This window comes from Typopeltis vanoorti, chromosome 7 (assembly GCF_054136105.1).
Source record: "Typopeltis vanoorti isolate ZY-2024b chromosome 7, IOZ_Tvanoo_1.0, whole genome shotgun sequence".
NCBI lineage: Eukaryota > Metazoa > Arthropoda > Arachnida > Uropygi > Thelyphonidae > Typopeltis > Typopeltis vanoorti.
The window spans coordinates 117,263,147-118,207,216 of NC_143555.1; the positions used below are offsets into that span (position 1 = coordinate 117,263,147).

Below are 944,070 nucleotides of genomic sequence, written 5' to 3' on the forward strand. Positions count from 1 at the left end.
AACGTTCTTGTTCAGGAATACCCAAATCATAGACAACTTGTCCCATAGCTATAATGAAAAAAAAAAAAAAAAAAAAAAACATTTAATATTTCATATAATATGTTAATTTTATTAAAATTTTACATTCTTCCAATATTCTTGCAGTAAGAATTGTTATGCTTTTTAAAAATAGTAAAAATAGTTTTTATATTTCAGTCTCATTACTTACTCGCCACACAATGCATAGCAATGAAAACAAATTTATTACCAACATTTATGCAATAAATTTTGTAATATGCCATACCGATTTCCAAATTGTTCTCTCTTTCATTGCAGGTAAAAATACATAAAATTTATTTTACTTACCTTTCACCTTTAAAGTTGCTGTTGACATTGCTTCCCCTTTCTGATTAGTAGCTTTACACATATAAACACCTGAGTCCTCTGCTCTTAAGTATGAAATGTTTAATGCCACATATCCAAAGCTGAAAGTTGTGCTAATTCTAGTTCCTGGAAGGAAAATTTAAGACCACACAGTCAGTAATTCATTAAAATATATTTTAGATATATTTTATCTAAATTTATATATTTTAGATATATATTTAGATATATTAAATCGACAGAAATTTAAAATTCTGATAAATATGCTTGCGACAATATTTCTATTTGTTATTGTTCACAATAATATTGTACTAACCATATATGAAAAATGCTATTCCTTCATCCATTCTTATTCTCTGATTAAGTTCTTTATCGTATTTACCATCTGAAGTTAAGAGACTTTCCAAACAGTTAAACTTATTTGTTTATTTTTTCTGCATTCATTGCAATTTAGGAACATCTCTATATTTTGTGATTATCATATTCTCTTTTTGTAGTTTAATTTTACTCGCCTTTCAGCATTTTATTTTTTAAAGCCACATCATCAAAATAATTAACCATTCAAAATACCATTCTTTCTACAATCACTCCCAGGAACTCTTCTATCTGAACACAATTTATTATTATCATTATATGGTATCTCCAATGAATCCAGAGACTCATTTTGGGAGACCTAAACTAACTATTATACACCCAAAACATATCATACCTTTTCTTAAACTCATTCACTGTCAGGGAACTCATGACTAATTCTGACAATCCATTCCACTCATTCGCCACCCTCCATGCAAAAAAAAAAAAAAAAACTGGTGCACACCCCTGCTAACTACACTCTTACAAAACTTCCACAAAGGCTGCTAGTTCACTGACTATTTGTCATATATTGCAAAATTTCCTTTTCATCAATTTTGTAAATCCCCTTTAAAAGTTTCTATCATGTCCCCTTTTCCCCAACTATCAACTAAACTTTGTAATCCACAAACCTTTGGCTTATTCCCATAGGGCAAAGGGTGCATTCCAACAGACCTATCACCAACTTAGTCACTTGTCTCTGAATTTTTCTACCACCTCCTGGTACTCTCCAAAAATTGCTGATATCAGTGAAACTTGGTTAACTGAGGTGGATGCTTGAAGGGTCTAGTGTATTTTGGCAGGATAGAGAAGGTAAATGTAGTGGTGGAGTGTTAATCATGATAAGAGATGGACTGTGCCCTCTCAGGGTTGAGAATCACAGTGGAAATAATCACAGTGACTTTTAGAGTATGTAGTGTGATACAGATGTTTATAAGACAAGATATTTAGTGGAATGATGCTATAAACCAGGGAAGACAGATGGTGATGAGCAGGAAATGTTTAAGCAAATTAGTCTGATGAATGCAAAGTGAGTAACATTATGGGGTACTTCAACTATAGCAATATAAACTGGACAGAGGAGGAGGCATTCACTACTAAGGGAACTGAAGTTTTGGATTTCTTGAGGGAGAATGGCTGTCTTAGGAAACAGGTGGCAGAGGGATCACTACAATCAACAGTATTGGACAGAGTCATAGTATTAGAGGATATGATTGTGACTGAGATATCATACTTGTTCCCAGTTGGTGAGAATAGCCACCTAATCTTGACTTGGAGGATGAATAGGCATGTGGAGTTATCAAGGCAGAAAGAATTTATGTGGAATTATAAAGCAAGCAACTATCATAGACTTTGAAACTAGCATGCATCAGTTCAATGGATGAAAGAAATTTAAAGGAAGAGGGATCAGTAGCACATGGGGGGGGGATACTTATGAAAAAATTGTTGACAGTAATGGCTGATTGTATAACTCGAATGAAGAGATTAGAGCAATATGGAGTTGAATGGATGATGAGAAATAAAAGAGGAATTACAGATGTAAAAGAGATTACAGAAGACATAAAGGTAGAGGTGGAGAACAGTTGCATGAGAAATATAAGGCTCAGGCTAGAAAGTAACTAGTATTATAAGGGAGAAATTAGAATATCAAAAGAAATCAATACTACAATCCAAGGAGAATCCCTATGAGTTTTTTTTTTCTGTATTTGGTAAGTAGGAGGGAAAATGATAGTGGATGGAGATGAGACTTAGGTGATCAATGCAGATGACATAGTATTTGATGATCACTTTATTTTTAGTGTCACATTCTGGTACAGCTTTATTTCTAAAGGGATAAGGAGTGGTGAAGTGTGTTAGAAGTGAATGAAGAGGATGTATTCTAAATAGTGATATGCTAAATGTTAGTAAGGAAGGGGAGACTTGATGAAAATTTACAATGTGTTTTAAGGGAATGTACTGTGGAACTAACCATGGCATTATTAACTTTCTGTTTAACGAAAGTCTAGCAAAGGAGCTTGGTTCCTGGAGAATGCCATTGTGTAAGGATGATGGTAGAATGAGGTATCAAACTATAGGCCTGTTTATATTTCTTCTGTAGTCATTAAGATTTTGGAGAAATTGGTAAGAACTCATACAGAATTGGGTAGATGAGGGCAATTTTATTTATGCAGGCCAGCATGGATTTGTTAAAGGATGCTCTTGTTTTACTTTTTACAATAGAGTAACAAGAGCAGTGGATGGAGGTAAGTTATACACTGTCATTTTTTGGAATTTCCAATGGCATTTAATAGGGTTTGTGGTATCCTATCAAACCTTTTAACTTGGTTTTTAAGTTGCAACATATGGGTTTGGATATCAGGTTAATGGACTGGATTGGTGACTAGCTTTAGGATAGATATCACAGAGTTGTATATAGGGGAGCAGTATCTGGGAATAAGAAGGTTACAAGTGGAGTTCCACAGGGTTCAGTACTGAGACCATTACTGTTCAATCATTATGTCAATGATATTGTCAGTACTACAGGGAGACATTCAGCTGTTTGCAGATGATGTGAAACTTGGGATGGTTATTAGTAACAGTGTTGATGTTTTGACTCCTCAAGAAGAATTGAATAAGTGAAAAGGAGGGAAATGAATGGGGATGCCAGTTTAATGCAAACTAAATGTAAGGTTACATAGGCAAAGTGGATACTAGATCCAACATTATTTCAAAGCCGCACGTTTGTAGAAAATATGAAAGTTTCATAAGTTGATCTGAGGGTGTATGAGAATACAATCCTTGGCATCTCCAAGTTGCCTTAGCTTGCACTACTTAAAAGACACAGGCACTGTCCAAGCATTCATACATTTGCTTTTTATTAGTGCATTTGATAAAGGTTTCACTGGCCTGACATCTGTTTCAAACTGGTTGATTCTCTTCAGGGACCAGGATAAGGCATACTGAATGAGAGATTTTGCTCTATTAAGGTTTCTGCCTGGTCTCTGTTGCAGTACTTTCATGGCTAACTAAGACAAATCTTCCATTAGATCTGATGAAGCCAATTCTCCACATATCATGTACATCCCAGTTTTGGAACGAGCATCTTATGAGTTATTTACTAATCTAAATTGAGAATGGACAATGCTGATAGGAATAAAGATGCAAATGGCATACTGATAACAAATTTTAGTAAGATGTGGAAACATTAATATTTTTTAACTTCAGAATAGAAGTAATGAATATGAATATATTTTTAACCCATTTAGTAGATTATTAAAATGTTTTAAAAAGTACAACTTAATATTATTAAGTCATTGATGATATCAATGACTTAATAATAATTAGTCATTGATATCATCAAGCTAGTATTCAAAAATACTATTATTTGAACTCAATGAGATATATGCTAGAAATCTTGTGAAAAGGAATATATCAGGAATGTTAATTATAATCTTGTAAATAGCCACTGCTTATTATTTTTTGTTTATATTGACGTATATGCAGGTAGTACACATTAAGTTCACATCTAGTTTTTCTCTATTTTACTAACCTGCAGTTAGTGCACGTCCATTAAAGAACCATTCTACTTTCATAGTTGGATCATTTACTGGAGTTATTTGGGCCTCAAAATGTGCAAAACCTCCTTCCTGAAGATTTTCAAGATTATTCAATGGTCTTATAAAATTTGGCTTTTGAACAGAAACAATTTCCTCTACTGATTCTTGTCGCCTATAACGTTCCCAGTCTTCAAGATGTTGAATTGCTTCTAAACTTTCTGGATGTTGTGAAACTCTTTCAATCTTTGCAAGAGCTAGAAAAAAAAGTTTAAACTATGAAACAATGCACTTCAAAGAGGAATGTAAATCTTTTGATAGTGGCAATTCATTAAAATTATTAAAGTTTTCTCCACAGTATTTATATTTATAAATACACACACACACACATATCAGAATATTACAATATCTTTCCAATACAGTCATAAAACTGCTCTTTTTTTCTAATTACTAAATTATTAAATGTAATATACTGGAAATCATAACTCATCATTACACACACAAAAATTAATCTCTATAAAACTACCATAGGTTGACAGCAAAGGTTGGTTGATTGGTAGAGTCTCTGCTACTAACGGCTCAAGCAAAAAGTTAAGCAAGTCTGAGTGCAGTTAGTAGTTGGAAGGGTTCAATCGTTTGATGCTCGGCACTCTGCTGAGGACTGGCCATTCTCACAGAGTTAACTTCGGCCTGTAAACTGATATATGTCAGACTTCTGTGCCCTCGGGACATATGGGGATGTGACAATGATAAAATAAAACTACCATTCAGGTCATATTTATATGACTCCTAGGCTTTATTATTATTATTATTATTATCCTGGGCAACTCCAAGGAGTCGACAGACTCATCGAGGGAGGCCCTAACATCATGTCAAGAGCAACTATTCGACATTCACACAGTATCTATCATACCTCACCTTGAATTCATTCATGGTCATAACACCCACAACAGGCTCTGGCAGCTAATTCCACTCATTCACCACTCTCCAAGTAAAAAACCTAGCTCTAACACCCTTGCTAACCACATTCTTGCCCAGCTTCCACGTATGGCCCCTAGTCCTCCACCACCAGTCCTATTCTCAAAAATATCTTCTGGATTAATCTTATAGAAACCCTTCAGTAATTTGAATGTCTCAATCATATCACCCCTTTTCTGCCTATCAAAAAATCTTTGCAACCCACAAATCTTCAACCTCTGTTCTCATAAGGTTCATTCCACAGACCTGGTATCATCTTGGTCACTCTTCTCTGGATCCTCTCCACCTCCTCCCTATCAAGAAGAAACCCTGGCACCCATATCTGGGCACAGTAGTCTAGATGGGATCTTATCAAGGCTCGATACAGAGGAACAATAACTTGTTTGTCTCTGCTTGTTAAAGTATTTTTGAGAAGCCAAGTGATTTGATGAGCTGATTTAGCCACTTTTGCGATGTGCCCCCTAAACTTTAACTTCCAATCCACCAACACTCCCAAATCCCTGGCCTCATCAGTCTCCTGGAGTATAGTTCCACCAATGTGATATATTGCTGCTAATGTTTTCACCCCAAAATGCATAACCTTACACTTTGCCACATTAAACTGACATCCATTTTCCTTAGCCCAGTCCTCCAAACTATCGAAATCATCTTGCAAAGTTTTGACATCCTGTGCACTCACAACTGCTCTACCCAACTTTGCATCATCAGCAAACAAGTGAACACGTCCTCTCAGATCATTTCCTATATCGTTAATGAACAAATTGAATAGTAGTGATCCAAGAACAGAACCCTGCGGCACACCACTAGTCACAAGCCGTCTTTTGGATACAACTCCTGAATAAACCACTCTCTGGTATCTTTCCATCAACCACTCTCCTATCCATCTCACCAACCCTATATCCAAACCCATCTGCTCCAGTTTACTGATTACAGTTCCATGTGGTATCCTGTCAAAGGCCTTCACAAGGTCCAGTAGAATCACTGTAAACCCATTACCGTTATCCAGTTCAGCCGTCACTGTGTTATAAAATGTGAGCAAGTTACTGAGGCATGATGTACCCTTCACAAAACCATGTTGTCCCCCATACAGTATCCCATTTTCATCTATCCAATCCTGTTTTCTTCTCTTGACTAATTTCTCCAAGACCTTGAGAACTATTCCTGATATGCTAATCGGTTGGTAATTTACAACAGCAGTCTTTGAACCTCCTTTATGCAGTGGAACTATTTTACCCTCTTTCCACTCCCTTGGGACTATCCCAGACCTGAGACTCAAATTAAACAAAATGGTCAAAGGCACTGACAATTCTTTAGCCACTTCTCGTACGACACGAGCCATCCAATTCAGCTGATGAATTGACATTGAGGTTTTGTAATAGACTATTCATCTCCACTTCATTCACCACAATTCCCGTATAAGCTGTTGGTTCTTCCATTTCTGCAATGTCACCACCTGGATGATATACTCTTGTAAAGTGCTCACTCAGTAATTCTACTATATCAACTGATTTGGTTACCTCCCTACCATCGGCATTCTTTAAAATCATTCTGCCATACACATTTTTTCTTTTACTTGCAACATATCGAAAAAACTGTTCGGGATTCTCTTTAGTCTGCACGGCCAATGTTCTTTCATAATCCTTTTTTGCTTTTCTTACCACATTTGTTACCCTTCTGGCCTGCGCTTTATACCATTCATGTGCCTGCCAGTCACCTTTCTTCTTAAATTCCCTCCATAGTTGTTTCTTTTTTTGCAGCTCAAGCTTAATGGTGTTATTCAATCCATTTAACCCCTACTTGATTTATTATTCGGACTCTAGGTATACAGTCAGCCATTGTTTTATGCAAACACTTCTTAACTGCCTCCCATGCATTATCAACTTCTAGCCCTTGCAGTTGTACATGCCATGGCACTGAACCAATCAAACTCCTAAGCTTGTCATACTTACCAGCCCGATAATTCCACATGTATGCTGTCTTAATTGTAAATTCCACACCTTTAGCCACCTCCGAAGTCAAGATCACCCTATGATCACTCTCACCAATTGGTGGCAACGTGGTCATATTCGTTACAACCAAATTCTCAGATGCAATTACTAGGTCAAGCACTCACTGACTCCTAGTATTTTCCATTACATGCTGTCGCAGATAGTTATCCCTTAATAACCGTATAAAATCCAATTCCTTCCTCCCATGTGTCCTCTCCTCCTTCCAATTAATGTTACCATAGTTGAAATCTCCCATAATAATTACCCTCCTTCCACTCATTTCTTGTATTTGCTTATGCATACTATCTCCACCATCTATTTCATCACCTGGTCTATAGCAGCAACCAACTGTATATTTTGTTCTGCTAGTTTCAATCTCACATTTTTCACTTTGCAATTAATATTATCATTAGCTTTGGAACAAACATGCCTTTGATGAAAATTAAGTTGTAAATGGCAAAACCATTCCCCCCAATAGTATCACCCTTGAAGAATACCAATGAAAACTAATAACAGAAACAATTAAGAAACATAAATCATCTGAGGAGGTTGGGATACCTTAGACATGAGCATACTAATGTTCAGTATTCTTGATCTCTTCTTCTTGTTTTTTCCTATGGCTCTACAGCCCAAATCACAGCTCTGCAGCCTTGGTCTTTTAGATTTGTTGCCTCCAACTCTGTCTATCCATAATTGTACTTCTCATTTAGACTTGCAATATGATATTGCTATATTGACTACTGGTATCTATAAATTCTGTTCTTGGTTTTCCTTTTCTTAACGCTGTCATTTTCATTCAAAAAACATATCTTGCCCACTACCACTATTTGAGCTTCATTACACTAGATATAATAGGTTCTTTATAGAATTGATAACTAATGATTGTATCTGACCTTCTAGTGACTATTCTCATTCATTGGCCAAATATTTTTCTAAGGATTTTACTTTCAAAAGCTAATATCAGATCCTCCACTCCCACTGTAAATATCCAAGTTTCACATTTACATATAACAGAATTGGATGAATCATCAATTTATATATTTGTACTTTAGTCTACCAATGGTATATCTTTTGACCTGAATACACATGAAAGAGAGAGAGAGAGAATCTATCTATCCCAATGGTTTTAACAGGCCTTTAAGGCCCACAACCTTCCAAGCATGCTTGGATTTCGTAACCGAAATACGAGGATAGAATGGTCACTCCTATGCCTCAAGGTATTCTTGGCTGTATCCCTGTGTGTTCACGGGGCCGGTTTGCCTGCTTGCGGAATGAAAAACACCAGATAAACTGGCGGAAAAAAAAACCAACTGCCAGCGCCCAAGACCGGCTAACTTGGCTATGGCTGAGGAAGATCCTTCAGCTCCTCACGTCTCTGACGGGAATCGAACCTAGGACACTCCTTCCCCAGGCATATGGTTGCGAAGCGCAAAGCCACTAGGCTAACCGCGTGGACGAGAGAGAGAGAATGAAAGGTCTAATTATCCCCTCTATATTCAATTCTGCACTTCTATCATCTCATTTGGTTAGCCTTTAATCATCATATCTAAATATTTTAAGTTTCATTTTCTCTTTTAAATTAAGGTTCCCAATTTTCGTGCATATCAGTTATCTGATTCTGCCTAGTATTAATCATTATTCTGATTATTTGTTGATTAATTTTTAGTGCTGTTAGCTAATTTATATAATTCCAAATATATTTCTTCTGCTTTCTATTTGGTTCTTGACATTATATTAATGTCATCTGCATATGTTACAATCTACACTGATTTATTTTAATGAGTGCTTTTAGTATTTAGTGATGACAATATATTTTCCAGAGCTAAGTAAACAAGTATTGAAACTAGACTATCATTGTTGAAAGTTTATTTTTCACTTGGTTAGACTATAATAAATTTAGTTTAATCCTTTATCCAAGTGTGAGGAAACAAAGTTTGCACCTGAGAGTATCTTCAGGACTGGGGTAAGGTAGTACAACACCAGCAACTCGTTGCAAAGGTGGAGCAAGATTACATCACTCCTATCTCAGTATCTCCCATAATGCAAAACACATCTCCTTGCAGATATGTATAATGTTATGCATTAAGGGGAGGGGCCACTACCTAGACTAGTTTCAACCTTATGTATAGGAGAAGCAGGCTCTAAAAATAAGACGATCCTGAAAGATCGCCCAACCCAGCGTTGTTCCACTCAGTGACAGGCTCACCCTATCACCAAGAAGAACTTCTCAGCATTGGCTCTAACCAGTGGTAGCCTCACCCCACCAGAAAGCAGAACCATAATGTCAGCAGTGGCCCCACACAGAGACAGGCAAAAACCTACCTTCAAGCGGAGCCTTTCAAAGCCAGATCTGCCCCGCACTGGTTTCAACCTTTATTGAGGTCTCATCAGTGAGTAGGTAGACCTCAATAAAGGTTGAAACTAGTCTGGGCCACTACCCAGACTAGTTTCGACCTTTATTGAAGTCGCTTCAGTGGGAGCCAGCCCTAGACATGGAGACACCAGGCAGAAGCAACAGCAAGGTCATCTCCACCTATAGGAGTTGCCAAAAGGTGTGCCACCTTTTTATTAAATTACTCTGGATTAGAGAAAGATGTTGAAAGTTTATTCACTTGGTTAGACTATAATAAATTTAGTTTAATTCTTTATCAAAATGTGAGTAAACAAAGTTTGCGCCTGAAAGTCTTCAGGACAGGGGTAAGGTAATACAACACCGGGCAACTCATTGCAAAGGTGGAGCAAGCTAACATCACTCCTATCTCAGTATCTCCCATAATGCAAAACACATCTCCTTGTGGATATATATAATGTTATGCATTAAGGGGAGGGTCACTACCCAGACTAGTTTCAACCTTTATTGAGGTCTCTTCAGTGGGAGCCAGGCCCAGACGTGGAGATTTCTCTAAATCCAGAGTAATTTATTAAAAAGGTGGCACACCTTTTGGCAACTCCTATAGGTGAAGATGACCTTGCTATTGCTTCTGCTTGGTATCTCCACGTCTGGGCCCGACTCCCACTGAAGAGACCTCAATAAAGGTCGAAACTAGTCTGGATAGTGGCCCTCCCCTTAATTCATAACATTATATATATCTGCAAGGAGATGTGTTTTGCATTATGGGAGATACTGAGATAGGAGTGATGTTAGCTTGCTCCACCTTTGTAATGAGTTGCCTGGTGTTGTACTACCTTACCCCAGTCCTGAAGATACTTTCGGATAGGAGTGATGTTAGCTTGCTCCACCTTTGCAATGAGTTGCCCAGTGTTGTAATACCTTACCCTAGTCCTGAAGATACTTTCAGGCATAAACTTTGTTTGCTCACACTTGGATAAAGGATTAAACTAAATTATAGACTATCATTGTTTTAATCTCTGAGATATTGGAAAGGGATATATTAAATTATTTTATATTTTAACATGTGTTTCTGAATTTTCCATTGCTAATTATTATTATTATCCAAGACCCCACTGAGTCAAAGACTCATCTAGGAGGTCCTTTTATCATATATATAGCTCATCATACCACGCTTTAAACACACTCAAATTCTCTGCAGACACCACAGTCTCAGGCCAAACATTCCAATCATTCAGAACTCTGCTTGAAAAAAACCTGCTTCTCACTCCCCTATTCAGACCCTCTTTATACAGTTTCCAGTGATAACATCTGGTTCTCGCACTGTTTTCTGTAGAACCTTTCCAACATTGATCCTATAACAACCCCCCTTACTAACTTGTACACCTGTGTAGGTCTCTATCATATCTTGTACACTGGTGTAGGTCTCTATCATCCCCCCCCCCTTCCTCCTATCCACCAGATACTGCAAATTGCAGCTTCTCAATCATTCCTCATATTTGACTTTCCAAAGGTTAGAAACTACCTTAGTCAGTCGCCTCTATATACCCTTTCCAACATCCTTCTGAAAACCAGGTGACCAAATCCGGGCACAGTAGTCCACGTGTGGCCTAATCAAAGCCTTATACAATGGAACAAGAATCTCCCTACTTCTACAAGTCAGTGTCCTCCACATCATTCCCAGAAGCCTTTGTGTTGTCTTCACCATTTTGGCAATGTGTCCCCTAAATTTCAGATCCTTATCCACTATCGCTCCAAGATCTCTTATTTACTCCACCTCTGACAATATATCCTCACCAGAAAGCATAAATTCTGCATCTCATTTTTGTTTCCCAAATTTTAAAACCTTACATTTTGCAACATTGAACTCACATCCCCACTCCCATGCCCAATCACTCAATTTATTCAAGTCGTCTTGTAAGGCCACAACATCTCTACTTTTCGTGGTTCGTCCAACCACGTCCAACTTGGCATCATCTACAAACAACTGAATATCTCCATTCGAATCTTCACAACATTATTAATATACAAGTTAAACAGTCATCTTCTTCTTCTTCTTTTTCTGCAGCTTCTCCCACTTAAGTGGGGTCACTGTTGATGACGTGTCTCCTCCACATTCTCCTGTCTTGGGATGTCACCACATCCAAGTTCATCCTCAAGTCCTCTTCTACCAGCTCCCTCCATCTCTTCTTTGGCTGCCCACACTTCCTCCTTCCTTGCACATCCATCTGCATGACCCTTCTTCCCACATATTCGTCCTCTCTCCTCATCACATGACCAACCCATCTCAACCTTGCCTCCTGTATCTTCGCTCCTAAGTTCGTAACTTTCACCGTTCCTTACATAGTCATTTCTCAGGCGATCCTTTCTGGTCACACCGCACATCCATCTAAGCATTCTCATCTCTGCTACTTCCATCCTGCTGATGTTAATTTTCCTCAGGGCCACAGTTTCTATAGCATATATGTCATAGCTGGCCTCACTACTGTCCTATAGATACAAGTTAAATAGTAATGACCTTAAAACAGACCACTGAGACACACCACTAGTGACTTTACTTTTTGTGGATATGGCTCCCCCATACACAACTTGTTGATACCTATCAGATAGCCAGTCTCCACTCCAATGCACTAATCTAATATACAACCCCATCTGCTCTAGTTTGACAATCAACTTATCATTCAGTAACCTATCAAAAGCATATGCAAAATCTATGTATATTATGTGTATCCTTTCCTCTGCCCAAGGAAGCATTTACCTTGTTGTAATAAGTAAGTAGATTACTAAACCATGACCTCCCTTTAGCAAATCCATGCTGTCTATCAAAGATAATACCATTGTTGTCAACTCAATTCTGGATCCTAGTTCTCGCAAGTTTCTCCAACAACTTAACCACAACACCTGACACACAGATAGGCCTATAGTTTGATGCTTGAGTTCTATCATCTCCCTTATGAAGCAGCAGAATTTTGCTCTCCTTCCACTCCTTAGGAACTTGACCCAGTGCAAGACTCATATTAAAAAAATATGTCAAGGCAAGTGTCAACTCCCTGGCACATTCCTTCAGAATACAAGGTGATATATTATCAAGTCAAACGGCTTTATTTACATCTAGTTTGCTCAACTCCCCATACATCTCTTATTCACTTACAGTCAGTCTCCCCTCCCCCATTATCAACTGCTCTCAATCTCTCCATTGAGATTCAGATTCACATTCACAAGATTGAAAGACCTTTATGAACTGCTCATTGAGTATCTCCAACAAAACTTCCAAAACTTCAATGTCATCCTTCCATAATCATTCTTTCTTTTGCTGGCTACATATCAAAAAAACTCCTCAGGATTCTTTTTGGCTTTATTAGTAACTGTTCATACCTCACTTTTGCTACCCTTACCAACCAATCACCCGCATTGCCTAGTCTTTGTAATCCTCATGGAATTGGTTGTTACCACTTCTTAATTCATCAATTTCACACCACCTTATTTAACCTTCTGACCCTTGGAATACATTTAAACATTGCCTCTACTAGATAGTTCTTGAAAATCCTCCAAGTTGCATTAATCTCTTTTCCAGCTAATTCCTCATTCCATGCCACACCTGCAAGCTGTCTCCTGAGCTCTTCATAATCCCCCCCCCCATAGTTCTATTCTGTATACAAGAAGCATGTACCCTTTTCTCACAGAGGTCCTGACACTGCTGGCAAACCCAGGTAATCACCTGATAGTCACTCTCACCAATTGGTGGATGATTTGATACTTCATTTAGAATTACATCCTCTGATGAGATGACCAAATCCAAGACCCTCAGTCCTTGTGTGCCCTCTGTTACATACTGTCTGAGGTAGTTATCCCTCAAAAACTCAAGAAACTCATTTTCTTTACTTCCAGTTGCTATCTCATCATTCCAGTCTTTATTGCCATAAATAAAAACACCCATAATGATCATTCTTTTCTTATTTGCTTTGTTAATTTGATTATACATTTCATAGTCACTACCATCCATATTACCAGGTCTGTAACAACATCCAACCAAGTATTTCATTCTATTCACCTCTATCTCACACTATACTGCCTCAAAACCACTGGCACTATTTCCCTCTTGCATCTCTACTTTGTATGGACATAACTCTTCTCTATTGTCAATATCATCCCCCCCCTCCCTTTTCACCCCTTCTATCTTCAATGAACCATATCATAATTTTGTAAGTTTTGCTAGCTTTGGTATTCCAAAGTGCTTCATGATCTCATATAATTTTTTCTATTAATGCTGTCATTATGTTTGTTTGAAATCAACAAAAATCTGAATATTTATATTAAATTCCCAAAATTTTTCTAATAACTGTTATGTATGTATGTATTTGATCCATTTATAGATTTGCATTTTCTGAAACTGGTTGGTAGACACTACTTATCGTATCCATAAATGGATTTAATTTGTGCTGTAAAACAGAAGTAAATACTTTTCATGTTGTACATAACAGAGAAATATCTCTATAATTTTCACAAACCATTTTCTCATTCTTTTTATATACTGGGCAAATTAGACTCCTCTGTTCTTTAGCATTTGCACTTTCTTCCATATAGTTAAAATAAATGCATATTCTTGCTCTCTACAGACTAATAAATGGAAGCAGCAGAAGAGGAAGACCAAGAAAGCAGATCAAATTGTGTACAAGTTATCAGGCATTGATAAAGCCTCATATGGATTATTATGCACAAATTTGGTCCCCTGCTCAATAGCAGGAGGAAAAGGGATATGACCGAGATGTTTAAGTTGTTATAGGGTTGTTATCCAGGTTAATGTGGGAGAAAGTTTTCATAGAATGGGAGAAGGGAGTAGAATGTGGGACCATTTCTGGAAACTGTATAAGAGGATGTGAACAAGGGTATAAAAAGCAGGTTCTCTTCAAGGAGAGTGGTTGTTTTGGAATTTATTGCCTGATAGATAGTGTGGTGAATGCAGATAGAATAAAAGAGTTTATAGCACGGTTTGGTGGGCTTTATGTGTAACAGTGCGCACCTCCCATGATGAGTTGTTTGACTCATCACGGGAGGTACTCTTGCATATTCTGATAATACATGGCCAATATCCCATGGATGTATTCATATTAAGATTATGCAATATAGTAAGAACATCCAGTTCATCTGCCTCTATCTATATGTCAATTCTTTTTACAGTCAGTGCAGTACTTTTACCAGGAAGATACATCTGCACAATGTAATCACACCTTAACTTGACTATTTCTTGAGTTTCTGTCATCCTTTTACTATCAGAATTCATTCAAGTTATTCTTGCATAGTCATTCTTTCTTTTAATGCCACACTGTGCAAGAAGTCTTTGGAATTTTATTTGGCATGTTTAGCTCATTTTCTCTTGCAATTTGATTTTGCCTTCCTTACTATGCTGGTCATCCTTCTTGCCTGTTTTTTTACTGCTCATAGCTTGTCGTCACCTTTCTTTTCATATACCCTCCCTCCTTTTTTTTTTTTTAGCTTATGCTTATTGATGCTACTCATCCACTAAAGTTTCTTTCTTATTTATCATCGTGACCCTGGGTATAAATCTGATATATGATACATCTATCTGATACTACTTCAAGTAGTGATTTGACCATCTCCCATTCTTCTGCCATGCCACTGCTTTAAGTTGCCTGCAAGTTTGTAAAATCACTTTCTGTAGTTAAACATATTCCATTCTTAACTGAAAACACCACATTTGGCAACTTCCCAGTTGTCAAGATTGCATTATCACTCTCCAATCAGAGGTAATGTGGCTACCTTGGTTAAGGATAAATTTTCTCTGATGCTATCACCAGATCCAGCACTCTCAAACCTTAAGACCCTGAATAAGATGTTGTTTTAGGTAATCATCTCTTAACAGATGTCTAAATTTAATTTCCTTCTCTCCATGTGAATTTTTTAAATATTAAATCTTTTAAATATGTCTAATCATTGCTGATATCCTCCATAAGAATTACTTGCTGTACATTCAGTGTGCTAATTTGCTGATGCATGCCATTCCCATCTTACTTGACACAACTGGCCTATAGCAGTAATCAACTATATATTTTCTCCTGTTAATCTCTTTATCATGCTGGTCAGCTTTAAACATAGTTCTTCCTGCATTTTTGCTTCCTTGCCAAACTCCTATTTTTGTTAGCTGCAGTCATTATGTTATCATTAGCCATACCCATCCTCCTTTTCTCTGTCCTCTCTAAATGCATTCTATTTCTATGGCTATATCAGGTTCTGTCAACTGTCTTACAATGCTTATAACTTTTGGATGAGTTGAATTTAATTGAATTGGACTATCAACACAAGATGCAAGGGTAGTTGTGAGGCAAAGGGGATAATGCAGTTTATGAATACTAATGGTAGAGGCATCTGGAATAAGAAGGAAGTTTTTGGCATTGGTAAATGTCCTCTCTAAATGCATTCTATTTCTATGGCTATATCAGGTTCTGTCAACTGTCTTACAATGCTTATAACTTTTGGACGAGTTGAATTTACCAATGCCAAAAACTTCCTTCTTATTCCAGATGCCTCTACCATTAGTATTCATAAACTGCATTATCCCCTTTGCCTCACAACTACCCTTGCATCTTGTGTTGATAGTCCAATTCAAATTCCAGACCTAGGTAACCAAATTTAGTATTTATTTGAGCATTCTTGAGGTAAGTGAGTGTGCCAACACAATACTCTCACCTGCATCTCCCACTACTCAGTTGCTCTAGTTTCCCTAATATTGCATTTCCAAACTTTTTTCCTCCAGACACCTAATTCTGGTTGATTATATTATATATATATCCCAGCTGTCTTTTCACATTTCAGGTTACTGATGGCTTTTCTAGATCAAGTATTGATATGTACTTCTGATTGCATACTCTTCAATATTTTATCTTCAATATTCTGATCAAAATCTTTCCATAATTTAGCTGTTTCTGCAGACAGCTTAGCTTTCTTACATGTTACTTTGTAGTCGCTCAGAGTACTTACTAGCCAGTAACTTTCAGTATGATATTTTTCTTTACCAGGACTACCTTTCATTTCTTGAGTGCACCAAGAAGTTTTGATTTTTCAATTCTTGCAAAAAAAAAAAAAAAAAAACCTACATATCCTTTCCTATCAGAATCCACTAAGTCAATGTTTCCTTCAGATTTTGCTGCAGACTTAGGTTTGGTTCTTATTCTTAAACTCTTTCATTTTTCTTTCTCTAATAATATTTGTATATTTCACTCTACAGTTCATCTCTAAAAGCTGCTCAAGTTGTGTCATTTTTAAAACTTTCATATATGTTTTTTTTTTTAATATGATATACAATTTTATCCTGCTTAAAATTAAACGGTGATCACTTCTACTTCAAATCCCTTATATTCTCTTGTATCTTGAACTAGTCTGAAGATATTATTTTCAATAAGACTTTTTTATTTCTTCTGTGTTCTTTCCATTCAAATTTATGCACACTTTTATACTGGAACATGATATTAGTAATGACACTAGTCCATGTCTTGAATAGAAATCCAGCAGGTACTTTCAACTATTATTAGCTATTATTAGCACTACTCCTTTATCCAAGAAACTTCTGTTTGTTTGCTTGGTGTTCATTTACTACTCTGCTATTCAGATCGTCAACAAGATCTGGTTTTTATTTTTCTTTATGTTATCTGCCTTTTCTGATGGCTTGAAAAATTCTTTTAATTTTTTTTACCAGAACTGTTGGGATCATAAACCTGATTCAGAAATTTGTCCACATCACTCTACTTGAAACTGTCTACCAGTCAAGAAGCTTACCTTTCTTATTTACTGTCAAATACTGTATAATAAATTTATTTTAATCCTTTATCCAAGTGTGAGCAAACAAAGTTTGCGCCTGAAAGTATCTTCAGGACTGGGGTAAGGTGATACAACACCAGGGCAACTCCTTGCAAAGATGTAGCAAGCTACCAGCATCCTGTCTCAGTATCTCCTTTAATGCAAAACACATCTCCTTGCGGATATGGCTAATGTTATGCATTAAGGGAAGGGCCACTACCCAGACTAGTTTTGACCTTTATTAACCTTTATTTGCGCCTGAAGATACTTTCAGGTGCAAACTTTGTTTGCTCACACTTGGATAAAGGATTAAACTAAATTTATTATACTCTAACCAAGTGAAAAATAAACTTTCAACATCTTTCTCTAAATCCAGAGTAATTTATTAAAAAAAAGGGTGGCACACCATTTGGCAACTCCTATAGGTAGAGATGACCTGCGAATGCTTCTGCCTGGTATCTCAGCTTGGGCCTGGCTCCCACTGAAGAGACAAGTCCCAGATCCCAGATTTAGCGGCCCCGAGAGAAAGCTCCATGTTCCAGCTCTGCAGTGAAAGTATCCCAGCCTTGGATTCCAGTTTCCAGACCCCGAGAGAGAGCTCCTATTACAGTCCTGCTGCCTTGGTAAGAACCCTTTGTCTTTTTTTTCTTCTTTGGTTCTTTGTGTTCCCCCTGTACCTAAGTTTAACAGGTTTTTCTTATCTGCAAACAGGGAAAGCTTGGCCTTTTCTAGAGGTCTGTCTTTTTGTGGACTTGGATCGTACAAGGGTCTACTCTTCCCTTTTTTTTTTTGAAGTATGTCTTCGGCTCTACCGAGAGTAAGAACCCTTGGGTTCGAAATCGATGCAAGTGTACACAAGAGGACGTTTGCGAAAGCGCTAATTGACTGCGTAGGGGCAGATAATATTTCTGGCTTTACCCCCTATGGGGGTGGCACATATCAAGTAGTTTGTAAAAATACAACAATTGTAAAAATACAACAACAAGGGAGAAATTACTCAAAGGGGTTGAGTGTGAAGGGAAACTTTGCCATCCTTTTGTCGTTGGTAGCATCTCTAAAAAGATGAGAATAGAGCGATTCCCTCTGGAATACCTAGAAGGAGGCAACGACATAATTAATCAAGTCTTTTCGAAATGGGGAACCGTATGAGATGTCCAAGTAGGCAAAGACGCTGACTACCCTGAATGGATGTCGGGGGGAAGTCACGTTCTCGTTAACGATGAAAACGGAAGTTCCGAATTTTGTAATGATCGGATCGGCCAGGGTAATGGTGAGTTACCAGAGAGTAAAGAGGCAATGTTTTAAATGTGGAGCCCTGACTCATCTCGGGGCCCAGTGCCCGAAGTTAAAGTGTAAGAACTGCCTAATAGCGGGTCATACACCAGCACAGTGCCAATCGGCATGCCAATCGGGAGGCACTATTATGCCCAACACGGAAACAACAGTCCAAAATGTTATTGGCGCAGAACCGAATGATTTCCCCACCCTGAAGGCCGTGCATGAGGGAACAACAAAGAATCATGCCGCCACCTCCGAAACACTGCCAAGTACACCAGTGGAGAAGCCTGCAACCAGGAGAGATGAAGGGCAGGAGGAACTGGCCACCGATCAAACCGCTACTACAGACGTAGCAACCGAAAATAACCAGCAGCACCAACAAAACGGAACTATCACTGCAGTCACAATAGACGAGGACACGGAGGCAGTAGATATGGAAATCAACAATTCAGAAACCACACAAAAGAGGCCAGCCAGCCCTGAAGAAGTAAATATTAAAAAATCGAAACAAGGAAGTCCAGCACAAGTTTGAAATATAAAGTCAACTTCAGAACCCACAAAGTTCCCTCACGCAAAGGCCAATGCACCTATATTGCATCTCTTAAAAGATTTCCCCGAGGAGGAGGCGAGACTACGAAAAGCAATAGAAACATTCGGAGACATTCAACTGATTCTCACAGGACAAAACAGGCCAAGAGTCGTCAGTGCAGAATGGAACGACGTGTTTGTCGATAATATAGATGAAATCACTCCTGAAAAGATCATTGGTCTTATCGATGCAGAGGACAACGTGGGACTAGCACTGCACAGAGGCCTCTACATGCTAAACCACGTCCGTAGAGACAAATTAGCAGATCTCATCATTAAAACCCACAACAATAGACAGCAGGAGGATTTAAACCTCGCCTAACAAGTCAGTCGACTCCTAGTATCGATCTGCCAGAGAGAGAGAAAAAAAAAAAAAATTCTGGTTTGTTTTTTCTTCTTTTTGTCCTCTTTCAGATTAGAATTTTTGTTGTAAAAAAGGTCTATGTCTAATCCACACAGGAGGGGGTATCCTGAGAACCTGGGCTGCGAAGGCTTACACCGAGGTGGTGCAGCTCCTTGTGGGCTGCATCACCCAAGCCAGGCTCTGTCCCCGCTCTTCTCAGTATTAAACTGATCATTCAGGTTGAAATTTCAGAATTTACCTAGTTTCTTACAAATTGTTATATGTAATTTTTAATGTTATTTACTAGTTCCTCTTTTTCATGTGGTGCTTCTTTCATTTGTTTTTCCCCACTTTCCTCGGGCAGACACCTGAAGAGGTGACTGACCGGGGAAAGCTGAAAAGAACGGATGGAGGGAGATAATGTCAGAGATCTGCTTGGTGCTGACATTTAAGTCAGGCCAAGTAGATCGACTGAGGCCTCTTTTAACTATCTACTACTATCCACTCTATCTTTTCTCCTCCTCTCTCACTATCAAGCTGACTCTCAGCACAATTTTTTTTTAAATCTAAAGAGGCCAGTGATGAAAGGCATGAACTCCCATTCGACCTCAATAAAGGTCGAAACTAGTCTGGGTAGTGGCATAACATTAGACATATCCGCAAGGAGATGTGTTTTGCATTAAAGGAGATACTGAGACAGGAGTGCTGGTAGCTTGCTACACCTTTGCAAGGAGTTGCCCTAGTGTTGGATCACCTTACCCCAGTCCTGAAGATACTTTCAGGTGCAAACTTTGTTTGCTCACACTTGGATAAAGGATTAAACTAAATTTATTATACTCTAACCAAGTGAAAAATAAACTTTCAACTGTCAAATACTGTAGTTACCCTCTATATAAATTTGTTTACTATAGTATGATTTTTTTCTTTACCAGGACTACCTTTCATTTCTTGAATCCACCAAGAGGTTTTGATTTTTCAATTCTTGCAAAAAAAAAACCACAAAAACACATACGACGATGTTTGTCCAGTTGAGTGAGACCTCCTATAATATGCTTACTGATTATATGGGGATCTAATGATCCGAATAATAACATGCATTTTCATGCCTCTTCAGGCTTCACCGCCTGCAAAACAGAAGTGCACATGTCCCTTTTAGGTGGAAGATGATAATGAAAAGTCATCTTCCACCTGCAGCAATGCTAAGTTAAGTCTCTATAAAAGTCAGATGGTAATAAAAATAATGTGATGGCAATAAATAATCATCTGTTTTCAGTTTTGTCTTTCTGGAGAGGAAACTGAGGGAATGAAAATAGGAGGAATCATAGAAAATGAACAAATAACAAAATGAGTAAATGAAAAAAGACTAGATTTTTTTGATTTGAGACACTTAAATGAATTTAAGATGTGATATGCACTAATCTTATGGCTTCATGATCATATGCTGAATGATGATGATGATAATAATAATAATGCTAACAAACTATAGTAAGTGCAAAAGAAAACTTACAACTGCATTTGAGAGTTGCAGTGGTCGTTGCTTCTCCTGCTTCATTTAATGCTCTACACATATAAACACCAGAATCTTCAGGATAGATATGGAGAAGAGTTAAAGCAACATAGCCAAAACGATATGTTGTCATTACACGTGAACCTGGAATAAAACACACAAGTAATTTATTTATAAGGCAACAAGGATACATTAGCTTTAGCTACCAAGCCCAATCTAGATTAAGATATTTCCCTAATTTAAGAAAATTATTTAAAAAAAAAACAACTGAAAAATTATTTTTTGTAACTTACTTGCTTCTAAAGGTTTGCCATTGACATACCACTCTACGATCATTGTGGGATCTCCAATAGGAATTAACCTAGCATCGAAATTAGCTCTATCACCTTCTTGAAGGACAATGTCTTGTAAATGAGTGGTAAAAGCAGGTTTTTGAGGAGGACGGGGCTCTTCTTCTCTTGTGGGTCTGGGAGGTGCTCTTTCAACGGGCCTTAGCCAAATAGTTTCTCTGGGTGGAGAACCTCTGCAATAATGTTATATAACACAATAATAATTATTCTAATTAAATAAGCAAAAAAAAATTATTCAATGCTATTTTCAGTGGCATGCACATCTCATAGTGACACATTGAATAAATCCATTCTATATAAGACTAATCATAGAAGTAAATTTTAGCTTAAATTTGCTAGCTTTTTTTTTTTTTTAATTTTCTTTTCTTTGTATATTTTTGTCTCTTTAAAAATATCTACTAAAAACCAAAATTATCATAAATACTAATAAGGAATCATGAGAGCAATGATTCCCAAACATTCCATTCTGTATATTAATTTGCTTAGTCTTCTTTTTCAGGTACATTATTTGTACATTTGAATTTGAACAAATTGCTTTATTAATTTCAGAACTAAAGCAAGACAAAATCTCAGCATGTGCAACACACACACACACACACACGCACGCACACACACACGCACTATAAAGCATTTGCATAATATAATGTTTTGAAAGTAATAGGATATAAAAGATTTGGATAATAAGATATAATGATAAACATATAAAAATGGTGAAAAGACACATACTCTGGTGCGATAACTTTCTGAGGTCTGGGAAGATGAAGCCTCCATGGTTCAGGAAGAGGGGATGATTCAGCTGCAATAAAAAAATATACAATATTACTTTTACTGTACACATCATACTGCTTTTTTCAAATACTGCATATGAAATGTATTATCAAAGCCTAAGTTATTCTATTTTAGATTGAACAACATTCTGAAACTAAATTTTTATATGTTCCTGTAACGATGTATACATTGTTTTAGAATGAAACTGATATTTTTGAAATTAATTCAGAGATATAAAATCAGGATGATGTAAAATCTGTTATCCACTATAGAAAGGGAAATGAAAGGGAAAGAACAAGGAACCCTCCCTGAAAGTTATGTTAAATGAGCAAGGTAAGAAGAAGGTAAGCAAAGGAGTGAAAAATAACTTTTTTTTGCAATGAGTGTGGTAGATGCATGGAATGCATTGCCTGAGACAAAGCAGACAGCACGTCAATTTATTTAATGGTATTTTTTCACACCACAGATTAATAAGAAAATAATGAATATTTATTTAACTTATTTGTTGATATTTTGGTGGAACTAGTTTAAAAAAAATTGTAATGGACAACACAAGGAACTAAAGTCCTAATTGGTGGCATCTATTGTTGAATAACAAGGAAAAAAAATCAGTATTAATTTGATCTTAAAATGATTGTCTCCCAGATTTTTGATAAATTGATACAGTCATACTTGTTGAGGTTTGGAGAATGATTTAAAGATGCTGCTGATTCCAAAAACAATCTCTCTGATTTATAATGACTTCAGTGTACCACTTTTGTTATCTTCCATTTAATCCTGTGTGAAAGGGGGGGGAGTCTCCAAGACATGGTCTGCTAGTCCTGACTTGCCATAACAATAGTGCTGAATGTATTTTTTATGTTCTCCAAGACAGATGTCAACAGTTCTTACTGTCTGCCCATAGTAAGCCAAGTCACAAGTACAGGGCAGGCATTTCATATACTCCTGGATGTGATAAAGGAGAGAAATATACTAAATTTAGTTTAATCCTTTATCCAAGTGTAAGCAAACAAAGTTTGCACCTGAAAATATCTTCAGGACTGGGGTAAGGTAGTGCAACTCCGAGCAAAGGTGGATCGAGCTCACATCACTCCTTGTCTCAATATCTCCCATAATGCAAAGCACATTTCCTTGTGGACATGTATACTGCTATGCATTTAAGGGAAGGGCCACTACCCAGACCGGGTTCAACCTTTATTGAGGTCTCGTCAGTGGGAGGCAGACCCAACCATGGAGATACTAAGGCAGAAGCAATAGGAGAGGTCATATTTACCTATAGAAGTTGCCAACAGGTGTACCACCTTATTATTGAATTACTATGGATTTAGAGAAAGATGTTGGAAGTTTATTTTTCACTTGGTTAGACTATAATAAATTTAGTTTAATCCTTTATCCAAGTGTAAGCAAACAAAGTTTGCACCTGAAAATATCTTCAGGACTGGGGTAATTAGACTTACCCTACCTTACCCCATTCTGCGACCTTCATTTATGCATTGATGGATACATTCATTTTTTTTTTTTAATGATACAAGGTAGGGTAAGTTTAGGGATCCCAGATACATTGGAAAAAAATACGGGACACTTATGACTGAGGATGAAAGTTTAGTATGCGCATCCATCATATTTAGCATGCGCATCCAGTCTTATACAATGATTCTAACTTTCCAAGTATGTGCGTGGTAAGGTTTACTATGCACACACTATACTAAGTATAAGTAAACAAATAGTAAATCCAATTGTTAGGCTGCATATTTTCATTAAGCCACTTTAAGTTGCCTTCAAGTGTTTTTTTGCTTACTATTATAGATACAAAATAGATTGTTAATACAGTAATGATCTTCTCACCTGACAATATTCTTATTAATCAATCAGTCTTGCTCACTCTTGCAATACTTTTCTGAAGAATGAATTCTGAAGAAAGAATTTTAGGTCATTATCAAAAAACGGGACGATCCCGTATTTTACGGAATGTCTGGGATTCCTAGGTAAGTTACAAGGTGAGGAGAATGTTCTAATGAAAGGTTTCTTAAATAAGATGGAAATTAGACTGGAAATAATGCAAAAGAGAGATACATTCTGCATTATGAATAGCATATCACATTATTACTATCACCAGACATGCAGGGAGTCACACTCATCATGAAAGGTCCCACTGTCACACACACAAAACTCATCATATTGTGCCTTAAATGCATTCACCATCTCTGCACTCACTGTGCCCTCAGGCAATCACTTACCACTCTTCATGCAAAAAACTACTTCTCACATTCACTCTCTAGGGATAGTACTTGTTCTCCCCATCTCTACCCCATTCTATAAAAATCTCATCCATATTAATCTGGTAATAATCCCTTACCAACTTATGTCTTAATCAGATCTCCCTTCCATCTCCTCCCACCTACTAGAATAATGTCTGCAAACTTCAATCCATTAATGTGTCTTCATATTCAACATTCCAGAGACCAGAAACCACCTTAGATAATCATCTCTAGACCCTTTAAAATATCTCTTCATTCTTATGAAAATCAGGTGAGCATATATGTGCACAGTAATCCATATGCAGCCTAATCAAGCTTTATACAATGGAAACCATAACATCCTTATTTGTCTGTGTCCTCAACATCATTGCCATAATCCTTCGTGCTATCTCATTTTAGGAATGCATCTCCAAAATTTTAAGTCCTTCACCACCTCCCAGATCCCTCATCCCTTCCATCTACTCTAAGTTAGCCCTTCTAATTGTATACTCTACATTTCATCTTTGCTCCTGAATTTTAAAACCTTACACTTTGCAACATTAAACTGCTAACCCCACTTTCCCATTTATCTAGTCAATTCAAGTCCTCTTGCAAAACCACAACATCTGTTCTATTCCTCATAGTTCTTCCCAACTTTGTATCATCTGAAAACAAATTCAGATCATTGAAACCCAATATCATTAAAATACAAGTTTAGCTGCAATAGCCCCAAAAAAGATCCTTTGGGCACAGCATGCCACTAATGACTTCTTCTAGGTTACTGCTCCCCCATATACAACTTACTGATACTTAGCAGAGAACCAATCTCCAGTCTAGCACACTAATTTGCTATCCACTCCATCTGTTTTAATTTAATAACTAGCTTGTCATGTCATAGTCTATCAAAGGCCTTAAAATCTAAATATACCACAGCATATCAGGGGCGAATGCTGGTCTTGAAATTCGCATTTGCTCTTGTTATCATTCAGGGAGTGAGAGGTGTGATTGAAGTCTGATTTAGCAGAATAATGAATTACCAACCATTTAAAGGTATATATTTAGAAATTTATGTACATTTAATCATAAAAATAGAACATTTATTTTACAAATGATATTCTATCTTTTCAATTTAGCTACTCGAATACAAATTATACCCTACGGTTCTTCTTTATGAACTGGTCAATAACATCGTCATAAAAAGTTGGTTGTAACTTAATTTTCCCAAGCAACATGCACACTTGTAAAGGCTGGCTGAAGCTCACTGGCTAGAGCTATGTTGACTGCGTATGGCCTGTGTTTAAGCAACAGAGTGAGACGACGTGAGATGGCTATGTACACGCATGAAATCACAGAGCTGCTGCGAGGACCTGTAAACTCCTACAACTGAGCAAGCCAAGGTAGCATTGACTAGACGAGCAAGCATAGGCCTTCAATACACAACGCAAAGCTCAATTATTGCTGTCAAGCTTAAGACGTCTTCTGTCTACAAAAATAAAAGCCTAAATGGAATGCTTATAAATGCATGCATTTATTAACAAATAAATATTACTTCTTTCTCAATTAATGAGCTTGCACAATAAGCATGGAGAATTCGCCCCTGCAGCATATGCATTTCCCATGTCCAATGCATTTGTCACTTTATAATAAATAAGTTTATTTATTTCATATCTAAACATAAGTGGTACAGTAGTAAGTGGTACAATATTATTTACAACAAATTAGGATACATTACAAACGAGAACAACTTACATTTGGTAGATGAATTATACAGGGAATAATAATTAAATATGAAAAAAAGGAAACTATACATAACTTATATACAATAAATATGGTCAGATGTTCCTCCAGTATCTTGCACAATCCACTGCTCTTTCAGTGATATAAGGTCCTCTTTTGTGCAAGGTGATGGAAGAAAGGGACAAGAAAGAAGGTGTTCCATGGACTGGGTTGTTCCACACTCACAATTATCTGGGTGCCAGTAAGGTAGCCCCATTTGATGAGGTTTTGTTTGCAGCGTCCTGTCGTTCAAAGTCTGTTGAGGCTTTTCCAAGTATTCCAGTCCAAGTGGACACCATGTGGAAGATGTTTGGCTGTTGGAATACCAGTATTATTTTCAGGATATAGTGCAAGCTATTGCTGAAGTTTTGTCTCTGGGAGGTTTTTAGGTGGTTCAACAGTTGCCAGGAAGCTATGTTGGGATCTTAGTCTTTGGGCACTGGGGTCTGGCTGAAGAGTGGGTGGTGTTCATCATTCATTTGTCTAGTTCTTTTGTCAGCTGAGAATGCAGATCTTCGAATTGAAGGAGGGGGGTACAATATCAGCTAAAGTATACAGGTCTTTTAGCGGTGTTGGTTTCCAGGCATCCTGTAATTAAGCGGTAGCTTTCATTCAATGCTGGATCAAGTTTTTCAGCATGGCAGGATCCGGACCATACTGGGCAGGCATATTCAGCAGAAGAATAGCAAAGGGCCAAGGCAGAGAGCTCAGTGTGCTAAGGTCTGCACCCCATTTGGAGGAGGGAAGCTTTCTTAGTATATTGTTTCTTGAATTCACTTTTGCCTTTGTTTTTTCTATGTGTGTTTTATATAAGAGAGTGCGATCGAAAGTCACACCGAGGTAGATTGGGTTCCAGGAATGTTCTAAGTTCTAATTAGAGCCTTCCCAAGAAATCTGTAGCTTCCTGCTGGCTTCTTTATTGTTAAGGTGGAAAAGGCTGGTCTGGGTTTTCAAGGGGGTTTGGTTTTAGTTGATTGCTGCTATAATATGTGGTTAGACTATTTAAGACAAGTGATAGAGTAGTTTCAATGGACGTGAAATTTTTTGATTGAGTAGCTATGGCAAGGTCATCAGCATAGATAAAATTTCTAGTTCCTGGAAAGATAGGGAGATACATTGACATAGATGTTGAAAAATAATGGTGATAACACACTTCCCTGGGGGAGGCCATTTTTTGGAGGTGCCAGCAGCTTCCCCCCCTCCCCAAGGTCCACATAAAAGCGTCTGTTTTCCAAGAGTGATTGGATCAGAGGATAAGGCAATAGTTTCTAGTTATTCTGTATATTTTATTTCTGAGTGTGAGATGGTTTATGGTATCTTATGCTGCAGTTAGGTCTACAAAGACTGCTCCTGTGGCTAGTTTTTGCTCATAACCATTTTCTATATATTGAGTGAGGTTAAGAATTTGTAAAATGCAGGATTTGCCTGGTCTAAAACAAGCCTGCTCAGCAATAAGATAGGGTTCAATTAGGGGTTGTAGCATATTCAAAATTAATCATTTGTAGAGTTTAAAGAGGTGGCTGAGTAGTGATATAGGTCTGTAATTTTTTGCTTCTGTTGGCGTTTTCCCTGGTTTCAGAAAGGCAACCACTTTGGCATGCCTCCTGAATTGGTATCCTTAGGATTCTGAGGCAAGTGTTGTATAGGTTTAATAACCACTCTTTAGTCCTGTTCCAAAATGTTTAATCTGTTCAAGGTTTATGGCAGCATTGAGTTCAGTTATGGTGAAATCTGAGTTAATCACATTTTGTTCCTCACTTGGGTTCTAAGTATCTTATTTTTTGGGTGCTTCTTAGGGAATTTTCCATTTAGCAGCAGCATTGAGCAATTTGATTAGCTGTTACCTGCAGATGCTCATATGGCTTTGTGAAATCCTTCCTAATTCTGTTGATAAAGTTCCATGCCTTTCTGCTACTATGGGTCATAACAAGGGCTTCTATTTTTTTTCCATGAGGAACACCTTTCCTCTGCCATCTTGGAGCATAATTTTTCTCCTGACTGGACAGTCTCTTCTGAAAAGGGGTTGGTGTTGTAAAGTTGTACATAATCAGCATACTGGGCTTGTATGTCATCGGAAAGTGACATACAGGTGCCTGGAATGTAGTTTGTGCAGCATCCTCAGGGGGGGGATGCATTTGGTGGAGATTTTTGTCAGTATTTTTATGAATTCAGGATACTCTTGAGGATTTGGAAAACTTGTTCTATGGAGTAGTCGAGATCTTCCATGAAACCCTTCCAATTAGCTTTTTGGAAATTAAATCTGTAAGGGACTGTATTAGGCATAATGGTTGGGTTGAATTGAAGCATTATAGGTCTATGTTGAGTATGTGAAACGGGATTTAAAACCTTTTTAACACACAAGATTGCTAACACACAACCTTCCATTTTGCAAACCCATGCTATTCATCAACAAAGAATGCTGCTGTTGCTAGTACAATTCTGAATCTTGGTCCTCGCTAACCTATCTGATGTTTGAACTACAATCCTAGACACAAAGAGTGGCATATAATTCAAAGTCCTAGTCTTATCACTTCCCTTATGAAGTGGAATAATTTCGCACTCCTTCCACTCATTGCAAATTGATCCAATCTAACACTCATGCTAAAAGGCATATCAATGCTGTTGATAACTTTCTGGAAGTTTCCCTCAAAACATGCAATGATATATCATGAAGGCCAACAGTCTTATTAGCATTGAGGCTACTGAATTGCTTATATACTTCCTCCTCACTCACCATCAGTGCCTTCTCCTACTCCCTTCCTGCTGCACTCAAGTTGCATATGATATAACATTAAAGAGGATAAATACCTTTATGAATTACTCATTTAATATCTCACCTATATCTTCCATTAGTGGTTATCATTCTGTGACCTTCATCAAACAATATTCTTTCATAATCAATTTTCCTATTGTCCATGTATCCAAACAATATTCTTTCATAATCAATTTTTTTATTGTCCATGTATCAAACAAACTTCCTATCATTTTTTTTTTTTTGACATTTTGAATTTTGCACTGAAAAAAAAATTGTAGGAACTGCAGACTACAATGCACTAAAAGAAGATGATGAGACAAGTAAATTCATTGTGACATAAACAAGGAAATGTTGAGGACATAACTGAAATCAGTAGTAAATACAGAAAAGAAAATTATGGCAACAATGTTAAGAAAGATGCTGACATATAACTGGAATGATGTCCATTCTTTGTGCAGAATTAATTTCAGAAAGTCAGATAAAATGAAGGGATTAGCTTACTTTTTATCTGACTTTCTGTATGTGTGTGTCAGTCTTGGCTCTGGTTGGATAGATTGTAAGTATTTAGAATCCTCATGGAATTTCTTAAACAATTTCAAGAGAGCAAACTATTTTGAAATGATACAAAGTAATAATAACTATTTCATGAAACCTGATATTTATGATGTCACTAAAATTTGTTTCAAGAAAACTTCATTTTGATTTTATTTAAAATATTTTATTGGAAAAATTTGGCAGAACAATTCAAAATGAGATTAAAAATTCAGGCCTACATGCTGCATAACATTTACTGAAATTTGTATTTAGTATACTCACTAAAGTTTGTGAGTAATCTCAATTTTGATTTCAGCTGTCACATTTTGTTATTATTATTATAATTATAATAATAAATAAATTTCGTGTGATGATACTGCGTTTCCCCTTTTTACAGGAGTTCATAGTACCATCTAGTCCCCCCCCAAATTTTATCTGGGCTCTGGAACGGCATAGGCTGACGAATCAGACCTATGGCTGGGTCAGTATTCCTGACTGTAATCCATGTGTCCTCAGACCAGTTTGCCTGCTTTGCGGGATGAAAAACGCCAGATAAACTGGCGGAAAAAACCCTGCTGTCCACGCCCAAGACCGGCTAACTTGGCTATAGCTGAGGAAGATCCTTAAGCTCCTCACGTCGTTGACAGGAATTGAACCTAGGACACTCCTTCCCCAGGCATATGGTTGTGAAACGCAAAGCCACTAGGCTAGCCGTGCGGACATTATAATAATAATTATTATTAACATCTGACCTCCATGGTGTCAAAGGACTCATCATGAAAGATTCATACTCTCTCATGCAAAAAGATCATTGAACCATAACTTAAACTCAATTCACAGTTTCTGCACTCACCACACCCCCATGCAATGCATTCCAATCACCAATTACTCTCCGTGCAAAGAACCTGCTTCTCACTCTGTTGCTCACACCTTCCTTATATAGCTTTCAGGAATGGCCTCTCGTTCTACCCTTGTCTCCCTCTACTCTATGAAAAATCTCCTAAACATTAATCTGGTAACAACCCCACACCAACTTATATGTCTCAGTTATATCCCCTCTCCTTCTTCTATTCACGGGAATGAAACTCTGAGGGGAATGCAACTTTTCAAGTTGCATTTGATCCTACCAACATAATATAATTGCTCATACTTCCAGCATATTCAAATCATTCTGTAAATGCTGTATATCAGTAGCACCTCTGATTGCTTACCTATCTTTGCATCATCAGCAAACAACTAAAGATCTTCTGTTAGTCCCCTTCCAGTATCATTAATGTTCAAGGACTGATCCATGGTGCACACCACTGGTAACCTTGAATCAGGCAGTTCACCCCCCCCCATATACCACTTTCCCAGAACTGTCTGTTAGCCACTCACTTATCCAGCCAATAGTTTATATTCTAATATATATACTATTATATTATATTCTAATATACACTATTATTTATATTCCAATATAAACTATTGGATATATAAAATAACTAGAGAATATATCCTGTGTTCTCTAGTTTATGCAATAGCCTTTCATCTGGTATCCTATCAAATGCCTTAGCCAAATCCATAGAATCATAGTGTATCCACTCCCTTTATTCAATTCAGCCATAACGTTATTATAAAATATGAGAAAATTGCTCAGACATGACTCCCTTTAGTAAATCCATGCTGTTTCTTACAAAGTATATCTTGTTTGTCCACCTATATGTGAGTTCTTGCCGACTTCTCTAAAAGTTTTTAGAGAAGTTGGTGTTGATCCAACTTAGCTTACTGTACAATACTCGTGATTTTTCTGACCTGAGCTTTATATATAACTCCTCTTACTCTTATTTTCATGATATTCCTTCCAGATCATCTTCTTCTTATGGATCTATTCCATTCCTGGGGAATCTAAAGATCCCCCAGGAATGGAAAGACTCAAATGATACAAATATGTCAAAGATCTAGCCAGTTTGGCTGAACATTCATTTAGCACATGTGCTGATCTCCCATCTGTCCCAATTGCTGAATTCTTATCTAGGTTATGCAACAGCTCTAGAACCTCCTTCTCATGCAACTTTATCTCTTCATTCATTGTAGTGGTAGCACTATGTCACATACACCAGGTTGATGGATCTTGATGAAGTGAGCATTCATTATTTGAATTACCTCATCTGTTTCTGATACAAATGTACTATCTGCATTCAATAAAGTTATTCTTCTGTATTCGTTCTTTCTTTTACTTGCAGCATAATAATAAAATTCTTTTGGATTGCCTTTATCCTATGCAGCCAATTTCTTTTCACATTCCAACTTCTGTACAATGTTGGAATGAGTACAATACTCATATCTATTCTAGCCTCAGCTTTATATATTTTATAATTTCACTCACTCTTATTCTCATAATATTCCTTCCCTATCATCTTCTTCTTATGGATTTCTTGTTTAATGAGATTGTAAATCCATTTCATTCGCATTCTATCTGCTCTTCAAACTCTAGGGACACATTCAGATACTTTATAAGCATATTTTCAATGCTTCCCATGCACTGCTGATATCCTTCCCATTCAACAAGTGATACCATGGAAGCAAAGATAGTATTCTCCTGAAGTTGTCATAATTTCCAGATTTGTAGTTCAGCATATAACCTGTCCTGATTGGAACATCCATATAGTTGGTTACTTCCCAGGTCAGTACAGTATTGTATGGTCACTGCTGCCAAATGGTAGCATAGTCACATCCTTAACCCTTTAACTGCTACGGTCGAGTTAACTCGAGCGCGGAAAAAATTGTCGACATTGCTATGATCGAGTTAACTCAATTGAAGTTTATTTGACTTGGGTTTCTGTCCTTGTATGACATCTAAAGAGACAAATTTGAACTGATGCAACTAATCATATTAAGCACCTCCGTAGTGCAATTGGAAGAACGAAGGTACATTGCACCCTTCGATTGGAAAAGGCCTAAGTTCGATTCTCGTCGTGATGGGAGGAATCTTTATATATGGACTTTTCAATCGAAGATAAGTTAGCTGATCTCATATGGAGGTAGCAGGGTGTTTTCTCCCAGAAACTTGGGTTTTTCATCCCTCATACAGACAAATCGGCGCTTCAGAATACATGCAATTTACAGACAAAAAAATACTAGTTGTAGTGGAGGGCGGTAGATGGCATGAATTGTGTACTTCAGATGAAGAAGATCCTGGTGATTCTACATAAATTAATGTGTGTAATTTACTTAATCAAGTGGACATCCCTCAAGTGGACACCCCTTGATTATGCAAATTTTATAAAACTCTATTATTGCCATTTTTGTGAGTGAACAAGTATATATCAAGAATGTATGATGCTGTCCGGACTTCTTACTTCAGTAAGAATTTTAATTGATTTTATTTATAATTTTTTTGCAAAATTAATTCAGCACATGGGACAATGTCAGTAGAATATAAAATCAGCAGTTAAAGGGTTAAATAAGACATCTTCTGATGCTATGATCAAATCTAACAGTCTTTGTCCTCGAGTTGCTTCTTTCACATGTTGCTTGAGAAAATTGTCATGCAACAGCTCAATAAATTCTCCTTTGTTCTGATCATTAGTTTTTTTTTCTGCTATCCAATCAATATTCAGATAATTTAAGTCATCCATAATAATTACTTCTTTAGTACTCATCAGGGTAGTTTGGCAATGCATTTCTTCCTCTCAGCAAATGAACTGCCAGGTCTGTAGCAACACCCACCATATATCTCATCTTCTTAGTCTCCACTTCACACCATATGGTCTCAAACTTAGTGCTACACAGGACATCACTATAATTATTGTTCTAATGTGTTTCTGCCTTCACTGGGCTCAAGTAATCTGACATCATTAGTAGTAAAATCCCCTCTTCTGTCATTCCTAAAAATACTATATCCTTTGCACTCGATTCCAGTTACAACATTTGACTTTGAGAGCCAGGTTTCACTAATGCTAACAATTTTAGACCACAATGTATTCACCAAAGCAACAAACTCAACCACTTTGTTTCTTTGTGTATAGACATAAGTTATCTCCTTGCTTTTTCTCATTTGCTTAAATTTACAGTCTGCTTGACCCAGGTGGCTAACCTTCTCTTTTCTTTTGGACAACTCAAAGTGTGGTCCATCAATTCAGCAGATTCATAACTGTGCTCAATGGCATTTGTATCACTATTATGTCTACCCATCCTAGCTGAACTTATATACATACATCCTGAGCCTTCTTCCGAAGATGATTTAGTTCCCCTGACATTAGGTCTCATCCCATTAAATAATTTCTCTAGGAACCTGATGCCAAATCCATTCAAGTCCAGGCCATCCCTCTTATACAAATATTTTCAATGATCAAACTCACTCCATACATGCAACTTACATTCATTTTTCTATATAGTCTGCACATTGAATCATTTGTTATCATTCAATCCTTTCTTCTTAATTCATTACTACCTGTAATAAACTAAGCATTTTTACTTTTTCACCTTTCTTTCTTACTTCTTCCATCAAGCCTTTTATATCCTCTCTCACATACTATATTTGGACTTGAATGGATTTGGCATCAGGTTCCTAGAGAAATTATTTAATGGGATGAGACCTAATGTCAGGGGAACTAGATCATCTTGGGAAGAAGGCTCAGTCACTACTTAAATCATTACTTCTAACTAATACTACCATCTCTTTTACTTTTCTTTTTGGTTTTTCTATTACCTTTGTTAGATCCATTATTACTTTATTATTATTATTTTAATAAAGTCAAAGATTCATCATGAAAAGCACTTACTATCAAACACATTGCACATGCAACTGTTCCTTAAACCTATTTGACTTCCACACTTGCAGGCAATGCATTTCATTCTCCTACTACTCTACACACAGAAAACTTTCTCTTCACTCACTTGCACACAAATCCTTCTTATAAAACTTATGGGGATGACTTCATGATCTGCCTTTGTTTTCCATCACAATATTAATCCCTTCAGTATTAATCTCATACAAACTTCTTACCAGCATATAAGTTTCATTCATATCCTCCTCCTATTCCAGAATCCACAGATAGCATTCCCTTAATCTACACCCCAACATCTCAGCTATTCAATACCACCTTAATTAGATGGGATGAAAATATTTTGGAAAGGGCTCCAGAGAAGAGAACCCTTTCCAAAATATCTTCACTCTCAAAGATCTTCTTCTTCTTCCTCATTTTCCACCTTTAGTCTTAGACCTGCTGTAACAATGTTCATTTCAATCCATCGTTCCACTTTTTTCATGGTTTTCCAACTGGTTTTCTGGAACTTGGTTTCAAGTTTTCTATTTAATTATTCTATCTATTTTGTGTTCTGTGGACATCCGCCTCAGTGACACACAAAAATATATCTGGCACTTTGTTATGGCAAGTCGGGTTTAGCAGACCATGCTTTGGATACCCCCCCGCACACAGGATCAATTGAAAAAAAAAAAAAAAGTGCTGCACAGAAGCTTTTACAAGTCAGAGAGGTTGTTCCTAGAATCAACAGAAACCTTGAACTATACTCCAAACCTCAACAAGTATGGCTGCATAAATCTACCAAAGATTTGGGAGACAGTCATCCTAAGATCAAATTGCTTCCTTTCCCTCTCATTTTTTTTCCCCCAACTTAGATGGCGCCTAATTAGGACTTTAGTCTTTGTGTTGCATGCTATAATTGCTCATACTAGTCTCACTGTTACACCGGATTGCGGTTGTCTCGCTACTGTAACAAACTTTCTTTATGTGCTCTGAAGATGCTGGATAGAATACCAGCGAAATATTAGCAATTAAGTCAATAAATAGTTATTTTCTTATCAATCTATGTTCGCATCTATACTGCTAAAATCCAATCAACATGTGACGAACACATAAGCCTTTCAACACGTTGAGAATCCTTCACGGAGACAATATCGTACGCAAGGCATTACAATATGGTAAGTGGAAGGTAAAATTGGAGCGGCAACTGAACAGGTTAGCCTTCTTAGAAAGGTGATGAGACGCCAATTTAATACCAAAGTGTGTAAAAATTAAGAGCAAGTTTCACTTGGCCAAAGCCCAACGTATTTACAAATGAGTGAGTTTAGCACTATTACGGGAACAGTTATATGCTACTCGCCGAGAATTATCTAAAATAAATTCTTCCATCAATGCACTACATGATATACTATCTAACATTTTGAACCAGGAGCTATGGGATATTCTGGATAGCATCTCCGACTCTACAGCCAACAAAGAATTTGCCAAAGTTAAAAACCGGCACCAGAAGAAATTTGAAATCCTCCAACAATGCATTGCTATGCAGTGGCAGCAATTACACTAAGATGGTGTCGTTGTAAACTTATCATTGGTAACCTTAACCAAAGAAGCCATGCGTGCATTAATTATGCACACATGGTGGGATCTCAATCTATACCAAATTATAGATTGGGATCCCACTAACTCACAAAAGAATAAGGTGTGCAAATTATTGAATAAAGTCACTTCCTGGCCTAAAGAAACAGTCAATAAAGCCCTTCCATGTTAAAACATCCAGGATATATGGAGCTCCAAAAATTCACAAACAAGGTATACCTTTACACCCTATTGTAGATAATATAAACTTGCTAAACATTTAGCCAAACTACTAGCCACTTTCACAAACAATTCTCCCTCTTTTGTTAAAAATTCTACCCACCTAAAGAGTATTTTAGAGAATCACACCTTAAAAAGTTCAGACTTAATGGTGAGTTTTGATATCACCTCACTATTCACAAATGTACCATTAACTGAAACCCTTAATTTACTAAATTCACAATTTCCCCCTGATATATTTCAGCTATTTAAATTCACAGTACATGGAAAGGGAAAATATACAAACAATTAGATGGGACAGCTATGGGATCCCCCCCCCCCTTAGCCAACTTCTACATAGAATATCTGGAAAAGCTAGCTATCAATGCAGCCACTCTCAAACCTAGTCTGTGGCTACGCTTTGTTGATGATGATGATGTTTGCTATTTGGCCACATGGCACGCAAACTTTGTTTGTCTGCTCTGAAGATGCTGGATAGGATACCAGTGAAATATTAGTAATTAAGTAAATAAATAGTTATTTTCTTATCAATCTGTGTTTGCATCTATACCATTAAAATCCAATCAACATAGTTCGGGTTCTGTCAATATGCCTTTGTTATTCCTTTTTTCCTGTTTATTACCCATTTGTTTATTGGTTGCAAAGCACACTTTTTGTATATTTTTTCATTTTTGATGTTACTGAATTTTGTTTTTCTTCACAATTTACTTGAGAGGACTGAATGCAAAACTGGCAATAAATTTAAGATGTTATGATGGATGATACAGTATTAAATTGTACTCCCCAAATTATATATGAAATTAAAATTGTCCTAAGTAATGAACTATGTCTCAATCACTATAGTTCTTTTGCTCATGATTAACAACTACTTTAAACAAACAAAAAGGTTTATCAAAAATTTACCTCTTATCATCTTTATAGCTTTCCTGACTTTTAAAGATCAGTAAAGTGCTAAAGATGACAGTTTTAATTTTAAACTACTCGAAAATAATTATAAAGAATGGAGTGAATTCAGGGATTTCCCAAGTTTAATACAAAATTGTACTTTTATATAATTCAAAAACAGCCCTTTAGGTAAGAGAAGCATAATTTAGTAACAAATGATTATATCATATTTTCTTTATTATCACCAAACAACTAAAGAAAAAAAAAATCATTAGTCAAACCTTTTGACATCATAGGTTTTCATATGTCATTAACATGTTAACTGGCAGTTAACTACTGCAGGATTCCATCAAAATAGATAACTATCACCATATTACTCACTCAGTGATGGATGTTACACTGTGTATTACAGAACGGTTTATAACCAATTGCATATAGAGGTGATGTGATTCACAGTATTTAGGCTTCCAATATAAACATGCTTTCAAAGGGTCCACTTTGCAAATATCTTTAACATTATACGAGTCAATAAGTTGAAAATTTCAACACAGATACCATGATTAAAAGTCCTCAAATTAAAGTCATTCCACAACACCAAAAATAGTATGTTTCATATATGTATATACTTACAGTCAACATAAAGACGAGCTCTAGTAGCAGTGCTGCCTGCTTGGTTCTGAGCTGTACACTGATACCAAGCAGAATCAAGAATTGTGACTCTGTTGAAATACAGTGTGGAACTTCCTTCAACACTTTCTATTAAACAATGATAAAAAAAAAAGAAGAAATTTTAAATGATTATGCTTAATCTGTTCATTTTTCAAAAAAAGATTGACAAAACAGAATGTTTTAAGGAAATCAGATATATCAATTAAAGCACCAAACATTATTAATTTCACATTAATTATGATATAAATTAAAATCAATTTAACTATATCATCATTGTTTTTGAAGTATGCATATCTTCACAGATAAGTGACTCAGTGTCTATTAGTTGCCTAGGAAAGGGACTGCAGTTTAGTTCCCAGCAAAGATAGAACCTTTAAGGCCTTGTTAGTAGGGAATTAGTTGCACAAAGATAGTAGGATTATACTTTTCGCAATCCAGGTTTTTGCTTGTATGAAACAAATACAGATTAATGAACGAAAATGGTTAGGAAGTGACAGAAACAGAAAGGCAGAAGAATTTCTGATCCAGGTAGAGATAATGAATCATGGCTAATATGACAGGGATTGATTTGAAAATAATGGCAGATTGAAACTGAGGTCCTTAGTATACTATATAATTTCAGTGTGAATACAGTCATGGGATTTAGATGGGAATACTGGCCCACATGTTATAAGAAAATGGAAAAGAAATGGTGATAACGCTGATCAATATGTGCTTGATTTAAGTCTCTGAGTATCTGGCAGAGCCCAAAGGGAGCGAAAAGGGGTACAATACATAAAGAAGACTCAACAGAGAAGAATCAAATTATAAAACAGTATGTATCTTAGGAATGATAATAAATGATAATCAGAAAAGCTTGTTAAAGCTAGAATTTAGGAAATGAGTAGGACAACACAGACATGTTTAGCATGTCTTAGTAATTCACCCAATTTCTATAATAATAAACTGACAGTTATTATAGAAAGTGGATAAATTATTATGATACTACTGGATTTTGCAAAGGCATATGCCAGGATACCACAGAGAAATATATTATAAAATGGAGCAAATGGGAATGGATATAAAGTTGATGATATGAATAAGAGAATGGATAATAGACAAATATCAAACAGAAGAAATATGTGATGGAGTAGAATCTTGAAGGCAAGTGGTGCTGTGACAATTCTTGTTAATCACCTACTGCTGCTGCTGCTGTTTAGTTTGAGAATTAATGATATCTGAAATTATTCAGAGAGAGAGAGTATCCAGTTTTTTGCTGATGATAAAAAATCAGGAATAGCAATAGTTAATTAAACCTAAGTCTTTTATAACTGAAAAGCACACTTTCCAATCATTCTTCCAACTGTGCTATCGAAATGCCTCACAGAAAATTTTCAATATCACAGGGAAAGAGAGAAAGAACATGGGAGATACTTATGGAAGGTACATTTTGAGTGTGATTAGCAAGGATTTCAGAACTAAATTTTTTGCTTGGAGAATGATTACTGCATTGAATTATTTGTCAGAAATGTGAATGCATTGCACAATGTGAAAAATGATTAGAAATGATCCTAGTACAGAACACTGACCATTACTCTTTAATTTGCATATCAATGATATAGGGAAAGATTTAAGGGGGATAGATGTTTACTGATGATGCAAAACTGAGGGAGGACAATAGTTTATAAAAGTGAAGTACATATCTTCAAGGAGGATTTAAATAAAAATTGGCATTCTGGACAATTATATTATTATTTTTATTATTATTATTAAACAAGACCTCATGGAGTCAAAGACTCATCTAGGAGGTGCTTTTATCTCACACGCATCTCATCATACCGCGTCTTAAACACATTCAAACTCCTTGCAGACACCACACTCTCAAGCAAGACATTCCAATCACTCACAACTCTGCACGAAAAAAAACTGCCTCTCACTCCCCTACTCACACCCTCTTTATACAGTTTCCAGGGATGACCTCTGGTTCTCCCCTGATCTCCCACTATTCTCTGTAGAACTTCTCCACCATTGATCCTATAACAACCCCTTACCAACTTGTAGGTCTCTATCATATCTCTCCTCTTCCTTCTCTCCACTAGACTCTGCAAATTACATCTTTTCAATCTTTCCTCATACTTGACATTCCAGAGGTCAGAAACTACCTTAGTCAGTCGCCTTTGGACCCTTTCCAACATCTCTTCATCCTTCTGAAAACCAGGTGACCAAATCTGGGCACAATGTGTGGCCTAATCAAAGCCTTATACAATGGAACAAGAATCTCCCCTTCTACACGTCAGTGTCCTCCGCATCATTCCCAGAAGTCTTTGTGTTGTCTTCACAATTTTGGCGATGTGTCCCCTAAATTTTAGATCCTTATCCACACCCCCAGATCTCTTATTTCCTCTACTTCCAACAATATATTCTCACCAAGCATAAATTCTGCATCTCATCTTTGTTTTCCAAATTTTAAAACCTTACATTTTGCAACATTGAACTCACATCCCCATTTGCTTGCCCAATCACTCAATTTATTCAAGTTTTCTTGCAAGGCCACAACATCTTCACTACTCTTTATGGTTCGTCCCAACTTTGCATCATCTGCAAACAACTGAATATATTCATCCAAATCTTCGCCAATATCATTAATATACAAGTTAAATAGTAATGGCCCTAAAACAGACCCCTGAGGCACTCCACTAGTGACTTTCCTTTTCCTTGATATTGCACCCCCATACACAACTTGTTGATGCCTATCAGATAGCCAGTCTCCAATCCAATGCTCTAATCTAATATCCAACCCCATCTGCTCTAGTTTGACAGTCAACTTATCATGAGGTACTCTATCAAAAGCTTTTGCTTATTGTCAATTTAATGTCAATTTAATGTTGTAAAATGTAAGGTTATGCACTTTGGGTTGAATAGTTTACATACTGTGTATCACATGGTACTAGATTGCAGGAAGGCTAGGGACTTCAGGATAATGGCAGACAGTGAGTTGAAGTTCAGAGGGCATACTGCAAAAGTTGTAAAATAGCTCAAAGTCTTCTTGTTATCTTTAGAAATTATTATCCCTCTTTATAAGACTATGATTCAGCCGCATCTTGACCTGTGCACAGATTTGGTCACCTGGGTATATTATTATTATTATCCCAAGATCTCATGGAGTCAAAGACTCATCTGGGGGGGTCCTTTTATCACACACACATACACCGCTCATCATACTGTGTCTTAAACACACTCAAACTCCTTGCCTGAGAGTGTAAAACATATTTTACACTCTCAGGCAAGGCATTCCAATCATTTACAACTCTGCATGAAAAAAACCTGCTTCTCACTCCCCTACTCACACCCTCTTTATACAGTTTTCAGGAACCTCTGTTTCTCCCCTGATCTCCCATTATTTTCTGTAGAACTTCTCTAGTATTGATTCTATAACAACCCCTTACTAACTTATAGGTCTCTAACATACCTCCCCTCCCTCCTGTCCACGAGACCTTGCAAATTACATCTTCTCAGTCTTTCCTCATACTCGACATTCCAGAGGTTCAAAACTACCTTAGTCTTTGGACTAAGGTAGTTTCAAAGGCTATGACTACCTTAGCCTTTGGACCCTTTCCAACATCTCTTCGTCCTTCTGAAAACCAGGTGACCAAATCTGGGAACAATAGTCCATGTGTTGCCTAATCAAAGCCTTCTACAATGGAACTCTTGTTCCGTTGTATAATGATCTCCCTACTTTTACAAATCAGTGTCCTCCGCATCATTCCCAGAAGCCTTTGTGTTGTCTTCACAATTTTGGCAATGTGTCCCCTGAGTTTCAGATCCTTATCCACTATCACCCCCAGATCTCTTATTTCCTCCACCTCCAACAATATATCCTCACCAAGCATAAATTCTGCATCCCATCTTTGTTTTCCAAATTTTAAAACTTTACATTTTGCAACATTGAACTCACATCCCCATTTCCGTGCCCAATCACGCAATTTATTCAAGTCTTCTTGTAAGGTCTTCTTGGGCCTTCTCTACTCTTCATGGTTCATCCCAACTTTGCATCATCTGCAAACAATTAATATCACCATCAAAATCTTCACCAATATCATTAATATACAAGTTAAACAGTAATGGTCCTAAAACAGACCCCTCAGGCACTCCACTAGTGACTTTCCTTTTCCTGGATATCGCTCTCCCCCCATACACAACTTGTTAATACCTATTAGATAGCCAGTCTCCAATCCTATGTACTTATCTAATATCCAACCAGTGGCAGCCCGTACATAAGCACTGCGACACAGCAGCACCCCCAAGGAAAAAATGAAAAAATTAAATTTTGTTTGTCTTTATTAATAATAATAATGCTTACAACATTATATAAATGCAGTACAACATATTAAAGGTTACAGCTTATGTTTTGACACTGATTGAATAGTTAATAATTGGAATTGTTCGATTAATGCTTTAAATTATGAAACAAATGCAATGTGATCTAACGCCGATATTCGTTTGCTCTTGTCATTGCACGTTACATAATTCCCAACTGTAACTGCTCAAACGATAGTGTATTATTAGTAAGCTTACGTGCCTTATTTCTGTGAGATATGAAACATTTATTATTGGTGCATGTGCCTGGTGAACTATTTTTTGTAAATCTTATTTTATTTTGTTAAAATAACATAATTATTTATTTATTATAGATACAAGGCTAAATTATGACGAGTGTCACCGTTGAAAATATGAAAAGAATAATAATTTTTCAATTATCATTACACGATACAAATACACTGCAATCTAACGCCGATATTCGTTTGCTGTCATTGCATGTTACGTCATTAGATACATTGCAGCTTGGGCAGTATATCTTATGTTTGCGCTCGTTATTTCTGTGAGATATGAAACGTTTATTATTGGCGCGTGTTTGTGGTGAACTATTTTTTTGTAAATCTTATTTTATTACGAGTGTCACTGTTGAAAATATGAAAAGAATAATAATTTTTCAATTATCGTTACATGAAACAAATGCATTGTGATCTAACGCCGATATTTGTTTGCAGTTATTGGTGTTTGTTCGTGGTGAGGATGAAATATTTTTAATAAAGCAATTTTTAATTAAATTTATTTATTAATAAATTCGTTACTGATTAGGAAAAAAAAAGTTTTTTTTTTTTTTTTGTATATGCAGGCACTCCCGCTTAAAATTTTCACTAGCCGCCACTGTATCCAACCCCATCTGCTCTAGTCTGACTGTCAACTTATCATGAGGAAATCTATCAAAAGCCTTTGTGAAATCCAAGTATATTACTGTGTATCCTTCTGCTCTATCCAAGGAAGAAGTCACTTTATTGTAATACGGAAGTAGATTACTAAAACATGACCTCGCTTTAGCAAATCCATGCTGTCCATCAAAGATAATACCATTGTTGTCAACCACTCAATTTATTCAAGTCTTCTCGTAAGGCCACAACATCTTCTCTACTCTTCATGGTTCATCCCAACTTCCAATTCTGGATCCTAGTTCTCACAAGCTTCTCCAACAACTTAACCTCAACACCTGACACACAGATAGGCTTATATTGGAAGTTTATTTTGCACTTGGTTAGACTATAATAAATTTAGTTTAATCCTTTATCCAAGTATGAGCAAACAAAGTATGCACCTGAAAATATCTTCAGGACTGAGGCAAGGTGGTGTCTCTGTTGGTATCTCCCATAATGCAACCTCAATAAAGCTCGAAACCGGTCTGGGTAGTGGCCTTTTCCTTAATGCATAGCATTATACATGTCCGCAAGGAAATATGCTTTGCTTTATGGGAGATACTTAGACAAGGAGTGATGAGAGCTTGATTCACCTTTGCTACAAGTTGCCAACAGAGACACCACCTTGCCTCAGTCATGAAGATATGTTCATGTGCAAACTTTGTTTTCTCACACGTGGATAAAGGATTAAACTAAATTTATTATAGACAGGCCTATAGTTTGATGCTTGAGTTCGATCACCTCTTTCATGAAGTGGCACAATCTTGCCCTCCTTCAACTCCTTAGGAACTTGACCGAGTGCAAGACTCATATTAAAAAAATATGTCAAGGCAGGTGTCAACTCCCTGGCACATTCCTTCAGAATACGTGGTGATATATTATCCAGTCCCACAGCCTTATCAACATCTAGTTTGCTCAACTCCCCATACACCTCTTGCTCACTTACAGTCAGTCTCTCCTCCCCATCATCAACTGCCCTCAATCTCTCCATGAAGTCACATTCACAAGATTGAAACACCTTTATGAATACTGCTCATTAAGTATCTCCACTACACCTTCTGCAACAGCTGTCATTATACCATTTTCTCCAATCAATGCCATCCTTCAGTAATCATTCTTTCTTTTGCTGGCTACATATCGAAAGAATTCCTTACAATTCTTTTTGGTTTCATTACTAACTGCTGTTCATACCTCACTTTAGCTACCTTTACCAACCAAGTCAACCTCCTTGCCTGGTCTTTGTGAACCACTTGGAATTGGTTATTTCCACTTCTCTTATGCTGCCTCCACAATGCCCTCTTTCTCTGTCACATGCTTAATCTCTTTATTCATTCATTTCACACCTACCTTATTTAACCTTCTCACTCTTGGAATACATTTAGACATTGCATCTACCAGATAGTTTTTGAAAATCCCACAAGCTGCATTGATCTCTTTTCCAGCTAACTCCTCATTCCATGCTACAGCTGCAAGCTGTCTCCTGAGCTCTTCATAATCATCCCCCTTGTTGTTTCACAAATACCCTTTTCTCACAGAGGTCCTCACTCTGCTGACAACCACCCAGGTAATTACCTCATATATTAGGGATCATTAGTGGTAGAGAGAGAATTCAGAGAGACAAGTAACTAAGATGGTGACAGGTCTGTGCAATGCTCCCTATGAGAATAGACTGAAGGTGTGTGGATTACAAAGTTCAGTTGATAGGCAGAAAAGAGAGGGAAACATTAAAGAAACTTATAAGATATTAAATGGGTTTTATAAAATTGATGCAAAGGAAAAATGTTCAATATATGAACATTCATCATTGAAAGTAGTGTAAGAGTGTGGTTAGTAAGGGTGTGCAGACTAGATTTTTTTTGTTTTTGTTTTTTTTTTTTTGTATAGAGAGTGGTGAATGAGTGGAATAGATTGCCAGAATTAGTTTTATTTGCAGATTTAGTTTGGGTCACTCGTGATGAGTCTCCATGGATATACAATATACTACTACTAATAATAATAATTAAATAAGTTTTTCATAATGTGTTTGTTGTAGTGGGAATCAACTTTACTGTAGTCTATACAGAGTAAGGATCTTCCCCAGAGAGAGAGAGAGAGAGAGAGAGAGAGAGAGAGAGAGAGAGAGAGAGAGACCTTATAGGTTAAAGACTTTAAGGGTACTCCACCTTCTGGACTAATACTAATATCTTCCTGTTTTGCACAAAGTAGGCAAACAATATTTGTGCTTTGAAGTTAGCAGTTTTAAAATTGATCAAGAATCATGAAGTTGCAAACATCATCTAAAAAGGCATGAACTCTTAAAAAAAAATGAAAAAAAACCTTGCATATTTTATTTTATTAGTTTTTTGATCTAAAATTTCAATGATATGAGAGCAGTTTCAAAATGCTGGTCTCTCATAAGCAGTACTGTCAACAGGGTGTAGCACAGAGGCAGCCTGCCTCACAGTGTGGCTTAATAAGGGCGCTCATTCAGCCATATTGCAGTAGGTGCCGCCATAAGCTAACAGGAATTGTTAGCAAGTGCGGAAAGAAGTTTTTCCAAGCTTAAACTGATTAAAAATTATTTGTGAACAGCAATGACCCAAGAAAGATTGGTTGGTCTAGCCACTATATTGATAAAGGTGGACATAGCTTATAATTTAAATTTAGAAGAGCTTAAACAGTTTTATTGTGTAGAAATTGTGCGATATCCCTGTAGGCAAACATTTAATTAATATGATTATCATTTTGCATTAATGTTTCTCTTGTAATAAAAACAAAATAGCAATTGGAGATTTTCTTATATGTTTGTTTGATAATTCATCAGGAGCGACATTTAATTGTTTGCCTCAGGGCGTGATCTAATCTGGCAACTGTCCTGCTCATAAATGAATGTTGTTTGCAAAAGCATGCCAAGCTCCTATTTTTGTGCAAAATGTCATTTATGACCTATTATTTTTTCTAACAGATCTGTTTTCCATGCATTTATTAAAGATGATTTCTTTTATTATTATTATTATTATTACATAACACCTCCAGGCAGTCCAAAGACTCATAGAGAGAGAGGTCACCTACTGTTCGTCTCCACCACTCATTTCACCAACCTCAACTATCTTCATCATCTACTGCTGACCACCACCACTGGTATTTTCACTGACAATCACAAACATACATGCCCATGGCGGGATTCGGACCCGCAGCCGTTTGGTTGGAGAGCAGATACGCTAACTACTCGGCCAACCAGGCCAGCATTATTATTATTATTATTATGTGATACCTCCAAGGAGTCCAAGACTTACTGTGGGAGGACATCTGCTCCACACAACTCATGACCTTCACTACTTAAATCTCCATGTACCCATAACACCACAATCTAAACATTGTCACAACTAACTAATCACAAAAGACATTCTACTACCATTAATGGCACTTTTTTGATGGCAAATTGCATGTTTACTAAGGTAGATTTGCCAGTATGCATGGGGGTGAAAAGCCTGAGTTTCTTTCTGAGCAAAGAAACCCTGCTACCTCTGCATGAGATCAGCGAACTCACCTTCAATTAAAAAAGCTGATACACAGATTCCTCTTGTCACAACAATTCTTGTTGTGACAAGATTGAAGGGTGCAATGTCCAATTATTCTTCCAAATGTTACAGAGGCATTTCACATGCAATATAGGAAGGTAACATAAGAACTTATACTGGATGCTTTAAAAGTTTATTTCTATTATTACTGTGCCCTAATTTAAAATTCATATGAAATGATTCTCATTCTTCTAAAATGTGATAAAATATTAACCAATAATAACTGAAAAACTTATAGTGGTACATACCAATTATTATATCCGGTGGTTGGGAATGAATCTGAACACCATCCTTCTGCCAAGTAATTGCTGGGACAGGAGTGCCAACAGCTCTACAGTGCAAACTAGCAGGTTCACCCTCTTTCACATGCATACTTTGGAATCGCTCAACAAATTTTGGTGGGACTACTTGCTCCTTTTCTATAATATATTAAAAATTATTAATCGATCCTGCATCTGAAATATTATTTATTTTTTAAATTTGAATCTTCATCAGAAAGACAAAAATTACAATTTTTGGCAGAAAAAGACAAAATTTTCATATTAGTCTTATATAAATAAAACGAATATGATAAATAAAATAAATAATGTGATTAAGTAGTAAGCAATACAATATTCCAGCACAAATATTGCCTCTCAGATACAAATTTACTGATTTTTACAAAATTTACTTGTTATGTGGATTCTTCTCCTCCTTTCCTATGACCATGTAAATTCTACAGATGTGATGCTGTTGTTCATTACATTTACACTGATTAAAATAATTATTTAAAAAATTACCTTTCTCAGGAACTGTATTATACTAATTTCTGTCCTCTGCCATTTATAATTGTAAAATGTATACCTGAGAATAACTAATTGAAGGACAAGTATACTTCATCTAAAAAAGTAGCTTCAAAAATAAAGAAATTAGATAAATTATATAAACTGTTATTATCTATACATTGAAATGAAAATATGAAAATTCCATAATGGAATGAATTATGGATACCTGTAACAAGACAGCCTCAAGAACACAGTTTTGTTCCCATTTAGATATACAAATACTTAGTAAATCTGAAATCTGATCACATTATGAAACTAACTCAGTATGCTGAAAATATATAATTTCATATAATATGTAGGTCAATCATGGAAGCTGGAACAGTTCAGAAATGAATTATAAAGTCTCTAAAAAGTTAATGCTCAAAGGAAAAATAATGTATTGGTTATTAAACATAATAGTTTTCTTTGGAGTCGCTTAAGGGTAAAAACCAAATAACTGGGAGACCACCACATTGCCTTTAAGGAATGTAGAGAGCTGAATGGGGCTTCTGATCTAATGTCCAATCTTCACCTTCACTTGGTGCACCCTGTTAGTAGGTATCCACTGGGTACTGAATAAACAAGGATTGGGCAATTTGGGACTTAGCTGACCAAATTGTACTCTCTATTAGCTTAAACCACAAATAATATGATGATGCAATATAGTGAGATTTTATGCTAGCTGGGGTGTTGCTCAATTAAACAAGGCCCCCTGCTGTTTTTGTTAGGGAAACCATGGCAAGCAGTGAAAATGTTTTCACTGCTGACTAGGTATCCGACAGAACTATCCCTGATATCTAACAAGCTTACCATGAATGGATTTCCTCGAAGGCTTGTCCACAAGATACTTTTCTCTGACCCCCCACAAAGACAACAAGATCACATACATTATATTTCTACCATCGTCATTCCATACTTAAGGACAGTTTCGAATAAGATTGCAAGACTCCTTAGACCACATAAAATAAGAGTTGCCTTTAAACCTACAGAAACGATTAGGCAATTCTTAAGATTTCCAAAAGATAGCCATCCTTTCTTCAAATATGCTAGAGTTTACAACATACTCTGCTTGTGCGGATTGAATTACATCGGCCAGACTTCAAGGAGCCTTGAAATTAGGCAAAAAAGAACACATTGGTGATATCAATAATAACAGAGAAGAAAAATCGTGGTTAGCTTTTCATTTCTCAAGAACGAACCATATCATAGAGTGGGATAGAAGCACAATTCCATACATAGAGGAGGACTTCTGCTCCCAAATTATTAAAGAAGCCACAGTAGTTGCCCGCTGTATACAAAACCTTAACAGCAGCCAAGGCCTAATCTTGCCCATGATCTGGAAGACCTTTATTAGATCTCTTAACTCACCAGAACTGAATTACAGTACCAACTATAGAACATTCCTAAATAACAACAAGTGAGATCATGCATGCTCTATGATAAATTTAGTTTAATCCTTTATCCAAGTGTGAGCAAACAAAGTTTGCGCCTGAAAGTATCTTCAGGACTGGGGTAAGGTGGTACAATATTGGGCAATTCATTGCAAAGGTTGCTCAGTATCTCCCATAATGCAAAACACATCTCCTTGCAGATATGTATAATGTTATGCATTAAGGGAAGCACCACATAACACATAATGCATAACATTATACATATCTGCAAGGAGATGTGTTTTGCATTATGGGAGATACTGAGATAGGAGTGATCTTAGCTTGCTCCACCTTTGCAATGATTTGCCCGGTGTTGTACTACCTTAACCCCAGTCCTGAAGATACTTTCAGGTGCAAACTTTGTTTGCTCACACTTGGATAAAGGATTAAACTAAATTTATTATAGTCTAACCAAGTGAAAAATAAACTTTCAAAATGCATGCTCTATGCATGTATTGTACATGCTCTGTTCTTTGTCTAATATAATTGGAATCGGTTGATTATAGTTTGTAACAGTTTTTAACTTTTTAGTGCCTTACATCAGTTATGTACCCTGAAGATGCCGACAGCCTTAGTTGGTGAAACTAGTTGGTATAACATAGTTGTTTCTTATATGTACTTGATCAATATATAGTCCCATTAGAAGTCATTCCATAGCTTTTGTGGTCAAGAAAATTAAACGTTTTTTAACATGCAAATCTATAGTTTTCAGAAAAGCAGAGTGGGCTTTAACTCAATCCTTATTAGAGACATAATGCACCTGGTCAGCAACATCTCTCATGAATACTGTCAATAGATTTAAACTAAACATTTGATGTTGTGAGACAAGAGTACCTTCAGCATATCTTAAAGTCATATAATATAGGAGCCCTATTTACGAGGGTCATCATCATCAAAATCTACAAAAGAGTGCCAACAAAAGTTTTAGTTAATGGTTTCCTATCTGATCCCATCTTATGTGCAGAGAAGTCAGACTGAGATAATATCCTCTGAGTTCCCTGCTCTTTGCTTTTGCAGTATATTCAGAACCCTTTACAGAAGATTCAAGCATGAACAGCTATTAGAGAATCAATGTTCCTTTATGCCACACCAGACTAAAATCATCATATATACTGATGACATAGTTTTAATATGAAGGGATCTAGACTCTGCATATTGTTTCTATAAGCTACCTAACAGAAGAATTTAGCAACATCAGTGGCATGTGTTAATCCTGAAAAGACTAAACTTAGAACTGTCAGAACATTCGAATCAATGGCCCACGCCTGTGGAAACTGTGCTTTGCTAATTTTTTATAAAGTTAATATACCACTAATACTTACTTCTCACTCCCTTAAGAATTCATTTGATGAAATGTTTTTTCAAGAGCTGGCAAGCAATTCTCTACAGATATTAGCACAATGTTGAACTTTTTTTTCTGGTGTTATTATTATTATTATTATTTAGGCCTCCATGGAGTCAAAAGACTCATCGTGGGAGGTCCTTCCTAAGAACATAAAGTCTGTCAAGACTCATTGAGGGGAGGTCTCCCCCCCCCAAGAAACACAAAGTCTATCATACCACTCCTTAAACTCATTGACCGTTCTCGCTCCCACCACTCCATCAGGCAATGCATTCCACAGTTCAACCGCCCTCCACACAAAGAAACCACTCCTTACCCTCTTGCTCACAGTTTCCTTTCGTAACTTCCAGGGATGGCCTCTTTTCATCACTCCTTCCCGCTGTTCAACCAAGCGAAAGAACTCCCCAGTGTCAACCCTGTAACCACCTCTCAACAGTTTAAAAGTCTCAATCATATCACCTCTCCTTCTTCTATCCACCAAACTCTGCAGTCCACATTCCCTCAGCCAATCCTCATAACTATGCTTGTACAGTCCTGAAACCATCTTTGTCATCCGTCTTTGTATCCTTTCCACAGTTAATTTATCCCCTTCAAATCCTGGGGACCAAATCTGAGAACAACAGTCTAAGTGTGATCTGATCATGGTCTTATACAGAGGAATGATAACTGTTTTATCTCTGCAGGTCAGTGTCCTTCTCATAATTGCAGCAATCCTCTGTGTTACCTTCACCACTTTTGCAATATGTCCCCTAAACTTCAGGTTTCTATCAATCATCAACCCCCAGATCTGTGTTCATAGAACAAACTTAGTAGAACCTGTCACACATTATGACTGGTTCAGCTGATCCTGTAAAAAATGAGGAACTGTCATCACATACTGTACTTTTCCTTGGAATAACAAGTTTTGCAGACAATCTATGCATATCATGGTTAGTCTTCAGGAGTGATTTGGAAAACATTTTTGAACCTGGACAATGCAGATCTTCTTCAGAGCATTCTGGACTTTCACTTTTCAAATATTTGAACAGTTTTGGTTACAGTATACCCAAGTTCAAATGATAAAATAAAGGACAAATTAGATAATTTTGGTCAATCATTCTAAACAATCACAACAAAAAAATACCCTTAATCATTTAGAAACTTCAAGTCATGTATATATATATATATATATATATATATATATATATATATATATATATATACACACACATGAAATGCACAGAAAGTTAATATCTCTTTATTAAAACATATTTCAATCTGAATATAACATATTATCTTCGGCAAACTGATAATTCAAACAAGTAGAATAACAACAATGGATTTCAAATGATATGAGTTACATGTGCTAGTGAATTGCTAAATGTGACTGATAAGAATAGACTTATGCAAATTTTAAGTAAAGAAATACAATCATTATGGTTCAGGATGAGGAAATGTAGTAGCAGTAGTATCTCAGCCCCCTCTGTGAACAAATTCTCACTGAAGCAGCAATGGTATAGTAAGTGAGTTTTAAACCAGAAGACTAATAAGCCTGAAAATCTGGTTTAGCACAGCATGGAGTTGGTGCTAACCACAGAATCTTCTGGTCTAAAACTTGTCTATTACACTATTGCTAAATCAGATTTAAGAATTTGTTCATAGAAAGTGCTGAAGTGCTACTACCTCAACCATAAAGACTGTCTTTCTTTACCTAAAATTTGGGAGCACCTATTTTAGTAATAAGTAGTAGTTGTTTTGTTTTCTTTTAATCACATTTAGCAATCTGCTGTACTGTGTTCTGGCATGTGGCTTGTATTATTTGAAATCCAATGTTGTTATTCTACCTTGTTTGAATTGCCTCTTCACTTAAGACAATCTACTATATTTGAACTGAAATATCTGATTTGTTAAAGTATTTATTAACTTTTTGTGTCTACATGTTTCAGTATTTGTTTTCTAGGACATGCTTAATGTACTGTTGCTTCTTTATAAACTTTTATTTTGCATTCTTAAAACAATTTTAGCATTATCAAAGATTATTTGAATATCTTTAAAAATACAGTAATTAAAAAACAAACAAACATAATATGCAAACTTTAGGTCAAAATATTTACTTACCTATAACAGTTAGATTGACAGTAAACTTAACTTCTCCACTCTTGTTTTTAGCCACACAAGTATATACACCAGAATCTGTTCTACTTGCTACAGTGATCATCAGGGAATGAACACCACCTTCATTCACTAACAGTTTATGGGTAGCATCATCAACCACTCTTACACCATTGTGAAACCACAGTACTTCTGGAAAGGGGCGACCACTTACACGACAGTCAAATCGAACCATTTTTCCTTCTGTAACTTCTTTGTCTGTTGGAACCTTTGCAAAACTTGGTTTCAAAGTTCGGGCACTTCCAGTATCTACATCGTTTTCCACTGCTGTCCTCACTGGCTTGGCTTGAACAGGTTCACTATGGTAGGAGGGAAAAGAGGGTGGAATGTGACAAGCATATGAATCATGCGGAGAAGGTGGAGTCTGTGTAGTCTGTAATGATGAATACTGAGTTTGGGTAGCATATTGGGAAGCTTGTGATATTTGGGAAGATTGTATAGTATGTTCAGTTTCAGAAGTGTATGAAGCCTGTGAAATAGTTTGGGTTGAAATATTTTCACTGTATGGGATGTATTGAGATTTTATTGTATCTTGAGTATATGAGGGTAATGGAGGAGGTGGGCTATATGGAGTTGGTACATAAGGGTTTATACTGTTTGATAACGTGCAGGTAGGCAAAAAATAAAATAATATAATAATAAGCATATTAAGCTCACTTTACCAAAAAATAAAAAACGAATTTTTTGAAGAAAAAGAAAAAAAAACTCATTACTGGCAAAAAAAAAAAAAGTGTCAAAAACAGCAAAAAACTTTCAAATGTATAGATACATTACAAATAATAAATTAATATTTAACACTCAAATTCAAGATATCTGATATATTCAATAACACTGCAAATATATATATATATATATATATATATATATGCACATACATACATAAAAATTTAATAAAAAAATATTCTATAAACTGTTCAAAAATCTTACTTCAAATAATTTGTAAAAAATGGCAGATTTCAGTAAATGATCTGAAAAATTGGTTCAAGCAGAGATGGCGAGTATTTTAGAAATATAAAGGTTATTGGTTTCTGTAATGAAGGAAGAATAATGTATATGTAAATTAATTTAATGCAAGAGTGACGCATGTCAATTTGACAAAAAAAAGAAAATTTAATTAGACTTGAAAAGCAATTGAGAAAATATGAAAAAAAAAAGTACACATAAAGCTATCATTCTAAATTATGTTATTTTAAATAAAGTTATTTAAAATGACTTTAGGCTGTCAGTGCCTGGTTGGCTGAGTAGATATCATTTCTGCACACAAGTCTCTGCTGTCTGTTAGTGTGAATTTTCTATGTTTGTAAGTGCATTTAGGTGGCAGATGAGTTTCATCACCTAGTGTGAATCCACAACTGGTTTACTAGTAGACTGAAGTTCAGGGTTTCCAGATTATTTAGCTCTCTGTCAACCTTTATCTAGTATAATATTAAACAGTCTATGAAGGTTAACCTTTATCCAGTCATATCTGTTGGGATTTAAATATCAACCTATCATGTGAGAATTTATCAAAGATCTTTGAAAAATCTATATATTGTATATGAATCTAACACTTTTTTGCCTAATAGTTTGTCACCTTCTTGTAATAAATGAGTAAACTAATAAAAACATGACCAACCTTCTTAACAAACGAATATTCTCACACAAAATCCTGCTGCTATTATTATACTCATGCTAATTCCGGATCTTTACCAACTTTTCCTAACAACTTCATCGCAACTGTATAGCGATTCACAGACTGTTTGTAAAATTTAAGCCTCAGTCTTGGCAGCCACTTTGTACAGTGGAACAATTTTACTTTTATTCAAATCCATCAGAGCTGACATGTTACAAGGCTTTTTAACAAAAAATAAGTGCTTTCATGGAACACCCCTTGTTTTGAGTCATTGTATTATCACCTTATCAAGTTCGGTTAATTCTTCATATACTTCTAACTAAATTGTTAGTAGTCCTTCCATCGTTCTCTCTTCACTCAAGATCTGTATGATATTACACTTATGAGAATGAAATACTTTCATGAAATGCTCATTAACCCATTCAACTATATATGTTGCAATGATCATCCTGATCATGCATACTATAATCCAGAAAATGAAACATCCTTGAAAAATTAATGATGCTCATTCTCGTTTGTTCTCACTTTCAATTTTCATGCTTTCTGAGAAGACATGAGTCTCATACATTCTAGTACACTTTTTTTTTAATGAAATCATTAAATACTATATAGCATTTTAATTCTCTTTCTTTTTTTTAGCATCAAAACAATATATCCCAGGTAAATATTACTTTTCTTTTTTATTATTTTCCATAATTTCCAACATCTCTTCATCCTTCTGAAAACCAGGTGACCAAATCTGGGCACAATAGTCCATGTGTGGCCTAATCAAAGCCTTATACAACGGAACAAGAATCTTCCTACTTTTACAAGTCAGTGTCCTCGGCATCATTCCCAGAAACCTTTGTGTTGTCTTCACCATTTTGGCTATGTGTCCCTTAAATTTTAGATCCTTATCCACAATCACCCCCCAGATCTCTTATTTCCTCCACCTCCAACAAATCCTCACCAAGCATAAATTCTGCATCTTATCTTTGTTTTCCAAATTTTAAAAACTTACATTTTGCAACATTGAATTCACATCCCCCATTTCCGTGCCCAATCACTCAATTTATTCATGTCTTCTTGCAAGGCCACTACATCTTTACTACTCTTCATGGCTCATCCCAACTTTGCATCATCTAAAAACAACTGAATATCTTCATTCAAATCGTCACCAATATCATTAATATATCTAATGTCTATTCATTAAACTTCATATTTTATGTTGTTTTTATGCTGCATATATTTATTAAAATTGGAATGAAGTAATTTTTAATCATAAAATTATTCAAAGCAGAGAAATTATTATTATTGCATGAGAAACTCCACAGAGTCTGAAGACTTATCATGGGAAACACTATCCACACTGTTCTATCATGCCTCTGCTTGAATGCACTGACCAAACAAAGCATTCAAAACAAACTCTTGCAATCCATTCCATTCATTCATTCACCATTCTCCAAGCAATAAATATAGTCCTCACTGCTTACGACACTCTTACTCAATTTCCAGGGATGACCTCTTGTTCTTTCCCCCCACTCTCTAGTCAAGTGCTGAAAATGTTTCCTCTGCATCAGTCCTATAAAACCCTTTCAGTAACTTAAATGTTGCTCTCATATTCCTCTAGTCTGCCTATTCAATTGACTTTTGCACCCCATGGATCCTCAGCTATCATCATAAGGAGCATTCCACAGATCACTCACCATATGACTTCCTCATCCCCAAAAAACCCCAGGTGACCAAGACCATATAAAGAGTAATGATAACTTCCTTATCTCTGCTTTTTAGGTTGTTCTTCAATAACCAAGTAATCCTATCAGCTACCCTTGATGCCCTGGCAATATGCCTGCTGAACTTCAACTCTCTATCCACCAACAACTCCAAGTCTCTAGAGCCTCCCCAAGTCCTCTTAGTTTCCTGGAATACAGTTCCATCAGTGTGGTACACCTTGTAATCTTTTCATTCTGGAATGCATAACCACTTTTCAGCATTAAACTTGGCTCCCATTATCATTCGTTCATACTGTCAGCTTATTTAAATCATCCTGCAAGCTCAGTATTGCTTTAATTAATTATTTGTCTACCCTTTTTGCATAATCAGAAAACAAACACCTGAATGTTTACCTTCAAATCATTCCTGTATCATTATTTTATATGCAAATATGTACAAATTAAATAGATAAATATATATACAAATTAAACACAGTCAAAACAGCAGTCAGAGCCTTCCAATATATGGGAAATCATCTGCTTTTTCCTGGCTTCTGTTCTTCAATGTACTACTCTTTGGTATCTGTCCATCAGCCATCCTTGTATCCATATCACCAGCTTGATATCCATCCTCATTAGGTCTGATTTGTGCAAAAGAGTTCCATGAGGTATATTGTTAAATACCTTTGCAAAATTCAGAAGTTATGTCATGTAGTCATTCCCTTTATCTTACTCATCATCACTCTATTATAAAAAGTGGGTAAATTACAAAGCATGACCTACCCCTCACAAAGCTATGCTGCCCAGAACAGAGTATCATATTCTTATCCCCCATTTATGAATTCTAATTGCATGTCATATTTGCACTGAAATTCTGCAATATCCCAAGTACTCTAAATTCATCAACTACTATTCTCACATCAGTTCCTGTCACATCTCTCACAGCAATATCTTCACTTGGATGACAGACTTCAATATCTTCACTTGGATGACCTTGTAAAATGGTCACTCAGTTATTCAACTATTCTGTCTGTTTCTGACATCACATTGCCATCAACACTTTTTAAAGTTATCCTTCCACAGTTATTCTTCCTTTTACTTTTTTTTTATGTGACTCCCATCCACAAAAGGCTTTTGTAAACTTGAAGCATATTCATATGTTGGATGTCTAACGATTTTTTTTTCATGCATTTATGCATTGTTTGCATTTTGAATAATTCTTGTGGATGAGTTTAATGTCTTCTATAATTGCTGCATGAGCTCAACACATGGAATAACCACAATTATGTAATAATTAGATAGTTAACAATACATCTCTTACAAAAGGAAATAAAACATATTGCATTGCCTTTCCATTGTTGATAAACGATTTCACATTATATTTCTGGAACAATCTTAAGTAATTAAAATGTGAAAGCCATAAAGCTATTTGAAATCAGCATAAAATCATCCCTCAAAAATGACACTAAACATAAACTGAATAAAAAAACCGATGTCTGAAAACTGCATGAAACATTCAAAATATGAGAAAATTGATTGTATTCAAGACTTCTCATCAAATTCAGGTTGTTTTATAATAGAAATATACACTATCTACCAATAATTATTCAGACACCCCTGTTAATTGAAGTTATGTAACATTCCAGGTTTGTTAATAACAAAAACCGCTGTACAGGATAGTAGGAAGTAGTATTTCATCGTAGCAGTTGAATACAGGTGGTATGGCAACATGATGTAAACTCAGTGATTTTGAGAGAGGTGTCATCGTGGGCTGTCACATTGGTAGCATGTCCATATGTGTCGTTGACACTGAATTAGAGCATCCAAATTAACAGTTGGAGAAGTGATCAGCAAATGGAGAATCTTGCATCACTAGTGCAGGAAAACACCCAGGCAGGCTGTCTAAAATGACTGACAGGGATATGAGGGTGTTAAAACGGGTGGCACACAAAATCTGGCTAAAATTGGCACAGGCATTCTGTGATGAGTTCCAGAGTGCCAGTAACACCATGGTGAGCACTAATGCTGTATGAAAAAAAACTCCATTTACTGGGTTTCCACGGAAGTAGAGCAGTACACAAGCCAAATGTCAATCACAACAGTGAACAAGGCAGCTCATCTGGCCTAGTGCAAAGAGTGTGTGAACTGGACAATCGACCAGTGGAAAACGGTACTCTTGAGCGATGAAGCAAGGTTCACCTGTTTCCAGTCTGATAGCAGGCTGTGGGTATGGAGGCAGGTGAACACTTGTTATTATAGTGTGTTGTACCTGCAGTAAAGTTTGGTGGCTATTCTACATAGGAAGAGTAATGGTGTGGGGAATGCATTCAGCTGGTAAGGAATGGAACCAGTGGTCGTTGTCCGTGGTTCCATGAAGGCAGCTCAGTACCTTGATATTCTGGATAATGAGTTGGAGTTTTTGTGAAACGGGCCGATGTTACTATCAAGACGACAATGCCCCATGGCACAAAGCTGCAGCAGTTATGGAATGGTATGAAGAGATGGGTGTTAAATGACTGCCCTGGTCTGTGCAGAGTCCTTACCTAAACCCCATCAAACACCTGTGAGATGAAGTGGAGTGGCAATTGAGTTCCAGAGCAGCATGTTCTTGATCTGTCGCTGAACTCAGTGCTGCTTTGATAGAGGAATGGATACAAATTCCACCTGATGTCTGCTACACACTGGTGGAAAGCATCCCTCAAAGGGTGCAAGAGGTGATCAAAGCCAAAGGTGGACATACCCAATATTAAGGTTCACCTACTGGGATCAATCGTAAATTGCTAGTGTCCAGATAATTATTGGTAGATAGCATATTTATCATATTTATTCATTAAGTAATTTAAAATCTTACTTGAAAACAATAGCCTCTGATTTATTTTGTAAAAACATGTTTTTACAAAATGAAAAGAGAATGATCAAACAGTCAATCAATTTATTTGATTATCTGTCACAACTTTAAGGAGAGTTATGATAATAACTTTCCTAAGAACTTAAGTGAAGAACTAGTTATAAAGCAAGAAAACAAGTTCAAACTTCAAAGATTATATCAGCAACTAAAAGAGAAGGTTTTTTTAAGCTAACTAATGGATAACTTTTACTTTAGTACTTGAAGTTAATTTTAAATATTTTAAGTGTTTTCATTTTATGATATGAAATTTCTATACATTATTACACTAATATACACTAATACATATAACATATTCATAATATATTATATTGTATAGTCCACATTACAATTTTAAAAATTATTGTTATAAATAGTTTACCCTTTCTGTGTAGCTGCTGTTTCCATCCTTTGTACACTTGTATATCTGGTATCACTAATAACACCAACAGCCTCGATAACAAGATGAGCAGAACAAGCAATACGACCTGAATTATTTTCAACTAAAAGAGTGTAATATCCAGCATCTTCTGGTAATGCCATATGTATATGAAGTGTTGCAACATTATCTACATAGGAAACTTTATATCGCTGGGAAGGAATAATTTTTTGTCCATTCTTAAACCAGGTTATCTGTAATTAAAGGCAAGTTAGACTTTAATGTGAAAAGAGCATAAAAAAATAAAGGGCAAGAGTAAAATAAAAATTAAAAAAAAATCATTCACTTTAAACAAGAGAGCAAAGGTATTACTTTAATGTGAAAAATTCTGGAAATATATTATTAGAATTACTGATATTGTTACTTGATTTTTAACTTGAGCTCTCACAAGGTCCACACTGTTATACCTTTCCATAAATTCAACCAGCATAAGTGAGAATGCGTATTTTCTCCAACAAGGTATTTATTTGACAATCTTTCTGTGCAAAAATTCCATTCTTTACAAATATTCTTAGTATTTCCTCTCGTTTTTTCCCCTCCTTTCCCTGTTACCTTATGCAAAATCTCCCCCTATATGGATCCAGTAAGCAACTCATATATCCCCAACCTTCCACATATATTTTTTTATCAAATTCTGTAACTTACATTTCCTTAGTTTATCAACAAAGATTGTACTGTGGTGTGTACTGAATAATACTGTGGGTTGTGCTTCAGAAAGTGAAGCAAGAAAGAGATCTGAAATTATACTATGTAGGCCATTGAAGATTAGAGAGAGCACTGTGCAAAAGGTGAAGCTGATGTAGAGCTGCTATCTTGTAAGGATACCAACAAATAGGAATAAAGAAGTAAGTTCATATGTATAAGGTATTAATTAGACTACTTGCTGGCTACTGTATGTAGATCCGGATGTCAAAAATTTGAGAGTGGGGAAACTGAATACAGAAAATGAAAAGGGTTCAGAGGTCAAAAATAAGAGTAATATCAGAGATGTAGCATGTCAACAGTGAGAAGAATGAAAGAGTGCATAATAATAGTGAATAATAATAGTGGTGACTAAGTTCATATAAGCTGTTGAAATCTGTAGTTTCCCAGAACAACTTTTCAAATAAGAGATAGGAAGGAAACAAGTATGTAATATTAGAGATGATATTACATACTTGTTTCATTTTTGATTTTCTGGAAACTGTAGAAAAGGTGTAATAAATAGGAGATTTAATTTTATTATATATATATATATATATATATACACACATACAGGAATACCTTGTATAGCACGGTTAATTGGTTCCAAGAAGCATCCGCGCTATGCAAAACCGATATTGTCTCTTGTTCGAGGCCTATTTATAAAGGTTTTCAATTTAATTTGTTTATTACAAAAATTTAGGATAATAAAAATGTTTAAAAATGAAAAAAAATTGTTATTTTTTATTAACTAAATAACAAATAAAATCCTTTTAAATTGATATAAAAGTTGTAGAAAACAAAACAAATATTGCAGCAATTTTAGCATACAGTAATTTACATTTTACTAAAGTAGTCTTATAGTGTTCGTTGAACCATCCTTGTCTTCTTTGTCTCTTCAAGTACTAGATCTCTGTAGCATTTGAGGCATTATTGAGACTTTGTTTCACTTTGATGCTTCTTTCCAAATTCGGGTCGGCATTTATGAGAAAGTCGGAAGCTTCATCGATTTTTCTCACAAAAGTTGAAAGGTCAGCAAAGGAAAATTCTTCAACCATGACATCAGTGGGGGTCATCTTCGTCTTATTCTGCTTCATAGGCTCGTTGTTGTTCTAACTCCAAAAGGATTTCATCATCCAGATCATTTGAATGAGAATCAATCATTCATTCACATTGTTACAATCTAAACTCGTAAAACCAAGACCTTTTCCCATCTGCACAATTTCTGTTGAGATTTCCTCTTTCTGTGTTGCAAAGGCAACAATCCTTTGAACAATTCGGCAAGATATTATGCCATACTCTCATGTTGCATTGAGTCACCTCTTGCCAAGATTCATAAATATAAATATTTTGAATGGCATCTTTTATGTTAAATTTCTTCAAAAATTCGCTCAAAGTCCAAGAATCTTCTTCTGCTGTAGCTTTAATAACATGAGCAAAAGATCATCTTAAATAGTAAGCCTTGAAAGTGGAGATAATGCCTTGATCCATCGGCTGCAGAATTTATGTTGTGTTTGGAGGGGAAAAATGAATCTTGACATTTTCATCTGTCAGTCAATAGAGTTGGATGGCCTGGCGCATTGTCTAATAAAAGCAAAATTTTGAAAGGAATATCATTCTTTTTTACAATAGCTTTTAACTTCCGGGCAAAAACAAGTTTTAAAGCAGTCTTCGAAAATTGAACGAGTCGCCCATGCTTTTTTATTCGAACGCCAATGAACAGGTAAATTGTTCTTTGTAAAGCCCTTAAGAGCTCCTGAGTTTTCCGCTCTGTACACTAACAGTGGCTTCAATTTTAAATGACCTGATGCATTACCTTCTAGTAAAGGTGTCAATCGGTCTTTTGACACTTTATACCCAGCTTGTGTTTTTTTTCTTCTCTGCTAGAAATGTGAACGATGGCATTCTTTTCTAGAACAAGCCAGTGTTGTCAGCGTTAAAAATTTTATCATCTGTGTAACCTTCCTTCTCAATAAGCTCTTTCAATTCATTGGGAAATAATTCTGCAGTTTTAGTGTCAGCACTTGCCTTTCACCATGGATCACTGGCACACCTGGGGGGGCCAAGGGGCCCTGGCTCCCCCCAAAAGAAAAAGGAAAAAAAAAAGACTAGAAAATTTTCCAAAAATCTTTTTCTAATGAAATGTATTATTATTATTATTATTTCTATTGTGTCGTGTCTTCTATTTCTATACTACTGTACTTATGAATTAGCGGTCGCATAAGGTGGGAATACCCTCTGGCTCTCGGGAATCACGGCCGTTGTGAACGCAAAGCAAACGAAACAGTGCTCGAGCGATACTTTGTTTGCACGAGCCGGGCCAGAGATCACAGGTATCACGAATTGGCGATCACTGCAGGTGCTTAGTCATAGGTCGTATGCAATGCGTAGCATGTATTCTCAAATCGTTTACTCAACTCGCCCCCCCCCCCTCCCCAAGATTAAGTTATGAGTACTCGGCCCCCTCCAAGATTAAATCCTGAGTGCACCACTGCCATGGATTCTTAAGTCATGGAGTTCAATACACTTTTTGAAATGGTAGAACCACCCGCGACTTGCTATAAAAGTTTCAATGGTTGTACCTCCTTCATTTTTGCTTTCATTTTATTTTATTTTGTCATATAGACTGGTTGCTTTTGCCTGGATTATGATATGACTCAAAGGAATCTTTTTCTGATTACACAACTTCAATCCAGATCATTAGAAAGCATTCCATATTTTCCATTGTAGAAGATCGATTTCAACTTTTGGCATTTAAGAAGCGGTACTCATTCCATGTTGTTTAATCTTTTCTTTGCTCTGAATAATTGTTTGTACAGATGATTCATTCATTGAATTCTCACGTGCTAATTTAGCAAATGAAGCACCATTCTCGTGACATTTTATAATTTCAAGTTTCTTCTCTAATGTTAATCACTTCCGGGTTTTTGTTACTCCAACAGTGTCTTCTTTGTTTATCTCTTTTCACTCATACTTAAATAACAAAAAAATATTAACGTAAATAATAAAATGCCACGGGGAAATAACGTGTCTACGTGAGAGCCAATCGAATAACTGCATAAACGTGGCTCTCGACTGTCACTTGCGGCGCCCGGGAGTTGCCAATCAGTGTTGACAATGTTAGTGTAATAATAAAAACCCACGTTGTTCAAACTGCGCTATACAAGGTATTCCTGTATATGTAATTAATTTTTTAACTTGGGGATACTGTATATTAGGGTTACCTAGTAATTTTATAAGCTTGGTTATTTAACTCCTAATCCCAAGTAAGCAAACAGCTAAGTTTGCACCTGAAACATAGAGTTGAAACATTGAGTTGCTCTGGTGTTGTACCATCTTTAGACTTGAACTATGTTTCAGGTGCAAACTTAACTGTTTGCTTACTTGGGATTAGGAGTTAAATAACCAAGCTTATAAAATTACTTGGTAACCCTAATATATATATATATATATATATATATATATATATATGTGTGTGTGTGTGTGTGTGTAATGAAATTTAGCAACTTCTATAGGTAAAGTTGATAAGGCTTTGTATTACTAAACCTTGGTATTTAGGGTCTAGCTACTCACTGAGGAGACCTCAAAAAAGGTTGAAACCGGTCTAGGTAGTGACCCCACCCATAATGTATTGCAGTATGCATATTTTAGTGAGATGTACTTTACATTATGGGAAAATACTAAGAATAGTGATCAGATCTTTACCCACCTTTACAATGAGTTGCCCTGGTATTGTACCATCTTTAGACTTGAACTATGTTTCAGGCGCAACCTTAATTGTTTGCATACTTGGGATTAGGAGTTAAATAACCAAGCTTATAAAATTACTTGGTAACCCTAATATATATATATATCTGATATCAGATCTCATATGCATGCATGTGCAAAATAATACAACTAGAGTTTGTTCTTTTTTTTTGAAACTGTAAGCTGTAATCTCTACAGTTTGTTTGATATGTCTCTTAGCTTTGTTTTTTAAAATATCGGTTCCTTTTCATTTTTGATGGTATTTATTGGTTATAAATACCATCTTACCTGAAGAAGTCTAGTCTTAGGCAAAACTAGTGGTGCAAATAAAGTTTTTATTTTAACCTCGGTTAAAGTCAATCAATATCATTATATATATATATATATATATATATATATATATATATATATATATATATATATATATATATATATATATATATAAATTAAAGATGCCAAAAAATTATATTACCAAGAATATAACTTCTTGGCATCTTTTGCACATAGCAATATAAACTGAAGCCTAGTCATACCGGTAACATTAATTCAGTAAAACATCATTCATCATTGAGCCATACAAAACCTAGACATCATAATCTTAAATATTCTGGTGTTTACCAAATCTGGTGAAACTGTGACATACCTTACTTTGGCCAAATGGAGAATTCAATTGAGGTACGCATTGAGGAGCACAAGAGAGACGTCACTTACAAGAGAACACGAGCCAGGGCTTTGTCTAGTCATGTTCTAGTCTCAGCCAATTCAAATGAAGAAAACTCTGGCCTATACAGTCCTATGGGACAAGTCTAATAACATTTTCCATTGCCATGATGAAGTATAAAGGAAGATAACAGAATCAAAGGAAATCATTCTCAACCCCCTACATCTCAACAACAACCTGAGTTATAACCTTTCAGACTGTATGTAATTCTGCTGTGGTCAAATACTGGCATTCACGAGATGCTATATGCATACATACGCCCAACAATGAAGCCAACAAGGGAACAATTTTTAATGCGCAGACTTCAATGTTTTAACATTGAAATATATATACACTAATTTTCCGTGCTGTTTACAGTTATTTCCTCCATGTATTTTTTACTGGTAATTTCTTTTTTTTTTTAATGTGCATCTGATGAAGGCCGATACAAGCTGAAACTAGTTGTGTCGTACTAATAAACTTTGTTTGAATTTCTCTCGGTTCTAGTCATTAAATCTTTATATATATATGCATATATTATATATTATATATAGAATATATAATATATATTCTACTTTTACCATGAGTTGCCTTGGTCTTGCACTACGTGCAGGGTCAGTTAGACTTGCAACACTTGCAGGCGCAAACTTGACTTGTTTGTCTGTTTGCTTACTTGGGAAATGGAGTAAAACCAGGTTTAAAATTGCTTGGTATCTTTAACATATTTATACCCAAGGTAAAAATACTTTCTACATATATATATATATATATATATATATATATATGAAAGAATGATCATTGACTTGGTTAAAAAAAATATATATATATATATATATATATATATATTGGAGAAAGTGATGATGAATTGAATGCACACTGCCTGAAAATGTAAGGAACATGAAAGAGACAATTCATTTTAAGGTACAGCAGGGAGATATTGTGGCAGTTAGAGTGGACCTCTTGTGATGAGTATTTTCACTCTATGAAATATAATAATAATATGAATGAACATACCCTTGGTCGGGGGTTTCCAGAGATCTTTGCTTGGAATGTAGCATCAGAACCTTCAAGTAATTTACTATTTCGTGGACGTGTTTGGATTTGAGGAGCACTTGGAGGTTGTGTTGTGTCTAAAGCTGCTTCAGGTTCTGGTGGTGGCTCACCAGCTTGCCTTCTAGTTACAGTTTCTCGGAATTCAATTTCTCGTAATAAGCGATATTCGAATGTATCTACACGGAATCCCTGTTCAAAAAAATTTCAAGATCACATAAAAAACATATTCACTATCAATTTTTAAATATGTCAATCATTATTCACATACATAAATCATGAGTTCAACTATGTAATGATAGCAATTATTACATACACTGAGTGGCCACTTTATTAGGAACAGAATTTAATAACAAATAAGATCCTCATTTGCCTTAAGAATAGCCTGTATTCTCTGTGGCATTGATTCAACTAAGCATTGAAAATGTTCATTTGGGATATTTGTCCATGCTGCACTATGGTATTTCCCCAAATGTTGAGGATTGGATGGTGGCATGTTGCTGCTTCAAACTGCTCATTCTACCTCATCCTAGATGTGTTCTATTGGGTTGAGGTCTCAGGACTGAGTTGGCCATGACAGTGAGTTTCCTTTACTATAATGCACATTGTAGCATGGTGCATTATCTTACTGGAAGTACCCATTTGACAATGGGTAAACTGCAGCATGAATAAGTGAGCATGATCAACAATGATGTTAATGTGTGCCAAGCAAACCATTACATCCCCCCCCCCCCTCTGCCACCAGCCTGAGCTGTTGCTACTTGGCAGGAAGGGTCCATGGCATTGTTGCTGCCATATGCTGGTTCTGCTATGAGCATAATATAGCACAAACCAGGACTCATCAGACGTGATGATATTTATCCTCACAATGCTGCCGATTCTTCTCAATTGACAGCATTGTGACCAGGGATGGTTGCCAGCTCCTGTACCCATAAGTGACATTACATAATTGAGTGTAATTATACTAATTATTACATTATGGAAAGAATTTGCTTAACATAAATCAGAAGTTTAGCTATGTAATAATAATAATAATAATAATAGTAATCTAGTAAAAGATTTAAAAATGTGGAATCATTATATATCATAGTTTTGGTAATTATGAGAATTTTTATATAGCAATGGAAAAGTTCCTGAAAATAAGTTGTAAAAGAATAAAAGATAAATCAAGCAATCTATGACAAATACTAATATCTTTTAAAAAAGGAGATTTGAAATATTAATGGCATAACCAATAAGAGACAAAATTCATATATAATATTAAAAAAAAGCTTGCTACCTCTCTCTCTCTCTCAGAAAGCCTGTATAGCCCTATGAAAATACCATTTGCTTCCATAGTGATAAGTTACCTAAAGAAAGACTGTTATGCTTGATTCTAATTGCCAAATAGAGGAATTTTTTCTAAACCTTTCTTCGACCCAGTTTCTTGAGTTAGTTGATCTCTGGCATAAACAAGTAGGATTTTTCTTCCAGAAACGTTTTGGGTTTTTTAATCCTATAACTCAAAAAAAAAAAAAAATAGCCATAGAACTCACATTATTTCAGACAATAATATATAGTGTTAAGTTTAAGGACAAAAAGATGGTGAGAGTTCTTTGGTATTCTCCTGCCTAGATGCTTATTAAAATCACTGATAGCCTTAGGCCAGCTGCCAGTGATTGGTTAAGGGAGGAGAAATGACTGCCCACCAGTCTTCAAAAATGTAAGTTAAGGCTAAATGGATTGCCTACTGTCTACTGGGAATAAAAATGTTAATAGATTTTATTTTTATATTTTACTTCTCTCTTAAAGAATCAGTGTAAATGAAATGAAATACTGTAATTATTATTATATCAAGATATTTTAAGAAGCAAAATCACATTATGATTTCAAAACAATTATTAACTTTTCAACTTAATTTTTTCCATTGATTTTCTATTTAAAAATAGATATCTACTTACTCCAGCACCACTATAGTACAAAGGACTGCCAGGTTCACCATCATAGTCAGATGATGTTGTGCGCTGGTAAACACCATCTACGTGCCGTTCAACATGAGACTGTACATATGTTCCCATTACTCTTTGTTGAGCAGTTAAGTCTGTTTTACGTACACCTACTTGCTCAGTTTTATAAGTTCCTTGTGAGATCATTTGACCTAAAAGACAGAAAGGAAGTCTCCTCAATAATTTCTTATTTCTTTTGTAGCAGTTGTGTTTAAAAAAAAAATTACATCATTATTATTAACGTAGCATGGCTTTGTGAATCAGACTGAAATAATAATAAAAAAATAAATAAATAAACATTTTTGTTCCATTTTAAAAATTTATATATTGTTCTTGTTTCTGTATATTGTCTGCATTAAATGCATTATGTAATATTTAGATCATACAAAAAATATAAATGTCCAGAAAAACAAAAATTACTGAAAAAAATAATAAATAAATAAAAAGCACTAATAAAATTACTAGTTTTTTGGCTTATATTATGAGCTATCTAATTAAGATTAAAGAGTTAATATTCATCAAATTTATTTAATTTATTTAAACTGCTTAGTCATTTTATAGCATGGTTTCCTCACAGCAATTTTTATCACAGCACAAACATTATTCTAAATTATAGTAAATAAAATTTATCTCTATAATAAAACAGTTTAGCTTGTTAAGTAGGTGTCATGTAATGCATCTAGGTGTCTATGACATCCTTCACTGGGATGACAACTATCCCAACAAAGATAGTCACAGGACCTACCTGTGACTATCTTTTCAGCAATACATTGTCTAGAATAAAAGAGGCAAGTCATCTGTGTGTGTGCTGACATTTTCAATTCTTTCTTTCTTTCCCATGTTTGACTATTGTATCAATTAGCATGTAGTAGAGTCAACTCCAATGCTGTCCATAAGCAGTGGGTTAGTGTATGAAATAATCATACACTCAAGCACTGCTTATGGACAGTATTGGAGTTAACTCTAATTACTATTTTGCTATTCTGTACTATTTGGTACTATTTTGCCTTCTTTCAACTCCTTTGGAACATTTCAACTGCAAGACTTTCATTAAATAAGCAGGTCAAGGACACAGTTAAATCTTTTGCACATTCCTTCCAAATGCAGGGCATCATGGCATCCATTTTTGCAGTGCTATTAGCATTTAACCTAAGCAACACCTGATATACCTCTAATCCCTTATCATTTACCTCTATTCTAGATGTTGTGCAGCATCATTTACACCAGTTTGATATACTGCCAGTAAACCAGTATATCAAACTGTTGTAAATTATGCTGCACAACATCCAGAATGGAAGTAAATGATAAGAGTTAAAGGTATATCAGGTGGTGCTTAGGTCAGATGCCAATAGCACTACAAAAATGGAATACCTTGCAGTCAATAATATTAAAAATGCAATCCCATTCATTTGCTCAAGCTAGATGTCTATTCAGATCTTCCTGAAGGGAATTAATGTCAGTGATGCTCTTTATCATTCTCCCCAACTCTAAATCATCAGTAAATGATTGAAGATCCCCAATCAATCCACATGAAGTGTCATTAACAAATAACATTAACATTTTCATTATCTAATGTGAAACCATTATACTACACTAAAAAAAGAAGATGATGGAAGGAATATTCAATGAAATAAGTGAACTCATAAACATATAAAGAATATGCAAGAAGAGTAATCACTAAGATAAGGAAGCAAAATCAGACTAACAGAATAAAATGGCGAATCAAAATTTCAGAGAATTCTTTGGTAATGTGGCAAGTAAAATGAAGAATGCTTATGGTAGAAACTTTAATGAGTGCAGATACTGGGAAGGAGATAAAAGCAGTTGAAAAAAAAACAGCTAAACTACTGAATGATTACTTTAGGTTGAGATAATGCAATAAGTGAATGACTAATATATGAAAAGAGGTAGATAAATGTGGGGTAATTAGAAGAAACACATGTATAAACCACAGTGAAAATTATTTAATTGTAAATATTTCATCCTAAGTATCTTAGGACATCATCAGTACAGTATTTAAACAAAAATTAGGAATAACATACAGTTAGGGTGCATGATTACAGTAGAATCTCATGAAAACGTGCATAACGTGCTAAAGTAGTACAAAAAAAAAAAAAAAAACGTTAATTATTTAACACAGTTTTGTATGATAATTTCCCATACTTTAGGAATAGTAAGAACGTCGTTGCGGTTTAGGTTTGGTCTGTGGTTTATATGTGTGTTTCTTCTAATTATGAAATTGTGTTAAATAATTAACGTTTTTTTTTTTTTTTGTACTACTTTAGCACGTTATGCACGTTTTCATGAGATTCTATTGTAATCATGCGCCCTAACTGTATGTTATTCCTAATTTTTGTTTAAATACTGTACTGATGATGTCCTAAGATACTTAGGATGAAATATTTACAATTAAATAATTTTCACTGTGGTTTATACGTGTGTTTCTTCTAATTATGAACGCACCACAGGTTTCGTTATTTAAAATAAAAAAAAATGTGGGGTATATCAGAATATTATAAATTGCTGATGTGAACCCGATGCAGAGGAACACCTTTAAAAAAGATGGAATTGAGTCTGGAACAGACCACTTGGCCTATAAGCCTAGAAAGGAAAGGAAGAAGAAGAATTTGCAATGGGATTAGAAGGATATCCATCTGCATATATGATGAGAAAGTGGAAGAAAATTGCCAATGTCTCTAATAAGATTTTAATTTAGTCTCAGCACTAGAAGAGGATGCAGGAATAGGACAAGTTAGTTCTATTAAATAAACAAGATTCCAGGGCAGAAATAATAAATTACAGACTTGTCAATATCTGGTGAGTTGTGGTTAATGTAACAGAAAGATTGGTTAAGGGCAGAATTCAAGTAGACAGAAATATGATACTTGGGAGAAGCATGGCTCTAAGGGGAGGTCTTGCCTTACTAATTTGCTAGCTTTTGGTAATAAAGTAACCACTGAGATGGATGAGAGGGAATGCTACAGCATGATACCTCTGAATGTTACATTTGTAACATTCAGAACAAGAACAGAGACCAGAAATCTGTTATACAAATTGGAGCAAATGAGGATGAATATGAAGCTAATGACATGGATAAGAGGATGGCTGATAGAAACAGCCATCCTATTATCAAGGAGATGACAGGGGACTACTGGTGTGCCATAGGTCTCTATGCTTGTATTGCTCTCCTGTTTAATTTGTGCATTAATTAGACCAGGATGATCTGGGGATTAATATCCAGTTTGCTTGCTGATGATGCTAAACTGGGGAAGAGTAATAGTAAATAAATGATGTAGAGATACTACAGGATGATTTGAATAGATTGACATTATGGACAAAATGCAAAGTAGTTGTTTGTAGTAGTGTGTTCTATGCATTTGAAATGAGGAAATTACAAGCTGTGTATTGCATGCAAATGCAAGAAACTCCTAAAGCTATGGATTTGGGAGTGGTGGCAGTGCAGAAGAAGTTGAAATCTAGGGGAAATATTCAAAAGTGGTCAAAATAACATAAAGGAGCAGATGTTGAAAACACATTATTCTGCAAAATCATTATCTTTAAAAAATTTCTTGGATCACATATAACAAAAAATATGCAGAATTTTATTTAATAACTCCAATATATTTCATCCAATGTTATGTGGGCATCATCACGGAAACAGACCATTAACTACATTAAGAACATGAATTACAATAATGACTCCTAAAGCATGTGTATGATAGCGTGTCTCAGTCATAGATGAAGTGTATGATTATGCTATTAGAGTTCAAAGAATAATTTGTAAAAGTTGCATAGATAAAAATAATTTAAAATAAAAGAAAATATAAAAATATAACAAAATAATAATAAAAAAAATTATGAACAATTAATAGTGGTCACTTCCCAAAACTTAGAGACTGGCATGCACAAAGCTTTTTCATTCCAGCAAGTTCAAATTTGATTGGCTTTCCTTGAAACATGTAAAATACTATAAAATCATATATATATAGTAGGTGTCCTCCCGCGATGAGTCTTTGGACTCCTTGGAGGTGTCACAAATAATAATAATAATAATAATAATAATCTGAACCTCAACCACTCTGGTTGCATTCCAATCTCGAAGTTTTGGGAAGTGATCACTATTAATTGTTCATAATTTTATTTATTTTTTTTTTATTTTATTTTTTTTAAATTAATAGTTTTTTAAATTATTTTTATCTATGCAACTTTTACAATTCTTCTTTTAAACTTTTCGTATATTAGTCTGTCTCCCCAATAATGTCCATGTAATGTTGGATGAAATATATTGGAGTTACTGAATAAAATTCTATATATGTATTTTTTGTTGCATGTGTAAGCTGTGAAAGTTTTTTTAAATGTGTCCAGTACATAAGTTCCATTAAAACTATTTATTACGAACCCATCATCATCATCATCTTGGCAATGATGAGTTTGTGGAATGGAAAAGTTGGTTGATAAGTGGTAAAAAGGGGATATGATATAAACATATAAGTAAAAAAGTTAGTATACAATAGATATAGAGAAATTTTTCTATATATGGCAGGAGGGGAGAGAACAAAATGTCAACCATGGAAGCTGAGTAAGACTGAATTTATTAAGGATATGAGGACTAGAGTTTTTGTTTGGAGAGTGGTGAACAAATGGAATGGGGAGGTACAGTATATGTGAGTGCACTATTAATGAATGAATATAAGAATTATGAGAGGTATGTTATGAATGATATGAGTAGTGTTGGACTCCATTGTTGAATCTTAGGACTTTAAGGGGATGTTTAGATAATAATAATAATAATAATAATGATAAATGACATGGAATATGATATCATCATGATATTCCTCCAATTTAGATGTTCAATCTCCTTGTCCAACCAATGAATGATGAACCAATGGTCCACATACAATAAGTATGGAATTTTGTAGGTATCAGTTTGCTGCAAGTTATCCATTGTTAACAACATGTAAAAGAAAACTCAAGGTCCTATGTGTTAATTTTAAAACAGTAAGGTAAAATAATATTAATAATAAAAATGGGAAAGTACAATAAAATAACAAAAACATAATGAGTTTGTTAGCAATTTATGTGATTAGCAATCTGGAATGCTGTTTATTTATATTGTTCATCCAACTAAACTAGCTATCAAATTCAGTTTTATTTTATTCTGCTACTTAGATGCTGTATTAGATGCAGCATATGTGTTATATTCATTTGTTTAAACATAATAGGAAATACCAAAATTATTTACCTGAGAGTTCCCTCTGAATAGTAACAGTAAGGGAGGCTTCTCCAGCACAGTTAACAGCTGTACACGTATAATCACCATCATCATCTACAGTAAGGCTTTTGATATGAAAAGTACATATCCCTGTCTCTGGACTATATGACACTTGACGTCTACAGAATAAACAGAAATTAAAACCAAGGATTGCTAATAGGTTCTGTTATGCTATCAAAAAAAAAAAAAACTTTATCAACATTTTCTGCTATTAAAATATACCCCCCCCCTTAATTATTATTATTATTATAATGGCCGAGCGGTTAGTGTACCTGCTCTACAGCCAAAAGGCTACAGGTTCGAATCACACCATTGGCATGGATGTTGTGATTGTCTGTGGAAATACTAGTAGTGGTGGAGGGCAGTAGATGGCATTGGTGTAGGCACGGTTAGTTATAGTTGGTGGAGATAGAGAGATGTAGAGTAGGTGTGCTCCCGTGATGAGTCTTTGGACTCCCTGGAGTTGTCACGTAATAATAATAATAATAATATTAATAAGAAAAATTATTAATAATAATAATAATTATTATTAATAATATTATTACCCTAAGACCCCCATGGAGTCAAAGACTTATCTCGGAGGTCCTTTTCTCATACACGCAGCTCATCATACTGTGCCTTAAATACACTCAAATTCTTTGCTGACACTACACTCTCAGGCAAGCCATTCCAATCATTCACAAATCTGCATGCAAAGAATTTGCTTCTCACTCCCTTGCTCACACCTTCCTTATACAGCTTTCAGGGATGACCACTGGTTCTCCCCTGATTTCCCACCATTTTCTGTATAACCTCTTCAACATTGATCCTATAACAACCCTTAACTAACCTGTAGGTCTCTATCATATCACCCCTCTTCCTCATATTCACTAGACTCTGTAAATGACATCTTCTCAACCTTTCCTCATATTTGACATTCCAGAGATCTGATTACAAACAAATCATCAAATTTAAAACACTTGAGTATATTTATTTAAAAATTACATATTACACAGGTTTCAACATAGACATTTTATTGTTTTCCTTTATTTCTATCATGCAATCAAAATGCATGAAAACAAAGTAGTTAATCATCATTCAGTTTATCTGTAATGGGGAGGGAGGAAATGTAATTGAGAATATTTTATAGCAAATATAAATTTTAAATTAATTTGTATGTTTTTTTTATGTTGCTCCCACCCATGAAAGGTTATTTGTAAACTTAATTGTACATTTTATATAGTGGGTGGGCTAAAGATTTTTTTCTATTTTTATTAATTTTGTATTTCTTAAATTTATTTTTTACAAATTTGGAAACCCTGATCTAGAGATCAAACATAGAGCTTTTTGGCCTCCAATAAGTGGATTAGTGGGAGATAAATTTCTATAATAAATTTCTAAAAAAATAAATATACAATGGAACAAGAATCTCCTTACTTCTCCAAATCAGTGTCCTCCATATCATTCCCAGAATTTGTTGTATTGTCCTCACAATTTTGGCAATGTATCCTCTAAATTTTAGATCCTTATCCACTATCATCCCAAGATCTCTTATTTCTTCCACCTCTAACAATATATCCATGTGAAGCGTAAATTCTACATCCTATCCTTGTTTCCCAAATTTTAAAACATTACATTTTGCAACACTGAATTAAACCTGTACTCATTCACTTAATCTCAAGTCTTCTTGTAAAGCCACAACATCTTCTTTACTCTTCACAGTTCATCCCAACTTTGCATCATCTGCAAACAACTGAATATTCCATCCAAACCTTTGCCAATATCATTAACATACAGGTTAAACAGCAATGGCCCTAAAACAGACCCCTGAGGAACACCACTAATGACTTGCCTCTTCTGGGATATTGCTCCCCATACACAACTTGTTGATATTTGTTAGACAACCAGTCTCTGATCCAATGCAGTAGTCTTATATCCAACCCCATCTGCTCTAGTTTGACTAGCAACTTATCATGTGGTACTCTATCAAAAGCCTTTGCAAAACTAAGTATACTACTGTGTATCCCTCTCCTCTGTCCAATGAAGCCATCACCTTATTGTAAAAAGTAAGAAGATTCTGAATCTTGGCTCTCACCAGCCTCTCCAACACTTTAACAACAACATCTGACACACAAATAGGCCTATAATTTATACTTGAGTTCTATCACCTCCCTTATGAAGTAGCACAATCTTGTTCTCCTTCCACTCCTTTGGAACTTGACCAGTGCAAGACTCATATTAAAGAAATATGTCAAGGCAGATGTCAACTCCCTGGCACATTCCTTCAAAATACATGTTGATTTATTATCATGTCCCACAGCCTTATTAACATCAGGTTTGCTCAATTATAATTGCCCTATCTGTAATACACATAAATAATGCTACTATTTTGATTAAATCAAACAGTTATTTTTTTCAAATAAGGATTTTTTTCAGTAAATTTTTTATATTAAACATGACATTTGAAAAAACTGAAAGTGAAAATTCAATCCATAGAGTATCATTTAAATAAGTGAGCCTGAGATTCAGTGGATTCTTCTTGACTTGAAAGGACTAAATCTGTTCAAAGAAAAGATTACTACACTTAGAAATTTGACTTCAGGGTACATAGTGGTAGAAAAAATCTGCCATCATATGGTCTCTTTTCCAGCAATGCAGTTTACATTTCTTCAACTGCTCTCCATTACCAACATTCCAGAGTAATAATATTGACTTAGTAAGTCATCTTTAGACTCTCTAGAGATCTCTCATCAATGGTAATCAGATCTGTGAACAGAAGTCTATGTCTAGTGAGCTAATCAAAATCGTGAGCTGTATGAGCTAATCTCCAAGCAGTCGCTTGGAAAGACTGTTGCTGAAAGGTAGAGAAGTGAGTACAGAGAATGAATCAGATCAAGTGGGAAGTGATGTGGAAGAGCAGGAAAGTAAGACAGGATAGATTGAAGAGGTGGTTATGAATGAGGAAGTGAGTGGTATGAGTATAGAAAATAAGAGAATGGGTGTGCAAGAGGAGCAGGGAAACGGGGAGGCTCAGGGTAGAGTATACACAGCGTGAGAAAGGTGGATGCTTTGAGAGGAGGTGAGAGCACTTGTAGACAGGAAAGGAATGGGATATCCTGGGATCAAGAGGAAACAGTTGGAATTGAAAAGCGTTTTAAAATGAATAAGCAGAAAGGGAAATGGCCCCAGTCAAGCATGGAGAGATCACATGGAATGAGTGTTATCAGTGGAACTAGCTGTAGATCCAGAAATGAGCTGTTGTGTTTGTATACAAATGCTAGAAGTATAAGAAACAAGGCAGATGAAATGGTTACACTCATTGCATCTGTTCACCCAAAGATTGTCAGATTAAGTCAGATATGGTTGGAAGAGGACGACATCCTGATAGGAATAGAGATGGAAGGATATGATGTGTTTCGTGAGGATAGAAGAGGTAAAAAGGGAGGGGGTTGCTATTGATGATATAGAAAGAGTTATATCCATAAAAAGTAGAGATTCAAGAGGGAAATAGTGCCAGTGGTTTTCAGGCAGTATGGTGTGCGATAGAGGTGAATGAAATGAAATACTTGGTTGGATGTTGAAAGTTTATTTTTCACTTGGTTAGAGTATAATAAGTTTAGTTTAATCCTTTATCCAAGTGTGAGCAAACAAAGTTTGCGCCTGAAAGTATCTTCAGGACTGGGGAAAGGTGGAACAACACCAGGGCAACTCGTTGCAAAGGTGGCACAAGATACCAACACTCCTGTCTCAGTATCTCCTATAATGCAAAACACATCTCCTTGCGGATATGTTTAATGTTATGCATTAAGGGAAGGGCCACTACCCAGACTAGTTTCGACCTTTATTGAGGTCTCTTCAGTGGGAGCCAGGTCCAAGCTGAGATACCAGGCAGAAGCATTCGCAGGTCATCTCTACCTATAGGAGTTGCCAAATGGTGGGCCTGGCTCCCACTGAAGAGACCTCAATAAAGGTCGAAACTAGTCTGGGTAGTGGCCCTTCCCTTCCCTGTACCACCTTACCCCAGTCCTGAAGATACTTTCAGGAGCAAACTTTGTTTGCTCACACTTGGATAAAGGATTAAACTAATTTTATTATACTCTAACCAAGTGAAAAATAAACTTTCAACATCTTTCTCTAAATCCAGAGTAATTTATTAAAAAAAGGGTGGCACACCATTTGGCAACTCCTATAGGTAGAGATGACCTGCGAATGTTTCTGCCTGGTATCTCAGCTTGGGCCTGGCTCCCACTGAAGGGACCTCAATAAAGGTCGAAACTAGTCTGGGTAGTGGCCCTTCCCTTAATGCATAACATTAAACATATCCGCAAGGAGATGTGTTTTGTATTATAGGCGATACTGAGACAGGAGTGTTGGTAACTTGCTCCACCTTTGCAACGAGTTGTCCTAGTGTTGTACCACCTTACCCCAGTCCTGAAGATACTTTCAGGTGCTCTAGTGTTGTACCACCTTACCCCAGTCCTGAAGATACTTTCAGGTGCAAACTTTGTTTGCTCACACTTGGATAAAGGATTAAACTAAACTTATTATATTGGTTGGATGTTGTTATAGACCTGGTAATATGGATGGTAGTGACTATGAAATGTATAATCAAATTAGCCAAGCAAATAAGAAAAGAGTGATCATTATGGGCGATTTTAATTATGGCAATATAGACTGGAATGATGAGATAGCAACTGGAAGTAAAGAAAATGAGTTTCTTGAGTTTTTGAGCAATAACTACCTCAGACAGTATGTAAGAGAGGGCACACAAGGACTGAGGATCTTGGATTTGGTCATTTCATCAGAGGATGTAATTCTAAATGAAGTATCAAATCATCCACCAATTGGTGAGAGTGACTATCAGGTGATTACCTGGGTGGCTGCCAGCAGTGTGAGGACCTCTGTAAGAAAACAGTATATGTGGAATTACAAGAGGGGGTGATTATGAAGAGCTCAGGAGACAGCTTGCAGGTGTAGCATGGAATGAGGAGTTAGCTGGAAAAGAGATCAATGCAGCTTGGGGAATTTTCAAAAACTATCTAGTAGATGCAATGCCTAAATGTATTCCAAGGGTGAGAAGGTTAAAGAAGGCAGATGTGAAATGGATGAATAAAAAGATTAAGCATGTGATATACAGAGAAAAAAGGCATTATGGAGGCAGCATAAGAGAAGTGGAAATAATCAATTCCATGAGGACTACAAACACCAGACAAGGAGGGTGACTTGGTTGGTGAGATTAGCTAAAGAGAGGTATGAACAGCAGTTAGTAATGAAACCAAAAAGAATTGTAAGGAATTCTTTCGATATGTAGCCAGCAAAAGAAAGAATGATTACTGAAGGATGGCATTGATTGGAGAAAATGGTATAATGACAGCTGTTGCAGAAGGTGTGGTGGAGATACTTAATGAGCAATTCATAAAGGTGTTTCAATCTTGTGAATGTGACTTCATGGAGAGATTGAGAACAGTTGATGATGGGGAAGAGAGACTGACTGTAAGTGAACAAGAAGTGTATTGGGAGTTGAGCAAACTAGATGTAAATAAGGCTGTGGGACTTGATAATATATCACCATGTATTCTGAAGGAATGTGCCAGATAGTTGACGCCACCCTTGACATATTTTTTAATATGAGTCTTACACTGGATCAAGTTCCTAAGGAGTGGAAGGAGAGCAAGATTGTGCCACTTCATAAAGGAGGTGATCAAACTCAAGCATCAAACTATAGGTCTATCTGTGTGTCAGGTGTTGTAGTTAAGTTGTTGGAGAAGCTTGTGAGAACTAGGATTCAGAATTGGGTTGACAACAATGGTATTATCTTTCATGGACAGCATGTATTTGATAAAGGGAGGTCATATTTTAGTAACGACTGCTTCCATGGACAGAGGAGAAGGATACACAGTAATATACTTAGATTTTGCAAAGGCTTTTGATAGATTACCACATGATAAGTTGATAGTCAAACTAGAGTGGATAGGGTTGGATATTAGATTGGTATATTGGATTGGAGACTGGCTATCTGATAGGTATCAACAAGTGGTGTATGGGGGGTGCGATATCCAGGAAAAGGAAAGTCACTAGTGGAGTGTCAGGGATCTGTTTTAGGGACATTGCTGTTTAACTTGTATATTAATGATATTGGTGAATATTTGGGTGGATATATTCAGTTGTTTGCAGACGATGCAGAGGTGGGACAACCATGAAGAGTAGAGATGTTGTGGCCTTCCAAGAAGACTTGAATAAATTGAGTGATTGTGCAGGAGAATGGGATGCAAGTTCAATGTTGCAAAATGTAAGATTTTAAAATTTGGAAAACAAAAATGGAATGCAGAATTTATGTTTGGTAAGGATATATTGTAGGAGGTGGAAAAAATAAGAGATCTGGGGGTGATAGTGGATAAGGATCTGAAATTTAGGAAACGCATAGCCAAATTTGTGAAGACAACACAAAGGCTTCTGGGAATGATGCCAAGGACATGGACTTGTAGAATTAGGGAGATTCTTGTTCCATTGTATAAGGCTTTGATTAGGCCACACATGGACTATTGTGCCCAGATTTGGTCACTTGGTTTTCAGAAGGATGAAGAGATGGTGGAAAGGGTCCAGAGTCGACTGACTAAGGTAGTTTCTAACCTCTGGAATGTTGAGTATGAGGAAAGATTGAGAAAATACAACTTACAGAGTCTGGTGGATTAGAGGAGGAGGGGAAATATGATAGAGACCTACAAGTTATTAAGGGGTTGTTATAGTATCAATGCTGGATAGGTTCTACAGAAAATAGTGGGAGATCAGGGGAGAACCAGAGGGTCATCCCTGGAAGCTGTAGAAGGACGGTGTTAGTAGGGGAGTGAGAAGTAGGGTTTTTTTAATGCAGAGTTGTGAATCATTGGAATATCTTGCCTGAGAGTGTGGGGTCTGCAGAGAATATGAGTGTGTTTAAAGCACAGCATGATGAGCTGGGGGGGGGGGTGTATATGTTTATGTGTTTGATAAAAGGACCTCCTAGATGAGTCTTTGACTCCATGGGGCTTGGGTAATATTAATAATAATAATAATAATAATAATAATAATAAAGCCTTATACAGTGAACTAACCATATACTTATCTCTACTTGTCAGTGTACCCCGTTATCATAACAGTTTTTGCAATATTTGCAATATATTCTCTGAACTTCAGGCCTATACTGACCTATTGTGATACTGGTCACCACCTGGAATATAGTTCCATAAATACAGCCAGTGTGACATCATCCACTTTGCACTGCAAGTGATATATTTTTTTGAAAAATATGTAGTCATCTCTTCAAAATTTGTGTGTTGCTTTGAAGGATTCTATTGGATTTGAAATAAGATTACTAAGGTTGTATATAAGTCATGCTTTAAAATTACATTTTAAACGTGTTTAAGGCTTGATGATCACTTAGTTTTTAGGACATATAAAGAACTCAGTTAGGGAGCACTTATCAGAAGCACATTAATCAAGGTTTGATTCTCATTTATATTCTCAGATATAACATCAATTTTTGCACTTTTTTTTCTTTCTTACTAAGCAAAAAAAATTAATTATTAATTCTATTAGGAATTGCCTTTCACATAAATAATCTAAATTTAGAACAATGTAAATGCATTCCTAATGAGATATATATATACTAGTTTTTGATTACCAGAGATAACTAATGTTTCAAGGTCAAGGTCATTTCTGATTCACACTTTTTAAGTTTTAAAAAAACTTTAAAATTATATTCATCCCACAATTATGATTAGATGCCACCATTTAACCAACAATTATTGTTAAAAATTAATTTGCTCATACCACTGTAATTAGAAAATGGACAAGGGCTCTTAGATGAAAACTGTTATTTTTCTGTTATTAAAAATCTATCATTTTTTATAATAGATACACTTTATATTTTTTATAACAGATACAGTTTTTTATTATATTCATTATATGAGGGTGATAGCATTTACAGGATATTTAGCTTTTGTCAATGCATATTTTCAGAGAAATAAATAAATAAGTCACTCTATTATTACTATTATTGCACGAGTATCACCTTAAGTCCTAAGGCTCATCTTGGGATGAGTGTTAGAACTATCTATTGTATCTTTCCTTTGAAACCATTAACAGACTCAAAAATGACTCAATCCATTCCATTCATTCACAACTCTCTAAGTAAAATATCTAGTTCTCAAGCCCTTGCCAACCACACTCTTACCCAACTTCCAGTGATGATTTCTTGTTCTTCCCCACTAGCAAAGTGCAGAAACATTTCCCCCTGCATCAATTCTATAAAATCCTTTAAGTAACTTAAATGTTTCTATCTCATATCCCTCCTTTTTCAACTATCAGCTGACTTTTACAATCCGTAAACCCTCAATTTACCCTCATAGGGAGCATTCCGCAGACCACACACACACACACACACTATCTTGGTCGCTCGCCTCTGGATTCTTCCCACCACTTCCTCATCCCCAAGAAATCCAAGTGACCGGTCTGGTCACTTGGGTTTCTTGGACTATCTATCGTACCTTTGAATTACTGAGCACAGTAATCCAGATGTGGTTGTAGCAAAGCTTTATAAAGAGGAATAATAACTCCCTTATCTCTGTTTGTTAGTGTATTCTTCAATAACTAAGTAATCCTGTGAGCTACCCTTGCTACTTTAGCAATGTGCCCTCTAAACTTCAAAATTTCAACTCTCTATCTACCACTACTACCCCCAAACCCCAAGCTTCATCAATTTTTCTGGAGTACAGTTCCCTCAATGTGGTACACACTTTGTAATCTTTACATCATAAAATGCATACCTTTACACTTTTCCACATTTAATCGACATCCATTATGCTTTCCCCATACTGTCAGCCTATTCAAATTGTCCTGCAAGGTCTCTACATCATCTTGATTAACTATTACCCTACCTAACTTTGCATCATCAGCAAACAACTGAATATCTCCCTTCAAATTATTTCCCATATTATTCATGTACAAATTAAATACCAGTGGTCCAAGCACAGAGCCCTGTAGCACACCACTAGTCACTAGTTTTCTCCTGGATTCTGCTCCTCCATATACAACTTTTTGGTATGTGTCCAGCCACTCTTTTATCCATATTACATTAGCTGCAGCTTGCATAATAGAGTTCCATGTGGTATCCTGTCAAATGCATTTGAAAAATCCAGCATCATTATACAGCCAATCCCTTTATCCAACTCAGCTGTCACCCTATTACAAAAAAGTTAATGGATAGATGAGAGATCTAGGATTGATGGCGGACAAGGAAATGAAATTCAGGGGCCACATTGCACAAGTTGTGAAGACATCACATCGAATAATGGCAATGATGCAGAAATAGAGAGGTTATGATTTCATTGTATAAGGCCTTGATCAGGCCTCATATGGATTATTGTGCACAGATTTGGTCGCCAGGTTTTCATGGTGATGAGGATATGTTGGAAAGGGTACAGAGAGGATTCACAAAGGTAGTCAGTGGTCATTGAAATGTGGAGTATGAGGACAGATTGAGAGAATGTAAGTTGCAGACCCTCGTGAATAGGAGGAAAGGGGGGGGGATATGATTGAGACATATAAGCTGGTCAGGGGTTGTTATCAGGTAGACATGGAAGAGATTTTTCATAGAATGGGAGAGGGGAGTTGAACAAGAGGCCATTGCTGGACACTGTATAAGGAGGGTGTGAGCAAAGGAGTGAGAAGCAAGTTCTTTGCATGGGGGGTGGTTGGTGAGTGGAATGCATTACCCAAGTGTGTTGTGGATGTGGACACACTGAATAAGTTTAAGAAGTGGTTGAATGAGCATTGTATGCAATAGTGAGTACCTCCCATGATGAGTCTCTGACTCCATGGAGGTCAAATGTTGATAATAATAATAATAATAATAATAATAATAATAATAATAATAATTATTATTATTATTATTATTATTATTATTATTATTATTAAGACATGACCTATCCTTCACAAAGCCATGCTGCTCCCTCATAGAGTAGTTATGGACAAGTATTTTGATCCTATAATAAGATCCAATACTCTCGCACTCCTAGTCCCCTCATGACATCCTGCGTCAAGTAATTATTTCTCGATAAATATAATGAATTCCATTTCTTTCCATGTAATCTTTCCTCCTTCCAATCTATGTCTCCTATAATAAATACTTGACTAAAATCCTAACAATAACTTCACTGCAGGATGATGAAAAGAAACCATTATGGGTGTAGGTTGGTTTTCTGCAAATGGAAATTACTAGTCATTTGATGTACCCATAATTATTATTATTATTATTATTGTTCCGGGAAACTCCAAGGAGTCGACAGACTCATCGAGGGAGGCCCTAACATCATGTCTGGAACAACTATTCAACATTCACACAGTATCTATCATATCTTGCCTTGAACTCATTCACGGTCGTAGCACCCACAACAGACTCTGGAAGCTTATTCCACTCATTCACCACTCTCCAAGTAAAAAACCTAGCTCTAACACCCTTGTCAACCACGCTCTTGCCCAGCTTCCATGCATGGCCCCTAGTCCTCCCACCACCAGTCATATTTTCAAAACTATCTTCTGGATCAATCTTATAAAAACCCTTCAGTAATTTGAATGTCTCAATCATATCACCCCTCCTTCACCTATCGTCCAATTTCTGCAACCCAAAAATCCTCAACCTATTCTCATAAGGTTCATTCCACAGACCTGCTATCATCTTGGTCACTCATCTCTGGACCCTCTCCACTTCCTCCCCATCACGAAGAAACCCTGGTGCCCATAACTGAGCACAGAAGTCCAGATGGGGTCTTATCAAGGCTCGATACAGAGGAACAACAACTTGCTTCTCTCTGCATGTTAAAGTATTTTTCATAAGCCAAGTGATTTGGTGAGCTGTTTTAGTTACTTTTGCAATGTGCCCCCTAAACTTCAACTCCCTATCCACCAGCACTCCCAAATCCCTGGCCTCATCAATCTCCTGGAGTACGGTTCCACCTATGCGATATACTGCTGCTATTCTTTTCACCCCAAAGTGCATAACCTTACACTTTGCCACATTAAACTGACATCCATTTTTCCTAGCTCAGTCCTCCAAACTATCCAAATCATCCTGTAAAATTTTGACATCCTGTGCACTCACAATTGCTCTACCCAACTTTGCATCATCAGCAAACAAGTGAACACTTCCTCTCAAAATCCTTTCCAATATCATTGATGAACAAATTAAAAAGCAGTGGTCCAAGAACAGAGCCCTGCGGCACTCCACTAGTCACAAGACGTCTTTTTGACTCCACTCCTGAATAAACCACACTCTGGTATCTCTCCTTCATGCACCCTCCTATCCATCTTACCAACGCTATATCTATCCCCATCTGCTCCAGTTTACTGATTAGAGTTCCATGTGGTATCCTGTCAAAGGCCTTGGCAAGGTCCAGTAGTATCACTGTAAACCCATTACCCCCTATCCAGTTCAGCTGTCACTGTGTTATAAAATGTGAGCAAGTTACTGAGGCATGATCTACCCTTCACAAAACCATGTTGTCCTCCATACAATATCCCATTTTCATCTATCCAATCCTGTATTGTTTTCTTGACTAATTTCTCTAAGACCTTGACAATGATTCCTGATATGCTAATCGGTCAGTAATTTACAACAGCGGTCTTGGAACCACCTTTATGCAGTGGAACTATTTTCCCCTCCTTCCATCCGCTCGGGACTAACCCAGACCCGAGACTCAAATTAAACAAAATGGTCAAGGGTACTGACAAATCATTAGCTGCTTCTCGTACTACACGAGCTGGTATACCATCCAACCCCACAGATGTATTGACATTGAGGTTATGCAATAGACTACTCACCTCCACTTCATTCACCACAATTCCCGCATAATCTACTGGTTTATTCGTTTCTACAATGTCACCACCTGGATGATATATTCTTGCAAAGTGCTCACTCAGTAACTCAACTATCTCAACTGATTCAGTTACCTCCCTACCATCGGCATTCTTTAAAATCATTCTGCCATGTACATTTTTCCTTTTACTTGCTACATATCTAAAAAACTGTTTAGGATTCTCTTTAGCCCGCATGGTCAATGTTCTTTCGTAATCCTTTTTGCTTTTCTTACCACACTCGTCACCCTTCTGGCCTGCGCTTTATACCGTTCATGTGCCTGCCGGTCACCTTTCTCCTTAAATTCTCTCCATAGTTGTTTCTTTTTTTGCAACTCAAGCTTAATGGTGTTATTCATCCATTTAACCCCTACTTGATTTATTATTCGGACTCTAGGTATACAGTCAGCCATTGCTTCATGCAAGCACTTCTTAACTACCTCCCATGCACTATCAACTTCTAGTCCTTGTAGTTGTACATGCCATGGCACTGAGCCAATCATACTCCTAAGCTTGTCATACTTTCCAGTCCGATAATTCCACATGTACCCTGTCTTAATTGAAAATTCTACACCTTTAGCCACCTCTCAAGTCAAGACCCTATGATCACTCTCACCGATTGGTGGCAATGTGGTCATATTTGTTACAGCCAAATCCTCCGATGTAATTACTAGGTCAAGCACTCTCTGACCCCTAGTATTTTCCATTACATGCTGTCGCAGATAGTTATCCCTTAATAACCGCATAAAATCCAATTCCTTCCTCCCGTGTGTCCTCTCCTCAATCCAATCAATGCGACCATAGTTGAAATCTCCCATAATAATCACCCTCCTTCCACTCATTTCTTCTATTTGCTTGTGCATACTGTCACCACCATCTTTTCCATCACCTGGTCTATAGCAGCACCCAATTGTATATTTAGTTCTGCTAGCCACAATCTTACACCAAATGGCCTCAAATGTGCTCTTTTCTCTATCCTGCAATTCAACTTCTATTCTCCTTGGCTGTAGCTCATCAGCTATCATCAACAATACTCCTCCCCCCATTTTATTCTCTCTGTCATTCCTGAACACACTATACCCATCACATTCAATCCCACTAGCTATATCATCTACAGTCAGCCATGTTTCACTAATACCAATAATCTGTGGTCTGGAAGTGCCAACCATGACCATAAACTCTTCCTTCTTGTTCGTAATACTCCTAGTATTAGTGTACATGAATTTAAGACCCCAATTAGCCCCAACCCTACCTTGATGCCTTATATTAATTATCCCACTCTGGTTTGTTGTCCTTATTTGCTCTAGCATATTATATTCATTCTTACATTCAACTGCCTCCCTAAGGAATGTGTATCTACTCCCCCCCCCTAATCAAAACACTTTTTTTGGAACAAGATACAAATGAAATTTCTAAACTGATGTATGTGATAAAATCAATTTCAAAATACTTCAAAGCAATATGCATATTTGAATCAAAGAAATAAAATAATATGTTCAATGATTTAATATTGAAATACCTTTGATCATTTTTTATAGGCATTCCTCTTCTAGACCACACAACCTCAGGTGGAGGATTGCCTCGCACACGACACTCAAAGTGCGCATCTCCACCCTCAATGAATCGCCCTCCAACAGGGGGCTTTTCAAATGTGGGTGGAGTGGCATTAAGAGGTCGGCGGGTCGAAGGGTACCTAAAAATAACAGATTCATAAACTTCAGGAAATACAGATATACAGATTACACTATTTCAAAAACATGTCTCAAAAAATTAAAACACAATAAAATATAAGATATATATGATTAAATGATGTCACATTTCTTTATAGATGCTAGTAGGTCTGTTTGAAAATGTTTCACCAATGTAGTTATATTTTATGTTGTGGGAAATCTGTTTAGATGAGGGAGTTGCATGAGCTATTCTTTTAAATTTTCTTTTTTATTTTTTTGAAAAGAAGTCAGCAATTCAAAGGCAGTACTGTTATTATTTTTAGAACAGCAAAATATTGCTATCATTAATTAAACTTTTGTTTATTATCACAACCCATATATTTGTCATTTGTTTAAATCTTCCAATCTTCTATTCATCTTATGGTTAATGGTTTCAAGCTCAAGAGAATGAAAGATTATAAAGTATCTCTTATTAATAAAATATTAAACAATTATTTGCCTAAGCAATCTTCTAATATATAACAGAATCAGATAATTGTTCCATATGTTAAAAAATGTTTCTGAAAAAGTTACTTGTATCTTTAAAAAATCCTGTTGTCTATTTCCTTCTCTCTGTTCAAAGGCTCTGTTCTTTTTAGCCTTCTGTAAAATACAATGTATATCTCTATTATTCTCTGCATTCCTTGCAAATGTGGCCACAACTACTTATGGTTTTCAGTGGGTGTTCTGCTAAAGTCAGGCATGAAAACCTTGGTAAAGTCTGGATTGGTGAACCATGACATTAACGCTGATCACTAAATTAAACATGATATAATGCTTCTTCACTGCAGTTCATTTAAGTCTGCATGATTATTCAAAGAATCTGTGAAAACTATTCATTCACTCAATAATAACAATTACCCCCCCTCACACACACACACACACAGTAGGTCACCTATTATCCAACTTATGATTAACTGTCCAGTCCTAATAATCACCTATCTAGTTAAATATACTTTTGTATGATGGGCATTGTGTGAATAATGGCTAGTGTAGGTCTCCCATGATAAGTTTTGAGGCTCCATGGAAATGAGTGGTTAATGACAATGATGATAATGATGATGATAATAATAATAATAATAAACAACTGTTGTTGTTATTGTTTATAATGTAGATTAATAGAAAAATAGAAAAAAGAAAAACTGTCAGTAACAAATTTTGCACATTTTTTACTAACTGACTAACAAAATTTGTTGTTTTATTTTAAAGAAATATCAGTTTAAAAAATTTTGAGTTGAACAGAAGAATCATCAAAAAGACAATTAAAGCCATGAGACATTGTTGATTATAACTGTCAACTTCATGTGTCACTTATCCTTAAGCTGGTTCTGTGGGAGGAAAATATTTCAGCTGCTAAGAGGGGAAAAAAATCCCATCACTCTCCACGATGTACATACTTTACACATAATTAAAACGTATTTATTTAAAATGTATTTTCCATTTTGTTTATTATTCTTTTTGGAAATTCTTTAATGTGAAGAGAGAGAGAGAGAGAGAGAGAGAGAGAGAGAGAGAGAGAGATCTATTTGGATCTCTTTCTCTCTCTTTCAACACTCACAATTCTTTAAAGAGAATATTATTGTTATTCAACAACAACACAATTCATCCCAGAAATGTATTTTTGTCTCTTATATGAAAGGCATGATGAGAAGCAGAGGAGAATATGAAGTAAAATGAGTTATTAGTGTGGCTGATATGTGGACACTAAAGTGTACTTTGTATTATCAATATTACTGGCACCAATAATATCCACCATAACATATTCAATATTCTGAAAGATGCAAAGACTCCCAAAAGGAATCAATCTTATGTAGAATTTGTTGTTTTGAAGAAGCTACACCAGAAAGAATATCATTATCACCAAAGCAGATAAAGGCAATAGTATGGTAATCCTTGATTGATTTGAATATGATCAAAAAATATCCATCTTACTCAGAAACTGATCACTTTAATTGATTCAGATCTCATCCATATACCAAAAAAAAAAAAAAAAAAAGTGCTCCTCAAATTACTAGACAAGATTATATGCTTGTCACTAGAAACTATTCAAAAACTGACACTATATAATCTTATGTCCCTCCAGATTTATGGATTGTCAAAGATACATAAAAATACATAGTCTAAGTACACATTTCAGGCCCATAGTTGACGGTATTGGGGAAAAAATCATATCACTCGTCACGATGTTCTTCCATTTATAAACTGATCAAATACTTAACCCAAGAGTTACCTCAGTCTCTCATTAATGGCCACACTTCCTCCTATGTTAAAAGCGCTGTATATTTCAAATGCTGTTTGACAGATATACTCCTGAAAGGTAATTATTTCAATATGCCAACCTGGATGGCTGAGTGGATAGTGTATCTGCCCTCCAGCCAAAAGGCTGCGGGTTCAAATCCCGCTGTGGGCATGGATGTTTGTGATTGTCTGTGGAAATACCAGTGGTGGGCGTCAGTAGATGGCATTGGTGTAGTTGGGATCTGTTGGTGATTGAGTGTGGAGATGGAGTTGTAGAGCAGGTGCCCTCCCTCGATGAGTCCTTGGACTCCCTAGTCATATAGCTGCCTTATTCATCCTTGCCATGCATTTTGGTTATATGCCATGAAAAACTTATAAACAGATTGAAAAGACAGCTATGGACTCCCCTTCTCTCCTTCCTATCAATTGTATTACGAAAATTACATAAGAATATTGCATTTAAACTCACAATACAGCAACATTGATGATGATCATGCGGCTTAGATATGCTAGAAATATTTTAGCTGTCAAATTCCTAGGATTCGTTTTACCATTGATTAAAAAAAAAAAAAAGCTGCCTTTTCTTGACACCCTAGCTACTCATCGACTCAAAGGATCTTTTTCCTTTTTGATCTGCAGAAAATCTACCCAGTCACACTATTAACTATCCCCAAACAATAATGGGTTTTAAAAACTTTATAGGATAATACTGCCTTAAAGCCAGAACTATTTGTTTAGACCACACCAACCTCTTCTCTACAGAAATTAATTACATCCATAACATTTTTTTTAGCCAATCGCTTCCATTTTCTCTCAAACCATATCTTCTCCAAAACTCAGATCACAAAAAATCCATCACCATCCCTTATGTCTGGGATACCTAAGAAAAAAAAATCACATGTGCTCTTAAAAGATGTAATATTCTGACTTCCTCCAAGAGCCTTGCAAAAACTGGCTACCCTTATCTGTTCACCAAAAGATTCTCTCCATGCCTAAATTTTCTAGGCATGGCGAAAATATTCCTTGCTCTTGAAAATTAGTATATTTTGATCAAACTGGAAGACCAGCCAATATTTGGTTATATGGACATGCAAAATATGTCCAACATCTGCATTAGAGTTACTTTGTGGTAGCAGACCATGTCAATGACACAGATTATTGGTATCTGTGTTAGTAGTTGGAAGGGGGCCAATCGATCGATGCTGTCAGCACACTCTCCCTCGATGAGTCTTTGGACTCCCTGGAGGTGTCAAAATAATAATAATAATAATAATCTGTGTGTGGGGGGGGGATCTCTCAGTGTACAGATATATAGATGTAAATACAAATATGAGAGAATGTTTTTGGAATCTGCCATAACTCTACAACACTCAACTAATCTAAACATATTTGGCTGCCATACTCTACAAAAATTCTGGAAGACTATTATCATTCATGAGAATGCTAGCTGAAACATTAAGATCCCCTCATTGTATCCATAGCAAGTACCAGTTAGGAGATTAGGTTTGCATTATTTTCAATCTTGCCTTCCTATAGCTGTGCCTACATGTCTGTCCATATCATATCCCTGTGCCTATGAAAATGGCTTGATGTCAAAGCAAAATATTTGTTATTAATTTATTAAGAAGATATTTAATTATCACTCCTAGATATGTTTTTCTTCTTTGAAGAAAAAATAGAAGTAAACCTATTAATTATACAGCTAAGTTACTGAACAAGAGTACATTTCAAAGATTATCACTACTAGATTACAGAAAATACTTTGATCAAAATAAAGATAAATCACTTTACGTCAGGATAAAGATAAAACTGCTTTCAGTCAGGACAAAGACAAAACTGATAAGTCAGGACCAGATAAAGGGAATGTGAAGGGAGCACCTTACAGTGGCAAGGTTCCAAGAAAAAGAACAAGAACAAGGAAAAAAAGTTAACTAGCAGAATAGTATCATTGTTAAGCCACGTGTTAGAACAGAGCAAGCACATAACTGACCAATTTGTGTTTCAAATATGGTCATCAAGGTCACAAAATAAATTAATGACTGATCAATTGATTAATGGTAAATTCTATGCTGCATTAAGAGCAGTCAGATCTATATAAAGAAGTTTACAAATCTGTTAATAGAATACTTCCTTTGGCATTCTTTAAATATTTTATGATCAGATGACAAGCAAAAACATATAAAGAAATAGCAACTGATTAGCTTTCATTTAATCCTCCATACTCAAGTGGCCATCTGCTTACTATAACTAATAGTCAGTTATTTCAAAAATAGTCACTTACTGCCGTTCACTTATGACAGTGCATTAACTAACTGTTGTTGAAATAACTGACTATTGGTTATAGTAAGTCAATGGTCACATGCTGGGATTGAACACTATGGTGAGTCTTGAACTTATGTGTACCTTACTGTAGTAGTATGGTTCAAGATTCAAAATTGGCATGTTTTTAAAAGAATTTGAAACTTATTATTTTTATTGTTTTTAACTGGATCACTGCTATAATCTAAAACAGCAACAACATAATCAAAATGATTTTGTGAACTTAAACTTAAAGTCCTTAACTGTTTGTAGAAACAGATAGCAGATATAAGAAGAAAGAAGAAAACATATTACTTTAGCAAATGAAAAATAAGTAGTACTGAGTATCTAAAATATTGAAAACAGTAATAAAATGTACACATCTTGAAAAGTGACTGAATGGAAGTGAAAGAAAAACTCATTGAAGTAAAACACTGAAAAAGATTTTATGTCATGTTTACCATTCTGAAACCTGTTTACCATTTTTATATGACACATCAATATATGAATTAACAAAAATTATGATGGAAATGAAAAATTGAATGTAGTATATTATCACTCACTCACTCTCTCTCTCTCTCTCTCTCTCTCACACACACACACACACACACACATGGCGTGACTCAAAAGTCTTTATAATTGTCATTTTTCTTGGTTCAGTTTAATTTCAACAGGATTTCAAGAAAACCCAATACTAAAAGAAAGAGTTGCAATAATATTCATATATGTAAGTCGTTAAAGAATCTTGTATATCTACTGAAGAAAAATATAAATCAGTTGCACTTAGAGATGTGCATCAGTCATGTGAATATCATGAGATTACATGTAAATGGTGGAATATTTCAGAATGAGAACTAATTTTTTTTCTTTTATGTAACTCTAACCCATGAAAGGTTGTAAACTTTTGTACATTAGTAGTATTAGGTAGGCTAAGGATTTTTTCCTAGTTTTATTAATTTTATATATTTTTTGTATTTTATTTATTTTTATATAATTCAAAAACCTTGGTCTAGAAACCAAAAACAACTGCTTCAAGCCACTTCAGGACTCCAATAAGTGGGGAAATGGCCTAAAATTGAGAAAGGAATTTCATCATCACATAAACACATGATGAAATTAATTTCCCTAATGACAATCACAAACATTCCATGTCCATGGTGGGATACAAACCTGCAGCCTGTTGGTTGGAGAGTAGATATGCTAACCACTTGGTCAACTGTAACAATAACCATTTGTCACCATTTAAAAATAAATATTCTTGTTTTAACTTAATAATGAAATTATTTATCAAGCTATTACATTTCATCTATGATACATGACTTTTGGCACATCCTGCATAAGTCATCACCATAGAATTCATTACCTTATTATGATAGAGAATGATCTAGAGTGTGATCAACTATCGTACTACCTTTCCTTATAAAACACGTGCTCATGCTTTAAAAGAATTCAACCTCTCCTCTCAAGTCCCAAACTGTTTATTAACTGCTTCTGATATAAAGCAAAATAACATGTTTTTCCAGTAATATTCCAACAATATATTCACTTTCTTTAATTCATGTTTATATATATATATATATATATATGAGTACACATCTGTACCTCTTAAAAGAAAATAAAAATAAAAAATAAATGAGAGAGAGAAAGAGATTCAGTGCTGTGATGAATAATATAACTATGTTCATGTGGAAACAAGGGCTAAGTATATCGGCCTGTTTAAAAATAGCCACAAGAACATGTACTGCTGTAGTCAGCAGTTCATTCAGTTGTCATCCTTACTTTCCTAAGGATAAAAAAAAAACAAGCTCATTCTATGTCCTACTTTTAAAAGTGTTGATATAACAGAATGAAAATGCTTAAACAACGAGGGAAAAAACCCTATTTATTAATTGGCTATCTTCAGTTTCATTTTGATTAGTTGATTATATCCTATGCATTTCATTATTTAGTATGATTTTGTGATTTTCTCCAGTGAGATATCTGCAAAATATTGTGTGTAAAATTTAATTCTTAAATCTAATAAAAAAACTAAAATATATTGTGAAAACAATCCAGTACCAAAGGAGAAGGTTTGGTAAACAACAGCAAAACCATTACATATGAATGCTTATAGAAATATGAAAATATGCAACAAAAATGCAAAAAAGCAATAATAAAATAGAATAGATGCCATAAAAAGTTACAGATATCCATTTAACTTTATCAGTAATATTTCCAATTTCTATGAGATGAAAACATTTATTTTCTAATTCATTATGTCAAAATATCATAAAGTTGAAACAAAATAAAAACTGCTGATATTCAAGTTTTTCTTCAAACAAGAAATTAAAATTTAATATTTCACAACAAGCACAAATCTGCTGAAATATAAATTATCTCTTATTTGAGATGACACTGATTTATATATCATAAGGCATTATTTAATCAGGACAGATTCATGTAACATTTGGAGAAAAACAAAAATGACAAAAACTTGGGCATTAAAATAATTAGAAATACCATCCACAGAGAATTTGGTTCAATGCAAAATCACAACAAGAAATGAAGACGGTTGAATATCTTTTCAAAATATGAAATAATTACTGGAAAAAAATAGGTTAAATAGTAAGAACATCCAATAAAATATTTGGAGATTTAGTAACACTCCCACCACTCCCTGGTGGTTGGCCGAGTGGTTAGCGTATCCACTCTCCAGCCAAAAGGCTGCGGGTTCGAATCCCGCCATGTGCATGGATGTTTGTGATTGTCTGTGGAAATACTAGTGGTGGTTGGCGGTAGATGGCGTATATGTATATGCCATTTTCCTGCATAACTTGAAAGTTATGCAAGAAATCTAATTGAGGGGTCAGCTATGAAGTACATTATCTACATTCTGAATAGCTGTTGGAACTCGCTGACTAAATGAAAGAACAACTATCGTTTTTTGTTGTTAGAGGTTGGAACCAGTAATGTGCTATGGGCATTACTGCGCTTACCATGAAGTCGCAGTAAAAACATACGAGCGGTTTTATCAAAATCTGCTTTACAGCAGAAAGAGAAGAAAAATGCAAATCAACTCTGACTCAGGTCGACTTAGTACCTGTTAACAGCTCCAAAAATTCTCGAGTTGGTTTATGCACAGTTTGTTTCACATTATTAATATCCAGTTTGCTATGAAACTAAAGGATATAGGAGGTACTATCCCAGGCTTTCTGAAAAAGAAAGTATAAATTTGGTTACAGATCGTTGCTGATCGCTTCAAATCGATCCCCTTGAATATTTATACAATGAGTCCAGCGTTTCAAGCAGGAGTAGTTTTACTCCTGTCTGCAGTCCTCGTCCCAAATGTCTTCAATTCTCTGTTCTTGTACAATTTCATCTCGAAAGGAAAAAAAAGTCGGAGCCAGGGAGTATGGAGGGTGCGAAGTCTGGACTATGAAAGAGTGAAGGACCAGGATCATGCGTTCTTGGTCAAAAATAGTTGCACAGTATGCGCTGGTGTGTGTGTGTGTGTGTGCGTGTGTGCCACTTTAATGGTAGTTAGGGGGGGGGGAACATTAATGCCTTACGTCAAAATATTAATTGTGATAAAAAGTTTGACCATTCGGAATGAACTCCTGATAAACAGCTCCTTCACAGTGAAGAATAACTACCACACATACTTGATGTTCGAAGGGACATCTGTCTGACCTTCTTTAGCAATGCTGAATGGCTGTTGTAAGCAATATTTAAGATATCTCTGGAACATTTTAAAATGAATTGTAAACAAAATTTGATCTAAACAGATGTCCCTCCGAACATCAAGAGTGTGGTAGTTATTCTTCACTGTGTTGTCATTTTTATTTGCGTTGTTTTCGATATCATTCATATTGAAAACAACACAAATTAAAATGACAACATTTAACAGACTAATTCACAGTAAAGTAATAAAACAGTGTTCGGCGGTAAGTCTTGCTGACAGCCTTCCTTAAGGTCAGTGCATCCAGTTCGGATAAAGTGCCTCCGTAGGATAGTTTGTAAAGGAAGGCATGCCATTCGCCCTTCGGTTAGAGAGCCGTTAGTTTAGGACGTGAAGAATCCAGTGAATAAAAATTCGGACGGAAAACACAATTAACAATATGATATTGTAGTCTATAGATTTAGTTTTTTCGACCATAATTCTTATTTACTCAACATAACCCAGCCAGTTCTGGAATTTGCAGTCTTTCAAGAAGAAAATAAGACATTCCCAAATAATAAAATTTAGCTATAATCCGAGAATCGTTAAAAGAGATTTAAAAAATCCTTAAACTTTGCTTACTAATCCTGATTTAAAATAATAAAACTGTTCAATTTTAGCCAAAACCTGAATAGTGACAATCCAGATGGGAGATAAATTTAGTCAATTGCTTTGAGAACATGATCCCACTTACTGGATGGCTGAAGTGGCTAGGGGAAAAGGTTCCCTGTTGGTTCTAGAGCAGGGTTTCTCCGTTAATATAACTCTTACTCCACTTACCGTAATGATTGTAGGATTGATTTACACCCTTTGGCGGGCGGGATTCACATTAAAAATTGGTATACATTCCAAAGATCAAATTACTTCTAAATTTCTACAGATGAATCTCTAGAGATGAATTTTATTATAGCTGTATAGATAAAAAATTAGGGGAAAATCTTGAAGTCTGCGAAACACCTTGAAAAAACAGCAATTGTTAAAAGCCCATCACTTTTGTTAATCCATATTAAAACGGGGATGGTATAGGAAGACCCATGAAACATAGTCCGGTATAGTATATTTTGAAATTCGTCCTCGATTACTAGACTAAAATGAATAGGTATAGTAATGATCCGAAAAATCACATAAAGATGTTTTTTTTTTCATCGGCATTCTTAAATAGATAACGGCATCCATTGTCACAACAAATTAACCTAAAGTAGGTTTTTAGTTTTAGATAACTCAATATATTTTCCTATCTCAATATCGAAAAAGTCTTTCTATTTCATATTATCTCCTAAGAAACATAATATATTTTTTTCTACGCCTCTTCCGAATTTTTTTAATTTACCGAATTCTTGAGTTTTAATGTATCCCATTCTACGCAATTCGACAGAAGTGTCTGAATAGAGGAAATTTAATTATGATAATCCTTAAGTTTTGGTAAATATCGGAAACGACTGAAAGATATGTTAAATGCTTTATTAAAACTTTCTAAATAATTCAAATGAATATCATAACACTGTGTGTCTGAGATCAAATAATTGTACTTTGAATGTAAAAGATATTCTTTCACTATTAATTTTTCAATTATTGTTTTAAGTAGTGTATGAAGAAAAATGCCTTCGTAATACTCATTTGATCCCCCTGTATATGTATTTTCTCTGCACTACACACAAACATTACGAACGTTATGGCATAAAAAAAAAAAGAGAGAGCTAAAATGAAATAAAAAAAAAATAGTTAATAAGTGCTAAGGTTAGTAACATTTCAGATTTTATTGTTCTTTTAGGGTTTATTAATTAATTAATTACAAGTTATTCAACATCAGTGCATAATGGAAAATATCACGCAGTCCCTCATCATTATTAAATAAATGCACTTTGTGAGAATATATGTTTTAGGGGAAGATATAACAACAGTTCTTTCTCTATTCTAGGTTAAATGGGACTGCTGCTACATAAATCACTAAGCTACTAAGTGAAAAGTGAATAAAGCCACATAAAACTCGAAGTCACTGCTCTAGGTGAAATGTGAATACAACTATATAAATCACAAAGTAGACACAAAACATAAGGAGATTTAAAAATTATTCGTAGCTGTGAACCTTGGAGGTGGATTACGTAGTGTGTGTGTGTGTGTGTGTGTGTGTGTGTGTGTGTGTGTGTGTGTGTGTGTGTGTGTGTGTATATATATATATATACATATATATACGCACACGCACAACACACAGATACATAATTTCTCAATATAACCTCCCTAACTTCGAATTCATGCCAACAATACATGAGCTTTTCTTTGCCTGAAAAAAAAAATGCATCTGGGCGGGCAAGCTTTGTACAGTCTAGATGCACATTTTAATTCACCTTCTCTACCTGTTGTTTGCTAGAAAAATACCCCAAATGGTGGAGGGTTGTCATTAGATGACACACGTCTAAACCACGGGATCTCAAACCGTAATGCCTAAAATCTTTTCACAGATTTGTTCTCAGTATGGAGAGCAACCGTAGTTCTGTCTGTAACGACGATGGTCTGTGACTGAAAAGATGTAAGGGTAATTCCCTTTTATTGCATACCAAGAATATTTATAAGGGATTTTCAGTTGAAGGTGACTTAGACTGTGCGAGGATTGGTCCTTGTGATTCTATAAAGTGCTAGTGTCCCTTTTTTCGCTGAAGAGTTTGAATTCAACTTTTTCTTGAAAAGGTAATCGCTCTGATCTTGGTGGATACATGTCATCATCATCACGTCAGGTTTGCCTATGTAAGTTTATTGGGGACCTATTTTGTACAAAATTTTATAGAAGTCTGTCTGGAATGAATCACTACATAGGAAGAATCATGACTACTCAGCAGTTGCCATTTCACTGATAGTCACCATAGTGTTGTGCGAGGCTCTTTCCTGATCTGATTGATTTTTATTAGTAACATTAGTTCAGCAGTTTATGAAGATGGTCCACTTGTATGCGCTACGCTGAAGCAAAATGCTGTTGCTGTAATGCGCTATAAGTCTTCAATGAATTTCTGCATCCTGTTAAACCTTAATCCCCACAGAATCACTTCACTCCGCAGTATCACTACATGCTATTCTTTTTTCTGAGGTATGCAATTATGAAGAGGCCATAATCACGTAGATAATTCAGCATTCAAGCGATTAATCAACGTAACAGTTTTCCCTATTACGATTTTGCCTGTATTCAACAGTGAGGCTCAATCGAAAAATAAATAAATAAAACATTACAGATATTTCCTTGCTTTAGACCTCCATTGTCATATTGACTTCGCAATCTAAAAATACGATAGCATTTTTCCCATAATGCACATGCGCAGATGTACAGAAGCAAACAATAATGTTTACATTCATTGAAATTTACAAAATTAAAAAGATCTAATAAATAAATTTAAAAAAAATACCATATTGGAGATAAAATTGAAATACAGTATGACTTATTGCAAGCTTTTTATCAAAATGCTATCAGCCTGTTTTTTTTCTAAGGAATGCGATATTAATAAATATACTTAATATAATAAATTACATTCAGTGTAATATCAATATCACAACCTAATTTGTTTGGTCACACACACACAAACCGCTGTTTCTCACTTCTGATTCAGTGGATTTTTATGATTTTAATAAATACCAGATAGACTACATATTTTTATGTTACTATGACCTACGAAATGTAAACTTATAGTACATTAGTAACGTGGGTAGGTTAAGAATTATTTCAATTTTTTTGGATTTCATATATTTTTTACATAATCCAGGCACCTTGCTTTAATGATGAAACATGGAATTTTTAAAAACTACTTCAGGCCTCCAATAAGCAGGGAGAAGTTTACACAGCGGACAATGAAGTTCATCTCCCACCTAAAGACACTTATCCATATCCACGGCGGGATTCGAACCCGGAGCTGTGGGTTCGAGAGTGGCTGCCCTAATCACTCAGTCAACTAAGTCGGTCATCTTTTTAATACTTATGAAGTACGATTAAGCTTTTCTAAACAGTTAACTAATATAGCCTGGAGAATAACTTAAGGAAATGAATATAGATATTCCAGAGGTTTAAGTATTTTTGAAATTTGATTAAAAGTATGTAGCGTTCGACGATAGAAAACTAAGAAGTGATAAGTTAACTAAAGGTCACTGATACAGAGAAATAAAAGTGAAACTGAAACTTGAAATCCATAAGCGTTGATCGGCAAATTATTAAAGAACCATCTAACCATAATTGCTAACTATATAACTAGCAATCAAAAGAAAACTGATCATACAATTGCAAAAAGGCAGAAGTGAATCTCAGTGGAGAGGGATTTCGCTATATGTCACATGCCTGAGAACAACAACAACAAAGTTCAAATTCCACCGGCGAGGAAAGAAGTTTTATCAAGCCTTTTACATTCAGATAGGGGTCACCCCCCGGCCTTAGGTAGAAATGGAGGTTTCCACCCTCCAGTAACTATTGTTTTTTTCCCTACCCTTCCGGAAATAATGACAACCAAACCTAAACATAAGCTGAAATCTAACAGGATTAGCAAAACTTTCAAAATACAAATTCAATTTATAAAAACAAAGTTATTTATCCGGAAACATCCATTATGTAAACCGTGAATAGAAACCGAGATGGGCCAATAAATCATCGATGACAGATTTCTAAGTAATACAGTTAATGAAGTTAATGAATTTGAGAAATCCTTATGAAGGACTTCTTCAAGTAAAATTTAGTTCCTCAAAACAATGGAGAGACTTGAGCCTCTTTCCTCTGGAGCGTTTCGCAAAATTGTGTTCAATATTAATGAAAGCTACGATTACAAATGTTAGAAGTACTATCCATCTCAACTTTAATCACCGCAGTATTCACCAAATGCTTTCATTCACATTCCATTTAAAAGCAAAATAACTGGTTAGTGTAAATGTGAAACGTTTATTGGAAAGGGATACTTCTATCGTTTTTCTTTTGTTTAAAAAAAGAAGCTGAGACAGAATATTTCAACAATGAAAATAAAATATCACTGTTGAAATTCAAAACTCAATGGAATTGTATCTTCACAAATAATTTTTAAACCACATATGACCACGAGGTTAATTTGATAAAATTGCACACTTTTATTTTATTTTTCCTTAATGAAAGCAAAATCGCCCAGGAAAGTAAATAGTTATTGGGATCCTTGAAGAGGATTACTCTCTCCCCCCACCCAAGGAGAAAGGACGTACAAAGTTCGGCCTCGGGACAAACGACCAAAGAAACAGCTATGCTATTATTGCAACTTTAGCAGGGTTCGTCATACTGTCATCTTCCCAATGTGAACGCATTATATCTTTTTTCTTCTCTTCCTTTTTCCCACTAATCTGCGGCATGTTTGAAACTTGGCTGCGGCCCAAAGATTTTGCCATTCTTTGTCTGGCAAGCGTCTTACGAGACAATTGGCAACTCTTTTCTGCAACTGCTTTCATACAGAACAGTTTTTCCGTATCACTCTAGCGTACATAATAAGAATGCTTGGTTTCACTTTTTGGCTGGTTATTATTTACTGTAACAGTGCTCTCATTACTTACTTATACCAACCCAGGAAGAACAGTATCTTTTCCTGGGTTAGTGGCATTACATTAGTAGGTAAGAAAAAAAAAACATAGATACGTATTATGTCCCTTGGCTGAAATGCGATCCACCTGCAAGAAAAGTAAAGTGAACGTGCTGGTTGAAAACAAATCCAGATGTTTATACAGAGTCCTTGTGAAGTTCCTTTCTTACTTTTTTGAGGAATGACACGTCCAAGTGCGATACTATCTATTTGATGCTCATTTACAGTTAAGAAGCTTATACAAAAAAAACGATATAATAAAATTTTATTTTATTTATTAAATATGTATAAAAATGTTATACATATTTTATACAAAAAAAATTCCACATTAGCTGTAGAGGAATCAAATCATAATAAACAAACGTGCTAGAGTTTAGTTAGATACGAATGTCTATCGAAATATTTCGTGGCTGGGCTTTTCTCCATCTCTCTTTCGAAAAAAAAAAAAAAAAACGATACGCCAATCTCGTTTTTTTCCTAATGCGCTGAATATTTAGCAGAACGTAAAAAATGAAGACAAGGAATGAATTCTTGCGAATGAAAAAAAAAATGCATCACACTCGAAATATTCAAGGGAATATTAAGAGATAGCAAATACTTTTATTTCAGTCCATGCAACGGTTTTGTTTTCGAGTAATTTAAGCATTAACAAAGAATGGAATAGTCTGAATATGATATTAGATTTTTGATTCAGAATGCATTGTTCATTAGGAGTTTATTCAGGAATGATAGAGTGACTGGAAAATGTGTCACAGCTGGAACGTCCGAGAAATTTCATCCAAAAGTATTAGTAATTGGAGGTTTTAAAGGAACACGTGTACTAGACATATTGTTAAACACTTACACGCATAACATAGGGTGAAAAATATAGAATTTAAAAATCCAACATATTTCATTTAATGTAACATGAACATCATCAGGGAGAGATGATAACTGACCTTCTCTTCCTGATGATGTCCCCATGTTATATTGAATGAAATATATTGAAGTTTTTAATAAATTCTATATTTTCAATGTACGTAGTCAAATTCAGTGTCATATGATTACAATATTCTCAGCAGATAGTCTTCCAAAACACCTATTTCTCAACAATATTTCGAAATCTAAGTTGAATTAAAAAAAATGTGAGCTGAAGAGAAGGATTTCAAAGGCGACTCAATTTTATTTCCAAAAAATTCAGCAGGTCTTTACAAAATACAATATGTTTGCATTTCTAGTGAAACAGTACTGTCATTTATTTTGGGGGGGATCATTCTTGAATATGTGCCCAGCAAACATATTAAACTACTCTTGATATGTTTCTCATATTGAATTTCGAAGTAAAGAATGTATTTACAACCTTTTGGTTTACATTCATGATGCAGACTGATATGGTCTATGTACAAGTCTCTCGCGACGAGAGACTTGTGCAGTGAACATATGTCTGCATTGATGAATGTCTCTTAAATACCAGCCTTCACTACGTGGAATCGGCTCGAATAAAGTGCGAAAGGATATTTCGTGTATTTTTAGAAGTAAACGAGTTTAACATTGGCAAGTGGAAACGGTCACTTTGAGATAAAATCTTTTGTTCTCTAAACTAACACTCATAAAACAAACATACATATACACACACGAAAAACGTCCGTTTTGTTGTGTATGTGTGTGTGTGTTAATGTTGAGTTCGTACATTTCCTTTGTCATATTTATTGTCTCTGTCGATGTAAAAAAAAAAGAAGCTTGATCTTGATCTTGGACTTTTGGCTTCCCCAATTTGGAAGAAGTCACCCAAAAGAATTTTCAAACTGCAGTTGATAAGCGATTGTCATCATTGATAGATTACAGACGGTTTGGCAATGTTAAAAATATTTCCAACTTGTCACATAATTAGACTTTAAATACCAGATAAAAGCAAACGCAAAAGTTTGCTGAATTTCCCTCCAGCACTAGTAATGATATAATTTTCCTCTGATTTATGGTTGTAAGAATCACAAATGGAATTAAATCCCACATTGTTAAAAGAAATCCTCTCTGGAGCTATATACTCAAATAAAGAATATGTAGGAAAAAGTGACAGTGATTTTACGAGTATCTATTTCTTTCAAGCAAGAAGTAAACAACTTAAACTCAAAAAACAGCAATTTTAAAAGCAAATGTTCAAGGATCTAAAACTGTGAAGCACCGCCAGTACGGATATGAGTAATGAGTCCATAAACAGCATGTCTGAAGGAGCCTGCAGAATTCCTGTAGATACCATGAATCACAGATGAGATCACACGAAGAAAGTGAATATCTGCTTACTTCGCCATGAGCTATACCATAATGCGTGTTACTCTTGAGCGGTTATGCCTTTATGGCTTTTGGCTACGAGAACTGGTGACTGATTTTTGTGGGGTTGATTTTACACGTTGCCAATGTGCAAATCGGAATGTCTTTTTGATAGCTATATATAGTTAACCCTCTTCATACAGCTGTACAAAATTCTTAACCACGATTTAGTAGTCTAAGATTAAATAATCACATTAAACGCCACTATTTTTGTATTAAAAATAGTTGCATTTTAATGGATTGAATTTACGAATATAACATGGAATGGGAAGAGTTTCTGTTATTTCTTTGTAATTTCTATCAAAATTCACATAGAGGTATTATTAATTTACCTTCAAATGTACTTTAATGCATCTCGTTTTAAAGTAATAACGTCTGTTGTTGCATATGAAAAAAAATGAAAGAAATTTCTGTTTGCCGATTTCGAGAAACTGATGTTGATCTAATTATCTCTGTATTACTAAGTAAACACGACAAACCAGTAATTACGCATAGCAGCATTATGACGTAAGGATACAAAAATATCAGTGCTGTAAATAGGATGTTGTAAATCCATGTAGTGCACTATTTTTCTTAAAAATAGAAGGCATTACGTAGTTTCCGGATTCTTCTTGAGTTTCCGTGTCTGAAGGGTTTCATCACTTGCCTGGGAAAAGACCGATCTAAGCACACTTTATCGCGTACTTGATCGCAAGAATTTTTTTTTTCTAATAGAAGCAAGACTGTGAGCATTTTCATGGTATTTCTGATCTTAAAACCAGCAAAAAAGATTTGTAATGGATTCTGTTTAACAAAATAAATGTGCATTTTGACAACGTCTGGATATGTCACTCGTTACAGTAAATTTGTTTACAGACTTGATCTTCACTGTCAGCTTAGGTTAAACTACATACAGTACATGTATATAGCCACTAATATGATATTTATTATATAATATTATATTTATTATTTCGCACGTCCATTCTTTTAAATAAAGTAATCACTGCATAAGTAAAAACGTAAATGATTCAACAGCCGTGATCCACCCAGCGGAAAAGAAGCCTGAGAATCACGTGTCACGATAGAGCATAGGAGGTCTGAAGTGATATATTCCAGCTGACATAAAATCCTACGTTGAAAAAGGATTTTGTCATAATAAAATGAATTATAATCGTGCTGAGTTCAAATACAGTACGATGCAATATTTAACGATATATTCAGAATCCATTACATAAAGTTGTAGTGTATTATTTCTTAATACATATATTTGTAATTTTAGCTATTCTTCAATATAATATGAGAGAGAGAGAGAGATAGTTCAAGACGTTCTCTTATTAAAAAATACTGAATTTCGAGAAAAGTAGTTTTTCTCCTCCCTTTTTTTCATAAACTAAATAAACAGTTGTAATTATCATAAAACTTTATTTATTACTATGGCACGAAATTGCTTCCTCCATACTGGTCAAGAAATTTGAACTTTGGCAAGAAAGACTCGAATTCCCATCCTATCTATGACGCTGGGAAGCTCTGAAAAATGTTTCAACTGAAGATGAACAGTCTCTAATGAACGGAGTAGAGATTTTGTTCAAAGAAAGTCGACGTAAAAATGCAGAAAAATTGGCTGACAGAACCCTAACCAACTTGTGTTCTAGATAGTACTTTTGTCTTACGTCATATCAACGATTGCCCTCACCTCAGTCCTTTCGAAAATAATGGAAAGGGTCATTAACTGTCAAATTTTCCAGAACGTGAAAGCCTCCAGTACGAATTCTGCTATTCTATCCGCAACTGATCTCCATGCTGCATAAGCCATCAGGACCGTACCATGGAAAAGGTCCACACAACCTTGTTCTTTCTTTCAACATAAGCATACACTTAATGGTAATGCAACTTAGTCGCTGTCGATGCTACTAAAAGAAGGTCCTCTCTTCTTTCTCGCAAAAATATCTTAGTTTACCTCCTCTGTTACCTTTGATAATACTCAATTCGCAAAAGGGGATGAAATAACTTCTTTCGCTAACATACAGTATATCTCTAACCTTTCTTAACATAAATGTAATCACATCCGAAGCCTCCTCGGTTCCAACAGACGTTCCAACCTCGGTTCCAACAAACTTCACGTCATTTTCTGCGCAAAGCATTACTTTGACATGTCCAGATACTATTTCTGTACAAATACAAATCGATTCTGTCTTGAATTGATGTTTTCACATTTGGAATAGCGCACAAAAATCTTTCTAAAAATTCCTGATATTCCACAAGAGGATATTTCGGTTAATCAATGAACCTACTCTCACAGACTCACTTCAGCCTCGGTCTCAAAAATGGTGTGTTTCTGCTTTATTGCCATTTCTTCAAGCGCTCTCATAAGTGCTGGTCCACTGTAGGGGCATTCGTTGGCTCTGCTTTCCACTACAATCGACTAAAACATCAACAGCAACTGCCTAACATTCATTTATTCAACAGCTAACCTACATAACCTGTTTTCTCCGCTCCTCTTTCATTCTATCTATCGCTATTCTCTGCTTTCTTCATGACGTATTTCTTAAGAATTACTTACTACTTCCAACTGTTTCAAATTGATTTTTCTTAATCATTGTAAAAACACGTGGTTAACAAACAATATAATTACACTTTTGATAGAACAGTCATCATTTCGACGAATGAAAGTAAAGTATGTCAGCATTCCGATATCCAAATTAGCCAATAAGTTGCTATCTTTTGAAGATATCTTCAAAAGATAACGAATGGCTTTCGTAACCGAAGATTTAGGATACATACAGTCTTATGATTAAATTGCATATGTTTTCCTGGTTGGTCTGTATGATTGCAGTATGAAAAAACTGTTTCCGGAAGATAAAGTATTGACATCTGCATATGAGATTGGCTAACTCACCTTCAATTGAAAAGCTCCGATAAAGGTTCTTCGCCTCCTAGACGGAATTCATACCCAGGTCATTCCAACTAAAGGATTTCGTCGAAACCTACTTAAATACAAGGGTTTCACTACCCTCAATAAAAATATGAAATAACATCAGAGGTGAGGCCCAGATATTTCGCTCGGTATAGTCATGATAACGATGTAAGATTTTCGAATCATTCGACAGAACTTGATGTCTTCTTTCACTTGAGGTATTATGCGAAATTATAGGAAGATAATACGCGTTAAAACTGAGCTGTGGCCTCATCTCTGCATGCTATAGCTCTTTCTATGCTCCTCGATGCGCTGCTCAATAGAAAATGAGTAAACACGGTATTACTATTCTACTCCTTAAGACTTTTACGTAGTTTTATTGAAATAGAGTCAATATAGAGAAGAGAAGTAGAACTTGTTTAACTTCCTCATCATCAGGGATATATTGAGTTCGCTGGCTGGCAAGGAATCTACAGATGGTATTTATGATAACCATTCTGTAGGTGTATGAGCGCTCGCATGTGACTAGGCGTTATGGGAGCGCTGTTGCTGCTGTGATGTTAGACAGTCAGAAGAAGACCGATAAGTTCGATTCTACGCGCTGTCCAGAGGATTTTTTTCTTGGCCTTTGTAGACAGTTTTTGAGTTCGTCGGTCTCTGGCAAAGCAAGTAGGCTTTCCTTCCTTCAGGAAACTCAGGGTTTTAACCTAGCATCTCAGATAAGAAAAGAAAAAGGGACTGCTTTTTGTTGTCTTTATTTCCGAATTAAAAGGCTGAATCAACAGACTAGCAAGTCAGTATGTTATGTCTGTAAATTGCTTGTCTTCTGGTTGCAATACGTGATGAAAAAAACCCAAGTTTCTGGAAGGAAAGCCCTACTGCTGCTATATGATACCGGCTAACTTACCTTCAGCTGAAAAGTCCTTATAAAGGTTCTTTGTATTCCGGACGGGATTAGAACAGGGCTTTCTAAATAGCGGCCACCATCATCCGACTGAGAGCCGCAGAAGAAGTTGAAACATTTTGTGATTAATGGATCGTCTGAGTGATGAAAAAAGAATGATTACCTCATTCTTTCTTTCTGGAGCCTGTGTAGCTCAGTGGATGTGGCGTTTGCACACCACCGACTACAGGAAATTTTTCTAAGCCTTTTTTCGACCGGTTCCCGAGTTAGTCGATCTCTGGCACGGGCAAGCAGGTTTTTCCTCCCGGAAACTCGGGTTTTTCGTCCTGTAAACTCAAGAAAATCGACCGTAGAACCCACATTATTTCGGACATTAAATATATTGTGTTAGGGTTAGGGACAACGAGATGGCGGCACATTTGAGCCGTCTCTCTTCACTGCGTACCGCTTAATTAGTGATAGCTTTGGGCCATCTGTCTCTGATTGGGTACTAGTGGAGATTGAACTGCCCACTCAGTCTCCAAAAGTTAGATAGGGCTAAATGGCCTCGCCTACTCCCGTATATGGGAATAAAAAAGGCGTTAGCTGATTTTTTTTATTTCTTTCTTTTTTTTTTCAGAGAGTTGTGGATTTTTAAAAATTTTTCAGGAGTGATTAGTATTAAGACATCCAACTTTAGGAGGCGTCGTGTTATTATGTTAACGAACTGTGTTATGTTCATCGAACGGTTTATTTGTTTTTCTGTAGAAAAAGCCAAAATTTTCAGAAGGAAAAAAGTGATAGTCACTACATTCTGTGACTATTACTCTGTTTCGGTTGACAGGAATATCCTTGACAAGATATTACCGCTGGTCTTTTCAGCAGGATGAAAAATGTTCTTATTCCAACTAGGATACCGACGTCTCGTTTCAGCCTACACTCTTCCAGATGACGAAACAGTATTTCTATAAATACAACAGATTTAGGATTCATGGAATCAATATTTGCTCAAAATAAACGTAAAGGTTTGAGTGGAAGAGGAAATTTAACTTCTTAAGTAAAAAAAAAAAGCTAAAGTGCGATATATCTAAGTTACGAAAAGAGATGTTGATGTTCTGCCTTCTTTTAAGGATATGACACATCCATTTCAGTTTGAGCATCCTCTCTTTCCACATATAACAGTTGAAAAACAGGATGCTATTTGACATTTAAATAATCAGTTGGAAGCTGATTACATAAAAGATAAAAAGTACAGAAACAACCAACTATGAAATACACTATAAATATGGATTGTCAAAAGTGAAGAACTGTTATATTGAATTCATCAATTAGTAAGAAAAGGGCACCATCGATCGACTATGATACACACATTTCATGACATATGTACTCGTATAGAATGTGCAAATGCCAAGTAATCAGAGACAGATAACAATCCGCCAGGTTCGTTGAACATTCAACGAATGTTCAACATTCCACCTTGTTGTGGGTGCCTTTGGCACCTATAATAAGCTCTTTAATACAATAAGCCCAATTAAGCTTCCAAACAAAGATTAATAACAGCTGAAATGAAGTTTATGAGAAAAACTGCAAAATAGACTCTATTCGATCAAAAAAGAAATGAATAAAATAAGAAAGAATTAAACCAGGAATCAGTAATAGAAAAAATTTAAAAATATAAATGGATGGAACACGTTGAAAGAATGAAAATAGAAAGATTACCAAAACAAGGCTTAAATTATAAACCATTAGGAAAAAGAAAACCAGGACGCCCTCTAAAGAGATTCAACAATGACTTCTAAGGTCGGAACAGGCCACTATAGGACTAAATTCTTGAAAAGCATGATGATGATGATGACAATAAGCCCTTTACTGCACCTAAAGATTCTTAGTTTTTTTCCATTGTGATCAACACTATTGACGATTACTGACCAGCAGCATAAATAGTTGCCTAGAACACGTGGTGACGCACATAACTAAGTATTTTGCATATACGCTGCGTAAGTGACATTTACATATATCTGCATAAAGGTTTTTAATTCAGTGCCCGGTATGTGTAGATTATTATGCAAAACAAATATGTAATAATCTTATGATTTTTACTGGTCGTTGCTTGATGCTGATGTTTTCTGTTTCTTGAACAAGAAGATAGTTAGATTGATAGCACTAAATTTAGCCACAAACTTTTCACGTATCATGAAATTCTATGACAATAGTTCAGCTACAATTGCAATACCACTTTTAGAAATCAGAGTTTATACAAGAAATGTTTCTTAATTTTTTTTAAATATCCATTTAAAGTTATTTCAAGAATTTGATATGTTTTAAATTTCCCTTAACTCTGAAATACATTATTACTCGTTGTCGCCATAAATGATAACGGCTTATAATATAATATAACAATATCTACAGTACTATGCGCACAAATCTAAAAACTGACAACAGTTTTAGTTATTGTATAACTGACGACAATAACCAGACCAGTTAGGGACAACAGTCAGCGGTAGTGCAAGTATAGAGAATTACATGTTGGAGGAGAGAAGAAAAGTTTATGTAGCGTTTACTTCAACGGAAAATACAAAAAAAAAGAAAAAGAAAAAAAAGAGAGAATGCATTTTTGAAAATGAAAAGAGAAACAAAATACTTCATTTATGCGGTTGTCTATGTTTGGAATAACGGCCGAAGAAAAGGCTATGAGATGAGAAGAAAAGTATATTATGTCTGTTAACTGTGTGTTCTTCTGGTGGGTTTGTTCTGTTTTGTGAGATGAAAAACCAGAGTTTCAAAGAGAAGATCCTTCTAACTTCCGTATAAGCTCGGCCAACTTTACTCATGTGAATTCTAGTATATATATTACATATCTAGTAAAGAGAAAACTATTTTATTAGCTACAGATTTTTGAACCCTTTCGTATACAGTAGTATATGAAAGAGGATCGGAAAGAGAGAGAGAGATTTACTACACTCAGACTAACTGAAATGGAATCATAAAAATAAAAATAATTTAATAATAAACGATGGTATCATATTAAAAAGTACTGTTACGTCTAAATTCCCAATGTGCAACCGGTGTGTGATTGATATTTTTGATGAAAGAGGACTAGACTTGATGAAGGATAATTCCTTGATTTTTGTTACATAGGGCAAATGTGTATAACATTTCGGAAGCCTCTTTATTTTTTTTTACAAAAGCGTATCATTAGTACCACGATTTATGTTTTCTTTTCTTTTCACCATATTTTAACATGTTGGTATATCTTTCCGAATCGGGCTGTTTGCCTCACATGATATATTGCAAGAAGAGTGGATTTTATAAATCTTGCCTTTTTTAAAGAGGAGAACGGAAGCTATGGAGGATGCAGACATCTTGCTGATCTTGCATAGACGGGCGAGGGCTATTTTTATGTCTTGTTCTCTAAGCAACGTAATTTTTTTTTGTCCGTTACATGTTGAATGTATAGAAGAATTACTATTCTTTTGTATGGTTTTTCTGGTCAGGTACTGGCGGTTTACTCGGGAGGTTGTTATAGAATTACCATTATCGTTTTATGATTACATCCGTTTTGAAACAGGATAAGACTGTATTTACATTCGGTTCATCTGTGTTACTACTAAAGGACAAAATAACTAAAATATTTAGACAACAAAACATAAAAGTAGTCTTCATTCATGTATGCAAGATCTCAAGATTTTTACATCCTCCCAAGGCAATCTCATTTTCCCCTTAAAAAAATTGAAGAAAAAAGAAAACACAAATCTGGACTGTCCTTCCTTCATCTGGTCTGGTCCTCGTTCATCAAAAATCTCAAGCCTAAGATATGAATGATATCATGCACATTATTCATTTACAGTACCACTTGAATATGATACTACGCACCTATTATTGAGTTATTTTCTACTATTGATTCCATTGCAGTTAGCTAAAGTGTAGTAAAAGATTTTTGACATCCTACTTATCTATTGTAACTCGCCTGAAGAAGTATACACCAAAGTAGTCAAGAATTCGTATCTAATAAAAAGGTTTTCGCTAGAGTATAATATACTATGGTATGGTATAGAGTTATATCCGAACTATTGAAGGCTCAGTAGTAAAACAATTCTTTACTTCTAAAAATAGAAAAAAACTATATTCAGATTCAGTTTATTAACTGATAACTAGTCAATTAAGAATGTACATCAAAACTGTGATAAAGATTCTAATTACATACATATAATCGAATGTCTATCATGTGCGTTGCTCTTTTTCCATATGACTTCGGAATCAATTTTTTCAATCCATATTTATCTTCCATTTCCATTCCAAATTCCCACTGCATTTATCTAAACTGATATTAAATCAAGAAATCATTCCAGCTATTACAATCCATTAAGTTCAACTAATATTTATCCAATATGTGTTCCACTTTCAAAAAGCAGAAAAAAATCTTGTCTCAATATTCTTCACTTTACTCAAATCTTTGTACACCCGCATCATAATCCCAAAGTCGTTTCTATTTTAATGTCTGCATATTACATTTTTCCCATTTAAATCACTTAATTTTCATTTTAAGTTATGCCATGAGTTCTAATTACTGATCCTATCGTTTCTTTTTTACCCTTCCAAGCAAGTCAATGCCCTTGTTGTACCAGTCCAGAGCACAATACAAGTGCGAAAGCTTTGCTTAATAAAAGCACTTCTTATTTCTCTCAAGACGAAAAAATATGTATTATCATTAATCACAAGACATCGACAGTTTGGCGATGTCTTGCGATTAATGTCAAGTTTCTGCAGATTTTGTGCGCTGCATATTAAATTCCTAGTTAGATTACGAAATAATTTTCAATGTAAACCCACTCAGCTCAATTTAGTTCTTAATCTATTGATTTTGGCACATCTTTATTAGTGCTGTTACTTAAATGCAGTATATCCAAACAATTAACCACATCGTTAGTGATGGTGCTACAATAACTACGATTCTTAAAATAAAATCCTGTGAAAATAGTCGCTTACATTAATATTTCTAAGGGATTTCTATAAATGTTGCTATGGCTGTTTCTAAATTGAATGTCTCGATAATTTTTCCTGTTATTAACCATGTTACGCTTATTACTTTTTCTATCATAAACTTGAATGATCTTTATTTTCTTCTAATTCGTTGATACAATTTTTAATTCATAAAAATTGTTTACAGATGAATACTCGGCCGGTTTACCTATTTTGAAGGATGAAAAACCATAACTTCCCAAAAGGAAAATCTATGCTATCTCCATATGAGACTGGTTAATTAACTTTCAGTTGAAAAGTCCCACGTAAAGGTTACTCGCGTCTTAGAAGCGATTCAAATTCGGATATTTTCAACAGAAGGGTAATGTTGTGTAGTCTACGTGAATGCGTTAAACAGATGACCTACTGATCGATGCACTTCATTGAGATTTTGAAAATATGCTGTATATTCTCGAGGATTGGTTCAATTTATTTGTGTTAGTTAATTTCCATTGCTATCTATTTCCATCGTTGTCATCTACAGGTAATCGCACTCATTGCCTTTCTAAATGTAAAGTGCTCATTGAGAATTTCTGCCTTCGTAGCATTTCTTGGTTCATAATATAAGTATGTTTTATTTATATTGGATATATTAAATTTTTCCTACTCCTGTCAATATGTTGTGTAGATGAGGAGGACTATTTTGTGGGAGATCAAGGGGGCGCACGTCCTAGTAGATTTTTTTTTTAATTCTAAACTAAAGAAGGAATAAAAGATTTGCATTTCTACTCATAATCTCTAGGCGCTATTTACCGGTCTGGTAAATCGAAATATCATTATCCTGTATGAGACTACCTTCTTGCTTATTGGAGATCTGAAGTGACTTGGAAGAATTCCTATCTGGCCTCTGTCGCAGAGGTTCCAGATTATATAAAAATAAATAAAAATATTTATTAAAAATAAGAGAAAAAAAATAAAACCTCAGCCAATCAGCGATACTAGTGGACTATAAGTGTACAATCTGTCGTGGGCGGGAGTCACAAAAATGTCTTTTACCAACCAACAATGAACTGTATAATGCCAAATGCTAAACAGATTAACAAAAACATGCTAATCTTTAATGAAACAAAATGAGTATTTTTGATAATCAAAGACAAATTATTAAACAGTAGAACAAAAAATCTTCTAATCATCCATTTCCCTTTGCTTTATGATGCGTCACTATTCAAATGTGCTCCACCTACCAAAGGAAATGTGCATCACTTTTTTTTTTCTTTCCTGTTTTTTTTTTTTTTTTCCTTTTAACTGGATATTGAATCTGCGCCAAAACTAGAGTAAGTAATGGCGACCGACATTCCACAAAAAAAGTCTATTCATTAGGATGCAGGGGCGGATAGCGAAGAAGCCAAAAGTTTCTTAGATTACAAGATGTAGTTAGCAACCGGTATTATTTAAATGTAGCATTCTTTTTAAGAACAATAATCATTCTATTTAGGTGACTACTCCTGACATAATATGATATTGAAATCAAACAATTATTGTCACTGATCATGGTTTTTTTTTTTTTTGTTGTTGTTTTTGTTCTACGTTTATGTTCAAGAGAATGGAAATTTGTGAGCTTTTGCAGAATTCGGGTACACCAAACTAAATTAGAAAAGTTCTCAGTTCTTTCTACAAAGTTTATCAATTATTAAGTATAAAATAAAACAGAGTGTGAAAAACTTACGTCGTAGGCGGTTGGATTACCATTCCCTGGTCTAAAATAAAAGAAATAACAAACAATCAAATTTTCTTATTAGGTGTAATACGTCATTAGTATGAATAAAATTTATCTTAGTCTAATAAGAACAAACCAGTGGCAGATCCAGAGAGAAATGATCTCCCATTCTGTAAAAAATGAAAGTGCGCATTTTTAGCCAAAAAAAAAAAAACTAACCTATTCATATTTTTGTAATTATAATACAGATTCAAATTTGAAAAAAAAATGCTGAAACAAGAAATGTAAAAAAATCCAAAGTATTTTTATATATGAAGTAAAAAATCTATTTCCCCCTCCCGGGTCAAAAAAAAATCGAAAGTCTAGCTCCACCGCTGATAGGAACTAGATGATCTTTTAAATAGCGACATTAAGATAAAACAATAATATTGTCTTTTTTGTATTTAAAATCATAGCCTTTAAATTTAATTTCCATTGTTTAAAATTTAATTAAACTGAATTCAATTTATACTATTTAAAATTCGTATAAAAGTTAAGTTATGTAAATTATACAGTGTGCCATTAAGATATTAAAGTTGAGACAGAATTCACACTTATATATATATATATGTATATATATATAACATTGAAATTATTTTAAAAAATATCATATGATTATTCACGATGAAGTATATTTTGAAATATATCTCAGCATAAATGTCATCTGATAAAAAATTTAATAATTCTAAAACTAGATGCATGTGTGAATATATGCATTTAATTATCATAATGAGATACTATATTATGCAATATATGATATAATATAAATACCTTATTTCAAATATGCACATTTTAAGGTAAATGCATATTTAAATGCATATTTTCATTTAAAGATAATTAATAATTTTAATTTATACTGAAAGCTACAATGTTGATAAATTTTCAAAAGAACTTTAGTTTATAAATAAATTAATACTTAATATGCTTAGTTTATGATTACCTTCGATTTATGGGAAAATAATAACATTTTAAAATAATATATGGATATTAGGGGAAATTCTTCATTAGTTTTCAGTTTAAGCAGGTAGATTTAAGAAACTGTACATTTGTATAAAAATATATAGCTTCTGTTAATTTTGATTCTATTTTCTATGCAACGAAGCGTGAATGAATAAAATGAGGATTGCACACATTTTAAATGTCAAAATAACTTTATTGTCTTAAGGTAATCTCAAAATGTAAAAAATGAACTTTTCAGCAGCTTTATTTTCTATTTTTTATTTTTTGTAGTTTCCAGTTAAGCAGCAGGAGAAGCAGCAGCGTAGTTTGTAGTATCCCTAACTTTCAGCAAGGAACATTACATTTTCTCCCGATTTTTTGGCGATAAAAAGCAAAATACAGGCCGAGTGCTTAATTATACTTCTGGACATCAAACAATAAGCTATTTTTTGTTTAAAAAATCCGACTTACCGGTTTACTTTGCATAGGCCTGGAGATTCGAACTAAAGCTATCTATGCGCAGCAAGACGAGCGTGGTTCCATACCAAAATCCAACTAACAGAAGGATATATGTCTGCAGGGCATGCGCAATTAACGAGCCAACACCAATCTGTCCCAAACAGGCACAACTATTTTTAGTGTCTTGACTTGGACGTGGTTATAGATCGGTTTACAAGAGCCCATTTTTGGAGCACGATCCCTCCCATCACAACCCACCCCCCCTCACAGAAACTGAGTCTATGCATCCACTTCCCTAATCTCTCCTACACTCTTGTTAACATCACTTTCAGTCAGTGGGAAGATAACACTGAAATACCCATCTTAGTAACTTTTTAAACATTTGTCTGTGACAACCTACACTTAAAAAATAAATGTATTTGTACAATTACAACAATCCCTGTTTCTTTCATCATTATTTTCTATACACGAAAGTTAAATTCATGATTCATTTAATTCTTTTTAAATGTTTTGATTCTAATACTGTGGAATCGCCATACTGTTGATTCAGACCCCAACTTTAGCTGCAAGTCTAAGTTGGAGTAAGGATGCTGTCGTGTGCAGTGATGAGAAAACTGAGCATCTGAGAATCTGGCACCTTAGAAACAGCACACAGCATAGTGTAGCTGCCAAAAAATCGGTGAGCGGAAAAACAAAGTATTTTGTACATATTTTGCCGTCTAACAAAGGAAATTTCCACGTGTGATGTCTGAATGTTTGCTTCTTGTGACTTTCTACATTATTTTTAGAAAGTTATAAATAATTACATTAAAAACTTATTGCCATTAAAATGTCATATAAGCAAATGAATCATATCTGTAGTTAATGTGATAACTAAATTACACAGCAAATTAACTCGTACTTACATAAATACTATTTTTACTGCATCGAAGTAAAAAGGATTTTATAAGGATAAGGAATAAAATCAACATATTATTCCAAAAAGATTCTAATCTATCGGCTATAAATTGTTACTCCATTGATTAAATAAAATTCTGTTTTTAAGAGACATTTAGAGAAACTCAATATCTTAATAAGTGCATAATCTGCATAAGAACTAGGACAATGATCTCGGCTTTGGGCAGTTGAATGTAGTTCGCATTAGCATGTTGTCCTTGAACTTCAATTCAAGTATACGGTTTGAAAGGGTTGGATGCACTCCTCTGAATGTAGCCAAGGTGACAAAAAGACTGGCTCTTTTTCTAGAGCTTCAGTCCTGAAAATTTTAGGAAGACAAAGAAAATGCGTATTATATACTTTAATAAATACTTTTTTAAAAGTGGTAATGAGTTAAAACTGCTATTTTAAATTGGGTGAATATTTTATTTATTTATGAATAAATAAAAGTTATAATTCTTAGTTATTTTAGAATAATCGAAAGAAATATTTTATTTATTCATATGTTTATATATTTCGGTGCATGTAAATTTTCTTTTTTGCAAAACCAAGAATTAAATAATAAATAATACATAAAATAATAAATAAATACGGTTATTACATCATATGATGCGATGACAATCAACTAAAACTGTTAGCAACAGGTTGAACAAAATTCGCCTAAAGCAGATTTACTAGCAGCTATACACATCATATATTATAATAAATTTGCGAGCAGTTCGAAAAAATTATCATGCTGAAATAGTTTATTGTAAATAAGCTTTAGTAAGAATATTTCTTTTATTTGAAATTTCTAAAATACGCACTTTGCTATTTTAAGGAGCATTTTTGCAAAAGCAGATCTACCAGCCAATAATAACTACCCCAAAACACAATTTTGAAATACTGCGTGTAAGATATTAATAAAAGGGAGCAACAAGTAATGTAAATTTATTCCTATAAGTCATTCCAGAAAAAACAAAATTACTTTCGCAAGTGTAGTCAGTTGTCACAAATAGCAAAGTGTAGTCAGTTGTCACACTTCGTCAGTACCTAAAATGGACATTGCGCATCAAATGGAGCGTTTACTAAGTAAAAACTTGGGAAACTGCGTCAGAAAATGGTTTCTCAGGACAGCACGGGAATGACAGACTACGAATATTTCTTTTTCGTTCCGTTAGTTGGCAGCATTGAGAAAGCAGCCAGATTCCTGCATTTAGTTACCGGGTTGTATGGTGCAGACGATACGTGCTACTCATTGTTAATTCACTTAGATTCATAATATCACTGGAATATTTTAATCTGTTTCCAGGTGAAAGAGACAGCGGAATTTGCCAACAGAGGGCGTTAAAGCAATATCATTACAGCAAGTGTCATTTATGAAAGGTTTTTATAATATATTTTTATATTTAAATAAACAAATATTTTAAATATTTATTTATCAAATATTTCATATTATTATTAGTCAGTTAATATTAAAAATGAATATATATATATATTAAATGTACTTCAATATTTTATATATTAAAAATATATTTAAATATATTTTACATTCTTTGTTTATTTATTTTCATAACTTATTTTTAATGAAGTTGAGCCATGAACCATTTCATGTACCATATATTAAAACATATAAATGGGTACGACTGGAAGATAGAAGTGGAGTTCGCAAAAATGCAATGTTTCTAACAGTAATATAAATTTATATATATATATATATATTTTTTTATATTATATTTATAATATATATATATATATATATATTATTATTATTATAAAAACCTCCATCAAGACAAAGACTCATCGTGGGAGGTCCACTGTTATACACACAGTTTATCATACTGTGCCTTAAATATATTCACTGTCTCTGCACACACCACTCTCATTGCAAAGCATTCCAATCACTCACCACTCTCCGTGCAAAAAACCTGCTCCTCACTCCCTTGCTCACACCCTCCTTATACAGCTTCCAGGAATGACCTCTTGTTCTCCTGCTATCCTAACCAATTCTGTGCAAACCCTCCCCGACGTTAATCTGGTAATAACCACTTAACAGCTTATATGTCTCAATCATATCCCCCCCCTCCTCCTTCTATCCACCAATTTCTGCAAATTCCATTTTGTCGATCTGACTTCATACTCTACATTCCAGAGACCAGAAACCATCTTAGTCAATCGCCTCTGAACTTTTTCCAACGCAATTTCATCTTTTAGAAAACCAGGTGACCAGATCTGTACGCAGTAATCCATATGGGGCCTGATCAAAGCCTTATACAAAGGAACCATAACATCCTTACTTCTACAAGTCAATGTCCTCCGCATCATTCCAATTATCCGCTGTGTTGTCTTCACTATTTTAGTAACATGTCCCCGTAATTTTAGGTCCTTGTCTACAATCACTCCCAGATCTCTCATTTCCTCTACCTCTTCCAAGATATTCGCACCGATTGTGTACTTTACATCCCATCTCTGCTTCCCAAATTTCAAAACCTTACACTTTGAAACATTGAATTGACATCCCCACTTATTTATCCATTTAGACAGTGTATTCAAGTCCTCTTGCAAAGCTACAGCATCCACACTACTCCTGATAGCTCTGCCCAACTTTGCATCATCTGTAAACAACTGCACATCACCATTCAGACCTCTCCAGATATCATTTACATACCAATTAAACAGAAATGGACCCAAAACAAACCCTTGAGGTACACCACTAGTAACTTTCCTCTTCTGAGATATCGCTTCTCCATAGACAACTCGCTGATACCTATCAGACAACCAATCTCCAATCCAATGAACCAATCTACTGTTCAGCCCCATCCGTTCCAATTTAATTATTAGCTTGTCATTTGGCAATTTATCAAACGCCTTTGCAAAATCTAAATATACCACTGTATATGCAATACCTTTATCCAACGCATTTGTCACTTTATTATAAAAAGTAAGCAGGTTGCTAAAGCACGATCTTCCTTTAGTAAATCCATGCTGGCCACCAGAGTATTTTTCTGTTGTCAACCCAATTCTGAATCTTAGTCCTAACTAACTTCTCTAATACCTTGACTACAACTCCAGACACACAGACTGGTCTATAATTCAAAGCCTTACTCTTATCACCTCCCTTATGAATTTGAACAATTTTACCCTCTTTCCACTCTTTTGGAACTTGACCCAGTGAGAGACTCATGTTGAAAAGATATACAAAAGCTGTTGTTAACTCTCTGGCACATTCCCTCAAGACACGTGGTGAAATAGCATCAAGTCCCACAGCCTTATTTACATCAAGTCTATTCAATTCCTAATATACCTCCTGTTCACTTACTAACAGCTCCTCCTCCTCCTTTCCCACTGCTTTCAAGTTCTGCATGATATCACATTCACAAGAATGAAATACCTTTAGAAATTGCTCACTAAATATCTCAACTATATCCTCCGCAGCGGTTATCATTCCTCCGTTTTCACCAATCAATCCCATTCTACCATAATCATTCTTTCTTCTACTGGAGACATATCGAAAAATCTCCTTATGATTTTTTGGCCGCTTTGCTAACTGCTGCTCATACTGCATTTTTGCTACCCTTATCAAGCTTCCTCGCCTACTCTTTGTACTTCTCATGCAACTGGTTGTTATAAATACTCATTTTGTGTTTCTTCCATAATACCTTCTTCTTCCATATTGCATACCTTATCTCTTGATTCATCCATTTTACACCCACTCCATTTACCCTCTTGACCCTTGGAATACACTCTGATATTGCCTCCACCAAATAGTTCTTGAGTATGGCCCAAGCAGCATTGATATTCTTTCCATCCAGTTCCTCTTTCCAATTTATTATCGCAAGCTGTTTCCTGAGCTTTTCGTAATTACCAGTCTTATAATTCCACATATATCCCTTTCTAACAGACGTCTTCGAATGACTGGTCACCCTGCACGTGATCACCTCGTGGCCACTCTCACCAACTGGTGGAAGATTTGACACCTCATTTATAATAACATCATCTGATGAGATGATCAAATCCAATACTCTTGATCCTCGTGTACCCTCCGTTACGTGCTGCCTAAGGTAATTATCTTTCGAAAACTCCAAAAAGTCATTTTCTTTACCCCCAGATGCAGTCTCTTGCTTCCAGTCTATATTACCATAATTAAAGTCGCCCATAATGATAACTCGTTTCTTGCTAGCTAGGCCAATTTGCCTATACATTTCCCTCTCATTATCCTCCATATTACCAGGTCTATAGCAACACCCAACTAAATATTTCATCCTGTTTACTTCTACCTCACACCATACCGCCTCAAAACCGTGACCACTATTTGCACCTTGCAATTCCACCTTAGATGGGCACAACTCATCTGCTACCATTAAGAGTACTCCTCCTCCCTTTCTATCTTCACGAAAAATATCATATCAGTTCATCTCTATTCCTGTCAGGATGTCATCGTTATCTAACCACGTCTCACTTATACCAACAATTTTGGGGCGAACAGACTCGAGCAAAGTAACAATTTCGTTTCCCTTATTTCGAATACTTCTAGCATTAGTCAATAAACATAAGAAATCATTACTGCTTCTACAAGTCCTAAGAACGTCAGTCCTACGATGTGACTCTTCAATACCTTCCCCAGTCACTTCCTCTATATTATCACCAATTCTACAACTTTCTTCACGCCTAAACTCTTTCCACCCATCCCATGCCATCTCAATCTGTGTTTGTCCGCTTACACATTCACCTCTGAATTCAGCACCCGCATGTTTCATAAAGTTTCTCCCCGTCCACCCTGACTCCCCTCCCCCCCGTTTCTCTGTTCGTGTTGTACCTCCACTCTCTCATTTACTTCATTCATAATATTCACCTCCCCATTTGCAAGTGAACAAATACCTCTCCCTACCTTACTTTTTTGCTCTTTTATATCACTTCGCACCACCTCAGATATATTCATTACAGTCATTACTTCTGCCAGTAACAATCTCTCCAGCAGACTCGCACCAAAACTATTTAAATGCAGCCCATCTTCTTTATACAATTCCATCCGTCCCTCAAATTCCTCCCGCACATTCACAAAATGCACTCTATTCTCCTCACATAACTGCGCTAACATATCATTCATAATCTTTGCCCGCCTCCTCAATTCATTACTATCATACCTTGGCAACACCCTGACTACCTTTCCTACCACACTGGTATCTTTTACTCTCCTTAATAATCTCCTTATATCCAATCTGGCATTTTCCTTGTTCCCATTCAAATCATTTGTTCCTACTACAACCACCAACTCTTGTGTTCTCTTGTTCCTGATGTCCAACGCTTCAATCACTCTCTCCATTCTACCATCAGGAAAACAAACCTTATGCATCTTCTCATTCACCACACCTCTAATAATGGAATCTCCATAGAGAACCAATCTCTAATCATTCGATATATCTTTCGCATGGCCATCTTTCCTTCTGCTCTTATTCACACTTCCATGTATGTCTCTAATTCTTTTCATCTCATTTCGCATGCAGTTCATATCTTGCTTCATCATCATCAACTCTGCTTTCATGTCCACATCCAATATATATTCCTGTCTGTCATTTTCATGTAGTTTCATATTACGTATTTGGATATTTTTGGTCGCGCAGCATCTACATCAGTCCTCATAATGATGTTCTGACGAGGATACAAGGATAATTAACTGACCCATCTTCCTTCTCTTGAGCAACATTCTGATCCTGTAATGGAAGCTGCTGATCATGTATTTTAGGAATGTTTGGCATAACAGCAGTAGGCCTGGATGTATCCCAAGACTTCATCATCATCATGGATCTACTGTCTTGATGTGAAGAACTGGCACAAGGTGAAACTGCAGCTCCAGGTAATAAGAGTGAGACACCAGGTTCGATATCCTTTTATCATACTTTGTGCAACTTGAAGAGAAGTAGATAATTCAGGTGATACAGAACAAGGAACTAATATTTGGATATCTGTACTTAGCACTGATTCTATGTTATTTGAGTGAGTTTCAATTAACTCAACAGTATTAAGAATAGGCATCGTATTTATTACTGGGATTGACAATGAATCTTGGAGCAAACTGTCAAAAGATGTTGTCAACGCCTGTGATTCCTCAATTTCTATTATCGTATCTTCACTATTATTCAATATATATATATATATATATTAAGAAAATTTAGACATGTAGCATTCAACATATTGTTAAAATCTTAAACATCATTATTTAAAAAATGCAAAACATATACGGAATAAACATAATCCAGTCACTGATTTAATTTATGGTTTCAGTAGTAGTATTAGAATTATTATATCCACACTGCCGATTCAAAACAAAAAGACAAAAGACGAAGCATTCGCAACCACCTCTGGCAATGCATTCCATACATTCACCACTCTCCAAGCAAAAAATCTAGCACCCTTGTTAACCACACTCTTGCACAATCTCTAGGGATAACCCCTCGTTCTCTCCCTTCCTGCACTGTTCAAAAAAAGTCATCAGTGGAAATCCTATAAAACCCCTTCAAATAACTTAAATGCTTCTATCATATCTTCTCTCATACGTCTATCAGCTAGTTTTCGGAGCCTATAGACTTTCAATCTCATAGGAAACATTCCACAGACCACAACAGTCTTTATAACTTGTCTCTGAATCCTCTCAACCTTTTCTTTACTACCATGAAATCCAGGTGATCAGATCTGTGATCAATAGTCCAGATGTGGTCTTATTAATGACTTATAAAGTGGAACAACTTCCCTATCCCTATTCGTCAGTGTGTTCCTCAACAACAATTTAATTGTGATATTTTGACAACCTTTGCAGTACACCCTCTAAACTTAAGTTCTCTGTCCACAATAACCCCCCAAGTCCCTAGCCTCGTCATCTTCTTGCAGTTGTTTCATTAATATAGAATGCACACCATGTGATCTCATCCTCCCATAGTGCATTACCTTACACTTAGCTACGCTAAAGTGACAGCCATTTACCTTAGCTCATACTGCCAGCCTATTTAAGTCATCCTGCAAGATATCTGCATCATTTTAATTGACTATCGCTCTTCCTAGTTTTGCATCATCAACAAACAAATGGATATTTCCTTTCAAATTATTTCCAATACCATTAATGTGCAAATTAAACAACAGAGGACCAAGTACCGAGCCCTGTGGTACACCACTACTTACCTGCCTTCTACTGGACTCAGTTCCACCATAAACCACTAGTTGATATCTGTCCATTAGCCACCCTCTAATCCAAATCAACAGCTTCGGATCCATACCCATTTGCTCCAATTTATGTAACAGAGATCCGTGTGGAATCCTGTCAAATGCCTTCGCAAAGCCCAGCAGTATCACTGAGTAAGGATTTCCTTTATCCAACCCTACTCTTACTTCATTATAGAAAGCAAGCAAGCTACTAAGCCAAGACCCTTCACAAAACCATGTTGCCCATTATAAAGAATCATCTGTCCACCCAGTCCTAAATTCTAATTTTTATCAATTTCTCCAAAACCTTAACCATACTCCTGATATACTGATCGGCCTATAATTTACTACTTTATAATTTACTGTCTTGGAGCCTCCTGGAATTATTTCCCCCCCCTCCTTAGAAATAAATAAATAAAAATACCTAAAATTGATATAATTTACGAGTGTTCACTAAAATGTCAACGAACGTGAGTTTTCATTGTTTTCATCATTGTGAGAACCCTACTCTTACTTTATTATAGTATTATTTCAGTATTATCAGTGTATTTATTTCTGATTGCGGTGCTCTGTACTGTCAATGATATTTACGCTAACAACATTTAAATTAAATTAAATTTTAATTTTAATCAAATTAATTAAGAATTTTTATTTTATGTTTAATTCTTTTATTCTGTTTTAATTTATGTGTTCAGTAGATGTAGAGTATAGACGGTTCACAATACAGAAAAAACATCCTCTCTTCTGGAGAAGGCAAAATATGCCTTTCACTGTGATGTGTTTTTAACAATTTACTGATCTTAGAAGCTTTCGAAAGTTTCCAATCCTGAAATGTTTCGCATTTCAGCACGATCCAGGTAAATGTTGGCCTATAATGCAGAATGGTCAGGAGACCCACTCTCTAACCAACAGATTATGGATGTGAATCCCACTATGGACATGGATGCTTATGAGTGCCTTCGAGAGGAATGAAATTTCATCGCCCGGTGTGAGACAGCCATTCTGTTTATTAGAGGTCTGAATAAGTTCAATATTTAGTCTCTAGAGAAGCGTTTCAAAATTATTTCATCCTTAGACTAACCATGGTATTCAGGTAGTATAGGTTTGCAACCTTTCATAGATGGTACCGCCACGGGAGGGGGGGGGTAAGAATACGTATGCTACAAATTGGATATCTAATTGTAAATCTTATGTAAGACATGATAAAAGGGTTTTACCTAACAAATATTATTTAGTAGTATATTAAAGCGAGATATAAAATCTACATTTTTTTCATTCAGAGGCAAAAACGCCTAGCAAAAGTTTGCGGGGGGGGGAAGTATCCTAACTTCTGTAATAGCGTCTGTGAACTTACTAAATAATAAATAAAAACTAAGAAACATCCATTTTTAAATAGCATTTACAAAATATCAAACATATTAAATCATATTTCATCACATTTCGCGCTTTCGGAAATACTGAAAGAGAGAGAGAGAGAGAGAGAGAGAGAGACTGGTATGTGTATATTCCCTTAATCACATTCACTTTGTATTCCAAAAAGATTAAAATTTTGCTTTTATGAATACGTGGGCTGGGTTGTTATTCTCACATTATTTCATCGACTACTTCCAGTGGGAAAATCAGCAACAACAGAAAATAAATACTAAATGACATACGAAAAGGACAATAATAACGCAAAAATCTCAGCACTTTACGATGGATTTTCTCTGTTTCCATGCTAAAAGAAAAAAGCAGATAGATTTGCAGTTTTTTTCTATGCTGATGGAGCTACATTACTTACTTTTGCGACTTACACTGCTACATACTGCACAACGAAAAATATTCCATGACTCCAAGCCCTTCTTACAAAAAAATTCATTATTTATGAGACAATTCTGCTATTTCTACAGTTATAACCTTTTGGATAGACACTGCAGCTCTTCAGAGGACTGCTAACTAGCACATATTGAATAAGTCATTCTGTGAGTAACATGTAGTATGACAAACTCGAAGGAGGAAGAAATATTAAGATAATGGGAACCTCAACCATTGTATGCTGATTTCATTCAAGTGGAAAGGTGGAGCTGATTTTCCCACAAGAAGTAGTCGATGAAATAATGTGAGAATAACAACCCAGCCCACGTATTCATAAAAGCAAAACTTTAATCTTTTTGGAATACAAAGTGAATGTGATTAAGGGAATATACACATACCAGACACTGAATTATAAATCTTTGCTCAGATATATGTAGACGTCACTTACGCAGCTTATATGCAAAAAATTTAGTCACGTGTGACGTCACCATGTGTGACGCACGTGGTCAGTAATTGTCAATAGTGTTGATCACAATGGGGAAAAACAAAGGAACTTTTAGAGTCGATAAAGGGTTTATTGTGGGTGCCCTTCTGGCTGGAACCAAGATTTTGAAAAGAGCTGAGCTGACTCGTTTAAAGTGGAAAAATAACCCACACTGCTTGCAGTTATTTGTGGGTTATAAGAGAGTCGGTCAGGAAAGATGATCGCCATCGTCTGAGGTTTGTACGGATAAACAGAACTTCCTGCGTGCATCAGTTGATCGAAGCATTTAATTAAGGCTGTTCCTGACCCATATTTCACCGAAGTATGCTCAGGGGATTGAAGAGGACGGGTATTGGCAGTTGCATGACTATACGGAAACCACTGATTTTTGCGAAATAAATAAAAGTATTTAATTCAGTGGTCGGTATGTGTAAAAGTGGCCTAATGAGAATCCCCTTCAAAAATCTCCTATCAAATTGATCGTCTGATATTGTGATTTATTTAGAATTAATTTACATAATATAAAAAATAGCAAAAATTAATTTAAATAGCTTATTTAATATCGAGAAGCATATGCCACGAGAAGAGTGTATCATGATGTGTCGTAAACCGGTGGTGGGCCTTTGCTTTTGGGGAGGAAGGAAAATAAACTTTGTAATATGAAACTAACTTAGCTTCAGCAGCAAAATATTGGAGATTCTATCGAAACATTATTTTAGTCAAAAGAGCACGTGATCAATTGATCGATATATATATTGTCCAGCCAACGTAGTCTTGATTTCAACTGGACCAGTTTCATTGATAAGAGGGGATCGAAATGATAGCATTAAATCTTCTCTGAGTGAATAGAATTTAATGACGATTCCACCCACAAGAGGTCATAAACCGAAAGCAAATATATACAGGGTGTTCGGGATAAATTTGACAGTTTCGTAAGGAAAAAGAAAATCTTCTTTGTATCTATTAAATTTAATGAATTGACAAAAAAACATTACAGGCAGAGTTAATTACAATACTATCAACAAGATTTACTCAAAATAACCACCATTAGCATCGATCACAGCTTCAATTCTGCTTCGGAACCTCGAACAAGCTGATGCTACAGTCTCCCTGGGAAGGGCCGCAAAAACTGTTTTAATTTTATCCATTAACTGGGCTTTTGTATTACTGGAAGTGCGATTGGTGTCTTTTTCAACTGCGCCCCATACAAAATAATCCATGGGGTTAAGGTCTGGGGAGTTTGGAGGCCAAACATTTGGACTGGTGAAGTCGTAGAAATTTTCAGACAACCATTTTTGACTTTTCCCAGAGGTGTGGCAAGGGGCCGAATCCTGCTGCCATACATACGGCCTACCATTGGCTACCCTTGTTATCCAGGGCTTGACTACAGTTAGCAACTCCACGAACAAAGCCCGAATTCCAATGCCAGGGTTCTTCAACACCTGTTCCTGCAGATTTGCGAGGAATTCTGCTGTACGAACGCAATCAGATCGTCTGCTAGGGATCTTTCTTCTTGCTACGTCCTCGTAGTCACCATTGCAAGTCTCTAGTTCATGCCTGATTGTTTTTACTGTATTCAGGGAGCATTGGGCAGCAGTCGTAATATCCTTATTTTGATGGCGGGCACGAATCATCATGATACAAGTTATTCTCTTCCATGATTCAGGTGGGTTCCAGCTATCCATCCTTTCTGACATCTTGTATATGAATGAAGAAGGGTCCAAACTTTTAAATGAAGAGAAGTGTGTGTTAATACATGTAACTTACGGAAAAATATAATTAATTATAAATATGTCAAATTTATCCCGAACACCCTGTATATATATATATATAGTCCGGAAATCCTGCTCTAGAGACCAAACATGGAAGCAGACTTTAGCCACTTCAGGCCTCCAATAAGCGGGGCGGTGTCTCATACCAGACTACGCTAACCACTCGGCCAACCAGGCCAGCGAAGCGAATGTAGATATAAATGAAGTGGATGACAACGGCAAAATACTGTATTCATGTTTTAGAGATCAAATATGAAGAAATACCGCTTAAAACACTTTTTCAAAAACCATTTAGTTATATATATATATATATATATATATATATAAAGCATTTTTAAACGAGTTCAGTCCTACAATAAGGATGAAAATCATCCACCACCTAAAGACATTCACAAATAATCGGTCACAGAGAGAGAGAGAGAGAGAGAGAGAGATGCGAACCCCACAGTGTGTGGACTGGAAACGCTGTTCTCTCGCTCAAATTTCGAGTCACTAGAAATGCAGTAGCAACTTTACTTAAATCTATCAGACTTTGTCGAGATATCATAATTTTCCTTTCAATCGGATCATTTTTAGTGACAAATGAGAGAAGCACAGTTGTATGTCTACACAATAATGGCTGCTGACTTCAATTGTGATAATGAATGATATCTCTATACAAGAAATGCTGTTATGAAATACACCTTTTATGCCTGTCTAAAAGCATATTGTCAGAAGTTGAATGCTATTGGCAACTTAAAAGTGAAATTAAAAAGACGTATAGCCAGTGCTTTTGTCTTCCATGAACCGAAATACTATGAGGAAAAAAAATCTACTTTAGGGCCAAAACCTCTGCCCATTCCCTTCAGCGAAATAAGGCGTTAAAGGATTTCTCCTTTTGAAAGGATTATGAGCATTTCATGTGATACATTTCTGCTATTTTCAGCTTTTTTGGCGATGGATTTCTACTACTTATCAAAGACGTTCAGAGTAATTAAGATTCAATGAGGGAGGTTGTAAAGCCAGCATCATGCCCTGAACTGTTCCTGGAAGACATATAACAAATCATGCGTGTTATTCTGTGAAACTGCAAGATAGGTTAGAAAAACCTAAGACCATCACTCCATGGCAACCGCCTGGCATTATAATCAAGAATGATCGGGGGTCCATGTCTTCGTACTATTGTTGTCATCCTCTTACACTTCCGTTTGCATGAAATAAGAACTAGAATTCATCACTCAGTTAAATGTTTTCTCTAATATGTAATGCTGATGTTTATTCGTCAGCTGTCTATTTTGTTAGGAGTGTTCATTCCCTTAGTTGTTAACTGTTACATCTATTTGATTGCTAGCGAACAGCAGTTGCTGAATGATGCGAGTGATATAATGCAGTGTGTACTGTCAATTTTTTATTTTATTTTATTTTTACAAACTGTGACTGGGATGCACTCCTGTATTGCTTTTTACTACAGTGCTACATCGAGTGTGTTGAGATACGTTTTCTCGCAGTATCAGTGTATTACCAGTTATTTGAACGAATGGTAGTAAGACTATTGGCCCTTTGAGATCCTGTCGATCCTTTCTTGTCTTTTTACATTGATCAGTTATTTCTAATAATCTACACAAAGCTGACTTGATATTTATTGTTTATCATATCATTTTCTGTATACTCAAGATTGATGCACATCACCATCTTGGTATGCCATATTTAGAGAAAGACCTCGGTTCGAATGCCGTCTAGGATGAGAAGAATCTTTATAAGAACGTTTCATTTGAAGATGAAGAAACCGGTCTCACAAGGTGGTGTGACAGAGCTCCTTCACTTTTGGAAGTTCTGTTTTTTCATTCCACAAAATAGACTAACATGCTAGCGAACACAAGCAATTAACAAAAAAAGAAAAAAAGATGGCTACATATTCTTGGTTGCTTTGAATAATCCCTTAAACAAGAACAAAACCAAAATAACAACCGACTGACTGCCATTGTCTGTGACGTCATCAGTGACGTGTTACTAGTGGGATTCTTTTACTAAACTGATTTACTTATAAATTAAAATTAATAATATAAAATAATTTATTTTATCAAAATTTTATTGAATAAATACAGACATCCTCGTGTCGCTAATATTTTGGACACTGTGCGTTATATCATTCTTATGGTGGTGCTCCTACACTTCTTAACTTGCACTCCACCCTGCTCCCACCATCACACCACGTTCATAATTTGCTTAGGTTGCTTCTGATAGTACTGATTTTTTGCCACAGAGTGACAAGAAACACAGAACGCTGCTGTGTTCATCTGTATATTTATTAACTTTAGTGAAAAATTAGCTTTCGTATTTTGTTATTTGAGTCGTGCGTTATCAGTGTATTACAAAATTATTGTTAAAGGCAATTACTCTGATTCTTACGTGTGAATGCTAATTTGGTAAAAAACAAATTTCGCGAAATTCGGGTGGTGTTTGTTTTGGAAGCACTTCTCCTTGTTGTTGGCAAATTTCCACTTCTTGTTTGAATTCGGACATTTTTAGAATTCCGCTTTAAAATATTATTGTGTAGCTCTTTTATGGCAGTTGCAATCCTCAGTTTTAAAGAATTAATTAAAATCAATTTTGGTTGTGAAAATATTTCATGCTCTATTTTAATACTTTCGCCCTCGATTTTAGCTTATCTCTTAATTCATGAGTAATCCACAGTGTTTAATATTGATTTTTTTTAGTTGAATAATAACATTCTGGGACTCTATGGAGAGTTTAGAAGGAAAAAGCTACAGTTTATGTAACTTTTTGTGTAACAATACCCAATGTTATACGCACAATTACTTAGCTATTAGCTGGTACTACATAGTTTACTGAGTATAATTCATGATTAGGGTATTATTGGGGTATTCGATGAGTCCAATGACTCCTTGGAGTTGCCCGTAATAATAGTAATAGTAATAATAATAATAATTATTCTTCTTTGGCTTTCGCAATATTCCTACTTCTGAGTCTGACTAGTGAACTGGGACTGCAAATTATGAAAGTGATATAATGCAGTTTGTACGGTTAAATTCTACTTTTTTAATATAATCAAGACACGCTTCTCTATTGCTTACTAGTCTAGGTGGCACACTATTATGAGACCCGAATTTGTCATAAGAGTACTAAGATATCACATTCGTTAGACAACAGGGGATCCGCATTTTCAGCTAGCAAGGATTACATTTCGAATGTTGACATGTATCAGTAATATATTTAACTCTGATACAAATTCAATGAAAATTATATGATTGATATGTTACTTGGTTATTAAGTTTTTTAATTATTTAAATATTTGTTTTTGCATGATGTTTTTCTTTTCCAGAATAATTTGCTCGAGTTGTAATCCCCCCTCCCTTAGTTAACAAAGTCTTAATTTATTACCTATTTACTCTTCTTTTATCTGTACCCAGTTAACATTACAGCATACAAGTTATCTTCAGTAGCAATAAACCCTTCTATTCTCATTTCTTCTCGATGCTTATTTCTATTCTCATTTCTTCTCAAATATTCAACATACTCGTATATCCAAGTAAATGGTTATCGATGTGCAACATATAGCCTTTCAGAGTCAACTGTAATCCCCCCCCTTCCCTTAGTTCACAAAGTCTTAATTTATTACCTATTTACTCTTCTTTTATCTGTACCCAGTTAACATTACAGCATACAAGTTATCTTCAGTAGCAATAAACCTTTCTATTCTCATTTCTTCTCAATGCTTATTTCTATTCTCATTTCTTCTCAAATATTCAACATACTCGTATATCCAAGTAAATGGTTATCGATGTGCAACATATAGCCTTTCAGAGTCAACTCCCACCTTCTCGAGGTAAGCCGGTCAGAAACTCCAGAGCCCCATAAATGGGGCTGTGGAGCATCTGACGAGTGTCTTTGCTGCCAAGGCATACTTTCCATAGAAAGAGGAAATGCCAACTAGACCTATATGTGGTAAATACCTTCTCATCGCCCACCTTTCTTACTTAGGGGTGATGTGATAGAAATATGTAAACTTCTGATAGGACGTTATAGGATATCGGTTGATGAAATTTTTCATTATATGGAGGGTGGGGAGAGAACACGGGGATATTTGTGGAAGCTAAGTTTGTGTGCGGTTAAGAAAGGGATGAGAGCTAGATTTTATTCTCACAGAACTGTGAGTGAGTGGAACAGTTCGCATGTTGAAGTAGTGAGTTCATTTAGTGTGAATGATTTTAAGAGAAGATATGATAGCAAGTGTGGGTAATGTGTGGCCTCCATGGATCAGTGTTTGATTCCCTATGGCTGATAATAGTGGTAATAATAAGAATATATAGAGAAGAAAAGATTCAGAGAAATACAAACATAAATACACAATAATTGTCGTCATTACATCAGGAAAGGATTGCAGTTGTTCAAAACTGTATATAGATGTTGGCATTTTTAAACTGGACAACGCATCCACAGAATTCTTTATTTTTTATTACTGCCAGACAATAGAGGTCACAAAGCCTATAGCGACTCAATGCTGCGTATGGATCAAGGGGGAGGGGGGATCAATGCAAAAAGAGTAATCCATTGATATTCGTTTTGAAGAGCTGGAGGTTGTAGTCTTCGGGGAATGCTTCGCGGGGAAGACTATTCTACACAATAGAGGTGGACGGAATAAAAGATGAATAGAAGTAGTAGGTTCAATGAGTCAGCAATTCAACTGCAAATGGATACTGGGCAGCTGTTGCTTATGTTATTGTAGGTTTGGCAGAAATTGGGGGGGGGACGCATAATAAATGCCACTTCTGTAGAGCAGCGCCTATGAAAATATCTAAAGAAGAAACATGTCTGGAGAGAGAGAGAGAGAGAGATGGGGGGTGTTGTCATTTAGCCGAACTGTTTTTTTCCGTACAGTATCAGGAATTTTTAGAGCGATTTTAGGATCACCCCAAATGTAAGAGCAATATTCCAAGGTTGGGAGGATTTGGGATTTGTACAGAATTAGCTGAAAAGTTAAGGCGGAAAGGAATGAATAACTACAGATTATGATATCTCTCTTTGCCTTTCAATTTTCGTGATAACATCGGTATAAGATTTGAGGGTTTCCATCTAACTTCGTTTTTTTTTAAACTGGTCGTCGTTTGAGCTATACTTGTCCAGTTAGAGCTGAGGTACTAGATCTCTTAAAAAGTGAGGTTTGCAACGAGTTCTTTATACGCTATTCTATAGCTTTTTTTCCCCCTGTATTTTAATATGGAATATTGTAATTATACCAAAGTCGATGAAAGTTCACCGGGATAATTTAGAGGCCATGTTTAGATTTCTTAGATTGAAGTAAATCATAGTGTGGCCAGAAGTCTAAATATGGTTCTGAGAAAGTCCCAAGTTTTTTTTTTCTAGCATCCTTTGGTTAATTCTGCTTCTTCAGCATTAATGAGTAGGGGGATCGGGTTTCCTTGATGTTATATAATCATTAGCTTTTAGGATTATAATGCTGGAGGACTGATTTTTATTTCAAAGAAGGAATCAGAATGGGGTCCAGAAAGGTTTTATAATTTGACTGTAAAGTTGATTATTTTGGGATGCTGGTTGTCTAGGAGAGTATTTTTGGTAATAATTTTTTTATTAAAAAAAAAAAGCATTTATCAGTGTGCTCTTTCCTTGGTTGTAGATGGCACGTGCTTGGCTCTTTCTTTAACTACTTCCTTATATATATATATTTTTTTTTTCTGCACAGCATTGGCTTCTTAGATTATAGTATCATATTTGTCTCTAATTATTCCACAAGATACAGTTTTTTTCCATAAACTTTTGGAGTATTTTGCCCAGGCATCTAACATTTTGAAATGCTGGATCTAATTCAATTTAGCATTTGTGGGATGAATCTGAAAGCTACATTCATCATTCTGCCTTCTGGCAACTATGTTGAAGGATTTGCCAACTTTAGTGATAATTGAATGGCATATAATTCTTCGAAACATCTGTCAACATCTTGTAAACGCTATGTCACGTCTTGTCAGAGTATAAAAAGTCAGTCTAAAATTGATGCCCATGATTCTAATAAAGGTTCGGTTAAATTCAGTTCATCAGCTAACAGTTCAAATAAAGTGGTTAGGCAGCCCACACACACACACACACACACACACACAGCATTTCAACAACTGTTCATGAATAATGTCGTTACAGAACATGTCAATCTTTACTTTCTTCCTGTTAGAAATAAATCAAAGACATCCACATCTAACACAATTTGAATATTGTGTTAGATGTGTTAGACTCTAAAATAAGTTTCGTATAATGCAAAACTATACTTCTAATTGCGAAAATTTACAATTATTTTCATTTCTTTTGTGTCGTTTTTTTTTTTCTCGAAGAAGAAACCGCTATAATATTAAAAGGGAGCAACGTATGTAGTATTTTACAAAGCGGTTGAACTTCTTTCTCGTTTACTCGAAAGTGCGCATTTATTTTTCTTAGGATGAGACCTGATATATTTATTTGAAAACACGTGAGCTCCACTATTTCTGGCAACCTTCCGGAAACACTGAGACAGTGTTGCCTGTGGCCTTAGATAGAAAAATATTGTATGACAAAGCTACAGAAAAAAAAAATCTTACGGAAATCAAAGTTAAATTTGAAATTTAAAAAAAAAAACTTTATTATATTATTACTGATTCTTTTTAATGTTGCACCTACCCAAGAAAGGTTATCTGTAAACCTATAGTACATTTTGTAACGTGGACGAGCTAAGAATATATTTTTTCTATTTTTATCAATTTTACACACACACACACACACACACACACACACACACACACACACACACACACACACACACACATATATATATACATATATATATATATATATATATATATATATATATATATATATATATATATATATATATATATATATATATATATTATATTCTTTTTTTTGTATTTTTAATTTATTTTTACACAGTCCGGAAACCCTACTCTAGAGACCAAAAATAGAACTTTTTCAAGCCACTTCAGTCCTCCAGTAAGCGGTGCGGTGGCCTCACTCCAGTCGATGACATTTATCTCACACCCAAAGACAATTACAGCCATCCATGCCCACGGTGGTATTCGAAGCCGCAGCCTGTTGGTCACAGAGCGGGGATGCTAATCACAGGGCCAACCAGGCCGGCATTTAATGTGGCTGATAAGAATAAAATATAACTAGGATACATTTGAGAAAAATATGCTTATACTACTTTATTACACACTTTCGCATTAAGAGTCCGCATCCCAAAATTCAGCCCCCATTTCCCCCCACACACACACGAGAGAGAGAGAAAGAGAGAGATTTGTGTGCAGGTAACACGCCCCCCAGTTTGGTAGGTAAGCTTACACTTAACAGCGTGTTGTGAAAATGGGAGAAGTTTAAACTTGAATGGTCAACAATAAAGGAGTTCGTGTTAACTTTATAAGGAAAGTATATATCTCAGCAAACCTGGATATCTTCTGAAACTATGAAAAACCTTATTGTATGAAACGATTATGGAAAAAAGTTTTTTATGAAACAAAGCAACTTCCGTGTTATGAAAAATTATAAAAAAAACAAAAAGATATTTTATGAGACAACTAAAGCACGCACCTTTCGTGTAAACTAAAAGAAAACTGTATAGTAAGTACAGTACAGTCGAAGGACTCCTCTCCCCTTTTTTTTTCACTCTATTTGTGTGATCCTCTACCGAAAATTAACAGATTTCTTTCTTAGATTTCTTGTATCTTTAGTGCTGATATATTTAGAGTTGTCCAGCCCTAACGTTTCCTATCTCTAATATCATACCATGATGTAGAAGCTAACTCACCAAACTAGTTAAGTTATATTTTTATGTCCTCTTCCCTGCACGTACAGCGTATTTCACTATAAACAAGTCATTCTATTTATAAACTATTTAACTTCTTTCGATACTGACGGTTTTATAGTTCTTTGTCGTTCCTGGAATACTATTAATAATGGACATCTTATAACATCTGGCTATTACAGTAGCACACTCTAGACTGATTAATGTTTTCAATGTCATTATAAACAGCTTATAATGCTGTCTTGACGATACAAACCATGTGTCAATTGTTCACATGCAGTCAAAACTGAACACATGATTTATATGTAAGGGTAGTGGTATTAAAAAACCAAAAAAAAATATCATTCTTTTTCGCTCCTGCTACGTATAACTCCGTTTGGTCTTGGAACGATATCATATTTTTGGTGGTTCACCTGGGGCCCGAACTCATAGACCTCTGTCGGCAGAATGCCTTTCTCTTGACATGCCTGCAGACGATATTGTTTTCATGCGCGTAGAAGTGATGTAAAAATCGACTTGTGTTTCACTAATAATAACTGCATTCACAAACGAGAAAATACTGTGTCTGTTTATTTGAATGCAAAGTAATTAATTGAACAGTCAGTTTATATACTGTGGATATGAGGATCATACTATCGCATGCGGAAATGTGCAATCACTGATAAAAACAGCAAATCTTATAGAAAGTGCGTTGCAATGCACAGAGAATTTTAATCAGCAGGTATAAGATTCCTTTATATTTGAAAGTCCTGTGTCTGTAAAAAACATTTTCTCCTGAAACCTGTGAAGCGATGATTATTAAATCTAACTGTTTCAAAGAAATATTTTTTAAAAGAAAATTGATTTTAAATAGAATGATGTTGAAAGTTCATATATTCTTTAAACAAATACGAAAGAAAACAACAAGAAAAAATGTTAGTAAGCTTCTTCTGGCGTCTGTCATATTGAAAACCATTTTACCAAGAAGCACCACCTCACTACGTATTACTTACGACGTCAATTTCTAAAAGATTTGAATTCAATACTATGAGCGAGATGTTGAGTTGCAAATAGTTATAGTACTTGCTTGTCAAACAGACCGCGGTTCTAATCTCACTGTTACAAAAGATGTTTGTGAATATCTTTACGTAGAAGATGAATTTCCTGGCCTGGTTTGAGATCACCGCCCGGCTGAAGTGGCTTGAAAAAGTTCTATATTTGGTCTCTGGAGTAGAGTTTACAGACTATCTAAAAATATTTTTAGTTTGGTTTGCCTGGTTGGCGGAGTGGCTAGAGTATCTGCTCTCCAACCAAGAGGCCTCGGATTCGAAGCCTCTTGGATGTCTGTGATTGAATATTGTGGACATGTAAAAATTTTTAATAAAAAAAAAAAATATATATATATATATATATATATATATCCTTAGTCCACACATGGTACAAATGTGTTACAGGTTTTCAAATAACCTTCAGTGGGCGAGAACCACACACACACACACACACACACACATACACACAAACACACACAAACATATATATATATATATATATATATTATAATATAAAAATTATCTTTATTTTACAAATATATAAACACGTGTCTTGCTATATACAAGAAATACCTGACCCTCGCTGCACTACGGAACTAGACTTTGTTTGTCTAGTTAAGTTTTTTTTTTTTTATTTTAATTTAAATTGATTACAAAATGTGCTACAATTAAATCCTGAATTCAAAACGAGAAACTGGCCGTTTTGCTATTCTCCAGAACAAAAAAAAAAAAAAAAAAAAAAAAAAAACTTGGATATTTTGAATACCAAAGAAAATGAAATTATATCGTTTAGATAAAATGCATTGGACTGATTGCTAATTTTCTTGATTTTAACAAGTTTTACACGATATTCGCAAAATATTGGAACATGCAATTATTATTATTATTGTTATTATTATTTTTATTATTTGACGTTTCCAATATCCAGCGATATTTCAGATATGGCAATGAACATATAATAACACTGTAAGAAAGACAGAAAATAAAAAAACCAAATAGACGGAAGGATGAAGATCGGTAGCACATAAAAACTCAACGCTGAGAAGACTGGAGGAATTTTGGGGAGCCAACTGTCTACAAGTCGACAGAAAATTGGCTGATAAGAAGAGAATAAACAAAGTAAAAAAGTCTTTTTTTTTCAGGCTTTGCAGATCATGTTGCTTATCTACTCCCTCATCTATTCAAAAGTCTAGAAAGCACAGATGGCGCTAGAGACTTAATTTCTAAAATTGTAGCACTGGGAATGTTACGCTAGTTAAAAAAAAAGCGAATTTTGGCATTCTGTACATGCGCATAGCGCTTAAAAGAACTGGCTCAGCAAACCGTTTTTCCACCCTTCTTACTTTCTTCTTTGTCGGCGTCACGTTTTATTGTGACTTCAAAAATGCGTTTTGTATATTTGTCTCCTATAAATTAATTTGCGAGCTCTTAATACGATTAATACAGTTCCTTTCTATTTTACATGCACCATGATGTACAATATTAGGTAGTTATGTTTCAAAAATCATTTCAGTAAATTTGAACTTCATGTAAATTCTACTATTTCTGTTATTCCCACAATAGTTTTATGCCGTAGTTTCTAGCAGAATCTAAATTCTCTCTAAATTAAGTGCTAATTTTTCTTAAATCTTATTCTAGCTCAAAGGATCAGAAGTGTTAACTGCACACTCAACAGAATAGAATTTCAAATGGCTACCTTACTGCATACATCAGCCAAACTTTACTCAGCAGAATGAAATCTCAAGTACCTCCTTTGCAGCAGTTCGTCAGCCAAACCCGATGTCTTTTACCACGCGGATGCCATCACCATGTGAAAGTTACTTTTATTACAGAGGAAAAGCATAGTGAGTATTCACGTTTTTTTTGTTCAACACATTTTTTCTACTTAGATGCTGTTCCTATGACCTATTCCTTTATCCATACTACTGTTATATCTTAATTAGTAAGATTCCATTTTCAGATATGATCAAAAATAGTCCAATTTATGTTTCTTAAACACTGTTAATATTTCATAATGAGAATATTAAATACCCGTGATCATTTTAAAAGCAAATAAATGAAACAAAGTTTCGATTTTTACAGGAGAGTTTATGAGAATAAACCTTCGGGTATAGAAGCTGTACTACTTGATTTTAGCTTTCTTTTCAACATTCTTTTTTAATCTGATTTCTGTATAATTCAATATACTGTACTGAATCAACCTTTCATAGGTTGTAATGCATGTTATGCACTATTATTATTACATTTTTTTAAAAGTTTTATGATTTCTTTTAAAAATAAGATTTTGTAACCGACAGACAAATGAACATACAGTATCCCAGCTTTCTATTCTTTGCTGATTAAAACTAAAAATGAAAGAGGGGAAAATAGGCAAACAACAAAAATATATATCTACAAAGTAAGCAATTCTTGTAATATAACTTCAAAACACAAAAATTGGATTATTGCTAATTTGTAGCTTTTACAGTTAGTTTTCCCCACCTTTTTTTTCTGATTGTTAATTCTACTGTAATAATAGCATGCATTGTTTTCTTTCTAAAAACGTTGCACAGAAATTAACGTCATCAACTAGAAAAAAAGATCTTTAGATGCGCAGAGTCCTTACAATGTGTTACAGTTTTACATCTTTTTTTTATACTGTTCAATAGTTGCCCAGCGACTATATATATATATATGCGCAAAATATATTTTCGAAATCACTATGAAAAACTTTTTACCGTGATGTGCCACTTAATGTTGTAGGAACAAACAAATTTTCCCTGAGAACGTCCTCAATACCTAAACACAGCGTCGTAACTAAAAATGATAAAATCTACCTATTAATGCTAATAATAAGAAACTTTCATTAAAGAAATATAAACCTTTTGTGTACCTCGCAACGAACAATACGTGTAAAACGCCACTTTTAACTGTAAAAGGAAAAGGTCTTAATTACATATTCACTCACAAGGAAATAACAGAATCCTTCCTTTGGGAAACTTACGTTTTAAACTTTCTTATTATATTATTATCATCATTCTTATTCATATTATTATTATTATCCTGGCCTTCCACCAGGAAACATAAAAATGGCATGGAACAGCAAGAATTATCCAAATATATTTGCACCTGATGTACACGTAAAAAAAAAAAAAAAAAAAAAGAAAAGCGGCTAAAACACTACAATGCCAAAGCATAAGTACACTTACTTCATAGATGCCTTGTCATAAAACACTCAAATCCAAGAATAGTATAAAAAATTGACTCAGACTTCCGGGGAAAATATTTTGGGGGAAAAAAAGGCACCCTTTTCCTCATCAATTAATGCTGTAATTTACGTTATATTATTAGATATTCTCCAATCATTCAGTTATAATAAAAGGAAATTAAAATAAGTGGTGCCATAACAGCGACATGACCTTTTATTATCACTAATTCTACTGTTTCTCAATTACTGAATTTTTTATTGTTTTTCTACTACAGTAGTTTCGCCTTCACACACCTCTTTCCCCGTTTGCGAGAAGTAAACAAACTGGTAATCCTTGCATAAAAGAGTTTTAAATACTGATATTGTTAATTTTAAAACTTTTTTTTAAACAAACAGAAAATAGAATGCATGCCTTAAAAGGTTCCATATGTTATATATTTATTTAGAGTTTTTCATTTCATTTTAAAGATGTAGTTGTGCTTTTTCTGCGTGGTTTCCTTTCATATTATGACACGGTACTATGAATACACATTTTCTAACCAAAAGCAATATTTAGTTAGGAAAAACTTTCAACATTACAAATATTCGCTAGACGGAAAAGCAATATTATGGTTTAAAGGAACAATCAGAAAAAAGTGTTTGCTACCAACTGTGGCATCAAACGATCTCTTGCCCCTTATAGGACCAAGACACTGGCATTTTACCTCCCCTTAGCTATTAATAGTTTATTGCCTGCTAAGTTTATTGCTCCTTGCTCTTCCAGACATAATTTCAGTTTCCCGTTCAAGAGCATATTTAGCTCCTTCGCCGTGACCTTAAAGTGCAACCCGAACTTCTCTTCATCTGTTGTCCAACGATATATGTAGTATTACGCATTCCTCCACCCACCACCTGATATTTGTGCTCGAAATGTTTCCATTCTGATTAATATGAGAATGAATCTTTGACCATATAAACTGCTAATAAAAGCCATCGGCATTAATTTGCCATTTGGATTATCAATTATTTAAATCCATTTTACATCTTCATTAATCCTTTGATTAACAACTTTTTAATTAGTTAAAAGTAAAAAATGAAGTTTATTTTTTAGCAAGATTCTTGGATAATTGGAAATTTTCTGGAGAACTGATTACCATTGAGGGACATTTTTAATTAGAAAAAATATTAAATGGATAACGTGGCTTGAGCTCCTTTCAGACAGGTTTTTCCTCTTTCGTGAAAAAGAAAAGCCATTAGTCCATTCCAGGAATAATATGTACTTGCATAAATTAAAAATTTTTCTTGAGGCTCAAGTTATATTATTCTTTGAAAGTACCTATGTTAGTTGAACTGGTTTTATGGAAATACATCTTATATTACCAGTTACTTTTATTCGACCTTTAATTAATATATTAATAAAGCCTTTTATCACTATAGCAATAGTGATAAAAGCAATAGGCAAGAAATAGAAACTCAAGTTTTGTAGTGAATGTCGGGATTTTGCTATAAAGCAAGTAGAGAATAGTAATTTTTGTACAAGTTTCTTAGAATAGTTGGAGAAGAGACTGTAATTCTTCCCTCAGTTTTTTTCTTCATGTCTTGTGATAGAGCCCACCCATTTTTGAGCGAATGTACACAGTGGCGTGGACAGCTAACGGGGAAAAACTTACTGGGCCCTCTGAAGTGGAAAAAGAAGTGGAATATTGTAATTTATTGTTGTTTTCATTTATAAAGAAAAAAAACTTTTTAAAAATCGAAGACCAGGGGAATCTGACTCTCCATTCAACTTTTTTTTGGGGAGGAGGGAATTAGAGGGTGAGGAACTAAGATGTAAGGAACGTTTATAAGGACTGTTGAAATGGAGGTGAGTTAGTTGGTCTTATAGGGAGCATCAGAGATTTTCCTAACGGAAATTAGAGTTTTTCATTCCACAAAGCAGACAAGCTGGAGAACAAGCGCATTTTGTATAAATATATGAATTCCACCCACCGAAGGCTGAAAACCTATCGTACATTACGTCCGCGTAAAGTAAGGGTTACATAATTATAAGGTTTAAGGTAACAAGTAGTGTACCACGAGGATCAGTGCTTGGGCCACTGTTATTCAATCTGTACATGAATAATATTGGGAAGGATTTGACAAGTGACATACAGTTATTTGCTGATGATGCAAAGATAGGTAGGGTAATCAGGAATGCTGCTGATATGCAGTCTTTCCAGAATGATTTGAATAGGCTGGAATTGCGGGCATGGAAAATGGGTGTCAGTTCAATGTCAGTAAATGTAAAGTCATTCACTTCAGCATGATTAGATATCCAATGTCGTATTATATTGGTGGGATTAGGCTAGAAGAAACTGATGAGGCTAGGGATTTTGGAGTGTTAATAGATAGGAAGTTGAAGTTTAGGGGCCATGTGGCAAAGATTGCAAATACAACTCAAAACATAATTACAACGCTGAAACGAACATTCACATGTAAAGATAAGGATGTTATTTTGTCTCCTTACAAGGCCTTGATAAGACTTCACTTGGACTATTGTGCGCAAGTCTGGTCTCCTGGTTTCCGTTGTGATTCTAATATAGAGAGAGTACAAAGGAGAGTGTTAAAAATAATATCAGGATTGTGGAATACCGATTATGAAGACAGATTGAGAATTTGTAGATTGCAGACGCTAGCAAACAGGAGAAAGAGGGGTGATATGATTGAGACTTACAAACTTCTGAAAAGGTCATACAGGAATTCAATTGATTTTTCAATTTATGGAAGGTGGGGAAAGGACGAGAGGGCATCTTAAACAACAGTGATGGGGGAAAATGTCTAGAACTTGATAAACAAGCCAACAAACACTATGAAATGAACACTGCGTGTAGATCTAGTGGCAGAAGCACCTTGCTCTGCAGTTACAGTTACAATATGAACCAATGTGAATTGTAAGTTCACAATATTTTACCCGTTCTTTAGAGATTATATGGGAGTCTATAAAGGTCTATATGTCAGTCCTTAAAGTAGGTATCATGTCACGTTGATCAATGAATTAATGAAATTCTACGCTTTACATCTGTAAAAAAAACAAGTTATATGATTCTGCGTACACTTCTTCGGTCTTGTCATTTACAAAAACACTCTGTTAGTCTTCTCTTACTTAGTTTAAAGAATCCTTTCTTTTTTGTTGCATCCAGCGTGATGCATATTGTGTATTAGGAAGGATATTTTTGTTTAAGTATCCGGACAAAGACACCTAAATAAAGCGATTAACTTTCGGATATTCTTAATTATGTTAATACTTCGTTGCCGTAGACGAATTACACTATTGTATCCAGCTTTAATGAAGTCGGCTATTACTTGAAGAAACTAGTACAAAATTAATACAAACATGAAATAATTCCATCGTATAAATAATTTCATCGTGAAGACATTTTAGCAAGTATCTTTAATACTAAATTTCATTTAATTATTGCTTTGTAGTTCGTTTGGTAAATTCTTTCCTTCTGCAAGGAAGTTTGAAATTTTAAAATTGAGGATTTAATCGATATGGACAGTAAAAGATTTTCTCCAAACAATATACTGCAACAAGAATTATATTACAAATGCAAGAAAATAAAGGAGAAAAAAAAAAAACACTGAAGGCGAGTTAGCCAGTCTCATACAAAGGTGGAAGAAAACACACGTGCTTAACCGACATAATATACTGGCCTCGTAGGCTTAGCTGCTTCGCCTGTAATCTCCCAACCAAACAAATCAAATCAGACGAAAATTAGCTCGATACTTTTTCTATGTTAATTTTGTCGTATAAAAATATAAAACTGCTAGTATAAAATTATAATAAAATATAAAATTCTATGAGTAAGTATTAGCTGAAAAGAATGAGAAAGTCATCACTATGTTAAGAAGAAAAGCCAAACGGCTATTTCTAGGTCTAGCTACTCACTGATGAGACCTCAAAAAAGTTTGAAACCGGTCTGGGTAGTGACCTCTCCTCATAATGTAAAGCAGTATTATATCTCCTAGGAGCTGTGTGTTTTTACATTATGAGAAAATATCAAGAATAATGAGGGCGCTTGCTCCACCTTTGCATCGAGTTGCCTTGGTGTGGTACTACCAAGTGGTCACTTACGCTTGGATTCGCCGATAGTTCGTCGGCACGAAACGCTCAGATCGTAGTTTTCGATCTTAGAGTTTCGCATACTGGCTGAAAAACAATAAGGGATTTTTATCCCCTTAATTTAAAGTCACTATGTTATTATGCCTTATATGCAGATTCCTCATCCCTCAGCAGACGTAAAATAGTTTGAAATTCTATTGCAGTTTGTTCACCGATCTAATCAAAACAATCTAAATGGTGACTACAGAAATATCCTAATGCAGCTAATCCCTGCACGTTACGATATTACTTTTTTTTGTTGTTGTTTTATTGGTATTCAAATCTTTCGCTGTTGATATCCAAAATTTTAAAGTCCTTGCAGCAAATAACTGTCATCATTCTTTTCTTCAACCCTTGTATATAGACAACCAAGGCAAACCACCTCTCAGTACACAAAGAACATCTCAGTGCATGCCTCCTCTGGTCTTTCGCCAGAAAGTCATCAGAATTCTTAATAGCTTGGATGCCAAGTCTTCTGGTCCTTATGATACCACCCCCCCTCCCAACTCTGCTCCAGAATCAACCCCCATCTATATCGTCTTGACAATATTTCATACTCGTTTGTCATCTACTCTACAGTAAGTAAACGTGCCTTTTTTTTCACCCCCCCCCAAATAGACAGAAAAGAGTCAAATATTGTCCTACTACCTTTACTTTTCTCAAAAACAATGAAGCCCCCGTTAACAGCCAACTTCATTACATGGAAGCCTACCAATTAGTCAGCGACTAGTGATATGGATTCCGCCACTTTAACTCCACAGTAAATCCTTAGCCGACAATATGCATTGTTAGACGCAAATCATGCAAACGTCTGGGAAAACTCGCGTTTCCCTCTCTGATTATTCATTCTAGTGACATAATGGAGGACTTCATTTCTTCAAATTTCTTTACTCAATGCCGGAGTACTCCAGTGCTTTGTGCTTTCACCAATGACCTTCCCTAACCACAAATACTATTCCATAGTTTTCTTAATTATAATAAACAGCATTTCTTTTATTTACATATTTTGTACCATTCTCGTGTTCCAATCTACAAGCTCCTCCATAGGGCCTAAAACATTAATTTTGATATTTTCCAGAGGCCGGTGGATAACCTGTTAACTTCAATGCTACAAAAGTATGGTCTTTCTTGACTTATTTCTTATAAGAAATATCTCACTTCATTTCTCCTTCAATAATACTCAGATCAAGCAAGATCCGATTTCTCTTCTTGGACAACCTTATTCCTCTACCATTTCCTGGCACAAACACATCAATAACCTCCTTAACTAAAAGGGAAAAAATGATGTCCTCCTATACTGATGACAGCTGTTTCTCAACTGCACAAATGCTAACAATATATAAATCCCAAATTTTATTCAACTTAGAGCACTCTTGAGATAGTACATCAAACTTCCCTAAAACGCTTGACGTTATCCAGAAGAAGAAAATCAAGTTAACAGATTACCCTCCTTTTTTGCACAGAGTTAACTTCAGTCACTTTCTCATATGTCAAGTGTAAATTCTCATATGGAAAGAATGTTGATTTAAAAAAGATCTTTCACGACTCGGTTTAACATTGTAACCAACCCGTGCTTAAATTAAAACTGCTATTACTCCTAAATAAATCAATATATAGTAATTCCCGAAGTAGCAAACAGCACTTTCACATAACATGAGAATGCAATCATGAATTTCAAAGAAAATTCACAATTCAAAGTAGCCGAAAAAACTTATGCCAGCTGATAATGAGAACCTTTATAAGGAAGATAGGCGTATCCTCTTTCTATTATACGCTTATTCTATGGCTAACACTGGCCTCGTATAGGCAAAGATGTTCTCAAGACTTGAGTATGAATTACGTTGGATATTTTCGGCACCATTCAAGGGGGGGAGGGGAGCTGATCTGGAAGTTCAACTCACTACATAACATGAGATTACCGTTCATGCAGACCTAAAAACCAACTAATCTGTCCTTTGCAGGGGGGGGGGGGGGGGGCTATGCGTTAAAAGAAGCATAGCTCTTTCTCTCTAAGAGTAAGATTAATTTTCATAATTTAATTTTCGATAGGAAAATAAATGGACTTTCTAATAGAGATTAACACGACTAACTGTGTATGCAGCAAAATTGTTTTTTATGTTTTTCTTATTCAAGGGAAATGTATAAAGATGCGTTTCTCAATAGTATTTCTATGCGACTATTCGTTAAAAGTAATTTTAAGGTTCAGCTCTAGTGTGAGACCATTATTCTGCTTATCAAAGACCTGAGTGGCTTGTAAAAATAGAATGTTGAATCTCTAAAGCTAAATTTCGGGATTATAATATTTAATCTCCCCATAGTACTAATGAACTATAGATTTACAAACTTCATTGGGTGGGATTATAATTCAAAAACTAAAAAAAAAAAAAAAAAAAGAATTTACTGTTGTCTTTTTACTACAGAATCTTTTTCTGCTTTGTTATAAATTAATTTGTGTCGTCGTTTTATCCCATTTTCCCCCTATTAAACAGGAATAACAATGAATAATATCGGTTCAGCCAAAGCAGTTATCATATGGGAGAACAAAACAAATTATGGCACTATGTACTATGCATTATGTTTAAATGCGTATATCTAAAACGTAACTCTATTATAATACTAAACCAAAATTTCCAGAGAATGCAGGTAACAATCTCTCTCTCTTACACACACATCGTATTAACTCGCTGTGACGCCGCAATCACGATCCTACAGGTGTTAGAAAAGGTTGGCCACATGTGAACGTTTGCAACATTGCCCTCACTAGCCAGTTCGTGTTATAGACAGTTTTCGTGTTCAAAGAACTCACTACGGAGGTGCGCAAGCGATGCAATAAATACTGTATTGTAATGAGAATTTTATAATTAGAGAGTTTTTGAATTAAAAACACTTAGCACAGGCATAACAGCAAGTGAGAAATTCTTATTTACTTCCTGGAATTACTATTGATGTTAATTTAAAAACTAAGTTAAACATTTTGTTTAACTTAGTTTAAAGTTTAATTTAAAAACTAAGTTAAACATTTTGTACCAATACGCATCATTGTCAGCAAAGGTTGGTCGATTGGTAGAGCCACTGCTACTAATGGCTCGTAAAAACTTTTGAGCAAGTTTGAGCGCGGTTAGTAGCTACAAGGGGACCAATCGTGTGATGCTGTTGGCACACTCTCCCTCGATGAGTCTTTGGACTCCCTGGAGGTGTCACATAATAATAATTCCGAGTCACTATGCTGTGATCTATCCTGACTACTATTTATTTCTATATACTGCAGTTTAGCTCTCATCATATGATTAATGGAAATTAACAATATCACTTTGCGTACCAAATGTATTCCATATTTTGAATAACCTGAATATGATATATATATGCATATATATTAAAATGTATTATTATGACTCAAAGAAAAAAATTAAATATAATATAACAGTTTTATTTTCAGCTTTTTTCCCCTATTACAGGTTTTATCGAGTATCGAACGAATTGGATCTGCTCAAATTATGGAAATTGCCACTCCTCCTTGATCAGCTCATAAAGTACTTCTAATCACGTCAACTTTTTGTGATAATCCCACGAAATGTACGAAAGGTATCATACATTAGTTTAGGGTGGGTTAAAGGTAAATAATTCGGAAAGCTAATCTAGAAATCAAACGCGGTGCTTTTACAAAAAATTTCGGACTCCAATAAGCAATATCATATTGGACTATACGATTTTTCTTTCATCTAAGGCCCTTTACAAACAACCATCCCATAGTCAGGGTAGTCTCTGGCTGTCGAATGGACATGCTTTCCATTCGACCAACCAAAGATGAATATATATATTTATAATACAAATAAATAGATGAATGAATACTTAAAAACAAACAAATAAATAATAAAAGGCATTCGCATTAAATTGCAATAATAGTGTGTGTGTGTGTGTGTGTGTGTGTGTGTGTGTGTGTGTGTGTGTGTGTGTGTGTATATATTACGCTATATGTATTCCTACGATCCCTCGCGTAAACGAACGTAAAATGAACATGATTTTCCATAAATACATATAAAGTGTGGGAGATGCGTTCAACCACCTCGTGACATCTATAAATGACACACCATATGACTCTTGTTTTGGTCTATTTAATTATATCACACATACATAATAAACAATTATTACGTCAACTTTTTTGGTTAAAAAGTTTATGTAATTTTTAGATGTCTGAGTGTAGGATCCCTCACAGAGGCATGATCTTCTTCTTCTTCACCTATGAACTTCTAATTCAACGAGGAGTGATGATGACGAATCATCTTTATGCGACTTGCGATGGATGGGATTCTTACTTTTCTGAAGTAGGTAGTGCAGAAGTGGATGCTTGCAAGAATTCCAGAGTTGTTTGAGTTTGTGACTTCCTCTTCTCACGAAGAATTTCTTGTCCTTTCGTGTACTACTGGAGAATTTCTTTCCATGCAATCTTGATTAACTAAAGATGCTCTTTCGGTAATCAAAGTTTCATGGAAGTAAGATCTTCTTGCATGGTTGCATGGAAAGAAGATTACAGAATCTTCCAAAATTCCCTCGAAGAAACATTCAAAATCATCCAGAACTCGCATTAAATTCTCTTACTTCGCTTCTTCTGTTCTTAAATTTTCATAGTTTTCGCCTTTATTGATACTAATCTGAGATTAATTGGAATATTTTATCTATCCTAGTGACGTAGCTATTTTGCCAGCAAGTTTTCCATCCATTCCATTAGGATACTACGCGTGCATGTAGAATTAAAATCACGTAACGGTGTACCCTATTTTTCCTTATTGTCCTGATGGTGCGTGAGGTGCTTTCTCTTAAACTCAACAGCCTCTTCGTCGTGGCAGTCAAGTATTTTGTTCTTGAACTTGTTGGCACGTTTCTTCTGAACTGCCAGTAGCACTATTACTTGTTGCATACTTTAAGGCTATTATTAGTTCATTAAATTTATTTTATATTAATAAATTTACATTACAATATTCTCAATTCAATTAAGCACTGATGTCTAAAAGCAATGTTAATCAGCACGCACACACGCACACACATCACGATGTTAATTTACATATAAGAAAACAAATTGAAGTTACAGTAAAGAAAATCATATGAGTGTCAGCTAAAATAAAGTATGAAATCAATTTAGCATGAATTTAAATTAAAAATTTAAATTAATTATTTAAATATTAATTTGCATATGGTTTAAATTAGTTTCATGGATCGGTTAACGATACGTTGAAAATAAATGAATCTTCTCTGTACTGCTCCTCGGATTGCCGGGAAAGGTACTTTCCAACAGCATTCCGAACATAAAGCTGTTTTTGTATAATAGTATCAAAATAATCAGCGGAGCTTCCGTAGATCAGTCTGCAAAGATGAATTCTTTGATCCTAAAGACCTAGGTTCGATTTCCGTCTCTGGCGCAAGGAACCTTTATTAGATCTTTTCGACTAAAGGCGAGTTGACCAGTCTCATACGAAGGGGGAGAGTTTTTCTCCCAGAAAGTTGGGGTAATCAATGTCATACTGGACCAATAAATAAAATAATCAACGTCATACGGGAATTCCAGCTAAGATAAAGAAAGTAGAAAAAAAGTGTATTATGGATAATGTGCATTCAGAATTTTATAGCAGACTGCGCTTGAATGATTTGTCTAATTTGTAGTTCATTTACGTATCAAATACACAATGTCCATTTTACTACTACTACTAATAATGATTGTTATATATGAAGTAGAGAAGAAAAGGAATCAAGGGATATGAAATGAATTATCCCTTTTAAATAGAATATCCGTATATCGAAACACCAGCACACCAAATCGGTAGACGGATTTATCACTGCTTCAAATACCTAGCTTTAAATTGCCATGTTTCGACGAGTTCAGAAATAAATCAAGCAAATGATAAGCATAATAAAGTAGCCAATCTAGTTATATACAATTACAATTATTAAAATAAACAAAGTAAGAGAGTCTATATACCAAAATGGTCAGTACAGTACATGCAAAAGCACGTGCACACAGACACACTTACTCACCTGAATTCTGTGACCTATATTCTGGAATATATCCGGAAACGTAAACATATTGAGGCGTCTAAAATGATTTCCTCATTAGCAAACTTAAAAAAAAAATACTTTTGTTGGAAAGAAAAACAAAGAAAACTTTTGTAAACAAGACAGAAAAAACATCCAAAAGGTACCAAAAGTCAAGAGTGATTCCATCATGCCCAACGGCAGCATACTATATATATACTCGCATATAGTATGAGCAACAGTGTTTTGGCAAATGTATTGGCAAATTTCCAAACAAAACTGACGTCATTTTATCCAGATGTGCAGAAATTATGCTACATATTCGATCTAAATATGCAAAAATTGTATAATTTATAAGTTTAAACTCGAAAAATCATCTATGTGTTGATGTTGGACAATGCCAGTCTCAAAAAAACACACAAAGAGTTAAGCAAAGCTACAGTTTACTAATAAAACAGAAATAAGTTGATAAAGGAAAAATATCACTTACGTGATAGTACAAAAAGATCCTCGTTGAAAGGTAAGTGACACAGCAAAGTGCGCAGACCCTGATGTTAGTGTTTTGTTTTTATAATATTGTTTATTTCAAGTTACTCAATCTGTTTTTTTAGCAAACATCGGCAATTCAAGTGTTAATCAATTTCTATGTAATGATATAGCAGACGTACACCGGTGGTTTTTGTGCTGTTCACATTCTTTTATGCAACTAAAGCTATAAGGGCCATTGCTTGTTTTGAGGGATGAAAGGGAAAAAAAAAAACAGCAACTCTTCTTTCATCGTATGAGACGAGGTAACTCACCTTCAGCTGAAATGTCCTTACAAAGGTACCTTGCATCCTAGGATTCCAACTCAGGTTTTTCGAACCAAATAGGATTCTCGTTATTCAGTGAAATATGGAGGATCTGGGTGGGAAGAATCGCTGTTGCAATTCTTCCTCCATTCAGTTCGTTCTGTCCTAGTCGTCTAATGTTCTTACAGGTCAACATAGCGCTTCCTCTTCTTCGTTTCTCCGGAAACTCCACATTCATAACTGTTAAGCTTACATACTTCTCTCTCTCTCTCTCTCTCTCTCTCTCTCCCTCTCTCTCTCCTTTTCTTCAATAAATGCCCATATCACTACAATCTAGTTGTTTGGGCTTTCTTTGAAACATCCAATAGTTGAATTGCCCTTTTTATTCATCATCCCTAATTGTATCTTTCCTCTTAACACAACAAATGCATCTCAACATTTTCATTCCTCAAAGTTTATTTAATACTCCATTCTTTTTTTTTTTATTGGCTCTCAGTGATGTACAGTATTGCTGATTTCTTATTGCAGTCTCATAGGCTGTGGTTTATCGCAAACGTACACCAGACGATTTCCTCGGGTTATTCCATCCAGTGTGCACTGTGTGGTTCACCTCACCTTTCAGATCCTCCAACGCCGAGCACAAATATTTAAATCTCCTTAATCTTTTGATGGTTTTTATTGTGAAGAAACCCTATCGATTGGATTTTATGTCTCTCCCTTACAGCATATTCTCTGTTTTAGCTGTGCTTAATTTCAGTCCTGTATCCTTATTAGTACAACTGGTCTTTAATTTCTGTTTCACTTTATAGCATTTATTTTAAAGTTCTTATTGTATTACTAGGTGAAGTTCCTGAAATAATTTTTCACGGGGAATAAATTTGTAATCGCAAGTCAGAAAATCTCTTGGCCGTTTTCAATCGTTTAGCGTTTGCTTGGGTTGTTTTGCGCCCGAAACAGCTAAGGCTACGAGGCCAGTGCATTACGATCCTTCTGGCCTGTTTGGGGGGATGAAAAACCCGAGTTTCAGGCAGAAAGCACCTGCAACCTCCGTACTGAATGGCTAATTTACTTTCAACTGAAAAATCCTTATGCAGGTCTTCGTATTCTAGAAGATACTGGAATCCAGGTTTTTTTTCATCTGTTGGATGAAAAGATAGGGAAATTTGACCGAGAAATATATTCTGGGTCAAATTCGAATCTTATCCAGGATTCGAATCTGCAAAACGGCCTATGAACACATGTAATTAATAGACATTATAAACTGGCTCATATCCTTTGCGTCCGATGCGATTTCAAAACAACTAACTGCTAAATTATTACCGAATAAACTCAATATTGTTGCATACATAATAAAAATCAAATACGGACGAATCCTTGCTTACCAGTTTGCACAAATGCATACCAAGTTTTAGAAACAAAATATTGTTTAATTGACGCAAACTGTCATCCATAAGTTTTGAATAAAAATGTTAGGGAAGAATATTATCTTTTTATCTGAATTTCGTAGACAGGAGGCAACTAGAGACCCAACAAGCATTTTAAAGGACATTTAAAACAAACTTTAAAAATAGGAACGGAAATCAAAAGCTTAGCAAATTTCCATTTTGCGTATCATATACAATAAACCGAGTTAAATTTATACTGTATAAATCTTTTCCATATCTGACCTCGAAAAGCATTTTTCTTTTTATACTATTAAATTAGATCATTCGAACATCGAATGCATTTTACATAAATGAATAACAATATGAGAGTAACTAAACTATAGTGCTACGATGTTCTACGATTAATCAGAAAATGTGCGCAAAAATACACAGACTCCGACTACGTAATTAGGACATATGCAAATTATCCTGAAAAAACGGCTATGGAAAAAATTTCGGGTTATGAAATTTTAACTTAAAATGACTGTGTTACTCATTGCTACCTAACAGCGGGCTTTCGCAAGGAAGATAATCCCAACTAATTAATGAAGATTTTGAAAATAGTTCAAAATCTTCCATTCAGAAGTGACTGGACATTAAAAGTTGTCTTATGACTTATCACTACCCCCCCCCCCCCCACACACACAAAATCTAGGTGTGATGATGGATTGAAATTCAACGGGCATGTTTCAAAGGTTGTAGGGATAAATTGGTAACTATTCCGTTGTATAAGGCCCTAATCAGGCAACTGTGCTCGAATCTGGTAGCGGTGTTTGAAAGGATGCAGAAATGGTTGGAGAAAATGATTTCAGAACTATAGAATGTTATCTCTGAGGGTATATTGAAGTCACGTAATCTGCAGAGCTAGGCAGATAGAAGGCAAGCGAAAAGATGATATAATATAATTAATATAATTACGGCTATTATAGCCTGCTTTTGTTTAGGAGTGTCCCTTATTTTAATACATTGGCTAACATTACTCAAAAAAAGGAGTATAAATATTTAAGGACATTATGGGTGAGTATAGAAGGCAATTATGGCAGAATAAAAGAGGTGGAAAAATTTTGTACATACCTTGTTTTTGGTTCTATGATGCCTTCCAATTCCAAGATCCTGCTGAAGGTTGTTTTTAAACGGGGGGAAGAGGGGGGAATGAACATGGGGGTGTGTTTTGACGCGGGAAATAAGTTTGGAAACCCGGGTTACTATTAATAATATATATATATATATATATATTTTGTTTAGGGCCGCATTTTTTGTGGATGGAGTAGTGTTATTTATTTTCCAGAATAGGTCGTCCGTTATATGTTCGGGAACATCAAAACCCACAAAGACGGTTATCCGATATACGACCCATAGTCTCCTACAAGAACACCACCACAGCTCCTTTATCAAAATTTGTTGCCAAACTCATGAAACCACTACTAACAACGTCTATCTGTATGATCAAAAATACGGACGACCTATTCTGGAAAATAAATAACACTACTCCATCCCATGATGACATCCTCACCTCACTAGATGCAACTTCATTATACACCAACGTGGATGTCCCCAGAACATTAGACATCGTACACACACTACTCACTGAGGACCACACCCTACACACACGCACAAAATTAACACCAAATGACATCATTAGTTGATCAAGCTCACAATTTCCGCCAACTTCTTTAAATTCAACAACTCCTTATATGTTCAAATTTTCGGTCTCCCAATGGGCCAAACATCAGTGGACAACTAGCAGAATTATTCCTGGCACACACTGAATCGCTTCTACTCCACCCTTCCCTCCCCCTGGCATCACCTTTTATGGCAGATACGTAGACGATATTCTATGCATTGGCAAACCCTCACACATCCCCGCCTTACAAACATCCCTCAACGATTATAGCAACAGACTACAATTCACCATGGAAACAGAACAGAACAAATCCATCAATTTCTTAAACCTGACATTAATCAGAAGCCATGACAGGATAGCTACGAAGATATTCCACAAACCCACACATTTCGGAAACTACCTCCATTTCAATTCATACCATCCATATTCCGTTAAAAAATCAGTCATCCTATCACAATTTATCAATGCTTACAAATTCTCAACCAACAGCAATTATCTTAACACGGAACTAAAGTATTTAACACAGGTTTTCAAAAATCGCAACTACTCCCACACATCTAATAAATTACGCGAACAATGCGGCAAAATCCCGTCTTAACAATAATACAACCAAAGCAAACTTACCGACAAGCATGGTCATCAAATTGCCATACATCCATAACACATACAAAGCCTACAAATACATTTTCAAAAACACGGACTATAAGCTAGTATTCACCACGAACCAAAAATTAGCAACTCTCCTAAAACCTACTAAATCTCTCACTCACAAAGAAATATTCGAACACCACAATGTAGTCTACAAATTTCCTTGTCAAAAAGACTGCGACGTCACCTACACTGGCTAAACTATTAGGTCCTTATGGACTAGACTACAAGAGCACTTCAGGGATTGCAATATTCCCATTCCGGAATATCTGAACACAAAAAAACATCGCAACATCAAAAAGAAAAACAAAACACAGAGTACAGGGAAGACAGAAATTGCAGCTTACGCCCTTGAACTAAAACATATCCCCCAAATTGACAAGGCAATAATCATAGACAAACAAGACAACGAAACAATGCTTAGAATATCCGAAACTATTGCCATAAAATGCGATGAAAATTCTATCAAATCCACCGCCCCTACCTAATTTCCAAATGTTGGACGATCCAGAACTTACAAATTAAGCCACGCCTCCGGCCATGTACCGACCACAAATGCCCTAATTTGGCAGATGCAACTTGCAGCCTTGACATAGCCCTACACTCATTCCGACAAAGTTCCGATGATGGTCAGACGACGACCGAAACGGTCCACACCCCGTTAACTCCTGTCCCAGTTTCCACATAAGGATACCCTTCCCCTTCGTCCTCCTCTCTTCCCCCTCCACAAAAATGCGGCCCTAAACAAAATAATATATATATATATATATATATATATATATATATATATATATATATATATATATATATATATATACTTGCAACACTTGCAGGCGCAAACTTGACTTGTTTGTCTGTTTGTTTACTTGGGAAATGGAGTAAAACCAGGTTTAAAATAGCTTGGTATCTTTAACACTTATTATACCCAAGGTAAAATACTTTCTACATATATATATTTATATATATATATATTGTTAATAGTAACCCGGGTTTCCAACTTATTTCCCGCGTCAAAATACCCCCCCCCATGTTCCTCCGCCCCCCCCCCCCGTTTAAAAACAACCTTCAGCAGGATCTTGGAATGGGAAGGCATCATAGAACCAAAAACAAGGTATGTACAAAATTTTTCCACTTCTTTTATTCTGCCATAATTGCCTTCTATACTCACCCATAATGTCCTAAAATATTTATACCCCTTTTTTGAGTAATGTTAGCCAATGTATTAAAATAAGGGATACTCCTAAACAAAAACAGGCTATAATAGCCGTAATTATATTAATAGTGTTTAAGAGGAGTAACATGAGAATTTTCCCAGAAACTATACTTGATATAATATAAGCTGTTGAGATGTATTTACCGGACAGCTACTGTGCGAGATAGATTTTTCAGATGATGAAATAAAAGGAAGGGACAAAGAACTACAGGACGTCCTTGGAAACTGAGCAATTGAATGATGAACAAGAGAGTGAGGTTTTATTTTTATTAATTACGTGGTGAGTGGAATGCGTTGCTTCAATGCGTTGTGAATGAGATCAAGATTCAATATGATAGATATGCTGCAAGCAGTACCGATTTTACGTGATAATCCTGTGGACCTTTGTAATATTGCATAAAATTAATCCATGAGTATGTGACTCAAGGAAGAGTTAATGTAATAATAGTAATAATAATAATAATAATTTGTTAAACGAAAAAACACGAAGAAATTTCATTTTGTGTGTGGACAGAAATAGTAACTAAATACTCTTGGAACAACAAAACTTATGAAAAATGAAGAGATGAAAAAAATTACAGATTCCAACTAAATATTCTTTTCCCCTTGTTCTCCTTGAATTGACCTTTTTACAGCAAGCAGCTTGAAAAGTCGTTTTGGTGATACTCCAAGAGTAGGTGGAGGATTTGATTCGTACTCAAATTTAGTACGTCAAATACCAGGATGTAGAACTAAATCAGTAATTAAAAGTCATTTGCTCATATTAATCACTACTTTATCAAGCAATCAACAAATATACTTCATTAATAACGCATTTTACAGTTATCATGAATGTCAGCTATAAATGAATATTTAAACAAACTCAACTTATAACAAACAGCTATTTGTAGAAAAACCGAAAACATTAAGATCACACAAAATTCAAGGAAGATCGCTATGAAACGCAAGACCAATCCTCTCTTACCTCGAAGATAATATTCTTAATCACTATTCGATTAGAAACAACTAGATGTTTCCACACCTAAAACCATTACACTTTATATCTGAATATCACAAGTGGCCATAACTGTGCTTGCTGAGAGTTCGACTAAAAATGCTGTGCTACATCAAAAACGTTATATCTTGAAGACGGATCGCAGAAGTAGAGGCTGCCACTGATGCTTATCTCTGACGACACTGATGTTATCTCCGCTGCTACACAATTCGATATTTCTTCCTTGCAATTAACTTGCCATGATGCCAAACTTTATATGAACACAGTCAATTCAAATTCAGTTTTCGATTAGTTAAAAGTAATATTAGTTACTTTCGTAAACGAAATGTACTAAATTACACATTCATTTCAAAACTATTTTTAGTAGGTGATAACAGCAGACAAGATTAGAAACAAATCACTATAAAAACACCTGCACTAAGTGATGTGGCCAGGTTTGGCAGTAGTGTGTGTGTGTATATATATATATATATATATATAAAGGGATAGGGATATATATTAAAATAATTATAGTTAGGTGGCTCTGATGTAGCACTTCAAGGCAATAAAAAATCTACAAAAAACAACAACAAAAAAGCTTGAAAATAGCAAGAAATATCTTGTAGGCTACCTCGAGAGCCTCAAGTCTTAGAATTCATGATAAGGAACTGCTGGTAACAAAAAGCTTTATTTTTTTTTCATAACCTATGGTATAAATCAATTCGAGCGAGATCAAAAATTCAATCTGATGCCACGATTGCAAAACAGTCTCGTTTTGAAGTGCAAAATGGTCAAAGGTAATCTTTTAATTTCATTTCTGTGGATGTCACGATCGTTATTGGGTTCAAATTGCATGCCAAGAAATTATTGATTTCTTATTGTTCAAATGAAAGCGCTTATTATTTCTCTATAACTCTTTGCTAAAACCCATTAATTATGTCCATTAATAGACATGAAATATTTTATGCAGGCAATACATACCTGCAAACGAAATACTCCATTTTAAGTTTTACTTTAAGTTAGCTCCAACACTTACATTCTGAATTCTTATGTTCTATACAGAATTAATAACTGTTCAAAATTATTATTACTGTTATGCATGATAACTGTCATATCACAGTAGTGCGCATGAGCGAACCAGTACCACAAATAGGGTCCTCACTTTTAGCCAACTGTAGTCTTACAAAACTTGCTGATATGGCGTATAAAAAAAAAAAGTAGCTAACTGAAAGGCTATCTTCCTTCCGATTAGTGGTTCCGAAATAAGAATGCTACATCGCATATAAACGTGCTATTAGTTGACGAAAACTAAACTCCGATAGGCAGGCATGTGAAGCAAATCACGTGGCCTGCATCATCGAAAGTGACGTAATTAGTTGTTTACCATAATGTTTACGCAGGTATTTTTTGATGTTAGGAATAGAATGAACTTTGAGCATCAATGTATGTTTTCCGTAGTTCTTAGTACTACACTGATATCCAAAAACCTAAGGGAAAACACTATTTCTAAAGATTACAACTGCAAATTCAGACGAATCAGCTAGTGGCAATTTGTATAACTGACGATTTCGAGTAGAACGCGAGTACACATTCACATTTTCGAATCGCACCCAGAGCAGTCATATGGTGGCACTCAACGGGATAAAAGGCAAAAGGCTGCGCTAAGCGAATTGTGGGGACTGGGTCTTGTTTACGAGTATACTGTGATAGCTCGAAGAGGTTATTCGTAGTGTTATCAGAAGAAAAAACAGTAAATTCTCAGGTAAGCCAATAAATATGAGTGAAATTGATCCAGACGATTTGATTGAAACATTAGATAAGAAACTGGCATTAAAACTGCTGAAAAAGTTATTAAAAATTAGAAGTCGAGTGGCCGGGTTTCCTGAATCTGTATTCCATGACAGGGAATGAAACGAAAGGAGAAGACACAACTACAGGGGAAGAAAAATTAGACTTGGTGATTTCCTCACCCTCAGATTATAAAGAGGTGCATGTGCGCAAGAAGCTCAAAACAGCAGAAACTCACAGGGACGATGGGATGCAGGAAGACGTCCCCCATTACGGACTCCCCTACCTCTCCCAAAGAGAAGGTACCTCCGATTATAATGCGGAAAAAGCACAAATGGACGACTCTAAGGTTCACTGTGACAATTCTGCAGATAACCTATGCGGGGGCAAAAAGTGTGGACGATGGCATAAAGATCTAGACTGCCGTAAACTACTAAAATGATGGATGGCCTGGGTATGCAATACCACAAATTCTCCCTCAGCTCCGACAAAAATCTAAAGGTGGTGCTCCGAGGTGTGTCATAGGACATCACAACGGAAGAGATAGCAGCAGATCTCTGTTACCCTGCCACTAGTTCTTGTAGAGATACAAAACTACTACAAAAAATATTTACGATATAACATCAATCTGTGGGCTCAGGATCATACCTGAACCTCTGAGGAAAAAAATTTCATCTGGTCAGTGTCACAGAGGGCAGAAATATCGGCATGCTCAAAAGCTTTGTAAAGCTGACTACAAATATCTAAAATGTGGTGAAGATCATCCCACTAACACCTGCACAGGCCAAATGCAGTGGTTCCACACCCATCCACTATAGAGGATGTATTTGCTATCCAAAAAAAAAAAAAGGATAGTTTCAAACAATCAGTCCACCTCTCTTTCTCAAATTCAGGTATCGGAGTCTTCGGTTCCCCAGTCTCACGAAACTCAACACAAGAAAGCAGAATCTCTGCTTTCTTTAGAGATTTTTAAGAGCGTTAATAACCACCGTCAGGGTGGTTATTCATCTATCTAAATTATCTACAGTACTTCCTCAATGTTGATAATAGCAATAACAAATCTCACAAATCAAATCAATAAAGCTCTAGCAGCGGTCACCAAAACTACAGCTGCCCTCGAGCCCAATCATCTTCCAGAAGATATCATGGATTTAATAAGAGAGAAAAACAAAGCAAGGAAAAAATATTATAACACACGCGCTCCTCAAGACAAAAAAAAAAAATCCTTAATAAACTGAATAGTTCAGTCAGAGACGCTCTCAAAAATCATAGAAATCAATTATGGGAAAATAAGTTCATCTATCACCCGCTGCCAATCATTCCATCTGGAAAAACTCTTGAGGAATCTCAGAAACAAGAGTACTCTTCCCCCTCTCCAATCGGATCTGGGCGTTGCACACGCGGATGCTGAAAAAGCAGAAGACATAGCAAGGAATTTGGAAAAGCAGTGTAAACCAGTATATGAAAACTTAATCAACCATGTATATATATACAGAATGTATCATCATGTTAGATGCCCACTAAAACAATCGAACATAATTCCAGCCTGATCACGCCTACTTCACCAGCGGAAATAACTGACATCATAAAGTACCTCAAGAATAAAAAAAAGCTCCAGGTCCTGATGGCACCACAAACAAAGTTATCAAATTATTATTCCGTAAAGCTATTGTACATCTCACTAACATAATATCATCCCATTAGCTTACTTTCAAATCTAGGAAAAATTGCTGAAAAATTCATTATCTCCAGACTCCAAGATTCAGTAGACAAACTAAAAATTATTCCACAAGAACAATTTGGATTTCGTAGACATCACAGCACGTCCAACAAATTCACAAAATAATCGAATTCATCACCCCATGATACAACTGGAGACAAACACCGGTGCTGTATTCCTAGGCATCGCGAAAGCTTTTGACAAAATTTGGCACCATGGGCTGCTGTATAAACTAATTATTTCTAACATGTCATTGAAAAAAGAAAAATCAGCTAATGCCTTTATATATATATATAATATATATATATATATATATATATGAAAAAATTACATCATTACTAACTTCCTATCTACAATTTTCCTCCAAATCAGTCTGTTACTTGTCAAGACTCCAACATTATCAGATCTTATATTTCTATCGTCTAAGGCACTTTGTACCGTATCAATCCACCTATATCTTGGTCTTCCTCTGGGTCGTTTTCCTGCCAACCTGGCAGAGAACACTTGTTTTGCTAATCTTTCCTCTCCCATTCTATTTAAGTGACCATACCATCTGAGATGAGCTCTGCTAACGCATTCCTGGATGCTGACAATGTCAAATTCTTTCCTAATATCCTCATTTTTAATATGATATTGCCATTGATGCCATCTGTTCACGCCTCTAATCTTTCTCAGGACTCTCATATCTGCGGTCTCTAGTCTTTGGTCAAGTGTTTTACTTCTGACCAAGCTCTCAGATCCATAAGTTAAAATTGGTTTGAACAGGGGGTGCTTAAGGGTCAAAGCTGTATAACTGAGAGGAGACCTCCACATAGCCTTTAAAGGAATGCGGAGAACCGACCAGGGCTTCTGACCTAATGTCCAATCCTCACCTTCTCGTGGTGCACCCTGTTGGGTATCTACTTTGATACTAAACGAACGAGGATGGGCTGGCAATTTGGGATTTAGCCGACCAAATTGTATTCTTATTGGTTAAACCAAAATAAAAAATGATGGTACAAAATAGGCGAGGCCGTTTTTAGCCCTATCTAACTTTTGAAGTCTGAGTGGGCAGTTCAATATCCACTGGTACCCAATTATCACTAATTAAGCCAATCATATTTCATGAACAGAACAGTGCAGGTCAAGATAAACAGAATTTCAACCCAATGCGGTATTTTGGCTGGGGTTCCGCAAGAATCCTTACTGGCCCCGATTCTATTATCAGTCTATATGGCAGATATCCCACATAACCCTATGTCTTCCATTATGGCTCTTTATGCAGATGTCATGGCTGTATTAGCTAGATCACTTTATCCACCTTATAACCAAAAAACTTCAAGAAAACATTCTAAAACTAGAACAACAGTTATCTGACTGGAGATTGCAAGTTAACCCTCAGAAAAGCATAGCTATATTCATGACTAGAAGATTAACATCTCCCAAAGGGGACATCTTTCTGTTTAATACCAAACTTCCATGGCAAACAGAAGCTAAATACCGCGGACTACTATTAGACAAAAGACTAAGCTTCTTAAGTGGGCTTTGCACATATTAGGAACATATGTGCAAAGCATCTAAAGCCATCGCCCAACTCTACTCCTTGATTAATAGACACAGCAAATTAAACACAAAAAAACAAACAAACTGCTTCTCTACCAGATGGTGATTCGTCCTATAATTACATATGCTTCTCTAGCTTGGAGCCATATCTCCAATGCTAATATTCTTAAATTACAACGAGTGCAAAACAAATGTTTACGAATGATACTAAATTCTCCATGGTTCGTCAGAAATATTCAGATTCATTGGGACACAAATATCCCATATATCTCCTCTTTCTTACACTCTCTAGCAGAAAAGTTCTTCTTGAAAACAACTACCCACTCTAACGATGTGGTACAACAAGCTGCAAAGTACAATGAAACAGACCTCTACAAACATAAAAGACCTAAAGCCATCTTCATATCAAATGAAGATATATAACCCCCGTGCCCTCACAGGGCGAGCTAATGGCTCATAATTTTTCCCCCTTCATTGTTTCCTAGGTATCCGACAACGGAAAATATAAAAAGCATCTTGCTTCACCCTATGAAACAGTAATGTGCTGAGTTCTGAAGCGAAATGTGTTTGAAGGAAGCTTTTTCGTGAAGATTGAAGTTGCAAAGTTGGATCTTGTAATGTCTCAAAGACACAATCTCGACTGGGCGGATTCCGCATCCCAGTGCCTGGATTTTTGGTTATAACAGCATAATGTATTCGACGCACCACAGCAGGTTAGCTTGCAAGCACAAGTACGCGGATATATCGATAACTGTGGCAAGACGTCTGCGACAAGTAGGCCTGGCACGCTCGTAGGTGTAGTCCGCATCCCTTTATCCACAACTCATGGCAGAGCACGTTTTCAGTGTTGTATCCATAAAAATTGAACAAGACACCACTGAAAACTCTTGAAAGGGATAGATACGGCAGTGCTGAGGTCATGGTGTGGGAAAGCATTGTGCTTAATAGACGCACCGTGCTACGAGTGCTGGAAAAAGCAACTATCACTAGTGTTGTGTCGGAAAAAGTGATGAGTCATCCCTTTTTCCCACCCAACGTTACGTTACCTCAGAAGGAAGGGATAAGATGCTTATGCCTCCTGATGGGAAATGTACCGAATAAGGTCCCAGGAAAATGTAAATGACCAGATGTGTAAATTCTAAACATTGTTAAGATAGCCCATAAGTTTATTAAGATAACAATTGTGAATGAATTAAAGTAGAAAGTTATGTAATATTAACAAGTAAATATGTATAAGCTAAGTACAAGTTTTAAGACATGTGAAGACAGTTCGTAGCCACGGCGTCCAATCGGCTGCTACCGTATGTGTGACGACACCGCCGAGTGAGGGAGCTGTTTCGGAGTATAAACGTATCGGCGGGAGTTCGAATCGATCTCTTATCTCTTATCTCCGATCTCTTGTGTCTTGTCTCCGAGGCTCGTCGGCGCCTAGTTTCCCGTAGGAGAGCTATGTAGAGCTTGCCGCCACGTGTAGCAAGGATCTCCCCTTGCTATGCATGTTACATCGGTCAAAGCTGCAACTACAATGTGTTCAAACACATTAGGAGAAAGAGCCGCTGATGAAATCCACGTCAGCGTACAGATCTGTGCATGAGTGTTTTCGGCTCGTGTAGAACAAAGGAACAAAGCCCGCCATCAGAGGAGGTACAGTGAACAGATCAGAATACCTAGTCAAAGCAAGAACGGTAAGCGAAGATTTTCTTATATTAATGTTGAATTAAAGTAGCCGTGGAGTAAAGAAACAAAAGTTAAGGAAACATGCTATCTACGTGTTGTGGTATAGGAATAGTCTGCAACTTGGACACTTTTGTCTACTGTTAAGGAGAAAGCATATTAGGCTCCAGCCAAGCAGGAGGCCGGGCTCCGGACTGTTTAAGTGATTTAAGAAAAGTAATGTCATATGATCAGAAAGTAGTTAAGTGCTAACAGATATTTTGGGGGAGAGAATTAAGTACTATTGTCATAGAGAATTACATGTCAGATTTATTGAATTGTCTAGTGTTTATATGTAATGTTCATGTATGATATTATCAGGTAACTTAATTGTGAGAGTCTGAGGATAGATATATGTATAGAAGTGAGGAATTTATGCCCAGTAAGAGATCATAGTGCAGAAGTTTAAATGTGTTTAATTAAGTAAGGGGAACCCAGACTCTTTTAAGGTTAAGAATTTAAATAACATGTATACTTGTCTTGGTGAAATAATAAATGTGTTTCTTTTTACATAATCAATTGAGTTTGTCATATCTTCTGCGGATTTGAATTACTGTTTGGAAAATTTCGTACCATGCATTTAAAGGGGAAACCAATAGTGATGTGAGAATAGGGACCATGACTGCATATATCTTGATCCCTACAATTTTCTTTTAGTATTACTGGATAATGTATCAGAATTTAGTTGCCGGCTGGTGCAGTCTTATATCTATACAAATTTGTCGGCAACCGAATATCTGATAGCAAGAGATACAAACTTAAAGCTAAAGAAAGTAAAGGCAATTAAAGATAAAACCACAAAAAGAATGGGGATATAACACTAGTGAACAATATTCTTCAACCTCAAGTTTGATTTTTCCGTTGTGCTGTAGGCGAAGAATTCATTTTTATGGATCACGATGCCATACCACACTTTATGTGGCACTGGAGATACTTCTGGAGACCGAGGATATTAATCGAATCAAGTGGCCAGCAGGCTCCCCAGATCTCAACTCCATAGAACAATTTTGGATGGAAAGAGTGCACTACTACTCGAAATTGCCCTCTAGAAAACAAACATTATTATTTTCCTTTCTAAAGGAGTGGAGTAGTTTGCCTCAAGAACTCCAGGATTAGGTGGTGATAAGTATGGTATGACATTTTGCGAGCTGCATCACAGTTTGGGGTGGACATATTCCATATTAAAATGTCTCTCCGTATAGTTTTCTGTAAGCACTGTACATTAATTCCTCAACTAGGTCTTTAGGATATTTGTAACTTTTGCCATACACTTACTGCAATTTAATTTTTACAAAATTTATAACACGTTTGTGTAATATAATTTATTAGTATGCTGGCAATCAATTTATGTCCACATTTGGCTGTAATCACAAAAATGTTTTGAGTAAAAATGCAGTTCATCCTTAGCTTTTGGGCACCAGTGTATAACATTTATGGTATTGTTCTCTGCATTTTCATGCCCAAAGGTATATGATTCCACAGCTTAAGTCAGTGCAAAGACTTTATGGTTGTTGTTCTTCTTGATACTTGCATTTATGTTTTTGTGACTGATACAGCTGTGGATGTACCTTGATTTTACTGAGTTCAAAAAGTCAAGTCAGATTAGCTTTAGAGAGCTGCAGGCTAGAGGTATTTAGTAGTATATTGTTGGCTCTTGATACCCATGTTTCTGGTAGTGGCATAGAAGGTATTTTTTTGTTTTGTTTTTGAAGAAGTGATATGTTAATTTCACTGACTTTAAAGGCCAGAGTAGCAGTTATTGTTTTCATTTCAGATGTGTTTGGTAGAGGGTATTGTTTGTTCTTGGTAACAGTAGTTGTAGTCTTTTTTATTAGATACGTTTTGGTGTAATTTTGAGGTTTATCGTTTCATGTGTTAGTCAACTAATGCCTTTTAATTCCCTATAGGGTGAAATGTCCATATTTGGCAGTAGCCATGAAAGTGTTTTGAGTAAAAATGCAGTTCATCCTTAGCTTTTGGACACCAGTGTATAACGTTTATGGTATTGTTCTCTGCACTTTCATGCCCGGAGGTATGATATGATTCCACTGCTTGAGTCAGTGCTCGTGTCCAAAGAGGTGATATATCAAGTCACTGGTATTATGCTTACCAAGACTTTATGGTTGTTTTTTTCTTGCTACTTGTGGGCAAGACCATTTTAGCCCCATCTAACTTTTGGAGACTGATGGGGAAGCTTAACCTCTACCGGTAGCCAATCAGAGATAGTTGGTCCAAGACTATCACTAATTATACATGGCACCAGAGAAGAGATGTGGCTGACAAGCAGGTACTGCCATCTCGTGAATCCTAATACTGTTTAACATGTTCATTGCTAATAAAGCGATATCGCGTGATGCGAGTTCTCACCAAACGGCCGATCACGCATTATCGTGTGGGCGTCGCTAACTAAATAAAAAAATATAAAAAATTTGGCCACCACACGAAATTCAAATTTTCAGCTTGGCAATGAAAGTGTTAACTGTTTGAAATTAGTGTTAGTTCTACAGTGGATTTTCTAGAAGAAAAGATCCGTTTGTCCATGCCAGAGGTTGACTAAATCGGGAAGCAGTTGAAAAGAAGACATAGTAAAAGTTCCTCGAATCATCAACCAGAATTGAACTTGCGATGTTGTTTCTTTGGGCAGTTTAGCACTGTAGACAACACACGCCACTTACACTGAGCTACACAGGCTCCATATCTGTTAATTATATTTTGTTAAAAAAAATCAGCTAATGCCTTCTATTTCCTTAAGTTTTAGTACTGTCTAACTTTCTGAGACTGAGTGGGATTCAATCTCCACTGGTAGCCATTCAGAGATAGCTGGTCCAAGACTATGACTAACTTTAAGTGGAATTCCAGTTAATAAGTGACAATAAGATAATAAAAAGATCATAAGTAATACCACCTCATATAGCCTAATATAATATGTTATTGTCTGAAATAGTGTGGTTTCTACATTCAGTTTTCTTTAGTTTATGGGATAAAAAACCTACTTGCCTGTGCTAGAGATCAACTAGCTCAGGAACCAATCGTAGAAAGGTTTAGAAACAGTTCCTCTAGTTGCAGTCTAGAATTTAAGTATTTCTTCAGGCAGCATAGTACTGTGGATACAAATGCAACTTCTGCTGAGCTGCACAGGTCTTACATTTTGCACTGCTTGTTAATTTTATTTTTCTGTTGTAACTGACAATAATTATTTGTGTGAATAACAGTTCGAAAAAATTCATGTTTATCCATTCTGATACACAAATGCAGATTATGTTACAATCTGCGTGTGCTGTGTTTTTCTTACATTTGTCACCATAGTTACCATCTGATAGCATCAGTAGTGTTTCCTCATTTTACATGGATGATTGCCAGCAGTGTGAAGATTTCTGTGAGGAAAGGGTATGTTTGGAACTACAAGGCTACTGCTTGCAGGGGAAGCATGGAATGAGGAGTTGGACGAAAAGCAGATCAGTGCTACTTGGATGATATTCAAGAACTATCTAGTAGAAGCAATGCCCAAATGTATTTCAATGGTCAGAAGGTTAAATAAGGTAGGTGTTAAATGGATAGATGAATGAATGAAAGATTAAGTATACAATACAGAGGAAAAAGGTATTATGGAAGCAACATAAGATGAGTGGTAATAATCAATTGCATGAGGAGTACAAAGAACAGGCAAGAAATATGACTCAGTTGGTAAGGGTAGCATGTGTTCAATATGAGCAGCAGTTAGCTAATGAACAACAACAACAAAAAAATTCTCAGGGGGGTTCTTTCAATGTGTAGGCAACAAAAAAAAAAAAAAAAAAAGAAAAAGAAAGAAAGAATGATTATGGAAGGATGACATTGATTGGAAAAAATGGTATAAGGATAACTGAGCTGAGGATACAGTCAAGATATTTAATGAGCAGTTCCTAAAGGTCTTTCATTCTTGTGAATGTGAAATCATGGAGAGTTTGATAGCAGCGGATGATGAGCAGGAGAGACTTGGAAGAATGTGCCAGGATGTTAACATCTGCTTTGACATATTTGTTTAATATGAGTCTGACAATAGGTCAAGTTCCAAAGGAGTGAAAGGAAGGCAAGATTGTGCTGCTTCATAAGGGAGATGATGAAATTCAAGCATCAAACTATAGGCCTATCTGTGTGTCAGGTGTTGTAATTAAGTTGTTGGAGAAGCTTGTGAGAACCAGGATCCAGAATTGGGTTGATAATAACGGTATTATCTTTGATGGACAGCATGGATTTGCTAAAGGAAGGTCATGTTTTAGTAATCACTTACTTATTACAATAAGGTGATTACTTCCATGGACAGAGAAGAAGGATACACAGTAGTATACTTATATTTTGCAAAGGCTTTTGATCGATTAACGCATGATACGTTGACAGTCAAACTAGAGTGGTTAGGGTTTGGATATTAGATTAGGGCATTGTATTGGAGATTGGCTGTCTGATAGGTGTCAGCAAAATGTGTATGGAGGAGCAATATCTTGGAAGAGGAAAGTCATTAGTGGTGTGCTTTGGGGGTCTGTTTTAGGGTCTTTGCTATTTAAATTAACTTGTACATTAATGATATTGGGGAAGAGCTGGAAGGGAATATATAGTTGTTTGCAGATGATGCAAAGTTGGAACGACCCATGAGGAGCAGAGCAGATGTTCTAGGCTTACAAGAAGACTTGAACAGATTGAGTGAATGTGCATGGGAGTGGAGATGGCAGTTGAATGTTCCAAAACGTAAGGTTTTAAAATTTGGAAAACAAAGATGGAGTGTAGAATTTACTTTTGGTGTGAATATATTGTTGGAGGGGGAGGATATAAGAGCTCTTGAGGTGCACAGATTTGATCACTGGTTTTCAAAAGGACATCTCTTTGTCCTTTTGAAAACCAGTGATCAAATCTGTGCATAGTAGTTCATATGTGGTCTAATCAGAGCCTTATACAGTGGAATCAGAATCTCCTCACTTCTACAAATCAGTGTCATCTGCATCATTGCCAGAATTTGTTGAGTTGTCCTCACAATTTTGGCAATATGTCTTCTAAATTTTATATCCTTATCCACCATCACCCCAAGAGCTCTTATATCCTCCCCCTCCAACAATATATTCACACCAAGAGTAAATTCTACACTCCATCTTTGGAAAGGGTCCAGAGGAGATTGGCTAAGGTAGTTTCTGATCACTGAAATGTTGAATATGAAGAAAAGTTGAGAATATGCAATTTACAGAGTCTAGTGGATAGGAGGAAGAGGGGTGATATGATAGAGATGTACAAATTGGTAATGGATTGCTAAAAAGAGGTTTTTCGTAAAATGGTGGAAGATCATGGGGAGAACAAGAGGTCATTCCTGGAAGTTGTATAAGGAGAGTGTTTGAGAAGCAGGTTTTTTTTTTTTTTGCATTGAGAGTTGTAAATGATTGGAATGCATTGTCTGAGAGTATGGTGTCTATAGAGAATTTCATTGTGTTTAAGACCAGGTATGATGAGCTGTGTATGACAAAAGGACCTCTAGATGAGTGTTTGACTCCATGTCTTAGGATAATAATAATAAGTGAATTTCTGATGGATTTTTTGGAACATCTGAAGAAAGGGAAGTATTAATAATAATTAAGGCCATATTTTTATTATTAATAAACTGCAATAATATCTGCCAACAAAAAAATTAATTCTTTTTATCTCCTCCTAACACAGAGAACAATTGAAATGCACTCTAAATGTGATATGTACCCTTTGTTTGGAAAAGAACTAGATTTGATTCTTTTCAATGAGGTGAGCAGTGCATAATATCTTCCAGAAAAAAAATCTGGAATGCACGAGCTACATGAGGATCCCAAAATCCTTATGTAGTCTCCGCATTCCAGATTTTTTTTCTGGAAGATGGGGGACAAACAGAAATTCTCCGTGAATAAAAAAAAAGTATAATTATGGATGTATGGTGCAGTTATATGAATGGAGCAGTTTTGTTTTGGACTGCAGGAAACTTAGTATTGTCATTTTGCAAACTGGCAAATTGTCTAGAAAACATGTAATAAGGAGTAACTATGAACACTGAGGAATAAAATGAATCCATCAATAAGAGCTAAGTGTAAGGGTCTATTGTGAGGTATGGGGAGTTGGGATCCAGATCTAGGGTTGCTTAGAAATGTGAAACTTGGATTAGATGCTAATGAAATAGGAATATTGATTTTTAGCGTGAACAATAAGACCTATATATCTGGGGGGGGGGGTATCCAAGGGTTATACATACTATTAATCACACATTCATAGTACCAGTGTAGGTAAGACTGTTATAAAAAAATAAATACATTCACTCGAGAGGGAAAAAAAATCATATTGTTTATATGATGTAAAATACAGCATCTCTCCTCCAACACATGCAAAATTTTCATGAGCCATCTTTCATGAGAGAGAGAGAGAGAGAGAAATTTTATTTCTCCTCTTTTGAGAAATAAAATCTCTTAAAAGACTTCATCTGTGTAATGCTCCTATACAGTTTTGTGGCATGATCTGTCATATGTTCTTGCATCCAAAGGATCTTTTTGGTATTCTGCCTATGTATGAAATATGTTCCTTTGAACAACTTCAATTTCCAGTCCACTTCTATTCGCAAATCTGTAGCCTTATCTATTTTATATGTCCTATAAAGATATATTTGCATGTATACAAATGCTCTTTGTGTCCTATTTAAGTAGAACACAAAGGATTTATATTATTTAAGTAGCTCTATGGATACATAGAGCTACTTAAATATCCTGAAATAAATATCCTGAATAATCAACATACTCACAGTGCTGCCAACTGAAAAGATGTTGCCTAAATAACAATAGTAACCATATCCAAAAGTGGGAATAGCTTGTAGGTACTATTTTGCACATGACTATAAATAGGTTAAGCACTGGAGACGGGTGTGAAGCTGGTAATGTAGATAAGAGGGTGGATTATAGACAAACATCAGATATTAGCATATGGTGGAAAAGAATCAAGAAGATTGCAGGTGGGCAGATATAGAAAGAGTATAGTATAGAGAACCCAAAGGGCTTTGTACTTGATTTGCTGTACTTTTTTTTTTAATGCATTGATGCTGTTGGGACTGATCTGATGGGAATATCCAATCATTTGTTGATGACTGGATATTCATCAGCAAATGGTGATGTAGAGATCCTGCAGAATCACTATATCACATCACTTTTAATCACTCCACTGTCTGTCAGATGTATTTAAATGATCATCAAAATATAGATGCAAATTGCCCACTGAAATTCAAATAACACTGTAAATTCAATGTGGCAGAGTGTAACATTATGCACATTGGAAACAAAAGAGGTTATAAGCTGTATATTACACTGATGGAAATGGCCTGCAGTAGATTGATGAGGCTAGAGATTTGGGAGTGATAGTGGATAGGGAGGTAAAGTTAGGAGATATTGCAGAAGTGGACAAGTTTTCAGAGAGGATCACTGGGATGAATAAAAAAACACAAGAAGTAGAAATAAGAAAGTTATTATCCCTCTTTGACGGTAAGGAAATGGTGTAGAATATCCAGAACTGCATGAATAAAATAGTTACAGGCACAATACAAGGATAGAGTGACATATTTTTGAGTTGCGGAATTTGGTAAAAAAGAGAAGATTATGATAGAAACACATGGTAAAAACATGTTTTATAGGATCGAAGTAGGAGAAATTTTCAATGCACAGAAGAAAAGAAGAGAACAAGGATGTAAATTGAATAAGTGAGAAATCAGCATGTGAAATCTGGATTCCTTGCTTGAACAGTGGGGAATGAGTGACGAATTGCACAGGGAGTTGTGTGGGCAATGTCTATGAATAATTATAATGAAAAGTATGATAGGCTTTGTGTAAGTAATGATTATTGTGAATCTCCTGCAATTGGTTTTAGGACGTGATATCGTATGCATCCTTTGGCCTTTGGTTGCAGTGTTAGAAAGCCCCCCCCCCCCTAGTTATTAAAAACTGTGGTAATGCCGTTCCCACAGCTCAAAATTCAGAAAGGAACATACTGGTAATATTAACAAACTTAGAATGTTTCAGATTCTGTAGATTTTCAAAATCACAGTAAATATAAGGGTGTACGATACTATCCAAGATTCAGCTTGGCAAAAGATTCATAATTCTCTCTATGTCACTTTTTCTAGTCTTCTTTTTATATTTCTTTTGTAATTGGTTAATTTTGTAACTATCACTTCATGAATGGTATCCAACTGGGATGGATACCATTCCTCCATACACAACGTCCTATATGTTCCCATCCGTTTCAATTAAGTTACCAGCTTGTCATGCGGTAGTCTATAAAAGGCCTTTTAAAAATCCTCGTATACAACTGTATGTATGTATGCATTCCTTTATTCAGTGAATTTGTCACCTTGTTGTAATACATAAGAAGATTGCTAAAACACGACCTCCCCCTTAACAAACTCATGCTGACCATCATAAATACTGCTATTATCAACCCATTTCTGAATCCTAGTCCTCACTAACTTCTCTAACACCTTAACAACAACTCCAGACACATTTTGGAACTATTATTTCACACAGTGGAACAATTTTATTTACCTTCCATTGATTCAAGACTTATTTTGTTGCAAAGAATCATGTTAAACAGGTGTGCCAAAGGTGCTGTTAATTCCCTAGAGCATTCCTTCAAGATATGTGGTGATATATTGTCAAGTCCTACCGCCTTATTAACATGAAGTTTACATTATTCCTCATATACCTCCTGCTAATTCATAATCAGTCCCTGCGTTTACCATATCTTCTACTCCAGCTTCTCATGATGTCACCCTCATGAGGATGAAATACACTGATAAACTACTGGAATACTTTGACTATATTTCTTTGTATCAGTTACCATTCTGATAATGTCATTAGCTAGCATCAACCTCCCATAGTCATTTTTTTTTCTACTTGACACATATCAAAAGAACTTACTATGTTTTTTCTTAGCTTGACTGGCTGATTTCTTCTCACACTGCACTTTTGCTGTCTTCAATAACTAAGTCACTATCTTAGCTTTCCATTTGCAACAAATTATTACAAATATTCATCTTGTGCTGCCTCCATGATGCCTTTTTCTTCTTCTTCCATATTTCATGCTTAATTTCTTCATTCATCTATTTTACTCCTAACTTATTTAGCCTCCCCCCCCCTTTGGAACACACTCACACATTGCTACTGTTAAATAGATCTTGATCAATGCCCAAGCACCATGTCTCCTTTTCACTCAACTTCTCTTTCCATGCTATAGCTTCCAGTTGTCTCCTAAGCTTTTCATAATCACCAGCCTTGCAGTACCACATATACAATGGGTGATCAAATTATTAGCACCACCTCCATAAATTACAGTAACAATTTTACACTTCAACCAGTTATAATAAATGAAAACCTGGTTATATGGAGTTCTTTATTTTTTTTATTAAATAATTATGTTTACTGATTTTAAATATAGAGTTGACAATACTGTACTGTTGGTTTCATAACCTGTCATATGGATGCAATTTTGTGTTTAGATTCTCAGCCACCTGCTTGACAGCCATCTTGTTTGATTGTGTTTGTTTATAAATTATTGAGGTTATTCAAGCATTTTAATTACTTTTGGAGTGTTCTTATAATATTTTGATGGTAAATAGTTTATTTCAAGATTTGCATATGGTTTATAAGTGTTGTATTGTGTTATTTTATGATTTTTTATTCTTTTCTTGACAGAGTGTATTTTTACCATGGTCAAAGCTAAAGATCTTTCTCCACTGAAAATTTTAGAAATAAAAATGCTCTTAATGAATACTGAACATTCTCAAAGGAAGATAGCATTAATTGCTAATGTTTCATGAGCATCAATGGCAGAACAAAAAAAAAAAAATGGATGCAAATATTGAATTAATACCGAAGCGTTTGAAGAAATGTGGCTGAAAAAAAAATTACCACCCCCCCCCCACAGGATGAAAGAAAAATTAGAGATATTTGTGTGGAAAACAGGAAGGCACCTCAGAGGGTTCTTACAAAAATGATGCAGGATGCTGGCATTAAGATATCTTCAATAACAGCTCGTCGACACATCAAGGACTTGGGCTTGAACAATGAAGCATGATCAATACATCAAGGTACTGGAGACCAAGATGCTACAAAAAAGTAACAAATGACAAAAAAAAGTCAAGGTTCTTGACTGGCCTGGAAATTCACTGGATCTCAACCTCATCGAGAACTTTTGGGAAACTGGTGAGGTGGGAAATTTCCAAGGAACCTGTCACCAACAAAAGCCAATTAATAGAGCATTTGATTGATGTGTGGCACAGGAATAAATCAATAAAATTAAACTGTGCCAAATGCATAGAAAGTATGCCCAAAAGAATTGAAGTAGTAATTGCAGCAAAAGGCGGTGTTATCATATATTAACCTCATAATTATTTCTATATATATTTTTCTTTAATTATATAAGCATGCTTCATCATCATCATCATCATCATCATCATCATCAAATTCCTGCCATGTACCCTCAAGGGGTGTACAGGATATAACAGTACTACATGAAAAAATTACATCATTACTGACTTCCTATCTACAATTTTCCTCCAAATCAGTCTGTTACTTGTCAAGACTCCAACATTATCAGATCTTATATTTCTATCGTCTAAGGCACTTTGTACCGTATCAATCCACCTATATCTTGGTCTTCCTCTGGGTCATTTTCCTGCCAACCTGGCAGAGAACACTTGTTTTGCTAATCTTTCCTCTCCCATTCTATTTAAGTGACCATACCACCTGAGATTAGCTCTGTTAATGCATTCCTGGATGCTGACAATGTCAAGTTCTTTCCTAATATCCTCGTTTTTAATATGATATTGCCATTGATGCCATCTGTTCACGCCTCTAATCTTTCTCAGGACTCTCATATCTGCGGTCTCTAGTCTTTGGTCAAGTGTTTTACTTCTGACCCAGCTCTCAGATCCATAAGTTAAAACTGGTTTGAACACTGTCTTGTATACAGCTAATTTAGTGTTCCGACTAATTTCTCTCTTATTCCATATGAATTTATTCAATTGACTTCCCACCATACCAGCTTTGTTGATTCTGTTGTCTATTTCTATATTTAATTTACCATTTTCAGTAAAAATTGTGCCTAAGTAGCTGAAATGTTTTACTTGTTCCACAGGTTCTCCATTCACAACACAGTTGACATTTTCAATGATTCTGCCTATTTTCATTGTCTTTGTCTTTTTATTGCTGACCTTCATACCATATCTATTACAACAGCTATTCAATTTAGACAGAGAATCTTGCAGACTTGTAGCGGATTTATTTAGAAGTATAACATCATCTGCATAAAGCAAAGAGCTGACATTAACATCTCCAATTTTGATATCAGGTTTAATACCACTTTCCTTCATAATGTGATCCATATAGATAATGAATAACAGAGGGGATAATGTACATCCTTGTCTCACACCAGATTTAACATTAAACCATCTTCCTGTACTTCCTTCAATTCTAACTGCTGACTTACAACTCAAATAAAGACTAAGTACTGCTTGATACAATGCCCCATTGACACCATATAACTGCAGCGTATTGAATAGCTTCTCTCTTGGCACCTTGTCATATGCCTTTTCCAAATCGACAAAACTTAAATACAGATCTTTGTTATATTCCCATGCTTTCTCGACTATTTGTCGTAAAGTGAAGATCTGATCCTGACAGCCTCTATTTGGCCTGAATCCAGCTTGTTCTTCACCAAGCTTTTCTTCCACAATTCTTCTCAACCGTTTCTCAAGTATACTTGCATAGATCTTGCCAGGAACACTCAGTAGGGAAATACCTCTGTAATTCTCACATTCAGTTTTATTTCCCTTTTTATATATGGGTACTATGAGAGCTCTACTCCAATCATCGGGAATTCGTCCCTCTGTCCAGTCTTTCTGAACTATGCAGTGCAGCCACTGTAAGACTTTTATACCACCATACTTCAGCATTTCTGGTCGAATATCATCTACTCCTGCTGCCTTTCCACATTTCAAGCCATTGATGGCTTTTTCTACTTCAGGTATGGATATGTATTCCTGACTGCATGCCTGGTCAGTGTTTTTTATCACTATGCTGTCATCACTGCTTGTTTCATTTAGCAGTTTTTCAAAGTAATTACTCCATACTTCAAGGATATCTTTTTCTCCTGTTTTCATGTCACCTTTATCAACTCTAACTCCTTTTACAGCACTCTTTCCTCCATTCCTAAGCATACTTTAAGTGTGTCATTAGAGGACTAATTTTAATAAAATCAATTTGATATAAAAACATTGACAATGTGGTTTTATTTCTACCTGAAACTCACAAAATACCTTTTTTGCATGTGGCTCTAATAATTTGATCACTCATTGTATCCCTTCTTCACAGAGGTTCTTATATGACCAGTTACAACCAAGATGATAACTTCATGGCCATTCTCACCAACCGGGGAAGATTAGCTACTCTTTCTCACTTATGCTGTGGTGCCTTCAAGAAGAAGTGTTACAGAAAATTTTTGAAGATACCATACACTACACACACACACATGACAAATGATGCCGTTAGGAAGAAAATCTGCTCCATCGCCAGAACACAAGAAAATATCATCAGTAAACTATGTTGAAACCAGCTCCAGTTGGATCTGAGAGTTTACTTGAAATAGCACTAGAAGATTTGACTTTGGTAAAAAAACATTGGGGGTGACCTAGAATCACTTGTATAGATAATATTAGAAAATGAACTGATTCTTTGTTCTCTGCCCTGTTAAGGACATCCCTGGATAGAAACAACTCGAGAGACTATATCAAGATTGTCACTTTTACAGTGCACTAATAATCTATATAGACACTAGAAGAAGAAAAATTCTGATTAAGCTTTTTTGGGGGGAATTAAACTAGGATATATTTCTGAGTATTCACCTAGTAAAGACTCAAGTTCTCATTTAATGGCCTGATTCTTTATGTAGACTAAGGTATGCAATAGGCCAATTATGTTATTTGTATAGTAATCTGGTTATATTTATAACTAGGGTGGTCATCCATCCTGTTTTGAATGGGACAGTCTCATATTCGTAAACAACTGTTCCTACTTCCACAGACATGCTTTCAAGATGCCATCCCATATTTCAATATCTCTGATTTCCAAGATGAAATGTTTTCATTAAGCAAACAATTGTTGCAGAAATAAAAAAATATTATTATTATTATTATATTCTGATAAACTGTAAGTCACATATAAATTTATTTCAGTTATCAAAATGTCAAGGCTTTTATTTCTCTTCTTTAAGGGTAAGAGCCAACAGCAAAGAGTTAACAGTGATATTTCTCTTACAAAGACAAAACTAGAGTGCAGTACAATGGAACCATTTACTGTCACAAAATTTAAATTTTCCATTAAAATCAATAGCCATGGCCAAAAGAAGATGTAATTTTAGTTAATCAATGAAGGAAGAATGTGCTTTCTTTTTTTCACACGAAAAAGAGTCACAAACATAATGATGTTTCAGTGCAACATATGTAATGAACAATTTTTTTATCAGCCATCGTGGAAGATATTCCGATGTTTTGCTATTATTATTACTATTCAGGACATCTATGCAGTCACAAGCCTCATCGTGGGATTTTTTGTAACATATCAAAACAAAGAAATACCCATAAAAACAACAACAACAAACAAAATTTCAAGTGAAACAGACAAAGAAAAAATAATTTACTTATTTCTGATCAATGGATTGCACAACCACAATAATAAAAAACTATATGACAAAGTTTTCTTGCTCCCAAATTCCCACACCAAAACATAAGCAATAATTGGGAATGTTCTCTTCCTTGGTGTCATTGGAACCAGTAATTACAGATTTAAATCATGATAAATTTTTCACCCTGTAGTTGACAGCTCCAAACATTACCTGAACATAAAATTAGTACCAATTTTCATTATTATTTACTCTTTTAAGAATACTTTTATTTGGAAAGTATTGTAGTTTACTAATTTATCTGGAGAAACATCTGATTTAATCAATCATATTTTAAATCTTCTGGATAAATTCAAGCTATTGGAAAAAAGTTATTGCCTTCTCAGTGAATAACACTGAGAAAACAAAAAATGAAAGAAGAATATGTTTATAAAAATTTGTGAATCCACAATATCATTAGAATGAGATGAGCAGCAAACCATCATATAAATTGATACATCAAAATCATACATCATGCATGCAGAGTGTCGTGTCACAGATTCTTTGCTAATATATTTTCAAGTATTTTTGTGAGATTTATCACTGATTTCAATAAAGAATGAGCTTTTTATTGATAAAATTAAAATGAAACAAAATGAAGAATATTTTCCTTCCATTGTTGAAGAGTTATTGCAGGATTTGATAGGTGTCAGCAGACTGTGTATGGAGGAAGTGATATCCCAAAAGAGGAAAGTTACTAGAGGCATGCCCAATGTTTTTTTTTGGTGGGGGGGGGGGGGGGGCAGCTGTTATTTAATTATACTGGGAAAGAGCTTGAATGATGATATACAGCTGTTTGTAGATGATGTGAAGTTGGGAAGAAGTATGAGCAGAACAGATATTGTAGCCTTGCAATGAGGATTTGAATAGACTGGGTAAATGGGTGAAGGGCTGCCAGTTCACTGGAGCAAAGTGCAAGATTTTAAAATTTTGGAAGCAAAGATGGAATCCAGAGTATAAGATTAGTGGAGGATACGAAGGATATGGGATCTTGGGGATATTTTGTTAAAATTAAGGGAAGCACAGAGGATTATGACAATGATGCAGAGGAAACTGATGTATAGAAGTAAGGATGTCATGACTCCATGGAAGTGTTAGTTTTTATTTACATCTACAAAATTACAAAAATCATTTTTTAATTCTGTAGATGTAACTAAAAAGATTTTTAGATGCAATATAAAAACTGTATTATGATCAGGATACAGAAAATCATGTCAGTTAACTTTATTGCCTGCTTTGCAAAGAGCAAATAGACTGTTTTAACACCCCAACCAGCCATGACGTCTATAGACGTCAAGCTAAATCTGGATACGAATCTGTAACACCTGTTGAATAGCATGGATAAGAAGTGCAATTTGGTCTCACTATTTCATCCACTTCGCCAGTAGAGAGGTTAGAAGACTTAAATTATATTTTTCTTTCATTGATAAATGTACAACCATATTAATATATATATATATATATATATATTCACTTATATTGATACATTTCCTTACGCAACTTAAACTCTTTCATCTTTAATTTAATGAATTAAAAAACAAGATGCATCAAGATTTGAAGTAAGAACTCAGATTGAAATCTTTATGGACAAAATTAAAATGACAAAACAAAATGAAGAATATTTTCTTCCCATTGTTGAAGAGTTATTGCATGATTTGATTAATGAATGTTTTCTTCTTCTTATTATTATTATTCAGGCCTCCAGGGAGTCAAAAGACTCCACGTGAGAGGTCCTTCTTAGGAAACACAAGTCTATCAACACTCACTGTGGGAGGTCCCTCCTAGGAAACACAAAGTCCATCATATCACTCCTTAAACTCATTGATCGTTCTCACTCTCATCACTCTATCAGGCAATGCATTCCACAGTTCAACCACCATCCATGCAAAGAAACCACTCCTCACCCTCTTGCTCACAGTTTCCTTTCGGAACTTCCAGGGATGGCCTCTTGTCATCACTCCTTCCTGCTGTTCAACCAAGCAAAAGAAATCCCCAGTGTCAACCCTATAACTACCTCTCAACAGTTTAAAAGTCTCAATCATATCACCTCTCCTTCTTCTATCCACCAAACTCTGCAGTCCACACTCCCTCAACTGATCCTCATAACTATCATTGTACAGACCTGAAACCATCTTTGTTGTCCTCCTTTGTATCATTTCCACAGTTAATTTATCCCCTTCAAATCCTGGGGACCAAATCTGAGAACAATAAAGTGTGGTCTGATCAGGGTCTTATAGAACAGAATGATAACTCTTTTATCTCTGCAGGTCAGCGTACTTCTCATTATTGCAGCAATCATCTGTGTTACCTTCACCACCTTTGCAATATTTCCTCTGAATTTCAGGTTTCTATCAATCATCAACCCCAGATCTTTTGTCTCCCGTACTTCCTCCAGTATAGCACCTCCAATACAGTATGCAGCGTCCCATCGATGTGTCCCAAAGCTCAAGACCTTATATTTTGATGCATTAAACTGATACCCCCCCTCCATTCATTTGCTCATCTATCTAGCTTATTCAAATCCTCTTGCAGGGCTACCACATCTGCACTATTACTAATAACCTTTCCCAGCTTTGCATTATCCGCAAACAACTGAATATCCCCTTGCAATCCACGGACAATGTCATTGATATAAAGGTTAAACAATATAGGTCCCAGTACTGAGCCCTGTGGAACCCCACTTGTAACCTTCTGCCTCTTTGATATTGCTCCACCATACACAACTCCCTGACACCTATCGGACAGCCAATCCTGAATCCAGTTGACCAATCTGACATCCAGACCCATGTGCTGCAACTTGAATATCAGCTTATCATGTGGCACCCTTTCAAATGCCTTTGCTAAGTCTAGGAAAATGGCAGTATATGCCTTTCCCTCATCTAATGCTCTTGTAACTTTATTATAAAAGGCTAGCATATTACTAAAACAAGAGCACCCCCCCCCCATAAATCCATGTTGACTCTCATAGATAACATTATCTGCCCAATGCTGTATACGGTCCCTAACTAATTTCTCCAAGATCTTAACAACTACTGATGACACACAAACTGGCTTATAATTAGACACTTCCAGTCTACTACCACCCTTATGCAATGGCACTATCTTACCTTACTTCCATTCCACGGGCACCTTTCCAGCAGCCATACTTACATTGAAAAGCTAGGTCAAAGGCACTGTCAGTTCCCTAGCACATTCTCTCAAAACTCGTGGTGAAATACCATCCAGTCCCACAGCTTTACTGACATCCAGAGTACTCAGTATTTGAAACACACTCTCCTCCTGCACCTCTAAACCTCAAACCTGTCCTATCCTCTAGTATTAAAATTTACTCCTCCAGGATGAAATACACCAATAAAGTGTTCATTGAACAATTCCACTATGTCCTCTGCATCAGTCACTCTATTCCCATTTTTATCCCACAATGTCATTCTTTCACAATCATTTCTCCTCCTACTGCCCACAAAGCTAAAAAATTCCCTAGGGTTTTCTTTGGATCTTAGGGCCAATCTCTACTCATATTCCAGTTTCGCCTTCCTTACCATACTAGTCACTCTCTTGGCCTGTGTCTTATATTCTTCATGCATCTGCTCTTCACCTGTCTCCTTATATCTCTTCCATAGCCTCTTTTTCACATGCAGTTCCTATTTAATATTATTTGTCATCCACTTCACTCCAAATTGTGTCCTCTTGTTCACTCATGGTATACAACTTACCATTGCTGCTAACAAATATTCTTTCATAATTTCCCACGCACTAATGATATCCCGGCCTTCCAATTCCTCCCTCCACGAAACTTCACCAAGTTGATGTCTAAGACTATTAATCACTGCTTTATAATTCCACATACGTTCCCGTCTCTTTGATACTCCTGCATGTCTATTCATTTTCCAAGTCAAAACCATATCGTCACTCTCTCCAACTGGTGAGAGAGATGTCATCTCAGTTATTATCAACTCTTCTGATTCTATAACCAAATCCAAAACTCTTGAACCTCTTGTTCCCTCTATTACATGTTGCCTAAAACATTTGTTCCCTCACGAATTCTATAAATTCCATTCCCTTATTGCTACATGCATCTTCCTCTCCCCAATTAATACTGCTGTAGTTAAAATCTCCCATAACAATCATTCTTCTTGCATTTGCCAAGCTCAACTGTCTAAACATCTCCTGGTCCACACCCTCTGTGCTGCTTGAATTGTAGCAACACCCGCACTAAATATCCCGTCTTTCCCATCTTTACCTCACACCATATGCTTTCAAAATCATTAGTGTCACTGCCTTCGAAGGCCTCCACTCTTAGAGGACATAAGTCATCACTTATCATAAGCAGTACTCCACCACCACGCTTTCCCTTCCTATCCTGCCAAAAAATGCTGTACCCTGCTACTTCTATTCCTGTTATTATATCCTCTTCTGTCAATCACGTCTCAGTTATCCCAATAATCGTTGCTCAGGCTGATGCTATCAGTGCCACCAATTTCTCTCCTTTAATCCGGATACTCCTGGCATTAGTATAAAGCATAAAAATGCCACTGTTTCTATACCCAGCATTATCCCCTCTAGACTCCACTGGGCTCAACATTACCTGATGTCGTTCCCCCTTCACCCAAGTACCCATTCCCACAAGAGGCCACCCCTGTTATTATCATCCACCTTGGGCATTTTAGTTTCCCTGCATCGACACACTGACTCGTTCAGAACAGCAATTTCTCCAGATGCCTACGCCCTTCCTCATTCAAATGCAATCGGTCTCTCGCATACAATTCCTCTTTGTTCTAAATGCCCTCCAAGCATCCACATATTCCAATCCTCTCTTCTGACACATTCTAGCTATTATGTTATTCAATATTACTGCTCTTCTTCTCAGCTCACCACTATCATACCTAGGCAACACGCACACTATCTTTCCTCTCTGCATCTTCTGCATCAAATTATTATTACAATGTGACACCTCTAAAGGAATCCAAGGACTAATCGCAGGGAGGGCACTCTAATCTACTCAGCTATGCATCTCACAATCTTCCCTACCACTCCAATTACAACACACCTACCACCAAAAACAGTATTTTTTGTTTGTAAATTTCATGTGTTTTCATGGCCAATTTGCCTTACATAGGATTGAAAAAAAAACCGAGTTTCTGGGAGAAAAACCTTGCTACCGCCATATGAGATCGACAAACTCAACTTCAAATGAAAAAAAGATAAAAATTCCTCACATCATGATGAGAATCGAAAGCAGGTCTTTTCCAACTGAAGGAAACAATGTTCTGCTGTTCTTTCAATTGCGTTACAGAGACAATTAAAATCCCAAAGTGCATTATCTTACATTTTACAACATTAAATTAATAACCATTGTTCTTTGCCTACACCTCCAATTTATTTAAATCATCCTGTAAGATATCTACATCACCTTTATCAACTATTTCCCTCCCCAGTTTTGCATCATCAGCAAACAACTGAATATCCATCCCCCTAAAATCTTCCATAATATCATATTAATGTACAAATTAAAGAATAGTGGTCCTAATACCGAGCCATGGGACGCTTCACTAGTCACCCTCAGTTGCCTAGATTCCACTTATTATTACTTATTATTATTATTATTATTACCATAAAAAAACATGGAGTAAATAGACTCATTGTGGGAGGCCCACTCAATCAGCAACATGTCCATCATGATGAACTTTGAAATTATTTATACTCTCTGCATTGACAATGCATTCATGCAATGTATTCCACTCACCAACAACTCTTCATGTAAAAAACTACTCACACATCAACCCTTTTTATAATTCCTTCTGTATTAATCTGGTAGAATCCCTTAACTAACTTGTAGGATTCTATCATATTTCCTCTTTTCTTCCTATCCACCAAACTCTGAAATCTATATTCTCTCAACTGCTCTACATAATCAATGCTCCAGAGTTCCAATATCACTTTAGTCATTCATCTTTGGATCATCCCTCTAGTGTTTCTACATCACAATGAAAACTAGGTGACCAAATTTGAGCACAAGAATAGTCTGTGTGCATGTGTGGCTAAACCAATGCCTTCTTTGTTTTTCTAACACATTCAAAGGTTATATTATTATTATTATTATTCTAAGACCCCATGGTGTCAAAGATTCATCTAGGAGGTCCTTTTGTCATACACACAACTCATCATAAGGCACCTCAAACACACTTAAATTCTCTGCAGACACTAGGCTCTCAGGCAAAAAATTCCAATCAATCACAACTCTGTATGCAAAAAACCTGCTTCTCACTCCCCTGCTCACACCCTCCCTATAGAGTTTCCAGGGATGACCTCTGGTTCTCCCCTGATCTCCCACCATTTTCTGTAAAAACCACTTCAATATTGACCCTATAACAATCCCTTACCAACTTGTAGGTCACTATCATATCAGCACCTTTTCCTCCTATATACTAGAGTGTACATTGCATCTTTTCAACCTTTCCTCATATTCGACACCAGAGGTTAGAAACTACATTGGTCAGGCACCTCTGGATAATTTCCAACATCTCTTCATCCTTTTGAAAACCAGGTGACCAAATCTGTGCACAATAGTCCATGTGTGGCCTAATCAAAGCTTTATACAATGGAACAAGAATCTCTTTATTTCTACAAGTCAGTATCCTCTGCATCATTCCCAGAATTCATTGTGTTGTCCTCAGAATTTTGGCAATGTGTTCCCTAAATTTCAGACCCTTATCTACTATCACCCCACAACCTCTTATTTCCTCTACCTCCAGCAATATATCCCCACCAAGCGTAACTTCTACATCACATCTGTTTCCCAAACCTTACATTTTGCAACATTGAATCAGCATCCAAATTCCTGTGCCCTTTCACTCAATCTATTCAAGTCCTCTTGTAAAGCCACAACATCTGCTCTACTCTTCATAGTTCATCCCAACTTTGTATAATCTGCAAACAACTGAATATCTCCATCCAAATCTTTGCCAATATCATTAACGTACAACTTAACATAAACAGCAATGGTCCTAAAACAGACCCCTGAGGCACACCACTAGTAACTTTCCCCTTCTGGGATATTGCTTCCCCATACAAAACTTTCCGATAACTATTAGATTGCCAGTCTTCGATCAATGCACTAATCCAAACCCATCTGCTCTAGTTTGACTATCAACTTATCATGTGGTAATCTATCAAAAGCCTTTGCAAAATCTAAGTGTACTATTGTGTGTCCATCTCCTTTGTCCAATGAAGCCATTACCTAATTGTAATAAGTAAGTAGATTACTTAAACATGACCTCCTTTAGCAAATCCACATTGTCCATCAAAGATAATACCATTGCTGTCAACTCAATTCTGGATCCTAGTTTTAACCAGCTTCTCCAACACCTTAACCACACCATATGATACACAGATAGGTGTATAATTTTATTATTATTGTTATTATTATTATTTGACACCTCCAGGGAGTCCATATGAAGGTATAATCTTGCCCTCCCTCCACTCCTTTGGAACTTGACCCATTGCAAGACTCATATTAAAAAAATATGTCAAGGCAGATGCCAACTCCCTGGCATATTCCTTCAACATATGTGGTGATATATTATCAAGTCCCACAGCCTTATTAACATCAAGTTTGCTCAATTTCCCCATATACCTGTTGCTCACTTACAGTTCGTCTCTCCTCCTCATCATCAACTGCTCTCAAACTCTCCATGATGTCACATTCACAAGAATGAAAGACCTTTAGGAACTGCAATTAAATATCTCCACTATATCTTCCACAGCAGTTGTCCATATACCATTTTCTCAATCAATGTCATCTTTCTATAATCATTCTTTTTTTTTTGCTGGCTACATAAAGAAAGAACTTCCTATGATTCTTTTTGCCTTCATTAGCTAACTGCTGCTCATACCTCTCATACTTTTGCTACCCTTACCAACCAAGTTACCTGCCTTGCATGTTCTTTGTAATCGTCATGGAATTGATTATTACCACTTCTCTTATGCTGCCTCCATAATGCCTTTTTCCTCTGTATTACATGCTTAATCTCTTCTTTCATATATTTCACACCTACCTTATTTAATCTTCTGACCCTTGGAATACATTTAGACATTGCTTTTACTAGATGGTTCTTGAATATCACCCAAGTAATATTGATCTTCTTTTCACCCAACTCCTCATTCCATGCCACACCTACAAGCAGTCTCCTGAGCTTCTTATAATCACCAGCCTTGTAGTTCCACATATACCCTTTTCTCACAGAGGTCCTCACACTGTTGACAACTACCCAAGTAATCACTCTCACCAACTGGAGGGTGATTTGACACTTCATTTATAATTATGTCCCGTGATGAGATGATCAAATCCAAGACCCTCTATCCTCTTGTACCCTCTGTTATATACTGTCTGAGTAGTAGATGTCCCTCAAAGACTCGAGAAATTCATTTTCTTTACTTCCAGTTTTTATCTCATCATCCCAGTCTATATTGCCGTAATTAAAATTGCCCATTATGATCAGCATTTTTTTATTTGCTTGGCTAATTTGATTATATATTCTATAGTCACTACCATCAACATTACCAGGTCTATAACAACATCCTGCTAAGTATGTCATTCTGTTCACCTCTATCTCACACCATACTGCTTCAAACCACTGGCACTATTTCCTTCTTGCATCTCTACTTTTTATGGACATAATTTTTTTTCTATCATCAATAGCATTTCTGCTCCCTTTTTACCCTTTCTATCTTCATAAAACATATCATATAATAAATTTAGTTTAATCCTTTATCCAAGTGTGGGCAAACAAAGTTTGCACCTGAAAATATCTTCAGGACTGGGGTAAGGTAGTACAACACCGGGCAACTAGTAGCAAAGATGGACCAGGCTAACATCACTCCTATCTCAGTATCTTCCATAATGCAAAACACATCTCCTTGCCGATATGTATAATGTTATGCATTAAGGGAAGGGCTACTACCCAGACTAGTTTCGACCTTTATTGAGGTCTCTTCAGTGGGCGATCCAGAGTAATTTAATAAAAAGTGGCACACCTTTTGGCAACTCCTATAGGTAAAGATGACCTTGCCATTGCTTCTGCCTGGTATCTCCACTTCTGGGCCTGGCTCCCACTGAAGAGACCTCAATAAAGGTAGGAACTGGTCTGGGTAGTAGCTCTTCCCTTAATGCATAACATTATACATTTCCGCAAGCAGATGTGTTTTGCATTATGGGAGATACTGAGATAGGAGTGATGTTAGCCTGGTTCACCTTTTCTACGAGTTGCCCGGTGTTGTACTCCCTTACCCCAGTCCTGAAGATATTTTCAGGTGCAAAATTTGTTTGCTCATACTTGGATAAAGGATTAAACTAAATTTATTATAGTCTAACCAAGTGAAAAATAAACTTTCAACATCAAAACATATCATACCCTTCCATATCTATTCCTGTTAGGATGTCATTCTCATCCAACCATGTATCACTTATTACAACAAGGCATGTCTCACATATTCAAACAAGGCAAATTAAAACTGCAGGGTGGAAAAATATCATCACTAGCTTAACACTATAAATTCAGCATTTACAGTAGCAAAGGTCATGGACCAAGGTTGTTTATTTAATGAATTCTATATCTGAAAATTTATACTGAAGGAAAAATTATGCTTTGAAATTATTGTCAGGCTTCTGTAACTGATAGCTGGAAATAAATTTTCCAACACTTTCATCATGGAAAGATTTCTTTTGGGAATATGAAAATTACTTGAATTTATTTTGATATCACATAGTTCAACTGTTTCAGTAGAAAGCGTTTTCTCTTTAAGGAATTTATTTTATAGCAAGGAGAAAAATCGACTGCATAGTGTGACACAGTAAAATCAATGATAATTATAACTTATTTCAAAGAAATGAAATACAATGATTTTCACAAGTTTGTGCATAAAATAAAGACAGTATTAAAAATGATACATCTGAAAGTATGTAAGAGACAAGAATATGCCAACTACATTACTACAGCAAAACTCCAAGAAACAGAAATTGCTGGGACTTCACTTGCAACATTTCTCTTTCTTATTATTAAAAATTAATGTCAATTAAATTTTTATGTTTTATTTATGATTTGCTAATTTATCCCTTAATTACTTATTAATTAATTAGCTACAGCAAAGGCAGTTAATTTACATTAAAATATCATAACAGTGGCAATGGAATAATCAATGGTACCTTTTTAAATACAATACTTAATTTTGTTCCACTTCATTTGCATTAACAATTTTTGTAGTCAAAATAGTGAATTTTAGATCATCAAAAATATTTCTCATTTTTTTGAGAAAATCTTGAACAACAGTTGATGTGCTTTTTTTTTTTTTTTTTTGTAGATACAAATTTATAACAAAGGTAGCTTTAATAATGTCTGCAGTCTGACATAATCCCAATAAACGTTATCATATTAAAATAAATATTACTTTATGCAAATGCATCTTAACTACTTGTAACAATAAGCAGTGGCCAAGTGGATACCTGCCTTTTAATCAACAGCCTCTGGGTTCACGTCCACAGTAGAATGGGGAAGAGACAATTTTTGTTCCTCCAGACCACCATTCTACTTCTTGGTTGTGCAAAGTGGTTTCAAAAGATGCCATGTTTGATCTGTAAAGCAGACTTTTTCAGATTATCTGTGTCATAGGTTTATGGCCATTTCTAAGGGGGGGGGGAATTCACTTAAGAAAAATTTCAAAAGTGTTCTGTCATAATCACCTGTATTATCGTCACCATCATCCTCAGTCCTTATTAATTTGAAACTTTAGAATAGCCTTTCTAAGATGATGCAAGAACTTTTGTCAGTAACTTTTCTTTGCTATGCAGTTTCCTTGCAAAGTTAGCAATTCCATCAAATTAATGCAATTCTGGTCCAAGCTTTGGTCATTATACTTATTATGGTATCCATTAAGTATGTCTTTTTTTCACATCTTTGGCCTTTGAGCAATATTCCAAGCACACTGCCACTTAGCAGCTTTTATTGTGCCAGTATCATGTATTAATTCTACATATATATCCCAACATCTACATCCCTTCTTATTTCTAAAGTAATGACCCATATAATCATCTCACCACCTTCTGAGATAAAAATCCAACAATTCATTCACAACCATATTATTTTGATAATATTATTAACCAGGTACGTCCTTGGAGTCCTAAGACTTATTGTGGTCATCCATATTAACCATTATATACACAATGCCTACACTGCTCTCCTTAACTCCATTCACTGAAAAATATGCTGACAGCTACAAGAAGTAGCTGTTAGCATGTTTTCAGTGAATGGAAATAAAATCTCTGAGAGAAAATAATCTCAAAAAAAAATCCAATCCAGCTCTTACATTTTTGTGGTTACTTACTCAACAGTCAAGGCTGACTTCTTTGTTATTTCTTCTCATGTCATGTACTGAAAATTTTTTTCAATGCATTTCTTCTATAAAAGCACTTTAGTAACTTATATGTTTCTATCATATCCCATCACTTCTGCTTATCAAACAATTTTTGTAACCCAAAGACATTTGATTTATCTTCACAGGAACATTCCATAAACTTGTCATCATACTGGTCATCTATCTTTGAATTCTCTTCACCACATCCTCATCACCAAGATGCAATGTGATCACCAAATCTGATATAGGTTACGTAAGTGTGATTAAAATGAAGACAATGGGAGATGCAAAGTGAATGCTACTATATCAGTATCTCAGGTTATAGTAGTAGCAAATGTGATGTGTTGAAATCAATAAATATCAGCAGAGATATGAGTAACATAACTGAAGGTAAAGTGTCAATGGATTTAACTTTAGATAGTATGGCTGGAGATACAGAAGTTTTGATGGATGGCAATTACTATGTTGATGAACACTGAGTGAAGGGGATGTTTGGAGAGAGAGAGAGAGAGAGAGAGAGAGAAAGAAAAATAAAGGTGATGAGAGAAGGCAAGAGAATGGGAGAAGTGGAAAAACAGAGGAAGTTGAGGGAGGGAGAGGGAAGAGCAGCATGGAACTGAGAGGTCAGAGAAGAAGGAAAGAGTGAGGAGGAAGGAATGCACATCTGAGAGGAGTGTGATGTTGGGGGATTCAGTGATTCATTGTGTGCAGAATAGAATGTTAGAGGAGTGCTTGCCTGGAGGAACAAGAGAGAGAGAGAGAGAGAGAAAGAGAGAGTGACTATGGTGATGAAGCAAGGTGAAAATGAGGATGAGATAACAGTGATAGTAAGTAAAAATGATCTGAAAATATCTCTGTGTGTGACTTGGTGAAGAGGGTTTGGATAGGTAGATGCTTGGAGTATATTTGATGATAGAAGAGATGGGTTGCATTTGGACATGGAAGGACATAGGCATTAGGGGAGAGTGCTGTGCTTGGGCAAGTGAGAGTGATATGTCTGATAAACTAGAGTTTTTTCTGACATATCACTCTGGCACAAGGGTGAAAGGTAGTAGCAGGTGGCCTCAAGTAAGGATAGTGGCTTGGAGGATGTATGGTATAGTAATCTTATAGTTATAGGGGGATCATGGAGGTGAGTGGAGTCCAGGGAGAATACTAATAGGTACAGGAATAGTGATAGTGCACTGGTGTTCACTATACAAAAGCAATAAATATCAGAAGAAAAAAAATCAGTCTGCAGCACGGTTAGCTTCAACCATTCCAGGATTACTGGGATCAGTGAAATACAGCTGAGAGAAGATGATGTTGTTGTAAGGAAAAGAAGTAGAAGAGTTTAGCATATTTCAGCAGGATATGAAGAATAAATGGGATGGTGGTTATTTATAAGCCATATTAGGGTAGAGAATTTAGAAAGAAGAAAAGAAATTGCATTGATGGTTTTGAGAGTGTATGGTACAAGTTGGAGGTGGGCAGAGCAGAATATTTAGTGAGATGCTGTTATGTAGCCTCCCATCTGTGAATCCCAAATAGCATATACCCTAAAGGTGGAACTATGCTGGAGGAGATATAGGAGGCAAGAGTTCTTGGGATAAGGGTTGAAAGAAGCAAAGTAGGTCAGGAAATACATTGTAAAGGTAATGAAGGCAACCCATTATTGTTGCCTTCGGAAATACCTGACCAGCAGAGGAGTGGTGTCTTTGTTATATAAAGCCTTGGTCAGACTACATCTGAATTATTGTGCTCCTTTCTGGTTATAGGGGGAATCAAACAACATTGAAGAGGGTACACAAGCAGGTAAGAAAAAATGATATCAAGATTGTATGGTGCTCAATTTATCCTCATAAGAGGATAAATTGAGGGCATACAAACTGCAGAGTTTAATGGATAGAAGATGAAGGTGTGATATATTGAGACATTTAAGCTGTTGAGAGACATTTACCCCTCCACAGCTTAAATGCTGAGCAGTAAAGACACTGGGGGGGGGGGTTTGTATGGTAGAAAGATAAGGGGCTACCTGGAAGAGGAAAGGAAGTGGTGAGTAAAGGATGAGTGTATCTTTTTTTTTTTTTTGTATGAAGAGTGGTTAGACTATAGAATGGATTCTCTAAGAGGACGGTGAGAGTGTAACAGTAAATGAGTTTAAGGAATGGTATGAAAGCCATTCATATGATGGATTGTATGTCTTAAGACCATATGGCCCATCTTAGGCAACACAAAGACTTTGTGTAGAACTTCCTGCAATGAGTCTTGTGACTCCATGGTTATAGGTCCTTGTGGGAAGTCCTGAATAATAATAATTATTATTATTCAGTCTATGTCCCCATAAATGAAGTTCCCCATAAGGATTGCTCACCATGTGTTCATTAAGCTAATTTCTCAAAGCATGCCATCTACATTTTCCTTTTGTCAGGCCTGTAGGAAACTATATATATTATCCAGCTGGCTTTTACCTCACACAGGTAAGGCTGCTGGTTTCCTGATAGGTATAAATGTTTTGTTTCAGTCATAATTTTGTAGAATTTTATTCTTCTGAGAGTCCTCATAAAAAATGGTACAGCAATACCTCGCATAGTCCGGGTAATCGGTTCCACCAATATCCCAGACTGTTTGAAACCAGACTAATCGAGGAACTAAATACATACAAAAAAAATATTCTCCCTGTTTTTCAATAAATACAACAAGATTAATAAATTCAATTGTCTTTATCAAAAATAATGAAACAAAAAATACATGTTTTTCGTAATTCATTTTTTATTCTCTAAAAATTGCAATATTAATGTCTGCACATTTTTCTTGTTTGGTTTTTTTCTCTTCATACATTTCTTTGTAGCAACGAATTGCATTGTTTATTGTTCGGTGAATTGTAAGGCTACGTTCAATATCGGGATCAGCTTCCATAATATGCTCTGACAAGGTATCAACCATTCCAATAATTTTCGATAGTTGTTCAGCTGTTAATTCTCGTGTAGGTACTTCAACACAGTTGTCGTTGTCTAATTTGTCCTCCTGCTCTTCATAAGCTCGTTGTTCATCCATGTTAATAAGTGTTTCATTATCCAGTTCATTAGTGTTCGATTCAATGCACTCAATTACGTAATCTAACAGAATCTAACTCTTTGAAACCAAGTTGCTGTCCAATTTCCTCTATGTTATTAGTGATCAGCAAAATGAGTTTCAAAACCAATGAAATAATTTGCACAATTTGGTATGATATGTTTCCATACTGCTCTCATATTGCTTGCCGTTAATTCATGCCATGCTTCGCCTAGATTTTTGATAACGTTTCTGATGTTGTAGCTCTTTCAAATTTCCGTTAAAGTAGGCACATTTTCTCCTGTTGTAGCTTTTATGGCTTGTGAAAAAGTGCGGCGCAAATAATAGGCCTTAAATGTCGCAATGACACCATGATCCATTGGTTGGATCACAAACGTCGTATTTGGTGGAAGAAAATTTATTTGTACATTTTCATTTAAATCACAAAGACCAGTCGGAAGACCGAGGGCATTATCTAAGATCAATAAAATCTTAAAATCTAATCCTTTTTCTCTGCAATAACATTCTGTTGTAGAGCAAAAATAGTTGGCGAACCAATCTTCAAATAAAACTCTTGTGACCCATGCTTTCTTATTTGAACGCCACAACACTGGGAGATTATTTTTTGATACATTTTTAAGAGCTCTAGGATTTTCTGCACGGTACACAAGCATTGGTTTTAATTTGAAATCCCCTGCTGCATTTCCACCTAATAACAGTATGAGACACTCTTTTTGAAATTTTATATCCAGTGCATGATGTTTCATTGGCTGCTATAAAAGTGCATGATGGCAACTTTTTTCCAGAATAATCCCGTTTCATCAAAGTTAAATATTTGTTCATCTTTGTAGCCACCTTTTTGTATGATTTCACTCAATTCCTTCGGATATCTTAAAGCAGCCTCTTTATCTGCACTGGCAGATTTGCCAACAATACGAACATTGTGAATTACCAGTTCATTGCTTAAAATGAAAAAACACGCACAACTTGCCATGAAATTTTCACTAGTTCCCTCACCTTCGTTTTCTATATCATCAATAGTCTTCAAGTCATTGTAAAGACTTAATGATTTGGCTTGAATTTCCATTTGACTAAGCAGAATTCACTTTTGATCTTCGATCCATATGGATAATAGCTGCTCCATATTTAGCATTCAAGTGCTTCTGGTTTTAGTCACTAATTTTGATAAATAAGAAGCCGTAGCCATACCTTGGTATGGCTACGGCTTCTTATTTATCAACCTGTATTGATCTTAAAAAAGATCAATACAAATTGGCATAGCGATTTGTATTGATTTTTTTTTTTTTTTTGATAAGTTTTCGAACTGATGATTCGTCCATTCCTTTTTCATGGCCTATTTTAGTAAAGGATGCACCTTCTTCATGAAGCTTGATTATATCGAGCTTTTGTTCTTAAGTAAGCCATTTACATTTCTTGGTGACAGAATCACTTTCACATTTTCTTTTTGCACTCATTATGTAGTTTTTTTAAATGGGATTAAAATTTAATTATCACAAATTCAACATTCAAGTTCACAAACGTCCACTACTTACTTGTACTATACATAGCTTACATATTAAGACGTTCAGCATAATGCTGCATTTACATTCTCGCTGAGTCTAGGTACATACATATACAATGGGGAACCCTTGAAAAAATTTAAATATCATATCGCATAACTTTAAGATTGCACAAAAAGAGACGTGACTGTATAAAGGGAAAAAACCGAACATTTATGTATTAAAAAAAAATTTTGTGTACTAATTTTTTAGGATTTAAAACCGGACTATGCAAGGTATTGCTGTATTTATCATTATCTCTTGATGTATTATTTATTTGTATTATTTAATCATTATATATAAATTCATTTTTTTTTTTTTTATATTTTATCAGTTTATATTTTTGTGGGAAGTAGTGTTTTTTTTTTTTTTTTTTTCCTTACTCAAGAGCACTGGGGACAAAGCTTAAAGACAATGTCTTGTTGTTCCTTACCATCTTGATGCCTCTAGTAGTATAATAGCAGTAGGAATAGATTTTTTTTTTTTCAATACGAGTCTCACATCAAAGAGGTGGCAGAACTTGCATTACATTAGTTCACTGTGTAGGCAGAAGTTAGGAGAAAAGGAACCTATTATATTATCTTTAAATAGCTGAGATTAGCGAAATTCTACAGGATATTAGACTATTCGGTCATATATTGACTGAACAAGTCAATATATTGACTTGTTCAGTTTTTAGTCACATATATTGACTGACTTGTTCAGTCAATATATGTGACTAAATTAAGCTTAGAGTCAGTTTAACAATCCTAACCTAAACAAAAACAATTGCCTTAAACTTTCTCAATTTTGGGAAGTTATCCTAAATACCTTATTATTATGATTAATAAAAATTGAAATTCATTGATTATTTAAATTTGAAATTTTATTTTTATTTTATTCCTTAAAATCTAATAATGTAGATGGAGTTATCCTGTTGTTTATAAGTGCATATAATATAATATCATGTGCTTTCAATTTAACAGTTGTTCATTTTTATGTTTATCTCTTCTCATTGTATTAAAAACGGGCAGGGGCACGGCAAAGGTATTTGCCGCCCGGGTGCAAACTTTTATTGGCCGCCCCTAATACAAATTAGATATTAGCTACATAAAATGCCACCCTATCAATGTTGCCCCCCCAGGTGCAGTGCACCCTTGGGTTGGCGCGGCCCTGAAAATGGGCATGAAACATAGCCAAAAATTCTACAAAATTAATAATAAAGTATAAATTAAAGCTCCCAAGAAATTATATACTCAGTTTAATCCTTTATCCAAGTGTAAGCAAACAGGTTTGCACTTGAACTATTTTCAGGACTGGGGCAACTCGTAAAAAGAAGCTAATGACTTCACATCACTTGCCTTAGTATCCCATAATGAGACCTCAATAAAGGTTAAAACCGGTCTGGGTAGTGACCCTTCCCATCATGCATAGCATTATACATGTCTGTAAGGAGATGTGCTTTGCATTATGGGATACTAAGGAAAGTGATGTGACGTCATTAGCTTCTTTTTACAAGTTGCTCCAGTCCTGAAAATAGTCCAGGTACAAACTTGTTTGCTTACACTTGGATAAAAGATTTATAGTATAACAAAGTGGAAAAACTTCCAATAAATAATAAATTAATATAAGTGGCATCCATATTTACTTATTGTTATTCTAAAACTTTCCTATAGTACTAATGCACTATCTTGTATTGCAAGATATACATCCTTTTGTGGGTGAGAGTAGTAGTACGAGTCTTTTATCATGTAATCTAAAAAGAATCCTGTACTTTTCTGAATACAAATATTAAATCCAACATAATTTTGGTGCCCTTTAAAATAGACTTATAGTATGAGATCATTGTTTGTTTTTATTCATAATGCATGGTTTTCCATATGCTTTACTATTCTTTAATAATTGTGAGATATTAATATTTCTCTTTGTTAATTCCATAAATTTATAGATTAGTATGTAAAGAATGTTCCATGTTGAAGCTGTGACCTTGAAACACATCTAGTTATCTCTTTTTTTTTTTTTTTTTTTAATGAAATAACATAATTTAAATAGTGATGATAACTCACACCCAATCAAATTAGAATATCTTTCTTTTGGTTAAGAGAAGTAGACACTTGCAAAAGAAAAACAAAATCATTAAAGATATAAAATCTCCTCTATCAATATAAAAAGAGAAATTCAGTGTTGCTTTTCACTGAAAACTTGTAGTGATATTGCAAACTGAAAATAATAACATGAATAAGAAATTTTCTTCTTAATAATAAGAAGAACAATTAACATGTTTTAGTTTTCCTCATATCTTAGAATATCTAATTTATGTTCAATTTTTGTGTCATCAAAAAGAAGCTGCCTCTGCATTTTTAGGACTGTATAATTCATATTATTTCAAAAAAAAAAATCATGCTTTCTGTAAAATAGAAATTAATAATAATAATAAAAAAAAACAGAGAGAGAGAGAGAGAGAGAGAACACAATCTCTTAAAAGTAACCATTCTCTGAGAGCCACTGTCTTAATAGAGGGCTACAATTTTGAATAGCTTGTAAACATCAAATTTCTTGCATATTTCATGTCTGCAGTTTTGTTTCCATGCATTTTCTTTTACATAACATCTGATAATATACATATATACAATAAATAAAGTTTAATAAAATGCGCAGTAAAACACATTATGATAAACCTTATCTTCAAGTTGGCCATGATATGACAGATGTTATGAAAATGGATCATAAGAGAAGTCATATCACAGGAAGATGCAGACTGTCTGAGGAATACTGAAGAGCCCATTGATCTATATCACTGTTATGAAATGTGTCTCTTTTAATTACTTAAAATGTCCTTTGCATGTAATTATGTGCTTTCTCTTCAGAAAATGTCATTCACAAAATAAAGGAAAAATCTTTAGAAAGTAGGTTAAACACTGCTTGATTTTAATGCAGTAGGATGAATCACTGCAATATGGAAAAAAAGAATTGTCACAAAACAGATTATTCTATTCTAGCTAATTCATGCAAAATTTCTAATTTATGTAATTATATTTTTAATTTAAATTATGCTGTATTAAAAATTAACAGGTATTAAATCATATTTTGTGTTTAATTGCTAACTGTATTATATTAAATCAGTATGCAAAAATTATCTGGAAATGCATATTCATAATCATTTTTTCAAAACAATATAATACTTTTTGTATAAACAACACTGTACTTGCTTTATGTAAATCTAAATGTATTGAAGTGCAGCAAAAGGAATCAGAACAAGAAGGAAGTAAAGAACAGTGAAATAATAAAAAAGAATGAAGAAAACTATTAGGGTGAAAAGAGGTGAATATTGGCATCCATGAAATAATGCCTATGAGAATAGGAATGACCAAAGAATGCTGCATGTAGTAACTCAGGTCACTGATTAGAATGCTTTAAAATAATTTCAATTATGGGCAAACAAGTAAGGTTTTGAAGACAGTATAATATATTATAATCATGTGTGTTTTAATGGCTTAAACTTGGTTAGTGAAAAAACCAGGTTCCTGGTGGGGGGGAACCTTACACCTCCATATGAGACCACTTGAACTGCATGAATTGAAAAGTTTCATAAAAGTTCCTTGCATCCTGGGTGATGGGCATGGCACGATTATATTAAAAGATTCAAGTGACCAAGAAGATATTACAATGTATCTATAGTAATGGCTGTCACATCTAAAATAAAGAAAAAGGAATTTTGGGTAGTGGTCCATTCAACTTGGCCAAAAATTATAGGTGTTACTGTGACATGTTGATGACAGAAAATACAGTAACAGAGATAGAAAAATAAGGGATATTGTATTTTTAGGATGTGAAACAAAAAAACTGGATAAGATGTGTGAGTGTGTGGGAAGGAGTGTATACTGATTATGATAACAAAAGAGCTATATCCAGTAAGAGTCAAGTTCAGTAGAAAGCAAGTACACATTCGAATTTTTGAATCGCACAACAAGGGGTCATGTGGCAGCACTCAACAGGATAAAAGGCAAAAAGGCTGCACTACATGAATTGTGTTTGAAGGAAGCTCTTTTTGTGAAGGAATAAAGTTGCAAACTTGGATGTCTTGTAATATCTCAAAAACATCATCCAGATGATTTCGTGTGGGAAAGAATTATTGGAAAGCTCGAAGAAGGCCACAGAATTACCGATATTGTTAGAGAATTTGGAATCTCACACAACAAATGACACTGCACTGAAAATATCATTCACATCCAGGCTCTGGGCAATGGAATTTCAAGCCAATGGAATGTGTTCCAGACATTTGCTAACAAATCGCCCTCGCTTTGCCATGGAGCACGAAGACAGATTTTTGATTATAATAGTAAAATGTATTCAACGTACCATGGCAGTCCAGCTTGCAAGTCAACTGAATTCAAGTATAGGTATGCAGATATCTCAACAAACTGTGGCAAGACATCTGAGACAAGTAGACCTATAAGCCTGAAGGCATGTAGTCTGCATCCTTTTATCCACAGCTCATCATAGAGCACATTTTCAGTGGTGTTGTATCCATAAAAATTGGATAAGACATCAATGGGCTAATGTACTCTTTACAGTTAAGAGTTGTTTTAGTCTTTCCTCTGATTCTGGATGACACATGATATTTGGTGTGAAAGTGGTACTGATTACTATTGTGAGAATTGTGAGAATATGTTCTCACATCGATGAGGCATTATGCTTAATGGATACACCGAGCTACAATTGCTGGAAAAAGGAAATATGACTGGTGAACAATATTGCAATAAAGTTATTCAACATGTTCAATTGTTACATGGTGCTGTAGGCAAAGAATTCATTTTTATGGATGACAATGCCACACCACATCATACGTGAGCAGTGGAGAATGAGGATATTAATCAAATTGAGTGGACAGCACACACACACACACACACACACTCTCCAGATCTCAACCCCATAGAACATGTTTTGAATGCAATAGGGAGACATGCTGCTGCTTGGAATTTCCTTCCAGAAAACAAACAAGGTGTTATCCTTGCTCTTAAGAAGGAGTGAGCCAGTTTGCTTCAAAAAGTCCCGAATCACTTGGTGCTAAGCATGGTACAGATTGTGAGAGCTTCATCACAGTTTGGGAGCAGACATATTCCATATTGAAATGTCTCTCCACAGAGTTTTCAGTAAGCACTGTACATTAATTCCTTAACTAGGTCCTTAGGAAATTTGTAACTTTTGCCAAAGACTTATTGCAATTTAATGTTTATTTTGTACAAAATTTATAACACAATTTTTGTGTAATATAATTTATTAGTATGCTGGTAATAAACTTATCTGCACATTTGGCTGTAGTGAAGAAAATGTTTTCATATACAGGTAAAATGTAGTTCATTCTTAGCTTTTGGACATCAGTGTATGAGATAGAGGCAAAAAGAAAAAAAAAATGTATTGCTACCTGCTGTTATAGATCTGGGGGGGGGGGGAAGACTGAAAGAAAGATGTAGCTGGAATGCATTGGCAAATTAACTTGATTAGCACCAACTGAGTAACGCTTATAGACACAGGGTCAGAAGGGGGGGAGGCACATGAGAGATGAGGATATGCAGTTAATGCAGCTATTGAAAAATAACAACATAAAATATCACAATGAGGGAACTCTGATTTTGGGAGTGCAGGATCTGTCAAAGCATTAGAATATTTTCTCATAACCAAGGCAGAGACACACTCTGCTACTGATTTTTTTTTTTTTTTTTATTTTTTTATTTTTTATGGAGAGTGTTATGCAGTCTTTATCTGGAGGGTAGAACAAAAAGGCAGAAAAGAAAATTATGACAAACCAAAAAAGTAAAAAGTGGGCTGGACAGCATCTTGGGAAGAAATCACATACTAAACATATGAACAGTGCATGCGAAATGATGAAGGAGTGTTTTCAATGTAAGCAGTATAAAAATGTAAAACCAGAATTAGGAATAAATCTAGTAGGAGTTCAAGAGATGAGACAGGACTCTATATCTGTATTTAGCTTTAGGATGATGATGAGAATGATCAGCAATGGGAAAGGGATGGCCTGAGGTGTAAGGGACATGGTTATGTTTGAGGAAAATGGGTAAGATGTGATAAAGGCAACTTAGGTTGTTGGGTTAGGTATCACAAATAAGTGGCATGGGGAGGAGTGGTTATATATATATAGCAGCAATTGTTTTGAGTCAGTATGGTGTAAGGTGGGGATTATATATGGTGTGAGGTGGGAACTATACTGAGAATGTCAGATGTTTTAAAAAGATAGCAATCCACATACATGGTCCCTCCACTCTCGGTGAGAGAGGAGTGGTATATTTTCTTTGCATGTGTGTGTGTATGTGTGTGCGTGTGTACATATGTATGTATGTGTGCATGCAAAAGAGAGAGAGAGAGAGAGAAAGAGAAGGAGAGAGTGTTGCTAAAGTGTCCAGACAATCGGGGAACTGTTTCAGCATTATGTCTTTTTTATGGGTATTTTTATAGACACTTCTCCACTGAACTGGCCACTATCATTCCTCCGCTTCTGCATAAACATACAAAACAAGAGCAACTGCTAGTCAACATCCACACACAAGTTTAGCTTCAATCTTATTGAACTAACTTTTCATCCTCCTCTTTCATTCCATCTGCCTTTGATTTCTGGACCAGCCATACACATACTATTTTTCCCAAGTACTATAATATTCAGCTATTCAAGAAATACAATAACAGTCCCAACAGTTCCTTCTTTCCCCCTAATCATCTGACCACATACATATAATGCAGCATTGCTATACTGTAGTTTTTTTTTGTGAACTCTCATGTGTGGGTGTATAAGATATGATATTTAAAAGAGAAAGAGAAATATATATAGAGAGAGATGTTGAACCATTGTACAATTTCTTATCTAGTAAATGAAGACAGGTAAAAAAAAAGTGAAATAAAAAATCATATCAACAATGGCTAGAGGTTCAAAAAAAAGGTGCCCTAATATGTGATATAAAATAATGAATATTCTTACACAGTGTGTCCATTAAATAACAAAACAAAATTCATATAAAAATAAAGAGCAACTACAAGAATAATTATTTATTTATTTTCAATATAATTTCTCCTTAACCCAATACAATGTTAACATTGTTCATACCCATTTTCAAGACACTGCTGATAGGCATGTAAAAGATAGCATTGAGCTTGGTAGTCACATGTTTCTGGATAACCCCCACTGAGTCAAACCAACATCCTCTGAATTTTGCAGAATTTCAGAAACAAAAGTCCACCAGTGCCAAATCAAGTGAACAAATAGGGTGAATGTTTGAGCACTGCGGAGGATTTGGAAGCAAGAAATTCTTTCATATTTAATGTAAAATATAGATGCATTGTTGTACAGCAAGAGCCAGCTGCTTGTTCAATACTGTTCCCCTCTTGATCATCTCACGAATTGATTCAGGTGTTGCACAACAATGAGAAAAGTACTGACTGTTAACTGTTCAGTCCCTATGGAACAAATACCTTATGAACAATTCCAAGAATATTGAAGAAAACAATCATCATTGTGTTGATATGAGATTGCCATCTTAGAGATGTCAGCAATCACTATTCCCTTCTTTGCCATTTTGTTTTTGGGCATACCAGAAACACTGCAAGTATGCCATTTTAAAAATTTAAAATGGTATGACCTTCATAAATAATTTCAATTAAATTTTCACAGAAAGCAATATAATGTTCTCTCTCTCTCTCTCTTTCCTTCTCTTCCCTCAAGTTTTCCAGCAAAATTTGAAGGAAAAGAGAGAGAGAGAGAGTAGTTTGCTTGAAATTCACAGGTTGCATCCTTCTGATATTTAATTTCAATCATCCAAGTGGTGATATGATGCCTGCAGCTAACAAACGCATGAATTTCATCAGCCCAAACCTGGACAGGCCTTCTGTGTCACGGATGATCTTCCACTGAATCTCTACCATCTCAAAATCATAGATCACTCAAAAACACGTGCACGTGATGTGCAGTCATTCCCATACACTGTTTTTGGATTATTAAATGTTTCTGTGGAGGACCTGCCTGATTTAAAATAAAATTATAACACCAACTGTTGTTTCCTTTTCATATTTTTGACTAATGAAGCTGTCACAATGTGCATATACTCATTGGAAAGAGCACACTCTAGCAGCTCAAATGATATTCTATTTATAGTATGCCCATGAAAAAAATGTCTCATAATTTAATAGGCACAATGTTAATATTCAAATAATAGCCTCTAATATGGTGCCTCCATAGCAGAATTGCAATCACAGTGGAACATTACAACCTTCGATTGATAAAGACTTGGGTTCAATTCTTGTCATGATGAGGGAATCCTTATATGAGTTTTTTCAATTTAAGATGAGTTAACCGATCTCATACAGAGTTAGAAGGATTTTTTCTTATGGTAACTTGGTTTTTTTTTATTCTGCCTACAGACAAATAGGCCTTCAGAATACACATAATTTATATACAAAAAATACTGTTAATGTTGATGATGGGTAGTAGATGGCATTGATGGTAGTATTAGTGCCATAGTAGGAGAATTAAGTAGTAGTGGAGAGGGTGAGATGTATTTAGTAAGGCAGAGTAGAGTGGCCTCCCACGATGTAGTCAAAGTAGTCACTTTATTAAAAGGCAATCATATTGCTAAAGCAAGAGCACCCCTTAACAAATCCATGTTGATTCTCACAGATAACATTAACCTCATCTGCCCAACACTGTATATGGTCTCTCACTAATTTCTCCAAGACCTTAGCAATTACTGATGATACACAAACTGGCCTATAATTAGACACTTCCAGTATGTTACCGCCCTTATGCAATGGCACTATCTTACCTTCCTACCATTCCCTGGGTACCTTTGCCATAGCCAGACTTTCATTGGCCAGGTCAATGGAGCTGTCAGTTCTTTAGCACATTCTCTCAAAATCTGTGGTGAAATACCATCCAGTCCCACAGCTTTACTGACATCCAGAGTATACTCAGTATTTGGAATACACTCTTCTAGCACCTCGAACCTGTCCTATCCTCTAGTATTAAAATTTACTCCTCCAGGATGAAATACACCAATAAAGTGTTCATTGAACAATTCTACTATGTCCTCTGCATCAGTCACTCTATTCCCATTTTTATCCCACAATGTCATTCTTTCACAATCATTTCTCCTCCTACAGGTCACATAGCTACAAAATTCCCTAGGATTTTCTTTGGATCTTAATGCCAATCTTTCCTCATATTCCAGTTTTGCCTTTCTCGCCAGGTTAGGTCTCCTGGCCTGAGTGTTATATTCCTTGTGCATCTGCTCTCCATCCCTCTCCTTACATCTCTTCTATAATCTCTTTTCAACTGCAGTTCCTGTTTGATATTGTTTGTCATTCATTTCATACCAAATTGTGTTCTCTTCTTCTCTCATGGAATACAGCTTACTATTGCTGCTAACAAATATTCCTTCACAATTTCCCAAGCACTAATGATATCCTGGCCTTCCAATTCTGCCCTCCATGGAACTTCCCCTAGTTGATACCTAAGACTATTATAATCACCCGCCTTATAATTTCACATACGTTCCCTTTTCTTTGGTACTCCTACATGTCTATTCATCTTCCAAATCAAAACCACATGGTCACTCTCTCCAACTGGGGGGTAGAAAAATTTCATCTCAGTTATTATCAGCTCTTTTGATGCTATGACCAAATCCAAAACTGTTGAATCTCTTGTTCCCTCTATTACATATTGCCTAAGACATTTGCCGATCAAGAATTCTAGAAATTCCATTCCCTTATTACTACATGCATATTCCTCTTTCCAGCTTATAGCAGCTAAAATCTCCCATAATAATCATTCTTCTTGCACTTGCCAAGTTCAACTGCCTAAACATCTCCTGCTCCCCACCCTCTGTGTTCCTTGGCTTGTAGCAACACCCCACTAAATATCCTGTCTCACCCACCTCAACTTCATGCCATATGCTTTCAAACCATTAATGTCACTGCCTTCCAAAGCCTCCACTCTAAGAGGACATATGTCATCACTTATCATAAGCAGTACTCCAACACCGTGTTTTCCCTTCCTGTCCTGCCGAAAAATGTTGTACCCTGCTACTTCTATTCCTGTTATTATATCATCTTCCATCAACCACACTTCAGAGATCCTAATAATCTTTGGCCAGGCTGATGCTATCATTGCCACCAATTCTTCTCCTTTGGATGGTAGTATTAGTGTCACAGTAGGAGAATTAAGTAGTAGTTGAGAGGGTGACATGTATTTAGTAAGGCAGAGTAGAGTGGTCTCCCATGATGAGTCCTTGAACTCTCTGAAGATGTCATGTAATAATAATAATAATAATTTTTTTAAAGGATGAGTTTGGAAAAGTGATAATTTGGAATACTTAAAACCATTTTTTCCATAACTTTCTGATTATTATAAATTAGAATTATATTCTTCATGAAGAATGCAAAACAAAAAACAAAAAAAAAAATAAAGGCAAAAAATTGCAAATTAAATTAAATTAAAAATGCCAAGAAATTATATTCTTGGTTAATCCTTTATGAAAGTGTAAATAAACAAAGTTTGCACGTGAAGTAACTTCACAACTAGGCTACTTGTATATAATTTTGTTTCACGGGAATAGCCTTTGCCATGTTCTTTAATTTTCGTTTTCTTTTTTTTTTTAACAAGGTGGTGACTGGTATTATCTTTAGCTGATTCAAAATGAATCCGATATGTATGGCATTTTAAAACTTATTGAGGTACTCTCCCTTGATAAGTCTTTGGACTCCTTGGAGGTGTCACATAATAAAAATAATAATAAATGTTCATTATGATAAATGAATACATAGACAAAAACCAGAGATTACTATATAATGATCCACTAATTATATTACAGCAGTCATTTATTTGTTGTTATGAGATTTTTGTTCATACAAAAATTAGCTACAATTAAAACTTATCAGAATATTTAAAAATGTATGACTTCTATGAAAAATGATAAGGTATGATATTAATTTCTACCTAAATGTCAGAGAAAAAAATTATGAGGATCAAAAGAAGACAGACAGCCATTATGGAAGAAAATGAAAGAAAATTATTCGGACTGTTAAGCAAATTTCTAGAAAAAATAGATAGAATGCAAAAAAAAACAAAAAACGAAAAGACTTGGAGGTATTATTATTATTATGACACCTCCAAGAAGTGCAAGGACTCATCGAGGGAGGGCACCTACTCTACGCCTCTCTGTCTCCACCAACTACAACAAACCGCAACTACACAAACATCATTAGTTTCAGCAGAATGTAGCATGGATGGAACAGGATGTGAATTTACTTTCTACCTCCATGTCAATGATAACTAATGAATTTCAAGAAAAACTAGAAGATAAAACATGAGTAATCTATAAGACGGAAAGTACTTTCTATCGGTTCGGGTATATATGGCCTATATAGCCACATAATTTATTGTGAAATTTCCATAATTATAAAAATTATCCACCTCAAGTAAAAAACTAACTTTCCAAAAGACAATACAAGTGTAGAGAGGTTTTCAGAAACTAACTGCATGCAAATTCTTCTAAATGGCAAAACAAAATAACACCCTAGTCACTTTATTGTACCTCCAAGGATTCTGTATTTTTGCCTATATTGCAATCTCTTTATGGATGGAAAAAATCAACTTAAGAATGGGTGCAAAGATTTATGATGTATTCTTAGTAAAGAGGGAAAAAATATATGCACATCAACAGTAAAATTTGATGTAAAACAGAAAAAAAAAACCTCTAGAAATTTTTATGCAGACGGATATAAATGTCACTTATCAAGCGTTATATATAAAATACTTGGTCACATGCATCACCACGTGTTCAAGGCAACTATTTGAGAATTTTGTTGGTCAGTAATCACCAATAGTGTTGTTCACAATGGGAAAAACAAAGAATCTTTCAGAGTTCAATAAGGGGCTTATTGTGGGTGCCCTTCTGGTTGGAGCCATGATTTTAAAACAACAGATCTGACTGGTTTAAATTTCTCAAAAGGTGAGCTATCTTGGGTGTTTCATGAGTGGAAAAATAACTCAAATTGCTTGTTTAAAAGGTGTAACTGTGCTTGAGACAGTCTATCACGAGTGAGATTGCTGTCAACTTAAGAGAGAATCAGAGATTCTCTCTGAAGCATTTAATGAAGGCGGTTCCCAATCCATGGCTTACTGAATTATATGCAAGGAATTAAAGAGGATCACTATTGGCAGTTGCATGCCTATTCAGAAACCACTGATTTCTGCAACGTTTCTAATTATTAGGAGGCAAGTATTGGAAGAATTGGAAGTGGAAAGAAGCCAAATAGTAAGTGCTTGACCAGGAGTGGAAAGAAGCCAAATAGTAACTGCTCCAAAAGCATAGTTCTAAGACAGAAGTCTCAAGTATAGGCTAGTCTGTATAACTGTGGTTGTGGTCATGGTGTTGGAGACATTGGTAAGGAATAGAAACAGGATTGGGTTGATGGACATAGCATTCTTTATGATGGTCAGCATGAATTTGTAAAGGGTAGGTTCTGTTTTAGTAATTTACTTGCATTATATGATAAGGTAACAAGTGTGTTAGATAAGGGAGAATCACATACAGTGATATTTTGGATTTTGCAAAAGCGTTAGATAGATTACCACCTGAAAAGTTGGTGTACAAGCTGCAGAGAATAGATAGCATATTGGTTAGATGGATCAGAGATTCTCTCTGAATGTTATCGGCAAGTTGTGTATGATGGAGCAGTGTCTCAAACAAGGATGGTAACCAGTAGCAAGCCCCAGAGTTATGTTCTTGGGACCCTGCTGTTTAAGTTCTTTGTAAATGATATATCATGTGGACTGACTGGTGATCTTCAGTTGTTTGCTGATGATGCAAAGTTGGGGAAAATTATTAGTAGCAATGCTGATGTCATTTCCCTTCAGGAAGATTTGAATAGACTTTTGACTTGGACAAAAGAGCAGGGGGTTGTAGTTTAATATTAATAAGTGCAAGGTGTTGCATTTTGCAGTGCAGAAATATAAGGCTGTGTATAATGACAATACTGTACTGTACTGCAGGAGGTGGATGAGATTCAGGATCTGGGAGTGATGATTGATAGTAAACTGAAGTTTAGAGGTCATGTTGCAAAGATGCTGCTATGATGGGCAAAAGGATTTATACAAGATGGATGGCCTGCATTTGAATGGATTTGGTGTGCGGTGACTGGAAAAAGTGTTGTTGAATGAAGTGAAAATGGATGTGCAGAACCACGGAAACTAGAACTACCAAGGAGAGGGGGGGGGGAGAGTGGATATGCGGACATCAGTGAGACAGTTGAGTGTAAGAATGTATATAATGTACCCGAGCCAGGACTAAGGACAAAAAATCGGAATGGGATAGTTAGAATAACGCATCAAGATAGGGATGGGACAAAGGGACCACTGCATTTCATGTATACTAATGCCAGGAGTATTAGGAACAAGAAGGAAGAATTTTTGGCCTTGATTGGCTCTTCCTGGCCGCAGGTTGTTGGCATTAGTGAAACATGGCTGACAGAAGATGATATAGATAGTGGGATAGAATGTATAGGTTATAGTGTGTTTAACAGGGACAGAGAGAATAAAATGGGGGGAGGTGGTGTTATTGATGATAGCTGATGAACTGCAGCCAAGGAGAATTGAAGTTGTATCGCAGGATAGTGAAAAGAGCACATTTGAGGCTATTTGGTGTGAGACTGAGGCTGGCAGAACAAAATATACAGTTGGGTGCTGCTATATATGATGGAATAGATGGTGGAGATAGTATGCATAAACAAATTGATGAAATGAGTGGAAGGAGGGTAATTATTATTGGGGGGGGATTTCAACTATGGTAACATTGATTGGAAGGAGGAGAAGACACATGTGAGGAAGGAAACGGATTTTATTCAATTATTAAGGGATAACTATCTGAGACAGCATTTAATTGAAAATACTAGGGGTGTGAGAGTGCTTGACCTGGTAATAGCATCTGAGAATTTGACTGTAATGAATATGACCATGTTGCCACCTAATGGTGAGAGTGATCATAAGGTCTTGACCTGGGAGGTGGCTAAAGGTGTGGAATTTTCGATTAAGACAGGGTATATGTGGAATTACTGTGCTGGTAAGTATGACAAGCTTAGGAGATTGCTTGGATCAGTGCCATGGCATGTACAACTGCAAGGGCTGGATGTCGATAGAGCATGGGAAGTGGTCAAGGAGCATTTGCAGGAGGTTATGGCTGAAACCATAACCTCCTGTAAATACCTAGAGTCCGAATAGTAAAACAAGTAGGGTTTAAATGGATAAATAACACCATTAAGCTTGAGCTCCAAAAAAAGAAACAACTGTGGAGGGATTAAAGAAAGAGGTGACCTGCAGGCACACGAATGGTATAAAGTGCAGGCCAGAAGGGTAACAAGTGTGGTAAAAAAAACAAAAAGTGGATTATGAAAGGAGACTAGCTATGCAAGCAAAAGAGAATCCCAAACAGTTCTTTCAATATGCTGCAAGCAAGGAAAAAAACTGTACATGGCAAAATGATTTTAAGGAATGACGATGGTAAGGAGGTCACTGTATCAGTCGATATAGTGGAGTTACTGAGTGAGCACTTTGCAAAAGTATATCATCCAGGTGGTGACATTGAAAAAATGAAGGAACCATTAGTTTATACGGGAATTGTAATGAATGAAGTGGAGGTGAATAGTCTATTACAGAACCTTAACGTGAATACATCTATGGGATTGGATGGTATAACGGCATGGGTCTTGCGTGAAGTAGCTAAAGAATTATCAGCGCCCTTGACCATGTTGTTTAATCTGAGTCTCAAGTCTGGTTTAGTCCCGAAGGTGTGGAAAGAGGGGAAACTAGTTCCACTGCATAAAGGAGGATCCCAGACTACGGTTGCAAATTACCAACCGATCAGCATATCAGGAGTCGTTGTCAAGGTCTTGGAGAAAGTAGTCAAGGGAAAAATACAGGAATGGATTGATGAAAATGAGATACTGTATGGGAGACAGCATGGCTTTGTGAAGGGTAGATAATGCCTCAGTAACTTGCTCAAGTTTTATAATATGGTGACGGCTGAACTGGATAAGGTTAATGGATTTGCAGTGATACTGCTGGACCTGGCTAAGGCATTTGACAGGATACCACATGATATTCTAATCCATAAACTACAACATATGGGAATGGATATAGGGTTAGTGAGATGGATAAGTGGGTGGTTGATGGAGCGATATCAAAGAGTAGTTTATTCAGGAGTAGAGTCCAAAAGACGTCACTGCGGCACATCACTAGTCCAAAAGACTAGTGGTGTGCCGCAGGGTTCTGTTCTTGGACCACTGCTGTTTAATTTGTTCATTAACGATATAGGAAAGGATCTAAGAGGAACAGTTCATTTGTTTACTGATGATGCAAAGTTGGGTAGGGCAATAGTGAATGCAGAAGATGTCAAAATCTTGCAGGACGACTTGGATAGATTGGAGTTCTGGGCTATGGAGAATGGATGTCAATTTAATGTGACAAAATGTAAGGTTATGAATTTTGGGGTGAAAAGATTAGCAGCAGTATACCACATTGGTGGAACTGTACTCCAGGAGATTGATGAGGCCAGGGACTTGGGAGTGTTGGTGGATTAGGGAGGTGAAGTTTAGGGGACACATTGCATAAGTAGTTAAATCATCTCATCAACTCACTTAGTTGTTGAAAAATACCTTGACGAGCAGAGACAAGCAAATTATTGTACCTCTGTACCGAGCCTTGATAAGACCTCATCTCGACTACTGTGCCCAGATTTGGTCACCTAGGTTCCTTCTTGATGGGGAGGAGGTGGAGAGGATCCAGAGGCGAGTGACTAAGATGATAGCAGGTCTATGGAATGAACCATATGAGAACAGGTTGAAGATTTGTTGGTTGCAGAAATTAGTTGATAGGCAGAAAAGGGGAGATATGATTGAGACATTCAAATTGCTAAAGGGTTTCTATAGGATTAATTCAGAGGATCTTTTTGAGATCAGGACTGGTGGTGGGAGAACTTGGGGACACCTTTGGAAGCTGGGCAAGAGTGTGGTTAGGAGGGGTGTTAGAGCTGGGTTCTTTACTTTTAGAGTGGTAAATGAGTGGAATAAGCTGCAAGAGTCTGTTGTGGGTATTTTTGAGATGACAGTGAGTGAGTTCAAGGCAAGGTATGATAGATACTGTGAGAATGTCGTATAGTTGTGTGGATATGATGTTTACAGCCTTCCTCGATGAGTCTAAGGACTCCCTGGAGTCGCCTGTCATAATAGTAATGATAAGAAGTACTCTAACAAGTAGGGATAAGGAAATAGTTCTGCCACTGTATAATACACTGGCCAGACCAGACTTGGACTATTGTGCCCAAATTTAGTCACCTGGTTTTCAGTGTGATGTGGAAACAATGGACAGGGTCCAGAGACAAATGACTAAAACAATATGAGGACTTTAGAATTCTGACTTTGGAGAGAGGTTGCAAAGTTTGGCGGATAGGAGGAAAACAGATGATATGATAGAGACATTTAAGTTAGTGAGAATATTTTATCAGATTAATACAGATAAAATTGTAAAAGGAGTAGAAGACAAGAGGAGAGAACCAGAGGCCATCCCTGAACGTTTTGTAAGAATGTGGTAAAGAGGGGTGTGAGGAGTAGATTTTTTACATGGAGAATTGTCAGTGAATGGAACATATTATCAGAATATGTTGTTAATGCAAGGGGAGTGTTAAGGATTTTAAGATTCTTTATGATAAATATTTTTATTTTTTATTACTATTTGTCACCTACAGGGAGTCCAAAGCCTCATCGAGGGAAGGCATTCACTCTACAACTCTGCTTCCATCACCACTCACAATCAACCAACTGACCGCAACTACACCAATGCCATCTACTGCCGACCACCACTACTAGTATTTCCACAGACAATCACAAACATCCATGCCCGTGGCAGGATTCGAGCCTGCAGCCTCTTGACTGGAGAGCGGACATGCTAACCACTCGGCCAGCCTGGCTGGCCGAGTGGTTAGAGTAAAATTAATATTAATAATAAATATGTTGTCAGTTAAATTAGCCTCCCAAGATGAGTCTGCTGACCCTATAGAGAGAGTGCAATAATAATTATAATAAATTTGAAAGCTTCAAATTCTTTGCATATTAACAAAACGTCACTGAACGCTTAGTTAGTGGTAGTATGCAATGCTCTTTTTGAAACTGTTACCAAAATGATACAGGATCTAAAATTCAATGTGCATACTTTCAACGACCTTGAAAGTATAAAATGGATTAAGAAATTCTTCAAGCAAAAATTAAATAATGATTATATAAATCAAGTGGATATTAAATCCAGCATTATTTCAAAGCCGAATGCAGAAACTATGAAAGTTTCACACAAAATTTGACCAGAGAGCTTATGGAATACACTCGTCGGCTTTTATGAGTTGCCCTAGCGTGGACCTTATAGAAAACATGATCGCTTGCCCAAGCGTCCATATATTCGCCTCCTATTGGTCCATTTTCATAAGGTTTTACTGGCCTGACAGCCGTTTCAAACTGCTTGGCTCTCCTCAGAGACCAGGTAGAAACCTTAAGAGAGCAAAATCTCATTCAGTACTAAGGAACTCAAAGTTTCGGAGAGGTGTATTTTTTGTAAGCGAACTCTCAGTTGGTACATAAAGTATTTACTAAAATAAAGAGCCAGCATTTACGAAATAGAAAGGCTTAATAGAATAACAGCATAATAGAAAGGCTTCAGTTCGGCGATGCAAAATTATATAAATGAAGTGGATATTAAATCCAGCATCTTGCTCTCTTAAGGTTTCTGCCTGGTCTCTGAGGAGAACCAAGCAGTTTGAAACAGCAGTCAGGCCAGTGAAACCTTATCAAAATGGACCAATAGAAGGTGAATATATGGATGCTTGGGTGAGCATCATGTTTTCTATAAGGTCCGCGCTAGGGCAACTCGTAAATGCTGGCGAGTGTATTCCTATAAGCTCTCTGGTGAAATTTCGTACAAAACTTTCATAGTTTCTACATTCGGATTTGAATAATGCTGGATTTAATATCCACTTGATTGATATAAATTTGCATCACCAAACTGAAGCCTTTTGGCTCTTTATTTTCGAAAAGTTAAATAATGATGTTTATGAAAAATATATTATGGATGCTAAAAAATTGTGAGTTTCTTGACACTGATGCTAACTTTTCTTTCTTGACTAATGTCATGATCCATCATCTTCCATGTAGAAAATACAGTAGTACTCCATCATACGATGCGCCACTTTATGATGATCTGCTTATATGAAGGCTTTCAGTTATGATCAATGCCTTGATCATAACTCATATATAAAATTCACTCATATGACAATTTCAGTGGCATGACACTACTCTGAATCAACTGATGTGTAGTTTTTGTGAACTGTTTACAACATCATTGCTTGCTACATCTCTGTGTTATGGTGTTACTAAGAATTATAAACTGTCTATAACTGTTATTTTATTTTATTGCTGCTAATAATAGCAGATAAAATTCAAAGTAAGGGTGCTGTTGCTCCAGTGTAAAGAAGACATAAGATACTAAGATTAAAATTATTAAATTTAGTGATGATGATGATGATGCATCAGAGAGGCCACAGGCTAGGCTTAACCAAAGATATAACAGTGCTAACTAGTTAATACTATAGTAATCCATAAATGTGACAATCTTATTGCTGAAATGGAAAACTTTTAATTGTATAGAATGATTACCAAACTGGTTGTTGTTTTTATTAAAGCCATGCTGTTCAGAATAACTTTTTCTTTTGCAAAAATTATTCTAAAATTTTCGTTTGTATATTTGATGTAAACCTTTCTTTATTATTTATTATTATCTGAGATTTACATCATTTACACACGTATATGACTAGTTAAAAACATTATTAAACTATTACATGTGTCTATAATGAAAGATAAATAAATTGTGAGTCTCTCGACACTGATGCTAACATTTCTTTCTTGACTAATGTGAATTGATCCTCACACTGATGCAACTGTTTTCCACATATAAAATAGAGTAATATCTCACCTTAAAAAAACAATGCCAACAACACCAACAATAAAAAAAATTAATAAATAACAAAACAGTGATTTGCTATATGGCAATAGTCTGGAATCGAACATGTTGTATGACTGAGGTATTCCTGTATTTGAAAAATGAGGGATAAGACTTCTTTTGATTGCATATTCCAAAATTCACCATCTGTAGTCCAAAACTAAATTTCAAAATCAATTTCTAATTGTTATATTCAGTCTATGCTGGAATATAACAATATCATAGCCTTTTCTAGATGATTCATTTGAAGAATTATGATGAATGTGAACTACTGCAATTATGTAAAAATTTACCATTACAATTAACTGATAACATAGTAAGGAATGCAATACTGATAAGACATCAATGTATGGAGAACTAAAATCCTTACATTGTTTTCTAAACTCTAGTATAACTCCCACTTGACTTATCATCTAGAGTCGGGATGATAAGTCAGTTGGGGTTAAATGGATGAACAGTATTATTAAACAGGAGATAAAAAAATATATTATAGCAAGCAAGAAAAATTGGAATATGAGAAGAGATTGGCTCTGAGATCCAAAGAAAATCCTAAGGAATTTTTTTTGCTATGTGGCCAGTAGGAGGAGAAATGATTGTGGAAGAATGACTTTGTTAGATAAAAATGGGAATAGAGTAACTGATGCAAAGGACCATAATGAAAATGTTCAATGAATACTTTATTGGGGTATTTCATTTTGTTGTAGTTGTAGGTTTTAATACGAGAGGGATAAGGCAGGTTTGAGGTTTAGAAGCGCAAGAAGAGAGTATGTTTCAAATACTGAGTACTCAGGATGTCAATAAAGCAGTGGGACTGGATGGAATTTCATCATGGGTTTTGAGAGACTGTGCTAAAGAACTGACAGTTCCATTTTTACCTGGCTTTTCAATGAAAGTCTGGCCAAGGGAAAGGTACCCAAGGAGTGGGAGGATAAGATAGTGCCATTGCATAAGGGTGGTAGAAGACTAGAAGTGTATAGACCAGTTTGAGTTTCACCAGTAATTGTTAAGATCTTGGAGAAATTAGTGAGGGACCATATATATATACAGCTTCGGGCAGTACCGTTAAAAGGGTGTAGCATAGAGGCAGCCTGCCTCATGGCGTGGCTTAATAAGGGCGCTTGTTCAGCCATATTGTGGTAGGAGCCGTCACTGCTAACAATTCCTGTTAGTGGAAATAAGTTTTGCCAAACTTAAACTGATTAAAAATTATTTGCGAACAGCAATGACCCAAGAAAGATTGGTTGGTCTAGCAACTATATCGATAGAGGTGGACATAGCTTATAATTTAAATTTAGAAGAGCTCATAAACAGTTTTATTGTGTGATATCCCCATAGAGCAAACATTTAATTAATATTATTATGTAATCATTTTGCATTAATGTTTCTTTTGTAATAAAAACAAAATAGCAATTGGAGATTTTCTTATATTTTTGTCTTGTAATCCATCAGGGGCAATATTTAATTGTTTGCCTCAGGGCACGATCTACTCTGGCAATGGCCCTGGATGAGGGTAATGTTATCTGTGAGAGAGTCAACATGGATTTGTTAAGGGGAACTCTTGCTTTAGTAATATGACTGCCTTTTATAATAAAATGACAAGAGTGGTTGATGAGGGAAAGGCATATTCTGCCATTTTTTTGGATTTTTCAAAGTTATTTGACAGGGTACCACATGATAAGCTGATATTTAAGTTGCAGCAAATGGGTTTAGGTGTCAGGTTAATGATTCGGGGTTAGCTGTCTGATAGCATCAGAGAGTTATGCATGAGGGAGCAGTATCAAGGAGGCAGAAGTTACAAGTGGGGGTCCCACAGGGCTCAGTACTGGGACCTGTATTGTTTAACCTTTATATCAATGATACTGCAGGGAGGATATTAATTTTTGCAGATGGTGTGAAGCCAGGAAGGGTTATTAGTAATAGTGCAGATGTGGGCCTTGCAAGCAGATTTGAACAAACTGGAAAGATGGGATAATGAATGGGAGGTATCAGTTTAATTCAGATAAATGTAGTGTTGAAGTTTGGGATACATCCATGGGAAGTTGCATACTCTATTGGAGGAACTGTACTGGGGGGAGTAGGAGACACAAGGGATCTGGGGATGATGATTGATAGAAACCTGAAATTCAGGGAACATACTGCAAAAATGATGAAGGTAACCCAGAGGACTGCTGCAATACTGAGAAGAACGCTGACCTGCAAAGATAAAATAGTTGTCATTCCATTGTATAAAGCATTGATCAGACTATACCCTGAACTATTTGTGCTCAAATTTAGTTCCCAGGATTTGAAGGGGATAAATTAACCACGGAAATAGTGCAGAGTCAAATAACAAAGATGGTATTAGGACTGTACAATCTTAGTTATGAAGATACACTGAGGGAATGTGAACTACAGAGTTTTGTAGATAGAAGAAGGAGAGGTGATCCTTCTGTTGAGAGGTAGTTACAGGGTTGACATTGGGGAGTTGTTTCATTTGGTCAAACATGGGGAAGAAATGAGGACAAGGGATGATCACTGGAAGTTACGAAAGGAAGTTGTGGGTAAGAGGGTGAGGAGTAGTTTCCTTGCATGGAATACACTGCCTGATAGAGTTGTGAAAGCATGAAGGGTCAATGAGTTCAAGGAGTGGTATGATAAACTTTGTGTTTTCTAGGGTGGCTGTTCCGTGATGAGTCTTGTGACTTCATGGAGGCCTGAATCATAGTATAATAAATATAATAATATATGGAAAAATATAGGGATCAAGCTCATGAAAAAGTACAAACAAAAAGAGTTATCAGCATGGTAAGGAAGTCAAAATCAGAGATTAAGAGAGGAGATTAGTTATGCATACTAAAGGAAATCGTAAAGAGTTCTTTTATGTGGCCTGTGAAAGACAGAAGAATTATAGAAAGATTGCTTTAATAGCAACTGACCAAAAAGGTGATAAAAGAAGAAGAAATAGTTAAATTAGTAAGTGATCATTTTATCAGGTATATCATCCAGATAAGGATCATGTGGCAACTGATATGAGCAGCTCTACTAGGTCATACTGCAAATACTGCCATAAGAGTACACAGAGTATCTTCGTGTCGATATTTTCACTATTATGAAATAGCGCAAGAGAATTGGTATAGCCTCTCTACTGGTCATTTATGTTTCTCTTAATAGGTCCAGATCTCAGCAGTGGTACATTAATAAGGGAACAGAAGAAGGCAAGATCGTTACATTATGTAAAATAGGCTGAAAGAAATTTAACAAATTATATGTGTCAGTGACTCAAGAGCAGAAGTTCAGATTTTGGAAAAATTTGTTAAGGCCAGAAGTTAGAAATGAGTGAACAGGGAAATGAAACCTTATGGAAAATACATAATTTTGTGAAAGAGAGGTTTTTCCCTTTACTATATTTTTATAATAAAAGGTGCAGGTGAGCTGGATAGAGGAAAGAATTACATCATTATATTGCTGGATATCAGGGTGCATGTGAAGCTAGTAAAATAAGGTGGTGATGAATAAGGTGGTTGACAGAGATTGGTATCAAAGAGTAGCATATGATAGCACAGAATCCAGAAGAAGACACATGACTATTGATGTGTTCACAGGGTTTCACTATTGGACTACTGCTTATTTTGTATACTAATGATAATGACTATGATTTGATGTGTCATAACTATGATCTAGTTGTTTGCTGACACAGCTAAATTGGGGAGGACAACAATAAATAAACATGATAGAGATCCAATAGACTAACATTTTGGGTAAAGGATAAGCTATCATTTCAAGCTGGTGAAATCCAAGGTTTAGGCTAAATAGATTATGTTTTGTTTTGTAATGGGATGGGAGTACACTACAAGAAATTGATGATGCTAGGGATTTAGGGATGGATGGTAAACATTGCAGAAATGGGCAAAATGGTGCATAGAATCATAGGGATATTAAAACAATGCACTGAAAAGAAGGAATAATTAAGTTATTGATTCTCTTTACAAAACTTTGATATGAATACACCTGGTTTTGCTTGTCTGGAGTTTTAGGTCAGGAAGTGGTGTAAAAAGTTCAGAGATGCAAGATGTTGACAAGTCTAAGGAATGTTACTATAAAAATGGATTTAAAGTTTGTAGGTTGCAAAATTTTACTGATAGGTGGAAAAGAGTGAATATGACATCACAATATAAGTTTTAAAAGAGTAATATAAGTCTATTCTGTAAAACCAACTAAGCAGGTTTTATATGACAGACATAGAAAAGATTTTTTTCTTGGCAGAAGGGAAGAAAAGAAAGAGTTTCCATTGGAAATTAAATAAGAATGTGATTAATAAGGGAGGACTACATATTTTGCTTGAAGAGTTGTTTGAAGAGGACCCATTCCTCATTTATTAATGCGTGGAATGGGTCCCCAAGGGTAGTTGTGAGTAAACGGTGGGGGAATGAGCTTAAGGAGTGTATGTTAGGTAAGTGTGGTCTCTCATGATGAGTGATGGAACTCCATGGAGACAATGTTCAGATAATAACAATAAGAATATTCTCTGTTTCACTGCAATCTGTTCTTCATATATTACAGCCACAAATTTTATCCTTTATGATCTAATTAATATTTGTAACTAATAAACAAATACGCAAAACTAAGACACTGCTTACATATTTTCAAGGAAAATGCACAGATCATGACAACATGATTGTTGCAAAATATAAATCAACTTGCCAGAGCAATCTGCATCATCCAATATTCCAAGTCTCCAAGAGAAGCAAAGTCAGAGATAACACATAGAATATGAAAATAGTGCAACTATGACAACATGCTGTGCTTTAGAATTCCTGAAGTCATTTCTTGATAACTCACGAAATGACTGAATTAAATACTGCAGTCATTATTTATATAATATAATCTTACCTGATGGTTCAATCTTTAAGTATCCTGAAGTGGCTTTGCTACCTCCAATATTAGTTGCAGTACAGGTATATTTTCCTGCATCCTCTGGATATGCTTCAGGTATGGTTAATTGGCATTTTCCATCATCATAAGTAATCTGATAATCGGCAGATGCAAATATCTGGACATGATCTCGAAACCATCGAATGGAAGGGATTGGCATGCCTTCAACATGGCATTCAAAGGTCGCACACTCATGCTCCTTAACTGTAATGTCAGTCAGGGACTGTATGGGATTTAAACAATATTTCTATTTATTATTTTTAATATTATTAGAAAAACTAATTTGCAAACATTGTTATATTTTTTATAAAGTTTTATACATTCATTATTCAAACTTAAAGCAAACATTTTTGCTTATCAACCCAGAAAAACAGAAACAATAAATAAATCATTAATAGTAAATTTAGTTTAATCCTTTATCCAAGTGTAGGCAAACAAAGTTTGCGCCAGAAGTATCTTCAGGACTGAGGCAACTCATGGTAAAGGTGGACCAAGCTCTCATCATTACTTGTCTTAGTATCTCCCATAATGCAAAGCACACCTCCTCGGACTCAGAGCGAAATGATTCTCGGTGAGAAATGACTCAGGGCAAACTTTGTTTGTGGCGAGTAATTTAATAATAAGGTGAGACACCGTTTGGCAGCTCATATAGGTAAATATGACTTCTCCATTACTTCCACCTTAGTATCGCCACTCTGGGTCTGGCTCCCACTGATGAGACCACAATAAAGATCGAAACCAGTCTGGGCAGTGACTCTTCCCTTAATGCATAGCATTATACATGTCTGCAAGGAGATGTGCTTTGCATTATGGGAGATACTAAGACAAGTAGTGACGAGAGCTTGGTCCACCTTTACCACGAATTGCCTCAGTCCTGAAGATACTTCAGGTGCAAACTTTGTTTGCTTACACTTGGATAAAGGATTAAACTAAATTTATTATAGTCTAACCAAGTGGGAAAAAACTTCCAAAATCATTTATAGAATATGTTATCTTTAAACTGGTAGATATCATATGAGATTTTATATGTTCTCAATATTGAATCATATGTCTGTATAGCTGACAAAACAGAGATGTCAAATTACTAGTTTGTTTATATTTGTCTGCTTGCCTTTTATTGGTTTTAGTGGTTAAGATTTTCATGAAGTTAATATCCTTGTCTCCTCATTGACTATCATGATTATCTATAAAATTCAAGATGGAAATTAAAACTTATGTGGAATTAAATAGACACAAATATCAATGTCATTTGTCAGAATAAGGTTTGTTTGTTTGTTCAAAATTTGCTCACATATTATAACAGGTTGACAACTGTTCTGGAAAATGGTAATGTATATTTTGTGATATTTGTAAATTTTGCAAATGATTTACAAAATACTAACATGATAATTTAGCTATATTTACTGTATCAGAAAGATGATTGGAGAAATGGTCAAATGGAAAAAAAAAACTATCTCAAAAGTATTAAAATATATAGTAAATTATTTATGATTGAGTCTGTGAATAACTAGTTATCTAGCTCTCAATGTGATGACTTCATGGTTTGAACCAAAGGCTCAAAACTGGAAGAGGAAAACTAAAACAGAGGTTGAGAATTTGAAAATATACTTATTAATATGGAGTCAAAAGACCCATTGCAGATTGATCGATTTGGATTTATAGCTGAGGCAATTCATGCCACGAGACCAGTGTATTACACCCTCTGTCCAAAAAGAAACTGAACTTTTCAAAAATAGAAGAAACTAGTGGTGCCACCTGTTGTATCTTTTTGTTGTTGAAAGCGGCAACCTTCATTAGTGTTGTGTCAACTGTTTATGACATTTGTTTCATTAGAAGCTGAGTTATGCCAAGAGTGACAGTGTCTTTTGACAAGCGGTCAGAAAATTATTATTATTATTATTACATCACACCTCCAGGGAGTCCAAAAACTCATTGAGGTAGGGCATCTACTCTACAATGCTTTGTCTCACTACTCCACCAATCTTCATCATCTAACACCAATGCCATCTACTGCTGACTACCACCACTAGTATTTTCACAGACAATCACAAACATCCATGCCCACGCAGAGATTCGAACCCGCAGCCTTTTGGCTGGCGAGCGGATATGCTGACCACTCGGCCAGCAGAATGAGTTTCAAACAGAGACCAGCGATTGACTTTTGTGTTAAACTTGGTAAACGTTTTACTGAAATGCATAAAAATGCTTCAAAAAGCATACGGTGATGAATGCTTATCCCGTACTCAAGTGTACGAGTGGTTTAAGCGATTTCAAAGTGGTCGTGAGATGCGTGAAGAGGATGAAAGCCAAGCCATCCAAAAACTAAACTGAGCGAAGTTAACATCTAAAAAAAGTGTGTAATTTCATCAAAGAAAACCCGAAATCGTCTGTGAGATTGATTGATTGAAGATGAATTGACCGAGAGTTTGGGCCTTTGTGAATTGAATTCGCGATTTGTTCCTCACAATTTGACCGACGACCAAAAAATGTATCGAATTGAACACTGCAAGGACCTCATTAAAACCGCACGAAGACTCAAACTTCCTTGAAACGATCGTTACGTTTTGAGTATGAGCCCATATCAAAGCGTCAGAGTGCTGAGTGGAGACCACCAGAAGAGGGGCATCCGAAAAAGAGTCGCTTGGAGAAGTCAAAAGTAAAGACAATGATGATTTGTTTCTACGATTCCAAGGGCATTATCCACAAAGAATTCGTTCCGCCTGGCCAAACGGTCAATAATGTGTTTTATCTCGAAGTTTTGAAGCGATTGATAGCGAGAATTTGTCGCGTATGGCATGAATATCGTGACGACCGATCGTTCATCAAAACACACTGTCACTCTTGGCACTATAACTCGGCTTCTAATGAAACAAATGTCATAAACAGTTGACACAACACTAATGAAGGTTGCCGCTTTCGACAACAAAAAGATACAACAGGTAACGCCACTAGTTTCTTCTATTTTCAAAAAGTTCGGTTTCTTTTTGGACAGATGGTGAATGTCTGTTAATTGCATGTGTTCTGATGACTGCAGGGTGGGTTGTGCATAGGCACTGCGGAACTGTGCCCCCAATTTTTCTCGATATATAAATAAATTTATTAATTTATTTATATTTGCTTGTAATATTTAATTTTATCATCAACAATCGTATACAATTCTCTTATTTTGTGTAAAAAATAATAAAACTGCTTCTTGAACACTTAGGAGGGTGAAGGACACTAGCAGTACTGTGTTTACCATAGTGTCATATTGCTACGCGTGCAAGCATATGCACGTTATGGTGAGATGCGAGTTATTAGCATAATGTGGCACTGTCCATCTCGCAGTTCCACTGTTGTTTATATGCAGTTTGCACCAGTAGTAGAGTGTTTGTAGTGCTCATCGTGTTTACTCCATCTCTTTAAATATTTGGACATTACAATTAAAGGATTTAATTGTAATGTCCAAAAATTTTAAATCCATTCCTTTAATTACAATTAAAGGAATGGATTTTATTTTTAAGTAATTTTGAATTATACTAAACTGTATAATTTTATCGATAATAAACAACATATTTTCATGTTTAATTTTTTAAAAATTTTTACCGTAATTTTGATATTTTATCCAAACACGTATACACTGTACTTACAGTCTCTATGTATATTTCGAAAGTTGCAGCACCCCCCCACGATTTCAAGCCACCACTGGATGACTGGTCTGCCTGGATGAAAAATCTGAGTTTCTGGGAGGTAAAATCCTGTCATTTCCATATCAGACCAGCTAACTCACCTTTAGTTGGAATGCCCTAATAAAGGTTCTTCACATCCTAGATGGGATTTGAACTCAGGTCTTTCCAACCAAAGGGAATTGGTAAAACTGGCTGAGCTATGGAGGTGCCTCATCATGGATGACCCATGCTCACCATTATTCAAACAATACCTATTATATCTCTCCTTAGATAAACTCACACACTATCGGAATGCTATAAACTACTTCTGGCAATTCATTCCACTCATTCACCACTCTATAAGCAAAAAATCTAGTCCAAATATAGTGTGCATACTCTTAGTAACCACACTCTTAAGCAACTTCCAGGGTGACCTTGTTCTCTCCCTACTCATCATGTATTGAAAAATTTCTTTTTTGTGAATCTTATAGAATCCCTTTAGTAATTTATAAGTTTCCATCTTTCCTCTACCTAAACTAAACACAATATGAACTTTTAAATATGAATAAAGATTATTATTATTATTATTATTATTATTATTATTATTATTATTATTATTATTATTATTTCAATAAGAGAAAAAAAAATAAACACTGAAAAAAATGAGAACTGCTTTTTCAGTGTTTATTTAAAGCACTGAAAACCCCCTTCCCCGCTCTCTGTAATCCACCCAATATTTCTCTACAAAATCAGGTAGTGATAATCATAACATTTTACAATCACCACAAAAAAAACTGTTAAATAATGTCTATCTTGATTAATGCTTTGATAGACCAGCTAATATGTACATATGTCTGTCTATGTTATGTATTCTATGGCTAGTTTACTCATCTTATGGGATGTAAAACACAGACACCTCCTGGAGCAGAATGTCACAGTTATATATGGAGGCAGCATCCCAGAAAAGGAAGGTAACCAGTGGCATGCCATCGGGTTTTGTTCTTGGGCTCTCCACTGCATAATTTTTTTTATGTCACTCTCATCAATGAAAAGTTGTAAACATATAGGATATAGTGCTGTGCTTGGGCTAAGATATTTTCTATTTTTTATTAATTTTATATATTTTTTTTTGTATTTTTATTTATTTTTATTCATGTTTTACATAATACAGAAACTCTGCTCTAGATACATACTAAATGTGGAACTCTTTCAAACCACTTTAGGCTTGCAATAAGCAAGCTGGTGGTTTCACACTGAGTGATGAAATTCATCAACCATCTAAAGATGATTCTTCTTTCTCTCTCCAGTAATACTTAATGGACTGTTGGTCACTCATGGCTGAGCCATGAATGTTTACTGGGCAGTGAATCAAGACAGATGTATCCTGTATGTTCACGGGGTACTGTGTGCCTGTTTGTGGGATGAAAACCCCTAGGATAAACTGGGGGGAAAAAAACCTGCTGTCCACGCCCAAGACTGGCTAACTTGGTTATGGCAGAGGAAGATCCTTCAGCGCCTCACGTCTCTGATGGGAATCGAACCTAAGACACTCCTTCCCCAGGCATATGGTTGCGAAGTGCACAGCCACTAGGCTAACTGCGCAGACCTAAAGATGATTAAAACATCTATACCTACAGTAGGATTCAAACTCACAATTGCTGTTTGGCTGGAGAGTATGCTAACTCCAACCTGAAGTTAGGATTATTTAGTTGCTTTCTGATGATAATTTGGAAAGCATTATTATTATTATTTTTTTTTTGACACCTCTAGGGAGTCCAAAGACTCATCGAGGGAGGGCACCTGCTCTACAAACTCTGTCTCAACCACTCAATCCACCAACTGACCGCAACTACACCAATGCCATCTACCACCAACCGCCACTAGTATTTCCACAGACAAGCACAAACATCCATGCCCATGATGGGATTTGAACCCACAGTCTTTTGGCTGGAGAGCGGATACGCTAACCACTAGGCCAACCTGGCTGGCAATCATATCAGGATGTTGATGCTAAGTTCCTTCAAGGATCTTAAAGTAGGGTTTTTAGCATGGATGAATAAATGGGGTTACATTTTAATGTTAACAAGTACAAGATACTGCCCTTTGGAGTGCAAAAGTGCAGGCTGGGAATCAAATTGATGGTACTGTTTATTTAGGAGATGGATGAGATTCAGATTCTGAGGGTGATGATCCACAGAGACCTAATGTTCAGAATGCATATTGCAAATGTTGCAATGACTACAAAGTGCATTGCTGCAATGGTAAGGATGTACTGACAAGCAGAGATCATGAGGTTGTTGTACTACTGTACAAGTTATTACTTAGACCACTAGGAATTCAATAAAGGAATTTTAAACAAATTATTATTTGAACTGCTATAAATTCAACCTCATCAACTGCCAAATATTTTTAAAATATCAATAATTTCTTTCACCTGAATTGTAATTAGTTAAATCTTGACCCTCCAGCAGCATTTCCTCTTTTAAATGACTAGTATTCACATATACACTTCAAAATACTTTAAAAATTTTCTTCTGCAATTTACAGGTGAACCATTCAAAATTGCTTTAGATTAACTGATTATGCTTAATTAATTTATATTATTCTTATTACTTTTTTTACATATCTGTAAAAGCCTTTTGGATAAATCTCAGTGTTCCTAGCTAGTCATAATTCAAATTTTAATTAATAATTTAATGTTGCTGCTTCCTTTTTCCTTACACAGTGTTTATCAGGTGCCTGACTTCTGCAATCAGTATTACTCTGGAGAAATTGGCCAATCAGCTAAGGTTAGAATTAAAGAACACAAAGGTTAATCAAATATTTAAAATCCAGTGAATCTGCCCTCACATCCATGTCATCAACACTAAGCTTAGAGTTCAGTGGAACTCTATATACTCCATGCCAGGGGTTCCCAACCTTTTTGTTTCCTAGAGCACATTCTAAAATACCGGTAGGGCGACGGGCACCATCTACTTTTTCATGCAAATTTTTTGAATTCATTTGTTAAATGAATACATACAAAGTTTACATTATAATCCAATGTTTTATTACATAAAAGTTTACATTATATAAAAATTTAAATATATATATATGTAAGTTAGTGTGATCTTTGGCATTGCATTTCATTGGCCAGTGCTTCATAATTAGGAGTATATAATGATGTTCCAGTTCTTAAACTGGAATGAACAACTTCGAATGCGCGTCTACCTTTACATTGTGTGCGTTTAATACTCGTCATGTGTCATTAACGCATGCGTCATACAGCATGCCATGAATTGTTGCATGATTATTTCAAACTATACGGCACACAGTTGAACAGTGGCGGGCACACACAAATTGGTCGACGGGTACCATGGTGCCTGCGGGCATAGGGTTGGGAACCCCTGCTCTATGCAAACAAAGATACTTCACAAAAATCAGGTTCAAATTTAATAATATTTTCAAGGCAACCTGTGAAACACCACTCATCCAAATCTGAATTATTTAGACCATATGCAATCTCAAAGTTTTGGAAGTGATTACCATAAACTGTCACTTTGTTATATATTATTATAATATACATCATTTCCTTATTTGAACTCACATATATAGCCGTGACTGAGACTACTGGAATTGTAAACATGTGACATATGTCATCTTTTACATTCTGAAGATGCCATTACAAATAGCAGAGGAGAGCCAATAAATGTGTTAAGCTATTATTCAAAATTTCACTATGTGATGTTTATATGTTGCACATTACACTTCTCCTTATATCCCCTCCACAACACTTTCCTTTCCCCCATAGCTTTTATTCATCCATTTAATCCCCTCTAATTTATCCTCCTAATCCTGGGTATGCAAGTCTGATAATGTCCTCAAACATCCCTTGAACCATTTCCTCTAAGATAGTCAATGAGTCAGTTATTCACTTCAACTATTCTCTCACAGACAGCCTGTTTGTTTTGGCAGTATTCTCTCTTTTCAACTCTTATAGAGGTACTTTCATAGGTTCCTCTCCATAGAACTATCAATTTTAATTTTCTTCTTTTTTCTATTCTCCATTTTCCACTATGCTTGTTAAAAACATGAGCAGCATCTGTCCATTTTAATTTTACAGTCCCAATCTGAAATCCACTGAACCTCTTCTCTTCTTCTTTTATTCCATATCATGCTATTTCCTGAAACAGCATTTTCCTGACAAAGTGTTTCACTGAAAACCTTTGCGGCCTCTCATATGTTGGAGTGATAATACACACACACACACAGTAGTGAACAAATTAATCCAAACAGGACAAATTTTCATAGTGTTTGGTTTGGTTTTTGTTTCAGTTCACAATAATTTTGGTTTTGGTTTTAGTCCACTATTTTGGTGGAGTGCTGCATGCTTTAACAGTTTCTGTAATGTTTATTAATAGTATTCTGTATTTTTAATAGAGTAAATAAGTTGACATTTGTAGTATCTTATTCATTGTGTATAGCTATAAAATGGATACATATGCAGGAAGGCATTCAAAAATATGTACTCTTTCTCAGCACACATCCACAACTCAAAGACAAATTGTCAACATGTGTGGTGTTGGTATGGGTACGATATGGGTAATGTGATTTTAAAGAGGTTTAAGGAGACAGGTAAATTTTCTCCTGATAGAAAAGGAAAATGTGGGTGAAAAAGGAAAACTACACTTACTCAAGATCATTTACTATTTAGGAAAAGCAAAATGAATCCAAGATTGTCAGCTGTAGACTTAAATAGACACTTGGCAGCTAGTGGGATTAATGTTTCTAACATGACAGTCCATCGAAGCTTGTTGGAAGCAGGGAGGACTGCCCACAGACCAAAAAAGAAACAACTGTTGATGAAGGCTATGCAGAAAATGGGGTTCCAGAAGGAAAAAGTGTACAAAGATCGGACTCTGAGAAGTGGAAAAAAGTCATATTCTCAGATAATAGTCATTTCTTTGTCCAAGGAGAATGAGTATCCTGTGTTAGCATATCAGCATCTGAGAAGATTTCTCCTACTCACCTTCAACAAGCTCCTAAACACCCATCTAAAAGATGTTCTGGGGTTGTTTTACATGAGTTCAGGATCACTTGTGCTTGTTGACGGTATGATGAAAAGTGACAAATACATAAAAATATAGGAGAAAAGAGTGGTCCCACAGATCCAGAAAGAACTCATTATTATTATTATTATTATTATTACGGGTATCTCCATGGAGTCAGTAGACTCATCGCGGGAGACCCAAACTAGCAAAACAATATCTGTCATATCTCTTCTTGAATTCATTTACAGACGAAGAGCTCACAACTACGTCAGGCAATGAATTCCACTCATTCACCACCCTCCAGGCAAAAAACCTTGTTCTGACACCTTTGTTAACCACACTCTTCTTTAATTTCCAGAGATGACTTCTTGTTCTTCCATTACTATCACACAGCTGAAACATTTCCCCTGCATCAATCCTATAAAAATCTTTTAGTAATTTGAATGTTTCTATCATATCCCCTCTTCTTCGCCTATCAACCAATCTCTGCAATCCACAAGCTCTCAATCTATCAATGTAGGGAGCATTTTTTATATCACTCACCAACTTGGTCACTCTTCTCTGAACCCTCTCCACAGCCTCCTCAACTCCAAGGAATCCAGGTGACCAGACCTGAGCACAGTAATCCAAATGTGGAAGTATCAATGCTTTATAAAGGGGAATAATAACCTCTTTATCTCTGGATGTCAGTGTGTTCCTCAACAACCAAGTAATCCTATGTGCAATCTTAGACACCTTAGCAATGTGTCCTCTGAACTTCATCTCCCTATCTACCAATACCCCTAAGTCCCTAGCCTCATCAATCTCTTGGAGTACCTTTCCATCGATGTAGTACACAGCTGGTAATCTTTTAATCCCAAAATGCATGACTTTACACTTTTCCACATTGAACTGACATCCATTTTCTTTTGCCCATTTTACCAGCTTATTTAAATCCTCCTGCAAACTTTCAACATCAGCTTGATTTTTTATTGCACTACACAACTTTGCATCATCAGCAAACAACTGAATATCTCCCTTTAAGCCGTTTCCTATATCATTTATATACAAATTAAACAACATTGGCCCAAGCACAGAGCCCTGAGGCACACCACTGGTTACCTGCCTCATTCTGGACTCGGCTCCTCCATACACCACCTTATGGTATCTCTCCCTGAGCCATTCTCCTATCCATATCACCAATTTAATATCCATTCCCATCTGCTCCAATTTGCGTAACAGTGTTCTATGGGGTATCCTGTCAAAAGCCTTAGCAAAATCCAGAAGTACCACTGTGTAGCCAGTTCCTTTGTCCAACTCAGATGTTATTCTATTATGAATAGTTAATAGATTGCTAAGGCAGGATCTACCTTTAACAAAACCATGTTGGCCTCTATAGAGTATCATATCCTGATCCACCCATTCTTGAATTTTGTCTTTAACCAACTTTTCCAATACGTTTACCACTACTCCTGAGATGGTGATTGGTCTGTAATTCAATACCGCAGTTTTAGAGCCACCCTTATGCAAAGGAACCACTTTGCCTAACTTCCACTCCCTAGGGACCATACCAGAGTTCAAACTTAAATTAAATATCCAGGTAAGAGGGGTTGACAATTCATTTGCACATTCACGCAACACCCGAGCTGATATTCCATCTAAGCCTACCGCAGTGTTTGCATTTAAGTTTTGCAATATATTTAATACCTCTGATTCTTTAGCTTCAATTCTCACATTAGGTATTGCTATAGGTATTTTTGAAAAGTGATCACTCAGTAACTCAACTATTACATCTGATTTTGTCACCTCAATACCATCAGCACCCACTAAGGTTATCCTTCCGAAGTCATTCTTCCTCTTACTTGCCACATAGCGGAAGAACTCTTTGGGATTACCCTTGATCTCTTTGGCTAAGGTCTTCTCATAATCTGATTTAGCTTTTCTTACTATGCTGGTAACCTTCCTAGCTTGAGCCTTGTACTGCTCATGGGTGTCCTGATCGCCTTTCTCCTTGTAAATTCTCCATAACATTTTCTTTTTTTGCAGTTCAAGCTTGATACTACTGCTCATCCATCTAATGCCTGCCTTGTTTGACCTCCTGACCATGGGGACACAATCTGATATTGCTTTCCTCAGATACCTGCTGATTTTATCCCAAGCACTGCTAACATCTTTCCCTTGCAATATGTTCTGCCATGGGATGGCTGCAAGCTCACTCCGAAGCTTGTTATAATTGCCTAACCTGTAGTTCCGTACATACCCCTTCTTAATAGAAAAATCCACAGATTTTGCAACCTCCCAAGTCAATACCACATGATCGCTTTCACCAACTGGAGGTAACGAGGACACCTTACTTATGCATATAACCTCTGAACCAATAACCAGGTCCAACACTCTCACACCACGTGTCCCTTCAGTTACGTGCTGTTTCAAGTAATTATCTCGTAGAAGATGTATGAACTCCATTTCCTTTTTGCTATGTGATATTTCCTCCTTCCAATTGATATCACCATAATTAAAATCCCCCATAATAATCACTAAGCCTTCACTCATTGCACTAAGTTGCTGATGCATGAATTCAATATCTCCCCCCGTACTCCCTGGCCTACAACTGCCTTTTTCCTTCAAACACACTCCAAACATCAACAAACTCCAGACCTCTTTTTCTGCACATTCTTGCCATCATGTCATTCATTATCATTGCTCGTCTACTTAACTCGTAATTGTCAAAACGAGGCAGCACACACACTATTCTCCCATTGACACTTTTCCTCTTCACAATATCTAATAATGTTCTTAAATCTTTTCCTACCCGATTTATACTACCTCTCAGGTCATTCGTACCCACCATAACTATCATCTTGTCTGCTTCATGCCCTCTCTTTATTGCTAAAGCCACTCTTTCTATTGTCCCATCAGCCAAGCACTCCTCATGCATACCACTCTCCATACCCTTAATCATAGAATCACCATATATTTTACCACTCTTAACTTCATTCAAGTCCACACTCATGGACTCATTCTCTACACTATTCAGCATGACTCTCCCAGCTTCATTACTCAACTCTCTATTACTTACCCCCCCCACTCTCACTACATCTCATTTCTTCTAGGCCACTTGTGGTTTTATTATGTTGACTCCCAATCACTCCCATACTATTTATTACTGAATCATTCACCAAAGACTCACCCATATGTAATCCTGTTCTAGTTACTTCAGCTAAAGTAATCTCTATAGTCCTAATTTCTCTGTTTAACACATTAAACTCAGCTTTAACTTCCAGTATCTCCTTACCGATCACTTCCACTTCCTCATGAAGAAGATGAAGGTCATTTTTCATTTTCACAAACTCCTGCCGAAGTTCTTCCGCTACGGTCCCGATGTCAGCTTCCATTCTTTTTTTATTTTTTAAACTCATCAGATGAAGTGTGCAGGATCTTACTCCATGCCACATTTCAAAAAAAGTGAAAGAGTTCTCAAAAATCACAACATCTAATTGCTTCAGTGGCCAGGTAATAACTCTCCTGACATTAACCCAATAGAAAGTTTGTGGGTCATAGTGAAAAAGTGACTTGGAAAGCTAAATTGTGATACAAAGGATAACTTAATACAATCCATTATACAAGTATGGTTTCAAGATGCAGAAATAAGAAAAATGTGTTTTACATTGGTAGAGTCCATGCTTAAGTGAATTAATGAACTTATTAAGAACAGAGGAGAATATATAAATTATTAGGTAAAGTTGGAGTTTAATTTTTGTACTTATTTTCTTGAAAAATTAATTTGTTTTTTTAAATGTGAGTGTTCAGATTAATTTCGTTTGCTCCTGTATATATTTGCACAATGCTTGTGACACTTCTCTTTAAACTCATTCACACTCATAATACCTCTGGCAACTGCTAACCTTGTTCAAATCAAACTCATCAGAGGGACATAGTTAAAAGTCCATTTGCGTTAAATTCATATCTTCCACTTTAACTGTAGTCTCAAACAAACAAAAAAAGTATAGCCCTCATATTCATGATAACAATACTTTTAATCACCTTCCAGGAAGGACTCATGGTTTGCTTTCCTCTCATGTATTGAAAAATTTCCTCTGCATCTGTCCTATAAAATCCTATCAATAACTTATTACTATTAAATCCATTAGTAATATACACAGTTTGCCCATTAAGTAATAAGACAACAATTATTATATCAAAATAAAGAACTATATTGGGAACTGTCAATTACACAGATTTAAAATAATCTCCCTCCAACTCCACACAATGTTTACATCTGTCATACAAGTGTTCAAAATGCAAGGTGGAAGTCCTGAATGGAAACCTTCAGTCTCTGGGTCACACTAGATTGGATGTTTCCAAATGTTACTGAAGCACTCCCCCTTCAGGGCACACTTCATCTTTGGGAAAAGGAAAAAAGTCTGCGGGAGCCAAATCTAATGAATAGGAGGGATGTTCAATCACACAGATTGACTTCAAATCCACAGCATACAGTGAGCGGGTGCACTGTTGTACAGCAGAAACTAATTGTTGTGGAACAGTTCTTTTCTGATACTGCCAGGTATATACAGATGTTGCATTACTCCTAAATAATACTGACATTGACTGCTGTGCTCTCAGGAGCATTTTTATTTGTCCTTGCAGAAAACTGGCCATTCCACAGCATGGTTCATCCTCCAGGGACCTCTCCCTGCAGAGGTCCCTGGAGGATGAACATAAATTTTCCAACTGTTATACAAGCAAAATATTTACCACATTAAGAACTAGAATTTTCATAAAAGAAAAGCTAATTTTCTGACATATAATAATAAACACTCATCCCACAAAACACATTGATTACCCCTAATATCAGAATGGATTCTCCTTTTTTTGACATGCACAGAAGTGTCGAAGGGTCTCGCATCTGTGGGCGCACAGTAACTATTATTTTTCCAGAAATTACAATGTATACTCAATATTAATTTAATAACTTCACTTAATATTTCCTATATATTTTGGCAAAGTTACATTGCCATCATGGGGGATCACAGAACAATGATATGTGCAAGCCTAACAGTGGGTAAATGAGGCTGAAGAAAGGCACCACCAAAGTCAGGCATAGAGTCCTAAATGGCACCTCTAGTGGGCTAAAGTTGGTGGTCTTGGCCATTGAGCTGAAGATCTGAGGATGAGTGGTTCCCAAATTTAGGGCAGTTCCACACAGCCAAATTTGTTGAGGTTTGGAAGTTTCTCAAGACTGAGGCAGATTCCAAGAATAGCCTCGCATATTTGTATTTGCTGTGGTGCAATAGAGTCCTTCTTCCAGCGTATCCTGTGGTGAGTGTCCAAAGCATGGTCAGCAAATCCACAGTGGCTGTAATGGTGAAAACAGATATACTCCATCTGCTCAGAAATTCTGATATTGGCCATCCTGCCATTTTGGTTAGTAAGACAGTTAACTGCAAGGGACCTGATAGACACCTAGTAGGTCTAAGGAATGTACGGTTTATATGGTTTGTAACGTTGTATTTCCTTGGGATTTTTTGTTACTTTTTTGAATGTGACCATGGATGTATGAAATAATGGTTATAGATTTTATGAATCTTGAAGGGGGAGGGATTACAGTTATAGGGTTTTAATATTTTGTGGGAGGTGTAGCGATTGGATAAGAAAGTGTTCAGAAAATGGTCAAGTTCAGTGGTAAGATTATTACTATTAGAACTGATTAACTCTGCCCTGTTATATAGGGTTTTTATAATCCCATATTGCTGTGTGTGGGTGGGGGGGGGAGTGATTTTCTGTAAATGGAGAATGCCGGAATCGATCAGGCTGGCATGTAATCAGAGGATCTAGGAAGGAGAAACTGTTGTTGTTTTCCTTTTCTAAGGTAAACTGGATCCTGGGATGATGACTGTTTGACGTGTTAAGAAAATGTTGAGTGTATCCAGGCCATGTGGCTAAATGGAGAACACATTATCTACATAACATAGCCATACAGTGGGTTTATGTGGGACAGAGTTTAAGGCTTTTTCTTCAAAGGTCTCCATGAAAATGTTTAGATAGAGATACTAGAGATGTAGTGATCAGATTTTCACTTTAAGACAAATAGTTGAAAAATCATGGAAATCTAAGGTAAGTGAGGAATAAGGACACTGAAGTAAGGAGATTCTGGTTCCATTGTATAAGGGATCAGATTCTGAGGCAGACTCTGTTTAGGCCGCATATGGAAAACTGCGCACAGATTTGGTAACCTGGTTTTCAAAAGAATGAAGAGATGTGGAAGAGGATCCAGAGTCAATTGACTAAAATAGTTTCTGATCTCTAGAATGTTGAATATAAAGAGAGGTTGAGACGATGCAATTTGCTGTCTGGTGGATAGGAGGAAGAGAGCTGATATGATATAGATGTACAAGTTGGAAAGAGATTGTTATAGGATTAATGTTGAAGAGGTTTTTCATAAAATGGTGGAAGATGGAGGGAGAACATGTTATCTCTGGAAGCTATACAAGTAGGATTTGAGCAAGAGAGTGAGAAGCAGATTTTTTGCATGAAGAGGTTATTAATGATTGGAATGCATTGCCTGAGAGCTTGGTGTCTGCAGAGAATTTGAATGTGTTTAAGGCATGGTATGATGAGCTGTGTATGATAAAAGGGACCTCCTAGATGAGTCTGTGACCCCATGGGCCTGGATAATAATAATAATAACAAGCATCTATATTTAAGTTTTGTAAATCTTGAAAAGGCATATGACAAGGTGCAAAAAGGAAAGCTATTCAAAATGCTATAGTTATGTGGTATAAATGGGACATTATATCAAGCAATACCTAGTCTTTACTTGAATTGCAGGTCAGCAGTTAGAATTGAAGTAGGTACAAGAAGATGGTTGCTGTTAAATCAGATGTGGGGCAAGGGTGCACATTATTTCCACTGTTATTCATCATGTTTTTTGATCACTTCAACATGATTCTGTCATATCCTATCTCTTCTGATGAGTCAAATTCTTCAATCCAGAATTCTTTAATGTGTTCTCATAGGGAGCATTCCACAGAACTTAATTCTTCCCATCACTTCCTCATCCTCCAATCCGAGTGATCAAATCTAAGCACAATGGTCCAGATGTGCAGTTGTATCAAGGCCTTATAAAGAAGAACAATTACTTCTTTATCCTTACTCAACAGTGTACTTTCAACATCAAGTGATTCTTTGGTTATTTTGCAATATGTCTGAAAACTTGAGCTATCTATTCCTTTTATTTCCAGATCCATTTCATCAATTTCTTGCAGTACAGTCCATTAATATGATGTACACTTTTGCTATCTCATTATCTAACATGAAAAACTTCACACTTTTGCAATATAAAGGTGACAACATCACAAGCATTATCGTTTGATTGTAATATTAATTTATTCAAATAATGCTGCAGGATTCTGCATTAGCTTCATTTTGCTAACCTGGTTGGCTGAGTGGGCAGGGTCTTAGCTCTCCAACCAACAGACTGATTCTGCAATCTGTTGGTTGGAGAGCTATTTCAGAAGAGCTATTACTATTTCAGAAGCTGGAAATAGTAATCACGGTCTACTGGTGGAGATATGTTTCAGGAAGGGGGATAAGATTTGGGATCTTGGAGTGATGGTAGACAGTGAACTGAAGTTCTGAGGGCACATCACAAGTGTTGTAAAGACTGCATATCGTATTGCTGCTATGATAAAAAGTACATTGACATGTAGGAATACGGAAGTGGTGGTGGTGGTGGTACCTCTTTATAAGGCATTAGTCAGACCATATATGGACTATTGTGCTCAGATTTGTTCATCTGGTTTTCATTGTGATGTGGAAACACTAGAGAGGGTCCAAAGACAAATGACCAAAGGGATACAGGACTCTGGAGTGTTGGTTATGAACAGCATTTGAGAAAATGTGAATTATAGAGGTTGATGGATAGGAGGAAAAGAGGAGATATGATAGAGACTTTTCAAGTTAGTTAATGGAGTCTATCAGATTAATACATATGGAATTATATAAAAAAAGTGAATGTTAAGATGAGAAGAATGGGAGGCCTTCCCTAGAAGTTGTATAAAGATGTGGTGCAGAAGGGTGTAAGGAGTAGATTTTTTGTATGGAGAGTTGTTGGTGAGTGGAATGCATTGCTGGAGTACACTATGAATGCAGGTGGTGTAAATAACTTCAGAGCTGATTATGATAGATATGTTGCTGGTTGAGTGGGCCTCCCATGATAAGTCTGTTGATCCCTTGAAGGTTACCAAAAAATAATAATAATAATAATTTCTTTCACAACGTTTTTCCTTTTTATGCAACTTCCATTTATTGAAGCTATTCATCTTCCATGTAATTTATCCTTCTAACTCTGAGAATGCCATCCAATTATTGTTTCTCTTCAAACACTTCTTGACTACTTTCCAATTACTTGACATGCACTGTTAATATATATATATATTTATTATTATTGTTGGACCTCCAGGGAGTCCAAAGACTCATCGAGAGAGGACACTTACTCTACAGCTATCTGTCTCCACCAACTACAACTAACCGCAACTACACCAACACCGTGTACCGGCCATCACCACCACCACCACTAGTATTTCCACACTCAGCCAACCAGGCCGGCAACATAGCATCATTCACTTGCTAATGCAGTTTGATGTCACAGCAGAACTTTAAGTTGCTTTCTAAGTTAGATGTGATTATCTACTCAGCAGTTATACATCACTTTTTAATGGAAACTTACTTGGCCACTTATCAAGTTAAAACTGTGATTACTATTTCCAGCTGGTGGGGGGGAGTGGCAGGGGCAGAGAAAGCAGATATTATTATTATTATTATCATCATCACCCAAGACCCCATGAAGTCAAAGACTCATCTAGGAGGTCCTTTTATGATACACACACAGCTCATCATACCATGCTTTAAACACACTCAAATATTCTCTGCAGACGCCACACTTTCAGGCAAGGCATTCCGATCATTCACAACTCCCCATGCAAAAAACCTGCTTCTCGCTCCCCTACTCACATCCTCTTTATACAGTTTCAAGGGATGACCTCTGGTTCTCCCCTGATCTCCAACTGTTTTCTGTAAACCTCTCCAACATCGATCCTATAACAACCCCTTACTAACTTGTAGGTCTCTATCATATCTCCCCTCTTCCTCCTATCCACTAGACTCTGTAAATTGCATCTTCTCAATCTTTCCTCATATTCAATATTCCAGAGATCAAAAACTACCTTAGTCAGTCACCTCTGAACCTTTCCAACACCTTTTCGTCCTTTTGTATTGTCTTCACAATTTTCACAATGTGTCACCTAAATTTCAGATCCTTATCCACTCTCACCCCAAGATCTCTTATTTCCTCTACCTCTGACAACATATCCCCAATAAGCATAAATTGTGCATCCCATCTTTGTTTCCCAAATTTTAAAACCTTACATTTTGCAACATTGAACTCACATACCCATTCCCATGCCCAATCACTCAATTTATTCAAGCCTTCTTGTAGAGTCATAACATCTCTACTCTTCATAGTTCTTCCCAAACAACTGAATATCCCCATCAAAATCTTTGCCAATATCATTAATATACAAGTTAAACAGTAATGGCCCTAAAATGAGGGCGCTAGTGGGTCACGTGCTACGGATGTGTTTTGAAGAGCTCCTGATTCAGATAAGTTTTACTAGGAATAATTAAGTATATATGCGTAATTGTTTAAGTAAGAGCGGCTGTAAATGTTGTATGCTACCGATATTATTAGTGTGGGGTTTTTTTTCTTGCCTAAACTAAATTCGAAATCGTTATTATTAGACCTAGTGACCTGCAGAGAAAAAAAAAAAAAAAATGGCGGCGGCATTGTCATTTCATGATTTTAATTTAGATTTCAGTCGTTTCGTTAAGTGTGAGGTCTGTTATATGTATTCCTTCGATTACATAAATGATTTGTGGATGTTTAGTGCGGATGGAAGAAGGGTGTGTGCGAAATGTGACCTGAACGAGGAATGGATGAATGCGAATATGAAATTGATGACAGAAAGTACTAGTACCGATTGTGTCGCGAGTACACGTTTGAAAGAGAAGGATGGTGAGATTGACAGGAAAAAAAATGTTAAAAAATCAGGAAAAAAGAAAAAGAGCGATTTGACAACCGTAACAGATGTTAAAAGGGACGAAAGTGAGGCGGAAAGAAACGAAATTGAGAGAACGAATGAAAGTAGAAATGGCATGATGCAGAAATCGCAAGTAAAAAATTCGAAAGAATGAATGATAGCGAAAAAAGAATGAATGATGCCGAAAGTTGGACGCATGTTGGAACGAAAGTACTGAACCAAAGAAAGATGAATGACAGTAAAAGTGAGAAGAATGATAGCGAAAGTTGGACGCATGTTAGTCCGAAAGTACGGAAACAAAGAAAGATATGTGAGAGTGAAAGTGAGAAGAATGATAGTGAAAGTTGGACGTATGTTGGACCGAAAGTACGGAAACAAAGAAGGATGAATGAGAGGGAAAGTGAGAAGAGGGGGTCGAGAGTTAGAAAGTTAGAAAGATTTAATGATAGAGAGAATGTGTCACGAGGTTCGGAAGGTGAATTGGATTGGATGAAGCAAGAAATGAAATGGATGCGGAATGAAATTAAGAGAATTCAGGTCAAAACTATTAAAATAAATCATGATGGCATGAAAGAGTTAACGAAAGATGAGCGAGTGGCGTTGTATGGCAACTCCATTATTAAAGGTTTGCTAGAGGATAAAATGCACAAGGTATGTTTTCCAGGCGGTAAAATGAGTAGAGTGATTGAGGCATTGAATAGGAGGCGGGAACGAGCAAAAGAGTTAATTGTATTAATTGGTACAAATGATTTGAGAGAGAACAAAGAGCATGTCAAAATGAATGTCAGGAGACTGCTTGGAAAGATAAAAGAGAATAGTGTGACAGGAAGGGTAGTCAGTGTGTTGCCTAGGTATGATTGTGGTGAAATGAAGCGGAGAGCAAGGATTATGAATGATATTCTGGCTGAAATGTGTGAGGAGATGGGAGTACAGTTTGTTAATGTGTGGAATGAGTTTGAGGGACGAAGTGAGCAGTATGGGAGCGATGGACTGCATTTGAGTGGTTATGGTGTGAGTCGCTTGGAGAGACTGCTGCTGGAAAGTGGAGAAGTGAATAGAGAGAATGAATCAGATCGAGAGGGGAGTGATGTGGAAGAGCAGGAGAGATTGAAGAAGTGGAAATGAATGGGGAAGTGAGTGGTATGAGTATAGAAAATGAGAGAATGGGTGTGCAAGAGGAGCAGGGAAACGGGGAGGCTCAGGGTGGACAGGGATACACATCGTGAGAAAGGTGGATGCTCCAAGAGGAGGTGAGAGCGTGTGTAGGCAGGAAAGTAATGGGATGATCAGGGATCAAAAGGAAACAGATGGAATTGCAAAGGTTTCTAAAATGAAGAAGCAGAAAGGGAAATGGCCCCGGTCCAGCATGGAGAGATCACATCGAGTGAGTGGTATCAGTGTAACTAGCTGTAGATCCAGAAATGAGTTGTTGTGTTTGTATACCAATGCTAGAAGTATAAGAAACAAGGCAGATGAAATGGTTGCACTAATTGCATCTGTGCACCCAGAGATTGTTGGAATAAGTGAGACATGGTTAGATGAGGATGACATCCTGACAGGAATAGAGATGGAAAGGTATGATGTGTTTCGTGAGGATAGAAGGGATAAAAAGGGAGGGGGAGTGCTATTGATGATAGAGAAAGAGTTATGTCCATACAAGGTAGAGATGCAAGAGGGAAATGGGACCAGTGGTTTTGAGGCAGTATGGTGTGAGATAGAGGTGAATAGAATCAATTACTTGGTGGGATGTTGTTATAGACCTGGTAATGTGGATGGTGGTGATAGTGAAATGTATAGTCAAATAAGCCAAGCAAATAAGAAAAGGGTGATCATTATGGGATTTTAATTATGGTAATATAGACTGGAATGAAGAGATAGCAACTGGAAGTAAAGAAAATGAGTTTCTTGAGTTTTTGAGGGATAACTACCTCAGACAGTATGTAACAGAGGGCACAAGAGGATTAAGGGTCTTGGATTTGGTCATCTCACCGGAGGATGTAATTATGAATGAGGTATCAAATCATCCACCAATTGGTGAAAGTGACCATGAGGTGATTACTTGGGTGGTTGCCAGCAGTGCAAGGACCCCTGTGAAAAAAGGGTATATGTGGAACTACAAGGGGGGGGGTGATTATGAAGAGCTCAAGAGACAGCTTGCAGGTGTAGCATGGAATGAGGAGTTAGCTGGAAAAGAGATCAATGCAGCTTGGGGGATTTTCAAAAAATATTTAGTAGATGCAATGTCTAAATGTATACCATGGGTGAGAAGGTTAAATAAGGTAGGTGTGAGATGGATGAATAAAGAGATTAAGCATGCAATACAGAGAAAAAGGGTATTGTGGAGGCAGCATAAGAAAAGCGGAAGTAACCAATTTCATGAGGTCTACAAAGACCAGGCAAGGAGGGTGACTTGGTTGGTGAGAGTAGCTAAAGAGAGGTATGAACAGCAGTTAGCTAATGAAGCCAAAAAGAATCCTAGGGAGTTCTTTCGATATGTAGCCAGCAAAAGAAAGAATGATTATGGAAGGATGACATTGATTGGAGGACATGGTATAAAGACAGCTGTTGCAGAATGTGTGGTGGAGATACTTAATGAGCAGTTCATAAAGATCTTTCAATCTTGTGAATGTGACTTCATGGAGAGATTAAGAGCAGTTGATGATGGGGAGGAGAGACTGACTGTAAGTGAGCAAGAGATGTTTGGGGAGTTGAGTAAACTAGATGTAAATAAGGCTGTGGGATTTGATAATATATCACCGCGTATTCTGAAGGAATGTGCCAGAGAGTTGACACCTGCCTTGACATATTTTTTTAATACGAGTCTTGCACTTGGTCAAGTCCCTAAAGAGTGGAAGGAGGGCAAGATTGTGCCACTTCATAAAGGAGGTGATCGAACTCAAGCATCAAACTATAGGCCTATCTGTGTGTCAGGTGTTGTGGTTAAGTTGTTGGAGAAGCTTGTGAGAACTAGGATCCAGAGTTGGGTTGACAACAATGGTATAATCTTTGATGGACAGCATGGATTTGCTAAAGGGAGGTCATGTTTTAGTAATCTACTTACTTATTACAATAAAGTGACTGTTTTTTCCTTGGACAGAGGAGAAGGATACATAGTAATATACTTGGATTTTGCAAAAGCTTTTGATAGAGTACCTCATGATAAGTAGACAGTCAAACTAGAGCAGATGGGGTTGGATATTAGATTAGTGCATTGGATTGGAGACTGGCTATCTGATAGGTATCAACAAGTTGTGTATGGGGGTGCAATATCCAGGAAAAGGAAAGTCACTAGTGGAGTGCCTCAGGGATCTGTTTTAGGGCCATTACTATTTAACTTGTATATTAATGATATTGGCGAAGACTTGGATGGAGATATTCAGTTGTTTGCAGATGATGCAAAGTTGGGACAAACCATAAAGAGTAGTGAAGATGTTGTGGCCTTGCAAGAAGACTTGAATAAATTGAGTGATTGGGCAAGCAAATGGGGATGTGAGTTCAATGTTGCAAAATGTAAGGTTTTAAAATTTGGAAAACAAAGATGGGATGCAGAATTTATGCTTGGTGAGAATATATTGTTGGAAGTAGAGGAAATAAGAGATCTGGGGGTGATAGTGGATAAGGATCTAAAATTTAGGGGACACATTGCCAAAATTGTGAAGACAACACAAAGACTTCTGAGAATGATGCGGAGGACACTGACGTGTAGAAGTAGGGAGATTCTTGTTCCATTGTATAAGGCTTTGATTAGTCCACACATGGACTATTGTGCCCAGATTTGGTCACCTGGTTTTCAGAAGGATGAAGAGATGTTGGAAAGGGTCCAAAGGCGACTGACTAAGGTAGTTTCTGACCTCTGGAATGTCGAGTATGAGGAAAGATTGAAAAGATGTAACTTGCAGAGTCTAGTGGAGAGAAGGAAGAGGGGAGATATGATAGAGACCTACAAGTTGGTAAGGGGTTGTTATAGGATCAATGGTGGAGAAGTTCTACAGAGAATAGCGGGAGATCAGGGGAGAACCAGAGGTCACCTGGAAACTGTATAAAGAGGGTGTGAGTAGGGGAGTGAGAGGCAGGTTTTTTTCGTGCAGAGTTGTGAGTGATTGGAATGCCTTGCCTGAGAGTGTGGTGTCTGCAAGGAGTTTGAATGTGTTTAAGACACGGTATGATGAGATGTGTGTGTGAGATAAAAGGACCTCCTAGATGAGTCTTTGACTCCATGAGGTCTTGTTTGATAATAATAATAATAATAATAAATAGACCCCTGAGGCACACCACTTGTGACCTTCCTTTTCCAGGAAATTGCTCCTCCATAAACAACTTGCTGATACCTATCAGATAGCCAGTCTCCAATACAATGCACTAATCTAATATCCAACCCCATCTGCTCTGGTTTGACTATCAGCTTATCATGCAGTAATCTATCAAAAGCCTTTGCAAAATCTAAAGTATATTACTGTGTATCCCTCTCCTTTGTCCATGGAAGCAGTCACCTTATTGTAATAAGTAAGCAGATTACTAACACATGACCTCCCTTTAGCAAATCCATGCTATCCATCAAAGATAATACCATTGTTGTCAACCCAATTCTGGATCCTAGTTCTCACAAGCTTCAACAACAACTTAACCACAACACACCTGGTAATATCTTGGTTATGATATAAAGAAAAGCTGGAGTATTGATGATTATTCATAGTATTGCTTCAAGGTATAAACAGCATCAGAGGAAAAAAATAAACGAATTGCAATATTTCTGAAAACCAATTTCATGTGGTTCCAATAGGCTAAACATGCATGTTTAGCCTTTGCATGTTATAAACATGCAGAGATCCTACCTAATTAAATCATACTTGACAAGAGAACATTGCTTACACTTGGATAAAGGATTAAATAAGAATATAATTTCCTGTCAAAAATACTTTATTTTGTAACCAAGTGAAAAAACTGTCTATATCCTACCTAATCTCACCCACATGCAATTAAAGAAGATTAATTATTCCCTCTTATTCTCAAACCCATCAAATTTCAGTTAATGTCTAATTTTATGAGCACTGTGGCAAGTTCTTAGCTAGTTTTTACCCTCTGTGTTCTGTTGAAAAATCTACTGAAATAACTAGCACCCTGTCATTCATACTGGTGGCATGTCATGTATACAATGGATTTTTTTTTAGTTCTTAGACTTTTTTTTTTTAATTCGTACTCTTTTTTAAATCATAGCATTTTTTTTTTAAATTTGTGTTTTATTCCTATTATTTTACATTTATTGGTTCATCTATGTACATTAATTAGTTCTTCACCTTTAGCATTTTCCAGTCTCATACTAATTTCCACTCCATTAATTTCAGAAATAAAGAATAAGAAAAAAAATTTTGACGTACTTAAACTTTTGACAAATATGGCAATCATCTTTATCTTCAAGAATTTTCAGGTTATGTTTTCTTGTTAGTATTATTTCTAATTTTAAGTTTTAATCAGTAAATAAACAATTAATTTGTACCCTTTTGGATTGGCTATACAGGATCAGGTCCATTTTCATTAAGCTTTTCTATTATATATGGTTATAAATATTATTTATTAATTTACTAATGTTTGACTGGATTTCGACACAGCATCTCAGAAAACAAGCATATACTTATAGTTGCAGAAATGTAAATGAAAAAGGAACTCATCCTCTCATGGAATCCTACACGGCCAGATTAGCCTACTATGGAGAATAGTATCTGTTAGCATTTGCCTTGAAGACCATAAAAATAACATTTGTTATCTTGATTCAATACTGGCAAACAATGCTCTTGATACCCTGTCATAGAGGTATAAATGGAAAAAAAAAAAAAAAAATTGATGTACAGCATAGAAGTCACTACTAGTATGAAAGAATATTTTTAGAATCCGCATGGCTATGAAGCACTTCATTATCCTCGATAAGTATGGTTACATTAATTTACCAGCGATTTGGGATACATTCATTTTAAGACTGTATTTACTGTATCTTCTCTTCGTTTTATCTAGTCCTGGAGGTTGCTATGAGAGGACATTAATTCCTTTTTCAGTTAAAACTAGAATTGTTTCCACAGCTACCACTTTGAGTACTTTGCATTATGTAACAAGTATATGTTTGCACTTTGAAAATGCTGGTTTGAAATCCAACTTTGGTGTTGTCGATATAAGGAAACACTACTATATCTTTGGTTATGAGCAAAATTCCTGAAGCATGCAACAGATCCGGCACTCTCAATTATCATGTGTTCTCCCTCAATAGCTACAAAATTCCATTTTCTTCCCTCTACTTTACTTTGCCTCCTTCTGATCTATGTCCCTCGTAATGATTGCCTGTCTCTGTACTCGTTGAGCTGAATTCCACCAATACATATCCATCTAAATTTTCCTTTATACTCTGAAGTCTACACAGCTACAAACTAATTTAAGCCAGTTGTCTAAAACTTTCACTTAATAATTACAAATGATGCCTATCCTGATCATGCTATTTTCATCCTACATACCTTCAACTCTCATTGGTGCAACTCTTTTGCCATCATTTGTAATATCCCTGCCAGTGGCGGCTTGAAATCGTGGGAGGTGCTGCAACTTTCGAAATATACATACACACTGTAAGTACAGTGTATACGTGTGTTGGATAAAATATCAAAATTATGGTAAAAATTTAAAAAAAAATTAAGCATGAAAAAATATTGTTTATTATTGGTAAAATTCTACAGTTTGGCATAATTCAAAATTACTTAAAAATAAAATATATTCTTCTTGTTTTGTTTCATGAAAAAATATTGTTTATTATCGATATAATTATACAGTTTAGTATAATTCAAAATTACTTAAAAATAAAATCCATTCCTTCAATTGTAATTAAAGGAATGGATTTACAATTTTTGGACATTGCAATTAAAGGATTTAATTGTAATGTCCAAATATTTAAAGAGATGGAGTAAACACGATAAGCACTACACTCTACTACTGATGCGAACTGTATATGAACAACAGTGGAACTGTGTGATGGACAGTGCTGCATTATGCTAATAGCTCACATCTCACTATGATGTGCATATGCTTGCGCGCGTAGCAATATGACACTGTGGTAAATACAGTGCTGCTTGCGTCCTTCGTCCTCCTAAGTACTACAAGATAGATTTTTATTATTTTTCATACAAAATAAGAGAATTGTACAGTTGGATTATTGATGATAAAATTAAATATTACAAGCAAATATAAATAAATTAATAAATATATTTATTTATCGAGAAAAATTGAGGGTGCTGCAGTTCCGTAGTGCCTATGCACGAGCCACCCCCTAATCCCTGCCATCTGTTCTTTCTGTCCTCCTAAGTCCTTGCATGAATGTACATTCCCTAGATGCAAAAGATCATCTACATCTGATTTCTTTCATATGGAGGTGATGGAAGGGTTTTTTCCTTCTGGAAACTTGGGTTTTTCACAAAACAGAGACAAACTGGCCAGAAGAAAATATGCAGTTATTTATCTATCTATCCTTAGATGGGCTGAGCCCCTAATTAGAAGTTTAAGGCAAATTAATGCAGCTGGCTTGCTAATCCTCTGCTGCATCCCTCTAAGGATAAGTAATTTTTTAATGTCTCAGTTTCTGGGAGGGAAAGGCTTCCATCTCCATATAAAACCAACTAACTCATCTTCAGTTGAAAAGTCCCAATAAAGGTTCCTCATGTCCTACAGGAGATTTAATTCCAGGTCTTTCCAATACGAGAGCTTTGTCTATACCAAATGAACTATGCAGGCTATATATAGAGTTAACCAGCATAATACACTGATCTCATAGCCTCAGTTGCTTAGCTGCCAAACAACAACAACAACATCTTTATGGGCATATGCTTGTTTATATGAAAATTAATTGATTGGGTATAGCAATCTAGAAATTCTTTATCTTTAAGAATCACTAAGTTACTTTCATATTATTATTATATTATAAAAATTCTATGTGGAGAGACTCATTGTGGGAGGTCCTCACTCTCCTCTTCACTACACTTTAACATAACTTCCAGGAATGGCCTCTTGTCCCCCCTTTTACCTTCTATACTTAAGTAGAAGGTGGGGGGAATTATATAACCCCCAACCTCTTCCCATAACCAAACTTTCAGTCCTGATATTGTCTTAGTTACTCAGCTCAGCACTTTCTCTAGACTTTCCTTTTTTTACAATGGAAATTAGGCTACGAATCAATCAATAGTGGCAATACTACGACTCTGCATCACAACTGTAATATTTGCAACAGTTGCAAAATGCCATCTTGACTTAAAACCTGTTGAATATCACCTCCAGGTCTCAAATATCCCACCTCCAAAGCACAGTCGAACAATATAGTACAATGCAAATGTAGAATATTTATTTATTTTATATTTTTTTTATGTGGCTCCCACATACAAAAGATATTTTGTAAACCTATAGTACATTTGGACTATGAATAGTATACTTTCACCTCCAACATTATTTCAAAGCCGAATGCAGAAACTATAAAGTTTCATGTGAATTTGACCAGAGAGCTTAACGGGAATGCACTCACCGCCATCTTACGAGTTGCCCTAGCTGAATCTAATAGGTGACATGAACGCTAGCGTCCATATATTCATTTCCTATTGGTCCATTTGAATAAGGTTTCACTGGCCTGACAGCTGTTTCAAACTCATTGGTTATCGTCAGAGACCAGGCAGAAACCTATGAGAGCAAAAACCCTCAGTACTAAGGAACTCGAAGCGTCATTAGCCACTCGAGTGCATTCCCATTAAGCTCTCTGGTCATATTTCGCACAAAACTTTTATAGTTTTTATATTCGGCTTTGAAATAATGTTGGATTTAATATCCAATTAATTTATATAATTTAAGTTGTTTATTTCTAAATGGTATATATTAGAACACAGAAAAATAAGTAAATAATTAATTTATTAACTTATTGCTGATATTTCGCTGGTGATATAACCAGCATCTTCAGAGCACAACACACAGTTTGTCACAATACGCGAGACTATAACAACATGGTGTAATCAATGGGCTAGTTAAACAAAATTGTAGCAGCAACACAAAGACTAGAGTCCTGATTTTGGCGCCCTATATCTGAAAAAAAAAAAATTGCACACATAAGACTAGACTCCTAAACTGAGAAAAAACCAATACTAGTTTTTTTTTTAAGATCACTGTCTCCAGATTTTAGGCAAATTTATACAGCCATATTTATTGAGATTTGGAGTGTTTCAGGGCTTCTGTTGCCTCTAAGAACAATCTCTCTGACTTGTAAGAGCTTCTGTGCAGTACTTTTGTGTTCTTCCAGTTGATCCTGTGTGCAGGGTATCCAGAGCATGGTCTGCTAGGTCCGACTTGCCATAGTGATAATGCTGGACGTATCTTTTGTGTTCATTGATGTGGATGCTCACAGTTCTTCCTGTTTGACCATAGTAGGCTTGATTACATGAGCAGGGTACTTCGTAGACTCCTGAATGTGCTAGCGGGGGAATGCTGTCCTTGGGTGAGCAGATAAGGGTTGCTAATTTGCCACAAGGTATGAATGTGGTGCGTAGTTCATGTTTATTAAGAATTCTTGCAATCTTTTCGGATGTGCCTTTAATGTATGGGATGGTGTTGTAGTTCTCTGTAGTGGGAGGGGTTTCTTAGGGGCGTTTAGTATTTTGTTTATCTTATGGGGATTATAGCCATTGGCCAAGAAGGTGTGGCATAAGTGAGCCAGTTCAGCAGCAAGAGCATTGTCATTGGAACAGATGGCTCCTGCTCTGTGGGTTAGCGTTTTGAAAATGCCATATTGTTGAGAAGGGTGATGATGTGATTGTTTGTGTAAATATCTCCCTGTATGTGTGGGTTTTCTAAAAACTGAAAATGATAAGGAACCATCTGGAAGAATCGTGATAAGAGTAGCCAGGAAGGGCAGACAGTTATTAGCTTCCAGTTCCATTGTAAAGTGGATTTTTGGATGTTGGCTATTTAAATGCGCTAAGAATGTTTCCAATGTCTCTAGGCCATGTGGCCAAATAGCAAGCACGTCGTCAACATAGCGTAGCCAAAGTGTTGGTTTGAGAGTAGCTGTATTGATTGCTAGTTTTTCCAGGTGTTTTATGTAAAAGTTGGCTGGGGGGGGGGGTGGCAGCCCATGGCTGTCCCATGTATTTGTTTGTATATTTTTCCTTTCCATGTGAAATATCCTGCATGTATTGTGAATTTGAATAGTTCAAATATATCGGGGGGGGGAGTGTGACTTCAGTAGATTGAAGATTTCTATTAGTGGTACATTTGTGAATAGTGAGGTGATATCAAAGTTTACTATTAAGTCTGAGTTTTTTAGGGTATGGTGTTGTAAGATGCTTTTTAGGTCGGCTGAATTTTTGACATAGGAGGGAGAATTGCTTGTGAGAGCGGCTAGTAGCTTAGCTAAATGTCTAGCCAGTTTGTATGTGGGACTATTTATACTGTCCACAATTGGGCTTAAGGGTGTACCTTGTTTGTGAATTTTTGGTGCTCCATAAATCCTGGGTGTTTTAACATGGAAGGGCTTGAGTTTGTTTACTGTGTCTTTGAGCCAGGAAGTGACTTTTTACAATAATTTACGTGCCTTATTCTTTTGTGTGTTGGTGGGATTCTGATCTGTAATTTTGTATGTTGACTGATCTTGTAACAGTGTGTGCATTTTGTTTTCATATTCTGTTGTGTCCATCACCACAGTTGCATTCCCTTTGTCTGCTTTTGTTATGATAATCTGGCTATTATTCTGTAGCTCTTTTACAGCAATGATTTCCTTATGTGGGATATTATTTTTGGGAGGCTTAGACTAGGATGTTGGCCACATCTAAACGTATGTTGTTGGCTATTGATGGCGGTAGGTCGTATATTCCCCATTCGATGGACGCCATTATTTCGGCTTTTGGAACTTGCTTGGGAGTCACGGCAAAATTGTGCCCTCGACTTAAAGCAGTAGTGGCTTCTTTGCTTAAGGTGAGCAATGATAAATTCATGATGATGAGGTCTTGTCGTAATTGCGGTCGTTGTATAGTGTTGCATTGTTGGAGATTTTCAAACTTATTTTGCTGCCGGTTTTTGACTATGTTGAATTCTTTTTTAGCCATTGCATCGGTGATGTTATCTAGGATCTCCCATAGTTCCGTATTCAGAATATTATATAGTGATTCACGTAGTGTGTTGATGGTTGAATTTGATTTCGCTAATTCCAGACGAGTAGCATTAATCTGTTCATGTAATAGCGCTACACATACGCTTGTTTGTAAATGCATTGGGCTTTGGCCGAGTGGAACTTGTTTGTGATTTTAACACAGTTCGGTATTAAATTGGTGTCTCGGAACCTCTTTAAGAAGGCTAACCTGTTCAGTTGCTGCGCCAATTTTAACTTCCATTTACCATATCATCGTGTCATACGTATGATATCGTCTCCGTGAAGAATCCTTAAACGAGTGGACAGACTTATGGCGTCCATCGAACGGAGAATATACGACCTACCGCCATCAATAGCCAACAACATACGTTTAGGTATGGCCAACATCCTAATCAAGTCTAAGCCTCCCAAAAATAATATCCCGCATAAGGAAATTATTGCCAGAATAATAGCCAGATTATCATAACAAAAGCAGACAAAGAGAATGCAACCGTGGTGATGGACACAATAGAATATGAAAACAAAATGCATGCACACACTGTTACAAGATCAGTCAACATACAAAATTATAGATCGCAATCCCACCAACACACAAAAGAATAAGGCACGTAAATTATTGTAAAAAGTCACTTCCTGGCTCAAAGACACAGTAAACAAACTCAAGCCCTTCCATGTTAAAACACCCAGGATTTATGGAGCACCAAAAATTCACAAACAAGGTACACCCTTAAGCCCAATTGTGGACAGTATAAATAGTCCCACATACAAACTGGCTAGACATTTAGCTAAGCTACTAGCCGCTCTCACAAGCAATTCTCCCTCCTATGTCAAAAATTCAGCCGACCTAAAAAGCATCTTACAACACCATACCCTAAAAAACTCAGACTTAATAGTAAACTTTGATATCACCTCACTATTCACAAATGTACCACTAATAGAAATCTTCAATCTACTGAAGTCACACTCCCCCCCCCCCGATATATTTGAACTATTCAAATTCACAATACATGCAGGATATTTCACATGGAAAGGAAAAATATACAAACAAATACATGGGACAGCCATGGGCTGCCACCCCCCCCCCAGCCAACTTTTACATAAAACACCTGGAAAAACTAGCAATCAATACAGCTACTCTCAAACCAACACTTTGGCTACGCTATGTTGACGACGTGCTTGCTATTTGGCCACATGGCCTAGAGACATTGGAAACATTCTTAGCGCATTTAAATAGCCAACATCCAAAAATCCACTTTACAATGGAACTGGAAGCTAATAACTGTCTGCCCTTCCTGGCTACTCTTATCACGATTCTTCCAGATGGTTCCTTATCATTTTCAGTTTTTAGAAAACCCACACATACAGGGAGATATTTACACAAACAATCACATCATCACCCTTCTCAACAATATGGCATTTTCAAAACGCTAACCCACAGAGCAGGAGCCATCTGTTCCAATGACAATGCTCTTGCTGCTGAACTGGCTCACTTATGCCACACCTTCTTGGCCAATGGCTATAATCCCCATAAGATAAACAAAATACTAAACGCCCCTAAGAAACCCCTCCCACTACAGAGAACTACAACACCATCCCATACATTAAAGGCACATCCGAAAAGATTGCAAGAATTCTTAATAAACATGAACTACGCACCACATTCATACCTTGTGGCAAATTAGCAACCCTTATCTGCTCACCCAAGGACAGCATTCCCCCTCTAGCACATTCAGGAGTCTACGAAGTACCCTGCTCATGTAATCAAGCCTACTATGGTCAAACAGGAAGAACTGTGAACATCCGCATCAGCGAACCCAAAAGATACGTCCAGCATTATCACTATGGCAAGTCGGGCCTAGCAGACCATGCTCTGGATACCCCTGCACACAGGATCAACTGGAAGAACACAAAAGTACTGCACAGAAGCTCTTACAAGTCAGAGCGATTGTTCTTAGAGGCAACAGAAGCCCTGAAACACAAAACACACTCCAAATCTCAACAAATATGGCTGTATAAATTTGCCTAAAATCTGGGAGAAGTCATCTTAAGAAGAAAAAACTAGCACTGGTTTTTTCTCAGTTTAGTAGTCTAGTCTTATGTGATAGCTGCAAATTTTTTTTTTCAGATAGAGGGCACCAAAATCAGGACTCTAGTCTTTGTGTTGCTGCTACAATTTTGTTTAACTAGCCCGTTGATTACACCATGTTGTTATAGTCTTGCATATTGTGACAAACTGTGTTTTGTGCTCTGAAGATGCTGGTTATATCACCAGCGAAATATCAGCAATAAGTTAATAAATTAATTATTTACTTATTTTTCTGTGTTCTAATATATACTGTTAAGAAATAAACAACATGTACAATGAACACATAAGTCTGTCCACTCGTTTATATAATTTATATTTATATAATTTAATTATTAATATTATTTATATTAATTTATATTTTGCATCGCCAAAGCGAAGCCTTTATTATCTTTATTTTAATAAATACTTTACTCACTGACCGAGAGTTCGCTTACGGAAAATACACCTCTCCGACATTTCGAATTCCTTAGTACTGAAAGTTTTTGCTCTCTTAGGTTTCTTCAGGAATTTTCCTCATGGTAAGGGGTTGAATTTCAGCAGGGATTTGCCTGAGAGAGCTTTTTGAGTCTCCAGGGAGGGTACTTTCCAGGGTGGGCTGTGTCGGTGAGTTCTTTTCCCTGGAATATGAGCAGTTCTGCTAAATGGTGAGGTGAGACTGTCATTGAGTGGAACCAATGCTGAGTTGGACAACCTTTCGGTCATTCGTTTTGAGTGGTCTGGGGAATCGCCTGATTTTTAGAAAGACCTTTACTTATACAGTGTCTCTGACGATAACCAATGAGTTTGAAATAGCTGTCAGGCCAGTGAAACCTTATTAAAATGGACCAATAGAAGACTAGTTTGACTACCAACTGATCATGCGGTAATCTATCAAAAGCCTTTGCCAAATCTGAGTATATTATGTGTATCCCTCTCCTCTGTCCATGGAAGCAGTCACCTTATTATAATAAGTAAGTAGATTACTAAAACATGACCTCCCTTTAGCAAATCCATGCTGTCCATCAAAGATAATGCCACTGTTGTCAACCCAATTCTGGATCCTAGTTCTCACAAGCTTCTCCAATAACTTAACCACAACACCTGACACATAGATATGCCTATAATTTGATGCTTGAGTTCTATCACCTCCCTTATGAAGTGGCACAATCTTGCCCTCCTTCCACTCCTTAGGAACTTGACCCAGTGCAAGACTCATATTAAAAAAATATGTCAAGGTAGATGTCAGCTGCCTGGCACATTCCTTTAGAATACGTGGTGATATATTATCAAATTCCACAGCCTTATTAACATCTAGTTTGCTCAACTCCCCATACACCTCTTGCTTACTTATATTCAGTCTCTCCTCCCCATCATCAACTGCTCTCAATCTCTCCATGAAGTCACATTCACAAGATTGAAAGACCTTTACGAACTGTTCATTAAGTATCTCCACTATATCATCTGCAACAGCTGTCTTTATACCATTTACTCCAATCAATGTCATCCTTCCATAATCATTCTTATTTTTTTTTTTTTTGCTTGCTATATATTGAAAGAACTCCCTAGGATTCTTTTTGACTTCATTAGCTAACTGCTGCTCATGCCTTACTTTTGCTACCCTTACCAACCAAGTCACCTGCCTTGCCTGGTCTTTGTAATCCTCATGGAATTGGTTATTACCACTTCTCTTATGCTGATATTGCTTCTACTAGATAGTTCTTGAAAATCCCCCAAGCTGCATTGATCTCTTTTCTAGCTAACTCCTCATTCCAAGCTACACCTGCAAGCTGTCTCCCGAGCTCTTCATAATCACCCCCCCCCTTTGTAGTTCCACATATATCCTTTTCTCACAGAGGTCTTCACACTGCTGGGAACCACCCAGGTAATCACTTCACGGTCGCTCCCACCAGTTGGTGGGTGTTTGGACACCTCATTTATAATTACATCCTTTGATGAGATGATCAAATCCAAGACCCTCAATCCTCATGTGCCCTCTGTTACATACTGTCTGAGGTAATTGTCCCTCTAAAACTCAACAAACTGATTTTCTTTACTTCCAGTTGCTATCTCATCAACCCAGTCTATACCATAATTAAAATTGCCCATAATGAGCATCCTTTTCTTATTTGCTTGGCTAATTTGATTATACATTTCATAGTCACTAGCATCCACATTATGATGTCTATATGAACATCCAACCAATCATGTGATTTCTCTATGCTCAGCTGAATACATTTCCCTTTCTGCTTATTCATTTTAGAAACCTATTCAAATCCAACTGTTTCCTCTTGATCCCAGGTAATCCCCTTCCTTTCCTGAGTACACATTCATTCACATCCTCTTGGAGCATCCACCTTTCTCAAGCTGTGTTCCTCTGTCCACCCAGAGTCTCCCCATTTCCCTGTCCATCTTGCACACTCATTCTTTCATTCTCTATAGTAATGCCACTCACTTCCTCATTCATAACCACCTCTTCAATCTCTCCTGTCTTACTCTCCCACTCTTCCACATTGCTTCCCACTTGATCAGATTCATTCTCTGTACTCACTTCTCTACCTTCCAGCAGCAGCCTCTCCAAGCGACTCACACCAAAGCCACTCTTATATAGTTCATTTTGTCCTTCAAACTCATGCCACACATTAATAAACTGCATCCTTTCTCCTCACACATTTCAGTTAAGATATCATTCACAATCCTTGTTCTCTGCCTCATCTCACCGTTGTCATACCTAGGCAACACACTTACTACCTTTCCTAACACACTGTAACAATTGAAGTCTAATGAGTAATTGTAATATTTTTATTCTATATAGCGGTGTGCTTTTGCTTTCATAACCTTTCTTACTTATTCTATTGCATACTATGTTTATCCACCTTTCGCATTTACTAGTCGTATGCCTATGAACTCTGGAAAATTTATTTGTTAAGACTGTGCCACCAGTATTTCTATATCGGCATAAGGCTTAGAAATACATCCTGCAGATCTCTCTCTCTCTCTCTTACTAGCATAAATTCCTTCAATAAAGTTTACATAAACAGTCGTGGTTCTGAAACACTTTTAATGCCTTAGTTGTTTCCCACTCACTGATCAGAAGTTATTTAAGAACAGTGCATTGTAAAATAAAAGATCAGGTGGCACTCTATTGACATATAATTAAAACACATTTATTTACATTAATAACAAATACATTAATTAAGCGATAGGGAGGTTACTCTCTCTACTTATCCATTAGACTTTTAGTATAAAGAAACAAACTTTCCCTTTTCAATACTAAATAACTATACAATATAATTACTCAATTGCTTCTCTGCTTATTAAATCAAATTATTGAAACTCTAATTTGCTGACAAAGAGGTTAGCTAGCTATGCCAAGTTATCTCACAAATTATATTCCAATTAATAACAAATCAAAGGACTCTCTTATAGACACTTCTTAATACTATTTCTTATCAGTCCATCTATAACGTATCTCCTAGATTACAAAAGGAATGTACAACAAAAGATGGAACAAACTTACAGAGGCTCTGTGTCGCACACTCATCCAAAGGTCCTGCACTAAAGTCCCTATGCTTTTCCTTTCATCTCAGGCCTTAGGCTTCCGTCTGGAGAGTTTTGCTTCAAGGGGCATTTCGTCGGGATATTGGCGGGCTTTGGACTGCAATTTTCGGGTACTCAAAAAAAAGCTCAGGCAAAAGGTTTCAGCATACAGGTTTGAAGATCGCTCTGCGGCTTTTGGCTTTGGTTGACCTCCCGCAGCAAAAGGACATCCGACGATACTGCCTCAGGTTTTTACATCGGCTGTTCTCTCGTCATTCCCATTCTTCTCCTCTGGCATGGGTTTGCCGTAACATCCGGTCCTCTGGATCCTACTTCTGGAACTTCTACCTCTAACTGCCGATATTTCTGCCTCTAACTGTAAACTCTGATAACTCTGACTGCCGACGACTCTAACTGCTGACTCCCTGGTTCTTTGCCGACCATGATGTTCGGCTCTGTCCCTTTTTATTTCACATTCTTTGGGACCATGCACGAAGGGTTGTAACCCCCTAAAGAATTCGGCATGATTCCTAGATCTTCTGTTAAGACCGACCCGTTCTTTCTTCTCCTCCGTGCACTCCTGTAATCCTATCCTATCGGGCAGCAGAAACTTGTACTTTCCCGATCTCTTAGACACTGACTTTGAAGGTGTTTATACACAGAGCTCATAAGCAACTTTCTCATACACCTAAATCATAAACAGCTTTCTTATGCCCTTATACATAGCTATTATACAAAGTTCTGGTGGCAAAGTATTGCCTTTGTTTTTGACATTCTAGAAATTTTTGTTAAAGCAGTAAGTACATTCAATTCCCATAGGGTTATTTACATTAATATTTAGCATAAAATATATAGAGACAAACAAGGTTATTTTTGTAACAATCTCATGAGATGTGACCTCTGTAAAAATCAATGTATAGCACTTTGGTACTTCCAAGCTACATCGAGTTTTACAACACTATTCTCTTTTATCCATATAAGCAACCTCCTGATATCCAATCTAACATGCTCTTTGTTCTCAGTCAAGTCATTTGTACCTATTAAAACTATGAACTCTTTTGCTCGCTTCCCTCTCATATCCAATGCCTCAATCACCCTACTCATTTTACCTCCAGTAAAACATACTTTGTGCATCCTCTTATCCATAATGATAGAACTAGAATGCAAGATGTACAAGGAAATAGGGGGAAGAGAGTCAGGTGAACAGGGAGACAGTATTAAGAAAGTAGATGTTGGAAGTAGTAGTGAATATGTATGAGGATGCAGTATGGGAATGGGATGGCTTGGGATGTATGGGTGTAGTTGAGTCTGAAGAGATAATAGAGTAAGTGGTATAAAGGCAGTTGAGAATGGTTAGGTGTGGGGAAATCACAACCTACAAGTGGCATGGGCAGGAATAGTTATAGGCCTAAAAGTAAATTGCTGTGTTTATTTACAAATGCCACGAGCATCAGAAATAAGGGAGATGAAATAGTTTTTCTTGACTGAGTTTATTTGCCCAAACATTGTAGGAATAAGTGAAACATGGTTGGATAAGGATGATATCCTGAGGGGAATAGAAATGGAATGGTATGATGTTTGACATGAGGATAGAAAGGACAAGAAGACAGGGCGGGGGTACTATTGATGATAGCAGGCTGTCAACACAAAGTGGAGATGAGACATGTAAATAGTGGTAACAGTTTTGAGTCAGTATGGTGTAAGGTGGAGGTTGACAGAAAGAGATATTTAGTCTGATATTACTATACACCAGGATATGTGGTGATGAAGAAATGTATAAGCAACTCTGGTTAGTGAACAAGAGAAGGGTGATTATTTTGAGTGATTTTAATTATGTCAATATAGACTGGAATGAAGAGATAGCATTTGGGAATAAGCAAAATGAATTTCTCCAGTTCTTGAGAGACTACTATCTTAAGCAGTATGGAGGGCACACGAGATCAAGAGTTTTAAATTGATCATTTCATTAGAGGATATGATTGTGAGTGTGGTTTTGCACTTTCCTCCAGTTGGTGAAAGTGATCATGAAGTGATCACTCTCACCAACTGATTCAATGTGAATGTAGATACGTTGAATCAGTTTAAGGCACAGCTGGATGAATTTTGTGTATGATAGTGTGTACCTTCCACAATGAGGCTCTTGCTCCATGGAGATCAGATGTTAATAATAATAATAAAATTAAAATACCCCATTGTAATAATGCTGTCTGCTTTTATAGCAAAGTGTATAAGTATCACAGTGATTTTATAATACCTTAATATCCAAGTGGCTGTTATTGGAAATATTCCTTCTTTATAAGTTCACATTAAGCTAATATAATGATGCCATATTAGGATTTAATTTTTTTTTTATATTTGTGTTTGTTCAGATTGCTTTTCTTTTTTATGATAATTCCACTCACAAAACATTGGACATCCACAGTGTACATTCCTACGATTGGTGAACTAAACATTATGTATATGTAGTCCATGAACTTCCTGCTCTTTAAAACAAACAGGCTTTTTCATGCCACTTTCAGGCTTCCAATAAGCAAAATGTTAGCCAGGCATTAAAGGTCATCCACCATCTATTCAATTTTCATTATAAATGAAATGAAAATATGAACATGTTACAAAAAAAAAAAAAAAATCACAAATATATCAGTATATTTGTGACTTTTAGAATTAAAAAACTCAGACTTTTGAAGGCATATAATGTTATAGTTAGATTGGATGATATCTTCTGTCGAAAGGTAATTTGGCATATTACACAGGGTCAAGAAAAAATTAATTTAACACTAATTCTAATTTGCTATATGTATCATAGCATTAGCACCGATGATGCAATATGATACATATATTGAAATATCTGTATTAAATGAAACTTTTTTATTGACTATGAGCAGATTTTAGACTAAGACTATAGTTTATTGTTAAATATTAAACAGTTTCTTATTACTTAACATGCTGCATATTTTCCACTTGTTCTTCAGATGACATCATCGTCTCCTTCTTCAACCTCATTTCTATCCACTGCTAGATATAGGTCCTCACCCCCATAAATTTCTGTCCTTAGCTTATGTTCACTATGTTATCCCTTCTCTTGGTATCCACTCAGTACTTAATTCTGTCATATTCTTGTCTATTAATTGGCTAGCCCATCTCTATTTGCATATTTTACAATACTTCCCAATATCCTCTACTCTAGTTATCACTCTAATTCTATCCATTTTTTTTTTATGTGGAGCATTCTTTTCTCCAAGACTCTTTGGAACCAAAAGCAACTCTTTTTCTGTTTTTCAGTTGTTTCCCATGTCCTTCCAGAGGTAAACACTATAATAGTGTACATATTAAATAGCTTTCTTTTTAAACTTACAGGCAAATATCCTAACAGAAAATCCTTATACAGCCGAAAAGCTTTGTTTCCATGTGTGATTCTTCTATTAATTTCTTTATCATGTTTTTTCCTTAAAGATAACAGATTGTCTTAAGTCATCCACAATTTCAATAGGATTAGTTGCTAATTTTAGTTCAGTCTGATCTAAATTTTCTCAATTTTGCTTTAGTTATGCTAATCTTTAAACATTTTTCTCTTCTCTAACAAAACGAAGTTATCTGTAAAACATAATTATTTAGATTTCTTCCATTGATGTTAATTTTCATAGTTTTTTCATGATATTCCTTCATAAAGACCTCTAATGTAGAAGAAAACAATTTGGGTGATACTGGATCACCTTGCCTCAATAGTCTTTCAATGCCAAATCCCTTCCCTTGGTGGTCTAACTTTATACTGGTTGTTAGTTTATGCTGACCATATTTCCTTGAGACAAAAACGGGACATTGGGATGGAAAAAACGGGATGGGGTTTATGTAATATTCTGTGTTCATGAAAAAGTAAGACGATAAAAAAAAAGTTTTACTTTGACTAATATGTATGGTGATAAAACGATAATTATTGCTTCTGATTTGGTACGTGCCGAAAAAAATTTTGGTTCATAAATTTTATTGATCAATGCCAACAAGCAGTCATTTGTGCAAAAACTTTGGCCGCATACTGTGACTCACAGTATGATAAGCAACAAGAGCTTCACTTGCTGCAATTTTATCACTTTCACTATCACCATCACATCTCTTGTTTTCTCACAAAAAAAGATCTCATTTCTTCTCCACTTACTTTTGATAATGTTCAAATCAACATTCAAAACATTCTTGATTAATTGATTAATGACACATCTCTCACAGACTGTCTTTGGGCACTGTTCAGCAGAACTAGCATCCACTGGGCCTCACATTTCTGACAGATCTACAGGAACTTGGGCAACAGCTGTTCAAGGTCCCTTTACATAAGAACTGCATACTCACCAAACCTGATACTCTCAGTCATCTTTCATTCCTTTCACTTTGGTTCTGTGGAAAAGCCTCACCCACGAATGTCTCACAGACTGTCTTTGGGCACTGTTCAGCAGAACTAGAATCCACTGTGCCCTGTGCCTCACATTTCTGACAGATCTACAGGAACTTGGACAACAGCTGTTCAAGGTCCCTTTACAGAAGAACTGCATATTCACCAAACCTGCTACTTCCAGTCATCTTTCATTCCTTTCACTTCAGTTCTGTGGAAAAGCCTCACCCATGGAGCATTTTCAAAGGAAACCTTCAGCTGTTTAAAAAAAAATATCAATAGATTAGTCTGTTCCTGTTACCTGTCCACACATGGCATTTATTTGCTATAGCTGCCCTCTCAAGTGTGGGATTAATATAAAAAAAGAAAAAAAAATTAGAGAGCCTTTTCAATTGAAAGTGAATTAGTTGGAGGTAGTAGGTTCTTCTTCCCAGGTAAAAAATTCTCAAACTGGTAAAATCAATTTGACAATGCAAATTGATTTTACAAATAACAGACAAAAATGTACTTAATAGGTGATGTGCACTCAGGTGGATTATGGCACATGACTTGCTGCAATGAATTCCAAGAGGATTTCACTAGTTATCATTGATTCAGGTCATGAGTGATGAGACTCATTTCCTTGAAGAGTCACTTTTAATGGTAGAAATTAGGTATAGTCTCTACATAATATTTCCTTTCTGCCAAATATGTCTCTAGAGACTTTACCTAATTTCTAACATTAGAACAGTGATGGCCCGTACATAAGCACTGCGACACTGCAGCACCCCCCCCCCAAGGAAAAAATGAAAAAATTTAATTTTGTTTGTGTTTATAAATAATAACAATGCTTACAACATTATATAAATGCAATACAACATGTTAAAAGTTACAGCTTATGTTTCGACATTGATCAAATAGTTAATAATTGGAATTGTTCGATTAACGCTTTAGATTACGAAACAAATACACTGCGGTCTAATGCAGTGTCCATATTATCACATTCAACTAATTGCAGCCAGACTTGCCGATATTCGTTTACGCTTCTCATTGCATGTAACTAGTGAATCTGACACTGCTCTTTGGGCAGTGTATAGTATGCTTGCGCATGTTATTTCTGTGCGATACAAAAGGGTGAACTATTTTTTGCAAATCTCATTTTATTTAATATATAATCATAACATATAATTATTTATTTATTATAGATACAAGGCTGAATTATGATGAATGTCACTGTTGAAAATATGAAAAGAATTATATTTTTTCAATTATGGTTACACAAAACAAATACACTGCGATTTAACGCAGTGTGAGAATGATCGCGCCAATTGTAGGTAGACTCGCTGATATTTATTTACGCTTGACACTGCTCTTTGGGCAGTGTATAGTATGCTTGCGTTCATTATTTCTGGGAATACGAAACTTTTATTATTGGTGTTTGTTCGTGGTAAGGATGAAATATTTTTAATAAAGCAATTTTTTAACATGTAAATTTATTTATTAATAAATTGGTTACTGATTAAAAAAAAAACAATTTTTTAAATTTTATTTTGTATATGCAGCACCCCCACTTAAAATTTTCACCGGCTGCTACTGCATTAGAAGTAACTTCTTCAAGGAAAATGTCTCATCACTCATGACTCAATGTAAAATTTGCATTTCTCATCTATTTTGCTTAGCTTTTCCATATATATTTTGCTTTCAAAAACATTAATGGAGAAGTACTAGCTTTATAGCATACAGATACATCAGAAATTAAGTATAACAATTTTCATTTGAATAATTCCCAATATTCATATCAGAAAAATAAAATAATTTGTAAATGGCAGTGATGTTCTTAAGATTTTTTTCCCTATAAAATTGAATAATTCAGATTGGTATACTTAAATAGTATTTTACTTGGAGTGACTGACATGTTCAATCTAACTGATTACAGGGAAGATTAGTTTGTATTATAGAAAGGGAAATTTGTTGATAATAATAATAATAATAATAATACTATTAAGTTTAATTTTAAAATTTTAGTAATTTTATTTTGCTGGATGAACATTTCAGGAATAGACAAAAAGAGGCACATATCTCTAAACTTTTAATATTTCACAGAATCCAAATCATAATATACGAGTTCACAAAAAAAACAAACATAATTTCCCAACTTGATAAAATTATGAAATTTCAAATCAACACTAATAGTTTTTATATTAACTTCAGGATACATCAAACAGAAAAAAAATTTTACAAAAGTAAGAAAAATTCAAAAGTATGAAAAATGTAAACTTATCTCAATGGAGATCTTTAGTGACTCAAAAGTTATTAAACAAACAACTGCATTGACATTACATATAAATTACTGTATAACATATAAAAGTATAAATAGGAGTATTAAAAGCAATTGCTGAGATTTTTTTTAAAAAAAGTCATCACACACACACAAAAAAATATTTTTTTTTTGACTTCTGATAATGTGCAATAAGATATTAAATCTTTATATCTGTTTTGTGAACTGCAGTGGTTGAACTGTGGAGGAGGGGAAAGAAGAGAAAATGGGATTATAACCTTGCAGGTAGCCCATGGTTACAATTTAATATGGACATTCCCAGCTTATAGAGGTGTTCTGTTAATCCAGGTCCAAAAGAGAACTCAGTTATTTGGTAAAATGCTGAAAAATTAATAGTTTACCTTGGATAACCCATTATGGCAATAAATTTCTGGGCACATCAAAAGTAAGAAAATTAACAATATTGTCAAGATTACATTACTTGTCACATATAAAATGGCTTTCAAGGTAAAAAATTCCAACACTGAATGAGCTAGGAAAGACATTATTTGCAACAACTCCACTCTCATTAATTTTTCCATATTTTGCCAAATAACCAATATGGAAACAGACTCATTCATTGAAGTATACACACTCTCTTTAAGGTTCAATGAATTCTTTGTGGGAATACAATAATGTAGCTTTCAAAAGAGAAAAATAATAACATTCCCGTATCCTCTGCTAATTAAACCACTCAGGTCTGCATAAATGCTGCCTTTAGAGGTACATATGACTGGCCATATCAAAACTCTGTGATATTAAATGCTCATAATCAATAAAAAAAATAAAAAAAAATTATTTATTGAATGAACTGATACTACAAGCATGGAATTTATCTGTAATAACAAAGAATAGTCTAGTTGCTATCATTTTATCAGCTTATAAAATTTCAGAGCATCATACTAAAAAAAAAAAATGAATTGCATCTCAGAACATTATCGGATATGTTTTCATAATTTGAATTCTTTTAAGATAAGGCTTAAAAGAAGAAATTGGGTCAGGCTGGATCTCCCATGACAAATCAGTAGACTCCACAGAATCATATACCCTATGAATAATAATAATTACATGTACCCTTATTGTTAATAGTATTATCATTATTAAGTACCACTTATTAATTAATGCAATATACATATACAGAATGTCAAAGCTTCTGCGTAACCTGCTTAATAAATGTTCAATTCAAAATAATCTAAGCAACAAATTATTTTAATAGGAAGTTTATCTTAAACAATGGAATGAATAATCACACTCTCTGGAAATGCACTCATCACTTTCCAAGGAAAAAGACTTGCTCTTCACACCTTTAATATGCCTTTATGCAATTTATAGGAATGGACTCTTGTTTTCAACCAAACTCTCTACCTTTGTTAAGTTCTCTCAATGATTTATATGTCTTAATCACATCATCTCTTATCCTCTTCCAATATGCCAGTCATTTCTTTCATCTCCCTTAATGCAATATTACTGATGTTACTTGTTACCTTCCTCCACATCTCCTTTCCACTCTCTGTCTCTCTCTCCCCCCCCCCCCCCCATACACATGCACGTACACGTACACACACAGTGAAAAGAATCCAAAAGAATACACAGTCCAGATTCAGTCTGATCAATGTTATATTTAGATGGCAGACAGCTTTCATTGCTGTTGTAATGCCACTGTCCTGCTTACTAAAGCCCTCAAGTGACTGGAACAATGTTGATCTATAGAGCAGGGTTTCCAGATTATCGATTTCTTAGCCTACAGCACTAATTCTACAGGTTCCAACCTCTCATGATTGGGAATAGAACAAAATATGCATATATAAGGAAATAATTTGCAAACACTTATCAATGTTTTCCACACTACATCCTCAACTTATATCATCTTTGCCCTGCAGTCTGTTCTGACCTCTGAATATACCACCCAAAGATGCAGTCCTACCAATATGGTTGGCCAAGTAGATAGTGTGTCTGTTCTCCAAACCTATGGGTTAAAGTCCTGCAGTGGCATGGAATGTTTGTGATATCTTTAAGTGGCAGAAATGTTTCATGTTTGATCTTTAGAGCATTACTTATGAAGAAAGAGAAAAAGCTTAATATATCAAAATGAAAAATACTAAATAAAAAGTGATTATTTTTTTTCAGATAAAGACATGCCAAAACACAGATTAATTAATATTTTGAATGGAATCAACACTATGGTAAAAATTACTCAAGTCTAAAATTAACAGGATTTTGGTTTCTGATCCTAATTTGTTCTCAGTTCTAGAATATTATAATTTGAAAAATATCTTTTCTCTTTGCATCATTACATAACAACTAAAATAATATAAAACAGAATTACACATAAGCTTACAACTTCAAAAAAATAAATAAAAATAAATAGAAACATTCTTTTTATATTTATGGTGAATACTTATAAAAAATTTAATCTCTGTCTTTCTCATGCACACATGCACACTTTATATAAATTGTCTTTTGCAAGAACAAAAACCATACTTCAAAATCATACCTTATCTGTTGTAAAGTGTTAAATATGTTATGATTATAATTAATGTGAATGATGTGAAATCATATCAATAAACATGGCTAATATATAATTTAATGCTATAACTCTGGAGTGGAAGCTGGGAGAATTTTGAGAAATGTCAATTCTTTTGAGTGCTCATAATAGATGTCAATTTAATGTGGAAAAGCGTAAAGTTATGCATTTAGGAATACAAAGATTACAAGCTGTACCACATTGAGAGAACTGTACTGCAGAAAATTAATGAAGCCAGGAACTTGGGAATAGTCATAGATAGAGAGTTGAGAGGGCATACTGCTAAAGTAGCCAGAGTAGCTCAGAAGTTAACTTGATTATTGAAGAACACACTAACAAGCAGAGATAAAGGAGTTTATCCTTTTCTTCATGCTTACACATGATCAGAATACATCATGAAAATTATGGAAACAACTACCATATTAGAGTAAAACTTTAGTTTAATATAAATATAATAATAACAGGACTCTAGCTTTGATGTAGTAAGGGTTTTTTTTGTTTTATTTTTCACCAGAGGTCAGGCCAATAATTTTAACAATTGATCAGTAACTTTAGCATACCATCTAGATTGTAGTACAGCTTGTTTCATTGTATATATGTGTACACTCCAGATGATGACTTCAATGTGAAGGTTGAAACAAAACATCGAGTGTTTATTTTGATTTATATTAAACTAAAGTTTTACTCTAACATGGTAGTTGTTTCCATAATTTTCATGACGTATAAGGTAGTTATCATTGCTCTTTATAAAACCTTGATACAACCACATCTGGATTAATGTGCTCAGGTGTAGTCACCCGGGTTTCTAGGGAATGAGGAAGTGGTGGAATGGATCCAGAACTAGTATCTAAGATGGTGAGTGGTCTGTGGAATGCTCCCTATGAAGATTGAAGGTTTGTCCAAAAGTTGTCTGATAGGCAAAAAAAGGGGGATATGATAAAAATATTAATTTACTTAAAGAGTTTTATAGGACTGATGCAGGGTAAATCTTTCAGCATTTGGCTAGAGGGTAGCAGAACAAGAGGTCATCATTGGAAGTTGGGCAAGAGTGTGGGTAGCAAGGGTACGAGGACTAGGTTTTTTGCTTGGAGAGTGGTGAATGAATGGAATGGGTTGCCGAGTCAGTTGTAAGTGTTTTGTCTGCTAATTGTTTCAAGGAGAGGTATGATAGCTATTGTGTTCATAGTTTGGGTCTCGTGATGAGTCTTATGACTCCATAGAGTTGCCCATTTAATAATAACAATAATAATAATAATAATAATAATGTAAAATATGCCAATGGGGTAGCTTCAGCAAAATGATATACATTTGAATTAAGTTAATAAGAAGATTACTGAAAGAAAATATGCAGCATGGGAATGTATGCATTCTACAGATTACATTATTCTTTCCATTGTAAATAGCATGTAGATTCAGTTCAACAGATAAATGCATGCTTCTCCATCCACATCACATCATAATATGATGTGGATGGAGAAAAAACAGGAAATAGAGTACTCACCATGATTGTAGCCATATGATGGCCTCTGAGAAAACAATATATATAAACTACAAAGTAGATATTGTGGAAACTTCAGTTTGTTTTCTGCTTTTATGCTATTACTCCACAGGAATTAGGAAGTAGGTGGAAATGAGATCAATTGCACATGGGGGGGGGTAGGTAAGAAACAATTAACATATTATTTAGTCAGTGAAGCCAAGGAAATTCTGGGAGTTTTTTAATAAGTGGCCAGTAGAAGAAAATAAGGATTATTATTATTATTATTATTATTCAAGTTTCCATGGAGTCAAAAGACTCATCGTGGGAGGTCCTTCCTAAGAAACACAAAGTCTATCAAGACTCATCGAGGAGAGGTCCCTCCCCCCCCTAAGAAACACAAAGTCTATCATACCACTCCTTAAACTCATTGACCGTTCTCGCTCTCACCACTCTATCAGGCAATGCATTCCATGGTTCAACCATCCCCCATGCAAAGAAACCACTCCTCACCCTCTTGATCACAGTTTCCTTTCATAACTTCCAGGGATGGCCTCTTGTCATCACTCTTTCCAGCTGTTCAACCAAGCGAAAGAACTCCCCAGTGTCAACCCTGTAACCACCTCTCAACAGTTTAAAAGTCTCAATCATATCACCTCTCCTTCTTCTATCCACCAACCTCTGTAATCCACATTCCCTCAGCCAATCCTCATAACTATCATTGTACAGTCCTGAAACCATCCTTGTTATCTGCATTTGTACCCTTTCCACAGTTAATTTATCCCCTTCAAATCCTGGGGACCAAATCTGAGAACAATAGTCCAAGTATGGTCTGATCAGGGTCTTATACAATGGAATGATAACTGTTTTATCTCTGTAGGTCAGCATCCTTCTCATTATTGCAGCAATCTTATGTGTTACCTTCATCACCTTTGCAATATGTCCCCTAAATTTCAGGTTTCTATCAATCATCAACCCCAGATCTATTGTCTCCTATACTTCCTCCAGCATAACTCTCCCACAGAGTATGCAGTGTCCCATCGATGTTTCCCAAACCTCAAGACCCTACATTTTGCTGCATTAAACTGACATTCCCCCATTCATTTGCCCATCTATCTAGCTTATTCAAATTCTCTTGCAGGACTACCACATCTGCACTATTACTAATAATCCTTCCCAGCTTCGCATCATCCGCAAACAACTGAATATCCCCTTGCAATGTCATTGATATAAAGGTTAAACAATATAGGTCCTAGTACTGAGCCCTGTGGGACCCCACTTGTAACCCTCTGCTTACTTGAAACTGCCCCACCATACACAACTCTTTGATACCTATCGGACAGCCAATCCTGAATCCAGTTGACCAATCTGACATCCAGACCCATGTGCTGCAACTTAAATATCAGCTTATCATGTAGCATCCTGTCAAATGCCTTCTCTAAGTCTAAGAAAATTGCAGTATATCCCTTTCCCTCATCTAATGCTCTTGTAACTTTATCACAAAAGGCTAGCATATTGCTAAAACAAGAGCCCCCTTCACAAATCCATGTTGATGCTTACAGATAACATTACTCTCATCTGCCCAATGATGTATACGGTCCTTCACTACTTTCTCCAAGATCTTACTAACTACTGATGACACATAAACTGGCCTATAATTAGACACTTCCAGTCTGCTACTGCCCTTATGCAATGGCACTATCTTACCTTCCTTCCATTCCATGGGCACCTTTCCTGCAGCCAGACTTTCACTGAAAAGCCAGGTCAAAGGCACTGTCAGTTCCCTAGCACATTCTCTCAAAACTCATGGTGAAAAAGCATCCAGTCCCACAGCTTTACTGACATCCAGAGTACTCAGTATTTGAAACACGCACTCCTCCTGTACCTCTAAACCTTGAACCTGCCCAATCCATCTAGCATTAAAACTGACTCTCCAGGATGAAATACTCCAATAAAGTGTTCATTGAACAATGATGATTTAAACAATGGAAATCAAGGTTGTTTTCCAGGAATGATGATGATAGGCAAAGAGATTGACGCTTTGGATTTAAGAAGTAAATGAGCACATTTTGGATGTAGAAATGAATGAATGAACGACTTGAATGGAAAGAAGGAGAATGTGAAGATGAACATCGGATGATTATTGAGGAGGGAAATAGAAAGAAAATAGTAGAATGATAACTACCATGGAGGATTTAGCTGGGATATTAAATGAAAAATTCTTAAAGGTATTTCATCCTTGTGAATGTGAAGACATTGCATGAAATAAGTAAATGTAAGTTTAATAAGGCAGTGGCTATTGATGATATACAGTATATCATTGCATGCTTTGAGAGAATGTTCCAGGAAGTTAATAGCATGTTAAAGAAGCACATCAAGGCAGTTAACATACTTGATCAACATGAGACTTACAATGGGTAAAGTTCCACAGGAGAGGGCAACATTATTCTATTTTATAATGAATTTAATAAAACTGAGGCATTGAATTATATGCTAACCTATATGTCTGGAGTTGTGATTAGTGTGCTGGAGAGGTTAGTGAGGACCAAGATCCAGACCTGGGGTAATTATGGGAGCATTCTCTTTAATGGACAGCATAAGTAAAGAAGGATTGTATTCTAGCAATCTACTTACTCATTGCAACAAGAGGACAAATACATTATTATTATTATTATTATACAGGGCACCACCATGGAGACCAAAGACTCACCACAGGAGGCCCAATCTATCCACACAATCTATCATATCTCTCCTTGAATCCATTAACAGACAAAGCACTCATAAATGACCCATTCCACTCATTCACAACTCTCCAAGCAAAAAATATAGTCCTCACATCCCTACTAATCACACCTTTATTCAACTTCCAGGGATGACCCCTTGTTCTGATCCCTATAGCCAAGTGCTGAAACATTTTCCCCTGCATCTATACTATAAAACCCCCTTTAAGCAACTTAAATGTCTCCATCATATTCCCTCTTTTTCTCCTATCAACTAACTCCTGCAATCAACACACCCTCGATATATCCTTATAGGAAAAAACATTCCATAGGCTACTCACCATCTTGGTCACTTGCCTCTGAATCCTCTCCACCACTTTCTCATCACCAACTTCCTTATTTCTACTTGTTAATGTGTTTTTAAATAGCCACGTAATCTTATGGGCTACCTTAGTAACATCCGTCTTATCAAACCTCACAAATCTGGCCTTGCACAATGCATCATATGTGGAAATGAAAATGCTAACCACAGGATCCATTGGCAAAATGCTAAGCTACTACATAGATCCATATATAAACATGAATGTTTATTCAAAGAAAGTATTGAAGTCTTACTTCATAGACTTAATCTTAATTGGAATGACTGTCTCACTATTCCAAAAGTCTAGGAAATTGTTATCCTCAATTGTATTAAATAATTTATCTGTTATATTTTTATTTAATTTAATTAATTTTAATTTCAGCCAAGTAGTTTTAATCTGTGAACATGCAACTGTATATGTAGAGGGATTCCAATTTAAGCATGCATGCTATTTTTTGAATTCAATTTCTCTTGTTCAATAATTGTACTGATGATGTCTTATGATACATAAGATGAAATATTTACATAAGAAAAAAGTTATTTACTGTGACATATGTGTTATTCTATAGTTATAGAAAAGATGTTGACAGTACATGGAAATTCATAAGGCACTATCTGACAAGCATTGTATAGGCTTGTGTCAGATACCAAGGGTTAAACGAATAAATAGTGTAGGAGTGAAATGGACAAAGAGTGAAATCAAGAAAGCTGTGTTAAAGAAGAAAATGCTATGGAAGAGGCACAAAGCAGTTGGTGGCAACTGGATTCATGAAGAGTATAAGTGCAGGATTATTATTATTATTATTATTATTCCTGATACCTCCAAGGAGTCCGAAGACTCATCGCGGGAGAACACCTACAACTGTCCCAACCAATACACCAAACCTCTACTATGAATCATCTCCATCAACACCATCTACCGCCCACCTCCTCCACCACCACACCTAGTATTTTTTGTCTGTAAATTGCGTGTGTTCTGAAGAGCCGATTTGTCTATATGCGGGATGAAAAACCCCAGTTTCTGGGAGAATAAACCCTGCTACCTACATATGAGATCGGCTAACTCACCTTTGATTGAAATCGTCCAGATAAAGATTCCTCCCATCGCGATGAGAATCGAACTTAGGCCTATTCCAATCGAAGGGTGCAATGTACCGTCGTTCTTCCAATTGTGCTACGGAGGCGCTTAGGATAGGAAAGTGATGAGCACAGTAAAGAAAGAAAAAGTGCAGTATAAGAGGAGATTGGCTGATCAAACCAAGGTTAATTCAAGGGAATTCTTCCGATTTATGGCAAGCAAGAAGAAAAATAATTATGGCAGGTTGACAGTGGTGTGTAGTCATGGCACCAGAATGTCCATTACAAAGGATATCGTGGAATTAGTAAATTAACATTTTATCAGCATATATCATACTGGTGTAAATGATGCCATTCAACATAAAGAAGGAACACAAGTATTAGGAGGTTTGAAAGTGAAAGAATCAGATATGTATCAAGTATTGATTAAGTTAGATGTTAATAAGGTTGTGGGAATGGATGACATATCACCAGTATTCTTAAGGAATGTGCAAAACAGTTAGCTATGCCTTTGACCTGATTATTTAATAAATGTCTTGCAGTGGGTAAGGTTCCTAAGGAGTGGAAAAAATGCAAAATAGTACCACTCCACAAGCATGGTTCTAGAACAGAATTTTCCAATTATAAACCAGTCTGTATAACTACAGTTTTAGTCAAGGTGTTGGAGAGATTGGTTAGAAATAGAATACATGATTAGATTAATGGACATAATACAGTATACTTCATGATGGTCAGCATTGATTTGTAAAGAGTAGGTCTTGTTTTAACAATTTACTTGCATTTTATAACAAGGTGATGAGTGTGTTGGATAAGGGAGAATCATATACAGTGATAGAACTGAAGTTTAGAGGGCATATTGCAATTGTTGCAAACACTGCACATTGTAGTGCAACTATGATATAAAGTACTCTAACATGTATGGATAAGGAGGTGATTGTGCCACTGGTCACTGGTAAAAAAGCACTGGTCAAACCACACTTGGACTACTGTGCTCTGATTTGGCTACTGGTTTTCAACATAACGTGAAAACATTGTAGAGGGTCCAGAGAAGAGCGACTAAGACAATATCAGGACTCTGGAATATTGGCTATCGAGAGAGAGAGAGAGAGAAGCTGAAAAAAAAATGAAGATTGCAGATTGCAGAGTTTGGTGGATAGGAGGAAAAGAGGTGATATGATTTAAATTAGTGCAGAGATTTTATTGGATTAATTTAGATGGAATTATAACAAGAGTAGAAGGTGAAAGGGGAAGAATCAAAGGCTTTCCTGGATGTGGTGAAGAGGGGTATCAAGAGTAGTTTTACATGGAGGATTGTCAGTGAATGGAATGCATTACCAGAATATGTTGTTAATGCAGGGAGTGTTAAGCATTTTAAGATTTAGTATGATAGATTTGTTGTCAGTTGAATAAACCTCCCATGATGAGTTTGCCGGCTTCATTGAGGATGTAATAATAATAATAATTATAGCAATAATATACAGTGGTACATTCAGATTTTGCATAGGCTTGAGACTGCCACATAACAAGTTGGTAATTAAATTGGAATGAATGAATGAATGTATTGCATAACAGATGTTCATGCTATTAAGTAAATTGGAGCAAATAATGATAGAAATGAATCTAATGACATGGTAATAGAGTGACTGAAGAAACATCAAAGGACAGTATGGCAGAGAACAATTTAAGAGAAGGCAGGTTTCCAATAGTGCACTATAAAGCATAATATAATATCTCATGCAGAAATACCTATGTAGTTTCTATAATTAAGATATCACATGTGCTACAGTAGAAATATTTATAAAATAAATATAATGGCCAAAAATTATTGCGATCACTGAGACGTGGTTGACAGAAGAGGATATAAAAACAGGAATAGAAGTCGCTGGGTATAGCATTTTTCGTCAGGATAGGAGGGGAAAGCGTGGTGGTGGGGTGCTGCTTATGATAAGTGATGACCTATGTCCTCTAAGAGTGGAGAATTTGGAAGGAAGTGAGACAAATGATTTTGAGAGCGTATGGTGTGAGCTAGAGGTAGGCAAGACAGGATATTTAGTGGGGTGTTGCTACAGACCCAGGAGCACAGAGGATGGGGACCAGGAGATGTTTAGACAGCTAAGTTTGGCAAGTGCAAGAAGAATAATTGTTATGGGAGATTTTAACTTCAGTAGTATAAATTGGAGAGAGGAACATGCATGTAACAATAGGGGAATGGAATTTCTAGAATTCTTGAGGGACAAATGTCTTAGGCAACATGTAACAGAGGGAACAAGAGGTTCAAAAATTTTGGATTTGGTTATAGCATCAGAAGAGTTGATAATAACTGAGTTGACGTCTCTCCCACCAGTTGGAGAGAGTGACCATATGGTGTTGACATGGAAAATGAATAGACATGCAGGAGTATCAAAGAGACGGGAACTTATGTGGAATTATAAGGCAGGTGATTATAATAGTCTTAGACGTCAACTTCGGGAAGTTTCATGGAGGGAGGAATTGGACGGCCGGGATATCACAAGTGTGTGGGAAATTGTGAAAGAATATTTGTTATCAGCAATGGTAAGTTGTATACCACGAGTGAAGAAGAGGACGCAATTTGGAGTAAAGTGGATGACAAACAATATTAAACAGGAATTGCATGCGAAAAAGAGGCTATGGAAGAGATATAAGGAGACAGGTGAAGAGAGGATGGGTGAAGAATATAAGACACAGGTCAGAAGAGTGACTCGTGTGGTAAGGAAAGCGAAACTGGAATATGAGAGGAGATTGGCCCTAAGATCCAAAGAAAATCCTAGGGAATTTTTTAGCTATGTGGCCAGTAGGAGGAGAAATGACTGTGGAAGAATGATATTGTGGGATAAAAATGGGAATAGAGTGACTGATGCAGAGGACATAGTGGAATTGTTCAATGAACACTTTATTGGAGTATTTCATCCTAGAGGAGTCAGTTTTAATGCTAGAGGGATAGGACTGGTACGAGGTCTGGAGGTACAGGAGGAGAGTGTGTTTCAGATACTGAGTACTCTGGATGTCAGTAAAGCTGTGGGACTGGATGGTATTTCGCCACGAGTTTTGAGAGAATGTGCTAGCGAATTGACAATACTTTTAACGTGGCTTTACAACGAAAGTCTGGCTTTGGCAAAGGTGCCCAGGGAATGGAAGGAAGGTAAGATAGTGCCATTGCATAAGGGTGGTAACAGACTGGAAGTGTCTAATTATAGGCCAGTCTGTGTGTCATCAGTAGTTGTTAAGATCTTGGAGAAAGTAGTGAGGGACCGTGTACAGCATTGGGCAGATGAGGGTAATGTTATCTGTGAGAATCAACATGGATTTGTGAAAGGACGCTCTTGTTTTAGCAATATACTAGCCTTTTATAATAAAGTTACAAGAGCATTAGATGAGGGAAAGGCATATACTGCAATCAATTTTCTTAGACTTGGCGAAGGCATTTGACAGGGTGCCACATGATAAGCTGATATTTAAGTTGCAGCACATGGGTCTGGATGTCAGATTGGTCAACTGGATTCAGGATTGGCTGTCTGATAGGTATCAGAGAGTTGTGTATGGTGGAGCAGTTTCCAGGAGGCAGAGGGTTACAAGTGGTGTCCCACAGGGCTCAGTACTAGGACCTATATTGTTTAACCTTTATATCAATGACATAGCCAGTGGATTGCAGGGGGATATTCAGTTGTTTGCGGATGATGCGAAGCTGGGAAGGATTATTAGTAATAGCGCAGATGTTGTAGCCCTGCAAGAGGATTTAAATAAGCTAGATAGATGGGCAAATGAATGGGGTGTCAGTTTAATGCAGCAAAATGTAAGGTCTTGAGGTTTGGGAAACATCGATGGGATGCTGCATACTCTATGGGAGGAGTTATACTGGAGGAAGTAGGGGAGACAAGAGATCTGGGGTTGATGATTGATAGAAACCTGAAGTTTAGGGGATATATTGCAAAGGTGGTGAAGGTAACACAGAGGATTGCTGCTATTATGAGAAGGACACTGACCTGCAGAGATAAGAGGGTTATCATTCCGTTGTATAAGTCTCTGATCAGACCACACTTGGACTATTGTTCTCAGATTTGGTCCCCAGGATTTGAAGGGGATAAATTAACTGTGGAAAGGATACAAAGACGGATGACAAAGATGGTTTCAGGACTGTACAATGATAGTTATGAGGATCGGCTGAGAGAATGTGGACTGCAGAGTTTGGCGGATAGAAGAAGGAGAGGTGATATGATTGAGACTTTTAAATTGTTGAGAGGTGGTTACAGGGTTGACACTGGGGAGTTCTTTCGCTTGGTTGATCAGCGGGAAGGAGTGATGACAAGAGGCCATCCCTGGAAGTTACGAAAGGAAACTGTGAGCAAGATTGTAAGGAGTGGTTTCTTTGTGTGGAGGGTGGTTGAGCCGTGGAATGCATTGCCTGATGGAGTGGTGGGAGCGAGAACGGTCAGTGACTTTAAAGAGTGGTATGATAAACTTTGTGTTTCTCAGGGGGGGACCTCCCCTCGATGAGTCTTGACAGACTTTATGTCTTAGGAAGGACCTCCCTCGATGAGTCTTTTGACTCCTTGGAGGCCTGAATAATAATAATAATAATAATAATCTACTGTGGTGCACACATGATTATTTACTTAAGATATACTATGTACTTGAGCCATTGCTATTTAATTTTTATATTAAATAGCAATAGCAAACCCTACCTAGTTTATCCTAACCATAATTTTAGCATAAGGTGGTTAGTTTTATATCTAAATATATACTTTTGTGTAAATTTTATGTACTGTTTGCCTATCTGTATTAAAAAAACTCAAGTTTCTGTGAGGAAAAAACCCTGTCACTTCTGGATAAGACTGACTAACTCATCTTCAAATTGAAATACCTGATAAAGGTTCTTCATATGCTAGGTTTTTTTAACTAAGGTCTTTATTGAAACTGTGAAATATTAAGGCACTTGTGCACTTTGGCATCAAATTTTTTTAAATTTTTTTTATTTTTTTTGTGAGCAAGTATTAGACTGGATGCCAAGAGACTGATGAAGCTAAGGATTTGTGGTTGATGATGGATAGGTATTTGAAGTTCAGAGGGCACATTGCAAAAGTGGACAAAAAATCTCAAAAGATTACTTGGGCAGTGAAGAAGACACTGAAGAGTGGAGATAAGGAGGTGGTTATTATTATTATTATTACAATATAGGTATCCCCCCATGTAGTCAAAAGACACATCATAGAAGATCCATTATTCACACACAACGGCTGTCATACTTAATTCTCTGATGAAGTATTCACAATCAGATGGAAACCAATTCTGCCCATTCACCACCCTCCATGCAAAAAAAAAAACAATTAGTTGGAACACCCTTGCTAATCACATTCTTATACAATTTCCAGGGGCAAGGTGATCTTGTGTTCGTTCCCCCTTCCTTCCTGTCCTCTATTTCTTCTTTTCCTGTTTAATTTTCATTCATCTTATTCTTTCAGTCCAATCGGGTAGCCTAATAGCTGTGCGCTTCGCAACCATATGCCTGGGGAATTGAGGAGAGGAGCTGAAGGATCTTCCTCAGCCATAGCCAAGTTAGTCGGTCTTAGGCATGGACAGTAGGGTTTTTTTCCCCAGTTTATCCTGGGGTTTTTCATCCCGCAAAGAGGTAAACCGACCTTGAGAACTCAACACAAAAACAGAAAACGAACATAAGATACACTGGGGCATATGGATGACCACCTTATCCTGTGAACAGTTTGAGGTCTGATGATGAATAAACCCTCGACACCACAAGATAAAATAGGGTAAAAGGAAAATTAGAGATGAAATCAACTTATTCTTTCATTCTTACTTTATTCTTCTTCACACAGATTTTGTTCAATGGGTTTTTTGGGGGATATGGAATTGTTGAGGAGGATCCAGTAGATAGTAGCCAAAACAGAAAATGGTAGAGTGCTCTCAGTGAGAATAGAGTGAAGGTTTGTGGATTTAAGGTTTATATGTAAAATATATATATGCATATATATATGATAGAAACATATCATACTAAAAATGTTTTATAGAATAAATGCTGAAAAATTTTTTAATATTTTTTCATAGCAGGAGAGAACAAGAAGCTGCTCCTGGAAATTGTACATGAGGATAGTTAACAAGAGGAGAAGAATAGATTTTTTTGTTTGATAGTGGCAATGAGTGAAATTGGATAGAGGAACTCATGAATAGTTAAATAAGATAGAGGAACTCATGAATGCTTTGTTAGTTAATGAGTTTAAGAAAAGATATGATGGATATTGTGTGAATAATAGTCAGTGTGGGCCTCCTGCGATGAGTGTTCAGACTCATGGAGATTTCCAAATACTGCTACTATGAATAATAATAATAATAATAATAATAATAATAATAATAAAGCAGTGAACTAATCATTTCAATTGGTTTTGTCATAGGTACTGGCATTTTACACTAAATCATTTCCATAAACAGTGCCAATGTCTGATAAAAAAAAAAAAGTCTAATTAAATTGTGATAGTGCTTAGTTCTTAACATTTAATTGTTGCTATTCCATTAAGAATTATCTTTGCAAACTATATAGCATTTCATGCAATTTCTGTATCAAAAATACAATTGCAACGTTAGCAGTATAAGTCAATTTTTTTCACCATTTGTGAAGTTGTACAATTAATATCCATAGCACATTTTATGATCCTCCCCATACAAGGGTTAAATATAACAAAAATTAATCATATGACTGAAATAACATATTTTAATTTTAATCTGTTTCTGACAAATCTGTTTCTCCTTTTTGAAGGAGGCAGAGGAGATGAAAGACCTAGAAGTGATGGTGGATAGAAACTTGAATTTAATGGTCACACTGTTAAATTTAAAAACAAAATTTTTAAATTTTGTTAAAATTGCTAAATTGTAAGAACATCCTAATGGATTATGGCAATAATGAGAAGGGCACTGACATGCAGAAACAAAGAGGTTAGAGTTCCCTCTTGTATAATGCATCGTGGAATGCATTGCCTGATGGAGTGGTGAGAGTAAGAATGGTCAATGAGTTTAAGGAGTGGTATGATAGACTTTGTGTTTCTTAGGGGGGGGGGGGAAACCTCCCCTTGATGAGTCTTGACAGACTTTATGTTCTTAGGAAGGACCTCCCACGATGAGTCTTTTGACTTTATGGAGGCCTGAATAATAATAATAATAATAATAAGGCAGTGGTGAGACCAACATATGGACCACTGTGCACATATTTGGTAATCTTGTTTTCAAGGGGGGGGGGGGGGGAAGGATGTGTTGGAGAGGATCCAGAGAAGGTTTACTAAGTTAGTGTCAGATCTATGGAATGTCAAATACAAGCAGAGATTGAGGAAATGCAACTTACAAAGTCTTGTGAATAAAAGGTGAAGAGGGGACATGATTGAGACATATATGTTGGTGAGGAGTTGTTACCAGATTAATGTGGAGGAGATATTTCATAAAGTAGAGGGAGGCAAGAGTAGAACTAGAGTATATCCCTGGAAGCTGTATAAGGAGGAATGTGAGCCAGGAAGTGAGAAGAAGGTTCTTTTCATGGAAAGTGATTAGTAAGTGGAATGCACTGCCTGAAAGTGTGGTGAATGCAGAAACTGTGAATGGGTTTTAAGGCACTGTTTGATGATCTTTTTGCATGAGAGAGTATAGAACCCCAGCAATGAGTCCTCTGACGCCATGGAGGTCAGACAATAATAATAATAATTATTATTATTATTATTATATTACATGACACCTCCAAGGAGTCCAAAGACACATCGAGGGAGGGTACCAACTCTACAACTCTGTCTCCACCACTCAGTCCACCAACTACACCAATGGCATCTACTGCCCACAACCACCACTAGTAATTTTCATAGACAATCACAAACATCCATGCCCACGATGGGATTCGAACACACAGCCTTTTGGCTGGAAAGTGGATATGCTAATTACTCTGCCAACCAGGCAGGCATATAATAATAATAACAATCTGTTGTAAAGCAGTATGTGACTCATTAACATTCATTTTACAGTTTACAAATTTGGACTTCAGGATGGATGTAACATTACTATGATGACCATCATCACAATCTATATGGCATATGCTGACTGAGGAGAACAAGCCTAACCCAAATTAGAATTCACTTTTAATCAAGTAGTTATATCTTTTCCATCTACCTTCCAATCATATTTAATAAATAATGAATCATGCATATTAATTAATAAATGATAAAGATAATTTGATATGGTGCTTTAATTATTAATATTCAGTATACAGTAAATTCTAATGATTTAAGTTTATGAATGAAATGTGCATTTAAGTATTAAGGATGGATATATATATATATATATATATAGGTGTGTGTGTGGGGGGGGTACTGTGGTGTGTATAGGTGTCGAGTAAAGGGTTTTATCTAGTAATTATTATCTAAAGAATGCAGATAAATTTCCATGATTGTTTTTAGTAGATATTAATTAGAAATACTAATATCAAAACAAATAAATAAAAATATTAAATATCTTCCAAGGGACAAGGCTTATATTCATTTCACATTCAGTCATGCACTTACACTTCTTGGATCACATAAACTAGGCATACAACAGATTTCAAATGTTCTAGACGTATATCATGAATACCAGTAGTTTAACAGATATGACAACATTACAAAAAATTATGTAATTACAAATATACGGAGGAAGGAATAATTTAAACGAGATTCAAATTTCTATTTAGATTAAGGTGCAGAAGAAAACTAAATCTCTTCTTGAGTTCTTTAACATCCCAACCGGCCAGGCAATATATATACGTCCAGATAAATAATGGATACGATTCTGTAACACCTATTGAATAACAAAGAAGTGCAAGTTGGTCTCACTATTTCATCCACCTCGGCCGGTAGAGAGGTTAAAGTTAACCTTAGACAAACTCTCATTTGAAGCATAATAAGAATTATAATCAGATTTCATTTCATCAAACAAATAAGGAATTTTAAAGAAATTATATTTATTTGTATTTTGATGCTTTGCTGAATGTTTTTATTATATAATGGAAAAAATGCTATCTAGCAAAGAAACTAATTTTATAAAAGTGATCAACATTTAACCTGATCTCAGAGTAGTTCAAATTAATTCTAGTTTGGAGGTATCTGAATGAAGAATACAATACAGCAAGTTGTTGAACAAACCTGAAGCACATTAATATAGATTGGCTCATAAACAATGGCATTTTAACTGATAGTTGGGCAACACAAGTCCTGTATTTCACTTTATATCTAGTATTTCAAGGACTAATAATAAATTAAATAGAATGCACCATAGAGAATTAGTCCTATGAGCTGGCTAAAATTATACCATTAAACTACTTAAAGCAAAACAAATGAATAGTGCACATGCTTAGTACTGATTTTAACATTTTCAACTGTTAGGTACTTTGATAAATCATATCTTAAGTCTAGATTTATATGTTGTTAAGCAAAGCAATCTAAAATGTTATTGATAAGCACAGCATCATTCCCATTCAGGCCATATCTTATATTCTGAATGATCACAACTTCTGTTGTTGTTGCTTTTTTTTTTTTCTCTTTCTTTTTGTTGCCACACAGCATGGTCAATGAGACTGACTTCTCTTTTCTGTGATGAGTAGAAGATAATCAGTCTCTAACATATGTGCTATTATTTGAATACTATTTATACAAATAGGGGTTATCACTTTATACAGCTAATTGCAGTAAACACAGCTAATCATATATTGTACTTCCACCAAAATTACAGTCACTGTTATTATGAAATGGAACAGAAAATAATAGGCATAACAGTGAGGACACAAATAGTTGCTTTCATTGGGACATCATTTCTGAGTTCTACTGGTTACTTGGAATTAACCAAGATCATGAGGCAAGTTTTGTTTGTGTAAGAATAAAACTTGTACCCTCGAACTGAGACTGGCTAAACTGAGCTTCAGTTGTATGTAAATTCCAGTCAAAAAAGGCTGTAAACCTAATATAAAAATAGTGCAACCGATGATCAGTTAAAAATAGTCTAGTGATCACACAAGGTACTTTTTCAAACCACTTCAACTGTCCAATAAGTAGAGTGAGATCACATACTGCGTGATGAAAAATCACTTGCCAGCCTGTTTGGCAAAGTGGAGAACATATCTGCTATTCATCCAACAAGTTGTAACTTCAAATTCTACCATGAGAATGGATGTTTGGTCACAGATGAATTTCACTATTCTTGTTGAGAGGCTTATACGCTGGTTAGACATAATAACTAATATTTAAGGAATTGACAGCGTATACTGGAAATATAGATTAAATAAACTTTAATATACACTTTCCGATATTTCGGCGAACGTCACGTTGCCATCTTCTTGGGAACTTACTAAAAAGACACGTGCACACAAGTACTAATACAACAAATGAGACTGAGGCTAGGACGCTAGCGTTTTCCTAAAGTCCTGATGGTGCCCCCTGGCGGGCTATATTGGTAGTTCTTGGCCTTTGGGCTGAAGTTCTTTTGATAAAAGTTTCCCAAATTTGGGGCAGTTTCATGCATCCAAATTTGTTGAGGTTTGGCATGTTCCTAAGGGCCGAGGCTGATTCCATGAATAGTCTTTCATACTTGAACTTGCTGCGGTGTATTACTGTGGCTTTCTTCCATCTTATTCTGTGGCGAGTATCCAGAGCGTGGTCTGCAAGCCCAGAGTGGCTGTACTGGTGAAATCGGATGTAATCCTTGTGTTCTGAGATTCTGATATTTGCTGTCCTGCCTGTTTGGCCAAAGTAGGACAGTTTACAGCTGCAAGGGACCTGGTATACACCAGGTAGGTCTAGGGGAAGTGGTTGGTCTTTGGTGGAGCGGATAAGGGATGCCAGTTTTCTATGTGGTCTGTAACAGGTGGTCAAGTCATGTTTTTTTAAGATTTTTTTGATTTTTTCTGAGGTGCCTCTGATGTAGGGAATAGTGGCCCTTAGGAACATGCCAAACCTCAACAAATTTGGATGCATGAAACTGCCCCAAATTTGGGAAACTTTTATCAAAAGAACTTCAGCCCAAAGGCCAAGAACTACCAATATAGCCCGCCAGGGGGCACCATCAGGACTTTAGGAAAACGCTAGCGTCCTAGCCTCAGTCTCATTTGTTGTATTAGTACTTGTGTGCACGTGTCTTTTTAGAAAGTTCTCAAGAAGATGGCAACGTGACGTTCGCCGAAATATCGGAAAGTGTATATTAAAGTTTATTTAATCTATATTTCCAGTATACGCTGTCAATTCCTTAAATATTAGTTATTATGAATTTCACTGTCTGGTGTGAGAATAATGCCTTGCTTATTTGAGGTCTAAAGCGATTTTGTGTTTGGTATCTAGAGCAGTGCTCCAGATTATATAACAAAAATAAACAAAAAAAAACCCTTGCTCACCCATGATATTAATACACTACATGTTCCCAACCTTTTAGAGGTGAGAGACACATAAAAAAATAAAAAAGAACCCTCTAAATACTGTCACAAACTTCCAAATAATAGTGGCATACAAAACACAGCAAGTTGGCTAGAGTACAGAGCCAGTGGTGAGCTATGGAAATTTTAACAAAGGGCTCACCATCATTAGAGCAAAAAAAAAAAAAAAAAAAAAAAAAAAAAAAAAAAAAAAAAAAAAAAATCCAGCCTTGATACTATAACAACCCCTTACCAACTTGTAGGTCTCTATCATATCTCCCCTCTTCTTTCTCTCCACCAGACTCTGCAAATTACATCTTCTCAATCTTTCCTCATACTCAACATTCCAGAAGTCAGAACTACCTTAGTCAGTCGCCTTTGGACCATTTCCAACATCTCTTCATCCTTCTGAAAACCCAGTGACCAAATCTGGGCACAATAGTCCATGTGTGGCCTAATCAAAACTTTATACAATGGAACAAGAATCTCCCTACTTCTACACGTCAGTGTCCTCCGTATCATGCCCAGAAGCCTTTGTGTTGTCTTCACAATTTTGGCAATGTGTCCCATAAATTTTAGATTCTTATCCACTATCACCCCCAGGTCTCTTATTTCCTCTACTTCCAACAATATATTCTCACCAAGCATAAATTCTGAATCCCATCTTTGTTTTCCAAATTTTAAAACCTTACATTTTGCAACATTGAACTCACATGGCAATTCCGTGCCCAATCACTCAACTTATTCAAGTCTTCCTGTAAGGCCACAACATCTTCACTACACTTAATGGTTCATCCCAACTTTGCATCATCTGCAAACAACTGAATATCTCCATCCTTCACCTCTATCATTAATATACAAGTTAAACAGTAATGGACCTGAAACAGACCCCCCCCCCCCCCCGAGGCACTCCACTAGTGACTTTCCTTTTCCTGGATATCGCTTCCCCATACACAACTTGTTGATACCTATCAGATAGCCAGTCTCCAATCCAATCCACCAATTTAATATCCAACCCCATCTGCTCTAGTCTGACTGTCAACCTATCATGAGGTACTCTATCAAAAGCCTTTGCGAAATCCAAGTATATCACTGTGTATCCTTATCCTTTGTCCAAGGAAGCAATCACTTTATTGTAATAAGTAAGTAGATTACTAAAACATGACCTCCCTTTAGCAAATCCATGCTGTCCATCAAAGATAATACCATTGTTATCAACCCAATTCTGGATCCTATTTTTCACAAGCTTCTCCAACAACTTAACCACAACACCTGACACACAGATAGGTTTGAGTTCGATCACCTCCTTTATGAAGTGGCACAATCTTGCCCTCCTTCCACTCCTTAGGAACTTGACTGAGTGCAAGATTCATATTTAAAAAAATGTCAAGGCAGGTGTCAACTCCCTGGCACATTCTTTCAGAATATGTGGTGATATATTATCAAGTCCCACAGCCTTATTAACATCTAGTTTACTCAACTCCCCATACACCTCTTGCTCACCTACAGTCAGTCTCTCCTCCCCATCATCAACTGCTCTCAATCTCTCCATGAAGTCACATTCACAAGATTGAAAGATCTTTATGAACTGCTCATTAAGTATCTCCACCACACATTCTGTATCAGCTGTCTTTATACCATTTTCTCCAATCAATGTCATCCTTCCATAATTATTCTTACTTTTGCTGGCTACATATTGAAAGAACTCCTTAGGATTCTTTTTGGCTTCATTAGCCAAGTGCTGTTCATACCTCTCTTTAGCTACCCTCACCAACCAAGTCACCCTTCTTGCCTGGTCTTTGTAGACCTCATGAAATTGGTTACTTCCGCTTTTCTTATGCTGCCTCCACAATACCCTTTTTCTCTGTATTGCATGCTTAATCTCTTTATTCATCCATCTCACACCTACTTTATTTAACCTTCTCACCCTTGGAATACATTTAGACATTGCATCTACTAAACAGTTTTTGAAAATCCCCGACAAGCTGCATTGATCTCTTTTCCAGCTAACCCCTCATTCCACGCTACACCCGCAAGCTGTCTCCTGAGCTCTTCATAATCACCCCCCCCCCTTGTAGTTCCACATATACCCTTTTCTCACAGAGGTCCTCGCACTGTGGCAACCACCCAGGTAATCACCTCATGGTCACTCTCACCAGTTGGTGGATGATGATTTGACACCTCATGTATTATGAGAAGTTCCACGAGAATGGCAGTAAACTTGACTAAGCTTTAAGCCTCAGTAGACAAAGTAAATAGGAGTGAAAAGAGGACATAAAAATAGTTCTTACATAAAGGAGTCTCAAAGGCACACACACACACACACACAGCAAATAATACACCGATCAGTATTTCAGAAGTAGTGGTTACGATATTGAGAAAGTTGGTTATGAGCCGAATTAAGGAATGAGTGGATACTAATATGGGGGACAAAACATGGATTTGTGAACAGTAGGTCAAACGCTTGTAATATATTCACTTTTGATAAGAAAGTTACAGAAAAGGATAAAAGAAATGTCTAACTAGGATACCTCTCACATTGCAAAGGCATTTGAGAGAATATTGCTTGAAACCCTTATTATTATTATTATTATTATTATTATTATTATTATTATTATTATCCTAAGACCCCATGGAGTCAAAGACTCATCTAGGAGGTCCTTTTGTCATACACACACAGCTCATCATACCATGCCTTAAACACACAAATTCTCTGCAGAACACCACCCTCTCAGGCATTCCAATCATTCACAACTCTGCATGCAAAAAAACCTTCTTCTTGCTCCCCTGCTCACACCCTCCTTATACAGCTTCTAGGTAAATACCAGAATGCATCATTCCCAGAAGTCTTTTTTCTTCACAATTTTGGCAATGTGTCCCCTAACTTTCAGATCCTTATCCACGATCACCCCAAGATCTCTTATTTCCTTTACTTCCGACAGTATATCTCCACCAAGCATAAATTCGGCATCCCATCTTTCTTTCCCAAATTTTAAAACCTTACATTTTGCAACATTGAACTTGTATCCCTATTCCCCTGCCCATTCGCTCAATCTATTCAAGTCTTTCTTATATAAAGAAACCTGTGGAATATCCATAACTATAAATTCACACATATGCCCAATTACAGCCTAACAGTTTTTAGTCCTTAAACATGCTACTGTATACATAGAGGGATTCCAATGTAAGCATGCGCACTAATGTATTTTTTTAATGTAATTCCTATTGTTGTTTATATATAGTGATGATATCTATAGTGATGATGTCTTATGATACTTAAGATGAAATGTTTACATTAAAAGTTAATTACTGTGGCATACGTGTGAATTTATTTATAGTTATTCAAGACTTCTTGTAAGGCCACAACATCTTCACTACTTTTTCATAGTTTGTCTCAGCTTTGCATCATCTGCAAACAACTGAATATCCCCATCCAAATCTTTGTCAATATCATTAACATACAGGTTAAACAGCAATGGCCCTAAAATAGACTCCTAAGGCACACCACTAGTGACTTTCCTCTTCTGGGATATTGCTCCCCCCATACACAACTTGCTCATACCTATCAGATAGCTAGTCTCCGACCCAATGCACTAATCTAATATCCAACCCCATCTGCTCTAGTTTGACTATCAACTTATTATGCAGTAATCTATCAAAAGATTTTGCAAAATCTAAGTATATTACTGTGCATCCCTCTCCTCTGTCCAATGAAGCCATCACCTTATTGTAATAAGTAAGTAGATTACTAAAACATGACCTCCCTTTAGGTCTATATTGTACTAACTGGAGCAAATCATAATGGATATGAAGCTGGTAACATGTATAAGAGTGTGACTGCTGGGAGGCATCAAAAAGTAGTATATAATGGAATAGAATCAAGAAAATGGCAGGTGACAAGCACCATCATACAGGACTCTTGGATCACCAAATTTTAATTTGACTGGAAAGTACAATTGCTAATAAATGTCATGTATAGATCCTAGAGGAATATTTAATAGAGTGGAAGTGCAGGTAAGGATAATGGTTCTAAGTTGAATGTTGCAAAGCATATATTTAATTTACTCTGGAATTAAAAGATATTATAAGCTTATAATGAGTGAGCTGGGCTGCAAGAAATTAATGAGGATTAATGAGGACAGATTTAGCAGTGATGGTGGATATGGTGTAGAAGTTTACAGGGATGACATATTGTAAAGGCAAACAAGGTAGCACAATGAATCACTTGTATTTAGAAAAATACATGAACAAATAGAAATATGGAAGTTATTATCTCTATTTATAGGGCTCTGGTATGATAATATTAGGACTACTGCACATCTGCAAAGAGATGTGCTATGCATTATGGGATACTAAGACAAGTGATGCGAAGTCATTAGCTTCTTTATATGGGTTGCGCCAGTCCTGAAAATAGTTCAGGTGCAAACTTGTTTGCTTACACTTGGATCAAGGATTAAACCAAGTGTATAATTTCTTGGTATCTTTAATTTATATAACAGACTTGGTCAACTAGATTTCCTGGAGATGACAATGTGGGATAGAGGATCTGTAGGTAGGTGTGGAATGCTCCCATGAGGAAGGATTAAATTCAGCACAAACTGTTAATTTAACCATAAGGATACATTAAACGTTTGTGGCTAATTTTACCAAAAAGTAAAATTAGGGAGTGCGAACAGATGCTATCAATGGCAGAATCATATCATATCATCAATGAAGATATTAGAAAGGAATATGACATTGTTAACATTTATAAATGTGTGAACAGAGTGAAAGGTCAGCAGAACAGATTTATGATGCCAGAATGGAGAAAAAAAATGATTCAGAGGAGAATGAAGACAAAGATCCTGTTAGATTTGTCAAGCTTGAAGACCTGATGAATAGCAGAATCATATGGAAGAAAATAACATAGTACCATCATAATATTATACACACCCCTTGAGGATAAATGGCAAGAAATGATGACAACTGATATCACTGTATAATTAAAATTGCTACTTTAGATGAAAAAAAAATGTAAATGTAAAGTCCTAATAATTAATGCATTTTTTACATTATTATCTATGGTGCATTATCAACTAGCAAAAAATTAAAAAAAATCAATATAAACATTAACATTTCCAAAATAATGCTGCAACAAATTATTACTTTATTGAAATTGTGTTACATAAAAAACTTAACATCGAATTCACATCAAAAACAAATTATGTGCAATTGCAGATTCTCTTTTTGTTTTTTATTTATTCGTTTTTAATTATATTATCTATTTTATTCAAATTACTAAAGTTCATAGTGAAGTACTTTGATTTAAATAAACTTTTAGAGTTTAAATTAACTTTAATAAAGTTTAAGTGAACTCTTTTAAAGTTTATTTAAACACTTATACAGGTTCTTATTTGGTGACTGTCGAAGTCTCACAAAAAAAAAGGCTGTGTACTATATTTATGGTGCCGTACTGTAGGAAGTGGATGAGATTAGAAATCTGGGAGTAATGGTTAACAGTAGACTGAAGTTTAGAGGGCATATTACTAGTGTTGCAAAGGCTGCACATCATAGTGCTGCTATGATAAGAAGTACTCTAACATGCAAGGATAAGGAAGTGGTTGTGCCACTGTATAAGGCACTGGTCAAACCACAATTGGACTATTGTGCTCAGAGCTGGTTACCTGGTTTTCAATGTGATTTGGAGACATTGGAGAGGATCCAGAGATGAGTAACTAAAACAATATCAAGAGTTTGGAATGCTGGCTATGAAGAGAGGTTGAAGAAATGTGGATTGCAGAGTTTGGTGAACAGGAGGAAGAGAGGTGATATGATAGAGGCATTCAAGTTAGTGAGAAGATTTTATCAGATTAATCTAAAGGGGATTATAAAAAGAGTAGAAGGTGAGAGGGGAAGAACCAGCCGTCATTCCTGGAAGTTATGTAAAAGTGTGGTGAAGAAGGGTGTGAGGATAGATTTTTTACATAGAGAATGAATGGTCTGTGAATGGAATGTATTACTAGAATGTGTTGTTAATGCAAAGAGTGTTAAGGATTTTAAGATTCTATATGATAAATATGTTGTTAGTTGAATAAACCTCCCAGGATGAGTCTGTCGACTCCATGGAATGGAGTGTGTAATAATAATAATAATAATAATAAATGAAATAAAATAAAAAATAAAAAAATCTTAGATAAAGTTAGTGGTGCATTAAAAGACTGTAATTTAAAATATGCCAAGCATGAAGAGCTGACAAATAACACACACACACATATATATATATATATATATATATATATATATATATATATATATATATATATATATATATATCCCTTCTTTCCCTACTGAAATGCATTAAATATTATGAACAAAGAAACTGTATCAAAATCTGACTTTATATACTTTTGCTAATTTTGTGCTAAACACTAAGATAGTTCTAGTTCTGCCTATTAGAAATAAGTTTTTCACAACTATTCCCACTAAAGGTTGTAAACCTCCAGCACATTAACATTATGGGTAGGATTAGAGAATGAGAACCTTGCTCTAGAGAATAAACATAGTATTTTCTTTTTCAAGCCGAGCCTAGGCCACCAATAAGCAGTGTGCTGGTCTCACACATCTGGGCCACCTAAAAATGATTCACAAATATTCATGCTGGAGTAGGTTTGACTGAACGTAACACCTGGGTGAAGAACAAAGAACAATCCTCTCAACAAATTAGATCTACAAGCAAGTCAACTAATAAATCACTTAAAGTTAACTGCATCAAGTAAGCTTTCATTCCTATTTAAAAAGCATAATTATTCAGTTTAATTCCTATTTTAATTTACTCATAAAAACTACAAAATCTCAATTTAAAAATAAAGTAACAAGAATAAAGCACACTTTGTACAACATTATTTGCTTTGTAACAACTGTTTACACAAAAATTTCATGCTGGTGTTTATGAAATAAATATGTTTTCTACATACTGTGAACAAGATTCAGAATGTTTTGATCAAGCTTGGTCATTCTGCTTATGTCTCAAGCATATGGCATGAATCTCAAAATACTCAAGGGATTCCATATGAGTGATACAAAAAAACAGAAATTAGCAAATGAAAATTCAAAATGAGTTTAGACGATTAATTAATGAGCCAATTAAATTGGTCTGGTTGGCTGAATGGATAGTATTCTCACTTTCCAACTAACAGGTTGTACATACAAATTCCAATGCAGGCATAAATATTTGTGAATGTAGATGAATTTCATTACCTGGCACAAGATAATCAGACTTCGCTTATTGAGTTGCAAGTTGGTTTCTAGACAGTGTTCCTAAATTACTTAAGCTATAGCTCCAGGTACTAACTAATGTACAATAGGTTTTACAATATTTTATGATTGGAATACACATCTAAAAAATAAAATTATATAAAACTATGTCTTCTTTAAATTCAGTGATTAACTTTACCACCTTTCCAGGACAGACACAAATAAGATTTTCTGCTGAGGAAATGATTCTTATACCTGACACAGATTATATTCATGTTTCCATATCTATCTTCTTACAAAATAAGCATATAATAATGGTTTGTTCATGAAGTAACTTATAAAGTTACTTCATGAGCAAACTTTTTTTTTTTTTTTTGGTATACTAAGAGCATCAGGCTTCATAAGTTGCTCTAAATATATCCAGTATTAGTAAAAATATGCATAATATAAAAGTACAATGCAATATATTCATAATATAAATGTATAACATAAAACAAACCAAATACAGTTCTTTCCTCAGTAGGAAAACAGACTTGGAGAGATAACATGAGTTAACTCAATGGCAATTCAGTATACAAAAAAATGCTATCATCATAATTTAACTGTACTTGAGAACTTAGCTAAAACAAGTTTCATGAGTTGAGTAGAATATTATAATTGACAAGAAATTATAATCATGATTTTATCCATATATTTTATCCATATTTTATCCATATTATTTAACATAAGCAACAATAATGAAAAAAAAAAAGTTAGCTTTATGAAAACATGGCTACCAATATAATATTCACCTTGTTTTCTAAAACTATATGTTACCTTAGTCACTTCATCAAAGGGGTCTTCAATGCAGGTTGAACAAGAATAAAAATTGATTAACAATGTAGTGCTATAATGTACAACAATAGACACTTAGTCTAACAGATAAGCTTAGGTGTTGACGGTTATTCATGACTTAATTTCTTAACGGTATTAACAACATCAAACAATTTAATTAAAAGATGTTTTATTAACTGCTTATATTTCGCTGAATTTCAAATCAGCATCATCAGAGCACAACACACTTGTGCACACAACAATGAGTAAGTAAAACAATAAAATTGCAGTGTACAAAAGATCTAAAGTCCTATTTATGGTGCCCTCTAATGTTGGGGAAAAAAAAATCATTACAGCTATGTGAGAGTTGCTCTTTGGATGACAGTCTCACAGATGTTTGGCAAATAAATGAAACCATACTTGTGCAGGTTAGGAGAATTCTTCAAAGTCATTGCTGACTTTGAAGAATTCTCCTAACCTGCACAAAAAATAATCTTTCAGATCTGTAAACAACTCCTAAATAGCACATCTGTTTTCTTCCATCTAATCCTTTGGACACTCCTGTGAAGGAGTGTCCAAAGCATGGTCTGCCAGTCCTGACTTGCCATAGTAATAGTAGCGAATGTATTTTTTATGTTCTTCCAGGCAGATGTTAACTGATCTTCCTGTTTGTCCATAGTAGGCCAAGTCACAGTCACAGGGAACTTCATACACTCCTGGGTGTGCTAAAGGGTGAAGTTTATCCTTAGGCGAGCAGATCAGAGTTGCTAGCTTTACATGCAGTTTGAGAGTGGTGCGAAGGCCATGTTTCTTCAGTACTTTGGCTATCTTTTCTGATGTACCTCTGATATAGGGAATAGAGATGGTCATGTTGTGTTCCTGTACAAGCCACTAGTTTGGTTACACTATGTAGATGATGTGTTTGCCATTTGGCCTCATGGACAAGACACTTTGGATGCATTTGTCACCTACTTAAGTGGTCAACACCCCAAAATCCACTTCACAGTAGAAAAAAAATCTAATAACTGTTTACCATTTCTTGACACATTAGTCACCCGCCTTTCAGATGGATCACTATCTTTCTCCATTTACAGAAAGCCAATACACACAAGTCACAGTCACTTCCCTGTGACTGTGACTTGGCCTACTATGGACAAACAGGAAGATCAGTTAACATCTGCCTGGAAAAATACAAAAGATACCTACATAAACAATCACATCATCATCCAGTCCAATAGTATGGCATTTTCAAGATACTCAGATACAGAGCCAGAGACATTTATTCTAACGATACAGCTCTGACCACAGAACTCAAATATCTGCACCTTACATTCTTAGCCAATGGCTACAATCCCTACAAAATAGATAAAATACTACACAACCCCATTTACTCCTCCCTCCCATAATACACAGGAATATAATAACACGACCACTCTATTCCCTATATCAGAGGTACATCAGAAAAGATAGCCAAAGTACTGATGAAACATGGCCTTTGCACCACTTTCAAACCGCATGTAAAGCTAGCAACTCTGATCGCTTGCCTAAAGATAAATTTCACCCTTTAGCACAGCCATGAGTGTATGAAGTTCCCTGTGACTTGGCCTACTATGGACAAACAGGAAGATCAGTTAACATCTGCCTGGAAGAACATAAAAAATACATTTGCTACTATTACTATGGCAGGTCAGGACTGGCAGACCATGCTTTGGACACTCCATCACACAGGATTAGATGAAAGAAAACGGATGTGCTATTTAGGAGTTGTTACAGATCTGAAAGATTATTTTTTAAGTCAGCAATGACTTGGAAGAATTCTCCTAACCTGAACAAGTATGGTTGCATTAATTTGCCAAAAATTTGGGAGACTGTCATCCTAAGAGCAACTCCCACATAGCTGTAATGATTTTTTCCCCCCAACATTAGAGGGAACCATAAATAGGACTTTAGATCTTTTGTACACTACAATTTTATTGTTTTACTTACTCATTGTCGTGTGTACAAGTGTGTTGTGCTCTGATGATGCTGATTTGAAATTCAGCGAAATATAAGCAGTCAAGTATACTACAAAAAAAAAAAAAAAAAAAAAAAAAAAAAAAAGGTCGTGAAGTTACTTCATGAGCAAAATTTTATTGTTATTGTTTGGGTATGCTAAGATAAAAGCTGAATTATAATAAGAATATAATTCCTTCTCAATTATACTATATACTATTCAACTAAAAAAAAAAAAAATCTGTAAGCCTGAAAATTCAGAATACTTAGTAATAAAAAATGACTTCTACAGATGTGATTCTTAACAAGGCAATAATATTACTGCAGTAAAAGAAACTGTTAGTAATTGGATATTTTGTCGTTAATATTTTACTTTACATACTGAGATAGCATAAAATTAGTATAAAGTAGTGCTGTAATGTTTTATGTTTATTTAAAATAAAATTAAGAATACATATTTCAAGATAAGTGAATTACTGAGTCTTGTAAGCTAATTTAAGAGTTAATTCTAAATTAATTTAACTTTTGATGTCTTGATAACAAATTTCCTAACATATATATTAACATTACATTTTTTTTTTTCTAGGGCCAATCTATTTGTTCTTGGATTCAAAGGAACTGATGATTGTTATAGACATTTAATCTTTAACCTTTCTTATAAAAAATATTCAGTTTTCAAAGCACAATATTTGGATGTAGTATAGAACACTTTAAATTTTGAAATCTGTAGATATGCATCAACTAAGGACACTTTTGTCTGCTATTATTGTATATAGTCTTATATTTTTGAAATGATTGTTCAACTCAACAGTAAAAAAAAAAAAAGCTCCAGAACAGTTTTAGTATTAAGAAAGCTAAAAAGAATTAACAAACGTTATAGTTTAATAATTATATTAATACTGACTAGCAAGAGACCTTGTACTCAAAACAACCTACACTTGTTTATCAAAATATATGGCTAGTATCAAATTAACTTTATAGTTTTCTCTCTCTCTCACACACACAAACACACTCTCTCTCTCTCTCTCTTGCTCTCTCTCAGTATGTAGAGATCTCCATAAAAATGTTTCAAGAACAATGATAAATAAATATATTATTGTTATAAAGTGAAATTTTAAATTATCACATTATCAATTTCTTTCATAAAGAAATTTCACCAAATACCTCTACATAAACAAAACTTTTTAACCTGTAACATTATTTAAGAAAATGACAAGAAAAATATTTATTTTTTGTCAACACTCTTCTTTTTAACTCACAAAGCTCTTCTGCAAGATATAAAGCTCCTCACCTTTGAAAATACTGGTGGATGAACTTCAGCACCAACAACTGGACACTCTTCAATTATAACTTCCTTTTTCGATTTTGGCTTTGTTTGCTGTTCTTTAGGAGTAGTTTCACCAGAAGGTTCTTTTTTAATAATTGGTTTAGGAAGTGGTTTCGGGGCAACTTTGGTTTCTGGCTGTGAATGGACAACACTGATATCTTTTTTTTCTGTTACCTGGGTCATTTTCTGAATTTCTTTTACTGATTCTGAAAAAGTGCCTTCAGAAGGTTGACTAGATTCTGTAGAAATAAGAGGAGGAGATACACTATATAAAGAACAGAGTAAAGAATCTGATGGTACTGACTGTTTGGGATGAATTAAAGAAGGAGGATGCACTGATTTCCAAACAGGCTTTTCAACTGCTGGTACTTCTCCACCAGGTTTCCACACCGAAGGTAGAAAGAGTGGCTCAGCTTTGCTGAACTCCTGCTCTGATGTAGTAATAAAACTAGTAGATGTTGTGACTGTTTTTGTATACTTAACAGACTGCTCCTTAAGATGACTAGCACTAGATATAGATGGAATAGATGATTTTATGAGATCAGGACTCTGGTCACTTATAGGAGATTGGGTGGATTTAACTTCTGATTTAGAAACAAAAACCTCTTCTGTCTTGTGTAAAGGCTCTTTCTCAGGAATTTTTTCAGGTTTTTGTGTAGAAACTTTAAATTCAGATGTATCTTCTTTTAGAGGAAGGGGAGTGACTTCTGAAAATGTGTGGACTGATTTCTTTTCCAGACTTTCCATTTCAGAAACTACTGAAGTTTGCAAGGGTTGAGACAAGCAACTAGCTTCCTCAATATCTTCTAAAGGAAGAATTTCTGCAACTGTTGGTTGCGTTTGGGGTGGAGGCATAAGCTCTGGTTTACGTGAGCTCCACACCTTTACCTGTACTGGCTCAACAGCCTCAGGTGAAGGAGAGGATGGAATGTTTGATAACTGAGACATACAGACGTCTGAAGGTTCAGGTGCAGAAGGTATATCATAAGGTTCAGGACAAACAGTTTTGGAGATGGATACCTTAGTAAACAACTGTAATAAAAATAAAACATAGCATGAATGTCACATAATTTAAATTATTATTAGTCCTAGTATTATGAGTATTATTTACAGGCCTTCATGAAATCAGAAAATTCAAATTCATTGCAGGAGGCCTATCTCTTACTACCCCAATACATATTATACCTACCTTGAAAACATTCAGTGCTGGAACAGAGACCACCCACTCTGGTAATGCAGTCCACTTATTCACCTCTTGCCATGCAAAAAAAAAAAAAAAACAGTTTCATTTTCTAATTCACATCACCCTTGTGATGTGAATTAGAAAATTTCAGGAGATGATCTCTTGCGCTCCCAGAATTTGTAACTCTATGCAATATCTCCCTATATCTACTGATAGGCTCCTCTTACTAACATACAGTATGTCATAATCTGTTCTCCTTCTCCTTTCTACCAAGCTCTGAAAAGTAAGCATTCCTTTAATTTATTCTCATACTCAACATTTCAGTTTCCATACTGAACGTCTTCATAATGAGAAGTTCAGTATGCCTTTCTCATTATGGAAGCAATTTTAATGGTAACAATTATTATTATTATTATTACGTGACACCTCCAGGGAGTCCAAAGAATCGTCGAGGGAGGGCACCTACTCTACAACTCTCTGTCTCCACCATGCAATCCACTAACTACAATGAAACCGCAATTACACCAATGCCATCTACCTCCCACCACCACCACCACTAGTATTTTAACAGACAATCACAAACATCCATACCCATGGCAGGATTCAAACCCACAGCCTTTTGGCTGGAGAGTGGATATGATAACCATTCGGCCGACTTTTACAATGTGTCTCCTGAACTTCAGCTTTTAGCTCTCCATCTATTGATACACTCTGATCCCTAACCCTCATCTGTGTCATGAAGCAAAGTTTCTCCAATACATAACATCTCATTCTAGCTTTAGTGGCAAAAGTGCATGACATTACAAATAGCAACCCTGAACTTATATTTCCATTCATCTACCCAATTATTAAGTTTTAAAATAAGTATACCGTGAGTAGACATATCGATACAAAATTAATAATGGAAAAAACTCACGTACAAAGATTATTTAATAGTATAATTTTCACCTGTGTGTCACAGGCATCTTCAGTACATTAAGCTCAAATTAAACAATAACTGACAATTCCAAAAAGCGCCACCTAAGTAGATGGTGTAAGATAACTAAAAAGGTCAATAAATTTCCTAAAAAAAAATCAATACAATAAAAAGTTAGGAAAGATTAGCTGATTTGTAAAGTACTATCTCCCATAAAGGGGATAGTACTTTACAAATCAGCTAATCTTTCCTAACTTTTTATTGTATTGATTTTTTTTTTTTATTGACCTTTTTAGTTACACCAGCTACTTAGGTGGTGTTTTTTTGGAATTGTCAGTTATTGTTTAATTTAAGCTTAATGTACTGAAGATGCCTGTGACACACAGGCGAAAATTATACTATTAAATAATCTTTGTATGTGAGTTTTTTCCGTTATTAATTTTGTATCGATACCCAATTATTGTTATTGTTCTTGTTATTATTATTATTCTTCATGGGCTCACTTTAGTGAGTATGGGCATGGCAAACCCGAGGTACCTGATGCTGGACCATGCCTTACTTCATGTAATATACATCTGTTATATTATCTGTAGACTGGTCCTTCCCCTTCTTTCTTTGCTTCTTCCTTCTCTTCTTGTTCCCTACCCCCCAATGCTATTAGAGTATTCGAGGGCTAGGGGTGAATCTTTCCTATCTTGCTATGTCATTTTGCCTATTGCAGCCACCAAAGGGAGCAAGCTAGCCCCAATAGGTGCCAGTCCCAAGTCCGGATAAATGGTGAGGGTTGATGTCAGGAAAGGTATCTGGTCGTAAAACTTCACTGCCAGCTCTAGCTATGATCAAATGAACTGAAAAGAAAAGTGATACAAGGGCTATGGCATACCCCTTAAGCAATGAGCAGTCACATCATCCTACAGTTATGAGAAGTGGATAAGGACTATTGCATCAAGGGCAGGTGCGGTTAAAGAAGTGAGTCTAGCAAGTGGAGAGAATGTTGTGAGTGGGAATGTTGAATGTTGAAAGCATGACTGGAAGGGGAAGAGAGGTGGCAGACATGATGAAGAAGAGGAAGTTGGACATTTCATGCATGCAGGAGACAAGGTGGAAGGGGGGAAAGGCGAAGGGACTAGGAGATGGGTATAAATTGTTCTACTCTAAAGTGAATAAAGAGAAAAGAAAGAAATGGTGTCAGAATTGTGGAGTGTGGCAGAATGAAAGGTGAAGTACTGGAAGTTGGTAGGGGGGCGACAGGATCATGCAAATGAAACTGGGTCTTGGAGAAGAGCAACTGGTCATCTTATGTGTATATGCCCAACAAGTCGGCTGTACAGCAGAAAAGAAAGATGAATTCTGGAAAGTGCTAGATGAAGAAATGAGGGAAGTGGAAGAAAATGAGATGGCGATTGTCGGAGGAGACTTGAACGGACACATAGGGACTGTAAAAGGGTGCATGGTGGTGGAGCAGGAATGATGAACCAAGAAGGAGAGAGGATTTTGGACTTTGCAGTAGCATTTGATCTGGCAATTGTGAATTCTTTCTGTAAGAGGGAAGAGCATTTGATAATATTTAGAAGTGGCAACAACAGTTCACAGATTGACTACATTTTGACTAGAAGAAAACATCTTAAGGTAATCCAAACAGATCAAGTGGCGCAGCAACACCGGCTGCTGTGCGCAGACTTTAAATAAAGTCGAAGATAAGAACCTTTGGAAGCCATGGGAGGAAGACATTTAAGTGGTTTTGTGTAAAAGAAGAGAGTATGAGGAACCGTTTTAGGGAGAAGGTGTTAGAGAGGATTTTGGATGGATTGGAAAGTGTACAAGATTCGTGAAGACATAATTCAAATGAAATTCTAAGCTGTGCAATTGAGGTGCTTGGTGAAACATCCGGAAAGATTAAAGAGCAGAAGGAGGGTTGGTGATGGAATAATAATGTACAAGAAGCAGTGACAGCTAAGAGGAAGGCAAAGCAGAAGTTGGACGAGTCAAGAGTGGAAGAGGACAGAGAGGTGTACAGAGAGAAAAAAAGCGAGAAGCCAATAGAGTTGTTGCACATGGGAAGACCATGGCATATCAAGACCTTCATGATCAATTAGAAACAAAGGAAGGACAGAGAAAAATTTATCGATTGGTAAAATGTAGAAATAAGGCATCAAAGGACATCATACATGTGAGGCAGATCAAAGACTCTGGAGGAAGGGTATTAGTGAGGGATGTGGAAATAAGAAACAGATGGAGAATATATTTTGAAGGGCTTTTGAATGAAGAAAATGCAAGGACTCACACAGAAGATGAAGATGGGGGAGCCTCATTAGGGGATGGTGTAGAACATTAGTAGAGTGGAAGTGAAGGAGGCCATAAAGAGGATGAAGAATGGAAAATCGGTGGGCCCTGACAGGATCCCAGTGGAGGCATGGAAGGCACTGGGTGAACAGGGAATTGACCTGCTGTGTCACCTGTTAATAAAAGTTTGTCAACAGGAAAATATTATTATTATTATTATTATTATTATTATGGGCAGCTTCAAGGAGTCCTTAGACTCATCGAGGGAGGCCCAACATCATGTCAAGAACAACTATTCGACATTCACACAAAATCTATCATACTTCACCTTGAACTCATTTACAGTCATGGCACCCACAACAGACTCTGGCAGCTTATTTCACTCATTCACCACTCTCCAAGTAAAAACCTAGCTCTAATACCCTTCCTAACCACACTCCAACCAAGCTTCCATGGATGGCCCCCTAGTCCTCCCACTACCAGTCCTATTCTCAAAAATATCTTCTGAATTAATCTTACAGAAACCCTTCAGTAATTTGAATGTCTCAATCATGTCACCCCTTTTCCACCTATCAACCAATTTCTGCAACCCACAAATCTTCGACCTGTTCCCATAAGGATCATTACATAGACCTGCTATTATCTTGGTCACTTGTCTCTGGATCCTCTCCACCTCCTCCCCATCAAGAAGAAACCCTGGCACACATATCTGGGTATAGTAGTCTAGATGAGGTCTTATCAAGGCTCAATACAGAGGAACAATAACCTGTTTGTCTCTGCTCATTAAAGTGTTTTTCGGCAACCAAGTTATTTGATGTGCTGATTTTGCCACTTTTGTGATGTGTCCCCTAAACTTCAACTGCCTATCCGCCAACACTCCCAAATCCCTGGCCTCGTCAATCTCCTGGAGTACAGTTCCACTAATGTGATATCTGGCTGCTAATCTTTTCGCTCTAAAATGCAAAACCTTAAATTTTTTCACATTAAATTGACATCCATTCCCCGTAGCCCAGTCCTCCAAACTATCCAAATCATCCTGCAAAATTTTGACATCCTGAGCATTCACTATTGCTCTAACTACCTTTGCATCATCCACAAACAGATGCACAGTTCCTCTCAGATCCTTTCCAATATTGTTAAGAGAATCACTGTAAACCCATTACCCTTATCCAGTTCAGCCGTCACTGTGTTATAGAACGTGAGCAAGTTACTGAGGTATGATCTACCCTTCACAAAACCATGCTGTCCCCAATACAGTATCCCATTTTCATCTATCCAATCTTGCATTTTCCACTTGACTATTTTCTCCAAGACCTTGACAACAATTCCTGATATGCTGATCGGCAGGTAATTTTCAACAGCAGTCTTGGAACCTCCTTTATGCAGTGGAACTATTTTACCCTCTTTCCACCCCCTTGGGACTAACCCAGACCTGAGACTCAAATTAAACAAAATGGTCAAAGGCACTGACAATTCTTTAGCCACTTCTCATACGACACGAGCTGGTATACCATCCAATCGAGGTTTTGTAATAGACTATTCGCCTCCACTTCATTCACCACAATTCCCGTATAACCTGTTGGTTCTTCCATTTCTGCAATGTCACCACCTGGATGATATACTCTTGTAAAGTGCTCACTCAGTAATTCTACCATATCAACTGATTTGGTTACCTCCCTACCATCGGAATTCTTTAAAATCAATCTGCCATATACATTTTTTCTTTTACTTGTAACATATCGAAAAAACTGTTTGGGATTCTCTTTAGTCTGCATGGCTAATGTTCTTTCATAATCCACTTTTGCTTTTCTTACCACACTTGTTACCCTTCTGGCCTGGGCTTTTATACCATTCATGTGCCTGCAGGTCACCTTTCTCCTTAAATTCTCTCCACAGTTGTTTCTTTTTTTCCAGCTCAAGCTTAATGGTGTCATTCATCCATTTAATCCCTACTTGATTTATTATTCGGACTCTAGGTATACAGTCAGCCATTGTCTCCTGCAAACACTTGTTAACCACCTCCCATGCACTATCAACATCCAGCCCTTGCAGTTTTACATACTATGGTACTGAACCAATCAAACTCCTAAGCTTGTCATACTTTCCAGCCCGATAATTCCACATGTACCCTGTCTTAATTGTAAATTCCACACCTTTAGCCACCTCTCAAGTCAAGACCCTATGATCACTCTCACCAATTGGCGGCAATGTGGTCATATTCGTTACAGCCAAATCCTCAGATGCAATTACTAGGTCAAACACTCTCTGATCCCTAGTATTTTGCATTACATGCTACCGCAGATAGTTATCCCATAATAACCGAATATAATCCAATTCCTTCCTCCCATGTGTCCTCTCCTCCCTCCAATCAATGCTTCCATAGTTAAAACCTCCCATAATAATTACCCTCCTTCCACTCATTTCTTCTATTTGCTTATGCATACTATCTCCACCATCTTTTCCATCACCTGATCTATAGCAGCACCCAATTGGGTATTTTGTTCTGCTAGCCTCAATCTCACACCAAATGGCCTCAAATGTGCTGTTTTCTCTATCCTGCAATTCAACTTCTATTCTCCTTGGCTGCAGCTCATCAGCAATCATCAATAATACCCCTTCCCCCATTTTATTCTCCCTGTTATTCCTGAACACCCACTATATCCCTCACATTCAATCCCACTAGCTATATCATCTTTAGTCAGCCATGTTTCACTAATGCCAATAACCTGTGGTCTGGAAGTGCCAACCAAGGCCAAAAATTCTTCCTTCTTGTTCCTAATACTCCTAGCATTAGTATACATGTATTGCAGACCCCCATTAGCCCCATCCCTACCTTAATGCCTTATATCAATTATCACATTCTGATTTGTTGTCCTTCTTATTCGCTCGGACATATTAAACTCAATGATACACTGAACTGCCTCCCTAAGGTCTGCATATCTACTTCCCCTTCCCTCCCTTAATAAATCTAGTTTCCTTGATTCTGCACATCCACTTCATTGAAACACTTTTTCAAGTCTCCTTACACCGAATCCATTCAAATGAAAACCATCCATCTTATATAGATCCTTTTGCCTATCGAACTCACTCCACACGTCCACAAATTCAACACCATTCATCCTGCATAACCCATGCATAAAGTCATTTGCAAATATGGCCCTCCTAAATTCTTCACTGTCATACCGCGGAAAAAGACTAATCATCCTAACTCTCTCACTCTTCTCTTTTGCTACCTCAAACAATTCCTTCAGGTCCTCTATCAATATACCCAAGGAATGGAGGGAAAGTAGTCTTGTCCCCATCTACAAGAGTAAAAGGGATGCACAAGACTGTAAGAATTACAGAGGAATAAAGTTGATGTCCCGCACAATGAAAAAGCTAGATAGGGTTCTTGATGGAAGACTGAGGAAGGAGGTGGAGATTGCAAAGGAGCAATTTGGCTTCATGATCAAGAGAAGAAATGGCAGCTAAACTGGAAAGTTGGAGGAAAGTACTGGAAGAGAGAGGTATGAGACTGAGCAGAAGGTAAGACAGAGTATATGTGTTGCAAAGTGGATGGCAGCCAGGAGACAGATCTGGAGCTGGAAGGAAATGTTATCAGGAAGGTCAGTGGTTTTAGATACTTAGGTTCAACAATGAAAGAAAATGGTGAGGCTGAGAAGGAAGTGGGATGCAGGATACAAGCATGATGGAGGAACTGGAGAGAGATGGCTGAAGTGCTATGCGATAAGAAGGTGCCGATCAATCTAAAAGGCAAAATCTACAGGACAGTAGTGAGACCAGTTATGACATATGCTATGGAAACTGTAGCCCCGAGGAAAAATAACATTAGCAGGATGGAGGTAGCAGAGATGAGAACGCTTAGATGGATGTGCGGTATGACCAGAAAGGATCATCTGAGAAATGACTATGTAAGGAGAATGTTGAAAGTTACAAACTTAGGAGCAAAGATACAGGAGGCAAGGTTGAGATAGTTTGGTCATGTGATGAGGAGGGAGGAAGAGTATGTGGGAAGAAAGGTCATGCAGATGGATGTGCAGGGAAGGAGGAAGTGCAGGTGGCCAAAGAAGAGATGGAGGGAGATGGTGGAGGAGGACTTCAGAATGAAGAACTTGGATGTGGCTACAGCCCAAGACAGGAGGTTGTGGAGGCAGTGGCATAGCTAGAGCTATTGCCGCCTGGGGCAGTCCCTGAGTTTGCCGCCCCTTCTCAATACACACCAAAAATATTATAAAAAGTTAAAACCACGTAGGGAAAGAAATTAAAACACGGTGTTTATGTTTATTTTAGTTACAAGTATAGTTGTTGAAAACTAATTATTAATTAAGTAATAAAATTACTAAGTTAACATAACTTAGTAGGTCGGACTGCTCCCTCCACAACCCCCTAGCTACACCACTGTTTGGAGGAGACTCACTACAAACAGCGATCCTACTTAAGTAGGAAAAGCTGCAGAAGAAGAAGGTGATTATTATTATTATTATTACCACCAGAAAAACATAAAGTCATCATGGGAAGTACATGCTATCACGTACAAAATTCATCACAAAACCCTGCTTTAAATACTTTGTAGCCAAGTGAAAATACTTTCTACAACTATCCTTGAGTATTTTAATTATATGGTGATACACAATTTTGTTATTTGTACTGTATATCTTGTATATGAAAAATATATCACTTCTGCATTGATTTCATTTTGATGTCTCCTGAGTCTAGTTCTTACTGATAAAACTTCAATAAATGTTGATACCAGTCTGGGTAGTGACCCTTTCCATAATATGCAACAATATACATGTTCTGAAAGGAAATATGCTGTGGATTAAGGGGTAATACTGAGGCAACTGATGTGAAATCAACAGTCTCTGTATAAAAGTGGATGAGTCATGAAGACAATTAATTCAAAAAATTTGTTTGCTTACACTTCGGTAAAGGATTAAAATGATAATGTAATTTTTTACTGAGTATAATTAACTTTTTAACCAAGAGAAAAAAATTTTCTACAACTTATATGCCTAAATCATATCAATCTCTTTTTCGCAAGACTGTGAATAAGAGGAGGAGAGTGTATGAAGACAGTTTGAGGGGTTGCAAATTGCATTCCATCAATCTGTCTTCATAACTCACATTCCAAAGATTAGATATTCTTAATCAATCTTCTTTGGATCCCTTTCTAATATATCCTCATTCCCATTAAAACTATATGGCCAAATCTGCACATAATAATGAAGGAATGCAAATTGCATTTCCTCAATCTGTCTTCATACTTTGTGATATCAGTGTGTGCTTTTCTCATTATGGAGGCAATTTTAATGGTAACTATTACAACTTTTACAATCTAAACTGGTCTCTCACAACCACAGACCAGTCAATCTTCTTTGGATACTTTCTAATATAATCTGAAAACCCTGTGAGCACCATGTGGCCAAATGTTCACACAATATTCCATATGAGGCCTAATAAAGCCCTTTAAGGGATAATACTCAAAATATCAAAGTCCTTAACTTCATTGCCATAATCTAATTTAATAGCACCACTCACAGATCTCTCTCTCTCTCTCTCATCTTCTCTGCCTCTGTCAACATTTTGCAACTAAGTATATACTTTGCATCCAATTCTTACCTAGCAAATTTCAGAACCTTAAGTGTAAGGTTCTGAAATTTGGTAGGCAATACTGAACTAGTAGGTCAATTCACTTCCCACTCATTTGGTATATTCAAATCCTCCTGCACAGCCACAACAGTTGTGTGATTCATTGTTCTTCCCAATTTTTGCAGGCATGGTTGGCTGAGTGGTTAGCGTATCTGCTCTACAGCCAAAAGGCTGTAGGTTCAAATCCCGCTATTGGCATGGATGGTTGTAATTGTCTATGAAAATACTAGTGGTGGTGGGCAGTAGATGGCACTGGTGTATATGATGATTGTAGTTGTAGTTGGTGAATTGAGTGGTGTAGACAGAGAATTGTAGAGTAGGTGACCTCCCTCGATGAGTCATTGGACTCCCTGGAGGTGTCATGTAATAATAATAATAATTTTGGATCAAATGGAAACAATTGCACGTCTCCAGTTAAAGTCATCCCAATATCATTCATATACAAGTTAAACAGCTCCAAAAGAGATCCCTACTGCACACCACTAGTGACATTCATTTTCTTCTTTTTTTTGGGGGGGGGGGGGTATTATGCCCCATATACACAAATTACTAATAATTATTTAACAGCGACTCACCTATCTAACTCACTAATTTAGAATTTTACTCCATCTGTTCAAATTTAGTTATAAACTTGTCATGTGGAAATCTATGAAAGCCTTGTAAAATCTAAGTATAACACCATATACATATCTCCTTGTCCAGTTCATTCACCTTGTTATAGTACCTAAATAAATTGGCAAAACATGACCTCTCTTTTACAAACCCATGCTGACTATCACAGTAATACTGTTATCAACCCAATTCTGTATCCAAGCTCCCACCAATTTTCCCACAACTCAGCTAAAACTCCAGATATCCAATCAATATTCTTAAACAGGTATACCAAAGTTGCCATTAAATTTCTAGAACATTCCTTAAGAAAATAAGTGATATGTCATCAAGTCCTGTTGTCTTATTGACATCATTTATTTAATTTCTCATGTAGGAGGTCATTTGTCATATACACAGCTAATCATACTATGCCATAAAGAAATTCAAATTCTCTGCAGACAACATGCTCTCAGGCAATGCATTCCATTATTCACAAGACTCCATGCAAAAAAAAAAAAAAAAAAAAAAAATCTGCTTCTCACTACCACCCTACTTATATAGATTTCAGAGATTACATCTTGTTGCTCATCCATCTACTACCATTTTATGAAAAACCTCTTCAACATTAATCCTGTAATGGCCTCCTTCAAACTTGTACATCTCTTTCATATCAACCCTTTTCCACCTGTCCACTGAATGGTAAATTGCATCTACTCAAACTTTCTTAATATTCAACATTGCAGAGATCAGAAACTACTTTAGTCAATTGCCTCTAGACTTTATCCAACATCTCCTCATTTTTTTGAAAACCAGGTAACCAAATCTATGTACAGTAATCCATGTGTGGCCTAATGAAGGCCTTCTACAATGGCACAAGAATCTCCTTACTTCTACAAGTCAGAATCGTCCATTGTGTTGTGTTGTCCTCACAATATCGGAAATGTTTCCTCTACATTTTAGATCCTTATCCACAATAACTCCAAGATCTCTTATTTCCTCTAACTCCAACAATATATTCCCACCAAGAATAAATTCTATATCCCATCTTCATTTTTAAAATTTTAAAAACTTACATTTTGCAACATTGAACTGGAATTCCCACTCCCATACCTATTCACTGAGCCTGTTCAAGTCACCTTGTAAGGCCACATCTGCTATATTTCTCATAGTCTGTCCCAATTTTGCATTGTTAATATAATATCATTATGTTAATTAACATAATATCCTTTAACTAATATCATTAAGATACACGTTAAACAGCAATGGCAGTTAAACTCACCCTTGAGGCACACCACAAGCTATGTTCCTCTTCCGGGATATTGCAACCCCATACACAACTTGCTGACATCTATCAGATAGCCAATCTCCAATCCAATGCACTAGTCTAATATCCAACTACACCTGCTCTGTTTTGACTATCAAATTAACATGTGGTAGCCTATCAAAAGTCTTTGCAAAATATAAGAATACTACTGTGTACTTATATTTTGCATTCAAATAATTTTGAATGAATTTTGCATGAATATTGGTTGTATGAATTGGTTGCACAACATCTCCCTCATCCAATGCAGCCAAACCCTTATTGTAATAATAAGTAGATTATTAAAACTTGACCTACCTTTAGCAAATCTGTGCTGTCCATCAAAGATAATATCAGTGTATGGGAGATATGGGGTTCATATTAGTGTATATCAGTGTATGGGGCCCTCGTTCATTAGAGGTGTGATTACTAATAAAGTCGACAAAACGTGCTTTCCTGATGGAACAATAAAGCAAATAACTGATACGTTGCAGAAAAGGAAATACCAGGTGTCAAAATGGTAGTCATGGGCACAAATGACTTAGTTGGGGAGAAGCAGAAGAATGTTGATAGAAACTTGACAAAGTTGTTGCAGCAGGTAAAGAAGAATAGTGTTGTTGGGAAAGTCGTAGGCATATTGCCCAGATATGATAAGAGAACTGAGAAGGAGAGCAGAGATAATGAATAGTAAGATGGCTGAGTTGTGTGAGGTGGTTCAATTTGTAAATCTGTAGAGTGAATTTGAAGGGAAGTTCAAATGGTATAAAGCTAATGGATTACATTTGAATGGGTTTGCTGTTTGGCATTTAGAAAAGCTATTGTTTTCTGAGAAGGCACAGAGTCAAGAAATTAATGTAGCAAATGATCAGAGTCTACCTGAGAAACAGGATAGCACAAATCAACAGAATGTACAGCAGGAGGAAGATGAATGTGAGGTTGAAGATGTGGTTGCAGCAGAAATCACAGTAAGAATGGAAATCACAGTCAGGATCAGGGAAACAGGAGTGATCAAAAGAGAGGTGTAGTATAGCAGCTAGAATAGAGAATGTTGGTGCTGGTAGAATGGCCTCAAACACACAGCAATTGCTATGTTTATACACAAATGTAAGGCGCACATTCAAAACAAGAAAGCTGCGTTTGTGGCATTGATTGAGACTGTATGCCCAAAAGTAATTGGAATAAGTGAAACTTGGTTGTCTGAGGAAGATGGGATGTCAGGAATAGAATTAGAAGGATATATGATTTTCCAGAAGGATTGAGATGCAAAAAGAGGAGGGGGAGTGCTGTTGATGATTGTAGAGGAATTGTGTCCACAACATGTAGAAGTTGATAGTGCATGCACAGATTTTGAATCTGTGTGGTGCGAAGTTGAAATAAACAGGTTAGTATATCTGATAGGATTTATAGTCAGGGAATCCAGAGAATACTGATAGTGAACAAGACCACACTTGGACTATTGTACTAAGATCTGGTCACCTGGTTTTCAATGTGATGTGGAGACATTGTAGGAGAGGATCCAGAGATGAGTGACTAAGACAATATCGGAGTTTGAAATGCTGGCTATGGAGAGAGGTTGAAGAAATGTGGATGGGAGGTAAAGAGGTGATATGATAGAGATGTTTAAGATAGTGAGAGGATTCTATCAGATGAATCCAGGTGGGGATTATAAAAAGAGTAAAAGGTGAGAGGGGAAGAACCTGAGGTTATGTAAACATAACTTCCAGGTCTCACCTGGAAGTTATGTAAAAGTGTGGTGAAGAAGGGTGTGAAGAGTAAATTTTTTACATGGAGAATTGTCAGTGAATGGAATGCATTACCAGAATGTGTTGTTCATGCAAGGAGTGTTATGAATTTTAAGATTATATATGATAAATATGTTGTCAGTTGAATGAACCTTCAATGATGAGTCTGTCAATTCCATGGAGGGTGTAATAATAATAATAATAATACCACTGTTGTCAACCCAATTTCAGATCCTAGTTCTCACCAGCCTAACACACAGATTGGCCTATAATTTAATGCTTGATTTCTGTCACCTCTCTTATGAAGAGATACAATCTTGCCTTCCTTAGACTCCTTTGGAACTTGATCCAGTGTAAGACTCGGATTAAACAAATATGTCATTCCTTCAAAATATGTGATGATATATCATCAAGTCTGATAGCCTAATTTAACATAAATTTTGCTCAATTCCCTATATACCTCTTGCTCACTCAGTCTTTCCTCCTGTTTATCCACTGCTCTCTCTAACTTCATGATGTCATTCACAACAATGAAAGAACTTTATGTACTGTTCATTAAATATCTCAACTATATCATCTGCAACATTGTCCTTTTACTATTTTCTCTGACCATAATCATTCTTATTTTTTTTGCTGACTATATATCAAAAGAACTCCTTTGAATTTCTTTAGGCTTCATTAGCTAACTGCTGCTCATACTGCACTTTTTGCTACTGTTCCAACAGAGTCACCCTCCTTGTCTGTTCTTTGTAAGCATCATGGAATTGATTATTACATTATTACTGCTCCTCCTATGTTGCCTTCATAATGCCTTTTTCCTCTATATCGCATGTTTAATCTCTTCATTCATCCATTTCATACTCACCTGATTTCACATTCTGATTCTTGGAATACAATTAGGCATTGGTTCTACCAGCTAGTTCTTAAATATACCAAAGTTCTTAAATATCATGTTTGATCTCCTTTCTGCTCAACTCCTCATTCCATGCTACGGCTGCAAGTTGTCACTTGAGTTTCTCATAATCACCAGACTTGTAGTTTCACATATACTCTTTCCATGGGTGGCAAGCAACCACCCATGGAAATCATGAAGTAATTACTTGGATGGCTAGCAACCACCCAGGTAAATACTTCATGGTCACTGTTATCAACTGGATTGAAATTTGTCACCTCATTTATAATAACATCCTCTGATGAGATGATCAATCCAAGACCCTCATAACTTGTACGCCCTGTATTACATACTGCCTGAGGTAGTTGTCCCCTCAAAAACTCAAGAAACTCATTTTCTTTACTTCAGGTTGCTATCTGTTCATTCCAAACTATATTGCCATAATTAAAATCATCTATAATGATCACCCTTTTCCCATTTGCTTGGCTAATATGATTATATATTTCCAGGTCACTACCGTCCACATTACCTGGTCCACAGAAACATACACCTAAGTATTTCAATCTATTCACTTCTATCTGACACCATACTGCCTCAAAACCATTGCCACTATTTCACCATTGCATCTCCACCTTTAATGGACATACCTCTTTTTCTATCATCAACAGCCTCCACCTCCCATTTCACTTCCCTTTCTATCTTCACTATTAAACTCACTGAATGAGTTTAAACCACGGTTTGATAGGCTTTGTGCGTAACATTGTGTGCCTTCCACGGTGAGTCTTTTGACTCCATGGAGGTCTATGTTAATAATAATAATAATTTATCATTGTTCATAAAGCAGTTGTTAAAACTCAAAATACCAATATATTTGAAGCTTTTTGTGTAATTGTTTTTCATGTGAATCATCATGCAAATCTTATGTATAAAGAGGAAAAATGAAATGAATTTAATATTAAAGTGCTCTGTTTTTTAATTTCCATCTATTAAAAATCTTAATCTCAATGTACGTTGAATACTGAAATTACTGTATTACAATTACAACTCCAAGAACTAAGAAATAAAATATAAATAAAATAAATACAAAGGAAAAAACAAAACAAAACATGAGTTACAAAATAATCCTTCATTCTAATTAGTAGGACAGAGGTTTATATACATGTATCAATACCTCACCTCTTTCTTCTGTTCCACTAAAGATATTTCCTTATAAGTTATGGTTTTTTCTTCTTCAGGAGACTCATCCTCAACAATGAGATCAGCAATACTATGTGCTTCTCCAGCAACATTAACTGCTTTTACCATGAATTTTCCAGAATCATCTGGAAACACTTCAGGAATAACAACTGTATACTTATTGTCAGAAGAACTAATGCGAAAATCTGGAGAATTTTGCATTATTATGTTATTACGATACCACTTAACAGATGGAATCGGAACACCTGTTACTTCTACTTCTAGTTTAAGACAATCTCCTGACTTCACAACAGAAGGCTGCAGGCTTTTAACAAACTTTGGAGCTACACGATGGGCTATTTTAATAAAACAAAATGTACATAAGATATGCTAATATGTTCTAATTGTTATATAATACATTTCAAAAATATAAACCAAGATTTTTTTTATTTACTATTTATATGGGTGCTCCATGGAGTCAAAAGACTCATCACAAGAGACCCACACTATCCATTACCATAATACATATTATACATCTCCTTAAATGTATTCACTATTGAGGTACTTACAACCACTTCTGGCAATTCATTCCACTCATTCATCACGTTCCAAGTAAAGAACCTCGTCCAAACAACACTCTTAAACAACTTCCAATTGTGAACACCTGCTTCTTCCCCTCCCCCACTCCCCATGTATTGAAAATTTTTTTGTGTCAATCTTATAGAATCCCTTTAGTAACTTATCCATTTCTATTATATCCTTCTTCTCCTCCACCTGTCAGCTAAACACTGCAATCCACACATGTCCAATCAATCCTCACAGGGAACACACACCTGTCACAAGCTTGGTCACTTGTCACTGAATCTTCTCCACCATCTTAGATCCCCAAGAAACAGAGGTGACCAAATATGTGCACAGTAATTAACATGTGAACGAATCACAGCCATATAAAGAGGGATAATAACCTCCCTATCTTAACTTGACAATGTGTTCTTAAACATCCAAGTAATCCTTGTGATTTTTCCAACTCTTCCAATATATCCTCTGAATTTCAAATCTCTATCCAGCATCATCCCAGATCACTAGCCTCATCAATTTCCTGTAAATTGGTACCATCAATATGATACAAAGTATCATATTGATGTAGCCAGAGTAGCCATAGAATTATTATTATTATTATTATTATTATTCAGGCCTCCAAGGAGTCAACAGACTCATCGAGGGAGGTCCTTTCTAAGACAAAGTCTGTCAAGACTCATCGAGGGGAGGTCCCCCCCCTGAGAAACACAAAGTTCACCACACCACTACTCAAACCCACCGACCGTTCTCGCTCCCACCACTCCATCAGGCAATGCATTCCACGGCTCAACCACCCTCCACACAAAGAAACCACTCCTCACCCTCCTGCTCACAGTTTCCTTTCGCAACTTCCAGGGATGGCCTCTTGTCATCACTCCTTCCCGCTGATCAACCAATCGAAAGAACTCCCCAGTGTCAACCCTGTAACCACCTCTCAACAGTTTAAAAGTCTCAATCATATCATCTCTCCTTCTTCTATCCACCAAACTCTGCAGTCCACATTCTCTCAGCCGATCCTCATAACTATCCTTGTACAGTCCTGAAACCATCTTTGTCATCCGTCTTTGTATCCTTTCCACAGTTAATTTATCCCCTTCAAATCCTGGGGACCAAATCTGAGAACAATAGTCCAAGTGTGGTCTGATCAGAGACTTATACAACGGAATGATAACCCTCTTATCTCTGCAGGTCAGCGTCCTTCTCATAATAGCAGCAATCCTCTGTGTTACCTTCACCACCTTTGCAATATGTCCCCTAAACTTCAGGTTTCTATCAATCATCAACCCCAGATCTCTTGTCTCCCCTACTTCCTCCAGTATAACTCCTCCCATAGAGTATGCAGCATCCCATCGATGTTTCCCAAACCTCAAGACCTTACATTTTGCTGCATTAAACTGACACCCCATTCATTTGCCCATCTATCTAGCTTATTTAAATCCTCTTGCAGGACTACCACATCTGCACTATTACTAATAATCCTTCCCAGCTTCGCATCATCCGCAAACAACTGAATATCCCCCTGCAATCCACTGGCTATGTCATTGATATAAAGGTTAAACAATATAGGTCCTAGTACTGAGCCCTGTGGGACCCCACTTGTAACCCTCTGCCTCCTGGAAACTGCTCCACCATACACAACTCTCTGATACCTATCAGACAGCCAATCCTGAATCCAGTTGACCAATCTGACATCCAGACCCTTTGCTGCAACTTAAATATCAGCTTATCATGTGGCACCCTGTCAAATGCCTTCGCCAAGTCTAAGAAAATTGCAGTATATGCCTTTCCCTCATCTAATGCTCTTGTAACTTTATTATAAAAGGCTAGCATATTGCTAAAAGAAGATCGTCCTTTCACAAATCCATGTTGATTCTCACAGATAACATTACCCTCATCTGCCCAATGCTGTACACGGTCCCTCACTACTTTCTCCAAGATCTTAATAACTACTGATGACACACAGACTGGCCTATAATTAGACACTTCCAGTCTGTTACCACCCTTATGCAATGGCACTATCTTACCTTCCTTCCATTCCCTGGGCACCTTTGCCAAAGCCAGACTTTCATTGAAAAGCCATGTTAAAAGGTATTGTCAATTCCCTAGCACATTCTCTCAAAACTCGTGGCGAAATACCATCCAGTCCCACAGCTTTACTGACATCCAGAGTACTCAGTATCTGAAACACACTCACCTCCTGTACCTCCAGACCTCGTACCAGTCCTATCCCTCTAGCATTAAAACTGACTCCTCTAGGATGAAATACTCCAATAAAGTGTTCATTGAACAATTCCACTATGTCCTCTGCATCAGTCACTCTATTCCCATTTTTATCCCACAATATCATTCTTCCACAGTCATTTCTCCTCCTACTGGCCACATAGCTAAAAAATTCCCTAGGATTTTCTTTCTAGGTATTCAACACAAAATATGAGGCTAATCTTCTTGAATGGCAGTCAGTCTCAAGTAGAGTAATGTGGGCAAATATGAGAATGGGGAACTGGACAATGAGACTTATTTGTGCCTATGGTCCCACAGAAGGTTCTACTAAGGTAGAAGTGGAGGAATTTTTTGACGCTTTAGAAAAAGCAACTGACACAATGAAAAAGGAAAAGTTGGTCCTTGTAGGGGATCTAAATAGCAGAGTAGGAAATGATTGTGAGACATACAAAAATATTCTGGGAAAATTTGGAGAAAAGAGCAAAGCTAATAACAATGGCAAATATCTGTTGGATTTCTGCTCAGGACACGGATTGGTTATTACTAACACCATGTTCCAACATAAAAATGTGCACAAATTCACATGGAGAGAAGAGGCTAGGAATAAGAAAAGTCTCATTGACTATGTTATTGTTGATAGTGATGTTTTCTCCCTGGGGCAGGACACCAGAGTGTACAGAGGATTTGAAATTGGAAGTGATCACTATTTAGTCTTGAGCAGGATAAAATTGAATTTCATATTGAAAAGAATAACATGTAAGAAAGTTTTAAAGCGAATAAAAGTTGAGCAGCTCTCAGATGTGAACTGCAGACTAAAATACAGAAAGATTATTGAAAAGAAAATGAAAGAGTTTGAGAACAGGAATCAAACCTTGGAGATTCAGTGGCAAACTCTGAAGAAAACATTGATTGATTCTGCCAGAGAGGCATGTGGTGAGGTTGTGTGCAAGGATAAAAAAATCAGAACTCCCTGGTGGACACAGGAAGTTAAAGAGGCAGTGAAGGAAAAGAAGAAAGAATATCAAAAGTTCCTGGCAAATAAGTCAGCTTTTACTCTTACAGAATACAGAGACAAATGTAAGAAAGCTAAACAGTGTAAAACTAGCTAAACAAAAGTCATGGGAGGACTTTGGCAAGAATATAGAAAATAAATATCAAGAAGGTGGCAAAATATTCTGGAGGTTGTTGAAGAAGCTTAGGAATGGAGGAAAGAGTGCTGTAAAAGGAGTTAGAGATGATAAAGGTGACATGAAAACAGGAGAAAAAGATATCTTTGAAGTATGGAGTGATTACTTTGAAAAACTGCTAAATGAAACAAGCAGTGATGACAGCACAGTGATAAAAAACACTGACCAGGCATGCAGTCAGGAATACATATCCATACTTGAAGTAGAAAAAGCCATCAAGGGCTTGAAATGTGGAAAGGCAGCAGGAGTAGATGATATTCGACCAGAAATGCTGAAGTATGGTGGTATAAAAGTCTTACAGTGGCTGCACTGCATAGTTCAGAAAGCCTGGACAGAGGGACGAATTCCCGATGATTGGAGTAGAGCTCTCATAGTACCCATATATAAAAAGGGAAATAAAACTGAATGTGAGAATTACAGAGGTATTTCCCTACTGAGTGTTCCTGGCAAGATCTATGCAAGTATACTTGAGAAACGGTCGAGAAGAATTGTGGAAGAAAAGCTTGGTGAAGAACAAGCTGGATTCAGGCCAAATAGAGGCTGTCAGGATCAGATCTTCACTTTACGACAAATAGTCGAGAAAGCATGGGAATATAACAAAGATCTGTATTTAAGTTTTGTCGATTTGGAAAAGGCATATGACAAGGTGCCAAGAGAGAAGCTATTCAATACGCTGCAGTTATATGGTGTCAATGGGGCATTATATCAAGCAATACTTAGTCTTTATTTGAGTTGTAAGTCAGCAGTTAGAATTGAAGGAAGTACAGGAAGATGGTTTAATGTTAAATCTGGTGTGAGACAAGGATGTACATTATCCCCTCTGTTATTCATTATCTATATGGATCACATTATGAAGGAAAGTGGTATTAAACCTGATATCAAAATTGGAGATGTTAATGTCAGCTCTTTGCTTTATGCGGATGATGTTATACTTCTAAATAAATCCACTACAAGTCTGCAAGATTCTCTGTCTAAATTGAATAGCTGTTGTAATAGATATGGTATGAAGGTCAGCAATAAAAAGACAAAGACAATGAAAATAGGCAGAATCATTGAAAATGTCAGCTGTGTTGTGAATGGAGAACCTGTGGAACAAGTAAAACCTTTCAGCTACTTAGGCACAATTTTTACTGAAGATGGTAAATTAAATATAGAAATAGAGAACAGAATCAGCAAAGCTGGTATGGTGGAAAGTCAAATGAATAAATTCATATGGAATAAGAGAGAAATATGTCGGAACACTAAATTAGCTGTATATAAGACAGTGTTCAAACCAGTTTTAACTTATGGATCTGAGAGCTGGGTCAGAAGTAAAACACTTGACCAAAGACTAGAGACCGCAGATATGTGAGTCCTGAGAAAGATTATAGGCATGAACAGATGGCATCAATGGCAATATCATATTAAAAATGAGGATATTAGGAAAGAACTTGACATTATCAGCATCCAGGAATGCGTTAGCAGAGCTAATCTCAGGTGGTATGGTCACTTAAATAGAATGAGAGAGGAAAGATTAGCAAAACAAGTGTTCTCTGCCAGGTTGGCAGGAAAACGACCCAGAGGAAGACCAAGATATAGGTGGATTGATACGGAACAACGTGCCTTAGACGATAGAAATATAAGATCTGATAATGTTGGAGTCTTGACAAGTAACAGACTGATTTGGAGGAAAATTGTAGATAGGAAGTTAGTAATGATGTAATTTTTTCATGTAGTACTGTCATATCCTGTACACCCCTTGAGGGTACATGGCAGGAATTTTATGATGATGATGATATGATACAAAGTGTGTGTAAGTTTTCATCCTGAAGTGCATTACCATACGTTTTACAACACTGAACTGGTAACCAATGTCCTTTGCCCAGACACACTGCCAATGTATTTAAGTCATTCTGCAAGATATCTATATTACCTTTGTCAACTATTGTCCTCACTAGTTTTGCATCATTGGCAAGCCACTGAATATCCCCTTTCAAATTTTCTGCTATATCATTAATGAACAAATTAAAGAGCAGTGGTCCAAGTACCTCCCTTATGAATTGGAACAATTTTACCCTCTTTCCACTCTTTTGGAACTAGACCCAGTGAGAGACTCATGTTGAAAAGATATACAAAAGCTGTTGTTAACTCTCTGGCACATTCCCTCAAGACACGTGGTGAAATAGCATCAAGTCCCACAGCCTTATTTACATCAAATCTATTCAATTCCTCATATACCTCCTGTTCACTTACTAACAGTTCCTTCTCCTCTTCTCCCACTACTTTCAAGTTCTGCATGATGTCACATTCGTAAGAATGAAATACCTTTAGAAATTGCTCATTAAATATCTCAACTATATCCTCCGCAGCGGTTATCACCAATCAATTTTTCACCGTTTTCACCAATCAATCCCATTCTACCATAATCATTGTTTCTTCTACTGGCGACATATCGAAAAAACTCCTTAGGGTTTTTTTTGGCCGCTTTAGCTAACTGCTGCTCATACTGCATTTTTGCTACCCTTATCAAGCTAGTCACCTTCCTCGCCTGCTCTTTGTACTTCTCATGCAACTGGTTGTTATATATACTCATTTTGTGTTTCTTCCATAATACCTTCTTCTTCCATATTGCATACCTTATCTCTTGATTCATCCATTTTACACCCACTCTGTTTACCCTCTTGACCCTTGGAATACACTCTGATATTGCCTCCACCAAATAGTTCTTGATTATGGCCCAAGCAGCATTGATATCCTTTCCATCCAGTTCCTCTTTCCAATTTATTATCGCAAGCTGTTTCCTGAGCTTTTCGTAATTACCAGTCTTATAATTCCACATATATCCCTTTCTAACAGACGTCCTCGAATGACTGGCCAGCCTGCACGTGATCACCTCGTGGTCACTCTCACCAACTGGTGGAAGATTTGACACCTCATTTATAATAACATCATCTGATGAGATGATCAAATCCAATACTCTTGATCCTCGTGTACCCTCCGTTACGTACTGCCTAAGGTAATTATCTTTCAAAAACTCCAAAAATTCATTTTCTTTATCCCCAGATGCAGTCTCTTGCTTCCAGTCTATATCACCATAATTAAAGTTGCCCATAATGATAACTCGTTTCTTGCTAGCTAGGCCAATTTGCCTATACATTTCCTTCTCATTACCCTCCATATTACCAGGTCTATAGCAACACCCAACTAAATATTTCCTCCTGTTAACTTCTACCTCACACCATACGGCCTCAAAACCGTGACCACTATTTGCTCCTTGCAATTCCACCTTAGATGGGCACAACTCATCTGCTACCATTAACAGTACTCCTCCTCCCTTTCTTCCCTGTCTATCTTCATGAAAAATATCATATCCGTTCATCTCTATTCTTGTCAGGATGTCATCGTCATCTAACCATGTCTCACTTATACCAACAATTTTGGGGCGAACAGACTCGAGCAAAGCAACAATTTCGTTCCCCTTATTTCGAATACTTCTAGCATTAGTGAATAAACATAATAAATCATTAATGCTTCTACAAGTCCTAAGAACATCACTCCTGCGATGTGACTCTTCAATACCTTCCCCTGTTACTTCCTCTATATTACCACCAATTCGACAACTTTCTTCACACCTAAACTCTTTCCACCCATCCCAGGCCATCTCAATTTGTGTTTGTCCGCTTATACATTGACTTCTGAATTCAACACCCGCATGTTTCATAAAGTTTCTTCCCGTCCACCCTGACTCCCCCCATTTCCCTGTTCGTGTTGTACCTCCACTCTCTCATTTACTTCATTCATAATACTCACTTCCCCATTTTCCTGAACAAATACCTCTCCCTACCTTACTTTTTTGCTCTTTCATATCACTTCCCACCACCTTAGATATATTCATTACAGTCATTACTTCTCCTGCCAGTAACAATCTCTCCAGCAGACTCACACCAAAACCATTTAAATGCAGCCCATCTTCTTTATACAATTCCATCCGTCCCTCAAATTCCTCCCACACATTCACAAAATGCACTCCATTCTCCTCACATAACTGCGCTAACATATCATTCATAATCTTTGCCCGCCTCCAAAATTCATCACTATCATACCTTGGCAACACACTGACTACCTTTCCTACCACACTGTTATCTTTTACTCTCCTTAATAATCTCCTTATATCCAATCTGGCATTTTCCTTGTTCCCATCCAAATCATTTGTTCCTACTACAACCACCAACTCTTGTGCTCTCTTACTCCTCATGTCCAACGCTTCAATCACTCTCTCCATTCTACGACCAGGAAAACAAACCTTGTGCATCTTCTCATTCACCACACCTCTAATAATGGAATCTCCATAGAGAGCCACTCTCGAATCATTCGATATATCTTTCGCATGCCCATCTTTCCTTCTGTTCTTATTCGTTCTTCCATGTATGTCTCTAATTCTTTTCATCTCATTTCTCATGCAGTTCATATCTTGCTTCATCATCATCAACTCTGCTTTCATGTCGAAATCAAAGCTTAGTGAAAAGAACTTACATACCTTCACTATACGAATGCCATAAAGGTGTGCTTATATTTTGTAATTACAATGAAAAGCCAAACGGCTAGTTTTCTGGCAACTTAATAGATATTAAAGGGATAAAAATCCTATGTTGTTATATAAGCCAGTAAGTGAAGCTCAAGCTCGAGAACTACGATCTATGAGTTTCAATGCCGAAAAACTACCGGCGAAGGCAATTCGAAGCAAAGGTGGAGCAAGATCCCTCACTATTCTTGGTATTCTCTCATAATGTAAAACACAGCTCCTAGGAGATGTAATACTGTCATTACATTATGAGGAGAGGTCACTACCCAGACCGGTTTCAACCTTTTTCTCGATCTTGAGTTTCACTTACTGGCTATATAACAACATAGGATTTTTATCCCTTTAATATCTATTAAGTTGCCAGAAAACACTAGCCATCTGGCTTTTCATTGTAATTATTACAAAATATAAGCACACCTTTATGGCATTCGTATAGTGAAGGTATGTAAGTTCTTTTCACTAAGCTTTGATATCTTCCAGGTCTACCTACTCACTGATGAAACCTCAAAAAAGGTTGAAACCGGTCTGAGTAGTGACCTCTCCTCATAATGTAATGACAGTATTACATCTCCTAGGAGCTGTGTTTTACATTATGAGAGAATATCAAGAATAGTGAGGGATCTTGCTCCACCTTTGCTTCGAATTGCCTTCGCCGATAGTTTTTCGGCATTGAAACTCATAGATCGTAGTTCTTGATCTTGAGTTTCACTTACTGGCTATATAACAACATAGGATTTTTATCCCTTTAATATTACAAGTACCCTTTACCCTTAATCATTAGCTACATTAACTTCTTAACTTTTGTGCGTTCTCAGAAAATAAAATCCTATCTAAATGCCCAACAACAGATCCATTCAAATGAAATCAATCATCTTTAAACCATTTCAACTTTCCTTCAAATTCATCCACAGTTTTACAAATTGAACCTCCTTTGCCTCAAACAACTCAGCCATCTTACTATTCATTATCTCTACTCTCCTTCTGAATTCGCTGTTGTCAAATCTAGGCAACATGTCTATGATTTTCTAACAATACTATTTTTCTTTACATGCTGCAATAACTTCCTCAAGACTCTATCAATACTCTTTTTTCCTCCAACTAAGTCATTTATTTCCACAGCTACTACTAATTTTGATGCCCGGTCTTTCCTTTTCTGCAAAACATCATTTATTTGCTTCACCAGAAAAGCATGTTTTGTGCACTTTATTAGTCATCATACCTCTAATGATTGAGTCCCGATACAATGATATACGACTATCCTTTGACTCTTTCTTCACAAGACTAACTTCCTCCTTCTCATTATCATCAGCCAATCTCTTCTTCAGATGTTTAATATCTTCTCCCAGATGTTTCATTCCACTTTTCATTCTCCTAACTCTTGTCAAAACTCTTCTACCACAGTCCTGACACTTGCATCCATTTCTAATCATTGTATTCTATCAGGACACTTTTAATGGTTTCCTTCTTCTAATTTATCCAAACAGTCCTCAAATCTTTCCCATTTTTCGGTGCATACATATAGCAAATTTCGCAATGCATCCACTGCGAAAAATCCAAGGCAGAGTTAGATATCTTTGCACCAAAGCCTCACATGCCGTCTTTATGGATGCCATTTTTAGAAACAGAAGCAGTATGAACAAGTAGAAAAACACAATATAAACAACAAAAAATTCCAACAACAACACTATTGTATCCAAACTGAAAAAAATGCAGCACAATTTGCAATAAAAAGCCACACTATACACTAATTAAAAATATTTTTGTTTCAATAAGGAATTACCATGAGTAAGCATATTTAAATAATTATAATACCGGAATTAACTCATGTAAAATATTATTTATTATTACTATAATTTTCACCTGAGTATCAGAGGCATCAGAGATCTTTTTTAGTTATCTTACATTAGCTACTTAGGTGGTGCCTTTTGGAATTGTCAGTTATTGTTCTATCAGCTTTGTACTGAAGATGCCTCTGATACTCGGGCGAAAATTATACTAATAAATAATATTTCACGTGAGTTAATTCCAGTATTATAATTATTTAAAAATACTTTTTAGTACAGCTCAAATCTACTGCTATGTACATTCATGACACTAGTGATACTTATGTACTACAGGAAGACCAGACTTTCACTCTGACCTCTTTTTGTTAATTCTGTTTATTTACAGATAACAACATAATTGTTAATTCAGCTATGCATAGTCTCTTTGATTTATTACAATTATTGAAAGAGACAAAAGTCAGCATTTTCCACACCATATTTCAACTAATTTAATAGCACACCATAGAATAACGAAAAACTATTTGCATGTTGCCATTCAGAAAATGCTCTGCAATGTTCCCCTAAGAGCTTTCTAAATTAACGACTTTTGTTGTTTAAAGATGAGAATGCAAGTGGTGATCTTTATCTTTCAAACACTCTCATGTGTGTCAAGCCAAGGAATTAAGCAAAACATCAATAATGGATAATTTATACATACTACATGTTATACAAAAAAGACTATTATTATTATTATTATTATTATTAAGAGAGACCTCAAGGGAGTCAGGGACTCATCGAGGGAGGCCACATACTACATGCAGCAGCTATCATACTTATTCATGTTAGAGGTTTAATGGAATATTAACAGCACTGAGAAAGAATTAAAACTAATTTTAATACTTGCAATATTTCGTCTCCGTCACAGAGACATCTTCGAGGATTACAAAAACTTTTTGTAACAACACCTACACAAATACAACACACACAAAAATACAATAAACTTGCTACCCTTATCAGCTCCACTAAAGACCAGCTCCCTCCTCGTTCAGTGCCTGGTGTATATAGAGTGCCTTGTTCCTGTAAACTTGCCTACTTTGGACAAACAGGCAGGTCAGCATCCATTCGGTTAGAAGAACACAGTCTTACATCTGCAAACACGATTATGGTCAATCTGGTCTTGCAGACCATGTTTTGGATACATCCCACAGGATCTCCTGGAATAATATTTCATGCTCCACCATAGTAAATTCAAAAAAGAAAGACTATTCTTTGAATCTGCATCTGCACTCAGGAATCAACCTAATTTAAACAAATACGGTTGCATTAAACTTTAATTATCAGAGTTCCTCTTTACATCCCAGGCTACCTGCAAATGCCCATAGAGGGCATACCACCTAGATAGGACTTTAGTTTTACTTTGTATTGTATTTGTGTGTGTGTGTTGTTACAAAAAGTTTTTGTAATCCTCGAAGATGTCTCTGTGACGGAGACGAAATATTAAAAGTATTAAAATTAGTTTAAATCCTTTCTCAGTGCTGTTAGTATTCCATTAAACCTTTAACATGAATTCTTCACAGCACTTAAGCCTCAACACACGTATCATACTTATTCTTGAATTCATTCACACTGCTTGCACTTACAACATCCAATGGCAATTCATTCCAATCATGTACCACCCTGTGAGAGAAAAATCTAGCTCTCACTCCTTTTAGTAGCATTCATTCTTAGCTTCCAAGGATATAGAGAGAATTGTAGATGTCCTCCCACGACGAGTCTTCGGACTCCTTGGAGGTATCAGGAATAATAATAATAATAATAATAATAATAATAATAATATCCATTTGTCCTTTCTCCACCCTCCGTAAATTAAAAATTCCATCAATTGAAATCCTGTATGACCTTTCCAGAAGTTTGTAAGTCTCAATCATATCACCCCTCTTTCTCCTGTTTGCTAGTGTCTACACTCTACAAATTCTCAATCTATCTTCATAATGTATTCCACAAAACTGATATCATTTTTAACACTCTCCATTGCACTCTCTCTCTCCAGTATATCAGAATCGCAATGGAAGCCAGGAGACCAGACCTGTGCGCAATAGTCCAAATGAGGTCTTATCAAGGCTTTGTAAAGAGACAAAATGATATCCTTATCTTTATATGTGAATATTTGTTTCAGCATTGCAGTCTTTGCTACCTGGCCCCTGAACTTCAAATTATTGAGAAGTTGTTAGACGTTTTTCCACTTGCTTATACTATAAATTAAAGATACTAAGAAATTATATTCTTGGATTAATCCTTTATCCAAGTATAAGCAAACAAAGTTTGCACCTGAAGTATTTTTAGGACTGGGGCAACTCATATATAGAAGCTAATGACTTCACATCACTTGCCTTAGTATTCCATAATGCAAAGCACATATCCTTACGGACATGTATAATGCTATACATTATGGGAAGGGTCACTACCAAGACCAGTTTTGACCTTTATCGCAGCTATCTCTAATCCAGAGTATTTTAATAATAAGGTGTGACATCTTTTGGCTACTCATATATGAAAATATGACTTCTGCATTATTTCAACCTTAGTATCACTTGTGAGTGTGGCTCCCACTGATGAGACTTCAATAAAGGTCAAAACTGGTCTGGATAGTGACCCCTTCCCATAACGCATAGCATTATACATGTCTGTAAGATATGTGCTTTGCATTATGGGATACTAAGGCAAGTGATGTGAAGTCATTAGCCGCTATATACGAGTTGCCACAGTCCTGAAAATACTTCAGGAGCAAACTTTGTTTGATTATACTTGGATAAAGGATTTATCCAAGAATATAATTTCTTGGTATCTTTAATTCATAGTGTAACCAAATGGAAAAACGTCTAACAACTTCTCAATAATTTGAAGTTCAGGGGCCAGATAACAAAGACTGCAAATACAACTCAGAAGATAATTACAATGCTGAAACAAATTCACATGTAAAGATGAGGATGTCATTTTGCCTCTTTACAAGGCCTTGATAAGACCTCACTTGGACTAAACTCTTTAACTTTGCCAGCTGACTCCATTTCGAAAGATCTTCTGCCAAAAATGTATTCTAATTTTTGCTTGCAGCATAATAGATGGATTAATACTATAAGTATTTCTACTTAAGCTACAGAACAATGCAATAAAATATGCTACTGAACTTAATGTTTAATTTTTTTTTACAATGCTATTAAGCAATTTATCTAGAAGATTATATAAACTTACGTTTGACAACAACTTCGGCAGTACTAGAAGATGTTCCTGAGATATTAGATGCCCTACAGGTATATTTCCCAGTATCTTTTTCGGTTGCCTTGCTAATAAATAAAGTTGCTTTTCCACCAGAAAAAGAAATAGACAAACCAGGTTTACTGCTGAGGTCAATGCCATTTTTGAGCCATTTCACAGCTGGTACAGGTTCACCTGTCCATAAAAGAATCTGATTAATTTCCACTTAGTAGGAAGTAACAGAAAAATTTATCTTTTGGATAAATAGAAAAATTTATCTTAATCATAAAATATAGATTACTACTGTTTAAAAATAAATGAAATAAATAGTCTAATGACCATTTTCCAAAAAAAGTTTGAACTAAAAGACAAACTTTAAACTGATGAAAGTGTGCAAGAGAATAGAATGAAAGAAAAATGAGTAAAAGAGGTGACAAGTGATTCCAGGATAGCAGTGCATGGAGATTCCATAGTTAGAGGATTAGTTAATGAGAGAGTCCATAAGGTCTGTTATCCAGGAAGGAGAATGAGTTGGATAATTCAGGCATTGGACATGAGGAAGAAACAAGCAAGAGAGTTAGTAGTGATTGTGGGGACAAATGATCTAAGTGGACATAAGGAGCATGTGAGGACAAATGTCAGGAGGTTATTGAGAAGAGCGAAAGATAACAGTGTAGTGAGAAAGGCTGTCAGTGTGTTGTTAGGGTATGGCAATGACGAGGTGAAACGGAGAGCCAAAATCATGAACGGTATGCTAGTGGAGTTTTGTAAGAAGAAAGGAGTACAGTTTGTGGAAGTATGGCATGTTTGGGGAAAGAATAAAATTATATAGATGTGATGGGTTGCGTTTAAATTGCTTTGGAGTGAGTGCACTGGAGAAAGTGTTGTTGGATGGAAGTACAGTGTATGATGCATGCAAGAGATGAAGTGAAAAATCAGGAGGGTGGTACTGAAGAGACAAAAGTGCTTGGCAATGAAAACAGTAGTAGTATGAGAGATGAAGAGCAAACAGGAATGTAAGAACTGGAAAGGGGGGGGGAGAGCCTGGGTGATACAGGGAGACACAGCTTAGGAAGAGTGGATGTTGAAATTGGCACTGAATGTGTGTGAAGATGGAGTATATTGCGATGTGGGTTGGGAAGTTGAGACTGAGCACAGATATATGTGGTAAGTGGTGATAAAGGTGATTGGGCAGGTGAGGTGGGGAAATCACAACCAACAAGTGGCTTGGATAGGACTGGTTATAGACTTAAAAATGAATTACTGTGTTTGTACACAAATGCCATAGCTGAAGATCCCCCAGTCAGTCCACATGATATATCATTTACAAACAAGTTAAACAAAAGGGATCCACAAACAGAACCCTGGGGCATGCCACTGGTTAAAATTCTTTAGGGTGACATTGCTCCATCACACCCAACTTGCTGGTATCATTCACAGAGTCAATCACCGATCTATCTAACTAATATTATTATTATTACGGGCAACTCCAAGGAGTCCTTAGACTCATCGAGGGAGGCCCTACATCATGTCAAGAACAACTATTCGACATTCACACAGTATCTATCATACCTCGCCTTGAACTCATTCACAGTCATGGCACCCACAACAGACTCTGGCAGCTTATTCCACTCATTCACCACTCTCCAAGTAAAAAACCTAGCTCTAATACCCTTGCCCAGCTTCCATGTATGGGCCCTAGTCCTCCCACCACCAGTCCTATTCTCAAAAATATCTTCTGAATTAATCTTATAGAAACCCTTCAGTAATTTCAATGTCTCAATCATATCACTCCTTTTCTGCCTATCAACTAATTTCTGCAACCCACAAATCTTCAACCTATTCTCATAAGGTTCATTCCACAGACCTGCTATCATCTTGGTCACTCGTCCCTGGATCCTCTCCACTTCCTCCCCATCAAGAAGAAACCCTGGCACCCAAATCTGGGTACGGTAGTCTAGATGGGGTCTAATCAAGGCTCGATACAGAGGAACAATAACCTGTTTGTCTCTGCTTCTTAAAGTATTTTTCAGCAACCAAGTGATCTGATGAGCTGATTTAGCCACTTTTGCGATGTGCCCCCTAAACTTCAACTCCCTATCCACCAACACTCCCAAATACCTGGCCTCGTCATTCTCCTGGAGCAAGGTCCAGTAGAATCACTGTAAACCCATTACCCTTATCCAGTTCAGCCATCACTGTGTTATAAAACGTGAGCAAGTTACTGAGGCATGATCTACCCTTCACAAACCATGCTGTCCCCCCCCTCCCCCATACAGTATCCCATTTTCATCTATCCAATCCTGTATTTTTCTCTTGAGTATTTTCTCCAAGACCTTGACAATGATTCCTCATATGCTGATCGGTCGGTAATTTACAACAGCAGTCTTGGAACCTCCTTTATGCAGTGGAACTATTTTCCCCTCTTTCCACCCCCTTGGCACTAACCCAGACCCGAGACTCAAATTAAACAAAATGGTCAAGGGCACTGACAATTCTTTAGCCGCTTCACGAACGACACGAGCTGGTATACCATCCAATCCCACAGATGTATTGACATTGAGGTTTTGTAATAGACTATTCACCTCCACTTCATTAACCACCATTCCTGTATAAGCTATTGGTTCATTCATTCCTGCAATGTCATCACCAGGAGTCACACAGTAATATACTACGTGTTCCCATCCTCTGCAGTTTGTCCACCAACTTATCATGAGGTAATCTATCAAACACTTTTAAAAAGTCCAAGAATATCACTGCATGCAAATCTCCGTTATCTAACACACTCATTGCCTGATCGTAAAATGCAAACTAAGTGTTAAGATCTACTTTATTCTTTACAAATCCATGCTGACATCATAAAGAATCCTGTCCATCAACTCAATCTTGTATTCTATTCCTAACCAATCTCTAACATTGTGACTATAACTGCAGTTATACATACTGCTCTATAATTGGAAACTTCTGTCCTAGAACCATTCTTGTAGTGTGGCCCCCAAAACTTTCATTAGATAACCAGGTCAAAGGCATAACTAACTGTTGTGCACATTTCTTAAAATTATATGGTGATATGTCATCCATTCCCATAACCTTATTAATATCTAACCCAATCAACACCTGATCCACCTCTGTCCTTTCACTTCCGATTCTCCCAATACGTGCTTACCTTCTACAAATTGAATAACATCATTTAACACAGTATGATTATATGCTGCTAAAGTGCTCATTCAAGAATTCCACTATATCCTTTTACAACGGCCATTTTGCTACCATAACTATCAACCAGTTCAGTTATTTTTCCCTCTTCCTTGCCATATAGCAGAAAAATTTCCTTTAGTTAACCTTGGCCTGACCAGCCAATAGTCTCAATGGCATCTCTCCTATTGTACTCAAACATTGTGCTCCAGAGCTAACATCTGTCCTCTGTTGTCTCTTCAATCTTCTATACTTAGTTGGCACCTATCCCATCTCAAGGAAACTAACATATATCCAACCCATTGCAAAAATGAGACAAAAGCTTGCCATCCAACTACTGACCAAATGATATCATCTGAATCCTCTCCAATTGGTCATCTTCTTCAATATCTAGAAGCTCACTAGTTAATCAGTGACTATCAGTATGGATTCTGCCGATTAAGATCCATGGCTGATATCTTAGCCTACATCACTCACCACTGGACACATGCAATGGAACAATTAAAAAAAATGTGGGCTGTTACCCTTGCCATTTCCAAGGCTTTAATCTTATTTGGCATAAGGACCTGCTTTGGAAACTGCCTTCCTGTGGTCTACCTGCCACCCTCTCTAACTGGATAGCCAGCTTTTTCTCCAGTCTTTCACTGCATGTCATGGTGGATGACACTCTCTTTTTGAGCTTTGCCACCAATGAAGGAGTGCCTCAGGGCTCTGCTCTTTCACCTACATGAATGCCAGAATGCCTATTAACTCTCTTGGTTGCTTCTTTCTTTTATACATAAATGACCTACTCTCAATCACTAGAAATCCTATCCATATTTTTATCCAAGATAACATTCTCCATTCATTCTTCTCCTTTGACAAACCATGTTGTTCTCAGACATCCCTTACATCAAGATCATCTACAACCAGTGCCTTAAACACTGATCTCCATACATCCTTCTGCAGGACAAGAATAACCTAGCCACCTTCAATGGTTCCTGCCTTTTCTTTGCAAATGAGCTCTCAGCTCACCTTCCCTCATCCTCAATAATACACTTTACCAGATAGGATGATCTATCTCTCCTTAAACTGACCTTTACCTCAATTGTCTCTTGGAACAAACACATCACATAAATAGCTTCCTCAGCTTCTAAAAAACTAAGCATTCTTTTCTGCTCAAGAATCTACACCGACCCACTCACTCAGCTACTAATCCTATATAAATCCCAAGTCCATCCATCCTTAGAATAAATGTACACACACACATTTGGGGTAGTGCACCTAAAACCATTCTGTCTAGAGCACGAGGAATCCTTACATGGACTTTTCAATTGAAGTTAGTTGGTCTTATATATGGAGGCTCATGGATTTTCCTATCGGAAACCAGGCTTTTCATCCACAAAAACAAGCAATGCCAGAAAAACAGATGCACTTCTTCATGTATATAATACGCTTCTTTGCCTTATAGGCTTCAGCCGTAATTTCAAATACAATCCAATTAATAGTAATATAATATGTTGATAAGTGTTTTTTCTTTGAAGGAGAGGGAACAACTACATACTAATTCCATACTGCCCATATGTGTTAGTAAACAGGATGAGGAGCATATCCACTGACTAAAGCATAGGTGTTCCTAAGCAAAGTAAACTTTAAAAAAAATTAATAAAGCTATATTAATAGCTATCTTTGCCTCACTACATAGTGTGCAGTATTTTATCTTATAGAAATTGGTTATACTACACTTTCGCTTAGTACGTTGTAAAAGTTATATCAATAAAGAATGCATATTTGAAAATCTCATTAGGTTTTAAAGCAGTTATATTTTCTAAAGCAAGCTAGAAAAAGGAACGAATTAATATGGTTCGCAACCAGTGTTTTATAGGAATGAGTCATTTGCATTATTTGCAGACCTACTGAGTGGTCAATCTAGTTTTATTGCATACTCAGATTTAAATGCCTGTTATTATCAAATATTTACCTTATGAGATAATGGTAAAAATAAAATATTCATGAAAACATTAAAAAAAAAAGATCTGTTAACACCTATAATTCCCCTTATACGGAGCAGGGAGAGGTCGTTTAGCTCTGTCTAACTTTTGGAGACTGAGGGGGCAGGTTCAATCTTTTGTTCTGTTAATTTTGTCAATGAGTGTTGAGGAAGAGTGATGAATGGGCAAGCAAGAAAGCAGGATTAACAAATCGATGTTTCAAAGTGTGATGTTTTAAAATTCAGAAAACAAAGATGGGGTGCAGAGTATATAGTTAGTGGGGGATATTTTAGAGGAAGTGCAGGGGTTTAGTGATCTCGAGTGATGCTGAATAAAATTTAGGGAACACATTACAAAACTTGTGAGGACATCACATCACATCACATCAGATGATAGCAATGATAGGTGAATGAGTGCATAGAACATAGTTGGATGTTATGGAAATCTAAGGATGTTATGGTTCCATATAAGAAGACTGATAATGCCGCAAATATATTATTGAGCACAAATGTGGTCTTCAAAAGTCTTGGTCTTGGTCCTGGTTTTCATAAGGATGAAGAGATATTAGATAGGGTCCAGAGATGATTTATTAAGATGATTTCTGGTCTTTGGAATGTTAAGTACAAAGACAAATTGAGGAAATCAATTTGAAGTCTAGTGAATAGGAGAGGAATATGATTGAGACATATAGGTTGGTAAGGGTTTATTACCACATTAACGTGGATGAGATTTTTCATAGAGAAGATGGATAAAAAGGAAGAACAAGCAGCAATCTCTGAAAAATGTATAAAGAGGAGAGGAGCTTTCTTTTTTTTTCAGTCGTGGGTGATTAGAATGCATTTCTTGTGAATTTCGAGTGCATTGAAGGCACAGTATGATGCACTATGTGTGTGACATTGGGACCTCCCACGACAAGTCTTTTGACTCTGTGGAGATCTGATAATTTTTATGATGGTATTTATTATGGATCTGTGCCTGTGTAGCTCAGTGGAAGTGGTGTCTGCATCCTTTACACTAGGGTGCTCGGAGATAGAATAAACTTCAAATCTAGTCACCTGAGGAACTTTTTCTAAGCCTTTCATCAACCAGTTCTTGAGTTAGGTAATCTCTGGCACAGCCAAGTGGATTTTTTCTCTCAGAAACTTGGGTTTTTCATCCCATAAACTCAAGAAAATTGACAGTAGAACCCACACTATTTCAAACAAGAACATATCCTATTAGGGTTAGGTGCCAAAAGGTGGCACTTGTTTGCCCATCTCTCCATCAGATGGTGCTTATAATTAGTGATAGCATTAGGCCAGCTATCTTTGATTGGCTACTGGTGGAGAAAATTAACTGCCCACTCAGTCTCCAAAAACTAGATAGGGTTAAAGGCCTCACCTACTCCCTATAAAGAAATAAAAGGTGCCAGCTGATTATTATGAATCTTTATTGTACTTTCTTTTAATAATAGAAGAGATGCAAACAGTTAAACATACATTTAGCTTAAAAAAATATATTTTTAAAACTTTTGAATGTTTACATTGTGGTTGTTGTCTTTAAATTTGAGGCTCCTACTTGATATTATTATTATTATTATTATTCCGGGCAACTCCAAGGAGTCGACAGACTCATCGAAGGAGGCCCTAACATCATGTCAAGAACAACTATTCGACATTCACACAGTATCTGTCATACCTTGCCTAGAACTCATTCACGGGCATAGCACCCACAACAGACTCTGGCAGCTTATTCCACTCATTCACCACTCTAAAAGTAAAAAACCCAGCTCTAACACCCTTGTCAACCACATTCTTGCCCAGCTTCCATGCATGGCCCCTAGTCCTCCCACCACCAGTCCTATTTCCAAATATATCTTCTGGATTAATCTTATAGAAACCCTTCAGTAATGTGAATGTCTCAATCATATCACCCCTTTTCCGCCTATCGACCAATTTCTGCAACTCACAGATCTTCAACCTATTCTCATAAGGTTCATTCCACAGACCTGCTATCATCTTGGTCACTTGTCTCTGGATCCTCTCCACTTCCTCCCCATCACGAAGAAATATATATATACGTTTCTATATATAACATATATAGAAACGTATACTACGCGCTGTCACTCGCGACAGCGCATAGTATACGTTTGTTTGGAACTGAAGCTCGCATTTTGTTTTCAAACATGCTACTGTTTTTTTGTACTTGTTCTGTTATTACAATTTTAAGTCTCTGTAATTCTTTATATACTTTTTTGATTGTGATACCTGATGATGTTGATCAATTCAACGAAACTAGTAAACTAGTAGTATCTTTTCAAATATATCATGTCATCTTTTTATCTCTCAGTATTAGTCATTAAAGGTTTTTCATAATATTCCAACCGAGTAAAAATGAATTCTGAAAAAAAAAAAAAAAAAAAATATATATATATATATATATATATATATAAATTCATGTACATATCTTAAGAAGAGAAACAAAACTATAAAATGATGGAACTGTTTTGAGTGAGACAATGGCTGTTATATAAAGTAATTTTATAAGAAAATTTGTATATGAAATATTTATAAAAATTATATAGAATTTTATAAGGATGGTATGAAATTTATAAAAATTATTAATTCATTCAATTCACACTTTATACATAACCATAAGCTAACATAGCTTATTTCATTCATAATTAACTTTAAGAGAACACATACACACATGAACATACCATCTATTTGTCCTTCTAGTAAAATTTTTTCTCCTTCTTCTACAAGTACACTAGGTACAGTTTTCATAAATTTTAGAAAAGGCTTTGTTGGTTGTTGACTTAATACATCTATTTTTTCAACAGTAGCTGGAATCATAGGTATGATTATTCTGTCTTGTACACGTGGCAGAGGAAATGATGGTACTGATATAGGTTCTCTTGTCTCACCATTGATCTTAAAAAACGCAAGAAAATAAGAGGATATATTTAGTTTTCCCTTATCACATTTTATTAGATTATTAAATTTTATTAAATGAAATTTTAATCAATGAGCATAATAACTGAAAAAGGAACTTACAAAACTAACCAATATTCACACAATGCATATCACACCTCTCCTTTAAGCCATTCATGACAAAACACTCATAGCTACCTCTTGTGATCCATTCCAATATTTACTACTCTCCAAGCAAAAAAACAAATAAAATAAAATAAAAAATAGTCACTTGCATGCTAACCATATTTTTGCAAGTCTATATCTATCATAAAAAACAATTGTAGAAACTTCTTTCTATTATATATCTATCTATTGACCAAATTGTATAAGCCACAAACTTTCATTCGTTTTCTTCTTCTTATTATTATTATTATTGTTATTGGCTACTTCACGGAGTCCTTAGACTATCAAAGGAGGTCTTAAATATCATGACAAGCACTACGCAACATTTGCACAATATCTACCATATTTAGCTTTGAACTCATTCAAAGTCATGGCACAACAGATTCTGGCAACCCATTCCACTCATTTACCACTCTCTAAGTGAAAATTCTAGTCCTGACACCCCTGCTAACTACACTCTTACTCAGTTTCCAAGGATGGCCCCCTAGCTCTCCCACCACCAGACCTGTTCTGAAAAATTTCCTGCGTATTAATCTTCTAAAAACCCATCAGTAATCTGTATGTCTCAATCCAAAAACATATTGCCAGGATCATTTGGAACAAGGGGTAAGAGTTTTTGTTATTGGTTAATTCATCCAAGCCAAAGGTTATTGGCATTAGTGAGACATGCCTGGCAGAAGATGATATAGTTAGTGGTAGAATATGAAGGTTATAGAGCATTCAGGGAGGATAGAGAAGAAAGAATAGAAGGAGGGGGAATGTTATTGATATAGCCAATGAACTGCAACCAAAGAGAGTAAAGTTAAACTGCAGGACAGTGAAAATAGCACATTTAAGGCTATCTGATGTGAGATAGAGGCCAGCAGAACAATATATATATACAGTTGGATGCTTTTATAGACCAGGGGATGGAAAACATGATGGGGAAAGTATGCATCAGCAAATGAGCTCAATGACTGGAGGGTGGGTAATTATTATGGGGAATTTCAACTATGGAAACATTGATGTAAGGAGAAGAGGACACATGGAATGAAGGAAATGTAATTTATACAGTTACTAAGGAATAATGACCTGAGACAGCATGTGATGGAATATACTAGAGATTTAAGAGTACTAGATCTAGTAATTGCATCAGGGAATGTGCCTATAACCAATATGACCACATTGCCGCCAATAGTGAGAGTGATCATATGGTCTTGAATTGGGAGGTGGCGCTAAACGTATGAAATTTTCACTTAAGAAGGAGTATATGTGAAATTACAGAGCTGGCAAGTATGACATGCTTAGGGGATTGCTTGGATCAGTGCCATGGCATGTGAAACTACAAGGGTTGAATGTTGATAGTGCATGGGAAGGGGTAGAGGAGTGTTTCAGGGAAGTAATGGCAGACTGCTTATCTAGAGGCAGGAGAGTAAATCAAGTGGAAGTTAAATGGATGAATACCATCATCAAGCTGGAGCTACAAAAAAAAAAAAAAAAAAAATTGTCGAGCAAATTCAAGGAGAAAGGTGACCAGCAGGTATATGAACAGTACAAAGCACAGACCAAAAGGGTGACCAGTGTAGTAAGAAAGTCAAAATCAATTTCCTTCCGTAATCTAATTTTGCCTTTCTTACCATCCAGGTTTTACCATGTGCTTTGTACTGCTCATAAGCTTGCCTATCACATTTCTTAACATTGCATTCCTTGCACAATATTTTACTTTTTTTATCCTCATGCAGCTGCTGTATAATGATGTTCATCCATTTTACTCATCCACAAAAATTTGTATTCTGGTGGAAGTAAAACAGGTACAAAATTTGGTCACCCTTATTCCTGATGCTTCTGTCACTAGTATATATTTGTTACATGACACTTCCTAGGAGTCCAAAGACTCAGCGAGGGAGGATACTCCACTCTACAACCCTCCATCTCCACCACTCAATCCACCAACCACACAGAACACTGCATCATCAACACACAGAATGCCATTTACTGCCCACCACTAGTATTTTTTGTCTGTAAACTGTGTGTTTTCATGGCTAATTTGTCTGCATGCAGGATGAAAAACCCCATGTTTCTGAGTGAAAAACCTTGCTACTTCCATATGAGATTGTCTAACTCACCTTCAATTGAAAAATCCATATAAAGAAAGATTCTACTCATCATTGACCTTGGTATTTTCAGGAAGAGAAAGGATTGATCCATGAGAAATTAACACTAAAACCAAGACCTTTTTTTTTTTTTTGAAAAATTTTTTTATTTAATAAAAAATAATCTCTTTTATCCCGTCTATAGCTACCCACCAGCTGGCAAATTCTATTCACCAAGAGCAATCATATTTCAGTGTATTTAGTATATCCACCAATCAAGATAATTTCTTTTCTTTCTTTTTTTTTTTTCATCTAAAGTGGACTTCATCATGTAAGGTCCAGCATAGACAAAAAAAATAAAAAAATAAAATAAATAACTCACTTTCTTATACAAAATTATGCAGATTCAAACCCCTTATGATTTTACTTGGAATGACCTGAAAGATAAACAGAAGGAAAGACGATTAACAGGATGCAGTATTTGGTGAGTTCTTGCTAGCAACATGGAATGTTGAAGAGGAGTCCGAGTTAGGTGGATTTTCATTTTAAATATCAGACCTGATATATATATATATATATAAAAGACTTATATGTGTAGGCAGGAGTTAGGAGACAAAGAATTTATAATTTTTTTTTTTTTTTAACAGATGAAGATAGTAGTCTTAGCAGGAATGCTTCATGAGGAAAGTTGTTTGAGAGCAATAAAAGTACTAAATACAAGAGGTATGGAAGAAAGAAGTTTGGTGGATTGAAATGTAAATGAATGTTGCAGCTGCTGCTGATGATGTAATGATAGGGAGAAGAACTATGGAAATGAGATATGGGTACTTTCATGGGTATTGACTCACAAAGTCAGTACCCATAAGAAAGCACAAAGTAAAAAACAAACTATAAAGTGAGTTTGCTTGTATCAATATCAATTATAAGCTTGTCTGTCCATAAAGTATCTTCACAATTAAGATATTTGCATATAGTGGCTGATGACTTCACATCAACTGTCTTAGTATCCCATAATGCAAAGCACACTTCCTTTCAGACATGCATAATGCTATACATTAAGGAGGGGTCACTATCCAGACTAGTTTTGGACTTTATTCAAGATTTCAGTGGTTCAATATCCTTGGGATTCCAAAAACTCAGGCATGACATAAAAAAAGGTCACCCTCTCATGTAGCTCAGAAAACTCTCAAAAATAAAAAATAAAAATAAGCTCTCAAATAGTCTCTTTGCACCTTCCAAAGCACTCAGCCCAAAGAGCCAAGTTTGTTGCTATGACAAGGCTCAGATGTGTGCAGAGCTAGCGCTTAATACATGCCAAGCATCAGCTTCTCATGGTAGCAGACAAGCCTACCACTTGGCCAGAGAATAGGAAGATCATTTTTCCAGGGCAGTTCCTAGACCAACACATAAATGTCACCAATGGGAACCAGGTCCATGAACCAGATTAATGGAGAAGACATATATAAGTAGAAAAAGATGTATCCCATTATCGATAAAATAATCTGGATCAGAGCATTAAAGTATACTTGCCAAGAAATTATAGTCTTGTTTAATTCTTTATCCAAGTGTAAGCAAGCAAAGTTTGAACATGAAGAACCTTCACAACTAGGCTACTTGCATATAAAAACTGATGATTTCACATCTTTGAAATACCTTCTGCATTAATTTGACCTTGGTATCTTCCTGGGTCTGGCTTCCATTGATGAAACTTCAATAAAGATCAAAACCAATCTAGGTAGTGACTCTCTTCATTCTTAGCATTATGCATATCTGAACAGAAGTCTGCTTTGTGTTAAACAGTTTCAACCAGGATGAAAAATGAGTATCATATTGAAAAAAGAAATATATGTTTGAAAGTTTTGAAAATAATCAGAATTGAGCAGCTTTCAGAAGCGAACTGTAAAGTTATTTCTGATACAAATATTTGGAGGAGAGTGGCCTTCTTCCAGTGTATCCTGTTGTGGGTGTTCAAAGCATAGTCAGTAAGTCCTGAGTGACTGTAGTGGTGGAACCAGATGTAGTCCATGTGTTCAGCAATTGTGATATGGTCTGTCTGGCCTGTTTGACCAAAGTAGGACAGTTTGCAACTGCAAAGAATCTGGTAAACATCTGGCAAGTATAGGAATATGACTAGTCACTGGTAGAGCAGATGTTTGATGTCAATTTATTATATGGTCAGTAAGTGGCTGTAGGCTCATTGCATTGAAGATGCAATGAGCTATGTCAGGGGAACAGTGAAAGTTACGAACTTAGGAGCGAAAATACAGGAGGCAAGGTTGAGATGGTTTGGTCATGTGATGAGGAGGGAGGACAAATATGTGGGAAGAAGGGTCATGCAGATGGATGTGCAAGGAAGGTGGAAGCGTGGGTGGCCAAAGAAGAGATGGAGGGAGCTGGTAGAAGAGGACTTGAAGATGAAGAACTTGGATGTGCTGACAGCCCAAGACAGGAAGGTGTGGAGGAGACTCATAACAAACAGTGACCCCACTTAAGTGGAAGAAGCTGTAGAAGAAGAAGAAGAAGAAGATCTTATTTTTTATTTATTTTTTTATCACTAGAGGTCAGGCTAAGAAAAAGATTAATTAACAGCATAGATTTAATTTACCTTTACAGACTGCAAGTGCATATAGCTTGGTTTCCTATACACATGTATCCTTCTGATGATGACCTTAATACAGGGGTCGAAATGTCAAGTGTTATTTTATTAATAATAAGTAAAATAATCATTTCAACACGTGTTTTGTGTTCCTAAATTCGGAAATATGAATGCTGATCACACTAACCTTAAAAGAAAGATAAGGCTATAAGATAACTGACTGACATATGTCACAAAATATATGAAAATGGATACCTGCCAAAAGATTTTAAGCCAATACCTAAAAAATCGAAGACAATGAAATGTGAAGAATACAGAACAATCACTCTGATCAGTCAGATAGCAAAAGTTATGTTATATATCATCCTAGAAAGAAATAAACATAAAATCAAAATGGAAATTAATGAAACACAATCTGGTTTCCAGGAAAATAAAGGAACTAGAGAAGAGCTCTTCAACATTAGAGCTATTATAGAAAGATATCTGGAGAAGAAGAAAGAAATCTACTTATGTTTTATTGACTACACTTTGAAAATATACAACATGAACAACTAATCAAATGCATCAAAAATTTAGGAGTAGATGGTAAAGATACCAGATTATTGATAAATCTATATTGGGAGCAAACTGCCTCAATAAAAATATCAGGAGAAATCTAGGAGGAATTCCCAGTGAAGAAGAGTGTCAGACAAGGTTGTGTTCTTTCTCCTATATTGTTTAACCTCTATACTGAAAATATCTTCCAGCAATTAGAAGAATTTAAAGGAGTCAGCAGAGGAGGCAGGAATATAAACAACTTAAGATATTCAGATGATACAGTACTGCTAGCTGAAAATAAAAAAGATCTTCAAAACTTACTAGAAGAGAAGCTGAAGCTAAGTGAAAAATATGGACTTAATTTCAACTTCAAAAAAACCAAAACCATGCTGGTAACAAGAGGAAAAAGGGAAAATACCCGATATAAATATTAAGATCAGAGGAAATACTTTAGATCAAGTAGAGAGTTATATATATTTGGGTCAACTAATTACAGAGAATAGAAAGTGTGATAAGGAAATATTAAGAAGAATAGAAATTGTTAGATCAACCTTCATTAGCATGAAAAACATTCTGACCTCAAGGGAAATTCACACAAAAACAAGAATTAGGCAGTCCAAGTGCTACATATGGTCAACACTGCTATATGGTGCAGAAACCTGGACAATATCAAAATATTGTGAAAATAAACTAAAAGCCTTTGAGATGTGGATCCTCAGAAAAATTCTTAGAGTCCCATGGACTGCCAAATATACTAATTTAGAAATATTAGAGATGATTGGAGAAGATAGGAATCTGTTAAAAACCATTAAGAAAAGGAAAGCCACCTACCTTGGTCACATACCAAGGCATGAATCCCTACAAAAAACACTTTTGGAAGGAATGATACAAGGAAAAAGAAGAAGAGGAAGACAAATAACAGATGGGAAATATTAAGGGCTGGGCCTTTTTGTCCTATGAAGAATGCAAAAGAGAAGCACAAAACTGTACATGGTGGAAGCTCACGATAGTCAACCTCCTGGAAGGAGGATGACGTCTGACAAGACAAGTGGCTGTAAGGTTGTATTTCCTTAGGATTTTTGTTAATTTTTCAGATATGCCTCAAATATATGAAATGGTAATACATTTTGTCTGGTCTCTGTTCTGGAGGGGGGGGGTGATTTTGGGGTTTAAGTCAACTAAAGAATATTTTTTGGATTTGGTAGGGATTATTGCAATTGGTTAAGAAAGTGTTGAGAATGTGGTTAAGTTCAGTGATTAGGTCACTGCTATCAGAACTGATTAATTTTGCCCTGTTATATATAGGGTTTTTATAATCTCATATTGGTGGGAGGGAGTGGTGGTGTGGCTGTTTGTGAATGTATCTACTATTGTGTATGGGTTTTCTGTAAATGGGAAAATGCCAGGGATCCATCAGGCTGGTATGTAATAAAGTGTCTAGGAATGGGAGACTGTTATTGTTTTCCTTTTCTAAGGTGAACTAGACCCTGGGATGTTGGTTTTTTTTAGATATTTTAAGAAAATGTGGAGAGCATCCAGGCCATGTGACTAAATGGAGAACACGTCTTGGCTAGGGAGGGAGAAGAAGTGGAATCACGGCTGTCCTCCTCTGTCTGTTTATAGAATTTTCCTTGCCAAATGAAATACATTGCTGAAGTATTAATTAAGGTTGTTGTAATTAATTATTATTATTATTATTATAACGGCGTCTCCATGGAGTCAAAACTCATCACGAGAGACCCTACATTGATACACTAACCATTATTTACACAATACCTATCATACTTCTCCTCTTAAATTCATTCACAGACAAAGCATTCACAACCACCTCTGGCAATGCATTTCACCCCCTTCACAACCCTCCAAGTAAAAAATCTAGTCCTAACACCCTTGTTAACCACACTCTTAAATAATCTCCAGGGATGGCCCCTCATTCTCTCCCTTCCTGAGCTGGTCTTAAAAATGTCATCAGTATCAATCCTGTAAAATCCCTTTAATAATTTATATGCCTCTATCATACTCCTCTCTTATGTCTATCAGCTAGTTTTTGGAGCCCACAGATCTTCAATCTATCCAGGTAGGGAACATCCCACAGACCTGCAACGATCTTTGTAACTCGCCTCTGAATCCTCTCTACCATTTCTTCATCACTAAGAAATCCAGGTGACCATATCTGTTGCACAATAGTTCAAATGACATCTTATTAATGCCTTATCCCTGATGGTCAGTGTGTTCTTCAACAACCATGTAATTTGATGTGATGTTTTGGCAATCTTTGCAATATGCCCTTTAAACTTAAGTTCTCTGTCCACAATGACTCCCAAGTCCCTAGCCTCGTCAACTTCTTGCAGTTTAGTTCCATTAATATAGTAGACAGCATGTGATCTCATCCTCCCGAAGTGCATCATCTTACACTTAGCCATGTTAAACTGACAGCTATTTACTTTAGTCCATACCATCGCCTATTTAAGTCATCCTGCAAGATATCTACATCATCTGAATTGACTATCACTCTTCCTAATTTTGCATCATCAGCAAATAAATGGATATTTCCTTTCAAAGTATTCCCAATATCATTGATGTACAAATTAAACAATAGAGGACCAAGCGTTGAGCCTTGAGGTACACCACTAGTCACTTGCCTTCTCCTGGACTCAGCTCCTCCGTATACCACTCTTTGATATCTATCCACCAGCCATTCCCTAATCCAAATCACCAGCTTCGGATCCATACCCATTTGCTCTAATTTATGCAACAGAGTTCCATGTGGAATCTTGTCGAATGCCTTTGCAAAGTCCAGCAGTATCACTGAGTAAGGATTTCCTTTATCCAACTTTACTGTTACTTTATTATAGAAAGTAAGCAAGTTACTGGCTTTCACAAAAGACCTAGCTTTCACAAAACCATGTTGTCCCTTATAAAGTATCATACTGCTGTCCACCCATCCTGAATTCTAATTTTTACCAATTTCTCCAAAACCTTAACCACCACTCCAGATATATTGATCGGTCTATAATTTGCAACTTCAGTCTTGGAGCCTCCCTTGTGCAGTGGAATTATTTTCCCCTCTTTCCACTCTATTGGTACTTTACAAGAACTCAGGCTTAAATTAAACAGCCTGGTTAGAGGAGGTGCTAATTCTCTTGCACATTCTCCTAACACATGGACCGATATGCCATCTAACCCAATGGCAGTGTTAGCATTAAGGTTCCGTAATATATTAAGCACCTCTATTTCGTCTATCTCTAGACTCTCGCCAGTCAATGACACATTTGACACTGCACTATCACAACCAAGATGGTACACTTTTGCAAAATGATCACTAAGCAACTCAACTATTTGATTTGCTTCTGTTATTTCTCTACCATCAACACTTTTTAAAGTAATCTTTCCATGGTTATTCTTCCTTTTACTTGCCACATAGTGAAAGAACTCCTTAGGGTTTCTTTTGGATTCATCAGCTAGCTTCCTCTCATAATTAGCTTTGGCTTTCCTTACCATACAGGTTACTCTCTTTGCTTGTACCTTGTACTGCTCATGGGAATGCTCATCACCCTTTTCTTTATACTTCCTCCACAACCTTTTCTTTATCTGCAACTCTTGCTTAATAATATTATTCATCCATCTTACTCCTACTTGATTTATCCTTCTGACTCTGGGAATACACTCTGATACAGCTTTCTTTAAATACTCCTTGACAATCTCCCACGCACCATCAACATTTCTCCCCTTCAAATTCTCATGCCATAGCACTGCTGAACGCTGACTTCTCAGCTTGTCATAATCACCAGGCTTGTAATTCCTCATATACCCCTTCTTAACAGAATATTCAGCACATCTTACAATCTCCCAGGTCAAAACCACATGATTGCATTCCCCAAGTGGAAACAGTGTAATTAAATTATTTACTGATATGTTCTCCGATGTTATGACCAGATCTAACACTCTAGAATCTCTTGTCCCTTCCATTACTTGCTGTCTCAGGTAGTTATCTCTTAACAACTGCATAAACTCCATTTCCTTTGTTCCTTGTGACCATTCTTTCTCCCAATCTATGTCCCCAAAGTTAAAATCCCCCATAATAATTACTCGACCTTCACTCATCGTGCTAATTTGCCAATACATAATATCTACATTCTCCCTTATACTCCTTGGATTATAGCAACAACCAATTATATATATATTTCACCTTGTTGATCTCTATCTCACACCAAACAGCCTCGAATGAACTGCCCTCTGAATACCTGTCACACTTCTATCTTTTTTGGCTTTAACGCTTCGTCTATCATTAGTAAAACTCCCCCCCCCCATTCTGTGATCTCTGTCATGCCTGTTTGGGAATGACTAGAATGGATTGCCAGAAGTAGTTGTGAGTACTCTGACATTGGGTGAGTTTAAGGAGAGGTATGATAGTTATTGTGTGAATAATGGTTAGGATGAGCTTACCACAATGGTTCTTTAGACTCCCATGAAGATGGCCCCTCCCAATAATATTTGCTTTATCATTATCATACAAATAGTCTACTTGTATACAGAGGCTGTTGATTTTATAATGAGAAAACATAATGAGAAGGGTCATTACCTAGACTGCTTTTGATCTTTATTGAGGTCTCATCTGGTCTGGATTGTGCCTCTTACCATAATGTTTATGCATTATTGGACACTAAGTCAACTAAAGTAGACTAATCATTAAGTTACTTCAAACTGATGCTTATGATTGGGAATAGTATTACATAAAGAATTTCATTTTCTTGTCAACTATTTACACTATAGCATCATATTTCAACATTATGGTGAAATGTATAACAAAAATCATGAATAATTCTATAAAAACAGTAATTTTCAATTAAGCCTTCAGTTATCAAGATTAATACCTGATGAACTTCTGATTTTTCAAATGAATGAAATTCTGTTGCTGGTTTCTCTCCCTCAAAGCTATCTTTTTTATATGCTGTTACTTCACGAAGTTCACAGGTTCCATTCTCTTGAACTTCTGCCATATGACTAATTGTGCTAGTTTTCATTACTGTCTTCTTAGTCATTACCATTGAATGTGCTCTTGAAAAGATAAAGATTAAATTAAAATCATGATATACTGAAGTATTTTGTTTCATAATTAAATAAAAAAGAAACTGGTTAGAAAATTTGAGAATTCAGTTTGAATAATTCTCATAAACAATTTACAAATTAGTTTTCACTGTGATATTAAGGAAGGGATATTATATTTCTGGTAGCATAAAAGATGTTGGTATTTCCATAACATATCAGGATTCTTTGAGGAATATTCATATGGCAGAGTGGGAAGGAGGATAATGCAACAAGTCAGGAAGGCCCAAAATGCTTGTCCATGCTAATATTCAAGTAGATGTGAGAATCAATTTTGTAATAAAATCATGTGACAATAATTGCTAGACACCTAACCACACATGAAAATCTGTCATTGAAGTGCTGATGCTTCACTGCTTAATAGTTTCAAATCTTATATTCTCATACTAGTGGAAAATTCATGCTATTTATTCAGTGCAAAATGAATTAGTGCTGCTAACATATGTCACTCCTAATATTGAAAAGTTTTCAAGAACTGAACCATCACTATTTTGCTATAATCAAGTAACCACAAATATTAGTTTGTAAAAAAAAAACAGGTATGTCAGGTGTACCTTCATCACTGATCACTATCATCATCATCCTTGATGAGTCAGGGACTCATTGAGGTCACACACACACACACACACACACACACACACACACACACACACACACACACACACACACACACACACACACACCACCTTTCATACTTGTTCTTGAATTCATTCATATTGCTCGCACACAAAACATACAATGGCAATCCATTCCAATCATGCAACACTCTATGAGAGAAAAACCTAGCCCTCATCCCCTTCTTAGCAGCATTCATTCTCAGCTTCCAAAGATGTCCGCTTGTCCTTCCCCCCCCCCCCCCGCCCACGCTCCATAAAATGAAAAATTCCATCAACCAAAATCCTGATATCATTTTTAACACTCTTCTTGCACTCTCTCCAGTATATCAGAATCACAACGGAAGCCAGGAGATCAGATCTGTGCACAATAGTCCAAGTGAGGGTCTTATCAAAGCCTTGTAAAGAGGCAAAATGACATCCTTATATTTACATGCGAACATTCGCTTCAGCACTGCAATTATCTTTTGAGTTGTATTTGCAATCTTTGCTACATGGCTCCTGAACTTCAACTTTCTATCTACTAACACTCCAAGATCCCTAGCCTGGTCACTTTCTTCTAGCATAATTCCACCAATATAATATGATATTGGATATCAAATCACACCAAAGTGCATGATTTTACATTTACTGACATTTTTCAAGAGTATATCATGCAAGTAAAGATATTGTTATGACAGAGGTGACAGGGACTGATGTGAGAACAGAAGTTGAATAATAGAAGGTACTTAGTATATTAGAGAATTTGAATGCAAACACAGCTTTGAGATTTGTGAGATTGGATGGGATATTGGCTTGTGTTTTATGAAAATGTGCAGGAGAACTGGCTATGTCTTTCACTAGTATGCTGAATTTAAGTCTCAACTCTGGCAAAGTCCCAAGAGAGTGGAAGGAGAGCTAACTAATTCTTTTGCATAAAGGGGGGATTTAAGTCTGTGGTAGCAAATTATAAGACCAATTAGTATCTCAGGAGTGTTGGTTAAAATACTAGAAAAGTTGCTCAACAAGAGAATTCAGGAATCGAATTCAAAATAAGAATATGATACTCTATGAGGGGCAGAATGACTTTGTGAAGGGTCAATCATCACTTAGTAATCTGATAACTTTTTAAAATAAGGTGACAACTGAGTTGGATGAATGGAATGGCTACACAATGATACTGCTGAATTTTGCAAATGATACCATATATAACTCTATTACACAAATTATTTTTATCGATAGTTATTTTCTTAACCATCTGTGTTCTTATTATACCGTGAAACCTATTACAACATGTCTGATGAACACATAAGCCTATCCACGCATCTATTACACAAACTGCAACAAATGGGGATGGAGATAGGAAACTTGGTGATATGGATAAAAGGGTGGTTGATGAACAGATACTAAAACATAGTATATAGAGAAGCAGTACCCAGGAGAAGATTGGTGACTAGTGTTGTGCCACAGGGCTGTGTGCTTGGATCACTGCTACAGTTTAATTTGTGCATACTGTATATGATAGAGGAAATAATTTGAAGGGAGATATTAAATTGTTTGCTGATGATGCAAAGTTGGGCAGGGTAAGAGTTAATCAAGGTGATGTAGACAGCTTGCAAGATGATTTGAATAAGCTGACAGTATGCAAAAAACATAATGAATGTCAAATTAATGTGGAAAAGTGTAAATGTGTATGTATTTTGGGATACAAAGTAAAAAGACAGCTGTAGTAAAGAAGACAGCTATATGCAAGAGAACCTTCCATGTTCACATGCAGGTTGCATCTGAAAATGGAAGGTCATAAGCAATTGAAGAAGTTACTGTTTTCCGAATAAGTTGAAGTAATGGGCAGGGAAACTAAAATTGAAAAGGTTGAGTGTAAGAGGGAGAAACTTATGCAGTGAATGTATATTTGTTGATCCCTATTCACAGACCAAATTGGATAAAACTCGGCATTGGGACTACTGACATGTATAACAGTTCTAAAGCTGGTACACGAACTAAAGGGAATCTGCAATTTTTGTATACAGATGCAAGAAGCATTCGAAATAAGAGGGAAGAATTTTTGGCATTAGTCAGTGCAGTCTCACCAAAAGTTGTAGGCATTAGTGAAACTTGGCTGTCAACAGAAGATGTGGTTACTGGAATTGAATGTGATGGATACAGTATTTTCAGGGAGGATAGAGAAGATAGAATGGGGGGAGGAGTACTGCTGATGATAGCTGATAAGTTGCAGTCAAAGAAAGTAGTATATCACGATGATAGACATGCGAATGATAGTTCATTTGAGGTAGTCTGGTGTGAAATAGTGATCAACATGAGCAGTACAAGGCTCAAGCTAGGAAGGTTACCAGCATGGTATGAAAAGCTAAATCAAATTATGAGAAGACCTTAGCCAAGGAGATCAAGAGTAATCCCAAAGAGTTCTTCCGGTATGTGGCAAGTAAAAGGAAGAATGACTTTAACATGTTCACTGCCACGCTACTTTGGCACAGTCTGTTCCCATACACCGAGCAATTTCACTTCTTCAAGGTCAGTACGGTAATCTCGTTGCCGGCGGTACAAGTATACTCGTAGTTGGCTTGTGCAGAGCATATACCATCTATGAGAATACACAGTTTTGATGCTAGCTCCACAAGCCAAGCATTTTCACTTCTTCAAGGTCAGTACAGTAATCTCGTTGCCGACAGTAAGCGTCATACGAGTATACTCGTAGCTGGCTTGTGTGGCTGGTTTACCAACTACGAGTATACTCGTAGTTGGCAGCGAATGTGTTAAAAGGATAACCTTAGAAGATGCTGATGGTATTGAGGTGACCAATTCAGATGTAACAGAAGAATTACTGAGTGATCACTTTTCAAAAGTCTATCACCCAAGTGAGGATATCTCTGTGCCTGTAGCAATAACTAATGTGAGAATTGAAGTTAAGAAATCAGAGTTACTTAGTATATTGCAGAATTTAAAAGCAAACACTGCTGTAGGTTTAGATGAAATATCAGCTTGGGTGTTGCGTGAATGTGGAAAGGAATTGTCAAAGCTCTTACTTGGTTATTTAACTTAAATTTGAACTCTGGTATGGTCCCTAGGGAGTGGAAGGAAGGCAAAAAAGTTACTTTGCATCAAGGTGGTCCAAGACTGCAGTAGCTAATTACAGACCAATCACCATATCGGGTGTGGTGGTAAAAGTAGTGAAAAATTTGGTTTCAAGAATGGGTGGATCAGAATATGGTACTCGATAGGGGCCAACATGGTTTTGTTAAAGGTCGATTCTGCCTTAGCAATCTATTAACTTTTTATAATAGAATGGCATCTGAGTTGGACAAGGGAAATGGCTACACAGTGATACTACTGGATTTTGCTAAGGCTTTTGAGAGGATACCCCATGGAATACTGTTGTGCAAATTGTAACAGATGGGAATGGATACTAAACTGGTGATATGGATAGGAGAATGGCTCAGGGAGAGATACCAGAAGGTGGTGTATGGAGGAGCAGAGTCCAGGATGAGACAGGTGACCAGTGGTGTGCCTCAGGGCTCTGTGCTTGGGCCATTGTTGTTTAATTTGTATATAAATGATATAGGAAATGGCTTAAAGGGAGATATTCAGTTGTTTGCTGATGATGTAAAGTTGGGTAGTGCAATTAAAAATCAAGCTGATGTTGAAAGTTTGCAGGATGATTTAAATAAGCTGGTAGAATGGGCAAAAGGTAATGGATGTCAGTTCAATGTGGAAAAGTGTAAAGTTATGCATTTTGGAATTAAAAGATTACCAGCTGTGTACTACATTGATGAAATGGTACTCCAAGAGATTGATGGCTAGGGACTTGGGGGAGTTGGTGGATAGGAGGAAGAAGTTCAGAGGACACATTGTATGAGGACACATAGGATTACCTGGTTATTGAACACACTAACATCCAGAGATAAAGAGGTTATTACTCCCCTTTCTAAGGCACTGATATTTTCACATTTGGATTACTGTGCTCAAGTCTGGTCACCTGGATTCCTTGGGGATGAGGAGGGTTGTGGAGAGGGTTCAGAGGAGAGTGACTAAGTTGGTGATGTAAAAAATGCTCCCTAACATTGATAGATTGAGAGCTTGTGGATTGCAGAGGTTGGTGGATAGGCAGAGAAGAGGGGATATGATAGAAACATTTAAATTAATAAAAGGTTTTTATTAATTTAAATGTTTTTAAATTAATAAAATGTTTTTAAATTTATAAGTGGAAATATTTCAACTGTGTGATAGTGATGGAAGAACAAGAGGTCATCCCTGGAAGTTGAGGAAAAGTGTGGTTAATAAGGGTGTGAGAACGAGGTTTTTCACCTGGAGGGTAGTGAATGAGTGGAATGCATTGCCTGACTCAGTTGTGAGTTCTTTGTCTGCAAATGAATTCAAGAAGTGATATGATAGATATTGTTTTGATAGTTTGGGTTTCCAAGGATGAGTCTACTGACTCCACGGAGATACCCGCAATAATAATAATAAGATTACAAGCTGTGTATCACATTGAAGGAACTGTATTTCAGTTCCCTCAATGATGAAATCAGGAAATAGATGATGCCAGGGATATGGGGGTAGTAGTAGTAGTAGATAGAGAGCAGAAGTTTAGAGGACATATTGCTAAAGTATCCAGGGTAGCTCACAAGATTACTGTTATTGAAAAACACACTAACAAGCATAGATAAGGGAGTAATCATTTCTCTTTATAGAGCCTTGATACAACTACATCTAGATTACTGAGTTCAGCTCTGGTCACCTGAGTTTCTTGGGAATGAGGAAATGGTGGAAAGAATTCAGAGGTGAGTGACAAAAATGGTGAATGGTCTGTGGAATGCTCCCTATGAGGATAGACTGAGGGTTTGTGGATTTCAAAAGTTGTTTGATAGGTGAAAAAATGGAAGAAATGATAGAAACATTTAAGTTACTTAAAGGCTTTTATAACATTGATGCCACCGAAATGTTTCAGCACTTGGCTAGAGGGAGCAGAACAAGAGGAGGTCATTCCTAGACGTTGAGTAAGAGTGAGGTTAGCAAGGGCGTGAGGACTACATTTTTCACTTGGAGAGTGGTAAATGAATAGAATGGGTTGCCTGAGTATATTGTGAGTAATTTGTCTGTTAATGGTTTCAAGGAGAGGTACGATAGATATTGTGATGATAGTTTGGGCCACCCACAATATGTCTTAGGACTTCGTGGAGGTGCCATGCAGTAATAATAATAATGATAATAATATATACCATGTTATATACATTGTCATAGTACTTTATGTTCAGTGTTTGTTATGTTATGTGCTTCTGCATGATTTATGTTTTTTTCTTTCTTTTCTCCATGTCTTTGATGTGTGTTCTGACATGTATCTTTCCTGACTAGCCTGTCTGTTTCTGTTCTACATAGCAGATTCCACACACGTGTAAGTGATCTTGTAAACTGCTGGTTTCTTACATGGGAAATAGGGCAGTTTTAGGGGGGGTGGGGTCTAAGGAGACTTGAAATGCCCTTTGGAGGTAAAAATGCAACTTTTATCCCTTGTTGACAATATTTTTGATATTTATTTGATATTTAGCCAGCCTTGTTGGCCGAGTGGTTAGCATATCTGCTCTCCAGCCAAAAGGCTGCAGGTTCGAATCCCGCTGTGGGCATGGATGTTTGTGCTTATCTGTGAAAATACTAGTGGGGATGGTTGGCAGTAGATAGCATTGGTGTAGATGATGAAAGTAGTAGTAGTTAGTGGATTGAGTGGTGGAGAGTTGTAAAGTAGGTGCCCTTCCTCAATGAGTCTTTGGACTCCCTGGAGGTGTCATGTAATAATAATAATAATAAGAAGAAGAAAATATCTTGACCAGGAAAGTACTGCTCCTTTGTACTGCTGTTTTCCCCAGTACATTTTGTGGTGTAGGGCAGTGTTTCCTACACTGTGTTCTGTAAAAAATCATAATTACTAATTAAAAAAAGAAAATAATTTTAAGATATAATCAAGTTTAATGCTTTTCAGCATTATACACAGTGCATTTTTTCTGGTGGTACGCAACAGTATGCAGTACCAGCACCTTTTTTCTTACGTTTTAAAAATTTGCGATTTATTGACAGCAAAATGTATTATAAATATTCCAGTAGATGGTACTGTGTTCACGAATTGAATTTTCAGTTTTGATTACTTGAAAGTTGGTACTCTGCTTTCCTGTTTCATATGTTGGTATGCAACCGGAAACAGGAAGTTGTGTTCACTTCCGATTGCTTCCAATATCAGTTTATCAGTTCTATATTCACTCTGCAACAGGCAGGTGTTCACGTGAGTTTTGAATTAATCTAAGTTAAATCAGTGCAATTGTTGTTCTTAATGAGTACAATAAGTAGTTACTTTATGCTAATGAGTAAAAAAAGGAATGCTGAAGAAGCAAAATTATTGAATCTACTTGTGATCCTGTAAAACAGAAAACTAGCACTGAAAATAGACTTGGTGAAGAGGATCACGAAACCAAGACTGAAGATCAAAAGGAAGAAGATTCTGATAATGATTGGCCCGAATGTTGTTGGACACTTTTGCAGAAAAATGACTTCTGCGAGAGAAACAAGTGGCTGTATGTCAAGAATAAAATGTTGGGCTGTAAAGCGTGTCGTGATATCGGAAGTCTTGCCATCGATAAACACATGGGAATGCGAAAATTTCAGCGGAGTTGGCAAATGGTAAAATTTGTCATTTGGGAGAATCTCGCCAACAACAGTTAATGTCATCAAGAAAAAATATTTACTATCATAAGGAGAGTGCAGCACACAAAGCGTGCCAAAAAATAAAATCTGAAGCAAAAAAACGAAACATTAGAGAACGTTTTGCTAAATACTTTGTCCCATAAAAAAGACGTAACAGGAAAAGTGTTTCGAACTGCTTACAAAGTTATGAGGAGAAATCAATCATTTAACAACTTTGAAGATGAAATAAATTTACAGGAACTTGATGGCCTAGACATGGGATACATTCTTCATTCTGCAAATGCTTGCATTAACATTGTGAGCCATATCGCAAATGAAATGGGAAAAACATTAAGTGAACTCCAAGAACAAAATATCGTTACTTGTTTATGAATCGACAACTGTGAGTAATGCAACAACACTGATTGTTATTGTTCTTGTAGTTCTTCCTGAACTTTCAGCTCCTGTGAGTCTTTTCCTAGATTTGATCGAATTATCAGATGTAACTGCTAGAGGAATTCTAAATTCTTTAATTAGTCGTCTTGAATGTTTAGGATTATCTGAAGATTACTTAAAGGAGTATTTATTGTCTGTAACTTCTGATGGTGTAGCCGTGTTGTTTGGTGTGCATAATGGTGTAAGGAGGCCAATGCAAGAGAAGTCTCCTAGTGTTATTTTCCGGCATTGTGCTAGCCATCGCATTGAATTGTCTGTTGGTGACACAAAGAACAATGTGGAAGGAGTGAATCGCTTTAAGAGTTTCATGGACAAACTTATGTGACTTATAATGCTTCACCTAAGAATGCTAAGGAACTGCAGGAATGTGCAGCGACTCTAGAACTTCAAATTCTTAAAATTGGCAGAATTTTAAGCACTCATTGGATTGCATCTAGCTTTTGCACTGTTTCTGCAGTGTGGCATGACTTTGAAGCTCTCGTCCATCACTTTCTGGAGGCAAATGAAGACAGTAGAAGAAGCAAAAACAGATCGCTTTCTTTATGATGGCCTTTTAAGAAAAATAACGTCATGTGAGTTTGTGTTTGATTTGGGCCCTATGTGTGATGTTCTCTAAGAACTTAGTTCAAGAAGTCTAGCTTTACAAGAGAGAAATACTGACTTGTACAAAGCAGACAGGAAGATAAAGAATACAGTTCAACTTTTTGAAGAAAGAATTGAAAATCCTGGTCTGTACTACAGTACATCTCTTCAAAGTCAGAAGAATATGAAGTTCGAAGGGATTGATCTCCACATAAATGAAAGACACGGTCCTGCAATTAGTTCATCTGCTTTCTATAAAAGTCTAAAAGAAGCTCTTGGAAAGTGTCTGCTTGAAGGAGATGATGCTGATTTGCCTGAATGTGCTAAGATTTTAGATTCCAAGTATTGGCCAGAAAATCCTGGGAAGCATCTGACATTTGGTGAAGCTAAAATTAAAACGTTAGCACGCAAATGTTGCTTAAATGAAAGAGAAGTAGTTTGGTTTCTGTGAATATCTTCAAGAAAATAAAGTTCCAGGACATACTACTTCCTCTAAAGCACACTTTGGGCACAATTGCAATATCTTCCAGTGAATGTGAAAGGGGTTTCTCTCAGAAGAATCTTATAGTAATTTCATCTAGGTCATCTCTGCTTGTACGGACAACTTCTGCACTGATGTTCATCAGGATAGTAGGACCTCCTCTTACTCATTTCAACCATAGCAAATATTTGGATTCATGGCTGCTCCGAGATCATCATTCTGCAGTTGATATCAAAAGCAAGAAGTGATCTAGAGACGGCGAGGGTATATCGGAGGATATGTTACAAGTGTGGAAGTTGTAATAACATCTTCACGTGAGTACCGGCACCTTTTTTCCAGAAAAAAAAAGCACTGATTATACCTAATATTAAGTGAATTTGTGATTCAAAGACACAGAAATGCCAATTCAATTAAAATGTAATTATTTTTCTTTTAAAATTCATAATTCATATTGTTTTGGGATGTATGTATGAATGGATACAACTTTCCTCATGTAGAATAAATACAGCTTTAATTTTCAAACTGATTTTATAATTTTTATACATATATTTTTATTTTGTTTTTGCCCTGATGAAGGAAAACCAAAAACAGAAACTGAAGAATTCTATGAAATGCTACAGAAAATTGTAAACATTGTCAGCTGAATTAATAATACTGGAAAGAGACTTAAATGTAAGGATTGGAAATAGTGTAATACCAGGCACATGTCAAAGATTCAATGAAACAACTCAAAACTGATATGGAATAAGATTGCTTCAGTTTGGTACAGATAATGAATTTAGAATAAATAATAACTTGTTTAATCACTAGATTCAACACAAAATAATATGGGGAAATAACAGAGGACAGATGTCTACCATAGATTAATTATTATTATTATTATTATTCAGGCCTCCATGGAGTCAAAAGACTCTTTGCGGGAGGTACTTCCTAAGAAACACAGAGTCTATCAAGACGCATCGTGGGCGGTGCCTCCTAGGAAACACAAAGTCTATCATACCACTCCTTAAACTCACTGACTGTTCTCGCTCTCACCACTCTATCAGGAAATGCATTCCATGGTTCAACCACTCTCCATGCAAAGAAACCACTCTTGCAACCACTCTCCATGCAAAGAAACCACTCTTGCAACCACTCTCCATGCAAAGAAACCACTCCTCACCCTCTTGCTCACATGAGCAAGAGGGTGAGGAGTGGTTTTATGGAAGTTATGACAGTTTCCTTTCATAACTTCCAGGGATGGCCCCTTGTCATCACCCCTTCCCTCTGTTCAACCAGGCGAAAGAACTCCCCAGTGTCAACCCTGTAACCACCTTTCAACAGTTTAAAAGTCTCAATCATATCACCTCTCCTTCTTCTAAAACTCTGCAGTCCACATTCCCTCAGCCGATCCTCATAACTAACATTGTACAGTCCTGAAACTATCTTTGTTATCTGCCTTTGTACCCTTTCCACAGTTAATTTATCCCCTTCAAATCCTTGGGACCAAATCTGAAAACAATAGTCTAAGTGTGGTCTAATCAGAGTCTTCTACAATGGAATGATAACTCTTTTATCTCTGCAGGTCAGTGTCCTTCTCATTATTGCAGCAATCCTCTGTGTTACCTTAACCACTGTTGCAATATGTCCCCTAAATTTCAGGTTTCTATCAATCATCAACCCCAGATCTCTTGTCTCCCCCTACTTCCTCCAGTATAGCTCCTCCCATAGAGTATGCAGTGTCCCAAACCTCAAGACTCTACATTTTGCTCCATTAAACCGACACCCCCCCATTTATCTGTCCATCTGTCTAGCTTATTCAAATCCTATTGCAGGGGCTACCACATCTGCACTATTACTAATAACCCTTCCAAGCTTCACATCATCTGCAAACAACTGAATATCCCCCTGGAATCACTGACAATGTCATTGATATAAAAGCTAAACAATATAGGTCCCAGTACTGAGCCCTGTGGGAGACCCCAGTTGTAACCCTCTGCCTCCTTGAAACTGTCCCATTATACACAACTCGCTGATACCTATTGGACAGTCAATCCTGAATCCAGTTGACCAACCTGACATCCAGACCCATTTGCTGCAACTTAAATATCAGCTTATCATGTGGCACCCTGTCAAATGCCTTTGCTAAGTCCAAGAAAATGGCAGTATATGCCTTTCCCTCATCTACTGCTCTTTAACCTTATAATAACAAATAGAACAGTAAAAGCAGATGAAATATTGGATATAAAAGTTCCAGCATCTTCAGACATTAGAAGTGATTATGGACTACTGATGGGAAAAGTTAGATTCAACAAAATATAAATAAAGTAGAAAGCAAAAGAAAGAAATACAAGAAAGTAAATTTAAGGTTGAATTATTATGAGAAGACAGTATAAAAATACTTTACAAAAATGGACTAAAAAACAATTTCAAAAAAATGTTCTCAGTAATGAAGAAGATTTAGATTCCCATTGGGAAAAATTCAAAATGAATATTAAACAAGCATTAAGTGCTTGTTTAATATTCATTTTGAATTTTGGGACAGAAAAAAACTTGGAAATTATAAAACAAGATAGACTACTTGATATACTGAAGAGATAAAATCATTATCAACAGAGTCGGCGCTACGGTCTTTGCTGCCCGCATCCAATTTCTATCTAAGCGTCCCTGTAACGATCCAGGCGTGTATGGTTCTTTTATGATAATCTTCTTCTTTCGCTACGTTATTCCCGCTTCATGCTGCATGTTACTTAGATGCGACTTCATGTTAGTACCATTCCCAACCAACCGGTTGCCTAGTCTGCAGCTTGGGGGGAGGGGGATATATTTTTGACTGCAGAAGCATATGTTCACGCGACCGGTTTGCCTGCTTGCGGGATGAAAAACGCCAGATAAACTGGTGGTAAAAAACCCTACTTCCCGTGCCCAAGACCGGCTAACTTGGCTATGCCTGAGGAAGATCCTCAAAATTCCTCACGTTTTCGACGGGAATCGAACCTGGGACACTACTTCCCCAGGCATATGATTGCGAAGCGCAAAGTCACTAGGCTAACCACGCAGACTGGTTCTTTAATGATAATAAAAATTTAAATTATTTGAAATTTCTTAAATAAATTTTGACAGAACAGCCACACGTTGGTTCGCTAAATGTAATGAACCAGGAGTGTTGACTAGGTAGGATAATCGTTAAAAACCCGAATATTCAAAAAATTCTCAGAAGTTTTGATAAAGCCACTTCACTTTAATCGTTGAATATAATGATACAGGGATTATTGCCTTCTCACCAACCCGAATCACTAAAAAAATTAAAATGAATTTTAATTAAAGTTAAAATTTATTTCAACTAAAGTTTAAAAAATTCCTGCATTTTACAAGTTACTAAATTCTTAGTAACTTGTAAAAATTGTTTAATTTTTATAAATGGAACTATCTTTTAGAAAAATAAAAGAAACTCAAGATAGATGAGAAAATAATTCAGAAATAATTAGAACATTTAATATAAGTATTCAAAAAATAACACCTTTACAGAATAACAGAAAATAAATCAAATTGCATAAATATACTTGAAATTTTTTTTAATTAAAATTTTAGGGTTTTTGATTTCATATTCACAAAATTAGAAATAATGATCTTAACGTCTAATTCCGCATATCATTTTCAATAGCTATTAACACCAAACTAACAAGTTTTTTTGTGAAACCATTAAAAACCTACTTAAGAACATACTTGTTCTTAAGTAGGTTTTAATCAATTTCAACTTGGGAAAAGGAATGTTCACTGCTCGCTACACTAAACAGGTAAGGTTAATAGTATTTTTAAAGCAATTGAAAAGTTAGGGAAAGATAAATTATTGGACACAATAAAATTAAGAATATCGAAAGGGTTTTGAATATTTAAATTTTCCTTCCGAAAAATATCCCGGAAAGCACATAACTCGTCATATAGTTTTACTGCATTTACACCTTTATTGTCGCAGTCCTTCAAGAGAATCTCTAAATTGTCACAATTTTTTCGTAAATCTTCATTATTAATTTGTAGTAATCTATACAAGAAATTGAAATTATCATAATATGTTCTTATTTGTTCAAAACGTTCTATTAATGAACACATTGCAATGTCTAGAAGAGTATAAAATACATTCACTCTATATTTATCTTCTGGCGATTGTGGCGTTTCATCATGATACTCTTAGTCAAATTGTCGTGTCTTCTTTCGTCGTTGAACTTCCGTACCAGTTTTAAATTCTTGTTCTCCATCCATCTTTCCACTCAGTTGTTTTGCCATTTTTAGACCTTTAAAATTGGTATCTGATCGATACTCTTGTAAGAATATTTTTAAGTTTTCGATAGATTCTAAAGCAAATGTAATGTTCATATTTTTGCCTTGAAGCATTTTACTCACAGGGTTTATTCTGTTAAGTAAATTATGCCAAGTTATAAGAGAGCAAATAAATTTATAGTCCTTTATTTTAGCACATGATGTTTGTGCTTCATGCTGAGTTTCTTTATTAAAATTTTCATTATTTAAAATTTCAAAGAATGCATTGTAAATTTCTCCTAACTGATATCGTAGAGGGCGGATTGCATTAATTTTACTTTCCCATCGCGTTTCTGATGGCTGTTTCAATGTTAAATTTTTTACAAACTTTAAAAGGATTGCCCAATGTTTGTGAGAGAATGAAAAGAAATTGTATATTTCTTGAATAATTGCAAAGAAACTAATTGTATCTGCATTCACTTTGGCTGCATCGTTAATGAATGATTAAATTTAGAGTATGAGCAGCACATGGCATGTAAAAAGCTTTATGTCAAGGATTTTTGTTCAAAAGCTAATTTTGGAGTCCATATTTTTTCCCTTTCATATTTTCCCCATTGTCATACCCTTGACCTAGCATGTCTTCAATGAGAATGTTCCATTTTTCCAGTTGTTCTATTATTGTTGCACATAAACCACGTCCTATGGAATCTGATATATCTGCAAAACCTGAAACGTTTTCCCTGATCTTGACAATTCCATTGTCACAGGAAACAAAGCAAATAATAATGGTCATTTGTTCTGTTTTACTTGCATCAGGTGTGGTCTAAAATTATGGAATAATATTTAGATTTTCGAATTGATAATAAAATTGTATCCCTGATTGCATTACTTAAAGTTTCCAATATTTCATAAGACTATTACACTTTTTTTTATACAATCTTTGTCAAGTAGCTTTATTTTACCCTCCTACATGTTTCTCCAATCTTTTTCTATTGGCATCCTCAGGGAATACAAACTAGTAAGCTAAAATGAAGGTTACAGACTAGGTTATAACTGATGGTTCTAATTCATACAAAAAATTGGTATTGTGCGTGTCTCGTTAACGTGATTTATTCGTTATGGCTCATGACGTAATTGTTATGAAAGTTCATTTCTTTGATGTTTAATGATCTGATAAAAGTTTTCCAAATTTCTGGTAAAATTAGACCTTGATTCTTGTTTAGGTTTTCAGTTTTACGGGCGACTGTAGCTGCTTTTTTAAAGGTTCTTGAATGGTAGTTATCTTCTATGTATGGTTTAAGGCTCTTATCGCACTCAATGTGATGGTTAGTAGAGGCAAAGTGGCATGAAAGGCCTGAAATATCTTGTCTGTTATTTCTGACATATCCTATGTGTTCTTTCTTTCTCGTTTCAAAGCTTCTAGAGGTCTGACCTACGTAACTAATACCACATGAGCAAGGTATATTATATACTCCAGAGTACTTGTAGAATGGGTGAGGATCTTTCGGTGATCTTAAAAATTTCCTATAACTGGCCTATAGAAATTATAAAAAAACTAAAATCTATGCACCTACTTACTCCTAGATTGTATGGCCTTCCAAAAATTCATAAAGAAGGTATACCATTATGTCCAATAGTTGATGGAATCTATTCTACCACTTACCAACTGTCCAAGTATCTTGCGAAGATTTTACAACAACACATTCACGTCTCGGATACTTATATTAAAAATTCAAAACATTTTATAGATAAAATAAAAAACATCCCTATTTTTGAAGAGGATATACTAGCAAGCTTGGACATTATATCTCTGTTTACTAACATTCCAGTGGTTGAAGTCATCAACATCTTAGACAACTTGTTCCCAAGAAACATCACTACTTTGTTCAATCACTGTTTAACTTCTAACTATTTTATTTGGCAAAAAACGATCTACAAACAACTCACTGGATTAGCTATGGGTAGCCCCCTCTCACCTCCTTGTGCTGACTTATTCATGGAAGATCTAGAGAAAAAAATCTTAACCCAGATCATTCCAAAACCGAAAATTTGGTACAGATATGTAGATGACATCTTTATCATTTGGGATCATACGAAAGAAGAACTAATGAATTACCTCAACCAAATCAATAGTTTCCACAATACCATCAAATTCACATTAGAAATGGAAAAAGATAAAAAACTGCCATTCCTTGACATTTTAATAAAGAAATAATCCAATAATAGTATCTACCTATCTTTATACAGAAAACCTACAAATACTGGATGTTACCTCCATTTCAACTCAGCTCATCACATAGCTCAGAAACTTAGCATTACCCATAGTCTCAAGAAAAGAGCTATACAGTATACGACAGACAAGGATGACCTACTAACGGAATTAACCACAATATCCAGAGAACTTTCTTTAAATGGTTACCCAAAAAGACTCTATAACAAGATTCTCTTTACTGATATACCACATCGACAATGTGATGACGTCCAATACATCAGTACAATTACGATTCCTTTTGTCAGCAACCTTTCTAAAAAATTAGCTAACATTTTAAAATCACATAAGATCAGAATGGCATTCAAACCAATCAACACTATTCGGAAATTTTTAAGATCACCGAAAGATCCTCACCCATTCTACAAGTACTCTGGAGTATATAATATACCTTGCTCATGTGGTATTAGTTACGTAGGTCAGACCTCTAGAAGCTTTGAAACGAGAAAGAAAGAACACATAGGATATGTCAGAAATAACAGACGAGATATTTCAGGCCTTTCATGCCACTTTGCCTCTACTAACCATCACATTGAGTGTGATAAGAGCCTTAAACCATACATAGAAGATAACTACCATTCAAGAACCTTTAAAAAAGCAGCTACAGTCGCCCGTAAAACTGAAAACCTAAACAAGAATTAAGGTCTAATTTTACCAGAAATTTGGAAAACTTTTATCAGATCATTAAACATCAAAGAAATGAACTTTCATAACAATTACGTCATGAGCCATAACGAATAAATCACGTTAATGAGACACGCACAATACCAATTTTTTGTATGAATTAGAACCATCAGTTATAACCTAGTCTGTAACCTTCATTTTAGCTTACTAGTTTGTATTCCCTGAGGATGCCAATAGAAAAAGATTGGCGAAACATGTAGGAGGATAAAATAAAACTACTTGACAAAGATTGTATAAAAAAAGTGTAATAGTCTTATGAATAATTGTCAAGAAAAAATTCAACATAATTTCCAATATTTCATTTTGACTATCTTGATTCAAATAGTGTATACTATTGTTTCATTGTAGGGCCCTTTCAACATGAATTTCCATAAGAGGATCAAACTTCGCAAATGGTTCGACTCATTTTAAAAAAATTGGCGTTATTCCTTTCATATAATTTATCAGATGATCCACAAACAGCTAAATTTTGGCTACCAAGGGATTTTATAATTACAATCAAGCATTCTAAAACACTCGTCCAATGTTTCTATTCCATTTCATACATGCTTTGAGTTTGGCAATGAATAGTAGTTTTGTTTTTTTAAATTTTTATCAAGTTCCTTCCATTTTAAGAAATTTTTCATGTGAGTTAAACTAGTCTCATGTCTATGCAAAGTTGTACTTACATTTCTCCAATCGTTATAACCTTCTACAAGACTACTTGATTCAGTAGGTGCAAAAAGTTTGCAACAAAAACAAAAAACAGAATTTAAAATTTCGGAATAAATGAGCCATATTCTTGACACAAGCTCCCCGTTTTCCATTTTTCTATTATAATACGTGTCGCCAAATTTACGACCATATGTATCTCTGGGATATATTATATTTTACTTTTGAACAGGCCCCATTTCAATTAAAACAACTCGTAATTTTTCATCAATATTTCCCCATTCACCTGGATATTCTAAATTTACTGTTAGTTTCATGGTCAACTACAACTAAATCTTCTCCTAACTGTTTTTCACTTAAATCATGTGTCTTATTATCTTGTTCAATAGTTGCAATAGTATTTTATGCAAACTGGATGATGTGCATGGTTCTTCCACTCTGATTTCTGATGTATCGAGTTGGTTACAATCTGCATCAGAATATTTTAACAAATTTATTGAGCCCCAGTTTGTTTCTTAATATCATGCTTCTTTAGCAGCATGAGGCTTACGATTTTGTGCACAGGATAACTTTTTTTAATTTTTGATTCCATTTCTATTTTATACCCACAAGAAATTATTACACAATACGACACAGAGACAAAATAATAGTCCGCACTGTGCTACTGTCAGTAGCCTACCGAGATGCATACCATATGACTGGTTAACTAGCAACAAATGTTTTGTACGAAAATTCGTTTCTGTGCATAAAAACCGTTCACCGTTTCACTTTAGGTAGACTGCAGTAGACACAATATTCTGCAGCAAACATTCTTTGTGTCTTAAGACACAATAAACAGCTGGCTGATCAAAGAGGCGGCAATATACAATTTTTTAAAATTTTTATTTGGTGTATCCAGCCTTATTTATTTTAATATTGATCATTCTAAGAATTTTTTGTTTTTATGATAAAAATTTTGTTTCTTAAAAATGAACCTATGAACCATGCTCCAGTGGCGGCGCCCTCTTCATAGCGGTGCCTGGATGCACCGCTTCCGCCAGCCCTGACTATCAAAAACCAAGAAAACCACATTAAATAAACATTTACAAGATAAAACTAATTCAGCCAAATATGAAGAATATAAAATAAATAAGAAATAAAATAAATAACAAAATACGATTCAAAAAGCAAAAATATTGAGAAGGCTATTCTCGACAACTGGAATATGACTTTTACAGAACACAGAAACAAGCATGGAGAATGATCTGAACAAAGAAGAAAAGAAATATGTGAATACATAAATATACCAATCATAGAAAGAGAACAATGGAAAACTATTTTACCTAATTATACAAAGGCAAAGAAGAAATAAAAATGCCTGAAATACCACAGCCAGAAAACATTTATTATAGGAAGAAATTGAAACAAGTAATGGGTTGAAAATGAATCTCTACTTTGCAATAAACAGCATGGGTTTAATAAGGGAAGACCAGGTTTTAGCAACTTGCTCACATACTATAATAATGTTACCACTGAACTAGACAAGGGGAATGGATACACCATGATACTTTTGGATTTGCTAAGGCTTTTGACAGAATACAGCATGGAAGACTGTTGAATAAACTGGAGAAATATATGTTTGGATTATAAAATATTAACATGATTAAGAGGATGGTTGATTGACAGATATCAAAAAGTGGTATACAGGGTATGTGAGTCTGCAAGATTTAAAATAATTAGGGTGTACCACAGAGCCTCTGTGGTACACCTTTATACCAACTGAGCTATAAAGATTTATAGCTCAGTTGGTATAGACGAAGCCCTTTGGTTGAAAAGACCTGGGTTCGATTCCTATCCAAGACATGAGGAACCTTTATCTGATCACTTTCGACTAAAAGTGAGTTAACCAGTCTCATACAGAGGTAGGAGGTTTTTTTTTACCCAGAAACTCAGGTTTTTCGTTCCCCCAGAACAGGCAAACTAGCCTTGTGAACACACACACACATCTACAGAGACATAGGACACACTGGGAGGCATAAGGCCAACCAACTTATCCTCGAGACAGTCGCTGTTTTGAAGTCCACAGCTAAAGAACCTCAATGGTTTGTGAAAAGCTTAAGACAAGTGGTGTACCACAAGGATCAATGCTTCGTCCACTGTTATTCAATCTGTACATTAATGATATTGGGAAGGATTTGACAGGCGACATACAGCTATTTGCTGATGATGCAAAGAGGAAGGTAATCAAGAATGCTGCTGATATGCAATACTTGCAGAAAGATTTGAATAGGCTGGAATTGTGGGCATGGGAAAATGGATATCAGTCCAATGTCAGTAAATGCAAAGTCATGCACTTTGGTGTGATAAGATATCCAATGTCGTATTATATTGGTGAGAATATGCTAGAAGAAACTGATCAGACTACGGATCATGGAGTGTTAGTGAACAGGAGGTTAAAGTTCAGGGCCATGTAGCAAAGATTGCAAATACAACTCAAAAGATAATTGCAATGCCTTAACATGTAAAGATAAGGATGTCATTTTGCCTTTTTACAAGGCCTTGATAAGACCTCACTTGGACTATTGTGCAGGGGTCTGGTCTCCTTGTTTCTGTTGTGATTCTGATATATTGGAGAGAGTGCAAAGAGTGTTAAAACTGATATCAGGATTATGGGATACTGATTATGAAGACAGATTGAGAATTTGTAGACTGCAGACACTAGCAAACAGGAGAAAGAGGGATGATATGATTGAGACTTACAAACTTGAAAGGGTCATACAGGATTTCAGTTGATAGAATTTTTCAATTTATGGAGGGTGGTGAAAGGACAAGAGGGCATTCTTGAAAGCTGCACTGTGTTTTGCATTATAAGAGATACTGAGATAGGAGTGATGTATGTTAGCTTGGTCCACCTTTGCTACGAGTTGCTCAGTGTTGTACTACCTTACCCCAGTCCTGAAGATATTTTCAGGTGCAAACTTTGTTTGCTCACACTTGGATAAAGGATTAAACTAAATTTATTATAGTCTAACCAAGTGAAAAACAAACAAACTTTCAACATCTTTCTCTAAATCCAGAATAGGTAGAGATGACCTTGCCATTGCTTCTGCCTGGTATTTCCACTTCTGGGCCTGGCTCCCACTGAAGAGACCGCAATAAAGGTCGAAACTAGACACTAGTTTCGCAAGATGTTTTTTGCATTATGCGAGATACTGAGATAGGAGTGATGTTAGCTTGGTCCACCTTTGCTATGAATTGCTCGGTGTTGTACTACCTTACCCCAGTCTTGAGGATATTTTCAGGCACAAACTTTGTTTGCTCACACTTAGATAAAGGATTAAACTAAATTTATTATACTGCCCTCTTGTCCTTTCTCTAATAGAGTGGTGCATGATTGAAATGGATTGCAACTGGATGTTGTGAATGTGCAAGCAGTGTGAATGAATTCAAGAAGAAGTATGATAAGTGATGTGTGCAGTATGTGGCCTCCCTCGATGAGTCCCTGACTCCCTGGAGATCTCTCTTAATAATAATAATAATAATAATAATAATAATAATAATAATAATAATAATAATTTAATATAAACATCATCTCAAAATTGAAAAACTGAAAATCATCTGGAAGAACTGATGGAATTTATAATGAAAGGCTAAAATATGAGAGTAAAAAATGACTGAAAATATGAGAGTAAAAAATGACTGAAAATATGAGAGTAAAAAATGACTGAAAATATGAGAATTTTAATGAAAGATAACTTCAAGAAAAGATTCCCAATGAATGGAGAATGAATATTATACTATCAGTATTTAAAAAAAAAAGGAGAACAAAATCTGAACCCAAGAAATATCAAGGAATAAACTTATTGTGCACCATTCTAAAAATATGTACAAGAATTCCCAAAGAAGAATTAGAATCAAGGCTAAATTATAATGATGAAAAACAAAGAAGATCATGTACTGATTCTATACTTGTTATAAAGCAAATAACAGAAAATGCAACAGAATTTAACAAATCAATATTTATCTTTTTCATTGACTTAGAGAAGGCTCTCAATAGAATATTATTATTATTATTAAACAAGACCTCATGGAGTCAAAGACTCATCTAGGAGGTCCTTTTATCTCACACACATCTCATCATACCGGGTCTTAAACACATTCAAACTCCTTGCAGACACCACACTCTCAGGCAAGGCATTCCAATCATTCACAACTCTGCACGAAAAAAACCTGCCTCTCACTCCCCTACTCACACCCTCTTTATACAGTTTCCAGGGATGACCTCTGGTTCTCCCCTGATCTCCCACTATTCTCTGTAGAACTTCTCCACCATTGATCCTATAACAACCCCTTACCAACTTGTAGGTCTCTATCATATCTCCCCTCTTCCTTCTCTCCACTAGACTCTGCAAATTACATCTTTTCAATCTTTCCTCATACTCGACATTCCAGAGGTCATATACTACCTTAGTCAGTTGCCTTTGGACCCTTTCCAGCATCTCTTCATCCTTCTGAAAACCAGGTGACCAAATCTGGGAACAATAGTCCATGTGTGGCCTAATCAAAGCCTTATACAATGGAACAAGAATCTCCCTACTTCTACACGTCAGTGTCCTCCTCATCATTCCCAGAGGTCTTTGTGTTGTCTTCACAATTTTGGCGATATGTCCCCTAAATTTTAGATCCTTATCCACTATCACTCCCAGATCTCTTATTTCCTCTACTTCCAACAATATATTCTCACCAAGCATAAATTCTGCATCCCATCTTTGTTTTCCAAATTTTAAAACTTTACATTTTGCAACATTGAACTCACATCCCCATTTGCTTGCCCAATCACTCAATTTATTCAAGTCTTCTTGCAAGGCCACAACATCTTCACTACTCTTCATGGTTCGTCCCAACTTTGCATCATCTGCAAACAACTAAATATCTCCATCCAAATCTTCACCAATATCATTAATATAACACAGAATGAAGTAAAAGAACAATTCCTGAAGACTAATAAAATATCATGATGTCTAAATACAACTACTATATGGAAAAATAAAGATTTAACAAACAAAAAAAAAGCAAGCACATATATATATATATATATATATATATATATATATATATAAATCACTCTGACTGGTATTGACATATGCATGTGAAACAAGAATAGAAATATCAAAAAATACAACAGATAAATACAACATGCAAATGAAAACAATAAGAACAGTACTTAACAAAACAAAATTTGATAGAGTAAAAAATGAAAAGATTTATTAAGAAATATCAACTAGAACTCATAAATGCATGGATAAAAATGAGATAATTTGAATGGAATTAACATGTTAATAGGATGTACCCAAAAAAGTATGGTTAAATAAACAAGAGACTGGAAAGCAAATACAAAACAAAACTGTTGGTTGGTCAGACTGCCTGCATCAAAGTATTGGAGATGACAAGCTGAAGAAGCAAGAAGAGATGTTGTTTTTGAAAATAAAATGCATTCTGAGCATTAATTATATGTTTTTTTTTTTATATTTTAAAACCAAGAACCACAAAAGAATATAAGTGTTTTCTTAACAGGGCCATACTTATGCACAGGCACACAAGGCTCTAGCTGGGGGTCCCAAAAAATTAGGGCGAATTTAAGGGCTCCAAATCAAAGATGAAAGGGCGCTGGTGCATTTTAGCACCTCGGAGCACTGCCCATCATGGGAAAAATGTAAATACAGTCCATCTATAAATATATTATGAGATGAAAAAGTGTTCCATAAATATACTGTGAGATGAAATGTGTTTTGTGACTAAAAATATTAGAGAAACACAGGTCTAGGGGGCTATTTTAGAATTTTATCAACTAGATTTTTGTTATAACCATTTTTTTGAAGGAAGAAACTGCACATATTTTAATTCTTGATTTTCCAATTGCATGCTGTGGGAGATTCTGTAAGCTCTGTCTCGAAGGATTCTTATTATTATTGTTATCAACATTTGATCTTCATGGAGTCAGAGACTCATTATGGGAAGTACACACTATTGCACACAATGCTCATCCAACCTGCCTTAAACTGATTCAATGTGTCTACACCCACAACACACTCAGGCAATGCATTCCACTCAGCAACCACTCTCCATGCAAAAAATCTACTCCTTACTCCTCTGCTCACACCCTACTTATACAGTTTCCAGGGATGACCTCTTGTCCTACTCCCTTCTCCCATTCTATGAAAAATCTTCTCCATATCAATGTGATAACAACCCCTGACTAGCTTATATGTCTCAATTATATCTCCTCTCTTCCTCCTTTTCATGAGGCTATGCAATTTGCATTCTCTCAATCTGTAATCATACTATACATTACAAAAATCACTGACCACCTTTGTGAATCTTCTCCAGATCCTTTCCAACATATCCTCGCCACCATGAAAACCAGGTGACCAAATCTATGCACAATAATCCATATGAGACCTCATCGAGGCTTATAATATGGCATCATAACCTCCCTATTTCTGCATGTCAGGGTCCTCCTTGTAATTGCCATTATTTGATTTGACGTCTTCACAACTTGTGCAATGTAGTCCCTGAATTTCAGGTCTTTGTCCACTGTTACTCTTAGATCTCTCATCTCCTCTACTTCCATTAAAGTTTCCCCACCAAGTGTATACTTTGCATCCCATTGTTGCTTACCAAATCTCAAACTTTACAGTTTGCAACATTGAACTGATAGTTCCATTTACCTGCCCCATGCAATCTATACAATTCCTGTTGTAAAGCCATAATATCCGATTGACTCTGCATTGCTCTCCCCAGTTTTGCATCATCTGCAAACAGCTGCATATCACTAGTTAAATCCATCCTAATATCATTAACATACAAATTGAACAACAATGGCCCCAAAACTAACCCTTGCAGCACACCACTAGTGACCTTTCTCTTTCCGGATATCGCACCCCCATATACAACTTTCTGAAACCTATCCAACAGACAGTCATTGATCCAACTCAGAAGTCTGTTATCCAATCCCATCTGTTTCAATTTATTTAAGAGCTTGTCGTGTTGGCAGTCTATTCTATCAAAAGCCTTTGTAAAATCTAAGTACACCACTGTATATGCATCTCTCCTATTTAAGGTATTTGTCACCTGGATATAGTACATAAGTAAATTAGTGAAACATGATCTCCCTTAACAAACCCATGCTGATAACTACAGAGAATACTACTGTTATCAACCCATTTCTGTATCCTACTTCTCACCAATCTCTCCAGTACCCTCACCACAACTTCAGATATACAGATTGGCCTATAATTTCAAACTACAGCCTTATCACCACCTTTATGCAGTGGAATAATTTTCCCTCCTTCCACTCCTTTGAAACCTGTGCTGTTGCAAGAATTTTATTAAACAGGCTGCCAGTGCTAATGCCTATTCCCTGGAACATTGCCTTAAGATGTGAGATGATATATCATCAAATCCTATCGACTTATTGACATCAGGTTTATTTATTTCCTCAAATACCTCCTACTCACTCACAATTAAGCCATCCTCTCCTATGTCCTTTATGCTTAAGTTCCTCATAAATCCACCCTGATCAGGATAAAACACCCTTACAAATTGATCACTGAAAACTCTAATAATGTCTTCTGCAGTAGTTACCATTCTGCCACTTTAACCCTACCATTATCATTCTTTCTTCTGCTTGACACTCTAAAAAACTCTCTAGGGTTTTTCTTTGCCTGATTTACCAATTTCTGCTCATACTCGACTATTGTTTTCCTTACTGAGTCACTCGCCTTGTTATTTATACTCTTTGTGTGACTGATTATTACTATTATTCATCTTGTATTTCCTCCAAAGTATTTTCCTTTTCCAAATTTCATGCTTAAGAGCCACATTCATCCATTTTACACCTACCTTATTCAGCATTTTGGCCTTTCAGAATACATTCACACATTGATGCTGTTATGTATTTTTTTGTCAGTTCCCATGCAGCATTTATTTCCTTACCACTCAACTCCTCGTTCCATGTTATAGCTCCAAGCTGTCTCCTAAGCTTGTCCTAATCACCAGTCTTATAATTCCACATATATCCTTTCCTCACAAAAGTCTGCATGTGACTAGCCACAACTTAGGTGATCGCTTCATGATCACTCTCACCAACTGGAGGAAAGTGTGAAATCCCTCTCAAAATACATTCTCTGATGAAATGATTAGATCTAGAACTCTCTATCCTCGGGTGCCCTCTTTTACATGCTGCCTGAGATAGATATCTCTCAAGAACTCGAGAAATTAATTTTCCTTATTCCCAAATACTATCTCTTCATTTTAATCTATACCCCCATAATTAAAATCACCCATAAAAATTACCCTTACTTTTTTCACTAATCCAAGTTGTATATACATTTCTTCCTGACCACCCTCCACATTCCCAGGCCTATAACAACATCAACTAAATATGTCTTTCTCCCAACCTCCAAGTTACACCACACTGCCTCATAACTATTGCCACTATTTTCCCCTTTCATGTCTATTTTATGTGGACTTAATTCCTCTGCTACCATCAGTAGCACCCCCCCCCCTTCCCATCTATCTTGCCTTCTATCCTTGCAAAAAATATTGCATCCTTCCATTTCTATTCCCATTACAATATCATCTTCATTCAACCATGTTTCACTTATTCCAAAATCAATTTTGGAATAAGTTTTGAAAATTGATTTTGGGGTGAATAAACTTAATCACTGAATCCATTTCATCCTCCTTATTTCTGATACTTTCGGCATTTGTAAACAAACTTAGCAGTTCATTTTTACGTTTATAGCCAGTCCTATCCAAGCCATGTGTTAGTTGTGATTTCTCCACCACACCTGCCCAATCATCTTTATTACCACTTATCACATATATCTGCTCAGTCTCGACCTCCCCACCCACATCACAATATACTTCATCTTCATACACACATTAACTGCCACTTTCAACATCCACTCTTCCTGTGCCATGTATCCCTGTATACCTGAACTCCCCCAGTTTCCCTGTTCCTCTTGCATTCCTGTTCTCTCTTCATTTCTCATACTACTATTGTATCCACTGCCAAGAACTTCTGTCTCTTCAGTACCACTCTCCTGATTTTTCCCTTTGTCTCTTTCTTCTGATTTCTTACACGAATCTCTTCTGATATCTCTTGTTTACAATGCCAGTCTTTCCTGAAAGATGGTAATGGGACTTTACATGTAGGTATCTCTCTCTGTGTGTGTATGTGTGTATTTGTATGGAGACTTCCAGGAGAGTGTCTATAAATGGACACTGTATCAAAAGCCTTTGTCAGTTCTCTAAATTTCTTAAAGGCTTCTGTGTATAAATCTCTTATCCTTTAACTAATTTTGACTATTAGGTGACTCAATAAGTATGTAGAAACACTGACTTTTCTAGAACTCAAATGATGCACTCTGCAGCTGACTTTCTTTCAAACTGACCTACAGTAATTTTACAGGGAGTACTTAATGAAAGTATGACAAAAACGAAACGTGTTTCCCGGGAGCAAAAATTCACAATATTAGCCATGCCATCCGGATGCCAAAAGGTAAGTCGAAGGAAATGATTGTCTTGGTTGGTACCAATGATTTGAGAGGCGAGAAGTATTCTATGAAGAATATAAAGGAGTTGTTAGAATAGGCAAAACTGAAGAGCGAGAAGGTGAAGATTGTAAGTCTCCTACCACATTATGATAGAGGTGAACTGAGGAGGGGGGGCATTGATAGCCAATGAGTCTATATGTAGACTGTGCAAAAGGAATGATGTAGAATCTGTGGTCTCTGTTTGAAGGAAAGAAGAATTTGTACAATGAAGATGACTGCATCTGAATGATTTTAGTGTTAGGTGTCTGGAGAGAGCTTTGTTCACCAAGCATGCTGACATGCAAATTCAGGGAAACTTAAGCAATTAGGGTGGAAGCAAGTGAGTCTGAGAATGACCAAGTGATGAATTTAGTCTCTCAAGCAAAAATATTGATTAGGGTAGTCACTTCAGAAAGTAAAGGTGGGTGGGAATAAAGGGATTTTGCCATTTCTATATACTAATGCCAGAAGTATCAGGAACAAGAGGGATTTTTTGGCATTGGATAGTGCAACCTTGCCAAAAGCTATAGGCATTAGTGAGACTTGGCTAACAGTGGATGATGTAGTTACAGGGAGTGAATATGAAGGGTTTAGTATTTTTAGGGAAGATAGAGAAGATAGGATTGGGGGAGGAGTATTGCTGATGAAGGTAGATGAATTGCAACCAAAAAGAATCGAAGACAGGCGGAAGGGCAGCTGTTCATTTGAAGGCAATCTGGTGCAAGATTAAGACCAATAAAACAAAATATACAGTTGGCTGTTGTTATAGGCCAAGGAGTTCCACAGATGATCTGGAAGACATGCATCATCAAATTATTACAATGAGTACAGGCTGAGTGATTATTATGGGGACTTCAACTATGGAGATATAGACTGGAAGAAAGGAAGAAAGATCACATGGCAGGAAGGAAACAGAATTTATACACCTTCTGAGAGATAATTATTTAAGGCAGCATGTGATAGAGGGGACTAGGGGTGGGAGAGTATTGAACTTGGTCAGGAGAGCTATCCATAACCAAGGTGACAACATTGCCTCCAATTGGTGAAAGTGACCATGTGGTCTTGACTTGGGAGATTGTAAAACATGAGGAATATTCTATCAAGAAGAGATATTTGTGGAACTACAAGGCAGGTGATTATGACATGCTTAGGAAAAAACTTAAATCTGTACTATGGCATAAAACTGCAGGATAAGGTTGTTAGTAGTGCATGGGATATAGTTAAGGTCATCCAGAGGAAGCAGTATTAAGTTGTATACCTAGGGTAAGGAGGGTTAATCAGGTAGAAGTTAGATGGATGAATAATATCATTAAGCACAAGATACAGAAGAAGGAAATGCTGTGGAGGGTATATAAACAGAAAGGTGACCAGCAAACTCATGAACAGTACAAGGCTAAGGCAAGAAAGATGACCAGCATGGCAAGGAAGGAAAAATCAGATTATGAGAAGAATTTATGAAATGAAAGAGTTCTTTCATTATCCGGCAAGTAAGAGGAAGAATAACTATGGAAGATTAACCTTAGTGAGTGATGATGGTCACGAGGAGACAGAATCAGATTAAATAGTTGAATTACTGAGTGACCACTTTGCAAGCATACATTGTCCTAGTGAGGTTACTGCTTTAACCTTGACAGATACTAATATGGGAACAGAGGTGGATGAATTGGAGGTTCTTAGTATATTTCAGAATCTCAATGTAAATACAGCTGTAGGAATAGATGGGATATCAGCAAGGGTTTTGCAAGAATGTGCAAGGGAATTAAACAGCTTGGTCGAAGGCAATGCCTTTGACTAAGCTGTTTAATTTAAGTTACAGCTCTGGTAGAGTTCCAAGGGAGTGGAAAGAGGGCAAAATTATTCCTTCGTATAAGGAAGGTTCTAAGACTACAGCAGTAGCAAATTATAGACCAATCGATATCTCAAGCAGAGTGGTAAAAGTACTAGAAAAATTGGTAAAAAAGATAATTCAAGAATGGGTAGATAAAAACATGATATTGTATGAAGGTCAAATGGCATTGTGAAATCAGCTATGCCTTAGTAATTTACTAACTTTTTATAATAGAGTAACAGCTGAGTTGGATAAAGAAAATGACTACATGATGATTTTGCTGGATATTGCAAAGGCATTTGACAGAATACCACATGGAACACTTCTACACAAATTAGAACAAATGGGGATGGATACAACAGTGGTTAAGTGGATGGCTGCTGGATGGATATCAAAAATTGGTATATGAAGGGGCAGAATCCAGGGGAAAACAGGTGATGACTAGTGGTGTGCCACAACTGGTAGATCTGCTTTTATTTGGCTAGAAGAACACAAGTTTTATATTAAATACCATGAACCTGAAACAGTCTGGACTTGCAGAGCATGCTATCAAGATTAAACATAGAGTTTACTGGAACAAGACAGGAGTTGTTCATAAAAGTCATTTCCTCATAGAATGACTTTCTAAACATGTAAAACTTCACATGTTTGTCCACATCAGTCCCCTTTGCAGGAGATGGTACTTTTTAAATAACTAATATTTTCTAACTCTATTTTGTATGTATATATATATATATATATATATATAATTTTTTAAATAAGTTAGGAAATTATTGACTTTTTATAGTTATCTTTACATTAGCTACTTAGGTGTCATTTTATTAAACTTAATGTTTAATTGCCATTCTGTGATCTTGTAATGATGATGATGATGCCTTAATATTTAGGCAAAACTTCTACACTAATAAAGTTTTTTAGGTGAATTTTCCTCCAGTTTTATAGTTCTTTTCAGTATACCAACTCACAGTATTCCATTATTAAAATGATATTGCTTGGAGATTTGGGTATTATCAAAGGGAAGAAGTGAGTTCTTTCTTGTGAGAAATAAAACAGGTTTACGTTTTGGCAAATCTAACATTCATTATGCTGTCTTCACCCCACTAGAGAATTATTAAGAGATTAGTGTTTAAAAACATGGTTTTTTAAGATCTGGGTTTCTGAACTCCTCTGTATATCAGAAAAGTTGTTCAAAAACAGCATATTCTAGATTTGGCATTTTCAGATCTTATTAAAGCATAAGTGCCAATCTTCTGACAGAAAGAACAATACAGAGTGAAATTTGGACAGTTTAATTGTGCAATTTAAGGTAGAGTGTGGTTATTGTAGCTACAATTTAAAATTCAATCAAAATGAAGGGGATCAGGTTTAGATATCAATAAATAATGGTATCAATAAATGCAGGAGTATCAAAGAGACGGCAACTTATGTGGAATTATAAGGCAGGTGATTATAATAGTCTTAGACGTCAACTTCGGGAAGTTTCATGGAGGCAGGAATTGGAAAGCTGGGATATCACTAGTGCGTGGGAAATTGTGAAAGAATATTTGTTATCAGCAATGGTAAGTTGTATACCACGAGTGAAGAAGAGGACGCAATTTGGAGTAAAGTGAATGACAAACAATATTAAACAGGAATTGCATGCGAAAAAGAGGCTATGGAAGAGATATAAGGAGACAGGTGAAGAGATGCATGAGGAATATAAGACACAGGCCAGAAGAGTGACTAGTGTGGTAAGGAAAGCAAAACTGGAATATGAGAGGAGATTGGCCCTAAGATCCAAAGAAAATCGTAGGGAATTTTTTAGCTATCTGGCCAATAGGAGGAGAAATGACTGTGGAAGAATGATATTGTGGGATAAAAATGGAAATAGAGTGACTGATGCAGAGGACATAGTGGAATTGTTCAATGAACACTTTATTTGAGTATTTCATCCTAGAGGAGTCAGTTTTAATGGTAGAGGGATAGGACTGGTTCGAGGTCTGGAGGTACAGGAGGAGAGTGTGTTTCAGATACTGAGTACTCTGGATGTCAGTAAAGCTGTGGGACTGGATGGTATTTCACCACGAGTTTTGAGAGAATGTGCTAGGGAATTGACAGTGCCTTTAACATGGCTTTTCAATGAAAGTCTGGCTTTGGCAAAGGTGCCCAGGGAATGGAAGGAAGGTAAGATAGTGCCATTGCATAAGGGTGGTAACAGACTGGAAGTGTCTAATTATAGACCAGTCTGTGTGTCATCAGTAGTTGTTAAGATCTTGGAGAAAGTAGTGAGGGACCGTATACAGCACTGGGCAGATGAGGGTAATGTTATCTGTGAGAGTCAACATGGATTTGTGAAAGGGCGCTCTTGTTTTAGCAATATGCTAGCCTTTTATAATAAAGTTACAAGACCATTAGATGAGGGAAAGGCATATACTGCAATTTTCTTAGACTTAGCAAAGGCATTTGACAGGGTGCCACATGATAAGCTGATATTTAAGTTGCAACACATGGGTGTGGATGTCAGATTGGTCAACTGGATTCAGGATTGGCTGTCTGATAGGTATCAGAGAGTTGTGTATGGTGGAGCAGTTTCAAGGAGACAGAAGGTTACAAGTGGGGTCCCACAGGGCTCAGTACTAGGACCTATATTGTTTAACCTTTATATCAATGACATTGCCAGTGGATTGCAAGGGGATATTCAGTTGTTTGCAGATGATGCGAAGCTGGGAAGAATTATTAGTAATAGTGCAGATGTGGTAGCCCTGCAAGAGGATTTGAATGAGCTAGACAAATGGGCAAATGAATGGGGATGTCAGTTTAATGCAGCAAAATGTAAGGTCTTGAGGTTTGGGAAACATCGATGGGATGCTGCATACTCTATGGGAGGAGCTATACTGGAGGAAGTAGGGTAGACGAGAGATCTGGGGGTTGATGATTGATAGAAACCTGAAATTTAGAGGACATATTGGAAAGATTGTGAAGGTAACACAGAGGATTGCTGCAATAATGAGAAGGACGCTGATCTGCAGAGATAAAACAGTTATCATTCCGTTATATAAGATCCTGATCAGACCACACACATAGACTATTGTTCTCAGATTTGGTCCCCAGGATTTGAAGGGGATAAATTAACTGTGGAAAGGATACAAAGACGGATGACAAAGATGGTTTCAGGACTGTACAAGGATAGTTATGAGGATCGGCTGAGAGAATGTTGACTGCAGAGTTTGGTGGATAGAAGAAGGAGAGGCGATATGATTGAGACTTTTAAACTGTTGAGAGGTGGTTACAGGGTTGACACTGGGGAGTTCTTTCGCTTGGTTGAACAGCGCGAAGGAGTGATGATAAGAGGCCATCCCTGGAAGTTATGAAAGGAAACTGTGAGCAAGAGGTTAAGGAGTGGTTTCTTCGTGTGGAGGGTGGTTGAGCCATGGAATGCATTGCCTGATGGAGTGGTGGGAGCAAGAACGGTCAGTGAGTTTAAAGAGTGGTATGATAGACTTTGTGTTTCTCAGGGGGGGGACCTCCCCTCGATGAGTCTTGACAGACTTTATGTCTTAGGAAGGACCTCCCTCGATGAGTATTTTGACTCCTTGGAGGCCTGAATAATAATAATAATAATAATGATGATATGATATATGTCATTTATTACTTTTTTTTAAAGGCAATAACGATAGTGAAATGGATGCTAAAATTATTTTTATATTTTATTTTTTTATTTTTTTATTATTTTTTTTTAATATTTTCTGTATTTTTTTTCTGGTAGGATTTTGGTATTGTCTGTATTTTTTTTTAGTTAGGAATTTTTATTTATTTTATGTCTGTGTGGAGTAAGTTTTTTTAATTCACAGTGTGATAATATAGCATATTTTTTTCATAGTTGGCATTTGTGAAGAGTCGAACAGAGATGAACACACACTGAGATGAGAGACTCTGAGACATGTGACCTACAGAGACCATTTAGTCTTCTTGTAATAACATGGCCTCAACAGTTCTCTCCCTACACACACCCACCCTCTTCAGACTCTGGGCACAATTTTTGGCAGAGTAAGTGGCAGAGTAATTATGTACTATATGATCAGGAAGCCTCCTGATGTATTACCATAAGTCTCAGTCCCATGTACCACTATAGCCTGCAGAACAATTTTACAAAATAGAAGAAAATTTTCTCTCTATTTCTCTCTCTCTTCAAGTGTGCAAGTCATGCTCTTGAAGTGTATCCTCAGTTGCACTGCAAGAAAAAATACGGGGGGGGGGGGGTGAATAAACCTCTGCTCTGGAGAACAATACATTGTTACATTGTCTGCTTCAGACTTGATACAGGCGGTGACAGTGCACCTAGGTGATGAAGGTCAATGACCACCTAGTGGATTTATTTGGCATTTCTTCCAACTAGAAGAATATCCTTTTATTGTAAGGATACTCACGAGATTCACCCACAATCCCTTTTGTTGGAAGTCACATCACAGAAAGGCAGAATGGCATATAAGACTTTAAGAGAAGTCAAGTGTAACAAAAAGACTGCATTTCTTGTTAGGGTATGTAACATAAAGGTATGAGAGAGAGAGAGAGAGAGAAAGAGAGAGAGAAACTAGGAGGAGGAATTATTTTCTACTCAGAGGTGATGGAGGGGAATTAAAGTAAATGAACTACCATGATTAGTGCAATTAGAAGAATGACAGAATGTTACACCCTTTCATTGGACAACACTTAATTTGATTCTCATTGTGATGGGATAACTCTTTATATGGGTTTTTATAATTTAAGAAGAGTAAGCTGATCTCATATGGAGATAGCAGGATTCCCCCCCCCCAAGAAACTAGGTTTTTCATCCTTATATAGGCAAATCAGCCCCAATACATATGTAATTTACAAACAAGGCATACTATTAGTGGGGTAGATGGCATTGTGGTGGAGATGGTGGGTTGTGTGAAGTGTCCTCCCAGGAAGAGTCTTTGGATGTGTCATGTAATAATAATAATATTAATAATAGTAATAATAACAGTTGGAGATACAGGACTGAATTCTTCTTAAACAGACAGAGGCTTATGAGCATGCACACACACACACACACACACACACACACACACAAAGACTGCATTGAATCTCCAAAAATGGATCTGTGCATATTACAGAAATTTTAAGCAAAATAATAATAATTATTATTCAATTACCTTTGCTCTTGTAATTCATCTGCAATATAATGCTGAAAAGGTTCTATCAAAAAACAAGTCAATATATTAGTAACAAGTATTTATGAAATTGTTTATAAATAATTCAGTAACTATAGTTGAACTGAAATACCATGAGAATCTATCAGTATAGTTTCCATTGCTGAACTTTAAATACAACAAATACCTATTCTTAAAAGTCAGATAAGAATCTCCTGTTCATAAAATATTTCTGATACTACTAATTGATAAGTTGTTTTTGGGAAATCAATGTGATGTATTTTAGAAAAGTGTACTTTTAAGTTGCAGGTGAATTTTATTACCCAGCATGAGACTACCACCATGAATAATAAGAAAGATAGGTTGCACCCTTTGTCTAACACTAGATTTAACACGTTCGCTGCCAACTACGAGTATACTCGTATGTCGATTTACCGACCTCCTATGCCAAACACGAGTTATCCCTTTGTATAATTACCTTAATAGTATATAGTATAATATAGTATATTGTGTATATGCCTCAGATGCTGACTATGAGTATACTCGTAGTTCGTATATGAGCTTCACAAGCCAACTACGAGTATACTCGTATGTTGATTACCAACCTCCTATGCCAAGCGCGAGTTAATCCGTAGTATAACACGTAATTTGTAAATCAATTTAAAACTAGTAAAATCAATAAAAATAAAAACCAATCAATGAAATAAAAAAGCACTCAGTAAAATAAAAAAAAAAATTTATTCAAATTGTTTCTGTTAGAGCTACAGAATTATAAAAATTGTCCATATGCAATACATAACCCCTGTCTAAATATTCTTCCATCAAGTGGAATACAACATCATGTGCGTGACCCATTTTCGGTAAAGAGGATTCAGATTTACCTGTATGAATTTTTATTCTTATCACCAATCCATTTGATTTACACAGTTCATAGAATTTCACGCCATATTTATGTTTTTTTTTTTTTTATGTATTGCCGAAATGCCAGTCTACTGCGCCACAACACCATTGACTCATCAATACATAAGTTTCTGTCTGGTGCATAGCAATTTCGCATTACACTATTAAAATGATCTAGGACTGGTCTTAATTTGTGCAATTTATCATTAGCTGCTTGGGAATTATCTGCAAAATGCAAATGACGCAATAAAATTTGAAATCGATTTCGGCTCATTTTAGAGCGCCAAAATGGCAAATTGTAAAGTTGATTTGTACTCCAATAATGCTCAATAAACGGTAAATTACAAGGACCCATATGAAGTAAAAGTCCAAGAAATAATTTAATTTCAGGTATGTCTGTTGCTTTCCAGTTGGAAATTCCTCGACTTTTTTTCAACTGCAGTCGGCTTTCCTCAATATTTTGTAAAGCATATAAATTGGTTTGTTCTACTAAAATTGTGAGAAAATCTTCAGAAAAGAAAAGTTCAACTAACCTTTTGATACTGAAATTTCCAGTGTCAATTTTAAAACCTGCAGTTTCAACAAAGTCAAATTGTGGGGACTCTTCTTCTGAATTTTCCCAATAAGTTGATGTATTTGGCTGGTTGCTAACTTCATCTTCAAAAGTTTCTTCATCATCGGAGTCACCGCTAGAGTCGTCTGTAGGATCATCTTCAGAATCGGAACCAAATATTTCATGAAATTCATGATCGCTCATATTAGCATAAGCTTCTACTTCTATATCAGTAAGTTTTCTTTTACTGGCCATACCGAAATTGAAGGTTCTTAGAGACTAGAAACTAAAACTGAACTAGACGCAATAAACACTGGCGTCAGCACATGTAATATATAGATGGAAGTGATAGGAGATTACTCGTAGTTGGCGTATGAAATAAAATTCTATCTGATAAACCGGCTACGAGATTACTCGTAGTGACCTTGAAGATGCGAAAGCGCTTGGCGTGCGGGAACAAACTATGACTGAGTAGCATAGCAGCAAACGTGTTAACAACAAACTATCTTCCTGTGCATCATTCAATTCTAACTACTAATTTTCAACTTAAGTATATAGGCTATATATTGCTCTATACAATGTCACATTTCAACACATAGGTAGATCATGTTTTAGACTGAAGTTGTCACAATAAAGTGACAGCTGAATTGGACAAAGGAGATGGATACACAGAAGTATACTTAGATTTTGCAAAGGCTTTTAATAGATTGCCAAAGTTGATAGTAAAACTAGAGTGGATGGGGCTAGATATTAGACTAGTACATTCGATTGGAGATTGGCTATCTGATAGATGTCAGTAAGTTGTGTTTGGAGGAGCAGTATTGAAGAAGAGGAAAGTCCTAGTGGTGTACCTAAAAGGGGGTTTTGCTGTTTAACTTCTATGTTAATGATATTGAGGATGATTTGAATAGGGATATTCAGTTGTTTCCAAATGATGCAAAGTTGAGATGAAATATGAGAAGTAAAGGAGATGCTGTAGCTTCACAAGAAGACTTGATGAATGAATGGGCATGGGATAGCAGAGGCCAGCTGAACATTGCAAAATGTCAGGTTTTTAAAATTTATAAAACAAAGATGGGATGTACAATTTATGCTTTGTGTGGATATGTATTGTTGGAGGTGGAGGAAATAAGACATCTCAGGGTAATGCTGGATAAAATTTCAAATTCAGAGGACACATTGCCAAAATACTGAGGAAAACAAAACAAATTCTGGCAATGCTGTGGAGGACACTGATTTATAGAAGTAAGGGGTTTCTGGTTCCATTATATAAGGCTTTGCTTAAGCGACATATGGACTACTGTGCACAAATGTGGTCATTTAGTTTTCAAAAGGATGAAGAAATGTTGGAAAGGGTCCAGAGGTGATTGATTAAGGTAGTTATTGATCTCCGAAATGCTAAATATGAAGAAAGGTTGAGAATATATCAATTACAGAGTCTAGTGAATAGGAGGAAGAGGGGGGTGATATGATTGAGACGTACAAGTTGGTAAGGGGTTGCTTTAGGATTAACATTGAAGAAGTTTTTCATAAAATGGTGGAATGTGTATAAAGAGGGTGTGAACAAGAGAGTGAGAAGAAGGTTTTTTGCAAGGAGAATTGTGAATGATAGAATGCATTGCATGACAATATGGTGACAATTGGTGTGATGAGTGGTAGGTATGAAAAAGGGACCTCAAAGATGAGTCTCGGAGGTCCAAAGACTCCATAGAATCTTGAGATAATAATAATAATAACAGTATTAAAATTATAACCTCCCTTCTTAGCCCATGCTACAAATACTATTCTAATTTTCCTGAAGGGTTCAGCAGTGCTTCTTATAACTTTGCATCATCAACAAAGAACTGAAGTCCCTCAGTCAATGCACATGAAATAATAATAATAATATTATTATTATTATTATAACTATTATTCAGGCCCCCATGAAGTCAAAAGACTCATCATGGGAGGTCCTTCCTAGAAATCCATCAAGACTAATCGTGGGAGGTCCCTCTTAGGAAACACAGTCTATCATACAACTCCTTAAACTCATTTACCATTCTTGCTCTCACCACTCTATCAGGCAATGCATTCCATGGTTCAACCACCCTCCATGCAAAGAAACCACTCCTCACCCTCTTGCTCACAGTTTTCTTTCGTAACTTCCAGGGATTGCCACTTGTCATCACTCCCTCCTGCTGTTCAACCAAGCGAAAGAACTCTCCAGTGTCAACCTTGTAACCATCTCTCAACAGTTTAAAAGTCTCAATCATATCACCTCTCCTTCTTCTATCCATCAAACTCTGCACTGCACATTCCCTGAGCCAATTCTCATAACTAACATTGTACAGTCTTGAAACCATCTTTGTAATCTGCCCTTGTACCCTTTCTACAGTTAATTTATCCCCTTCAAATCCTGGGGACCAAATCTGAGAACAATAGTCTATGTGTGTGGTCTGATCAGGATCTTATATAACGGAATGATAACTGTTTTATCTTTGCAGATCAGTGTCCTTCTCATTATTGCAGCAATCCTCTGTGTTACCTTCACAACCTTTCCAATATGTCTTCTAAATTTCAGGTTTCTATCAATCATCAACCCCCAGATCTCTTGTCTACCCTACTTCCTCCAGTATAGCTCCTCCCATAGAGTATGCAATGTCCCATCGATGTGTCCCAAACCTCAAGACCTTACATTTTGCTGCATTAAACTGACATCCCCCCATTCATTTCCCCATCTGTCTAGTTTATTCAAATCCTATTGCAGGACTACCACATCTGCACTATTACTAATAACCCTTCCCAGCTTCGCATCATCTGCAAACAACTGAATATCCCACTGCAATCTACTGACAATGTCATTGATATAAAGATTAAACAATATAGGTCCCAGTACTGAGCCCTATGGGACCACACTTGTAACCCTCTGCCTCCTTGAAACTGTCCCACTATACACAACTCTCTGATACCTATCGGACAGCCGATCCTGAATCCAGTTGACAAATGCCTTCGCTAAATCCAAGAAAATGGCAGTATATGCCTTTCCCCTCATCGACTACTCTTGTAACTTTATTATAAAAGGCTAGCATATTACTAAAACAAGATCGCACCTTCACAAATCCATGTTGACTCTCACAGATAACATTACCCTCATCTGCCCAATGCTCTATATGGTCCCTCACTAATTTCTCCAAGATCTTAACTACTGATGATGCACAAAATGGCCTATAATTAGACACTTCCAGTCTGCTTCTGCTCTTATGCAATGGCACTATCTTACCTTCCTTCCATTTCATGGGCACCTTTCCTGCAGCCAGACTTCCATTGAAAAGCCAGGTCAAAGGCACTGTCAGTTCCTTAGCACATTCTCTCAAAACTTGTGGTGAAATACCATCCACTCCTACTGACATCCAGAGTACTCAGTATTTGAAACACACTCTCCTCCTGTACCTCTAAACCTCGAACCTGCCCAATCCCTCTAGCATTAAAACTGACTCCTCTAGGATGAAATACTCAAATAAAGTGTTCATTGAACAATTCCACTATGTCCTCTGCATCAGTCACTCCATTCCCATTTTTATCCCACAATATCATTCTTCCACAGTCATTTCTTCATCTATTGGCCACATATCTAACAAATTCCCTAGGATTTTCTTTGGATCTTAGGGCCAATCTTTTCTCATATTCCAGTTTCGCCTTCCTTACCATACTAGTCACTCTCCTGGCCTGTGTCTTATATTCTTCATGCATCTGCTCTTCACCTGTCTCCTTATATCTCTTCCAGCCTCTTTTTTGTATGCAGTTTCTGTTTAATATTGTTTGTCATCCACTTTACACCAAATTGTGTCCTCTTCTTCACTAGTGGAATATACCTTACTATTGCTGCTAACAAATATTCCTTCACAATTTCCCAAGCACACTAATGATATCTCGGCCTTCCAATTCTTCCCTCCATGAAACTTCCCCAAGTTTACATTCTAAGACTATTATAATCACTTATCTTATAATTCCACATATGTTCCTATCTCTTTGATACTACTGTATTCATCTTCCAAGTTAAAACCACATGGTCACTTTTTTAACATTTTTATTATTTTTAACAAATAAGTTAAACAGAATGGGCTCATGAACTAAATCCTGAAGCACACCACTGGTTATCTTACTTTTTTTTTTTTGAGACACCACTTCATCATACACAATTTGCTGGTATTGTTCAGAGTGCCTATCTCCAATCTATCTAACCAATCTATTGTATTGTTTTAGCAATCAACTGCAAATTCATTAATAACAAGACCCACCTTTTACAAACGCATGCTGGTCATCATAAAGAATCCTCTTTCCGTCAACCCAGTCTTTTATTGCATTCCTAACCAATCTCTCCATACCTTGAATAGTTGCATATACAGTATATAGTCTAGTCTATTATTGGAAACTTCTGTTGTATAATCATGTTGATGTATTGATAGTGCTTTCCTTCAACTCCTTCGGCATCTTATTATTATTATTATTATTCAGGTCTCCATGGAGTCAAAATACTCATTTTGGGAAGTCCTTCCTAGGAAACACAAAGTCTACCATACCACTCCTTGAATTCATTGACCATTTTTGCTCTCACCACTCTATCAGGCAATGCATTCCATGGTTCAACCACCCTCCATACAAAGAAACTGCTCCTCACCCTCCTGCTCACAGCTTCCTTTTGCAACTTCCAGGGATAACACCTTGTCATCACAGACTTGAATTAAATAACCAGCTCAAGGGTATACTAACTGTTTTGCACATTCCTTAAAACAATATTTAATGGAACATTTTTTTCTCTAATTCTAATATTTCATTCCTTTTTACATGTTGCACAGCACCATTTAAAGCAGTATGATATACAATGATAAAATGCTTACTAAAGAGCTCCACTACATTCTTTGCAATGGTTACTCTGCCACCATAACTATCCACTAATGTCACAATGCCATAGTTATTCTTCCTCCTGCTTGCCATATAGAAGAATTCCCTTGAAATAACCTTGGTCATACTGGCCAATTTCCTCTCATACATGATTTCTTTACCATGCTTTTCACCTTTCTAAGTGAAAGATTTTCTAGATGAATTTTTTATCTCCTCATGCATCTAATTGCTACAAATTGTCTTGTACCTATTGCATAACATTTTCTATTGTAATACTGCTTACTTGATTTCGCTATTCATCTATTTTGCACCTACTCTGTTTATTCATTTAACTCCTGGTATGTAGGTATACATTGCATGTGTCAGATATTGCTTTATCAATTCCCATGCATTGTCAATATCTTTTCTATACAGCTCATTAAAAACCAATGTATTGATGCTAATTGACTATGGAGCTTCTCAAAATTGTCCATCTTGTAATTCTCCACATATCCCTTTCTGAAGTAACCTTGTCTTCTTTCACCACTTCCAAAACCAGTACCTCATGATCACTCTCACCAACCAGCAGAAGTGTTGATACTTCATTAACAACCATATCCTGTGAGGATATCATCAATCCAAAACTGTAAAACTTCAAGTTCCTTTTGCTGCATGCTGCTTATGGTAGTAAGCAGCATGCAGCATATTTGTCATTATCCCTCTGAAATGTGACAAATTCCCTTTCTTTGTTATCATACACTAACTCTTATTTCTGATCCACATTCCTATAATTAAAATATCCTATTAGGATCATGTTGTTTCTGCATGCCTATCCAGTTTGTCTAAATAGATTTCTATCATTTTAGACTGCTATTTCAGTTTTTCCTTTGTACTTTGTATCCTGTTTTTCTTTTTGTTGTTGCGTTTTTTATTGTTTAAATGTTGCATTTTTTTATTGTTTAAATGGCAAATAAGTCAGCTTTTACTCTTACAGAATACAGAGACAAATGTAAGAAAGCTAAACACTGTGTAAAACTAGCTAAACAAAAGTCATGGGAGGACTTTGGGGCAAGAATATAGAAAATAAATATCAAGAAGGTGGCAAAATATTCTGGAGGTTGTTGAAGAAGCTTAGGAATGGAGGAAAGAGTGCTGTAAAAGGAATTAGAGATGATAAAGGTGAAATGAAAACAGGAGAAAAAGATATCCTTGAAGTATGGAGTAATTACTTTGAAAAACTGCTAAATGAAACAAGCAGTGATGACAGCACAGTGATAAAAAACACTGACCAGGCATGCAGTCAGGAATACATATCTATACTTGAAGTAGAAAAAGCCATCAAAGGCTTGAAATGTGGAAAGGCAGCAGGAGTAGATGATATTCGACCAGAAATGCTGAAGTATGGTGGTATAAGAGTCTTACAGTAGTTGCACTGCATAGTTCAGAAAGCCTGGACAGAGGGACGAATTCCCGATGATTGGAGTAGAGCTCTCATAGTACCCATATATAAAAAGGGAAATAAAACTGAATGTGAGAATTACAGAGGTATTTCCCTACTGAGTGTTCCTGGCAAGATCTATGCAAGTATACTTGAGAAACGGTTGAGAAGAATTGTGGAAGAAAAGCTTGGTGAAGAACAAGCTGGATTCAGGCCAAATAGAGGCTGTCAGGATCAGATCTTCACTTTACGACAAATAGTCGAGAAAGCATGGGAATATAACAAAGATCTGTATTTAAGTTTTGTCGATTTGGAAAAGGCATATGACAAGGTGCCAATTGAGAATCTATTCAATACGCTGCAGTTATATGGTGTCAATGGGGCATTATATCAAGCAATACTTAGTCTTTATTTGAGTTGTGAGTCAGCAGTTAGAATTGAAGGAAGTACAGGAAGATGGTTTAATGTTAAATCTGGTGTGAGACAAGGATGTACATTATCCCCTCTGTTATTCATTATCTATATGGATCACATTATGAAGGAATGTGGTATTAAACCTGATATCAAAATTGGAGATGTTAATGTCAGCTCTTTGCTTTATGCGGATGATGTTATACTTCTAAATAAATCCGCTACAAGTCTGCAAGATTCTCTGACTAAATTGAATAGCTGTTGTAATAGATATGGTATGAAGGTCAGCAATAAAAAGACAAAGACAATGAAAATAGGCAGAATCATTGAAAATGTCAACTGTGTTGTGAATGGAGAACCTGTGGAACAAGTAAAACATTTCAGCTACTTAGGCACAATTTTTACTGAAGATGGTAAACTAAATATAGAAATAGACAACAGAATCAGCAAAGCTGGTATCGTGGGAAGTCAATTGAATAAATTCATATGGAATAAGAAAGAAATTAGTCGGAACACTAAATTAGCTGTATACAAGACTGTGTTCAAACCAATTTTAACTTATGGATCTGAGAGCTGGGTCAGAAGTAAAACACTTGACCAAAGACTAGAGACCGCAGATATGAGAGTCCTGAGAAAGATTAGAGGCGTGAACAGATGGCATCAATGGCAATATCATATTAAAAATGAGGATATTAGGAAAGAACTTGACATTGTCAGCATCCAGGAATGCGTTAGCAGAGCTAATCTCAGATGGTATGGTCACTTAAATAGAATGGGAGAGGAAAGATTAGCAAAACAAGTGTTCTCTGCCAGGTTGGCAGGAAAACGACCCAGAGGAAGACCAAGATATAGGTGGATTGATACGGTACAAAGTGCCTTAGACGATAGAAATATAAGATCTGATAATGTTGGAGTCTTGACAAGTAACAGACTGATTTGGAGGAAAATTGTAGATAGGAAGTTAGTAATGATGTAATTTTTTCATGTAGTACTGTCATATCCTGTACACCCCTTGAGGGTACATGGCAGGAATTTGATGATGATGATGATGATGATGTTCAAGACTACAAGAACACTTCCATGATTGTAGGTGACATCACAGTCTTTTTGGCAAGGAAATTTGTCAACAATGTTGTGGTGTTCTAATATTTCCTTGTGTGTATGTGAGATTTTGTAGGTTTGCGAAGTGTCACCAATTTTTGGTTTGTGGTGAACACCAGTTTATAGTCAGTGTGTTTGAAAATGTATTTGTAGGCTTTGGATGAGTTCTGTATGTATGGCAGTTTGATAATTTTTGTGTTGGGAAGTTTGTTTTGGTTGTTGGATTGTTTTACCTGTTTTTTTGCTGTTTTGTTGGCATAATTTATTAATTGTGTTGGATAATTCCAATTTTGGAAAATTTGTGTTAATTTCTTTATTTCTGTGTTGAGATAATTATGGTTAGTTGAAAACTTGTAAGCATTTGTGAATTGTGTTAGGATGACTGATTTTTTAATCGAATAAGGATGGTATGAGTTAAAATGGAGGTAGTTTCCGATATGTGTGGGTTTGTGGAATATTTTCATGGCTATTTTGTTGTTTGTTCTGACTAATGTCAGGTTTAGGAAATTAATGGATTTGACCTGTTCAGTAACTTCTAGGGATGGCCCCTTGTCATCGCTCCTTCCTGCATGTCAACAGTTTAAAAGTTTAGATCATATCACTTCTCCTTCTTCTATCAACCAAACTCTGCAGTCTACATTCCCTCAGTCGATCCTCATAACTATCATTGTACAGTCCTGAAACCATCTTTGTTATCTGCCCTTGTACCCTTTCTGCAGTTAATTTATCCCCTTCAAATCCTGGGGACCAAATCTCAAAACAATAGCCCTAGTATGGTCTGATCAGAGTCTTATACAACAGAATGATAACTCTTTTATCTCTGCAGGTCAGCATCCTTCTCAGTATTGCAGCAATCCCCTGGGTTACCTTCACCACCTGTGCAATATGCACCTGAATTTCAGTTTTCTATTAATCATCACCCCCCAGATCTCTTGTCTCCCCTACTTCCTCCAGGTATAGCTCCTCCAATTGAGTATGCATCCTCCCATCGAGCGATCCCAAACTTCAAGAGTTTATATTTTGCTGCATTAAACTGATAACCTCATTCATTTGCCCATCTGTCTAGTTTATTCAAATCCTCTTGCAGGGCTGCCACATCTGCGTTATTACTGATAATCCTTCCCAGCTTCACATTATCTGCAAACAACTAAATATCTCCTTGTAATCCATTGATAATGTCATTGATATAAAAAGGTTGAACAATACAGGTCCCAGTACTCAGGGCCGTCGAGAGGGGATGACATCTGAGACTTTTGACACGGGCTCAGCATCGAACAGGGCACGACCGCCGGGCCCCGACTTGTCACATAACTGTGTTTATAATGCATGGTTTTAATTCTCGTAATAATACAACAATGATAAAGGATAATGTGACAGTCCGGAAGACACTGATTCTCTCGGTGCAGATTGCTTTAGTTATAGCAGGTGATGACGTCAATAGGCGTTCGTGCAAGGTTGTTGCAGTTGGCTGCGCTAGCGCTAGCTAGTAATTGCATTCACAGTAAAGATTAAACGGCCTAGCTTTGCTATCAATAGAACATGACCTGGCATTGAAAATTGATTATGACGAGATGATTAAAGATTTTGCTAACCATAAAGTGAGGAAGTGTATGAGATAGATGAGGCAATAAAAATTTAAAAATTCTCTTTTTATTTAATGTTTGTATTTTGTATGGTATGTAATGTATCAAATTTTGAATTTATTGTACACTTTTTTAAATAAATGTTTAATGTTTCATATGGCTTTTTTTATTAAACAAAAGTGATGCACTTTTTTAAGTGGCGCCTGGACCACAGACTTGTCACGGGCCCAAAAATTTCTCTCAGTGGCCCTGCCAATACTGAGCCCTGTGGAACCCCCACTTGTAACCTTTTGCTTCCTTGATATTGCCCCACTATATACAACTCTCTGATACCTATCAGACAGCCAATCCTGAATCTATTTGACAAACTAGACATTTAAACCCATGTGATGCAATTTAAATATCGGTTTATCATGCGGCACCCCTCAAATGCCTTTGCAAAATCCAAAAAATGGCAGCATAGCCATTTTTTTGGATTTTGGAAAAGGCAGTAATATTACTAAAACAAGAGCATCCCTTAACAAATCCATGTTGATTCTCACAGATAACGTTACCTCCATCTGCCCAATGCTGTATATAGTCCCTCACTAATTTCTCCACGATCTTAACAACTACTGATGACACACAAACTAGCCTATAATTAAACACTTCCAGTCTGCTACCGCCCTCGTGCAGGGGCACTATCCTACCTTCCTTCCATTCCTTGGGTACCTTTCCCACAGCCAGACTTTTATTGAAGAGCCAGGTCAAGGAGCTGTCAGTTCTTTAGCACATTTTGTCAAAACCTGTGTTGAAATACTATCTAGTCCCACAGCTTTACTGATATCCAGAGTACTCAATATTTGGAACACACTCTCCTCTTGCACCTCTAAACCCTGAACCCTATCCCTCTAATATTAAAACCTTCTTCTCCAGGATGAAATACTCCAATAAAGTGCTCATTGAACAACTCCACTATGTCCTCTGCATCAGTCACTCTATTCCTATTTTTATCCCAGAGTGTCATTCTTCCAAAATCATTTCTCCTCCTAGCGACCACATAGCTAAAAAATTCCCTAGGATTTTCTTTGAATCTTAGTGCCAATCTCTTCTCATATTCCAGTTTTGCCTTCTCACCATACTAGTCACTCTCCTGACCTGAGTCTTATATTCTTCGTGTATTTGCCCTCCACCCCTCTTCTTATATCTCTTCCATAATCATTTTTTCAACTGCAGTTCCTGTTTGTTATTGTTTGTCATCCATATTACACCAAATTGCGTCTGCTTCTTCACTCATGGAATACAGCTTACTATTGCTGCTAACAAATATTCCTTCACAATTTCCCAAGCACTAATGACAACCTGGCCTTCCAATTCTGCCCACCATGGAACTTCCCCTAGTTGATACCTAAGACTAGTATAATCACCTGCCTTATAATTCCACATATGTTCCCTTTTCTTTGATACGCCTGCATGTCTATTCCTCTTCCAAGTCAAAACCACATGGTCACTCTCTCTAACTGGTGGGAGAGATGTCATCTCACTTATTATGAGCTCTTCTAACACTATGACCAAATCCAAAACTCTTGAACCTCTTGTTCCTCTATTACATGTTGCCTAAGTCTTCAGCAAATAATAGTTTCACTTATTGTCCAAGATCAAACCCATTCAAATGCAGTCAATCAACCTTAAATTGTCCTGACTTCCTTTCTAGTTTTCCCTATAGATTTACAATTTTGACATTCTTTTCCTTGTGCAACTCAGTCATCTTGTGATTCGTTATCTCTACTCTCCTCAACTTACTGGTATCATATATGGACAACACACTTGAATAATTCAAATAACGTTATTTTCATTGTCTCCTACAATTACTTTCTCAAATCCTTACCACATTACTTTTATCATACCCAGCATTTGTGTCCACAACTACCACTAAATGTGGTTCCCATTTCTTGCTTCCAATGCAAGCATCAGTTATTTATATTCATCTTATCAGTTATTCAATGTTTGACCTGGAAAACAAGTTTATGTACCTTGTTATTCGCAACACCTCTAATGATTGAATATCCATATAATCCTATAAAATTATGCTTTGACACATACTTCATAACTTCCTCCTTCTCATATACATCAGCCCAATCTCTTCTTTAGATGTTCAATCTCATCCTCCAGATGCTCCATTTCACTCTTAACTTTTATGAACTTTTGCTCAAGAGTTCTTGCACTCCATTTCCTAAGCTATCATTACTAGCACTTTCATCCATTTTCTGACTGCTCCCAGTGACAACAGCCCACTTTTTGAAATGATCTAACCTATCAGTGGACCTCATATACATTAGCACTTTCCTTCTTTTTGTTCACCCTAACAGTCCACAAACCTTTTACATCTTTTGATGCCTACATAAAATAATTTTTGCAGTGAATCCACTGAAAAAAATCTGGAGCAAAACTCAATATTCAGTCTGATGGATTCTTGCCACTGATGGGTGCTTCCTTATGGACGCTATTTTCAGAATGTCTAACACTAATGATTAAACGTGCAGCAAGAAAACAAACCAACAAAATTAAGCTAAAAAAACACTGAAGAACACCTGTATCTAGTCTAAAAAGAATGAAGCACTATTATAAAGAAAAAGCTACACTAAACAATTTAAAACACTATTTTTCTAGCACAGTTCAAGACCACCAGTACATTCACTTGCAACACTACTGAGTGAAGTTTCTCTTTATATATATATATATATAGATTTCTGAATAATACACTTCCATAAGGCCATATATCAGAAGATTATGATGATGATGACGGTGACAAAGTGGAGTGACTTAAGAATAATCAAAGATAACCAGATAGCCAGATATCCAGGAGGAGACCTTCACATAGCTTGCAAGAAAAGCTCAGAACAACAGGATGTTTGATGATATGTCCAATGCCACTTTTTAACAGTGCATCCTGTTTACTAAGTATCCACCTGGATAATGAAAGAATGAGAATGGGAAGGCAACTAAAGTCTATTATGCATTGGATTAACCACTAATGCATGTACATAAATATGGTGATGATACAAAATAATCACATAACATGATGGCTGGAGAGTAAATGGCTAAGCAGAGACCAGAGCATTCTCATTACGAAATGAGGACCAACAAGGAAAGAGTTAATTACTGAAACAATTTCAAGCTCAACAGAGTTGAAGTTAGGCACAATAAATATTTGAAGCATCAAATAGATGGAGATAGATGGATAAAATAGATAGAGCTCACAGAGGAATTACAGAAATACAATGCTGATGTAATTATCATTACTGAGACCAAGAAGCCAAAAAGCAGATTAACACAGTATTCCATATTAAATTATATTGGAGAGGGTGCTAGTGAGCCAAGCACTGTAGATGTGTCTAAGTAGAGCTCCTGATTGAGATAAGTTATCATAGGAATAATTAAGTATATTAAGTATTACATAGTATTGTTTCCTTTAGTAGTTTAACGTGTCTGGGTGATTTTTGTATGTTTTTTGAATATTTTAACAGTAAACTGATAGATCGCTTATCTGTGCTCATGGCTCCCATAAAGAGGAACATAAAGATGGCATCCAGGTCACCATATTTGTCAGAAAATCTTAATTTAAAAGACTTGATTCAGTGTTCCATTTGCAAAATGTATGCATCGAGTAGAGCGTTCGGAGTCTGGTTAAACAATGATTGTGGAGTGAAGGTGTGCAAAAAGTGTAAAGAATGTTTCAGGTCATGTGAGTGATATTTGTCGAAAGTGAGAATCTAGATAACAGCGATATTTGAGGTATGAACGAGGATGTTTGCAAGGTAGTACCTGATAGCTGTGAGATTGGCGTTGATAGAGTGAATGAAGTTAAGCATACAGAACGATTGAATGAATCATCGGAAAATAAAAATTACGACACTGACGCAATGAGTGAAATAGCTCTATTACGCAGAATGAGTTTTGCTGGTTTACACAGTGTAAACCAGCAACTGGAACATTGGCAACAATCTTTAACAAGTGTACCAACTATAATTGGCAAAAGTATGATAGAAAAAATAAGGGTAGGATAGTGAGTGTAAACAAAATGAAAGAGCGTGTGTATTGTATGGAGATTCCATAGTAAGAGGTGTGTTAGTTGAGAGTTTAACAAAATCGTACCAACCCGGTGCGACCATAAAGAATGTAAGTGAGTCAATTAGGATGCAAAAACAGCGGGTGAAGGAATTGATAGTGGTGGTGGGTACAAATGATTTGAAAGGAAATAAAAAGGCTATGAGTGACAATATGAAGGAATTGCTTGAGGTAGCAAAAGAAAAGAGTGAGAGAGAGTTAGGATGGTGAGTCTGTTGCTAGCATGACAGTGAAGAGTATAGAAGGAGGGCCATAATTGCTAATGACTTTATGGTAAATTATGTTTGATGAGTAGTGTGGAATTTGTGGATGTGTGGAATGAGTTCGATGGGCGAAAGGATTTATATAAAATGGATGGATTACATCTGAATGGATTTGGTGTGGGGAGACTTGAAAAGGTGTTGTCGAATGTGGTGGAAGTGAAGTTACAGAACCAGGGAAACTAGAGTTATTAGGGGGGGGGGTAGATTTGCAGATTTTAGGGAGACAGTTGAGTGTGTGAATGTGTGTAATATGCCCAAGCGAGTAGAAAAAAACACGAATAAGAATTGGATAGTTAGAAAAAGGCATTAAAATAGGGAATGGGACAAATCGGCTTCTTCAATTCATGTATAGAAATGCCAGAGGTATTAGGAACAAGAGGGAAGAATTTTTGGCCTTGGTTGGCACTTCCAGACTACAGGTTATTTGCATTAGTGAAACATGGCTGACAGATGATGACATAGCTAGTGGGATTGAATGTGAGGGGTATGGTGTGTTCAGGAGTGACAGGGAGAATAAAATGGGGGAGAGGAGTGTTATTGATGATAGCTGATGAGCTACAGCCAAGAAGAATAGAAGTGGAACTGCAGGATAGAGAAAAGAGCACATTTGAGGTTATTTGGTGTGAGATTGAAATTAGCAGAACTAAATATACAGTTGGGTGCGGCTATAGACCAGGTGATGGAATAGATGGTGGAGATAGTATACATAAGCAAGTAGAAGAAATGAGTGGAAGGAGGGTAATTATTATGGGAGATTTCAACTATGGTAACATTAATTGGAAGGAGGAGAGGAAACATGGGAAGAAGGAATTGGATTTTATGCAGTTATCAAGGGATAACTATCTGTAACAGCATGTAATGGAAAATACTAGGGGTCAGAGAGTGCTTGATCTGGTAATTGCATCTGAGAATTTGACTTGTAACGAATAATTGGTGACCACGTTGCCATCAACTGGTGAGAGTGATCATAGGGTCTTGACTTAGGAGATGGCGAAAGGTGTGTATTTTACAATTAAGACGGGGTACATGTGGAATTATTGGGCTGGTAAGTATGACAAGCTTAGGAGATTGATTGGTTCACTGCCATGGCATGTACAACTGCAAGGGCTAGAAGTTCATAGTGCATGGGGGGCGATAAAGAAGTGTTTGCATGAAGCAATGGCTGACTGTATACCTAGAGTCTAATAAATCAAGTAGGGGTTAAATGGATGAATAACACCATTAAGCTTGAGCTGCAAAAAAAGAAACAACTATGGAGGGAATTCAAGGAGAAAGGTGACCTGCAGGCACATGAACGGTATAAAGAGCAGGCCCGAAGGGTAACGAGTGTGGTAAGAAAAGCCAAAAAGGATTATGAAAGAACATTGGCCATGTAGGCTAAAGAGAATCCTAAACAGTTTTTTCGATATGTTGCAAGAAAAAGAAAAAAAATGTATATGGCAGAATGATTTTAAAGAATGCCGATGGTAGGGAGGTAACCGAATCAGCTGATATAGTTGAATTACTGAGCGAGCACTTTGCAAGAATATATATCTTCCAGGTCGTGACATTGCAGAAATGAATGAACCAATAGATTATATGGAAATTGTGGTGAATGAAGTGGAGGTGAGTAATCTATTGCAAAACCTCAATGTCAATACATCTGTGGGAGTGGATGGTATACCAGCTCGTGTCGTACATGAAGCGGCTAAAGAATTGTCAGAACCCTTGACCATTTTGTTTAATTTGAGTTTCGGATCTGTGTTAGTTCTGAGTGGGTGGAAAGAGGGGGAAAATAGTCCCACTGCATAAAGGAGGTTCCAAGACTACTGTTGTAAATTACCGACCGATTATCATATCAGGAATCGTTGTCAAGATCTTGGAGAAATTAGTCAAGAGAAGAATACAGGATTGGATAGATGAAAAGGATACTGTATGGGGGACAACATGGTTTTGCGAAGGGTAGATCATGCCTCAGTAACTTGCTCACGTTTTATAACACAGTGATGGCTGAACTGGATAAGGGTAATGGGTTTACAGTGAATCTACTAGACCTTGCCAAGGCCTCTGATAGGATACCACATGTTACTCTAATCAGTAAACTGGAGCAGATGGGGATGGATATAGGGTTAGTGAGATGGATAGGAGGGTGGTTGATGGAGAGATACCAGAGAGTGGTTTATTCAGGAGTGGGAGTCCAAAAGATGGCTTGTGACTAGTGGTGTGCTGCAGGGTTCTGTTCTTGGACCACTACTTTTCAATTTGTTCAATAAAGATATAGGAAAGGATCTGAGAGGAATTTTGCTGATGATGCAAAGTTGGGTAGAGCAATTGTGAGTGCACAGGATGTCAAAATTTTGCAGGATGATTTGGATAGTTTGGAGGACTGGGCTAGGGAAAATGGATGTCAATTTAATGTGGCAAAGTGTAAGGTTATGCATTTTGTAGTGAAAAGATTAGCAGAAGTATATCACATTGGTGGAACTGTACTCCAGGAGATTGATGAGGCCAGGGATTTGGGAGTGTTGGTGGATAGGGAGTTGAAGTTTAGGGGGCACATTTCAAAAGTGGCCAAAACAGCTCATCAAATCACTTGGTTGCTGAAAAATAGTTTAACAAGCAGAGACAAACAAGTTATTGTTCCTCTATATCGAGCCTTGATAAGACCCCATCTAGCTACTGTGCCTAGATATGGGCACCAGTGTTTCTTCTTGATGGGGAGGAGGTGGAGAGGGTCCAGAGATGAATGACCAAGATGACAGAAGGTCTGTGGAATGAACCTTATGAGAACAGGTTGAAAATTTGTGGGTTGCAAAAATTGGTTGATAGGTGGAAAAGGGGTGATATGATTGAGGCATTCAAATTACTGAAGGGTTTCCATAAGATTAATCCGGAAGATATTTTTGAGAATAGGACTGGTGGTGGAGGACTAGGGACCATACATGGAAGCTGGGCAAGAGTGTAGTTAGCAGGAGTGTTAGAGCTAGGTTCTTTACTTGGAGAATGGTGAATGAGTGGAATAAGCTGCCAGAGTCTGTTGTGGGTGCTATGACCGTGAATGAGTTCAATGCGAGGTATGATAGATACTGTGTGAATGTCGAATAGTTGCTCTTGACATGATGTTAGGGCCTCCCTCGATGAGTCTGTCGACTCCTTGGAGTTGCCCAGGATAATAATAATAATAATAATATTATTATTATTCAACACTAAACAAGAAGACAGATTTCTTGAATAGCAAGAAATTTCATGTACAGTAATGTGAGCAACTTTCAAAATGGAAAATTGGACAATGACACCTGTCTCCCAGAGAAGGTTCTGGTAAGGAAGAAGTAGAGGAATTTTTCAAATCAAAGTTAATTCTTGTAGAAATATATATAGTAATATAGGAAATGAATCCTAGACATACAGAAATGTTGTAAGAAAATCTGAAGAAAAGAGCCAAACTAATAAATCTAGCAAAAAATACCCACTGGATTTCTCTTAATGCACCAACTAGTCATTATTAATGTCATGTTCAAATATACACACAAGATATGAAAAGTGAAACCGATTTATGATTGTTGATAGCACTGTCTTTGCTCTGTCAGGTCACAAGAGCATGAGAGTATACAGGTGATTTGAAAAAGGAAGTTATCAACAATTAATTTGGAAACATAAAAATAAGTTATACTGAAAAGAAAAACATCTACAAAAGTTTTACCAATGAACCAGAGTTCAGAAGCTTTAAGAACTGAACTATAAATTCAAATATACAAATATTATGGCAGAAAAATGAAAGAATTTGATAACAAAAACCACATTTAGAGATTCAGTGCCAAAATATGAAGAAAATATTGATGATTCAGTCAGGGGAATATGTGGGAAGTGTTAAAAAGGATAGAAAAATCAAAAATTCATGCAGACTCAAGAAGTTAAAGAGGCAGACCTAAAATGTAGAAATCATATGTAAAAGTTTCTTTCAAATACATATAAAAATTTAAGAAAGTTATGTGTAAAATTAACTAAACAACACCTTGGAAGACATTGGTAAGAATATAGAAGTTAAATATTAAGAAAGCAGCAATGTTCTGGAAGCTATTGAAAAGGTTTAGAAATAGATGAGTGGGTACTGAGGAATTATAGGTGATAAAAGTGTCATAAAAATGGGGATAAGGATATTCTGGATGGCTGGAGTAACTGATTTAAAAAATTATTAAATGAAATAACAGTAACAAACACAAAGGCAGAAAATTAGTTGTACAATAGGTGTCCTCCCACAATGAGTCTTCGGACTCCTTGGAGGTGTCACGAATAAAATAATAATAATAATAATAATAATAATAAAATGCAGTCACAAGTACATCTCGGTATTGAAAATATGTTAGAAATCTGAAAATAAATACATAAAAAGTACCAGAGTAGATTAGATTTGACCACAAAGCTGAATATGAAGGTATAAACATGGTTACTCTGGATGGATTAGTGGACATTGTACCCCCCCCCCTTCTCCAGCCAACAGGCTGTGAGTTTGAATTCCATAGTGGCATTCATGTGTGTGTGTGTGTGTGTGTGTGTGTGTGTCGATGTATTTGGATGGTAGATAGATTTTTAATGCCTGGTGTGAGACCACCACCATCCTGTTTATCAGATGGCTAAAGTGGCCTAAAATGTAACATATTTAATCCCAAAAGCATAGGAACCAGATTATTTAGCAAGTAGTTCAACATGGTACTACCATATTTTAACAGCCTTTCATAGGTGGGATTGTTGTAAAAAATAATAAAAATAAAAGTTTTACACTGGACATTATGGCATGTTGTAGTGATGAATGAACAAGGGACTGAGTACTCCAAGGATGAGTGATATGTTCAGGAGTCTTTTATTCTCCTACTGCATCCCACCTCTGTAATTAACTTTATGACATCAAATCAATGAGAGACCCCAATGAGCTCCACAGCATACTTGAATCTAAATCAGACTTGTTATTCCTCACAGACATTAGTTTAACATGCACTGTGTGTTAGCTATTCAAAATACATTAAAATGATTCCCTCTACACAAGTCCTGCCCTTCTTATAGAAGGGCAGGACTTGTGTATTTATTAGATAGGACATTCCAAGCCAGAACTTACTAAACTTAGATTTCCTCTTTATGATCTGCTCTAGCTCAAAATTTTCTTGCACATTTTGCAGCTTTTATTTGCTGTCTGCACTGCTCTCCTAACTCCTAACCTCTCTGAAGGTTGATTTTATGGAGCCTACTCACCCAAGCAGTGAAGTCATTTCAACTGAATGTTTATAATTCAACCTGGTTTCCCTTCTCTAACTTCACAGATCGACCTGGAAGAGATATGAAAGTATTTCCTATTAGCAATGGTCTACTATAAATTATCCATCTACCAACACCGAAATACCTGATAATCCTCATCATTCTTCCAGCAATGTGCCCTTTTCCCAACAAACATTGTGAACATAGTGATTTGAGTTACAATGTTCAAATGCCATTTACCCTGCCATATGATATGGCAGGGTTATAAAAACACTATATAACAGGGTTAATCTGCTCAGATTACAAGGCACTAACCACTGAACTAAACCACACCCTCCACACTTTCTTAGCCAATGGCTATAACCCCCCAAAAATACTAAAACCAGTAAACCACAACCCCCCCTCCCCCCTCCACAATAAAGATTACACCAAATCTATCACCATCCCCTATATCCAGGGCACCTCTGAGAAAATAACCAATATCCTCAAAAAATATGACCTTACTTCTTGTTACAGACCATATAAAAAGTTGGCATCCCTTATCCGCTCTACCAAAGACCAACCACTTCCTCTAGACCTACCTGGTGTATACTAGGTCCCTTGCAGCTGCAAATTGTCCTACTTTGGCCAAACAGGCAGGACAGCAAATATCAGGATTTCAGAACACAAAGACTACATCTGGTTTCACCAGTACAGCCACTCTGGGCTGGCAGACCATGCCTTAGAAGAAAACTAAAATAATACACCACAGCAGGTTTAAGTATGAAAGATTATTCAAGGAATCATCAGCAGCTCTAAAAAACATTCCAAACCTCAACAAATTTGGGTGCATGAAACTACCTCAAATTTGGGAGACTTACATTATGAGAACTTCAGCCCAATGGCCAAGACAACCAAATTAGCCCACCAGAGGGCACCATTAGGACTTTAGGAACAATATTAGTTTCTTGCCTTCTTCCTCATTTGCTTTTGTTAGTGCCTGCGTGCACATACCATATTTTTATGTTCCTGAAGATGGCAACATGATGTTGACGAAATATAGAAGTTATTCATTAAAGTTGCCTTTAATTATTATCCTTTATATGCATTGTTAATTCCATAAACTAATTACCAGTTATGTATGACCAACGTATAAGCCTTGCTACTAGAACCAGTCCTGCCATATCAGTTTTATGTAATTCAACACTACAGTGGTACCAAATGAAATGATTTCTACACTTTCTTTCCAGGATCTGATTACTGTTTCCATCACCAACTCTTTGCAAGAATGACGGACTTCCTCCCCCCCCCAAAAAACGCTCTTTTTGCATACACTTGTTAAGTGTATGCAAAAGCAGTCCATGATAAAAATTCAGCATATCTCAAAGAGTTTGATTTCAGCTATTTACTATTCATCTACAGTACATACAATCAATAATATCTTTAAAAAAAAAAGATATTAAGAAATTCAATTCTAACTTTGAAAAGTCCAAATGCAAAAACTTCCTCTTGTTTAAATGGAATTAAACCTTCTGACTAAGGCTATTATGTGGAAACCTCTGCTCTTCTACCTCTCTCTCTCTCTCTCTCTTTCATAGTAAGAGTATCATTTGCAGCAGCAGTAGCACATTACCCAAAGAAAAGACTGATCTTCAGTCATAAGTCCTTCTGTCAGTGGCTAAATCAATTTGAAAACACAAGCACAAGTTCTTGTCTGATCACTGAAGTTAAACAAATCTGAACCCAGTTAGTACTTGGGAGAGTGACCACCTGAGAACACTGGGTGCTGCTAGCATGACAATTTCTGTTTATTCACCTGTATAAGGATTTGATCAAACCACATATGGACTACTCTGCACAAATTTGATCACCTGGTTTCCAGGGGGATGAGGATGAATTGGAGAAGGTCCAGAGAAGGTTTACTAAGTTGGTATCAGGTCTATGGAATGTTGTCAAATATGAGGAGAGATTGAGGGAATGCAACTTACAGAGCCTTGTGAATAGAAGAAGAAGAAGAGGGAATATAATATATTAATGTAGACAAGATATTTCATGAAGTAGAGACAGGCAAGGGTAGAACCAGAGGCCATTCATGGAAGCTGCATAAGGAAGGTGTGTGAGTAGGGGAATGAGAAGCAGGTTCTCTGTAGAATGCATTGCCTGAAAGTGTGATGAGTGTGGAAACTGTGAATGGGTTCAAGGCATGGCTCAATGATCTTTTGGTATTAGAGAATACAGACTTCCTGCAGTTAGTCCTTTGAGTCCATGGAGGTCAGATATTAATAATATTAATAATAACAATAATAATAATAATAAAGTCATCTCTGCAAACTCATGTACGGACAATAAAGTCAAGTCACCTCTCAACTATACCAAGAATACCTCAATACATAACGCTGATCATTTGGTAGAAAGACATCAAAAGAACTCTTAACAACTTGGATAGCAATTGACATAAAAATTTGTATTTTTTTTTATTTATCTTTTTATTTTTTATTTATCCTATATCACTTATATAAGCAGGCACACTGATCTGACATCTATCCAACAGCACAAAAGCAAGCATATATTTAGTCCATCCGATAAAAAAGGGAGATAAAAATTTGACAAACTATTGTCCTAGTTAAAAGCAGCAGCAGAGAAAATTATTAACAGCTAACTTCTTCATTACCTGGAAACCCACTGATTAATCAGTGATCACATATCCATCCTGGCAACTCTAGTTTTCCCTGACTTAATATTCTCACTTGCTCTGAGAACAACAATCTCTCCAGCTGTCTATGCCCTTCCATGTTCAAATGCAGATTTCTTCTGTCCTCCAAAGCATTCCAAGCAACCACATATTCCAGACTGCTCTTGCCGCTCTCCTCATTAATTCTGCATTACCATATCTGGGTAAAATGCTCATCTGTCTTCTTTCTCACACTTTTCCGCAGCACAATTACCTCAAATCTCTCGTTGCCTGATTCACAATAGTGTGAATCAGGCAGTGAGAGATTTGAGGTAATTGTTGCCATATACATGTTCTCTATCATTCTTCCAGGCAAGTACTCCTCCAATATTCTATTCCCTATACCACAAATCATTGAATCTCCATACATCATTCCACTCACAAATCCATTCATTCTCTTCTAACCTGCGGTCCTCACTCACTCTCTACCCTCTCCAACATGCAATGAGAGAGAATTCTCTCTCATTGCTCTCCCACTTAGCATCTTGTCTTCCTCTCATCTAGTTTTCCATTGTTCCTGTAATCTCTCTACTTTCTCTCTTTCCTTCCTTCATCCATCCTCTCTCTCCTTCTCTCATTCCCATAACTTTCTTCTATTCATCTCGCATCACTCAGCCTTTTAAGACTTCTAATTCTCCCTCACAAGTCAATTCAGTCATGCTACTTGTATTATCTCCTGGAAACACTCATTGCTATCACATCACTATTGCTGCTACTGTAACTGGAGATAATGACTTTCAAATCTCTCAGGTAGTTATTAAACTACTTATCTGAATGTACGTGTAAAAAGCAAAGTTATGAGCTCAGCAGAGGACACTAATGGTTTCTCTTAATGATCTTGATGATAAATTCATAATAGTGCAATCCCAACGTAGTTCTGGCCAGTGAGCTGTATGATGTTGGAAATTTTTGATATGATACTTTTTTATATAAACAAAATCCAAAAATCTAGTGCTATATTACTTATAGTGGTAGAGTTGATAATTATAACAGTAATAAGAGAGATAAGTGGTGCAAAATAAATTATCACACTTTCAAGGATCATGAAATCCAAGAACATGGAGACAGTGGAGTAGCTAAGGGGGTGTGGAGGGGGGGGGGGGTCCGCCCCGGGCGGCACTTTGAACCTTTTTGAACTTTTGCAGTTAATTCTAAAATACAGTCTTGAGAACTCAGTTCCAAATATTGTAATACTACTGCGAATTTCCTCACAATTGCTGTAAGTATTGCTAGTTGTGAGAGGAGTTTTTCTAAATAAAATTTGATTAACAATTACCTACGTTACTATGAAATAGACTTTGCAAATGTCGTCGACGATTTTGCTAACAGAAAAGCAAGTAAAATAACATTTTAGAATGTTGAAATTAAAGTTTTACTTCAAAAAAACTAAACATAGTGTTTTAATTTATTTCCCTATATGTTGTGTTGACTTTTTGTAGTATTTTTGGTGTGTATTGAGAGGGGCAGCAATTGAATGAGAAAAAGAGAGACCGAGAGAAAAAAAGAGAGAGTGTGTGCTGGGATGAGATAAGAAAAAGAGATGCTTGAAAAAATAAATAAATAAAGAGAAAGTACCAATCTACAAACTGAGATATTGATGGAATACTGCAGTTAGGATTTTCTTAGAAAACAAAAGCATAAGAGCCAATCAAATTACAGACTAATCTGGGAAAAGTTGACAAAAAATAGCAACGAAATCTTTACAATATTACATCATTACAGTTTCTTGTATATCCTTTCAGGTATGTACCAGAAGTAAAAATGATTTGTTTCACCTTTTCTATGTCACATAATTTTACAGTCTTCCATGGTGCGATGAGTTATTCATAGAAGAGAAATATGACCACCACTATTTCTAATAATATTAACTATAAATAATAACTGATGGAAAATTCAAAATTAAGGTATTTAAAATTCACCTTTGACAGTAAGAAGTGCAGAACATGTTGCCTTTCCTGAGTTGTTCTCAGCAGTGACAGAATATCTTCCGGCATGTTGTAATGTAGCTTCAGGAATAATTAAGGTATATCTATCTTTCTCCTCTAAAATATTATGTTCCTTATCACAATTCAATGGCCACCCCTTGAAAGACCAGATGATCTAGAAGAGAAAATATAATGAAGTATTTATAAATGAAGTGATGGTGTTTCATATTTATATTTTTAATATTTTGTGGAGTGCCTCAGGGGTCTGTTTTAGGGCCATTACTGTTTAACTTGTATATTAATGATATTGGCAAAGATTTGGATGGAGATATTCAGTTGTTTGGAGATGATGCAAAGTTGGGATGAACCATAAAGAGTAGTGAAGATGTTGTGGCCTTGCAAGAAGACTTGAATAAATTGAGTGATTGGGCAGGGAAATGGAGATGCGAGTTCAATGTTGCAAAATGTAAGGTTTTAAAATTTGGAAAACAAAGATGGGATGCAGAATTTATGCTTGGTGAGAATATATTGTTGGAGGTAGAGAAAATAAGAGATCTGGGGGGTGATAGTGGATAAGGATCTAAAATTTAGGGGACACATCACCAAAAGACAACACAAAGGCTTCTGGGAATGATGTGGAGGACACTGACGTGTAGACGTAGGGAGATTCTTGTTCCGTTGTATAAGGCTTTGATTAGGCCACACATGGACTATTGTGCCCAGATTTGGTCACCTGGTTTTCAGAAGGATGAAGAGATGCTGGAAAGGGTCCAAAGGCGACTGACTAAGGTAGTTTCTGTCCTCTGGAATGGCAAGTATGAGGAAAGATTGAAAAGATGTAATTTGCAGAGTCTGGTGGAGAGGAGGAAGAGGGGAGATATGATAGAGACCTACAAGTTGGTAAGGGGTTGTTATAAGATCAGTTCTACAGAGAATAGTGGGAGATCGGGGGAGAACCAGAGGTCATCCCTGGAAACTGTATAAAGAGGGTGTGAGCAGGGGAGTGAGAGGTAGGTTTTTTTTTGTGCAGAGTTGTGAATGATTGGAATGCCTTGCCTGAGAGTGTGGTGTCTGCAAGGAGTTTGAGTGTGTTTAAGGCACAGTATGATGAGATGTGTGTGTGTGTGTGTGTGTGTGATAAAGGGACCTCCCAGATGAGTCTTTGACCCCATGAGGTCTTGGGGTAATAATAATAATAGTAATTTTAGAACACAATGAAAATGGTAGAGAGCTCATTGAATGAGGAAGTTGATTACAGCAAACTCCAAGAAAAAAAAACAGGATAAGTAGTAATGCTCTGAAATTTTGAAACTCACATTACTCCTATATTTGAGAATACACAGAGAAAGCAAAGCTATTTTTGGCAATGGAGCAGCCATTTTTTAAGAATTCTCCAACTAGATTATAGAGATGCTAAACAAATGGGATTATCAATTTGACATACGTGTATTAATTTTTGAAGGTAAGAATGACCAGGAATTGATTAGACTTTGGTATGCAATTAGGAGGTGTTGAAGATGAAGAAGCTATAATCTGAGCTAAAACGAAGAATTTTAAAGAAATGAAAATAAAGAATAAAAAGGAAGGTAAAACATATTATATATGCAGCAAGCCAAAAACGTTGATGGTTGCTGGCCATTTCATTATAAAATGTCATCAGATGTGGAACAGAGATATCTAACTGCCAGCTCACCATGTGGTTTAATGAAATTATGTATTAAGAGGAGTTAAGTTTGGGTTGAGAGTACTGGGAAGTTTAACTGGTTCAATAGCATCAAATATTTGGTATAATTTGAGAGCTGTGGAGAGTAATTTATTTTATTTAATTGCCATGAGGAAGAAAATATATAGGGTACTTTTATGTTTATGACATATTGGATGGTTCTTATCACTAATGATTCAGAGCAACTCAAGTTGATTTTGTTTTCTTGGAAATAATAGTGACCTTCTCAATCTCAGGGGCATGTTTGGATTGTTCTGCATGTAAGGATATCTCAATGGCAGGATTTTTTGTTGTTGCTATGGCATTTTTGTTTGTATTTTCTTTTAGTGGTGATAAGAAGGCTACGATATACTTAATGTTGGTAAAGAGTTCTCGAAAAGATAAGTGCTATTTTATGTAACAGATGGTGATATTGCTTGCATTTTAATATACTTTTGTTTATTTTTGATAATTTAATGTGTCTGCATGATTTTTGGCCTTCTGGATTTGTTATTGAGTTTTTTGATTGAATTTTTGAATCAAGCCTTGAATAGAACACAAAGATGGTATGTATGAGGCATAGGTGAGTGGCACAACTCAAGAGTATAGTGTTTCTCGTTAGGATAGAAAAGAAAGAAAAGAGAGGTGAGTGCAGCCGATGATAGCAGGGGGATTATGTCCACATAAGGTAGACATGAAAGAGGGAAATGACAATGGAATTGAGGTGGAGATTGTCAGAAAGAGATATTTATATGGATGTTGTTATAGGCCAGAGAATGTGGAGGGTGGTGATGAAGAAATATAAGCAAATTCAGTTAGTGAATAAGGAAAGGGTGATTATTATAGGTGATTTTAATTATGGTGGCATAGACTGGAATGAAGAGATACCATTTGGGAATAAGGTAAATGAATTTCTTGAGATACAACTATCTAAAACAGTAATGTATGTAAATGAGGGCATGTGAGGATCAAGAGTTTAAAATCTGACCATTTCATTGGATGATATAATTGTGAGTAGGGTTTCATACTTCCCTCCAGTTGGTGAGAGTAATCATGAAGTGATCACATGGGTTGTGGCTAGACATATGAAAACTTCTGTAAGGAAAGCATATATGTGGAAGTACAAGGCTGGTAATTAGTACAAGCTGAGGACACAGTTTGAAGCTAGAGCACGGAATGAGGAATTGAGCAGTAAGGAAGTAAATGCTGTTTGGGAACTGACAAAGAAATACATTAACAGCATTAATGTATTCCAAAGGTCAAAAGTTGAATAAGGTAAGAGTAAAATGGATGAACAAAGGGATTAAGCATGAAATTTGGAAGAAGAGGATATTGTGAAGGGATCCCAAGATGAACAATGGTGAGGACAAAAAAAGCGCAATATGAACAGAACTTAGCCAATCAGGCCAAGAAAAACTCTTCTGAGTTTTCTTGATATGTGGCAAGTAGAAAAAAAAATGATAATGGTAAAATGCTGTTCATGGACAGAAGAGGGAGATTGATAACTACTACAGAAGACATAGGCAAGTTGTTCAGTGAGCTGTTCATCTGGGTGTTTCATCCTCAGAGTGAAATCAGAAGCTCAAGTGTAGAGAATAAACTAAGAGAAGACCTAAAGTTGTCTTTGTTTTCTGCCAGGAAAGTGCATTAAAAATCATAAGTGTATTAATCTCAAGCTGAGCATTTTATTTTCTGATGAGTTACATACAATATGTAATGCTTTTTTATATAAAAATTTTATTTTAATAGTTATGGCCACTCAGAGGGCTTTTGCGATATGGTTGAAAATGAAATTAGTGAATTAATTGATGGGGAAATAAATTTAAATTAGGAGGAACCGGTACAATTAACAGATGATGTTGAACCAAATGGCGGGGGATAGTTCTGCCGAAGATTCTGATTACGATGAATCCATTAAAGAATTCAGTTTAAAGAAATTTGAAGAAGGATTGAACTTGGCAAGAAAGTTATTTTATGGATAATGATCTCTCAATGGAGCGCCGGAGCCGGAAAATTCATGAGACTGGATATTTGTTTAGCTCCATATTATGAACTTAATAATAAAAAATTGCAGCATAGTGGTAAGCAAGGTCTTATTACTGACTTCTTGATAACTAAACCAGCCAAAGTATGCAATGAGAATTATACAAATGATGTCCAAGAGATTTCAAGTGATGATGATGTCCAGCCACTCATAAATAAAGAACATCTATGGAATGTTTGTTTTGGAGACAGTGATGACGATTAAATTATGCATTTTATTTTATTTTGCCTAAAGCATTTTATGCATTATAAGCAATGAAATTTAATGAAATTAATTTAATAAATTAATGAAATAAAATTAATGAAATAAATTACAATTTATATTTTTATACATTTACACTATGTATTTTGTTTCATAGTTTATATGTTTTCTTAACTTACCTGAATTAAATGAAAATATTTTTTGTTGGATATGTCATTGTTGTTTATATAATTAAAAAAAAAAACGTTTCAGAACATAACCCTACTTTTTCTATGTGATCTAAGTCTCACATAACGTGATTATCTGTTACCTGTATTAGGGTTACCTTAATATGGTTACCTGTATATGAGGGGTTAAGTAAGTAAGATGTCAATAAGGCAAGAAGTTGAAAATATATCACCATGTGATATATAATTTCTGCAGATAATGCAAAACTGGGGAGAATGAAGAGGAATCAAGCAGATGTTGTGGCCATAATATCTGCTTGATTTGGTTATATGAGTAGGAAACAATCATTCAATGTTGCCTACTTCAATGGAACAGTCAATTCAATGTTGCCAAGTGTAATGTTCAGAAATTTGGTAAGCAACATTGGAATGCAAAGTATGTACTTGACTGGGAAATTATAGAAGATGTTCAGGAGATAAGAGAACTTGGAGTGGCAGTTTGCCTCTGAAGTTCAGAGGTGACACTGCATAAGTTGTGAAGATATTCCATCAGATTATGGCAATGATGTGGAAGAACCATAACTTGTAGAAATAAAGAGGTTCTGATTCCAAGGCCTTGATCAGGTATCATATGGATTATTGCACACAGATGTGGTCCCCAGGTTTTCATGGTGATTAGGATATTTTGGAAAGGGTCCAGAAAAGACTGACTAAGGTCTTTTCTGGTGTTTGGGATGTGGAATATGAAGACAGATTAAGTGAGTGCAGTTTTCAAAACCTTGTGAACAAGAGGAAGAGAGGAGGATACATTTGAGACATTTAAGTTGGTATAGGGTTGTTCCAGGTTAATGTGGAAGAAATTTCATAGAATGGAGAAGGGAGATAAAATAAGGGAACATACCTGGAAGTTGTGCAAGGAGGGTGTGAGCATAAGAAGTAGGTTCTTTGCATGGATAGTGGCTGGTTAGTGGAATGCTTCACCTGAAATTGTGCTGGATGTAGATACATTAAATGAGTTTAAAGCACTTTTATTTGATGGGCTTCATGTGTAACATCATTTGCCTCCAGTGATGAGTGTTTTGGCTCCATGGAGGTTTGGTATTAATAATAAGTTTGGTATTAATTAATAAAAGTAAGTAGTCTGGTATGGGAATATTGCAATCTTGATAATGTTTAATTAGGCTTTACAGAACATGACTTTATAGAATGAATGTAATAAATAGAATAAATACAATTTAACAAATAATGCATCCTGATTAGCAGTTAAACTTATAAAACATTTGCCATAACAACATGTTGGTATGAGCTATTGTGGTTCTGTGTTTTAATAAATTTTGCTGTTTGTTACTGGAAGTGAAGGCAATTTTGTAATTTAAATATTTGGAGATTTGTTTGGTTATTTAAGTGCTTAGATAGTGTATTTTTTTTTTCAAAGTGAATGTGAGTGTGTCAGAACTAGCATTTAAAAAGAATATTATTATTATTATTACTCATGCCTCCAAGGAGTCCAAAGACTCGAGGGAGGGCACCTACTCTACAACTCTTCATCTTCACCACTTCATCCACCAACTACACCAATCTGCTACCACCATCATCATCTGGTAACACAGAGGATTGCTGCAATAACGAGAAGGACACTGACCTGCAGAGAAAAAAGGGTTATCATTCCGTTGTATAAGTCTCTGATCAGACCACACTTAGATTATTGTTCTCAGATTTGGTCCCCAGGATTTGAAGGGGATAAATTAACTGTGGAAAGGGTACAAAGGCAGATAACAAAGATGGTTTCAGGACTGTACCACGTTAGTTATGAGGATCTGCCAAGGGAATGTGGACTGCAAAGTTTGGTGGATAGAAGAAGGAGAGGTGATATGATTGAGACTTTTAAATTGTTGAGAGGTGGTTACAGGGTTGACACTGGGGAGTTCTTTTGCTTGGTTGAACAGTGGGAAGGAGTGATGACAAGAGGCCATCCCTGGAAGTTACGAAAGGAAACTATTTGCAAGAGGGTGAGGAGTGGTTTCTTTGCATGGAGGGTGGTTGAACCATGGAATGCATTGCTTGATGGAGTGGTGAGAGCGAGAATGGTCAATGAGTTTTAAGGAGTGGTATGATAAACTTTGTCTTTCTCAGGAGGGGACCTCCCCTTGATGAGTCTTGATAGACTTTGTGTTTCTTAGGAAGGACCTCCCACGATGAGTCTTTTGACTCCATGGAGGCCTGAATAATAATAATAATAATAATAAATCCCAGCCCCACAGCGGGATTTGAACTCGCAGCCTTTTGGCTAGAGAGTGGATATGCTAACCATTTAGCAAACAGGGTCGGCTTGTGGAAGAAATTAAATTCCAGTGAAGTAAGAGAGCACTCTGTGCTCTCTTACTTCACTGGCATTTACCTTACTATTACCTTACTTCAGGACAACTGGAGGAATGCTGTCAGGGCCAGGGTATTTTTTGGTATCTAATTTGGATAGGATTTTTCTGATCACTTCCTTGGCACATCTGGAGAACCATACTTAGGGGATGGGAATTGAATGTGGAATGGGAAATATGTGCTTCCATTATGGGAAGGATTACTTCAGTGATGCATTTAGTTTGTAAGCTTGTGTTAGAAGGATGAAAGATATAATCCAACTATTGGAAATGAGGCATAGAAATCTTGGAGGTCATTCCATGTGGCATCATTCTTATAATGTCAGATGACTCTTGGTTGAGAATGGCTCTGTGGGAATTGCTCGATGGGGAAGAGATAAGCACAAGGTTGTGGTCTGAATTACCTAAGGGAGATACAACCTTCCCAGTAGGTTTCACTAGTGAGGAAGATGGTAGCTGAGTCCATAAAGCTATTATAATGAGTGCTGTTTGCCATTTGGTTGCATTGAAAGAAAGATTATTTTAGCATTGGCTATCACTGTTAATCATACTCTCTGTTTCAATGAGTTTGTAGAGTTTTTCAACCCGAAGTTTACAAACTTCTGAATGAAACTTTGGGATTTTACTTCTCTCCAAGCATTAGAAAGTTCTAATGAAGAAATGTTTGGCCATATACTAACTGGGATCAGAGGCTCTGTGCCAGACATTGCAGTATTTCAAATTTTTTTTTTTTTTTTTTTTGAACCACCTATAATGACTTTTCAATTATCTTGGCCTTGAACAACTAAACCTTCAGTTATTCCTGGAATGGTACTATGTAACTATTCATTCATTTAATCATACTCTCTGTTAATGGACCAGCAAATCAATTTCTTCAGTGTGATTAGACAACTGTGAGATCACTGTATGTATAATAACTACTTTAGGACATCGCACATTACTGTGTTAAAAGTCATAAGCATGCTACCATAACAGTGGCATAAAGTAGACATGCAGAATTGTATGAACATTAATGAAGATCTAAAAGCTATGCACTAAAATAAGTGGACCTAATCCACACCTTCTGGAAACTTGTGTTTTTTCATCTCAATAGGCAACTTTCTATTAGAACACAAGCAATAAACAAGCATAACATGCTGGTCTTGTAGCCTGAGTTGCTTTGGCCATAAATCCAAATCAATCAACCAACCTAATCAATACCACAAGGAATAATCCCCACATCACTGTTCTGACAAATGCAGACTCTATCAATGTGACAATACACTGAATTAAAAAGTATTTTTGAGGTAGGATTTATCCAGGTACCCAAACACATCCATCAAACTGGAAGAGCATGTAGGAAGACTAATTGCTCTAGAGTGCAGATTTCCATTTCTTCATGTCTAGATTCTGTGTGTTTTAACCCAAGCCAATAGATGATGTGTATTTGTTGTCGTTATTAAGAAAGATTTGTGAAATGCAACTCTACCATGAAAATTCATAGGATGCAGCTCTATACATGTCATAGAAACACTCATGGGATTAATTGTAGCTGCTCACATTTCCTAACACTCACACATATTCCCTAGAGATCAATTGTGAGATAAGATAACTTGTCTTCTCATGAGAACAAAGGCTTTGTGATTTTGTTGCCCTATTCGTACTCATTATGGTGTTAATGAGATGAAGAAGACTAAAACACGTAAGATCCTGATAAATAATAAATAAAGGTTGCTATATTGGGACAATAATGATCAGGAAATGGAAACTAAAAAAAACAACAGCAACAAAAACTAAAGTTATGTAGATAACTTTCAAAATCAGGAATTGGACAATGAAACTTATTTGACACCATTCTCACAGATGGTTCTACTAAAGAAAAATATAAATTTTTTGAGTCATTAGAGAAGCAGCTGATGTGGAGAATACAAAACAGCTGGTCTTTGTTGTAGATCTAAACAAATAGCATAGGAAATGAATACTGAACATACAAATATTTTCAAAAATCTGGAGAAAATGACACACCTAATGATAATGGTAAGTGGCTGACAAGTAAGACAGCAGATGAACTAAGGGAATACAGGGAAAAATGTAAGAAAGTGAACCTATGTATAAAAATAGCTAAACAAATGCCATGAGATTAGTTTGGTAAGAATATAGGAGATAAACTGTGTAGCTCAGTGGAAGTCGCATTTGCACTCCACGTCGCTTGATCATCCAATGGAAGACCTAGGTTCAAATCTAGTTGCTGACTAGAACATTTTTGCTGGCCTGGTTGCCGAATGGTTAGCATATCTGCTCTCCAGCCAAAAGGCTGCGGGTTTGAATCCCACCATAGGCATGGATGTTTGTGATTGGCTGTGAAAATACTAGTGATGATGGTCGGCAGTAGATGGCATTGGTGTAGATGATGAAGGTAGTTCCAGTGACTGCAGTGGTGGAGACGGAGAGTTGTACAGTAGGTGCCCCTCCCTCGATGAGTCTTTGGACTCCCTGGAGGTGTTACATAATAATAATAATAATAATAATAATAATAATAATAAATCTGGAAGATAGCAAAGTATTCTAGAGACTATTCAAAAACTTAGAGGAAAAAGTAGAGTAAAAGGAATAAGAAATAATAAAGGTGATGAAAATTGAAGATAAAGATATTCTAGATATATTGAATGATTACTTTGAAAGACTGTTAAATGAAACAAGAAGTGGCAGAACACAGCTAGAAAGTATTTCGAGAAATGCAATCAGGAATAGATATCAATACTTAAGAGGGTAAAAAAAAAAACTATCCAACCTGAAATGCAGAAAGGCAGCTGAGTAGATGATATTTGACCTGATATGCTCCAATATGGAGGTATATGGATTCATCTCTCCAGATTTCTCTATCAGTTGATTGGATTTTAATGGTATGATGCAAACACAGATTGATAAGAAAATAACTATTTACTGACTTAATTGCTAATATTTCACTGGTATTCTATCCAGCATCTTCAGAGCACACAAACAAAGTTTGTTACAGTAGTGAGACAACCACAATCCGGTGTAACTGTGGGACTAGTATGAGCAATTGTAGCGTTCAACACAAAGACTAAAGTCCTAATTAGGACTTTATTAGTCATACTCATGCTAGTCATACTATACATTACTCATACTAGGCCCACTGTTACACTGGATTGTGGTTGTCTCACTACTGTAACAAACTTTGTTTGTGTGCTCTGAAGATGCTGGAGAGAATACCAGCGAAATATTAGCAATTAAGTCAATAAATAGTTATTTTCTTATCAATCTGTGTTCGCATCTATACCATTAAAATGCAGTCAACATGTACAACGAACACATAAGCCTTTCCACATAGTTGAGAATTATCTATCAGTGTTCGAGTATCCTAGGATTCTGTACTCTCACTGGAATGAGAGCCTTCATCCCCCCCCCCCAACCTGTACCAAATGTGACTCTGCAGTGCATGATAAAAATTCAGCATATGCCCAATGGCCCAAATCAAAAACTCCAGCTTTTCGTTCAACACTTCAGCCCAAAACAAGTGTAAAAAACGTTATTAACAATTCCAAAACAGAGTTCATCAAAACGAAAGGTTACCTCTGCTCAACTGACAGAGCTCAAGCCTTCTGGTCCTTTGTTAAGGCTATCAGGTGTAACTTCTGCTCTTTCTTGTTCCCATTTCTCTCTCCTGATCTCATCCTGATGATACCATGGTAATCTCATGTAAGGATAAAGGAAATCTAACTCAAGGAAAATACTGATTCCTCTTGGAATCAGTATTTTCCTCCAATTCTAGTTTACACAACCAAGGCAAACCATCTCTTGCACTACCACAAACTATCCATTGCATGCTTTCTCTGATCTTTCACCAGAAAGACATCAGGAAAATCCTGATTAATCTTGATACTAATAAGGCTTCTGTTCCAGATGGCATTCCTCCATTTGTACTCAAAACTTGTGCCCCAAAATTAACACCCATTCTGTATCACCTATAAAGGCAATCATATTCATCTGACATATCCAGCCTGTACCTAAACTGGGAGACAAATCAGCCATCGAAACTATCATCTCATTGCACTCACCTTGGCACTCTCAAAAGACGATGGCGAAGGTAAACAACCAGCATCTTCACTATGTGGAGACTAATCAGTTCATTAGTGATCAACAATATAGATTCTACCATTATTGTTGTATAGCTGACCTCCTAGCTAATATCACCGCCTTTGGGCACAGGCCATGGAAATATTTGGAGATTCCCATGTAATTGCTCTCGATATTTCAAAGGCATTTGATTGCATTTGGCATCAAGGCCTCCTGAACAAGCAAATCATCACTTAAGAAGCTGGATTGCCAGCTTCTTGAGTGGTGGTTTGTTGCATGTTATGGTGAATGGCTTCATCTAATGAAATTTCTCTATCAATGCTGAAGTACTCCATAGTTCTGTACTCTTATCCACTTTTCCTCCTTTACATCAATGATCTTCTCTCTCTCTCTGATTTGAAATCTTATTCATATTTTTGCTGATGAGAGTACAAAGCCTCAAGATCTTCCATAACTTGTGATTTAAATACTGATCTCCTCACAATCCTTAAATGGAGTGAAGACAACTTAGTGAATTTCAATGCTATAAAAACCCAGGCCTGTTTCATCACAGCTGATTATTTGAATGCTCTTGAGTAAAAGCAGTGTGGAGCATTTCAGTTTGTTACCATTCTAAAATCATTCCTTGTTTTTTGTTACACTGTCCTGTCCTGTCCTGTCAGGTGTCTTCTCCCTCCAGGAGATTGACTACCATGTGTCTCCACCATGTCCTATTCTGTGCCTCTCTGCTGCATTTCTCATATGAGAGATAGGTCCAGTCTTCTATATTTTTCATCCACGCCAGTCTTTGTCTTCCTCTCTTTCTCTTTCCCTCAACAGTTCCTTTCTAGGCAGTTATATCTCAGAATATGTCCAAAATATCTGACTTTTCTCTTTTTAATTTCTTTCATCATGCTCCTGTTGATGCCTGCCATCTCTAATATACCTCTTCATTTGTCTTTTTTTCTTTCCATGATATTCTCATAATTCTTTGCAGCATCCAAATTTCAAAGGCCTCCAGTTTTTTCACTCAGATTGGAGAGTTACACTGTAGATGATGGCAATAAACTGAAATCCTCCACACCACTTTTACCCAAGAGCATTCAAAGAATCAGTTGAAATTATGAATTATTCTCTACAGTGAACTTTTACAAATGTGTCTCTAAAAGACTCGGTGTTCTTTTTCATTCAAAACATTACTTCTCTTCTTTGTCATTCCCATCCCTGTATAAATCTGAGATCCAACCAACATAGGAATATTGTTTGAAAATTTAAGGTAGTGTATCCAAGACCGCTCTAAGAATTCTTAATGTTATACAGAAGAGGGCAATCCACTTAATAGGTGGCTTCACTCTCTCACAGACTTCATTCAATTGCTTTTCCATAGGAACTCTGTTTCTGCACTATGCCTTTCTAATAGGTATTTTTAGGGGCACTGTTCCACTGAACTGGCCATTCCTCCACTTTCTTACAACCATGTAAGAACTCAAGAAACCACTGATCAACATCCATACACAAACTTCTCATTACCTTCCTTCAGTCCACCCATCCATCCATCTGTTCTTTGGAAACATCTTCCCCATATAGTTTTTTTTTTCACTGAATATACTATAATATCAAATCTTTAAGAAACACATCAATAGATTACTTCTTTCTCCTTAATCACTTACTTATGCACGTTGCATAGGTAAGTAATTAAGGAGAAATGGATTTGTGATTAAGGAAAACTGGATTTGCTTAGAACTACAAACTCATCTGCATAAAGCAGACAGCTAAGTTTGATATCTCCATTTCTTATATCAGGTTCATTGCTACTTTTCAGGATGTGATCAACATAGAGAGAGAGAGAGAGAGTGTCATTGTCTTGCACCTGATTTTACATCAAACCACCTTCCTGTACTTCCTTCCTTTCTAACTGCTAATTTACTGCTTAAATATAGATTATGCATCGCTCTGTATAATGTTCCATTTTACCCCATATTATTGAAGCTTTCTCAATAGCTTTTCTCTTGGCACCTTGTCATATGCTGCTTCCAGATTTATAAAACTTAACACAACTTTTCAGTTGTCTTGTAAAGTGAAAGTCTGATCCTGACATCCTCTATTTGACCTGAACATTGTTTTCTTGAAGTTTCTCTTTCACAATTTTTCTTATCCTCTTTCCAAGTATGTTTACATAAATCTTACATGGAACACTTAGTAGAGAAAATCCTCTGTAATTCTCAAATTCAGTTTTATTTCCCTTTTTTACAGATGGAAGCTAGGCATTCAACTGTCCAGAATTCAATCTTTGATAAGGCCTCTTCTGAATTATGCAGTATGGCCACTGGAAAACTTTTATTTTATTCTATTTTTTTTATAATGCCACACACACACATGAAAGGGGGCACTGTGTGAACAAAGCTAATCTAAGGTGGTTTGGTTACTTAAACAAAATGGCATAGGAAGATTAGAGTAGGATTTTGATGCTAAAATGGAAAGGGGGGGGGGAACCTAGAGGAAGAGTATGAGCAGGGTGGAATTATACAGTTAGATGTTCCTCAGAAGACAGAAATCTCAGATATGACTATATTGGAGTGCTGACATGTGATAGGCTATTTTGAAGGAAAATTATTGACAGGAGATTAGTAAATATGCAATCCATTTATTTGGTATTGTCAATTTATTATACTGTATACCACTTGAAGTTACATATCAGGAAATAGACAATGATGGTGATGATGAACTCATGCAATCTTCCATTCCTTCAGCATGGTGGTAACTGTGAACTCTCCAGAATGTTAAACACCACATACTAACATTTGCTTTAAATGTCATCTGACTATCATATCTCGCTGAAATCGTAACTCTTATAGTGTACATGCCATTCTGCAAACAAGATTGAAATGTCTTCTCGAAAAACCATTGAACTGTTAATAGACAAAAAAAAAAATCAATTATTGTGTAGTTGCGCCTACTTTCCTGCAAGAAAAGAGGTCTTCCATGAATTTCTGGTAGCACAGTTAGCACAGTCTATGTAGGTCATAGTATTAAAAAAAAAAAAAAAATTATCCAATGCATACTTTTGGTTTTGGGATCCCATCAATAATGCATTCAAATTTTACTTCCTTTCCTCTTAGTATAATGACATCCTCGAGATACTTCTTGAAATAAGGTGGTGTTTCAGGAATTTCTGGTTTGATCTGCAATCCAAGATCCATCTTTTTAGGAATAACTGAAAGAACAGCAAAGCATTTTGCCTCTCCAAATTTGTTGGTAGCACTGACCATATAATTGCCATCATCTTCTTGAAATGCTTCAGGAATAGTAAGAGATACTACACCAGCGTTATCATGAGTTATCTGAAATAATAGTAAAGTATTAATTTAAAATTCATTATTTAATTATAATGCTATTTTATACCAATACCTGATTATACATTTTTAGCTGCTTGTAATAAATAAAGAAAGTTACTTGTCTTTGTCTCTATAAAAAATGGCACATGTTAACAAAATGCTTTTCTAAGATTTATTTTAGAGGTATATTTTTGGCTGTTATTTAAGCAATCATTGTTACTTAGTTTTGTATTATAAAATATTGCTAAAAAGCATTAATGATTTATAATAGTGACAGTATTCTGGCATGTGTGTTAACAGTTCTCAAGTTCAAGAATCACATTCATTATATTTTGACAATATCAAGATCTTATCATGCTATTATTAACTATATTGAATTGTATAATGAAACTGATTCTTTTGGCTTGAGGAATAATTTTACATACTGTTTGTCTACCAGACATGCAGAATTCTATCAGTTTAACTGGTAGTTAATAGTGAATACATATACAATTAGTTTCAGGAAGGAGTTCAACACATTATCAACCTCTGAAATGTTATGCAGTGTGTGTGGATTTGAAGTGGAATACTGTTAGGAGGGGGGGGGGGGATATCTAAGAAAGTTAGGAAATGGAATAATGGACAAACAGATTTATTCAAATAAATTTCTTTTAATGGCAAAAAATCACCCAATTATATACAAAACTAAAGAAGGTTCTTGAATATTGTTTTAAAAGTTAATAGCATAAAAAATTTTGTTAAAGTTATTTCATTTAGCAAATGGATATTAAGGTATGTTAGTATATAATGAAATGAAACAGAAATTTATTTTTAGTTGTTCATGAGAGAGAGAAATAAAAAAAATTATTCTCATTTTTAATAATGCTGTTGATTTTTGCAAACTTTGTACAAATGAGCATTACATCTACACTCAGTACTTTGGACACAAGAAAAGTAATAGTAATTATGTGTTTATTATTATTATTCCAGACCTCCATGGAGTCATAAGACTCATTGTACAAGGGCCATCTTAGACAGCACAAAGTCTATCATACCACTCCTTAAACCCATTCACCATTTGCATATTCTAGTTGAAAGGTAAAATAAAGATGCCAGGAAATTATATTCTTGGATTAATCCTTTTATCCAAGTGTAAGCAAATAAAGTTTGCACGTGAAGTCACTTCACTACTAGGCTATTTTAATTTATAGTATAACCAAGCGAAAACTTTCAACATCTATCTCTAATCCAGAGTATTTTAGTACTAAGGTGTGACACCTTTTGATTACTTGAATATGGAATTATGACATTTACATTGCTTCAACCTTGGTATCACTTCTGGTATGGTTCCCACTGAGAAGATCTCTATAAAAGTCGATATTTATCTGGGTAGTGGCCCTTTCCATAATGCATAGCATTATACATGTCCGTAAGGATATGTGCATTGCATTATAGGCACCAAGGCAAATGATGTAAAGTCACTAGCCTCTATATTCAAATAGTCCAGTCGTGAAGTGCTTTCATGGGCAAACTTTGCTTACACTTGGATAAAAGGATGAAACCAAGAATATAATTTCTTGGCATCTTTAATTTATAGTACAACCGACTTTGGTTGCCTTTCTTTGGTCTCATTTATCTAGTATTAGTGCCTGCATGCTCACATCATTGCTCTATGATCCCTGATGATAGTATGCAATGTTGATGAAATATAAGAAGTATTAATTAAAGTTATTATAATGAATATTTAGTTTACATCTGCATATTTACTTTGACCAGGCAATAAATTCCATTGTAAATCCACTCTCCAAGAAAAAAAAAGTCACTTCTCACCCTTCTGTTCACCATCTCCCTTTGCAACTTAAAAGATAAGAGGCCATCAGGGATGGCCTCTTATCTTTCTTCCTACTCCCTAGATATACTATATTGAGATAACTCCCCAATCCTTAAAAACAACTGAATAGTTTAAATGTCTCAATCATGTTATCTCTTTCTTTTTTATCCTGCAAATGCAGTAGTTTACATACACACAGTCTATACTCATAAACAACACTGTACCGTCTCCAAGATTAATTTACCTTCTTCATATCTCATATATAATAATTTTTTTTTAACAGTAATAACATTTTATTTAGCATCTTACAGAGCATTTACATATTACATATACTTTTTTTTTACAGTGAATTTCATACAATTTTTTCCATTTTTTGTACTCTAAAATGCGTTAATAATAGTTACTATGGATGGTAATTTATAGTTTGCAATTGGATAAGGTTACGTTTTTTAACAGCATTTATAGTAGTATCACAGTAAGTTATATATATTTTAAAATTTTTGCTTTTTAATGTTTTTAACCGCTGTAACTACAGCACTTCAATGTAATCATTTTTTTCTTTTTTTTTTTTGTTGATCTCGGTTGAGATGTAATGTCTCTGCTTGCATCCAAAGCTTTTTAACGAGCTTATCTGAGGATGACACCGGTTAGATATATGTATTTTTTTTTTTATTGATTTAATTGCTGTGTTGGAAGTAGGCTGATGTTTGGGAGGTCAAATGAATGATCTAAAAGGTCTGATCAAAGTGAAATTGCCGGTATGTTCTGGTGTTACTGTATCTGTCTTGGTGGTTCACATTCATTTTTATTGTAGTCTTCCTTTTGAACTAATTAGGAGACTTTTTTTTTTTCACTGTGGCAGCTTTTCTATGTCTTCTGAGCTTTTAATTTGTATCGGTTTTGAAGTTTGTGACTTCCTCAAGAATATCTTGGCATCTCTGATCCACAAAAATTGGTAATTTTTTTCTGTTTTTGCTTTCTTTGCTTGGTACAACAGATTCTGGTTGAATGGTGTTAAATATTCGGAGAGGAAGATTGTTGTGTTGTCTTGCAATGTGTTCAAGTCCTTGGCAACTGGTTTTTTTCTGTTTGCTGGCTTTTATGAGATTGTCTCTTGTGGACTTGCTTGTAAGATGAACTATGACTGATGCAGGTCATGGCAAGCCTTGTTTTTGGCCCTTCTTAGGAATCCCATTTACAGTCTGAATGTCATTAAGCTGTAGGGGGATGTCAACTGCATGGCCTAATTTTAAAACTACGTCTCTGAGGATTTCTGTAGGTGCAGTTTCAGGAAGGCAGCTTATAAGATCTTCTTTATGTTGTTGCTGATTTAAATTCATATTGTAGTTTTAGAGAATGAAATTCTTGATGGAGTTTGGATGTTTCTTTCATCAAATTGTGTTGCCTGTCATTTAATGCATTAATGCTGATTTTGATGTCTTTTAATGTTTGCAACACTTCTATCACTGCTAAATTATTATGTTAGACAAAGTCTTCATATTCGTTAGATTTTTTTGTTATGTGCTCATTTTGTTTGTCAAAGATTTCTTGCACAAGATCTACTAAGCTGGCTTTTATAGTCGCTAGACCGTTTTCTATTAATATATTTAAAGAGTTGAAATTATAGGACTCGCCTGCATTTTTTTTTGTCTGTTTAGTTCGTCATCTGATTTTGCCTCCAGTATAATCGGCTGGTCGCAGGTGGCTGCCTTAGGTGCCACCTAAAATGGGGGTGTTTCTTTGTTCCTCCTGCAGATTACACACTTCCCTTCCTTACGTGTTGCATTGGTTTTACGTTGCCAGGTTGTTTCTGAAAAGCCAGCACATTTAAAGTGTAGAATCCTACTGCATTTCGTAAATGTGTATGTATTTTGCGAAGTCTATGCTTCACGAAATGCATACACTTTCTTGAAGTGTATGCATTTCACGAAATGAATATGACTCACTTTTCTTCCCTTGAGCAATTGTGATGTGATTGTAAAGATGGTGACGTCCTTTGTTCATCACTTATTGTTGAATGCAGTCCTCTCTGTTCACTTTTCAACACCTCAAAATTTGATTTCTTCTCAGCCGATTTCGGTGAATTTTATATTACTGTCTTCGGCGTGACTGGTAGAGTTACTTGGGAACACTTTCACATTAAAAACAGGAGTTGGAACCACTTTAAAACTATAAAAAATGGGGGCAGTGATATCACTGTGCGCCCGTTCATATGCCTACACGGCGCCTTCTCGGGTCTATTGAAATATGAGTGGCGGTCTGCGGTAGATGGCATTAGTGTAGTTGCGGTCAGTTGGTAATAGAATGGTGAAGATAGAGTCTTAGAACAGGTGCCCTACCTTGATGAGTACTTGGACTCCGTGGAGGGCATCAAATAATAATAATAATAATAGTAATAATAATAATAATTATTATTATTATTCTATGGTATGGGAGCGATGGACTGCATTTGAGTGGTTATGGTGTGAGTCGCTTGGAGAGAGACTACTGCTGGAAGGTAGAGAAATGAATAGAGAAAATGAATCAGATCGAGAGGGGGGGGGAGAGTGATGTGGAAGAGCAGGAGAGTAAGAGAGGAGAGATTGAAGAAGTCGTTATGAATGGGGAAGTGAATGGTATGAATATAGAAAATGAGAGAATCGGTGTGCAAGAGGAGCAGGGAAACGGAGCAGCTCGGACAGGGGTACACAGCGTGAGAAAGCTGGATGCTTCGAGAGGAGGTGAGAGCATGTGTAGGCAGGAAAGAAATGGGATGACCAGGGAACAAGAGGAAACAGATGAAATTGAAAAGGGTTCTAAAATGAAGAAGCAGAAAGGGAAATGGCCCCAGTCTAGCATGGAGAGATCACATCGAGTGAGTAGTATCAGTGGAACTAGCTGTAGATCCAGAAATGAGTTGTTGTGTTTGTATACCAATGCTAGAAGTATAAGAAACAAGGCAAATGAAATGGTTGCACTAATTGCTGTTCACCCAAAGATTGTCAGAATAAGTGAGGCATGGTTAGATGAAGACGACATCCTGAGAGGAATAGAGATGGAAGGGTATGATGTGTTTCATGCAGATAGAAGGGATAAAAAGGAAGGGAGAGTGCTACTGATGATAAAGAGTTATGTCCATACAAGGTAGAGATGCAAGAGGGAAATAGGGCCAGTGATTTTGAGGCAGTAGGGTGTGAGATAGAGGTGAATAGAATAAACATCGAGTGAGTGGTATCAGTGGAACTAGCTGTAGATCCAGAAATGAGCTGTCGTGTTTGTATACCAATGCTAGAAGTATAAGAAACAAGGCAGATGAAATGGTTGCACTAATTGCGTCTGTTCACCCAAAGATTGTCGGAATAAGTGAGACATGGTTGGATGAAGATGACATCCTGACAGGAATAGAGAGGTATGATGTGTTTCATGCAGATAGAAGGGGTAAAAAGGAAGGGGAAATACTATTGATGATAAAGAGTTATGTTCATACAAGGTAGACATGAAAGAAGGAAATAGGGCCAGTGGTTTTGAGGCAGTATGGTGTGAGATAGAGGCGAATAGAATCAAGTAATTGGTGAGATGTTCTTATAGACCTGGTAATGTGGATGGTGGTGATAGTGAAATGTATAGTCAAATTAGCCAAGCAAATAAGAAAAGGGTCATCATTATGGGTGATTTTAATTATGGCAATACAGACTGGAATGATGAGATAGCAACTGGAAGTAAAGAAAATGAGTTTCTTGAGTTTTTGAGGGATAACTACCTCAGACATATGTAACAGAGGGCACACGAAGATTAAGGGTCTTGGATTTGGTCATCTCATCAGAGGATGTAATTATAAATGAGGTGTCAAATCATCCACCAATTGGTCAGAGTGACCATGAGGTGATTACCTGGGTGGTTGCCAGCAGTGTGAGGACCCCTGTGAGAAAAGGGTATATGTGGAACTACAAGGGGGGTGATTATCAAGAGCTCAGGGGACAGCTTACGGGTGAAGTGTGGAATGATGAGTTAGCTGGAAAAGAGATCAATGTAGCTTGGGGAATTTTCAAAAACTATCTAGTAGATGCAATGTCTAAATGTATTCCAAGGGTGAGAAGGTTAAATAAGTTAGGTGTGAGATGGATGAATAAAGAGATTAAGCATGCAATACAGAGAAAAAATGCATTGTGGAGGCAGCATAAGCGAAGTGGAAATAACCAATTTCATGAGGACTACAAAGACCAGGCAAGGAGGGTGACTTGGTTGGTGAGGGCAACTAAAGAGAATTATGAACAGCAGTTAGCTAATGAAGCCAAAAAGAATCCTAGGGAGTTCTTTCAATATGTAGCCAGCAAAAGAAAGAATGATTATGAAAGGATGACACTGATTGAAGAAAATAATATAAAGACAGCTGTTGCAGAATGTGTGGTGGAGCTACTTAATGAGCAGTTCATAAAGGTCTTTCAATCTTGTGAATGTGACTTCATGGAGAGATTGAGAGCAGTTGATGATGGGGAGGAGAGACTGACTGTAAGTGAGCAAGAGGTGTTTGGGGAGTTGAGTAAACTAGATGTAAATAAGGCTGTGAGACTTGATAATATATCACCGAGTAATTCTGAAGGAATGTGCCAGAGAGTTGACACCTACCTCGACATATTTTTTTAATACGAGTCTTGCACTTGGTCAAGTTCCTGAAGAGTGGAAGGAGAGCAAGATTGTGCCACTTCATAAAGGAGGTGATCAAACTCAAGCATCGAACTATAGGCCTATCTTTGTGTCAGGTGTTGTGGTTAAGTTGTTGGAAAAGCTTGTGAGAACTAGGATCCAGAGTTGGGTTGACAACAATGGTATAATCTTTGATGGACAGCATGGATTTGCTAAAGGGAGGTCATGTTTTAGTAATCTACTTACTTATTACAATAAAGTGACTGCTTCCTTGGACAGAGGAGAAGGAAACACAGTAATATACATGGATTTCGCAAAAGCTTTTAATAGAGTACCTCATGATAAGTTGACAGTCAAACTAGAGCAGATGGGGTTGGATATTAGATTAGTGCATTGGATTGGAGACTGGCTATCTGATAGCTATCAACAAGTTATGTATGGGGGTACGATATCCAGGAAAAGGAAAGTCACTAGTGGATTGCCTCAGGGGTCTGTTTTAGGGCCATTACTATTTAACTTGTATATTAATGATATTGGCAAAGATTTGGATGGAGATATTCAGTTGTTTGCAGATGATGCAAAGTCGGGATGAACCATAAAGAGTAGTGAGGATGTTGTTGCCTTGCAAGAATGCAAGGCAACAACATCCTCACTTGAATAAATTGAGTGATTGGGTAAGCAAATGGGGATGTCAGTTCACTGTTGCAAAATGCAAGGTTTTAAAATTTGGAAAACAAAGATGGGATGCAGAATTTATGCTTGGTGAGAATATGTTGTTGGAGGTAGAGGAAATAAGAGATCTGGGGATGATAGTGGATAAGGATCTAAAATTTAGGGGACACATCGCCAAAATTGTGAAGACAACACAAAGGCTTCTGGGAATGATGCGGAGGACACTGCCTTGTAGAAGTAGGGAGGTTCTTGTTCCATTGTATAAAGCTTTTATTAGGCCACACATGGACTATTGTGCCCAGATTTGGTCACTGGGTTTTCAGAAGGATGAAGAGATGTTGGAAAGGGTCCAAAGGAGACTGACTAAGGTAGTTTCTGACCTCTGGAATGTCGAGTATGAGAATGATTGAGAAGATGTAATTTGCAGGGTCTGGTGGACAGGAGGAAGAGGGGAGATATGATAGAAACCTACAAGTTGGTAAGGGGTTGTTATAGGATCAATGCTGGAGAAGTTTTACAGAGAATAATGGGCGATATCAGGGGAGAACCAGAGGTCATCCCTGGAAACTGTATAAAGAGGGTGTGAGTAGGAGAGTGAGAGGCAGGTTTTTTTTGTGCAGAGTTGTAAATTATTGGAATTCCCTGCCTGAGAATGTGGTATCTGCAAAGAGTTTGAATGTGTTTAAAACATTTTATGATGAGCTGTGTGTGTGATAAAAGGACGTCCCAGATGAGTCTTTGACTCCATGAGGTCTTGGGGTAATAATAATAATAATTATACAGGTATCTGAATGGAGTCAGAATTTTCATCACAGGAAACCCATAAAAATCTTTATACACACAATACTTAATTTTTAAGTTATATACCTATTTTATAACTGTATTTCAGGACACTCAGAACTATTGCTGGCAATTAATTCCACTCATTCACTACGCTCCATGCAAAAAATCTACTCTGCACACCGAAACCAGTCACACTCTTACATTTTATAACCCCTTTAATAACTTATAAATTTCCATCATACCACCTCTTTTTCTGCCTATGAACTAAACTTTGCAACCCACGAACCTTCAACCTATCCTAATAGGAAGCATTCCAAACGCCTCTCATCAGCTTAGTCACTCATCTTTGAATCCTCTATACCACCTCCTGATCTCCAAGAAACCCAGGTGATTAAATCTGTATATAGTAGTTAAGATATGGCCAAATCAGAGCATTATAAAGAGGGATAATAACTTCCCTATCATTACAACATGCAGGTAATCCTTTGAGTTATTTTACCAACATTTGCAACATGCCTCTGAACTTTAATCTCTGTCCACCATTATCCTCAAGTCCACAGTCTCATCAGTTTCCTGTAATCCAGTACCATCTATGTGATACACAGTACGTAACGTTTTTTAACTCAAAGTGCATAACCTTATATTTTGCAACATTAAATTGAAATCATTATCCTTCACCCACAATGCCAATTTATTTGAATCATCCTGCAGGATATACACATCACCTTTATCAACTATTTAATTCCCAGTTTTTGCATCATTGAAAATAACTGAATATCTCCCCTTAAATCTTTCCGTAAGTCATTACTATACAATTTAAAGAGTAGTGGCAATAGTACAGATAGTACAGAACCCTGAGGCACTCTGCAACTTTTGTAATAGTTTTCCATGAGATAACCTGCCAAATGCCTTTGCTAAGTCCAGCAGTATCATTCTGCTGTCACTCTACTATAAAATGGCAGTACCTACCATTTAGAAAGCCATACTGCTATAGAGTATTGTATCCCTATCCACCCACCCACTGTTGGATATTACCTTAACCAACTTTTCCAATACTTTACCACCACACCTGATATATTTACTGAACTATAATTGCAACTCTTGTCTTAGATAATATAACCATCTTATGCTCTTTCTATTTCCTTTGAACCTTTCCAGAGTTGAGACTTAGATTGAACAATTTCATCAGTAGTACTGCAAATTATCTTGAACATTCACTTGGGTGGTTGCCAGCAGTGTGAGGACCTCTGTAAGAAAAGGGTATATGTGAAACTACAAGGAAGGGGGGGGGGTGATTATGAAGAGCTCAGGAGACAGCTTGCAGGTGTAGCATGGAATGAGGAGTTAGCTGGAAAGAGATCAATGCAGCTTGGGGGATTTTCAAAAACTATCCTATCTAGTAGATGCAATGTCTAAATGTATTCCAAGGGTGAGAAGGTTAAATAAGGTAAATGTGAAATGGAAAGCATGCAATACAGAGAAAAAAAAGCATTATGGAGGCAGCCTAAACTACAAAAACTACAAAGACCAGGCAAGGTGGGTGACTTGGTTGGTGAGAGTAGCTAAAGAGAGGTATGAACAGCTGTCTTAATTCTCACAAAAAAAGAACCATTTTCCCCCAACATTGATTTTGATAACACTCAAATTCACAGACAAGATGAGATTTCTCTTTTCGGAATTACCCTGACATCGACTCTCCTGACATAAACACATCACAACCATTGCATACTCAGTTTCAAAAATAAATAGGTTTTCTCTTTCGCTCCAAGATGCTACTTCACCTCTAAACAGCTATTAACATTATACAAATCACAAATCCGCCCAGCTATCGAATACTGCTCTCACATTTGGAGTGGGCTCCTAAAAGCTCCCTCAAAATGCTTGACTCAATACAGAGGAGAGCAATTAGACTGATAAATGATCCATCTCTCACCAACTCGCTCCCCTCACTTTCACATAGACATTTGGTCTCTGCAACTTGTATATTCTATAAATATTTCCATGGAATATGTTCATCTGAAACAGCATCAATAATTCCCCCACTCTGTACTAAGCCCATTGAAACATGTACAGCTGCTGCCCAACATCCATTCACAGTACACCTTGAAACCCACAGAACAAGTTTCTTTTAATCCTCCATCATCAATGCTACTGTGGAACTGTGGAATAGTCTTTCCCCTGATGTTTCACAAGAAATACAACATACAAGCTTTTAAATCAAATGTAAACAAGTTTCTCCTTTCCAAACCCACTACCCATATACAGTACTAATGTACTATAAGTTGACAAGCCAATCTCTCGTATATGGGCCCAACAGAAAAAAAAAAAAGTTAGCTAATGAAGCCAAAAAGAATCCTAAGGAGTTCTTTCGATATGTAGCCAGCAAAAGAAAGAATGATTATGGTTGGAATGATTGGAGAAAATGGTATAAAGACAGCTGTTGCAGAATGTGTGGTGGAGATACTTAATGAGCAGTTCATAAAGGTCTTTCAATCTTGTGAATGTTACTTCATAGAGAGATTGAGAGCAGTTGATGATGGGGAAGAGTGACTGACTATAAGTGAGCAAGAGGTATATGGGGAGTTGAGCAAACTAGATGTAAATAAGACTATTGGACTTTATAATATATCACCATGTATTCTGAAAGAATGTGCCAGAGAACTGATGCCGGCCTTGACATATTTTTTTAATACGAGTCTTGCACTTGGTCAAGTTCCTGAAGAGTGGAAGGAGGGCAAGATTGTGCCACTTCATAAAGGAGGTGATCAAACTCAAGCATCGAACTATAGGCCTATCTCTGTGTCAGGTGTTGTAGCTAAGTCATTGGAGAAGCTTGTGAGAACTAGGATCCAAAATTGGGTTGACGACAATGGCATTATATTTAATGGACAGCATGCATGTGCTAAAGGGAGGTCATGTTTTAGTAATCTACTTACTTGCTACAATAAGGTGATTGCTTCCATGGACAAAGGAGAAGGATACACAGTAATATACTTAGATTTTACAAAGGCTTTTGATAGATAACCACATGATAAGTTGATAGTCAAACTGGAGTAGTTGGGTTGGATATTAGATTGGTGCATTGGATTGGAGACTGGCTATCTGATAGGTATCAACAAGTTGTGTATAGGGGAGCGATATCCAGGAAAAGGAAAGTTACCAGTGGTGTGTCTCAGGGGTCTGTTTTAATGATATTGGCAAAGATTTGGATGGAGATATTCAGTTGTTTGCAGATGATGCAAAGTTGGGACGAACCATAAAGAGTAGTGAGGATGTTGTTGCCTTGCAAGAAGACTTGAATAAATTGAGTGATTGGGCATGGGAATGGGGATCTAAGTTCAGTGTTGCAAAATGTAAGGTTTTAAAATTTGGAAAACAAAGATGGGATGCAGAATTTATGCTTGGTGAGGATATATTGTCGGAGGTGGAGGAAATAAGAGATCTGGGGATGATAGTGGATAAGGATCTAAAATTTAGGGGACACATAGCCAAAATTGTGAATACAACACAAAGGCTCCTGGGAATAATGCAGAGGACACTGATTTGTAGAAGTAGGGAGATTCTTGTTCCATTGTATAAGGCTTTGATTAGGCCACACATGGACTATTGTGCCCAGAATTGGTCACCTGGTTTTCAGAAGGATTAAGAGATATTGGAGAGGATCCAGAGGCAACTAATAAGGTAGTTTCTAACCTCTGGAATGTCGAGCATGAGGAAAGATTGAGAAGATGCAACTTGAAGAGTCTGGATAGGATTAGGAGGAGGGGAGATATGATAGACACCTACAAGTTATTAAGGGGTTGTTATACGATCAATGCTGGAAAGGTTCTACAGAGAATAGTGGGAGATCAGGGGAGAACAAGAGGTCATCCCTGGAAGCTGTATAAGGAGATTGTGAGTAGGGGGAGTGAGAAGCAGGTTTTTTTTCATGCAGAGTTGTGAATGATTAGAATGCCTCACCTGAGAGTGTGGTGTCTGCAGAGAATTTGAGTGTGTTTAAAGCACAGGATGATGAGCTGTGTGTTTGATAAAAGGACCTCCTAGATGAATCTTTGACTCCATGGGGGTCTTGGGTAATAATAATAATAATTCATGTAGCACAAGGGCCAATGTGTTGACCAGTCCCAGTGATGTGTTCGCATTAATATTTTTAAATATGCTGTGCACCTCCTGTTCATCTACTTTAATTCTGACATCAGTCTCTATAATGGCAGCAACTATAAAATCTTCATCTGGAATATACACTTTTGCAAAAGTGATCACTTAGCAACTCACTTTTTTTTGCTTCTGTCACCTCTCTAACATCATTGCTAATTAAAATCATCCTTTCATAGTCACTCTTGCTTTATAATGAAAAAAAAAAAAAACTCTTCTGGATTTTACTTTCGACTGCTTAGGCTAATTTTTTCTCATAATCTGATTTGATCCTTCCTTACCATACCTTCTTGCTTGTGCTTTGTAATTCTCACGAGTATGCTGATCATCTTTTTCTTTATATTCTCTCCACAATGTTTTCTTTATTTGCAGCTTTTCCTTTATATCCCCCACTCATGCACTTAACCCTCACTTGGTTTTATCATCATCATGACTGTAGGTATGCAATCTGATACTGCTTCTCTCAAAAATTCCTGACCACTTTCCATGCACTGCTGACATTCTTTCTCAGTAGCTTCTCAAGCCATGCCACTGTTCCAAGATGTCCCCTTCTGTCATAATTACTAAATTTATAGTTCAATATAAACTTTCTACAACCGAGTACCACCATTAGTGCTTTCACAGACAATCACAAACATCTATGCCCACGGCAGGATTCAAACCCGCTGTCTATTGGCTGGAGAGTAGATATGCTAACCACTTGGCCAACCAGGCCGGCTAAGCATGAGGATCGCAATTCTCTATTTTGTTGATTGCCTCTTCACTTTTTCCTCTCCAAACAAATTCTTGGAGGTGCTGGGTATGATATAGTTATATGAAATGAATGTAAAGGATATTGTATTTTCAGGATGATAGAGAATAGGACAGCGGCTTTGAATCCTGCCGTGGGCATAGATGTTTGTGATTGTCTGTGAAAGCACTAATGGTGGTACTCGGTTGTAGATGGTGTTAGATGATGAAGGTTGGTGGAGAAGTGAGACGAAGAGTTGTAGAGTTGATGCCCTCCCTCGATGAGTCTTTGTACTCCCTGGAGGTGTGATATAATAATAATAATAATAATTAATTTTCTGTCAACGAGGTTTCACTGATGTCTATATTTTTGAGCTAACTCATGATTATCAATGCCAGAAACTCTTCCCCCTTATTCTGATACCTCTGGTATTCATGTACATGCATTTTTACATCCGCTTGGACCCACAGTTACCTATGTGTAATGTCATTACCAGATTTGAAACTTGCAAAACTGCATTCACTATTGCATAATCATTTCTGTACACACATTCATTTGTCTCAGGGGTGTCTGAACCTACACTTGATTGCATACAGCCACTCTCTCTCCAAACATTTAACTCCAAAACCATTTAAAATACAATCCATCTAGTCCATTCAAGTTCACTGAATATATTTATCAATTGCACACCATTCTTTCTGCCCAATCTTTTCATTGACTCATTTGTAATCATGGTCAATTCAGCCATGTCATGTAGAGGGCAGAATCAAAATCCTTAAAATTTCTTGCTCTTTTTATTATTACTATATATACAGGGTGTTCGGGATAAATTTGACAGTTTCGTAAGGAAAAAGAAAATCTTCTTTGTATCTATTAAATTTAATGAATTGACAAAAAAACATTACAGGCAGAGTTAATTACAATACTATCAACAAGATTTACTCAAAATAACCACCATTAGCATCGATCACAGCTTCAATTCTGCTTCGGAACCTCGAACAAGCTGATGCTACAGTCTCCCTGGGAAGGGCCGCAAAAACTGTTTTAATTTTATCCATTAACTGGGCTTTTGTATTACTGGAAGTGCGATTGGTGTCTTTTTCAACTGCGCCCCATACAAAATAATCCATGGGGTTAAGGTCTGGGGAGTTTGGAGGCCAAACATTTGGACTGGTGAAGTCGTAGAAATTTTCAGACAACCATTTTTGACTTTTCCCAGAGGTGTGGCAAGGGGCCGAATCCTGCTGCCATACATACGGCCTACCATTGGCTACCCTTGTTATCCAGGGCTTGACTACAGTTAGCAACTCCACGAACAAAGCCCGAATTCCAATGCCAGGGTTCTTCAACACCTGTTCCTGCAGATTTGCGAGGAATTCTGCTGTACGAACGCAATCAGATCGTCTGCTAGGGATCTTTCTTCTTGCTACATCCTCGTAGTCACCATTGCAAGTCTCTAGTTCATGCCTGATTGTTTTTACTGTATTCAGGGAGCATTGGGCAGCAGTCGTAATATCCTTATTTTGATGGCGGGCACGAATCATCATGATACAAGTTATTCTCTTCCATGATTCAGGTGGGTTCCAGCTATCCATCCTTTCTGACATCTTGTATATGAATGAAGAAGGGTCCAAACTTTTAAATGAAGAGAAGTGTGTGTTAATACATGTAACTTACGGAAAAATATAATTAATTATAAATATGTCAAATTTATCCCGAACACCCTGTATATATATATATATATATATATATATATATATATATATATATTTTTTTTTTTTATCAGCAACTATTTCATATCTTCTCCCCTTGCATATTTCTCATGTTTCAAGTCATTCATGGCAGCCAAAACAATCGATTCTTTCAATGGAAACTTCCCTCTGCAAACTAACATCTTTGATCTTTGCACTTGGGAAACATGGTCTTATCACTTTCTCATTAAGTACACCTCTTATCATCAAATCTCCATACAATATCTTTTTACTCTCCATTTCATGCGTTTTTCATACTCTTCCTGTTCACTTTTTCTTTCACGCTCCTTCCTGATATTCTACACAACAATTGTTTCTCCAAGTCACTCTAACTCACATTTTGTCCTGTGAAGGAAATGCATGCTATTTCATTCCTTACTTCTATATCCACATTACCTCTTCAGCCACTTCTGTCATGCTGTTATTATTCATGTTTTGAAGACTATCATTCACTACTTCCATATTTTCTATAACACTTTCACTACCTTGCCTGACATCCTTAACACTAGTTTCTACATTATCCTGCTTTCTGCATGACTCATTTGCACATGAAACATTTCCAACACATTCTCCCTCTACTCCCACTTTTGTACCATGTACCATTTGTTCTTGCTAACAAGTACACAGAACATACACACACACTACATAGTATGAAATCCCTTGCTGAAGTCAGTGAACAAGGAAGCCTTGGATGCTATTTTCCTTGTACACATTGGTGCCACCAATGAATGCATTTATTTAATTTAATAAATTTAATACACAATATCGATATTTCTGATCAATATTGTAAGAAATGCCTTCCATTCCATTGTGTATTAAATTTCCCAAACACACACTGCTTCTAGTATGTGCTATGCTAGTGCCACCACTGAATCCACCCACAATAATCTAGATGTTGCTTGATCAGGGCTTTATACAATGAAATCTCTATTGATAAAAATCTTTCTTAACACTGCAGCAATCCTCTTAGTTACCTTACTGCTCTCACAATATGAGTCATATACTTTACATTTTTATCAAAACTCATCTCAATATCCCTTGTTACATTCAACTCCTCTAGTAAAGATTCACCCATACAGTATATAGTATTCCATTCGGTGAATCCCAAATTTCAAAACCTTACATTGTGTTCCATTAAACTGACATTCCCCATTATTTGCCCACCTGTCTAGCATACTTAAATCACACTGAAGTGCTACCACATCTACACCATTACTTATGACCCTTTCAAGATTAACTTCATCTGCAAATGAATATCCCAGCCCCCCACAATCCAGTGACAAGCCCATTAACGTCCAGAACTGATCCCTGTAGAACCCCTTGTGATCTGCATCTTCCTTCATACAACCCCACCCCCACACACACACATACACAACTCTCTGATATCTATCAGACAGCCAGTTTACAATCTAATTCACTAATGTGATATTAACTTCATGTATTACAACTGAAGTATAAACATATCATGTGGCACCCTATCAAATGCCTCTGCAAAAAAAAAACAAAAAAAAAAACAAAAACAAAAAAAAAACAGCAGTATATGCTTTTCCCCCTTGTCAACCACTCTTGTAACTTTATTACTACAACAACAGTGCCCCTTAACAAATCCATGACACCCTTCATAGATTTCTCCAAATTCTTACGAATCACAGAAGAAATACAAACTGGTCTATAGTTTGACATGTACATTCTACCACCACTCTTGTGTAATAATACTATGTTATCCTCCTTTCACTCAATGGGCACTTTCCCAATGGCTAGGGCAATGGAGTTGTCAGCTCCTCAGCATATTCTCTTAAAATGTGCACTAAAATCTCATCCAGTCCCACTGACATAATGGTCTTTGAAAGTACTTAGTGCTAGAAACATATTCTCCTCATGCATTTCTAAGTTCAATTCTTCTCAGCCATGCAGGAATAAAATCTGCTTTCCCAGGATGAAATGCCTAAATAAACTGATCATGGAAAGAAGATAAATTGACCACTGAAGATTATCAACTTCAGTGGTCACTTAATCTCCTTTTATATCTAACAGAGTCATTCAACCAAAATAATTTCTCCTCCTGCTGACCACATAATGAAAGAATTTCTCAGGATTTTCATTGGATTGCATGGCTAATTTTCATATTTTCATAATTCTCATATTTCACTTTTGTCTTCCTTACTATGCTAGTCACTTTCTGGCTTGAGTCATATTCCTCAAGCAATCGCTCTCCATCCTGACATGTGCTTTTATTAGTCATCCATTTTATATCAAATGATTCAATCTTTTTCACTTCAGCAATGCTATTTGCCATTTCTTTTCCTTTCTTTTAGGGTTACACGGTGATCAGCATTCATTTTAAAAATTTTATGGAATTTACAACCGTGTTAAAAAACTTTTTTTATTATCCCGACGTTTCGATCTTCACATCAAGATCATCATCTGGAGCGTACATAAGTATACAGAACAAGCTGAGTTACATCATTAACTGTAAGCTAGAGAAACAATGATTTCATCACATGTTATTCTACTGGCATGACCTCTGGCGAAAAAAAATAATAATAAAATAAAAAAAATAAAAAAAATAAAAAATAACATAAAATAAAATAAAATAAAAAATAAATGTTTACATCAAGCTAAATTCTATTTTTACAATGACAGGAATAAACATTCTTTTAGATGATTTTCTTTCAGAAACAACTGGTGTCCTATTTTTAGTATTACAATTCTTATTTTTGATTTCTGTGTTCAAACTATAGGCCTATCTGTGTGTCAGGTGTTGTGGTTAAATTGTTGGAGAAGCTTGTGAGAACTAGGATCCAGAGTTGGGTTGACAACAATGGTATAATCTTTGATGGACAGCATGGATTTGCTAAAGGGAGGTCGTGTTTTAGTAATCTACTTACTTATTACAATAAAGTGACTGCTTCCTTGGACAGAGGAGAAGGATACACAGTAATATACTTGGATTTTGCAAAAGCTTTTGATAGAGTACCTCATGATAAGTTGACAGTCAAACTAGAGCAGATGGGGTTGGATATTAGATTAGTGCATTGGATTGGAGACTGGCTATCTGATAGGTATCAACAAGTTGTGTATGGGGGTGCAATATCCAGGAAAAGGAAAGTTACTAGTGGAGTGCCTCAGGGATCTGTTTTAGGGCCATTACTATTTAACTTGTATATTAATGATATAGGTGAAGATTTGAATGGAGATATGCAGTTTTTTGCAGATGATGCAAAGTTGGGACGAACCATAAAGAGTAGTGAAGATGTTGTGGCCTTGCAAGAAGACTTGAATAAATTGAGTGATTGGGCAAGCAAATGGGGATGCGAGTTCAATGTTGCCAAATGTAAGGTTTTAAAATTTGGAAAACAAAGATGGGATGCAGAATTTATGCTTGGTGAGAATATATTGTTGGAAGTAGAGGAAATAAGAGATCTGGGAGTGATAGTGGATAAGGATCTAAAATTTAGGGGACACATCGCCAAAATTGTGAAGACAACACAAAGACTTCTGGGAATGATGAGGAGGACACTGACGTGTAGAAGTAGGGAGATTCTTGTTACTTTGTATAAGGCTTTGATTAGGCCACACATGGACTATTGTGCCCAGATTTGGTCACCTGGTTTTCAGAAGGATGAAGAGATGTTCGAAAGGGTCCAAAGGCGACTGACTAAGGTAGTTTCTGACCTCTGGAATGTCGAGTATGAGGAAAGATTGAAAAGATGTAATTTGCAGAGTCTAGTGGAGAGAAGGAAGAGGGGAGATATGATAGAGACCTACAAGTTGGTAAGGGGTTGTTATAGGATCAATGGTGGAGAAGTTCTACAGAGAATAGTGGGAGATCAGGGGAGAACCAGAGGTCATACCTGGAAACTGTATAAAGAGGGTGTGAGTAGGGGAGTGAGAGACAGGTTTTTTTCGTGCAGAGTTTTGAATGATTGGAATGCCTTGCCTGAGAGTGTGGTGTCTGCAAGGAGTTTGAATGTGTTTAAGACCCGGTATGATGAGATGTGTGTGAGATAAAAGGACCTCCTAGATGAGTCTTTGACTCCATGAGGTCTTGTTTAATAATAATAATAATAATAATAATTTACAATACTGGATTTTCTACAGTCCTGTTTATAGTTGTTCTTGGTGAGGAAGGTTTAATATACCTTCCAAATGTTTGGGATTTTTAAACCATCATTGTTGTTCAGATTGGGGTGGTTGCTGATAATCTTACAGGCTTCCTTTAATTTCCATTCATGCCATGTTCTAGTGTGACGGAGACAGCTGGTGGTTTTCCAGTCAATTCTGTGTAAGGTATTCAGGGCATGATCAGAAAGGCCAGCTTCACCATAATTATTATATTTAATGTATCGTTTATGTTCTTTTTGTCTAATAGGAATAGTGCGTCCTGTTTCTCCTATATATGGTATGTTGCAGTACAATAAATCCGGTATACTCCAGGGTGAGCTAGTGGAGGGAGTGGGTCTTTGGATGAGTAGAGTAAGTTTTTTATTTTTGCAGGAGGTTTAAAGGTGGCTTTGAGGTTGTACTTTTGTAGTACTCTGTTTATTTTGTCTGATATTCCTTTAATGTAGGGAATGGTTATAGTTTTACTGTAGTCTTGTTTGTCTTTGTTTTTTATTGTGGTTTTGTAGAGAATTTTGTTTATAGTATTTTGGCTATATCCGTTTTTTTGTAGGTTATTACTGATAATTTTAAACTCATCTTTCAGTGCCTGTTCACTGGAACAAATCGTCTGAGCTCTGTTTTTTAGTGTGTTGATGACACCTAGTTTTTGTGTTGGGTGGTGGTATGAGTTTATGTGTATATATTGTCCCGTATGTGTCGGTTTTCGGTAAACAGTGAAGGAAAGATTGCCCAAGGGAAGACGTGTGGCAAGTGTATCTAGAAATGGAAGTGTGTTGTGTTTTTCAATTTCAATTGTGAACTGTATGCGTTTGTGTCGTTTGTTTGGGTGGCTAAGGAATGTGTCTAATGTCTGGCAGCCATGGGACCAGATCGTGAAAACATCGTCAACGTATGTAAGCCAGACTTTGGGCTTTAGAGGGGAGGAATATAGGGCAACTTGCTCAAAGTGTTCCATGTAAAATTTTGCCATAGCACCAAAAACGATAGACAAACTTGAAGTTATTTGTAATATGGAAAGAGGCCTAAGATTCATACCTAATAACATGGCAGACAAAATACGTATAGAAACTGCGAACATTTTAAACCATAACAAAACAATAACAAGCAACATAACTAAACACAAATTAACAGCGATAAAATCACTTAAAACAAATCCGAACATAGTAATAACCAGAGCCGATAAAGGAAATGCCACTGTCATTTTAAACCGTACCACTTATATAGAAAAAATGAATCTGCTGGTCACTGACAATAACACATACAAAATAGTTAACTACAACCCAACTAACAGAACAAAAAACAAAACAGAGAAACTACTTAAATCACTTACCACATGGCCTGAAGATACAGTCAAAAAACTGTTCCCTCATTACACCCGCTCCCCTAGAATTTATGGGCTAATAAAAATTCACAAAGAAAACACCCCGCTAAGACCCATCATTGAAGGAATTGATAGCCTGACGTATCACTTAGCCAAAAAATTAGCGGCAACACTCAAGGAGTTGGTAGGTCATTTCCCTTCCTATATTCAAAAAACACACAACACTTCATAAACATCATCAAAGACATTACATTAGAAAAAGATGATTTATTAGTCAGTTTTGACGTCTCTGCCCTCTTTACAAATGTCCCAATCCTTCTCCTACAGAACAAATTCCCTCCAGATATCACGGCGCTTTTTGCGCATGTATTACGGTCGGGTTACTTTGTATGGCAAAACGGCTTCTACTTACAAAAAGAAGGCACAGCCATGGGCTCGCTTTTATCCCCCCCACCCCCCCGATTGCTAACTTTTACATGGAACACTTTGAGCAACTTGCCCTAGATTCCTCCCCTTTAAAACCCAAAGTCTGGCTTAGATACGTTGACGATGTTTTTGCGATCTGGTCCCATGGCTGCCAGACATTAGACACATTCCTTAGCCACCCAAACAAACAACACAAATGCATACAGTTCACGACTGAAATTGAAAAACACAACACACTTCCATTTCTAGATACACTTGCCACAGGTCTTCCCTCAGGCAATCTTTCCTTCACTGTTTACTGAAATTCGACACATGCAGGACAATATATACAAATAAACTCATACCACCACCCAACACAAAAACAAGGTGTCATCAATACGCTAAAAAACAGAGCTCAGACGATTTGTTCCAGTGAACAGGCACTGAAAGACGAGTTTAAAATTATCAGTAATAACCTACAAAAAAACGGATACAGCCAAAATACTATAAACAAAATTCTCTACAAAACCACAATAAAAAACAAAGACAAACAAGACTACAGTAAAACTATAACCATTCCCTACATTAAAGGAATATCAGACAAAATAAACAGAGTACTACAAAAGTACAACCTCAAAGCCACCTTTAAACCTCCTGCAAAAATAAAAAACTTACTCAACTCATCCAAAGACCCACTCCCTCCACTAGCTCACCCTGGAGTATACCGGATTTATTGTACTGCAACATACCATATATAGGAGAAACAGGACGCACTATTCCTATTAGACAAAAAGAACATAAACGATACATTAAATATAATAATTATGGTGAAGCTGGCCTTTCTGATCATGCCCTGAATACCTTACACAGAATTGACTGGAAAACCACCAGCTGTCTACATCACACTAGAACATGGCATGAACGGAAATTAAAGGAAGACTGTAAGATTATCAGCAACCACCCCAATCTGAACAACAATGATGGTTTAAAAATCCCAAACGTTTGGAAGGTATATTCAACCTTCCTCACCAAGAACAACTATAAACAGGACTGTAGAAAATCCAGTATTGTAAATCAAAAATAAGAATTGTAATACTAAAAATAGGACACCAATTGTTTCTGAAAGAAAACCATCTAAAAGAATGTTTATTCCTGTCATTGTAAAAATAGAATTTAGCTTGATGTAAAAATTGATTTTTTATTTTATTTTATTTATTTTATTTTTTTTTACCAGAGGTCAAGCCAGTAGAATAACATGTGATGAAATCATTGTTTCTCTAGCTTACAGTTAATGATGTAACTCAGCTTGTTCTGTATACTTATGTACGCTCCAGATGATGATCTTGATGTGAAGATCGAAACGTTGGGATAATAAAAAAAGTTTTTTAACACGGTTGTAAATTCCATAAAATTTTTAAAATGAAAACTATTTGCCATTTCTGTTGATAAATATTTCTTCACAATCCCTCATGCACTTCTGGTATCTTTCCCTTGCAATTCTATCTATGGAAATTCCTCCAGCTGAATTCTAAGATTATTATAATCACATACTCATAATTTCAAATAAATTCATTTGTCCTTGAAACTCCTGCATGGGGAGTGGGGGATTGATATCTCTGTTACAATCAGTTCTTCAAAGACTATATCCAAACCTCTGAATCCTCATGTTCCCTCTACCATATCCCTTACTCTTACTTTATGCTGTTTCATCTGCTTAATTTATACTACACTACTTAAAATCTTTGTTCTTAAAAACTGATCTGCCTAAACATTTCCTACTCGTCACCCTCTGTGTTCTCTGGCCTATGGCATCATGCCACCAAATATCTTTCCTGTCAACTTCCATCTCACACCACACACACAAAAAAACTATTAGTGCCATTTTCCATACTAATCTGTACTGATCCGGCAAACAGTGAAATTTTCAAAAAGTGTCCTCTTTAAATGGCAATGGTGAAATATTAGATATTGGATATCTGGAAAATTAGATGGATGCCATTTTTAAGACAGCTGTATTATAACTATTATAACTATTATAACTAGGCTGCCAATGGTGTTGTCACCTTGGGTTAGTTGGAGGGGTAAGAGGGGGTCCTTAGATAGGAATTCTGGGCTGAAATGGAAGAATTCAAGACAGAAAAGAATGGAAAACAATTGATACTTGCTAAAGCAAAGAACCTTAGAGATTCAGTAAGCTAGGAAGGAAGAAGAAGAAAAACTATTACAATTTATTAATATAACAAAAAACTGTGGATCACTTAAAGCAATGTACAACCTTTCAATGAGGAAACCTTCACATAGTGTGTATGGAATTCAAAGAAATGACTGAAGCTTCTGATCTGTTTAATTTTCACCTTCCCATGGTGTACTCCATTACTAGGTATCACCTGCAATGTATACAGAAAGAATGAGGATAATTCTCAAATTGTCAACACAATTTGGGAATTATTTGACCAAATGGAATTCTTATTATTGGTGCAAACCAGACACAGATATAATTGTACAACATTCTTGCTTTGCCCAATTAAACAAAAAGTCCAATACTTTAATCACGGAACCAGGGCGAACAATGAAAAGTTAGTTAATTGAACAATTTTAAACTCAACTGAAGATAGACATCAGCAACAGAAAATAAATGGAGCTAGCATAGGGATTACAAGAATATCACAATAGGAACATAATTGGTGTTACTGACATAAAGAAGGTAAAAACAACAGGAGAAATGTTTTCAAATAATAAATATAGAAATAGCTATGGAATACTGAGAAGGAATATTCCATAACAATTCCTTCTAAAGAAATTCTGAGCTATTCAAAAAAAATTCTATAACTGTTGAATATTCAGAAGGAATATTCTATATCAAACACAAGGAATAAACTTCTTGTGGTATGCAATTATTATTATTATTATTATTATTATTATTATTATTATTATTTCGGGCTACTCCAAGGAGTCCTTAGACTCATCGAGGGAATCCCTAAACATCATGTCCACACAACTATTCGACATTCTCACAGTATCTATCATACCTTGCCTTGAACTCGCTCACTGTCATAGCACCCACAACAGACTCTGGCAGCTTATTCCACTCATTTACCACTCTAAAATTATAAGAACCCAGCTCTAACACCCCTCCTAACCACACTCTTGCCCAGCTTCCATAGGTGTTCCCTAGTTCTCCCACCACCAGTCCTGATCTCAAAAATATCCTCTGAATTAATCCTATAGAATCCTTTTAGCAATTTGAATGTCTCAATCATATCTCCCCTTTTCTGCCATTCAACTAGTTTCTGCAACCCACAAATCTTCAACCTGTTCCCATATGGTTCATTCCATAGACCTGCTATCATCTTAGTCACTCGCCTCTGGATCCTCTCCACCAAGAAGGAACTGAGGTGACCAAATCTGGGCACAGTAGTCGAGATGAGGTCTTATCAGGGCTCGGTACAGAAGTAAAATAACTTGCTTGTCTCTGCTCATCAAAGTGTTTTTCAACAACCAAGTGAGTTGATGAGCTGGTTTAGCCACTTCTGCAATGTGCCCCCCTAAACTTCATCTCCCTATCCACCAACACTCCCAAGTCCCTGGCCTCATCAATCTCCTGGAGTACAGTTCCACCAATGTCGTATACTGCTGCTAATCTTTTCACCCCCAAAATGCATACCCTTACATTTTGCCACATTAAAATGATATCCATTCTCCTTAGCCCAGAACTCCAATCTATCTAAGTCATCCTGCAAGACTTTGACATCTTCTGCATTCACTATCGCCTTACCCAACTTTGCATCATCAGTGAACAAATGAACTGTTCCACTTAGATCCTTCCCTATATTGTTAATGAACAGATTAAACAGCAGTGGTCCAAGAACAGAACCCTGCAGCACACCACTAGTCACAGGCCGTGTTTTGAACTCTACTCCTGAATAAACTACTCTTTGATATCTCTTCATCGACCACCCACCTATCCATCTCACCAACCCTATATCCATTCCCATATGTTGTAGTTTACGGATTAGAATTCCATGTGGTATCCTGTCAAATGCCTTTGCCAGGTCCAGCAGTATCACTGTAAACCCATTTCCCTTATCCAGTTCAACCGTCACCCTGTTATAAAACTTGAGCAAGTTACCGAGGCATGATCTACCCTTCACAAAGCCCTGCTGTCCCCTGTACAGTATCTCATTTTCATCTATCCATTCCTGTATTTTTCCCTTGACTACTTTCTCCACATTTCAAGTAGAGAGAGAGAGAGAGAGAGAGAGAGAGAGATGTAGGCAAGAAAAGTTCAGGATACCATTATAAAAACACTTAAAAAAAAAAAAAAAGACAGGAGATTTGAAATAGGAAGTGATCACTTATTATTAGTGCATTTTATGTTAAAAAATAAGTGCTAATATACTCATTCTTTGCTTGCAGGCAAAATTGAAGATAATTAAAGGATGAGAAACAAAAACTAAAAAAAGTATTTATCTATATTGTTACATCATAGTGTGGTAATGGTTTTATTTTTAAAGATAGTAGTTGTGGCTATTTACTTGTGCCAAAATAGCAAACACCATTGGTTGCTCATTCCTTAGACATCTTCACACCCATCTTCTTTACCATTCCAAGAGTTCTTTCTAATCATTTACTAGTATAATGCATATCCACACATTGCATTTTGAAGGAATGTGCCAGGGAGTTGGCATTTGCCTTGATATATTTGTTTAATATGAGTCTTACATTAGGTCAGGTTCCAAAGGAGTGGAAGTAAGGCAAGATTGTGCTACTTCAAAATGGAGGTGAGAGAACTCAATCATCAAATTATAGGCCTATCTCTGTGTCAGTTGTTGTTGTGGTTACAGTGTTGGAGAGACTGGTGTGAACCAGTATCCAGAATTGGGTTGACAACAGTAATTGTTAATGGACAGCATGGATTTGCTAAAGGGAGGTCATGCTTTAGTAATCTATTTACTTATTATAATAAGGTGACAGCTTTACTGGACAAAGGAGATGGATACACAATAGTCTACTTAGATTTTGCAAAGGCTTTTGATAGATTATCGCGTGATAAGTTGATAGTCAAACTCAACCAGATGGGGTTGGATATTAGACTAGTGCACTGGATTGGAGATTGGCTGTCTGATAGGTATCGACAAGTTGTGTATAGGGGGAGCAATATCCCAGAAGAGGAAAGTCACTAATGGTGTGCCTCAAAAGTCTATTTTAAGGCTATTGCTATTTAACCTGTATTATGTTAATGATATTGGGGAAGTTTTGGATGGGGGGGTATTCAGTTGCTTGCAAATGATGCAAAGTTTGGATGAATTATGACATGGGGTTGGAGCAGATGTTGTGGAATGACCTAGTGAATGGGTATGGGATTGGAGATTTCAGTTCAACATTGCAAAATGTAAGTTTTTAAAATTTGGGCAACAAAGATGGGATAGAATATATGCTTGGTGGGGATATATTGTTGGAGGTGGAGGAAATAAGAGATCAATGGTAGATAAGTAACTGAAAATTAGAGAACACATTGCAAGAATTGTGAGGCTAACACAATGAATTATGGGAAAACAATGAGTTATGCACTTCGCAACCATATGCCTGGGAAAGGAGTGTCCTGGGTTCGATTCTCGTCACCGACGTGAGGAGCTTAAGGATCTGTCTCAGACATAGCCAAGTTAGCCGGTCTTGGGCATGGACATCCGGGTTTTTCTTAAGACCCAGCCATATGCCTGATTCGTCAGCTATGCCAGTCCTGAGCCCAGATAAAATTTGGGGGAATTGAGATGGCGCTATACTTCCTCGAAAAAGGGGCCTCCTGGCAGTTATACCATCATATGAATAAATAAATAAATGGGAATGATGTGGAGGATACTGACTTGTAAGTAGATTCTGGTTCCCTTGTATAAGACCTTGATTTGGCTATGTAGGACTACTGTGCACAGATTTGGTCACCTGGTTTTCAAAAGGACAAAGAGATCTTGGAAATGGTCCAGAGGCAATTGACTAAGGTAGTTTCTGATCTCTGGAATGTTGAATATGAAGAAAGGTTGAGAAGATGCAATTTATGGAGTCTAGTGGACAAGAAGAAGAGAGGTGATATGAGAGAGAGAGAGAGAGAGAGAGAGAGACAAGTTGGTAAATTGCTATAGGATTAATGTTAAAGAGATTTTTCATAAAATGGTGGGAGATCAGGGAAGAACAAGAGATCATCCCTGGAATCAATATAAATAGGGTGTGAGCAAAGGAGTGAGAAGACATTTGTTTGCATGGAGAATTGTGAATGATTGGAATGCATTGCCTGAGAGTGTGGTGTCTGCGGAATTTGAATGTGTTTAATGCAAGGCACAGTAGTGAACAAATTAATTTGAATAAGCCAAATTTTCGTCAAGTTTTTGCTTTGGTTCATGTTTCGGTTCAGAACAATTTTGGTTTTGGTTTCAGTTTACTATTTTCAGTTTTCATTTTAGTTCACTACTATTACTATGTGCATTAATAGTGTTTTAATATTACTATTACAACACTATTACTATGATGTTTAGTAATAGTGTTGTGCATTTTTAATAGTGTAAAGAAGTTGACATTTGTAGTGTTTTAGTGATTTTGTATAACTATAAAATGGATACATCTCCAAGAAAGCATTCAAAAATATGTACTCTTTCTCCGTATGCATTCATGACTCAAAGATAAATTTGCCAATGAGTGTGGTGTTGGTTCAGGTGCAGTTAATGTGATTTTAAAGAGGTTTAGGAATACAGATACCTTTTCTTCTGACAGAAAAGGAAATGGGGGAAAAGGGAAAACTGCACTTACTCAAGATTGTTTACTAGTTTGGAAAAGCAAGATGAATCCAAAATTGTCTGCTATAGACTTAAATAGAGACTAGGCTGTTAGTGGGATTAATGATGCTGACATGACAAAAAAGAAATAACTGTTGATGAAGGCCATGCAGACAAAGAGGCTCCAGTGGGCAAAATTGTACAAAGATGGGACCATTGATGCTGCTGGTATGCTGTACTGTTGCACTGCATCTCCCCCAAAAAGCACTACCAATTCCTATTATTATTATTATCAATAATTGCAGATCCCCATGACTCAGAATACTCATTGAGATCTACATTTTCACACAAAAAGGTCATTGAACCATACCTTAAAGCCATTCACAGTTTCCATATTCACCACACTAATGCAACACATTCTACTCATTAACTACTCTCCATGCAAAGAAACTGCTGCTCACTCCTTTGTTCATGGTCTCCTTACACAGAGAAAATCTCCTCCACATTAATCTGATGCCAACAGCCTCTCACCACCTTATATGTTTCAATTATAACCCCTCTCTTTCTTTTATTCACACTACTCTCCAAATTGCATTCTTCAATCTATCTTTATATCACACCCAGAGACTTGACATCAACTTTGTAAATCTTCTTGGTATTCTCTAAGTAGAATATTATTTAGAGCAATATCAGCAGCTTGAATTGAAGGATTGTACACAATTGTAATTTAATATAAAATCAAATATAAAAAAAGAGAGGTGTATACTATCATCTCAACCTGATATGAAAATTGGAGAAATCGAACCTCAGCTCTTTACTTTATGCAGATTATATTATACTTATTACACTATTATAATAGTCATGCTGATTTCATACCTGATAATCATTAGAAGAATCAATTTGCTTTCCATCTTTAAACCATTTAATAAAAGGCATCGGTTCTCCTGTTATCTGGCACTGCATTTCAACTCTCTGACTCTCTATAACTGTGGTATCAACAAGCAATTTTGTGAATTTTGGTGGACTGGTTTTCTGCATAGTCAGAATTATATCACTGAAAATAAATGAATAAAAATTAATGCTAAATACTTTTTTTTTTTTGATCATAAACAAAATTCAGTATTATTAACATCCTGCAGGTCAAGTAGTTGAAAGTGTTCTTGAGAGATACTTCATAATGAACACATATACTGATTCTCATTATAGGGAATAAATATTCTCTCAAAAGAATGAATTCCACCATGATAACCACAGTAATTAACTTTAATGAAAGTACAGATATTTCATACTGAAAATAACAGTACATCATCAGTCTGTAGTAACAAGTAAATCAAAGAACAGGAATACAAGGTTACATACAATAATCAATTTACCAATTAAAAACAGTTGGCATGAGCTAGAAATTAATATATTAATAAATAATATTAAAACTATTTTTGATGGTTACATAAAATGAGAATCTTCCAAATTTTTTGGGAAAAGGGTTTCACAACTTTCTTTGAATATGAACACTTTTTTTTTTGAAGATAGTTGTCAAGCCCTTTTACAACCTGAATTGGAAAGACTGCCTCTCTCTCTCTCTCTCTCAAAATGGACAAAATGAATCTTCCTTTTGTCCATTTTGTTAAGGGTACATCTTAAAAATGATTAAAACAAATCAGAAACTAATGTGCAGTCTGAAGTAGCATCATCTAAAACCCTAACATAACCTGTAACCTCAACTGATCATGCACTAGTTTTGCATTAACTGAGTTCCTTTCAGGAATAAAAGGTATCAGCAGATTTATTTATTTATTATTCAGTGTGCAATAGCAATATTTATGCATGCTTGAAGATATGTTTAATTCATATCTTGCTTGGTTAGAAAAACAGAAATCCTATTTCCATATTGTCATACCTGATGTGTCTTACAATAGTTGGATTTCAATTTGGCATGGATTATATCCTCTGTGATTGTCAGCATGGGTTTGTTATAAGGAGGTCATGTTTTACCATTTGCTTATGCTCGTACTATAAGACAGTGACAAATGTACTGGACAATGGAGATGCATAAACAGTGGTATACTTAGATTTGTAAATACTTTTGATAGATTGTCACAAGTTGGTAACTAAACTAAAGCAGATGGGACTGGATGAGAGATTGTGAGTTGAACAGACAACTGGCTCTCATATATGTATTAGCAAGTTGTGTAATGGAGGAGGAGTAACCCAGAAGAGGAAAATCACTAGTGTTGTGCCACAGGTTTTTTTTTTTTTGGGGGGGGGGGCACTGTTATTTAATTTGTATATTAATGATATTGGGATGGGTTTAACTGGCTTGTAAGAAGTAACCACTGCTAGTTAAACTCACACTCTTATCCTGCTATTTGTGCACTTTCATAAATCTAGATCTATCTGATGGTTAAGATGGATAGCTTGATTTTACTTTGAGGAGCTATTGGTCATAAGTTAAGCATATTTTGCTTATTATTTGTATGATGCATCAGTCAGTTTCTGAATCTTGCAGGGAAAAAAAAAAAAAAAAACCTGAATTTCCAGGAGGAACCCCTCCATATGAGATAAGACAACTCATTCAGTGAAGAGTCACTGCTAGAATCACTGAAGAATGTGGTGGTGGATTTTAGCTATGGTAAAAAAAAAAAGTGCTTTTGAAGGTGTATAGTGTGATTTCTGTCACAAATTGTGCTACCTTTTTCTCAGTAATACAAGTGTTCTTTATTGGTGCTGCTTTTAGAATTTAGTTGTTGTTTGTTTATATTGTGTTATTTTTGGGTTACTGAGAAGGCAAGGTCAGAGTCAGATGCATCTGCAGTGGAGTAGATAAGTTTCATCATTTAGTATAGTTAAATATAATTTATACTTATAGTATCGGGTAAGTAAATTAGTTTACAGTAGAGTGTATCACATAGTATTTAGCATTTAGTTGTAGTAGTATTTAGCGTATAACTGTAGTAGTTCCTCGGCATAATTTGAATGATGGCATCAGCCACAGCTCCAATTGCAAATGGCGTGTCACCAAGTCCTCCCCCATTTAAGGACTCTATTTTGCGTAACATAATAAAAGATTTTGTGGCATGCAGAACTTGTGGTATGTATGTGTCCCAGCAATTGGATATATGGTGGGTGAAAGAAGGGGGGGGTACGTATATGCGCAAAATGTAGGCAACGGGAGGAATTAGTGGCTTAGATATTACGATAACCGACTTCATTGTATCGAGGGTGGGAGAATTTCGGGAGACGAGTAGTGTGATAGGTGAAAATAACAAGCGAAATATGAAAAAAAAAAAAAAAGAATTGGGAGTGTGGAAGACTTGAACAATTGTGAATTTTTCAGAGATGGTCTTGATTGGGAGGATGAATGGCGAGTAAGAGTGGCTAATGTCTATATATATAGAGAGAGATGAGCTGAAAGAAATGGTGGAATGTCTCAGGAATGAGTTTAGAAGCATGAAAGATGAGATTACGCGAATGGAAGAGATGCAAGATGAATCAGAGTAGGAGTGAGAGAGAGAATTATGGGAATGATAGAAGAGAAGAGAATAGAAACAGTAAAAGAGAGGGAAGGAGAGATAGAAGAGTAGAGAATACGAGCAGTAGAAGTGAAGGAATGAGAGAGAGTTATGAGAATGATAGAAGAGGACAGAATGGAAACAGTCAGAGAGAGAGGGAATGAGAAGAATGCGAGGGAGTGCTGGAACCAGGGATAGAGTAATGCCAAGACAGCAGGTAAGTAGGGAAACACTGAGTGAAAGAGTTAGATGAGAGAGAGAGAGAGAGAGAGAGGAATGCAGGTGAGCAATCAAGGAACAGAGTGGTAAGAGCTGCGATGTATGGAGACTTGATGATCCATGGTGTGCAAGATAGGATGTCAGAGAAGTGTTTGCCTGGAGGAACGATAGAGAGTGTGGCTATGGCAATTAAGCAGGGTAAAAGGGTGGATGAGATGATTGTGATGGTGGGCACAAATGACTTGAGAGGCAATGAAATTCGGTTGGCAAGAGATCTGAGATTCTTGCTTGAGGTTGTACAAAAGAAAATGCGAATGTGTGTGTGTGTGTGCGAGTGCATGCGCGCGCGTTGCCCAGGTATGATAGTGACGAGCTGAGCAGAAGAGCAGTGATAACGAATAGCATAATAGCCAGAATGTGTCAGAAGAACTTGGAGGGCATTTGAGGACAGAAAGGAACTGTATGCAAGAGACTGCTTGCATTTGAATGAGGAAGGCGTAGGCATCTGGAGAGATTACTGTTTTCTGAATAAGTCAGTGTGTGAATGCAGGGAAACTAAAATTCCCAGGGTGGATGGTAGCAGGGGGGTGACCTCTTGTGGGAATGGGTGCTTGGCAGAAGGGGGATGACATCAGGTAACACTGAGTCCAGTGAGGTCTGGATGGGATAATGATAGGTACAGTGGCGTATTTAGGTATAGGCCGTATAGGCCCAGGCCTAGAGCGGCAAATTGTGAGGGGGTGGCAGAAATTTTCAGCTCTCATTTTTGTAATTATAACATGTTCCTTATATACTGCATCTACTCACAAGTAGAGAAATATTTTTCTTTTCCTCATTGTAAGTTTAGTCTGCAAGCATATTGGCATGTAATCAGATTCTGCATAACTATACAGACAGAGACACGTGCAACGAAAGCTACTGTATTATTTCAAATTCAAATTAAGATTTAATTGTTGCCCTTCCTTCAACTCTTTAGTTCAGTATCCTGATATCTTTGTGGCAGTTAAGATGTGCTAAATGAAATTATTTTTAGAGTTTTCAGTGCCTTTGTCATATGTTGTCATCAGAGTGGAGATAATACTGTTTTACTGTTTTGCTTTTAAAAAGTTATAAATTGTGTAAATCATTCCGATAATTGCTGCGTGTTTTAAATTACTATTTAAATTTTAAAACATGAGTGATGGTAGAAAGTGACTTAGTGGTAGTGAATATAAGAAGAGGAGAAACGAAAAGGAAGCAGATACCGACGCAAGAAAAACTGGACGGTTTTTTTGCGTCGGTATCTGCTAATAGTAATTATGATTTGGAAAAAGAACAAGAAGTGGTTGAGGAGATGGAAACTGAATCTGTTTCAAATGATGTGCCTACAACAAATCCCAACAATTTGGCAGCACGGGTGATAGTGAGTAATGACCCAGCTGAGTGGATTCTAAATGCCGTAACACGTGAGTATATCACAGTTAACGGGTTTCCACAAAATTTAGACAGTGATCTTTCAAAATCACAAAGAGCTTATCCTGACAAAGTAAGACATGTTTCTAAGAAACTCACTGAGAGGAATCTGATTAATGGCAAAAAAAAATAAATAAGAGATTTTCTTGTTTACTCTCCTGGTACTGGAAAGATCTTCTGTGCGTCTTGTCGCCTTTTTGGTGGAGGGGGAGCTGACGATAATCACTTTGTCAGTGGATTTAATGACTGGAAAAATGCAGAAGCATGAGTGAGTCATCACGAGAAAGCAACTAGTCACATGAACTCTCTGAGAGCTCTGAAACAAAGAGCAAATCTTGCAGGGTGAATTGACTTACAAATAACTCAGCAACTGGAAGAAGAAATTAAGTACTGGAGGGCAGTGCTAAAATGAGTAGTTGCAGTTGTAAAAACATTGGCCAGTAGAGGACTTGCTTTGAGGGGAAAGGATGACATTTTCGGTTCTGTGCATAATGGAAATGTAATGATGTGTGTAGAGTTAATTAGTGAATTTGATCCCTTTCTTGCTGAGCACATTGCCAAAAGTGGGAAAAAAGGAAAAGGTTTCATTTCCTATCATTCCTTTGCCACATATGAGGAATTTATTAAAATAATGGGCGAGAAAGTAATCAAATTTATTGTGGAAGAACTTAAAATAGCTAAGTACTATTCCATAAGTGTTGACTCAACACCAGACTTGTCTCATGTTAATCAGCTGTTCTTCATTGTACGATATGTGAAAGAACATGAATTCCTGTGGGGCGTTTCTTGCGTTTCATTCCTAACATAAGTCATAAATCTCAAGAGTTACAAGAGGCAGTTTTGACTTCACTAAATGAGCTTGGAATTGATGTAGCAAATTGAAGGGGAGGCATGGTAATGCTAGTAACATGTCAGGCAAGTAAATAGGACTGCAAGCAAGAATTCTTGAAATAAATCCATTGGCAGAATTCACACTGTGCGCTGGACATTCTCCGTCTCTAATTGGTACTTGCGCTGCCCGAATCCTGTCAGTACTCTTCCGCATTTTTTGATGTCCTTCAGAAACTGTACGTATTTTACACACATTCAACACATCAGTGGAGTGTTCTAAGAAAGCACCTGGAAACTTCTGCAAAAATAATCACATGCCCTCCGCCTACTCGTTAGTCAGCTCGTGATGATGTCTGCCAGAGTCTTGGTGAGAGATGGAAGGAAATAATTTCCACTTTGTATGAAACTGAAAATAACACCACCCAGAAGAAAGTTACACGATGTGAAGCAAGTGGGATTCTATGGCAACTTCAGTCACTGAAGGTTGGGATCATGACCTGCCTATGGGGTGATATTCTTGCAAGAATGAATGCCACAAGCAAGAAATTACAAAGTAAAAACATTGATATAGGAACTGTGTGTGAACTGTAAGGGTCCCTCGAAGTATGTTTCAAAGAACTAGAGTTCCTCTATGAATCCTATGAAGAACAGGGCAAGAAACTTAGTGGATTGACTTATATGAGGAATAGAAAAAGAGGAAGAAAAAGCCCACCAGGATTTTTGATGACAGCGCAGATGAAAGTAACAAAAATGAAGACACGTACAATCCATCAGTCAGTTTCGAAACTGATACTTATGACACAATTTTTCACAGTCTCTCATTCGAAATGAATCAAAGAAAAGTGTCATATGAAAACCTCTCGAGGGAGTCCTGTTTCTCACAACAATGCATGTGATATGTGAAAAGGATGTCATAAAAGGGGCAAAAAACTTCAAGAACACTTTTCGACTGATGTTGAACCGGAATTTGTAAACGAATACCTGCACTTCAGAGCGCACCTGAAATCAAGTGGCCTAGAAATAAATACATTCCTACAACTTTCACAGAAAATTCGACAGGAAGCCCTACAGTGCATATATCCCAATCTGGACACTGCTGTTACAATTTTTCTGTGTAAGATGGCAACAAATTGCTTAGCAGAACGATCGTTTTACACCCTCAAAAGGTTGAAGGACTACCATGGAACAACTATGACAGAAGAAAGGCTCAGCAACTTGGCAGTTCTACAGTCTCAGTCAATAATTAAATACCTTCGCTGAGCAAGCGGCGAGACATAGAATATTCTAGGACATTTTGGGTGAGTCATAATATATATGTATATATTTATATTACGAATTTACGATATAAATAGGTTATGCATGTAAATCAACATGTTCATTAAATATGAGGGGCAGCACTTTCTGTGGGCCTAGGGGCAGGAAATACCTAAATACGCCACTGGATAGGTATAGAAGAAGTGACATTTTTATGCTTTATACTAATTCCAGGCGTATCCGGAATAAAGGAGATGAATTAGTGGCACTGATAGCATCAGCCTGGCCAAAGATTATTGGGATCAATGAGACGTGGTTGACGGAAGATGATATAATAACAGGAATAGAAGTAGCAGGGTACAGCATTTTCGGCAGGATAGGAAGTGAAAACCTGGTGGTGGAGTACTGCTTATGATAAGTGATAACTTATGTCCATCTCTAAGAGTGGAGGCTTTGGAAGGCAGAGACACTAATTGGGTTTGAAAGCATATGGTGCGAGGTAGAGGAGGGCAAGAAAGGATATTTAGTGGGGGTGTTGAGCCAAGCCAAGGAGCACAGAGGGTGGGGAGCAGGAGATGTTTAGGCAGTTGAGCTTGGCAAGTGCAAGGAGAATGATTATTATGAGAGATTTTAACTACAGCAGTATAAGCTGGGAAGAGGAAAATGCATGTAGTAATAAAGGAATGAAATTTCTAGAATTCTTGAGGGACAAATGTCTCAGGCAACATGTAATAGAGGGACTGCTGTGCATGGGTAACCTGGGAGATCATCATCTTTCACGCTTTCTCTGCCTTCCGAAAATTGTTTGTACCATTCAAAAACGCATACATGAGACATGTACTCTTCACTGTAAGTCTCAGTCAATAATTGAAAAGTTTCCATTGCGGATTTCTTCAGTTTCTCAAGAAACTTGATGTTAACTTGCTGCTGAGTCTTGAACTCCAACATTTTCTGACCAAGGGTAAGAAAACATCTACATCTGAACACGTATGCACTCATACAGAGTAAAGCAATGGAGTTAAGCCTTGTCTCATGGTGAAAGGTTAGAACATGCTCTATAACCATCTCTCCCCTCCCACTCTGTTCCCAAGCTATAGGGTTAGTCTAGTTTTTCTTGTGTGGGACCTCATATAATCCAGGTGGTGACTTTGCAGTTACTGAGGTTACAGAGACTGATGGTGAGCATTGAAGTAGATGTGAATACAGCAGTGGGCCTGGATGGTACATCTGCTTGTGTGCTATGAGAATGGGCAAGTGAACTGGCACTGCCTCTAGTGAAGTTGTTTAATCAAAGTCTCAGCTCTTTCTGGCAAGGTTCCAAGGAAGTGGAAAGAGGGTAAGATAGTTCCATTATAAAGGTGACACCAAGACAGAAGTAGCAAATTACAGACCAGTTGGTATCTCTAGAGTGGTGGTTAAAGTATTGGAAAAGTTGGTTAAAAGTAATATTCAGGAATGGATGAAGAACAGCAATATGATGCTTTATAGGGGGCAGCATGGCTAAGTAAAAGGTAGATCCTGCCTCAATAATTCATTCACATTTTATAATAAGGAGGCAGCAGAATTGGAAAAGGAAATGGCTACACCATGATAGTGCTGGACTTTGCAAAGGTATTTGACAGAATACAACATGGAAAACTATTACATAAGTTGGAGCAAATGAGAATGGATATGAGAGTGGTGGGATGGATAGGGGAGGTGGCTGATAGACAAACATCAGAGGGTGGTGTATGGTGGGGTGGAAAGCAAATAAGTATGACTAGTGGATTAAGTATAGACTCTGGGGAAAAAAACCCATGTTACTCCTCTTAAAACTATTATTATAAATTCGGCTATTATAGCCTGTTTTTGTTTAGGAGTGACCCTTATTTAAATACATTGGCTATCAGTACTCAAGGGGTATATATATTTAGGGCATTATTGGTAAGTATAGAAGGCAATTAAGGTAGAATAAAAGAGGTGGAAAAAATTTTTGGTACATACCTTTATTGATTCTATGATGTCTTCCACTTCCATGATCTCGCTGGAGGTTGTTTACAAGCGGGGGGTAGGAACGTGGGGGTGTGTTTAGGCACGGGAAAATAAGCTTAGATAACCCAGGTTAATATTAATAATATATATAGAAATGTATACATATATTGTTCTGAATTAGGGTGCATTTTTGTGGGAGGGGGGGAGGGAGGAAGGATAAAGACTATATGGCAACTGGGGGTGGGATAACGGGGTTTCAGTCGTGATGACCATCCTCGGAACTTTGTTGGCTTTCCGACAAAGTTCTGAGGATGGTCATCATGACCGAAACGGCTCCACACCCCGTTAACTCACCCCCAGTTGCCATATAGTCTTTATCCTTCCTCCCCTTCCCCCCCACAAAAATGCGCCTTAATTCAAAACAATATATGTATACATTTATATATATATTATTAATATTAACCTGGGTTATCTAAGCTTATTTTCCCGTGCCTAAACACCCCCCCCCCCCGCTTGTAAACAACCTCCAGCGAGATCATGGAAGTGGAAGACATCATAGAATCAATAAAGGTATGTACCAAAAATTTTTTCCACCTCTTTTATTCTAAATTAATTGCCTTCTATACTTACCAATAATGCCCTAAATATATATACTCCTTGAGTACTGATAGCCAATGTATTTAAATAAGGGTCACTCCTAAACAAAAACCGGCTATAATAGCCGAATTTATAATAATGACTAGTGGAGTTCCCTAGGGCTCTGCACTAGGACCACTACTCTTAAATTTGTACATTAATGGTATAGTGGAAGATTTGAAGGGGGCAGGGGTATTCAGTTTGCTGATGATGCAAAACTAGGGAAGGCAATAGTTGATAAGTTAATGCAGATATCTTAAGGATGATTTAAATAAACTGGCAGGGTGGACAAAGGACAATAGTTGTCAATTGAATGTTGCAAAATGTAAGGTAATGCAGTTTGGGATGAAAAAATTACACACTTCATATCAAACAGATGTTACTAGTTTACAAGAAATTGATGTGACTATGAATGTGTGGGTGATGATGTATAGAGATTTGAAATTCAGAGGACATATTGCAAGAGTTGGCAAAATAGCTCAGGGAATTACTTTGATGCTGAAGAACACATTCACAAGTAAAGATAGGGAGGTTATTATCTCTCTTTATAAGGCTATGATATGGCCACAAGTTGATTACTGTGCACAGATTTGGTCACACCTGTGTTTCTTGGGAATTGGGAGATGGTGGAGAGGATTCAGATACATGTGTCAAAGCTGGTGGTAGGTCTATGGATAGATTAAGAGTGTGTGATGCAGAGTTAACTGACAGGCAGAGGAGAGGGGATATGACAGAAACTTATCAGTTACTAAAGAGATTTTATAAGATTGACACAGAAGAAATATTTCAATATATATATGGGGGTGAAACAAATGGTCACACTTGGAAGTTGTCTAAGAGTCTAAGGTAAGGGTGTGTGGTTAATGAGTGGAAGATATTGACAGACGTCGTTGTCAGCACCCCAACAGTGAATAGGTTTAAGACGTAAGATAGGTATTGTGTTAATGGATAGAGTGGGCCTCCTGAGATGAGTCTTTTGACACCAGCGAGTACCCATATAAATAATACTAATAATAAATAAATAAAAAATTGTATATGAGGTAAAAATCTGGTTATGATCATTCAAACTTTATTTGAATTTAATTTTAAATTAAAAATAATTTAAATGGGATGTAATATCCCTTAACTTAAATAATTTCACGTAGCCGAATTAAAGCCTTTGGCTCTTCATATAATTAGTAATTTATTAGACACCTTCTTGGCAATTCTTATAGCAGGGTATGTAAGTTCTGTATGCTACAAACTTGGTATTGACTATAGAGGGTGCTAGTGAGCCAAGCACTGTGGACGTACCTAAGAAGAGCTCCTGATTCAGATAAGTTATTCTAGGAATAATTAATTATATATGCGTAATTGTTTGAGTAATAGCGGCTGTAAACGTTGTCTGCTACCGGTATTATTAGTGTGGGGGATTTTTCTTGCCTAAACTTAATTATGAAATCGTTATTATTAGACCTAGTAATCTGCAGGGAAAAAAATAATGGCAGCAGAAATGAAATGACTGAATTAAAATCATGGAATTGTCATTCCATGATTTTAATTTAGATTGTTTCGTTAAGTGTGAGGTCTGTTATATGTATTCCTTTGATTACATAAATGATTTGTGGATCTTTAGCGCAGATGGAAGAGGGGTGTGTGCAAAGTGTGACCTGAATGAGGAACTGATGAATGCAAATATGAAATTGAAGACAGAAAGTGTTAGTAACAATTATGTCGCGAGTGCACGTTTGAAAGAGAAGGATGGTAAGTAAGACAGACGAAAAAATGTTAAAAAATCAGGAAAAAAGAAAAAGCGATTTAAAAACTGTAACCGATGTTAAAAGGGACGAAAGTGGCAGAAAGAAACAAAATTGAGATAACGAATGAAAGTAGAAATGGAGTGACACAGAAATCGCAAGTGAAAAAAATCGAAAGAATAAATGATGGCAAAAGTTGGATGCATGTTGGACCGAAAGTACTGAAACAAAGAAAGATGAATGAGAGTAAAAGTGAAAAGAATGATAGCGAAAGTTGGATGCATGTTAGTCCGAAAGTACGGAAACAAAGAAAGATAAATGAGAGTGAAAGTGAGAAGAATGATAGTGAAAGTCGGACGTGTGTTGGACCGAAAGTACAGAAACGAAGAAGGATGAATGAGAGGGAAAGTGAAAAGAGGGGGGTCGAGAGTTAGTTAGAAAGATTTAATGATAGAGAGAATGTGGCGCGAGATTCGGAAAGTGAATTGGATTGGATGAGGTAAGAAATGAAATGGATGCGGAAATTAAGAGAATTCTGATCAAAACTATTAAAATAAATCATGATGGCATGAAAGAGTTAACAAAAGATGAGCGAGTGGCGTTGTATGGCGACTCCATTATTAAAGGTGCGCTAAAGGATAAAATGCACAAGGTATGTTTTCCAGGCAGTAAAATGAGTAGAGTGATTGAGGCATTGGATATGAGGCGGGAACAAGCAAAACAGTTAATTGTATTAATTGGTACAAATGATTTGAAAGAGAACAAAGAGCACGTCAGAATGAATGTCAGGAGGCTGCTTGGAAAGATAAAAGAGAATAGCATGATAGGAAGGGTAGTCAGTGTGTTGCCTAGGTATGATTGTGGTGAAATGAGGCAGAAAGCAAGGATTATGAATGATATTCTGGCTGAAATGAGGAGATGGGAGTACAGTTTGAGGAACAAAGTGAATTGTATGGGAGTGATGGATTGCATTTGAGTGGTTATGGTGTGAGTTGCTTGGAAGAGACTACTGCTGGAAGGTAGAGAAGTAAATAGAGAGAATGAATCAGATCGAGAGGGGAGTGATGTGGAACAGCAGAAGAGTAAGACAGGAGAGATTGAAGATGTGGATATGAATGGGAAAATGAGTGGTATGAGTATAGAAAATGAGAGAATGGGTGTGCAAGAGGAGCAGGGAAACGGGGAGGCTCACGGTGGACAGGGGTACACAGCGTGAGAAAGGTGGATGCTCCAAGAGGAGGTGAGAGCATGTGTAGGCAGGAAAGAAATGGGATGACCAGGGATCAAGAGGAAACAGATGAAATTGAAAAGGGTTCTAAAATGAAGAACAGAAAGGGAAATGGCCCCAGTCCAGCATGGAGAGATCACATCGAGTGAGTGGTATCAGTGGAACTAGCTGTAGATCCAGAAATGAGCTGTCATGTTTGTATACCAATGCTAGAAGTATAAGAAACAAGGTGGATGAAATGGTTGCACTAATTGCGTATGTTCACCCAAAGATTGTTGGAATAAGTGAGATATGGTTAGATGAGGACGACATCCTGACAGGAATAGAGATGGAAGGGTATGATATGTTTCGTGAGGATAGAAGGGGTAAAAAGGTAGAGGGAGTGCTATTGATGATAGAGAAAGAGTTATGTCCATACAAGGTAGAGATGCAAGAGGGGAAATAGGGCCAGTGGTTTTGAGGCGGTATGGTGTGAGATAGAGGTAAATAGAATCAAATACTTGGTGGGATGTTGTTAGAGACCTGGAAATGTGGATGGTGGTGATAGTGAAATGTTTAGTCAAATAAGCCAAGCAAATAAGAAAAGGGTGATCATTATGGGTGATTTTAATTATACCAATATAGACTGGAATGAAGAGATAGTAACTGGAAGTAGAGAAAATGAGTTACTTGAGTTTTTGAGGGATAACTACCTCAGACAGTATGTAACAGAGGGCACATGAGGATTAAGGGTCTTGGATTTGATCATCTCATCAAAGGATGTAATTATAAATGAGGTGGCAAATCATCCACCAATTGGTGAGAGTGACCATGAGGTGATTAGCTGGGTGGTTGCAAGCAGTGCAAGGACCCCTGTGAAAAAAGGGAATATGTGGAACTACAAGTGGGGGGGGGTGATTATGAAGAGCTCAGGAGACAGCTTGCAGGTGTAGCATGGAATGAGGAGTTAGCTGGAAAAGAGATCAATGCAGCTTGGGGGATTTTCAAAAACTCTTTAGTAGATGCCATGTCTAAATGTATTCCAAGGGTGAGAAGGTTAAATAAGGCAGGTGTGAGATGGATGAATAAAAAGATTAAGCATGCGATATAGAAAAAAAGGTCATTGCGAAAGCAGCATAAGAGAAGTGGAAGTAACCAATTTCATGAGTCTACAAAGACCAGGCAAGGAGGATGACTTGGTTGGTGAGGGTAGCTAAAGAGAATTATGAACAGCAGTTATCTAATAAAGCGAAAAAGAATCCTAGGGAGTTCTTTCGATATGTAGCTAGCAAAAGAAAGAATGATTATGGAAGGATGACAATGATTGGAGAAAACGGTATAAAACGGTTGCAGAAGGTGCAGTGGAGAAACTCAATGAGCAGTTCATAAAGATCTTTCAATCTTGTGAATGTGACTTCATGGCGAGATTGAGAGCAGTTGATGATGGGGAGGAGAGACTGACTGTAAGTGAGCAAGAGGTGTTTGGGGAGTTGAGTAAACTAGATGTAAATAAGGCTGTGAGACTTGATAATATATCACCGCGTATTCTGAGGAAATGTGCCAGAGAGTTGACACCTGCATTGACATATTTTTTTAATACGAGTCTTGCACTTGGTCAAGTTCCTAAAGAGTGGAAGGTGGGCAAGATTGTGCCACTTCGTAAAGGAGGTGATCGAACTCAAGCATCAAACTATAGGCCTATCTGTGTGTCAGGTGGTGTGGTTATGTTGTTGGAGAAGCTTGTGAGAAGTAGGATCCAGAGCTGGGTTGACAACAATGGTATTATCTTTGATGGACAGCATGGATTTGCTAAAGGGAGGTCATGTTTTAGTAATCTACTTACTTATTACAATAAAGTGACTGCTTCCTTGGACAGAGGAGAAGGATACACAGTAATATACTTGGATTTCGCAAAGGCTTTTGATAGAGTACCTCATGATAAGTTGACAGTCAAACTAGAGCAGATGGGGTTGGATATTAGATTAGTGCATTGGATTAGAGACTGGCTGTCTGATAGGTATCAACAAGTTGTGTATGGGGGTGCGATATCCAGGAAAAGGAAAGTCACTAGTAGAGTGCCTCAGGGATCTGTTTTAGGGCCATTACTATTTAACTTGTATATTAATGATATTGGCGAAGATTTGGATGGAGATATTCAGTTGTTTGCAGATGATGCAAAGTTGGGACGAACCATAAAGAGTACTGAAGATGTTGTGGCCTTGCAAGAAGACTTGAATAAATTGAGTGATTGGGAAAGCAAATGGGGATGTGAGTTCAATGTTGCAAAATGTAAGGTTTTAAAATTTGGAAAACAAAGATGGGATGCAGAATTTATGCTTGGTGAGAATATACTGTTGGAGGCAGAGGAAATTAGAGATCTGGGGGGGGGGGGTGATAGTGGATAAGGATCTAAAATTTAGGGGACACATCGCCAAAATTGTGAAGACAACACAAAGGCTTCTGGGAATGATGTGGAGGACACAGACGTGTAGAAGTAGTGAAATTCTTGTTACTTTGTATAAGGCTTTGATTAGGCAACACATGAATTATTGTGCCCAGATTTGGTCACCTGGTTTTCAGAAGGATAAAGAGATGTTGGTAAGGGTCCAAAGGCAACTGATTAAGGTAGTTCTGACCTCTGGAATGTTGAGTATGAGGAAAGATTGAGAAGATGTAATTTGCAGAGTCTGGTGGAGAGAAAGAAGAGGGGGAGATATGATAGAGACCTACAAGTTGGTAAGGGGTTTTATAAGATCAATGGTGGAGAAGTTCTACAGAGAATAGTGGGAGATCAGGAGAGAACCAGAGGTCATCCCTGGAAACTGTATAAAGAGGTTGTGAGTAGGGGAGTAAGAGGCAGGTTTTTTTAGTGCAGAGTTGTGAATGATTGGAATGCCTTGCCTGAGAGTGTGGTGTCTGCAAGGAGTTTGAGTGTGTTTAGGACATGGTATGATGAGATGTGTGTGATAAAAGGACCTCCCAGATAAGTCTTTGACTCCATGAGGTCTTAGGAAATAATAATAAAAATATTAATAACTAGGTCTACCCGCTCACTCATTAGGCCTCAATAAAGACTGAAACCAGTCTGGGTTTCAACCTTTATTGAGATTTATTGTTCTACATTATGAAAGACGTGACCTTCTCTCATAATGTAGAACAGTAATATAGCTCCTATGAGCTGGGTTTCACATTATGAGTAAATACCAAGAACAGTGATCGGAACTTGCTCCACCCTTGCTATGAGTTGCCTCAGTGTTGCACTACCAAATGGGTTATGTGTTGCACTATTCAGGTGTTTTCTTACGTTGGACTCGCTGAAAAGCGAGTGCCAAAAACTGCTGAAATTATATTCAGCAGTTTTTGGCAAATGCTGAAACTGAAAATGCTAAATTTTGAAACTGCTGAAACTGAAAATGCTAAATTTTTTGTAACTGCTGAAACTATATTTATGCCGAATATAGTTTCTATATTTGGCATGAAACTCTTTAAGTTTCTTATTCGGCTATGAAACAATATGGGATGTAATATCCCTTAACTTAAATAAATTAAATTTTTATTTTTATTTCATTTAAACCAAACTGAGACATAATTTTCCACAATTACAAAAACTTTATATTTGAATGTGAGGGGTATGGTGTGTGTTCAGGAGTGACAGGGAGAATAAAATGGGGGGGGGAGTGTTATTGATGATAGCTGATGAGCTATAGCCAAGAAGAATAGAAGTGTGGAACTGCACGATAGAGAAAAGAGCACATTTGAGGCTATTTGGTGTGAGATTCAAACTAGCAGAACAAAATATACAGTTGGGTGCTGCTATAGACCAGGTGATGGAATAGATGGTGGAGATAGTATGCATAAGCAAATAGAAGAAATGAGTGGAAGGAGGGTAATTATTATGGGAAATTTCAACTATGGTAACATTGATTGGAAGGAGGAGAGGACACATGGGAGGAAGGAATTGAATTTTATGCGGTTATTAAGGGATAACTATCTGCGACAGCATGTAGCATGTAATGGAAAATACTAGGGGTCAGAGAGTGCTTGATCTGGTAATTGCATCTGAGAATTTGGCTGTAATGAATATGACCACGTTGCCACCAATTGGTGAGAGTGATCATAGGGTCTTGACTTGGGAGGTGGCTAAAGGTGTTTAATTTACAATTAAGACAGGGTACATGTGGAATTATCGAGGTGGTAAGTATGACAAGGTTAGGAGATTGATTTGTTCAGTGAAACGGCATGTACAACTGCAAGGGCTAGAAGTTGATAATGCATGGGAAGCGGTTAAGAAGTGTTTGCATGAAGCAATGGCTGACTGTATACCTAGAGTCCGAATAATAAATCAAGTAGGGGTTAAATGGATGAATAACACCATTAAGGTTGAGCTGCAAAAAAAAGAATCAACTATGAAGGAAATTTAAGGAGAAAGGTGACCGGCAGGCACATGAACGGTATAAAGCGCAGGCCAGAAGGGTAACGAGCGTGGTAAGAAAAGCAAAAAAGGATTACGAAAGAACATTGGCCATGCAGGCTAAAGAGAATCCAAAACAGTTGTTTCGATATGTTGCAAGTAAAAAAAAATGTATATGGCTGAATGATTTTAAAGAATGCCGATGGTAAGGAGGTAACCGAATCAGTTGATATATTTGAATTACTGAGCGAGTACTTTGCAAGAATATATCTTCCAGGTGGTGACATTGCAGAAATGAATGAACCAATAGATTATATGGGCATTGTGGTGAATGAAGTGGAGGTGAGTAGTCTATTGCAAAACCTTAATGTCAATACATCTGTGGGAGTGGATGATATACCAGCTCGTGTCATACGTGAAGCGGCTAAAGAACTGTCAGTACCCTTGACCATTTTGTTTAATTTGAGTCTCGGGTCTGTGTTAGTCCTGAGGGTGTGGAAAGAAGGGAGTCAACAGAAGAATACAGAATTGGATAGATGAAAATGGGATACTGTATGGGGGACAACATGGTTTTTTGAAGGGTAGATCATGCCTCAGTAACTTGCTCACATTTTATAACACAGTAATGGCTGAACTGGATAAGGGTAATAGGTTCACAGTCAGAATTTGGCTCTACTGGACCATGCCAAGGCCTTTGACAGGATACCACATGGAACTCTAATCAGTAAACTGGAGCAGATGGGAATAGATATAGGGTTGGTGAGATGGATAGGAGGGTGGTTGATGGAGTGATACCAGAGAGTGGTTTATTCAGGAGTGGGAGTCCAAAAGAAGGCTTGTGACTAGTGGTGTGCTGCAGGGTTCTGTTCTTGGACCACTACTTTTCAATTTGTTCATTAAAGATATAGGAAAGGATCTGAGAGGAATTTTGCTGATGATGCAAAGTTGGGTAGAGCAATTGTGAGTGCACAGGATGTCAAAATTTTACAGGATGATTTGGATAGTTTGGAGGACTGGGCTAGGGAAAATGGATGTCAATTTAATGTGGCAAAGTGTAAGGTTATGCATTTTGGAGTGAAAAGATTAGCAGCAGCATATCACATTGGTGGAACCGTACTCCAGGAGAAATGAATGAACCAATAGATTATACGGGAATTGTGGTGAATGAAGTGAACTCCCTATCCTCCAACAATCCGATTTGGGATTGTTGGTGGATAGGGAGTTGAAGTTTAGGGAGCACATTTTAAAAGTGGCTAAATCAGCTCATCAAATCACTTGGTTGCTGAAAAATACTTTAACAAGCAGAGACAAACAAGTTATTGTTCCTCTATATCGAGCCTTGATAAGACCCCATCTAGACTACTGTGCCTAGATATGGGCGCCAGGGTTTCTTCTTGATGGAGAGGAGGTGGAGAGGATCCAGAGACGAATGACCAAGATGATAGAAGGTCTGTGGAATGAACCTTATGAGAACAAGTTGAAGATTTGTGGGTTGCAAAAATTGGTTGATAGGCAGAAAAGGGGTGATATGATTGAGACATTCAAATTACTGAAGGGTTTCCATAAGATTAATCTGGAAGATATTTTTGAGAATAGGACTGGTGGTGGGAGGACTAGGGGCCATACATGGAAGCTGGGCAAGAATGTGGTTAGCAAGGGTGTTAGAAGTAGGTTTTTTACTTGGAGAGTGGTGAATGAGTGGAATAAGCTGCCAGAGTCTGTTGTGGGTGCTATGACCGTGAATGAATTCAAGGCAAGGTATGATAAATACTGTGTGAATGTCGAATAGTTGTGTTTGATATGATGCTAGTTGACAGACTCATCGAGGCCTCCCTCGATGAGTCTGTCAACTCCTTGGAGTTGCCCGAAGTAATAATAATAATAGTAATATTATTATTATTATTATTATTATTACGTGACACGTCCAAGGAGTCCAAAGACTCATCAAGGGAGGGAATCCGCTCCACAGCTCTCTGGCTTCACCATTCAATCAACTGTAACTACCATCATCATCTACAAAATGCCATCTCTACTGGCTATCACCACCACTAGTAATTTCACAGACAATCACAAATATTCACTGGCAGGATTCAAACCCACAGCCTTTTGGCTGGAGAGTGAATAAGGTAACCACTCGGCCAACCAGGCTGGCTTTATACTTTATATGAATGACAGAAAAAAAGAAAAAATGAGATAGGTAAGCATAGGACACTGTGATTAGCAAGGGAAAATTCTCCATGCTTGCTGCGCAAGCTCATTACTTGAGAAAGAAGTAATATTTATTTGTTAATAAATGCATGCATTTATAAGCATTCCATTTAGGCTTTTATTTTTGTAGACAGAAGAAGTCTTAAGCTTGAGTGTCAATAATTGAGCTTTGTGTTGTGTATTGAAGCCCGATGCTTGCTTTTCTAGTTAAAGCTACCTTGGCTTGCTCGGTTGTCAAAGCTACCAGGTCCTCGCTGCATCACTGTGATTTCATGCGAGTGCATATCCATTTCCGCTCCCTTCATGTCGTCTTAAACACAGGCCATACGCAGTCAAAGTAGCTCTAGCCAGTGAGCTTCAGCCAGTCTTTACAAGTATGCGTGTTGCTTAGAAAATTAAGTTATAACCAACTTTTTATGACAATGTTATTGATCAGTTCATAAAGAAGAACCATAGGGTAGAATTTGTATTCAAGTAGATAAATTGAAAAAGATAAAATATCATTTGCAAAATAAATGTTGTATTTATATGATTAAATGTACATAAATTTTTAAATATATAGTTTTAAATGGTCAGTAATTCATTATTCTGCTAATTAGACTTCAATCACACCTCTCACTCTCTGAATGATAACAATAGCAAGTATGAATTTCAAGACCAGCATCCCCCTCACCCCGATGATTAGAAATATGAATTCTGAAATCTTATTTTAATGTAATTAATAAAATATGATTTTTCCAAAAAAAAAAAAAAAAAAAGATTAAAAATTCAATCTAAATTTTGATCCTTACCGCTTTTCTTCAACTTCACTGAGAGCTGTAATATATAAAGAAAGAAATTTACTTTATTGCATTAGTAATTTTTTCATTAGTAAATTTTTTTTTGCATTAGTAAATTTAAATATAAATTTATATTTAAATTTATATTACTCCCGTATATGGAAATAAAAAGGCATTAGCTGATTTTTTTTTTTTTTTTTAGTAAATTTATCATTTAATTTAAAACATAATTATATAAAGCAGCATTTTGTTGGTTTATTACGAAACCACTGATGCATTATATAAACAACATGGCTAAGATATGCTTAGCTGGAGAACTGAAATAAACTAATATCATTCTCACAAGTTAAAGTAAAAGGACTACAGCTAATTCTGATTAAAAAAAAAAAAAAACTTTATTACCATTGTTATTCTCTGCTAATTTAATATACAGTTTTTTGTACACTTTTTTCTTAAATATATGTTAAATGACAAGAAATATATGTTAAATGACAAGAGTCATTTATGTAAGAGGAGTGGTAATAATCAATTCCATGAGAAATACAAAGAATAGGTAAGGAAGGTGGCTCAGTTGGTAAGGGTAACAATAGTGAGTTTTAATATCACCTCACTATTCACGAATGTACCATTAACTGAAGTCCTTAATTACTAAATTCACATTCCCCCCCCCCTCGTTATATTTCAACTATTTAAATTCACAATACAGGCAGGTTATTTTACATGTAAAAGCCAAAATATACAAACAATTAGATGGGACAGCTATGGGATCCCCGTTTCTCCCCCCTTAGCAAACTTCTACATAGAACATCTGGAAAAGCTAGCTATCAATACAGCCACTCTCCAACCTAGTATCTGGCTATGCTATGCTGATGATGTGTTTGCTATTTGGCCACATGGCCCAGACACATTGAATACATTTTTAGTGCATTTAAATAGCCAGCACCCAAAAATCCACTTGACAATGGAACTAGAAGCCAATGACTGTCTGCCCTTCCTGGATGCACTAATCATACATCTTCCACAAGGTTCCTTATCATAATCAGTTTATATAAAGCCCACATATACAGGGAGATATCTACACAAACAAGCACACCATCACCCATCTCAACAATATGGTATTCTAAAAACACTAACCCATAGAGCTAGAGCAATTTGTTCCAATGACATTGCTCTCACTGCTGAAGTTTCTCACCTACGTCACACCTTCCTGGCCAATGGCTATAATCTTCATAAGATAGATAAAATACTAAATGCTCCCCAGAAATCCCCTTCCCGCTGTCTACCACAGAAGACTACAACAAAACTGTCACCATTCCATAGATTAAAGGTACATCCAAAAACATATCTAGAGTGCTTAACAAACACCAACTACACACACCGTATTTAAACCTTATGTGAAATTGGCAACTCTCATCCATTCACCTAAGGACAGATTCTCCCTTATCACATCCATGAGTCTATAAAGTGCCCTGTTCACATCATCGAGCCTACTATGGACAGACAGGAAGAACTGTGGGCATCCGCCTCAGTGAACACAAAAAATATATCCAGCACTTTCGCTATGCCAAATCGGGTCTAGCATACCATGCTCTGGATACCCCCACACACAGGATTGATAGGAAGAAAACAAAAGTGTTGCACAGATTTACAAGTCAGAGAGGTTGTTCCTGGAATCAGCAGAAGCCTTGAAACATACTCCAAATCAACAACTATGGCTGTATAAATCTACCAAAGATTTGGGAGATAGTAAGACCAAATTAATATCTGCTTTCTCTCTCACATATATATATTTTTTAAACTTACATGCCGCCTGATTAGGACTTTAGTCTTTTTGCTGCATGCTACAATTGCTCACACTAGTCCCATTGTTATACTGGATTGTGGTTGTCTCGCTACAGTAACAAACTTTGTTTGTGTGCTCTGAAGATGCTGGATAGAATACCAGTGAAATATTAGCAATTAAGTCAGTAAATAGTTATTTTCTTATCAATCTGTGTTCACATCTACACCGTTAAAATCCAATCAACATGTACGATGAACACATAAGCCTTTCCACAAGAATGGTATAAGGACTATTACTGCGGAGCATATAGTTGAGAATATTTAATGAGTTTTTCATCCTTGTGAATGTGACATCATGTAGAGTTTCAAAGGAGTGAATGACGAGGTGGAGAAACTGACTGTGAGTGAGGAAGAGGTATATGGGGAATTAACCAAACTTTTGATATTAATAAGGCTGTGGGACTTGATTATATATTACTCAATATTTTGAAGGAATGTGCCAGGGAGTTGACATCTGCCTTAATATATTTGTTTAATATGAGTGTTCAATTGAGTCAGATTGCAAAGGATGCATGAGTCAAGCATCAAATTATAGACCAATTTGTGTGTCAGGTGTTGTGGTTAAAATGTTGGAAAGACTGGTGAGAATCAGGATTCAGAATTGGGTTGACAACAGTGGCAATATATTTGATGGTCAGTACAGATTTGATAAAAGGAGTTCATGTTTTAGTAATCTACATACTAATTAGAATAAGGTGACAGCAGCATTGGATGCAGGAGATAGATACACAGTAGTATACTTAGACTAGCAAATGTTTTTGATAGATTACCATATGACAAGTTGATAGTGAAACTAGAGCAGATAGGTTCAAATGTTAGACTTGTACACTGGATTGGAGATTGACTGTCCAATAGGTAACAAGTTGTGTATGGGGAAGCAATATCTCAAAAGAGGAAAGTCACTAATGGTATACCTCAGAAGTTTGTTTTAGGGTCATTGCTGTTTAATCTGTATATTAATGATATTGGGGAAGATTTGAATGAGGATATTCAGTCACTTGCAGATGATACAATGTTGGGACGAACTATAAGGAGTAGAGCAGATGTTACCTAACAAGAATATCGAATAGATTGAGTGAACGAGAACAGGAGTGGGAATTGAATGTTGCGAAATGTAAGGTAGGTTTTATAATTTGGAAAGCAAAGATCTGAGGTAGAATTTACTCTTGGTGGGGACATATTGTTTAAGGTGGTGGAAATGAGAGATCTTGGGGTGATGCTGGATATGGATTTGAAATTTAGAGGCCATACAGTTGTGAGGACAACAGAACTAATTCTGGGAATGATGTGGAGGACCCTGACTTCTAGAAGTAAGGAGATTCTGGTTCCATTGTATAAGACTCTGATTAGGCACATATGGACTACTGTGTACAGATTTGTCATCTGGTTTTCAAAAGGATGAAGAGATGTTGGAGTAGGGTCCAGAGGCAATTGATCAAACTAGTTTCTGAGCTCTGGATTGTTGAATATAAATATGTTGAATTGCATCATCTCAACAGATTTTTTATTTCATGTTGAATATGTTGAACATGAAATAAAATATCAGTTGAGATGATGCAATTTGAGGAGTCTAGTGGATAGAAAGAAGAGGGCAATATGATAGAGACATACAAGTTAGTAAGAGGTTGTTTTAGGGTTAATGTTGAAGATTTGTCATCATATGGTGGGAGATGGGGGAGAACAAGAGGTCAACTCTGGAAGCTATATAAGGAGGGTGTGAGCAAGGACAGTGAGAAGCAGGTTTTTGCATGGAGAGTTGTGAATGATTGGAATGTATTGCCAGAGAGCATGGTGTCTGCATAGAATTTGAATGTTTAAGGCGCAGCATGATGAGCTTTGTTTATGACAAAATGGACCACCTAGATGAGTCTGTGACTCCATGGGGTCTTGGAATAATAATAATAATAATAATAATAATTATTATTATTATTATCCCCCTGAAGGAACATGGCCTTGTCGTGGCGGTGGGACTTGGTTGCTTCAGTGATGTTGAGAGCTATTCTGGCGGTTGCATAGCTGCCAGCAGGGCCACCATTGTCAGACAGGTCTCAACTGAGGAGCCAGCCTAACAGTGTTCCATCCCCCATCTTAATGGTGAAAAGGAAGAAGAGATCCATACTGGATCAGTCGATGCCCTGGTCATCAAGGACTGCGTCAGATGTTGAGGATCCTGGGCATCAGGTGACAAGTGGACTACAGGACCGAGCTCTCCTTGCTGGGCAATCAGGGCAGGAAGCTGAAAAGTGACTGGAAGGAACCAAACGTAAAAAATAGACTGTAGAAGAAAACAGAGAAGTTATGAAATGTTTTTACAGATCAACACCAGAAAAATGAGGTTTCAGAAAGCGTATGCATTTAATTTGGAAACAAAAATTCCCAGAATCTGCAATAACAGAACAAAGACTTATGGACCAAAAGAATTTCATTTTCCGTAAAAAAATATTTCTGTTACTGGAGTTGCTGGTTTATTACATAACTCTTGCAGCTCAAGTTCAAATATCCCTGACAACATACCTCAGAATGTTTTGACAGAAGAGCAGTGTAAAATGAAGTCAGGGATATTGGAACATATGAACTCCATAAATGACCGTATAAGACTACCACCATTAAAAGCTTTACAACAATCTAAGCTAAAACAGCTCCTCTTAGATGCAAATGCTGTAATTGAAACCATCACAACCAACAGTATAAAGGAAACAAATCTGCTCTTATACCGCACACCCTATATCATTTCGGTGAAGCTTGGTTGCAAACCGAAAGAGCAAAAGCCGAGGATGAAACAATCTGCACAATGGAAAATCCAGTTAGAACGAAAGGTCAACACACTTCGAGCTGATCTAAGCAACTTAAAGAGTTTTAAAGAAGGACGGCTGAAAAATAATAACATCAAAAACAAACTGATTAACACATATAATTTGGCCAACAAAACAATTGCTGAAGTTACCAAAGAGCTAAAACAAAGAATTACAGTGACTGCACAAAAAATTAAAAGATTATGAAGCAAGAATAAACTAATATGTACAAAATATGCAATTTTGACAGAACAAAAAACTCGTTCTCAAAAAAACTATTCCCTTTTGTTCATTCATGTTTTTGTTTAATTTCTGATTCTATTTCCTTAATCCATAAAGCATCTTTATTGTGTTCAATAGGATTATCCCAGATTGACTTCCAAAATTTGAGTGTTTCTTCTTTTCCTGGTGAATGATGGCTTGCATTTGTATTTCTCTGGATAATAACATCAAAAACAAACTGATTAACACATATAATTTGGCCAACAAAACAATTGCTGAAGTTACCAAAGAGCTAAAACAAAGAATTACAGTGACTGCACAAAAAATTAAAAGATTATGAAGCAAGAATAAACTAATATGTACAAAATATGCAATTTCGACAGAACCAATGTCAGTTCTTTCAGTCTCTCCAGAGAAATACAAATGCAAGCCATCATTCACCAGGAAAAGAAGAAACACTCAAATTTTGGAAGTCAATCTGGGATAATCCTATTGAACACAATAAAGATGCTTTATGGATTAAGGAAATAGAATCAGAAATTAAACAAAAACATGAATGAACAAAAGGGAATAGTTTTTTTGAGAACGAGTACCACTAAGTTGATATGCTTACTATCATTACCTGTTGGACCACAGGATCAGGTAATTCATAGTTCATACCTTTTTGCTGCTCTGAATGGATTAGTATTAGTCTTTCCTGCTGGAAAGGATGGGTGATGTATAGCCTCCTTCAATGAGTCCTTGACTCCCTGGAGGTCTCAGATAATAATAATAATAATAAGAAGAAGAATAATAAAATGCAAAATGTCATTATCACTAAAGAAATGGTCAGTGCTCAAGCTAGAAAATTAAAAAACTGGAGTGCACCTAGCAAAGACGAACTACATGGATTTTGGTTAAAACATCTAACCAGTCTACATGATCGAATGGCAGAACAATTTAATTATTTGTTGCAGTCAGGCTCAGTGGAAGAATGGATGATATCTGGGCGCACTTTTCTCTTCATGATAAGGATAAGGATGCAGACCCAAGTAACTATCGTCCAATAACATACCTACCAACTATGCTTAAGCTGTTCACTGCAATCATAGCAAATTCCATATACCACTACTTATCAGATAATCAGATTTATCCAATTGAACAAAAAGGCAATTTTCAAAAATCTAGAGGAACAAAGGACCAGATCCTTATTAATAAAATGATTCTCAGAAACTCAAAAAGACAAAAAACTAATTTGAACATGGCATGGATAGACTACAAAAAAGCATTCGATTCCCTCCCACACGCCTGGATCCTAAAATCACTAAAAATATTTGGAATTAGCAAAAAACATATGTTCGTTTCTGGCTGCTGCTATGAAATCATGGAAATAAACATTAATAGTGAATAATGAACGATTTGGAGATATCAGCATTAAACATGGAAGTTTCCAAGGTGATTCCTTGTCACCATTGCTCTTCAACATTGTCTATGATTCTGAAGAAAACAAAACTTGGATATGAAATTCCTAAATGTAATATTAAAATTTCCCATCTGTTGTATATGGATGACTTGAAGCTATATGGAAAATTGGCCCAGCAAATAGACTCTTTATTGAACACAGTTCGTATTTTCAGCAGGACATCAAAATGGAATTTGGTTTAGATAAATGAGCAATTTTATCTATAATAAATTTAGTTTAATCCTTTATCCAAGTGTAAGCAAACAAAGTTTGCGCCTGAAAATATCTTCAGGACTGAGGTAAGGTAGCGCAACACCAGGCAACTCCAAGCAAAGGTAGACCAAGCTCTCATCACTCCTTGTCTCAGTATCTCCCATAATGCAAAGCACATCTTCTTGCAGACATGTATGCTGCTATGCATTAAGGGAAATGCCACTACCCAGACCAGTTTCAACCTTTAGTGAGGTCTTAAGTCGCTTAAGTCGGGATATGACTGTATGTATATATATATATATAGAGAGAGAGAGAGAGAGGTGAATATATATATATATGGCCCATCAAGTAGATTTTTTTTTTTTTTCCGTTATTAATTTTGTATCGATATGTCTACTCACGGTATACCTCTTTTAAAACTTAGATTTTTCTTGGGGTGTGAGGTAATTCTTGTAAATTTAATTATAGGTAGGATAAGGATGAGAAGAAGTATAGGGGATGAGTGAGACAAATGAAATGTAATGCATTACCAAGAGTGAATGGTATGCACATCCGTATTGAATGAATCTCAGGCAGAGTATGAAAGGAATAACAATAAAAAGAAATGTGAACAACTAGAATTACTCTATCAATCTCTATAGAGTCACAAGATTCATTATGTGTTCCATTTAGTCAGTGTCCTCATTTTTGTTATTTGCCTTTGAACTCACTACAAAATTATTCATCACCTGGAATTCAGATGACCAGATCTGAGCACATTAATCCAGATGCCATTAATAAAGGCTTTATACAACAGAACCACCAAGCTCTTATATCTGCTGGTCAGTGTACTTCTTCACATTGCTGCAATCTTTTGGGTTGCCTTCATCATGTTTGTAATTTGCTTGAACTTCAAATTTTGTCTACTATAATGCCAAGATACCTTGCTTCTTCATTTCCCCCAGTATATTTCCACTAACAGAGAAAGCAGCTTCCCATCTGCTGATTCCAAATTTCAAAACCTAACATTTACTTGCATTAAATTTGAATCCCTATTCATTCACTTACCTTTGTAACTTATACAAATCCTCCTGAAGAGCAACAATAGCATTGGTACTAGTACTAATAACCCTCCCTAGTTTTGCATCCTTTGCAAATAACTGAATATCACTCTAAAGTCCAATGACAATATCAGTGTCATACCATTGAAACGTGGAAGTCCTGGTACTGAGCCCAGTAGAACCAGACTTATAGCCTTCTTTCTCCTTGATACTGCTTCCCCATACATAATTCTTAGAATAGAAATAACTCTCAGTCAATTTAATGCCAGTCCAGTAACTTGATATGTTGTAACTATATGGTGCAGCTTAAATATCAAGTTATCATGTGACACACTGACAAATGCTTTTGCAAAATCCAGAAAAATGGCAATATACACCTTTCCCTCATCAATTGCACTTGTTACTTTATAATAAAAAATCCAGCATGATAACTAAAATAAGAGTGCCACTTAATAAATTCATGCTGACCTTCATCGTCCCGTTTTAGCAATTTACTTGCATTTTATAAGGTAATGAGCGTGTTAGATAAGGGAGAATCATATACAGTGATATTCTTAGACTCTGCAAAACTTTTTGGATAGATTACCTCATGATAAGTTGGTGTACACACTGCAGAGGATGGGAATAGATAGTATATTGGTTAGATGGATCAGTGATTGGCTCTCTGAACAATACCAGCAGGTTGTGTGTGATGAAGCAGTGTCTCAAAGAACCACTGGTTACCTGGGGCACACCACAGGTAACCACCAGTGGTGTGCCCCAGGATTCAACAAGTTATAACCAGTGTGTATAAACAAGTTACACAGCAGGGGTCCCCCTTGGACCCCCTGCTGTGTAACTTGTTTGTAAATGATATATCATGTGGACCGACTGACTGGGGATCTTCAGTTATTTGCTGATGATACAAAGTTGGGAAGAATTATAAGCAGCACTGCTTATGCTGAATCCTTTCAGGAAGATTTGAATATACTTTTTACTTGGACAAAAGAGTGGGGTTGTAGTTTTAATATCAATAAGTGCAAGGTGTTACACATTTTGGAGTGCAGAAATATAAGGCTGTGTACTATATCGATGGTGCTGTACTGTAGGAAGTGGATGAGATTAGGGATTTTGGGAGTGATGGTTGATAGTGGACTGAAGTTTAGAGGGCATATTGGTAGTGTTGCAAAGGTTGCATATTATAGCACTGCTATGATAAGAAGTACTCTAACATGCAAAGATAAGGAAGTGGTTGTGCCACTGTAAAAGGTACTGGTCAGCCCCACTTGGACTACTGTGCTCAGATCTCTGGTCACCTGCTTTTCAATCTGATGTGGAGACATGGAGAGGATCCAGAGATGAGTGACTAAGACAATATCAGGAGGTTGGAATGATGGATAGAAGGAAGAGAGGTGATATGATAGAGATGTTTAAGTTAATGAGAGGATTTTATCAGATTAATCCAGAGGTGGATTATTGGATTTCACAAAAGCTTTTGATAGAGTACCTCATGATAAGTTGACAGTCAAACTAGAGCAGATGGGGTTGGATATTAGATTAGTGCATTGGATTGGAGACTGGCTATCTGATAGGTATCACCAAGTTGTGTATGGGGGTGCAATATCCAGGAAAAGGAAAGTCACTAGTAGAGTGCCTCAGGGATCTGTTTTAGGGCCATTACTATTTAACTTGTATATTAATGATATTGGCGAAGATTTGGATGGAGATATTCAGTTGTTTGCAGATGATACAAAGTTGGGACGAATCATAAAGAGTAGTGAAGATGTTGTGGCCTTGCAAGAAGACTTGAATAAATTGAGTGATTGGGCAAGCAAATGGGGATGTGAGTTCAATGTTGCAAAATATAAGGTTTTAAAATTTGGAAAACAAAGATGGGATTTGGAAAACAAAGATGAAGCGAGACGGGAATACGTACATATAAGAAACCACATAACTACGGATTTGCTTAAGTCGGGGTGAGATTTATGCTTGGTGAGAATATATTGTTGGAAGTAGAGGAAATAAGAGATCTGGGGGTGATAATGGATAAGGATATAAAATTTATATAACATAAGGATATAACACAAGGAACTTGGTAGATGCCAGACAGAGAAAGAGGATAGTGTTGATCATTATAAGAAGGAAACTGTGAGGAGAGTTTGTTGAACGAAATAAATTTAGTACTATGTTATATTTCTTGAGGATTCTTGAAATTGGTTCAGAGATGCCAGAAATATAAAAAATTGGAGCTTTTTGTACTATTTCAGGATTGATGGAAGGAAGTTTGTAAGAATCACAGACATATTACACATTCTGTTTTGAGAAGTCATTCAACTGCATAATATGTTAGATGTTTTGGTAGCTTTGCAATAAACAGAGGTAATTAGTTCAATTGAAGGAGAGCGAGATGGCAAAACATCTAGGAATATCAGTTTATTGTTATTTTCAATTTCCATTGTAAAATTTATCTGGGAATATAGCTTATTTATTTTTGATAGAAAGGCTTGTAAGGTTGGTCATTTTGCCATTTGGTCTGATAAGGACCAAATAGCAAAAACACAGTGCACTCAAAAGGAAGGTTGAGGCTGAATTAAGGAAAACAGGAGTTCTAACTGTTAACAATTTGCATAAAAATATCTTAAAGTTTGAGGAAAGAGTGGTCTTCACATGGATGTCCTTTCAATTTGCTTGTAAAGTTTATTTTAACAGATGAAATAACCATAGCGAATTACAAAGTTGAATAATTTGACAATATCTGGAGGAAAGTTTGCGCAAGTAGATGGAGAATTTTCAAGAGGTACATACGTGAATAAGGATTCAACATCGAAACTAACCATTAAATCTGATGGCTGAAGAGATAAATTCCTCATTTTTAGCAGAAAATCCAAAGAGTTTCTTATGAAGGAGCAAGAGTTGTCAATTTGGGAGTTTAGCAATGAGGATAAAAACTTAGGTAGCTATGCAATATGTAGAAGATTCAATGCAATCTTAGGACTGGGCAGAGAGGCATGCCATCTTTGTGGATCTTATGTAGACCATAAAATCATGAGGTGCAAGCCTTTGGTGTAGCATTAGCATCTCTGGCAAGATTGATGACTTCATCAGGTAGAGAGTTTAGTCTTTTTAAATGTTTTTGAAGTTTCTGTTATATATTTCTGAAATTTCTAAACCAATTTCAAGAATCCTCAAGAAACATAATCTAGTACCTACATTTAATTCATTAAAAAACTCTCCTGTGGTTTCCCCTCCTATAACAATCAGTGATTTCCTCTGCCTGTTATCTACCAAAAAAGACAAAAAATTCTAAAAAAATCATAATTAAAAAATGAAAAAAAAAACTCTTAGCTCACCATTACCACTATTGTTTACAACTTTTTGCAGGAAGAGTCTCATAAAAGAAGAAAAATAATCTGTTTAAGAAATATAATTAGTTAGCATTGCTACAAAATCTGCAAAAACACTTACGTTCTATAGTTAATGTGCACTGACTTGATGTTTCTCCACCAGAATTGATTGCTACACACTTATAGGCCCCTGCATCTTCAAGATAAGCTTCTTTGATTATAAGAGTACAGCGATCTCCTTCAAAAAGTAGCTGGAAATCATCTGATTCTTTAACAGGCTTACCATTATGATACCATATAACCTAAAGTGAAATTAATGATTTCTTTTGTCAAAAAAATAAATGCTAAAATATAAGGTTTAGTAATTATGAAGAAAGAGTTATACAGCTTCATTTCCGTGATATAAATTATACAGAAATAATGGGTATTAAAGATCTCAATTATTTCAAAGCTGAATATATGTAGAAACTTCGGAAGTTTTGAAATTTTGACCAGTGAGCATATGGGAATACAATTCTTGGCATCAGAGTTGTCTTAGCTTGCACTACCTAAAAGACATGAGTGCTGCCCAAATATAAATATATATTCGCCTTTTAGTAGTGCATTTTAATAAAGGTTTGACTAGCCTGACAGCTGTTTCAAACTGGTTGGCTCTCTTCAGAGACTAGGGAGAAATCTTATGAGAGCAAGAACTCCCATTCAAACATCACTGGTCAAAATTATGAAACTTCTGAAGTTTCTATATATTATTATTATTATTATTATTATTATTGTTCTGGGAAACTCCAAGGAGTCGACAGACTCATCGAGGGAGGCCCTAACATCATGTCTGGAACAACTATTCAACATTCACACAGTATCTATCATATCTTGCCTTGAACTCATTCACGGTCGTAGCACCCACAACAGCCTCTGGAAGCTTATTCCACTCATTCACCACTCTCCAAGTAAAAAACCTACCTCTAACACCCTTGTCAACCACGCTCTTGCCCAGCTTCCATGCATGGCCCCTAGTCCACCCACCACCAGTCATATTTTCAAAAATATCTTCTGGATCAATCTTATAAAAACCCTTCAGTAATTTGAATGTCTCAATCATATCACCCCTCCTTCGCCTATCGTCCAATTTCTGCAACCCACAAATCCTCAACCTATTCTCATAAGGTTCATTCCACAGACCTACTATCATCTTGGTCACTCGAAATAATGCTGAATTTTAATGTTTACTATTTCTGTAAAAGTTTTAGAGTTCTGAAACTCAGTATAAGCCATGCACTGAGTGTATTAATTCTTGTAAAGTCTTTAGTTATAAATGTATTCCAAGGGTGAGAAGGTTAAATAAGGTAGGTGTGAGATGGATGAATAAAGAGATTAAGCATGCAATACAGAGAAAAAGGGCTTTGTGGAGGCAACATACGAGAGGTGGAATGTGGGACTTGGTCTTTGTAGACCAATTCAATGAGGTCTACAAAGACCAAACAAGGAAGGTGACTTGGTTGGTGAGGGTAGCTAAAGAGAGGTATGAACAACAGTTAGCAAATAATGCCAAAAAGAATCCTAAGGAGTTCTTTCGATATGTAGCCAGCAAAAGAAAGAGTGATTATGGAAGGATGACAATGATTAGAGAAAATGGTATAAAGACAGCTCTTGCAGAATGTGTGGTAGAGATACTTAATAAGCAGTTCATAAGGGCCTTTCAATCTTGTGAATGTGACTTAATGGAGAGATTGAGAGTAGTTGATGATGGGGGGGGGAGACTGACTGTAAGCAAGAGGTGTATGAGGCGTTGAATAAACTAGATGTTAATAAAACTGTGGGACTTGATAATATATCACCATGTATTCTGAAGGAATGTGTCAGGGAGTTGACACTGCCTTGACATATTTTTTTAATACGAGTATTGCACTCGGTCAAGTTCCTAAGGAGTGGAAGGAGAGCAAGATTGTGATAATTCATAAAGAAGGTGATCGAACTCAAGCATCAAACTATAGGCCTATCTGTGTATCAGGTGTTGTGGTTAAGTTGTTGGAGAAGCTTGTGAGAACTAGGATCCAGAGTTGGGTTGACAACAATGATATTATCTTTGATGGACAGCATGGATTTGCTAAAGGGAGTCATGTTTTAGTAATCTACTTACTTATTACATAAAAGTGACTGCTTCAAAGGAGTACTTGGATTGTGCAAAGGCTTTTGATAGATTACCTCATGATAAGTTGACGGTCAAACTAGAGCAGATAGGGTTGGATATTAGGTTAGTGCATTGAATGGGAGACTGGCTATCTGATAGGTATCAACAAGTTGTGAATGGGGGGAGCGATATCCAGGAAAAGGAATGTCACTAGTGGAGTGCCTCAGGGGTCATTTAGGGCCATTACTGTTTAACTTGTATCTTAATGATATTGGTGAAGATTTGGATGGAGATATTCAGTTGTTTGCAGATGATGTAAAGTTGGGACGAACCATGAAGAGTAGTGAAGCTGTTGTGGCCTTACAAGAAGACTTTAATAAATTGAGTGATTGGGGATGTGAGTTCAATGTTACAAATTGTAAGGTTTTAAAATTTGGAAAACAAAGATGGGATGCAGAATTTATGCTTGGTGAGGATATATTGTTGCAAGTGGATGAAATCAGAGATCTGGGGGTGACAGTGGATAAGGATCTGAAATTTAGGGAACACATAGCCAAAATTGTGAAGACAACACAAAGGCTTCTGAGAACGATGCGGAGGACACGGACGTGTAGAAGTTGGGTGTATAAGGCTTTGATTAGGCCACACATGAATTATTGTGCACAGATTTGGTCAACTGGTTTTCAGAAGGATGAAGAGATGTTGGAAAGGGTCCAAAGGTAACTGACTAAGGTACTTTTTGACCTTTGGAATGTCGAGTATGAGGAAAGATTGAGAAGATGTAATTTGCAATTTGCAGAGTCTGGTGGACAGGAGGAAGAGGGGAAGATATGATAGAGACCTACAATTTGGTAAGGGGTTGTTATAGGATCAATGGTGGAGAAGTTCTGCAGAGAATAGTGGGAGATCAGGGGAGAACCAGAGGTCATTCCTCGAAACTGTATAAAGAGGGAGTGAGGGGGCAGGTTTTTTTTGTGCAGAGTTGTGAATGATTGGAATGCTTTGCCTGAGAGTGTGATGTCTGGAAGGAGTGTGTTTAAGACAATTTGAGTGTGTTTAAGACACGGTATGATGAGCTGTGTGTGTGTGATAAAAGGACCTCTCAGATGAGTCTTTGACTCCATGAGGTCTTGAGGTAATAATAATAATAATAATAATAATAATAATAATAATAATAATAATAATATAATACTAAAGAGAGTTTTTACTGTCTCTAGTAACATAACTAAAGACATGTGCAGATGATTTTTACAGCTAAGAAATGAGTCAGTGGCTACTTTTCAATTAATGGAAAGAATCCTGACTGATTACATTTACAATTAACAATAATTTAACTGTAAGATATTTTAAAGTGCAATGTCTATAATAGTGATGAAGACACAGACAATGACTATAATCTTATTATTTTAAAATGCATATGTAAAATAATCACTTTGGGTTTATAAGTAGTAAACTGGAAAAGTGGAAGCATATTAAAATGAGAACAGCTCAATGGATTTATTAGGCTGATCATCCAAGCACACTCCAACAACAAGTTGCAGGGTCAAATCCAGTGTGAGACAGTATCATGCCTGTTGTAGACCTGAAATGGAATGAAAGAGTTCCATGCTTGGACTCTAGAACAAGATTTCCAGATTATGTAAAATAATAATAATAATAATAATAATAATAATAATAATAATAATAATAATTAATCAATAAAGAATTGAAAAATTGTAGCCCACTCTTTCTCAATAGGAGTTACATAGAAAAAAAAAAGAAAAGATTTTTCTGCTGTTTGTACATGTTTGAAGGACACAAGTTATCATCTTCAAGTGCAATGAGTTGTTTCCTTCTTACCATAGATCATTTCTTAAGTTTTCAAAGGAGGGATTGTTATGAGGACCACATTTCCAGTAGTTTGTTTCAATTATGAAAGAGTGTGAGTTGGTGTAATCATAATAAACATAAAAATGGGGGAGGAAAATTCGCATAAAAAACTTATTTAATGTAAAATTTTTGCTTAAGTGTCATATGCATTTCAGTAGTGGATTATAGAATGGCAGTTCTAGGTGGCAGATGTTCTTCATGGCCCAGTGAAATACCACTGCCTAGTTTATTGGATGAAGTGGCAAATGCCATTTTTGGTCTCCAGAGCAGGAATTCCAGTTTCTGTTCCTCAAATTTCTCTTCTCCATCAAGGACATAACAAACATAGAGACCCATAACTCCTCCATTTTGAGGACACATCAGTGAAAACAATGATTAATACACTAGAGGAAAAAACAGTACAGCAGAACTTTATCTACTTTTAAAAGGTAATAACTGAATTTTAATTTTAAGAAAAGAAAAGGTTAAACAAAAATAAAAACAGTATATGATATTATAATATAGTTGTGTTTAAATTTACATAGCAATTCCTTTTGAGGAACAAAATTACATTAACATTCTGAGAAAAACAATGAACAATGACAACAAGAATGTTAAATCCAGTTCAATGTAGCTTAGCTGCTGAATGATTTGAGATATCCAATAAGGTTAAGCCTATGGTCATCTTAAAAAATCAGCATCAACTGCAGAAAACTGGTGATGACTTTGCTGTGTCCTACCTCCTCAACTTGGTCAAATGGCAGGCTTATCCCTGTCATCCATATGTTTATACTAACAGGTTGGTGAAGGTGATCTAATGGGAGATTACAGCATCTCTTTTCTATATATAGGAATACCTTGTATAGCGCGGTTAATTGGTTCCAAGAAGAGTCCGCGCTATGCAAAAACCGCGTTGTTCAAGATCAATTTATAAAGGTTTTCGATTTAATTTGTCTATTACAAAAATTTACGATAATAAAAATCTTTAAAAATGAAAAGAAAAAAATTTATTTTTATTAACTGAATAACAAATAAAAATCCTTTTAATCTGATATAAACGTTGTAGAAAACAAAAAATATTGTTCAATTTTAGCATACAGTAATTTACTTTTTACTAAAGTAGTCTTTTAGTGTTCTTTGAACCATCCTTGTCTTCTTTGTCTCTTCAAGTACTAGATCTCTGTAGCATTTGATGGCATTATTGAGACTTTGTCTCACTTTGATGCTTCTTTCCAAATTCAGGTCGGCATTTATGAGAAAGTTGGAAGCTTCGTCGATTTTTCTCACAAAAGCTGAAAGGTCAGCAAAGGAAAATTCTTCAACCATGACATGAGTGGGGTCATTTTCATCTTATTCTGCTTCATAGGCTCATTGTTTGACCAACTTCAAAAGGGTTTCATCATCCAGATCATTTGAATGAGAATCAATACATTCGTTCACATTGTTACAACCGAAACTTGTAAAACCAAGATCTTTGCCCATCTGCACAATTTCTGTGTTACAAAAGCAACAAAGTCCTTTGAACAATGCGGCAAGATATTATGCCATACGGCTGTCATGTTGCTTTGAATCACATCTTGCCAAGATTCGTAAATATTTTGAATGGCATCTTTTATGTAAAATTTCTTCCAAAATTCACTCAAAGTCCAAGAATCTTCTTCTGCAGCTTTAATAGCTTGAGCAAAAGTTCGTCTTAAATAGTAAGCTTTGAAAGTGGAGATAACGCCTTGATCCACAGCCGCAGAATTTATGTTGTGTTTGGAGGGATAAAATGAATCTTGACATTTTCATCTAAGTCAGTCAATAGAGTTGGATGGCCTGGCGCATTGTGTAATAAAAGAAAAATTTTAAAAGGAATTCTTTTTACAATAGCTTTAAACTTCAGGGCAAAAACAAGTTTTAAACCAGTCTTTGAAAATTGAACAAGTCACCCACGCTTTTTTAACGCCAATGAACAGGTAAATTGTTCTTTGTAAAACCCTTGAGAGCTCTTGGGTTTTCCGCTCTGTACACTAGCAGTGGCTTCAATTTTAAATCACCTGATGCATTATCTCCTAGTAAAAGTGTCAATCGGACTTTTGACACTTTACACCCAGCTTGTGTTTTTTCCTTCTCTGCTAGAAATGTGCACGATGGCATTCTTTTCCAGAACAAGCCAGTCTCGTCAGCATTAAAAATCTGATCATCTGTGTAGCCTTCCTTCTCAATAAGCTCCTTCAATTCATTGGGAAATAATTCTGCAGTTTTAGTGTCAGCACTTGCGCTTTCACCTTGGATTCTTACGTTATGGAGTCCCATACGCTTTTTTGAAACTGTAGAACCACCCGTGACTTGCTATAAAAGTTTCGCTGGTTGTACCTCCTTCATTTTCACTTTCATTTTCTTTTATTTTGTCATATAGACTTGTTGCTTTTTGCCTGGATTATCATTTGATTCAAAGGAATCTTTTCCTGATTACAATCTTCAATCCAGATCATTAGAAGGCGTTCCATATTTTCCATTGTAGAAGATCGATTTCTCGTGATCACTTTTGACATATAAGAAGCGGTGCTCATTCCATGTTGTTTAATGTTTTCTTTGCTCTGAATAATTGTTTGTACAGATGACTCATTCATTGAATTCTCACATGCTATTTTAGCAAATGAATTTCATTTGCCATTCTCGTGACATTTTATAATTTCAAGTTTCTTCTCTAAAGTCAACCACTTGCGTTTTTTTGTTACTCCAACAGTGTCTTGTTTGTTTCATCTCTTTTCACTCATACTTAAATAATAAAAAAATATTAAATGCTAATATTAACGTAAATAATAAAATGCCGCGGGGAAAGAACGTGTCTACGTGAGAGCCAATCAAATAACTACTGCATAAACGTGGCTCTTGACTGTCACTTGTGGTGCCCAGGAATCGCCGGTCAGTGTTGACAATGTTAGTGTATGTAATAATAAAAACTGCGTTAGACCAAAACCCGTGTTGTTCGAAACCGTGCAATACAAGGTATGCCTGTATTTAGGGAAAAGAGGTGATTGCCTTTTTTCTAATCTATATACCATAATACAGTAACATATTATTGTAATATGAACTGGAAAAAAAGGAGACAGTATATGAAAAATAAAAATTAATTTTTGGAGTTGTAGGAACAAGGAATCCTGGAACTATTTCAGACATTATGAATAAAGCTGGAAATATGAATAAAACAAAGCATAAGATTTGGTTATAGAGTTGGTGAGAATGACCACAAGGCACTGACACCGAAATGTGTCAGTGAAAAAAGGAGATATGTGTTGAATTATGCGATTAGTGATTAAAATTTTGTGGTCAGTTTACATTAGTAACTGGAATGACGAATGGCAAAAGAAAGAGATTGACAGAATATGTAAAGCAGTTCAAACACATCTTTAATGGGTAATGTATAATGGTATATATAATCACAGTGAAGTGGATGAATAAAGTGGAAGTGAAATGAATCAAAGACTAAAAAGCATGCATTGTGGAAAATAATTTGTTATGAAAGAGATACAAGGTAGCAATAAATTACACGATAACCACAGTAATTAACTTTAATGAAATGAAAGCATAGATATTTCCTACTAAAAATAACAGTACATCATTAGTGCATAGAAACATGCAAATCAAAGAAAGGAATACAAGGTATATATAGTAGTCAGTGGTTTACCAATTAAAAACTGTTGCTGCTTGCTAGAAATTAATATTAATAAATAATATTATTAAAAATCATTTTTGATGGTTACATAAAATAAGAATCTCCCAAACTTTTGGGAGAGAGAGAGGCAATCATTCCAATTCAGATTTCGTTAATGTAAAAGGGCTTTGCAACTTTGGAGAAGACGAGCTTCATCCCACTGGATACTGTGTTTAGTGTCAATACTATTAGCTGCCAGACCAGACTTTTGAGGTTTCATGTTTTCGATATAATATTGATGTTCATTAATTATTTTTTTCCACAGAATGGCCTGTTTGCTCAAAATATGTTAGATTACATTCACAAGTTATCTGGTACACACCAGCTAATGATAGAGGTAACAGTTTGTCTTTTGTAGATGGCAACAGATGAGAAATGTTTTGATAGGAAAAGATGTGGGAATGAGATAATACTTCTTCAAAATTCTACCAATCGGTTCAGGGATGCAGAAATATAAGGGATTGGAACCCTGCGGTCTGTTGAAGAATCCCGAGGTGTTGGAACACAGGAGTCAATTATCTGCTGGATTTGATTAGGTTTGTAACCATTAAATTCCATTAATGTTTTGACAGTGAGAAGTTCTTGTTGTAAGCTTGAGGGAGAAGAGCATACATTATGTACTCTATGAAAATGAACTTACCACTTTCCTACAACAGATCAACAGCCTTCATCCATGCATTCAATTCACCATGGAAAAAGAAAAGACTGGTAATGATGTCCGAGAATGGTACTTTACCATTCTTGGACATCTTTCTTACAAGCACAGCCTCTGGTAATTTATCAACAAGTGTTTATCGAAAACCTACCTTTACTGGCAGATACATTCATCAAAAGTCTACTCATCACACCTCTCAAAAAATTGGTGTTATCAAATCTTTAATTAATAGGAGTTGTAATGTTTTACCAAATTTATACTAGGTATTGTCTACAGAGAAGAAAGAGAGAGAGAGAGAGAGAGAGAGAGAGAGAAGGAGAAGAAGGAAAGTATCCCTGAAAATTGTATGAGTGAGGCAAGTAATGGAGTGAGAGAGTTTTTTTGCATGTGAGCAGAATGAATTACCAAGTGTTGTGTATGTGAAAAGAGTGGCACCTGAAAGATACAATATGACACACACTGAAAATAATATTCCCAGAAAAAAACTGTTCAAAAGAATGAAACCACTCTAAAATGAAATAAGTAGAGGTCATCCCTCTCCTTTTTTTAGAATGAAACATACCAATAAATATTTATTTTTGTCATCACAAGTGCTCTATGTTGCTATGTAAAACAACTTAGTCTGGTGACCAAAGCAGATGACACAGCTGAGCTATTTAATGATCACTTTCATGTGTAGAGGCTTAAGTGCTGTGAAGACATCATGTTGGAGGCTTAATGGATATTTTACAACACTCAAAAAGAATTAAAATAGAATTTAATACTTCCTATATTTCGTCCTAGTCACTAGGACATCCGTGGCACATCTGATAAAATAGCCAAGATACTAAAAAAGTACAACCTACACACAGCATATAAGCCCTACCGCAAACTTGCTACCCTTATCTGGTCTACGAAAGATCAACTCCCTCCTCTCTCGCTGCCTGGAGTTTACAAAGTACCCTGTTCCAGTAAGCTGGTGTACTTTGGACAGACAGGCAGATCAGCATCCATCCGCCTGGATGAACACAAGTCTTACATATGCAAACATAACTATGGCCATTCAGACTTGGCTGACCACGTTTTGGACACCACCCACAGAGTATCATGGAAGAAAACCACCATGCTCCACCACAGCAAATTCAAGAAAGGGAGACTTTTCTTAGAAGCAGCAGTAGCTCTCAGAAACCAACCAAACCTTAACAAATACGGTTGTATTAAGCTTCCGAAGATTTGGGAAACACTCATCACCAGAGGTCCCACCTTACATTCCAGGCCACCTACTACCGCCCTTAGAGGGCGCTCCACCTAGATAGGACTTTAGTGTCACCCACGTGGTTGGGCTTAGTATTGTAAGATTTGTGTGTGCATGTTACATTAATTGTTTTTGTAATCCCTGTAGATGTCCTACTGACTAGGACGAAATATAGGAAGTATTAAATTCTATTTTAATTCTTTTTGAGTGTTGTAAAATATCCATTAAGCCTCCAACATGATAATGATCACTTTATCAGTTATGTTCCATCCTGATAAGCAGGCCTTATTCCTAGAGGAATAAGTAGCACTGGAAGTGAATGAAGAGGATGTATTCTGAATACCGAGCTTGCTAGATGTCAGTAAGATATGCTAGATATACCCTTAAAGTAAGATATGCTAGATATACCCTTAAAGTCAGAACAGCTTAAGAATATTCAGAGAACAATTTATTGATTTCAAAACAAAAGATGCTATCAAAGAATGACATATAGTGGCCTATATGTTTGACATTGGTAAATAACTGCATTGTTCGAAATAAATAGGAAGAACTAGGAAGAGACAAAAGTTACTTAGAAGAGTAGCATGGAAATATCTATAGTATAGTACAGTACAATACAGTGTACAAATGTCAAACAGTCAATAAGAACTTAGGTTAATAGTGGAACACTACACAAAGAGTTGAATGGTCTCATTTCCTATAGTGACTATGTACTCCCAACTTGGACAATAAATAGGCATGTAGAAGTATCAAGGCAAAAGGAATTTAAGCAAAATTATAAGAAAGGCAACTATAATAGATTTAGAAAAAAATTTCGAACAGCAAAATGGATGGAATAATTTGAATGGAGGTCAGCAGTACATGGGAAATAATTAAGAAAAATTTGTTAAAAGCAATGGCAGATTGTGAATCACAGATGAAAATGAAGTTATAGAAGGCATATAAAGAGAGAAATAAAAAACAGGTGCATGAAGAATATAAGGCTCAGGCTAGGAAGGTGAGACTAGTATAGTAAATAGGGAAACATCAGAATACAAGAGGAAGCCAATGCAACAATCCAAGGAGAATTCCCAAGGAGTTCTTTTGCTATGTAGCTAGAAGGAGAAAAATGATTGTTGACAGATTATCTTGCTGGATGGTGATAGCAGTCTGGTGATCAAGGCATATGACACAGATGAGCTATTTAATGATCACTTTATCAGCAGTGTTCCATCCTAGTAAGCAGATCTTATTCGTAGAGGAATAATTAGGGGTGAAATATTCAACGTGAATGAAGAGGATGTGTTCTGAGCTATATATCAGGAAACAGAGCAATAGCTAGAATTTTGTCAAGTGTTTGAAGGGAATGTGCTGTGGAAGTGACCTTTCTATTAACCAGGTTGTTTAATAAATGTCTCGTAATTGGTTCAAAGAAGGTAAGATAATGTCATTGCATAAAGGTAGAAGTATTAAATTATATATCTATTCTATGCCATTGCATAGAATAGAAGGATTAAACTATAGACCAGTTTGTATTTCTTCTGTGGGTGTTAAGATTTGGAAAAATTAGTAAGAATTTGTATACAGAATTGAGCAGAGGAGGGCAATGTTATTTATGCCAGCCAACATGGATTTGTTAAGAGGTGCTCTTGTTTCAATAATCTGGTTGCCTTTTATAATAGAGTAGCAAGAGTAATTGATGGGAGACAGTACACACTGTAATTTTTTTGGATTTTGCAAAGGCATTTGATATGGTACTTGCATGACAAGTTGTTATTTAAGATGTAATATATGGATTTTGATATCAGGTTAGCAGACTGGATTAATAACTTGCTTTCCGACAGATATCAGAAAATTGGATAATGGGAGAGCAGTATCGGAGAGTAGGAAGGTTACAAGTGGAGTTGCACAGGGGTCAGTACTGGAACATTACTGTTCAACTTTATGTCAATGATACTTATACTGGAGATTATAGGGAAAACGGTGAACAAACAAGTGGGGATTTCAGTTTACTTCGGCTAAATGTAAGGTTTGAAATATGGAATCCACTGACAGAATGCTTCATACACAATTGAACTGATAGAGTTGTACTGTATCTTCCACAATGAGTTCAGTCTTACAACTGCATGGACATCTCGAATAACAACAACAATAATAATGATAAAGAAATTTCTAATTTAGGCAATAAAATGAAAACTAATTTGTAAAATAAGAAAACATTTTAAAACAAATAAATTCATGATCCACATTCTAAATTATTATATACTTCTGGTTCAGGCTGCCCAATAATAATGCAGTCAAATCGAACTTTATTTCCTTCTGTAACCACAACATCTCTTAAATGTTGCTTTATATGAGGTTTGACAGGTTCCATATCTGATGCCATTTCAGAATCCCTGCAATGATAAACTTTGGCTTTAAAGCACATATAACACTTTGTTATAATATATAATTTTCATAAAAAGATATATTTACATAAAAATACATATTCACATTTACTGAAATAAGAGCCAACAGGCTTCACTTTGGTGAAGTAAAATATTCAAAATTAAGTGGATATTGAATACCACACTATTTCTTAGCCGAATAAGAAACTCAAAGATAGGAAATCTAATCTAAGAGTTTCATGCCGAATATAGAACGCTATATAATGTTCGGCGAGACCAAGCATAAGCCAACACCTGGTAGTGCAATGCCAGGCAACTTGTAGTAAAGGTGGAGTAAGCTCCAATCAATGTCTTTAGTATTTTCCCATAATGTAAAATACAGCTCCTAAGAGATGTATTATTGTTCTACATTATGAGAGAAGGTCACTACCCAGACCGGTTTCGACCTTTTTTGAGGTCTCATCAGTGAGTAGGTAGACCTAGATGTAATACTAAAGATTCAGTAGTCAGCAGAGCTTATTTCTTTACTGCACGATTCGCCAAAAGGTGCACAAATACAATTACTGAAATAAGAGCCAATAGGCTTCACTTTGGCGAAGTAAAATATTCAAAATTAAGTGGATATTGAATACCACCTTATTTCTTAGCAGAATAAGAAACTCAACCAGGTGTTGGCTTACGCTTGGTTTCGTTGAACGTTATATAGTTTTCTATATTCGGCATGAAACTCTTAGATTAGATTTCCTATCTTTGAGTTTCTTATTCGGCTAAGAAATAATGTGGGATTCAATATCCACTTAATTTTGAATATTTTACTTCGCCGAAGTGAAGCCTGTTCACTCTTATTTCAGTAATTGTATTTGTCCACCTTTTGGCGAATGGTACAGTAAAGAAATAAGCTCTGACTACTGAATCTTTAGTATTACATCTAGGTCTACCTACTCACTGACAAAACCTCAAAAAAGGTTGAAACCAGTCTGGGTTGTGACCTTCTCTCATAATGTAGAACAATAAGACATCTCCTAGGAGCTGTGTTTTACATTATGGGAAAATACAAAAGACAGTGATTGGAGTTTACTTCACCTTTACTATGAGTTGCCTGGCATTGCACAACCAGATGTTGGCTTATGCTTGGTCTCTCCGAACGTTATATAGTTTTCTATATTCGGCATGAAACTCTTGGATTAGATTTCCTATCTTTGAGTTTCTTATTCGGCTAAGAAGTAATGTGGTCAATACCCACTTAATTTTGAATATATTCACATAATAATATATATGTTTACATTTTCATAAAAATATATTGCCAACCTGGTTGGCTGAATGGGTATTATAAATGCTCTCCAACCAGCAGGCTGCAGGTTCAAATCCACTGTAGACATGAATGTATGCGAGTGTTTTATGACCAGTGCCCTACTTATTAAAGGTCTGAAGGAGCTTGAAAAAGTTCCATGCTTGGTCTCGAGAGTTGAGTTTCCAGACTACGTAATATGTGTGTGTGTGTGTGTGTGTGTGTGTGTGTGTGTGTGTGTGTGTGTGTGTGTGTGTGTGTGTGTGTGTGTGTGTGTGTGTGTGTGTGTATTTAAAATTAAAAAAAAAAAAAAAAAAAAAACACCTGACCTCACCCACAGTACTAAGGTACTATAGGTTTCACAACCATCCGAAGTGGGAGTAACATTAAAAAAAATATTATGTTATATTATGCTCTATGTCGTTTGCTAATTATTTATCATTTCAGTAGATGACTATTAAGAAAAAACTATTCCCAGTTCAATTCTTCATTTTATTAATTATTATCATTAACGAACTCTGTACCTCTGGATAAGCATTCTTATTTAATTGTAGTTTTTTTTTTAACTTGGTTATAAGTTAAATTAAACTTGCCAACAAATTATATTCTTGTTTAATCCTTTACCCAAGTATTGCAAACTTGGTTTGCTGACACTTGGATAAAGATTTAAACAAAAATATAATTTCTTGGCAAGTTTAATTTAATTCTTGTTTAATATTTAAAATTGTTACTCATGAAGGGTGTGCACTTCTACTAGAAATTCAGTGAACTGATTCAAATAAAATATCACATTACTAAGTTAATTTATTTTATGAAGATACAATGGCTGTGAGCCCCTTTTTTTTATGGGGAGGTACGGCACCATCTCAATCACCCCCCCCCCCCCAAAAAAAAAAAAAAAAAATTATCCAGGCTCAGGATGGTCATAGGTGATGAATCAAGCCTATGGCTGAGTCTTAAGTATTCCTGACTGTAATCCACGGTGTGTTCACAGGACCGGTTTGCCTGTTCTGTGGGAGGAAAATCCCCGGTTTCCAGGTGAAAATAACCCACTACATCTGTATGAGACTGGCTAACTCACCTTTCGTTGGAAGAGACCAAATAAAGTCTGTCGTTTTATGGATGGGAATCGAACCCAGGTCTTTCCAACCAAAGGGATTCATCTATACTGACTGGACTACTGAGTCTCTACTAGGTTAATGAGTAGAACTTTTCAAAACATAAGCATTACTTTATTATATTTTTTTGGATGTGTCTTCTATAATTTGTGAAGGCATAGCAACAGAAAGTCTGCACGGTTAGCCTAGTGGCTGTGTGCTTCGCAACCATATGCCTGGGGAAGGAGTGTCCTAGGTTTGATTCCCATCGATGACGTGAGGAGCTGAAGGATCTTCCTCAGCCAAAGCCAAGTTAGCCGGTCTTGGGCATGGACAGTAGGGTTTTTTCCCGAGTTTATCCTGGGGGTTTTCATCCCACAAAGCAGGCAAGTTCCGGCCTTGAGAACTCAATACTACAGGACACAGGATACATTAGGGTGTAGGGCTGACCACCTTATCCTGTGAACAGTTTGAGGTCTGATGATTAATAAACCCTCGACACCGCAGGTAAAAAGGGGGAAAAAAGGAAGATGAGATGGGATAACAACATAATGGTTTAAGCATAGCATAGTGAATTATAAGCAAAAAAAAAAAAAAAAGCATATGACCTTACATACATACATGTGTTAGGAATATGAATAATGAGTAATTTATTCTATTGTTTCAAAGAAACATTAAAAACCTAATGGAGTTAAGAATCTTAGTAGAGACAGCTATGCATTACAAAGGTTCTAAAATGTAAAAGGGGATAACAACAATAATGCAAAAGAGGATAACATCAAATAGAATAGAGAGCCATGAAACTAAGGAGATATCAGAACTAAAGAATGTTGAGGATAAAAGCAATTTAAGAAAAAATTATTATTATTAGCAGGGGCGGCTCGTGCATAGGCGCTGCAGAATTGCAACACCCCCAATTTTTCTTGATATATAAATATATTTATTAATTTATTTATATTTGCTTGTAATATTTAATTTTATCATCAAAAATCCTATACAATTCTCTTATTTTGTATAAAAAATAATAAAAATCCATCTTGTAGCACTTAGGAGAGCAAAGGACACTAGCAGCTTTGTGTTTATTACAGTGTCATATTGCTACGAGTGCAAGCATATGCATGTCATAGTGAGATACGAGCTATTAGCGTAATGCGGCACTGTCTGTCGTGCATTTCCACTGTTGTTTATATGCAGTTTGCGCCAGTAGTAGAGTATTCATAGTGCTTATCGTGTTTACTCCATCTCTTTAAATATTTGGACATTACAATTAAAGGATTTAACTGTAATGTCAAAAAATTGTAAATCCATTCCTTTAATTACAATTAAAGGAATGGATTTTTTTAAAGTAATTTTGAATTATACTACACTGTATAATTTTATCGATAATAAACAATATTTTTTCGTGAAACAAAACAAGAAGAATATATTTTATTTTTAAGTAATTTTGAATTATACCAAACTGCATAATTTTATTGATAATAAACAATATTTTTTCACGTTTCATTTTTTTATTATTATTATTATTATTGTTCCGGGAAACTCCAAGGAGTCGACAGACTCATCGAGGGAGGCCCTAACATCATGTCAAGAACAACTATTCAACATTCACACAGTATCTATCATACCTTGCCTTGAACTCATTCACGGTCGTATTTTTTTTAAATTTTTACCATAATTTTGATATTTTATCCAAACATGTATACACTGTACTTACAGTGTGTATGTATATTTTGAAAGTTGAAGCACTTCCACGATTTCAAGACACGAGCTACCACTGATTATTAGTATAAAAATATGACCTCCATGGAGGAAGAGACTCATCGTGGGCGCTACACACTACTGCACACAATGGTCATCCAACCGTGCTTTAAACTGATTCAATGTGTCTACACCCACAACACACTCAGGAAATTCATTCCACTCACCAACCATTCTCCATGCAAAGAACCTACTCCTTACTCCTCTGCTCACACCCTCCTTATACAGTTTCCAGTGATGGCCTCTTGTTCTGTCCCCCTTATGAAAAAAAAAAAAAAAAGGGGGGGGTAGAACAAGAAGCCATTCTATGAAAAATCTCATCCATGTCGACCTGATAACAACCCTGACTAGCTTACATTGTCTCAATCATATCGCCCTCCCCTCCACTCTTCCTCCTATTCACAAGTCTCTGCGACTTACAGTCTCTCAATCTGTCCTTGTCCTCCACATTCCAAAGACCACTGACCACTTTTCTGGACCCCTTCCAACATATCCTCATCAAAATAAAAACCAAGCAAATAAATCTGTGCACAATAATCCATATTTGGCCTGATCAAGGCCTTATACAATGGCATCATAACTTCTTTATTTCTGCATGTCTGCTGTCTCCGCACCATTGCCATTATCCGATGTGACGTCTTCACACTTTGTGCAATGTGGTCCCTGAATTACTGGTCCTTGTCCACCATCACTCCTAGATCTCTCATCTCCTCTACGTCCATTAAAGTTTCCTTGATGGGATGCAAAGTATACACCTTGCATTCCATCGAATTGCTTACCAAATCTCAAAACCTTATACTTTGCAACATTGAACTGATAATTCCACTTCCCTGTCCATTCATGCAATCTATTCAAGTCCTCTTGTAAGGCCATAATATCCACTTGATTCTGCATTGCTCTCCCCAGTTTTGCATTATCTGCAAACAGCTGCATATCACTAGTTAAACCCATCCCAATATCATTAACATAGAAATTGAACAACAATGGCCCCCAAACTGACCCCTGCAGCACACCACTAGTGACCTTTCTCTTTCAGGATACTGCACCACCATATACAAGGGTGGTCTGTAAGGTTCTTGGCCTCGACCATAGACGGCAACACTATCGGCATGATTTTTTTTTTCTAAGTTTTGATCTGCTGTGATTTCGCACACATGAAATTCTCTGAACAGTGCTTGGAGCATTTTAACAAAACAAAAACCAATTTTGTGTGTCGATTTATTATTATGGATGAGACATGGATTCACCATTACACATCAGAATCCAAACAGCAGTCAAAACAGTGGACAGTAGCTGGTTGTTCAGCACCAAAGAAAACAAAGTCAGTTCCATTAGCAGGAAAGGTCATGGCATCGGTGTATTGGGATGCTAAATGCATTTTGTTTATTAATTATCTTGAACAGGGTAAAACAATAACTGGGGAATATTATTCCAATCTTTTAACCAGACTAGACGAAAAAATTCGTGAGAAAAGACCCAGTTTGCAGAAGAAAAAAATCATCTTTCATCAGGACAATGCACCTGCCCACAAAGGTGTTTTGGCAATTGTAAAATTAAGGTACCTGCACTATGGTTGTTGGAACATCCATCCTATTCCCCAGATTTGGCTCCCTCTGACTTCCATCTCTTCCCAAAACTAAACCTCTTCCTCGCTGGTCAGTGTTTTTCTTCAAATCAAGAGGTGATTGCAGCTGTAGAGGGATATTTTGCAGATCTTACTAAGAACTGCTACAGGGATGAGATAATGACACTGTAGCATCGCTGGAATAAATGTATTAGTCTTAAGGGAGATTATGTTGAAAAATAAAAATAATTTTGAAATTATAAATTCCTTTTTTCATTGTTAGGTCGAGAACTTTTAGACCACCCTTGTACAACTTTCTGATACTTATCTGACAGCCAGTCACTGATCCATCTCAGAAGTCTGTTATCCAATCCTATCTGTTTCAATTTATTTAAGAGTTCGTCATGTGGCAGTCTATCAAAAGCCATTGCAAAATCTAAGTACACCACTGTATATGCATCTCCCTTGTCCAAGGTTTTTGTCACCTTGTTATAGTTCATAAGTAAGTCAGTAAAACATGATCTCTCCTTAACAAACCCATGCTGATAACCACAGAGAATACTCCTGTTATCAACCCATTTCTGTATCCTAGCTCTCACCAATCTCTCCAGTACCTTCACCACAACTCCAGATATACAGATCAGCATATAATTTGAAGCAACAGCTTTATCACAACCTTTATGCAGTGGAACAATTTTATTCTCCTTCCATTCCCCTGGAACCTGTGCTGATGTAAGACTTTTATTTAACAGGCATGCCAATGCTACTGCTAATTCCTAATTCCAAATGAGTTGCAAATCTTGATAAAAAGGCAGAGGAGAGGTAATATGATATACATATTCAAACACACACACACACACACACACACACACACACACACACACACACACACACACACACACACACATTGGTAAAGGAAATTATTACATAGCACAGGAGGTAGATAAAATGGTGAAATCTTTCAATATATAGTAAAAAAGAAGAGAACAAGGGATCTACCCTATCCTACCTGACTACAGCCAGACAAGATACACAGTATTATTATTAATATTATTGCTTTCAATATCGTCTAGAATTGGAGGAAAGACGAAAATGACTCTTGTAAAGAGTACATTAGACCAGTTGTTCTTAACATTTTAGTAGTCACAGTTCACTAAGTATCCTAAAATATTTTCATGGCCCCCTAATTTGTAGTAACATAATAATAATAATAATTAAACTTTTTTTTTTTTAAATAGTGGTTTTACTTACTGATTATACTGACAACTGTGTTATTCAATGCTATTTATATACAGGAGTCTATCGGAGTTGATTTCATTGTTTCGTTTTAATATTTTCCATCATGGAAAATCCCTTTTCACACAAATATGTAGAAACAAAAGGCAACAAATTTTGAATGGCAATGGTAAACAGGTGCGAATATTCCCTCTGGATATGCATCCAAAATTGGACCAAACTTTTCTTATTGAAAATGGAGATCAATTCCAGTAGTGTTTTATTGTCCATTGGTTATAAATTTGTATTTTCACAGTTATAATATGGATCCTGAATCCACAATTTTTTACAATCAAGTTCATTATTTGGAAAATTTTTATCAAACTTTTCAATTAATCTCTGGAGATTAATTGACATATAATTAAAGAATTTATGTGTAGTTTATCAAATTTAAAATTGTAGTCTTAAATCATTTGCAAATAGTTCAGAAACATTTCAAAAACATCTGAATATACTCTTTGAATCCATCTAAGCAGTTTTATTTTCATTGTCTCTATTTTACCTAGCATAGTAAAAATGTTAGACTGGATTTCTTGTAAAGATAAATTTAACTAATTTAGAATAGAGAAAATATCTGCCAAAGGGCAGAAAACAGTCGCATGAATTAATGTGAATTAAGAGCATTTGCTTTCATAAAATTTATAACTTTGACAGCAACCATCATTACTTTGTATAATTCCTTACTCATTTGTTTAGTAACTAGTTATCATGTATGAAACAATGAGCAACCATTATATTAGAATTTGCAATTTGTTTTATTCAAGACAACAACGATATGATGACTTTCATAGCAGCTGCACCATCTATACAGATTCTCACACTGTTTTGCCACTGCAAGTCATTGGACGTGAAAAATGAATTTATTTTGTTAAATATACTTTCGCTTGTTGTATCAGTTTCTATTTTTAAACAAAACAACATTTCTTCAAATATATCTTCTTTATTATGGTCAATATATGATCCACGTCCCAAACAGATATTCTTGTTGGAAACATCAGTTGATTCATCTATTTATAGCAAAAACCACGAGAATTTTTAATATTTTGAATTAACTGCTCTTGGAGATCGTCCACAATCAGTGTAGTTGTATGACAAATAATATCTTTTGACATAGGTATTTCAATGATTTTATTAGCCTCTGATATTCCAAACAGTTCCTTGTAAATATTAAGCACGCATGGTTTCAATAAACTTTCGCCTATCGTAAAGAGTTTCTTGATTTTGCAATATGCAAAGCTGTTATAAATAAAGCTTTAACTAATGATTTATTTCTAACAGTTATTGCATTCATGAAAGACTTCTGATTTTTCAGTTCAATCCATCTAATATATGTTATTGATTCCCACCCTGTGCAGCTTGCAGCTTGCACACCAACTTATCATGTTGTAATCTATCAAATGCTTTTGCAAAGTCCGAGAACATCACCATACATAAATTTTCATTATCTAACATATGCGTTACCTTATGTTAAAATGCAAGTAAATTGCTAAAGCAAGACCTGTACTTTACAATTTCATGCTGACCATTATAAAGAACTCTATGTCATTAACCCAATCTTATATTCTGTTCCTAACCAATCTCTCCAAAACTTAACTACAACTACAGTTATACAGACTGGTCTATAACTGGAAACTTCTGTCCTAGAACTAAGCTTATAGAGTGATACTATTTTGCCTTCTTTCCACTTCTTAGGAATATTAGTCACTACAAAACTTTCATTAAATAAGCAGGTCAAGGGCACAGCTAACTGTTATGCACATTTCTTAAAAATATTCAGTGATATGCATCCATTCCCACAGCCTTATTAACATCTAACCCAATCAATGCCTGATACACCTCTGATTCTTTCACTTCAATCCTCCTAATACTTATCCTTATGTTGAATGGCATTATTTACACCAGTATGATATACACTGATATAGTGATCAGTTATTAATTCCACTCCCAATGCTGCCAACATTACCACCAGTATTAACCTGCCATAATTATTTTCCCTCTTGCTTGCCATAAATCAAAGAATTCACTTGCCCTGATCAGCCAATCTCCTCTCGTTTGGTATCTTTTCCTTCTTCACCGTGCTCGTCATCTTTCTAGCTTGCAGTTTGTACTCTTCATGTATCTAATAGCCATCAACTGTTTTGTACCTCCTCCATAACTTTTTCTTTTCCAACACAGCTTGCTTGATTTCACTATTCATCAATTTCACTCCTCCTCTATTTAGTTGCTTCACCTTTGATATGCAGTTATACATTGCTTATGCTGATACTACCTTATAAACTTTCATGCACTGTCAACATCTCTTCTGCACAGCTCATTTACCCAATATATTGATGCTAGTTGACTACAGATCATCCTATAATCATCCAGTTTGTAATTCCATGTGTCCTTTTTTTGAGAGTAACCTTTTCTTGTTTCACCACTTTCGAAACAAGTATCTTAGCAGTGTTAATACCTCATTAACAACTACATCTTGTGAAGTTTTCACCAAATCTAACATTCTAAAACTTCTATTTGCTTCGGTCACATGCTGCTTAAGATATTAATCCTTTAGAAATTAAACAAACTCAGTCTCCTTGTTTCTGTATGTTATATCTTCCTTTGATTGTATATTCCCGTAATTAAAGTCTCCCATCAAGATCACCTCCTTTTTACATGCCCAACCAATTTGTCTACATTCTCTAGCCTATAAGAGCATCCTATCAGATACTTGCCTATTAATTTCAATTTCATACAAGTGTTGTGTGAAAATCTATCAACTTCCATATTTTGCAGACACAATTCCACTGTAGTCATTAACAGCTCCTCCTCTTCCTCTTTTTACCTTCCTATCCTTCTGGAAAAGTTTATATCCTTCCATTTCTATTCCTGATATCACATCATCTTTAGACAACCATGTTTCACTTATAATGATTATCTTTGAGCATACTGACTCAATCAATGCAACATACTCAGTTCTTTTATTTCAAATACTCCTTATCTTTGAATACAAAGATAGAAATCACTGTGTCTTTGTGGCCATTCTATGAGACAAACATTCTCTACTGTAGTCAACATACAACCTCTCTCTCTCTTTGGTAAACCACTTCCATTTCCCTGATCCTGATTGCCATTCATACCTGTCTCATTATTACCTTTATTCATTCCATCACCTTGCCCTGCCACAACCACATTTTTAACTCTCATATACATCTTCCTCCTATCATACAACTTGTTCTTTTTTTTTGCTATCCAGCCTCACAAGTACCCATTAATCATAAGCTACATTAACTTCTTGATTTTGTGTCTTCTCAGAAAACAATAGCCTATCTAAATGTCCACCACCAAATCATTCAGATGCAATCCATCATCTTTAAACCATTCCAACTTTCCTTCAAATTCACTCCACAAATTCAATCCTCTTTGTCTCACACAACTTAGCCATCTTCCTATTCATTATTTCTGCTCTCCTTCTCAATTAACTATTGTCATATCTGGGCAACATACTAATGACTTTTCCAACAACAACACTATTATCCTTTACCTCAGGCAACAACTTGTTCAAGTCTCTATCAACATTCCTTTTTTCACAATCATAGTGTGAAAAGTTTGCAAGAAGATTTCCACAATGCAACCATTGTGGAAATCTCCTTGATCTTCATGCTAAAGCTTTCCATGCCCCACATGCACATTTCTTTATGGAAGCCATTTTCAGAAAGCAGAAGCAGTAGCAACAAACAAATAAGAAAACACAATAAACAAACAAAATTCCACTGACAACACTAGCAAATTTTATTTATTATTTATTTCAGCATAGCCCTGTGCCTATAGAAGTTGGATGGGAGTTTTAAATGTTTTTTGGAATGAGTTAGCTATAGTGGTGTTCACTATAGTGAGAGTCAACTGTATCAAGGAAATATAAGCTTTGAGCTAAATCTGAATTCAGACTTTATCTAGTTCAGTTATGAAAATGACTAGTTTTTCTTTACATACGAGGTTTCCAAAGGAAGCCGCCCTTTCACAGAAACAGTACATGATGAGGTAGCTTCTCCAGCTTGATTTTTGGCTATGGCAGTATATGTTCCTGCATCTTTAGGGAAGGCTTCAGTTATAACCAATGTAGCTTTGTCTCCATCAAAGTGTAACTGCAAAGAAAATTCAGTTAAATATATTTCTGTCTACATCAAATATTTACAATTTAAATATTGGAAATGAAAGCATCTAAACTACAACAGCATCATGTTAAAAAAGACCAATATACTTAAGCAGAGCAGTAAAAATATCATTATTTCTAATCACAAGAAAGTATTAGAAGGAATATATACAAAAGGAACGAAACATTCATTAAAGATAAAAGTTTCATATGTTATACAGTTACTTCTTATTGTACTGAATTTTTTAAATTCTAACTATAAAAGGTTGGCAACCCAAAAACACTAATCCAGAAGCTAAACATGATACTCTTTAAAGATGATTCAGGTATCTAATAAATAAAGTGGTGGTCTCACAGCAGGTCATGAAAATCATCTCTCACCTGAAAAAGTCTCAAAAATATTCATGCGCCATTGTGGGATTCAAATCTCTAGTGTATTGGTAGCAAAATGAAGATACTAACTACTTGACTATTCAAGCTTTAGAATAGCACTGATATCACAGCACTTCTGGAACATTTTGATAGTGGCTTATTTTATTTATATATTTATTACTGGAAGTAGTATGTATTTATTATTATTGTTATTATTTTTTTTTTTGTGAGTGAGATCAATAGATCTCACCCACAAAAAATAATATAACAAATGTATGATATAGTGAATGTTGACTTCACAAAGAAGTTTGATTTCTTACAAGCAGCTCCACTATATAGACAACCCAAATGAGTATAGTAGTTATTATTATTATTATGGCACTGGAACCTCCAGAGAGTCTGAAGACTCATCATGGAAAGTGCAGACTATCCATATAACATCTATTGTGCCTCTTGCTGAATGCATTCACTGACAAACTACTCGCAACAAACTATGGCAACCCATCTCCGTGTAAAAAATCTAGTCCACACCACCTTGCTAACCATACTCTTACTCAATTTCCATGGATGACTTCTTGCCATCTACCCCCCCCCCTTGCCAAGAGCTAAAAAATTTCCATTTCCTCTATATCAATCCTGTAAACCCTTTTAATAACTTAAATGTCTCTATTATATCCTCTATCTTTTTTTGCCTATCAGTCAACTTCTACAACTCAAAAATCTTCACTGTAGCACTTAGCACTGCAGAGAGAGAGGGAATTCCATAAACTATTCAGCATGTTGGTCAGTGGCATCTGAATCCCTCCACCACTTTCTCGTTACTAAGAAACTCAGGCAACCAGATCTATGCAGAGTATCAACATGTAATCTTATAAAGAGGAATGATAAAATTCCTATCTCTGCATACTTCGCTGGCCAAGTAATCCTATAACCTACTTCAATTACTTCTGCAATATGTCCTGTGAACTTCAACTTCCTATCCACCAATACCCCCCCATCTCTATCTTTATCAAATGGAATACAATTCCCCTTTAAGGGAATTATATCCTATCCTTCTCATCCATCCTAGGACAGGTTGAGTCCCCTCCCAATGAGGGGTTTCTGGCATATTAATGCAGCCAGTTCACTACTCTGGCACATCCCTAAAGGCAATATTCATGATTGTAATCCATGTGTGTGTGTTCACAGGTTCAGTTTGCCTGCTGTCCAAGACCGGCTAACTTGACTATGGCTGATGAAGATCCTTCAGCTCCTCACGTCGTCGATGGGAATCGAACCTAGGACACTCCTTCCCCAGGCATATGGTTGTGAAGCGCATAGCCACTAGGCTAACTGCACAGACAATGGAATTATATATACATCTTAATATTTTTTTGCCTCAAAATGCATAACTTTATGCTTTTCCACATTAAAATGGCATCCATTGCCTTTTGTCTATACTGTCAGCCTATTTAAATCAAGTTCCTCATGATTTTACCTTGATCAGGATTAAACACCATTATAAATTGATTACTGAATACCTCAACAATGTCTTCTGCAGCAGTTACTATTCTACTACTTTCATCCTATTATGATCATTCTTCCTTCTTCTTGCCACATATCTAAAAACTCTCTAGGGTTTTTCTTTGCCTGATTTACCAATTTCTGCTCATACTCTATTTCTGTTTTCCTTACTAACTGAGTCACTCTCCTGGATTGTTCTTTATACTCTTCATGTAATTGATTATTACCATTATTCATCTTGTACTTCCTCCAAAGTACTTTCTTTTTCCAGGTTTCATGCTTAAGCTCCACATTCATCCATTTTACACCTACCTTATTCAACCATTTGGTCTTCAGAATACATTCACACATTGATACTGTTATGTATTTCTTCATCAGTTCCTAAGCAGTATTTATTTCATTACTGCTCAACTCCACATTCCATGCTATAGCTCTAAGCTGTCTCCTAAGCTTGTCATAATCACTAGCCTTATAATTCCACATATATCCTTTCCTCATAAAAGTCTGCATATGACTAGCCACAACTTAGGTGATCACTTCATGATCACTCTCACCAACTGAAGGAAAGTGTGAAACCCCGCTCACAATTACACCCTCTGATGAAATGATCAGATCTAGAACTCTCGATCTTTGCATGCCCTCCTTTATGTGCTGCCTGAGATAGTTATCTCTCAAGCACTCGAGAAATTCATTTTCCTTATTCCCAAATGCTATGTCTTCATCCCATTCTATACTGCCATAATTAAAATCGCTCTTAATAATTACCCTTCCTTTGTTCACTAATCCAAGTTGTTTATACATTTCTTCATCACCATCCTCCACATTACCAGGCCTATAGCAGCATCCAACTAAATATGTCTTCCTGTCAACCACCACATTACACCACACTGCCTCATAACCATTGCCACTATTTCCCTCTTTCATGTCTACCTTATGTGGACTTAATTCCTCTGCTATCATCAGCAGTGCTCCACTCCTTTCTTGCCCTTTCTATCCTCACAAAAAATACTTCTGTATCTTTCTTAACTGTATCCTTTCATTTCTATTCCTGTTATTATATCACCTTCATTCAACCATGTTTCACTTATTCCAATGATTTTGGGGTGAATAAATTCAGTCACTGAAACCATTTCATCCCCCTTATTTCTGCTACTTCTGGCATTTGTAAACAAACACAGCAGTTCACTTTTAGGTCTACAGCCAGTCCTAACCAAGCCACATGTTGGTTGTGATTTGCCCAATCACCTTTATTACCACTTACCACATATATGTACTCAGTCTTAACTTCCTCTTATTCCACCCTTTTAGTCCAAATACAACTAGTGAGACTGTATGCATTGTTCAGTTAGCCTTGACAGCAACATTCTTCTCACCATGTGATTAGCTGCAATAACAATGGCCAGTACCCCACCACTACACATGTGTAAGCATGTGTGCACAAAGCCACAAGCAACAGTCCTTTGAAGATCAAGTCAGTGGAAGTGCCACTTCTTCAAACAAGCAGAAAATCTGTAAGTACATTTTTACTAAACTTTGTAATAAAAGGGAAATGTAGAGAAATGTAGGGAGGACTCTATTTGAAGCATAGTATTAAAACCTTAAAACCTTGACTGCAATCCAAAATTACAAATGCAAAATAAGAATCATGGAAAAAAATCCTCTACTGTTTCAACTGCATCAAATCCTAGGAACTGTGTGTGTGTGTGTGTCATCATCAACTATTAAAATTATTAGAATTATCAACTATTAAAAAAAAACATAGGCTCTTATGCTAAAAACTTAGCAGAAACTGCAGCTATTATGATAAACAGGTTTATTCCTGATGATGCCCAATCAACGGATGAAGAAATCCACAAAAAAAATTCTGACAAAGAATGGAAAGACACAGATACTCCTAATGATGAAATCATATCTGATAAAACTGAATCAACATTAAGATCCATGAATCCAAGAAAAACAACTGGAGAGGATGGGGTAACTAGCAACAAATTCTTAAGAATGTTTCTTGAATTCCCCAAATTTATAACAGTTTACACTAAATGTCTCATTAAAGAATAATTTTGTTCATTACGGAAATGCTCTAAAATTATACTGGTAATCAAACAGAGACAAGTAGCATCCAATGAAAGTAGTAAATACAAGGCATGGTGAATACAAGGCAAAGATAAACTGAGAATTAGAAGAATGAGCAATAAAGACAATATATATACACCAGAGCTATACCACCATGTTGTACCTGATTGAAAAATCAATAAAATCTAAGAAAAACCAACAAAAGTTAAACAGAGTTCAGTGTTTTATAACTATATGAGTAATTAAAGGATTCACAATATTTTCTGAGACAGCTTGCATTATTGTCAGTCTAACACTGATCTTCTCTTCCTGAAAATGCAATTCTGTTTTATATTATACTATTACTCTTATTATTACTATTATGTGACACCTCCAAGGACACACTGCAGGAGTGCATTCCACTCTGCCACACATACATCTCTCCATCTCTGCTACCACTTAATTCTCCTATGTCACTGCTACCATCAACGCCATCTACTGCCAATCAAAACCACCACCACTAAGTATTTTTTTGTGTGTAAATTGTGTATTCTCATGACCAATTTATCTATACATGGCATGAAAAACCAAAGTTTCTCGGAAAAAAGTCTTCTGAATGATAATACAATGTAAAATAAACATTAATCCAAACTGCTATGAACTTCTGCTTCACTATAGTAAGTGGCCTCACCCAGCAAAGAAAACATATATTAAGGAGAAAGAAAGCTCTGAAAGTGATGAATACCACATATTCATCACTCATATACACTGAATATACACTGATAAGAGTAAAAAAAAATATCAGTTGTTCTTTCATAGAACAATGCACACAGTTCATTGTACAATAACATTGCTTTAGACTTCATTTCCTCAGTTCTAACAACCAAGCAGAACAACTTGCAATAGTTTATTCACTTACATATCTCTGGGAATTAGAACTCAACACCACTCGTCCAAAGGCTGCAACAATTTGCAGCGACAGTAGAAGGACTATACACAGCATAAAAATCCAGAGCCAGCATTAATAGAGCAGACAACAAATCTGATCAGAGGACAAAGAGCACATCAGAATGGATATCAAGAGGCTGCTTAGACGAATAAAAGAGAATAGTGTGACATGAAGGGTAGTAAACATGTTGCCTAGGTATGACTGTCATGAGATGAGATGGAGAGCAAAGATTATGAATAGTATGTTGGCTGAAATGTGTGAGGAAAGGGGAGTACAATTTGTTAATGTGTGGAATGAGTTTGAAGGATGAAGTGAACTGTATGGGAGTGATGGACTGCATTAGAGTGGTTATGGTGTGAGTCATTTGGAGAGAGGCTGTTGCTGGAAGGTAGAGAAGTGAGTATAGAGAATGAATCAGATCAAGTGGGAAGTGATGTGCAAGAGAAGGAGAGTATGACAGGAGAGATTTAAGAGATGGTTATGAATGAGGAGGTAAGCGGCATGAGTATGGAAAATGAGAGAATGGGTGTGTAAGATGAACAGGGAAAACAAGGAGCCTCGGAGTGGACAGGGGTACACAAAGTGAGAAAGGTGGATGCTCCAAGAGAATGGAGAGCATGTGTAGACAGGAAAGGAATGGGATGACCTGGAATCAAGAAGAAATAGTTAGATTTGAAGAGGGTTCTAAAATGGCCCCAGTCGAGCATGGAGAGATCACATCGAATGAGTGTTATCAGTGGAACTAGCTATAGATCAAGGAATGAGCTGTTGTGTTTATATACAAATGCTAGAAGTGTAAGAAGCAAGGCAGATGAAATGGTTGCACTAATTCAGTCTGTTCACCCAAAAATTGTTGGAATAAGTGAGACATTGTTAGATGAGGACGACATCCTGACAGGAAGAGAGATGGAAGGATATGATGTTTCGTGAGGATAGAAGGGGTAAAAAGGGAGGGGGGAGTGCTACTCATGATAGTGAAAGAGTTATGTCCATACAAAGTAGAGATGCAAGAGGGAAATGGTGCCAGTGGTTTTGAGGCAGTATGGTGTGAGACAGAGGTGAATGGAATGAAATACTTGGTTGGATGTTGTTACAGACCAAGAAATGTGGATGGTAGTGACTATGAAATGTATAATCAAATAAGAAAATAGTGATCATTGTGGCGATTTTAATTATGGCAATATAGACCAGAATGATGAGATAGCAACTGGAACTACAAAGCAACTACAAAGACCAGCAAGGTGGGTGACTTGGTTGGTGAGGATAGCTAAAGAGAGGTTTGAACTGCAGTTATCTAATGAAGCCAAAAAGAATCCTAAGGAGTTCTTTCGATATGTATCCAGCAAAAGAAAGAAAGAATGATTATGGGAGGATGACATTGATTGGAGAAAACGGTATAAAACGGTTGCAGAAGGTGCAGTGGAGAAACTTAATGAACAGTTAATAAAGGTCTTTCAATCTTGTGAATGTGACTTCATGGAGAGATTGAGAGCAGTTGAGGATGGGGAAGAGAGACTCACTGTAAGTGAACAAGAGGTGTATGGCGAGTTAAGCACACGACTATGAGACTTGATAATATATCACCATGTATTCTGAAGGAATGTGCCAGAGAGTTGATGCTGGCCTTGACATTTTTTTTTTTTATACGAGTCTTGGATATGGTCAAGTTCCTAAGGAGTGGAAAGAGGGCAAGATTGTGCCACTACACAAAGCAGGTGATAGAACTCAAGCATCAAACTATAGGCTTATCTGTGTATCAGGTATTGTAGTTAAGTTGCTGGAGAAGCTTGTGAGAACTAGGAACAAGAACTGGGTTGACAACAATAGTATTATCTTTGATGGACAGCATGGATTTGCTAAAGAGAGGTCATGTTTTTTAGTAATCTACTTATTATTACAATAAGGTTACTGCTTCCATTGACAGAGGAGAAGGATACACAGTAATATACTTAGATTTTGCAAAGGCTTTTGATAGATTACCGCATGATAAGTTGACAGTCAAACTGGAGTAGTTGGGTTGGATATTAGATTGGAAACTGGCTATCTGATAGGTATCAACACATTGTATGGGGGAGCGATATCCAGGAAAAGGAAAGTTACCAGTGGTGTGCTCAGGGGTCTGTTTTAGGGCCATTACTATTTGACTTGTATATTAATGATATTGGCGAAGATTTGGATGGAGATATTCAGTTGTTTGGATAATGCAAAGTTGGGATGAACCATGAAGAGTAGAGAAGATTATGTGGCCTTACAAGAAGACTTGAATAAATTGAGTGATTGGGCACAGAAATGGGTATGTGAGTTCAATGTTGCAAATTGTAAGGTTTTAAAATTTGGAAAAGAAGATGGGATGCAGAATTTATGCTTGGTGAGGATATATTGTTGCAGGTAGATGAAATTAGAGATCTGGGGATGATAGTGGATAAGGATCTGAAATTTAGGGGACACATAGCCAAAATTGTAAAACAACACAAAGGCTTCTGGGAAAGATGTGGAGGACACTGACGTGTAGAAGTTGGGTGATTCTTGTTCCGTTGTATAAGGCTTTGATTGGGCCGCACATGGACTATTGTGCTCAGATTTGGTCAACTGGTTTTCAGAAGGATGAAATATTGGAGAGGGTCCAGAGGTGACTGACTAAGGTAGTTTCTCATCTCTAGAATGTCGAGTATGAGGAAAGATTGAGAAGATGCAACTTGCAGAGTCTAGTGGACAGGAGGAGCAGGAGATATGTTAGAGACCTACAAGTTATTAAGGGGTTGTTATAGGATCAATGCTGGAGAGGTTCTACAGAAAATAGTGGCAGATCAGTGGAGAACCAGCGGTCATTCCTGGAAGCTGTATAAGGAGGATATGAATAGGGGGTGAGAGACAGGTTTTTATCATGCAGAGTTGTGAATGATTGGAATGCCTTGCCTGAGAGTGTGGTGTCTGCAGAGAATTTGAGTATGTTTAAAGCACGGTATGATGAACTGTGAGTTTGATAAAAGGACCTCCTAGATGAGTGACTCCATGGAGTCTTGGTAATAATAATAATAATCTACTCTAGAGGGATGGGATAAGTTTTGCTAGGTGAGGGGGTGTTATGTCTTATGTGTCCTCTCTCGTTTTACGTTATTTCTTTTATCTTCTATATTATCGTTTCTTAAATTCTATGCTTTATTTGTCTCACTTACATATCAGAGATTTCTTTGCCGACAAATTTATTTTAAGAACGACTGCGCCAGCCGGCAACTAATTTCTGATATTCAAATAGTTAACATTGATTAACATAGGGATCACGTGATGTGCAGTCATGGTTCCCTCCTCTCTTTCCTTCATGGATTGTTTCCCCTCCCTTACTCACACAGGTCTGAAAGTTTTTATAAGTGGTAACTGAGTCTCAGAGGAACAGAACTCAAGAACTTTTATATAAAAAGAATACATTTATTAAAACACTAGTATGGATACACTTTTGTATAATCATTCAAGATACACTTTAAGTAAAAATATCAATGCTAAGTTACCTTCTTTGAACTAAATTGAGAGTCTCAATCCCCCTCCCCTCTTTAGATTAAGACATCTAAAATTTCAATCTTTATGCTTAGGTAACTCAATGATATATCTCTGTCTTATGATTAAGCTCAGACTCAATTTATCCGTAATGCTTAATGCTCATTTTCTAAGCACAATTAGATATAAACTTTATACATGGCATATCAAACTCTTTCTAACTTATATTCTAACATAGAAAACAAATTTCAATTCTGCAAAGTCTCTATGCCCCACATTTAAGTGAAGATCAGGCTAACATCTAACACTACAGCAAATAGCTTCTTCCTGACAAACAGTTCGAAATTTAGGTTCCCTCCTCAGCACAAGCTTGGAATGGCACTGGCTTACTTGACACAGACAATTAGTCCAAACAGTCATTAAGGCACTATGGGTAAGATAATGTATGGAGCTCCTCAAAGCCTTGGCTCCTTTTCCTTTTGAGGTTTACAATTCTAGAATATATATGAAAGGGTTGTACATTACCATCTTGTCTTTCACTTCCGATATGGCCAGACTTCCATATTCCCTAGCCACGTGTTTCTATGGCCTCTGCGACTTACTTATGCTTTCTTCGAAGGTTGCCCTTTGCTGGATTTACATTGGTGTGGTTCACCAATGGCTCCTCACTGAAATTCTGACTTCATTCTTTAGGTAGCTTTATTCGGCCCGGTTACAACAGCAACCGGGCAATTGTTGCTGGGCACCGGCAACAAGCTTCCTCAGCTATCCAGGCTTGGACGGGAACACAGGAACAGAAAACAAGAGAGCATTTGAGTCTCGCGCTGCGCCTTATATTACCCTGCGAGCGCCCTCTCTCTCGTTGACTACGTCACATATTTAGCTACGGCCGATTGGTCACCTCAACTCTGAACTGTTTTAACATGGTTCTAAAACATAGATCTCTTAAGCACATTTAAAATCAACAATTTTGGTCCTGAAACACAGTTTTCCTTTGCTTATTTTACAAGGACAATATTAGTTCTAAACACAGATTTCCTTAGCTTATTTAATGTTAATAATCTCAGTCGAGTTGATATACCTTTGAGCGAATATATATACAGTACTCCCTTAGCCCTGTTCCTGGAAGTATAAGGTCCTTATCCTTAGGTTTTCATTGTCTCTGTGTTGGGTCAGAAACAAATTGGCTTATGGATAGTGAGTCAGCCCTTTTTCCGACACAACAGGGGCATACTGGAGTATCAAGAAATGAGAGTGAGTGGATCAGCTGGCTAAAAAACCAACTATAAATGAATGAATGGTTAGAAAAAATTTATCAAAAGTGCTCAAAATCAGCTATGAAAATAATTCCAGAAGAAATAAGTATAAACTGGGAGAAGAATGGAAAACTTCTAAAAGCAGATCAACAGCAAAAGAATTCATGCTGGATATCAGAAGCACACTCTAGATGAAAATAGATGCTATCTCTCCAGGTTTAACCACACTACTAATGGGGCATAGAAAATTAAGACACTACCTGGGGCAAATTCTCTATGCTTGCTGCGCAAGCTCATTACTTGAGAAAGAAGTAATATTTATTTGTTAATTAATGCATAGATTTATAAGCATTCCATTTAGGCTTTTATTTTTGTAGACAGAAGACGTCTTAAGCTTGCACGGCAATAATTGAGCTTTGTGTTGTGTATCGAAGGCTGATGCTTGCTCGGTTGTGTGAGCTTTCAGGCCTGTGCTGGATGAAATCACGCTGCAGCACTGTGATTTCATTCACACGCATAGCCATTTACGCTCCCTTCACTTTGTCTTAAGCACAGGCTATACGCAGTCAAAGTAGCTCTAGCCAGTGAGCTTCACCCAGCCTTTACAAGTGTGCGTGTTGCTTGGGAAAATTAAGTTACACTCAACGTTTTATGACAATGTTATTGACCAGTTCATAAAGAAGAACCATAGGGTAGAATTTGTATTCAAGTAGCTAAATTGAAAAAGATAGAATATCATTTGTAAAATAAATATTGTATTTGTATGATTAAATGTACATAAATATCTAAATATATAGTTTTAAATGGTCAGTAATTCATTATTCTGCTAATCAGACTTCAATCACACCTCTCACTTTCCGAATGACAACAAGAGCAAGCGTGAATTTCAAGACCAGCATTCACCCCTGAACACTACCTACACAAATTCAATATTCTGGAATTGCCATTATGTCTTTGTTGTCCACACCTTCAACAGAGTACTGATCGCTTATTTTATGATGTCAGCTACTGGATTCCATCCGGACACATGACAAAAAAAGAACCCAGGACAAAAATTATTACTCAAAATTATTTAATTTTGCCAACAAGATCAACTTACAATCATTGTAATGTAATATAATGTAAACGAGTATATGTAGGAAGCATTCTACAGACAGTAGGAAGCAGTATTTCATCGTAGCAGTTGAATACAGGTGGTATGGCAACATAATGAGAATCAGTGACTTTCAGAGAGGTGTCATTGTGGACTGTTGCATTGGTGGCATGTCCATAAATGCTATTGTTGCTTAACTGGAGCATCCAAAATCAATGGTTGGTGATGTGATAAACAAATGGAGATGTTCTGGCATCACTAGTGCAGGAAAACACTCAAGGCAGCCACCGAAAATGACTGACGGGAACAGGAGGGTGCTAAAATGTGTGACATACAAAAACCAGCTACAATTAGCACAGACCATCAGTGATGAGACTATCTGTGCTGCTACTCTTCTGTCGAAACCCAGTAAATGGAGTTCTTTTCGTACAGTATTAGTGCACCAGTAATACCACGTGAGCACTAATACTGTATGAAAAGAACTCCATTTACTGGGTTTCCACAGAAGAGTAGCAGCACACAAGCTGAACATCACAACAACAAACAAGGCAGCTTTTCTGGCTTACTGTGGGTACACGTGTTGTACCCACAGTAAAGTTTGGTGGTGGAGGAGTAATGGTGTGGGGTGCATTCAGCTAGTTTGGAGTGGGACCATTGGTCGTTGTCCATGGTTCCATGAAGGCAACTCAGTACCTTGATATTCTAGATAATTAGGTGCTACCTACACTGTGGAGTTTTTATGGAATGGACCAGTGTTACTATCAAGACGACAATGCCCCATGCCACAAAACTGCAGCTGTTATGGAAAGGTATCAAGAGATGGGTGTTAAACGACTGCCCTGGCCTGCATAGAGTCCTGACCTCATCCCCATCAAACACCTGTAGCAAGAATTGGAGTGGCAATTGAGGTCCAGAGCAGCACATCCTCAATCTTTTGTTGAACTCAGTGATGCTTTGATGGAGGAATGAAGACAAATTCCACCTGATGACTGCCACACACTGGTGAAAATTAAGAATTACAGACATGCAAACACAAGAATATTTCAATATTTGCCAAATATTTCAGTCTGAAAATAACAGACTGTCTTCAGTGGCTACATAGGAACGGTTTTTAACAAGGTGGAATACCGACAATTGATCATTCAAAAGTAGAACGAGCCACATGATGTTACATTGCTAAGCATTAAAGAGAGGAAAAATTTCATCAGTGTGATGATTAAATTATAGGTATTAATTCACAATTTCATATAATAATCTTAATTTTAAAAAAATAATAATAATAATAATAATGTGTTATCCTGATTAAATTTTCCTATTTTTGGAAGAGAAAGAGGAATATCTGTCTTGTGGATTTTAGATAGACCATAAAATCTAGGAGGTCTTGCGAAATGTGTTTTTAGCCTTTCTATCCTGTCTGCATCCAAACTTATCACCTCATCTGGAAGGGAATTTAATTTCTTCAGTTGCCTGTTGGTGGGATCTTGATTAAGTTTTTGGTACATTCACAATCACGATCCCACCAACAGGCAACTGAAGACATTAAATTCCTTTCTAGATGAGGTGATAAGTTTGGATGCAGACACGATAGAAAGGCTAAAAACACATCTCGCAAAACCTCCTAGATTTTATGGTCTACCTAAAATCCACAATACAGATATTCCTCTTCATTCTAGTGGACTGTATTGATTCACTTACTTATTGCATAGCCAAATATTTAGTGAAATTATTAAAATCACATACAGGCAAATCATGCTCTTTTTTGAAAAAACTCTTTGGATTTCCTAAATAAATTAAAAAATATCGCATTACAACCTACTGATCTTATGGTGAGCTTCGATGTAGAATCTCTATATACTAATGTACCTCTCAAAGAGACTTTACAATTACTTGCTGACATCTTCCCACAAGACATTATAAAATTATTTGATTTCGTGATGTACTCTGGATATTTCTTGTGTTGAAACAAATTCTACAACCAAGTGGAAGGAACGGCCATGGGAAGTCTACTTTCACCTGCTCTAGCCAACATCCGTCCTCCTCATCCATTCACCTTCAGGTATTCTAACAACAACAACAACAGTTTACAGAAAACCCATTTTCACTGGACAGTGAAATTCTCAAACAATCTGCTCATCATCCTTATCAAAAAACAGGAATCATAAAATGTTTAATCCAATGAGCTAGAACTAATTGTTCAACTCCTCATGAATTATAAAAAGAACTTTCAACTATCAAACATCACATGAAATTAAATGGCTTCTCCAAAAAAAAGTACACAACATCTGTTCGATTCCTACAATCTGATCCAGAACAACAAAGATTCAATATGTCGAGTTCTGATTCCATACATTTCCAGGATTTCAGAACCAATTTCAAGAATTCTGAAGAAATATGATTTAACAGCCACTTATATACCTATTAACAAAATATCCACCTATTTCCCTCTCTCTTCTAAAGATAAATGCTCAACTATGTCTCTGCCTGGTGTGTATCAAGTTCCTTGTAACTGAATCTGTCCTACTTTGGAACAAACAGGACGCTCTATAGAAAAAAGAATTCAAGAATATCAATCATACATTCAGCACAACAAATCCGATAAGTCTGGATTGGCTCAGCACAGGATAGAGACAAGCCATAACATCCTCTGGTCCAAGACTCGCCTTCTACACAGATGTTGCTATAAATTTGAATGCCTATTCAAAGAGAGTGCTGAGGCCTTACTTCAACACCCTAACTTGAATCAAAATGACTGTATATCCTTATCAAAAATATGGGAAAGTTTAATCAGGATAACACATTAATTTTTTTTTTTTTTTAATTGAGACTTTTAATCCCTACATTAGTCTAATGTTATTTATAAATTAAGATTATTATATGAAATTGTGAATTAATACCTATAATTTAATCATCACTCGGATGAAATTTTTCCTCTCTTTAATGCTTAGCAATGTAACATCACGTGGCTCGTTCTACTTTTGAATGATCAATTGTTGGTATTCCACCTTGTTAAAAACTGTTCCTATGTAGCCACGGAAGACAGTCTGTTATTTTCAAATTGAAATATTTGGCAAATATCAAAATATTCTTGTGTTTACGTGTCTATAATTCTTAATCATAATGTCACAAGTGTCTCTAAAGAGTAAAAAACACTGGTGAAAACCCTCCCTCAAAGGATGCAGGAGGTGATCAAAATCAAAGGTGGACATACCCAATATTAAGTTGTGCCTGCTTGTATCAATTGTAAATTGCTAAAGTGTTCAGGCAATTATTGGTAGATAGTGTATATACTCACAGATATAAAAATAAAAATGAAGTATAAATGTTAATTAATTAGTTACTTACCATATGTAATATATGCATTGTATGCAATGGAGAATGGAGAAAATTAATTACCTCCTGGTAGGGATACTTACTAAGAGAAAATTCCTTTTTCTTTTTTTTTATTATAAAAAGATAAAGATCAATCAATCACTCTGTATCAACTTGTTTTTCTCTTTTGAGCAATATGACTGCTTTATCCAAATATTACACATACTAAAATTAGTCGGAACACTAAATTAGCTGTATACAAGACAGTGTTCAAACCAGTTTTAACTTATGGATCTGAGAGCTGGGTCAGAAGTAAAAACACTTGACCAAAGACTAGAGACCACAGATATGAGAGTCCTGAGAAAGATTATAGGCATGAACAGATGGCATCAATGGCAATATCATATTAAAAATTAGGATATTAGGAAAGAACTTGACATTGCCAGCATCCAGGAATGTGTTAGCAGAGCTAATCTCAGGTGGTATGGTCACTTAAATAGAATGGGCGAGGAAAGATTAGCAAAACAAGTGTTCTCTGCCAGGTTGGCAGCAAAACGACCCAGAGGAAGACCAAGATATAGGTGGATTGATACGGTACAAAGTGCTTTAGACGATAGAAATATAAGATCTGATAATGTTGGAGTCTTGACAAGTAACAGACTGATTTGGAGGAAAATTGTAGATAGGAAATTAATAATGATGTAATTTTTTTCATGTAGTACTATCATATCCTGTACACCCCTTGAGGGTACATGGCAGGAATTTGATGATGATGATAAAATGACCGGAAACTGTGGAAAATTTTCTTAGTTTCTGAATTAATTTGCTTCAGATTAAATTATTATTAGTTTAGTCAGAATAGTTCATTTGTAGTAGGAGGGTTTAACATCTTCAAATATAAACCTAATCATAAGCAGAAACAAAGAATTGCATCATATATTCATTTGCTATAATTAGAAAAACTGCTATATATAAAATATCAAAAATATCAATACACAAAAGTAAATACCTTTATGTCTCTCGTCTCTTTTAGTGACCTGTTGTTGTGCAACCAAGAAACTTCAGGCTCAGGATGAGCTTTAATTCTGCATTCTAACCTTAACTTCTGACCAGCTCTTGCCATCACATTTGAGAGAGGAATAATAAATTTTGGCTGTTCAACTGGTTCCAAAGCTGAGAGAGAGAGAGAGAGAGAGAGAGAGAGAGAAAATTTATTTTTATTACTTTATTATATAATGAAGTAATAAATTCATATTCTAGGATTAAAACAGATATGAACCTCAGTGGCATAGCATCAGTGACGCACGTTCGCTAACTGATAGAACCAAAGTTCAAATCTCATCAGAGTGTTTTTCGAGCTATGTTTAGCCTGCCTGCCTGGTTGGTCGAGTGGTTAGTGTATCTATTCTCCAGTCAAAAAGCTGTGGGTTCGAATCCTGCCATGGGTATGGATGTTTGATGTTTGCGATTGTCTGTGAAAATACTAGTGGTGGTGGGCAGAAGATGGCGTTGGTGTAGGTGATGATAATGACAGTTGCAGTTTGTTGTAGTTGGTGGATTGAGTGGTGGAGACAGAGAATTGTGGTGCAACAATCAGTCTTTGGACTCCCTGGAGGGTGACATAATAATAATAATAATATTCTTTAATATTAATTATTTAGAAACGAATACTGACTAGTTTTTGCTAAAACTAAAACTAGTGGCCACAACAAGGCTTTAAATAAATAACAAAAATTTCACAGTGCTTTATTCAAAAACCCTGATGAAGCCACCAGTTTTAGTGTGAGAAAAACTAGTTGTATATTAGTTTCTAAATAAACAACTAATATAAAAAAAAAAATCTGTTTTAATTTAGTTGTGAGAATTGAGTGGTGGAGACAGAGAATTGTGGTGCAATGATTAGTCTTTGGACTCCCTGGAGAGTGACATAATAATAATAATAATATTCTTTAATATTAATTATTTAGAAACTAATACTGACTAGTTTTTGCTAAAACTAAAACTAGTGGCCACAACAAGGCTTTAAATAAAGAACAAAAATTTCACAGTGCTTTATTCAAAAACCCTGATGAAGCCACCAGTTTTAGTGTGAGAAAAACTAGTTGTATATTAGTTTCTAAATAAACAACTAATATAAAAAAAAAATCTGTTTTAATTCGATGTTTTTAGTTGTGAAAATTTCTCAAACATAGACATGTATATTACTGCAAAATAAGTGCCTTAACTCTTTGCATATAAGACAGTGATCTCATATGCTCAATACATAAGGCACTTATTTTGCAGTGAAATATATATACCGTATTTTTCGGATGATAAGACGCAGCCCAAATTTATCAGACGATTTTTAGAAAAAAATATTTTATTATATAAAGATATTTACAAATTCTTATTTAATTTATATTTATTGTTACAATCATTTGTATCAGCAATATTCAGTTCATCTTCACTCTCGGTACTATCACTGGTCTCGTTAATGTCACAGTTCATATTACTTTCGCCTGAACTACTGTTGTCACTCCCCTTCAAAAACTGCATCATCTTCGGTACCATCCATCATATTACTTATCCCGCATTTTTTAAATGACTTTATAATCGTCTCTTCTTTCACAGCTTCCCATGAATTTTTCACTCAGGTACATACTTCTGAAATTGTTGGCCATTTCATACATCCTGTTGCTGTAACATCGTGATTTGGCTTTGCCATCCATTTGTTCCACTCTTACTGCAAAAAATTTTTGAATGGTTTATTAACAGATCCATCCAAGGGTTGTAAGTGACTTTTAAGGCCTCCAGGAATGACAGCTAATTCTGTATTCATTTCTTTTAGAAGCTTCTTGGTGGATTCTGTTTTATGCACTCTGAATTGATCCCACACTAACATCGCAGGCTTTTTAAACAATGCACCTGGACGTTTTGCCCACATCTTTTGTATCCATAATTTCATTCCTGTTTCATCCATCCCGCCTTTATCTTGAACATGGATAATAATGCCACGAGGAATTTCATCTCTCAGTAACGTTTTTCTCTTGAAGATTAAGATAATGGAGGGAGGTAGTTTTGTTCCTTCTGCAAAACAAGCTAAAACTACAGTGTAGTGAGTTTTTTCATGCTCTGTTGTTTTGATCACTATTGATTTGGTGCCTTTTGATTATACTGTCCAGTTTGAAGGAACATCAAAATTTAGAGGCAATTCATCCATGTTTGCAATTTGATTAAGCTCAAAGTTAAAATTCCTTCTTGCTGATATGACAATTGCATGGAATTCTATAATTTTAGCTTCATAGTCAGCTGGCATTTTTTGGGCTAGAGTGGTTTTGTCTGCATGCATAACCCATATCTTTTCATAAATTTAAAGCACCAAGACGGTGATCCAGTAAAATCTAAAATTCCAATAGCAGTTGCCCATCGTTTCACTTCAAAAATTATCATTTTTGTAGCAACAAATATTCCCATGTTTCGATGATTTGTTACTCAATTTTTCATTTGTACTTAATAATTCTGGCCATTTTTCTAGGTGCGAACGGAATGTTTTCTTGTGTTAACATAGCAGTTTTAATTGTTCCTCTTGTTTTCTCCACTCGTGAACCATTTTTTCTGTTGGTGGTGGACAAAATGTCTTTCTGCTGCTCTGTTTCCATATTATTTTGCATAATTTATCACATTTAATTTATAACTCACATTATATGAAAGTCTTTTTTGTTTTACACTTATATATTCTAATTTTAAGATAAAAATTTTAACGAACTTATAAAAAATAATTCAAATGAACTGTACAAAAGCACATATGTTTACACATTAATGATTATTGACACTCTAAATCGGTGATTCACCCACATGCAGCAAGAGAACTTACGTACCTACCTTCAGTGGCATACTTACTAATTTTATTAACATATTGTGCCAGTAATTGAATTTCGCTAACAGCTTCGGTACAGTGTAATGATTCGGATTTTGATGTTACCTTCGAACCATAAGATGCACCCCAATTTTAAGTTGATTTTTCTATGTACAAGGTGCGTCTTATGTTCAGAAAAATATGGTATATATTCGAATTCATTTATTCGGTGAAAATGATATGGAAATTAATAAGGTTTGAATGACTAAACACCGAGAATAATAAAGAATGGGGTTTAATATGAACACTACTAGTTTCGTTGATGAACAACTTTTTCAGTTGTCTAACTATAAAGAATTATATACACAAAAAACTACAGAAACATTACATAATAATGACAACAGATCAAACTGTGGTATAGTTTAAACTGCATTACGTGCTACAGTTCCAGGCTGTAAATAACTGTGTGCCAGGGATATCACGAGAACGCCAGTACTGAACAGTAGAAATGTGCATATCAGATAAATTGTAGCTGAGGCTATTATTCAGGTGGGTTGAACCAAGTGAAATTTCTTTAGATTCGTGAATGCATCTCTCAAGTTCATTATAACACTTATATATGTTTGAAGTTTGAAACCAGTCTATAAGATGTTGGCGGCCTTTGGTAGAGTTTATAGAGAATAGGACATGGCTGGAGAGAGCTAGCTCAGGTTCTGTTGTAGGAAATATCTCTTTGATGTTCCTCAACATGGAAAAGGATAGATTTATCCATTTGAACGTAGTAAGGTTTCCACAATTACACATAATCTTGTAAACTCCTGGGTACTGAAGGAAATGATGTTTTTCTTTAGGTCAACTGAGGATGGAACAGAGTTTAGGAAAAGTAGTGAAACATGTTTTGATGTTGAATTCCTTAAGAATTTTAGCCAGTTTGGGAGAGAGGAAACTGATAAAAGGCAAAGAAATATATGCTCTTGGGGAGGAAGAGTCTTCTGTAGTAGGTTGACGATGGCGGAAAAGAAATTTTTCAATATTTTTTAGAGAGAAACCATTTTTGAGAAAGGTCCTTTTTAGAAAATTAAGTTCATTTTGAAGTTCTATCTCATCTGATAATAATGGCTGGCTCAATGTGCCAGGGTGGATATAATGCCAAATTTCTGTGGAGGGTAGTGATGGGAGGATGCATGAAGGTATCTGTCCGTATGTGTAGGCTTTCTGAAGATGGAGATTTTGATATTGTCAGAGCATCTTGTAAGTTTGCAGTCTAAAAAAACGAGACAGTTGTTGGTCTCTAATTCACAGAATTTAATCTTGTGGTAAAAGTGGTTGAGATGATCCAGAAAAATGTTAAGGTTATCTAGGCCGTGCTCCCAAATGAAGAAAACATCATCCATAAAACGCAGCCAGATTTTAGGTTGTAGTGTAGACGATCTAATTGCATTTTCTTCAAAATCTTCAAGAAAAATATTTGCTAATACCGGGGAGAGCGGGCTGCCCAAAGCTAATCCTGAGTTTTGTTTAAATATCTTGTCTTCGAATCTAAAGTAACCTGAATTGACACAGTGGGAGAGTAAGGCAAAGATTTTCTTAGTTTGAGGTTATTTATCGTCAAAATGAAGTCAGCTGAATTTTTTATACAAGAAGAGGATTTTCCTGTTAGGCTTAAGGAAAAGGTGAGATATTTAGACGCATTGTAAGTTGGTGAGTCCAAGAAGAAGTTCTCAATCCCACCTTAAGAGCGAATTATCTATAACTAATTTACTCTATAACTCTCTGTCTCCACCACTCAATTCACCAACTACAATGAACTGCAACTACACCAACACCATCCATGGCCAACCACCACCACCACTAGTATTTTCACAAACAATTGCAAACATTCATGCCCATGGCGAGATTCGAACCCACAGCCTTTTGGCTGGAGAATAGATATACTGACCACTTGGCCAACCAGGCCAGCATATACCTTAGCAAAGTGAACACTCATTAATTGAACAATCTCATTAGCTTCTGACTCTTGAGCACCATATGCATTCAACAAAGTTATTCTTCTACATTCATTCTTTTTTTTGCTTGCAGCATAATGATAAAATTCTTTTGGACTGCCTTTAGCTTGCATAGCCAATTGCTTTTCACACTGAGATATAGCTTTCCACAAAAATACTAGTGGTGGTGGTTCTTGCTAGCCTGAGCTTTATATACTTCATACCTCCTCTTGCTCTTATTCTCATGATATTCTTTCCACTTCATCTTCTTCTTGTGGATCTCTTGCTTAGTAAGGTTGCACATCTATTTCACTCCCAACCTATTTATTCTTCAAACACAGGGATCCATTCAGATACCACCTCATTTAAGCACTTTTTCAAAAGATTTCCATGCATTGCTGACATTTTTCCATTCAGTAACTGATACCATGGGATCAAAGAAAGTATTCTCCTAAGTTGATCATAATTTCCAGATTTGTAGTTCAGCATGTAATCTGTTCTAATGGGAACATCAATATAATTAGATAATTCCCAAGAAAGCACAGCATGATCACTGTCACCAACTGGTGATAAAATAGCCATATTCTTAACATAGACCACTTTTGACATTATGAACAAATCTAACCTCTTTGACCTCGAGTTTTCCTACTTTTAGATGCTGCTTGAAACAGTTGTCTTGCAACAATTCAATAAATTTCTCTTCTTTCTTATCACAAGATTTCTCTTCTATCCAATAAATGTTTGGAAGATTAAAGTCACCCATAATGAAGACCTGGCATCTCCTGCAACTGAGCTGCCAGGTCTGTAGCAACACCCTACCCTATATTTCATTTTCTTAGCCTCCATTTCACACCAGATAGCCTCAAATCCACTGCTACATGGGACGTTATTACCATCGTTGTTTTCTTGTGTTTTCACTCTAACTGGACTTAAGTTGTATGCTATCATTAGTAATACTCCTCCTTCTATATATTTATTATACACATACACACAGGCAAGGCAATTTCTGACTTATGGAAATTAGACTTATGTAAATTGAACTTATACAAATTATTTTTGCTAAAAGTGATCATCTACAAGGCAGACAGCCTATACATTGCATGCGGGCACCATCCTTACTATCGACATAGGTGTGATGAGTATCTGTATTCATACACTTTCATAAGTTTTAATGTTTATGTAGCTAGAGTACTATTATGAGTGAATAAACGAACAAGAGTGATAAACAAAATTTATCTAGAGCAGTGTTTCCCAAAGTGTGGCATGCATACCTCGAGGTATGTGAAATGTCTTTTTTTTAGGGGGGGGGTGATTACAACAAACTGTTTTTAAAATTTTGATTATTATTATTATTATTTTACTTTTATATTTTTCTAGCTATATTATCACATATAAGTGCAGGTCTATTCCTTCATTTTTTAATTAATTTTTCTTCAATAACTAAATAATGTAATGGAAGCTTTAAACAAAATGTATCTCTTGGCATGTACAAATGACTTCCATTAATGCTGTGTTAGGTTGACAGCACAATCCTGTTTCTAGTGCATGATTTGAACTATTAGCATTTAAGGTTTAAATTTAAATAGTTTGATCCATGCAGTCAGAACTTTCTGCAAAATTTTGTAATCATTCTTATTATAAATTGTAAATATAAAACTGGATTTCAACAAACTAACTTCGTCCCAACAGAAATAAGGGATATTATGTATTCAGAGAGGACAGAAGGAACAAGATTGAGGAAGGGGTTTTGTATTTAAGTCCTCTGCATGATAGCAGAGGACTTAAAGCTAAAAAGAATAGAAGTACATCAAGAGGGCAGGGATTCCAAGGGTAATTCACATTTGAGGTCATCTCATATGAGATAGAGGCCAACAGGACTAATATAATTGGTTGCTGCTATAATCCAGGGGGTATAAGGGAGAATGTAAATGACATGCACTTGCAAATTAGCATGATGAATACAGGTCGAGTAATTATTATCGAGGATTTCAACTAAGGGGACACAGATTGGGAGGAGAAATGGTCACAGGCAGGGAAGGAAATGGAATTTATACAGCTGCTGAGAGATACTTACCTGAGGAACAGAGAGAATATGAGGTTCAAGAGTGCAGGATCTGGTCATTGCATCAGGCAACTTAACATTAACAATCTAGATATGCTGCCTCTGCTTGGAAAAACTGATCGTATACTACTGACCTGGGAGATTGCCAGACATTTTCATTCCCTTATCCCTTCTTAACAGAATTTTTTGTTAAGAAGGGATATATGTGAAATTAAAAAAAAGTTGATTATGACTAGCTAAGGAGTATGCTTTAAGCAGAGCAATGGCATAAGAATGTGGAGGAGAGAGATGTTGGTGATGCATGAGAGGTCATCAAGAGTGTTTGAAGACATCAGTATCGGAATGTATACCGAGAGTCAGAAGGATGAATCAGGTAGGAGTTAGATGAATGAATAGCTTTATTAACGGTTGCAAAGGGATTAAAAAGAAAATGGTAATCAGCATGTCATGATCTGTATAAGACACAGGCAAGAAGAGTGACCTATATATAGGTCACCTTCCTTGCACTATGCTGAAGGAACTGAACTGCAAGAAACTGATGAGGTCAGGGACTTGGGAGTGATTGTGAACAGGGAGTTGAAGTCTAAAGGGCATATTGCAAAGGTAACCAAAACAGCACGTCAGATGAAGTGAACGATGTGGTTGTTGAAGGGATAGAGAGGTTACTATTTCTCCTATAAAAGGCTTATCTGGATACTGCACACGGATTTGGACTCACAGATTTCATAAGGATGAAGAAGTGGCAGAGAGGATCCAGAGGCAAATGACAGAGATTGTGGCAGGTGAATGCTCCCTATGAGAATATATAGATGGTCTATAGGCATCAAAAATTAGCTGATAGGCAAAAAAGAAGAGACATGATAATAGCATTTGAGTTATTGTAATTTAAATACTTCTATAGAAATGACACTCAAGACCTTTTTTTTCAGTACATGGCAAGAAGGGAGAAAACAAGGAGTAACCAGTGGAAGTTGTGTAAGAATGTAGTCAGCAAGGGAGTTAGGAGTAGATTTTTTTGCTTGCAGGGTGGTGAATTGGTGGAATGGGTTGTCAGAGGTGGGTATGAGTGTTTCATCAGTGAATGAGTTTATGGAGCAGTATGACAGTTATTGTGTGAATAATGGATTCCCACGATGAGTCTTTTGATTCCATGGAGATATCTATATAATAATAATAATATTGAGATGAGGAATAATAATACGTGCATTATTCTTGTTATGGTGTACTGTAGCTACACTGGCTTGTTGACAATCTTGCCTTATTTGCATGACACTATAGGAGCTATGCATGCTAATACACTCACTGTTATTTAGCCAATTTTCAGATAACATCTAGAAAAGCTGAGTAACTATGTCTGTGAGATCTTCTGAATGAGCTGGAAGACTGACCATTAAGAGAAAGAACGAATACGCTTTTCTGTCTTTGACAAACTCGAGTAGAGAGTCATGTAATTCATAATGGATTACTTGCTAACCTTTTGGAGAAGCACCATCAATTGTTCATTTTCCAATGTGTGATGAAAAGGTCTTGTCACTGGTAGGAGAAATGATGTAGAGTCCATTTATATCAGTTACTCTAGACAAGGCAACATAAACTAATAACTGCTTGTGGTTTTTTTCATATTCATACACAACCAAATTGGGAGTTCCTCCTTGAGATTCATGAATGGTTATGATACAAATTAGAATCAAGGAAAAGTGATTCCATTTAAGAGCCTCCGTAATTCAGTCAGTATAGACAAAAGCTTTTGGTCAGAAAAACCTGGTTCAATTCCCAACCATGATGTGAAGAACCTTTATCTGGTCTCTTTCGACTAAAGTTGATTTAGCTGGTCTCATATAAAGGTGAGGCGGACTCTCATATAAAGGTGAGGCGAGGCTAGAACAGGCGAACCAGTCCTGTGAACATGCATGGATTTACGGCCATGAATACTTACAACAATATGTGGAAGAGATAGGGTCCTCACTACATGTTGTAATGCCCATAGTTAACCATGAGTCACATCATGGTAGTCAACCTCCTAGATAGGAGATGGCACTTGAATGAATTCCATTTAACTGGCATTGTTTTATTGTTATTCTGAACACAATTGACCTGCAGCATCTGACCACAATAGAATCCAAATCACGTAACATTTTGGAAATCTGATCCAAAGTCATTAACATAGGATGTGTATTCTTTAAATTCAATGCTTGCCAGCTGACACAAACCTCCATTCTTGCTCCGTGTTCTGGCACCTGATAAATATGTCTTGAGCAAATGAAGTCAACTCATCTTCTGATGAGTTAATCATTGAGTTATTATAACAGCTTATAGAATAATTGCTAAAGTAAGAAAGTCTTGTACCATTGGGACAAAGTCTATCAGCTTCTTATTTAGTCATGAAATGTGATTCGATCAGTTCTCTTTCTGAATCTTCTTTGGTTTAGAGGCATTTAACTAGTCATAAGCATTTTAACTTTCGGTGACAGTTATTACCATGGCAGTCTATAATGATGTTTTATTTTTTGTTTACAATTTCAAAACTTTATGTTTTTCTCACTCACAATCATAAAAGAAAATCACTATAATCGGAATTTTTTAAAATAGTCCAGTTTTCACAAAATGAGGTGACACCAACCATTACCAGAGAGACACTAATATAATGTAGTAGCAGATAATGACATAGTTACTTCCATCGCCTGGTGTTGTAACATGCATGGTGCAAGTTTACTCAGTGTCAAAATTAGGGTTGGGAGGTGCACATAGAACATCATTTGTGTATGCTTCTGACACATGCACATTTTTCTCTTTATATTTCCTTCATGACTTCTCTGAATTGTGGCAATAGCTAGAATTAAGGAATTGTCTCTATTCACTGCTTGGGCAGCATATAGAGCAGATTATTATAATACAGTATACTTTTCTCATTCTGATCTTTTACTCCTGTGCTCATGCAACAATTATACAGTTAACTCACTGGAATATCACTTTGATTATCTAACATATTATGCTATAGAGTAAGTTCCTTTTCTTTATGATGCATTGTGACTGACCTATTAGTTGAGAACAAAATGAGTTTGAATTTTTGCTTTATTTTGTTGAGATATTTGTAGCAATTGTGTTATATTTTTATTTTACTAGTAATTGTGCTATAACTTATTTGTAAAACTTCATGAAATTTACAGGAATAAATCAGGTTGTTTACATAGATGAAGGTATGTTTGCCTGTTTTGTATTATATTACTTATACTGTATTTATTTTTCTTGGATGTTTTCTCTTTATACATCTCTTTACAAAGTTACTACACAGAAGCATCTTCAAATTCAAATGCCTCTCAGAGGTTCTTTCACATCAACCTGACCAAAACCTCAAATCTCAATGACATTATATGTGGGAAATTGTTATTAGCAGCTGTAGAATATATATATATATATATTTTTTTTTGGGGGGGGGGGGTTACTAATAGTGAAATTGAAACAGTTTATAACCTGAAATCCTTGCAACTGCAGATAAAAAGATAAACACTGTGTGTAGTATGCATATAGTTTCAATGTATTGTATTTTTCATTGTTCATTATGCTGAAGATGGTTTGCAATACACAGACTAAAATATCTGTATGTTGATAGTTTGATTTTATTAAAGTACCCTTACAATGGTCACGTGCATCATTTTTTAAAGCTCCCATAATTTATTACTCTTGTATGATAATTAAATTGCCTAACTATAACTATGATCTCTTTAGCATTTTACATCTATAAACAAGTAAATAATGTATCATGCTCACTTCTATTTCCCCCCACATAGTGTGATTGATATCTTTTTGATTCTTCATTCTGAAAAGAAATAGCTACTCTAGTTTCTTCAACAATATGAAAGTTATAGAATTTATGTAAATAATGCCTGCAGTATTAGAAATAAGGATGAGGAGTTTGTAGCATTGATAATCAGTCTGTTCTAAGTGACTGTCAACTGAGAGGAGCAAGTGAGTTGACTGAGAAAGTGGAGTGTAAAATGACAGGAATAAAAAAAAGAGACATGGAAATCCAGCCATTTTTCATCTCTACCAGTACTCAAAACATTCATTTTGCACCATTTAAAGTCATCCCTGTAGTCTCTCTCTCTCTCTCAAAAGCAAACCCTTTCATATTTTCCCTCTTGGACCACTTATATTTTAAGATTTTGACAACTAAAATTGATGCCTCATTTGTGCCAACCAACATAACCATTTCCTACATTCAGTAACACTCTGCAATGTTCCCTATACAAGCATACTTGCAACTCCCAGTATTCTACACCACTCCCACTCTTCAGTCTCCTCTCCAATCATAATCACCCTCTGAACACTCCTCAATTCATTTTTCAGTTGTCATCAATCTCTAATATCATTTATACTGCTCCCTTCTTTCATCCACTTTTATCTGCCTCCTACAATGAAACCATCACACATTACATGTAAATAATTTTGTCTTCAGTTTACATCCATTGTAATATAGTGCTTTCCATGTGCCCATTAACCATAAAACTAACAACCACTCTAATTATCTTCCACGGTGATATCTTTCTTCTGTAGACTACAGTGGATGTTTTCCTGTATACTATTGCAATGTGCATTAACAAAATACAAAATTTAATTTATATAATTAAATGTAATATAATTTATTTATTTAATATAAATTATATTATGATTTAATTATTTAATTTAATACAAAATGTAATCTCCCTCTTTCACATCTGTGAATCTCAAACTCTGCAAATCACCCTTAGCAAATAATAACACGAAAAGATTATTTCAATGTATTAATTTTTAGAGACCACTTATATTTTAAGATTTTAACAACTATAATTGATGCCTAAAATTCTAAAATTTTTAGACCAAAAATTGGGGGTCATCTTATACACGGGGGGGGGGGGGGTAACCGACTGAGAGACCCGCGGTTGCTGTGGCGAAACTGTCAGTACCTTGTCTCTGTGAACAGGTTTCCACCAATCACTAGCCTTTGTTTACTCTGTTGATTGATGTCATTCTGAATAAACCAATCAGAACTCTGAAAGCATTTTCTGAGTCATTAGAACAGGCAGCTGACAAAGAACCAGTAGGGTAATTTAATGTATTAACAATATTTTGAGCACTAGCCCATAAAAATGTCCAAAAATAAAAAACAATTGTATATTCTTCAAAATTCAAGTTAAAAGTCATCAATTACACAAAAGAACATGAAAATAAAGCTTCAGAGAGACAGTTTGGACCTCCTCCCACTGCATGTATGATTAGACAGTGGAGATGTTAAAAATATTGATTTCTTAATTTTGGGTTCATCTTATACACAGAAAAATATGGTATACATACATACATATAATATATATACACACACACACACACACACACACACACACACACACACACACACACACACACACACACACATATATATATATGTAGGATGTTTTTTACCTTAGGTATAAAATATGTTAAAGATGCCAAGCTATTTTATTTTAAACCTGGTTTTTACTCCATTTCCCAAGTAAGCAAACAGACAAATATAAGTCGAGTTTGTGCCTGCACGTAGAGCAAGTCTAAGTGACCCGTAAAGTAGTACAAGTCTAGGCAACTCGTGGTAAAGGTGGAATAAGCTCTGATCACTATTCTTAATATTTACCCTTAATGCAAAGCCCATCTACTTTAGGAGGTGTATGATGCTATGCATTAAAGGCAAGGGGGACCACTACCCAGACCAGTTTCGACCTATATTGAGGTCTCATCAGTATCATAAAAATACTAAGGTTAAGTAATACAGAGTTTATAAGTATTTTACCATACTTATAAACTTTACCATACTTATAAACTTATAAACTTTAATACTTATAAACTCTGTATTACTTAACCTTAGTATTTCTAAGCCTGGCTCCCACTGATGAGACCTCAATAAAGGTCAAAACCGGTCTGGGAAGTGGCCCCCTTGCCTTTAATGCACAGCATCATACATCTCCTAAAGGAGATGGGCTTTGCATTAAGGGTATATATATTAAGAATAGTGATCAGAGCTTATTCCACCTTTACCACGAGTTGCCTAGACTTGTACTACTTTACGGGTCAGTTAGACCCGCAAAGTAGTACAAAGTTTATGGGTCAGTCAAGTTTGCACTTGCACTACGTGCAGGTGCAAACTTGACTTATATTTGTCTGTTTGTTTACTTGGGAAATGGAATAAAAACTGGGTTTAAAATAAAATAGCTTGGCATCTTTAACGCACACACACACACACACACATATATATATATTGTTGTAAGTAGGATTGACTCGGGATGTATACATTTATAAAATTAAAATTTAACTGACTAGAACCCGAGAAAGTATAACAAAAACCTTTAATAAATCACGACTAGTTTCATTGGCGTTCCGACTTCTTCAGGTGAGTAAGAAATAACATAAGACTTATAAAAATAACAAGGTAAAAAAACATGGACTTTCCAGCTTAATAAAAAGAAGCAGAATAGAAACAGTCATATTTGAATAGGTGTCCGCGTCCTACTGTTGGCATAAGTTGAATGTGTGTGTGATAGCTAATTTTAGAGCGCCAGTATTGGATTACTGCACTATGGGAATCAAGCAAATTGTAGCTTAGATTGTGGTTCAAGTGTGAAGGGTCCAGACTATTTCTTTTGATTCTATAATTCATCTTTCAAATTCATCCTTGTATATATATATAAATTGGTTGTGTGGTCCCAATCAACTTAGTGTGGCTGTTCTTCGACGTTAGAGTTTGCGGAGAAGAGAACATGACTGGAAAGGGCGATGGATCGTGTTCTACTGTAGGAGATGTCACGTCTATGTTCCTCAAGACGAAGTGAAACAGATTTATCTGTCTGGCCAAAATAAGGTCGACCACAGTCGCACATAACTTTATAAACACCAGGAAAATGCAGTTGGTTGTGTTTTGGTTTTGGTCGACTCAGAAAAGAACAAAGTTTTGGCAGAGTAGTATAGTCGATCTTTATGTTGAATTTCTTCATAATCCTAGATAGTTTTGGGGTAAGAGAGCTGATAAATGGTAACCGTATATGAGTGATAGGGTTGGATTCATCTTCTTGTCGAGGTTGTTGGCATGGTCTCAAACGTTTAGTGATGTTATGAGATGAATATCCATTATTTAAGAAGGTGTTTTTCAGGAAGTTTAGCTCTGTTTGAAGGTCTTCTTCTGTGGAATTGAGACATCTTGCTCGATGGGCAAGAGTGGAGATGGGCAGTTTCTGAGGAGGGAAGTGATGAGAAAAGCCATGCAAATATCTATCAGTGTGGGTGGTTTTTCGAAAAATTGAAAATTTAAGACAGTCAGGTAATCTACTGATCTTTAGATCCAAGAAGGGGAGAATGCCGTTAATCTCTAGTTCTGATGTGAATTTAATGTTCTGATGTTGATTATTTAAATGGTTTAGGAAGTTTTGAAGTTCCTCTAAACCATGTTCCCAGATAAGGAAGACGTCATCAATGTAGCGTAACCACAGTTTAGGTTTTAAAGTAGTTATAGAAATAGCTCTCTCTTCAAAATCTTCTAAAAATAATGTTAGCTAAGACTGGGGATAGAGGGTTGCCCATAGCTAACCCACTAGTTTGTTTATATATTTTATCTTCATAGCAGAAATAAACGGAATTGATGCAGTAAGTTAGAAGAGGATATATTTATTTATTTATTTATTTATTTTTATTTCTTACTCACCTGAAGAAGTCGGAACACCGATGAAACTAGTCGTAATTTATTAAAGGTTTTTGTTATACTTTCTCGGGTTCTAGTCAGTTAGATTTTAATTTTATAAATGTATACATCCCGAGTCAATCTTAATTACAACAATATATATCTACCTTCTGACAAGGTTAATGTACATCATATCAAAGATTATGAAAAAACTCTGGTAAAAATTGGACTTTTCATTAATAGGTTGGTTTTTCTGAAAAGATGCAAATTTCACTCTGTCATCCCAAAGTCTTTAGAGTTCAAAGTATCGATTCACACTAAACATGCTTATAATATCTACCACAAGGCAAAACTTAATTTATTAAATGAAGGAATCGCAGATACCAAGTCCACGTTAGCTTCTTTGTTTTGTAAAAGAGATTCTTTTGAAAATAACTTAAGTTCATCTTTAGATAACAGGTCCTAGATGAGCTCTCTCCGTGCTTCTAGATCGCAACTCTCCAACAAATTAATTCTTATCAGAAAATTCAACCAACTTAAACAGGAGCAAACTTGCCAACCCCATATCAATTTACAAAATTAAAACAATGTTGTGATTAACAAATCCTCATACACACACACACACTTTCTCCTGAAGAACTTAGTGTGCTCTCAAAAGTTCTTAACTTCATTCCTTCTCCATTCCTAAAGAACTGTTTCTTACAAAAGTTGAAAAGGCAGCTGAACAGTTACCAAAACAAACTGCGAATCTACTTAGGATCGATGCCATCTTTACCATAAATAAAAGTCGTCGTCCTATAGATAATCTATCTCCGACAGAAAGAAAAGCAATACACCAGCTTCATAACAACAATGACATTATTATCTTACCTGCTGATAAAGGGAATGCAACTGTAATCTTAGACAAATCTGACTATCGTTCAAAGATAACAACTTATTAAGTTCTGATATCTATTCTATTCTAGAAAGTGATCCCACAAGAAAACTTCATAACTGTACAAACAATCTTCTGAAATCAACTTCTGAACTTCCTAGACACACAAGACTATCTCAACGCTCTCTCCATCTCTCTCATTCCTCGTTTGTATGGCCTGCCTAAGATCCACAAGGCTGACACTCCTTTAAGACCTATTGTGGAAGGTACTGACTCACCTATGTACAATCTGTCTAAATATCTTGCAGCTTCTTTAACACATCTAGTTGGCAATTCTTCCTCCTTCATCAAAAACTCTGAAGATTTCATCTCAAAAATAAAAAAATTAAATCTCATAGACTCTGACAGAATGGTGAGTTTTGACATCGTGTCTCTTTTTAGGAATGTACCTACAGATGAAGTTCTGACTCTTCTTAAGGTCAAGGTTTCTAAAAAAAATTTGCTCTTCTAACTCACTGCATCAATTCCAGCTATTTCTGCTATGAAGATAAAATATATAAACAAACACTAGTGGGTTAGCTATGGGCAGCCCTCTATCCTCAGTCTTATCTAACATTTTTTTAGAAGATTTTGAAGAGATAGCTATTTCTATAGCTACTTTAAAACCTAAACTGTGGTTACGCTACATTGATGACGTCTTCCTTATCTGGGAACATGGTTTAGAGGAACTTCAAAACTTCCTAAACCATTTAAATAATGAACATCAGAACATTAAATTCACATCAGAACTAGAGATTAACGGCATTCTCCCCTTCTTGGATCTAAAGATCAGTAGATTACCTGACTGTCTTAAATTTTCAATTTTTCGAAAAACCACCCACACTGACAGATATTTGCATGGCTCTTCTCATCACTTCCCTCCTCAGAAACTGCCCATCTCCACTCTTGCCCATCGAGCAAGATGTCTCAATTCCACAGAAGAAGACCTTCAAACAGAGCTAAACTTCCTGAAAAACACCTTCTTAAATAATGGATATTCATCTCATAACATCACTAAACGTTTGAGACCATGCCAACAACCTCGACAAGAAGATGAATCCAACCCTATCACTCATATACGGTTACCATTTATCAGCTCTCTTACCCCAAAACTATCTAGGATTATGAAGAAATTCAACATAAAGATCGACTATACTACTCTGCCAAAACTTTGTTCTTTTCTGAGTCGACCAAAACCAAAACACAACCAACTGCATTTTCCTGGTGTTTATAAAGTTATGTGCGACTGTGGTCGACCTTATTTTGGCCAGACAGATAAATCTGTTTCACTTCGTCTTGAGGAACATAGACGTTACATCTCCTACAGTAGAACACGATCCTTCGCCCTTTCCAGTCATGTTCTCTTCTCCGCAAACTCTAACGTCGAAGAACGGCCACACTAAGTTGATTGGGACCGCACAACCAATTTATATATATTATTATTAGTATTATTATTCAGGCCTCCATGGAGTCAAAAGACTCATCATGGGAGGTCCTTCCTAAGAACATAAAGTCTGTCAAGACTCATCGAGGGGAGATCCCCCCTAAGAAACACAAAGTCTATCATAACCACTCCTTAAACTCATTGACCATTCTTGCTCTCACCACTCCATCAGGAAATGCATTCCATGGTTCAACCACCCTCCATGAAAAGAAACCACTCCTCACCCTCTTGCTCACAGTTTCCTTTCGTAACTTCCAGGGATGGTCTCTTGTCATCACTCCTTCCCACTGTTCAACCAAGCGAAAGAACTCCCCAGTGTCAACTCTGTAACCACCTCTCAACAGTTTAAAAATCTCAATCGTATCACCTTTCCTTCTTCTATCCACCAAACTCTGCAGTCCACATTCCCTCAGCCGATCCTCATAACTATCCTTTTACAGTCCTAAAACCATCTTTGTCATCCGTCTTTGTATCCTTTCCACAGTTAATTTATCCCCTTGAAATCCTGTGGACCAAATTTTAGAACAATGGTCCAGGTGTGGTCTGATCAGAGACTTATACAACGGAATGATAACTGTTTTATCTCTGTAGGTCAGCATCCTTCTCATTATTGCAGCAATCCTATGTGTTACCTTCATCACCTTTGCAATATGTCCCCTAAATTTCAGGTTTCTATCAATCATCAACCCCAGATCTCATCTCCCCTACTTCCTCCAGTATAACTCTCCCACAGAGTATGCAGTGTCCCATCGATGTTTCCCAAACCTCAAGACCTTACATTTTGCTGCATTAAACCGACACCCCCATTCATTTGCTCATCTATCTAGCTTATTCAAATCCTCTTGCAGGGCTATCACATCTGCACTATTACTAATAATCCTTCCCAGCTTCGCATCATCCGCAAACAACTGAATATCCCCTTGCAATGTCATTGATATAAAGGTTAAAACAATATAGGTCCTAGTACTGAGCTCTGTGGGACCCCACTTGTAACCCTCTGCCTCATTGAAACTGCTCCACCATACAGAACTCTCTGATACCTATCGGACAGCCAATCCTGAATCCAGTTGACCAATCTGACATCCAGACGCATGTGCTGCAACTTAAATATCAGTTTATCATGTGGCACCATGTCAAATGCCTTCGCTATGTCTAAGAAAATCGCAGTATATGCCTTTCCCTCATCTAATGTTCTTATAACTTTATTATAAAAGGCTAGCATATTGCTAAAACAAGAGCGCCCTTTCACAAATTAATGTTGACTCTCACAGATAACATTACCCTCATCTGCCCAATGTTGTATACTGTCCCTAACTAATTTCTCTAAGATCTTAACAACTACTGATGACACACAGACCAGCCTATAATTAGACACTTCCAGTCTGTTACCAACCTTATGCAATGGCACTATCTTACTTTCCTTCCATTCCCTGGGCACCTTTGCCGATGCCAGACTTTCACTGTAAAGCCAGGTTAAAGGCACTGTCAGTTCCCTAGCACATTCTCTCAAAACTCGTGGTGAAATACCATCCAGAGTACTCAATATCTGAAACACACTCTCCTCCTGTATCTCTAAACCTCGAACCAGCCCTATCCCTCTAGCATTAAAACTGACTCCTCTAGGATGAAATAGTCCAATAAAATGTTCATTGAACAATTCCACTATGTTCTCTGCATCAGTCACTCTATTCCCATTTGTATCCCACAATATCATTCTTCTGCAGTCATTTCTCCTCCTACTGGCCACATATTTAAAAAATTTCCTAGGATTTTCTTTGGATCTTAGGGCCAATCTCTTCTCGTATTCCAGTTTCGCTTTCCTTACCACAGTAGTCACTCTTCTGGCTTTTGTCTTATATTCTTCATGCATCCTCTCTTCACCGGTCTCCTTATATCTCTTCCATAGCCTCTTTTTTGCATGCAATTCCTATTTAATATTGTTTGTCATCCACTTTAGTCCAAATTGTGTCCTCTTCTTCACTCGTGGTATACAAGTTACCATTGCTGCTAACAAATATTCTTTCACAATTTCCCACACACTAATGATATCTCGGCCTTCCAATTCCTCCCTCCATGAAACTTCCTGAAGTTGACGTCTAAGACTATTATAATCACCTGCATTATAATTCCATATAAGTTCCCATCTCTTTGATACTCCTGCATGTCTATTCATTATCCACGTCAAAACCATATGGTCACTCTCTCCAACTGGTGGAAGAGATGTCATCTCAGTTATTATCAACTCTTTTGATACTATAACCAAATCTAAAAATACTCTTGAACCTCTTGTTTCCTCTGTTACATGTTGCCTAAGACATTTGTCCCTCAAGAATTTTAGAAATTCCATTGTCCTATTGCTACATGCATCTTCCTCTCCCCAATTTATACTGCTGTAGTTAAAATCTCCCATAATAATCATTCTTCTTGGACTTGCCAAACATAGCTGTCTAAACATCTCCTGGTCCCCATCCTCTGTGCTCCTGGGTCTGTAGCAACACCCCACTAAATATCCTGTCTTGTCTACCTCTACCTCACACCATATGCTCTCAAAATCATTTGTCTCACTTCCTTCCAAAGCCTCCACTCTTAGAGGACATAGGTTATCACTTATCATAAGCATTACCCCACCACCACCATACTTTCCCCTCCTATCCTGATTAAAAATGCCATACCCAGTGACTTCTATTCCTGTTATTATATCCCCTTCTGTCAACTACGTCTCAGTGATCCCAATAATTTTTGTCCAGGCTGATGCTATCTGCGCCACCAATTCCTCTCCCTTATTCCGGATACTCCTGGCATTGGTATAAAGCATATAAATGCCATTCTTTCTATACCCAGCATTATCCCTTCTAGACTCCACTGGGCTCAGTGTTACCTGACATCGTCTCCCTTCTCCCAAGTATCCATTCCCACAAGAGGCCCCCCCTAGCTATCATCCTCCCTGGGACACACTGACTCGTTCAGAACAGCAATCTCTCCAGATGCCTACGTCCTTCCTCATTCAAATGTAAGCGGTCTCTCGCATACAATTCCTCTCTTTCATCAAACGCACTCCAAGCATCCACATATACAAGTCCTCTCTTGTCACACATTCTCGCTGTTAAACCATTCAATATCACCGCTCTTCTGCTCAGCTCATGATTATCATACCTAGGTAACACGCACACTATTTTTCTTCTCTCTGTCTTCTTCCGTACAGCCTCAAGCAAAAATCTCATATCTCTTGCTGCCTGACTTACATTACCACTCAAGTCATCTGTTCCTACCATCACAATTATCTCATCCACCCTTTCACCTCTCTCAATTGCCATAGTCACCCTTTCTATTGTTCCTCCTGGCAAACACTCCTCACGCATCCTATCTTGAACGCCACGGATCATTGAGTCGCCATACGTTATACCTCTTACCATTTTCTCTCTCCTATTACAAGGATGAATTTGAAAGACGAATTATAGAATCAAAAGAAATAGTCTGGACCCTTCACACTTGAACACAATCTAAGCTACAATTTGTCTGATTCCCATAGCGCACTAAAATTAGCTGTCACACACATTCAAGTCATGCCAACAGTAGCACGCGGTCACTTATTCGAATATGACTGTTACTATTCTGCTTCTTTTATTAAGCTGGAAAAGATCCATGTTTTTTACCTTGTTATTTTTATGTCTTATGTTATTTCTTACTCACCTGAAGAAGTCGGAACACCAATGAAACTAGTCGTGATTTATTACAGGTTTCTGTTATACTTTCTTGGGTTCTAGTCAGTTAAATTTTAATTTTATAAATATATATATATATATATATTTTTTTTTTTTTAGGAAATTTAATGGCTATACATTGTGTGCATATACATACATTGGATTGTAAGATTCGCACTGCAAGCAACTTGTCCAACTTGATTGACTGCTCGACAGGTATATCTTGCATCGTCCTCTAAATATGCTTCTTCTATTTTCAGTGTGCACAGTCCATTGTTGTATATAATAGCATAATCTGGCAAGTTGTCTAAGCAGCAATCATTCTTAAACCAGGAAACAACAGGTAAAGGGTTACCAGCTACTTGACATTCAAACTGAAATGACTTCCCTTCCTGTACTGTGCCACACTCTAGCTCTTTCAAAAAATGTGGAGGAATGAGTCCATCATGAGGTCTTGATTCTGAAAAATAAATAATTACAATTTAGCTGTTTTTATCCATCTACATATCTATTAACAATCTATAGATAAGGAAATAAATCAGAAAAGAATGGAACAAAATGCATACAATATTGAGTATTAATGTTATTTTTGTCTCCACGTGGAGTCAGAAATACCTATAATTTTTTGCCAAGTTTAGCTTACTAATGCCAAAATCTCCTCACCCTTATTCCTGATGCTTCTTGCATTCATGAACATGCATTTGAATGTCTCTTTTGTACCCATAGTTACCCTTGTGTAATGTCATTACCAGTTCATTTAAACTGAAGAGCTGCGAAATCCCATTCGGCATTGCATAATCATTATTAGTCATTTATTTCATGTATATCTTTTCAGTATGATCAAATTCAGAGACAGAATTACTACAATTTCTACATAAAATAAATTCCATGCACTTCCATGTCAAATTCACTATTGAATATGAATCTAACAACAGTCTGGTAGTAAAGGTGTGGATATTTTAATAATCATATTTCTACATGCGGTATTCAATTTTTTGTTTATTGAAAACATTCTTTTATCAATGGATAATCCACCCACACACGCATCATCATTTATCACAGAAGAAAAGTATTATTAAAACTCTTATACATCAAACTTGGTACATGTGCTCTGCTGACTCCTTTCTGTAAGAAGACTTAAATAAAATAAAAATTAAAAAAAAAAAAACATTAATAAATATCATTCCTGAACCAGATAGCAATTAAATGTATAAAGAGTTTCCATACCTTACGTTAAAGAAGCATCACAACCAAATAGCATAGCTTCGTCACAAGTATAATCTATGCACCCCCACCTCCCCATCACACCATTTCAGAAACTATCTTTTCTACAAACCAAATTTAAATCTCTACTTGCTTAATGTTAACCAAGAACACAGTTCATGCCAACTTTGTTATTTTGATACAAGGCTGTTCTATTAAAATTAGAATCCAAGAACATCAAGACTACATCAGAATAAAAAGGACAAGGGGGGGGGGTGACTTGGGAGGAATGCTGCTGATGATAGCTAGGGAATAATGTCCACGAAGGTAGGCATGAAAGAGGGGAAATGATGTCAATGGTTCTGAGGCAGTGTGGTGTGATGTGAGGTGGAAGTTGTCAGGAAGAGATAATGTTTGTATAGGCCAAGGAATCTGGAGAAAGGTGATGAAGAGATGCATCAGCAACTTTGGTTAGTGAACAAGGAAAGGGTGATTATTATGGGTAATTTTAATTGTGGTAGTATAATTGTGATTGTCTGTGAAAATACTAGTGGTGGTGGTGGTGGGCAGTAGATGGTGTTCATGTAGATGATGTGGTTCAATGGAGTTAATGGATTTGAGTGGTGGAGACAGAGAGTTGCAGAGTAGGTGCCCTCCCTCGATGAGTTTTTGGACAGGTTGAGGTGTCACATAATAATAATTGGAATGAAGAGAAAGTATTTAGGAATAAGGAAAATGAATTTCTCGAGCTCTTGAGAGACAACTATCTCAGGCAGTATGTAAAGGAGGGCATGTGAGGATCAAGAGTTTTAGATCTGATCATTTCATCAGAGGATGTAATTGATATTTGTAATTGGCAATGGGATGTAAGTGGGATTTCGCATATCACTCCAGTTGGGGAGAGTGATCATGAAATGATCATACAGGTTGTGGCTAGCCATGTGAAGAATTCTGTGAAGAAATGATATATGTGGAAGTGCAAATCTGATGATTAGGATAAGCTTAGAAGACAGCTTGAAGCTACAGCATGGAATGAGAAATTGAGCACTAAGAAAATAAATACTGCTTGTAAATTGATGAAGAAATATATAACAGCATCAATGTATGAATATTCACAAGGTAAAAAGGCTGAATAAAGTAGGAGTAAAAGGGATAAACAAGGGGAGTTAAATATGAAATCTGGAAGAAGAAGAAGAAGAAGAAGAAGAAGAAGGCAGTTTGGAGGCAGAACAAGTTGAAGAATGGTAATAATCAGTTGCATGAATAGTATACAGAGCAGGCCAGGAGAGTGACTCAGTTGGTAAGGACAACAAAAGTGTAGTATGAGCAAAAAGTTGCAAATCAGGTCAAGGAAGAATGATTATAATAAGATGCTGTTAATGTATGAAAATGGGAGATCGGTGACCTCTGCAGAGGACACAGTCCAGGTTTTCAGTGAATACTTCATCACGGTGCTTCATCCTAAGTGTGAATTCAGAATCTCAAGTGTAGATAATGAAAGGAGAGAAGATCTTAATTGTGAGCAAGCAATAGATATATAAAGAGTTAAGTAAGCTAGATATCAATAAGTCTATAGGACTTGATCACATATTACATGTGTCTTAAGGGAATGTTCCAAGGAGTTAGCATCAGCCTTGGCCTACCTTAACAAGAGTCTTCTAAGAGCACAAGTCCCAAAGGACTGGAAGAAAAACTAAATTGTTCCACTTCACAAAGGTTATGATAAGCCAAAGGCAACAAATTGTACACTGATCTGTATGTCTAGCGTTGTTAGTTAAGGTAATGGACAGGCTGGAGAGCTATAGGATACAAAAGTTGGTTGCTAACAGTGGTACTCTTTGTGCTTATCAGCATGAATGTATTGGACAAGAAGAATGCATATGCAGTGGTATATGCATCTTTGCAAGGATGCATATACCACTTGGATTTTGCAAAGGCTTCTGATAGATTGCCATGCCACAAGTCAGTCACTAAATTTGGTGACCTTGGATAGGGGAACGGCTATCAGATAGGTATCGGCAAATTGTGAATGGGGGAAGGCACTATTTCAAAATAGGCAAGTCACTAATGGTGAGCTGCAATGGTCAGTCTTGGGACCCATGTTATTTAATTTGTATATTAATGATATTGGGATAGGTTTAATGAGTGATATACAACTGTTTGCAGATGATGCAAAACTGGGGAGAGAGTGATGAGAAATCCAGTAGATGTTGTGGTGGCCATAGAGGAGGACTTAAATAAATTGTTTGAGATGGCAATGGTACAAAACTATCAATTCAGTGTTGCCAAGTGTAAGGTTCTGAAATTTGGTAGGCAAAAACAGGATGCAAAGTATACATGTGGTGGAGAAATTTTGGAGGAAGTCGAGGAGATAGGAGACCTTGAAGTGGTGGTGGACAAGGATCTGAAGTTCAGAAATCACATTGCACAAGTTATGAATACATCACATAAGATTATGGCAATGATGCCGAGAACCTTAACTTGTAGAAATAAGGAGGTTCTAGTTCCATTGTATAAGGCCTCATATGGATTACTGTACATAGATTTGGTCCACTGGTTTACATGGTGGTGGTGATGAATATATATTGGAAAGGGTTCAGAGAAGACTGACTAAGGTCATAACTGTTTGGGTTATGAGGATAGATTGAGGGAATGCAGTTTACAAAGCCTTCTGAAGAGAGGGGATATGATTGAGACATTTCAGTTGTTGGTTAAGGGTTGTTACCAGGTTAATGTGCAAGAAATTTTTCATAGAATGGGGGAAGGGAGTAGAACAAGGGGACATATATAAGAGGGTGTAAATAGGGGCATAAGGAGTAGGTTCTTTGCATGGAAAATGGTTTGTTAGTGGAATGCTTTGCCTGACATTTTGGTGAATGCAGATATATTGAATGAGTTTAAAGCATGGTTTGATGGGCTTTGTGTGTAACAGTTTTTGCCTCCCAGATGAGTCTTTTGACTCCATGGAGGTTTGGTATTAATGTTACCGCTAAAGTGCGAAAACCGTTAATGTGCACATTACTTGGCTAATCTGCAGATTAACTGATTTGCTCCGTTAACGTGCAGAATCAAGAGTTTTCCACATTTTACCTAGGTAATGTGCACATTAATGGCTTCCGTATCGTTAAAGTTCAAAAGTTTGTTTCTCTCATTTCCTTTCCCTACTCCTTCCCTCCTCTCCCTCCACTTTTAGTTTGGTTTTTTAATAAGTAAACATAATTTTATCATATGTTTTTTTTCTTAATTGTAATAATATTTTAAACCGTTTGATTCCTTGTATTATATTAATTGATTGATGATTGATTCTATCAACTAATTTGTTGATTTTTGATTGCATTAACTTGATTCTTTAGATATCGAAAAATAAATAAATAACATTATGTTAATTTAAGCGTACAGAAACGTTGCTGTTGTTCCAGCAAAGATCTTATTTTCACTTTAACGAGTGCCTAGTAGGTAATGTACAGATTACCTAGGTAATTTGCAGATTACCTAGGTAATTTGAGAAATGAAACAATTTTCCGCACATTAACGGATCACCGTAGTTAATCTGCACAATACCTAGATAATCTGCAGAAAAACTGATTTCTGCACTTATAATAGCATTATATTCCTGGAATCTGATAAATCTAGCCTTCCTTCCCATGCTGCTTGCATTTCTTGGTTTGTAATCAAACCAAGAAATTTCAATTTTCATCATTTAAAATTTGAGTGCCTGTTCCTGGAAACTTGTAAAACTTTACAACACCATCTGAATCTCAATTGTTTTAATTGAACGCTTATTTGTGGTTATGCCATTGTATAAAGACTTATTGTGCTTATATCTATATCTGGTCATGTACTTTTCAACGTGATGTGAAAATACTGGAGAGGGTCTACATACAAAGACAACATCAGGATATTTGAATGACAGTTATGAGAGAATTTTAAGGGAAGGCAAACTGCAGAGTTTGGTTGGTAGGCAGAAAAGAGGTAATATGTTTGAGATGCTTAAGTTAGGGAGTGGATTTTAATGGATTAATACAGAGGAGATTTAAGAGTGGAAGAATGAGAGTCCATCCCTGGAAGTGGAGTAAAGATGTGGCAAAGATGATTTGAAGAGTTGGTTTTTTATTACATAGTGAGTGGTGGAACAAATTACTAGAATGCACTGTGAATGCTAAGAGTGTAAATGAGTTTAACATTCAATATATATGTGAATATATTTCTAGTTAAGTGGACCTCCCATAACAAGTCTAATGACTTCATGGAGGCTGCTGTAATAATAATAAAAAGAAAATACCTGTAACAGTTAGGTGGCCATGAGTTTCAGCTGTGCCAGCCATATTAGTGGCTTTACATGTGAACCGTGCTGAATCTTCAGTAAATGTTTCCTCAATAGTTAGCGAACAAACACCATTGTCAAAACATGTTTGGTAATCTGGATTATTTTGAACCATAATTCCATCTTTATACCACTGAATCTGTAATCCATAAAACAATATAATTTGAATATACATAAAACACTGGTTGAATAACACTCAATTACGTGATGTTTAAGTATAGTTCAGTAAATTTATCCAAAGAAATTCACAATCCAAATTTACTGTATAATATGAAATATTCAATCTTGTTTTTTTTGTAGTAATGCTGAAATAATTAATCCCTTCTTTAGAGCATTTGTATTTCTCCATCACTTACCAGCAGTAAATTTCATAGTAATCAAGAATATTTCATAATAATCAAATAATTTACATTATCCATTTCCTTATTCAATATTTTTATCTGTTTAATAAACATAATAGAATAATTCAAATACAAATGATTATTCCATTAGAACATTTCCTAATATCTCTTATTTGCCTATAACAACTGATGTAATTGTAATACAGGTTGACATGAAACAAAGGTGGAATTGGGGAAGGTTCTAGAAGAAATGGGAAGAAAGGGAAATGGCCCCAGTAAAGCATGGAGAGATTACATCGAAAGAGTGGTACAGGTGGAATTAGCTGTAGATCCAGAAATGAGCTATTGTGTTTGTATACAAATGCTAGAAGTATAAGAAACAAGGCAGATGAAATGGTTGCAATAATTTCGACTGTTCACCCAAAGATTGTCGGAATAAGTGAGACATGGTTGGAAGAGGACGACATCCTCACAGGAATAGAGATGGAAGGGTATGATGCCTTTCGTGAGGATAGAAGGGATAAAAAGGTGGGGGGGTGCTATTGATGATAGAGAAATAGTTATGTCTTTCTGAACAAGTCAGTGTGAGTGTGTAACAGGGAGGATGGTAGCAGGGGTGGCCTCTTGTGGGAATGGGTACTTGGGAGAAGGGGGGGGGGACTACATCAGCTAACACTGAGCCCAGTGGAGTCTAGAGGGAATAATGCTGGGTATAGAAACAACGGCATTTATATGCTTTATACTAATGACAGGAGTATCCAGAATAAGTGAGAGGAATTGGTGGCGCAGATAGTATCAGCCTGGCCCAAAATTATTGGGATCACTGAGACGTGGTTGACAGAAGAGGATATAATAACAGGAATAGAAGTTGCTGGGTACAGAATTTTTCGGCAGGATAGGAAGGGAAAGCGTGGTGGTGGAGTACTGCTTATGATAAGTGACGACCTATGTCCTCTAAGAATGGAGACTTTGGAAGGCAGTGGCACTAATAATTTTGAAAGCATATGGTGTGAGGTAAAGGCAGGCAAGATAGGATATTTAGTGAGGTGTTGCTACAGACCCAGGAGTACAGAGGGGTGGGAGGCAGGAAATGTTTAGACAGTTCAGTTTGGCAAGTGCAAGAAGAATAATTGTTATGGGAGATTTTAACTACAGCAGTATAAATTGGAGAGAGGAAGATGCATGTAGCAATAAGGGAATGGAATTTCTAGAATTCTAGAGGGACAAATGTCTTAGGCAACATGTAACAGAGGGAACAAGAGATTCAAGAGTTTTGGATTTGGTCAGAGCATCAGAAGAGTTGATAATAACTGAGATGACATCTCTCCCACCATTTGGAGAGAGTGACCATATTTCACTTGGAAAATGAATAGACATACAGGAGTATCAGGAGTATCAAAGAGATGCGAACACATGTGGAATTATAAGGCAGGTGATTATAATAGTCTAAGACAAAAACATGGGGAAGTTTCATGGAGGGAGGAATTGGAAGGCCGGGATATCATTAGTGCATGGGAAATTATGAAAGAATATTTGTTAGCAGCAATAGTAAGTTGTATACCATGACTGAACAAGAGGACACAATTTGGAATAAAGTGGATGACAAACAATATTAAACAGGAATTACATGCAAAAAAGAGGCTATGGAAGAGATATAAGGAGACATGTGAAGAGAAGATGCATGAAGAGTATAAGGACACTGGCCAGAAGAGTGACTAGTATGGTAAGGAAGATGAAACTGGAATATGAGAGGAGATTGGCCCTAAGATCCAAAGAAAATCCTAGGGAATTTTTTAGATATGTGGCCAGTAGGAGGAGAAATGACTGTGGAAGAATGATATTGTGGGATAAAAATGGGAATAGAGTGACTAATGCAGAGGACATAGTGGAATTGTTCAATGAACACTTTATTGGAGTATTTCATCCTGGAGGAGTCAGTTTTAATGCTAGGGGTTTGGGCAGGTTCGAGGATTAGAGGTACAGAAGGAGAGTGTGTTTCAAATACTGAGTACTAAGGATGTCAGTAAAGCTGTGAGACTGGATGGTATTTCACCACGGGTTTTGAGAGAATGTGCTAGGGAACTGGCAGTGCCTTTGACCTGGCTTTTCAATGAAATTCTGGCTGCGGGAAAGATGCCCATGGAACGGAAAGAAGGTAAGATAGTGCCATTGCATAAGGGCGGTAGCAGACTGGGAAGTGTCTAATTATAGCCCTGTTTGTGTGTCATCAGCAGTTTATAAGATCTTGGAGAAATTAGTGAGGGACCGTATAAGGGTAATATTATCTGTGAGAGTCAACAAAGATTTGTGAAGGGGTGCTCTTGTTTTAGCAATATGCTAGCCTTTTATGATAAAGTTACAAGAACATTAGATGAGGGAAATGCATATACTGCGATTTTCTTAGACTTAGCGAAGGCATTTGACATGGTGCCACATGATAAGCTGATATTTAAGTTGCAGCACATGGGTCTGGATGTCAGATTGGTCAACTGGATTCAGGATTGGCTGTCCGATAGGTATCAGAGAGTTCTGTATGGTGGAGCAGTTTCAAGGAAGCAGAGAGTTACAAATGGGGTCCCAGAGGGCTCAGTACTGGGACCTATATTGTTTAACCTTTATATCAATGACATTGTCAGTGGACTGCAAGGGGATACTCAGTTGTTTGCGGATGATGCGAAGCTGGGAAGGAGTATTAGTAATAGTGAAGATGCAACAGACCTGAAAGAGGATTTGAATAAGCTAGATAGATGGGCACATGAATGTCGGTTTAATGCAGCAAATATGAAGGTTTTGAGGTCTGGGAAGCATCGATCGGACACTGCATACTCTATTGGAGGAGTTATACAGGAGGAAGTAGGAGAGACAAGAGATCTTGAGGTTGATGGTTGACAGAAACCTGAAATTTAGTGGACATATTGCAAAGGTGGTGAAGGTAACACACAGGATTGCTGCAATAATGAGAAGGATGCTGACCTGAAGAGATAAAACAGTTATCATTCTGTTGTATAAGACCCTGATCAGACCACACCTGGACTACTGTTCTAAGATTTGGTCCACAGGATTTGAAGGGGATAAATTAACTGTGGAAAGGATACAAAGACGGATGACATAGATGGTTTCAGGACTGTACAAGGATAGTTATGAGGATCGGCTGAGGGAATGTGGACTGCAGAGTTTGTTGGATAGAAGAAGGAAAGGTGATACGATTGAGATTTTTAAACTGTTGAGAGGTGGTTACAGAGTTGACACTGGGGAGTTCTTTCGCTTGGTTGAACAGTGGGAAGGAGTGATGACAAGAGGCCATCCCTGGAAGTTACGAAAGGAAACTGTAAGCAAGAGGGTGAGAAGTGGTTTCTTTGCGTAGAAGGTGGTTGAACCATGGAATGCATTGCCTGATGGAGTGGTGAGAGTGAGAACGGTTAATGAGTTTAAGGAGTGGTATGATAGATTTTGTGTTTCTTAGGGTGGGGGACCTCCCACGATGAGTCTTTTGATTTCATGGAGGCCTGAATAATAATAATGTCCATACAAAGTAGAGATGCAAGAGGGAAATAGTGCCAGTGGGTTTGAGGAAGTATAGTGTGAGATAGAGGTGAATGGAATCAAATACTGGGGTGGATGTTGTTATAGACCAGGAAATGTGGATGGAAGTGACTATGAAATGTATAATCAAATTAGCCAAGCTAATAAAAAAAGAGTGGTCATTAATTGGCGATTTTAGTTATGGCAATATAGACTGGAGTAATGAGATAGCAACTGGAAGTAAAGAAAATAAGTTTTTTGAGTTATTGAGCAATAACTACCTCAGAGAGTATGTAACAGAGTGCACACAAGGATTCAGGGTCTTGGATTTAGTCATCTCATCAGAGGATGTAATTATAAATAAGGTGTCAAATTATCCACCAATTGGTTAGAGTGACCATGAGGTGATTAACTGGGTGGATGCCAACAGTTTGAGGACCTCTGTGAGAAAAGGGTATATGTGGAACTACAAGGGGGGGGGGGGTGCTTATGAAGAGCTCAGATGACAGCTTGCAATTGTAGCATGGAATGAGGAGTTAGCCGGAAAAGAGATCAATGCAGCTTGGGAGATTTTCAAAAACTATCTAGCAGATGCAATGTCTAAATGTATTCCAAGGGTGAGAAGGCTAAATAAGGTAGGTGTGAGATGGATGAATAAAGAGATTAAACATGTGATACAGAGAAAAAGGTCATTGTGAAGGCAGCATAAGAAAAGTGGAAATAACCAATTCCATGAGGTCTACAAAGACCAAGTAAGGAGGGTGACTTGGTTGGTGAGGGTAGCTAAAGAGAGGTATGAACAGCAGTTAACTAGTGAAGCCAAAAAGAATCCTAAGGAGTTCTTTCGATATATAGCCAGCAAAAAAAGGATGATTATGGAAGGATGACATTGATTGGAGAAAATGGTATAAAGACAGTTGTTGCAGAATGTGTGGTGGAGATACTTGATGAGCAGTTCATAAAGGTCTTTCAATCTTGTGAATGTGACTTCATGGAGAGATTGAGAGCAGTTGATGATGGGGAAGAGAGACTGACTGTAAGTAAGCAAAAGGTGTATAGGGAGTTGAGCAAACTAGATGCAAATAAGACTGTGGGACTTGATAATATATCACCACGTATTCTGAAGGAATGTGCAAGGGAATTGAAACCTGCCTTGAAATTTTTTTTTAATATGAGTCTTGCACTTGGTCAAGTTCCTAAGGAGTGGAAGGAGGGCAAGATTGTGCCACTTCATAAAGGAGGTGATCGAACTTAAGCTTCAAACTATAGGCCTATCTGTGTGTCAGGTGTTGTGGTTAAGTTTTTGGAGAAGATTGTGAGAACTAGGATCCAGAGTCGGGTGGAAAACAATGGTATTATCGTTGATGGACAGCATGGATTTGCTAAAGGAAGGTCATGTTTTAGTAATCTACTTACTTATTACAATAAAGTGACTGCTTCCTTGGACAGAGGAGAAGGATACACAGTAATATACTTGGATTTCACAAAGGCTTTTGATAGAGTACCTCATGATAAGTTGATGGTCAAACTAGAGCAGATGGGTTTGGATATTAGACTAGTGCATTGGATTGGAGAATGGCTATCTGATAGGTATCAGCAAGTTGTGTATGGCAGAGCAATATCTAGGAAAAGGAAAGTCACTAGTGGAGTGCCTCAGGGGTCTGTTTTAGGGCTGTTTAACTTGTATATTAATGATATTAGTGAAGATTTAGATGGAGATATTCAGTTGTTTGCAGATGATGCGAAGTTGGGACGAACCATGAAGAGTAGTGAAGATGTTGTTGCCTTACAAGAAGACTTGAATAAACTGACTGATTGGGCACAGAAATGGGGATGGATTTCAATGTTGCAAAATGTAAGGTTTTAAAATTTGGAAAACAAAAATGTGATGCAACTTGGTGAGGATATATTGTTGCAGGTGGAGTAAATAAGAGATATGGGGGTGGATAGTGGATAAAGATCTGAAATTTAGGGGACACATAGCCAAAATTGTGAAGACAACACAAAGGTCTCTGGGAATGATGCAGAGGACACTGTCATGTAGAAGTTCGGTGATTCTTGTTCCTTTGTATAAGGCTTTGATGGACTATTGTGCCCAGATTTGGTCACCTGGTTTTCAGAAGGATGAAGCGATGTTAGAAAAAAATCCAAAGGTTGCTGATTAAGGTTAGTTTCTAACCTCTGGAATGTCGAGTATGAAGAAAGATTCAGAAGATGTAATTTGCAGAGTCTGGTGGACAGGAGGAAGAGGGGAGATATGATAGAGACCTACAAGTTAGTAAGAGGTTGTTATAGGATCAATGCTGGAGAAATTCTACAGAAAATAGTGGTAGATCAGGATAGAACCAGAGGTCATCCCTGGAAACTGTATAAAGAGGGTGTGAGTAGGGGAGTGAGAGGTAGGTTTTTTTTCGTGCAGAGTTGTAAATGATTGGAATGCCTTGCCTGAGAGTGCGGTGTCTGAGTTTGGATGTGTTTAAGACACAGTATGATGAGCTGTGTGTGTGTGTGTGTGTCTGTGTGCTAAAAGGACCTCCCAGATGAGTCTTTGACTCCATGAGGTCTTGGGGTAATAATAATAATAATAATAATAATAATAATAATAATAATAATAATAATATAGTATGTTGCTAAGTTTATGATTAAATCATTGTACATCAACATGTAGTCGAAACAAAGAAATATATTATTATTATTATTATTACATGACACCTCCAGGGAGTGCAAGGACTCATGGCAGGAGGGCACTCGACTCTACTTTGCTAAATACATCTCACCCTTTCCAATGCTTCTTAATTCGCCTACTACAACACTACTACCATCAACACCATCTACTGCCCATTTTCACCAACATAGGTATTTTTTGTCTGTAAATTGTATGTTCTGAAGGCTGATGTGTCTGTACACAGGATGAAAAAAAACCCAAATTTCCGGGAGAAAAAACCTTGCTACCACAGTGCAATGATGCAGAGGACCACAATGAGTAAAAACAAAATCAAAGCCTTATGGTATAAGGCTTTGATCAGACCTCATGTGGCTTAATGTGCACAAATTTGTCACCTGGTGTTCATGGTAATGATCATATATTAGAAAGGATCCAGAGAAGACTGGCTAAGGTGGTAAGTGGTCTTTAGAATGTGGAATATGAAGACAGATTGAGGGAATGCAATTTGCAGTGCCTCATGAATAAGAGTAGGAGACGATTGAGGCGTTTAAGTTGGTAAATGGTCATTGCCTTGCTGGCCTGGTTGGCTGAGTGTTTAGCATATCTACTCTCCAACCAAGAGGCTGTGGGTTTGAATCATGTCTAAGACACAGATGTTTGTGATTCCAACTCTGTGTGGAAAGGGCATCTGCGACCTTACCACTTATAAAACTAGGCAAGAAACTAATGGACAAGTCATACAGTGGCACCCACAGCAGTGTAGTGGTTAAGGAAGAGGGGAAGCCAGCCCCATCCAGGCACTAGCTAGAGTTAAAAAAAAAAAAGTGGTTATTTCCAGGTTAATGAACAAAATATTTTTCACAGACCAGAAGTGGGGGATAGAAAAAGGGGGGCTTCCACGAAAACTGTATAAAAAGGATGTGAACAAAGGAGTAAGGAGCCAGTTCTTTGCATAGAAAGTGTCTGATGAGTGGAATGCATTGCCTGACAGCATGGCGAATGTGGATACACTGAATCAATTTAAAGCACAGTTTGATGAACTCTGTGTAATGGTATGTATCTCCCACAATGAGTGTTCTGACTCAGTGGAGGGCTGGTGTTAATAACAAAATAAATCCAGTCAACCTTAAAATATTTTTTCTAATATTTGGGGTGGTGTACCCAAAACCCTCTCTCAAAATGAGAGAATCCCTCTTACATCGATTCTCACTAATCATGTTCTCATGGACACTCTGTTTCCATTGTCTTTTATAGGTACTTAACTGGATGCTACTCCACTGAAATGGCCAACACCATGCCTCTGATCTCCTGTAATAATGAACAAACATGGGGGCAGCCACTGGCTAACATCCAAATAAGGTTCAGCTCCATATGCATTAAATAAACTTCTCATTCTCATCCTTAATTTTGTCTACATCTGTTCTCTAGGAACAGATGTAGACAGGCCTTCCTCATAATATTTTTCTCAATGAATACAACTTCCAGGTTTTCAAAAAAACACATTCTTAACAGATTATTTCTTTCTGTCTCATCCCTTGCCAAGATATGCCAATGTTGTGGTGTGACCTCTGTTGTGTGTGGGTATGTATAGGGAAAGGGATGTTTATAAAAAATATAAAAAAATTTAAAGGAAAGTAAGAAACAGAACAGATGCAAAATATCCATTGGTTTTACCAGCCAGAATAGCATGCTCAGTGCTCACAACAACCACTTCTTCCAAAACAATAATAGTGAATTTACTGGATTGGAAGCATTGAGCTTACTGATATTTAAGCAGAAAGAAGATGTCAATAGAATAATTACTGTGTACATATATATACATATCATGAAACCTACTTACATTAGGTTGAGGATATCCTTCTACTTTACATTCAAAGGTAAATTTACTACCTTCAATAACTTCTGCATCTGCAAGCGATGTTACAAATATAGGAGCTTTTGATTTCACCATCACTGGTAATGGTTTTATTTCCATAGGAATGGACTCTTCTTTTGTTATAATAACCTTTTCAACAGGAGCTAATTTAGCTGCAATTTCTGCTGCTTTAGCAGCCTCCTGAGCAGCAGTTGCAGCAGCTTTTGCAATTGTGGCTTCAGCCTGAGCTGCTTTTAAAACAGAAAGTGCCTCTTCCTAATAAAAAAAAGAAAAAAAAAAGAAATTCAAGAGATCAGCTAAAATATGATATATATATATATATTTCTAATTCCCATTTTCCCTTGCATGTTAGAATATAATAGGCTTGATGGCCTGTCATGGCCAAGTAACTTGGCTTCTTTGAAACCTAATTTATGTTATAGAAAGTTTTTAACTTAGCTACAAAGTAAATTATACATGACAAGAAATTATGTTCCTGTGTAATGCTTCACCCAAATGATATAAACTAAGCTTTCATGCAAAGTATCTTCATCACTGGGCTACTTGCATACAGAGGCTGTTGACTTTACGTGAACTGTATCAGTATCCCATAATGCACAGCACATTCCCTTCCAGATGTGTATATTGTTACCATCACTACCCATAGTGGTTTTGACTTTTATTAAGGACCTATCAATGGGAGTGAGACCTGAATGATACAAGACAAAACTGGTCTTAGTAGTGATCCTTCTCATGATGCACAGCAATATACACTTAAAAAAGGAATGCTGACTTCACATCAAATGTATATATTAAGTAGCCTAGTGTAAAGGTGCTTCAAATGCAAACTTTAATGAGTAGAAAGACATATGTTGGCAGTTCATGTTTTATATTTAATGGCATAATTCATAACACAGAATAATAAGAAAATCATTAATATTTATTTAACTCATTTGCTGATATTTTGATGGTATTATATCTGGCATCTTCAGAGCACAAATACAGTGTGTCACTGTACATGAACAGCAACAATTCAGTATAACGGTGGAACTAGTTTTAAAAAATTTAGGACAACATAGATAAAGAGAGAAAAAAATCAGTATTAATTTGATCTTAAAATGACTGTCTCCCAGATCTTTGGTAAATTGATACAGCCATACTTGTTGAGGTTTGGAAAATGTTTTAAAGCTGCTGATGATGATTCCAAAAACAATCTCGATGACTTATAATGACTATTGTGTAGAACTTTTGTTTTTCTTCCATTTGATTCTGTGTGAAGAGGCATCCAAAGCATGGTCTGTCAGTCCTGACTTGCCATAACGATAGTGCCGAATGTATTTTTCAAGTTCTCCAAGGCAAATGTCAACAGTTCTTCCTGTCTATTAAGAGTATACCAGTTCACAAGTACAAGGCACTACATATACTCCTAGATGTGATAAAGGAGAGAGCTTGTTCTTAGGTGAACAGATGAGAGTTGACAATTTGACATAAGATTGAAATGTAGTGAAGAGCTGATATTCATTAAGCATTCTAGATATCATTTCAGATGTGCCTTGAATTTTGAATGGTAACAGTTTTGCTGTAGTCCTGTGCATTAGATAATGGAGGGGATTTTTGGGGGGCATTTAGTATTTTATCTATTCTTTGGGAATTATAGCCATTGGCTAAAAAAGTGAGTTACAAGTAAGTGAGTTCAGTGGTGAACAGCATTGTCATTGGATATAATACCAGTGAAATATATGCCAGAGCACTGTCATTTGCTGGATATAATACCAACAAAATATCAGCAAATAAGTTAAAAAAATATTAATTATTTTCTAATTATTCTGCATTGTGAATTACACTGTTAAATATAAACTGACAAAAGCAAAATTTAATAAGTTTAGTTTAATCCTTTATCCAAGCACATAGTCTAACAAAGTGAAAAATAAACTCTCAAAAGCAAACCTTATTTGCTTACATATAATGATTAAACAAGAAGATAATTTGTTGTAAAATATAATTTATCAATTAATGCTCTGGTAGACAGGTTAAACCTATCTGTACATTGGATTATGCGAGTGCATGTGCTCGCTGATATAGTTTGACTACTTGCAGCATGAAACATCTGAGTTTCTGGAGAGAGAAAAAATATCACCTGGGTTGTGACAAGCCATATGAAGACTTCTGCAAGGAAGGATATATGTAAAATTACAAGGCTGGTGATAATGAACAGCTTAGAAGACGGCTCAGCTATAGCATGGAATGTTAAGCAGAAAGGAGATAAATTCTGTGTGGGAACTAACCAAATGATATTTAACAACATCAATATGAAAAGTGCAAATGTATTCTGAAGGTCAAAAGAGTGAATGAAGTATGTGTCAAATGGATGAATAAAGGGATTAAGCATGAAATTTGGAAAATGAAGATACTGTAGAGGTAGCACAAGATGAATAATGGTTGCAATTAATTGCATGAAGAGAATAAAGAGCAGGCCAGGAAGGTGACTCAGTTGGTAAAAACAGCAACATTACAGTATGAGCAGAAATTAGCAAATGAGGCCAAGAAAACCCTACAAAGTTTGTCAGATATATGGCAAGTAGAAGGGAAAATGATTACGGTAAGACGATGTTAATGGATGAAAATGGCAGGATGGTAATTATTGCAAGAAACATTGCTAAGGGTTCAGTGAACAGTTTATAAGGTTGTTTCATACTCATCAGGATGTAAAGTGTAGAGGATATAGAAGAGAAAGACTTAATTGTGAGCATGCAAGAGGTATATGAGGAAATGAATAAGCTTGATATCAATAAAGCGATAGGATTTCATGACATATCACCATGTGTCTTAAAGGAATGTTTCAGGGAAATGGATGTAGCATTGGCATACCTGTTTAATAAGAGTCTGACAACAGTGCATGTTCCAAGATGATGGAAAGAAGGTAAAATTGTTCCACTGCGTAGAGGTGGTGATATGGCTGTGGTTACAAACTTTAGACCAATCTACGTATCTAGAGTTGTGGTTAAGATACTGGAGAGATTAGTGAGAACTAGGATGCAGAAATCAATTCATAACAGCAGCATTCTCTGTGGTTGTCAGCATGAATTTTTTAATGGGACATGATGTTTTACTAATTACTTGAGTACTATAACAAGATGAAAAATATCTTGGACAAGGGAGATGCATATACAGTGATATACTTAGATTTTCAAATGCTTTTGATCGATTCCTACATGACAAGCTGTTTTATAAACTGAAAGAGATGGGATTGGATAACAGACTAGTGAGTTGTTGGATCAGGGATGGGTGTCAGACAATTATCAAAGGGTGTAGTGTACTGAAGGAGGATGGACACTAGTGAAGTGCTGAAGGGAGGATCTGTATTTGAGTCATTGTTTACAAATTTGTCTATTAAAGGTATTGGGATGGGTTTAACTGGTGATATGCAGCTGTTTGCATATGATGCAAAATTGGGGTAAGCAATGCAGAGTTAGGAGGATGTTATGGCCTAACAGAAGAACTTCAATAGATAGCATGATGGGCATATAAGAGGAACTATCAGTTCATTGTTACAGAGTGCAAGGTTTTGAAATTTGGTAAGCAACAATAGGGATGCAAAGTATACACTTGGTGGGAAAATTTTAAAGGAGGGAGAGAAGATGAAAGATCTAAAAGTGGAGTGGTGGTTGATAAGGACCTGAAATTCGGAGGCTTACATTGCACAAGTTGTGCTGTTGTTAAATCAGATAATGGCAATGATGCAAGGGACCCTGACATAGAGAAATAAAGAGGTTTGATTCCATTGCATAAGGCCTTTATCAGACCTCATATGGATCATTGTATGCAGATTTGGTCACTGGGTTTCATGGTGATGAGGATATGTTAGAAAGGGTCTAGAGAAGTTTCACAAGGTGGTCAGTGGTCTTTATGTGGAGTATGAAGTCATATTGAAAGAATGTAAGTTGTAAAGCCTCAAATGGAAGGAGGATATGATTGAGATATATAAGTTAATCAGGGGGTTGTTATCAGGTTGACATAAAAATGATTTTTCATAGAATGGGAGAAGGGGGGGGGGTAAAACAAGAGGCCATCTCTAGAAACTGTACAAAACAGGGTGTGAGCAGAGGAGTGAGGAGAATGTTACTTGCATAGAGAGTGGTTGGTGGGTGGAATGCTTTGCCCGAATGTGTTGTGAATGCAGACACATTGAATCAGTTTAAGCCATGGTTGGAAGAGCTTTGAGTGTGATAGCATTTACCTTCCACGATACATCTCTGACTCCATGGGGTCTGATGTTAATCATAATAATAAATCCTAATATATCTCATATATATATATATATATATATATATATATATATCATATATATATATATATTTCTTTTTTTAAGGTGGGAAAATCAATTATATTTAAGGAAAATCATTTATATGATTATCTAGCTGAATGTTAAAATAGAATATAAGGTACTACTAGTTTCATCTTTCTAGATGACGTCACCAGGTATACAATACATAGAAGAAAAAAAAAGAGATGCATAAAAAACATTGCTTTTGTACATCACCAAAGTTCTAAATTATTAACGGATTGCTCACATTAGAATGAATTCGTGGACTAGCTGCATCATTGTTCTTATGCATGAGGACGTGGTCTGAAGACCACCATAGTTGAATAGCTGAGGAGTAACAATGAGAAAGGTTGTGCTGCGGTTGACATTAAGGTGAACAAGATTTAGTGCATTCATTTTAGACAAATTATGGACTCTTCAACTCTATTATAATAACTATTTTAATTTCCAAACATGTCGACCCTTCATATCAAGGTCATCATCTGGAGTAGACACATATATACAGAGACAAGCTGATTTACATTTCACACAGTAAGCTAAAGACACAATGATTTGATCAACGGTTATTCTACTAGCATGACCTCTAATGAAAATAGAATACATAAAAAATAAAAATAAATTAATAAATAAATTAATTAATTAAAAAAACTCCTTCAAAGCTATATTCTATTTAAGATAACATCAGAGAAACATTCCTTCATATAGATAGTGTTCTTACAGCAACAATGATGTCCTAATTTAATATGACAATTGTTATATTAGATTTAAGATTCTGGATTACCTATGGTCCTATTTATAGTTAACTCTTAGGGAGAAAGATTAAGTGTATAGAATATATACCTTCCATATTCTTGAGATTTTTAGACCAGCATTATTGTTAAGATTAGGGTGATTGATAAGAATCTCACAGGCGTTCCTTAAATTTACGTTCATACCATGTTTTGGTGTGATGTAAACAACTGGTGCTTTTCCAGTCAATCCTATGTAAAGTGTTCAGGGCATGATCAGAAAGGCCAGCTTCACCATAGTTATTATATTTAATGTGTCGTTTATGTTCATTTTGTCTGATAGGAATTGTGCATCCTGTTTCCCCAATATAGGTTAGATTTCAGGTGCAAATGCAATATACTCCAGGGGTGGGCCAGCGGAGAAGTGGGTCTTTGGATGAGTTGAGTAAGCTCTTTAATTTTGCAGGAGGTTTAAAGGTGAATTTAAGGTTGTATTTCTGTAGTATTCTGTTTATTTTATCTGATGTCCCTTTAATGTATGGAATGGTTACAGTTTTTATTTAACATGTTCATTTCCCAAGCGATATCGCATGATGCGAGTTCTCACCAAACGGCCGATCAGGTGTTATCGCATGGATGTCGCTAACTAAATGAAAAAATAAAAAAATTTGGCCACCACACGAAATTCCAATTTTCAGCTTGGCAATGAAAGTGTTAATGGTTACAGGAGGAGTGGGCCTTTGGATGAGTTGAGTAAGCGCTTTAATTTGGCAGGAGGTTTAAAGGTGAATTTAAGGTTATATTTCTGTAGTATTATGTTTATTTTATCTGATGTCCCTTTAATGTATGGAATGGTTACAGTTTTATTGTAGTCTAGTTTATCTTTGTTTTTAAGTGAGGTCTTGAGGAGAATTTTATTGATAGTGATTTGGCTGTAACTAATTTTTAGGAAAGTATTGCTGATAACTTTAAATTCATCTTGTTTTGGAACAAATCTTCAAACCCTGTTTTTTAGAGTATTAATGACACCTAGTCTTAACAATCTTAACCTTAATCTTAATAATAATCTTAACAATAATGATGGTCTAAAAATCCCAAGAATATGGAAGGCACATATTCTACCCACTTAACCTTTCTCCCTAAGAGTTAACTATAAATAGGACCATAGGTAATCCAGAATCTTAAATCTAATATACACAACTGTCATGTTAAATTAGGACATCAGTGTTACTGTAAGAAAACTATCTATATGAAGGAATGTTTCTCTGATGTTATCTTAAATAGAATATAGCTTTGAAGTAGTTTTTAAATTAATTAATTTATTTATTTATTTATTTATTTTTTATTTTTTATATATATATTTTTTTATATATTCTTTTTTCACTAGAGGTCATGTCAGTAGAATAACCGTTGATCAAATTATTGTCTTTAGCATACTGTGTGAAATGTAATTCAGTTTATAATTCAGTAACTCTGTATATATGTGTATACTCCAGATGATAATCTTAATATAAAGGACGAAACATCGGGAAATTAAAATAGTTATTTATAACATGGTCTCTGGAAACTGTATTTGTATTTGCCCAAAATTCATGCCATAGCTCTAAACTGCTATTAACCTGCTTCTGTATTCCCCCAAAATTGCTATAATTTTGCACCTTTCACTATAAAGCCATTATCAGTGGATTTGGTTTTGGCGTCGCTAGTGAACGTGGCAGTCATGTTGAGTTATGCTAGAAAACGTGTTTTTAAATTAAAGTATAGTGTGGCTTTTTGTCTCAAATTGTGCTGCAGTTGTGCTTCGGTTGGATACAAGTGACCTTCAGTGATGTTATTGTTTGAAACTCTGTTCTTATATATTGCATTTTCGCTGCTATTTGCTTCACTACTTCAGCATCTAAAGATGGCATCCAACAAGAGACGTACGTCAGTGGCTCGGATGACTTCTATATGAAAGTTTAGCTCTGCATTGGATTTTTCACAATGGATGTGTTGCGGAAACTGCTATATGTATGTGCTGCAGAATGTGAAGGATCTGTGGACTGTTTGGCTAAATGATAAGAATGAAAACGTCGACATATGTGAGAAGTGTCGGGATAGGCTGGAGCAATTAGGAATGGAAGCAGATGTCGGGACCATAGTGGAAGAACTTTGGCAGGAGTTCGTGAAAATAAAATGTGACCTTAATCTTCTGCAAGAGGAATTGGAAGTGCTCAGTAAGGAGGTTCTGGAAATTAAAACTGAGTTAAATGTGTTGAATAGAGAAATTAAGACTATGGAGATTACTTTAGCTGAAGTAACTAGAACAGGATTAAGTATGGGAGTGATTGGGAGTCAACAGAATGAAAGCACAAGAGGTCTAGAAGAAACGAGATGTCATGAGAATGAGGGAGTAAGTAAATGAGCATTGAGTAATGAAACACTGGGAGTGTCATGCTGAATAGTGTAGAAAATGAGGCCATGAGTGATGCTTGTTTGGACTTGAATGAAGTTACGAGTGGTACAATATATGATGATTCTATGACTAAGGGTATGGAGAGTGGTATGCCTGAGGAGTGCTTAGCTGGTGGAACAATAGAGAGAGTGGCTTTAGCAATAAAGAGAGGACATGATGCAGAAAAGATGATAGTTATGGGGGGTACAAATGACCTGAGTGGTAGTATAAATCAGGTAGCAAAAGATTTAAGAACATTGTTAGATATCGTGAAGAAGAAAAGTGTCAAAGGGAGGATAGTGTGTGTGTGCTGCATCATTTTGACAATTATGAGTTAAGTAGATGAGCAATGATAATGAATGATATGATTGCAAGAATGTGCAAAAAAAGAGGTCTGGAATTTGTTTATGTCGAGTGTGTTTGAAGGCAAAAGACAGCTGTATGCAAAACATGGGTTGCATCTGAACATGGAAGGTCATAAGCGATTGAAGAAGTTACTGTTTTTTGAACAAGTTGAAGTAATTGGGCAGGGAAACTAAAATTGAAAAGTGGGTGTAAGAGGGAGAAACTTAAGCAGTGACTGTATATTTGTTGATCCTTATTCGAGGAATAAATTGCAGAATAGAGTGGATAAAAATCGGCACGGGACTACTGAAATGAGTGGCATGTATATCAGTTCTAAAGCTGGTACAAGAACTAAAGGAAATCTGCAATTTTTGTATACTAATGCAAGAAGCATTCGAAATAAGAGGGAAGAATTTTTGGCATTAGTCAGTGCAGTCTCACCAAAAGTTGTAGGCATTAGTGAATCTTGGATGTCAGCAGAAAATGTAGTTACCGGAACTGAATGTGATGGATACAGTATTTTCAGGCGTGATGGATACAGTATTTTCAGGCGTGATGGATACAGTATTTTCAGGCAGGATAGAGAAGATAGAATGGGGGGAGGAGTACTGTTGATGATAACTGATGAGTTGCAGTCAAAGAAAGTAGTATATCATGTTAGAGGTTTAGTGGAATATTAACAGCACTGAGAAAGGATTAAAACTAATTTTAATACTTCCAATATTACGTCTCCGTCACAGAGACATCTTTAGGGATTACAAAAATTTTTGTAACAACACACATACAAATACAATAAAAAAGTGAAACTAAAGTCCTATCTAGGTGGTGCACCCCCTCTATGGGCATTTGCAGGTGGCCTGGGATGTAAAGAGGGATCTCTGATAATTAAAGTTTCCCACATTTTGGGAAGTTTAATGCAACCGTATTCGTTTAAATTAGGTTGATTCCTGAGTGCAGATGCAGATTCAAAGAATAGTCTTTCTTTTTTGAATTTACTATGGTGGAGCATGGTATTTTTTTCCAGGAGATCCTGTGGGATGTATCCAAAACATGGTCTGCAAGGCCATATTGACCATAATCATGTTTGCAGATGTAAGAACTGTGTTCTTCTAACCAGATGGATGCGTGTACCTGGTGAAGTCATCTAGAAAGATGAAACTAGTAGTACCTTATATTCTATTTTAACATTCAGGTATGTAGTCATATAAATGATATTCCTTAAATATAAATGATTTTCCCACCTTAAAAAAAGAAATATATATATATATATATGTAATAAATTTTTTTAACTTGGGGATATTGTATATTAGGGTTACCAAGTAATTTTTTAAGCTTGGTTATTTAACTCCTAATCCCAAGTAAGCAAACAATTAAGTTTGCACCTGAAACATAGTTCAAGTATAAAGATGGTACAACACGAGAACAACTCATTGTAAAGGCGGGTAAAGCTCTGATCACTATTCTTAGTATTTTCCCATAATGTAAAGCACATCTCACTTTACAATGAGTTGCTCTGGTGTTGTACCATCTTTAGACTTGAACTATGTTTCAATGTTAAAAACTATGTTAAAATACTAAGAATAGTGATCAGAGCTTTACCCACCTAATATATATATTAGGATTTATTATTATGATTAACATCAGACCCCATGGAGTCAGAGATGTATCGTGGAAGGTAAATGCTATCACACTCAAAGCTCTTCCAACCATGGCTCAAACTGATTCAATGTGTCTGCATTCACAACACATTCGGGCAAAGCATTCCACCCACCAACCACTCTCTATGCAAGTAACATTCTCCTCACTCCTCTGCTCACACCCTGTTTTGTACAGTTTCTAGAGATGGCCTCTTGTTTTACCCCCCCCCCCCTTCTCCCATTCTATGAAAAATCATTTTTATGTCAACCTGATAACAACCCCCTGATTAACTTATATATCCCAATCATATCCTCCTTCCATTTGAGGCTTTACAACTTACATTCTTTCAATATGACTTCATACTCCACATAAAGACCACTGACCACCTTGTGAAACTTCTCTAGACCCTTTCTAACATATCCTCATCACCATGAAACCCAGTGACCAAATCTGCATACAATGATCCATATGAGGTCTGATAAAGGCCTTATGCAATGGAATCAAACCTCTTTATTTCTCTATGTCAGGGTCCCTTGCATCATTGCCATTATCTGATTTAACAACAGCACAACTTGTGCAATGTAAGCCTCCGAATTTCAGGTCCTTATCAACCACCACTCCACTTTTAGATCTTTCATCTTCTCTCTCTCCTTTAAAATTTTCCCACCAAGTGTATACTTTGCATCCCTATTGTTGCTTACCAAATTTCAAAACCTTGCACTCTGTAACAATGAACTGATAGTTCCTCTTATATGCCCATCATGCTATCTATTGAAGTTCTTCTGTTAGGCCATAACATCCTCCTGACTCTGCATTGCTTACCCCAATTTTGCATCATATGCAACAGCTGCATATCACCAGTTAAACCCATCCCAATACCTTTAATAGACAAATTTGTAAACAATGACTCAAATACAGATCCTCCCTTCAGCAATTCACTAGTGGCCATCCTCCTTCAGTACACTACACCCTTTGATAACTGTCTGACACCCATCACTGATCCAACAACTCACTAGTCTGTTATCCAATCCCATTTCTTTCAGTTTATAAAACAACTTGTCATGTAATAATCGATCAAAAGCATTTGAAAATCTAAGTATATCACCGTATATGCATCTCCCTTGTCCAAGATCATTTTCCCTTCTACTTGCCATATATCTGACAAACTTTGTAGGGTTTTCTTGGCCTCATTTGCTAATTTCTGCTCATACTGTAATGTTGCTGTTTTTACCAACTGAGTCACCTTCCTGGCCTGCTCTTTATTCTCTTCATGCAATTAATTGCAACCATTATTCATCTTGTGCTACCTCTACAGTATCTTCATTTTCCAAATTTCATGCTTAATCCCTTTATTCATCCATTTGACACATACTTCATTCACTCTTTTGACCTTAGAATACATTTGCACTTTTCATATTGATGTTGTTAAATATCATTTGGTTAGTTCCACACAGAATTTATCTCCTTCCTGCTTAACATTCCATGTTATAGCTGCAAGCCGTCTTCTAAGCTGTTCATTATCACCAGGCCTTGTAATTCCACATATATTCTTTCCTTGCAGAAGTCTTCATATGGCTTGTCACAACTCAGGTGATATTTTTTCTCTCTCCAGAAACTCAGATGTTTCATGCTGCAAGTAGTCAAACTATCTCAGAGAACACATGCACTCGACAAGATAATCCAATGTACAGATAGGTTTAACCTGTCTACCAGAGCATTAATTGGTAAATTATATTTTACAACAAATTATCTTCTTGTTTAATCATTATTTGTAAGCAAATAAAGTTTGATTTTGAGAGTTTATTTTTCACTTGGTTAGACTATGTGCTTTGCATTATGGGAGATACTGAGATAGGAGTGATGATAGCTTTCTCCACCTTTGCGGTGTTTGAAGGTCCCTGTGTTCGACAACACAGGGACCAGTACTTGTGTCATAGCTCGCAAACTTGATATGGCTTATAGTACAGTCTGGAAAATCTTACGGAAAATGCTTCACTTCTATCCATATAAGTGCAGTTCCGTATAATTATTATTCTTATTATCATTGTAATGCGCCACATATCCAACTGGAATGAGTGACACGGCTGTTGCTTACACTGTTTAAATGTTATTATTCCATTTTATCTGTCTTTAATGTAATTATCTACTTGTTTTCTGCTCACCAGTGACAAAATTTCCCCTGTTGGCGACATTTGGTACAAAATCTTTTTTTCGCAGAAATCATCTCCCCATGCCTTCAAAAGTCTCAATATAAAATTTGATCTTATTCTGTTTATTGGTTTTAGCTACAGATGCCTACAAAGAGGGAAAGTTATTTTATGGCCTCCCTGTACATTACAACCAACAGTATTACACTGATTTCATAAGATGGTGCTGTACCTGTTTGTGTGGGTCTCATGCTATTTGTATCATCATTATAGACAAAACAAATAAAATAACTGTTCATGTATGACTGCCTTTTGTTTGAAAATTATTGTGGCAAATAACACATTCAATTATTTTCACTAAGTTTTAAGTAAATTATTTATATATATAATTATATATTATATGTATTATTAAAGAGCCTCCATAGCTCAGCTTGTATAGACGAAGCCCTTTGGTCAAAAAGACCTGGGTTCAATTCCCATCTGTCACATGAGGAATCTTTATCTGGTCTCTTTTGACAAAAGGTGAGTTAACTGGTCTCATATGGAGATAGGGGGGGGGGTTTCACCTGGAAACTTGGGTTATTCAGCCTCCAGAACAGGCAAACCAACCCAATGAACACACACACATATCTACAGACATAGAGCACTCTGGGAATAAGGATTGACCGACCTATTCCATAGGATTTCCGGTTGTGAATCGTAATGGCCCACTAGGCCTAATATATGAAGGAAGAAAAAGAGGTATAATTAAAAACAAAAGCAAGCATCAAATTAAAATAGTTTGAGCGTCAGTTTATTCCTTTCCAACTGCACATCTTGTATAACCTGTCATAAAAATAAGTAATTTTTTTTAGAAATGGTATTTGTGCACTCCCGTAGCTAGAGAGGGGCAGAGGTGGAACTTTCAACCTTTTTGAATTTTTGCAGTTAATTCTAAAATACAGTCTCAAGAACTTATTTCCAAATATTAAAATACTACTGCAAATTTTCCACACAATTGTTGTAAGTGTGGCTAGTTGTGAGAGGAGCTAAATAAAATTGATTAAGAATTAATTACCTACATTACTATGAAATAGACTTCACCAATGTCATTGATGATTTTGCTAACAGAAAAGCAATAAAAATAACATTTTAGAATGTTGAAATTAAAGTTTTACTTCAAAAATAAACATAGTGTTTTAATTTATTTCTCTCTACGTCGTTTTGATTTTTTGTAGTATTTTTGGTGTGTATTGAGAGGGGAGGCAAAAGCTCAAGCTACACCACTGGTGCAAACTATATCTATAAATTATAATCTATCATTCAGTTAGCGGCACACTCAGTGAAATTGTTTATGGGTGCTAGTGGTTTTATTACATATGAAGGATGTTATTTATTTCTAGTAAATGTAATTTTGTCCCGAATTACTGCTTGTGTTTTTGAAAGTGATTATATCAATTAGGTTACAGTCATTTAACCCCCAAACCAGCCAGGATGTCTATAGACATGCAACTAAATTCTGGATACGATTCTGCAACACCTATTGAATAACATGGATAAGAAGTGCAATTCGGTCTCACTCTTTATCCACCTCGGCCAGTATAGGTGTTAATTTTTTTTCATTAGGTTACAGCCAAAAACAAAATGGTGTTGTTGGTAAAAGGTTATTATGTTGGACAGCACAAAACTCAGATGTGGTGAATAGGATAGATTTTTTGAAGATCGTTCATTGCTGTGAATGATGCTGTGTATTATTATTATGTGACACTTCCAAGGAATCCAAGGACTCATTGTGAAAGGGACACCACTCCACTACACAACTCACCTTCTCCCCTGCTTAATCCTCCAACTGCACAAGAACACTACTACCATCAACATAAAGAGCCATCTACTGTAAACCACTACCAATAGGATAAAGATACACAGTAATATACTTAGATTTTGCAAAGGCTTTTGATAGACTACCGCACGATAAGTTGATAGTCAAACTGGGGTGGATGGGGTTGGATATTAGATTGGTGCAGTGGATTGGAGACTGGCTATCTGATAGGTATTGACAAGTTGTGTATGCGCAGGGGGGGGGAGCGATATCCTGGAAAAGGAAAATTACTAGTGGTGTGCCTCAGGGGTTCTGTTTTAGGGCCATTGCTGTTTAACTTGTATATTAATGATATTGGTGGAGATTTGGATGGAGATATTCAGTTGTTTGAAGATGATGCAAAGTTTGGATGAACCATAAAGTAGTGAAGATGTTGTGGCCTTACAAGAAGACTTGAATAAATTGAGTGATTGCGCATGGGAATGGGGATGCGAGTTCAATGTTGCAAAATGTAAGGTTTTAAAATTTGGAAAACAAAAATGGGATGCAGAATTTATGCTTGGTGAGGATATATTGTCGAAGGTGGAGGAAATAAGACATCTGGGGGGGGAGTGATAGTGGATAAGGATCTGAAATTTAGGGGACACATAGCCAAAATTGTGAAAACAACACAAAGGCTTCTGGGAATGATGCAGAGGACACAGACTTGTAGAAGTAGGGAGATTCTTGTTCCATTGTATAAGGCTTTGATCAGGCCACACATGGACTATTGTGCCCAGATTTGGTCACCTGGTTTTCAGAAGTATGAAGAGATGTTGGAAAGGCTCCAGGGGGACTGACTAAGTTTCTAACCTCTAGAATGTCCAGTATGAGGAAAGATTGAAAAGATGCAACTTGCAGAGTCTGGTGGACAGGAAGGGGGGGGGGGTTGGAGATGTGTACGGGATTGTTATAGGATCAATGCTGGAGAGGTTCTACAGAAAGTAGTGGAAGATCAGGGGAGAACCAGAGGTCATCCCTTGAAACTTTATAAAGAGGGTGTGAGTAGGGGAGTGAGAAGCAGGATTTTTTCATGCAGAGTTGTGAATGATTGGAATGCCTTGCCTGAGTGTGTTGTGTCTGCAGAGAATTTGAATGTGTTTAAAACACAGTATGATGAGCTGTGTGTTTGATAAAAGGACCTCCTAGATGAATCTTTGACTCCATGGGGTCTTGGGTAATAATAATAATAATAATAGTATTTTTTGTCTATAAATTATTATGATTATTATTATCATTGCATGTGTTCTCATGACCAATTTGCCTGTATGTATGTATGAATGAAGGAATGTGAAAACGTATATGTGGAGAGGATAAACAAGAGAGTGTGTGAGTCTCCAGGAAGTGTTGTGTTTTGATGGGTTATGAGGCATCATATAATGAGAGTATGAAGCATGGAATAAACATTAGATATAGGACAGAAAGGAGTGAAAAGCAGCATCAACCAAAAATGTGAGTGGGAGAATATGAAAGAGAGCATGACTGTTGATCTGAAAGTGTGTCAATTGTCAGAATGTAAGACAGCAAGTGTGGAGAAGATGTGGTGATGAAATGCACAATGAGAACTTAATTGATCAAGATAATAAATAAGATGAGGCATATGCAGAAAGAAATTAGAATATTTATATATGTGAATGGAAAGGTGCAGAAGAATTGCATGAAATATGGCTGCAAAAAAAAGAGGTAATGAATGACTGAAGAGCAGTGTTGTATGGAGATTGCATTAATAAAGTTGTGGTGAATAAGATAGTGCATGAGGTTCATTTCTGGGAGGAAAAATTAGCAAGGTTATTAATGATATGATTTGAATAAGAGGAGTAAACAAGTGATGTTAGCAGTGGCTGTGGTTGTTATGGAAACAAAAATTATATGATCTCGTTAGACAGAATAAGAATGTAAGGAATGTGAGGAGAATGCAAGGATCTTAAATATTATTGATGAAAGGAAAAGACAGTAGTTTGAAAGGAGTGAGTGTTGCACAAATATGAAAATGATGACTTAATAGGGTCAGCAAAAATCGTGAATATATGTTAGTATAGCTGTGTAAGGAGAAAGGGATGCAGTTTGTGAAGAATGCAAAATAATGTATGGGATGAATTTGAAGGATGGGAGGAATTGTGTAAAAACAGGATTTTGAAGTATGCTTAAATGACTTGCATGTGAATCATATGGTGACTCTATTTCTGGAATGCAGTGTAATTTGCTAGACTACTTGATTGAGGGGTTAGCATCATATGCTGTCTAACAAAAGGCTAGGGAGAAGGGGGGGTCAAATACCACCATGAGCACAGATGCTTAGGATATCTATCCATTGCATCTCCCACTATCTGGAAGCCTGAAGTGGTTCAAAAATTTTTCAAGTTAAGTTTCTAAAGTTACAAAATTTAACCCCTGAGTTCACTAACTGTACTAAGACTGAAATGGGGAGGGGGGTGGGGTGGGGATAGTAGAGTCTGTGGAGATTTCATGAGTACAACTGGTTATAGACTCTCAAATGAAAAGTGGTTGTGAATGTGAAGGAGATGACAGAATGTGAATGAAAAATGGACAGAGAAATGGGGGAGGGGGTCAAAGAGAGACAGCATAAGAGGAGTGGATGCAGGAAGCAGCAGTGAGTAAACATATGGGACATAGGAATGGCTTAGAAAGCAAGAGAAACTAATTGGATTTCAGAAAAAAAATATGGTGTACTATAGCAGCATTTCCCAAATTTTTTCCTATGACAGAACACTTCACAAATCCTGAAATTTTAACGGAACACCTTGGTTAGAGTCGAGTATCATTGGTCTCATATTCAATGTAAAGCTAAGTGCACACTATTGACGAAGCAGGCTGTATCGCATCACAAAAATGTGACAGTGCACACTACAGGCATGCCGGGCTGCAGAGTATTGCATTAACCTTGCTTGTGATGGCATGTTTCCTAGAATAGATACCTCCATACTTCATTCTCACTCGGAGGTGTTGACAACTGCAGGCTGCTGAGTCAAGGCCAGCACATGCTGGCCTTAATAGCACAATCTGCATGCAAAGTGAGGAGCGTCTGATTATCAAACATGTTTGAACTTGTTGCAGCATTTAAAACCATTCCAGGCTCATATTAATTTGGACAATTTTTCACAGAACACTTATTCACTTTCTGGAGAATACAGTTTAAGAAGCCCTGTACTATAGAATAACAGCCTTTCACAGGTGAGATTCACATTAAAAAAGAAAGAAAGAAAAAGTAACAGGTTAATAGGTGATGTGTAGAAATAGCTGAGAGGAATAGCTGAGACTGAAGAAGTGGTTGCAAATGAAGGGGACATTAGTCTCAAAGATTGGAAAGAAAGAATGAGAATGCAAGATGGATAGGGAAATGGGGAATTGAAGAGAGAGAGAGAGAGAGAGAGAGAATTTTAAGAAGAGGAGATACCATAGGGAAGTGAGGAAGTAACAGTTAAGAGACTACGTAAGTAGGATTGGTTATAGATACAAAAATAACTTGTTGTATGTATTTATTAATGCAGGAGTATCAGAAATAAGACAAAATTTTTGTACTGATTGAGTTTATTTTCCCCACAACTATTCAGATAAGTGAAACATTATTTGAGATATACATCTACTTGCAGATGATGCAGAACAGGGAGAACTACAAGGAATAGGATGTGGCTTTAGAAGAATCAGAAGTGAGCGAGTGGGTAGGTGAGTGGGTGAGTGAGTGGAGCTACCAGTTCAATGTCAAGAAATTTGGTAAGCAAGGATGGGATTCAGAGTACACATTACAGACAAGGACCAAAAGTTTGGAGGTCACATTTCTAAAATTGTGGGAACATCTCAATCATAATAATGATGAGAAGGAACTTGATGTGCAGAAGCAAAGCATTTATGGTCTTACACAATGGGTCCATTGTATAAGGCCTTATCAGGCCACATATGAACTACCATGTACAGATTTGATTGCCTGGTTTTCAAGAGGATGCAGATAGCATGGAGCAGATCCAAACAAGATTGACTAAGGTGATGTCAAGTTTCTGGAATGTGGAATATGAAGATAAATGAAGGGATTACCACTTGCATTTGTAAGTTTTTATGAATAAGAGGTGCAGAAAGCAGATGCAGATATGATGGAGACAAAAGTTGGTGAGGGTTTGTTACAGATTAATCTGGAGGAGATTTTTAATTGAATGGAGAGAGAGAGACAAGAGTAGAACAAAGCCATCCCTTCAAGCTGCTAAAGTTGATATAAATATTTTTCAATAAATAATAAACATAATATATTATCATTTATAAAATAATAAAATGGCAATGATATATGTTCACCAGATACATATTAAAAATCACTGACACTTGCAGGTAATTTTCACTTGAATACTGAATGACAGTTGAAATTAGCCTTACTATAGGTTTCAACCAAGAATTTTTGTCATTTTGCTAGAGCAACTAAGTTCTATAATGGTGTATTCTATAGCAAAAGCTGATTGACTGCATTCCAGATTTGATCATGTTTTATGTTAAGACCATTAAACTAAATTTCATTTGACAAAGCTTCACATATTTAAAAACTGTCCTTCACTATTCTAATGATTTACTAATATTAGATAAAATAATAATCGATTTTAATAATTAGTGAAGTCATTCATTAATCAGCACACCAAACATTGCCAACAGTTTATTTTCTACAACTTCTTGATCACTACATAGTAACCATTACGATTACTATGTGAGGTCAATTTTGTTACACTAGAACAATTTTGTTCTAGCAATGAACATATACATGCTACCAGTCCTTCATGTTACCAATGAAGGACTGGTAGCATGACTGGTTCTTATATCCAGTTCAGTTATATACACTGCATTCCATGATATTTCTGAAACTGACATTATAGAACAGAATACACATTTCTTTTCAATCTACACATGCATTAAATTTAAAATGAATCTACTGCTAAAGAAAAAAAAAAAGACTTTCCAATTTAAATCTCATCCATTCTTATTGTACAGAAATGAAGGAAAGTAATCTTTAATATATAAATCATGTTATATTTTCTCAACTGGGCATCCTACCTTTTCTTTTAGTTGAGCAATTCTTTCCTGTTCAGAAACTTTAAGATTGCCTGACAAAATACATAACTCATTGTTGATCACTTGAAATGAATTTTGCATTTCTTTATTTTTGCTAGAAACTTGGTACAGACTAGGGGGAGTTTGACCACCTACATATACATAAATAGATAAATAAAAGACAGAAAAAGCAACAGGTAAGAGAAAATTTATCATATGATATTTTATAAAAATATGCTACTTTAAATCCAATGTCTCATTTTTAATGGGATCCTATTGATAAAATGAGGATAAAAATAGAATATATACAGAAAATGAATAGAAAAGATTAATATTAAAGACATAAAAATAAAATTTATGTTGTATGAATATTATGAAATTATTATCAGCTTCATCATCGTGATCATCTAGAAATCTCCATGAACTGCAATTATACTCCTATGTCATAAGATGCCCTTTACATCTTTTAATAACTGCCCCATTCAGACCTGAGACTCAAGAAATATTATTTTCAGCTTTCTTTAATCATTCTTATTATCATGCTTACTCACTTCAGAGGCATCTTGGTCAACCAGGCCAGTTGATCAAGTCTCTAAGATCAATACAGTAAGTCTCATGCAATGCTATGAAAGAGGTGAATTGAGGAGGGCATTCATAGCAAATGAATTGACACGCAGGTTGTGCAGAAGGAATGATGTAGGATTTGTAGGTAGGCCTATGGTCTGAGTGTGACAGAAAGAAGGATTTGTATCATGCTAACAGAATGCATTTAAATGGTTTTAGTATTAGGTGTCTAGAGAAAGCTTTGTTCTCTGAGCATAATGAAGTCCAAATTCAGGAATAACTTAATTTGAATGCATGTGACACCTATGAGACGAGTGAGCATGAGAATGCCAACAAGTTCAGAACCTAGTCTTTCAAGCAAAAATATTGAATAGAGTAGGCAATACAGGAAATAAAGGTGGTGGGGCCTAAAGAGCTGATGTTTCTATATACAAATGCCAGAAGTATCAGGAACAAAACGGAAAAGTTTTTGGGATTAGTTAGTGGTACCTAGCCAAAAGTTAAATGCATAAGTGAGACCTGGAGAATACCAAATGATGTAGTTACAGGGAAGGAATGTGAACGGTTTAATATTTTCAGGAAGGATGGGATGGGGTGAGGAGTACTGCTGATGATAGCAGATAAATTGCAGCAGAAAAGAATAGGAGGGAGGGTAGTTGTTCATTTGAAGTGGTCTGATGTGAGATTGGCTAATAAGACAGAATATATGGTTGATTGCTGGTATAGGCCAATGGGTTTCAGGGATGATCAGGAAGGCATGCATCAGCAAAATTAGTAGCGTGCAGGTTGAGTGATTATTATTATTATGGGGGACTTCAACTTGAGAGGAAGGCAATGAAATTTATACACCTACTAAGAGATAATTACGTGCAGCAGCATGTAATTGGAAAAATTGACTATGTAGTCTTGCCTTGGGATATTATAAATCTTAAGGAATATTCTGTCAAGAAGGGGTATATGTTGAACTACAAGTTAGGTAATTAAGACAAGCTTAGGAGGAAGCTTGAAGCTATGCCATAGCATAAAACCCTGCAAGGGAAGGATGTTAGTAGTGAATGGAAGATATTTAAGGGCATCTGCAGGAAGCAATATTAAATTGTATACCTAAGGTTAAGGAGGGTTAATCAGGCAGGATTTAGATGGATGAGTAATATCATCCAACATGAGCAACAATAGAAGAAAATGCTATGGAGGGTATATAAAGAGAAAGGTGACCAGGGGTCAGAAAGAAAGGTAAGCAAGGCAAACAAACTCAGATTAAGAGAAGAAACTATCTGAGCAGACCAAAGTAAATCCCAAAGAGTTCTTTTTTCATTATGTAGCAAGTAAGAGGAAGAATGAATATAGAAGAATAACCTAAAGGAGTGCTGATTGTCATGAGGTGATAGAAGCAGATGAAATAGTTGAGTTACTGAGTGACCACTTTACAAGGATAAGTGAAGTTAATGCTGTGACATATGTGAAAGAGACGTATGTAGGAACAGACGTGGATGAATTGGAGGTTCTTAGGATATTCAGCATTTCAGTGTAAATACAGCTAAGGGATTAGATGGGATATCAGGTCACATTTCCTGGAATGTGCATGAAAGTGGCAATTCCTCTGACTAGGTGCTTTAATTTAAGTCTCAGCTCTGGTAGAGTTACAAGAGAGAAAAATATTTCCTTGCATAAGGGAGGTTCTAAGATTGCAGTAGCAAATTACAGACCAATCAGTATCTCAGGAATGGTGATAAAAGTATGGAAGAATTCAGGAATAGATGGATAAGAATATGCTACTCTATGAGGGGGGGGCAACACAGCTTTGTGAAGGGGTGGGTCAAGCCTTAGTAATTTGCTAACTTTTTATAGAGTAACAGCTGAGTTGAATAAAGGAAATGGCTAAATGATGATTCTGCTTGACTTTGAAACGCACTTGACAGAATATCACATGGAACTCTATCATGCAAATTAGAACAAATGGGATGGATATGACACTGGTTATGTGGATAAAAGGGGTGGCTGGCAGACAGATATTGAAAAGTGGTATACGAAGGAGTCCAGGTAAAAGCAGGTGACTAGTGGTCTGCCGCAAGGTTCAATGCTAGGACCATTACTGTTTAATTTGTACAAACATGACATAGGAAATAACCTGAAAGGAAATATTCAGTTGTTTGTTGATTATTCAAATTTAGTTAGAATAATAATGAATCAAAATTATATGGAAAGCTTGCAAGATGATTTAAACAGGCTGTCAGTATGGGCAAAAGATAATGGGTAGTCAGTTTAATGTGGAGAAATATAAAGCTATGCATTTTGGGATAAATAGATTATAAGCGGTGTACCACATTGATGGAACTGTACTCCAGGAAATAGATGAAGCTAGGGATTTAAAGGTAGTAGAAGACAGAGAGTTAAAGTTTAGAGGCCATATCGCTAAGGTTGCTAAGATAGCTCATAAGATTACTTGACTATTGATACTAACAAGCAGAGATAAGAAAGCTGTTATTCTTCTTCATAAACCTTGATAGGTCCATGTCTGGATTACTCTGCTCAGGTCTGGTCTCCTGGGTTTCTTGGGGATGAGGAAATGGTATAGAGGATTCAGAGGTGAGTGGTCTGTAGAATATTTCCTATAATAGGATAGATTGAGGATGTGTGCGGACTGTAAAAGTTGGTTAATAGGCAAAAAAGAGGAGATGTGATATAAACATTTAAGTTACTTAAAGGATTTACAGGACTAATGGAGTAGAAATGTTTCAGCACACTTTGCTAGAGGAGGCAGAACAAGCAGTCATCCAGGGAAGTTGAGTAAAAGTGTGGTTAGTAGGGGTGTGAGGACTAGATTTTTTGCTTGGAGTTGTGAATGAATGGAATAGGTAAGCAGAGTCAGTTATTAGCACTTTATGGGTTCAAGGAGAAGCATGATAGACTGTGTTGATAATTTAAACCTCCCATGATGACTCTTTGGACTCCATGGAGGTGTCCATACAGTAATAATAATTATTATTATTATTGTTATTATTATTAACATCAGCCCTCCATATATCATCAACCCTCCACATAACATCAGCCCTCTTTCTCTATCCTTGTCTATGAAAAACTTTTTCTATATTAATATGGTAACAACCCCTTACCAAAAGGCTCTCAAATAAACCATGCCTTGGTCTCATTTAATGTTTCTGCGCTAACCACATTCTCAGGCAATGTATTCCAATCGCTAACTACTCTTCAAGCAAAAAATCTGTTCCTTTTCCCATGCTCTTACTCTCATTATACAGCTTTCTAGGATGGCCTCATTTCTATCCTTGCCTCCCTCTTTTCTATGAAAAATTTCTTTAACATGAATAATAATAATACTAATAATAATAATAATGTTCTTATTATTATTATCATCATCAGACCTCAGTGGAATCAAAAGACTAATCAGAGAAGGTCCCCAATATCACACACAAAATTCACTGAACTGAGCCTTGGTCTTATTCACTGTTTCTGCACTAACCAAATTCTCAAGCAATGCATTCCAGGCATTGGCGACTCTCCATGCACAGAACCTGCTCCTGTTGCTCAAAGAAAGAGGACATTGCTTCCAGCAATGGCCTCTTTTCTATGAAAAACTTTTCTATATTAATATGGTAACAACCCCCTTATCAACTTATCCCTTCTCCTCTTATTCTCAAGGTTCTGCAAATTCCCTTCTCTCAATCTGTCTTCATAACCCCACATTCAGAAACCACCTTAATCAATCATCTCCAGACTCTTTCTGATATACTCTCATTATGAAGAAAAACAGGTGACTAAATCTGTGCAATAATCCATAAATATTCTGATTAAGGCATTAAACAATCAAACCATAACATTTTACTTCTACATGTCAGGGTCCTCCTCATTACTGTCATATTCTGATGTAAAAACTTCAAAATGTGAGCAATGCAACACATAACATAAACTCCACATTCCTACCCATCAGTATCACTTCCAGATTACATCTTTAAAAATTTCCTACAAATATATACTTTGTATTCTATCCTTGTTGATTAAATTTCACAACATTATACTTTGTAATACTGAAATGGGAGCTCTTTAACATGCCCACTCATGTCTATTCAGATCCTCCTTTAAATCCACATCTGCTTGACTCCTCATTGTTCTTCCTAATTTTGCATCATCTGCAATAACCAAATCTTTAGTTAAACCTATTCCAATATCATTAATATACAAATTAAATTAAACAATAATGGACCCAAAACAGACTCTTGTGGGAAATCACTAGTGACTTTCCTCTTTTGGGATATCATTCTCTCATATACATCCTACTGATACTTCTGACAAACAATCAACTTATTGTTCCAATTGAGTTGCTGAGTTTCAAATGTCAATTTGTCAATGGCATTTACAAATTCTAAGTATACTAAGTATATTAAAGAACAGTTGTAAGAGGGTATGTTGTAGTATTTCAAAACTGAGTCAGAAGTGAAGATTGTATGTGGCAAGTGATGAAGAAGTGATGAATGTTAAGAAGTGAGTGAAAAAAGTATGAAATAAGAAATGATAACAGGCAAGTTGTGGGGAAAGAACAGGAGAAAGAGAATGATGTCCAATAATGCTGTACTTTATCAGCTAATCATTTAACATCTGGTATGGAGACCACATGTTTCTACATGAGAATGAGATTTTATTAAACTTAACAATACAACCCAACAAGTTACATAAGTCGTCAGTTTTACATTATCATGGGTCCAAAACACGTATAAATAAACTAGAAAAAAAATATCACACATAAGAGATTTTTCACAAACTTTTTTCAGGTCGCAATCATTCCCCCCACTCTTTTTTTATCCAATCCATTAGGCTGTGCAAATTGCATTCCCTCTATATGTCTCTATAATCAATATTCCAGAGACCAGAAATTTAGTCAATTGTTCTCTGGACTCTTTCCGATATCTCTTCATCCTTTTGAAAGAATGAAGGGATTATTGTACTCAGACAAATTCTGAGCACAATAATCAATATGCCACCTGATCAAAGCATTATACAATGGAACCATTCTTCTTCTTATTACTATTATTATCCTAAGATCACATGGAGTCACACACTCATCTAGAAGGTCCCTTTTATCATAAATACAGCTCATCATACCATGCCTCAAACACATTCAAATTCTCTGCAGACTCTGCAAATTCTCAGGCAATGCATTTCAATCATTCACAACTCTACATGAAGTAGGTTTTTTCTACAAAAAACCTACTTCATACCCTCCTTATACAGCTTCCAAGGATGACATCTTGTTCTCCCCCCAATTTCCCATCATTTTATAAAATATCTCTTCCATGTCCTATAACAACCACTCCTTACCAACATGTACATCTTTACACCCCTCTTCTTCATACCCAACAGACTCTGCAAATTGCATCATCTCAACCTTTTTTTCATATTCAACATTCCTGAAATCAGAAACTATTTTGGTCAATTGCCTCTGGAGCCTCTACAATATCTCTTAATCCTTTTCAAAACCAGATGAACAAATCTGTGCACAGTAGTCTATATGTGGCCTAATCAGAGCAATATACAAGTGAACCCGAATCCCCATACTTCTGCAAGTCAGTATCCTCTTCATCACTGCCATAATTCACTGAGTTGTACTCACAATTTTGGCAATATATCCTCTAAATTTCAAATCCTTATCCACCATCACTTGAAGATTTCTCATTTCCTCCTCCTCCTCCTCCAACAATATATCCCCACTAAGAGTAAATTATAGATCCAATCTTTGCTTTCCAAATTTTAAAAGATTACATTTCACAACACTGAACTTGATTCTCAACCCACCACCCCATGCCCATTCATTCAATCTATTCAAGTCATCTTGTAAGACCACGTCTGCTGTACTCCTCATAGTTCCTCCCAACTAAGCATAATCAGCAGAAACCTCTATATCACCATCTTTCAAATTTTCCACAATATCATTAACATACAGGTTAAATACAAATGGCACTAAAACAGATCCTTGCACCACTAGTGACCTTCCTCTTCTGGGGTATTGCTCTCACATACACAACCTATTATTCCCATTATTACTCAGGCCTCCATGGAGTCAAAAGACTCATCGCAGGAGGTCCTTCCTAAGAAACACAAAGTCTATCAAGATTCATCGAGGGGAGGTCCCCCCCCCCTAAGAAACACAAAGTCCATCAGACCACTCCTTAAACTCATTGACCATTCTCACTCTCACCACTCCATCAGGCAATGCATTCCATGGTTCAACCACCCTCCATGCAAAGAAACCACTCCCCACCCTCTTGCTCGCAGTTTTTGCTTTCGTAACTTCCAGGGATGGCCTCCCGTCATCACTCCCTCCTGCTGTTCAACCAAGCGAAAGAACTCCAGAGTGTCAACCCTGCAAATACCCCTCAACAGTTCAAAAGTCTCAATCACATCACCTCTCCTTCCTCTATCCATCAAACTCTGCAGTCCACATTTCCTCAGCCAATCTTCATAACCACCATTGTAGAGTCCCGAAACCATCTTTGTTATCCGCCTTTGTACCCTTTCCACAGTTAACTTATCCCCTTCAAATCCTGGGGACCAACTCCGAGAACAATAGTTCTCGAATCAAGTGCAGTCTGATCAGGGTCTTATACAACAGAATGATAACTGTTTCATCTCTGCAGGTCAGTGTCCCTCTCACCACTGCAGCAATCCCCTGTGCCACCCTCACCACCTTTGCAATATGTCCCCTAAAGTTCAGGTTTCTATCAATCATCAACCCCAGATCTCTTGTCTCCCCCACTTCCCTCGGCATAACTCCTCCCGTAGAGCATGCAGTGTCCCATTGATGTTTCCCAAACCTCAAGACCTTATATTTTGCTGCATTAAACCGACACCCCCACTCAAATCCTCTTGCAGGGCTGCCGCATCTGCACTATTACAAATAATCCTTCCCAGCTTCGCATCATCAGCAAACAACTGAATATTCCCCACGCAATACACTGACAATGTCATTGATATAAAGACCAAACAATATAGGTCCCAGCACTGAGCCCCGCGGTACCCCACCCACAACTCCCTGCTCTCCGAAACTGCCCCAACACACACAAAACTCTCCGATACCCATCGGACAGCCAATCCTGAATCCAGTTGACCAATCTGACATCCCGACCCATGTGCTGCAACTTAAATATCAGCCCACCATGTGGCACCCTGTCAAATGCCCTTGCCAAGTCCAAGAAAATGGCAGTATATGCCCCTCCCTCATCCAATGCTCCTGCAACTCCATCTCAAAAGGCCAGCACACCGCCAAAACAAGAGCTCCCTTCACAAATCCATGTTGACTCTTCACAAATCTATGTTGACTCTTCACAAATCCAGATAACACCCCCCCCCCATCCGGCCAATGCTGTACACGTTCCCTCACCACTTTCTCCAAGATCTTACTAACTACTAATGACATACAAACTGGCCTACAACTAGACACCTCCAGTCCGCCGCCACACTTATGCAATGGCACTATCTTACCTTCCCTCCACTCCATGGGCACCTTTCCCGCAGCCAGACTTTCAATGAAAAACCAGATCAAATGTACCGTCAGTTCCCCAGCACACCCTCAAAAAACTCGCAGTGAAACACCATCTAGTCCCACAGCTTTACTGATGTTCAGAGTACTCAGTATATGAAACACATTCTCCTCCTGTACCTCCAAACCTCGAACCTACCTAACCCCCCCAGCACTAAAACTGACCCCTCCAGGATGAAATACTCCAATAAAGTGTTCAATGAACAATTCCACCGTGTCCTCCGAATCAGCCACTGTATTCAAACCCTTATCCCACAACATCATTCCCTACAGTCATCTCTCCTCCTACTGGCCACATATCTAAAAAATTCCCTGGTATTTTCCCTGGATCTCAGGGCCAATCTCCTCTCATATTCCAGTTTCGTCTTCCTTACCATACTAGTCACTCTTCTGGCTTGTATCATATACTCACCATGCATCCACCCTCTACCCGTCTCCCCATATCTCTCCCATAGCCTCTTTTTTGCAATTCCTGTTCAACATTGTCCGTCATCCATTCTACTCCAAATTGTGTCCTCTTGTTGACTCATATAAAACCCACCACTGCTGCAAACAAATATTCCTTCACAACCTCCCATGCACCAATGACATCTCCCCCCCCCCAAGCTGACGTCCTAAACAATTATAATCACCTGTCTTATAATTTCACACACGTTCCCACCTCCCAATACCCCCGCATGTCCATTCACGTTCCAAGTCAAAACCATATGGTCACTCTCTTCAACTGGTGGGAGAGATGTCATCTCATGTTAACATACCCCCCCCCGATGCTATAACCAAATCCAAAACTCTTGAACCTCTTGTTCCCTCTATTACATGTTGCCAAAGACACTCTTCCCCCAAGAATTCCAGAAATTCCATTCCCCATTGCCACATACATCTTCCTCTCCCCAATTTATACCACTGTAGTTAAAATTTCCCATAACAATCACCCCTCTTGCACTTGTGAAACCCAACTGTCCAAACATTTCCTGGTCCCCACCCTCTGTGTCCCCGGTCTGCAGCAACAACCCACTAAATATCCTGTCTTGTCCACCTCAATCTCACCCCATATGCTTTCAAAATTATTAGTGCCACTGCCTTCCAAAGTCTCCACTCCCAGAGGACACAGGTTGTTACTTATCATAAGCAGTACTCCACCACCACACCTGCCCTTCCTATCCTGCCGAAAAATGCTGTACCCAGCGACATCTATTCCTGTTATTATATCCTCCCCTGTCAACCACGTCTCAGTGATCCTGATAATTTTTGGCCAGGCTGATGTCATCTGCACCACCAATTCTTCTTCTTCCCCACTCCGGACACTCCTGTCATTAGTATAAAGCACATATAAATGCCGTTGTTTCTATACCCAGCACTATCCCCTCCAGACCCCACCGGGCCCAGTGTCAGCCGATGTCATCCCCCTTCTCCCAAGTACCCATTCTCTCAAGAGGCCACCCCTGCCACCATCCCCCCACCAGGACACACTGACTTGTTCAGAACAGCAATCTCTCCAGATGCCCATGTCCTTCCTCATTCAAATGTAATTGGTCTTTCGCACACAATTCCTCTCCATCCTCACATGCACTCCAAGTATCCACATATTCTAGTCCTCTCTTGTCACACATTCTAGCTATTATGTCATTCAATATTACTGCTCTTCTGCTCAGCTCATCATTATTATACCTAGGCCACACACACACACACACGCACTATCTTTCATCTCTGTGTCTTCTTTTGTACACACCTCAAGCAAGAATCTCATATCTCTCACTGCCCTATTTACACCACCACTCAAGTCATTTGTTCCCGCCATCACAGTCATCTCATCCACCCTTTCACCTCTCTTAATTGCCAAAGTCACACTTTCTATCGTTCCTTCTGGCAAACACTCCTCACGCATGCTATCTTGAACACCATGGATCATTGAGTCCCCATACATTATACCTCTTACCATTCCCTCTATCGTATTTCCATTTTCTCCTCTTCTTTCATTCCCAGACCTCTCTCTAATTCCCTCTCTCCTACTATTTCCATTCTCTCCTCTTCTAGCACTCCCATACCTCTCTCTCTCATTTCGTCTCTCCTACTGTTTCCATTCTCTCCTCTTTTAGCACTCCCATACCTCTCTCTCATTCCGTCTCTCTTACTGTTTCCATTCTCTCCTCTTCCAGCACTCCCATACCTCTCTCTCCCACTGTTTCCCTTCTGTTCTCCTCCAGCACTCCCATACCTCTCTCTCTCTGATTCCCTCTCTCCTATTGTTTCCATTCTCCCCATTTCCATCTCCATTCTCTCATCTCCCATTATTCACAAAACTCTCTCTCTCTCTCTCTCTCTCTCTCCCTACTCTGATTTGCCTTACATTTATCTCTTCCACTCTCATCTTCCACACTTTTCCCAAGACATTCCACCTCCTCCTTCAGCTCCTCTATCTCCCTCTGCAGGTCAGTCACTCTTAACCGAAATTCACTCTCCCAAACAAAACCATCTCCTAAACTTTCACAGTTTAGGAGATGGTTTTGTTTGGGAGTCATGCCCTCTACACTATCAACTATTATTTTCTCATTCATATTATTTTCTTCATTCTCTCTCATCACACTACTCGTCTTCCGGTATTCATTTCCCATTCCTGGAGCAACAAGGTTGGTTATTGAGATATCTATTGCATTTATTTCCTCCTCCAAAAAATTCACTTGGCAGTGGTGGGATTCGAACCCACGCCTCAATGAGACTGGTACCTAAAACCAGCATCTTAGACCGCTCGGCCACACTACCATCTGTTGATTTCTATGAGATAACCAAGCTTCAATCCAGTGCACTAGTCTAATAACCAACCCTCACTGCTAGTTTGACACTATCAACTTATCATGTGGTAATCTATCAAAAACCTTTACAAACACTAAGTATACTATTGTGTATCCCTCTCCAACATCTAATGCAGCTGTCAGCTTATTGCAATAAGTAAAGAGATTACTAAAACATGACTTTCCTTCAGCAAATCTGTGCTGTTCATTAAAGATAATAACATTGTTGTCAAACCAATTCTGGATCTTGATTCTCACCAGCCTTTCCCACACTTTAATCACAATACCTGACACACACATAGCTGGCCTATAATTTAATGCTTGAATTCTGTCACTGACTTTATTAAGTGGCACAATTTTGCCTTTTAACACTCCTTTTGAACTTGACCCAATCAGCACGAGATTCATATTAAACAAATATGTCAAGGCAGATGTAAATTCTCTGACAAATTCCTTCAAAATAAGTGGTGATGTATCATCAATCACACAGCCTTATTACTATCAAGTTTGATCTTCCTATCAAATAGTCAGCCTCTCCTCCTCATCAACTGCTCTCAATCTCTTCATGATGTCACATTCAAAAGGATGAAAGACCTTTATAAACTGCTAATTAAATATCTCAACTATATCCTTCATAGTAGTTGTCCTTATACCATTTTCTCCAAACAATGCCCTCCTAACATAACTGTTCTTTTTTTTTTTTTTTTTTTTTGCTAACTACATATCAAAAGAATTCCATAGGATTTTTTTTTTTTTTTTGGCTTCATTAACTCTGCTGCTCATACTGCCCTTTTGCTCCCCTTATCAACCGAGTCACCCTCATTGCCTATTCTTTATACTCCTCATAAAACTGATTGCTAGAACTCATCTCATGTTACTTCCATAATGCCTTCTTTCTCTGTATGGCATGCCTAATCTCTTCATTCATCCATTTCACACATATCTTATTTAACCTTCTAGCCTTTGGAATATATTTAGACATTGCTTCTACTAGATAGTTCTTCAATATTACCCAAGCAGCAATGATTTCTTTTCCACTCTACTCTTCATTCCATGCTAGAGCTACATGCTGACATTCTCATAATCACCAGACTTGTAATTACACACACATAACCTTTCCTCACAGAAGTCCACACATAGTTGGCAAAAACCCAGGTAATCACTTAATATCCCTCGAGTTGGTCATTCTCACCAATTGGAGGGATATTTAACACTTTATTTATAATAACATTCTGTAATGAGATGATCAAATTCAAGACCCTCGATACTCGTGTGCCCTCTGTTACATGCTGCCTGAGATAGTTGTCCCTCATAAACCAAGAAAATCATTTTCTTTTCTCCTGGTTGCTATTTTTTCATCTTGGTTTAAATTGCCATAATTAAAATCACTCAAATGATCATTATTTTCCTATTTGTTTTGCTATAATGCTTATACATTTCATGGTCACTACTCTCCACATTACCAGGTTTATAGCAACATGCAATGAAGTATTTCATTCTATTCACCTCTATCTTGAACCGTACTGGCTCAAAACCACTGTAATTGTTTCCCCCCCCGGCATTGCTATCTTGTATGGACATAATTCTTTTTTCTATCAACAACAGCACTCTGCCACCCTTTTTATCCTTTCTATCTTCATCAAATACATCATATCCTTCCATTTCTGGAATACATCATACCCTTTCATTTTTGCCTGCCTGGTTGGCCGAGTAGTGAGCATATCTGCTATCCAGCCAAAAGGCTGCAGGTTTGAATCCCACTGTGGGCATGGATGGTTGTGATTGTCTGTGGACATGCTAGTGGTGGTGGCTGGTAGATGTAGTTGTTGTTGTAGATGGTGGAGACAGAGAGTTGTAGAGCAGATGCCCTCCCCTCGATGAGTCTTTGGACTCCCTGGAGGTAACAATAACAACAACAAATTTCTATTCCTTTCAGGATGTCATCTTCATCTAACCACAGTTCACTTATTCCAACAATTTGTGGATGAACAAACTCAGTCTATATATAACCATTTCATTTCTATTGTTTCTGATGCATCCATCTAGCATTCGTATACAAACACAACAGCTCATTCTTGTATCTATAAGAAGTTTCACTGATATCACTTTTTATATGTGATTTCTCCATGCTTTCCTTTAGCCATTTTTCTCCTTACTCATCCCAGAACATTCTTCAAACCCAACTGCTTTCCATACATCCCATGCCATCCTCTTCTATTTTTGAATACACGTGCATTCACATCCTCTTGGAATATCAATCTTTCTCATCCTGTCCACCCTGATTCTCCCAGTTTCCCTGTTTGTCTTGCACACTTGTCCTATCATTCCCTAGACTCATGCTACTCACTTCTTTATTCATAATCACCATTTCAATCTCTCCTTCCTTACTCTCCCACTCTTTCATATTGCTTCTTACTTGCTCAGATTAATTCTCTGCACTCATTACGCTCCCTTCTAGCAGTAGTCTCTCCAAATGACTCCCACCAAAAACCATTCAAATGCAGTCTTATACTGTTCAATTCTTCCTTCAAACTCATTCCACGCATCAATAAACTAAACTGCATTCCTTTTTCTTAACACATTTCTGCTGATATATCATTCATCATTCTTTCTCTCTGCCTCATCTTATCACTGTCATATCTGGGCAATGCACTGACTACCTTTCTTATGACAGTATTAACTTTTATCCTTCTCAACAACTTCCTGATATAGTATGCCCACGCTTTTGAGATCTCCACTTGGAAACTTGCCAAGAATAGTCGATTCATGCTGAAGGGGAGTAAAAAATGAAGGACATATGAATTGGTCGCCAACATGCGAAATCACGTGCTTTATAGGTAAATTTTTATTTTTCCAATTATACAACCAACATAGTTAACTACAATGATCATAAAACAGACGTTAATTTTCCGACGTGTAATAATAAACAACTCATCCCGCAATGCGGATTGATTACCCTATTATCGGAATGGATTCTCCTTTTTATGGCATGCGCAGAAGTGTCGAAGGATCTCTAATCAGTGGGCGAACTTTATCCAATCCTACATTCTGCTTGGTCAAAGTTGAATCATTTGTCCATGCAACCAATACCAACTCCTTTGCTTGCTTACTCCTCATATCCAATGCTTCAATCACTCTATTCACTTTACTTACCAGAAAACAAACCTTGTGCTTCTTCTCATTTACCAGACCTCAAATAATTGAATCACCATACAACAACACTTGTACGTCTTTTGTTACCATTTTGGTATGGCTTTGTTTGTTTTCATTTTATTCACTCTTCCATACATATCTCCAATTCTCTTTATTTCACTTTGCATCAGCCTCATCTTCACCATCTCAGCTTTCAAAACTTGCATAATTTTTTTTTCATTATCATTCACTCTTGCTTTTTTATTGCCAGTCACATACAAGTGTTTGCCATCAACCTGGCTTGGCATCTTACCATTAATTGCACTTTGTTTTTCAACATAGTGTTGAAATATAGTTTCATCATTATTGTCCACTTTATTATTAATTTCCCTCCGTTTTTTGACATCGTCCACTTTATTGTTAATTGAACTATTTTTTTCTCACTATCACTTCCACACACACACACTCTCTGAATGTTCACACCATCTTCAGCTACCATGTCAGTTATAATGCCATGTTCCCTACTCATATTTAAGCAAGCCATGTGTGTCCCTTCAGAATATCACATTTCCTACATGCTTGCACTAATTCTTTTCTCTTATTCAATCTCTCTACATAAATATCCGCAACAGCTTTCTACGCATGTATACTACATTCATGCCACTGTACAATTTTTGAGAAATCCACACCATTTACTTTATTTGTCTTCCACATCAACCTATGCAATGATTTGCCTTTTGCCTCCATCTTGTGTCAGTGTGGCTAACAAAAAGAATGATGATAATATTGCCTAAGAAATTTATCCAAACACAGTATCTCACAAATATCTCACAGTAGTACTTAATCTATAATTTAGACAATATCAGCACACATTTAAATATAAAATTTACTTATCTTACTGCAGCCCACATGACAACTGATGGTTAACTCTCTCATTTATGTTTAATTCGTTTATGTTTACATCTTTGCTTCTAGATGCCCTCTTGCATTCACTTTTTTTGCCATGTATGTCACACACTACCTTGCCATTATCATTAGCTGCATTTTCTTTCTTGCTATCAGCCTTGCACACTATCTTATCATCACTCTAATTTACTTCTGTAGCTACACTCATGATCTCTCACTCTGCTTTTTGCTCACTGCTGTTTACATTCAAAGATGCCTCATAGTCCTCATGATGAAAAAGATATTCCATTTATCACCACTTTGTTAGACAAGAATACCTGAAAATCAGAAACAGAAAGAAAGCTGTTTGCAATTAACAAAATAAGAACTAGTGAACTAATTAATTAGATTAAGAAAGCATGCCTTACCATATAACTGGAGGGCAAGAGAAGAAATCTTAGAAAGTCTCTCTGCTTGTTTTGCTTCTCCTGGCTTAAGAAATGTTTCTACCTCATTTAACAGAACATTTGCATCTTCTGGAGTTTTGCAACTACTAGATTTGCGAGCAATAGTAATTAGAACTCTGCTGCCTTCTTTAAACCATTCTTCAGCCTATATTACAATACATAAAAAATAGAGTCTACAAATATAGTTGGAACATTAAAAAACCTATGTACACAATCATATAAAAGATTAGTAAAGTAAATTATTAGACAGATCGCATGAATAATATCCATGATGCAAACAAAACAAAACAGATTTCTTCATGGAAGATATTTTTTAAAATCCAAAATTAGTGTTTCTGAATCCATAATCTACAGTATGCAGAATTCTTGGGAGTTGAAGAAGAAAAAGAATCAAAAAGCCCAGGAGAACATAATTTTCCAAAAAATAAGTAAACAAGAGTTGTTTAGAAACAGAGAGATGCAAAAAAAAAAAAAGTTTGTGTGTGTGTGTGTGTATGTGGAAATGAATGAGAAGAAAGAAAAATTAACTAGATGGGTTAGAACTATGAATGAATACTAGTTATCCATACAAACATTTTTATCCATATGTGTTCCAGTTTATGTCCCAATGTATGCAACATTTGAGCATGAATACCACATGTTCCACGTGATATCCTGTCAAATGCCTTTGGAAAGAAAGCCCAGAAGTATAAATATGTAGCCATTTCATTTATCTAACTCAATTATCAATTTATTATTATTATTAAGAGAGACAGCCAGGGAGTCAGGGACTCAACAAGAGAGGCAACATACTAAATGCACAAGCTATCACACTTATTATTGAATTCATTCACACTGCTTGCACACAGAACATCCAATGGAAATCCATTCCAATCATGCACCACCCTATGAGAGAAAAATCTACTCCTCATCCCCTTCTTAGTGGCATTCATTCTTTGCTTTCAAGAATAACCTCTTGTCCTTTCCCCACCCTCCATCAAATGAAAAATTCCTTTAACTGAAATCCTGTAAGACCCCTTTCAGAAGTTTGTAAGTCTCAAACATATCATCCTGATTTCTCCTGTTTGCTGGTATCTGCAGTCTAGAAATTCTTAATCTGTCTTTCATAATCAGCATTCCATAATCCTTATATTAATTTTAACACTCTTTGCACTCTCTCCAATATATCAGAATCACAACAGAAACAAGGAGACCAGACTCCTGTACAATAGTCCAAGTGAGGTCTTATCAAGGCCTTGTAAAAAGGCAAAATCATATATACTTATCTTTACATGTTAAGGCATTACAATTATCTTTTGAGTTGTATTTGTAATCATTGCTACATGGCCCCTGAACTTCAACTTGCTATCTAATAAAACTCCAAGATCTCTAGCCTGATCAGTTTCTTCTAGCATAAACCCACCAATATAATATGACACCGGATATCTAATCACACTAAAGTGCATTACTTTGCATTTTACTGACATTGAACTGATCCATTTTCACATGCCAACAATTCCAGCCTATTCAAATCATTCTGCAAGTATTGCATATCAGCAGCATTCCTGATTACTCTACCTATCTTTGCATTATTAGCAAATAGTTGTATGTCACCTGTCAAATTCTTCCCGATATCATTAATGTAGAAATTGAATAAGAGTGGACCAAGGACTAATCCTTGTGATACAACACTAGTTACCATTGGGAGATGTGAATCATGCAGACTCACATCCCCCAATATACCACTTTTTGATATCTGTCAGTCTGCCATCCTATTATCAACACTAATATTCTATAATTCAAACCCATATTCTCCAATTTATGCAACAGTCTTCTATGCTGCATTCTGTCAAACGCCTTAGCAAAATACAAAAGTATCATGGTGTATCCATTCCCCTCGTCAAGTTCAATGGTAACATTATGATAGAATGTGAACAAGTTGCTAAAACACTTTCCCTTAGAAAATCCATGTTGTTCATTGTAAAATAGAGATTCACTGTTAACCCATGTTACGTCCCTAGGTTCTCCTTTCTGGTTTTTTTCTTTTGGCTTTTGGTTATTTTTATTTTCTTATAATACCCTAATTTAGTTTCTTATCTTAAGAAATTACGTGTACCTGAAATTAGATCCTGACAAATTATTTTAGGATCAGCTGTGCCAGCCAGAAACCAGTTTCTGATACTAAGACTTAAGCTACTAATTATATCAACAATTTAATTGAGGTTAGAGATCACGTGGTATGCAGTCATGGCTCCCTTTTTCCCGCTCTCTATACAATATCCCCTACTTATACAGTTCCGAACTTTTCTAAGCAGAAGTTCAGTCTCAGACACAAGAACTCACAAGTTTTAGTTTAAAAGAATACATTTATTTGAACAGAAGGTATTTACACTAAAATCATATCTCAATAATATAAGGATAAACTCATGCATAGATTTTCATACCACTGTAATAAATCACTGAAATATCCTAAATGTTAAAATCTCTCTTATATATCTCTTATTATTATTATTATTATTACAGGCAACTCCAGGAAGTCCTTCGACTCATCGAGTGAGGTCCCAATTCATGTTCATCACAACTATTTGACATTCATACAGTATCTATCATACCTCGCCTTAAACTCATTCACTGTCACAGCATCCACCACAGACTCTGGCAGCCCATTCCACTCATTCACCACTCTAAAAGTAAAGAACTCACCTCTAACACCCTTACTAACCACACTTTTGCCCAGTTTCCATGGATGTCCCCTAGTCCTCCCATAACCAGCCCTGTTCTCAAAAATATCTTCTGAATTAATTTTATAGAAGCCCTTCAGTAATTTGAATGTCTCAATCATATCTCCCCCCTCCTCCGCCTATCAACCAATTTTTGCAACCCACAAATCCTCAACCTGTTCTCATAAGGTTCATTCCACAGACCTGCTATCATCTTGGTCACTCGCCTCTGTATCCTCTCAATCTCCTCCCCATCAAGAAGAAACCTAGGTGACCAGATCTGGGCACAGTAATCTAGATGGGGGTCTTATCAAGGCTCGATACAGAGATACAATAACCTGCTTGTCTCTGCTTGTCAACGTATTCTTCAGCAACCAAGTGATTTGATGAGCTGATTTGGTCACTTTTTCAATGTGTCCCCTAAACGTCAAATGCTTATCCATCAACACTCCTAAATCTAGTGCCTCATCAATTTCCTGGAGTACAGTTCCACCAATGTAGTAAACTGCTGCTAATCTTTTCACCCCAAAATGTATAACCTTACATTTTGCCACATTAAATTGACATCCATTCTCCTTAGCCCAGACCCCCAATCTATCCAAATCATCCTGCAAAATTTTGAAATCATCTGCATTCACTATTGCCCTACCCAACTTTGCATCATCCGCAAACAAATGAACTGTTCCACTTAGATCCTTCCCTATATCGTTAATGAATAGATTAAACAGCAGTGGTCCAAGAATGGAACCCTGCGGCACACCACAAGTCACAGGCAGTCTTTTGGACTCTACTCCTGAATAAACTACTCTGATATCTCTCCAACAACCACCCACCTATCCATCTCACCAACCCTATATCCATCCCCATATGCTGCAATTTACTGATTAGAATTCCATGTGGTATCCTGTCCTTGCCTTAGCAAGGTCAAGTAGAATCACTGTAAACCTATTACCCTTATCCAGTTCAGCCGTCACTGTGTTATAATACGTGAGCAAGTTACTGAGACATAACCTACCCTTCACAAAACCATGCTGTCCCCAATACAGTATCCCATTTTCATCTATCCAATCTTGTATTTTCCTCTTGACTATTTTCTCCAAGACCTTGATAATGATTCCTGTTATGCTGATTGGGCGGTAATTTTCAACAGCAGTCTTGGTACCACCTTTATGTAGCGGAACTATTTTCCCCTCTTTCCACCCCCCTTGGGACTGACCCAGACCCGAGGCTCAAATTAAACAAAATCGTCAAGGGCACTGACAATTCTTTAGCTGCTTCACATATGACACCCATAATAATACCATCCAATCCCACAGATGTATTGACATTGAGGTTCTGTAATAGACTATTTACCTCTCCTTCATTCATCACAATTCCAGTATAAGCTGTTGGTTCTTCCATTCCTGCAATGTCACCACCTGGACAATATACTCTTGCAAAGTGCTGTTCCTGCACCTGCTGGTCACCTTTCTCCTTAAATTCCCTCCACAATTGTTTCTTTTTTTGCAGCTCAAGCTTAATAGTGTTATTCATCCATTTAACCCCTACTTGATTTATTATTCGGACTCATGGTATACAGTCAACCTTTGCCTCCTGCAAACACTTCTTAACCACCTCCCATGCACTATCAACATCCAGCCCTTGCAGTTTTACATGCCATGGCACTGAGCCAAGCACACTCCTAAGCTTGTCATACTTACCAGCCCAGTAATTTCACATGTACCCTGTCTTAATTGTAAATTCCACTCCTTTAGCGACCTCCCAAGTCATGACCTTATGATCACTCTCACCAATTGGTGGCAACATGGTCATGTTCGTTACAGCCACATTCTCAGATGCAATTACTAGGTCAAGCACTCTCTGTCCCCTGGTATTTTCCACCACATGCTGTCACAGATAGTTGTCCCTTGATAACCACATAAAACTCCCATGTGCCCTCTCCTCTTTCCAGTCAATGTTACCATAATTGAAATCACCCATAATAATTACCCTCCTTCCACTCATTTCTTCTATTTGACTATGCATACTATCCCCACCATCTATTCCATCACCTGGTCTATAGCAGCACCTAATTGTATATTTTGTTCTGCTAGACTCTATCTCACACCAAATAGCCTCAAATGTGCCCTTTTCTCTATCCTGCAGTTCAACTTCTATACTCCTTGGCTGCAACTCATCAGCTACCATCAATAACACTCCCCCCCCTTTTTTTTAATTCTCCCTGTCATTCCTGAACATGCTATACCCGTCGCATTTAATCTCACTAGCTTTATCATCTTCTGTCAGCCATGTTTCACTAATACCAACAACCTGTGGCCTGGAAGTGCCAACCAAGGCCAAAAACTCTTCCTTCTTGTTCATAATACTCCTCGCATTAGTGTACATGAATTGCAGAAGCCCATTAGTCCCATCCCTACTTTGGTGCCTTATACTAACTATCCCATTCTGATCTGTTGTCCTTCGTACTCACTCGGGCATATTATACTCATTCATACACTCAACTGCCTCCCTAAAGTCTGCATATCTACTCACCCCCCACCCCTTAATAAATCTAGTTTCCCAGAGTTTGTACATCCACTTCCACTTCATTCATCAACACTTTTTTCAAGCCGCCGTACACCAAATCCATTCAAATGTAACCCATCCATCTTATATAAATCCTTTCGCCCATCGAACTCACTCCACACATCCACAAATTCCACACCACTCTCCATGCATAAAGTCATTGGCAATTATGGCCCTCCTTCTAAACACTTCACTGTCATACCGCAGCAAAATACTCACCATCCTAAATCTCACACTCTTCTCTTTTGCTACCTCAAGTAATTCCCTCACATCCTCTATCATTTCCAGCTTGTCTTCTTTCAAATCATTTGTTCCTGCCACGATTATCATCTCTTTCACCCTCTATTTTTGCACTTGAATAGATTTGCTGACGTCCTTTATGTTCGCACCCAGCTGGTACGATTTCATCAAACTCTGAACTATCACACCTCTTAATAGCGAATCTCCATACAGCACTCGCTCTTTCATTTTTTATTTACGTTTACAAACATTCTATTATTTTTCGTAACAGACTTTCACCATTTATTAGTCGGTACGTTCAGCACACATTTTTCCATACGCTCCAGTTGCCGTTTTGCTCTGTGTATTGCTCCGCTCAACCGTGCGATTTCACTACTTGGATCTATCTCACCATTTTCATTATCAATTAAATCATCCATTCGTTCTGTATTTCTACCTTCATTTACACTTTCAACGACGCTCTCACACCTATCTGGTACTACCTCGCAATTCCTTATCACATTGCTATTTTCTATATTCTGACTATCTTTAACGATATCACTCTCGCCACCCGAAACATGCTTGAGATCCTCATTCCCCTTACACTTTCTGCACATATTAACTCCACTATCACCATCTAACCAGACTTGACTCCTAATGCTCTTCGCAAAGCATACATCTCACAGACAGCACATTGCATAAACTCTTAAACAAACATGGTGACCTGGCCGCCATTTTTTTTTTATCGGTGCCATATGTATGCTATCTTATCTTAAAAATAATAATTAAAATAACACAAAAAACACACAAAAATCGCACAGACACACCAAGAAACAAAAAGCAAACAATACTACATAAAATTCTAGTAAAATTGCCAATGATAACATAAAATACTACTAATCTATCCTTATTTTTGTATCTTGCATTAGGATTAAGTGATGCTCTCATGGTTATGCAATTCTTAAATATTATCACCTTAGCAAAATGTACATGAAATATTCACTCAATTAACAGTCACTGTTTCAGTCAGAGGACTAAACTCTTCCCTGTAAAACTTATATAAGTTGTAGGCTCTCTGTAAGGAACGGAGCCTTCACACACTATCACATATACTGAATCATTTAATAACTGTTCTGCTACAATGTCTCTCTTACATGAGGGATTAAACTAACATAGGAAGGTCTTATCACAGACAATTAGTCCAAACGGATCACTTAGATGGCTCGAGCAGGGCTATGCTCAAAGTTCTCTCCTCTTTCTATATGACTTGTTATATATAAAATAAACGTTCTACTCCTTACCGGCTATTTCCTTAGTGAAGTTGGTTCCTTAATTTTAGTCCCGGGTTTTCTTCGGATGTGGCAAGAGTCTCTTGTCGCCCCGTTGTCTGTTGCTTTCTTTTCTCCTCGAAGGATCTCCTTTGCCATCCTCACATTGGTAGTAGATTTACCAATGGCTCTGTCTGCTGATCTGCCAATGTTCTGTCGGATATCTTGTGCATATAGGATCCCACAGCAACGTGGAATGTTGCTAGATACCAGAGACAAGCTTCCTCAGCCTTCACGGCTCTCGAACAAGAACATAGGAAATACAGGAACATGAGAGAGTGTTTAAAGCGTGCGCAGCTCCTTATATTTCATCTGTGAGTGCCCTCTCTCATTACTTTCATCACCTACTTAACTATCCCTGATTCATCAGGTATTGATGATGTAACATTCTTTTCTCCATGCCCCTCTTGACGAAACTGTTACAGTTGAGATTACCAGAGGGCTATAAGGTTTTTCTGCTGTGTCACTGTGGACTCTTACATAGTGATTTGACCTTCCGTTGATTGGTTGACATATGATTCTGATTTCTTTAACATAATTTTCCCATACTGGGCATGATTTTAGAATACAATTTGGATTATTTTGTAGCAATCTTACTAAATAAACTGATATACCCTCTTTGATTACAATTCATTTATTATTTCTTTACCCCCTGCTCTTGAGAGTATAAGCATGTTTTTATCGTAAGTCAATTTCTTCTCATGTTGGGTCCGAAATAAATGGCTGACTGATAGTGGGCCAGTTATTTCCGATACAACAACCCATTTTTGAATGAGAGCCCTAACCAATTTTTCCAAAATCTTCACCATCACTCCTGAGATACTGATTGGTTGATAATTATACATCGGTCTTTGCATCACCCTTGCGCAATGGATTGCCATACATTCTTTCCATTCCTGCGAAATATTCCCTGTTCTGAGAATCAAATTATATATACTGGTAAAAGGAGTAGCCAGTTCAGCTGAATGCTCTTTTAGCACTTGTGCTGATATCCCATCAGTCCCTATCAATGAATTCTTATTCAGTTTGTGCAAAGCTTTAATACCTCCTCTTCACATTCAGTAAAGAGGTAGAAGTAAACTCAATGTTGCATACACCAGGCTGATAGCTCTTAGCAAAATGGGCACTCATTAGTTGTACAACCTCTTCTGCATCTGTCACCCCCCCCTCGCATCATCTGCATTCAGCAGAGTTATTCTTTCATATTCATTCTTTCTTTTACTTGCAGCATATCGATAGAATTCTTGTTGGTTGTCCTTAGCTTGCAGAGACAGTTTCTTTTCATACTCAGACTTAGCTTTCCTTTCAACAGTTGTGACCATTCTAGCATGCTGCTTATAATTATAATTTTCATAAAGGACATTACTCTCAGGCACATGGTATTCCTGCCACATCACCCATTTCTTATGAATTTCCTGCTTAATAAGACTACACATCCATTTTAATCCTAACAACTTTAATTATAAAAACCATCATCATCATCATCATAATCATCAAATTCCTGACATGTACCCTCAATGGGTGTACAGGATATAATAGTATTACATGAAAAATTTACATCATTACTAACTTCCTATCTACAATTTTCCTCCAAATCAGTCTATTACTTGTCAAGACTCCAATATTATCATTAACAGATCTTATATTTTTATCGTCTGAGGCACATTGTACCATATCAATCCACCTATATTTTGGTCTTCCTTTGGGTCGTTTTCCTGCCAACCTGGCAGAGAACACTTGTTTTGCTAATCTTTCCTTGCCCATTCTGTTCAAGTGACCATACCATGAACCAGTCCATGTCCTGAGCAGAAATCCAACAGGTATTTGCCATTATTATTAGCTTTGCTCTTTTCTCCAAATTTTCTCAAAATATTTTTGTATGTCTGACAATCATTTCCTACTCTGCTATTCAGATCCCAACAAGGACCAACTTTTCCTTTTTCATTGTGTCAGTTGCTTTTTCTAAAGCATCAAAAAATTCCTCCACTACAACCTTAGCAGAAACTTCTGTGGGACCATAGGCACAAATAAGTCTCATTGTCCAGTTCCCCATTCTGATATTTGCCCACATCACTCTACTTGAGACTGCCTGCCATTCAAGAAGATTAGCCTCATATTTTGTGTTGAATACTATGGCTATTCCTTCTTTTCCTTGATTGTCATTGCCTGAATATAACATTTTGTATTTTTTGCTCAGAAAGATCTCACCAGTTTTTGTCTTTTTTTTGTTTTGGTTACCCCTATTATGTCAATCTGGTACTTATCTAATTCTTCAGCTAGCTCCATTTCTTTGCCATTCAGGCTTCTTATGTTGATAGTACCGATCAACATAAGAAACCTGGTGATGTTGAGTTTGGGTGTGCTTTCAGATTTGTTCCAGTAGCTGACTTTTTGCTGTTCGTCCTGGTTCCCTGGTGAAAACAACTGGGCGAAGCCCCAGCCGGCATGAAATTTTGTCATGTTGTACCATCATTTTTTTATTTTGGTTTAACCAATAAGAATACAATTTGTTCGGCTAAATCCCAAATTGCCAGCCCATCCTCGTTCGTTCAGTATCCAGGTAGATACCCAACAGGGTGCACCACGAGAAGGTGAGGATTGGACATTAGTCAGAAGCCCTGGTTGGTTTTCTGCATTCCTTTAAAGGCTATATGGAGGTTTCCTCTCAGTTATACGCCATTATAAACCACATTATAAAAAAAATTATAAAAACTTCATTATAAAAACTTTATTATTATAATCTGTTTTGTAAAAAAAAATGTATAAATATCTTTTCTACAGCTGTTTTTATGGAGGTTCTATGTAAATCTAACTATATTCCTTTTTTTTCCTGAAAGTGTATAAAAACATGCATGCAGCTGCTGGTCAACTTCACTTACTAAACCAGTTAGACACATTCCTTGAACTTGTTTTTCATCTACCTCTGATTTTTATAATTACAACTGAAGCCATCATGCCATAAAATCTAGTAACTGTGAGTTTTCTCAAACCAGATTTTCCAGAATGGAAAATCTGGTTTTGTCGGGTAAAAAAACAGATTTTCCAGAATGGAAAAACCTTGCCACTTCCAAATGAGACTGATTAATGCATGTTTCTTTGTAAAGTTCTAATAAAGGATCATCATATCCTAGCCCTTGTAAATGCTCTACATATTCACTCTATTAGAAATGACATAAGACGATGTGATTGGAGTACATAAAAAAGCAGTCATCTGTTCTGTAGACTATCCTCTTCTGAATGGTATGAAGCATTTATAGGAAGGATTTTGGTGTGCCAGCATCCTAAATGCAAGATGCCAGCCTGGTGTTGGCCAAGTGATTAGCGTATCTGCTCTCCAGACAAAAGGCTGCAGGATCAAATCCCACTGTAGGAATGGATGGTTGTGATTGTATGTGAAATACTAGTGGTGATGGTGAGCGGTAGATGCCATTAGTGCAGTAGTAGTAGTAGCAGACAGTTGTAGAGTAGGTGCCCTCCCTTGATGGGACTCCTTGGAGGTGTCACATAATAATAATAATAATAATAATAATAATAATAATAATAATCTAGGAGTCTTCAGTGGAAAAAAAACATAGTTTTTGGAGGTATAGGAGTACTAGTGGCAGGAAAGGATGAAGATGCAAGTTAGCTAAGAGGAGAGAGAGAGAGAGAGAGAGAGAGAGATGGATTTTATCAGAGGAGAAGAGTAGATGGAGAGTGAGCTGTTTTGCATGAAATAAGATGGGGCAGTTTTTTGGTATCATGAAAGTTGACAAGATTGTGCTCACTAACCACTGAAACATGTGTAGGATCAGTTTTTAAAGTATTTGGTTATGGAGAATCAAAAAGCTTGGGATTATTATTATTATTATTATTATTATTATTATATGGGCAACTCCATGGAGTCTGAAGATTCATCATGGAAGACCCAATCCACACAATCTATCATACCTCTCCTTGAACCCATTAACAGACAAAACAATCTCAACTGACTCTGGCAACCCATTCCACTTATTCACAACTCTACAAGACATTTCCCCTGCATCAATCCTATTTATTTATTTATTTATTCATATGGAGTTTCCTCCCTTTTCTCCCCCATCCCTATTGGGGTGAGTTGAGCCCCCTCATGGAGGGGTTAAGTATTTATGGCTGTAGATCCGTGTGTTCACAGGGCCAGTTTGCCTGCTTGTGGGATGAAAAACCCCAGATAAACTGGGGGGGGAAACCCTGCCCAAGTCCGGCTAACTTGGCTATGGTTGAGGAAGATCCTTAAGTTCCTCACGTCAGCGACGGGAATCGAACCCAGGATACTCCTTCCCCAGGCATATGGTTGCGAAGTGCATAGCCACTAGGCTAACTGCATGGACTATCAATCCTATAAAATCCTTTAAGCAACTTAAATGCTTCTATCACATCCCCTATTTTTCTCCTATCAACCAACTTCTGCAATCCCAAAATCCCCACTCTATCCTCATAGGGAACATTCTATAGAAAACTCATCATCTTGGTCATTTGCCTCTGAATCCTCTCAACTGCTTCCTCATCCCCAAGAAACCCAGGGGACTAGACTTCAGCACAATAATCCAGATGTGGACGTATTAAGGCCTTATAAAGAGGAATGACAACTTCCTTATCTCTACTTTAATGTATTCTTCAATAGCCAAGTAATTTTATGGGTAATCTACCTTAGCAACCTTAGCAATATGTCCTCTAAAACTGAACTCTCTGTCTACTACCACCACCCATAAATCTCTAGCTTCATCTATTTCCTTTAGTACAGTGACATCAGAATAGCAGGTGAGACTGGAGATTGGTTTGCCACTAGTCAAGACACAAGACAAGGGGACCCAATATCACCAATCATCTTCATCGCATCTGGGAAGAACACTAGATAAGATTAAAGAAGAAGGTAAAGGCATTTCAATAAATGGCATGAGAATAAACTACCTCTGCTTTGCAGATAACATCGTCCTGATTGAAGAAGATGCAGCAAGGCTGGAACAGACATTGCAAACACTATACACAGAAGGAAAAAGATATGGACTAAATGTCAACTTTGAAAAAACTAAAACAATGGTATTCAGACAACAGGAGTTACTGAACAGAGTTATGATTGACAGATTTCAACTGGAAAATGTGAAACACTTCACATATCTTGGATGCCACATGATGCATGACTTGGACCCAAAAAAGATATAAAAATTAGAATAGCCAGAGCAACAACTATTTTAAAAGCCATGGACAAAATATGGAGGAGCCGAGCTATAAAGATGCAAACTAAACTGCGTATTGTAGAAACCTGTATCTTCAGCATCATGCTCTATGGATGCGAGGATTGGGCACTCCTGAGAGAATCTGAAAGGAGGATATCGGCATTTGAGAGGAAGTGCTATAGAAAGATCTTGAGAATAAGCTGGATGCAGAAAGTGAACAATGAGGAAATTTACAGACGAATACAACCAAAAGAAAACCTGATCCAGAAAATAATCAAAAGGAAACTACATCTATTTGGCCATATATGTAGAATGAATGATGAGAGAAAATTAAAAACATTGCTGTTTGGAATGATTGAAGGAAAGAACAAAAGAGGAAGACCAAACAGAGAATGGGACGATGACATCGTCAAATGGTGGGGAAACTCTATACACAAACTGAGTCATCTTGCACAAAATAGAATGCAATGGAAGAATCATATCGAGATGGCAGTAGACACCTATGGGCATTGGACCCATGGTTGTTGATGATGATGATGATGATGATGATGACAGTGCCATCAATGTTAAACATTGATTTAGACATTAAACTGAAACCCATTATCTTTTGCTCATACTGACAGCCTATTTAAATCATCCTGCAAGCTCTCCGCATCACCTTGATTAACTATTATTTGACTGCTGCAATGTTTGTCAAAAGAGACATGGTATGTGCTATTGTCAGCAAAATTATGAATAGGATTTTGGATCAATTTGAGAGAAAAGGAAAAAGAGCATGGGTTAATGCACTATGAAGCATTCTGGCATCTGTGGGAAATATTGAAGAAAGGAAGCTATCTAGCATGACACATAATAAATGACCAGAGTGGAAACTGGCAATCAAACTGTAAACAGTAGACCAAACATTGATAGCCTTTAGATGAAATATAACCAGATCAGACCAGATGAAATGTCCTGTAAATTTTAACAGTAATCACTTGTTCTCTAAACCTTCCCACAGTTGGAGCAAAAATATGTTGGCAAGGAGATTTGCTGTAGATCAAGAGTGGCAAGAGGAGGACCTCCAGATAGTAAAGAAGTTAAGTGCTCATGATGTTCTGCATTATTATTTCCGAGAGAAATGAGGCAAGGGCAACAGGATATTATGGTGAAGGCTGAATTTTATCTCCCTTCTTAGGAAATGGATTGAATATAGGCTTAGAAGTATGCTTTACATTATGGGATACTGAGGCAATAAATGCAAAGTCAATAGTCCCTTGTATACAAGTTGCATGGTAGTGAACATACTTCATACACAAACTTTGTTTGATTACACTTAAAGGATTGAACAAGAATATGAGAATGAAATTCATGCTGTATGATACTGGATGAGTATGAAAGAGTGTATAAATTATACAGGATAGCACTTAATTCTGAAGCACAACTGGAAAAATAGCATCAGATGGTTTTCTAACAAAATACTTAGATTTAGATTATACATATATTATACCTATACTTAGATTTCACAAAGGCTTTTGATAGATTACCGCATGATAAGTTGATAGTCAAACTGGAGTGGATGGGGTTGAATATCAGATTGGTGCATTGGATTGGAGACTGGCTATTTGATAGGTAACAACAAGATGTGTATGGGGGAGCAATATCCATGAAAAGAAACTTACTAGTGGTGTGCCTCAGGGGTCTGTTTTAGGACCATCGCAGTTTAACTTGTATATTAATGATATTGGCCAAGATTTGGATGAAGATATTCAGTTGTTCGCAGATGATGCAAAGTTGGGATGAACCATGAAGAGTAGAGAGGATGTTGTGGCCTTAGATGAAGACTTGAATAAATTGAGTGATTGGGCATGGAAATGGCGATGTGAGTTCAATGTTGCAAAACGTAAGGTTTTAAAATTTGGAAAACAAAGATGGGATGCAGAATTTATGCTTCGTGAGGATATATTGTCAGAGGTGAAGTAAATAAGAGATATGGGGGTGATAGTGGATAAGGATCTGAAATTTAGGGGACACACAGTTAAATTGTGAAGACAACACAAAGGCTTCTGGGAATGATGCAGAGGACACTGCCTTATAGAAGTAGGGAGATTCTTGTTCCATTGTATAAAGCTTTGATTAGGCCTCACATGGACTATTGTACACAGATTTGGTCACCTGGTTTTCAGAAGGATGAAGAGATGTTGGAAAGGGTCCAAAGGCAACTGACTAAGGTAGTTTCTAATCTCTGGAATATCGAGTATGAAGAAAGAGTCAGAAGATGTAATTTGCAGAGTCTGGTAGACAGGAGGAAGAGGGGAGATATGATAGAGACCTACAAGTTAGTAAGGGGTTGTTATAGGATCAATGCTGGAGAAGTTCTACAGAAAATAGTGGGAGATTGGAGAAGAACCAGAGGTCATCCCTGGAAACTGTATAAAGAGGGTGTGAGTAAGGAAGTGAGAAGCAGGTTTTTTTCATGCAGAGTTGTGAATGATTGGAATGCCTTGCCTGAGAGTGTGGTATCTGCAGAGAATTTGAGTGTGTTTAAAGCACGGTATGATGAGCTGTGTGTGTGATAAAAGGACCTCCTAGATGAGTCTTTGATTCCATGGGGGTCTTGGGTAATAATAATAATAAAATACCAGATGAAGAATCAGTGAACTAATCATTATGAGGTACATTATCATGATTATCTATGTAAGAGCTGGAGGAGAAGAAATGCCAGGATGTCAACCACCTTAGGTGATATTATTACAGGATTGAAAGAAATGAAACACAGATGGACAAAAGTTGTATCTAATGGCCTTTGGTAAGGAAAGAGAAGGCTCAACTTTCATTTGAAGCATTTTTTTGTGCACTCACTTGGCCATTTCAGATTCTGATTTGGATTTGCTGATTTCTTTTTTGCAGCTGTTGCAGTTTAAGTTGAGTATGAAACCAGAGTACGGGTTTCAAATTACTTAGAATATGGAAATTTTTTTCTTGATCCACCAAGGCTAGCATGCTTAATAACCAGTAAGAATTATGTACTATTTTATTGATTCAGTTTCAGCAAGTGTTTGAATCAGAAGAACAAAAACAGTAATTATCCCAAGTAGAAATCACTGAAGTCAATAAACTGAGGTCATTGATAATGTAGTGTACAAGGACACAAGATTGAGAGGATTATCTAATATTTTTAGAGCGATGGATGGACAATTTGTGAATGATCACTACTGATAGCAAATAGTTCAGCATTTATTCCTGATATTTGGAACTAGAGAAGGGAAGTCAGTTTGAGTTGTGAACAATCAAGTCCCTAAGAAAGGACGACCCCCCCCCCCCCGACTACAGAAAATCAAGTGGAGATAAATAATAAAAGAGATCAGAGTAGTAATCAGAAGATGGAAGGCTATAAAGAGAGCAAATAAAATTTTGCAAAGAGTGTGGCATGAATATTTTGAACCAGAGTAGATCAAAAACAGAGGATTCTAGGTTTATAACAGGTTTTAATTCTAAGTTTTTTTGGTTAGAGGTTTTTTTTTTTTTTTTTAAACCACAAGTGTCAAAATCATTTATGTTTACTTACATCCATGACTAAGTTCTGGGGAGTAGTTAATTAAAGAGTAAGAGCATACATGAAGTGTGGGTTGAAGGATGCAGGTGAAAAGTAGTGTATCATGCAGAACGGGACACTAAGTTTTGGAGGTAGAGGAGGTGAGAGTGATGTGTTTGATAGTGAGTCAGTTTAATAAGAGAAACCTGATCTCCAGTGGAATTCTGAAGATTATCAAAATTAAAGAGAAGTGAAATGGGACTATTCTTATGAAAAGTAAGATAAAACTACATTCTGGTGGTAGGCATTAGGAAAATGGAAACGCAAGAAGAGCATTGAAAACACTGGTTATGGACGACCTTAAAGTTCTCAATGGTTGACTTTTTCTTTTAAGGTTACAGAGTGATCAGCATCAATATTTACGAATTTAGGGACACAAAACACATTAGTTGAAATTATTATTTTACTTATTATTAATAAAATAACAATTGACATTTCGACCCCTATATTGTGGTCATCATCAGAAAAATATGTGTGTATATGAAAACAAGCTACACGCTCTTGCACTCTACAAAGGTAAATTGAATCTACGCTGTTAATTGATCTTTTACTTAGCCTAACCTCTAGTGGTAAAAAAAAACCACAATAAACCCTGCTAAAGTCCTCCAGTACTAAGCTTTTCTTCAGGTCTTGTACAGTTCAGTTGCTATACTAAGATTTTCTTCTGGACTTATACAGTTCAAGTTGCTATTGAATGTTAAAAAAAACAAAAAAAAACAACAAAAAAGCAGCTAATCACAAACCAACATCACAAGGAGCAGCCAATCACCCACAACCGAAGTTAGGACCAACCAACCACCATCGGACCACGGCCTGGTTATTAACAAATCAAACTACAACCTCACCCAAGGTGAACTCTCGCTACTGGAAAAAGGCATAAACTATGCCATTGTGCCAAGGTCAGTAAACAGGATATCATTTATCATATCGAGCGAGGTCGAAGATCCCTCCTAGCCAATCTAGCTGACAAAATACGTATGGAAACATCATGCATACTAAACTCAAACAAAATACTAAACAGCAACCTAAACAAAATGGAAAATCAAATCCCTCAAAAATAACAAGGACATTATAATCACAAAAGCAGATAAGGGGAATGCTACTGTTGTTTTAGATCAGACCACAACACTTACCAAATGGTAAACTACAACCCCACAAATTGCATTAAAAAGAAAACAACTGAATTAATTAAATCCATTAACAGATGGCCAGAAGAAACTACCAAAAAACAAATACCTCATTATGCCCGCATGCCAAGAATTTACAGCCTGCCAAAAATACACAAAACAAACACACCACATCTGATTGCTGAAGGAATCGACAGCCCGAATTACCACTTAGCCAAAAAATTAGCGGCTACACTCAAGGAATTGGTAGGTCATTCCCCTTCCTACATAAAAAATACACAACATTTCATAAGCAAAATTAAAAACATTACACTTAACGACCAAGATTAATTAGTCAGCTTTGACATAACTGCCCTTTTCACCAACGTCGCGATCAATGATACTATTGTACTCCTACAGAATATATTTCCACACAACATCACAGTCCTCTTTGCCCATGTACTCCGCTCCAGATATTTCATGTGGCAAAACAATTTTTACCTTCAAAAAGAAGGTACAGCCATGGGCTCACAGCTTTCCCACAATAGCTAACTTTTATATGGAAGACTTTGAGCAACGAGCTCTAGAGTCCGCATGCCTAAAGCCCAAAATTTGGCTCAGATAGGTTGATGATATTTTTGCCATTGGGTCCCATAGCACTAAATACATTCCTTAGTCACCTGAACAAACAACACAAATGTATCCAATTCACCACTGAAACAATAAAACAACACTCTTCCTTTCCTAGACACACTTGTTTCTCTCAGGCTGTCTCTCCTGAGAAGGAGAGACAGCTTGAGGGAAGCAAACCCACCCACCCACCCACCCACCCACACACACACACACACAGAAAAAAACAGACAGAACACTACACAGATCCAACATCAAAACCACCTTTAAACCCCCGACAAAATTAAGACACCTACTCAGTTCTTCCAAAGATCTTCTTCTTCCACACCTAGCCCACCCATGGATTTACAAAATACAATACACATGTAACCTACCATACGTAGGGGGGAAACGGGACGAACCATCCCAATTAGGAAGGACGAACACAAACGACACATTAAATACCTCCATTTTTGAAAAACTGGCTTTAGACCATGCACCCCAGACATACCACAGAAGTGTTTGAAAAGGTATGAAGTCCCTATACCGCACCAAAACCTGGTTCGAGAGGAAATTTAAAGAAGCATGTGAAATGCTCAAACACAATCCTAATCTGAACAAAAATGATGGTCTAACCATTCCGAGAATGTGGAGGACCCATTTGCAACCATTATAGCAACCAGAACAAGCCAAAGAAATATCTCAATACAAGAAGACTTGGTGAATTTTTTTTTAACGTTCAATAGCAACCTGAACTGTATGAGTCCAGAAGAAAATCTTAAATACAAAATTAATGACGGAAAATCTCACGTAAAAAGATTTTTTAATAGTATAATTTTTGCCTGTGTGTCACAGGCATCTTCAGTACATGTTAAGCTGAAATTAAACAATAACTGGCAATTCCAAAAAGTGCCACCTAAGTAGGGTTCCCAGACATCCAATAAAATACAGGATCGTCCTGTTTTTGGCTAATGCGTCCAGCTGTCCCGTATTTTAGAGTTCAAGATTGAATAACAAAATCGATGAGTTACAATTTCTTTTCTATTACAAACATCGTTCTCCGTCATTACAGGGAACTGTAGACACGTTGGTATTTTCTCAAGGCGAATGATGGCAACACTGCAACAATAATAAGTTCGTTAGAACAGTGCACATGTGCATTGACATTTTGGCGTGTACCGTGATATTGGCTCAGCTTCAAATAGCACGGAACGGTCCGCTTGGCCCAAGCCATTTTAGAAGCCTGCTCCGAGAGAAACAGGTTGGTGCTAGCAGAGTATTAATTACTGTACGGCTGCTGTTAAAATGTATGGTTTTTCAATTCTCTTGTGGCCTTATTGAATGTTGAAAATGCCAAAAAGGAAGTGTGATTATACAGATGCTTTAAAAATTCAATTTCCATTTTTAAAAAAATCTACTACTTGGGCGAGGCAGATAAAGTGGAGTGTACTGGCTTATTTAGCATCGAGCATGGCAGAGAGTCTGATATTACCCAGCTCTTTGCTATGAAAAGACATAAATCTGCATCTCGAGCTAGCTAGTACAAGTGCAAAAGTCAGTGATTTCTTTACCAAGAAACAGATGGGAGAAGTGGGAAAGAATCTTGCTGCAGAAGAAACAACTTTCGTGTATCACACGTGTTTTCGCAACCAGAGTTTTCGATCAATGGATTGTACATCTAAAATAATACGTAAGTTATATGATAGAAAATCTATGTGTGGACAAACAAAAACACAAGCGTTAATTGTAAATGTTTCGGCTCCATTTGCAATCAAGCAATTCAAACTGGAAATGGAGAAAGCAAATCCTGATCGCCAATCAGGATAGATTATATATCTATCCTGATTGACGCTTCAAAACCATGGTGCTTCCAAATTTGTAAGACTGGCATATGTGATGGATGCACATACTAAACTCACCCTCAGTCACATGCGTCCCCGTATTTTTTTCCACTGTATCTGGGATCCCTACACCTAAGTAGCTAGTGTGAGATAACTAAAAATGTCAATAAAATTTCCTAACAAAAAAAAAAAACTATATATATACAATAAAAAGTTAGGAAAGATTAGCTGATTTGTAACGTACTATCTCCCATAAAGGGGATAGATGTAAACCATCTGATCTGTTTAAGTTAGGAGAGTGGAGTAAAGTATCTTAAACCTGAACAGTCTGGACTTGCAGAACATGCCATCATAACCAGACATAGAGTACATTGGAAAAAGACAAGAGGCCTTCACAAAAGTCGGTTCCTCATAGAACAGCTTTATAAAGAAACATATGAAACTTTACTCCACTCTCCTAACTTAAACAGATCTGATGGTTTACATCTATTCCCTTTATGGGAGATAGTACTTTACAAATCAGCTAATCTTTCCTAACTTTTTATTGTGTATATATATATATATATATATATAGGTTTTTTTTTGTTGTTAGGAAATTTTATTGACCTTTTTAGTTATCTTACACTAGCTACTTAGGTTGCGCTTTTTGGAATTGTTAGTTATTGTTTAATTTCAGCTTAACGTGTACTGAAGATACCTGTGACACACACAGGCAAAAATTACATTATTAAAAAATCTTTTTACGTGAGATTTTCCGTCATTAATTTTGTATTTATGTCTACTCACGGTGTTCCCTTAAGAAAATCTTAGTATAGCAACTGAACTGTACAAGACCTGAAGAAAAGCTTAGGGGACTAAGCTTTTCTTTAGGAGGACTTTCACAGGGCTTACTGTGTTTTTTTTTTCCTTTACCACCAGAGGTCAGGCTAAGTAAAAGATCAATTAACAGCGTAGATTCGTAATAATAAATTTAGTTTAATCCTTTATCCAAGTGTGAGCAAACAAAGTTTGCACCTGAAAGTATCTTCAGGACTGGGATAAGGTAGCACAACACCGGGCAACTCGTTGCAAAGGTGGACCAAGCTAACATCACTCCTATCTCAGTATCTCACATAATGCAAAACACATCTCCTTGCAGATATGTATAATGTTATACATCAAGGGAAGAAGGGCCACTACACAGACTAGTTTTGACCTTTATTGAGGTCTCTTCAGTGGGAGCCAGGTCCACAAGTGGAGATACCAGGCAGAAGCAATGGCAACTCCTATAGGTAAAGACGACCTCGCTATTGCTTCTGCCTGGTATCTCCACTTCTGGGCCTGGCTCCCACTGAAGAGACCTCAATAAAGGTCGAAACTAGTCTGTGTAGTGGCCCTTCCCTTGATGCATAACATTATACATATCTGCAAGGAGATGTGTTTTGAATTATGTGAGATACTGAGATAGGAGTGATGTTAGCTTGGTCCACCTTAGCAACGAGTCGCCTGGTGTTGTACTACCTTACCCCAGTCCTGAAGATACTTTCAGGTGTAAACTTTGTTTGCTCACACTTGGATAAAGGATTAAACTAAATTTATTATAGTCAAACCAAGTGAAAACTAAACTTTCAGCGTAGATTCAATTTGTCTTTGTAGAGTGCAAGAGCATGTAGCTTGTTTTCATATACACATGTATTTTTCTGATGATGACCTCAATGCACGGGTCAAAACGTCAATTGTTATTTTATTAATAATAAGTATTTATTTATTTAGAGTATGGCTCACACATGAAATGTTACATTACATTAATTCTTAATATATATGGACATACTAATAGACATATGTACAGTAATAAGACATAATATAGTCATAAAAGAGACACTCAAGAATAGGCTACAACTGTATGTCTAAGTTGATTATACAGTCAACTGCACTTGGTGAAGCATGGATAAAGTCGGACAGGTTTCCACTGTATGAACGTTGGACACATTCTGCTGTAATATGATTAATTGTCTGGGGGGGGGGGTGATCCACAGTCACACCTGGGTGAGGCAATCATGCCCCACTTGTAAAGGTGGTCTGCACATCTGCCATGATTGGTGCGAATTCAGTTAAGGGTGGACCAAGTTTTCCGAGGTAGGTCAAAACCTGAAGGCATCTGTGTTGGATCCACTAATTCATGGAAGACCCCTGTTGACGTGTTACACCAGGACTCTTTCCCTTATCCTTCATGTTGAAACTTGTCTCTGCAAGATTTTTTGCTGTTAATGCAAAAATTTTGGATCTTCCAATCCACAATCTTCATGGATTGGAAGATTTTGGATTTCCATGATTTTTCTGTATTCATGTAGAAGAAAGTTGGTAATAATATAATAAAAGAATCATTTCGACATGTGTTTTGTGCCCCTAAATTCGTAAATATGAATTCTCAATGGTGGAACAGTATAAGAGTTTATGAAATACAGAAGAGTCATTAGCAAAATTATCAATAGTAGTTTGAGATTAGTTAGTGACAAATAGTCATTAATGTATAGGAGGAAGAGAAGAATATGATTAAAAATACAGCACCTTGATGTACTCTAGCAGTAGTGGGAAGATCTGAAGACAGAAAACCATCTATAATGACATGCACTAAATAACCAAAGATAAAACTAGCAACTCAGAAGAAAAGGGTAAAGGCAGATGAAAGGTAGAAATTCTGCCAAATAGCTTTGATAAGGGACTAATATACACACAGCTGCTATTTCTACTCTTGTTCATTTCTCATTTTTCTTTATGTTCAACTGCCTCTAATGACTTGGAAAAATTTCTTTGTCTCTTTGTAGAACCTTCAATGGGACTATAGGAAAAAATCATCATTATCATCTCAATTTATTGATATATATATATATCAATATAAGCATCAAACTATAGGCCTATCTGTGTGTCAAGTGTTGTGGTTAAGTTTTTGGAGAAGCTTGTGAGAACTAGGATCCAGAGATGGGTGGACAACAATGGTATTATCTTTTGATGGACAGCATGGATTTGCTAAAGGGAGGTCACATTTTAGTAATCTACTTACTTATTACAATAAAGTGACTGCTTCCTTGGACAGAGGAGAAGGATACACAGTAATATACTTGGATTTTGCAAAGGCTTTTGATAGAGTACCTCATGATAAGTTGACAGTCAAACTAGAGCAGATGAGGTTGGATATTAGATTAGTGCATTGGATTGGAGACTGGCTATCTGATAGGTATCAACAAGTTGTGTATGGAGGTGCGATATCCAGGAAAAGGAAAGTGACTAGTGGAGTGCCTCAGGGGTCTGTTTCAGGACCATTACTGTTTAACTTGTATATTAATGATATTGGTGGACATTTCGATGAAGATATTCAGTTGTTTGCAGATGATGCAAAGTTGGGACAAACCATAAAGAGTAGTGAAGATGTTGTGGCCTTACAAGAAGACTTGAATAAAGTGAGTGATTGGACACGGGAATCGGGATGTGAGTTCAATGTTGCAAAATGTAAGGTTTTAAAATTTGGAAAACAAAGATGGGATGCAGAATTTATGCTTGATGAGAATATATTGTTGGAGGTAGAGGAAATAAGAGATCTGGGGGTGATAGTAGATAAGGATCTAAAATTTAGGGAACACATAGCCAAAATTGTGAAGACAACACACGGGCTTCTGAGAATGATGCAGAGGACACTGACGTGTAGAAGTAGGGAGATTCTTGTTCCATTGTATAAAGCTTTGATTAGGCCTCACATGGACTATTGTACACAGATTTGGTCACCGGGTTTTCAGAAGGATGAAGAGATGTTGGAAAGGTTCCAAAGGCAACTGACTAAGGTAGTTTCTGACCTCTGGAATGTTGAGTATGAGGAAAGATTGAGAAGATGTAATTTGCAGAGTCTGGTGGACAGGAGGAAGGGGAGAGATATGATAGAGACCTACAAGTTGGTAAGGGGTTGTTATAGGATCAATGGTGGAGAAGTTCTACAGAGAATAGTGGGAGATCAGGGGAGAACCAGAGGTCATCCCTGGAAACTATATAAAGAGGGTGTGAGTAGGGAGTGAGAGGCAGGTTTTTTTCGTGCAGAGTTGTGAATGATTGGAATGCCTTGCCTGAGAGTGTGGTGTCTGCAAGGAGTTTGAGTGTGTTTAAGACACGGTATGATGAGATTGTGTGTGTGTGTGTGTGTGTGTGTGTGTGATACAAGGACCTCCCAGATGAGTCTTTGACTCCGTGAGGTCTTGGGGGTAATAATAGTAATAGTAATATAATATGGTTGAGATATTTATGTTGAGAGGTAGTTACAGGGTTAACACTGGAGAGTTCTTTCATTTGGTGGAATAAGAGAAAGATGCAAGGAAAAGGGATCATCCCTGGAGGTTGCAAAAGAAAGTTGTGAGCAAGAGGGTGAGAAGTAGATTCAAGACATGCACAGCATAATAGAGTGGTGAGAGCACGAACAGTGAATGAGTTCAAGGGTGGTAAGACAGACTGTGTTTTGTTTTCTCGGTGTGGGCTTCCTATAATGGGTCTCGTGACTCCATGCTATCTGCAGTGTTATTCATCATCTCTATGAATCCCATTGTGAAAATAAGTGGCATCAAAGAGCTAACTTTGATATTTCAAATTCTGATATCAGATTTAATGCCACTTCCTTTCATAACATGATTCATATAGATGATGAATAAGAGTGCAGAGAGCATGCACCCTTGTTTAGACATCTCATTTTACATCAGACCATCTTACTCTACTTCCTTCGATTATAGCTGCTGACTTAAATATAGATTATGTAATGCTCTTTATAATGTTCCATTTACTCCATAAGAATTACAGCATTGTGAAAAGTATTTTAGGCACTTTCTAACAGGCTTATATTTTTCAGATCTACAAAACTGAAGTACAAATCCCTGTTATATTCTCACAATTTCTCAACTAATCCTGAAAATTGATATTTGACCTGAATCCAGTTTGTTCTCCAAGTTTCTCTTCCATCCACAATTCTTCTTAGCCTTTACTCAAGTATACTCATATATATCTTACCAAGAACACTTAGTAGAAAAATTCTCACATTCAGTATTATTTCCCTTTTAACAGATGGTACTTTGAGAGCTCTAGTCCAGTCATCTCATCATCATCATCATCATCATCAAATTCATTCCTGCCATGTACCCTCAAGGGGTGTACAGGATATGATAGTACTACATGAAAAATTTACATCATTACTAACTTCCTATCTACAATTTTCCTCCAAATCAGTCTGTTACTTGTCAAGACTCCAACATTATCAGATCTTATATTTCTATCGTCTAAGGCACTTTGTACCATATCAATCCACCTATATCTTGGTCTTCCTCTGGGTCGTTTTGCTGCCAACCTGGCAGCAAAAAGTCTAGAAGGTCCAGTCATCTGGACCTTCTAAACAGACCTTATGAATTATGTATAACTGTAAAACTGAAATGCCTTGTAATTGAGCATTTCTGGTCAAATATCATCTACTCCAGATGCCTTTCCACATTTCCACATTTCTAATGACCTTTCTACCTCAATATTGATATATTTTCCTTGCAGTCAAATATATTTTAACCACAGTGCTGTCACTTCTTGTTTCAGATAGCTATCTTTCCAAGTAATTACTCCAGAATTAAGAATAGGTCTTCTCATTGTAAAATATGAATAGGATTTAGGATAAATAAATAACAAATACATCAGTCAAAATATTCTGACACTATTAACATGGTGTGGTTTGTATGAGATAAGCATATATTTATAAATAAATAACAAATACATCAGTCAAAATATTCTGACACTATTAACATGGTGTGGTTTGTATGAGATAAGCATATATTTGCATACAATTTTCAAAATTTTGGTACTTGAAATTAGCTTAATTTCAAGTACAACTGCCAAAGTTCAAAAAATCAGATTACAAGATTTCATTAAAATGCATCTATTCTAACAGTGCATATTTGCATTTCTAGTGTAGGCCTGAATATGGGTGGGCAAATTTGCAGTAATGAGTTCTTATGAATTGTTGGGAAACAGATTATATGCAGTTCAAAAAAACTAAATTTTTTTTTATTGATTGCACAAAAATTTATATATCTATAATAAACATCACTGATATCATTTTAACATTTTTTTCAAATAAATTATAACAGATAAAAAATTATATTGTTGTTTTAATTATATATCCAAGAGTAAGCAAAGTTCAGCATGACATACCTTCACAAATGAGCTATTTGAATGCAGAGGTTACTTCAATTACCTTAGTATCCAATATTGTAAAGTTCACTTCCTTTCAGATGCGTGTACAAAGTTTATTTGCTTACATTTGGTACAGGATTATAATTTCTTGTCTATTATAATTTACTTGATAACCAAGTGAAAAAAAACTTTCTAGATTCTTTTTCAAAGCTCAGTACCATAGCACTGTATGTATACACACCCACACCCACTCTCTCTCTCTCTCTCTCTCTCTCTCTCACACACACACACACACACGCACGCACGCACACACACAAACACGCACACAAATCATAATAAAATACCACTTGTATTTTAATTAAACTAGGGGTAATGAGTAAATACATTGTATAATTTTCAAAAAAATGTACAAATTACAATTTTAATTTCATAATTTTGACTCTCATGATTTAAAACTCCTTACCTCTTCAACTAGTTGGAAATATTCAAGAGAAATATCAATAAGTTTACGATTCTGATTCACTTGCATATGAAAAGATGACCACTTGTTCTGAAGATTCTGAATTTCTTTCTCTACATGGAATGAATCAAGATATTTATCTTGCATCATCTTTTGTGCAGTACTAACAAAATGTTTTATCCTCTGTTCTAAAATCTAAATTAAAAATAAATAAATAAATATATATATATATATATATATAATTTCTTTCATTCAAGATTTCAAATATGAAGTGAAAGATTTAAAAAACATCTAATATTCCACATACTCACTTATATTCTCTGTAAAACTGGTAAGAATTATTAATTACCCTCAATATACCAACAGTTATACTATATCAGTGGCGCACCCAGAAGGGGGGCCGGGCATCCCCAAAGAAAAGGAAAAAACACTAGAAAAATTTCCAAAAATCTTTTCCTAATTCAAATTCATTTTTTTTTATTTATGTTGTGCTACTTATGAATTAGTGATCACTGCAGATGCTCAGTTATAGGTCGCATGCGATGTGTAGTGTGTATTCGCAAAACATCTACTCAACTCGCCCCCCCCCCCAAAGGTTAAATCCTGAGCGCTCAGCCCCCTCCAAGATTAAATCCTGAGTGCGCCACTGTACTATATCATATATAACACTAAACTTGTCTGTCATGCATAATAGGATGGCTGATAGACAGACATCACAGGATAATGTATGATGGAAATATTATTATTATTATTATCCTAAGATCCTGTGGAGTCAAAGACTCATCTAGGAGGTTCCTTTGTCATGCACATAGCTCATCATGCCATGCCTTAAACACATTCAAATTCTCTGCAGACAGCATGCTCCCAGGCAATGCATTCCAATCATTCCCAACTCTCCATGCAAAAAAAACCTGCTTCTCACTCCCTTGCTCATACCCTTCTTATAAGGCTTCCAGGGATGACCTCTTGTTCCCCTACAATCTCCCAGATCTCTCACAATTTTATGAAAAACCTCTTCAACCTTAATACTATAACCCCTTACAAATTTCTATGTCTCAATCATATCATCTACTCTTTCTCCTAACCATCAGACTTTAAAATGCATCTTGTCAACCTTTCTTCATATTCAACATTCAAGAGATCAGAAACTACCTTAGTTAATTGCCATTGCCTCTGGACCCTTTACAACATTTCTCTTCATCTCTTTGAAAATCAGGTGACAATTCTGTGCATAGTGGTCCATATGTGGCCTGCTCAAGGCCTTATAAAATGGAACCAGAAACTCCTTACTCCTACAAGTCAGTCTCTTCCACATCACTGCCAGAATTCATTGTGTTGTGTGTGGAAAGATTGTTCAGTCAGAGAAGTCGTTCCTGGAATCAACAGAAGTCTTGAAACATACTCCAAACCTCAACAAGTATGGCTGTATAAATCTACCAAAGATTTGGGGGACAGTCATCCTGAGACCAAATTAATATCTGTTTTTTTTTTTTTTTTTAACTTAGATGGCGCCTAATTAGGACTTTAGTCTTTGTGTTGCAAGCTACAATTACTACTTATACTAGTCCCACTGTTACGCCAGATTGCATTTGTCTCGCTACTGTAACAAGCTTTGTTTGTGTGCTTTGAAGATGCTGGATATAATACCAGCGAAATATTAGTATTTAAGTTAATAAATACAGCAATACCTCACATAGTCCGGCTTCAATCAGTCCGGATTCAACATCCGGTTTTAAATCTAAAAGTACATAAAATAATTTAGTACACAAAATAATTTTTTTATACATAAATGTTTGGCTTTTTCCCTTTATACAGTCAAGTCTCTTTTTGTCAGATTTATTTTTATGCGGTTTTAAAGTTATGCGATACGATAGTTCATTTTTTCGGGGGTTCCACATTGTATATGTATGTACCTAGACTTGACAAGAATGTAAATGTGGCATTATGTTCAACGTCTTAATGTGTAAGCTATGTATAGTACGAGTAAGCAGTGGACATTTCTGAACTTTAATGTTGAATTAACTTCTGTGTCTATCAGTTTTCGATGTGCAAATCTACAGTAAAGTTGATTTGTGATAATTAATTTTAATCCCATTTAAAAAAACTACATAATGAGTGCAAAAAGAAAACGTGAAAGTGATTCTGTCACAAAGAAACGTAAATGGCTCACTTTAGAACAAAAGCTCAATATAATCAAGCTTCATGAAGAAGATGCATCCTTTGCTAAAATAGGCCATGAAAAAGGAATGGACAAGTCATCAGTTCGAAAACTTATCAAAAAAAAAAAAATCAATACAAATCGCAAGATATGGCTATGGCTTCTTATTTATCAAAAATAGTGACTAAAACCAGAAGCACTCGAAGGGTAAATATGGAGCAGCTATTATCCATATGGATCAAAGACAACTCAAAAGCGAGTTCCGCTTAGTCAAATGGAAATTCAAGCCCAACCATTAAGTCTTTACAATGACTTGAAGACCATTGATGATATAGAAGAACGAAAGTGAAGGAACTAGTGAAAATTTTACGACAAGTTGTGGGTGGTTTTTTTTGTTCTAAGCAACGAACTGGTATTCACAATGTTCGTATTGTTGGCGAATCTGCCAGTGCAGATAAAGAGGCTGCTTTAAGATATCCGAAGGAATTGAGTGAAATCATACAAAAAAGGTGGCTACAAAGATGAACAGATATTTAACTTTGATGAAATGGCATTATTCTGGAAAAAGTTGCCGTCATGCACTTTTATAGCAGTCAATGAAAATTCATGCCCTGGATATAAAATTTCAAAAGACTGTCTCACGCTGTCATTAGGTGGAAATGCAGCAGGGGATTTCAAATTAAAACCGATGCTTGTGTACCGTGCAGAAAATCCTAGAGCTCTTAAAAATGTATCAAAAAATAATCTCCCAGTGTTGTGGCATTCAAATAAAAAAGCATGGGTCACAAGAGTTTTATTTGAAGATTGGTTCACCAACTATTTTTGCCCTACAACAGAACATCATTGCAGAGAAGGAAATAACTTTTATGGCTTTTTCGCAAGCCATAAAAGCTACAACAGGAGAAAATGCACCTACTTTAACGGAATTTTGGAATAGCTACAACATCAGAAACATTATTGAAAATATAGCCGAAGCTTGGCATGAATTAACGGCAAGCAATATGAGAGCAGTATGGAAACATATCATACCACATTGCGCAAATGATTTCATTGGTTTTGAAACTCATTTTGCTGAAGTCACCAATAACATTGTGGAAATTGGACAGCAACTTGGTTTCAAAGAGTTAGATTCCGTCAACGTAATTGAGTGCATTGAATTGAACACTAATGAATTGGATAATGAAACACTTATTAACATGGATGAACAACGAGCTTATGAAGAGCGGGAGGACAACTTAGACAACGACGACTGTGTTGAAGTGCCTGCACGAGAATTAACAGCTGAACAACTATCAAAAATTATTGGAATGGTTGAAACCCTGTCAGAGCATATTATGGAAGTTGATCCCGATATTGAACGTAGCCTTACAATTCGCAGAACGATAAACAATGCAATTCATTGCTACAAAGAAATGTATGAAGAGAAAAAAACAAAGAAGAAGAAAAATGTGCACACATCAATATTGCAATTTTTAGAAAATAAAAAATGAATTACGAAAAACGTCTTTTTTGATAAAGAGATTTGAATTTATTAATCTGGTTTTATTTATTGAAAAACAGGGAGAATATTTTTTTTTGGAACCAATCATCATTTTTCATATGTACTTAGTTCCTCGATTAATCTGGTTTCAAACAGTACGGGATATTGGTGGAAACAATTACCTGGACTATGAGAGGTATTGCTGTAGTTATTTTCTTATCAATCTGTGTTCGCATCTATACCGTAAAAAAAAACAATCAATATTCATTGCGTTGTGCTCACAATTTTGGAAATATGTTCTTTAAATTTTAGATCCTTATCCACCATCACCCCAAGATCACTTGTTTCCTCCAACAATATATCCCCACCAAGAGAAAATTCTACATCCCATCTTTGTTTTCCAAATTTTAAAACCTTACATTTTGCAACAGCAAACTGGTATCCACACTCCTGTGTCCATTCACTCAATCTATTCAAGTCTTCTTGTAAGGGCACAACATCTGCTCTACTCTTCATAGTAAATCCTAACTTTGCATCATCTGCAAACAAGTAAATATTGCTATTCAAGTCTTCTCCAATATCATTAACATACAGCTTAAACAGCAATGGCCTTAAAACAGTCCCCGAGGCAATATCCCAGAATAGCAAAGTCACAACTAGTGACCTTGTTATTCTGGGATATTGCTCTCCCATACACAACTTGCTGACAATTATCAGATACCCAATCTCCAATCCAATACACTAGTCTAATATCCAACCCCATCCCCATCTAGTCTGACTATCAACTTGTCATGAGGTAATCTATCAAAAGCCTTTGCAAAGCCTAAGTATACTACTGTGTATCCATCTCCCACAACCAATGATGCGGTCACCTTATTGTAATAAGTAAGTAGATTACGAAAAGATGACCTCCTTTCAGCAAATCTGTTCTGTTCATCAAAGATACTACCACTGTCATCAACCCAATTCTGGATCTAGATTCTCACTAGTCTCTCCAACAATTTAATAACAACACCTCACACAGATTGGCCTATAATTTAATGCTTGACTTCTGTCACCTCCTTTATCAAGCAGTAAAATCTTGCCTTCCTTCCGCTCTTTCGGAACTTGTCCTAATGTAAGACTTATATTAACCCTGTGGAGCTCACGGCTGATCTGACAGATCTTACATGTATCCAGTTATAGCTTATCATGACTAGCTGTGAATGCATATATTACGGGTGATATTCTGCACCGTATATGCCATCAGTTTAGTTTAACACGTGTTATGTAAAGGTTTGTGATATTTGATAGTAAATTGTATCTGAAAGATACCACAAACTCCAATGTCAGTATAGTATTGGTTTTTTTTTTAATTTATTTATTTTTTTAATTTACTGTTGAAAATGGCTGGAAAAATATATCGACTGGATAATCCATCAGATGTTGAAGTGATTCAGCGTTACTCGAGTCCGATGATAAGAATGATAGAGTCGAATGCGAAAGTGATATTTGATAGTAAATTGTATCTGAGATATACCGTGAACTCCGATGTCAGTATAGTATTGGTTCAGTTTTTTTTTTTCTTTGTTTCTTTTTTCAATGTCTAGATTGTAACTGAAAAAAATAAACCATCCTGTATTATTTTGCAGTGTTTTCTTTTACGTTTTATCACTTTTCAGCACATACTAGTAATGAATGTATCTCTCGGATACATGCGACCTAAGCTGCAACTTTTTCGACTGTGACCTCCGCAGGATTAAACAAATATGTCAAGGCAGATGTCAACACCAAGCCACATTCTTTCAAAATATGTGGTGAATAAAGTCCCAAAGCCTTATTTTCAACAGGTTTGCTTAATTCCCCATATATCTCATCCTCACTCACAGTCACCCTCTCCTCCTCATCCACTGCTCTCAAACTCTCCATGATGTCACATGGAGAGTTTGAGACAACAAGGATGAAAGACTTTTATAAACTGTTAATTAAATATCTCAACTATATCCTTCATAGCAGTTGTCCTTATACCATTTTCTCCAAACAATGCCCTCCTAACATAACTGTTCTTTTTTTTTTTTTTTTGCTAACTACATATCAAAAGAATTCCATAGGATTTTTTTTTTTTTTTTGGCTTCATTAGCTCTGCTGCTCATACTGCCCTTTTTCTCCCCTTACCAACCGAGTCACCCTCATTGCCTATTCTTTATACTTCTCATAAAACTGATTGCTAGAACTCATCTCATGTTACTTCCATAATGCCTTCTTTCTCTGTATGGCATGCCTAATCTCTTCATTCATCCATTTCACACATATCGTATTTAACCTTCTAACCTTTGGAATATATTTAGACATTGCTTCTACTAGATAGTTCTTCAATATTACCCAAGCAGCAATGATTTCTTTTCCACTCTACTCTTCATTCCATGCTAGAGCTACATGCTGACATTCTCATAATCACCAGACTTGTAATTACACACACATAACCTGTGTATGTAATTACAAGTCCACACATAGTTGGACTTGTAATTACACACACAGAAGTCCACACATAGTTGGCAAAAACCCAGGTAATCACTTCATGGTCATTCTCACCAACTGGAGGGATATTTAACACTTTATTTATAATAACATTCTGTGATGAGATGATCAAATTCAAGTCCCTGAATACTCGTGTGCCCTCAGTTACATGCTGCCTGAGATAGTTTTCCCTCAAAAACCAAGAAAATCATTTTCTTTTCTCCTGGTTGCTATTTTTTCATCTTGGTCTAAATTGCCATAATTAAAATCACTCAAATGATCATTCTTTTCCTATTTGTTTTGCTATGTTTATACATTTCATGGTCACTACTCTCCACATTACCAGGTTCTTAGCAACATGCAATGAAGTATTTCATTCTATTCACCTCTATCTTCCACCGTACTGGCTCAAAAGCACTGCAATTGTTTCCCTCACCCCCCTTGCATTGCTATCTCAGGCAGCAGGTAACAGACATAATTCTTTTTTCTATCACCAATAGCACTCAGGTGATGAGAAAGCAACCGGAAGTAAAGACCATGAGTTTCTTGCGTTTTTGAGGGAGAACTACATCAGACATTATCTGAATGTGTCTGTACTGTTTGATCAAATCACTCCAGTGCTATTTGAAGAACAAATAGGGTTGGAGTGAAATTAAGGTAGAGATCTAGAAGAAGAAGAAGAAGAAGCATCGTTATCATCATATGCATCTTCTTTTTCTGGATCTCTTCCTTAATAAGGTTGCATAATAAATACATAAAGCACAAGCCAGAAGCTACAAGTGTTGTGCAGAAAGCTAAATTGCAGTGCAAAAAAATTGACTGTGCAGACTAAAGGCAATCCAAAGGAATTTTATTGTTATGCTGCAAGTTAATAAAAAGAATCAATCTTCTTCTTATTATTATTATTACGTGACACCTCCAGGGAATCTAAAGACTCATTGAGGGAGGGTACCTACTCTATAACTCTCTGTCTCCATGACTCAATCCACCAACTACAACAAACCACAACTACCATCGTCATCTACACCAACACCATCTACTGCCCACCACCACCACCACTACCATCACTAGTATTTTCACAGACAATCACAAACATTCATGCCCATGGTGGGATTCGAACCTGCAGCCTTTTGGCTGGGAAGTGGATATGTTAACCACTTAGCCAACCAGGCCAGCAAGGATATGGAAGAATAACTTTACTGAATACAGATGGAATTCAGCATTCACCAACTGATGATAGACCATATTAATTGAGCATAGGTCTAGGTCCTAAATAGTGCCCTCTAGTAAGCTAAATTGGATATCCTTGACTGTTGGGCTGAATTTCAGAAGATGACAGCTTCTCAAAATTTGAAACAGCTTCATGCAACCAAATTTGTTGAAGTTAGGGAAAGGAAAGGAAATCAGGACAGTCTTCCATATTTATAATTGCTGAGTATTTTATGGTGGGTGTCTAAAGCATGGTCAGCAAGTTCTGAGTGACTGTAGAGAGGGAAACAGATAGTCCTTATGTTTAGTAATGCTGATTGTTGTCCTACCTGTGCCACAGTAAGATAGTTTACAACTACAAGGGACCTGGTAACCACCTGGTAGGTCATGGGAGTGTGGTTGGTATTTAGTGGAGCTAATTAATTTAGTCCAGTTATATAAAGTTTTAACAATTCCATAGTCATTGGGAGGAGGGAGGAATGTCTGTGAACATATGTACCGGTTTGTGTGTGTGTGGGGGTTCTGTAAACAAAAAATGCCAGGGATCATCAGTGTCTAAGAAGGGGAGAACGTTATCATTTTCTTTTTCTGATGTGAACTAGATCCTGGGATCTTGAATTTAAGGTATGTTAAAAATATGTTCAGAGCATCCAGGCCATGTGGACAAATGGAAAACACATAATCAACAAAGAAAAGCCAAACAGTGCATTTGTATGGGGCAGAGTTTACAGCTTCTCTTCAAATGTTTCCATGTGTGAGGGGATTAGCCAGTATATATTGGGAAAGCATTCTGTTAAATATTTGGCTAATTTTTATGTGGGTGAATCAATGGCATCTACAACTGGAAATAATGGCACATTCTATTCATGGATTTTAGGTAGTCCATATATATGGGGGTGGGGAGGGTCTACAATTATATGGTTTTAGTTTATTAATAACTTCAACAGGCTAGGAATTGACCTTTTTAAGGAGTCTGTGAAGTGATCTGTGTATTGGTAAGGTCATAGTGAAGGTAGGTTGAACTATCTTTAAGTAATGTGGGTGAATCAATGGCATCTACAAAACTGGGCATAAAGGCATTCTATTTATGAATTTTAGGTAGTCCATATACAGTCCTTTTACATAAACAGATTGACTATTTGCATTCTACTTGCTGAATGAAGTTATTCATGTGCTAGAAGAGAAGCTCCCTGCAATGCGGAATGCTGACCTTTGGAAAATCGTTTCAGATATTTCTGATGCATCAGCTTCCAAAGAATTTATTGAAATAAAAGCTGACACATCAAATCTGCTAAAATTCTAAAACTCTCTGCTTTCAAGCCTCAACTGCATAAATGACTGTAATAAATGTACTGTAATAAACTTATCTTCCTTCTCTCCCAAACTGGAAGCAATTAGTGCACTATTTCTTGCCTACAACTATGCTCTTGCACCTAAAAATATTCTTATAGAAGAAATTATGATTTAGATTGAATGAGATTCTCAGCCTTCCTACCCATATTGCCAACAATATCAGACTGGATGTTACCAATGTACTAATTCAAATGAAACCTCCAAAAACTAATCTTTCCTATAAAGAGTATGAACCACTATTGGAAATTGAGAAGAATAATAAGATAGTAATTAGTAAATCTGATAAGAGAAATTTCTAAACTACTATGATTACACATTAAAATTTGCTTCTTTACTTATCGCTCAACATATCTTCCCTTTGATTATGACCTTACAAATACACAGATCAGATCACTTCACAGAATCCTTAAAAAGGTCACCTCACCTCCTAGCCTGTTGAAGTTACTAATAAACTAAAACCATATAATTTTAGACCCCCAATCCCATCCGGTATATGGCCTATCTAAAATTCATAAACAGAATGTGCCATTATGTCCAGTTGTATATGCAACTGATTCACCCATATTAGCCGATTAGTAAAAGTACTTTCCCAATATATTGGCTCCCCCCCCCACACACACACACGCATAAAATATTAAACCCACTTTAAAGCCAGTATAAAAAACCTCACAGTCCAGCACACTGATATTATGGTCAGTGTGCTGGACTGTGTCAATGTCTCATTTCTGTGCATCAACTTCCCACTTAAAGATACTTCAGACCTTATTCAAACTAAATTTCCTCCTGATATTTCAGTCTTGTTTAAGTTCACTATGAACTCTGGCTATTTTGTTTGGCAAGGAAAATTCTATAAAACAAATAGAGGGAACAGCCATGAGCTCTCTGCTTTCTCTTTCTTTAGCTAATTTCTTCATGGAAACATTTGAAGAGAAGCTCAAAACTCTGTCCTATATAGAACAACTGTTTGGGTATGCTTTGTTGATGATGTTTTCCATTTGTCCACATGGCCTGGATGCTCTCAACATATTTTTAACATGCTTAAACAATCAACATCCCAGGATCCAGATCACATTAAAAAAAGAAAATGACAACAGTCTCCCTTTCATAGACACCGATGATCCCTGCCATTCTCTATTATTATTATTACATCACACCTTCAGGGAGTCCAAAGACTCATCGAGGGAGGGTATCTACTCTACAACTCTTCGTCTCACTACTCCACCATCTAACCTTCATCATCTACCACCAACGTCATCTATTGCTGACTACCACTACTAGTACTTTCACAGACAATCACAAACATCCATGCCCAAGGCAGGATTTGAACCCACAGCCTTTTGGCTGGAGAGCAGATTCACTAACCACCCTAACAGCATCGAATTATTAAAATTTTATATAACAAGGCTAAATTAATTAGTTTAGATAACAGAGCCTTCTCTACTGAACTTGACCATCTTTGCAAAACCTTCTTAGCCAATGGCTACAATTTCTATCATATTCAAAATAAATTAAAACCCCAAACCCACACATCCTCTCTCCTCTCCACATCAGATTGAAAAAACTAACATAAATCTTGAAAAAATACAACATTTCAACCACCTGTAGACCATGTAAAAAATTAGCATCCCTTATCTGTTCCATGAAAGACCAGCCACAGTTCCTAGACCTGCCAGGTTTACCAAGTCTCTTGTAGTTGTAAACTATCCTGCTATGGACAAACAGGCAAGATAGCCAACATCACAATTGCTGAACATAAGAACTATATCTGTTTCCATCACTACAGCCACTCGGAACTTTCTGACCAACTTCAGACACCCGACATAGGATAAGCTTGGAAAAAAAGCCAGTCTACTCCATCACTGCATATATAAATATGAAAGACTACTTGAATATGGTTCTGCCTTAAGAAACTAACCTAACATCAACAAATCTGGTTGCATGAAACTGCCCCAAAGTTGGAAAGCTCTGTAATTCAACCAAACAGTTAAGGAAGCCTAATTTAGTCCACTAGAGTGCACTATTTAGGATTTTAGGCCTATTCTCAGTTAACCAGTGGTGGCCCGTACATAAGCACTGCGACACTGCAGCACCCCCAAGGAAAAATGAAAAAATGAAATTTTGTTTGTGTTTATAAATAATAACAATGCTTACAACATTATATAAATGCAGTACAACATGTTAAAGGTTACAGCTTATGTTTTGACATTGATTGAATAGTTAATAATTGGAATTGTTCGATTAATGCTTTAGATTACAAAACAAATGCACTGCAATCTAACGCCGATATTCGTTTGCTCTTGTCATTGCACGTTATGTCATTCCCAACTGTAACTGCTAAAACGGCAGTGTATTTTTAGTATGCTTATGCGCCTTATTTCTGTGAGATATGAAACATATATTATTTGTGCGTGTGTGTGGTGAACTATTTTTTGTAAATCTTATTTTATTTTGTTAAAATAACATATAATTATTTATTTATTACAGATACAAGGCTGAATTATGACGAGTGTCACTGTTGAAAATATGAAAAGAATAATATTTTTTCAATTATCGTTATACAAAACAAATGCACTGTGATCAAACGCCTATATTCGTTTGCTGTCATTGCACGTTACATCATTAGATACACTGCCGCTTGGGCAGTGTATCTTATGCCTGCTCTCGTTATTTCTGTGAGATATGAAACATTTATTATTTGTGCGTGTGTGTGGTGAACTATTTTTTGTAAATCTTATTTTATTTTGTTAAAATAACATATAATTATTTATTTATTACAGATACAAGGCTGAATTATTATGAGTGTCACTGTTGAAAATATGAAAAGAATTATATTTTTTCAATTATCGTTACACAAAACAAATGCACTGTGATCTAACACCGATATTCATTTGCACTTGTCATTGTTATTGATACGAAACTTTTATTATTGGTGTTTGTTCGTGGTGAGGATGAAATATTTTTAATAAAGCAATTTTTAATATGTAAATTTATTTATTAATAAATTCGTTACTGATTAGGAAAAATAAGTTTTTTATTTTTTTGTATATGCAGCACCCCCCCACACTTAAAATTTTCACTGGCCACCACTGCAGTTACACACTTCATCTTCATTATTTAGCAATTTGACTTTGCTAAAATATTGGAAGTATTAATTAAATTTAGTTAATATATTAGTCTATGTTGTACATTCTTAAAAATACAGCTATGATATCCAACACTCACAGAATAATTTGAATAGGCTGGAAATGTAGGTCAATGATAAGGGCTACTAATTCAATGTTAGTTGCATGTTTTGCTTGGAGAATGATAAATGAGCAGAAAGATTACTTGAGACAGTCACGAGTGCTTGTCAGCAAATAAGCTTAAAAAAAGAGATACAGATGCTGTGTGAGTAATGGCTTAAAGCTGACCTTCAGACATGATAGAGGAGTCCTATAAATTTCTGAAAGAATGTTATAGGATATCAACTAATAAAAAGTTTCATTATATTGAAGGGTGGAAGATGACAAGGAGTATCAATGGAAGTTAAATTTATGTGCTTTGAAAAATAAAAGGGGGTAAAAGCTAGATATTTTTCTCACAGAGCAGTGATTGAATGGACCAGATTACTTGCTGAAGTGGATAGGGCATCTAGTGTGAATGAGTTTAAGATTATGTATGAGATCTGGTGTGGGTGATGTATGGCCTCTCTCTTGAGGATCCCTTCATTCTGTGGTATTATTATTATTATATCACAGAATGAAGGGATCCCTTAATGGGGTCCAAATAATCAGTCATGAATATTTGTACTCCATTAAGGTATGTGAAATTAGAATATAAACTCTTAACTTGGATAAGTAGATGGATGAAGGATAAGAATCAGAAAGTGGTATAGGGTGGGTGTGAATCTGCCCGATTTAAGGTGACCAGTGATGCATCCCAGGGATCAGTCCTTAATTATTATCATCATCAGCAGATCTCCACAGAGTCAAGAGATTCATTATGGGATGTCCCATCCTCACATGCACAACTCATCATACCTCAACTTAAATGCATTCCCTGACCCTGCACTCACCACACTCTCAGGCAATGCACTCCAATCATCCATCACTCTCCATGCAAAAAATCTACTCCTCATCTCCTTGCTCACAGCTACCCTATACAGCTTCCAGGGATGGCCTCTTAACCCCCACCCCCCTGTCTCCAGATATTCTATAAAAAATCTCATCCACATGAATCGGTAATTAAATCCTTACCACATTATGTATCTCAATAATGTTTCCCCTCTTCCTTCTATACACCAGGCTCTGTAATTTGCACATTCTTTCGATCTGCACTCATATACCACATTCCAGAGACCAGAAACCAACTTAGTCAATCATCTCTGGACTCTCTCCAAGATCTCATCATCCTTTTGAAAACCTGGCAACCAAATCCATACACAGTAATCTACATGCAGCCTGATCAAAGTCTTGTATAATGGAATCAAAACATTCCACAGGTCACTGTTCTCCGCATCATTTCCATAATCTGGTGTGCTGGCCTCATAATTTCAGCAAAATGTCCACAAAATTTCAAGTTCATATCCACCATCACTTCCAGATCTTTTATCTCCTCCACCTCCTCTAAAATATCCCCACCAATCCTATTGCATCCTAACTTTGCTTCCTAAATTTTAAAAATCTTACACTTTGCAACATTAAATTGACATCCCCATTCAGACAGTATATTCAGGTCCTCTTGCAAAGCTACAACATCTACTCTACAACTTAAAAACAACTGTATATCACTATGTAAGCCCTTTTCAATGTTTTGAACATACAAATTTAACAATGATGGCCTCAAAACAGATCCCCCTTGGGCATGCCACTAGTGACTTTCCTCTTCTGGTATATCATTCCCCTATACACAACCTGTTGATACCTATTAGACAGCCAATCTCCAATCCAATCCAACCTATCCAACCCAATCTGTTCCAATTTAACTACTAGTTTGTCATCTAGCAATCTATCAAAAGCCTTTGCAAAATTTAAATATACTACTCTATATGCATACCCTTTGTACAATATATTTGTCATCTTGTTATAATAAATAAGCAGATTGCTAAAACATGGTCTTCCTTTAGCAAACTCATACTGTCCATTAAAGAGAATTCTACTGCTGTGAACTCAGTTCTGAATCCTTTTCCGCACTAGCTTCTCCAACATGACCACAACCTCCTGACAAGCAGATTGGCCTATAATTAGAAGCCTTAGTCTTATCATCACCCGCTTCATGAAGCAGAACAATTTTGCCATCTTTCCACTCCTTCAAAACCTGGACTAATCTAAGACTCATGTTGAAAATGTAATTAAATGTTGAACATTCCCTGAAGACATGCAGTGATATACCATCAAGTCCCACGATCTTGTTGACATTGTTTACTCAATTCCTCATATATTTCCTGCTCACTCACCATCACTGGTTCCTTTCCCCCACTCCCACTGCTCTCAAGTTCTGCATTATGTTACAATCACAAGGATGGAATACTTTAATGAACTTCTCATTAAATACCTCTACTATAACCTCCTCGGTGTTTATCATTCTCCCATTATCACTGACCACATCATCCTACCATAATCATTATTCCTTATACTGGCCATATATTGAAAAAAAAAAACTCCCTAGGATTTGTTTTAGCATCATTCGCTAACTGCTGCTCATACTGCACTTTTGCTGCTAAGTGAGTCACCTTCCTTGCTTGCTCTTTGTACTCCTCATGTAACTGATTATCTCCACTCATCTTGTGCCACTCCCAAAATGCCTTTTTCTTCCAGATTGCACACTTCACCTCTTCAGTCATCCATTTTATAACTACCTTATTTAAACTTCTGAACTTTGGAATACACTCAATCATTGCCGCTGCCAAATACTTCCTTGGTAAAGAACAAGCAACATTGATTTCCTTCTCATGCAATTCTCATTCCATGATATCACTGCAAGCCATCTCCTGAGTTTGCCATAATCACCTGCCTCATAGTTCCACATATAATCCTTTCTCACAAAAGTCCTGATATGACTGGGCACTACCCAAGTGATCACTTCATGGTCACTTTCACCAACTGGAGGAAGATGTGACACTTCATTTACAACAATATCTTCTGATGAGATAATCAAATCCAAGACCCTTAATCCATCTGTGGCCTCAATTACATATTGCTTAAGGTAGTTATCTCTTTAAAACTCAAGAAATTCATTCTCTTTGGTTCTTGATGTTGTCTCTTCATTCCAGTCTATATTACCATAATTGAAATTATAGTAATTATATATATTATCCCTCTTTCTCCTATTGGCTAGTGCAGTGCTTCCCAAACTGTGGGCTGCAGCCACCTTGCGGGGGCATAGGTTTTGTTGAGGGGGGGGCCGTGAAATAATGAAAACAAATTAAAAATGTTTTAAGACTAAGTAGATTTTTTTTTATCTTAAAAGAAACATATTTAATTTTTATTATTTATTATTATTTTTTTATTTTTTATATTTTAATGGAAAAAAATCACACATTTGTGTTGGTTCACAAATTTTGCTTCCTGCGTATTTCGGCACTTAATGAATATTAGTAAATATATGCTATTCATATAAGTTTTATTTCAAAGCAGAAATCTAAGAATTGCAGTTTCAAATATTTCACCTGATATTGATTTTTTGTGTAGCAGTATTGAAACATATCCATCACATTAAATTGTTATTAAATTTCTTTTATGTTTTTAATTCTTTCTTTATTACTAATCGTTTTACGTTTCATGTGCTTGTAGTGCAAATGTACAATAACAATTATATCTATGTATATAAAAATCTGAGAATGTGCCATGTCAAATGTGCATGTAAGATGCTAAAAATGTAATATTTGCATTTGATTTTTGCAATATTCACTGTGTATGTTTTGTACTGAATATAAATACAATAAATATTATAATAATATATGTCTATATTATGATTTTTTTTTGGAGGAGAGGCGTGAAATATTTTAATTTTTCCAAAGGGGGGCCCTGACATCCATAAGTATGGGAAGCACTGGGCTAGTGTTTGCAGTCCACAAATTCTCAGTTGGTCTTCATAATTTGTATTCTAATCCCAATATCATATTTACACTCTTCTTTGAACTATCTCCACTGTATCAGCATTACCATAGAAACTAGGAGACCAGATCTTTTTGTATAAATAAGATTGATAAATTTTGGAAAATACTGAAAAATAAATTTTCCAATTCATGACAAGTAGATAGAGAGAACTAGGGATCACCTCTGAAAGTTGTGTTAAGTGTTAAGAGAGAGAGAGAGAGAGAGAGAGTGTGTGTGTGTGTGTGTGTGTGTGTGTGTGTGTGTGTGTGTGTGTGTGTGTGTGTGTGTGTGTGTGTGTGTGTGTGTGTGTGTGGACCAGATTTTTTGTTTGGAGTTTTCTGACTCAATGAGTGGAACTGCCCAGAAGTAGTTGTAAATGCTCTGACCATGAAATGAGTTTAAGAAGAGGCATGATAAGTATTATGTGAATAATGGTTAATGTAGGGTCTTCTTCAATGTGTTTTCTGAATCAATAGAGATATCAGTATAATAATAATATTGTTACTGGAGAATTTACAGAAAATGATAATGGAAGAATAATAATTAAGAGCTCACAAAAACAACATAAAATGAGCTGGACTGACTAGTGGATCTGACAAGGAAAAAACAATGGAAAAGGCACTAGAAATGGAAGTTGGATTAGAAGGATTGTAAGTTGGAACATTCATACAAGAATTAATTGAAGAATTGGATAAACAAAGTATAAAAATAGCTTGCATATCATAAACAACAAAAAATAAAGGTAAAGGAATGTACAAATGTATGCACTAAAATGTATGCATTTTAAGAAACTACAGAAAACTGTAAAAATAAAATAAAATGAAATAAAACTATCACCAGGTGAATTAATATCACTGGCACAAGACTTAAATGCAAGGATTGGAAACAGTGTAATATAGTACACCCACAGATTCGAGACCCTTCGACACTTCTGCGCATGTTCGAAAAAAGAGACTCCATTCCGATAATAGGGTAATCAATCCATCTTCTGGGATGAGTTGTTTATTATTACATATCAGAAAATTTATCTATATTATCTATATTGGGAAATTTTATCTATAAAGCACGTGATTTTGCGTGTTGGCGACCAATTCGTACGTCCTTCATCTCCCCTTCAGCATGAATCGACTATTCTTGGCAACTTGCCAAGCAGAGCTCTACAAACTGTGGGAGAACTATACCAGATACGTATTAATGATTTTCAATGAAACAACTGAAAACTCAAATGGAATAAGACTGCTTCAATTTTTTACCGATAATGAATTTAAATAATTAATACTTTCTTTAACCAGGGAATTAATGCACCCTTGACACACACACACACACACACACACACACATCTGCTTAATATGAGTCTTGCAACAGGACAAGTCCCAAAGAAGTGCAAAGAGAGTAAAATTGTTATACATTGCAAAAGCAGGGAGGGATAAGACTGGGGAGGTTACAATTAATAGACAAATCTGTGTGGCTGGGATTGAGGTTAAGGTATCAGAGAGGTTGGTGAGAGCTGGGATTCAGAAATGTCATGATGATCAGCATGGATTTGTTAAGGGGAGGTTGTGTTTTAGCAACCTGCTTACATTCTACAAGAAAATGACAAATTCATTGGATAAGCAGAGCTGCATATACAGTAGTATACTTGGATTTTTAGACCTTTAACAGATTGCCACATGACAAGCTGGTAACTAAATAGAAACAGATGAGTTGGATAAGAAATTTGTGACTTTAGCTGATTAATGATCAGATAACTTTCAGTGGGTTGTGTATAATCCAGTGGTATGCCAAAAATTTTATCCTTAGTCATTACTTTTATCCTGAGCCTGTTTTGAGGCCATTATTGACTTGTTCGTTAATAATATTGAAGCATGTTTAAATGAAGATATGTGTAGCTGTTTGCAAATAATGCAAGGTTGGGAAGAATTATGAGTAGCATGCAGACTTTGGCTGGGCTTTTCAGTAGAGTTTGCTATATAGTGAGTGTTGACTGCATCTACTAAAAATGACTCGCATTTCTTTAGTTGATCCAGATTCATATTCTTTATTTCTTGGCATGCTTCAATTGCCATGTGATTCTAACTGATGGATCCTCATCATAGTAGCCTGTAAGTCACACTGCTTCCAATGTTTGTTATTCACATGCGAAGAAAGTTTCATTTACTCTTATAATCTTCTGCAACATCTTTTTACCTATCGATACCATTTTCTTAAACCAAATTAATATTAATGGGTATCAGCTGCCATTATTTCTCAAATATGAGATCCTCTCTCTCTCTCTCTCTTTGAGGTTTTTCCTTAATAGTTTAATAAAGAAATAAACAGTTATCTTAATAAACGTTGAAATTAAATTGGAAGAGCTCAGTATTATTATTATTATCATCATCATCAAATTCCTGACATGTACCCTCAAGGGGTGCACAGGATATGATAGTACTATATGAAAAATTTACATCATTACTATATTATTATTATTGGTCTGATCAGGGTCTTATACAACGGAATGATAACTGTTTTATCTCTGCAGGTCAGCATCCTTCTCATTATTGCAGCAATCCTCTGTGTTACCTTCACCACCTTTGCAATATGTCCCCTAAATTTCAGGTTTCTATCAAACATCAACCCCAGATCTCTTGTCTCCCCTACTTCCTCCAGTATAACTCCTCCCATAGAGTATGCAGTGTCTCATCGATGTTTCCCAAACCTCAAGACCTTACATTTTGCTGCATTAAACTGATAATCCCCCATTCATTTGCCCATCTAGCTTATTCAAATCTTCTTGCAAGGCTGCTGCATCTGCACTATTACTAATAATCCTTCCCAGCTTCGCATCATCTGCAAACAACTGAATATCCCCTTGCAATCTACTGACAATGTCATTGATATAAAGGTTAAACAATATAGGTCCCAGTACTGAGCCCTGTGGGACCCCACTTGTAACCTCTGCTTCCTTGAAATTGCCTCAAAATACACAACTCTCTGATACCTATTGGACAGCCAATCCTGAATCCAGTTGACCAATCTGACATCCAGATTGTGCTAAAACTTAAATATCAGCTTATCATGTGGCACCCTGTCAGATGTCTTTGCTAAGTCTAAGAAAATGGCAGTATATGTCCTTCCGTCATCTAATGCTCTTGTAACTTTAGCATAAAAGACTAGCATATTACTTAAGCAAGAGTGCCCCTTAACAAATCCATGTTGATTCTCATAGATAACATTACCCTCATCTGCCAAACGCTGTTTATAGTCCCTCACTAATTTCTCCAAGACCTTAGCAACTACTGATGACACACAAATTGGCCTATAATTAGACACTTCCAGTCTGCTACCGTCCTTATGCAATGGCACTATCTTACTTTCCTTCCATTCCATGGGCACCTTTCCTGCAGCCAGAAGAAATTATAAGAAATGAAAAGTCATGCTGCTGAATTATGGATAGTAAAAACAGTAATTTTTACAAACCTGAACAGTTTTTTCAAGTTGTACATAAGTCTGTAATGTAGCTTTTGCAGAAGATAAACTTTCTCCATATTGACCTTTCATGGATTGCAACTGTTTATTCAGTTCTTCAATTTGCTGATTTATCTGCAACAGTTTGAATTACAAAAATGATCAAGCAAATTTTCAAATTAATTTAAATTAATGCATCATTTTATAAATTATGTATGTCTGAAATTATTTCATGTTGCTCCAAAATTAGTTAGAAAAGAATATCTCATTTAAATGAAATGGAAGGTCAGCATCATTTTATATTTTGCTGAAGAAACATTATGATTTTTTAACTGAAATTTTAGCAATTTTGAAAATCATATGTGAAAAGTAATTGATATACATTGCAAATATTTTTTATACTTACCATATTTACTCGCAGACTTTTCCCCCTTTGTTCCCTCAATTTTTTATCCTGAAACATGGGGTAGGAAAAATATGCAAGTAATTTTTCATAATGTGGAACCACAGATGTGTGGAATAATAATTATAACAGATAAAACAGCAAAAGAAAAAAAAAAGAGGAATTATTTGTTTAGTACCATAATTTACACAAAAATCATTTGTTTACTCTTACCACAGTGTTGAATGACTATTATTCAACACTGTGGTAAGAGTAATAGTGTTGAATGACTATTATGCATCATATGAGAACAATGCTAAACCCAGGTTGTTTCTTCTCATTGAGCTCAGTTTCTCCTAATCTATTCTTAGCAGTGAATTAATTTGTGATAAAATATTGCTCCCAATCTTTTCATATGTTCTGTGGTTAACATTACAAAGAAAACTCTTGGTTTGCTATGTAATACTATGTAATGTAACATCAGCCACCACCACCACCACTAATATTTCCACAGACAATCACAAACATCAATGCCCATGGCAGGATTTGAACCCACAGTCTTTTGGCTGGAGAGCGAATACACTAACCACTTGGCCAGACAGGCTGGCATATTTCATTACGTCTCTTTCCCCATTTCCAAGAATCAAAGCATTATCTTTCTGCCATGTCTGCTATTTGTATAAATTGTTCAGAGACTCACTCATGTGCTTTCTGAGGCTTGTGGTGTCATTTAATTTCAGAGCATTAGAATTGACTTTGAAATTAAATCATTATGGATATTTTTGATATTGAGTACAAATTGTGCTGGAGGAAATTCATTTGTACCATGAAATCCAATCTAATAGAAGAGTGTCAAATCATCAGATATTTGTGAACATCAATATAGATTTTAGGTAAAATAGTTCATTTTCATGCTGCAAGGCAAGGGTAGCTACAGATATACAAAAATAACACTGAGGAAGCAATTCTTGAAATAGCCCAAGGAAGAGCTCACCTCAATGTCACCTATTCATTCAGATGAATAAGTTGTCCTGTTGCTTGGCCAATCCACATAATAAACATGAATCCCTAGGCATATTTCCTGTGTGATAATTTAAAGAGATGTTGGTGTGCAAAGCTCAGCTAGCAGATATTACAGAACTGCAGTGATATAAAGACATAGCTGCAAAAAAATCTAAACTACAGTGGGAATGCTTGGGTATGCTCAGGTTTCTAATGCAATGAGATTGAGATCTCATTCATGTTCAAGAATGTGACATTCTTGAACATGAATGAGATCTCAATCAAGCTTAAAAAATTTTTTTAAGGACAAATTTAATTGCATAATTTGTATGGCATTCTGAAAGTTTAATTTAATCATACCTCTGAAATAAAACTTTTCAGAAAAATGTTCATAGGTCATTATATTTCTATTTTACTTCTACAATAAGATAAGTCCCTGAATTTTTTTATGTCATTTTGAAAGAAACATATATATAGTCATATTTAAATATGAGAGGAAAAACTATGGCTCAAAAAAAAAAAAGCAGTGCTGAATAACTGCAACGATATTTATGGAGTGAAGTTCAGTACTGTTTTATTTGAGTCATACCATACTACATGTGACTACATCCCCCCATAGAGACATACCATATATTAGCATTTGAAGAGTGGTTCTAATGATTGTACTGAATATGTACTGAAGCAAGGGATATAGCCCTCTCTCTCACTTAAATCAGGACAAAGTCTCTTATCACTTAACTACCCAACCAGCCATGATGTATACACATTAAAGTTACCATGGATGCGAAGTGCATATTAAAATTGTAATAACATTGATATTACATTGAAATATTTGATGGATATGAAGTGTATGAGGAGTGATGTATTTTATTCATATTGACATTGATGTGGTTAATATCAATGGTAGTGGCATTTCTCTTTCTAAATATAACACACTGAAGCTTCACTCAATAAATATCAACCATGTCAAGAGAACAAAGAAACACATTGCTGGTGGGTTGCAGAGCACTTGGCTCATTTTTGGTTTGTTAAGCATATCAAATTAGCCATTATCCAGCAAAGGTTGGGCAATTGGTAGAGCCTCTGCTACTAATGGCTCAGCAAAAAGTTAAGCAAGTAGTTGGAAGGGAATCAATCGTTCAATGCCGTTGGCACACTCTCCCTCGATGGGTCTTTGGACTCCCTGGAGGTGTCACATAATAATAATAATAATAATAATAATAATAATAATTCTTTCTCTCTCTCTCTCTTCTTAAAGTTTCCTTATGAAAAAGTCATTTTAAGATGGAATAAATATGAGATTCCTTTTTTAAAAAAAAAAAAAATCATTTTTTTTTCCCCCCTTTTCTTTTCTTTTTTTTTCCCAGGCTCAAAAAAAAGATTGCAAATCTGTACATCTGCAATGTAGGTAATCAAAGTAAAACTATGAAAAAATAAATTAAACACTGAAGATTAGTCATAATAGAGCTTCTTGGTATTAATACCATGAAGCACTATTATGACTAATTAAACAGCACCAAAAGATGGAAAAATAAATCAATTTATTGAACTTACTATTATTTCACAAGTTTTCTACCAAGCATTTTCAGAGCAGAAATTATAACTGTGAGCACACAGGCATCATTAGAAATTACATCATTAGAAACAATCCAAACTGTAACTGAAACAGAACTAATGTCCTAACTTGAGATCTTGGGCAAATTATTGCAACCGTACTTGTTGAGATTGGGGACATGCTTCAAAGCTGATGTTGATTCTAAAAATAGTCTCTCTGACCTATAATGACTTCTATATAATGTCAATTGTTTCCTCCATCTTAACATGGTCAATGTAGCCTGTCCTGTAGGTAGTTCAGACCACAATCTCGTACAGATCTCTTCTTACATGAAACAATACAAACACAATCACTCATATCTATGCATTGTATAGAATTGCAAGAAAGCTAGGTCGGATGATCTACACAAATACTATGCACATTTCCTTGGATGGATTATTACTTCCAGCCATCTGACCCACAGATGTGGGAGAACCCACAGTTCTCCCACAGATGTGCCAAAGCTGTATAAGAGAAGAATCAAGCATACCATAACTGGCTTGCATCCAAAAATCCATCCACCTATACCAAAGCCCAGAATAGTTGCAAGAAACTTGCTCTCACCAAATGGAGGGAAGTGTGAAACCCCACTCACATCATGCCCTCTGATGAAATGATCAGATCTAAAACTCTCAATCCTCATGTGCCCTCCTTTACCTACTGCCTGAGATAGTTGTCTCTCAAGAACTTGAGAAATTTATTTTCCTTATTCCAAGACTATTCAGTCTAACTGAAGTCACTTATATATTTCTATTCCAATCTATACTATTCAATCTAACTGGAGTCACTTATACATTTCTTCTTCATCACCCTCCACATTCTCTGGTCTATAGTAGCATCCAACTAAATATTTCTTCTTATTAACCTCCACCTCACAGCATACTGACTGGAAATCATTGCCACTATTTACATTGGACATAATTTCCCTTTTATTATCAACAGCAATCACCCCCCCCCTCACAGTAAACATCATACTCTTCCATTTCTTCCCATCAGGATATCATGCTTATCCAACCGCATTTTGCTTATTCCAACAATGTTTGGGTGACTAATTCAATCAACAAAACCATTTCATCTCCCTTATTTCTGATGCTGCTATCTGTAAATAAACACAGCAATTCACTTTTAAGTCTATAACAGGTCCTGCCTATGCCATTTAGTTGGGGTTTCCCCTACTCCTAACCATTCGCAACTGCCTTTATCACCACTTAACTTATGTCTCTTCGGACTTAACTACATCCCATACTGCCCAAGCCATCCCATTTCCATACATTCCCATACACACAAATTCACTACTGCTTCCAACATCTACTCTCCATATACTGTGTCTCCCTGTCCACCCAGACTTTCCCCTTTTCCCTGTCCATCTTGCATTCTCATTCTGTCATTATCACTCACAGTACACTATTCTCAGTTACAATAACTTCCGTCTCACCACCTCCACTCTCCTGCTTCACTTCTTACTTCTTCTGCTTTCTTGCTCACATCATTCGTTCCTCCTTGCAGCAATAGTTTCTTTAACTGACCGACACCAAATCCATTCAAATGCAATCCATCACTTTTGTACATTTTCATCTTTCCTTCAAAGGAATCCTACACATTCACAAACTCTACTCCCATTCTTCCTACACAGCTCTCCCAACCACAGCTCCACCTTATTCTTCATATCAATGTTCACTTCAGCATTGCGATTATCATCTGAGTCGCAACCTACATTATAGAGTTTCAGAACTTCTACTAACTCTGAAAACCCTAGCCTAGCCTGATCAGCTTATTCTACTATAGTCTTGGGAACATGATATGGCATTTGCTTCAATAATGAAATATAGTGTATTGGCATAATTAAAAGAATTATAAAAATGGAGGAAAATTCACATAAAAAACTTAATTAACATAGAATTATGCTGCTTAATTCTATGTTAATTTTCACGAAAATATCGTGGGTATTTTAGAATTGTCTATTATTGTTTCATTGCTATTCTGTGATCTTGTACTAATGATGCCTATGATACGTAGGCGAAAATTTTACATTAGTAAAGTTTTTTACATGAGTTTGTACTGCATGTCATTTCTAATTATCCTGCATTACTTTGCATCATCATCAGCAAATAGCTGTATGTCTTTCACAAATCCAACCTAATGTCATCACTGTACTGTTACCTTAAATCTTGCAGACTCATATCCCTCATATACCACTTTTTGATATCTGTCAGTCTGTCAGCCATCCTCTTAGCCAAACTAGTAATTCGTAATCCAATTCCATATCCTCCAACCTATGCAACAGCCTTCCATGCTGTGCCAACAGATTTAGCAAAGTCTAAAAGTATCATGGTGTACCTATTCCTTGTCTAACTCAATAGTCATATTATTAGGCCGTTGATTAGGTCACACATGGACTACTGTGCCCAGATTTGGTCACCTGGTTTTCATAAAGACGAAGAGATGTTGGAAAGGATCCAGAGGTGACTGACTAAAGTAGTTTCAGCCCTCTGGAATGTTGAATGTGAGGAAATATTGAGAAGATACAATTTACAGAGTCTGGTGGATAAGGGGAAGAGGGGAGATATGATAAAGACCTACAAGTTAGTAAGGGGTTGTTATAGGATCAATGTTGGAGAGGTTCTATAGAAAACAGCAAGAGATCGGGGTAGAACTACAAATCATCCATGGAAGCTGTATAAGGAGGGTGTGAGTAGGAGAGTGAGAAGCAGTTTTTTTTATGCAGAGTTGTGAATAATTGGAATGCCTTGCCTGAGAGTATAGTGTCTGCAGAGAATTTGAGTGTGTTTAAAGTGCAGTATGATGAGCTGTGTGCATGACAATAGGACCTCCTAGATGAGTTCTTGACTCCATGGGGGGGAAGGTCTTGGGTGATGATGATGATGATGATGATGATAATAAAAGCAGAGTCTCCATAGCTCAGTTGGTATAGACGAAGTCCTTTGGTCGGAAAGACCTATGTTCAATTCCCGACATGAGGAATCTTTATCTGGTCTCTTTCGACAAAAGGTGAGAGTTAGTCAGTCTCATATAGAAGTGGGGGGGGGTTAACCCAGACTCAGGTTTTTGTCCCTCAGAACAGGCAAACCAGCCCCATGAACACACACGCATGGATTACAGTGAGGAACACTTAAGACTGGTCTCTCCAGCCATAGGTCTAATTCATCAGCTATGATGGTCCTGAGTCTGGATAAAAATAGGGTGATTGAGATGGTGCCGTACCTACCTGTAAAAGGGACTCACGGCTGTTGTATCATAATACAAAATAAATAAATAAAATTATAAAAAGTGAGCAAGTTACTCAAACATGGATTTCTCTTAGTAAATCCATGATGTTTATTGCAAAATTTGTCATTATCTCTCTGTCTCTGTCAATAACACCTTCCAACTTGCATATTACATATGTATTATTATTACACTGGATTCCATAGACTTGTTGGAGGCCTTAAACATTATGCCTAGCACTATACAATATTCGTGAAATATCTTTCATACTTCACTTTCAACTTATTCACAGTCATTGTACCTGCAACAGACTGTGACCACTTATTTCCTATTTCCACTCATTTACCAATCTTCAAGCACAAAATCAAGTCTTCACACTTTTGTAAACCACACTCTTGTTCAATTTCCAAGAATGATCCCTAGTTCTACCACCACTAGAGCTGGAAAAAAAATCTCCTCTGTATCAATCCTGTAAAAACCTTTCAGTAATCTGTAAGTCTCAATCATACCATCCCCTTTTCCACATATGAACCAATATCTATAACCCACAAATCTTTAACCTGTCCTCATAAGGTGCATTCCATAGACTTGTCACCATCTTAATCACTTGCTTCTAGATCCTCTCCACCTCCTCATTCACAAGAAACCAAGGTGACCAGACCTGTGCACAGTAGTCAAAAACTTGCTCATTAGGGCATTCTTCAGTAATCAAATAATCCAATGAGTCGTTTTAGCCACTGTTGCCATATTCCCTCTAAACTTGAACTTCTTATCAACCAACACCACCAGATTCCTGACTTCATCAATTTCCTGGAGTATAGTTCCATCAATATGGTACACAGCTGGTAATCTTGTCATCCCAAAATACATAAGCTTACACTTTGCTACATTAAAATAACATCCATTAACCTTTGTCCATACTGACAATAAATTTAAACCATCCTGCCAAATTTTAACATTACCTTCATCGACTATTGCTCTACCCAGTTTTGCATCATCAGCAAACAACTGAACATTTCACCTCAGATCATTTCATATATCATTAATATACAAATTAAATGGCAGTGGCTCATTGGGGGAAGCTTTAAATGACTCAAGTACAGAGATCTGCAGCATATCACTAGTAACAAGCCTTCTAATGGACTCTACTCCTAAATAAGATACTATCTTGTATCTTTCCATCAACCGCCCTCTTATCCACATCAACTTCATATCTATCTCCATTTATTCATTTATCAAAATTCCATGTGGTATACATTCAAAAGCCTTTCCAAAGTCCAGCAGTATCACTGTGTACCCATTGTCTTTATCCAACTCAGCTGCCATTGTGCAATAAATGAAAGGTTATTGAGGTATGACCTACCCTTCATGAAATCATGTTACCCCCCCCCATATAGTATCCCATTCCTGAATTTTTTGCTTAACCAACTTTTCCAATACTTTGACCACCACACCCAAGATGCTGATTGGTTGATCAGCTACCTAGAAGTGAGACTTAACATAAACAATGTGTTCAAAGGGCACTGGGAATTCCCAAGCGCCCTTGTAATACTTGAGTGCAGATATACCATCTAATTCCATAGATGTATTCACATCAAAGTTCTGTAATATCCTATGCAACTATTTATATATATATATATAAAATATATATATATATATATATTTGCACTCAAGTATTGTGGTCTGAAATAATAATTACTATAGGTTGGAATCCTTTCTTTTAGGATTCCTGATCCCTAAAGCAGTGATGCACTGCTTTAGGGATCAGGTGTTAGATAAATTAGAAGTCTCTGGAGACCAAACATGATATTTTCCAAGTCTCAGACCATACAAGGTGGTCTGACATTGATGATCAAAATTCACTAAATATAAATCATGGTGCAGAATATTATATTTTGATTTGATGATTTGATTTGAATTATGACTGAAGCAAATAAAGTTATTAGTCCATTTTATTGAATAAATTACTTGCATTTTTCTTTTGCTTATTCTTTAATTTTTCCACTGATGAGAGTAAAGTTAAGGAAGAGTATAAAAAAAATGTAAAAAGTAAATGCATTTTTTTTAAAGTACATCTGGTAATATTACATTAAAATATTTTACATTATTTTAAATTCATTAAATTCCACTATAAAATTCATTAGAAATGTTATTATCTTACCAACTGCAGATCACGATTAAAATTACAGTATTGAAAATGCTGATCTAAACGCTTTCTTTGATCCTCCCAAATTTCTTCAAATTTCTTTCTTCTTGCATGAATAAGTGAATTAATTTTCTCTCTATCCTGTATAGCTGCTGATAATGGTTCCTTCGTAAAAAAAATAATAAAATAATAATAATAAAAGAAAAACATTTTAAGAAATTGAAGTGCATATTTTAAAATAAATGTCAGTGAAATTACAGCAATAATTCAAACATACATTAAGAATTTTTCATTTATAAAATTGTAAACAAAATTTATAATATTTTATAAATGAAATATATTTTATTCCAGGATAAATTTTTCATATTTATGATAATATTCTTTATAATGACATATTGTTTAAGAGCTTAAACACATAAGTTAAGGGGATAAAAATCCCTTATTGTTTTTCAGCCAGTAAGCGAAACTAAGATCTTAGTTTCGCTTACTGGCTGAAAAACAATAAGGGATTTTTATCCCCTTAACTTATATCAACCTCGCCAGAAAAAAATAGCCTTTTGGCTTTTCAGCTTAAACACATATTGGATATACGTTTAAGATCTGTTTATGTATTTATACATAAAGTAAACTGAAGAAAACATTCACTGATTCAGCCAAAGAAACAAGCGATGAAGTTGTTTGCAGTAGAAAACTAAGAACTCCATGAAGACTCAGGAAGTAAAGAGAAGGAAAAGAAGACAGCAGAGCAAATATTCTTAACATGTAAATCAAGAGGGGGGGGAATTCAGATAAGCAAAGCAATGTGTTAGAAAGGTGGCAAAATGTTCTAGAAGCTACAGAAATAGCTTAGCAATTGATGAGAGAGCACTGCTAAATGTTTCTTGTTAAATGAAACAAGAAGTATGAGAACAGTGGTAGAAATTTTGAAATAGTCAAAAGGAATGCAATCAAGAATGCTGAATAACGAAGAATTAATGCATAAATGTATTAATGCTTCAATGTATGTTTTCATGAATATCCTATGTGAACATTGGAAAAAATGGCAGAGGAACAGATTGTAATCTTGATTGCAGAATAAGACAGATAGGCATATGGAAGAAGGTATTTACTCCATGATTAATAAGGGAGAGGTCATGGTTGTCAAGCATTCTAACCTTGTCTATTCATGTTGGCGCTATCCTCGGAGTGTTATTACGTTAAAGTCACCCATTAGGAGCATAGGCTGAGGCAGTTGTATTATGATATTATTGAGTTCCATTTCATTTAATTTGAAACCCAGAGGTAAATATATTGAGCATACTGTGATTAGAACCCACCTAGATAGGCAAATCGCTACTGCTTCCAGAGCAGTATTAAGCTGAATATGATGGAAAAGAGTATAATTGCCCAGAAGAATAACTACTCCACCATGTGTAGGGCCATCTACAGTTCTGTTCTTGCACATAAGGGTGATATTTCTGAAGGTAGGATCCTCACTGGGTTTTAAATAAGTTTCCTGAAAAGAGAAACCGAAATGTTTGTGCTTCTACAGCAGATGACTGATATCATCAATATTCTGTTGAAATCCATGACAGTTCCATTGTAAACATTTTCTTGTTTAGACTTCGTAGACGTGTCTGATTTCCTAGAGGTTGAGGATTTGTCCTTATTTGGGGTTTATTCTCCCAAAATGTTTTCACAAGTATCATTTGAAACCATCTTTGGAGTGGAACCATACATTGTGTAATTGATGTGCTCAACAAAGAAACAGTCACAATTGTAATGTTCACGTATGGTGAAATTATCGAATGGTGGAATAGATATACGAGTTTGAGTTGCTGTTGACATTTTCTGGATCTTAGAGCAGGGGGGGGGGGATACAAAAAGAAAGTTAGTTGGCTAACTTTCTTTTTGTATCCAAATATGATATGTTTTGTTCTGTTTTTATTTTTTATATTTTTTTCTCATCTTTCCACTTCTGACATGCATGGAAGTATGCTGGATGATCTCTCTCTGATCTCTCTTACACATTTAGCTTTCTTTACAGAGTAAAATTGGTTATCATGCTCTTTACTACCACATTAGGCACAAGTGACAGACCACAATGGGCGAATGGGGCTTGTCCATATTTCTGCCATTTGAAGCATCTTAGTGGATTAGGGATGTAGAGTTGAACAGGACAATTGAGATACCCTGCTTTAACAGATGTTAGAAGCTTAGCAGTATCAAATGTAATGATGATGTTTCTAGTTGGAACTAGGTGACTATCCCTACGGATCATGATGCACTTCATACCTGTCATCCCCTGATCTTTCAGCTTTGAACAAATCTTCTTATCAAGAACATTTAGGAGATCCCATTCTGAGATCACTCCTTTACAGGAATTGAGTGTTTTATTGGGTGTAACTGTTATTGTTATTCCATTGATGTTGACTCTGGGTAGTTTTTTGGAATGTTGTGAATATGATGTTTCAATGAGGACATCACCTAGTTTCTTAACTGTTTTGGGAGAACGTGCCAGCCTTTCTATACCCTTTTGAATGAAGAAGAGTGATATTTTCCCTATTGGTTTTTCACCTGTAGCATGGATGATTAGAAAAACTGGTACATTTATACTGGTATCACATCTTTTGTTGCTTACTTCTGTTATCAAAAGGCGTATCAATGGTATCAAAACTTGCTTCGGGTTTTATTAGGGCACCTGAAACAATTAAGTATGAAGGATTCCTGCTTGAGTGATTTTTTTGTTCAGCACCAGAGCTCCCCAGCCTGGTGCCAAATAGTGGCCATCCATTACACATGGATGGCCACTATTTGGCAAGCAATGAGTGCACTTAGAAGTAGAATGCCAGAACCCCAGATGCTATATGAGCACCATAATAAACATTGGGTCTTGTCTCCCCGAACCATGGAGAAGGAGACTTGCGGCAGCACCCTTGACCCTTAAGGCAAGCCCACTAGTTAATTGAGCTTGGCTTGGCCATTCAGGACTGCCCATCTTGCTGAAGCAGAGGCCAAAGTAGTGCAAGACCAAAAGGTCCCCCCCCCCCACACTTTCTGGATGTCCACAGGTCATGCTGCACAGCACCCATGGCATCAAGCCATTGAATCCCAGTGATGGTAGTCTGAAAGATAGGATAGTAAAAAAAGATTGAGGAGAAGTGGAATGAAAATACATGAAGAAAAGCAAAGAAAAAGAGGAAGAATGAAAAGGGCCAGTACCATCTGGAAGGTTTCTTTCACCTTGCAAAATGATCACTTAGTAGCTAAACAGTTTCATCTGCTCTGTCACCTCTCTACCATCCTCACAAACGAGGGGTAACAGATGATGGTCCCAGGGGGGCTGGTGGAGAAGACTCTTGAATGAACTACAAGATGATGAGAGTTTATTTTTCACTTGGTTAGACTATAATAAGTTTAGTTTAATCCTTTATCCAAGTGTCAGCAAACAAAGTTTGTGCCTGAAAGTATCTTTAGGACAGGGGTAAGGTAGTACAACACCAGGAAACTCGTTGCAAAGGTGGAGAAAGTTCTCATCACTCCTAACTCAGTATCTTCCATAATGCAAAGCACATCTCCTTGCAGATATGTGTAATGCTATGCATTAAGGCAAGGGCCACTACCCAGGGCCGGCAGAAGTGGGCATGCGGAGCACGCGGAGCATGCGGGAGCTTCCGCAAGGGAACAGTTCATAAGTTAATTTTTAAGAAACAAAATTTTTATCATAAAAACAAAAAATTCTTAGAATGATCAATATTAAAATAAATAAGGCTAGATATACTGAATAAAAATTATAAAAAAAAAGTATATTTCTGCCTCTTAAATCAGCCGGCTGTTTACAATTTTGCAGCTAGAAAAGGCTAAATGCTTGCCTGCAGAATGTTGTGTCTACTACAATCTATCTAAAGTGAAACGGTGAACGGTTTTTATGCGCAGAAACGAATTTTCATACAAAACATTTGATGCTAGTTAACCAGTCATGTGGTATGCATCTCAGTAGGCTAATGACAGTAGCACAGTGCCGACTATTATTTCGTCTCTGTGTCATGTTGTGTAATAATTTCTTGTGGGTATAAAACAGAAATGGAATCAAAAATTAAAAAAAAATTATTCGGTGCACAAAATCCTAAGCATCATGCTGCGAAAGAATCAGATATTAAGAAACAAACTGGGACTCTTAATAAATTTGTTAAAATATTAAAATATTCTGATGCAGATTGTAACCAACTAGATACAACAGAAATCAGAGTCGAAGAACCGTACACATCATCCAATTTGCATAAAAGTACTATTGCAACTATTGAACAAGACAATTGAACATGATTTAAGTGAAAAATAGTTAGGATTTAGTCAACTACAACAAGATTTAGTTGTAGTTGACTACGAAACTAACACATTGTTAGTGTCTGTAAATTTAGAAGATCCAGGTGAATGGGGAAATATTGATGAAAAATTACGAGTCGTTTTAAGTGAAATGGGACCTGTTCAAAATAAAAATATAATATATTCCTGAGATACATATGGTCGTAAATTTGGTGACACATATTATAACAGAAAAATGGAAAATGGGAGCTTGTGCCAAGAACATGGCTCGTTTATTCCGAAACTTTAAATTCTGTTTTTTGCTTTTGTTGCAAACTTGTCGCACCTACTGAATCAACTGAATCACCTACTGAGTCTTGTAGACAGTTATAACGATTGGAGAAATGTAAGTACACCTTTACATAGACATGAGACTAGTTTAACTCATATAAAAAATTTCTTAAAATGGAAGGAACTTGATAAAAATTTAAAAAAACAAAACTGCTATTGATTTCCAGAGTCAAAGAATGTATGAAATGGAAAAGAAACAATAGTCAAGTGTTTGAGAACGCTTGATTGAAATTATAAAATTCCTTTGTAGTCAAAATTTAGCTTTTTGCAGATCATCTGATAAACTATATGAAAGGAATAATGGCAATTTTTTAAAATTAGTTGAACTGTTTGCAAAGTTTGATCCCGTTATGGAAAATCATGTTGAAAGGGCCCTACAACGAAAAAATAGGGTACACTATTTGAGTAAAGACAGTCAAAATGAAATATTGGAAACTTTAAGTAACGCAATCAGGGATACAATTTTATTATCAATTTGAAAATCTAAATATTTTTTCATAATTTTAGACTGCACACCTGATGCTAGTAAAACAGAACAAATGACCATTATTATTCGCTTTGTTTCCTGTGACAATGGAATTGTCAAGATCAGAGAAAACTTTTTAGGTTTTGCAGATATATCAGATTCCACAGGACGTGGTTTATATGCAACAATAATGGAACAACTGGAAAATGGAACATTCCCATTGAAAACATGCGAGGTCAAGGGTATGACAATGGGGCAAATATGAAAGAGAAAAAATATGGGCTCCAAAATTTGCTTTTGAACAAAAATCCTCGAGCTTTTTACATGCCATGTACTGCTCATACTCTAAATTTAATCATTAACGATGCAGCCAAAGTGAATGCAGATACAATTAGTTTCTTTGCAATTATTCAAGAAATATAAAATTTCTTTTCATTCTCTTATAAACGTTGGGCAATCCTTTTAAAGTTCGTAAAAAAATTAACATTGAAACAGCCATCAGAAACGCGATGGGAAAGTAAAATTAATGCAATCCACCCTCTATGATATCAGTTAGGAGAAATTTATGATGCACTTTTTAAAATTTAAATAATGAAAATTTTAATAAAGAAACTCAGCATGAAGCACAAATATTATGTGCTAAAATAAAGGACTACAAATTTATTTGCTCTCTTATAACTTGGCATGATTTACTTAATAGAATAAACCCTTTGAGTAAAATGCTTCAAGACAAAAATATGAAGATTACACTTGCTTCGGGATCTATCGAAAACTTAAAAATATTCTTACAAGAGTATCGAGCAGATACAAATTTCAAAGAAGTTCTAAAAACGGAAAAGAACTGAGTGAACAGGTGGATGGAGAACAAGAATTTAAAACTGGTATGGAAGTTCGACAACGAAAGAAGACACGACAATTGGACTATGAGAATCATGACGAAACGCCACAATCGTCAGAAGATAAATTTAGAGTGAATGTGTTTTATACACTTCTAGATGTTGTAATGTGTTCGTTAATAGAATGTTTTGAACAACTAAAAACATATTATGATAATTTCAATTTCTTGCATAGATTACTACAAATTAATAATGAAGATTTATGAAAAAATTGTGACGATTTAGAGATTCTCTTGAAGGACTGCGACAATAGAGACGTAAATGCAATAGAACTATATGATGAGTTATGTGCTTTCTGGGATATTTTTCAGAAGGATAATTTAAATATTCAAAAGGAATTCACAAAATTTAAATTTGTGAATTCCTTTTCCAAGTTGAAATTGATTAAAACCTACTTAAGAACAAATATGTCACAAAAAAGGCTTGTTAGTTTGGTGTTAATAGCTATTGAAAATGATATATGTGCGGAATTAGACATTAATACCATTATTTCTAATTTTGTGAATATGAAATCAAAAACATTAAAATTTTAATTAAAAAAATTGTAAGTATATTTAGGTAATTTAATTTATTTTCTGTTATTCTGTAAAGATGTTATTTTTTGAATACTTTTATTAAATGTTCTAATTATTTCAGAATTCTTTTCTTATTTTCTCATCTATCTTGAGTTTCTTTTATTTTACTAAAAGATAGTTCCACTTATAAAAATTATTAAAAATTTTTTCCAAGTTACTAAGAATTTAGTAACTTGTAAAATGCAAGAATTTTTTAAACTTTAGTTCAAATAAATTTTAACCTTAATTAAAATTCATTTTAATTTTGTTAGCAATTCGGGTCAGTGAGAAGGATATAATCCCTGTGTCATTATATTCAGTGATTAAAGTAAAGTGGCTTTATCAAAATTTGCTTTAACTTTTGAGAATTTTTTTAATATTTTTGAAGGTTTATAACGATTATCCTTCCTAGTCAACACCCCCAGTTAGTTACATTTAGCAAACCAACGTGTGGCTGTTCTGTCAAAATTTATTTAAGACATTTCAAATAATTTAAATTTTTATTATCATAAAAGAACCACACACTCCCGGATCGTTACATGGGTGCTTAGATAGAAATTGCATGCAGGTGGCAAAGACCCTAGTGCTAGCTCTACGACTACACATACTGGTTTCGACCTTTATTGAGGTCTCATCAGTGGGAGCCAGGCTCAGTAGTGGAGACACCAAGGCAGAAGCAATGAGAGGTCATCCCAACCTATAGGAGTTGCCAAAGGGTGTACAATCTTATTATTAAATTACTCTGGATTCAAAGAAAGATGTTGAGAGTATATTTTTCACTTGGTTCGACTATAATAAGTTTAGTTTAATCCTTTATCCACGTGTGAGCAAACAAAGTTTGCACCTGAAAATATCTTCAGGACTGGGGTAAGGTAGAACAACAACGGACAACTCGTTGCAAAGATGGAAAACATCTTTTTCTGAATCTGGAGTAATTTAATAATAAGCTTGTACACCCTTTGGCAACTCCTATAGGTTGGGATGACCTCTCATTGCTTCTGCCTTGGTGTCTCCACTACTGGGCCTGGCTCCCACTGAACAGACCTCGATAAAGGTCGAAACCAGTATGGGTAGTGGCCCTTCCCTTAATGCATAGCATTACACATATCTGCAAGGAGATGTGCTTTGCATTATGGGAGATACTGAGTTAGGAGTGATGAGAACTTTCTCCACCTTTGCAACGAGTTGCCTGGTGTTGTACTACCTTACCCCAGTCCTGAAGATACTTTCAGGTGCAAACTTTGTTTGCTCACACTTGGATCAAGGATTAACCTAAACTTATTATAATGAACTACAAACTGCAAACAAATACATGATGACAGATCCAAATATAAAACCACCAAGATTCAATCTACCTCGACACCTCAGGAGTCAGCCAAACAGTTCATTAGCCTCAAAATACAAGTAGCCAAGTGTTGAAGTGTAACTTCAAGCACAAACTTTGTTTGCTTACACTCGGATAAACAATGAAACCAAAAATATAATTTCTTGACATCCTTAATTTACTTTATAAATAAAGTGTACCTTCAACCATCCAACAATATAGTAAATTGTATATTTAAATATGTGCCAATATTGTCTAAATTATAGATTAAGTGTTTCTGTGAGATATGTGAGTGGAGAAGGTGGAAGAACATGTTGTTTGGAAAATTTTTCTTAGGAGATATTATCATAAATTCATTGTTTTTGTTAGCACACCGATACAACATGGCAGTGAAAGGCAGTTCATTGCGTAGATCTGAGAGAAGACAAATAAAGTAAACAACATGGATTTCTCAAAAATGGTACAGTGCCATCGATGCAGTATGTATGCTTGGGAAGATGTCACAGATGGTTATGTAAAAAAGCTGAATAACAGTTAAGAATCAGTGTGGTGTAGGAAAAACAATATTCTGATGGAACATGAGACTTGCTTAAATATGAGATTAAATAGTTTAAATATGAGTAGAGAAACATGATGTCATAAATGACACCATTGTTGAAGATTGTGTAAAAGTTCAGAGAGTGTGTGGAAGTGATAGCAAGGAAGAGACTGCAATTAAGAATAAAGTAGGTGATAACAATGTTGAAAAACAGAGTGCAATTAACAGTAAGATGTTGAGCGAGGCTGATTGCAAACAAGTATTTGTGTGGGACTGATAATAAAATAGTGAGAGTGAATAATAGCAAAAAAAGGATGCAAAAGCTGAAAGCAAAGTTGGTGAAGATGAGGAGAGATGAGGTGGATGCAAAGTGAAATGAAGAAAATTGTGGTAAAGTATGGAAGACTGAAGAAGTAAAAAACAAATGATGTCAGTCTGAAATAGGTAATAAAGACCCCCCCCTCCCCAACACACACACACACACCTGTCCCGAATCGTGTTGTATGGTGAATCAATTATTAGGGGTGATTAGGGGTGGAGTAAACAAGAAAATGCACAAGGTTTGTTTTATGGGAGATAAAATGAATAGAGTGATTGAGGCATTCCAGATGAGGAGTAAGGAAGCAAATGAGTTTGTAGTGGTTGTACGGATAAATGATTTAAAATGGAACAAGGAGAATATAAGAATGGATATTAGGAGGTTGTTGAGAGGGATAAAAGATAATAGTGTTACAGAAAAAGTAGTTATTGTGTTGCCCTGGTATGACAGTGATGAGATGAGCTGGAGAGAAGGAATTATGAACAATATGTTAGCAGAAATGTGTCAAGAGAAAGGAGTGCAGCTTGTTAACGTGTGGAATGAGTTTGTGGAAGAATTGAACAGCATAAGACTGCATTCAAATGGTTTTTGGTGTGAGTCATTCAGAGAGACTACTGCTGGAAGGGAGAGTAATTAGTGCAGAAAATTAATCTGAGCAAGTAAGAAGCAATGTGAAAGAGTGGGAGAGTAAGGAAGGAGAGAATGAAGTGGTGCTGATGAATGAAGTGGGTAGCATGAGTCTAGGGAATCATAGAACAGTATGCAAGACAAACAGGGATATGGGAAGATTTATGGTGGACAGAGGAACACAGTGTGTGAGAAAAGTTGATACTCCAAGAGGATGTGAATATGTGTGTAGACAAAAAGGATGACATGGGATGTATGCAAAACATTCTGAAGAAGGTTCTGGGATGAGTAAGGAGAAAAAAAATGGCTCGAGGAAAGTATGGAGAAATCACATATAAAAAGTGGTATCAGTGACACTTCTTATAGATACAAGAATGAGCTGTTATGTTTGTATACCAATCCTAGATGCATCAGAAACAATTGAAAATGAAATGATTGTATAGATTGAGTTCGTTCACCCACAGATTGTTGGAATAAGTGAACCATGTTTGGATGAAGATGACATCCTGAAAGGAATAGAAATGGAAGGGTATGATTCATTTCAACAAGATAGAAAGGATAAAAAGGGAGGTGGAGTGTTATTGATGATAGAAAAAAGAATTATGTCCATACAAGGTAGTAATGCAAGGGGGAGAAATAATGGCAGTAGTTTTGAAGCATTATGGTGCAAGATAGAAGTGAATAGAATGAAATTTTGCAATAGATTTTGCAAAGGCTTTTGATAGAGTACCTCATGATAAATTGATAGTCAACTAGAGCAGATGGGGTTGGATATTAGATTAGTGCATTGGATTGGAGACTAGCTATCTGATAGGTATCAACAAGTTGTGTATGGGGAAGCGATATCCAGGAAAATGAAAGTCACTAGTGGAGTGCCTCAGGGGGGTCTGTTTTAGAGCCATTACTGTTTAACTTGTATATTAATGACATAGGTGAAGATTTGGATGGAGATATTCAGTTGTTTGCAGAATGATGCAAAGTTGGGACGAACCATGAAGAGTAGTGAAGATGTTGTGGCCTTGCAAGAAGACTTGAATAAATTAGTGATTGGGCACAGAAATGGGGATATGAGTTCAATGTTGCAAAATGGAAGGTTTTAAAATTTGGCAAACAAAGATGGGATGCAGAATTTATGCTTGGTGAGGATATATTGTTGGAGGTGGAAGAAATAAGAGATATGGGGGGTGATAGTGGATAAGGATCTGAAATTTAGGGGATACATCACCAAAATTGTGAAGACAACACAAAGTCATCTGGGAATGATGCGGAAGACACTGACGTGTAGAAGTAGGGAGATTCTTGTTACTTTGTATAAGGCTTTGATTAGGCCACACATGAATTATTGTGCCCAAATTTTGTCACCTGGTTTTCAGAAGGATAAAGAGATGTTGGAAAGGGTCCAAAGGCAACTGACTAAGGTAGTTTCTGACCTCTGGAATGTCGAGTATGAGGAAAGATTGAGAAGATGCAACTTGCAGAGTCTGGTGGACAGGAGGAAGAGGGGAGATATGATAGAGACCTACAAGTTGGTAAGGGGTTGTTATAGGATCAATGCTGGAGAAGTTCTACAGAAAATAGTGGGAGATCGGGGCAGAACCAGAGGTCATCCCTGGAAACAGTATAAAGAAGGTGTGAGTAGGGGAGTGAGAAGCAGGTTTTTTTTGGCAGAGTTGTAAATGATTGGAATGCCTTGCCTGAGAGTGTGGTGTCTGCAAGGGGTTTGAATGTGTTCAAGGCACTGTATGATGGGCTGTGTGTGTGTGATAAGGACCTCCCAGATGAGTCCTTGACCCCATGAGGTCTTGGGGTAATAATAATAATAATAATAATAATAATAATAATAATAATGTAGCCAGCAAAAAAAAAAAAAGAATGATTATGATAGGATGGCATTCATTGGAAAAACTGGTATATGGAAAATTGCTGCTGCAGGGAATATAGTTGAGATTAAAGAGCAGTTCATAAAGGTCTCTCATCCTTGCAAATGTAACATCATGAAGAATTTTAGAGTAGTGGATGCTGAGGAGGAGAGATTATGATGATATATCACTGCATATTTTGAAGGAATGTGCAAAGGAGTCGACAAGACTGTACTGCTTAATAAAGGACATGACAGAATTCAAGCATCAAATTATAGTCCAATCTGTGTGTCAAGTAATGTGGTTAAAGTGTTGGAGAGGAGGTGAGAATCAGGATCCAGAATTAGTTAACAACAGTACTATTGTCTTTGATGGATAGCATGGATTTGCTAAATGGAGGTCATGTTTTAGTAATCTACTTACCTATTACAATTAGTTGACAGCAACATTGGACATGGGAGATAGATATACAGTAGCATATCTAAACTTTGCAAAGTCTTTTGATAAATTACCACATGATAAATTGACATTCAAATTAGAGCAGTTGGGGATTGGATGTTAGACTAGTGTATTGGATTGGAGATTGGCTGTCTGAAAGGGAGCAACAGGCTGTATATGGGAGGAAGCAATATCCCAGAAGAGGAAAGTCACTAATGGCTCTATTTATGGGCCATTGCTATTTAACTAATATATTATGATATTGGGAAGATTTGAATCAGGATATTTAGTTCTTTTGCAGACAACTTTGCCAATGTGACAACTTTACAGCTTATGCATGTGTCCCTGTAATTTCAGGTCTACAGTAAAAATTAAACAGACTTTTAGCTTTGACAAAGGAATGGGATTGCAGTTTTAATTTTAATAAGTGCAAGATGTAGTATTTTGCAGTACAGAGATATAAGAGTGTGTAATACATTGATGGAATTGTGCTTCAGAAAGTGAATGAGATTTGGGGATCTGAGGATCATAGCTGATGGTAGACTGAAGGTTAGAGAGTATGTTGCAAGTGTTACAAAGACTGCATAAAACATTGTCACTATGATAAGGAGTACACTCATATGTAAAGATAGGAAGGAAGTTGTGTCACTGTATAAAGCACTGGTCACATCACACTTGTACTACTGTGCTCAGGTTTTCATTGTGATGTAGAAACATTTGCGAAAGTTCAGAGATGAGTGACTAAAACAATATCAGGACTCTGGAATGTTAGCTATGGAGAGATTAAAGGAATATAAATTACAGAGTTTAGTGTATAGGAAGAGAAGAGGTGATATGACAGAAACATTTATATTAGCGAGTGGATTTTATCAGATTAATACAGAGGGGATTATCAAAAGAGTAGAAGTTGACAGGAGAAGAACCAAAAGCCAGCCCTGGAATTTGTACAAGAGTATGGTGAAAAAGAGTGTGAATGGTGTGTGAAAATTTTGAGGGTATGAATGTAATACATTAATAGAAGATGTTGTTAATGCAGGGAGTGTTAAAGATTTTAAGGTTCAATATGATTTTAGTGAACTTTCCATGATACTCATTATTATCATGTTTGCACACACTAACTCCATGGAGGGCAGGATTATTATTATTACACCCTCCATGGAGTCAGCAGACTCATCATGGGCGGTTCATTCAACTGACAACATATTTATCATACCAAATCTTAAAATTCTTAGCACTCTTTGCATTAACAACACATTTTGGTAATGTGTTCCATTCATTGATAATTCTCCATGTAAAAAACCTACTCCTCACATCCCTCTTCATCATACTCTTGCATAACTTCGATCGATGAAACTGGCATGGTAGGGATCAACTGAATAAATTTATATGGAATAAGAGAGATATTAGTTAAAACAGTAAATTAGCTGTGTACAACAGTGTTCAACACTCGTTTGAACTTATGGATCAGAGAGCTGAGTTAGAAATAAAACAGTTGATTGAAAACTCAAGGCTACAGATATGAGAGATCTGATAAAAATTAAGGTGGTGAACAGATGGCATCATTGAAAGAATTATGTTTAAAGTGAGGATATTAAGAAAGAACTTGATATTGTTGGCATTCAGAAATGTGTGAGCAGAACTATTCTAAGATGGTACAGTCACTTAAACAGAATGGTGAAGGAATGGTTAACAAAATGTGTTTCTTGCCCTGATAGCAGGAATACATTTTTATTGATATTAATATTGTTATTAATGATATTGATATCATTCCCTTTATTCACACTATAGCATCACTGACAAACATCTGAATCTTTTCCTTAAATCATCCCTGATACATTAAACAACAATGGTACAAATACAGATTTTTGTGTGAACACCATTGGCCAACTGGTTTCTCCTTCATTGTGTTTCATCAAATTCCATTATAGGATTTCACGGAACAGAACTTAATAGTCTGTCTATTAGTCAACCTCTTATCCATGTCAAAGGTATTGATATGAATCAATACCCATTTGATCTAATTTATATAATATTCCATGCAGAATCAAATATTGTGTCATTTTCAAAAATAAGATTATTAATCAATAGAGGAAAATTCAGAATTACTTACCACTTCATTTATTTTAGCAATCAGCTGATCAGCTTCATTTTTAGAAAATTTAAAAAGTTCAAGAACTGTAGGTTTATTTATTTCATGATCATGAAGATATGATTCAGATTTGGTGATGTCCAAAGGTAAAGTTGTTTTTTGATACTGGATTTCCTGTGCTTCAACTACACTGTCAAGCTGAAAATGAAATATAGCATTAATAGATCATGAATTATTATTATTATGGTATCTCCATGTAGTTAAGTGACTCATTACAGGAGACCCACACTAACTTCATACACACAATACCTATCATACCTCTCCTAAAATTCATTCGCTGACAGAGTTATAAGTTGTCACTCACAACTACTTCTGAAATCCATTCTGCTTGTTCAACACTCTCCAAGTAAAAAGTATAACCTAGTTCTCTCTCTATCTGTTTGAAATTTTTGTGTGTGTGTTAATCTTATAGAATTCCTTTAGTAACTTATAAGTTTCTATCATGTTCCCTCTTTTCTGCCTATCGACCAAGCTATGCAACTTACATACTTTCAGTCTATATTCACAGGGCACATTCATAACATGGTTTGGTTACTCATCTCTGGATCCTCTATATCACCACCTGATCCCAAGAAACTCAGGTGACCAAATGTGTGCACAGCAACCAAGATGCAACTGAATTATAGTCTTCTAAAAAGAGATAACAACCTCCCTATCTTTACTTGTTAATGTTTTTTTAATATCCAAGTAACACTTTGAGCTATTTTGCCAAATTATGCAATTTGTTTTCTGAATCATCATTATTCCAAATCTTCAACTTCATCAATTTCCTGCAATCCCTCAATGCGATATACAGTATGTAATGTTTCATCCCAAAGTGCATATCATTACATTTTGTAACATTAAATTAGCAACCTTATCGATGTCAATTTATTAAAATCATACAGGATATCTAAAATACCTTTATAAACTATTGTCCTCCTCAGTTCTGCATCGAATTTCACACCTTAAATCATTCTCTATATCATCATTATCATCACGAACCATGGGCTCACTGCCGTTGGTGTCCGATGCCTCCTTCACTATCTTCTTCCACCTTTCTTTGTCCAATGCACAGTGTCAGTAACACTCATTCCACACCAGTCCTTTATATTGTCTACATTCTCTGTATGGTCAACCTCTTCTCTTTAAACCATCCAAAATACCAAACACAAATAAATTTAGTTTAATCCTTTATCCAAGTGTAAGCAAACAAAGTTTGCACCTGAAAATATCTTCAGGACTGAGGTAAGGTGGTGCAACACCAGGCAATTCCGACCAAAGGTGGACCAAGCTCTCATCACTCCTTGTCTCAGTATCTCTCATAATGCAAAACATATCTCCTTGCAGACATGTATAATACTGCTATGCATTAAGGGAAGGGCCACTACCCAGACCGGTTTCAAACTTTATTGAGGTTTCGTCAGTGGGAGGTATACCCAAACATGGAGATACTAAGGCAGAAGCAATAGGAGAGATCATATACACCTATATGAGTTGCCAACAGGTGTACCACCTTATTATTGAATTATTCTGGATTTAGAGAAAGATGGTGGAAGTTTATTTTGCACTCTGTTAGACTATAATAAATTTAGTTTAATCCTTTATCTAAGTGTAAGCAAACAAAGTTTGTGCCTGAAAATATCTTCAGGACTGAGGTAAGGTGGTGCAACACCAGGAAACTCCGAGCAAAGGTGGACCAAGCTCTCATCACTCCTTGTCTCAGTATCTCTCATAATGCAAAACATATCTCCTTGCAAACATGTATGCTGCTATGCATTAAGGGAAGGGCCACTACCCAGACCGGTTTCAACCTTTATTGAGGTCTCGTCAGTGGGAGGCAGACCCAAATGTGGAGATACTAAGGCAGAAGCAATAGGAGAGGAAACTTTGTTTGCTTACACTTGGATAAAGGATTAAACTAAATTTATTATAGTCTAACCAAGTGCAAAATAAACTTCCAACCAAACATAAATGTCTTTATCTTCCGGTCCTCACTTATTCTACAGATGTGTCCAAATAATTGCAGCTTCCGTTTTATAATCTTCTGCATGATTCTCTTTTGGTTGTATCTTCCGATAGAGCTCTTCATTTGTTATTTTCTTTACCCATCTTATTCTTAGAATCTTCCTGTAACAAGTTCTTTCAAATGCCAAAATTCTTTTTCTCGATTCCTTATTTATTACCCATGTTTCAGATCCACACAGTACACCACTAAAGATGAATGTTTTCAGTACTTTTAGTTTTGTTTGCAGGCTGATCACTTTACTTTTCCAGATGTTATCCATGGCCTTCAGATTTGTTCTTCCCTTTGCAATCCTGATCTTTATTTCTTTTTCACAGTGCAAATCATACTCATTTTCCTTCCCAAATATGTGAATTGTTCTACATTTTCTATATCAATTCCATCCACTTGCATGTTTTGTTTCATGTTCTTCTCACCAAATACCATTATCTTTATTTTTTTTTCCAAGTTCATAACAAGTCCAAATCTCTTCCCTTCCTCATTTAACAGTTTCATGTTTTTTTGTAGTTCTCTTTCATCTTCTTCAATAATAACAATGTCATCTGCAAATCTCAGATTGTTAATTCTCATCCCATGCATCTTCCTTCAGTTTATCCATTGCTCTTTCTAAATGTATGATAAAAACGCTTGGTGATATTGGTCCCCCCCCGTGTAGTACCTCTGCTTGTTCCAAACCATTTCCCCAAATCATCACCTATTCAAACTGCTGCAACTGCATTCTTATAAACATCTTTTAATAAAGCTATTAGTTTTTTTATCAATTCCATAGGATTCCAGAACTTCTAATGTCACTTTCTGGTCAATACTGTCAAATGCTTTCTGAAAATCAACAAAGCAAGTATATATCCTTGATGAGCCTTTGGACTCCCTGGAGGTGTCAAGTAATAATAATAATAATAATAATATGTTTTTGTTTTTTCTCCTATCTTTCTCTGCTATTAACCTCATTGTCAAAATCTGCTGAACTGTAGTTCTATCCTTCCTAAATCCTGCTTGCTCATCTGCAAGGTATGCTTCCAATTGTGTTCTCAATCTTTCTGTCAATATCATCAGATTCACTTTACCAAGGTGACTTGTCAAGGCAATTGTTCTATAATTTTTACAGTCTAGCTTATTTCCTTTCTTGTAAAATTTTATCCTTTCTTTTAAGCTTACATGGTGATCCGAATACATTTTTGAAAATTATGGAGACAACTACCGTGTTTGAATAAAAACTTTAGTTTAATATAACTAAAATTTTCAAAAATGTAAAATTTTATAATATTGATTTCACCCACTCCTCTGGCATTTTCCCTTCTTTCCACACCATATTACATAGCTGGTGCATTTCTGTAACCATACTTTCACCACCATATTTAATCATTTCTCCAGTGATGTTATCATTACCTGTACTCTTGTTGCATTTTAGCCGTCCTATTGCTTTTTCTACCTCTCCTCTTAAAATGTCCATATCATGCTCATTACCTGGTGGTGATATCTACTTCAATTCTTCAGTCAGTTTCCCAACACCATCTAAATCTAGTTTTTCTTCATGTAATAACTCGCTACAGTATCTTGTCCACCGCTGTACAATTTTTTCTTTATTCATCAATACTTGGCCTTTTTTTCATCTTTAATTGTAGTCTGTTTTGGTTACCACTTTCTATTAATGGTTCTGATCATTTTATATACCTCCCTTGTTTTATGCTCTCCATAGTACTGTTCTATATTGTTGCACTGGGCTTCTAACCATTTCATCTTATTCATTACTTCTCTTCTTCTGGTACTGTTTCTGCAATTGCATCTTCTATCACCTTCATTACTCTTTTCACTCTTAGATTCGAGTTTTTTACTTTCTCCATACTTTTAAGTTTCTCTTCTAACACTGTTCTGTACCTTCTTTATATTTCTGCCTTCACTTATTCTTGCTGTATCTCTTTTATTCTGATGTTGGGGTTTATATTTCTTTTTTTTTTTTTAATTTCAACTTGATGTTTGCAATCACTAAACTATGGTCCGAGTCTATATCCACTCCTTGAAAAGTTCAGCACTGCTGTACTGATATTATCCATCTTCTTTTAATCATAATCATATCAAGCATGTTCTTAGTTTTCCCATCATTTGATTGCCACATCCATTTTCTACACTCCTTTTGGAATCTTGTGTTACAGATAATAATCTCGTGGTCCACAGCAAATTTTAACAATTTTTCACCTCGTTCATTTCTTTCTCTGAAACCATATTTTCCCACGACTCTTTCCCAACCATCATTATCTATTCCAACTTTGGCATTCTGATCTCCTTCAATAATTCCTCCTATCTACCCAAACTAGTCATCGGCAATGACTAGTTTGGGAGACTGTTGGGAGCATGTATTGTTTCTATACATGTCTCTGTCAGATCTTTGTAAAATAAGTCAATATCCTCATCTGTGCTGTCGGATATGGGTGCATATATCTGGACTATTGATATGTTAAATGGTATTGCTTGAAATCTTGCTACTATGATTGATTCGTTCATTGACTGGTTTGTAGCCTAACAGTGCCTCTCGAGCTCTTTTGTTAAGAAGGAAGCTAACTCCTGCTTCATGCTTGGCGTCATGTCCTGACCATACTACCTCGCATCCATTGATCTCTCCAGATGATGTCCATCACATCTCTATAGCATTCTCTATATCATTAATATACAAAAAATGAGTAGTAGCCATAGCATAGAGCCTTGAGGCACTCCACTAGTCACCATCATTCTCCTAGATTTCACTCCACCGTATACTGCTCTCTGGTGCCTGTCTATCAGTCCCCCTGGTATCCATGAGCAGATACATATTCATTCCATTTGCTCCAATTCTGACTTTGCAAAGTCCAGTAGTATTATGGTATAGCCCATTGGTTCCCAAATTGTGCACCACAGCACAAAATTTATGTGTGCATTATTTTTTCAAATGGATACTAAGTTGTAAGGGCACAAATATTAAGTAATTTGGACTTAACTACTTAATAAATTAATTCCTGTGTATTTCATTTTGGCCATACTGATATGATAAGGGTGAAATGAAGCAAAAAAACTTTGGGAACCTCTGGTATCGCCATTTCCCTTATTCAATCTGACTACCATTCAATTATAAAATGTGAGTAAATTACAAAGGCAGTACTTTTTTTTCACAAAGTTGTGCTCACTCTCCATTCACTAGAGAGAATGATATTTCCTATCTACCCATTCTTGAATATTACCTTTAACCAACTTTTCCAATACTTTGACCATCATTCCTGAGATATTAATTTATTAATTGATCTGTAAATTACCACTTCTGTCTTGGAGCCATCTTAATATAATAGACCTATCTTACCCTCTTTCAACTAGTTTGGAACCTTGGCAGAGCTAAGAGTTAGATTGAACAGCTTCTTCATCAGAGGCACTGTCAATTCTCTTGCACATTTTCATAGCACACAGGTGATTATGCCATCCAGTCCCACTACTGTATTTACACTGATATTTTTCAATATGCTGAGCATCTCCAGCTCATCTGCCTGAATTCTCATGTTGGCCTCTGTCACATCAGCAACTGCAAAATCTCGGCCTGAATGATACACTCTTGCAAAGTCATCACTTAGTAACTCAATTATTTCTTTTGCTTCTGTCACCTTCTTATTATTGGCAATGATTAAAGTTATCCTTCCATAATAATTCTTTCTGTTACTCACTACATAGTGGAAAAACTCTTTTTGGATTTACTTTGGCATACTTAGGTAATCTTCTCACATAATCTGATATGATCTTTCTTCAAAAAAGAGAGCTGAGTTTGTTGCATTGATTGAGACGGTATGCCCAAAAATAATTGAAATAAGTGAAACTTGGTTGTCTGAGGAGTATGTGATGTCAGAAATAGAATTAGAAATAGAATTCAACACAATTGCTCTGCAAAGTTTGCAGAGGAATTGTATTGGAGTTGATAGTGCATGCACAGATTTTGAATCGGTGTGATGTGAAGTGAAACAAACAGCTTAGTATATCTGATAGGATGCTGCTATAGGCTAGGGAATGCAGAGAATACTGATTATGAAATGTTTAGGCAAATTAATTGGGCATGTAAAAAGCAAGTGATCCTGTTGGGAGACTTTAATTATAGGAATATAGACTGGAAGGAGGAGATAGTGTATGGGAACAAGGAGAGCGACTTTGTGGAATTTCTGAGAGATAAGTATCTTAAGCAGCATGTGATTGAAACAACTAGAGGCTTTAATGTTTTGGATTTGATGATAACTTCACAAGATGTAGTTGTTAATGAAGTGTTTGTTGACACTGCTACCGGTTGTTGAGAGTGATCATGAGGTACTTGTTTGGGAAGTGATGAAACAAGAAAAGGTCACTGCCAAAAATGGATACATGTGGAAGTATAAAGGATGATTATATGAAGCTCTGTAGTCAGTTAGTATCAGAACATTGGGTAGATGAGCTAAGTGGAAAAGATGTTGACAATGCATGGAAACTCACAAGGCAGTATCTGACAAAAGCAATGTATGATTGCATACCAAAGGTTAAGCAAGTAAATAGAGCAGGAGTGAAATGGATAAACAGTGAAATTAAGCAAGCCGTGCTAGAAAAGAAAATGTTATGGAGGAAGTATAAGGCAGTTGGTGATGATCGGACCCATGAAGAGTATAAAGTGCAGGCTAGAAAGGTGATGAGCATGGTAAAGAAAGAAAGAAAATGTGCAGTATGAGAGGAGTTAACCTTGAGTTAACCTGGTCAGGCCAAGGTTAACTCAAGGGAATTTTTCCGCTACATGGCAAGCAAGAGGAAGAATAATTATAACAAATTAAGATTGGTGGATAGTCATGGCACCAGACTAACAGCTGCAAAGGATATAGTGGAATTATTGAATGAGCACTTTATCAGCATATATCATACTGATGTAAATGATCCAGCACAATATATATATAGAAGAGAAGCAAGTATTAGGAGAATTGGAAGTGAAAGAAACAGATGTGTATTAGATGTTGGTTGGGTTAGATGTGAATAAGGCTATGGGAATGGATGACATATCACCATATATTCTTAAGGAATGTGCACTACAGTTGGCTATGCCCCTGACCTGGTTATTTAATGAAAGTCTTGCAGTGGACAAGGTTCCTAAGGGGTGGAAAGAAGGCAAAATAGTACCACTCTACAAGCATGGTTCTAAGACAGAAATCTCCAGCTATAGGCCAGTTGATAACTCTGTAAAACTGTGGTTGTGGTCAAGGTGTTGGAGAGATTGATAAGGAACAGAATACAGGATTGGATTGATGGGCATAGCATTCTTTATGATAGAAAGCATGGATTTGTAAAGGTAGGTCCTGTTTTAGTAATTTACTTGCATTTTATGATAAGGTGACAAGTGTGTAAGGGAGAATCATATACGGTGATATTCTTAGACTTCGCGAAAGAATTCGATAGATTACCACATGATACGTTGGTGTACAAGCTGCAGAGGATGGGAATAGATAGTATATTGGTTAATGATATCAGCAGGTTGTGTATGATGGACCAATGGAGTGCTCCAGAATTCTGTTCTTGGGCCCCCTGCTGTTTAACTCGTTTGTAAACGATATATCATGTGGACTGACTGCGGATCTTCAGTTATTTGCTGATGATGCAAAGTTAAGAAGAATTATAAGTAGCACTGCTGATGTTAATTCTCTTCAGAAAGATTTGAATAGACTTTTTACTTGGACAAAATAGTGGGGGTTGTAACTTTAATATTAATAAGTGCAAGGTGTTGAATTTTTGAGTGCAGAAATATAAGGCTGTGTACCATATCGGTGGTGCTGTACTGCAGGAAGTGGATATTAAAGATTTGGGGGTGATGGTTGACAGTAGACCGAAGTTTAGCGAGCATATTGCTAGTGTTGCAAAGGCTGCACATTGTAGTGCTGCTATGATAAGAAGTACTCTATCATGTAAGGATAATGAAGTGGTTGTGCCACTGTATAAGGCACTGGTCAGACCACACTTGAACTATTGTGCTCAGATCTGGTCACCTGTTTTTCAATGTGATGTGGAGACATTGGAGAAGGACCAGAGATGAGTGACTAAGACAATATCGGGACTTTGGAATGCTGGCTATAGAGAGAGAGAGGGTGAAGAAATGTGGATTGCAGAGTTTGGTGGATAGGAGAAAGAGAGATGATATGATTGAGACATTTAAGTTAGTGAGAGAATTTTGTCAGATTAATCCAGAGGAGATTATAAAACGAGGTCATTCCTGGAAGTTGTATAAAATTATGGTGAAGAACATGTTTTTTATATGAAGAATTATCATTGAATGGAATGGAATGCATTACCGGAATGCATTGTTAAATGTGTTGTTAATGTAAGGAGTGTTAAGGATGTTAAGATTCTATATCAGGGGTCGGCAACTGGCAGCCCAAACAGGCATTTTTGGCAGCCCATAAAAGGTTGACCATACTTACATGGCATGTTGAATTATTTAAATAATACATTTTATAATATGAATAATAAATTAAAAATAATTTTATACCTATACTTCTTGATATCACCGTGCGACTTGGCGCAAGTCAACCTTGTGATTATCATGAGTGGGGATAACAAAGGTACTTCATCCGACGATAACCGAGATTTTGGCACACATTAAAGAACGCATTTTCGTTTGAAAATATCCAAAAATTTTATCGATGCTTGCCATAAAAGCAGGGAAATACACATATTGTGATGCAAACTATATTACTTTGTTTTTACATGATAATAATTTTTCATTGAGTTTCATTTTCATGCTTATTTCATATCTCGTACTTTAAATATTTCTGTGTTTTTTTTTAAGACTGATATAATAAAAATTGATAACTCAAATATTTTTCACTTACTATTTTCGCTTAATTAAATGCTTGTGGCCCAATTATTAAAAATAAAAGTTGAATGTGGCCCACAAGTCTGAAAAGGTTGCCAACCGCTGTTCTATATGATAAATATGTTGTCAGTTGAATGAACCTGCCACTAGTCTGCTGACTCCATGGAGAGTGGAATAATAATAATAATAATAATTAATACCAGTCACTCTTCTTGCCTGCACTTTGTAGTGCTCATGTGTATGCTGATCGCCTTTTTCTTTATATTCCTTCCAAAATGTTTTCTGTTGTGTTTTGTTTTGTTTTTTCTTTCTGCAGTTCCTGCTTTGTATATCTATTCATCCACTTAACTCTCAGTTGGTTTATCCATCTAACCCTGGGTATGTAGCCTGATATTGCATCTCTCAAGCAATCCCTAATCATTCACTATGCACTGCTGATATTCTTTTCTTGTCACATTTTATGCAATAGCACTGCTCCAAGTTGCCTCCTTAATTTGTCCCAAATCTCTCTAATTACCAGCTTTGTACAGTAATCTACTATTTCTCCAATCTTTCAACTGTCAGAATGGCAAGTTCTGATAATCGAAAGTATAATTAAATGGTTTTCTAGCAGATGCTGATTGATGTGTAAAGGTTAGTTAATTAAAGTGTTGTTGTGTTGAAGGCCAAATAAATGGTAGATTACTGTAATTCGACATACATTCATTCTTGATAGAGATTTCCAGATGTTTACCAACCTCCAAGAACAAGATTACCAGGTCACTTTTCCCACTCAGAGGCAGAGTGTTTCGACCTTGGTTATAGATACATCTTCTGATGTTATTATCAAAATCAGCACTCTCAAATCTCTGGTCCCTTCAATAACATGCCATCTCAGGTAATTATCTCTTAGTAAGTGTATAAATTCCATTTATCTTGCCTCATGTCCTTCTGCTATCCAATCAATGTCCCCATAATAATTTTTTATGTGAACCAGACCTATAGAAACAATGAACAATATATTTGTCTTACTGGCCTCTATCTCAGACCAGACAGTCTGAAATGAACCATCACTCTCTCTCTCAAACCTAAAATTCTCCTGTGTTGGTTGAAGTTCTTCAATTACCATTAGCAATATCTCTCTTGCTATCGTATTCCCTTTATCTTCTCTAAAAATACCATACTCCTTAAATTCTATCCCTATAACCATATAACTATATCATTTTCTGTCAAGCTGATCTTCCTGATGCTGATTTTTTTTGGCCAATTCTAGCTGATCAATGCCAAAAACTCTCTCTCTTTCCCTTAATTCTGATACTTCTGGCATTTGTGTACATGCTCAACATTCCCTTGAACCCACAGTCATCCTTGTGTAATGTTATTATCAACCTATTTAGATATAAAACCTGAGAAATTATTACTATTATTATTTTTATGAGCTACTCCATGGAATCCTTAGACTCATCAAGGGAGTCCCTAAACATCATGTTAAGAACTAACCAACATTTGTGCAGTAACCATTATACTTTGCTTTGAACTTATTCACATTCACAGTAAAAACAACCTAGTTCTAACACCCTTGCTAACTACACTCTTACTCAGTTTCCAAGGGGGGGGGGGCTAATTCTCCCACCACCAGACCCGTTCTGAAAAATTTCCTCTGAATTAATCTTGTAAAGATCCTTCATTAATTGATGTCTCAATCATATAACCCCCTTTTCTGCTTGTCAACCAGTTTCTGTAACTCACAAATCTTCAACCTGTTCTCGTAAGGTTCATTCCATAGACCTGCTACCATCTTGGTCACTCGCCTCTGGATCATTGCCAAGAAACACTGATGACCAGATCTGCATGCAGCAGTCAAGATGGGGCTAGATAAAGAGGAATAATAATAAACTGCTTGTCTCTGCTCATCAAAGTATTCTCCAGTAATTAAGTAATCTGATGAGCTGCTTTAGTCACTTTGCCACATTATCCATTTTCCTTTGCCCAGTCTGCCAATCTATCTAAATCATCATTCAAAATTTTGACATCATCTGTATTACCTACTTCTCTACCCAATTTTGCATTATAGGCAAACAACTAAACAGTTCCTCTCAGATCCTTTCCTATATCATTAATGTACATTAATGGTATAGGAAAGTGGTATTGCTGTAAACCCATTAATTTTATCCAACTCAGCTGTCACTGTATTATAAAATGTGAGCAAGTTATTGAGGCGTGACCTTCACAAGACCATGTTGCCCTCTATATAGAATCCCATTTCCATCTAGGTACTTTGCTCTTGACCAACTTCTCCAGTACCTTGAAAACAATTCCTCATATGCTGATTGTTCAGTAATTTGCTAAGTCAGTCTTGGAGCCTCCTTTATGCAATGAAACTATTTTCCCCCCCTCTTCCACCCCTTTGGGACTAAACCAGAGCTGAAACTTAGATTAAACAGTGTGATCAAGGGCACTGGCATTCCCTAGCACCTTCACATAAAACTTGAGCTGGTATATAATTCGATCCCATAGCTGTATTAACATTAAGATTCTGAGCACCTCCATTTCATTTACCTGATCATTTTCTATCAAGCAGATCTTCCTGATGCTGATTTTTTTGACCAATTCTAACTGATCAATGGCAAAATCTCTCTTCCTTATTTCTGATACTTCTGGCATTTCTGTACATGCTCAACATTCCCTTGGACCCACAGTTATCCTTGTGTAATGTTATTACCAAGGATATTACCAACCTATTCAGGTATGAAACCTGTGAAATTGACATTGCATAATCATTTCTGTACACCAACTCATTTGTTCCAGAGTTGTGGCAATTTACACTTGACTACATCATTCCTTAGTACTTCTAGTTTACCTGATTTTGTATTTACAACCTCTCACTGAATAACACTCTCTCCAGTCATCTAACTCAAAATCCATTCAAATGTATTCGATCAGGCATATACAACTCGTTTTAAATTTATAACCATAACAACAGTGAAGCTAGGAATGTAGTGATAATGGACAGGAATAATCAAAATTATAAGTGAACCTTCACTAAGCACTTACTGAAATGCAAAAATGGTCCCAAAAGTACCATAATAAAGGTTATTTCTTTCAAAGCATGCACTGCAGAATGGTACCACTTTTAATAAGCAAAATATGAATAAAATACACAATAATTTCTTTCACAAACACATGATCAGAGATATTCTCAATTATATTCAAAACTTTTTTTTTTCATATCTGCAAAATACTTCAAACATTTTCTGAACAGATGTGTGTTATTCTAACAGCAGTTTTTTTTTTTTTTACTGAACAGTTTGAAGTACCCTCACATTTTATCAGCATCCTCCATAAAAAAAAGCATAATGCTCAACAATGAAAACCTTCTCATGGATGCAAAGAACAGCTATTTGTTATTTAGGTTTGGTGACTATGAATTCTTGTACAATGATGATTGCACTACACATCATAACACAGTCTCCCCCACCAATGGATGATGAGCAGAGCGCTCTACATTTTAACTGCTGCTCAAACGAAAATTATAAATATACTATATACAGCACACAAAACATTTGCATTCAACTTGGTATTTTTATGGGCTACAATTTTAAAATCACATGACCCAAGAATAAGCATAATAACTAATTTAGAATTCATAACTAAAAGAAAACAAACTAAGAGCTACACATCATTATATAACTGATTACCAATTATTATTATTATTATTATTATTATTAAACCAAGACTTCATGTAGTCAAAGACTTGTCCAGGAGGTCTGTTCTGTCATACACACAGCTCATCATACTGCATCTTAAAAACATTCAAATTCTCTGCAGATACCATGCTTTCAAGTAAATGCATTCCAATTAGTTTAATCCTCCTATCAGGCACAAACTTTGTATGCTCACACTTGGATAAAGGATTAAACTAATTTTATTATTTATTAAACTAAGGAAGGAACAGACTTTGTTAAAAGCAATACTCCAAATGGCTCTGTCATTTTGAAGAACTTTAAGGGATCTCCTAAAACGGCAGAAAAACTATTTCAGATAATGACCACAAAAGGAGAGCCAACTTTCTTATTCTTTAAGAGGAGCAATAGACTCATATGGGGAGAACTCTATGTAAAAGATATAACCAAGGTCGAGCCCCATCAACTGGACGGTCACCTGGACTTAACAGAGGAAGAAAAACAACACTTATGCGACACATTGAAGTCGCTGACACGAGTAGATTTGGAAAAGAGATACCCATGGATAATGAAGGAATTTGAAAAAAGAACTTTACCAGTATATACAAACAGCGGTTCTTCTCACCCCATTACAAAACTGGTAAAAAGAAAAGAACCCCTATATGAATATTCGAATGTAACAAAACGAATCCTATTCTATCTTAGAAATAAACCTGAGATAAAAAACAAAGTCCACACAGCTGTACAGGAAAAGGGAGACGTGGCTTTGCAATGTGAAGGTGAGCTAGAGAGTCTTAGAATATGGCTCAAGTTTGGGAAAGTCACTTACGACCGAGCGGAATGGAATGAATGCTTGAAGAGAATATGGCAACTTAATGATGAAGAGTCAGTACACGTACTCACAGTGATGGAAAAAGTGGTAAAAGACTATGAGGAAGCAGTAAGAGATAGCAGGGGAAATATGACATAAAAAAATAAAAAATAAAAAAAATAAAAAAAATGCCCCTTCTAAGTTTCTTGGTTCTGTTTCTGTATGTTCACGCTTAATCCACATAGGAGGGGGCAGACCTGAGAACCCGAGCAGCGAAGGCTTACAGCAAGGCGGTGCAGCTCCTTGCGGGCTGCATCACTCGGGCCAGGCTCTTCCCCCGTTCTTGCAGTACTTTTCTGTTAATTCACCGACTTTTGTTGTTTCTGTTTATGTGTGTCCTAGTTCTTTTGATTTTCAATTTATGTGTGTCCTAGTTCTTTTGATTTTCAATTTATGTGTGTCTTCCTGTATTTGTTTTTTTCACTTCTTTCATCGGCCAGACATCTGAAGAGGTGGCTGGCCGGAGAACGCGGAGGAGAACGGATGGAGGGAGATAATGTCAGAGATCTGCTTGGTGTTGGCATTTAAGTCAGGCCAAGTAGATCGACTGAGGCCTCCTTTAACTATCTACTACTATCCACTCTATCTTTCCTCTCCTCTCTCACTATCAAGCTGACTCTCAGCACAACTTTTTTTAAATCTAAAGAGGCCAGTGATGAAAGGCATGAACTCCCATTCTACTTCAAGACTAGGTTCAAGGTCAAGTATAGCAGAAAAGACGCTTTGTAGTTGCACTACCTCTAAGGATCACCGTGACAACAGCAGAAAGCAGCGGATTCCAGCCGGAGGCAAAAGTAGTATCCTTTCGACCTGCAGTCGACTAGGAGATCCAGATTGCGCGGACGGATTTGAGAGCTTCATGCACCTGTTCCATAGAAGCGACGAGGAACGCTCGGCATTCTTCGAATTTGGCCCTTGCTAACATCTCTCTTTTTTATTTTATTTTTTTTGTTTTTTTCGATAGTAGTTAGGATTTCACATTAACAATGACATCCTTTCTGCCCAGAACTAAGACTCTCGGTATCGAGGTCAACCAGTCCATACAGAAGCGGGCATTGGCGAGAGCGCTAATTAACGAAGTAGGGGCAGAGAACATATACGGTTTCACACCGTACCCGGGGGGGGGGGGGAAGATTTCAAATAGTGGTCAAAGACAACCAAACAAGAGGGAAACTATTAAACAGTCCCGTGCTCAGGACAAACAATCAGGCCTTTTGTAGTAGGGACCCTACGCAAAACATTAAAAATAGACAGGTTTCCCCTGGAATACCTGGAAAACGAAGCTGACATCAGGAAATTGTTTGGTAAATGGGGGAAAATTTATGATATCAAAGCGGTAGAGGACGAAGAATTCAAAGGCTGGAAAACAGGAGAAGTAGAAATCCAGATAGATATGGAGAAAGAAGTTCCCAACTTCGTTTACTTGGGCCAAACCAGGGTTATGGTCAATTACCCAGGTGTTAAAAGATTGTGCTTTCGATGTAACTCTGGTGAACACCTCGGGGCAGAATGCCCAAGAACACAATGTAGAAACTGCAGATCACTGAAGCACAAACTAGAAAGCTGCACAGTACCGTGTTTTAAATGTAGGGACTTGACTCACAAAGTTGACACATACCCACACAGGACACAGGCAGAAGTAACTGGAGGGACCATAACACCGGTCAGGGCTACACCCATTGGAAAACCTCAGGCTTTATCAGGGAACGATTTCCCGAAGCTCCCCCAACAGGCTGCAAGAGGGGGAACAGCGGAGAACACAGCCTTCACAAAAATTCCAGCGGGTAAAATACCCAAGAAAACCCGCCACACGAAGGAAAAAAAACCCCAACAACGAGATGGGAAAAATTGATACACACAGGAAGGAGGAAGAAATGGTCGCGATCAGCACTCCAACAAAGCGCACAAGAGACATAGAGACAGAGGAAAAGAAAAAAGCTAAACAAAGCAGCCTACTGTCATCGGAGGACGAAATGGATAACTCCCAAATTATAGGCCAATGTGGAGCAACAGGCACAGAGCCCTTCAACGAGGCCGTAACAATGCCAGGAAATCTACCCCCGGTAGTGGACCAACCTGCAGAACCCCAACCACATATCCACAGAACGGACTCTTCTAGCGACATGAATATGGACTTTCTAGGCAACCTCTGTATTGATCTCAAGGCAAAAAGTCCAAACAGCTACGATGGAGAATCGGATGTGGTTTATGTAGACCCACAAACAGATAACAACCCCCCCCTTTCTTCTAAACATCAACATGGAATTTAAAATTGCCACTTTAAACACTGACGGACTACGCAACCCTTTTGCGCAAAGCGCTGTCTGGAGGCTAATGTTAACGCACAAAATTAATATCCTCCTGATACAAGAAACCCATTTTTATAAGCATTGGGACGTGGAGAACTTCTCGAGAAGCTACCTGGTCACCAGCTACTGGTGCTTTGGGAACGCGCACTCGTGAGGGGTGGGGATACTAATTCGCCTCCCAATCACGGGGGGTTCTTCAACGTCCAGAAAGATGCCACAGGACATCTAGTAGCGGTGGACTGGAAGTACGGTGGCCGTACCATCCAGCTTGTTGCAGTTTACGCCCCGAACAACCCATACCACAGAAGTGGTTTCTTCTCTGCCCTTGAAAACTATCTCCTGGGAGCAGACCACCTCATAGTAGCCGGAGATTGGAATTGTGTGGAAGACACACGTTTAGACAAAGTGGGCGGGAATGCAAATACCGGAACTGGCGGCATTACCGCCTTAAAACGATGTTGCATAAACTTTGATCTCGTCGATGTCTGCAGGCAGAATAACCCATCCAAAGTAGAGACAACGTGGTGCTGCGGCCAGATATCGACGAGACTAGACAGGGTGTATGTATCTCAAAACTTGGAACAACATGTTCAGAGGATACGTCACACCACAGTACACAACATGTCAACAGACCACAAAATGGTCATATTCAAAATCACACTCCCAGAGGTTATGGAAACAGCCAGAGGTCCTTGGAAGCTCCCTCCTACCTTTCCCAGTCTTTTTAGCGACCAGCTACAGAACCTTTGTGACAGATGGACAAACACTAACTGGGACTGGGAAAACTGGCTGCGTTTCAAGTGGCAGGCTAAGGAACTGTTTCAAAACTGTGGATGCGAAAGGGCCTACCAACAACGTAAACGGCTGAGGGATCTCTACAGGGAACTCGGCTGGTACCGGATAAACGAAGGGAGCGGAGTTCCCTGCGGAGATCTTATCAGACAAGTAGAAATAGAACTGCAGCAAGAGTGGCAGAGTAGAGTCGAGGACCTCAACTTTCGAACGAGACTCTATCTCAGAAATTTGGAAACGCCTTCTTTCACATTCTACAATCAACAACGGGTGGTGGCAAATGACGAGAGAACGATTTACCAGATCGAAGAGAAGGGCCAGATTCTAAACTCAATCCATGAAATACTCCGTCATTTTCATCAGCAGTATCTCAGCATCTTCTCTGACCAGCAGGGCACGGATGACTTCAGCGAGTGGGACGTCAAACGTTTTCCCGATCATCTTAGTGCCCTGCATGACAGGCCGATAACTGCAGCAGCAAAATCTGGGATTTTGCACTGCCAGCATTAGCAAACATCTTCAACGAATTCCTCACTTTGGGAAACATCCCCGAGGAATTCGTTAAGAGCTATACAATCTTTATCCCCAAGAAAGACCGAGATCGGACTTTGTCAAATAACTGACGTCCGATCTCCTTAACCAACTTAGACTACAAGATTTTTGCAAAAATTATCTGCACACGCATTAAGGGCGGAATAGAAAATATAATAACAAGCTCACAGGTCTATGGAATCCCAGGTAGATCTATGGAATTTAATCTCTTCTTGTTAAGAGACCTAATCAGACTGGCCAAGGAAAAAAAATACCCCCTGGCACGTCTCTCCACAGACCTGGAAAAAGCGTTTGACAGCGTCAACCACATGTACTTGCAGGACACCCTCAAAAAAAATAGATGTGGGCCCGAGACTTCGTTTTCAAGGGTTTCAAGAGTTTTCAAGGGCAGAGAAGAAACCACTTCTGTGGTATGGGTTGTTCGGGGCGTAAACTGCAACAAATATGTACGCGGAGGCCTCGACACAACTGTCTATTAATGGGTTTCTGACAGAACTGATCTGCATAAAGAGAGGGGTTAGGCAAGGCTGCCTGCTAAGCCCCCTCCTCTTTTCTCTAGCATTAGAACCCCTCATCAACAGAATTGAGAACACCCCCGCAATTAACGGTATTCCACTGCCCCAAGTCTCCAGAAAATGCAAAATAGTGGCATATGCAGATGATGTAGTGGCTACACTCAGAGATTCTGAGTCCATCTGCATCTATCTTGACATACTGCAAAACTTCAGCATAGTCAGTGGTCTCCGAGTTAATGCACAAAAAACTAAAATCAAAAGTTTTGGAAATTTCCATAACACTGGACTTCCCTACGGTTTAACGCTGCATACGCAGCCCCTAACAATACTAGGCGTTCCGTTTTCTGAGACCCTAGCATTACCAACTCAAAAATTACAGGAAACAAGCATGGAAAGGATAAAGCCGTTCAAACCAACCTTTTTCTCCTTTTATGGAAGAGCCACAGTAATAAGAACAATCATTACCCCAATGCTGATGCACACAATCAACATCACAGGCATCACACTGCTACAAGAAAATCAATTATCAAAAAAACTCATAGACTTCTCCTGGAATGAGAAAAAACAGGAGGTAAAAAAAGAATACCTAACTAAAACATGAAGAAGGGGGGTACGCTCTGCCCGATCTCAAAAGTCTGCTCCATGCAAACACATTCAAAACTGTACGGAAGGCCTTAAACTCAAACCACACTTCAGGCCTCCTCATTAGATATTTTATAGGATTTTTCCTCCCTCTCTTTGGGATCACGGACTATGCTGGACCCCGCGCAAGGGTTGTGCCCAAGTGGTACCGCACACTAGTGAAATTGCTCACAACACTCAGAGACAAAGGAACAGAAATCCTCACACACAAACCCAAAGCAGTATACTGGGATTTCTTCCAACTCTCCAGGCGTGATACACCAAATCTCAGGACCAACAACGAAATTCTTTTTAGAAACATTAAAAATAGCTGGGGACAGCCTTTTCATCGGGATCTTGCCTGGCGAATAGCCTACGGGCAGCTCCCGGTGAAACAGGTTAAATCCATGTATGTACCCAGTCCGTGCAACCCCTTCTGTGATGTCTGCCGAGGCGTGGAAACGGTGGAGATTTTTTTTATTTTTGCCCACCAGCCCAACGCATCTGGCAAAGACTGAGCACAGCATTGGGAATCCCGATGCTGTCACTAGAAGAGGTCGTACGTCTACAATTCCCTCCACCGATCAACAAGACCCAAAAGTTCGCTACCTTCTTAATTAACGTCTTAAAGTATCACATCTGGAAGGTACGGAAAAAATCCCAGGCAAATTTAATGTATGCAAGAATAAGGAAAGGTTTTTTTTTCTATCTACCTAAATTTCTTGCGCAAGAGAGACATTTATTAGGAGACTATAAATTTGTGAACAAATACTGCCAACCACCGAAAATATGCTTTCTCATACAGGGACGCATCAAGCCCTGTATATATCTTTAGAATCTACAAAACCCCACCTAACTCTCCCTAGGAAAAGTAATAACTATTCTATCCTTCCTCGCCACAAAGCTTTCGCTGACACGGATTCTCTTACCCCAAATAAGGGGGGTAGATCTGAGAACCTGGGCTGCGAAGGCTTACAGCGAGGCGGTGCCGCTCCCTGTGAGCGGCATCTCCCGGGCCAGATTCTACCCCATTTTAAGTCCCAATGGTACCAGGTCTGCAAGTTCTTCAAAACGTTCTTATTCATTTCAACTTACCGGACCCTAAGTCTTATAAAAATAAATAAATTAAAAAAAATAAAATAAAATCTAGTTCGGACCCTTAAGTTCGAAAAAAAAAAAAAAATTATGGTAAATTTATATATCCAGTTTGGACCATAAGTCCTTAGATTTTCAACAACAGCAGTAAATTTTAATTACCCAGAATACAAATAAGGATATTATACTTAGTAACAAAAATTACGAACAAACATTTAAACTGTAAAATACTGTTCCAAAACAGGATCAACGGATATTCTCCATAGACACCTGATTAAATCATTAAATTGGATAAATTTATATGCGAACTTTAGACAAAATTTTATGGGTAATCTTTTTTTTGAACAGATAAATTGAGATTGTGTTACAGACCAATTAGCCTAAAACAGCTAAACAGGTTGACTGAGGCCTCTTTTACCTCCTACTATCCTACTCTATCTTGCATTATTCTCCTCTCTTACTGTCTGCTGATCCTCAGCATGCTTTATTCTCCAAAGGCCAATGATGAGAGACATGAACTCCCATTCTACCTCAATAAAGGTCGAAACTAGTCTGGGTAGTGGCCCTTCCCTTAATGCATAACATTAGACATATCTGCAAGGAGATGTGTTTTGCATTATAGGAGAGACTGAGATAGGAGTGTTGGTAGCCTGCTCCACCTTTGCAATGAGTTGCCCTGGTGTTGTACCACCTTACCCAAGTCCTGAAGATGCTTTCAGGTGCAAACTTTGTTTGCTCACACTTGGATAAAGGATTAAACTAATTTTATTATACTCTAACCAAGTGAAAAATAAACTTTCAAAATGCATTCCAATCACTCATAAATCTCCATGCAAAAAACCTGCATCTCACTCCCCTGCTCACACCCTTCTTATATAGCTTCCAGGAGACTTCTTGCCTCCCCCCTCACTATTTTATGAAAAACCTCTTCAAAATTAATCCTATAAAAACCCCTTACTAACTTTTATGTCTCTATGATATCACCCCTCTTAATCCTATCCATCAGACTCTTTAAATTGCATCTTCTCATCATTTTTTCATATTCGACATTCCAGAGATCAGAAACTACCTTAGTCAATTCCCTCTGGACCCTTTACAACATCTCTTTCTCCTTTTGAAAACCAGGCTGACCAATTCTGTGCACAGTAGTCCATATGTGGCATAATCAAGGGTTTATAAAATGGAACCAGAATCTCCTTTTACAAGACAGTGTCCTTGCATCATTCCCAGAATTCATTGTATTATTATTACTATTATTATTATTACGTGACACCTCCAGGGAGTCCAAAGACTCATCGAGGGAGGGTACCTACTCTACAACTCTCTGTCTCCACCATTCAGTTCACCAACACCATCTACTGACCACCACCACTAGTATTTCCACAGGCAATCATAAACATCCATGCCCACGGTGGGATTCGAACCCGTAGCCTTTTGGCTGGAGAGAACACTAACCACTCGGCAAACCAGGCCGGCTCACAATTTTGACAATATGTGTTATATATTTTAGATGCCTATCCACCATCACCTCAAGATCTCTCATTTCCCCCACCTCCAACAATACATCCCAACCAAGAGTACAGTCTACATCCCATATTTGCTTTCTAAATTTTAAAACCTTACATTTTGCAAAACTGAACTGGAATCTCCACTAAAGTGTCCATTCACTCAATCTATTCAAATCTTCTTGTAAGGCCACATCTGCTCTACTCCTCACAGTTCATCCCAACATTGCATCATCTGAAAACAACTGAATATCCCCATTCAAATCTTCCCCAATATCATTGACATACAGAATAAACAGCAATGGCCCTAAAACAGACCCACCTGAGGCATACCACTAATGACTTTCCTCTTCTGGGATATTGCTCCCTCATACACAACTTGTTTATACCTATCAGACATTCACTCTTCAATCCAATGGACTAGTCTAATATCCAACCCCATCCCCTCTAGTCTGACTATCAACTTGTCATACAGTCATCTATCAAAAGCCTTTGCAAAGTCTAAGTATACTACTGTGTATCCATCTCCCACATTCGATGGTGCTGCCACCTAATTGTAATAAGTAGATTACAAAAACATGACCTCCCTTTAACAAATCTGTGCTGTCCATCAAAGATAATACCATTGTTGTCAACTCAATTCTGGATCCTAGTTCTCACCAGCTTCTCTAACAACTTAACCACAACACCTGACACAGAGATTGGTTTATAATTTGATGCTTGACTTCTGTCACCTCCTTTATGAAGCAATACAATCTTGCTTTCCTTTCACTCCTTTGGAACTTGACTCAATGTAAGACTCATATTAACAAATATGTCAAGGCATATTTGTTAATATGAGTCTTAACAATAACTCCCTGGCATATTCCTTCAAAATACATGGTCATATATCATCAAGTCCCAAAGCATTATTAATATCAAGTTTGCTTAATTCCTCATATACTTCTTCCTCACTCACAGTCAGTCACTCCTCCTCCTCATCAACTGCTCTCAAACTCTTCATGATGATACATTCACAAGGATGAAAGACCTCTATGAACTGCCTTAAATTATGAACATTAAATATCTCAACTATATCCTCCGCAGCAGTTGTCCTTATACCATTCCCTCCAATCATTGCCATCCTACCATAATCCTTCTTATTTTTGCTGCTACATATTGAAAGACTTCCCTAAGATTTTTTTCTTGGTTTCATTAGCTAACTGCTACTTATACTGAACTTTTGCTACTCTTACCAACCGAGTCACCCTCCTTGTCTGTTTTTTGTATTCCTCATGGAATTGAATGCCTTTTTTCTCTGAATTGCCTGCTTAATCTCTTATTTCATCCATTTCACACCTACCTTATTTAATCTTCTGACCTTCACAATACATTTAGATATTGCTTCTACTAGATAGTTCTTGAATATTACCCAAGCAACATTGATCTCCTTTCCACCCAACTCCTTATTCCATGTTACAGCTCCAAGCTGTCTCCTGAGCTTCTCATAATCACCAGTCTTGTAGTTCCACACACACATGTCCATTCCTCACAAAAGTCCTCACATGGCTGGCAACCATGCAGGTAATCACTTCTTGGTCATCTCACCGACTGGAGGGATATTTGACAGTCATTTATAATAACATCCTCTGATATGATGATCAAATCCAAGACCCTCAATATTCGTGTGTGCCCTCTGTTACGTATTGCTTGAGGTAGTTGTCACTCAAAAACTCGAGAAACTCATTTTCTTTACTTCCAGTTACTATCTCATTATCCAAATCTATATTGCTTTAATTAAAATTACCCATAGTGATCACCCTTTTTCCATTTGCTCTACTAATTTGCTTATACATTTCCTGGTCACTACCCTCCATATTACCAAATGCAACATTCAACAACATATTTCATTCTATTCACCTCTATCTCATACTATACCGTCCTGTTTCAAAATCACTACCACTATTCCCCCCCCCCCCCTCTATCTCTACCTTGTATGGATATAATTCTTTTTCTATCATTAATAGCACTCTACCTCCCTTTTTTTTTTCTTCACAAAATACATCATATCCTTTTATCTCTATTCCCATCAGGATGTCATCTTTATCCGACCATGTTTCACTTATGCGAACTATTTTAGGGTAAACAATCTCAATCAATGCAACAATTTCATTTTCCTTGTGTCTGATACTTCTGGTATTCACATACTAATATAACAGCTCATTCCACTGATACCACTCATTTCAATGATACCATTGATTAGATGTGACTTCTCCATACTTTAATTAAGTCATTTCTTTTTCTCCTTACTCGTCCTAGAGCCCTCTTCAAATCCACCATTTTCTCCTACATCCCAGGTCATCCTGTCCCCTTTTTGTCTACACATCCATTCACATCCTCTTGGAGTATACTCCTTTCTCATGCTGTGTTCTCCTGTCCACTCTGAGTCTCCTTGTTTATCTGCTTGTCTTGCACATTTGTTCTCTCATTCTCTGCACCCATGCTACTCACATCTTCATTCATAAGCACCACTTCAATCTCTCCTTCCTTCCTTACTCTTCTGTTCTTTCACATCACTTCTTACTTGCTCAGATTCATTCTCTGCACTCATTACTCCCTTGCAGCAGCAGCAGTCTCTCCAAATGACTCACAACAAAAAACATTCAAATGCAGTACATCATCTTATACAGTTCAATTCTTCCTTCAAACTCATTCTACACATTAACAAACTGCACTCCTTTCTGTTGACACATTTCTGTTATCATGTCATTCATAATTCTTGCTACCTGCCTCATCTCATCTGGGCAATACAGTGACTAATTTTCCTACTATAGTATTATCTTTTATCCTTCTGAAACAACCTCTAGATATCCAATCTTCTATTCTCTTTCTCCCCAGTCAAGTGATTTGTTCCTACTACCACTACCACTACCAACTCCTTTGCACTTTTAGTCCTCATATCCAATGCTTAAATCACTCTATTCATTTTATCTCCAGGAAAAAAAAACTTGTGCATATACAATGCCCCTTGAGGGTCTTTTTTTACATTTTCATAATGACAGCATTTGTTTTTGTCTTCTTCACTCTTCCATACATATCTACAATGCTCTTCATTTCACTCCATATCTACCTGATCTCTCCTCATCTTCACCAATTCAAATTTCAAATTTTGTGCCCTTTTTTTGCTATCATTCACTCTCGCTATTTTATCGCCAGTCACACACTTGATAGCCATTAATCACACTTGTCACCTTATCATTAACTGCACTTTGTTTTACAATGTCATTATAGCCCACTTTATCATTAATTTCACTGATTTTTTAATGTTGTATAAATTTTTACCTACTTTATTGTTAATCGATCTTTTTTCTGCAGTATCATTTCTAGACACTCTTGGAACATTCTTCTTCTTATTATTATTATTATTATGTGACACCTCCAGGGAGAGTGTGCCAACAGCATCGAACGATTGATCCCTTCCAACTACTAACCATGCTCAAACTTGCTTAACTTTTTGCGAACCATTAGTAGCAGAGGCTCTACCAATCGACCAACCTTTGCTGGCAACATTAGCATAATCTTCATGCGTCAGTTACGTCGCCATGTTCCCTAAGTGTGTTTAAACTCAAATTTAAGCAAGTCACATGGTCCATCAGAATACCACACTTCCTCCATACCCACACTCATTTTTTCTCTTATTCAGCCTCTCCACATAAGCATCTGTGACATCTCCCCAAAATCAAGTGGCATTAACGACATATACTTATCAAAAATGATGCAATGTTGTGAGTGTAATATGCATGTCTGGCAGAGTGTAAGAGATGTGTTTGTGGTGAGAGAGAGAGAGAGAGAGAGAATGAATGGGAGATGAGAGAAAGTATGGATTTGTAGGAAGTGAAATGTATTTTTAGACCACAAGGTAATGAATGCAAAACACACTGAAAAGATATAAGATGGAATAAATGAAAGAAATAGAAATGAAACGGAAGGTAGTGAAACTGATGGAGTGAAAGAATGCAAGAACATAGAAGTGAAAGTTAGTGATAAGGGAGCAAAAGAAAGTATGAATGAGGAAACGTAAGTAAGGTGCAGAAGAACAAAAGGTAATGAGAATGCAGGAGTGACAGAGAATGAAATTGTTGGAATGCAAGATTCGAGGAAACAGTTACTGAAATGCAAAATGAAATAAGGAATATGTGGTGCAATGTTAGACATTTAGTGGAAACTAATGAAAGTATGCAAGAGAAGAGAAGGAAAGAAAAAAGAGTAAAAGAGGTGATGAGTGACTCCAGGAGAGTAGTATATAGCGATTCCATAGCTAGAGGAATAGTTAATGAGAGAGTCCATAAGATCTGCTATCCAGGAAGTAGAATAAGTAGGATAATTCATGTGTTGGGCATGAGGAAAAACAAGCAAGAGAAAGCTAGTGGTGATCGTAGAGAGAAATGATCTAAGTGGACATAAGGAGCATATGAGGGTGAATATCAGAAGGTTATTGAGAAGAGTGAAAGTTAACAGTGTAGCGGGAAAGGTTGTCAGTGTGTTGCCGAGGTATGACAATGATGAGTTGTGACAGAGAACCAAATTCATGAATAGAGTATGCAAGTGGAGCTGTGTGAGGAGATGGGAGTACAGTTTGTAAATGTATGGCATGTGGTTGAGGGAAGAATAAAATTATACAGATGTCATGGTTGCATTTGAATGGCTTTGGAGTGAGTGCAGAAAAAAATGTTGTTGGATGGAAGTGCAGTGTGTGACACATGCAAGACATCAGAAGCAAGAGATGAAGTGAAAAATCAGGAGAATAGTATTGAAGAGACAGAAATGCTTGGTAGTGAAAACAGTAGTAGTGTAAGAGATGAGGAGAGAACGGGAATGCAAGAGGAACAGGGAAACAGAGTGGGGAGCCGAGGTGGATGGGGAGATGTGACATAGGGAGAGTAGATGTTGAAAGTAGCAGTGAAAGTGTGTATGAAGATGGAGTATATTACAATGTGGGTGGGGAAGTTGAGACTAAGCAGGTATATGTGGTAAGTGGTGATAAAGGTGATTGGGCAGGTGTGGTGGGGAAATCACAACCAACAAGTGGCTTGGACTGGTTATAGACCTAAAATGAATTACTGTGTTTGTTTACAAATGTCAGAATTATCAGAAATAAGGGAGATGAAATGGTTTCACTGATTGAGTTTATTCACACCAAAATCATTGCAATAAGTGAAACATGGTTGAATGAAGATGACATTCTAGTGAGAATAAAAATGGAAGGATACAGTATTTTTTCGCTAGATAGAAAGAACATGAAGGGACGGGGGGTGCTGCTGATGATCACAAGGGAATTATGTCCACATAAGGTAGACATAAAAGAGGAAAATATGGCAGTGGTTATGAGTCAGTGTAATGTGGAGGTTAACAGGAAGACATATTTAGTTGGATGCTGCTATAGGCCAGGAATGTGGAGGGTGATGATGAAGAAATGTATAAGCGACTTTGGTTAGTGAAAATAAGTGAAGGATAATTATTACAGGTTTTAATTATTTGATTTTAATTATAGTAGAAAAGATTGGAATACAGAGATAGCATTTGAGAATAAGGAAATGGATTTCTCAAGTTCTTGAGAGATAACTCACTTAGCCAGCAGGTAAAGGAGGGCACATGAAAATCAAGAGTTTTAGATTTGATCATTTCATCAGTGGATGTAATTACGAGTGGGGTTTCGCACTTTCCTCCAGTTGGTGAGAGTGATCATGAAGTAATCACCATGATTGTGGATAGACATATGCAAACTTTTATGAGGATAATCTGAAAAGTGCTCGGCCTAACAATGAAAAAACGAATTTATAATTTCAAAACCATTTTTATTTTTCAACATAATCTCCCTTAAGACTAATACATTTCTTCCAGCAATGTACCAGTGCCATTATCCCATTCCTGTAGTGTTTCTCAGTAAGATCTGCAAAATAATTCGAAGAAAAACGCTAACCAGTGAGGAACAGTTTTAGTTTTGAGAAGAGATAGAAGTCAGAGGGAGCCAAATCTGCAGAATAGGGGGGATGTTCCACCAATTCATAGTGCAGATTCCTTAATTTTCCCATTGCCAAAACACCTTTGTGGGCAGGTGCATTGTCCTAATAAAAGATGATTTTTTTCTTCTGCAAACCAGGTCTTTTCTCACAAATTTTTTCATCTAGTCTGGTTAAGAGATCGGAATTAAATTCCCCAGTTATTGTTTTGCCCTTTTCAAGATAATTAATATTTGGGATGCCTTTAGCATCCCAAACCACCGATGCCATGTCCTTTCCTGCTGATGGAACTGACTTTGTTTTCTTTGGTGCTGAACAACTGGTTTCTGTCCACTGTTTTGACTGCTGTTTGGATTCTGGTGTGTAATGGTGAATCCAAGTCTCATCCATAATAATAAATCGATCCACAAAATCAGTTTTATTCTTTTTAAAACGCTCCAAGCACTGTTCAGAGATTTTCATGTGAGTGCATTTTTGATCTGCTGTGAGCAAGCATGCCACCCATCTTGCGCAAAGCTTTTTCATGTGTAATACTTCAAGCAAAATATATCCTACATGTTCTTTTGAAATACTTATAGTCTCAGCAATTTCACGCACTTTGACTCCCTGGTCATCCAATACCATGTCGTGCACTTGATCAATGATTTCTGGTGTTACATTTTTTGGACATCCTTCACATGGATCATCTTCAAGGCTGGTATGGCCATGTTTAAACTCAACAGCCCATAATATAAGAAAAAAAAGTAAAAGTAAAAGATATGGTAGTTCTTGTTGGAAGTAATAATTTAAGTAGTGATAAATATAGTATGAGAGCGGATGCGAAAGGACTGTTGGAAAAAGTGAGAAAGTAAAAATTATTGGTTTTCTACTGAGACACAACCAAGTTAAAAAGGAAGACAATGATAGCAAATGATTCGATGCACAGCTTGTGCGAAGCATCGAATCATTTGATATAGTGAAGAAAGGCTATCATTGAATCTTTTGCTATCAGAAGAAATGAATATGAGTTTTTGGATGTATGGAGTAAGTCTGATTGTAGAAAAGACTTGTATAAAAAGGGACAGCCTGCACTTGCATGGATTAAGTAGTGATAAATATAGTATGAGAATGTGTGTTATTCAGCTATGGAATGCAGATATGATAATTATATGACTCTCATTAAGCATGGCTATGTATCTAGAGAAGGGGATGGAAATGTACACTTTGGGGTATGATATGACTGGATGTGACATACTCTCCAACTGGACAGAATTGTTTTCACTATTTGTGGGCTAGGTCAATATATCTTATTGGAATGTCATGCATTATTTTGTTTAGTTGCTTGTGTACAGTCTGTGCCTACTTTGTCCTCATAAAGTAAACATAACAAAGTAACTGTGTCATTGCATTTCAAACTTGCTACTACATCAATGCATAAACAAGCACCATCTACAATAACTTCCACATAATGTTTACTAAAATATTATTTTTAAAAAACTATACAAACTTTTTATATATTAAAAAATATATATATAAATATATAAAAAAATAAACACACACACACACACACATATATATATATATATCTTGTGTCTATATGTATACTTGCATGTGTATGTGTAGAGAGAGATAGAGAGAAAAATACATTTTTTAAATATACTTCTTTTTTTTTAGTGATACTTCATTTTTTTTTTTTATATCAATGCAAAGTTACCTCATGGAAATTTTTGAAAAATGTAATCATCATTGATGTCAGAACTTGAAATTCAGAAATTTTATTCTGTAACTGTTGATATATTTTGTACAGTTCTTCAATGAATTTTTGCTGCTGTTCAACTTGATTGTCACCTTTTCGAGACAGAACTTCACTCTTCTTAATATGAGTCTCAACTTCTGTCTGGATTTTCTAATAATAAAAGCATTGATATTTTTAAATACAATGAAGGAGAAAAAAAAAAATATATATATATATATGTTTGTATGTAGCACACTACAAGAAAATGTATTTTAAGCATTTCAATTTATTTTTTTCTTATGTTACTCTGACCCACATGCACGTATGAGATCAGTGAATTTAAATTGCTAATTACACTGAAAATTGGAAAGGAAGAAGAAGAAATTCAATAACATTTCTGAATGCTGCAATTTTTAGAGAATACATCTTCAATCATCTCTATGGCATATGTTATGCATATGATATATTCCCCATCCGGTCCTACTTCAAATCAGAACTATTAGAATTTCTTTTAGAAGATTAATAACTGTCATCCTCCAATAAAATTTACCTTAGAAAAAGAAAAAAATACATAAAAACTGGTTACCTTTTTAGTTTTCCTTCCTAAATGTGCTTACCTACATAGGCAGACATATGTGTAAAAAAAAAAAAATTAATACATCATCCTTCATAAAGATATGGTATCATGAAAATTTAGTTAAGCAGAATGCACATCACTACTTGCTTCTAAAAGTTATCTGAACCATTGCAATAGTTAAAAGAAATATAAAATGGGAATCTCATCCACAGATATTGAGAACATTTCAGTATATCATTCAACAAGATCTGTAGTTCTGTTACCTTCCATTATTTTGGTTGAACTAACAGCTCAATACAAAAAAGGACTGATAAACACAAGGGGTTTACTGGCCATATCAACTCCACAAATTTAGACTGGCACTGTATGATGCTGAAATTCAGCATGGACTCCTTTGAAATAACAGAAAGTTAACTCAGAAAGCATTTAGACACAAATGTCTATTTCAGGAGAGTTCAAGAGACCCTTTTGCATTATCATTTCTCATGAACTGGAATAATGGATTAACCATTCCAAAATATGGGAGATTAGGATCTTGAACTGCATTTACTAAATTGAATTATATATATATTAACTGTTCAGTTAAATGTATTTTAATAAATTGATACTGCATAATTTTTGCAGTGCTTATTCTGAACTGATAGTCAACTGCTGTATGAGCATTTCTTATATAATTCAAATCAAAGTTTCAGTATATACACTGATGACAAAATAATTGATTAAATCCAAACTATCTATGTGTACAAAAATCAGTCACAAACCAATGCTCTTTTCTTTCAGTGTGAAAAGATGTCAACTATAAAATGCTACTATATAATGTTCTGTACTGTTCCAAAGTAATAGCATACATAAAACCTAAGAGGCCATCCAGTGAACATTCCTTCAACATGATTAAACTGGAAAAAAAAAAAAAAATGATACTTCATAAAAGCAACTGCAAGTTCTGAGAGAATGCTTTTGGATTCAGCATAAAGAATATTTCTCAAACCTCAACAGGTATTTCTTCTTATTATTATTATTAAGAGAGAACTCATCAAGGGAGGCCATACTATTAGTATTAGCTGTCATACCTACTTGCACACACAAATCCAACAGCAATCCAATCCAAACAAGCACTAGTCTATGAGAGAAAAATCTAGCATTCGCCCTCTTCTTGACAAGCATTCATTCTCAATTTCCATGGATGCTCTTGTGTCATTTCCCCATCCTCCATACAATTCCATCTACTGAAATTCTGTATAACCCTTTCAGAAGTTTGTAAGTCTCAATCATATCACTCCTTTTTCCCCTGTTTGCTAGTGTCTGAAAATGAATCTGTTTATATTAGGTATGGGTGCACAAATTCACCCAAATTTAGGAGATGGTCTTTTTAAGATGACCTTCAGTCTGAATACTACAGCACGTTACATCCAACCAATTAATTAATTATTAGGCTACTGGCTAGGTGGGCCGCCATGGGCATGGATGTTTGTGATCATCCTACAAACTTTGTGTGGAAAAGGAATCTGTGCCCTTACCACTTATTCTAGCAGAAGACATCATTGCCAGTGGCACTAGTGTCGCCGTAGCACGTGGCAGTGAATTTGAGCTGTGCTGAAGAAAGTGATTTTTAATCGGTGAATAGTCCGTTTTTCTACGTTTTTGAGTGCTAAATTGTTTCTCTGGAATATGAGTGTACTTAAGTGGTTGTTTTTTGAAGTTAGTTATTGTCGTGATATTGTGTATTTTGGTTACCGAGAAGACAGGGCTGGATGCATAACAGAGGAAGACAAGACGAAGCTAAGGTTTCATTACTGTATTTAGTTGTTTTATTTCATTTTATTTATTATTATTATTATTATTATTATTATTATTATTTGACACCTCCAGGGAGTCCAAAGACTCATCGAGGGAGAGTGTGCCAACAGCATCGAACGATTGGTCCCCTTCCAAATTTAGTGTACTTAATGTTTTGTTTTGCTTGTAATTGTTTGTACTTTTCTTATTTATTTATACTCCCTAATACTTATTTAGCATTTATTTTTGACACTAATTAGCGACACTATTTTGAATAATTAACAATTGCGCTAGTAGTCGTGATGGCGGATTCAGCTGCAGTCGCAAATGGCATGTCACCAAGTCTTCCGCCATTTAAGAACTCTATTATAAGCAATATAATAAGGGAGTTTGTGACATGCAGTACTTGCGGCATGTATGCATCTTGGGAATTGGATATCTGGCTTGTGAGAGAGGGGGGGGGATACGTGTGTGCGTAAAGTGCAGGAAGTGGGAGGAAATAAATGCAGTAGAAACCTCAATAACTGAACTTGTTGCTCCAGGAATGGGAAATGAATACCGGAAGATGAGTAGTGTGATAGGAGAGAATGAAGAAAAAAATATGAATGAGAAAATAATAGTTGATAGTGTAGAAGGTGTGAGTGACTGTGAAAGTTTAGGAGATGGTTTTGTTTGGGAGAGTGAATTTCGATTAAGAGTGACTGACCTGCAGAGGGAGAAAGAGAAGCTGAAAGAGGAGGTGGAATGTCTTGGGAGAAGTATGAAAGATGAGATTAGGAGAATGGAAGAGATAAATGCAAGGTAAATCGGAATAAGCGAGAGAGAAAATTATGGGATTGATAGGAGAGGAGAGAATGGAATTGGATGTGGAAATGGAAATGGAGAGAATGGAAACAGTAGGAGAGAAGGAATGAGAGAGAGGTATGGGCATACTAGAAGAGGAGAGAATGGAAACAGCAGGAGAGAGAGAGAGAGGTATGGGAGTGCTAGAAGAGGAGAGAATGGAAATAGTAGGAGAGAGAAGTATGGGAGTGCTAGAAGAGGAGAGAATGGAAACAGTAGAAGAGAGGAAATGAGAGAGAGGTATGGGAATGCTAGAAGAGGAGAGAATGGAAACAGTAGGAGAGACAGAATGAGACAGAGGTATGGCAGTGCTAGAAGAGGAGAGAATGGAATGAGAGAGAGGCATGGGAGTGCTAGAAGAGGAGAGAATGGAAACAGTAGCAGAGAGGGAATTAGAGAAAGGTCTGGGAATGAAAGAAGAGGAGAAAATGGAAACAATAGGATAGAGGGAATGGTAAGAGGTATAATGTATGGGGACTCAATGATCCGTGGTGTTCAAGATAGGATGCGTGAGGAGTGTTTGCTAGGAGGAATGATAAAAAGTGTGGTTTTGGCAATTAAGAGAGCTGAAAGGGTGGATGAGGTGATTGTGATGGTGGGAAGAAATGACTTGAGTGGTGGTGTAAATAGGGCAGCGAGAGATATGAGATTCTTGCTTGAAGTGGTATGAAAGAAGACACAGAGAGGAAAGATAGTGTGTGTGTGTGTTGCCTAGGTATGATAATGATGAGCTGAGCAGAAGGGCAGTAATATTGAATGACATAATAGCTAGAATGTGTGACAGGAGAGGACTGGAATATGTGGATGATTGGAATGCGTTTGAGGACAGAGAGGAACTGTATGCGAGAGACTGCTTACATTTGAATGAGGAAGGAGGTAGGCATCTGGAGAGATTGCTGCTCTGAACAAGTCAGTGTGTTCCAGGGAGGATGGTAGCAAGGGAGGCCTCTTGTGGTAATGGGCACTTGGGAGAAGGGGGATGACATCAGGTAATACTGAGCCCAGTGGAGTCTAGAGGGGATAATGCCGGGTATAGAAACAATGGCATTTATATGCTTTATACTAATGCCAGGAGTATCCAGAATAAGGGAGAGGAATTGGTGGTGCAGAGAGCATCAGCCTGGCCAAACATTATTGGGATCACTGAAACATGGTTGACAGAAGAGGATATATAAACAGGAATAGAAGTCGCTGGATACAGCATTTTTCGGTAGGACAGGAAGGGAATGCGTGGTGGTGTAGTACTGCTTATGATAAGTGAAGACCTATGTCCTCTAAGAATGGAGACTTTGGAAGGCAGTGGCACTAATGATTTTGAAAGCATATGGTGTGAGGTAAAGGTGGGCAAGATAGGATATTTAGTGAGATGTTGCTACAGACCCAGGAGCACAGAGGGTGGGAGGCAGGAAACGTTTAGACAGTTGAGTTTGGCAAGTGCAAGAAGAATGATTGTTATGGGAGATTTTAACTACAGCAGTATAAATTGGGGAGAGGAAGATGCATGTAGCAATAAGGGAATGGAATTTCTAGAATTCTTGAGGGACAAATGTCTTAGGCAACATGTAATAGAGGGAAAAAGATGTTCAAGAGTTTTGGATTTGGTCATAGCATCAGAAGAGCTGATAATAACTGAGATGACATCTCTCCCACCAGTTGGAGAGAGTGACCATATGGTTTTCACTTGGAAAATGAATAGACATACAGGAGTATCAAAGAGATGGGAACTTATGTGGAATTATAAGACAGGTGATTATAATAGTCCAAGATGTCAACTTGGGGAAGTTTCATGGAGGGAGGAATTGAAAGGCCGGGATATCATTAGTGCATGGGAAATTATGAAAGAATATTTGTTAGCAGCAATAGTAAGTTGTATACCACGAGTGAACAAGAGGACACAATTTGGAGCAAAATGGATGACAAACAATATTAAACAGGAATTACATGCATAAAAGAGGCAATGGAAGAGATATAAGGAGATAGGTGAAGAGAAGATGCATGAAGAGTATAAGGACACTGGGCAGAAGAGTGACTAGTATGGTAAGGAAGACGAAACTGGAATATGAGAGGAGATTGACCCTAAGATCCAAAGAAAATCCTAGGGAATTTTTTAGATAAGTGGCCAGTAAGAGGAGAAATGACTGTGGAAGAATGATATTGTGGGATAAAAATGGGAATAGAATGACTGATGCAGAGGACATAGTGGAATTGTTCAATTAACACTTTATTGGAGTATTTCATCCTAGAGATGTCAGTTTTAATGCTAGAGGGATTGGGAAGGTTCGAGGTTTATAGATACAGGAGGAGAGCATGTTTCAAATACTGAGTACTCTGGATGTCAGTAAAGCTGTGGGACTGGATGGTATCAAACCACGAGTTTTGAGAGAATATGCTAGGGAACTGACAGTGCCTTTGACCTGGCTTTTCAATGAAAGTCTGGCTGCAGGAAAGATGCCCATGGAATGGAAGGAAGGTAAGATAGTGTGCCATTGCATAAGGGCAGAAGCAGACTGGAAGTGTCTAATTATAGGCAAGTTTATGTGTCATCAGTAGTTAGTAAGAGCTTGCAGAAAGTAGTGAGGACCGTATACAGCATTGGGCAGATGAGGGTAATGTTATCTGTGAGAGTCAACATGGATTTGTGAAGGGATGCTCTTGTTTTAGCAATATGCTAGCCTTTTATGATAAAGTTACAAGAGTATTAGATGAGGGAAAGGCATATACTACCATTTTCTTAGACTTAGTGAAGGCATTTGACAGGGTGTCACATGATAAGTTGATATTTAAGTTGCAGCACGAGCCTGGATGTTAGATTGGTCAACTGGATTCAGGATTGGCTGTCCAATAGGTATCAGAGAGTTGTGTATGGTGGAGCAGTTTCAAGGAAGCAGAGGTTTACAAGTTGGGTCCCACAGGGCTCAGTACCGGGACCTATATTGTTTAACCTTTATATCAATGACATTGTCAGTGGATTGCAATAGGATATTCAGTTGTTTGCAGATGATGTGAAGCTGGGAAGGATTATTAGTAATAGTACAGATGCGGCAGCCCTGCAAAATGTAAGGTCCTTGAGGTTTGGGAAACATTGATGGGGCACTGCATACTCTATGGAAGGAGTTATACTGGAGGAAGTAGGGGGGGAAGACAAGAGATCTAGGGTTGATGATTGATAGAAACACGAAATTTAGGGGACATATTGCAAAGGTGGTGAAGGTAACACAGAGGATTGCTGCAATAATTAGAAGGATTCTGACCTGTAGAGATAAAACAGTTATCATTCCGTTGTATAAGACCCTGATCAGACTACACTTGGACTATTGTTCTCAAATTTGGTCCCCAGGATTTGAAGGGGATAAATTAACTGTGGAAAGGGTACAAAGGCAGATAACAAAGATGGTTTCAGGACTGTACAATGATAGTTATGAGGATCAGCTGAGGGAATGTGGACCACAGAGTTTGGTGGATAGAAGAGGGAGAGGTGATATGATTGAGACTTTTAAACTGTTGAGAGGTGGTTATAGGGTTGACACTGGGGAGTTCTTTCGCTTGGTTGAACAGCGGGAAGGAGTGATGGCAAGAAGCCATTCCTGGAGGTTATGAAAGGAAACTGTGAGCAAGAGGGTGAGGAGTGGTTTCTTTGCATGGAGGGTGGTTGAACCATGGAATGAATTGCCTGGAGTGGTGAGAGCAAGAACGGTCAATGATTTTAAGGAGTGGTATGATAGACTTTGTGTTTCTTAGGAAGGACCTCCCACGATGAGTCTTTTGACTCCATGGAAGCCTCAATAATAATAATAATAATAATAATAATAAAACCATGTGAGGTATGGCAGTGACCATACTGCATCTACGGATGTCAAATGTGAAATTTTTTTTTTGGCTAGGTGTAATACTTTACACTATTCAGGCTCTATTATTCATCATTTATCAATACTAATAATATCATTAGTAATAATAATAATAATTATTATTATTACCAGAAACCTCCATGGAGTCAGGAACTTATCGAGGGAGACCACATCCCTCCACCTGCTATCATACCTTTTCTTCATTCACATTACCTGCACTCAAATGTGAAACCATTTCATTTATCTAACTCAATTATCAATTTATTATTATTATTATTATTATGAGAGACTTCCAAGGAGTCCGGGAACTCACTGAGGGAGGCCACATACCACATGCACCATCTATCATACTTATTCTTGAATTCATTCATACTGCTTGTACACACAACATCAAATGGCAATCCATTCCAATCAGGCACCACTGAATGAGAGGGAAATCTAGCTCTCACCCCCTTTCTTGACTGCATTCATTCTCAGTTTCCATGGATTTCCTCTTGTCTGCTCTCCAAATTCCATAAAATAAATCTATCTATTAGTATCTGGTATGATCTATTTAAGAAGTATATACGCCTCCATTATATCATCCCTCTGGAATGTCAGCATACAGTTCAAAAATCCTCAATTTCTCCTTACAATCTACATTCCACAGTCCCAGTATCATCTTAACACTCTCTTTTGCACCCTCTCCATTGTATCAGAATCTCCTCAGAAACCTCACCAGATCTACTAAAACAGTCCAGATGAGGTCATATCAAAACCTTGTAAAGTGGAAAAATGGCTTCCTTATCATTACATGTCAATGTTTGTTTTATCATTGCAACCATACATTATCTGATCAAAAATATCTGGACATCCCCTCATAATAGTTGGATGTGGCTATATTCATCATAACCTGCCTTATACAGGTATAAAAGGAAGTTTATACCTCATGCAGGTATAAAAGGAAGTTTATACCTCATGCAGGTATAAAAGGAAGAACCATACATTATCTGATCAAAAATATCTGGACATCCCTTCGTAATAGTTGGATATGGCCATATTCATCATAACCTGCCTCATACAAGTATAAAAGGAAGTACATGCTCTTGCAATCTTCATAGGCAAACATCAACAGCAAAATGGAACATAAGAGCTCAGTGACTTTCGACATGGTGCTATCATAGGATGTCACCTTTGGAACAACTCAGTTCAGGAAATTTTTATCTTGCTGAAGCATCCCTGATCAACTGTAAGTGATGTTACTGTGAAGTGGAAATGTTCAGGAGCAACAATAGAACAATTATAGGCCACATAAAATCACAGAGTAAGCCTGTTGACTGCTTAAGTATTGCATCTTCAGTTGAAACACTCGCTACCAAGTTCCTAAATGTCCCTGCAAGCAAACCCAGCACAAAATGTGTTCATTTTGAGCTGAAGAATGCAATGGGTTTCCATGGCTGTGCAGCTGCACTGCTAAACATCAGTATGGGCAACACCAAGCTTCAGGGTATACAGCTTGCTAACACTGGACTTTGCAGCAGTGAAAAAAGTTCTTTGGAGTGATGAATTATGCTTCACCATCTAGCAGTCTGACAGACAAGTTAGGGTTTAGCAGATACCACGAGAATGCTACATGCCAGAATATGCTGCCAACTGTTTGTAGAGAAGGCATCATGGTCTGGAGCTCATGGTTTATGATGAGCCCTTAAGTTCTAAAGATAAGGAATCTTAACACTGTGGCCTGTAATGACATTCTGAGCATCCAACTTTATGCTATTCATTCCAGTAATGCTGTGTCAACAGGCAATGCCTGTTGCCCCAGCATTACTGGGGCAACAGTAAATGCCCCAGTCCACAAAGGGAGGTCTGTGCAGGAATGGTTTGATGCAATGGATGTTGAAAAAAAATCGACTGGCCTAAATACAGCCATGATCTAAACCCCCACTGAACAGTTGTGGGAAGAATTGGGATGCCAACAGCAAGACAGGACAAACTGCACAACTTCAGTAACTGACCTCACCAATGTTATTCTGAAGAATGGAAGAAAATTACCACAGCAACATACTAAAATCTAGAAAGCTTTCCCAGAAGATTGAAAGCTGTTATAGCAGCAAAGAGTGGACCAACTCCATATTATTGTTATTGCACAGGCACCTCCACTGAATACAAAGACTCACTGCGAGAGATCATATCTTCCCTTGAATCCATCCATTCACAGCCAAAGCACTTACGACTGACTCTGGCAATCCATTATAATCATCCCACTCTCCAATCAAAAAATCTAGTTCTCATACCCTTGCTAACTGAACTCTTACCCAATTTCCAGGGGATGACCTCTCGTCTAGCCCACTCTAGTCAAGTGCTGAAATATTTTCTCTGTATTAATCTTATAAAATTCTATAAGCAACTTAAATATTTCTATCATATCCCCTCTTTTTTGCCTGTAAATCAAATTTTTCAACCCATCAACTCTCAATCTGCCCTCATAGGGAGCATTCCACAGACCACTCACCACCTTGGCCACTAGTCTCTGAATCATCTCCATGACTTCCTCATCTCAAGAAACCCAAGTGACTAGACCTGAGCACAGTAATCCAGATGTGGTCGTATCAAGTCTTTATAAAGAGGAATGATAACTATCTTATTTATTGTAACCAGAGTTATTGAAGACGCTAACAAGTCATCTTAGCAATATGCCATGTAAACTTCAGCTCTCAATCTACTGCTACTATCCTCAAATCCTTTATTCATCAATTTCCTGTGTACAATATGGTACACAGCTTGTAATCTTTTAATCCCAAAGCATATGCTTTACACTTTTCCACATTAAACTTATATCCTTTATGTAAGACCATACTGTCAGTCTATTTAAATCAATCTGAAAGTTCTCCTCATCACCTTGATTACCTATTACCATATCCAATTTTGCATAATCATTAAAATACTGAATAACTCACTTTGAATTATTTCCTACATTGTTTATGTACAAATGAAACAACAGTGTTTAAATAACTTTTCACAGCTTACACATGTAACCAAAATTTTTTAAACACTGCTGTTTCATTTGTACATAAACAATATAGGAAATAATTCAAATTTGAACAGAATTTTATTCAGGGAGACAGACCATTAACTACATTCAAAACAGGAATCATAATAATGAGTCATAAATCATGCATGTATTGACTCATGTCTCATTCATAGTGAAGAATTTATGGAGACACAACACACATGTTAGAAATTACTTTACTTATCATTATTATTATTATTACCATTTGACCTCCATGGAGTCAGAGGTACTCAAGTAACTTGTGAGCCAGACATAACGTAATCATTAAGAAAGTAATTTGACATTTCGACCTCTGTATTGAGATTATCATCATCAGGAAAACATACATTTACCCTAGCCTGACCTCTGGTGAAAGAAAAAAAAAAAATATATATATATATATATATATATATTCATTTTTCTAAATAAACTGACTAAAAACCCGAGAATTATAACACAATGACATTTATTTGAAAAAACGCAACATGTTTCGTTAAGAATGACTTCATCAGGCGATAAGAACATAGAAAGATATTAAAAGACACTGAAATTAACATTGCCACACTCTAAAGCTATACAATTATAAAGCCATAATATTCGACTGTAAATTACAGTTATTATGAGCTTGAACTGCAGTCCGAGTTAAAGTTCTATATATATAATTTGCCTGACTCTTTCAACTCTACTATTAGATACTGGAGATCGCGTGATTCCACACACGCACAGGTGTACAACAACAGAACTTTAACTCGGACTGCAGTTCAAGCTCATAATAACTGTAATTTACAGTCGAATATTATGGCTTTATAATTGTATAGCTTTAGAGTGTGTCAATGTTAATTTCAGTGTCTTTTAATATCTTTCTATGTTCTTATCGCCTGATGAAGTCATTCTTGATGAAACATGTTGCGTTTTTTCAAATAAATGTCATTGTGTTATAATTCTCGGGTTTTAAGTCAGTTAATTTAGAAAAATGAACATATCCCAACCCCGAGTTAATAGAACTAATCATATATATATATATATATATATATATATATATATAATTAAATAAAAAAGAACTACATTTAACAATTTCGAAAGTCCTCTCATATTAAGATTTTCTTCTGTTTGGGGTTGTTCTGGATGCTATACAGGTTGAAGATGGATCCACCAAATTCTTGGAATAATTAATCCATCATTCTTGTTCAGATTTGGATGATGTTTCAGCATTTCACAGGCTTCTTTGAATTTTCTTTCAAACCAGGTTTTGGTGCAGTGTAAGGACTTGGTGCCTTTCCGGACAATTCTGTGACATGTTTGGAGTGCATGGTCCGACAGGCCTGTTTTACCATAGTGGAGGTATTTAATGTGGCATTTGTGTTCATCTTTTCTAATTGGGATGGTACGTCATGTTTCCCTCTGTAAAGTAGGTTATAGGTACATTGAATTTTGTAAACCCCTGGGTGGGCAAGGTATGGAAGAGGATCTTTGGAGGAACTAAGTAAATTTCTTAATTTTGCAAGGGGTTTAAAGGTTGTCTTAATATTGTATTTAAGTAGTGTTCTATATATTTTTTCTGAAATTCCCTAATGTATGGTATGGTTATAGCATTCATATAATCTTCCTCGATTTTAATGGCATTTTTGGGAGGAGTGATTTTGTGAACTGTTTTTTTTTTATTATTATTGTAGCCATTTTTTACGAATGTTTGACTAATAATTTCAAATTCTTGGTTCAGAGCCTGTTCATTGAAGCAAATTGTTAGGGCTCTGTGTTTGAGGGTATTGATGACCACTATTTTTTGTACTGGATGGTGGTATGAATTTTTATGTATGTATTGGCCTGCGTGTGTAGATTTGCAGTAGACTGTGAAGGAGAGGTAGCCTAAGGGAAGACGTGTGATGAGCATGTCTAGAAAAGGAAGAGAGTTGTGATTTTTCAATTTCAATGGTAAATTGGATATGTTTGTGTTGTTTGTTCAGGTGACTTAGGAATGTATTTAATGTTTTGCTTCCATGGGACCAAATGGCAAAAATATCACCAACATATCTGAGTCGGACTTTTGGCTTTATGCTGGCCGAATCTAGAGCTCATTGCTCAAAGCCTTCCATGTAAAAGTTAGCTATTGGAGGGAAAGCAGTGAGCCCATGGCAGTACCTTCTTTTTGTAGGTAAAAATTATTTTGCAATGCGAAATACCTGGCGCGGAGCATGTGGGCAAAGAGGGCCATGATATCAGCTGGAAAATATGTTCTGTATGAGAAGAATAGTATCACTGATCAGGGCATTAGTGAAGAGGGCAGTTATGTCAAAGCTGACTAATAAATCATTGAACGTTACTTTCTTAATGATAAGTAAATTAATTATTCTAACACATGTATTGTGTCTCCATAAATTCTTCACTATGAATACCGACCACCATGTAACCTTAAAAGAAAGCTCATGTCTCAGTTGCAGCTGAAATATATGATATTACACTATTAGTATTTGAAGGAACAATAGTAAGTCGTGTAGATAAAAATTATTTAAAATAATTATTAATTTAAAAACTTATGAACAATTAATAGTGATCACTTCCCAAAACTTGGATATTGGCATACAATCTGACTGATTCAGGTTCAAACAATTTCATATGTTTCAAGGAAAAGAAGATCAAATTTCAACTTGCAGGAATGAATAAATTTTGTCTGGTTCCAAAGAACTATGTGCCTAGTGTTAATAGATTGAGAATGCAAGGCCAGACTTATTGGATTCCAAAAATGTAATAGAGACTTGATGTTCTTCAGCTCTAATCAAGGCAGAATAGCCAGTCTGTCCAAAATAAGAAAGATGACATTAGCAGGGTACTTGATAGACACCTGGTAAGCAAAGAGTTGGTCAGGTCATGTGTCCTTTGTTAATGGTAGGAAGGAAGAGAGATTTTGAGCTGGTTTGAAGAAAGTGTATAGACTGAATTTATGAAGAATCCTTGCTAATCCTTTAAAGAACCTTAATTCTTTAAGGTAGCATATTCAAATTCTTTTCACATCGGATTGTAGTCCGGTAGAAGGATAATAATTATCAATAATTTTTTCAATAGTAGTTTGGTTGTATCCATTACATATCAGATTGCTTTTAATTTTATTCAGTTCATCTAACAAAAGGGGAGGGATCAGAAGAGCAGATCATATGAGTTCTATGTACAAGATTGTTGATGATACTCATTTGTTGTGCTGAATGATGCTGGGAGGATGAATGGATGTATCTGCTAGTAAAGGTTAGCTTATGATAAACTGAAAATTTGACATAACCTGTGAGATTACGAATTATTAAGGTATCCAAAAAAAAAGAGTACTTGGTTATTTGATTTATGTTTAATATGAACTTGACGTGGGAGTACAAGGAGTTTAATTTCTCCAGGAACTGATGTTATTCTGACTCAGAGTAGGATCAGACTGCAATAGATTATCAACATAACCATATATAAGACTAAGGAATTATATTCAGGAATTTCTTTTTCTAGATTTTTCTTTTTCTTTTTCTGAAAGAGTTAACAAAAGATGAGCGAGTGGCGTTGTATGGCGACTCCATTATTAAAGGTGTGCTAGAGGATAAAATGCACAAGGTATGTTTTCAAGGTGGTAAAATGAGTAGAGTGATTGAGGCATTGAATATGAGGCGGGAACGAGCAAAAGAGTTAATTGTATTAATTGGTACCAATGATTTGAGAGAGAACAAAGAGCATGTCAAAATGAATGTCAGGAGACTGCTTGGAAAGATAAAGGAGAATAGTGTGACAGGAAGGGTGGTCAGTGTGTTGCCTAGGTATGATTGTGGTGAAATGAGGCGGAGAGCAAGGATTATGAATGATATTCTGGCTGAAATGTGTGAGGAGATGGGAGTACAGTTTGTTAATGTGTGGAATGAGTTTGAGGGACGAAGTGAGCTGTATGGGAGCGATGGACTGCATTTGAGTGGTTATGGTGTGAGTTGCTTGGAGAGACTGCTGCTGGAAGGTAGAGAAGTGAATAGAGAGAATGAATCAGATCGAGAGGGGAGTGATGTGGAAGAGCAGGAGAGTAAGACAGGAGAGATTGAAGGAGTGGAAATGAATGTGGAAGTGAGTGGTATGAGTATAGAAAATGAGAGAATGGGTGTGCAAGAGGAGCAGGGAAATGGCGAGGCTCAGGGTGGACAGGGATACACAGCGTGAGAAAGGTGGATGCTCCAAGAGGAGGTGAGAGAATGTGTAGGCAGGAAAGTAATGGGATGATCAGGGATCAAAAGGAAACAGATGGAATTGCAAAGGGTTCTAAAATGAAGAAGCAGAAAGGGAAATGGCCCCAGTCCAGCATGGAGAGATCACATCGAGTGAGTGGTATCAGTGGAACTAGCTGTAGATCCAGAAATGAGTTGTTGTGTTTGTATACCAATGCTAGAAGTATAAGAAACAAGGCGGATGAAATGGTTGCACTAATTGCGTCTGTGCACCCAGCGATTGTCGGAATAAGTGAGACATGGTTAGATGAGGATGACATCCTGACAGGAATAGAGATGGAAAGCTATGATGTGTTTCGTGAGGATAGAAGGGGTAAAAAGGGAGGGGGAGTGCTATTGATGATAGAGAAAGAGTTATGTCCATACAAGGTAGAGATGCAAGAGGGAAATGGGGCCAGTGGTTTTGAGGCAGTATGGTGTGAGATAGAGGTGAATAGAATCAAATACTTGGTGGGATGTTGTTATAGACCTGGTAATGTGGATGGTGGTAATAGTGAAATGTATAGTCAAATAAGCCAAGCAAATAAGAAAAGGGTGATCATTATGGGTGATTTTAATTATGGCAATATAGACTGGAATGAAGAGATAGCAACTGGAAGTAAAGAAAATGAGTTTCTTGAGTTTTTGAGGGATAACTACCTCAGACAGTATGTAACAGAGGGCACAAGAGGATTAAGGGTCTTGGATTTGGTCATCTCATCGGAGGATGTAATTATCAATGAGGTATCAAATCATCCACCAATTGGTGAAAGTGACCATGAGGTGATTACTTGGGTGGTTGCCAGCAGTGCAAGGACCCCTGTGAAAAAAGGGTATATGTGGAACTACAAGGGGGGTGATTATGAAGAGCTCAGGAGACAGCTTGCAGGTGTAGCATGGAATGAGGAGTTAGCTGGAAAAGAGATCAATGCAGCTTGGGGGATTTTCAAAAAATATTTAGTGGATGCAATGTCTAAATGTATACCACGGGTGAGAAGGTTAAATACGTTAGGTGTGAGATGGATGAATAAAGAGATTAAGCATGCAATACAGAGAAAAAGGGCATTGTGGAGGCAGCATAAGAGAAGTGGAAGTAACCAATTTCATGAGTTCTACAAAGACCAGGCAAGGAGAGTGACTTGGTTGGTGAGAGTAGCTAAAGAGAGGTATGAACAGCAGTTAGCTAATGAAGCTAAAAAGAATCCTAGGGAGTTCTTTCGATATGTAGCCAGCAAAAGAAAGAATGATTATGGAAGGATGACATTGATTGGAGGAAATGGTATAAAGACAGCTGTTGCAGAATGTGTGGTGGAGAAACTTAATGAGCAGTTCATAAAGATCTTTCAATCTTGTGAATGTGACTTCATGGAGAGATTAAGAGCAGTTGATGATGGGGAGGAGAGACTGACTGTAAGTGAGCAAGAGGTGTTTGGGGAGTTGAGTAAACTAGATGTAAATAAGGCTGTGGGACTTGATAATATATCACTGCGTATTCTGAAGGAATGTGCCAGAGAGTTGACACCTGCCTCAACATATTTTTTTAATACGAGTCTTGCACTTGGTCAAGTCCCTAAAGAGTGGAAGGAGGGCAAGATTGTGCCACTTCATAAAGGAGGTGATCGAACTCAAGCATCAAACTATAGGCCTATCTGGTTGTCAGGTGTTGTGGTTAAGTTGTTGGAGAAGCTTGTGAGAACTAGGATCCAGAGTTGGGTTGACAACAATGGTATAATCTTTGATGGACAGCATGGATTTGCTAAAGGGAGGTCGTGTTTTAGTAATCTACTTACTTATTACAATAAAGTGACTGCTTCCTTGGACAGAGGAGAAGGATACACAGTAATATACTTGGATTTCGCAAAAGCTTTTGATAGAGTACCTCATGATAAGTTGACAGTCAAACTAGAGCAGATGGGGTTGGATATTAGATTAGTGCATTGGATTGGAGACTGGCTATCTGATAGGTATCAACAAGTTGTGTATGGGGGTGCAATATCCAGGAAAAGGAAAGTCACTAGTGGAGTGCCTCAGGGATCTGTTTTAGGGCCATTACTATTTAACTTGTATATTAATGATATTGGCGAAGATTTGGATGGAGATATTCAGTTGTTTGCAGATGATGCAAAGTTGGGACGAACCATAAAGAGTAGTGAAGATGTTGTGGCCTTGTAAGAAGACTTGAATAAATTGAGTGGTTCGGCAAGCAAATGGGGATGCGAGTTCAATGTTGCAAAATGTAAGGTTTTAAAATTTGGAAAACAAAGATGGGATGCAGAATTTATGCTTGGTGAGAATATATTGTTGGAAGTAGAGGAAATAAGAGATCTGGGAGTGATAGTGGATAAGGATCTAAAATTTAGGGGACACATCACCAAAATTGTGAAGACAACACAAAGACTTCTGGGAATGATGAGGAGGACACTGACGTGTAGAAGTAGGGAGATTCTTGTTCCATTGTATAAGGCTTTGATTAGGCCACACATGGACTATTGTGCCCAGATTTGGTCACCTGGTTTTCAGAAGGATGAAGAGATGTTGGAAAGGGTCCAAAGGCGACTGACTAAGGTAGTTTCTGACCTCTGGAATGTCGAGTATGAGGAAAGATTGAAAAGATGTAATTTGCAGAGTCTAGTGGAGAGAAGGAAGAGGGGAGATATGATAGAGACCTACAAGTTGGTAAGGGGTTGTTATAGGATCAATGGTGGAGAAGTTCTACAGAGAATAGTGTGAGATCAGGGGAGAACCAGAGGTCATCCCTGGAAACTGTATAAAGAGGGTGTGAGTAGGGGAGTGAGAGGCAGGTTTTTTTCGTGCAGAGTTGTGAATGATTGGAATGCCTTGCCTGAGAGTGTGGTGTCTGCAAGGAGTTTGAATGTGTTTAAGACCCGGTATGATGAGATGTGTGTGTGAGATAAAAGGACCTCCTAGATGAGTCTTTGACTCCATGAGGTCTTGTTTAATAATAATAATAATAATAGATATTCTATAAAATAATCAGCTAAGGCTGGTGATAGTATTGTATGTTGCTGTTCCTTCTGTTTGTTTGCTGATAATAACCACTCATCAAGAATCACCTCTTCTTCTAGAACTTGATTTAACATTTTTGTTATTATTTTTAACAGCTGGTCACCTCCATACTTCCACAATTACATGGATATTCCTTTTGGGCCAGCTGCCTTCCCATTATGTGACCTTGCCAAGGCATCTTGCACCTCATAATCCAAAAACAATGCCATTAATTCTGGAACATCAAATCACAATCTGTGTTACAAAGTATTCCTTCCTATTCTCCACCAGAAGGTCCTTAAAATGATTCACCCAATTTGTCATTGATGTTAAGATCACTAGATGTGATCTTTATCTTGATATTCTCATGTGCTTGATGGTCCTTCATGACTGAGATGACCTATTAAATCCTAATGAATCATTAATCTCAGAACAAATTGAAAGAAAATTGTACATTTTAATACATTTTTCCCCATTTTCCTTTTTAATAATGTGATACCTTTTCCAATCCTCCTGTCCTTCAGAACTAAGCCAAGATTTATATGCTTTAAAAACTTGAAGGAAAAAAAAAACTAAAATATATATAAGTTTGTGGAAGATAATCAATGTACCCAGGAAAGATATATATTTTTAAAAAATAAAGAAATATATCTGAATGCAATCAACTGCAAATTATAACAAACTGAATTGCAAAGTAAATTTTGAATTATCACTGGGGAAAGGGAGTAAGAGAGCAAGACTATTTTTGGAAACAGGAATAAGAGTAAAAATCTGAATGAGTATGATGTACTTACTTTAAATGAAGAGAGTACAGTATCCGAATGTTTATCTATAAAAGCTATGATTGCTTCAGCCTTATATACTTCTGTTGGAATAATTGGATAAAGCTTATTTTCCAATGTTTTTAAAGATTCAGTGATCTGAAAAAAAAATTTAAAAAATAAAAAGAAATTGTAATTACATTATACTGATGACCTAATATTATCACACGTCAAATAATATATAGCCATATTACAATACTCTTGTATATATATATATAGAGAGAGAGGATATCTTAAAAGGCATAACCTAATTAATCGCTTTAATGTAATATGTGCACTAGACATATTAAAATAACTTTAATGGCTCACTATGCAACAAAAATCTATAGAATGTTATTCCAAAACTGAAATATATTTCATTCAATGTTGCATGGACACTGTCAGGGAGATAGACCGTTAACTACATTCAAAAGATGAATCACAACAATGAGTCATAAATCATTCATATAATTATGTGTATTTATTGAAATCAATAAATTAAATATATTATTAGACAATTTAGAATCATGTCATGCCACTATTGTTGGGAAGTTACGAGTTCATCATTCCTGTCTGACTTGTCTTTTTGGTCTTCCTAACTTCAAGCAAAAGGAAAAGGTCAAACAATTAAAATAATCCCAATATATGCACCAGACAGTAACCATTCAGAGGAACAAATAAAAAATTTCTTTGAAGAACTACAACAGGAAATAGATAATTCCACTAAAATAGGACAGTTCACAGCAGACAAAAAGATGTGATGGGGAAATTTGGATATAGAGAGCTTAATGACAGAGGAGAACAATTACTTCACTTCTGTAAAGCAAACGATCTAATGATTACAAACACACTGTTCTAACAATGCCCTAATAATAAATATACATGGACATCCCCAGATGGTAATATAAAGAACTGCATATTGAAAGTTTATTTTTCACTTGGTTAGAGTATAATAAAATTAGTTTAATCCTTTATCCAAGTGTGAGCAAACAAAGTTTGCACCTGAAAGTATCTTCAGGACTGGGGTAAGGTGGTACAACACCAGGGCAACTCGTTGCAAAGGTGGAGCAGGCTACCAACACTCCTATCTCAGTCTCTCCTATAATGCAAAACACATCTCCTTGCAGATATGTCTAATGTTATGTATTAAGGGAAGGGCCACTACCCAGACTAGTTTCGACCTTTATTGAGGTCTTTTCAATGGGAGCCAGGCCCAAGTGGAGATACCAGGCAGAAGCATTAGCAGGTCATCTCTACCTATAGGAGTTGCCAAATGGTGTGCCACCCTTTTTTAATAAATTACTCTGGATTTAGAGAAAGATGTTGAAAGTTTATTTTTCACTTGGTTAGAGTATAATAAAGTTAGGAGAGTTGGTAGCTTGCTCCACCTTTGCAACGAGTTGCCCTGGTGTTGTACCACCTTACCCCCAGTCCTGAAGATACTTTCAGGTGCAAACTTTGTTTGCTCACACTTGGATAAAGGATTAAACTAATTTTATTATACTCTAACCAAGTGAAAAATAAACTTTCAACATCTTTCTCTAAATCCAGAGTAATTTATTAAAAAAGGGTGGCACACCATTTGGCAACTCCTATAGGTAGAGATCACCTGCTAATGCTTCTGTCTGGTATCTCCACTTGGGCCTGGCTCCCACTGAAGAGACCCCGAGAGAAAGCTCCATGTTCCAGCTCTGCAGTGAAAGTATCCCAGCCTTGGATTCCAGTTTCCAGACCCCGAGAGAGAGCTCCTATTACAGTCCTACTGCCTTGGTAAGAACCCTTTATCTTTTTTTTTTTTCTTCTTTGGTTCTTTGTGTTCCCCCTGTACCTAAGTTTAACAGGTTTTTCTTATCTGCAAACAGGGAAAGCTTGGCCTTTCTACAGGTCTGTCTTTTTGTGGACTTGGATCGTACAAGGGTCTACTCTTCCCTTTTTTTTTTTTTTTGAAGTATGTCTTCGGCTCTACCGAGAGTAAGAACCCTCGGGTTCGAAATCGACGCAAGTGTACACAAGAGGACGTTTGCGAAAGTGCTAATTGACTGCGTAGGGGCAGATAATATTTCTGGCTTTACCCCCTATGGGGGTGGCAGATATCAAGTAGTTTGTAAAAATACAACAACAAGGGAGAAACTACTCAAAGGGGTTGAGTGTGAAGGGAAACTTTGCCATCCTTTTGTCGTTGGTAGCATCTCTAAAAAGATGAGAATAGAGCGATTCCCTCTGGAATACCTAGAAGGAGAGAACGACATAATTAATCAAGTCTTTTTGAAATGGGGAACCGTACAAGATGTCCAAGTAGGCAAAGACGCTGACTACCCTGAATGGATGTCGGGGGAAGTCACGTTCTCGTTAACGATGAAAACAGAAGTTCCGAATTTTGTAATGATCGGATGATCGGCCAGGGTAATGGTGAGTTACCCGGGAGTAAAGAGGCAATGTTTTAAATGTGGAGCCCTGACTCATCTCGGGGCCCAGTGCCCGAAGTTAAAGTGTAAGAACTGCCTAACAGCAGGTCATACACTAGCACAGTGCCAATTGGCATGCCTAAAATGTGGCATTAACAGCCATAAAATAGACACCTGTCTGGACAGAAATCTGGCCGAAAAATTGGGAGGCACTATTACTCCCAACACGGAAACAACAGTCCAAAATGTTATTGGCGCAGAACCGAATGAGCTCCCCACCCTGAAGGCCGCGCATGAGGGAACAACAAAGAATCATGCCGCCACCTCCGAAACACTGCCAAGTACACCAGTGGAGAAGCCTGCAACCAGGAGAGATGAAGGGCAGGAGGAACTGGCCACCGATCAAACCGCCACTACAGACGTAGCAACCGAAAATAACCAGCAGCACCAACAAAACAGAACTATCACTGCAGTCACAATAGACGAGGACACGGAGGCAGTAGATATGGAAATCAACAATGCAGAAACCACACAAAAGAGCCCAGCCAGCCCTGAAAAAGTAAATATTAAAAAATCGAAACAAGGAAGTCCAGCACAAGTTGGAAATATTAAGTCAACTTCAGAACCCACAAAGTTCCCTCATGCAAAGGCCAATGCACCTATATTGCATCTTTTAAAAGATTTCCCCGAGGAGGCAGCGAGACTACGAAAAGCAATAGAAACATTCGGAGACATTCAACTGATACTCACAGGACAAAACGGGCCAAGAGTCGTCAGTGCAGAATGGAACGACGTGTTTGTCGATAATATAGATGAAATCACTCCTGAAAAGATCACTGGTCTTATCGATGCAGAGGACGACGTGGGACTAGCACTGCACAGAGGCCTCTACATGCTAAACCACATCCGTGGAGACAAATTAGCAGATCTCATCATTAAACCCACAACAATAGACAGCAGGAGGATTTAAACCTCGCCTAACAAGTCAGTCGACTCCTAGTATCGATCTGCCAGAGCGAAAAAAAAAAAAAAAATTCTGGTTTGTTTTTTTTCTTCTTTTTGTCCTCTTTCAGATTACAATTTTTGTTGTAAAAAAGGTCTATATCTATTCCACGCAGGAGGGGGAATCCTGAGAACCTAGGCTGCGAAGGCTTACACCGAGGCGGTGCAGCTCCTTGTGGGCTGCATCACCCAGGCCAGGCTCTGCCCCCGCTCTTCTCAGTATTAAACTGGTCATTCAGGTTGAAATTTCAGAATTTACCTAGTTTCTTACAAATTGTTATATGTAATTTTTAATGTTATTTACTAGTTCCTCTTTTTCATGTGGTGCTTCTTTCATTTGTTTTCCCAACTTTCCTCGAGCAGACACCTGAAGAGGTGACTGACCGGGGAAAGCTGAAAAGAACGGATGGATAATGTCGGAGATCTGCTTGGTGCTGACATTTAAGTCAGGCCAAGTAGATCGACTGAGGCCTCTTTTAACTATCTACTACTATCCACTCTATCTTTTCTCCTCCTCTCTCACTATCAAGCTGACTCTCAGCACAACTTTTTTTTTAAATCTAAAGAGGCCAGTGATGAAAGGCATGAATTCCCATTCGACCTCAATAGATAGTCTAGATAGTCTTAGTATATGGATGAAGTGGGATAACTTCAATGGAATGAAAGCTTGAAGAGAATATGGAAACTAAATGATGAAGAGTCAGTACACATACTCACAGTGATGGGAAACGTGGTAAAAGACTTTGAGATAGTGATTAAAAATTGGAGGGCAAATATGACCTAAAAAAAAAAAAGCCCCTTCTTCTAAGTTCTTTTCTTTTGGTTTTGTTTCTGTGTATCCACACTTAGTCCACATAGGAGGGGGCAGACCTGAGAACCCAAGCTGCAAAGGCCTACAGCGAGGCGGTGCAGCTCCTTGTGGGCTGCATCACTCGGGCCGGGCTCTTCCCCCAACTCTTGATTCTCTGGTTGATAAAGTCCACCTCAATACGGATCTCGCTATTGCAGTTTTTTTTTTTTTTTTTTTTTTCAGTTGTAAGGCATAGTCTAAGAATAATCTAAGTTCCAAATTTTAACAAACATTTTTCTTTATTTTTTTAGGGGTTACGAGATGACGTCTCCAGACACCTAGATTAATGTAATCGAAAGTTATGTTTTATCGGGTAAAATGAAATGTAAATTTTAAGTTGTTTTTTTTCGAACAGGTGCAAGGAGATTATGTTTTACAGACCTTTAAGCCACAACTTCTGGGTTATACAGCTAAACAGGTTGACTGAGGCCTCTTTTTACCTCCTACTATCCTACTCTACCTTTCATTAACTTTCCCTATTACTACCGGCTGACCCTTAGCAATCTTTATACTCCAAAGGCCGATGATGAAAGACATGAACTCCCATTCTACCTCAATAAAGGTCAAAACTAGTCTGGGTAGTGGCCCTTCCCTTAACGAATAACATTAGACATATCCGCAAGGAGATGTGTTTTGCATTATAGGAGATACTGAGATAGGAGTGTTGGTAGCTTGCTCCACCTTTGCAACAAGTTGCCCTGGTGTTGTACCACCTTACCCCAGTCCTGAAGATACTTTCAGGTGCAAACTTTGTTTGCTCACACTTGGATAAAGGATTAAACTAATTTTATTATAAAGAACTGCACAGACTATATCATCATAAACAAACAATGGAAAAGATCAGTAAATAATGTACGAACATTAAGAAGCTTTGATTTTGACAATAACCATGAAATATTAACTGCCAAAGCGAAGATAAAATTCAATAGGAGAAACAGAAACAGAAAAGAAGAAACCATCAACCTATCAAAACTAAAAGATAGCTCAAGCAGAAGTTGATTTTCAGAACAGATGTGCTTGAAATCAAAACCCTCCATCTTCCAGAACAGCGGAAAATACTGGGAAGAAGAAAAAGAAACAGTGTTATCAATTGCAAAAGACACTCTAGGTGCCAAACCCAAAATAAAGAAACAGTGGATAACCCAAGAAATTATAGCTACAATAGAAGAGAAAAGAGAGGCCAAGATACTTGTAAACCAACAAAACAATGAAGAGAATAGAGAAAAATACAGAGCATTAAAAATAAAGCTGATAACCTCTGCAAAAAAGCCAAAGAAAAATGGTTAGAAGAAAAAGCTAAGAAATGCCAAGAAGCATACCAACAAAACAACCAAAATCTTTCATGATACTATACGAGAAATTACAAAGAAATTCTCAGCAAAAGCAGTAACAATGATAAACAACAAGATGACTGAAACCGGGAATGTTGAATATATAAGAAAAATCTGGTCAAACCATTTTAAGACTATCTTCCACCAAGGAAACAAAACTACAATGCCAACAATAGAAGAAATAATGATCACCCAAAAATTTTACAAGAAGTTAGATATGCAATAAAACAGATGAAAAACAATAAAGTACCAGGCATTGATATAATCCCTACTGAACTCTGGTAATATGGAGGCAGCACATCAATAGAATATTTAACAACCCTATTCAATAAAATACGACAAACAGGAGAGATTCCAGATGACTGGATAACTGGAAAGATCATTGCAATATACAAGAAAGGAGACAAAAGGGACTGCAGAAATTACAGACCAATCAATTTACTCTCCCACACCTATAAAATATTCATAAGAATTATACAAAATAGATTAAAAAACACCTATGAAGAAACGATAGGCATAGAACAAGCTGGTTTCCGAGGAAACGATTCAACAATAGACCAGATTTTCACATTGCACCAACTAGAAGAGCTTAGCTGTGAAGACCATAAAGAACTATATTGTTGTTTTGTGGACTTTAACATGTTTGCTGCTAACTACGAGTATTCTCGTAGTTGGTAAACCAGCTACACAAGCCAGCTATGAGTATACTCGTATGACGCTTACCGCCGGCAACGAGATTACTGTACACTGACCTTGAAGAAGTGAAAATGCTTGGCTTGTGGAGCTAGCATCGAAACTGTGTATTTTCATAGATGGTATATGCTCTGCACAAGCCAATATGAGTATACTTGTATGACGCTTACCGCTGGCAACAAGATTGCCGTACTGACCTTGAAGAAGTGAAATTGCTCGGCGTACAGGAACAGACTATGCTGAAGTAGCGTGGCAGCAAACGTGTTAAACAAGCTTTCGATAGCATCAACAGAGAAATCCTTCTTAAAGTTCTACTAGAAAAAGCAATAGACAAATATATAATACAGTTTCTGATAAAATATTACTCTAAGACAAATGCAATAATTAAAAAGGACACACTCACAACAGAACCCATAAAAATCCAAAAAGGAGTAATGCAAGGATGGCCATTATCCCCATGCCTATTCAACATATATCTAGACGAAGTTGTAAAGAAGGCAACAGACAATGAGCCTGGAATCAATGGCAATGGTTTAAACATAAATAATATCAAATATGCAGATGATCTCGTCCTTATTGCAAGAACCCCAAATGAGCTACAAAGGTTGATAAACAAGCTAAACGAAACCTGTAAAACATATGACATGACAATAAATATACAAAAGACAAAAGTGATGAAAATAGGGAGGAACAGAACTACCATCTCAGCCACCCTAAATGGAGAACAAATAGAACAAGCAGACAACTTCATATATTTTGGATCAAAACTAACAAAAACAATAGATGAACTCAAAACAATCAAACACAGAATAGCAATAGGATGGACCACCATGGGAAAATTACAGAAAATCTGGAAAACAAACAAGATATCTAAGCAAGCCAAAATCAAATTATATGAATCAATAATCATACCAACAGTCATCTATGGAGCAGAAGTGTGGACAATTAAGAAAAGAGAGGAGTAAAAACTGTGAGCATTTGAAATGAAATGCTTAAGAAAAATAAATAGAACAAGTTGGATAGAAAAGAAAGCAAACAGCACAGCCAGACAAGAATTACTGTATAAAAAGACAATAATAGAAAAAATTAGAAAACAACAACTGAGATGGTTTGGCCACACTGTACGCATGGACTACAGACAAGCTAACATCCTAATCAATACTTTTCCAATTGAATAAAGAAGACCTGGAAGACCAAGAATTACTTGGCTGAAATTAATAAAGAACATCTCAGGATGCAGAACATATAAGGAACTTTTTTGAACAACAAGGAATAGAGAAGACTGGAAGATCCTGCTCAAGAGAAGACTCAACCCATCTTAGACGGAAGAGAAGAAGAAGAGAAGAATATGCATAAGGATGGCAATCCACTATGCCCATTGTACTGGCTCTCTACCTTTCAAAACATATCTCTCTCTCTCTCTCTCATCATCATGATCTTTGGAATCTCACTGGCCATACCAGCTCTTATATCAAAAACGTCTTGACTTTAAAACAAAATAAAAAATCTACATCTGTCTAATAACGAGATTATGGTTTCTTTTGATGTAGTCTCCCTGTTCACCAACATACTACAACAAGAGACTTTTTGGATTTTACAATCTGCTTTCCCATAAGACATTGACAACCTATTTAAATTTACCATCAACACAGACTATTTTACATGGTATAATAAGTTATTCAAGCAAATAGAAGGAACAGCAATGGTCATCCTATCTCACGAGTCTTAGCTGATAATTTTATGGAGTATCTAGAAAAATAACTCTTTGACACCATATTCCATCAGCCTCATATTTGATTACATTTTGTTGTTGATGATAGAGTGGCTTTTAGCACTCCTGAAGGATAAGTAACTTTTTTCATATCTTAATTGATAATATTATTTATTATTATTTTACAGCATCTCCATAGCTCATTGCAGGAGAACCAAATTAACCATTATACTCCCAAATCATATCATATCTCTCCTTGGATCCTATCATATCTCTTTTCTTTGAAGCATGTGAAAAGATACACAATCATCCAAACCTGAACCAATCAGACAGTATGCCAATATCAAAGTTTTGGGAAGTGATTACTATTAATTGTTCATATTTTTTTTTAGTTTGCAATTATATTAAATAATTTTTATGTACACAATTTATTTCAATTGTTTCTTTGAATTCTAATAGTGTAATATCATATACTTCAGTTGTGACTGAGATACAAGTTAATATATATATATACAGGGTGTTCGGGATAAATTTGACATATTTATAATTAATTATATTTTTCCGTAAGTTACATGTATTAACACACACTTCTCTTCATTTAAAAGTTTGGACCCTTCTTCATTCATATACAAGATGTCAGAAAGGATGGATAGCTGGAACCCACCTGAATCATGGAAGAGAATAACTTGTATCATGATGATTCGTGCCCGCCATCAAAATAAGGATATTACGACTGCTGCCCAATGCTCCCTGAATACAGTAAAAACAATCAGGCATGAACTAGAGACTTGCAATGGTGACTACGAGGATGTAGCAAGAAGAAAGATCCCTAGCAGACGATCTGATTGCGTTCGTACAGCAGAATTCCTCGCAAATCTGCAGGAACAGGTGTTGAAGAACCCTGGCATTGGAATTCGGGCTTTGTTCGTGGAGTTGCTAACTGTAGTCAAGCCCTGGATAACAAGGGTAGCCAATGGTAGGCCGTATGTATGGCAGCAGGATTCGGCCCCTTGCCACACCTCTGGGAAAAGTCAAAAATGGTTGTCTGAAAATTTCTACGACTTCACCAGTCCAAATGTTTGGCCTCCAAACTCCCCAGACCTTAACCCCATGGATTATTTTGTATGGGGCGCAGTTGAAAAAGACACCAATCGCACTTCCAGTAATACAAAAGCCCAGTTAATGGATAAAATTAAAACAGTTTTTTGCGGCCCTTCCCAGGGAGACTGTAGCATCAGCTTGTTCGAGGTTCCGAAGCAGAATTGAAGCTGTGATCGATGCTAATGGTGGTTATTTTGAGTAAATCTTGTTGATAGTATTGTAATTAACTCTGCCTGTAATGTTTTTTTGTCAATTCATTAAATTTAATAGATACAAAGAAGATTTTCTTTTTCCTTACGAAACTGTCAAATTTATCCCGAACACCCTGTATATATATATGATTAATAACTCATTATTGTGATTCATGATTTGAATGTAGTTAATGGTCTGTCTACCTGGCAATGTCCATGTAACATTGGATGTAATATATTGGAGTTTTTGAATAAATTCTATATAATTTTTGTTAGATGTGCAAGTCACGAAAGTTATTTTAATAATAGGCATAACCCAATTTATTTTTGCTTATAACTTTTGAAGCAATAAAAATGCAAAAAAAATAATAATAATAATAAGTTATTTCACTTCACTTTATAAAATTACATTAAAAAATGATGTCCAACAAGTGGCCTTCCATCACTTGTACTTGTTTATGATTCTGTTCAAAATTTTTATAAGCAGGTTTGCTGCTATTCTTACATAAATTTTTTTTTCATCAACATCAAAAAATGTCATGACCATCTAAATCAGGAACAGAAAATAGGCTTCGACTGAAATCCCCATATATGTTCAGGTTATGTGATCTGGAAAAATTCCTCTCAAAGTGGTCACTAATTCTTCAGCAGCAGCATCCTGGTGGAATAACATTTACGAAACTTAACTGTTCGAATTCTGAAAAGTTCAAATGTTTTCTTCCCAATCCCTAGAACCTGTAATTATGCTTATTGCATTTAGCTCAAAATTTCTTCATCCATGATCACTATTTTTAAAGAAAGATTTAGCAGCCTGTGGCAGTAGGTAAGGCATGTTTCATTATTTTGGGGTCTTAATTCTTGAACCATCTGACCTGCATCTTTATAAGGATAAAGATGCAAGTCAATGTGCATTATTTGATATGGGCATGTTCTTGAGTGTCTTCTTATTGACACTTGCATTTACCTGTAATGCTTTCCACGGTCTGAACCATTTGTATCCTCCCTGTACATACCAAATCACCAGTTGATCCTGCTGAAATCAGGCAAACCAAATACTGAATTGTATTAGTAGTGGCTGGTGCCATGTAACGAATTACCATACTATCTTGAAATTCTATTCGATAGCAAAACTGAAAAATAGTTACTGATGTACATTGATTGCAATTCGTTGCTGTGGTATATAGGATTCCATCCTCAAATGATTTGGGGTGATCTTTTACAATCTGGAAGGGGAAAAAAAATCAAAAAATTAAAAAAGTTACAGTTACTATATAAATGATGTGATGACTTTTGAAACATCCACCATTTTTTTTTTTTAAAAGGTCTCCTACCCATGAAAAGTTGTAAACTTATAGTACATTAGCACTGTGAGAAAGCTAACCCATGCAAAGAAATTCATCTCCCATCTAAAGACAATCACAAACAACCAGGCCCATGGCAGGATTCACAGATTCACACCTACAGTCTTTGTTGGTTGAAGAACAAGTATATTTTCCATTTGGCCAACCAGGCTGCTATATATATATATATATATATACAGTCACTGTCAACACATATATTATACTCTATAAATAATAAAAGAAATGTAGGATTTAATTATTGAAATCCATGTTGGCTGAATGAACATTTGTTCATGATATTAGTAAAATCATAATACTGTATACCAGTGCTTCCCAAATTTCTGGATGTCAGGGCCCCCTTTGGAAAAATTAAAATATGTCACTCCCCTCCCCCTCGAAAAAAATCGCAATATAGACATATATTATTATAATATTTATTGTATTTATATTCAATACAAAACATACACAGCGAATATTGCAAAAATCAAATGCAAATATTACATTTTTAGCATCTTACATACACATCTGACATGCCACATTATTTTATATTTTTATATAGATAGATATACTGTTATTGTACATTTTCAGTACAAGCACATGAAATTATATTATATGATTAGTAATAAACAAAGTAAGAATTAAAAACATAAAAGAAGTTTAATAACAATTTAATGTGATGGATATGCTACACAAAAATCAATATCAGGTGAAATATTTGAAACTGCAATTCTTAGATCTCTGCTTTGAAATGAAACTTATATGAATAAGCATATATTTACTAATATTCATTAAGCGCCGAAATACGCAGGAAGCAAAATTTGTGAACCAACACTAATGTGTGATTTTTTCCATTAAAATATAAAAAAAGAACAAAAAAGAAATAATAAATAATAAAAATTAAATACGTTTCTTTTAAGATAAAAATCTACTTAGTCTTAAAAACATTTTAAATTTGTTTTCCTTATTTCACGGCCCCCCTCAACAAAACCTACGGACCCCAAGGGGGCCACGGCCCACAGTTTGGGAAGCGCTGCTGTATACAATAATGAATTAAAGTATAACACAACATCGTCATAAAAGCTAATGCATATAAAAAGGAAAACAAATTGCATTTGTTTTAAGAAGTATAAACATTCAAATTATGGTATTTAAGGGCACAGACTTTAGTAGGAGATAATTTGAGCTTATATTGTAGCTTCAAAAATAACATTTTAATAAAAGACACTTTTACAATAATAATTATCATTGATTATTATCAATGATTATTATTATTGTAAAAGTGTCTTTTATTAAAATGTTATCCTATGTCCAATGGACTTGGCATGGGATCAGAGGACTTGGCTGTCATTAGAACAAGAGGCATGTATGCAGCATTTGGACCTTTCAAAATTGGATTTAGATCTGCTTGTGTTGATGTTTTTGCATTTGTTGCAAGCTGCAATGTAGGATGAGTGTGATGCTCGAGTTTGAGTCACAAGCCACTCTTGATATGAATTTTTTTCAGCATATCATGAATTGCTTAAGGCATTTGTGATATAAAGAGACATTATTCTTCTTTATAAGGTCACATTTGGATTATTGCAAGCACATCTGATCACCCTGATGTGGAAATGGTGGAGAGGATCCAGAGACAAGGTGAATGAGATTGTGGTAGGTCTACGGAATTCTCCCAATGAAGACAGATTGAGGATTTGGTACACAGGATTTTGTATAAAGACTAACTGAAAGGGCAGAAAAGAGAGGTTGAAAGTTTATTTTTCACTTGGTTAGAGTATAATAAATTTAGTTTAATCCTTTATCCAAGTGTCAGCAAACAAAGTTTGCACCTGAAAGTATCTTCAGGACTGGGGTAAGGTGGTACAACACCAGGGCAACTCGTTGCAAAGGTGGAGCAAGCTACCAACACTCCTGTCTCAGTATCTCCTATAATGCAAAACACATCTCCTTGCGGATATGTCTAATGTTATGCATTAAGGGAAGGGCCACTACCCAGACTAGTTTCGACCTTTATTGGGGTAGAATGGGAGTTCATGCCTTTCATCACTGGCCTCTTTAGATTTAATAAAAGTTGTGCTGAGAGTCAGCCTGATAGTGAGAGAGGAGGAGAAAGATAGAGTAGATAGTAGAAGATAATTAAAAGAGGCCTCAGTCGATCTACTTGGCCTGACTTAAATGCCAGCACCAAGTAGATCTCCAACATTATCTCCCTCCATCCGTTCTTTTCAACTTTCCTCGTCAGTCACCTCTTCAGATGACTGCCCGAGGAAAGTGGGGAAAAACAAATGAAAGAAGCAACACATGAAAAAGGAACTGGTAAATAACAGTAAAACGTATATATAACAATTTGTAAGACAGAACCAAAGAAATAAGAAACTACATGAATTTCGGAATTCCAAACTGAATGATCAGAAGAGCGGGGGAAGAGCCTGGCCTGGGTGATGCAGCCCACAAGGAGTTGCACTGCCTCGATGTAGGCCTTCGCAGCCCAGGTTCTCAGGGTACCCCCTCGTGTGTGGAAAAGACCTTTTCAAAACAAAAATTCTAATTTGAAAGAGAACAAAAAAAGGACCTTTTTTTTTTTTTTTTTTTTTTTTCCGGCAGCTGTATGCAACGGGTCAACTGACTTTTCAGCATGTTAGGCAGGGCTTGAATCCTCCTGCTTTCTATTGTTATGGGTACTAAGGATGTGATCATATAACTTATCTCCACGGGAGTAGTTTAGCATTCCTAGGCCTCTGTACAATGCTGCTCCCACGTCATCCTTTGCATCAATAAATTCTTCGATTTGTTCTGGAGTGATTTCGTCTATGTCTTCGACAAACATATCATTCCACTCTGCGCTTACCACTTTAGGCCCATTTTTCCCTGTGAGGATAAGTAGGATATCCCCGAATGTTTCTATTCCATTTCGTAAAACCTTCGCATCCTCGGGGAAGTCTTTTAGCAGATGCAGTATCGGTGCATTGGCTTTTGCATAAGGGTACTTTGTGAGTTTTGCTGTTACCTTTCCAGTTTCAACTACACCAGGACTCCCTGGTTTTGGTTTTTTTACATTCCCTTCTTCAGGGCTGCCTGGCCTTTTTTGTGTGGTTTCTTCACTGTGAGTTTCCATTTCTACTGTTTCTTCTGCTGTTGTTTCTTTAACTACCATGCTAGAACCTTCTTGCTGGTGGTTCTGTTTATTTTCTATGGTGGCGGTTTGGTCGTTGGCTGGCTCCTCCTGCTTTGAGTCTTTCCTGGCTGCTTCTACAGTTTTGGCTGGAGGTTTCTCTGTTACTTCAATTTGCGATGTGGTGGTATTATTCATTGTTGCTGCCCTTTCATGTGCAGCCTTCAGGGTTGGGAAGTCGTTCTGCTCCATGCCACTGATATTGTTTTCTGGTGTTGGAGTGTTGGGCGTGATAGTGCCTCCCACTCTTTCGGCATGGTTTCTGTTTGGACAGGTGTCCACTTTGTGGTCCTTCTTGCCACATTTTAAGCAGGCCGACTGGCATTTCTCCAATGTATGGCCCGTTGTAAGGCAGTTGCGGCATTTCATTTTCGGGCACTGAGCCCCGAGATGCGTGAGGGCACCGCACTTAAAGCATTGTCGCTTTACGCCAGGGTAGCTAACCATTACCCTGGCCGATCCTATTTTGACGAAATTCGGAATTTCTGCCTTCATCATGACAGAAAAAGTGACTTCTCCTGACTTCCATTGAGGGAAGTCAGCGTCCGTACCAATTTTTATATCCCGGACGGCGCCCCATTTCGAGAAGACTTTAGTGATGATGTCAGTGTCTTCTTCGAGATATTCTATCGGGAAACGATCTATTCTTACATTTTTGGAAAGACTTCCTACCACAAAAGGATGAAAAACTTTTCCCTGGCACTCGACTCCTTTCAGTAATTTTTCTCTAGTTGCAATGTTAGTGCATACAACTTGAAACCTTCCCACCCTGTAAGGGGTAAAACCAGAAATGTTGTCTGCCCCGACATGGTTAATTATAGTCAATGCAAACGTCCTCTTCTCAATATTAGCATCAATTTCGAACCCGAGGGTTCTTAGCCTCGGTAAAACCGAAGACATTACTTAAAGAAAGAAAGGAAGAAGACTTTCCAAGGATAGTCTATTCCTATAAAATAGCGGAATGCCGTGTATAGGCCTAAAAAAAACCACAAAAAGAACGAAGGAATCTTACCAAGGCAGGACTTCAATTGGAGCTCTCTTTTCGGTTCTCCTAAACTGTTGCTGGAATCCGCTGGAACAGGTTTGAAGAAGGCGCAGAGGAGATTAGTGAAAGTTAGAGTGAAGGTAAGGTAAGGTAAGGTAAAGATAAAGATTGAGACAGGTGATCAGAAATTTTAGGTAAGTAGGTAAGGTAAGGTAAAGGTAAAAGACTAGTCTTAATCATCATGAGCACTCCTTATGATGAACTAGACTTTAAGCAGCTACTTGCAATTTTCCGACATGTAGGAAACCTCCTACATACAAAATGGCCAGGTAAAGTACAGATCCATCAAATCGCAGAAGTCGAATCTGAGGACTATCAACCTTCAGAACCTCTCCCCACCACATCTCAGGATGAAACAAGAGACAACAACCCAGCCACAGATACTCACACTCCGGAAGAACCAGACGACTACCAAACGGTGAGCAGAAAAAAGCGACGAAAAGAGACACCACCCGAAGAACTGGAACACCAGCCAATGGACACAGTGGCACAGATCAAAGAACGAGTCCCGCCGGTAATCTTACGAGATAAAAAACAATGGTCGAGAATTTCGGAGGCCATAAGAAACTCCGAGATTAAATTCAAAACAGCCAAAAACTCCGACGAAGGAGTCCGTATCCAGCCCGAAGGGACATCAGACTACCGTCGGCTAACAAAGTTGATGGACGAGCTAAAGACCCCATACCACACTTTCGAACTGAAAAGCAAAAAGAACCTAAAAGTTGTCATTAGAGGACTGGTAGAAGAAATCACGTCCGAAGAAATAGCCATCGACCTTAGATCTCAAGGACTGGAGCTCATAAAAATATCAAGAATGTACCGGGCAGACAAACGTCCCATGCCGCTGGTTCTCGTGGAAATTAATAAGGAACAAAGAAGGATTTACAATCTCAAAACAGTTTGCAATCTCAGGATTAAAACAGAACCACTCCGAAAGAAAGCAACAGCAGGACAATGCCATCACTGCCAGAGATATGGGCATGCACAGAAACTGTGCAGAGCAGAGTACAAATGTGTGAAGTGCGGGGACAGTCACCCTACTCACACATGCTCCAAACCACGCACAACTACAGCCACATGTGCAAACTGCGGCGGCCCACACCCAACCAACTATAGAGGCTGCACTCTCCACCCAGATAACCTGGCAAGCAACAGAAAATCAGGCACTCCACCAGCTCAAAAACGTGCAACACCCCTTGAAGAAGATATCAATCAGCGAACATCACACAGCTCATATGCTGCAGCAGTCACCTCAAAGGCTAAATCAGCAGAATCTATGCCCAACAGTCAGAACACAGCTGCTAACCTTGCTGCCACCCTAGGGGAGATGCTAACGGCTTTTAGCAAGACCAACCCCAATCAGAGTGATATGAACAAGTTCTTAAAAAACACTCAAGTCATCTTCACAATGATAAGCAATGAATAATACACCTGGTTCGAACAACTTCATACAGATCACATTTTGGAATGCCAACGGCCTAAACAACAAACTCCTGGAACTACAAGAATTTACAGCAAGACACAGAATAGACATCCTCTTAATCAACGAGACACACCTTCGGCCCTGCGACAACCTCAAACTAAGGAACCACGCACTACTAAGGAATGACAGACTCAATGCCAGAGGAGGTGGAACGGCTATCTTTGTCAAAAAAGACATAAGATACAATGAGATCAAGGAGACAACGACTACACACCTGGAACTGGAATTGAGATAAACACCAACAATGCAGGTAACCTAAAGCTATATTTAGTCTACAACCCTCCAGGCAAACCACTACTAGCCTCGGATCTCTCCCAGCTCCTCGACACAAATGAAGCAACAATTGTAGTGGGAGACCTAAATGCCAAACATCCTGCATGGAACAGTAGGAACTCCAACAACAATGGGAAGAGCCTACACACGTTCGCTATGAAAAGAAACATCATCATAGCAGGTCCCGCCGAACCAACACACTACGGACCGCTGGGAAGACCTGATGTGCTGGATATAGCCATTTTTAGGAACACCTCGCACCAATTCCAGTTACAGGTAGTCAATGATCTAAGCTCCGACCACAATCCGGTACTACTAAGCCTAGGCGGAGAAACAGAAATCATCCCCAGGCAGTCCTGCACAAATTTCAAAAAGCTGAACGCTATTCTCTGCAACCTCACAGGACCCGTTCCAACCATCTCCTCACCTGAAGAAATAGATACAACGATCAGAAAACTGGAAAGCACAATCCAAGCTGGCCTAACAGCAGCTTCCACCGTTACCACTCCAGCTCAAGCCAACCTGCTTCCAGAAGAGATTCTAAAGCTCATCCGCAGCAAAAACAGGATCAGACGCCGTTACCATACAACACTATCCCCCCCAGGATAGACAAGAGCTAAACAGGGCAACAAACCTTGTTCGATATGCGATCAAAGATCACAAAAACCAGCTGTGAGAGAAGAAGCTAAGCTCCTTAAACACCAAAGACAACTCATTGTGGAAAATGACGAAAGCCCTTCGCAGCGACCGCCCCAACATTCAGCCAATCCAGGGAGAAAGGGGCATGGCCTACCGAGACGACGAGAAAGCAGAAGCCTTCGCGGATGCCTTGGAACTGCAATTCAGCCCCAACTATGCGCATGCAGACTTGCACTTCATTGAAAAAATACACAGGCATGTCCGCTGTGCACTCCATCAAACCAGTAGCCAAGACAATACAAGCTATGTTACACCAAAGGAGGTACATCAAATCATCAAGAGCCTCAACAACAGAAAGGCCCCAGGTCCTGACGAGATTTCAAACCAAACCATAAAAGCACTCCCCCATAAAACAGTTATGCATCTAGTGGCGATCATCAACGCAATGCTCAGACTCAACTACTTCCCCACTCGCTGGAAACAGGCAGATGTAATCCTCATCCACAAACCCGGAAAAGCACCTCAATTCCCCCAGAACTACAGACCTATCAGCCTCCTATCAAATCTGGGAAAAATCGCGGAAAAGATAATTCTGAACCGCCTACAAAATGAAACGGACAAGATCGACCTAATCCCAAAAGAACAATTCGGATTTCGCAAAGGCCACTGCACAACCCAACAGGTCCACAGAATTATAGAATTCATAACTACTGGATACAACTGGAAACAACACACAGGTGCAATCTTCCTGGATGTGGCGAAAGCCTTTGACAAAGTATGGCACAAAGGCCTCATCCACAAACTATTAGATGCAAAATACCCATTAAATCTAGCAAAAATCATAGAATCCTATCTAAAAGACCGAAAATTTCAAGTTAAGCTACGTGGCCTCAGTTCCTCCATGAGAAGCATCACAGCAGGTGTCCTGCAAGGCTCCCTCCTATCCCTCCTCTTCAACATTTTCATCTCAGACCTACCAAACACAGTATCAACTACCACGGCCTTCTATGCAGACGACATGGCAATACTGACCAGATCACTCAGGCCACACTTAGCCACACAACAACTACAAGACGCAGCAACAAATCTTGAAGAATGGTTTCAGAAATGGAGGATAGATGTCAACGCCGACAAAAGTACTGCCATACTATTCACAAGAAGGAAAGCAACCCACCATGGAGCAGTCACGATGTTTAACACTGATATCCCATGGCAAAAAGAAGTCAAATACCTGGGTATCAAACTGGATAACCGACTCAGATTCAACTCCCACATCTCACATGCCTGCAACAAAGCCAACTCAGCAATAGCTCAACTCTATCCACTACTCAACCGAAGAAGCAAAGTCAGTACAGAAAACAAACTAACAATATACAAGACAATCATCAGATCCATATTAACGTATGGATCGCCGGCATGGAGCCACACCTCCCCCAGCAACATCAAAAGATTACAGGTACTACAAAATAAATGCCTCCGAATGATCTTCGATGCTCCGTGGTTTGTTAGGAATGCTCTCCTCCACCAAGACGGAAACATGCCAGACATACCTACATATCTCAACCAGACTGCAACCAAGTACTTCGCCCAGGCATCACTCCACCCCAACCAACTCATTCGTGATGCATCAAATTATGATGAAAACGACAGATGGAGACACAAACGTCCGAAGGCAGCTCTGATCATCGCTTCACACAATTCTACACAGCCCTAATTCGGGCGAGCCATGCGCTCAAAAAAAATTTCTCATATCGATAATCACAATCTAGCGATGAAGGGATAAAAGTCCAAGGGACTGACGTCCATCTCGCCATTTAAGTTAACAGTTAACAGGTTTGAAGAAGGACTGGAACATGGAGCTTTCTCTCAGGGCCGCTGAAAAAGGTCTCTTCAGTGGGAGCCGGGCCCAAGCTGAGATACCAGGCAGAAGCATTCGCAGGTTATCTCTACCTATAGGAGTTGCGAAATGGTGTGCCACCCTTTTTTAATAAATTACTCTGGATTTAGAGAAAGACGTTGAAAGTTTATTTTTCACTTGGTTAGAGTATAATAAATTTAGTTTAATCCTTTATCCAAGTGTCAGTACCACCTTACCCCAGTCCTGAAGATACTTTCAGGCGCAAACTTTGTTTGCTGACACTTGAATAAAGGATTAAACTAAATTTATTATACTCTAACCAAGTGAAAAATAAACTTTCAACATCTTTCTCTAAATCCAGAATAATTTATTAAAAAAGGGTGGCACACCATTTCGCAACTCCTATAGGTAGAGATAACCTGCGAATGCTTCTGCCTGGTATCTCAGCTTGTCTCAGCTTGGGCCTGGCTCCCACTGAAGAGACCTCAATAAAGGTCAAAACTAGTCTGGGTAGTGGCCCTTCCCTTAATGCATAACATTAGACATATCCGCAAGGAGATGTGTTTTGCATTATAGGAGATACTGAGACAGGAGTGTTGGTAGCTTGCTCCACCTTTGCAACGAGTTGCACTGGTGTTGTACCACCTTACCCCAGTCAGTCCTGAAGATACTTTCAGGCGCAAACTTTGTTTGCTGACACTTGGATAAAGGATTAAACTAAATTTATTATACAGAAAAGAGAGGATATGATAAAAACATAGAACTTGTTAAAAAGGTTTTACAGGATTGACATAGAAGACCTTTTCATTAAATGCAGGAAGTGAGAAAACTCAAAATCACCCCTGAAAATTTTGTAAGGATGTAATTAGCAAGAGTACTGAGAGTAGATTTTATTTTATTTTATTTTATTTTTTTTTTTTGCTTGGAGGGTGTGAATCGGTGAAATAAGTTGCCAGAGGCAGATATGGATGCTTTATCAGTGAATGAGTTCAAGGAGAAGTATGATAGGGGTATTGTGGGCATGATGGTTAACCTCACTACCAGCTAGGACGTCTATGGACGTCCAACTAAATCTGGATATGTTTCAGCCCACCTGTTTAAAGAACCTGGATAAGAAGTGCAATTTGACTGTCATGTCCATTAGAAGGTGTGATAAACCCTCATGCTGAAGAGAACGGTTAATCGGATTATCTCCAGTTCATAGCTGCCTCTCGGTTGCCTATAACAAGAAACGGACTTTCTTGTTCCTTGCTGGCTAACTGGATTTTAGTTATATATGATAGACTAAAAATAGAGAAATTATTTATATTTTTGTTTTCTCTTTTTATTGTACAATACAATTTTAATTTCTGGACAAAATAAAGGTCTTGAATAATTTCTTCACTTAAATATTGCCTTACCTTGGAGAACCAATTTAATTTTTTATTTTTTTGCGCTAATTTTTTTCTAATCGCTTACTAGACCAAAGATTTTTCTTTGTTCTCGAAGAAATTAATTCACAATAATTATTTGAAATATTCTTTTAAAAAAAGAAAAGAAAACCAGCTGCCGATGTTCCAGATTATATTATTTTTATTTTTGTACAAAACCATCGAAATCGAATAATACTTCACACATTTCCTTTAGGACACGCTTGAGCAACTTTGCTTTATAGAGAATAACATGAAATTCTTTAATCATATTACTAAATTTTTTCTTCATGTTGTATAGTAATCTGTACTTTCACTTTCTTGGTTTCCTTGTATAATTGGTCATTACAAAATGAAATTAACAGTTATGATTTAAATTTATATTTTCTGCATAACTCAGATATTTTATTCTCAAATTTTTAAAGTAAGCGATACATTTGCTTATTTTTATCATTCAAAATATGTATATCATAAGTGAAATTTCATTTCCATATTTTTACAATAGAATTGAACTTTATTTCGCCTCTGATAGTTTAACCCCCCCATTGCATTACTATCACACACCCGAAAACTGTTATGAAACATAGGTACAGTTTTTATTTAATTCATTATTTTTCTCTAGTAATTGTTCCACATAACTTTAATTTTTCGATACTGAAACTATGTGGTGATTATTATAAATTAGAAAATTTTAAATCAGACAATATACATATTTCCTGATTATTATAAATCAGGAAATTATGTGATAATCGGATATAGGTGAAATTAATATTTAAAATCATTGTCATCCTTCAAATGCAATATCAGAATAAAGAAAGTAGAAAACCCGAAGTTTAGAAATACATTTCGAATGCCCGCTCTCGAAATGTATTGGTCTACAGACTGGATTCTGAACACGCCAATGTTTGGTGATGCTATGACTGAAAAACAATTCAGTCTCATCATGAAGTATTTGCATTTTCAGAATAATGAGGAATACGATCAGGCAACACATCCTTGCCCAGTCCTCAACAAAATTTATGATTTTCTGATGAAAATCCATCAGAAATGTAGATCACTCTACATTCCTGAGAGAGACTTGAGTATCGATGAAAGCCTTATGCCATTCAAAGGTAGACTGAAATGTAAGCAGTATATTCCCAAAAAGAAAGCGAAGTATGGAGTAAAATTTTTTATACCTTGCGAATCGGAAAGTAAATATCTTAGGGATTTCAAACCTTATACGGGAAAGCAAACTGTAATCGAGCATGATAAATATTCGGATCTCCCCTTGTCGATGTGTGCAGTAATGCAGTTACTAGACCCTTTGCTGGGGAGAGGTTACTGCATTATAATGGATAATTACTATATTTTTAAATTTTAGGTCTAGGAAAAATTTGTGATAGGATTTTGTTTTCTAAGTCTTCCATAAAGAGGTCAGCACATGAAGGTGAGAGTGGGCTTCCCATTGCCAAGCCTGTTAACTGTTGATAGATTTTATTTTTCCAAGAAAAATAATTGGAGTTTAGGCAGTGAGCAAACAATGCGGTTATATCTTGTGGGAACAAGGTACTTAAGATGTCAATGACCTCTACTACGGGAATGTTTGTAAAGAGAGAGGTGACATCTAAGCTAGCTAGAAGATCATAATCCTATATCTTGATGTTTTATAGCTTTTCTACGAAATGTCCAGAGTTTTTGATGTAACTCTCTGAGTTGTGGATGTATTGCTGTAGGAGTTTCGAGAGATGTTTTGATAATAAGTAGGTGCTGACCTCTTTATGGAAGACTTAGAAAACAAAATCCTATCACAAATTTTTCCTAGACCTAAAATTTGGTTTAGATATGTGGACGATATCTTCATCATATGGAACAATAACAAAGATGACATATATGATTTTCTCAAAAAGATCAACGCTTTCCATCATTCTATTAAATTCGCTCTGGAAATTGAAAGAGAAAAACAACTTCCGTTTTTAGACATCTTAATCAAAAAACAAACTGATGGCAGTATAAATCTATCGGTGTACAGAAAACCGACCAATACAGGTCGCTACCTACATTTTAACTCCTCTCACCACATATCACATAAACTCAGCATTATGCACATGTTAAAGAAAAGAGCTATTTGCATCACTACGGACAACAAGACCCTTCAAGATGAGTTAAAATTTATTTCCAACAATCTGTACTTGAACGGCTATCCAAGAAGACTAGTCAATAAAATCCTTTTCTCTGAACCACCACAAAGAGAACGAAAAGAGATTCAATATATAAAAACGATTGCAATTCCGTATGTAAGTGGCATCTCCAACAAGCTCGCCAATCTCCTCAAACAACACAAAATAAGAGTAGCATTTCAGCCTATAGATACTATTCGTAAACTACTAAGATCTCCAAAAGACAACCATCCTTTCTACAAATATGCTGGAGTCTATAATATTCCATGCTCATGTGGCTCTAATTACATCGGACAGACTTCGAGAAGTCTCGAAATCAGGCAAAAGGAGAACATTGGCTATGTCAAAAACAACAGACAGGACATTTCTGGCCTATCGTCTCATTTCTCCACAACTAACCATGTCATTGAGTGGGACAAAAGCTGTTCCCCTTAGAGGAAGATTACCATTCAAGAATGTTCAAAGAAGCAGCCACAGTCGCCCGTTCTACTGTGAACCTTAACAGAAATCAAGGCCTAATACTCCCAGAGATATGGAAAACCCTAATCAGAGCCTTAAAAACGGAAGAAATGAACTTTAATACAAACTACAGAAGGTTCCTTAGCAACAGCTAGCTGATCTTGTACACGCGATACGTGTTTCACTCACGTTCAATACTATTTTATTTGTAATTATTCTAGTCAGTTTTTATTCTTGTCAGTTTTGCAGTTACGCATAATTGTGAGAGTGTTTAAACCTATATGTAAGTGCCCTGAAGAAGCCAACAGATAAGTGTGGCGAAACTAGTTGGTTCAGTTAATTAATAAAATTGATCACCACTTGATCGGTTAACCAAATATTATTATTTCCTAACAAGATATGTTACTCTCTGAAATAATGTGGGTACTACGGTCGATTTTCTTGAGTTTACGGGATAAAAAACCCAAGTTTCTGGGAGGGAAAACCCACTTGCCTGTGCCGACTAACTCGGGAATCGGTCGAAGAAAGGCTTAGAGAAAGTTCCTGCAATCAGTGACTAGACTTGAACTTAAGTCTGACTTTGAGCGACCAAGCGCAGAAGATGCAAGCACCACTTCCACTGAGCTACACAGGCCTATTTATAATTCTAAAGAATTTCTACGGCATAAATATTATGCAGTTCTACTTTGTATAATGATATCTAATTCTGCATCATCATTTTTATTTCCTGGAGCTAAGTTTTTTACTTCTCTACTCTTTTCTTATTAAATATTTGCCTTTCCTAATTTGTCTAAATTAAAAAAAAAATATTTTGAATATACTATTCAAAAAATAAAGAACTTGTAATAGATTAAAACAAATGATTGGACTTAACAGCCTGTGCCATGCATATTGTTCAGTTTATTTTCTTAAACTGTTCTGTCTGTGAATTTTATTATTATTACTACTACTGCTACTACTATTTTAAAATAAATTTAGTTTAATCCTTTATCCAAGTGTAAACAAACAAAGTTTGCATCTGAAGTATCTTCAGGACTGAGGCAACTCGTGGTAAAGGTGGACCAAGATCTCGTCATTCCTTGTCTTAGTATCTCCGATAATGCAAAGCACATCTCCTTGCGGACATGTATAATGCTATGCATTAAGGGAAGGGCCACTACCTAGACCCATTTAAAAAAAAAACTTCCAACTATTACTATTTTCTTAGCCATTTTAAGGAACTCAAAGACTCATTATGGGAAGCTCCCAACCAGCCGGTGTGGATGAAATATTCAACACTCCCTAGCTTTTTTCATGGATCAAAACTTCGTCGGCATTCTACCTTTTATCATACTATTACCTTCCTCCACCGTTAATCTCGTTACGGCTATTCCATAGCCATTAGTGGATTAACTGTTGCTGAGTGACCTTTGTGTCCCCCCCCCGTCTTTACGTCTATTGTGTTACTTAGAATTTCATTTACTGTCCTAAGTTATTTGACCTTTCTTGCCTCTAAAATGATTTATTGTATGTCTTCCCAAAAATTGAAACGAATTTCACATATGCGAAAGAAATCAATCCTGATATGACCACTGATCAGCTTTTGCAATGAATCTATTTAGTGATAGTAAATTTGGTTTTATTTTTTTCTACAAATCAGTGCACCGGAAGAGTTGCACTGATTAATCTTTCACTTTACGTATAATAATTGAATAATGTTTTTTCGAATTTTCGAATTTTCAAATGTTTGCTTTGAAAATATTATGTCAAATATTTATATTTTTAAATAATATTTATTGAAATAAATATGTCCTTTTTCTTTCGTTTCTAGCCAAATAGCATTATATGGATCATCACATTTCAGATTTAGATACGATTTTTTGTTATTCATAAAGACAAAATAAAAAAAAAATGTTAAAATGCTAAATTGCATTACTCGGTTTCCGATTGTTAGTCTTTTTGGTATCAAAAATTTATATCCAATGATATTTTAGCAGTGATTCTTCGCCTTCGTCATTTATTTATTTATTTGTATTATGCATATTACGATAATATCTAGTGCATATCCTCATAGATATGTTGAAAATATAATGTGAAAAATATCATATATGGAATGATTCAACATTTTTGCTCATTTTGAAGATTTTCTAATGCTTCCCCCCCCTCTCCTTATTCTCTCCTGGAACTCAATTGCATAACTACTCTAAATTTCTATACAGGTTTGAAAGCTTTTCTAGACAGCATTCAAAATCAATTACTTCATTTTACCATTTTGGCAATAGATATACGGCAATCAGATTGTATCGCGAAACTTCTAAATCTGTTCTATTTATTTGCAATCTAAAACCAGCTGTTCTACTGTCCGCTGAAATTATGTGAAATTTTAGAAATAATATGCTATATTTTCACCATGCAAAATTGTTTATATGCATACCACACAAAAGAAAGTTCAGTAGTATTATTTGTGTTTGTTTTTCTTTAAAAAAATCTAAATATTACTTCTTCTGCTGCTGGAAGCTATTTCTGAAATAATCTACATCTTCTAAATACTTGGTAATATCCTCTTAGCTGGAGGAAAAGTTGAAGGCTTATTACTCTCAGTGCTATCGAGAAGAAAGGGGAGAACACTAAAGTGCCTCAGGCTGTAGTGCAGAATATGTCAAGAATGTCTTGTTTCCTTTCGATTGTTGATTACCTATATCCTAACAGAAATACTGATATTTCGTTTACATGCTTATACATTATTTATGCCAAAATAATTACTTAATTTATAATGATCAGTTTCACTTTTATTATCAAAAATTAGAAATTAAATCATACAATTATCTTGAAAAAGAGGATTTGAATTATTTTCAAAGAAAAGGTGCATATGCGTTTCATAATCTTCTTTTTTTGGGGAGGGGGGGTATAGACCTAATCAATCTGCGGATATTTCAGATAATTTATTTCATAAATCGTTCGCAGGACAGCTGTTATAAACGTAAATCACTTGGGGAACATACCCATTCATTTTAGTGTAAAATAGTAGCAAAGGTCCAGTTACTTTAGATATGTAATCTAGAAGAAAATGTTATGTCTGCTGAGATTAGAATCTTAAGTGAATAATTTTTCTGACATGATTTCTCTATTCGTTATAATGTAACCAATTTCCAGATTATTTCCTTCCTGCAGACTTCATGTTATATGCAGTGATTTCTTCTTTGTACTACAAGAAAAAAACTCAGATAACAGGAGAAAAATATGTAGTATTTTCTTTTCCACTGGCTGAATTTACAATGTTCTTTCTTTGTGTTTTGAAGAGAAAGTGCAAATGACTTTTTTCTTACTATTTTTGCCATTATAACATCTCATATAATTATAAGAGTGACATTTTACTGTTTTTCTCCCACACGAGAAACAGAAATAAGGTAGTAATAATATTGTTTGGTAACAGGTTAGTACTAATTAAGCATCAAATAAATATAACAATCATACATACAAATGTTATAAGTGACATCAGATGCCTGCTAGAATTGGCAAATTTCTAAAAAATCCTCCTTCAAAAAAAAAAATTTACACACACACACACACATATATATATATATATATATCTAGAGAGAGAGATATAGATATATCCATCTTCAGTAGACATGTGAAGCTAATTAACAAATTTAGCAAACTTACTTTATTTCTGTCTTTTACAATTTGTTCCCATTGTACCTTTTGCTCTCTTCCAGCTGTAAGATAATTCTGCCATTCATCCCAAACATTTGATAATGTGTACTTGCGAGTGAGAAAATGATCCAGTAATGTTTCCACACAGAGAACTGCCCGGTTTATATCAAGATATGGATCTTTTATCTAAGTAGGAATAAAATGAATATTACTAATAACAGTGACAACAATCAAGATGAAAAATAATCATATAATGAACTTAAAGAACAATCATATTAATAAACATTGTCTCAATTTTATAGTCTATTATAAATAACAATAATAAAAAAGGACATCCTTTAAAATTCGAAAAAAAAAAAAGAATGTATTATTTAGTAATAAGATACCAGGCCGTACACTCATCAAGGAAAATCTCACTCAAGCAGTAACATATGGCAGAACCATGGGTAAATTCATTCACATGTTCTGGTAACATGTTCTACTTGTCTCTTCACTTTCTTAACAATACTTCTTCCAGGAATATCATGTCTCTTGTTTTATCCTTGCACTCTGGTAACATCTCCTTACCAACATAAATGTTTCTATTATATCACCTTCTCTTCCACTTATCCACTAAGCTTTGAAAACTATATTCAGCAACCTATGCTCATAAATAATACAACCTTAGTTGCACATCTGAGAACACTGTCTAGAGTTTCTTTACCAATACAGAAACCAAGTGGCAAAATATGCATGCACCCAAGTAAGATCTGAACTGAGCCATACAAAGTGAAACAATAAGTCTTTTCTTCTCTCTCTCTCTCTCTGCTCATCAGGGTTATCCTCATTAAACAGCAATAATATACCATGTGCTCATTATAAGCTCTTAGCTTCTTTGTTAACTGTCATTTTCACATCATGTATCTCATCCATTTCCTAAAACACAAGTGTATTAATGCAGTACATAACACCATACTTCTACATTCTTAACTGCAAGCACTTAGCAAAATTACAATGGTAGCTCTATTCCCATCATGTTTAAAATCTTTCCGAAGGAACCAAGATATTAAAATCACTCATAACCCTCTGAACTATGCACTGTCTTCAAAACTGAATATATCCTATCAAGCCATTTGCAATATCATTAATAGATAAGGTAAAGAAAGAAATTCAAAAACAAAGTTTGCAGTATCCCCAAATCTCACCTTTCTTCTCTGGTACACTGCCCAGCCCCATATAGAACTTGCAGGTGTAGAACTTTTTTTCACTTGGTTACAAAGTAAATTAAACTTGAAGAGAAATTATATTCTTGTTTAATCCTTTATCCTAGCAAATAAATTTTTGGGCATGGCATATCTTCACGAGGCTACTTGTAAATAGAAGCTGCTGACTTCACATCAACTGCCTAATGTAATTACCTATTTTACCTTCTTATCATTTATTGACTTTTCCTTCTTCAAATGCTTTGCATACAAAGGAAATCTTTCTATGCAACTATAACACTATAGAATCCTAGCAACTTTATATGGACATATCATTAAAAAAATGGGTAAAGTCTCGATTAAGTACATTTCTTGTGTCAAGCTATTTCACAACTTGATATATTTTGCATAATTTGTCAAGATGTGAAAATAAATATCTCTCGTAAAAATTTAAAATTTATATTTGGTCCCCTAACTTAAAAGTTAGGGGACCAAATATAACTTTTTGAATGTTTTTTTTTTTTTTTCATTTTTAATTTACAAAATTTGAGTCAGTTTTTTTCCTAGAAGAAATTTCTTTATTCAGATTAAAAAAAAAATTAAGAGTGAACAATCTGGAAATAAGCTGTGATTAATTTTAAAAAATGCACTGAAATTGTGACAAGTCTTTGTCATAATGTGTCATTGATCCTATAACAACCCCTTAATAACTTGTAGGTCTCTATCATATTTCTTCTCCTCCTCCTCCTCCTTCTGTCCACCAGACTCTGCAAGTTGCATCTTCTCAATCTTTCCTCATACTCGACATTCCAGAGGACAGAAACTACCTTAGTCAGTCACCTCTGGACCCTCTCCAACATTTCTTCATCCTTCTGAAAACCAGTTGATCAAATTTGGGCAGAAAAGTCCATGTGTGGCCTTATACAATGGGACAAAAATCTCCCAACTTCTACAAGTCAGTATCCTCCACATCATTTCCAGAAGCCTTTGTGTTGTCTTCACATTTTGGCTATGTGTCCCCTAAATTTCAGATCCTTATCCACTATCACCCCCAGATTCCTTATTTCCTCCACCTCCAACAATATATTCTCACCAAGCATAAATTCTGCATCTTATTTTTGTTTTCCAAATTTTAAAACCTTACGTTTTGCAACATTGAACTCACATCCTGATTCCCGTGTCCAATCACTCAATTTATTCAAGTCTTCTTGTAAGGCTAGAACATATTATCAAAGTGATATATTATCAAGTCCCACAGGCTTATTTACACCTAGTTTGCTCAACTCCCCCATACACCTCTTGCTCGCTTATAGTCAGTCTCTCTTCCCCATCATCAACTGCTCTCAATCGCTCCATGAAGTCACATTCACAAGATTGAAAGACCTTTATGAACTGCTCATTAAGTATCCCTGCCACAACTTCTGCAACAACTGTCTTCATACCATTTTCCCCAATCAATGTCATCCTTCCATAATCATTCTTTCTTTTGCTGGATACATATCGAAAGAACTCCTTAGGATTCTTTTTGGCTTCATTAGCTAACTGTTGTTCATACCTCTCTTTAGCTACCCTCACCAAACAAGTCACCTGCCTTGCCTAGTCTTTGTAGTCCTCACAGAATTGGTTATTTCCACTTCTCTTATGTTGCCTCCATAATGCACTTTTTCTCTGTATCGCGTGCTTAATCTCTTTATTCATCCATTTCACACCTACCTTATTTAACCTTCTCACCCTTGAAATTATTAGAAGAACACGTAAGATCACAGTAATAACTTTGCTAACTTTGCGACGATGCTAACAAACTTCGTTTTGAAGTTGTGACTTTGTTATTTAAAAGCAAATTACTTCCATGCAACTTATCAAATGCTGAAATTTCTAAGGCTGATAAAGGAAAAGCTATTGTAATCATGAATAAGACTGACTATGAGACAAAAGTATCCCACCTTTTAGAAGACACATCTACATACCAAATGATCACGCATAATCCTAAAAATTCACAAAATTTCACAAAACAATTAAATAAATTACTCGATGAGGTTATCAGTTGGGACCCAAATTATGTGGATAAAATACGCACCTACTTTGGAAGAACTCCCTGTCTAAATGGACTCCCGAAAGAAGGCTATCCAGTGCGACCTATCATGAATTGCATTGATTCTCCTACCTATCGAATTGGAAAAGTCTTGACACATTCTTTAAGTGCTCTCACTGGACATTCCAGATCCTACATAAAAAATTCAACAGATTTTCTTGAAAAAAGCTAGGATATAAAAATCAAAGCGTCTGAGTTGCTAGTCAGTTTTGACATTGTTTCTCTGTTTACCAATATCCCATTAGCCGACACAATCAAATTATTATATGAAGATTACACTCCAGATATCGCAAAGATTTTCAAATTTGTTATCCATTCAGGTTATTTTAGCTAAAAAACAAGATCTACAAACAAGTTGAAGGTACTGCCATGGGCAGCCCTCTATCTCCACCTTTGACAAACTACTTTTTGAAACAATTTGAAGACACTATGTTTTCATCCATTCATCCTCAACCATCTCTTTTGTATCGTTATGTCAATGATGTTTTTGCTATTTTGTCACATACTGAAGATGAGCTTTCCACTTTTCTACAACAGATAAATAGCCTTCACCCACATATTCAATTCACCATGGAAAAAGAAAATTCTGGTACTTTACCTTTTTTGGAAATCCTCCTTACTCGAACTTCTTCTGGTACCTTATCTACAAGTGTCTTTTGAAAGTCCACATTCATAAAAAGTCTGCTCACCACACATCTCAAAAATTTGGAATTCTTAAATCTCTAATTAATAGAGCACATAAAGTTTGCTCTTCTCCAGTAATCTTACAACAAGAACTTTCCATCATTAAAAAGTTAATGGAATCGAATAATTACAATCCTAATCAAATCCAACAGATAATTGAATCCTATGTTCCAATACCTAAGGTTTCTTCAACAGTCTGCAGAGTTCCAATCCCTTACATTCCAGGAATCTCAGAACATATAGGTAGAATTTTGAAAAAAGTATCAATTGATTCCCACGTATGTTCCTATCAACAAAATTTTCTCTTTATTGCCTTCTACAAAAGATAAGCTGTCATCTCTATCTTTGGCTGGCATTTAGCAAATACCATGTGAATGCGATGTTTCTTATTTTGGATAAACTGGCCGTTCTGTGGAAAAAAAAAATTAAAGAACATCAATATTATATTGAATACAATAAACCTCAGAAGTTTGATCTAGCACAACACAGTATTAACACTACTCATAATATCCAGTGAATAAAGCTATTCTCCTCCGTGGATGCAGGTTCAAATATGTGAACGCCTTTTTAAAGAAAGTTGTGAAACTATTTTACACCGACAGAATTTAAACCAAAATGATTCTCTCTCTCGAAGATCTGGGAAACTTTTATTTTATGTAATCAATAAAAAAACCAATTATTTTAAATATTAATTAATTATTATTTTCTATCATTTCCTAGCATGCGGCAACAATTGTATTTTAATAGGTGATCCATCGAATGTTCATTACTTGAATTCCATTCCTATAACTGTTTGTGTGACACTGAAGATGTACTATTAATTTTAGTATGAAATAACTGTACCTTATTAATTAAAAAGTTATTACTGTGGTCTTATGTGTTCTTCTAATAATTATACTATGTCACAGGTACCTCTAAAAATAAGAATCACCCTTGAAATACATTTAGACATTGCATCTACTAGATAGTTTTTGAAAATCCCCAAGCTGCATTGATCTCTTTTCCAACTAACTCCTCATTCCATGCTACACCTGCAAGCTGTCTCCTGAGCTCTTCATAATCACCCCCCCCCCTTGTAGTTCCACATATACCCTTTTCATACAGAGGTCCTCACACTGCTGGCAACCACCCAGGTAATCACTTCATTGTCACTATCACCAATTGGTGGGTGATTTGACACTTCATTTATAATTACATCTCTGATGAGATGACCAAATCGAAGACCCTCAATCCTCGTGTGCCCTCTGTTACATACTGTCTGAGGTAGTTATCCCTCAAAAACTCAAGAAACTGATTTTCTTTACTTCCAGTTGCTATCTCATCATTGCAGTCTATATTGCCATAATTAAAATCACCCATAATGATCACCCTATCCTTATTTGCTTGGCTGATTTGACTATACATTTCACTATCACCACCATCCACATTTCCTGGTCTATAACAACATCCAACCAAGTATTTCATTCCATTCACCTCTATCTCATGCCATACTGCCTCAAAACCACTGACACTAGTTCCCTCTTGCATCTCTACTTTGTATGGACATAACTTTTTCTCTATCATCAATAGCACTCTCCCCCCTCCCTTTTAACCCCTTCTATCCTCAAGAAACACATCATACCCTTTTATCTCTATTCCTGACAGGATGTCGTCCTCATCTAACCATGTATCACTTATTCCAACAATTTTTGGGTGAACAGACTCAATTAGTGCAACCATTTCATCTGCCTTGTTTCTTATACTTATAGCATTTGTATATAAATACAACAGCTCATTCCACTGATAACACTCATTCGATGTGATCTTTCTATGCTTGACCAGGACCCATTTCCCTTTCTACTTATTCATTATAGACCCCTCTTCAATTCCAACTGTTTCCTCTTGATCCCAGGTCATCCCATTCCTCATCAATAGCACTCCCCCTCCTCCCTTTTAACCTGTTCTATCCTCAAGAAACACATCATACTCTTTTATCTCTATTCCTGACAGGATGTCGTCCTCATATAACCTGTCTACACATGTTCTCACATCCTCTTGGAGCATCCACCTTTCTCACGCTGTGTACCCTGTCCACCCTGAGCCTCTCCGTTTCCCTGTTCATCTTGCACACCAATTCTCTCATTCTCCATACCATGCCACTTACTTTCTCATTCATAACCATGTCTTCAATCTCTCATGTCGTACTCTCCTGCCTTCCACATCACTTCCCACTTGATCTGGTTCATTCTCTATACTCACTTCTCTACATTCCAGCAACAGTCTCTCTCTTCAAATGACTCATAAGCACTCAAATGTAGTCCATCGCTCCCATACAGTTCACTTCATCCTTCAAACTCATTCCACACATTAACAAATTGTACTCCCATCTCCTCACACATTTCAGCCAACATACCATTCATAATCCTTGCTCTCCACCTCATCTCACGACAGTCATACCTAGGCAACACACTTACTACGCCTTCCTATCACACTATTCTCTTTTATCTCTCTAAGCAGCCTCCTGATATCCATTCTGACGTGCTCTTTGTCCTCTGTCAAGTCATTCTTACCTGTTAAAACCATCAACTCCTTCGCTTGCTCCCTCCTCATATCCGATGCCTCAATCACTCTACTCATTTTACTGCCTGGAAAACATACCTTGTGCATCCTCTCATCCAGCACACCTTTAATAATGGAGTCCCCATAAAACGCCACTCGCTCGTCTTTCGTTAACTCTTTCGTACCTACTTGATTTGTTTTAATCATTTTCTCCCAAATTTTCTGAATTTCATCTGCATCCATTTCATCTCTTGCCTCATCCAACCCAATTAAACTTTCGAATCTCGTGTCACATTCTCTCTATCATTCAATCTTTCTAATTTTCGAACTCTCGACTCCCACTTCACACTTTCACTCTCATTCATCCTTTTGAGTTTCTGTACTTTCAGTCCATGTGTCCAACTTTCGCTTTCATTCATTCTTTCCATTTTTCCCACTTGCGATCCTTTCGTGACGCTATTTCCATTTTCTCTCATTCTCTCAATTTTGTTTCCTTTTACCACATTCAACTTGCTTTCGTTCTTTTTACCATCCATTATGGGTTTCAGATCACTTGTTTTCTTTTTCAATTTTTTGCCTTCCTTTCACACCATGCTTCTCTTTCAAACGAGCACTCATTCTTCCCATGACATTCTCGCTACTAACACTTTCTGTCATCAAATTCATATCAGCACTCATCAAATCCTCATTTAGCTCACACTTCACACATATTCTCCTTGTATCAGCCCTAAATGTCCACAAACCATCTATGTAATCAAAAGAATACATGTAGGAAACCTTGCACTTCATGAAACAACTGAAATCTAAGTTAAAGTCATGCACTGACAAAGCCGTTGCCATCTTTCCTCTGCCAGTTACCACTCTAAGGGCCAAAAACAAAGAATTTGTAATCAAGTTTAAGCAAAATATCCCACACACTAATAATACTAGTAGCGCACAACTCTTATAGCAGCTCTTACTCAAACAATCGCTCATACAATTAATTATTTCAAGAATAACTGATCTGAATCCAGAGCATTTCTTACACACTGTTGCTACTGTTGCGTCATGAGCGCCCTCTCGTGTAAATATAATTAAATATAATTATATTTAATTAATATATGCATATTTAATAAATTATCAAATTATCTTTCACTTACTAGTAAGTAACTGAAAGAATGCAAGGTGATTGTAACATTATTCTAACTTTTGGAGACTGAGTGAGCAGTTCAATCTCCACTAGTAGTAAATTAGAGTTAGCTGGTCCAAGACTATCACTATGTTTAAGTGATATCCAGTGAAGAGATGGCAAACAGTGCCACCATCTTGTGGTCTCTAACTCTAGCACAACATGTTATTATCTGAAATAGTGTGGGTTCTATGATAATTTTTCTTGAGTTGCTGGAACAAAAAAAAAAAAAAAAAAAACCATTTCGGGAGAAAAACACCTGCTTGCCCATGCTAGAGATCAACTAACTTGGGAACCATCTGAAGACTGACTTAGAAAAAAGTTCCTCTAGTCACCCCTAGAATTGAACTTAGGTCTTTCTTCAGGTGACCTAGTGCACTGGATGCAAACATCACTTCTAATGAGCTAAAATAATCCTTCAGTAATTATTTTACTATCAAAAAATTTTCAAAGATTTTTAAAAAGATATCAAATTTTATTAACTGAGTTCACACATGTGTGCAGAGCAGTGAAATAAAATGCAAATATTTACAATGCAGGAAAAAATCACAATGGCTTTTTAATCATTACATTTATTCTACAGCATTTTATACAAAACAATACCTTTCGAGCATCTTCAATGAAGTTTTTTCCTTTAGTACTAAGTTGTAAGCACTCTTGCTGTATAGATAACCATCTTTCTTGCAAATGCTTTGCACCAGTATCAGAAATTGATTCTTTGTTCCGGAGTTCAGTTTCAAGATTGTCCATTTCACTAGCCAGCTATGGAAATATACACACAAAATGAGAAACTTAGCACAAAAATTATTTTTCTTTCAATCCTAATTAAAAAAAAAAATTGAACAAAACAAAAAAAAAAGTGAGTAATAGTGAACAAAATAAGAATGAAAGGTGTGCTGCAGGGTTCTGTTCTTGGACTGCTACTGTTTAATGTGTTCATTAACGACACAGGAAAGGATCTGATAGGAACTGTTCGGTTATTTGCCAATGATGCAAAGCTGGTAGAGCAATAGATAATACAGATGATGTCAAAATTTTGAAGGATGATTTAGATAGATTGGCAGACTAGGCAAAGGAGAATGGATGTCAGTATAATGTGGCAAAGTGTAAGCTTATGCATTTTAGGGTGAAAAGATTACCAGCTGTATACCACATTGGTGCAACTGTACTCCAGCTATGGATGTAAACTTAGGAGTGTTAGCGGACAGGAAGTTAAAGTTTAGGAGGGGCACATAGCAAAAGTGTCTAAAGCAGCTCATCAGATCACTTGATTACTGAAGAATACTTTGATGAGCAGATACAAGCAGGTCATTGTTCCTCTTTATCGAGCCTTGATAAGACCCCATCTTGACTACTCTGCACAGATCTGGACACCAGGGTTTCTTGGTGAGTGACCAAGATAGCTGCAGGTCTATGAAATGAACCTTAAGAGAAGTGTTTGAAGATTTGAAGGTTACAGAAACTGGTTGATAGGGGAAAAGGGATAATATGATTCACACATACAAATTAATGAGGGGTTTACAAGATTAATTCAGAGAATTTTTCCGAACAGATGTGTTGGTGGGAGAACCAGGAACCATCCATGGAAACTGAGTAAGAGTGTAGTAAGCAAGGGTGTTAGAACTAGGTTTTTGGCTTGGAGAGTAGTGAATGAGTGGAACAAGTTGCTAGAGTCTGTTGTGGGTGCCATGACTGTGAATGAGTTCAAAGCAAAGTATGATAGATACGCAAATGTAGGATAGTTGTTGAAATGATGTTTAGGGCCTCCCTCGATGAGTCTAAGGACTCCTTGGAGTTGCCTAAAATAATAATAACAAGGAGAATGCTGTGAAATCATTTGCAAGATAAAACATGAACTTGGGCAACTTGAGAAGCGATCAGCATGTAAAGCAAGGAAGAGAAACAAAGGCAAAGTGAGTGGAGAGATTAGAAGGGAGTGAGAAACTGAGAATAAAGAGAAAGTATTGTATGAAGGTTTTATAATAAGTGGCATACTTGATGAGAATGTGATAAAGATGAAATGTGAAAATTTTACTTCTCCTCTTTTCATACTGTCAGCAAAGCTGCCAGTATGCAAAGAGGGGAAGTAAAGTTATAAAAATTGGAAAAATACCTCAAAGTATTGTTTGGATGATGAAGTAATTAACAAATAGAGATAGGAGGGTTATCATCCACCCTTTTTATATGGGTTGCTACAATTCATCTTGACTATGTACAAATATGGTCATCTGGGTTTCTAGGACAAGTTGGTGATAAATCTGTGAATGCTCCCTATGAAGACAGAATGAAGGTGCATGGGTTGCAAAGTTTAGTTGGCAGATGGAAAAGAGGGGAAATAAGAGAAACTTAAAAACCTTACTAACCACACTTCCAAGAGAGTATGGTTAGTAAGGGAGTACAGACTTTTAAAAGAGTACAGACTAGATTATTTGCTTGGAGAATGGTCTATAACTGGAATGGATTTCTAGTGCCCCCTAACAGTGAATAAATATAAGTGAGATTATAGGTATTGTGTGAATAATGGTTATAATAATGATTATGATGATGACATTTTACAATAATCCATGCAGAAATACGGATGGTCTGAATTTATAATCATACTCATACACTTTTAAAAAGGAAAAAAAAACATTCAAAAACAAATTTAAATTGTTAAATTTTCTTGAGCATCTACTCCACTTTAGATTACAAAGAAATTCCATGTGATATTTTGGCATAATCTAAAATTCTTTCTTTAATTAACTGCATTCATTCTTATACTATGATAGAAAATGCATGCCTTTCTAATGAATGAAATAAACAAACAAAATAAATTACTTAAAATAAACTAAGGAAAATAATAAAAAGGCTTGAAATAAAAAATAATCCACTGCTGAAATCCATATAAAAAATTATATATTAACTTACAGGGACACATAATAAGTTACCAACTAAATGAAATAGCTTACTAACCACTAGAAGTGCATCCACTCTTGATAGCTTTAATTTCCTAGGTTCATATTAATGTATACTGCCAAAATATACTTGAATTAAACAAGAAATTTTTTAAAAAAGTAGCTCATTTAAGTTGAAATTTATTTTAGGTTGAGCAATTATTTTCTTACCTTAACAGCTAACTTATGAAAAGCTAAATATCGTTGAGATAGGTGGACTCTATTCTCAAGCAAGTTTCTAAGCTGACTCCACTGATTTCTAAGATTCTCACACTTCTGATTTACTTCTTCTGCTTCTGCACCTCCAGTTTGTAGAAGAGGAAAAGAACTTGTCAAAAGAGCTTCAACTTCAATACCTTTCATCTTATTTAAAGGAAGAGAAAAAAAAAGCAAACATTAACACTTAAAATTTTATTGCTGTTGTTATTATTAATAATTAAATAATAAATTACAATAACCACAGTAATTAACTTTCATGAAATGAAAGTACAGACATTTCATATTGAAAATAACAGTACAACATCAGTGTGTAGGAACTAAAAATCAAAGAACAGGAATACAAGGTTACATACAATAATCGATTTAACAATTGAAAATGGTTGGCATGAGCTAGAAACTAATATATTAATAAATAATATTATTTATTATTTAGTACACACCAAGAGAAAATTCTACATCCCATCTTTGTTTTCCAAATTTTAAAACTTTATAATTTGCAACATTCAACTGGCATCCTCACTCTTAATTCCATTCACTCAGTCTATTCAAGTCTTGTAAGGCCAAAACATCTGCTCTACTCCTCATAGTTCATCCCAACTTTGCATCATCTGCAAACAACTGAATACTCCCAATCAAATATTCCCCAATATCATTAACACAGAAGTTAAGCAGCAATGGTTCTAAACACGAACCCTGATGCATTCCACTAGTGAGTTTCTTCTTTCAGGATATTGCTCCCCCATATATAATTTGCTGACATCTATCAGATAGCCAATCTCCAATCGAATGCATAGTCTAATATCCAATTCCATCTTCTCTAGTTTGACCATCAGATGGATACAATAGTTGTATACTTACATTTGACCAATGTAAGTATACTACTGTTGTGTCCATCTCCCTCATCCAATGCAGCTGTCACCTTACTGTAATAAGTAAATAGATTACAAAAACATGACCTCCCTCCCTTTAGCAAATCTGTACTGTAAATCAGAGACAATATCATCGTTCTGTTGTCAACCCAATTCTTGATCCAGGTTCTCACAAACCTCTCCAATGCTTTAATGACAATACTTGACAAACAGATTGGCCTATAATTTGATGCTTGACTTCTGTCAACTTCCTTATGAAGCAGTACAATCTTGTTTTCCTTCCACCCCTTTAGAACTGACCCAATGTAAGATTCGAATTGAACAAATATGCCAAAGTAGATGTCAACTCTCTGGCATATTCCTTCAAAATACATGGTGATATATCATCAGTCTCACCAGCCTAAATATCATCAAATTCATTCAATTTCAACTCTCTGGCATATTCCTTCAAAATACATGGTGATATATCATCAGTCTCACCAGCCTAAATAACTTCAAATTTATTCAATTTCCATATATTGAATGGGTACTTGGGAGAAGGGGGACTACATCAGCTAACACTGAACCCAGTGGGGTCTAGAGGGGATAATGCTGGGTATAGAAACAACGGCATTTATATGCTTTATACTAATGGCAGGCATATCCGGAACAAGGGAGAGGAATTGGTGGCACAGATAGCATCAGCCTGGCCAAAAATTATTGGGATCACTGAGACGTGGTTGACAGAAGAGGATATAATAACAGGATTAGAAGTCGCTGGGTACAGTATTTTTCGGCAGGATAGGAAGGGAAAGCGTGGTGGTAGAGTACTGCTTATGATACGTGACGACCTATGTCCTCTAAGAGTGGAAACTTTGGAAGGCAGTGACACTAATGATTTTGAAAGCATATGGTGTGAGGTAGAGGTGGGCAAGAAAGGATATTTAGTGGGGTGTTGCTACAGACCCAGGAGCACAGAGGGTGGGAGGGAGGAAATGTTCAGACAGTTGAGTTTGGCAAGTGCAAGAAGAATGATTGTTATGAACGAGTTTGAAAAGAATGAGTTTGACAAGCGCAAGAGGAATGATGATAGTTTAACTACAGTAGTATAAATTGGGGAGAGGAAGATGCATGTAACAATAAGGGAATGGAATTTCTAGAATTCATGAGGAACAAATATCTTAGGCAACATGTAATAGAGGGAACAAGAGGTTCAAGAGTTCGAAACTGGAATATGAGAGGAAATTGGCTCTAAGATCCAAAGAAAATCCTAGGGAATTTTTTAGATATGTGGCCAGTAGAAGGAGAAATGACTGTCGAAGAATGATATTGTGGGATAAAAATGGGAATAGAGTGACTGATGCAGAGGACATAGCAGAATTGTTCAATGAACACTTTATTGAAGTATTTCATCCTGGAGGAGTCGTTTTAATGCTATAGGGATAGGGCAGGTTCGAGGTTTAGAGGTACAGGAGTAGAGTGTGTTTCAAATACTGAGTACTCTGGGTGTCAGTAAAGTTGCGAGAATGGATGGTATTTCACCACGAGTTTTGAGAGAATGTGCTAGGGAACTGACAGTGCCTTTGACCTGGCTTTTCAATGAAAGTCTGGTTGCAAGAAAGGTGCCCTTGGAATGGAAGGAAGGTAAGATAGTGCCTAAGGTTGCATAAGGGCGGTAGCAGACTGGAAGTGTCTAATTATAGGCCAGTTTGTGTGTCATCAGTAGTTAGTAAGATCTTGGAGAAAGTAGTGAAGGACCATATACAGGATTGGGCAGATGAGGGTAATGTTATCTGTGAGAGTCAACATGGATTTGTGAAGGGGCGCTCTTGTTTTAATAATATGCTAGCCTTTTATAATAAAGTTACAAGAGCATTAGATGAGGGAAAGGCATATACTGCCATTTTCTTAGACTAAGCGAAGACATTTGACTCTCACAGATAACATTACCCTCATCTGCCCAATCCTGTATATGGTCCTTCACTGCTGCATACTCTATGGGAGGAGTTATACTGGAGGAAGTAGGGGAGACAAGAGATGTGGGGTTGATGAATGATAGAAACCTGAAGTTTAGGGGACATATTGTAAAAGTGGTGAAGGTAACACAGAGGATTGCTGCAATAATGAGGGGGACACTGACCTGCAGAGATAAAAGGGTTATCATTCCATTGTATAATTCTCTGATCAGACCATACTTAGACTATTGTTCTCAGATTTGGTGCCCAGGATTTGAAGGGAATAAATTAACTGTGGAAAGGGTACAAAGGCGGATAAGAAATATGGTTTCAGGACTGTACAATGGTAGTTATGAGGATCAGCTGAGAGACTGCAGAGTTTAGTGGATAGAAGAAGTAGAGGTGATATGAATGAGACTTTTAAACTGTTGAGAGGTGGTTACAGGGTTGACACTGGAGAGTTCTTTCGCTTGGTTGAACAGCGGGAAGGAGTGATGACAAGAGGCCATCCCTGGAAGTTACGAAAGGAAACAGTGAGCAAGAGGGTGAGGAGTGGTTTCTTCGCATGGAGGGTGGTTGAACCATGGAATGCATTGCCTGATGAAGTGGTGAGAGTGAGAATGGTCAATGAGTTTATAGAGTGGTATGATAGACTTTGTGTTTCTTAGGGGAGACTCCCCTCGATGAGTCTTAATAGACTTTGTGTTTCTTAGGAAGGACCTACCACGATGAGTCTTTTGACTCCATGGAGGCCTGAATAATAATAATAATAAATACCTCTTACTCACTTATAGTCAGTCTCTCCTCATCATCATCATCCACTGCTCTCAAGCTCTTCATGAGTAGTTCACATTCACAAGGATGAACAACCTTTATGAGCTGCTCATTAAATATTTCAACTACATCCTCCACAGTAGTTATCCTTATACCATTTTCTTCATTCAATATCATTCTAATAATATTTTTTTACTGGTTACATATGGAAAGAACTCCGTAGGATTTATTATTATTATTATTCATAACACCTCCAAGGAGTCCGAAGACTCATCACAGGAGGACACCAAGTGTACAACTCTCTGTCTCCACCACTACCGAACCACTGCTACCTGCTACCAATCAACTAAATCAGTGCCATCTACCATCCACAACCACCATAAGTATTTTTTGTCTGAAAATTGTGTGTGTTCTGAAGGGCCGATTTGTCTGTATGCGAGATGAAAAACCCGAGTTTCTGGGAGAAAAAACCCTGCTACCTCCTTTGAGATCGGCTAACTCACCTTCAATTGAAAAAGTCCATATAAAGATTCCTTCCATCACGATGGGAATCAAACTCAGGCCTTTTCCAATTGAAGGGCGCAATGTACGGTCGTTCTTCCAATTGAGCTACGAAGGCAATATTTTACTCATATGTTGCACTTTTGCTACCCTTACCAACCAATTCACCCTTCATGTCTGTTCTTTGTAATCCTCATGCAACTGATTATTAGCACTCATCTTATGTTGCTTCCATAATGCCTACTTTCTCTGTATTGCATCTCTTCATTCATCCATTTCACACCTACCTTATTTAACCTTCTGACCCTGGAATACATTTAGACATTTCTTCTATTAGAGTTTTTGAATAGTATCCGAGCAGCATCGATACCCTTTCACCCAACAATTCATGCCATGCTACAGCTGTAATCTCTCTCTTTCTCTCTCTCTCTCTCCTGAGCTTCACATAACCACCAGCCTTGTAGTTCCACATATACACTTTCCACACAGAAGTCCTCACATGGTTAGCAACCTCAGTATTCATTCTCCACTATCTGGGAATCTGTCTTTTCTCAGAGATATGTTTCATTTTTTGTTCATTTCTTTACCTCCATATTTTAGCATTTATAAATTCCATCTGTTCCAGATAATCTCCTATTTTATAATTCTATTTTATTATTTTATAATGACTTATTCTATCAAATTATTATTTATTTCAATTTGATAGAATAACTCATCTGAGTTTTCTGGCTGAGTATTTCAGATGTTTTTATTTCTTCATTGCCTTCATATAGTTTTGTAAAATAGTTTTCCCATTGTTCTCTTTCAATGACTGGCATTCATGTATTCAAAAATTTCATTTCTTTTAATGAGAATAAACTATTATTTAGATATTAGTCAAGTGTAGGTGAATAACTATTTTAATTATGAACTAGTTTCGCCGGCTTCCTCAGGGTACAATCAGGAAAGCAAAAAAAAACGAAAATTACAAGCTAAACATTAACTGGCAATTCTATTTCAATAACAAAATAGTGCACGTGAAACAATATGCATGATATGGATATATGATTTACTTCACATGGTGTATTCCAGTAATTGGATCTTTTTATTTTATTTTATTTTTTTATTTTTATTTTTTATATAATAAGCTCTATAAAACACAATGAATTGATAAAAGACCCGACAAGTTTCATAAGTCGTTTGACTTACATCTTCCGGGGAAAGAGGTAACTTAAAGTTGAAACACAAAGAAAAGAGAAATTATTAGTAATAGTTCATACTAAACAGTTGTAGCTGTCTGACTATTCATAAAATTAAAAATCAGAGTGCAGATTCAAAGTAATGATGAGTTACTTGTTGAGATGCATTTTGTAGTTTGCACTGAAGTTCATTTCTTGTGTGTTTATTGTTCTAATTAAAGTCATCCATATGTCTTCCAGACATATGGAAGACTGTTTAATATACTGTTCATACTGTTGGGTATGAACTATTACTAATAATTTCTCTTTTCTATGTGTTTTAACTTTAAGTTACCTCTTTCCCCGGAAGATGCAAGTCAAACGACTTATGAAACTTGTCAGGTCTTCTATCAATTCATTGTGTTTTATATAGCTTATTATAAAAATAAAAATAAATAATAAAATAAATAAATAAAATGATCCAATTACCGGAATACACCATGTGAAGTAAATCATATATCCATGGCATGCGTGTTGTTTCACGTGCACTATTTTGTTATTGAAATAGAATTGCCAGTTAACGTTTAGCTTTTAATTTCATTTTCTTTTCTTTCCTGATTGTACTCCGAGGAAGTCGACACCATAAGCTGGCGAAACTAGTTGGTAATTAAAATATTCACCTACACTTGACCAATATCTAAATAATAGTTTATTCTCATTAATCTTTGTGGTCAAGAATTAACAATTTGATTTCTTTTATTTTGGATCATCCTCTACTTGTTTCTGGACTCTGTAAAAGCCATATCCAAGTTCAGAATTACCTTTCCAATATTTTTGCTTTATGAGTCTTATTTTGCTTTATTTTATTTTATTTTTTAAAGAAAGGAGCACAATACAATACAATACTTAATATAAATACAATTTAACAATGACAAATGTGTGTAACCCAAGAACATAAGCTCATCTGGGTTATAAAATGTATAACAAATACAGGAATCAATATACAATGCATAACAGTGCAGTGCAGAAAAATATTGGCAAGAACAATATATAGGGGATGAAAGATGTGCATACATATGTATATACTGTGAATTAGCTGATTATTTTGCATTGGTCCCCACCCCCCCCCCCCCCCACCCCCCCCCCCCCCCACCCCCCCCCCCCCCCACCCCCCCCCCCCCCCACCCCCCCCCCCCCCCACCCCCCCCCCCCCCCACCCCCCCCCCCCCCCACCCCCCCCCCCCCCCACCCCCCCCCCCCCCCACCCCCCCCCCCCCCCACCCCCCCCCCCCCCCACCCCCCCCCCCCCCCACCCCCCCCCCCCCCCACCCCCCCCCCCCCCCACCCCCCCCCCCCCCCACCCCCCCCCCCCCCCACCCCCCCCCCCCCCCACCCCCCCCCCCCCCCACCCCCCCCCCCCCCCACCCCCCCCCCCCCCCACCCCCCCCCCCCCCCACCCCCCCCCCCCCCCACCCCCCCCCCCCCCCACCCCCCCCCCCCCCCACCCCCCCCCCCCCCCACCCCCCCCCCCCCCCACCCCCCCCCCCCCCCACCCCCCCCCCCCCCCACCCCCCCCCCCCCCCACCCCCCCCCCCCCCCACCCCCCCCCCCCCCAAAAGTAGTAAATAAGATGTATACACAAAATGTACGTTAAGTGATGCAGTATCTACATATAAATAAAATTACTGCCAAAGTTTCAGCAGTACATAAATAGATAATTATAGGTTAACATATGTATATACAAAACAAGTCAAGGAAAGCAGTGTCTACATCTAGTAAGATTACAACAAACATTATTATACTAATACTCAAAGAGTCAAAAAGGAATTATTATACAGCATTGATGCATAAAATTTAAGTTTAGCATTATGGTATTTACATATTAACAAAATTACAGCAGGGCGATACAAATATACAAGATCAAAGCCCATATTACCAAAGATGGTAATACATAATTGGTCAGATTTAACCTAATGAATAATATATATGTATAAAAGTTAAGTTAAGCAAAAATAAGGATTTGCATAACAACAAATTTATGGTCAAATGTGTTTGTACAAATTAATTCTTTCTAAAAAATTAAAAACATCATGCAATTTGCCTGACTCTGCTAGCATGGCTTGCAGACTCAGGATATATGGCTTGGTTAGATAGGTGAAACTTTCATTCCTCTCTCGTGTAAATTTTTGACAATCTACCAGAATATGATGAATAGTGAGATGTGTGTTGCATTTTTCACATATGGGAGGGTCATCAGCTCTCAGTAAATGAGAATGTGTGAGGTGACTGTGACCTATGCGGAGCCTAGCAAGGACAACCTCCTCCCTTCTCTTTGTATGTTGACTAGAATGCCGGTGTTTAATTGAGCTTCCCAATGCAGAGAGAGAGAGAAGATACTATTCCATGTAGGATGATCTGGGAGAGATTTTATTTTTAGGGCATAATTAAGAGATAACTGTTTCCGTCGAAGTGACAGAGCCGGTTCATTTGCTTCTACATAGTGACTTTGGGTGGATGAGGTGTGAAAGGCACCAGCAGTTATCCGTATACCCTGATGATGGATAGAATCCAACCATCGTAGGTTACTCTGTCTTGCCGAACCATAGACTTGGGACTCATAATCCAGTTTTGAACGTATAAGTGCAAGATAAAGATGGAGCAATGAAGCTCAATCAGCACCCCACCCAGATAGAGTGCGAAGGAGGTTCAAAGTTCTTTTGCACTTTTCTTTTAGTTGACGAATGTGTGCTAGAAATGTGAGTTTTCTGTCAAAGATGAGTCCCAAGAACTTGGTTTCTGTAGTTACTGGAATAACAGTAGGTTCCATTCTTAGTTCAGGATCTGGATGATGAGTGTATTTTCAACAGAAGTGTACACAGACACTTTTTTCTGTTGAAAACCTAAACCCATTATGAAGAGCCCACAGGGAGACATGATCAATTGCTTGCTGAAGCTGTCTTTCAATTACCCTCATGTTATGTGAGTGACAGTAGATTGTGAAGTCATCAACATACAGAGCATTGTTTACAGTGGGAGGAAGCTGTTCAATGATTGAGTTAATTTTAATAGCAAAAAGGGGTTACACTCAAGACAGAGCCTTGGAGAACACCTTGTTCTTGAAGATATGGTCGAGATAGCATACTTTTCACTCTGACTTGGAAAGTTCGCCTGGGCAGAAAGTTTTTAATAAATATAGGGAGGTGTCCTTTGAGACCTAGGTTATAGAGGTCTTTTAATATGCCATATCTCCAGGCTGTGTCATAAGCTTTTTCCATGTCAAAAAAAACCGAGACAAGATGTTCTCACTTCAGAAATGCATCTCTTATACAAGTTTCTAACCGAACTAAATGGTCTAAAGTTGATCGATGTCTATGGAAACCACATTGTGTATTGGAGAGAATACTGTTGCTTTCTAAATACCAGAGAAGTCTGGCATTAACCATTTTCTCTAGTATCTTACAAAGACAGCTGGTCAGAGCAATGGGTTGATAATTATTTACTTGTGTTGGATCTTTTCCTGGTTTTGGGATAGCAATGACAATTGTCTTATGCCAAGAATTAGGAAACTCTTCCTCTGCAAGTATTCTATTGTATAATAAGAGAAGAAGATCTATAGAAGATGATGGTAGATGTTTTATCATTTCATAATGGATGTCATCAGGTCCTACTGCACTAGGGTGAGATTGTAGGAGAGCTCTTTTTAGTTCCTCCTTGACAAATGGCTGATTATATGACTGAAGAATGTTGGTAGAAAAATTAAGCCTTTGTTTCTCTTGCTGCTCTTTCAGTATTAAAAATTTCAGAGAATATGAAGCTGTTGTTGCTGAAATTTTAGCAAAAGTTTCTCCCATAGTATCTGCAATAGCTTTGGAATCAGCAAGAACACTTCCATTATAGTCTAAGGTGGACAAACAATATGTACTATATCTGCCTTTCATTTTCCGGATTTTATCCCATACAATTTTTGGACTGGTCATTTGATTAATTGATGTAGTAAATTGGATCCATGATTGTTTTTGACTCTGACGTTTTACATAACATGCTTTGTGCTCGAGCACGCTTGAAAGTTATTAAATTTGATGTGGTGTATCTACGAAAAATACCATGGAGCATATTTCATAGATACCATATTTGGTATCTATGAAATATGCTCCATGCTCTGTGTTGATCTTTTTTGGCTGCTTGATATTCTGGATTCCACCAAGGCTTTTGATAGACTGGAAATCGAGATGATGTTTTTGGGATGGAGGTTGTTGCTGCCTTGCAATGCATTCTGTTATATATTTTACAGCTTCATTGATAGGTGTTTGAGTGATGGCATCAGCATTAAATTTTGCAAGATGAGAGAAAGTGTTCCAGTCAGCCTGGTATATTTTCCATATAGGTATCCGTGTGGGTGAACATGGTTCCTGTGAAGCCACTGTACAAAGAACATGAAAGTGATCACTTCCATATATGTTCTCTTCAACGTCCCACATGAGCAGCAGAAGAATGGAAGGGGAACAGATTGTAAGATCAATTGCAGAATATGAGTGGATAGGCATATGGAAGGAAGTATTATGATCCTTCTTTATAAGGCAATGGATCAGCCACATGTTGACTACTGTGCACAGATTTGGTCAAATGCATTTCTTGGGGATCTGGAGGTGATGGAGAGGATTCAGAGAAGATCGACCAGGCTGATGACAGGTCTATGGAATATTCCTTATGAGTATATATTGAAGGTTTGTGGGTTGCAGAATTTAGCTGGTAGGTGGAGGAGAAGGGATAAGATAGAAACTTATAAGTTATTGCAAGGATTCCATAAGATAGACACAGAAGAAATTTTTCAGTACATGGTGAGTAGGAGGGAAAACAAGGGATCACACTTCGATGTTGCCTAAGAGTTTACTTATTAAGGGTGTGAGGACCCAGTTCTTTACTTTGAAAGTGGTGAATGAGTGAAATGGATTGCCAAAGGTGTTTATGCACAGTAAATAGGTCTCAGGAGATGTATGACAGGTACTGTATCATAGAATAGAGCAAGTCTCGTGTGATGAGTCTTTTGACTCCAGAATAACCCTTATAAATAATAATAATATTCTATGACATCTTTTGTGTCTTAGATGCTGACTATAGATAAATTTTAATCGCTATTAGAAAGTGATCTGTGATTGGATGTTTTAACACTGCTGTCTGGATTTTATCTGTACTTAGTGTTCTTTCAATCACATGATCCAGGCAATGCATGACATTAAAATCCTTTGACGGAACATTTACTTATTGCTGAAACCAATACTTGGCTAATAAGTCAATATAATCAATAAAATGAGGAGTTAGCTGGAAAAGAGATCAATGCAGCTTGGAGGATTTTCAAAAAATATTTAGTGGATGCAATGTCTAAATGTATACCACGGGTGAGAAGGTTAAATAAGTTAGGTGTGAGATGGATGAATAAAGAGATTAAGCATGCAATACAGAGAAAAAGGGCATTGTGGAGGCAGCATAAGAGAAGTGGAAGTAACCAATTTCATGAGTTCTACAAAGACCAGGCAAGGAGAGTGACTTGGTTGGTGAGAGTAGCTAAAGAGAGGTATGAACAGCAGTTAGCTAATGAAGCTAAAAAGAATCCTAGGGAGTTCTTTCGATATGTAGCCAGCAAAAGAAAGAATGATTATGGAAGGATGGCATTGATTGGAGGAAATGGTATAAAGACAGCTGTTGCAGAATGTGTGGTGGAGATACTTAATGAACAGTTCATAAAGATCTTTCAATCTTGTGAATGTGACTTCATGGAGAGATTAAGAGCAGTTGATGATGGGGAGGAGAGACTGACTGTAAGTGAGGAAGAGGTGTTTGGGGAGTTGAGTAAACTAGATGTAAATAAGGCCGTGAGACTTGATAATATATCACCGCGTATTCTGAAGGAATGTGCCAGAGAGTTGACACCTGCCTTGACATATTTTTTTAATACGAGTCTTGCACTTGGTCAAATCCCTAAAGAGTGGAAGGAGGGCAAGATTGTGCCACTTCATAAAGGAGGTGATCGAACTCAAGCATCAAACTATAGGCCTATCTGTGTGTCAGGTGTTGTGGTTAAGTTGTTGGAGAAGCTTGTGAGAACTAGGATCCAGAGTTGGGTTGACAACAATGGTATAATCTTTGATGGACAGCATGGATTAGCTAAAGGGAGGTCGTGTTTTAGTAATCTACTTACTTATTACAATAAAGTGACTGCTTCCTTGGACAGAGGAGAAGGATACACAGTAATATATTTGGATTTTGCAAAAGCTTTTGATAGAGTACCTCATGATAAGTTGACAGTCAAACTAGAGCAGATGGGGTTGGATATTAGATTAGTGCATTGGATTGGAGACTGGCTATCTGATAGGTATCAACAAGTTGTGTATGGGGGTGCAATATCCAGGAAAAGGAAAGTCACTAGTGGAGTGCCTCAGGGATCTGTTTTAGGGCCATTACTATTTAACTTGTATATTAATGATATTGGCAAAGATTTGGATGGAGATATTCAGTTGTTTGCAGATGATGCAAAGTTGGGACGAACCATAAAGAGTAGTAAAGATGTTGTGGTCTTGCAAGAAGACTTGAATAAATTGAGTGATTGGGCAAGCAAATGGGGATGCGAGTTCAATGTTGCAAAATGTAAGGTTTTAAAATTTGGAAAACAAAGATGGGATGCAGAATTTATGCTTGGTAAGAATATATTGTTGGAAGTAGAGGAAATAAGAGATCTGGGAGTGATAGTGGATAAGGATCTAAAATTTAGGGGACACATCGCCAAAATTGTGAAGACAACACAAAGACTTCTGGGAATGATGAGGAGGACACTGACGTGTAGAAGTAGGGAGATTCTTGTTCCATTGTATAAGGCTTTGATTAGGCCACACATGGACTATTGTGCCCAGATTTGGTCACCTGGTTTTCAGAAGGATGAAGAGATGTTGGAAAGGGTCCAAAGGCGACTGACTAAGGTAGTTTCTGACCTCTGGAATGTCGAGTATGAGGAAAGATTGAAAAGATGTAATTTGCAGAGTCTAGTGGAGAGAAGGAAGAGGGGAGATATGATAGAGACCTACAAGTTGGTAAGGGGTTGTTATAGGATCAATGGTGGAGAAGTTCTACAGAGAATAGTGGGAGATCAGGGGAGAACCAGAGGTCATGCCTGGAAACTGTATAAAGAGGGTGTGAGTAGGGGAGTGAGAGGCAGGTTTTTTTCGTGCAGAGTTGTGAATGATTGGAATGCCTTGCCTGAGAGTGTGGTGTCTGCAAGGAGTTTGAATGTGTTTAAGACCCGGTATGATGAGATGTGTGTGAGATAAAAGGACCTCCTAGATGAGTCTTTGACTCCATGAGGTCTTGTTTAATAATAATAATAATAATAAAATGATGGAAGTCAATTAGAAAATCAATATGTATGTCACCAATTATGATATCATTATCATAATAATGTCATCATGCAGAATGCTGTCCAGTACTTGTGTAAAGTCATAAGATGTGTAAGAGTGAAATCTATAAATAGCCATTATGTAGTAACTGTTGTTTTCTAAATAAATGTTAACATTTTTGGCTCTTTCCATCGTTGTACTGCTAATGTATTTAATTGTTAAAGAATGAGGAAAGACTATTAATCCCCCAGATCTATTGCAATCCTACAGTGATAGTATTTATTATTATTATTATGATGATTCAGAATACCATGGAGTCACAAGACTCATTGTGGGAGGCCCACCGTAAAAAACGCACACCACACTTTGAACTCGTTGACCATTCGTGCTCTCACCAGTCTATCAGGCAATATTCCACAGTTCAACCACAAACCACGCAAAGAAATCACTCCTTACACTCTTGCTCACAACTCCATTTCATAATCCTATCCTCATTACTAACATTATACAGTCCTGTATAATGTTATCCATGTCTGCACTCTTTCCACAGATAATTTATTCCCTTAAAATCCTGGGGACAAAATTTAAGCACAATAGTCCAGGTGTGGTCTGATCAGGACTTTATACAATGGAATGACAACTCTTTTATCTCGTTGGTCAGCATCCTTCTCAGTATTGCAGCAATCCTCTGAGTTACCTTAACAACCTCTGCAATATGTTACATGAATTTCAGGTTTCTATCAATCATCATCACAGATCCCTTGCCTCCCCTACTTCCCCCAGTACAGTTCCTCCAACAAAGTATGCAGCCTACCATCAATGTGTCCCAAACCTCAAGATTTTTACATTTTGCTGCATTAAACTGACTAATAACCCTTCCCACCTTAATATCATTTGAAAACAACTGAATATTCCCCTGCAATCAATTGACAATATGATTGATATAAAGGTTAAACAATACAGGTCCAAGTATTGAGCCCCGTGGGACCTCACTTGTAACTTATGCCTTCTTGATACTGCTCCCCCATGCACAACTCTTTCATACATATCAGATAATCAAATAATTTCATACATATCACAGAATACATATCCAGAATAAAGGAGAGGAATTGATGGTACTGATAGCATCAGCCTGGACAAAGATTATTGGGATCACTGAGATGTGGTTGACAGAAGAGAATATAATAACAGGAATAGAAGTAGGGTACAGCATTTTTCAGCAGGATAGAAAGGGAAAGTGAGGTGCTGGAGTACTGCTTATGAAAATTGACAACTTATGTTCTCTAAGAGTGGAGGCTATGGAAGGCAGTGACACTAATGATTTTGAAAGCATATGGCATGAGGTAGAGATAGGCAAGATGGGATATTTAGTGGGATGTTGCTACAAACCAAGGAGCACAAAGGGTGGGGGTCAGGAGATGTTTAGACAGTTGAGCTTGGCAAGTGCAAGAAACATGATTGTTATTGAGATTTTAACTACAGCAGTATAAATTGGGGAGAGGAAGATGCATGTAGCAATAAGGGAATGGAATTTCTAGAATTCATGAGGGACAAATATCTTAGGCAACATGTAATAGAGGGAACAAGAGTTTTGGATGTAGTCATAGCATCAGAAGAGTTGATAATAACTGAGATGACATCTCTCCCACCAGTCGGAGAGAGTGACCATGTGGTTTTGACTTGGAAGATAAACAGACATACAGGAGTATCAAAGAGATGGGAATGTATGTGGAATTATAAGGCAGGTGATTATAATAGTCTTACACATCAACTTGGGGAAGTTTCATGGAGGGAGGAATTGGAAAGCTGGGATGAAATTGTGAAGGAATATTTGTTAGCAGCAATACTAAGCTGTATTCCACAAGTGAAGAAGAGGACACAATTTGGTATAAAGTGGATGACAAACAATATTAAACAGGAGCTGCATGTGAAAAAGAGGCTATGGAAGAGATATAAGGAGACAAGTGAGGAGCAGATGCATGAATAATATAAGATACTAGTCACTCTCCTGGTAAGGAAGGCGAAACTGGAATAAGAGATTGATCCTAAGGCAACATGTAATTGAGGGAACAAGAGGTTCACGAGTTGTGGATTTAGTCACAGAAAATCTTAGGGAATTTTTTAGCTATGTGGCCAGTAGAAATGATTGTGGAAGAATGACACTGTGGGATAAAAAATGGGAATAGAGTGACTGATGCAGAGGACATAGTGGAATTGTTCAATGGACACTTTATTGGTGTATTTCATCCTGGAGGAGTAAATTTTAATACTAGAGGGATAGGGAAGGTTCGATATTTAGAGGTGCAGGAGGAGAGCGTGTTGAAAATACTGAGTAATCTGGATGTCAGTAAAGCTGTGGGACTGGATGGTATTTCACCACAAGTTTTGAGAGAATGTTCTAGAGAACTGACAGCTCCTTTGACCTGGCTTTTCAATGAAAGTCTGGCTACAAGAAAGGTGCCCAGGGAATGGAAGGAAGGTAAGATAGTGCTTTGCATAAAGGCAGACAGTAGCAGACTGGAAGTGTCTAATTATAGGCCAGTTTGTGGGTCATCAGTAGTTGTTAAGATCTTGGAGAAATTAGTTAGGGACAGTATACAACATTGGGCAGATGAGGGTAATGTTATCTGTGAGAGTCAATATGGATTTGTGTGTGGAGGGGGCGCTCTTGTTTTAGTAATATGCTAGCCTTTTATAATAAAGTTACAAGAGCAGTAGATGAAGGAAAGGCATATACTGCCATTTTCTTGGATTTAGCGAAGGCATTTGACAGGATGCCACATGATAAGTTGATATTTAGGTTGCAGCACATGGGTTTGGATGTCAGGTTGGTCAACTGGATTCAAGATTGGCTGTCCGATAGGTATCAGAGAGTTGTGTATGAGGGGGCAATTTCAAGGAGGCAGAGGGTTACAAGTGGAGTCTCACAGGGCTCAGTGCTGGAACCTATATTATTTAACCTTTATATCAATAACATTGTCAGTGGATTACAGGGTGGATATTCAGTTATTAGCAGATGATGTGGAGCTGGGAAGGGTTATTAGTAATAGTGCAGATCTGGTAGTCATGCAAGAGGATTTGAATAAGCTAGACAGATGGGCAAATGAATGGGGATTTCGGTTTAAAGCAGCAAAATGTAAGGTCTTGAGGTTTGGGACACATCGATGGGATACTGCATATTCCATTGGAGGAGATATACTGGAGGAAGTAGGAGAGACAAGAGATCTGGGGGTTGATGATCGATAGAAATCTGAAATTCAAGGGACATATTGGAAAGATGGTGAAGGTAACACAGAGGATTGCTGTAATAATGAGAAGGACGTTAACCTGTAGAGATAAAAGAGTTATCACTCTGTTGTATAATTCCTGATCAGACCATACTTAGACTACTGTTCTCAGATTTGGTCCTCGGGATTTGAAGGGGATAAATTAACTGTGGAAAGGGTACAAAGGCGGATAACAAAGACAGTTTCAGGACTGTACAATGTTAGTTATGAGGATCAGCTGAGAGACTGCAGAGTTTGCTACATAGAAGAAGGAGAGGTGATATGATTGAGACTTTTAAACTGTTGAGAGGTGGTTACAGGGTTGACACTGAGGAGTTCTTTTGCTTGGTTGAACAGCTGGAAAGGAATGATGACAAGGGGGTCATCCCTGGAAGTTATGAAAGAAAACTGTGAGCAAGAAGGTGAGAAGCGGTTTCTTTGCATGGAGGGTGGTTGAATTGTGGGATGCATTACCTGATAGAGTGGTGAGAAGCGAGAATGGTCAATGAGTTTAAGGATGAGTCTTTTGACTCCTTGGAAGCCTAAATAATAATAATAATAATAATAATAATAATAATAATAATAACCAATCCAGAATCCAGTTCACTAACCTGATATCTAAACCTATGCAACTGCAACTTAAATATCAAATTTTCATTTGGTACCCTCTCAAATGATTTTGTAAAATCCAAAAAACCTGGAAGAATGTAAAAAAACTGGTGAGAATCAGCATGGATTTGTTAAGGGGCACTCTTGTTTTAGTAATTTGATTAACTTTTGTAATAAAGTGACAACAGCAATTGATGAGGGAAAGGTAATCAAATTACTAAAACAAGAGTAGTTATTAAGATTTTGGAGAAATTAGTGAGAGAACATTTACAGCATTGGGAAGATGAGGGTAATGTTATCTGTGAGAATCAGCATGGATTTGTTAAGGGGCACTCTTGTTTTAGTAATTTGATTAACTTTTGTAATAAAGTGACAACAGCAATTGATGAGGGAAAGGTAATCAAATTACTAAAACAAGAGTGCCCCTTAACAAATCCATGCTGATTCTCACAGATAACATTACCCTCATCTTCCCAATGCTGTAAATGTTCTCTCACTAATTTCTCCAAAATCTTAATAACTACTGATGAAATACAACTGGTCTATTGTTTGACACTTCCATTCTACTACCACTCTTATACAATGGCATTATTTTCCCTTCCTTCCACTCCTTGGGCACCTTTCCCATGGCCAGGCTTAGACTGAAAAGCCAGATAGCCAGATTATTAGTTCTTTAGCACATTCTCTAAAAACCTATGGCAAAATCTGATTGCTTCATTAACATCCAGAGTATCAGTATGTGATACAGACTCTCTTCTTGCACTTCTAAAGATTGAAACTTCCCTATCACTCCATTATTATTATTATTATTATTATGAGAGACCCCAAGGAAATCTGGGACTCATCGAGGGAGGCCACATACTACACGCACCAGCTATCATACTTATTCCTGAATTCATTCAAATTCAGGAATAAGTATGGCAATCCAATGGCAATTCATTCCAATCACGCATCACCTTATGAGAGAAAAATCTAACCCTAACCCCACTTCTTTTTTATTATTATTAATATTATTATTACGTGACACCTCCAGGGAATCCGAAGACTCATCGAGGGAGGTCACCTAATCTACATCTGTTTCCACCACTCCATCCACCAACTACAACTCACCGCAACAACATCAACACCATCTACTGCCCATTCCCACCACTAGTGTTTCCACAGACAATCATATACATCCATGCCCATGGCAGGATTCGAACCCCGCAGCCTTTTGACTGGAGAGCAGATACGCTAACCTCTCAGCCAACCATGCCGGCAAAGAACATTGTCAGGAGTGGGATTCGAACCTATACCCACATTCGTGGACCAGAATTCACACTCGCGTTACGAAAGGAGATTATGATTGAGTACTTATCATGCCTTATATGGCCTTAGACCACTCGGCCATCCTGACAAACAGAAAAAAGCTCATAGCAGTGTTTTCTTATACTTACAATCTCTATACTGAAAAGACATCATTATGTCAGACATCATATAGCACAACACCGATGTTCCCAGGTGAACACCCTCCCAAGTACCGACCGGACTAAATGCTGCTTAACTTCAGTGATCAGACGAGAATCTTAGCATTCATTCTCAGCTTCCAAGGATGCACTTTTGTCCTTTCCCCACTCTTCATAAAATGAAAAATTCTATCAACTGAAATCCTGTACAACCCTTTCAAAAGTTTGTGTCTCAATCAGGTCATTTCTCTTTCTCCTCTTTGCTAGTATATCTTCAGTCTACAAATTCTCAATCTGTATTCATAATCAGTATTCCCGAATCTTGATATCATTTTTAACACTCTCCTTTGTATCAAAATTACAATGGAAACCTGGAGACCAGACCTGTGCACAACAGTCCAAGTGAGATCTTATCAAGGCCTTGTAAAGAGTCAAAATGACATCCTTATCTTTACATGTGAAAGTTCATTTCAGCATTGCAATCTTTGCTATATGGCTCTGAACTTCAACTTGCCATCTACAAACACTTCAAGATCCCTAGCATGATCAGTTGCTTCTGGCATATTCTCAACAATAATATACGATGTTGGATATCTAATCACACCAAAGTGCATCACATTGCATTTACCGGGATTGAACTGACATCCATTTTCCTATGCCCACAATTCCAGCCTATTCAAATCTTTCTGCAAGAACAGCATATCAGCAACATTCCTGATTACCCTACCTATCTTTGCATTATCAGCAAATAGCTGTATGTCGCCTATCAAATCCTTCCCAATATCATTAATGTAAAGACTGAATAGTAGAAGACTAAGGACTACTGGGGTAAATTACTACTTACCTTAAATCTTAGAGATTCATATACCACCATATATCACTTTTTGATATCTGTTAACCATGCTAATATTTTATAATACAAATCCATATTATCCAATTTATGCAACAGTGTCTTCCATGCTGTATTCTGTCAAGAGCCTTAGCAAAGTTCAAAGGTATCATGGCGTATCCATTTCCTTTGTCTAAATTAATTGTAACATTATTATTTAGGGATGCTTAAGGGTCAAAGCTATATAACTGAGAGGAGACCTCCACATAGCCTTTAAAGGAATGCGGAAAACTGATCAGATCTTCTGACCAGATGTCCAATCCTCATCTTTTCGTATCTACCTGGATACTGAACGAACAAGGATGGGTTGGAAATTTGGTATTTAGCCAACCAAATTGTATTCTTATTGGCTTAAACTAGAATAAAAAATGACAGTACAACATGACAGAATTTCGTGCTGGTTGGGGCATCGCTCAGTTAAACAAGGTCCCCATTGTTTGCGCTAGGGAACCAGGGCGAATAGAGAAAAGTCAGCTACTGGAACAAATCCTAAAACCCGACCCAACACAACATCACCAGAGTTCAAGGTTGATACGATCAACATAAGGAGCCCGAATGGCAAAAAAATGGAGCTAGCTGAGGAATTGGATAAGTACCAGATCAACATAAACAAAAAAGGCAAAAACTGGTGAGATCTTTCTGAGCAATAAATACAAAATGCTATATTCAGGCAATGACAATCAAGGAAAAAAAGGAGTAGCCATAGTATTCAACACTAAATACGAGGCTAATCTTCTTGAATGGCAGGCAGTCTCAAGTAGATGTGATGTGGACAAATATGAGAATTGGGAACTGGACAATGAGACTTATTTGTGCCTATGATCCCACAGAAGGTTCTACTAAGGTTGTAGTGGAGGAATTTTTTGATGCTTTAGAAAAAGTGACTGACACAATGCAAAAGGAAAAGTTGGTCCTTGTTGGGATCTGAATAGCAGAGTAGGAAATGATTGTCAGACATACAAAAATATTTTGGGAAAATTTGGAGAAAAGAGCAAAGCTAAATAATAATGGCAAATACCTGTTGGATTTCTGCTCAGAACATAGACTGGTTATAACTAACACCATGTTTCAACATAAAAATGTGCACAAATTCACATGGAGAGAAGAGGCAAGGAATAAGAAAAGTCTCATTGACTATGTTATTGTTGAAAGTGATGTTTTCTCCCTGGTGCAGGACACCAGAGTGTACAGAGGATTTGAAATTGGAAGTGATCGCTATTTAGTCTTGAGCAGGATAAAATAGAATTTCATATTGAAAAGAATAACATGTAAGAAAGTTTTAAAGCGAATAAAAGTTGAGCAGCTCTCAGATGTGAACTGTAGACTAAAATACACAAAGATTATTGAAGGAAAAATGAAAGAGTTTGAGAACAGGAACCAAACCTTGGAGAGTCAGTGGCAAGCCTTGAAGAAAACCCTGATTGATTCAGCCAGAGAGGCATGTGGTGAGGTTGTCTGCAAGGATAGAAAAATCAGAACTCACTGGCAGATACAAGAAGTTAAAGAGGCAGTGAAAGAAAAAAAGCAAGCATATCAAAAGTTCCTGGCAAATAAGTCAGCTTGTGCTCTTAGAGAATACAGAGACAAATATAAGAAAACTGAACACTGTGTAAAACTAGCTAAACAAAAGTCATGGGAGGACTTTGGTAAGAACATAGAAAATAAATATCAAGAAGGTGGCAAGATATTCTGGAAGTTGTTGAAGAAGCTCAGAAATGGAAGAAAGAGTGCTGTAAAAGTAATTACAGATGACAAAGGTGACATGAAAACAGGAAAAAAAAGATATCCTTGACGTATGGAGTAATTACTTCAAAAAATTGCTAAATGAAACAATTGGTGAAGACAGCTCAGTGGTAAAAAAACACTCAATAGGCATGCAATCAGGAATACACATCCATACTTGAAGTAGAAAAAGCCATCAAAAATCTGGAATGTGGAAAGGCAGCAGGAGTAGATGATATTAGACCAGAAATAATAATAATAATAATATATATATATATATATAATATAATATAATATAATATATATATATATATATATATATATATATATATATATATATATAATAAAATAATGATAATAATAATTTGGGCACAGGAATGGGGATGTGAGTTTAATATTGCAAAATGTAAGGCTTTAAAATTTGGAAAACAAAAATAGTATGCAGAATTTATGCTTGGGGAGGACATATTTTTGGAGGTGGAAGAAATAAGAGATCTGAGGGTGATAGTGGATAAGGATCTGAAATTTAGGAGACACATAGCCAAAATTGTGAAGACAAACAACACAAAGGCTTCTGGGAATGATGGAGGACACTGACTTGCACAAGTAGGGAGATTCTTGTTCCATTGTATAAGGCTTTGATTAGGCCACACATGGACTATTGAAAAACATCAAGCAAATAAAATATATAAATAATAACATGAACATTTTCAATACTCAATATTGATGTGATATGGTTCCAAATTTCTTGTTTAGGAGATAAATGTATTACAAAGTTTTGTAATAAAAATTTCAGCTACAATGAAGTTCAACAGAATTAACAATATTATTGCCTTATTTCTGTTTCTCAGTAAAATGAAAAACGGTAAAATGTCACTCTTATAATTATATCAGATGTTATAATGGCAAAAATAGTAAGAAAAAAATCATTTGCACTTTCTTTTCAAAACACAAAGAAAGAGCATTGTAAATTCAGCCAACGAAAAAGAAAATACTACATATTTTTTCTTCTGTTATCTGTTTTGTTTTTTTTTCTGGTAGTACAAAGAAGAAATCACTGCATATAACATGGGGTATGCAAGAGTGCAAAACTCTGGAAATTTATTACATAATAACAAATAGAGAAATCATGTCAGAAAAAATTATACACGTAAGAGTTCTAAAATCAGCAGACATAACGACATTTTCTTCTAGTTAGATATGTGGCATTATTGAAGTAGCTAAACCTTTTGCTAAAATGAATGGGCATGTTTCCCAAGTGATTTACATTTATAACAGTTGTCCTGTGAATAATTTATAAAATAAATTCTCTGAAATATCTGCAGATTGATTACGTCTATACCCCCCCCAAAAAAAAAAAATAAAAAGAAGATTATGAACCCCATATGCACTTTTCTTTAAAATAATTCAAATCCTCTTTTTCGAGATAACTGTATCAATAATTTATAATTTTTCGATAATAAAAGTGAAACTGATCATTATAAATTAAGAAATTATTTTGGCATAAATAATGTATCAGCATGTAAAAGAAATGTGAGTATTTCTGTTAGGATATCTGCCAATCAACAATCGAAAAGAAACAAGACATTCTTGATGTATTCTGCACTACAGCTTGAGGCACTTTAGTGTGACTTGAGTGTTCTCTTTTCTTTCTCAAAAGCAGTGAGAGTAATAAGCCTTTAGCTTTCCTCCAGCCTAAGAGGATATCATCAAACCATATTTGCCGGCGTATAAGACGCACCCCATTTTTTGTATAAATTTTTTAGGAAAAAAACTTTATCACTGAATATTATAATCAATTTACAGTATTTCAAATATACAGTATTTCAAATATAAGTAGGTCTACTTTCAACAAATACCTAATCTAACTGTGTAGTGAGTTTTTTCGTGCCCCAAGTTTTAACAGTAACAGTTTTTGTGCCATCGGAATCTACAGTTTTCTTTGAGGGCACATCAAAAGTCAGCGGAACCTCGTCCATGTTTCCTATTTGTACAAGTTCAAAAGGTTATCGTTTCCTTATGTTAATCACGAATCGATGAAATTCAATCATTTTTTCTTCATATTCAGCCGGCATTTTTTGTGATATTTTTGTTTTAGTCCGCATACATAGCTGGTTTCGCTTCATGAATCTTAAACACCATGATGTTGATTCAGTAAAGTTGGCGACCCCTCTGTTAGTGGCTATAGCTTTCGCTTGATGAATAATCATTTTTGTAGAGATGAAAGTCCCACTTTTCTACGTAACCGGAATGCTCTCACACACCGCAAGGAAGCAAGAAAGAAATTGCGTAACTCGGAACAAAGAAAATTTCCAGAAATGAAAGTAATAAGGATTGCAGAGTCTGGTGGAGAGAAAGAAGAGGGGAGATATGATAGAGACCTACAAGTTGGTAAGAGGTTGTTATAAGATCAATGATGGAGAAGTTCTACAGAGAATAGTGGGGGATCAGGGGAGAACCAGAGGTCATCCCTGGAAACTGTATAAAGAGGGTGTGAGTAGAGGAGTGAGAGGCAGGTTTTTTTCATGCAGAGTTGTGAATGATTGGAATACCTTGCCTAAGATTGTGGTGTCTGCAAGGAGTTTGAGAATGTGTTTAAGACACGGTATGATGAGATGTGTGTGTGATAAAAGGACCTCCCAGATGAGTCTTTGACTCCATGAGGTCTTAGGGTGGTAATAATAATAATAATAATAATAAACTGAGTATTGGCATATAAGACACACCCTGTTTTTCAGACCTATTTTCAAAGAAAAAAAAGTGCGTCTTATATACCAACAAATACGCTATTTCTAAGATGCATTATTTCAGAAATAGCAACCAGCAGCAACAAAAGAAAAAAAAAATTAATGAAGGGGATACAAATCCTTTGATGTTTATCTTTATCTGCCAGTAAGCGAAACTCTAAGAACTAGGACTAAGATTTATGAGTTTCATACCGAAAAACTATCGGCAAATCCAAGTGTAAGTAACCACTTGGTAGTACAACACCAAGGCAACTCGTATCAAAGGTGGAGCAAGATCCCTCACTATCCTTGATATTTTCTCATAATGTAAAAACACAGCCCCTAGGGGATGTAATACTGTAATTACAGTATATTATAACATTGTAATATATATTACAATGTTATAATATACAGGCACACCTTTATGGCATTCGTAGAGTGAAGGTATGTAAGTTCATTTTAGAGGCAAAAAAGGTAAAATATCTTACACCAATAAAGGAAATTCCAAGTAACATAAAGACGTAAAGACAGCTGACACAAAGGTCACTCATCAACGGTTAATCCACTAATGGCTTTAGAATAGCTGTAACGGGATTAATGTGGAGGAAGGTAATGGCATGATAAAAGGTAGAAAGCCAATGAAGTTTTGATTGATGAAAAAAGCTAGAGATGTCTGGCTATTTAATCCACCTCAGCTGGTTGGGTGGGGTTGATAGAAAAAAACCATTCCTGCCAAAACTCAAGATCAAACCTGATACCTTTATGCCTTTAGTGTTCTGCTTACACTCTGAGCCAATTTGGCATATTTTTCGTTTAAATTATAAATTTTAACAGTTTAAATTTAATTAAATTTTAATAATTAATAAAAAATTAATAATTACGGGATAATACTTTTGGGTGTGAGATAAAAAAACTGACTTCTATATAAGAATTACTTTCAGAAACATCAAATATTCACTTACCCTAAGATCATTTTGTAGTTGATCATGATGATCAAGGAAGTCTTTTGCCATGGAAAGAACACTACCCATATCTTGATGGCCTTGCAAGAAAACTTGTCCAACATTTACAATCCAATTATATAGCTACAAAAGAAATATGGCATTAGATCTCACTTCTATAAGCACATTTGGAAGTTCAAAAAATGCTCAAAAACAGCATTTTTATTTGCATTTTTTAACTCGGATGTGTAAGTTAATAGAATGATTATGGAAATTTAACTTTACTCAGTGCCGATGGCAGGAAAGTTACAGAAGAAGAAGAAATAGTTCAGTTACTAAGTGATCACTTTGTAAGAGTACATCATTCAGGGGATGACTTTGCAGTTACTAGATGTCAGAGACTAATGTGAGCATTAAGATAGATGAACTAGAGGCACCGAGTATATTGAAAAATATCAATCTGAATACAACAACATGCCTGGACAGTATGTAAGCTTGTGTGCTACAAGAATGAGCAAGTGATCTGGCAGTGACTCTAATTATAAAGAACTCAGGAGACCACTTGCAGTGTAACACAAAATGAGGAGTTAGCTGGAAAAGAGATCAATGCAGCTTGGGGATTTTCAAAAACTATCTAGTAGATGCAATGTATAAATGTATTCCAAGGGTGAGAAGGTTAAATCAGGTAGGTGTGAGATGGATGAATTAAGAGATTAAGCATGTGATGCAGAGAAAAAGGGCATTCTGGAGGCAGCAAAAGAGAAGTGGAAATAACCGATTCCACGAGGCCTACAAAGACCAGGCAAGGAGGGTCACTTGGTTGGTGAGGGTAGCTAAAGAGAGGTATGAACAGCAGTTAGCTACTGAAGCCAAAAAGAATCCTAAGGATTTCTTTCGATATGTAGCCAGCAAAAGAAAGAATGATTATGGAAGGATGACATTGACTGGACAAAATGATATAAAGACAGCTGTTGCAGAAGGTGTGGTGGAAATACCTAATGAGCAGTTCATAAAGGTCTTTCAATATTGTGAATGTGACTTCATGGAGAGATTGAGAGCAATTGATGATGGGGAAGAGAGACTGACTATAAGTGAGCAACAGGTGTATCAGGAGTTGAGCAAACTAGATGTAAATAAGCCTGTGAGACTTGATAATATATCACCACATATTCTAAAGGAATGTGCCAGGGAGTTGACACCTGCCTTGACATATTTTTTAATACGAGTCTTGCACTCAAACAAGTTCCTAAGGAGTGGAAGATGGGCAATATTGTGGCTCTTCATAAAGGAGGTGATCGAACTATAGGCCTATCTGTATGTCAGGTGTTGTAATTAAGTTGTTGGAGAAGCTTGTGAGAACTAGGATCCAGAATTGGGTTGACAATAATGGTATTATCTTTGATGGACAACATGGATTTGCTAAAGGGAGGTCATGTTTTAGTACTCTACTTACTTATTACAATAAGGTGACTGCTTCCATGGATAGAGGAGAAGGATACACAGTAATATACTTAGATTTTGCAAAGGCTTTTGATAGATTACCGCATGATAAGTTGATAATCAAACTAGATTGGATGGGGTGAGATATTAGATTGGTGCATTGGATTGGAGACTGGCTATCTGATAGGTATCAACAAGTTGTGTATGGAGGAGCGATATCCAGGAAGAAGAAAATTAGCAGTTTGCCTCGGGGGTCTGTTTTAGGGCCATTGTTTAACGTGTATATTAATGATATTGGTGAAGATTTGGATGGAGATCTTCAGTTGTTTGCAGATGATGCAAAGTTGGGACGAACCACGAAGAGTAGAAAGGATGCTGTGGCCTTACAAGAAGACTTGAATAAATTGAGTGATTGGGAATGAGGATGTGAGTTCAATGTTGCAAAATGTAAGGTTTTAAAATTTGGAAAACCAAAATGGTATGCAGAATTTATGCTTGGTAAGAATATATTGTCAGAGGAGGAGGAAAGTAAGAGATCTGGGGTGATAGTGGATAAGGATCTGAAATTTAGGGGACACATCCAAAATTGTGAAGACAACACAAAGGCTTCTGGGAATGATGCAGAGGACACTGACTTGTAGAAGTAGGATGATTCTTGTTCCATTGTGTAAGGCTTTGATTAGGCCACACATGGACTATTGTGCCCAGATTTGGTCACCTGGTTTTCAGAAGGATGAAAAGATGTTGGAGAGGAGTCCAGAGGTAAAGGACTAAGGTAGTTTCTGACCTCTGGAATGTTGAGTATGAGGAAAGATTGAGATGATGCAACTTGCAGAGTCTGGTGGACAGGAGGAGGAGGAGGAGGGGAGATATGATAGAAACCTACAAGTTATAGGATCAATGCTGGAGAGGTTCTACAGAAAATAGTGGGAGGTCAGGGGAGAACCAGAGGTCATCCTTGGAAGCTGTATAAAGGATGGTGTGAGTAGGGGATGAGAAGCAGGTTTTTTTCATGCAGAGTTGTGAATGCCTGAGAACATGGTGTCTCAGAGAGTTTGAGTGTGTTTAAAGCATGGCATGATGAGCTGTATGTGTTTGATAAAAGGACCTCATAGATAAGTCTTTGACTCCAAATCTTGGGTAATAATAATAATAATAATAAGATTGGCACAGAATAATGTTTTCAATATATGGAGAGAAGGAGAAAAACAAGGGGCAATACTTGGAAATTGTCTAACAGTGTTGCTAGTAAATTTTAGCAGACTAGGCTCTTTACTTGGAGAGTGGTAAATGAGAGGAATGGATTGCCAGAGGTGGTTGTGAGTACCCCAAAAGCGAATAGGTGTAAGGAGATATATGATAGGTATTATGTTAATGAATAGAGTGGGTCTCCCATGAAGAGTTTTTTGACTCCATGGGGTACCCATATAAATAAATAATAATAAATAATAGAACAAAGTAATATTTAAAAAAATACCTATAGACACAAAGTAAATATTTTCTAATTACATATATTAATTAAGGTATTTCTTGTGGCAATCAGTCTATGATAACACAATATATAAGTGAAATATTATTAGTAATGCTAATAACATATATGCATTATTTTTATAACAAATCTCATTGTTTCTCAAATGCCATTACTATTCTCAGATTTTTTTTATATCCACTTGTGTTTTGTTTTCTAATTCATATTCCTTTATAAAATATACAGTCAACATTTTTATTAAAAAAAAAAAGCAGCAGCAATATATATCAATATTTTGCAATAATGATAAGTATTTTCAACTACTATCCTAAACTTTGAAATAGAAGCCTATGGTTATTGTTATTTGTTTAATGTATTCAAAATATTCTTTTTTTAAGCAAGGATGTTTTTTTTTATAAAAAAAGAACAAATAAGGAATCTAAGTTTTAAAGAATGCATTTGATTGACTTTCATGTCAAAAAACGAGTAAAACATGATAAGAAAAAAATTATGTATGGGAACTCAGTGATCAAAGGAGCACTTAATGAAAGAATAACAAAATCAAACTCATGTTTCCCTGACACAAAAATCAATGATATTAGTAATGCTATCTGAATCCTGCTAGTCTATGATAGAGGCAAATTGAGGAGGAAGGCTTTGATAGCCAATGAATTAAAATGTAGGCTTTGCAGAAAGAATGATGTAAGGTTTGTAGCTCTGCAGTCTGTGTTTGATGGAAAGAAGGATTTCTATAATGCTGTTGGACTGCATCTAAATGGTTTTGGTGTTAGGTGTTTAGAGAGAGAGAGAGAGAGAGAGAGAGAGATCTTTGATCAGTGAACATGATGAAGCCAAATTCAGAAAAACTTAGGCAATTAGGGTGGAAGCAGGTGAGTTTGTGTGAAATCACCCACGAGGAAAGTGAGTGTGATAATGACCAAGTGCAGAATCTAGTCTCTGAAGCAAAAGACTTTCCCTCTGACTGGGAAAAGCAACTGTGCAGTTGTGACTTGGGAGATTGCAAAGAATTGAGAATATTCTGTCAAGAAGGGGTATATGTGGAATTACAAGACAGGTGATTATAACAATCTTAGGAGGAAGCTCGAAGCTGTGCCATTGCATAAATCCCTGCAATGGAAGGATGTTAGCAGTGCATGGGAGATAGTCAATGGGTCATCTAGAGGAAGCTATATTAAATTGTATACCTAAGGTAAGGAGTATTAATCAGGTTGGAGTAAGATAAATAAGTAATATCATTAAGCATGAGCTGCATAAGAAGACAATGTGTGGAGGGTATATAAAGAGAAAAGTGACCAACAAACTCATGAACAGTAGAAGGCTCAGGCAAGAAAGGTGACCAGAATGGCAAGGAAGACAAAATCAGATTATGAAAAGAATCTAGTCAAGCAGGCCAAGGGAAATCCCAAAGAGTTCTTTCACTATGTGGCAAGTAAGAGGAAGAATAACTATGGAAGAATAACCTTAATGAGTGCTGATGGTAATGAGGTGACAGAAGCAGATAAAACAGTTGAGTAACTGAGTGATAACTTTGCAAGGGTATATCATACAAGTTAGGTTAATGTTGTGACATATGTTACAGAGATATCAGAATGCGAGATATTAGAATATACAGAGATATCAGAATGTAACAGAATGTGAGCTGAGATATCAGCTCACATTCTGTAAGAAAGTGCAAGGAAACTGGCAACACCTCTGACTAGGCTGTTTATGCTCTGGTAGAGTTCCAAAGAATTGGAAAGAGGGCAAAATAATTCCCTTGTATAAGGAAGGTTCTAAGACTACAGTAGCAAATTATAAACTAATCAGTATCTCAAGATGGTGGTAAAAGTATTGGAAAAATTTATCAAAAAGAGAACTCAGGAATGGGTGGATAGGATATAATACTCTATTAGGAGGCAACATGGCTTTGTGAAGGGTCAGACTCCAGCAAATATTGATTCTGCTGGAATTTGTAATTGCATTTGACAGAATATCGCATGGAACTCTGTTATGCAAATTAGAACAAATAGGGATGGATATGACACTGGGTATGTGGAGGAGAATGGCTGCCAGACAGATATCAAAAAGTGGTATACAGAGCAGCAGAATTCAAGTGAAAACTGGTAACTAGTGGTGTGTTGCAAGCTTCTGTGCTAGGACAATTACTGTTTAATTAATAACTTTAATGGAACATGTGCATGGAACATATTAAAGTAAGTTTCACAGCTTACACATGTAACAAAAATTATATAGAATTTATTCAAAAACTCCAATATATTGCATCCAACATTACATGGACACAGTCAGGGAAATAGACCGTTAACTGCATTCAAAAGTGGAATCACATAATGAGTCATAAATCATGCACATATTAGCTTGTGTCTCAGTCATAGATGAAGTATATGATATTACACTATTATATGATATAAGCACCATTGTTTAATTTGTACATGAACGATATGGGGAAATAGTCTGAAAGAAATATTCAGCTGCTTGCTGATGATGTAAAGTTAGGTAGAGCACTAGTTAATCAAGGCAGTGTGGAGAGCTTGTAGGATTATTTAAATAGGCTGTCAGTATGGGCAAAAGATAATGGATGTCAGTTTAATGTAGAGAAATGTAAAGTTATGCATTATGGAATAAATAGATTACAAGCTGTGTCCCACCTTGATGTAACTGTACTCCAGAAAATAGATGAAGCTAGAGGTTTAGGGGTGGTGATAGACAGAGAGTTGAAGTTTAGAAGACATATTACTAAGGTAGCTAATAAGATTACTTGGCTATTGATGAACATACTAACAAGTAGAGATAGGGAAGTTGTTATTCCTCTTTATAAAGCCTTTATACATCTACATCTGCACTACTGTGATCAGGAGTGGTCACCTAGGTTTCTTGGGGATGAGGAAGTGATAAGAGGACTGAGAGGTGAGCAATCAAGATGGTGAGAGTCTGTGGAACAGTCCCTATTATGATATAGATTGAGAGTGTGTGGACTACAGAAATTGGTTGATAGTCAAAAAAGATAGGATATGATAGAAACATTTAAGTTACTTAAAGGGTTTTATAGGATGGATGCAGGGGAAATGTTTCAGCACTTGGTTAGAGGGGGCAGAACAAGGATTATCCCTGGAAGTTGAGTAAAAGTGTGGAGTACGGGGTGTGTGAGGACTAGATTTTTTGCTTGGAGAATTGTGAAGGAGTGGAATTTGTTTGTTAATGGGTTCAAGGAGAGGTGTGATAGATTGTGTGGATAATTTGGGTCTCTTATGATGTCTTTGGACTCCATGGAGGTGTCCATAAAATAATAATAATAATAATAATAATAAATTATACAGGTATATCCATGATTCAGATGACACGTGGCAGGAGATCCACACTAACTTTTATACACACAATACCTATCATACGTCTCCTTAAACTCATTCAATGTCGGGGAAATCATGTTCCAATTAGCAATGGCACACTTTTTTTGAGAACCAAGGCTTAGATGTTGGCTGAGAGTTTGGACTGGAATAGGGAAACTAGAATGAAATTGGGATAGGGACTGGAATGAAAGCATTCATTCCTGTGAGAATGATTTCTGTTATTCCATCTGAGCAGGTGTTTGGATCAGAATAACTGAAGCAATAGTCGGAACATGGAAAGGAGGAATAGAAGTCATGGAGGATCACCCAGTTGGCATCCCTTGCAGTGTCAAAGGACATGAGACTGTGAAGTAGTGGGTGTAGGTTGTTCTGCAGCAAAAGAAACTTGTATGAGGTTGTGGACCGAGTTTCCAAAAGGAGAACCGACAACCACAGTATACCTTTAAACGGAGTGTGTTAGGAAGAGGTCAAGTGTGTCAGCAGATTGATTGGAGGGAGGTTGTCTGATATTCTGGTGGGAAGATTCATGATCTGAGATAGGAAATCATCTTATTCAAATCATTCTGCAAATACTGCATATCAGCAGCATTCCTGATTACCCTATCTATCTCTGCATCATCAGCAAATAGCTGTATATTGCCTGTCAAATCCTTCCCAATATCATTAATGTACAGATTGAATAACAATGGACTAAGAACTCATCCTTGGGTTACACCACTGGTTATCTTAAATCTTGCAGACTCACATCTTGTGTATACCACTTTTTGATATCTGTCAGTCAGCCATCCTCTTATCCATATTCTACAATTTATGCAAAAGTCTTCCATGCTGTATTCTGTCAAAAGCTTAGCAAAATCCAAAAATATCATGGTGTATTCATTCCTCCCCTCCTCTTGTCTAGTTCAATAGTAACATTATCATAGAATGTGAGCAACTCGCTAAAACATGACCTTCCCTTAGTAAACCCATGCTGTTCATTGCAAGTAGAGATTCACTGTCAACCCATTTCTGAATGCAAGCCCTGACCAATTTTTCCAAAATTTTCACTACCACTCCTGATATACTAATTGGTCGATAGCCAGATACATCTGTCTTTGCACCACCCTTGTGCAATGGAATTACCATACACTCTTTCCATTCCTGTGGAATCTTCCCTGTTCAGAGACTCAATTTATATAGCCTGGTCAAACGAACAGCCAGTTCAAGCTGAATGCCTTTTTAACATCTGTGCTGATATGCCATCAGTCCCTGTTGCTGAATTCTTATTCAGTTTGTGCAATAGCTTTAATACTGCCTTTTCATACACCTGCGTTTCTTCATCCAGTGAAAAAGTAGCAGTGAATTCAATGTTGCATACCATCTGCATTCAGATGAGTTATTCTTTCATATCCATTCTTTCTTTTACTTGTAGCATATCAATAGAATTCTTGTGGGTTATCTTTAGCTTGCAGAGCCAATTTTCTTTTCATACTTGAACTTAGCTTTCTGTACAACAGTTGTGACTCTTCTAGGAATATCCAATATCATTAATATTCCTTCCACATCATCCTTTTCTCATGAATCTCTTGCTTAATAAGTTTACACATCCATTTGACTCTTTTTTTTAGACTCAGCATCTCCTATATAGGAAGGTGCAGAGTCTAAGAGAAGAATGACTGGTGATGTATCATAGGATTATGTGTTTGGGCCATTGCGGTTTAACTTGTATATTAATGATATTGGAGATGATGGTCTGAAAGTAATATCTGGTTATTTACTGGTGATGGAAAATCCAGTAGATTGCATACTAATCCGAACAAACTGATGGGCAAATGATAATGAGTATCAATCCACTTTGAAAACCAAATAACAATGCAGGCAGAATATTATATTTGTTTGCTGCAAGTGATCAATAAATCCAGAGAGGGTGATACCAGACAGGTTTAGAGGCCATTGCTGAGGTTTTTAAGTCATCACATCTAATAACTGCAACATTGAAGAAACTTCTAACTGTAGTGTTATCTAAGCCTTGTAAATGCTTTGATAAACTATATCTGGACATAATACTAATGCTCAGACATTAATATTACGTCCAAAATAAGCCTCCATGAAGTCCAAAGATTGCAGAATGATTGGTTTACTTGTGTCTTTTGGCTTTGAGACTATGCTTGTCTTGCCTGGATTCTGTAACAATGGAGAAATAGTTATAGAAATTCAGCATCAGATAACCAAAATAAATCTTAGTCTAAGGAATTTTATATATGAGGACAGAATGAGGGAATGTGGTATTCAGAGTCTGAGAAATTGATGTAAGAAAGAAGAGAGAGAAAGATGAGTCAGAAACTTCTTACAGTATAAATAAATGGGAAATTTTGCACCTCGTGGCAGTGGCAAGGAAGAACTTGGGAGTTATCTCTGAAAAGGGTGTATCAGGTAGCATATGAGGTTTACATTTTTCTCATGCCATGTAGTGGTTAAGTGGAATAAAACACTGGTATGTTTTGAGTGCGTCTTCAGCGAATAGGAGAGGCACTTGATATTGAGGCACTACATAACTATTCAAGGAGAGGCTGATAGATATTGAGGCACTAAATGAATTAGTATTACCCTAAGCTCCCAGGATAAATGATTAGGTTTCCTGGAGGAGACACATTAAAATATTACTAATAAAACTGGAAAATATCAAAAAAAAAATAAATACTGCACTCAAAACGAGAGACTATCAAAAATTCAAAGTTTCACAACTACAAGGATGGTCTGAAAGGTTCTCAGCCTTAACCATAGATGGTAACACTATCTGCAAGATCTTTCTTTCTAAGTTTGTACATCTGTCATAAGCATCCAAGTGAAATTGCAAGTCATTCTATCAAGTAGTTTTTTTTATACTACTGTCTGGAGCAAAAGTGTTGTCTGGCAGTACCAGCCTTAAAAATGATCCACGTGAAAGACGTCCAAAAGGCATAACAACGCTAGAAATCATGGATCAAGTGCAATATTGTATTGGATGACTGGCGAAGCAAAGTGCGTGAAATTGGTGAGACTATAGGCATTTCAAAAGAATGTGTACGATATATTTTGCATGAAGAATTGCATATGAAAAAGCTTTGCGTAAGATGGGTGCCACACTTGCTCACAGCAGATCAAAAACACACTCACATGAAAATCTCTGAACAGAGTATTGGAGCATTTGAATAAGAATAAAACTGATTTTGTGCATCGGTTGTTCAGCACAAAAGAAGACAAAGTCAGTTCCATCAGCAGGAAAGGTCATGGCATCGGTGTTTTGGGATGCTAAAGGCATTTTGTTTATTAATTATCTTGAAAAGGGTAAAACAATAACCAGGGAATATTATTCCGATCTTTTAACCAGACTAGATGAAAAAATTCATGAGAAAAGACCTGGTTTGCAGAAGAAAAAAAAAAATCATCTTTCATCAGGACAATGTACCTGCCCACAAAGGTGTTTTTGTAATGGAAAAATTAAGGGATCTGCACTATGAATTGTTGGAACATCCACCCTATTCCACAGATTTGGCTCCCTCTGACTTCTATCTCTTCCAAAAACTAAAACTCTTCCTCGAGGGTGAGCTTTTTCTTCAAATCAAAAAGTGATTTCAGCTGTAGAGGGGTATTTTGCAGATCTTACTGAGAATCACTACAGGGCCAGGATAATGGCGCTGGAGCATCACTGGAGTAAATATGTTAGTCTTAATGGAGATTATGTTGAAAATAAAATAATTTTGAAATTATAAATTCGTTTTTTCATTGTTAGGTCGAGAACTTTTCAGACCACCCTCGTAGGAGCCACTGTGCATTGCCGAAAAACTACAAACTGTAGATTTAATTAGTGAATTTTAAAAAACTCCAACTTACCAAATTGTACTTATCATTAAAATATGTGTAAGCTGCACTTTTCTGTTGGGTTTTGGCTTGCTGAGCTAAACTCAGGTCAGTGAGATGATGCTGTCGTTGTTCTAGTTCTGCAATCTATAAATAAAGATTCCTTAGAAACTTAAAAATATAAAAAAAGTTTAATATTGATTTAATTTGTAGTAATATTATAATTTTCCATATAGCAATTTTTTTTTATATTTTTAATTGTTCCTAAAACTTAAGGAGGAATGCTTTAATGAAAATATAAGGCTAAATAGCTTCAAGTATTAAATCATTAAAAGAAAAGTTAATAAAGTTCATCATTATTTTATACTAGGTGGGCAATTTGCCTTCTGGAACTTTTAAAGTTTCAGAAACTACTAAGAGTAGAATGAATATTTCTGAATTCCAAGTGACCAAGATGTTATTATTCTTACTGATCTCCAAGCAGTCCACTGACTGACAAACCACTCACCTCATAATTCATTAAATAATGATAAATCTTCTGCCACACTTAGCAATGTATTCGATTCACCTATTCATACTCTATACAAAGAATTTACTCCTTACTGACTTTGCTTATTACATCTTTACAGAATAGGCTACTGTAATCCATTTGCAAAAAAAATCTTGAAAAATCTCCTCTGTATCTATTCTAGTGATCTTAACTATTAAGAATTTGAACAAACCCCTAGTGCTAGGTCCACTTTCTCATAGTATGCTAAGGAGGGTATACATCATGGACAACACACCAAAACTAATACATTTTATTTACTAAAAACCAAAAATATGATTAATTAAAAACAAATGAAAAAAACTAATAAATAACAATGTGTAGTAGAGTGTAAACAACAACATTGTGTTTTGGTGTAGGTTTAAGTGGTGTAGCCAGTGGGCTGTATGGAGTGAAGTGCCCTCCTGTAATTGATGCGTCCTTGGAGATGTCATAATAATAACAATAAGCTTGATAACTAATAATGAAAAAACTGAAACATGAGATACACAGTAGATTTTTTTTTTTTTTTTAATGTGGGCACTGTTATTCTTGGTTTGCATGATAACCTCTCTGGAACTTGCAACACAACAATGTGCTGAATACCAGCCAAGAAGACTCTCTGACAGTATGCTCTTCCCATCTTGTATGTGTTCTCTGCCACATTTTTTCTTTTCCTTCTATGTTTTCCATTTCACCAGTAATGCATCACCACTTCTAAATCCTAGGCATCAGCAATTCAAGATAAATCTTCTCACTCAATATGTAGTTAAACAAAACATACACATTCACCTATGTTTAAAGATTTAAACTAGTCTTGAATGACAACTTCACAGAACAAATAAGAAAATTTAAATGCACAGAAAAAACTATCAGCCCAGAACATACATGAGAATTTAAATGCTTAGTAGATATCTATATCTATGTCTGCATCTATGTTTTAGCTAATGGAGATGTCCATCATGGGTGACTGCATGGAATGGTTTTTGATACCAAGACAAACCCTTTTGTGCTGTTTTCTTTAACAATTGTAATTTACATACTGAATGAGAGTTCAATTATGAAATATTAAAGAGTCTCTGTATGGTCTCCAATTTGAAACAATAATTCAAATATGTATAAGCCAGAAAAATCCTTAATCAAAAGCACTAATAAAAAGTGTAAAAACAAGCTCCTAGATTCATGTCATAAGCAAGGAGGTATCAAAACAACTCAGGCTAAAGGTGTATATTATTATTATTATTATTATTATTATTATTATTTTGACACCTCCAGGGAGTCCAAAGACTCATCGAGGGAGAGTGTGCTGACAGCATCGAACGATTGGTCCCCTTCCAACTACTAACCGCGCTCAAACTTACTTAACTGAGCCATTAGTAGCAAAAGTTCTACCAATCGACCAACCTTCACCGGCAAGCTATTAATCATTTTGAAATTTTAAAACTCCAAATGCATATACACTCTTTGCTGACACTGTAATATAAATCAAAATGGATATTTATTATCCCCTTCTGTTAATCCTTTTATTACACATTTCAAAATTTATTCTTTAATGCATACCTTTTTAGCTACTCCTTGAGCACCAGGATCAGTTTTTCCAGCTCGGTCTAGTAATGAATATCCTTCCTTCAAAGCAGGTTCGGTGATATCTTTGATGGCTTGAGTCATATGAGAATGTTGATGGACTAGAGCTGCACTACTCTGAGGAAGGTCGATCGTTGTCAATTGAACTTCAATCTGATCAAGTTTGTTTAGAGCCTATAAAAACAATAAAAAAATTTGCAAAAATAAAGATTACATATGTGTATAAATGTGAAGATTTTTTCCCTTATATTATTTCTTTTTGACCCGCTTTTATTTCCTGTATATTCCCAGAAAATACAGGAAAACTATTTTCAGGGAATCATATACATATATATATGATTAGTGAATTGCAGAGTCATATTCAATTGTTTGTAGATGATGTGAAGCAGGGAAGGATTATTAGTAATACTGCTGATGCAGTGGCCCTTCAGGAGGATTCGAATATAGTATATATATATATATATATATATATATATATAATTTATTATTATTATTATTATAATTCAGGACCTCCATTGATATCCATGGAGGTCCAATCACCACCTTTCCAATAAGCCCCCCCCCTCCCAAACTTCAAATTTCTATCAATTATCACCTCAAGATTCCTTGTCTCCTCCACTTACTCTAGTACAGTTCCACCAACAGAGTATACAGCCTTCCTCAGTGGATTTCAAACTTCAATAACTTATATTTAATTGCATTAAACGTCATCCCCATCCATTTGCCCATTTGTCACTTATTCGAATCCTCCTGAAGGGCCACCACATCAGCAATATTACTAATAATCCTTCCCTGCTTCATATCATCTGCAAACAACTAAATATGCCTCTGCAATTCACAAACAATGTCATTAATATAAAGATTAAACAGTACATATCTAAGTATCTACAGGCTGTAACTTATACACTGATGTCCAAAAGTTAAGGAAACTACATTTTTAATTTGTATATGAAAAATTTTCATGACTACAGCCACATGTGGACATAAGTTTATATATAGAATATATAAATTTATATATTCTATAATAAAGCCATCATACTAATAAATTATATTACACAAAATACAAATTTCGTATAAATTAAAATGTAATACTTTTTTGGCAAAAGTTACAAATTTCCTAAGGATAGTTAAGGAATCAATATACAGTGCTTACAGAAAACTATGCGGAGAGACATTTCCGTATGGAATATGTCCACCCTGATTCAGCTCTCACAAAACTGTTCCATGCTTAGCACCAAGTGATTCAGGAGTTCTTGAGGCAAACTAACCCACTCCTGTTTTCTGGAGGGAGAAATTTTGAGCAACCATGCACCTCCCTATTGCATTCAAAACATGTGCTATGGGGTAAAGATCTGGGAAGCATGCTGGCCACTTGATTCAATTAATATCCTCAGTCTCCAGAAGTATCTCCACTGCTCACATACAATGTGGTGTGGCATTGTTATCCATAAAAATGAATTCTTTGCTTACAGCACTACTAAACAATCAAACATGACATTGAAGAACTTCACTGCAATATCATTCACTAGTCATGTCCCTTTTCCAGCACTTGTAGCACATCCATTAAGCATAATGTCTCCCCACACCATAATCCTAGCAATACGATATCTATCCCTTTCAAGAACATTCTCACAATAATAAGCAGTACCACTTTTATGTCAGATCAAGTATCATCTAGAATCGGAGGAAGTGACTCTCATCTGTAAAGAGTTCATTAGCCCATTGGTGTCTTGTCCAATTTTTATAGATACAACCCCACTGAAATGTGTTCAGCTAACACTTCAAATACAGAAGAAATAACTCATATTCTATTGCTTATGTGCATGTTATTAATGAATGCATAGTGAAAGTTTTAAAACCACTGAATATTTTTGTTGCCTTTTGCCCCATCAGAAAAAAATCTCCACCTTTCTCACTTCTCCTGAGAACAAGCTTTTCCCTCTCAATTACCTAGGCATCTACCAGATTCTTTGTTCATGTTCTTGTGGATTATCTTATTGTGGATAAACAGGAAGATCTGCTTTTATTCAACTAGAAGAACACAAGTCTTATATTAAATACCATAAGCCTGAACAGTCTGGACTTGCACAGCATGCTGTCAACACTAAACATAAAATTCATTGGAACAAAACAAGAGTTCTTCATAAAAGTCTATCCTCGTAGAATGGCATTATAAAGAAATGTGTGAAACTTTACTTCGTTATCCTAATTTAAACAGATCCGATGGGCTGTGTCTATCTCCCCTTTGTGGGAGATAGTACTTTTTAAATCAGCTAATCTTTCCTAATTTTTTAATGAATTAGGAAATTACTGACCTTTTATAGTTATCTAACATTAGCTACTTAGGTGTCGCTTTTTTAGAATTGTCTGTTAATGTTTAATTGCCATTCTGGGACCTTGTACTGATGATACCTATGATATTTAAGAGAAACTTCTATGCTAATAAAGTATTTTATGTGAGTTTTCCTCTGGTGTTATAATTCTTTTCAATATGAAACAAGGTGCATAGTAAGGTGCATCAAGGTTCTGCATAGTATACAGAACCTCAATGCAAATATATTTAGGATTAGATGGGATATTAGCTTGAATACTACAAATATGTAGTATTTATGGAATTAGTAGTGCCTTTGACCAGATTGTTTGAGTCTCAGCTCTAGTGGGATCCCAAGGGAATAGCAAAAGGGGAAAATAATTCCATTGCAAAGGAAGCTCTAGAAGAGAGGTAGCAAATTATCAATCAATCAATCTATCAGCATCCTACAAATGATGATCAAGGTATTGGAGAATTTGCTTATGGGCAAAATTCAGGAATGAGCGGATAGCGGATAGGTCATACCTCAGTAAATTACTCACTTTCTATAATAAAGTAACAGTTGAGTTGGATGGGGAAAATGATTACACAATAATATGTTAGCTGCTGTAGCACAATTGGAAGAATAGTGGAACATTGTGCCTTTCGATTGGAAAAGATCTGGGTTTGATTCTCGTAGTGATGAAGGGAATCCATATATATGCAATTTTTCAGTTGAAAGTGAGTTAGCTTAATCTCATACGGTGGTAGCAGGGTTTTTCTCACAGAAACTCGATTTTTCATCCCACGAAAAGACAAATTGGCCTTCAAAACACACGCAATTTACAGACAAAAAAATACTGTTCTTAGTAGTGATAGGAGATAGATGGTGTTGATGGTAGTAGTAGTGTTGTAGTTGAAGAATTAAGTAGTAGTAGAGAGGATGAAATGTATTTTTAAGTGAAGTAGTGTGCCTTCCCACGATGAGTCCTTGGATTCCCTGGAGGTGTCACATAATAACAATAATGATACTGCTGGACATGATTAAATAGAAAAGAATTGAAACACTGGAGGAAAACTCATGTAAAACACTTTATTGGCATAGAATTTTCACCTAAGTATTGTCAATACAAGATCACAGAATGGCAATTAAACATTAACAGACAATTCTGCAAAGTGCCACCTAAGTAGCTAATGTAATATAACTATAAAAAGTCAGAGTATATTTTATGAAGGAGAAGAATTCATGAGAGGGCAGTGATAGCAGTATGCCACCAGGCTCTATAACTCACTGCTAGTCACTGGGCCACAAGGCTCTGTATTCAAACCAGCATATTTAACTTTTACATTAATGCAAAAGGAAATATGCAGTTCTTTGCTCATGATGTAAAAGTGAGGCAATACTTTAATAAAGATGATGTATGAGAATGCTTCTAAGTTTAATGTTGAAAAGTGTAAAATTATGCATTTTGCAAAAAGGAATGCCAGTTACATCAATGTGCTACATTGATGTAACTGGACTGGAGGAAATTAATGAGGATAGGGATTTGGGGATGCTGGTAAACTGCAAGTTAAAGTTCAGAGGGAACATTACAAAAGTGGCTAATACAGCTTATGGGATTACCTGGTTATTTAAAAATTATTATTATTATTATTAGACACCTCCAGAGGAGTCCAAAGACTCATCGAGGAAGGACACCTGCTCTATAACTCTGTTTCCAACATTCAATCCACCAACTGACTGCAACTACACCAATGCCATCTACTGCCTACCACCACCACTAGTTTTTCCACAGACAATCACAAACATCTATGCCCACGGTGGGATTTGAACCTGCAGCCTTTTTGGCTGGAGAGCAGATATGCTAACCACTTGGCCAGCCAGGCTGGCAAATATGTTGACAAACAGAGATAAGGTGGGGCTTCCCCCCCCCCCCCTCAAGCATCTCCCACTTTCTCAGAAGGCCCATCCCAACCATTTTTAATACTTCTTGAACTCATTTAAGCCATTCACCACTCTCCAAGCTAAAAACCTAGTCCTAACACTCTTGTTCTCTCCCTTCTTGTCATGTACTGAAAAAAAGTCTTCAGTATCATTATATGTTATATCTCTTTATAAGGTCATGATACAGCCCCCATCTGGACAATTATGTGCATATCTCATCATCTGGGTTTCTTGAGGAGGAGAAAGAGGTCGAGAGATGATTCAGAGACAAGTCACAAAGATGGTAGTAGGTCTACAGAATATGTTTGTGAGAACGGGTTGAAATTGTGTGAGTTACAGAAATTGGTTAATACACTGGAAAGGGGAAATATGATAGAGACATATAAGTTGCTTAAATGTTTTTATAGGATTAGTAATTTTACAGTACATGACTAGTGGGGAGGAGAGAGAACTATTGGATCATCACTGGAAATTAAACAAGTGTGAGAAATAGTATTTTTGGTGGAAGAATGGTGCATGAGTGGAATGAGTTGGCAGAGTCAGTTGTGAATGGTCTGTTGGTGAATAAGTTCAAAGTGAAGTATAACAGGTATTATGTGAATGTTGATATTGGTGAAATGAGTGCTTCCCTTAATGAGTCTATGAACTCTATCCTTCTTTAACAATAATAATAATGACTAACTCATCTCCAGGTGAAAAGCCTTAGAAAAGTTTCTTGTATCCTAGAAAAGATTCATAAACTAAAGCTTCAACAGCTTTAGGTTATGACTAAACAAGAATGTTCTTTGTAGTATTTATTTCCACTAAAATTTTCTTAATTTTGTTTATTTTCTAAAACTAAAGTAAAAAAAAAAATTAAAGACATCAGTTATAATAAATAATAACAGTAATAATGTCAGAACAAACACATCTCGAAACATACTAACCGTATGAGCTAAATTAAAAAAAGAAATAGATGCACTTAAAAGCTGATGCTTAATCTCAAGAGAAGAAATAAAATCTGAACAGAGGGATAATACATCATAGGCTCTTGATTTCATCTCTCCTCCTGCATAATGTCCTGAATTAGCAGCTTGTTCAGCTTTGTGAAGCGATCTGATTGCACGGTCCTGAATTTCCTGCAAAAAAATTTTTTTAAAAATTTAGTAAATAAAAATTATTTTTTACTTAGCACCTTTAGTGACTGAGTAGTGATAATTAGGATTTGATACTCATAATCTGGAAAATGAAGTAATATTCTATGCAATATCATGGAAATATTTCCATTACAATTGCTTCAACAATTCTCTCTAAGAAGATAATTTTTCCTAATTCAATAGTGCATGACTAGAAAATTTAATACATACCTATGTAGGTGTTAACTATATACTCTGTTTTTAAATAAACCAAAATGATATTCTAAAACTGTATTCCATGTAAATCTTCCTGCCAACAATTTAATATATAGTTCACTTTATTCACTTATAACATTAATGTGTACAGAATCTGACCACTCAACTTCTGACTGAAAGGAAAACCATTTATTAAAGAATTTTAGCATTGTCACATACACACATACATGTAGTTATATAATTAAAGAATCCTAACAATATGCACAGTTTTTTTATTAGTTGTTATAGTAATAAGACCTGCAACTGTATATACACCAACTAGTTAATGAGCGCTTCTCACCACATACCATTACACTCTTTGGTCATAGGAAGAAGTCCTTTATCTTTCCCTTCTGCTATTTTTTATGGAAAACTTTGAAAAATGGTTCCCTACTCAAGCAACCCCTAAGCCAGTAATCTAGTGGAGATATGTGAGACATGATATACAGTTGACCTTGGTCAACTGCATATCATATTTCCATGATATACAGTTCGGGGGTTAGGGGTACTGATCCCCCATGCAGTCAAAAATCTGCATATAGCTTTTGACACCCAAAAACTTAACTATTGATAGCTTACTGTTGACCGGAAGCCTTACCAATAACACAAACAGTCGATTAACACATATTTCGTATGTTACATGTATTATTATTATTATTTAGGCCTCCAAGGAGTTAAAAGACTCATCGCAGGAGGTCCTTCCTAGGAAACACAAGTCTATCAAGATTCATCGTGGGAGGTCCCTCCTAGAAAACACAAAGTCTATCATACCACTCCTTAAACTCATTGACCGTTCACACTCTCACCACTCTATTAGACAATGCATTACGCTAGAGGAAAGAAAATGTTATTAAGAAAATCATAAGGAAGAGAAAATACATTTACAGGACTGTACTATATTTATTGATACTGTAAGTTTATGTCGTCTGCACAAGATGAATTGTCTGTCTGGCAGTACTTACATCAATATTATCCTTGATGATACAAAACACTGAAGATTTTATACGTATAGCTAACACTAGGCATCAAAAATGAAAAGATAATGTGAAAAAGAAATTCATATTTATTTACAGGTATAATGATTCAGGCATTGAATACAAAGAAGCAGCAATATGATTGCTTTATGGGCTAGCATATACACTAATGAATGAATAATTATAAAATTTTTATTTTTTATGCTAATTAATTAATTAAGTATTAACTAATTAGTTAATAACAGTCAATTTTATATGCAGTTATGATTTAATACTGCATCTTTACATTTCTCTCAACTGCAAATGGTGCCATGTACAGTCTGCAAGTGCTTATGTGTGCATATGTTTTGATAAATTTTAACTTTTTATAATAGATTTGTGTATATTGTGTATATAATAATAATATTTTATGACAAATAATAAAAAAACAGACTAGTATCTACATACATTTTATGTATTAATGACATACCCAACTTTTTCTTACTTTTTTTTTTCGATATTTCTAAGTTATGCAGTTTGTCTGTGAGTTTTTTCAAATTGTTGCAAATCTCCAAAAAATGTTCAAATATAATTATTGAAAAAAATTCATGTATAAGTGGACCCACACAGTTCAAACCTGTATTGTTCAAGGATCAACTGTATTATATATGATATAAACAATTTTTTCATTCTCTTCATTGGTTCATCTAAAAATTCAATTCACATTGTAAATTAAAGATGCCAAGAAATTATATACTTGGTTTAATCTAATATCCAAGTGTATGCAAACAAAGTTTGCGTGTGAAGTTACTTCAAGACTGGGCTACTTGTATATGGAGGCTGATGACTTCACATCGATTGCCTTAGTATCCTATAATGCAATGTACATATCCTCACAGATGTATAACGCTAGGCATTGCAGGAAGGACCACTACCCAGAACAGTTTCAAGATTTACTGAAGTCTCATCAGAGGGAGCCAGACCCAGAAGTGATACCAAGGTATAATGCAGAAGTCATATTTCTATATACAAGTAGCCAAAAGGTGCCACACCTTATTACTCGAATACTCTGTATTAGAGATAGATGTTGAAAATTTTTTCACTTGGTTATACTATAAATTAAAGATGGCAAGAAATCATATTCTTGGTTTGATCCTTTATCCCAATGTATGCAAACAAAGTTTGCAAGTGAAGTCACTTCACAGCCTCCACATACAAGTAGCCCAGTCACTTCATTTGGCTACTTGTATATGGAGGCTGATGACTTCACATCAATTCCCTTAGTATTACTTATCTGCATTACTTCAAACCTGGTAGTTTGAAGTAATGCAGTGGGAGCCAAACACTTCTGGGTTTGGCTCCCACTGATAAGACCTCGATAAAGGTCAAAACAGGTCGGGGTAGTGGCCCTTTCCATAACGCATAACATTATACATATCTATAAGGATATGTGCATTGCATTGTGGGATACTAAGGGAACTGATGTGAAGTCATCAGCATCCATATACAAGTAGCCCAGTCGTGAAGTGACTTCATGCGCAAACTTTGTTTGCATACACTTCAATAAAGGACTAAACCAAGAATATAATTTCTTGGCATCCTTAATTTATAGTATAACCAAGTAAAAAACTTTCAACATCAATTCACACTGGAATTAAGGAGTGAAGATAAACTACCTTTTTATTTTAATCAGTTTAATCTAAAAAAAAAGAAAGAAAAGAAAGAAAAATATTATAAAATATTCTGAAAAGACTACAACTTCAAGTTATTTAAAAAGAATATCAATAGATTACTTTTCTCTTGGCCATAGCCCATACACAAGGGCTTGATTTGCTATCATTTTTGCAGCCTCTTGAATTGTAGTGATGAATTTTAAAAAGATCGGAGATAGGTACTGGTGAAAGTGTTGTTCAATGAGAGAATGGAAGTGCAAAATCTGAGAAAAATAGGCATTATTATTATTAATTATCAGACCTCCATGGAGTCAGTGACTCATTGTAAGAGGTAGACACTATCACATACAAAGCTCATTCAACCATGCCTTGAACTTACTCAATGTCTCTACATTCACAACACACACAGGCAATGCATTCCACTCACTAACCACTCTCCATGCAAAGAACCTGTTCCTCACTCCTCTGCTCACACCCTCCTTATACAATTTTCAGTGATGGCCTCATGTTCTTCCCCCCCCCTCCAATCTCCCATTCTATGAAAAATCTCTTCCATGTCAACCTGATAACAACTGCTGACTAACTTATATGTCACAATCATATCTCCCTGCCTCTTCCTCCTATTCATGAGGCTCTACAATTTACATTCTCTTAATCTGTCCTCATACTCCAAATTCATAGACAAGTGATTTTCAACCTTTTTCATAATATGGCACACCTAGACCACATTCGGTTTCACCAGTACAGCCACTCTGGTCTTGCAGACCATGCTATAGATACACGCCACAGAATACGGTGGAAGAAAGCCATGGTAATACACCGTAGTAAATTCAAATTTGAAAGGCTATTCGTGGAATCAGCCTCAGCCCTAAGAAACAGTCCAAACCTCAACAAATTTGGTTGCATGAGACTGCCCCAAATTTGGAGACTTACATCACAAGACCTTCAGCCCAACGGCCAAGAGTATCTACACAGCCCGCTAGGGGGCACCATCAGGACTTTTAGGAGAAACAATAGCTTCCTGCTTCGTCCTCATTTACTGTGTGTAGTGCCTGCGTGCACGTGTCTTTATTTTAAATTCCTGCGAAGAGGGCAACGTGGCATTGCCGAAATATTGGAAATATAGATTAAAGTTTAATTTACTTTATATCCTATGTACGTTGTAAATTCCTTAAATTATTTAATAAGCATGTTTAACCAACGTCTAAGCCTTTCTACGAGAATTACCTAGACTAATTATTAAAATTCTGCAGCACACTAAAAATATATTCTTTTAATTTTTTTGATGATCTGGCAAAAAATAGGCATAATTTTGATTGATTTACACACACAATATATTAATAATAGCAATTACTTATCTTTTTTGCTTCAAAATGTAAACTATATTTTTAACATTTTGAGTAAAAAAAAACAATACTCAAAATTATTTAAAAAAAATTTTATTGATTTTTTTCCAATGAATATTAAATGTATTAAATAATATACATACTTGCAGTTAATTTTAATTGGATATCTGAGCTTGATGTTGTTTCAGAATGTCTTTTGTGCGAGGTCGAATTTTAGATAGGCATACTATTAAATAATCTTCCAAGGATTCTAGCAGTGATCTATTTTTGTTATTAATAACATTCATTGCGAAAAACCTTGATTCGCACAAATATGATGTGGAGAATGGAAGAAGTACTTCTATTGCTTTTTTGGTAATATTTGGAAATTCACTTCTTAGCGATAATGCATCTATTGGTGAATGCTTTAGTTTAAACCTCTGTCATTTCTTATATCTGTTACTTCGTCCTCTTCTGTAATCTTTAAATTTCCCAATTTACATGCACTTAAGACAAACGGATCTCTTATCTAATCAAAGGATGATATGTTAAGTGAGGGAAAATATTTTTCAATATTTGTATTTAGTAATCTTAAGGTTTGTAAAATTAGATCTATTAGATTTTCATTTAGTTTGCATTTTTTCGTTAGTTCAAACATATTTACTGCATTTTCTTTTCTGATTCTTTCTTCCCAAAGCATTTCCCTTGAATGCATTAATTTTGTCACTGGGAGTAAGAATGTTTTCATAGTCTCTCTGCATACTTTTATTAAGTGTATTAAAAGATTGAAATAAATCAGCAATTAATGCAACCTTACTACACCAAAACTTGTTGCTAAGAAAATCTGATAACTCAGATTGTTGAGTTGTCAAAAAAATTAGAATTTTCTCTTTTAGTTCATAAAATCTTGATAAAACTCATCCACGAGATAACCATCTCACTTCTGTATGTATTAACAACTGCATGTAAGAAGCTTCCATTGAGGAGCATAGTGCTGCAAACAATCTCGATTGTAATGGCCTGGCTTTTATATAATTGACAATTTTGATAGTCTCATCTAGTACTTTTTTTAAGCTCAGGTACCAATGATTTTGACACTAGTACTTCTCTGTGGAGAAAACAATGTGTAAAAATAATTCTAGGATTCTTAATTTGAGCCAGTTTAACAAATCCTTTTACATTTCCTGACATCAGGTCGGCACCATCCGTGCAAATACTGATGCAAGAATCCCAAGACAAGTTATGGCAATTAAAGTCATTATCAACAACATCAAAAATATCTTGGCCCTTCGTTGTTTCCGGGAGTGGTTGACAAAATAAAAATTGTTCTATAATATCTTCCTTATAAATAAATCTACTGAAGGCTAGACGTTGAGCTTTACTAGTTACATCAGTTGATTCATCCAACTGAATAGCAAACATATCTGCTTCTTAATGTGAGATACCACTTGCAACTCAACATCTTTGGCCAAATCCTGAATACATCGATAAATGGTGTTATCTGACATAGGAATTTTTAAAATCTCCTTTTCATATTCCTCACCAAACATGATATTAACAATTTTACAGCATGCTGGCAGAATTAAAGATTCTGCAATTGTGTGAGATTTAATTTTTTTTTTTAGCACTAATTTCTGTGATTGCGTAACTGGCTTCTTGGGCTTTTTTGGACATAGTTACAAATTTATTCCATCTTTTTGCTTGAATAGTTTTATCCGGTACAAGTCTTTTAAAATATTCAGCCAGTTTTTCACTCAAGTGAGAATGTTTAGATTGTAAATGTCTTTTTAATTTACTTGGAAACATAGCGTTACTTGCTAATTTTTTGCCACAAACTACGCATGCAGGATGTGGTGGATCTTCTTGACTGGAAATAAAGCCAAATGACAAATAATTTTCGTAGTAATCATGAACGTTTGTTTTTAATTTAATTTTAGAAGGACCAGTACTAGATATGGTATCAGCTGCTGATGTGCTGGGCAAAACTAGCTTCACTTTCTTCTTTCTTTTTTTTTTTTTCTTTCGACGCACTAGCTTCACTTTCTCTATTGTCTTCAAATTTTTGTTTTTTTATTACAAATTTATCCATGTTAAAGGAATACTATCGAATAAAATTAACTGAATGAAAAAAAAAAACAATAAAAGAACTCTTACCATTTACCTTAAAAATAAGAGAATTCATCATCATCATTAAATTCCTGCCATGTACCCTCAAGGAGGTGTACAGGATATGATAGTACTACATGAAAAATTTACATCATTACTAACTTCCTATCTACAATTTTTCTCCAAATCAGTCTGTTACTTGTCAAGACTCCAACATTATCAGATCTTATATTTCTATCATCCAAGGCACTTTGTACCGTATCAATCCACCTATATCTTCCTCTGGGGTTTTTTACTGCCAACCTGGCAGAGAACACTTGTTTTGCTAATCTTTTCTTGCCCATTCTGTTTAAGTGACCATACCACCTGAGATTTGCTCTGCTAACGCATTCTTGGATACTGACAATGTCAAGTTCTTTCCTAATATCCTCATTTTTAATATGATATTGCCATTGATGCCATCTGTTCACGCCTCTAATCTTTCTCATATCTGCTGTCTCTAGCCTTCCACAGGTTCTCCATTCACAACGCAGTTGACATTTTCAATGATTCTGCCTATTTTCATTGTCTTTGTCTTTTTATTGCTGACCTTCATACCATATCTATTACAACAGTTATTCAATTTAGTCAGGGAATCTTGCAGACTTGTAGCGGATTTTAGAAGTATAACATCGTCTGCATAAAGCAAAGAGCTGACATTAACATCTCCAATTCTGACATGACATTTAATACCACTTTCCTTCATAATGTGATCCATATAGATAATGAATATCAGAGGGGATAATATACATCCTTGTCTCACACCTAATTTAACATTAAACCATCTTCCTGTACTTCCTTCAATTCTAACTGCTGACTTGCAACTCAAATATAGACTACGTATTGCTTGATATAATGCTCCATTGATGCCATATAACTGTAGCATATTGAATAGCTTCTCTCTTGGCACCTTGTCATATGCCTTTTCCAGATCAACAAAACTTAAATACAGATCTTTGTTATATTTCCATGCTTTCTCGTCTATTCGTTGTAAAGTGAAGATTTGATCCTGACAGCCTCTATTTGGCCTGAATCCAGTTTGTTCCTCACCAAGCTTTGCTTCCACAATTCTTCTCAACCGTTTCTCAAGTATACTTGCATAGATCTTGCCAGGAACACTCAGTAGGGAAATACCTCTGTAATTCTCACAATCACTTTTATTCTCCCTTTTTATATATGGGTACTATGAGAGCCCTTCTCCAATCATCTGGAATTCGTCCTTCTGTCCAAGCCCTCTGAACTATGCAGTGTAGCCACTGTAAAACATTTAAACCTCCATACTTGAGCATTTCTGGTCTAATATCAGCTGCTTTCCACATTTCAGACTTTTGATGGCTTTTTCTACTTCAAGCATGGATATGTATTCCTGATTGCATGCCTGGTCAGTGTTTTTTATTATTGTGCTGTCATCACTGCTAGTTTCATTTAGCAATTTTTTGAAGTAATTACTCCATACTTGAAGGATATCTTTTTCCCCAGTTTTCATATCAGTTTTATCGTCTCTAATTCCTTTTACAGCACTCTTTCCTCCATTTCTGAGCTTCTTCAATAACCTCCAGAATATCTAGCCACCTTCTTGATATTTATTTTCTATATTCTTACCAAAGTCTTCCCATGACTTTTGTTTAGCTAGTTTTACACCGTGTTTAGCTTTCTTACATTTGTCTCTGTATTCTCTAAGAGCACAAGCTGACTTATTTGCCAGGAACTTTCGATATGCTTTCTTCTTTTCCTTCACTGCCACTTTAACTTCTTGTGTCCACCAGGGAGTTCTGATTTTTCTATCCTTGCAGACAACCTCACCACATGTCTCTCTGGCAGAATCAATCAATGTTTTCTTCAGAGCTTGCCACTGAATCTCAAAGGTTTGATTCCTGTTCTCAAACTCTTTCATTTTTTCTTGAATAATGTTTGTATATTTTAGTCTACAATTCACATCTGAGAGCTGCTCAACTTTTATTTGCTTAAAACTTTCTTACATGTTCTTCTTTTCAATATGAAATTCAATTTTATCCTGTTCCAGACTAAATGGTGACCACTTCCAATTTCAAATCCTCTTTACACTCTAGTGTCCTGCACCAGAGAGAAAACATCACTATCAACAATAATATAGTTAATGAGACTTTTCTTATTCCTTGCCTCTTCTCTCCATGTGAATTTGTGCACATTTTTATGGTGTTAGTAATAACCAGTCCATGTCCTGAGCAGAAATCTAACAAGTATTTGCCATTATTATTAGCTTTGCTCTTTTCTCCAAATTTTCCCAAAATATTTTTATATGTCTGACAATCATTTCCTACTCTGCTATTTAGATCCCCAACAAGGACCAACTTTTCATTTTTCATTGTGTCAGTTGCTTTTTCTAAAGCCTCAAAAAATTCCTCCACTTCTACCTTAGGAGAACCTTCTGTGGGACCATAGACACAAATAAGTCTCATTGTCTAGTTCCCCATTCTGATATTTGCCCACATTACTCTACTTGAAACTGCCTGCCATTCAAGAAGATTAGCCTCGTATTTAGTGTTGAATACTATGGCTACTCCTTCTTTTCCTTGATTGTTATTGCCTGAATATAACATTTTGTATTTATTGCTCAGAAAGATCTCACCAGTTTTGGTCTTTTTTGTTTCAGTCACCCCTATTATGTCGATCTGGTACTTATCTAATTCCTCAGCTAGCTCCATTTCTTTGTCATTCAGGCTTCTTATGTTGATAGTACCAATCTTCAATTATGGTGATATTGAGTTGTGGTGTGTTTTAGGATTTGTTTCAGTATCTGACTTTTCGCTGTTCACCCTGGTTCCCTGGCAAACACAACGGGGGTCTCGTTTAACTGGGCGATGCCTCAGCCGGCATGAAATTCTATCATGTTGTACCATCATTTAATATTGTGGTTTAAAGCCAATAAGAATACAATTTGGTCAGCTAAATAAGAGAATTAAAATAAGAACTAAAATAAGAGAATTAAATGAAGTTATTTGTGGACACACACTTATCAAAAGATTAAAGCTAATTAACACACAATTTTAAACTGATTCACCAACCTTAAGTTTCATAAAATATAAATAAGGGAGCTTCAGGTGTGGATGGAAGACCAGACACTAATAAATAAATGTGCAAATTATGACATCATTTCTTTAAATTAATTTGTTTTCACAAATCTTGTGGAACACCAGTTGAAAATCACTGATCTACACCAATGACATCTACTGACTACCACCACCACCACTAGTATTTTTTGTCTGTAAATTGCATATGCACTCAAGGCTGATTTGCTGTATGCAGGATTAAAAAAAATGAGTTTCTGGGAGAAAAAACCTGGTCTATATGAGATCAGCTAACTAACCTTCGTTAAAATAAAAGCATATAAAGATTCCTCTCATTATGATGAGAATCAAACTTAGGTCTTTTCCAATTGAAGGGCACAACATACCATCATTCTTCCAATTGCACTACAGAGGCATATATATTATTATTATTTTATTAATATTACTACTATTACTACTACTACCACCACTACTACTCCCACATTATACCTCCAAGGAGTTGATGTGATGAGTCCTTGAGATCCATCACTCTCAAATCCCAGTTATTACAATTATTAACACCGGGCCTCCATGGAATCAAAACACTAATCGTGGGAAGCAAACACTATTACACACAAAACCCATCAAACCATGCTTTAAATTCCTTCAATGTATCTGCATTCACCACAGTGCCAGGCAATGTGCTCCACTGACCAACCACCATCCATGCAAAGAACCTACTCCTTATGTCCCTGCTCACACCTTCCTTATAAAACTTCCAGGAATGTCACCTTGTTCTACTCCCATCCCATTCTACAAAAACATTCTCATACATTAACCTGGTAACAACCTTTTACCAACTTATATGTCTAAATCATATCCCCTGTCTTCCTCATATTCACAAGGCTTTGCAAACTGCATTCCCTCAATCTGTCCTGATATCCCACATCCCAAAGACCAGTTATGACCTTAGTTATTCTTCTTTGGACCCTTTCCAACATATCCTCATCACCATGAAAACCAGGAGGACCAAATCTGTACACAATAATCCATAAGAGGTCTGATCAAGGCCTTATACAAGGGAACCAGAACATCTTTATATCTTTATTTCTCAAGTTAAGATCCTTTATTCTCCTTTATTGCCACTCTGCTCAGTCTCAACTATCCCATTTGCATCCCGATCTATTCCATTTCTATGCTGATCATCCCTATACATATGGTGGTCGGCAGTAGATGGCATTGGTGTAGTTGTGGTCAGTTGGTGGATTGAGTTGGTGGAGACAGTTGTAGAGCAGGTGCCCTCCCTCGATGAGTCTGTGGACTCCCTGGAGGTGTCAAATAATAACAATAATAATATATTCACTACTATTCCAACACCCACTCTCCCTGTGAGATCTCTCTCTCTCTCCCTGTCCACCTGGGCTTTCCGGAGATACTGCAATACATGATGTGAGAATAAATGTAGGGGAACTGGAGTTGCTCACAATATTAAAAACCTCAGCCTGTATACAGACATGAGACTGAATGGGATATTAGGTTGTATTTATGAGAATGTGCAAGAAAAATGACAGTGTCCCTTAACAAAACTGCATTAGTATTAAAAATTGACTCTGGCAGGGACTCTAAAGACTGGAAAGAGGGTAAAATATTCCATTACATGAAAGAGGCTCCAACAGGGATAGAAAATCACAAATTGTTTAGTATCCCAACAGTGATGGTTAAAAGCCCACTAGCAGTTATGGTCAAGGATCTGTTTACAAATCACTGCTGCTGCTGCTGCTTAACTTGTACTAGTGATACTGGGAACATTTTAAATGATGATATATTGGAGAAAACTATAAGTAGAGCAGATTTTAGCTTAAAGTATTTGCAAAATTCACTAACGGCAGAATTTAGGAATGGATGGACATGAATATGATACTGTAAAGGAGACACAGCTATAGAGGACAACATTGTGAAGGAAAGATCTTGACTAAGTAATTTACTCATAGAGTGACAGCTGTGGATAAAGGAAATTGCTACAACTTCATAATGCAGGACATAATAAATACATTTGACAAGATACTGCAAGGAATTTGTTATATGATTGGTAGCAATGGGGATAAATATGAAATTGATAATATTATTCATATTATTATCAATTTCAATATTATTCACACTATTATTCATATTATAATAATCATTAACAAGGGCAGTAAAATCCAAGCAAGAGAGAGAGAGAGAGAGAGAGAGAGAGAGATGTATATACAGTGACATTGCTATAGCTTTTGCTGCCTAGGGTTTAATTGAGAGGGGCAGCAAACTCAGTCTCTGAGTTTGCTGCCCCTCTCAATACACACCCAAAATACTACAAAAAGTCAAAACAACGTATAGGGTAAGGTTCAAAGTGCCACCCAGGGTGGACCGTCCCCTCCACCCCCTAGCTATGCCACTGTGTATATACAATATATTCAGATAGCCTCTAACAAGTACATCATTAAACTACAACATACAGGTTGAGATAACAAATTAGGTAGTTGGACAAGAGATTAACTGTCTCATAAGTATGTATTAGCATGCTGTTTGTATGCTAGAAAAGCCCACTAGCAGTTATGGTCAGGGATCTGTTTACAAATCACTGCTGCTGCTGCTTAACTTGTACTAGTGATACTGGGAACATTTTAAATGATGATATATTGGAGAAAACTATAAGAAGTAGAGCAGATTTTAGCTTTATAGGAAAATTGGAATAGACTGTGTGAGTAGTTCAGTCAGCAAAGATACCAATTAGATGTATGAGGTTTACAAAGTGTAAAGTTTTGAAGAAGTCAAGGATGGAATACAGAGTACACAAATCAGAATACTGCACCGAGGTAGAAGAGATAACAGATCGGGAGGTGATAATGGATAAGGACTTGACAGTTAGGATACACATACATAGCTAATACTGTGAGGACATCACAACAGATTATGGCAATGATGCAGAAAACACTGACTTATAAGTAAGGTAACTCAATGTTCTCTGCAGAAAGAGAGAGAGAGCACTGATGTGTTGAGGTAAGTCATAGTTCCTTATATAATGTCTTGGTCAAGCGATATATGATTACTGCAGATTTAGTCACATACAAGTAGTATTTTGAGAGAATGAGGAAATATTGGAAAGGGTTTAGATTATTATTGTTGTTGTTGTTGTTGTTTGAATTACAGTCAAAGTAATCACTAAAGCTATGAAGCTAGTGTATTACGTCTAGTATTCATGTGTGTTCTTTTTGGCTGATTGGTCTTTGAATTTTTTTTTGGGGGGGGGGGAGAGAAACTTGATTTTCTGGGAGGAAAAAAAAATCTTGTCATCTTCTTATGAGACTGGCTAAGGAAAAGGTCCACAGAGTATTGACTAAGATAGTTTCTGATGACGGAAAGTAAGATGGATAAGAGAGAGAGATATTTTCTGGGATTTCCTGAACATGAGAAAAGAAGCATAGAGGAGGGGGGATGACATGAGTGAGCCATATAAAGTTGGTATGGGAATTGTTATCAGATTACTGTAGAAGAGGGTTACACAGAATGGAGGGAGAAACAAGAAGCCAATTGTAAACCATATAAGAAGGAGGAGTGAGCATGAGATAAGTAGCAAATACTTTGCATTGGGAGCAGTTGATGAGTGGAACATAATGCTTGAGAGCATGGTAAACGTGGCCATGTTGAATGAATCTAAAGCACAGTTTGATTTTTGCTTTGTGTGTGTGACAGTGTGTTCCTCCAGTGATGAGTCTTTTGACTACATGGAGGCCTGGTGTTAATAATAATAATAATAATAATAAATACCCTCCAAAGGAACATGGCCTTTTCATGGCGGTGGGGTTTGCATGCTTCAGTGATGTTGAGAGCTATTCTGGCAGTAGCATAGCTGCCAGCAAGGCCACCCTTGGTTTAGATAAATGTGTAATTTTATCTATTAAAAGAGAAAAAATTAATGACACTAGTAGTTTTAATTTTGATCAAGAGAAATATATAAAAGCAATTTCAGCTGACGAACACTATAAATACCTAGGAATATTAGAGGCCAATGATATTTTCCACTCAAAAGCTACACAATAGGCAGCATACGAATACATGAAAAGAGTTAGAAATATTCTGAAAACAAATTAAATGGATTAAACACAATTAGAGCAATGAATTCTTGGGCTATACCAGTGATCCAATACACAGCTGGCATAATAGATTGGACAAAAGAAGTTCTGGACAAATTGGACCGCAAAACTAGAAAACTAATGACTATGCATCATGCATTACATCCATGAAGTGATGTTGACCGGTTGTACCTACAGAGGAGAATAGATGGACGGGGTATGCAAGTGAGACTGACTGTGGAAGAAGAAGAAACTAGTTTAAGAAGTTACATCAACAATATCTCTGAGCCAATGCTTCAAGCAATTACACAAAGGGCCTTCTAAAAGCAACAGGAAACAAATCCGATTACAAAAAGGAACAACAAAATAACAGATACGTGTGTGGGAAAAATAATCCCTTGCATTGCCAATTTCTTCGAGATACTGAGGACAAAATTGACATAAACAAGATGTGGCAATGGCTACAATACGGATACATTAAAAAAGAAACAGAAGGATTTATTCTAGCAGCTCAAGAACAGGCATTACAAACTAATGCAATCAAAGCAAAAATTTTGAACATCAATAATAACAGCAAATGCAGATTATACGATCAGAAAGATGAGACTGTAGAACATCTATTTAGTGCCTGCAGCAAAATAGTTCAAACTGACTATAAATACCACCATGTTCAAGTGGCCAAAATAATTCATTGACATGTATGCAAAAAATATGGCTTTCTTACTTCTGATAACTGGTGGCAGCATAAAATAGAGACTGCATTGAAAAATGAAACAGCAAAAATTCTCTGGGACTTTAGAATACAATCCGATCGGCATTTGGAACACAATAGACCTGACATCACAATTATCGAACATCGACAGGTTTGGATTATTGATATTGCAGTACTCAGTGATAACAACATTAACAACAAAGAACTGGAAAAAATTACAAAATATCAAGATCTAGTGATAAAAGTTGGCCGACTGTGGCTTAAACACACCAAAGACATCCCAATAGTTATCGGTACACTTGGTGCAACTTCAAAGAAGCTATCCAACTATTTACAGAAATTAAACATAAAAGAAGTGACCTCATATGATCTACAAAAAGCAGCATTACTTGGAACAGTCCGTATTTTAAAACACTACCTGACAGACTATTCTTAGATTCCTGAGTCGAATCTGAATTGTACTGTATCACCAGTCAAATTTTTGTTTATATGATGTCTCGTTTTGACTGTGTATCAATTATGTGAATAAAATAATAAATAATAAATAAAATAATAAATAACAAATATCGGGTATATTGCAATGTGGATAGAGAAGTGGACACTGAGGAGGTATATGTGATAAGTGGTGATAAAGGTGATTTGGCAGGTGTAGTGGTGAAATCACAACCAACATATGGCTTGGAAGTGTGAGGTCTGTTATATGTATTCTTTCGATTACATAACTGATTTGTGGATATTTGGTGCAGATGGAAGGAGGGTGTGTGCGACTTGAACGAGGAATTGATGAATGCAAATATGAAATTGATGACAGAAAGTGTTAGTAGCGAGTTTGTCGCGGGGAAAATGACTGCACGTTTGAATGAGAAAGATGGTGAGAAAGAGAGGCGAAAAAATGTTAAAAAATCAGTAAAAAAGAAAAAGAGCGATTTGAAAACCATAACAGATGTTAAAAGGGATGAAAGTGAGGTGAGAGTGGTGGGAGGAAACGAAATTGAGAGAACGAATGAAACTAAAAATGGTGTGACGCAGTAATCGAAAGCATGGATGATAGCGAAAGTTCGCCGCATGTTGGACTGAAAGTACAGAAACAAAGAAAGATGAATGAGTGTGAAAATGAGAAGAATGCTAGTGTTAAATTGTGAATGAAACTATGTTGTGTAATTTATTTTTTTTCATTCACATTTAACATTGCTTATTATATATTAATCATGATTTGTATAAAAATTATTTATTATTCCTTAATTAAGGATTACTATTTAATTATTTATTCTAAACTTAACCTACTATTAATTTATTAGGCAATAATATGTGTAGAATTTATAATAACTGAAATATATATATGATGTAACGAAAAGTATTATTATAAATAATTGTATACGTAATGAAAGAGCTGATTATGTAGCTCAAATATTCTGTTTATTCTTATTTGTGAAATTTTAATGTTATGTAATCAGTTATGTAAGAGTAGAGCGTTGTATTACGTTAGCGAAATGTTTACGTTCATGCGTTGTCATGGAGACGCATGAAATAAACAAGCATGAGTCGAAGAGTGCATGACCTTGGAACCAGAAAGGAGAAGAGAGGGAATGGGAATTTTAATGAGAGATAAGGAAGAGTTTTGCAGAGCCTGAAGGAAAGTAGGATATAAGCAAGGAAGTGAAAGAAAATTGTAAATTCTTTAGGGCAGAAATTCAAGAGCATAGTGTTTAGAAGTAAGCAAGAAACGTAGTGAATCTTATACTCAGCTGCAAGTGAAATCAGCTGTTGTTATAGAGGAAAATTGATGTCGTAATCAGATAAATAAAGAACTGGACATTCAATGGGAAATTCTGATTAGTTCCAGTTAATTTAGGATTACGTCTTAATTCTATGTTGCCCTGAGAAGAATTATATTGAAATTAACTAGTTTGAGAAAAGTAAACAAGGAAAGATATCAGTGCCTTATTGATGTGTTTTTTTTTAGTGAAGCGCAACTAACAGTAGTTCAGTTAAATCGTTGGAGAATTTTTATTAATGTGTTCTGCTAACGTGAATAAGTTAATTCATAAGTGTGCTCACAATTAATTGATGTATTGAAGATTGTATCTGGTAAGAGTAGTCATACTTGTTTGTTTATTCTAACATTAACATATCTTCGAAGTTCAAAGTCCGAAATAAAATTGCTTGGAATATTGTCTACCTTGATTAGTGCTTCCTGTGACTTTAAACATTAAGTACAGCTGATAGATATGTGGGGTCTGATTAAATAAGAAGTTTCGTTTTATTAACTTGAGTTAAAAAAGCTTGTGATTTTGAAGCTGTAAATTGTATGTGAAAGTTTAGAACATTGAATTGGCATGAGTGACTTAGCAAGATGTATTAAGTTGATTGTATTGTTTCATTTTAAAGCAGAATTCTTGTATTTGTTATATATATCATATATTAAATGTTTTACTTTGTTAATCTAAATATTGTGTTTGCCTGAATTCCCTTTTATTGCACTGTTCATAAATATTCGAATCTTGCAGGAACCCCAAGTGGAATAGTAAATAATTCGGCCTAAATAAATGAGGAGACTGCTAACTTAATTGAAAATTGATCCTACTATTTTATATAGACTAATCTAAAAATAGGGTGGCACAGTATAATTATAAATTTCCCTACTTTTGGATCGGTGATCAATTTGCAATTACTTGTTATATTGACAAAAGTGACTTGAACCAAGATGGCAGATTTAGAACATAACATGAAAAAAAAAGTCACGACACTAGCGAAAGTTGGACTGAAAGTATGGAAACAAAGAAGAATGAATGAGAGTGAAAGTCAGAAGAGGGGGGTCGAGAGTTAGAAAGATTGAATGATAGAAAGAATGTGTCGTAAGATTTGGAAGTTGAATTGGATTGGATAAGCAAGAAATGAAATGGATGTGGAATGGAATTAAAAAAAATTCAGATAAAAACTATTAAAATAAATAATGATGGCATGAAAGAGCAAACGAAAGATGAGTGAGTGCCGTTGTATGGCGACTCCATTATTAAAGGTGTGCAGGAGGACAGAATGCACAAGGTATGTTTTCCAGGCGCTAAAATGAGTAGAGTGATTGAGGCATTGGATATGAGGCAGGAGCGAGATTCTTACCTATTAATAGGTACAAATGATTTGAGAAAGGAAAAGAGTGCGTCAGAATGGATATCAGGAGGCTGCTTAGAAGGATAAAAGAGAACAGTGTGACAGGAAGGGTAGTTAGCGTGTTGCCTAGTATGACTGTGGTGAAATGAGGTGGAGAGCAAGGCTTATGAATGATATGCTGGTTGAAATGTGTGAGGAGACGGGATTACAGTTTGTTAATGTGTGGAATGAGTTTGAGGGATGAAATGAGCTGTACGGGAGCAATGGACTGCACTTGAGTGGTTATGGTGTGAGTCACTTAGAGAGACTGCTGCTGGAATGTAGAGAAGTGAATAGAGACAATGAATAAGATCGAGTGGGAAGTGATGTGGAAGTGCAGGAGAGTAAGACAGGAGAGATTGAAGATGTGGTTATGAATGGGGAAGTGAATGGTATGAGTATAGAAAATGAGAGTGCAAGAGGAGCAGGGAAATGGGGAGGTTCAGGGTGAACAGGGGTACACAGCATGAGAAAGGTGGATGGCAGGAAAGGAATGGGATGACCAGGGATAAAGAGGAAACAATTGGAATTGAAAAGGGTTTCAAAATTAAGAAGCAGAAAGGGAAATGGCCCCAGTCTAGCATGGAGAGAATACATCGAGTGAGTGGTATCAGTGGAACTAGCTGTAGATCCAGAAATGAGCTGTTGTGTTTGTATACCAATGCTAGAAGTATAAGAAACAAGGCAGATGAAATGGTTGCACTAACTGTGTCTGCTCACCCAAAGATTGTCAGAATAAGTGAGACATGGTTGGAAGAGGACAACATCCTGACAGGAATAGAGATGGAAGGGTATGAATGTGTTTCGTGAGGACAGAAGGGGTAAAAAGTGAGGGGTGCTATTGATGACAGAGAAAGAGTTATGTCCATACAAAGTACAGATGCAAGAGGGAAATAGTGCCAGTGGTTTGAAGCAGTATGGTGTGAGATAGAGGTGAATGGATTCAAATACTTGGGTAGATGTTGTTATAGACCAAGGAATGTGGATGGTGGTGATAATGAAATGTATAATCAAATTAGTCAAGCAAATAAGAAAAGGGTGATCATTATGGGCAAATTTAATTATGGCAATATAGACTGGAATGATGAGATAGCAACTGGAAGTAAAGAAAATGAGTTTCTTGAGTTTTTGAGGGATAACTACCGCAGACAGTAGTTAACAGAGGGCACATGAGGATTGAAGGTCTTGCATTTGATCATCTCATCAGAGGATGTAATTATAAATGAGGTGTCAAATCATCGACCAATTGGTGAGAGTGACCATGAGGTGATTACCTGGGTGGTTGCCAGCAGTGTGAGGACCTCTGTGAGAAAAGGATATATGTGGAACTACAAGGGGGGTGATTATGAAGAGTTCAGGAGACAGCTTGCAGGTGTAGCGTGGAATGAGGAGTTAGCTGGAAAAGAGATCAATGCAGCTTGGGGGATTTTCAAAAACTGTTTAGTAGATGTCTAAATGTATTCCAAGGGTGAGAAGGTTAAATAAGGTGGATGTGAGATGGATGAATAAAAAGATTTAGCATGTGATACAGAGAAAAAGGGCATTCTGGAGGCAGCATAATAGAAGTGGAAATAACCAATTCAATGAGGTCTACAAAGATCAAGCAAGGAGGGTGACTTGGTTGGTGAGGGTAGCTAAAGAGAGGTATGAACAGCAGTTGGTTAATGAAGCCAAAAATAATCCTAAGGAGTTCTTTCGATATGTAGCCAGCAAAAGAAAGAATGATTATGGAAAGGGTGACATTGATTGGGGAAAATGGTATAAAGACAGCTGATGTAGAATGTGTGGTGGAGATACTTAATGAGCAGTTCATAAAGATCTTTCAATCTTGTGAATGTTCATAAAGATCTTTCAATCTTGTGAATGTGACTTCATGGAGGGATTGAGAGCAGTTGATGATGGGGAAGAGAGACTGACTATAAGTGAGCAACAGGTGTATGGGGAGTTGCGTAAATTAGATGTTAATAAGGCTGTGGGACTTGATAATATATCAGCACGTATTCTGAAGAAATGTACCAGGGAGTTGACACCTGCCTTGACATATTTTTTTAATATGAATCTTGCACTCGGTCAAGTTCCTAAGGAGTGGAAGGAGGGCAAGATTGTGCCACTTCATAAAGCAGGTGATCGAACTCAAGCATCAAACTATAGGCCTATCTGTGTGTCAGGTTGTGGTTAAGAACTAGGATCCAGAGTTGGGTTGATAACAATGGCAATATCTTTGATGGACAGCATGGATTTGCTAAAGGGAGGTCATGTTTTAGTAATCTACTTACTTATTACAATAAAGTGACTGCTTCCTAGGACAGAGGAAAAGGATACCCAGTAATATACTTGGATTTCATAAAGGCTTTTGATAGAGTACCTCATGATAGGGTGACAATCAAACTAGAGCAGATGGGGGTTGGATATTAGATTGCAGACTGGTTATCTCATAGGTATCAACAAATTGTGTATGGGGGAGCGATATCCAGGAAAAGGAAAGTCACTAGTGCAGTACCTCAGGGGTCTGTTTTAGGTCCATTGCTGTTTAACTTGTATATTAATGATATAGGTGAAGATTTGGATGGAGATATTCAGTTGTTTGCAGATGATTCAAAGTTGAATCATCTGCAAACAACTTCACTACACTTCACTACCATGAAGTATAGTGAAGATGTTGTGGCCTTACAGGAAGACTTGAATAGATTGAGTGATTGGGCAAGGAAATGGGGATGTGAGTTCAATGTTGCAAAATGTAAGGTTTCAAAATTTGGAAAACAAAAATGGGATGCAGAATTTATACTTGGTGAGGATATATTATTGGAGGTGGAGTAAATAAGAGATCTGGGGATGATAGTGGATAAGGATCTAAAATTTAGAGAAGACATCGCCAAAATTGTGAAGACAACACAAAGGCTTCTGGAAATGATGTGGAGGACACTGATGTGTAGAAGTAAGGAGATTCTTGTTCTGTTGTATAAGGCTTTGATTATGCCCCACATAGACTATTGTGCGCAGATTTGGTCACTGGGTTTTCAGAAGGATGAAGAGATGTTGGAAAGGGTTCAAAGGAGACTGACTAAGGTAGTTTCTGACCTCTGGAATGTCGAGTATGAGAATGATTGAGAAGATGTAATTTGCAGAGTCTGGTGGACAGGAGGAAGGAGGGAGATATGATAGAAACCTACAAGTTGGTAAGGGGTTGTTATAGGATCAATGCTGGAGAAGTTTTACAGAGAATAGTGGGAGATCAGGGGAGAACAAGAGGTCATCCCTGGAAACTGTACAAAGAGGGAGAGTGAGAGGTAGGTTTTTTTCGTGCAGAGTTGTGAATGATTGGAATGCCTTGCCTGAGAATGTGGTGTCTGCAAAGAGTTTGAATGTGTTTAAAACACGGTACGATGAGCTGTGTGTGTGATAAAAGGACCTCCCAGATGAGTCTTTGACTCCATGAGGTCTTGGGGTGGTAATAATAATAATAATAATAATAGGACTGGCTACAGACCTAAAATTGAACTGTTGTGTTTGTTTACAAATGCTAGAAGTATCAGAAATAAAGGGGATGAAGTAGTTTCAGTGATTGAGTTTATTCGCCTGCAAATCATTGGAATAAGTGAAACATGGTTGAATGAAGATAATATCGTAACAGGAATAGAAATGGACGGGTAGAGTATTTTTCGTGAGGATAGAAAGGGCAGGAAGGGGGGAGAGTTGTGCTGGTGATGATAGCAGGGGAATTAAGTCCACATAAGTTAGACATGAAAGAGTTAAATAGTGGCAATGGTTATGAGGCAGTGTGGTGTAACATGGAGGTTGAGAGGAAGACATATTTAGTTAGATGTTGCTATAGGCCTGGGAATGTGGAAGGTGATGAAGAAATGTATAAACAACTTGGATTAGTGAACAAAGGATGGATAATTATTATGGGTGATTTTAATGATGGTGGTATAGAGTGGAATAAAGAGATAGCATTTGGGAATAAGGAAAGTGAATTTCTCAAGTTCTTGAGAGATAACTATCTCTGGCAGCATATAAAGAAAGGCACGCGAGGATCAAGAGTTCTAGTTCTCATCATTTCATCAGAGGATGTAATTGTTAGAGGGGTTTCACATTTTCCTCCAGTTGGTGAAAGTAATCATGAAGTAATCACCTGTGTTGTGGCTAATCATATGCAGACTTTTGTGAGGAAAGGATATATGTGGAATTATAAGGCTAGTGATTATGACAAGCTTAGGAGACAGCTTGGAGCTATAACATGGAATGAGGAGTTGAGTAGTAAGGAAATAAACTGCATGGGAACTCACAAAGAAATATATAATAGCATCAATGTATGAATGTATTCCAAAAGCCAAAACGCTAAATAAGGTTGGTGTTAAAATGGATGAATGTGGAGCTTAAGCATGAAATCTGGAAAAAGAAAGTACTTTGGAGGAAGTACAAGTTGAATAATGGTAATCAGTCACATGAAGAATATAAAGAACAAGCCAGAAGAGTGACTCAGTTAGTAAGGAAAACAAAAGTAGAGTATGAGCAGAAATTGGAAAATCAGGCTAAGAAAAACCCTAGAGAGTTTTTAAGATATGTGGCAAGTAGAAGGAAGAATGATCACGGAAAGATGAAGTTAAGGGATGAAAGTGGTAGAATGGTAACTGCTGCAGTGTGTTTCATCCTGATCGGGGTGGAATCATGAGGAACTTGAGTGTAGAAGACATTGGAGAGGATAGCTTAAAATGAGTGAGTAGGAGATATTTGAGGAAATAAATAACCTTGATATTAATAAGGTGATAGGATTTGATGAAATATCACCACACATCTTAAGAGAATGTTGCAGGGAACTGGCATTAGCATTGGCATGCCTGTTTAACAAGAGTTTGGCAACAGCACAGGTTCCAAGGGAGTGGAAGGAGGGTAAAATTGTTCCACTGCATAAAGGTGGTGATAAGGCTATAGCTTCAAATTATAGTCTGGTCTGTATATCTGAAGTTGTTGTGAAGGTCCTGGAGAGATGGTGAGAAGTAGAATACAGAAATGGGTTGATAACAGCAGTATTCTCTGTGGTTATCAGCATGGGTTTGTTAAGGGGAGATCATGTTTCACTAACTTACTTATGTACTATAACAAGGTGACAAATACCTTGGACAGTGGAGATGCATATACAGTGGTGTACTTGAATTTTGCAAAGGCTTTTGATAGACTGCCACATGACAAGCTCTTAATTAAATTGAAAGAGTTGGGATTGGATAACAGACTTCTGTGTTGGATCAGTGACTGGCTGTCAGATAGGATAGGTGCAGTATCTTGAAAGAGAAAGGTCACCAGTGGTGTGTGCCACAGGGGTGAGTTTTGGGGCCATTGTTGATCAATTTGTATGTTAATGATATTGGGTTGGGATTAACTAGTGATATACAGTGGTTTGCAGATGATGCAAAACTGGGGAGAGCAATGCACAGTCAGGCTGATGTTAATACCTTACAAGAGGACTTGAATAGATTGCATGAATGGGTAGGTAAGTGGAACAGTCAGTTCAATGTTGCCAAGTGTAAGGTTTTGAGATTTGGTAAGCAACGATGAGATGCCAAGTATAAACTTGGTGGGGAAACTTTAACAGAAGTTGAGGAGATGAGAGACCTAGGTATGATGCTGAACAAGTAAGTGAAATTCAGGGGCCACATTGCACAAGTTGTGAAGACATCACATCGAATAATGGCAATGATGCAGAGAATCCTGACATGCAGAAATAGAGAGGTTATGATTCCATTGTATAAGGCCTTGATCAGGCCTCGTATGGATTATTGTGCACAGATTTGGTCACCAGGTTTTCATGGTAATGAGGATATGTTGGAAAGGGTACAGAGAAGATTCACAAAGGTAGTTAGTGGTCTTTGGAATGTGGAGTACGCAGACAGATTGAGGGAGTGTAAGTTGCAGAGCCTCATGATTAGGAGGAAGAGGGGGGGGGGGATATGATTGAGACATATAAACTGGTCAGGGGTTGTTATCAGATAGACATGGTAGAAATTTTCATAGAATTGGAGAGGGAAGTAGAACAAGAGGCCATTACTGGAAACTGTATAAGGAGGGTGTGAGCAAAGGAGTGAGAAGCATTTTCTTTGCAAGGAGGGTGGTAGGTGAGTTGAATGCATTGCCTGAGTGTGTTGTGGATGTGGACACAATGAATCAGTTTAAGACGTGGTTGGATGAGCATTGTATGCAATAGTGAGTACCTTCCACAATGAGTCTCTGACTCCATGGAGGTTGGGTGTTAATAATAATAATTCAAATATACAAAGAAAGACAAAAAATTTTAATGCTTACATTTGCCTCTGTCTCTGTTTTACTATGCTCATGTAGTAGGATTTCTGCAGTGGGTGATGAATCTCCCAGATTTCTTTGCTTGATACATTCATTTTCTTTATTCTGCAACCAATCCTGAACCTACAAAAAAAGTTAAATGTATAAGTAATATTTTGGTAAATTAAAGCAATATTCATTAAGGAAAGAAAAAATATATAAGGAAACTAAGATATGTGTATTGTAAAGGTCAGAAATGGATTAAAGAGTAATATAAAAGAATCAAAGTTTAAAAATATGATGCTGAAAATATTCTGGATATCTGGAGTAATTACGTTGAAAGATTATTAACCACGCTACCGGCCAAGACGTCAAGTTTATCATGGATGCCAAGTGCATATTAAAATTGTAATACCATTGATATTACATTGAAATATATGATGGATACGAAGTATATGAGATAGCGTATTTGATCCATAATGGCCAGTAAGGTGGTTAAATGAAAGGATATAGAAAAATTACTGAACAAGCATTTTACCAGTATATATTATGATGGTGTAAATGATGCAGTGCAATATATAGAAGGGAGGGAGGTATTAGGAGAAATGGAAATTGGAAATAAAAGAATCAGAAGTAAGGTTTTGATTGGGTTAGATAAGGCTGTGCGAATGGATGACATATCACCATGTATTATTATTATTATTATTATTATTATTTGTGATACCTCAAAGGAGTCCAAAGACTCATCGCGGAAGGACACCCACACAACTGTCTTCACCACTACACCGAACCTCTACTACCGATCATCTCCATCAATGGCATCTACTGCCCACCACCACCACCACAACTAGTATTTTTGTCTGTAATTTGCGTGTTCTGAAGGGCCAATTTTTCTGTATGCGGGATGAAAAACCCGAGTTTCCAGTAGAAAAAACCCTGCTACCTCTGTATGAAATCGGCTAACTCACCTTCGATTAAAAATGTTCACATAAAGATTCCTCCCGTCACAACGAGAATCGAACTTAGGCCTATTCCAATCGAAGGGCGCAATGTACTGTTGTTCTTCCAATTGCGCTACTGAGGCATATTAAGGAACGCGTTATTAAGGAATGCCATATTCTTAAAGAATGTGAACAACAGTTGGCTATACCCTTAAAAGTCTTGAAGTGGATAGGGTTCCTAAGGAGTGGAAAGAAGGTAAAATAGTACTACCCCACAAGAATGATTCTAGGACATAACTTTGCAATTATAGACCAGTCTGTATAACTGTAGTTGTGGTCAAGGTGCTGGAGAGAATGATCAAGAAGAGAATACAGGATAGGGTTGATGGACATAGCATTCTTCATGATGGTCAGCATGGATTTGTAAAGTGTAGGTCCTGTTTTAGCAATTTACTTGCATTTTATGATAGGGTAAGGTAACAAGTGCGTTAGATAAGGGAGAATCATATAGAGTGATATTCTTGTACTTTGCAAAAGATACCATCATATCATATGACAAGCTGCAGAGGACGGGAATAGATTGGTTAGAGAATGGTACAAGTTGTGTATAATGGAGCAGTATCTCAACAAAAGGAAGGTAACCAATGGCATGACCCAGGTTCTGTTCTTGTCCCCCACCTGCTGTTTAACTTGTTTGTAAATGATATATTATGTGGACTGACCAGGAGGGGGGGATCTTCAGTTGTTTGCTGATGATGCAAAGTTTGGGTGAATTATAAGTAGTACTGCTAATGTTAATTCCCTTCAGGAAGATTTGAATAAACTTTTGACTTGGAGAAAGGAGTGGGATTGTAGTTTTAATATTAATAAGTGCAAGACGTTGCATTTTGGAGTACAGAAATATAAGGCAGTGTATTATATTGATGGTGCTGTAATGCAGAAAGTGGATGAGATTTGAGAGTTGGGGGTGATGGTAGATAGCAGGGGCACGCCAGTAGTGTCCGGCGCCGGTGTGCAAAACTTTAGTTGATGCCCATATCCCCTCCCCCTCCTCCAATAAAAAAAATCACTTAAAAAACGTTTTTTTTTAAGTATTTCCTCCTCTTTAGCACCTTTACTATCCTGGCGGCTGTGTGCATTGCACACATTGCACATATGGCCGGCACGCCCCTGATAGATAGTAGACTGAAGTTTAGAGGGCATATTGAAAGTATTGCAAATGTTGCACATTGTAATGCTGCTATGATAAGAAGTATTTTAACATGTAGAGATAAGGAAGTGGTTGTGCCACTATATAAAGCACTGGTCAGACCACACTTGGACTATTCTGCTCAAATTTGATCACCTGGTTTTCAGTGTGATGTAGAAACATCAGAGAGAGTCCAGAGACGAGTGACTAAAATAAAATCAAGACTTTGGAATGATTGCTATGGAGAGAGAGAGAGAGAGAGAGAGAGAGAGAAAGAGAGAGAGAGGTTGAATAAATGTAGATTGCAGAGTTTGGTGGATAGGAGGAAAAGAGGTGATATGATAGAAACATTTAAGTTAGTGAGAGGATTTTATTAGAATAATCCAAATGGGATTGTAAAAAGAGTAGAAGATGAGAGGGGAAAACCCAGAGGTCATCCCTGGAAGTTATGTAAGTGTGTGGTGAAGAGGGGTGTGATTACATGGAGAATTGTCAGTGAATGGAATGCATTACCAGAATGTATTGTTAACACGTTCGCTGCCAACTACGAATATACTCGTAGTTGGTATATGAGCCACACAAGCCAGCTACGAGTATACTCATATGACGCTTACCGCCGGCTTACCCATACTGACCTTGAATAAGTGAAAATGCTTGGCTTGTGGAGCTAGCAGCAAAACTGTATATACTCATAGATGGAATATGCTCCACAAAAGCCAACTACGAGTATACTCGTATGTCGATTATTACTGACAACGAGATTACCATACTGACCTTGAAGAAGTGAAAACTGCTTGGCGTATTATGCCGAAGTAGCATGGAAGCGAACATGTTAATGAAAGGAGTGTTAAGGATTTTTAAGATCCAGTATGATATAATAAATTTGGTTTAATCCTTTATCCAAGTGTAAGCAAACAAAGTTTGCACCTGAAGTATCTTCAGGATTGAGGCAACTCGTGGTAAGGGTGGACCAAGTTCTCATCACTCCATATCTTAGTATCTCCCATAATGCAAAGCACATCTTGTGGACATATATAATGCTATGCATTAAGAGAAGAGCGACGAGTTGCCTCAGTCCTGAAGATACTTCAGGCGCAAACTTTGTTTGCTTACACTTGGATAAAGGATTAAACTAAATTTATTATAGTCTAACCAAGTGGGGAAAAAACTTCCAACATATTTCTCTAAATCCAGAGTAATTTAATAATAATGTGATACACCTTTTGGCAACTCGTATAAGTAAATATGACTTCTCCATTGCTTCCACCTTGGTATCACCAACTCTGGGTCTGGCTCCCACTGACGAAAGGTCGAAAACGGTTAGAAGCTTGGGTGATGAATGGCAATGCTGTAGCCCGTGAAGTTAACTGAGGCTGTTGCTGTTACCCCCTCAGATGACATATGAGCAAATGAGCAGTTCTGCTCGGTGGCAGAGTAAGTCTGCCATGGAGTAGAGCCAATGCTGAGAGTTCTTCTCAGTGGCAGGGTGAGCCTGTTACTGAGAGGAACAACAATGAGTTTTTGGAGTTTGACCTGTACTTGAGCATTCAATAACGGTTGAAACCGGTCTGAGTAGTGGCCCTTCCCTTAATGCATAGCATTGTATATGTCTGCAGAGAGAGAGAGGTGCTTTGCATTATGGGAGATACTAAGATAAGGAGTGATGAGAGCTTGGTCCACCTTTACCACAAGTTGCCTCAGTCCTGAAGATACTTCAGGCACAAACTTTGTTGCTTACACATGGATAAAGGATTAAACTAAATTTATTATAGTCTAACCAAGTGGGAAAAAACTTTCAACATTCAGTATGATAAATATGTTGTCAGTTGAATGAACCTCCTATGATGAGTCTGCCAACTCCATAGAGGGTGCAATAATAATTTTAAAAAATACAATACAACAAAAGAATACAAAAGAATAATAAAATAATACAAAAGAACAATAAAATAATACAACAAGAATACAAAAGAATAGAATGCCAGCCTCATTGGGCGAGTGGTTAGTGTATCCACTCTCCAGCTGAAAGTCTGCGGGTTTGAATCCCACCATGGGCATGGATGTTTGTGACTGTCTGTGAAAATACTAGTGGTGTTGGTGAGCAGTAGATAACATTGGTGTAGATGATGTGGTTCTCTGTAGTTGATGGATTGAGTGGTGGAAACGGAGAGTTGTAGAGTAGGTGACCTCCCTCGATGAGTCTTTGGACTCCTTGGAGATGTCACGTAATAATAATAATAATAAATACAATCAGGAATAGATATGTACTCCTGATTGCAATTTTTCCATACAACATTCTCCAACAGTTATTTCATTCTTTGAAACATGTTTAGATATAGATTAAAATTCTCCATTGAATACAAAAGATGACATATCTGTAAACTTCTTAAATGTGATCCTCACTAGATTCAATCATCATATCAGTACTCAAGTATTCTTCACACCCACCAGCATTGAAAATTTTTTGCATTTCACCTCTTATCACTCTTATTGTATCAAAAAATCTGTCATATTACTAAAATTCATCATCAATTCCTACAAATATTAATCTTTAAACATCATTTCAGACATGTAATAAGAACTTACATGTCTGAAAGCGATCTTCCAATTTCAAGAATATTCACAAACAACTTTAGATTATGCTATTCATTCAGCCTAAAATTATGTACCTTCTTCTAAAAGCAACATGTCTAGATATCATATAATCTTAGAAATTCCATATATCCATAACATTTATAAAGCCATGAAATGTATCTTCAAATATTTCAATTATAAAATTGTCTTCATCACTAGGAACAAATTACAAAACATAGTGAAACACAGAACCACAATATAGATTGATATATTACCATGACATAGTGTTGTTTATAAGTTTAACTGTAATAAATTTAGTTTAATCCTTTATCCAAGTGTGAGCAAACAAAGTTTGCAGCTGAAAATATCTTCAGGACTGAGGAAAAGGTAGTGCAACACCAGGCAACTCGGAGCAAAGGTGGACCAAGCTATCATCACTCCTATCTTAGTATTCTCCCATAATGCAAAACACATCTCCTTGCAGATATGTATAATGTTATCCATTAAGGGAAGGGCCACTACCCAGACTGGTTTCGACCTTTATTAAGGTCTCATTAGTGGGAGCCAGGCCCAAAGGTGGAGATACCAAGGCAGAAGCAATGGAGAGGTCATCTTACCTATAGGAGTTGCCAAAAGGTGTGCCACCTTATTATTAAATTACTCTGGATTTAGAGAAAGATGTTGAAAGTTTATTTTGCACTTGGTTAGCCTATAATAAATTTAGTTTAATCGTTTATCCAAGTGTGAGCAAACAAAGTTTGCACCTGAAAATATCTTCAGGACTGAGGAAAGGCAGTGCAACACCAGGCAACTCGGAGCAAAGGTGGACCAAGCTATCATCACTCCTATCTCAGTATCTCCCATAATGCAAAACACATCTTGCGGATATGTATAATGTTATGCATTAAAGGAAGGGCCACTACCCAGACCGGTTTCGACCTTTATTGAGGTCTGATCAGTGGGAGCCAGGCCCAGAGGTGGAGATACCAGGGCAGAAGCAATGGAAAGGTCATCTTTACTTATATATTTATTATAGTCTGACCAAGTGCAAAATAAACTTTCAACATCTTTCTCTAAATCCATAGTAATTTAATAATAAGGTGGCATACCTTTTGGCAACTCCTATAGGTAAAGATGACCTCTCCATTGCTTCTAACTTGGTATCTCCCCCTCTGGGCCTGACTCCCACTGACGAGACCTCAATAAAGGTTGAAACCTCAAAGCCACTCTTTGGGCAAAGAGTGGCTCTGAGGTGAGAGATGCCCAAAGTCACTCTATATAATCTTTTATGCTCAAAGCCACTCTAAATAATCCATACCAAACATATTAAATAATGTCATTTTGTACAGTTCTACGTTTCCTTCAGATTCAGCACACTTATTCACAAACTGTACTTCCTTTTGGTTTCTTTTTTTTTTCAAACAGAGTTCTGCAAGCATGCTGTTCATCATCTCTGCTAATCCTATCAGTTCATCACTGTCATAGTTGAATGGCACACTGATCACTTTCACTTTCCTCACAAACTTTACATTTTTTTAAGTAGAGTTTATTTTGAATGCAAATTAAACTTTTATAGTTTATGAAACTGTTTCTTAGCACCACCAACTTTTGTCACTTAAAGAACAATGAATCTCACAGTCTTGCTCTGAGCCCTGTTATATTTGTGAATATAATCGAGTCCCTTCTGATGACAACGACACACTGCATCTTCATCTCATTAATGACACCTCACAAAATATGGTGTCACCAGTGAATGGACATTTTTTCAATGCCCTTGGGGTTTTAAAAACTAAACCAACATTTCATACATAATGAAGAGTTTTCTTTGTTTAGTTTTTGCAACATTTCCTGTTTAGGAAAACAGTAGGCTCTTTCTGTGTGCTCAGCCATCATCACTAATAGAAACAATATTCATATTCTCATTCTCTCCATTCATATTATTTGTTCTAACACCACTAAAACTTTCTTGCTCTTTTACTCACATTCAAATCATCAATCATCATGATTATACCTTCCTCACAGAAAACAAATTTGTATATCCTCTCATACGCTCATCATAATAGGATCCAATACAGTGCTTTCTCTTATCTCAATTATTTATTACTTCTTTCTCCCTACTACTTTGCACTCACTTCTTTTGCACTCTTCCATTTGCTCCTCCATCAATCATCTGCCCTCATGATGCAGATGCTTCATCTTATCGTCAACATCACTAAGTGCTTTTTTTAACTGTTTCATTCTGTTAATTGCATTTGTTAGGTTACTGTTGCTTGTGATTAATTTCTTATCATTACTTGTATACTCTTTTGCTAATTATTCTATTTATTACCACTCAAAACCTGCTCTTGATTATCATTCTTCTAACCAATGGAATTCACCCTTCTTTCACTATTTATATTCATTCAACCATCACAAATCCATTAAGATATCTAGGAGAAAGTCTGTGGTTGATTGGCAGTGTGCTTTGGGATTCTGTATTCAATCTGCTGCTATTTAGCTTGTACATTAATGATATGGGATTTACTGAGTTCAAGTAATCAGAAGTATTCAATTGCTGAAGATATATATATATATATATCTTCAGCAATTGAATACTTGTATTATATATATATATATATATATATATATATATATATACACACACACACATACATATACACACACATGCCTACATGGGATTCGAACTCGCAGTCTCTTAGCTGGAAAGCGGATACACTAACCACTCAGCCAACCAGGCTGGCATATATATATATACACACACACACATACATTGCATAAAAAAAGACAGGGAAGAATAGCTTTCGGTTTAATGTGGTGAAGGGAAGGGCTGTGGGCTTTCAGAGGGAAAAGGTTGCTGGCTGTATGCTACATTGCTGAAATTGAATTGCAAGAGATTAGGGATTTAAGGATTGTGCTGTTTTTCTTTGTTATATATATATCTTGGGGGAAACCACACTCCTACCAGGCACGTCCCCTGGGTGGCAGATGGGGGGAAATCCAAATGGGTTGCTCTGAATAAAGAATAAAGAGCTGTGGACCAAAGAATGTAGCAGAGGCATGGCAAGCTGGCTACGTTATTATGGCAGTAACTTTCATGAGCAGGAGAAAGTCTACAAACTGAGATAGTGCTACTGCATACGAGACAACCGACGCACCTACTCAAAGACCACATAGAGTAGGTGAGAAATAGCAATGTGGTCAGCCAAGAATGTGAAACATGTAGCCACCCTCAATAATTTTACTAATTGCAATTTTCCACCGACCTGGAAAATTGCAATTAGTCCAGGAAAATTTAAAAAGACTGAAATGGAGTATTTTATGTTTATCAGAGACACATTGGTGCAGAGATGGATTCATGGATTTACCAGAAGGAAGACTGTACTTCTTAGGAAGAAAAGATAATATACACTGAGAAGGAGTTGCATTATTAATTGAAAAGAAACTTACACACTCAGTAATTGAAATAAACCCAGTGTCTCCAAGAATAATAACAGCCAAACTTCAAGCAAAAGAAAAAGGTCAAACAATTAAAATAATCCAAATATATGCACCAGACAGTAACCACTCAGAGGAAGAAATAGAAAATTTCTATGAAGAACTACAACAGGAAATAGATAATCCCAAAAATAGAGAACTCATGATAGTGATGGGAGATTTTAATGCTAAAATAGGACAGTTCACAGCAGACAAAAAAGATGTGATGGGGAAATTTGGATATGGAGAGATGACAGAGGGGAACAATTACTTACTCCACTTCTGTAAAGCAAATGATCTAATGATTACAAACACATTGTTCTATCAACGCCCTAATAATAGATATACATGGACATCCCCAGATGGTAATATAAAGAACTGTATAGACTATATCATCATAAACAAACAATGGAAAAGATCAGTAAACAATGTACGAACATTAAGAAGTTTTGATTTTGACACTGACCACGAAATATTAACTGCCAAAGTGAAGATAAAATTCAACAGGAAAAATAATATCAGAAAAGAAGAAAACACCAACCTATCAAAACTAAAAGATAGCTCAAGCAGAAGTCAATTTTTAGAACAGATGTGCTTGAAATGAAAACCCTCCATCTTCCAGAACAGCAGAAAATACTGGGAAGAAGGAAAAGAAACAGTGTTATCAATTGCAAAAGACACTCTAGGTTCCAAATCCAAAATAAACAAACAGTGGATAACCCAAGAAATCATAACTACCATAGAATAGAAAAGAGAGGCCAAGATAATTGTAAACCAACAAAACAATGAAGAGAATAGAGAAAAATACAGAGCACTAAAAAATAAAGTTGATAACCTATGCAAAAAAGCCAAAGAAAAATGGCTAGAAGAAAAAGATAAGAAATGCCAAGAAGCATACCAACAAAACAACCAAAAAGTCTTCCATGATACTGTAAGAGAAATTACAAAGGAATTCTCAGCAAAAGCAGTAACAATGATAAACAACAAGATGACTGAAACCGCGAATGTTGAATATATAAGAAAAATCTGGTCAAACCATTTTAAGACTATCTTCCACCAAGGAAACAAAACTACAATGCCAACAATAGAAGAAAATAATGATCACCCAAAAATTTTACAAGAAGAAGTTAGATATGCAATAAAACAGATGAAAAACAATAAAGCACCAGGCATTGATACTATCCCTACTGAACTGTAAATATGGAGGCAGCATATCAATAGAATATTTAACAACCTTTTCAATAAAATACTACAAACAGAAGAGATCCCAGATGACTGGATAACTGGAAAGATCATCCCAATATACAAGAAAGGAGACAAAAGAAACTGCAGAAATTACAGGCCAATCAATTTACTCCCTCACACCTATAAAATATTCATAAGAATTATACAAAATAGATTAAAAAACACCTATGAAGAAATGATAGGCATGGAACAAGCTGGTTTCCAAGGAAACTATTCAACAATAGACCACATTTTCACATTGCACCAACTAGCAGAGCTCAGCTGGGAAGACCATAAAGAATTATATTGTTGTTTTGTGGACTTTAAACAAGCTTTCAATAACATCGACAGAGAAATTCTTCTTAAAATTCTACTAGAAAAGCAATAGCCAAATATATAATACAGTTTCTGATAAAATATTACTCTAAGACAAATGCAATAATTAAAAAGGACACACTTACAACAGAACCCATAGAGATCCAAAAAGGAGTAATGCAAGGATGCCCATTATCCCCATGCCTATTCAACATATATCTAGAAGAAGTTGTAAAGAAGGCAATAGTGAATGAGCCTGGAATCAATGTCAATGGTTTAAACATAAATAACATGAAATATGCAGATGATCTCATCCTTCTTGCAAGAACCCCAAATGAACTACAAAAGTTGATCAACAAGCTAAACGAAACCTGTAAAACATATGACATGACAATAAATATACAAAAGACAAAAGTGATGAAAATAGGAAGGAACAGAACTACCATCTCAGCCAACTTAAATGGAGAACAAGTAGAACAAGTAGACAACTTCATATACCTTGGATCAAAACTATCAGAAACAATAGATGAACTCAAAACAATCAAACACAGTATAGCGATAGGATGGACCACCATGGGAAAATTACAGAAAATCTGGAAAACAAACAAGATATCTAAGCAAGCCAAAATCAAAGTATATAAAGCAATAATTATACCAACAGTCATCTATGGAGCAGAATAGTGGACAGTTAAAAAAAGAGAGGAGAAAAAACTGCTGGCATTTGAAATGAAATGCTTAAGAAAAATAAATAGAACAAGTTGGATAGAAAAGAAAACAAACATCACAGTCAGGAAATAACTATTGTATAAAAAGACAATAGAAAAAATTAGAAAACAACAACTGAGATGGTTTGGACACACTGTGCGCATGGACACAGATTTCCTAACGTCCTAATCAATACTTTTCCAACTGAAAAAAGAAGACCCAGAAGACCAAGAATTATCTGGCTGAAATTAATAAAGAACATCTCGGGATGCAGAACATATAAGGAACTTTTTCGAACAGGAAGGAATAGAGAAGACTGGAAGATCCTGCTCAAGAGAAGACTCAACCCATCTTAGATGGAAGAGAAGAAGAAGAAGATATATATATAATATACTAACACCTTTCATTCCCTTCCAGGGAGTAGGCGAGGTAATTTTTGCCCTATCTAACTTTTGGAAACTGAGTGAGAAGTTCAATCACCACTGTTAGCCTGAGATAGCTGATCCAAGAAAATCACTAATATTTTTAAGTGACATCCAGTGAAGAAACTGGCAAACAAGTGCTGCCACCTAGCATACCCTAATGCTAATATGATATATCATTGTCTGAAATAGTGTAGGTTTTATACTCAATTTTTTTTTAGTTTAGAGGGCAAAGAAAACCAACTTTGTGAGAGAAAAAACAGGCTTACCTGTGTCACAAAGTTGGTTTTCTTTGCCCTCTAAACTAAAAAAAATTGAGTATAAAACCTACACTATTTCAGACAATGATATATCATATTAGCATTAGGGTATGCTAGGTGGCAGCACTTGTGTGCCTGTTTCTTCACTGGAACCGGTTGAAGAAATGCTTATAAAAAGTTCCTCTAGCTGGCAACTATAATTGAAATTAGGTCTTTCTTTGGATGGCCTAACTGAGGAAGCAAATGCTACTTCCACTGAGCTACACAGGTCATTGTTATTTTTGCAATGCATGCATACATATATATCTGATCCAAAAAGTTTAAAAAGGTTGCAAGACATATAGTATATCAATGCTGTGTGGACACTGATATGTTTTAGATGGACTGTGAATTAGGATTCAGAAGTCATACTGTAAAGCTGGCTAGAATAGCTCATTTGATTGTTGTTGACGATCACAATAACATGCAGGGATGGGAAGATTACTATTCCTCTTTGTAAACCATTAGTGTAGCTCTATCTGCCATATTTTTTTGACATATTTCTACTGACTAGGATGTTGGTAGAACAGTGAAGTGCTCCTTGTGAGGATGGAATGATTTGTGGGTAACAAAAATAAAATGGTTGATAGGCAGAAAAGGAGAGGAATATGAGTTACCTAAATGGTTTTACAGAATTGAGATATAGGAATTTTTCAGTACTTAACTATGTGAGACAAACTAGGGATTATTCCTGGAAATTGATTAAGATTGCAGTCAGCAAAGATATGAGGGCAGGATTTTTTTGTTTGGAGAGTGGTGAATGATTGGAATTGGTTTTCAGAGTTGACTATGAGTACTCTGTCAGTTAATGAATTTCAGGACGAGCTATGACAGGTATTGTGCAAATAATTGTTAGCTTGAAATGCTAAAAGGTCAAAGGGTCTTCCATAAAAAGTCCATGGACTTCATAGAGGTGCCATATAATAATAAAGATATCATACCTTCACATTCCATTTATTCACCTTCTCAATATAATCATCTTCAAGATTCCTTTCTTCTTCTTCTCCTCAAGTCACATATGCTTCACTCTATATTATAGTATCCTTAAAAAATCCACACTACTTTACATGATCTAGACATCGATTAAGCACTACTCCCCACAATAACTTCATTTTTACTACCACTAACTACTCTTACATTTACCAGCAATAGTAAATGTAAGAGTAGTTAGTGTCTTCTTCTCCTTCCTATCATGGATTTCCTGTTCCAGTCTCATACCATCACTTTCTTGGTCTTCCAATTCTTCTTTTTCAATTTAGGAGTTCAAACCATTTTTGTTTATATTACTTATATAGTAGTTAATTAGCTTTATATTCAGGAAATGTAAAATTTCTTCAATTTGTTTTATGGTCCACTTGATATATCCAACTGCTCTTCTGAGAAATTTCATCTCTGCTGTTTGAATCTGCTTTTCATTCTTCATTTTTATGGTCAATGTTTTGCTTCCATATAATAAAGCTGGGTTAGACAGGAAGTGATATATTATTATTATTATTAGTAGTAGTAGTAGTAGTAGTAGTAGTATGTGATACCCTCCAGGGAGTCCAAAGGCTCATCGAGGGAGGGCATGTATTCTAGAACCCTCCATCTCCACTAACTACAATGAACTGCAACTACCTTCAACATTTACACAACGCCTTCTGTCGCTGACCACCACCACTAGTATTTTCACAGGCAATCATAAACATCCCTGGAGAGCAGATATGCTAACCACTCAGCCAACCAGCCCGGTATTTTTTTTTTTTATTTAAAATTTGCATAAATACAACCAAATAACACACAAAAATATATACACACACACTTGCACTATCATAGACCTAATAAATTTCGAATTTTTTTTTTTTTTTCAGTATTACACACACACATACACACACAAAGAATGATGATGATGATGATGATGACAGAATTCAAAATAGGGCATGATTGATCATGCCTTGGTATTCACAGCAGCATTTAAAGATGTATGCAGAATGGCATTAAATAAGTTATGCCCTTCTGGCCAACAAAACTATAAAGAAATACAGAAAGTGAATTCTTGTGGTGAGCAAAGATTAAAATTCTCTAGTTTGCAAGAGCTAATTGGCGAGTGACTTTTACTACATTTGGTGCTGAAATGCAAACTGAGGGAGGAGGATGAACAATATTCCAGGTATGTTGCACTCTGACTTGTATGAGCTTCCAGAGCCAAAGTGAGACACCAACTTCTCAGTGAAGGTCAATAGGTTGTAATTCCTGTTGCACCTGATCCAAAACACAGAATTTTTCCATGATAGCATGCATGGGTCCAGTGGCACGGTGCATTATTGTCTGTCTTGAATGGATGATGAATTCATTGTCTCTCAACCTATTTGAACAACTTTAGGATTTTCTGGAACAGGCTGTGAGATGTATCAACTCTGCATTCTCTGTCCCCATTCAGAGAGGTAGGATACTTTGCAGACATCATCACAGCTATAGATACACACCAGGGGCGAATGCTGGTCTTGAAATTCACGCTTGCTCTTGTATCATTCAGGGAGTGAGAGGTGTGATTGAAGTCTAATTCGCAGAATAATGAATTATTGACCATTCAAAACTATATATAGGTAACCCTCGTATAACGCAGTACTTATACAATGCGGTTTCGATATAACGCGATCTACCAATTGTAGTAACTGTTGTCGAACATGGTACTTATACAACACGGTTTCGATATAAGACAATCTACAAACTATAGTAACAATTTATTTTTTTATATATTTTTCAACGCGCGTCTTAAAAATCAAATTTTATCTTCGTTGAATTTGTGTCTGCCTGTATCATGCATGTAGTTATAAGTAGCAAATTTATATTAGGGGAAATACCCCTTAGCACGCATGTATCAATTGTTTACCATATAAAGTATTTATTGTTGAAAATTGTCTTCGTTTACTGCCAAGAAAGTGCAGTAAAAATCATAAGTGCGTTAATCTCAAGATGAGGACTTTATTTTTTAGTGAGTTACATAGAATATGTAATGCTTTTTTTATGTAAAAAAATATTTTTATAGTAATGGCCATTTAGAGCACTTTTGTGATATGGTTGAAAAAGAAATTAGTGAATTAATTGATGGAACATCTTCTCTCTGACAGGGAAGGAGTTGGAACTGGTTGAGGAAGCCAAGTGCTACTGGCTAGACTTAGTTGGGCTTTCTTCAACCAAGAGGATTATAATAATGCACATTTTAATATTAGCTATAAGTATGGTACGTTATATATGAAATATACAAATCATCTTTAAATATCCTATCTTTTGTTTTAGCACAAAAGTGCTAAAGTAAAGAATGTAGTAATGTATTCTATGTTCTCCTTCAAAGTTTTTAGCTTAAAATTTGATATTTTTTGATAATATTTGATATTTTTGATTATCTAAACAACCAACAAATTGAAGAATGATGATAAATAACAAGGTCTTGCTTTACATCTACTTCTAAATGGAAAAGAATGAGGTGGTCACATTGCACTCAGATATTCTGAATAAGTCTTTCACAAACATAGAAGGACAGCTGTCATCACAGACTATACTGACAGGATGGGAATGTATGTGACCATTAAGAGGAACTGCCACATACTTCCCAAAACAAAATATGTTTTGTGTATTCAAACCCTCTCCCATCCCACAAAATGATTCATTGTGCTTTCAACGAAATAAAAGCTGCATAACAGTGAATGGCTTAAGCATGAATGCACAAATGCCTGTAATAAGCTAGTGGGAGGTGGGAGGGAAATGGTCATGTTTGTTCACTCAAGTAAGACAATCAGGACTAAAAAGGAAGTTTGCATCACTATTCAGCACAAACTGGCAAAAAAAAGTGAAGAGGAATTGAAGGAGCTGAATATATCCAGACAGATAGAAAACGTATACCTATCACAAACTATCAAAACATGCAGCTTTCAGTAATCTGTTATGGTTAGTGAAGTCACTGCAGTTTGCAGCAGTGAGAGCTGACTGACTGAGCGATATGAAAATGACATACAAACCCAGAGACCTTGTACGATTTGCAGCTGCATTTGCTGAGGCCTTCCTACCCTTAGAAAAAACACCCTGGAATATATGAGACTGGAGATGTCATTACAATATTTCATACTTTGGTAAAACAGGCTAGTCATATGAAGCAGATGAAAAAAAAAGCAGAAACTGCCAATTTATAGAAAAATTAGGTCCCTCCCCTCAGTTCCTGCTTTAGACAACTCTAATGAAGTCAGATGAAAAGAGCTTTATATATATATATATATATATATCACACAAGAGAGGTATAAGAATCTATAGCACACTGGTGCTGTGTGTGTGAGGTGTAGATGAGGGTTTATTATTATTATTATTATTATTATTATTATTATAATTACATAACACCTCCAGGGAGTCCAAAGACTCATCAACTGCAACTACCTTCATCATCTACACCAATGCCATCTACCGCCACCCACCCCTAGTATTTTCACAGACAAACATCCATGCCTACGTGAGATTTGAACCCGCTGCCTTTTGGCTGGAGAGCGGATATGCTAACCACTCGGCCAACCAGGCCAGCTATAATAAATAATGTAAATTATTACATTATTAATAATGTAATAATAATAATTATTATTATTATTATTACATAGCACCTCCAGGGAGTCCAAGGACTCGTCGAGGGAGGGCACCTACTCCACACCTCTCTGTCACCACCACTCAACTGCATTCATCATCCACACCAATGCCATCTACCACCAACCACCACTACTACTAGTATTGTTTACAAACATCCATACCCATACCCACGGCGGGATTCGAACCCACAGCCTTTGCTGAGGGCTTCCTACCCTTAGAAAACAAGCCCTCAGTAAATGGGTTGAGAAAGAAGAAACCTATTGACATTCTTCTTAAAGAGCTGTAGGTTGACATTGTTGGGAAACACATCATGAAGAAGGCTGTTCCAGAGGACACAGGTAGATGGAATAAATAAGAAAGAAGAAAGGCAGATTCAATGAGTTTGAAATTGTACTGTGAAGTGATATTGGACAGCAGCTGCTCTTTTTTTGACAGGCCTAACAGCAAGTGAAGGAATAATGTTTGTCAATTCATTGGAGCACTGACCATCGAAATACCTGTAGAAGAGACACAGAGCTGAAACAACCTGTAAGGGAAGGGTCAGCTATGAGACAAATTGCTCTTCTCTGGAGCACACCAAGAAGGAGGTTTTAGGTTCACCACCCCAAATAGGTGTACAATATTCTAAGAATGGGTGGATTTGGGATTTATATAGTGTTAATAGCTGGCTGGGTTGGTGTAAAATAGCTTCTTCAGCAGAAAAGAATGCCTAGTTTTTTAGAAGCTGAGGAGGCTAATGATGTGATGTGATGTGATGTGATGCCAAGAGAGGTTGGAGGTAAATATCAGTTCAAGGATGTATAACTGAGGATGAGGGAAGATGAACTGAGAACCTTTATGCAAAAGAAAAGACAGGGCTGCATTTTAGAAGCATTGAAGGTAACCAGGTGACTGGAATTGTAAGACATAATGTCAAAATCAGTACAACATGATTCAGTACTTGCGAACAACAGTGAATCTGAAATTTTGAATTTTGATCTCATTAGAATAGTTGAGTAACATTCAATTAATTCTGTATATTATTCTGTAGTTTCTAGTTTGTTTGTTTTTTTAATATGATGCATCCCCAAAAAAGGAAAAGCAATAAAGTACTGTTAACCTGTAGGATTTATTTGTTAAAGTAAATTAAGCAATTTGATTGTGAATTTCCTGTTTAAAAATGTCTGTTTTACATTGTGAAAGCTGTTTTACTGTTTTACATACATTGTAAAGGAAAAGTAGTATGACCAAAAAGGTCTCTCTCTCTGGCAGGGTTATCCAAAAAAAAAAAAAAAAAGACGTCACTTCTGGGTGATCCTTGTCATCTGTCTGGAAGTTGAGAGAATGTGGTTGGAAAAACTGTGAGAACTAGATTTTTGATTATGGTAGTGAATTAAATAGAATGGAGTGCCAGAAGGAGTGGTGAATGGACTGTTAGTGAATGAATTTAAGAGAAGGCATAAGCACTGTGTAAATTGGAATAGGATCTCAATCCAAAGAGGACTTATTCAGATACCTCCTCCTAAGGATTCAAATAAGTCCTATGAGGAGAAGGTAACTAATAATAGTGTTTAGTAACAGATCAACAAAATTATTAACTTGCCTGACTGAGATCATTATATACAGTACACATCTGAAGACACTGATCAAGTTGTGTTTTTCTCTGTGACCATAAAACTTCTAAATTTCTTTTCTTATCATGTAAAGATTCCATATACTGCTCAACAACAGAACATGTTTGTTTTGCAGCATGCTGCATATGAGCTGGTCGAGAATCTCCCATGCTATGAGTACCCACTTCACATAATTTTGCAAGTAAAGACTGGCCTTCACTGAGAGTATGCATAGAGGCTTCCAGAATACCTATAAATAATAAAGAAATTAAATATCACTAGCAATAAAAAAACAGAATAATCATCATTAAAAATACAACTCACTTGTACACTATAAGCCAAATAATGATTAAAAAATAAACAAAAACTGTTTGATATTTTACAATTTATTCATACTGCAGTTGACTCTCATTTCAGAAAAATAGTAGGGACTAAAGAAATAGTAGTCCCGACATATTTGCCGCAGTGTGAATTTCCTTTAGAAGAGCATTATGCCTATAAGGATTTGATTGGGATGTTTGGGTATTTATTTAGTTTTTATGTGACTTGTACCCATGAAAGGTTGGCAACCTATAACACATTAGAAATCATGGAAGTGAAGGATTTTTGTTATTTTAATTAATTTTTAAATATTCTATATTTATCTTTATTTTTTTACATTATCCGGAAGTCCTCTCTAAAGACCAAACTTATAAATTTAATAAGTGACACTTCTCGTGGAAAGGCTTAGATGTTAGTTATACATTCTTACTAAATAGCTTAAGGAAATTACAACATATAATAGAATATACATTAAAATAAATTTTAATACACTTCCAATATTTTGGCAACATCACTTTACCATTATCACAGGAACTTAAATACAAGATACATGCATGCAAGCACAACACACAGTAAATGAGAAATGAAGCAGAAAAGTATTCTTTCTTCTAAAAGTCCTGCCCATAGCGGGCAATTTGGTATTCTTGGCTGATTGGGGCTGAAGGTCTTCTGATATAGGTTTCCCAAATTTGGGGCAGTCTCATGCAACCAAATTTGTTTAGGTTTGGATTGTTTTTTAGGGCTGAGGTTGATTCCATGAATAGCCTTTCGTATTTGAATTTACTACAGTGTATTATCGTGGCTTTCTTCCACCGTATTCTATGGCGGGAATCCAGCGCATGGTCTGCAAGACCAGAGTGGCTGTATTGGTGAAACCGAATGTAGTCCTTGTGTTCTGAAATTCTGATATTAGCTGTCCTGCCTGTTTGGCCAAAGTAGTACAGCTTACAGCTGTAAGGGACTTGGTATACACCAGGTAGGTCTAGGGAGGGGAGGTTGGTCTTTAGTGGAGCGGAAAAGGGATCCCAATTTTTTATAAGGTCTGTAACAAGAAGTTAAGTCATGTTTTTTTAGGATTTTTGTAATTTTTTTCCGAGGTGCCTCAGATATAGGGAATGGTGATGGATTTAGAGTAATCCTTGTTGTGAAAGGGGGGGTTGGTTGTGGTTTATTGGTTTCAATATTTTTCGGGGGGTAGCCATTGGCTAAGAAAATGTTGAGAATGTGGTTTAATTCTGTGGTTAGTGCATTGTCATTTGAACAGATAAATTTAGCCCTGTTGTGTAGTGTCTTAATGACTTCATATTGTTGTGAGGGGGGGGAATTGTTAGTGAATGTATCTGCCTGTATGGGTGGGTGTTCTATAAACTGAGAAAACCAAGGTTCCATCAGGCTGGCAGGTGACTAGTGTGTCTAAGAAAGGAAGGCAGTTGTTTTTTTCTTCTTCCAGGGTGAACTTGATTCTGGGGGTGTTGGTTGTTTAAGTGTGTTAGGAAAGAGAGGAGTGCATCGGAGCCATGTGGCCACATAGCAAACACATCATCAACATAGCAAAGCCATATGGTTGGTTTTTGTGGGACAGAGAGTTTAAGGCTTTCTCTTCAAAAGTCTCCATATAAAAGTTGCCCAAGGGTGGGGAGAATGGAGAACCCATGGCTGTCCCCTCTATTTGTTTGTAGAATTTTCCTTGCTAAACAAAATAGCCTGAGTTCATTGTGAACTGAAATAGGGCTGTGATATTGGGAGGAAATTTAGCTTGGATTAGCTCTAAGGATTCTTTGAGTGGGACATTTGTGAATAGGGAGGAGACATCAAACCTGACCATTATGTCAGTGTGTTTGAGTGTAAGGTTTTCTATGCTGGCTTTGAAGTGGGCTGAGTTTTTTTTATGTGTGAAGGGCTTTGGCCAAATGTTTAGCTATTTTGTATGTGGGGGAATCAATGCCATCCGCTATGGGACGTAATGGCACATTTTCTTAATGTATTTTTGGGAGTCCATATATACGGGGGGGGGGGGGATATGGATGGGGGCTATGTTGATGATGTGTTTGCTATTTGGCCACATGGTTCCAATGCACTCCTCTCCTTCCTAACACACTTAAACAACCAATACCCCAGAATCAAGTTCACCCTGGAAGAAGAAAAAAACAACTGTCTTCCTTTCTTAGACACACTAGTCACCTGCCAGCCTGATGGAACCTTGGTTTTCTCAGTTTATAGAAAACCCACCCATACAGGCAGATACATTCACCAACAATTCCCCATCCTCACCTCACAACAATATGGAGTCATTACGACACTACACAACAAGGCTAAACTTATCTGTTCAAATGACAATGCCCTAACCACAGAACTAAACCACATTCTCAACACTTTCTTAGCCAATGGCAATTTCCCTATATCTGAGGCACCTCAGAACAAATTACAAAAATCTTAAAAAATTTTGACTTAACTTCTTGTTACAGACCTTATAAAAAATTGGGATCCCTTATCCACTCAACTAAAGACCAACCTCCCCCGCTAGACCTACCTGGTGTATACCAAGTCCCTTGCAGCTGTAAGCTGTCCTACTTTGACCAAACAGGAAGGACAGCTAATATCAGAATTTCAGAACACAAGGACTAGATCTGGTTTCACCAATACAGCCACTCTGGTCTTGCAAACCATGCGCTGGATTCCCGTCATAGAATATGGTGGAAGAAAGCCGCAATAATACACCACAGTAAATTCAAATACGAAAGGCTATTCATGGAATCAACCTCAGCCTTAAGAAACAATCCAAACCTAAACAAATTTGGTTGCATGAGACTGCCCCAAATTTGGGAAACCTACATCAGAAGACCTTCAGCCCAATCGGCCAAGAATACCAACATTGCCCGCTAGGGGGGGGCACCATCAGGACATTTAGGAGAAAGAATAGCTTCCTGCTTCGTTCCTCATTTATTGTGTGTTGTGCTTGCGTGCACGTGTCTTGCATTTAAGTCCCTGTGATAATGGCAATGTGACGTTTCCAAAATATTGGAAGTGTATTAAAATTTATTTTAATGTATATTCTATTGTACGTTGTAATTTCCTTAAGCTATTTAGAAGAATTAATAAGTGAGACTTTATACTTTATGACTTTATACTCGTAGCCTCTACTTGAGAAAGCTTGCAGGAACTCCTCAACTGAGTAATTAACTTCTTTCATGTTCGAGGCCTAAACATCAATGTGACAAAGTTGAGTTATGCTCTATTGTCCCCTCAGGTAGAGATGAGAAATTGAAGATTGAGAACTTTGAGTTTCTCCTATATGACATGTCCTTGCATTCTATCTCAGTTCTAGAGCAGTGGAGATACCTTAGTGTTCTCTTCTTTCTGATAGACTGTTCCTCTTTTCCATCCATTCTAGGATCTTTTCTCTCTTCTTTCAATAAAGCTCCACTTAAACCTCAACCGATGTTCTTCATTCTGAATTAATTCCTTCTTCCTAGACTCTACCATAAGTTAGTAGTCCTAAATAAAGTATCTCTCTCAGTACTGTCTCGGATTGATGTAGCAGCTCGCCCAGCAGCCTGTTGAAAGTTTATTTTTCACTTGGTTAGAATATAATAAATTTAGTTTAATCCTTTATCCAAGTGTGAGCAAACAAAGTTTGCACCTGAAAGTATCTTCAGGACTGGGGTAAGGTGGTACATCACCAGGCGACTCCTTGCAAAGGTGGAGTAAGCTACCAACACTCCTATCTCAGTATCTCCCATAATGCAAAACACATGTCCTTGCAGATATGTATAATGTTATGCATTAAGGGAAGGGCCACTACCCAGACTAGTTTTGACCTTTATTGAGGTCTCTTCAGTGGGAGCCAGGCCCAAGTAAAGATACCAAGGCAGAAGCATTAGCAAGGTCATCTCCTCCTATAGGAGCTGCCAAACAGTGTGCCACCTTTTTATTAAATTACTCTGGATTTAGAGAAAGATGTTGAAAGTTTATTTTTCACTTGGTCAGACTATAATAAATTTAGTTTAATCCTTTATCCAAGTGTGTGCAAAAAAAGTTTGCGCCTGAAAGTATCTTCAAGACTGGGGTAGAGTAGTACATCACCGGGCGACTCCTTGCAAAGGTGGAGTAAGCTACCAACACTCCCATAATGCAAAACACATCTCCTTGCGGATATGTATAATGTTATGCATTAAGGGAAGGGCCACTACCCAGACTAGTTTCAACCTTTATTGAGGTCTCTTCAGTGGGAGTAATTTAATAAAAAGGTGGCACACCGTTTGGCAGCTCCTATAGGAGGAGATGACCTTGCTAATGCTTCTGCCTTGGTATCTCTACTTGGGCCTGGCTCCCACTGAAGAGACCTCAATAAAGGTCGAAATTAGTCTGGGTAGTGGCCTTCCCTTAATGCATAACATTATACACATCCACAAGGAGATGTGTTTTGCATTATGGGAGATACTGAGATAGGAGTGTGGGTAGCTTACTCCACCTTTGCAAGGAGTCGCCTGGTGATGGTGATGTACCACTTTACCCCAGTCCTGAAGATACTTTCAGGCGCAAACTTTGTTTGCACACACTTGGATAAAGGATTAAACTAAATTTATTATAGTCTGACCAAGTGAAAAATAAACTTTCAACATCTTTCTCTAAATCCAGAGTAATTTAATAAAAAGGTGGCACACTGTTTCGCAGCTCCTATAGGAGGAGATGACCTTGCTAATGCTTCTGCCTTGGTATCTTTACTTGGGCCTGGCTCTCACTGAAGAGACCTCAATAAAGGTCAAAACTAGTCTGGGTAGTGGCCCTTCCCTTAATGCATAACATTATACATATCTGCAAGGAGATGTGTTTTGCATTATGGGAGATACTGAGATAGGAGCGTTGGTAGCTTACTCCACCTTTGCAAGGAGTCGCCCGGTGATGTACCACTTTACCCCAGTCCTGAAGATACTTCCAGGCGCAAACTTTGTTTGCACACACTTGGATAAAGGAATAAACTAAATTTACCAGCAGCCTGTTCATGGTTATGTCTTCTTCATGATGTGCTACTATCATTTTTCCATGCTACCTAAGACCATGGAGGTCTTATGATTCCCTTGTTACAATGGTGCCTAGATTACATCTGACCAGATTACAGAAATTTTCTCTCACCACTTCAGAAGTATGTTCTACCTCTAGAATGAATATGTATTGATCACCATACCTCTGGATGGGTGCTTGAGCGAAGGATGCCGATTACCACTGCTTCAGCTGTATAAAGGAGATGAGCTTTAAGTTGTATCATTCAGCTGACTGAGCTGCATTACAAAAATCTAAATACATTCCCTCTCAGCATCAATGGATCAAGGATAGAACTTGCTTCCTGCCTGGTTTTGAATCTCATCTCTCATCTCATCTTCTTTTACCCTCTTTTACCTTGTGGTGTTGAGGTTTATTAATCATCAGACCTCAAACTGTTCACAGAATAAGGTGGTCAGCCCTATGCTCCAGTGCATCCTATGTTCTGTAGTGTTGAGTTCTCAAGGCCAGTTTGCCTGCTTTGTGGGATGAAAACCCCCAGGATAAACTGGGGGAAAAAACCCTACTGTCCACACCCAAGACCGGCTAACTTGGCTATGGCTGAGGAAGATCCTTCAGCTCCTCATGTCACCAACAGGAATCGAACCTAGGACACTCCTTCCCCAGGCATATGGTTGTGAAGTGCACAGCTAGGCTAACTGCATGGACCTGGTTTTGAATATAAAGATTTAATTAGGAAAAAAATCAATGCTCTGCTAACTTGAACTCACACAACTCAGAGAAGAAGTGATGATAAGAACTGCAGTGCAGGCTATCAGAGTAGAAACTTTGGCTCATATTGCTCAGTGTTGTTATCATACACATGGAGTATATGTCAGAAGATGGTGCAATAGTGAGGGTTAATAGGTTGAAGAACAAAATTTGGATAACAGCAATAGAACCCCCAGTATAAGACTAACATTGGATTAAGGAAGCCTGACCTTATAGTAGAGAGAGGACAAGAGTTAGTTGTTAATGATGTACAAATTGTGGGTGCTGGGTGATATACCATCCTCCATCATGAGAAAGCTGTCTACTATGCTAAAAACCATGATTTACTTTGCCCATTTCAGGAAGAACACCACATCATACCAAAATTTATCTCTGCAACTGTATCCTTTAAAAGAGTAGGTGTCAACAGAGTTATATGGACTTGCTAAGTTTTGAATTCTATTGGGTTGATTTCAAGATACTCTCTTTGCATGCCTTGCAAGGCACACCAGTGGCATGGAGGATTTACCAGGGAATGACTTCTCGAATCCCAACAATATCCTGTGGATCACATAGGATATTGCTGGGGGGGGGGCTTAGGCTGTTTTCAGTGTGAAGTTAGAAAAATAAAAAATAAATAATCTCCAATAAATGGGACATGAAGTAGCTTAAAATGAAATTTTACACTGGGCAATGAAATTCATCTCATACCTAAAGATAGTTACCAACATGGATGTTGGTGACTTTTGAATCCACAGTCTGTTGGTTAGGGAGATATAATAACTACTCCAGATTGACATATTCATCATCATCATCATCACAAACCATGGGCTCACTGCACATTGGTGTCTGATGCTTCTTTCACTATCTTCGTCCATCTTTCTTTGTCCAGTGCATAGTGTTATAGTTTCTGTACACCCATTCCACACCAGACCTTTATGTCTTCTATCCATTCTCTGTATGGTCTACCTCTTCTGTTTACACCATCCATAATACCAAACATGGATGTCTTTATCTTCCGGTCTTCACTCTTTCTGCAGATGTGTCTAAATAATTGCAATTTATTTAGACACATCTGTATAACACACAGTTATCTTCCTTTTTATAATCTTCTGTATTAGATTTTCCTTTGGTTGTATCTTCCAATAGAGCTCTTTGTTTGTAATTTTCTGTACCCATCCTATTCTTAGAATCTTCCTGTAACAAGTTCTTTCAAATGCCAAAATTCTTTTTCTTGATTCCTTATTTATCATCTACGTTTCAGATCCATACGGTACAATGCTAAAGATGCAGGTTTCCAGCACTCTGTTTTGTTTTGTTTGCAGGCTGATCACTTTACTTTTCCAGATATTATCCATCGCCTTCAGATTTTTCTTCCCTTTTGCAATCCTGATCTTTATTTCTTTTTTATTTACAGTCCAAATCATATGTCATTTTACTTCCCAAATATGTGAATTATTCTACATTTTCTATATCAATTCCATCCACTTGCATCTTTTGTTTCATGTCCTTCTCACCAAATGCCATTGTCTTTGTTTTTTCCAAGTTCATGACAAGTACAAATCTCTTTCCTTCCTCATTTAACAGTTTCAATGTTTTTTGTAGTTCTCTTTTGTCTTCTTCAATAATTACAATGTCATCTGCAAATCTCAGATTGTTAATTCTTATCCCATGTACTGATATTCCTTTTGCATCTTTCTTCATTTTATCCATTGCTATTTCTAAATGTGTGATGAAAATGCTTGGTGGTATTGGATCCCCTGTCTAGTACCTCTACTTGTTCAAAACCATTTCCCTAATCATCACCTATTATAACTGCTCAACTGCATTCTTATAAACATCTTTAAATATAGTTATTAGTTTTCTATCAATTCCATAGGATTCTAGCACTGCTAATGTCCTTTTCTGGTCAATACTGTTAAAGGCCTTCTGAAAATCAAAGCCTAAGCACCCCCCCCCCCTTCCAGCAATATCCTATGCCATCCACAGGTTGACATATTGCTCTCAGAGATTGCTATAATGATGTCTGCTACATGAGAGATGATTGCATCTTACAAAAAAATGCAAAAGTAGTGCTACTAATAAAGACACTACAGTTATCATCAATAGATAATTTAAAAAATCAAAGTAGTAGAATTAAAAAGACAATAAATAGTAATAAACTCAGCTGAGTTGGATAAGAGAAATGACTATACCATGATATTACTATTTTACAATTTGTACATCATCATTTGATAGGTAGAGTTATATTACATAAACTGGAGCAAATGGGGATGAGCATGCAGTTAGTGATATTGTTAAGAGGGTAGCTTATGGACAGATACCACAGAGTAGTATATGGTAGAGCAGAATTAAAGAGAAGGCAAGTGACCAGTAGTGTTCTGCATGGATTTGTACTTGAGCTGCTGCTATGCAGTTTGTATATTAATGATACTTGGAAATGATGTGAGGGGGAAATCCAGTTATTTGCAATGATGCTACACTGGAAAAGCAACAGTTGAGGTGATGTAGAGATCCTGCAGGATAATCTAAATAAGACTTGTAGTTTGGATAAAAGATAATGGCTGTTTGGACTCAACATATAAAAGTGTACCTTTGACATGTTGAATTGACTTACACTCTTTGGAATAAAATAAAAAAAAAAAACCTACAGTCTGTGTTACTGACAGATGGTATTGCACTGCAAAAAATTGATAAGGCTAGGGATCTTTCTCATAATAGTGAATAGTTAAAGTTAAGAGGGCATATTGCAAAAGGGGACAAAATATCTCAAGGATCACTTCAATATAAAGACACACACACACACACACACACACACACACACACACACACACACACACACACACACACACACACATACACACACACACACACACACTGACTAGCATGGATAAGAAACTTTTTATTCGTCTTTATAAGGCTTTAACATCTGCACTACTGCACACAGCTTGTATCACCTAGGAGGTTTCTTGGGAATGTGTAAATGATAAAGAAGATTCACAGGTAAGTGATCAATGGTAAATGGTTAGTGGAGTCCTCCCTCTGAGGACTGATTGAAGGTTTGTTGGTTACAAAGTGTAGCTAATATGTAGAAAAGAGAAGATATGACAGAGACACATCAGTTACTAAAGGATTTATAGAATAGGTAGCATATGCTAAAGAAGTTTTCAGATACATAATTTTAAAGCACCCTTACACAAATGCCAGGTATGATCTCTTGAAAATTGTGTAATACATAGTTAGAAAAGGTGTATAGAACTAGGTTTTTTGCTTAAAGAGTTGTAAATGACGTAATATGTTGTTAAATGCAGTTGTAAATGCTTTGTTAGGAGAGATAATGACAGGCATTTTGTCAATAAGTGTGGCCTGCCATAATGAGTTTTTGGACTCTATGGAGATGTTAGTGTAATAATAACAAAAATAATATTTAAAGGAAACCAATTTTTCAAATTTCAGAATATAATTTCTAATAAAAAGCTTTATTTAAAACTTAGCAATGATATTTAAATTAATGAATCTGTGTTTATTAATAAAAAAAATTGTTGTTATTATTAATTTTCAGGCATAGGAATGAGTGATATATATTTTTATGATAGATATGGCCTTCATTACCCTTTTTTTCATCTTGCAGCCTCTGTAATAGCTTCTGGCATGTTTCTACATCAGATGGCAAATAATCATCAGTAAAGCTGGAATGAGCTCTGTCCATCCTTTCAGAGAACTGAAATAACAAAGTTAAGAAGTAACAAAAATTACTGCACATTTCATGAGTTTGGAGAATTTTCTTTAAACAGCAATATAACAAAATTTCAGCAAATATAAATGTAGCCTGAAATTTGTTCAATGATAATACATAAAATGACAATTTTGAATTACAATTAAAGAAATTTTACCTGAAGAATTTTATTTTTAATCAAAGTAAAAGTAACAAATTAGAATAAATGTTATAAAATATAAAAAGGTCTTATTCTCCAGCAGACATGCAATATAAGTTTACAAGTTTACCAACCTTTCATGAATAGAGTCCATATTGATGTATATAATAGTTTTATATGACTAATTAACCAAGAGAAACACACACACACACACACACACACACACACACACACACACACACACACACACACACACACACACACACACACACACACACACACACACAAAACAGAATAAACTCAATTGAATTATTCCGGTTTTGTGACTACATGTTTATTAAAAAACTGTTTTTTAAAACTAAACAAGTACTAAAAAACAAACCCGACAAGTTTTGTTAGTCGTGAGATTAACAACTTCAGTGATAAAGAGAACTAAAAGTTTAAAATACAAACAAGAAATTATGAAAATTAGTTAATTTGTTGGTATTATGAACATAAAGAAAGTTCGTTAAAAAACTGAATAGCAGATCTATACAACCGTTAATGCATGTTAGCTGAAAACAATGCTATTTGATGTCACGATCTACGGTTCACTTTCACTCTATCTGAGGTCTGAAACTGGGTAAATTTTTAATAAATGCTGACCAAACTTGATTTAAAATCAAACCCTGATTTTTGTTGCATTGCATAGGAATTTTAATCATATTTGCTGCCTCTTTGAATTTTCTTGTGAAACAGTTTCTATCAATGTAGGACATGTTTGTTCTGTCCCAGAGTACATCATGACCAGTAGAAGCTGTGTGAAATGCCAAGCCAGACTTATGTTCTCTCTTTTTTTTTTGTACGTCCTTTTGATGTTTGCTCATGTGGATTTCTCCCAATCTCCCCGTCTGGCCTACGTAACAGATGCCACAGGAACAGTGAATATTATAAACCCCTGGTTTTTTTCATTGGGTGATGTGGAGGTTTCGCAGGATAAAGAGATTGTGATATTTTTTCAAGTGGAAGGAAAGTCACTTTTATATTATACGTGTAGAGAACTTTGGCTAATTTATCTGTTACATTCTTGATATAAGGAAGGATGACTGCGTTCTTGAAGACTTGTTTATTTAAGTTTCTTGTAGGTGCTGTATTGAGAATTTTCTTAATTGTCTTAGTTTTGAAACCATTCATTGTAGGATCTGTGTTAAGTATTGTATTTCTTCTTTGTGCTTTTCTTCTGTACTGGGGATGCTGTATGCTTTATCCTGTATGCTTTATTGGGGGGGGGAGTGAGGTAGCATGAAATGAAGGAATCTTTCTGTGTTTGTTGGTTTTCTATAAATGGAGAACGATAATCTGTTTTTTCTTACATTTATTTCTATAAAAAACTTCCTTTCCTAGACATCCTTATAGAAATAAATGAAAGAAAAAACAGATTATCGTTCTCCATTTATAGAAAACCAACAAACACAGGAAGATTCCTTCATGCTACCTCACACCACCACCACCCCAAACAAAAACCTTAAGGAATAAAGCATACAGCATCCCCAGTACAGAAGAAAAGCAGAAAGAAGAAATACGATACTTAACACAGATTCTACACCTGGATGGTAACAAAACTAAGACAATTAAGAAAATTCTCAATACAGCACCTACAAGAAACTTAAATAAACAAGATTTCAAGAATGCAGTTACCCTTCCTTATATCAAGAATGTAACAGATAAATTAGCCAAACTTCTCTGATCGGACCACACTTAGACCATTGTTCTCAGATCTGGTCCCCAGGATTTGAAGGGGTTAAATTAACTGTGGAAAGGGTACAAAGGCGGATAACAAAGATGGTGTTGGGACTGTACAATGTTAGTTATGAGGATCGGCTGAGGGAATGTGGCTTGTTTTGGTTTAGGCTTGTTTTGGTTTCACTAAAAGAAGCAAGGATTGTAGTTTGATTAGAAGTGTTAATATTGTTTGCATTTTATACCTCTTGAGAATTTTCCCTAAATTCATTGTAATTGACTGATGTATGGGAAACAGAGACATATCTTTTTATTTCATCATTATCAAAATTCTGGTTAGAGTTCTTTTCTCATAGCCATTCTTCTGGAATCTGGCCAAAAGAAATTTGAGTTCTTTGGTTATTTCTTCATCATCAATAATGAGAATGCAGGCTTGAGCTCCTAATATGATCCCTAATTCTTGGGATCAATAATGGTGGGAATAAGCATGTAAATATCTGTTAGTGTGGATTAGTTTCCTGCATACTGCAATCTTCAACTTGTTCAAAGACCAAGAAAATTTGGTGCCCAGAAAGGAACTGTTGGTTTCTAACTCTGCTAGGAATTTTATTTTCAGAAAAGTCTCTCTTTCTTGAATTTGCTGTGGTGGAGCATGGTGGTTTTCTTCCATGATACTCTGTGGGTGGTGTCCAAAACATGGTCAGCCAAGTCTGAATGGCCATAGTTATGTTTGCATATGTAAGACTTGTGTTCATCCAGGCAGATGGATGCTGATCTGCCTGTCTGTCCAAAGTACGCCAGCTTACTGGAACAGGGTACTTTGTAAACTCCAAGCAGCGAGAGAGGAGGGAGTTGATCTTTCGTAGACCAGATAAGGGTAGCAAGTTTGTGGTAGGGCTTATATGCTGTGTGTAGGTTGTACTTTTTTAGTATCTTGGCTATTTTATCAGATGTGCCACGGATGTAGGGTATGGTGATGACATTTTTAAAATCTTGTTGACGAGAAGGATGGGGAATGGGGGAGGAACTGATTATTTTTTTGATACTGTGTTCGCTGTAGCCATTGGAGAGGAAAGTGTTGTGTATGTGGTTAAGCTCAGTAGTAAGGGCGGTTCCACTGGAACAAAGATTGTGGGCTCTCTTAGTAAGAGTTTTGATGCCATATTGTTGTGAGGGGTGGTGGGGGGAGAGTTTGTGACTGTATCTGCCTGTGTGTGTGTGTGGGTTTTCTGTATACAATGAAGGCAAGTGTATCATTGGGAAACACTCATCACCAGAGGTCCCACCTTACATTCCAGGCCACCTACTACCGCCCTTAGAGGGCGCTCCACCTAGATAGGACTTTAGTGTCACCCACGTGGTTGGGCTTAGTATTGTTAGATTTGTGTGTGCATGTTACATTAATTGTTTTTGTAATCCCCGTAGATGTCCTAGTGACTAGGACAAAATATAGGAAGTATTAAATTCTATTTTAATTCTTTTTGAGTGTTGTAAAATATCCATTAAGCCTCCAACATGATGTCCTCACAGCACTTAAGCCTCTACACACGAACACCTTGTGTTGACTATCCCAATTTCAGAACATGGGGAATGCATTCAGCAGACCACAATATATATCATGCCTTGTATTGAAAACATTCATCACTGGTTATTCATCATCTGCTCTGGCAATGCATTCCACCCAATCACTTGCCATACAAACATCTACTTTTCATTTCATTACTCCCATGACCCTTGTATGGTTTTGATCTTTTGTTGTCCCACAACTTATTACTCTATGCATTATTTCCCATATATTCATATATTTTATTTATTCTCCCATTCACTTACTTTGAGAATGCCTGCACACTCCACTCACCTGCATCCCCCCCTCCCCCAAGCATCTAGTTCCCCTGACTGTACATTTCTGAACTCTTATTAAACAACTTTCCAAAATTAAGCTCCAAATCCATTCAAATGCAAACGATCAACCTTATATAAGTTCTTTAGTCCATTTGCCTGCATAACCTACAATTGACTAGTTTGAAATCATAGCCCTTCTACCAATGATCACAAATGAGTCAAAGCCAGAAGCCTATAGCTTGCCTCTATCATGCTGTGGCAGCAGACACAATCTTTACTCTCTCTCTCTCTCTCTCTTCTTATTGGCTTATACTAATAACTCCTTTATGTCTTCTTGTGTCTGGGAAACATGATTTCCTCGTGCATCCCTCTTATTCATAATCTTGTTCGTATCCATTTGCTTCCACCACTTTACTTCTGACAACCATCCAGCAAACATTCTTACTATTGGCATTTGCTTTCAAAACACTTCCTATACAAGTGATCACCAGTCTCGCACTCCTAAAGAAATCAAACCCTCCCAAGTGGGGAAATGAAACTTGGTCACCCTGATGAAAGTTGGGGATACTAATTAATATACCACCAAGGAAATTTAATATTTTAAAATTTTCTCAAATATAAATAAAATATAAATATACAAATAATTATTAGACCTACTACTTTATATGAAGCAGAAAGCTGGTGCATAACAGACAAAATCGCCAGAAATAAAATTCTTTGAGAAGTCTTTGGACATGAAGGAGATTATGCAACAGGAACATAATTCCCTCTACTAACTAATTGAAAAAATAGTTTACAGACTGAGATTGTTTGGACATGGAAATAATGCGTTGGTAAGGAAAGAACAGCTAGTATTCAAGATGAGATATGACAGAAGGCAATGAAGAGAGGATAATATCTGAAAAGACTGGAAGAGCACAGGACAGAAAAGAGTAGAAGATGATATTTGCTATAGAAACATAATAAACTAGAAGTAGTAGTAGTCGATATGAAAACCAAATTAACTTGACATCTTGGTATATTGGTTTTCCTCTAACTTCTGAACAGGAAGGGCTAGTCTCACAAGAATCTAGGAGTGAATCAAATATTTTTATACAGAGAACAGCTCCCATGTTCTCAGAGTGGCTACTACCTCATGTTTATTCTCGTAGACAAGCTTATACGTTGGTTATGCATTACTAAATAACTTAAGGAATTGACAATGTATTTAAGAATATAAATTAAATTAAATTAAACTTCATTAAAGTTTAATTTAATTTATATTCTTAAATACTTTGTCAATTCATTAAGTTATTTAGTAACCTCATGTTTATGTTATTTGTTTTCTATTTTTGTGTTAACTTGTATGTATAGTGATAGAAACAATTAGTCACCTAACAATTCATTAAAAGACCAATTATATAATTCAACAATATTATTAATATATGGTACAGAAACTTTTTTAACATAAAGAAGTTTGCAAATAATAGTTCTTACCTCTCTAGCTCTAGTGTGAAATGCAACAGCCTGTTCTAAGATCTGACGCCTCTGTTCTAATTGAGCATTAAGATCCTTCCATGCTATACCAAGGTTTTCAGCCATAGCTGAATAAACTTCTGCTCGTGGTTTCTGATTGGAAATAAGTTCATCAGCTTGACGTAATAATTCTTCTACTGGACTTTGTTTTGTCTAGAAAAAAAAAATTTGCTAGAAATAAGATCATGAAAGACATTTGAAATCAATAATTAGTAGTTATTGAAATAGTTGTAGAAAGTACTTTTCACTTGGGTATAAATTAAATTAAAGATGCCAAGAAATTATATTCTTGTTTAATCCTTGCTTACACTTGGATAAAAGATTAAACAAGAATATAATTTCTTGACACCTTCAATTTAAAGAATTTAATTTCTTGGGAACTTTAATTTAATTTTTTGAGATGGCTTCACAACCTTTGCAATATGTACTCTGAACTTCAAATTTTATCTATAATCACCCCAAAAGATCCCTTACTTCCTCCACTTCTTCCCATCTTTCCAGCTTATTCAAACCTTTTTGAGGAGCCAAAACATCAGCACTATTACTAATAACCCTCCTGAACTTCACATGATTTGCAAACAACTCTTACCAATCCCAATTCACTAACCTGATATCCAAACCCATATGGTTCAACTTGTCATGTGGCACCCTGTCAAATACTTTTGCAAAATCCAGAAAGAAAAAAAAAAGTATATGTCTTATCCTCATCCACTGCTGTTGTTACTCTGCTGTAAAAGGTAACAAGATGAGCAAAACAAGAGTGCCCCTTAACAAATCCATACTGGCCTTCATAAATAATATTGTACTCATCTGCCCAATTCTGTATACAGATTCTTACCAATTCCCCCCAGAAGAAATATAAACAGGCCTAGAGTTTGATACCTCTATTCTCCACCTCCATGCAATGCCACTATCTTAACCTCCTCCTCCACTCTCCAGGAACTTGTCCCAATGCAAGACTTTCATTAAACAGCCAAGTTAATGACACAGTCAGTTCTACAACACATTCTCCTAAAATACATGATGAAAGCCCATGTTGTCTCCTTGCCATACAGACATTTAGTGTATTCATTCATATCATTTAGTACATCCTGTTCATTCACTTCTAACAGCTCTCGTCTCTCTAAGAATAAAGCCTGTTGTACTGGGATGGACCATTTTATTAAAGTAATCATTAAATAGCTCAACTATATCATATGCATTTGTTGCCTGAGTCCCATCTCCATTCAGCAAAGTAATCCATCTGCAATTAATTTTCCTCCTACTTGACACATAGCAAAATGCCATTTGGTACAGTGTACAAATAAGAATATATGTTATATATGAACTAAATAAAATCTAGGAACACCTCTTCAAGCAATCCTACACAAACCGAGTCAAAAAATTTTGATCTTTTCAGTTTTGTCATAAGGAAATGTTAATGCACTTCTGATATTTTATTCTTACCTGAAGCTTTTCTAATACTAGCTCATGCTGCTGAAAGAGTTCTGTTGCTGCTTCTAATGTATCACCAATATCTGTCATTGCAGGATGCATTTCTTGTATTTTGAGCTGTAACCATTCTTTACTCTAAGAAATGTGAAGTATTAAAATTAATATTTCATTTTTAAATGAATAAAAAAAGAGAAAAACTTGTGAGAACAAATTCTAATTATTTTGAACAACCTTTACTTAAAATTTTTCTACTTGAGATAGAATTTAAAAGGGAAAGAAACAAACTTTTTTAAAATGATTATAAATTTAAATTACACATAAATGCATTTAAGCATTAAACGTTTATACAAAATGCAAATTACAGTTTACAAGCAATTATACTATTGGTTTTGTCCTTTTATATGAAATTATGTCATTGCCATGCTTTTTTTTGGATACTGAAAACAGCTGAGTTTACTATAAGTTTTCCTAAATATCCATTACAAATGAGAGTATTTCTTTTATCATCATCATCATCATCATCATCAAGATGCTGTCCATCCATGAGAGAAAATTAACACCCAACCCAGTTTTGTTCATAGAGAGACAATCATTAATCTGCAATTGTATAATCAGTGGTATAGCACACAGGCCTGCGATGTAGGCAGGTCCCAGAAGAGAAAGAAGAGAAAAGAGGAGAAAACCAAAAATTTCAACAGCATGTTGAAATTTGATCCAGGAATGAGCTGTTGTGTTTATATACAAATACTAGAAGTGTAAGAAACAAGGCAGACGAAATGGCTACACTAATTGAGTCTGTTCACCCAAAAATTGTTGGAATAAGTGAGACATGGTTAGATGAGGACAACATCTTGACAGGAATAGAGATGGAAGGAAATGATGTGTTTCATGAGGATAGAAGAGGTAAAAAGGGAGGGGGGAGTGCTATTGATGATAGAGAAAGAGTTATGTCCATACAAAGTACAGATGCAAGAGGGAAATAGTGCCAGTGGTTTGAGACAGTATGGTGTGAGATAGAGGTGAATGGATTCAAATACTTCGGTGGATGTTGTTATACACCAAGGAATGCGGATGGTGGTGATAATGAAATGTATAATCAAATTAGCCAATTAAATAAGAAAAGGGTGATCATTATGGGCAAATTTAATTATGGCAATATAGACTGGAATGATGAGATAGCAACTGGAAGTAAAGAAAATCGGTTTCTTGAGTTTTTGAGGGATAACTACCTCAGACAGTATGTAAGAGAGGGCACACGAGGATTGAATGTCTTGGATTTGGTCATCTCATAAGAAGACGTAATTATAAATGAAGTGTCAAATCACCCACCAATTGGTAAGAGTGACAATGAGGTGATTACCTGGGTGGTTGCCAGCAGTGTGAGGATATCTGTAAGAAAAGGGTATATGTGGAACTATAAGAGGGGGGGGGGGTGATTATGAAGAGCTCAGGAGACAGCTTGAAGTTGTAGCATGGGATGAGGAGTTACCTAGAAAAGAAATCAATGCAGCTTTTTTGGGGGGGGGGGTTCAAAAACTATCTAGTAGATGCAATGTCTAAATGTATTCCAAGGGTGAGAAGGTTTAATAAGGTAGGTGTGAAATGGATGAATAAAGAGATTAAGCATGCAATACAGAGAAAAAGGGCATTGTGGAGGCTGCATAAGGGTAGTGGAAATAACCAATTCCATGAGGACTACAAAGACCAGGCAAGGCAGGTGACTTCGTTGGTGAGGGTAGCTAAAGAGAGGTATGAACAGCAGTTAGCTAATGAAGCCAAAAAGAATCCTAAGGAGTTCTTTCGATATGTAGCCAGCAAAAGAAAGAATGATTATGGAAGGATTGACTGGAGAAAATGGTATAAAGACAGATGTTGCAGAAGGTGTGGTGGAGATACTTAATGAGCAGTTCATAAAGGTCTTTCAATCGTGAATGTGACTTCATGGAGAGATTGAGAGCAGTTGATGATGGGAAGAGAGACTGACAGTATGTAAAAAGACTGACTGTAAGTGAACAAGAATATGGGGAGCTGAGCAAACTAGCAAAGTAAGATGTAAATAAGGCTCTGGGACTTGATAGTATATCACCACATATTCCGAAGGAATGTGTCAGGGAGTTGACGCTGGCCTTGACATATTTTTTTAATATGAGTCTTGCACTCGAACAAGTTCCTAAGGAGTGGAAGGTGGGCAAGATTGTGCCACTTCATAAAGGAGGTGATTGAACTATAGGCCTATCTGTATGTCAGGTGTTGTAATTAAGTTGTTGGAGAAGCTTGTGAGAACTAGGATCCAGAATTGGGTTGACAATAATGGTATTATCTTTGATGGACAGCATGGATTTGCTAAAGGGAGGTCATGATTTAGTACTCTACTTACTTATTACAATAAGGTGACTGCTTCCATGGATAGAGGAGAAGGATACATAGTAATATACTTAGATTTTGCAAAGGCTTTTGATAGATTACTGCACGATAAGTTGATAGTCAAACTGGAGTGGATGGAGTTGAATATTAGATTGGGGCAATGGATTGGAGACTGGCTATCTGATAGGTATGAACAAGTTGTGTATGGGGGGGGAGCGATATCCAGGAAATGGAAAGTTACTAATGGTGTGCCTCAGGAGTCTGTTTTAGGACCATTGCTGTTTAACTTGTATATTAATTATATTGGTGAAGATTTGGATGGAGTTGTTTTTTATGCAAAGTTGGGATGAACCATGAAGAATGTAGAGGATGTTGTGGCTTTACAAGATTTGAATAAATTGAGTGATTGGGCACGGGAATGGGGATGTGAGTTCGATGTTGCAAAATATTTTAAATTTTGGAAAATTTTTTAAATATTTTAAAAATATTTAAAATATTTTAAAAATCTCCCATTTTATTAAAATAAAATGGAACATAAAATGAGAACAAATTTTAAAATGGGAAAATTTTAAAATTTTTCCAAATTTTAAAATTTTCCAATTTTAAAATTTGAAAAACAAAAATGGGATGCAGAATTTATGCTTGGTGAGGATATATTGTCGGAGGTGGAGGAAATAAGAGATCTGAGGGCGATAGTGGAAAAGGATCTGAAATATAGGGGACACATAGCCAAAATTGTGAAGACAGCACAAAGGCTTCTGGGAATGATGCAGAGGACACTGACTTGTAGGAGTGGGATGATTCTTATTCCATTGTATAAGGCTTTGATTAGGCCACACATGGACTATTGTTCCCAGATTTGGTCACCGGGTTTTCAGAAGGATGAAGAAATGTCGGAAAGGGTCCAAAGGAGACTGACTAAAGTAGTTTCTGACCTCTGGAATGTCGAGTATGAGGAATGATTGAGAAGATGCAACTTATAGAGTCTAGTGAACAGGGGAAAGGGGGGGAGATATGATAGAGACCTACAAGTTTGGAAGGGGTTGTTATAGGATCAATGCTGGAAAGGTTCTACAGAAAATAGTGGGAGATCAGGGGAGAACCAGAGGTCATCCCTGGAAGCTGTATAAAGAGGGTGTGAGTAGGGAAGTGAGAAGCAGGTTTTTTTCATGCAGAGTTGCAAATGATTGGAATGCCTTGCCTGAGAGTATGGTGTCTGTAGAGATTTTGAGTGTGTTTTGATGAGCTGTGTGTTTGATAAAACGACCTCCTAGATGAGTCTTTGACTCCATGGGGGGGGGGAGGGTTAAGTAATAATAATAATAATCATGTGTGACTAAAGAATTACATGAATGTTTCTATAATAAACTTGTCCCTTCCATTATTATGTTTGTTCTTTCAAATATTATATTTACTGTTTTTCATCTTGATATTTTACAAAATAAAAGAAATCTGAGTTACAAATAAAGGAATAACAAAAAGTTCATAAACCTATTTGTACATTAAAAAGCTACTTTGTTTTTTTAAGTCTTTCTTTAAATTTAAATTTTGCAAACACTAAATACTATTCTCATGCAGCATTCTTTCTCTGAATTTAAAGTTAAGGATATCAATAAAAGAATAATAACAGGACTACTTCTAGAAAGATTTCTGCATCTGAACACTAAAGGATACAGATATTTTTGAAGAGGTGTGTGATCTGAGTCCAAAAAACTGGAGTCCAAAAAACTGGAGCTTAGCTAACTACTCTGAATATTTATTTTCACAGCCAAATGCATTACTTCCTGTCAGTAAGAACATAAATTTTATAAACATTCCCAAAGAGCTGAAAATGACACAATACCATGACAGATGCAACCAATCACTCTGTAGCTGACAATATGAAACATAAAATCTTGTTTTTTATTTAAATTAAGGAGATATTAAATCTCACATTGTTTTAAAACCGAATAAGAAACTCAAAGATTGGAATCAGAGAGTTTCATGCCGAATATAGTAAACTATAAAAGTATCGGCGATTACTAGCATGAGCTAATGCAAGTAGTCCTAGTATGGAGTACAATCTCGGGCAACTCGCAGCAAAGGTGGTAAAGTTCTGATCGCTATTCCTGGTATTTTCCATAATGTAAAAACACATTTCCTAGGAAATGTATGCTGTTATTACATTATGGTGGGAGGTCACTACCCAGACTGGTTTCAGCCTTTATTGAGGCTTCATCAGTGAGTAGCTAGACCTAGAATAGCGTACAGAATTTTACCCCCTTTGCTGCGAGTTGCCTGAGATTGTACTCCGTACTAGGACTACTTGCATTAGCTCACGCTAGTAATCGCCGATACTTTTATAGTTTACTATATTCGGCATGAAACTCTCTGATTCCAATCTCTGAGTTTCTTGTTCGGTTTTAAAACAATGTGGGATTTAATATCCCCTTAATTTAAATAATGTTTATATCACTGAAATGAAGCCTATTTGCTCTTTATATTTAAGTAACCTAATGGTTGCGCCTTTTTGACAACTCGTATAGCAGAGTATATAAGTTCTTTTCACTATACCCTTTGGTATTAATTTGGTCTAGCTACTCACTGATGAAGCCTCAAAAAAGGCTGAAACCGGTGAGATTGCTAATATGAGTTCGCTCTCTTAAGGTTTTTGCCTTAAGGGGGAGCAATTTGAGTCTCCGGGGAAAGTGCTTTCCGGCACGGCCCAGTGAGCGGCTTTGTCGGTGAATGCTTTTCTTTGGAATATGAGCGGATCTGCTCGATGGTGGTGGTGGTGGTGGGAGGATGGCCATCGCTGAGTGGAGCCAATGCTGAGATGGACGGTCTTTCACCCACAATTGAGTGGCCTAGGGATCGTCCGAATTTTTAGAGACGGCTTTACTTATTCATAAGGCTGAAACCGGTGGAGGCTATAATGAGTTCGCTCTCTTAAGGTTTTTGCCTTAAGGGAGCAATTTGAGTCTCCAGGGAAAGTGTTTTCCGGCACGGCCCGTTGAGGGGCTTTGTCAGTGAATGCTTTTCTTCGGAATATGAGCGGTTCTGCTCGGTGGTGGTGGTGGTGGGTGGAAGGTCATCACTGAGTGGAGCCAACGCTGAGATGGACGGTCTTTTGCCCAATTGAGTGGCCTAGGGATCGTCCAAATTTTTAGAGACAGATTCATAAAGCTGAAACCGGTCTGGGTAGTGAACTCCAACCATAATGTAATAACAGCATACATTTCCTAGGAAATGTGTTTTTACAGGAAAATACCAGGAATAGCGATCAGAACTTTACCACCTTTGCTGTGAGTTGCCTGAGATTGTACTCCGTACTAGGACTACTTGCATTAGCTCATGCTAGTAATTGCTGATACTTTTATAGTTTACTATATTCGGTATGAAACTCTCTGAATCCAATCTTTGAGTTTCTTATTCAGTTTTAAAACAATGTGGGATTTAATATCCCCTTAATTTAAATAATGTTTATATCGCCGAAATGAAGCCTATTGGCTCTTTATATTTAAGTAATAAAATCTTGGTATTTCTAGCCTGGCTCCCACCGATGAGACCTCAATAAAGGTCGAAACCAGTGTGGGTAGTGGCCCTTTGCCTTTAATACATAGCATCATACATCTCCTCCAGGAGATGTGCTTTGCATTAAGGGTGAATATTAAGAATAGTGATCAGAGCTTAACCACCTTTACCACGAGTTGCCTTGACTTGCACTACATGTGGGATCAGCTAGACTTGCAATACTTGCAGGCACAAACTTGACTTATTTGTTTGCTTACTTGGGAAATGAAGTAAAACCAGGTTTAAAATAGCTTGGTATCTTTAACATTTATTATACCCAAGGTAAAATACTTTCTACAGTTCTTCCTTGTATAAACTACTGCTTCCATCAGCCTGATGATCATGCCCATAGAAAACAATGCAAACTAGTTTGCTAAAATCATCATTCTTAAACTTTACGAGGGTCTGAAAACTTCTTGGCCTAAAAATCAATAAACGAATTTATAATTTCAAAATTATTTTTATCGATCAACATAATCTTCCTTAAGACTAATACATTTATTCCAGTGATGATTCAGTGCCATTATCCCATCCCTGTAGTGGTTCTCAGTAAGATCTGCAAAATACCCCTCTACAGCTGCAATTACCTCTTGATTCAAAGAAAAACGCTGACCAGCAAGGAAGAGTTTTAGTTTTAGGAAGAGATAGAAGTCAGAGGGAGCCAAATCTGGAGAATAGGGTGGATGTTCCAACAATTCATAGTGCAGATTCCTTAATTTTCTCACTGCCAAAATACTTTTGTGGGCATGTGCATTGTCCTGATGAAAGACGATTTTTTTTTCTTCTGCAAACCGAACCTTTTCTCACGAATTTTTTCATCTAGTCTGGTTAAAAGATCGGAATAATATTCCTCGGTTATTGTTTTACCCATTTCAAGATAATTAATAAACAAAATGCCTTTAGCATCCCAAAGCATCGATGCCATGACCTTTCCTGCTGATGGAACCGACCTTCTCTTCTTTGGCGCTGAACAGCTGGCTTCTGTTCACTGTTCTGACTGCTGTTTGGATTCTGGTGTGTAATGGTGAATTCAAATCTCATCCATAGTAATAAATTGATGCACAAAATCAGTTTTATTCTTTTTGAAATGCTCCAAGCACTGTTCAGAGATTTTCATGTGAGTGTATTTTTCATTTACTGTAAGAAAGCGTGGTGGCACCCATCTTTCGTAAAGCTTTTTCATATGTAATTCTTCATGCAAAATATATCCTACATGTTCTTTTGAAATGCCTATAGTCTCAGCAATTTCACACACTTTGTCTCGCCAGTCATCCAATACAATATTGTGCACTTGATCAATGGTTTCTGGTGTTGTTACACTTTTTGGATGTCCTTCATGTGGATCATCTTCAAGGCTGGTACGGCTACATTTAAACTCAGCAGCCCATTTCTTAATTGTCGAAAACGAAGGAGAGGAGTGCCCATAAACTTTTATGAACTTCGAATGAATTTCTTTTTTGCATTAAACCTTCTTTTACAAAGAATTTTATAACCACACGATACTCAATTTTATCCATTTCAAGGGATACAGACAACACTTTTGCTTCTGACAGCTTTATAAAATAAACTACTTGATAGAATGACTTGCAATTTCACATGGATGCTTATGACAGATGTACCAACTTAGAAAAAAAAAATCTTGCCGATAGTTTTTGACATCTATGGTCGAGGCTGAGAACTTTTCAGACCATCCTCATACATAGAATTTTTAACAGATAATGAATGTTTAAATATCAATATTTTTGTTAAAAATGCATTCATCTCCACTGTATGTATAAATAAACCTTATGTTCATATGCTAAAGTAGAAGAAAATGATGAAGTTAACAATTTATGTAAGCTAACCAATTCGCAAGAAAATCTTCAAAGTCCAAAAGCAAGCAGAAATGTATTAAGGTATGCACTACAAGGTAAAAACTACGGGTTTGTGAAACAGAATGGACGAAGTTCTGTTATTTCACCCACACACACACACCCCTAATACAAATATAATATATTTTAGTTCCTTTTGACACTTTCATGAAAGAATAAACAGCTCAAAACAAACAGATCAGTTAGATAATTGAAAGGATGGGATAGAGGTTTTCATTTTTAATAGACATCATTCACTTTCCTGTTGTCCATTTTAGCTATAATAGTAGTCATGCTTCCTGATTTATGCTCATGCATAGACCCACAATTTACCATGCAGACATTTGAAACCAAATCTGACAAAACAAGATGGTTATTCTGTATTTCCATAGTGCTCTATGACTGTATATTATGTATGCTCTTCTGACCAGTTTTCCTGTTTTGAGGAATGAAAAACACAAGTTTCCAAGAGGAAATAACCTCCACCACCACCACTATAGAGAAACTGCTTAACTCACCATTTGCTTGAAAAAACCTGATAAAGGTTACTCATGTCATAAATGAGATTGAAATACGGGTATTTTCACACAGTAGTCATAACAGTCATTAATGTTATGTTAATGTTCTAGGGAACATTAAATGTTAATGTTCCCCAGTCTTTCAGTACTAAATGATGTCACCATCATTCATCTTATTTGGATGTGCCCCAAAGAATTAATAAAAATCCTAAATAAATACAACCTCACAACCACTTACAGACCTCATAAAAAATTAGCATCCCTTATCTGCTCCACCAAAGACCAGCCACTTTCCCTAGACCTACAAGGTGTCTACCAAGTCCCTTGCAGTTGCAAATTGGCCTATGACTGGATGTAGTCCATGTGTCCTAGAACACATGGACTACATCCAGTTCCACCATTGCAGCTATTGAAAGTTTATTTTTCACTTGGTTAGAATATAATAAATTTAGTTTAATCCTTTATCCAAGTGTGAGCAAACAATGTTTGCGCCTGAAAGTATCTTCAGGACTGGGGTAAGGTGGTACAACACCAGAAACTCCTTGCAAAGGTGGAGCAAGCTACTATCAACACCAGGGTGACTCCTTTGCAAGGAGTCGCCCTGGTGTTGCACCACCTTATCCCAGTCCTGAAGATACTTTCAGGTGCAAACTTTGTTTGCTCACACTTGGATAAAGGATTAAACTAAATTTATTACCATTACAGCTACTCAATTCCACAGCAGCAAATACAAATATGAGAGGCTATTCCTTGATCTGCCTCAGCCCTGAGAAACTTTCCAAACCTTAACAAATTTCGGTTCATGAAACTGCCCCAAATTTGGGAAGCGCTCATTCTCAGATCTTCAGTCCAATAGCAAAGATCACCCAATTTAGCCCACTAGGAGGTACAGTTTAGGACTTGAGACCAGACCTTGGTTGTCTTTCTTCAGCCTCATTTACCAAGTGAGTGGCTACATGCACACATCATTGTTTACAATCACTAAAGATGGCAATGCAACATTGCCAAAATATCAAAAGTCTAATTAAAAGTTATTATAATTAATTCTGACTATACGTTGTAATTTTCTGAAAAAATAATAGTTGTTAATAAGCCAGTAGGACTTGAAAATATATTGCCGCATATCTTGAAGGAATGCTGTAAGGAATTAACAGCACCTTTAGCACACCTGCTTGACATGAGTCTTGCAATAAGTCCCAATGAATTTGCAATGAGTATGAAAAAAATGGGATATGGGATATAAAACTAAGGTTACAAATTATGGGCCAATCTATGTGTCTGGAGTTATTAAATTGTTAGAGAAGTTGATGAGGACTAGGATTCAGAAATGGTTAATAATAACAGATTCTTTATGAATATCAGCATGGGGGTTGTTGGGGGGGGGAGGTTATGCTTTAGCAATCTGCTTACATATTACCACAAGATGACAAATTCACTGGACACAGAAGATGCATATACAATGGTATATTTGGATTTTTCAAAGACCTTTGAAAAGCCAAAATGAAACAGATAGGATTAGATAAGAGACTAGTGAATTGGATAGCTGATTGACTTTATGTGTGGAGGAGTGGTATCGCAAAAGAGGAAGGTCACTATTTGAGTGCCAAAGGGATTGTTTTGGGACCATTATTGTTTAACTTATATGTTAATGACATTGGGACTAGCTTATCTGGAGATGTGCAGCTGTTTGCCAATAATGCAAAGTTGGGAAGAAATATGAGAAGTAAAGCAGATGTTGCAGGAGGATATCACCAGACTATGTTAGTCGGCAAGTGAGTGGAGCTCTCAGTTTAATATTACAAAGTGAAAGGTCTTGAAATTTGGTGGGCTAGGTTGGGATACAGAGTATACAATTAATGAGGATATTTTGAAGATGGTGGAAGAGATGAGAGATCTGGGAGTGATGATGGACAGAGACGTTTAGAGATCACATTGCTAAAATTGTAAGAACATCAGAACAGATTATGGCAATAATGAGAAGGACATTGACATGCAGAAGCAAAGATGTGTGGTTCCCCTTGTATAAGGCTTTGATCAGGCTACCTATAAACTACTGTGTGAAGATTTAGTTGCCTGGATGTCAAGTGAATCAGGATGTGCTGGAGAGGGTCCAGAGAAGATTTATTAAGTCAGTGTCAGGTCTATGAATGTCAGATATAAGGAGAGATTGAGGAGCAAGTTGCAGAGGACTGTGAATAGAAAGAAGGAGAGGAGATATGACTGAGACATATAAATTGGTGAGGAATTGTTACAAGATGAATGTGAGGGAAACTTTTCCTAGGGTAGAAGGAGACAGGAGTAGAACAAGAGACCATACCTGGAAGCTATATAAGGAAGGTGTCAGCATAGGAGTAAGAAGAAAGTTCTTTGCATGGAAAGTAATTGGTAAGTGGAATGAATTTCCTGAAAGTGTGGTCAGTGCAGAAACTGTGAATGGATTTAAGGTACGGTTAGATAATCTTTTAAACTGAGAGAATATGGACCTCCCACAATGAGTCTTTTGACTCCATGGAGGTCAGATGATAATAATAATAATAATTTCTTATTTTCTCTGAGGCAGATGTCAACAGATCTTCCTTTCTGTCAATAGTAAGTCAGGTCACAAATATTGGGCATTTCATATACTCCTGAATGTGAAAAAGGAGAGAGTTTGTCCTTAGTTGAATGGATGAAGGTTGCCAGTTTGATATGTGGTTTAAATGTAGTATGTAAGCTGATATTTATTAAGCAATCTGGATATCTTTTCATAAGCAATTTGAATGTATAGAATAGTAACAGGTCTGTTGCTATCACATAAGAAGAGAGGGATTTTGTAGAGGGGGGGGATTTATTTCTGGGGATTGTAGTGATTGGCTAAAAAAACTGTGGAAAAGATACGCGAGTTCAGTAGTAAAAGCAGCATCATTGGAACAGATAGCTCTGGCTCTGTGTGTGTTAGTCTTTAATATATACCATGTTGTTGTGCTGGATAGCATAATTGTTTGTGCAAACTGTTTGCAAAATCCAACAAATATCAGCAACTAAGTAAATATATTATTTATTTTCTTATTAGTGTCTTGTGTTGTTTGTGAATTATTATTATTATTATTATTATTAACATTTGACCTCAATGGAGTCAGAGACTCATCGTGGGAGGCACACACACACACACCATTGCATACAATGCTCATCCAACCGCGTCTTAAACTGATTTGATGTTTCTACATCCACAACACACTGAGGTAATGCATTTCACTCACCTACCACCCTCCACGCAAAGAACCTGCACCTCACTCCTCTGTTCACACCCTCCTCATGCACTTTCCAGCAATGGTCTCTTGTTCTACTCCACTACCCCATTCTATGAAAAATCTCTTTCACGTCTACCCAATAACAACCCCTGACCAGTTTATATGTCTCAATCATATCCCCCTTGTTCTTCCTTATTCGTGAGGCTCTGCAACTTACATTCTTTCAATCTGTCCTCGTACTCCACATTCCACTGACTACCTTTGTGAATCTTCTCTGGACCCTTTCCAACATATCCTCGTCACCATGAAAACCCAACGACCAAATCTGTGCACAATAATCCATATGAGGCCTGATCAAGGCCATTGTAAAAGGCCTTGATCAGGCCTTATACAATGGCCATCACTGCAATTATCTGATGTGATGTTTTCACAACTTCTGCAATGTGGCCCCTGAATTTCAGGTTCTTGTCCACTACAACCTGAAATTCAGATTCTTGTCCACTATCACTCCCAGATCTCTCATCTCCTGTACTTCTGTTAAAGTTTCCCCACCAAGTGTGTACTTTGCATCCCATCGTTGCTTACCAAATCTCAAAACCTTATACTTTTGAAACATTGAACTAATAGTTCACTTATCTGCCCATTTATGCAATCTATTCAAGTCCTCTTGTAAGGCATGCTCTCCCCAGTTTTGCATCATCTGTAAACAGCTGGATATCAGTAGTTAAACCCAACCCAATATCATTAACATACAAACTGAACAACAATGACCCTAAAACTGACCCTCGAGACACACAGCTCGTAACCTCTCTCTTTCGGGATACTGCACCCCATATACAACTTTCTGATACCTATCTGACAGCCAGTCACTGATCCAACACAGTTATCCTGTTATCTGTTATCCAATCCCATCTATTTCAATTTATTTAAGAGCTTGTCATGTGGCAAGCTATCAAAAGCTTCTGCAAAATCGAAGTACACCACTGTATATGCATCTCCCCTGTCCAAGGTATTTGTCACCTTGTTATAGTACATAAGTACCTTGGACAGGAGTGATGCATATACAGTGGTGTACTTTGTAAAGGTGGTGATAAGGCTGTAGCTTCAAATTATAGTCCGGTCTGTGTATCTGGAGTTGTGGCGAAGGTCCTGGAGAGAGTAGCGAGGAACAGAAATGGGTTGAAAACAGCAGTATTCTCAGTGGTTATCAACATGGGTTTGTTAGGGGGAGATCATGTTTCACTAAGAATACTGCTGTTTTCAACCCATTTCTGTTCCTCACTACTCTCTCCAGGACCTTCGCCACAACTCCAGATACACAGACCGGACTATAATTTGAAGCTACAGCCTTATCACCACCTTTATTCAGTAGAACAATTTTATCCTCCTTCCACTCTCTTGGAACTTGTACTATTGTAAGACTCTTATTAAACAGGCATGTCAATGCTACTGCCAGTTCCCTGGAACATTCCCTTAAGATACGTAGTGATATGCAATCAAATCCTATCGGCTTATTGACATCAAGTTTATTTATTTCCTCAAATATGCGAGAGTAATCCTGCTCAGTACGAGAGGAACTGCAGGTTCGGACACTTGGTATATGTGCTTGGTTGAGTGACCAGTGGTGCGAAGCTACCATCTGTTTGATTATGACTGAACGCCTCTAAGTCAGAATCCCGTCTAGCCACTGCAACGATACCGTTCGTGCCTCGCACGTTAAAATGCAGTGCTAGCCACAGTTGCTCTCATACTGTCACGGTGCGATGAGGCCACTAAGAAGCATTAAGGCAGCCGTTGAGACTATGCTGCAGCTGTTTCCTACGCTGCACCATTCAGGTGTGACGTGCAGGCATCAAATCATCTGCAGATGACCTAGGTACTGGTCTGGGTGTCGTGCTTAGAAGAGCAGCCATCATACTGCGATCTATCGAGACTCATCCTCCGAGAATCCTGTCTAGCCACTGCAATGATACTGTTCGTGCCTCGCACACGTTAAAAGGCAGCGCTAGCTGGAGTTGCTTTTGTACTGTCACGGTGCGATTGCTCTGGCGATGAGACCACTAGAATGGAAGCATCAAGGCAGCCATTGAGACTATGCGGCAGCTGCTTCCTAAGCCACACCATTCAAGTGTGATGTGCGGGCACCAAATTGTCCACAGACGATTTGGTGCCTGCACATCACACTTGAATGGTGTGGCTCGGCCAGAGGATGAGTCTATGCTAGGTCAGAGGATGAGTCTCAATAGATTGCAGTATGGTGGCTGCTCTTCTAAGCATGACACCCAGACCAGTACCTAGGTCATCTGCGGACGATTTGGTGCCCGCACGTCATACTTGAATGGCGCGGCATAGGAAGCAGCTGCCGCATAGTCTCAAAGGCTGCCTTGATGCTTCCATTCTAGTGGCCTCATCGCCAGAGCGATCACACCGTGACAGTACAAAAGCGACTCCAGCTAGCACTGCCTTTTAACACGCAAGGAACGAATGGTATCTTTGCAGTGGCTAGACAGGATTCTGCCTTAGAGGCGTTCAGTCATAATCCCACAGATGGTAGCTTCGCACCACTGGCCACTTGACCTAGCACATGTACCAAGTGTCTGAACCTGTGGTTGACTGTTCACCCATAATTAAGCCATCTTCTCCTATGTCCTGTACACTTGATTTCCTCATGATTCCACCCTGATCAGGATGAAACACACCTTTATAAATTGATCACTGAATACCTCAACAACGTCTTCTGCAGAAGTTACCATTCTACCACTTTCATCCCTTAAATTTATCTTTCCATGATCATTCTTCCTTCTACTTGCCATATATCTAAAAAACTCTCTAGGGTTTTTCTTTCCCTGATTTTCCAATTTCTGCTCATACTCTAATTTTGTTTTACTTACTAACTGAGTAAACTGAGTCACTCTCCTGGCTTGTTCTTTATATTCTTCATGTGACTGATTATTACCATTATTCATCTGGCACTTCCTCCAAAGTACTTTATTTTTCCAGATTTCATGCTTAAGCTCCACATTCATCCATTTTACACCTACCTATTTAGCCTCTTTGCCTTTTCAATACATTCGTACACTGATGCTGTTATATATTTCTTTGTGAGTTCCCATGCAGTTTATTTCCTTACCGCTCAACTTCTTGTTCCATGTTATAGCTCCAAGCTGTCTCCTAAGCTTGTCATAATCACTAGCCTTATAATTCCACATATATCTTTTCCTCACAAAAGTCTGCATATGACTAGCCACAACACAGGTGATTACTTCATGATCACTTTCACCAACCGGAGAAAAATGTGAAACCCCTCTAAAAATTACATCCTCTGATGAAATGATGAGATCTAGAACTCTTGATCCTCACACGCCCTTCTTTACGTGCTGCCTGAGATAGTTATCTTTCAAGAACTCGAGAAATTCATTTTCCTTATTCCCAAATGCTATCTCTTCATTCCAATCTATACCACCATCATTAAAATCACCCATAATAATTACCCTTCCATTGTTCACTAATCCAAGTTGATTATACATTTCTTCATCACCACCTTCCACATTTTCAAGCCTATAGCAACATCCAACTAAAAATACGTCTTCCTCTCAACCTCCACGTCCCTATGTGGACTTAATTCCCCTGCTATCATCAGCAGCACTACTTCCCCCCCCCATTCCTGCCCTTTCTATCCTCATGAAAAATACTGTACCCTTCCATTTCTATTCCCATTACGATATCATCTTCATTCAATTATATTTCACTTATTCCAATGATTTGGGAGTGAATAAACTCAATCACTGAAATCATTTCATCCCCTTTATTTCTGATACTTCTGGCATTTGTAAACAAACACAGCAGTTCATTTTAAGTCTATAGCCAGTCCCATCCAAGTTGTGATTTTCCCACTACACCTGCTACACTACACTTTTCCCACTACACCTGCCAAATCACCTTTATCTCTTTTTTCTGATATCTGGCATGCATCACACACTGCACTTCTGCACACTATACTTTCTTCTAGCAACACTTTCTCCAGCACACTCACTCCAAAACCATTTAAATGCATCACACATGTATAATTTCATTCTTCCTTCAAACAAATGCCATACATCCACAAACTCCACTCTCTTCTCCTCATACAGCTCCTCTAGCAAAGCAATGATGATTTCAGCTTTCTGTTGCAACTCATCATCATCATCATACCTGAGTAAAACACTGACAACCTTTCCTACTACACTGTTATCTTTCACTCTTCTCAATAGACTCCTGATATCCGTCCTCACATTCTTTTTAGGTCCAGTTAGATCATTAGATTAATTAATCATGATATCAAAAAACTCAACTTGATCAAGTAAGTTGTTCTGGAGAGTGCTTGTGCTAAGAGTAAAGTGGTTCCTCCTGGCCACTAGCTAAGTCTGCTGTTTAGCTAGGGGGTGAGATTTGGCCTAATTTGAGCAGAGTCGAGATTAAGCACACACTGTTGTCTGAAAGAATCACTGATCATTATTATTATTATGTAACACCTCCGGGGAGTCCAAAGACTCATCAAGGGAGGGCACCTACTCTACAACATGCCGTCTCCACCACTCCACAAATGACCTTCATCATCTAACCAATGCCATATACTGCCAACAACTACCACTAGTATTTTCACAAACAACCACAAACATCCATGCTCATGGCAGATTCGGACCAGCAGCCTTTTGGCTGGAGAGCAGACATGCTAACTACTCAGCACAACCAGGCAGAGTATGTAAAGTAAAGTAACTTAAGTAACTAAGTATGATTACTTAGTTACTTTATAACCAAGAAATACTTTCTATGAGATAAAGAAATATAACGGAAGGCCAGAATCTTATTCTGAGTGATGAGTTTAGCATGATCTTTGTAATTATGAGGTTTACATTGATCTTTTCAGATCGGTCAGTGAGGCTTAGAGTGATCTATTCGATCATTCATGAAGTGTTTGGAGACCCTTCATACTAAAAAGCTTACAACCAGTCTGGGTAGTGACTATTATCTTTAACGCATACCACACTTCATCTGAAAGGAAGTGTGCTATACATTATGGAATATAAGAGCAATTTGATGTGAAATCATCTCCTCCAATACATATAGGTAGCTAGCCTAGTCGTGATGTTACTTCACATGCAAACATTTGTCTATTCATACTTGAATAAAGGTTAAAAACAAGAAATATTTCACATCCAGTATTATAATTCATATTATTTTTATTATTATTTCGGGCGACTCCAGGAAGTCCTTAGACTCATCGAGGGAGGCCCTAAACATCATGTCCACACAACTATATGACATTCTCATAGTATCTATCATACCTTGCCTTGAACTCGCTCACCATCATAGCACCTGCAACATATTCTGGCAGCTTATTCCATTCTCATTTATCACTCTAAAAGTAAAGAACCCAGCACTAATATCACTGCTAACCACACTCTTGCCCAGCTTCCATAGGTGTCCCCTAGTTCTCCCACCACCAGTCCTGATCTCAAAAATATCCTCTGAATTAATCCTATAGAATCCCTTTAGCAATTTGAATGTCTCAATCATATCTCCCCTTTTCTGCCTATCAACTAGTTTCTGCAACCCACAAATCTTCAACCTATTCTCATATGGTTCATTCCATAGACCTGCTATCATCTTAGTCACTCGCCTCTGGATCCTCTCCACCTCCTCCCAATCAAGAAGGAACCGAGGTGACAAAATCTGGGAACAGTAGTCGAGATGAGGTCTTATCAAGGCTCAGTACAGAGGTACAATAACTTGCTTGTCTCTGCTCGTCAAGGTATTTTTCAACAACCAAGTGAGTTGATGAGCTGATTTAGCTACTTTTGCAATGTGCCCACTAAACTTCATCTCCCTATCCACCAACACTCCCAAGTCCCTGGCCTCATCAATCTCCTGGAGTACAGTTCCACCAGTGTGGTATACTGCTGCTAATCTTTTCACCCCAAAATGCATAAACTTACATTTTGTCACATTAAATTGACATCCATTCACCCCAAAATGCATAAACTTACATTTTGTCACATTAAATTGACATCCATTCACCTTAGCCCAGAACTCCAATCTATCCAAGTCATCCTGCAAGATTTTGACATCTTCTGCATTCACTATCGCCCTACCCAACTTTGCATCATCAGCGAACAAATGAACTGTTCCACTTAAATCCTTCCCTATATCGTTAATGAACAGATTAAACAGCAGTGGTCCAAGAACAGAATCCCACGACACACCACTAGTGACAGGCTGTCTTTAGGACTCTACTCCTGAATAAACTACTCTTTGATATCTCTCCATCAACCACTCACCTATCCATCTCACCAACCCAATATCCATTCCCATATGTTGTAGTTTACAGATTAGAATTCCATGTGGTATCCTGTCAAACGCCTTTGCCAGGTCCAGCAGTATCACTGTAAACTCATTACCCTTATCCAGTTCAGCCGTCACCTTGTTATATGAGTTACTGAGGCATGATCTACCCTTCACAAAGCCATGCTGTCCCCCTGTACAGTATCTCATTTTCATCAATCCATTCCTGTATTTTTCCCTTGATTACTTTCTCAAAGACCTTGACAACGACTCCTGATTATGCTGATCGGTCGGTAATTTGCAACAGTAGTCTTGGATCCTCCTTTATGCAGTGGAACTATTTTCCTCTCTTTCGACACCTTCGGGACTAAACCAGACCTGAACTCAGATTAAACAACATGGTCAAGAGCACTGATAATTCTTTAGCCGCTTCACACAAGACCCATGCTCGTATACCATCCAATCCCGCAGACATACTCACATTAAGGTTCTGTAATAGACTATTCACCTCCACGTCATTCATCAAAATTCCCGTATAAACTAATGGTTCCTTCATTTCTTCAATGTCACCACCTGGATGATATACTTTTGCAAAGTGCGCACTCAGTAACTCCACTATATCGACTGATTCAGTGACCTCCTTACCATCGTCATTCTGCCATGTACGGTTTTTTCTTGCTTGCAGCATATTGAAAGAACTGTTTGGGATTCTCTTTTGCTTGCATAGCTAGTTTGCTTTCATAATCCGCTTTTGCTTTTTTTTACCATACTCGTTACCCTTCTGGCCTGCTTTATACTGTTCGTGTGCCTGCAGGTCACCCCTTTCTTTAAATTCCCTCCACAGTTGTTTCTTTTTTTAGGCAGCTCAAGCTTAATGGTGTTATTCATCCATTTAACCCCTACTTGTTTTACTATTCAGACTAGGTATACAATCAGCAATAACCTCCTGTAAATACTCCTTGACGACTTCCCATGCTCTATCGACGTCCAGCCCTTGCAGTTGTACATGCCATGGCACTGATCCAAGCAATCTCCTAAGCTTGTTATACTTGCCAGCACGGTAATTCCACATATACCCTGTCTTAATCGAAAATTCCCCACCTTTAGCCACCACCTCCCAGGTCAAGACCTTATGATCACTCTCACCAATAGGTGGCAACATAGCCATATTCATTACAATCAAATTCTGAGATGCTATTACCAGGTCAAGCACTCTCACACCCCTAGTATTTTCAATTACATTCTGTCTCAGATAGTTATCCCTTAATAATTGAATAAAATCCATTTACTTCCTCACATGTGTCTTCTCCTCCTTCCAATCAATGTTACCATAGTTGAAATCCCCCATAATAATTACCCTCCTTCCACTCATTTCATCAATTTGTTTATGCATACTATCTCCACTATCTATTCTATCACATGGTCTATAGCAGCACCTAACTGTATATTTTACTCTGCCAGTCTCAATCTCACACCAAATAGACTCAAATGAGCTCTTTTCACTATCCTGTGATACAACTTCAATTCTCCTTGGCTACAATTCATTAGCTATCACCAATAACACCCCTCCCCCCAAATTTATTCTCTCTGTCCCTCCTAAACACACTATAACCTACACATTCTATCCCACTAACTATATCATCTTCCGTCAGCCATGTTTCACTAATGCCAATAACCTGTGGCCAGGAAGAGCCAATCAAGGCCAAAAATTCTTCCTTCTTGTTCCTAAAACTCCTGGCATTAGTATACATGAAATGCAGTGATCCCTTTGTCCCACCCCTATCTTAATGTGTTATTCTAAATGTCCCATTCCCATTTTTTGTCCTTAGTGCTGGCTAGGGTACATTATATACATTCTTACACTCAACTGTCTCACTGATGTCCGCATATCCACTCCCCCCCCCTCCTTGGTAGTTCTTGTTTCCCTGGTTCTGCACATCCATTTTTCACTTCATTCAGCAACACTTTTTCCAGTCTCCGCATGCTAAGTCCATTCAAATGCAGACCATCCATCTTGTATAAGTCCTTTCGTCCATCAAACTCATTCCACACATCCACGAATTGCACAACACACTGTCTGCATAACCTGCGCATAATGTCATTTGCGATTATGTCATTTGTCATTTACGATGTCATTTGCGATCCTTCTAAACTCCTCTCTGTCATACCGTGGCAACAGACTCACCATTCTAACTCTGTCACTCTTTTCTTTCGCTACCTTTAACAATATTTTCAAGTCCTCTCTCATAAAAAATTTATCACCTTTCAATTTATTCGTACCTGGCACAACTATTAATTCTTTCATCCTCTGTTTTTGCACTGTAATACTCTCGCTTACATCCTTAAATTTCGCACTCAGTAAGTATGATTACTTAGTTACTTTATAACCAAGAAATACTTTCTATGAGATAAAGAAATATAACAGGAAGGCCAGAAGCAGTGGCAGCCCGTACATAAGCACTGCGACACTGCAGCACCCCCAAGGGAAAAAAATCAAAAAATTAAATTTTGTTTGTGTTTATATATAATAACAATGCTTACAACATTATATAAATGCAATACAGCATGTTAAAGGTTACAGCTTATATTTCAATATTGATTGAATAGTTAATAATTGAAATTGTTCTATTAACACTTTAGATTATGAAACAAATGCACTGTGATCTAACGCCGATATTCGTTTGCGCTTGTCATTGCACGTTACATCATTTTCACACTGCTCAAATGGCAGTGTATCTTTAGTATGCTTATGTGCGTTATTTCTGTGAGATATGACACGTTTGTTATTGGTGCATGTGCGTGGTGAACTATTTTTTGTAAATCTTATTTTATTTTGTTAAAATAACATATAATTATTTATTTATTATAGATACAAGGCCGCATTATGATGAGTGTCACTGTTGAAAATATGAAAAGAATTATATTTTTTCAATTATTGTTACACGAAACAAATGCACTGCGATCTAATAATGTCGATATTCATTTGTGCTTGTCATTGCTATTGATACGAAATGTTTATTATTGGTGTTTGTTTGTTTGTGGTGAGGATGAAATATTTTTAATAAAGCAATTTTTAATATGTAAATTTATTTATTAATAAATTCGTTACTGATTAGGAATTTTTTTTTTTTTTTTTTTTTTGTATATGCAGCACCCCCACTTAAAATTTTCACTGGCCACCACTGGCCAGAAGTTAACTCTCTCAATAACTGATTGATGGTTAAATAGAGTGATTTCTAATCATTAATTTTTGTTGTTTGATGTGCAACACAAAAAAAAAAATAAATAACATATTTATTTATTAAGCTGCTAATACATTACTGGTTTTATATCTAGCATTTTCAGAATACAAACAGTTTTTTACAGTATAGAAGCATTAAGAATCAGTTATTACTGGGAATGGTTTAAAATTGTAATGGACAATACAAAAAACTAGTCCTAATTTGGCACCGTCTATTTTGATCAAAAAAAAAGTTTACAAGTCTCAAGTCCATCTTAAAATGACTTGTTAAAATCAAATCCCATGAGAACTGTAAATAACCTTGTTTGTTTCTATGTATATTTTGCAAAATTTTAATGTAGTTAACCCTGTGGGAAGTGAATGTATTTACTGTTTTAACATCAAAAAGAAAGGCAATGCTTTCCCAGGGGAACTTTGTATATGTATATAGTTATGTGTAAGAGCATAGGAAAAGTTGTTTACTAGTTTTGTATATAAGAGTTGCTTACTGCACAAACACCTTTAAAAATAGTATCTAAGAGTGCTGCTAGGTTTAGAGAGGTTTCCACAACCGCGAAAAGAGAAGCAAAGTATCAAAGAGGTCCACTAGTTTTAGAGACAAGTTTCTGCACCTGGCAAAATACGATCAAAAGATTGCACGAAGGAGAACAAAGAGAGCAGATTAAACTTAAAAGAAGATAAAAGAGTCATGCCAAATTCTTTGGGGTTTACTACCCTAAGTGCAAGGTCACCAGATCGCAAAATAAAAGGGACTGAGCCAAGCATAAGGGGCTTCCCAGTTCCAGTCTGTCACCAGAAAGAGGAGCTTCCAGGCCAGAGAGAGAGAGAGAGAGAGAGAGAGAGGACTTCCAGGGGAGAGAGAGGGCTTCAAGACATTGCCGAAGAAGGAAAGGCTTCCAGAGTTCAGAGAGAGAGAGAGAGAAAGATCCCGGTTGAGAGTTGGCGGCAGTTTCAGTTGCTTGGAGGCAGCAGTTCGAGCAATTGGAGATAGCAGTTGTCCAGGCATTCTCGGAGAGCAAAGCAGAGGAGGAAAGCCGATGTAAATTACCCGAGGCAGCTTAGCTTGGAACTTTTTCTTTTCGCCATGGGAGAACAACTTTTGTCGGAGCTGAATGAATATTGCAGTCCACAGCCCGCTATTTTCCCGATGAGATATTACTGACGACAGACATTCCTGAGGAAGCTCAAGATCTGAGATAAAAGAATTGCCTTAGAACTTTTTGTGCAAGACTTTTTGACTGAATGGGCGATATGAGCCTTTGTAAGTTCCATACTTTTGTACAATTCCTCTTATAGTATGTTATAGAAAGACTTTTAAGAATTTGGTTAATAGCAGTAAGAAGTGTCATTAAGAGAATCGACTGGCATATTGGAAGTTGATATAAAAATTGTAAAGATAACTTCATAGAGAGTTAGCTAACCTCTTTGCAAGTAAACTAGAAGTTTAATAAGTTGAATTTTGTAAGCGGAGAGTAAATAAGATTGTGAGTTAAAGAAGTTAATTAGTGTTAAAGTAAAAAGGTTCTAATTTATACTAAAGATTTTATAAATGGATAGAGAAAGCAATCTCCCTATTGTTTAATTCATGTATAATTTGTAAATAAATGTGTTTTAATTATTTGTTAAAAGAATACTGCCTGATCTTTTATTTTAAAATGGCACTGTTCTTAAATAAATCAGACTTGTGAGCTCCCGCTCACAAGTCTGATTTATTTAAGAACAGTGAGCTCCATTTTACGGGGAGGTACAGCACCACCTCAATGCCCCTATTTTTATCCTGGCTCAGGACTGGCATAGCTGACAATTCAGACCTATGGCTGGAGGGATTGTCTTAAGTGTTCATAGGGCCAGATTGCCTGCTTGCAGGATGAAAAAACCCAGATAAACTGGGGGGGGGGGGGGGGGGAATGTACTGTCCATGCCCAAGACTGGCTAACCTTTGCTATGGCTGAGGAAGATCGTTAAGCTCTCACCTCGTCGACGGCAATCGAACCTAGGACACTCCTTTCCCAGGCATATGGTTGCAAAGTGCATAGCCACTAGGCTAACCGTGCGGACAACCTTGCTATAAATATTAATAACAGAAGCTAAACACACCTAAGATATGCAGATACTAAATATATCGTGAAAGCAGAAAAGTCAGTCTAAAAATAAACAGAAAAAAAATGTAAATCATGTTTAATCATTTTGTAACACCGAATAACATAATAATAGAAAACAATTTCTTGGAAAGAGTCTCTTCATATACATACTTAGATCATCTCATTGATCTAAACAGTGGACTCCAAAAGGAAATAAATAAATAGGAGAGTTCAACTTGCCTGGAGTGCATTCAGAAAATTGAAAAGCGTTTTTCAAAACAATGATGTCCCACTCTGTTTAAAAAGGAAGACATTTAACCAGTGTATAACCAGTGTATACTTCCAGTCATCTCATGTGGTTGTGAAATTTGGTCGCTAACAAAAGCACTGGCAAATAAATTAACAACAACTCAAAGAAAAATGGAGAGGTTGATGCTAAGCATCACATTAAAAGATAAGAAGCGAAACACCTGGATAAGAAACCAGACTCGCATCACTGACATCATTCTTCACCAGAAGTAACTGAAATATAAATGGGCCGGACATCTATCCAGAAGAGAAGATGAGCGATGGACCACCATACTAATGAAGTGGATTACAGAAGAAGGGAAACGATGCCTAGGATGTCCTAAAAAAAGGTGGAGTGATAAATTGTCAAATTTTGTTGGGAAAAATTGGTCAACCATTGCCAAGAAGAGAGAAAGGTGGAAAGAACTGAAGGAGGCCTTCATCCAGCAGTGGACAGAAAATGGCTGAAAACAAGAAAAAGAAGATACTGAATAGTTTATATCCAAATCACCAAAACCAGCAGGCACCCTTGTATTTTTGTGAACCATTAATATTAATTATCTTTAGAGGTGGATAAATATTTGAGATATACTTAAGTCTTTATTATGAATCATATTGGTACAGAACAGTAAACATTTTAAGTTCACTCAAAGAAAAACAATCAAAGAATTAAGAGATTGATAAAAATAACAGCATCTGTTATCATACTTTTTTTATTCATTTTAATTACTTTGATTTTATCACTCCCCCAATTCATTATACTGTATTTTGAACTCTTTTCACCTATCCATTCTTTTTTATAATGTACAATAATCGCTCAATTATCCCACTGTAATATCTTCTGTTTATTTTGCCTATATGTGTAATATCACTTTATATCTTTATTCTTTTCCTAATTCTTTATAGCTTTACTCTAATGCACTTTTTCTCTCTTATCCTTTCTCATTTACTCTACTGTGTACTGCGATTATCTACCTTCCATTTACTAGTTTATTTACTAGTCGAATGCCTATGAATACTGGAAATTTATTTGTCAGACTGCGCCACCAATATATCATTTAATTGGCATAAGACTAAATAAAACTTCCGGTAGATTTCCCTCTCTCTCTCTCTCTCTCACGAGCGAAGTTTCTTTTATCAATGTTTACTTTAACAGTCGTGGTTCGTAAGTAACTGAACTGCGTTTTTATTGCCTTAAATTATTTCCCACTCACAAGTCTGATTTATTTAAGAACAGTGCCATTTTAAAATAAAAGATCAGGCAGTATTCTTTTAACAAATAATTAAAACACATTTATTTACAAATTATACATGAATTAAACAATAGGGAGATTGCTTTCTCTATTGAATCACCATACGAAATGAATGAATGAATACCAAGGTTTTTCCTTTTTATATTATTAAATATTTCTTGAAGGACTGCTGTAAAGATTTGGGTGATAGAGTCTCCTTGTTGGACCCCTTTTTCAATTGTTATTTTATTGCTACTCGTGTGAAGTTGGATTTTTGTTGTTGCAGTGTGGTATATTTTCTGGAGAAGGTCCATATATTCTCCAGGAACTCCCTGATTCTGGTTATGTATTCAGTATCTATTGACTAATATTTGATAACTAGTAAGGATGCAAGAATACAGAATGTTCATTTGTTTTTCTTGTTGTTACTCACCAAAACCAAAAATGTTCACAGCAGCAAATGTTGCATCATTAATTATGATTGCGAAATCTCACCTTCTGATAAAATTTACTTCTTAAAATTTTGCTTTTCAAAACTTGAAATTTTGACACTATATGAGCCTAAGTCTTTTTTTAAAAGATAAAAAAACTTGAGTTATCTGGCAGAAAACCCTTCCACCATATCAGAATGACTAACTAATTTCAGATGGAAATGAATTTCATTACCCAGTGTGAGACAACTGCCCTGCTTATTGGAGGCATGAAGAGTTTTGATAAAGTTCCATGTTTGGTATGTATAGCAGGGTTTCCAGACTGTTAAAAATAAATTTTAAAACAATATTAATATAATATGTAAAACTGATATGATGCAGAGGATACTGCCTTGTAGATATAAGGAGATTCTGGTTCCATTGTTTAAGATCTTGATTAGGCCACATATGGACTACTGTGTGCAGATTTGGTCACCTGGTTTTCAAAAGGATGAAGAATGAAGAGATGTTGGAAAGGGTCCAGAGGCAATTGACTAAGGTAGTTTCTAATCTCTGGAATGTTGAATATGAAGAAGGATTGAGAAGATGCAATTTATAGAGTCTAGTGAATAGGAAGAGGGATGATATGATAGAGACATAAAAGTTGGTAGGGGGGTTACTCAGGGGCGTAGCACTTTGCGTTTAAGAAATCTTGCCATACTGTCTATAGAACAGCAACTGAGTGATAAAACAGACTTCGACAATGTCACCCACAATTTTGTTAGCGAAAAAGCAAGAAAAATAACATTTTAGAATGTTGGAATTAAAGTTTTACTTCAAAAATAAACATAGTGTTTTAATTTATTTCCCTATATGTCATTTTGACTTTTTTGTAGTATTTTTGTAGCTATGGCACTGGGGTTACTATAGGATTACCATTGAAGAGGTTTTTCATAAATGGTGGGAGATCAGAGAAGAACAAGAGTTCATCCCTGGAAGCTGTATAAGGAAGATGTGAGCAAGAGAGTGAAGCAGGTTTATTGCATGGAGATTTGTGAATGATTGGAATGCATTGCCTGAGATTGTGGTGTCTGCAGAGCATTTGAATGTGTTTGAGGCATAGTATGATGAGCTGTGTGTGTGTGTGTGTGTGTGTGTGTGCGTGCGTGCGTGCGTGTGTGTGTGTGTGTGATAAGGGGACCTCCTAGATGAGTCTTTGACTACATGGGGTCTTAGAATAATAATAACAATAATAAATTTCAAAAGGATGAAGAGATGTTGGAAAGGGTCCAGCTGGCCTGGTTGGCCGAGTGGTGTATATCTGCTCTCCAGCCAAAAGGCTGCAGGTTCGAATCCCATCGTGGGCATGGATGTTTTGTCTGTGAAAATACTAGTGGTGGTGGTGGTCGGTGGCAGATGGCGTTGGTGTAAATGATGAACATAGTTGCGATTCGTAGAGACGGAGATTTGTAGAGTAGGTACCGTCCCTCAATGAGTTTTTGGACTCCCTGGAGGTGTTATGTAATAATAGTAATAAATAGAAAAAAAAGAAAGAAAAAAAAAGATCCTTAGCCTACCCATGTTAAAAAATCTGCCAAAGGTTTGCAAATAATCTTTCATGGATGAGAGCAACATAAAAAAAGGAAAAAAAAAAAAAAACACTGGAAAAAATATCCTTTTATTCTAAACAAATGTTCCCTTGCCACATTAGCAACAAGAACACTGAACTTGGATTATTTCCAAAGGCAGCACCAGTATTTTTTATTCATACTAGAAACACGAGTATTTTTTTAAATCATACTAGACAAGAAATTGCATTCATAATTCTTTACCAAAGTGTGAGCAAACAAAAGTTTGCACATGAAGTATCTTCCATCTAGTAAATTTTTTTAACATGGATTTTTTTTTTAAATTTATGTTTTGATTTTGTTATTTTGCAAAAAAAAAAAATTGTTATTTTGCAAAAAAACAAAATAACATTCTTCATCAAAGATGATGAAGAATGTTATTATGCAAAAAAAAAAAAAAATCAGCTGATGCCCCTTTTAATTCCCATATAGGGAGTAGGCGAGGCCGTTTTAGCCCTATCTAATTTTTGGAGACTGAGTGGGCAGCTTTCTGGAGACTTGGGCCAACTATCTCTGATTGGTAGCCAATCAGAGATAGTTGGCCCAAGGTATCACTAATTAATCGGTATATGCAGTTAAGGTGGCTAGTAAGTGCCACCATCTCATGGTCCCTAACCCTAACACAATATTTTAATGTCTGAAATAGTGTGGGTTCTATGGTCGATTTTCTTGAGTTTACAGGATGAAAAACCCAAGTTTCCAGGAGTAAAAAACCTGCTTGCCTGTGCCAGAGATTGACTAACTCAGGAACTGGTTGAAAAATGGCTTAGTAAAAGTTCCTCTAGTCAGCAGCCTAGACTTGAACTCCAAGTCTACCTTCAGGCGGTTTAGCCTGAGGAGTGAAAACACCACTTCCACTGAGCTACATGACTCCTGATTTTTAGCAATCATAGATAAATTATAAAATATTATTATTATTATTATGAGCCTCCATAGTTCAGTCAGTATAGATGAAGCGCGAGTCTGCGGCCATTGTGTTAGCAGAAGTTGACCAGTGCACGTGTACCTACATGTCGACCATTGTTTGCGAAGTAATATCAAGTGTAGTTCCATGTTCTGAAAAAGTTTCATCCTCTACAATAACAAGTACATCAAGTATAATGGAAACAGCATCAGAAATCAGCTCTCAAACATCTGCTTCCGGTGTATCAACAGACCTCAATGTGGATGTTCTTTCATCTCTTAACTTACCCGATGAACTTGACTGGACAAAAGCCTGTATACTGAAGTGTGATCCCACCAGCATCCCGTATACCGAGGAGGACATTACTGAAAGTCTTAAAGGAAAGGTAAGAGGTTCTGATGTTTGGCACCTTGGTTCACTAAAATTTAACTATGTATTTATTATATCATTCAAAAACCTGTCTCTGAAAGAAAACTTTGTTAAACTAAACTCATTGTCTGTTAATAACTTAAAATGTGATATAATACCCATTGTAAAAAATCGTAAATTAGATATTGTAATACACTGGGTACCTCCCCAAATATCTAATAGATTAGTAGGAATGCACTTCGAGTGCTTTGAAAAATAGAAGTGATCGAAAACGTAACAACCATATGGGATAAAGAATGGGCGCACGTGCTGTCGAATTACTATTACGTTGAAAGAAGACGTGAAGATAGAGGACGTTCCTTATATAATAAAAGTCTCAAAAATGCCTGGACTGGTCTTAATTCCAGGGAGACCACCTCTCTATTTCAGATGTAGAAATATAGGCCATCTTAGAAAAGAATGTACCGCAGTAAAATGTCAACGGTGCAATAGACTTGGTCATGCCATGGAACAATGTCCTGGGCAGACACATGCCTCAGTGTTGGAGAAACGGTCTTCAGGCAATAAACTAATCCAGTGCGACGACTTGGAAAAAACGGACGATGCACAAGATGACCTCGAGAAGAGATTAGAGAGAAGGGTGGCATTAAGGGGTTCCCTGATCCCCCCCCCACGACACCGTAGAGCAGGCGTTCCCAACCCTATGCCCGGGGGCACCATTGCACCCATCGACCAATTTGTATGTGCCCGCCGCTGTTCAACTGTGTGCCGCATAGTTTGAAATAATCACGTGCACATCACGCAACAATTCACGGCATGCTATATGACGCATGCGTTAATGACACATGACGAGTATTAAACGCATACAATGTAAAAATTGTTAGAATTTGCTGTGGACCACGAGATGATGATCTGTAACACAAGATTCCAACAAAAGGAGTGTAGAAAATGGACGTGGTGATCAAATGATGGGAAAATCAAAAACATGATTGATATGATTATGATTAAAAGAAGATGGATAACATCAGTACAGCAATGTCGAACTTTTCAAGGAGCGGATATAGACTCGGACCATAGTTTAGTGATTGCAAACATCAAGATGAAATTAAAACAGAAATATAAACCCCAACATCAGAAGAGAAGAGATACAGCACGAATAAGTGAAGCAGAAATAGGAAGAAGGTACAGAACAGTGTTAGAAGAGAAAGTTAAAAGTGTGAAGAAAGAAAAAAACTCGAATTTAAGAGTGAAAAGAGTAATGAAGGCGATATTTCAATTGCAGAAACAGTACCAGAAGAAGAGAGGATCAAGAAGAAATGGATTAGACAAGAAACACTGAAGTTAGTACAGGAGAAAAGAATGTTGAAGATAAGAAGGGATACATCAGAACAAATACAGGAGCAATATAGAAGAAAGTGTAATGAGGTGAAATGAAAAAAGCAGTCAGAATGGATAAGATGAAATGGTTAGAAGCCCAATGCAACACTATAGAACAGTACTATGGAGAGCATGAAACAAGGGAGGTATACAAAATGATCAGAACCATTAATAGAAAGTGGCAACCAAAACAGACCACAATTAAAGATGAAAAAGGCAAAGTATTGATGAATAAAGAAAAAATTGTACAGCAGTGGACAAGATACTGTAGTGAGTTATATGAAGAAAAACTAGATTCAGATAGCATTTGGAAACTGACTGAAGAATTGAAGCAAATATCACCACCAGGTAATGAGCATGATATGAACATTTTAAGAGGAGAGGTAGAAAAAGCAATAGGACGGCTAAAACACAACAAGAGTCCTGGTAACGATAACATTACTGGAGAAATGATTAAATATGGTGGTGAAAGTATGGTTACAGAAATGCACCAACTATGTAATATGGTATGGAAAGAAGGGAAAATGCCAGAGGAGTGGGTGAAATCAATATTAGTAACATTATACAAGATAGGAAATAAGCTAGAATGTAAAAATTATAGAATAATTGCCTTCATAAGTCACCTTGGTAAAGTGATGATGATCATATTGACAGAAAGATTGAGAACACAATTGGAAGTATACCTTGCAGACGAGCAAGCAGGATTTAGGAAGGATAGAACTACAATTCAACAGATTTTGACAATGAGGTTAATAGCAGAGAAAGCTAGGAGAAAAAACAAAAACAAATATACTTGCTTTGTTGATTTTCAGAAAGCATTTGACAGTATTGACCAGAAAGTGACATTAGCAGTTCTGGAATCCCATGGAATTGATAAAAAACTAATAGCTATATTAAAAGATGTTTATCAGAATGCAGTTGCAGCAGTTAGAATAGGTGATGATTTGGGGAAATGGTTTAAAACAAGCAGAGGTACTAGACAGGGAGACCCAATATCACCAAGCATTTTCATCGCACATTTAGAAAGAGCAATGGATAAAATGAAAGAAGATGCCAAAGGAATATCTGTTCACAGAATGAGAATTAACAATCTGAGATTTGCAGATGACATTGTTATTATTGAAGAAGACAACAGAGAACTACAAAAAACATTGAAACTATTAAATGAGGAAGGGAAGAGATTTAGACTTGTTATGAACTTCGAAAAAACAAAGACAATGGTATTTGGTGAGAAGAACATGAAACAAAAGATACAAGTGGATGGAACTGATATAGAAAATGTAGAACAATTCACATATTTGGGAAGTAAACTGACATATGACTTGGACTGTAAAAAATAAATAAAGATCAGGATTGCAAAGGGAAGAACAAATCTAAAGGCCATGGATAATATCTGGAAAAGTAAAGTGATCAGTCTGCAAACAAAACTAAGAGCATTGGAAATATGCATCTTCAGCGGTGTACTGTACGGATCTGGAACGTGGGTAATAATAATAATAATAATAGTAATAATAATATAAATAAGGAATCAAGAAAAAGAATTTTGGCATTCGAAAGAACTTGTTACAGGAAGATTCTAAGAATAGGATGGGTACAGAAAATCGCCAATGAAGAGCTCTATCAGAAGATAAAACCAAAACAGAATCTAATGCAGAAGATTATAAAACGGAAGCTGCAATTATTTAGACACATCTGTAAATGAGTGAGGACCGGAAGATAAAGACATTTATGTTTGGTATTTTGGATGGTTTAAACAGAAGAGGTAGACCATACACAGAATGGATAGACGATATAAAAGACTGGTGTATAATGGGTGTACAAAAACTGCGACACTGTGCACTGGACAAAGAAAGGTGGAAGAAGATAGTGAAACAGGCATCAGACATCAACGGGCAGTGAGCCCATGGTTCGTGATGATGATGAATGTAAAGTAGACTCGCATTCGAAGTTGTTCATTATCTGTTGCCAGTTATATATACGCATAATTTTAACGGTGTCTTGTACTTAAAGTTTTGAAATATTTTGATTTTTAATCCTAAAATGAGTGAATCAAGCAAAAGACAACGAACCTATAATTTTAACACTGACTGGGAGGAAACATTGTTTCGTTAATTTTAAAGATTTGTTAAACTTCTTCAAGTGCTTAAAGAACAGTTTGAAAAGAGATTTCAGGAATTTACTATCATCGAGCCAATGATCTCCTTTTTTATCAATCTTTTTACTTGCCAAATAAATATAATGGAAATAGCTGCATGCATTGCAAAGCATATTCAAGTAAATGCTGAAGAACTGGAGCTAGAAATTTTGGATCTTCAGAATGACATTACGCTAAAATCCTATATAACAGATGAAACCTTCTGGAATCTCGTTGATAGAAAAAAGTTTCCATTCTTAAAAAGAGAGCGTACAAAATAAAATCATTTTTCGGTTCCACATACCTTTGTGAATCATTGTTTTCAACCATGAATATCATAAAATCAAAATATAGATCACGACTCACTGATGAGAATCTTGATGATTGTTTAAGAACTGGAATATCATCATATTCTCCTAATTATGAATCACTGGCCAATGAAATGCAATGCCAAAGATCACACTAACTTACATATATATATTTAAATTTTTATATAATGTAAATTTTTAAGTAATAAAACATTTGATCATAATGTAAACTTTGTATGTATTCATTTAACAAAAGAATTCAAAAAATTTGCTTGAAAAAATAGATGGTGCCCGTATATATTTTAGGGGGCTACGAAATACACAGATGCAAAACTCAAAGAAATCCAGATCGAAACAATAGAAGAGAAATTAGAAGACACACAAAGCCTGTTGTCAAAGAAAATAGAAGAAGCACAGTCCGTACAAACATCAGAAAATACCACAGAGGAAACAATAATCAATAAAGATGAGACAACTCAATCAGTATCGGCTGAAGAGCCCATAACAAATTCTGATGGAAACATGCATGAACCAACAAAAGAAGTTCCTGAGGCAGAGGGGAAAATAAAACAGACCCCACTAAGACGAAAATAGCCGAAATTTACACCAAACGTCCACGAAATGCCGCAAAGAAAAAACTATTACTAAAAGTCCAGAAAAGAAAATAACACGAAAATCGCTCACAGTCTCCTAATGCTAAATCACAAACTAAAAATCATAACCATAACATTAAATATAAACGGACTAAACAACAGAACATCAACACAACTCACAGTCAACATCCTATACCAACACAGAACCGAAATACTCATGTTACAAGACAACATGACAATTCCGAATATTCCAACATCTTCAAACATAAAATAAAAACATTATACCACATCATTACTGAAGATGCTCAGAACAATGGGATCGGGGGAGTAGCAACATTAATATAAAAATCGAATAACATAAAAATTATATCAAGTAATATCCCCTTCAGACATCAAGTACTGGAAGTAGAGCTCCTCTGGAATAGAAGACTATAGACCATAATCAACATTTACGGACCAGCAAAACACCAAGATAAAGCCACCTTCTGGGATGAAATTAAACATATCATAATACAACAAAAAACTATCCCAATAATAGCCGGAGACATGAACTTCATCGAGCAACCACACAAAGACCAAGAACACACACCCCTTGCTCCACAAAAGTACTTCACCAAAATCTTTACCAATGCTGGGCTGTCCGATGTATATCGTATACTATACCCAAACAAAAATAATACACATATTTCGCTCCAGAAAATGCCTCTAGAATCGATCGAATGTACATACAAAAATTCAGAGGCATTAATGTTTATACAGTACAGCACATACCCGTGATGCGGCGACCACCACATGGTGATTGCTGAAATTCTACATGAAGGTACACAATTAACAGGAAAATTTTTCAACAGAACCTTCCCACTGTGGAAGTTCAACAAAACTCTCAAAGATGATGAAGAATTCAACAGTACCCTGGAAAAAATTATAGCCGAAATAGATACAATCCCAAATCCAGTCTCAGCATGGGAGGCTTTGAAACATAACACTAAAACAGCTGCTATAAAAATAAGCAAAAAACGGAAGCAACAGGAGAGAGAGGAGCAGAATGCAGACCTCAAAATTTTAACAAAAACTGTATTATCTACAGGACAGAAATACCCCAGAAATAAAAACTCAAATATATGAAATCAGAAACAGAATAACTGCAAAACAAATCAAAGAAATAGGAGCATGGCTACGTGCAGGCTTAAAAACTATAGAGAACGATGAAGGGAAAACTTCGGCAGCCTGGTTGTTTGAAAAGAAAAGTGGTAAAAAAAAGAGAATAAAAATCATCACACATGAAGGCCAAACTCTGAACAAAGACTCCGAAATAATTCGTGCAGTACAAAAATACTTTTCAACTATGTTTGAAGAAAAACCAAGCAATCAGGAAGAAAGAGAAAGATTCCTTTCACTCCTCCCCAAAATCACCCAGAAGGAGGCTAAGGAGATCGACGCACCGATCACCTTAGCAGAATGCCGTCTTATTGTGAAACACCTCCCAGATAACAAATCACCAGGCGAAGACGGACTAACAAGCGAATTCTACAAACAATACTTCCCCAAATTTGAACATATCTTTATCAAAATGATCAACACGATGATTACAACACAGGCAACGGGCACACTGCACTACTACCAAAGGATAGCGATCAACAGAAGCTACAAGACATAAAAAACTAGAGGGGCATAATCCTATTGAATACTGATTACAAAATATTATCTAAAATACTCACTAACAGAATACAAAAACGCCTCCATAAGCTTATCTCATCAGCACAATCATGTGCAGTGAAAGGAAGAAACATTCTTGACACAATAACGCACCTCCAATTCATTTATGAATACTACAGCCTCACAGACAAACCATGTATTGTAATGGGGCTAGATATCCAAAAGGCATTTGACACAGTTAGCCACCAATATTTGTTTGAAACATTAGACCGAATAGGAGTTGGGGCAAACTGGAAAAAGATGGTTAGACTTTTGTACAGAAACGCGGAAAGTAGGCTGATCATTAATAAAAAAACTGTCAGCCTCTTTCCTAATAAAATGTTCTGTCCGCCAAGGAGACCCACTCTCCATGGCGCCCTATTTGTTCTAGCACTAGAACCACTCATTATAGCCATTAACACAAACCACAATATTAAAGGAACACATACACGGAGAAAGTGAAGCCAAAATTTTGGCATATGCCGATGACGTCACTCTAACAATAGGAACACAAAAATCTTTAGACACAACACTAAAAATAATATACGACTTCAGCAAAGCGTCAGCACTGAAGGTGAATCTGGCAAAATCCCAATGCAAAATAATTGGAAAGTGAGAAAATGAACCCAAGATCCCTTCAGGAATAACAGTCAACAACAATTTTTCAATACTGGGCATCAAAATCAGCGGCATTGAAACACATGAATCACAATGGAAAGACCTCCGTGATGGTATACAGAAACCATAAACACAATGCATCCTAGACAGCTGTCAATCAGAGGAAAAGCTAAGATATGTAACATTTACCTAACCTCTAGGCTACAGTACATGTTACAAAATATCCCCTACCGCGGAAAATGGGCAGAAATAATTCACAGGCTCTGTGCTACTTACATCTGGAGCTTTCAATACGAACCCATGCGCAGGTCAACACTATACCATGAAGTTGATGCGGGTGGTATAGTGTTAATAAACAAAGTCTGAGGTTGTTTGTTGAAATAGCGGAGGGTTACTCTTTCGTAACCGAACATTACGATGTTCAAACCCTATTAGCAAACAAACCGAGAAAGCTCTATACGATGCTGAGTAAAAAATCATCCCCCCCCCAAACATAGGGAAGAAAGGAGAGGCGAAATTAAACTCAGTCCTGTTCCAAACCAAGCTTTCAGATTATCAATACCTCCTAAATACAAAACTTTCTTCACAAAGTTCACCATGCATGCTTACCCACAAAACTTTGGTGCATAGCAAAAAAAGATTCCAATCCAAGGACCGGTCAAATGTCAATTTCTTCCCCCTCCCAGAAACAATACATCACATCATGTTATAATGTCGCGAAACTTCGCAAATATGGAACACAATACTACACTTCCTACGTAAGAAACAACCATTCACCGAGAAAAACCTATTCTGGTTGGAAGACCAGAAAACAAACAAAATTGAAAAGATCCTCATAATAATAACTATGCACGCAATATGGTCATACAGATGCGACAAATTACACGGAAGAGAATCAAGACCAAACATCCTAAGTAAAATTAACAACTACCTAAAAGAAATAATCAATGACACACTAAATAACAAAAAGATAACAAAACAGCAATGGAGACAAATAGGACTGATAGCGGAAGAAGGAAAGATAACAATAATACCCATAAAGGAACCTCCTTAGACGTTAAAGAGAGAGGGGGAAAAAAAAAACTGGCCCAACCCAACACAGCACACTCCTAAAATAATGAAATTAAAGTCACGAGGTAAATACATTGTATATGTGAACGCATTGTATTCTAATAAATTACGGATCATATAATCTTTAATATGTGATTAATGATAATGAATGGCATACAAAACAATGTGCAGTGTACATATAGTATGCACAAATACCAGATATTCAATAATATCTGGTATAACAAGTCCTATATGTATCACGCATATCACAATGTATATATATTATAATTAATAATATATTATACTATGTAATATACTAGATAAATGTTGTATGTTATGTGTATCATAATACATTGGTGTGCATGTTCTATGTATAAGATAAGAAAAAAAAATGTTAATATAACACATGCAGCAAGAAATGTATATACCATAAAACAATATATAGTATAGTATATATGTGTGTGTATGGAGGCATATATAAATATATGTGTATGTAAAATATACCTACACATTATGGAGAAAAACTCAATGACTAAATAACAAAGAGCTGTTACAATAACGCAATACATATTGGAGATGTAGAATGAATGTCTGCAAGTTAGAAAGAAGATGTAAATATTTAATCCACCCCAAGTGTATCGCTGTCGGAATAGAAAGACTGATGTAAAACAATGTATAATATATATATACTGTATATATATATATATATATATGTATGTATGTATGTATGTATGTATGTATGTGTATATATGGGTACGTGTATGTATATGTATGTATGTATATGAATATATATGGTAAGGATATATTATTAAATGTGCCATTAGCAAAGATGTGTTACAATAACGCAATGTATATTAAAGGTAAAGAATTAATGCCTACATATTCGAATACAGATGTAAATATGTAATCCACCAGCTGTATAGGTGTGGGAATAGAAATGAATGATGTAAAGAGTAAAAGTAACATGAAAAAAAAAATAGAAATAAAGTAACATATATGAAAATAGATATATCTAAAATATTATGTGTAAAAAAAAAAAGGAGAAAAAAATGTACTACTTGCAAACTGATATTGTCAACATATATAATAATATGTAAACAACAACAACCATGCTATGTAAATATTGTACAAAGCGCTGTCAGTATAGACGAAGCCCACTGGTCGGAAAGATCTAGGTTCGATTCCCATCAGTGACAAGAGGAACCTTTATCTGGTCTCTTACAACGAAAGGTGAGTAGAGGTAGGGTTTTTTTTTTTTCACCCGGAAACTCAGGTTTTTCGTTCCTCAGAACAGGCAAACCGGCCCCGTGAACACAGATGGATTACAGTCATAATACATGCCAGCCATATACTGGTCCTGAGCCCAGATAAAATTCCTCGAGGGGGGGGGGGAGCAATAGTGAACTACCCTGTAAATCTATATACAATATACAAGAAGCCCAGTCGTGATCTTACTTCACATGCAAATTTTTATTTGCTTATACTTGGATAAAGAATTAAAACAAGAATATAATTTCTTGACATCTTTAATTTATAGTATAACCAAGTGAAAAACTTTCAAACATCTTTCACTAATCCAGAGTATTTTAGTAATAAGGTTGACACCTTTTTGAGTACTTGTATGATGTCTGACAGTATCAATTATCATCAGCGTTGTTACTGTCAATATTTCTATACGGTATCCACACAATATCAATCACACAGTATTCACAATATCCAGAGAACTTTCTTTAAATGGTTACCCTAAAAGACTCTATAACAAGATTCTATTTACTGATATACCACATCGACAACGTGATGACGTCCAATACATCAGTACAATTACAATTCCTTTTGTCAACAACCTTTCCAAAAAATTAGCTAACCTTTTAAAACCACATAAGATCAGAGTAGCATTCAAACCCATCAATACTATTCGGAAATTTTTAAGATCACCGAAAGATCCTCACCCATTCTACAAATACTCTGGAGTATATAATATTCCTTGCTCATGTGGTATTAGTTACGTAGGTCAGACATCCAGAAGCTTCGAAACGAGAAAGAAAGAACACATAGGATATGTCAGAAATAACAGACAAGACATTTCAGGCCTTTCATGCCACTTTGCCTCTACTAACCATCACATTGAGTGGGATAAGAGCCTTATGCCATACATAGAAGATAATTACCATTCAAGAACCTTTAAAGAAGCAGCTACAGTCGTCCGTAAAACTGAAAACCTAAACAAGAATCAAGGTCTAATTTTACCAGAAATTTGGAAAACTTTTATCAGATCATTAAATATCAAAGAAATGAACTTTCATAACAATTACGTCATGAGTCATCACGAATAAATCACGTTAACGAGACACGCACAATACCAATTTTTGTATGATTTAGAACCATCGGTTATAACCTAGTCTGTAACCTTCATTTTGTGCTTATTGATTTGTATTCCCTGAGGATGCCAATAGAAACAGATTGGCGAAACATGTAGGAGGATAAAAATAAAGCTACTTGATAAAGATTTTATAAAAAAGTGTAATAGTCTTATGAATAATTATCAAGAAAAAATTCAACACAACATTTTAGAATGTTGAAATTAAAGTCTTACTTCAAAAATAAATATAGTGTTTTAATTTATTTTCCTATACGTCGTTTTGACTTTTTGTAGTATTTTTGGTGTGTATTGAGAGGGACGGCAACTGCTCTAGCTACGCCACTGCGAATGACTTCCACATATGACTCTTTTCCACGGGTTTATTCATTATTTCACTGAACAAGGACTTTGCTTGGTCTATCGCTGTTCGAGTTACAGGAATGTTGTTTTGAATCACATCGTCAATCCACAGCACTAATAATTTTCCCATTCTTTCTTATTATTACGCCTCTTACTTCTTGAATATGATGTTCTTCTCATTTTTGCATTAACAATTCCTGAATATGAATGATTTATCTTGTCTGTAATGGTTACTATTGTCGAAACTGTAAAAGGCCCTAACTTTGATACTTTACACATACACACCAGAATGACGTCCACCTGATTAGATGCGTAGAATCACTTCCATTTTTAACTCGATGGTAAGTGATTTTCTGGTTTTTTTTTTTTTTTTTTTCAACGGAGGAATATGTCAAATCGGCTATGCGTTTAGATGATTTTAATTTATTGTTTAAATAGTAATATTTTAGCAGTCCTTACAAGGTGATTCTCAGTGAATCAAAACGTAAACAGTTTTGTAATCTCTATATCTACAAATGCCATAGAATATAAATCAAAAGACAATCGTGAACACTACCAACATGATGCGTTTATGCTTTTGTCGTTTATGTTTTTGATTTTTTTTTTCGGTTGATTTTGAAATGTTCGTTTATTTGTATCTTCGTAAATAGAGGAAAAGTAAAATGAGGCCTTCTTTTACACTGCATTTGTATATATTATCAATGCTGATGATGTCGACACAGAACTTTATGGCGTCGATTTTTTTGTAGAATCATATTATTGCATTTCTTCAAATTGCAAAGGAATCAGTACCATGCTGCATCAATATTTGTATTCCCTGACAATGACAGGGATTGGTTGATTCAAAATTGTAGTCTCATGTAATTGGTTTGTATAAACATGTTTATTATTTTTTCACATTCTTGTAATTCGGTTTGGTCTATTCACATTTTTTTTAACTTATCCCATCTACCTTGCGCATTCCTTCTTGACTTACTTATGGGTATATTATTACTATTATTTAGCAACCATAAATACATCTAGTTATAAAGTAAACAAACAAACGCTGAACAGCTGATACGTAGTTGAATAACAAAGCTCAACACAAATTTGAATAGTGTGTGATAAGACGTCATTCTCGCTCGTTGTAGGACACCAATCCCAAACACGTTCATTCATTACACTGCCGTATGATATTTCTCCGCATTGGCTGCTCACACATTTGAGAAGCATTTTTATTAATGATCGTATTTTTTTAATAAAAATGACGGTTTAGGTCCATTCACATGTCGGTCCACCGGAAGTTCGCGGTAGCCCGCTGCTCCAGTTCGCCCCTATTAAGGGGCATTATGCATCTCCATTCAAGTAATCTAAATAGCAACTTTCTGGACGGTAATCTTTAAATATTGTATATAGACATCGTTTTTCTGTGGACACCTCCAGAGAAATGTTCTCTCAGAGATTACCAAATATAGCCTTCAATAGAATCACTGAAGGAAGACGATCAAGAAGCAGCGCAGACCAAAAAGAACTTCGCTACAGTCTTTGAAGGAAAGGTCATAATTATCGAGCTTCGGAGATATGACAGCAATGGCCAGATAGCAAAGATTCTTATTCATAGGGGGGGGGGGGTCTCAACCCGTCATCTGAGGAATGAAAAAAGAAGAAGAAAAAGAGTGGAGAAGAGAGGTAGCGGAAAGATTAGACCACCTGTAAACAGTATGTGTGTGTGTGGGGGGGGGGGGGGGCTTCCATGCAAGACATATTGAGGTAGTTTGAGAGAATCTCTCGTCCGACAGCGGGCCGAAAATGGCTGATGATGAGTGTAATGAAAAATATTTAATCCTGAATTATTATTATTATTATTATTATTATTATTCCTGATACCTCCAAGGAGTCCGAAGACTCATCGTGGGAGGACATCTACAATTCTCTCTACACCTAACCTCTACTACGAATCATCTCCATCAACGCCTTCTACCGCACACTTCCAACACCACCACAACTAGTAATTTTTGTCTGTAAATTGCGTGTGTTCTGATGGGCCGATTTGTATGTATGCGGGATGAAAAACCCGAGTTTCCGGGAGAAAAAACCCTGCTACCTCCATATGAGATCGGCTAACTCACCTTCGATTGAAATCGACCAGATAAAGATTCCTCCCGTCGCGACGAGAATCGAACTTAGGCCTATTCCAATCGAAGGGCGCAATGTACCGTCGTTCTTCCAATTGCGCTACGGAGGCGCTTAATTAATCTTACCTTAAGTTTGTCTTATTTCAAATTAGATTTTTAGAGTTTGATGACTGGTGTAAAAACTAACGAAAAACTTAAATTTAAAGGAAAATAATAGTTCTTTATGTACAAAACAGATATGATGCCCACACACTTCCTGTTATTCCTTTATTTGTAGCATAGATATGTTTTCATAGATGTGTAAAATGAGATATAAATTTATTACAGTTTGTGTAACATTTTCGCAAAATTTTCATACTCTTTAAATCAGTGTTTCCCAAATTTTTCCTACGACAGAACACTTCACAAATCCTGAAATTTTAACGGAACACCTTGGTTAGAGTCGAGTATCATTGGGCTCGTATTCAATGTAAAGCTAAGCGCACACTATCGCCGAAGCAGGCTATATCGCATCGCAAAAATGCGACAGCGCACACTACAGGCGTACCGGGCTGCAGCGCATCGCATTGACCTTGCTTGTGACGGCACGTTTCCTAGAATAGATACCGCCGTACTTCACTCTCGCTCGGAGGTGTCGACAACCGCGGGTTGCTGAGTCAAGGCCAGCGCACGCTGGCCTTAATAGCACAATCCTCACGCAAAGTGAGGAGCGCCTGATTATCAAACATGTTTGAACTTGTCACTGCATTTAAAACCATTCCAGGCTCATATTAATTTTGATAATTTTTCACGGAACAGTTATTCACTTTCCGCGGAACACAGTTTGGAAAACCTTGCTTTAAATGATGGGTCTCTCTCTCTCTATGCCAGTGCCTTCTGACTACGTTGAAATATGAAACGTTTTTATTGAAAAATTACATATTTTATAGTACATTTTCGCGCTAACAAACTTTCCCCCTTTGATTCACAAGGCTTTCGCCTCGTGACATCATAGTAACAAACGCCAGTCACCAGTGTGTTTGCGAATTAACTATAGCGGCTTATTATTTCCATTGTACAATTGCACTAACCTAGGTTTTCTTATTGGACATGGAATCAATTTGTGAAAAAAAAAACGCCAAAACTCTGTAGAAATGGCTTATAGCAATTCAAACTTTTCTCACTCATGGGAGAGGGGGATGATCGCCTCAGATCTAGTAAGAAGAACAGCGAGTGAGAAAAGGTTTGAAGTTAGTTTGAAAGGCGGAATAAACAAACAGGCACAGTAACAATCACTTCTCTCAGTTATGAGCTACTATGAGTTAACTCAAGAAGGTGAATTAACTGGTCTCATACGGCGGAAGGGTTTTACTTCCTGGAAGCTCGAGCTTTTCATCCTACAAAACAAGGCTAACTGGCCAGACGAAAATATGCAATTAAGAGATATTAATACACTGCCTTTGCAACATTAGTGTGTTCGTTCGAAATTCGCAATACCATCATCTGTTCATTTTTTACCGCAGATAATTATTCCTTAAGGACTTCAGAATTTTCTTTTATCTCCATGAGATACTACTCTCTAATCAGTGTGCTCATAATGACCTCTCATATGAAGGCTCACCGAATAAAACTCTTCCTATACATCTTCTCTTCTTTCCTTCCTTCTTCCCCTCACCTCACCCTCTTCTGTAGGTGGGTGACGAAAATAGAATATATCTGGGTGGTTGAAGGGTATAGTTGCAATTTTTTAGCATACTTAGAAAAATGAATTTCATAGGTTTTGATAGAAGGGCACTGACATATTACTTTACTTTTTCAAACTTGTTTTCCACTTGAGAGAGAGAGAGAGAGTTAAAAATTACAGTAACCAATTTTAGAAAGTATATTACCTATTAAAGGAAAAAGCTTTCGATTTTGACAGATACATAAAATTTTGTACTTCAGACAGCTTCCTGCTATTTCCCCCCTACTTAATAGTAAACATAATCAATAATAATATTATACAGTTGACCCTTGAACAACGCGGGGATTAGGAGCGCCGAACCCCCGCGCATAACTTTTGACTCCCCAAAAACTTACGTACAAGGCCTACTGTTGACCGGAAGCCTTATCGATAACATAAGCAGTCGATTATCACATATTTTTATGTTATATGTATTACATACTGTATTTTTACAATTAAGTAAGCTAGAGAAAATAAGAGCTTATTAAGAAAATCAGGAGGACGAGAAAATAAATTTACAGTACTATATCAATATTGTCTTATCTTACATGATACAAAACACTGTAGTATTACACGTATTACTAACAGACATCAAAACTGAAAAGATAATGTGAAAAAGAAATTCATACTTACAGGTATAACGATTCATGAATTGAAAAAGCAATACGATTGCTTTATGTTAGCCTAGTACAGTGTTTCCCAACGTGGGGCGTACGCCCCCACAGGGGGGCAATTTGAATATTTTGGGAGGTAATTAGAAAATGACGTTGCATTCGTCACCTCATCACCGATATACTCAAAAAAACTCACCATTGTCCGCGATAAATTGTCGATGTTGCAACCCTGACTTTCCGAGAAAAAAAGCTGACATCACTAGTACAGCAGTCAACATAAATATAGTATCAAGAAGAATTCTCAGAAAAGCAAAATGATGAGTCTATTGGAAATTTATTTAACATAAAAGGAACAATGTCATGCCTTTGTGACGAGACGAAAACGAAATACTGAAATTCAACTAGTTTTTCAAAAATAAATAAATAAATAAATACTGTTGCTCTTCCCGTCGTCATATTTAGTTGAATGTGGCTTTAGTGCTGTAAATGACTTGCTACTGAAAATAAGAAATCATCTGGATACCACAAACCATGGGATTTGAGATTGAAAATGACTAAATTAGTACCTCATAAAAACTCTTTGCAACAGACATCAAGGTCAAGGATCGCATTAACTTGGATTTTATTTTCCAGAGTTCAGTTCGATTTATGTTTTATAATATACTAAGTGTAATATAAAATTTATATTCATTGAAGAAAGTCAAATTAAAAACAGTTTTACCCATGTTCCTTTTTTATTTAAAGTACATATTTATATTATACTTTTTCAGAACTTGGCTGACTATTATGCTGAAGGAGGATGGGGAGGGGGGGGCATCAAAATCTTTGAGGCATTGAGGTGGGGCATGATCCAAAGAACGTCGGGAAACACTGGCCTAGTGCAATCGTTACGATTGTTTCGTGGTAGCCTAGCCTATACACTAATGAATGAATCGTTATAAAATTTTTATTTTCTGCTAATTAATTAAATAAATTTAATAATTAATTAATAACAGTTAATTTTATGCAGTGAGGATTTAATACCGCATCTTTAAGTTTGTTTACATTTCTCTCGACTGTCTGTAAGTGTTCGTGTGCGTAGTTTTGATAAATCTTAACTTTTTATAATAGATCTGTGTATATTTTATGGTAGTAAATGATAAAATAGACTAGTATCTACATATATTTTATGAATTCATGACATACTTAACTCTTTTTTTAATTTTTTCGATATTTCTAGGCTACGCGTTGCTTTGTGAGTTTTTTTTTTTTCAAATGGTCGCAAATTTCCAAAAAAAAAAAAAAATCTCCAATATATTTATTTAAAAAATCCGCGTATAAGTGGATCCGCGCAGTTCAAACCCAAGATGTTGAAGGGTCAACTATATTTTATTTCCACGACTAGTGCTTTTTAAGAGAGAAGAAGAAAAGAAATCTTTCATTGCGAGAGGAATCCTTCGCTAAAGCTTTTTTGCGATAAAGGCTTTTCTCGCAAAGAATCTTCTCACACCGGTGGAGACCTAAACTAATACGAAAAAGTCAATGCTTAAAGCTATAATATATTCATTTTCATGGCGTCTAAATAAACAAGGCACGCGGTCTTCCATAATGCAATAAGACCAAGTGACGTATCACTTCACAATGCAGATACACATCATTTGAGGCGACTCCAAGTCATAAATTTGCTTTATGCGTGTGTTTCGAATCAGAGAATATAAAATAATACATATATTAAGCCTATATCTACACCACAGACAGCATAGCGCAATTTAAACAACCCAATCTCTTTGGAGTAGAATTATAGCTTGGTAACTATATACTCCACTCTTTTCTTATGTGAAAAGATGCAGAACTCGCGTCGGCTGTTATTTATAGATCCGTCTGACAGTTCGTACTTGATAATTCTCGTACCGTCCCGGTTCTTAGTAGGAAACGTACGAGAATATTCATGAGTTTGCCGATCTCACTCTATCAAAGAAACAGAGAGAGAGAGAGAGAAAGCTGATAAAACAGAAGGTGGTAAACATACTGAAAATGGGAATAATATAAACACACGATTTTTAATGTGATAGAAACAGCTTTGGTTTTGTTTTTCGTCATTTCATACTTAGAATAATGGCTATATTCCTAATCTGTTGGGGAAAAAAAAAAAAAAATATATATATATATATAACAAAAAACATTTGTATTTGATTGAAATAAATCTTTCTATCAGTTCTGAAAAGAACATAAAAACATTGATAAGACCGGATATCAACAAACTGGGTGATAAACCAAAACATTTTGCATTTAAACAATTCTCCCATCGTCATCAGTTATTTTCTGTCCACTGCTGGACAAAGTCCTCGATTCAGTCCAGTCGTGAACTCTTCTATGCCACTGAGTTCCAGAGACTCTTTAATCGCCTCCTTGGTCTTCTTATAGCTCTCATTCCATTTCTAGGATGCTATTCAGGTATCAACTTTGTCCATTTTTGAGTGTCACTTCTTGCAAAATGACCTGCCATTTGGATATTTTAATGGCTATTATAATTTTTCTCACACTAGTCTGAACTCTAACCCAATTATTGCACATTTTATCTTGAATAGTAATACCTGTTAGCAGAGCTAATCTCAGGTAGTATGGTCACTTAAACAGAATGGAAGAGAAAAGATTAGCAAAACAAGTGTTCTCTGCCGGGTAGGCAGGAAAACGACCCAGAGGAAGACCAAGATGTAGGTGGATTGATACGGTAAAAAGTGCCTCAGAAGATAGAAATATAAGATCTGACAATGTTGGAGCCTTGACAGGTAATAGATTAATTTGGAGGAAAATTGTCGATAAGAAGTTAGTAATGATGCAAATTTTTCATGTAGTACTATCATATCCTGTACATCCCTTGAGGGTAAATGTCAGGAATTTGCTGATGATAATATGATGATGGTAATACCTAGCAATGATCTTTCCATTTTTCTCTAAGTAGTTCTCAACTTGTTGGTCAATCTTTTAGTGAGAGTCGACGTTTCACTTCCATGTCATGAGCGGAAGTATACAACTGTGCAATATTTTTAAGGCAGATTGAGATGCCTCGTTTGAGGGCTTCACAATGTCTTCCAAAGTCAATCCAAATAAGTTGAATTCTGCGTGTAATCTCTGTTTCACAGCTTCCATCTACTATGATATTTTGTCCTAGGTAATCTAGAAGGTTACTATATCGATTTCTCGATGTGCCATGTGTACTGGCTTTTTTGGTTATATATTTATTATGCATTGTTTATATTTAATCCTTTCGTTTATTTTCGGCATTCAATTCATTGATAATCTGTTGAAGTTCTGCAGAGTTTCCTAAAGGAACAACATCATCAGCAAATCGTAGGAGCTTTAGTTCTTTCCCATCTACTATAATTCCTCTATTTTCCATCCAGATTTTTAAAAATTTATTCTAGGGTTGCTGTAAATTCTCCAATAATCATTCTTAATTCTTCGGATTCCAATGTAAATGTGTTACCGAACAGTCTGTGGCACTGAAAAATGCTTTACCAGTAACATATGAGTAGGTATTCCTTCTCTTATAGTTAGTTTATATTTAACTAAGCACGCCACTAACGGACTTCTGGATAACATATATGACACCAGTGTTTTCAAATCCAATCTCAATGGGATAGAAAGGTTGGCTATTTAGAATTACAGAAGTAATTATGAGGCCAGTCTATCATGTCTTTGACCAATCTGCTGTTTTGCGGGAAGGAAAATCTGGAATTGAAACGTGTTATACATGAGGTTCCTAGCCTAAGTCGGAAACGACGACCCCTTTCGAATGAAAGAAAACGTCCGCTTGAATTCTCTTTATTCTGCACTTGAAGGTGAGTTTAGCTACTTTCAAACAGACGTGGTAAGTTTTTTTTTTCTTTCTTTCTTTCCGGAAACCTGCAAACTGGCTAGAAACACACGCACACGCACACACGCACACACACACAATAACAGACTACATCTTGGTTGCTTTGGTTTTAATTCAAAGCAAAACAAAAAATAAAGAAATAAGTGACGTACATAATTATATATAACTTCCAGTTACGGGATTTTGACAATCGATCATTTAATTGTACCTTGTATGTTATATTGTTTCATGATATCTACACAGCCTCGTCTTTTTATTATTATTATTTTACTTTACCATCATGAAGGCTTTACATGCCATGGGACTAAGTAAAGGGAACTGAACGGCTACACTAGTAACTCGAATTAGCATCTCTCTCTGTCGCTGCAATATACGCTATTATACTTGAAAGACACTAACTATTCTATATGAGGCAGTGCAAAGAAAAGGAACAAAAGCTTTGAGTGAATAAAATCCCATATTATGTAGCCATACAACGACAAGTAAATATATATGTCGTTTAAATGAAAAGAGGATAGTAATCTACGAAGTGAGAAAATCGCTATGCCTCCATAAGGATATATTTATACATAGAAATAACTCGTAAACAATCATTCGCAAGTAAATATAAGATGGGTTTATTAAGTACAAGCACGTGAAAGAATTAAGAACAAGTATGTGAATGTGATAGGTTCATAAAAGCAGTCTGTGATAATTCGTTTCTGTGCTCATTTTACAAAAGGTTAACGCCCATGAGATCCTTGGGCGTTAATACACAAGAAATGTATTGTCTAATTGCAAATGGCGGAATGTAGGCCCTAAGATGGTAGCTTGGTAAGTAGACGTCTATGCCAAATCCAGTTTAATGACTTGTACATGTCAAGGATGCTCATATGAGTTTTTTTTCCGAATCGTTCTGTGGTTTTATCCACAGATGGTTGACTAGGATAGGATAACTAAATTTATAGGGATGGTGCTGGTTAATTGGTAGACTTCTCGATGGTGAAGAAGTTAACTATGAACGACTTTCTGAATTCTCAATTGATCTAGAAAAACAATGGAAAGAGTTAATGAGAAGATAGCTTAGATGGAAGACTTTTATCTCCTTTTTTTTTTTTTTGGAAACGATCTAAAGATAGATATATCCCATGCTGTGTCATAGCAGATGCTGAATGTGTATGAAAGATTCTAAAGATAATATAAGATGGGTATTAGTTCTGAAGGAAAAAAATGACATTTAATAATATATGTTATATAAACTGATTGAATCCCAAAGTCAAAATATGTACAGTAGCGCTATATTCAAGTTAGTCATTCGATGCTAAAAGGCATTGCTAAAATGAATGAAATCAACGAAGAAGGATTTTGTAACTAAATAGCAGAAATACAGAGTATCATTCTAATCATTTGGAAATGCTATATTATACTATACTCTAAAGTTTCTTATACTCCTGATTTGACAGAGGTCATTTAGCCTCAACTAACTTTTTCCGGCTGATATCTATCCCTATCCATCACTGAAGGCTGAACCTATGACTACTGATAACGTTCTAGGTAGAGTGAAGGTACAACTTACAACTGCCGGCATCTCTAGATTCTATATTCTAATCCTCGAAATGTTGTTTGAGTTCTTTGAGTTCTATGGTCGATTTTTTTCTCAGACGTGAGGGTAAAAACATAATCCAAGTTTCCAAAAGGGGAGAAAACGCTTCCTGTTTACGCAAAAGATCAGTGAACTCAGGACCAGCTGAAAACTTTGGCTAGAAAAGTTCCTCTAATCCAAGACTAGAATCGAACTTATAATGGTCTTTCTTTTGGTAGGCCTAACAATATGGCACAAGAGACATTGCGAAAAGGCTAAACATGCACCCCTAATTATACAAGATCATTATAAAATTTTTGTGCACGTTTTCAAATTTTCATAACTTCTGAAATACGTGATAAATTCAATCTGCAAAATAATATTACGAGTGTTTTTTGCCACTTGACTTATATAAAATTATAAATGTAATTTAGTGAAGATTTATTTAATAGTGATTCATTTATTTCTTTATTGGTCAGAACAGGATTTAGAATTAGGCAGGATTGACCAAATGGCTTCGATAGAAGAGAAAGTAAATTGTGTGCGGAGTTGAAGTCTGTAGTAGTAGGTAGTACAAAGAATATTTAGAATTACAACATTCCACCACCACACAGGAATTTCATAACTAACTGAATGAATAAGATTAAAGAAACAGATTCCATCAATGATAAACCATAATCTGGAAAGCCTAGTGTAAGTGAAAGCAGTGTGGGCCGATCTCTTAGACTCACGTTCACCATTGGACCTATTCGATTTTTTTTTTTTTTTTTGTATGGGGACATATTAAGATTATCGTTTATTCAACAAACCTCGCCCTTTAGATGATCCGCGGACTAGGATAACTAATATTATGCAGAATGTTACTGAAAATCAACTGCAAGTAGCTTCAGAATCGTATCTCGGTTTGCATACGTAATGACAATAAGCATGGTAAGAATTAACAATACCAAGAATATATGCATGTAAAACTATACTAAATTCTTTCACTTACACTTTTTTTTTTCAGATTGAATACATCATGTATAGGATTGAAGTTATGAAAATTTAAAACTGCACAAGGACTTTAAAATGACAACAATAATGACTGATTGATATCAAGTATTAATATTATACTATACTATACTATACTATACTATACAGGGTGGCCATAATTAAAGAGATGTTCAGACCCCTGTAGCGAAAAATGTTGGACGAAATTCAACCAAACTTGGTGTAAGTACACGCTGGAATATGGGGTTTTTATTTACAGAAGATAACAAATAGCACAGAATTCTTCCACTATGGGACATTTGACACTAGAATCGCGTGATATTTGCATAATCTCGCTGTTTCTACTGATGAGTTGGTAGATATGAGAAATACTGAAACGGATTCGCGTTATTCGGATAAGACTGAAGTGCTATGGATCTCACCTTACCGGAACATGCGTTGCTAGTCAAGCTTTACTATTAACAATGCGGTAACGCTGATGTTGCGCTTCGAGAATTCCGGCGTTTGGAAGATAGGAAAAAGAGTCCAATGACAATAACAAACCTTAGAAAAATGATTTTACGATTTGAAAATAGTGGATCTTTAGCAGTGAGGCCAGGACGAAGGCGCAAATGGATTATTCCTCAGCAAGTTTACGAAGCTGCAACTGCCATCTCCACGATACGGAATGAATAACGTACAAGAGTCCAGTAGTGTTGGGGCAATATCAAGGCAACTGGACTGTATGGAAAATTCTGCATCAAATGCTAAGGTGTTCTCCCCCTATAAGATTTCCATTACTCAAGCTTTGCTTCAAGGTGATGCAGAAACTCGACTGCAGTTTGCCCTGACATTCGTAGCTCGAATGGAGATGGATGATGCATGGCCGTGAAAGATCTTGTAGAGTGACGAGGCACATTTTTCTCTCAACGGTAATGTTAACTCACACAACTGTCCTATTTGAGCTGCGAATAATCATTATCGATCCGTACTTTTTCGAAGTAATTCGCCCTACAGAACCAATGGCTTGTACCGTCTCTGCTGTTAGGTATTGAAAGATGCTGCGCAACTGTGTTGTCTGCAACTACAGCATGAAGATGCCTTGACTCTACCATATTCAAACAGGATGAAGCACCACCTCACAATGGATTGCCGGTATAGTAAATGTTACGAAAACACTTTACAGAGTGATGATTAATCTTTGCATTTCCCATAGCCATGGCCACCTCGTTCGCCTGATCTCAATCCCTGTGATTTTTGGTTGTGGCCATCTGAAACGCGTGATGTATGAAGAACATGTTCCTGATTTAGCAACCTTGAAAGATAGAATAACGCAGCATGTGAGGCAGATCCGTTGCACTCATTGTAGAAAATGTCATTCACAGAATGCAGTTCTTAGAACATCTGAAAGGAGGACATATTGAACTACATTTGTAAGTCATACGAACACGAAATTGATTCGTTGTGTCTCTTCTAGCCATAGCTGTTTAATTAATCCCAAATCACGCGCTTATAGCACCAAATGTTCCTAGTGGTAGAATTTTGTACTTTTTTTATCTTCTGTAAATAAAAACCTCGTGTTCCAGAGTGTACTTATACTAACTTTGGTTGATCATCCAGTACATTTTTCGCTACAGGGCTCTGAACATCTCTTTAATTATGGCCACTCTGTATGTTTTGTATTGTATTAAATTATATCACTACATCACATCTCAGCAAGGAATTTATCAAAACTCATAAAAACATAATGAATACTCAAGTTCATCAAAATATGAAGGGTGCCTGAATAGCCTTTTTTCTATGACCGTATAGAGCTCATATTACAGACAATAATACAACTGATTTAAGTCCATGTGAGGGACCTAAATAAATAGCAAATGAACATAAAAAGGACATAGAAAGCAAATAAAAAGACAACTCATCCTAACAATGTGGGTCCACAAGAAATAGACAATAAAATTCTATTTATTTACCATAAATACTTTTACTACTGGAACACGGAAGCTCTGCATTCCTATCCCACTTAAAAACAAATATAAACGAGGGGTTACTTTTAAGAAACAGATGCCTGCTGACCCAAATTTCAGATTGGGTGGTAAAACATAAAGATGCAAGCATTGCAACTCTATTTTTTCTCTCTCTCTCTTTCTCTGTTTTGATGTCTACTAGTATACACTACAGCAGTATATAAAATTACACTAATAAATTAACTGGGTTATCCTTTTATCCGAAAGTTTTACACTGTTGTAAACGAAGGTTTATCGAAATAAAAATGGAACTTTATGGAGCGAAATACTTGGTAAGGCAAACGAAATAATGAACTGTAGAAACGTTTCATGCCAATCACGGAATGCACTGCCAGCAATAATATCCATTTCAGTGGTGATATGAATACTAAATAAAAGTTATAAGCTAGATAATGTACATAACTGAGCAGAAAATAATAAAAGATCAGCTGAGAAGGCAAGGCTCTCATCGTCACACTATTATTATTATTATTATTATTATTATTATTATTAAGAGAGACCTCCAGGGAGTCAGGGACTCATCGAGGGAGGTCACATACTACACGCACCAGTTATCATACTTATTCTTGAATTCATTCACGTTGCTTGCACTCGCAACATGCAATGCAATCCATTCCAATCACGCAACCACCCTATGAGAGAAAATCTGGTCCTCACTTCCTTCTGAGCAGCGTTCATTCTCAGCTTTCAAGGATGCCCTCTTGTCTTTTCTCCAACCTCCATAAATTGAAAAATTCCATCAATTGAAATCCTGTATGACCCTTTCAGAAGTTTGTAAGTCTCAATCATATCACCCCCTCTTTCTCCTGTTTGCTAGTGTCTGCAGTCTACAAATTCTCGATTTGTCTTCATAAACAGTATTCCACAATCGATGTGATTTTAACACTCTCCAGTATGTCAGAATCACAACGGAACGCAGGAGACAAGACCTGTGCACAATAATCCAAGTGAGGCCTTGTAAAGAGGCAAAATGACATCCTTATCTTTATATGTGAATGTTCGTTTCAGCATTGCAATTATCTTTTGAGCTGTATTTGCAATCTTTGCTACCTGGCCCCAGAACTTCAACTTCCTATCTACTAACACTCGAAGATCTCTAGAAAATGTAGAAGAATCTAGAAAATGTACTCGTATATGATATACGAGAAAGTTATACGGTATAACTTTCTGAAAAAGGTGGTGTTCAAAAGGACCAATAGTTGTTAATATTCTTGTCTGTTTATTTATTTATTTATTTATTTATTTTATTTTATTTTTATTTTTTTTAAGGAAGATTTTGGCGAATGCAGATGCATTAAACCGGCCTGTTTGATTTTATGTACAGATAAGATCGGTGCATAAAATCAAATAAAAGAAAAGAAAACAGTTTTATCGAGTTTTCTGCAACATTACAGGAAGAAATGTTACTGCAACTCAATTTAACATTAATTAATGTTGAGACCTAGAAATTAAAGTTTTTAACCGACTATTTATTTCTTTAAAAAATGGAAAATAAAATGAGAATCTAAATCTATAATTTAATCCTTCGAAAAAAGAGCATTTCTGAGTTTTCTTAATCTCAGAGTATACAGCTGCTAGAGGAGAGTGATGTTTTCTTTTTTCCATAATGCATTTATAATTAAAGTTATTTTATGAGAATTATTCAGAAACTTTGAATCCCTTAAGCACAAATGCACGCATAGTGTGTTTTGTTAAATTACGTTTGCATTTAAAGTAAAGGTTCTACTTGTGAAATATAATTACTTTGCGCTGTTCAAACAAAGCTGAAGTTGTAAGATGTCATTACGGAAAAGTTTTTCACTGAGTTGGAAAGTATGAGGGGGTGGTACAAAGTACCGTTTCCTTTTTTTTTTTTTTTTCCCCGATGGTAGAGTTTGACACGTCACTGATGAGACAGTAGTACTCATTAGATCCATCACAGCGAGTGGCGCTACGATCGCTCACATAAGCGCAGTGCACGAATGGTTCAATATGAGAGACGTTATAGACGCGTACTAAACACCGACCACTGAGGCCGATGGTGATTCATACTGCTGTATTCTGAAAAATGGTATGGAGACACTAATGTGACATCGGCACAGTTAGATGCAAGATCCTATACTTTAAGTGTGGTGAAACCGAGGTCACAGACGAGTTCTCAGTTTGATCAAACTGATCTTCTCCATCCGGCCTATAGTCAGGATCTGACAACTGCGTTTTTGGTCCTCTAAAGCAGTGCTTCCCAAATTTATGGATGTAATAAAGGTGCCCCTTTGGAAAAATTAAAATATTTCACGCCCCCCTCCTATCGAAAAAAAAATCGTAATACAGCTTTATTAAACACATTTTTAATAGTAAAATATCTACCCGATCAAACTATTGGAAAGCTACATGCATATAGAGAACAATTCCTTTACATAAAGTTACACTTTGTATCTCTTAAATGACAGCGCACTTCCTTTAGGATGTGTACGATGCCCAACATTATCGCCAGAGCAATTTTCAAGACTAGTTTCTATTTTATTGTAATCTCATCAGTGGGAACTAAACTGAGGACTAAATCTGGATTGTAGAATCATATTTATCTTCTTATTAAGTAGAATATATATATATATATATATATATATTTTTTTTTTTTGCGCCATGTTAGAATATAATTTATTGGAGGGAATAGCTTATACTTATAGCCTCTCTTTAGTGAAGGATACTTAGTAAAGGATATTCCGTCCAACTTTAGGTGGTAGATAAATGTTATCACAACGTTGTGAGACCACAACCTCCTTATCCGAGGCTTGAAAAAGCTCCATGTCTGATCATTAGAGTACAGTTCTGGACTGGAGTATCTCACACCATCAGCCAACCAACCGTACTAAATGTATGACAAGTTTACAACTCTTTGCGGGAGGGAGACACTATGAAAAATTCCCATTTTCACGTGTCTCTGAGTCGGTTTTCAAAGATTTTCTGGAAAGGTAAAACAGTCTCAGTATGAGAGAAGATATCACACCTCTGAAAAGCCCTTATAAACATTTCTTTCGTCTTATACGGAATTCGAACCAAGTTCTTTACATCTAATGGGCAAATGTCGGATAATCCTCGTGGTTGTGCACCACTTCTTTCAAATGGTCTGTGAAATGGTCAAAAGGTCTGTTAGCTGAACTGACAGGCTTCCAACATGGAATGGTTGGGTGTCACATTCGTAGATGAAACGTTGATGGCTACCACAGCAGCAAAACGCATTGGGAAGCAACGACACTCACTGACCGAGATCCATGAGCTTGTGTTGGAATGTTCGAGCATCCCGCACATCATCAGCGGCAGACCTCGCAGTTAACCTGGAAAATGCTGCAGGAACATCTGTCAGCACTAGAACTGTCCACAGATAGTTATTATTATTATCTGAGATCTCCAGGGAGTCAAGGACTCATCGCAGGAAGCTATAAATCATCCGAACTAGCTATCATACCTTCTCTTAAATTCATTCATACTAGATCCCCCTAAGGACAAATTATTCCACTCACTCACTGCTCTCTGGGAGAAAAACCTGGCTCTTACCCCCTTTCTTGACTGTGAACAAACTTAACTTCCATGGATGCTCCCGTGTTCTCTCCGCACCTTCCATATAATGAAAAATTTCATCAGCTGAAATTCTATAACACCCATTCAAAAGTTTATAGACCACTATCATATCACCCTCCCTCTTTCTCCTGTTAACCAGAGTCTGCAATCCACATACTCGCAATCTGTCATAATCCAAATCCCATAATCCGGATATAATCTTTGTAACCTTTCTTTGCACCCTTTCCACAGCTTCTTTATCCCCTTGGAACCCGGGAGACCAAATCTGCGCACAATAATCCAGGTGTGGTCTTATCAAAGCCTTATAAAGAGGCCAAATGACTTCCTTATCCTTACATGTCAAGGTTCGCTTCAACATCACAATTATCCTGTGAGTTGTATTTGCAATTTTTGCTATGTGACCTTTGAACTTTAATTCTTATCCACCAATACACCAAGATCTCTTGCTTCTTCAGTTTCTTGTAGCATAACCCCGCTAATATAATATGCCGCTGGAACTCTAATCACGCCAAAGTGCATAACTTTACACTTGCTAACTTTTAGTTGCATGCCTTAGTTTACCACGGTTTGCGAACAAGTCACACATCATGCCCCTCAACGCCAAATGACATTTCGACTAATGTTTTTCACACCGTTCTTGGACCATAGATGATTGGAAAAGAGTTCTATCGGGCGACGAAACATTCTTCGAAATGTTTAACTCTGATGGTCGTCTTTGGATCTGAAAATTACCCAAGGAATGATTCCGATAGGACCGCATCATTCCAATATCAAGTTTAATGGAGGCTCGGTAATGGTATTGGGGGTTTCAGTTGGATGGTGCTTGGTCCATTGGTGGACGTGTCCAAAACCATGACATCCGATGGCTACTTGGACATTCTGGATAAGTACATGCTTACGATGCTGTGGAAGTACTTCTGCAGTGACCCTTGCATCTTTCAGCACAAGAAAGTTCATGCCATACTGCACTGCGTGTGCAAGACCGGTTTCAACAAAACAACGGTGTTTAATTGGCGGGCTCGGAGTCCAGACCTCAATCCCATCGAACCTCTTTGGGATGAATTGGAACACCGAATTCGCTCCAGAGACCACACGGCCGTCATTAGCATAAGCAATGGGGGGGGGGGGCTTGCGAGAGGAATGGAAGAATATTCGTGTTGAGACGTATCAGAAATTGGTTGAAAACATTCCCAGAAGGGTAAATGCTGTCATTCAGGCTAAAGGTGGTTCCACTAGAAATGTAATTAAAACGCTTATATATATTTTTTTTACCACAACTACCTGTCCAAATACTTTTGTAACATAGTGTATTTGGCTTCTTCTCCCTTGTAAGTTCTATTCTTGGCATCACTGTGCGGTGATTCTGTATATATAATTAGATACTAAGAAAATACGACTCTGTCCGAAAAGTATCTACATTGAATTGGTTAGGTGACATTACAGATGAAACAAGCCCCTTACAATATATAAACGTTCTTCACGTTCTTTAAGGGATTAGAATTGAGATCTTTCCGACAACAAAACATCGATACCAACTGCACTACGGAAATTCCTCTATGCATTGGATGTATACTACATGCTTGTTATTATAACAGAGCCTCCGTAGCTCAGTCGAAGACTGAGCTCTTTGGTCGGAAAGACCTGGGTTGGATTCCCGTCCATAACGTGAATCACATTTATCTGGTCTCTTTCGACGAAAGGTGAGTTAGCCGGTCTCATACGGGGAGGGGGGATAGAGGGTTTTTTCACCCGGAAACTCTGGTTTTTCGTCCCTCAGAATAGGCAAGCCGGCCCGTGAACACACGGATCTACAGTAATAAAATACATACTTAATCCTTCATTAAGAGGGCTCAACCAGTCCTAACCGACGGGGAGAGAACAGTGAGGAACCCCATACGAAATAAATAAATTATAACAGTATAGTGTTATAATAACAGTCTAGAAGTACAGAGACTTGTTACATTAAAGTTTGTTTTAAAACCGAAAAAAAAAAAAAAAACGACCAGTGAAACAATGATTTACTTAAAATAAATAAATAAAATAATAAGAAAAATTGGTTTTCATTTCTCGACGTGCTGACGGTGCAAATCACCTACAAATGCTTCGTCATTCCGTGACATGGGTGGCCTAAGTAATCTGGAAGCCATAATCTATTCTTAAATAACCTGGAAGCCGTAATCTACTCTAACCGCTCCCTACCAATATTTCACACATCTATCTTTTCACCAATTTTTTTTTTTCCCTAATAAAAGGAGAGACCCTTTTCTTCCCTGACAAAATTCTCCGAACTTATCTTCTTCATTTGGGAACTCATATACTAAGGTAAGCTACTTTTATTCACATTCTCAACTACTGAAATTGAAAATATGGTGCAGGGATCAAGCAGGCCACTCAGATATTATTAACTTGGGTATCCCAAAATAACCTACTGGGAGCAAGTTGATCAGCTGCAACAATTTTTAACTCAATATAAGTAACTTATTATTAATATCTTTAGAGATTATTTTTCTGGATATTAATAACCACTATTCTACAGCACGGATGTATTCGAGTTACGTTATCTTCTCACGCTTCCTAACTCCTTATATTAACAGTTCAAATAGAAAGCAAAATCTACTTTCCATCCATTAAACGAATGCAGCAAAGATACTAGGTCAAGAATTCCAAGATATATGACCTCTATTTTACATGTAGCAGGAACTGCAGACAGACTTAAGACATCTCTGTATGCAGCGTTACATATTTATAGTATTAGTCGTTCTAAACTAATAAACAAGTAGAGAATTTACTTAACTGCTCACTGTGTCAATAATTCTTTTCCCCATAACGTTTTTTTTTTGAAAGAATGAACATATTTTGCAATATTACGGCAAACGGTAGTTATGCCGAAACTAGAGTTCTTCTTGATGCATATTTATAGCTAATTTTGTTTACATTAGGGTTTATTTGTATATTCCTTATACACAGTACATGTGTTAACTCGTTTTTAATCCCCAGTGAACTTGAATAGGATCCAGATACTTATTTTGTGTGTGTCTTCCTTCATTTCGAATTTTTCAAGTCATTGTGTAAGTTTGACTATGTGCCCAACATTTCTTTGAATGTTGGGCACTTCCTGGTGTCTATCACACAAAAGTTGGCAACCTTAATTAGTTGCTGGAAGAAATTTTTGAAACTGTAATTTGAAGACAAGATGCTTTTTGAAAGGAATTTGTACTAAAAAACAGCATACGTTTTTGTTTAAAAAAAAAGTTTAGCAGACAAATACGATAAAGACTTGAGGAGTGTAACAGATAGCCTCCTTTTCTAAAAACAAGCCATTGTTGCCTTCTACAACAATTTCCCAACCTATGGTCTGGGGGACCACGTGCAGTCCGTGAAAAGTCTGGAATCAAGTTGCTAAGCATCAGAACATAGCACTAATCGAAAACATTCATAGAAATGTTTTTTCTCAAGAAATATGGAAACGCAAATTTTTTAGATTTCGGAATTCTTATACATATACCTTATTATTTTCTATGAGAAGCTCTGCAGAGATGCTGGTCTAAAATATCCTAAGTAATCTTTCTAAAATACCCTTAGGCCTACTACCATAACTAGTATTTGATCTTTTCCTCAACCCCCTTGCCTCTCAATCTTCGAATGTTTGCCTGCGCCATACTGAAATACTAATAAGTGAACTAATAAACAGTCCGCCAAGTGGTGCACTATGGCGGACTGTACTGGTCATTTCCATAACGAGATAGCGTCTTTGCTCTCGAACCAAAAGGTTGTGGGTTCAAATCCCATTGTTAGATGGATGTTTGTGAAAGTCATAATGGGGTAAACGATTTTTGTAGCCAGTTTGTGACTACCATCCTACTTATTGGAGGTTTGAAGTTGGTCTTTGGAGCAGAATTTCTGGAAATTACTAAACCTCTCATCAATGGTACTAAATGTGCAATGCAATAGGTTTGTGACTTTTATCAAACACATTACAAATTTCAACAGTTTTTTAAATTGAAAATCGAATTAAAATAAAATACACTGATTTAAATACGTAGCACAAGTGACACTATTTCCAATTTGGTCAGGAAAATCGGGTTTCCAAACCCTTCCCCCCCCCCCAAAAAAAACAACCTTCCATTCCTTATGAGACCGACTAACCAGCCTTCAGCCTGAAAATTCCTTATATAAGTTCGTCGAGCCTTAAACTAGATTCGGACCAACCCAGATGTTTTCATCAGAAAGACACCGTCTTTACTGATTAAACTACATTCGGAACTTTTTATAACTACTTTAATTATGTAGACTTCATCCAAGTCAGAACAAGTGATTTTTGGGGGGTTCGAAAAGCATTGCCATGGACGTTTTTATGACCGGCGGCGTCAAATAGACATTAGTGGCCTCCAGACGTACGAGTATCTAGGAGACATGGTCTCTGCTTCATGTTTCCGTATTTGACGAGTTGTCAGTTATGATACTGATATCAAAACACTGAATATAAAAAGAGTAAATCCCGACTATCTTAGTTAGGTCAAGGTGAACTTTATGTAATATAATAATGAAAGTATTCAAATTTAAAACTTGTATTAGACTGAAAGGATGGTCTAAATTACTACGCACGAGTGCAGCCTTCAAATACGCAGATTATATTTTCTTTTCTTTTCTTATACTGCTTTGAGGTCAAAACTAAATCGGCGCTTTTTTTTTTCTCCCTAATCGACACAATTTTTGCCTGTTATATATAGCAACTGAGATATATGCTCCAATTGCCTACGCAGTGTCAACTCTGACGTTGATATATTAACCTATCTACATGTATTGGGATTTACAATATATTTAGGTAGGTTAACAATACATTTACTGCATTTACAATACATTTATATTGTAAATTATATTGTATTAAATATATTTATATTATATTTTTATTGTATTAAATGCATTTACAATACATTTATAAAAGAAAAACTGACTTAATTTCTACATCATAAGATATGCTTTAATTATTATTATCATCATCAGACCTCCATGGAGTAAAAACTCATCACGGGGGGTGCCAATGTCACACACGTGCTGAATTCGAAATTCGTTTTTCGAATAAAGATTTCTAGTTCTGAGAATGTCTGTGATAACAATTTGGAGCAAGGCTAAATTTCGTTTGTTTGGAATTAGTCAAAATCAAATAAAGCTATGAAGTCAGTATGTTATTTATATAAACTGCACGTGTGTGTTCTTCTGGCAGGTTTGCTTGCTTTACTGCATTTTTAGATGACTAAAGATGCCTTATGTTTTTAAAGATATACTGCAATTGTTAGATCGATTAATCGTACCTGCATAATCTGTTTTTCTCGCAACTGTGTGCCTTCTATGGGCAATTTGTTTCTCTGTCTTCAGGGATGAAAAACCCAAGTTTCCGGGTGGAAAAGAAGCCCTGCCATCCATGTATAAAGCGACTAACTCATCTTATCTTCTTCTTATTATTATTCCTTCCCTCCTCTTTTACCTTGCAGTGTCGAGGATTTTTCTACATTTAACCGATACCGTATCTCGAGGAAAAGGTGGTCAGCCCCTGCCTCCCCGTGTGTCCTATATCTGTAGATGCGTGTGTTCACGGGCCGGTTTGTCTGTTTTGGAAAACGAAAAACCCGAGTTTCCGGGCGAAAAAACTCTCTACCTCCGTATGAAACCGGCTAACTCACCTTTAGTCGAAAGAGACCAGATCTTAATTGATAAAGGTTGCTCACTCACTGACGGGAATCGAACCCAGGTCTTTCTGACCAAAAGGCTTTGTCTATACAAACTGAGCTATGGAGACTCAACTCAACTTCATATATAAAATTTTATATACTTTAACCTTGGTATCTCTCCCGGATCTGGCTCTCACTGAACAGACTAGTTTCGACCTTTATAGGTTGAAACCGGTCTGGGTAGTGACCCTGAAAGGGGGAGGGGGTGCTTTGTATTATGGGACACATACTAAGGCAAGTGATATGAAGTCATTAGCTTCTATATACAAGTAGCTCTGACGTGAATATATTTCACGCGCAAAACTTTGTTTTGCTTACTTGGGAAAAGGATTAAAACCAAGTATAATATTTTTTGGTATCTTTAACGTGTTTTACACCCAAGGTAGAAAACTTTATATATATATATATATATATATATATATATATATATATATATATATATATATATATATATATATATATATATATATATATATATATATATATATATAATGCGTATAATCTAACGATTTCAATAAGAGATTAATTAGTAATCAATTTAAAAATAATAAACAATGCACTGAACATTGGATTGAAATGATCGTCTAAACTTATCTTAATTGAAAAACCTCAATGTTTTCCTATGTCCTAGGCGGAAGTCGAGCAACGTCTTTCCACCCAAAGGGAACTTGTCTCTCTAACCGCGTTGTCTATTTATAACTGACATTGATTATTTTCCTAACATTGCCTGAATCATCCTTAATTAGACTCGTTTTTTTTCTTTTTTTTGAAAATAAAATATGCTGTATTTAATGATTTTATTTTATTTTTTTAGAAATAGGAGAAAAAAAGTAGTTTGTATTGAATTAACCCAAACTACAGTAATCCAGGTAGAGTAAGATCATTGATGCTTTCCGTCACTGTAAGAACAAGCAGATTTCTTTTTCCACTTCTCTCTCTCTCTCTTATGGTATTTATAATTGTCAATGTCCAATACAAACCATTCTTAAATTCATGAAATTTTAAAATTAAATTTTAAATTTATTAAAACTGTACAAATAGATTGTCCATTTAAGCAGCTGCTTAAATGAACAATCTATTTGTTCAATTTGTGATAGGAAGGACCTAGCTAGACTGTTTACATAAAACAAAATCCCTTACGAAATAGAGAAGATCCATAATGGGACAGAAATTGTCGACAAAATCTTTATGTTCCTCTAAGTCAGTGATTGTTTCTAAACTTTATATAGAGGCATCCACCTATCTAAGGAACATTTTCATTGTGTTCCTCTTCTTTCTTTAATTACAAATAATTTACAAATAATTATTATAATAAATATTTGCTTGAAGCGTATTATTAAAGTAATGCATTTTAGGACTAAATATTATGATATACAAAGATGGTTAATCCATCAAAATTAATTCATCAGATATTTCGAATAATAAAAGACCGTTTGACTAACCTCATCACATCAGTTAATAATGCAGCTGGAAGATTCTTCTTGGTCAGATTTTAATTCCCGCAAAACAGGAAACCCGGCATAGCACGTAATGTAATTAACAGATGAAAATAAATTTGAGAGGTAGATTAACGTAGTGGAGTGTCAGCCTGGAATTCCATGGAGGTGGCGTGTTGTAATATTGATAATATTTGGGACAGTTTTTCAGCGCAAAGTTTCTCAAATTATAATATTTGTAATTTACAAAATCAAAGTGTCAGTGCGCATAACTGTAATTTAAATGTAATTTTACTAACAATTGCGTTAGTAAAATTACATTTACAAGAAAGCAATTATTACATTATTTACATATCTGGATGTAACGGATTAAAATTTATAAAAACAGTAATTTTGTTGTTCAAAAAACTTCAATTTTCTCTTCCTCTTAAATGGCTCAAAGTCTTGTCATGGCCAAATAATTTGGATCTTTAGAAACCTAAAAAGGATGCTATGATGGATTAATGAATCCTGTCTTTAGTCTTTCAGCTGCGTGCATTCCCTGGCTGGTTTATATGTCTTGAATGAAAAATTAGTTTCCGGAAGAGGAGAAAAGGAAAAAAAAAAAAAAATTACCATCACCGTATGAAACTGGCTCATTCACCTTCTGTTGAAAAACACTTCTAAAAGGGGATTCACATCCCAGACAGGATTAGAATCTAGGGCTTTCCAACCGAAACGGAATTGGCGTTAAGTTGACTAAGCAGGGAGGCTTTCAACTCTGACAAATGGAAATTTTAACTTAAATATGTACTTAATTTAAACATTTATGGATAGATGTCGGAAACGTTCCAAGTGATGTGCTGCAGCCGCATCAAACAATGTAGATAGTATTTGAGATGCAAAGTATATAATCGTTTTTATTTTATTTATTTATTATTATTATTTTGTGAATCTCGTTCACAAAAAGCTATAAACCTATAGTATAATTATCAATGTGGATGAGTTAATGAATTAGATAATTCGGAAATCCTGCTCTGCAAACCAAAAACATAACTTTTCAAGCCTCTTCCGACCTTTAATAAGCAGAATGGTGGTCTCATAGACAGGTTTCTTCCTTAGTTCGGTATTGCCCTAACTTTATTTAAAATTTAAATTTTAATAACACATGCGAATCCCCCTCAAGCAAAGGCAATCTGGCAGAAGTGATAATAATATTTCATTCAAACAGAAATAATTATAAAGGTATTTATTTCTTAATATTTGCGTTAAAATAAATTAGAAACTTAAAACATTTTTAATTAATAAATATGAATCCAATATACATACACCTCTGTCCAAAAAAGAAACCGAACTTTTCGAAAATAGAAGAAACTAGTGGCGCCACCTGTTGTATCTTATTGTTGTCGAAAGCGGCAACCATTAGTGTTGTGTCAACTGTTTATGACATTTGTTTCATTAGAAGCCGAGTTATAATGCCAAGAGGTGACAGTGCGTTTTGATGAACGGTCGGAAAATGAGTTTCGAACAGAGAACTGCGATTGACTTTTGTCTTAAACTTGGTAAAAGTTTTACCGAAAAGCATCAAATGCTTCAAAAAGCATACGGTGGTGAATGCTTATCCTACTCAAGTTTACGAGTGGTTTAAGCGATTTCAAAGTGGTCGTGAGACGCTTGAGGACGACAAAAAGCCAAGCCGTCCAAAAACTAGACTGAGCGAAGTTAACATTCAAAAAGTGTGTGATTTCATCAAAGAAAATCCGAAATCGTCCATGCGATTCATTGAAGATGAATTGGGGATTCCAAAATCAACTGTGCACAACATTTTGACCGAGAGTTTGGGCCTTCGTAAATTGAATTCGCGATTTTTTCCCACAAGTTGACCGACGACCAAAAAATGTATCGAATTGAAAAATGCAAGGAACTCATTAAAACCGCTCGTAAGGACTTAAACTTCCTTGAAACGATCGTTACTGGTGACGAAACGCGGTTTTGAGTATGATCCTGAAACAAAGCGCCAGAGTGTTGAGTGGAGACCACCACCACCACCAGAAGAGGGGTATCCGAAAAAAAGTCGCTTGGAGAAGTCAAAAATAAAAACAATGCTGATTTATTTCTACGATTCTCTAAGGGCATTATCCACAAAGAATTTGTTCCGCCTGGCCAAACAGTCAATGTTGAGTTTTATCTCGAAGTTTTGAAGCGATTGATAGCGAGAATTCGTCACGTACGGCATGAATATCGTGACGACCGACCGTTTGTCAAAACACACTGTCACTCTTGGCACTATAACTCGGCTTCTAATGAAACAAATATCAAACAGTTTGACACAACACTAATGAAGGTTGCTGCTTTCGACAACAAAAAGATAAAACAGGTAGCGCCACTAGTTTCTTCCATTTTCGAAAAGTTCGGTTTCTTTTTGGACAGAGGGTGTACAATAAACAAAAATTATGAAATATAATTTTTTCAGTAAAAAAAAGTTAAATTGAGACAAATGAAATTACGCGAAGAGTTGCGACTTCGTAGTTCGTACTATTTAAGCTTTTATTGCAAACAGTTCGAATCACTGAAACGAGTTCGTGCTGTTAACCAGACAGGAGCCCTAACGGAGATCAATACATTCCAAGAGACGAATTTTGTTTAAACCTGCATTTAGATTTTTTTTTATTTTTATTATTATTTTTTTTAGGTATTGAAAAAGTAATTATAAAATACACCTACACTTATTTGCAAAATATAAAAGTAAAAAAAAAAGTTAATCAAAATTTAAAAAAAAAAAAGTGCCTCGTATCCCTAGGGGTTTGCGTAGGGGTACTACACTTGAGAAAAAGTGTTGTACCCCTTAATAACACTGCAGTAAGTTATAACAATGATTATGAAAATCACGTAAAAAACAATATACCAAAAATATGAATTTGACAAAGAAAAGGAAATATATTCTTTTCCCTAGCTGATTATAATCCCTACAAATCATACTGGTCAGCAGATCACATTTTGAAAACCATTGATTAAAACTGCTCTGTTTATTCAAGTAATTAAAGACTCGGAACACTCGGATAGTGACATTCACAATTTGAAAATACATCAGTGGCTATTTTAATAGTGAATGAAACAAAGGCAGATAACAGGTGACTCCTGGCACTATGCTAAGGTCTGTCTACATATAAACATGTTTCCGTGAACTTGTTTTCCAAGGTTCTGCCGACTTGATTCTTATCTGTAATCAAACTTTTAAAAGTCACTGGCCTTCTACTTTAACAAAAAAAAAAAAACTTTTGTAGCTAGAAAGCCGAAATTAAGCCAAAAATATCTTACCTACCTAAGACCTGCTATATATTTTTCATGCAAATATGACTATTGCATTTTTTTTTTTAAATTTCTGTCTATATGTTCCATTCTATAACTATTCTCACTACTTTCCGTTAGTTCCAACTCTCTCCTCTCTCTGTCTACATCTTTTTTTTTTTAATCTATCAATCTATAAACAAATGCATATGTATAACACAGCCACGTAAATTCTGTAAAGCAAAAAAAAAATCGTTTAGTTTTATAAGACTGTTAGTTAATGAAATATTTTCAAACAGTCCAACTTCTGAACTGATATAAGCTTCCTTCATGTTATGCAGGAAAACAAAGTGCTTAGAATTATTTAGCTAAAATTTGAAGCAGCTTATCGGAACATTTTTCTAGATGGCGTTGATGCAAGACGAATATTTTTAAATTGCGGCAAGATGGTGCAATGTCTCATTCCTTTAATAATCCGGCATCTTTAATTTTTATCACTAAAAAAGAATGCACAAAATACTTAATAACAGGTTGTCTTTTCTAAATAAATTGCAAATTGAAGATGCCATGAAACATAACAACGAAAAAACTAATATGACGTTCGAATGTCATATTAGTTCGAACAAAGTAAGTGTGAAACTTTCCTTATAACGTAACTTTCTCCTCTCTCTTGTCATTGACTAGCAGACAACAAGTTACTGGTATGTGATCGATTAATAAGTAGTACAGAAAATGAATATATTGCCCATGTGTGCGTGCGTTTGCGCTTTCTTGAGCACGGTTATCACAGATGAGTGTACCCTCAAAACTAAGCTAAACTTAGAACCCACATCTGTATTTGTGAGATAAAGCGCTTATTCAGCGCTATTCGTAGTAACCGGCCATTTCCCTCTAGTAAGTTACGAAGCCGAAATGTTATTTTTAACTTCCTGGTTCTACTAGAACCCCCCTCTCCCTCCTCGGAACATCTGCGAATGAGGAACACTAAAACATAGTTGATGACATAAAATATTTCAAAATCCAAGTGGCACTTTTTTGTCTTCCGCAGTTAGAAGGTAACAGAAAGCATTAACCCAGATGTTTTGTAATAGCGCACATACCGTCTGCAGATATTGCGAGAGATAGGAATTTTAAATTCATGAAGTAAATGATTTACGAAAATATTTACTTTTTATAATAAAAATCAAAGATTCGTTCTTTGAAAATTCTTTATTGAGAATAAAATAATAAAACCGTTAAATTCTTCCTGTTCGAAAGCAAATAGTAAATTGCTAGTGAATTAATAACCTAAAGAAAGCCATTCAGCTTGAGATTTTCGTAAATTGACTTAATAATGTCCATTCGTTTTCGAACTTTATGGGGCATTTAAGCCAGGTATGTGCAATATTCGGGCCACGAGAAGTCTTCAAATCACCTACTTTAGTTCTTGAGTTATTAGAAAATTTATGGATTTATTGGTAATCAAGGAATAAATACAGCTACTAGTGCTTGTCTACATGAAAAATTACATCAGCAGTAGCTTTTCCATAGGAGATTTCAGTCAACCTGGGAACCACGCCTGCACTCCATGAGAAGTAAATCTATGGAGATCTTTCTTGTATTTGCGAAATATTAATTTCGCAAATATAAGAAAATGTTTAAAAATATTAGCATGAGAAAATCTTAAAGAAGGTCTTATGTAATTAATGAAATTACGTCAAAAAGGAAATTCGGAAAATATATTAAATTTAAATACGCTCTGAGGTATGTTTTCATTTAAAATGTTCTCATACATTCTATCAAGAAAAATATTTTCCCATGTGAAACGAGCTTCATCATATATCACTTCCACACACAAGAGACCGCGAGTCCATAGTACATAGTAAATCAGTGCGGTGTGTGAGTAGGGATCAAGAGAAAAATAATGTTTTGATATTTTATTGAAGTGCTAAACTTTAGAGTCCTCAGGTACAGCTTTTGGAGAAGGCTCTTCCACAGAATAGGGTAGATAGAAAAGAATGAAAGGTGTATGGAAGCAACACGTTCGGTGAGTCAGCAGTTCAACTCTCAATGAATGTCCGGCAGCTGTTGCTCGTGTTATTGTAAGATTACCAGAAAAGAGGAGCATGCCAGTTCGGCTGAACAGTGAACATGAAAATATCTGTGGAAGAAACACAATACTGAAACGGACTGTCTGTGAGACAATGGCTTAGAGAGTTGAACTGCTGACTCACCGAACTTGTTGCTTCCATACACCTTTCATTCTTTTCTATCTACCCTATTCTGTGGAAGAGCCTTCTCCAAAAGCTGTACCTGAGGACTCCAAAGTTTAGCACTTCAATAAAATATCAAAACATTATTTTTCTCTTGATCCCTACTCACACACCGCACTGATTTACTATGTACTATGGCGTCAATTAGCCGAACTGACCGCTTTCTTTTGAAGAGCATCAAGAATTTTTTAAGAGATTTTAGGTGGACCAAGAAAAATGTGAGAGTTGTGTGGATTTGAGATTAGGACAGAATTAGTAATAACTGGACAGATAACGTCTGCGAAGAATGATACCAAGTTTTTATTAGAAAGTAAGGATACTATAGAAGCGATGTTATGTTGTCAGCGTCGGTTTTGAATGTTTTTGTGCAGATTCGTGTTCCAGTCGATGCCCGGAACTTTGCATTCAACGTGCCGGCCGACGAATGGTGGTTTTTACATATTATCCTTCTTAGTACTAAGATCACGTTTGGTGAGCGTGGTGGGTCGTCCACTACGGGTAGCACAATGCAAGTGACTCTGCGCTTCCATCTCAGTATGGTATCACTGATTGGGATGGCGCAATTTGTCAACAATTTGCTGAACAGTTACGCCTGCAACATGGCATCCTATCTCAACGCCTATTTCAAACTCTGTCAGTTCTTTTCTCGCAGCCATTTCACTAATAGTTAGTGAAATTTATATTCTTTCAATTTATACCAGCTACAAACATGTGACTCGTTACATGGCATGATGACTTCTTTCCAATACTTTCCAAGTGTATTTTAGCAAGTATTTGGGAAACTCTTCGAAAATAAATGGCATTGGGAATTCCTGGGAATTCAGAGAAACTCTGAAAAGATTTGGTCCAGAGGAAAGAAAACGATTCTCTAACGCATTCAGTAAGGACAACCTGTAATTCACTTTTAGTACTGATAAGATTGATGGCAAATCAGAAATGAAAAATTAAATAAATAAACAGAAACTAATTATAACAAGGAATAATGGAAGACAAGAAAGGTAATCCCAGTATTCAAAAAAAAAAAAAAAAAAAAAAAAGGTGATAAAAGAGACCAACTAAACGGCTTCGCTAACGCCTTTTATTCCCTAAAGGGACTAAGCGAGACCTTTTAGTTCTAACTTTTTGGAGACTCGTGGGCAGCCAATTGTCACCTTAAGCCAATCACAGAAAGCTGGTCCATGACTATAAGTGATTTTAATTTGCATCTAGGAGAAGAGTGCAGTAGACAACTGCCGCCATCTCCGTCCTTGACCCTAACACTATACATACTATTGTCTTCGAATAACTCAGAAACCGATCGAAGAAAGGACTAAAAATCGATCATGGTATTTTTGTGTTAATTTTTTTTTTTAATTTTTAAAAGTTTTGTATTAAAATAATACAGCAAAAACTTGTTAGAATGTCAAAGTAGATTTAGGGAAAAAGCAATTATTAGTTATTAATAACTGAATGAAATCAAACCATTTCGGACATTAATATCAGTTCTTTTTTTTTAAAAAAAAAAGTTTAGGAGCACGACATGGAGATAGCTGTGCCGAAGGATTGAAATAGTCCCTAGCCTGATCTCAACTACTGATGATAACTAGAATAGAGATCAGCAGCCCAACAATTTCCAAGTCAGTTAGGACTAAAGGTGTTCTACCTTTGCGGAATAAAAGGCATCCGAAGATTTATTTATTAATATAAAATAATAGAACAATAATCATTTCTTAAGTGATTGCTGCCTTGAATATCAAAGTAACATACGGAGGTGAAAAAATGTTTTACGAATTATAGGTCTAATAAACAGAACTCTTGATTCTAATTAAAAAAAAAAAATGTATGACAGGGAACCTATTATATGGAAGCGAAATATGGGTACCAATACTATAAGATTAATAAAGAATGAAAACAAGCAAAATGATATTTATAAGAACTACGAATATACATTATTGCACCATAAAAATGAAGATATATTAAAAATGACAAGTAAAATCAGTAGAAAAAAGTAATCAAGTGACAAATATTTGATCCTTAAACAAATAATAAATTATAAACTGGATTTGGCGCTCAAAAAAGGTTAACAGATTAAAGAAAGCGAACGGAATAGATCATGATGTGATTAATGCTATGATGAAGAATATGTCAGATGAAGAAATTGTTCGCCTCAATAGCATTTTCCATCCAGATAATATTTCAGTTGTTGATACAACAGATGCAGTCATCAATAAAGTGATTCGCAGTTCGCTTTATTTGACCTCTTGTGATGTTTTGATATTATCTAAAGTGGAAAATCATCTCAAGGCATCATTTTTTTCTGATGACCATGATGATGACGTAGCGTGTGTGTATGTGCTTGCGTGAGTGCTCACGCTGTTGAGAAATTGTCTTCAACAAAATTGAATGCGAAAACGGGAAGAGTATACAACTGTGGACTTACAGAGGGCTGTCAAAAATGAATACATTTCTTTTTTTAAATACAAGACTGTACAGGCTTGTACAGTCTTGTATTTAAGGTGTTCTGCCGTTGAGGAATAAAAGGTAGCAGAAGATTTATTTATTATAATAAAATAATAGAAGTAATCACTTCTTAAAGCGATTACTGCCATCAATAAAGTGACAAATCAAAGAACTCTTTGAAATATCTTCAAAGTCACTTCTAAGTAACAGACACAGTTGTGACGAATATAAAAGTCAATAGAAAAAAGTCATTAACATGCATTTCGTCATCATCTGGACTGTGGAATGAACGAGGGTGTGCTGAAAAGTTGTGATAATCACCATGAAGAAATTGACATGTCTTCTTATATATCCTAAAAGAAAAAGAACAAATTATTACAATTTGATGAAACATGGGGATTCAACGGCTTTAAGATATGTTCGTTCATGTGGTTATATCAGTTGTTTTAATATCATTTTTGTTCTAGGTGTTTATCAGAACTTTTCATCCCACGCCTCGTACATTATGAGGAAAGATCAGAAAATTTGTGGAATGCAGACACGTGGGGACAGGTGATTTCCTAGAACCCTACCAACCTCTGAAAGGGTCATATAGGATGCCAGTAAACAGAATTTTTCATTTTATGGAGGAGAGAGGACGGGGGGGGGGAGGATATCCATGGAAACCAAGAATGAATACAGTCAAGAAAAGGATGAAGGCTAGATTTTTCTCTCAGAGCGGTATCTGATTGAAATGGCTTGCCTTTGAAGGTGATGGGTTCAGACAGTGTCAATAAATTCAAGAAAGGGTATGATTGTGGTGTGGGCGATATGTGTCCCCCCTACTCCTACTACTAATAATAATGTTACGTGTGTGTGTGTGTGTAGAGGAGGCCTCCCATGATAAGTCCTGGACTCAAAGGAGGTGCCAGTGATAGTTACGTCAATTGACACCTTATGGTCACTCCAGTACCTCATAGGGTTTTGGGAGTGAAGCCTTCTGTTAGAAGTGGTAGGGTCCCAGATGCCCTTTCCACACAATAAAGTTAATGGGACAATCACAAACATCCATATCGGGATTCGAACCCGCAGCCTTTCTGGCTGGAGAACGGATACGCTAACGACTCGGCCAACCAGGCCGGTTGTACCAGCGTAATAATAATAATAATAATAATAATAATAATAATAATAATAATAATAATAATAATATGTATAACCTAAAAGCTCATTCCAGGTTATAAAATGATAAGCATGTCAATAAGTACAGCAAAATAGCACAGCATACAAAATACTCTTGGCAAATGAAAACGTATAAACATGGAATAAAAAATATACAGTATAATAAAACTTGTACGACAGCATCCATTATTATGCCATCAAGTAATTCATAAAATGTACACAATTATTCGAAAGAAAATTCAAATTTGCGGGCATGGTTGGCTTAATTGATAACATATTCGAATCTATTCCATCAACAGCCTGCAGGTTCGAATCCCACCGTACGCATGGATGTTCGTGTTGTCTTTAGGCAATGGATGAATTTCATCGCCCAGTGTGAAACTACCGGCTCGCTTATTGGAGGCCTCAACTGATTCGAAAAAGTTCCATAGTTTGTTAAAGCAGGGTTTCCGGATTATGTAAAAAATAAGTAAACCTTAGCTCATCCACCATAATAATGTTCTATATAGGTGTTCAGATTTCTGCATGCGAGTCGCATTAAAAAAAATTCCCTGATGCTCCTGTACTTGTTTATTGGCTTTGTTTCTTATTAATAGGTAGGCTGTTAAAGATTGTTGGGACCAAATATATATATGAAGTTTGGTTGTGTATCACTTCTTTTTGTCGCAACAAACGTCAGTAAATAAAAACAGGAACTGTACAAATTTCATTTTACGTGTAAAACGTTTTTAGCCATTTGCTTTACATTTTTTCAGATTTTAGCTTTTTGTTTTCTGAAATATTTTCTCGCTTAATGTATTTTACCTTTAAATAGCATTATTTTTAAAGAAAACAGCTGTAAAACTGAGTGACGGGTATCTGGTGTTACTTAACACTGCGGAGGTCGCGGTCGAAAAAATTTCAGCGTGGGTCGCGTGTATCTGAGAGATGCATTCATTACTAGTATGTGCTAAAATCCGATAAAACTTTAAAAAAAAAAAACACTGCAAATATAATACATGATGGTTTATTTATTTTCAGTTACAATCTAGAAATTATTAAACAAAGAAACAAAGGAAAAAAACAACTAAACCAATACTATACTGACATCGGAGTTCGCGGTATCTCTCAGATACAATTTACTATCGAATATCACTTTCACATTCAACTCTATCATTCTCATCATCGGACTCGAGTAACAAAATCGCTGAATCTCTTCAACATCTGATGGATTATCCAATCGATATATTTTTCCAGCCATTTTCAACGGTAAATAAAAATAATAATAAAAAAAAAAAACTAAACCAATACTATACTGACATCGGAGGTCGCGGTATCTCTCAGATACAATTTACTATGAACTATCGCACACACTTTTACATAACACGTGTTAAACCAAAACTGACCGCATAAACAGTGTGGAATATCACTCGTAATATATTCATGCGAAGCTACTCATGACCTCCAAGTTATACACTGGATATGTGTAAGAATATTTATATTAAAGAATTGGTTTATATCTGTCAGATCAGCCGCGACCTGCGCAGGGTTAAAAAGCCCAAACTACTACTGAAATGACCAGCTCTGCACGGTGAAAAACTCCAAGGACAAAAACAAAACAAAACAAACAAAAAAAAACCTCTCGCTATCGAGCAAGAAAATTTTATCAGAAATTACAACACGTTGTAATATTGATAAGTACTGTTATGTATCCTCTTTTAAATTATTTTTAACCCAGGCTTAGTGTAGAGCAGTTCTACTTAACTAGTAAAGGGTGGATTTGAACTCTACTATCTGTCGAATTCGTTCCAATAAATCTGCACATTTACGTGAGAATACCTTTAAAAAATAAAAAAGAAAAAAAGAAAAGTGAGACATCATTACCGTGTTTACAATACTGTAGTTCCAAACAGATTCTCTTTACTTAATCGTGGTCTATCTATTTCATACCCGTATACTAAAGTTTTCAACTTTTCGTAGATTTCAGTGCTACTTAAATAATAAAAATAAAAACACTGAATTTGATATTTTAGATTACCCAGTGGTATCAAGAATTATAAGGAAATATCTGAAAAAAATGCAATGTGTTTTAATTCATTCGAAATCAAGGGAACGAAATTTTAAAAAAAGGAGCTTCGGTTTTTTCTTAGTTTCAAACATAAGAAGTTCGTTTCCCCAAGTAGGGTAGAGTAGAAATTTTGTAGGCATAACTTAGTGGTTTATGATGACACGAAAGCAAACATTGCTATTATGCTTGCGTGATCATGAGCTTCTTTCCTGGCAAAACGCCAACACGATCGTTTCCAAAAAAAAAAAAAAAAAGATACGAAATTCCTACACTAGCAGCAGACAGACAGATACTTGCTGAAATCCAACACGTGAGCTACAGAAATACTAATGGCTAGAATCCAAAATAAGAGCCAACGCCTGCTTAATGTTCAGGAAAACTTATTAACCTGAAAGGTACACAGACGTTGAATGAAGGTGATTTAAGATTATAATGTCTGCCTTAGATTTCGTTTGGCCAGACATGAGTCGTGAGGAATGAAATATTGTGAGTCAACGGGTCGAAGATTTAACGGTACACACACACACACACACACACACGCACACACGCACACACACACAAAGCGCGCGAGCTTCTTAAATTACGGTTCGGTGAGCTCAATTATGAAGGTCAGTATTTTTTGCTCCTATTTTATTGGTCCATGTGATATTTTTCTTTCAATCAAGCCAGACAATATATATATAAACATCACAAACGATACTTTCAGAATGTTTAAAAATTTACTGTTAACATATTTTAACAGAGGATTGGAGGAAAAATCATTAGATGATTAGATGATAGGATAATTAAATGAGAATAATTAAAACCATCTTGAGTTTCACACAAAAATTTTTCTATTATTGTACTATATCATGTATAAAATATATACAATATATACAATATGTACATACAATATCATATATAAAGTTTAATATATATCTCAATGTATATGTTTAATATATGAACAAGTCTCAATATAATTAACTCTTAAAATTTACAACAATTAAGCATGAAACATTAGGTTACTTTTGTAAACATTATTCGGTTACTCCTAACGTTTTTTCTGTACACATATAGCAAATCTGATCTAGCCGAAGGATTTTACTGAAATTTGTTATTTTGAATTTTTATTTATTTTCATTCGTCATATCAACTAACTTTTCATTTAATTTGTATTATTTGCAGAGCCTCTAACAGAATAAAATGTTTCCAGGTGATACAAAGTAATTAGCTCGGCTCAGGATGAATAGGATTTAACAGAATGAATTTGGTACTTAGACTCTCAACTAAAAAGGTTGGTAGTATTTCAGGTAGATTACGCCATTTTTAAGGGAAGGAAAAAATAGAAAAAGGTATGAAATATTTTGAAGCAATTCAAATCAATAATTTTGCTGTTAACTTGCCAGAATTTAATGAAATTTAGCATTAACGATATCACCAAAAAGATACAGTGATGTATCTGTTTTCTGATATCACCTAAAAGATACACCACTCGGCCAACCAGCATGGCAAAAAGTTTTTAATATTTCATTCATTACATCACGTTTATATTTTTATATAGCATCTCAAAATGTTCTGTTTGTTAGTAGCAGTAAAGTAATAAAGAAATTTTGTTTTTTATTCATTCATTGCATTTTTTAATTAAACAGATTCTTAGAACCAGTATCATTTTACCTATACATCCAATTAAAATTTCAAAATAATTATTTTAATTGAATCTGATAATTTAAACAGATAATTATAAATTACCCCAATGTATAATAACATTGTGGTAAATGAGGTAAAATATTATTCGTAATACATTATATTTGTAAATGAGAAAAAATTATTCGAGTAATAGCGCCAGTAACAGCAAAAAAAAAAAAAAAACCTTAAATTAGTCGCTATGCAATTTTTGAAATTTTTCATGTAGCTCTTATAATTACAAATCATAGAACATAATATGCTTATTGTGTTTTGAACGCGCTCGCTTTTACTTGTGATTTAATGAAGAAAACTATTATGATATATTGGAGTACTTCATGTTTTTGTCTTCATAATACACAGGTTAAACTCATGAATTTTATTACTTGGAACTTAACTGAGATAATACTATCATCGATAAATTGATTAAAAGCATAAGAAATCTAACGACCATAAAATAATAAATTACAAATTAATTAACACGAATATTAAAATGAAGATTAAAACGCTAGAAAATGATAAATAATTAAACCTTAAAAAATGAATGAATAAATAAAAATAATATTACAAAATTACGGTGTGAAAGCCGTTTCGACGTGGCCGTCTTCAGGTGCAGGAGAGAAAATGGATGAAAAAAATAAACTTTTTTTTTTGTGTGTGTGTGTGTGTGTGTGTAGTCACATATTTAAAACACAGAGATGCAAAAACGCAAAAAACACAGAGACTCCTTAGCAAAATAAGCATGCTGTGTTATATGACTTAAATGAGTTTCTGTAAGTGGCTTCAAGTGACTTCTTTTCAGTAATTATGGTTAAAGTTTTTTTTTGTCACTCTGAATCTGTTTTGGCATATAGCAAGTAGAAACAAAATATTATATTTGAAACATAAAAATAACAAAAAATTACAACAAGCATTATAATAATTGAATTCAGGTTAGTATTTTCAACTAAGATAAAAAGGATTTTTTTTACCTCAATCGTTAATACAGTTGCAAAAAAGATGGAGGTTAATAACTTAACATCCACTTAAACAGTGTGAAATAAATTTTTTCCCTTCGACAAAAAATTTTCTCCTATTACTTAAAATTCTGTGTCGTTCTCGCAACTCTACTAATTATCCTGAAAATTCTGAGATCTGTCTTAGACCTTTAAATCTCAAGGTTTTCCCTATCTAATCTTTTGAATACTGAAATCACCTTAGAATATTTTAATATTCAACTAACTACCTTTATATATTCCAAGGATTTGCAATGAAAACAAGACATTATTACTGTACTATGCGAAAGCATCAATTCGGTTCATTTTTTACAAGAATTCAGGAAATTTAGTAACAAATAAGTTCTTTTTTTTTTATTTTCACGTCTACATTTTGTGTGTGTGTGTGTGTGTGTGTGTGTGTGTGTGTGTGTGTGTGTGTGTGTGTGTGTGTGTGTGTGTGTGCGCGCGTGCGTGCGTGCGCGCGCTTCTGCATACTGAGAATACTAACGAGAGAGATGGAGTCAATACTTTATACGAAGGGAGTGTTAACACGAAGAGCAGTGCTCCATTGTTTCTCCTTTCCAGCAGTCAGTGTCGGGTCTAAGATTCAGACAGTCATAGACGCTATTTATCAGTGCAACTTTTTTCTAATTTGGGAATTTTAAAATTCATTATTTTAGCATTATTATAATTAAAATTATTATATATCTGAAGCCAATTATAATATGAATTTAAAATTACGTTATTATTATTATTTTACTATTATGCAGTATTTAAAAGGAAACAGACATTTTACGTACGCACTTTCCTACATTGCGTATGCGGAAAAAGTAGCACTGCCAAAAGTTTAGAAGTCGCTCGACAGGTCCAGTCAACACGACTTTCATGAATTTCAACACGACTTCTCTTGCTGGTCACATACAGTGATGAAAGTAGTCAACAGTACGTTGCATGTGGTGAAACAGCATGTGATATCCTCACGCTCATACGCAAATATTATATATATATATATATATATATACACACATATATATTAGGGTTACCAAGTAATTTTATAAGCTTGGTTATTTTAACTCCTAATCCCAAGTATGCAAACAATTAAGTTTGCGCCTGAAACACAGTTCGAGTCTAAAGATGATACAACACCAGGGCAACTCATTGTACCATCTTTAGACTTGAACTATGTTTCAGGCGCAAACTTAATTGTTTGCATACTTGGGATTAGGAGTTAAGTAACCAAGCTTATAAAATTACTTGGTAACCCTAATATACAGTATCCCCAAGTTAAAAAATGTATTATATACATATATATATATTTTTTTCTTTTTTCTTTTTTTTTTTTCCCCCCACCTGAAAGTGAGTTAGCCAGTCTCATATGGAGGTGAAAGGATTTTCCCTCCCGGAGACTCGGGATTTTTCATTCTGCAGTTTAGCAGATAAAAACTGCCCAAAGAGGACATGCAATTTATAGACATGGTACACTATCCTTGATTGCATCGTCCATAAATCAAAAATAACCACGACAATCACCTATATGCTGAGGGGAAAAAAAAAAATAAATAAATTTAAAAAAAAAAAATATATATATATATATATATGACTGCCTTCCCATTTACTCGCCATATATGCTGGCGATTTTGGAGATAATTGAAAGAAGAAGGATTTTAAAAAATACGCATGAAAATAACCTTTTACTAAAAAATAAATAAATCATAAAACACAAGAAATAAGAAATGCCATATCATGCAAAATTTTAAAGCACACTAAAATAACTTCCCTTTGCGAGTTTCTTTTCCCCTCCTTTTAGCAGAACAAGTGGAAATCTACCATTATGCGATTATAGCGCTTGGGAATTATAAATGACGTTTATCCTTGTCATCACATTTCTTAGTTTGCATTTTTTTTTTCCATGATGACAATTTATTCTTTAATGTTACACAATCATTAGGGCTTTCTTTTTTTTTTTCTTCTTTTTCTTTCTTTTTTTAATAGCAATTATTGAGAGTGAATGCAAAATTCCCGGGATCTCTTCTGATAAAAATTATCAATGTCTAGTTGTTTTTCATTATTAAATGCTTTTAACTGTAGTCTCATCGGAACCTTAAGCAATATAATTCCAGTGTTCTGTTCTTTCAACAATCATTCCTTTTCAGCTACGTGATGTTTTGTAAATACAGTCCCCTCCCCCCCCAAAAAAAAAATAGTTTGCCACTCGTAAAAAAAAGGATTTCTAGCGTCAATGTTTTCCTGATGCCAGAAATGATTTATTGGATAGAAATCCATATGAAAAGTTCTAAATATTTTTCACGATTCCAGCAATGGCAATGTCGGATCGTTTTATTTATTATTAGGAGGAAAATCCCTTCTACGTTTACCCGAAACCAGTAAATTCGGTCTTGCTTGGAAAAAAAAAAAAAAAAAAAAAAAAAAAAAAAAAAAAAAAAAAAAACTTCCTTCATTGCTAGAACTGGAATACAAAGTCATCCAAAAATTACACTAAAACAAGACAAAACAAGCATAAATGCAGTTAAATGGAAATCTTCCTCTGGTTTCTTTCTAAAACATGTTGAGAAGCTATGCACTCCTTGCTCCTACCAAAATTCTTTTGACTCTCCACTTTCCCTTTCACTAATGAGGGAAGCTGACAACACACACTACTCTCTCTCTCTCTCAAGGTCAAGGTAAGAGATAATAAGGATAAAAACGTTGGGGAAGCCACTAAAAGTAAAAGTGGGTCGCTAAATAGCTTTAAAGTTCCGGAGTTGAGGGAAGTATAGCAGGAATGCACATACGCGACATTTCCGAGAGAAGCCTTGAACCAGAGTAATCATCGATTGCAGATTGTGAAGACTGTTGATGATTACATCAAATCTAAAACAAACCTAAGCTATGCTCAATGTGTTTTTTTTCAGTTGCAACATCAGTGAAATGCATGTTCACCGAGAATCATGATTTGAAACACTTCATTGGGCAAGGATTCGACAGTGTTTACATGTGTTTGGCAAAATACGTAAGCACCCGTGATATTCATTCCGTCATTTGGAATCCTACTAAAATTTGTTGAATTTCTCCAGTTTTAAGCAAAACAAATTCATATGTTCGAAGTAGATAAGTTAAAAATGAGTCGACTGGTTATAATCGCGTTATTACTTTTGATGCAGTCGTCAGATCACCACAAGATATAATTCTTTGGATATCGTAAATATTTCACAGATATTATGATATTTATCGCGAAAAAAGACTGAAAAATCGATATTCGAAAATTCAACTCGGAACTATTTCTATGTTGTATATGATGATGATGAACAGCCTATTTTTCTACCCACTGTAGGGTGAAAGCCTCTCCCATTGCGGAAGGTTTGGGTCTACTACTCCCATAGTGACCCAGTCCATATTGGGAGAGTACATCTATACTTGGGTGAAGGAATGTATGAAAGTGGAAGACAATCACAAACATCCATGCCTACGCGGGATTCGAACCCGCAGCTTATTGACTGGAGAGCGGATACGCTAACCACTCGGCCAATCAGGCCGAGTGGCTAGCGTATGTTGTATATACTAACCAATAGCCGGCATGTTGTATATACTAACCAATAAAAAATAGCTGCCTACTACGGTGTTTACTTTTATGTTGGCGGTAGTATACAGTGAATTTCGTACGTTAATGCTTGATTCAAAAATGGATAATGAAATTCTCTATAATTCATTATAATTCGATTTTATTGGCAAAAAATTTGAATCGATAATCTAAGGTTCACGGCTGGTAAAAAAGCAAGCAAACATTTTTGCATTCATTTTTATAAACCTCGTTTTATTGTCAAAAAAAAGTTGAAATGTCATTAATAACATTCCCCTTTTTTATCTTTTTATAAGTAAACTATTTTTATTAAAAAAAAACGATTCGAAATGATAATATGAATTCCTCGTTGGCTTGATTAAGTTTGATATTTAAGATCACTATTAAAACTATTGAGTGGTTTCAGTTTCAATGAGGCCATTTTAACAGAAAAACTATGTAAAACAAAATCGTGTATGCAGTTCATGAGAAACGGTTCTAGATACAGTTCTTGTGACAATGAACAGCACTGTTATTATACAGGGATGTAATTGTAGAAAACAATGAGAAAACTAATCGATCTTCAATATTATTGGCGAATATATTGACAGGTTTGACAATAGATTATAAATCAAATCGGTAGGAAAGACTTGGGTTTGAATTCCGTTTAGAATGTGAACGTTCGTCAGCTTCTCAACAAAAAGTGAAAGTCAGCAGTATCATACTGTGATATTATCAGAATTTTGATTTCGGAAGCTCTTTTTTATTTTTATTTATTTTCTTTTAATCCCTCAAAACAAGCAAACCGACCAGAGAACACACCGGTTTCGGTTACAACCAAATCGTAAGTTAAGAAACTGATCGAAAGGACTGATCAATAACTGTTCTTAATGGCTGTCCAACCTTTTTATGAATCTGTCTCAAGTTTCCTGTCACTAAACCAAGATGTCTGAAAAAAACTTCGCTCGTTTATGAGCGAAACATTTAAAAGAAATCCAGCTAATATTAAGCGTAATATTTTTATGCCATGATAGTTGACATTTAAAATGTAATGAAATTCTAAATTTTTGAGTCAAAATACTAGGGGATTGAAAAATCCCTGTTCGTAAGCTCAAAAAAGAGTTTTCACAGTCAAAGACTTGTGGATAACTTTCCAGTACTAGATAAAGTATGATCAGAGATCAGAATAGTAATGGGTAACATGATATGCTAATTAAAATATCAACTGCCATGCTTCATTTTTATTTATTTATTTTATATAACACCAGACCTTGAACAATATGAACACGAAATATGATGTTGCTGAACTGAGATTTTTTTTTTCTTGTTTACGTTGGATCCGATGTTTCCTAATAAAGTAGTCCACTGATATTTTTAACAGCATGCTAACAACTTGTACCAAGTCAAAATAACGGTGTTGAATTGATATGGTGATCTTTCAGAATTATGATATCACCCTTCTTTAAGACGCAAGGGGGAAAGGTTCAAGATCCCACGCCTCCCATACTGAATATGCTAAACATTAACAACTTACAGCATTTAAAAGAGGCTAAATGCTATAGACCATTTAGATCCTACCTGACAATCCATATCTTTTTGAGCGTCATGGTGAAAAATTAAAGTCATCTATACACGTGTGCAATGTTAAATTACCTGTCATTACGTGCCATTAAGTCAATGGAAATTGCGTTTAAAATCCTTTGTAAAGATTTCTTAGAACCTGATCTACGTTGCTCGAGGCACCTAACAGGTCACCTTGTCCTCACTGGATCCTAAGATTATGTTCTGTCTCCTAAGTTATGTCTGGAAGATAAATTCTTGGTATTACTGTTGCCAGACAATAACAGACGAACAATGAACTTTTTTTTTTTATTTGTCTTATACATTAGAATCGGTGTGACCACTACGGTATTCTCTGCAAACACGCCATGCTGTAATAAGATATATGCAAAATAAGAGAAACAGAGAAACATACGAAGCGTGGTTAAGCTACTTGGTCGGGTTCTTTCCTACTTCACTATGAGCATAGGCGAAAGTTAAGAGGTCAATGGATCAATCTTGGAAACCAATATCAAGTAAGTATACTTAACCTGAAGAGAGGAAATGTTATAAAAAAAAGTGCTATATAATTATCATTTATATCAAAAGTGCTATATAATTATTATCACATATATGTCATCTAATTAATTTCATATAATAATTCATAACAAATAAAAGTTCCTCTAATCAGAGACTATAATGCTAGATCGAAAGAAAACACTGGTTCAATTCTAGTAACTGACTAGAGGAACTTTTTTAAAGCTGGTTCCCGAGTTCGTCGAGCACGGGCAAATAGAATTTATCTATCCGGGAACTCAGGTTTTTTAACTTCGCATCTCAGATAAAGACTCACATAAAGAACTCACACTATTTCAGACAACAATACGAGAGGTAATTTTTATGATCACGAAATTGTGACAGTTATCAGCCCTAATCTCTCCTCAATGCTCCTAAAAATCATCGATAGTCATGGGTATAGCTACTGGTGATGGTTAACTGTGAACACCAGCTGCTTACCTATATCCAAAAATTAGAGCTAAAAGAGTTCTGCCCTAGTCTCTTTGGGGAATAAAAATGCGTCAGACAATTTATAGTATACATATATAATATAATGTATATTCTGATGAATTTCATCGCCTGGTGAGACCACCATCCTGCTTTACTGGAGATCTGACATGACCTGAAAAATTCCACGATTAGACTCAAGAGCAGGGTTTCCAGATTATCTAGTCCCTGGTCCACCCACGGTACTGAGTTTCCGTAGTTCAGTCGTTATTGACAACTCCCATTGGTTGAAAAGACCTGGGTTCGAATCTCATCCAGGATGTGAAGAACCTTTATCAGAGCTTTTTCAAGTGAAAGTGAGTTCGTCGGTTTCATCTCATACGGAGACAGCAGGGTTTTCCTCCCAGACACTCGGTTTTTTTTTATTCCGCAAAAAACATGGAAACCGGCCAGAAAAAATACACGCAATTTACAGTCATAATATACTGGCCTCATAACCTTAGTTGCTTCGGCCGTAAATCCAAACAACCAACTAACTCATTCTCGTGGTACTAATGCTGATGTGCTATAATGTAGCACAGGTTATTATTGAAGGCTTAAGCCTTTTCTGGTCCCACATGTGGGTCTATAGTGTGGAGCACTGTTTTCACTGGGAAGTTTGGAAAATAAAAACATTTCTTGTGTATGATTCACATAAGGTACGACTTTCTCTCTCTCTCTCTCTCGTTTTATTGTATTAATGTATTGGTTGTTTCGTATGACATATTAAGTTAGATTTAGTCATACAAAAATAGTACCGCAAGTGTCGCGAAAAGAAAAGTATTTATATAAATCTTCTAACCTTTTCACTAAAAGATAATTAGGCGTCATTCTTTTAGAACTAACTTTCTGGGAAATCTATAGGCAGCCAACTCCATCTCTCACCACAACTGAAAATTAATGCATTCCCACAGCTAGATAAGGTGCGGGATGTAATAGGCTATAACAACAAATAACATGAAATTAAATACAATAATGATACACTTTACTGGATGATAGTGAATTATATTGTATGTACAGTACGTATGTGAGTGTAATATAATGTGTGTGTGCGTGTGTGTGTGTGAGAGAGAGAGAGACTGGAATAGTGATGATAATGGATACAAGAATACTGATGGCTTTGTTTTTTTTTTCTCTCTCTCTCTCTCTCTCACACACACACACACACACACGATATATATATAATTTAATTTTCCACTTTTAAATGCTGGATGTAATAGCTGACTGAAGAAATTTACTCCGCCACGCCACATTAAAAAAAAAAGTTAGAATCTTACTTATGTGCATGGTTCCTGTTACTACCAAACGGATTTTGTAATAGGTAAGCAAGCATAATAGCTGATATGAGACGGCAGGAGTGAATCGGTGGGAAATAGTTCTGTAGACAATTTAATGGGTGAATTATTGGCTGGCGCTCTGGGGGGGGATAAAGGTATTTATACTATTAGTGTATCTCCCCCAAGTACTTTGAACTTTTCAACTTGGCATACTGCCTGTACCTGTTGATCCCCTTAGCCTAGTTACGAAGTCTATCAACAGACAGTTCCAAGTCCTCCAACGCCAACATCTAGTTTTGCCAAGATGATTTTGTTTCACTGGTTCCATTCTTAGATGTACATGAAAGTATGTGAAGGAAACTATACCAAAATCTCCAGAGCAATTCACTATAGACTGTGCACCGGCTTCCAAAATTAAGGAATTACAGTTATGTGCATATATAAAGCAAAATGCCACAAATTCGATATGCAATCACTCGCTGATATGAAGAACACCTCGACCCAAGGATAAACTAGCATAGAGATGGCGACTACAGCAGAAAGATGAATGACCTGCTGACATATGATTGGACAATTGGAAGTACGGCGATTGCTGGAAAGATCTAGATTAGTGTGTAAGCGTTGAAGATGGTAAACGGATTTGTCCGTTCGCCAAAAATGAATTTCATTCATTCTCGCTCTGATTTCGAGACCATGAGTGGAATGACGATCGATCAATGAAAGTATTCTCCAAACGACTGTCTTGTTTTGTGGGAAGAAAATATTTCAGGACAACACAGCTTTTATGAAGTATCTGATAAAATTATATTGCTATCGTGCTGTAATCTGAAATGTAAAAAAAAAAAAAAAAAAAACATCTAACAGCATTTGATTATTTTTTGCAGTTAGCAGGAGTACAAATTCAATCCAACATAATTTAAGATACACTAATCCAACAATCCGGAATATACATCTCTCTAAACGTATACGATTAATGCACTTTTCCTGAAAAACTAAATACAGCAATCCCTCGATTAATGCGCCCCCCGATTAGTGCCTCATTTTTTTCGATACCCAAATTCGATTACTGCGCTTATATCTTTAAAATAAACGTTACAGATTTTAAAAATTTTCGATCAATGCATTTTTTATGGCTAACAATTTTAAAAAATCACTCACCAGGATGAAATAATTTAGTTACCGATTTGAAACATTTTACAAAGTTATTTTTTAATGGCATACTACACTATTTCCATGTACACTATGTTCCACATTTACCACCAAAATTTATGTCGTCTGCTTTACGTGGATTTTACTGATCATATCTCGTTCTTTTCCGTACTTTTTTATTTTAAATTATTTTCCTAATGTTTAATCATGAGTAAAAGAATTAGTGAGCAAAAAAATAGAAGTATGAAAATGATTCGAAAAGTAATCTGATTGGAAGAAAAACTTGAAATAATAAAGAAAAATGAACAAGGCGAGTCCAGAGCGAAGATAGGACAAAAAAACAAAAAATGGGTGAAATGAAATGCTGAATACAAAGAGAAAGGTAAGGCTGCTTCAAGATCATCATGCATGCACTCGAAATCAAAGTATTATAATGATTGAATCAGAGAGACTTCTTTTTACGTGGATCGAAGATTGTAACCAAAAACAGATCCAGCTAAACATTGGCCTTATTAAATCAAAAGTCTCTTTGTAACCTGAAAAGAAAGGGCTATCAATGTTGGAAAAGAAAAAAAAATCCACGTTAGTGCTGGATGGTTTGAGCGTTTCAAAAAGAGAAATTGCCTACATAATGTTCTAATCGCAGGCGAAGCTGCAAGTGCAGATAAGAAGATATCCAGAGATTTTGAAGAAAATTGTGTAAGATGGGGACTATTGTGATGAACAAATATTTAATGTCGATGAAACCGGCCTTTTTTTTTTTTGGAAGCGGATGCCTTCCAAGACTTTTCTAGCCAAATTAGAGAAATCTCAGCCTGGTTATAAAGTCGCAAAGTCGAACGAAATTACTGATAGTAATACGGCAACCGTTTGGAAGTACATTCTTCCACATTGTGCAAATGATTTTAAGAGGCTTTTCAAATGAATCTAAGTTAATTAAATCTCATTCTGAGAAGTTGAGTGATTCCCACCTGCTAAATTTAGATGCACAGCGGGAAGATCCTGAAGAATATGAAGAAAAATTAATCACTGACAAGACCAAAGAGGTTTCACAGAAACAATTCGAAAATAATTTTCGTACAATCGAAGTTTTTAAGCAGCAATGCTTAGAGACTGACCCTGGTGAAGAGAGAACCAGTAAAATTTGCAGAAGAGGCGATAGGGCCATACCATCAGTTGTATGAAAAAAAGAAACAGAATGCTAGTCAAACTACGTTAGCTCAATTCTTTGTTAAGAAGCAGAATAATAAATTTATATTCTGAATATGTTTTATTGTTTTTCAGCTTCATGGTTTTCCTTTAACTAGACCCTGAGACATACCTTAATTCTTTTATAAAAAAAAAAATTAAGGGTCAAGAAAGAAATCTGAGGAAAGAATTATACTTTTTCCCTTAGGTTATTATATTCGATTAGTGCGTTTTCGATTAATGCGACTGTTTTAAAAAACGCATTAGGCGCATTAATCAAGGGATTACTGTACCGGAAAAATTACTAAAATTTATTATTATTTTTTTATTAGATTAATTTCAAAGAACCTAGAACACATCGTATTTAAATGAATAGAAAAATCTTGAAACGCTACTTCTTCCTTGATATGACGGAACACTAGGGGATTTCTTTTTTCTTACAGATCAATTCTACATACATTCTACATATAGCATTAGCATCAAACCAAAACAGTACACGTTTTCACTCAAAGGACAGAGGGGATAGTAAATAAGAAAATCTATTAATATATATTATATCTAATATTGAACAAAAAAACAATTCTAACAAACAGTATTATGAAATTCGTGGATTATTAACCCACAAAAGCGACATTTGAACATACTGCGAAAGAAATAAAGTCACTTAAAAATACATTTAAAAAATTATAGGAGTTTAAGCTCCAATCACTAATAAGGGTTAAGTTGTAAAATTTCATACTAGATATAAATTTTTCAAGAGACCCCTTATATTGATACTTGAATTCATCTCATGTTCCCCTTAATGTGACATTAGCCTTACACAACCAAGTAACTTTGTTTTATATACACTTAATTAATACTATGATAGCGTGATTAATCCCACCTGCATAACATGGTAGAACTGTCAGCTGCGTGTATTCTTTGTTCGGTTTGTTTGTCCTTTGAGAGGGAGAGAAAGAGATTTTTCAATTGGGGGGGGGGGGGACCGTCTTAGTATGAGACCAACATTGAATTATCTTTCCCTTAGAATTCTATCTAGGTCGGGATTCGAACTCAGGTCTTTCCAACTGAAGAGCATACAACACTGAATTACAGAACTGCTCACCTAAATATTATTGATTTTAACTTGGCTTGATTTTTCTAAGGAATGGTTTCTTGATGGATAAATTTACCATTAGCTTGCTAGATACTTTTAAAATGATAACAAAGATATATAACTACTGTAAGAAATCGCTAATGTTTAATGTTAAATCTGGTGTCAGAGAAGGATGTACATTATCCCCTCTGTTATTCATTATCTATATGGATCACATTATGAAGGAAAGTGGTATTAAACCTGATATCAAAATTGGACATGTTAATGTTAGCTCATTGTTTGATGCTAATGATGTTATACTTAATATGTTATCTAAATAAATATCTTAAGATGTTATCTAAATAAATCCGCTACAAGTTTGCAAGATTCTCTGACTAAATTGAATAACTGTTCTAACAGATATGGTATGAAGTTCAGCAATAACAAGACATAGACAAGGAAAATAGGCAGAATCGTTGAAAATGTCAACTGCGTTGTGAATGGAGAACCTGTGGAATAAGTAAAACATTTCAGCTACTTAGGCACGATTTTTAGTGAAGATGGTGAATTAAATATGGAAATAGACAACAGAATCAATAAAGCTGGTATGGTGAGAAGTCAAATGAATAAATTTATATGGAATAAGAGAGAAATTAGCCAAAACACTAAATTAGCTGTATACAAGACAGTGTTCAAACCAGTTTTAACTTATGGATCTGAGAGCTGGGTTAGAAGTAAAACATTTGACCAAAGACTAGAGACCGCAGATATGAGAGTCCTGAGAAAGATTAGGGGCGTGAACAGATGGCATCAATGGCAATATTATATTAAAAATGAGGATAGTAAAAATAACTTGACATTGTTAGCAGAGCTAATCTCAGGTGGTATGGTCACTTAAACAGAATGTGAGAGGAAAGATTAGCAAAACAAATGTTCTCTTCCAGGTTGATAGGGGAAAAAAAGACTCAGAAGAAGAAGACCAAGATATAGGTGAATTGATACAGTAAAACGTGCCTTAGAAGATAGAAATATAAGATCTGATAATGTTGGAGTCTTGACAGGTAATAGATTGATTTAGAGGAAAATTGTAGATAGGAAGTTAGTAATGATGTAAATTTTTCATGTAGTATTATCATATCCTGCACACCCTTTGAGAGTATGTTAGGAATTTGATCATGAAATCGCTAATGTGATTCTTGCGATTATGTTTTGGCTACATCGTATAAAAAAGCAAAATCTATATTATTATTATTGCTGAAAAAAAAAAAAACAGAATGCGTGATTAGCAAGAGCTTATAATAGTAGCATTAGTACTGTTCCAGTATTTGAAAAGCTCTAACAAGAAAGAATACCCTAGGATTGTGAGCGAGGGGGGGGGGCATAATTTTAGTTTGTAAAATTATGGTTCACACCATACGATGCTCTGCTAGTCCACTGTGATTAGTCACATACTAATGTATTTGACAAGAGGGAAACCGAACACTCGTCTCTAACTCCACCCCCTCCCCTCCCAGTTGTGTCACGACCTCTGCAATATCACTTTCGCAATGTGACCCCGTTTGTGTCTGCAAGTGAAAGAATACGTTAGCTCATTTTTTTTTTTTTTTTTGTATCACTGTGTATGTGTTTTCTGAGTCATGTCAGAATGTCTCCAAGATTGCGCCATTTATGTGATGGCATTTCTTAAAATAAATACCATATTAATCACCATCTGCTTATAACAATAATTTGATCATTTTATAAAAGATCAACTGCTAATTGTAATTAGAATTTACTGAAACATACTAAGGTCTTATCTAATTTGGCATCGCATTAATAATCTTGATGTCATGGCCACAGAGATGTATTATTATTTGATTGCACTCTAATCAAACGAGTCGATGAAATCATGTTTCAGAGTTTCTTTGTTAACATTGATATAAAATTATATTAATTAACGATTAAGATTCCGTGTCGCGATTTTTCTATGAGATTATAAAGCACAAGATCACTAGTATTAAATTAGTATTACGAAATCACTCTTGTAATAGGCAAAGGACCACTTTTTTGTGTGTGTGTGCGTGCGTGCAAATCATCACACTCAGTTTGTCAATATAGTGTTCGACCACTTTATCTAATGTATACCCGTGTCTTCTTATTTCACTCCAGTCTGTAGGGTCAACTAAAAGCTAAAGTTGAGAGGTTAAACCAGAGCACCAGTATCACTTGAAAACAAAACACCTGTTTCATCGTTTTCAGATACTCAAAGAAATACAAAATCGCCAAAAACATGGAGCAGAACTACAAGAATAGCCGAGTCAATCGTTCGAAGAGCACCTTAAACATCAACTTGAAGGAGGAAAATATTTCGGCTTGTTTATAAAGCCTCTGATTTCTCTTAAAGATGCTGTTATGGCAAGGCGCAACAAACATTACTTGTAATGTTTGTCAAAGACCTGTAAAGATGACTTTTGTCAATGACTTCTGTCAAGTCAAACTTTACGAAAAGCATTTCTCTATCTTAAAAATAAATATAAATAATATAAAAAGCTCTGTTTTTTCCTCCCTGGATTTATGAGCTCATGGGGATGGAGCATACATTCCAATGGTATTTTATGTCTTGGAATCAGAGTGGTACACTTTAACGTTTCACTCCGGTCACAATACTAATTCTTCAAACACGTTTGGTTCAGCATTTAAAAAATCCAACAAGAATGATCTCATAAGATCAATTCACATTAGATTTCCAGGTAACATGACCAGAAATTAACATCGAAGACTTAGAGTCAAAATTTTAAATTGAAAATAAGAAGCAAACTCACCATAAATATTTGCATTCGTGCTAGTTCTCTTAAAAGTATTTCCTTCTTTGGCAAAAAAAAAAAAAAAAAAAAAAAAAAAAAAGTCATTCCAAAGGGTCTTGTTTTGTTAAATACATCTTAAAAAATCTTTAATGAGCACTTCGATAACTTATTATTATTATTATTATAGGTACATTTCATCATGCCCAGCTGCTGGAATTACAGGAGATTCTAAATAGTTGATGCTGGAAAAATCACTAAAAAAAAAAAAAAAAGAAGCTACGGTTATGATTGTGAAAATGTTTCCGGAGTTGTTCTGAATGAAGGGTGGAGTTTCCTCGTGCATTTGCTGAAACAGTTATATGTTGTCAAATGAGATTATCAAAAACGTCAGCTTTGGAGTATAGCATGTCGCTTACCTGCTCACATGAGGCAAGCTCTCATAAAAGCTATCCAATTCATATTCACAAAATAAATTCTGTACCTTGTGAAAACTTTAAAATTCAACCATTTGCCTTATTCTTGCAAAACATTTACCTGTATATTCTCAAGGACTTCAGAAAGAAGAAAAGACAAACATTAGTTCTTTTTCAAGAAGAAAGTAAACTTCAGTGTGAAAGGACATTCTTAAATACTTAAGTTATTCAGTGTGCACAGAAGAAGCTATTATTCAAACCGTATGTATAATTTGTGGATATCAGGAAGATCTGGTGATCAAACAGCAGGAGATAAGGTAAATATTTTTTTTTATCAGAAATATGTACAGTGTAATATATTAGAAAAAGTGCCTCTTTTATAGAGAGTAGTAGTTCAACACTTCATCTTACGTTAGTTGTTAAAACATGTGATCATTGTGAAGTTCATAGGGGGGGGGCTGCTTTGGAATAATTTTGATATAAATAAAAAGGGAAATGTCGCGGAAGTTCTTAAAGCAGAGGTATGAAGAAAGAGTTGAAACTAGGAATTCAATAGCAGAGGGAGTTATAACTCTCATATCCCCGCCCCCCAAAAATCAATCATTCTTGCTACCTCTCTTTTAAAATCTTGCTCCAAAATTTCTTTATAGCACCCTTTTTTTTATTCTATCACTATGCAAAATTATCCCTACTTTCATCGGTTTCTAAATTCTTGCACTGAGCGAATCTAAAAATGCTGCTTTTATCTATTCCTAAAATGATAAAACAACTCCTCCTAGAAGGTTAACTTTACTTATATATAATTTCATTTCATTACCAGTAAAATTAACTATCTTACAATACACTACTTGTATATCATATACGCTCAGAAATTATTCTCTCCACTTCTCTTGCATTCATGAGACCTCTATAGAGGTTTATGATGGTAAACAGGAGTCATATAGCGGTGGAAAGGTTCTCCCTTTAAGCAACTAGATTTTTATTTCCACAAAACAAACAGGTGAAGAATACACTTAATTAACAGACATATGGACAGACCGTCTTCATGGCCTTAGCTCCTGTCGTAATTACAATTAATTCCAGTCTTATTCGGTTGTCTCAGTAATAACTTGGATTGGATATTCCTTTATTAAATACCCCCCCCCTAATCATCGGATGCCCAATGCCACATCCTCGATTTGTATACTAGTGATTATACTAGTAGAACTCCCCACCGCTCCATAAATGCATCTGGAATTTATGCGTTTGAAAAATGGACATCTTTCAAACGTATATATATATATTTTTAAAGTACAAGACATAGAATACTGTGCTTAAATATGCCATTTGACTGGAAAAGACCTAGGTTCGATTGGGGTCATGACGAAAGGAATCATTATAAGGACTTTGTTTCGGTTGAAGGTGAGTTAGCCGATCTCATACAAGATAGTACGATTTTTTTTTTTTTTTCCAGTTGAAGGTGAGCGCTGAGTTCATACAGGATAGTATATATTTTTGTTTCTCTGTGTGTGTGTACACACACACACACACATTCCTATAAACAACCCTAAGTTATTACAGCAAAATAACTAAGATGCCGTGCATGGTTCTACCACTACTACAAGACAATGAGCTGTATAACAACCATTTTAATACAAAAACTGCTGTTTCCCAATGATTATTCTCTGATATGGCAACTTCCAGAAATTTTAAATTTTAGAGGAATTAAGGGAATTCAATTTTTTATGAATGATTCTGATTATCTTTGTCTAAATGAGGGCCCAATCTTTCAGATATTATCTCCATGTGAACAGCTATCTGTAAACGATTATCAAAGCATTTTTAGACAAAAAAAAAAAAGTGATTTCATATTATCGGCTTTTTTTTATGGCTTAAAATCCTCACACAACCTCATCCGCAGTTGTTGGCTTCGTTTCAAACAATGGGTGTATAATTTGAGAAAAAATGGTCAACAGCTACACGTGAAATAATTATATAATGTAGTCTGAGTAACAATAACAATTTTATTGATTTCAAATCTTGCTTACAACTACGGAAGTGGATATTAACCAAGCCTGATCAGTATTCCAAAATGAAAGAGTCATTCTTAGATAAGAAGAATATTCAAAAAATTATAATCAAATGATTTAAAAGAAACAGAAGCAGTTATAAAAATAAAATAAAATCAGTATATTAAAGAAGAAAAGAAAAAAAAATGAGTCATATTCGCCTACAGTTTAAACTGATATGTTCTCGAGAACCATTTGCTCCTACGTTTATAACCTAGAACCAGACCAAATGTCAAGGTCTAATTATGACGTCACGGAACGGCCTTGATAAAGCGCTTTTTTCTGCAAAACAGAAGCCGAGATAAACACGCACATCCATGAATTCAAAAAGAGAATGACTGGAAACTTTAATTAATTAATATCATTTAGCCTTGTTGGAATGCTACTTTATTCGAGTGGTGGAACTACATTCGCTAAATAAATAGGCAAATGAAGCAAGTTTATTTTCAGTATTCATTCCTTCTATGGAATGCTTAAAAAGTGTTGTGTATCACTATTTTTATATAATTAATTCAGCTGTGTTTGGAAATTGACACCGGTCAGCATAATCACAGGATTACTTCGCAAATAAAATCGTACCTCGATAGAGAACATGATACGTTATCTTCTTAGCTAATGAAATGGCTGCAGTCATATGTGCTTTTGAAGTTTTAAAAAATGTTCCAGATTATATCATTCTTCTTTGCAGTTAAATACAGCTATTCTGTATAATTCGCTATAAAGATTAGAGTGTCCATATTTAACTACTACTTTATTCTTATTATTTATCCCTTATGTGGTTTGATTTAAAATCAAATATAAGTTTAAATTAAATTCGTTTAAAATTAAATCAAATATTCGATTTTAAACGACACTACAATTGCCATTAGTTTGGAAAGGCCTATGATCGAATACAATCACCGACGCAAGAAACTTTATAGGGACTTTTCAACTGAAGGAGAGTTATCCAGTACTGTATGGACGTTGAGAGATTTTTTTTTTTCACCTCTGTGAAAAAAATCCCCAAGAACTTTTCTTCATTTTTATAAATTTTTATAATACTCTTCATTGGAGAAAAACGGAGAGAAACCTTACTTACCTGTGTGCATGTGTTTACTTTCGTCTAAGACGGGAGAAAAACTCTAAGAGCTCTCCAATGGATGGTAAGTTAGCTGGTCATATGGAGCTAGCAGGGTTTTTCATCCTGCAAAAGAGGCAAACCGGCCAGAAGAACACACACAACTGACAGGCATGTACGCTGCCTTGTATCTTGGTTGCATCGTCCATAATTCAAAACAACCCAACTCTCTACAAATTACAGAAAACCGCTAACAGTGGAAGTTGTTGACAATTACGTTATCCGACGTTATTACTAAATCCAGTACATTTTGCTCACAAGTTCCTTCCATCACCAACTGTACGAGACAGTGACCCCTTAAGAACTCAAGAAATTGTCTTTCCTTTCTCCCATGAGTTATTTCTTCTTTCCAATTTATATTTGGAAAATTGAAATCCCCCATTATCATAACGCCTTTTATCCACTAGCTAAACTAATTTGCTTATACATTTCTTTTTCATCTCGTTCACGCACCCCAAGTAAATATCTCTCTTATTTCACACCAGACACTTTCAAAATCACTTTCATTTTTATCTGCTGTAATTGTTTTCAGGCCTTAATGTATCGCGCTAATTTAAGATTTTAAAGAACAGCTTTTGCTATTTCCATTCAAATTTGTCCTTTTCCGGTTCGTAACCCACAGTATGCGAATATCTGGATTATACTAACTGTCTGGAACATGTTCAATTAGGGGCAGGATGAGGGAGGTAGCCAGTTTCAATTTGTTGCTCTAAATCAAATTAGCATAAACTGTAGCCAAATTCGAAAATATTTTTCATTCTTTTCAAGGCTGTTTTGCAAATGTCAAAAATCGCAATATTTTTGAATTATTATTATTATTTTATTTTCTTATATTGTGCTCAGTGCACAAGTCGACCTCACTAGAATTATTATCTTAATGAGTATGATTGTATGCCGCGCCTTTATAGGGGTGGCTTAATTATATTGCTTACGCTCCAAATGACCTTATTACATATTGCCTAGTTAAAGGGACGCTCACGTAGATGATAACAATCAAGCTTCTTTTAGTAGGAGAAGAAACTGAGACGTTAAGATGTGGCCATGTAGGAGGAATATAATGATTGTCGTAATGATTATATGAAATTATAGTAAGCTGATAGCAAAGTATTAACGAAAATAGCAATTCGCATTACAGACTAGACAGGTCAGTGCACTTGAACAGAGTATTCCAGCTCATTATACTTCTCGCGGATTTTTGTTTGTTTAAAATAATGTTAAAATTGTAAATAATTTTAAATTAAAATAAAATTTAATAGTGTACGAATACACTTGTACATCACACCACTAAGTATGCTTACAGCAGTATTTCCCTTGCTTGTCTCTTCTTCTATCCCCACTTCCTCCTGTTATAAAGTACATTTAAACTATCATGCAAATTTTTTCCCCTAAAAATCTCAGACGATGTTGGAGCAGAAGGGAAGAATTACGTATAGAGCAAAAGATACAGATATTATACAGATTGTTTACTGAAACTGTAAACTGCGCATGAGCTATTTCGTTATTTAGTCCAATCCTAGGGGCGGAATTGTCCCAGTCAGAAATTAAAAAAAAAAAAAACAGATTTCCCAGGATTTTAACTTATCGAATTATTTTTTACTTCAGGTACCAGAAAGTAAGCACCACTTAGATGGTATGTTTACATAATTATCTACATCTCTATGCAAATTCACATTAAGATGTCTCAAGCATTATGACCTAATGTTCTGTCATCATGAAAACAATATCCAAAGAAATCATACTTTTCCTTATGCAAAAATCTATATTGTATATATCTCGTTAGCTAAGTTAAACATTTCGAATGCATATCTTGCATGAGCAATTCTGGTAAACTGGTTATTGCATAGTCCAGGAAGCGGTATCAATATTTGACAGACGGTTAGAGCCTACATAAATTATTGTCTGTTTTCCAGATAATTTATGAAGAAGACGTGAGTACCCTCCGAAGAGCACAGTTCAAAAAAGTACATAGGACTAAGGCTAATGTAATGTGTTTATGTGGGCGCGTGTCATAATCGGGTATATGCAGAGGCGCGCCGGCCATATGTGCAATGTGTGCGACGCACACAGCGCCAGGATAGTAAAGGCGCCAAAGAGGAGGAAATACTTTAAAAAAACGTTTTTTTTAAAGTGATTTTTTTATTGGAGGGGGGATAGGGGCGCCAATTAAAGTTTTACACACAGGCGCCGGACACTATTAGCGTGCTACTGGGTATAGGGGCACCAACTAAAGTTTCGCACAAAGGCGCTGGACACTACTGGCGCGCCCCTAGGTATATGCAAGTGGCCTGGCTGTCTCCCTAATTTCTCCAAAAAAGTATGGGAAGATATTGCGGTTTGGTGATCCCCTTGAAACTCCATTTCGACTTGGGAGAAATAAACAATTTTTATTTCGTGTTCTCTTAAAAGGAAACGCGCTGTAGAAACTTTAGAAAATCTGATATAAATTATATAAATTTTCTCAAAAAACAAAAGATGGAAGGATCGTATACGTGGGATTTTTTAAAAAATAATAATAAATGTCCTAATCATCCGATACCATGGACCGTTTTCGAATCCCAGTCTCCTGTCATGAAATGGTTAAATTTTTATTTCGATCTATCTGTCAATCGCTCACTTATTACTCAATCACTTAACAGTGAGCATGAATGGAAGACAACGTAACCATTCAACGCAAAATCTTTTTCATATTTCAACTTTGATATCCAAATTTCTTTCTTGTAAAAGCAACTGCTACTTGATATTTATCTTATTAATCTTTACAAATATGCTATTCTCGTATATTCTGAAGTCAAACTTGCTGTCCATTCGGTAAAATTCCCTGAATCTGGGTTCATGTCTCGAAACAAACCTTTCCACATCTATTATTGTGTACAGTTTTGTTTTCTAGCAATCCGTCACAAGACCAATTTCAAAAGCTCCGTCTGTAATTAATTAAATATTCATTCACCCTGTATTAGGCTGAATGCACTTGTCAGTTACGTGCGATCATTTCTATTTTAAGTATTACGTACTGCCCAACAGAAAATACCAGCTCGGTTAACGTTATCTTGATTAGAGTTGCCGCTTAACTGAAATCAATCCATTACTACTTCTCTCCTATCGTATTTATAAACTAATTGCTAAATCCGATAGTGTGTCTTCAGACTCTCGCGCAGAGTGGAAATGTATTGCCCAGTCCTCGACCATTACCAAAGTCAAAAAATAGAATCACTCACTCCGTAATTCACCTGAATACAGTTTATTGGTAAGCAAAAGTGCTGTAGGATATCAAAATCTACCTATTTTTAACGATATTTTCTTTCCTCATGGTCTTTCTAAAAATTATCTAACTGGAACCATTGTGGTCGTGGGAGGGAGAGGAGATGTATATACCAGGAATTGTAAACGTCACTACACAGATATTCATCCAAACACCTAATAAAACATCGCGTACATGTAAATATCGAAATCTAGTATATTTTATTCTCAGTATTAGAAACAGAAAAGTGCTTCCCTATACCTTGAAGATTATTTGAATCAGTTTTTCACTTTACAGTCATTCGAGTGTAAAAATCATTAAATGTGAGTATGTTTTTCAATTTAGATAACTACGATTTACCACTGTAGCAGTGGTAATTGATTTTAATAAATTTTAATTCATCAATTCCAAAATCCGTACTATTAAAATACTGGCCAAATTTCGCCTAAGCATTTTCATCGGTGTTTATACAAAAGTATAATGTGTAGGAAAAATCTCACAATTTTGATAAACGCAACAGAAAGACTATACGAACTTGTCGATAATAAAGAGCCATTGATAAAATATAACGCGTCGCTATACCAGGGGGATCTTTCGACAAAGATGTTTTTAAAGCAAGTGACATAAGGGTTACATTGCAATGAATGACATCGATGTGTGCTTAGTTATCTGATTTTCTGTAGTACGTCTCTTCAGAAATGTCAGAGGTCATATTATATACTAAATCACGTATTGCTTCAGTTAATTTCACCTGTTTATTATTTTCAGATCAGATAAATGTTAATTTAATACAACTATTAAAACTTCGTTTGTAATCATTAAAAATCATCATTAAACGCTTTTTAATGTTTTATTTGTCAAAGAATGCCTCTTTCAAACCATAAATCTAATTACTTTTAGATAAATCAATTTTATTTTTAAATGGAATTACTAATATTAGAAACATTTAATATATTTTTCATTATAAGTTATGGAGATTGTTAATAGGATAACTATTATGGCTTTCCTTTTTCACCTGTGTGCTAGTTAGCCTGGAAAAGAACTGGACATCAAACATCTACTTTTGTTTTTGGAACGTTTCTTTACTTTACACCAGTTAGCACTTATCGTTAGATCCAGAGTCTTTCATCTGGTACTAATAAATTGACCATTATTGGTGTTACTGTTTACTTAAGTTGTAGCAGTGTTCAACAAATAACTTGGAGAAAAGAGGATGAGATGAAACAGGCAATAAATTGATCAAGGAATTTTATAGAATAGTAGAGTTTTCACTAAGAGCCTCTAGCTGAGTCGTTAATAATAGAAATATAGAACTAATGTAATTGGTTAGGAACATATATGAAAATAGATATATCTAAAATATTATGTGTAAAAAAAAAAGAGAAAAAATGTACTTGCAAACTGATATTGTCAACATATTAGAATAATATGTAAACAACAACAACCATGCTATGCAAATATTGTACATAGATTGTAAATATTTGTATATAGTTCCGAATGTACATAGCATGTTGATTATACAAATAAAAGCTCAGTCGACTAAGCCCTTTGGTCGGAAAGACCTGGGTTCGATTCCCGTCAGTGACGTGACGTGACGTGACGAACCCTCATCTGGTCTCTTTTGATTAAAGATGAGTTAGTTGGTCTCATACGGAGATAGGGTTTTTTTTTTTTTTTACCCAGAAACTCGGATTTTTCGTCTCCCAGAATAGGCAAACCGACATAGCACACACCGGAAGGCACAGGGTCAACCACCTTATCCTAAAGACGGTTACGGCTGCAAGAATAAGTAACCTCGACACCGTAAAAGGTAGAAGAGGAGGATTAAGAAAGAAATGTTTTCACTATGCTAGAAAAAATGCGGGGTTATTCCTGGTATTCATCATTAGGTATGTTACAGTGTATAGTCAGCAAAGGAGAAACAGGCAATTTTTCCCTTTTGCGCGCGAGATTGGAATATGTTGACGGTAGAAGCAAAAAGAGTGCACTGAAGGCTAATTTAATAGGTATTGTGTGGACCTCCGGCGAATGAGATTTGGAACTCCGTAGAGCTAACTAGTAAACTAAAAAACGACAGAAAAAGTTTAGGTTCATACTTGCCTAACGAAAATTAGTTTCGTTAATTGCAGATGAAGTTATGGAACTTGAAAGCTGTAACTTCTGAATAATCCCTATACTTAGGACGTAACAAGTTTTTAATTATTCACTATTATTTCTGGGGGCGCATGAATTAGGGTATCGCGGATTTTTAAAGGAGTGGGTTTACGAACATAGAAATTGTTATATGTTGCTTGAATTGTCAACATCCCCTCGCCCTTCCTGTCATATACCCCGACATCGAAAGTTTCACTGTACTTGTTTCTCAGAAACACCAGAGCAATAGATGAAGATAAATAAGAAATAAAAAGATTAAAAATCGAGCACACAGCATGAGATCTTGGGAATGCAGCGGGATTCCGCCAGGCAACTAAATGACGCTATAACTGAGTCATACAGCGTGGGAGCACAGAGCTTCACTGTGACCACACACATACACACACACCGCTCTATAGTCAAACTATCATTTGTCGTTAATCCCGTTATTTTCACAGCGATCTCCTCCCAACATCTAGACCCTTGTCTAGATGTTGGGAGGATATACCAGAAACTTAATTGATGGAGAGAAAGAGAGAGAGAGAGACGACTATATTTCAATAGTCGTCTTTTTAAGCAATGAAAATGGTGATTATGATAAATATGAAATATCTTGTTGGTAATATTTAGATTTTTTTTTTATTTTCTTAAAATAAATACGCGGTGAATTTAAGAAAAGGATGGTAAAAGTCTTTACCAAAGATTGTTGCCTATGTTATCTATAGTAGTCATATTATCACAGCATTATCTAAGATATGCTTGAAAACTGAAAATAATTGCTTTCTGAACAATTGAGTTACTGAGTTCTGTATCATTAGTTTTATTTTTAGCCTATCCAGTGAATATTTTCCACTATTTTAATGCACATTAATCATACAATAGTTGATGAGAAGTGAATCTATAATTAATAATTTACTTTGATTCCACTATTAAGTAATCATGTTTATATGGTTTATTTAAATCAATTTACTAATTAGAATAAATGTACATTTTATGAATATTTCTTCACGTCTCTCTTTTTATATAATACTGGAAACGGTCGTAACGCTATGATACTTGAACTCTCAATAGACTAATAAAAGAAAAAAAAGGGAACTTGACAGGATTTGGAGTTTTTTTGGGTTTTTTTATGTGGTTACCACCCATGAAAGGTTATTACTAAACCCTATAGTACATTTGTACCGTAGGTGGCAAGGATTTTTTTTTTTTCCATTTTTGTCAATTTTACATATTTTTTGTAATTTTTTATTTTTACATAGTTCGGAAACCCAGCTCTAGAGACCAAACATGGAGTTTTACCAAGCCACTTCAGGCCTCCAATAAGAGGGGGAGGTGGTCTCACACCGGGCGATGAAATTTGTCTTCCACATAAAGACAATCATAAACATCCATGCCCACGGCGGGATTCGAGCCAGTGACATGTTGGTTGGAAAGCGGGTACGCTAACCACTCGGCCAACCAGGCCAGCATTTATATTAACAGTTGTTATGGAAATTCGACCCCTCCAAAAGTTCCACTATATTACGAGCTTTTACACTTATTATTACACTTTGTCGAATGTTTCTAATATATTTGGAAACATTCATTGAAATCTCTTTTTTGGGACATACAAAAATGATGAAGCCAAACTTCATTATTGTTTGACGTTCTGAAATAAATCTATGGCCATTTAAATTTTTTTTTTTTGAGTCTTTGTGAAAAAAAAAAGTCAATAAATATGAAAGTTCAATACTTGTATTCGCATTTTATATTCAAATATGTGGTTAAAATTGAGGCGGAAGAAGGTGTTGAAATTCCAAACTTTTTTGCATCATCGTGTACAGTTAGAATTGTTGATTTTTTTTTTTTCTGGTTTTATCTTGAGCAGGCTTTTACAATCATTCACGACTTAATCGGGATTCGATAGACAAGCAGTGTTTTTTTTAGCAATTTCAGCTATCCAGGTTTGTCTAATCTAGAAGATTGTACAAACCGTGGAAGAAAATTTAGTACAAATGTGTTACATCCTACTCTATTTTTTCAAGCGTCTTAAAAATCGTCACGAAACAAAACATATTTAACTTTATTGGCTTACTATGGCAGATTAACACTACATACACATTCTTCACTGTTATAATAATGCACAGTTGATACCAGATTTACATCAACGATGGCTATTTCTTAGGAACTCCTGGTATACGTTCGTAAGGTACCGTTGCTACTACAAATGCAACATTCTCACAGTTGGGCGCTTTTATAGTCCATATATATAGAAATAAAAAGCATCGGTATGGTTCTTTGGTCAACTCCATCCTATTGGAATAACTAAGACTATCGCGTTCTTATTGCTTGACTCCATCATTTTAATACAATAACATTAAAACAGGCATAATACACTTTTTTTTTTTTTTCAAATTCCAATGATGTTTTGAGTTTGTTTACGAACAGAGTAACTGTGCGAGGATATATAACCAAATCACTTTATTTACACATACATGAGATGAAGCCACCACAATAAATAAAACCACAACTACAAAGTACACATAATTGCAAGTAATCTGGAACAAAGCCAAAACAGAAAGACATTACTGAAATCTCACTCTACAATAAAACTATTTGCGAGTTGCAACTTGTTTATATTATAGATGCTGCTCGCGGCTTGAAAAGGTCATTGTGATTGGTCAAGACTACAGAGAGAGAGAGAGAGATGATGGGTTCAATTGGCATGATGGTGACGGTATCATTAGTTGAAACAACAAAATCGGTCTATTATTACTTTTTACTTCGTCGAAATAAAAATAAAAAACCTCTAACATCTTTTTTTTTTTTAAATTTTCGATAAGAACATCGAAACTTTTTTTAAAAAAAAAAAAAAAATCAGTATGCAGCAAGTTTCCACTTTTCACTCTCGTAGAGATTCGGTGCATTTCTACGGAGTGCCAGATAAGAAATGAGCACCAGCCAAATACGTAACTAGTATCTGTAATATACAATTCAAGTATGTTGTACGATTTTGCTGAGTTGAGGGATTAAAAACTGAACTTCTTACTGGGGGGAAAACCTATTTGTCTATGCAAATATCGATTAAGTCTGGAATAAGCTGAAAAGAGTAAGAAAAAAAGTTCCTCTGGTTCGGTGATTAGACAATAAATAGCCTTCTGCAGGCCAAGCGTAATGGAAATTACCAGGAGTACGCAGGCCTTCATCAAAATATAAAATAAATTAAGTGTAACAATTTATTAGTGGTTAGCCCAATTCGATTATTCCACTTTAGTTCTGACTGAATGCTACACTACAGAAAGTTTTCAGGGAACCGTATCATTCGAATTACAGGGGAGAAAATGTATATGATGTAAGAAAACTATAATTTTTGAAATCAGCTTACCAAAATCAAATCAATTCGAAAGAACATTTTGTTCATAAACATCAAAACCATGGTAATTCTTCATTGTATAATAAATCCTCATTTAACTTGACCTGTATCTGACTCCTACTCGACATTACACACACTGAATGTCGCTTAAGTGAGTATCGAATGAAGAGGTTAAGTGGAAATACTGCATTAGGCGAAAGAAAACACAATTGAGAAGCGCAGTGGAATTATCTCCCTCCCCTCAGAGTTTTGCTTAATCAAGCTTAGTTTACGTAATCAACATTTTTGTAGGTAATCAAGATTTTATATGGTCATATTATTCAAACTCAGAAGATGAGAACTGATCATCTCTCTCTTTCTCTCTCTCTACTGTACACCTCGTTTTTTTTAAAATGACAGTGAAATTAAAATTTTCTTACTGGTTCAACATTAATTTTAAAACAACAGTGCAAATTAAAACTACGCCAGCAACAGAAAAGAGATTAAGATTAAGAAGAGTACTACTAAGAAAGTCTTTTGTTTTATTTATTTCGATTTATTTAGAGCTATGAATCTCTATTTTCTTAAACAATACCCATATTCCCATATCCGCATGAGAATGGCAGTATTTAAAATGGGAATATTTTTCAGACCAAATCGTTGATCGTTACCTAGCCTAAAACAGCTGTCTCCATTTATTCAAACAGTTCTGCACGCCTATCTAATTCTAATTCTAATCAGTAAGTGTCAAGATGACAACGATTGAACAAAAATGATACCATTTTATGTATGGAAAATTTTGAGTCGCTGACCCGTGTTCAATTTATTATCATGACTATTATTACTACTGGAACTACCATGGAGTTAGAAGATTCATTGCAGGAAACCCACACAACATCTATCATACTTAGCCTTAAACTCGTTTACTGTCAGAGTACTCACAACTGCCTCTGGCAATCCATACTAATCATTCACCACTCTCCTAGCATAATATCTAGCCTGCACACCTTTACTAATCACACTTCTACACAACTTCCGAGAGTGACCCCTACTTCTCTCTCTCTCTCTCTCTCTCTACTCGTCATGTATTGAAATATTTCTTTTGTGTCAATATCAGAACCCCTTTAGTAACTTAAGTCTCTCGATATCCCCTATTTTCCGCCAATCAACCAGATTTTGCGATCCACACACCTTCAGTCTATCCTCACAGGGTACAGTCCGCTAAAATGTTACCAGCTTGGTCACTCGTCTCTGCATTCCTCTCTACCACCCCTGATCCCAAAGAAACCCAGTTGAAGAAATCGAGCACAATAGTCAAGTAGTGGCCAAATCATAGTATTATAAAGCGGTATAATAATTCCTATCTTTAATGACTCAAATTTTTGCGTGCATAAAATCGTAGGTTCTTTGTTAAACTACCATCATCTTGACGATTATTGATTAGAATGCAACAGGCATGCAAAACTTTTGGAGTAAGGGAAGACAAGTATTTCATGTTAGGTAACGATCAACATTTTGGTCTGAAAAATATTTCTATTTCAAATACTGCCATTCTTATGTGGAAATCCTGTATGAGAAAACAGGAAAAATGGAAATATGAATATTGTTTAATAAAATATATGTTCTTCAAAATCTAAGTGATTTTGAAGTGATCACTCACTCCAGTCTATTTAAATCATACTGCAAAATGTCCACATCATCTTTATTAACTATTGCGCTCCCCTGTTTAGCATCATCAGCAAATGAATTGCATATTCTCCCCCACTCCCCAATATCGTTAACATACAAACTGAATAGAAGTGTGCCCCAGTACAGAACCTTGGGACACTTCACTAGTTACTTGAATTTGTCTAAACTCCACTCCACCATATGCTACCCTCTGATGTCTGTCGGTCAGCCCCCCCTCTATTCATAACATCAGCCTCATCAGTGTCGTAACGAGAGCGTGGCAAAAGAGGCACCCTCGTAATTTTTATTTTTTACGCAAAACGTAAAAAATAAAAATAAATAAATAGATATAAAAGTCCGCTATTTTATATTGTATTTTTAGATTTCGACAATATGACAATCTAAACTCCACTCCACCATATACTACTACCCTCTGATGTCTGTCGGTCAGCACCTCCCCCTCCCCTATCCATGACATCTGCCTCATCAGTGCGTGGCGAAAGAGGCGCCCTCGTTATTTTTATTTTTTACGCAAAACGTAAAAAAATAAAATAAAATAAATATAAAAGTCCGCTATTTTATATTGTATTTTTAAATTTTGACAATACGCCGCTTTAGACCCACAAACTCTGCAACACACTGCAACTCATTTTGATGGGGTTAATAGTAAGTATTTAACATATCGCATTTAGTAAAATTTAACTTGTTACATTTAAATTTTTCGAAATTTTTGTCATTTTTGGGTTAGGCGGACGCAAGTTAGACACTTGTCACAGGCGCTTCATACCCTCGTTACTATACTGAGCCTCATATCCATTCCGATTTGCTCCGACTTATCCAGTTGAAGCAAATCTATCGGGTTAATCAGTGATAAATATATCAAGCAGTGGTATAATCAATCTAAAGAAACTGTCAATGATGAAAAAACGTCATAATATAGAAAACCTTATTTTAATAATTTGTTACAATTATACTCGTAAATATGTATAAAAATATGGAAGAAAAGAACAATTTTCTCGTATTGGCATCAAGCTTCTGTAGTTTCTGTTATATATTTTACTTATTCCGACATAGCCACAATATAATTATGAAAGTAATAATTTTTACTTTTATATTATGGCTGTACCGGAATCTTTACAAGTTTCTCATATTTTCAGAAGATGCAGCATTCCACAAGTCAAGGAATGTAACTAGAGTATTTGGAGTTCCACATACCCATTAAATATGTAAATCCTGAAGCTGAATATGCTGTACGAAGACAAAGCACTCAGCCTCCTTTGCCTTGCAAGAGAAACAGCAAACTTTTTTTTTCTTTTTTTCTTGGATATTAGATATGCTTGAGGGGGCCTAATGATTCATTTTCAATCTGCATTTCGATTGTATCCTTTTTCCGTTTTTTTTTTTTTTTAATATTACGCAAAAGTATAAATATCAGAAGTAACCACTACAAGAGTTAAAAAGGCAATGTTAGAGATCTTGTAGCTACGATTACTCGGAAATGTTAAGGCGCACGTTGCAAAACCTGAGATCCAACCTTCACATGTTAAGCCCAGTACCGTCAGCAGGGTGTAGCACAGAGGCCTGGCTCACGGCGCGGCTTAATAAGAGCGCTCGTTCAGCCATTGCGTAGCAAGTGCTGAAAGAAGTTTTTCCAAGCTTAAACTGATTAAAAAATTATTTGCGAACAGCAATGACCCCACCAATGAACAGCAAGAAAGATTGGTTGGTTTAGCAACTATATCGATAGAGGCAGACATAGCTTATAATTTAAATTTAGAAGAGCTTATAAACAGTTTTTAAACGATATCTCCGTAGAGCAAACATTTAATTAATATTATTATGTAATCGTTTTTTGCATTCATGTTTCTCTTTTAATAAAAACAAAATAGCAATTGGAGCTTTTCTTAATTTTTGTCTTATAATCCATCAGGAGCGATATTTAATTGTTTGCCTCAGGGCGCGATCTAATATGGCGACGGCCCTGGTTAAGCCTACACGTGAATTTAACTGTTACTATATCAATCTTTGGAGTTTAAATCTTTATAGTCCAAACTGTTGTTGACAGTATTTGTTATAACTGCATCACAATTGTTTTGAATAAATATTTGCATTTAAAATATCAGAATTATTCTGTGAAACCCTGTGTTTTAAAGCAATTAAAAATCAGTGGTATTGATCAATTTTTGGCTGGAAAAATTAGAATTTTTCTTTCTTATTTGTCTAATATATTATAATTTTAAAAACTCGATTTTTTAAATTACAATTTTAAAAGCATTGAAGTCACCAACTCGCAATGTACCTAATTCGCAATATTGAGTCTGAATGTATCTAAGTGGTAGAGAATCTTTGCCAACTGGTGTGAAAACATGACCCTGCTAATTGGAGGCGATGCAACTTAAAGGAGTTCTATATATTAGGGTTACAGGAGCATGCAACTCTTAGTCTACCCACGATAGTATGTGGGCATAGTAAGTGTTATAGCTTTACAATATTTCGTGGGTGGGAATAGTCACAAAAAAAGTACAAAGAAGAAATACACAAAACATCAGTAAATAATAAAAATTAGTTTTTGTTTGTTGACTAAAATAATGTAACGTCACAATAGCAGAATATGTTTTGCGTGCTCTGTACTTCCCACTAGCGTTCGGGAAAGGTATCGTCAATAAACGATGTTTTTTTTTTTTATTTTATTGGCTACTGAAGATTGCTAACTACAAGTAATTAATTATTTTACTGTTTGAATAATACGATTCGCGAGCATTAGCGTTTCTAAACGACGCGTACACACGATTCTTAACTCTTCCCAATAAATTCTTAGGTTCAACGCCCTACAGAAATCTAGAATGTGCCTAAATTTTTCTTTCCAAACTTCAAAAAAAAAAAATAATAAATAAATAAATCAACTTTTTTTTAAATAATTTTTTTAGGGAATATATAATCATGGAGATATATTTATTACGTGTGAGGAAAACAGCAATGATAATATTTAATCATGTCACTGCACCTGCTAGTAGCCTGTTTCTTTATATAGCAAACGTTAAAACATTATTTATAAGTTAAATTTACCTTGGTCTTCCTTCAGCCATTCTTTCCTTGTATCTGATTTACTAATGTTCCGTTTTCATGTGGTATTAAAATACATGACGAGAACGGATCGATTTTTCACTCAAGTCTGCTTTCTAATGACCATTGCAAAGGGTTACGAAAATCTTGCTGCGGTTTTTAAATCTCGTTACGTAATTTCTCATGATAGCATAGCGTGTTTGCAATCGGTCATTGCCCTAAAATGGATTCTCTCTTTCTCTAAAGTTCAAAGATTTTGACATTAAGCTGGGTCCTTCGAATCTGACAAAATATGTCATAAATTCAAAACAAAATAAAATATATACTGTATATATAAACGCATTGCTAAAGAAATATAAACGTATTTTAGATGACCAATACAACTTTATAGACGATATGAATTACAATAGTTTTTCGTATGCTGGTCTATTTTGGCCACTTAACATAAAAAAAAAAATAAGATGTCGCATTTCTGTTATATATATATTTTAAAAAATTTTTAAAAAAATCTGTTATAACGTACTTAAAATGAATTTCAATTCGGTTTGAATCACAGCCTCTGACAACCATATTCCAACTCCCAATCACCATCAAACTTTTATCAACTCCCAATCATCATTCATTTCAGTTTTTTTTTTTTTTTGGTGTGTGTGTGTGTGTGTGTGTGTGTGTGTGGCTTTTCAGCTGAAGATGAATTAGCTAGTATCATATGGAAGTAGCAGTGTTATAGTGGGTGGAATTTCAGTAGGTATGAGTTAGAGCATTTAACTGCATAAGATATTCATGTATTTTAAATTCACGAGATATAGTAATTAGTCTCACCAATGCAATTTTGCAGCATTGTGTAAAGGTTAAGGGAATCACAGCTACCGTAAGTGATCGTTTATCTTACTGGACAATCAATGCTGAACAATGGACACCAGATTGATATTCGCAGCATCTTTGAGATTACAATAATTATTCAGTAAAAGTCAAGGAGAGGCATGCGATATATTTGCATGTGAGTCAATGATTCCTGCAGTGACTCCTTGGTCCCCTTGGAGGGACTTAATAATAATAATAGCAATACCAAACTCTAATGTTCTCATGAAAATAATGCTTTCATTATATCATAAGGTATGGATTGACAATAAGAACAGAATGGACATAAAAAGAATAAAAACAGCGCCACAAGTGAAAATAAATATTGATTTCATCCTACAAGTAAAGAAATTTCGCATTTAAAAAGTTTCAGTGCGCGAAAAATCAAAACTATGTTTTCTACCCTAGACATATATGACATATTTGATTGTAAAAAAAAAAAATAATATTTTATTTTTCAAAGGGTTCAAATAATTTCCTTTTTTTATTACTTAATGTTCATGCTAAAAAAAAAAAAAAAGGTCCCGTAAAATTCTCAAGCATATGCAGTCACCAAATCTGCACAAGACGGTAGGCATTGAAAAAATAAATAAATAAATAAATCCATCTCTAAATATGCGCTAATGGTTCTTTCGTATCCGAAACTATTCTTTCATGACTTCATGTATAAGAGCAGTTTAAAAGAGGATAAACTAACAGGAAATAGCTGAAAGAAATGGGAAAATAAACCTGCTCGCGGGTGGATAACGCCAGATCTCCACCGACTGCACACGCCTGATATGCTAAAGCTGATTCAATCACTGAATGTCAATAGAGAAGATAACGAGCTGCTTCTTCCTCAACTTTGAAATTCAATATGTGACAATATCTCATTGTTCATTAGTTATAATGATAGGCATAAATGAATGATCTCAATAATGATATAATTAGTAATCAATTAAAACTAATCGGATGAATAACATAAAAGGGGCTGGATACTGAGAATTCACGAGACCTCAATAAATGTCCTGAAATTTAATTGGGTTTCCTTCAGAACCTTTACTTAGGTTTCAGAAAACCTTAATGAAATCTTGATGCATAGCGTGCTTAAATTCCTGCTTGGAAAACAAATTATACATAAAAATATAATAATATCAGAAGATCGATTAGGCCAGTCAATATTTGTAATTTTATTTGTCTTTTGTTTTGTTTGCTTTTGCAAAAAAGAAATAAGTTTTTATACTCCTTATTCTTGATGTAGTAATGCATAGTTGTCCAAACTTCCAACCCATTCTAAACTCCATTCATGCAAATTTAAGCAGATGCTTAAATGCAAACAAATAATCTGTTTATATAGTGGATATAAACACTAGTTATTACGCACTACTAGACCTAGATTTCGTGCAGCTCTACCAATCTCTACCTTACTTTCTGTTAAAGTGCATAGTGAATTTACTGACTTACCTGAATAACTCTATTATTCAGGTAAGACAAGACTGCTTGAATTTGATATCTTAGCTATTAACATTTTTACAAGGCAAAATCCCACAATGCAATTCCCTTAAATAAGAGGGTCAACACAGCCCTTAAGCTGCTTCTAAATATGAGGACGCAGTATACTATATATTTATACCAAATGCAAGAGACTCTTTCTATCCTTAGGAAAGAGAATACAAGAAACCTATGCTATGTGATTTAAGATATGGTAAGAAAATCCTGTATATCAAATTTTATTAACCTAGTTCTTCATATCATTTTTAATGATATGATAAGAATCCCACTCGCAAGGTTGATTATCTATGATGCAGCAGTACTATGGGTAGCTAAGGGCTGGTCTGGAATCATACTCTAGAGACCAGGATTCTCTAGCCCTCAGATCTTCACTTAAAAGTCAACATCCAACTAAAAATTTCCAAACATCCATGAAAGAGTGAAAATTTAAAAAACGGCTTATTTGGATTCACATCGGGGACACTTCGGTCACATGAGTTCAAATAGGCCGTGTTTTCAATCTAAACAATCGATTATTTTAATTCGTTAAGTTAATTCATTAGTTGCCGCTTTAATCTTTCTTTTGTCTTGGAAGATTAAACAACAGAAATTTCGACCGCGGAGGTCGCGGTCGAAAAAATTGCAGCGTAGGTCGCGTGTATCTGAGAGAGATACATTTATTACTAGTATGTGTTAAAATGCGATAAAACTTAAAAAAAAAAAAAAAAAAAACACTGCAAATATAGTACATGATGATTTATTTATTTTCAGTTACAATCTAGAAATTATTGAACAAAGAAACAAAGAAAAACAACAACAACTAAACCAATACTATACTGACATCGGAGTTCGCGGTATCTCTCAGATACAATTTACTATCGAATATCACTTTCACATTCGACTCTTTATCATTCTCATCATCGGACTCGAGTAACAAAATCGCTGAATCTCTCCGACATCTGATGGATTATCCAATTCATATATTTTTCTAGCCATTTTCAACGGCAAATAATAATAATAATAATAATAAAAAGAAACAATTAAACCAATACTATACTGACATCGGAGGTCGCGGTATCTCTCAGATACAATTTACTATGCACTATCACACACCTTTACATAACACGTGTTGAACCAAAACTGACCGCATAAACAGTGTGGAATATTACTCATAATATATGCATGCGCAATTACTCATGATGACCTCAAAGCTATACACTGATATGTGTAAGAATATTTATATTAAACAATTTGTTTGTATCTGTTAGATCAGCCGCAGGGTTAAGAATTTATAGTCGCATCAAAATGAATGTTCAGGTTGGCAATTAATTAATATGAATCAAATTTTTTGTAGTCGTCCTAAACATAAAAGGTTATTTAATCTATATTACATCAGCACTATGGATAAGTAGAAAGTTGCAAAGAAAAAGTAATTTTATTTTGATTTTAGCATCTATTATGTTGTGCTTTTTAAGGAAAGATACATATATGAAGGAGATTGTTTCGGAAAAATAAAATAAAATAAAGAAACAGGAGTACATGAATGAAGAAGAAAAGGTTTCTCTGATTTGGAAGTGAATCGTGTCATATCGGCTAGTGTACGTGTGTTAGCAAATTTAGAGGCGAGAGAGAAAAGTATACATGGAAAGTCTGATAAACAAACATCATTAAAATATACAAAAATGCATGAAGTGAGTGAAATGAATATCGGTCTTCTGAATCATCAGAAGATTCAATCCTACTCAGGAAGGTCCAAAAATATTTTTGCATGCAACCAATTCTGGTTTCCGACAAAAAAAAATTTTGATAAAGCAGAAGCCCTATTTAGTTCAAACATTGTCTACTTCAGGTCTCTATTAAGTAAATTGTTGGTAGCAGTGGTGGCTGAACGATGAAAATCATTTGCCACCTACTTCTTTATATTTTTAGAAGCATAAACGGTTTTACATATATTTAGTTTCAGGACAGAATGCGAATCTACAGACTTCTTGGGCTAGCATTTCTTGCATGTTGTAAAACTGGGTATCAGAATATTTGTCCAGGCTTTCTAGCTGCCAATGCTCCCTGCTCCTAACTCCCTATCTAATATTATCTCTCCTAAGCGGTTCATGGAGTATGAAAAAAAAAAATAAAAATAAAATAAAATAAAAAAGTCTCGCTTCTTCTCAATAAGATTCCTAAGCGAATTCAATACTAATAATGTTTAGTCATGCTAAATTCAACTGAACACTAAAATCTGCTGACTAATATACTTATGGTCAATACGTCCCGTAGTTGACAGAGTAATCATCACACTCTTCTGCATGATTTCGCCTTGCAATCAACAAGTTAGAACTGTATTTTGCAGCTCTAACTTGTTTATTTGTTCCAAAATAAATAAATAAGTTAATTAATTAAATAAAATAAAACATGTTTTATTAAACAAAGAATAATTTTTGATTTCTCCAAATAGCAAAAATTATGTTAATATATGCAGTCCGTTTCAAAGCATAGCAATATTTTGTCAATTCAATAAAAAAAAAAAAATTACGGTAGGTTGCCAAATAAAACCGAAACAAGATGTATGTGAAAAATATTTAGATTCATTTATCAGATTCTGGGGATTCTATTTACATATGACGAAACTAACTGGTTACTAATTTACTCTTTTTATGCAGTAAAAAAATGTAATATTTCATTTTCAATATTACAAACGCAAACTTTGTTCGTCTGCTTTGAGTCAAATATTAAACAATATGAGCTTCACTTAAAATATCGATAAAATTACCATGAAGTTTATTTCTTATAATATTTATAGGTTGACGTTCATATTGCAATTGTTTATATATCATTATTATTATTATTTTCATATCCTTAAAAGATCTTTTAATCTCTCATTTCACTAAAACTTAACTCTATTTTTAAGGTGCAATATAATCATTGTGATCCTCTTAGTTCTACCTTTACTGCAAGTTGACTATTTCCTTTCTCTGTCAGGCAGTCAAAATTTCTTATTTTTAGGACCTGGCTTACATTACAGTTAACTTACTACATGCGTTATTTTGGTCGTCTGTGTAGAAGCGTCAGTAAAATGTTTACAATTAAAGAAGTTACTGGCGTTGAGAATTGATAAACTTGAAATAAGCCTGTTGCTTCATCAACTTCCGGCTATTTTTAGAATATGAGAGAAAAACTCACGATGCTATAAAATGATAATGTGATGCCAATTTGCTGAAATAAAAAAAAATACACTTACTTGCAACAATGCTATCACAATTCTTGTATTTCCTGACTGTACAGCAATTGTACTGATGGTTGTAGTGGCTGGCGACCTGCCCTCCGTACTGATGGCAGTATCGCTAGCCGACCTGTCCGTCACTTCTTCCGGGGTCGTGGACATCCTTGCTCTCTTTCTCTCTCTCCTTCTTTCCTTGTGGTAATGCTTCACAGCAATTCACGTTTATACTGCACTGGCATCACACACTGCTTCTGCTACAAAGTGAACACGAAAAACAGGAAGAGCATATGCTGAAGTCCAAGATATGAAAGTTGGAAAAAAAGCAAATCACGGAATATAAGAGGACAAATGAAGCATACTGACGGAAAGGAGGTGTCTTTAAAGCTCGTTTAACGGCTCTAAACTGAGGCCTCAAACCTTCTCACTTGCAGACTTATAACTTCGTGAAGTTTTGGCCTTCGGCCCAGCCGAGAAACGCACAGGCGCAAGCGAGGTCCCAAGTGAAAGGGAGTTCTGGCAGCGTTATGTGTGCGCCCCCGCAAGAGTTCATTTCCTCAACTTTGACAACACGGGAGATCCACTTTCAGTAGCAGCTGGCTTAAGCCCTACATCACCAAGAACTATCCTGTGGATGCTTAACTAAATCGTCCTTGCGTTCTCTCCTTTTTACTGCGTTTCAGTAGATTTTCTCGTCTTTTTCTCCTTTCTTTTCATTTATTTCCTTACTCGGAACATCTTTTGCCATCATCTCCTATTCTAAACAGAAAAGACTTGCTAGCAGTGACCTACTAGTCACCGCGTGCGTTTGTGACTGTGGAGGCTCATGTAGCGTACAGTTGCCCAAATTACGTCATAAGCTTACACCAAAATATATATTTGTTATTTTTCAACCATTCATCTCTCTAGATAAGAGGAGTTATAACTCTTAGGATTATCTCTAAAAAGATGATGATGAGTAAATAATCGAGAAATGAAGGCTACACAGCTGATAATATTAGAAGCTTTACTTGCATGTCAATAAATAAAATATTGTATTTGACCAAATAGCGCTAACGTAATAATGTTGTTATTGCAGCACCCAGATTTTCCTTGGAAAGACAAAAATCAATCTTCCTTAGCTGTCATCTTTTTACGACCGGTATGCTAGAAGAAGGCCTTAAGTCATGTTTCCTTAGATGGACATCACGTGTCGAAACATGATGCGAAGCGGCAATTTTTTCTATTATTAGTTCCTCTTAACGAGAGAACTGAAGAGTATTTCCTTCATTATCAGGTACAGTAACTTGGACGTTAGTAGTAGCCTGGATAGTTTCAACATCCCTCCACTAAAACCAGCATAAAAGTAGACAAGAGAAGTGAACGAAAAAGAAGTTATTTAGACCTCTTTTCATTTATTATATAAAACTAATTTAAAAAAATCATTTCTCTGACTCTCGGAATATTCACTCTGATCATCTATGAACCTACTTTAAAAAAAACATCTCAAGGAATTATATTGTTTTCTATTTTCCCCCTTATTTATTATTATTATTATTATTATTATTATTATTATTATTATTATTATTATTATTATTATTCCTAGACGTAATAAGTTATGGCTGCAATGTGCATACAAAAGGATTCGGCGACGCCTTTTCCCGGAAAACTTTAAACCGGTTATGTAGAACGAATGTTAGTATTTCCATTTGCTACATAATGAACTTTTTTATTTTCTCTTTTCTGTTCTTGGTAAGTATTGCTCTATAAATGCTAATGTACATGTAAATTTAGTATTACGCTCGGAAATAAGCTGACAACCAAATTACCATATATCAATAATGAAAAAGTAGTATAAAATTAACATCATGATATGAACATTTTGCTGAAATATAGTGTAATGAACGTTGGTTAAAGACTCGTTGGTTGAAATTTTTTATCATAAAAATACATTTAACTACAATTGTTTTTATCATTGTGTAACTCGTCATAATATGAGGGCCAATATACAATAAAGAAAATAAAAATAAATAAATTATAAAATACATACTTAATTATGGAGAAAATGAGAACTTAATGTAGGTGACATTAACTGTATTTGTTATTCCGTACATTTATCGATAAACGAAATAGACTGCAAAAATGGTATTTATAAATATCATTATGAAAACATAAACAAAGTTAATTTAATTTAAGGTGGCAAAGTAACATATTTTATTGCGGAAACCAGAACTTTAGAATACAGTCGGTATGAATGAAATGGACTTTTATTTTATTTTTTTTATTTTTATTTATTTATTTGTGAGATACAATTTTTGGACTGTTTTTGTTTACTATGAGTAAAATCTATTATAGGCCAATGGAAAATTTGCTATAATTCCTATTTCAGTAACTATTTTTTTCCCCATGATAAATCAAAAAGATTACGGGTTATAACTTACCCCCCCCCCCCCCCACCCCCCCCCCCCCCCACCCCCCCCCCCCCCCACCCCCCCCCCCCCCCACCCCCCCCCCCCCCCACCCCCCCCCCCCCCCACCCCCCCCCCCCCCCACCCCCCCCCCCCCCCACCCCCCCCCCCCCCCACCCCCCCCCCCCCCCACCCCCCCCCCCCCCCACCCCCCCCCCCCCCCACCCCCCCCCCCCCCCACCCCCCCCCCCCCCCACCCCCCCCCCCCCCCACCCCCCCCCCCCCCCACCCCCCCCCCCCCCCACCCCCCCCCCCCCCCACCCCCCCCCCCCCCCACCCCCCCCCCCCCCCACCCCCCCCCCCCCCCACCCCCCCCCCCCCCCACCCCCCCCCCCCCCCACCCCCCCCCCCCCCCACCCCCCCCCCCCCCCACCCCCCCCCCCCCCCACCCCCCCCCCCCCCCACCCCCCCCCCCCCCCACCCCCCCCCCCCCCCACCCCCCCCCCCCCCCACCCCCCCCCCCCCCCACCCAAGTAAGTTGGAAGTTTTATCTTCTATGATTGATTATAATGTGCATCTTCTAATCTTCTAGAGCCGGTAATACTTAAATACTTCAAAATATAACCCCCCCCCCCCCAAGACATTTCCGGATCAGGTGTATTTAGACCTGAAGGCTCTCTCTGCTGAAACCATTATCCGCATTTGACATGGCTTGCTGTCGAAATTCGGTGAAAGCTGCGCGCTTGCGCGATCGTGCAACAGTATATTATGCCGCGAAATTTACAGCTGCTAGTGCGTCGCACATTCACGAAGCACCATGATAACTGATAGGCAGAGCAAAAATTATTCTAGGCATGAATAACAAGAAAATTACAGGGAACTTTATCTAACGCAGTATTTCCCAACGTTTTTTGGATCATGCCCCACATCAACGCCTCAAAGATTTTGATTTTGATATACTCAAAATCGGACAGGATGAAAACATAAAGTCACTTTGATGCAGAGCCTATTCGGTTGGAATAATTAATTATATGAATTTTTAAACTACTATAATTTTGTATTTTTTTAAATGCCAAACCATATTTTGCACATAATTTTATATTTTAACTAATATTCTTTAATTTACTTTACAGACATCCAAAGAAAGCAGTATAAAAATGTAGAGACCGTGTGTGATTCCAGTTTCAACATGAACCAAGTATTTATAAGTCTTACTGACATCGGTGCTTTAAGAAAGCTGGAGAACAGAACCGGAGTAAATTCTATTAAAGTGTGTGTGTGTGTGTGTGTGTGTTAAAAAGCGTTTAAAGGCAAATGCTGTATTTTTAAAATTTTAGAAATATTTTAAAAAATCTTGAATTATATATCAGAAGTCAAATATGTTACATTATTCTGAGAGAGAAAGTTACATTGGCAAACTGGATAAAAATAACGATGAATGACGTCATACCCGCTTCAACCATTCAACCTACTAATTTGTGGAGGAAGGAGTTTACTCAGGAAATGCTTGCAGACGCAAATAAGCCAACAATTTACTACTGTATGACTTTCACGAGAAAAATTCTCGAAGCTTTTCCCAAAATGATGCATAAGAGGACCGGGTGATAGCATATAAAAATATTGAATTTTTGACTACAAAATAGGTACCAGAAGTGTAGTGAAGTTTCACACTTCAATTCTGGATATTCTTTGCACATAATAAACAAACTGAGGCGTATACGTGCAAATGAGAAATATGACATTCGAAATTATCCAATCTAGTAATCTCAGAACAAATGTATAGCCCAGGAGTAGGCAACTTATTTTTCATAGTGTTCACATGAAAGAAACGTTGGCACATTATGCAAACAAATTAAATAAATAATAATGATTGAAACATGTTAATTAAAATAATTGTATTTTAACTTATCCTCAATGTGAAAGTTCATGGGGTTTTTCATCGACAAGTTTCATGACATTTGGCTTAATATCTATGCTTAATGAGCATCTCTTTGATAGAACACTTTTCTTTACATTTTACGTGTTCTACACTTTGCCCCGCAAAGTGTAACATTTCGTCTTCAAATCCATACTGATCCAAAGACAAAAAAATATATAATTTCCTTACTGGAATTTAATACGTCAAACTGAAATGGATCAAATAATCAAATCAAATATCAATTTCAAATATTCAAGTTCGGAGAAACGTCATTCAAATTTTTGAGATAGATTTTTGATCCAGTTTACACAGAGATTAAGTTCAACATCATAGAAATCATAGTCCTTATTTTCTAGAAAACTACTCATATTTGCAAAATGTGTCAAATCGTTCTTTTGGAACTGTTTTGCAAAGAGATTCAGCTTTAATTGAAATTCAGGAATAGACTGTGATTGCTCGCTTATTATTTTACCTCTTCTCTGAAGCTTCGTATTCATATTACTCAAGTAGACCATTACGTCGCACAAGTGCAAATCACACTGTCATGAAAAAGTTTCAATTTCAGGGAAATTTTCAGTCTTACCTTTTTCAACAATTCAAGACTTTTCATTTATTTAACCATTTTACATTTGTAAAATCAGTAAGATCATCAAAAGTGCAGTCACCGGTTTTCTTTAAAGACTAAACAAACTGTCCATGAATGAGAGAGCTTCAACTTCTAATATACTTCACAATTTTTACAACAATGTCCAACACATTTTTCAGTTAATCGCTTTTAGACAAGCTGAGCATAAAAGATGGCAGCGTGGACTTCAAGTTGTTTTTATTTAAATGCTGCTTCAAAAGAGAAACAAATCCTAATTTGGTCTCAATTATTGCGGGAGCATCGTCTGTTGTGACAATTTTTTTTTTTTTTTTAATCCTGATTAATATTTTTAACATTTCAAGAAAGTTTTTAAAGATATCTTTTCCACATATTCGATCTCGTAATCCACAAATGCCAAGCATTTCTTTCCTAACTTGAATATCTGAAGTCACATATCGAACCCAAAATATCAACTGCGCAGTGTCACTAACATCTGTTGATCTAGTGCTAAGGAAAAATACAGTACAGTAGTTTAGTTGTTCAAGCGACTGATTTTTTGTCCTTCGCTAACTCTGGCATTCTGCTAACAGTTGTTCTTCCACTTAATTGTAAATTATTTACCTTTTGAAGAGTATCTTTTATTTTTAATCATAATTCTCCAACAGAGTTTCAATGACCACAATCAATATTTCTTTGAACTAGTTCAGCATCGGGAAAATTTTCATTTTTTTTTTTTCAGCAAGAATTCGAGCTGATTTATACCTAGTTAACATAACCAGTTTAAGATCACCAGGCTTTGAGATGAGGAGAGCCGAATACCCTTGGAGGGTAATGGATGGCAATGCTGTAGCCAGTGAAGTTCTAACTGAGGCTCGGCTATTGCTGTTACCCTCCTGCCATGATTTTTTTTGCCGGCAAAGGTTGGTCGATTGGTAGAGCCTCTGCTACTCAGTTAAGTAAGTTTGAGCGCGGTTAGTAGTCGGAAGGGGACAATCGTTCGATGATGTTGGCACACTCTCCCTTGATGAGTCTTTGGACTCCCTGGAGGTGTCAAATAATAATAATAATAACTAGTTCCATTGATGATAAAAATCTTTTTAGGCCTCTCTTTTGTTAATGAAGTTGTGCTTTGAGGCTGCCAACTTCACCAAGTTGATAACCGATTTTGGTTATCAACTTGAAATTTTACATCAAATTCACTATGAAAATTACTAAAGTTCAGTTGCGAATTCTCCATGCTTGCTATGCTTGCTGCGCAAGCTCATTACTTGAGAAAGAAGTAATATTATTTGTTAATAAATGCATGCATTTATAAGCATTCCATTTAGGATTTTATTTTTGTAGACAGAAGACGTCTTAAGCTTGAGCGGCAATAATTGAGCTTTGCGTTGTGTATCGAAGGCCGATGCTTGCTCGTCTAGTCCAAGCTACCTTGGCTTGCTCGGTTAAGGGAGCTGCGAGCTGCCAGGTCCTCGCTGTAGCACTGTGATTTCATGCGCGCGCATAGCCATTTCCCCTCCCTTCACGTCGTCTTAAACACAAAGTCCATACGCAGCCAAAGTAGCTCTAGCCAGTGAGCTTCAGACAGCCTTTACAAGTGTGCGTGTTGCTTTGTAAAATTAAGTTACAACCAACTTTCTATGACGATGTTATTGACCAGTTCATAAAGAAGAATCGTGGGGTAGAATTTGTATCCAAGTAGCTAAATTGAAAAAGATAGAATATCATTTGTAAAATAAATATATTTGTAAGATTAAATGTACATAAATTTCTAAATATATAGTTTTAAATGGTCAGTAATTCATTATTCCGCTAATCAGACTTCAATCACACCTCTCACTCCCTGAATGATAACAAGAACAGCATTCATCCTTGTTAAAGTGTTGCGTAAAGTTGCATTCTTTTATATCACCAAAACTCTGTTACACAAAGACACACTTGCTTATTATTTACTTTCATCACTGCAAATTTCAATTCTCAACTTTTTTTTTCTTCTAGTCTTGCGCCATTGTCTTTTCGGCAGCAATGCAGTAATCAATTAAATTAGCTTTACTTTTTGAGTTTTCAGAATCTTCTGAATTCTTTCGCTTTCGAATTATCCATATGATGGATTTAAAATATTTATTTACACTTAAAGTTGCCCAATACAAATAAGTTTGCAAGAACATGCAAAAGGCACACAATTACCTATATGCACTTGCTGTTAAACAATTAAGCCAGGCTGCTACTGCAAAATGTGTTAGGTCACCTATGAAATCGATCTGCTCGAGGCAGTGAAGTTTCTGCATATTACCAAATTTCAACACAAAAAATAAATTTCGGAAAAAGTTGATTCCTAAACTCGCGAATTAAGAAAATAAGATTTTACCGATGAACAAACCTTGACATGTAAAGGTTCATTTGCCCCTTTACAAGGCCTTGATAAGACCTCACTTGGACTACTGCGCATAGGTCTGGTCTCCTGGTTTCCATGGTGATTCTGATACAGTGGGGGGGGGGGGGGGAAGAGAGAGAAACAATAACAATATCAGGATTGTGGAATAATGATTATGAAGCCAGATTGAGAATTTCATAATCAGTATTCCACAATCCTGATATAGATTAAGAATTTGTCCGCGCGGTTAGCCTAGTGGCTTTGTGCTTCGCAACCATATGACTCGGGAAGGAGTGTCCCAGGTTCGATTCCCGTCGAAGACGTGAGGAATTTGAGGATCTTCCTCAGCCATAGCCAAGTTAGCCGGTCTTGGGCGCGGCCAGTAGGCTTTTTTCTGCCAGTTTATCTGGCGTTTTTCATCCCGCAAACCGGCCCCGTGAACATACGCTACTACAGCCAAAAATAAATCCCCCCAGCGGCAGGCTAGGCGACAGGTCGGTTGGGAGTGGTACTAACAAGAAGTCGCATCTAAGTAACACGCGGACCCTGCATAGGAAGCGGGAATAACGCATAGTGAAAGAAGAAGAAGAAGCCAGATTGAGAATTTGTAGGCTGCGAACATTAGCAAACATGAGAAAGAGGGTGATGATTGCGACGTACAAACTAACTTCTAAAAGGGTTATACAGAATTTCATTAGATAGAATTTTTCATTTTATGGGGGGAGGGAAATGGACGCAAGGGTATCCATGGAAGTTGAGAATGAATGCTGTCAAGAAGGGAGTTAGTGCTAGATTTTTCTCTCATAGGTAGTGCTTGATTGGAATGAATTGCCATGGGATACTGTGTGCCAAATAGCGTGAATGAATTAAAGAACAGGTATGACAGCTGTTGCGAATAGTATGGTCTCCCTCGATGAGTTCCTGACTCCCTGGATGTCTCTCTTAATTATAATAATAATAATAGCAGCATGCAGCATCGTCTTCAGTGGTGTAAAGAGTGTGTACAGTGGGACGTGCAAGCTTGGAAAGCTGTGTTATGGAGCGATGAATCACACTACACCATCTACCGAGCAGTTGTGACGGATGCCCGCTGAATGTCTCTTACCAGAGTGCGTAACCCCCAACTAATAAATTTGGAGGTGCGGTGTGAGCTGTTTTCTTGTATAGTTCTGTTCTTCTTGGTTTCGCCTCGAACTCTGTTTATGGTGCCAAAAATTGAACCCCGAGAGGTATCTGAACATTCTTGCAGTGCTTA

General features: G+C 36.4%; 1 protein-coding gene, 1 long non-coding RNA gene and 1 other non-coding gene across 6 annotated transcripts; 1 reads left to right on the top strand and 2 right to left on the bottom strand.

Annotated features, from left to right (window-relative positions):
* Positions 1–115,788: 115,788 nt before the first annotated feature.
* Positions 115,789–147,038, top strand: LOC150104991 (uncharacterized). Of its 2 annotated transcripts, none has more exons than XR_016548562.1 (3): positions 115,789–116,065; positions 136,391–136,596; positions 145,515–147,038. It is a non-coding gene; the product is annotated as an uncharacterized LOC150104991 (long non-coding RNA). The 2 variants fall into 2 exon arrangements; XR_016548561.1 differs by lacking the exon at positions 115,789–116,065 and adding an exon at positions 136,048–136,238.
* A 20,870-nt stretch (positions 147,039–167,908) lies between these two features.
* On the bottom strand, positions 167,909–935,935 carry LOC150104992 (uncharacterized). 3 transcript variants are annotated; one of them, XM_090395452.1, is made up of 40 exons: positions 935,572–935,935; positions 823,546–823,668; positions 822,061–822,252; positions 816,761–816,869; positions 807,067–807,326; positions 789,761–789,880; positions 765,930–766,121; positions 760,745–760,942; positions 758,692–758,805; positions 748,588–748,710; positions 724,301–724,492; positions 721,800–721,958; positions 713,543–713,719; positions 686,777–686,902; positions 668,670–668,861; positions 640,186–640,362; positions 626,438–626,587; positions 618,086–618,208; positions 598,858–599,049; positions 573,037–573,220; positions 557,693–557,841; positions 539,179–539,469; positions 530,769–530,949; positions 525,441–525,743; positions 504,678–504,841; positions 489,483–489,634; positions 478,411–478,540; positions 466,722–466,902; positions 455,740–455,764; positions 436,391–436,568; positions 408,103–408,381; positions 394,490–394,670; positions 369,422–369,464; positions 335,992–336,175; positions 325,534–325,747; positions 317,668–317,865; positions 304,109–304,464; positions 288,341–289,408; positions 215,196–215,460; positions 167,909–168,142 (listed from the first exon to the last, which is right to left on the bottom strand). In XM_090395452.1, the coding sequence occupies exons 1-40, from the start codon at positions 935,713–935,715 to the stop codon at positions 168,129–168,131; spliced, it is 7,803 nt and encodes a 2,600-aa protein (XP_090251578.1). In that variant the 5' UTR covers positions 935,716–935,935; the 3' UTR covers positions 167,909–168,128. The 3 variants fall into 3 exon arrangements, with proteins under 3 accessions (XP_090251578.1, XP_090251577.1, XP_090251579.1); XM_090395451.1 differs by lacking the exon at positions 167,909–168,142 and adding an exon at positions 193,686–194,176; XM_090395453.1 differs by lacking the exons at positions 167,909–168,142; positions 215,196–215,460 and adding an exon at positions 257,164–258,466.
* Positions 568,482–568,562, bottom strand: TRNAL-UAG (transfer RNA leucine (anticodon UAG)). The gene has a single exon. It is a non-coding gene; the product is annotated as a tRNA-Leu (tRNA).
* Positions 935,936–944,070: the final 8,135 nt, after the last annotated feature.

Coding starts and splice junctions, on each gene's coding strand:
- LOC150104992 (XM_090395451.1), bottom strand. CDS start 935,715: ATGTCCACGACCCCGGAAGAAGTGACGGACAGGTCGGCTAGCGATACT. Junction 807,327..816,760: donor GCTGCAAGATGAAAAAAAGG/GTAATGAAGGCC, acceptor TATTATTTATAG/GTATTCTGGAAGCCTCTATG. Junction 573,221..598,857: donor ATTTCCAACTAGTTGAAGAG/GTAAGGAGTTTT, acceptor ATTGTAATATAG/GCTGAAGAATGGTTTAAAGA.